Source organism: Ambystoma mexicanum, chromosome 7p (assembly GCF_040938575.1).
Source record: "Ambystoma mexicanum isolate Mex_15411 chromosome 7p, UKY_AmexF1_1, whole genome shotgun sequence".
Lineage (NCBI taxonomy): Eukaryota > Metazoa > Chordata > Amphibia > Caudata > Ambystomatidae > Ambystoma > Ambystoma mexicanum.
In genome coordinates, this window is record NC_090939.1 from 465441823 (window position 1) to 466595255 (window position 1153433).

General features: G+C 46.9%; 2 protein-coding genes and 1 long non-coding RNA gene across 3 annotated transcripts; 2 read left to right on the forward strand and 1 right to left on the reverse strand.

The window, feature by feature from the left end:
• Positions 1-2750: 2750 nt before the first annotated feature.
• Positions 2751-490614, reverse strand: CCDC80 (coiled-coil domain containing 80). Its single transcript, XM_069636489.1, has 8 exons — positions 490272-490614; positions 486945-488872; positions 366914-367070; positions 306033-306169; positions 264675-264826; positions 72533-72636; positions 14140-14220; positions 2751-4358 (listed from the first exon to the last, which is right to left on the reverse strand). The coding sequence occupies exons 2-8, from the start codon at positions 488859-488861 to the stop codon at positions 4009-4011; spliced, it is 2898 nt and encodes a 965-aa protein (XP_069492590.1). The 5' UTR covers positions 488862-488872; positions 490272-490614; the 3' UTR covers positions 2751-4008.
• On the forward strand, positions 90792-91796 carry LOC138526589 (uncharacterized). Its single transcript, XR_011283640.1, has 2 exons — positions 90792-91137; positions 91237-91796. It is a non-coding gene; the product is annotated as an uncharacterized lncRNA (long non-coding RNA).
• LOC138526556 (uncharacterized) lies at positions 93155-96776 on the forward strand. Its single transcript, XM_069637348.1, has 2 exons — positions 93155-96117; positions 96217-96776. The coding sequence occupies exon 1, from the start codon at positions 93155-93157 to the stop codon at positions 95432-95434; it is 2280 nt and encodes a 759-aa protein (XP_069493449.1). The 3' UTR covers positions 95435-96117; positions 96217-96776.
• Positions 490615-1153433: the final 662819 nt, after the last annotated feature.

Below are 1153433 nucleotides of genomic sequence, written 5' to 3' on the forward strand. Positions count from 1 at the left end.
ACAAAGGTAACATTAGGCCACAGATATCTAATGATACTGATATCATAAAGTAGATTGAATTCATTTAAAAAAATTGGGCAAAATGTATACTTTTATAAGCAGACTTTTGGAAACTTTACATGTTACATGTTTTGTATTATACAGTCCCCCACCGAAAGCTGCTTTATTAGGGGCAAACCCCTTTTTTTTGTTAACTTCTCTCATACCTGACTGTCTCTCCGCAATTCAGGAATGGTGTGCCTCCTATGATCTCTGCCTTAATGTCATGAAGACTGAGATCCTCCTTATTGGGACACCTGCTCCCACCTTCCCTCTCTCACTCTGGCCGCCCACTGTGGGCCCTCTACTAAAACCACACTGCAGCCAACTTTCTCTTCCTAAGCATCTTCCTTCTCGAGCCCTCTGCTCATCCACCTCCAGCTCTCTGAGGGTCAGTCGCTTCTCCAGGCAGAGTGGAGGTTGGAAGTAGATCTTTGTCCCCGGCTGGGCCCTCCCTTTCAAACAGCCTCACTGCCTCTCTCATACTTGAGCAGGACCACCTAAAGTTCTGGAAGAAACTCAAGAACTTCCTCTTCACTTCTGCATTCTCTCTCCCTCTACCTTACTGATGCACCTGACTGCTGCGCAAACTGGTTACCTGGCCAACCACTGAACTGACAGGACCAGGCTCCTGCACAACCAGTTGCCCTTGCCCTGCCTCCGGCCCACCCAATCCACTGAGGGGCTGTATCTGCAACCCTACAGTCCCCTGACTCCCTGCACTTATGAGCCACTGCCCTGGAAGCAATGCTTCCATTGCACTCCCCCCCACCACCTGGCACTTCTCCTCCCCACACTTGCATGATCTGAATGCCACAAGGCCTAGTAAGATCGTTGTTTTGTCCTGCTTCTGTCTCCCCTTCCTTGTCTTGTTGCGCCTAGAAACACCTGTGTACAGGTGTGTTATAAATGACTTATCATATCATATCCAATAGCAGTCTCTAAGATCAATCTGAAAAATTGGAACACATGAGTGAATTGAGTTGAAACAGGGAGGGGGAGGTGGGTGATCTTTATTGTCAGGATGATTCATGACCACATGGAACTTAAAGTAAAAAGCCAAATTATCTTGGAGGTTGCAAAAAACATTGACAATTTTAAGGCTTCAGGAAAATACAATTCCTGGGTGACCGTGAAGATTTAAATAGTCAGGTTGAGTGACGAAAAGACCCCAAGAATACATTACTGACTTTTAGCTTAAGAAAACAAAGGTTTTGATTCTTAAGATGGTGTTTACATGCAGCTCTGGAGCAAGCCCAATTGCAAGACTATTGTCTTTTAAGTTGACTTATGAGACGTTTGGATTTGTTAGTGTCATAGGTATATAATTTATTTGAAGCTTTTGGAGGTTTATAGGGAATAGTTTCTGAAGAAACCACGAGCTCAAGACTGCCACATTCTTTAATCTCTCAGAGGCTAGGATGATGGCTCTGGATGATGTCTATGGGTCAGGGCAGTAGATGATAGCGGGAGAAAGCCTCAGGTGTTCTTTTGGAGTCATCCTCTGCTTGGATATTATTCTGGATTTCAAAGTGGAAGATAGAACATGCAAGGCCTGTCCATATATCGACTATTGAAGGGTGTTTGATGGTGTGTAGTGCCATTTGATGGATATGTCGTCGTAATATTCTTGCTATCCAAACAGGTGAGACTTTTGATGATTCGTTGTTGTGTGTTGTCACTTCAGAACATGGAACTACATTTGTGTATTGCTTGTGCTTACCTATTCGCTGGATACTTAAAAACTGCCTGGGAAGCTTGTATTAATTTGATTTCATCTGAACGTATTAATGCAAACATTAAGTGGCTCTACCAATCTAGAGGCACAAAAAGCGGGCCTGAACAGGCAGTGACTGCTTGCATTCCTTGCTGTCCTCCTGCGCCCCTCCCCTGGCTCCCTGTGATCCAGTGTACTTCGTTGCATCTTCTCCTCCCTCGCCCCAACCAAGCATTGAGGTGCCTCTGTCTACACCGTCTCCCTTTCTGAGTTGCCTTTCACCTATTGCCACTCATCCCTCTGTACCGCCAGCTTCCCCTTTCCGCCTCTTGCACGCATCACTCCTGTTGAGCTGTGAACTTGTTCCCAAGACATAGAAATCAAAGAGGGGCTGCAAATAAAAGAGGTTCCTCAGCTCAAGAGGGGCTGCAAATAAAAGAGGTTCCTCAGCTCAAGAGGGGCTGCAAATAAAAGAGGTTCCTCAGCTCTTAGCGCCTGGGCGAGTGCTGGGCGCTAATAGTATTAAGCCCTGTGTTATCGTCTGGGGTTCGGTGTTAATGGCCCTGAGCCCTCACCAGGAGAACCTCGCTTTGCTGAGGCCTAGAAAAGCTTGCAATGGTGGCCTTTTACGGGCACAGTCCACCCCACAACACAGGGTTTAATGCTATAAACAAGATACATGTTATCTCAGCTTGCAATGCCACATGGATCCGTCTTTGTTAACCCACTACAACCAACAAACATACAATATAGTGTATATATAATCAATTCACAAACAGGTTGATATTGAAAATCCCAGATGGTGCCTTCTATTCAGAAGGTTCATGACATTTGATTGTGGGCGTTGTTTACATTTTTGTCATATGTTATCAATCCATTTCTGCAATGTATTCCATTCATGTATGTTTTTGTAGCTTCATGGAAGGCCTTAGCAATGGGAGGATGGTGGCCTTTGCTGCAACCCCTCTGGAATTAGTAAACTACTATCACAGCATTTCGTTTGTAAACAAGTTCTTTATTCAATGGTTAAGATGTTGAAATAAACTGTAGGAAAATAATATGGTTTTTTGTCTCCCATATACTTTGCCACGCCAGCTGGTGCGTGGCATCATACATACATCTGTGGATAGAAAGATGTGTTCTACAACCACAAATACATTTTATAGTGCAACGTCAATTTTGTCTTGGTAGTGCTCCGAGCCATGCGTGGTGAACTTCCATTCACCAATGAGTCTTTTGAGAAGAGTTACTGAGGTCCCCAGGATGTGACAACGGAGACTCTACGCTTCTTACTTTCTAGGATGTGCTTACGTGTGATGGCGCTAACATCCGTGAGAGTATACCCGCCGTGAGGCAACAGGAACTGATTGAGCACCCGTTCGGTATGGACCCACATGTCAATGCATGTCAAAAGGAGAAAGCAATCAAAGATAGTAAAAAAAAGACCCCCGGAAAAGAATGGGACAAGTTAGGATCCTTCATTTCTTCACTCACTTAGTAGCTTGAAGAAAGCCTATATGTGAGGGATGTTTGGGTAGACATGTTCAAACAACAAATGGATTTTCCTTCCAGGTGACACACTGGGACATCTGAACTGTTCAAAAAATGTCTGCTTTGGCCTGATCCTCTTGCTGCCTTTGTGGGATGCTTTAAAATGAAATGACATCTCTGTTTCTAGGACATTTTCAGTAGGCATAGTTTAAAAAAATAATAGGACCAAGGGTACAAAGTATTCTCAGCAGCCTTTTAGGTTTCAGATTGTAAGCATAGACTAATGGATTTACATACAGTGATAGTTGTGCGACTAAAAACATCAAGCACTGCATACCTTAGGCAGCACAGGTCTCTTATATCCCCTCAATGCCAAATAAATAATACATGCATCTAGCAACAATCTATACACATGCAGGGAATGTATGTATAGAGATGTATGGAAAGTACAATGTTTGTCTACACAGTTTTTATTTCTATCTATATTACAGCACCCTGCAGGGGAATGGAAGGGAAAGGGGTGCTTACACGCGATGACTCCTGAATCCCAAAGCGTCTTGGTACTGAAGTTATGTTTCAGTGCTGTGATTTTTCATTGCAAGGCTGGTGTATCTTCAAGGGAGTGAAAATTCGGCTTATTGCTTTCCCCTGCTTTCTGCAGAGGGTGGCCTGAAATAAAGGCTTTTTGTGGAGTTTACTAAAGCATTTGGTTATGGGCTGAGCCAATAGCCGATCGAGAGCTGAACATTCCATTATGCTTCTTAGTCATGGTATCCATGGTAGTACCCCTCATGGTGTCGGTAATCATCCTGGTAGCCTTCCTGGTAGCCCTGGTTATGGTAACCATGGTATCCGTAGCCAGCATATTCGTCCTCTGGACAACGCATCCCCAAAGACTGCTGAATGGCCATCTCCTGCCGTCGGAGTTGCATGGAGTCAATAAGATCGTAGACAATAGACATGGACCACATGGGGGAGGGGTACCAGGACTTTACATTCCCGTCCTTCCCAACTAGAAGCATGGAAAAATACTCAGGGCTGACTTGAAAATAGTTCCGGATGTCTTTCACTAAGTGAAGAGGGACGTCCTCTCGGTCCACGCTGGAACTTCCTAAAAGAGAAATAAACAGAACAGGTTTATCATGGCCCATGATTGCAGGGAGAAAATGGACATTTCATCCTTTGAAAACCTCTTGTAAAACCTTGCGTCAGCAAATTGGCAGAGACTGCCGTTTAAGAATGACTCCTCAGGCTAAATTCTGTTGATCTGTTGACGCCAGCGATTGACCACATAGTACCCCGTGGGGTCATTACTCTTCGGTCCCAGGCATAGGCTGACATACACCCTTTTCACTTGGTTGAGTTAATACAATGTACACATGCGATTTCAGCATTTGCAGTAATGAGCAATCACCTTATGGAGGGGGACTGCTGTGATCGGTCTAGAGTAAGTTCTATCCAGGGGTAAAGGTTGGGCGTTTCACAGAAGCCAGATGTGAGGTGTGTACAGGATAGCGAAGTCTGCTGTAGCTACACATGAACACACTGTCCTGCCAAACCCTGCAACAGAGCAATGTATATAGGGGATGCACTCAGGGGATTACAGGTAAGGTAGCATAGGATGGAAAGGGGGATCATGGTGGCACACACACTAGAGGATGAGAACCAAGGCTGATCTGAATGACTGGCCAGAGGTACTTTCAAGAGAAAGGTCTTCAGGTCCTTCCTGAAGGGTACAATGCTGGGGGTGGAATAAAGGTAATTTACAGTCTTAAGTACACTGAAATAAACTGGGCTTCCCTATGACCCACTTCTAAACCCAAGGAAATGGGATCCTTTGGTTTGATGCCTTCGTACGTGATTCTTCATGCTTTGTAGGATTGTGGTGGGTTGGGAAAGTTGCACTATTGCAGAGTGTTCATACTCCCAACGATAAGGCAGTCACGAAGATGGAACAGATACCGGTTTCTCGCTCTGTTCCCCTCTGCAGAATTTTCCAAGACACGCTCAGTAAGCTTGCAGACATGCTATTGCATCGGAGCGTTACTATTTAAGTCTGGAATTTGGTTTTAATTTCCTTTATGTATTGGGATAATTGCAGCACTAGGAATGCCAGGCCGCATATTGCGGCATGATTCAATTAAGCCCTGTGTGTTAGTAATCTTAATGTATCATATGTTTATTGATAATGACAATACAATATTTCAACAGCTTATTTGAAATGAAGAGCCTGGAACTATCAGGGGACACTATTCCACACCCCTCAGACTTCTGAATGAATGGGTGGTATGCAATGAGATCTGCTACTTCCCAGTCATCCGGTGATCTGGTGTCTTGAGTCAATTTCTGAATCTTCTCCATCTCCCAAAAATGGAACACAAGAATGCCACCATTTGCTTTACATACCAATAAAAAAGATGAGAAACACGATTTCTCACTCATTGTTCATGCAGAAGATTGTTTTGATCCAGGGCTGTGCCTCTACTCTCTATGAGCCAATAAGGTAGCTTAATGAGTTAAGCGCATGGCTTAAATATCTCTGTGTGACCTGCAGTCACAGCTTCAAATCCTGATGAGGCAGAGCAGACTCAGCTTGTCATCTCAGGTTGATAAATTCATTACCACTAAGTATGGTAATTACAGTGCAGCACTGTAGTTACACCCATTATTGTCATTATAATGTACACAGACCTACAGCTAACTAGTGTACCAGACACCTCTACTAATTAAAAACAGGCAAATACCAACAATTGGAATAATGAGTTTGGAGTGTGAAGCGAGTGTGGTCTGTGGTGGCTGTGGCTCCTAATCTTACTGGAAAAACTTTTGGCAGTCTTTCTACGGTCTCTATTCTTGGAGCAGGAGGAACTCTGAACTGAAAGCAAACAAAACTGCAGATACTGCATGGCGTGCAGCGCGGTGTGTGAGGCGAGTGTGGTCTGTGGATGTCTGTGGTTGCCAGAGGCTGTCAGACTGCCCCCCCCAACACTCTACTAGGATTTGACTCGAGGAGGAGAGTCACTGTTTGGGCAGCTTGCTCTGCCTTGCAAAGGATTACTGTCTCATTGTGTTCAACGCTTTGTGAGTGGTGTGCGCTGAATATAAGACTGTCATGTCTCAAAATGAACTAAGGACACGTCTTGTGCCATGCCCCACTTCCGCACTCTGCCCTACTCCTTCTTCCCCAATGAGGCGGGGTTCCCCGATCGTGGACCTGATCTTTTGTCCCCACGGTTGGTGAGGGCCGAATCTCCATTGAGCTTAGAAATGGTCAGGTTGCCGCTGATTTCTTCAATCTGTAATGATGACTGTGAGGTTGGAGAGCAGGGTTCAAGTAATCCCCTGCTGCCTGTCATTAACAATAAAATAAGAGATGTGCTGGGAGACCCTCCGTTGTGGGTGTTGCCAACCGTTATGCTCCATAATATGCTTTTGGACCCAAATGCCTCACTGGTCCTTAAGCAAGTTCGCTTCCACGCATCCCTTCCGGCAATAACCCCCAAATTGCAATCAACATTTCCTGTTAGTCCGAAATCAGCCCCCCCCCCCCCCCCCCCCCCGATCCGTGGTTTTTGAACAAGCAAACAGATGCTGACATTTTATTTATTTGTTAACCACCAACCTCATTCTTTTGCTTTCAAAGGCTCGGGGACCGGGGAAGGGAGAAGCAAAGTTACCTGCACTTCTACCCTCAGGGCTGAAGAAATGGGAGCGGAGGGAAATGAGCCCTATTCCAGCGCAACTCGAGTAGCAATGAAAGACCCACTGAACGATTCCTTTTTGATTCTCCTCACGGAAAGTAGGGAGATTCTAAGGGAAATTTTAGACCTAGCACTTGTTTCTTGCTGAGAAACAGAGGATGCTTTTCAAATCGATCGAGCGAAAATCTCTCAGGTGGTACAGAAATCTGTTACTCCTCTACAACGACAATGTTTGATGACTGAGGAGGCTGGAAAATCAGTCCAAAAGTCAATATTTCAAGTCTGGGGGTCTCTTGTGTGAGGAGTGGTAGCCTGAGTAATCTAGGGGTGTTCCCTGATAGGGCCAAAACCAGCCTGCCTATAAACTCTTTTTTAGATAGGGCAATGTGTGAATGCTTGGAAAACGCACCAACGCTTTTTGTAGAAAGCAGAAGCAAAATACTGAAGGAAGCTTCTTCACAGACGTCTGACCTTCCACTTACAATTACGAACTCAGAACTTCATTTGATGACGGAACAATGTGTGCTGCTTCACTTATTGTGGAGGGGGTGTTCCCCACAAGGTTTTGGATGGATCATGGTGGACTCGATGCCCCTAAGCCACCCCAAGATATTGTTCAAGAACTAATAGCCGTATATGACCACCAAGAATTGGTGTTGTGTGCGGTTAAGGATAATACATCAATTTTAAATGTATTAAGTGATTCTAAGAGAGCTAACTGAGTGACAAAAAATGTCGGTAGACTTGATCAGATAAAGACGAGTTTCTGTAAGGGCACAGGTACCCAAAGAACATCACCATACGATGCAAACACCTTTATTTTGGGTCTGTTGAAGCAGGAGGACATGGTGAAGTTGAAACCGGTTCATATTGCCTTTATAGACTTGACCATGGCATTCGATAGTGTAGATCGGCATCTTTTATGGAGTAAGTGGGGTTGCCTAGGAAGCTTGCTTCAAATGGTAATAGCACTGCACACAAGTACAACAGTGAGAGTGAGGCTGAATAGTCAGGGTAAGTTAACATCGCCCATCAGTGCCAGTTGTGGCCTTAAACAAGACTGCGTTCTGGCACCAATGCTTTTTAGCCTGTTTCTCTCAGATATTAATGAGGCGTTTAAGAATGGCAGCTGTTTTCTCCCATGTTTCGCAAACTCTCATTTGCATTATGCATTATATGCGGACGACCTGGCAATGTTCGACTACACACCAATTGGCCTGGAACATAAGTTGAAGGCATTGGATGTGGATGCCAGGTTGAACAATTTGATAATAAACGCTTCAAAATCTAAAGGGTTCCAGTTCAGACACAATATAAGGCAAAAGTATAAGACCTTTGCATGGAGCCTGGGACGGGTTAAATTCGAGTGTCTCATGTTTTACATACCTGGGGATCTTTTTGACAGATCTTAGAGCTCAGACAGAATCGGCTGCTCTCTATCGGCCAAAAATATCTCCATTAGCAGCCTAAGCAAAGTTGATAAACCAAAGGTTTGGTCAATTTTCCCTTGACCTGACGCTGGAATTTTACAAAAAGAAAGTCTTGCCTGCCTGTTATAAAGCATGGTGTGGAAACTGTTTGTCTGCCGATAACCCTTGACTGTGCTGCGCTAGAGGGTCACCTCTGGCGTAAGGTTTTGAAATTGCAGAGGGGCGTTCCAGCAGCCGTAATTCAGTATGAGTTAGGCTTGTCCTCTATTAACTCAATTATTCTGTGGGAAAATCTCTTTCTATTAAGTAAGATCTCAGATGCAGAGGAGGGTACCATATGGTGGGAACTGAAACTGTTATCAGGAAAGGGTTATTGGCCTTCCCTTAACGTATGGATAAAAGAGTGTGAGAAAATACGTATGGAATACTTTTTATCGAACAATATGATCATGAGAACCCCAATGAAATTGAAGAGCAAACTTCTCACTATTGAGAGGGTCAGGTAATACCGCCTGTACAGGGATCTTCTCTTGGATGTGAGGCCATATGGGGTGGCTCCTGCGTATTTAACTAAATCGCTAAATTTAAAGTGACGGGCCCAGATTATGCGTCTGAGATTAAACCTTTTGCAAACGAGGGAGATCACAGGTGCTAGAGGTAACATACCACGGGGTGAAAGGACCTGTAGACTTTGGGCCTCATTATAACATTGTGGTAGCCGTGCCTGTAAAACAGGCACGGCTGCCGCCGGGGGTTGCATTTTTGTCGGCACCCGTCAATGAGGAATTATCGGTGCCGGTGCATCTGAAATGCTGCGCTTGCGGGTGCTGCTCTGCCTGCCAGGCCAGGCCTGTTGGGCTGACAGATGCCCGTGAGCACAGCTCGTAGTATGGCGATTCGGGAACTACGGTACCGGCATGCTTATAATGAGGCCCTTTGTCTTGAAATAGATCAAGTGGAGACATTAAAACATATTCTTCTACACTGTCAATCTTTGGATGATCGAAGACGTTTTTAATTTGGGCAGTTGTTGCAACCATATGAACTGTTGCCTGTGGAGATTGTATGGCAGGCCATAATGTATTCTTATGGCTCGAATCATTGGATGACGGCTGCTGTGCACTTTTAAAGAGATATTTTTGTCTCTAACTCTTTAAGGATGAATTATGCTTTAGGTCTTTTTAAACAATATGGAAATTAATTCTCTCTGTTAATGAATTGTGAATATTGTTTAATGAATGGTATTATCTATTGTGTATTTTGTATATGCCAAAGGTTATTTCCATAACCTTATAACAATAAATAAAAAAAATATAAAAAATGAATATTTCCCTGCTTCCCCCAATACAACTACACTGATATGTGGGGATTTTAATTTCATTTTGTTAGCATTTATAGCAGAGCGCTAAACCCTCAGGCATCAGGGCGCTAGTTACAGTAAGTGCAAAGTGATATTCTTAAAAGTGCAGGACCACACATACAGGTTTTTAGTAGAGTAATCTGGTGAGCCACGCCTCATGGTGTGGGGGGGGCTACATCAGCTATGCAAATACAAGAGGGTCACAATAAGGGTCTAATAGTACTAGCAGAACACTGCCACTGGTAGACCTGTTAATGGTATTCCCGCCAGATCCGAAGAGGAACTTGAAGATAAAACAAATGTATCTTTCACTTTTCGTTTTTTACTAGATGCAAAGAAATATGGATAACAAAAAGCTTTATTTTAGAGTTAAACAATATGTTTTACTCGCCTACAAAATACCCCCATTGGGAATCGGAATTATATTTGTGCTCCTTAATAAATCCTTTGAATCTCAACTTCAAAAATACTGCAACTTTAAAAACGTGTGTTGAACCCCTGTGTGAAGCCAAATCCACCCTGGTTTCTTTGCACATTAATAATTTAGTTTTACAAGTGTATTCCTTATTCAAAGGCCAATCGTACCTTTCCTTGGTATTCTCAGTACACAACCTACCCCTGGTTGCTGCCTTGCCGTGTGGATAGAATGTGCTTTCCTAATCATGGTACACATCAAGGAAAAGCACCCATTTCCAACCAGGCTGCAACATCCATGTTAGCCAGCCTGGGTGAACTATCAGTCTGTCCACCCTTCTAGATGGAAGGTTTATATGTAATGATTCACTCTACAGTAGTGCTATCATTGTATTTTCCATGTGCATTTCTTCGTGTGTGCCCCAGTCGCAATGACATTGTCTACATTTTCAGATGCAGCTGGGCATCTGCACAGCGCAGCACTTTTTCCAGCCCCGTCATCAGTGGTTTCTGACTCTCTATGCACATTTCTGATGTCTCCGCACATTACTATGTGTAACTGAATGGCCTGGCATTATCTCATCTCAGTCTGTTTTATCCATCTCATTCAAACCGACCGGAAACCGGTCAGAGAGCTCGGTGGATTATGCACCTGCTGCTGAGATCTGCGTGTAACCTGCTGGGCTTAGGCCGAAGGGAGAGAGCGCTGGCTTCGCTTTTCATCTTTTTGAAGTGGATAAAATGAGTGCTATTATTTTGGGTAATAATAACACCTTCCTGTTTCAACTAGGTAAAATGACAAAGTTAAGTGTTATCAAGAGCAATTGCTATGCTATGTCTTATTCCTGCCCTGTGCTCTGCTCTCTTTACTGCTTGCTTCATCTATTGAAACGCCACTGGAAAAAATCTACCATGAGTATTTTTAAACTGATGTATGACCAATAAGAATTTTAATATTTTATGATGCTTATTCTTTTATGGGATGATTTTCCCCCGAAATAGAGTTTGTTAACTGAAAATGAAATCAGAAAAAATAAATGTGGTTACTGACTTGGCCACTTTGGCCTCTCTCCATGCTTTCTTGCTCTTTTTCTGCTAATAATAAATTACTATATTGATCTTTTCACCACCCTCCCTTTCTTCACACCGGTGTTGTCTGTTTCAACAACCAACTCAACCAGCTTCTTTGTCCTCCCCTGATTCACCCGTCTCTTTCCTCTCCTCTCTCGGCTGCTCACTTTGCTCGTTTTTTGGTCTTCGTTCTGCATGCTTCCCGATAGCGCAAGTCATTTTTTTTCACCTCAGTATTTTCCTGTTACAAGCTCTATGTCTTTCTTTGTACTGCTCACTGATCTCAAGACTGCTGAATTTCTACCTCACACTCATCCTACTGTCGCACCTTCAGACCCACTCCCACCTGCTCTTATTCCTAAAGTTCTTCCTCCTATACTTCCCTATTTAGTCCTGTTATTCAATACTTCTATGTCTAATGTCATATTGTCTTCCTGTTTTAAACATGCAGCTGTTACCCGTTTGGAAAAAATCTTTCATTGGATCCTTCTCCATCCAGCTTCCACCCTGTTTCTCTTCTTCCCTATATCTCAGTGATCCTTCAAAGGGTTCTATGTCATTTCATCGACAGTCTTTTTTTCGATTAGTTTTTTTATGAAAAATGTTTAACGAAAAAACTCATCGAAATTGTTTCTTTTTTCTTTTTGGGGGGTCCCTCAAGCCTGCCATCCCCTATTGTTTTTTTCTCTATTCCCGACCCCCCACCCCTTATGTGCACTTTCCCAGCCCCCCTATATTTTTCAATGAGTTATTTCGTTGAACATTTTCCGTAAAAAAAAATCATCGAAAAAAAGACTGTTGATGAAAGGATGTCGTACCCTTCAAAGAGTTGTATGTACCAAAGTTTCATCATATCACATTCATAATTTGCTCTCCCTGCTCCCCAGTCAAGATGTTGTTCTTTTCAGTCAACCGAGACGGCCTTACTTTATATTATCGACTCTATTCCTTCTGCACATTATTACGTTTTTCTAATTGGGTATTTCTGGGGTTGTCCAAGAATGGAGTCTCTCCTGTCCTTTGGAAAGTTCTTCATCCGTTCCTTGGGCCAGACATTGCTCCTCTATACAGCAATTGCAGTATGGAGTTCCTCAAAGATCCGTTCTGGGTCATCCTCTTTTTTCACTCTAAACTATTACTCTCTTGACTCTAGTTCTTTCGTTTAATCTTTCGTATCGCTTACATTCTGATGACTCACAGATCTTGCTTTCTTTTTCATCCTTCATTGATTCTCCACATTCCACTTTTTCTGCTTGTCTTTTAGCCATTCAGTCATCAATGTCTGCAACATTTCTCCATCTAAACTATCCTAAAGACTGAAGTACTTTTCTTCCCTTCCTCACTGATCACAACTTCTATTCCTCCCTCATTTATTTCCTTTCGCCTTCTAATCTTCCTCTCTCTAAACTAAGCATACTATTTGACTCTTCTCAATCTTTATCCTCTCATATCATTAATTTTGCCCATTGCCTCAAGAGCGGCAAGTCTCGACCACTTCCTTCATTTGGTGCAACCAAGCTTCTTGTTTTGAGTGTGACACGCTCTCACCTTGATTATTGAGCTGCCCTTCTTCTTGGTCCCCCTTCATGTCAGCTTACCCCGCTGTGCCCTATTTACATTTCTTTCATCCGCCCAATTTGCTGTCCTTTCCTCCGCAATTGTATATCTGCTGCTCCTCTTTCTCGCCATTGTTTGTCTTTTGAAGCCTGCTTGCAGTTTCACTTCTAATGTGTCCTATTGAAATGTCTTCAGGGTCTTGCGCCTCCATATCTTTCTTCTCTTAGCTCCGGGCGCCATCTTCATGTGTTCTTCCATCTCTACTAACTGTTCCTCGCCCTTCGTGTGCTCAGTCACGTTTTTCTCTTCTAGCTCCTGAACACTGGAAGCCGCATGCGCTCTCCATTAGGGATGCTACTTCTCGCTCCTCTTTTCACTCTCTACTTAAACTTCACCTCCTTTCCTCTGATTTACCATGGTCAATATTATGTTTTTTTCATTTATTCTGAATGGAACCTTTTTGTATGACGTGTAGTGCATTGGAGAAAGCAGTATATGAGCAAAAATAGGTTATTTGATTACTCATGCCTTATGTTTCCCTTTTCCAGTTGTTCTGGTGTTTCTATGTTTTAGCACATTCCACTCTGTCCTGTTGTTCTTCCCCACTGCCACTCTTACCATTGGCATTATGTTTCCTGTCGGGCCCTTGTTTACTCTGCTAGTGTTATCAACCCAGCTGCCTCCCATCTCCCATTCTGTGAATAAATGCACCCTTTCAAGTTAAGGCATCACTCGTGGGCCTGGGTGGTGAGCAGGGGTGTTGCTAGGTCTGGAAAAGATCAGGGGCTAATCTAATGTCGGGACTGGCGGGATTCAGGGATAACTATAGCCTTTTGGTTGTAGTCCCTGAGCTTCTACCCGGGACTACAACCAAAAGACCTGGGGCTATAGCCCCCTCAACCCCCTATCCCCCAGCAACGCCTCTGGTGTTGAGGGTCAGGTCCTCTGTATGTGAGCAGTAATTCATGGCAGATAAAGACGGTGACTCTTCTTATGCCACAATATATGCCATGTGGATATATGCCACAGGGAGTGTATGCCATGGGAGTGTTCGCCATTGGAGTAGGTCCTGGAAGTTTACACATGGGAGTGGGGAACAGGAAGGAGCCTTGGATATGAGCTTGCATAGCGGAGGTGGTGGGGGAAAGTAGAGAGAAAGGTCGACAACGTTTGCATGTGACATCGCTGCTTCCTCTGCATGCAAGAATGCACATATTTTCTGTATTTTCACATCTGCATCCGCATGTTTGGCCTAAATTCCTTCAAATGTGCCCTCTGCACCCCTTGTCTTCCTTGGTTACACATTCGCTGTCTACGTGCTGGTGGCCTGCAAGGAAACATTAGGGAGAGGACTCTTACCATTGATTGGGTACAATTCCAAAACTCCACCTCCCTCAATTCCAACTCCAACCAGTTTGAGAACGGCCAGGTGGCGCAGACCTACGGGCAAAAAAAAATTTGAGGCAGTATTCACAGCAGCCTATCATTTTGTCAAAGTTTGTTCTGCCACATATTTCAATATTGGTTCATGCCATAATGATTTCTGTCTTTTTGTGTCACCACAAAGAGTGGAAATGAGCAATACATTGTTGTGGGCCATTTATATTTCAGACGATCTGAGCTGCAGTACTTGCCACTGCAATAATGGGCACCATGCTGGCACAAACCAACTTGGCATTGCGCTGCTTGGTACCACTTGTCCCCCCCCCACTCATAGGCAGGAAATGGAAAATGTCATAGCCCAGTACACAAAGAATTCGTTTTGTTCTATGCAAAGGGTCTGCAACCTTGGGCTCTCTAGATGTTTGGGACTACAATTCCCATCAGCCATAGCCAGCATTGACAATGGCAAGGGGTCATGGGAACCATAGGGGCTCATTATGAGCTCCTTGGTCTGGAAGAAATGCCGGAAATTCTGGCACCCGCATTTTTCCAGACCGGGGAAACAAAGTTTGCCGGTGGGGGCAGTGATCTTCCAGCAGACTTGACCATAGTTCAGGCCGCTACCAGCAAATCAATGCCAGAATCACTGGCACCGGTACTACTGGCACCGGTAATTCTGGCAATCCAATCCATGGACTTCTTTGGGACTCCTTGGAACGGGAACATTCCGGCGTCTCCACTGCCCGTAATATCCCAGTAATACTGGGATATTGGGCGGCGTAAACAGTAAGGCAGTTTTGCCAGTATCCTGCAGGATTATCAGCAGGATACAGGCAAAACTGTAATGAGGACTATAGACCAAAACAGCTGGAGAGACAAACGTTGCAGACCCCTGTTTATGTTGACCAAAGTCAGTTCTACAACAAGAAAATCCGAAGCTGCTGTGTGGGGCGCCAATAGCAAGGCAGCACCAGGGGGTGCCAGATGACACAACACACATTCACTCTGGCTCCATTGCAAGGGCGTGCCAGTGCAAAATGGCACTCGGTCTGAGCCAGCAGAAATGCTGTCACTTGCCGTGTCGTTGAATTGACATCACAACAGTAAAGAGCAAGACTTGGGGACACTGCTAGCCTATATTCACACTCCATAACTAAAAACAGGGCTCTCTGTGTTAAGAAATGACTGATGCCCTACAGGAGTACAAGGATGAGCAGTGGATAAACCCCCTACTCAGCTTCCACACTTCTCCAAAACAGCAGCGATCACCATCATAAAGATGAAATGGACACAGTCAAGAGAAGTAGCTTGTTTGACTTTTGTGGTAACATGGGCCGAGGGCAGTCTACACTCTGAAGAGGGGAGTGATTGTGATCTCAACAGCAACCCAAACAGCAATAGTAAAACAGTCCAAAATAAAGGAACGTCCAATCAAAGTTCTATGAATGTATATAATCTTATTATACTCACCATCCACAATAACTGTTGTATAAAAACACGAACAACCACCCACCCCAGTGGAAAGAACAAAGGAAATGCAGAATTGAAGATGATACAAGCTCTCTGGGTAATTTAGCTGGGGTGAATGTCAAATGAATCCCAACAATGTTAGCAATACGATATGTCTTGTTTGAGAAAAAGTTGAAATGGGGGGGGGGCTCAGCAGTCTCTAGGGTCCCAAAAGTTAACCAATAAGAGTTGCTATAATGAACTTCCTTCAATCACATATTTTTCAGAACACTATTATTTTGAAGGTGATTTTGAGAGGGACAGGTTTTTAACGGGAGGTGTTGCCATTGGTAAACAGGGAGTCAGATTACTTGATGGTGTGTAGTATATTAACGGTTACTATTATGGGCAGAGAGCATGGACGGTAGCTCGCTCCTCGGTTCTCGGTGTTTACGGGGTGCACGGTTTCTTGCTTGCCAGTGGTCGGTAGTTACTGGCCAGTTTGGCTGGTGGTAGGAGCACATTTTCTAGGCCTGCTATTACCTACCTTCCTGCTTCTTACGATATGTGCACAACTCTTGAACTATTTCCATATCTGCTGACTTCCTCCCACTTCCTTACCCCAGCCTTCCTTCTCCCGCTTCTACTTATCAACCTAATCAAATGTCCTTCACACAATGAACATGTAAAGTCATGATTAATATCCCAGGTCTTTGGGTAGCCCACCTATCATTGCCTTCTCAAACCTTGTCCACAATATACTTAGGATTTCCTGAGCACATCTCGAGCCGCTCACACACCAAACGTCACATATGCACTCGCTTCCACACACCTTTTCCCTGTTTTAAATGCACACTATTCCAGCCACAACACGCTCTAAATTCTATCATATCACACTATTTTCTGGTCAATGCCTTCCAGCAGACTGGCGGCCTGTGTTCCCTGGGAGGGACAAAATGCTCAAAACTTTATACAACTAAGGTAGTGAACTGGTGCAGTATAAAAAAATTGTTTAACAATACACTATGTTCACAGGATCACTTGATTCCCCAAATCCATTCACGGTTATTCCTTTTTATATATATGATTAGTAATTATTAAATTCTCATATACTACACCGATTTGTATCAAAAATTGTTATTTTTTAATAGCATATCATCAATAAAAAACATTTTTTTTTCTTTTCACATCTACAATTGTGAGGAATTTTTGCATAATTTATCAAGCAATTTGTAAACAACAAACATTTTTTCAGTAATTCTCAATTTAGCTATGCACATTCAATATCCTGTAGTACTCCATTATTTAACAATTTTAAAAAAATGGTAATTTCATTAGGATCTGTAGCTTGCTCTCCTCTTTCATAGAGAAGTACATCCCAATCCATAAAACTTTCACTTTGTATTCATATCACCCATGCTTACTTTCATACTGCATTCTTACCAGACCCGACATGTTTCATTCCTTTCACACTTTCACACTACTAACAAGGAAATTCTTCAGGGGTAAAAGTATACCACATTCCATTGACATGTACAATTATGTTTATCTTCTTTTAGGTTTTTTCTTTGGGATCGGCTTTCAATGAGGTCCCATTACTCTTTTCTTAAGGTCCAACCATCAGACGGATAGCTGTGGGAAGCAAATGTGGGATAGTCGAATTTTAGTGCCCAAAAGTATCCCGGTTGACATTTTTATTATATACAACCTGCTGCATCTATTAGTAATTGACACACTCTTACCTTTGAATTCTCATTCTAATCCTGCTCTTTCCAGGACTCGAAATTTGGCTTTCCCCGCTCCTCCTCGGAACGTCCACTGTCTGCTCCGCCGGTAGCGTCTCTTTCTATCTTCGTTTTTCACCTGCTTTCTTTTGTGTTGTCCATCGTCACTTTTTATTGTGTCTGACCAGCCATGTGACCTTCTTGTCACGTGATTCTACGTTACTCGCAACGCTGGTTACTCGCTTTTTTATTTATTCCTGATTTGTAATTTCCTGCCCTCGGCCCCCTATTGGCTTCACTCGATGGCTCCGTTACTCGACCAGACCAACGCGACGCAACCTCGTGAACCAATCGTGTGAACAAACACCCGCGTCTGCTGGGGTCTCCTCACAGGTTTCTCGTGACTGTATATTAGTTCATGTTTTGTTTGTCCACATGGGGAGATGTAAATAGTTCTGGATTCTAGTCTAAAATTAGACAATCCATTTCCACGTGGTTTTTAAATATTGACAGATTAGCACATCCATATCGGAATTATTATAAATAACTAATTTCCGCCATTTTTACGAGGTCATCAACATCATGTTGTTTAATCGCGGTCGTCAACACTGTATGGGCTGGGCTATAAAAGCACTTTTGTAACCCTAAATGTGGGTTTTCTTACCTACCTAATATTCGTCAAACTCACATTACTTGGGTACCAATCTAAAGTGCCTACGTACATATCTCCAGTTGTGTTTAGTGTATCTAGTCTTGACGGGCTGTTCTTCTATTCGACTTTGGGACACCTTTAAGTGATGGAATGCAGTCTTGCCCAACGCAGTCTTGTTAAATAAACTGATCCTTATTTTATTCCGGTTAATTTCTTACGCCCTTCTTACCGTTGTCATCTATGCCTCTTAACACTTGCTGATACCTTTTCTCCCCTTTGTTCTCATTTATACCTCGAACTTCTTAGCTGATCCTGTGTCTCGATCCGGAAGAAGGTAAGTTGTCATTCTGTTTTCTCATTCAGGCCTAATTCTGTACTTTTAGTTAGAAAAATCAGTTCTTTCTCTTTTTGAGCTAGCTTTCTTCTGTCAAGATTTATATCATTCGTTGGCCTCACCAAATACACAATCGACCATCTCAAATCTTCCACTTTGTGTATCATCTCTATAAAATGTCCAACTAAAGGGGCAGAATGCACTCTATTTTTTGTGCAACTTTTGTGTTCTCTGATACGGATTTTGATTTTTCTTTCCGTCTTCCCTATATATATCTTTTTACAGGGGCACCAGATCACGTAGACAACGAAACAAGAGTTGCAGTTTGTCAGAACTTTCTGTTTCCTTGGACTTTTAAGACCTAAGTCTATTTCCGTTGTTTTTTTGGTTTGTTGACAACAAACACAGGATCCACACGGATAGTGTCCCTCTGGTGCCCGCATCCCCCATGTTTCTGTTAGGGTCGGTTGTGGTCTAATCTGTTTAGTAATGTCATTTTGCATTATCTGATCTTTTATTGACCTACTCCTTCGAAATGCCATCAGAGGTCTCTGTAATGGTACTTTCCCTTTCTCAAGGATTCCCCAATTGCGATGGATAATATTTTGAATTCTATTCGAGAGATTGCTGTAAGTATTTACAAACACTAGGTTATCTTTATTTTTCTCTCTGGGATTTTGTTCGAGAACTGCCTCTCTGTTATTGTTATCGGCTCTCTTCATGGCCTTTCTTGTCAGCTTTGTTGGATAACCTCTTTTATGTAAATTGGTTCTCAGTTTCTGAGCTCTTCCCTATATATAGTCTGCATTGTTGGTGCTGTTCTTTTTTAGCCGTAGGAACTGGCCAAAAGGTAGGTTATCGCGTGTGTGGATCGGGTGAAAGCTTGTATAGTGTAACAGGGCATTACGGTCAGTGGGTTCTTTATACGGTTTTACATAAAGTTCTCCCTTCTGTGGGTCCACTTTGATGGTGACATCGAGATAATTGATCTCTACCTTACTTGAGTTCTCCGTGAATTTTAGATGTTGGTTTTGTTGGTTAATCCAATCGAAAAACATATTTGCGATATTTTCTTCTCCTCTCCAAATGATCAGCACGTCATCTATATACCTTTTCCATAACAATATGTTCTTTTTATATGGATTGGTATCACTGTAGATGCAGTGTTTTTCAAAGGCCTCCATTACAGTGTTGACAACCGCGATTAAACAACATGATGTTGATGACCTCGTAAAAATGGCGGAAATTAGTTATTTATAATAATTCCGATATGTATGTGCTAATCTGTCAATATTTAAAAACCATGTGGAAATGGATTGTCTAATTTTAGACTAGAATCCAGAACTATTTACATCTCCCCATGTGGACAAACAAAACATGAACTAATATACAGTCACGAGAAACCTGTGAGGAGACCCCAGTAGACGCGGGTGTTTGTTCACGCGATTGGTTCACGAGGTCGCGGCACGTTGGTCTGGTCGAGTAACGGAGCCATCGAGTGAAGCCAATAGGGGGCCGAAGGCAGGAAATGACAAATCAGGAATAAATAAAAAAGCGAGTAAACGGCGTTGCGTCTTAGAATCACGTGACAAGAAGGTCACATGGCTGGTCAGACACAATAAAAAGTGACGATGGACAACACAAAAGTAAGCAGGTGAAAAACGAAGATAGAAAGAGACGCTACCAGCGGAGCAGACAGTGGACGTTCCGAGGAGGAGAGGGGAAAGCCAAATTTCGAGTCCTGGAAAGAGCAGGATTAGAATGAGAATTCATAGGTAAAAGTGGGTCAATTAATAGTGCAAGCAGAATTTTACCAAATGACTCGAATGCTTAAAAGATTAAAGTGCTGTGCCCGCTGTGTTTTTCTGTTTTAGAAAAATATATGCGGATGGCCTCCATCATAGATATTGTTAGATGACTCGACCCGGTCCAGCAAGCAAAAATACGCACTGCGGGAGCCGCCAATCATTTCCAAGACCAGGGACCGGATATACAAAATCACTAGGTCAGTATGATAAGTGTTGAAATGGCTCGATCCATGGTGACAGTAACCAAAGATAAAAATGGGTAAGAAAAACCTATGGCAAATAATCAAGGTTTCCTTATTAGGGGCAGATCTAAATGGTCCCTTAGATGACATAAGGTGGTGAGCATCCCCTTCAAGACATCAAAGCAATCTGGCAAAGTGGACACAGAAGTAGAGGGGCTACACTAAAACGAAAAGAAATAAAAAATGAGTGAAATAAAGGTAATGCATTAAGACAAATTTTAGACATCCAACAATGCATGATATATGTATAGTGAGTGTCATAGCAGTTTGTCTGATTTTATGAAGGACAATATAAGATCTACCAAGAATGAATTATTAATGTGAAACCTGTATGGAGAAAGATATAAGTATAGTGAGTGCCACAGCATCATGATTGATTTTATGAAGGACGATATAAGATCTACCAATAATTAACTACTCATGTGAAACCTGCACTTAGCAAGATAGACAGATGATGTCAGAACAGATGTCAAGAAGGAGCTAGTAGAAATATTTACTCCTTTCTGCTGCTACTAGATGCAGCAGGTCGTATATAATAAAAATGTAAACCGGGATAATTTTGAGCACTAAAATTCGACTATCCCACACTTGCTTCCCACAGCTATCCGTCTGATGGTTGGAACTTAAGAAAAGAGTAATGGGACCTCATTGAAAGCCGATCCCAAAGAAAAAACCTAAAAGAAGACAAACATAATTGTACATGTCAATGGAATGTGGTATAATTTTACCCCTGAAGAATTTCCTTGTTAGTAGTGTGAAAGTGTGAAAGGAATGAAACATGTTGGGTATGGTATGAATGCAGTATGAAAGTAAGCGTGGGTGATATGAATACAACGTAAACGTTTTATGGACTGGGATGTACTTCTCTATGAAAGAGGAGAGCAAGCTACAGATCCTAATGAAATTACCATTTTTTAAATAATGGAGTACTACAGGATATTGAATGTGCATAGCTAAATCGAGAATTACTGAAAAAATGTTTGTTGTTTACAAATTGCTTTATAAATAATGCAAAAATTCCTTACAATTGTAGATGTGAAAAGAAAAAAAAAATGTTTTTTTTGATGATATGCTATTAAAAAATAACTATTTTTGAGACAAATCGGTGTAGTATATGAGAATTTAATAATTACTAATCATATATATAAAAAGGAATAACTGTGAATGGATTTGGGGAAGCAAGTGACCCTGTGAACATAGTGTATTGTTAAACAAATGTTTTGGTAGAGGGCTGTTCACAAGTGGTCGTTGAAAATATTACCTCTGGTCTCTCTAAGTTAGTTGTGAGCAGTATAAAAAAAACAATAATATTTTTTCTCCGGAGCTTGGTGCGCAAGCAATGCCAAACTCCAGAGGAAAAATACAAAGAAACAAAGATGGCTGCTGCCATAGGTAAAATTGAATAAGTCCTTTTTCCATTTCTATGGTGGTGGCCAGGAGCGGGAGGAGTGCTGGGACCGGAGCACAAAGCTCTGGTCCAGCAGGTAAGTGGGGAGAGGGGGGGTGGGGAAGAGGTTTGGATTGTTTTGTGGGGGGGTGGGGATGTGGGGAGGCAACTGTTGCCTGGTCCAATAGTTGTTGGTTTTCTACATATTCTGCTGTTTGCTCATAGCCATAGGTTTCTCGTAGTTTTGCTGCATAGGGAATATTTTAGATCGGTCTGTAGTTTGAGAGGTCTTCCACATCTACCGTTGGGTCCTTGAGGAGTGGTTTGATGTAGGCAGATTTGAATGCCTGCTGTACTCTCCTGGTTGCGAGTGATAGGCTGAAGAGGTTTAGGTAACATTCCGATGGTGTACCCTGTGTAAGGATTGATTTATAGATGTCTGGTGGACATGTGTCCATTGGTGACCCTGCCATGTTGTTTTTTTCACCAGTTTGAGCAATTTTTCTCTTGACATTTGTGCGAAACTATTCAGCCTGTTCTGTGGTCCCAGGATAGGTAAGGGAGGGTGCTTGGTTTGGATGATTGGTCTACTTTGTAAAACCTGGTGTATGCTGTTGATTTTATATTTTAGTGCTCTGCGAGATCATCGCATAGTTTTTGTGAAGGCACCAGTGTGTTATTGCATCCAGGGGGATTTCCTATCTTGTTCATGATGTTGAATAATTCTTTCTGAGTGTTGGTGGCTTTTGTGATCTAGTCATCATAGGAGGTCATTAGGACCTTGGTGGTAAGGGGTTAACGGCACCGGTAAAGGTGCCGGAGCCGTCAACCCCTTACTGCCCCATTACGAGTCTGCTCGTGGGAACCCGCGAGCAGACCAGGATTCTAACAACAGGCCCGTTGTTAGCATCCTCCCCATTCCCATTGAGCCCTATAGGGGCTCAAATGGGAATGGGGATGTACCGGGTCTGGGTTCCTTGAATGAGGAATTACCGGGCCCTCCAAGGTCGGAATGGCCCGGTAAATCCTCATTCAAGGGACCCGGATCCGGTACCCGGTATGGGGGTAGCCATGCCACTAATAGCTATTAGCAGCATGGCTACCCCCATACCAGTGTTATTAACGGGCCCGTTGTTAGCATGGTCCCTATTCCCATTGAGCCCTATGGGGGCTCGAATGGGAATGGGGATGGGTTCCTTGAATGGGGAAATACCGGGTCCTCCAAGGTTGGAATGGCCTGGTAATTACCCATTCAGGGAAATCGGACCCGATATGCGGTAAGGGGGTAGCCATGGCGCTAATAGCGCCATGGCTACCTCCAACCTCGGAATGAGGCCCATTGTGTTGAAGTGGGGCGTTAACCATTTTGCCACTGTTTTCTTTTGTGATTGGGTGAGTGGTTTTTCCAGGGCGATGCTATCTATTGTTTTAGCAATCCATTTCTGGATCAGGTCTGCTTTTTCATCTAGGTCAGCTGCTTCCAAGGTTGCGCTCTATGATTTTGAGCATTCTAGTTGTTCTTCCAAGTTTATGTTTCTGACAGTGTTCTAATTTCTTTTCCATATAGGGGGGTACTTTAGGGGCTGAATGTATGGTCTTGATGGTAGTTGGATCATGAATGGTATAATGTGGCTATCGCTCCATAGTATTTGTATTGGTGGCGCAGTTCAAATCAGTTTTTTGTAGGCGAAGATTGCGTCAAGAGTGTGTCCTGCTGAGTGTAGGTAAGTAGCTTTCTCAATCCCACTAGGGTAGGCTCAGGAAAGGATCCTTGACCAGATCACCACCGCTATTAGTCAGGAAAGGGAGGGATGGGGGACAGGACTTTATGCCTATGTAACCCTATGGATGATGTGGAGGAGGAGAGACCACTATTAACTTAGCCCTCTTACACAGATTTCTCCAGAGACCATTGCTGAAGTTCTGGATTCTGTTGGGTATGCATTCTTCTGTGCTTTGTCCAGTTGAGGTAGGCCGTGGGTCACAGGTGCAGAGGTCAGTTTCGATTGTGGGATTTTGTTTCGGTCAGTGTTAGTGTTAAGCCAGAATTCCTATTTTGGGGATTCTAGGTCCACTTTTTGGGATCCATAAACATTTTGCATCTACCATTAGTCTTCCTTTTTGGTTCCTTAATGGTGGCTAGAAGGACTACTCCTGAAGTCCCCCTGACCAGCTTCATCTGCTTTGGGGTAAGTGTGCATGGTCCTGAGACCGTGTCTCCTTCCTACATCCTTTCAACTTTTCTTTCTGTATTTATTTATTTAGCCATATTTCGGCTGTTAGTGTGCCCGCAGCCTCCCCTGCCCCCTGCCGCTTCCTGCATTCTCCTCTTCTCTGGCCCCCACCTCTGCTGCACCCCATACCCATGATTGAGCCTTAAGCCCACTTGTAACACCTAACAAGGGTATAGGCCCCTGAAATGTAGCTTCCTGGGCACTCCATCTGCCTTGGGGTAAGTGTGCATGGTCCTGTGACCATGTCCCTGTTAGGGAGAATTCTCATTTATGGCTAATTTCCCTCACCTATTGAGTCCCTCAGCAGCTTTGCTGGATTTCTGGGGTTTATTTTTTTTCCACCTGGTAAGAGTGTGAGCCTTTTCCCACTCTTACATGTGTTTTGCCATGTGTATTTCTACTTTTTGTGTGATCTTGGGTTCTGGAGCCACACCACTCCATGAGCCCAACGTTTTGTGTGTGTTACACAGCACCTTCAGTGCAGTGACACAGGGTTGTCTTTGAGACTTCCCACTGACTCCATTTTTCTGGGGCTGACTACTGTCCCCCAGAAACATGTAAAGTTGCCATTAACTTTATATAGTCACTTTAAACTACAGACCCAGTACACCCCATCTTACATGGAGTATTGGAAAGGGTTAATTCCTACCACTTTTTGTCTGTGCCACTTTGAGCTTTGTTTTCCTCTCTTTTTTTATATGGCATTTTATTGAATTTAAACAACAACACAATCAACGAAAACCACAAAAAAAAACCAAGATCAAAACATACGCATTCAAGGAACGAATCAATAAGTGAAGGCACGGTAAGAGTCAAATGATCTCCATTTGTCGCCCTTTCCATCTACAGTTCAGTCTAGTGTCTTAGGGCATCATGAGGTTACTGGGATTCTCTCTCCTCCCATTTGTCCCAAATCTTAGAAGCTTTGGTCGGGCAGCCTCTTGCTTTATAAACTCTGTGCTCTGACATTGCAAGCGTGTCCATATCATCTGCCCATTGTTCCAGTGTTGGGGACTCTGGGGCTCCCCATTTTTGTGCAATGTTCCGCTTCATCAGTCCTGCGGTCGTGGATAGGAGCAATCCTTCCATTTATCAGTAGTGTTCTCATCAGGAGAGCCCAACAACAACACCTTCGGGTCCATTGTTATATTGCGGCCTAGCACCCTGGATAGTTCATTGCAGCATTTCCCCCAGAAAGTCTGCATCCGCGGACATTCCCAGAGGATGTGTATGAATGTACCGACCTCCCCCCCACATCGGAGGCAGTTCGGGCTTGGGGCACGTTTCCAGCCATGCATCATGGTTCTTGGGTAATATATTCTGTGAAGGATTTTAAGTTGAACCAAGCGGAGTCTGGAGGAGATAGCAATCTCCCTGGGATGCATTAGGATCTGGATCCAGTCCTCCGGGTCTATGGCTCCCACATCGTCCTCCCATTTGGATTTAAGACGAGGAAGTTCCGGAGTAGCAAAGGAGGACATGGCATTATATAATATAAAAGTGACTCTAGTAGGGATATGTGTTGGGAGTATTTTGCGTTCTATGGGTTTATACTCGGGAATAGCGGGGTCCAACTGGATATATGTTCGTAGGGTGTGAGTCTATTGAGTATGGTGATAGCGTTTGGTTGCTGGAAGGTGGAATTTCTGCTGCAATGCTACAAAGGAGGCGATTTCCCCATCTATCAAGACATCCCCAATCCGTGTGATTCCGGCCTCCTCCCATTTGGGCCATGGTCTGAGTTTCCCCAATTCGGCCAGGTTACTATTGTGCCACAGGGGTTGTGCCGTAGTGATCTTGTCTTTCCATCCCACATAGGCGTGGGCCCGTCTCCAGACCCTTGAGACATGTGTTGCCATTGTTTGGGGTAGGGGTCTGTGGAGGGGCTAGTAGAGCAGGTGTAATGGGTCAGTGTCATGGATGGCTGCAATTTCTGCCTTTATGTGCATGAGTTCCCTATCCCCATGTAATAGGTCGTTAACCACCGCCAGTTGGGAGGCCCAGTAGTAAGCTCGGAGACAGGGCACGCCGATAACCCCCTCCCAAACCGATCTCTGGAGTGTAGTCAGTGCAATACGAGGCTGTCCCCCTCCCCATATGAGGTCCCTAAGGAGGGAGTCAAGGTGGTCAAATACGGCGTCCTGAATCTCCAGTGGTGCATTTGGTAGTATATAGAGGAATCTGGGCATGGTGATCATCTTAAAGAGGGCGGCTCTACCCATTAGTGTCAGGGGGAGAAGCCTCCATTGGCGGACATCGTCTTTAAAACGGTCCATGATCAGCTGGAGGTTATGGGCTGCGTAGCGCGTCAGGTCCTCCGATATCCAAATCCCAAGATACCGGAAGCCGCTTGGTTCCACCTTGTATGGGCATTCCTGGGGGACGGCCAGTGTACCACCCTTTACCGGGAACAGGATAGATTTGTCCCAGTTGATTCTCAGCCCACTAAATTCACTGTATCGGATGAGCATTTGCGTTTCTATGGGGCAGGTTCGTATCGGGTCACCCAAGTATATCAAGAGGTCGTCCGCGTACAGAGACGCCCTGTCTTCGTGCCCCTCCAGCCACCTGAATCCCAACCAGTCCTTGCTCTGGCGGAGCCACAGGGCGAGTGTCTCTATCGCGAGGGCGAAGAGAAGGGGGGACAAGGGCATCCCTGCCATGCGCCCTTGCCCAGGGGGAAAAGTTCAGAGGGCCACCCATTTACCTTCACCTTTGCTTGTGGGTCTGTGTAGAGAAGTTGTACCTATCCCAGGAAGCTGTCCCCAAATCCCATTCTTCGCATAGTTTCCCAGAGGCTGTCCCAGCAAACCGAGTCGAACGCCTTTTCAAAATCTATGGCAAGTAGTGCAAGCGGTTTGTCTATGATAGGGACCCTTTCCAGCAATGGGTGGAGGCGCTGCAAGTTCATACGTGTCGATTTATGTGGCATAAACCCACATTGGTCCGGGTGGACCAGGGAGGTAATTACCGCTTGCAACCGGTTGGCCAGGATCTTGGCAAGGATTTTGGTTTCGCTATTGAGTAATGAGATGGGAGGCACATTGCTCGGGTGGTTTACCTGGTTTGGGAATAATGACTATCGTGGATTTACGCAGATCCAGCGGGAGAGCGCCTTGGTCGCAGGCCCCGAGAAACATTTTGTGAAGGTATGGTGCCAGTTTCTCCCCACCCAGTTTCTTCCAGGTCTCGACCGGGAACCCGTTGGGGCCTGGTGTTTTCCCCGACTGCAATTGAGCTACAGCCTCAGCGATCTCTGCTTCGGTGAGAGTCGAGTCCAGTTGTGCCCTCTGTTGTTCCAATAGAAATGGCAGGGTGATATTGTCTAGTAGGGAGGGATCCAGAGGGGACACTGGGGCGGCGTACAGAGTAGCATAGAAGTCAGCGAAAGCCTGTGCTATATCCCGGTTTGAGTGGCATTTCCCATTCTGCGGGGTTATGATCTCTCTAACGTGGTGTTGACCCTCATCTCTTCTCTCGAGCCAGGCCAACATTTTCCCAGCTTTATCCCCGTGTTCATATACCCTTGCCCTGGAGTCTAAGTGGGCTTGCCTGGCGTTGTCTAGTTCGATATGTCAAAGGCGTTCTCTAGCACCCTTAAGGGATCTGAGAGACTCTGAGCTTGGGTCAGAGACATATTTGGCTTCCCAGTCGCCCACATCAGTTTCTGCCTCCAGCAGCTTCCAAAGTCGCTCCCTTTTGTTACCAGCTACCCAGGAAATCGCCTCCCCCCTCAATACCGTTTTGTATGCTTCCCATATCGTGACTGGGTCATCGACCGTAGAGGTATTAATTTCAAAATTTTCATTAGTTACTTCCGTGAGGTGGTCCACAAGATCAGGGGAGCCCAGATAGTAGCTATTCATCCTCCATGATAGGGGTGGGGTTTCACTTTGTATGCGCAGTACCCTCATGAAGGGTGAGTGGTCTGAGATGCCTCGGGAGAGTAGGTCTGCATCGGTCGCCCTGTGTATATCGGTGCCTGGGAGGAAGAGGTAGTCTAGTCTGGACATAGACCCGTGTGCTCCCGATTGGAACGAGTAGGCCTCGTCCACAGGGTGGAGATGCCGCCACACATCCTGAAGGCCCAGGGCCGATGCAAATTTTGCTAGTTTGGTAGGCGTGTTCGGGTTACGGTCCCTGATGTGAGTGCGATCTTTCATATTACAAATGACATCATTAAAATCGCCCCCCAAAATCCACGTATCAGGTTGGTGTTTGCCATAAGGGTGACCAACTCCTCCAGGAGTTCCTCTCTCAGTCCTGGTGGGGAGTACACTGACGCAATGGGCAGTGTTTCTTGTCCAGTGTTCCCATAACCACCACATAGCGACCCCCGGGGTCTTGTTCAACTATTAGCGATGTGAATGGTATGCGTTTATGTATCAGGATAAGAGTCCTTCTGAATCCCATAGTGTATCCCGCATGTAGGGCCAATCGGTAGTTGGTTCTATGAAAGAAAGTGCAGCTGGTCCCAGCTAAGTGTGTCTCATTTATCAGGGCGACGTCGGGAGAATGTCTGTTCAAGAATTGCAGAACAAGACGTCGCTTGATTCCGGACCCCAGCCCGTTCACGTTCCATGTGATTATTTTGAGAGGTCTGGGGCACTCAGGGGTTGATGCGTGGGTCAGTGTGGTCGCCATTTATTGTGTACAGTACTAGGTTCGCAGACATTATTTATTTATTTATTTATTTGCATTTGTATAGCGCGCATCGGCCCTAGGGCATCGTGGCACTTTTAAGGATACTTGCTTAGACAAAGAGCATAGCTTACAGGGTTACAAGAGCATACAGCAGTTTAGACATACATTTCAGTTACTGATTGGGCAATTAACATGGAGGAATCCACAGGTCAGGTAAGGTATGTCTGAAGTGTCTAAGGTGGCTGGCCTAGTGGAATAGTTGAGTTTTCAGAAACTTGCGGAAGGCTGAGCGTGAGGTCTCTTTCCTGAGTGTTGGTGGTAGTGCATTCCAATTTTTTGGTGCTAAGACTGCAAAGTTGGCGCCTCCAGCTTTGGCTCTTTTAAAGGTTGGGATGGCGAGCAGGTTGCAGTGTTGGGTGCGTATAGTTCTTTCTGAAGTGGCGCGGTGAATGGTTTGTGAGAGGTACGGATGTGCTGTGCTTGCTAGGCAGGCGTGTGTAATGGAAAGGGCTTTGAATAGGATGCGCTCTCTGACTGGGAGCCAATGGGCGTCTTTCCGGGCTTGGGAGATATGCTCCCTTTTTGGAATGCTGAGGGCTGCCCTGAGGGCGTTGTTTTGAGTGGAGTTGCCGTGTGTCGGGTTTGTTGGGTGACGTGATTCATTGATTTCGTGAATGCGTAATAAACGTGTATTTATACTATAACAAAATCAACATAAACTCACCCATCCCCCCTCCCTATACCCCACCCCAACACCAAGTACCTGTCGCCTGAACATCGTTGGCACTCGGAACTAGAGTGTCAGCTCAAACTTGGGGTCCTGGCTGGCAGGCGAACAGAGGGGATCCCCTCTGGTCTGCAGCTCCTACCACCTTTGAGCATTCCGTAGTTCTTAGGGTTCACTTATGAGATCGGTCCCTCTTCGGTTCCATATTCCATCGCTTCCTAGTGTTCGTTGGTTTCCCTCGCTTTAATTGGTGGGATTTGCCGCCTGTTCCAGGATCGCTAGTTCCTGGGCCTCCGGGTGCCCCCCGGGAGGGGGATGACCCTCCCCAGGCCGGGGTCTCCTTCCCCAATCCGTCCGTCTTGCCGTCCAGTCCCCTTCAATGTGCGTTTCCGCCCATCTCCAGGCCTCCTTCGGATCCGTGAAATGAACTGTGGTTCCCTTGTGGTGGATCTTGAGTTGGGCCGGAAACAGCAGTCCGTATCTCACTTTCATGTGGAATAGTTGCCTCTTCAGCGGTTCAAACAACTGTCTTGCCCTCTGCACCTCCCGGGTGTAGTCAGGGAAAAAGGCGATTTGTGAACCGTTATGGGTGATTGTACCCTTAGAGCGAGCCATTTGAAGGAGTGCATCTCTGTCCTGATAGTTAAGGAGTCTGACTATGATCGTTCTGGGTGGTGCGCCTGGTATAGGCCTGCCCGATGGCATTCTGTGAGCTCTCTCCACAGAGAAGAATTTAGAGAAGAGGTGAGGCGCATAGATGTCCGCCAACTATTGTTCCAGGAAGAGCTCCATGCTGGGCCCTTCCTCCCCCTCCGGGAGGCCGAGGATGCGTATATTGTTGCGGCGCAATCTTCCTTCCCCCTCATCCACACGGGCCTCTAACATTTTCAGACGATCTAGTGTCTGGGAGAGTTGTTGATTAATGCCTCTAATGTTATCTTCAGTCCCCGAGATGCGCTGTTCCGCCTCCCCCGTACGAGCGGAGAGTTTCTGCAAGTCGTGGCGCAGAAAGGAGACATCCGCCGCTATACTGTCAATTTTCATCTCCATCGAGGAGCGGGAGTTGGCAATGGTCACGTCTCTCAGGGAGAGGGCAGTCTCGTCCTCGGGGGGGGTGTCTGTGGTGTGTGGGACTGCGAGGCCTGTGCCACCGCAAATTGGTCCATCTTGCTTTGCGTAGAGGCTTTTTTCAATTTGTCTTTGCCCATCCTTGGAGAGAGGTAGTTTTGCCGGTTTCGTGGTACTATTTAGGCCCGGTGTCCTCGGGTTTCGCGGGATTGTGTGCACCCGGGAGGGACCGAGGCTTGCTGTGGATCGGGTAGGTCAGCGTGTGCGGCGGCAGTCCCGGTCAGGCGAGTTCTTCAGCCGAAGTCTCTCGCAGGTGTGGCTCGGAGAGGGGCTTCCACCTCGGGTTTATCAGTGCGTGGGTTTGGGCTGGTGACTGGGGCCACTCACCGGGCTCACTGGATGTCGCGGTAAGAGAGTCTTCTCGGCTTGGCAGTCGAGCTCCTCGTGGGCCAGAGATTGTCCGGCGTTTTCCGTCAAGTCTGCTTGCAGTACCGTCGCTCCCCGCAGCCCGACAGGCCCCGAATTGCATTACGTGCCGGCAGCGGACATCTTGGGAGCGTGGGAGCCCTCTCTGCTTCGCTCTTCACTCGCCTCGGGTTTGCTCTTGGGGCTCCGATTTCCCCGAATTTTGCATCCGATGGTGCCCCAGTGTGTCAGCTATCGATGCAGGTATCAGAAGTGTATAGAACTCTCAGGAATCAGGCTATAAAAGACAGGATATTTGCAGCGGTCACAGAGCCGATCAAACTCATGTCCGCTCCATTGCGCTGCTGGCCACGCCCCCTTTGTTTTCCTCTCTTAACATTTAGAATTGGCTGGTGGCAGTGGTATATAACCTAACTTTTCTACCACGATTATACTATATAAACGTGGTACTGTTTTTGGCAATTATATTAGCCTCAAACATAAACCCACTTGACCAAATACTCTTTATTTTTGCTCCGGTCGGGTTTAGTCGCCATCGCTTTTTGTTATCCTTCTTGTGTTTTACTTTTCGCGCCAAACCATGTTTGCCTTCTTTGTTCGCTGACCTTTGGCGGGCTTCTTTCCAGAAGCCCTCCTTTGGCGACTGGGTGTCTAGGTGGGCTGAATGTAAGGGAGGGGTTTAGTCACCCCCTGCACACGGTCTCCTTGGAGACCCAAGTCACACTTTGTGTCGACTGGCTGAGGTGGTTGTCCGGGCCGGACAACCCCCCTGCTGAGTGATTGACAGCCAGGCTGTTTGAATGGGGGATTTTGGCATAAAAGGCAGGACTCTTGGGCTGGAAGTCAGAGTCGCCACTGGAACTGCAAGAACCGAAGAGAAGCGGAGAAGAAGATGGGTGCTGCAACTCCCGAGTCCTGGTGAAGCCCTGCTGCAGTCCTGGGCTATCTACCCTTCAATGACAGAGAAGATCCAGTCCGGAGTCTTCTTCCCTTTGAGCCTGGTGGGATCAACCAGCTCACCTTCCACAGCCAGAGGATCCTCTTCTTGATCGAAATCGCTGCACACAGCTGTAGTGGTCCGGATAGCCATCTGAAGAGCCTCTCCTGTTTAAAAGGAGTGCACTTTTTATTCACTGTTGCTTCGCTGCTTCTGGCCTCATCCCTGGGTAGTGCAGATCGCTCCAGACATCCTCCTTCTTGTCCCAACGACTGAACTCCAGGAACCGTGATTCTGCAGGAACTACCAGGAACAACTGCCGTGGCACCAGCTTTCTTCAACGAATAAGGTACTGTGTCCGACTTTGAGGAATTGGGGTGAACCCTTCTTCCTCACCAAAGGCTTGTCCTTTTCTTCCTTCCCTCTTATAACTTTTGCTTCCCTTTGTGACAATATCTAAATACTCCTGGAAAACTCGAATCGCAAACTGTTCTAACCGTGTGATCCTCTGCAACAGGACCCCCCTGTTACATTTGACACTTGCTCAGGCCTATTGACTTTTATCTACTGGTTAGAAGGTACCCTCTGATTCCATCTGCCTTGACAAAAGTATTGCCTATGATGTTTATCCCCAATTCTCTTGTGTTAATTAATGTGCTAAGTGTGTTTTGACTTCGGTTACATTTCTTCCTGCGGGTACGCTTATCTTTCGTAAGACCGAACTGTCATTAATTTCAAAAAGTGATTGCATATGTATTCCCGGTAACGTCTTTGTTTCACAACACCAGTCTGTCAAAACCCAATGTACTTACCTTGAGTTGTTCTGCACAAGGGGAATTTGTTGTGTGTAGTATACTTGAAGTGTGGTTTTATTTTAGTAGAAGAGAAGTGTTTTATGAACAGATGGTTTCAAAATAAATGTACTTATATTTTTTAACCAGAAACCTTGAGTCAGTGTTTGCTTGAGTCACAGTAATTTTAGTCCTTTTTGTAATCTCTACTACTGCTCATTTGCTCTTGAGATAGGTCTGGCTGCTCAGCCATTGCTGCCACTCTTTCTGTGTACTACAGGCTTGTACCAAAGGTGAAATTGTATTACCACTTGTAGTCTTAATTGTGTGCAGTGGTCACTAAAGGTACGGCATATGATTCTGCCTAACAGTCCCCTTCCCGCATCCTTTCACCTTTTCTTTCTGTATTATTTTATTTAGCCTTATTTCGGCTTTAAGTGTGCCCCCAGTTTCCCATGCCCGCTTCCTGCTTTCTCCCCTTCTCTGACCCACGACTTCCGCTGATTGAGCCTTGAGCCCACCTGTAACACCTAACGAGGGTGTAGGCTCCTGGAACTTAACTTCCCTGGCACTCTTCATCTGCTTTGAGGTAAGTGTGCATGGTCCTGTTACTGTGTCCCCTTCCTGCACCCTTTCAACTTTTCTTTCTTTCTTTATTTAGCTGCCTTTCAGCTGTTTGTGTGCCCCCAACCTCCCCTACCCGCATCTTGCATTCTTGCCTTCTCCCGTCCCCACCCCGCACCTCAGACCGCTGATTGGGCTGTGAGCCCACCTGTAACACCTAATGAGGGTGTAGGCCCCTGGAACGTAGCTTCCCCAGACCTCTTCATCTGCCTTGGGGTAAGTGTGCATAGTCCTGTGACGGCATGCTCTTCCCGCATCCTTTCAACCTTCTTTCTTTATCCATTTTCTGGCTGTTAGTGCGCTCCCAGCCTCCCCTGCCCGCTTCCTGCATTCCACCCTTCCCCCGCCATGACCCCCGCACCCCGGTCCGCTGATTGGGCCTTGAGCCTACCTGTAACATGTAATGCGGGTGTAGGCCCCTGGAACGTAGATTCCCCGGCACTCTTCATCTGACTTTGGGTAAGTGTGCCTGGTCCTGTGACCACGTCCCCTTCCTGCATCCTTTCAACTATTCTTACTTTCTTTCTTTCTTCAGCGGTTTTTCGGCTGTTAGTGCGCCTCCAACCTCCCCTGCCCGCTTCCTGCATTCTCGCCTTCTCGCGCCCCCACCATTGCACCTGAGACCACTGGTTGGCCCTTGAGCCCACCTGTAACACTTAACAAAGCTGTATGCCCTTAGATCGTAGCTTCTCCGGCACTCTTCATCTGCCTGGGAGTAAGTGTCCATGGTCCTGTGGCCGCATCCCCTTTACACATCCTTTCAACTTTGATTTCTTTCTTTGTTAATTTAGAAATGTTTTCGGCTGTTAGTGTGCCCCCTGTCTCCCCTGTCTGCTTCCTGCATTCTCCCCTTCACCCGCTGGCAACCCAGTCTGCTGATTGGGCCTTGAGAGCCCACCTGCAACACCTAACGAATGTGTAGGCCCCTGGAATGTAGCTGCCCGGCACTCTTCATTTGCCTTGGTGTATGTGTGCATGGTCCTGTGATGGTGTCCCCTTCCCCCATCCTTTCAACTTTTCTTTCTTGAATGATTTATGTTGCTGTTTTTTGGCTGTAAGTACACCCCCAGCCGCCTCCCCTACCGGCTTCCTGATCAGACCACTGATTGGGCAGCATGACCCATTTAATGTAACCTTTCAGGGCAGCCTCTGCCCGGGCAGCCACCGGCTAAGGACCACAATGCAAAGGGCAGTTCCCGAAGAAGCAGCTCCAGTCCGTGTTTGGCCGTGTTCGCCTGAGACCAGCATTGACTGAAAAGGTAAGTGTGGTGGAGGTAGGGGGTACAGCTATTACTGTATTCCATTAACTACCCCACCTCTCTCATTACTTAATATCCTACTTCCCCAGTCATTTACCCTATTTATGCTTATGAGCCATAGTCAGCATTTAATGTACTTGTATACGGTAGCCATTTTGAATATGGACTTGTTGTGTAAGGTCACCTTACTTTGCATCCACCCAATTGTGTTAGTCGACCACATTTTGCATTTGGGCAGTTTTGGATGGGGTAGAGTTCTGGAGATTAGCCTGCGTCACATCTAGATAGAATTGTGAAGATTAGCTTGCATCACATCTAGATAGAATTGTGAAGATTAGCATACATCACATCTAGATAGAATTGAGAAGATTAGCATGTGTCACATCTAGATAGAATTGTGGAGATTAGCATGTGACACATGTAGATAGAATTGTGAAGATTAGCATGTGTCACGTCTAAATAGAATTGTGGGGATTAGCTTGCGTCACATCTAGATAGAATTGTGAAGATTAGCTTGCGTCACATCTAGATAGAATTGTGAAGATTAGCATACATCACATCTAGATAGAATTGTGAAGATTAGCATGCGTCACATCTAGATAGAATTGTGGAGTTTAGCATGCAACACATCTAGATAGAATTGTGAAGAGTAGCATGACTATATATTAAATACTTTATTGCAGTCTGATAACACAGATTTATTATACATTATAGGTGAAATTTCCCATTGGGCTGTCCAATCAACTATCATCCTAAGGACAAGTACCCATTATTCCACTTTGGTATCAGTAACTGAGACATCAGAAACAATGAATTTTGAAAAATGGATGAAATACTTTGATGAATGCACTAGAATTGTTTTGCTCCTGAAGAAGAGAGATTCCTCTCGAAACGCATAGAGCTTGATTTCTTAATTTGTTTTGACCTAATCAATTCACTTTTTTTGTATGTGAATGAATACAAATCTATATTTAGATAACCCAGGTCACACTTGAAGTGAAACACATCTTGTACTTGTTAAGTTGTCATGATGTATGTGATGGAAATATGCAACACTTTTCTTTCCTTTTTTTTTAATAAATCACTTTGAGTTGAAGAAAATGAATTAAATAATTTGTATAACTGATCAATTTTTGGAATTTGCACAAATCATGTTATGATCAGACTGAAAATATATGTAAAATTCTGACTGAAAGTTTCCTTCCAGTACCTATAGGTGTGCAGGGGACGGGAGTGTCCATTAACCATGGGCATTGTGTTTGGTGCATACATATAATCACTGACCTCTGATACCAGAATCAGTTTATTCTCCCTGCACCCTTTACACTCTTAAATTTAGATAGAGCCACTGGAGCTCTGAATGATTGAATAACATAGTACAGTTTATTAAAAACGGTGTGCTTGATCTCTTTGCTATTTGGAAGATTAGCATGCATCACATGTAGGTAGAATGGTGAAGATTAGCATGTGTCACATCTAGATAGAATTGTGAAGATTAGCATGCGTCACATCTACATAGAATTTCAGAGAATAGCATGCGTCGCATCTAGATAGGACTGTGGAGATTAGCCGTGCGTCACATCTAGACAGAATTGTGAATATTAGCATGCGTCACATCTAGATAGAATTGTGGAGATTAGCCTTGTGTTACATCTAGATAGAATTGTGAAGATTAGCACGCGTCAGATCTAGATAGAATTGTGGAGATTAGCCTTGTGTTACATCTAGATAGAATTGTGAAGATTAGCATGCGTCAGATCTAGATAGAATTGCAGGGATTAGCTTGCGTCACATTGAGAAAGTGATGCCACTTACCAACCTACTAAAAAAACTCACCTCTCTGCATACACCTCTCAAAATCTGAACTGAACACAGCCATGCATCTTTAGCACAACACACCACACACACTTCACTACACTGCAACAACAAAACAAACCACTCATAGCTTTGCACAACAGCAGATGATGGCTACCAACCGAAATACACACCTAAGCTCAGGGAACCATGTAAACCGAACTGAAGCTGCCAACAGCACATCACAGCTCCCTTGCTCCTTTCTCCTGCTCAGTCCCACTTACTTACACCCCCTTACCCTCTTGCCTTACAGACGCGCCAGAGCTTGAAGGGACCACGCAGGTGGTGACAGTGCGTGACATAAGAACCTTTAATATAAAATAAAAAAAATGGCGCCACCTGGTGAAGGGCCTCGGGTGGCTCGAACAGCGGGCAGAGAATGTATATTCTCGCCCACTGTTCCTGCCAGCCTGAGTGGCTACTCACACTTCCCTGAGTGCAAATTTACATTTGTATCTATAAGGAATGTAATAAATATGTGGGAAAAGCAAAGAGGATAATAGTACAGTGATTGTTATAGCACTATATCACCAAGCACAACCATGTTGTGTTATGGTATAGTCGAAAGGAGCCACTCAGTGGTCCAAGTGGCTACATGACAATGTGTGGACCACCTGTATAGTTGGACAGAACAGAAAGAAGCAGAACAGCAACAATGCTCTTAGCTGGCAGTAGCGAGTGCTAATGCTCGTGTTGACCCTGGGGAAAAGTTGCAGCATGGTGGGTTCTCAAAACGTTACTCTTTTGCAGGTGAATGAAACACCTTGCAGATGGAAATGTGCCTATGTTTAACTGGAAAATATGAATTTGATTGTGGTGATAGCACATGCCACGGCAAGCCATTCTGGCCGGAACTGCCCGGAACTGGCCCGTGTGCGGAGTGTGCGGGTTGTGCAGAGCCATTAACATCTAGGCCAGCTGGCTGAGGTTGTGTATTATCGGTATTGGTCAGTGTGATTCTGCAAGAGTGACAACTCATATATAAAAAAGAAAAAAGGAAATACCTACATGGCCACCATAGAAACTACAAAGGAAGGTTATTTAAAAGATAATAAGCCCCCTTGCTGTTTCCACAGTCTCCCGGAAGGTGAAGAAGTAGGCGCTACTGGTATCAAGGAAACATGGTGCAGCAACATTTACTTTCGTCGTTTTTGTTTTTGGTACTGGGCCAGAATCAGAGAGCATTGAAGTCAGGAAGCCTGGAGAGGGCGAGTGGCAGATTGTCTGCCAGTTTGAATTGCAGGCTTATACCACCAGATACAGCCCACATTCGGAGCTCGCTGATTGGGTGCCATGACAGAGTACGGTACATTTGTTGTTTCCAAAATGGAGGTTGTGAGTGCAGCATTGAGGCCCATTACTTCAGCGTTTAGCAGTGGGCTAGCTGGCAGGTGCAACCGTTGAGGAATATTTGTAACTCATAAAAGTTCTGCTGCAGTGGATGTTGCATTGTCCAGAGTCTTCCCCCCTAATGGCTTTGTGTTGTGTTGTATTAGTATCGACGGCCCGGCCCCGTTTTAACAGGTCCGCGGGCACTCTCAGGGAGTGAGATAGCATTTCTCTGCATGGATGTCGTTTTTTTTGCTCTCAGGTTCTGCTGCTTAATGACCATTCAGCCGCATGGTGCCTGACATCAATGTGCAGTGAGAAGACCCTCTCAATTTAGGCCCTACCAAGGACAATACCAAACCCTGCATCCTCACTAAAGTTCAAAGAGGTTCAGTGGGTACTGCGTGGTTCCAGAACCATCCTTTCCTGCTGGTCTTCAAAAAATAATGAAACTCATGCTAACGGAAGGTCACTCACTCCTTTAACCCCATGGAGTACCCTTTAGTTTTGGGCATGAAAGACAATAAAGCGGTTGGGCATGGCCCCACTTCTGCCATTGCCACAGACAGCATCAAGGAGGCAGGTGCTCATGACATCTCGTAGGCATATGTCATCGCACGCAAACTGCTCTTTCTCAATACATGCCCATAGGTGCCTGAGGAGTAATGCGCCCATAGGTCTCGCACACAGGTGGACGTCTTGAGCTGGCAAGGTGGGATTAGAGAAGCCTATGTACGCTAAACAAATTTGTTTGAATTGAAAACTATTGCTTTGTAATTAGGATTGAAAAACGAACTTTTGGAACTCAATAATGTAAAATGTGATTTCTTCTTAAATCGGTGTATGTTCTCTGAACAGAGGTTATTTCTGACAATATCTAGGTGTATGATGACTCTAAAAGCTGGGTGGCAGCACGGGATGGCTCTGGTGCATATGCCTGAAACGCGTAGTAAATCAATAGGAGACGACCACAGAGAGATCCCCTCTCCTCAAGAACTTTAAAGTCCCGTCCTTATTGTGATATCTGTTCATTAGAAGAATTGTTTTGAAACTAAAAAATGTTGTTACCATTTTTCAACTCTACTTTTTCCATGTGAAACCGACTTACACCTTATGACAAGTTAATTACGAACCTTTGATTTGCAAGATGTGTTATTTACCCTTTACAATGTGATTTTTTTTTTAATTTGCATTTTGTAATCCATTTCTTTTATTTGCAAATGTAAACCATTCGTTACTAGTTTAATCTTCTCTCTGTACAAACCAGTAAAAGAATTTGTTTCCACTTTTGGAACCTGAATCATTTATGTTTTGATGAAAATAACTTGACAATTGTATTGTTGAAAGTGTGCCTTGGGTCTTGCCCTTCGATGCCTATGGAGGACCAATCCCCTACACCGCTCTCCCTTTCTTCCCAGGGCTGGCTGCTGTTATGTTTTGGAGAAACCCCATGGACCAACTCGCACGCAGTGTTGGCCTTGAAAGTAGGTGGTGGGTAGGAGAGCAGGGGTGGGGGAGGGGGATGGATGGGCAACAACCAGCATTGCCAAATTCAACAAGTTTGGCTTTTGTGTAGGTATGGGATAGGCATTGGCCAGATACTGCCATTATGGTACTCCCCGGACATAAGATGGCAAAAGCTGCAAAATGGTGTAAGTACCCAGGCACATGATGGTGTAAGTACCAGGGCACATGATGTCCGTGTCTAGAAAATGCCTAGAGCCTATAAATAAGCCAGAACTGTTGGATATAACAATGCTTGTCTTAACAGGACTTCAGATACAGGAACAGATGCGAGGAGGCACATATTGCTTATTAATAATCAACTGGCTGAAGCAAGACTTGGTAAAGACATATTTATCATTCCAGGACTTTGTTGGGCAGGTAGTGGGTGGGAATTGCCATAAGGATTACCATGGCCATTAGCGATCAATGGGTGGATAAAAATCTAAACAGCACCCACAAGCTGTGTGTGCTGCGCACATACCATTTCCCTCTTCCCCTCTTCTCTACACTCCAATGCACTCGTTTTGGCTTATGTGTGGCAAGAAAGCGCTGCCTAACGGGTACAACTAAATAGTGGGCCCTGGTGCCTGTGTTCCAGGGAGTGTCTTGGGGTGGCACATGCTAGCCCTGCCATCTGATTGGCCACCCCAGCTGCCACCCCATTATGCTAAACTATGATCATTATGTGTGTGTTCACTCGTACTTCATGCCACCTCTGCATAGGTCAGTGCCCCACTTGGGTCACCCCATTCAAAAGAGTCTCGACACGCCATTGGCTGGGGCTCCACGTGAAGGTACTTATTGTGTATGACTTTCCCTAGTGCTGCCTTGCCTACAGCAATCCCTGGCTGATTCTGATAAACATTTCAACACAACAAATGCCTGCCAGCTTTCACATAACATTGTTAGAGGACAACCCCAGGTGTGGGAAAGATATGGTCCTTACTTTTCATTCCAAGTCTATTGAGATCGTCCACCTTCAATGTTCTACCCATTTGCGATTTAACTTTGCACCCTAAACAAACAAACAAACCAACCCTCCAGTGCTGTGTTTTGTGGTCATGTTGATTTGTTGTAGGGCAGCAGTATAAGGACTGTCCGCACCAGCCCTTTTCTGCCTGGCTGACCAGCAGAACGCCTTTGAACTTCTGAGTTCTGATCTGCCCCCCATCCATCCCTCCCACCCCCCGCATCCCTGGATCTGCCGGTGTCACACTTCGTGTTGTACCCTGTGCTTGATGCTTGACAGAACTTAATGGGGCTCACTTTCAAATGAGTTGTATTGTGTGCATTCTTTATTACTTGCTGTGCTCTGATTGAAGGGCATATACAAACAGTTGTGAATGCAGAGGTGGCTTTACAAACCACCATCAACAACAGTTCATAGTAGAGCAATTGTGCAGATGTGGAAAAAGTACCTCATACAGACACATTCATTTGTAGCACAGCTGTAGTACTTATATTTTCCTCATTAAGCAGCCCACTTTTGAAATGTGAAACTGCATTGGGGTTTCCTGAATGCAGTAACATGGGCTTTAACGGCCTCCCAGCCCGAGCCTGCCAGGCCCGAGTGCATGAAGGGACTGGTAGTGAGTGCTCAGGGCCGTTTTTGCCCTATGCGCTTATTGTTATTTGCACCCTTGCATGCCGGCCAGGATGTTAACAGTGTTTAGTATGCTAGAAAACGTGGTTCCATTTGATGAAGGCACAGCACGATGGCTACACCTTCATCAAAGGGAAGCGCGTCCCTAGAGAAGATGGCCACCATGGAAAAGTGAGGCCCTCCTCGAGTTCCATGGTGGAGTGGACATAACGGGCTGTTCCCAGGCAGAGATGGGGATGGAGATGACACGGGACCAGCCCAGTTTTTGCCTAGTGTGGGAAAGCGGCATTCAGCTTCCTCAGAATGTGGGCGGACACCGGCGGATTCGTGGTGTAATCCAAGGAAGCTGATTTGCTAGCACCCGGGCTCCGTGTACTGATAGGGCACTGGGGCACCAGGGCATGGGGAATTGCCAGGGGCTAGGGTAGGTTACCAACCTCGGAATGTAACGCAGGCTTATATCATGAGATACAGACCCTTTCCTCTGAACCTGATTGGCTGTTGCCTTTTCCCCAGGTGTTAATAGTGAGCAATGTAAACAGTCCAAAGGTGTAAGTAAAATAAATGTGGCTTAACATTCTAGTATTTAAATAGCAAGGTTGACTTCATAAGGAAAGCACTTTAATTGTACGCTTAGTTGAACTGTAACTTTTACTATGAGGTTGTATTAGACGTAATAGAAAATTAAACCCTTTTTTTATCAGACAGTGAAAGCATTTTTCATTGTTTTAGCATTTTTGCATTACATTGGACATTGCCTGTCATTTTGAAGGCAGAGTAAAAATAGACCCTCCCAAAGTCTTGGAAGAAATCCTCCTGGGAAATTGTTTGGCTACTTCTTGAATGCAAAGACATGTTTTCTGCCGTTTTCCTGTCTGCTCCTGAGGCCAGCATCTTTGGAATGCAGTAAATACAAGTAGCTATTGACTGCATTATAAGTATCTAATTGGCTGAGAGGAGGTCAACAATGATATCCACGTGCTAACAATTCTTAATACAGCATCAGCTTGATATAATGCCCGTGTTCTCAGTTCTTAAAAAGCTCAGACTCAGTGTAATGTCAAGATTCGCTCACATCTTGAGAAAATCCAGGCTTTGTTTAGTGCTTAAATTCATAACAACTGCCAATTGATCTGAGCAGTTTTAATCTGGTGAGTGTATAGGGTCTCCTGATGTCTGCCATCCTCTGCAAGGTGGCTTCCAGGAACAAATAGGCCTTTTTGCTAGTCACCTGGGATGATATGCAGCAAGCGGTGGGTAGAGGTGGTGTCTTGAGTCTGGTTATGCTTGACCTGTTGTCAGCCTTTGACATTGTTGTTCATAGCATTGTTGTTCATAGCACTCTGGTGTTGTGACTGGATGATTGTGGGGTAACTCATACTGCCTGGTCTTGTTTCTCCTCCTTTTTGTCCAGTAGAACTCAGCAGGTGTCAATTTTTCTCCTCTCTTCCAAATCTCAAGCTTTTTTTCAGGGCAGAGGGCTTCAGGGCTCTTCTCTTTCTCCCACCCTTTTTCAATATTTATGTACAGCAATTGGCTGTGCTGGTTTAATCTTTTGGCTTCTCTTTTTATATATATGTCGAGGACGCCCAGCTTCTGAAATGACTGCCTGGCAAGCAAGTTGTTGTCCCAATACAGCTTAAAGACTGTATGGCTCACATTGCAGACTCGATGAATGACAAGTTGTTTTGCCTTATGAGTATAGGTTAAATAGGCAGGCCGCTCGTGAAATCGGGTCTATTACCTGGAGAAAACTGAATAAAGGGGATGAATCCCGCGTGCGTGGCTGTATTAATGTGGCCATCTTGAGAGCTCTAGAAGAAGGTAAACATGACGTCCGACATCACGCAGAGACGCGTGACGTCACGCGCATGCGTAATCGCAATGTTAACATTTCAGAGAATAGGTCACTATCATAATGTAATTGCCATTCTGGATGCCACAAAATGCAGGAAGGTCTAGGCACACACGTCTGTGTCCTGAGGGATGAATAATCATGGCCTACTAAAAAAAAGGGTTGAAAAGAAGGGGATCCTGCAACAGTAATATAAGAAGCAGCTGCTACTGCTAGTAAATGCCTTAGATGAAAGTCAGTGCAAGAATCATGATTATTCTGGCAAGTAAATCATTGGCTACCGAATTATTAAGGTAAAGGTGAATAATGGACAATTAACATGATGGGCAAATTAGTTATGCGTGCTAATTAGCATAAAGTTGAATGCAACACAGTAAGTCTGGAAAAGCAAATGCCGGAGTAAAAGAATGGCAGGACTGTGGCCAGAAGAGGGTATAATAAAAAGTTATACATTGGAAAGGAAAATGGCAGTGTTGGTGACATAGCCAAAATGGACAAATTAGTGATAAAGGCTGAGTAGCTGACTGTAGAACGCACTTCTGGATTAAAAGCTACAGCCTTAGAAGGAGAAGGCTAGACCGCTAGGAAGAGTTGTTTATAGTCACAAGTATGAGGAAGGTAAGCACCATTTTGTGTAAACATCACATAGCATGATGGTAGACACTAAAGGATATATGTAGGCTGGCAGCTCTATTCGGAGTCCAAAATTACTGTGTTATAATAAAGAATGCAATTAATGGGTTAAAGGAAGACATTCATCTCATGTTCAGTATTCAATCCATGTTGGACACATCGCAAGTTACAAATGAGTTTGGCCTTCATTTGTCTGAGCTCCAATTTCGCATCACCTCCCCTCTTACCCAAGGAAGCCTTTTTAAGGCCAATGAATCTGATGTCATCAACATTGTCTATCTGGTGGCATTCCTGCCAATGGAGTGCTAATGATAATAGGTGATTTTGTTTTTTGGGGCTTGCAGTGTGTTCTCGAATTCGGGTGCGGAGCTGCCTGATAATACTTCCAACGTATACCCTCAGGCAGACGCACACCACTGCATAGACCACAAATGTGGTCCTGCACTTGATGAAGTCAGTAATCATAGTTTTAATACCCAAATTGGTGGTGAAGTCACTGCAATCTTGCAAATAGAACAAGTACCACATTTATGACCTATTATGGGACCTATTATGGGACACTCTGGCAACTTGCTAATATAGGTAAGCCACCAGCACTACTTCATATGCCACTTCGAGGTCATAGGTATCCGTTTATACAACTTTGGCAGCATCACTTTATGGATGTAATTGACCTTATGCCGCGTTTTGTCATTTAGACATTCTTTTTGGCTGTCGCCACTCTCTACCATTCCTGGTTGAATACTCATTATATGAAGCATTTCTGAAGCACTTACTCCATTAGGACTGCATAGCATTTCAGGCCAGGGTAAGACACATTTTACTATTATCCTCTGCCATCCGATTTTATCAGTTTATGGACAGTAGCGCTTTATCTTATATATAGATCTCTGATATCTCTTTTCATTTCTCTTTTGGCACTAGCAGGGCATTTTCCAAGAACTACTTAGTGAGTTCATGATTTAAGCTATTCACTTGTGCCTCAGAGCCATGCATGGGTTATACGGTACGGATGGACATGCAACTCCACACCATAGCCGCTCACTCTGAGGTGGTTTCTTAAAACTGTATATTTATGCCCACAAGGGTTCCCAACACTTGGCTCTAATAGATGTTCAGGCTCTCTACTGGCACCTCTTTTTAGGAGTCCAATTTCCATGTGGTCTGTGATTCACTTAGACGTGCAGCAATGTTGTTTTGCGCATAATAATTCGAGCACTCCTACACAATAGGTGTGTCAAATGTTGGTAGGTCAAATTTGACCATCATATGTGTTTCATATAATGTACTTTTATTCTAATTATTTTCTGTTCCTTTGTGGCCCTTGCCCCCACGCCTGCCTGTCTCTGATCTGAACATGGGTTTGTACACCCCCTTATGATGATACGTGTAACTTTGGTACATGACTTGACTGGTTTTGTCTCCAAGTGCCTCGTCTGAACCTAATTGAGTTTTTCTTTTCTTTTTCAATTTTGGAACGGTTTTGCTTTTTGTTTATTATTATTTGTTGACTTATGTGTTTGATACATTTATTTATCATTGTTAAATATGTTCAATTTGCTTTTCCTAAATGTATACCACAGCCTTGAGGATGACCAAATGGTCGAAACACGTGTCGGCTGTAACAAGAATAAAACTTTCCTATATGACTGGGATGACTATAATTTAGCTGGTTTCTATCACGCTCACAGGATTTGAACCTTCTGGAATTTGGACATTATACCACAGATATCTCTGTGCTGTTTGGCAACACACACATTTATTAATTTCTATGAATGCATGTCAATAAGGCGGGTGCTGAGGCTTGAGAATGTACATGAAGGAGAAGGACCCAGGGGTCTTACTGATTTTGTGAAGGTTGCCAGCAGTGAGGGGCAATGCTATCCTGACACATAATGGCACAGCCAACATGGACATATTTTCTTACAATGACATTACTTTCTAAGTGTCATTATTGTGGGCAAAGCAAACAGGGTGTAATTACGTGGGGAAATAGCACATGTTGGTGCAGTTACAATGGCCATGTTTTCTTACAATGGGATTACTGGCTATATGGGTAAAGCAAACATGATGTTATGTTGTACACTGGAATAATTTGGAGCAACCAGCATGGACATGTTTTCTTACTGTGGCATTACATGCATTACGGGGCACAGCCAGCACAAAAGGCCTTCTTGCACTGGCAGCATACTGGCATATATATGGGGCAGAGGCATTATAAAAAAGTGTCAGTAAAGGCTTCATTCTATTATGGGTGACCAGGTAGCTATTAGATTTTTTCATCTATTATCCTTTAAAAAAAAGATTGTAAATTGTATGGCTTTGTACCCAATCGTTCACCCAAAGTGTGCTGAAAATCTGAACCATTTGAACCCAATATTTTCAAAACTATCTCGGGGAAGTGAACCGCCTAAAAGGCTACTTGGTCTCAGACCCTTTCCCTGTTCTGTGATGCTTAATCGCTCTGGCTCATTTGTGGTAAATATTTAAGTCTCTTCAATAAAAAACGTAGTCCTTCCTCCTTCTGAGTTTGGCTAACAGCGACACTGGTTATTGCAGTGCTTAGAAGCTGAAGGAATCTGGCATGAAGAGCTACAGGAAGCTCCAAATTATTATCAGAAACCAGCACAGCATCCGCTATGAATTTCACTACTGTTGCTTCGAAGTCGCTATTTTTGTTGGTACTTCCACCCGTGGAATGCCAATCACAGCACGCCTGCCTGGACCAAGGTTTTGCATTTGATGCTTTCAATGAGATCACCGTTTCTAAATTGGAAGTTGGCCACCCTTCATGATCCACGTCCTCTCGATTAAAAAAGGAATCACATTGATACAGGATTCATCAGATACAATATTCAAGCATTCAACATTCCAAAATGTTTTACACACAAAATATGAGGCAACTGAAATCAAAGCCAGAAGGAAGGAAGCCGTCTTCAGTTTCCGTGTCCCCACCGTTAATACGTCCGGATGTGCAACTCCAGCATTCCTACTACTAGTTGCCAGATGTGAAACTCTGAACCCTCTCCTGTCGGAGCTACTCTAACGGTTCCTGCAATATCCATGATGTTGTTTTCCTATCATAAACTGCACCGACCCCTCTGGCCTGAGTTTTTTCAATTAATTGTATGATGCCCAACATTGGCTGGTAAGATAGCTCAGCGGGTTGAGTGCTCACTGCTGTGATCTGAGTGTGATGTGCAGCTCGCAGGTTCGAATCCCTGGCAAAGCAAACTCAGCTTTTCATTCTTCAGAGGTCGATAAATGAGTACCAATTTCGGTTGGGTGATATTGTATGTAAAGCGCTTTGGATTAAGGCGCTATGTAAATAACACATCATTAACATGTGCACATTTTACATAGACGTATAACTTGATCTCTCCTGGTGATTTGTGGTGCCAGAACTTTTACTGTCACTCCAGTAATTGACTTTCTGCTGCAATAATTAGACCCATATTGTCAGATGCTGACATCAAATCCCGAAGGGCAACCTATACCTTATTTAATGCTAATCTGCTCACTTCATACCCCACTTTGCTATAAAACCAGTGATGCGGGGGATACTCCCCATTCCCTTTCTACTATATTCAGTGGCATCCTTTAAGACACCCACAGCTTCAAGTAGCTGTCTACAAGGCATTCCTCTTTCACCTTATTGGAGCTCAGTCAGCACCTGCCACCAGAGAAATACTCTACTGGGACCCCTCTGCACCTCTGCTTGCCTCACCTGAACGCTCAATGACTCAAAGCAGCCCAGGTCCCAAACTGCCATTCCTCGGTGACGCTGCCTCGGCACTTCCTGCCATTTGAAACATTTTTTGACCTGTTACTTATTATTAGACAAGGTCAACTTTTCAACTTTGAAAGGTGTGCAGGCCCCTCTCTCCTTTTGTTTCATTTTGAATTGTGCTTATCAGCTGGCGCTCAAGCGCCACTTATATGCTGAAACTGTTGCCTTGGAGTATCGTTATGAGCAGGGACTCACAGCCTGTGGGTGCTGTTTGGTTATGTACCCACCCACTGACTGCCCTTGGTCATGACAATCCCTATAGCCATTGCCACACGCTACCTGCTCCTCCCCGCCTAAATCACATCCTCCTGGAATTCTTTGAGCAAGCAATATCAAGCAGTAACATTAAACTTGTACCTGTCAGTGTCATTGCTAAGCAATCTGCCGAGAGCTAATGGCTTTGTTGCCATTGTAATTGCGCTGATGGTTTAATAACAATGTATTACCCAAATGTGACTTCCGCCACTTGATCTATATTTATTCCTTGCACTGAAGTCTTGTTAAAAACAAGCATTGTCAAAGCCAAAAACTGTGGCTTCTGTATAGGTATTAGATAGGCATTTGCCAGGTACTGCAATCAAATTGACAGGTAATCACAATCTTTTTCACTTTTTACCATTTTATGTCAGGCAGTAGTGCCAGGCAGATGCCTACACAAAAGCACAAACTGTTGTCTTTGCCAATGCTTGTTTTTCTGCCAATTTATCTGACAATCTGCAGTTGTGGCATCAATGAAAGAATGGTTTCCCCAGCATGCAATTCTGCATATTTTCCATCTCCCCTTTTTTACTGATGTGTTGGGTTTTGCAAGTGCGTGTGTGTTTGCATGTGCCTGCCGGAAACCAAAGCATGTGTTCCAGGTCTGCCTGGAAATCTGGAAATGGGAGATTGCATCTTGCCTTGGGTGTGATTCATTACAAGGCTTCACTTCCTGTCCTGTGTTCACAGTTGTAATATTAGACACATCCATGAATATGCGCTGGTGAAGCTACTTGAGGCCATAAATAGAAGCTACTTTTCTTTTCCAAGTATTCTGGATGAGTACAAAACACATTGGGCCTCATTCCGAGTATGGCGGTAAGGGATAGCGGCCACCGCTAACGAGAGCGGTGGCGGTAATCCCTTACCGCCATACTCCGAGTTCCCTTAGCGCCATGGTGCTTTTAACACCTGCTTTTAGCAGGCGTTAAATACCATGGCGCTAAGGGACCTTGATGTTAATTACGCCACCGTAATTTACGGTGGCGTAATTGACGCCTTCCCCACTCCCATTATGCCCTATGGGGCGAGAATGGGAATGGGGAAGGGTAAATGGGGATTGGGGAATTACCGCCCCGCCAACCTTGGAATGGGGCGGTAATTCCGCCAACCACCAAGGCGCTGCCGGTCCGGGTACGGCGTCAACCAAGGCGTTAATAGCGCCATTGGTTAGCGCCGTACTCGGAATGAGGCCCATTGGGCCTCATTACACGGAAGGCGGTAAGGGTTAACGGTCACCGGTAAGGGTACCGGTGACCGTTAACCCTTGCCGCCTTACTACGAGGTCCCTTTGCGGGACCCGACCTTAACGGCTGGTGTAGACCAGCCGTTAAATTTGGGACGCGCAAAGGGACCTTGGTGCTAATTACGGTACCGCAATTTGCGCTACCGTAATTAGCTCCTTCCCCATTCCCATTATGCCCTATGGGGCAAAAATGGGAATGGGGAAGGGCCATGGAGAAAGGGGGAATTACTGCCCCGCCAACCTTGGAATGGGGTGGTAATTCCCCTTTCCTCCATGGTGGTACCGGTATGGTACCGGTGGCAACCATGGTGCTAACAGCATCATGGTTTACCGCCTTCTGTGTAATGAGGCCCATTCTCTCTTCACCTGAGCATCAATGCTGTACCTTATTTTAAGGCCCCCTTCAGAATGGGGGTAATGGTGAGATATCAGCTTGCCAGGGCAGAGGCGCCAGTGCCTCCCAGAAGGGATTATGCGCTCTGCTACCGCTTCCAGTCATGGCGATCATGACTTGCAACGCCATCCTTGACCATGGGTGATTCTGCAGAGAGGAGTTCGGACATTGGGCAAGTCCCTGGCTTCCTGGAAGAAACCCCAGTAATGACTGTGGACAACGCTTGAGGGAGACCAGGAGTGAAGCCTAATTTTACCATGGCCTCTCATGAGAGGTGTTTCAGCAGTTTGCACAGATGAGGGGAGACAGAGGGACAGGTGCAGGAGATAAGGAGATGCAGCTGAGGGCCAAGGATTACTAGTAACAAATTGTAGCAGGCAAGAGGATATATTCTCCTGCATGACTGTGGGTGGGATGGTGTATTTTTAGGCATTTCTAGCCAGCGCTGGCTTAAGGTGTGCAGCAAATAAAGGGTACTTTGCCTCCAGTTTACATGACACTGAGCTGGGGGTTCCTGCTCAGTGTCATGTAAACTTAAGTATCGGTCTGGCCCAGCGCCTATTAAAGATTGACGCTGCGCCGGGCGTGGCCTTTAAACAAACTGTACAAGAACAGTGAGGGGGGGTTCAGTTCTAGTGGTCGGCTGATACTTGATCTTAATACTATCAAAAACAAGTATCAGCCGAACAATAGAACTGAGCCCCCTGCTGTTCTGCATTTGTGGTGGGTTGGAGCAAGTCATGGGAGGCGCGGGAAGGCCAGGGGCGCACAGACAAATCTCGCACAGGGCGCTGGCAGACCTGGGCGGCCAGCACTGCTTCTGTCTAAAGCCAGCAGGATGCAACAAAGCAGCAGGATCAGTGCCATCAGGGCAGAGTTCAGCAATTCACAACTACTCCCATATATTTCTACCCAAATCCACTTCCGGGTTTTCAAACGGCACTCTTCTGGCATGCCGAACCCTAAAATGGGTTCTACTTCTGACAAAGCACCCTCACTTCAGCTTTCAGGTCCCAGCATAAAGTCTGACCGCCCTTCAGATGAGATCATCATGACCTACTTCGATAGCTGGACGAGCTCAAGGAAGACATAGCTAAGGAAGGCGCTGGGGCTCTAGGGAAGGATTTTAGAGCTCGCGTATTTTACTCTCTATTCTTTTAAGTTAGGCATTACATGATTTTTTCCGAAGTAGAAAAGTCCTTCCCATTCCCAATGGGGGTATTTTGGGGTGGGCAATAATATATTTTAGCTCGAATACATAACCGTTTGTAATCCCTATTTGTTTGCACCTGATAATTCAGGAACATTAAGATGTATGTTGACCGTAGTTTTCTTTTTCAGATAAGGCAGTAATGACAGAGCGCCTTCCGGTGGAACTGCCATGCTGGCCCCACTGATCCTCCCTTGATGCTGTGTGGAAGGACGCAGGGACAGGCTTCGATATGTCAGCTGTTCCCTATGTTTGTGTTTCGAGAATGTTTACTCCCTATGTTTTTGTTGGGCGCACAGCTCGTTATTGGGGAGTAAAAGCGGTTGCTGTGCTGCTATCTGTCCTGTTGGAAGACACTGGCACATGTCTTAATGGTCATGTGTTCTTAAATTGCCAAGTGCCTCTGACTACATTTTATTTTAAGGGTGCAAGGAACCCAACAGCGCTGAAGGAATGCAGATGACGTGAATGGGAAGATCATAGTCATTATGTTTCTCTATAAAAGCATCGTGATGTATCTGAAAACAGTACTTATGGCTTTCCACCAGACACCATGGAGCATCTCGCTGACATGATCCCTGGTAGGCACCGTGAAGCCTTCCATTTTCTTAGGGTTCCTACCATTGAATGTTCCAAGCCCCTTGGACGCCAAAACACCCAGAAGAATCAAATACTGGAAATCCCTCAATCTCGGTGATTTTGAAAGACTGAATGATTGGTCTGTGTTAAAAATGGTGACAGAAATGTTCCTTTTTCTGCTATATCCCTTCACTGCCCCGTCCATCACCTTAAGTGCTACATTGTGTGTGCAAATGTTTGAACCATCCCACCCCAAGTGCAGTCGTCAGAGTTTTTTTATGGGATCTACTTTTATACAATAATGTAGCATCCAAAATAAAGAACACAAACTAAAAATGTTGGATATAAAATAACCAGTATTAGTATATTTGTTTGTATATATTTGGCTGAATGGTACATTTGATCGAATTTGCCCTGTACCATTCGACCGAAAATAAATTGGCTAATACATACCAAACACGTGAAGCGGGGGTGGCAGGGGTGTCACTCGATCCCCATGATCGGTGCCTTGGGGGATTGCAGGGGTGTCCCCCGCTTCCTCGAAATTGGAGGCGGGGGATGAAAAAAAAAAAAAAATGAAAAAGGGACCTTGCAGAATCGGATCCGACTCGCGTTAGAGGGACGGATATGACGCTGCAGGATTGAAGTGTTTTCCGAACAGTTTGCCGCAATCAGTTCTCACATGATCAAACACTCCTAAACCAAATAACCAATTTCATGCTTTTCGTGTAAGCTGACACTTCAGCTTGAGTTAGAGTGTGTGCTTGTGTACATCCTCTGCCAATATTGCATGCCTCACTTACTAAATTACCTTCTTACTCTCAGGCAAAGACATAGCTGTAGTCATAGAAACGTTGCTATCTCTCTCTTTTCTCAGCAAAATGCAATCAGGCAGAGATTCGGTCAAGACTGCCACTCAATTTTAATGGCATTGCTACCAAGGGAACTTCCATGTTTAACATAAATGGCTGCACCAAGCACACATAGAACTGTGGATGAGTGGGCAACCCATAATGGGGATGATCCAAAATGGACCCAAGTGACAACAGAGTCAATGAGAGGGACGTTTTTGATGTCTCAGAGGTCACTGGGATCAGAACATTGGAAAAAAACCTTTGCTGATTTCTACCTAGATATGTTTTGTGTATGCTTGCTCTGTGAGGAATTTGACCATCCGCACAGTGGGTGTGCACTCGGCTGGACCTTTTTTTGAAATTTCAAATGAAATTGAATGATGGGAGATCAACCTCCAGAAAATGTGTGGGGCTAATCCACACACATTTCCCTATGCTCACTGCACAACATACGCATAGACCTGGGCACTTTGGGTGGACACAGCCTACAGGCACAGTCCCCTTGTCATATTTAGTTCGGATTTGACAGGTGGAGTAAAGGAGACATCTTCAGAAGGGTGACGGTCAAACCTTCCCACTACCATGGCCAGCCTAATTAACTAACAAAGGCTCAGTGTAGCCACCCTGTCCTTTTGTTGACAGATGGTGGCAGGGATTAACATACACATAGAATGTGCCTCAAACAGGCCCCTGTGGGGCCTGCCTGCAGAGGCTAACAAAGGAGACAGGCAACCCCCAACACCCTTTCATGCAATGTGTCAATCTGATGCCAGCTCCCACCTTCAGTATCGATTGACAGGGAAATGTCATGTTTGGTACTGCGTGTTTTGCAGTAGTCATGCCCGCAGGGAGAACCCATTCAGAAGGTAGGATTATGTGGTTTGACGGAGACAGAACGTCTGGTCTCACCGCAGCTTCAAGGGAAACCTGCTGCTTTAATCAGGAACCACAGAGAGCTCCATGAACCAGAGAAACCCTTTGATCCACAACAGACAGGAAGATGGGTGGGACTAGGTATTACATGTTTTCACCCCTTTACCTTTTCTGTTGCAAAACCCTCTGGTTTTGACCTCACGCATACAGGAGATTGGTGGTGGGGACCCAGGATTGGTTCATTGAGGTAGGCTTAGCCTACACCAATCACTGTGGCCCATTTGGCTTGAAAGGAGGGCTGACCCCCTCTTTTGGAAGATGATCTGAAGGCTTCACCAGAAACAGACAAGAACAACTCATCATTGTACCCTGGCTGAAGGTACAGTCTGCCTTACATCTTTCACCAGTGGAGGAAGGCCATCACCTCCAATAGGGAAGCAGGATCCCTACCCTAAACATCTCAGAGGGGACAGAGGGAGATACCAAATCCACAGGATCCTACAGCAGCTCCAGATCTGGTACCCAGCCAGCACACAGCGTGCCCTGCTAGGCTCTGCAGCAAGCTTCCTAGGTGGGAAGTGCCAGAGTGTCTCTGAACCAAACCAAGAACAAGAAAGCTGCCTGCAACACTCGCCTCAGCTTTGGACCATCCGCCTTAAAGGACGACATGAGCTCAGTGAAGAAGCTAGGAGGAGTGCATCGACAAGCATTTACGGACGTCTGCATTAACTGACATTTTCGAACCAGTCAAATTCCTCGAGCTGCACCCGACTGCAACGCTGACTGTTGCTACGACACAGTCACTAAAGCTGTCTGAGATGCCTTGACCAGTGCTTCAGAACCAGCACTGAGACGATTCCTCACCGTGAGCCACTGTGTAGGCCACCCTGAAACCCTCCGTCCAGCCTCACAAGACGAACTGCCTGCTGCCTGATCCTGTAGCTGTCTCACATCTTGAACTCTGTCGCAGAAGCTGCGAAGTGTCCTGAAACTGACTCGACGCTGTCGAGCACCAAGAGCATCTACAGCACAAGGTACATTATGGTCATGTCCCCCTGGTCCTTCTCTGAAGGCTCCTAGAGACATTTTATGACCCTTTTCACCCTTTGTGTTGAAACCAAGAATCCTCAAACGATTACAATTAATTACTATACCCACTACCCTCCTGTCAGTATTCAGAGTGCATCCCTTTTCTTTGAAATGGTCTGTCCTCTTCATTCCTTTACAGGGTAGGTTGCATTTTGTAGTGCGCTAGGACTGTCTGTGTGATAATAATAAAGTAGATATTTTTATACAACCTTGACTGGACAGTCTCTTTTATCATTGGTTAATAATTGTATTGTCGCTGTGTTGCAACTAACCAACGATCCACAACCTTTTGGAGATAAGCCTGCCGTTCCGTCCACGTTACCAAAATTGTACAAGGGGGTTTATAATCTTCTTGTGTTTCCAATCTGTTCAGATCCCTTCTGGTGTACTAGACGTGTGGGGCCCATTGATGGTTTAGATACCGATATTCCTCCCTGGACCACTAGTGCCCCAGACTTTCGATTAATCACATGCCCCAATGCACCCGTTCCTTCTCTGCGAGTTGTCCTTGTGGGCTAGCATCGAAGGGTGTAGAAAAGGCAGTCTAATGGAGAACAATATACAAGTCCCAATAGTACTTGTCCTATCTGCCATCCTCCCCTCCTTCATCAGGACTCTGACCATCTGTGACCCCTTAAACACAATTAGGTTCTGCTTCTAACACCACAACCTAAACATTCAAGTTCACCACTTTCTGTTGACTTCCCTGACTTTTTGCGCACACACCATCCCATTTTGAGAGCAACAATGATTCCCAAAGAACATTTTCCTCTGGTTTATAATATTCATGGCCATAGGTATCTCATTTCTCATAATCTCTGTGAGAAAACTGGAGCATAATTAAACCAGACCCCTTAGGGATGAAACTTTCTGGGTTGTTTCCTTTGCTGCTGGTGGGCCCTTTCTGTTTTGTTTGTATTCTTCTTCATCCAAATTGGTTTTCCTTTTTACATCCCTTTGGAAGGTTAGGTCTCAGGGCATCTCTGAACAGGTTCCTCCATAGATCAGCACTAAAATAAGATAATGATGAGTCTAGAGAGGTGGTGGATGATATATGTAGAGATTGATACATTGCTTTTCATTTGTGGCTTATGCTGTTGGCAAAACAATATATGCATTTACCTCCGAATGGTCCAGAGTGATAGGCAGGCTAGTGTCTGAGGTGTTTTACTAGACAATGGATTCAAGACCACTACTAGAAGGGCCTCTATGTGTAAAATGTCTGACGCAGAGTGTTCAACCTTGCACAGAAAGGCTCCTCGCAAAAGGAAAGACCTTGAAGGCACTAATAAGGATGAGTATGGAGCTTTTTTCCTTCCACCCCCATCGCGGTATCAGGTAATAATATCGCCACATACATGGTCGCCGTAAATAATATCGCCGGGAAAATGTCGTGGCGATATTATTTGGGTGACCATATATATGGCGACAGGGGCAAAAAAAATAATGAAAAAAAAAAATTTGGGGGGTTGCGGGGGTGTCCCCCGCATGGTCCATGCAATAATGTCGCCACAAAAAACGACCATTTTTCGGAGATATTTTTGCATGGCGATATTTTTGTGGCGACATTATTACATGGAACCCCCATCGCTCCAAGGCTGAGTCAGGGAAAATGCCACCTCTGATTAGTAATTCCTTTTCAATTCTTTAGCTAAAAGGAGAACCAGAAAGTGGTAAAGCGAGCATGTCTCTCATTTGCTCTGGGCTCATTCCCGAGCATACTGGTAGTTTCTCTGTCTCTTCAGAGTTTTACGGGGATGAAGAGTGTAGTGAAGTGACTCCTAGCCTTCTTAGGTTGACTTGCTAGGTTTATTATTATCATTACAAGCAGTCAATCAATAAGTTACATGTAGGACAATAAAACACTGGCAACCCATCACCCAGGCCTCTGGCTGAACAACTGACCAGGTTAGAACATTCACACATGCATTCCATCACTCAGGCATAAACACTCCACATGACATCACAACATTCCTTCTGCAAAGCCAAGCCATACACAACACATCTCCTCCCTTTACATTGCACATCACACACAGCAAAGCGTTACACAACACATCTCCCCTCTTCCAACAACAGCGCAAGACATCACACAACACATTTCCACACACACCAACATAAGCCATTCACACTGACTCGCATCATCAGGGCTAGCACACAACACGTGCTCTGACACTCTACCACTCACCTCATACCCGATGCACTGGCCAGGCACACCAGGACCAACAACCAATATCACTGTCACACTTCGGACCCTGATGAGGGTGGAAAGAGTCATAGAAGCGCACACAGTTCAGCTAAACACAGCCGCACCGCATGTGCACAGAAAAAAGAAATCAAATTATTTGTGGTAAGTAAACCACAAAGTCGGGGTAGTGATTGACCATACAATGTCTAATACCACAGACATGCCCATACCAGAGTCCGGGGTGCTACCACCCATACACACATACCCCTACACCTGCCGGGGGCGCTACCACCCAGATATCAAACCAATCACCTTGCATGACTAACTTCAGTCACACCCCGACAATTGGTGGCGCTACCACCTCACAGAGCCATATGTGTAATAACCATGCATAACCTATTATAGTCATGCCCTGACGGAACTGGTGGCGCTACCACCTCACACAGCCATACGTGGAATAACCATGCATAACCTATTATAGTCACGCCCCGACGGAACTGGTGGTGCTACCACCAGAAACACACGTACACTGTTTAACCATGCGCGACTCATCACAATCACGCCCACACCAAACTGGAGGCTCTACCCCCAGATACCATACCATGTGGCACTACCTCTCAAATACCCTTGTGTCATACCCATCCACATCCATGAAGGCTGAAGGCGCTACCCCCAGCAACCACATTGAGAGGTAAGACGTGCTGACCCGGCACTCACACCATCAGCAACCATACTTATAAATTTCATATAAGCTTCACCCAAAACCAAAAACATGGGAGGTGCTACCCCCTCAATCACCAGACAACCATATCAACACCAATACAAGGGATACTTGAAGGCGCTACCCCCAAAATGACTAAACTGCCCAGATCCATACAGATCTTCCATACCCTACTCCATACATCACATATTACACAATATGTAGTTCACATTGCAATATTTTCAGCATTAGTTTGGATGCATTTCGTAAAAGACACTATGGGCCTCATTACGACCCAGGCGGTAACTTACCGCCTGGGTCGTACCCTTACCACCATGGTGTAAACTATGTTTACACCATGGTGGATGGCGGATTTACCGCCCCATTCCAAGGTGAGTGGGGCGGTAAATCCCCATTTCCCATTTTACCCTTCCCCATTCCCATTTTTGCCCCATAGGGCATAATGGGAGTGGGGAAGGCGCTAATTACGCCACCATAAATTATGGTGGCGTAATTAGCACCATGGTCCCTTAGCGCCATGGATTTTAACGCCTGCAAAAAGCAGGCGTTAAAATCACCATGGCGCTAAGGGACCTTGTAATCAGGCGTTAAGGGTCGGAGCCGTTTACGGCGCCGTTAACCCCTTAATGCCTGATTCGTAATGAGGCCCTATATATGTCATGAAGCCCAAACCAAATCCATTCCAAAAAGTCCATGTCACTATTTAGCGACCTAAATGCTGAAAATCCTCAAAAAGTTACATCTAGTCTCTAAAACAGTAGATGTTATGAACCCGACCCAAATCCAATCCTAAAAGTCCATGTTGTCAAATAAAAGTCCATGTTGTTATGGGACAACGTAAATGCTGAAAATTCTCAAAGAAGTCAAAAACTAAACATTCAGGAAAACCCCGACTTCCATACTAGTTTTGGACCATACCATACACTTTACTCCATAGTAAAAGTCCATATCGCTTGCTGCGACCCTAAACTGAAAATCCTCAAGAGTGTTCCTTATTATCCAGGGTAAAGAACCTCCTTTCCCTGGCCCTTCGTGTACTGCTCCCTTAATCCTCTTGACCAGTGGGATGACTCTTCCATTCACAATGTTAGGGGGATGTATCCTCCCGCTAATCCTTCTCAGATTTTGGTATGTTAACTCTTGGTGGGGGAATGTTCCCTTCCCCTGTCCTTTCTCTGGCTTTTTAGATGGCAGTTAAACAAGTGGTGGGAGAATGTCTCCCTTTCCCCTGGCCTTTCTTAGGATTCTCAGACAGTACATCAAGTGATGGGTAATGTCTCCCTTCCCCTGGCCTTTCTCAGACTTCTCTGAGAGTTCAACAAGTGATGGGGGAATGTCTCCGTTCCCCAGGCCTTTCTCCGGCTTTTCAGACAGCCAAGGTTCACTAACCTGCCAGGGACTGTTTATCTGCTTCACAGTTCACTTTTCTGGTGTGGGTCTCAGAACGTTATTTCTTTACTTCCTTGGCTCATAGTATTTGGGATCCCTCACTCCCAAGTTCTGTTATCAGGAAGAAGGCTTAGGAGGCTACTGATTTTGTGTTGGGGTTCCAGACCCTTATTTCTTTAGACTTCTGCTCTTTGCGATCTCACCAACCGTCCCAGACACCCAGAGCTCCAAGGGGTGCTTACCGGCATTCATTGTCTGTGGGTCTCTCTGACCACTCACTCGAACTTCGCTTGGCTTCTCCATGGGCTGTAGCATCTCTGTGTTGTCCCCGTTTCATAGGCCCGCCTCGAGGTTCCGGCATTCCATCAGCTTCTGCCAGCTGATATCCGCGAGGAGGGAGGATCAGCTGTTCTCAGTGCCGGAACATAACCATACCCGGCCCCTGCAATCTTCTTTCTGCCTGCTGATCTCCACGAGGAGGGAGGATCAGCTGTTCTCAGTGCCAGAGCATACCCTGCCCCTGCAATCTTGACCTGCAGCCTGGTAAGGCTTGTGGTTATTTTTCTGCGGCACACTGGGCCCATCTTGTTTCTCGAGGCACTCTGTCGGTAAATATTGAAATTGAGCCTGACTTTTTCTACCACGATTGAAGTCCTGTAGCACTGAGAAACGTGCTTTCATTTTGGTGTCATCTTATCTCAGACACCAATTGTTGCAACTTTAACAGCCTTTCCAATATGGCTGCCCTGTTTGCTTGTGCTGCTGTTGTTCGTGTCGTGGCCTGAGGCAGCTCCTGCCCCCATTAGCTGGCTTTGCCAACATCAGCCATTCACCATCACTGGGAGGCAGGAGCCGGCCTTTGTTTCAAAGACCCACATCTAAGGCCCCTGCCTGCTCCCCTGTCTGCTACCAGGATGCTACATGAATCTACTACCGTTACCTGACCCTCCCAAGGGCTGCCAGCTCACTCAGCCATGTAAATGGACTACCAAGATCCCTCTCCATGGGTTTAGCTCCCTCCTTCTGTTTACCCTTTCTTTTCCCTTCATGCACCTTCACTTTCCCCTATGCCTTTTCCAACTGGTCTCCCTGTCAAGCTCTCTAATGCTCTTGTTTCAGCACTCACCTCTAACTCATACGTCATTTCTTTTACCTATGGTGCCTTAGCATTTGCCATCCAAAGTCAAATTTGGGTGCGTTTTAGTAAGTCAAATTTGGGTGTGCTCTCGTAAATCAGATTTGGGTGTGTTGTTGTAAGTTAAATTCGGGTGTGTTTTAGTAAGTCAAATTTCGGTGTGTGTTTGTAAGTAAAATGTGGGTGTGTTTTCATAAGTCAAATTTGGGTCTGTTTTGTAAGCTACTTTGAGTGTGCTTTAGTAAGTAAAATTTGGGTGTGTTTTTGTAAGCTAATTTGGGTGTGTCTTTCATTTTAGTTTGGCCCTCAATTGTAACCTGCTAGCCCAGTGACTGTTCCATACCGCTGTATTTGCATATTTCTCCCACTGCCCCCTCTCTCTACCTGCCGATGGCGCTATCTGTCTCACCTATCTACTCCTACTGCTTCTCTATCAACTATCCTTCCCTTCTCACTAAGTCTGGTAAAACGGATATCTTGTCCTTCAACCCAGGTCTCCTGATTGCAGATACCGACTCCAGCGCTTCTGCCAGACAAACCCTCACTGACATCCTCTTTGTCGTTCCTTCGCCAGATCTCTGGACCCCTCGTATGATCTCTGTGCTCTGTCCTATCTCCTCCTCTCCCATTAATGGTGGCATCCACTGGGTAGTTTGCAATTAATTCCTTTGACTCCTCCAGAGTCATCATTAATGTCTACCTAAATGGCACTGTCATGGTGCAAGTCCCTCAGGCCAATCTCCTTCTCTATGATAGGCGGTCCCCTCGCCTCGTCAACTTCCTCTCACCTCCAGCTGTCCCCATCTCTCCTCACTTGGCTACCTTGCCCTTTTTTCCTTCCTCCTCTGCCCTATCTCAAGCTCCCTCCACACCTCCGAAGGGCGTACCTCTGATTTGTACCCCTCCCTGGAAGGGCTTTAAGGCTGGCAACCTTCTTCATCTTGCCACCCTCAACTCACGCTCTGCTGTCAAACACTCCTCTGACATCTGCCACCTCCTAGAACAACTTGACCTTGATGTCCTTGGCCTTAACGAGACATGGTTCATGGCCAGCTCTGTCACAAGCTTTGACACCCTCCTCCCTGATGGCTACAAGATTCTTTCTGCCCCCAGATCCACCCGGCCCAGAGGGGGTATAGCCCTGATCTTCCCTGAGTGGATTCCTGCCTCTATCATCCCCATTCAGACTTACTCCTCTTTTAAATGCCTTGTCTGCAGGCTCTCTCTCCATGCCACTCTCTCACTGTTGCTACTCTCTACCGTCCCCCTGGTCAAATCACCTCTTTTCTCTCTGAGTGGGAAGACCTCTCCTCCGCCCTCCGGGCCTCTACCACTCAACATCTCCTCCTTGCTGACCTCAACATCCATCTTGATTCTCCCTGTTCCTCATCTGCGCTCTTTTGCAACCTCTGAGATTCACTCTCCCTCTCTATCCCCCCTCCGGCCCGACTCACTCTGTTGGTCACACACTTGATGTCTTGATCTCCTCTGGCCTCCTCGTCTCTACTCTCCTTACCACTCCTCTTTCCTGGAGTGATCACTGCCTCCTCTCCTCTCATCTTCCTATCTCCTCCCCTCAAGCCAAGCCTACCCCAAGATTGCCACCCACCTTCTTGGACATCCAGCCCATGAAGTGTGCGTCAGTCGAGGCTTTCGCTGCCACCTTCTTCCCCCCCTCCACCACTATTGCTATTGTTGGTATGACACTGACCTAGCTACTCTTAAACATAAGTGTAGGGCGGATGAGAGGAAATGGAGGGCTCCTTGCTTCTCCTCTGACAAATTGGCCTGCCATCAGATCCAAAGGCAATATCGACTCTCTGTCTGCACCAAGCAGCGAGTCCACATTCAAACCCATGTCTCCGCGGCATCTAACAACTCAGCCAAACTATTTACAATCTGCATGCAGGGTGCGTGGCCTGGAGCACCAGCGATGAGGCAGCTCCATTGATGGCCTCCACATGGGTCAGCGGCTAAAAGCTGATTTCTCCCAGTTCCTGCTATGCCCGCCATGAACGCCGCTAGATTGAGGCAGCGGAACATCCCCAGTACCATCGCCTGCAATCTGGGAGCTTAACGCCCCTGGGTTCGCCATAAACGCGGCGGAAGAAATATCCAAGATGGCGGCTGCTCCTCTGAACCCGCACCTTTACACCTCGCCAACTCCACCTCCCAGACGCGTGGCTGACACTGGAGACTGGAGCCTTCCTGGCGCACATTAGGGGGGTGCTGATGGTCCCTGCTCCCGCTTGCCTGCCAGCTACACTTCATTCCAGAGCAGCTCGTAGGATCCTAGCCTGCGGCCCGCCATTGGACTGCGCCCGATGCCTCGGTGAGTCCGCCATCAGCGTGATCTGCATGCCGGTCCCTCGGAGGCCTGGAGGCCTGAGGTGAGGAGCTGGTGGTGGCCTAGCCTTCTGAGGCTTGCAACATCTGCCCCCCCGGCGGCCCACCGACCCACACAAAACCACGCTGTTCCCTGGAGCGTGACGCTTTCCCTGCTTTCCTGGGGAGCCCCTGCCCACCTCCCCTCTTCGCCAGCCGGGGAGAGCCTGATCTCGCCAGCCGCATCCTGGACCCCGCCGCAGAGGGCCGCCTGGAGCCCCATGGCCATTACGGCTACCCAGACCGCATCCTGAAGGCCTGAAATTCTTTCCACCTCCTGGGGCGCTCCGGCCCACTCCACCCATAATCGCTCTCGCCATTTTGGACCCTGCACCACGTAGATTTGGGGCCGGACCCCCGGAAGGTGCCCCTCATCCCGAAGCCATGTCCCGAGCGCCAAAGTCCTCTAAATCGGCTGACATTTCCATCATGCTACAGGCCGCGGATAAAGGAAAGAAAGCAGATTCCTCCAAACTTACACCCCAGAAAGCGACCGATGACAAGGGGACACTTGCAACAAAAGAAGACCTCCAGGCCTTCATGTCGGACATCAAGTCAGAATTTAGAACCTGCATGACGGAACTCAATGCTAAACTGGAACAAACTGACCAAAGGGTCGGGAGCATAGAGCAGAGGATGAGGGAGGCCGAGGACCTGGCCACAGATCACTCTAACTCGCTATCGGTTCTACAACGTACCGTCCAGATGCTAACGGAGAGGACCGAAATTCTTGAGTTCAAACAGAAGACATGGAAAACCGCTCCCGCTGCAACAACCTACTCATCCGAGGGGTACCTACCTCGGTTTCTCTGATAAGGAGCTCCCTGGATATGTAAGCACTTTCTTCCAGTCCCTCCTGCAGGATCTAGAAGACGAGGCCCAACTCCTACTTGATCGGACCCATAGGTTGCGTCCTCGCCGGGGCGTGGATTCCGACTCCCCTCCAGATGTAATTACAAGGATCCATTTTTACACCTCTAAGGAGGCCATCGCAGCAATAGGCCGATCAAACAAGGAGCTCTCCTTCCAGGGCGTCTCACTACAGATCTTCCAGGACCTCTCCCCTCAGACTCTCCAGAAACGCAAGATGCTTCGCCCACTTTCGCTATTCCTCCAAGACCAGCAGATTTGCTACCGGTGGCTCTTCCCCACGGCGCTACAATTCACCTACAAAGGCACTCCCCGCACCATCAGCCGCCTCGATGACGCAGCATCTATTCTCTGTCCGGACTCCCCCAGGAACTCCGATCCATCCCTCCCGGGCCGAACCAGCCCGGCCCCAAACTCCAGCTCCCCAAGGCCGAATCGGGCCCCTTGGTCAAGGGTGCAGAGAAACCGCAAACCCAAATGACGTGCGTGGATGCCCGCATAGGACACATAGCATTGGAACCACTTGAGCCGCTCGAGCTCGCCGCGGACCCTATGCGGTCCATACCCTCCTACAAGGTGGATGCCACTTCTATCCCCTTGGAGAAATTCCCAACCATGTTGGTTCTGTCGGATGATAGCCTGGGCGGCCAGGGGCCATGGCGATAGTTTAAAATCGGCCCCCCTGGTCGCAGTTTGGACCTCCCGTTGGAGGCACATGTTGAATGCTCCTATCTCTCGTTGGAGACCAGTCTTAAAACCCTCAACCACAGGAGAACTTGAAATAGCTATGCTCTCACAGCCATGGCTGATTTAACCCCCCCCAGTCCCTTCCCCCCAGCAAGCGAACTCTTTGAGCCAGTCACCACATCTGAAACTCAAGTTCACCACCCTGAACGTTACGGGCTTGAACTCCCCCCCGAAGAGGAAATCCATTCTGCAGAGGCTACAGGACGATGGGACCTCAATCGCTTTTCTGCAAGAAACACACTTAATACCGGCGGACTTCTCTCGTTTGCGAAGCAGACTCTTTCTGCTACAATTCTTTGCTTCCAATGGAACTAAGAAGGGTGGTACCGCTATTATATTCGCGAAAGACCTGAAGCCCAAGATCCTGGACTTGCTACGATGTCAGGATGCTCGCTTTATCGCAATAAAATGCATCGTCCTGGGCCAGCTCTACACCCTCATCTCGGCCTATGCCCCGAACGAACACCAGGAAGGCTTCTACCAAGACCTAGAAGACTCCCTCGTCCCATTCATCGAGGGGCAAGTCATCATGAGAGGGGACTTCAACGGGGTCCCGAACCCCCTCAAGGACAGATCCCACCCCCCGACATCCAGAGATTCGAAGTTGGCCACTGGCCTGCTCCATCTGTTCCGCATGCTGAACATTGTGGACTCCTGGAGGGTATTGTCCCCAGACGAGAAAGATTTTACTTTCTACTTGTACGTGCATTGCACCTTCTCCAGGATCGACCTACTCCTGACCTTCAAGGACGATGTGGTGATTGGCCCCCAGATCCTCTCGGACCATGCTCCAGTCACTCTGACCCTGCGTATCACGACCCGGATCCCCCTCCTCGCAGCCAATGGAGACTATATGATCCTATTCTGGGAGATATGGCAGTGAGAGACTCAATCGCCAGGGCAATAAAAAACTTCTTTGCAGAAAACCGGGATGAGGATACTTTCCCGGCCAACACCTGGGATGCCATGAAGGCAGTGCTCAGAGGGGAATTGATCGCCCAAGGCGCCGCATTCCACAAAAGAAGGCAGGCGACCCGTGCTGCCCTGGAAGCCGAGGTCCGTGAAGCTGAAGCTACTCACAAAAGAAAGGGCTGGGCCCCAAAATCTTATAGGGTCCTGCAAATGGCAAGGAAAAAGCTCAAAGCGCATTACGCTGATGCTACTGCAAACCTATTAACTAGAACCAAGCAATGGTATTATGTTCATAACAATAAGGCCAACAAACTACTGGTTAATAAGCTGGCCAGGGAGAAGAGCAGGAATTCCATCCTGGGCCTCCGCGACCCGCGGGGGGTGATGTACCACGCGGACCATGAGAAATTACGCCTGGCGGCCACCCACCAGTCAGGGGTAATGATGGCAGCCCCGAGGGACCCGGCTGAGCAGCGTGCGTACATCCAAGAGGCGGCACTCCCGCACCTGACCTCGGCGGCCAGGGAAGAGCTTGAAGCGCCTATTGCAACCGAGGAAGTGGAGGCTGCCATCAAAAGCCTGAAATCTAGAGCCCTAGGTCCGGACGGTTTTTCCACCTGCTTCTACAAACTCTTCCGGCCCCAACTGGTGGCCCCCCTGGCATCACAGTCCTCATCCTTAAGCCTGGAAAGGACCCCCAAGAAATCAGTTCGTATAGACCCATCTCTCTGCTGAATCTGTATGCCAATATATATTCGAAGATCCTGGCCAATCGTCTTGCACCTATCCTTCCGAGCATCATAGACCCAGGCCTGACAGGGTTTGTAAGTCACCGGTTGACGAAAGATAACATTCGCAGAGCACTGAACCTAATAGAGTTTGCCAATTGGGACTCTCAGCAATTGGCCCTACTGGCGCTGGACGCAACCAAGGCCTTCGACAAGGTGGACTGGTCTCACCTACACCTCACTCTGGAGGCCTTTGGCTTTGGTCTGACCTTTGGGAAAATGGTCTTCGCGAACTACCAAGCCCCTAAAACTAGGCTGAGGGTCAACGGCCGCCTATCGGATCCAATCCACCTCACATGCGGGACGAGGCAGGGATGCCCACTGTCCCCGCTGCTCTTTGCTCTGGCCATGGAGCCGCTGGCCGTAAGGGTTCGCAAAAACCCCCGGATCGGTGGCCCGAGGGTCGGTTCTGACCAACATAAAGTGGCCCTCTATGCAGAAGACGTCCTGTTGACCATCACGAACATTGAAAGCTCCATGAGGGCGGCCCTGACTGAAATCCACGACTTCGGGAGGGTATCAGGGTTTGCCATTAATTTTCAAAAGTCAGCAGCGCTCGGAGCGGGCCTGACATCAGCTGAACGAGAGACCTTAGAGGAACGAGGCCCGTTCCAATGGAGCACTCGCTCAATCCCATACTTAGGGGACCAAATTCCCTCACTCCCAACGAAAGTCTATCAGGCTAACTTTCCGCCGCTCTTCGCGGAATTGGAGAAGGACTTGGCCCGCTGGAAATCGCAAGAAATCTCCCTGTTGGGCTGCATCACGACATGTAAAATGAACCTTCTCCCCCGCTTCCTCTATGCCTGCGCCTCCCTCCCAGCCCTAATTCCGCTTCCCCCCATACAGTGACTCCAAAGAAAGATGGTCGCCTTTATCTGGAAGGGGAAGAAAGCACGCATCCCGCGACGATCGATGATGGCCAGCATGAAACTGGGTGGATTGGGGGTGCTCGACCTCCGAAAGTACCAAATTGCAGCGCAGCTGGCCCACCTTCAGGCATGGGGGCTTGCCACAGGGCGGCCGAAATGGGTGGACATTGAGCAATCCTGCCTCCCTCTCCCCCTCCTCCCGTTTCTCCCCACCGCCCTACGCCGGAGCTGGCCGGGAGTCCTGACGACCACGAAACAGTCACTAAAGGCTTGGGAGTGGGCCCACAGACATTGTGGCATCCCTGGAGACCAGAGTGCACTCTCTCCAATCTTCCTCAATCCAGCTTTCTCCCCCAGAGCCTGTCCAAAGAACTTTAAGAATTGGGTCGCGGGAGGCCTTGAAACCCTGGGGCAACTCTTCGATGGGGACTCCCCCCTAACCTTTGAACGCTGTAAATCGGCATTCCAGCTAGCGGAGACGGATAGATACTCCGATGCCAACTCAGGCACTGGTGCTCCCACCCCCAGACCCGGGCAGCGGCCACAAGACCCCTTACTTCGCTAGAGCTAACAGTGGGCGACCTGCCGGCCCGGGGAAAGATCTCAACTCTCTATAAGATGCTACAAGAGGATCCCTTTCGTTCCAGGCCCTCCTATATGTCTCAATGGGAGACGGATCTTGGGCACGGCATAGAAGACCACACGTGGGTGGACATTTGGGCCAGAACACGCACAGCATCCCGCTGCATCACCAACCGAGAGTGCCCATAAATTGCTCCTGCAGTGATATTACCCCCCACCTCCGCCTCCATCACTTCCAACAGGCCCTGAACCCTCACTGCTGGAATCTCTGTGGCCTCCCAGGATCGTACTTTCATATATGGTGGACCTGCCCCAGAGTAAAGGACTTCTGTACTCATTGCCTAGCCACTATGAAGGACGTCACCCAGGTGGCCATTCCACTAACATCTGAGCAAGTCCTCCTGGGGATCCCGCTACCAGACGTATACCCGAGATCAGGGAGAAGAGAGGCCCTGGTATCCCAGTTCTTGCTGGCAGCCAAAATCACGGTGACCCGCACTTGGAAATCCGCGGATGGTCCCTTGACGACCCTCTGCTGGGTCAAACTCTCTGACATCCTGATCGTTGAGAAGGTCACGGCAGCTAAAGCAGGACTGCTCCACCGATTCATGGACATTTGGGCTCCGGTGCTGGACTATGACCAGAACTTTCCGGCCCTGACATTTAAGCTACACCTGATTGCGAGAGCCCTTCATTCTATGGACAATCCGTCGCCACTACCGGACCTGGCCGACTAGGCCCGAGTACAGTGCTCACCAAGGGACTTAAAGGGGAGGGGGGTTTTGTGCCTATATGTCTTGAGATGCTATAAGTACTGTGAATGTATATGCTCCTGTGTGTTGAGTTATAAATAAACAAATTAAAAAAAAAAATCTGCATGGAGCTGGCCAACCCTGCTGCAGGCTACACCCCTCCTTTCGCCTCCCAGGCTCTTTGCAATGCCCTTGCCTCACACTTTATCTCTAAAACCCAGAACATCATGTCCACCCTATCCTCCACTCCCCCTCCTCTCCCCTCTCCTTCTCTGCTTGCTGACCCTACTTCAGCTACCCCCCTCCCTCTTTCTCCTCCTTTCCTCTTTACTCCCCTGATGAGGTCGCTAGACAAGTCTGAACTATGAAAGCCTCGTCATAACAGGTCCATCCCTGTTCCTCTAAAACCATTAACGACCACATGGACACCCTCGCTCCGGCCCTTGCACATTTCTGCAACTTCTCCTTTGCCTCTGGATCTTTCCCCTTCCCGCTGAAGCACTCCCTTGTGCATCCTCTCCTCACGAAAACCCATAGCTGATCCTTCATGTCCGGCTAACGATCGCCCAATTTCCATTACTCCCTTTTTGGGTAAGCTCCTGGAAGAGCTTGCCATCTCTCAGCTTAACCTTCATTCCGATTCTGTTGGCTCTCTCCATGACCACCAATCTGGCTTCAGAGTTGCCAGAAGCACAGAAACTGCTCTCCTGAACATCCATAAAGTCCTGCTCTCCAACCTTGACTCTAGCATTCCCTCTGTCCTCATCCTACTTGATCGCTCCTCTGCACCATACCACCCGGGCAATCATCTCTGTGACAACCTGGGTATCACCTATCAGGCTCTAGTCTGGCTGACCTCTTTCCTCTCTGATCGATCCTCCCAGGTACAACCTAGGTCCTTCCTTTCTTCTACCTCCCTTTCTACCTGTAGTGTTCCCCAGGGGTCTAACCTCTTGCCCTGGCTTTTCAACCAATATCTGGCAACTCTCGCCTATTGCATTTCCATTTTCTGCTCTAATTTCCAGTGCTATGCTTATGACACCCAACTCATGTTCAGGCTTCTTTCAGCCACCTCCTCTCCTTCCCTCATTTCTGATTGCCTAGTCGCCATTCAAAATTGGTGTGCCGCCAACAATCTTTGTTTAAATGTCAACAAGACTGAGATCCTTCTTATTGGTACACCCTCACCATCCTTTCCCCTCACTCTTTTGCAAGGCCTCCCTTGGCCCTCCTCCTACCCCTGCAACGCTAAGAACGTCTGGGTCATATTTGACTCCACACTTTCCTTCTCCGCACACATTTCTGACGTCTCTAAAAAGTCAGACTTCTTACTGCACCTCCTTAGAGGTACTCTGCCTTTCCTCTCCTTCCCTCAGAAGCTCACTGTCTCCCAAGCACTGGTTCTCTCTAGGTTGGACTACTGTAATAGCCTCTTTCTAAATCTACCTGTCTCCACTCTCCATCCTTTACAACTAATCCAGAACAGAACTGTGAGACTTGTCCTTGGCCTCAAGCCCTGGGATCGTATCTCTCCAGCTCTGAAATCCCTTCATTGGCTCCCAGTGGATGCAAGGATTAAATTTAAAACCCTTTGCATTGCCCACAAGGCTTTGAAATACCTCCCCTCTGGAGCCCTTCGCTCCTCTACTTCTAACTCCCTCAGGGTCAGTCGTTTTTCAAAGAAACGAGTTGGGGGTGGATCTCTGTCTACGGCTGGGGCCTCCCTTTGGAACAGCCTCCCTGCCACCTTGAAACTTGAGGAGAACATCCTGTCCTCTTCGCTTCTGCCTTTGCCCCTCTTCTCTTCTGCTGATCTCCTTTCTCTCTCGGCACCGCTTACCTGGCCACCCTCTGTCCTTCGGGCCCAGGTACCTGCTCACCCTGCCATCCTCCTGAACTGCCTCTGGGCCACCCCTTGCACTGGGGCCTGTATCTGTACCCATACAGTCCCCCACCCACTCTTCTTCTGCACTTATCAGATACACCATATCTGACTAACCTAGCACTTTGCCACTTGCCGGCTGCACTACCACTGTTTATCGCTTTTATTTATTTTACTTGTTATTATTTATTCTGTTCTCTCAGACTGAGATTCTCCTCATCGGCACACCCACTCCCTCCTTTCCTGTCACTCTCTGGCCGGCCTCTCTTGGCCCTCTTCCTGCTCCCACCTGCGAGGCTCAAAACCTTGGGGTCATCTTCGACTCCACACTCTCCTTCTCGCCTCAGATCTCTGACGTCTCTAGGAAGTCACACTACCAGCTGCAACTCCTCAGAGGTATTCTTCCTTTCCTCTCCTTCCCCCACAAGCTCACTGTCTCCCGAGTTCTGGTTCTCTCTAGGCTGGACCATTGCAACAGCCTCTTTTTAAATCTGCCTGCTTCTACCATCTGCCCTCTGCAACCCATCCAGAACAGGACTGCAAGACTTGTCCTTGACCTCAAGCCAAGGGATTGTATCTCTCCAGGACTGAAATCTCTGCACTGGCTTCCAGTGGCTGCGAGCATTAAGTTCAAAACCCTCTGTATTGTCCACAAGGCCTTCTGGGGTTTGGGGCCTCAATACCTTCAACTCACTCTTCCTAAATATCTTTCTTCTGAAGCTCTTCGCTCATCCGCCTCGAACTCCCTCAAGGCCAGTCGCTTCTCCAAGCAACGAGTTGGTGGTAGATCTCTTTCTTCGGCTGGGGCCTCCCTCTGGAACAGCCTCCCTGCCTCCATGAAACTTGAGGAGAACCATCTCTGGTTCCGGAAGCACCTCAAAACCTTCCTCTTTGCTTCTGCTTTCTCTCCTCCTCTTCCCTGCTGAATTCCTGGCTGAAACTGTACTGGTTACCTGGCTAACCATCTGATCTCGGCCCAGGTCCCCTCCCCCACCAGCTACACACCTGCACTGCCTTCCTGGCAACCCCCGCTCTTGGGGACTGTTTTGTATCCCTACAGTCCCCCACCAGCACTTGACACCCGATGTCTGCACTTACCCCTGCACTTGCCACCAGCTGGCTCTACTTCTCCTATTGTTTATTTATTCTATTACCCCATGTACTGCACTGTCCCCACCCCCTTTCCCACTCCGCACTTTTCCTCTTCTTTCCCCTTCCCCTTCCCCTGCACTTGCGGGATCTGAATGACACTTGGCCTAGTGGGATCACTGTCTCTGTCTTCCCTCTGTTCCCCCTCCCTTGCCGCGTCGCGCCTTGAAACACTTGTGTATAGGTGCATTTTAAATGCCATATGATATCATATCATATCATGGCAGATCTTCCCAGTACACCTCTGACTGAGGCTAAGCGTCTCGGTTTGTGCTCACCTGGCCTCACTTCTCGCCTTCAAATGTCTCGGTTCCTCCTGGGTGGGCTTCTCCCTTTGGATTGTCTGTCACTTCTTTTTAAGATGTGCCTTTCGTAGGTTTTTTCTGAACCATTAGACTGCTCAATATAGTTGTTTCTCATACTGATCTTTATGGTTCTGCGTTTCTCCCTTGTCTCAGTACTTTGCAAGTATGTTGAAGGACTTTCTACCTGGGCTACACATATTGACGTGTGGGGTATTAAAGGAGTTTGTGTATGAGAAATAGTAGAGGGAGGAGTCTGGGAAAACCAACTTTTTCCCTGGATAGTTGTTCCTGGTCCCATTAGGGGAACCCTTCCCATGCAGTCCTCCCTGCTGAGTACCAGCCCCAGGGAGAATATCGGGTAGCGGTCTCACCTCCCTGTCCTCATGGGAAGGGGCCCCCCCTAGGGAAGTAGGGACGATATCCTGGGAAGCATCACACATATGATTGTTGATCCATCTACCTTCATACATCTTAACTCTTGGGAGTGGCCCCCTCTACGTATGCATCACATTTGCACATTCACATTTTTGCTAAAACACTGAATGCTCAGTTTCCACGTGAAGGCTAAATGCCCCAGACCATTGTAAAATGCCAGTTATCCCTATGGTGGACCCAAAAATTAACACATTCTCCAAATACAGGAAAGGCTAGAGTATAAGTGCGGACAGGACCTGGTTTGCCTTCCAAGGCCATTAAATGACTACAGTCAGTACTCTGGTAAAGAGTTTAGATTTGGGTGAGGTAGCTAGAACTTAGAAAGAATCTGTTGACCCAGATGCTTAATTGGGGATGGCTTAGTAGGCTATGTTTTCTGTAAAATGCCAATAGGACAATCTGTCACTAGTCCTGTCAAGAAATTATCCTTAACATAATTTCCAAACTGTAGTGTTTGGCTGACTCTTAGTCAGTCTCTGACCGCAGAACACATTTACTTGGGAGGAAATTGTACACGATTTGGCAACTACATAACTACCTTTACCTCCTTGCATGGTGCCCATCCTAACCTTAAAATGATATTCTACCCATGGGTGTTTGCCAGGACTGGCAGAAATAGGAGTGTCTCAGATGTTCGCTCCTCTTGAGTATTTTGAGCCGATGACTCTACTAGATGCAAGGACTCTCAGGCAGCCCCAACAGTTCCTGGCTCCACCTGACACCCCCAGTGAGGGCAGTTGGGGTTCTCCAGATTCTTCCCGTGAGGTTTCTGTTCTGGAAAATGTTAGTGAGAATTCAATTCCATTCCCTTTTCTAGAAATATATATGGCGGAAGGCTGCCATATTTCTCAAATCCTTGGTCACAAATTAATCAACTTTTGAATGTTCAAACCAGTTTATCATTTCATACAAAGCTTGTCAGGTTATCATTTTAGTCATTTCATCCACATTCTCTGTATTTCTATTCTTCAACTGCAATCATTTTATGGGGTTCATTTTCACTTTCCATAACTAACTACTTTTTTCGACACTTTTCAAATTTCCAGCATCTAAACATTTCCTTGAGAAAACACATTAGGATTTCAATCAACGAGAAGATGCAAATGCGTACGACTGAGTATGATGCTAAAGCAGTCGGCCTAGATGATCTGGCATTGTAACAAACACCTCTGAAGCTCTTCACAGTGTTCCATTCTTGGCTTCGTCTTCATCCAGTGCTCTGGATTTCCACATTGGATTCATTGGTGGCTTGAGACATTTTCCATAGGCACCGACCTTTTGAAATACACCTTGTACTTTCATCCTTGAATGACCAAAGAATGAATAAGACAAGGGGACCATTCCTTGCTGGCAGCATTTAGCATGCTGCAGGTTAAAAAGGAAAATATGCTGCAACAGATCAGGAACAACACTGACAATTTTCTTATATTGGGGATGGAAAGTAAAATATATTTAAACTAAACCAATGAAATGTTACTGTGAGAACAATCCAAGTGCCCCAGTGAACAGGAGACGACCAGCCCTGTACTCATAGTATTATGCTTACATTGCTCCAACACATCATTTAATCAATGGTTTTCCCTCGGAATAAAGTCACAACCAGAAAACTATGTTATGAAAATATTTGCAGAGGAACATCCTCTTCAAATGCTCCAAGCGTATTCTCAGGACAATGTCAAATACTTAGCAAGCACTACATGAAACATAGCTTTCCTGGCAATCAAAAGGCATCTTAATTTTCCCTAATAGTCATGGATCCCTTCGTCACTGGCCATATTAAAATTGAAGACCTGCTGATCTAATTGGGAATGCTTTTGGAACTCTGAGTTGATCTTTTAGCGTGGTCAAGCTGCACGCTCTGTGTCATTGCATCTCACTCACCCAGATGGCAGGCCTGGCCACTCAGTGAATACAGCTGCTGCTGATAGGCCCATTCCTCATCATTAGGAGCTGAGATAACAAACAGCCGCCTTCTCCAGCGGAACCTGCAGACAAAAACGTGTGTCACTTTGTTTATATAAACACACAGACACGTTGGAAAATACAAATATAGCCCCCGTGATGTTCACAGTATGAAATTTGACGGATCTATGAATGCTTCCTGAATAGTTTTTTCTGCCGAAGTACTCTTTTGCCAATTTCTTTAACCAATTTGAATACTTTATTTTACCAAAGAAAAGGGAAGGAGACCCCCACACTCCGCAGATTCCTCCCCCCAAACCACCCCCGCCTCTATATACCTTACCCCAACTAACCATCTGCATGTTTGAAGTAAAAAATGGAACAAATGCGGGGGGAAAAATTCTGCGAAAGTGTGTAGTACCCATTTGGCAGTTCAACACCATCATTTCCTGTCTACATTCTGTGGGAAAAGATGAGATCCTGGACAAAGACCTTCATGCCCAACATGCAGTGATCAGCAGTGTTTTCATCCAAATGGAATAATATGAAATTGAAATTGTTTCTGGGTATATGGATGCACACGCACACTGTTTTTGTTAAAAAAATGAGGACTGCAATGGAATATCAAGATACATTTTGGATGCAAGTTCGCTTTTCTCACTTTCTCTTTGAGCTGTCTTCAAAGCCAATGGGCTTCATTACATGTTTGGAGGTAGCCATGCCTTTAATAAGGGCATGGCTACCCCCAAACTCGGGTCCGGCACCGGGGCCCGCGAAAGGGGAATAACCGGGCCATTCCGACCTTTGCGGGCCCAGTAATTTCCCTTGCGCGGGACCCGGAGCTGGTACGTCCCCATTCCATTTGAGCCCCCATAGGGCTCAATGGGAATGGGGAGGGTGGCAGCAGCGGTACCTTTCATAACGGTACCGTTGCTACCATCCTGTTCTGCTTGCGGGTGCCACTCTGCACACCTGGTCTCACCAGGCGTGCAGAGCGGCACCCGCGAGCTAAACTCGTAATGTGGCGGTATGGTGACAACGGCGCCGGTAGCACTACCGGCACCATTGTTGCCTTACCGCCACAGACGTAATGAGGCCCATTTGTCTTCTTAACATCATGGAATATTTTCACCTAACCTGCTATAGGTTAGATTGCACCTCAGTTTCTCTCTTTCAGCAGTGTCTGGCTGACCATCAATAAATTAACAGTTTTCTGGCACATTTCAAATATATCTGTGGACCACCTGAGATATCTGAACATTTATTGACAATATTTTGACATCTGACTTTTCCAAACACTCTCAAAAGAATCTGACTTTTCCGAACACTCTCAAAACAAAGGAAAAATGTAACCACATAGGCGCGAACATTATATTACTTCTCTGTCTTCCACTGAATTGGCCAGACCAACAGGTCAACAGCAAGCCAGTCCATCAGCGGGAATACCCACAGAGACTTAGAGAGCAAACACATTTTGAAAGTCATGTACAAACTAATGTAGTTCTTGAAAGTGATCCACGTTATAGTTTGTTAAGTCAATGGTACAGCACCTAATACTTCCTGGATGCTTCCTCAAGTTGCTTTGCATAGCCCTTCTTAAACTGCATTTCTCAGGCTACTTTGAGGAAGTGAGAAACACATATGCCCCAATACCACTGCCACATGTTTACCTTTCCTTTTCTTTCTCCCCTCACTCTAGGTCTAGAAAGTCAGTCAGGATACCACTCTTCCAGACAGGGTCGGACTGGTCCATAAAATTGTCTCTAGCACCAATGAAAAGTGGCCCACAATTGCAAATGGCAATTCGTTCCTTTTGTGACACTGTTTAAATAGTACCCAAGTGGGAGGTTTTTGATAAAGTGTGATGCAAATTGTGCATTTTAAAGAATATTTATTCAGCAACACCGGTCAAAACGATTATCCGCAAAGTGAATTAACTCATCAAACTTGCCAACATTGGCCAAAAAGTGGCCCACTTTGACTCAAAAAACCGACCCACGCCAGCATTTTGTGTTTCTGGGTCGGCCTTGGGCCTATTGCCCTATAGGCCAGGGCGAGCCTGCTTCGAGGATAGACCTTAGAACATTGTCACCCACCCACCCTGTAGATGACACACAAGGGGTGGCCAGGGGCTGAAGGTAATAGAGAGAAGAAATACACGACAGTCCCTCTAGGGCTGCAAAGCAACAGAAAATAGATTGCCCCTCACTGAGCAAAGACACCTTCTGCCCACGGTCCTCCATAATCTCCCATGTTTCTTAATGTGTGCATGTAGGATGGGAACATACGAGAATGTCTGGACTGTGGAAATGTGTCACAGCCTCTATGTTGGCCCACAGAGAACTTCCTCTGGATATAGGCATTTCCAGAAATCACAGCTCTCCTGCCCATAATTCCCTTGCTGTATATATTCACCATACGTGCCTGGATGGATGTCTTAATTAATAAAGCATAATTAATAAAGCATTGAGCTATGTGGACAAGAGTGGGCATGTGTTTGATTAGTACACGCACCATATAGAAACTGTCGTAGGCACGCAATAGACATTTTGCTCCATGGCGCTATGTAGTGTTACAGAATGAGCCTGGCTGGTTATGTCTGGCCTTTTCTGTAACATTCAATGTGTGAGGCCCAAAACCAGCACCCATGCATTTGTTAGAAGATGTTCCTCCAATTGCTTACGGTACTGTGTATGCATATACTCGAGTTCCCTTTGCCCTTGTGCATGCTCCCATTATGAAAGCATGTGCAAGTGCTCTAGGAGGCCCTAAAGAAGGAGACACGTTGTATGGCATCTGACATCTACTGACATGTATTGACTTCCCCCAAGGGGTGCTTTGAGAGAGAACATGGAAGGTCTTAAGGACTGTTGCACCTCTCAAGTAGGGTGCTGTTCTGTTCATTCTTGCCAGTTGTCTCCTGAGCAATGGTTGCCCGACTCACTGCTGTCATTTCTTTTCAAGAGAAGCATCTATAGGTATCGGGGTGAATTTCTTTGGATGGATTGTTGCTTTGTCTGAAGACCTAAGTGCCACGATGGGCCTTTCATCCTCCCCAGCACGTACGCATGTTCCATCCATCACAGTAGACACTTCGCAACCGCAAACCAAAACCAACAAAGCAATCCAGGAAATCGTGGGGTGAGACTCATTGTGGGGAAGAGAGGGCGGAACACCAGGTTGGAAAAAAATTAATCGGGGCAACAATTAAAGAATCACACAGCTGAGTTCCAGCAACATGACAGCTCCACCCACACCTTTCATAACACCCAGTACCCAGGTTGTTAAAGATAAGATTAAACTCGTTCTCCCATTCTCTGCGCAGATTTCATACTTTATCTATGCATACCTAAAGCTGCATATATATTTCTATCTCTGGGATTTATCTGGGTTAAATTACCATTTCAGACAATAATCAAACATCTTTTACGAAGGGCAGTGTTTTGTTTAACAAGTCTTGCCTTCTAAAAGAAGATTTATCAATTTTTATTTTCCAATTTTTCCTCCAAGGGGCTTCCAAATGGAGGTTGGGATCTATCATTAATAGCCCATAGTGTCATGTGCAGCATTGAAATGCAGTGTTTTTCATTAGGTGTTTGGTTATATGTGCCTTTTTACCATGAGTAATTCCTTAGCAGTGGAGCTGCCTATTATGCCTTCTTTGATGGCCAGCCAATCGCAGGTAAGTCCTGAATCTAAAAATGCCTCGATCCATGGCGCAGTCACTAAACTCCATCGCCTGACAGAGCATCATTTATTATGTGTCACTGGTGGGAGACTTAGTCATGAAAGGTGCTGTTGTGGATGAGAGGTGGCTTAGAGAATTCCTTTTATTCACAGCAAATTGTGCAAAGTGTAAAACCCATGCCATCCCTTCTCCTGAAATGCGCAGGTAGACATATGTGTGATGTGAAAGTGTAAGGGTGCTTTTACCATTGTACCGTTTAATGATATGATATGATATGGCATTTATAACGCGCCTATACACAAGTGTTTCAAGGCGCGACAAGGCAAGGGAGGGGAACAACAGGGAGGAGGACAACGATCCTACTAGGCCAGGTGTCATTCAGATTGCACAAGTGCGTGGGAAGGGGCAGGGAGAGTGCAGTACATGGGAAAAGATGATAACAATAAATAAGTGAATGGCCAGCATGTGGCATGTGCATGGGTAAGTGCAGGCATCAGGAGTCAAGTCTGGTAGGGGGACTGTAGGGATACAGAAACAGTCGCCAAGTGCAAGGGTTGCCAGGTGGGCAGTGCAGGTGTGTGACGCTGGCGGGGGAAGGACCTGGGCCCGAGAATCAGAGGGTGTCAAGGTAGCCAGTGCAGTTCCAGTTACAGCCAGGAGGTCAGCAGGGGAGGGGAGGGGAAAAAGCAGAAGCAAAGAGAAAGGTTTTGAGGTGCTTCCAGAACTGGAGATGGTTCTCCTCAAGTTTAAGGGAGGCATGGAGGCTGTACCAGAGGGAGGTGCCAGCCGAAGAAAGTGATCTACCACCAACTCGTTGCTTGGAAAAGCGACTGATCCTGAGGGAGTTGGAGGCGGATGAGCGAAGAGCTCGAAAAGGAAAATATTTAGGAAGAGAGAGTTGAAGGTATTGAAGCCCCAGGCCCCAGTTGGCCATCTGAACGATGCAGAGGGTTTTGAACTTAATCCTCGCAGCCACTGGGAGCCAGTGCAGAGATTTCAGTCCTGGAGAGATACGATCCCTGGGCTTGAGGCCAAGGACAAGTCTCTCAGTCCTATTCTGGATGAGTTGCAGAGGGTGGAGAGTAGAAGCAGGCAGATTTAGATAGAGGCTGTAACAATAGTCCAGCCTAGAGAGAACCAGGGCTCTGGAGACAGTGAGCTTCTGGGGGAAGGAGAGGAAAAGAAGAATACCTCTGAGGAGGTGCAGCTGGTAGTGTGACTTCTTAGAGATGTCAGAGATGTGAGGAGAGAAGAAGAGTGTGGAGTCGAAGATGACACCAAGGTTTTTAGCCTTGCAGGTGGGAGCAGGAAGAGGGCCAAGAGAGGCCGGCCAAAGAGCTACAGGGAAGGAGGGAGTGGGTGTGCTGATGAGTAGAATCTCAGTCTTACTGGCATTAAGGCATAGGTCATTGGCGGCACACCACTCCTGGATAGCAGACAGACAGTCAGAGATGAGGGAAGGGTAGGAGGAGGCCGAGGGTAGCCTGAAAATGAGCTGGGTGACATCCGCATAACACTGAGACTATACTGGAGAATACTATGGGCCTCATTACACGGAAGGCGGTAAACCAAGGTGCTATTTGCACCTTGGTCCATGCCGGTAAATTACCGGCACCGCCTTCGAGGAAATGGGAATTACCGCCCTATTCCAAGGTTGGCGGGGCGGTAATTCCCCCTTCCTCCATTGCCCTTCCCCATTCCCATTTTTGCCCCATCGGGCATAATGGGAATGGGGAAGGTGCTAATTACGGTACCGCAAATTTGCGGTGCCGTAATTAGCACCAAGGTCCCTTTGCGGGTTGGTTTTTAACGTCAGGCGTTAAAGTACCAACCCGCAAAGGGACCTCGTAGTAAGGCGGTAAGGGTTAACGATCACCGGTACCATTACCGGTGACCGTTAACCCTTACCGCCTTCCGTGTAATGAGGCCCTATATCTCCAGCCAGAAACATGTAGCTGGGAAGGCAAAGTAATAGAAGTTGATTGAAAGTTGCACCCACATGGTCAGAGAATGTTGCAGAGTTAAGCCGGTCATGACTTCCCACATCTGCTGAATTTCAAGGGTTTTGTTGCGATAAATCTGGCCAATTTACAAATCTTTAACTAAAGTGTTTTCAGTGAATTTCAAGGGTTTTGTTATATCATCTGTTTTATTATGCCAATAGCCATGGCCTTCAGCTGTGTCCACTGTATGTATATGTTCCCCCAATATGTTTCTTTGTGGGCATGGCCTTTGGCTGTGGCCAATTTCCATGTCTTTCCATGTCTTTTGAGCCCACTAGCCAAATAAATGCAGGTTCTCGTACAACAGCCTGTTTATTGCCCAGAGTTAAGGGATGGAACTGTATGAGGAGGGGGGTGAGTTTGTGATATCATACTACCGCTGAGCCCGCAATTTATACTTTAACACAGCACATCTTAAATCACTTCACTAAGGTTCTACCAAAAAAGTCTACCGGTCATGAGTGTACAATGTAGTCCCATTGAGTAGGTGGGTGAGTTGCTCCCTAAAGCCTCGTTCATGCTTTATTCATGATCCAACGGGTGGACTTTTGTAAACGTCAGTATTACTTGGGTGATATTTCTACTGTGATTATTGAGGCGTGAACTGTAATCTCAATGTGCACTTTGATCAAGGGTGTCCACAAATAATCAACACATGTGATTCACATAGAAATTGTATCTTTTGTGTGCACATTATCCCCCATGTTATATGTTATGGTATGTTATTAGGATTTGTACTGTGCACCACTGTTTTTGTATGGTTTCCAGGCGCTCATATAGACAAGAGGCAAAGTAAATCCAGGGTCATCGCCACATTGCGTTCGTTCTGAGCTGTGTGGCAGCACTGGTGTAGTGGGGGCCCCCACTGACCCCCACGGTGCAGGGGTCCCCGCTGCCACATGTCCTGGGAGGGGGGCCACTTGGACTTCAAAAATAAATAGTTTCTTTTTGAAGTCACTCTTCCTTCATAAAGACATTCTTTTTGAACGAAAAGAACTTATTTTTGAAGGCAGAGTGACTTAAAAAAGAAACTATATCCTCCAGGCTGGAGTCTTCCATGTCATGGACTGGGGGAACCTTTTGACTTCAAAAGGAAAGAGTTTCTTTTTGAAGTCACTCAGCCTTCATAAAGAAACTATTTCTGGTCAGAAATAATTGCTTTATGAAGGAAGAGTAACTTCAAAAAGACATTAATTCCATCCACCCTCTTCCACCCTGGTAATCCCCTTAATCTTTCTCTCTCTGTTACCAACAGGTTTAGTGAAAATGGGGATACTGTAGCGATCATAGCTCATGGAGAGTAGGGGCATTTGAATGTGGTGTAACAATGACACAACATTCCCTCGATTGAGAACAGTTTTTCATAATCTTGCAACAGGAAGTCAAGGACCAAAACACAGTAAGATCTTTCATGATTAGGATCAATGCTGAACTTAGAAGCTTGATGTACACTGAAGACTTTGGTCTCAGGCCTAGGTTTAGATAATTCAGATGAAGCCTGTTGAGGTATATTGTGCTCATAAACTCTATGAATAGTAAAGGGTTTGGACAAAATCGATGCTAGATCTAATCCTATGTCTAATAGTTCCGAAGTATCAGGATTTCCCTAGGGAGTTCTTTGAGGAGAGGTCAATGGGCCAGGCAAATCGTCATCATAGATGGAAAGATTACCCAACTCCTGGCTGGTTTCCTGAGTAGCAACCCTATGTAGGAAGGGGATAATATCCCTCTTTGAGGATTTACTATATTGTTCCTTCTCATTCCGTACATTTTGTGCCTTGGTTTTGCCTCTTGTTTTCTCTTTGATTTATAACATTAACTTGTACAGGGACTCACAAATCAGTGCTATTAGACCGAGGCGACAAGAGTTGATTCCTGAGATTACTCTGGAATTTTCTAGATCCTCTATTTTTCTTAGAGGTGACACTCTTGATGTTCTTATTTTTATTTCTGTGTTCCTACTTCAATCAACTTTGATGATATTGGAAGGGCCGGCACGCTGGAAACTCTATTCACTATTGCAGTATTACCGATTCCCAAATCAGCATCTTCTTTGCATTGCACCATGTCCACATAGGATCCATTATTCAAGGACTTATTAATGTACATGAAATAGCTTCCTGAAAGGCAATCTGCTCCAATGTATTTTTAGGCCTGGGATTCTTATTACCTTCAAGATTATGATGGTTCTCAATATTCGAAATACAAATTTGTGTAGTCCAAACAATAACTCCATTGTCCCCTAGATGGTTCTGAGCCGCGATGAACCCTTCCAGAAAGCACATCTTAGAATGTACTGTTTTTAATTGGTTCTTCACCTCGCACAGGTCAAAACTGATGTTCTCATAGACTTGCACCAGCGAAATTCAAGGCTGAAATTGAGAAAGCACATGGAATCTTCAAAGGTGTATGGTACTTTGTATTTCTTTGATTTCATTCTCATTATTGGAAAGGTCCATACTTTCTTCCAGATCTCTAGTGGGGGAAATCGCTCTAAACAAATCAGGAGATTCATCCAGTAAGTTAGAAATGTAGGGCAACTGGGCCCTAATTGCTTCAAGATTATACTCTCTCACAATGGTAGGTGAGCTAATTCCATTGCGTCCATCCTTCTCCCTGTCCGATGGTGTAACCCTAGTCTCCCTCATCAGTGGAGGGTTCAGGTCAGTTGTTATGGAGTTTGACTGTAAATTAGTTTGAATGACTCGGCCCATATCTATGGCCCTCATTACAACTCAGGCGTTAAGGGTTAACGCCACCGTTAACCCTTAACGCCTGATTCCCACCTTAACGCCTGCTTTTTGCAGGCGTTAAGTTCCATGGTGCTAAGGCACCTTGGTGCTAATTACGGCACCGTAATTTACGGTGCCGTAATTAGCGCCTTCCCCACTCCCATTATGCCCTATGGGGCAAAAATGGGAATGGGGAAGGGAAAATGGGAAATGGGGATTTACCGCCCCACTCACCTTGTAATGGGGCGGTAAATCCGCCATCCACCATGGTGTAAACGTAGTTTACACCATGGTGGTAAAGTTGGTGCACTTAGCACCTCAGTTGTAATGAGGGCCTATGTCTGCAAATAGGCCAGGGTATTTGGTTGCATAACAAACTAATCCTAGTTCATGCCCCATAGGCATAGATAAGTATGAATCATGGGATACAATGGGACTGTAGGCAGCTTTGGAGAAGAAATTACTTATTTTGGGAAGATCCTTATCGTTTGACATTGCGAGTGGCCCCTCCTGCTTGTAGCAATACTTTGCCTCTAAGTGCATACGTTGACATAATGCAAAAGCAGTTACCCCATAAGCTTCACTCCTTTGCCCCTGTGTCAACTGCGTTAACTGTACTTATCAGTGCACTTCGCAGTCGCTTCATGTTGGGAATGAGGATTTATAGGGCCTCCGCTTCCTGTTCCTCACCTGGTCCGGGGAGAAAAAACAGAAGTAGGACTCCAGGTAGTCCTTGTTTCCGACCATCAGTACAAAGCTCGACATGATTCAATGAGCAGAAAATAGAGCACTCGTTCGCTGTGGAAGCGAATGTCAGCCTCTACCCCTGTTGCAACTGCACCAATTAATGTACTTCGAACACAGGAATATTGATAGAGGGTCTGGTGAAGCACTGCGCTAATGGCATGTTGGAAACACAGGCCATGTATATTCCTCTTGTCAGCATCGGGCAGGACTTTCTGTCAGTGAGTGGGGTAATAATATGGCTTTCACCCACATAACGGCGGGTGGACATTGCCGCTAACGGCCCTCCAGCCCGAGCCTACGTAGGCTAGAGTGAAGCGAAGGCCTCTGCGTGGGCTGGGTGCCATTACCAGCCATGTCTGCCCTCTGATAAATAAATAATTTAATTAATAATAATAATGATGCAGCGGGGTGAAAGTGATTTGCACCCTAGGGTTTATCCGGGGTGCAGATGGTTTGTTTATTTCTTTCTGGGAGATTGGATGTGCTTATTCTGCAACACCAATCCTCGAGAACAAAAAACAACAACAAGATGACCGTCGACATAGGGAAAAGGGACTAAGTCCCTTTTCTATTTCTATGGCAGCAGCCAGGAGTAGGAGGAGTACTGGGACCAGATCACAAAGCTCCAATTCAGCAGGTAAATCGGGAGGGAGGGTGTAGGGAAGCGAAGCGGTATGTTTGTTTTGGAGGGTGGGGAGGTTGGGAGGCAACAGGGAGATGCTCCCTCTTGCCTTCCCACATAACAAAAAGAATATGGCACCACGCAGGAAAGGGCCTCAGGTGACTGGAAACAGCGGGCCGAGACAGTGTATTCTCTCCTGCTGTTCCAGCCACCTGATTGGCTGAGCGCCCTTTTCCTGGTGCAAGTGCTGTATCAGGTGATGTCAATTCCAGAGGCTGGCCAGAGCTTTGCTGAGATGTAACCAACTTTCTAGGCCACTATTCATAGCCCTCTTATTAATGAGATTAACCATGGCTGGCTCATTGGCCTGAGTCAATCCGCAGCGAGCCCTACATTTGCAGATTGTACTTTTGTCTTGAGTGACACGAGCCGGCGTTAAACTCTGGAGCACCTGGAATCTTTTTCATGGAGCTCCTTTTGGACTTTACATATTTAGTACTTATCACCATAATTTTAATTGTTGCACCAATATGGGAGCATTGGGCACATTGTACTTTCAGACACCTATGTGCATGGGGCATCTTCCTTGATATTGGTCAAATTGAGATAATACACTCCTGCCAGTCATTGAGTAGCGCCAGACCACCTGAAAACATTGCTGCCAAGGCATTCTTAAATCAAAATGTAATCCAAGAAAAGCAAAGGATTACACTGTTTTAGTCTGCAACCATCAATAGACCAACTATTTAATCTTCTGAGTTCGTAAGTGTCATTGTTGCCAGTTTCACTTAATTTATTACCAAATCATTTAGAATACATCATTATTCAAGTAGCCAACGTTTTTTTTTCTGTAGGGTCATAGTAGGTGTGTCCATTAGGAAAGTATAATTGGCTCATGTAATATGCCAACATGAGCCAGCTTAGCTTTGAGGGAGATGTTCTTACCGAAGCCTGGTTGGTCGGGTGGCCAAACCAACTTCTATAGTCCTCTTCCTATGAGGAACTGTAGAGTAGATTCTCCTGCAAATCCTGTACGGTTTTGTCTCAATGTTTTAGAATAGAGCATTCCAGCTTTTTTCTGGAGGTAGAAACCTCCCCTTTCCATCCACTTTTGGCGGTATTACCACCAGCACAATTACTGGCAGCGGTAATAGTGCCGAAAAGCCTCATAGAGTCCTATGGACTCCGAATAAATGGGTATTAACAGTGCCACCGCAACTTGGGATCCGGCACAAATTGCACCAGACTGAGTTGCAGTAACGCTAATAGCATTGGGCGGTATCCCGGCACATTTACCGCCGGGATACTGCCCAACTCGTGATGAGGCCCTTAGATATGAAAATGTAGAAACTCTGTTTTGCCAAAAAAGTGCACCTTGCCAGCCCCAGACTCCTGATTTTATCCTTACATCTACCAAAAGCATCTTTACGCTCTTCCTGAGTGCAGCTGTAACATGGGTCCCACCCCCTAGGTGCTCCTATTACTAGCCTGGCAGGAACTGTAAAGTGGTGCAATGCGGAGCTGAATTAATTTAATTTAATGTAATTGTTCATATATAACACGCTTAATACCAACAAATGGTTTCTAAGCGCGATTGGGATTCGAAACTGTGTTGCACTGCGTTGTCTTGCTTCCAAGACACACATGTTGCTCCTGAGCTATCCTTCCCCGTCTACGCAGTGCTTGTACAGAACGGAGGGCTGGGGTCGCAGTGGGCACATCCTTGTGTTTCTGACTGGTCTGGCCTTAGCTCAGGCCTTCAGGTTCGACTTATCCACTGCCTCACAAGGTACCGACGCATATACATGTGCAGGGGGTAATCACTAGGGCCATCCAATCTAGGTTTGCCAATGTGTGGTTGTTGCCGATCATTGCAGCAGCAGTAGTGTCGTTTTCATGAAGCCTTTTTGACGGGCTTAGTCTATGTCCTTCACACTTTGCCACCAGCTCACTCAGTGTTCAAGGACCTGAACGTTGTACATCCATGGAGTGCAGGCTGTGCAAATTCACTATTGGATGCTTGTTGCTGTTAACTGCATGCAATAGCATGGCTATATTGGGCCTACAGAAATCTGCATCCTTCAGACTCATCCCAGCCATTCTCTCGCACCCTTCACTGCACCCCAGAATCCTCCATAACAAATGGTATCTCAAGTCACTTGTCAAAGCAAGCCGATTGGCTAGCCTTGCTGCTCTTTCCTGGTTAACCCTGGCTCGAAATCTATGTCTGATTCCAATAGCGACCTCACCCTGGTCTCCATGCAGCACTTGAAGAAGATGGCATTGGTTAGTGAGCAACATTTTAAGGGGCTGCAAGAGTTGATGCTACACATTGGAGAATGCTACCTTAAATTAAAACTCATATGCTCCAGACCCTACTCCTGCACCCCCCCAAAACTATTCATAAATGCCAGACACTTCTACACGATAAAACGAAAAATGCCTCACGCAATTACAATCTGGCTGTCGATTGGATGGGCAACCATTAATTGCTGAAGTTACCACAGCTGTTGGATTGTACTATGAGGACCCTTACACCGCTGAAGCTGCCACAGCTGTAGGATTCTACCATGAGATCACTGGGCTGCTGAATAAACTTCACCTGTAGGATTGTGCCATCACAACCCATGCCACAGATGAGTCTTCAGCTTCAGGATGTACCTTGAGGTCTCCATGATGAGGACGGCAATACCACTGTAGGATTGTACCATGAGATACTGTTGCTGCCGATGAGACTGCCTTGCGATGTATGCTCATCTCAGTTCCAGAAAGAATAATCTGAGCCTCTTCCTCCAGACTTATACCTGCACCCACTCTCACATCCATCCAAAACCAATCCATCCACCCCTACTTCTGTCCACCCACTCAGCTATCCAAAACATCTGTCCATCTTCCCATCCACTCATTTACCCATCCGACAAGTCAGTCACTTACTGCTCGAGCCATATACTCATATTTCTGTGTCGTACACATACACACACTTGCACACGCTCGCGCACCCAAGCACACATAAACACACACACCAACCAACCAACAAATAAACAAACACTTTCACTTATAATAAGAAGTCAGACCTACTGGCTTTGACAATGCTTGTTTTGTTCAGTGCTCATAATCACTCCAGCCAGCCAGTCTGCTGTTTCCCGCTCACTTCTGACATGTGTGTGAAATTATGCCGGCCAGGTGTCTTCATCTCCTGCGAGCCATTGCTGCTTTTATTGCAGGTTCGAGATCTGCTTTTGGACGCGGGTATTCTTGCCAGCTGTGAGCTCGCCTCACTGTCTGGACCATCCCTGTGTGACGCATGTGGTTCTTATGATATACATTCCACTTGTTCTGCCCGTTTCCTGTCTGCATTAGCGCTGCTATCCTGCAGATGTGCCAAATGGATGTAAAGGATACGCAAAAGGTTGCGGTTGCGCCCCTGGCTTTTCCCTAGTCTCGCTCTCTCAAAAATGAAGTAAAACGTAATGTAAGGACACAGCAAACTAACTACCATAGATTTTACAAATTTCCAAATTCAAGGAGCGGTTGAGCTACCCTCAACTTTTCAGGGAGTGTATTTCAGATCCTAGTAGCCAAGGAACAAAATGTCCGACATCTAAACATTCTCTTATTTTTCTCTCTCAAAAATGAAGTAAAACGTAATGTAAGGACACAGCAAACTAACTACCATAGATTTTACAAATTTCCAAATTCAAGGAGCGGTTGAGCTACCCTCAACTTTTCAGGGAGTGTATTTCAGATCCTAGTAGCCAAGGAACAAAATGTCCGACATCTAAACATTCTCTTATTTTTTTTTTTAAACTTTATTTTAGGATTTTAACAAAATGAAAACAACCAGAAGAAAACAACAATATACAAGATTATACAAGATACAAATTAGCATATAATCTTTTAACCTGTATATATTTACAAAACCTTCCCCTCCCCCCACCCACAACCAGGGTTCACATCAAATCATCAATTAGAAATCGATACAAGGCGAGGAATTTCCCCCAAATTCTTTCAAATACAAGAAGTTTCTTGTTCCTACAAAATATAACCCTTTCCATCTCAGCCATATCATGCATCTCATCCATCCAAACTTCAATCGGAACAGGATTCATCGTTTTCCACCCTCTCAAAATAATCCTCATACTGACCATTGCACCACGGCCGATACATTTCCTTTGAGATATTGATAGATCTTCCAAAAGAACGTCGCTACCGAGTATCAAAGTCTTAAAATCAAACTGTATTTTCTCATCCAGCACTGTATCACAAATCCTGCCAAATTCAAACCAAAAGCCTTGCACATCTAAATATTCTCGAATGGATTCTGAGCCAATAAACCTGTGTTCCGCAATGTGGGGGTGTGACAGTTTGCCAGTAAACTACCCCCACACTTTTTATTAGGAAGATAAGCAGATCTACAATGGTTAGCCTTCAAAACAATGCAATAGGCTTTGAAAACGAAGCTACTCTGGTTGGTAATTCAATCAAACTGCTGGAGAGTGTGAGTGATATGAAAAATGTTCCTTTGCCCTCCATGCATTTTTTTGGGTGGACTGATGACTATAATTATAATTTTATAATTGATATTTTATAAGGCGTTTAATACCGAAGTGGACCGGGTTTCGGACTTGTGTTGCTTTGCCTAGATGAGAAGGTTGCCACCAAGCTATGCTACCCGTGTCAAGACTAGCGAGAATATAGTCCCGTCATCCTAGTACATAAGAAATACCAAATTCTAGGCGAGGCCCCACAAGACAGCTGCCCTGACGCCAGTTGGTGGAAAGAAGCATTTGATTTTTTTCAACAAATAAAAGTGGAGCTGACAAGATTCAATCACCAGTGTCACATGTATTGGCAACGGTAAAATCCAGACGGAAATCCAAAAATCTTACAACTGGTGCAAATCTCACCTGGCATCCAGAGTCATGCAACTTAACTGTCCATATATCGGGCAGCACTGTTGAAGGACCACCGAACACTATAAAATCTGTCTTCATTGCATTGAGATAGAGGAAATTACCAGTCAACCTTGATCCACAATCACTCTTTTTTTTGTATGAATGTGTTTGACGGCTCAGGTTTCCGTATTCAAATTGTATTGAATGATCATATATTTTCCATGAAATGCTCAATTGTTTTTGGTTTAGAACATAGCCTTCATCCTGTAACCATATTGTTTCCTGGGCCTTTTTCCTCCTCATGTGAACACATGTTTTGGGTCCTGCATCAAGTGCCTTTGAGGATCCCCTGCATGGACTAAAATTCAATAAACTTTATTTTGAAAAGTTGAGCAGTCAAATGGTTTTGTTGAAAAGGAAGAGTAAGAGCAGATGAATAGAGAGGTTCTTCCTCCTGGTATATAAACAGGCTAAGCTGCAACACCTGCAGTGCTGTCATCAGAGGGGTGCAATTCCCATTGTCATCAGAGGGGTGCTATTCCCTATGAAACTTATTCCGTGCTCCCAACATGAACAATACAATTAAGGTTGCTCCAATACATAGATTGCTGTGGTGCATCAGAAGAAGGAGTCAGACACTTGAGGGACATTTTTATTGGTGTTTATTAAAATAATAATGATAAGGCCTCTCTTTTCCCATTGCTAGAGGGGTATCCCTGCCTATGTACATAACTAAAGGTGCTCGTCAGTCATCAGGAAGTCCCAAAGGAATATGTTCACACTCCAAAACTAGTTCTAACTGACCCTACCACTATCTTAACTTACACCAGGAGAATATCTCCCCTCTCCTGGTTGCCTTTTATGGCAATGTCTCTTCTTTACTCCAAATTTCTCTTTAGTATGATGTCTTTAAATAATCTCTTGCCACCTTTTGATAAGTTCATGTAACTCTTTCACAATACACTTGGGTTGTATCCCCTCTTTGGGGACAGTTTTTTAAAACTCCTTTTTGAGCACTCTTTCTTATACTTTGATCTAGGCTTGCATGCAGTGGTTGAAGTGTACGGAAAGAAGTAGTGGAACTATGTTCCCTACTGGCCTGCACCGCTGCACACAAACCCCATCGTCACACACCCTCCCACGCACAGTACAAACACCAAAACACATGCTCCAGTTGTTTAGGGGAACGATTAGTGCATTGCACTGAAAGTGCAAGTTTCAACTTCTTCCTATACTTTTATTTTAAAACGAAACCAACTGTAACACTTAATTAAAAGAAGTAGAGGAGCACTGCTCCTGACCACTCCTGCCCACTTCGACCACTGCTTGCATGCCTTTCTGACTCTTGTAACCCAGGCCTTCTTGAGTTGGATATAGTTTCCTTAGTTTCCTATAGTGTGACTTGACCTTCCCCCTCTCCTGGATTTGCTCAGTTGTATTATCTCTCCTCTTATCTGGTTTACTTGATTTCACTTCACCTTCATATTTATATAATTCTCTCTCTTTTTTCCTCCACTCTTTACTTCATAATCCATGAGATACTTTCACCTCTTCCCACGGTATTTGTGCCCAGTTCTCAATTACTTCTGTTTCAGGCTTATTCGTTATTCTCTTTCTCGCATGAACACAGTTCCACTTAAATGGCTTTATATTCAGTATCTTGTTAATTTCACTAAGACAAGTTTCTCCCATTCCATAACGATGCCCCGGCAACCTCCTGGTTCTTCCGTTCTCCCTGTTATCTCAGTATCTGCAGAGGAATTCTATCGGGCTCGGTGCTCGCTCAGGTTCTCTTCCTCTGCTTTGGGTTTCATGCTTCTCACCGTTGTCGGTGTCCGGCCCATGGTCTGCTCTATCATTGTGACGATCAGTGTGGGTAGCAGGGCGTCTTGTTGACTCCTCAGCTGGGTAGTTTTGGCACTGTTTGACGGGTGCACGGCCCACCACAAAGTCATTGTGGTCATACCACCAGCAGGATTAGAACTTCCTTCCTCTCTGCTTCTCTCTGCACAAAAATGCTGGGTATCCAGTGTTTCCCTCTGGTGTTTAGGACTTCTGTCAGAGTCGTGGTCTCTGCAGCTCTCCTTTACTCCACCTGCTCTAGGATTCATGCTGTCCGGGGGCTTCCCCTGCTTACGCTCTTCTCTCTCTCTGTGCCTCGCCCATCCTTGGCATGCTCTCACTCTTCAGTGTACTTGCCTCAGTTATATGTACGTATCTCCTTAAAGAGACAGATTATTTTCTCAGCACATAATGATGTATTTTAGTTTTGTCTTCAGACAAATCTATGGATCGTTTGAGCGTAGTGCCCTTTAGGAACGTGCATATCTAATGGATGGGATCAAACAGAATAATTCTGAGTCCAAATAAATGAATCAACTCAGGAAGATGGCAATGTACTGTTTTATTAACAATTATCTAAAACAGGGAGTTTACAATGAACATCAACAGAAGTACGCTCTGTCTTTCTCAGTGATTTGTACATAAACAATAGCTTTTATACCAAAAATACGTCAGAGGTGATGTCATACTATGTGGCAATAATGAAAAATCTATCAAGGGTCGGGATTGGCTAATGGGAACATCTAAGTATACGTTCTATAGGAGCTAGGATTGTGATTGGCTGTCCACTGTCAGGTGGAAAACATATGCCTACCTCTAAAACATGTAATCTTCAGAAACATTAGATACACAGTTTCTCATTGGTCTTCAAACTATAAGGTCCTTCAATATATGGAGAAAGACTTTTTCAACCTTAGAAACAGTGTTAGCGCTCTGATGGAGAAGTGTAGCTAAATTGAATATGAAAAAAAAAGTAGAGATGCTGCAAATGGAGGGATGCCACAGAGGTTGACCTGGGCTTGGACAAAACTAAAACGAAGAGAAGCCCTCCTCTAGCGCTTCTCCAAAATTAAATGTTATAATATAGAGACTTTCTCGTTTTTAGGTTCCATTTGTCATTTTTATTCAGAATTCTATTGTGCTGTAAACAAATAGGGATTCCTTTTTACATCTTGAACATAACATATAAGTTGATGGGAAGACAAAAGAATGCAAAATTTAAATTGGTTTAAAGTTTTTCGTTGAGTTCACTAAGTTGCTGTGTCCCACGTTGTCACTTGAAAGTTGCGAAGCCTTAGTATAATTCACTCGACATTTGGGTTGATGGAGAGACAAAAGAATTCAAAATTTAGATTGGTTCTAAGTTTTTAGTTGAATTCACTAAGTTGCTGTATCCCACGTTGTCACTAGAAAATTACGAAGCCCTAGTTTAATTCACTAGGCAGTATTGGCCTCAATTTGAATTGGTTCAAAGTTTAGTCAATGTTGTCTTCACGTTGTTGCTCGAAAATTGCGAAGCCCTAGTTTAATTCACTAGGTAATATTCCGCACGCGACACACGCATGACGTCACTCCGCACGCGACTCTATGTGAAACCCATTCACAACATGTGGAGTTCACTGACCACATCAGACAGTATCGAGAGAGCGAGGAAAACACCGTTCACATGGTAAGCAAGGTCTTTTACAACTATTTACAATTCTTAAGAAAACTTGGTATTTAGACTAACTTCGTTGCTTCGAACAGTCTTTAAGCTCAAAGTCCGCACAAGCAAACTTAGATACTAAACCAAACCGTACTGTTCCAAGGCAACATATGAGTTCATTTACATTGTCAAAATCCAGGAATCAGTTGTACATGAAGATAATACTGAACTATTGAAGTATAACAAATAAGGATGATTATGACTAGATTTTTTTGGAAAGTACCTTTGACCCAGAGATACAAATATAAACTAGATGCTCTTCACTCTTTCAGACCAAACCGGATGGAATTAATAATATTACCTACATCAAAGGAACCATCATATACATGAACAAGATTTGATATTTAGTTGTAAGTATCTAACTCAACATTGACTGTATAAACGTCAACATAAAACACTCTGTTCAAAATTGCCCATTTTTTTCTTTATTCCCACCTTTTTCCTCTCAGATCTTTCCATTTGCCTATCTACCTACAAATTCCTCCTGAAGAACCGCCATAAACCATGTGGCGGAGAAACACGTGTTGAGGATAATATTACCTAGTGAATGAGGATAATATTACCTAGTGAATTAAACTAGGGCTTCGCAATTTTCGAGCAACAACGTGAAGACAACATTGACTAAACTTTGAACCAATTCAAATTGAGGCCAATACTGCCTAGTGAATTAAACTAGGGCTTCGTAATTTTCTAGTGACAACGTGGGATACAGCAACTTAGTGAATTCAACTAAAAACTTAGAACCAATCTAAATTTTGAATTCTTTTGTCTCTCCATCAACCCAAATGTCGAGTGAATTATACTAAGGCTTCGCAACTTTCAAGTGACAACGTGGGACACAGCAACTTAGTGAACTCAACGAAAAACTTTAAACCAATTTAAATTTTGCATTCTTTTGTCTTCCCATCAACTTATATGTTATGTTCAAGATGTAAAAAGGAATCCCTATTTGTTTACAGCACAATAGAATTCTGAATAAAAATGACAAATGGAACCTAAAAACGAGAAAGTCTCTATATTATAACATTTAATTTTGGAGAAGCGCTAGAGGAGGGCTTCTCTTCGTTTTAGTTTTGTCCAAGCCCAGGTCAACCTCTGTGGCATCCCTCCATTTGCAGCATCTCTACTTTTTTTTCATATTCAATTTAGCTACACTTCTCCATCAGAGCGCTAACACTGTTTCTAAGGTTGAAAAAGTCTTTCTCAATATATTCTGTCAGCAGTGGGCAGCTCTAAAAGGAGAAACTCAATAAGCGATATCATCAGTCAGGACACTATGATTAGGAACTATGAAAAACGAGAGGAAGAAGCGGAACTCATCTTTTCGGGATTATCAGAAAATCCAACAACCAAACCGGATAGCAATAATACATCATTAAGACAATTATTCTTAACCCAAGAAAAACTTCTCAAACAAGAACTTACTTGCTGGTGGGAAATCAAATCTTTAGACAAATACCTTCAGATAGGACGCATACCACGAGGACTAAGAGTCTGTATATTTCCTCCATTTGAAGACGACGATATAGAAGAGATCAAAGATTGGGAACAACTACTTACCACCACATCCAACGAAATGATACATAGATTAATCAAATATGTCAAAGTAAAACATATTCGGCTAATACAAGAAATCACCAAAGTGAAAGAAAATATTGAAAAACTAAATATTCCTGAGAAAACTTTTAAGAATTATGAAATTCTAGATGAAATCATAGATAAATACGCATCAGATATCAAGATTAAAAAACAGAGACAATTTTTGCGAGATGAACTAGACTATAAATTCAAAAGAGTCTATACATTCAATAAAAGACCTACAACAACATCAAGGGGCAGATCAGCATACATCAAGCTACAAAAAACAGCTACAACTCCTCTTTCCTCAGATACGGACACAGTGAGTGATAGTGAATTGGAAGAAAGAAGCGTACCTCCATCAATCTTGCCCACTGCATCTCAAATGACAATTCCCAACAGGAACAAAGAATCCCAATACAATTCATTTGGATCCTCTTCCTCTTTTTTAGAGGAATTTCAACAACAAAAATATATGAGGAATTATTCAGCACCAGGAAAAAGAAACCTTATTATGACTCTTCTACCAAAACCAAACGTGGCAAGAGAGGAGGAATCAAACGCAAACATAGAAGGAAAAACAAGAGTACAGACCAGATCTCAGACCCCATTACCCCAACGGAAGACCTAGTCATCAACCTTTCAAGTTTGGAACTAACGACACCACTAATTCAAGCACTTAATAAAGGACTCACCTTTTGTCCAGGTCGTAATTATGATTATTTCAACACAGTAGTTGATCTCCACAGTTTTTGTAGAAAACTCAAACTAAAGAAATATTTTGCAAATATGGAAATCAAAAGACACACCACTGAAATAACACCAGTACCATCGGAATTAACAGTTAAACATGTGGAACTCACAGTCGATCTTCTTAACATCAATGATGAGACAGATCTCTATACTAAGGAGAAGTTCATGGAAGAACAAAATATACCATTGGGATTAGCACAAGAAACCAAACTTAAAGAAAAATCCAAATTCACACCAATCTTACCTCCAGAAAATGTTATTGATACTTTCTGCAAAGTAGTTCAAAAAGAACTCAGAGACATCTACATCAACAATAAAATGAACCAACATGCAAAACTCAAGATAAGGAATAATCTCACACCCAACCAAAGTCAAGCATTAAATAATCTCAAGAACAATCCTGAGATTACCATAAAATCATCAGACAAAGGCGGAAACATTGTGCTACTCAACACAGAAGACTATATACACATGGCACTCACCCATCTAAAAGATCATAAATGTTATGAAAAAATCAAAGAAAACCCATTCATCAAAATCAGCGAACAATGGAAAACCATGAGCAGTCATTGGAAAGACTTGGAACTACTTAATGAAGATGAATACCGATATATGATCACAACTAATCCGATTACTCCAACAATATATTTTCTACCTAAGATTCATAAGAAATACATCAACCTACCAACAAGCAGACCAATCATTAATGGTATTGGATCAATCACAGAGCACATTTCAGAATATATAGATCATCAGCTTCAACCATTAGCAAATTCATTGGCATCATACATCAGAGACACCACGCACATTATCCAATTGATCGACAATATACCTTGGAATGACAACTATTGGCTAGTTACAATGGATGTAACAGCACTTTATACAAGCATCTTGCATGAAAAAGGACTTCTAACTACAGAATACTTCTTGAAAACACGATCTATATCTCTCAACGATCACAACAATATGATTTTAGAAATGTTGCAATTTACCCTTCAAAACAACATTTTCATCTTTAACAACACTCTCTATCGACAAATACAAGGCACAGCCATGGGAGCAAAATATGCGCCATCATATGCCAATCTCTACATGGGCCATTTTGAGATAGAATTTGCCTGGCAACATCAATCATTCACACACCTAAACAACATAATTTTTTGGGCCAGATACATTGATGACATCTTTTTGATTTGGAACGGACCATTAACAGCATTTAAAGATTATTTCAACTATCTAAATCACAACACCTATAATTTGAAACTAACCACAGAATACAGTCAAACTTCAATCAACTTTTTGGACATCACCTTCTATATCGATAACAATACCATCTGTACAACACTGTACACTAAACCTACATCTGTTAACAGTCTACTACATGCTTCAAGCAGCCACCCCAAACACATCATCTACAATATACCTTATGGTGAAATACTAAGGGTCAAAAGAAACTGTTCAAAAACTGATGATTTCAAACAGAAAGTAACATCCACAATGAGCAAATTCATCTCCAGAGGATACCCAAACAAACTTATCAAAAACAGCTATCAGAAATCTTCAACTAGGACCAGACAATCGTTGTTACAAGTAAGACCCAAAATCGACAAAACTGTGATCGATCCACACAGAACCATCAATTTTACCACGAACTATAGTTCTAACAATTCAATCATTCGGAAAATTCTTAGCAAATACTGGAACATCCTTAAATCAGATTCTGACCTTACACCGATCCTGGAAGTCAAACCTACCATCACTTTCAAGAAAGCAAGCAATCTCAAAAAAATGCTCAGTCCGTCACATTTTGAGTTGAAATATCCTGATGAAAAATCCACTATACAAACAATGTGGCTTCAAAAACCTATCAAAGGCTATTACAAATGTGGTCAATGCTCCATGTGCCAATATGCAGAAAATGGTAAAACAACCGTCATCAAACCCAATGGCACCAACTTCACCATACAACAGCTGATCAATTGCAATAGTCAATTTGTTATATATATCATTCAGTGCGCATGCAAAAAATTATATATTGGGAGCACGATCAGAAAACTCAAGACAAGAATCAGTGAACATATCAGGGCTATTACCAACAGAGATACAAGATCACCAATAGCCAATCATTTCACAGAATCACATCATCCTTCTCAGATCAGTCAGATAAAATTCTACGGAATAGTAAAATTGAAACCGGCCCCAAGAGGAGGGAATCTACAATTAAGACTTCGACAACAAGAAGCAAGATGGATTTGTATGATGGACACTTGCCATACAGGTCTTAACACAGACCAGGAGATATGTCATTTTTTGTAAATCATAATAAGAGATATTTACCTCTATATTACTTTGTAAATTTTGCAACAAATACAAGGCTACAGGAACACTAGAATTGGATCGAGCAAATATGGCGCTCTTAAAAATATAAACAACCATTAGATACGTGCGCGTGAAGTCATCACGTGATGCAACGTGCGAATGACGTCATTCCGCACGCGACACACGCATGACGTCACTCCGCACGCGACTCTATGTGAAACCCATTCACAACATGTGGAGTTCACTGACCACATCAGACAGTATCGAGAGAGCGAGGAAAACACCGTTCACATGGTAAGCAAGGTCTTTTACAACTATTTACAATTCTTAAGAAAACTTGGTATTTAGACTAACTTCGTTGCTTCGAACAGTCTTTAAGCTCAAAGTCCGCACAAGCAAACTTAGATACTAAACCAAACCGTACTGTTCCAAGGCAACATATGAGTTCATTTACATTGTCAAAATCCAGGAATCAGTTGTACATGAAGATAATACTGAACTATTGAAGTATAACAAATAAGGATGATTATGACTAGATTTTTTTGGAAAGTACCTTTGACCCAGAGATACAAATATAAACTAGATGCTCTTCACTCTTTCAGACCAAACCGGATGGAATTAATAATATTACCTACATCAAAGGAACCATCATATACATGAACAAGATTTGATATTTAGTTGTAAGTATCTAACTCAACATTGACTGTATAAACGTCAACATAAAACACTCTGTTCAAAATTGCCCATTTTTTTCTTTATTCCCACCTTTTTCCTCTCAGATCTTTCCATTTGCCTATCTACCTACAAATTCCTCCTGAAGAACCGCCATAAACCATGTGGCGGAGAAACACGTGTTGAGGATAATATTACCTAGTGAATGAGGATAATATTACCTAGTGAATTAAACTAGGGCTTCGCAATTTTCGAGCAACAACGTGAAGACAACATTGACTAAACTTTGAACCAATTCAAATTGAGGCCAATACTGCCTAGTGAATTAAACTAGGGCTTCGTAATTTTCTAGTGACAACGTGGGATACAGCAACTTAGTGAATTCAACTAAAAACTTAGAACCAATCTAAATTTTGAATTCTTTTGTCTCTCCATCAACCCAAATGTCGAGTGAATTATACTAAGGCTTCGCAACTTTCAAGTGACAACGTGGGACACAGCAACTTAGTGAACTCAACGAAAAACTTTAAACCAATTTAAATTTTGCATTCTTTTGTCTTCCCATCAACTTATATGTTATGTTCAAGATGTAAAAAGGAATCCCTATTTGTTTACAGCACAATAGAATTCTGAATAAAAATGACAAATGGAACCTAAAAACGAGAAAGTCTCTATATTATAACATTTAATTTTGGAGAAGCGCTAGAGGAGGGCTTCTCTTCCTTCAATATATGGACTACTACAATTGGTTGGCATGCTTGTGCCATGTCTGGAACATTCGGTTCACTTAGCAGCATGTAAGCCCAGACCCAGGTGCAAGGAGATGGGGCATGACACTACCTCCCCATCCAATTAGCCCATCAACTCTCATCGCCCATGCCTTCTGCCATGAAGATTGTCTTTGTGCATGGCCTTGCAAAGTATCCTTGTCTTTGAGAATGCATGGGAGTGAGGGCACTCACTATCGTGTCTAGGACTCCAAGTTCGAACTTTATTTTCATCCTTGGATCACATGGCAGGAGACCACAATTTGGTCTATGTTGCAGGTTTTAAATACTCTAAATGAATTCAACTTGGCACTCTTGGTGATCTTTCATTGCACCTTAACAAGGGATGATTCATCCTCCGTACGTTCGCTCATTTACAGAAAAGATAGCTGACCATGGCTTTTTCAGTTTTGACTCCAGGCCAGACAACCTCGCCATGCAGCTCCACGATTCGTTTTCCCTTTGCGCTTCATGGGTGCTGGCTTACTAAATTCATGATACCGATGTCCAGCTTCTATATAATGGCAGCTTCGCCTGTATTCTATTCACTACATATAGCCAGCTTCTATGATGACTTAGTCTACCTTGCGTTTCAGTATCTGTACAGTTATTGAGCGGTTGATTTTCTGTACCACTTGTGAACGTGCTATCTTCTTTTTCGTATTTGAAAGTTCACTTGATTCTTTACTTCATCATTAGTTTGTTTAGGATCCTCTTCAGCCAGTATCTCGGGACGTTGTACATACTTTTTGTGACATCACTAGCTTCTTTTCTTTGCTCTTTCTCATATTCCCTCAGGTAGTTCCTCCCTTAGGTTGTCATCACTTCGGGGATACATTTGGTAGGGTTGTCTCAATGGGTATCTTCTTTCAAACACACGCTGCAGTATTGGCACAACGGCTGGTGTCAAACATGGCATGGTCCCATGTCTCCAATATATGGAAGGAAGGGGGGCTATGGTGGATGGTCTAGGGTGTTTCCTGCAGGTACAGGAGTTCTTGTCCCCTAAGGGGGAGTCTCACCCAGTGAAGTTCCACTTGCCCAGATGCTTAGGGAGGGTCTTGTGGAGCGGACTCACCTCCCTAGCCTCAACGGAAGAGACTCCCCCATGGGGCGAAGGGTGGAATACCCATGATTCATCAAGTGCCCATTAACTTGAGATTCAATGGTGTGTGCTCTTGATTGACAAAAGTAAAGTTATCGAAAGGTCTAAATGAAAATACCAGCCAAACACACAGATAGCCGCAACACCACATGCACTTGAAAATCAGATTTGCATTTGGATTTCTAGGAACCATCAAACTACCTACTGCAAAACAAAACAGAGCAATGAACATACTTCATTGGAATTTACATATAATCTTTAAACTGAAGTCCTGTGGCAGAGTGCTAGGACAGTGCAACTCATTCAGCAGGAAGGCAACAGAAACCCCACTGCTCTCCGCAAGGCAACCAAACATTTTGAAACATGATTGTTAAAAATGATAATCTATTCTCAAATCAGAACATGATACACACTATACCAGGACAAAAGATGCAAAACCTGTGCACACATTGAAGAATCAGATTCTAGGTGGATGAAAGAAAACAGACACCCAAAGAAAGGAGACTTACACACACACTGCTAGAACATCTACTACAATTGAAACAGACAGGTTAGTTGGTGATATTTTTTCTATTCGGAACATGACTTTTATCCAGTGTAGGTTTGTGATGTTTAAAATGCTGATAGGGAGCAGGACTTCTCAGTTGAAAATGGTACAGAGATTTGGTCACCTGAAATAAGGATTTAACAGAAACCGGATTGTATGGCTCCAGGCCAGCTTGACATGCTTCTCTCTTCACCAGCAACCAGTCAGCAACCCAAACATGGACACACACACATGCAGAAAAACTCAACTACAAAGTCTCCTGCCTGCTAGATTGAACAGAATTAACCAACCCCAAGGATCTTAGTAAACTTCTTTCCCTTCTGGATATAGAAAGGAACCAATATCAAGACATTAGAAATGCACATTTGCGCACAACCGTACAATCTACATATCTCTCAACTTGCCACTGAGGAAATTGCTCTCAACACTGCTTCACAAACGCTCTTCGAAATTAGACCCCATCCATCTTTCTTGCACTTCTCTGTGTTACATATGTCCGAAAAATTCGCAACACAAAATATACATAACTGTTATCCTTTCAAGATTGCTTACTGTTTTGAAAAAAAGAAACAAGTGCATTTCAATTCCAGAGCACGAACACGTAGTGGATTGGAGGGTGTCTGTGTGAAGAGGGTTGATTTGTAGACCTGAACTATAGTGTAAAAGCGAACTCAGTAAGCAAGAAAAGTGAGATTGTTGCGATGGCATCAAGTTGAAGAGTCAAAAGCCTTAAGGGGCTAGGAGGCCCAGTTGCTAGATCACTGGTCAGTTACCTAGGATTGCTGCTGAAGGTTTGAGCAATGTCAGAGCTTTTGGCTGATTAGTGACACTATTTCAGCACATGTTGTGTTCCCTAAGCCAGAGATTTGAAGGTTTGTTGGCTCAACAGGAAAATGTGTCTTGTTTATAGATTGAGTTCCATCATAAGCTTTGTCCATTACGCGTTCTTGCTTAACTTTTGGCCAAATGAATGATCAGATTCCAGCAGAATCTTTCAGATATTAATAAGGAACATCCTGTGGCCTGCGGTTAGGCCACAAATCAAATTCCAATTCGGCTCGCATCAAAGGAGCAGGGAAGGCAGACCAATAGAAGCAGACTTGCCTGCATGAAGGGCCTTGGCTTGCCTACATTTGGCTAAGAGTTGGGAGATTTGATCTGAGAAAATGCTCACGAAGGATGACAGATTCAAGGAGACTTAATGAAAAGCTACTGAACCGGTCCAAGGACATGGAGACCTTGCTTTGGAAGTCATGCCTGGAAATCTGAAATTAATCCATTTAGCGAAAGGGAAACATTTGCAAATGACAAATCTAGGAAGAGAATGAACCCAGATTCAAGGTCTATGTGGCAGAGGGCCTCTAATGCAGAATATAACAAAATATGTCCCCAAAATAGCTTTTTTGTTCTTTTATCTCATTAAGTTGCTTTGTAGGCTCCTTTACTTAGTGCAATGGTTGTATTGATCGGTGGCCTGACAGACAACCTTACCGATCAATGATGAAAGCTATACATTGGCCACTGCAATGCTATAAAAGCGCAGCCTTCTCACTGGCCTCCCATGGCAAAAACAACTATGTGCAATCCCCACTAAAACCCGATTTGAAACTTGGTGACGCTCAGCGGATCCAGCAGTGAAAGTCACTAATAAAGTGATGCTGTTGCGGCAGTTATACTGTGTTGTGTTTTAAGTTGACCGTTATGGGTATTCAATTTTTCTGAATGCCAACAGTGCGCTCTTTGCATTTATCGGAGCATTGCACTTTTGCGTTCTTTCCATAAGCGGGGGATCGCAGCAATCGCCAAATACGCAAGTGCTGTCAGATCCTGCCAATGCTGGATTTGAAGTCTTATAACAGCTTGAATGTGACGTTATAAGAGGCACTAGCGCGCCAGCTCTGAGATGTCACAGGTGATTTTTCCGGCATGCTGGGGATGTGAAAAAAGGTGGGAGTCCCTTAGTGTTCTGCATACACCTCTCAAATTCTGAACTAAACACAACCATACATCTACAGCACAACCAACCACACGCACTTCACTACACGCCAACAATGAAAAAACCACACATAGCCTCGCCCAACAGCGCATGGTGGCTGGCTACCAACCAAAAAACACACGTACACTGAGTGAACGCTGTCAACCGAACTGAAACTCTGTTGCTCTTTTCTCCCGCTCAGTCCCACTAACTTACCCCCTAACCGATTGCTCTACAGATCTGACAGAGCGCCAAGAAACCACGCAGGTGGCAGGCAACAGTGCATAGTATAAGAACCTTTCACGTAACATAACATCATTGGGATAAGAAGACCAGTTTGTAGCAGCAGTACACGTTATACATACACTTTAAAGTCCTCCGTCAAAAAAGAAAGTGTCCTATGCAGAAGGCTGTTTCATCACATACAAGGACTCACCCAAAACACACCCAGATTGACTCTGCACAAGCTATTTAAAACATATAACCTTTGTCCTCATGTCTTAGCACAGAGCTAAAAAAAATTTAAAAAATAAGCTAATTTTGCTTCCCGGCACATTGAGGTGCACCGCCATTTTCAGAGCGGTACTTTCCTGCCTCATTGCCTCTTCTGTACCGTGAAAGGAGAAGCAATGAGCTCAAAATGGGGTGCAGTGGTGACAGGCGGTGGCATGGTTATCTTTGAGATAATGGAAACCGTGTAGGGCACTGTCAATGCCAATATCAGAATCCAGGCACCGGCATCTCTGCTTTCTCAGGGCTTGGCAATATTCGCAATATTCAGACCCTGGCAACAATATATATATTTTTTAATATTTCAAAGCAATTAGATAGGCACATTACATCTCTGCACTTATCATTTTCCTAAGACGCTAATTTGTACTTTTCCAAAACTCATGTAAACCATTGACAAACAGTAGGCTTAGCAGCTTGAATGCGAAACGCAAATTCCAAGGAGTTGACCTGATTTGCAAGGTTGTGGTTGGAGCCATTGTTGTAAGTAAGGCACCGCTCTTGGGAGATTGGGAATACTTAGGGAGTTTGTCAGTCCTCTCGAGGCACCTGTTTGACAAGAGGCAATTGGTTCAACACAAGTTGGAAGTGAGCAGTTTTTGTGCAAGTCAGCTTAATTGTTTGCTCTCACGTCCTTTGCTTGTCATACTTTCCTATTAAGTAGTTATTTTCATGCAGATGATTCCAACGCAGTTTTCTCAAATTTGAATCAATGATATTTGATCTGATTTTATTACATCAGTACACTTGTGGTAATCTTTTAATGCATATAAGTTTCATATGCATTAGCGTAGGCAGTGTGTTTAATTTGTTGGCCTTCTTGGTGTTGAATTGAATCCAACTTTTATTCTGTGTTTGTCAGATTGTGAAATTAGACTTGGATTCTTTAGAGCATAAACAGGCATAGGACTCCAAGATATGATAGGTTATTTATAACGCGCTTAACCGAGAGGTTTCTAAGCGCGGACCTGGGGATCGAACCTGTGTTGCGCGGACCTGGGGATCGAACCTGTGTTGCTCCGTGTCGTCTTGCTTCCAAGGCGAGCATGTTGCCCCTGAGCTATCCTCCAGAGACCCCTGACTCCATACTAATGAGCGTTTGGCAGTTCTTTAAATCATATTGGGCCTCATTACGACCCTGGCGCTCCCCTAATGAAGGGGGCCAGTACGGGACCGGCCCCCGTCATTACAGGAGAGCCAATTACAAGCTTCCGATCGCGGGACCCGGATCGGACGCCTGGTAAAACCAGGCGTGCTTTCCGGGTCCCGCGAGGGGAAGAAGGTGGTAACAAGGGGCCAGTTGTAATCTGCCCGTTGTTACCTCCATCCCCATTCCCATTGAGCCCTATGGGTGCTTAAATAGGAATGGGGAATGGTTCCTGCAAGGAGGAATTACCGGGTCCTCCAATGTTAGAATGACCCGGTTATTCCTCATTGCAGGAACCCTGTAAATGAGCCCGGTTTGGTGGCAGCCATGGAGCTAATGGCTCCATGGCTACTGTCAAACTAGTAATGAGGGCCATTGTTTGCAAATACATAAACATGAGGTTTATTCCTGGTTCAGTTGTTGACATGTTTTTCACACTTGGACTACTTTATCAAAGAATGGGGTTTTATCCTAGGTGTCAGTTGAGATTGAATGATTTATTGATTGATATTTATCTGGCCTTAATAGACCTATCCCACGCTTTTGACAGCATAAACAGAGACTTGCTTTGGAAAAAACTGAGCGCGTGGAATTGCCCACCTAGCTTGCTGGCGGCTATTTGTGAGCTACATACAAACACCACTATTAAAATCAGATTGGATCTAAAAGGTTCATTATCATCCCTTATAAACACACATAGAGGGGTTAAACAAGGGTGCCCTTTAGCAGCCATCATCTTTAATTTGTTCATATCGGACATTAAGGAGATCTTCAATGATCTAGCCACCTTCCCACCGAAAATCAATGGTACGCACATTGACTACCTTGCTTACGCGGATGATCTGATCCTTATGGATTCCACACCAATAGGTCTCCAGCGTAAACTTACCACTCTTGAAAAATATTTATTAGCAAATGGTTTACTAATAAATAAACAAAAATGTGAGATCCTGGTCCTTGAAAAACTAATGGGCAACAATGGGAAAGTGAAAAAATTCAACTGGTACCTTGAAAAAGAACCGATCAAGATTGTGAAGAACACCTTATACCTAGGTATGCCAATTAATGCGAACAGAAATGACTCACCTTGGGTCGAGGTGACTAAAAACAAATTTAGTTAGCTTGTCAGGCTTCGATGATTAATAGAAAATTTGTCAATTTTTCTTTGAAACCAACTGTCACCTTTTTTCAACAAAAAGTAGTGCCTGCACTCATATATGGTGGAGAAAATGCCTTTGGATGTGGACACGAGTTGTGAAACTCATTGGAAAATATTTTCTGGTCCAAAGTGTTACGCCTACCAAAGGGGACTTCCACAGCCTGTATAAGATTCGAACTTGGCTACATCTTGATCCAAGCATGCGTTGCCTGGAATCTAGTAAGTTTGTTCAGGAAAACAAGGGAAAACATTCCTCTTCCTCAAGTTCGCATATTACAGCCATTGGGGAAAGAAAATTCTGAAACAATTTTATTCCAATGGAACAAACTATGTCTTGAGGTGTTAGAAATATACGACATTGCGATACAGACCCTGATGGACAACCCAGATCAGGCTAAAAAGAAGATGTGGAGATTGGACTGGATCAACACATGCACTGCAAGATTCGAATCGAAAACAATGAAGGATGTCCCTGTTGAAAACAGAGCATATGGGCAGACGCAAAATTATCTAAACTGCTTCCCAGACCAACATACCAGAGCTTTGTATATGCACTTTAGGCTCAACATACTGGCAACTAAGGAACGTCTAGGTTTGTGGTCACAACATGCCGACCTGAACTTAAAGTGCCGCTTTTGTCACACTGAAATCGAGACTCTAAAACATTTGACGATGTCATGCTCTGGATTCGCTCACCAAAGAACAAACATTTTTGGTCCAATAATCTGCAAATATCAACCCCTGATGGCGGACGACTGGTGGAGAGTACTATTTGACGGCTCTAAACGGCCTGCCCTATACGCTCTAGTGGCGTTTATTCGTGTGCTAAAGGACGGGTTAGATACTGTCCCCATAAATCCAAAGCCTAGCCATAGTTAAAGTTCAACACGGACTAATCCATGCACCTCAGACCTGAAATCTGTGTACTAAACTGAGAACGAACTGATTAGATGATGAAGAAATGGAATTGTGGAAAATATGTATATGTTGTTTTGTCTTGTCTTCTTTTTAAAGGTTTAAATAAACCAATAAAAAAAAGAAAAAGATTTTATTTCTATCGCGCTCGTACACAAGTGTTTCAGAGCACGACAAGGCAAGGGAGGGGAACAGGGGAGAATAAAACAGCGATCTTACTAGGCCCATTTACATTGAGAACACGCAAGTGCATGGGCGAGGGGGGAGGGGAAAAGTGCATGGAAGGGGGGAGAAGTGGAAAGTGCGAAGCAGAGGAGAAACAGATAAATACCAATAAATAAATAATAAAGGCAACAAACAGTGGTAATGCAGCCAGCAATTTGCAAGTGCTAGGTTTAAGGCAGCAGAGAGGGTAAGTCTGATAAGTGCAGGAAGAAAAACGGGGGGGCTGTATGGGTACAGATACAGAACCCAGTGCAAGGGGTGGCCCGGAGGCAGTGCGAGAGGGTCGCAGGATGAGCAGGTACCTGGGCCCGCAGGACAGAGGGTGGCCAGGTGCACGGTGCCAAGAGAGAACAGATCAGCAGGGGGGAGGGGGAGCGAAGGCAGGAGAAAAGAGGAAGGTCTCGAGGTGCTTCCGGAACCGGAGATGGTTCTCCTCAAGTTTTAGAGTGGCAGGGAGGCTGTTCCAGAGGGAGGCCCCAGCCGAAGACAGAGATCTACCCCAGCACGTTTCTTAGAAACACGACTGACACTGAGGGAGTTGGAGGTAGAGGAGCGAAGAGCTTGAGAGGGGAGGTATTTGCGGAGGGATAGCTGAAGGTATTTTGGACCCAGGCCCCAGAAAGCCTTGTGGACAATGCAGAGGGTTTTGAATTTAATCCTTGCATCCACTGGGAGCCAGTGGAGAGATTTCAGAGCTGGAGAGATACGATCCCAGGGCTTGAGGCCAAGGACAAGTCTCGCAGTCCTGTTTTGGATTAGTTGCAGAAGGCAGAGAGTAGAGGCAGATAGATTTAGAAAGAGGCTGTTACAATAGTCCAAGCTAGAGAGAACCAGAGCTTGGGATACCATGATCTTCTGGGGGAAGGAGAGGAAAGGCAGAGTACCTCTGAGGAGGTGCAGTTGGAAATTTGACTTTTTAGAGACCTCAGAGATGTGGGCGGAGAAGGAAAGGGTGGAGTCAAAGATGACCCTGAGGTTCTTAGCCTCGCAGGTGGGGGTATGAGGAGGGCCATGGGAGGCCGGCCAAGGGAGGCCGGCCAAGGGAGGCCGGCCAGAGAGTGAGGGGAAAGGATGGTGAAGGTGTGCCGATGGGGAGGATCTCCGTCTTGCTGGCATTCAGACAAAGATCATTGGCGGCACACCAATCTTGAATGGCAGTTAGGCAATCAGAGATGAGAGAGGGAGAGGAGGTGGCAGAGGGCAGCCTGAAAATGAGTTGAGTGTCATCAGCGTAGGACTGGAAATCTGAGCAGAAAATGGCAATGCAGTGGGCGAGAGTTGCCAGGTATTGGTTGAAAAGCCAGGACGAGAGGTTAGACCCCTGGAGAACACCACATGTAGAGAAGAAGATAGATGAAAGGAAGGACCCAAGTTGGACCTGGGAGGGTCGATCTGAGAGGAAAGAGGACAGCCAGGCCAGAGCCTGATCAGTGATACCCAGGTTTTCACAGAGACGGTTGAGCAGGATGGTATGGTTGACCGTGTCGAAGGCAGAAGAGAGATCGAGGAGGATGAGGACAGAGGGAATGTTAGAGTCAAGGTTGGAGAGCAAATCTTCACGCATGTTCAGGAGAGCAGTTTCCGTGATTCTGGCAGCTCTGAAGCCAGACTGGTGGTCATGGAGACAGCCAACAGAATTGGAATGAAGGTTAAGCTGAGAGATGGCCAACTTTTCAAGGAGTTTGCCAAGAAAGGGAGTAATGGAAATTGGGCGATAGTTAGCTGGACAAGAAGGATCAGCTGTGGGTTTCTTGAGAAGAGGATGCACAAAGGAGTGCTTCAGAGGGGAGGGGAAGGATCCAGAGGCAAAGGAGTGGTTGCAAAAATCAGCAAGGGCCAGAGCGAGGGTGTCAATGTGGTCGTTGATGGTTTTAGAGGAACAGGGATGAACCAGTTTTGAAGAGGCTTTCATAGATTGGACTTGTCTAGCAACCTCGTCAGGGGTGAAAAGAGGAAAGGACGAGAAGGATGGTGGTGGGGTGGCTAAAGGAGGGTCAGCAAGCACAGATGGAGAGGGAAGAGGAGGGGTGTGGGTGGAGAGGGTGGACAGGATGTCCTGGGTTTTTGAAATTAAGTGAGAGGCAAGGGCATTGCAAAGAGCCTGGGAGGCAACAGGATGGGTAGACTACATCAGGGTTGGCCAGCTCCTAGCAGAGTTTAAAAAGTTCGGCCGAGTTGTTAGATGCCGCAGAGACACGAGCTTCAATGTGGGCTCTCTTCTTGGTGAGGACAGAGAGTCGGTATTGCCTTTGTAGCAGGCAACAGGCCAGTTTGTCACAGGATGACCAGGAAGTCCTCCATTTCTTCTCAGCTGCCCTACACTTACGTTTAAGTGTACCTAGGTCAGAGTCATACCTGGAATTGCACTTGGCTTTGGACTTCAAACGGATCCTCATGACAGGGGCAAGAGCAAAAAGCGTATCAGAAAATGAAGAGTAGAGCAGAGACAGGGCTGTGTCAGGATGTGAGACAGTCAAAGGTGGAAGGGGGGGAGAGAAAGTGGCAGCAAAAGCCTCAACTGACACACGCTTCATGGGCCGATGTCCGAGAAGGTAGGTGGCAGTGTTGGGGTAGGCTTGGCTTGGGGGAAAGAGAAGGAGAGATGAGATGAGAGGAGGGAGTGATCGCTCCAGGAGAGAGGGGTGGTCAGAGGGATGGAGAGGGGGAGGTCAGAGGAGATCAAGACATCGAGTGTGTGCCCTGCGGAGTGAGTCGGGCCAGAGGGGAGGATGGACAGGGAGAGGGAGTCGCAGAGGTAACGGAAGAGTACAGAGGAGGAGCAATGAGAGTCTAGATGTATATTTAAGTCACTGAGGAGGAGGAGTTGAGTGGTAGAGGCCAGCAGGGAGGAGGAGAGGTCTGCCCACTCAGTGAGAAATGAGGTGATTTGACCGGGAGGCTGGTAGATGGTAACCACAGTAAGAGAATGGGTAGGCGAGAGAGAAAGCCTACAGACAAGGCATTCAAAAGAGGAGTAGGTCTGAGTTGGAATGATAGAGGCGGAATCCACTCAGGAAAGATCAGGGCTACCCCCCCCACCAGACAGGGAGGATCTGGGTGCTGAGAGGATCTTGTAACCATCATGGAGGAGAGTGTCAAAGCTTGTGACAGAGCTGGCCGTGAACCATGTCTCAGTAAGACCAAGGACATCAAGGTCTAGTTCTTCAAGGAGGTGGTAGATGTCAGAGGAGTGTTTGACCGCAGAGCAAGAGTACGGGGCACCAAAGTAAGTGGTTTTTGGCATATACATACACAAAGATTGGCAAGTACCTAAATCACGGCATCTTTTGGCCACTTTTAAGGCCAATTAGCATGTGTGGCAACTCAATGTGGAAAGTTTAGAAAAGGGAAAATGTGGTCATGGATATGAAGATGATCAAATGAGGTTTTAACCACAGAGATTATATGGGAGGGAGGTGGATCAGGGAAAGGTTAGGATCCAAGCAGCAGCTAAGAGTTTGTATTGCTTTGGCCATGGCAGGTGTAGAGTCCATGCTGATAGACCAAGGAGTCGGGTGTGGGGATAAAGAAGTGTTTCCACATAACCTCATAACTGTTTTACTATAATTAGTAGACAATGATTGGTTGACATCCAGCGATCAATCTCTGACAGTCACCTTGTGTGGTCAGGCATGACAGAGAAAGTGTGTTTAGTGATGTTGAAGATGATCTGAGTGTCATCAGTATTCTTATAACAAGAGAGCTTGGAGGATCATATATGTGTGGGGATAGGGCTGAGGTAGATGTAAAAGACCAGAGGGGAGAGTGAGAACCCACGAGGATCCCCATAAAGGAGCGGAAGCGAAGGGGGCCATGAACAATATGTGTTATCGGTTGGAGAGGAAGGAGGAGACCATTTCCAGGGCAAGAGCCCAACCACCCAATTAATAGCCTGCAGTGAGGTTCACGTGTCCATTGTGTCAAATGATTTCCGAGAGGTTGAGGAGGATGAGTGTGGCTGTGCCTTCTGCATCTGCATGTCATGTCAGATCATCACATATGGAAGCTAAGGTTGATGCAGTGTAGTAGCGTAGTATCAGTGTGACCGTTCACCTTTGTGCTGAGGCCCTACTGCCCTGACAGGTTATCCAACAAGAGCCCTTACTCAAGAGCTCAATTCGCAGCAACATTTTCCGGTACAAAACACACGTCTTGAAAAAGACCCATGTCGGGTCGACACACATGTCAGCTTTAAGTGTGTAATTAATCACTGTCATATCTGTGTGAAGAGGGCAAGAGGGCAAGAGCGGCAGCGGGTGATATGTTAAACTACTGACAAGTGGTCGATGGCAGCATTCAGCTTGTGTAGCTGTAGAAAGGGAAAGCGTGGGAGGGTAATGAATGGAGATGCCACCTGGCAGGGTTGGCCTTGTGTGGCTGTGTGAGGGTAACATTTGGAGCGAAGAAGGGATTGAGACGTGATGGAGGTTGGTATGATGATTAGCTGCTTGTAATGGCCAATGTCATGCCCATCGTTTAGTGATACCATAGGTATTACCTTGACACGCAACCAGCAGAAACAGTGGCATACGATATCATAAACCATGCTGTCATAGGTAGTTGAGGTCTTCCTTGGTGCACCATAAGCAATCATGGATCTTGGGGCGGCCAGTCGACATCTTGCCACCATTGTCTTTAAACGTGAAATGGGGAGGGCATGAAAACAGTGACTGCAAGCAGTCATGAACAAGTGTTTCAAACTGTGTTTGGTTGATATCAGGGCTGGCCCGAGGCATGGTCGACCAGGGCCCCGCAGCCATAGGGGCTCCGCAGGCACCAGCTGTCTGCTTCCAGCATTGAAAGGAATATTTCTTCCAAAAGTGGTTGGCCTACCTCCATGTAAGAGGCCCGGCTCCCTTTCTGTTTGTCCTGGTGAGGGAACGTGTTACCTCTCAACCTCCTGCTGCTACGCTCTCGAGACAAATGCCCCCAATGCAACGGGCCACTAGACGCTGCGGGAGCGATTCACAAGAGATAGCCTATTTAAGAGACCATTATTTTTGACAAGACATTCTTAACCTTTCCATGTTAAAACTGCAAAGGGACATTTCTTTTTTAAGGCACATGCAAAGCGCCAGTTAGCTGCTTAAAATCTGTGCTTTCCTCGAGGACAATTAAACATATCACAGAAACCCATTTTCAACTATCTGCCTTATTATCACATGTTCACATTTACTACGCCAAAAACTTTATTTTAGGTAGAATGTAATATTTTCCTCACATTATATATGAAGCATGCCTTTGTCAAATTTTGAAACACACCGAGGTAACCTTTTCCCACATTACCTTTTGTTATGAGTGTTTTGAGTCTTGAAAGTGCATTTTGAAAATCCACAGACCATTTTTAGCCATCTGCTGAATTGCAGTCTGGTATTTGTAGTCTTCCATTCAACAAGGGGTGGGGGGAGATAATACCACAATTGAAAACTTCTTGCCTAGCATATTTCTATAGGGATTTATATATTTGTGTGAGTACTTTACTATGGTTTGTGTATGTTTTCAGTTCTCTTTTTAAAAGAGAGTATTGTTGAAATCCAAATGTGGGGGTGGGAAGGCTAAGGGTGATAGGGCAAGTGAGTCATAACTATATGCCCAGGATGTGGCAAGAGAGGTTGCAAACCTGGAGGCTGGAGGAGTTATTTTCTCTGGTTCTGGCCCTCTGCTAATTTTCAGGGCTCAAGTCGAGGATACATGTGTGTGTACAGTGTCCACCATCTTTTTTTCAGGGGGCGGGCCCACCTCCTGTTAGGTGTTTTGAGGCCAGCTGTAAAAAAAGTTTGCTCGCTCAAGTGTTCTCCCACTAGGATTTTACCCCATGTTGTCATGTTTCCAGTTCAGACGCTTACCCACAAGACCACATTAAAGTATCATCAAAGCACAGTCTCCTGTTTGGATTTTGTTTTCCTTGGAATATTTCATTATAAATTGTTGGGTTTAAACGGTTGTCACCTTTTATACTTTGTCAGTATAGATATTGGAAATTCTCCTCTCTCAGGTTATTTTTGTAGTGTTGATTACTTTCTTTGGAAAGGCAAATGCTCATTTGTGTTGTGCACTTTCTTCTAAAGGGAAAGGTGAATTTCACTTTAAAATATGTTCACTTACTGTGAATTATATTAATTGGTGGCAGCTTTTGATTTTTGCTACGGGGCAGAGATTTCCACACTGAGTGAAGTGAGGGAGATGTACCCATCCCCAGGTTGAAACAACAGATTGTTCAGAACATTTTGCAGCAGGAATAGAAAAAAAGCCATATGATTTAAAGGAAGGTCTAAGCATTTAACATCTCAGCAACAGTCACCTAACCTGCTGAGTTGTCTTTGCAGCATTCTGCTATAGGATCCCCTGCTACATCAGCAAAGCAGATTTAGCCTGCCCAACCACTCCAATCAAAGGTCAGGTGGTCCATTAATTAAGCTCTTTTCCAATTTTGAAGTGAACAGCACTTGCTAATTTTGCAAGATGCATGCTAACATGTCACCAAGCCTGAACTCAGCATGAGAGGAGACAAAAACCCTGCCACAACCAGTGATTTAGAAGAGCATGGCAAGGAGAATGGGTACAACTATGCCATCTGCCCCATGCACTCAGTACCCATGCCTCCCTTCTTTTTTAGGACTTGAGCACCCTTAATTTTGTTAACATTTGAAGACCTGAAAAATGCATACTCCTCTGCCTCAAGACCTCCCAGGAAAATTTGCTTTATTGCACTATAAGGCGATCCTGCAGTAGACGCGACCTGCCCGACTGCCCCAGGGCCAATCATGCCCTGACATGACATGCTTGGAACTTGCTGGGACTTTATTTCTTTTGGCAGCCAAAATAATCCTGATCCTATAGCTTGTGAAAAAAAGCATATTGCTAGTTTGGACAACATGGCCAAATATATTGTATTGCACTGTATTGTATTGCCATTTGTATAGCGCCATTTTACCATTATTATAGTTTCAAAGCGCTGTTAGTGGGAATGCCCTGAGAGTACTGAAGTACAGAATGTTGGAGGTCATGGAGTACGATTAGGATGCATGTGTGCATTTTGCCAAAAAAGGCTTAGCAGGGCTGGCCAGGCAATCCATGCGGTCAGGCATGTGGATGAGTGCTGAGAGAAGTAGGGTGACGTCAGTGCTAGAAATTTGTTGTAGGTCTGCGCTGCATTCTGCTGTATGGTGTAAGTAGGCAGAGAGTTATGTGAACGCCACAACCACATTTTTTCATAGTCCTTGCTGTATACTGATGTGTGTGGATAGCTATGCCTGCGGCCAGTGCAGTGGTGTGTTATATGTACCTTTCTGCCATTGATGGGGTTTTGTTGTTAGAGCACCCGCTCAGGTACTTGGCTTCTTCTGCCAGGATCTTGCGGCTGTGATAAAAATGTTAGCAGCATTGACAGTCTATGCTCCCACTATTTGTCACAGGAGGGGCTTGGGTTGTGCTTCCAGATTCTTCTAGGTGGGTCAGGTGGCGAGTCTATGCAGATATCGAACACTTATTGATCATTTTAAGGGGCAACCTTCCACCTCCCAACAGTGCAGGGGCACCCTCCACCAGGCCCCCACTCATGTCCCCCTGCACACCCACCCCCCAGCGGTGCAGGGGCACCCTCCACCAGGCCCCCACTCATGTCTCCCACCACCCCCACCCCCCAGCCACCAGAGGCAGCCTCCATCAGGCCCCCACTCATGTCTCCCACCAGCCCCACCCCCCAGCAGTGCAGGGGCAGCCTCCACCAGGCCCCCACTCATGTCTCCCACCACCCCCACCCCCCAGCATCCAGGGGCACCCTCCACCAGGCCCCCACTCATGTCTCCCACCACCCCCACCCCCCAGCAGTGTGGGGCAGCCTCCACCAGGCTCCCACCCATGTCTCCCACCACCCCCACCCCCCAGCCACCAGGGGCAGCCTCCACTAGGCCCCCACTCATGTCTCCCACCACCCCCACCCCCCAGCACTGTGGGGCACCCTCCACCAGGCCCCCACCCATGTCTACCACCACCCCCACCCCCCAGCAGTGCAGGGGCAGCCTCCACCAGGCCCCCACTCATGTCCCCTATCACCCCCACCCCCCAGCCACCATGGGCAGCCTCCACCAGGCGCCCACTCATGTCCCCTTGCACCCCCAGCAGTCATGGGGCACCCTCCACCAGGCCCCCACTCATGTCCCCTATCACCCCCACCCCCCAGCCACCAGGGACAGCCTCCACCAGGCACCCACTCATGTCCCCTATCACCCCCACCCCCCAGCAGTGCAAGGGCAGCCTCCACCAGGCCCCCACTCATGTCTCCCACCACCCCCAACCCCCAGCATCCAGGGGCAGCCTCCACCAGGCCCCCACTCATGTCTCCCACCACCCCCAACCCCCAGCAGTGCAGGGGCAGCCTCCACCAGGCCCCCACTCATGTCTCCCACCACCCCCACCCCCCAGCATCCAGGGGCAGCCTCCACCAGGCACCCACTCATGTCCCCCTGCACCCCACCCCCCAGCAGTGCAGGGGCACCCTCCACCAGGCCCCCACTCATGTCTCCCACCACCCCCACCCCAAGCCACCAGGGGCAGCCTCCACCAGGCCCCCACTCATGTCTCCCACCACCCCCACCCCCCAGCAGTGCAGGGGCAGCCTCCACCAGGCCCCCACTCATGTCCCTCTGCCCACAGGCCCTGACAATCCTCAAGCATGTGCCTCATGGCCAGCGACCACAGCCCAAAGACACAACCAAGTATTACATGTGCCCATGATACTACTCCAATGGAAACAATGTAAATCAACACATGTGTCTCAAACACACACAATGGTTGCAAGTGAACCTGAAAACCCATATCATGACATGCATGAAAACAATGAGATGAAACCACACATTGAAGAATGAAAAAGTCCAAATAATGTATTAAAAACAACAGCAATGGCAATCAAAATTAACCAAAATACACAAGTAAAAAAATTAAGCTGGCTGTCCCTTTTCAAATTAAAATCAATAAATGATAATCCAAAAAAATATCTTCCAAAGTTCAAGTCCATGAAAAGGAAATGAAGGGAAAAAAGAAATAGAAAACCATTGCTCCAAAAATATCCAAATCCAAAGTCCAACTATGTACAAAGTATTCAGGATCCATCATCCCAAGAGAAGAAATGAAACTACCAAAAAACCTATCTAAAATGGAACTATATACAAAAGGTGGAGCAGTGTCCGTCGACGCCAAATAAAAATAAACTACAAAGGAAACCTATCACTAAATAACTATATACAATGGCGGCGGGCCAGTCCAGCGGCTCACTTAGTGGTGTTCCGGGCCAGGGCATCATCGAACTCCTCATCTATGTCCCGGAGGCGGTCCTGTTCCATGGCCCCGAGGGTCCGCAGGGACGCCGACATGTTCACCTCCAACTCCCTGCGGATTGCCTCGAGGCACTCGGCCCGCCTCAGGGCCCTCCGCATGGAGTTCTCCGCCCTGACCATCGTGAGCCGCGCCTCTTCCGCCTGCCGCCGCTCCGCATCTATGGCGTGGCCCAACCGCTGCCACACGGAAGACACTTCCCGTCCAGGGTCCTCCTGCCCTCCGGCCGATGCCTGCCCCTCCGATGTTGAAGGCCCCGAGCTATCGTGGCTCCCACCTACAGCCTCCTGCTGCTGCAGCTGCTGCTGTCCATGTGCCCTGTCCGATGGTGCCTGCACATCCTCCTCCAGCTGGGGTGCAGTCGTTGATGTGGCCACCCCTGCTGGACGTCCGACTCCCGACTGTGGCAGGGATCTGTTGTCCACCAGCCTGGCCGCACGGTCGGAGGCAGCTCCACAGGGCACCCAGGTGACACATGGGTGGGAAGATGGCATGGAGGACGACTGGGGCATAGGGGGTTCTGTGGAGAAGGGGGTCGGAACAAGGTCCCGGAAATGGCGGAATCCAGCCCTGGTGAGCTGTCCCAGTGGGTCAACGCGGTCAATGAGCCATGCGAGAAGACTTGCAGACTCATCATGAAAAGACTGCAGGTCAGCTCGCATGGCCCGTTGACGCAACGCCACCCCACCCTGGACAGGCTCAACCTGGTGCAGGATAGCCACATCCGCAGGTAGAGGAAGGCCAGGTGTTGTAAGCCAATCCTCTCCCTGAGAACGGGTCTGGAGGTAGGCATCCCCGCTGGTGCAAGATGATGCAGTGACAGGAGTAGTGACAGGACAGGATTGCACACAGGCACCTCCGCGGCGGCCTGTGCTGCCTCCTGTCCCTGATCCTGCACTGCACCACTAGCACCAGTGGAATCCCCACCTCCAGACCCCGCCACTGTCGCTTGCACAGCCTCCTCCTCCACCAAACCCCCCACCAACCTGGATGACTCCGTGCCATCTTCCTCCGTTGGGCCCTGTGGGGTCCCAGCTGCCCCTTCTGCTGCCGAGGAGTCCAACTCCAACCTCCGCCTCTTGGTCCTCCCCTCGGCAGCTGCGGCCTGGGACGCGGCACCGGACTCCTCACTCCCCGACGAGATCACAACCTGGGAGGGGATCCGGGCCTTGCGTCTCCGGCTGGTGGTGCGACCCCTGCCGCTGTGCTCCACAGCACCTTCTCCGCCCTCTTCATCAGTTGACGCTGCAGACAGGGAGAAAGAAAACACAGGCATCAGGGCACTGTAAAATGGACTCATACACACATGACAGTTATACATGAGTGGCATTGGTAACCTCAGACATGGCATCACAATCCCCAACACACATGTCATTTCAACTTGCACACATGAGCCATACCACAGCCATATTGCAACAGCCAGCACCATCCATTCACATACAACAGCATGAGCAGCCAAAGGTCATCCACACATCACAAGCAACATAGGGAGTACACTACACATGCACACACAACACCAAACTTGCATGCATGTGTACACCTCCGCCAACTGTCGCAGTGTTTTGATCGACATCCATGTCACACCTGACAATCATTCCTCCACATCCTGTGCCATGCAAGCCCACACACACAAGCACCATCCACCACCATACATGTGTCACCCTCACGGCCCTGTACACCCCCCCTACTTGGCCACATAAAAATACATGTTCAACCTGCACACTCCTGGCACACCACCACACGCACAGCTTACAATCAGTATGCATGTACACTTACTGCTCGACTCCAGACGGGTCTGCTTCTCAAGGACCTGGATGTGGAGCGCTGGGGATATGCGTTCCAGGACCCTCATCTGATCTTCCGACAAGTGGCCCCGGCGCCCCTTAGCATCCGCTGCCTTCAGGAGGCGCCGGGCCTTGTTGAGGGTCCTGGACCTGAAGTCCTCCCAGCGCTTCCTGACACGTTCGTAGTCGCGGACTGCCACCTCCTCCACGTTGATGGCAGTCACGATGTCCATCCAGATCCGAGTCCATCCTTCCATGTTGGCGCGCAACCTTCCGAAGAGGGCATCATACTGCCCCAGGACATGCTCCACCAGGACACCAACTTCGGTGGCAGTGAAGCTGGTGCCCCTCTGCCTCCTTGGCCGGGGGTTGCCACTGGTGCCAGATGTTGCAGTGCCCGACATGGCAACCCCAGAGGCAGGAGTGGGTGGCCAACTGGGTCCTGGGGCTGGGTTGTGGGGCGATGGAAAAGCAGTCGGGAGTCTTCGGTTCCAGCAGGGGTGGTCACAGCAACAGCACCCCTGGCTGATGTGCAGGCAGCAAATGGCAGGGCACGTGGGCAGCAGGCAGTCAGGCAGCAGCAGATGGCAGGTGGGAGCGTGCTCAGGGCTCTGGGGGGCAGTAATTTGGCCTTCTGGGCAGGAGCGTGGTCTTCCGTGTGTGAACGCGTGGCCAGCTTGATACTGAGTGATTTTGCACCTGAAAATCCAACACGTCTGCGTGTAATTCGAGGAAAGGCCCTTAACGCGTAAACGCGTCACCAGCGTATGCGCGTCTATGAAGTCACGTGCACGTTGAATAGGGCACACGTTGGAAATGTTGCGTGTTAAAAAAATGAAAGACACGTCCGAGTGTCAAAGCGTGTAATTGGTGGAAATGGCCCTACACGCAGAAGTGACAAAGCGTGTAATTGGTGGAAATGGCCTTAGCGCGTACACGCGGTAGTGACAAAGCGTGTAATTGGTGGAAATGGCCCTACACGCAGAAGTGACAAAGCGTGTAACTGGTGGAAATGGCCCTACACGCAGAAGTGACAAAGTGTGTAATTGGTGAAAATGGCCTTAGCGCGTACACGCGGCAGTGACAAAGCGTGTAATTGTTGGAAATGGCCCTACACGCAGAAGTGACAAAGCGTGTAATTGGTGGAAATGGCCCTAGCGCGTACACGCCGCGAAAGTGACGCTGGACGTGTGGGCCTGCATAAAAGGCACGTGTAGAACACCATTTCCTTGTACGTGCTTTTAGTGGAGAGCGAGTGGGTGAATTCTGTACTTCTTGTCGTTTCACACGCGATTTACTTCACAGCGTTTCAAGTTCGTACTCCCTGTTACCTCTGACAGCTTTTTCTCTTTTTTCTCTTTTTCTGGTTTTCCTGGGCCTGTTCCCTCAAACAGTGTTCCCTTCTACTGTTGTCCTGTCTCCTCAGAGAGCGTACAAATCTTCTTTTGGCGGGGGTGTTGCCAACCAAACGCGCTTCTTTTTCACGCTCTTTTTCCTGCTGGCAGACGGTGAGTCACGCACGTATCTAACATCTGTGCTTGCCCCGTGTGTACCCTACCCCTTCAGAGGTCATTCTAGGCTGCGTGTGACACGCATACGTTCATTCTTGTGTTACTGGGTGCCACAGCGTAGTGCAGGTTTTTTTTTCCGCACACGTGGTCTAGGAGGGGTTGCGTGCACGTCATCTCCCTTTTTTGGGCTTCCTGTGCGTTGCGTGACCCGTCATCTTTCCCCAGGGGTCACATTCAGCCTTGCTAGAGCACTAGGGTACAATTACCATCTGGTACCCAACCCCTTTGACCCCCAATTGCCCAGGACAATAGTTTACAGCCACTCCCATACGCACATTAACATCAGTGCCATGTTTGGGAGGCGAGGAATTCGTAAGGGTGGCAAAGGTGGACGAGCCACAAGTGGTGGCCGTGGTGGATCCGGTAGGGGACGTGGTAGTTACTTGCAGGGTGACCCTGTCCCCCCATGTGTGGAGGACCAGTCAAGGGCACCCATAATCCCCCCCGGTTGAGGCTGATGTGGCTGACACCATCCATGCTTAGCCCTTGTTGGACCAGCCCATTGTGGCACCGGACCTGGCTGACTCCATGGCTGACTTCCAGGTCAGCAGGCCTATGACACGTGCGCCAGTGCACGTTGATGTCATCAGGCCACGTGGATCAGGGGCAGCAAGGTCATCTGCTGCCCCAAGTAGGCAGGGTGGAGAGGCTGCAGGGGCAGCTGCGGCTCCATCCACCCCAGCTCTCACACACCCAGCCAGGACAGTGTCGGTCCTAGTCCATCCTGCTGACATTCCCCCTGACACCATTACACTTGAGCCAATGCCTGCACCAACTCCCACGCAGAGTGTGCAATCCCACACTCCTGATACAGAGTCCACCAGGGCTCCTGCCCCTAGTGTCCAGAGCGGCGTAGGACACTCAGGATCACCACCACCTTCCAAGCGGAAGAGGAAGAGTGCTCGTCCGGCACAGGCTGATGCCCCAGACACGGCTACACAGTCCGGCCCGTCGAGGAAGCCCAGCTTCACGGATGCCGAACTGAATGCACTTGTCGAGTATGTGTCCGCACATGATAACGAGATGGTCATTGTTGCAGGATCCAAGACCACACCTGCACAACACCAGGCACACTGACAGACCGTTGCGGACATCGTAAGTGCCCTTGGAATCGTGAGGCGCACAGCCAATGATTGCTATAAGCGCTGGAATGACCTAAAGCGCAGGGCAAAGAATAAGCTGGCCTCAAGTCATGCCGCAACTCTAGTGACTGGAGGTGGGTCTCCAGTAGAAGACATGGAACTCACTCCACATGAGTCAGTCGCTGGGACCTACGTCACGGAAGAACAGATCCAAGGCGTGGGAGATCTGCCTGATTATGAGGCATTGTCCGGTGAGTGCACATGCATGTGTGTGTCATCCATGTGCATGGTGTGTGTGTGAGGGCTTCTGTTTGTGTGCCAGGTGAGGGTGTGTAAGCCTGAGTCGTTTGGGTCACCCATGTGCTTCATGCAATACATTCTGCGCAGCAGCATTTGGCCATAGCAGTATCCCTTCTGCCAACAGTAGACATATAGCCCAACAGCACGCCAGTTGCCCTTGAAGTGTCACCTTGCACCAACATTGTTGCTTATTTTTCACTGTTCATTCAGGCAGATTGTTTGCATTCCACCACTTTTACTAGGCATTTCTCAGTCCTCTAGTCACATGTCTGACATGGCTATGGTAAAGTGGAGTGACTTTGTTACCTGGATATCATTTGTTTAGACATGTCCCTGTGCAATCGGACCATTTTGGACTGGCAGCTCCAGGTGAAAAATCAGACCTGTTTGAATTAGAAAAGCTATTACATGAGGGAACTGGACTGAATGAATAAGTGCTGCCCTCCTCTCCATCTTCACTCAATAGCAATGGTACATGCCATCTGTGTGATGGCATGTGTATTTCACCTGGCAATCACAGGCCAATGTGTGATGCCACTGCTAGGCAGCATGCAGCAAATGTGTTCATCTTCCATCTTGGTGTCATCAATGTGTGCCATTTGCCTCCCCTTCATACGCAGTGAGGGTGCATGCATGGGAGGGCTTTAGTCATGTGGGACATGTGTCAATCAAGTACTGGTTCTGTTGCTTCTCAGCCCTCATTGTGTGCCATGGTGCTAATGCCTGTTTCCATTTGTTTGCTTTTATGTCTTTGCAGGGGAAGACGCACCTGATACTGCTGGGGTTGTGGAGATGGTGCAGACCCAGGAGGGGTCCGAGGGACGACCGACCACCAGTGAGGGACGTGGTGTGGTGGTGGGTGAGAACCCACAACTGCTGCAGGTCGTGCTCTCAAGGGGTGTCTCTGGCTGCACCTCCCCCGAGCTGTACTCAGGTGTTGATTCGGATGATGAGACCTACGTGCCGTAGCAGGTGAGTGTTCCTGGGAGGGATTCTGTTCTGTCCCACCCACCTGCACCAGGGTCAGAACCCTCAATGGGGATGTCAGTGTTGGCAGCTACGCCTTTGGTGGTTACGGATGCAGGGTCACACTCCGCGACATCTGATCCTGTTCCTGGGCCAGCAGATCAGAGGGGGAATGCAGTCCTGCAGCCTCAGGCAGTGCCGGCACAGCAAGACGCAGTTCGCCTTGCCCCAGACAGGTGTGGTGCCCGCAGACGTTGTGGCCGTACGCCACCTGGCAATACCGCATGGGAGCAATCCATTTACGGTATGGCAACCCAACAGGCAGCATCATCAGAGATGATGGCTCAGGCCATGGATAGGGTGGCCACTTCCATTGTCCCCCCCTGAAAGGCTGATGGAGCGACTACAGCAGGCAACCGACTCCATCTGCCAGTCACACAGGGAGGACATGTTGGCGTCCAACAGGGACAGGCGGGCGGCATTGGCGACTCTGCAGGAAGCCCTCTCCATAGAGTCCCAGGGCCACAGGGAAGCCCTGAGGCTGGAACTCCTTCACCTCAGGGCGACTCTTGTTGAGCTTGAGGCTTCAACAAACCGAAGGACAGAACAGCAGCTGGAGCGTCTCACCCGTACGCTCTCAGCTGAGATGCAGGCAACTAGGGCGGAGGTCCGGGCATCCCATGAGTTGTTGCATGGGGACCTCCGCACACTCATCCTCCAGAACGAGACCTACCACACCCGCATGCTTGCAGCCATGGAGGAACAGACTAGGGCCTTGCGTGGGCTGCCTCCCATAGTGCAACCACCTCCGGATGCAGCTGCACAGGGTGATAATAGCGACAGCAGTGATACTCCCACAATAGGGTAGCCGTGTGGGCCATGAGCACATGGAGGTGTTTTTTTTTCACAAGATCCACACAGGTGGGTTTTGGTGTGCACCCTGTCCTCGGACCTCCTGGGTGGCCTCCCCAACCCCCCCAGGCCCATTAATGGCCATTTTTGATTTTTTTTTTTTTTTTTTTGGGACAATGTGTTGCCTTGTGTGGCTCCCGTGGGCATACGCTGCATTGTGGCTGGGCACATGCAGGCTTGTCATGTATTTGGTTCAGATGCTTGGGTTTATGTCACACACACCCCTCCTGCTTCCCGTTTCCATGGGCTTGCAAAGGGTGTGCCCAAGTGACATTGACGTACATGGTGACATTGGACTCCCACTACATGTGTGGGCAGTTTAGTCAATACTATGTATACATTCCTAGTGCATATTGCTGTTGTGTTGTACACTGCATGTTGCATTGATTTGTAACTCATCATCCATGTCTACCTCCTGATTTGCAGGTCCTTTCCTCATGTCTACACAAGGCCCTCTACTTTGGAGATGGGTCCATGTTGGCAGCAGTGCACCTACAACTCTACATGGCGGCAACACCATACAGTTGGAAGTGGTGGGAGTGCAGGCATTTCCAGGTGGTGAGACTACTAATTCCTTACATTCGTAATGTCATGTTAATGGTAGTTTTGAGGGTCAGTAGATGATAAGTGTTTTTGCTAAATACCTGCTCAAGTGTGTTGTTGGTCCTGCATTACTATGAGCATTTCAGGTGTCGCGTGTTTCAATTAGGGACACTGTACATTGTGACACTTGTGTCATGTTGTGGGGATTACTTTGTTTACCTGCACATAGCATGACATGGCACGGTGTGTCGTGTGGCAGTGCTGGGGATGGGTTGGGTGACATGGCACTGTCCTCATGTTGCATCTTGCAAGTGGGTGTTCATTTTAGCTGCATGAATGTGTTTTTTCACGAAACTGCATTGGTGGTGTCTGTGTAGGTAGGGATGCACACATTGTAACACTTCCAGGTGAACAATCTCAGGCTGATATGGTTTTGACGGTTGATTCTCCAGACATTCAGGATCAGTGTCAGGTTGAGTCATCATTGATTGTCAGATGGTATGTGCCAGGGCAGTGTGCACGCCACAGGGGTGTGATTTCGATGTGAAGTAATTAGCCACTAGCTGTGTACGGGCTGCCTCCCCCGTGCCCTTTCCCCTCCCATGCGCAGCGGGCGTGCATGTGGTTGGGGATGTGGGGGCACCACCATGTCCACAGGCAGGCCCCGGCGTGTTGCAACGTTGTGCAGGACACATGCTGCCACTATGATCCTGCACACTACTGGGGGAGCGTATAATAGCTGCGGGCCAGAACGGTCGAGGGAGCGAAAGCGTGACTTAAGCACTCCGAATGTGCACTCCACTATGCCCCGGGTTGCAATGTGGGCTGTGTTATATCTTACCTCGGGTGGCGTGGTAGGGTTCCGAATTGGCGTCATCATGTGGGGGCTGAGAGGGTAGGCACTGTCCCCTGTGGAGGTGGTGATTGGTATCATTGGTGGGGTTGTGACCTTGCTCAGTATCTGACATGCATGCATGTGCAGTGGCATTCATACTCACCAAGCAGCCATGTATCGCCATGCCGCCCAGCTTCTAGGTCCCGGCTTAGGGTGGACATTCGGTAAATGAAGCTGTCGTGGGTGGACCCGGGATAGTTGGCATATACTGAGGTGATGATTCCCTTGGCATTACATACTACCTGCACGTTGATGGAATGCCAGTGTTTGCGGTTCCTATAGATGTGCTCAGATGCCCTGGGGGGACGTAGAGCCACATGGGTGCAGTTGATGGCACCTAGCACTTTGGGGAATCGTGCCACACCGTAAAAATCCAGGGCGGCAGCATGCCTTTCTGCATGTGTTCTGGGCAGGTATATGTGCCTGCGGACTGATGGGCGTGCAGTGATGATGTTCAAGACCGGGTGTAGGCAGCGTGACTGCGTGGCCTGTGACACCCCACCCACTATGGCACTTGTCCGCTGAAATGATCCAGTGGCTAAGAAGTGCAGTATATTGGGGACCTTCTCCAGGGGGCTGAGTGCTTGGGAGCACAGGGTGGGTGATGTGAGGTCATCCTCCCACTCACTCACCAGGTCCAGTATTATGTGTGGTGGAAACCTGTACCTCCCATACACCTGGTCATCAGGCAACCCGAAAAGGCTGGTTCTGGGTGTGAATATTCTGGCTCTGACTATCCTCCTCCTCCTCCTTTGGTAGCCCACGGCCACTGCTGCTAGGAACGGTATATTCATCCTGGCGTCTGAGCTTGTTTTTTTTTTTGCGCGCAAATGTATGCGTCGCGGGTTGACGTATGCCTGCTTCCTACTGGCGTACGTGTTTCTTTGCGCGTGTTGTAGGCGAGCGTGTGAAACTTCCCGCGCACCCCTAAAATCCAGTACCGAGGCCAATAGCGTGTGGAAATTCCCGCGCACCCCAGAATACACGTGCGCTGATGTACTTGCGTGTGAAACTTCCCGCGCACCCCTGAAATCCAGTACCCAGGCCAATAGCGTGTGGAAATTCCTGCGCACCCCGGAACACACGTGCGCTGATGTACTCGCGTGTGTAAGTGCCCGCGCACCCCTGAGATACACGTACATAGGCCAATCGCGTGTACGCGCACTTTTGTCCAATTACACGTGATGACACTCTGACGTGCAGTCTTTCCACGTGTGCTCCGTCATCACGTGCTATGAGGGAAACACCCGTGCGGGTCACTTCACAGACGCGCTTACGCGCTGAGGGCCTTTCGTCCAATAGAATCACGTATGCGTGCTGATGCGCTTACGCGCTAAGGGCCTTTCCTCGAATTTTACGCTGACGTGCAGGATTTTCACGTGCCAAATCACTCCGTATCAAGCTGGCCACGCGAAAACACACGGAAGACCACGCTCCTGCCCAGAAGGCCGAATTACTGCCCCTCAGGGCCCCGAGCAGCCTCCCACGTGCCATCTGCTGCTGCTGCCTGCCTGCCTGCCTGCCTGCCTGCTGCCACCTTGCCCTGCCATTTGGTGCCTGCACATCAGCCATCTGCAGGGGTCCAGTTGCTGTGTCCACCCCTGCTGGAACTGAAGACTCCCGACTGGGATAACATCGCTCCACAGCCCAGCCCCAGGACCTAGTTGCCCACCCACTCCTGCCTCTGGGGTTGCCATGTCGGGCACTTCCACATCTGGCACCAGTGGCAACCCCAGGCCAGAGGGGCAGAGGGGCACCAGCTTCACTGCCACCGAAGTTGGTGTCCTGGTGGAGTATGTCCTGGGGCAGTATGATGCCCTCTTTGGATCGTCCCGCGCCAGCAAGGAAGGACGGGAGAGGATCTGGGCCGACTGTGTGGTTGCCATCAACGCGGAGGGGGTGGCAACCCGCGACGTCCAGAAGATCAAGAAGCGCTGGGAGGACTTGAGGTCCAGGACCCTCGTGAAGGCCCGGCGCCTCGTGGAGGGGGGCCGGGGCCGCATGAGTTCCATCCAGATGAGGGTCCTGGAACGCGTACGCCCAGCGCTCCACGCCCAGATCCTTGAGAGGGAGACCCGTCTGGAGTTGAGCGGTAAGTGGCCAAGCATTGCTGTGTGAGACAGGGCATGTTGCGGTGTGCTGGTTGTCTGATACTTGCCTGTATGTGTGACATAGGCCATGTATGCATGTATGTGTGCAGGGACATCATGGTAATGCATGTGCGACCAGTGATGTGTGAACCACATGGTTGTTGCATGTGTTTAAATGCGACATGGGGAGCCCGATGCAGATTTTACACATGAGGGCATGCCAGTCTCTTTTCCTGGACATGGGTGGGGTTGAGGGATGGGTGCTGATGCCAGGTACATATATGGTAACCATGTCTGTGTGCCTGACCTGCGTGTCTGTGACTTGTGAATGCCATGGATGCATGACACATGTGTGTGACAATGCACAGATTTACTGATGCAGCCTAGTTATCCGCTGTGTTTGGGGTGTATGAGGCCAGATGGATGTGACTGAGGTGTACTGTGTGCATGTGATAGGCATGACCCATGATGCATGTGAGTTCCATATCATTGTATGTTTCAAGAGTCCATTGGACATGTATGGAAATGTCCATGGCATGCACCATGCCTGTTACTGTGTGTGTTTTGCCTGGACTGACCCATGTGTTGTGGAGGGACATGATGGAAGTGTACTTTGACAGTGGTACTCATCTGCTATTGCTTCCTGTCTAGGGGACCATTGAACAGTACCCTGATGCTTGTGTTCTAAGTCTCCCTCTACGCAGCGGCTAGTGAAGAAGAGGGCGGAGACGGCGCTGTGGAGCAAGGCGGCGGGGATGCCCCCACGGCTGCAGCGGAAGGGATGGGTGAGCCCCCACAGGGGCCTGCTACGGCGGAAGACGGTGAGGAGCCATCCAGGTTGGTGGTTTCCACAGAGGAGGAGGAGGCCGCCACTGAGGCACACATGGGGCTTGGTGGGGGCATCCCTGCTGGTGCAAGTGGTGCAGTCCAGGGGTAGGGGCAGGAGGCAGCACAGGTCATCGTGGAGGGGCCTGTGCATGTCGCTGTCGCTGACCCTGTGAGTGCACCACCATGCACCAGCAGGGATGCCCCGTCCCAGGCCCGTCCGCAGGTAGAGGGGATGTCCATGTCACCTGACTCCCCTCCACCTGCGGACGAGGGGACCCGTGGCCGTATGGAGAAGGTCCTGATTGGGGTCGCGATGCGCGCGGGTGCAATTCGTGATGACGTGCGTGCTTCCCGGGAGGAGCACACACGTCATCACGAAGAGCACCGTGCCGACGTGGCCCAATTGGGATCTTCCATGTTCGGGGGTTTCCTGCATGTGTCGGCCAATCTGGTGGCCCTCTCCTCCTCTGTGGAGGCTATACGCCGGTCGTTCTCCTTGCCGTCTTCCGGCCCAGATGCCACCAGGGCCCCCTGTGGACCGGCCCTGACCAATGCAGCCAGCTCGGTGGGGATCCCATCCCTGCCACAGTCGGGAGTCGGAGGTCCAGCAGGGGTGGACACCACAGCAACTGTACCCCAGCAGTTGGAGGATGTGCCGGCATCATTAGGCAGGGCACGTGCACGACGGCGTCGGTGGATTCCATCAGCCTGGATGTCGTCGTGCTGGCAGAGGCAGTTGCGTCGGAGGCAGCAGCAGAGTCAACGTGGGAGGCATCATGGCTCAGGGCCATCAACATCGGAGGGGCAGGCATCGGCCGGAGGGCAGGAGGACCCAGGACAGGAAGTGTCTTCCGTGTGGCTGCGGTTGGGCCAGCAGATAGGTGCGGAGCGGCGGCGGGCGGAAGAGGCGCGGCTCACGATGGTCAGGGCGGAGAACTCCATGCGGAGGGCCCTGAGGCGGGCCGAGTGCCTCGAGGCAATCCGCAGGGGGTTGGAGGAGCAGATGGCGTCGTCCCTGCGGACCCTCGGGAACATGGAACAGGACCGCCTCCGGGTCATAGACGAGGAGTTTGATGATGCCCTGGCCCGGAACACCACGGAGTGAGCCGCTGGACTTGCCCGCCGCCTTTGTATATAGTTCTTTAGTTTTAGGTTTCCTTTGTTTCTTCTTATGATTTGGAGTCGACGGACACTGCTCCACTTTTTTTATATAGTTGCATTTTAGTTAGGGTTTTTTGTAGGTTTCCTTTGTACAGTTGGGCTCATGGACCCTTGGATGTTTTGTACATAGTTCTTCATTGGATTGTTTGATTATTTTTTTTTTTTATTTATTCACCATGGAGCAATGGTCTTTGCATTTATTTTTCTCTCTCTGATTGATTTTATTTTTAATGTGACTTTGGACAACATTTTTTTGGATTTGGATTTGTATTTTTTATTTTTTTGGACGGACATGCAGCTTATCTTTTTTTCATTGCCATTGTAGTTTGTTTAATTTAATTTGCATTCAATTTTTTTTAATACAAATTTTTGTTTTCATACTTCACTGTGTGGTATCATCTCATTGGTTTCATGCATGTCATGTTGGGTGTTTTCCCATTCAATTGCAACCATTGTGTGTGACGGACATGGGTTCATTTGCTTTATGAACAATGGGGGTGTAACATGTAATTTCCATTTCCATGTGGGTGAATGGGTTACTTGGTAGGGCCTTTTGGCAGTGGAGGCTGACCATAACGCACATGATTGGGGATTGTGAGGACCTGGGTGCAGGGGGACATGAGTGGGGGCCTGGTGGAGGGTGCCCCTGCACTGCTGGGAGGTGGGGGTGCAGGGGGACATGAGTGGGGGCCTGGTGGAGGCTGCCCCTGGTGGCTGGGGGGTGGGGGTGGTGGGAGACATAAGTGGGGCCTGGTGGAGGGTGCCCCTGGATGCTGGGGGGTGGGGGTACAGGGGGACATGAGTGGGGGCCTGGTGGAGGGTGCCCCTGCACTGCTGGGGGGTGGGGGTGCAGGGGGACATGAGTGGGTGCCTGGTGGAGGCTGCCCCTGGATGCTGAGGGGAGGGGGTGGTGGGAGACATGAGTGGGGGCCTGGTGGAGGGTGCCCCTGCACTGCTGGGGGGTGGGGGTGGTGGAAGACATGAGTTGGACATGAGTGGGGGCCTGGTGGGGGCTGCCCATGGTGGCTGGGGTGGGGATGGTGGTAGACATGGGTGGGAGCCTGGTGGAGGGTGCCCCACACTGCTGGGGGGGTGGGGGTGGGTGGGAGACATGAGTGGGGGCCTGGCGGAGGCTGCCCCTGGATGCTGGGGGGTGGGGGTGGTGGGAGACATGGGTGGGGGCCTGGTGGAGGGTGCCCCTGCACTGCTGGGGGGTGGGGGTGGTGGGAGACATGAGTGGGGGCCTGGTGGAGGCTGCCCCTGCACTGCTGGGGGGTGGGGGTGGTGGGAGACATGAGTGGGGGCCTGGTGGAGGGTGCCCCTGGATGCGGGGGGTGGGGGTGGTGGGAGACATGAGTGGGGGCCTGGTGGAGGCTGCCCCTGCACTGCTGGGGGTGGGGGTGCAGGGGGACATGAGTGGGTGCCTGGTGGAGGGTGCCCCTGGATGCTGGGGGGTGGGGGTGGTGGGAGACATGAGTGGGGGCCTGGTGGAGGCTGCCCCTGGATGCTGGGGGGTGGGGGTGGTGGGAGACATGAGTGGGGGCCTGGTGGAGGGTGCCCCTACACTGCTGGGGGGTGGGGGTGGTCGAAGACATGAGTTGGACATGAGTGGGGGCCTGGTGGGGGCTGCCCATGGTGGCTGGGGGGTGGGGATGGTGGTAGACATGGGTGGGAGCCTGGTGGAGGGTGCCCCACACTGCTAGGGGGGTGGGGGTGGGTGGGAGACATGAGTGGGGGCCTGGCGGAGGCTGCCCATGGTGGGTGGGGGGTGGGGGTGGTGGGAGACATGGGTGGGGGCCTGGTGGAGGGTGCCCCTGCACTGCTGGGGGGTGGGGGTGGTGGGAGACATGAGTGGGGGCCTGGCGGAGGCTGCCCCTGCACTGCTGGGGGGTGGGGGTGGTGGGAGACATGAGTGGGGGCCTGGTGGAGGGTGCCCCTGGATGCTGGGGAGTGGGGGTGGTGGGATACATGAGTGGGGGCCTGGTGGAGGCTGCCCCTGCACTGCTGGGGGGTGGGAGTGGTGAGAGACATGAGTGGGGGCCTGGTGGAGGCTGCCCCTGGATGCTGGGGGTGGGGGTGGTGGGAGGCATGAGTGGGGGCCTGGTGGAGGGTGCCCCTGCACTGCTGGGGGGTGGGGGTGCAGGGGGACATGAGTGGGGGCCTGGTGGAGGCTGCCCCTGGTGGCTGGGGGGTGGGGGTGGTGGGAGACATGAGTGGGGGCCTGGTGAAGGCTGCCCCTGCACTGCTGGGGGGTGGAGGTGCAGGGGGACATGAGTGGGTGCCTGGTGGAGGGTGCCCCTGGATGCTGGGGGGTGGGGGTGGTGGGAGACATGAGTGGGGGCTTGGTGGAGGCTGCCCCTGGATGCTGGGGGGTGGGGGTGGTGGGAGACATGAGTGGGGGCCTGGTGGAGGGTGCCCCTGCACTGCTGGGGGGTGGGGGTGGTGGAAGACATGAGTTGGACATGAGTGGGGGCCTGGTGGGGGCTGCCCATGGTGGCTGGGGGGTGGGGGTGGGTGGTAGACATGGGTGGGAGCCTGGTGGAGGGTGCCCATGGTGGGTGGGGGGTGGGGGTGGTGGGAGACATGGGTGGGGGCCTGGTGGAGGGTGCCCCTGCACTGCTGGGGGGTGGGGGTGGTGGGAGACATGAGTGGGGGCCTGGTGGAGGCTGCCCCTGCACTGCTGGAGGGTGGGGGGGGAGTGGGAGACATGAGTGGGGGCCTGGTGGAGGGTGCCCCTCGATGCTGGGGGGTGGGGGTGGTGGGAGACATGAGTGGGGGCCTGGTGGAGGCTGCCCCTCCACTGCTGGGGGGTGGGGGTGGTGGGAGACATGAGTGGGGGCCTGGTGGAGGCTGCCCCTGGATGCTGGGGGGTGGGGGTGGTGGGAGACATGAGTGGGGGCCTGATGGAGGGTGCCCCTGCACTGCTGGGGGGTGGGGGTGCAGTGGGACATGAGTGGGGGCCTGGTGAAGGCTGCCCCTGGTGGCTGGGGGGTGGGGGTGGTGGGAGACATGAGTGGGGGCCTGGTGGAGGCTGCCCCTGGTGGCTGGGAGGTGGGGGTGGTGGGAGACATGAGTGGGGCCCTGGTGGAGGGTGCCCCTGGATGCTGGGGGTGGTGGGAGACATGAGTGGGGGGCCTGGTGGAGGGTGCCCCTGCACTGCTGGGGGGTGGGGTGGTGGGAGACATGAGTTGGACATGAGTGGGGCCCTGGTGGTGCTGCCCCTGCACTGCTGGGGGGTGGGGGTGCAGGGGGACATGAGTGGGTGCCTGGTGGAGGGTGCCCCTGGATGCTGGGGGGTGGGGATGGTGGTAGACATGGGTGGGAGCCTGGTGGAGGGTGCCCCACACTGCTGGGGGGGGGTGGGGGTGGGTGGGAGACATGAGTGGGGGCCTGGCAGAGGCTGCCCATGGTGGGTGGGGGGCGGGGGTGGTGGGAGACATGGGTTGGGGCCTGGTGGAGGGTGCCCCTGCACTGCTGGGGGGTGGGGGTGGTGGGAGACATGAGTGGGGGCCTGGTGGAGGCTGCCCTTGCACTGCTGGGGGGTGGGGGTGGTGGGAGACATGAGTGGGGGCCTGGTGGAGGGTGCCCCTGGATGCTGGGGGGTGGGGGTGGTGGGAGACATGAGTGGGGGCCTGGTGGAGGCTGCCCCTGCACTGCTGGTGGGTGGGGGTGGTTGGAGACATGAGTGGGGGCCTGGTGGAGGCTGCCCCTGGATGCTGGGGGGTGGGGGTGGTGGGAGACATGAGTGGGGGCCTGGTGGAGGGTGCCCCACACTGCTGGGGGGTGGGGGTGGTGGGAGACATGAGTGGGGGCCTGGCGGAGTCTGCCCATGGTGGGTGGGGGTGGTGGGTGACATGGGTGGGGGCCTGGTGGATGGTGCCCCTGGATGCTGGGGGGTGGGGGTGGTGGGAGACATGAGTGGGGGCCTGGTGGAGGGTGCCCCTGCACTGCTGGAGGGTGGGGGTGGTGGGAGACATGAGTTGGACATGAGTGGGGCCCTGGTGGTGCTGCCCCTGCACTACTGGGGGGTGGGGGTGCAGGGGGACATGAGTGGGTGCCTGTTGGAGGGTGCCCCTGGATGCTGGGGGGGTGGGGGTGGTGGGAGACATGAGTGGGGGCCTGGTGGAGTCAACCCCTGCACTGCTGGGGGGTGGGGGTGGTGGGAGACATGAGTTGGACATGAGTGGGGGCCTGGTGGGGGCTGCCCATGGTGGCTGGGGGGTGGGGATATTGGTAGACATGGGTGGGAGCCTGGTGGAGGGTGCCCCACACTGCTAGGGGGGTGGGGGTGGGTGGGAGACATGAGTGGGGCCTGGCGGAGGCTGCCAATGGTGGGTGGGGGGTGGGAGACATGGGTGGGGGCCTGGTGGAGGGTGCCCCTGCACTGCTGGGGGGGGGGGGTGGTGGGAGACATGAGTGGGGGCCTGGTGGAGGCTGCCCCTGCACTGCTGGGGGGTGGGGGTGGTGGGAGACATGAGTGGGGGCCTGGTGGAGGGTGCCCCTGCACTGCTGGGGGGTGGGGGTGCAGGGGGACATGAGTGGGGGCCTGGTGGAGGCTGCCCCGGTGGCTGGGGGGTGGGGGTGGTGGGAGACATGAGTGGGGGCCTGGTGGAGGGTGCCCCTGGATGCTGGGGAGTGGGGGTGGTGGGAGACATGAGTGGGGGCCTGGTGGAGGCTGCCCCTGCACTGCTGGGGGGTGGGGGTTGTGGGAGACATGAGTGGGGGCCTGGTGGAGGCTGCCCCTGGATGCTGGGGGGTGGGGGTGGTGGGAGACATGAGTGGGGGCCTGGTGGAGGGTGCCCCTGCACTGCTGGGGTGTGGGGGTGCAGGGGGACATGAGTGGGGGCCTGGTGGAGGCTGCCCCGGTGGCTGGGGGGTGGGGTGGTGGGAGACATGAGTGGGGGCCTGGTGGAGGCTGCCCCTGCACTGCTGGGGGGTGGGGGTGCAGGGGGACATGAGTGGGTGCCTGGTGGAGGGTGCCCTTGGATGCTGGGGGGTGGGGGTGGTGGGAGACATGAGTGGGGGCCTGGTGGAGGCTGCCCCTGGATGCTGGGGGGTGGGGGTGGTGGGAGACATGAGTGGGGGCCTGGTGGAGGGTGCCCCTGCACTGCTGGGGGGTGGGGGTGGTGGAAGACATGAGTTGGACATGAGTGGGGGCCTGGTGGGGGCTGCCCATGGTGGCTGGGGGGTGGGGATGGTGGTAGACATGGGTGGGAGCCTGGTGGAGGGTGCCCCACACTGCTGGGGGGTGGGGGTGGGTGGGAGACATGAGTGGGGGCCTGGCGGAGGGTGCCCATGGTGGGTGGGGGGTGGGGGTGGTGGGAGACATGGGTGGGGGCCTGGTGGAGGGTGCCCCTGCACTGCTGGGGGGTGGGGGTGGTGGGAGACATGAGTGGGGGCCTGGTGGAGGCTGCCCCTGCACTGCTGGAGGGTGGGGGGGTGGGAGACATGAGTGGGGGCCTGGTGGAGGGTGCCCCTCGATGCTGGGGGGTGGGGGTGGTGGGAGACATGTGTGGGGGCCTGGTGGAGGCTGCCCCTCCACTGCTGGGGGGTGGGGGTGGTGGGAGACATGAGTGGGGGCCTGGTGGAGGCTGCCCCTGGATGCTGGGGGGTGGGGGTGGTGGGAGACATGAGTGGGGGCCTGATGGAGGGTGCCCCTGCACTGCTGGGGGGTGGGGGTGCAGGGGGACATGAGTGGGGGCCTGGTGGAGGCTGCCCCTGGTGGCTGGGGGGTGGGGGTGGTGGGAGACATGAGTGGGGGCCTGGTGGAGGCTGCCCCTGGTGGCTGGGAGGTGGGGGTGGTGGGAGACATGAGTGGGGCCCTGGTGGAGGGTGCCCCTGGATGCTGGGTGGTGGGGGTGGTGGGAGACATGAGTGGGGGCCTGGTGGAGGGTGCCTCTGCACTGCTGGGGGGTGGGGTGGTGGGAGACATGAGTTGGACATGAGTGGGGCCCTGGTGGTGCTGCCCCTGCACTGCTGGGGGGTGGGGGTGCAGGGGGACATGAGTGGGTGCCTGGTGGAGGGTGCCCCTGGATGCTGGGGGGTGGGGATTGTGGTAGACATGGGTGGGAGCCTGGTGGAGGGTGCCCCACACTGCTGGGGGGGATGGGGGTGGGTGGGAGACATGAGTGGGGGCCTGGCAGAGGCTGCCCATGGTGGGTGGGGGTGGGGGTGGTGGGAGACATGGGTGGGGGCCTGGTGGAGGGTTCCCCTGCACTGCTGGGGGGTGGGGGTGGTGGGAGACATGAGTGGGGGCCTGGTGGAGGGTGCCCCACACTGCTGGGGGGTGGGGGTGGTGGGAGACATGAGTGGGGGCCTGGTGGAGGGTGCCCCTGCACTGCTGGGGGGTGGGGGTGGTGGGAGACATGAGTGGGGGCCTGGTGGAGGCTGCCCCTGCACTGCTGGGGGGTGGGGGTGGTGGGAGACATGAGTGGGGGCCTGGTGGAGGGTGCCCCTGGATGCGGGGGGTGGGGGTGGTGGGAGACATGAGTGGGGGCCTGGTGGAGGCTGCCCCTGCACTGCTGGGGGGTGGGGGTGCAGGGGGACATGAGTGGGTGCCTGGTGGAGGGTGCCCCTGGATGCTGGGGGGTGGGGGTGGTGGGAGACATGAGTGGGGGCCTGGTGGAGGCTGCCCCTGGATGCTGGGGGGTGGGGGTGGTGGGAGACATGAGTGGGGGCCTGGTGGAGGGTGCCCCTACACTGCTGGGGGGTGGGGGTGGTCGAAGACATGAGTTGGACATGAGTGGGGGCCTGGTGGGGGCTGCCCATGGTGGCTGGGGGGTGGGGATGGTGGTAGACATGGGTGGGAGCCTGGTGGAGGGTGCCCCACACTGCTAGGGGGGTGGGGGTGGGTGGGAGACATGAGTGGGGCCTGGCGGAGGCTGCCAATGGTGGGTGGGGGGTGGGAGACATGGGTGGGGGCCTGGTGGAGGGTGCCCCTGCACTGCTGGGGGGGGGGGTGGTGGGAGACATGAGTGGGGGCCTGGTGGAGGCTGCCCCTGCACTGCTGGGGGGTGGGGGTGGTGGGAGACATGAGTGGGGGCCTGGTGGAGGGTGCCCCTGCACTGCTGGGGGGTGGGGGTGCAGGGGGACATGAGTGGGGGCCTGGTGGAGGCTGCCCCGGTGGCTGGGGGGTGCGGGTGGTGGGAGACATGAGTGGGGGCCTGGTGGAGGGTGCCCCTGGATGCTGGGGAGTGGGGGTGGTGGGAGACATGAGTGGGGGCCTGGTGGAGGCTGCCCCTGCACTGCTGGGGGGTGGGGGTTGTGGGAGACATGAGTGGGGGCCTGGTGGAGGCTGCCCCTGGATGCTGGGGGGTGGGGGTGGTGGGAGACATGAGTGGGGGCCTGGTGGAGGGTGCCCCTGCACTGCTGGGGTGTGGGGGTGCAGGGGGACATGAGTGGGGGCCTGGTGGAGGCTGCCCCGGTGGCTGGGGGGTGGGGTGGTGGGAGACATGAGTGGGGGCCTGGTGGAGGCTGCCCCTGCACTGCTGGGGGGTGGGGGTGCAGGGGGACATGAGTGGGTGCCTGGTGGAGGGTGCCCTTGGATGCTGGGGGGTGGGGGTGGTGGGAGACATGAGTGGGGGCCTGGTGGAGGCTGCCCCTGGATGCTGGGGGGTGGGGGTGGTGGGAGACATGAGTGGGGGCCTGGTGGAGGGTGCCCCTGCACTGCTGGGGGGTGGGGGTGGTGGAAGACATGAGTTGGACATGAGTGGGGGCCTGGTGGGGGCTGCCCATGGTGGCTGGGGGGTGGGGATGGTGGTAGACATGGGTGGGAGCCTGGTGGAGGGTGCCCCACACTGCTGGGGGGTGGGGGTGGGTGGGAGACATGAGTGGGGGCCTGGCGGAGGGTGCCCATGGTGGGTGGGGGGTGGGGGTGGTGGGAGACATGGGTGGGGGCCTGGTGGAGGGTGCCCCTGCACTGCTGGGGGGTGGGGGTGGTGGGAGACATGAGTGGGGGCCTGGTGGAGGCTGCCCCTGCACTGCTGGAGGGTGGGGGGGTGGGAGACATGAGTGGGGGCCTGGTGGAGGGTGCCCCTCGATGCTGGGGGGTGGGGGTGGTGGGAGACATGTGTGGGGGCCTGGTGGAGGCTGCCCCTCCACTGCTGGGGGGTGGGGGTGGTGGGAGACATGAGTGGGGGCCTGGTGGAGGCTGCCCCTGGATGCTGGGGGGTGGGGGTGGTGGGAGACATGAGTGGGGGCCTGATGGAGGGTGCCCCTGCACTGCTGGGGGGTGGGGGTGCAGGGGGACATGAGTGGGGGCCTGGTGGAGGCTGCCCCTGGTGGCTGGGGGGTGGGGGTGGTGGGAGACATGAGTGGGGGCCTGGTGGAGGCTGCCCCTGGTGGCTGGGAGGTGGGGGTGGTGGGAGACATGAGTGGGGCCCTGGTGGAGGGTGCCCCTGGATGCTGGGTGGTGGGGGTGGTGGGAGACATGAGTGGGGGCCTGGTGGAGGGTGCCTCTGCACTGCTGGGGGGTGGGGTGGTGGGAGACATGAGTTGGACATGAGTGGGGCCCTGGTGGTGCTGCCCCTGCACTGCTGGGGGGTGGGGGTGCAGGGGGACATGAGTGGGTGCCTGGTGGAGGGTGCCCCTGGATGCTGGGGGGTGGGGATTGTGGTAGACATGGGTGGGAGCCTGGTGGAGGGTGCCCCACACTGCTGGGGGGGATGGGGGTGGGTGGGAGACATGAGTGGGGGCCTGGCAGAGGCTGCCCATGGTGGGTGGGGGTGGGGGTGGTGGGAGACATGGGTGGGGGCCTGGTGGAGGGTTCCCCTGCACTGCTGGGGGGTGGGGGTGGTGGGAGACATGAGTGGGGGCCTGGTGGAGGGTGCCCCACACTGCTGGGGGGTGGGGGTGGTGGGAGACATGAGTGGGGGCCTGGTGGAGGGTGCCCCTGCACTGCTGGGGGGTGGGGGTGGTGGGAGACATGAGTGGGGGCCTGGTGGAGGCTGCCCCTGCACTGCTGGGGGGTGGGGGTGGTGGGAGACATGAGTGGGGGCCTGGTGGAGGGTGCCCCTGGATGCGGGGGGTGGGGGTGGTGGGAGACATGAGTGGGGGCCTGGTGGAGGCTGCCCCTGCACTGCTGGGGGGTGGGGGTGCAGGGGGACATGAGTGGGTGCCTGGTGGAGGGTGCCCCTGGATGCTGGGGGGTGGGGGTGGTGGGAGACATGAGTGGGGGCCTGGTGGAGGCTGCCCCTGGATGCTGGGGGGTGGGGGTGGTGGGAGACATGAGTGGGGGCCTGGTGGAGGGTGCCCCTACACTGCTGGGGGGTGGGGGTGGTCGAAGACATGAGTTGGACATGAGTGGGGGCCTGGTGGGGGCTGCCCATGGTGGCTGGGGGGTGGGGATGGTGGTAGACATGGGTGGGAGCCTGGTGGAGGGTGCCCCACACTGCTAGGGGGGTAGGGGTGGGTGGGAGACATGAGTGGGGGCCTGGCGGAGGCTGCCCATGGTGGGTGGGGGGTGGGGGTGGTGGGAGACATGGGTGGGGGCCTGGTGGAGGGTGCCCCTGCACTGCTGGGGGGTGGGGGTGGTGGGAGACATGAGTGGGGGCCTGGCGGAGGCTGCCCCTGCACTGCTGGGGGGTGGGGGTGGTGGGAGACATGAGTGGGGGCCTGGTGGAGGGTGCCCCTGGATGCTGGGGAGTGGGGGTGGTGGGATACATGAGTGGGGGCCTGGTGGAGGCTGCCCCTGCACTGCTGGGGGGTGGGAGTGGTGAGAGACATGAGTGGGGGCCTGGTGGAGGCTGCCCCTGGTGGCTGGGGGGTGCGGGTGGTGGTAGACATGAGTGGGGCCCTGGTGGAGGGTGCCCCTGCACTGCTGGGGGGTGGGGGTGGTGTGAGACATGAGTTGGACATGAGTGGGTGCCTGGTGGAGGGTGCCCCTGGATGCCGGGGGGTGGGGGTGGTGGGAGACATGAGTGGGGGCCTGGTGGAGTCTGCCCCTGCACTGCTGGGGGGTGGGGGTGGTGGGAGACATGAGTGGGGGCCTGGTGGAGGGTGCCCCTGGATGCTGGGGGGTGGGGGTGGTGGGAGACATGAGTAGGGGCCTGGTGGAGGGTGCCCCTGGTGACTGGGGGGTGGGGGTGGTGGTAGACATGAGTGGGGCCCTGGTGGAGGGTGCCCCTGGATGCTGGGGGGTGGGGGTGGTGGGAGACATGAGTGGGGGTCTGGTGGAGGGTGCCCCTGCACTGCTGGGGGGTGGAGGTGGTGCGAGACATGAGTTGGACATGAGTGGGTGCCTGGTGGAGGGTGCCCCTGGATGGTGGGGGTTGTGGGAGACATGAGTGGGGGCCTGGTGGAGGCTGCCCCTGGATGCTGGGGGGTGGGGGTGGTGGGAGACATGAGTGGGGGCCTGGTGGAGGCTGCCCCTGCACTGCTGGGGGGTGGGGGTGGTGGGAGACATGAGTGGGGGCCTGGTGGAGGGTGCCCCTGGATGCTGGGGGTGGGGGTGGTGGGAGACATGAGTGGGGGCCTGGTGGAGGCTTGCCCCTGGATGCTGGGGGGTGGGGATGGTGGTAGACATGGGTGGGAGCCTGGTGGAGGGTGCCCCACACTGCTGGGGGGGTGGGGGTGGGTGGGAGACATGAGTGGGGGCCTGGCAGAGGCTGCCCATGGTGGGTGGGGGGCGGGGGTGGTGGGAGACATGGGTTGGGGCCTGGTGGAGGGTGCCCCTGCACTGCTGGGGGGTGGGGGTGGTGGGAGACATGAGTGGGGGCCTGGTGGAGGCTGCCCTTGCACTGCTGGGGGGTGGGGGTGGTGGGAGACATGAGTGGGGGCCTGGTGGAGGGTGCCCCTGGATGCTGGGGGGTGGGGGTGGTGGGAGACATGAGTGGGGGCCTGGTGGAGGCTGCCCCTGCACTGCTGGTGGGTGGGGGTGGTTGGAGACATGAGTGGGGGCCTGGTGGAGGCTGCCCCTGGATGCTGGGGGGTGGGGGTGGTGGGAGACATGAGTGGGGGCCTGGTGGAGGGTGCCCCACACTGCTGGGGGGTGGGGGTGGTGGGAGACATGAGTGGGGGCCTGGCGGAGTCTGCCCATGGTGGGTGGGGGGTGGGGGTGGTGGGTGACATGGGTGGGGGCCTGGTGGATGGTGCCCCTGGATGCTGGGGGGTGGGGGTGGTGGGAGACATGAGTGGGGGCCTGGTGGAGGGTGCCCCTGCACTGCTGGGGGGTGGGGGTGGTGGGAGACATGAGTTGGACATGAGTGGGGCCCTGGTGGTGCTGCCCCTGCACTACTGGGGGGTGGGGGTGCAGGGGGACATGAGTGGGTGCCTGTTGGAGGGTGCCCCTGGATGCTGGGGGGGTGGGGGTGGTGGGAGACATGAGTGGGGGCCTGGTGGAGTCTGCCCCTGCACTGCTGGGGGGTGGGGTGGTGGGAGACATGAGTTGGACATGAGTGGGGGCCTGGTGGGGGCTGCCCATGGTGGCTGGGGGGTGGGGATATTGGTAGACATGGGTGGGAGCCTGGTGGAGGGTGCCCCACACTGCTAGGGGGGTGGGGGTGGGTGGGAGACATGAGTGGGGCCTGGCGGAGGCTGCCCATGGTGGGTGGGGGGTGGGAGACATGGGTGGGGGCCTGGTGGAGGGTGCCCCTGCACTGCTGGGGGGTGGGGGTGGTGGGAGACATGAGTGGGGGCCTGGTGGAGGCTGCCCCTGCACTGCTGGGGGGTGGGGGTGGTGGGAGACATGAGTGGGGGCCTGGTGGAGGGTGCCCCTGCACTGCTGGGGGGTGGGGGTGCAGGGGGACATGAGTGGGGGCCTTGTGGAGGCTGCCCCCGGTGGCTGGGGGGTGGGGGTGGTGGGAGACATGAGTGGGGGCCTGGTGGAGGGTGCCCCTGGATGCTGGGGAGTGGGGGTGGTGGGAGACATGAGTGGGGGCCTGGTGGAGGCTGCCCCTGCACTGCTGGGGGGTGGGGGTGGTGGGAGACATGAGTGGGGGCCTGGTGGAGGCTGCCCCTGGATGCTGGGGGGTGGGGGTGGTGGGAGACATGAGTGGGGGCCTGGTGGAGGGTGCCCCTGCACTGCTGGGGGGTGGGGGTGCAGGGGGACATGAGTGGGGGCCTGGCGGAGTCTGCCCATGGTGGGTGGGGGGTGGGGGTGGTGGGTGACATGGGTGGGGGCCTGGTGGATGGTGCCCCTGGATGCTGGGGGGTGGGGGTGGTGGGAGACATGAGTGGGGGCCTGGTGGAGGGTGCCCCTGCACTGCTGGGGGGTGGGGGTGGTGGGAGACATGAGTTGGACATGAGTGGGGCCCTGGTGGTGCTGCCCCTGCACTACTGGGGGGTGGGGGTGCAGGGGGACATGAGTGGGTGCCTGTTGGAGGGTGCCCCTGGATGCTGGGGGGTGGGGGTGGTGGGAGACATGAGTGGGGGCCTGGTGGAGTCTGCCCCTGCACTGCTGGGGGGTGGGGTGGTGGGAGACATGAGTTGGACATGAGTGGGGGCCTGGTGGGGGCTGCCCATGGTGGCTGGGGGGTGGGGATATTGGTAGACATGGGTGGGAGCCTGGTGGAGGGTGCCCCACACTGCTAGGGGGGTGGGGGTGGGTGGGAGACATGAGTGGGGCCTGGCGGAGGCTGCCCATGGTGGGTGGGGGGTGGGAGACATGGGTGGGGGCCTGGTCGAGGGTGCCCCTGCACTGCTGGGGGGTGGGGGTGGTGGGAGACATGAGTGGGGGCCTGGTGGAGGCTGCCCCTGCACTGCTGGGGGGTGGGGATGGTGGGAGACATGAGTGGGGGCCTGGTGGAGGGTGCCCCTGCACTGCTGGGGGGTGGGGGTGCAGGGGGACATGAGTGGGGGCCTTGTGGAGGCTGCCCCGGTGGCTGGGGGGTGGGGGTGGTGGGAGACATGAGTGGGGGCCTGGTGGAGGGTGCCCCTGGATGCTGGGGAGTGGGGGTGGTGGGAGACATGAGTGGGGGCCTGGTGGAGGCTGCCCCTGCACTGCTGGGGGGTGGGGGTGGTGGGAGACATGAGTGGGGGCCTGGTGGAGGCTGCCCCTGGATGCTGGGGGGTGGGGGTGGTGGGAGACATGAGTGGGGGCCTGGTGGAGGGTGCCCCTGCACTGCTGGGGGGTGGGGGTGCAGGGGGACATGAGTGGGGGCCTGGTGGAGGCTGCCCCGGTGGCTGGGGGGTGGGGGTGGTGGGAGATATGAGTGGGGGCCTGGTGGAGGCTGCCCCTGCACTGCTGGGGGGTGGGGGTGCAGGGGGACATGAGTGGGGGCCTGGTGGAGGCTGCCCCGGTGGCTGGGGGGTGGGGTGGTGGGAGACATGAGTGGGGGCCTGGTGGAGGCTGCCCCTGCACTGCTGGGGGGTGGGGGTGCAGGGGGACATGAGTGGGTGCCTGGTGGAGGGTGCCCTTGGATGCTGGGGGGTGGGGGTGGTGGGAGACATGAGTGGGGGCCTGGTGGAGGCTGCCCCTGGATGCTGGGGGGTGGGGGTGGTGGGAGACATGAGTGGGGGCCTGGTGGAGGGTGCCCCTGCACTGCTGGGGGGTGGGGGTGGTGGAAGACATGAGTTGGACATGAGTGGGGGCCTGGTGGGGGCTGCCCATGGTGGCTGGGGGGTGGGGATGGTGGTACACATGGGTGGGAGCCTGGTGGAGGGTGCCCCACACTGCTGGGGGGTGGGGGTGGGTGGGAGACATGAGTGGGGGCCTGGCGGAGGGTGCCCATGGTGGGTGGGGGTGGTGGGAGACATGGGTGGGGGCCTGGTGGAGGGTGCCCCTGCACTGCTGGGGGGTGGGGGTGGTGGGAGACATGAGTGGGGGCCTGGTGGAGGCTGCCCCTGCACTGCTGGAGGGTGGGGGGGTGGGAGACATGAGTGGGGGCCTGGTGGAGGGTGCCCCTCGATGCTGGGGGGTGGGGGTGGTGGGAGACATGAGTGGGGGCCTGGTGGAGGCTGCCCCTCCACTGCTGGGGGGTGGGGGTGGTGGGAGACATGAGTGGGGGCCTGGTGGAGGCTGCCCCTGGATGCTGGGGGGTGGGGGTGGTGGGAGACATGAGTGGGGGCCTGATGGAGGGTGCCCCTGCACTGCTGGGGGGTGGGGGTGCAGGAGGACATGAGTGGGGGCCTGGTGGAGGCTGCCCCTGGTGGCTGGGGGGTGGGGGTGGTGGGAGACATGAGTGGGGGCCTGGTGGAGGCTGCCCCTGGTGGCTGGGAGGTGGGGGTGGTGGGAGACATGAGTGGGGCCCTGGTGGAGGGTGCCCCTGGATGCTGGGGGGTGGGGGTGGTGGGAGACATGAGTGGGGGCCTGGTGGAGGGTGCCCCTGCACTGCTGGGGGGTGGGGTGGTGGGAGACATGAGTTGGACATGAGTGGGGCCCTGGTGGTGCTGCCCCTGCACTTCTGGGGGGTGGGGGTGCAGGGGGACATGAGTGGGTGCCTGGTGGAGGGTGCCCCTGGATGCTGGGGGGTGGGGATTGTGGTAGACATGGGTGGGAGCCTGGTGGAGGGTGCCCCACACTGCTGGGGGGGATGGGGGTGGGTGGGAGACATGAGTGGGGGCCTGGCAGAGGCTGCCCATGGTGGGTGGGGGTGGGGGTGGTGGGAGACATGGGTGGGGGCCTGGTGGAGGGTTCCCCTGCACTGCTGGGGGGTGGGGGTGGTGGGAGACATGAGTGGGGGCCTGGTGGAGGCTGCCCTTGCACTGCTGGGGGGTGGGGGTGGTGGGAGACATGAGTGGGGGCCTGGTGGAGGGTGCCCCTTGATGCTGGGGGGTGGGGGTGGTGGGAGACATGAGTGGGGGCCTGGTGGAGGCTGCCCCTGCACTGCTGGTGGGTGGGGGTGGTTGGAGACATGAGTGGGGGCCTGGTGGAGGCTGCCCCTGGATGCTGGGGGGTGGGGATGGTGGGAGACATGAGTGGGGGCCTGGTGGAGGGTGCCCCACACTGCTGGGGGGGTGGGGGTGGTGGGAGACATGAGTGGGGGGCCTGGCGGAGTCTGCCCATGGTGGGTGGGGGGTGGGGGTGGTGGGTGACATGGGTGGGGGCCTGGTGGATGGTGCCCCTGGATGCTTGGGGGTGGGGGTGGTGGGAGACATGAGTGGGGGCCTGGTGGAGGGTGCCCCTGCACTGCTGGGAGGTGGGGGTGGTGGGAGACATGCGTTGGACATGAGTGGGGCCCTGGTGGTGCTGCCCCTCCACTACTGGGGGGTGGGGGTGCAGGGGGACATGAGTGGGTGCCTGTTGGAGGGTGCCCCTGGATGCTGGGGGGTGGGGGTGGTGGGAGACATGAGTGGGGGCCTGGTGGAGTCTGCCCCTGCACTGCTGGGGGATGGGGGTGGTGGGAGACATGAGTGGGGGCCTGGTGGAGGGTGCCCCTGGATGCTGGGGGGTGGCGGTGGTGGGAGACATGAGTGGGGGCCTGGTGGAGGGTGCCCCTGCACTGCTGGGGGGTGGGGGTGGTGGGAGACATGAGTGGGGGCTTGGTGGAGGGTGCCCCTGCACTGCTGGGGGGTGGGGGTGCAGGGGGACATGAGTGGGGGCCTGGTGGAGGCTGCCCCTGGTGGCTGGGGGGTGGGGGTGGTGGGAGACATGAGTGGGGGCCTGGTGGAGGCTGCCCCTGGTGGCTGGGGGGTGGGGGTGGTGGTAGACATGAGTGGGGCCCTGGTGGAGGGTGCCCCTGGATGCTGGGGGGTGGGGGTGGTGGGAGACATGAGTGGGGGTCTGGTGGAGGGTGCCCCTGCACTGCTGGGGGGTGGGGGTGGTGTGAGACATGAGTTGGACATGAGTGGGTGCCTGGTGGAGGGTGCCCCTGGATGCCGGGGGGTGGGGGTGGTGGGAGACATGAGTGGGGGCTAGGTGGAGTCTGCCCCTGCACTGCTGGGGGGTGGGGGTGGTGGGAGACATGAGTGGGGGCCTGGTGGAGGGTGCCCCTGGATGCTGGGGGGGTGGGGGTGGTGGGAGACATGAGTGGGGGCCTGGTGGAGGGTGCCCCTGGTGGCTGGGGGGTGGGGGTGGTGGTAGACATGAGTGGGGCCCTGGTGGAGGGTGCCCCTGGATGCTGGGGGGTGGGGGTGGTGGGAGACATGAGTGGGGGTCTGGTGGAGGGTGCCCCTGCACTGCTGGGGGGTGGGGGTGGTGCGAGACATGAGTTGGACATGGGTGGGTGCCTGGTGGAGGGTGCCCCTGGATGGTGGGGGTTGTGGGAGACATGAGTGGGGGCCTGGTGGAGGCTGCCCCTGGATGCTGGGGGGTGGGGGTGGTGGGAGACATGAGTGGGGGCCTGGTGGAGGCTGCCCCTGCACTGCTGGGGGGTGGGGGTGGTGGGAGACATGAGTGGGGGCCTGGTGGAGGGTGCCCCTGGATGCTGGGGGTGGGGGTGGTGGGAGACATGAGTTGGACATGTGTGGGGGCCTGGTGGAGGGTGCCCCTGGATGCTGGGGGTGGGGGTGGTGGGAGACATGAGTGGGGTCCTGGTGGAGGGTGCCCCTGCACTGCTGGGGGGTGGGGGTGGTGGAAGACATGAGTTGGACATGAGTGGGGGCCTGGTGGGGGCTGCCCATCGTGGCTGGGGGGTGGGGATGGTGGTAGACATGGGTGGGAGCCTGGTGGAGGGTGCCCCACACTGCTGGGGGGTGGGGGTGGGTGGGAGACATGAGTGGGGGCCTGGCGGAGGCTGCCCATGGTGGGTAGGGGGTGGGGGTGGTGGGAGACATGCGTGGGGGCCTGGTGGAGGGTGCCCCTGCACTGCTGGGGGATGGGGGTGGTGGGAGACATGAGTGGGGGCCTGGTGAAGGCTGCCCCTGGACTGCTGGGGGGTGGAGGTGGTGGGAGACATGAGTGGGGGCCTGGTGGAGGGTGCCCCTGGATGCTGGGGGGTGGGGGTGGTGGGAGACATGAGTGGGGGCCTGGTGGAGGGTGCCCCACACTGCTGGGGGGGTGGGGGTGGTGGGAGACATGAGTGGGGGCCTGGCGGAGTCTGCCCATGGTGGGTGGGGGGTGGGGGTGGTGGGTGACATGGGTGGGGGCCTGGTGGATGGTGCCCCTGGATGCTGGGGGGTGGGGGTGGTGGGAGACATGAGTGGGGGCCTGGTGGAGGGTGCCCCTGCACTGCTGGGGGGTGGGGGTGGTGGGAGACATGCGTTGGACATGAGTGGGGCCCTGGTGGTGCTGCCCCTGCACTACTGGGGGGTGGGGGTGCAGGGGGACATGAGTGGGTGCCTGTTGGAGGGTGCCCCTGGATGCTGGGGGGTGGGGGTGGTGGGAGACATGAGTGGGGGCCTGGTGGAGTCTGCCCCTGCACTGCTGGGGGGTGGGGGTGGTGGGAGACATGAGTGGGGGCCTGGTGGAGGGTGCCCCTGGATGCTGGGGGGTGGGGGTGGTGGGAGACATGAGTGGGGGCCTGATGGAGGGTGCCCCTGCACTGCTGCGGGGTGGGGGTGGTGGGAGACATGAGTGGGGGCTTGGTGGAGGGTGCCCCTGCACTGCTGGGGGGTGGGGGTGCAGGGGGACATGAGTGGGGGCCTGGTGGAGGCTGCCCCTGGTGGCTGGGGGGTGGTAGGAGACATGAGTGGGGGCCTGGTGGAGGCTGCCCCTGGTGGCTAGGGGGTGGGGGTGGTGGTAGACATGAGTGGGGCCCTGGTGGAGGGTGCCCCTGGATGCTGGGGGGTGGGGGTGGTGGGAGACATGAGTGGGGGCCTGGTGGAGGGTGCCCCTGGTGGCTGGGGGGTGGGGGTGGTGGTAGACATGAGTGGGGCCCTGGTGGAGGGTGCCCCTGGATGCTGGGGGGTGGGGGTGGTGGGAGACATGAGTGGGGGTCTGGTGGAGGGTGCCCCTGCACTGCTGGGGGGTGGGGGTGGTGCGAGACATGAGTTGGACATGAGTGGGTGCCTGGTGGAGGGTGCCCCTGGATGGTGGGGGTTGTGGGAGACATGAGTGGGGGCCTGGTGGAGGCTGCCCCTGGATGCTGGGGGGTGGGGGTGGTGGGAGACATGAGTGGGGGCCTGGTGGAGGCTGCCCCTGCACTGCTGGGGGGTGGGGGTGGTGGGAGACATGAGTGGGGGCCTGGTGGAGGGTGCCCCTGGATGCTGGGGGTGGGGGTGGTGGGAGACATGAGTTGGACATGTGTGGGGGCCTGGTGGAGGGTGCCCCTGGATGCTGGGGGGTGGGGGTGGTGGGAGACATGAGTGGGGTCCTGGTGGAGGGTGCCCCTGCACTGCTGGGGGGTGGGGGTGGTGGAAGACATGAGTTGGACATGAGTGGGGGCCTGGTGGGGGCTGCCCATCGTGGCTGGGGGGTGGGGATGGTGGTAGACATGGGTGGGAGCCTGGTGGAGGGTGCCCCACACTGCTGGGGGGTGGGTGGGAGACATGAGTGGGGGCCTGGCGGAGGCTGCCCATGGTGGGTAGGGGGTGGGGGTGGTGGGAGACATGCGTGGGGGCCTGGTGGAGGGTGCCCCTGCACTGCTGGGGGGTGGGGGTGGTGGGAGACATGAGTGGGGGCCTGGTGAAGGCTGCCCCTGGACTGCTGGGGGGTGGAGGTGGTGGGAGACATGAGTGGGGGCCTGGTGGAGGGTGCCCCTGGATGCTGGGGGGTGGGGGTGGTGGGAGACATGAGTGGGGGCCTGGTGGAGGGTGCCCCACACTGCTGGGGGGGTGGGGGTGGTGGGAGACATGAGTGGGGGCCTGGCGGAGTCTGCCCATGGTGGGTGGGGGGTGGGGGTGGTGGGTGACATGGGTGGGGGCCTGGTGGATGGTGCCCCTGGATGCTGGGGGGTGGGGGTGGTGGGAGACATGAGTGGGGGCCTGGTGGAGGGTGCCCCTGCACTGCTGGGGGGTGGGGGTGGTGGGAGACATGCGTTGGACATGAGTGGGGCCCTGGTGGGCTGCCCCTGCACTACTGGGGGGTGGGGGTGCAGGGGGACATGAGTGGGTGCCTGTTGGAGGGTGCCCCTGGATGCTGGGGGGTGGGGGTGGTGGGAGACATGAGTGGGGGCCTGGTGGAGTCTGCCCCTGCACTGCTGGGGGGTGGGGGTGGTGGGAGACATGAGTGGGGGCCTGGTGGAGGGTGCCCCTGGATGCTGGGGGGTGGGGGTGGTGGGAGACATGAGTGGGGGCCTGATGGAGGGTGCCCCTGCACTGCTGGGGGGTGGGGGTGGTGGGAGACATGAGTGGGGGCTTGGTGGAGGGTGCCCCTGCACTGCTGGGGGGTGGGGGTGCAGGGGGACATGAGTGGGGGCCTGGTGGAGGCTGCCCCTGGTGGCTGGGGGGTGGTAGGAGACATGAGTGGGGGCCTGGTGGAGGCTGCCCCTGGTGGCTAGGGGGTGGGGGTGGTGGTAGACATGAGTGGGGCCCTGGTGGAGGGTGCCCCTGGATGCTGGGGGGTGGGGGTGGTGGGAGACATGAGTGGGGGCCTGGTGGAGGGTGCCCCTGGTGGCTGGGGGGTGGGGGTGGTGGTAGACATGAGTGGGGCCCTGGTGGAGGGTGCCCCTGGATGCTGGGGGGTGGGGGTGGTGGGAGACATGAGTGGGGGTCTGGTGGAGGGTGCCCCTGCACTGCTGGGGGGTGGGGGTGGTGCGAGACATGAGTTGGACATGAGTGGGTGCCTGGTGGAGGGTGCCCCTGGATGGTGGGGGTTGTGGGAGACATGAGTGGGGGCCTGGTGGAGGCTGCCCCTGGATGCTGGGGGGTGGGGGTGGTGGGAGACATGAGTGGGGGCCTGGTGGAGGCTGCCCCTGCACTGCTGGGGGGTGGGGGTGGTGGGAGACATGAGTGGGGGCCTGGTGGAGGGTGCCCCTGGATGCTGGGGGTGGGGGTGGTGGGAGACATGAGTTGGACATGTGTGGGGGCCTGGTGGAGGGTGCCCCTGGATGCTGGGGGGTGGGGGTGGTGGGAGACATGAGTGGGGTCCTGGTGGAGGGTGCCCCTGCACTGCTGGGGGGTGGGGGTGGTGGAAGACATGAGTTGGACATGAGTGGGGGCCTGGTGGGGGCTGCCCATCGTGGCTGGGGGGTGGGGATGGTGGTAGACATGGGTGGGAGCCTGGTGGAGGGTGCCCCACACTGCTGGGGGGTGGGGGTGGGTGGGAGACATGAGTGGGGGCCTGGCGGAGGCTGCCCATGGTGGGTAGGGGGTGGGGGTGGTGGGAGACATGCGTGGGGGCCTGGTGGAGGGTGCCCCTGCACTGCTGGGGGGTGGGGGTGGTGGGAGACATGAGTGGGGGCCTGGTGAAGGCTGCCCCTGGACTGCTGGGGGGTGGAGGTGGTGGGAGACATGAGTGGGGGCCTGGTGGAGGGTGCCCCTGGATGCTGGGGGGTGGGGGTGGTGGGAGACATGAGTGGGGGCCTGGTGGAGGGTGCCCCACACTGCTGGGGGGGTGGGGGTGGTGGGAGACATGAGTGGGGGCCTGGTGGAGGGTGCCCCTGCACTGCTGGGGGGTGGGGGTGCAGGGGGACATGAGTGGGGGCCTGGTGGAGGGTGCCCCTGCACTGCTAGGCGGTGGGGGTGGTGGGAGACATGAGTTGGACATGAGTGGGGGCCTGGTGGAGGGTGCCCCTGGATGCTGGGGGGTGGGGGTGCAGGGGGCCATGAGTGGGGGCCTGGTGGAGGGTGCCCCTGGATGCTGGGGGGTGGGGGTGCTGGGTGACATGAGCAGGTGTGCAGGGTAGTCCACTGTGGTGTCGGCTGCCTGCAGGGGCCGTGGAGGGTGTACAGGGAATACCTGGGAGCACACAGCCAAATCGTGTGTAGAATTTCCCGCGTACCCCTGTCATACACGTACCCAGCCCAATCGCGTGTGGAAATTCACGCGCACGTACCCTGCCAAATCGCGTGTGGGACTTCCCGCGCACCCCTGAGATCCACGTACCCAGCCAAGTCGCGTGTGGAAATTCCCGCGCACGTACCCGGCCAAATCGCATGTGGTACTTCCCGCGCACCCCTGAAATCCATGTACCAGCCAAATCACGTGTGAGACTTCCCGCGCACCCCTGAGATCCACATACCCAGACAAATCGAGTGTGGAAATTCCCGCGCACGTACCCGGCCAAATCGCGTGTGGAACTTCCCGCGCACCCCTGAAATCCACATACCCTGCCAAATCGCATGTGAGACTTCCCGCGCACCCCTGAGATCCACGTACCCAGACAAATCGCGTGTGGAAATTCCCGCGCACGTACCCGGCCAAATCGCGTGTGGAACTTCCCGCGCACCCCTAAAATCCACGTACCCTGCCAAATCGCGTGTGAGACTTCCCGCGCACCCAGGAATACACGCACACGTTATTTTTCAGTCAGCGGGTCTCGGTGTTTGTGGGTACCCCTTTGCACGTCATTTGTCCTGGAGGGCCACAGTATAGGACATTCATCATGGCTGTATATAGGTGCTATTTGTTGGCGCACCTTTTGGCGCACATTTATTACAGGCGCAGAGACGCTACCGCCTGCTTTCTTGTGGCAGTCGTGTTTGTGCCTGTGCGCTGGTTTGACCGTGCGCTGTTTTGCCCTATTCGATTCCATGAATACGGGTTGTAGGCGAGCGTGTGGGTGTTCCGCGCACTTGCACCCTGTACTTCCCCCGTGACGCCCACATTTTGGCAAGTTGTTCCCCATTCCGAGTGTTACGCCCCGTGTTCCGCCTACTTTTGTTGTGTGTGCTGCGCTATGTGCGATTTTCTCTGTGGCCTGTGCGATTTTCACTGTGACCTGGCGCACGCCGTTAGATGGCCTGTGCGCCAACGTGCGCCGCGCACTTTTTTAGCGCACATCCGATGGTTTTCTCGCGCACGGCCTTCCATGAATCGATGTGCGCTGCTTTTCGTGCGATTTTTGCACTTACACTGCGATTTTCGCTATTCCACTGCGAATCGCACGTTTTTGGCCACTTGCGCCGCGCTAATTATTCCATGAATCGGCCTGAATGTGTGCAGAGAGCTGAGTATGTTGCATGTGCGCTGCTTGCAGAGCAGTTGGTATGCTTCCAACCTAGTGTGTGTACAGGCTGGTTGGTGTGGTACACACTGTGTGTGGGGAATCGTAGGTATGGTGCACATGATGATTGTTCAGAGAGCTGCATGTACCACTCACATAGTGCCTGCAGAGGTGAGCATTGTTGGCAATAAGGAGTAGGAATCGTGCACAAAATGTTTGTAGAATAGTGGGTATAATGCATACATGGTTTCTGCTGTAAAACAGGTATGTGATTGATTTGTTTATTTATAGAGCGCTTTGCAGATCATACAGTGTGTGTAAAAGTATAGTTGTGTGCACAAAGGCTGTGTGTAAATCAGTTGATATGTTATACCAGTGTGCGCAGAGTGATAACCTGTATGAACACGTGTCTGAAAAGCAGTTGGTATGGTGCACACATTGTGTGTGCAGATGTTTTGGAATGGTGCATGCACAATGTGTGGAGAGTCGTAAATATGGCATGCACATGGTGCATGCAGATTGTATGGCTGTGCAGTGTCCACACGGTGTGTGTACATGGAGAAAAAAAACAAAGATCAAGTGCCAGAACTAAGTACCAGTGAATTGGGCAACAGAAACACTGGTTATTTGTAGAGCTAAGAAGGCTTCGGCACTTAACTGCCTTTGCCTTATATTGGTTTGAATATGGGCTGGTCTGTAGCAAAGTCCCCTGTACCCCGCAGATTGTATGCGTCTCCTACGCCCCTGACCACTGCAAAGTGCAAACCACAAACTCAAGAAAAGCAAATCGCATTAGCAGATGATATCTGGACTCAAACTAGGGTGATGAAACTTTCTTTTAAAGGAGGTTTTAGTGTAACACAAAACAGAGCAACTGGTAAGTAGTTTTACTTTTCAGGAAGAAGATTTATGAGCTATCATATCAATATTCCTCATTCTTTTGAAATTGGGCTAAATTAGCCGCATCAGGAAGCGGAATGAAAGAGAGATCCTGCGATCGCTGTCAGCATAATTGTTGATACATGCGATGGTTTTACAGCGAAGGGTTTAGCTAAACGATGTTCTTCAAATGTTCAATTTTCATTTCCTCTTCAGCTAATGGCTATTCCCATACGCTGTGGAATTGTTTAAACATGTCAATTAACGGTGGCCTCTGGAATGCTTCGGGGCGGGGTAGGGACCGCTTCATACCCCATCACCCGCCACCCCGGTGAAGGCAGTGCTTGAAATGGCCTCCGCACCCGACTGCAAGGACGAGGAAACATTCAAAGAGATATTTTCTCTGTTCGCAGAAGAGCCCCGCCCTCATCCGCTCGCGGCTAATTACATTAAGCTGATTTGATAGGGCTGCATCGTGCCTAGTTTCCAAACCGGAAATTGTCATGTAAGCTGCTGCAGATTTAACTCCGCTGCTGTTTTTGAACTGAGAAAATCTAATCAGCAAACAACAAGCATTTCTGATCTGAGCGCGGGCAGATCATTAACTGGTTGGAGTCTTGCTTTTAGTGAATGCAGGGGTGCACCAACAAGGCTACCTTTCCTGGGGAAGGAGATAACCTATCTCAGGAGGATAGCTCAGGGGCAACACACTCGCTTTGAAAACAGGACGACTTGGAGCAACACGGGTTGGATCCCCAGGTCCGCGCAATGGGCTAATTTCAGAGACTGTGGGGGAGGGGTAAACTTACTTGTGTGAGGGCATCTAACTTCTTTACACAAGGTGATTCTGGTGCTGGTCAAATGTTACACGCAGTTAACTCTCTCCTTGGCTTCTGAAACCACACTCTTAAGAACTTCTGTGAGAATCAGCTGTCTTCTGGCCCTTTCCCTCTGACACGCAAGAACCAATACCCCATCACAATTTCAAATATATGAATACGAATGCAGGTGCTAACAATAAAACACTTTATATCCGGTCTTTGCCGGGTATTTCGTTAGCTGCTCATATGCCGGCATAGTTTCTTGTCTGCGTCCTGTTCTGTCCTGCCACGGCTCTGTAGGTCAGCCAAGTCAACATAACCCAAAATTTCAGGAGCCGGGGCTAAGGCACCCCTGATTGGATGGAAGAATGTGGCTCAAATAATCATGTTTGTATATAGCGCTTCATGTCAACTTTAGACATGGTTACATATGCATACATATATTCAGATTTTAAAACAGTGCAAGTATACAAGACATACAGTAATATACATATTTACAATGTGGATTTTAGGGCAGGTGTATTCCTGGGACAGTTATTATTATTACCGAATTCATGTTCCCATTTCTCGACCTCATAATAATAAAAGGCTGAGTCAGCTCTTTTTGGATTCGAAGATGCTAAGTGAAGACTAGCCCCCATGCCAGAGGTGAGCAAGCTTACACCAAGCCACGAGTAAACCACCCTCAGATAAACGCATGAAAACTAACAACTACCCCGCCCTGTGGTGTTCTTAGGTGCGGGGAGATATCTATTTTAGTATACGTTTTTCTTGGGCAAAAAAGCATTTTTGCATATTATCTTAACCTTTCAGGAATGCTTTGCATTGCTAAAGCAGTGTCACACTGCATACTTTCCCTGAACCTATCCACAGGAGATCAGATCCCCTAGACACTGGGGGATGAGGGAAAGAGTTGTGTAAGAAAAACACTTTTCTGACCAAATAAGATTTTCCATGAATTCTTTATCCAAGAATTCAATAATGCATGAATAATGTGTTGACTCTGTTTTAATACTAGGCCTGAAGCAAAGGTGAAACTGATAATAAAGTCAATATTATATCCAGCGCAAGCACCCCCACACCCTGCCACCTCGTATTTGGTTACCCTCGGCCACGCCAAAAGCATAGCTAATCTTCCTGCTTCCCACTGATCGAAAGCAGCAGTTGGCAATACAGCAGTACTGGGCACGCACATCTCTGTTATAAATAATAGTTGCAAGTGCTCAAACAGAAAGACTTCAGAAGTTCTGGTCAATAAATGTAGGGATTTATTTCAGTTTGTCATCAGGTGCCGCAAGGCCCACCTCAGTTCGCTCTGTTCTTTTACGGCAGTGGTATTCAAACCTTTTTATGCCAAGCACCCCCTTGAGTAAAAATATTGTCCCCTGAGACCCCCTTTAAGGAACCATATTGCTGCAAGGCCCCCCAGATGTCATTTCTGCTTATATATTCTATTAAAAGCAGTCACTCTACCTCTTTTGGGAGAACATCGCACCCCCCTGTGCACTCTTGCCCCCCCCCCCGGAGGGGGGGAATCCCCACAGTTTGAAGACCACTGTTTTACCGTATTCACATTTATAGAGCGCACCTTGGGTTATTGGGAGGAGGCCTCTTGGCTCTTGATGCTTTACCCACCCCAACACCATCAGATAAGCGCAAATTATGACACAAATAGGTGAGATTTTAGTTATTTTCCGAAAACAAAGTGCTCGTCAGTTTCCTTAAACTAGACTGGCCTGGTCTTCAGGAGATTTGCAGCTCGGCAAGTCAAGGAGCAGCTTCCAGACCTAGACGCCCTGAATGAATGCATGAAGATGGGCCTCGCACACAGCTAGCTGGCAATGTGTGCACGTGCTTGCTAGCTGTGGTAGGCATGATGGACCATGCAAGGAGATTTGAAGTCTGTGCATGCCATAACTGGTTTGGTGTGGTTTGGTTTATTATTTGCATGGCACACGTAGCCCTGAGGCATCTCGGCTCTTAGCATAAGAATATGGTTACAGTAAGTGCAGTAGAAGACAATTAGATACCTGGTGTACAGAGGCCAGTGAAGTGCAGTAAATACATAAGAAAGGTAATGTATATTTTGGTTAGCTCACTTTGTGTTATGGGGAACTACACCAGGTACATATGGAGTCAAGATAGGCAAAACGTAACAAATATACTTGGGTAAGCTCACCTCGTGTTATGGGGAACTACATCAGGTACATATGGAATCTGGATAGGCAAAATGTAACAAATATACTTGGGTAAGCTCATGTCGTTTTATGGGGAACTACATCAGGTACATATGGAGTCAGGATAGGCAAAATGTAACAAATATACTTGGGTAAGCTCACGTAGTTTTATGGGGAACTACATCAGGTACATATGGAGTCAGGATAGGCAAAATGAAGCAAATATACTTTGGTAAGCTCACGTCATGTTATGGGGAACTACATCAGGTACATATGGAATCAGGATAGACAAAATGTAACAAATATACTTGGGTAAGCTCACCTCGTGTTATGGGGAACTACATCAGGTACATATGGAGTCAGGATAGGCAAAACGTAACAAATATACTTGGGTAAGCTCACCTCGTGTTATGGGGAACTACATCAGGTACATATGGAATCAGGATAGGCCTTGGGTAAGCTCACGTTGTTTTATGGGGAACTACATCAGGTACATATGGAGTCAGGATAGGCAAAATGTAACAAATATACTTGGGTAAGCTCACCTCGTGTTATGGGGAACTACATCAGGTACATATGGAATCAGGATAGGCAAAATGTAACAAATATACTTGGGTAAGCTCACGTCGTTTTATGGGGAACTAGATCAGGTACATATGGAGTCAGGATAGGCAAAATGTAGCAAATATACTTGGGTAAACTCACGTCGTGTGATGGGGAACAACATCAAGTACATATGGAATCAGGATAGGCAAAATGTAAGCAAAATGTAAGCTCACGTCGTGTTATGGGGAACTACATCAGGTACATATGGAATCAGGATAGGCAAAATGTAACAAATATACCTGGGTAAGCTAACCACGTGTTATGGGGAACTACATCAGGTACATATGGAGTCAGGATAGGCAAAATGTAACAAATATACTTGGGTAAGCTGACCTCGTGTTATGGGGAACTGCATCAGGTACATATAGAATCAGGATAGGCAAAATGTAACAAATATACTTGGGTAAGCTCAAGTCGTTTTATGGGGAACTACATCAGGTACATATGGAGTCAGGATAGGCAAAATGTAGCAAATATACTTACGTAAGCTTACGTCGTGTTATGGGGAACTACATCAGGTACATATGGAATCAGGATAGGCAAAATGTAACAAATATACTTGGGTAAGCTCACGTCGTTTTATGGGGAACTACATCAGGTACATATGAAGTCAGGATAGGCAAAATGTAGCAAATATACTTGGGTAAGCTCACGTCGTGTTATGGGGAACTACATCAGGTACATATGGAATCAGGATAGGCAAAATGTAACAAATATACTTGGGTAAGCTCACGTTGTGTTATGGGGAACTACATCCGGTACATATGGAGTCAGGATAGGCAAAACGTAACAAATATACTTGGGTAAGCTCACCTCGTGTTATGGGGAACTACATCAGGTACATATGGAATCTGGATAGGCAAAACGTAACAAATATACTTGGGTAAGCTCACGTCGTTTTATGGGGAACTACATCAGGTACATATGGAGTCAGGATAGGCAAAACGTAACAAATATACTTGGGTAAGCTCACCTCGTGTTATGGGGAACTACATCAGGTACATATGGAATCAGGATAGTCAAAGTGTAACAAATATACTTGGGTAAGCTCACGTAGTTTTATGGGGAACTACATCAGGTACATATGGAGTCAGGATAGGCAAAATGAAGCAAATATACTTTGGTAAGATCACCTTGTGTTATGGGGAACTACATCAGGTACATATAGAATCAGGATAGGCAAAATGTAACAAATATACTTGGGTAAGCTCACCTCGTGTTATGGGGAACTACATCCGGTACATATGGAGTCAGGATAGGCAAAACGTAACAAATATACTTGGGTAAGCTCACCTCGTGTTATGGGGAACTACATCAGGTACATATGGAGTCAGGATAGGCAAAACGTAACAAAAATACTTGGCTAAGCTCACGTCGTTTTATGGGGAACTACATCAGGTACATATGGAATCAGGATAGGCAAAACGTAACAAATATACTTGGGTAAGCTCATGTCGTTTTATGGGGAACTACATCAGGTACATATGGAATCAGGATAGGCAAAACGTAACAAATATACTTGGGTAAGCTCATGTCGTTTTATGGGGAACTACATCAGGTACATATGGAGTCAGGATAGGCAAAACTGTAACAAATATACTTGGGTAAGCTCACGTCGTGTTATGGGGAACTACATCAGGTACATATGGAATCAGGATAGGCAAAATGTAACAAATATACCTGGGTAAGCTTACCACGTGTTATGGCGAACTCCATCAGGAACATAGACAGTTGCAAGAAATACAGGAAAGTATACATAGAAGCGCTAGCATCTTTCAACAAGCATTGTAGTAGAGGTCAAGCATGACTTGTATTGGGGAGAGAGAGAAAAGGTTTGCATTCGAGAAGCGGGGATTCTAGGCACATACTTTCAGAGCATGCTGGAAGTTACAACGTTCGTTAAAGGCAGTGGTGTTAGGGAGATGGGTAAATGAGGCAAAGCAATGCAAGTATGGACAGGTGTAAAAAGTCATACGGCCCGTTTTGCAACGTGTGTACAAAAGAAGGGGGGAGCAGAATATACAGTGCAGACGTAGTGCAGTATATTGGTGTCCAGAGGAAAGGTAAGGCTGAGGTTGCAGTATTGCAATAGAAAGGTTCGAATGTTCATAGATTTAGATCTAGGTGTACCGTAAAGGCATCTTGGCCTTGAGCAGCCAATCGAGTTGTGGTAAGAGATAGAACATGTGGGAGCAGTGGAGTCACGGAACCACCTCAATGGGTCAGGATATCGCAAGCCATGTGGCACTGTCAGGGTATCGGGAACTGGCGAGGGACCCGGATGGAAAGTTGACGTGAGATGACAAAGTTTACTGGTTTCGGACAAAGGAGCCAAATGTAGATATAGGTAGGATGCGACTTTCCGGCACATCATGAGAGAATGTATAAAGAGCTTAAGCGAAGTGAGATCAAAGGAGCGGGTAGCGATCGTGGAATAACACATATTACCTGATGTGATTTTAGTAGATAGTGGCGACAGCAATGACAGGGTAAAGACAGGAAAGCGGCCTTAAAACCTGGCCTTTAAATGCTGGGCCCAGCTTCGCCTCACGGCTCAGTTGGGCCTCGGCATTTGTTGTTACCCATGACCAATCAGATTGCTGTACACACGGATGTGCTTCTTTCCAAACAGCAGCTCCAGGTTGAGCGAAGTAGCAGCGGCCATCTTGGAAGCTCTGGCGACTACTTCCTATTACTGGTAACCTATAACTGGTAACCAATGAGGTGCCCAGTGCGATATAGTCACATGTTCACAGTTTAGCTAACATTTGTGCCACTGTATTCTGCACTCTCTGCAAATGACAAAGATGATATATAGGTGTGTCTAAGTAGATACGGTTGCACCTAATAATGTCACCTCGAAAAATATCGTCATGCAAAAAAATCGACGAAAGATGCCCATTTTTTGCACGGACATTATTACATGGAACATGCAGGGGACACCAATGCAACCCCCAAATCATGTTTTTTCTACAGTGAGCGGCCCTGTCCCTATATATATGGTCACCTAAATAATGTCAGCACAACCTTTTCCCACCGACATTATATACGGCGACCATATATACATATAGGGATATTATTATCTAATACTGTAGACACTATGTGCTTGGGTCAATGTGTGATATCTCCTGTGGCAGGATTTCCCGCGCTTTGCATGAGAGGGGCTGGTAAAGGAAGCTATAGGCCACGATGCGCTTCACATCTTGTGGAGAAAAAGGTCATATTTATAAGGGGGCAGAATTACTTTTTTTCTGATTTGAAAATATTCCGTCTCATGTAGAGCCTTATCGCTGAGTCTATCAGGCTGAGTGGGAATGGTCAAATAGCTGACTGGGTCAAAGTTGGTGGACAGGTCCAGTTGCCCCCCCTTCAACAGCCATCCACCTTGGATCATCTAGTGAGGGTGCAATTACCAATTATGTGCCTTGTGTAGGATGAAAGAGTGCCTCTAAATAGAGGTTACAGCTATCCGATAAAAAGGTTAAGCACATAGCTCATCTGCAATTGGAGTCCAGCCTCTTGCAAGGAGTAGGCCACTAACAGGTATCGCTCACGTGGTTCGCATTGGTCAAGGGACCTTAGTTGAGGCCACCCGAAGAGTTTTTCCTTCAGGATCTTTCTGAAACAAAGGTACATTGGCTCTTAATTTAGGTTTGTGATTAAGAAACTCTCAGTGCTTTACCCCTCTGCTTTCGCCACCAGAGGGACAATGTAGGGATCAGGGGGGAGCTTGATGGGCAGACATTCCTAGCTGAGGTGTAATAAAGAGCCAATGTGAGCGGGTTCCCTGTGCATTTGCTCTAGTAGGCTTTACAAATGGGCCGGAGGGTCCTGAACTTCACCCTCCAATAGAATTCACTGAAGTGCTTCGATTTCCGGTGTCTGATGTTTCAGATTTTGTAGCCACATTCTGGCAGCCTGATTTTGTAGCCAATGAAGTTTGTCTGCAAGCGTTTATTCAGTCTGGAGTAGATTACCCTGTGACAATACAACCTCGCTGTTACCTGGACTCTGGTGTGATTCCTAAAATAATTAAAAATCAAGAAATCCGGTTGCTTTCTTACGGAGCATGATATCAGCTGTACTTAAAATTAACAAATAAAGAGATCAACGCCACAATTTTTGATGAGAGCCCTGCCAACTTCTAGTACTTGGTCAGAGCAAGCTTGCTTACATTAATTAGCACTCTGCAAGTGGGCAGCAACCAATCAGGTTGCTCGGAACACACGCTGAATTTACCGATGTAAGTCTGCGTTCCAAGATGCCTGATGGCTGCTTGCCCTCTCGCCATCTTCTCCCACTTTCCCTTCCCTTTATTTCTCTCCCCCTCCCACTTACTTGATTGCAGCAGCTAGGGCGGCAGATGATGCCGCCCTAGCTGCTGCTGCTTCCGCTTCTGTTCCATTGTGGCCGCCATGGAAATGGAAGAGGGGCGCTGTGTGAAGCCTCGCCTTCCAGATCCATGGTGGTCATCTTACTGAAGTATTTTCGTTCAATTAATGAAAATATAATTCTCTCAACTGCCTCGGGTTACCGGATTGGCAACTCGGGGTGCTAATAAAATTAAGATCCTCTCTGGTGTGCCGGATCAGGTGTTATCATCCCGAGGGCCCTCGTTAAACGCCCTCACTTCCCTCATGCCTTTAACTCGGGGCCCGGGCCGATAACACCCGATCCGACCCACCGGAGAGGGTCTTAACGCTTAATTAGTCCAATGGCAGAATTTCTACTAAAGGGACAGTTCAATTATAATGCTAACCTGAATGTCCCTGTCATAACAAATCAAAAGTGTATCCTCTGACATGAGGGCCTTGCTTGGAAAGTCCCCAAAGCAATGAATTCACATATATTGAATTGGCTTTACAGAGTTCTATGCCATCTTGATTGGGGCATATGTAGTGTCAACTGCTTTGCTGATTGACTGGTTTGGCACCACGGGTCTTTATGAAGAAGAGTTTTTTTTTATAGACAATAATCAGCATGGTTTCAGTTCAAATGCCTGGTGGCAAAAAATGAGCTTGAGCATTTTAGTAGGTCTATGTGACCTCACCTTTTAAACCCAGATGTGTGTAAATCTTTTAATAAAATAAGTAGGGTTTATAAGAAAATTGTAAACCAAAAAGGAATTGGAAATCTACTAAGACTTTTGAAGATTTACTGGACTCTACCATTCTAATAAAACTAAGTTAGCACAAGTTTAAATGTCCTGCAAACAATCTGCAGGTGCAGACAGGCACTGTTCCTGTACATTTTGCTCCCAGCCATTTTTATGGAATGTTCTGTAGGGAACTGGGGAACGGAGCATAAAGTCTACACTGTCCCTTACACTTGCTACTTGCAGACAACACTCCAGCATCTCTCTGCGCCTCTACCTCTGATGTGGGTGGTGAGGAAGGAATCCCTACGGACTCTGTCTGTATTTTGCACATGTAAATACCAGGCAGAATCCGCAGACATTCCTTATAATGCTGGCTGCCATGCACGTACATTGGGACTGGTCTAAAGGCTTGTTTTCTATTAGGAATGTAAAACCACTGAGACTTTTTAAAACTGGTTAAAAAAAAAATCCTTTTGAATTCCACAGAAAGGGCCGTGGAGTCGCAAGATAGCGGCAGCGGAACTCTCCATGCATTTACACTCCATTAAAAATGAGGGTGAGAATGTCGGGCAACTTCTATTTTAAAACGCAGAAAAGGTTCAAAATGTAATGAAAGCATAGCCTTAAATATGTTTCCTTTAAATATATCAACGAACTCATTTAGATTGCCTTTCTCTCGATAAATGTAATATGGAGATCAGTGAAGAGCGGCATTGTAACTGATGTCTCTAATGCATAGATTTTTTGAGCTACATGCACTAGTGTACATCACTGGCCCTTCATGCTTTTACCTTACAAAATCCCAATCGGGTTTTTGACAATTAACTTAAAGATGCCAGACACTGTTCTGGATATCTGGGCAATGATTTAGCAGGTTTGTTAAAGTCAGCACGGTCTGTGTATTTTACCGTACTCCTTTCTCCTCTGCTCAGTATGGACGTGAGGTCATGAGTTCCTGGGAGTCGAATGTGGTGTGCGCGTTCTCTGCAGAATGTTCTTTGGATGGCAGTTGTCGAGAGCCTGGCTTAGAGAGAGGGTGCCAGGAGGATGTGTCCTGATGTACCGGAGTCCTGTAACCTGTAACCTGATCTTAACTATCCTGTAACTGAAATAAAGAAGACTCCTTATGTACATGGGACTACGAGTGATCTCTGGAGGTTCTCCATGAATAAACTGATTTTTTTAAAAAAACTGAATAGAGAAATGGCTGAATTCTTTGGGTCGAAAAAAACCTAAATTCCTACTTGCTTTTTGCACTTTTTTCAATAATGCGGGGGAGACCCCCACCTTTTTTTCAATAATGCGGAGGGAGACCCCCCTCACCCCCTACCTTAACTAATACCCTTACCCCACCCCATACCTATATTATAATAAAAACGTACCGAAATTTCAAAAATTAATTGGCCAAAAGAACTTGGTCATTTCTTCCTCGTTTTGGGGGGATTCGGTCATTTCTACGGATACCTTCTGTGGACTCAGCCACTTTTTAACAAGCACCTAATAGTCTGAGTGACCAAAACCTTCGCAAATAGGCGGTAGACTCACTTCTCGATCTCCTTTGTTTCTCTTGTTGGGTATCCTGAAGATTAGGGTGGTCGGCCCCTTGTATGCACTTTGATACTACTTTTAAAACCTAACATCCTTGAAACAAAGTGAGATTTTAAAACTATCCATTGTTATGTTTACATTGAGTGATTCTGTGATAAGCTGTTTATAGCATATCTGCTGTGTACTGTGGCATGATCTTCGTATTTACAAGTTGTGTCTTCTGCTGTTTTTATACAGTTTCTGCTGTATGTATCTCTCTTTACAGATTTGACTAAGTAAATAATAAGAATGTAAAGATTGGAACCAAATGACCCTGATAAAAGGACCATCACCCCCACTACCCCACCCATCGTACAGAGCATTGTCCCCTGGGGTAACATTACACAAACTTTGTACTCGTGCAAGTGCAATTGTGCATGATATTGGCCCTAGGTTAAAATCTGCTCCAGTTCAAGCAATACTTTCTTTCAATGAAGATTTGCCCCAGGGCAAAGTTTGCCCTAGTTCTAATATCGTATTAGCACAACATGGTTCTGCACTAGGCCAGTTTTTGCCCAGTACAAATATCAATCAAAATAGCATTTCCACTGGTGCAAGGTTTTTGTAATACGGACCCTGATTAATTCACTGAACTATATAAGGATCATTCTCAAGCAGAAATGATGTTATGTTGTGGTTTATTTATTGAGTGCCTTGTCCCCACAATGGGGGTCTCATAGCACTGTAGATCCAAACAAGTTTCCTTTTTATTAAGGCACAATCTATTTTTCATTTTTTTCTTGTGTCAATCCAAAATTGAGTGAAGAGGAATGTCTTTAACGTTTCCTACAGAAAAGATAATGCGCTATCCCGTTCACTCCTAATGGCATAAATGAATCCTGGATAAGAAAAAAGACACAACTGTGGAATAACTCCAGCCAATGACCTTCAGGGAAATTCTGCCTTTCATCTAAAAAAATAATGAAAGCGTAGAATTTAGTGTTGAATTCAACAGAGATGACTAGAATATGCCTAATAATTGCACATCGGCAAGACTCCATCAATTTGCAGTGATATTAATATCACATGTAAACCCACCATGTGTGCTACTGAAACAGAGACACCCATCCACTGATTCACGAATCAGGCCGGCATCCATATTAAGAGACAATGTATAGTGAAAGATTTGGGTGCTTACTTAAGCAGAACTAGATTAATCCAATTTAAAAGGCTTGAAAATTGATTGCAGATTCGTAAGACTACGCAGACATCCATCCATCCACTAGTTTCCGAATCAGGCCTGCATCCATATTAAGACACAATGCATAATGGCAATACGCCTATTCTTGACAGAGAACATTAAGTATTCCACTCATAGCCACAAATGTGCATGGTTCCCTCCTTACAGGACAGCCCTAATTTGCACCTCTACTGGCCACAAACCAGAGACAAGACAACCTAGAATAAGCTGGAGGTTGTTTATTTCTCTCATATTGATACCAAATACCTCTGCCAGCTCATACCTCACATAATCACCACCAAAACTGTATTTTTAGCTTTTTATTGTGTTCAGCACTAAGGTGCTCAGCTCAAGGCATTATAACTCCCATACACATTTCAGTCGAGTAGCTAAACTGGCAGTGGAAAAACCAGACCTTAGTTTTAATCCTGGCTGACTCACTTGAATCAGTGGTGTGATCTTGGACAAATCTTTTTTGGGGTCATGATTTTCTCAAAACCCTCCGTGATCGCCTTAACATTTATCTGTGTTTCTGAAGTGTGTAGCCAAAAGGGCTGGTGCAACTAAAAGTGCACCATGTCTTCTAGCAGGAAATGTTTTCCACACATTTCTTTTTGAAAGGCACTCCTCTCTAAATAATTTCCCTTTGGCATAGTAAGGCCTGCTTTGTTTGCTGAATCTGGCACTCATTTTAGCCTTAGTTGTAAAAAGAGTTTGTTATCTGCTGCTTCAAGCTCACAGGCATTGTGCAACACGTGCTCCTCAGTGCACTATGTGCACTATGTATTAGAGCATGCCGTCACCTTCTTGCTAATGCCACCCCACAGAATGGTCGAGATGTCTACTACATTTCAATCGGGAGATTTTAGTCCAGTCATGTGCTTTTACGTGTATTCTTTGACTGATATTCTTGGATTTTGCCATTCTAAATGCAGGCCTGCAATTCCCAGAATGCAGTGCAAAGCAGAAAAAGGGCTATGCTATTTTCCAAATGAATGGGCCATATTTTCATGGATGCACTGAGGTACGCAATACCACTGGGCAGAAACTCACATTGGCACAGGCAGTGAGAGGTGCCCCATGCAATTTCTGTATTCTATGCCTTCTGATCGCGTCAGATTTCCTCCCCGCCCCTTTTTGAGATTAAAGTAGCAGTCTTCGCCCCACTTTTGTATGGCAAACTATTTTCTAGCACATATAAGTGTTTCATTGGGGAAGTCTTTTAACTTATCCCTAGAAAGACTGATATTTGCTTAGAGAATGAATAGGAAGATTCCCTCCAGATTCTTTTTGCTGTAGAATTATGTTAAATTGCAGAGACAGCCTCTTTTTGTTGGAGATCCCACGAGTTGCGGGAGACTTGGGTGGCAGATCTGCTGTCATCAGGTAGTAAAGCCTGGCGACACTGGGCGTCGTAATCCAGTATTAACTTCTGTATTCTCTTTGGGCTGAGTTTACAGGCTGTAAAACGTTTTTTTAAAACTTGCTTGTTCTGGGCATATATTGATCTCCGTATTTCTCACTATATGGGTTGTTCATACACTGTTTTGCGTTCCAGCAGCAACAGTTTGTCACTGGCCGGTTGACAGTAGTTAATTGCCTTACGGTAGTTGGCGCAATGCATCCTGATATTAATGCTCCATATGGCGATCCATTCTTTTATGACATGTATGTCATATTACAGTGATATCGTAACCATATTTTTTGTTTTTGCTCTTAGGTGATGCTGAAAGCGCTACCTTTAAAGCCGAAACTATTGTCATTAAAATAAGAGCTTTAACATAGGAGCTTGAAATAGGGCCTTTGAATGTAGGTTTGTACTGCGTTTCAAAGCAGATGACATATGAGGATGGATTTATGTAGTTTGGCCATGTGTCCCTCGCATTTAACGCCCATTGCTAATTGCAATCTATAGGATTTTCATCCCATTCCCACCTATTTTTCCCCCTAACCACAACTCGTTTGCACTTTTTGGTTGAATTTGTATTATGTATTGAATTTGTCAGTCATTTTTACTTCCAAAATGGCAGCCACCATCTGTTAATGTTACTTAAAAGTTATTTGACTTGATTGATGCTTTAAAATATATTTACTGCCGCTTTGAAGTTACGTTATACATTTTACAGTATTCTTTATTAAAAATAAACAAGGTACTGTAAAAATGTTGCATTGGTTTAAATTTCTCTGAAAATGTACATCTAGTAACTTGTGGTTGATTGGTCAGTGTTTTTGATGTAAAGAGCACCTGATTGGCTGTGCAGTTAGTTATGTTATTGGATATGCAGTGTGTGTTTGTACACGTAAGCCATTTTGAAGAGAGCTGAAAGCTGTGTGTTTTGTTTACTGAACATTTGATGAGAGCGGTAAAGCCCTTTGATTTCTTATTTTATTTTGCTTAATGTTTAATTCCAGCACACCTTGGTTTGCCTAATGTTAGTAAGCCGCTGCTGGCACTCAATTTGTTTTTTTAATGTTTATGTTAATTTGTGTTGGCGACTTAAAGCCGCTGCCAACATTGAATTTGTTTTACTAACATTGAAAATATGTGCCGGTGGCAGATTAATGTTGTTAACCCGCCGCCGGCACCTATTTGCAATGTTAGTCAAAGACATTTAATGTCGGTAGTAGCTTGGATGTAGCTTGGACTGCAACTGCGTTGCTAGAAACTGAAGGCCAGAGAACAAGGACATTCCCTATTTTAAAGCAGTTGGGTGATAGGAAAGCCTTGCGCAGTCTCTCAATATCAGCCCAAAAGCATAGTGAATAGGATGCATATACCAAGATCCTCAACTCTTCCAAAGGAGCCAGCATGGGGATAGCGAGTGGAGGATGTGCCCAAATGGGCGCCCACATTGGACGTCAGGGCAGTTTGCAAAGACATTGTAAGGACTTTCAAGCAGATGCAAATGCCGAGAAATCAGGGACTCCAACAGCCATCATTTCATGAATCTTCAGGTGGCCAGCACAGCCTTTTTGTGAGGACACACTTGTGGACGGCTCATCCCTCCTCCAATTGATCCCTCCTCCAATGCCCACATTAATGCCTTGTCTTCTCCACTGGGACACACCTGTTCTGAGAGCAATTGAATGGCCAAATTGACCAAAGAGCTTATTATTCAGTTCACCCAGGCAGATAAGCGTATACAGCACCATTTATCTTGAGACTGGTGCTAAACCAGGACTTAACAAATGTGATGACTCAGCAGGGTGCAGCATCCACTAGTCCTGGAAGAAATGGGATGACCCTACCACCTAATATCTGAAAGCCAACCAAAAGGACAGATGTTGCTCAATCCCTAGAAGCTGCCGCATTGAAGAGAACCAGGGGCAATGGACCACCATCCCTTGCAAAATTTCAGCGGCTCTCAAATTAAAAAAAATACTGAGAAGGTGGAAGCAGTACAATAGATGGTGGAAGAAACAAAGGATAGACTTTCCCCCACTGATGTGGAATGGAGTGTATTGAAAAAGAATTAACACGCTAGAACAGAGGGCTATTGACCCACAAGATGCCACGCATACAGATACCAGGAAAGGTTGAGGTTGCAGAGCTCAAAGGCCACACTTAATATGTGGAAAATAAAAATCACCATAAGAGCCTGCACCTTTATGGATTACTAGAAGGACCTGAAGGGACAAATGGTACTGCTTTCCCATCAACTGGCTTGCCCAAGCTCCTGAAGAGAAAGACAGACTTGAAATACGCATTCATATATTGCCTGGGAACAGTCCCCTCATCTAACATCAGCAAACCTGAATCAAGAGGCATCCTTAAAGCATTTTCTATGCCTGAGCGATGTTTTGTATTTCAGCAAAAACGATGGAGTAAATCACCTGGAATGGGAGTGAGCTACACATGTGCCAAGACAAAACCAGAGCACTGCAGAACAGGGCAGGACATTTTTGGCAATGCAGGCCAACCTGAAGCAGCTCAGTAGAAGATGCAGGCTATGCCATCCATGCTTATTCAAAATGGCTTTCATTGGCAAGGCTTCCACCTTTGCAGACTGCAAAGGATTGGAAGTATTTAGTCAGGAACTGAATCAGGAAGACCAGACCTTTTAGCCACCAGGGAACAAGGCATCGGGAGGTCTAATGGAAGGATGGGCAGAATTGTACTTGCTATCAGGCATTAGTGTAGTGCTGCAGCTTGATTCATTTTGAGGCCCGTTTGTAAATGTGCAACGCAGACTCTAGTGATTTCCAGTGTATGCCCGATGACGTCAGCTTTTGATTCTATATGTTCTCACACAGGGATGTAATAGCATCAGTTTACACTGTTTGTATTACCTTTACTAGATTCTCTATTACACTTAAAAACATTTGTTCTCCGTGGGGCAGAGGGAATATTGATGTATGGCCCCACTCAGAGTAATCCAGGCTTCACAAGGATTCTCAAAGAGACTTGCTCTCTTATAAATCCTCCAAATCTGATCCAGCGGGTGTCTGTAATCTCTCAGGCATATCTACATCTGAATAGAAGCTCAAGGGACACATTGTACAGAAAACAGCTCACAATGCTTTGCAGTTTGTCTAGGTGAGGTGGGTCTAGGAGAATCTGGAAGGGCTGCTCACCGTGGAGCGAGGGTGTTCGCTTACACTTCTGCAGTGGGTATCTCATGGTCGCTTATAGACTACAAACGAAAATGATACCTGGGTTGGTGGGCTCGCACATATTCTCTGGATACGGGGGCTGGCAGGACATTTTCCTGCCGATGTCCATTTAAAAATGTGCCCTCCTAGTAGAAATCCATCATCGACATAGGTAATTCCCACATGGACAAGTGTTTTTAGTAATCGAGTTGGACATACATCCCTTTATAATGGTAATGTGATGCATGCAATGTGTAAGATGCGACATCATAGAGTTTGTAGGAAATTAAAAGAAGTAAAGGGGGGAGTTTTGCTCAGCAAAATCGGGGAGTTTTGCTCAGCAAAATCTGGAGCTAACCAAGAAAGCAGAACTATTCTAGAATTAGGGCCCATTTGAAGCATCACACGCTGTGGCGACACATCGACAACTGGAGTACATCAATGTGATCACGGAACACGCCTGTGATTAGCTTACTTGACAAACCAAATGTCTGCCCCATGAATTGAAACAAATCGAATTCGATTTTTAAGAAAATCTTTCCTTAGTCAGTTTCCACGACTTTCCCAACGGCTTTATAATTGTTTGCCCTCCGGTGTGTCAGTTTAAAACCAGAATTTGCAATACAGATCAGTGACAAAGGCGTACATTTCGAATTAAGGTATTACTTATCTTGTATTGGCAACGATGCTTCGCTGGTGTGATATAAGGGTTTTATTTATAAGAACTATGCATTTAAGCATTTGCCAAAAATGTGAGCGCCCCCCTGCTGAATTCACCAACCCCCATGTTTTTTTTATTATTCTGGGGTACAATTTATGTTTATGTTTGGGCTTTTGTGTAGGCATAGGAGAGAGGCTCTTGAACAGACATTAATATTCTTCACAATACTAAAAATAAATTTCCAAAACTATTGGCTTTGCCAATGCTTGTTCTTGGTGTACTGGAACAATGGAATGTGATACCACTTTGTCAAAGGGTGAAAGGTTGTGTGCCATCACTTCCCGTGATGTCACTTGGGGCGGCGTCAAAGGACATCACTTCCCTCAGAGGTCATGGGTTGTGATGTCACTTCTGCTACTCCTGGCATTATGGTGAAATGATGACCCTTCCTGCAGGCGGTTAAGTTCACAATGTCATTCTATGTAAAGTATAAGTGCACCAAATCCATAAGACAAAGATACTTGCCTCTTTATGTGATACAGTATATTGCTTGAGAGCCTTTCTCATCGAATTGGGAGTTGGTCAATTCATATTTCCATGAGATTTATTTTTAGAAAGTTACATCTAGAATCAAGACAATGGGCCTTCATTATAAGTTGAGCAGGGCAGTAAAAATGTGGCGTTAATGCCATTACCGCCGCATTACCCAACCACCCAACTACGAGTTTGGGACTAAGGTAGAGGAAAAGCCTCCAGCAAGGAACTGCTGGTAACTCTGCAACCTTCCCGCCGAAATCCCTGTGGACAAACACTGCCTACCACCACTTGTAATCCGGCGGTAAAGGTAATACAGATTTACTGCCAATATACCACCAAACCTATAAAGAGGCCCAATGAGCCTCCTTTCTGATGGCCATAGGAGCTCTTATTATGGGATGTTTAGCTGTACTTTAAACTGTCTATTTTAGTTTTTTTATTATTTGGTTGAAAAATAAACGTCGACCTTTAACAAATCACAAAATCACAAAATAAGAAGAAACAATTTACATCAATCCATAAAAATTACAATTTACATCAACTCGTAGCATGTGTAAAAAAAGACAAAAAAACATCAATTCATAAATTATTCTTTCATCACAATTAATAAAAGGAATGCAATTAATTCATCCATGCATCCATCTTCAATGATTTTAAAAAGCCAGTGACAGCAATTTCAATAGACGTAGTACGCCCGGACAGACAAATAGACCATGTTACTTCTGAGTCCTTAAAAGTGTACAGTGCAGAAAGTTTCTTAAAAAACATCTCCCTTTTGCCCTTAGTCTCTAAGCAATGGATCGTCAAACGTGTTTCAAAGGAATTTAATTCACTACAAAAATGAGAAAGCCTTTTGCTCAGGAGATAGAACTCCATACCTCAACAAAATGTCTTTCATAAGGATTGAATTCCACCTAAATCTCAGAAGAATTGACCTAGTCAATTTATCAGGATATATACTAAGAAAAATAGCAAGCACACCCAGTTTTTTATGACCACGTTGCAAATGAACCAGGGAGGGCTGTTGATAGTATCCAAAGTGGAGGCCCAATCAAGCTGAAACAAAAGCTTTTTTAATTTATATGGATTTCTGGGTCTATAAAAGAACATCCAATGTTGTCCAACAAGACAGAAATAGGTTGAGGCATTTCATTAATCTTAGGGCATACCTTTTTCCTCAAGAATAGCATACAGGACCTCAAAGAAAAAACAAATCTTTGACTGGAGTGATACCAACCCTAGCTCATATTTGATTGCACAGGCTGGTCCACAATTGGAAATTCAAAGACTCTTCCTCCATATACCTGCTTCAATCATATTTAAGCAATCAAGAAAGGCTGGAGAATAACTCTCTATCCCATATTATATTTTGGGTACAGTCTTACCCAGATAATATTTGAAGACTGGAAGAAGGGAATACTTCCCATACCTGGCATCCACCTTAATCAACTGGTTGACCATTGATCTAGATCTATTCTTGATTCACAATTCCAGCTTATTCAGGCTGGCGACAGAACTGACAAAAAGACCAAGATAGATCAGTATTTGAACTTCAACCAAATGTTCCTTACCAATCATCAAAATGAATTTACTCAACCTAGTCCCCTTAGTAAACTTAATGATCTTTGTTTTAGCAGTGTTTAACTTTAGAGAGTGGGTGTCGGCAAAAATTTGGAAGGCGTTGATTAATCGCTGGTTGCCATTGGGAGTACAATCAAAGAGTAAGAAGTAGTCGCCATATGACAGCCAATAGGGTCTCAAATATGATACCTTTTGTGTAACAAATGCTGCAGGCCTTAAATATTCCTCAATTTCAGACATGTCAATATTGAATAGACAGGGAGCTTAGATGCCTCCCTGTCTTACTCCACGGTGCGTTGGTATTCTGCGTGACAGATGGCTCGAAAGATTTAAGCGGACTTAGACGCAGTTATCAGTATGTAGGGCAATTATCAATCTCAACAAATCAGTTGGAATACCCCATTTCTGCAGTTTTGTTCCATAAAAGATTATGGTCTACCGCACCAAAGGCCACTGTTAGAACTATTGAGACAGTATAGATAGATGTGTTCTTCCCTCCCACCCCCCAAGCCAAGTGCTGTATGGATTTACACATTAGGCCGTTAAGGGAGGTGCCCATGTGTCTACGAAAGCCAGTCTGCCACTTCTGTAAGTTATGGGATGCCTTCACCCATCTTTCCAGATGAATCAATAAGACTAAGGCAATGGCCTTACTGTCTGCGTCAAGGATTGATGTAGGTATGTAGCTTGCGGGTTCTTTCCTGTCGCCTTTTTTTAATTTGGGTACAATGTACGCGGTAGAACAAGTAGGTGGCAGGGTTAAGCATTCTGCTTCAGATTTAAACAGATATGACAAAATATGAGCCCAAACCTTAGGATTCTGTTTGAACAAGAAGTTGGACAATCCATTAGGGCCAGGTGCAGGCGATACACTACCCTTGGTTTTAACAGTAATTATTTCCTCCCGACCAAACCTTTTATACCCCAAAAACACATTCTTGTCTGATTCAAGATTTGTAAGAATAGGACTTGGATTTGCATAGACAGAGGTAAGTGTGAAACCTAAGAGGATTCCAGTACACTGTTGATTTGTGTCTCAGTGCAAGGTAAGTCAACCCCACTGACCAAACGCCAAAAGGCTTGTGAGTTTTAATTTTTTAGGGTAGATAACATAGCCTCTGCATTAATCTGGGTCCTCTTGGCGCAAATAATGAAGCCAATTTTCATATCTGTGTTGCAATCTGCTTATATGAAGGGCCCAGTATTCATTAGTTAGAGTCGTCTGCATTATGTACGTTCCATCGAATTCTTGTCCCTGCCAAATTTGATTCCAAATCAGTCAAACTAACCACATGAGTGTCAGCCGACCCTGATAGGACATTCAATCGTGCTTCCAACATTGAGTGGTCGATGTGCCCTGATGATGTGACAGAACAATCCAGACACTTCATCAACATCCAAATATCGACATAAATATAGTCAATAGTTGAAGCTGCTGACCCATTTGTCCATGTTGGAACTACATGTGGCCAATCACTTGTAGTAGTGTGCAGGAAAGAGAGCCCAAGCAAACTCAAACATTCAACCCAACATCTTCCTTGTCTAAGTTTGGAATTTGTCCCCACATTACAAGCAAGAGCATCATCACAGCCATCAATATCAACACAGTATAAGTTAAAACATCCCCCTATGACAATTCAACCCGCAATGCACAAGGAACTCCAATCATTCACATAATTGACAATCATTTTAACAGTTTTGGTCAAGTCCCTTATCCCTGCATTCCAAAAAATGTTCATTATCAGAAAATCATAGCCGTTAGTGCCAGTAATTTCTAATTGTGTTTCTATGATACCAAAACCAATGTCGGCACTCCCCTTAACTGTTATGCTCAGTGAAGAGCGAACAAGAGTCACAACACCTCCATACGGGCGACCTATGAATCCTCTTCTCGCAGGATGAAAAATGACAACACACCCGTCAAAGCTTGGTGGTGTCATTAACCATGTTTCCTGCAAGGAAATAAATGTGTATAACCTGCTCTTCTCCCATAGTAACTGATTCGAAAATAGGTGGTGATGGACCCTAGTATTCCAAGACAAAAGCAAGAGTACATTAAAAGCTGGAGAAATACAAGATCCCCCCATACAACACTACTCTTGCGTCGCATTGACGAGCCAAGACCAATCTTTCATTTTTGTTGTAGTCTATAGATCTCATTAGCATATTCTCTATCAACTCCAGACGTTTTACTTGCTCTCTCTCTAGTCAAGACTCCTTTAAACAGGGAAAGATCAAAACCACACATTCTGATCTTTTCTCTCTCATTCATTACCGCAGTGTAAACCAGTTGGGAGTGAAAATATACCACTGATCTATCCATTCTGTGGCCGACAATAAAGATGACCCTTTTCGCATCACCTGAAGTAATCCCTTCCAAACCTCGAATCCTTTATAGTAATTGCAAGATCGTAGTACGTCTAAGGATCAATGGTTTGGTCTCAAGTAATACACTTTCAAACTATATGGCATATAGATGATCTTTACTAATAACTTCATTATTGGTACTGTAAACTGCAGGAACAGATCCTAACATGGTGCCTCTTATGTTATTGCTATTCCCTGAGAAAACAAGTGGGCCCTTAGGAAAAGATCAAAAAGATCCCCATTCAGCATTTTACTTTGGTTGCAAAGTGACCCACACCTCGATTGATCCTTTAATACCACTCATATAGTTCCACTATTCTGGAGACTATTAGGCTCACTAAGGCCGTTTGTGCCCTGAGTTGTTTGTACCAAAGCATTGTTATTCATTGACAATACCTGAGTACAAGTATGAAAGTGATCAAATTACTGATCTCCCTGCTGGCTGCACAGGACGAAGATCTGCAGCAGTGTTGACCAAAGAAGGAACGAAGGGTCTTGAAAGCTGATCAACCACCGAAGTACTCACAGAACTGGCTAGATTAACTTTCCCAAAACTCACAACTGGAGGTGCCGTCCCCACTCCTGATGACCCCAATTAGAGTATCCAGTAGGAGCTTAATGTAGCAAAGCTTGCACATTCGGTTGTGAGGACACAATGGTTGGAGACCTGACTTTTTTTCTTCTGGCCCATATGATTCTTAGCTTTTTTGTTTTTAGTACCTTTTCTTAAACTGGCCCCCTCACTACGTCAGTTCGTCCCACTACTTCCCAAAACCTGGCTGTGGAGAATTTTGGGAGCAACCGCCCTCAATCAATATCACTGATGCGTTATTAACCTTGTTCAGGAATGGTTCAGATTTCACACACGGTTGTAGCAGAGGATGTTCGGAAGTCTGATTAAATAAGAACTCCTTTGCCGCCAGATGAAGCTTCACATTGTCAAACTTGAATAGCAACGATTCTAAGAGGACAGAGTTGGATTTTACTTCCATTTTCAAGTTCTCAAACAAGGAGACTAAAATACTCTACACCTGATTTATTTCAGTTAAAAGTTGATCAGATTCTATCACTCGATTCCAGTTTGTATACATTGGGTTCTGTGAAATTTCCCCCGGCATGGTACCGGAAGGGGTGGAGAATCAATAGAGGACAGGAGGAATCAAAATCCGGTGCATAACGTTCCCACATGGCCAGTGGTGTGTTCACAAAACTATCCTCATTGTATCTTAATACCAGAGACCGGAGTAAATTAGACACAGCCGTCGGAGAAAAAGGAGTTCTATCCTCTCTTGTGTAGAATCACCCATTCCAAAATGTTGAGAATCGACTGCCAACGGCCCCTCATGGAGTCTAACGAGGTAATGGAGCGACATTTACCTCCTATTTGTTTCGATTTATTTTTCACAATTGGTTTTAAAAAATCCGTAATTGGCACCAGAAAAACATTTGAAGAATGAAGCACATGTGCTGGCCCTTTCAAACTATCAGAGCACGTGGGACCTGACAAAACTCCTTATCCCCAGTCAATACGGTGTCAGTTTAGGATTGCGAGGCAGTGATATCACAAACAGGAGAAAGAGGGCGGGGAAGATGAATAGCTTTTAACATTTCTGCATCAGAAATGTAATGTCGTTTCTGCGGCTGAGCCATCGCTACTTTCCCACTCCTTAAGTCGTACCTTTTGGAGATGGCAGTCAGTATTCTGTAGATTATCTTCCGAGGGGGCCTCTAGATCAAGCCGTGAACACTCGGCTTGCAGCTGCCAGTTGAAATGCTGAGTTCCAAAGCTTTAGCAGCAATTCCCAGCAGTTAAAACTGGCAAATCTGGGAGACCTGGGCTGCACGGACTGCAGGACTGCTACTCTTCACTACTCTGTGCCGCTCCTTGGAAGGGAAGAGGTTTTGTACAAATGTTCCACCTCCAAGTCAGACACACCAAAAGCAGACTGCAATTCAAGAGAGCCTCCAAGCAGGACTGCTACTCTTCGCTACGCCGCATCCCTCCACCGAATGGAAGAGGTTTTGTAAAAATGTTCCACCACCATGTAATAGACACAGGGACGTCATTTCACCAAAATGCCAGGGGTAGCAGAAGTGACATCACATGATCCTTGACCCACTGATGACACCACAGGAAGTGATGTCATTTGACCCCGCCCCAAAGTGATATCGCGGGTAGCGATGGAACAGGACATTTCCCCCTTTGACAAAACAGGAAGTGGCATCACATAGCATTGTACACTAGGAAAAATATAGTTACGATATCACTATGTGATGTACATTTTATACAAGACTGGATCAGCATATATATCATTAAGATCAGTGTGTATAGGCTCATATTACCAAATTACTGTGTATGCAAGCAGACGTCCATGACCAAATGTTTAATGATGTGACAATTGTGGGACGCTTCGGCAAGTTGCGGCGAGCAGCTTTGAAAACCTGCCTTAATTGCACATTTCACCGTGCCTGCATACCTTATCTAACTTGAATCGCCATGCTGCGCTCCGCGCATTTCTACTGGTGATTTGTTTTAAATATGCCATATTGAGGCCTGATGCCTTAGACCATCCAAGATGGCCGTGTGCTGGGCTAGATTTTTGAATTGCTGTTGTTTCTGCATCTTATGGTGCCAGCTCCCGCCTCCCTCCCCCATTGGTTGCCATTGGCCCCTTAAGCCAATGGCTGCAACCGGGAGGCGGGAGCCGGCCGCAACATCGAAGGCCCACTGCGAGGCCCGCCTCCATCCTCACTCACTCCTTTCCTACTGTTGGCTTCTACGGAGCCCCTTTCCCTATGCTCCCAGCACCCTCCATCGACGCCTGGACTTCTTCTTGCTGCGCTTTGCTGTGGGGTAAGGAGCTGACAATTCTGGGACGCTTCGGCAAGTTGCGGCGAGCAGCTTTGAAAACCTGCCTTAATTGCACATTTCACCGTGCCTGCATACCTTATCTAACTTGAATCGCCATGCTGCGCTCCGCGCATTTCTACTGGTGATTTGTTTTAAATATGCCATATTGAGGCCTGATGCCTTAGACCATCCAAGATGGCCGTGTGCTGGGCTAGGTTTTTGAATTGCTGTTGTTTCTGCATCTTATGGTGCCAGCTCCCGCCTCCCTCCCCCATTGGTTGCCACTGGCCCCTTAAGCCAATGGCTGCAACCGGGAGGCGGGAGCCGGCCGCAACATCGAAGGCCCACTTCAAAGGTCCTGTCTACCGCTGTCCACCGCGGTACGCCGTTCGCCCGTCCCCCTCCGTGAGTGTCTGCCTGCCCCCCTGCCCCTCCGTGAGTGTCTGCCTGCCCCCCTGTGAGTGTCTGCCTGCCCCCCTGCCCCTCTGTGAGTGTCTGCCTGCCCCCCTGTCCCTCCGTGAGTGTCTGCCTGCCCCCCTGCCCCTCCGTGAGTGTCTGTGTGCCCCCCTGCCCTTCCGTGAGTGTCTGCGTGCCCCCCTGCCCCTCCGTGAGTGTCTGCCTGCCCCCCTGCCCCTCCGTGAGTGTCTGCCTGCCCCCCTGTGAGTGTCTGCCTGCCCCCCTGCCCCTCTGTGAGTGTCTGCCTGCCCCCCTGCCCCTCCGTGAGTGTCTGCCTGCCCCCCTGCCCCTCCGTGAGTGTCTGTGTGCCCCCCTGCCCTTCCGTGAGTGTCTGCGTGCCCCCCTGCCCCTCTGTGAGTGTCTGCCTGCCCCCCTGCCCCTCCGTGAGTGTCTGCCTGCCCCTCTGTGAGTGTCTGCCTGCCCCCCTGCCCCTCTGTGAGTGTCTGCCTGCCCCCCTGCCCCTCCGTGAGTGTCTGCCTGCCCCCCTGCCTCTCCGTGAGTGTCTGTGTGCCCCCCTGCCCTTCCGTGAGTGTCTGCGTGCCCCCCTGCCCTTCCGTGAGTGTCTGCGTGCCCCCCTGCCCCTCCGTGAGTGTCTGCCTGCCCCCCTGCCCCTCCGTGAGTGTCTGCCTGCCCCCCTGCCCCTCCGTGAGTGTCTGCGTGCCCTCACCCTGCTGGCTCCCCCACTCTTTTTGCTCTGTTTTTCACCCCCTCTCCTGCCTCCTTCCCGTCCACCCTCCTCACTTCCATCCTCTTCCACTACCTTCCTACTCCCGCCTTCTATATTCTCCCTCCTCTCAGACTTCCCCCCCTAGCACTTACTCCTATCATCTGTTCCGTGACTCTTGATAGCAGCTCCTCCCCCCTTGTTCTCTCCCTCCGCCCCTCCCCTGCTCTGCAAATTTGTCACCGACATTTTTGCTCAGTAGCGTGCCTTGTTCTCCTACCCCTCCGTCCCCTTGCCCCCCCTCCCACCCCGCCTCTTGTTACCACCTGCACTGCGTAAATTGTCGTCAGACATAGTAATGTTGCTGCTTGCTTTGTTCTCCTTCCTATCCATTTTCCTCTTGCCTTGTTTGTTCTATGCACTTGCACTATCGGAAATGTCGGCAGGCCTATTACGATAGTTATTTTTCACATTCTGTATTGTTTCAAGGACTTTTTACTGAATGTAACTGTATTTTTCCTATGTCCCCTCCCTCCTTGGAGCGCTTTGAAACACATTGTGTATAGGCGCTATATAAATAAACTATCATATCATATCATATCATTATAGCACTTATGCTTAAGCGCTTTATATAGAAAAAATATACACCCAATATCACCCAACCTGGGTCTGAACAAGAAAGCCAGCAACCCCAGAAGTAAAGAGCCACAGCCCTGGAGCTTGCATTACAAAAAAAATGTTTTTTTTTATTATTTTTTTTAGAGGTAGCAAGACAGACCATAGAGGTCGCAAGGGAGACCTCAGAGGTCGCAGTTGCGACCTCTAGCAACTCCTAAATGACGTCCGTGAATAGACACCAAAAGCAGACTGCAATTCAAGAGAGCCTCCAGGCAGAACTGCTACTCTTCGTTACTCCGCCCACTGAACATGGAGGCACCTTTCTGACAGACCCTGGGTTATATGGGCCCCAAAAGACACAATTCGCAGAATAGTAAATCCTCTCTTATTTGTGTGTTTATTGTTGTGTGTGGCCCATTTAAATGTGGGCCTGTTGCCCCTTTAAGAAAGAGTCTCGTCCATAAAAGGGGCTCTGCTGGCACGTGAGCAGCAGTGCAGCAGAGTCCCAAGAAGTGGCAACTTGTGTCTGTGCGGACTTTTGTGTCTGCTCGCCGTTTGACCACGGCCTGGTGTCTCAGCCTTCCCATGGGTGCCCTCAGAGCTAAGGCTGCCACGTGCTGGGTTAGCCCAGCAGCTGTCTCCCAATCCAGTGATCCAGACCTCGCAGGGTGCTCCCTGCCTCTGGCATGCTGCGTGCCCGCAGCTACATTGTTACACTGGGTGAACCCAGTGTCTGGTGGGACCCGCTCCGGTGAACCGGGAGTGGGCCCCCACATTGGCGATGAAGGTGGGCGGTCCAGGGCCCTGCACATTGCTGGAGTGCGGGCTGCTTGGTGTTCACGATGACCAAAAGGTGACTTCGGCCGCATGTACGGAAGATGCAGCAGTGGCTGCAGAGCGAAGAATAGCTGAGGCCCTGAGGCAGCCCCAATAAGAAAGGGCGTGGCCTGCCAGTCTCCGGGCCTGCGGCGGTGAAAAGGTAGTGGACTCTCGCGCGCCCGTTCTGGTCCCCAGAGAGCATCTGGAACAGGGCGGGTGAGGCCACGTGGGTGTGGAGGCCCATCCATAGGCTGTAAGAAACTAAAAAAATAAATTAAAAAAAACAGAAAATGGGGAAATTCTGAACAAAGGAAAGGCTGAGCATTTCACAGCAGAAGGTGGGCATGGTCTATGAACACCGGGCCGCGGCGGTGAACAAAAGAAAAAAAAAAGAACACTCAAGCCTGGAGAGGGTCTGCATCCCTCATCTGCCCAGCAGGTCTGGCAATTTCGCATTGCTAACAGCCCCTGTCCATAGCTTGGCCTGGGTGTCTCATTGGTCCGGAAGGCCCATCACCCAGGGGCTCAAGAAGAAGCCCTGGGGGCCCAGAAGCTCACCCCTTGCAGCAGTTCCTCGCCTTTCACCAAGAGGAACCCGGAAAGGCAGCAGTTCCATAAGGAGTGCTCATGCGCCCTCAGTGACTTACAAATTGCACAGCCAAGCCAGGGGCCCATCACCGGTGAGCGCAAACGGCGGTACGCCCAGCAACCATCATGGTGGATAAGGAAAATGAAGGGGTGTGTCGACAAGGTGGTCAGCTTGCGCCCCTGTATCCCTTCGATGGTGTGGGTGTGCCTGCCAGTCTAGGACCTCGGTGGACAGTGTGGGTGGAAAACCTCGAGCTGTATTTCGAGGCCGTTCAAATCAAGGACAGGGCAAAACGCCCGACCCTCCTGTACTCAGCCGGCCCGGCCGTCCAGGGGGTGTTTAAGACCTTGCGGCCCCAAGACTAGTCATATGACGCAGCCATTGCAGCACTGAACGAGTACTTCAGGCCCATGGTCAACAGGGACTATGAACAGTTCAGGATGGGATGTGTGAGACAAGAGGAAGGGGGAGAGCCTCGATGCGTTTCATGGAAAGCTGCGGGGCATCGCGTTGTCCTGCGCTGTGGGTAACTTTGAGGTGGACGAGATCAGGGCTCAGATCATTTATGGTTGTAGCTCATCTAAGTTGCGGAAACAAGTCCTCATGGACTCAGGGCTGTGCGTGGACCAAATACTACAACTGGGTCACGCCAAGGAGCTGGAGGAGGTGTGCGCCTCGGCTATGGACCTCTCCAGGCAGCAGCTCAAACTGGAAGCCCCCATGCAATGGGTGAAGCTGGAGGAGGTGTCGGCCATGGGCAAATGGCAAGGAGGGAGGCCAACAAGAAGAGGGGTGTGGCCACGAAGAGAGTCATGGGCCACAATATGCCAGCAGTGTAGATGGGACCTCCCACACACGCAGGAGTACCCGGCCAAAGGACATACGTGTGGAAGGTGCGGAAAAGATGATCACTTCGTAACGCATGTGCCTCGCCTCAACAGCGGCCAGGATGGCCGGGCCATCAGCAGCAAGTGCATCCAAGGAGGTTACGGGGAAGAAGTCCCTTAAAACAGTTGCAGTCCACGTGGCAGAGGACCTCAGGAGGAGGCCATATGACTATGAGGAGGATGAGGATGATGAAAATGTGTTTTTCCTGTCCTGCACCAGCTCAAGGGGCCACGAGTACCATCAGGGGAAGCAAAAGCCTCAGGGAGGACAGTTCGATCCAGGAATCTTCTGATTTCAAAATCGGTCGATGGACCTCCAGTGGGTGCTTGGACTGGAATGCACCACCGTTTGCAGTGGTTCTGTAGTATAATAGTGGTGTGCGGACTGGAGTGCACCACAGTTGTGGACCCCAGTAGAGCATCGTTGTTTTCTGTGCGTTGTGGTTTTGTTATAATAAAGGACGAGTGTTGTGGGTGGCCCATGTGGGCCTGTTGCCCCTTTAAGAAAGAGTGTCATGTCTGTGTCATGGCACTAGTCAATAAAAAGGGCTCTGCTCCACATGAGCGGCAGTGCAGAAGAAGTGGCAACTCGTGTCTGTGTGGTCTTTTGTGTCTGCTCGCCGTGTGACCACGGCCTGGTGTCTCAGCCTTCCCATGGGTGCCCACCGAGCAAAGGCTACCATGTGCTGGGTGCCCCCAGCAGCTGTCTCCAGTTCGGTGATCCAGACCTCATAGGGTGCTACCTGCCTCTGGCGTGCTGCGTGCCTGCAGCTACATTGTTACACTGGGTTAACCCAGTGTCTGGTGGGACCCTCTCGGGTGAACCGGGAGTGGGCCCCCACATTTATGATCGAATTTACCACAGTGCTTTCATTCTGCGTCATTGAGCTAATTCGTGCACCTCGTCTGAAAAAAAAACAGGAGTGCGTTGCTTTGTAATGTGTTTGCTAGGAATATGCAAATCATCCATTGGCGAATTTAGGGAAAGATGATGCAAATGGATAGCACTGGGTTTGTTTCACCGAAAATGAAGTCGGCTTTCCTTAATGACCAACACATATGTAATACATGCAAATTATTCATTGCAAATAGGGCCATAAAGGTAAAAGCATGAACTATTTTCAATACCTATTTTTAAAATAGCACCATGCGGCAGATAACCTAAAAACGGATTGCATTTACCATCTGTCGCGGCCCTACTAAACAGGTGGGTTGGCGGACACTGAAAACAATCGCGCATCAGCTTTCCCCTTCCAAGCAGGCGAGCGAGCATGTGCGCGCTTCCTCTGCCTTACGTCGGCTGGGAACATTTGTGTGAGGCGTTCGTAAACAATGCCCACATGGCAGAGGGCATGTGTGGCTTCTTTGTAAGGACACCAAGAACTGCTTGTTCGGCGGCGCGGCACTTCCGCACAGGAAACATACGGGACACGGCAGGGCGAGAATTCCACTTCCTGAGGAAGGACTTCATCTCGGGGACGCTGCAGTGACGTCAGCTGGCTTTCCTACTGTCAAAGGAAATCTGTGAGCATAATTATACTGAAAGAGCGTGGAGGAGGGGAGATTGAAACAGTTGATGTTTGTTGTACTTTTGATTGTGTTCATTTTTGGTTTTACTAAGGATCTCGAACAGAAATACCACACAGAGCATAGAGTTAATAATGCATGTCGTGGGAGGATAGCTCAGCGGCAACATGCTCGCCTTAGAAGCAAGACGACACGAAGCAACACAGACTCGATCTCCGAGTCCGCACTTAGAAACCTCTGGGTATTTAGCACGTTACAAATAACCTGAAGCAACACAGACTCGATCTCTGAGTCCGCACTTAGAAACCTCTGGGTATTTAGCACGTTACAAATAACCTATCATATAATTTGAAGTAAGCAGTATGGTGCAATAACAGCCTTTGGTATCTGTGGTATCTGAAAAGGAGAACGGTGAGTTACAGGCCATGGGACAATGTAAGCCATCAAACATGTGGGGTGGCGGAACGATGTAAATACATATAATTGGTTCCAAAGGCATGCAATCTAGCCCTATGAGGATCAACAATTCTGCCCTCACTGGGATAATATGAAGGAAAAGGCCTTTTTAGCTCTTTCCCCATATCTGCTGCTTCTCCTGTCAGTGGAGTTCCAGCAGCAGTGTGCCACCATGTAGAAGCGTTGCTAGGGGGTTAGGGGTGGCTGAGGGGACTATAGAATCAGGGGCTACAACCAAAAGGCGATCTGGCCCACAGTCCCGACATTCGTGCCATTAGTGTAGCCTTGGATCTTTTCCAGACCTAGCAACAAACCTGCCATCATGCTGGGTGAATCTGCAGACATGAGGACATACCTGGCTGAACATCCGATCAGCTGTTAGCTGAAAAGGAGCCTCAGTGACTACTCCCGACCTTAGGCGTGTCCAGGGAGTGGCCTGGGGGGGCACGTGCTACCCCTGGAATCTGATCACGACAGGTGCCCCCCATTATCCAAAACTATGACGTGTGTGTGTTTGGGTGTGCGTGCGTTTGCTTATACTTAATGGCACCCATGCATAAGTCAGTGCTCCACTTGGGCCACCCCCAGTCTAAAGAGTCTGGACACGCCATTGCTCCCTACATTACAATGAAAGGTCTGTGCAGCTACTTTATATCAAGTCCCCAGGAACATTTTTAACAATCAGATTAACACAGGGGAGCTGAATGACTAAGAACGAGAAGGATTTGATCCCTGATGAGGGATTTCGAATAGTCCGAAATGCATTGGACTCAAGTTTTGTATTTCTTAGTGTTGTCTCTTGATTAAAAATGAACATCTTTAAAAAAAGACATCATGATCGTGCAGTGTTCCCGGAGAGATCCAGCGCCACCTCAGACCTGGTGCAACACTCTGGCAACAATAGTTCCAGCGGATCCTCCTGCACCAGGAGAAGGAACCTGGCTTTTATGAGACCTCACTGCTGGAGCCAAGCAAATAGGGAGGGATGTCATTTGGGGGCCATCAGGGGTCGCAACTGCGACCCCTGGGGGCCACAGTTGCAACCCCTGGGACTCCCTTGTAACCCCAACTTTAGAAAAAAAAGTGAGCCGAGGGGGCCTGGAAGGACGGACCAAAGCTGCAGGATAAAGGTAAGAAGGCTTTTTTTGTAATATCATGTATGTTTTGCACGTGTGAAGTGCGTGTCGGATGTATGTATGTGACTGGTGGGTGAATGAGAAGTGATGTGATGTGTTTTTTTGAATGTTCTGGATGGGTGGGTGTGTGCCTGTGTAGACAATGGCCCTCATTACGACCCTGGCGGAAATCAACCGACCGGACCGCCATAGCGTAAATAGCGTTTCCGCCATTGCACGATGGAGCAAAGTGCGGCTCATTCTGACCCATCGGGCACGAGCACCACGCCATGGCGGAAGTGCAAAGTCCGCGATGGCGGAAATGAACCCAAAACGGCCCACACCGCCGCCGTACGGCGCCCTAGGTGCAATACCGCCACCCATCTCAGCGGACACCGCAGTGAGCGCCAACCGGAAAGTACGGTGACCGTAAATATACGGAAACGGAAGTAAAAGCATGGTCCCGGAACGGGAAACATCACGCCGTACACCTATAAAACCACAAATTCCACACAACCATTAAAAATACTACCCTGAGACACATCCCAACCCGTCATCCACCCTAGTGAAACCAAGAAAAATGGGAAAAGTAGCGAAGAAAGCGTGCGACCGCAAGCGGCAGGTCCACTTCTCCCGTGAGGAACTCACCGTGCTCACAGAGACCCTCCAGGAGAATGCTGCCGCCGTCTTCTCCACGCAAATGACCAGGACGGCACTTGCGAACAAGAAGGCCATATGGGCCCTGGTGGCACAGCGGGTAAGTGCGGTGGGGACCGCACCCCGCAACCCACAGCAATGCAGAAAGCGATGGGACGACCTGCGGATACGCGTCCGTAGCATACTTTCTGCCAACCGCAACATTGCCACAGCCACCGGGGGAGGATCGGAATCACCCATCAAGTTGACCCCCTGGGAAGAAATCTGTGCCTCCACCATTGGAATGGAGAGCATAGAGGGAGTCGGAGGGATGGAGAAAGGAGTGCAGACATCCGAAGAATCAGGTAGGTGTCCCAAATAAAACAATGCCAAAACCACAATGTCCAATCATGTGAAGTACCACGTGCCCACATAGTGCAACAGTAACACATGTCCAGGAGAACGTCCACATACATAGGCCTGATAGCACACTTTAAAACTCACATCAAATACATAAATAATTAAAAATCCTAAAAACACCCTCTACACGTGCAGCAGGCTCACCCTAACTGCAGGCTGCCAAACAACTGCACCCTCACTCCACACACAAATGAAACCACCTCCAAGGCCCCGACCCAAATCACCCTCAGGTACCACCCCAATGCATGTGATACATTGCCATTCCAATTCCCACAGACCCATTAATAACGCTCGCCCTCCTTTACTCCACCACAGGGTCCGATCCAAACGACGAGCTCCAGGACACCCCTACCAGCACACCTGCAAAGAGGGCCAAGACCAACGGCCAAAGACCCTCCACCTCAGCTGCACGCATCAAGACACGGAAGCAGCACAAATCAAGTGGCAGCACAGAGGAGGGAACTCCAACAGGCACCCCAGCAGCCAGCATGCCCACAACACCACCACCACAGGTCCCCCCAATGGATGCCACAGTAGGCACTGCTTCTGGTGGCAGCAGCACCATAGGTGACACTGCATTAATGGCAGCATGCTCCGACACAGAAAACGGGGATGTCGAAGTCAGATCCATCCATGACCTGTCCCAATCCCCCTGTCTGTTCCATCCCGTACACCATGAGGATACCACGCAGGGGCACCCACAAGACGACGACTGGCCATCTCCCACAAGCCCTGTGGCAAGGCAACATGAGGTGAACAGCCACTCTGTGACACCACCGCAAATGGCCATGGCCCAGCAGAGGCAACAGTCCCTCGACCAGTTAATCGTGCAACAGCAGCAACTGGCCACGCTCCTCAAGGACCATGCCGATGAATGTGGGGGCACTAAGGCAGACATAGAAACATCAACTGAGACACTTAGGGCAGAAATGGAGAGAAGTACAGAGACACTAAGGGCACAAATGGAGAGTAGCACCGAGAGCCTGAGAGTACAAATGGAGAGAAGCACCGAGAGCCTGAGGGGGGAACTGCATGCGACGTCCAAAGACGTATGTGCCGAACTTGCCGCAGTGTGCCGTGTGCTCACTGAGCTCTCACAAACCCTTAGGGACATGCATGGACGTGAGCAGGCAGAGACATCATCCGTTGCAAGTTCCGTCCAGGGCAGCCCCCAACGTAGATCTGGGAGGAACCTGCGCTCCACAGGCAGGGGTGCCCCTGATACCCGCAGAGGGGGCTTGCAATAGCGACAGCCCACTGACAATGAGCATCTTTGGACACTGGTGTTCGGGGGGGAGGTAGGAGGGTGGAGGGGGTGTGTTGGGCTCACTTGGGTGGCGGGTCGATAGGGTGTTTAACATGATATCACATATGCCATAAACAATGCACGATCATCCAATGAGATGTGTGGACATTGATCTTTGTGTACGAGGCCATTATAGGCGTACAGTCCATATTGTGCATGTTCCAGACACACACAGTGCCACGAGTCCCGTGTCCATGTATCAGCCACCAGGCGTGAGTGCTAGAAGCATGCATCTATGAGATGCTGACGAATGTCACGGCCCTCCTGTGCCTCGCAGACTCCTTGAGGTGCTGCCACATCCCCACCCTCATCATGACCATCTTCAGGTGCTTGCAGTTCTGCGTCAGGGGGCATGGGCACATTTCTACGTACGCACATGTTGTGTAGCATGACACATGCCATCACCATCTTTGCAACCTTCACATGGCGGTACAGGAGTGCCCCGCCAGACCTGCTGAGGCAGCGGAAACGAGTCTTCAGTAGGCCGAATGCCTGTTCTATGACTACACGGGTACGTGAGTGGGCATGGTTGTAGTCCTCCTCATGCTGGTCCCGTGGGTTCCGGACTGGTGTGAGGAGCCATCTCTTCAGTGGATACCCGGCATCACCTGTATGTGGACAATAAAGGAATTTTGAGGAATGCCATTGCTACGTACGCACCCCCCCCCCTTCCTGCCAGGTCATTGCCGCATCACATACCCCACATCATCATGCATGAAATGAGACTCACCGAGTAGCCAGGATCTGTTCCCTGCATGTCGCTCCATGTAGCGTGGTATTGTAGAGTTCCTCAAGACCATAGAATCATGGGTTGATCCAGGGAATCGGGCACAACAATGTGTAATGATCCTGTTGGAGTCACACACCATTTGTACATTCAGAGAATGAAATTGTTTTCGGTTGCGGTACTGGGCCTCCATGGCATGTGGGACGACCAATTCCACATGGGTGCAGTCGATGGCACCAATGCAACCCGGTATGCCGGCAAGTGCATGGAATCCCACTTTTGTGTTGGTAATTTCCTGCTCCGAGCGTGGTAGAGAGATGTAGTCGTCTGCGTGCTGCAGGAGGGCATCGAGCACTTGCAATAGTGTCCGTGAGAACAGTGGCTGTGATATGCCATGCAACTGTCCGACTGTGTGCTGGTAGGTGCCTGTGGCCAGGAAGTGGAGTACAGACACCACCTTCAGTAGGGGTGGGATGGCGGTTGGGCTATCTATCATGCTGACAAGGTCAGCCTGTGTCATGTCCACAATGGCGGTTATGGTGTCCCGGTCCAAACGGTAGAGGGTGTGGATCTGCTCATCCGTGAGGTTGAACGGATGTGCTCGGAGGCGTGGGATTGCGGGCTGCCTGCGTGGTGGTAGTGGCTGTGCTGGCGGCCCTTGCTGGCCCTGCCTTGCCCTCCTCCTCCTCCTGCGTCTCCTCCGTGCAGCCGGTTGTAGTTGGTGTTCGTCTTCTTCTTGAAGTTGGAGTACTTGCAGTGCTATCAGGTCCCCCAGGGCCAACATAGCTAGTCCTGCCGGTAGCATTTCGGAGTGGGTGTGGTTGTGGGAGGAGACTGGGTGTGCAATTTATGTGTTTTCAGGCTGTATGGCCTCCACCTGTGGTGATTCATTCCACCTGTGCAAGCTGCTCTCCCCTTTGGGCGAGCACGTCCTGCACACAACGCTGCAATTCGACGAATGGCATCTTGCTATTACAATCATGTATTTGTACCCGATGGCAGTGTAACATTGGTTGATATGTTCATTCGGCTATGGTCCCATTGTTTCACATACTATCTTTGCAGTCGCGAACAGACTTGTGAAGGGTCAGTGGAACGTAGTACTCGAGTAACGGTGGACCCTCATGCAACACTGTACCGAGGTTCACCGACGGCCGGGGCGTCCCATTTGTGAGTGAAGGCAGTTGCCATTTTCACACACAGCCGCACTAGATGGATTAATTTGTGATTTCAAGCGGCCACAGATGCCTTTTTGACGTGATGTTGCAAATGAGGAATTCGAAGGGCGGCGCTTTCGGTTTTCAGCTAGCGGCGAGGAGATGCCCACAGGTCTGACTGCAAATATAACGTTCTATTGTTCAATGTCCTTGGGACAGGGGCCATGGCGAGGATGCAATGATTGATATGAATAGTTTGGGATGCGCAATAGCGAAGTGGGCGATGAGGCCGGACGTTCCCAAATACATGTTACTTCACAACACTGGAATTACGGGCTGGGGCACAGTGGATTTTGCAGGCTGCATAACGCACAGACTCAATGGAAATTTCACATGTTATGTGAGTATGGAAACAGGCGTTTTCATTACGGGATGAGGGAATGATGTATGGATGCATGGACAGATGATTTGATACAGAGTTTGCCATGTACAGGGCTTCTTGGTATCTATCCGCCTCCCCTGCGCTATGTGATGCAGGGCTGCCATAGTGGGACCATCGTCTATCTGGCCTTGTTGAGCCCTCCCTGTCTCGACGCGCCTTCAGACACTTGTGTCTATGCACGTTACCAATCCCATCTGATGGATTCTGTCTTAACAGACGCATGCACAGGTACACTCGTTTGTGATGGTGTTTTCACCTCGACATAGATAGTTATGATTCGCAAGTGGTTTTTGGGTGGTGGTGATCCTTTGGAGTGGGCTAGCATGCATATGGCTGTGGATTTGGTGTGATCATTGAAGTGAGTAATTCAAATGTAGTTCTGATGGCCATACTATTCTTTTTCATTTCATTTGGTTGACAGGTATCTCCTCCCCTTTTGCCACTGCCATCTGTATGCCACTCTTGCAGATGGATTTTACTCCCGACACCTGCTGCTTCGTGTTAATCAGTGGAGCAGCATTACGATCTTATGGGACGATCGCCAATGGGCCACATGCCCTTACGCAGTACTAGTGGCTAGGAGCAACATTTCGGCCTTTCAGCTGGACTAGTGCCTCCCTATTGGGACGGCCCTGCGGTTCTAGGCGCTTCCATGTTGCCTTTTCGTACGAGAATGTAGCCCCTGTGTACCATGAAGGAACAGGGCGTCACACAAGAAGTAGCTGGTCATTTGTTGCGGATGCAGCCCACAATGGTGAAATGTGTTTTGGAGTTCATGGCCTAATGGCTGTATGGGCTTGGTGAATTTGTTGTGCATTAAATTTCTATTCTGATATGAACCGTGTAGCGTTCTTCTTTGCAAGTGATGTGGCATATTCCTATTTGGGGAGCGATGTATTGTGAGGAGATCTGCATTGGGTTCCAGCTTCGGAGTATAGTTGCGTGGTACTGTGCTGGGCGCGTTTGACTACGAAGCCCAGTGAGGTCAGGGATAAGGGCTGCCAATATGACTGTTTTGATGATGTCATGCTCAGGGGCGGGGGATTAGCTTTTGTGTAACAGATGCCGGTCAGCCAGTTGGATTGGTGGAATGATGTGATTATCGGAATATTGCTGGTCACAGGTGCCTGTGTTTGCGTGCGTTTCTTGGTGGGAGACTGAGGTCATGTCCATTTGTATGGCTTCTGTATTCGTGCCATCTGTGCCCTGCAGCTCCCATTGGCCCCTCTTGAGATTCATTTGTTCGTTGGCAGGCATGGATGACTAGTACATTTCACTGGTTGCATTGTGTGACTTCATTGCACCTACGGGGAGTTGTACAATGTGGCCAGGGAGCGGTGTACAGGCACTCAGTGGGGCCGTTTACGGTTGGTTCGCGATGCCGTACTTCTCACCATGGCGGAATGGTACTTTCCGCCGTGCTTGATGGCGTTAGGTGCATGTCCGCTAGGGTCAGAATTCGCGTACCGTTGCGCCATGGTGGTAATTACGGTTTGGCATGGCGCGCGCGCGCGTACTTGGTGCAGTTAGCGTTGGCGTTCACTACGGTGTCGCTAATGGCATCGTACTTTGCGGTGACGGGTCATAATCGCACCGAGCGCTATTCGATGGCGGTATTGCATTTCCGCCATCGTTTTTCGATTTCCGCCAGGGTCGTAATGAGGCCCAATGTAATGAGTGGATATAAGGGAAGGTGTGAGTGACTAGTGGGTGAATGAGAAGGGATGTGATGTGTGTTTTTGAGTGTTCTGGGTGGTTGTGTGCCTATGTAGAGAATGCAATTAGTGGATGGAAAAGAAGGTTTGAGTGACTGGTGGGTAAATGAGAAGTGATGTGATGAGTGTTTTTGAATGTTCTGGGTGGGTAGGTGTGTGCCTGTGTATAGAATGCAATGAGTGGATGTAAGAGAATGTGTGTGTGAGTGACTGGTGGGTGAATGAGTAGAAATGTGATGGTGTGTTTTCGTATGTTCTGGGTGTGTGGGTGTGTGCGGAGCCTGTATAGAAATTGCAATGGGTGGAGGTAAGAAAAGATGTATGATTGAGTGACTGGTGGGTGAATGAGTATGAATGTGATGTCATATTTTTGAATGTTCTGGGTGGGTGGGTGTGTGCCTTTGTAGAGAATGCAATGAGTGCATGTAAGAGAAGGTGTGAGTGAGTGACTGGTGGGTGAATACATATGGTAGTGTGTGTTTGAATGTTCTGGGTGGAGTTCCGTGTGTGCCTGTGCGGTGATTCCAGTCTGAGCGAGTGCGAGAGGAGATGTATGGGTGAGTGACCGGTGGGTGAATGGGGATGCATGTGTGTGTAAGGCCCTGGGAGACTGGCGATCACTGGAGCATTTTTGTCACATCCTTTATTGAATTTGCATGTTTTACTGGCATTTTTGGGCAAAGACAAGTTCATGTGTGCCATTCCCCGGCTAGAATGGCATTTTGGTGCAGTCTGTCTAGCCATTGCCTACTGTGGTATGACATTTATTACTCTGCATCTTTAAAAAAGCAAACATGATAAGTAGTGTTACCTTGCTAGACTGATGTTTTGGCGTAGCGGCCCGTATATTCATCACTGTAGCATGACTTTGTATTAACTGAACATCTATAATGAATCAAGCAAGATAAGTGTTCTTATGGGTCTAGACAGGCTTACATTGGAACCCGTTTGGACAGGTTTTCCTCTTGTGACATGCCACTTTTATTGGCCAAAACAATAGGAGTATGTACTTACATAGGAGTACTGGCATATATTGGCAGAGCCAGTTCCAGTGTCAGTAATGATACTATAGAAAAACATCTTATGTGGGAAGACTAGCATATGTTGGTGAAGCCAGCATGGAAATGTATGGGCACATTCAGCATACACATGTGTTTTATACTGGCATATATTGCAGGTACCGGCATCATAATGCATTGGGAAATGCCCTGTGCCATTTTGGTGACTTGCATCTATTCTACTTTTTTTCATGATTTCCCCTACACTCTACAAAACCGATTGTTGGCCTTTTACCACATTGTTGGACTTTTACGCACATTTTCCCAGAAAGTGCACTTTGTAAAGCACCATTTTAACCCATTATTCAAAACATTTACTCTGGGGAGGGAGAAGAATCCCTCCGGAACCCCCCACCCATTTTCATTAGTTCGTGCTCCCTCGCTATGCTCAGTGGCAATCACATACTTGTGGCAAATATTTACACCCTCCAAAAAAACAACTCACCAGCCACCATTGGTGGCTGGTATATTTGTGGACCAGGCCCTGCCTCCTTCTCTCTATATTACAGTAAAGATTTAAGCTGTGATTGAAAAGCATATTTACTTCTTTCACTTGCAGTAGTGCATGCCCCTGCAAAGGCATAATCATCATGGACATTCCGCACATGTGGTTGTCCGGACTGGCCTGGGGAGTGGCATGCCCTGTGCTTTGTTAAGGAGCTTGGGGAGGCCCCCACAGCATGGCTTGCAGGGGGGCTGCCAAATATTGTGCTACGCCATTGGGCACCACTGGGTCTGACAAAGGGTTAGTGTGCAGTGCACGCGTTGAAGTCTGCTAGTGAGTCCCCGGGTGAGAAGCAACTCGTGGGTGATTTTAATGTTAAGTAACTGTGTTGTGCTATGCATTCATGTGTGCAGTATTGATATTACATTAAATGCTGTTTCTTTTTGAAGTCTTCTGGCACCCAGTATTACGCTTAGATAATCAAAATTCTAGGGGGGTCTTGGGTATATTGAAACAACCTTTCCACTCCAGCAAAGGTAACAATATCAGGTGCACTTCCCTCTACGCATGCAGATCAGTCTAAAAGGTTTCTTCTATTGTAGTGGTAGCTGAATCATATATACATTTATAACCAGGGAATTTTGTTGATACTAAATCCTGGCCAATGATTTAATTTTCCGGCTTTGCTCGTACAGCATTTTTCTCCTGGTTGAAGAGCAGTGCACTCCTCCCCAGGTCAGTGCTTTTTTGGCTTGTAACACAGCAACGCCACAGATAACACACACTTATGTGTCCATTGATCTATAGATGTTTCATACACTAGCTGTAGCCTGCATTACAGATTTCGGTTACCCTGTTAGAAATACTGTTGGAAATACTGCATTATGTATGTTTTACATATAGACTTCATGTCAAATCTGGAAAATGGCATTCTCCAAATGTGTAATTGTGGACAAATCCCGCCTCCCTCTGTGCCTCAGTTCTTATATCTGGCTGAAATGAGAACACTTCCTGTGATGTCACTTGGGGGCTGGGTCAATTTTCATCCCTTCCTGTGATGTCATCAGGGGGGTCAAGGGTCATGTGATGTCACTTCTATTACCTCTGGCATTTTGGTGAAATGATGTCCCTGCAAATAGGTTCAAGAAAGCAGAGCTACTTTGATGGATATGGGCTCTGGATATCCCTCTGCAGTTTGCTGTGGAAGAAGTCATGACTGAGATAGGCGGCTATTGGAAAATCAAGGTTGTCTACAGTTTCAGAACTGTTTGCATATTATCTGCTGTAGTTTGCATGCTCATGTGTGGCTCAATATTTTACCGAATGTGTCTTACTCGGTTGCTGATATGTATCTTTAATAGGGGCCAATTCACAAAAACTCTGGCCTACTTTTCAGAGCCAAGTGTGCATGCAAGTGACAAAAACTCTGCATTCTGTGGGTGCGGTGGACTACCACGTGAATCTGCCGGTCCAAATCTCTCTGGGAGGCAGAGTCACATCACCTGCAAAGTTTGTGCCACGGAGGAGTGTTGTGGAAGTAGCTGCAGCCAGAGTCGGACTGGTGTAGACAACTGTCTCGGGCACCAATGAAAACGTGACCCGGAGTTGCAAATGGCAATTCATTCCTTTTGAGACAGACTCTTTCAGTAGTACATAAGGGGGCAGTTTTTGATGAAATGTGATGCAAATTGTGCATTTTAAAGAATATTTATTCAGCAACACTGGTCAAAATGACTAGCCGCATAGTGAAGTAATTCACCAAACTGGCCCACATTGGCCCACAAAGTGACCCACTTTGGCCCTGTAAACTGGCCCAGACTAGCATTTTGCGTTTTTGGTTTGGCATTGCCCTATTGCCTTATAGGCCAGTCCGAGGCTGGCTGCAGCATCCTCAGCACAGTCTGATTCATGAAAGGATGTACTTTGTGATGCGATAATCCCGGCATCTGTTTCTGCTGCCGGGCCGCTGCTGCCTAAGCACAATGCAGACAGGACCGCAGCCTGAATTTGAAAGCTTGTATACAGGCTCATGTTTAGCATGAGCAGGGCACCAAATGGAGGTAAATGCTTGAGATGCTAAGACCTTGGCTGAGTGGACATCTGGGGCACCTGAGAAATAATCGGTTCTAGGTCCCAATGTCATTCTCTAAGGAGTGATGTTGTGGAAGGCTGCCCGGCAAACCGTGCCCCCTGCAAGGTTGCTCCATCTTTTTCCTCCTCCCCTGCTCATTGTGTAGGGTTCACTCCCTCCCTTCCCTGAGGGGTGGCCTGGCACCCACTCCTCTGTCATTCTCCGCAGCATCCCCCTGATTAGAGGTCCTGTTGCAGCTCCATATACAATTGTGATGCCCAGCCTGCACTGTACTGTGTGTCAGCCTACCTGCAACACGCTTTTGTCACATCGTGCATCAAAATAATCATTCTGCTACTTATTTAAGTGTGAGTTGTCCTGATTGTGAGGTCCATTGTACCTCTGTGGGCAACCCTACAAAAGAGTACTTTTCTGACTTGAGCAAATATCTTACGTTTTAACTGGAGGGTGGGGTGTTCCATCAGAAAGTACACTGAGTGTGTGCTTTGGTGAAAATCAGAGTTTGAAAGATATACCACCCAGTGCCGGTCAGATAGCACTGTGAGCTAAGCGCTTGCTCCTGATATTTGTGCGCAAGCTGCTGTGGAAGGTTCAAATCCCGGCAGGGTCAGCGCAGCCTTTCATCCTTCCGAGGCCAATAAATTGAGTACCACTCTGTGGGATAATAATGTCATCTGTTATTTCAGCACTTTGAGAGCCTATGGGTGTGTAGCGCTATGTAATAAATACATGATTATTATGATTGATGTAGCATTTAAGCAGAATGCACTTTCCCAGATAAAATCGGAATATTTACTCCTTTCTGCTACCTGAATGTGTTTACGGTACCCATGGGGGTTACACCAGCATGTTTTAGATGACTGGAGACATCCTGTGTCACACTATTTGAAGATGTTTGTTACAAGTCAGAGCACACAAGACACAATGCTCTCTGTCTGGGCTCCACGGTCGCACTAGTGATCCATGGCACGCCCCATTTATTACATGCACAGGTGGCAGACCTGCGTCACTCCGCCGAATGTGTGCCCTTAAAGGGGCAGGCACCACAGTGTTCACTCATTTTGCAGCCCTTCAGATGTTTTGGACTCGAACTCCTATCAGCCACAGTCCGCATAGTCCAAAACATCTCTAGGGACACAACATGAGAAATGATTATCATAATCACCACTTGTGATAGAAAAACCAGACCTGGTATAGTTGAACATATGCTGAATGGCAGATGGCAGATTACAAGCAAACACAGATGAACCATTAAAATACGTCATCGAATTGCGCCGTCGTTTCTGTGCTCTGGGTCTAAGCTGTAGCTTGAACTCCACCTTTCATCCTTCCTTTATACATAAAATGCGTACAACTAAATTGGTTAGTAGTTCTCACACCCTCACATTCTATTTCAAGACTAAGAAATGCCTCCCACCGCTCCCCACATGCTCAAGATACGACTTGAGGCCCAGGCCTGCCAAGCTCCTCCCATGAATGTGTGCGACTGTGGCATTTAGATACAACACAACAACGCGCCAGGCACGTGATGAATGACTGCACATGAATCATATCATTAAGACAGTACAACACAAACATGTGGTACGTGCACCTGCGTTATAATGATGCCAAATAATGGCAGGTCTGCATGCCTGCCACCTAGACCAATACGTACAGGAAATTATGAAAGGCACCCTGGCGATTTACTGATATTGTCAGGGTACCATGTTATAAAAGGGCGCTGTGAAAGTACCAGAGGAATACAATAAAAAGTGCTGAAACACAAGCACTAATGGGACTTTATGTGTGACATTGTCAAGCACGTGGCATTTTCAGCCTGGCTCATTCATAGTGCCTAGATGCCCCACTCTTGGTCGTTTATTGGCATTTCTCTTCCGCCCCAAGGACAGTGAAGGCGGCAGGACCCTTGACGGAGATTCCAGTTTCCGCCAGTTAACACAACACGCTGTGGGCGCCCACGTGCAGAATTCCGGAGGTCAGTGACATGTGCCCTTTGCCCTTTGCTAACTGAAGGCTGGGTGTTAAGACCGCTCCACCAGGAACGTGCTGTTTGCTTCCTTTTTTGCAGTAGCGTGATTCAGACGGGTGAGGGTTTTACAGCATTTCCCCCGTACGCCGTCCCCATCCACAGTGTATACTGAGAAAGCTAGCCACACACCGCACATGCCTGAGAATAGCAACACACCCGAAACGTTCGCATGACATCATGCCTCAAGTGACGTCAAGTTTAACGCATCGAATACGTTTGCATAGATTTACAATGTTTATAAATCCACCCATCTGTCTGTTTGCATCCATCCATCCATCCATCCGAAAATGCAGCATCCAGGCCAATAATCTATACTGTGGCAACCAGCTCTCCAGCTTTCCTTATGACTGGATCCCATTATAGCGCATTGCATAATGCTGCACAAGCAACATAAGCCAGCATTGTCACTTTCACTAACTTTCATGATGCAGTCCTGTGCCTCCAAAAACATGGGTGCATTGAGCACCCCTCCCGCCGCCGCGCCCACACACACACACACATCCCTCTCACAATAAACCATGAGACAGTGGAGACATGTATTTAGGGTCACTCATGTTCCCGGGTGTCTTCCAGTCGTACATGTGCATGGCTCAATTTATGAATAAATCACTGTTCATGAATGACATATTATTTGCCTCAGTATATAACCAATTAAATAAGTGAGAAAATCTCTCTCATTCTGTAAATAAATGGCCTATGGCAAAGCATATGGCGACGAAAAGCACACTAGTTTTGGGCTGCGTTGCATAAAATCAAAGAGCATTTTGGGAACATAAAAATGGCCATAGATTTTTATATTTAAAACATGCGTCTGCAATAATGATGCAAGCATGCAAATATTTCGGACACATAATGCACACTGATGTTAGTGCCTATTTTTCCCAAAACTCACCCTAACAGTAAAATGTTTGCACGTTTTAGATGTGACACGTCGGGTGCTCTATGAAAGCAGAAGGCAAATGCTCCCTTCCCTCCTGTAGCAGTTTCCCAGCCAGTGCACAGACGAAATACTGTAATTAATGGTGGACAGCAGCTCGTTTACAGGGCGCTTTTTAGGGTCTCTACAGTGCTTTGGCACTGCTTAGTTGCTGATGTGGGCAAGTGTAAAAGACCAAAGAGGAGAGCATAGTCATGGTCTTTTGTGCATCTACCATTGCATGGATACTTTGCAACCCCCCTGTACTCCCAAATACGCAAAGGAAACCACGTGAAAAGCCAATGGTTCCTCATCTGGGGGACAGCCCAAAACCTGACCTCTTGTTAGGCGATCCCCTGCACACCAGTCCGACAAACAACACAACACTGCTCACATACCCCCAACGTCCCCACCCACGCTTCGAGGCTCAAGTGATGCGGTGAACCCAGAGAACCGACTACTCCGTACCAGCTTTGGTGTACGGGCTCGACTGCAACCCTTTCTGCATTGGCAATTGCCTTGGAGAGCTTATAGCAGAAGGGGCGCTGTTACGTCCCCACGTCGATCACGTGATCCAGCGTGGCGTTCCTCACATGACCTTGTTGGACGTCACATGACCCAGAGACGTCACATGATCCAGAGACACACAGTATAAAGGCCTGAGGGACAGAACCACTCATTGCTTCTCAGCTGTCTTCAGACCCTGTTTGGCGTGACACCTTGCTCCACTGTTGCCTGTGATCACGGAACTCTGCCTCGGACTCCTTTGGATACCCCTTTGTACCTTTGCTTGGAACTGTTTACCTGTTGCCGGATTTTGGACTGTAACCTGACTTCTCTTTGGAACCGCCCTTTTGGTACCTTGCTGTACTTCTACGCCATTCCCCTCCCGGGGATTCGAATCACGCCTCCACGCCTACAGGTGGCAGATCCCACGTCCACGCTAACTCACGGTTCTACTATTTCGGGGACCGTCGCATCATCTGAGTCTCGAACCTCTCCTAGGTTTCCTGGGTTATTCTGACACCAGATAGGTAAGACCTTTTAGATTCTTTGGTATACCTGACTGTACTGTGATTGCCTGATACTTAACCTCGTTCCCTTTTGACAGCAGCATCGGTGTTCCAGAGGTTCCGTGGATCTGGGAAGTCATCTCTCACCTGTGGCCTCAAGGGTCGCACAGCGGGTTTCTATTTGTTCCCCTGTGCGTCACTTGGGGACGGAGGTCTCATCGGTCTACACGACACTCAAGTCAGAACACCTCTTCCCCCAGCTCCCTCCTCCCCACTTCTCAACTGGTGGCCATCCCGGCACTTCCAGTGGCCCTCCCCTGTCCCCTTTGCACTTTCTCCAACGACTTTCTCTGAGCCACACCCCCCCCCTCCTCTTATCCCTCAGCTGTCACCCTCCGTGCCACTGTCCCAGGGTCTGCATGCCCAGAGAGTTTAATGAACAATGGATTTTCCACACCGCAGTACGTGCAATGTACCTTTTCGGCATTAAACACAGAGGACACATAGTCATATCTGCCTTGTGAATGTTTATGTGCTTACAGTTGAGCCTGTTGTGTCTGTGGGGGCTTTGTTGGTGGTGTAAGGTGTTAGGAGATCTTAGAGGGGAGTTGTTAGTCAGGCAGAGTGAGGAGTTGGCCTTACAAGGCAAAGCAACGGGGGCCCTCCATGCACGTCTACTACTGGCCTCTTGCAGACAGGTCCCATTTCACTTTCCCACATTCTGACTGTCCATCCCTCCCCCCTTTTTCTCTCGCTCAAAGAAATACATTGTATACCTTATGCGGCAAGGATCTGGGAACTGGCAGATGTGAGAAGAGGGCAAAATGGAGGCTCCACTCATTACCATAAACTACATGCTAAGGATTATTGGAGGCAACCACATTTGGTTCAGAGAGAGGTCTGCTTTAAATATGAGGACCCCATTTCACCTTCTGTAGTATGTTGTTTGGCAGGCTAAGAGCCTCCTCAAACCTAACACTAACTTGCTGAGGTGCTGCGCTCAGTGGCCAAATAGGACTTTCCAGATCCGGACAACACCTGTGCGGGCAAGCATTGTTTTTCAGGTATTCATCAGTCGAGTCGTAAAGTTCGTAAGAGTTCAAATGCCTAACTTTCACTCTTGTCCGATTCCTTGCAGGTTGCAGCTTGACCCTAATGAAGAGTTCCTCGTGGCAACCGGTAGTATTCTGGTAAGAATTTGTATTTTCCAACACAGTTCGATAAAATAATGTCAATATGTAACCTGTTGCTTTCTCCCTTATTCAGGCGCTGAGAGAAAGCATGAAGTCTTGGGGAATAATACCTCCGGCGGTAAAATCAGGTAAGTCTATTGTGGTGAGGAGGGTTCCCCTTGTTAGTCCCTTTGTTTCCCCTTGCTGTCCTTTTGTTTCCCCTTAGGGGCCGGGGTTCGGCGAAGATGCAGTGGAAGCTGCGCCGACCCGTGAAGAGGAATAGTACCCCCGGTGGTAAAATCAGGTAAGTCTATAGGGGGTAACTAATATTCCTCTGTGTATTCCCTTGGCTCACTTTGCTGTTCTTGTCTTCTCCTTAGGTGCCGGAGTGCGGCGGGATCATGCAGGAGGATGCGGTGGAATGTGAAGATGCTGCGAAGGCCGTTGAGCTCAGCGCGGCGCTGCAGCAGGCGAGGCGACACGCATAAATAACTTCTTTCTTCCAGCTCGAAGGCGCGATGGATCGGGAATTCAGGTAAGGATTAAAGGTATTGCTCTTGTTCTAACCTTTTCTCCTTCTTTCTCCCTTTTTCTAGGAGCTCCAAACTCGAGGCGGGCGTGGCAGAAGGCTGGATGCAGACTTGCAGGCACGGTGAGCATTACGCTGCTGGATGCAGACTAACGCGAAGCATGTGCTGCTCTTCTGGCGTGGTTTAAATAGCCTCCAAAGTAGTCACAGGTAAGTATTCCTCCCCTGCCCCGCCCGAGTGAAAAATTGTCCCTAAGTAAAGTAGTCCCTTCCAAGCCTCTTTTGGCTTGGAGCTCTTGCAGCATGGTCTGCATCAGGTAAGTTTGCAGCATGGTCTGCATCAGGTAAGTTTTAATCTATGAGCCTGGCGCCATAGGCGCCAGGACTGGACCCAAATAGCCCCTAGCAGGGGTTGTTGGGCTTGCTTAGGATAACTTGATGCCTGCTTCCGGGGTTGCTGGACGTGGTCTGGGTCCCCGGGGGTAGGCATCATGACAGCACTCCCCCCCAAGGCCCCTCCTAAAGTCGTTCTTCCCTGTGGTTTCTGTTTGTCTGGGAAATTTCGGTGGAATTTTTTCACCAATCGGGGTGCATGAACATGGTCACTAGGTTCCCATGACCTTTCCTGTGGTCCGTAACCTTTCCAGTCGATTAAATAAAAGAGTTTTGACTTTATCAGCTTGGAGTCCAGGATGTTCTTAACTTCAAATTCGGGTTCTCCGTCTACAAGGATAGGGTCTGGTGGCTTGGTTAGTCTTGCCCCTGGTTGCACTGGCTTTAAAACTGACACATGAAAGACGGGGTGAATTCGCATATTAGCAGGTAAGTCCAACTTCACAGCCACCGGGTTGATAATGGCCTTAATAGAGTAAGGTCCCAAAAATCTGGGCTTAAAGGTCCGTGTTCCCTTTAGAGGTATATGTTTTGTGGCTAACCATACTTGGTCCCCTATCTGGTATTGTGGAGTATCACTTCTATGCCGATCAGCATCTTTCTTGTATTTTTCTTTTGCCTGTTTTAAATGTGTAGTTGCTTCCTTAAAGGCTTGTGTAATCGTAGCGTGCAGATGGTCCACTGTGGGCATTTCTAAGTGTTGGGGTGAGTCAAGGTCTGAGGTTCGAGGATGGTGCCCATATAAGGTATAAAAGGGGCTTTGTCCAGTTCCAGAGTGTACTGAATTATTGTATGCATATTTGGCGATCCAAAGAATGTCTTTTCAATTACTCTCCGTCTGATGTAACATACAACGCAGGTATTGTTCGAGAGTCTGGTTGGTCCTCTCTGTTTGACCATCGGTCTGGGGGTGGTGACTGGTCGATAACCTCACATCGATTTGCGTCAATTGACAGCATTTTTTCAAAAAATGTGAAATGAATTGTCTGCCCCGGTCAGAGACCAATATGGACGGAAATCCGTGGATGCGAACAATGTTTTTGAGGAACTCCTTGGCTAGGATTGAAGCTGAAGGTAATCCCTTTAAAGAAATAAAGTGGGCCATCTTGGAAAAAAGATCCACAATAACTAGAATGGTGTTAAATCCATTGCATGGGGGTAGATCATTAATACAGTCTAACGATAAGGTGTGCCATGGTCTACGTGGAATGTCTAAAGGTTGTAAGAGTCCAGCTGGTTTTTTCTTTTGACTTTTGTTTTGGGCGCAAATGCCACAAGACATCACAAATGATTTAATATCCTTTCGCCAGGTGGGCCACCAGAATTGTCTTTTAATTTTAGCTTCAGTTTTTGCAACACCTGGGTGCCCCTCCATTAGGGTATCATGATAACGGGAAATGACTAGCTCTTGTAGTTCCTTGTGTGGCAGAAATAGCCGCCCTTGGTAATAAGGCAGATCATTTGTGACAGAGTAGTCCGGGCCTTTTTTTACCCAGTCCTGCAGGGCTGTAGGATCAAAGAGTTGCTGGATCTTTACCTGAATGTCCTCTATTTTCTGTAGAGTAGTCATGCCAAGAATTCTTTGTTCGGAAATTATAGGTACTGGTTCTGGGTTCACTTCTGCCTCTCCCATCCCTATTCGGGATAAGGCATCTGCTTTACCAATCTTACAACCTGGTCGATAGGTTATTACGAAATCGAACTCTGCAAAGAACAATGCCCATCGGAGTTGACGTGACGATTGGGCCTTGGCTGTCTTTAAATACTGTAAGTTCCGGTGATCGGTGATCACAGTAATGGTATGCCTGGCACCGAGAAGATAGTGCCGCCATGCCTTGAAGGCGGATTTAATGGCTAATAACCCCTTGTCGGTAACCGCATAGTTTAACTTGGGTGCCGAGAACTTTCTGGACCAAAATGCTACTGGATGAAGCTGGCAAGTTCCAGGGTCCTTTTGAGACAGGACAGCTCCCATGGCTAGACTGGATGCATCAGTTTCCACTATGTATGGAAATTCAGGGCGCGGGTGTTTTAATACAGGTGCAGGCATGAATTTCGCTTTCAGCTCTTGGAAGGCATTTTCAGCTTCTTCAGTCCACATAAAGCGTTTATTTTTTCGCAAGAGTGCTGTGATGGGATGTACAACATGTGAAAAATCCGGGATGAATCTGCGATAGAAATTGGCAAAGCCGAGCATGCTTTGTACTCCTTTAACTGAACTTGGTGATGGCCACTTAAGGATTGCGTCCACCTTTCGTGAGTCCATTCGGACTCCCTTCGGGGTCAGGATAAACCCAAGGAATTCAACTTCTGTGGCATGAAAACGCATTTTTCCAGTTTTGCATATAGTTTGTGCTGGCGCAATTTTTCAAGAACTGCTCGGACGTGCTTCACATGGTCAGATTCTGAAGAGGAGTATACTAGAATATCATCGATATATACGACAACACAAACGTCAATGAGTTCACGAAGGACATCGTTCATGAAGTATTGGAAGGCTGCAGGTGCATTGCACAACCCGAAAGGCATCACCTCGTATTCGAATAACCCATACTTAGTGCGGAAAGCAGTCTTCCATTTGTCGCCTTCTTTTACACATACCAGATGGTATGCCCCCCGGAGATCTAATTTAGTGTATATACAAGCGTCCTTCACTTGGTCTAGTAGTTCAGGGATCAGAGGCAATGGGTATCGGTTCTTAACAGTTATCTGGTTCAATGCGCGGTAGTCTGTGCACGGTCTGAGGTCACCTTTCTTTTTGGGCACGAAGAACAAAGCTGAAGATGCAGGGGACTTGGATGGGCGAATAAAGCCATTGGCAAGGTACTGGTCTAAGTATTGTCGTAGGCGAAGGTTCTCAGGTTCCGTAAGGGCATAGATCCTGCTACAAGGGGGTTGTGCACTGGGTATGAGATCGATTTGACAATCGTACGATCTGTGAGGAGGTAAGGTGTTTGCCTGTTCTTTTTGGAAGACATCCTGGAATTCTTGGTATTCTGGAGGTAGTTGCATGACTGCTGTGGTTACTGTGGCCAGGCCTGCGTTCTGACTTTTCTTTGGGTAACAGGTTTGTGCACAATCCGGGAAGGTTATTCTTTTCTCTCGCCAATCAATACAAGGATTATGTGTTTCCAACCAAGGTATCCCCAGTATTATTTGGAACTGTGGGGCTTTGATTAGATCAAACACAATAGTCTCTCGATGCCCATCCTGACCCAATAGTGTCATCTCTGCAGTGGAATGAGTTACAGGCCCAGAGGCAATTTCAGTTCTATCGACCATGGTGATGACATCTGAGGTGGTTTTTCGGCAGAGAGGTAGATTCATCCTGGAAGCCAATTCATAGTCCACATAGTTTGCTATGGCCCCGCTATCAATGTATGCCCTTACTGCGTGCATATGCGATGGCTGCCCTGGATCTACGAGGACCATTGGTATGATGAAATGCGAGGTCTGAGTATCCTTCTTCAAGCTCGGCAAGCGGACCTCTACGCTTGTCGGGCGTGGTCGTTTCCCGAGTCTGACTCCATATGGCTTTTATCAGCAGCACCTACCACCTTCTTGGGTGGTTTTACAGGGCAATCCCGTAGAAAATGCCCAGAAGTTCCACAATATAGACACAACTGCATTTGCTGTCTCCTTTCTCTTTCCTTGTGGGTTAAGGATCCTTTAACCCCTCCGATTTGCATGGGTTCTGAAGCATCTGCTCCTTTGGGGTTAGCGTGGGTTTTGACCAACACCCGATTCTCAAACTTGGCTCGATCAGCCTTTCTGTTCTGAAGTCTGTGATCTAACTGGACCACTAAGTCTATATATTCAGCGCAGTCTTGAGGTGGGTTCACGACTTGAGCCAAGACATCCTTGAGTTCTCCTCGAAGCCCTCGATGAAATAACATGATTCGTTTTACCTCAAGCCATCCAGTTTCCACTATCAACCTATTAAAGGTTGCGATGTAGGATAGAAGGTCCTGGTTACCCTGTCGTAGGGACAAAAGTTCGTTATCCAGGGCCTGTTCTTGGGAGTGCCGGGCAAATAGTCTTTCCATGCTCGTTTGAAAGCCCTGAAAATCCCAAAGAATTGGGTCATCCTGAGTAACTAGTGGAAATGACCAATCGGCTGCACTGCCGCTGAGATATGACAATACAAAGGCTACCTTGGCTTGATCGTTTGGAAAGGCTCCAGGTCTGCATAAAAAGTGCAAGCGGCATTGGTTCATAAACACGGCAAACCTTTTGGGATCTCCGGCAAAGCGTTCGGGTGGAGCTAATGGAATATTTCCTGGTAGGTTTATTTGCACAGGGTTACTCGATAACATAGGAGCTGGATTTCCCCGGAACCAGGTAGGGGTGCTTGTCCAGCCTGGCTTTGCAATAGTTGCCTAGCAAGGTCATCAGTTCGCTCCTTTGACAAAATCAGTTCTCTCCTAAGAGCATTGGTTTCTTGATGGGCGGAATGCACTTCAGCCCTCAGTTCCCCTAGTAATTGGGCCAATTGGTCAGTCTCTGAGGTATCCATAACGCCCGGGTGGGAATTTGTGGGTAGGCTTCGCGTTCTGTTATGCTCACCTGGCTCCCACAGAGGCGTCGATCGGAACTGGACAGCTGCGGTCTCCACCAATGTGACGCGTAGGGCCGGTATAACGGACTGGACTGGCCCACCTAGCTTCGTTTGCTTGGCCCGTAGGAATATTCTTCTGATGGTTTGAAAGGATGAGCTCTCCATCCTGCATTGAGCGCAGGGGCGCGTTGATAACCAGTTGCTTCACTGGCTCGAAGGAATTGGTGAGTTCCAGAACAATATTGACTCTGAGATTCCCGGCAAGACGCCGTAAGTATATAGTTCGTAAGAGTTCAAATGCCTGACTTTCACTCTTGTCCGATTCCTTGCAGGTTGCAGCTTGACCCTAATGAAGAGTTCCTTGTGGCAACCGGTAGTATTCTGGTAAGAATTTGTATTTTCCAACACAGTTCGATAAAATAATGTCAATATGTAACCTGTTGCTTTCTCCCTTATTCAGGTGCTGAGATAAAGTATGAAGTCTTGGGGAATAATACCTCCGGCGGTAAAATCAGGTAAGTCTATTGTGGTGAGGAGGGTTCCCCTTGTTAGTCCCTTTGTTTCCCCTTGCTGCCCTTTTGTTTCCCCTTAGGGGCTGGGGTTCGGCGAAGATGCAGTGGAAGCTGCGCCGACCCATGAAGAGGAATAGTACCCCCTGTGGTAAAATCAGGTAAGTCTATGGGGGGGGTAACTAATATTACTCTGTGTATTCCCTTGGCTCACCTTGCTGTTCTTGTCTTCTCCTTAGGTGCCGGAGTGCGGCGGGATCATGCAGGAGGATGCGGTGGAATGTGAAGATGCTGCGAAGGCCGTTGAGTTCAGCGCGGCGCTGCAGCAGGCGAGGCGACACGCATAAATAACTTCTTTCTTCCAGCTCGAAGGCGCGATGGATCGGGAATTCAGGTAAGGATTAAAGGTATTGCTCTTGTTCTAACCTTTTCTCCTTCTTTCTCCCTTTTTCTAGGAGCTCCAAACTCGAGGCGGGCGTGGCAGAAGGCTGGATGCAGACTTGCAGGCACGGTGAGCGTTACGCTGCTGGATGCAGAATAACGCGAAGCGTGTGCTGCTCTTCGGGCGTGGTTTAAATAGCCTCCAAAGTAGTCCCAGGTAAGTATTCCTCCCCTGCCCCGCCCGAGTAAAAAATAGTCCCTAAGTAAAGTAGTCCCTTCCAGGAGCTCTTGCAGCATGGTCTGCATCAGGTAAGTTTGCAGCATGGTCTGCATCAGGTAAGTTTTAATCTATGAGCCTGGCGCCTATGGCACCAGGACTGACTCTCCATATGAGCCTGGCGCCATAGGCGCCAGGACTGGACCAAAATAGCCCCTAGCAGGGGTTGTTGGGCTTGCTTAGGATAACTTGATGCCTGCTTCCAGGGTTGCTGGACGTGGTCTGGGTCCCCGGGGGTAGGCATCATGACAACTTCAGCTGCCTAGAGCCTGACCAAGTACAGTGCAGTATGAGCAGTTTTGGGGGATAGCTGTGCTGTCTAAATCCTAACCATGTAAGGTGCAGTACGGCTGTCTGTTCAAAGCCTGATTCTAGAGGGTGCAAAGTATGCAGTGAAGGGGGTGGCTCTGCTGTCTACAGACTGACCCAGTTGGGTGATTTACGATAGTTCAGCGGTCCAAAGCTTTACAATGTATGGTGCAATATGTGCGATTTAGGGGCTTAGCTCTGCTGCCTAAATCCTGACAATGTGGAGTGCTGTATATGCAATTTAGGGTGATAGTTATGACTGTATATAGTGCACTATGTACAGTTTAGAGGATGGATCCGCTGTCTAAAGCTTGACTCTGTTATGATGCATCATATGCAATTTATGGGAATAGTTCCCCCCGCTTATGGTGCATTATGCACAATTTAGGAGGATAGTTCTGATGTATAAAGCCTATTCACATACAGCATAGTATGTGCAATTTAAAGGGATAGCTCTGCATGCAATTTGGGGGATAGCTCTGCTATGTGCACTAAAACCTGTCCATTTACAGTGTAGTATTTGTGATTTAGGGAGTGTGGGATATATTGACCCACTCAACAGTATTTCACCACATCACCAAGCTGCATTTGCGCAAGAAACAGCAACCTGGCTGCTCTGGCTCCAGTGCACACCAGGACCTCAAAACTGCATTTTGGCAACAACAAAAAGATGCCTGCACCGTCCTGCCAAGCACAATTCAGGCAGGATGGAAGGAGCGTGCCAGTGCGGTCTGAAACATACATGGAATGAAGTGAAAAGACAGCACTGCTTTGTGGAAAACCCAAAGTTCCTCTTCAAAATGAAACATTTTCACCCTTTAAAAATGCTGCTTTGACGCTAATTCCATCTGTTCATTCTGAAACCACTATGATTAAAAATGCCCTGTCATGCCCAGGATATTTCACTGTGCTTCACTAAAACCAGGCATAATTCCTGAGTGACAGGCTCAGTCAAACCAACTCTGAGAGAAATCAATAAGCAACTTCACTTTCACTCGCACAGGAACACACGCTTATTTCTTTCCAAAAGTATCCAGGCTCAGCAGTTCAAAGAGACCTTATCTCTCTGAGCCAGGTCAGTGTCAATGTATCTATGCTTTAGATAACACTCCTGCATTCAAGGAAATTACTATAGCTGCAAAGACAGTGTGGGCATCTGAGGGAGCTGGCAAAATCGAATTTGAAAGGAAATGCTAGCAGTTTTCAACAAATGCAGAAAAAAAGTGCTTTTGCAAAATGAAAGAAGAAAAATGCCCATTTAAAAAGTAAACTGTTGAAGGACACCCTGCCATTACCTAGCAATGTGAAGGGGTTTGTGGCTGGTGAAAATACATACAGGGGCTATTCTTATTCCACAGGTGTGTTTTAATTCAGGACCAAAATAAGAAAATAAATATTTCAAAACACGGGTTAAATTTGCAAGCTCTAGAAAGAAAAATATTCAAGATGGCACAGCCCTGAAACTACCCCATAGGAAGGGAGACACACCATAAACTTCCAGGACACGAAAATGATAATTGCCAGCTGATGAAAAACTTTGAATGGGCCAGGACAAAGAAAGTTCACAAACTCATCAGATATTCGTCTGTGCTCCAGGCTGGGACAGTAGAAGTCCTGGGACACTAACCTGTGAAGTGTGAAGCTGCAATAAAATGTTCAATTAAGCTGAGAAACCCCCACCTTGCTTTGAAGGAAATGACAGTTGGTAATAGTTGAAGGAAGGAAAAAAAATGATCCAGTGACATGGACTGCCATTTGCTTCCAAACACTATTTTATAAATAAACTTTAAAGACTTTTTTATCTCTGCAGCAAGAATTAGTAAACATGTGAAAAGTTTGCAGTTGTAAATATAATTTTATGGGCTTTCTTTTAAGACTTGGTAGATTTCATTGCTGCATGGGGACCAGAAGTTGCAAAGTCCGGCGGATTATGAGAAAAGCATCCATGATGCAAATGCGAATTTTTGTACATACATCCCTTGTGATAATCCACACCCATGTATAAAGTTATAGAATTTTGAGTAATATAAATCCCACTGAAAAGTGCTAAAAACTGGTAGAAGGGCGAAACAAGGTTGCATGGACTGGAGGATTAGACTGCAATGTGCTGCACAAAATATGTAACCTGTGTATATAATTTGCTAAGAGATTGCAATTGTATAAGTGTATGTTTGTGGCAAAATCAGATTCTGACATCATTTTCTTGAAATGCAACCAACTAAGAGCAAGGCGGAGACTAGCACCCTTGTTCTTGTTGTTAGGGGTGTGTTTAGTTAAGCCTGCCCCAGTCATATACTGTGATGATGTCATTAGGCATTATAAATAAGAGTCCCTGACAAGACTCTAAACACACACCCACACACACTCTTCCTGATTTTCCTGCGCCGGCGTCCTGTTCCTGTTTCATCCATCCAGATTCCAGATCCCAACTACAAGGCTAAAACATTGCTGACCCTTCTCCAGGGCCCACTGCAAAACCCAAGCATTGTTGATCCTGCTCCAGCAAGGCCTTAATTCTGAAATCCCACTAAAATTCCTAAATAACCAAAGGGGAAAGCTGTGGTGTTTTGGGAAGCATCATGATACCATTAACTGCATGCTTGCTGCAAACCTACTATACAGCTGATCTTTAGTATCCAGTGACCAGAATTGCCAGTCCAGAAGTGCCATCCGGTGACCAGAACCGCCCAGCTGTCTGCCAGGCGCCCTGCCGTGTAGGGACCAGAACCCTTTAGGTCCAAAATCACAAACTAAAAGTATAAATCACCATTGCATAGAAACCCATAGTATAACTTGTCTTGCTTTGTCCTTATCCCACTCTCTAACTCATCCTATCCTTATCTGATAACTTGTTCAAACTGTCAGAATCATTCTTGCAACCCTGCCTTTGATTTCTAGTGCTAGCACCATCTCTTTAGTAATTTTGCCACTAGTTCTATTTCGAGTGATCAGACTGGTTCTGCCAGGGTTGGGCGCTGGGGTGGTGGGGTTGAAGTTGCGAATCAACCCTGGCTCTAACTGTGTCCTTTTTTGGTGGCCTAGCCTGAATACTCTAGTTTAGAGTAAAACTGTTCTTGCCACAACTGATTTCCTTTCCTTTTTTCGCACCTTCATTTGACTCAAAGTGCACATTTCGTGCTTAACTCACTCAATTTACCACTCAATTTACCAGCTAGAGACTTAATTTTACTTCCATATTATACCTGTAATCTATAGCTATCCCCCAACCAAAAAAACATATCAGTGTATTTCACCCGTTTTATTTAAAAAACTTTGGGTAATTTCAGGCGGGAATTGCAAAATTGTAAAATTTTCCATGTGTCATTTTCTGCAATCTGTTGTAAAGTTGCCACTCATTTTCGAACCGTATGTTTTTGGTAATCCATTCTTTGTGATTGTTAGTGTCTTTGCACTGTTGCTTAAGGGAGGAATTATATTTGCTTCAAGGTTTTTAACACACATTCATTAATTATATGTCCATTTCCGAGTGTCATTTCATCACATTGCAAGGGATTTGAAATCCGCTTTTCTCTCTTATTTGGGGAGGGAAGGTCAGATTTAGATTCTGTTTCTTGCCTCTCCTTCCTGATTACCTGCTGCTTCTGTTTATCCACTCAGAATTGATTATTTGTGGGTTGAGGGAACATTGCATGGGGAAATTCTAACTTGGGTGCTATCCGTCCTAAATCAAACAGTTCTCCTATTCTGCTGTGCTGTGTTTATGTCCCACTAGAAAGTTGAACCCAGTGCATTGCTCACATTCTCATTGTAATTCTCACCCCATTAGTGATTGCTGCCAATAGTAAAAAGTGTGTGATTTCTTTCGAATTTTAAAATAAATAAATACATAAATATTGTATTTTACCAACCAGCCTGGTTCATGGTCCATTGTGACACGGGGTATTTAAAAAGGGGGTGTGATATGGGTGATCTATCATCTTAATATTGAATCAAATATAAAGAGATAAGCATTTCAGTTGTTCCCTGCATACTAGGCCGAGACCAAGGTGTGTGTCGCCTGATTGAAATCCTTAACAGGAGATAGCTCTACTGTTTACAGGCTGACCACATAAGGTGCATTATAGAGTGGTAGAGTGTACAAAAAGAAGGGGAACTATGTTCCCTGCTGGCCTGGCCCATCTCCCCACAAACCCCATCACCGTGCCCCCTCCCACGCGCAATCCAAACCCACAAACACACCTGCTGTTTAAGGGAACGTTCCGTGTAGTGTTTCAAGTTTCAACTTCTTTCAACACTTTTAAAACGAGAGCATTTTGAAACGGTTTCTTTTTAAAATAAAAAATATTGGAACAGTAAAATATTTTTTTTAAAGTAGAGGACCACCGCTCCCGCCCATTTCGATGACTGGCAATACATGCAATTCAGTGGCTAGCTTTGATGTCTGAAGCGTTGCATGCATGGTACAGTATGTGATGTAATGTACTGTGAATTGGGCTTCTATAGCACCGTTCTACCATTTTTGTTGGCCTTTCTGCATGTGGGTCTGCAATAAAAGAGAAGAGGGTCGTTTTTTGGATAGTGGCAGCGGAAGGTTTCGAAAGCGTGGGTGTTAAGTGATCTCCAGTTTATGCCGTGAATTCCTGCACTGAGAAGCTCCTCCCAGCTCCTTATCTGACTCCCTGTAACCGACTCATGTATTTGTATTTTAGTGGAGAAAGCAGAACATATCTGTTTTAAACCACAACACTTTACATAGGACACAACATGATAGTACCCTTCTCACTAGTGGGCACCTTACAGTGTGAAGAAGGGATGGGGGGAAAGGGAACACAACCCCAGGGGGCATGGTAGAGAATAAGTTATATGGCAGTGCAGCGCTAAAGTGGTGAAAGGTTGTGAGTGGAGGTAGAGGGAGCATAGTAGGCACTCAGGACCAGTCGGGAGAGGGAGACACCCAGAACCAGCCGGGAGAGGGAGTGCACCAGATCAACTACTGGCGATCCCACCATTCACCACTGGCTTGTTTATGTGCAGATACACATCAATGGGTTTCTCAAAACTGGTTAAAAACCAAGATACATTGGGGCCTAGGGCCAATAACGACCATATTCTGTGTGCCTACAACCCTCAAAGATTTGGCGTGATTTTGTTAGATTCTTTGGGTAGCTGCAGACAATTTAATGCACAGAAACACAAAAAGTTAAAATAGTGAACATTAAAAGGTCAAGATGATTACATGTTTCTTTTTTAGTTTTGGTTATCAGGTGCCACTTGAGCACCACCTATATAGCCAAATCTATTGGCATAGGAGTACAGATAGGACGGTGAAGTGATCTGACGACAGACATATAGCATGTGAGTGGTGTGTGGCCTTTTGCTCCCATGCACTGGCCAGGGCTATGCTAATTCCTATAGCCACTCCTACATACTTCTCCCAGCCCAAACTACACTCTTGTGGGATCTCTTCGAGCTAGCTCTATTGTGCAGTAATATCAAACTAAAGTCTTTTATGGGGTTGTCATGGTTTCTAAGCAGTCTTATGAAAGGTAATGGATTAATGTCAACTGTAAAGCAGCTCTGAGTGCAATAAAACAGTCTTAACCAAGTGTGCCTCCGCTTGATTTTTCAGCAAAGCATGTGTTCTATTTCCTGCCTGGCATTCCTGTCCAAAAGGTATTGGCAAATCCAACATGTCTGGCTATGTTTTATGTATTACATGAGCATTTGCCAGGCACTATCATCTTTTCCCCAGGCACCCACACCATTTGCCAGTTGCAGCCATCTTAAGGCAACCTTGTTCGATTATGACTTTGCCAGGGCTTGTTTAAAAAGTGGCCCCATATTTAAGAGGCAAAAAGTAACAGGGATGAGAAGAGCACATCAAAATCTATAACCCAAGCCACATTAAAATGTTCTAGAGCAGTTACAGTAGAAATACCGAGTGCCCTTATATTGGGAAATATTAAAACCCATTCTTACAGCACAGAGGGGAGAGGAACCCGTTATAAAATGCTATGTAAAATCACAAATGAGCATACGTTATTATTATAATTGCACGGGAAAGAGAGAAGATGACAGAGGAAGTGCTATTTCTTACAATTCCTATGAAGAGATAGGGAGAAAGGAAAGGGGCAAGGAATTCGATTCTGGGAAACATTATCACAGAGCCATAAAGTGCTTTGCGAATAGGGCTATTCCCAGGGGTCAAGTCCTACAAATTAAAGTGGGGGACTCATCAACAAACACAATGGGATGTGATGTCGCTGGAAATTAGCATATCAAGGTGAAATATGCACATTTCATTTAATTGGTTTTGCATAACCACCCAAATTGCACAGGACGAATGGCATTTGCCTTTCATAAAATTAACACGCACACAAAACCAAGACATGATATTTTCTTCTAATAGTTTTTTTGAAAACGTTAAAAGGTGTATGTTTTAAATTCCAAGAACCAATACAAATGTTTTCCCTGGAGCTTGCAGTACCGAAATGGGATATTTCACTTTAAGTTGTTTGTTATTTTTTTTATCAGGTTATATGATATGATAGGTTATTTATAATGCGCTTAATACCCAAAGGTTTCTAAGCGCTGACCCAGGGATCGAACCTGTGTTGCTCCGTGTCGCTTGTTTCCAAGTCGAGCACGCTGCCGCTGAGCTATCCTCCTGGGACCATATAGTGCAGTGTCCAGCCTGCAAACCTGACAACTCTGATTTGATCCCTGAGGTCGGCTTAAATACATACATTCAAAGAGGACATTCAATGTTTCTCATTTTAGCTGGGGGGGACTGAGTCCACCCTCTGAAAAAAGTGGGTGGACTCTGTCCACCTGCGTGTACCCTCGACTTGAGCCCTGGCTATTCCCATTACGTGCATGCATTATCCCAATGCTACTTTTTGACTTTGGAAACACGGCCTTGGATGTCTTCCTTCCTGAAGTCAAACTGCATGGTTCACTTTCAGGAGGGTATTCAATCACATGGAAAGGCATGAATATTATGACAATAACCACCGAGCTGGCGGGCCATTATGTTAAGGCGGTAATGGCCCGCCGGCCAGGAGGTTATTGCCATTAGAATTCCGGGGTCTACAGTCTCCGGATACTAGTTTTCCTGAGTTTGCAGCCCCGGAAAACCTTTTAAAGCAGCATTTCTTTTGCCGTTTGAAAAGGTATTGCCGCAGTATGCGTTAGTTCTAGGAACACTGGAACACGCGTACTGCTTCATTAGTACGGAGCAACAGGGCGCAATTTTGGGCCAACTTGCTCCGGACTACTGAATGGGAGGAAACTGGCCATCTTGGACAAGGGAGAAGGCCCTATGTGTGGTCCCTTTCCATGGTCGCCAGAAAAAAAAAGAGTGTACCCGGCGCGCAATGCACATAAATGCGCCCACAGGATTACACTGTGTTATGGCTTGGAAACAAGCCAATCCACGTTAAGTGTATTCCGTGGAATGTCGCTGCCGCGTACTAATATTGTATAGAGGAATATACAAGACAATATAAATAAAGGTAGGACATTACAAGAGAATTAAGTGAAAACCCAGAAAACCATCAGAAAGATCACAGCTATGACAAGCCCCTTACAAGGACAGTGCCCGGCATCTGGACAGCATAGGAATGAGCAAGGTGCCGACAAAAGGACCTGTCCTTTGGAATCAGTTGGGTCTTTGGGACAGAGACAGCTATGTCTTTTGAGGCTCACCATCACCTCAGCTCTTCTCTGTGGGTTGCTTCCACCTGTAAACGCAACACGTTGTATGTTTTTAGCATGTGCAATTACAGCCAGCATTGTGGTCTTTATGGCAGAGATTGATGCTTGGACGTGAGCCAATTCCACACCTGTCGCTCCTTTTTCCACTTTTTAGGCAGAGAGTTTGTACTCAGGACTTTTTTGGCCGCTTCTTTTCCCACTTGAGGTGGGGAAGGTTCAGTCTGGGTGCCGATAACCATTGAGATCTTGTCAATCGTTTTTTTTGCTTCAGGTGCCCAGTAGGGGATCGCATCACCCTTCCTTAGCTTTAGTTATTGATTTCCACCTCTTTTCACATGAGGTGTGTAATACGGCTCGTTTGATGTGAAAAATTGCCAGGGCTGTTTTTATTTCCTCCCACTTCCTAACCCTGGTGTTGGCTTTTATCTTACATCCGGGCATCAGTCTGTTTACTGTATTGCAGCCTCACATGTTCCTGTCTACAGCTTTTCACCCAGAAGTGGGGTTCCCTTAGGTATAAGTCACTTCCCTGAGTTGGAGTAAATAGACCTTAGATTTACACTGGCTGGAAGGACACGCATCATATCCCTTGCATCAAAGAACAGGACAGCACAGTAGTCTATGTCCCTTCTTATCGTTTTTCTAGGAATGAGGAATCAGTTGGAACAAAGCTATAATGCCATCTTTCTGACTTTTCAGGGACATTTTTGGTGATGTAGTTCACTGTATGCAAGGATTTTTCTGGAATAGGCAAGCCCTGACAGGAATCTTTACTCGATAAATGCCTGTGCCTGGCCGGATTGCCAGAATGACATTGACTTTCCATGGGATTTTGGGCAAGACTTCCAAGTGCTTTTGACCCTGCATGAATTTTAGGATTGTGATGAGGTTCCCTGCTGGGTACTGGACTCCGACAGTGCAGGCACTAAGATATCTGGGGACACACCCGTAGGCATCTGGATGATGGCTCTGACGGTGGTATACGGTGGATCTCCTTTGGCTCCGTGCTGTGGTTCAACAGCTTCACAGGGACCTTTCAAATGACACAAACTACCTTTCCCATGATCCTTCTGCACAACCCTCATGATAAATTCCCCTCTCAGACTCAAACCTTAAGTCAGCTCCAGTTCCTACCTACCAGGACCCTATCCAGCAAAGCAAAGCAAAGCAGGATAGCAGATTTCTCCAGCATCGGTGATGCCCAAGTAGCACGCAGGTCTATGTGTGGTAGATGGTGAGACAAGTACAAGGACTGACAGAACACACAACTGAGAAGGAAAACTTACCATAAGCACCTCAGCAGGGGACTCTTTGTTTGGATAGAGGTACAGGGAAGGCAGGCAAGAAACTGGAATTCAAAATGGTTGCCCTTCCTTCTAGCCTCCATCACAAAAAAACATTCTAAGGCCCAAGAAAGAAGGACCTCCAGCCAATACAGAACAAGCCCGCCCAATCCCACACAGCTGCAGACTATCACCCTCGGAGCCTACCTAGGGGAGGGACTGAAGGACTATAAAAGCATCTCCCAGTCTCAGGCAGTTTGTTGGAGTTGGAGGAACAGGACAGGAAGCAGAGAACTTGGAGAGCAGATGGTGGAGTAAGAGCGACCATTGGAGGAAGACATTGGAAGAGTGGAGTGCAGTGAAGGAGGAAGGTTGAGGATCTAGAGGGTGGAGAAGTTGTTTGGTGGTGGAGTTTTGAGGAAGATGGTTGGAGATGAATTAAGGGAGGAGGTTGTCAGAACATCAATGGAGTTTGGAGGTGGGGTTTTGAAAGAGGAGATTGGAGAAGAATTGAGGGAGTTGATTGCCAGAACATCAGTGGAGGTTGGAAACAGAGATTTTAAGGAGGGGGCTGTAAGAGAATTAAGGGAAGAGGTTGGCAGAACCACAGTGGAGACTGGAGACTGAGTCTTGGAAGAGATGGGGTGAGCGGAGGTATACACAGAGGTATACATTGGAAGAAGTAGAGGTGAAAGCCTGGAAAAAGGTACTCCAGAGAGTAAAGAAGAAGGCAAGGGAGATCGCTGTGGTGGTTGTGGATCCAGGACAACATGGCATCCTGAATTGAAAGCCAGGAGGCCTACCGGGACCTGGGGATAGGACGAAAACCATGATATGATATGCTAGGTTATTTATAATGCATTTAATACACAAAGGTTTCTAAGCGCAGACTCGGGGATGGAACCTGTGTTGCTCTGTGTCGTCTTGCTTCTAAGGCGAGCGCGTTGCTGCTGAGCTATCCTCCCGAGACTGATCTGAAGAGGTGGAACCCGAAGTGTGCAGAGGAATGAGACTGAGGCATGGCAGTATAGATGGTAGGCTGAGTCTTCAGTTTAGAGTAGAACAGGAGAGGGGCCTAGGGCAAGGGTGTTAAACCCGACCTCCCCACTGGAAGACTGCTAGAACTGTCCACAGCCAAATATGACTGTGATAAAGATTTTACTATTCTTGGTGTAGATGGGCGACCCAAGGGTGTGTAGAACTATGTATAATAAGAGCTGCAATATGATCTAATAAAACCTCCAAAAAAGAACGTCTGGAGTCTCTGCCTTTTTGTAGAACCATGCACGGCGATATCCTCAAAGGGCTCTTTAAACCTATGTCCTCTCTTGCCTCTTCCATTCGAATTAATCTACATTTGCATCTAGCAATCACTGTTTGGAAGCTGCACTGAGAATATGGCGTTGTGGAGTGGTGGGATTCAATGGCATTAGGAGACTCTGAACGACACGTTGCAATGAATCAGTTCTTAATTTGGGCTATTAGGTGGCAGATTCACCTATAAGCCAAAACTATTGCATTACTGTTCAGATAGGGAGAATGGCGTACGAGGAGGGACACACAGCTTGCGAGTGCTGTGTGGTTATTTGCTCACCCATTGAGTGCCCATGGCCATGCTAATCCCTATGTCCATTCCCACCCAGTGCCTGCCCCTCTCCATCCAAAACACCTCCTCATATGAACTCTTTCTGCTTGCTTTAATGAAGCCTTACCATCAAACTTTGCACTTTGTTTTTTTTTCAAGCAGGTTTCTGGGAGTTCATGAATTCATTGGAGCTGTAAAAATGCCACTCGTGTAATAAAAATCTCTAAACCAGGACTGCCTTCAGCCACTCGATGTATAAGCACCATGTGTGTCCTTCACTGAAGTCCTGTTAAAAAACAAGCCAACAGTTTTGGCTTGTGTATAAGTGTTAGGCATTTGCCAGGCACTGCTATTAGAAGCCTAGGTACTCATAAATGGCCAGTTCTCACTACTACAGCAGCGCCTGGCAAGTGCATTTTGAATGTTTACACGAACGCCAAAACTGTTGGCTTTGCCACTGCTTATTTCTCTTTTGATTGGGCCTTTCATGGCAGGTAGCTTGGGTGTGGCCCTTAGTTGCTTTTATTTGGGATGTTTTATGGCCCCCATTTGGTGTTTTGAACTGAGAGAATTATGGTTGTCCATTGTTCACTGGGCCCTCGTAGTGGGCGTGTTTCCCCTAAGGAAAGGTACAGGCTGCAATCGAAACAACACTGGTGGACCAGTCAAACCAATCAAATTCGGAGGCAAGCTTAAGGGGAGAAATATTATGGAGCCCGATGTGCGCTGGCCAGTCACATGGAGCTCACTATTGGGGGCTAGTTTGTATAGTGAAAACACTCACAGACCTTCCACTGTGATTCAAATCTTCCGATGTGCAGATGAGCTGCCTGCTGCTGCAGCTGACACACATTTAGTGTTTTTAGCACCTTTAGCACTTTGATGTTTTAAACACCCATATGCTCTCCTCCTCCCCCAACCTCAGGGCCTCTACAAGCCTCTGTTACGGTTACAGCACACAATAATCCTGCACAATGGGTTCCCCCAACCTCAGGGCCTCTACCATTAAGGATCCTGCACAATGGGTTCCCCCAACCTCAAGGCCTCTACCAAGCCTCTGTTACGGTTACAGCACACAATAATCCTGCACAATGGGTTCCCCCAACCTCAGGGCCTCTACCATTAAGGAACCTGCACAATGGGTTCCCCCAACCTCAGGGCCTCTACCATTAAGGATCCTGCACAATGGGTTCCCCCAACCTCAAGGCCTCTACCAAGCCTCTGTTACGGTTACAACACACAATAATCCAGCACAATGGGTTCCCCCAACCTCAGGGCCTCTACAAGCCTCTGCTACGGTTACAGCACACAATAATACTGCACAATGGGTTCCCCCAACCTCAGGGCCTCTACCAAGCCTCTATTAAGGTTACAGCACACAATAATACTGCACAATGGGTTCCCCCAACCTCAGGGCCTCTACCAAGCCTCTATTAAGGTTACAGCACACAATAATACTGCACAATGGGTTCCACCAACCTCAGGGCCTCTACCAAGCCTCTATTAAGGTTACAGCACAAAATAATCCAGCAAAATGCGTTCCCCCAACCTCAGGGCTTCTACTTAGCCTCTATTAAGGTTACAGCACACAATAATGTAGCGAAATGGGCTAATGAAACAAAGACAAAAAGACAACTGGGACAATTACCAAGCAGCACCAGTGCATGCTTTTTGTGTATTCAGTGGCCCACTGCTGTCAGGCCATTGGGACAGGCAAGAGATATACCTCCTTCGCCTTTTGTGGTAACATGGGCCGAGGGAGTGTGAATGTGATTCAGTAGCAACCCAAAAAGTGAAGTATACCATACAAAAATAAACGACTGTGCAATCAAGGTTCTATAAAAATATATGCTTTAATTAGACACACCATGCACAATATTAACTAACTAAAAACCCCTGTAGAAGAAACACAGAATGTACACAAATAGAATACATGCGGTACTCTGGGTGATGAGACAAGGGGATTAAGGCAATCAAAAGACTACAATGTTAAAAGGATTTCTTTGAGGTTACAAAAAGATATTAAAATGACCTATCCAGTCTCTAGGGCCCAAAAATGGATTAGGCAGGCAAATATCGGTCAAGGGTACCTTTACAAATGTCTTGGTGGTTCAAAGGTGTTCAAAGGCTTTGAACCAGGATTCTCAGCATCGATCACAGTGTTGCCTTGGCTCAAGGATGCAGGAGTCGCGATGGCCCAGAGGCAAGCTGGTGTTGAGTTGGGGGTTGAACAGAAGGTGGCTGTGGTCTTGAATCATCTACTCATGCTGGGGGGGTGAGGGTCGGTCCCCAGGTTCAGCCGGCGGTCGCAGTTCGACGGCGGTGAGCTGGCCAGGATGCGTAGGCGACTGGAGTGTATGTGGTGGCTTGGAGATTGCTTTTCGGGGAACACCAGGGTCGGGTGGATATACTTAAAGGAGCGGCGATGAAGAGGCTGGTGTTACGGACAGTGGCTCGAGCAAGGCAGCAGTACTTTATGGTTTGAGCCGAGGCAACGACACGTTTCTGCTGGTGCAGTGGCAGAGTTAAACAGCGGGCGGTGGTTCACAGAACAATGGACACCAAAGGGCAGTGTCGAACTGTCCTGCTAGAATGCTCAGCGTCAAGCACTTTAGAGTCACGGCTAGCAGTGGGACATCATCAATAACAGGGGCTTTGGCTGATCTGGCATGCAGGTGCTGTGGGCCCCACTCCAGGGTCTGCGGGGTCAAATGCCAGTCCTTTCCTCAGGCTTCCAAACATGGATAAGGCTGTCCCACACCTTCAGGGAACCTTCAACACAGTGAGGTCCTAGCCAAAAGGGTGGCTGGCACAGAGGCAGACTTATGGTCCAGAAGCAGAGTTCACCCCCAATGGTCTCTCCCTGGGGATGGTTAGGGGACAAACCTTGCTTCTGCCTTGAAACACCTGCCGTCACCTCTCAACTGGCGGACTTTATAAAGGACTGCTCTCTTAGCAGGGTCCAGTGAAATCTTATGAAGTGATGATCCAAAGGAACTTCAAGATGATTCAAAGAAGTGGTGAGCCAGATTATGCATGGTGAGCCATCTAACTTGGTGATGGTGGGAAGAGGCGGGTGTGGGTGGAATCAGGAAGGTTAAAGAGGATGTGTGTCATGAAGTTGAAACACTTTGTTGAGGGGAGCAAAGGAATAGAGGGGAATACCATGATGTAGGCTCACACAGTACAGGAATCCAGTTTGCTGGGCAGTAGACTGCATATCAGAGAGTTTCTGGAATGGTGCATGAGGTGTGGGCGGATTTACTAATGTTCAGGTAATTAAGACTGGCAGATATTCCGGTGGCCATAAGGAACTGGAAGAATGTTACTTCACTCTAGAAGAAAACCCCAAGGTTGCTAACTATGGCTAATGGGTGAGAGATTTGGGTGAAAAAGAGATGAGAGAAGGGAGAGTTGGGTCGGAAGCTGAAAGGAAGATGACTTTTGTCTTTGAGGAGTTGATCACTAGGCAGCATAGGCCCATCCAGTGGCTGATGGTGGTGAGGCAATTTTTTAGGCATTTGGAGATTGTTGGAGTAATGGAGGAAAAGGAAATGCAGACCTGAGTATAGTCTGGAAAGGGGTTAAAAGCCCAAGGAGGAATTTGTTTATTGAAGTAGGATGTGTAGAGGGTGAAAGGTATTGGGCCTAGGACTGAGCCTTGGGGAACCTCTATCGGGAGGAGAGTGGGGGAAGAGGTGGTTGGGTTCCAGGAGTTCGAAAAATGGGGATGAGAGAGATATGAGGATACCCAGTAAATTGCAGTGTCTCTGAAGTCTGGGAGAAAAAGAGTTTAAAGAAGGGAGGGATGCTTCACAATGCCAAAGGCTTCAGAAAGGTCATTGAGAATTAGATAATTGGAGCAATGAGAATGGTGGGCCAGGTTAGGAATTTGCAAACATTGGTGAGAGCAGAGTCTGTGGAATGTTTGGCCTGGAATCCAAATTGAAATATGTCACTGGCCCTCATTACGACCCTGGCGGAAAGGGGAAAACGATGGCGGAAATGCAATACCGCCATCGAAAAGCGCTCGGTGCGACTATGACCCGTCACCGCAAAGTACGAAGCCATTAGCGACACCGTAGTGAACGCCAACGCTAACTGCACTAAGCACGCGCGCGCGCACCATGCCAAACCGCAAACACCACCATGGTGCAACGGTACGGCAATTCCGACCCTAGCGGACATGTACCTAACGCCATCAGGCATGGCGGAATGGACCATTCCGCCATGGCTAGAAATACGGCATCGTGAACCAACCGTAAATGGCCCACTGAGTGCCTGTACTCCACTCCCTGGCCACATTGCACAACTCCTGGCAGGCGCAATGTACTCACACCATGCAACCAGTGAAATCTACAATTCACCCATGCATGCCAACGTAGAAATGCATGCAGGTGTTCGAAGCGCCCCGTGAGTGGGCATCCATGTACGGCATTTCACCATAGCCGTACTGATGCAGCACAGGCATGTGAAGGTACAAGACATCAAAATGGAAATCAAGAACACATGACACAAAACAACAGTAGTCCCCCATCGCTTGCCACCAGCGCAAGGCAACATCCAAAACAGCATCCTGAGGGGGATTGCACCAGACCTGTACTCTTGCCAGTAAACAAACCAACCATCAGCAGAAGCATGTACCACACAAGTTGGCAGAGTGACTGAGCAGCCAGGCACATCCCAAGAGGGGCCGATGGGAGCTGCAGGGCACAGATGGCATGAATACAGAAGCTATTCCAATGGACATGACCCCAGTCCCCCTCCAACAAACGCACGCAAACACAGGCACCTGTGACCAGCCACATTCTGAACATCCCATCATACCATCAATCGACCTGGCTGACAGGCACCAGTCGGCCAAAAGCCAATCCCCCGCCCCTGAACAGCACATCATGTAAACAGTCACAATGGCAGCCCCTATCCGTGACCACACTGTGCTACGTAGGCAAAAGCGGCCAGTACTGTACCACACAACTCAACTCAGAAGGCGGAACACAATGCAGATCATCTCGCAATACATACCGCCACAAATCGAAAATCGCCACATCACCTGCAAAGAATAACGCAACATGCCAAATATCGGAATACAATTTAAATGCACATCCAAATGACAAAGGCCTCACAGCAATTTGTAAAATAACACCAAAACATCCATCATCACCGAGGGCTGCATCTGCAATAATTGACCAGCTTCCACTTGTGTGACGCCCTGTACCATCATGGCACACAGGGCCAACATCAACGTTCCAAAAGGCAACATGGAAGCGGCAAGAACCGCAGGTCCGTCCCATGAGGCAGGCACTAGTCCAGCTGAAAGGCCGAAATGTTGCACCTAGCCACCAGAACAGCGTAAGGGCATGTGGCCCATTGGCGATCGTCCCATAAGATCGTAATGCTGCTCCACTGATTCACCCGAAGCTGCAGGTGTCGAGAGTAAAAACCATCTGGAGGAGTGGCGTACAGATGGCATCTGCAATAGGGCAGGAGATACCTGTCACCAAAATGAAACACAAATTAACCGATTGCACTACATGACACATGATGCATCACTATCTTCATTCAACACACCAAATCCACACCCATATGCATGCTAGGCCACTCCAAAGGAATATACACACCCCTAAATCAGTATCGATACATAACGAAACCAATCGAGGTTAATACACCATTGGCAACGTCGGTTACTGTGCATGCGTCCGTCAAGATAGAACCCATGACATGGGATTAGTAACGTGCCTAGACACAAGTGTATGAAGGCGCGTCGAGACAGGGAGGATCCGACAAGGGCAGATAGACGTAAGTCCCACTATGGCAGCCTTGCATCACATAGCGCAGGGGAAGGGGATTGAATCAAAAAACACATGTACATGGCAGACCCTAAATGGAATCATCTGTCCATGCATCCATTCATCATTCCCTCATCCCGCAATGAAAACGCATGAACATTCACTCACATAATATGTGAAACTTCCATCGCGTCTGTGCGTAATGCAGTCTGCAAAAACCACTGTGCTCCTGGCCGGATCTGTAGTGTCGTGAAGCTAGATGGACTTGGGAACGTCCTGCCTTATCGTCCACTACGCTATTGCGCATCCCATTCAATTCATGTCATTCATTGCTTGCTCGTTATGGGCCCTGTCCCAAGGACATTCAACAATAGAACGTTACATTTCCAGGCAGACCTGTGGGCGTCTCCTCACCGCTACTTCGCAACCAAAAATCCTGGCCTTCGAATTCCACACTTGCAACATTACGTCGAAAAGGCTTCTGTGAACGCTTGCATTCACAATTACATCAATGTAGTGCGGCTGTGTGTCATAATGCTAACTGGCTGCAATCACAAATGGGACGCCACGCCCGTCGGTGAAGTACGATACTGTGCTGCATGAGGGTCGGCCATCGATCGAGCCCTACATACCACTGACTCTTCACAGGTATGTAAGCGGCTGCAATCATAGCATGTGTAACAATGGGAGCATAGCATGAAAATCAGTCAAAGTACATCACACTGCCATCGGGATTTGATACATGATTCCAACCCCAAGATGCCATGCGGCCAAATGCAGCCTTACGTGCGGGACGTGCTCGGCCAGAAGGGATTGCATCTGCCACAGATTCATTCAATCAGCACAGGTGGAGGCCATACAGGCCGACAGCACATATATAGCAGACCCAAACCCCTCCCACAACCACTCCCACTCCAAAATGCTACCGGCAGGACTAGCGATGTTGGGCCTGGGGCACCAGATAGCACTGCAAGTGCTACAACTACAAGAAGACGACGAACAACAACAGGTACAACAACCGGGCGCACAGGGGAGACGGAGGAGAAGGAGGAGGAGGAGGGCAAGGCAGGGTCAGCAAGGCCCACAAGCACTGCCACTACCACCACGCAGGCGGCCCGCAATCCCACGCCTCCGAGCTGATCCGTTCAACCTCACTGCTGAGCAGATCCACACCCTCTACCGTTTGGACCGGGACACCATAATCGCCATTGTGGACATGACACATGCTGACCTCGTGAGCATGATAGATAGCCCAACCGCCATCCCACCCCTACTGAAGGTGGTGTCTGTACTCCACTTCCTGGCCACAGGCACCTACCAGCACACAGTGGGACAGTTGCATGGCATTTCACAGCCACTGTTCTCACGGACACTCTCCCAAGTGCACGATGCCCTCCTGAAGCACGCCGACGACCACATCACACTACCACGCACGTACCAGGAGATTACCAACGCAAAGGTGGGATTCCATGCACTTGGCGGCATCCCGGGTTGCATTGGTGCCATCGACTGCACCCATGTTGAATTGGTTGTCCCACATGCCATGGAGGTCCAGTACCGCAACCGGAAACAATTTCATTCAATCAATGTGCAAATGGTGTGTGACTCCAACAAGATCTTTACGCATTGTTGTGCCAGATTTCCAGGATCTACCCATGATTCTATGGTCCTGAGGAACACAAGAATACCACGCTACATGGAGCGACACGCAGGGCACAGATCCTGGCTACTCGGTGAGTCTCATTCCATGCATGACATCGTGGCCCATTTGATGCGTCAATGACCTTGCAGGAGGGGGGGGGGCTACTTAGCACTATCATTCCACTGACACCCTTTATTCGTCCCATACAGGTGATGCCGGGTATCCACTGAAGAGATGGCTCCTTACACCAATCCGGAACCCACAGAACCAGCATGAGGAGGACTACAACCATGCCCACTCACGTAGCCGTGTGGTCATTGAACAGGCATTCGGCCTACTGAAGGCTCGTTTCCGCAGCCTCAGCAGGTCTGGCGGGGCACTCATGTACAGCCATGAGAGGGTTTCTAAGATGGTCATGGCATGTGTCATGCTGCACAACATGTGCATACGTAGGAATGTGCCCATGCCCCCTGACGCTGTACTGCATGCACCTGAAGATGATGATGATGAGGGTGGGGATGTGGAGGGACGCCAGGGAGTCCATGAGGCACAGGATGCACGTGCAATCCGACAGAGCATCATAGATGCATGCTTCTAGCAACCACGCATGGTGCCTATTACACGGAAAGGGGACCTGTGGCACTGTGTGTGTGTAGTACACGCACATAGTGGACTGTACGCCTATGAAGGCCTCGTACGCAAATATCAATGTCCACACATGTCATTGGATGATAATGAAGTGCTGTATTGTTAATGTGATTTGATTCATACACCCTATGGACCCGCCACCCAGTGAAGCCCAACACACCCCCTCCACCCTACTTCCTCCCCCCCCAACACCAGTGTCCAGATATGCATGCTGCCCGTGGGTAGACGCTATTGCAAGCCCCCTCTACGGGTATCAGGGGCACCCCTGCCCGTGGAGCGCAGGTTCCTGCCAGATCTGCGTTGGGGGCTGCCCTGGACGGAACTTGCCACGGATGACGTCTCTGCCTGCTCGCGTCCATGCATGTCTCTGAGGGTTTGTGAGAGCTCCGAGAGCACACGGCGCACAGCAGCAAGTTCAGCACAAACGTCTTTGGACGTCGCATGCAGTTCCCCCCTCAGGCTCTCGGTGCTTTTCTCCATTTGTGCTCTCAGGCTCTCGGTGCTTCTCTCCATTTCTCCCCTGAGGCTCTCACTACTTTTCTCTATTTGTGCCCTGAGTGTCTCGGTGGATGTTTCCATGGCTGCCCTGGAACCCCCGCATTCATTTGCATGGTCCTTGAGTAGCGTGGACGCTTCCTGCTGTTGCTCGATCAGCAGGTCGAGGGACTGTTGCCTCTGCTGGGCCATGGACATTTGCGGTGGTGTGACAGGGGGGCTGCTCAACACATGTTGCCTTGGCACAGGACTTGTGGGGGTTGGCCAGTCGTCGTCTTCAGGGTGCCCCTGCGTGGTTTCGTCATGGTGTAGGGGATGGAACATGCAGGGGGATTGGGAAAGGTCATGGATGGTACCTACGTCGCCAGCACTGTTTTCCGTGTCGGAGCATGCTGGCATGACAGCTGTGTCACCTATGGTGCTGCTACCACCAGAGGCAGTGCCATCAGATACGTTCTTTGGGGGGACCTGTGGTGCTGGGGTTGTGGACTTGCTGGCTGCTGGGGTGCCTGTTGCAGTCCCCTCCAGTGTGCTGGCACTTGATTCCTGCTGCTGCCGTGTCTTGATCCTTGCACCTGAGGTGGAGGCTCTTGGGACGTTGGTCCTGGCCCTCTTTGCAGGCGTGCTGGTAGGGGTGTCCTGCAGCTCGTCGTTGGTATCGGACCCTGTGGTGGAGTAAAGAGGGGCGAGCGTTAGTTATGGGTCTGTCGGATTTGGAATGGCAACGTGTCAAATGCATTGGGGTGGTACATGAGGCTGATATGGGACTGGGCCTTGGAGGTGGTCTCATTTTCGTGTGGATTGAGGATGCATTCATTTGGCTGCCTGCAGTTAGGGGGTGCATGCTGCACATGTAGGGGTTGTTTATGGCATCTTGATTAATTTGTTTATTCATTCTGACTTTTAGAGGGCGCTGTCAGGGCAAAGTATGTATTGCACTATGGGGTCACATGGTACTGCACATGTTCGTGGTTTGTGGATTTCGCATTGTTTCTCTTGGCAAACCTACCTGATTCTCCGGATGTCGGCACTCCTTTCTCCATCCCTCCGACTCCCTCTATGCTCTCCATTCCTATGGTGGAGGCGCAGATCTCCTCCCAGGGGGTCAACTTGATGGGCGACTCTGATCCCCCCCCGGTAGCTGTGGCGATGTTCCTGTTCGCAGAAAGTATGCTGCGTACGCGGATCCGCAGGTCGTCCCACCGCTTGCGACATTGCTGTGGCGTGCGGGGTGTTGTCCCCACCGCACTTACGCGCTGTGCCACAAGGGCCCATATGGCCTTCTTGTTGGCAAGGGCCGTCCTGGTCATTTGACTGGAGAAGACGACGGCGCCATTTTCCTGCAGGGTCTCGGTCAGCACGGTCAGTTCCTCTCGGGAGAAGTGGACCTGCCGCTTGCGATCACACGCTTTCTTGGCTACCTTTCCCATATTTATTTTTTGAACTGGGGTTGCTAACGGGTTGGGATGTGTGTCAGGGTCGGATTTTTAATGGTTGTGTTGGGATTCGGATTTTATAGTTGTGCGGCGTGCTGTTTCCCGTTCCGGCCACATGCTTTTACTTCCGTTTCCGTATATTTACGGTGCCCGTAATTTGCGGTGCCCGCTCATTACGGTGCCCGCTCATTACGGTGACCGCTAAGATGGGTGGCGGTATTGCACCTGGTGCAGCGTACGGCGGCGGTAAGGGCCGTTTTGGGGTCATTTCCGCCATCGCAGCCTTTCGGATTCCGCCATGGCGTAATGCTCGTGCCCGATGGGTCGTAATTAGCCGCACTTTGCTCCTTCGTGCAATGGCGGAAACGCTATTTACGCTGTTGCGGTCCGGTCAGTCAATTTCCGCAAGGGTCGTAATGAGGGCCACTGAGTGAGTGGGTCTCAAGATAGGTCAAGATGAAGTTGGAACAGTCATCCTCTTGAGGATTTTACAGTCGTGGGGTAGAAGCACTGGGTTTCTTCAGACGCAGAAGTACTGTGGCGGTTTTATAGCACGCAGGCAAGATGGCAGCAGAGATTGATTGATTGGTCAGATGCGGCAGATAGGCAGTGGAGTAACTTCCCTTAAAATGTTGGGGGGACATGACAGCTAAAGAAAAGGGGCCCCTGCCAAAGGAAGGGGACAAAATGGTGTGCCACGAAAGTTGGACAGGACCAACACCATTGCCCGCCCTAAAATGATGCCCATGCAGATAAGTGAGTGGAGTGGCTCCTTGCTGCTACATGCTCTTGGAGCTCGTAATGGTGCAAGTTCTAAAGTCCCTTCTCAATGTCATGTCCTCTCGCTCACAAGCACTCCTGCACAATGCAAGGCCCACTGGACTCGCAGCAAACACATGACACATGCTTCTGACCCCCTGCAAGTATGTTGCAACCATGGCTCTCAAATTCCTGATCTTTTGTGCTCCACCCGGTCTTTGCCAGGCATTATTAGCACTTCGTCCCTGCCCAAAAGAGTTTCCTTGCTGCTTGCCTTTAGGGACTCCCTTGAAGGTACGCATGCATATGTAACGTTGTGCTCACACTTGGAGTTTGTACTAATCACCATATGCGTTAAATGAATGTACTTTTTGCTAAAAGAAGAGGCCTTCTCTTTTATACGGCGGCGTTTAAGACCTGCTGACCCGGCAAGAACTTGTTTTTAACAGAAGAATTGTGTTTGGTCACTGTATGTCGAAGCATGCTGAGCCTGCTAAAACTATCTGCAGAATACGGGTGGGGGGAAGGAATGAGTAAGCATGGCCTCGAGCACAGAGATACGGGCACAAAGGGGCACGAAAGAATGTGAAGACCGGGATAACAGGAAACCACGATAGACCACGATAGCAAATGTGCAATGGTTGTTCGTTAAACTCCAACTGGATACTTCAGATAAACTCCAACTGGAGATCCGCCCTGGGGTGGACGTGTGCTATGTGCAAGGCAATGTAAACAGAAAAGTATAAAAGAGCACGATGTGTAGAGGAAGGGGCGGCACTTCGACGACTTGCTTAGCGAGACGTTTGAACTTGCGGCCCATTCGCGAATGCTTGTGCATTAATAAAGTAATGTTTACTTGGCTCTTTTCTGTCTGAGTTATTGCAGGGTCCCTCATTGTACTGGTTATGGTGACGGCGAGAAATCGCACCCACAATTTTGGTGTCAGAAGTGGGATGCGAAGGAGCGACAGTCCGTCACTGGGTGAGGAACGCCGCGGCGGAACCGGAGAAGGAATTGATCACGGGGCCCCAACAACTGAATCCGCACCTTTGATTGCAACCAACGCGTCATCCTTGTTTTTCCGGCTCCGTCGGCGGTGGAACAGCAGGCTGTCGCCCTTCGGGTCCGGAACACTCTGGCAGGACCCTTAAGGTAAGTGGTATGGATGGATGTATGATGGAATAAGGAAATAACGATTTAGGGTTTATGAAGAGGACGGTGGTATGTCCGTCTATGTAATAATAATGATGAAACGGTGATGTATTGATATTGGTATGGCGATATATGTCAGGAGGATGTACTGTTAATGTTAGCCTATTAATGCACATTTGGGAAAGGTGAGTGTTTTTAGGCAATTGCGGTATACCAACAAAATGGGTCAAGCGGCTTCCAGCAAGAGTGGTATAGGCAAGAGACACTATGCCCCTCTTGAAGGAACCCCTGCATTTGATATGTTGATTAAACATGGATTGAATTCAACATTGTTCTTAAGGGAGTGGTCTGAATATACAAAAGATTCGATTGAGCATAAATGGCCAGACACCGGGTCCTTTGATTTGGACCGCATATCCAAAGTAGAAATAGAATTAGTAAAAAGACGGGTCAGACCCGCACAGTTTGAGGCTATACGACTATGGAGGGTAGAAGCAATGCGCAGGCGCAATGCTCAGAACAAACAAAAGGCAAAGGGGCAGAAGAGAACAGTAAATCAAAAATTACGTGACCTAGAGATAAAAGAGAAGGATGAGAAACTAGACCAGTTGGATAGACGTATGATGATTAAGAATAGCGGGGGTATGTATCCTGCCTTGCCGGCGCCTCGGTATGAAGATGTGATAGGACTAGAAGCAGAACAAACAACGACTGAATTGTTATTTCCAGGGGCTACGGCTCCTCCGAGAGAAGGTGAGGGTGAGAGGGCGGAATTCCCAATGAAGTATGGAGACCCAGATAGGTTGATAGACCATAGGAGAACGACTACTGTAGAAAAGGATAGAGATGGAGACTTGCAAATCCTTATGACCGGGCTGTATGGCACAACCCTCAATGACAGCCTACGGGACCAATTGGGGCGTTTGACACCTTTGGAATTTAGGACAGTGGCCAATAAACTATATACCTTTCATGAGGGTAACTGTAAATTGAGAGGACAGAGTACTGCAGATCTGCCCTCAGCATATCAGGACGCTGTCGCGTTACTACCATTGACTGCGTCCAGTGTTCAGTTATGGGGATGTATGTCCGACATAATAGCGGAAGTCATAAGGGGCGGTGTTGAATGGGAGAAGGAAAAGAGGGCATGGGAAAGAGAGGTGAGGGAAAGAGAGGCTAAACTCAAAGATGCAGACCAGGCGGGCCAAAACGTAGCTAATCGTATGATAGCATCCATACACTCGCAGTCCATGTCCACCCTGGTGAGTCTGATGGAGGGCCTTGGCTGGCCTATACAAGTAAACGTAATTAAATATCTTCTTATTAGGGTGGATGATATAGAAGAGGAAAAGGAGCCTAGATATGTGTCCCAGTGGAATAGGATTAAGACGGAATTGGATAAGAAACTGCTACCTAATATAAGAGTGGATGATTCTGGGGTGGAAGAATGGAGAATGGCTAAGGTGGAGAAACTGTTAAAAGATTATAAAAAAATAAAAGAGAAAAACCTTAGTCACCAGTCACCTGCTTCATCACCAGTGCAGGCCCTTGTAAGTGAACAAACAAACACGGAAAAGTTACTATCAATGCCAATGAGAGAGTGCCAACCCACCATAGATGCAGTTACTGGTAACATGATGCGCACCTATGTGTATGTCCCCTTATCTCGAATAGAATTGATGCATATCACCAAGTCCATCCCCGACCCCCGTATAGACCCGGCAGGATTCTACAAAGAAGTAGGAAAGCTATTCAGACCCGGGTTATTTACTGTAGAGGATGTAGATAACATATTGTTAGCTATTGTCCCAGAGGAAATATGGACCCCCTTTCGTGCCAAAGACAATGATACAATAAAATGGAAAGATGTAATGGAGGCGAGTAAAAATAGGAAACTGCATGAGGAATATCCCGAACCCCTAAGGGGGCATGGCATGGCAGTCCTGAGGGCTCTAGAAAAGGTATTACCCCCATTTGATGTGAATGTGGAGAAACTGTCTGCTGTGATACAGGGCGCAAGTGAGGAAGTAGCACAGTACTTCCTGCGTTACGAAGCAGCATTTAAAGCACACAGTGGGCTAGAGATAGGGTCTGAGACGGGCCAACGGTACTTTGCCACAAACTTTATAGAAGGGCTCCACGGGCCAATCCAGGAGAACATTAGGAAGGCAGAAAGTACGTGGATGACTAGAAACCCCCGGGATCTCCTCGAAATGGCCAGGTATTATGAAAGAGGGGAAAGAGTAAAGGGACAACAAAAGGCACGACAAGAGAAGGATCTAAAAACCAAAGTGTTGATGCAACAGTTGCATCAAGGGCCCCAAGGCAGGTATAACTACAATAATAAAGGCCCGTCACAGGGCTATAGTAGCAACATGATAGGGGGCCAAGGGACAGGTAGAGGTACAGTGCAAGGAGGTGCGCTATATGGGAGGAGGGATGGGCTACCCCAAGATGTATGTGCCTTCTGCAAGAGACCCGGACACTGGAAATCCCAGTGTCCCCAGAGTGGTGGGAGAGGAAGGGGCGTACGGCCCCCTTCACAGACAACATTTGCCCCAGGAAATAGGACTGGTGGGTACGGCAACCAAGACAATAGAATGTTTAAACCCCCTCAACCCAATGCCTTTGACGGACAAGCAAGAGGGGATGTTCCTTGGCCGGCCCCGCCTCCCCCCAATCTACTGTATCAGCCACGACAAACAACACAAGTACAAGGTGTATGCCAGGTCGAAGGATGTGGGGAAGGGGTATACTATAATGACGACTTCCAGGATAACACAAGTGATATGTCCTGAGGAGGCCGAAATGAGACAGCGGGAGTGGTACAAGTACCTATAGATCAGAGGGGGCCTTATGCCTCCATTAGGATCGGCTCCCACCGAAACTTGAGATGTCTGGTAGACACGGGAGCTAGAAACAGTTCCGTGAATATCAGAGCCGTCCCCGCTGTCCCATTATCGGATAAAAGCAAGGTATCAGTTGGATTTGGGGGAAATCCAATAAAGACTCCTGTAAGTGAAATAGTAGAAGCGGAACTTCATGGGGTAAAATGGGAGAATGGGTGGCTATTGACCAATCACTGCCCAGAAAACTTGTTAGGTATTGATGCATTAAAGACACTAGGGGCCACAATATATTGCTCCCCTCAGGGGGTGAGAATGACTATAAGCAAACCTATGGGTATGATAGGAGTAACGCAAACCCTGCCCCCGGAACTCCAAGACATCCCGAATGAACTATGGGCCACTCATGGGAATGATGTAGGGGTGTTGGATGTTTCCCCAGTAGTAATCAAACTAAAGCCCGGTGCCAGGTTGCCCAGGATAAAACAATATCGCATATCACACGAGGGAGAGCAGGCACTATATCAAATAGTACAGGATATGATACGGTTAGGGGTGGTAGAGCCAACAAATGATAGCCCTTGTAACTCTCCGATCCTTCCAGTACACAAGAAAGGTGATGAAGCGGTACCCTATCGTTTCATTATTGATTTGAGGGAGATAAACAAAATAGTAGAACCCAGATATCCAGCTGTTCCTAATATTGCAAGTGTACTCACTTTAATTCCCAAAACAGCGAAATGGTTTACGGTAATTGATTTGAAAAATGCCTTCTTCAGCATTCCTATTGCCGAAGAAAGCAGGTACCTGTTTAGTTTCACTCTTCGAAATAGACAGTACCAATTTACTAGAGCCCCGCAGGGATATACAGAAAGTCCCGCCATATTCAGCCAAGCACTAAAAACACAGATGGATAACCTAGCCCTACCCGCTAACACTGCTCTGATACAATATGTTGATGATTTGCTATTATGTGCAGCACCGAAGAGGAATGCCATTATGTGACCAGATTGGTGCTAATGCACTTAGCAGAGAATAAGCACAAGGTAGCCCTAACCAAAATGCAGTATGTAAAACAAAAGGTCCATTATTTAGGCTTTGAGTTGTCCGAAGAGGGGCGAACTCTGTCTACTGATCGCATTGCTTTGATACAGTCCATAAAAGGCCCCGACACGGCAAAAGGTCTCCGAAGGATAATTGGTGTTTTATCCTATTGTAGGCACTGGATTCCTGAATTCTCTGTATTGATCCAGCCCATGCTAAAAGCCTTAAAAGAAGTACAAGAAAACGGACCATTAGAATGGACACCTGAGATGGAAAAAGCCCTGACAGCTATGAAAGATGTTCTATGCCACGCACCGGCCTTAGGCACACCTGATTATACCAAGAGATTTTGCCTTTTCGTTGATGAACAGGAAGGTTGCGCTGTGTCAGTCTTAACGCAGGAACAAGGGGGTAAACAGAGACCATGTGCATATTTCTCCAGTGCTCTGGACTCAATAGCTCGAGGCCTACCCCCATGCATGAGAGCAGTGGCCGCAGCAGCGGCAGCCCTAAAACAAAGTGCAGGTATCATCCTAGGGAGCGAAGTGACAGTAAAAGTCCCACATGCGGTGGACGTTCTCCTGAATAGAGTGCATACACAGCATTTGACCACAGCTAGACTCACACAGTATGAGATGATTCTGTTTGCCAGTAATGTAAAAATCGAACGATGTGACACTTTGAATCCAGCGACACTGCTTCCTTTGCCCGTCTCACCTAATGACATTAGGCATGATTGTGTGATCCAAATGGAAGAACACACTAAGGGTAGAGCAGACCTGCAAGACACCCCGCTGGTTGATAATGAGGGTATATTATTCTGTGATGGTTCCTGTTTCAAACTGCCAAATGGGGAGACAACAGCAGGGTATGCTGTAACCACAGGGGAGCGGTTGATTGAGAGTGGGAAAGTGTGTGAAACATCGGCCCAGGCAGCAGAATTGATTGCGCTAACGAGAGCATTAGTGTTAAGCAGCGGTATGAAAGTGACAATTTATACTGATTCAGCCTACGCTCATGGGGTGGTTTCCAGTTTTGGTAAACTCTGGGGAGAGCGTGGGTTTTTAACCTCCCAAGGTGATACTATTAAACATGCCCAATTGATTGCTGAATTATTACAAGCCCTTACGTTGCCCAAGATGGTGGCCATAGTGAAATGCCCAGCGCATAAAAGGACTCTAGATTATGTCACGCAAGGAAACTCCTTAGCCGACCAGATGGCTAAACTAGCTGCCACAAGGGATACACGGTGGGAGGCCCGACAACTCATAGTGGGGAGGGATGTGACTATGGAAGGGACGAAGGAGCGCGTAAAGGAAATCCAAGCAGATGCAACCATTGAAGAAAGACTATCTTGGCACAAGGATGATCAATACGAGGAGACGGTAGATGGGCTATGGGCACATACCAATACGAATACTTGGGTACTACCTGATGCATACTTACCTGTGATAGTGAGTGTGGCTCATGGTCCAACTCACGTTAACGAACCAACCAACCCCAGGTTGCAACAGTACTGCCAGACGCCATTAGTAGGTGTGCCCATCGTCTCCGATCCCGTGACGTGTATGTGCCAAGCAACGTGTAAGGACACTGTTTTGAACTTTGATCATTAGGGAGATGAACATTTGGACTCTCTTGTTGGTTTTAGCAGGATTGTGCCTTACTGAAGACAACGGGCTTGTAGCCTGAAGGGCCTCCGGCGTTCCCCTCATGGGACAGGCACTACGAGGCGTGGGACAGATCGGATGAAGGTTTTCAGTGAGACCTACCACTATTAGAGTAATAAGGACACTGGTGCTTTAAATAGGGAATACAGCTATATCGCTAGGTTGCATCTGATACGCATACGTACCTATAATTGAGCCACATACTGAATTATGTCTGCACCCGTATATGCTGGTTTAATCCCTGAGCAGATAAATGTATGCTCCCCAAACACAGAAGGTAAGAGAAAAACACCACTTTGCACCACAAGGAACAAAATCTTATTCTTTGTATGCTCGATAGTAGTATTAATAGCGTTCGCCATATTATTCTGGTATTTTGAACATCCATCTAGATATGAATTAAAGAACTTGTTACCCGTGTCAAACGGAACAGGGAGAATAGATCGGGTCAAGAGCAGGAATCGAGATGCCTATGACCAACACGACCCGGAAGACTATGCTAAAAATGAATACATGAAGATAATAAACACAACATATGGGGTAGTGAATAAAACTGATTGCTGGATCTGCACCCACATGCCCCGACATAGCAGTGAAGGCATCCCAGTGTACGCGTCGCCAGTTACTGAGGATGCCGGGTGTACATTAATTTACATGAGAATAGTGTCAGCACAGCAATACATGATACCGAATACCGCTTGTTATGTTAGAGGAGAGAACAAAACCCTTCTAATGGAAAAGATACGCTATAAAATCAAAACTGAGGGAATCGGGCTTGCACCTGCTATGGTACAGATAGTAAGAGAACCTCCTCCCCCTATCACCATCACACAAGAGTTTAGGCTAAAGAATATATGTTTTAAGAGAAGCGCAAGAGGTAATCAAAGAATGATCTCGGGGTGCAGTCAAATGGTGAATCTAAATAACTACACGAAGGGATTGTTACAGATAGAAGGACATGCCTACGTCTGTAACAAGAGGGCTTATTTGTGGTTAGCGAAAGATTTTGTTGGGGTATGTTACATAGCCAGAATAATGCCGGCTGTGATGGTATATGCCCCGTCTACTCTGCATAAAGAAATACACAGCAGAAATAAACGAGCAGTAAACCCAAAAATTCCTACGTATCAACCTACAGGATGGGAAACGTTTATAGATCTGATGGGGGCCCTGGTTCCTCCAGCCGGCATCTTTATGAACAGTCAAGAAATCCAAAAGCTAAGCAGGGCCCTTGAGTTCGTAATCGAAGAATCCGCAGACCTAATGGAAAACATCAGTTATGAAATGAAAGCAATTCGGCTAGTGGCTCTCCAGAATAGGTATGTCTTAGACATACTCACTGCAGAAAGGGGCGGGGTCTGTTTCATGGTGGGGTCCCAATGTTGTGTTTACATACCAGAAGAAAGTACAGGAATCTTAGATGGAATAAACAAACTACATAAAATAGCGGATAGTATCCACCAGGAGGAAGGGTCAGGAGATAGCTGGTGGATGAAGCTCCTAAAAGAAATCGGGTGGCAGCTCCTTACGCCCATACTGGTTCTAGCGGCAATAGTTGTAGGAATTTGTCTCTGCATCCAATGCTTCCCGGTATGTGTGTCGTGCTGTGTTTCCATGTGTTCTTCCAGCATAACGCGCCTAAATCCAATGGATAAAAGCCATGTACAACAGGAATTTTTTGACATGGGAGGCCTGGAGAAGATTATGGTACATACATTATGTAATGATGTTGCTTTCCTGCCATCTGCTTATGCTAGGACTGCTTAGATTGATGCTCAAGTGTGAGCAAAGGGTGGATTGAAGGTACGCATGCATATGTAACGTTGTGCTCACACTTGGAGTTTGTACTAATCACCATATGCGTTAAATGAATGTACTTTTTGCTAAAAGAAGAGGCCTTCTCTTTTATACAGCGGCGTTTAAGACCTGCTGACCCGGCAAGAACTTGTTTTTAACAGAAGAATTGTGTTTGGTCACTGTATGTCGAAGCATGCTGAGCCTGCTAAAACTATCTGCAGAATACGGGTGGGGGGAAGGAATGAGTAAGCATGGCCTCGAGCACAGAGATACGGGCACAAAGGGGCACGAAAGAATGTGAAGACCGGGATAACAGGAAACCACGATAGACCACGATAGCAAATGTGCAATGGTTGTTCGTTAAACTCCAACTGGATACTTCAGATAAACTCCAACTGGAGATCCGCCCTGGGGTGGACGTGTGCTATGTGCAAGGCAATGTAAACAGAAAAGTATAAAAGAGCACGATGTGTAGAGGAAGGGGCGGCACTTCATAGTACAGCTATTACCAAACCATTCCAAAATGGGTGCTGTTGTGATGTTTTCCAAAGGGCATTTCTCAATCCAAAATGGAGGGCATTTACTACTGGTTAATTGTGGAATCTCTGCCTGTTTAAGTCAGCCGCTTTATTTCATTGTTCCATCTCAAATATGCTAATGTTCTAGGCTGCATTATTCGCCCCCATTCCCTTTAATGCTTTTGATCCTTTGTACTTGTCTTGTGCATTTCTGCCAGTTTCCAGCCATGCTCAAGAATCCAGATGCATCAGCCTCATATACGCTGAGCTTCATCTTCAGATTCTGCACAGCTTTTTTCTCCCCACCATCCATCTGCCTCCACCAGCGCCAGATGCAATCAATATTTTGACTATCCTCCTGTTACAAGTTTCTTTCGAGTCATTAGGCCAAGCTGTTTCAATTCAGCAGTAGGCCTCGAAACATCATGGTTTTCACTGGTTGGCCTTCAAGGGACGTGAGGGGATCCTGGTCTTGGCACGTGTTAACCTTTGCATGGCAGTAAATGGCAGCGTGGTCAGGACTCTGAGAGGGTTAGATCTGCCAGCAGCAGCTGGCGCAATTGGCCACTCCATCGGAATAGATCGCATCCATAAGATGGGCATCTGGGCCAATGTATTGAAGACAGCGAAATCCCTCATCACTGAAAAAATTCAGGCTGTGCTACTTCCGCTCCTTACCTTCCACCGTCACCCCTTGGCACGAGGGGCTCCACATTGTTCCCTGCTATTCTGTATCCTTTTCAGTTTGTGTGGTGATCATCTTGCCTCGCTCAGTTTCGGCTGTGATTGGGTATGAGTGCAGTGTCACAACAATGCAACACCTGCATGTCAACGATTGGGGGCTGGATCAGTGAGAACGGGCCCAGACGGAAGTTGGCAAAAGCCATGTCTTGGAGAGCCCGAGGGTCTCTTGCTTGCGGCTCACTGACATGGGGCACATTGGGCAAATCTTGTATTTCGGCCGTTCACTTTGATGCTAACCTTTGACTGGCATCTCATGTCAAAAGAGTTCTGTAGAGTTGTCATGCATGCCGTGTCTTGCAGAACGTTCCCCCACGAATCTGACATCTGCCACTCATATTTCAGTGCTAATAGCTATGATATTGTGCAGACAGGACATCAGAGATGCCGGCCTCCCCAATTCACACTCATCAACTAATCCAGAACCTAGCTTCTGAGAGGAGCTGGTATGCGAGAGCACTTGTCTCTTCGCCTTTGGACACTGCGCTGGAGGCCTGCTGAGAAGAGGGCTCCTTTTAGCTCATTGTGTGTGTCTCACTAGCCCTGTCATGCTCAATGCCTCAATGGATGTCTCACACATTGAGGCAGCATTCACCTGTCCGTGATCGCTTCATCAGACCAGGTGCTGAATTTGTATGTCCTAAGAGGGGTAGTAAAGCATTTTCATTTCCCGCCACCCACCGTTTGGAAAGATACTCATTTTCCAATGAAGATTATTTAACTGTAGGGAAAAGCATGACAATCAAATCCTTTTACCGTTTAATGCAGCTCTTTAACATCTTCACCAGTGTGGCCCTGGTAACACCCCTTCATTCATATTCAAAAGCTAAAACAATGTTATATTGACATGCGGCATACACATGCATGCATGCACATATACATACATACATACATGTTTAAAAGAGCATTCACCAAGGTATCCCATCTTAGACATGCTGATTAGCTGACTGGGTATCCTCTCTTGCAGAACCAATCATGAATGAAGTTGAGTTGCCCTCAATGGAATCGTCTCAACACACAAGCTCTCAAGCGCCCATGCAGGAGCCCAGTGTAGATTAAATAAGGTTAGAATTAGTATTTTGCATCGAGTTATCACTTCTTGACCCCCAGGAACCTTCTCTCTTAAGTCATCATATAAACCATGATAATCCACTGTTTCCCTGATATTACACATCTCAGGCAGGTGCTATCCTCAACCCTAATAATTCCTGATTCTTCCCCAGCAATCTGCTTTTTCTTCCCCAGGAAGCTTCCTTAAATTATTACTTCCACCGAGTTATGAGCCATTATCAACAATAATCAGCCATTAGGCCTGAATAATTACACATTTGTCACCTGTAGTTATCTGTTTGCAATGTAAGTAACTAGAATTTAATTCATACCCTAATTATTGTTTTTCAGTGTGCATTTCTTAGGCGCTTACACAGTAAGTGAATTCTGTTTCAAAGCGCCCACAAGGAGAGAACATGGCATTCAAAACAATAAATACAGTGGAAGATAAGGATGAACCTACAATGCCTTGTGAGTATTCAGAACGTGCAAGTGCAGCGAGAAGAGGGGAGGTATGAGTGGGGGTAGGTGTAGGAATGTCTCTGCTCGTGGGTGAGCCGCAGATGAAGTGCATAGTATGGTACGTGCTATGCGGCCTGAACCGCATTGGGTAAATAGTGCAAGCCTACAAGAGGAAGGCTGGTGGGTGGCATGGCAAGTGCTGTAAGGTAGGCTGAGGTTGGGGCGATTGGGTGTGGAAGGCCAGTACGCTGATGGATACATAAGGGCCCTGGTCACCAATCACAGCGACTGTCAGATTGGCAGAGGAGGGAAGAAGGAAAAGAGGAGGTGAAGAGGAAAGTCTTGAGGAGCTTGCAGAGTTTGAGGAAGTCCTGCTCAAGACGAAGAGGAAGGGGAGGCTGTTTCATAAGAGGGAGCCAGCTGAAGAAAGTAATCGGCCTCCGGTCGTCTGTTTAGCAAAACGCTTCACACACAGAGTTAGTGCCAGAGGAACAAAGAGCTCTAGAGGGAGAGTATTTAGTAAGAGAAAGTTGCAGATATCATGGTCCCAGGCCCCAGACAGCCTTGTGGATGGTGCAGAGTGATTTGAATTTCATCTGTGCAGCAAGCGGGAACCAGTGGAGAGTTTTTAGGGCAGGAGGGATAAGGGCCCTGCAGAGTGATTTGAATTTCATCTGTGCAGCAAGCGGGAACCAGTGGAGAGTTTTTAGGGCAGGAGGGATAAGGCCCTGGGCTTAAGGCCAAGGATAAGTCTTACTGCCCTATTTTGGATTAGCTGGAGTGTTTGTAGAGTGGAAGAAGGAAGATTCGAGAGAAGGCTATTGTAGTAGTCAAGCCTAGAGAGAAACAGGGCTGGGGTAACATTGAGCTTGTAGGGAAAAGTAAGAAAAGGAAGAATTCCTTTGAGAAGGAAGAGTTGAAAGTGGGACTTTTTGGCAATGTCCTGAGTGTGAGGGAGGATGGAGAAAGAGGAGTTGAAGATGACTCCAAGGTTTCTGGCTTCAGATGAAGGAGCAGGGTGAGAGCCCACGGAGGAAGGACAGAGTGACGGGAAAAAAGAGGGAACAGGCGTCCCAATGGGAATGATCTCAATCTTGCTGGCATTGAGACAGAGATCATTGGAAGTGCACCAGGACTCGATGGCAGATAGACAGTTGCGGACGATGGAAGATGCAAGAGGGTCAGCCGGAGGTTTTAAAAGAGTTGTGTGTCATCTGATTACCACTGGAAGTTGGAGCAGAAGGAGGAAATGAGGAGTGCAAGATGAGCAAGGTAAATGTTGAAGGGTCAGGGGGAGAGGTTTGAGCCCTGGGGAACAACACAGGTGGAGAAGGAAGTAGGTGAGGAGAAAATGACTTGGGACGAACGGTCAGTTAGGAAGGAGGCCACTCAGTCCAGTGCCCACTCCGAGATACCAAGAGTATGATGGAGCCTTTTTATTTGGATTTGTATTTGTATTTGTATTTGTTTATTTATAAAGTGCCTTACGCCAAAGCGCTGTACATGGAACAATATGAATCGATCAAGTAATAAAACAGTGTGAAGAGCAATTAACTGAGTGGGATAGGGAGGACGGGGAGAGGGACAGGGTAGGGGGGGAGTGGAAGAAGAGGGAAGGAGGAGGAAGGGGAAGGGTGGAGGAGGGAAGGTAGGAGAAGGGAGGGGGGAAAGTTGGGGATAAGAGTGGGAAAGGGGGGAGGTGGAAGGGGGAGGGATTTCAAGGTGGGGAATGGAGAAGGAGAGATTTAAGGGAAGTGTGAAATGAGGTGAAGGTGGGGGAAGAACGGATATCAAGAGGAAGGGAGTTCCAATGTAGGGGTTCTAAGAGTTGGAAGGAGCGAAAACGGGAGGAGGCACAGGGGGGTGGGGGTGAAGTGAGGAGGAAATGGTCAGCAGAACGAAGGGAACGGCAGGGGGAGTAGAAGGAGAGAAGGGAGGAGAGATAAGGGGGGGCAAGACCATGGAGAGATTTGAAGACAAGGCATAGGAATTGGAATTTAAGTTGGGAGTGAAAGGGAAGCCAGCCAAGGTAGGAGAGAGAGGTAGAGATGGAGTCACGGGGGGTGAGGAGACAGAGGGTGCGAACAGCAGAGTGGTAGATGGATTTAAGAGGGGCAAGGTGAGAAGTAGGAAGTCCAAAGAGTAAGGAGGAGCAGTAGAAAAGGCGGGAGAAGATAAGGGAGGAGATTAAGAGTTTAGTGGCGTTGAAAGTGAGAGAGGGACGGATTTTGCAAATGTTGAAGAGGTGGAAGCGACAGGACCGAGAAGTGAGGGAGATGTGCTGGGAGAAGGAGAGGGAGGAGTCGAAGAGGACGCCTAAATTACGAGCTTGAAGAGGGATAGGAAGGTTGGAGGGAGGGAAGTGAATGAAAGGAGGAGGAGAGGGAGGGGGAAGAGAGTTAGATGGAAAAAATAGCACTTCTGTCTTGTCTGTATTGAGAGAGAGAAAGCGGGAAGACATCCAGTTCTTAATGGCAGTAAGGCAGGAAGAGAGTTGTAGGTGGAGGTCAGTTTTTATGAGGAGAGCATGGTTGACCGGGTCGAAGGCAGAGGAGACATCAACTAGGATGAGGACAGCTGGAGAGTTAGAGTCCAGAGATGCAAGCAGTTCTTTGCCGGTGTTCATAAGAGCAGTTTCCGTGCGTCTGGATGTTTGGAATCCAGATTGTTGGTCGTGGAGACTGCCACCAATTTCAGTGTGTGAGGTAAGTTGTGGAAAGGCAAGCTTCTCCAGCAGTTTCCCAAGAAAGGGGGTGACAGAAAATGGGCAGTAGTTGCCTGGACAGGTAGGGCCTGCTGAAGGTTTTTTCAGGAGGGGATGCACAAGGGAGTGCTTGAGGGAGAAGTGAAAAGATCCAGTGGCAAAAGAGTAGTTGCAGAGATGAGCGAGTACAGGTGCAAGAGAGACAATGTTGTCCTTGATGGTTCTGGAGGAGCAATGGGAGACCTGTTTAGAAGATCCAGAAGGGGGAGAGAGAGAGGTCAGAATGGATGAGGGCATCCAGAGTGTGTCCAGCAGAGTGGGTTGGATCAGAAGGGAGAATGGAGAGGGCTAGAGAAGTGCAGAGGTCAAGGAAGAGAGTGGATGCTGTGACAGGGGAGTCCAATTGGATGTTGAAATCGCCCATGAGGAGATTAGAAGTGGTTAAGAGGAGAGAGGAGCAGAAATCAGCCCATTCAGGGAGGAACAGGCTGGTAGCATTGGGAGGCCTGTAGATAGTAGCAATGGTCAGAGAAGAGGAGGGAGAGATGACCAACTTGCAGACCAGGGTCTCAAAGGAAGAGTCGAGCTGGGTGGGTGTGACGGAAGAAGGAACATACTCAGGTAAGATTGAGGCAACCCCACTGCCAGCAATGTGAGGTCATGGCTTGGAAATGATCTTGACGCCATCAGGGAGAAGAGAGTCAAAAACAGTGACTGAGCTGGCATTGAACCATGTCTCAGTAAGAGCGAGAATATTGAGGTCAGTGTCTCCAAGAAGGAGTCAGATGTCGTGGGGTGTTTGTTGGCTGAGCCGGTATTAAGAGTAGCCAGGTGAAGGATGTTTTCGCCTTTGAAGGTTTTCTGAGGAGGAGTATAGGGGCGTGGTACACCAGTCAGAGGGGGAGGGACGGAGAGAGTGATAGGGGAGAGGCAGGTGAAGGTCAAAGAGAAGGAGGTTGGGTTGAGGACCCTGAACCAAGATAGTGTCTGTGTGGTAGACATTAATGATGCAGCGTGATGATGAGAAGCCGGCCATGAGGGCTTCCCACTTGTTGCCACTATTAATGGGAGAGGATTTGCAGGAGAGGAGAGTGTAGATGAGATAAGGTGTCCATAATCTGGAGAAGGGACAGAGAAGAGGACATTGGTGAAGACCTCTCTGGAAGTTGCACTGACATAGGTGTCTGCAATGGGTAGGCCAGGGTTGGCTCTTAGTGTATCTTTTTTGTGCCTTTTCTTACAGACTTTGTAAGAGAGGGAGGGTAGGTGATAGTGTAGCAGTTGGAGAAGATAGGAGAGATGAGATGGAGAGTGCCATGAGGGTGGTAGAGTATAGTTGAAGGAAAGAGGAGAGGCTGCACTGCAAGTTCTGTCCAGTTTAAGGCGGTCCAGCGGTTGCAGGAGTTGCACACAATGGAATGCAATCGGGGTGCATGATGTTAAAAAGCACAACATCTAAGTTTGAAAGTCAAGCACATGGTACAGAATGCAATGCAATCTGGGGTGCAGGATGTTCCCTTATATTATCCAGTAGTACAATGTTTGCTCTCACCTTCCCTCGATAATCAACTGTCTGCCCCTTAGGAATTAACATCCCCCCAATAATCAGAACTTGACATCAATCAATAATCTATTCAACAGCCAGCATTCTGAGATCCCTTCTTGCAATAATCAATCCTGATAACCAGATATTTACCAATCATAGCAATCTTATTCAGCTATCAGACATCACTTATATACTTGCTCTTGTATTCCGATATTTATTTGTTATCCAGGATTCACGCAGACCACTTTCCAAGAATAGGATATTTGGTGCACCAGGCAATTAGAAATGGTCTGTGCTAGTAATAAAATATTTTTCATCCAGCAACAATATGATTTGCCCCCAAGTAGAAAGGCACTGGTGATTTGCCTATGCTCATTTATCTTGCCATTGACAGTATCGTGTGTAATGTGTACTACATAAAAGATGTTTATGCAGGCCTTGGCCATGTGACCCCCCAGATAGTCATTGTGAGGAATTCAACCATCTGCCTGGGCTTTTATTTAAAGTAAATGGATGATGATAGACCTGCCTCAGGAAAATGTGGGGGGCTAATCCACACACATGTTCCTATACTCGCACCACAACATGCGCATAGACCCATGTACATGGACACAGCCTACAGGCACAGTCAGCCCCTGCCACATTTAGTTGGAATATAACAGGAGAGCACAGCACAATGTCATTGCAAGGATGGGGGATAAGCTTTCCCCTGCCATGGGCAGCCTGATTAACTGACAAAGGCTCCATGGAACCGCCTTGCTCTTTTGCTAGCGCCTTCAGCTGGTTGCAGCGATTAACATACCAATAGAGGGTGCTTCTAACAGGCCGCCACAGGGCCTGGCTGCAGAGGATAAAAAAGGAGACAGGAAACCCAACAAACATTTCATATGTAACTGCGTCAACCAGAAGCCAGCTCCCACCCTCAGTATCAAGGACAGTGAACTGACATGTCTGGGTCTGTTGTTGCAGTAGACCAACCCCGCTAGAAGGGCCTCATTCATAAGGTACAAGAATGTGGTTTGCAGGAGCCAGAGAGTCTGATCTCTCAGCATCTTCAAAGGAGATCTGCTGCTTCCCACTGACTAGCGTTCAAGTTCCACAGGCACTGCGTGGCTGTCTCTGGTGCCAGAGCAGTGCCTGTGGAACTTGAACGCTAGAGAAGGCAGGAGCCTGGCTTATCCATAACCACGCACACGGACGGGGAGATGAAAAGAACTGGAGAATAGGAAATTACAGACCCTGGAAGATACAGATACCTGAATTACACATTTGGGAAAAGCACACATAAGATCATCTGTACAAAAGAGCAGAAAGAGCACGTGACCAGAATGCCACAGCATACAGAAAATTGGGGAAAAGGATCCACAACCTATAAATGTGGTCACACTGGACAAGAATAGTCACAATTCTTGTTGTTGTTGTTTTTCTGCTCTGCTGTTCTGTTATTAATATTTGAGACCAGTAACGCTAAAATCAGTATATGTCGTGAAGAAAGTGGGAAGTAATGAGATACCGCTGAAACCGGTAGACAACAGATCCAGGAGTGATGACCTAGATCCTGTGTTTGATACAAATGGAAGTGGTAGACACGGCACAGACATAGCATCTTTTTAAGATAAGAAGCCCCAACAAGATTGGTAGCAGTTTTTTGGTTTTAGGAATTCCTTGATTAGTAAAATCAAGGCTTTGAGTACTGTAAACCACACAGATCCAAGGAGATGACAATAAAGTAAAAATATCGACCTAGATGATGTGTGCAACATTTTAGCAGACAGGAAAGTAGTGAGCAAGTATAGGGATAGACGTCATCTCCTTTTGTGTACCCTTGACAGATGTTATATTAGTAACCACCGAGGGCAAGCCCCTTACCTGTAGAGAGGGCCAATTAGCGAATATAGGGACATGAAGGTACAGTCTGCCTTACAGCTTCCACCAGTGAAGGAAGGCCAGGAACATCCAAAGAGGGAAGCAAAATCCCTCCCCTTAACTTCTCCCAGGGAACAGAGGTAGAAAAGAACTCAGAAGACCCTCCAGCTGCTTCAGAACTGTTACCCAGCCAGCACATAGCATGCACTGCTAGGCTCTGTAGCAAGCTCCCTGGACAGGGAGTGCCAGAAGGTCTCTGAACCCAAAACCAATGACAAGGCCGCTGCCTGCAACACACTCCCTAGCTCTGGGCCGTCCATCTTAAAGGACAACTCAAGTCCATTGAAGAGGCAGGGAGAAGTGCAGCGACAAGCTCCTGCCACCGTGCGCCTTAAAGGACATTCTCAAGCCAATCGAGTGCCTCGATCCAAAACCGTCTGCATGCTGACTGCCGTCACCTCGAGCTACCCCCGTCAAGCTGCAGTCGCTGAATGAACACCTTGACCAGTGCTTCAGAACTGCCGATCAGTACTGAGACAACGATCCTTGACCCTGAGTCGCCATGAAGGCAAGCCTGCAGCCGTTCACCAAGCTTTGCTCGGTAAACCGTCTTGCCGCCTGATACCTGTCACTGACTCCTGTCTCGGACTCTGTTGTAAATGCCTGAAAAGCGCCCCAAAGTTGATTTGATGTTTTTGAGCACCTAGAACAACTAGAGCAAAAGATACATTATAGATCTGTCCCCTGGTCCTTCCCAGATGGCCACTAGAGACATTTTAAGACCCGTTTCCCTTTTTGCTAAGCCTTTTAAAAAACTATTGTGTTGATTAACCATACCACCTACCCTGATGTCAGCATCCAGAGTGCATCCATTTTCCTTCTTAGAAACTGTCTGTTCTCTGCCTTCCTTTACAGGGTGGGTTTTTATTTAGTAGTGTTATTAGATTGTCTGTTGTAATAACAATAAAGTAGATATTTCCATACAACCTTCACTTGATACTCCTTTTATCATTGGATAATAATTGTATTTTCGCTGTTTTATGAATAACCAACAATCCACTACCTTTAGAGGAGATAAGCCTGCCATTCTGACCACCTTACCAAAATTGCACAAAGAGGTTTATCATTTTAATTGTATACTTGTTTCATCCAATCTGTTCGGATCCATTCAGGTGTATTAGAGGTGTGGGGCTGATTGATGGTTATTTTTTATTAAGTTATTGGGTACTCATAATGCGCCTATACACAATGTGTTTCGAGACGCAACAAGACAGGAGGGTGGGGGAACAGTGAGGACAAAACAAAACGATCCTACTAGGCCTTATGACATTAGGATCGTGCAAGTGTAGTAAAGAGAATTAGAAGGGAGAGGGGTGGGGGCAGGGACGTCATTTAACCAACATGCCAGGGGTAGCAGAAGTGAAATCACATGACCCTTGACCCCCCTGATGACATCACAGGAAGTGGTGTCATTTGACCCCACCCCAAAGTGACATCACGGGAAGCGATGGAACAAGACCGTTTACCCCTTGACAAAACAGGAAGTGGCATCACATAGCATTCTTTCTAAGTGCACTATGAAAAATATGGTTACAATATTAATGTAATATGATATACATTTCGTACAAGAATGGATCACCACATGTATCAGCAGAAAAAAACATTCTATAATTGCAACTTGGGAAAAAGCAAAATACAGTCTGAAATGGATGCTTATTCTACTCTAAATGCTTTTTGGAGGATTTTGTCTGCATTGTGAATTTGAGGTGTTTAAGAACAGACTAAATCAGTGACACACCCCCTGAAGTGTGCCTGAAATAAACCTTTAATGAGTCTAGCAATTATTGTATGGAATTTCAGAAAGACAAATAGCTCAAATAGGAACATCGCATTGGCCACAGCCCAGGAGCTTCAATTTGTACAAGGCAGTCCACTGGGGTAGCAAAGGAGACCACAGGGGTTGCAAGGGAGACCTCAAGGGTTGCAAGTGCAACAACATCCCTGGGAGGGGGGGGTGCTGGTCAGGGCGGAAGGGCCTGTGAGAAAAATGAGTGCCAGCAGAGGCCAGGTGGACAGAGCCAGGGAAAGCAGAGAGTTCAGGGGAAGGAAGGTCCACGAGCTAAGTGCGAGGTAAGGGGCTGGAAGGGCTACATGGGTGCAGCCCCAGCCTGGCTAGTGCGGGGGAAGGGGCCTGGAAGGGCAAGTGCAGTTGGAGGGGTCTGGGGAGACTAAGTGCAGGGGTAGACTAGACTAGGGTGGCCTGGTACCCTGTAAGATTCTGAAGAACCAGGCAGTCAGTTAAGAGGCAGAAGGGGACATTAGCAGGGAAGGGGGAGAGGGAAGGAAGAAGGGAAAAGGAAGGTCTCGAGAAGCTTACAGAGCTTAAGGAGATCCGGCTCAAGTCTGAGAGGGGCACAGAGTCCATTCCAGAGGGAGGCACCTGCGGAGGAAAGAGATCTATGTCCCACTCTCTGCTTGGAAAAGCGGCTGATCTGCAGAGAGTTAGAGCTAGACAAGGGCTCTAGCATGGATGTATTTAGGGAGAGAGAGTTGGATGTAGCAGGGTCCCAGGCCCCAGAAAGCCTTGTGGATGATGCAGAGGGTCTTGAAATTGATCCTCGTAGCAACAGCGGGCCAGTGGAGAAATGTAAGGGCTGGAGAGATGCGGTCCCTGGGCTTGAGGTCAAGGATAAGTCTCGCAGTCCTGTTCTGGATTAGTTGAAGGGGGCGAACGGAGGATTTAGGCAGATTGAGAAAGAGGCTGTTCCAGCAATCCAGCCTGGAGAGGACCAGAGGACCAGAGCTCTGGAGACATTGAGTTTCTAAGGGTTTCCTGGCAAGGTCTGTGATGTGAGGAGAGAAGGAGAGAGAGGAGTCGAAGATGACACCAAGGTTTTTTGCCTCAAAGGAGGGTTAGGGGTGGGGCCCATGAAGGGTGGCCAGAGTGTGGGAGGGTAAGAAGGAGCAAGGGTCCCAATGAGAAGGATCTCTGTCTTACTGGCATTAAGGCAGAGATTGTTAGCAGTGCACCAAGCCTGAATAGCATTCTAGCTCAAATGACCTTTGTTTTTTCGAATGGAAAAAACATTGATTTGGAAAGACTGCTCCATGGCCGCATGGAGTAGTTTTTCTAAATCGAACTGACACGCCCTTGCCACACACGAGTGCACTCAGGGGCTGACAGGCGCAGCGGGATTCAGATGCGCAGGACGAGGAGAATGGGTAAGTGAGTGTGAGTGCTTGTGTGTTGTGTGTCAGGCTGTATTTTGGTTTGGGGGAGTCTCTGTTGGGGGAATCTTGGGGAGGGAGGGAGGGGGTGGGGCTGAGAGGTGGGGGTTCGGGCAGCAAAACACCCGATTTCAAGGAAATCCCATGTGAGGGGGTGGGGGCAGTGGAGGTTGGGTGGGGCAGGGAGTAACAATGGGGGCTTCGAGGGGGAAACCCCCCAAATATAAAAAAAAACTCATTTTAAAACTCGCTAGAGAAAAAGACCTTGACAATGCTGGTTTTACGATCAATAGAAAATTGGTCATTGTAAATCAGTCTTTTTCTCTTGAGAGCTTTAAAATTAGGTTTTTTCACATAGAACCCTGAATAGAAGACCGGCTGTTCAGGAGAGCATTTTCTGTGCCTCTAGCAGCTCTGAAACTAGACTTGTGGTCGTGGAGACAATCAACAGATTCAGTGTGTTGGATAAGCTGGGAGATGGCCAGCTTCTGCAAGAGCTTGCTCAAGTAGCAGGTAATGGAGATAGAAAATAAAGTAAAGGTACTGAGAAATTGGTCCCTATATGGGTAGTTGCGCACACACTACTGTTATTTCAATAACTGAGCTATTATAATATAAGAGGGTTTGCAGCAGTAGCAGAGCGTGGAAGGGTAAGTTCTCGGCACCCCTTCTATACAAACAGAGTAGGTAAGACGACAGAGGCCTGCCAGTCTGCGCTCCCCAAACAGAAAAATAGTCTAAGGTTTGCCTTGTACAAGAAGTTAGTCTAAAGCCACTTTCACGTGGGTTATATGGTGAGTATTTTATTCTCAAAAAGAAGAAACAGTACACGCCAACACGTGTTTCAGTCCTCTCAGGGCCGTCCTCAGGGCGTATGCACATTGAAATTATGTGTAACTTAAATTGGTTAGCATTGCCCAATAAGTCATCTCAGTATGATGGATTTGTTCGAGTCGGTTAATGCCGCTGGTAACAGTCCTGGAAAGCGTAAACCCGAAAATAGTGTAAAGCTGCAAGTCTAATATCCGTGAAGTACGAGCGTCATCATGACACGCCTGAATGCGTTCCTGCACAGTGATTTCTGCCTGCAGGCAGCGATCCTCTGGGCGAAATGAAGGTGCGGCTGGTTAAAATAATGGTAATGGAGATAGGGCAGTAGTTTGCTGGACAGGAAGGGTCGGCAAATGGCTTTTTCAGGAGCGGGTGCACAAGGGAGTGCTTGAAGAGTGAGGGGAAGGATTCAGTGGCAAAGGAGTGATTGCAGAAATTGGCCATGGCTGGAGCAAGGGAGACAATGTTGTCTTTGATAGTTCTGGAGGAGCAGGGGAGCACCTGTTTGGATGAGACTTTCATAGAGCGGACTTGTCTAGAAACCTCATCAGGTATTCTGGGAGAAAAAGAGGAGTGTAGGAAGGGAGGGAAGAAGGGTGCCAAGGGAGGCCTGAGAGCGGGTGGGGGAGAAGGGTGAGGGGTAGAGGAGAAGAGGAGAGTGGGGACAAGATATCCTGGGTTTTAGAAATGAAGTGAGAGGCCAGAGAAGTGCAGAGGGCCAGGGAAGGCAAAGGAGAAGTGGAGACTGCAGTAGGGGTGGCATGTTCCTTGCAGATTTTGAAGAGTTCAGCCATGTTGCAGTGGCTGCAGAGATGCATGCTTGGATATAGGCCTCTTCTTTGAGCAGATGGAGAGTCTGTATTTCCATTGCAGAAGGCGGCAGGCCAGTTTTTCAGAGGATGTGCTTGAAGCCTGCCACCTCTGCTCAGCAGCTCTGCACTTGCATTTCAGAGCGGCCAGGTCTGAGTCATACCAAGAGTTGCACTTGGATGCAAGTTTCATGCGGATCCTTATGACAGGGGCAAGGATGTCCAGAATGTTGGAAATGGAGAGTTGAAGGTTAGTGAGGGCTGTGTCAGAGTGAGAGTCACTGGCAGTAGTAGGAGAGAAGGTGGTGGCAAAAGTGTCAACGGACACTTGCTCCATAGGGCGAATGATGGAGAAGGAGGCTGGCAGTACGGACGAGGGGTTAGCCGGGGGACCCAGGAGGTCCAGTTGAGAGGGCAGGAGAGCATGATCAGACCAGGAAAGAGGAGAAATGAGAGGGTTGGAGATGGAGATGTCTGAAGAGATGAGAGCATCCAATGTTTGTCTCAGACCGGAGGGAAGAATGGAGAGGGAAAGAGAGTCACAGAGGTTGTAAAAGAGCCCAGAGGCGCATCAGAGGAGTCAAGGTGAGTATTGAAGTCTCTGAGGAGAAGCTTGGAAGAGGAGGCCAGAAGAGAGGAGGTGAGGTGAGCCCATTCTGAGAGGAAGTAGAAGACCTGGCCATGGGGCCTGTAGATTATGGCCAGAGTCAGAGAGAGGCCAGGAGAGACACCAAGCCTGCAGACAAGGCATTCGAAAGAGGAGTAGGCCTGAGTGAGTATGATCATAGCAGGGACCCACTCAGGGAAGATCAGGGCCACTCTGCCCCCAGGCCAGTTAGGCCTGAGCTTAGAGAGGATCTTATAGCCCTTATGGGGAGGAGAGTGTCAAAACTTTTGACAGCGCTGGCAGTGAACCACGTCTCGGTGAGAGCGAGGACGTCTAGGTTGAGGTCCTCAAGGAGGTGCCAGATGTCAGAGGAGTGTTTGACGGCAGAGCGAGAGTTGAGGGTAGCTAAGTGGAGTAAGTTGGCCCTTTTGAAGGTCTTCTGAGGAGGGGTACAGGAGTGTGGTACACCTGTCAGAGGGGCCAGAGGGGCAGGAATGGGGAAGAAGTTGATGAGCTACGGAAGACGCCTATCAAGAAGGAGGAGGTTAGGCAGAGAGCATTGGACCATGACAGGTTTAGAAACCGATAGTCACCCCTGGACAACTGGTACCCCGGAATTTGATTCAGCAGAGTCATAGTCTCTTCCACCCCTTCAACAACCTTCCCTCTCGACTGGAAATGGTTCCTAGGGGTTAAACATTTGACCACAATAATTTATTTCAGGCGTTTGCAACCTGTTGCTCTCCTGAATTTTGGGACTACAACTCCCATGATCCCTCACCATTGACGTTGCTGGCTAGAGCTGAGGGGAGGCGTAGTTCAAAACATCTGGTGATCCAAAGGTTGCAGACCCCTGATTTATTTCAACACCTGGTAGTAGGATGCATATTGGTGACCTCTTCCTGAGCCCACTCACACCCTTCCATGCAACAAGAAGACAATACAGCATTTTGACACAGTGCAGAAGGCAAAGACCATGGGTTACTCATGCATGCAGGCATATCATCCGTCATTACAGCGTTTAGAAGCAGTAGTAATTTAGTTTCAAGCGTGATATTTAAAAAAGTAATAGCTAAAAAATATGATCAGGACTTCAGTAGGACAAAATCACTGGCTACTATATAAGTGTCTGACTGGATGCATGAAGACTCACGCCCAGGTCAAATGGACCAGGTCCTTTAACAAGGCGAGGAATTCCTCTTGAGAATATGAACACATACCGGCCTTTCGTAATGCAAGTATGCCATGTAATCTTGTCACTTTGCAGTCTGCTAAAAAAGCGGCACTTTGCAGTAGCTCCAGTAAATTCGACAAAGTTTTCATGTTTTTCACATGGCGTTTTCAATAAGATGGCGGCCTTCCTAAGATTGTATAGCCTTTTCTAGAAGGCCCAGTTAAATGGTTTGAATACCACATAATTGCATATGAACATCAGGTTAGCAACGGAGCAAATACAGTAAAAAAAGACATTTGCACTGGGGCTAATTTCATTGCAAATGCACAAAAGCTGTTGGCGCACTTTGCTGATGGGGTTTGGAAGTGCACCGTTGTACCTCACGGCATAATTCCTATGATTGCGCAATAAAATGGAAAATAGCGCGCGGGTTGCGCTGACTGGCCGTCCACCTTCTTTAGATTGAAGCGCGGTGCTTGCAAATCCAGGCGGATAAAAGCAGCGCGCGCAGTGTACATGTACGCGGTAAAAATAGAACTTCTTCATAAATAAATCCACGTTTTCAGTAGACAAACGCTCTTTTGTGTAGAGTGGTTTACTACATGGGCCCGGTAAACAGGCAGGCAATAATTCGACTATAGTTTAGTTTTAATTGGAACAAGATGACATGAAAGGTTAGACGCGTCTGCCTTCCACCAGATGGCCACCCCTAAAATGGACGCTTAAAGTTATTACCTCTCGCTAGCCCCAAGCACTTCCCGAAGCTACCTGGCAACAGAATGGGGCCACGCGGCGCCAGATCCAATATCCCTTTGTAAGGAGCATTGGCAAAGCCAGCACTTTTGGCTTTCCTGTAGGCAAACACTGTTCAGATAATACAATTTTCGATAGGCCATCCCAATACAATCAATAACACCCCAAGGCAAGCCAATACAATAGCAACATGTTACTATTAGTCTTTGTCTGCAGCAAAAACCTGTAGTCAAGTAGCTGACACTTTAATTAACCCATTACCTTTCATCCAGAAGCTTTTGTAGGCAAACATAGCTGCTTTAAATTACTCAAGTGAGACATGATTGTAGATAAGGACCAGCTGATGGTCTGCAATCCATTCATTGCCTTTCACAACTGCTTTCACTGGCTACCAATCGGGAAAGGATCATATTCAAAACTCTTTCCATCACGCACAAATGCCAACAATGCTCCACAATACTTATGCAAAAACATTGAAAGATCCACGCCCACCAGACCGGGAAGGACCATTTATGCTAATCGACTAAAGATGCCTAAGACAAAAAGGTCAAGAGGAGCAGGTTCCAGCTTCCCATCAGTCGCAGCTAAACATTGGAACTCCCTATCGCCGGAATTGAGAGCAGAGACCTCCTACTGGCCCTTTCGAAAGGCTCTAAAAGCCTGGCTATTCGCCTAAACAGGAACAACCTTGCACCTGACCTCCAACTACAAACTGAAATCACTATTTTCAGTGTAACCGGTTGCAACAGCACCCTGATGCCCTTGGGCACTTTAAAATATGTAAAAAATAAAATAAATAAATAAACCAAATACTGTAAGACCTTGGCTAGCCTATATAAATCATATTGTGGTAGGTTTCAAATCGTTTTTTATTAGCCACACAATAGATATATGGCCTCAAATGGGTAAAAATGTACCACACTTTCAAAACTACCCACTATGTTGTATCTTTTTTCCCTCTTGTGCAATTACCTGATCTATGGATTGCTACCTTCTACTGTAACTAAGTTTTATGATTTCTTACCTCTGTTGTGCCCGTCTACCTAAGAGCTTGGTGCGCATTACCAAACAAATAAACAAACAATCAAACAAACAGACCATCTCCGACACAGCTCTGACGTCTACTTACTGTCCCTCTGCAACTGACGCAAACCAGTCCCAAAAATGCTGATTCTCGGTGATTATAGCTCTGGAAAGTTGCCAGCTCAACCTGGCCTTCTTGGCCAAAATGGAACACATTCATTCATCAAGACTAGCTCTTTAAAAACCTCAAGTAGTCTTTTTGAAAAGTGATTAGTGATTAAAACAATTGCATGACATTGAAATAAAGCAGCCATTCGCCTGTTGGAACGGGGGAGGGGCTGGCGAGGGGTTCAGGGGGTGTTGATATGATGCAGACCTCTTCATGTAGAAAAAGGTCACGACACCACTGCTATATTTTGCTGCTGGTGTTTATGTTTCCAAGAGAAATGAGGTTTTGAAAATGCCACAAATATATCTTTAGAACATGGGCCTGCTTTCAGAAAATAACGTCCACAATTTTACAAAGGCTCTGCTCGGCAAAATGCCTCAGACTATTAACCCATTCAATGGTTTCTGATTAAATTCTAATTAGGGATTTTCTCGGGTGCAAAAATGAAAGCTATGCAGAAGAAATGCTTAAATTGGAGAACTTTTTCAATAGGATTTTACCATTGAAATACGCTTTTGTAAATCAGGCCCTCTTTTTCTCACAAATGTGAAAATAGCTCTGGCAAGTCTCCCCTCCCAAGTGAAGGTCAGACCAAACGGGAAGGTCCATCTGTATCGGATTTGTTTCGCCACCAATGCCTTGACCAATAGGGCCATCGCTCTTCTTTTCTGCACTGTGACCAGGGCTAAGTCCTGAAATAGTTGTATTTCTTGTCCATTCATCTTGATATGTTCCATCTCTCTAGCCCTTCTCAAAATCTGTTCTTTTTGAGGGTATGAGGAGAGAGCAACCAAGACATCACGTGGTCTCTCTCCCGGTGCTCCAGATCTTTTCGGCCCGACCCTGTGTACCCTGTCCACTCCAATTGTGTCCGTCTCTGGAGCGTCTAGAATATCCCTGAAAACTTCCTTCACTGCAGACTTAAGGTCTTTGTCCAGGACTGATTCCGTCATGTTTTTGATGCGTATGTTGGACCTTCTGGAGCGATTTTCCAGGTCTTCGCATTGAAATTCCAGGTTATGGGTGAGTCTCATCAAGTGTTCCTGAGTTTCGCTGACCTGTTGCGTCTCTTCCTCAATACCCTGCACTGCTCTCTCCAGTACGTCTGTTCTCTCCTCCATTTTGGCCACCTCAACCTTCAGCTCCTGCACAGCCTGTTTCATGTCTACCTTCATTGTCGTGAATTGCTCCTGCACTGTTAACATGAACTTTTCCTGTAATTCCTGGAACCATGTTTGCATGTCCTCTCTCGAGGGTGGTTGTTGGTTGTGTATTGGTACCATACTCTCTCCCTGCAGCTCTTCCTGGGTCTTTCCCTTAGCTTGCGCCGTGGAGTCTGTCAACCACATCTGAAGGATATTTGCGTCTTGCTTCATGGTCTGTGGGGTCTGCTGGGTGGCGCTGCACTTCCCTTTCGACCTTGACATGTTCGAGGAGTGTATCTGGATTGCGTGTTGGCTTTCTGTGATCTCCTCCGAGCTAAGTATTGCGCCTCTGCCGCCCCCCTCTGTCAGGCTCTCTCCCCGCTCCGGGCCGGGACCGTGCCTGGGTGGCCTTCCTTTGTAGGGGCTATACTCGTGTTTCCTTTGTACCTCGGCCTCTTCCGTGCTTGCTGGGGTTACCCCAATGCAGGGTTTCTCACTTCATGTGCCCTTGCTTGGGCTTGTACCTTTTGGCCTCACGTGCTGTTGATGTGGACTCCTCCCTTTCAAGGGGAGGCTTGAAAAAGGGAAATCACATGCATCGCAAGTGCACAGCAAGTGCAGTTTAAGCATTTTGCCCATGAAAGTGGGACGTTCAAGCCTACAGAGAGACCTGGGTCTGCAGCAAAGGAGTGGAGCCAATGGCAGCCAAAGCAGTTTGAAGAGGTGAGAGTTGCTGACTTCAATACAGGATGTTGAGGAATCGGACAAGAAGGATTGGTGTCATTGCCCGTGCTTATCCCGGCCGGTTTGTCTTTCCTTTGTTTGAACTCATTGTAACTATTTAAGCAGGCAGGAGCGATCCTTCATATAATCGGGCAACTGGGCCACACAATGCGTGGGCGCGACAATTGTTACCATCCAAGGAGTAGTGAGGGGACGCCGCTGGATAAGGAAATTAATACCATCCTGTGTAATGGGAAAGGGAGAGACATTCCTCTGGTGGCTGGGAAGAAAATTACAGCTTTTCCCCCCCACAAATAGCCACAAAGACCTACAGTGAAGTGGTTCAAATAGGTTGAGATGATGTCCGTGCTGCTGATACTCAGGGAGACTTTTCCCAGTAATGATCCTACTCCTATATCACCTGCAAGAATGCCAGATGTGAATCCTCCTAATGTCCCTCAGGACTTCAATAATACATTGTTGCTGAATGCATGCATTAGTTTGGAAGACGAAATTGAAGGGCTGGAAATGACACACAATCGCTTAAGTGCATTCCACAATTTACATTTTTCAGGGGATACTGGGGGGATGAGTGTCAATGAGAGTAATATCAGTGGATCCTGTCTGGGCTCCCGGGGCTCCTTGCGCTTTCATGGGGATGACTCTCTCCACCCGGATGTGTCACTGGGAGGGAGTTCCTTGGCTGCACTGAACTTGGTTTTACAAGCCATAGTTCGCTTATATGATAACATTAGTATGGAAATAAGATCCCATACGGTAGCTCTGATTGAGTTAAGGTCAATGGTGACCTCTCTTAGGGGGTTGCCCAATAGGAAAGAGGCGGAAGAAGCTCCCAATCTGGTCCAGAGGGATGCCGGACTGACGGAGAGGCAATTGGCTGAATTGAATGGGTCTATGAGCTCCTCTCTTGCAAATAAGGTCAAGCATATAAACCATGTAAGGCATTACAGAAAAAAAACAAAAAAGCAAAGACCAGCCCTCAAGGGTGCTCAGCTAGGATGCAGGACGGTTCTATGGAAAATGTTAAGGGTGACATCCAGCCGTGAGAAGCGCGATTTACCTCGGGTGGATGAAGATGAAAAGGAGAATGAAGTACATAGCTATCCTTAACTTAATTCTAAACCCATGAAGGATGTGATGCGAAGGGAGCGGGGTGGTGTGTAAGAAAGGGCGGAGGATCAAGGGTTGGTGGGTGAGATGACACCCAAAGGATGATGAGGAAAAAGAAAAACGTTAAGAAAAATAAGGATATTCTCCAGTTTTTTCGATCTAATGGGCACAGTTCAATGGGAGTTTGTGCAGGATAATGTGGGAGAGCGCCGTGCCGAGGAAGCCATACTTGCTAGGGAGGAAGAGCAACCACCTTGTGCATCTGTATCATCGCAGACGTGCTAGGGTGAACCGGCATGTGGGGGAAGGGGAGCCAAAGAAGAAAGTAAAATACGGAAGGAGGAGGAAAGAGTGGCAAGCTTGGAGTGGTACTATAACCATGAGCGGGGCCACGGATGGGGTTAAGCGTCCTCAGGTGTTAGGCTTTGAATCAATCTTTGAGGGGTATCTGGGATTCCTCTAAAGAGATTGAGAATGTTGGCCCTTTTTAGGGTGATTCCCACACTGGGGGCGATCTCAGCTGATCTTAGGCTGGTGGAGTCATATGACGATAATTGTCTGGGGTAGTGTAAGGTTCATTTTTACTTGCAGTTGATTTTTGATTTAGTTCTTTCTGCTCATCAGGTGTTTCTATAGAGGGGCTATGAGGCCTACAGGCAAAGGGCACGGATCCCTCTTGGCATCAAAGCAATGAAGGGTAAAGAGGATGGAGTGATTTGTCGTATCTCTAATCTATGCTGTAGACTGAATGAAGAAGGACCGAGGCAAGGTATTGTTGGCCAGGGGCCAAATGGCATTGAGTACTGGTCCTGGCTTGCTGTTACACTCGGTTCAACAGGGCGGCAACGTCCAGCTGTTACACTCGGTTCAACAGGGCGGCAACGTCCAGGCTTCTAATGTGTCATCCCTCTTCCTCCTCTGCTGGAATTCATGTGGGTTTAAAAGATTTTAGAAACAGAGCATGGGGATTATTTGAAAAAGTTTGAAATAATATTGCTACAGGAAACTTGGTTGATTGATTCAACCACCATAGATGACTACATAATTGGAGCCAAAAAAGCCAACAAAGGAACCTATGGTCGCCCTTTTGGGGGACTTTTAAATGCCATGAAAAATAATGCGGGATGGGATTGTTCTTCTAGCAACTATGCCTCAGGTGCTTGCTTGGTTTCCAATCTGACTATTGGCACAGGGGTTCATGTAATGAATGTGTATTGATACGTGTCTACATTAACCCGGAGGTGGAGAATGTGCAGAGGCTAGTTATGGATGTGCAAGAGGTTTTGATAAGTAGAATGAAAACGAAATGCAAAAACACTTGATTGTCATTGTGGGTGGCAGTTTGAATTCTGCCTGTCCGCAGGAAGGGCAACCATTTTCTGAAACTGACAGCCATAAGAGTGGGAATATAGCATCTCCTGGTGGGGGTGGGAAAAAGGAGGGTATAAGTAAAATGTGTGCAAGGCTTACGGCTAGGTGGGGTCTACATGAAATGAATGGGAACGTACCTTCCCAAGCAACTTGGTTTGGTCCAGTCTCTTCCTCAATACGAGATTATATATTTGTGTCCAGACTTCAAAGAAGTGACATAGGGCCTCATTACGACCCTGGCGGAACGGGTTAAACGGCGCCGTAAAAGGTGACGGCGCTGTTCAACCCATTCCGCCACATTACGAGGTCCCCTCGCGGGACACGGTAAGCACGCCTGGGAAAACCAGGTGTGCTTACCGGGTCCCGCGAGGGGAAGAGGGAGCAAACAACTGGCCATCTTGTTATGGCCCGTTGTTTGCTCCCTCTCCCATTCCCATTCAGCCCTATGGGAGCTGAAATGGGAATGGGGAAGGACCGTGTCCGGGTCCTTGAGTAAGGAATTACCGGGCCATCCGAACTCGGAATGGCCCGATAAGTCCTCATTCCGAGGACCCGGACACGGATGCGATTTCGGCGGCATGGCTACCGGCCGAACTCGTAATGAGTGCCATAGTGTCCTTTGAAGTAGAGATACAGGTTACAGTGACCATGTACTTCTTACCACGCAATTTAGATGGCCGGGGGTAGGTGCAAACGGTAAGAAGGGCAGACGTGTGGACATCTTCGTAAACCCTGCAGGAAACAGAGTATCTCAGTGTTGTCTGATTCCAGTTAAAGTGAATCAAGGAATTCGGGGTTATTGGGATGCCTGGACATTGACCAGAGACCGATATGTTACTCTCCTATGTGTTTTTCAAACACGCTGATCAATTGGCAGCCCATCGTGCAGATGGGGAAATATTGGATGAATAGGCCCTTGGGTAGGATGGGGAGAGTAGATTTTGACCCCATTGTGAAATTCCATATGTCAGGACTAACTTGTTTTTTTGCATTAGTTGAAAAGGGCGCGCAAGTGAAGAGAATTTGGCAGCATCACAAGAACTGCCTTAAGTTCCATAGAGTACATGCCCATACAAAGAGTAATCATGAACCGATGACTGCACTTGTGAGCAAGGACGCAAGGGGTATCTGGCGAGTACTCAGTGACAATGGAAACAAGTAGGTTACACGGAAGGCGTGTTGTGTTCCGGAAACAGTGTCGGTGGCATACTTCATGTCAGTTTATGAGGGCGCTAATGGGAATAAAGGACTTATTTCCATTCACTCCACGAGCCCGTGGAAAGGAAATTTTGAGAGGGAGGAGATAGCATGTGCCCTTCTTAAATTGAAGAACTCTAGGCCATGTGGGCATTCCCAATACCCTTTTAAAAGGTGATATCCTATCGACCGATATTTCATATATGCTCTTTGTTCAAGTGGCCGCTACTCTAATATTGCCAAGGTCTTGGGCAGTGGCAACTATTGTGCACATTTATAAGAATGGGAATAGGGACTCGCCTCTGAGTTATAGGCCCATCACCCTGATTGGTACTTCATCTCACGTTTTGGCAGGATTGGTCTGGAAGGACTTGGTTAGTTGGTCTGATGCTACCAATAGGCTGAGTATATTCCAGACTGGCTTCAGAAAAAGTATAGGAACTGCAGTTAATGGGCTTCTCCTGTCCCTTTGTTTGACCAAGGTGACCAGGGTCTTGAGTAGTTCTTTATATGTGACCAGTCTGGATTCATAGGCAGATGATATAATCCTGCTGGATCCAACTCCATTCGGACTGCAACATAAATTGAACCGGGTTGTAGAATATATCACAGAGAATGGACTGGTTATTGATCCAGAAAAGTCTAGAATTACGACAGTTAGAAAGAATAAGAAATGCAAAAGCTTCTGATGGTTAATCAATGGGTTGAAGAAGTAAATCAGTTCATCTATCTTGGGTATGTGTTTGCCAATAAGCGACATAAAAAATGGCGTCCGGAAAGGGCAGCAGCTAAGGCACTAGCCCTCATTCCTCTAATGAAGGTTATTAAGGCAAAGATGTGCGTGTTCTCACTGTGTCCACTGATGTATTTCAAAGGGCCACGGTTTCGCCCACACAGTTGTACAACTTAGAGCATATTCGCACTAGTAAGGGGAGATGGTTTGATGTCCAAGAGGGTACGATTTGAAGGGCGGTGTTAAGTCCTCCCCTCCATGCCCTTTACTGTCCTCAGGCTGAAGCTGGGGTGGCAATTGTGGTGGTCGCAATATAAGTGAAATAGATCAAGGCTCTTCTTCAAAATAAGAAATGGGTTGGGGACTCTTTGCAAAATTATGGGCTATGAATTGAATTGAGTCTGAGATGTCGCTGATGGATTTTATGTGAGTCTGTGAAGGTTATTTGTTGGAAGCTGATTTGTCACTGGCTGTGATTAAATCAAGTTGGAGGGTTTGGGACAGATTAGAGCATGAGGCAGATTAGGCGAGTTTTAAGATCTATAAGGACTTGCTGATACTCTATACCAAATCAAAAGTCCCTGGGGCCGTACCTCAAGCAATTAACTTCAGAAATTATTCATATGTGGTATCTGAAATTTCGCTGAATTCTCTGCATACTTTGGTGCTTATTGTCCCGAGAATTGGGTTACAAAGAGTGGAGCACTTATGTAGGCTGTGTAGAACAAATTTGATGGAATCACTTTACCATTTGGTTATGGAATGCCCCATACTTATGCAGAGGAGAATTCCTTATCTGGGACAAATGTGTGCACCCTGTTTCAGCGGTGATTTCATTGAATATATGGTCAAGATTAACAGGTGGTAGTAGGGTAGCAATGATTGTGGCTTAAAGTGGGAGATCATGTATTAGAGTATTTCACTTTTTAGGATAATGTGCATGAGTTAAATTAACTTTTTTTTTGTAATAACGAGTTTTTAAAGTGAATGACCTATTTGGGTTTATTATGACTGAGATGGAAATTGCTTTAATTAAGCAATAGGCCCCGAGTAGGGGGGCATTACCACTTCAGGTAATGCCCGGGGCCCATAGTTACAGTGCCGAGTGAAGCGAGGGCCTTAACGGCTATCAGGTAATATTATGGGGATAATTTATGAGGTAAATAGGAGCGGGGGATCGGGGAGTGTCCCCTGCTCCCTTTTAAAAAAAATAGGGGTTGCAGGGGTGTCCCCCGCAGGTTCCTGGGTTAATTGTTGGGTTAATTGTATGGCAATATTTTTGTGTGGATATTAACACACGGAACCCCTTACGAAGGCCCCGGCCATTACCTGAAGTGGTAATGCCCCCCCTGCGAGGGGCCTATTGCTATTAGTACCCCGGCCCACAAGACTGGGGTACTAAAAGTATTTTTTTTCTGTTCCAAAATGCTCCGATGTTTTGGACCATTACACATTTTTTACAAAAAATGCCCACCGGAGAAGGGAAAAAGAAGTCCGTTTTCCCTTTCCATGGCGGCCATTGGAAAAAAAAGTAAACCAAAATATGGACGCCATGGAAACAGGAGCATGGACTACATGTAGTCCCTTCTTTCTTTCCGTGGAGTCCATTAAAAAGGTAAACAAAAAAATGGCTGCCATGGAAAAGAAGAAGGGACTTTTATTAGTCCCTTCTTCCTTTCCATGATGGCCGGTCGCAGATCGGTAGCTGACGCACTGGGGACAGAAGTGTTCCCAGCGCATCCGTTCCCAAAATGGACTTAAACGAAGTTAAGTGGGGATGGGGGCGGGGATGGAATTCTGGGGATGGGGAGGAGGGAGGGAAGAGGGGAAGTGGGACACCACTTAGCTCATTCCCCAGCGGGGTAAGATGGCAGCCTCTAGCCATGAGGCTGCTCAGAGCGGAGGGATTGCTGCTGGTAATGCCCCTGTTCCGAGCCTCCTCATTGGCAGAGAGGCTGCCACCCCCAGCCCCTGCCGGGTACTAATATAAGATGAATTTATATGATTTAACTGTGTAAGGTTTGATTTTAACCACAAACCCAATACATACTTCATTTTTAAAAAGAGTGGCAGTGTAGTAGTAATAGCCAGTGAAAGACTAGTGCCGTAGTATGTAGAGTTTGTACGGCGCAAACAATGGAACAAGTCTTTGTTGCATAGGAATCCTTTGCAAATGCAGCCTGCCAATGTGTGACTGCCGGCGGCATTTACACAATGTGTACAATGAAGTGTGAAAAGAGGCCCTAAAGGCGATTCCCACATGTCTTTTACTCCTTCTTGCATGTGTAAGTGCAAATGAAGAAACTTACATAGAGGGGACTATTTACATGTACATGCCAACAGAACAGGAGCCCTCTGTGCAAATAACAAGGTTTTTCAAAATGGCCTCCTGTATTTGCTACAGAGTGTTCCTGCGGCACCTCCAGCAGCCCCGTTTTTTGTTATCTGCACTTACTTCTTCGAACAGAGCTAGCACACTGCTCCACGTTTCAGATGTAAAACATGGGGCAATCCTTCAATGACGCCCCATTTGCCATTACGCAAACAGCAAACATAGTGCACACTCTGGTTACTCAATGTTTACCCTGATGCAGAAATCTCTGATGGATTGGAACAAAACCTTTTTGATCCATTCCTTGCTAAGGAAGCAGCAAATGTGGTTCAATTCGAACGTGCACTGTTTCCCCCATACAAAAGGCCCGTTCTTGTGTACTTCACATACACACAGGGCTGGAACATGCTATCAGATGGTGTGGGTCGACAAAGCGCCTGTGTATGCTTGGGACGAATGAGTAATGTTTATTGTGATGTGCCACGATGCAAAATGCTCCATGTTTAAGCATTGGAGATATGCCAGCTGTGCACACCTTGTAACCGAGCCTCTGCACACCTTATCGCACACATTACATCAACATGCACACATCTGTATTTATAGGAAATGTGTGCGTTTCCTGCATGCAGGACGATGCACTCCTTTCTTCTGATCCTTGATCTTTACAATTTCTAAAGGGCCCACGCCAATGTTTACAATATTTTCAGTGTGGAATATGTGTTTAAAATGCGTTTGGTCTAAGAAACAGCTAACAAAGCTCCTCCAGCTGAAATGTGAATGCATAGATGGTGAGGGACGAGATGATGGGGAAGCCAGAGGAGGCAGCTGCTACTCCTGTGTAGCTGGACGCAGAGACGTTGCTAGTGGGGGGGGGGGGGGTAAGCGGGCTCTAGCCCCTGCTCTTTTGGTTGTAGCCCCAGATAGAATCTCAGGAGTTACAACCAAAAGGCTAGATAGCCCCCAGTCCTGACATCAGCATAGCCCCAGGTCTTTTCCAGACCTAGCAACACCCCTGGAGCCTGGACGTAATCCTGGTGGAGTGATGTGTCTGAGCTAACCAATATAGCCACTATAGGTTTCTACGTTTAGTAGCTGCTTTTGTGTGTGTCTTTAATCAATGAAATATCACTAACGTACTGCACTCTCATGTTTCCAATAAAGGTTGTTTAAAAAAACGCTATGCGGTTGCCTGTCATATGTGTCAAAGGGTATCCCAGTGATGTTACCGAAAATAAAATACCGAATCAAATTGTACCGGAAAAATACCCCAAAATACATAGATATGGGGTTAAAAGGGGAGGGGCGGGGTCACGGTGGGATTCAAAATGTAGGGAAACGGGGAGTTTGCCCCCCCCAAATTAATTTCGGTAATATTTGATTCAGTAAGATTTGATTCTGTAACATCACATCTAACCGTGTCAAAGATCATGTAATGTTACTTCCTCTGACGTCACTTCCACTACACATATGACTTTGGCGAATTGATGCCACTTCTAATACCTACAAACCTCTCTTGTGGGTAAAGGGACAGCATTGTTTTGAAATCATCTCTAAAAAGATAAGAATTAGACATCGCCAAATTCTTGCCTCTGTTTGCTGAGGTGAAGTAGGCGATAGTAGGTATGTTCAAATGCGATTCATAACTTGACATTCATAAAAAAAGACATTACACCAAAAAATGAATACAGAGGAGGGGCTCACAGGATAGAACCTTCCCGAGATGTGGCAGGGATTATGGTATATTTGCACATGATCAATCGTGTAAGTGCAGAGCATATACAGTGTAAAGACATTTGCACTGTTTCTAATTTGAGTGCAAATGCACAAATGTGTGCACGCTGGCTGGGTTGAAAGTGCACAGTTTTAACATACTGGCGCTCCTTTACCGTATACTGTGCGATTATAAACTCGCATATACGCATTTTCAGATGCATTTTTTGCTATACCTAATGAGGGGACACACTTGTTTCATGTGTCTCTGTGCGGGTGTGATTCTGTGGACGCACCATTGCTAATGCGTGGAGATATTATTTCCCATCAGCCAGCACCCAAGAATGAATTTTGGATTTGGTATTTTGAATTTAGGTAAGATGTCATTCGCTTTTGAGGAGTTCTTGGAAACACTGGACTCTGACTTCACACATAGTGCAGCTACAATGACAGCACTGGTTTTCTCATACAGATTTGACTGGCCGGCACTGGTATGGCACTTCACGCATGTCAAGGAACTATTGAAATAGTCCAGACGGTCTGCCTCCACTCGCGGTGGTACTAATACATCACGATAAGATCTGGCAGATATGTCCCCCTTTAGAGAGTTTATTTTCTTTAATAATGCATCCATTTCCCAACTAATGATATGTAGTACATATTTAGATTCTGGCACGCACTCCCTTACACATGTCTCTGTCCATTTTCCCGACAGAGCCCGCAGGAATCTCCCACCATTACCTTTCCCGTTCAGATGAAGGCCCACACAAGAACGGCTGTAAATTCAGCTCCCTAAGGCCGAAACACAGTCGTGTTGACTATATGACTTTGAGTCTCAGTGTCCTTCTCACACTGGTTTTATGTTTGTTGCATTTAAGCACTGTGTACTGTTTGGTTTGAAATATGTTACCCATGCGATCCTTCTAGGTTCCCAGGGTTTGTACTTGTCGCTCAATCAATGGATCCAAGACAATGAATATGGATCGGCACTAATTGCATCTTTCGTTGATTTGTTTATGTATGAAAAATAATTAAAGCATCCTGCTGTGATGTACAGTAAAACCTTTGCATCCTGCTGTGATGTACAGTAAAACCTTTGCATAACCAGCAAATACTGCGGAAATTGTTTTATTCAAAGATAGGAGTGTGTGTTTTTGGTTTCTATGACCCTGTTCACTCTGTCTTATGAAACGTTTACCTACCTGGTGAGAACAGGGCCGTAACCAGGAACCCAATACAATTCAATAGCTCCTGGAACCGTAGACACCGGAAGCTCTAGAGTTGAAGAAACTGCATCGTTCAACATGACCGCACTGTCCTGCGCTGCTAACACCATGCCTAGTTGTGGCTTTCTTTTGGTTTTGAGCGGCACAGTGTAGTGATGAGCATCCAACCCCCCTCACATTCACATGAGACGATATTGGAAATGTTGCCTGCTCTCCTGTTGCTTTCTAGCATGTAGCCCTTTTTAGTTTCGCCTCACATCGGGTGCATGCAGCATATCAGAGATGCACGTCCACAAACACGTGTGAATCTCGTTTGCACAGGAGCATCTCACATAGGCTCAAAGCCGCCACCAATGTGCTTCAGTTTTAGGCTTTGTGAATCAGATATTTTGAAGAAGGTGCCAACCTGAGATGCTGATGGGCATCTCATTTACTTAAGTGCAAACCTTTATGAATCAGTGCCAATGTTATTAATTTCTTCTAGTAAATGCATTCAAAACCTGCAGCATCTTTTTACCATCTTTAACTGTTTTCTGTCTTTTGATATACTCTACGAGCTGTACCCTGTGTATAAGAGGCAGATGTAGCTGTCTATCTGTACTCTCTTTCTCTCTCTCCCTCCTTGCCTCTGTCTCACTTTCTCTCTCTCTCTCCACATTGACACGAGACACGTTTTCAGGTGTATGTGTGCTAGAGCTACTGCAGCCATTGCTGACAGCACCACTGCGACAGAGAGAATGCCATCTGTGGGGGCATACCAACACCAGATCATTTGATTTTAAATACAAAATGAGGCTGATAATTCTATCTCAGAAAGTGAGGTCTACTAATCAGACCTCACTTTCATAATGCTCCCAACTTAAAAAGTATAGTTAAAAAATGGAAGTCTGCTCGGACTGTCTATTGACACCCTTAACAGCTGGCTTGTAGTTTGGCAGCATAGAGTAACATGTGCATTCCTGCAAACAGCCTGCTGGAATCCAAAGATGCAACAGCCAGGGGATGCCAGGGGATGCCCATAAGCATGGAAAACCCTGATCCAAATTATACATACAATTATGTACCCCAAAAAGCCTGGTGGCACATGAATAAATACATATAAATCATGTCAGGTGTGATGTAGTCTTCCAGAAGAATATATAATTATACTGGCCACAGCCATTTTCATGTCATTGTATTGCCAATCTGCTTTTCATTGACTCATTCACATGTAAGAGTTTGCCTTGTCTGGAGCTGAGTTTCACCCAAACAAATAATTTGGGTTAAGCCTTAGAAGTTCCCACTTGTTATCTCTACAGAGGGTTGTCATCTTGCTAAAAGGATAGAATTCCCCCCTAGGGTGGCTAGTGGGAAGCCACCGTTTGGAAGGAAGGCCCTACAAGACAATGGAGAGATCACATCAGGGTGGACATTTCTGTTGTTACTTTGATGTAAGGCAAATAAGGGGGATGTAGCTGTTAGGGTAGCACAAGAGAGCAGTTGCAGCCAAGAGTGGGGTTCCACCATCCTGGGATTTCCTAGGGCACTCACACTTCCTGTGCTCCCTTCCTACTTCCTGCTGACAAAGCCCTCTGGGATTAAAATCACACAGTAAAGACTCTTGTCAAAGCACCCGGGATTGAATTTACAGAAGGCTTGCAATGGATCAATCCAGTGTGGCAAATAAACGATGTAAGGGGGTGAAACCCTTCTTTAGTTGAATCATATTTGGACATCAGAAGAAGAGGTTTTCATCTGAAACTATATAGGGGCACAGTATGCCTAAACTCCTCTACTATAGAGTTGACATTAAAGACTTAAAGGATGGAGCAAAATGCATCACTCACCCATCCTAGAGGACCATTTGGGGTGAAATGGTGTTTGGATAAGGCCTGTCTGGTGCCTGAAAAGTGGTGACTAGATTCTGCTCCCTGAAAATGGCAGTCATTAGAAGTGCTGTCTGACAACTTTCCTGGCTGGCAAGGGCAAAAGAAGGACTCACCTTGCTCTTGGAGACCCTGTCGGGGATCCGAAAGCAATCAGAGCTATAGGCTCTGTTTCCCACCTTCAACTGCTTTCAAGCTGACTCAACTGTTTTTGAGTTATTTCCGAGCCACTGAAAGTCCCCAGAGCCTTTCAGTATCACTGATTTTTTTAACTGCTACAAGCTATCGAACCACTGACTCGACCATCACCTGCCTGCCTTCTTCAAGTCAATCGTGGCTGCTGAATCGCATCACATCACCTGACCATCATCAAATCAACTTGACCATTTTGAGCCGTCACGTAGACCATCACCTGCCTCTTCTTCAGATGATAAGAGCCAATCACAGCTTTAGGAACTCACTGCATTACTGGACCACATCAAACTGACTTGACTCTCTCAAAGCCAGCTCAATCCTTTGATAGCATCCAACTCAACTGGACTCTGTTTTGACGAAACTGCAAAGGGCTAAGTCACCCGGTTCGATGTTGTTGGCCACCCAAGAAATAGAGAAAGGTATTCACAGTGGTTCTGTCTCCCTGGCCTGGTTCTAAGAGCTTAGTGACAATTTGAGACTCTACTCCTTACCTTTTTAAGACATATAATTTGAGTGAACCTTCAGACACGGAAAGCTTCCTCCCCTTTAAAAGTCTGCATTTTCTGTGTCTTCCTTTTTAGGGGTGGGTTATTTTAGTTTTATGATTTACTTGTAGTTTTTAGTTTGATTAACGACTATTTTCAAAGAACCTTGATTGGACATTTCCTTTAGTTTGGTACCACAGAACTACTGCAGTTTGGATGATTCTGTGCTAGCTCAGACTCTTCCTGAAGAAAATAGTTCGCCCATTGTTGGGAAGCACGAACAGCATCCCAGCCAGGCAAAAAGATTCAGATTGAGAAAAAAATATTAGCTCAAAATAGTGTTGGAATAGATTGAGGGTTGCAGCAATAATGTATTTTCTCTTTCTGTGGCAGCAGATTTTCACTAGCATTAAGGGCAAAGCCAACAGGAGAATCTTCGTACATGGGGATACTGGCATATATTGACAGAGTCAGCACGAACATGTTATGGTAACATTTGTGTGCATAATATTACTGGCCAGGCACAGAGTTGGCTGTATATTTGGGTGTCAGGAGCCAGGCACAGCCCACTTGTTTCTCTGCTAGGTAAAACACATACTTGGATCTTTCACCTAGTGCAGCGCGCGACATGCCCCTGCAGCAGCATGATCATCAAGTAGATTGTGCATGAGTGCTGGTCCAGGCCGGCACAGAGTGTAGCGCGGACTGTGCTTTTGTTGCCGAGCTTGGAAAAGTAGATGCTCTGCATGGGTCGCAGTGGGACCCCCACACATGTTGTGTTACGCCACTGGTCCCAAGCCCCCTTTGTCAATAAGAGATGCAATGCAAAAGTTCCTAAAAACAAGAGAAAATGTACTCATGCCAATTGTGGATTTGTAACAAGTTATGATTGTAAAAAGCCACAAATTGTCATGTATGCAGATAAGGTGTTTATTGGCCACTTGTACTCCATGCAAATTGGCAAATACTCCCAGAAAATAAAAATAGGGAGTACAAAGACATGCAGAATCTTGCACCCCTACTTTCACCCACAGAGCTTCTTGGATATGTTAGAACCAGTAATGCACGTAGAAAGGAAGAAAACTACTATTTTAACTGCCTGATTGGAAGAAGTAAACTAGGTGCAAAGAAATAGAAATGACAAAAATATTTCAGTTTTTCAGTAACATTTTTTTTCAGTAACAGTTTATAAAGTACTCTCATTGGGAACTGGACTTACTTTTTTTTTTACTCCCTAACAAATCATTTTACTCCCAACACTTTTCCCAAAACGCTTGATACGGTGGAAAGCAGGCCTCTGAAGCAGGCCAAGAGGTGTACCTTGACAAGAAGTTCTCCAGTGACCGCGTCTTGTCCTCTTTTTTGCAGGAGATGCCGTCCTTCTTCTGTTTTTCCATTTCTTTGATCCGTGCCTGGAAGGTGTCCACCAAATCAAACACAGACTTCATCGCTATCGGCACCTCGTAGTATTGCTGCGCAGAGAGAAAAAAAAAACCCTCAGGGTTAAAAAGTGTATGAAAACAAAACAGGGCCTGGAAGGATGAACTGCACAGAAGCATGGTGTGGAAGTCTAAACAAAGCTTAGGCTTGTCACACGCTATAAAGCTCACGGCATGCTGTCCCGGCCTGGGAATGCCGCTGTCTGGTGAGATTTTCCACAGACTGTATTCCTGGCTCTGTCATTCTTGGCAATTTATGCCCCTTCAGAGATTACCTGAACTCCTCAGAAGGATGTGTAATGTTCTGACCAGCCCGCCACCCCTGAAGGAGATGTGGTCTACTGACTAAGGCTCACTTTGGAACTCGGCGATATGGCCAGCATTGTCCCTATTTTGCTCCACTGCATGGAATTTTGCATGGGGCATAAATTGCCCATGTGCAAATGGGTAAATGCAGGAATGCATTTTTGTGCCGGGGCAATCATATTTCAAAATCGCTCTTCACCGGAGAAAATCTTATGCAATACAGGCACATTGCCATCCTGCCTCTGCCAACTGACTTATATTGGTTGGATTTTGGGCAAGCCACATTTCACCCTTCGCCACCAATTGCAAATAAGCGTTGGCTAAAAACCAGCTTTTCGGTGTACCGACCAGTACTGTCCCAATTGCCCTGTTCCTTCCCATCTTCCGTTCAAATGCTAGATCCTTGCATCTGCCTCAAACAGCCCCCACGTACCACATACCCTTTCACATGGGAAGGCTCACCTGTGATAAGCTCCCACAACACTAAGGGCCTCGTGACATCTTTGCTGCTAATGGCATAAACAAGTGGTATTTTAAATACATACTATTTTTAAGATGCCACCTAATTACAGCTTGGGACTGCCCAGACCATGGGGGTCATTCCGAGTCTGGAGGTAAGGTACAAACCATGCCGGTATTGATTTACCGGCATGGTTTTCCGCTCCATGCCATTCCGACCCCTCAGACCGTAAATTACGGCACCGTAAACTACAATGCCGTAATTTACGGTCTTGGGTCGCGCGCGCGCACCACCATGGCGAAATTAACGCCATGGCGTAAACCGGAGCTGATTCCAAGTAAGGACCACACGTAAATTACGTCCTCCTCAAGGCCGTAAAGTACCTTACCGGCATGGAGTAATACAGGCATCTCAGAGAAGGAGTAAAGAACCCTGAGCAGTGGGACCCAGAGACACAAGGGCAAACATGCAACACAGACGGAGGCCAGGAGTCTGGCATAGTAGAAAAGGAACACACCCACACACCACCACCCTCCCACACCAAGATGACACCAATTGAACAATCAAGTCCACAACCACACAAACCCCTGCAACAACACCAGGCCCCCCCACTGAGGAGACACAGGGGTAGAAGGAGGGGGGAGACAGGCCCTGCATGCAGCACCAGTGCATGCTCCGTTACCACCCCTGCAGCCCCCATGCACACGTAGCATGACTTGACGCTCTAGGAGAAGGCCTACCAGATAGACACCCCTGACCACCTAGACTGTGACACCGTCACCACCATATTGCGGCACAGACACAAGACAAGCGAGCACCATACAAATGTACAGTGCCAACCCGGCACAAGTGATGGTGTTGCCTGTGCCCCACACCCATGCCAAAGGCACCCACCAGCACACAGTGGCATGTCACAACCGTCCATTATGCGGCCACATATCCAAGTGCCCTTACACCCCCCCAAACACATCCCCAAACACACAAGGGTCCACCGATCCCCAACATGGACCACCCATGAGACACACAACAGTAAAGCTGGACCAAAAGCAAATGGAGGCATGCCAAATGACAATGGTGCCCCTGACAGCACCCACCGGTCGTATGTGGACCAGCTTGGCATGCACGTTGCGGACATCAACTGCAAACAATACCACTCCCCCTACGTGCAGATGGAATGCAACACTACCAAGAACCGCACACATGGGTGGGCCCGACACCAAACAACTACACATGACTCAAAGGGCCTGCTGATATGACATGATATGATATGATATGGCATTTGGAACGTGCCTATACACAAGTGTTTCAAGGCGCGACGAGGCAGGGAGGGGGGAACAAGGGGAAGACAGACAATGATCCTACTAGGCCAGGTGTCAAACAGACCGCGCAAGTGCAGGGGTAGTGAGAAGGGAAAAAGTGCAAGTGCAAGGGGAGGGGGGAAGTGCAGTACAAAGTAAGTCGAATATCCAAAAATAAATTAATAGGGCCAGCTGGTGGCAAGTGCAAGGTAAGTGCAGACAAGTGCTGGGAAGGGGGGGCTGTAGGGATACAGAGACAGTCCCGCAGTGCAGGGGTTGCCAGGGAGGCAGTGCAAGTGGAGAGTGGCTGGGCCCAGGACCGAGGTCGGCGAGAGTGGCCCAGATGCAGATCCTGTGCAGTTTCAGTGAAGAATTCAGCAGGGGAGAGGGAGAGAGAAAGCAGAAGCAAAGAGGAAGGTCATGAGGTGCTTCCGGAACCAGAGATGGTTCTCCTCAAATATCAGGGATGCAGGAAGGCTGTTCCAGAGGGAGGCCCCTGCCGCAGAGAGAGATCTACCCCGAGCTTGTTGTTCCGAGAAGCTGACCCTGAGTGAGTCGGAGACGGATGAGCAAAGGTCTTGGGAAGGAAGACATTCAGGAAGAGAGAGTAGAAGGTATTCATGCCACAGGCCCCAGAAGGCCTTGTGGACAATGCATAGTGTTTTGAACTTAAGGGAAGGAGGAGAATCTCAGTCTTACTAGCATTAAGGCAGTGTTCATTGGCTGCACACCATTCCTGGATATCAGACAGACAGTCAGAGATGAGGGAAGGAGAGGAGGATGCCAAGGGTAGCCTGAAAATTCGCCGGGTATCGTCCGCATAGCGCTGAAAGTTTGGGCAGAGGGTGGCGATGCGGTGGCCAAGGAGTGCCAAATACTGGTTGAACAGCCAGGGAGGGAGATTAGATCCCTGGGGAACACCACAGGTGGAGGAAAAGATGTCAGAGAGGAGGGCCCCAAGTTGGACCTGGGAGGGTCGATTGAAAAGGAAAGAGGTCAGCACGCTACCGCGCCACATGGCCCAACATGCAGGATGACCTGTCTGGTTGGCTGTTGAGTCATCTGACTATGTCATGCAAGTGCACTGGTGCCACAGGGTGGGTGCCTGCATGAACCAACTGCGTAGAAACGATGGAGCCATTGTACATTGTTCACCCTGACAACAAACCTGCCAAAGAACCAGGGCAACGGCACATATGAACATATTTTCACTTTGCCAGAATAAGGCACCCACATCACACTACATCTACACCAACTGACAAGGGATAGGCACACTACACCAGCACCACTCATTGGCGGACACCACAACCGCAAGTGCATATCCGAGGGCACACTGCACATTCACATTGTGGCATCCCCCAGCCTGGCACCACATTGGAGACCCACCCCTGGAAGTGGAATTCACAGAGGACAGCAGGGGTACGATATCACGTCACCGGCACGGCACCCCCATAGGAGTGTTGGGAATCACCATAGAATGGATCAGAGCTGGATGATGGACATGATCCACAGCCAAATTAGAATGTACACAGTACACAACACCAGAATGATCCGACATCAGAACAGCAGCATGCGACAAAGGAACATGTACCCCAAGATGTCCACACCACCGTTCACGGACCATCATGTAGACACGACACCCCACAGCATTACATTGCATCGGACACATATTTGTGTCCCTGATCGTGCCGAATATATCTATGTACATGTACATATGGCCATCATCGAAAGCCTGCCATGACAGCCAAGTACTGTTCACCACCATGACAGTCCACACACCCACCTCATTTTGCGACACATGCAGCTGTTGGTGGATGTACCCTAACAGCAAGCCACATGACCCCTGTCATGAACCCCCTGAACAGACCCATGGGGCAACCAGACTATGGCCATACCCGTGCATGCGTGTAGATGCAGCAGTCACCAGGTTTGCGTGATGCACATATGTGCCGGCGAACCAGGACTGGTGGCTGACCCCTCCACTGATATCTGGTGTCGAATGGGCCCATGCCATATGTGCAGATGGACAAAAAGTGCAATGAAGAATGTCCACAATGGTTCAACTTTGCAACACCAATTGTGTATTGAGATAACAAGAAATGAAAAAACAGTGCTTACATCAGCAAATGCCCATGCCCCCACCCCCCTCCCCCCAACTCCAGAACACAATATCACCCCCCTCCCCCCAACTCCAGAACACAACATCACCCCCCTCCCCCAACTCCAGAACACAACATCACCCCCCTCCCCCCAACTCCAGAACACATCACCCCCCTCCTCCCTCCCCCCAACTCCCGAGCAGTCGTCCCATGTAGGATCTGGGGACCACATGTGGCAGGAATGGCTAATGTCCCTTGGAGCCCTTGTCTGGGGGAGGCAAATCCCGTTTGCGCAAGGAACGCCGGAGGCGTCTCTCCGGGCTGCCTTGCGTGGCCTCACTTGTCGCGGACGTGTCCTCCTGCTGTGGCTCCGTATTTTGACTCCCTGCCTCAAAGGCATTTGCAATGCGGTTGAGGACATGGCATAGCCGGGTTGTATTGTCCGTCAGGGAGTCGCACAATCTGGTGGTGCAGTCGTTGAGGGACTGGCGCATTTGATCGAGTTCCTCATGCAGTCCAGCCCTGGTCTGGCGATTATCCTCAATATAGTTCTCTATGAGATCGCTCAATTGCTGAACTCTGAACTGGTCAGGTGAAGGGAGGCCATCGGATGATCTACTTGCACCAGCATGCTGTGCAAGGGGTTGTATGGGTGGACTGGGGGGAATGACGTCACACCCCAGTGGGTCAAGTTCAAGGCTGTGCACTGGTGATGGTGCATCCCCGGAGTCACTGCATGACGCCAGTGTCACGAGGCATGGTTCCAGCATTTGCATGCTCTCCTGGTCGTCCTCCGACATGGGCCCCTGGATGGGTGGCGGGCTGGGCTCCCACTCATCTGGTGCGGTAGCGGCAGCCTCCCCTGAGATGCTCGATTGTGCTGAGGTAGGGGTTTGCTCAGCTGCTGCCGTGGATTTTGTGTGGTTTGCTGGTCTGCCAGCTTCAAGTGGCCTTTCCGTAGGCTGAGGGGTGGTTTTTTTGGCTGCTGGCTTCGGCCTGGCCCTGCCAGTACCCGCGGAGGTGCTTGGCCGGCTTCCTTGGGGCTCTGTGCTGTCATGGTCTGTGCCTGTGGGGGTAGGAGAGAGGGACAACATTAGTGTATGTGCTATGTCCTATTTGCATACATGGTTGCATGGACATTTCAGTCATTCATGGGTTGTTCAGTTTGGGGGGTAGCTATGGCAGTGGTACATGTGCATGGTGATGACATATGCACATGTTTGGGAGTGATTCGTTGTGCCATGTTCATGTACATTTCGGCAGGTACTATGCCTACCACGCTGGACGGTGTGCATGATGGGTGAGTGCAAGTGCAAGTCAGTGCAGTATGGTTGATGTGCGTTATGTACTCACACTTGGGCCAGCATTAGGCGGCACTTGCCTCAGCATTTGTTGGATGGGGGGATGCGTTGGATGGGGGGAGGGCAACACGAGAGGGTGCCTTCGATGGCCCCTGGGTCAGTTTACATAATGCAATGGACATTGCCAGTGTACACTGTCAACACTCACCTCCTTCTGCAGAAGTCGTTCCGCCGCACTCCATGGTCCCCACGCCCTCTATGGATTCCGTGCCAATGAGCTGTGCGCAGGTCTCCTCCCACAGCTCTAGTTGGACCTGTGTACTTGGCCCACCTCCCGTCTGCAGGGCCTGGCTGCGGTTGCTGGAGAGGAGGCCCCGCACCCGCAGGTCGTCCCACCGCTTGCGGCAGTCCCTTGGGGTGTGGGGGGTGCTTCCAACAGCGCTCACCCTCTGTGCCAGTTCTGCCCAGATGGTCTTCTTGCGGAGGGTTGATTCCTTGCGCATGTCGCCGCTGAAGACTACATCAGCATGCTCTGCCAGGTAGTCTACCATGACCTGCAGTTCATCGGTGGAGAATTTCACCCTGCGGACGCGATCCGCCGCCCTTTTTGGTGCTTTCGGCATGTCCTGCGGTGCCTGGTCCGGTTCACGACTTTACTTTCCTCACAGGGCTGGTGGCAGCTGCGGATGGCAATGGATTGTGTTTTTAAAGATGGCCGCCGCTCTCCTTCCCGTTCCTGTGCGATGTCGTAATTTCCGGATCCGTTTTTTTGCAGAGACCGTAATTTACGGTTTCTGTAAATTACGGTCACCGTAATGCACTGTTGCTAATGCTTACAGGGCGGTGTAGTACTTTACGTGTCGATTGCATGCCGGTAGGGGTTTTTCGGGGGGTTTTGCGGCAGGCCGCGCGGTCCTTTTCTGGCATGGCGGAAAGCGCATGTCCGAGAGCTCGAAATGGGCCGTAATTTTCGGCCTTCAACCAGCACGGTGTCGTACTTTACGCCATGCCGGAAAATACCGATACTTACCGGCATGACTCGGAATGAGGCCCCATGTATTGCACAGGGTGCCTAGAAAGAAATGCATGGGGCAAATAACCCATATTTACACGTAGACAGCCCAGATGCATATTTACCATGAGCACGGTAAGTGTGTGCAGTTATTTTCCCCATGTAGTATTTTCTATGTATATACGATCTGAACGTTTTATTTAGGATGTATTTTAAAGCTAGGAGGTATTTTTCACCTTCACACCATACCTGCATTGGGGACCTAAATGGCCTCTATAATGTGTTCCACCGCTCCTTGGGTCTAGGCCCTCACCCTATCAAATGCCTCATACAGATTCTTTACTGCCCGCACTCTGGAGGGCATGACATTAGAAATGTAGAAAACAACCGCTAGAGACATAGGGCCTCATTCCGACCCTGGCGTTAACCAAGGCGCTATTAGCGCCTTGGTTGACACCGTTATCTTTCCGACTCCGCCATGGTGAATGGCGGAATTACCTCCCCATTCCGAGGTTGGCGGGGTCGGTAATTCCCCGTTCACCAAGGGCCCTTCCCCATTCCCATTTTTGCCCCATAGGGCTCAATGGGAATGGGGAAAGCGCTAATTATGGCACCGTAAATTACGGTGCCGTAATTAGCTCCTAGGTCCCTTTGCGGGTTGGTTTTTTAACACCTGCAAAAAGCAGGCGTTAAGTACCAACCCGCAAAGGGAACTCGGAGTAGGGCGGTAAGGGTTTAACGGCACCGGTCTCGTTAACGGTGACCGTTAACCCTTACCGCCCGACTCGGAATGACCCCCATAATAATGGAGTTCCAAATTCCGTTCCTGATTTTTTTCCGTACTCTTTGGCAAATGTGTTGCAGCACGTTTTACAAAGTGTTTGACCAGAAAATCTTTTTTTTTTTCAAATAACTTCTCTGGAAAAAGCCCCGCAAAGCGTATAGCCTACTGGAACATCTGGGCTGGCCGATAGAGACCCAGAAACAACAACTGGGAGCGTTGGCTTTCGCACAACATTGCCCACAAAACCCAGGCATGTTCGTTTTTATTTCTCAAGCTGGTCTTTTTTTGCTCCAAATAGCCTAGGCTTTCAAGCATAACAGAGAGGCATTTATTAGCGAGAAGTTATGACACATCTATGAAAGAGTTCAACTGAGTTCAAAGACAAGCCGCATCTGCGGCTTGCCGGTTCATAATATTGACAATTTAATAAGGTTATGTTGGAGGATTTTTAACGCTTGCAGCTGACAGCTTTCTCGCAGATGTGGCTCTTGGTTTCACTCTAAAGGGTCCTTCCATGACAAGCCCCCAACTCTAGACATCAGTTGGTGATAAAGTAGTGGTGTGCATTCCCAGAAATTGATGTATTTTAAGGCCGTCGGTATGTTTCTCAACTCCGGCAGTACTTTTTTTTCAAACTTGGCAGCATCTCTTTAACTTGAAACCCCCCAAACTGTTGTGTTTCACTGGCGGTTCTTATTATCAATGGGAATTCTCATCAGCGGTAGTGCCAGGCCTCCTGCGGAGCTGCGCTCTCACTGGAGAATCCTTGGAACTCTATATCCCTAGCACAGCCGTCATTTACCACGTGGAATATTTGTTATTTAATCGGATCCCAGACTTCAATAGCAGCAAGAGGGCTACGCAGTACATGCCTGTCAGCACTGGGCAACATATCAAGGGAGAGTTGGGTGTTTCCTGCACACTGGTGATTGAGAAAAAGCAAGGGGGTCCTATCTCAACCAGAGGCTCCATGTAGATGCCGAATAACATGGGGTGTAAACTCTGACACCATATGGCATGTTACGATCCTAACATCTGAACTAAAAGTAGACAAGAAATAACATTGTGGCATAAATAGACTTCAGATAAGATGCATCTTTTTTAAATCACCGCTTCCATCATGGCATCTCATGATGTAAAGCCTATGCTAATATCCCAACTGGAAGAGGAGACTGAATTATTTGAGTGCTTTTTACACGCAGGGGCTCTTGTTGCTTATTGGATAAAAGATATAAGGATAGAAAAGACAGGGACACTACTTCAAACATTATCCTCCTTAAGACTGGAAATGGGCAGGAGTGCAGTGGAATGGTGTCTTGGTAATGAATACCACGCCAGCCAACACACCCGTCTGTGCCATCATTGTACAAGTGAATTAAATTACCAATAAAAGTCAAACTTGACCACCTGCAGCAGGTAAGTACAGGTGCGTGTCCTATCTTCAAAGGACAACGAATCAAATGTATAAAAAACACACTTTCTCTCCCTTGTCATTATCCATGGGGAAGAGCGACTGGTTTGGAATGGCAGATTCCTCCATTAAGACCCATAGTGGCTGGGACAGAGAGTTTCTTCGACCCGCTTGCTATCTATGTGGCTAGATTACGACAACCCCTGATACAAAGAATACCTACGTATCTAAAAGATACAACTGCATTCCTTAACTGCCTCAAGGATATTTCAGCATTGAGCTCGGAATGCATTTTATTCGGCATGGAGGTGTGCAGCCTCTATACGTCCATCCCCCACGAGGAAGGACTAGAGGCCATAGAATGGCTTCTTCTCAATTCACCAGGACTGATGGGCAATCCACAATTTGTCCTGGAGTTACTCAACCTTGTACTATAAAACAACTATTACCGTTTTCAAGGCAAATATTACATACAGGACTCTGGCACATCTATGGGGTCAGCAATGGCCCCGGTCTACGCAAATGCATTTATGTATACATTTGAGCAACATGATGTACTAGATTACCCCATATGGTCGTCTAAAATTTTGATCTGGAAGCGATTCATAGACGATATCTTCGGTATCTGGTGTGGACCTACAGAGGACTTAACAACATTCCAAGCTTACCTCAGCACAGTACATCCCAGAATTAAATTCACCATGGAGATGGGATCACCAGCATTACACTATGTGGATGTTAGTCTAGAGATCAAAGATGGGAACATTGCCACAACCATTTGCCATAAACCCACTGATGCCAAAACCTTCTTCATTCTACCAGTTTTCATCCTAAGGCTATGCTTAAAAGCCTACCATATAGTCAGATTTTGAGACTGAAGAGGATCATTTCTTACCCAGCTGGTCTGGACACAGAATGTTCTACACTGGTAGGAAAACATAAATCAAGTGGGTACCCAGAAAATGTCCCCAATGAAGCAAAACTGAGATATAATAAAGTTACTAAGGACCAACTATTGACACCTAGAGGTAGGAACACGGAAGCGCCTCTCCTCTACATATCTAAATTCTCCAGACAGAGTTTTCAGATAGGTAAAACCATCAGGAAACACTGGGGCAGCCTCCACAATGACCCCACACTATTTAAACTGTTTCCAATGGCCCCCATGATGGCCTTCAAGAGAGGACGCAACCTGAGGGACAAGCTGGAAAGAGCAGAGAAACCGATTAAAGAAAAACAACTCTTCCTGAAAACAAGGAAAAAGGGCACATTCCCTTGCCTCAGCTGCACACATTGTAACAATGTGGTAAAAGGTGACGCGATCTCCCATCCCAAACAGGTAAAAAGATCAAATTGAGGGATTTTGCTACTTGGCTGACCTCTGGAGTCATTTATTCCATCAAATGCCCCTGTGGGAAATTGTATGTTGGACAGACAATGAGGCCCGTCAAAGATAGATGGGCGGAGCACAAATCCAACATAAGGTGTAAAAGTGTTAGGTCACCAGTAGCAAGACATTGTTCAGAACAGCACCATACTATTGCCCAACTTAAATTTCAGGTAATAGAAGTGGTCAAACAACCACTGGGGGGCGGCGATTACCAGACCCTATTGTCACAAAGAGAGAAATATTGGATCCGCCTGTTGGACACTGTACATCCTAGGGGCCTCAATGAGGAGTGCTCATTGAATTGCTTTATATGAAGCTCACACCCACTAACGCATTAGGCTGTACAACTTAACTGTAGATTTGGGAACCACTTACTTGACCAACACATTATCTGCTCTTCCCTACCAGAGATGTTAAAGTTATTGGAGGTCACTATATTGTGGTATGTTGAATGGAGTCGGGGTAACTATATCATGACAGTACAATTCGAGACATATAACTTTCTGTACAGTATAATCCTGTCTCCTCATTGTTATCATTACTGTCACTACCTTTATGGCATTTGTTGCTCCATCATATTAAATACAAATCTGTATCACTGCACTGTAGGAAATATTCGAAAAATCATGTAAATAATATGTAACTATTGTATCATGAGATAGAGTTGGAGACCAACTGTAATGGGACAATGAGAATGAACACTGAGATTCGGAAATTGACTTGGACATTGATCATGCTAATATTATGCCTCATACTAGCCAGATTGACGCTTTGTGCAAAGGGAGATAAGTGTACACAATACTCAATATCGCTTATAAGGACACAGCGCACAATAAGTGTGTCAACCTTTTTATGAATCAGGCAGACCTTGTCTAAATTTACATAGTAGGTACCCCAACATGGAAGGACTTGCACTGTCTGGATGCCATCTGCATCTTGATGGGTCATGAACCTTAAAGTAGTGTGTCATGACGTGATCCATTCGACACAGGAATTAGAGATACCACATTAGTTACCATCACATAGGGTGGGGGTACTCTGGACTCCCTTGTACATATGTGATAGCTAGCATGAGAAGTGAATTAGAAGTAAGAGGGAATACTCCAGTTAAACTAACTCATCAGTTTTCCCCTGATCTTGCTACTACAAAAACATATTTTTTGCAATTCACCTGAAAAATGAGGATATTTGATACTCAATAGTAGGCTACGATATGCGGGAGCCAGTTGGATATTGACCCTGGGGTTTGAGACATCAAGGTACAATTGCCATGGAGTGCTACCTCCCTTATAATCTGACCCCTTAAGGAGCACATGACACAATATATTGCCCGTAATAGGGGACCTGCGGTTACTTAGAGTACTTAGAACTATGTTCACTTATGTTCTATATCTCTTCAAGATGGACGACAGGTCCGACATATACCAAGTTGTCCCTTTTCTTGACACTGACACTGTTCAATCTTTAATATTTACACAACATGGCGCTCACCACCAGTTAGCATCAGCGGCCATCACCGTGGTTACCAACGCCAACAGTCCAGTGACTCCAGTGGTTTGCCGCAGTCCACCTTCAGTTCAGGTAGGCTACACGTCCGCATTTTAGGATGGTACACTTACACATATGGACCATAGGACAAGATAGATGAATATATTTGCGGTATGTTTACATCGAATGAACATGTATTTGGGCGAATCATCTCGCAGGGCTACGAGCAAGCAGTGAATTTCCTTGCCGGTTCAATCGCTGGAATCCTCATCACAGCTTTCCCTAGTGTGCAGGAATAAACCTGTGGGGGTGAGTGTCCATCAAGCTATGAGTACACAACGTTTATCATGTTATGTGGCATGGGTATGTAGCCTTAGAACACTGCTAGGTTGCTGTTGTTCCACACAGGAGCCCACAATTTTTAAACCAATTGTACATCGCAGAATGAACATGCACTTGGGCGAACCATCGCGCAACGCCACGAGAAAACAGTGAATCTCTTTGCCGTCGCAATTGCAGAAATCCTCAGCACAGCCTTCCTAGGTGTGCAGGCTGAAACTCGTGAGGGTGAGTGTCCATTAACTATGAGTACCGGACGTTTATTATGTTCTGTGGCATGGACATATATGGCCTTAGAATACTGACAGGTTGCTGTTGTTCCGTACAGTTGCCAGCATTTTGAAACTTTTTGTACATTGCGTCACGAGAGGCACAGTGTGCTTTGATTGAGCCAGGAGAGACATCGGCCATCCCCGGTCTTAAACAGTGGATGGCAACACTGCGCTTGCGGTCAGTGTGTTTTCTATTTACCACACTTTAATCAGATATGATATTCATATCTGATACACCATCATTGGTTCGAATGGGATAGAGTTGGGATAGTAAAGGTGAGTCTCAGGTTGAGATGAATAGGTGATATCTTTTCCCTACAGGTGGTGATACATTACGGCAGGAATTGCTGATTTGCTGTGAATCACAGTTTGACAATTTAATATGACGAGAGGAATATTCTGACCATTAAGAAAGGTATTTCTTCAATATTCAGTCTCTGAACCACTTTTTGATTTATTTAGATCAAAATACACTATTGGAAGCCTCATATTGTTTGAGCCCTGTATCCTCTGTGATACTCGAGTGACCATGTTGATTAATGGTTTGGGACACATCCAGTTGGCTCGCTGTATAGATGGAAGTGGGAATAATGACTTGATGTATATATTTCACTATACTGATGTTAACTTTATGTACTTGGAAAACAATATTATGGATTTTTGTATTGGAATTTCATGTAATATTTGATTGACAACATTTACAATTTACTGAAAGTGTCTTTTTATATGATATTTTTCCGCAGTCTATTATGGCTCATGAAGAAGAGGACTAATCTTCGAAATGCGTCAGCCACTGATACTGGACAAGACGGATAGCTTTGCCTAAAACCTTTTAGTTATTAAATTGCAAATTTTACTTAAATTACTTGTTTTAAACTACTTTGTTGGACTCATTGGTTAAACCCCCATTGTATAACATTTCTGAATTGAATCCTTAACTGTCATTGACGGTAGTATATAGTGTGCAGGGGACAGGAGGATTCTACCTTTGGATCCTCTTCCTTTTCTTGGAATGGCAGACTAGCATTAATAATATTCTCTTTGTATAACACTCCATGCCATATTTCTCTGACTTCTAAGCACTGTAAAAATAGCTGTAGCTATTACCCAATTATCGACCTCTTGAGGATGAAGGGCTGAGTTGGCCCTGCCATGATTCAAACGTGTAAATATGTCCAAGGCGAACACGTCAGAGTCGAGGGTTTAGCCCATGAACTATTCACATATAGAAGATAGCAACGGGGCGATATGCATAATCACAGGGAATTTTAATGCTGATGTTGTGTACAGGGATACATCAAAGAAACTCACTTGTGAGTTATTAATGTGGCAATGAACACCAATGTGTCGGATCGTGCAGACGATTGTAGATATGGACATATCAAATCCTCGGGACTTCCCTGTACTGTCTTCGCTATCTTTGCAGCTAGTGTGTTTCTATAGTGTTAGCCATATGCATTGGGGCTGGACATGGGTGGTAATGGCCAACCAGACCAAGCCCATGTAGGGCAGAGCACAAGGCTGCAACTTTCTGTGCCTATCGCTGGAGGTTAACGCTACTAGCACCTGACTGGCCGAGTGCGTGGTACCCATTCGGTACATTGCATGGCATTAGAATGGTATGAGCAGCAGGATGGAGGGCTCGGAGTGAGATTGTGTAAAGGTACTGCAGTCTGGGTACCCTCCTGGACCGGCATTGTGTTTGTGAGGCCCAGGTATTTTCTTCCCCAACCTTGTGACTGTCCCTCTGTCACCAAGTCAGAACGTGGGTCACTTCCGCTGACATGGGGTTGACTGCTGATGCAACCTGTAGAACGAAGGGAACAGGAGATGGATTCCTCTCCAGGACAGAGTGGTGTAGCTGAGTTCTTAGTATGAAGGTTCAAGGCCCTAGGTAGCCATGATATAACCCTACAGCACCGGTAACTACAAGTAGCCGTGAATCAGTAAGAACAACACATAAAACAGCGATTCTTCTTATAAATGGTATGTTGTTTTACAGAAACCTGGCTCAATGACTCATGCAGCCCCAATATAAGCCATGCTGTACTGTTGGGCTACCAGTTTTTTAAATAAAAAACAGCCCAAAGTTTAGGGGCAGGGTTAGCTCTGTTCGTGAAGTCAGAGTGGCAAGTGTATGAGGTACCCATCGCATGCACTAGCTGTGATATCATCTACCTAAAACTCACGCCTAACGCCAATTGCTCCATTAATTTCATACTAGTGTACCGCACACCTGACATTATGCCAGACTTCAACGAGGAGCTACTGAGCATTTTGATCCCACTTAACACCGCCAACTTTAAAATACTGTACACCGAGCCAACTCGTTCAGGGGGACATATCCTTGACTGAATTATAGCCAATAACATCAGTCTAAGTTCTCCCCTTACTGAAAGATGTCTCTGGTCAGACCACTTGGTTATTTTCACAGACATAACTCTACCCATAGGGCCTGACAAACTGCACTCTAAACCAATCGGTAGGAACTTTAAAATAATTACCCCCATGTGTTGGATAAATGCCTGAGGCAAATCATGGAGGCTACCCAGGATTCAGACCCACCAGAAATGCCAGCGGACTACTATAACACTCAACTGACCTACCTTGTGGATAAGGCGATTCCTCTTAGACATAAAACTGTAAGGGACACTCTCAGTAAACAGCCTTGGTTCACCCCTATGCTGGTCAAAGCCAAACACGAAAAGAGAACAATGGAAAGAGCTTGGGTAAAAGACCCATCTGGGGAAAATAAAGAGGCCTGGTCACATGCCTGCGCATATTACAACCAATTAATTTGCAAAACTAAAAAATACTTCTTTAATAAAGAAATTCAGATGGCTAAAATCATCCCAAGAAGCTGTTTGAAATCTATCCCAGCCTAGAAAAACCCATGGTGCAATCCGACCAATTTGTGCCCTCTAATGAAGACTGCTGTAAAGTCCAGCAAACATTTGCTAACAGAGTATCACAGGCTCGCAGAAAGATCGCCACTTCTAGGAAATCCCACACATCGCTCACTACTCCATCCTTTAATAAGGAGGTACAGCACAATGGGAAATGTGCTTTCTCGCCCGTAACTACAATAGACATTCTCAACACCCTGAAAACTACACGGCCGACCTCCTTTGCAGGTGATATCCTTCCCTCTAAATTTGTGACAAATAATCCTGACATTTCCACCCCTTTCCTTGGTCGCTTCCTCAACTCTTCATTCAGAGATGGCACTATACTGGACAACCTTGAGCATGTGGCCATCTAACCCTTGCCGAAGAAACCTGGCCTAGATTTAAGAAAACCAAGCAATCTACAGCCTATAACTAACACGCTCTTCCTGCTAAAAGTGATTGATAAGGTCGCCATAAGCCAATACCGAAATCACTTGGAACTCAAGAACATCCTCCACCCATATTAATCAGGCTTTCGGCCTGTTCATGGGACGGAGACAGCGTTTGTGGACCTTCAGACCAAAATGTTGAGCATAATTGAAAAGGGGAAAGCAGGTATGCTGATACTTTTAGATTTATCGGCTCCTTTTGACTTGCTAGACCACTCCCGTCTCTTGAACCGGCTGACCCTTCCAGGCCAATGTTCTGAGAGCGCCATTAAATGGATCTCGCCTGGCAACTAATCTCACCCCATTTGTCACAACTTTTGTGAATAAATCACTCACAGAGGGCTATGTCTCACACGCACTCAAGGGAGTGTTGGTAAAACCTCTATTGAAAAAGCCTAACCTAGACCCTATGGTAATTAAAAACGACCGCCTGGTAGCCAATTTATGCTGGCCTACCAAAATCTTAGAAAAAATTGTCTGCAATCAATTCCAGCAGTTCGTTGATAGTAGAGACATCTTGGATGAACATCAATCAGGGTTTCGCCCTAATCGCGGGACAGAAACTGCCTTACTAGCAGTCCACGATGACCTACTGGAAGCCGCAGACAGGGGAAGCAATTCAATATTGTTGATGCTTGACCTGTCAACGTCGTTTGACACAATCAACCATAAGATTATACTCCAACGGATCAGAAACATCGGCAGAGCAGCCAAAGTAGTGGTGGACTCGTGCGACTCCTTTTTACAGGACAGAACTCAGCGGGTGATACTGGGAGCATTTCTCTCAGAATTAATACAACTGAGGTGCGGAGTCCCCCAGGGGTCAGCACTTTCACCTCTGATCTTTAATCTATATATTCGACCACTGTTCGACATCTTGAGGAAACACGGTCTACGATTTCACTCATATGCCAACGATACACAGATCTATGTGGAAACAGACAATCTGCCCGAGGCATTTGAGTTGATAGACAAATGTATGCAAGATATAAAAAAATGGATGGCCTGCAACCAATTACAGCTAAATGCAGGCAAAACAGAAGTAATATTATTTAGATTGGAGAAGAAAAATAGAGAGGAAGAGACAAATATCACTCCACAGATCTTGGGAGTGAGTATTCCGTTCTCAAAGAAAGTGAAAAACCTCGGGTGTATCTGGCAAGAAAATCTGCCCAGCGAAGCCCAGGTAGGGGCAAAAGTAAAAGCAGTATATTATTCCCTGCGCCTGCTTAGGAATGTGCTCCCCTTTTTATACCTCAAGACTATCCAGTGGTGGTGGGAGCTTTGGTAAATTCCCACCTTGACTACTGTAATAGTCTTATGACAGGGATCCCTGGGAAACAAATGTCAAGACTACAGAGGGCCCAGAATGCGGCAGTTAGGTGAATGGCCCAGCTGGGTAAAAGAGATCATATGTCCACAGCCAGGAAAGCACTGCACTGGCTGATGGTGGAGGACCGCATTAAATTTAAGGTGGCATGTCTGGTGTATAAGTGCTATCATAAACTCGCACCCCGATATCTAAATACCAGAATCCTCCACTATTACCCATCCAGAGACCTCCGATCAGGAGATAAACTCCTGCTATGTGTCCCGAGAACAAAACACATCTTTAAAGGTGATAGGCGGTTCTCTGTGTTTGGGCCTAAGCTATGGAACCAGCTGCCATTGGGCATCTGCTCATGCACCACATTGGCAAGATTCAGAAAAGAACTGAAAACCTTCCTATTTAAATGAACATATCCTTTTAGGGCTATTTCTGGCTCCCACAGCGGTATATTCAATCTTTAGTTAACATCTGCGCCCAAATGAAGTTATCTGTCTGGTGCGCATAAGAAATCATTCAAATTCAAATTCAAATTTCCTCACTTCTTAGTAATAGGAGTTTGCGCGTGTGCTGGGAAAGAGCCTCTTTGGGACCTGAGCCCATTAAGGAGGGGGTCCCCTAAGGTGCATGCTGATCCCCAGCACTGTTCAATCTATTCATTAGGCCTTTATGTGACTTACTGGCATCACTTAATGTGTATTTTTCCAACTATGCTGACGACACTCAACTCATTCTCGAGTTGAGTGGCAACTACAACCAGGATTCGGAACAGGTAGAGCACATCCTTCATACCACCAACAACTGCATGGACGTCAACCCTTTGTGTCTCAATCCATCTAAAACTAAACTACTAGTTTTTGGCTTAGTGCACGCCAGAGGTAAACTCTCTGAGGACTATGACTGCATGCTCATTGATAAACATGCTATCCCCATCCGTGAAAAAGTGAAACCCCTCAGTGTCTTTATGAATGCGGATGTAGACTCCACACCCCATGTAGATGTAATCACTCATGGCACACAATACTATCTAAAAGTGCTGAGGCATGCTAACCCCCTCTTAGCCCCAAAAAAACGAGCCACGCTGGCAACAGCAATTATGCTATCATGACTGGACTATTGCAACTCGCTGCTGTTGGGGGCCTCGTCTCGTTGCATTGATCAACTGGAGATTGTACAGAACGATGCCGTTCAATTTGTGTATGATCTATCGAAAAGAGAACATGTATCCAATGCCCGTAGGGAGCTGCACTGGCTTCCCGTTTCGGCAAGGATACGTTTCAAAGCCCTGACCATGATACATACATTTATTTCTCGTTACGCCCCGAAATACTTGAAAGAGCAATTGACGCCATACACTGCATGGAGGCCTCTCCATTCCAGCACCAACAAGCTGTCAGTGGTACCCAGAGTCAAAGAAAGCAGGGGATTGGGAAGATCTTTCCCGGTCAGGGCCACCCAACTTTGGAACACTATTTACGTTGGATTAAGGAAATAAGTCCAGCTGCCACGTTTTAAAAACCTCTTGAAAACCCATCTCTTCACTTAGTCTCTTTTACCAGTCCTCTCAGCTTTCTGTGGCGCCCTGATGCCTATGGGCTTTCGGCGCTTGAGAACTAAGATAATAAATAAAATAAATAAATAAATATTGTGCACTGCTACCACCCAGGGGTGGTCTCCAGGCGCTCCAGGCAGGATCTCCATTTTACTTTATACTCTATCAAAGTCACAATACTAAATGGGTTATTGCAACCACCTCTGTGTCAAGTAAGCATCAGTGACTCATATTGCCACTGGAGACACAGGAGGCAGGTTGAGTGAATATGCTTGCTCACCCACACCTACATCCAACACATAGCACTCAAGGGGAGAACACATGAATAGGACGGATAAACAAAACAGTTCTTACATCATGTAGTAAGGTAGAGCCACCTAGCTCCACCAATGCTCTGCTTCAGTCTGCTGTGCTTATCGCTTTAACACCCAGATTAATTTGGGGCCCCAAACATAACCTATTAATTGGCCAGCTAATTTCCTATATAGAGAAATGTACCCAATCTTATTCAGTTCTTGTCAATCAGTAGTAGTGCCATTCTGTTCTAACCTTCCCAACAATACTAGTTCTGGTTCAGGAATGCACCACAATCATCATAACTGATGATGCTCAGATGACCTGCCCAAATCACAGGTTGCCGTCATATGGCTTCCAAAAATAAATCAGAGGAACTGGCAAAATCCCATATAGATTCAGTCTTTTCCTAACAACAATAACTGTTTAGTATATATTTTTTTAAACCACTTTATCAGTTGGTAACACGAGACAGATTGACAGTTGACATAAAATAACATGCTTGCTGTCAAGCATTGTTTAGACATGTGATTCTTATAATGTGAGCATTCACAACCCGCTCCCCCGATTGATCAGATTATCCATAACTCCACTCCTTTAAATCTTACTTAGTGTATAACCCAGCATTTTGGCATTTTTAACCCCATTCTCCCACTCATAGTAAAGGTAAATATTTAAATAAATGTGGCTTGTATACAATAGGGAGTGTATTGTTAACATGGTTGATGAATGGCAGGCAGATACCCACCTGGGTCGCATATTCACCCATTGACGTGGGAGTGATTGTCTCCGCTGCAAGAATCTCCCATATTTTGCCCCACCACATTGCCCTTTTGTGTTATACCGCCAATACTCCCTTTATACCTAACCCGCTTAGCAAAAGGCTCCATTGACAGAGTAAAGAGAAAAGGGGATAACGGACACCCGTGCCTCGTTCCCCTCGCAATCGAGAGAGCTTGTGTTGACTTCCTGTTAACCCAAATTTTCATAGCCGGGGCACCATAATTGCCTAGGAGAGACCGCCGAAAAGTGAGCCCAAAGCCATCCATCTGTAAAAGAGTCTGAAGATAGTCCCAGTCCAGCTGGTCAAAAGCTTTGTGAGCATCAAGGGAGATCACCCCACCTCAAATCCCATCCTCCCACCCAGATCTATAATGCTAAGTATCGTCCTGATATTATCATGTGCACTTCTCTGGACGATAAAGCCCGTCTGACCCTAATGGACCAGGTCAGGAAGTGTGAACATCAAACGGTTTGCCAACATTTTCGAATAGATGTTAGCATCATTATTCATAATAGTTATGGGTCAATAGGAGTCTAGCAAACTAGGATCTTGCGCAGGCTCTCGTTCAACGTATACAAAAGAGACACTTACTGGAGGAATGCGGAGTGCAGGGGCAGTTTGCAATGTGCCCAGGGGAGTGCACAGAAATGACTGTGGTGCTTGTACAGTGATCAGTGAGAGGTGGCAGGCATGCTGTAGCCCAGGCGGCAGCATGTAGCCGCCTAATTCATGCCGAACACTGAGAGAAAAGAGGAAGAAGTGAAGAAAATCTTGGGTTCGGCTTGGGAGACTTATGAAGAATCTGAGGAATGGATAATGAAGGCAGTTCATTTGTATATTGTTTTCAATCTCTCACATGAACTCTATGTACATAGTTACTTGACTCCCAAAACAGTCACTGGCATTGCTTTCGGGACCCATTAGAATTCAGCATTTCGAGTCAGACAGATCTAGGGCATGCATCTCTCACCAGGGTTTAGTAGCAGGGTGACCCATGGACATGGCAGATTCTAAAATGACGTCATGCCTGTTGAAGTGTTGTAGGTCTGGGGTACAGTTATTAACTTGAAAGTTATATGAGTGATATGTTGGCTAACTTCAAACTCCATTTCTTAGGCGGTCTTGACATCACATGTGAGTGACGCCTCCAACACCAGGCTGACTAGCAACCTTTTTGTGCTAATGCATAGGAAACATTAACATTATGGATACCTTAGAATTAATCTGCCCCAGCCACACTATGGTTGATGAGCCGAAACTAGCATACAACTGGCTCTGATTGTGCCATATGAATTTCACACTGGTGGCAGCCCCCCAGGCGGGGTTTCAGATATCAATTTTTCTTTGCTGCAAATTGCTACAAAAACGCCAACAGAGAGCAAAGGATAATACATCTCAGAATAGAGACATTGCTTCGAAAGCCCAGATGGAAGAAGTGGCTTATCAGATGGGTGTGCTGGCTTGCTGTCAAAGAACCTGCAAGAACACAGACTGGGTTGCTGATGGAATTGGAGAATGCATTTTGTCCCGCCTAACATCCCCATTGAACACACACTCCATACAACATTGAAGAGAACAATCTCTGATGTGTGAGAATATAATTGAAGTACAATCATGATATAATAAATTGTCTGATTGGCCGCTCTGTATAAGAGAATGGGAACGCACCACTTCTAGTAGTAGTGAATCCATAGGGGGTCATTACAAGGTTGGCGGTGCCGATAAAGGTGCCGGTGCCGTTAACCCCTTACCACCGCATTACGAGGTCCTTTAGCGTGTCCCGCTTAGGGCGGCTGGTTTTACCAGGTGCCCTTAGTGGGAGCCGCTAAAGGGCCCGTTGTTAGCATGGTCCCCATTCCCATGGAGCCCTATGGGGGCTCGAATGGGAACAGGGATGGGTTCCCTGAATGGGGAAATACAGAGTCCCCCAAGGTTGGAATGGCCCGGTAATTCCCCATTCAGGGAACCCGGACCCGGGATGCAGTAAGGGGGTAGCCATGGCGCTAATAGCATCATGGCTACCTCCAACCTCGTAATGACCCCCATAGAGTTTAATAGGCACGGCAAGGAAACAAAGGAAGGGATTAACAAGAGACCTTTAATAAAGGCATTCAGACCAAAAGAGAGAAGAAAATTTGATCATTTAAGTACAACTAACATTAACTTACTAAATAAATATTGCAAAGAGAGGAACATTCAAGATTCAAAATGGTAATTGGGTAATACCCAGAGAAGATGAAAAGGAGACATGGGGGGGAGTAAAAGGACATTCAGGGAAGAGACACTAGCAAGACCGGAAGTGATTAGTGCAAAAGGAAAAAAGGAGGCGGGCATGATAATAAAATAGGAGGAAAAGGACAAAAAAGGAGAAAGAACAGAGTTTTATTAATGGGTATTGAACTGGACAGAACTAATGAAAACTAAACAGCTGTGGGAAATGTTATCTGAATGAAAAGGAGGTTGTGTATGGAGTGGGACAGGGTTGTTATCTAGATAAGGAATAGCCAGAGGAGATTAAGAGGGGTTGGGGGAAAAGGAGAAAAAAATGGTAAGGAGTAGGGGAAAGAACAGATGCAGGCTGTGTAACGAGGGTAGACAATCAATGGCGAAGAGAAGCCAGTAGCTCTTCATTGATGATTCACTTTGGTCTCCAGAGACGGGCATCATTTCTCGTTTGTCCAGACCAGCAATAGCACAAATCTGCACTGAGGCAAAGGCTGTCTTAAAAAAGTATAATTTGTAGTACTTAATAGTTACTAGACCACGTGCAATTCTATTAAAGGAAATGTTCAAAGCCTTTAACTTCATTTGACATTTAGTGGTTGTTTACAGGAAATGTTGAGCACATTGAGTGGTCAGTAGTACATTTTTAGGCGCATAGGACCAGTCAAGTTGTTCAAAAACATAGTAGGACTACATAAACATTACCAGAGGTTTCAAGTTCTCAAGAAAAATATTTGAAAGACATTTAGTTGCAAGTGTTTGAACAGTAAAACTGGTCACAAATGGAACACTGATTTTCAGGTGTACTTTGGGGTTCTGCTAGGGGATTATCTGGGATCTTAAGTGGCAAGAGGTGCACTCCTAAGCATACAAGATCAACAATACTGTCCAACAGTCATTGATTACTGTACTGTGGATTGTTTCTTCAGGAATGTTATGAAATTATGCATTTCTGTTTGAACAAAGAGTGAACACTATCTGCTTGAGTTAATTTTCCAATGACCAGGGTAGGCACCACAAAGAAGATGTCCGACAGCCAGAGGGGCTGATTGGTGATGTCTAAGCTCGACAGGGAGGCACTGGAAAGAATTACTAAATCAAAAGAAAATACAATATTTTCTTAAAACTGTTAAACAGTTCAGAGGCCACAAATGAAAGTATCAGTTAGTGTCATTGGTTAAAACTATCCGGGACAGAGCTATTGGCAAACCGCATCCACAAGTTCAGGAGGTCCAGGTTATAGAATGGGATGCCCCACCCATGGTTCAATGCAGAATGTAGAATCTTGAAAAGAAAATTCAACCACGATTTGAGGAGTGTACGTGGCTGGTCAGATTTATAGTTTTCAAAATGGCATGTAAAAATTGCCAAAAGACCCAAACGAATGTGTTGAGAAACAATGGGGGCTTTTTCAAAGGACACACAATTGTTTTATGTTTAATTCAGTTGTCGAGACAGGCATTATGCCATCTGTTTGGACAATTAGAGCTAATCAAACTCAAAAAAGAGAAAGGAAGAAGGGAAACTAGGTGGCTTAAACATCCCACACCAGCCAATAAAGAGTTGTGGAAATGCACAGAAAAGCTTTATAAGAATGAGATTAGGGAGACTAAGAAACACCTCTACAGTGAGTATATTACATCACCGTCTAATTCCACCAGCAAATTATTTGATATCTTAAAATCTATTGACAAGCCCAAAACTCTGTCCCCTCGTTTCTCTCCTTTCGCTTATAAAATCCAGAAGGCTAGGGAATCTATTATAGCATCTCGTGATATCCCCAAGGCACAGGTAGCTATATCCACACCGGAACACCATTGGCCGGGTGCAGATAGCTTTCGGTTCCATCCTATTACGGAAGAAGAGATGATCAAAGTTCTAGCAGCAATGAAGCCATCCTTCATGCGCCGAGAATATCATCCCCCCAAGAATAATATTGGACAATAAGGAGATCTTTGCACCAGTATTGACTAAAATAGTAAACGCCTCTTTCAGAGATGGAATTGTTCCCAAGAGCATCCAATCAGTCACCATGACACCTCTCCCAAAAAACAACAGGGCTAGACCCCAAAGAACCAGGGAATTTGAGACCAATCACAAATTGCAACTTTTTGCTCAAAATGCTGGACCCAATCGCCACAAAAGCATGTTGAACTAAATCATATACTGCATGCTCAACAATCCGGTTTCTGAGCTGCTCACAGTACGGAGAGGTACATTTTAGATCTGCAGACTCACATGCTCAGTTTGCTGGATAGGGGCAAGACAGGGCTATTAGTGCTTTTGGATTTGAGCACGCATTTTGACTTAGTTGATCACCAGTTACTTCAGTTGGTCTTGGAGAAAGTGGCGGATTGTTCTGAAAGGGCCTCTGCATGGCTGGCATCTTTCCTTGCGGATCGAGAGGCTAAAGTTCATTGGGGGGGAGACATTTTTTAAGTCTGCATATATCAGGTATGGGGTCCGGCAGGGGGCTAGTTTATCACCTCTCCTTTTTAACCTTTATATGAGATGTCGCTGTGAGGTATTTGAAGGTATTGGAGCATTTTTCACAAACTACAGTGACGATACACAGTTAGTGGTTGAGTTATATGGCAACTATATTGAGGATAGCGCTAAAATCACGATGCTATATAACATCAAAGAGAATTGGATGGAGAACAATTGGATGTGCCTCAACGGCAGTAAGACGGAGATGATGGTCTTTGGCACCCGTCATGCCCGGGTCAAACTATTGCTATCAGTCTGTTAGTATCCAGCAATGTGGTTTTAGTACTTCTTCCTGCTTTGCAACCTAATTGTGTATTATTGAGGAGAGTGTTGTTTTCACTTTATTTCTGTAGTTGCTTTGTTAAGGCCCTTTCTATAACCTTGGCTTTAAACAAGAGCAATTATATTGAGCGAGAATTTGCCACCAAAGAATTGTCAGCTCCCTGTTTCTTAAGGAGGGGTGTCATGTCAGCTTCTTGTGGTGTTAGCACCCCAGTTAAGAGGGTTGCTGAGAACACCAACCCAGCCATTAGTAAAGTTGGTTATCAGATTTTTAAAAAAAATAATGTTCAGGGTGTGTGTCAGGATTATCATTTCTAAGGTGTCAAAAGAGAGGTATACACATTGGTTCAGGGCTGGTGGGTTATTCTGCATTTCAGTGCAGGAATTGAGGTTTTGATGAAGATGACTTTAGGGATAAAGAAGTTCACCATGTCTTCCATCAATTCTTCTGTCGTTTTTATTGAAGCAGATATCTGGATGGGGTTGATGTTCTCGTACACAGAGAACAGTTCCCTCGGTGTGTTGGTTGCATGTTCTATTCATTGGTGAATGAAAGTGTTTTTCTTCTGTTTCATGGTTTGACTAACATGTCTAGCATGTTGGATACTTTTCTTTTTGTTAATTGGACTCTTAGATTTTGCTATCTGTTTTAGATATTGTGTCTGTGATTGCTCTGTTGTTGTTGGTGACCAATGCTTCTGAGATATTGGTATTGGTTGTATCCCCGAAGCTGAAGGTGAGAGGAAAGGGGGCTGGGGTTGGTCGCTGTAAAGACTGGAGGGGGGTTATCTATACTCCTGCCCTCTATATAGCAGAGAAGAAGCACAGAGCACCCCAGCCAAGATTCTCTATTATTGGTAGCAATGGACGAGCAATCAAGGCTTAGCTCTCAGGAGGTGATGCAGGCTGGTTCTTAAGTACAAGCCCCCACAAAGGAATGTCCACACACTATGTTAGTGATAACACAGTTCTTTATATAAATAAGGTTCAAGTTATATACACACACACAATAAAACACTTTGTGCTCAGGCAATACTATAATGATAAATATGTACAATATCTATATGGTATCTATATGGTACCACAATTCACTCTTGACTCCTTTAAAATGCATCAACTTCTGACAGTCTCGATGGCATATAAATCAAATAGTAAAGTGAATCAACAATAGACATAAGAGGAATGACAAGTTGGGTTAAACAACTGGTTGAATACTTGTGCCTACCAAGTACCCAGTTCTGTGTGAGTATCCCCCCACCTGGGCAACCTTTAAATAAAGTATATCGAAAAGACTAGCCTATATATTATTTAGCAGATTCGTGTTCCCTTTTAAAAATGTTATATTACCTCCAAGTACCTGGTTTAGCAGAGTTCGACATCGGGTCGTCGATGGATGCTTCTTGAGTGAACTCCCTTTAAGGCAGGAGCCACGCATCGTCGAGATCCCTCGAAGAAAAAGGTGAACGATGTTGGTGAGGTGGCTGCTTCGGTCCTTGCGGTGCTCGTCGACGATCGGTCGTGGACGTCCTGCGAAGATGAGGCGTGCGGTGCCCCTCAGCGACGATAGTTCGTTGCCGCAAAGAGTCAAATGAAGAACTTAGGCAAGAACGTTGGGTTTTTGGCGGTTGCCATCAGTGACCGGGACTCAACCACAGCTGGCTTTCGGATCTTCGTCAGCGTCTTTGTGGACTTTGGCTGGTGGGAAACCCACCAGCGGATTCTCCTTGGTTCGTCGGGAACCTCGACTTTCTCCAGTGAGACAAAGTGGTCGACGGTGATGATCAAGGGAGTCCTTGATTTCAAAGTGTCTTAGGAAATGGAGCCTCAACGTCCTGGCACTTCACTTCAGATTCCTCCACAGTCCCCGTCTCCGGTCAGCAGCCTTTCGATGACTGACTTCCAGGGAGCCTTGGTGAAGGTAAGCTGGTGCGCGATATTCCTTCGTAGCTCGGGAAGAGGTCTCCTAGCCAGGTCCTCTGTTGGATCAGTTCTTGGAGACATGACAGCTTTCGGATTGCGTTGAAGGAAAGCAGCAGCATGTGGGATGTTTTTACCCATGCATCCAAGCCCTACCATAAAACTGGGCAGTACTGGCATGGAAAACATAATGATGGCCAGAACTCCCCAGAGAGTGCACAGGGAAAACATGAAGAATAGGCTGCCACCCATTTTTGCCTATGTTGTGAGCACAGGAGGGCACTGCCTAAAACCACCATTGGGCTACACACACAGTAGCCTGAAACCATTGGGAATGGCAATGCTGATTGCCAAAAAGCAACTCAGAACTGTGGGGAATTCATTTTCTTAATCCTAAAAATGGTTGCAATACCGGTACTCACCACTATCAGAAAGCCGGAGTTTTAAAACCACCAGACTTTTATGTAAAACTGAACAAATGAAACAAAACCAGGCCAAGGAAAGACTTGCTAAGAGGTGGACACAATGTAAAACTATATTCTGAAATGACTTGAAGGAAGAAATTATTTAATGTATAGGTAATAATGGTAAGTTTGATTTAAACTGGGAACTAAAGTGACATTTAGCTGAATTCTGCATGACAACTGCCCCGACAGGAGTTGAAACCTGCTCAGCCTCTCTTCCCAGGCCTAGCTGCATCCTGCTGCCCCTTGCTAAAAAGAGTTTACACCTCTCCGATTGAATTAAGGGAGGGGACCTGGGAACTGGAAGGGACAGAACAATGCAATTTCCTTGACTCAGGCAAATGTTATATTGGGGGCGTCGTAAAATAGCTTCCTCTTGGGAGAAACTGGGGGGCAGCTGTGCCTCTGTGAACAAGCTGGCTTGGGGGAAGTGGATAAACCAGTTATTCCACCATGTGATGTGGGAAGCCACACCCCTTTTTGACCAGAGCATAATTTTAAAAAGTTAGATAACTCATAGTGCGGCCTTGTCAGAATTATATAAGTAATATCATTATTTTTGTGATTTTTCTGTGCACGTTTTAAGAGGTGTTAGAACCCTGTGGTGTATTCTGGGGGGTTGCTATCGGAAAATAGGGTCTTACTCCAAATGTCTGCATGTTAAAAATCTGACACTTCATCAATTAATGTCCATACTCCTTGTGCACATTTGTGTAATTTTGGGTAAATGTCCGATATTGCAAAACCAGTCAAAAAGCGCAAAATGTTGTCATTTTTTAATGCAAGCCCCCAGGAAGATCAGAGGCGGACAAGCATGGACCATAAGGAATATATAATGTGTACATGTAATGTCAACCACTGGTGTATCTGGGAATATGTATTTGAATCAAATATAGATTTGTGGGCAAATTGACCAGGGGAGGATCCTCTGACCCATAAACAGACCTCATCACTCTGACACTCCATTTCTTCCCCCCAATCAAGGGAGAGAGGAAAGCTTGGCCAATGATAAGTGAGAGGGGCAGGCTTAGCTAGGCCCAGGCACACACCCATTTTCAAAACACATAAAAAGGGCCACATCCAGAGATCCAGACTTCAAATCCATCAATCTCCAGAACCTGTAGCAGAAATTAACTCCAGAGTTTGTAGCAGAGAGGCCTGAATCCACCAGCTGAATCCTCTTCAGCAGGCCTCAAAACCAACCAAACTATTCAACAGCCGGGCGAGCTGTTTGAATTTTTGCCCAGAATTTTTGCAAGAACCTGTAGCAGTATCCAGAAAGCAGTGCTGTATCCGGAACCCGAGAGAACCACAAACCAGACCGTTGTGAGCAGATCCGGTGCTTGACAGACCCAGAGAGCAGAGCTGACCCAGATAGCCGGGACTTCAGAACCACCCGCCGGAAGTCCCGTCCAACCTGACCAGACCGTGACGAGGCCTATTTCAAATTGATATTGTGAGTACCTAGCAGAACTGTGCAGAACCAATCTCTTAGTTAAAATAATCTAATCCAAACTATTTTAACCTAAGTAGAACAGCCTCCTAGAAATCGTGTCATCTGTCATTTTTAAAGCTGCCTCCTGTCAATTCTGCAGCTGCAAGCTGTCACCTGTCATTTTGAGTTTTACTTTAAATCCGAAAATCTACCTTTATTAAATCGTCCGTATCTCTGGAACCGTTTGGGCTAGGAACGTGGTTTAACTTTAATTTTTAAGCTGTGATTCTAGGCTTTCCAACGAACCTAGAACTTCCTACTCCTTATCCTTTTTCTGCAATCACGATTTACGCACTCGCGAAATTTACCGCGATTTGAGATTTTGGCTCAATTTCTCCACTTGTCAAAATAGCAGCTCCATTCTTTCTTTTGTTAAAATCTGTTTGCAACTTGGTAATAACTCATAGAGCGTTGCTAAAGTGAGCCTGACCTAATACCAACACGCATCTCCCACTCACCCTGAATCTCTAGAGGGAATTAAAATCAGTTGGCACATTTTCACTTCATTGCCACCACATTTCAAAGTAATTTGCCTGTGTTTAAAACTCATACCTGTTTTCTCTAAGCTTGCTGGGGGAACTGGAACTGTGTGTTGCATTATAAAGTGTGATTTGTTGGGATTCTTGAAGACTGTGTGCTCTCCTTCCATTTCTTGTATTGCATAGGGGGGGTGTGAATTGTCAAAAGAAAAAGTGATCATATTACCTTTTGCTAAAATCATAACAAGTTATTGCTGTACTGCATTTTATTCCACCTTGCATTTCCTTGAAACCATCAAGCATTTTCAGCTACCTCATCCTCTACACTACTCCTAAGTAACCAAATCAGTGTACCCCTGTAACATTATCCATTGTTGATCACGGTCGTATTCTGAAGTGTGATATCAGTTATCAATTTATTTATAAAGTGTGATAGATATATATTGTTGAATTGTCCAAATAAACCTTTTAAATTTGCAAAACAAACCTACTTCTTGGCTCAGTGGGGTCAGGGGGATTCTAAGAGGGGGGTGTGATACAAGGGTTGTCATCCAGAGTACTGAACTGGACATAGAAATACATCAATAAGGGTTTTCCTCAGCATCCCAGACTAGGCATTGACTTAGCTGTAGTGTTGATTGAATATCGCTTACAAGCAAAGCCTTCTTGTTCCAGCTGGGCTTCAATGTAAGCATCCATTTTTTACTTCTGCTTCTGAACAATTCCAGTGAGAGGTCCCCAGATATACTTTTCTGTCTCTCATCCACACTGCTGAGCCAGGCTCAGGCAGCCAATCATTGAGAAGGGCATTCAGCAGGCAGGCAGCCAATCAGGCTCACAGTGCATTCAGGCCATTTTCTCCATCCAGACACTCACAACAAGGAATGTGGATTGGGACAAGTACCCAGCCATTCAGCACTCCACAGTGCATTCATACCAGTTTCGGGCAGGGGTGTTTCATTCATTGTGTCACACACTAGAAGCCAGACACCCATAAAATGAAATATATATTGGTACTCAGCCCCATTGACCCAGGTCCCACCCCAAGGGGTTAGCCATAACATACTGCCACTGGGAAGGCTCCAGCCAGTCTGTCCTGGACTTCCCCCACAATACCATATATGGAACTTCCACCCAACAGCCAGTAGGGGAAGGGCCAGAGTCAGGGCTTCCCAGGACTTTGTGAAGACAAGGTAACAGGCAATAGAAAGCAAGAGGCCACAGGGGCCATCTTGTCTTCTATCAGGAATCAACTTCTTCCAATGGCAGGGCCTGGGTATCCCAAAATGGAGGACACTCAGAGCACCTGTCAGATTCAGCATGGAGCTGCCATCAGCCCATACCCTGCTCTGTGGGCCACACGGAGCTGCCCAAAACATACACTAGGGGTACAGGGTTGTACTACCACCCATGGGTGCCATAAGGATATCTCAAGGGTCTGTTCACCACAAACAAAAAGAGAAAGAGCTGCACTGCCAGGAGTCCCACATGGACTCCTGTGCAGAAAATAACACAGAACACACATGATAAAATCAGTACAGCACAAGGACATGGAGGCCCTGTCCCTGCAATGCATTTCCAGCATCACAGTCGCCATTTGCAACGGGTGGCCTCTGGTAGGTATGTGACGTTTAAATTCATTTAGGGAGTGATATGTGTATAACTAAGGTACTATCCTGGTGTTGAGGGTTGAGCAGTTGCTGGTGAATATGAGTTGGGCCTTAAAAATGTGCACGGTGAATCCCAAGTCTAATGTCAATCTACATGTTAGGATTGGCCATCATCAGTATATAGTTTGCTGTGCTTGTCAATGTCAACCCAAGGACCCTCCATGCGGAAGGTGGAACTACGTCTAGGAGGGCAGTGAGAGATAGTTATGAATACACAATTGTTGGCATTAGGAAATGCTTCTAAAGGTAAATGCCAAAAGTCCCACCTTTTTGACATGCATTTCAGGTTGTTGGTCTAAAACTAAGCAATCCCCTGTCCATTTCTTGCTGGCAGGCTTTTCAGCAGGATTTCGGGGGCCATGGTACCCAGGACAGAAGTGAAATATCTGGTTTTTGTTAAGGCCAAGCATGCCAGATATTCTGATTCGACAAGGTTTTATATGTTGGTTGCATTCTTAAATGCAGATTATGCACTGTTGCATCCGAATGGAAGGTTTTTCAGCTCTAGAGTATGTGTTTTTGCATCCTTTGGCTCTTCCGTTTCTGATGATTTTCAATTGTCTAGGTGAGATTCCTCCCTGGCACCTTGGGCGGGGATGTGTTGGTCCAAGAGGTGATGAGCTGTGATTTCAGCCCTTTGATTTATAGATGAGCAAGGGTGTCCCCTCTCAAATTGTCTTAGGTAGCCTTCTGGCATCGTTGATAAGTGTCAGGTGAAAGATTTGTGCTTGACATGTTAATGCCAGGTATTTGATAATGCAGGCAGAAAGGTAGTCTGGTGACGATGAGGCTAACAGTAGTGGCGAACCACAGGTAATACTTACTCATGTAGGCTGATGGTGCAAGTCAATAAAGGATGCAGGGCCTGTTTACAAAGAGTCTGTGGCCCACATTAATGATATCATTAGTGCCAAGAGAAAGTGCAAGCATTTCACCTCCAAGGTTAGAGGTGTATACTGTCAAATAGGATGGCATCATGAGGGTACACTGGGTAGAGAAGAGATTAGAGCAAGGCAAGGATAAGCATGGAGTGACTTTGAATGTCTCCCTTTCAAATCAAACCATGAATTTGTACATGTATTCGTCTTTGCACAGCAGCAAACACTGCCCAGCACATCAACCGAGTCTGTGTCCTTTAAGTAGATTGTTCTTTTTTTCAGGATGATTCAAATAAAGTATTTGTAAAAAGACATTGGGCCTCATTATAGGGGTGGCAGTGACGGTATGAACGGTGCCGGTAAGGCACCGGCACCGTTCATACCGTCCCGCCGTATTACGAGTTCTGCTCGCGGATTCCTGAGAGACTGCCAGGTCTTACCTGGCGGGCTGTGCGGCACTCGCGAGCAGAGCTCGTGATTGCACCGGCACCGTTATCAACATGCTCCCCACCCCCATTCTGAATTACTGGCCCATTCATCTCGTAATGGGTCGGTTATTGCTCAATCGCGGGAGGCGGTGCCGGTAGCGTGCATGGCAGTAGCCGTGCCTACCATCTGGGAGGGCAAAGTTTTGCAAGTTTCAATCCCAGATGGACTGACTCGCCATTCATCGTCCGAGGTCGATACATTAACTACCATTACTTTTGGTAATAATAATGCCTATTTTTACATTACTTTAAAGAAGGAGGAATACAGAGTGAGGTGCTACACACAACTGTATTATGTTTCTTATTCTTAAGGTGAGAAAGGAGATTACTAGTGTAGTGGTGACACGATGGGTTACTGATGTGCATGTCACCTGGAGGCGTATAAGCACGGCACTCTTAGCCTTAATCCTCATTCACAGAGCTCTGCCCGAGAACATCTTTTCCATATTCAGACTGATAAACCACGGAATCCTGTTTACGAGGCTTATCCCAAAATCGTGAAGGGATAATACCTTTAAATAAATAAGTCTTTTACCTGAAACAATGGAAGATCATGCATTCTATGAATATATCAAGGAGGAAGAAATGTACGGATCAACGTTCTTGACAGTGGAACCATGCATCAGTTTTTGTCAAACTTCTGTCCATTCTTGGGTACCATGGATTAGCCTGTCCCAGTGTAGTGACAGAACCATGGATTAGCCTGTCCTAGTGCAGTGACAGTACCATGGATTAGCATGTCCTAGTGCAGTGACAGTACCATGGATTAGCCTGTCCCAGTGCAGTGACAGTACCATGGATTAGCCTGTCCTAGTGCAGTGACAGTACCATGGATTAGCCTCTCCCAGTGCAGTGACAGTATCAGTATCAGCCAGGACAATGCTGGCACACAGGACGATTCCTTGTATATGTTGTTGAAATGCTTTTACTCTCATCTGAAACCAGGCTCTCTGTAAATTCCATTCCAGGCAGTGCTGATTTTACCATTAAACTGAGTAATACAAAAGCTATTGTTACAGGGCTTAGAAGCAAGAGGACTCTCACGTGAAACACTATGAGAAAACCTGATGTCGTCATCTTACTGAATCTCCCATGACACATAGTGGGTGTCTAGTAATGTTATGAGGAAATGTTCCTTTGTAAACCAAGTACTTTTGCTCAAGTGCAGGGGGACCCGTTTGTTTATTCAACAGCGCAGAACAGCCCACATGACCAAGAACATGTTCCTCCATCCAAAGTGAGTTCAGTGGCCTATGAGGTCAGGTCCCACAGTCACAGCATAACCCCCATTCTCTGCCATACAAATAACGTTGCAACACACCCACAAAACCCAATTTCTATCACAATTATTTTAAATTCCTCAGATGTGAAATCATATCATAATAATAAGGAGCATTAATATAGGGCTACGAAACCTCGGGCATCTGAGCGCTGCTTATTATTACCGACGGTGAGTGGTGCTCATTTATCGAGCTGGGATGGACGAAAGGCTGAGTTTGGCCCTATCGGGATTCGATCCTGCGTCAGCAGGCTCTGCACAGAATAGCGAGCGTTCTACTCGCAGTGCTATGCAGCCCTTCCTGTCGCAACTCATCAGTAAAATAATGATACTCTGCGCTCCTGCTTTAAAAATACCAATCGTTGAACAGCAAACAAACGAGACACCTAATTGATATAAAATGGCGACATGGCCCTCTAAAGTTTTTAATGAAGGAGAAGCGTGCCCTGGGCCTAAATGAACTGAAACCGTCATGCATGAACAATGCACTTCTCTGGTGCATTGGGCTGCTTGTGAGCTATCTGGACATGTGTCCAGCGTTGACTTGTAGCGCATAATTAGCGACAGCATGGAAACCTCGTCTGACACAATCCTGGTTGATGGGTCTTAAACCCGAGAGAGTTAGCGCGTGTTGAGTCAATCGCCTTCCCAGATGCACGACTTGCAAACTAATGAAAAGAAAATGCGATTGAACCGCGGCAGTGCCCATCACAGGACACTCCAGACACCCTGCCAACGCACTGAGGCCCAGACTCCACCAAGACTGCCGATGAATCACCCAGTTGCCGGGAAAGAGCATTTCCTTGGGGGCAAGCCGGGATCATTGACCAGTAAGAGGCATCTGCTGCGTCTTACTCAAATAGATTTTACTGGCTCACCCTAGGGGGTCACCCCATTATCCTCACGCCTGTGACTAAACTCATCCCCACAAAGTCTCTGGTCCCAGCACAGTCATGCCAATCGTTCTGTGACAAACAATTATGACTTGGATCATTGTGAGTCATCGGCTCTTTAGCGGAGAAGCTACTTAACTCAATAAGAGATCATTTAAATCCATGAATTTACTGTAGGACTTGAAGTGGTAGGGGGAACTGGAGGCGGCATCCCAGTAGTGTCAAAAAATACTCCCAAATCGTTGCTCCCTCTGTTCTCCACTAATAAGCACTCCACGTGATTCTTCCCTTGGAGCCTGAAAGAGGGCTCAGGAGACTTGCCTAGTTTAGAATTGCAAGGACCAAGCAGGCAATTTAAAAGCTGTGAAAGGGATGCATTTAGGGAAAAGAGAAGCCATCTTCTACTTAAGCAGGACAACCCAAACCTTACACCAGAAAGATGTTAGGTTGAGAGTTGTGACAAATTAAATGAGCACTAAGCCCAATGTGCTTTATAAGTTTAGGAGGGGCTTCAGGCTTGAAGCACTATCACAGACATATTTGTGAAATATAAACATCTGTGGTCATTCTTATGTTTCCAAAATACACTTTGATTGTATGCAAAGCGCTGGGGAACTAACGTTGGTGCCATTTTACCCCCTTCCCTTTCTTATAGGTGATTTATTTACAGAATATTTCCAGGGTCCTATCATGTATTGTTTGGAGCAGGAATCCCACACTATTTAGGTAACACACAGCCCTTCTTAGTACATGTTCCCTTGTCAGAGCCCCCCTCAATTTCTAATCCCACTTAAGTAATAAGGCTGCATATTGTAATAACTGGAACGACACACTGGTGATTAAGCGACACCTTTATTGATCAACCCGTGGCTGGCCGAGCCCCCACTCCCTGCTATTCCAACAGTCCAGTAACCGGCCACCACCAAAGGTAAACAATCTTGGAATACTAGAATTACGAGTGTGGAATTCTACCCGTAGAATTCCCCGCTCGTAAGACACGATCTATTTACAACACTTCTCCACCCTCACACACTCAATCAACATACAAGGACCAACACTCATTCAAGACAAGGGAAAGGAAGGAAGGAGAACAGAAGGGGGAAAAGACAAGGAAAATTGGTAGCACACCACAATGAAAATGATCATCCTGCATTAGATCCTTAGACAAAGTCATTGTACTTAGAGGGAAGCTTCCTCACCCTAACCGGGAGAGACCTGCGATCACCAAACTCGGGCCCGGGCTCTCTGGAGGTTGTTTCTGCTGCCTCCCCACAACTTGGAGTAAAAGCAAAACCTTCTGGACCTGTGGGTACCTTAATTGCACCTTCCACAGAACTCTCAGCACCAGTGGGTACTTCTTCATCACTCCCCACGGAACCATGAGCATCCCCCACAGAACCTTCTGGGCCTGTGGGTGCTTCCTCTGCACTTCTTTGACCCACAGATGTCAAATCAGCATCCCTTGGGGTCAAGCCGTCACCATCCTGGTCAGAGGTCACATGCGGTAGAACCACAGGAAAACCACCATCAAGACCTCCTTCAACGCCCCCTACGCCCGAGCCCTCTCCTCCTCGCACCACAACACCTCCCTTCTTCACAACAACCACACATCTTACACTCCACCTGGTACCATCGTCTAACTTTACATAACCACGCCCAGTCTTGGTCACTACACGCGGCTGCATGTATTTGCTTCACCCCTTAGCCACATACCTCAGAATCTTCATGACAACCTGATCCCTCACTTCCATTAGCAAGGGTTTCCTTACTCTTAATTGACCCTGCCAAAAAGCCTCTTGTTTGTGGCGCACCCTGTCCAAGACTTCCTGCATGTCCACCTGTGACCAACCACCACCACCAAGAGCAGGAACCCTCAATTTGGAGCCAGGCTTCCTCCCCCTCATTAGCTCAAATAGGGACAAACCCGTGAAGGTGGAAGGAGTCAGCCTACAAGCCTTGAGTGCTTCAGAGACCACGCTGCCCCACGGCAAACCATTAGCAAGCGCCAATTGTATGGCTCCCTTCATGAAGATGTTCATGCGCTCGACCAACCCATTAGCCTCTGGATTGTACAGGGACACCCTATGGTGGCGGGTTCCTAAATTAGAAAAAAACTCTTGCATGGCAGTTGATACAAACTGGGAACCATTGTCTGTGACCACACCAGCAGGAACACCCTCTCTATCGAAGACAGCCGAAAGGAACTCTACCACTTTCTCAGTCATCGCAGTTAGAGCCGTGGCCTCCACCCACCTGGAGGTGTAGTCCACCATCACCACAATGAAACTTAAACCACCACCCAAGGAATCTATGGGCACTATTATGTCCACAGCTACCTTGGACCATACATTCTCGGGTACTTCCACAGGATAGATGGGCGGGCCAGCGGTCACCTTGCTCTTATCACTGGCAGAACACGCTGCACAGTCTTTGACATTTCTCTCGACATCATGGTCCATCCTGAGCCACCAATACACCTCCCTGAGCCTCCTTTTCGTCATAGACCTCCCTAGGTGCCCCTCATGAGCCAACTCTACAATCCTGCCCTTGAGTGACTCTGGTGGAATTAACCTCAAACCCCTAGTGATACCCTACGGACCCTCAGACAATTCAGGCCACACATGACCAAACAACCTTGACAATTCTTCAACAAGAACTCCCGTTCTAAGGGTGGACCTGACCTTAGTCAACAGAGGATCTAGATTGCACTCCTCGCTCCATACCTGTTCACAAATGGCGGGAGCAACGCCAGCTACCAGGATGCAATCGTCACTGGACAATTCCTCTATATGATCTGCGCCCCCCCGGTGCGGAAAGCGGGACAGACAGTCAGCAACAGCGTTTCTCTGACCGGTCACATACTCAACCCTAAAATTTAATTCTCCCATATCCGCCATCCAACGCATGACCCTGGAGGACGCCTGGGATAGTCCTTTGGTCGTTAAAACATGCACCAGTGGCTTGTGATGGGTGCGCAATGTATACGCAACACCCCATAGAAAAGTTCTAAAATGCCTTGAGGCCCAGACCGCAGCCAAAGCCTCCCTTTCGATCAGAGCGTATCTACGCTCTGCCTCCTTGAGCACTCTGGATGCAAATGCAATGGGACGAAATGTGCCACCCTCCCACTGTTCCAAGACAGCCCCAACACCGTACTCGCTAGCATCCACAGTTAAGACATTTTTCCTTGACGGACAAAAGGATGTCAAGGAAGGAGCTTGATCCACATCCACCTTCAAGTACTCAAACTCACCCTGACACCGATCAGACCAATCAAAATGTGCACCTTTCTTGAGTAATGCCCTCATGGCAACAGTTTTGTCCGAATAGGCTGGAATAAATCTGCTATAATACTCAGCTAGACCCAGGAAGGATCTCAACTGGTCCTGGGAGACGCGTCACGCAAAACCTTCACTAACTCTTCTTTAGGATGAACCCCCTCAGCATCCAAGGTATGTCCTAGGTAAGTCACACTCTCCACACTTACCTTGCACTTGCTCATCTTGACCGTGAGACCACTCCTTTCTAACACACCCATGACCTGCAGCGCTCTCTCATCATGCTCTATATGAGACCTCCCCCAAACCAATATGTAATCTTGGAAGTATTCCACACCATTGACACCCGTGAACAACTTTTGCATGACACGCTGGAAGACAGCTGAAGCTGAAGCCAAACCGAAAGGCATTCGGCGGAAACGAAATGCCCCGAACGGGGTGATGAAAGAGGTGAGGGGGGCGTGACTCGCCATGACGGTCTATCTGATGTTAGGCAGAGGAGAGGTCAAAGGTGGAAAAACAGGATGCACCCCACACCAAGGAGAACATCTCACTGATGTTCGGCAGGGGGTGCCTGTCGATCCAGATGTTGCAATTTAGGTCCCTGAGATCGACACACATCCTCATGCCCCCATCGGATTTGCGTGCCAGAACTACAGGAGCCAACCACTTCGATGACTCCACTTCCTCAATCACTCCGCCTTCCAAGAGCTTGTCGAGCTTCGCCTGAAGTGGGTCTCGGACAGCAATGGGAACACGTCGAACCTTGTGCACAACAGGGGTGGCACCTCTTTTTAAAACTATCTTGTGTGCAAAACCCTGCAACTTGCCTAACTTAGATGTAAAAACAGTGGGAAACTTGTTTTGAAGTAACTCTGCTGTCAAAGGTGCAGTCGCCTCCTCACTGCTCCCACATCCATCACTCCTCCCACATCCTTCACTCATACTTAAAACCCGGGACAGCTTTCCCAGGGCGAACTTCTATTTCCAGGGCAGCCTGCTCGTCCCACCCAATGACTGGATCACCTTTGTGTGCCACATAGAGTTTACCCTTTGTCCTCCGCCCTTGGAACTCTATGTCAACCCAATCAAAACCTAGAACCTTAATGGGAACACACCCGTAGGCACAAGGGTTGATGTCAGAAGGGTGCAAGTCAGACACTTTCTTCTGAAATTTGGAGTGATACAATTCAGGAGATATCATGGTATAGGGGGATCCTGTATCAACCATCAAATCAATCGGCACACCATTTACATACAAGGTTGCCCATGCGCTCTTCCTTGCCGAGCCGACACTCAACAATAATCCCTCCTTGACATAAGCATTCGAAGATGGAGAAGGCCCCACATAACCAATCACCGTCACCTCATCCTCCTCATTGGGGTCAACCATTCGCACAGTCTCCTTAATATGACTATTGCTCCTGCACATGCGGGCGTAATGCCCTTTAGATTTGCACTTCCTGCAAACCACAGCGGTGGCTGGGCATTCCTTCGACCCTGTCGAATGCCCCCGCCAACCACACTTCCTGCACACATCTTTTGAATTAAACGTCCCCTTGAAGTCCTTGTCCCTGGCTCTGGCATCATCAGCCTTGCGTGGCTGAACCATGTGTACAATGTCACATCTTTCAGTCATTTCCTTCATGCTCTTTCTGGATTCTTCCATGGCGCGGGCAATTTCGATCACTTTCTCTAGTGATGGGTCTTTCTCCGTCCACAACCTTTCTCTGACCCTCGAGTCACTTGTCTTCAACATAATTTGATATATTCCTCAATCACACCCGTGAATTTACACGTTGCTATCAGTGTGCGTAGGGCAGTCACATATGAGTCGATCCCTTCACCCGGGCCTTGTGCCCTCGAGAAGAACCGGTATCTCTCCAGAACTATGTTGCCCTCTTCCCAAAACGCCCCTCCAATTTGTTGATGGCAGTGTCATACGCGAGCACAGCTCCTTGGGCAGCATCCCCACCTTCACCATTATCGGGGGGGGCAACACATTTGGGCCAGGCAAATGTCTGAAGATCCTAAGGCCCTCTGTGCCAAGACAATTGAGTAAGGCCTCTTCTTTGTCATCATCAGACAGTCTAGCACCTCCTGATGCCCTTAGATATACTTTGAACGTGTCCACCCACAGTTCCCAGGCAATGGGAGGTTCTCCCGGATTGGGAAGGAAGGCGGGGGGAGGTCGAGCGTTGCTGTGCTGCATGGTTGGGCAATCAGAGACCTCACTTGCGGGCACAGGGGACACCAACTGTTCCTAAGGGGCTTGACCAATGCAGGGATGGACCTTAGCAAAGGGGCGAGGGACTATAATGATGTCACACTCAACTATCAACTGGACCTTGTGAAACAATACAGTCCAAACACGTGTGCTACAAGTTCAGCTTGGCATGCGAAATAACATTGAAGGCTTGGCAGGGGAAGCGTTAACTGGTGCTTTAAACTTCAGCACAGCTGCCTCCCTTATAGGCTCTATGGCATGCCCCTGTTGTGCGATGGGCGCGCTTGACCAAAACTAGGGTAGGCTTTTCCTGCAGGGCTCGTTAGTTCGTGCCAATCGACTTCCAGTTCTTGCAGGCCCTGCCCCCTTCCAACGTGGGGCGGGCCGGAGAAATACACATGCAGCGCTACACCGCCTCACCTTTCAAACTTTGTACTCTGACCTTGTTCCTCCTCCGATGCTGTAGGACCCGGCAGCGCCGCTCCGCGCCGCACTCAACCCCGGAGGGGAGCAGAGTGCGCTGGCATGGAGCGGCGCTGCTGAAAGATGGGAGGGGCCGGGTGCGTGGAGAACGACTGCCAACAGCTCCGTGCGCCGGGTCCAGACACAGGAAGGCAGCAACGCCCGATGAGACGAGGCGGGGAATCGTCCTCCGGGAGGCAGGACAGCTCAGCCGGCGGTTCAGGCGCGTGGGTTCTCAGGTTGATCACTCGTCGCCAGTGTAATAACTGGAACGACACACTGGTGATGAAGCGACACCTTTATTGATCAACCCGTGGCTGGCCGAGCCCCCACTCCCTGCTCTTCCAACAGTCCAGTAACCGGCCACCACCAAAGGTAAGTCTTGGAATACTAGAATTACGAGCGTGGAATTCTACGCGTAGAATTCCCCGCTCGTAAGACACAATCTATTTACAACACATACATTATCGAAGTATGGGCGGATTCTGTGTTTTTATAAATAAAATACAGGCATGTCTTAGAAATCTTCACAAATCTCAAGTTCCTTTCCAGATTTTTGTGCTGAGATATGCACATAAAAGAAGGGCTCACTCCCGTTCCAGCACCCACAACAGAACCGCTAACATCAAGTACATTATCTACCAAAAAACAGAAGAGTAGGTTTTTTGGGGACATTTTTAGTGCAACAGCAACAGCAACATTAACAAAATCAGCAACAGAAATTGGAAGGCCAACAGAAGTACCACCAACAACACTGACAGCAACATCACTAATGCTGACCACACTACCAACATAAACACTGCCTGCAACACTGCCTGCAACACCAAAAACACCAAACCAATATCAACAGTGTGGGATCGCCAGCAGCCCCGGGAGTTAGCGGTCCTGTTGGCCTGCAACATTCAAAAGACAAGCACTGCAAACACAGAACACAGGCCCACACAAGTATGACTGGCTTCCTGCCTCTGATCTGTCTCTTCCTCCTTCCGCTCTTGCCCTATACCCGCCCCTCCACATAACGATGTGGCAGGCTCACAATGTGACAAACAGCACCAAGAGCACCAAGACCAACACAATTGCCTAAAAGAATACCAGGAATTTGTATATTTGTACATAATTAGGTTTGCATTTTCCAGGCATAATTTGATCTCTAATTTGATTTTTCTTTTCTGAAGCTATGGGTTTGATTTCTCTCTCATGTCAGTTGGTACGTTTAAGTGCATTTGTTTGCATGACCATTGTGGCAACTGAAGAACATACCTTAACCTTCATGTCGGTATCTGTGAGCACCATGAAAAAGTCATTGTAGGTCGCTCCATACTCCTTTCGGAATTCGTTGATAAGGTCCTGGTCCAGCAGGTCGTCATTGCCTATGACCTTCATTGGCTTCTCATTATCTGTGAACAACATCAAAAAATACACAGATGATACAAGTGCAAAATGGACACACTCAACAGCCACTGTTCTCCTTCAATAGGTGTATGGTGTCCTGTCAGTAGGATCAAAACTAGTCAATTTTGCTGGCGAATACATCATATTACCGGTGTTGTTCTTGGTTATGCTGATGGGATAAAAGGGGTCAATGTATTATGCTATAAGGAGGGGATTGTAAAGGCTCCTTCCTTGTCCTAGGTTGTACCTAGTTCTTTCTCTGAGCTGCAAGGACATTGCATTGAAAACTAGAATACATGTGCCTATGAGTGCTTTGTGACAGCATGCACCATACCTTCATCAGGATGGTAACCACATGGTGATTTTATGCCTGAATGTTTTATGCAGCAGTAGAACAGATATTTTGTATTTGTATTTGATTGAATTTCTTATGACTAATGCAATCCAATTAAAACAGAAGAGGGGCAAATAACAATATTCAGTTAGTTGAAAGAAGAGACAAGAGGCTTTAAGATTAGTCTGGAAAATATCAAGAGTAGAGGAAGAGCGGACAGAAAGAGGCAGAGAATTCCAGTGCTTGGGTGCTATAAGAGTAAAATAGCGGAAACGAGAAGACGCACATAGAGTCATGGGAACGGTAAGAAGGAACTGATTCTGAGATCCGGAGAGACCGAGTAGGGGAATAGAATGAAATCGGTGAGGAGAGATAAGGAGGAGCAAGACCATGAATACACTTGAAAACAATCAAAAGAAAATGATAGAGAAGACGATATTCAAAAGGGTGAAGCAATATTGAAAGTAAGGACGGTGTAATAGAGTAACAATGAGACAGAGAGTAGAAGAGGTGTACCGAGGAATTATAGATAGAATGAAGAGGGAGAACATGAGAAGAGCAGGAATACCAAGAAGAAGAGATGAACAGTAATCAATGTGAGAAAAGACCAAGCAGAAGAGAAGCAGTTTAGCGTGAAATGAGAGATAGGGTCGAGCACGCCCGTTATTGAACAGAGCGTAGCGACAGAAATGAGCACTAGAGAAAATATGCAAGGAAAAAGAAAGGCATGTGTCAAAGATTACACCCAGGTTTTGAGCAGAAGGGGAAAATGCCAAAGTAGATGGTGGAACAGAAAAAGAGGGGTGAGTAGCAGGGAACATGGAAGCAGGAAAAATAGGAGATCAGTCTTTGAAGGATTGAGATGAAGAAAGTGGGAGGACATCCAATTCTGAATGGCGAAAGATAGAAACAGTGGAACGCAAGACAGCATCAAAGGAGAAAGAAATTAAAATGTGAGTATCATCTCTATACAGATTAAAAGAAATATTAAAGGAGGAGATAAAAGCAGAAATCGGAGCATTATAGAGAGAAAATAAGAGGGGTCCGAGAACAGACCTTTGAGGAACCCCATGGAGAAGAGAGTGCGGTGAGGAGGTGTGTCCAGCCCAAGTAACAGTGTTGGACTGCGGAGAAAGGTTAGAGCGAAACCATTGGAGAACAGAACCAGAAAGACCAAGAGTGGAAAGAGAAGAAATACGAGAGTGGTCAACAGTGTCAATCATGGCAGAAAAGATCTAGGAAAATAAGGATAGAAGAGTGTTTAGAATGACGGGACGAGAGAAGGGCATTAGAGACGTGCAAAAGAGCAGTATCTGTGGAATGGGAAGGTCGAAATCCAGATTAAAAAGGGGGTAAGCAGGAGTGAAGTTTCACATAGGTAGCTACTTGAGCATAAGCAGCATGCTCAAGAAGTTTAGATAGGAATGGAAGAAGGGAAATAGGTCGAAGTTAGCTGGAATAGAAGGATCTAAGGATGTTATTATTAGGATTAGAAGAATAAATGCATGCTGAAAAAGAGAAGGAAAGCAAGAATTAGAGAAGGATGAATTAATGAGTGAGGTAATGAGCAGAATTACTGCAGCTGCTTGGATCCTGGAGACAGGCGGGGCACAATTGAAAATTAAGATGTAGACACAGAGTCCACCGGCTACATAAGGTATAGTGGTATGTCAGGAGGACAGGCCGGTCTGAAAGATGTGCAGCTACGTTTCACATTCAGTAGTGTGATGACAGGTCTGCCTTCAAGCAGGCTGTTCTTCTCAACCAATGAAAGCAGGTTTTAAACTTGTGAATCACACATACAGACCAGTTCACATAAATCACTTCTCGAAATGACTGCAACCTCTTGTCTTGACCGAGCATTCTCGCTTGTCATTGTGGTTTGTGCTCGGTACTCAAAGATCAGATGTCACTCAATTAAGAAATGATTCAACAGGTGCTCATTAACAAGATAATACATAGATAATTCTTAGATACTGCATGGTTTCATGCACCCACACAATTGCAGAGAAGACGAAAATGACTAACACGAGCCTCGGCAAAGCCAACATGTTTTTGCTGCCATATGTCAAGTGCAGCCCGGAATACCCAATACACTTCAGCCTACGACTAAATGAAAGCAAAATTCCCATCAATACAAATTATAACAATCATTTTGATTATTAACACAAAATAGGCCCACTTTCCATCAGAAATGTGGTGCACAACAAAAACTGGTCTGCTAAGCCTCAGACACCTAGGACTCTTTTCAAATAAATTCATAGTAGAGACAACTAATTCCAACTAAGGCAAACACATACCAAATATGCACAATGAGGCTATAATGACACATCACTAAGGTGGATGTGTATTTAAAGACGTTTGTCATCTCATACCAATAGTTTATGCTCCACCAGATCAACGCCTAAATATACATAACTCAAAATAGAACAACTAAATGGAAACCCAATAATGATTTATTAATACATTAATCACTAAATCACTAAACTATGAAGGTAATTTCAGTGTCTATTGAAGTAAGTACAGAATGTCCATCTCTGGTTCTCATACTCATGTGAGGAATCCTGCAGAGTCATCACTGAATCCCGGGTGGTGAGCTCCTCCCACATGGCAAGGGGACCTCAGCCGCTACCTGATCCTGACCCTGGGGGTGGTATTATGAGGAAGGATCATGTGGGAGGAGATGACTGCCGGGAGGAGATGGTGACTCCTTTGGGAGAGGTGCAGTATTCCCCCCCTTTTGAAGAAAGCAGTATACCACCTAAACAGCTGATGCGATACTGCCATTCTGAGCAAATAGCCATTCACACCTCATATGTGCATAACACACAAAACACATCTCCTATCTCTGATAAGAGTCTACTAGGTAAAAATCCCAAACAAAATCTCCTTGGAAGCCCTATTAATCCTATTCACTCCAACTCCCATATTGCCTCAGGTACTGTGACGAGGAAGAGGGAGAAGGAGTTAATGTGGATTGAAAGAAACCCTAAGCAGAATGTGCTGAATAGCTGTTGCAATGTGAATCAGCTGCACCGGACATTCAAAGATGGTTTTCACTGGCAATCAGAGGTTGGAGAGAGGAGACACAGCTTTGGCGAAGCGATAGGCAGAAACGCTGGTGAAGGCAGACTCACAAGAGCAGACCGTGCTGAAGCAGGCATGTGCTCCCAAGCTGCTGCTTATCAGCAATTTTCACCCGATTGGCGCGAGACCCAGAGGAACGTGGCGGGCTCCAGGGAAGAGCCACGATGGGACCGGCAGCAAAGGAGAAGCAGTGCATGACGCGGTCGAACTCAAAAGCAACCACTTTACTGGCGAGTGAAAACACTTGCAAGTGTGACATCGAGGCAGAACAGCATGCCTGTTCAATGGTTCCTGCCATGGCACTTTTGGGCAGAAATGAGCCGCCAAGCCCTTTCTGCCGTTAAACGCTCTGAATCACGTCACGACCTCAGAAGTGGGCAGGTAAGCAGCATGAACTGCAGTGCAGTAACATGCCTGCACACTTTTCATAGGTCTTCCCCCTTCACCTCTTACCTTTTCCCCCTCCCTGACCATGCACTGAGGTACCCCATCCCACAGAACAGTGTGCTTCAGAGATTTATTTTCTGTTTGTTTCACTGTGCCAGCCAGATTTTTGCCAGCATTCGTCTTATTGCGACATGTCTGTGATGAAGGGAAATGGATGGGTACAATCAGCATACCAATGTTTTTTATACTGGCATATATTGTGGGAAAACATCATGAAAATGGGTTAGGAAATACTCCTGTGCACTGCTGCTTACTTGCATCTGTTGTATTTTGTATGAGGCTCCAAAACCGATTGCAAACTATGTGGTTGTTAGCCCAATTTTTCACAGAAAGTGTGCTGTAAAATTCCCCATCTTAAGTGAAATTTCTCGCTGAGTTCCCCCCCAAACTATCTTTGGCTGGTCCGGGTTCCCTCACTATGTATGGTCACGGTCCTGTATATTTGTGGCAAACATTTACACCCATCCGATAAAATAATTCACCATCCGCCACTGGTATTTATGTTTATTTCTTAATTTGGTATATTTTATTTTAATGGTGTTATATTTGTATTTCTTTCCATGTGACAGAATTTACCCCAGCCACATCAAACTCTCAGGGGCATGGACCAGTTAAGGAGGCTTGGGCCATTCCACCACTGCTTCTCTCTCTATTCTGCTTCTAGTCCTCATTCCTGCCGCACATTTCATCTTATGTCAATTTTATCCTTTCTCCCATTTTGTCTTTCCACCTCTCCTACTTTTCGTCTTCCGATCCTTTTACCTCTTGCTCTCCGTTTATCTCATTCAGACTTCTTCATATTCGCCTTAGTCCGTATCTATTTTTCTATCACCCCACTTTACCTGTTCATATTTCCCTATCTTACATCACTTCCTTCCCTCCTCTAGCTCCTTTTGTACCACTCTCCTCCTCACTACCTCTCCGGTCCTTTCTCCCCATCTTTCCCCTTCTTTCCCTTCTTCCTTCTTACTGCACTCCTCGTCATTACTTCTTTTCACCCATCCTTTTCATTATCTCTTCTTCCCCCACTTCCTTTTCCTTTCTGTTCTCCCTAACACACCCCCTTCTACTTTCCCTTTCACTTCCTTTATTTTTCAGCCAGCTACACTCCTCCTGCTTCTCTCATTGGGGCCACGCAGGTTCCAGGCAGACCTTGGCCTGGTCAGTGTTGCGTGGGGGGCCTGCTAGGGACATCCAGCAGGCACCAGGGTGCTAGGGCACATCAGCACCATGGACTGTTGCTTGGGAACACCCGGTCATTGTTGGGAGCAGGGTGAGCCATACCCTTAACCATGCAGACCTCTGCCGCTGTTCTGGCACGAGGGTTCCACGGCACCACGGCCTGCAAGGCCGTGCTCACACATTGTGGGCCTGCAGGCCTAAATGAATGAGAAACAGACTCAGTCGTTCCTCTTAGGGGGTCTGCAGCCGTTCTAATCCACGTGCCTGCAGGGGCTACTTTTATTAGATGTGCCATGACACAGTCATGGCCCATGTGAAAAGGGCAATACACAGGGGAGGGACACATTCCCTTAAAGGGGCAACACACTTGGGAGGGTCACACAACACACTCCTCCTTTTTCATAACAAACAAACACATTTTATTAAACATAAACGATCCCCTTTCCCCATTACAGAACGACATTACTTGGGCTACTTCAGAATCGTAGGATCAACAACAAATAGGATATGCCACTGCTACACACATGGGGCACACATAGTTACAGACATACAACACATATCAACACATAACCCACAGGTGACAGTCGCTGTTTGCGAACCACCGGTGGAATGTTGGCAGTCCAACCACATGTTATAAAACCCTTAATCAACCTGGAGTGTGGAACTGCAAACACTGAATTACACCATTGTTAGCTGCTGGCACCATATAGCGCACACCTACAAACTGCAGGATCACAGCTTCACATAACTGTTCTTTACCAAGACCACTTTAAGCATGTAGCTAATATCCAGGCTCACAACATCAAAACACGTGTTTACTGAGCCCTCTTTAAGCAATTGCAGGAATGCAAGAGACCAGTTAACTGTCCATCAGTGTCCGTTCAGGATAGTCACTTTCACAGGTCAAGGTCTGTTGATGTTACAGTTCAAAGGCCGGTAAAACTGCACATGGTGGGCACCAGGGGCCACATCGGCTTAGTTCCTTGATGTTGGGGTAGGCAGCGAGACGCAGGTAGCAGGGCATCCAGGCTGCACCACGTTCAGGCTCATTCAGACCCTTTTGATGTCGGGGCAGGGCAACGAGAGGCAGGTAGCAGGGCATCTACGCTGCACCACATGATGTTAACATGGCATGGGGTGACAGGATATCACTCACCCCTCTTTTCCTTAGCCATGCTCCCCCAGTCAGGAGTGTCAATTTGCTACTGTGGGACAGGAGGGCACACAAGCACTTGCACAGAGCTGCAACCCTTACTACCCGTTGCACCGCTTCTTGGTGGCACGTGTTAGGGATCCCTGTCCCTGCCCTGTGGTGCCAAGGTAGCACCAGGATGGTATGGCAGGCAGGGTGACAATAGCGGCAGGATGTCAGGGCCACTTTGAGGGCAGGCAAGGCAACCCAAGTGGCAGGGTGTTGGGGCCACTTGCTGCTCTCTTTCCTTTCCCCCGGTCACTGTGCCAAGATGTCTGGGCCGCTTTTTCTCCTGCCCCAGGCAGGAGTCCCTGCCACTGACGGGGCAGTTGGTGTCTCAGTTCTGGGACTGGCTAGACTCACACCAGGGGACACATCGGGTTGGACGTTGTACGGTTGGCTCGGCGATGCAACACTAGTGTCAGGGTGTTAGTTCAGCTCTTTCTGGCAGGCTCGTGTCGGTGCAGTGTCCCGTTCTTTCCCAGTACTCAACTAGCAGAGCTCTTATATTTCAGTGCCATAGTCCTGTTGAATGGCATGGCTTGTTGGTGCAGGCAGCAAGGCAGGTTGGGCAGCATGTACCTGGTTTGATACTCCGTGGACAGGAGTATCTGTTATTTCACAGCTGGGCCCGGGATCTGCTAGGGGCCATCGCCTACTTGCTCCATCGTGGGGTTCCTCACAATTCACCACTGTTCAGCCCAGGATCTGCATGGGGGCACCTCCACCTTATCATCATGTCGCCCAACGAGTAGCGTTTCATTTTGTTAATGTGCTGACTTGTCGCGCTTGCTTTCAGTCACCACCGGGTGGCCAAGGATCAAAAGGGGGTTACCGACACAGCACAGGGCTGGCAGGCACCGCCCCGTAATGCTGGTGGGCACAGGTAGCCTCTTTCCTTCTCATAGCGTCGACATGCAGTGCTTTATTTTTCACTGCCACATTGGCCTGGTCTTGCTGTAGCCGGGGCTGCCGGCCCAGCAGTGTGCTGCCCATGTTGTTGGTGGAGGCAGGCAGCCTCTGTGCACTGTTCTCACTGCTAGGTGGGCCGGAATATTGCCGGGGCTCCTGTGGTACCAGCCCTGATATCGGAGTAACCATTTTTGTCCCACTGCTGTGATGTGGTGCCAAACCATTTCACCGCCATGGGCCGGGATCGATTTGGGGCCACATGCTTTCCCTTTCCTGGCACCAGCCCAGCACTGCCTTTCTCTTTTTAGGGACGGAGCGGGCACTCCCAGTCATACTTCTTGCAGCAGATGCTGCATGCGAGGGTGCGGAAGTCCGCGCAGACAATGCTGGGCTGAGTTGGGGGGGCGCTCTTTTCTTGCACTCTGAAACAGAGCTCCTCCCTATTCACCACTGGATGCCCAGGGTGTACTGCGGATGCACCAGCAGCGCAGGGACACTCAGGCTGACCCTACGCTGTGCCGGCTGGGCACTCACCATCTCTCCTCCTTCTTCTGGGGGAGACACACCTACCTTCGCAGGCGAGAGGTTCCTTCGTTCTTGCAGCTGCAGCCTCTTCATTCCTTCTCCTCCCTCACGGCAGTGGACACCTTCCCCTGGCCACAGAAGCACCCTCTTCAGAGAGCCATGGCCAGGGAGGATCCCCCAGCAGGGGTCTGGTCTCCCTTTTGATCCCACGGCCACAGCCGCTCTCTTTATTCTTGCAGCTTCGGCTTCTTCATGTTCTCTCATGCTGGAGGGGCGATCTATCTTGATCACCCTCTTTTCTTGGCGGATGTTGCAGGGGGGCCGTGGGCAAATTTCCACCCCGGCCGCATGAGCACCCGCCTCACAGAGTGCCGCTCCCGGGGGGAAATCACTGGCAGGGCTCCCTCATCATCTTGCCCCGCCATCCCGACAGGGATGGATGCCGCTCCTCCGCTCCTCACAAGCAGTGCGGCGATGGCTGCCGCATTCTCTCCCACAGCGGGGGACAGCTCCCTCCCTTCTTCCTACAACACATTTTTTAAAAAGGAGGAAGAGAAGAAAAAACAAAACACAGGAAACACAGGCACAGGGAGCCCTGCTTGGGTTCTTCTCCTTATCACCAATGTTGCGTGGGGGGTCTGCTAAGGAGATCCAGCAGGCGAGAGGGTGTTAGGACACATCAGCACCATGGACGGTTGCCGCGGAACACCACCAGTCTCTATTGGGGGCAGGGCGAGCCATACCCTTAACCATGCAGACCTCTGCCACCGTCCTGGCATGTGGGTCCCACAGCATCATGGCCTGCAGGCATGTGCTCACATGGTGTGGGCGTGCAGGCCTAAATGAATGAGAGTCGTTCTTCTTTCGGAGTCTGCAGATGCTCTAATCCACGTGCCTGCAGGGGCTCCTATTATTACCTTGGGCCATGACGCAGTCATGGCCCATGTTAAAAGGGCAATACGCAGGGGAGGGACACATTCCCTTAAAGGCGCAACACACTTGGGAGGGTCAAAAACCACAGTCAGTTGGGCCTAGACTCACTTATATTGAAAAACCAGTTTGCTTTGTATATGGAGACTCCTGGGGTCACATCAGGGTCTCCCGGGAACATTCCAGTAAAACGAGAAACAAAGGGACCTGGCACCCTGTGCGGAGAGTTAACAAATAGCAGCCTACGTGCCACTGGATGGAGCAAGTGACTCCACCACCAGTGGAGACAGTTGAGTCTTTCTCTCGGGCGAGGACTTTCTCCCCAAAATGTAGGATGTTTTGGGTACTAAGAGATTTTCCGTGCGTTATTGGAAACCTGAGTATTCTCAGAGAGCTTTCACAGATCTCCCGTACAAGAGAAATCCATCAAAGTATTAAGAAATGTGACCTGCATCTTTATACAGAGGGCGTGACTGCCTCAGTCAGAAGACAAGGCGCGCATGTAAATTGCAACAAGCCTTTGCAGAGCGCTGCTTATCCGTGTAAAGGGAATGACTGTCAGCATTTGGCCTGCTTGGAACTTGCGACTGCTGACCTGCAGTTTGCACAACGGAAAAGCAGCGCCAGCGATGGGCCCAAGAGAACTTCGCAGGAAGTTGAAGGTCAGGCTGCAAGCTTGTTTTACTTCTGTTTTGTGTAGAACATCGAGACAAATACTTCCCACGGGCCATATCACAGGCTTTAAGATTAGGGGCACGGTTTCGATTCTAGAACATTTGAGGGCACGTGGACGCCAACCATTCAATCCCTTGCTTCATTTCATAACAGGAAGGAAGATGCCGCAATGCCACATTTCATTCGAGCAAATAATGCAGTCCACCTAACATCAACATTACGTGTAAACCCCTCTCAGTGAAAAGGAAAACAGAAGCTGGGTAAAGTAGCTCAGTGGGGTTATGCATTTATTGGCAAAATCCTCAGGTATCCTGTAGGCACAGGTTTGACTCTGAGCAAGTCCAACAGATCTTTCAAGTTTCCAAGATAAACTAAATCTGCACCACTGATTGGTAACATCTGTTATTTTTAGAATTTGAAGAAATATATATACAAATATGATATACAAGGAAAACCATTTGGTTGCAGGAACATTAAGGTGAGAACTTAACGCAACAAAACCCCTGAAATTCAGCTAGAGCCACCTTAACTTTGCACCCCCTATTGTGCAGCCTATGACCCCACTGATGATATCACATATGACACCCTGATGACATCATTAATTACACCATCTATGACATCACTGATGACTCTACTGATGGAATCACTGGTGACAACACAGTTTACATTATATATAACACCTCTGATTACATCTGTGATGGCATCAGATATAATATCATTTATGATTTAGCTAATAAAAGCTTTGATTAACTAAATAACAATTTAGGCTGTAGCCTTTGCCACGGCCGAGGCGATGGATGAAGGCCATGGCTAGTGGCCCCTTAATGTGGTAAAATATACAATGTGTATGGCCATAGCTGGTTAGTGTTGTAATGTAATCAGAGATTCCATCAGTGATGACATCAGGGAGGTCATCTGTGATTTCATCATTGTGGTGATAGGCTTCACAACAGGGGGCATGAAGTTAAGTTGACTTTAGCTGAATGTAAGGGTTTTTGGTGCATTAAGTTCTCACCTTAACATGCCTGCTACTAAAGATCTTTCCTTGAATTTCAAGGCTTTTGTTATTCCAGTGATTTTTTCTGCGCCACTGGCCATGGCCTTGTGCTCTAGCACCTTGAAGTGTCTCATGTGCTAGATGGAATTACCAATAATGATCTCAGACCCAAATAGCCTGACAGACTTAAAGAATATGGTAAAGTACTACTTTATTGTCAGCTTGAATAAAGTCGGGCAATCTGGCGAAAAAACAAACTGTAGTCCGCTCACTCACACTTCAATTATGATTACACAAAGACTTTATACTTCGATGTGCGTCATCCATGACGTCATTCTACGTGGCAAACTGTAAAACCTATTGAAGGGAGGGAATGGTTAAGGGAACATATGTACCTATATATCATATTCAATGAAAAAACTTTGTTAAAGGGACGTTATGGTTAAGTTGGACTAATAAAAACCTACGAAATTCAGTAAATAATCTTTGTTAAAAGGACGTTATGGTTACAAGTAAAATCGGAAAACCCCTGAAATTCGCCATTTATGGTAAGCTGAGCAACCATAACTCACGCCACCACTATGCACTGCTAAGACTAACACCAGGACTTCAAAGATGACATCACAAATATAATTGATGACATCACTAATGACATCACGTGTCTAGCCCCTTCTTTTTTGTTCACTGCCATATCTAGGCCAGGTGGTTTTATTTACTGACAGTCAGACACTTAACTTTCATAAGGTATTACATTTATATATATTGCTATTCTCACATGTTCTTACACTACTTTCCTTAGAATTTAATCACATCTTATGATGTACATATATAGGGGAAGAAGCAGGCCTGAAACACAGCAATCATTTTTGTGCGTGAATACAATCATGTAGATTATACACAGTTGCTAATGTTACTGCCTCTTGTTTGCTTACTTTACTCTCCATATATAAGCCCCATATTTGTATGCATTGTAGTCTATTTATGTTTTGTGTGTATTAGTAGAAATATGTAGTAAGTGATGCATTATTAGCTACTTCACAGTACGGAAAAGTCTGATACAGAAGCATTCACTGTTTTTTTTATATAACTTTGGAAAATTACAAATATAGCACCTCTGTGGTGTATGCTGCAGCCAATACCTACATTTCTGTATGAGTAGGTTCCTGCATTAGAAAGAACACTGCAATGGAATGTTCTTTAGAACACTACATTGTGTAATGAAGTATGTAGTTTATTACACATCTCCCGATAATCCCTGATACTTTTTTGCCAACATTACATTCACAACCCCTTGTATGAAGAGTAAATGCACATGTGATGTCATCAGTGATGTCATCAATGATATTTGTGATGTCATCTTTGATGTCCTGGGTGTTAGTCTTAGCAGAGCACAGTGGTGGCGTGAGTTATGGTTGCTTAGCTTACCATAACTGGTGAATTTCAGGGGTTTTTCGATAACGTCCTTTTAATGTTTTTTTACTGATTTCATAGGTTTTTATTAGTCCAACTTAACCATAACGTCCCTTTAACAAAGTTTTTTCATTGAATTTCATAGGTTTTTATTAGTGCAACTTAACCAAAATGTCCCTTTAACAAAGTTTTTTCAGTGAATTTCATTTTATTAGTGCAACTTAACCATAACGTCCCCTTAACAAAGTTTTTTCATTGAATTTCATAGGTTTTTATTAGAGCAACTTAACCATAACGTCCCTTTAGCAAAGTTTTTTCATTGAATTTCATAGGTTTTCATTAGTGCAACTGAACCATAACGTCCCTTTAACAAAGTTTTTTCATTGAATTTCATAGGTTTTTATTAGTTCAACTTAACCATAACGTCCATTTAACAACGTTTTTTCAGTGAATTTTATGGGTTTTTACCAGTGCATGCTATTTTCCTATAACTTACTAATATCATACTTACCAAATATAACAATATTTGTGTCCAATTTACAAAGTGTCACCTTAAAACTCTGCCATTTCCCACCTCCTAGAATCATTTTTAACACTTCTATGCACTTTTTGCCACAATTTCAACTAGTTTTGCATCCGTAGACGTCTACGAACATCTGACTTCATTGCGAACCTTCCGGACAGTTTACCATATGCTGGCACGCGGCATGATGATGTGTCCGAGAACCTGTCCGCACTTCACAATAAGATCCATCCTTCGCAGACAGTTCAGTACTGCATTTCCTACTGATCTAGGAACTTTCAACTTCAAAATTTCCCTTGCACACTTCCTACACCTTTTCGTACTCATTATCCATTAACAAACTAGTACACAGTACATACTTGGAAGAATTGTATCAAAACTGCTATTTATCTCAAAAATGGCATCAGTTATTGCCACCCCTCCTCCCCAAGAGCCACCACCACCACCAGCTGGAGGACCTTCACAACAAAAAAAGCGCAGTACTTTCAAAGACAATGAACAGGACCAAGAAGATAAGGTAGAGGAAGTGCCTACTTCTAGCACGAAGATCAAATCATGGGTGTGCCAGTTCTGTTCTTTGCTACTGTTGAGAGTGTACCAAAGGCTAAAGCTACCAAAGTGAAATGCACTGAGTGTACTCAGTCACAGACTACTTGGACAGTACTCCTACGGGACCCCCTCATGCGCGCCACACCAAATCCAATGACCGCAATGCTTTCAGAAAGGTTGTTCCTTCCTCAGCAAGAAGTAAGCTGTCTTCCTCCACCTCATCTTCTTTAACAAATACTGTAACCACACAGCCTGATGTCTGCAAGCATTGGTGCATTATAAATAAATAAATTAGGAGGGCCTCGGACCATTATCGTCCATTGTAGCCCTGAAATGGGGGATAAAGGCCATTAGCACCCCTGGTTCCCAGAGCGGGAACCCAGGGTGCTAAAACATAGATTTTTCTTCCTATAGCGGGACGCCTTTGGCCTTTGGCGTCCCGCTGTAAGAAGGAAGGATTATTCTTCCTACTGCGGGACACCAGCGGTGTTCCGCTGTAGGAAGGACAATCCTTTTCCAAGACAGCCAACATGGAAAGAGAAGGCGGGCTCCGTACACAGCCCCTCTTCCCTTGCCATGGCAGCCTGCAAAACCCTATGAACATGTTACCACAAGCACTTTTTTTCCCTTTCAAACCTTTCCTACCTTTGAATAACTTTACCACATAGCCGGTCCCAGGTAGGCATAGCCACTTTAACACCATTTTTCGTCCCTAACGGTCTTGGCCAGTAGCCAGATTGTCCGCGTCATGACCTTATGCCATGACCCAGACAATCTGGCTACTACCCATGGCCACAGACTATACCTCAGTCACCAAAGGTATATGACTATTTTTTGTACCTACATTATTACACTTGTCAAAAAATAAAACACGGGCACATTTGTAAAACCATGCTTTAATGTCCTTGTCAATGCTCCTCAAGAGTTTGCTTGAAATCCGCCCATGTTTTATTTTTTAAAGTGTCAAAACGTATGTACATACAATAGTCATATAACTTAGTCCCCACTTGACAAAATCCATTCAGTCTTTACACAAACATTGACGGTTGGGTCTATAATCTTTCTCAAAACCTTTGCCCACATTCGTCAAATAGCAACAAAGTTATAAGCCATCTAAAAATGTTGAGACCCCCCCTCTAATTTCGCCCCCTTCTGAGAAAATCCCACCAAACTTTTGAAAACCATTTATATCTAGATCCAAAATCGTTTTGCCAAATGTTGTGCAGATTCGTCAAATGACACCACATTTATATGCCTTTACAATATTTTGCGACCCCCCTCTAATTTTGCCCCCTCTTGACAGAATCCCACAAAACCATTCAGGATTAGGGCTAGAATAAATTTGCAAAATGACATGCAGTTTCACTGAGTGGCACAAAAGTTATAAGCCATCCAAAAACTGCTTTTCCCCCACCGTGTAATGTAGAAATAGGTACAGATGTCCTAGGACATCTGAAGTGTCCGCGAACACCACAGGACTGTCCCAGGACATCTGGAGTGTTTACGGACTGTCAGAGGTTAAAACAACCAATTTTTGGCTTCTTATTGCCATATCCAATCCAATCCTCACCCCGCCCCCCACATCCACAGAGATTGTTTGTTAGGTTTGACAAGTAAAATTCTGCTTTTAAAAAAAATGTTTTCATTGCGCTGCACGCGTACCCCAAAAAAAGTCAGCAAATCCAATATGGTGGCCGTTTCGGGAAAACTGACGCATTTCACGTTTCCCCACCAGCCAATCAGCAAGCGCGTCCCGATGTCCGCAGACCGTGCAAAAGCCTGCAAATTTTCTGCCCACTCAGAGGCCATTCCGCGGACAGAACAGCCTATCCGCGGACCGAATAGGGAAGTGAGTTTGCGGAGCGGACACATATATCACAATTTTTTTTGCCTTACGTTTTGGTTGTTAAAAAAAAAACTACTGGAGGGATTTACACCAAATTAACAAACGCACGCTTTCGGGACCAAGCCGTTGCTCCTGCTGCAAATTTGGTGGAAATCCGTCCAGCGGTTTGGGCTGTAGGCGTGAGCAAAGTTTTTTCCCATTATGTCTATAGTAAAAAAATAAATTTTGGGACCCCCTCTATAACTTTGCCCCCCCCCTGACCAAACCTCACCAAACTTTGCAAAAATATTCAGCAAAGTCTGGTGAGGATTCATCCAGGGGTAGCAAAGTTATAAGCCACCCAAAAAGTGCTCTTCCTATAGGTTTAGCAACTTGACCATAACTACATGGCCGTTAATGCAGGCCATGTAATAAGTATAAGTATCATAACTGGATCTCCCTTATCTGGTAGGCACGCCTTGAACTACCGCTAAATATGTATAATACTGACTATAGCAGAATAACAGCAGCGGGTTCACCTTTGCAACATTGTATATCATGTTGCTACATAGACCCTCTGATTGGTTGGCATTCTCTCCTAACCTTGGACTTTTGGCTCGTTAGCAGCACATAAGGAAAACGAAACTCAGGTGCAGAGAGCAATGTCAGACTACAACCCACTTGCCCAATTAGTCCATCATCTCTCATCGGTCAGGCCCCAAGCCAAGGCCTCTTCTTCATAGTTGACTTTATAGCCTGTTCTCTGTTCTGGAACGTTCAAGGGAGGGTAGGTACACCATTATCTTCATCTGGAGTTTAATGAATAGCCCTTGCTTTCGACTTCTGAATCATGTGCAAAGAGACCATAATTTTGTCTATGTCATCCTTCTATTTACTGCTATTTGATTTAATTGAGCTGGGTGTCATTACCCTTCTTGCCTCTGGAGACTTGCTCACTCCATCTTGCATAGACTTGTCGCATCCTTGATTTCCACTGGTTGGCTCTTGCAGATGTTTTCTTCTTTGCTTAATCTTAAGAGAAATATGTCTTACGTACATGGCCTATCTTCTTGACTCTGTTGTGCTTTGTAATTATCCCTTGAAGCGGCATCCTTGATCCCTGGCCAATAGACTCCTCTGTGTTCTTCAGATGAAGCTGATTTTCCAGCGCCGTCTGACTCTGCAGCCCTGGTCTGTCTCTGAGGTAGCTTGATTGGTTTTAAGAGAAGTCCAATGTCCATCTTTTTCTAATGGCCGCCTTTGCCACTTTATGTTTTCTTCTGCAGCAAGCTTCTGTATGTCTTAACTACCTTGCATTTCTACATATATACATTCACTTCATCTCTCCTCACTTATTTCTTTGGTGCATATGTTTTCTTCGTATTCAATTACGTTTCTCTTATTACATCAGTTACATCTTTATTCTGTAAGTATTTGCATATTGTTTCAGTGCGTCTTTGTGTCTTTCTTTCATGACATCACTCTGCTGTCATCAAATTTCACTTATAGCTCTTCGTTGTCCAATGGTGTATGTTGACATCCTTCCACCTTTTCAGTGTGGGGGCACATTTAATATGGTTGACTGAATGCATATTTTCTCTCATACACTCAATGTTGTCTTGGGACAATACTTGGGGTCCCACATAGGGCTCTACTCCTGCTGTTCCAGTATGATAGAGGCGAGGGAGCGCGAGCTAGGGATGACATATCCACATGCTCCTCTACAGCCTTTAGCCATGGCTAATGGCCATGGTCATTGGCCATGCCCACTGTATATTTTACAACACTATCAGACCACTAGCCATGGCCCTTGGCCATGGCCAGTGGGCACAGTCTTTGGCCGTGTACACTGTCCATTTTAGAAAATTACCAGACCATGCCAGTAGGCCATTTAAAAAAACTACCAGACCATGAGCCATGGCCTTTGGCTATGCCCACTCCATTTAAAAAAAACTTACAACACATCGCCCAAAGACGTTCATTAATAACAGACTGATTTTGACCTGTTTTGACAGTGTTATTGCTATGTATAAAAGATGGCAGGCTTTGAGATCTGTCCATTTTAAAACACTACAAGACCACTAGCCTTGGCCTTCAATCATGGCCAGTGGGCACAAACCTTGGCTGTGCCCTCTTTATATTTTAGAACACTACCACCAGACTACTAGCCATGGCCAGTGGGCACGGCTGACTGTCCATTTTAAAATACAACCAGACCATTAGCATAGCTCTTTGGCCATGGTCAGTGGACCCAGTCTTCGGCCATGCCCACTCTATATTTTATAACACTTGCAACCCATCACTCAGAGACTTTCATCAATCAAAGACTGATTTTGACCTGTTTTGACAGTAGTATTGTTATGTATAAAAGATGGCAGGCTTTTACAAATCACAATATATTTAGGCAATGCACAGTGAGATCAAATTATTTGTCAACAATCACACACTTTGTTTAACCAGCATGCTACAAGCCCTTTTGTTTTATGGCCTGTTTTTTGGTGACTGTTGTGACACATCGCACAGCCCCAGCTAATCACATTTAAACAGCATGGAAAAGGGAAAGAAATGACTGGCTGCAAGAATAACATATGCCCAGGTACTCTTGCCCCCATAGCGAAAATCAAAAGCTGGCATCCATTAGGATATGCACAGTAAGGGAATATATGTCTTAAAGTGAAATATACAAATGTAGTTCAATTGACCTTCACCACTGAAGAAAGTGTGCAAGACAAAATAGCAATGGACTTTTAAAATAAGGAATGAACACCACAAACAAAACCTGAGAGAGGAAATGTTCCAATGAATGTGCTGGAAAAGTATAAAAGGTGCTCACATTTTAAACCCAGCCATCTGTAGTGGAATAAATCCTGGAAAACAAAATCCCAACACGAGTCAAGTGCTTGTGGTCTTGTGGTTAAGTGTCTGTACTGGAAACATGAAAACCTGAGTAAAATCCTGGCATCCAAATACTTGTGCAATCTTGCCAACCTCATAAAAACCAAGGGGTTGCGTCTGCCCTCTGAAAAAACGTTATGCTGTCCACCACACGTCTCCTATGCTTGTGCCCTGAAAAGCAGCCACAATCAGGGGAAAATAACTACACCAGTGTCAGAATTGAAATGTCTCTTGCCACATCCTGGGCAAATACTAATGACTTACTTGCCCTCTCATCATTTCCCCTCCTCACCCCCATGTCTGGCTTTCAAAAATACTCTGCTTTATAAAGATAACTTGAAAAGTACACATACCATAGTGTCACTGAAATATATAAATCCTTATAGAACTATGTTAGGCAAAGAAGTGTGCAATTATTATTATTATTATTATTATTATTATTATTATTATTATTGTATTTATTGAGTGTGAACCTAGCTGTGAGAAACAACTGAGTACTTTACAGAGGTATACAACAAGACAGATACATAACAGAGTACTTTACAGAGGTAACAACAGAACAGATGTAGACCGGGGGTAGGATACTGAGGGGCATAGAGCAGCACTGAGGGGAAAATATACTGCATCCAGTACAAAAAGAGCACCAATAAGAACATACTCCTCCCACCCACCTCAGTTGATTTATCCCTGGCCCCTTCCCATTACTCCCTTTCGTTCTTTGCTTTGTGTGACACCTTTTTGTTCATGAGCGCGTCTCGCGAGATTCCCACGGTATTTCCCAGATAATGCAAAAACGTCTGAACTGTAACTGGCTCCCCAGACCAGCCCCAACTCTCCAACATTTCCCCTCCTCACTTCTAGCCTGATGCAAATTCAACCTTTTTCCTCCTCCAAATGGCCTTTTTTCACATTTCGTTTTTGCATTCCCCGATAGTACCACAGTAATCTCTCGCAACAAGCACAAAAAAATGCGGAATTTCATTTCTAAAAAGTCTCTCTGCTACAAAGCACCATGGGAGATATAGCTATATTTTTGGGAGAAGTGGTCATCCCCTTTCTTGTTAAATAATTTAAAACTGCTGGACAGAATAACCCTAAACCAGTCCCAGAAATTATGTCAGCGCTTCGTGCCCAGGTTGTTTCTTATGTGGTCCAATTCCCTCCAGTGGTTTTCACACTTCGGCTAGATGACATTTTGACTTTTCCTCTATGGGAAAATTAATGGGAGTAGGCCGAAAACAGTGTTTTTTTGCTTTCTTAATAACTTTTTCATTTCTTAACCAGTCTTTCCTATAAATTCCAGTCTGGGAGGGAGCCTGTGCCAAACATTTGGTTTGGAAAATCTCAGCCAAATCCATCATGCAAGTCAAAAGTTATTAGCAATCGGCGACAGCCGCACTATAATATATATGTAGTATTCACTCACTCACTCACTCACTCACTCACTCACTCACTCACTCACTCACTCACTCACTCACTCACTCACTCACTCACTCACTCACTCACTCACATATGTTGATCAGTCTTGTCTCTTGTCCAGGGCTTCAGGGTTCGGGGAGCCTGGCATAGGCATCATGGGGCAAAAATATTAGCACATGTGCAAGACTAGGTAAGCCCAGAATTATGTTGCCAACTTGTCATCTTCTGGGTGTTGAGCCAGCACAGCGTCTCTCAGATGACACTGTATTTTTTTTTCTTTTATTTTGCATTTTTAAAGTGCTCACACAGCCTGGGGGCATCGAGGCGCTGTTACTGGAATATGTCTTAGTTGCGTATTTATAACGTGCTTAATACCCAGAGGTTTCTAAGCGCGAACTGGGGATCGAACCTTTGTTGGTTCGTGCCGTCTTGTTTACAAAGCGAGAACGTTGCTGCAGAGCTAGCCTCCCGGGACTTCTCCCCACGGGAGAATCCCTTCCCACGAGGCTTGGGAAGTGAGGCCGCTAACCAATAGTACCCTAGGGTTGGTAACATGCAGGAGGATCTCATGGGGAGGAACTCCTCTCCTGGGGATAAGGATGCAGTTGGGAGGCACAACCCCAGTGAAATCCCACCATGTAGGCAGACGATAACGCCCAAATCATACCAACATCCAATCACCTCTGAAACTATGGGCTATTGTGAAATATCGAACCCATCTGATGACAAAAGTACTTAGAGGAAGAAGCACTCGAAAACGCTACATTAGAGCGGGACGAAAGCTCGAACAGCTGCTATCAATTCAAAGGAAGTTATGCAGGGGCTGTACCCGCTATTTAAACTGAACTGCAAAGAAGGACTGTGTTCTTCATCATCCTCTGACCCATCTGGCAACGGTACGTGCGGTTCTGGGAAGCTGGAAGCTGTGATAGGACGAGAGGGAGAACCAGGCGACCAAGGAGGCCACATTGAAGCCTGGAAAACTGGTGCAAGTCTTTGGGAGATGACAGCAAGGCTTGTCTCTTACGCTGAGAAGATAAATGGTGGGATACCCGAGAAGTGTCCTGTGAGTCGGTTGGGAACTGGCACAATAAACTTGCAGGGACTGAGAGGTGGTGGCGCAACCTGTAGTGGGTTGCCCATTCGGTCCAACAACAGTGCTGAGACGCCTACCGTAGGCAACAGCCAAACTGCATAGGTGATAATCAGCAGAAAGTGAGAGACGATAGTGGAGGCATAACCGGCCACAGAGGGACCAATAGGTCCGACAGCTGCGATGAGGTGGTCCACACTAACTCAAGGTGAAGAGTCGAGACACAGAGGTCTACAAAAGAAATAACTTGAAGAAGGAGGAGCAAACTAATGACCCCTGGCAAAACCGGTGAAGGGTTCCGCAGGAGAAGGTAAAGGGAACATGCACAAGTCCAGGAGGAGACCGGGAGGTTACGAGACTGTGGTGAATCATAAGGGAAGAGAGAAAACTGTAAACCATTTTGGGATAGAGTTCCCAGTCCAGTTTCACAAAGGTGTGGTGCTGGAGAGGAGTTGAGAGGGACTCCAGGAACAGCTTCATCATCCAAGTGGGGGCGGATTAAGAATTATGCAACATCTAAGGATTGTGAAAACCTCCCTAAAGAAGCTATAACTTTCTAAAAAAAACTGTGAAAGGCATTGTGGAACCAGCTAGGAGAAGGGAGTCATTCTCCCAGCCCCACGAGAACTTTATGTGACTGTTCATTTTCTGTTGGGTTATGCAGAACCCAGAACTTTGGTGTAACCTTTGTTTTGAACATCCTAAGAGGCATTTGGACGTTGAAGGGAGTAATTCTCCTGTATTACGTTCAGTATCTAGACTTTATGGTGTTTTGTTGTGGAGTAGGAGCTTTTGTGACGGGGAAAGTGCCTTTTTGTTTTGACTCACACAGACTTCCTGATGAGTACCAAATCCCCTTAGAGTTAGGGATAGATAGGTTTGGTTTATCATTTAATAAAAGTCTAAGGCATCACTTGGTCAGTTTCTGTATTCCTTGTCACCTCAACACACAAGTTATTATTGTTATATTTTCCATAAAGAAGGTATGAAATACTGTAGTAACTGTTTTAAAATGCAACAGTAGAAATGTTAATAATTATGGAAGATTTTTGTTTTTTCCAGGGACAACTTTTAGATGTTAGCCGGAACACACGAAAAATAAATATTGTTGAATGGCTTTAGTTGCTCTGACTGTTATCAGTAGTTTTAGCAAAGTTACTTGGTTGGTTGATGCTGAAATATTACAAAGAGGGCATGTGCGGTTTGATTTCGGGATCAGTCTTGTTAGGCAGAAGCGGGAGGTTGCACAGCAATAGGATTCAGATGAGGGAGAAGTAGAACATGAATGGGAGAAGGTTAAGGCAGAGATAGAAAGGAATTAGTGGTTCGATAGGTTGAACACCTAAATATGACTTAGTGGAGGGACAGACAAGAAAGTGAAATAGGATTCACCATATTTTTGTCACCACTACTGGTTTTGCTACATCCCTGTGAACACCCTGCATGGCATGCATGCCTGTGAGTTCTCTTGTGAGTGTGAGACATCCACCACCATCTATTTGTTTAGAGGCAGGCAGGAGATTAGATTCCATTCAGTGACTGTGGCGGCATTTAGTGGTAATACCAAATACTAGTTAGGAGTTGCAGAGAAAAAGTCTTATAATTCTTGATAGGCAACAGGAGAATACATTCACTAGTTCTAAGTGACTGCACCATCTTTTAGTCTAAAGAGAAACTGCCTTTCATTCATTTCTGAGCCTTTCAAAGACAGCCTGTCAGATCTGAAAGTACAGAATGTACAGCCACCAGCACCTTGCACCACCTATTAAGTCCAAAGTCTGGGAATTCCTCATACTACAGGACACAGACTCACACAGCTTCTCACCACCTGCACTCTGTGCAATAAAACTGTGTCCCGGGAAAAGCCTGGGACCACGGTTGGTACCACATCTTTGGGGGCCATATGATGTGACACGATGCACAGGCCTGGGATGAACTCTACTCCAGCCCTTTCATCACTAGTAGGCAGTCACCGTGCCATCCCCAGTGTGTACTGCCACCCCACAAAATGCTGCTGCTGTTGTGCCATAGCTTTAGGGAATGACTACAGATGGCCTTACTGTCGAGTTATTGATGCCATTAGCATTTGTGCTACCACTGTTATCTTCTTCAGTCCTGCTTCTTTATAACCACAGAAATGCACAGAGAGCCACCTTCCAACAGGACACACATTAGCACAAATGACCCTTTTTGCAGTTCTCCCTCTGAAACGAGAACTGTAACATTTGTATTTTTACCAGCATGCCAACTTCTGTCCCTGCAAGTCATCAGAGCACAATGAGTGGAAACACATGATGTGCATTTCAAAAGCAATCATTTGCGGTGGTGGTTTTCCATGTTCTACAAACAGCATTAAATGATTTCCAACATTGCAAACATCTAAGCAGTCACTTAAGTAAACATACCATCAGCCCCAGGCCATCAATGACAAGAAGATGGCAAATTCTCAGAACTAGCCAAGTAGGATGTTCAAGCTTGCCTATCTAATCTGTTGTGTAATGTAACCTCACATCCTCATCGATTTATTTATTTATTTATTTATTCACATTTGTTGAGTGCACAGCAGACCGAAGGCATCGTGGCGCCTGTTACAGTGTTTCTTAAACTTAGTTACATACAAATAGTGCCCATGGTTACATTGGACAATGATTATGCTTTAATGACATACATATATTGAACACGAGAGAGGTCAAGTGAGCATGTTAGTTGAAGAGGGCAGTTTTGAGTTGTTTGCGGAAGGAGAGAGAGAGATGTTTCAGCTCGGAGGTTGGTGGGCAGCGCATTCCAGAGCTTTGGTGCAAGGTAGGGGAAGCCTATACCTCCAGCCTTAGTTCTATTGATGCGTGGTATGATAAGTAGTGTCAACCAGCTGATTACCCTGTACCGGCTGAACCGGTACTACTCACCCTGATCTATGACAACAGACAAAACAGCATTAACATCAGAACCGCCTTACCCCTGCTGCTGAAGTTTGTTTTGGTTCTACATTTCCTTGCAATTGGCACCTACCCGCACATTGTGGGCATGCTTCATGGCATGTCACTGCCCACATTTTCATATGTGCTTGCGCAAGTGCTGGAAGCACTCCTGCGCCATGCTGTATGGCACATCTCCCTGCCCACCACCCTGACACAGATAAATGCCACAAAGTCACGTTTATACGCAGTAGGCCACCTGCCCAACATAATTGCTGCTCTGGACTGCACCCATGTGGCCCAGGCATCCGAAGCAGTATGCCACAACAGGAAGCAGTACCACTCCATGCGATGCTGACCTTGTATTCACACACTGCTGTGCCTGCTTCCCTGGTTCCACACACAATGCCATGGCCCTGCGGAAAAGCACACTGCCTGCATACATGGAGGTCAACAGACATGGATACTGGGTGAGTACAATTCCCATCACACAAACTAATCACGCAGCTGTGAGAAACTAGAAAGTGTCTCACCCACTAGCCTCCAGGGATCTCTCATCCAGGTGGCCACAACATGGCCATCGCTTTTTGATCCAGTTCCTGGGGGTGGACCAGTGTGCGAGGATCACCTGGGTGAGGGGTTTCTTCGAGGAGTGGAAGTGGGACACCGGATGGTGAGACACGGTATCCCCTTCCCTATAACACCTTTACCCCATCCTACCAGGAAGGATATTAAGGAACTCTATCCTCCTTCCCTTTTACAACACAAAACCTTTTTCACGGACATCCCTCTATGAGAGAAAATAGATGAACACCCGAGCAGTATACATGACGTGTCCCAATACAATGGCAAGGCAAGGTCAGGCAATTACTGACTATGATACACGCCTGAATTCCATTAAGCTTCCCCACACGGATAAAAGGCGAAGCATGAGAGCACACTCTGAGCGAAGCAAAGCACACAACGAAACAGCAGTTTTGAGACGGCAGCTGAATGAGAGAGTAAAGATGGCAAAACAGCAGGGGATCAGAAGGAGGGAAGTTCCCTTGACCTTTTCGAGAAGGAACCTCCAGAATAGAAAGCGTAAGACCAGGAAACCAGGCTGAAGAATCCTGCATTGTCTGTCGGAGATACCCGGGGCCCTCCTGCATCAATTATCAGGGTACCATCTTGGCTCCAAGAACAAAGCAGCGTCAGTGAAATCAACACAGCCAGTGTGTTGGGGAGACCGATACAAGGCAGGTCTGTGTTGAAGCCAAGGTTGGAAGCAGCAACATTGTATGGCGAGCAGTGGAACAAACATTGTTAAAACGGGTGTGATAAGATACACAAGTGAAGTTAAAATGCTGATGTGTTGGGTGTCCTGACCCACGTTTGAGCTATCATGCTGCAACATTTGGTGCTGTGGGCTTAGAAAATCCAAGATGGCCAAAAAGCCCACAAGTGCGCCAGAATCCAGGAGAACCACGCAGTTTGTGCGCACACCAAAATGGTTACCTAACTTGCCACCCACCAGTGTAAAGAAAGATCTCTGTTAACAAAATCCACTGTTACTGATGTCAAAAAGTTGCTGAAATCGTGACTCATTGGACCACTTTAAAGATTCAACCCTTTTGTGGGGTTCCACATAACCATCTTACTGTAAGGAGCCCCATCAAAACAATGTCAAGCAAGGATTATTTACTACCATGTAAGACCCATTCCTGTTTAGAATGCATTAATCCAAGAAAGATCCCAAAATTGCATGCAGTACCAACAAAATCCTCAAGGCGGCGCTAGCGGTCTAAACTCTGACAGGAGAACTGAGTGCAGTTGCTGACAAAGGGATTTGACTCAGCTGACTTCAAAGGCTGCATTTTAATTAAAAATTAGCCACCTGCTGTTCCCAGAGGCCTGAAGCCTGGGAAACCCTCTCACCTCCAGAGATTCACACCAGGAGTTAGAATCTCACATGACCTCTTGATTGATAGAAGGCAGACTGGCTGGGAGCCTCCTGGAGACCACACAATAGGCTCTTGCAATTGAATAGGATATGTTGATTTTGACTGTTTCCTGTCAACAAAGGCCTGCCTGCCAGAAGACACATGTGACTGACCCACCCAAGTCTTGGAGGCGGACTCCAACACTCTGAGAACCGAATTGAAAGCAAAATATATATTTTACAGAAACACTGATAACTCTTTGTAATCAAATGACAGAAATGTATAACTTTGAGAGCCTTAATTTAAAAAATGTACCTTCAATTCAAGCCCAAACTCCAATTTGTGTGATGTTCTGGGGTAAAACCCTGCTATTTATGTATACTACAGACTCTGTGTTTAAGCTAGAGACATGTTAATTTACTGGAGTATGTATGGACAGGCTGTGTACATGTGTACAAATCTGGAGAAAAATCTGATGTTGCAAAACCACTAAAAAGCACAAAATATTGCCATTTCTGAATGCAAGCCCCCAGGAAGAGCAGAGTTTGAACAGGGGCTACCATCAGTAAATGCATGATGGGTGCATGTAATTTCAAACCACTGTGTTTCTAGGAAGTGTGCATTTTGATCAAATATAGATTTTGTGGGCAAACTGACCAGGGGAGGATCCTCTGACCCATAAAACCTACAGCATCACTCTGACTCACAGTTCCTTCCCCAATCATGGGAGAGGGGAGAATTGGGCCAATGGGCAGTTGAGAGAGGGGCTGACTAGTGATGCTGCACACACACCCACTTTCAAAACACATAAAAGCAGACAGTCAGGACAGATAGGGACATTCAATTCCATTTGCTGCAACGCGCTCTGCCGGACCACACAACATCCAGAAGATACTAGATTCAACACTTAGACTTTAAAACTCCAAAGAACTTGATTCAGAACTCAAAGCAAGGGCCTAAACCCACAAACTGAGAACTCTTCTCAGTGGGCCTCAGCATCCAGCAAACCTAACAGCGATAGCAGCATCCAGGAGCCGTGCAGATCAGCGCTGGGTCCAGAGAAAGCTGTGCAGAAAGATCCAGAAGCAGTGCTGTACCCAGAGAAAGCAGAGCAGTATCCAGAACCAGAGGCAGAGCAGAGCTGACCCAGACCGCTGTTCGCAGAACCAGAGAGCTGACCCAGACGCTGTGCGCAGAGACCGTCCGTGGCGAGTGAAGAAAACCTGACCAGATCCGTGGCGAGGCCCATTCTATTTCTAAATATATTGTGAGTATCTAGCAGAACTGTGCAGAACCAATCTCTTAGTTAAAATAATATAATTCAATCTATTTTAATCTAACCAGAACTGTCTCCTAACTGTCGCCTGTCATTTGCAAAGCTGTCACCTGTCATTTCTAGTTGCTAGCTGTAACTTGTCACTTTGAACTTTTAAAATTTCAAATCTGAAAAACGACCTTTACCATATCGCTCATATCTCCGTGACCGTTTGTCTTAGAGAATTGCAGCAACTTTCCTCTGAAAGCTGTGAATCTTGGCTTTTCAACGAACCTAGAACCGCATTCCTATTCCCTATACTTTTGCCGCAACCGCGAAAAACACACTCGCGAATTTGCCGCGATTTGCAAATTTCTCCACGTGTGAAAACAGCAGCTTCCTTGCTTTCATTTGCCAAAAATTCGTTTAACCTGCCAATCATTCCTAGAACATTGCTAAAGTAAGCCTGAACTAATTTAAACCAACTAATCCTCAACCTGAACCTCCAGAGGGAATTAGAATCATTTTAGCACATTTTCCAATATATCGCTATCACATATAAAAGCATTTTGGGCCTGTGTTTCAAACTTCTGTAGTCTAAGCTTGCTGGGGTGAACTGAATTACATTTGATTTGATTGCATTTCTGAGAACTGTGTGCTTTCCTTCCATTTCCTTGCATTGCATAAAGGGGGGAGGGGATTGCCAGAGAAAAGTGATTACATTGTTTTGTTGAAATCATATTGAGTATTTTCTGTATTGCATTTTCATTCAACATTACATCCATCTGAACTTGTATAAAGCATTCTCTACCACCTTATTCTTCTGTTCCTATTCACAAGTGTGCTAGTGCCAGACTATCCATTATTGATTACTGCTCAGATTAAGTGTGATATCCAAGTATTAATTTATCATAAAGTGTGATATATATATATATATATATATATATATATATATATATATTGTTTAAATTCTCCACTAAACCTTTTAACTTGCAAAACAGAACTACTTCTTGGCTCAGTGGGGTCAGGGGGATTCCAAGAGAGGGGTGTTATATAGGGGTAGTCATCCAGAACGCATGAACTGGACATAAAGATATATCAATAAGGGTTTCCATTCAGTATCCCAGACTAGGCATTGACTTAGCTGTAGTGTTGAATTGAATCCTCTTACAGATGAGTGGCTGAACTTTAAAAGAAATATACAATTCCTTTGACAGAGTGGTCCGGCACCACGTGGGTTCTCAATCAAAGGTCTCTGTAAGGTATCCAGCTGAGAAGTGGCAAAGTGAAAGTGAGAAAAAGGTTATATCAAGAAGAGAGCGAGTAATTGTGAATCAAAGTGGTCCTGCGTACAATCGAAGGTCTTGGATTTTGATGAAGTAGAGAAAGTTTGGAAAAGTAAATAAATCTGGTCTGAGCCCGGAAGATGGAGACCAATTGAAGGTTTTGTGTTAAAGTGGGTCTGAGTCCGGCGGATGGGGACCCGGCATGAACAGTAAATCACCCGAGAAGTTGCATATGTAAAATCCTAAAACGAAAGGAAATGTAATATTTGTCATGTTGCATCAGGCCCTCTGAAATAAGAGGCTTTGAATGGCAAAGAGACTTTGGCACAGAAGGCCATGATGTTGAAGTTTTGAACTGCAACCAATGGCTTGAATATCCTGACATATCATTTCTTGAATGCTTTTCTTTTGCATAACATTGTTTGCCACACTATTGGTATTTAGAAGTAAGGATTGGCACTAGGTTTATTAGTATATTCCCTTTTATTTTGACAGACTCGACTAGAACTGCGTTATTATTATTTGATAGTCGTACCTTACATCCATCTTTAGATTTAGGATTAGATAGGTGTTTTTCAAACCCAATTGAAGTTCAATAAACACCCTTGAACTGTGATCACTTGTGTCTGTCTTATTGTTCGATACCATGCCTTCGTTATACAGCTGTAGTGAAATGCTATGTGAAAAGAGAGGGCATTACCACAACTGATCAATGCATTCCCAGTCAAGGCCCTGTACATGCAGGTCCCGCCCTCTCACCCCGCACATGACAGCTACCAGCCCACAGGACGAGGCCATGCAGGACAATGCAGTAGTATGTCAGTGCTGCATTTTGCCTCAACAAGTAACACACACATACAGGACTTCAGGACTCACAATGCATAGGGAACACAAACCTACACATCCAATGTCATAGTTCAACACCGCACAAAGACAATGCAACACTGGCAGAAAGTTATTAATGTAATCTGGTAATCATGTATGTGAAGCAATAATATGAGGAAAGTATAAACCGCTGTAGATGAGCAGGTGTACACGTCATCTCTAATTCCCGTCCCCTCACCTCCGTCATACTGGCATAACAGTAAGAGAACACTATGTGTGACACCAGGTATTGTCCCAATACTGCATCGAAGATATGAGAGACGCTATGGACTCAGATAACCATATTGAATGTACCCTCGGACTGACATGGTGTAAGGATGTCTGCAAACACCATTGGACATCGAAAGTGGTCATTGAAATCAGATGAGGGCAGAGTGACGTCATGAAGAGAAGAGACAAAGATGCACTGAAACAGGACATATGTTTGTTTGTTTATTTGTTTGTTTATTTATTTATATAGCGCACCGGGCCCAAAGGCATCTGGGCGCGTACCTTAGGAAGCAAAGTTACGATTACATACAAGAAAAAATAAGGTGGCTCTACCAATTTACAGACAACATGTGGGTTGAGCTACTGTATGACAATAATATATACAAAATAAAATACAACACATGTACAGGCAAAAAGGAAACACAAGAGTTGTTTAAGTACAGAGATATGAACAGAGAGTAGTACAGAAGGTAATATGCACAGAAGCTATACATTGGGATACAAGAGTTTAGTGGCAGATTGGCCGTATCCATAGTATATCGTCCGATATCTTATGTGTTTTGTGCTAAGAGCCACCCTTTAGTTTTGCTCTTAAAGGAATGGAAGGAAGGTTGAGCTCTAATAGCATTTTGAAGGGTATTCCAGAGCTTAGATGCCAGGACAGGGAAACTAGCGCTGCCTGCTTTTTGAAGTTTAAATCTAGGCAGGGATAGGCTATAAGATTGGCCCGCCCTCAGGGGTCGAGAGGAAGTGTGGGGTGTGAGACAGTTGACTAAGTATATAGGACAGGCACTTGTGAGTCAGAGCGAGTGTTTTCAGAGAGATTCTGTGCTTAACAGGAAGCCAAAGTAGGTTGCGTCTAAGATATGCGGATAGTTAAAGAATGAAGAAGTAATGAGAGAAACATGTAACTGAATATGAAAACATAATGTACACCAAAAAGATAAGTGAAAAGAGATTAATTGAATGTTCATATGCAGAAACACAAGGTAGATAAGACATTTGTGCTTTGGAGGGAGTTGTTTCCCAGTCACCTGCAATTGAAAAAAAGTGCGAGAATACAAGTACCAGAATCCTTAGAGACATCAATGTGAATTAACCCGAAACACCTGAAAAGGAAATGTAACTAGACACGCCTGAAAAGGAAAAGAAACACAGCCTCCCTGATGATTGATGGAGTCAAGAAAACATTTGGAGGAGAAGACAATTTGTTGCTACAGAAGGAAAACTTGACTGGGAACCAGAGTGCGTGCCTTGCCATCATTCTTAACACTATGTTCCAGGAGTCCCGGGCTCAAGAGGCTGCAGCACCAGGGCCATCATGCCTTACTATGGAGAGCCATAAACATGGTTTTCCCCCTCCCCCTATCAAGGGAAAGATTTTTGCTTTGGAGGGAGTTGTTTCCCAGTCACCTGCAATTGAAAACAAGTGCGAGAATACAAGTACCAGAATCCTTAGAGACATCAATGTGAATTCACCTGAAACACCTGAAAAGGAAATGTAACTAGACACACCTGAAAAGGAAAAGAAACACAGCCCCCCTGATGATTGATGGAGTCAAGAAAACATTTGGAGGAGAAGACAATTTGTTGCTACAGAAGGAAAACTTGACTGGGAACCAGAGTGCGCGCCTTGCCATCATTCTTAACACTATGTTCCAGGAGTCCCGGGCTCAAGAGGCTGCAGCACCAGGGCCATCATGCCTTACTATGGAGAGCCATAAACATGGTTTTCCCCCTCCCCCTATCAAGGGAAAGATTTTTGCTTTGGAGGGAGTTGTTTCCCAGTCACCTGCAATTGAAAACAAGTGTGAGAATACAAGTACCAGAATCCTTAGAGACATCAATGTGAATTCACCTGAAACACCTTAAAAGGAAATGTAACTAGACACACCTGAAAAGGAAAAGAAACACAGCCTCCCTGATGATTGATGGAATCAAAGAAAACGTTTGGAGGAGAAGTCAATTTGTTGCTACAGCAGGAAAACTTGACTGGGAACCATAGTGTGCGCCTTGCCATCATTCTTAACACTAGATAAGACATATAGAAGCTAATTGCAGAAGAAAATATAATTTGACTAAAACGGCCATGATGATAAAATGATAGCCGGACTTGTGTTGAAACCAATCAAGCTACCTCAGAAACAGACCAGGGCTGCAGAGCCAAGAGATGTGGGAAAACAGCTTTGTGTGAGGAACAAAAAATATCTATTGGCCTAGGATCAAGGATGCCACAGCAAGGAATAATAGGAAGGCACAAAGGGAGTCAAGAGGATAAGCCATATACATAAGACATATTTCACTTAGATAAAGCAAAGAAGAAAACATCTGCAAGTGCCAAGCACTGGACAATGAACGATGCAGAAAGCATATGTGAGGGAGAGCACCAAGTCCCTAGAGGCCAAGAGGAGTAATGACACCCAGCATAATTCAATTAAATGCCACTAAATAAAAGGTCATAATGGACAAAACCGTGGTCTCCTCACACATGATTTAGAATCCAAAAATAAGGCCTATTCATTAGGTTCCAGATGAAGATAGCGGTATACCTACACTCCCTTAAAAGTCCCGGAGAAGAGAGCAGTCTGCAAGGTCCACTACAAAGAAGAGTCCTGGGTTGACGGTGTGACCGATGAGAGATGATGGAGTAATTGGGAAAGTGGGTAGTAGTCTGATGCTGTTCTCTGCAGCTGGGTTTCGTTTTGCTCATGTGCTGCTAACGAGCCAAAGTATCAAGGTTGGGAGAGAATGCCAACTAATCGTGAGGGTCTATGTAGCAGTGTGTTATACATTGTTGTAGAAACCAATCCGCTGCTGTTATTCTACTATAATCTGTATTATACATATTCAGAGGTTGTTCAAGGCATGCCTACCAGATAAGGGGCATCCAATAATGTTACTAACACTTTAACAATGTTTTGGTACATATGTTCCCTTAACCAATCCCTCCAGACAATAGGTTTTTAAAGTTTGCCACATATGATGATGTCATAGCTGACATATATTGAGGTATAAAGCCTTTGTATAATCAAATTATTAGTGTGAGTTTGTGGACTACGAATCGTTGTTCGTCAGATTGCCCTACTTTATTGAGCTGATAATAAAGTAGTATTTTGCCACATTTTTTGAGTCTGTCTGGTTATTTGGTTATGAGTTTGAGATTGGTAATTCCATTGGGCACTTGGAACTCTCCAGGTGCTACTGCACATTTTGCTAACGGTGGGGATGGTTCTGATCCAGTCACCCGGGCCCAGATCCAGACTATCAGACTATTGACAGCTTCCACCATTTGCCAGAAGGCTGCAGAGTTTCCTTCGGAGAGCAGAGTAACGACACACGTGTGATAGCGAGACAGTTGACAGGGGTCCCTTTGATGAAATTCTTGTTCGGGCCCCGCAGGAGCCCCATGGATAGAAGGTCAAAGTGGTTGATTGGGGAAGGGTCGATACAGAGGGACTTGAGCTGAGCATCGGATGTAAGTAGAACATCGAAAGTGGCAAATAAAGGGGGAGGCTGTATTCTAAGTGTATATAGATATGTATATATATGCATATATATATATATGCATATATATATATATATATATATATATATATATATGCATATATATATATATATATGCATATATATATATATATATATATATATATATATATATATATATATATATATATGTACATTTTGCCACGAGTAAAGCAATACCTGATGTCCAGAGACGCATATGAAGGCATATTTGAGACTATTTCCACTTTAATGAAGCAGGGAATATGGTTATATACTAATCGACATTTTCACAATTGACCTAGGGAGAATTTACCTCAGGAGAATTGACCTAATTAAGAAGGTCAATTAGGACATATATGCGGGGAACGCAACCCCCCACCCAATCCAAAAATCCCTGCAACCCCCACCCAATCCCCTTATATTATTTATAATCTGAAACCAACCCAATACATATATAAAATAGCTAATATAATATGAAGGTCAATTGTGTAGAAGGTCAATTAGGACCACTATAATTAGGTCAGTTGTGCAAAAGGTAGGTCAATTGTAAAAGGTCAATTTGGGAAATACCGGGAATATTAGTGAATAGAGCTCTATGCAACACGGCTGTGTACCCAGAGAAGAAATCAATAGGAGGGTCCTGGAGATTTATTCAGGCTCTCCATCCCTTAAATAATATAGATGAAGCAGAAGTTCCTTTAGTTCCAAATCCAGCTACAATATTATGCAACATTCCAGCCACAGCCAAATATTTTACAGTCATAGATTTGAAGAACGCCCTTTTCTCAATTCCTCTTCATGAAGACTCACAAGATTTGACTTCGTTTTTGTATAGAAATTGGCATCTAAAACATACTCATCTTCCTCAGGGGTACCGTGAGGCCCCCTCAATATTTAACAGGGTTCTTCAGATGGACCTAGGTAACATACAACTTGAGAGTGCCATAATTCAGTATGTAGATGACTTATTAGTTTGAAGCGAGACAGAAGACAAGTGTAGAAAAGACTCAGTTCAGTTCATCACCATGCTAGCAGAGAAAAGATACCAAGTAGATAAAGAAAAGTTACAATGCTGTCAGGAAGACGTCCTGTATATTGGACAGTTAATCTCTCAAGAAGGGAGAAAAGTGACACCTCAGAGAGCAGAAGCAATCATGAAGACATCAGAACCAAAAGCAGTGAGGGAAATGTAGCAATTGTTCGGCTAATGCTACTATACAGTGAGGGGAATGCATTCATTGTTAGGCTAATATTACTATTGCAGAACCTGGGTTTTTCGATATATATAATCGACCACTTTTAAAAAGGATTTAAGGAAACACAGGTAGGCAAAAGTAAGATAACATGGACAAATGAAATGACTGAAGGATTTGATGAACTAACTGATTAGTACAGCCCCTGTTTTAGGAATTCCAGATTATATAGAAGATTTTACCTATTCTCACATTCAAATGGAGAAGTAATGACAGCAGTCCGCACACAGAAAACTACATTAGGACATGGACATAAAGCATTAGCTTATTATAGTGGGATTTTAGACCCAGTAATGAAAGGGCATTACCCTTGTGAATAAGTGTTAGCTGCTACTGCGTTCGCTATTGAAAAAGCTGCATACATTACAATGAGGAGTTCAGTGACATTATTTGTCAAACACTTGTTATTTATATATATGGGATACATTGCTCATCGTAATCGTATTTCTGATGCTTGCATCTGCTTGGATTCACATGCTGTGCATAGGCCGACATCTAGTGATAGCTGTGGAGTATTACAGTTTGTTTTTCGAAACTCGAAAATGGGCGTCGACATAGGGCATGCCAGTAATACTAAGTCTAAGCAGATACAAGCATCAGAAATATGATTACGGTGGATAATGTATCCCTTCTGAGGCTTGTAGAATCTGCTTAGATCACGTGTCAAGGGGTAAGTTTGCAATGAAAGCCAGAGTGGCCCCAATGCCTCTTGTAGAGTGGGATCGTGGCGTAAAAGGCAGAGTCTTTTCAGAAAGGAGTAACACAGCTGGATACATTTGACTATCCATTTTGAGTAGGCACCTTTAGAGACGCAATCTCCCACTCTGCCTGTAGCTATGGAGACGAACAGTTGGTCTGTCTTTCTTAGCGGTCTGGTCTTGTCTACATAGTAGAAGACCGCTCTTCGCACATCTAGAGTGTGTAGTTTCACCTTAGCAGAGCATTTGGGTTCTTGGAAGAAGGCCGGTATCTCAATGGACTGGTTAACGTGGAATTTAGAAATGAACTTAGGTGAGAACCTAGGATGAGTTTGTAGAACCAGATTATCCTTATGAATAGTAAAGAAAGGACCCTGCACTGAAAGAGCCTGAATTTCACTGACCCTAGTTATGGATGCAATGGCTACTAAGAAGGCAGTTTTATAGGTCAGGTGTTTGAGACTAGCTTTATGCGTGGGTTCAAAGGGGGGCCCCATGAGTTTAGCAAGCACCACGTTAAGGTCCCATCATGGTGGTGGGTTAGAAATTGGAGGGTGGAGTCTCTTAACCCCTTCCATGAATGCTTTAACCACTGGTACTTTCCACCACGACACCATGTTATGGGAGGTGGTGTAGGCTGATAGCGCCGCCAGGTGTACCTTGAGTGAATTAAATACCAACCCTGCATCTAGCAGGTGGAGCATGTAGGTGACGATATTGGAAGGAGTACAATCAACTGGGTTTATCTGTTTATTCTGGCACCAAATAACAAATCTTTTCCATTTATCAAAGTAACAGTGTCTTGTGTTTGGTTTCCTAGATTCTCTTAGGATATCCATGCATCTCTGTGGTAGACTGAGATGGCCAAACTCTACTACTTCAGGAGCCATGCTGCCAAGTTCATTGAGCTGGGTTGAGGATGCACTGTGTGTCCTCCATGCTGGGATAGTAGGTTGTGCCAGCACGGGAGTTTGATGGGTTCGCACACTGCCAGTCTGCGCAGGTGTGGGAACCACCGTTGTCTCGCCCACATGGAAGCAACTAGGATGAGCGTCATTGATTCCCTGTGCATCTTGTTGACCAACTTCCTCATCAGAGGAGTGGGTGGAAAAGCGTAGGCAAACATCCCTGACTAGTTCATCCACAGGGCGTTCCCCTTGGAGTCTGGCTGGGGGAACCTGGATGTGAATCCTGGGCATTGTCTGTTTTCGCTTGTGGCAGATAGGTCTATAGTGGGGAAACCCCACTGTGAGAAGAGGACTTCTTCGTGTAGACACCACTCGTGTTCTTCTGGGAGGGGATCTCTGCTCAAGGCGTCAGCTAGTGAATTGAGATCCACTGGAACATGTTGAGATGACAGGTAAATGTTCCGTCTGAGTGCCCATTTCCAAATTTTCTGGGCAAGCTTGGACAGATTTGGCAAACAAGTCCCTCCCTGTTTGTTTATGTAAAACATAGCTGTTGTGCTGTCTGTTAAGATCTGCACTGACAGGTTTAACAGGTGGGGTTCGAATGCTCGAAGCACTCTGAAGACTGCCCGAAGCTCTAGCAGGTTTATGTGATTCTTGGCCACTGTGTGAGACCAGAGACCCTGAGCTGTGTGGTGAAGGAGGTGTGCACCCCACCCCGACAGGGACGCGTCTGTAGTGACTACGGCCTGTATCTCTGGGTCGTAAAAATGGCTTTCCCCTTTGACAGGTTCTCTCTTGTCCACCAGTGAAGACTCTGTATTAGTGTTGGCGAAACGACCACTAAATCGTCCCACTGACCACTTGCCTGAGACCACTGTTTTGCCAACAATTCCTGCATGGGTCGCATGTGCAGGCGCGCATGGGGAGCCAGGTAAATACATGACACCATCATGCCTAGCAAACACATTGCTTTGCGCACCCTTATCTGGCGACTGGGCTGATATTGAGGAATTTGCAGTAGTAGATTCCGAATTCTTTCCTCTGATGGAAAGGCAAACCCCTCTTGAGTGTTTAGGATAGCTCCTAGGAACTGTTTGGAGGTGCTTGGCACCAGGCTTGACTTTTTCTCGTTGATTGAGAAACCCAATTCGAAGAGGAGGTCGATCGTTCTTTGGATGTTGGAACTGCAAATTACTGGGGTCTCCCCCGTGATGAGCCAGTCGTCCAGGTAAGGGTACACTGGGATTGCCTCTCTGCATAGGTGTGCCGCCACCACCGCCAGTACCTTGGTGAATACCCTTGGAACCGAGGCTATACCGAAGGGCAGCACCTTGAACTGGTAGTGCTGACTGTATACCTTGAAGCGCAAGAATCTTCTGTGCGATGGGAACATGGAAATATGAAAATAGGCATCTTTCATGTCCAATGTTGCCATGTAATCTCCCTTTTTTAGGAGGGGGATTACCTCTTGGAGCGTAGTCATGCGAAATTTTTGGGGCTTGACATACTTGTTTGCAGGGCCTAAGTCTAATACTGCGCGCATTGTCAAATCTATTTTTGGCACAAGGAAGTAAGTTGAATAAATACCCTTGTTTACCTGGTTGCCCGGGACGAGTTCTATCGCGTCCTTTGCGAGAAGATTGACGATTTCCTCGAGGAGGCTCTTTTGGTGGTCCAGGGAGTGTATTTTCTGTCTTGGAGGGTGGTTGCGGGGGCGCTCCAGCAGTTCGATGCAGTACACCGTGGACAGCACCCATTTGTCCGAGGTGATCCCTTCCCATGCTTGGGTGAAGTTGGAAATGCCCCCCCTACTGGGGATGCATGGGAAGGGACCCTGAGTGGAGCATCACTGTTTGCTGGGAGGCGTGCCGCCTCTGCCTGGGCTGCCTTTGCCTCTACCACGGCCCCTTTTGTTACCTCTACCGTAACTTTGGTACTTTGTTGGTTGCCACCCCACGATGTACTCTGACCCTGTGAGTAATTGGAACCTCTCTGGGAATTTTGTCAGCGTGAGCGACGAAAATGATTATTATTCCCTCTTTGGTTCGTGGGTTTGTTCGTCAATTGTTCCAGGGACTTTAGGGTATCGTATGCATCCTTGGCAGTTTTGAGTGCCTCCTCTTCCGCTTTGCCGAACAAGACATTCGGTTCCACCGGTATGTCGATAAGAGAAGCCTGGGTCTCAGGTTTAAACCCTAACTGTCTCTGTTGATGACGGTGCTCTCTGCGATGAGCCGGCTTGCATTATCTGCGGCGTCAAAGGTCGCCTTTAGAATGCACCCGGACACCGATCTACCTTCTGACGCAATCTGGGGTAACTGGCCCTTTAGTGGTTCAGGTGCGGAGGCGATGAGAGCAGCTACCTGCTCCCACTGGTGGCAATTAAAGCTTGCCAGCAGAGTGGTGGTATTGGTGATTTTTGCCTGGTAAGCGGAAGTGGAGGCCACTTTCCTTCCTAACCCATAAATCCTTTTGCTCTCCTTGTCTGGGGGGGGGCTTCAGATGATGATAGAGGTGTCCCCGCTCTTTTCCTGGTGTTTGTGACTACCAATGAGTCAGGCTTAAATTGACCCCTTATATAAAGTGGGTCTGACTGGGCGGCCCTGAACAATTTTTAAATTCTGGGTTTGACAGCCCTAGTGAGATTAGGGGTGAGGAGGGAAGGGTCAATTCTGCGTTGGATGGACTTCAGAATTGGTATGGCTTGGGCGATGGGTTTCTTATCCCCCATGATCTCTTCTGCAAAGTCCCTCTCTTCTTGAGCCCCTTGAGTGTCTATGTGAAAGTGCTCTGCAGCTCTAACTAAGACCGCATTCAGTAGAGGCTGATTATCCACAGGTGAGTCAGTGACTGGTGGTTCTTTGTTAACAGGTGAGTCTAGATTATAGACCTCTGCCTCGTCTTCCTCCTCCTCATCCAGGTCCTCGTTGTCTCTGTACTAATCGACTCCTGCTTGGCCATCTAGCATTTGTATGTCTGGGTTTTCAGCATGCTGGTGGTAAGGTTGAACAGAGAATGGGTCTGAAATCAGTCCCTGAGCTGGAGCTTCATCACGAGGTCTTTTATTGGGAGGCTGAGGGTCTTTGGATCCTGAAGGAGTAGAGTTGTCAGGGGTACTCAGAAAATAATCAGGTTTTTTTAATAGAAATTAGCCAAAGAAGACATTGTTCTCATCACCCTGTCAATGTCATCAGAGCTCCATTCCCTGGAACTGGGGATGACCACCTCCTGTTGAGGTTCTTCTCCTATTCCCATATCCTGTAGAGTGGGAGGGATAACTTTAGGCTTGGTGACAGGGTCAGGGGTCCTAGATTTAACTTTATCTGAAGACCCATGTTTGTCCTTGTGGTTGTGGACTTGGGGTGCAGAAGTTGTGTGTGATGACTTCTTCTGTTGTTTGTCCCCTTTGCCATGAGTAGAGGAGTGTTTCCCTGATGGTCTGGCCTTCTCTGAATCTTTCGACGCCTGGTGCCGAGATTCGGGGTGTGTAGGCTAGCTTCTGTATCTTTAGAGAGTGAACGTCGAGACTCGGAGGCAGACGTGGAACGAGCTGCCAGAGTCGACCCCAAGCGTGCTGGTTGGGGGTGAAGGTCGGATTTCTCTTCTGACGACGAGACCTCTTTGACTTTGGGGAGCGAGGCACTCTTGGCAACTGTGGCCGGTTGCCGTGTGTCGTGAGGCGATCTCGAACTGGAACGCCCAGAGGACACTGACTCTGTGGACCGCTCTCTATGTGCCTCCTTCTTCCGAGCACTCGACATGCGTTTCGTATCTCGGCTGGGGTTAGTGTGTTTAGGTGTAGTAGTATGGGTAGCGCTCGTGTCGTCGGGTGTGTTCCCCATAACTGCCCCGCCTGACAATCCTCTGAGGTCGGGGACTAGCGCTTGGGTGTCTTTCGATGCCCGTGTGCCCTCGCCGTCCGAAACGGCGGCGTTGCTGCCATCACTGAAGGATCCCACTGCTTCCATGGCCTCGACTGCCTGGCGTGATGGGCCCAACGTAGAGTGGAGCGGTCCTTTAGTGTTTTAGCCTTAAAGAGCTTACACGCTCTGCAGTTAGCCTCGGGGTGGTCCCTTGGCAAACAGAGATTACAGGTGGTATGTTTGTCAACCCAAGGGAACTTGGGGTTGCACTTGGGGCAAAATTTAAATGGAGTACTCTCCATATGTCACCTAATGGCAGTGGGCCAGTGTATGTAGGAAATAAAACGAGTGTGATTATGTCCACCCCCACTCTCCCTACTTGCAGAGCCGAGGCCAGAGGCCTTCCGAGGCACAAAGTCCATTGTGCAGTCTCGACGGTTGTTCGTTCTTCGGACGGGTGTCGATTTTCGATCTCTTGACGTGGGATAATAAGAACGGGTATTTTTAGATAAATTATGAATAAATGGCTGAAAGCCAGGAAACTCTGCAACAATGCTTCCGACAAGTATGGTGTAAAAAAACAATATGAGGGTCCTACACGCGTGAGGGATCATGGGTACAGTGGATGTCACACTAGGGATAGTATTACTGGCACGCCCTATGTCGACGCCCATTTTCGAGTTTCGAAAAACAAACTGTAATACTCCGCAGCATCCACTAGATGTCGGCCTATGCACAGCATGTGATCTAAGCAGATTCCACAAACCTCACAAATATATATATGTATATGTATATATAGAGAGAGAGTCATGGGATTTTGGGGTTAAAAGGAGAAAGAAAGATACCTCGGTCCCAGGTTCCAAGAGGGGCAGAAGGATACGCACTAGAACTCCAAAAATTGGGTATATTTTGTAAGGATTCCTGAGACAAGGCCAAGATGAAGAGTGTGTATCAAACTCCAAAACATGGGAAATAGTGAGATTAGATACATTTACTAGAGATAGTAAAGAAAGGCGTTCGCAAAAAATGTAAAAGTGCCCATGTGTATGGGGTTATAAATATTTCAGCGTAAAACTTGTATTATTTTTAGACTTAGAGATATAAAACAATAGTAATAATGTAGCTGATCATCACATTTTAAAATCAAGAGATTGACGTCAATCAGAGGAGGATACAAAATTAAAGGAAAATAATAAATGAATTAAGAAGGGATTTTCATAGTGTCGATAATAAAACAACAGGACAGCAAGAATTAATAGAAATTGTAAACGAAGGAATAACAGAGAACATTGTCGTATAGTTATTCTAAATTTTGTTTTTCTGGTGATGGGCAGCAATTGATGGTGCTTGCCCGAATCTATTATTGCGGTACATTGGATTAAATCAGTAAAAGGATAAAAGATCTGGAAATTATTGACAGTCGAAAACAACTTGACATCATGGGGGACACTCCCCTTCTACATTTATGCAGGACACTACCAAGGCACACACCTAAGAATAGAAAGTATCACACTGAGTGGGTAAAAGGTACGACTAATAAAACACTCATGCCGTGGCCTCAAGAAGGCTCATTATCAAAACGATGTCGCAAAGCATGACAAAATACTTGCATGCTACATTTAAAGGGAAGAAGCTACAGAAAAGGTTAGCCATTTTAGAATTATGGAAGATGTGTCTGAGTGAGAAAGAAGAACCGCCTGAGAAGGAGTGGATGCTTAATCAGCATAAAGGGAAGGACGTACCACCTTCAGCTCCTCTTTCCCCTCCTGAAAACAAGAGTATAGACACAGTGAAACAGGGATTCTATCCTTTAAAAGAATTAAAAAGCAGTAGCATGATATGTTAATCCGACATACCAACAGTGAGGAAAATATGGAAGAGAGCAAAAATAGAGAATGAAAATATAATCCAACACGCGATGAAAATAAACAGCGTGAAGGATAGACAAATAGAGATAGAGGAGGAAGTAAAGAGACAAAGAGAAGTAAAGGACAAGGTCAAAGAAGTGACAATCAGACAGAATGAATCGATGGGTGGACAGATATTACTCAAACTAGATGACAAGGGCATTGATGGGGTTAAAGAAAGAGAAGAAAGGGAAGAACATGAAAAGAAGGAAAAAGAATGAGAGAAAGCATACAAGAAAAAGAATGAGAGAAAGCATACAAGAAAAAGAAGGGAAAAGAGAGGAAGCTAAAGGAAGAACAAAGAAGGTATAAAGAACAAAAGAAAGAGAAGGAGAGACTAGAGGGGAAGAAACAAGATGAGATAGAAACACAGACGAAAAAACATATGTTGCAAAGAAGGTGATAGGAAGAAGATAAAATAGAGATGAGAAGAAGGGAAGAAGAACATTTATTTAATAGGTGCATGATGCCAATCGATGCACAAGGGCAATGGGAAGAAGAGAGAGTGTCACAACAGCTCCGCAGGGAGCTGCAAAGTATACAGAGGATGCAAACATGGGCCAATGAAAATGAGGCAGAAGGCATACGGAAAAGGATCAGGGATTTATATAGGCAAATGCGAGATAGAGATGGCTGTAGAACCAAATGGAGTACTGAAGGATTTCTATAAAAGGAAGCAGGATGTAGATCAGATGATGTAATGATGGATGAACATAGATTGTTGTCTTTAGATAGGTTAAATCTTGATGACGCAGAAAGGGATGATAGTCATACAAGCTGGTGTATAATGATGTCAGATGAAGAAAATGAAGAAAACGAAAGAGCGCGGGGAGAGGGCACATGCAGTTTTTTAAAGATTCAAGCATAGAAAGAGGGGTAGAATGGTCAGACTTAAAAGACCCCAAAGAGAAAACACCAGAACCAACACCATGTACTGAGCAGTCACAGGCATGATCACGCAGCACAGGGGATATATCCCTGCCTTATGTAAGCAGATTAAGGTCATTGATAGGAAGGAGACGAATGGGCGAGACTAGCCCCACGTGGAAGATGATAAGTGTAGGTGGGTATGATTGTGGACCTGGAAATACACAATTCCCATTATTAGAGAAAGGGGTAGGATGGCCACAATATATACTGTGTCCACAAATGGATTAAGATAATTTGAAGTGTAAATTACCCATTTTGACTTCAGTTGTGGGAAAGTGGATTTTTGAGTTAGAAAGAGTGACATCAGGAATGACGTTCACAATAATCAACAGTAAAGGCCTGCTAGCATTCATTCTAGGGGAGAGAGCTGATGACATTTGGAGATGAGCAGGGAATGGGAGTGTGACAGCAAAAAACACGACACACAATGGAGCGCCATTTAATAATTGTAGGGCAGACGTATGGTGGGCGCTCAGTGTACAATATCCTGACACATCAGACAAGGGTACGATTATGACAAGGAAAATAGCTGAGGATGAAGATCCTATTGCCTTTATTCAAGACATTCAAGAACTCTGGTGTCTTGAGATGAGAGAACCGTGGGATAAAACAGTGGCATTATTTTATCATATTTTATGTCAGGGAATGCCCGAGCCAGTGCCGCTGCAAATGAAGAAGCAGGTAGGGATGGAGGCGAAGCCATGGGCAGAGATACAATTGACTATTGTGCATCATTGTCGATTGTTAAAGGAGAAGAATAAGAAGAAAGCAGAGAGTAAAAAGCAGGAGGAAGCAAAGTTGGTTTAGAAAACATTGTCAAAACTAGCCTTATAGGGAGCAAGGTTGACAAGTGGTGAAGGTGTGACACAAGAGATACGGCGAGCACAGTAAAACAATGTAGTGTATCCTATAGTCAAAGGGGGATACAATTTCTGGCCAGGAGGTAGAGGGAATGGACCTAGGGGAGGACAAGGCGTATTTCAAAACCCTTAGGTAGGAGGATTTAATTCCGGACAGCCACAGTAATTTTGGAGTTGTGGAAGGATGGGAAACATAGCCCAAACATGCAGAAGTAGAGGGGGCATGCAGCAAAACTAGCAAGCTCCAAGAGGGGGATGGGCTATGTTCTACAATGCAATACAGAACCATAAGAGTATTATGCCCAAGATCACATGCAGACTCAGACACGTGTGCCACAAATACAGCAAACACAGTAAGCTCCATTGCAATCACAAATGCCACAAGGGCAACCACAGCAAGTGTCTATGCAAACAAAACAAGTACAAACTCAGCAAACACAGACACAACAGGCCATGGTGCCATAATGGAACACGTATGCTGGGGTTCCACAAATATCCACACCTAGAATAGGGAGTGTGACCATGCTAGGAAGGAATCCTTTCACTGGTGCAGGGATGAATTTATATCAACAATAGGAAAGCCCACAGAGCGAACAGATGTGTTCAGTACTATCAGTGACACCAGACCCCCAAGAGGAACCAAGGGTCAAGGTAACGATAGGAGGCAAGACATTTTAGCGAGCAACTTGTTCCTGTGTCCGAGAGGGAAAGTATCCAATGTCTTGCATTGCCATGAATGCGCAGGGATTCTCTGAGGCTATGAGCTTAGTTCCTTGTACTGATGAATTATGAATCTCTATAGGAGAACATGATGTTTTTATGCCATTATTGTATTCTCAGCAGACACCAGTTAATATATTAGGGCATGACTTGATGACAAAACCTTACATGATGATTTCTTTTATCGAAGAAGGAATAGTGTGTTCTACTCCAGGGATACATTTCTTGAATGTAAGAGAGTTTATATTAGCATTTACAGGCCAAGAAACATTACAAGGAGTTCCTCTAGACCCAGAAGTAACATGGTTACCGAGACTGGTAGGTAAAATATTGAGAATAGCTGAAGAATCTTTGTTCTGACCAGAAATACCCATGGACGATGAAGAAGGACAGGTTATCCCCCTACAGCTAAAAGCAGCAGTGGTCAGAGACGAAAGAAAGGGTGGTTGTCCATGGGGCAGATGATGAGGGAAGAGGATGGAGAGCAGTGAAAGCCATTGGTGAAGGATGTAGATTGACAGATTTGACAGACAAAGAACCTTTTAGGGATGATTACTCAGATGATGAGCTAGTATTTTTCATAAGTCTCACTTATTCAATCAAAGTAGAGAATAGAGAGATACCACAGAGAATGGAATAGTAAAAACGAAACCGTCATTTTTCCAGGCAAACTTAGAGAAGGTGCTCAGCATCTTATGGACCAACAGTCCATATGACGTAGGTCTGTTGCATGGATCAGGAGCAGTTACATTTAAGCTTAAGTCTGGAGCAATTTTTCCACGAGTAAAGCAATACCACATGTCCAAAGAAACAGATGAAGGCATATTTGAGACTATTTCCACTTTAATGAAGCAGGGAATATTAGTTCCATTAGAGCTCCATGCAACACGGCTGTGTACCCAGTGAAGAAATCAACAGGAGGGTCTTGGAGATTTATTCAGGATCGCCATCCGTTAAATAATATAGTTGAAGCAGAAGTTCCTTTAGTTCCAAATCCAGCTACGATATTATGCAACATTTCAGTCACAGCCAAATATTTTACAGTCATAGATTTGAAGAACAAGCTTTTCTCAATTCCTGTTCATGAAGACTCACAAGATTTGACTTTGTTTTTGTATAGAAATCGGCATCTAAATCACACTCATCTTCCTCAGGGCTACTGTGAGTCCCCCTCAATTTTTAACAGGGATCTTCAGATGGACCTAGGTAACATACAAATTGAGAGTGCCATAATTCAGTATGTAGATGACTTTTTAGTTTGCAGCGAGACAGAAGAAAAGTGTAGAAAATACTAATTTCAGTTCATCACCTTGCTGGCAGAGAAAGGATACAAAGTAGATAAAGAAATGTTACAATACTGTTAGGAAGAGGTCCTGTATATTGGACAGTTAAACTCTCAAGAAGGGAGAAAAGTGACACCTCAGAGAGCAAAAGCAATCATGAAGACGACAGAACCGAAAGCACTGAGGGAAATGCATTCATTGTTAGGCTAATGTTACTATACAGTGAGGGAAATGCATTAATTGTTAGGCTAATGTTACTATTGCAGAACCTGGGTTTTTCGATTACAGTACATATATAATCGACCACTTTTAAAAAGGATTTAAAGAAGCACAGGTAGGCAAACGTAACATAACATGGACAGATAAAATTACTGAAGGATTTGAAGAATTTAAAAAGGTGATTAGTATAGCTCCTGTGTTAGGAATTCCAGATTATATTGAAGAGTTTTAACTATTCTCACATTCAAATGGAGAAGTAAATACAGCAGTCTTCACACAGAAAACTACATTAGGACATGGACATAAAGCATTAGCTTATTATAGTGGGATTTTAGACCCAGTAATGAAAGGGCATTACCCTTGTGAACAAGCGTTAGCTGCTACTGCGTTCACTATTGAAAAAGCTGCAAGCATTACAATGGGGTGTTCAGTGACATTATTTGTCAAACACTCGTTATTTGCCATTATAGAGAAACCCAAAAGTACATTGGCTACAAACAGAGCATCAGGGTATGAGTTGATTTTTTCAAATCCGGCGATCAAAATTGTTTGGTGTAGAATAGTGAATCCAGCAACATTTATAGCATAGCCAGTAAGAAAGCAGGACTATGTACATGACTGCACAATGTATACTGAGTTATATGATGATATTCCCACCGTTAGAGAACATGCTCTCAGAGGGGGTGGAAATTCTGTTCATGGATGGTTCTTCAAAAATAGACCAGGTGACAGGAGAAAGACATACAGGATTGGCAGTAGTAAAGCTGAACCGTGATGGGGAATTTGAAGCAGTGACAAGGTCGTGACTGCCTTCACCTTGTTTAGCCCAGGCTGCAGAATTAGTGGCGCTTATCGCTGCGCTCCGGAGATATGAGGATGAGGAAGTGACCGTGTACTCAGTCTCTGCCTATGAGACGTCAACTGTACATGCAGGATTGTCACCTTGGAAAAGGAGGGGTTTCCTCCATGCAGATTGCACACCAGTGCAACATGCGTCTCTAAAAGATAAGTAGACATGATTTCTCAAAGTAACGAAGCCGCCGATGGCAAAGCCAAAAGGACAGCATATTTTCCAAATATTCCAGATTTTGAAGTAAAAAAGTCTTAAACAAATGTCAGGATGGTGCATGATGGTTAACAAGGGTTTTAATATGTTGTCTATTGTCCAATTGATTGAATTACCAGGTCGAGCCCCACAAGAAGAGCAAGATTTATGTTGCAACCTGGGGTGTTATTTATCCACCACTCAGAGTATATGGAGACAGGGCAGTACTGGAAAGCCAGTTATGCCTGTAGCATTATTGAAGGTGGTGCTAGAGCAGCTTCTCTACCATGTGCACATGACTCGAGAGAGTCTTGCTGCCATAGTTGCAGAAGATCGGTTTTCACCAAATCTATTAGAACATGTGGCACAGTTTATAGTGAACTGCATTGTGTGCCAGAAATGTACAGCAGGGCACACGTTGCTAACAGTAAGAAGAGCAATCCCAAGACCTAATGGCCCCTTTCAGCATCTACATATAGATTATGTGGATATGTTACAAGTATGCAACACGTATAGGTATATGTCAGGTGTAGTATGTCTCTTTTCCAGATGGATCGAGGCATGTCCATGTACACATCCCAATGCCACATGTGCTGTGAGTTTCTTGTACCTGAGGTATTTCCTAGATGGGGTGTGTGTGAAGTCCTGCAGTCTGATAATGGACCACATTTTGTAAATGAATTATTTCAACAGGTTACTCTTTTATTAGGCATAAAGCATACATTTTCTTCTACCTATCACCCACAGACAAATGGTATCTGTGAACATTTAAATGGACTCCTTAAAGAGAGGATAGCTAAGATTAAAATTACCTTAAAGAAGGGGTTTCTAAATTGCTTCCCCCTTGCATTATTTGCACTTAGTACCCAGCCTGGCTCAGATCACCATCTGACTCCTCATGAGTAGGTGACTGGACGCAGTATGAGAATACCTCTTGCTCCTCCTACCAGGGTAGAAACTGATGCCCAGAGTGTAGCAAAACATTTGGTAATGAGTTGCATGATTACTTGACAAATATGATTGCTAGTGTCTCTTTTATTTTTCATCAGATCAAAAACTGGAGGGAGGGATCAAAGAGGATTGAAGAAGACAGCCAACCAGGAAGTTACCCTCACAGCTGTCAAGCTACAAGGAAGACGAGCTTGGCTGCACCTACACGACATTGAAGCTGTACAAAGCAGAAACCTTAACCCCTCCTGCATCCAATGACAGTGAAGCAAGAGAAGAAGCTCCACAGATGATGACAAGATCAGCTGCAAGGAACCAAAACAAAGATTCATCAAAATATGGACACCTTGAATCCTTAAAGAATTTTTCAAGGCAAAGAAGAAAAAGGACGAATAGCATTTGAAATAGTTGCAGAACTCTTTTAGATAGGAGAAAGAGACAATGTATTGGCGTACTGGATCCAAAGAGAAAGAGCACATCATACTTTTATGCTGCCTGTAGCAATAATGTTGCACACATTCTTGTATGCTGTTTTTACTTGCATATTGCAGTTTTATCCAACTATAGTAAAATGACACATGGACATTGCTACATTTTTCGCCAATCCTAAAAACAGTCATATTATTTTCAGGAAGATTATTGCAATTATTCTGCGGTTTTTGATATAAAAGTGTGATTTACAAAAGTATATATTGAATTAAAACAATGGGAATGTTCCAAAATATAAGATAATAACTACCAACAGAAACATTAAAATGTTTCTTTGAAATACAAATTGTGACCTCATTTTGCACAATGATTTGTCTTTTCTTCCTTATTATTATGGCATTTAGACACATAATGATTAAAAATGCAGATACAATGGTTGAAAATAAAACTTCTCTTATTATCCCTAACAAAAGCACAAGTAGCATTTTCCGTGATTTTGCTAAACAAATTGTTCAACTTAAAAGAGAGGCTGTTGAAGATCATGAAGATATAAATACATATCTTGATAATTCAGCCCATTTAAAGTATAACGTGACATCAGCACATGAAGGAGGTGAGGAGAACATTAGATGAAAGCTGCTATGTATGTTCTCTGATCCCCATGCTATGAGCAGGGCCAGAACATTCATTACAAGAGAAATGCCTGAACACGAGGCAAGATGACTCACTCACTTAGCAGCATGCACAACAAGAGGACAATTTGAAGGAAGATGGGTAATCTTAAGATGATGGATCTATATAAAAATGCAGCAAATAGAAAAAGAACCAGGTTGGATGAGTAGGATGCTTATGTATTCCCTCAGTGGCATGACTGGAGACCAGATAAGAATTGTTGAGCAAAAGAACTAGGATGTGCAGATGCATGGGAAACACAAGGATTGCCAGGATGCTGGGAGAGACATCAGATGTTAATATATGGACAAGTGGCAACTAACATAGGATGGGAAGATCGAATGCAGGCCTGTAGTGCATATTTAATGATGACAGCACCAGTGCAGGTAGTGAAAATAGTGAATGACGAATACCTGAAAACATGGGCCAAGTATGCACACTACTAACAAGGGTCAAGAATTAAGCAGGACCTGTATCCATATTACCAAAGAAGAATGTCACAGTGTGCTTCAGAAATACAGGGTCAACTAAAGTGGGAGAAAACAACAACAGTAAGCAGATGGTTGATGCTCCAGGGATGAGTGGCGGAATTGTCATGCTGATGGACCATTATTGGGCCTGTGGATCCAGAGCTTACATGCAGCTGCCTAAAAATTGGGGAGGAATATGCTCTATTTTGGTCATACATGTTCATGCACTAGTGATTCCCCAAAGTGATCTCCATATTGAAGAGTTTCCAAAAATGGATGCACAGCAGAGAAAGAAGAGGCCACTCAACCTCTTCGGCTGAAGAGAGAGAATTACTTCTCAGCAAAATCAATAGCAGCTTATGATGATATTCCAGCTGAGCATAAACTATTCAGCAAGACGGCAGTGATATTTGCAGCCATATTCATGCCAGGAATCCAGAATGCAGTGAATGCCAAGTGATTGCAGATTAACAGGTTGGAGATGTTATAAACAATAAACACATCAATCAAAGGATTCAATGCGATCCGAGAAGAACTAAGCGCCATCAGGCCTATGGCCCTCCAGAACAGGTATGTGCTGGACATGATTACAGCATTGGAAGGCAGCATGTGCGCCAAGATCGGACCTTCCTGTTGCACATACACACCTGCCCATGATGAAGAAAATGGAACTCTGATAGAGGCAATAACTATGCTGTCAACCCTTCATACGAAGATGAATAAGTCAAATTGAGCCATAAAAGTGTTGGCATTGCTAGGATTCTGTCTTTTAAGGATCATTATAGGACAATGCAAGAAGACAGCAAAGAAAGTTATTGGGATGAAGATAATTATTGATGTGAACATTGACCATACACCACAGACAGAAGACACCACCCATGAGAACATAAATAAGAATTTGCTGGCACACCCAGTGATGGGGTTTTATTACCCAAAGTATCATACAAACTATGTAGGGCGATGGGCATTCTGTCAACCAACTGGGCAGTGTTGTCACATGTCATGGAGTGTGGATGAGTACATAAAGAATGCAGACAACCTGAGGGGGGGGTGACAAAAGCATGGATCTCGAAGAAACCAAGGTATGGAGAAAAGATGACGAAGATTGAAGAAGCAGTGGTCGAGGACTCGACCAGAGGAAGGAATGTAAGATGAACAGGTGTACACGTCATTTCTAGTTTCTGCCACCTCACCTCCATCATGCAGGAATAAAAGTAAGAGAGCACTACGTGTGACACCAGGTATTTTCCCAATACAGCATCAAAGATACAAGAGATGTTATGCACCCAGACAGCCATATCGCAAGCACTCTCTCACTGACACGGTAGAAGGATGTCTGCATACACCATTGGACATCGAAGAGCTGTAATTGAAATCAGATGAGGGCAGATTGCCGGCATGAAGAGACAACACAAGGACGCACTGAAACGGTATGCAAATACTTAAAGAATGATGAAGGAATAAGAGAAACATAATCGAATACGAAGAAATCATGTACACCAAAGAGATGAGTGAAAAGAGACAAGGGGAATGTACATATGCAGAAACGCAAGGTAGATAAGACATATAGAAGCTTGCCGCAGAAGAAAACATAACGTGACTAAAGCGGCCTTGGGGAAAAGCTGGTCGCTGGACTTGTGTTGAAACCAATCAAGCTATCTCAGAAACAGACCAGGGCTGCAGAGCTAAAGATGCTAGAAAAACAGCTTTGTGTGAGGGACAAAGAATATCTATTGGCCTAGGGTCAAGGATGCCACATCAAGGAATAATTGGAAGGCACAAAAGGAGTCAAGAGGATAAGCCATGTGCATAAGACATGTACATTAGATTAAGCAAAGAGAAAACATCTGCAATTGCCAAGTATTGGACAAAGATGTAGAAAGCATATCTGAGGTAGAGCAACCAAGTCTCCTGAGGCCAAGAGGAGTAATGACACCCATCCTAATTGAATTAAATAGTACAAAATGAAAGGTCAGATTTGACAAAATCATGGTCTCCTCACACATGATTCAGAACCCAAAAACATTCATTAAGTTCCAGATGAAGATAGTGATGTGCCTACACTCCCTTAAAAGTCCCAGAGAAGAGAACAGTCTGTAAGGTCACCCACAAAGAAGCGACCAAGGAGAGATGATGGACTAATTGGGCAAGAGGGTAGTAGTCTGATGTTGTTCTCTGCACCTGGGTTTCAATTTGCTTACGTGCTGCTAACGAGCCGAAAGTCCAGGGTTGGGAGAGAATGCCAACCAATCGTGAAGGTCTATGTAGCAGTGTGTTATATATTGTTGCAGAAACCAATCCGCTGCTGTTATTCTGCTATAATCTGTATTATACTTATTTAGAGGTATTTCAAGACGTGCCTACCAGATAAGGGGCATCCAATAATGTTACTAACACCTGAACAATACATACGTACATATGTTTCCCTAACCAATCCCTTGCATCAATAGGTTTTAAATGATTGCCCCATAGGATGATGTTATAGCTGGCGTATATTGAGGCCTTTGTATAATCAAATAATTAGTGAGAGTGCGTGCACTACGAATCGTTGCTCGCCAGTTTGCCCAATTATATTGAGCTGATAATAAAGTAGTATTTTGCCATATTCTTTGAGTATATCCAGTTATTTGTGTCTGAGATCATTATTGATAATTCCATATGACACTTGGAACGCTCCAGGTGTTACTGCACACCACAAAAATGCACAAGAACTAATCGCTCATCAGGGCACATGCAGTATAGCAACACAAAGCCCAACACAGGCAACATACACCCTGCAATGCCAGTCACAGGCAATGAAAAGGACGACTGTTGGTTGAGAGCTGTGTGCACGGTGTAACACGACAATGCGTACGTACCCCCATAGCACATAGCACTACATTCAATTACTGGAATAGAAAACCATGTTGTACAGCAATGATGAAAAAATGCATGAATAAAGTGTCCATCAACATGCCTTTTGAAAAGGAAACTCATCCACAGTGCACCGTGGCTGACACCTGCAACCTTTGCCCTTGCGAGTGACTCTGGTACACCCAGCTACCATGGCTAATGACACTTGTGCACAATCCATAAACGCCACAGGAGATGACCTACAATGAGGCACACTTCAGGATCTGGGTGTGTGTAGAGCAGACCTTTGGCCTTTTGAAGGGTCATTTTCTGTGTCTACACTGGACCGGAGGGACCATGTTGTACATGCCAGAGAAGGTTGGACAAATATGTTTTGCTTGTGCCATGCTGCACTACATCTGCCTCAGGCAAAATGTCACCTTGCCCCCTGATGTGGACATGCCACCCTCAGAAGACAATGACTCCATATCTGCAGGTGCAGTGCTGCCACACAGTGAGTGGGCGGATGAAAATGATGGGCGCTTTGTGCAGCAAGAACTAATAGACAATTATTTCTGATCACATCGATAATCACATGCCGCTCACCTTTGCATGGAGTAATGTAGAGAATAAATCACAATCATACAATGAGGATGGTCATCCACCTTCCCCCTTCCAAACACCTTCCACAACATTACCTGCCCACCCACCTCCCCATCCCCATCACCCATCCCAAAAACACCCTTCCTACCCACTTCCCTCCTCCCCAACACCCTTCTCCAATACACCCTCTCCACCCACCTCCCCACTCCCCAATGCCCATTCCCAACACACCCTCCCTCACATGCCTGGTGAGAAGAAGTGCAATGCACTGTGTCATTTGTTTCCTGAGCCTCTTGCACTTGCCAGGCAGGTCTGGCTGTGGGTGGGCCACGTTGCGCATGGATCGGCACCGTGGGCTGCCAGGTGCAGATCCCTCTCTGGGGGTCAATGAGGTGGACCGGCCCGACTCTGGCCCCCAGATGTGCTGCAGGGTCAGGAGCATGCTGGCTTGCATTGCCTCAGTGATTGTGGAAATGCCCTCTGTCATCTCCCTCACGCTCTCTCCCACAACATTGTTGTCGCTGGAGGCAGAGAGAAAGATGACTTCCATCTTTGGGGAGTTGAGCATGAGGCAGCGTAGAGTCATCCTCTGTCGGGTCACAGATAGGCAGTTGGTTGTGCATTCAGAGATTTCAGGGGTGGCTTGATGTGTTTTCCATACCTCTTCATCAGGTCAGTTAGGCACAGTCCTTCATTCCATCTGTGACAAAAGCTTAAATAATGAAAGGGGCCCATTATGTACAGTAAGAATAGGTGGAACATAATTGGATTTGTGGGCCAGTGTCTGATCCATTAAGTAAATTCTGGTCTAGACTAGCTAGTTTCACCACAACTAAGTACTGTTTCAACTTGTTTTGATTTTTTTAAAATCTGCAAACCATGCGAGAATGATGCATTATTTAGTCCTCTATGCTTGCCCAAATAGTGGTTACGGACAACGACAAGCTGCTGTGTTGGTGATGCTGGCAATGGGATCAAGATCTTGCTGGTCGATGGTGACACTGACACAATATGTAAGGGGGCGCGCTAAAATGCTGAGGCAGGCTCAGAGGGCGGAAGAAAAAGTGCCTCTTCCTCCTGAAACATCCGCTTGGTGACTCATTTTGTCTCCTCCATACCTTGCTCTTCCGTTTCCTCCCACACCACCACCTGCACCCTCTCCTCATCTGGCTTCGGGCAGCCCAACACAGCTGCTGAACCCTCTCCCTGCATTACCTCCATCTCCTTTCCAACTCCATTGTTGGGTAAAGCATTGTCCAGCAATGTCTTTAGTGGATCTGCAGCTCCAATAGTGTTCTTCTTTATTAAGTCAAGCATTGCATGACAGTCCCCCCCCCCCCATTTAATTTAAAACCTCTGGCATAAGGCATCCTTGCACCAGCCCTGCCCCCCTCACCTCGTCCTACCCTTCCTCTGCCTTTTCCTGTGACAGTGACAAACTCTCTGTTAGCCCTGCCTCCTCCTGCTCCATCTCCTCGCATTGTGGCAAACCCTTCGTCACTGCCTCAACCCTTCTTCCCGAGCTGCCCCCAATGACTCTCCCACCTCAGACAACACATGCTCTGTCTTTGGGCATCTTCCACATACAAGGCCTACATCCACACCTGTCTGACCATTGCCTTCTGTGACTGCCACCTGGTCAATGTTCTCATCTCTCAAGAAGTCAACTTTCCCTTCATCCTCCAAATGCTTACGCTCTTCATGATTTTAATTCCCTTCTTAGGAAGGACTAAAACACGTGACCATAACAAAAAAGACAGGCAACAGACGAGGGCAAATTAAAGGATTAACACAGGGTTCTTAGAGACACAAAGGAAGGAGATTAAAACAGGAAGGAATTTATGGTTCACAAAGAAATAAGAAAGATTTCTATGCTTAGCAAACAAATGGTAATACAAAGGGGGAGTGCTTATATTGTTTAATTTTTTGTGTTAATGGCAAGATAAGGGAAAACACGTCAAGGTAAGCGAATACAATAGAAGAAGGTACGCATGGTTAAGTAGAACAAACACACAAACGATGTGGTTAGGAATTCATAAGGGAAAGTAGCTTTCTTTCCCTTTCCCTTTTTTAAATCCTTTTTCGGGTGACCCGAAGAAAAAAAGGAACAGGGGAAGGGACGGGCAAAACATTTTGGGGTGACAGAAAGTAAGGATAAAAAGAATAGATGACGAAGGGGTTGGATAAAACACACAACCGGGCAGAAGGGGCATACATCAAACAAAAGACTCAAATCTAATGCTCTGTCAAGAAGATCGCAAAAGTCCCCCCAAATTTACCGAACTTCTCCTAAACACAATTTATGGCCTTGCCTGTAAAGTGAAAGTGTTCTTCTGGTCCTTTTATACAGCTCAGAAAACCCCACGAGCAAAATGCATTTTGCTACGTTGATTGGCTGACTCTGCTTGGCCTGCAAACAAATAACCCAATTCTCCTGATCCCACGGGTTTGGAAAACATTATTGGCTAAAGGAGAGTGCCACGGGAGCCAGCCGGAACACCAAACATCAAGGTGAGTATTCTGTTAGAGCCCAGAATTTTGAGCAGGCTGGAGAAGGGAACACGTTGAGTGCATACATGCCCAGAGCACCTGATAGTTACAGGTGAAGGTGGGAGACATGCATGTGCTATTACCTGAAAGTACTGGCACTTAATGGCACAGCCAGCACAGACATGTTTGTATACCGTGGCCTTACTGACTACATGGACAAAGCAGCCATGATGGTATTCTTCCACAGGGATACTGGTACTTATTGGTGCAACCACCATGGACATATTTACTTGAAATGGCATGACTGGCCTTATGTGCAAAACAAACCGTGTGTGTTCCTTTGTCTATGCACTTTACAGTGGCATGCTGACATAAATGTGGGCATGACAGTATGGGCATGTACTGTCTAGGGACATGCTGGTTTATCTTGTCGATACTACTGATTTTTCTTTTCCCATGCATGTGCTGTTGGCGACTGGAAAATGATGAAAGAGGTGGTTGCAGATGTCTACGTACACTATCACTAAGCAAGCAAGTGGGTTTTGATTTTGGGAAGTTATCTTTGAGGTAAGGTGTTGACTAGATGTGTTTCCCTAAGCAGTGCACAGTGTTGTGACCCTTCGGAAGAAGTATGGCATTCTTTACAGGAACCTGGTTGTATTACCGTATTACTGTACCCAATACACACATCAGAGTACTTGGTGGTGGTAAGATCTCTGTCTTGCAGCCACCTGTGAGGCTAGGCTATGGCAAAATCTCTGTACTTCTTCCTCTTGCACGTATAATATATATACTCGGTTATTTATAACGCGCTTAATACCCAGAGGTTTCTAAGTGCGGCCCCAGGCTGTGTTGCTCCGCATCCTTTTGCTTCTAAGGCGAGCATGTTGCCCCTGAGCTATCCTCCCGATGGCACGTAGGGACGATACGTACGTACATGCAGTTATTGTCCGTTTCAAAATGTAATGGAGCAGGTATTGTTACTAGCCTAGGTCTGTGGTGGTTGTCTCTATTATCGCAAACTTGCAGTGCCAGGAGCTCCTCCTTTTGTCCCTCTGTGTGCCTGTTTTATTAGAACACGCCCTGTAGTTTTTTCTCTTGCAAGTGAACCTGGCTGTCAGAAAACCCTAGATGTTCAATACTTCAGGTAAGTTTAGTATGATTAACTTTAAGCCCCCTTTTGTGTAGATTGCAGTGGTCACATCGCAGATGTCTTACTGATGATAACAGAGAGAAGAGGGGTGGTGGGAGATAAAGCAAAAAAACACAGAAATTCAGTGAAAAGGCATTTTTTAAGGGACATTAAAGTGCTGGTTTAACACAAAAAACCTGGAATTCAACAGGTACTGATAACTATGTCGCCTTAATTCTGAACCCCCTCCCGGTGCAGCCCATGAGCACGCCAGTGACTTCACTGATGCCATCACATACTACGTCACTTATGCCAACATTGATGACATCACTGGAAACTAGAGCACACTGATGACATCACAGATGATGTCACAGATCACATGTGGCATCATCAATGCCATCACTGGTAGTGCAGATTGCATCTGAAAACAAGAGCAATACAACGTTTAAATAAAAAACACTACTACCCTGTAAAAAACCCTGAAGTAGAGCAAGTCAAGTGTGTTGTGTGTCTCTCAGATTCTGCCAGGCCTGGGCCAGCTCGCAACAGACGAGCAACTCCAAATAAAATAAATATCACTTAACAAATTTGATGTTAACCTCTGTCCTTAAAATTATACATTTTACCTGAAAGCCATGTAAAGTTAGTTAAGAATTCAAACTATTTGAAAAGTATTAATATGTAGAACGCATGCACAGGACAAGACGATCACACCACACTCTTTCAAAGCACGATGAAAAAGTGAAGGGAACATCTGTGTAGGTTGACTTTGCAGCAGGCAGGATAGAAGGATTTGAGGCAACCGTTTCCAAATCCATTTCTATTTCATTTCACAGCCAGAACATAGTATCCTGTGCTATGTGAAATAGTAATGCTTAGGCAAAATTAGCAGTCAAGGTCAATCTTGAGGAAGTATAACTGCATGTATATGATTCATAGGATGTTAGTACAAAGGGGAGGAGGTTGGACCTAAACGTGTGCACTTTTTACAGTACATCTGGTCCTTGAAGTACATTTTCAAAAGCATCTCTTTATTGTTAGAGGCAGGGAAAATAGGGAAAATACATGTTTTGCATTGTATTAAGTGTGCATGAGACACTGACACAATATACATCTATATGTTGGCATACAAGACATAGTTAGCTGTAGAATGTTTCTCTTATGTGTTGACATACAATAGGTGGATTTTTCACAGCAACATGCACTTTCCAATGATGCCATTGCGGATGTCATAAGTGATGTGGTATATGGTGGAAGCAGTCAAGCCATCTGTGATGTCAACCATTGGGCTCTAGTTTCCAGTCATGTCATTGATGATGGCATAAGTAACATCCTGCCTTATTTCAAATGTGATAACATCCGTTTCCTAAAGGGTTCTGCAATGGGGGGGGGGGGGGGGGGCGTGGGCAGCTCTGAACTAAGGTGGTGTAACTTGCAACACCCGACAAATTTGAGGATTTTTTTTGCATTAAACCAGCACTTTAACGTCACCTAAACTGATGTTTTTCGCTGAATTTCAAGTGTTTTTTGCATTGAACTGTTTAAACTTATTGATTAACATTACATTTTTCACCGAATATTATATTTAATTAAGCCTGCAAGTGAGTATTTGTCGCTGAGTTCCAGTGACCGAGGAATGCTGTTGTGGGGCACAAACCTTGCATCGGCTTGGAATTGTGGTCTGGAAATATGTCATCCCATAACTTAGTCACCATTTTCACTAACTGCTTACCATTCCCCCTCTTCCATGTATAAACCAGTTCCTCTGTGTGCACCGCCTGACTTTTACCGGAGGCATATGGGCTACATTAGATTACTCACATACACCTGACGGTACCTATCTCGGGCCCGCCTGCTAACCCTTGCTCATCTCATCCACTTGGCTGCAATGTACTCTTTAGTTCTGTCCTCTAGGGCTAGAAAGCATCTGCATCTAAACATGTCAGGCTCTATATATATATATATATATATATATATATATATATATATATATCACAGAGACCATAATAATGATGATACATCACAATAGTTTCTGGAGGGCATTGTGCTTCTATGTTTATATTGGCTGCAGGGCTCTGACAAGCAGGAACATGGAAGCGTGTTACTTACTACTGATGCATCACCTACACATATGTATGAGGCCATGGCCAGGGTTCTTTTAAAAAATAAAGACTCCTAAAACAAACAATAAATTAACACCTACAAAAATATATCCTACCATCTTTTTACATTTTTAAATTTTCGAAACCGTATCATTTTCTGCTCCTCTCAAAATAAAAAAATAACCCCTCTCACCGGCCCATTTCCTATTACGTGTGCCCGTTGTGAACTTATTCCAAACTCCTAAGCACTTTGCATGTGTATTGTAAACCAACATTTCTACCTGTAAGAACCATATCACATTCATCACTTTCCCGTGCCTTCAATCCTCGTGATAGGGGTGGGTGGAGACCACTCACCATATCCTGAACCAACTGTTATGCACACCTACCCCAAATTGCAGCCTACATTTTTTTTAAATAGTTTTTATTAATAACACATAACAAACGAACAACAACGGGCACTATGTGTTGAAGTCCACACTCTATCATCTGCCTCCTTGGTGCGGTGGCACTCCTCTCAGCTTGTCTGTCCACAGTATTTACTGCATAATCCCCTCTGACTTCTCCACTGGGCTTCTTGCGGCCCATATCCCCCAGCAAGTTCTTTCGCTGCGCCTGTCACCGGGGGTTCAATCCTGCCCGTCTGTAGTGCGGAACAGGTCCTGGATAAGAGACTTCCATGCAAATAGTTTAGTCCCACTTTCCCGCAACCGCTCTGCGCCACCGTGGTCCACACTACTGTTTCCTCTATTGTCCATTTTCTCAGGTCTGCCCACCACATTTCCACCGATGACCCTTTGCTCGAGTTCCACATCATTGCTATGCGACATTTGGCCAGGACACACATTAAGTCCTTCAATTTCGCCACATGTGTCTGCTGTTTGCAGCCCCCCAGGAACAGTCCCAGGAGGTAAGACTCTGGCGTCCAGGCCTGCATCTGGATACCGCCTGCCTCTGCTCTCATCTTTACAGTGTTCCAAAAATTAAATATCGCAGGGCAGGACCTCTGGGGCTGGCGTCATGTGTCCCTATTGACCGGGAACCAGATCTTCCTGCCCCGGATCTGGGGGGCCCTGTGTGTGTTGCCTGATTTAGCCCCCAATTCCTGGGTATGCCCTTTCCTTGTCCGGGCCTCCTGCCGTGTCACCTAGCGTGGGGTGCAACTTGTCACCCCACCTTTGCCGCTTCTCTCTTTTATTTGATGAAGTTCCACCTATGGTGGAGCATCTTGAAATTGATCCTTACCAGAGGGGTCATTGTGGGCCGCCTGTACTCGTCAGCATTATGCTAGTCCACTCGATTCCCAGGATTTGGCCCCTCGCGGGGGTACTGTGGGCCGTGGTCTCACTGCTGGCTCCCCTTCCCCTGGTACACCACCGATCTCTTGCTGTCCGCTCGCCCTGTCCCAGCACCGGCAGACTCGTCCAGGGTCCCTCACACAATGAAGTCTCCTCGCGGCCCGCCTCAGCAGTGCCGCTCCTACATCTTCGGAACCCGATCGGGACCCGCACACCAGAGGGAGGGGGTGGGCATGGGTATCTGCTTTCTGCCGCACACCCCCACCAGGAGTCCTCCAAGCTGGATCACTGCTGGGGTGCAGTGTGCTCCAGTCAGAGGTCTGGAGTCTCATCCAGGATTCACCTTCTCCCCGTCTTGCACCTCATCTACGGTGCAGGCCTTCGTTGATGGCGGGATCGCACCCTCCGCACCGTTCCCCAGAGGGCTGCATCACTCGAACTCGCTAGCGCAAGTCTGTCCTGCCCCTGCCACACGACAGCCCACAGCTCCTCATCTCACACCCGCCATCTTGGAATCGGCGGCGGAGTCTGCAACTGCGTTTCCTTCACAGTCCCTCCTCCGATTTGCCTCAGCAGTCCTCCAGGTTGTTCCCTGGGTGTTCCGATATCTGGATCTGGCTTTTGCCCAAATTTTTGGTGGATTATGCCAGCTTGGACGGATCTGCTCTTGGATGTCGCAGGAGCTCCTGAGCTTCACCCCCTACAGCATGGCCGTCCAAGCCACGCCCCCAATTGCAGCCTACATTTATATTTAGTCTACATTTTTCTGCTCAATATTTTGACCTGTATTAGTGTTGTCTTCAATTTAGTAGCCAATACAATACACATTTCAAAAAGATTAACACAACAAAAATCTGTGCTACTTATGTTAGCATTTTGAAATGTCTAAAGCTGAGTTTTTTTAATCCTCCTCAAGACCGATGGGACCTATATCTCCTCTATACCATGTTACCAATGATCTCCCCACCTGGAGCAACCCCCTGAAACAGCTTAGTATGTAATTTCACCCCAATTTGTCCACGGGGAACTTCCACCACTTTCATTCTCCCCAGCCTTGCAACCCCTGGAACATTCAGCGTACCAACCATTTCTGTATGTCAATGTTTTCACCTCTCCATTTGTTTATTATTTTTTTTTGTTCTATTTTTTTGTTCTACCTGTTTTTTTGTTATCTTCAATTTACTAACCAATTACACAGAAATTACAAAAATGAAGATTACAAAATGATCAAATACAAAAAAGTACTCTCACTTTCAAATCTCCAAAATTGGGTGTGGTTTTTCACCCCCTTAAATCCTCCCATCCACCAAAATTGTATTTAACATTTTATTCAGTCTCCTTTTTTATGAGGCCATATTTTTATATCAGCTTTTTGTAGTTTTTTGTTGACTGTTGCAAATGCATGGACACACATTACACTGAAGACTGCTGCATTTGCACCACTCAAACACATATGGTTTTATTGCAACTCTTTTGCTAATAAAATGTGCGCATTTGTATCTGGGGAATGCAGACATTGGGCCTAATTTACATGGTTTTTTGTAAATCAGGCCCATTGTCTCTGAAGTGCAAAATACTTTCTTGCATGGAAACTGAACCAAACTGAGATTGCATGACAGATGTGACATACTAACTTTTTTTGCTTGGCTGCTGCCTTGTCAATCAAGGATGTCAAGCCGTCCTTGAAAATATCTGCAAATGGCACAGCCAACGTTACCAAGAGCCTGAGTATACTTGCATGCTGTTCTAATGGTGTTCATCAGCACCATGCGAGGGACTGCTGTGATTTATTTGTATATGTTATTTAGCTAAATCCTCTCTGTTCCGTGTGTCAGAGCCACGTATATTTTCAGCCTAAGACAACTGGATGCAGATCTATCTAATTCTTCCCTAAAGTAGAGTAAAAACAGAACAACGAAGAGTTTTGTAGTTTTTAGGTGTGTGGGGGAAGAACAAGTAACAGGATTTGTATGCAAATATGTATATTGGATCATTTATAAATATGTGTATCATTATTGAGTGCAAGATACCAAGTGTGAAGTCCAGTAATATGTTTGAAATTGTACTTGATTTTTGTCACATTTGCGCAAGCAATACCAATAAAATAAGTACCTAGCTGGAAGTGGTCTATTTTCATGGTGCTGTTGGTCATCGTGCCGAAGATGGTGATGATTGAGATTTTCCGCACAGCCATCTCACAGATGGTCTCCAAGTACTCGTCCCGCTGCTGCACATACATATTGTTCTCTTCCTTGGGAGAGGTAATCAGCTGAGTAAAGAATACAAAGAATAATGTATTGTTCAGTTGTTTGATTTAAGCCAGCTGTTTACATCCCAAAGTAAGTGGCAAAACAGGAAGTCAGGGTGGTATTAAAGCACTGCACAAAAAAACATTTTCAGGTTTTGCACAGACATGTGTTTAAAGATTTGACACAAAGTTACATAATGTGTTGCTTAAAAGAGGTAATTATGTAACCTGTACAACAAAGGGGAGTGGTGTTGAGCATCTACACTGATACTTTATTTAAAGAAGTGACTCCTTGGGTTCCCTCCCTTCACCCACTTGTAAGGCAAAACACATTGGGATCATCTTTGACTCCTCTCTCTCCTTCTCTCCACACATCATGGACCTTGCCAAGAAATCCAACTTTCATTTCTATCTCCTTACGGGCATTCTACCTTTTCTCAACTTCTCCCAGAAGCTCAATGTCTCCAGAGCCCTGGTTCTCTCTAAGGTTGACTACTGCAAAAGCCTCTGCCTCAGCCTTCCTATTTCATTCCTTTGCCCTCTCCAACTAATCCAGAATGGGGCTACAAGACGTATCCTTGGCCTCAAGCTCAGGGACTGCATCTCTCCAGCCCTAATGTCCCTCCATTGGCTTCTGGTGACTGCAAGGATCAAATTCAAAACCTTTTGCATCATCCACAAGGCTGTCTGGGGCATGGAACCTCTCTAAATCCAGCTTTCCATCCCTAAATACCACCCTGCCAGAATTCTTCGGTCCTCTGGCTCCAACTCTCTGCACGTCAAACGTTTCTCCAAGAAGATAGTGGGAGGTAGACCCATCTCCTCGGCTCGCGCCTCCCTCAGGAACAGCCTTCCTCTCCCCATCAGACTTGAGCCGGATCTTCTTAAGTTCCAGAAACTTCTCAAGACCATCCTTTTCTCCTCTGCCTTCCATCTCCCCCTCCCTTGCTAAGCTCTCCACCTGCCACTGTGACTGGGGCCTTATACTTTCTGAGCGATACAGGGACCAGACTACTCCACTCCCAGTCCCTCCCTCCCAGCATCCTTCACCAGCACTTGCCCTTGGGCACCCTTTCCCAGACTATCCCTACCCGTCCACCTGCCCAGTGCACTTTTCCTCCCCTCTGACCCTCTTCCTCCTGGCACTTGCTGCCTTGGCCTTTAAAGCACTGGGGAGCACTATTGCACTTCTCGCTCTACACCCTCCCCCTTGCACTTAGCTCCTCAAAGATTTGCACGTTAGGATTGTCACAAGGCCAATATAACCATCTCTTTTTTCTTGTTGCTGTTTTCTTATGATATCCCATGCGCCCGCCTCCTCCCTTCTTGTCGTGTGGCGCCTGGAAACACTTATGTAGAGGGGCCATATAAATGTCCCAAAAAAAATCAAATGAAAAAATAAAAACATTGATGAATGGTTTCCACCTTGTTGAAGGGAGTTGGTTAAGACCTTGCAATACAACCACACAATCAGAAGATGAAAAGGCACATAGGTAGAGCAATACCTTCATTAAAGGGGTAGTTTGGTCAGAAATGTTATTGCCCAATCGATCGAGCATGTATTTTAGATCATACATTGACAGTTCTTAAATAAAATTCCAATGCAATTTACCCATGTTTTTCTCACTTTCAAGAAATGCGAAAATGACGGGATGGGTACTGCCATCTTGTGCTAATCATATCTGTTGATCCATCGCCCTAAATTCAAGTGCCCTTGCAGCAATAATTCAGATCACCCGCTCCTAAAGGCTGACATCAATAGACGTCACGCCCCATTTCACAACCCCAATGCACGCCTCATGTCAACATCCTCTGTGCGCAATCTAGTGACGTGTCTCCATGGAAATGCCAAGACTATTCGTTCCTCGACAAGTGTAAACAAACCCTTTCTGATCAGACAACGTTGGAGTTTCTTTTTCCTTCGTGTCAGTGTATTTCATTTTGAGATTCCCTGACTTGTTTCTGCTCTGTTCAGCTATTTGCTAAGTACTTATGAGAACGTATGCTGCCTAAAATGAATTAACTCAGTAGTCATGTTTCATTTCTTATATTATGGACAAATGTCTTTATCAAACCATATTTAAACATGTGCCTTTTCAAACTTTTAAAGATTGAGCCTATTAATGTTGTCTTTTCATGATGTGTTTTTGTAACATGGCTGTTTTTTCACTTGTCTTTCTTTAACATTTCATGCTAATGGAAAACCTATTTTCTTTAGTGTATACAAATAAATGTTTATTTACCTCATTGTTGATTCTGTGCTTCTTCACTATTTAGGAACTATGGCAACAATTCAGCCCTACCTGTACAAGCCCGAATATTTATAAGAGGAAATCCTTGAAAGAGAAGAAAATCAAGACAATGTGGAATCAGAAGAAAGTCAGGGGGATCAGTGACGGGAGCCTGAACCCAGTAGCATGGAACACGTCTCCACCTGGAGTACCTGCCATCATTGTGAGTTTATGCCTACTCTGGTGGAGAACCTCTGTTGCAGAGAAATCTCTGGCTGCTTGGCCGACATTGCTGAAGAAGACACACCACCGCTATGCTTTGCTGAGCTGCATTACTTCAGGGCCGCCTGCCTTCCAAGATCCATGTTGCGAATGATGGTGGTCCTTATGCATGAACTTTGAGCTACAGTTCGCCCTCGTAATCCAAGTAACGTTCACTCTATGTATGTTGTGTGTTTGACGACTGAGACGGCTAACATAATATGTTGTTCCCCTACATCAATATAACTTAAATAGATCACTGACGAAAGAATTTTTCTGTAAATTGAACAAATTACTTATTCTAATTTGAAACTAAAGTGTTTATCTTTAGATGTATCATCCGAACAATTAAGTTTCTTTCACTTAGAAGTAGCCCCCAAACTGTTTTTGCTGGAATGCACATTCACATTTGTAATTGATCCCTACTTGAAATCGCAAGTACTGTCAGTATTTTGTACGAAAAGGTACTTTTTAAAGCATAACAATGCTTTTCATTTTACAAGGTTGTGCGAACAAAAAAATGCAATTATTGTGTTCATTCAAGTGAACTATTTCTTTTTCTTTTACACAGGTGCTACAGACTTGTGGCATGTTGTGCCTTTAGATGGTGGATTCATGGAAGACTGGGATTTCGCATTCAATGAGTAATACCTGCCTCTGTGGTTCAATCCATTCGTGATGAATTCCCCAGTGACCATGGACAATAGCGTGGATTTATACAGACAGTACCTCGGCCACAGCAGTATAATTAGTAGTGTCATTGCCACCCACTTTACCAAACTAAAGTATAAAAATTATGTTAATCTTAATAGAGTTAATCTGAACAGTTCTTAGACATTTTTTGTATGTCCACAGCACATCCAGACATTTAAGAATATCGTAAGGATTGGAGTACTTTAACAAGTTTACTGCCCTATCGGGCTCCCCTCATCCACATCCATGCCCTCTCAGCTATCAATGGCTGTTTGCACCTGTGGGCGTCCGTGTACAAGGGCACTGGGAGGATGGGAAAGCACAAGGTCCTGAATTCCATGTACACCACAAAGGGTTCTTTTGCATGGGCACTCTTAACCACATGGTCACCCCAGACCTAGTGTCTCCAGACTCCCTTTTGAAGACACTGTAACTGCAATCAACCATATGCTTGTGTCCTTTGACTGTGTTCCGGGTCTATTGTGATCACCACCTCCACATCCATCCCCCTCGCTATCAATGACAGTTTGCACCTGTGGGCATGCGCTCGCAAGGGGGCTGGGAGAATGGGAACGCTCAATCAAGGTGCTGAATACCATGTGCAGCACATAGGGTTCTTTCGCATGGGCTCCCTTATCCAATTGAGCAACCCAGACCCGGTGTCGCCAGACTCCCCTTTGAAGACCCTGTCCCTGCAATCAACATATGTCTGTGTCCTTTGACTGTGTTCCGGCCCTATTGCGTGTGCCTCATTCACATCCATCCCCTCCACTATGAATGACATTTTGCACCTGTGGCTGTGCGCTTGCAAGGGGGCTGCACTGGCGGGTTTGAGGAGGTCAAACATTGTCATTGAGGCCTGGTGGGTGTGAACGAACATGTCGGACGTTCACATACACTCCCACTTCTGTGATCCTTTATAAACACTGTGGGAGTAAACTAGAACACATCTGTGCGATCGACAACGGATATCACCAGCTCCCCACTTTTTAACTTGCTTGCTGAGTTGGCTCATCTAATGGTTAGTCAACTTTTACTATTGTTTTCTGTAGTGTCAACGTTCTCTGATAGGCCACTTTCTATTGCTTTATCCTAAATGTACACCCTATTCTCATTTTATTTGATTCAAAAACTCTCCACCATTATCAACCGTCCTGTGCACTTCTATCTCTGTAATTAGCACATAACACTACAGAGTATTGTTTCCAAATGTAATCTTTTCCAGTGCATGTTTTCAATGCATATTTGCTTTAGGTGCCATTTTCTACAAAGTGCATTTTTTTTAATTATCAAAGGAATATGATGTTTGATTTACTCACTGTGATACTTTTTTAATAGTAATATTTATTTATATTTATTTAACAGATGATAGGGACAATCCAACAATGCTTTCTTGTATCGTTTTGGGTTGCACTAATAACAGCCATGCTAAAAGCCAGAGTACACTCCCACATGTACTTCCAAAGGATTTCAATTTTATAAGAAAATGGCTCTTCAGCTGTGGATTTCCAGTGCACGAAATTGAAAACAGAGCCAAGGATATCTTGGATGATGTGAGGGGCAATCAATGACGTGTCTGCAGCATGCAGTTCTCAGAAGATATGTATGAACAAACAAAAGCGTCACCTGAGACTCCTTCGCAAATTACTTCCCAGTGAAGTTACAACTGAATTTCAGCACACGCTGAGCCAGGTGAGTAGGGCACGCTGAATTTTTAAATGTATTTTACTATTTTCAAAATGTGCCTGTGTAAATGTCTTATAAATGACCACTCAATTTATTGAAATAGTCTGTTAACAGGTAACATAATGAATGTTTTTCAGTTTTTGGGGAATATTTCCATTAATATTTTACGACACAAGTTTCCTTTGTGACACTATGTACTACGGTTTCGTACATTTTGAACTTTAGATCACTGTGTGTATCCCTACTTTAGAGTACTCGAATAGCTCAGTGCCATGGGAACCTTTCCAAACACATACTCACATTGTGTCCTTAAAAAATAGGTATTTTTAAAAAATATTACCACATGTGTCTTTACCTAGACCACACTGATGGAAGTACAGACCGTTACCATGGAAGAAAGAACTGACATGTCCAACATCCTAAAGGTGAGGCCAAGCAACTTGCACACAAACCTTTTTTAATAATTTTTGATGTGGTCTAAATTATAATACTAGTGTCCATTTTCTATTGAACAATGGTATGAATATACACATCATTAAAGGACCGTGAAGCTACATCAACCGCTATTATGGAGTCAACAGCAACCTCGCTCATCTTTCAAGTAATTTTTTTAGAATATTCCTTCAGATGAGACTATACAAAATTTGTATTTGTTCATGTTCAACTTAAAATATATTGATTATTGTTAAATATAATATTAGCTTTTGATACAAACTGGAATGTAGGCTTCTTTGTCAATCTTTAACAGGTAATTTTTATTTTGATGTAACATCTTTATTATTACAATTACTAAAGATGAAGCTTGGAACTTCAACAACATACTATTCTCCTACTGCAACCGGTCTGGAGGATGAGGTATGAGAAGTGATAATTAATTGATTTATACCAATAGTTATTGATTAACAGTACCTTTTTTATATTTAAGATAACTTTGTTTTTTGATAATTTGCAATACTGTCAGCAAATTGCAAAGCATTAGATCAACAACCTTCATGCATTTATCGCAGAAAAACATGCAACAATGAAAGTAAACCTTCGGAAAAATGTAGTTTGACACTGGATTACATAGACCCTTTCACTATATGAATGGTGCATGTTTGTGTTTATAAATTTCAGCTGCTTAGCGCAAAAAGGAATAATTGAAACAAAATAACATTACAATGCATTAAAGGGGCCGCAATTGAATCAATATTTTTTACAGGATATTCTAGCACTAATTCCCTGTGACATCTCTGAAGGTTATCAAGTACAGTTTTCAAGTATGTCTTTTTAAAATGTTACAGGTACACAGTGTCGACTTTATGTCACTACTAATTTATAAGTTTTAATCAGACGATAAGCTGTATCTTTTTACAAAGTTTAACTTATATTGTAAGGTTGATAATCATTAAATATACTTTCTCAAGATGTACTTTGTAAGATCAAAGATGTTAACATTAAATTGTTTACCAATGTAATGAATGTTCTTTGAATTTGTTATGTACAAGAACTGTACTACTGAAGCAGTCAAAATTGAAGAGACACATGGACAAGAGGTACACATAAGATATTGTAAAATACCAGTATCATCCATTTTATCTGTGATTTTAATATTTGTTTGTGTGTTTGTTTTATTTATTTGTATAGCGCTCCAAACCCAGAGGTAGAAGACGGTTACATAGTGTGATGTATACAATTTCAATGTACAACAATTTACAGAGTTTACAAACATAGTTAAGCAGAAGGAGGTGTACACACATATGTGGGGGGTGGGGTATGTGTTACTCTTTGTTCAAGAGCCAACCGATAACATGTTTCCTGAAGATCTGGAAGGACTCAATAGTTTTAATGTTGAGTGGTAAGATGTTCCAGAGTTGGGAGGCAAGTACTGTGAAACTGGCACCTCCAGCTCTTTTTAAGGAGAATCTAGGCACTGTCAAGCATAAAGTGTTGGAGGATCTAGTGGTTCTGGTAGCGGGTTTCATGGTAAATCTATTAGTGAGATATGGTGGGGCTAGGTGGTTCAATGCCTTGTATGTGAGACAAATGGTTTTCACATACATTTTTTATCGTATGGAGAGCCATTTGCACGATTTCCTAGCAGTGGATATGTGCTCTCGCCTGGGGATGTTAAGTGCTGCGCTGTGTTTTGAAGTGCCTGTAATTTGTTAATTATAGATTGGTTAGCACCTCAGTACAGGCTATTGCAATAGTCCAGCTTGGACTGTATGAGGGCTCTAGCAAGAGTGAGGCAACTATTAGATGATAGGAAGGGTCTACTGGCCCTAATTAGCTTGCCGGTGTAGGCGGAGGCTGAGGCGATCATGTTAGTTTGTTTGGTGAGTTTAGAGTTGGCATCAAGGTAAAAGCCGAGAGTTTTCACGCTTTTAGCAATAGGGATGGCGTGATCATCGATAATGATATTGTTGTACTTAGGATTAAGTTTAGACAGGTTACTGGGAGAGCCGACAAGGAGAAGCTCCGTCTTCTCATCATTCAGGCAAAGGCCATGAGAAGCCACCCACGCCTGAATGATGGAGAGGATTTCATTAATCCGGGTGACGTCTGCATGGTAGTTGCCTGTGATGGTGAGGAGTATCTGGGTGTCATCTGCATAATTTGTGTAGGTGACACCCAGAAGGTCCAGTTGGTCAAATAGTGGCTTTGTAAATATGTTATACAAAGTGAGGGAGACACAGGAGCATTGTGGGACCCCGCATGTGATACAGATGGGGTCTGCTGCAGCTGTTGTAGAGAAAACCTGCATGGTTCTGTTCGCCAAAAAGGATTGTACCCATGTGACGGCAGAGGAGGAGAAGTGAGCTGCGGTGGCTAGGTGGATGCAGAGGATTTTGTGATCGACCAGGTCGAAGGCTGACTTTTGAGGTCAACAAGGGCAGTTTCTGTGCCATGTTGAGGTCTGAAGCCAGATTGACGTATTCCTAGCAGTTGGTTGAATTCCAGATATTCCTGAATTTGGAGGTAGGCAACTCTGTCCAGGATTTTTAGTAGGAATGGGACTGTGGTGATGGGTCTGTAGTTGGTGGGTATTTAATATGTTTTAATGGTTTCTATAGTGACATTTTGTTATATATGTATATTTGATTCTTTAAATGGAAGAGCACATTTCAAGGTTCATACAATTTCGAAATGCTGTTTTTCAGCTTGGTCTGGTGTGCAGCAAATCCAATTTGACTGTTTCAAGGATAATTCGGAAACAAAGGGTACATAACAGAAAGATATTTTATTTTAAATATGTTGTTTATCAGCTATTTCATTGATATTACATTTTCAAGTTGTAATTCATATATTCTTTATGTGTGTTATAAATCAAGCATGTTTTTTTCTCTTTGATTAGATGTCTAGGAAGAAGAGGAGCATAAAGACTCAGGCAATTGCACAAACTAATGATGTTGCTTGCCAAAATTTTGCCACTTTTGGAGCAGCTACATTTTGAGGCTCAGCATGGTCCTCACAAGATTCAGTGCCATGATGCAGATGTCCAGTGGCCGCCCGCATTTGAATTGAATGTCGGCAGTTACCCATGGAAAGTTACCATGGACCATTGTTACAGCACACAACGTCACCCAGAAGAAACAGACAACACAGAAGATGTTTCAGAATTGCTTGCAGAACCACTCACACCATCCACACCCTCTAAAAAAAGGCTATCTAAGAAACAGAAGAAACAGACAATGTTCCCTGTTCCCCCAATACATGTGGACAAATTGCAAATATCACACATAGAAATAACCAAATCATCTTCACTACTGATTGGCGATTGTTCGCGTGAAGTGGACTTCACTCTTCCTAGTGTTCAGGACTTATCCACCACCATGGAATCACAAACCTGTATACTTCTGGACGATTAGCTATTAAAGGAACCAAAATACATTGTATTTGACAGCTGCCTGATTGATTTATGAAAATGATTAAATGTGATCATAAAATGCATAGGAGGATTTGAAGGGAGGCATTGGTGAAGTGTACTTGTGTAGTCAAAGCCACCAACCTGAAGATCAACAGTTACAAAAAGCTGATACAACAGAGGCATAAGAACACAGATTCAGCAAAGAAATTTCACTTTAACTCTAACGTGACAAATGGACAAGGATCCAGTGCTCATAAAAAAGTTTCTTTTACTAGCCCAGTGGAGGACAACATGTTTCCACGTCTACATGTCATAGTAGAAAATAAAAAGTCCAAGTGGGATCCTAAAGAGTTAACGTATAGCAAGCACACGGCCGAAGAAGCAGGCAGATGGGGATGGATAGAAGGTGCCCTGGTGCAGCACACATAACACCACGATCCTAAGAGAGAACAAGAGCTACCCCTTTTTGTGTTTGGAAGCTGGAACACCAGGGGGCATAAACACCTATTTGGGAACAGCAAACTGACATTTGGAGACTTTGATGTTATTTGCTTTTAGCAGACTTGGTTGATAGAGGCTCCAATCTTGGAGGGCTTCAAAGTTCTCATAAATCCAGCAATAAAAGGTCAGACAGGCTGCTCCCTGGCAGGACTGCTAACGGTCATTAACGAGGCAAGTAACCTCGAAGTTCTATCAACAAAGAACATCTCATCATTGATCCAGTCAACAGTACTTTGGGAGCATGCGCACAAGAATCTGGCAGAGCGAATTGCTTTGATTTGTAACATGTATTAGAATACAAACTCACGGGATGTGAAGGCCTTTGTACAAAGGGTCACGAGAGAGATAAATGAAAACAGAGCTACCTGGCCCAACCTACACATCATAGTGTGTGGTGATCTGAATATTCACTGTGTTAACCCGAACAGCATACTGATAATAGATCACGAGCCTCATGCTCAAGCACCAGTTTTAAGGGGCCTTAACTGAAAGAAAGCAGCATTGAAATCACCAATGGTTCTGCAAAAGGGGACATTCCACCAAAACTGACCTGGAAAAGGGGAATGGACTCGTAGATCCTGGATTACATATTTCTTTCGGACAACATCCGAGGGAACCTTATTAGTCTAGAACTGATCCATATGGTATCTAGCGATCACAATATCCTGAGGATGTTGCTTCTTGGCAGAAGCCAGTTGGTCCGTCGTACCTGGACAGAGCATACGACAACCAACGCTGGTAGGAACAGAATTAGAATGTCCTGAGGAAACATTGTTTCATTAACAACTATGATTAAGGAAGCTTCTATGTTGGACTCCCTCGACTATCCTAGACACATGGTTATCTACCATGAACAGCAAAACACGAGCAGGAGCCTTGTTTTTTTTAATCGCCACAAGTATGATTTCGAGCTGCAAAATCGAAAGAGACAGCTTAACACGCTTGAAAACAGGCACACAAGGCAGCAAGCTGAGACCTCCCTGGAGCATCTCAAACGTGGGAGGTCTACTACAAAAATTGGGTGAAGAATCACAAATCCACAATAATACAACAAGACGCAGAACATATGCTTAAATTGGTGAATTCCAAAAACTCTGCAGAAATGTGGAGGATTTTGAATGCACTGAGTGCCCTGCAGCAAGCATTAATGGTAAATTCGATCGCCCTGAGCGTACGGTTAACACACTTTAGCTAACTTTTTCAAAGTCAAGCCGAAACAGAAGTGATGGCAGAAAGAAACAAGAGGAAGGCACCATGGTCTTTTGAAACACAAGAGGAGGAAATATTGAAGCTAATTAAAAAGGCAAGTAGCTCAAGAGCAGCAGGGCCAGAGGGTCTATCGACTGCAACTCAGAAGGAAATCCCAGAACTGTGGGCTAACCTGATGTACCACCTCTTTGAAAATATCAAACGCAGCAATAGGATCCCCCACTCCTGGCTTACATCGATTATAGTGCCAATCTTCAAGAAAATTGATAGACCGGTACCAGCGAACTACCAGCCTATTGCCCTTCTTGACGTGATGGGTAAAATATTCGCAGCACTGGTACTAAAAATTTCATGAGAGGAGTGTTGCAATGCATCACTTTGACAGGTGGCAATCTGGATTTGTCAAAGGTACAGGGACATCCCTGAACCTGTTCTTAATCAACTACTTCAAGATAAGAGCCACGTCAACCAAAGGAAATTTCATTTACTTAGCCTCCATAGACCTAGCACAGGCATTTGACCGGTTAATCGCTCCATTTTGTGGAAAGAAATGGAAGCTTGGGGCTGCCCTCAAGATTTACGAGAAGCTATCCGGCCACTCCACACAAATACCAACCTCCAAGTCAGACTGAACAACCAGGGGGATCTCATGGACCCTATTATTAAAACAATAGGCCTGAAGCAAGGCTGTTGTCTGGCACCGGCAATTTTCAATGTATACGTGTCAGACATAGAAAACGCCTTCGCAGGTTTAAGATGTTTTACACAAAATTGTCAGGAATTATTATTATTATTATTAGATTATTTATTATGCACAACCAATTTGGCCCGGGGCAAACTGGTGCAGATCATGAACCAAGCACTTCCAAAAACTGGGGATTTGACCCAACTTATTTAAAAAGGTGAGTCCTGAGTTTGTTTTTAAACTCCTTGATCGTCCTGCAATTTCTTATAGGAAGTGGTAATCCATTCCATTTGATAGGGGCACTCGACCAGAACGCACCCTTTCTCACTAATTGCAGCAAGGTTTTAGGAACCTCTAAGTTCCTATCTCCATTAAAGCAAAGTGAACGCGATGCCTGCTTAATTCTTAGTCCATTAACAATGTAAACTGGTGCGTCACCAGAGAGTGCTTTGTACGTAATGGTGAGCAGTCTAAACTCCACTCTTTCCTCAATTGTCAACCAGTGTAGCTTTCTTCTTACCTCAGACACACGTGCATATTTACGTAGGCCCATAATGGCTCTTATTGCGCTATTCTGCACTACTTGAAGTTTTTTAATTCAGCCTTATTTACTCCAATAAGGAGTGATCCGCAGTAATCTATTTTTGCGAATACAATGGCTCTAGCAATGGTTTCACACCCAGCTTGTGACAGAAATGGTCGTATGTGCACAGGAAGCCTAATGTAATAGGCTGATGATGTCACCAAGCTATTGACATGAGCTGATATACTCAGGGATTGATCGATTGTAGTTCCAAGAAATTTGATTTTTTCCTTAACCTGAATGTCATGGTCTGCAATATGAAATGATTGGTATTCTGCTGCCAGTTTGCTGAGTCTGGGTTTAGAGCCGACCAGCATAAGCTCTCTTTCCCCGTTTCCCCATGATTGAGGGCCATGCCATTAGCATTCATCCAATCACAACTGAAATCATATGTTTCTGCCACCATGGTGGCGTCCTGCTCATAATTCCCTGAAAGTGTAATAAGGCACTGAGAATCGTCAGCATAATTAAAAAACGAATTCTTTTTTTCTAAAGCATTGGAAAAAAGGAACTGTAAATAAGTTATATAAGATTGGGAACAGTGCTGCTCCCTGCGGTATACCATAGCTCATTGCTACTGGGTCTGCGTCCTCTTGTTTGCTGCTTACACGCATTGTCCCTGAACCTAAAAAAGACTGCATCCAGTTTCTCGCAGTGTCACTAAAATTCGCTCTATTCTCCAACCTCTCCAGGAGTAGCTGATGTTCCACCAAATCGAATGCCGCTGAAAGATCCAGGGACAACAATACCATGGTGGATCCGTCATTGATTTTTGACATCATATTTGATTTGAGTTCCAGGAGGGCTGACTCCGTACTGTAACCAGGACGGAAGCCTGAATGGCCATTATTCAGAATTGGTTATTCCTTGATATAGGCAGCCAGCTGTTCATATGCTACTCTATCCATAATTTTTAGGATTAATGGGACTTAGTAATTGGTCGATCGTTTTTTGCCTCTCCAGGGTCTAGGTTAAAGTTTTTTAGAAGAGGGATAATCCAAGCACCCTTCAGCCTAGTAGGGACTTCACCCTCTTTGAATTATGTTTTCACAATCTTGGTTAGAGAGCCAATGAGCAGTTCCGAACACGCTTTATTGGCTGTGGCTGGAAATTGGTTGCCTTTGCAAGTGGACGGCTTCAATTTGGCGAGAATAAACCTAAATTCATCCTCAGATATATTCTTGAAGCTAAACTCTGGTATTGTTTGGTACCTAGTGTTGATTTGCGCAAATTCAGGAGGATCTACAGGACCTATTTTCCTGTTTTTTGTCAATGCCTTCTTTTATTTTCGTAGTCTTATCAATCATAGCTTGTTGTATACGTGTACAACCCTCCTGATTTTGATCTGGTTCTACTTGATGGATAACGTCTGGCTTTTCCAGTTCCCTTAAAATAGTAAAGATTTCTTTGGTGTCATATTGAGCTTCTTGAACACATGCCTCATAGGATTGCTTCTTTGCATTAATAACTGCCCTTTTGAAGGTAATAGCAGCACCCAAATAAATTAGTTTGTGCTTTTCTATTTTAATATTTTTCCATTTATAAAAAGCTTTCCTCTTTAAAGTTCTCAATTGTTTAAGGTCCTCCGTAAACCAGGTATTGTTTGTATGATTTGTCACCTTACGATTTTTCAAAGCCGCCAAGACATCAATAGCAAGGGCTAGTGAGTTCAGAAGGGTGTCGGTTAATTCTTCCACATTCACTGTGGGTGATACCTCTTCATGAGATGTGGTAGTTATCCATTCCCTCATGGCTTCCTGTGTCACCCTCTTCATATTTCTAGAGGTAATCCACTTATGTTTGGTGGCCTCTATTTTTTTTTGGAGCTACAATGCCCACCCCAAATTCAATAAATGTGTGATCCGACCATGGACATTCCGATATATTAGGGGCACTAATTACCAAGTTACTTGAAAAAACCCAATATAATATGTGTCTCTTGGCATGCATGGGTACTTGAATATGATGTGTAAAGCCCAAAGTCTTCGTAAATCTATCTAGTTCCCTAGCAGTTGTATCTTTTGGGTCGTCTTTCTGGAGATTCAGGTCTCCCATTATGATCCATTTGCCCTGTGACTTTACCTACGCAAGAATAAGGCTATTGAGCTCTACTAAAAGTCAGGCATGTTATCCGAAGGGTGATATAACAGCAGAACATTAAGGGCCTGATTCACAGAATGATTTCCTATGGCATTGCACCATTATAAAACACTTCCATGAATCAGGCCCTAAGAGTGATATTGAGGTCTGTCCTAATTTTGACACACAAGGTTTTACATCCCACAATATGTTGTATGCAGACGATCTAATAATTATGGATCAAACAGAGATCGGGATGCAGCACCAACTAGACGCTTTATCCACATATGTAAAAAATGAATGCGCTGCGGATAAATGCATTGACATCTGGAATCCTGACCTTGGGTAGAACAGGTGGAAGAAGACCAAAACATAGAGGGTGGACAATGGAAGGTGAGAAAATCCTGGCGGTAAGCTCAATGACGTATCTTGGTCTAACAATCAATGAAAGCACAGAGGACTACCAAAGAATCTTAAGTTTAAGATGCAAAACACAGACTTTGGTGGTGAAAGCAAAAATGATTAAGCACTGATATTGCAAGTTCTCCATCATCCCAGTGCTAACGTTTTATGCTACCCATTTTGGCTTATGGGGCTGAAGCCTGCCTTTCTTTGTCTTGGAAAGTGTGGCTCAGGTTGGAAGGTCAATTTTGGGGATATGTTCTTAGTCTCCCAAATTGTACTCCTGTAGCCATAATTTGAAAATAACTTGTACTGAACTTAATGTATGCGATATCTATATGGAAATCCCTTTCCTTCTATCGAAAGTGTCTTTTGCCTCCGGTTGATGGTTGATTTTCCACACTCAAACGTGCAATAGAAGAAGGAAAGGAAACAATCCTAAATGCATGGAGTGACATGTGCCAAACCCAGCTGTCGCAGGTATGCACCACAGAAAAAGTCCTACTTGAGAGCCCGGACCAGGTAAAGCGTAACTTACTTGACAGAGACTGGATAGATACTTTAGATACGGCTCACCAGTACAAGATTTATGGCAAAGGACAGATTGAATTAAGACGAAGATCCTCGCTGCCCCCTTACTTGGAAAAATTTCCGTTAGATAAAAGTTGCCAACAGTTTCTAAGCCTCCATCTTAATCTGGTAGCCACAAAAGAAATCTTGGAGGCTAGGAAAAAAGCTTTTCCAAGGGACCTCAGTTGCAGGATGTGTAAGGTCAAAACGGAGACTTTATACCATCTTGTAATGAAATGCCCAGAAATAAAACACACAAGGATCAATCTGCTAGGAACATTTTTCCGGAATTGAGCGAAAAGGACAAATGGTCGTTCATGATGCAAAGTACAAGCATTTCACTTACGCTTGCATTGTTGGAGTTTGTGTCAGTCCTTTTCAAGAAACTAGAAGGACTAAGTTCTAATTAAGAACTTTTATTGAACTTTTTCTTTTCTTTCTTTTTTTCTACTTTGTATGTATGTATGTACACAATTCATTGCTTTGTTCGATATATTCTGTTTCGACAATAACATTACACAATGTTCTGTTTTTTTGTAAAACGTTTTTTTTCTTTTAAAATAATGGCGAAAGGTTTTGTTTTAAACCACATGCTAATAAAAATAATTTAAAAAAAAGATCAAGGGTAGCTGTGTACACCACCATAAATCATTTTCATGGTCTACTCAACCTATACGTGGAAAAGTGCCTGCTGGAAATTCACTTTGTTCATCTGCTTTGTTGTTTAGCAGATCAACATACAGTAGAATTTCAAGTTTTTCTTATTTGTTGGACTCAAAAACCTAGTACTACAAATATCAGAAGGATTTCTTGTTACCCACTATTAGCCAGGCATGGACACTCGAACAGATGTCAATGGACAATGCTCTGACTAGCAAAAGGCTCTGGCTTGCTGGTGATGGACAGTGTGACAGTCCAGGTTGTTCTGCTAAATACTGCACATACCACTTCCAACACATGGAAACCAAAAAAATAGTGAGTTCAGTCATTGTGCAAGTATCTGAATGTACATCTTCGTTGCCATGGAAAAACAATCCAGAGAATGCAAATAGACGTGATTACCACTGACAGGAACATTTCAATAACCAAGGCCATGCGAGAGCAGTTCCCAGACATAAAGCATCAATATAATGTATGGCACATCACAAAAACAATTTTGAAAAAAATTACAGCTGCTGAAAACAATTTCTACAGAACACATGTTAAATTGGTCACAGTCTATCAGCAACCACCTTTGGAGGAGCTCAAAAACTTGTAATGGATCTGTAGATATTCTTCTTGAAAAATGGCGTTCATTGATGCACGTTGCCCTAACATACAATCTTGGAAAGAAAACAAACATTTCCATGAATGTGCACATGGACCATTGAGCAAGGTGCAGGAGCGTAACAAAAGGTGGTTGGTTCCAAGCTCCCCTGTTCACACAGCACTTGAGAAGATTGTGTACGACAAAATGCTTTTAAGAGACATGAGGGGACCCTCCGAGTTATATGCCACACTGGAGATTTGGAGGTGTTCCATAATATGTGCCTAAAGTAGATGCCAAAAAGGTTGCATTTTGGCACAGATGGTATGGAGGACAGAACAAAACTGGCTGTACTTGCATACAACAAGAACTTTGGAAGGGAACAAGGAAAAACTGCAGGAATTTTCGGGATGCCTCATTACAACAAGGAGTTTGCCTAAAGAAGCAAACAGTGGGTGGCAATGGTAATCTTCCAGCAGATGGATTTTGAATTTGTAAAAGATCTGACATTGAATGTGCTGGCCATGCAAACACATGGAATTCATCCAGATTTTGTTTCCAGGGCCCAGTCTATGCAACGGAACATTGCAAAAGAGGTTTTCCCTCCCAAACGTGAACTTGTTGATAGGTTGACTTCAAGAGTCAAATGATGCGTGACTCTCTTCACAATGTTTAACAACGCCAGTTTCAGGCTTTTGCACAGTGTTTGGAAACTGTTTTAAATGTACAATAATTTGAATAGTATGTCACTTTAGATGTAATTGTTAAATAATTTATTTTTAATTAATTACTGTTTGTCAAATAATGTCACTAGATAGGTCTTAACATTTCTATTTTTAGAGCACTGGTGCATATTCATGGCAATTAGAGACTAATTGTACCAAGCAAGCTGAGAAAGCATTACTATATACGAAGCAATGGAACTATATGGAGGCTAACAAGGCAAATATGCTACTGGCTTCACAGTTGAAGGGCAAGCTTTGGTCCAAGACCATCATGAAACTTCGGAATATAGGTGGGGAAGACAAGACAACAAACAAGGAAATTGGGGATATATTTTGGGAGTACTACCAATCCTGTATACCTCTGACAACCCCTCGAGTGCTAGGCAGGAGGAGTTTTTTTGCGGGGTCTCGCTTCCGCAACTCTCAGAGGTAAAAAGAGAGATGCTAGATGAAGACATTCGAGAAGAAGAGGTGAGAAAAGCAATTAGATACCGTCCAAAGAATAAGGCCTGAGGCCGGATGGGTACCCGGAGGGCTTCCATAAACAGCATCAGGATATATAAGCCCCATGGCTTACAAGCTTATTTAATACTTTCAAGTCAAGAGGCCAGCTTACGCAGGCAATGAATGAAGCTAAGATGATAGTGCTTCTTAAGCAGGGCAAGGACCCCACATCTCCGGGCTCACATAGGCCGATAGCATTGATCCACCTCGATGCTAAACTGTATACTAAGATTTTGGCAAGCAGGTTGACAGAACTGTTGCCGAAACTAATAGGACAGGACCAATCAGGGTTCATACTACAGAGACAAACACATGATAACACTCGCAGAATTTGTCACTTAATAGAGAAAACTTCCATGACTCAAAACTCGGTGCAACTGGTGTCAATAGATGCAGAAAAGGCATTTGACAGAGTTGAATGGCGTTTGGCAAGGAGTATATCCAAATGGTTAGGGCCAATTATAAATCCCCAACAATTTGGTTAGCAGTTAATGGGACCCTCTCAAATAAGGTGGCTATTGGGCGGGACCCTAAGCAAGGTTGTCCGTTGTCTCCACTACTGTACACCATTTATTTAGAACCCTTGCTGGCCACGGTCTGGGAAGCTGTTCAGATAAAAAAGGGATAGTTATGGCAGGAGAAGAGCACAAAGTAATAGCATTTGCAGACGATATGCTAGTAGCACTATCAGACCCAGAAATCTCTTTGCTGGCATTGGGGAAGGAACTTGAGGGGTTCAGGATAGTGTCAGGGTTAAAAGTAAATAGACAGAAGTCAGAAAGGCTGAACTTGTCGGTCAATCCAGATATGTTGATAAGGTTGAGTTCCCAAATGCAATTGAGGATAGCTGCATAAGGGAATTTCATATTTAGGAAAAACCCTTACTAGAATGCTGGGACAGATGTATGGGGCAAACTATCCTCAATTACTTAGCAATGTCAAAACTGATCTTATGATATGGAGTCCACTAGCAATTTCCTGGTTGGAGAGACTGATGATGATAAAAATGGTAGTACTCGCTAGGCTCCTATATTATTTCCCAGTGTTGCCTATTAGGGTAGCAAAGACTTTCTTTCATTCCCTCACCAAAGCCCTGTATTTTTAAATATGGCGGAATCAACCAATTGAGGAGGCATGGGATTTCCCCACTTTTATAGATATTTAGAGGAAGCACAATTGAGTGTTGTGCGCAAGTGGTTTGCGGACTGTCCACAGAAAATGTGAGTCCAGCAGGATTGGGCAGTGGGTAAATAAAAAACATAGACATCCTACTATCCAGGTCAGTGAAATAGTTGGTTCGGGGGTGAAGGTGTGGGACTCGGCAGTAAAGTGTGGGGCCCTAACAGAAAACCCCTCTCCTTTCTTCCCAATGTTTCACAGCCCGGAATTTCCACCCAGAATGAAAAAAGGGGGTTTAAAGTGTGGAAAGGGGCTAGATGCCAGAGAATTCAGGATATGTTCCATAAACATGCCATTCAGGCATTTGAGTGCATTCATGATCTGGTGTTAAGGGAAAGGGAAAGGTTTCAGTATAATCAATTGAAACATTGCTGACTGATCCAAGGATTAGAGCTGCTGCTACAAGACAGCTGACCCTGTTTGAGGGATATGTTACGACCCACACGGGATCAAGGAAACTGGTGTCTACTCTTTATAGATATCTTAAAGAGATAGTTCAATGGGAATATATGAACAAATGGTAAAAACACTGGGGAGACCGTCCTCAAAGAGTATTGGGGATACCTGTGAGGAGCCATCAGAAAATGAACACACTCCATTCAGAAGAAGGAGATGTGGATTAAAGTTTTATTTCAATGGCACTATACACCAGACATGCAATATACCCTTCGGTATCAGGAGATTATCCTAATACATCAGATATGGGTTCAATTATGACATGTAAAATTAAGGAAGATGAAGACCCTATTGCTTATATTCGGGATATTCAAAAGAAATGGCAATTTGAAATGCGTGAAACGTGGAAAAAACAGTGGCATTATTTTATCATATTTTGAGTCAGGGATTGCCAGAACCAGTACAGAGACAGATGAAAAACAAGTAGGGATGTAAGCGAAGCCATGGGCTGAGATACAAATAACTATTGTGCATCATTGTCGGTTATTTCAATAGACGAACAAAAAGAAAGATGAGAACAGAAAGATTGAGGAAGCCAAGTTATTTCAGAAGATATTGTCATGGTTTGCTATCGAAGGGACAGAATTGACAAGTGAAGAAAGAGTGGGAACCCAAGAAATGATGGGTATGTCACAGGTGAATAATGCACACCCAATGGATCAAAGTTGGTATGGGTTTTACCCACAAGCTAGAGGTGTAGGCTTCAGAGGAAGAGAAGGCAGATTTCAGAATGCCAAAGGTGGATTTCAGAACACCTAAGGCAGATTTCAAAATGCCCAGAATGGGAGTCAGAATATTGAAGAAGGGTTTGCCAGAGGGCCACCCCCAGTATGGTGGAATTGTGGGATGACAGGGCATATTGCATGCGTATGTAGAAGCTGAGGGAATGCACAACATAATGGACATCCTTTAAGAGGGGGGACAGCCTACCCACCACCATGCAGTACACAAACACGAGAGGGTTTTTCCCAGGATCACACATCTGATCAGACACAGGCAGCGCTAGCACAGCAGGCACAACAGCAGGGGCCAGTGCAAATGCACCCACGGCAAGGGTGGTCACAACAAGCACCTATGCAAACACAACAGAATGCAAATATAAGGCAGATATTAACACCTATGGTATCACTATGGTAGGAGGAAACTCTTTTACGGGGAATAATTTGTACCCTCAATAGGACAGCTCACAGGTTGACTTGATGTGTTCAGTACTATCAGTGACACGAGGCCCCCAAGAGGAACCAAGGGTCGATGTGGCAATTGGAGGCAAATCCTTTTCTTTTCTTGTAGACAGTGGGGTAACTCGCTCTTGCATAAGGGAGGGAAAATATCCAATGTCAGGTATTGCCATGAATGCTCAAGGGTTCTCTGGAGATACAAATATAATTCCTTTTACTGATAAGTTACATGTTTCTATAGTGGAATGTGACATGCCTGTCCCCTTGGTATATTCACGACAGACGCCAGTTAACATCTTGCGAAGAGATTTAATTATGAAACTTAACATGACGATTTCATTCACTGATCAAGGAATAGTGTGCTCCATTCCAGGAATACACTATTTAAATGTAGGAGAGTTTATACTGGCAGTTACAGGGCAAGTGGCTCTACAGGGAGTTGTGGTAGATCCAGAAGTCTTTATGTATGGCTAAGCATTTTATTGACATGGCTACCTGGATTAGTATGGAAGATTGTGAGGATATCTGATGAGTTCTTATTCAGACCACAAGTACCTTTGGATGAGGAAAAAGAACAGATTATTCCTACAGAATTGGAAGCAGCTATAGTACGAGGAGAAATAGCAATGCTTTAAGGAGTAGATGACGAAGGCAGAACATGGAGGACAGTGATAGCTCTTGAGGAGGGATACAGATTGACTGACATAACAGATGAAGACATGTTTAGAGATGAACGTATAGACGAAGAGGTAGTGTTTTTTATAAGCATCACATACTGTATAAGGATTGAGGAAAGAGAAGTCCCAGAGCGAATGGTGATAATGCAGCAACGACCAGCATTCTTTCAGGAAGACCTAGAAAAGGTGCCAAGTGTCCTTTGGACTATGGGCCCATATGATGTAGGCCTATTGAAGGGAATAGGAGAGGTTAAAATAAAACTCAAGCCAGGAGCAATTTTACCATGAGCAAAACAGTACTTATGTCTCGAGAAGCTGATGAAGGCATATTTAAGACTATTTTAGCACTGATGAATCAGGGAATACTAGTGCCATTGGAATCTTCATGCAATACTGCGGTATATCTTTTTAAAAAATCTGAAGGGGGTTGTGGAGATTTATCCAGGACTTGCGCCCTCTTAATCATATTGTAAAAGCTGAGTTTCCATTAGTTGCTAATCCTGTGACAAGATTATGCAGCATTCCAGTTGAAGCTATGTATTTCACTGTGATCGATTTGAAAAATGCGTTTTTCTCGATCCCACTGCACAAAGACTCACAAGACCTTACTTCCTTTACGTTCAGACAAAGGAGACTAACACATACCTGTTTACCTCAAGGGTATTGTGAGTCCCCATCGATCTTTAACAGGGTCCTACAGATGGATCTAGGTAGCATTGAACTCAAAAGTGTAGTAATTCAGTACATAGATGACATATTAATCTGCAGTGAAACAGAGGATGAATGTAGACTAGACTCTGTTCAGTTAATTACTATATTGGCAGACAAGAGGTAGAAGGTAGACAAGGAGAAATGTCAGTATTGCAAAGATGAGGTGTTGTACATAGGTCAGTTCATTTCACATGAAGGAAAGAAAGTGACACCTGAAATAGCTAAGGCTCTCATGAAGACACCAAGGCCAAATATAGTGAGGCAGATGCAGCAGTTTCTGGGTTTATGCACTTATTGCAGGGCTTGGGTGTTCCACTACAGCACATATACCAATCCACTTTTGCAAGCACTAAAGAAAGCACAAGTTTGTAAGGAAAATATAGAATGGACTGAAGAAATGGAAGAAGGATTTGAGGACTTAAAAAGAGAAATCTTTACAGCTCCAGTTTTAGGGATTCCCAACTATAGAAAGGAATTGCTTTTATTTTCACACACCAATGGGGAAGTAATGACAGCAGTACTCACACAAAGGACAGCATTAGGGTATAAACCTTTGGCATACGACAGTGGGATTTTAGATCCAGTTATGAGAGGACATTTTCCATGTGAATAATCTTTGGCTGCTGCCGCATTTTCAATTGAGAAGTCCACAAATATTACCATGTGCTGTTCCATGACTCTCTACATGGAGCACACCTTATTGGACATTTTAGAGAAACCCAAAGGTACATTGACATAACAAAGAGCTTCAGTTTATGAAGTAATTACTTTTAATCCAGCAATTAAGGTAGTGAGGTGTAAAATAGTGAACCCAGCCATGTTTGTAGTTGACATTTTTCAAGAAAGGTAGCAGGCGCCCCTCTCCCGAAACAACATGGCATGATAACCTGTATGTGGTTTTATCCCACGTTGAGAGTTCGCATCCATCGCTTTTTGCTCACTCTACCTTTCGCAGATGGAAAATATCCATTTGCATAACAGTCTTTGTCCCGCCCAAATGGGCAGTCCAGCACCCAAATGCTATGGCAATTCCCTTCTACCAACAGCAACCCCCATGCATGTGTTTCAGCCTTGTTGGGCCTCATCAGTGAGGAGGAGCTGTGCCTCTCTGAGCACAGTGAGCAGGGAGTCCATGTGTGTCAGAAGTTAACTGCTGGGCATACACTAAGAACAATCAGAGGAGTAATACCTCGACCGAATGGTTAATTTCAACATTTGCATATCGATTACGTTGATATGCTGCAGACATGTAATAGATACAGGTATCTATTGGTGGTGGTGTGTCCCTTCTCTAGGTGGATCGAAGCTGGTCCTTGTACACACCCTGATGCCTCTTGCGCAGCAAGGTTTTGAGTGCACAAAGTATTTCCAAGATGGGTTGTGAGCGAAGTACTAAGATCTGATAATGGACCACAGTTTGTTAATGAGCTATTTGAACAAATAGGGCTTCTAGTGAGCATAAAGCATGCATTCTCTTCTGCTTATCATCCATAAGCAAATGGGATATGTGAGAGACTCAAGGGTCTCCTCAAAGAGGAGGTAGTTGAGATTCAATTAACTCTGAAGAAGGGATGGCTATATTGCCTACCGCTAGCCTTATATGCCCATTGAAATCAGCCAGGTTCAGACCACCATCTTACTACCCACGAGTTAGTGACAGGGCATCACATGAGGACACCTCTTACACCTCAATCTAAAGCAGAGCTATTCAAACTGTGGGGCGTGCCCCCCCCAGGGGGAACAGCTTAATCCCTGGGGAGGGGCACGAGAGCCCAGCATGAAATGTTTAAAAAAAACATTATTTTTTTTGGATTGGAGGAAATGGGCAGGGACAGCTCAAATGATCAGACTGGAATATAAAACTGAAAAAGTGGCCCACAGTTGCAAACAGATATTCATTCCTTTAGTCACAGACTGTTTGCATAGTACCCAGGGGTCTGCTTTTTGTTAAAATGTAAGCAAATTGTGATATTTAAAGAATATTTATTCATCCACAATGGTCAAAACTACTAGCTGCATAGCGAAGTAACTCATTAAACTGGCCCACATTGACCAAAAAATGGGCCATATTGACTGGCCCACACCAGCATTTGGCATTTTTGGTGTGGACATTGCCCTATTGCCCTATAAGCCAGTCCAAGCCTGGTGACTCATCCATAATGGGTGAGGAGGCATCCACCCAGTGGCCCCCTAACCCATTATGGAGGCGCAAAGGAGCCAGCCCAGTGAAGGACTGAGCACTCCCTCAGCTGACTTTTCCAGCTGAGGGAGTGCTCTTGGGCTGGCGGACCTGTCAAAGGAAAACACTGTTTCCCTTTGGCAGTTCAGTTCAGTTCCCCAGCCGCACATGCTCACTAAGCCATGCAATGCTGGGGGCGTTTTTGCTTCATCGGCCTCATTGGAAGTGCTGGCTGGGGCACTGCATATCTGTATGTGCGAGGGGGAGCTCCTGCGCCTCCTCGCACATACAGACAGAGCAGCCTGGAGTGGGGTGTTTCAGCACCCACATGCAGGCCCCTGCAGAAGGTATGTTTATGTTCATTTATTTTGTATTTAAATATGTGTATGGATATGTGTATGCTTGTGTTATGAGTGAGTGTATGGTGATGGGTGCTTGTGTGAATGATAGAGTGATTGCTGTGTGAATGTGTATTTGTGTGTGTGTGTGTTTGTTTTGGTCCGTTCAGCTGATTTTGGTGAATGGGCGAAGAGGGGGGAAGGAGGTTGTACAACAAAGTCATTTTAAAAATGCCTTTGTTGCACAATCCCCCTACCAACACATGAAAAAAGTGGGGTAGAGAGCATCTGATAAGAATTGCTATGCCTGCTCTCTCGTCCCCTATGCTATGAATACAGTCAAAACCTTAATTTCAAAAGAGATGTCAGCACATGATGCAATGTGCCTCAGTCATCTAGCAGCATTTACTACTAGAGGACAGTTTCAAGGGAAGTGGGCAACTTTGCGGTAGAGATCAAGACAGTCATTTCCATAACAGGATGATTATATCGAGAGAACACAAATGGAGAAAGAGCCTGGATGGACAGACAGGATGCTTGTGTATCCTGCTGCAGGACAAGACATGGTGATTGTTGAAGAAATGAAAAGAATGAACTGTTCTGACATGACGGAAAAGACTGGGATGCCTGGATGCTGGGAACGTTCACCACTACTGATCTATGTAGGAGTGAGTACAAACAAAGGATGGGAAGATGGAATGATGTCCTGTGCAGCTCATCTGCTGAGGAACGAAGCAGTGCAAGGAGTACAGAAGGTTAATGATGAGTGTCTGAAATCTTGGGCCAAGTACTCAAAACTGCTGACATGGGTAGAAGATGAAGCAGGCCCAGTCTCTGTAGTCCCACTGATTAATGCAACACTGTGCTTTAGAAGCAAAGGAAAAAATTACGTTGGAAATATTAAGGGGTGCAAGAACACAATTGATGTTCCAGGATGAGGAGAGGGATGGCTGTCTTAATGGATTGATATTGGGCCTGCAGATCCAAAGCATACATGAAACTGCTTAGGAATCGGGGTGGACTGTATTCCTTGGTATGTCCATGTTCCAGCATTGGTGATTCCTCAATGTAACCTGAAGATTGAAGAATTTCCAAAAGTGGATGATCACCTGAGAAGAAGAAGTCACTAGAACTCCGGCGGATGAAGAGATCAAATTATTTCTCACAAAAGTCACTAACGGTTTATGAAGACATTCCTGACGAGCACAAACTGTTCAGCAGAATTGCAGTTATGTTCACATTTATGTTAATGTGTGGAATTCAAACAGCTGTGCATGCCAAATGGCTACACATCACCCAGTGGGAGCTGCTGACAACAATCAATGCCACTATAAAAGAAGAGCTAAGGGCCATAAGGCTGATGACGATCCAGAATAGATATGTCCTCAACATGATTACAGCAATGGAAGGAGGTATTTGTGGCAAGATCGGGCCATCATGTTGCACATTCATACCATCTCATGACGGCAAGAACGGGACCTGGACGGAGGCCATATCAATGTTGACAGATCTACACATAAAAATGGTGGATGAGGCAGAGGCCATAGGAGATGACAGTTTGTTTGCACTCCTGTTTTCATGGATTCCTTATTGGATGACAAAGTTATTCAAGTTCCTTGGAGCAATATTGGTGATAATAATATTTGGATTCTGTATGATAAGGATAATAATTGGACAATGTAAGAAAACGGCCAAAAATGCAGCAGGAATGAAGATTATGATTGATGCAAATTATGAACCAGAAGACAAGGTGCTGACCGTTGATGCCATCAGAGATTACATCAAAGCAAGTATTGTGGCACCTGAAGGAACAAAATTCTGGTATCCAAAGGATCATAAGAATTGGGATGTTGGGTCTGCTGTACCCTGAATGGACAATGCAATTACATGAACTGGAGTGCGGATGAGCACATCAAAACAGGCACCTTGAGGGGGGGGGATGAAGATATGGACACCCAAGAAACTCTTCTTCAATAGGAGATACAAAGAAGCAGGAAAACCTGAGGAGGGGATCATGGACTCGACCAGAGAGGGGAATGTAGAAGAGCAGCTATATACATTTGTAGGAGATCCCACCCCCACCTTCCCTGTATTGGAGACATGAGGTAGTGCCTTGCCTAACACCAGTTATCATACCAATATTGCAGCGAGTATATAGAAGGAGATACCCATTGAAACAACCCTATCTAATGTACTTCCGAAGTTATGAAAACCTGCAAGAGGAACTCCCTGTAGGAATATGAGAAAGAGCTAGGTAAATTAAATAATGATGTCATAAGAAAGCAAATTTTCTTATGCACGATGTCCTGAGATACCGACTGAAAACAATGTATGGATCCTAGAGGACAAATGATGAAGTAAAGAATCGAGTAAACTATGAATGTGGAAAAGAAGAAGATTACACGTTAACATAGTGCTGCAGAAAACAGAAGTTCAATGAATGTACATAAGCTGAAATGCAAGGTAGATCAAGCCATGGTTTAGGCTAGCTATGAGTAGTAAATAGAATGCAGGCGAAGCCGCCATTGTACAGAACTGGACATTGGTATCATGAAATAAATAAGCCAGAAACCATACGGGAGAAATGGCAAGTTGTGTTGCAGCAGAATAGCAGCAGGCTCATTGTGCTGTGTGGCAAGGCTGCTTGCCTTGAAGTTAAGATCGTACGAATCGAGGTGATCTATCTGCTCTGAAGAACAAGTGTGCGGAGGATGAATCTTCTCACATTAAGGTGTGAGAAAGAACACACAGGATGCCAAGTTTTAATTCATTTAGAGCATTTAAAAACTGCAAAATGGGCCAGATCGTGGTCTCTTGTCAGGTGAGCCAAGGATGGAAATAGAGCTTGAACTTGGAGTACCAGACATGATAGCGAGTGCCCTCACTCCTGTGCATTCCCAAAGATGTGAATACTCTACAAGGCCAAGTACAAAGACAATTTCCTGGCAGAAGGCATAGGTGATGAGAGATGCTGTGCTAATTGGGTGGTGAGGTAGCTTCATGTCCTGTCTCCACGCACCTGGGTCTAGGCTTACATGCTGCTAAATGAACCGAATGTTCCAGGCATGGCACAAGTGTGCCAACCAATTGTATTAGTGCGTATATCAAAGGACCTTATAGCTTGTAAGACCAATAAAAAGCTGTGTATCTGATGTTTCTGACATGGCATGTTTTAAGAGGTAAGCATAATTTGTCCACCTGATAAAGGACAACCAATAACAAACCAAGCTCCTATATAAGTGTATATCTAGATGTTTCCCATAACCAATCCCGACCCTTGATAGGTTTTTCACTATTGCCACGTAGTATGACTTCTCTTTGACGCATAATTTAGTATAAGAATTTTATTTTTTGAGAAGGTCTTTGAGAGACTGAGCGTCCGTCCGTTGATGTTCGCTGTAACCTCCCTGTTTTAGATAATTGTTTTAGAAAATTGTTAATAAAACAACAACTTATCATCTTCTTGAGTTTGTCTGGTTATTTGGACACTGAATTATTGTGGTGTAATCCCATCCATTACATATGCACGTTTCACAGGGCCATAAACATAAATACAAGTTCCAATGACTGTATCTCTTGATCTCTGGACCTCCGTCTCTTGCTAGAAAGACCTATCAGTAGCCCTCTCATATTACATTTAAAGACTTCCCAATTTGATTCAGCACTAGCATCACTGTTCCTGTTTGTCTTGATGAAGTACTACACCTCTTGTACTATTCTATGTACCATCCCGTTCTTCTGAAGCACTGAAGTATTCATTGAAACACTACAGAGATGTCAATCAAGATGGATCCCCTGCTAGCTCACCACTTACGAACACTGTAAAAATGAGAAATCAATATGTGCCATTGAGTCTGGTCACATGACATATGATCCTGGGTTAATCAATGGAGATTCCAGAAGTAGTACACTAAGCTATATACTTCAGATGGAAGTAACAACATTGTGTATGTGGCTGAATACCTCAATAATTGTTCTTTACTAAGATTGTCAGAATCAGAGTAAAACAAGTTGGAAGCTGACCTGAGTACAGATGAGCTAAAGGAAGCATCTTTTTGTCTAAATACTGTGAAATGTCCTGGACCTGATGGGTTGCCTGTGGAATTCTACAGAAAGATGCTGGATACTGTGTTTCAGCTGATGGCTGACATGTTAAGTTCATTGAGAGAGAAGGGGATGCTGCTGAGTACAGTGCATCAAACCTCCATATTCGTTTTCTTGAAGAAAAATAAACCCTCCACATCTCTGGGAGTTTTTAGGCCTATTAGTTTAATCAATGCAGGCAATAGAATAATGGTGAACGTTATAGCAATGTGATTAGAGGAAGTACTGCCGAAACTGGTCAATACAAATCAAGCTGGATTTGTGAAGGGGAGGCACGCATCTATCAACATGTGCAGACTGATTTTAACGTTATTTCAAAGTCAGAAAATTACATCTGAAGCATGGCCTTTTAATTGGATGCAGAGAAAGACGTTGACCCATATTGAATGGGGTTTCCTTTTTGGGGACATTGAAAAGATTTGGCCTTGATGCTCACTTAATTAAATGGATCAAATGATTATACAACCAAACCTTTGGAACTGGTCTTGAAAAATTGCCTTTCGTCTAAAGCCATAGAACTGGAGAGGGGCACTAGACAAGGAGTAATATTTGGCAGACTCATACAAATGTTGTGGCTTTATGCTAATTACCTGTTGTTGGTGGTGCAAAGTGTGAAGAATTCCCTTCCAGCTTTGATGGAACAAATTGATATAATATGAATTGGCAAAACTCAGAAGTACTGAAAGCATCAGGGAAATGTAAAGCAGATGAGATACGTGCTACAGATTCTGCTGGTGACCGGAGAAGATGAAATATCTTAGCTCATGGCTTACAAGGAATGTTATTCAAATGATGAAGGAGAACATGAAAAGGATAATATCAAACCTAAGGATGGAGATGAAGGTATCGCTCTGGGTAGTGGTCGAAGTGTACGAAAAGAAGTAGGGGAACTATGTTCCCTGCTGGCCTGTACCCTTATCCACAAACCCCATTACCACACCCCCTCACACACACAATACAAATCCCCAAATACATGTGCCTGCTGTTTAAGTGAAAGTAAAGTACAGTGCACTGAAAGTGCACGTTCCAACTTCTTCCTACACTTTTATTTTAAAAGGAAAACACTCCAGAATGGTTTATTTTTACAATAAAAGTATAGGAACAGTAAAACCTAATTAAAAACAGTAGAGGAGTACCGCTCCCGACCGCTCCTGCTCACTTTGACCACTGGCTCTGGGGCAAAGTAAATGCCACAAAGATGTCCTTTGCCCCATACATCAATTAATTAATTTATTTATTTGTTGGACATTTGTATGGTGCCTATACACAAGTGTTTCCAGGCACCACAACAAAAGAAGGGGGGGGCATGGGATATCATGAGAAAAACAGCAAACAAGAACAAAATATGGTTATATTGGTGTTGTGACAATCTTACAGTGCAAGTGGTAAGGAGATAAGTGCAAGGGGGTGGGCTAGAGGGAGAAGTGCAATAGTGGGGGAACCCCACAGGGGAGAGCAAGTGCTGTACAGGCCAAGGCGGCAAGTGCCAGGGGCAAGAGGGGGAGGTGGCCAAAAGTGCAGTGGGCAGGCGGACTCGGTAGGGATAGTCTGGGAAAGGGAGCCCAAGGGCAAGTGCTGGTGAAAGATGCTGGGAGGTACTGGTGGGGGGGTGGCCTGGTCCCTGTGTGACTCAGAAGGGACCAGGCCCTTGTCACAGTGGCAGGTGGAGAGCTTAGCAATAGAGGCAGAAATGGAAGGCAGAGGAGAAAAGGAAGGTCTTGAGAGGTTTATGGAATTTAAGAAGATCCTGCTCAAGTCTGATGGGGAGAGGGAGGCTGGGCGGTATATAGGGATGGAAAGCTGAATGTAGAGCTGTCCCGGGCCCCAGACAGCCTTGTGAATGATGCAGATGGTTTTGAATTTGATCTTTGCAGTCACCGGGAGCCAGTGTAGAGAGTTAAGGGCTGGAGAGATGCCGTCCCTGGGCTTGAGGCAAAGGATAAGTCTCACAGTCCTATTCTGGATTAGTTGAAGGGTGCGAAGGGAGGAGAGAGGAAGGTTGAGGAAGAGGCTGTTGCAGTAGTCAAGCTTAGAGAGAAGCAGGGCCCTGGAGACATTGAACTTCTGGGGGAAGGTGAGGAAAGGCAGAATGCCCCTCAGGAGATGGAGCTGAAAGTTGGACTTCTTGGCAAGGTCTGTGATGTGTGGAGAGAAGTAGAGAGAGGAGTCAAAGATGAGCCAAATGTTTTTTGCCTCACAAGTGGGTGAGGCGAGGGGACCCAAAGAGTCTGGCCAGAGAGTGAGGGGGAAACTGGGCGCAGGCATCCCAATGAGAAGGATCTCCGTATTGTTGGTATTGAGGCAGAGATCATTGGAAAAACACCATGCCTGAATAGCAGTCAGGAATAATGCAGGAAGAGGAGGAGTAGGTAGGGGAAGACAGCTGGAAAGAAAGTTGTGTGTTGTCTGCGTAGCACTGGAAGTGAGGCGAGTAGGTGGTGATCAGGTGGGCCAAAGGGGCCAGATAGATGTTGTAGAGCCAACATCATAGGATAGAGCCCTGAGGGATGCCACAAGTACAGAGTGTGATGAGGGTCGGAAAAGGACAAATTTGAACTTTGGAGGGTCTATTAGAGAGGAAAGAGGTAAGCCACACCAGTGCCCTGTCTGTGATGACTAGGGTATGGGAGAGACTGTACATGAGGATGGAGTAGTTTACAGTGTCAAAGGCAGAGGAGGATCAGCACAGATGGAGAGTTAGAGTCCAGATTAGAGAGTAGTTTTCTTGGGTATTCAGGAGAGTGGTTTCAGTGCCTCTGCCATTTTGTTGTGGAAAGTCAGTTGGGGGATGACCAGCTGCTCCATGTGTTTTCCCAGGAAAGGGGTGGTACAGATAGGTCAATAGTTAGCCGGGCAAGAGGGGTCAGCAGACAGCTTTTTTAGGAGAGGGTGCACAAGGGAGTGCTTAAGAGGTTGAGGGAAAGAGCCTGTGGCAAAAGAGTGGGTGCAGAAATCAGCCAAGGCAGGGGCGATAATGCTAATGTTGTCCTTGATGGTTCTGGAGGAGCAAGTTAGCACCTGTTTAGAGGAGACTTTCATAGAGCCAACACATCTAGAGATATAATTTGGTGCAATGGGAGAGAAGGAGGACAGTATGGGGGTGGGGGGAGTCAGAAGAGGTGGAAGAAGGAAGGGGTTGGGAGGGGGAAGCAGATGAAAGAGAGGGCAGGATGTCAAGATTTTTGGAGGAAACATGGGAAGCCAATGCAGAGCATAAGGCCTGGGAGGGGGGAGGAGAAGAGGAGACTGTGGAAGGATTGGCAAGCTCCTTGCCGATTCGAAAGTGTTCAGCCGTGTTGTTTGTGGCTCCAGAGATGGAGCAGATAGAGGAATGGTATTGCCTTTGGAGTAGGTGGCAGGCCAGTTTGCCATGGGATGAGCTAGATGTCTGCCACTTCCACTCTGCCACTTTGCACTTAAATTTCAAAGCTGCTAATTCAGGGTCATTCCAAGAGTTGCATTTGGTGGCAGCTTAATGTCAATCCTCATGGCAGGGGCAAGGATGTGTTAGTGATAGAGAGATGGAGGTTGGTTAGGACAGAGTCAGAGTGAGAATCCAAAGAAGGGGAGGGGGAGGGATGAAGGAGGCAGCAAAGGCAGTGACTGACACATGCTTCATCGGTCGCATGAAGGAGACTGGCATTGCAGGGGAAGGAGACTTTGGACAGGGGAGGTTAAGGAAGGAGGAGAGGAGAGTGTGGTCAGACTAGGATAGAGGGGTAATGAGGGGGTTGGAAAGGGGAATGCCTGTCGAGATGAGTGCATCCAAGGAGTGCCCTGCAGAGTGGGTAGGGCCAGAGGAAAGGACAGTGAGGGTGAGAGAATTGCAGATGTCACAGAAGGGAGAGGTGGCCACATCAGGTGAATCAAGATGGATATTGAAGTCCCTGAGGAAGATAGGTTTGGGGGAGGAGGCAGAAAGAGAAGAGGCGAAGATGGCCCATTCAGAGCGGCAAAGGGAAGAAGGGCCAGGGGGGTCTGTAGATGGTAGTGAGAGGAACAGATAAAGAAGGGGAGACAGACATCCTGCAGACTACTACTTAAGCATGATCACTCTCCCTCCGGGCAGAGGTGTATTGGGCAATGCAGAGAAACTGATATAAGAATTATTATGGGACCACAAGCAGCCACATCTGAAATTATGGAAAGTGCAGCTCTGATGTGAGGTGGGGGGCTTTGCTTCCCTTCTCTTCCTCTGCTCACAATTTGGGTATAATCTTTAACCCTCTTTTTCCATTTCCCTAAATATTTCTTCTACTACTTAATGCTGTCACTACGCTCTTTTTAATATCCGCCATGCCCGATCCTTTCTTTCCATCCATGCATCTAAACTTCTTCTTTTCAGTTAAGTTTTTCCAATAGTGACTATTGCTCTGCTCTTCTTCTTGGTCTTCCTGCTTCTCATCTTCTTATCTTCTTCATCTTTGCGCTCTATATCTCTTCTTTCGTTCGAATCTCGTCTTCTTCATCATGTTCTCTCTATTGTCTTCAAGTGTATCCATGGTCTTGCTCTCTTTGCCTTTCCTCCCTTATCTCATTTTATTCACCCCGCAGTGCCCTACATTCCCAGAATCCTTTCTTTCACCCTGTCCCTATACACCCCTTGCGCGTCTTCTCGTTTTCATTCCTTTGCCCTCCTTGCTCCCAAGCATTGGTATTCTCCACCTCTTTCTATTCGTTCTTCCTCCTCTCCTCGTATCTCCCAGACCAGACTTAAAACTCAGCTTTTATCTGCTCACTCCAATAATTAACCTCTATTTGCTCCCCCTTCTTCTGCCTTGAAATAACTGGGTTATATTTCCATTTGGGATTGTACGACTTTTAAATGTTTTATTTACAAATGCTTTCGGTGAAAAGCTCTATATGAATTAAATAAAAAGACACATACAAATTGTGTCACTCTGCACCATCTGATGAAGAAGTCTATGGGCCTTCGAAAACTAATGTTTTGTTCCATCTCTGCATAGTATCTTCAGTTATTCCAATAAAAGGTATACACAGCTGCATTTTATGTCATTTTAAAACTGGAGTAACACAGCATCAATTAACACTATTGACACCCTGGATGTCAGTCTGAGGTGCCAAAAACCTTAACTAGCTGACTCTGTGGTGGGCTTCGGTGCTAATGACTTTAATCGAACCTATAAATGTTTATTTATTTATTTTTTACATTTATAGCAGCGCACAAAGCCCTCGGGCAGCTAGTCTCAAATTACAAAAAGTGCACTAAGCAAAGTGTGGGAACAAGTAGACATGGTTACAGCATAATAGTAGGGTGTGTAAAGAATACTCCAGAGGGCCTCACCTCATGGGGTGGGGGCTACCTCAGGTGTGAAACATGCAACAAGATATAGTAGGTAGAAGTATGAGTCCACAAACTGGCAAAGCAGGTTCGAACTGCAGACCATTACCACCAATGGTCTATGGGCCTATGCAATGCACGACTTTGAACACTGCACTTGGTTTTTTATACCACCCTCTGATGAATCGGATCTGCAAGCATGGCAGGGTGTATAGAAGGTCGTGCCTTGTAAAGTAAAGACGGATAGTGCTCTGTTAAAGTTAATAAAGCCAGTAGAAGTGTTACCCCTATTCTTTTGTCATTTCATTCTAAACTGTGCTGCAGCTAATGTTAGTACCAGAATCATAATACCTGCAGCTGATTTATTAATTAAAACTGGCACACAGATTTCTGATGTGTTACTTTGGTGTGAGCAGGGGCCAACATTGAAGCCCAGATATTATGCAGGGGACAAACTGTGGGTCGACAGATCCAGCAGACCTTAATTTTCTTTGCTTTGAATGCCATCACAGTGCTGCATTCACTCCTCAATGTCCAAGAAACAACACAGACAGCTAGCTTCGTTGACCCCCACACCCAGCCGCACTGCACTCTCCTCTCAATCGGATGAGTGCTTTGCCAGCATGTGAGCATGTTGGCATGCCTGTGCTTTCCCTAGATATCACTTTCGGCCACACATCAGATCCCAGAGTCCCAGCATTTACTGGCTGCTGCGAAAGAGGGCGCCGGTGAAGCTTCAGATTCCCAAACCTCCACTGTGTTGCTCTGGATTCCTGTATGCCATGCCTTACCAAAGACAAAGACATTCCCAAAATGCTGACTCTTAGCTGCCTGCACTCCACCACTGCCACCTCCTTGCACCAAGGGCCATACATTCCCATGCAGATCACTGCTCGTGTCTGTGTTGCTGGCCAGATACGTTCCTGGTGGTCTGCAGGCTGTGGACCATGTGTTTGGGGGTTTTATGGACTATGCTTGGCAGTCGGGAATGAGCTTTACTCCTGGGCCAGACACGTTATTTAATTCTCCCATCGGAACAGACCAGCCAGTCACACGTGCATATGATTATATTTAATATGGATCCAGGAATAGAAAGATGTGTTTATTTACCCGACACAAGATGACGTAGTGTATGGATGATGGAGTGTGTTATGGGTGTGTTGTGTGTGTGGGTGTGAGTATGTATGTGTGCTCGCATGACAAAGGTGCAAACTTTTGGTAGGTCGCACCTTTCTCATGCGAACGTTTCGCCCGTGGTAGTTTCAGCCGTGGGCAAATCACTTAAATTCATTTTGGAAAGGTGCTTCACTGTAATTCTGCTGAAAGCGGCGACAAGGGCGAAGCGAGCACGTGAAAAGCGTCTGCGTAGATGCTACTGGGGCGAGTGGGCCAATGGGAGCTGTCCTTCTAAAGTGAAGGCCTGTTTCTAGTGGCAGCCAACCCGGCGATGGCACGGGGGCACAGTTGGGGTTGAGAGGCGCAACAGGCAGCCTGTTAATTTCCCTTGTGGGAGTGGAGGAAACCGTTGCGTTTAGCACCCTTGAGCACCACAAAGGCAAGGGACAAAAGCCTGCCCTGGCCGTCTACATCTACCTCCCATGCTGCAGAAAATGGCTTAGTACTCAGCTCAGAGGTTTTTTAAGAAAGCCTTACATCTCCCAAATTAGCATCTCTTTGTGAATGGAATCATGCTTAAACATTGTAATAACGTGTTCACACTCGTGCCATGCTTGAATGGAGGTTTGGGTGTTTATGCTGGACTGAAAGGGCTTTTTTGTTGTTGCTGGCTTAATCAAAAGAGTGGGAGAGAGCCTGCAGGAGTAGCCTGTTCTAAGGGCAGGAGTGGTAGACCAAAGTAAATCTGGGATGGGAGGTGTAATACGAGGACAGGAGGAACTGGAATGTGTTCATGGTCTTACTAGGTAAGTAGGCTCATTTACTTGGTGGAGGGATGTTTTAGGGCAATCGCACTGGTCAAGTGGCACAGGCTCGCTTTGACATCCGTGCAGAGCCTGCTAACGCAGGTTCGAATCCCGGTGGGGCCAAACTCAGCCTTTCATCCTTCCGAGATTGATAAATGAGCACCACACACCCGTGGGTAATAATAAGCAGCGCTCAGATACCTGAGGGCTCGTAGCGCTATATAAATGCCAAATTATTATTATTATTATCGAATGAGTGACTCAATGTCATCTGAACACCACTGGGGTTTCTTTTGAACATCATTGTTTTCTGGTATGTTATCCCAGGTGAGACAAACGACAACACAAGTTGAAAACTGGAAACGTGTTCTCAGGTGAAATGGGTTCTCCTTACCAAAGTAAGCTCTTAATTGGGAGGCAAAATCAGATTAAGTAAGGAAAAAAGCAATATTGTTACCCATTATGCTGCCCTTTACATTTTAGCAAAGGTCCCAGGATTTGGAAGAATTGAAGTTTGAAGGATGAGGGGATTGCAAAGAGGATTACTTGCTTATTTTGGTTTGTTTGTGTGTGTGTGTTTTATTTACTGTGAAAAAATGTATGCGGAAAGGAGGAAAGCGTTTATTGTAACAATAATTGATAAAGACAACTGCTTTGACATGTGTGCCGTGAAAAGCTTTTCTTTCTTGTTACTGTAGGTATTGCGATCACATGCACATGTACATTCACCATGCTTAGTGTTACAATTGCATGTCTCAGTTAATATCATTTCATAGGTTTTGCCAAGATTGGTTAACATAAAACATTTTACATGTATTGTCATCATACAGTAAGGAACTCACATCTTTGCCAGGCATTCACACAAATAGCTAGTTTTTGCCACCAGACAGCAAGCCAATTTGTAATTGCATCTTATAATTATATTTTCTATTTTTATAGAGCTTAATGTAGATGGACAACTTCTAAGCTCTGTATTAACGTGTGTTATTATTATGATGATACTTTTAATCACCCTCAGAATGAATAATAGCCTAGTTGGTACCACCAGGCTTTCAAACATGTAACATAGCTTTGCCCCGTCATGAAAATCAGCATGTTGCACACGAGTTATCCATCCGCGTGCAACTATTTGCCAGAAGTTAACATTATTTTCCCAGGTATTACACCAGTAGGCAGCTATTGGCATCTCATGTCTAATTATTCATGCCATTTTGTAGCTAATGCCATCCTATACTCAAGTACCCTCACCATATGCCAGGTTTCCCCATTAGATGCTCATGCTCTCACACTATATGGCAGGTATTGTTATACTTTGTCTACACTCTCAGATCATATGGCAGCATGACTGCTTTGCCTCATAGATAACCTACGTCTCTGGTCTTTTCCTTTAGCGCTTTGAAGTAGCTTCAAGGAACTCTTTGTAACCTAACTTTACTTAATATAGCTGGAAGCTGTCGTCTTTTCCACCACCGCCTATCTCTTTCCATATATTTCACACCCATCTTCAATTCTTCTGCCCTTTGGAGTGGCATCTGAGTGCTGTGTACACCAATTGAAGTCAGCTACTGGCTCTTGACATACTATCCTTTGAGAGCAAAATTGTGGGAAAAATAGATTACTCTGAACTATAAAAGCTGTTGCCGAAGCGTCATCAAGGAGAGTGGCCTTCATTTAGAAAACAGCCAGAAACATGAGGTAGAAAATGAATTCCTGTTTAAAATAGTGTTGTATACGTTGTCTACTTATTAAAAGTACAAGTCAATAAAACGGTACGTATATTGCAATGATTTCAGAGAGTGAGTGCTGTGGCGGCGTTGGTCTCTCTGAGTATAATCGATCTACAACACTGCCAGTAATCACGATCTCTAAGCATTCATACCACTCTGACAGGTTAAGTATTTGATGGACAAAGGCGTATATATGCTTGATATTTACCAAAGCTGTATTGTTAGGGTGACATTTGTTTAAAAAGAAATGTTTTTTAAAAAGGAAACTTGTACCAAACGCAGCGTGCTTTCGGTATTTAGTGATTCAGTAATACAACTCTCATAGACATTTATGACAGATATAAAGCTCTTCGGTTATATCTTCCCAAAATGCTCTTTAATATGCAAAGCAGGCCATTGGCGCCATTTCACATTATCTTTGGAGTTCTTTCAAATTAGTACCCACGTATACTGTGTTAAGCAATCACTTGTATATTCAAATACATGACATGCATTTTTTTAAACCATTGCAAAAATGTGGGTTTTCCCCTTCAGAAAAGTAAAGGTTACAAATTATACATCATTTTACAATATTCAACGCAGTCCAATGCTTAAGTCAAGCACAGAGTTCCCACAGGTGGCATTAAAATGATGTTCAGAGCAAGCACTAATTTCCTGTCCGGCTCCACATTTCAGAGGTCTGTGGCCGCCCAAAAGGTGCAAGCATTAAATAGATCATAGAGAAGTTAAAATGGCGAAGAGTAAATCTGAATGCACAAGTGCATCAAGAAACCTGTGAAAGGATACCCTAAGCCAAAGAAGGGTGAGAACAAAAACGGTGTGCCAAAGGTAGACACTGTTTCACAGCTGTAAAGGTGTCCCATAAAGATATCCATGCAGCCATCTTTACAGAAGCTGCTCAGTGCTAAGCAGGCAAATGGCATCCCTGCTGGGTTTATCATGTGCCTTTGATGGCATTCTACTGCACGCTCAGTACTACCAGGAGAACCAACTGCAAAGTATGTCACACAATGTACAACTGTGATATTTCTAAGTAATCTTTACATTGATTATATTTTAAATACAAGTTAGGGCGTTTACATTGAAACAGTACTTCAAACGACAGCAGGGCGTCTATATCTATACCCACACACCTCAAAATGTTCCTATGTATTGTACAGTGCAACACCTAAAGAGTTAACAAACATTTTAAATGACCATAAACGCAAGCTGGCAAGACCCATAGCCTGAACCACCCACAAAGGTAATATTGTGCTGGAACGCCCGATCCATTGCTCAATTTTACTCTTGGAATGCTGGGTATTTTTAACAATTGTACAAAAAGCAATGATGTTAACAGTATGTACCACTTAATTTGTTATAAAAGGTGCCAGCATTTTGCAGCTACGAGGAATGCTGTTGCTACCCACAAATGAATCTTCAAGGTCGCCCCTATGCATTACTCCACCGTAAAAATCACAGCCAAAGGTTCCAAGAACCTTCACCAACGTTCTTTACTCTCCTGAGGTGTCTATGCCCAGGCAGAGTTTATAAACTTCACTTGTGAGTGCCATATTTTAATGACGTTCCAGCCCAAGGGATTGGCGGTACATCGGCTGCAGCAAGTAACTTTCCTTATTTCCATTTTGCCCCCTGCTAACACCAGAGCAGTAACCATGAGAAGGGGTTCAGTTTATTTATTAAACATTCTTATAAAATGTGCCTGTTCCACTTGCCTATATTTCATATGTACACTTTATCATTTGACAAGACCTAATGTAGAAATTAAGTTATGTTGCATTCATATTTATTACAGACCAGTCTAGGTGCTGCTCATAGAGTAACAGTAGGCCATTTGTGAGCGAAACCAGGTATTAGCATTGAAACCAAAATTCCTCATTCCAACCTTCTCTCACTTGTGTCCAGTTGATAGACAGCTTACGTTCTTCCGCCAGCAGTGGTTAAGGGCACTTGGCGTTAGCTTTACTGAGAGAGGGGTGGAGTGAGGGGCAGGGAGAGACAAAGATCTGGCACTCTTGGAGAATGTATGTTTTTTCTGCGTGCAAGGGCGAATGAACAGAGACATGCTGCACTCCTGCACTGGTGTGGTGTCTCTGCTCACAGTGTGCACACACACACATGCGTGCACACACAAACACATACATTGTGCCAAATGCTGCCCTTTGTATATTTGGAAAATCAATACAATCAGTATTACCATCTACACACATTCCCTTTTCAGAGTAGTTGTTGCAGAGCATTGGTCAATGTGCTTCTGTACAATGCACTGGTCAACAGTCAGACTGCTGGTCATCTCAATGCTCCTGGCTTAACACAAGCTTAGAGCTGATTGTGCACAGACTATTTCAAGTAAACACAATCATGCAAATGTGACAAAGGTTTATTGGGTCATCTGGAGAGAGGTGTTCTTTTTTAGTTTTGGATTATGGAAGTGATTCTAGCCACCTTTATGATATAAAACAGAGACACAGTTTGTGGTATCAACACTTTTTTTCTGGCATTTGTGGAGGGTTATCTATATCCCTGGGATATCACCAGTGGAGCATCTATTGTTGCTATTCTTTTCACATGACGGTGATTTAGGACAGCCGTTTCTGCCTGCAAAAACATATTTCTGTAAGGCAATGGATTAATTGCAGCTATTAAGATGCTCCTGGCGTGCAACAAACAACTTAACAAATTTCACCTTACAACCACTTGATTTATAAGTAACCAAACAACCCCAGAAAAAACCCTGGATGAATGTATTTAGCTATGGGTTCAAGATGCTATTTATCTGTATCATATCTTTGCAGTTTGGTAATAGAAAAGCCGTAGGTTTATTGACCTCACAGGGTTATAGTTCAATGCTCACAACACTCTTTCTCACAATGCACTTCACCCTATTCCACAATCCACTGATTCAAATGTATTGAACCTATAAATAATAACACGCATTGGTATGGCCAATACACATGCATGTGATAAAGGATATGTAGGCTAAGTTGTAGTTTCCAGTGATTGTATTTATGTTCTTATATATAGAAAAGGTCAAGACTAAGAGTAACCTGTTACTATTTTTAGTTGGATTATTTGCAGTCAATTGTAATACATAATAGTTGTAACGTTAATAATATATGCATTGGGGAGCATGGCTGACTGTAGAACAGCCAAAATCTTCGGCTTTGTCATTGCTTATTTTAGAAGAGATGTGCCAGTAGCATGCTTCAGAGACCCTGGTTCTGATCCTGCCACCAAGGCAAGGAAACACCATGAACAATCACCAGCTGCTTAGTGACAGTGACAGGGCATGCAGTTAAGGGAGGAGAAGATCACCCAAAATCTACCCTCAACCAGAGTCATTGCTAGGGGGGCTGAGGTGGCTATAGCCCAGGGTCTTTGGTTGTAGCCCCGGATAGAAGCTCAGGGTTAACAACCAAAAAGACTAGCTATCCCCCAGTCCCGACAGTCCCAAAATTAGCATAGCCCCGGATCTATTCCAGACCTAGCAACATCCCTGCCCTCAACCTTCGCTTTGTTGAAACGTTACAGTTCATGGTTCCGGGGAGGTTGGGGGGGAGGTTAACTTGATTTTAAAGTGCAGTCTTTCACCCTCAAAGATGGACCTTGGACTAGGGGAAAATGACAAAGAGAAGACACAATGCGAATGCACCCCAGGCAATAAAAGAACATAAGTCCATGCTGGGCAGTATGATAAGAGTCTAGCAGAGCAATTAAAACTAAAACCCATCCATAAGAGTGGATCTTCTGATCTGCCTTTGGTCCAAAACCACTCCGTGTGGCATAGGGCCCGCAGCGTGGGGGAGAGGAAATACACAAGGCCGTCAACCCGCAGGTGTTACCTCCAAGCATCACCATGAAAGTACCAGTGATGCCCTCCAGTCCATAGACAGTAAATTCTATTGGATGGCTGACGCCATATGGGTTGAAGCCATATGGGGCTACCCTGCTAAACAGGGGTGATGACACTGATGTTTATGGGCCCTGGACCTAGGAACCGACAGGCCAGCAGAGCCAACCATTCCCTTATTGGAGCTTAAGTGAACTGGCTTAACTGAAGGCTGCCAACCACATTTGTTTTAGACACATGTGTCCGCAGCACATATTACAACTGAAGTAGTCTTTGACCACTGACTAGTCCTGCTCCCACTCATGTGTCCTTCTTGATGTCTAATAATTAAATAGCTGTCAAATCGAATGGCGCCGTCCTCTGTAGGAGAAAGAATGAACGGGCTGCCATGTTTTGAAATAACATTTGTTCCTGCCGACAGGTAGCTAGCTGATCCTCCCTGGAGTGCTCTGTCCCTGCGGCACCCCCCCCCAGAGCCACCCTGCTGCCACCGCAGTCTGACGGTGGAAAGAGTGTGCATGCACCTGCTGCACATAGATTCCTCCAGTATTGTCATTCCCCAGTAGGCCACCCTGCAGTAGCTGTCCTTTGTCTTTACTTGACTTGGCCTCAAGAGCTAACACTTCTCCACCCTTGAGCTGCTGAGGCTCCAGAGCAGCTGGAGACATGCCCAGGCACAGCATGACACAAGGTGATGAGTGGAGCAGGAGAAGTCAACTTGGGCTCTTACTGTTGTGATCGAGAAGAAGCAAACCAATATTCTAAACACCCTGAACAACCTGGTTGCAATATTGTTTTTCAGATGCAATGAACCGACCAAAGAAATGCTTGTTTTCGAATTGTATGGCTTTCTTTAGATTCTTCTTCAGCACTCATTAGGAAACCTTGACTTCTGTTCACTTTTTTCATCACTTGCTCTGCATAAAATAAATACCCTTCTTCCATTCCACAATCTCGGATGAGAATACATTCCATCATGTTGAGGACTAAGTAGAGATTGGCAGGAATCCAGTTTCAGCAAAAGTCTTGCCCTCTCTCGCGGGTGACACCCTGTGCGCAGAGGGCTGAGCAGGCAGATAGGGGACACTTGATGCCGACGGCCTCAAGGATCATAGGATGTGAGTATATTCATGCACGAAAATACCTGGGGGGAGGATATAGTTTGTTGTTGTTGATGTTTAAGTATAAAAAGGGAGTATTGAAGAGAGAGAGAGAAAAAGAGATATTTCTGACTATAGTTTGGGAATATGGCGCGGTAGGGCGTAATGACCAGACTCTCTCTGGGGGCAGTGAAAGAGATAAAAGAGGAGATACCCTGAATAATGGGAAGATAGATGTGTAGAATAGATTTTATTTGATGTTTGTTGTTGTTGTTATTGTGTTGCTATATAATAGGAAGGTAGAGGTGTTTTTTGTTGGAAGGCTAGTAGTTAGGATTGTTGGGGGTAGGTATGGAATAGATTGAGATTGTGCATTGTTGGTGACAGCTAGGGAGGACATTGTGTTGATATTTCAAACAAATGTGAGGGAGGGGGTGAGGAAAGGAAAAGACTGGTGAAAGTGTGTTGAAACAGTGATTGTTGAATTCTATTGGTAAATTGAGTTTTTAATTATTATTTATTATTATAATGGCAGTCACCCCCATTGCTCATTTGTGTAAGTCACTTCCACAATATAAGGTAAAGATCCTTAGATGTTATGTACAGTGTGTCAACGACACGGCTGGCATGATGGTCCGGTCATGGCCTCAAGAAGGGACACATTTGAAGTATCTGCTGCAAGAAATGCGCATATACTTACATGCCACACACAAGGGAAAGGAATTACAGAGCAGACCAAGCAACTCGACTTATGGAAGAAGTTTGAGGAGCAGATTAAAAAAGAAGATATTGGTAGAAGAGACGAAGTGCGTGTGCAGCCGTCATCGCCTACTCTCTCTCAACCATGCGCTCCGTTCTCGACCGTGCCAGGATTATATCTGTTGCAAGCTGCTGCAGGTTACAGAAATCCCCAATATGTGCACCGAAGGGGGAAGGTAATGCTAAGCAAAAGGAAGAACAAGGTGGTTCAAACACCACATTAGCAAAATCAGTAGAAGATGATAAACGGCACAGTTTAGAAGGACAGCTAAAGGAAGCGAAAGAGTTGAAAAGGTTGAAAAGCATGAAGGGAGAGGAACAAGGAGCACGATTTACCCTAGACAAATGGCATGGAGAACAGATATTATTTAAAATAGATGGACAGAAAACTGACAATGACAATGGGAAGGCCTTGGAAAGAGAGAATGGTCAGGAGAGAAGGAGAGAAGAGTACCGAAGAGAGGTTAATGCTAACATCAGTGGAGGACAGAGAGAAAGAGAGCATAAGGGAACTGGCTGACAACGTCAGCAGAAACATAATAGAAGAGATCGAAAGAGGAGTGTATGTGAGGGAAGGTCTTGAAGATGTCAGCAACAAATTGTTGGAAGGGGCAGAGCAAGAGGAAGCTGAGTGGGAAGATGAAGGGGAGGAAGTGAAAGAGGAGGTGACACAAGCTCCTTAAACGAGTGCACTTGCAACACTAGAGTATCCACTAATAGATCTGTGGGATGATATGCTACTATGGAGCGGGGGCCCATCGCTCCCAGAGCTTCTCCCAGTAAATTCAAGCAAAAAAAACATTGTATGTGAACAGATTAAGGAATTTGCTGGGCCGTCGAACAAGCTGCATGGCGATAGCCTTGAAAGGGACAAAGGGTGCGGTTGCACCCATATGCAAGGCAGGGATGATGCAGTTACCTTTGCTCCAAAAGTGCAGGGGGCTGGCACAGTATATACTGTGGCTTCAAGCAGACAAAACAGAATTTGATGGCTATCTTACCATCATTGACCGCAGGGGCAGGAGAGTGGATTTTTGAGCTGGAAAAAAGAATGGCAGGAATGGCATTGGCAGTAGGTGGCATGAAGAGTTTACTTGTTTCGATAATGGGAGAACAATCAGTTGATGTATGGAAAGGGTAGGTTATCCCAAAGTGATGGCACAAAATAACACATATGATGTTTAGCCATTTAACAATTGCAGAATGGATGTTTGGATGGCATTGAGGGTGCAATACCCAGATACATCAGACATGAGTGCATTTATTTTTTTTTTAAACTTCTTTTTATTCATTTAGCGTGTCAGCAAAAAACAGGCGAACAACGCCAGGCAAGTACAATATGAATACAAAAATACACAGTATAGGCAAACAAGGGTTACATTGCAAAGGAACACAGCCATTGGGGACTTTTATAACATGAGCAGTATGTCAGAAAACTATGATGGGGGCGAGAGCTCGGGTCGGTGGGGGGAGGTAGTTGGAGGAGATGTGGCCGGTGTCGTATTCAGGTCTGACATATAAGAACGGAATCTGAGCCAGATGTTCCTGGGCCTAGAGTGGGTGGGTTGTAGGTGAGACCAGTCTTCCTCGGAGTCTGAGGCCCACGTGACCGCTCTTAGCCATTGGGCGTGCGTGGGAGGCGAGGGGCGAAGCCAGCACAATAGGATGGATCGTACAGCGAGGAGCATGCAGAGACTAGCTAGTTTTTTGGAGTCCCGGGGGAGGCCCGGAAGGTCATGGAAGAGACATACCACCGGGGAGGGGCTGATGAGATGGTCGAGCATAGCAGACACCGTCGAGCAGACTGCCTCCCAAAACTGTGAGAGATGGGAACAGGACCAAATCATGTGGATGTAATCGGCAGCATCTATGCCGCACCTAGGGCAACTAGAGGGGTGATCACTGAACATGCGGTGTAATCTGATCGGGGTGTAGTGGAATCTATGTAGGACCTTAAACTGAATCAGTTTGAAGCGGGAGTTGAAGGACACCCAGTGTGTGCGTTCACACAGATGCGCCCAGTGCTCATTGGACATTTCGACACCAAGGTCCACCTCCCACGCCCGCCTCAATTTAGTGAATTCCGGAATAGATCTGGACTGCAGCATAGTGTATAGTCTAGATATTTTACCTCTAGTGGGTGAGGGGGAGGTGAGTTCCTCAATGAGGGGGTCGTCCGGTGGCATGGCCGGGAAGGTCGGATAGTTACGCTTGAGGGTCCTGCGAAGGGATGAGTATTGGAGCCATATACACTAGTCTCTCCTTAAGGGCAGTGGGAGGTCAGGCCATTCTACAAATACACCCCGATCAAACACATCGCGCAGCAACTCCTATCCCGCCTCGGCCCAGCGTCGGACCATGGCCGGTGGCACCCGAGGGACCCCCGGCAGGAAGTTCCAGAGAGGGAGGTTACCATGAAAGGTGTGAGCAGTACCGGACAATTTCCATGTTTTTGACAATGCCAGGGATGTGCAGGCGACCGGGCTCTGTGAGTCCAGTGCCAGAGGGGCGGGTTGTATCACCAGTGAGCGAATGTCACGGTCGCTGACCGCACGTTTCTCGAGTCTAACATGTGGGGGGGGGGGGTCTGTCGTGTTGAACCAGTGGGATGCATATTGGATTTGGGATACCAGCCAGTATTTAAGAAAATCCGGGGCACCGAAGCCCCCATAAGCCATGGGGGTAGACAAGGTATCCAGTTTGAGGCGGACTGCACCCGAATGCCAGAGGAAGGAATTGGCCATGCGGGTCAGTTCCCGGAAGAAACCCACCCCTGGCCACAGGGGGATGTTGGTAAACTTGTAGAGTAACTGGGGCAACACTACCATTTTCAGTAGACCTATCCTGCCTGCAAGGGATATCGGGAGTTTGCCCCAGACTAGAAACCTAGAGGACAAATGTGTGAGATACTTTTGGTAGTTCTCATTAAAAGTCAGCGCTCGATGGCGCGTTATCTCAATCCCCAGGTAGGTGAAAGTAGACTGGGCCCATGTGAACCCCTGAGTGTCCGGAGGGGGGGGAGTGCATTCTGTAAGAGGGAAGAGTATAGATTTCGAGCAGTTCACCTTAAGGCCCGAGATTCGGCCAAAATGTATGACGTCTTCCAGCATTGGGGGTAAGTTGATGGAGGGAGAGCATATAAACAGCAGAGCATCATCGGCGTATAGGGAGACTACGTCTGCCTGGCCTGCCGAACGGAGTCCTCTATGAGCATGAAATTGGCGGAGCATATCAGCGAAGGGCTCTATTGCTATGGCAAAGATCAAGGGAGAGAAGGGGCATCCCTGTCTCGTCCCCCTGGCGATTCTAAAGAGGGGGGAGCAACGGTTGCCGGTGCAGACCCTAGCCACAGGATCAGAGTAGAGCAATTTAACCCAGGAGAGAAAAGAGGGACCAAATTTACAGCTCTCGAGGACCCGCCACAAATACCTCCATGAAACTGAATCAAACGCTTTTTGCATGTCAAGTGTGGCCACCACTGCATGTGTCTCGGGGTTTATTCTATTAATTATATTAAAGAGGCGCCTAAGGTTCAGAGAGGTAGAGCGACCAGGGATGAAGCCCCCTTGATCCGGATGGATGATGGAAGGCAAGAAGGGAGCCAACCGGAGTGCTAGTGCCTTAGCATATATTTTGACATCGCAATTTATAAGTGAGAGCGGGCGGTACGAACCGCATTGTGAGGAGGGTTTGCCAGATTTAAGTAATACCGTAATTGTGGCTTCGCGAAGTGAAGGGGGAAATACACCGGCTTCAACCGATTCCTCCCAGAGACCCATCAGGTGAGGGAGCAATAGTGATTTATAGCGTTTATAAAATTCAGCTGGGATACCATCCGAGCCAGGGGCCCTCCCCGAGGATAAGGAGTCAATCGCATCAGAGAGCTCCTCAAGCGTAAGTGGGGAATCAAGGAGACCCGCAGCTTCCGGAGTGAGAGTCGACAAAGGAAGGGTATCGAGAAAGGAGTCAATCTCCACCGCTGGCACCTCATCAGAGTTGGAATATAGGGTTTCATAGAACGTGAAGAATTCTGTATTGATGTCCTGTGAGGTGACAGCCATAGAGCCGTCCGATCTCTCAATCCCAAGTATATGCGGGGACCCCATCTCGTGACGAATAAGTCTTGCCAGAAATCGGCCCGGGCGTTCATCCTCCCCGTATTTTCTCGCCATGCCAGGATTATCCAGGAATTTTTATTCACGCTCGGCAAGGGATCGGAATGTATCCAACTCAACCTCGATGTCCGCCAGGGCTCCCGGAGTGGAGTGAAGTGAACATTTAGCCTCAAGGATCGATAATTTAGATTCACTCTCGGCGAGGTCCCTGCGGATCGACCTAAGGACACCGTTCTCCTTCGACAGCGCTATCCCCCTGATGTAGACCTTGAAAGACTCCCACAGAATGGCCTGCGATGTCACCAAGCCTGTGTTTATATCAAAGAACTCTTCGATAGATAGCTCGAGTTCAGAACAAAACTCCGGGTCTAGAAGGGAGAGAGGCTTCAGCCTCCAACGTCGGGTGCGGCCAGGATCTGGTCCCCAGTCTATGGTGATAGTCACGGGAGAGTGGTCAGACAGGGTCCTGGGGAGAATCATTAACTGTATGACATTCTTAACTAGTGCGTTGGAGATCACCCATCTGTCAATACGGGAATAAGAATCGTGGACCGAGGAGTAGAAAGAGTAAACGCGGGAATCCGGGTAAAAGAACCTCCGTGCATCAACCATGGCAAGCCGGGGCAGGGATGATAGTGCTGTGTAGGCTGCTCTAGAGAGTTGACGAGGTTTGGACCCCGATCTGTCGAGGGCCACATTGAAGATTGTATTAAAACCCCCCCCCCCCAGAGGATGGGAACAAGGGGAAAGCCATCGAGAAGGGACGAGACCTATACATAAAAATCTGGATCATCTATATTGGGACCGTAAATGTTCAGCAGGACGATCTCCTTATTTTGAAGCGTAGCATGAAGCAGTACATATCTGCCTTGAGGGTCTATGTGTGAAGAGATGAGGGTGAACTTGAGACTCTTATGAATGATAGTCATGACCCCACGGCTTTGGGAAGAGAAATCGGTGAAGAATCTGTGGGAACCCCATGATTTAGCAAACCTTATGCATTGTTCTGTGCAGGCATGTGTCTCCTGTAAAAAAAGAACCTTGGATCCTTGACGCTCAGCCTGTAGCTGTAGCTGCCTCATCTTTTTATAATTACCCAGCCCTCGAACATTCCAGCTCATAAAAGTCAGGTCACTCCCAGACATTGATAGGGGGGTGAGTATATCAGAAAGAATACCAGTAACCAATGGGCCAATAAGGAAGTCCTGCAGAAACAGTCATTGAGTACCACCTCGCAGTCCGTAGTTGCTGCCAACGCCAAGCTTTTTGTAACATAACCCCCAACATGTCCCACCCCCTCCCACATCCCTCCCCCAAACAGAGGGATGACAATCCCAAAACCCCTCAACCAAAACCAAACCAAAGGCATTAGCGCCTGGGGGCCTGTGGGCCGGATTGGCCGTGTCTCTCCAGGTCGCGGCAGGTCCAAGTGACGTAAAAGGGTGCCAGTAGTAAGAGCTTGCACGTAACTTGGGCGGAGATGTTGCACATGTTGATGTGGCACCTATTCATAGCAGTGAACAATCTAAACAGGTTGCAGAGTAGAAACCAAGTGTGACTCCAGCGCAGGAAGTTGGCCGGGCATGGGCCCTCCCCGAAAGGGCTGAAGGTTAGCTGCAGGGCCTTGAACAAGGGGGGGATCAACCTGGGAAATGTTCGTCCAGGAACTTGGAGGCTTCTTCTGGAAGAGTGAAAAAGAACACCCGGTTGGCGTGTTCTATGCGGAACTTGGTGGGGTAGAGCATGGCGTATTTAATTGAGTGATCACGCAGCCTACGCTTAACCGCCAGGAAGGTCTTGCGTTCACGCTGGACGGCCACTGAGAAGTCCGGATAAAGATGGATCCTCGCGCCATCCAGTAAGAGCTCACCCTTGAGTCTCGCGGCTCTGAGGAGGGCATCGCGGTCCCGAAAATTCAGCACCCAGGCTATGATGGGCCGAGCAGGAGAGCCAGGCTTGGGTTTAGCCGTTAGGGCTCGGTGTGCACGCTCTATGGAGAATTGCGGGGAGAGTTTGGGTGAATCGAGGAGCATCAGTAGTGTGTGTTCGACGAAGTCCTCTATTGATTCATGAACCTCGTTCTCGGGGACGCCGATAATACAGAGGTTATTGCGCCTTGATCGGGATTCCAATATGGCCTTTGATAGAGGATATAGTGCAGTTCATGTCATCTAGTTTGGAGTGAAGTGCGGTGAAGCTCTCCCGAATAAAGTCCATCATGTTTTGGGACTCCGGGGCTGTGGCGGATGATGACGCTGTGGGAGCCTGCTCGGTGGTTTCCTCTGGCGATCTCACCGGAGTCTTCGCGAACATATTGATGGAGCTCTGTTTCCTTGCGGCCCCCTTGGTCATCCTGATGATGTTGAAGTTCCAATGGAGTAAGGGGGGAATACCAGCGGCTCAAGAAAGAGAGGTGTGGGGACCTCGGGCCGTGAGACACACAGGGCAGGGTGCAGGGATGATGTGGAACAGGTAGTTCCCCGGGGGGGTCAGTGGCTGTGGACCCGCATATGTGTGGCCCGTTGCTGCCGACGGAGTCCGCGGGGGTGTAGCCAGCCCACGGCAGCGCGGGAGGTGCAGTCCGGAGAGTTCAGATGTAGCTCAGAGGCTAAAAGTTGTTGTGTGCGGTGGCTGCCGTGTGAACCGTCATCACGGTGTGGTAGTCCAGGCGTGCCTGCAGGAGGGACAGGGGGAAGCACCAACCGGCGCTGTGTCCCACCGATGGATTGGACAGGCTGAGGCTCAAGAGCAGCAATGTGGGGTGACAGACCCCCGGAGACTTCACAGGCCAGGAGGCCCCTCAAGGTAGGTGAGATGTAGGTGGCTGGCGTGGCCCAGAGCACCCCAAGACAATTCCAGAGCGGGGGGATACCAGGGTGATGCAGCTCCAGGGCAGAGCTGGCTGCGTCGGGTATGAGTGCCGGCGGCCAAAGTGTGCCTCTATGTTACGGAGGCGGGCATATGGGTCGCGGAGCCAGGCGGCACCCCGCCGACATACACCGCAGGGCCCCGGGCCCAATAAGGTACGTGGTGCATGGAGGGGGGGTGCTGCCTGGCTCCGCGACCCGTATGCCCGCCTCCATAACATAGAGGCACACTTTGGCCGCCGGCACTCGTACCCAACGCAGCCAGCTCTGGGGGGCGTGGGGGAGCGCGGCACCAGGTGTGATGGGGTGCGCCGCAGCTCGACCCCTCCGCCAAGTGTCTCCGTGAGGGGGGGGACCCCCAGCAGCCAGCAAGCAGGATCCCAAATCCGGAAGAGTCGCGCTGCAGCCACAGCCGTGTATGCCGCCCCTCCGCTGCTGGTGAACGCCGGATCAGGGCTCCGGGAGAGGCCTTCCCGAGGAACGAGCCTCGGCAGGGGTGGGTGGGGGCCCACACCGGAGCGAGTAGTGGCGCCGGCGAGCAGGGGGGTCCGGCGCGTTCCACAACTGGTGCAGGGTACTGGCACGAAGCTGCCTCGCTGGTGGGGGAGGGGCGGAGAGACGTCGGGATCTTAGGGCTCCCGGCCCCGTTTTGTGTCGGGATTCGGGCCGAGTGTAGCCCGGATCAGCAGCTGTGGAGTCGTGCCCTCCGAAGTCGGGTATCGATGCAGAAAGGTGCCGCAAATCGGATTCTGTGACCTGCCAGCCGCGGAGAGTCACAATCAAGCGGCCATCTTGTTCGGCGCTCAACAGCGCCCCCTCCATATGAGTGCAATTATGACATGAAACATGAGGACAGGCCAGGATGCAGCAGCATATGTACAATAAATGGCAGAGTAGTGGTGTTTAGAAACAGGGGAGTTTTGGGACAAAAACATACCCGTGTTTTGTCACACTTTATGCCAAGGTCTTCCCACAGAAGTGCAGAAACAACTAACGAAAATGGCAGGGATTGAGATGAAATAATGGCCCGAGATACAGTTGAATATTGTCCATTATTGTTGAATGAGATGAGAGAAGGACAGGAATGAGGAGAGTGAGGCAAAGAGAGGAAGCTAAATTGGTGCAAAAGAAATTGTCAAAGATAACGGTAGAGGGAGCAATGATAACAAGCGTTGGGGGAGAAAATGATGAGCAGGAATATCAACAGCAGGGGGCAATCAGAAATATGGGAGGAAGAGGAGCAAGTAACTATTACCCCAGGGGCCGGAGGTACGCACCAAGAAGAAGAGGGTACGGGTTTGGAGGTGGTATTTGGTGGGACAGGACCACGATTTCGAGATTTTGGAGCACACTGTTGAATGTGTGGGAGGATTGGGCACTGTGCACGGGTGTGTAGGACCAGAGGGGCAATGAACGAAGGATGGCAGTAACCCGGTCCAAGAGGGTGGCTTGTATTTCCCCCACCATATTCTGCACAGACATAGCAAGAGCAGGACACATTTCAATGTATGCAACAACAATCATTCCCACAACATAACATGCTGCCAGAGAGGCAACCACAGGTGAACCCGACACCACAGCAGCAGATGCCCCAGATACCGCAGTCGCAGCAGCCACATGTACAACAACAATCACTGAATAGATTACACATGCAAACACAACAGTCTGGTTGAATATATTGCCACAAACTCCAGTACCCACAACAGGGTGAGCGAGAGTGATGCTAGGGAACCCCTTGACCAGAACAGGGAGGAGCATTTACCCCAATGGAACACCCCTGGGAAGCTTGATGTGTCCAGTGCTATAAGTAACTGCCGGCCCAGAAGAGGAACCCTTGGTGCGGGTGACAATAGGGGATAGGACATTCTCTTTTTTGGTTGACACAGGGGTGATGTGCTCTTGTGTCAGGAAGGAGGGTTTCCACTGTCACAAATAACGATGGAAGCACAAGTGTGCTCTGGGGCTATGACAAAGTTTTCATTTACAGAATAGCAACGTATAATAATGTGAGAAAATACAATGGCTGTGCCATTGCTGTATTCTCAAAAGGCACTGGTTAACATATTGGGAAGAGATCTATTAATTAAGTTTAACATGACAATTTCATTTACCTTGGAAGGGATAATATGCTCAACACTAGGCATACATTATGCAAATACAATAGAGTTCCTACGAGCATTCCACAGATGGAAAGCATTACGAAGGATGCCTTTAAATTCTGAATTATTCCTTTAGAGAGTACAGGTGTTTCTATGATGGTCTCTGCGAATACAGGATAAATTGTTACGATTACCCACAGAATTTTTGTTCAGAGCAGGAGTACCATGGATGTGGCAAGGGGAGATAACAATACATTTAGAAGAAGCAGTGGTGCCAGAGGACAGAGTAGTGTTACACAGGACAGATGAGGAAGGTGTTCATTGGCGCACAACAATAGTGCTAGAGTTAATACAGCAGTTGAGTGACATCAGGGACATCATTTGGGGGTCACCAGAGGTCGCAACTGCGACCTCTGAGGTCTCCCTTGCGACCTCTAAAAAATTTTTTTTTTTTTGTAATGCAAGCTCCTGGGCTGTGGCTCTTTACTTCTGGGGTGGCTGGATTTCTTGTTCAGGCCCCTTAAAAAAAGAAGAAAAATAAGAACAGGAGTGCCACAAGTCTAACACTTTCAGCACTGACCCTAAATAAGAAAGAATAGGAATACCAAATAATGTGTCTTTCTGGAATTCTATACAATATTTGCTAGGCTCATTAAATGTTTATTCCAGGCAAACTTCAGGGGGTGAGTCACTGATTTAGTCTGTTCTTAAACACCTCACTCAGCCTTTCATCTTTCTGAGGTCCCAACACAGGTTGGGTGATATTGGGTGTATATTTGTTCTATATAAAGCGCTTAAGCGTAAGTGCTATATAATAACACATCATTATCATTTGGTCATGGACGTCTGCTTGCATACACAGTAATTTGGTGATATGGGCCTATACACCCTGATCTTAATGATACATATGGCGATCCATTCTTGTATGAAATGTACATCACATAGTGATATCGTAACTAACTATATTTTTCGTAGTGTACAATGCTATGTGATGCCACTTCCTGTTTTGTCAACGGGTGAAATGTTGTGTTCCATCGCTACCTGCGATATCACTTTGGGGCGGGGTCAAATGACATCACTTCCTGTGATGTCATCAGGGGGTCAAGGGTCGTGTGATGTCACTTCCGCTACCCCTGGCATTTTGGTGAAATGACGTCCCTGAGTGACATGACAGATGATGAGCTTTTCAAAAATGCCAATACAGATGATGAAGTACTTTTTGGCATTTCCATTCCATGCCAAATGCAAACACAGTACAGGGAAACACCTCAGATAATACTGCTGGCCATCTTTTCATCACCAAGATTTGGCATAAGTTCAAAGTGTACCATGGACTAGCAGCCCTTACGAAGTAGGTCTGATGAAAGCGATTGGAGCAGTATGAATAAAATGGAAGGAGGGAGCAATTTTCCCCCCGAGTTAATCAGTGCCCTTTGTCAGGGGAGGCAGACAAACAGGTTTTTTAAATGAATGCTGCCTTCATGCAACAGTGTGTCATTTTGCCATTTAAATCCTCATATAATACGGCAGTGTGCCCTATAAAAAAATCAATGGCGGGGTCTTGGAGATTTATACAGGATTTACGCCCCTTAAACAATACTGTGGAGGAAGAATTTACAGGTGTGCCCAACTAGGATATAATTCTGTGTAACATACCGCCTAAGGCTACACAGTTTACAGTGATTGACCTAAAAACGCGTTATTTTCCATTCCATTACACATAGACTCACAATTTCTCACAGCGTTTATGTATTGTGGGATCAGACTCCAACATACAAGACTGCAACAGGGGTACTGTGAGTCCCCCAGTGTCTTCAACACAGTGTTATAGATGGACCTGGAAATCATACAGACACCCAGTATGATTATACAGTATGTTGATGATTTGCTAGTGTGCAGCTCCACCGAGGAAGAGTGCAGGAGAGACTCAGTAAGTTATTAGCAATACTGGCTTAGAAAGGATACATGCTGGACAAAGAAAAAATACAGTATTTCAAGGAAGAAGTACTATATTTGGGCCAGACAATATCAAAGGCAGGGAGGAGGGTGACACCTGAAAGAGCAAAGGCATTTGCAAAAATGCCCTGTCCAGAGACAGTGAAAGAATAACAGCAATTCCTGGGGCTATGTAATCATTGTCGCATGTGGGTCTTTCACTATAGCATGTACATCCAGCCCCTTTTAGAGGAATTGAATGAAGCACAGAAAGAGAAGAGCCCCATAATGTGGACAGAAAAGATGATCCATGTATTCGAGGAACTGAAGCAAGCAAACAGTGCAGCCCCAGGTTTGGGAATCCAAGATTACAAGGATGAATTTTATTTATTCTCACATTCAAATGGATAAGTGATGACAGCTGTGGTTGCAGCAGCCTTTGCAATACAGAAATAATCGGCAATAACAATGGGTTGTACAGTAACATTTTATGTAGACCACCCCTCTTATCCATTCTTGGAAAACACAAGTCCACATTCACTAAACAGCGAGCATCTGGGTATGAGGTCATGCTGTCCAATCCATCAATAAACATTGTAAGATGTCGCACAGTGAATCCTGAGAGATTGATTGCAGAACCAGTAGAGAGAGGAGACCAGGTTAATTACTGTTCGACATTCACAGACATGCATGACAATGTACCCCGGTAAAGGAGATGTAGTTAGAGGGGGGAGGGGTGGTCTTTGTTGATTGTTCATCAACGATAGATCAGAGCACTAGATTGAGGCATTCAGGAACAGCAGTGGTAGGGAGTAGGGGTGATGATTTTGAGATTGTGACAAGTATCATGTTACCAGCAAATTTTTCTGCACAGGCAACTGAGTTAGTAGCGATGATATTAGCATTCGAAGAGCACGAGTCACAGGCAGTGATGATATATTCTGACTCCACCTCTGTGACCTCTACAGTACACTCAGAATTGTCACGATGGAGAAAGAGGGGCTTTCAGCATGCACGCAGCACACCAGTTTACCATATTAGGAAGATTAGTAGATGCACTGGCCTATTCCACGATGGCTGCAGTGAAGTGCCCAGTACACACCAGGGGAACAGCCTTACCTGTGGTAATGAAGCAGCAGATGCTGAAGCAAAAAGGGCAGCATACTTTCCACAAATAGAAGGGATAACAATTGCTCCACACAAAATGATGATCAATATGGAGATGGAAGAGGTGTATAATGCATTATCACAAATAGTGGAAATACAGGGACGCGCACCACAGATGGAGCAAGATCTGTGGACAAAGCAGGGAATGTTCATTATCCCACCCGACCTGGTGTTGTGACAGAATAACACTAGGAAACTCCCCTTGAGTTACTTACAGTAGTGTTAGAACAACTGCACTACCCAGCACACACCAAAAGGGAATATGTGGCATTGTATATTTCAGAGGAGTGCTTAGTTCCAAACCTGCATGAACGTATTGTGGATTTTATGGTTAATTGTGCTGTGTGACAGCAATATACTGCTGGACAAACCTTGAGAATGGTGAGAGGAGCAATAACCCGCCATAGAGGCCCATTTCGGCATTTGCATATAGAATATGCCGATACACTCCAAAGTTATGATGGATACCAATACACGATTGTGGTGGTGTGTCCCTTTTCATGCTGGATAGAAGCGATACCATGTTCCCATGCAGGTGCCAAGTCAACTGCTAAGTTCCTTGTAGGTGAGGTATTTCTCAGATGGGGGGGTGAAGTGCTGATAACTGACCATACTGTGCGAATCAGCTATTTTCAGAAATTACATCCCTGCTAGGCATCAAGCACAAGCTTTGTTCTGCTTATCACCCCCAGGACAACAGCATTTTTTCCCTATGCAATCAGCCAGGCTCAGACCACAACCTGACACAGCATGATATAGTGATCGGCAGATGAATGTGCATTCCCACTGCTCCTCCCATACTTGCTTGAGTAGATGCAGAGAGTTCTGTGACTGTGCTAGGTGATTGAATGCAGGATTATTTAACTGCCACGACTAAATGTTTGAAATTAATTTCTCGACAGATCAAGTTTCTTCGGGGGGCAATAAGCAACCAACGTCAAGAGAGTGGGAATTATAGATGTGAATGCTGTCATACCCCCCTTGCCGTTGTTTCCAGGTGATTTAATATATGAGCAGAATATTATCCACATGTGGCACAAGCCACAATTTGAGGGCCTGTATACTGTCCAGTATGCAACCCCCACCGCAGTAGAATTGCATGGAAAGAAAGCATGGGTGCATATCGAGTGATGTGACAAAATGTATAGGCACAGCCCCCCCTGTCAGAAGAAGAGCCAGAATAAGAAGAATAGGTGAACAGACCCCAGACAAGGACTACAGTGAGAGCTGACCAGCAACGTGACATGTGATGATGCTCTACAAAAGGATGTATTTTTCAAGAGCAAGAGAGACTGTTTCTGTAATATCTCAACATGTGCGAAGAAGGAGATATTTGGAGGAAATGGACTTGATCAGCACAATGATCAGCACTTTTTTCTTTTCCTTTTGTTTTTTATGGTTTGCCTACATTGTGGCAGTAAGATTTCTTAGTGGCAATAGCATCAATGTAGCTGTTAACATGAGCAATAAAATGGCACAGGTTAGGAGAGATGTGAGTAATGGCAAATACTTCCTGAGACGGTTACACTAAAAAAAATGAATAACCTTTGGGAGAGGAATATGACTAAGGATGGGAAGGGAGAAATCAAATGAAAACTGATTCATATGCTCACTCCTTCCTTTTGCTTTGAGTGTCTTCAGCTTGTTCGTGGCCAAGGAAATACCAGAGACTAGGGGACATTGCCTAAATCACATTACAATGAGCAAAACAAGGGGACAATTCCAGGAAAGCTGGGCTGGGTTTCCATAAAATGGGTGATAAAAGCAGAATCCCTTTATGAAGATAACCTTATAAAAAATAATGACTATGGTAAACAAGGAGATAAAATATACATTGTCAGGACCACAAAGAGATGACATAACAGTAAGTGACCATCCATGTTGAAATGTACTGACAATCAAGTGAAAGAGATACCCTTTCGCTGGGAAAGATGTGAAGAATCCTATGGATCCCTCACTGCAACCCTGCCTAAAGTCTCCTCGCAAGTGGTCAGTGGAAGGCAGAAGCTTCCTGATCCCAACCCTGGGGGTGGTGTACTGTTGGAGGATCACCTCAGAGGAGACAGGCACCAGGGTGGTGAGGAGGTTCCATGGAATGAGACACTTTTTCCTCTGGAAGGAAGAATCTTCCCAAGATACCTAAAGGGAAAATGGCTTATTGTCATTTTAATGACCCTAAACCTCATATTAGATCTAGGCTTGTAGACCCTAAGGTTGTAAAATCTGATCAAACCTTACCACAAGAAAGATATTTTTAGGTATCCCAAACTAAACCCCTTCCTCAATCCCAAATGTATAATGTAAAGGGACATGGAAATGTTGTCTTCAATGAACTACCTTCCTCTATAACAGCTTATCCCCAAAGTCCATCTCTTAGTAACTTTGATGGAATCAAACCTACCCTTAGAAATAACTTAAATGTTGAAAAAACTATCTTTGTTGAAGGGAACTACAAGTCCCAGAATTCCAAAAGGACTGAGACAGTGAAGAGGACTGAAGGGGCATGCTGATGTAGCAGTCAGGCAATTAAGCCAAACTGTCATTGTAGTAGTCAGGCAATTGGGTCTGACAGCACACGCCTCAGAAAAGCTCCCCATGGACCAGAGGCCCACCAAGAAATCTCCATACTTTTCTGTAGTCGAGTCCTCCACTGGACACAAGATGATGAGAGAAGAGCCACACCAGGACTGAAGTGTGCCACCTGCCAGCGAATACAGGTTAATATTGCAGAGTTGCAATGTACTATCATATGCACATGATGATGCACAAAGTTCCCCACGGCACTGGTGTATGCCACCAGCCCCCTAACACAGCTAATTACAGCAGGCTGCCTACAAAATAGTCATGTGATGAAGAGAAGGGCCCCCACAAGAACTTAAGCACTTAAGCCTGCCAGCTGCTACCATTCCCCGAATACAGGTAAATACAGGTAAATAAAACAGGCGGCCTACTTAATACCAGAGCCAACTGATGAGATGAGCTCCCCACCAGGACTAAAGCCTGCCACCTAGTAGAGGTACATTTTGATGCATGTATGAATGAATCACTTATTAATGAACAATATTTCTGCAGCGTGAACAAGGCCAAAGCATCTGAGACCTGTATGTCATGCACATATAATAAAACCATATACAATGTTAGCAACAATGAAAGTAATGCATTAAAATGCCTGAACAGGACATGATACAAACAGGATGAAAAAGATCAAAAGATTTCATTCCAGAGCCAAGCTTTAAGTACTGTTTTAAATCTCAGGTACTGAGACATTTTCGGAATATGAACTGGTGACTAACAGCAGCAGCACAGAAACATATTTTTGACGTGTAAACATGTCTAAACTGATGGACCTCCAAACAAAGAGAATCAAGGCTACAAAAGCCTCGCGATCCGCCTGAAATCTTTAATTTCCCAATCAAATAAGAGGGGGGTTTCAAGTCAAATGCTTTGTGCAGAGTACACAACAGTTTAAAAATAATTCTCTCAGCACGAGGCAGCCAGTGAAGTGCCATAAAAACGGTGGTGATATGATCGAACTTCTGTGCTCCAGAGACCAAACGTGCTGCAGCATTAAAAGCAGCTTTCAAAGGAGCCAAGGAAGGAATAGGAAGACCAAACAAAATCGAGTTCCCCAAATCAGTGCGAGACAAAACCAAAGACTGAACCAAAATGTGAAATTGTGTTGAAGTTTTACAGAGAATCAACGATATTGTGCAGCTTTAGCCAAGTCTTTACTATGAGGCACCAGGGTCAGCATGGCATCTAGTATGAAGCCCAGCGATTGGGCCTCTGGTGAAAACTCACTGGAAAAATCCATAAATGACGGAAAACTGACTACAAAATATCGAACCATGGATGACGGGAAAAGATCCACACCAGGACTGAAGCCTGCACCTAATAGAGTTAGGTTCAACAGACGGCCTAATTAATAACAGAGCCACATGACAATGGGAGAGGTCCACATCAGGACGGATGGCTAACTCTGGAAACCAACAGAGGTAAACACTGCAGGCCACCTACTTAATATCAGAGGCATGTGATGATGGGAGAAGGCCAACACCAGGCCTGATGCCTGGCTCCTGAAACCAACAGAGGTAAACACTGCAGGCCACCTACTTAATATCAGATCCACATGACAACAAACAATCCCAGGCAACAAAACAAAAGTGGCCTACAAACAAAAAAGGTCACTCGGGATGCAACCCTCCAGAATCAGACCCCAAGGCACGTATGTCTTCATGCAACCCACACAGATCTGTTTCCAGCCAGTCCAACAGGAAATGAGCCCAGTGTGAGCTGAAAAATTCTCAAATTTCAAAGTGGAGAGGGTAACTGACCTTCCTAAATTATCAGGAGCTGCGGTGTAATGGTCCATTCCAAAGCACAAACCCCAGAACAATTGGGTAAGAAACTACACAATCTACAAACAGTTCTGTAGAAGAACACATGAAAATAAAAATATATAAGTTAGCACTGCCACTGTCTAAAACATATACAACATATACAATGTGCTGCCTGTGCTCAAATATATGCCAATTTTGCCACTGTAAAACACGTTTTTGTGTTTCCTGAAACCAAATATATACCAGTATTGCCACACTAAAGCACTCATGATGGTACCCACAATATAGCAGCACTGCCCAAGAGTATGGTGGTGCTGTGGTGAGAGGGCCAATTTTCCCACCTGGAGTACAGTTATGGAGACTCACCCTGGAGGCTTGTTCACAGTCAGCTGAAGGCATGGGCTGCCCTGCTCGCTGATTAGGAAGATGCTCTGTCCTGGTGTGGTCACTACTCCAGCAACAGCTGGAGGTAGGATTAGGAAAACCTTTTTAATGTGTATGGGTAGGGTAGCCCTTTATCAGTGCTGGATAGCAAGAAGTCTCCCTAAGTTAGCTTTCCTGTTTGGTCAATAAGAATCGATGGGGGCTTTCGCACCTGTAAGAACCCACACAGCTCCACATTGCTGATGAAATCTGTGTGTTCACAATTAACCTTGTTTCCCACTTTTTATACTGTCGAGTGTATGTCCATGCTTTCTTTTTGCACTTTAGGAACAGCGCATTTTCTTTACATAGTGGCAATCATTCTCTTTTTGATTAACCTATTTCTAAAAGGATTTATATATTTGTCAGATTGCTTTATTATATATTGTTGCCGTTATACATACACTCAAATCTTCAACACTTGAATAAAGCGTGTGACATTGCGCAACTCATTTTCTCTTACTGTTCCTTCCAAAATTGCAAGTCTGTTAAACGTGATTCGGTTTACAGTGTGCTTTTTTCGCAAAAGCCTCAATCATGAGAGAGCACATGTTGAGCTATGCATAAAGTAAACGAAATAGATAATAGGCTTGCGCAAGGCTTTTACACATTTTGTTCATGTTACACCCCATTTTCACGTATTTGCATGGCGGAGACGAGCAGCGGAACATAAATCACTTTTATGCCGCTCCCTTCCTCTCCGCCATACAATATTAAAACATTTGCGCTGGCATGGATTTTCATAGCAGTGCACATGCTGGGGATTCCTATGGAGTCCGCCTGCTTTAGACACCAGCAAAAAGCAGGTGGACTCCATAGGAATCCATTGTAAACGCTGCTTGCCATGCGTACTTTGTTGCACGGCAGAGTGCAAAAGGGCGGAGTACAAGCATGTACGCTGCCTTTTTACATTCCACTTTTGCACTCCGCCGTACAAATGAGGAAAGTTTGGCAGCAGGCCCTTGTCTACTGCAAACCTAACAGGTCCCTGCCACCACATTACAGAGACTTTCAATATGAGCCCATGTATTGCCCCATATCATAATAATATAAGTGACCATTCATGCGCATATCACAAACATAAGTGTCTCTTGACTTATTCATTTTATTTAAGTGGCAACTGCTGATGTCCCTTCTGTGATAGAAACAAAACAAAGTTCGCTAATGGGGAACTCCCGTCCCTCGCACACTATCCGAGGCTCTAATGCAAGCCTAGGCTTGTGTGCGAGGGACGGGAGTTCCCCGTTAGGGAACTTTATTTTGTTCTGGTTCTGTTTTTTTAAACCCATGTGCCGGGGTTGTTCTTTTCTCCGCCGCACCTGAACCTAGACTATAATACAGTAATACTTTTGGTTTAATTGATTAACTTTGGAGACTACAAGGAGTGCATAGTGTAACCGTGTGGCATGTCCCTTCCTGTGATGCCATCTTCTGTATTGCCAGTGAGGTCAGTTCATAAGAAAGGGAGGGGGCCTTACGAATCCCAGAACCAGGCTTGAGCTTACCCTTCTCTTTATTTGGCAGAGAACTATAATCAAAACATGGATTCATTCATCCAGACTCGGCAAGGAGTGGACACAAATGCGCATTTTCAGATTGGCCTGGCTGGTGCACTGGCGGCAGCAGTTCCTTTGGAGCTCTGTTAGTGGCCCTCATATTTCCCACCCTTTGGAGAATAATCATTAACAGCCTGGGTGCATCTGGAGGCCGAAATTCCCACACACCTGGCCTGAATATAAGCACTCAATGAAGCGGCATGAGGGGGCGGGCGGGCTCCCTTCCCAGGTCAGAATGATGCATTTCACAGCACATTTTTCTGTAGTAGTTGGGAAGATGCCATAGGACTTAGAGGAACACTTCACATGTAACATCTCAGTAACAGGCGCCTAAACTTCTGAGCGGGTCCTCAAATTGCTCAGATTACTCCATTACCAATCGTCCAGTGGCTGTCTAACATAGGTACCCCAATGACAGTCCCTCGCAGACCAGCCACGATCTGCACTACTGCAGAGGCGTAGCCATTGTCCAACAAGTGGGGCCTGAAGCTAATGTATTTGGGCGCAACGCAGTGACATAAACATCTGTAAATGCCCCACAGCGCTGCTGAGTGGGCATTTACAGATTGTGGGTGGGCCTTGCGCTCTCAGGCCCTACCGTGTCTACGCCTCTGCGCTACTGTAATAGCGCTCCAAAAATATCCTGAGACCCGCTTGCACGTGTACCGAGAGTAGAGCAATAGATACATTCTTTTAAAGCGCCTATTTGCAGCGTTATAGCTCCTGCGCTCCTACTGAGAGCTGGCGGTACGGTATACATGGGGGTGATTGGGGGTGGTAACCCCCCCCCCAAAAAATAAAAAAATAAAAAACCGATGAGTTTTTTTGAAAAAAAAACGGCGATGAAAAAACCTGCGATGAAAAATACCGCAGCAAAATAAAGTAGAACCGGCGGTACTTGTATTCCCCCAAGCTCTTCAAAGTACCCAGGATAAGTGATTTTTTCCAAGTTATGTAGAATACACGTTTGTTCCCCAGCTGCCCCCCCTGCTCCCTCGTGCCACCAGTGCCCTGTCCCCTAGCTCAAATTCCTCACATTCCACCTCCGCTACACCCAGTTCCTGTAACTCCCACCTCCTCACACTCCCAGTACTCGGCGAGCCCTTTTTTAGTAAACGTGCTCCACCTATAAGCTGAAACTATTGTATTAGATTAGAAATTGGGAGTAATGGCATCTGAGGTGGCACACGCGTCTGGTAGTTGCTGTTTAGTTATTTGCCCACTCATTCACTGCCCACGGCCAAGCTAATTTTCCTATGACGTTTCCTGCCCAGTTCCTGCCCCTCCCCGCACAAAACACCTCCTCACGGGAACTCTTGAGTTCATTTAATTCAAGCCATACCATCAAACTTTGCACTCAAAGTGGCTGCCAGTGTTTTTTTCAAAGCAGTCTTCTGAGAGTTAATGACTTAATTGGAGTTGTAAATGTGCAAATGTATTAAACAGGTCAGTGTTCAGCCACTCGATTTATAAGCACTATGCGTGTATTTCACTGAAGTCCTGTTCAAAACAAGCATTGGCAGAGCCAACACTTTTGGCTGGTGTATAAATATTAGGCCTTTGCCAGGAACTGCTATTAGATGCCCAGGTACGCGCACCATTTTGCACCTGTTACCATCAATAGCTAGTTAATACCACTACGGCAGTGCCTGGCATGGACCTTTTCCATGCCTACACAAAAGCCCAAACTGTTGGCATTGCCAATGCTTGCTATTGTTTACCTTTGTATGCTTTAGCCACATGTACGTCATTTTGGGGGTGTCCAGGGGTCGCAGGTGCAACCCCTGTGGTCTCCCTTGCTACCCCTATAAGAAAATGTAAAAAAGAAAAAATATATATATATATATTTATATTGGGGCTCATGGGCTGTGGCCAGCAGCATGTGGCTCTTTGTTTCTGGAGGGGCTGGTTTTGTGATGGCTATAGCAAGTAAAATAGCTCAGTGGGTTGAGCGCCGGCTGCTGCAATGTGTGTGTGATCTGCAGGTTACAGGTTGGACTCCCAGCAAGGTCACCTCAGCCTTTCATCCTGGTGAGGTTGATAAATGAGTACCAACAGAGGTTGGGTGATATTGTATGTATATTTGATCTATATAAAGCGCTTAAGCGTAAGTGCTATATAATACCACATCATTATCATTTGGCCTTGGATATCTACTAGCATTCACAGTAATTTGTTAATATGGGCCTCTACGCACTAATATTAACGATACATATGGTGATCCATTCTTGTATGAAATGTATATCACTTTACAGTGATATCGTAACAACATTTATCATGGTGTACTCAGAAACAATGCTATCTGATACCACTTTCTGTTTTGTCATGGGGTGAAAGGTTGTGTCCCATCACTTCCTGTGATGTAACTTCAGGGAAGGCGTCAAATGACATCACTTCCTGTGATGTCATCAGATGGCAAGGCTCATGTGATGTCACTTCCGCTATCCCTGGCATTTTGGTGAAATGATGTCCCTGTTCAGCCACCTTCTCTGAGACCCTCTTCTCTGAATCCAACTCTCCGGTCAGCTACTTTGTAAGCAGATGGAGGAAGAGGGAGTGCCAGCAGTTCACATGTTCACAATAGCAGACAGCGCTGCGCTGCACACGCTTGGCCCCTGTCCAGCTGGTATGAACCCCTGCACAGTCTGATCACCCACCCCAAAGTTAACAATAACTAACAATATGGGGAGGGTACAGCTCTCAGATTCAGCAAAGAGACACACAGACAACGATTTCTTAATGTTAATTAAAATGAAGCATTCAAAATCGGCCCATGCCAAGTTCAGAACACTGGCCCACGGAAGTTGAATTTCATTTTGGGCATTGCCCGGTTTGCCGAGGCCCTGTCCGACTCTGGCTTGAGATGTGGGGGGATTCTGCTTCCTTGTGGCCATCTGAAACACCTTCATGGTTCTGCTAGAGTCATTGACAGTTATGTGACGCAGACGTGGGGATGCCCGCTCCACCAACCAACAGAAGGCTTGGATTCCACATATGGGCGCCCAACGGCTGCAAACGTGAGGGTTTTGTGCATTGTTAAATTATTATGTTTATTAACATAAAATAGTTGCAGAATGATTTCACCAACGGTCATTTCCAATTTGACGGTTAAGACCTCTTTCTACTCAGAAAGTGATCATCTAGGGGGTGGTACCTCAACGCATTTCGGACTGCAGTTTTTTTTGTAACAGAAATTATACGTGAAACCTTCACGAAGCCCCCAGTGCAAACTGTGCTATTGCCCATAAAGTGTCCTTTTCAATAGGGACTTATTAGAAAGTGTTATTTTTTCAGAAAATATGATAGACACGCTTCTATGACAGGGGTCTGTCTGCAATCATTGAATCTCCAGTTGTTTTGGACTACAACTCCCATCAGCACGAGCCAGCATAATCAATGGAGATGTATTATGGAAGTTGTAGTCCCAAATATCTGGCGAACCACAGGTGGCAGACCACTTGCACTAGGTAACAGTTTAGGAGGGCGATGGGAACATAGTATTTAGACAAGGCCCTCAAGGTCAAGAAACTCAAATGAAAGAGAATAAAAAGTCAAAAGTACATAGAGGGGCAGACAGTCTTCAAATAGTCTGGCGGCAGACACGACGGGGCTGACGGAATCCCAGCAACCCTCAGTCTGTTGCTGCAAATCAAGCAGAGCAAACTGGGTGCCAAGAGTCCTTCATGTGAAAACGAATAGTTTGGGAGGATTTATTAAAACTCCCTAACTAATTTGAAAAAATAAAGTAAATAGCAACGAACCAACGTGTCAGGCAACCTCCAGTTTAATGTTTGATTATCTCTACTGGAGTTAATAATGGAAATGGAAGGCACGCAAGGTTTCAATGCGTGGTGGAGGAAGAGCTATGGAAGAGATTGGGAAGACTGAAAAAGAGAGGCAATGCTATGTATGTAAGGCTTGTGTGCTCGCTAGAGATTTTGAGAAATAAGATTACAAAGAAAATAGATAGTAGTGGATGAAAATGCTTGTGCGAACAATCACTTCTTAGCCACTGGGAAGTCCTTACGCTCGAAGGCTATTCCACTGTTTGCTCCTCTGTGCCTCCATCACAGAAGAGCATTGGGCTGTGATGGAACACAGCATCCACAAAGTGACTCAGCTGCGAAAACCATTGCACCCCATGCCCTTCTAATAAGCCAGATTCATGTTTAGCCAGATGTATTAATGTAACTCGATTAATTGTGGCAGCCAGACAAGTTGTCACGCACAGTGAGATGAATTGCTACAGCTAGATAATGGGCCTGATTCATGGAAGTGTTTTATAATGGGGCAAACCCGTAGGAAAACGTTCTGTGAATCTGGCCCAACGGTTATAGCTAGGTGAACTGTTGCACCAGCCAGAGTGAATGCTGGCATTCAGGCTGCTTTCTGCAGGTACATCTTTTCCCTGCAGCAGTCATGACCATCCAGTTTATTCACGTAGAGATTGATTGTTGAGCTCGATGGTTTGTTGTTAATAGACTAATGGCTGCAGCGGTATTGTACCAAAATACCGAAAAGGAAAATCACAAACACAAACATGCCGAATTTCACACTGCACGTTACACCGCAATTATATGTGTGGGGGGTTAGGGGAATACAAAATATGAGGGGAGTATGGTGGGGGTTGCAGGGGTCTCCCCCTGCATATCATTGTGGTGACGTGCAGGGGGAAAATAATTTGACATTTTCGTGTTTGAGATTCTTTCCTTAGAATTCACATAGATCCATTGCAGCTCGATTGTTGCTGCTAGAGCTATTGCTCCAGCTATACCAGCTGTTGCAAAGCAAGACAGAATATTGCACACAGACTGATTTTCTATTGCTAGATTAATTATTGCAGCTTGATTCATTTTCAAGCACACCAAAAGTAATTGTCGCGAGATCAATTGTTTTAGCTAGATCAATTGTTGTAGCCAGATTAATTGTTGTAGCTAGATCAAATGTTGTAGCCAGATTAATAGTTATAGCTAGATTACTTGTGGCAGCCAGAATAATTTTGATGGAAAATCAGATCAACTGTTTTAGCTAGATAATATTTTGCAGTTCGACTGCTTTTTTTCATGAACAGCTAAATCAGTATAATCCCAGCAAAACCAATCGTTGTAGGATTCATTGTAGTAGAAAGAAATATTGTTGTAGCCAGATTAACTATTGTTGCTAGATCAGTTTCATGCACAGTTAGTTTAATGTATGCACAGATAAAGTAATTCAACCTTTACACATCGGTATTGAGTATCTCACCAGTCTGACTTTGTACAGCTACATTGATTGCTGCATGCTGATTGTTGTGGCTAGTTTGTTTATTGCAGCGTAATTGCCAAAAGCAGCTAGCTTACTTTATGCACAGATAAACTAAGTCAACCATTGCACAGTGATATTGAGTATTTAACCAGTCTGACTTTGTACAGCTAGATTGATTGTTACAGCTAGATTGATTGCTGCAGCTGGTTGTGTTGTTGTGGATAGTTTGACTATTGCAGCGCGATTACGAAAAGCAGCTAGATTAATGGTTGCAGCTACATTCATTTTCATGAACCGCCAACGTCATTAATACACAGCAAGACCAATGCTTGCAGCTAAACTAACTGTCCCTCCCTATTAATTCACTATAGCATATGCCTGCCCTACCCACTAACTACTGAATGACCACGCTCCAACGCTCTACACAAAAGCCAATTGAGCTCCTCTTGCATGGCTTCTTTGTGCCCTCCAAGCAGACAGCAAACAACATAACACAACACTTCTACAACCATCTCCCATACCATCTTCTTAAGAGAAGTGAGAGAGTAGCCGGTGTCATGTTATTATACAGACATACAAGATCACACCGAAAATATAATGCGTAAAGGGGGGGCTGAATTTTATAACCAAGCGGATGGGGCTAAATTGAACTAGGTGATATGTTCCACTTTTCATAGCGTTTTCTTTTTTTTACTGGGCAGTTAATGTGTGCTCACATCAACTCCATATCTAAAAATTATGCAATCAAATATGTTTTGGAGAAGTCAATTAATTGCTATCAGTTCTAGAACTGGTGGAAACCGCGCCACTTGAATGATTGGTTGCTATCCTGAAAAAACAGAACACTACCGTTGGCAGTTCAGAATCTGTGTCCTGGCTTCCACTCAAGCAAGGAGTGGAGTTTAGGATTCTGTGCACCCCCAAGAGCCCTTCCTGAGCAGCCATGGACATAAATAAACTAGAAGCACACTACACCTGGTGAGGTACCTAAGGATGGTTATTAGGGAGCACCTCACTCAAACTAGGTCTAGTGGCAGCAGCACCTTTAACTATAGAGAATCCCTGAAGGAAATGTTCTTAGGCAAGCCTCCCTAAACTAAGATTAACGGTCCCTAAACTGCATACTAAGACATATTCCACTAAACCAACCCTGAAATCCAGGCACCTGGAATGCAAAACTCCGAAAGATTGCCTCTTTCCCTGCACAAACTGAATGTTTGCTTTCCCACACCATAACACAATTCCCCCTTCTCCTCCTCCCAGGCCCACCCCATCCATTGAGGGTCTGAGGCAGCACCTCGTGGCAGGTAGCATTCTACAAAACTTCAATTAATTAAAATAAATAAGATTCAAAACAAAAAAAGTACAGTAGATCATGTCATCCGATTCAATTTCCTGCTAGACTGTAAAATAATCCCCAGTACAATTTAGCGCTACTAGAGCAGGTTACCACAGGACTGTAATTTAGCACACCAATCTTATCGCATGGTGTTCATAATCCAGACCAATATTTATCGAGGCAGTTTTGAGGTAGCAATACAACCAAGATTAAGGACATGATGTTAAAGTATTCCTATGTGGTCTTTTGAAAATCCATCCCTTTCACTACTCCCATTGCTACAAGGTACTTGCGCAACGGAAGTTGTGAAAATTAGATAATTTGTCTCCCTGTCCCCCCTCCCACTCTCCATCCCTCTGCTGTATTTTCGACGGACACCCCAGAACAACCCTGCTCTCCTTATCCAAGTACACACCGGAACCCCTAACACTCCATTGTCCCCCTCCTCTCCATTCTCCCCTGTCCCTCTCCACTCTTCTGTCTGTTCTTAGCCCTCCTCTGAACACGCCTCCACACTCCACACTTCTTTCACCTCCTCCTCCACTGGCCCAGCCCATCCTGTCCCCTTTCGCCCTCCATGCATTACACAGAGGACGTTCCACACTGGATTGCGTGCAAAATGTCCTCTACTCAATACATGGCGTGCACGGTTACAGCAGCAGTCATTTTTGAAGAAAGTCTACTGAGCAGTCATAGAAGTGTACCAGAAAAGTGGTAGAAGTGTGATTGCAGCGGGGGAGAGAGTAGGAATGACGGGAGCAACGTGCAACACATTTTTCAAGAGTTGCAGTCATGCTGGATGACAGCTAATTGAGTTGAAACAGATTTCAGTTTAGCTGTCACAAATATGTGGTAAAGTGGAGAAGTGTGCTTTAACTTCACAAAGAACAGTTCCGGAATGGTAAAAATGGTTGGAAAAAGTAGTGGAGCTGTTAACAGTAAAAAATAAAAGCAATGGAACACTGCTCCCGACCGTTCCCGATCACTTCGGACACTGGTACTGAATGATCTCAAAAGCAGCAACACTAGCAGCAAATAGCTTCCCGCAACAGCGTGGCAGAAACAGTACTTCCCGCACAAGGGGTGCAGCAATACTTTGAAAATAACAACATTCCATGCACAAGCGTGAAAGTAACAGCGTGAGAGCTACCCGTATCATGTACCCAGACACAGTGTAGAAATAGTAGAACTTTCAAGGGCTGTACAGAAACAGTACAAACAGCAGCAGTAGCAGCTGCACATGATGTTTGAGAACAATGTGACCACAGCAATAGCACTTGCATATTGGAAACATTGTAACATTGTGACATTATGACCCCGATTCATGGAAATATTTGCGTGGAATATCAGGCACTTGCGTTCCAATCTGCATGTAAATCCCCATTTGGCGATTCATGGAACCGAATGCGCTGGACTTTTCCGGGACTTGCAGGGATTCTGCGCAGGCCCCGCACATCTTTGCGAGTAGACGAGCGCCTTGCACGAGACACCAGGCAGAGCATGGGCGTGGCTTGCACAGAGGGCAGGGAACAGGGTGGAATACCGAAAATGGGGAAAAACATGCAAAAAAGTGGGCTTTATGAGAGACGGTCCGCTGGCAGTCCATCATACGCCCACTATTGCATGGAACAATACGTATTCAGGGATCCGACCACGCAACCTCCCAGCAGGGAAATGGCCACACAAAGCCCTCATACTATCTGACAATCAAAGGCAGGCGTACAGACACTTTGCATAGGAATCACCAAGCAGAATTAAGATCTGGTGTTGGATTTAAGGGTGCGTACATGCAAATGGGGTTCCGATCTTACTCATGGGTGCTCATACGCAGTGTTTCAGGGTGCAGGAACGGTTTAAGGGGGTCGGCACATAGATTATTCGAAAGTGTTACCCGGGTTACGATAGATTGCATGAATGTTGTAAGGGTGCCGGTAACCATTACAGGGGACCCCGTGCAGTGTCCTGAGAGAGAGTAATACTAACTGCACCATGTTTGCAGACATTGTGTTATAGTGCTGACTTCATGATTCGAGCAACAGCCACTTTACAGCAAAATGGCTTACACAGCATGGTGTTGACAGTGAGCCAGTATCACTACTACCCACACCAAAGGTACAGAAGCAGCGCTAGACTAGCTATAGAAAGTATACATAAATACAGAGAAAACATCAGTATTCATTGCAAATGCTGTTTTGAAATAGAATGGCAGAAGGCACACTACATACAACAGTTGCACTGAAACAGTGTAAAGGCAGATGGTACGACTTGCAACAGGTGTATAGAGACTGTGAGGCAGAAGTAATCAAACCTGCCCAGGACATATGCAATACACAGCAGCAGTGCTTCTGATGAAAGGATACAGAAACACTATTAGAGCATCCGTGCTACCTGCCTCCCAAGGATATTGAAACACTATCAGAGCATCAGTACTACCTACCAAAAGACACAGAAACACTATCAGAGCATCTGTGCTACCTGCCAAAGGATAGAGAAACACTATAATAGCATCCGTGTGACCTTCCAAAGGACACAGAAACACTATCAGAGCATCCGTGCTACCTGCCAAAGGACACAAAAACACTATCAGAGCATCAATGCTACCTGCCAAAGGACACAGAAACACTATCAGAGCATCAGTGAGACCTGTCAAAGGATACAGAAATACTATCACAGCAGCCGTGCTACCTGCCAAAGGACACAGAAACACTGTCAGAGCATCCTTGTTACCTGACAAAGGATACAGAAACACTATCAGAGCATCCATGTTACCTGCCAAAGGATACAGAAACACTATCTCAGCATCTGTGCGACCTGCCAAACGACACATAAACACTACCTGCCAAAGGACACAGAAACACTATCAGAGCATCAGTGGGACCTGTGAAAGGATACAGAAACACTATCAGATCTTCTGTGCTACCTGCCAAAGGATACAGAAAAACTATCAAAGCATCCGTGCTGCCTGCCAAAGGATACAGAAATTCTATCACAGCATCCGTGCTACCTGCGAAAGGACACAGAAACACTTTCAGAGCATCCGTGCTACCTGCCAAAGGATACAGAAACACTATCAGAGCATCCGTGTGACCTGCCAAAGGACACAGAAACGCTATCCGAGCAAAAGTGCTACCTGCCAAAGGACACAGAAACACTATCAGAGCATCAGTGTTACCTGCCAAAGGATACAGAAACACTATCAAAGCATCTGTGCTACCTGCCAAAGGATACAGAAACGCTATCAGAGCATCAGTGAGACCTGTCAAAGGATACAGAAATACTATCACAGCAGCCGTGCTACCTGCCAAAGGACACAGAAACACTATCAGAGCATCAGTGTTACCTGCCAAAGGATACAGAAAAACTATCAAAGCATCTGTGCTACCTGCCAAAGGATACAGAAACAGTATCAGAGCATCAGTGAGACCTGTCAAAGGATACAGAAATACTATCACAGCAGCCGTGCTACCTGCCAAAGGACACAGAAACACTGTCAGAGCATCCTTGTTACCTGACAAAGGATACAGAAACACTATCAGAGCATCCATGTTACCTGCCAAAGGATACAGAAACACTATCTCAGCATCTGTGCGACCTGCCAAACGACACATAAACACTACCTGCCAAAGGACACAGAAACACTATCAGAGCATCAGTGGGACCTGTGAAAGGATACAGAAACACTATCAGATCTTCTGTGCTACCTGCCAAAGGATACAGAAAAACTATCAAAGCATCCGTGCTGCCTGCCAAAGGATACAGAAATACTATCACAGCATCCGTGCTACCTGCGAAAGGACACAGAAACACTTTCAGAGCATCCGTGCTACCTGCCAAAGGATACAGAAACACTATCAGAGCATCCGTGTGACCTGCCAAAGGACACAGAAACGCTATCCGAGCAAAAGTGCTACCTGCCAAAGGACACAGAAACACTATCAGAGCATCAGTGTTACCTGCCAAAGGATACAGAAACATTATCAAAGCATCTGTGCTACCTGCCAAAGGATACAGAAACACTATCAGAGCATCCGTGCTACCTGACAAAGGATACAGAAACACTATCAGAGCATCCGTGTTACCTGCCAAAAGATACAGAAACACTATCAGAGCATCAGTCCGACCTGCCAAACGACTCACAAACACTACCTGCCAAAGGACACAGACACACTATCAGAGCATCCATGCTACCTGCCAAAGGACACAGAAACACTATCAGAGCATTCGTGCTACCTGCCAAAGGATACAGAAACACTATCAGAGCATCCAGTGACCTGCCAAAGGACGCAGAAACACTATCCGAGCAAAAGTACTATCTGCCAAAGGACACAGAAACACTATCAGAGCATCGGTGGTACCTGCCAAAGGACACAGAAACACTATCAGAGCATCTGTGCTACCTGCCATTGGATACAGATACACTATCAGAGCATCCGTGTAACCTGCCAAAGGACACAGGAATACTATCAGAGCATTTGTGTTACCTGCCAAAGGATACAAAAACACTATCGGAGCATCTGTGCTACCTACCAAAGGACAAAGAAACACTATCAGAGCATATGTGCTACCTGCCAAAGCACACAGATACACTATCAGAGCAGCTGTGTTACCTGCCAAAGGATACAGAAACATAATCAGAGCATCCATGCCACCTGCCAAAGGATACAGAAACACTATCAGAGCATCCAGTGACCTGCCAAAGGACGCAGAAACACTATCCGACCAAAAGTTCTACCTGCCAAAGGACACATAAACACTATCCTTTCTACCTGCCAAAGGATACAGAAACACCATCAGAGGATCCGTGCTTCCTGCCAAAGGACACAGAAACACTTTCAGAGCATCCGTGCTACCTGCCTAAGGACACTGAAACGCTATCTGAGAAAAAGTGCTGCCTGCCAAAGGACACAGAAACACTATCAGAGCATCAGTGTTACCTGCCAAAGGATACAGAAACCCTATCAAAGCATCTGTGCTAAATGCCAAAGGATACATAAACACTATCAGAGCATCCGTGCTACCTGACAAAGGATACAGAAACACTATCAGAGCATCCGAGTTACCTGCCAAAGGATACAGAAACACTATCAGATCATCAGTCCGACCTGCCAAACGACTCACAAACACTACCTGCCAAAGGACACAGACACACTATCAGAGCATCCATGCTACCTGCCAAAGGATACAGAAACACTATCAGAGCATCCGTGCCACCTGCCAAAGGATACAGAAACACTATCAGAGGATCTGTGCTTCCTGCCAAAGGACACAGAAACACTATCAGAGCCTCCATGTTACCTGCCAAAGGATACAGAAACACTATCAGAAAATCTGTGCAACCTGCCAAAGGATACATAAACACTATCATAGCATACATGCTACCTGTCAAAGGACACAGAAACACTACCAGAGCATCTGTGTTACCTGCCAAATGATACAGAAACACTATCAGAGGATCCGTACTACCTGCCAAAGGATACAGAAACACTTTCAGAGCATCTGTACTACCTGCCAAAAGACACAAACACTATCAGAGCATCTGTGCGACCAGGCAAAGGATACCGAAACACTATCAGAGCATCTGAGTTGCCTGACAAAGGATACAGAAACACTATCAGAGCATCAGTGCTACCTTCCAAAGGATACAGAAACACTATCAGAGCATCAGTGTTACCTGCCAAAAGATACAGAAACACTATCAGAGCATCTGTGCTACCTGCCAAAAGATACAGAAACACTATCAGAGCATCCGCACAGCAGCAGTGTTACCAGTCAAGAGAAATAGAAAGTATCACAGCCACAATGATACCTGACAAAGCTTACTGAAGCAGTGTCACAGCAGCAGTGCTATCAGCCAAAGCATGCAGAAACACTGCACAGCAGCAGTGCTTACAGCCAAATAATACAGAGAGTGGTACACGTGCACTGCTAGCTGGCGACCCTTCCTGTTACTGGCAGTGCCACTGCAGCAGTGCTACCAGCCGAAAGCACACAGTGAGTGCTACCTTCACAGGCCTGGCAAAACAGTGTCACAGCAGCAGGGATGCCACGATAGGCCTGAAGGGAATAATGCTTAAATGCAATGCTATTTTAAAATGCAGCTCCAGATCCCGGGATAACATATCCTCTTTGCAAACCGGTCAGTTGTTTCCATGTAGAAAACAGAGATCATAAATGTCAGACGTTCACAAGAAACAGCTAAAATAACGATCATATCTGGTTGTGGGGCTGTTCTAAAGGAAATGTGGCGATTCGGAATTGACAATGAGACTGTGCTCCAAGGCGTGAAACACATTCGCAATGCATGTTACTTGAGGAGCCTGTGACACACGTGGCTTGTCCTGCTGCGCACAGTTTACTGCCACTACCCCATCACCAGTAAAACTGAGCGGTTGATAAGATGCAAGGCCTGTGACTAAAGCTGCTTTCATATTTAAACACATGTTTTTCATGCTCTATAACGGAAGATAGCTCAGCCAGTCAAGTGTTTGCTTCTGAGATGCGTGCAGGCACAGGTTTGAACACTAGCAGAGCTGACTCGGGCCTTCATCCCGAACATGATAAATGCCATATCATATCATATCCTCCCAAGGTCGATAAGTTGCGCACCATTGTACAGGATAACAATAACGTGTATCATTGAACACTGAAGCTCAGTGTAAAGTAATTTAGAGAAATGCAGTAGACTCTCTCCTGCGAATGAACATGGCTCAAATAACCTGTTCTGTGGGATGCATCCCACACAGGAGGGTCTAGAACCACTTTTTAGCCGACTGTACCCTTCACAGAGGAGAAACATCCATTTGCATATCAGTCGGCACCACCCACAAGGCTAATCCAGCACCAAAATGGCAGACGATTCTTGTCTGGACTCAGCAACCGAAGAGAACAGCAACCCCAGACTAGCCTTGCAGTATTAGATCACTCTCTGATCTTGTACTACAAAAGGGAACTTTTCGCCACACAAAATCTTTCTAAACTATACAGAAAACGCACCTTTATAAATAACACCAAAAATGAAAAAGCAGGTCTGCTGAAGCAATACGTTTTTCAGAGTTCCTATTTGGCAGAAATCATCAGAGGCCTCTGATGAGTTGAGTTGCAGAAGAACACATGTTGTGAGCTGGGGGCGCATTGCCTCCCTTTTCTGAAAGAAAGAATCCTGTTGATAATGCAGTGGAACCAGATGGGCTCCATGTCCTAAAACGTGTTAGAGGAGACTGGGAACACCACTACTAACCCTCTGTAATCGTTTGCCAGTGGAAGGAATGGTTCCGGGGGACCGGACACAGGCAGATGCAGACCGACTCCAAAAGAGTCGGAGCAGGGAGGAGCCTGGCAGTGGCAGGCCAGTCAGTCTATCATCAGTGGGGGGAAGTTATGATAGCACAAAGAATATAAATAGGAATTAAATGCCTCAAAAGAGTAGGTTACAGGATCCCATTGCAGTAAAACAGAGGAAAGTATTCACAGGCAAATCTAGTTGCCCTTCTACTCCATAAGCAATAGATCAAGGCAGATCAGGGCATGTGACCTATATTGATATCAACCAAGCTTTTCTATTGATCCCTCTCCGTCTGACCACTTTCACCTGCCCCCTTTTTCTCTCCCCATTTGCCTGCTTCTCAATTGCCAAAGGCAACTTTAAACCTGACTCTATAGCTCACCATCGCAACAAAGATAAGTCTTCCATATAAGCTCTTTCTCTACACCACATCAATTGAGCAAGGCTTTGTGGACCTCAACTTTGAACTTGCCACTCCCTGTAAGTATTGTTTCCTTGCTTGCTTTTTCACACACTCTCGTCTCACCCAATCAAATCTGACAACTGAAGCAAATCATGTAGCTTCACCTTAGATGCTGGCACATGCCCCACTCTCTTTGCCTCCTACAAGAAACCCCTTCTTACTCTCTCAATGGCCCTCGACTCAACAAAGAGCAGTCACAATACCAACCTCGGCCCCTCTCTACACTGTCATGCCAGAACACATGTCTCTGCCTCTGAATGGCATTTTGGCGTTTATCATCTTCCTGCTAACGGTGGGTTGCCACCGGACTTGTAATAATTTACCAGCGCCTGAACTCCCGGTGCCACCAGCACATTACGAGTCTGGTGGCCGGGAAGTCAGGTGCCGGTATATTTGTTAATCTCCATTCCCAGTGCTCCCATGAAGAGTCTCCCTACCGTGGCCTCTGCGCCCGGCATGTCGGACACAGCAGCTCCGGCAGGCAGACTCATAGTTTGCCAGTCCAGAAACAAGGATGCAAGTGAGCTTACTGGCACCCTTGTTTCCAGACTTGCAATATTGTATTGAGGACCTATGACTGTCAAATATTTGGCCTTAGATGAAATGTTGCACAATATTGTCGTGGGATTCAGAACTAAAGGAAACTCAGCTTTGATTATATTGTTTAGAGGGCAAAGGTCCTGTATAAATCTCCATGACCCCCCCACCCCATCCATTTCACACTGGGTACACAGTCTTGTTACTTGGAGAATCGGATGGTACCAATATTCCTTGCTTCATTAATGGTCTCGAATACCTTCATCCGTCTCTCTAGACTTGGGGTATTGCTTTGCACATGAAAAAAATGCTCCGGGTTTAAGCTTGATTTTAACTGCTCCTACTCCTTTTAATAGACCCACATCATTTGGACTTCTGGTCCATAAAATCTGTGGCACTTTGTCTAAATCCTCTTGGAAAAATAATGATTAATTTTTTACCAACACCATTCTTTGCAGTATTTCTCTATTCTTTACTTCTATTTGATAAGTGAGGCTTATGAAAAATACAAATTCATCATCTGAGTACTCATCGTTAAACAACTCCTCTGTCAAATCTGTCAGCCTATATCCTTCACTGAGGGCTATCTGTGTTCTCCATCCTCTTCCCTCAGTATCTGTCCCATGAAAAGCAACCCTTTCCTCTCTGACCACTGCTGCTTCTAACACCAAGGGGATAGTCTGCCCTTCTACGTTCTCTAAGGTTTTATGCCCTTATTTATCCCTAATTTACCTATATAAATCCCCAATTATTTTCCCTATGTCTTCTGTCTCTCCTCTCGCTCATCCGCCCATGTTGCTATTCTTGGCATTCCTTGCAGCTCCCTGCGGGGCTGTTGTAACCCTCTCTCCTCCTCAAGTCATTCTTGTGCTTCGATCGGCACTATGCTTCTCTGACATACATACTTTATCTCATCATCTTTTAGTCCCCTACTTTGGTTAATTTCTTCTTCCCTTCTCCTTATCTCTCTTAATTCATCTTTCTCTCACCTTCTTTACAACCTACGTTCTTTCATTCTTTGCGCTTCTCTTTCCTCTCGTCTCTTCTAGTCTCTATTTTTCTTTCCTTGCCTTGTACCTTCTTTGTTCTTCCCTTTGCTTGCATTATCTTTCTTTCTCTTCTTTATATGCTCTATCTTCTTCCTGTTCTTTCTCTTCCTGCACTTCTCTCTCTTCTGTTTCCCGAATCCCATCAATACCCTTATCATCCAGCTTGAGTAATATCTGTCCTCCCATCCATTCATTCTGTGCTATAGTTATTTCCTTATTGTTGTCCTTTATTTCTTTCTGCTTCCATGCTTCTTCCTCTATCTCCATATGTCTATCTTATCTGTCCTTTCTCTCATCACGCTGTTTACTTTCATCATGTGTCGAGATATATTTGCATTCTCTGCTTTTACTCTCTTCCACATTGCCCTCACTCTTAAAAGCAGTGGGCTTGTATGTTGGATTAACATACCCCACTGCTGCTTTCAATTCCTGTACAGGATAAAATCCCTTCTCCTCTGTGTCTATGCTCTTATTTTCGGGAGAGGAAAGGGGAGCCGATGGGGCTTTATCCTCCCCTTTATGCTGATTAAGTATCCACTCCTCCGGTGGATCTTCTTTGTCACTCTGGTACATCTTCCATAGCTCTAAAATAGCCAACCTTTCTGTAACTTCTTTCCCTTATATTTAGCATGCAAATAAGTTGTCATATGTCGCAATACTGTTTTTGACAACAAAATCTCCTGAGGCCATGGCATGAGTGTCTTATTAGTCGTTCCTCGAACCCATTATGAATTATATTTCCTTATTTTAGCTATGTATCTTGGCTATGTCCTGCATAAGTGTAGAAGAGGAGTGTCCCCCATGGTGACAAGCTGGTTTCGACTGTCTATACTTACCTGATTTTTTATTCTTTTCTTTATGATATCAAATATACCACACTGATCAATTTGAGCATACACCATCAATTGGCGCTTCATTATCTGAAAATCAAAATATTTGATCTGCTTTTTAAAAATCTACACAACAATGTTCCTTTTGTTCCTTTGTTTACACTTTCTATCAATTTTTAATACGTCTTTCAAAAAGATTATCTTTTTGTTTTATCGTTGATAGTTTAAGAATCTCTTCTTATTTTCCTTTGATTTGTACCCTCCTGATTGATTTAAATCTCTTGATTAAAAAATCAGAATAATCACCTTGATTTTTTACTATCATTTTATATCTACTAGTTTGAACACAACAAAGGCTTTATACTCACATCTTTATAACCCCACACATGTGCACTTTATACATTTTTCTGCATACTCCCTAATTTAATATATTTAGTAAATGTATCTCTTCTCATTTTTACTCCATCTTTTATCTTCGTACGCACTCTTCTTGTTGGCCTTGTCCCAGGAATCCTTAATACCCCTATTTTGAGTCTTTTTAGTGTGTAACCTTCCGTCCAATTGGAACCGGGAATCGGGGTAACTACTTCTCTTTATAATCGCAGAAAATCCTGTTACTTTTATATATACATATATATGGATATATTATTTATTATTTACTCCCCCTATTTTGTCCACTTTCAATGTTCTACTTATGTCCGTGGCTCATCTTGAGTCCCTCAGCATCGACTCTCCCTCAACCGACCATTCCGCCTTCTGTCCACGGGGCACATATGGGTTAGTACACCATTGGCTGTCTCTTATCTGTGAGGCATGCCTCAAACTACCTCTAAATATGTATAATACTGATTATAGTGACCAAAATGGCAGCAGATTGGTCAATGCAACATTGTATAGCAGGTTGCCCCATAGACCCACGATTAGTTGGCATTCTCACCCAACTTTGGACTTTCGTCTTGGCTAGTAGCATGTAAGCGAAATGAAACCCAGGTGCTTCAATCACGTCAGATTACTCCCACTTTCCCAATTAGTCCATCATCTCTCATCAGTCCGACCATGAGCCAAAGTTTCCCATCTGTATTTGAACTTGTAGCCTGCTCTCTGTTCTGAGATATTCAAGGGAGTGTAAGCACATCACTATCTTAATTAATAGCCCTTGTTTTAGGCTTTTAAGTCACATGTGAAGATACCACAAATGTGTCAATTTCGACCTCTTCTTTACTCCTATTTGATTTAGTTATACTGAGTGTTATTGCTCTTCCTGGCCTCTAGAGACCTGCTCACTCTACCTTGTACAGACTTTATAAACTTTTAATTTCCAATACTTGGCTTTTGCAGTTGTTTTCTTCTTTAATTTAAGAGAAATATGTCTCATCCATGTCTTATCCATCTTCCTCCCTTTGTGCTTTGCAGCTATTCCTTAGAAATAGCATCTCTGATCCCAAGCCAACATAGACTCCACTTTGTTTTGTACACAAAGCTGTTCTTCCATCATCTCTTGACTATTCAACCCTGATCAGTTTCTGAGGTAGCTGAATTGAATCTTGACACAAGCCGGCATCCATTTTCAAATTATGGCTATCCTAGCCGCGTTCTATATTCTTCTATAGCAAGCTTCTATTTGTCTTTTCTACCTTGCGTTACTGCATATTTACACTTATTGGTCAGCAAGTTACTTTGTTTTATTTTGCATTCAAGATTACTTTATCATTTCATATATGTTTCTCTTGTTACTCCAGTTACATCGTCTCTTTTAAATATTTTCATATTGTTTCGGTATGGCTTTTTTTATTTCATTCATGATATCTCTCTGCCCTCATCAGGTTTCACTCAGAGCTCCATGATATCCAATGGTGCGTGCTGACATCCTTCCACATTTTCAGTGTGAGGGTTCATTCAGTACGGCTGAGCGCACATCATCTCTCGTACACTCGATGCGGCATAGGAACAACACATGGGGTCCCATTCAGAGCTCTTCTCCTACTGTTCCAATATGGCGGCAGTGAGAATGCTGGAGTTTGGGATAATGCGTCCAACTGCTCCTCTACATCTTAAATCAGAAACTACACAGAAACTGTACCCACTCACATCTCCAACTTTCGCACCACTGGTCACCACTCCATACACTCCTTAATTCTAATTTTTTTGAGCTTCTGCCGTCTTCATCACTGTAAATCACCCATCCCTCCTCCTTAATGTGTCTAACATTGTCATCCACAGTTCTGCCCTTGGCTGTCCTACTTCCTACCCATCTCATTGGTCATTCTCCATCCCATGGAATACTGGCACCTCCACTGCCGCGTTCCCCCTCAGAATGGGCTCCTGAGAGGTCTGCTCTTGGCTCTCTTTTCTTCACACTCTACACGTCCTCTATGAACGCCGTACCTACTCCATCACATTCCGCCACCAACTTTTAGCTGGAACACACAAATCCTATTCTCCTTCTCAACTTTCTCCCCTGATCAATCCAACTTTATATGCAACTATCTTTCTGCCATCCTTCACTGGACGTCATTCCAGTGTCTAATGCTCAGCTCATCTTGCTGCCACTCATAAAACCCTACCCTTTCCCCCTCCATGTTATATTTCTTCCTTACTGTATCACCCATCCTTCAAGGCTTGCAACCTTGGGGTTCTCTTTGGTTGATAAATAAATATTCAGCAATTCATCACCTCTATTAGCACACCTGCCAGGACAAACCTACTGATTATATGCAAACTCCACCCCCCCCTACCGCTCTATTAAACCTTGATTCCCACTTTTCTCTTAGCCTCAGTCACCATGACTATTGAGCTACCTTTCTCTTGTGTTTTTCATCTACTTCTTTGCTCCCCATAGTAAAATACTAAACTTTGTTACTTGTTTCTCTACAAATCCATGTTCCTCTCCTGTCTGCCCACAGCACACACATCACCCACCTAGTTCCCCAATGCTGCTGTCACTTATACAAGCAGTAAACTAAGCATGCTGTCTGTACTGGACCCATTCCATGGCCCCATTTTCCCCCTCCAGTAGCCTGCTCATATTGTTCCATAAAAATACTCCTCAAATGAATACAAAAATAATATTAGCACCAGAGGAAAAGGCACCAGCCAATCAGGTTATCAGGAATGCAGGCATAATATGATGGTGCAAGCCCACATTCCATCATGAGGCTGCAGCTTTTTCTGTAATTCTGCTTTAATTGGACCTACCCCGGCACCCTTACCTGCCACCTGCCCCGCCCGCCAGTTCCCCCCACCCTCACCATCCCCTGCCCTCTCCCACTTAGTTCACAGACCATGTGCCTCCCGTCTGGATCCTTCTCTGACCCCTCCTCATGCAAGACCTTCTGAATCATAGAAATAGAAGCCGGGGTCCTTAGAGTGCAGCCCTCATTTCTCTCTGTCTCTGTTATGTTCATTCACGCGGCTGGTCCAATTTCTTTTTTAAACTCTATATATGCCTTGTGGCTCGGGCCTCTAACTTGGACCTAGGGCTGTGCCGGCAAATGAAGCATGCCACTGCAGGTGTTACTGCTAAAATCAAAGGAGGATTCGTGTGTTGCCTTCTTATTCACTGTGAAAGAATGTTGACGTCTTTAAGGTCTGGTACTGCCAATGTGCTTCAGTTATTAGGAAACATGTCCTAATTTGAGTTTACAACCTTTACCAGCCGATCCAGCCCAGTACAAACATTACCAGCTGACTCAACCCACAACAGCGGGTATTATTGCTAAATCCCAGTGCTCTAGGCTGACCCACAACGTGCGTGTGGGTCACAGATATGAAAGGCATCAAAGAAACGAAGGTACTCGTCTTCTATTTCCATGGTGGGCAGGTGATGTAGGCGGTGGAGCCAGGCGAGGATGTGGAAGGCGAGGCCAGCGGGTCATACAAACATTATTTTGGGGACTCAGGGTAGTGGGCTGGAGATGGTGTGAATGGAGTGGGGGGGGGGTCGCCAAAGCACTTGGGCATGTCTAAATACAGTGGTTTCAGGCAGAAAGAATTGCAGGGCACGTTCCTGAACACCTGAGCGACTGGCGCCTTCTCTGGAGGGGCTAATATTTCATTTGTGATTGCTTTTGTTATTGTACGGCTGCTAGGTCCTATTCACCGATTGTTAAATACTATGAAATCCTAAAAAATGCGTTAAAAAGCTCAAGATTTAGCCTCGTCCTATGCGAACTGTCTAATTATAGTTGGTCAACCATGAACAACAAAGATTATCATCTAAGTGGCGTATACTGAGCCAATCCCCTGTCCTGCAATCTGTGTGTCTTTCTTCTCTTCATCACACCCTCCCCCCTTCTCTTCCTCGCTAGCTGTCATCCCCTCCTCCCTTTCCCCTCCTCTCCTTATTTTTCTTACTCTCATTCTCGCGTCCCTTCTCTCCTTGTTATCTGTTCTCTGTACTCCCACCCTCTCCAGCTTTCGCTCCACAGCTCTTTCTCCCTCTCCCTCTCTTCCTGGCCTTCTATGAAAATGTCATTCTTCCTACTTCCCTTTCTGATGCTCTCATGTTCTTGTCTCGTTCTTGCACACTCTATTTCTGGCTCCCTGTCTCGTTTTCTCTTGCGGTCGACTCTTGCGGTCTTCCTCTCTTTCTCCCTCCCTCTTTCTCTGTTTCTTCATCATTCGCTCACACCCTTTCGCCCAGTTTACCTCTCTTCCCTTCTCTTCCCTTCTCTTCCTGTAATACAGTACTTCACACCCCTTATCCTGTTTAGTCCACAGTTGGCTTCCTCATTGACTCTCTCTATTGTACACACACGTCTCGTACAGCACGCCACTCTCTTTTTCCAGTTTATTTCACTGGTCTCTTTCTCCCTTTCCCTCCTCACTCTCTCTCACTTTCTCTCTCCCTCTCTCTCCACTGTCCTTTGCTTTTAATCACTCGCATTCACTCCTGACTCGCCTTTCATTTTGATTATTTTAATGTAATTTTGTTTGCTGCCCAGTTTATATTTAAAACAGATGCTTTGAAAAGCTATGGTGTGCGGCAGGGCTATATTTAGAGGGGACAGGTCAGAAGCAGGGGTCACCGGCATAATCAATGCAGTGTGTGGGTTACAAGCAGGTACGTGCGTGTAGAAAGGATCGGCATGCGAGAGATCACTAAATGCCCCAGCAGGCCACCGGACCACATATGTCCCTTCCTACCATATCTTATGGAACAAAATATGAACACACCACAAATGGAGCAAACTCTCTTTGGCAAACATTCACTGCATTTTTCCAACGGGTGTGATGCAATATGGAACTATTATTGGGAAATATTATTATTTTATACTTTTTCCTAATTTCATCAAACGGAAGTTTGTTTTTCCTTAGATTAGCGACAGTGGAATAAATGTAGGTGAAAACATAAAAATCAGTACGTTCTGACAGCAGGGGTTACATGGTAAACTTAGATGTCTTCAGCAGATACATAATAAAGAATATGGCTAAGCAGGCCCCACCATTCTGCCCATTATTTCATTATTTGCTTGTTGTGGGCACAAGGGACATGTATGGTATCCAGCTTTACCCTTGCATACAGTTTATTATTGTTCTCTGGGTTCTGTCCCAGGCCCTATTGAATTCATTTTCAGTTTAACGTGTTTCTGGTTGTTTGAGCACTGATAGAGCACAGCTTATGTTGCTAAAGTGGTTTCAGGGCACTAGGACCTGATAGCTGAGAGAATAATCAGGAAACCAGTGAGGGAAGAGCCATGTCAAATTGAAATACATCTCTCTTTCCACTGGTTCTTGATTGGCACAGTCCATGACCATCTGCATAGTTTACTGAGCCCCGTACAACATGACTTGTCAAATAGGACTCTCTGCTTCGCCACACCTCATTAATCCTCCTTCTCCTCTTTGCTTCTAATACCCCATCAACACACAGTAGGTCGGGGAGCCTCGTTGCCTCTGTTGTGGCCCTGCACACTTGTGTACAGGCGCGTTATAAATGCCATATCGTATCATATTATCATATCATAGCTTTGCACCTAGCTAAAGGGAAGCCAGGCTGCCGCGCTCTCAACTACTACACCTTTGCTAAATGTTTGTGCCAAAGCTTTGCACATCTAATCACTTCTCTGCATTACAACGCTCCAGACCAAGGACAGATCCCCACAGATGCTCCAAAACTCTCTACCAACTATCACTTATTCATTTCCTAACCCAGTGCAGCAAGGTCCCCCCTACACCCTCAGCCCCAGGCTCTTTAAATTGTTCGGACGCCTTTATAGTTGGAGGGAAATGTTCAGGTCACCCAAAAGGATAGTGGTGGCCTTTATTGAGATTTACACGGGTGGAATCAATCAATCAAACAGTCAATTTATTTGTATAGCGCTCTATCACTCAAGGCATCATGGCGCTCAAGCAACTCATAGTCAGGTTCAAGGAAGGGAAGATGTATTTGAGAGTGCTGGGGTGTGGATGTCAATAAGTGAGGATAATACTAAGAGGACTGGTGTGAGCAGTTGAACAATACTGTACTCGAAGGAATAAGGCATGAAGTCAGAGGGACAAAAGGAACAGATGGGCAAATCGTGTTGTTCTTAATGAGGCCTACGTACCCCCACCACTCTTTGCCATTCGATGAGAGTGTCGGGAGGTGGTGGTGTCAGTGTGGAGAGCTGAAGTGTGGCGGAAGTGTGGGGTGGGATCAGTCTCAGAGATTGCCATAACTGAGAGATGAGGATGGCAGGAGGCAATGTCCTGAGAAGTATATTTTTGCTCAGTGATTGGAAGAAACTGAGGACATGTTTATCATTATCTTCAGAATGAATATCATGTGCCAGAAAAATACAACTGATCGCATATGGATGTAGATGTCCTCCCAGGACTGGATAAAGGTTCTTCTGATGACCTGCGGTCAGAAAGCAACTGGGGCCAATGGCACGGGCGCGCCGGGAGGTGTAATGATTTGCCAGAATCGCTCCGTTTTGTGAAATGGGAACCCCTGGACCAATACCCAAATCCCCCACGTTTCACAGTGTGATTCGTAGTCACTATACCACGTGTCCTCTCAGGGGGCTCTGAACAAAGGATATTTCCTGGAAAAGCAATATTCACAAAATCATTCTTGGTAAGATAGAAATGCCAATTCCATTGTAACCTCAACCCTCATTAGAATTTGCCCATCGTTCAAGAATGACAAATTACTGAACATGCTTTTGTTTTGGGGAGAGCAACAGACTGAAGCTCTAGGTAACATCTGAGAAAAACAACTCTTTCGAGTTATAACTAGTTGTGTAGATATGTTTGCTTAAATGTGTCATATTAGACATTTACTCATATTTAGCACAATGTCTTCCGAATCAAATAGCACAATTAGGCCAAATGCATTCCTAGTTTTCATATTATGTACTAGGACTTATCTTCTAGGCACTGGTGTGCTGTACGAGTCATTGCATGGAGTAGTGCAACCCAGCAGCTGCAGCACAGAATCAATACAGACATAATACAGCAGGAGTCCATGGACTGGAGGAGAGACGGTGCTGCTGCAACATTAATGGAAAATGCAGAAAGGATGCAACCTCTGTAGTGTATCTTCAGAAGACAGGAGGAAGAGAGTTCCAACAGTCCTGGCCTTAGCAAAAGCCTCAACCCTGACCCGGAGCAAAAACACTGTGGGGTACTTTCATTCACCCCGTAGATAGGGGCAATGATCAAGAGATTCATGCTCAAAACGTGCCACCCACTTCTGCAAGCCATTCTAAACCGAGGATAGCACAGGGGCAACATGGAAGCAAGACCACGCAGAGCAACAGAGGTTCGAATCCCGGTTAAGCACGTTATAAAAAAAACAATTAAATTAAATAATGAAAACCATCTGCCACGTGGAGCCTCCTAGACTACTGCAACAACATATGCACCGGGGTCTCCATAAAAACAAAGCGACCCACTGCAAACAGGACAAAACCAGGTGTTCACACTGTGCCTCAGCACGGCGAGACGAGATCATACGGAACCATGCATGGCCTCTACCTGATCCTGATAAGTGCGGAATCACATTCTAAATACTGTGCGTGATGCACAAGGGGCCTGTAGCAGAAGCCTAACTTCTGGTGCGCACCAATCGGAAAAGTTTGCATTACTCACACATGGAGCATATGTTCACCCAGAAGACTAAGATGAGCAAGACAATATCTCTGCCACTTTAAATACATGAGTGCAGGTGTGTTGAGGGATGAGGGTGTGACACGAGTCAGAGTACAGTTACAGGAACTTGAGTGAGGAAAGGGAGAGACCCTGGATAACCAGACTTTGTAGTTGACGATCGGATGTTTGTTGCTTGAAAATAACGGAGGATGATAAATATTTATATATGGCAAAAAACTAAGGCCTCTACTTTTTTCCTAAAGCGCCACCGTCCTTTCCTGAGCCTCGATTTAAATGAAATCCCATCTGAGGCCCAGGTCCCCAAATGCCCATCCCCATATCAACATTATTGCATCTTGCGATTGCCTACCTGGAGTACTGGGCTACGTTTCTAAGGGCAATATTATATGTGTGTGAGTTAACACTGGGCATTTTACGTATTTCCTACACCTTCATTTTCTATAGGCATTTAAAGGCGACAGAGAGTTGATTGCTTGGACTCAGATATGATATGATATTGGATCTGTATCGCGCTCAAACACAAGTGTTTCAGAGCACAACAGGGCAAGGGAGGGGAACAAGTGAAGACAAAACAAGGATATATTACTAGGCCCACTGACATTGAGAACGTGCAAGTGCAGGGGAGAGGGAAGGGGGGGGGAAAGTGCAAGGGAGAGGGGAGAAAAGGAAAGTGCTGAGCAAGGGGTACCAAAAACAAAAATACAAAAAAGTAGTGCAGCCAGCAAGGTGGTGGCAAGTGCACGTTTTGAGCGCAGACAAGGGGTGTCTGGTAATTGCAGGCAAGGGGACTGTAGGGTAACAGATACAGACCCAAGTGCAAGGGTTGCCAGGGACAGTGCAGGTGAGCGGCTAGGTGGGCATGGGCCTGGGCTCAAAATCAGAAAGTAAACCAGGTGCACTGTGCCGTAGCATACAGATCAACAGAGGAGAAGGAGAGAGAAGGCAGAAGCAAAGAGGAAGGTCTTGAGGTGTTTCTGGAACCGGAGATGGTTCTCCTCAAGTTTCAGAGTGGTAAGGAGGCTGTTCCAGAGGGAGGCCCCAGCCAAAGAAAGAGATCTACCACCAACTCGTTGCTTGGAGAAGAAACTGACCCTGAGGGAATTGGAGGTGGAGGAGCGAAGGGCTTGAGTAGGAATGTAATTATGGAGGGAAAGCTGAAGGTATTTTGGATCCAGGCCCTAGAAAGCCCTGTGGACAATGCAAAGGGTCTTGAATTTAATCCTTGCAGCCACTGTGAACCAAGGACAAGTCTCGCAGTCCTGTTCTGGATGAGTTGCAGAGGGCGGAGAGTAGAAGCAGGCAGATTTAGAAAGAGGCTGTTGCAATAGTCTGGCCTGCAGAGAACCAGGGCTCTAGAAACAGTAAGCTTCGGGGGAAGGTGAGGAAAAGAAGAATACCTTTGAGGAGGTGCAGTTGGTTATTTTACTTCTTAGTGACATCAGAGATGTGAGGAGAAAAGGAGGGTGTGGAGTCGAAGATGACCCTGAGGCTCTTAGCTTCACAGGTGGGCACAGGTGGAGGGCCAAGGGAGGCTGGCCAGAGAGTGACAGGAAAGGAGGGTGCAGGATTGCTGATGAGGAGAATCTCCGTCTTACTGGCATTAAGGCAGAGCTCATTGGAGGCACACCACTCCTGGATAGCAGAAAGACAGTTAGAGATGAGAGAAGGAGAAGAGGTGGCAGAGGGAAGCCTGAAAACGGGCTCAGTGTCATCCGCATAGCACCGAAAGTTGGAGCCGAGAGCAGCAAGGCGGTGGGCAAGGAGTGCCAGGTATTGGTTGAAAAGCCAGGGAGAGAGGTTAGACCCTTGGGGAACACCACAGGTAGAAAGTGAGACAGAGGAAAGGAAGGGCTCAAGTTGGATTTCGGAGGGTCGATCAGCGAGGAAAGAAGTCAGCCAAGCCAGGGCCTTGCTGGTGATACCCATGTTATCACAGAGATGGTTGAGTAGGGTGGCGTGACTGACCGTGTCAAAGGCAGAAGAGAGATCGAGTAGGATGAGGACAGAAGGGATGTTAGAGTCAAGGTTGGAGAGCAGGTCTTCATGGATGTTCAGGAGAGCAGTTTCTGTGCTTCTGGCAGCTCTAAATCCAGACTGATGCTCATGGAGACAACCAACAGAGTCAGTGTGAAGATTAAGATGGGAGATGGCCCTCTTTCCCAGTAGTTTGCCCAGGAAAGGAGTGATGGAGATCGGTTGGTAGTTAGCAGGGCTTGAAGGGTTGGCTGTGGGTTTCTTCAGAAGAGGGTGCACAAGGGAGTGCTTCAGAGGGGACGGGAAGGCTCAGGAGGCGAAGCAGTGGTTGCAGAAGTCGGCCAGAGGAAGAGCAAGGGTGTCAATGTGATCCTTGATAGTTTTGGACAAACAGGGAAGTACCTGTTTTGATGAGAGTTTCATAGATTGGACTTGTCTAGAGTCCTTGTCAGGGGAGAACAGAGGAAAGGAAGAGAAAGCGGGTGGAGGGTGGCTGCAGGAGGGTCAGAATTTGCAGAGACAGAAGGGGGAGGTGGAGAGGACGAGAGGGTGGACAGGATGTTCTGGGTTTTCTCGATGAAATGAGAGTCAAGGGCATTGCAAAGGGCACAGAGACCATATGAAGAGTCCATAGGTCTGGATGTCGGTGATGGTCTGTCTGGAGGAAGCGCCATCCATGTTACTGAATTAAGTAACAACTGTACCTTCTCAATTAATTTCTTGGTCAAGTCTCAGTAAATGAGGTTCGTAGGAGAAGCAATTGAAAACCCTCAGAATACCGTGGGCAAATGTATTTGTATGTAATATATCTCATGAGGGAAGTTTACTCCCAAAAACAGTGTTTCAGAAATGTACCAATTTTCCAACCTTGCTGTAGCCTTACCTATCACTCCAAGGAGAGATGTTTATGGGCAGAGGTTTTTAGAGCACGAACCTAGCTAGCAAGTGAAAGAGTGCTGTATAAAAAAGGGTGGCATGCAGGCATGGACTTCCCTACAGGGAAATAGTGCAAGGCTTGAACCAAAAACACAAAATGCTAGTGTGGGTCTGTTTCTTTGGTCAAAGTGGGCCAGTTTGATAATTTACTTCACCAGGCGGTTAGTGTTACTGATTAAATATTCTTTGAAATGCACAATTTGCATCACATTTTATCAAAACCTCCCCCTTGGGTACCACGAAGTCTATCACAAATGAATTGCCATTTGCAACCGTGGGCCACTTTTTCATTGGAACCCGAGACAGTTGTATGCGGCAGTCCGACCCTGGTGGCATGATGCTCAATGTATAACAATGAGAGGGGGTAGTAACATTGAAACAGGCAGGAAAGTGGGCGGAATTTTAATCTTTGACCACGAATGGCGGAGATGTTCCCTGAATGGCAGTCATCAAAACCTTTCTGAATTGTATGCGTAAGATGGGGCAGGGGCAGTCCACTGATCGTTGGAGGCTGTTACAGATTTGTTGTCCATAGCATGCCAGACCTTGTTTTCTAGTCCTTCCTCTCTTGCACTTCCCGGTTTCCACCCTAGTGATGTTGCAGCTTTGGTTCTTGCATTGACCTCTCCATATGATTAATGTTTCGACAGTGAGTCAGAGGATGGAGTGCTGGAAGGCAATTCAGCACTGTACCTTGAGAGTTGATATGATTGTACTTCTGGCCTTAAATGAAGTAGCCTGTGGAGTTGTGAACAGCTTTCAGGGGCTATGGTGAAAGGAGGCGTGCCATTCGAAAGTGCAATACCATTCTATAGGTCTGAGATGGGGTAGAAGCTCAAATACCTGAGGTATGAATGGCATGATTTTGCCCAGGGATTGAGCTGGAACCATGCTCTTTGGTGTGTATAGGTGACACTACATTACATGTGTCCTTGTGGACAGTTTGCTGTTCATGATGACTATAAGGAGTTTAGCCCATGGAGCGAGATGGCATGTGAATCTGGTGATTCTCATATAGGTCAGCCAGTGTTGGGCTTGGGGGTTTCTGGTTGAATTTCTGAGGTTGATGAACTCAGTCTTACTGGGGTTCAGTTTCAAATAAACATTCAGGGCTGGAAGAGCTACAGGCATCGTCTAAGCTAATGAATGTCATTCACAGAGGTGACCTTTAGGTAGAGCTGGGTGTCATCAGCATATTAGTGCATCTTGAAACAAGGTCGGAAAGGAGGTCCACCATGGTGGAATTGGGATATGTAGTTTTATTTATTTATTTATTGTTGATTAATGCAGCACCAACTGTGAAACAGAGTTACTTCGTGACACTCAAAGAGAAGGCGATTAAGTGGTGGGACAAGACAACGCAGGGGATAGAGCAAACTAATCATCCACAGACATTGGTATAGTCATATTAGAATAAGAGCAACATTTTGGGAGGGGAACAGTACAAATAAGAGCAAGTGAGTCAGGCAAGTGCTAAAATAAGCACGCATAAGAGCTTTGTTCTTTCTTCGTGCAGCACCACGAAGAAAGAATGAAAGCTGCAACCAAGTAAAGCCTGTAAAAGCAGGCCCCTCAAAAAGATCAAACGGAGTGTTGCAGGCTGTGCAGCAGCATTAGGAACAGCTATGGAGTGTCACTCAAGTGGGAATGTTGATGCCATAAGTGGATTTTAAGTTTTCTCCTTGAAATGCTCTCTTCGTTCAGTATATCAGGTAGAAGGAAGTTCCACAAACAGGCACCTCCTGCACTGATTGAGCGTTGTTGCAGGTGTTCTTCCCTGAAATTAGTGGGTAGCAGTTTATTTTTTTGGAAGGAGAGGATCTTAAGATTGCGGATGGGTGATATCTCGAGCAGGGAGATGCCCTGGGGCCTTGCTGTGTAATGGCCTGCAGAGGTAACTGACCACCGGGACTAGCTGTTATATTTTCAAGGTGGCAGGCAAGCCAACATAGAACTTGCCATCCATTTTGAAAAGATTCCTGAGGTTAATGGTGTTGAAAGCGGCAGAGGGGTCACACAAGACAAGTCAGAGGGTTCTGCAGAGCAAGAGACAGGGGCTCTCTTGTCCAGCGCGTGGAGGGCAACATCAATGACCCGCATGGCAACTGTCACTGTATGCCAGAGTGGTCAGAGGCTGGATGGGAAGTCCTATAAAGGTTTGCGATGTTTTGGTGCTCGACTGGGAATTTTTCGATAATCTTTCCAATAAATGGAAATTGTATGATGGGGTGACAGATGACTCAGTGCTTTGGGCTGAATGTGATTTTATTTTTTTGGCAGCAGATGGGTCTGCCCCTCTTTAGTGTATCAGGGAAGATGCCTTGAGTCAGAGAGGCATGGATGGGGTGAGGAAGTTTAGGGAGTGCTTACCTGGAGATGTTTTTATAATGGCGCTAACAGGAATATCATTTTGATAGGAATTGGCCTTGAGGGATGTAAGAATGCTGGCCATTTCCCCTGGCTTCTTGTTTTTTACTTGGCCCATTTTTGGGCATTGCATGATGCATATGTGGGGTTGGATGTGGTTTGTATAAATTGAAGGCGATTCAAGCCTTTGTGGCACTGCAAAGTGATTGAAATAGGGACAAGGAGTCTATATCACACCACCCAGCATCCAGACTTTCCCCCAACCTCAGACACTTTACAAGAAGAACAGAAAAACCAGAACCAGGTGTTGTGGATGAATAGAACATGGAATGTTTGGGCAGTGTAACGTGGCAAGGAACGGAATGGGGAGAGTTCAGTTGATGTTTGGCAATAAAGAAATGTAGATGCACAGAAGGCATCCTGTCGTTATTTTAAGATATGGGATTCATTATAAATGTATAAAGGAACATAACAATTGGCGACGAGGACGAAACGAGACCCATAATGTTTGAAGGAGGAAGATGAAACAAGGAAGAAAACAGAAAATAACGTAAAAGTGGATGGAAACACACTGTCAAGGAGAAAGTGTTGTATAATTCTCACAATAAATGATAGGAGGCGGTGTGGTTGCAGGTTGCAGTCTTTTATTCTTCTGTAACACTTGAGTAAATACGCAACACATATAACAAGAGTCAATGGTGGGCAACAGGCCCCAATGCTGCGACGCAACTCGTGTGAATTGCCGGGAGTCTCTCTTGCGGCTTAGAGTCCTCTTCATGGGAGGAGCACCCGGGTGCGCGTCCTGCTCCATGGCTTTCTCCCGCCTGAATGCGCACTGGGTGCGCAAAGCCCGCACTTCCGGCCGCGCACAGGATTTCGCGAGACCAGGAGATCTCGCGATATCTCTACACACCTCCCTCTGATAATGCAAAGGCAGTTCATTGCAATACATAGGGCCTCATTCCGAGTACGGCGCTAACCAATGGCGCTATTAACGCCTTGGTTGACGCCGTACCCGGACCGGCAGCGCCTTGGTGGATGGCGGAATTACCGCCCCATTCCAAGGTTGGCGGGCGGTAATTTCCCATTCACCAAGGCTCTTCCCCATTCCCAAATGAGCCCCCATAGGGCTCAATGGGAATGGGGAAGATGCAAATAACGGTGACCGTTCATTACGGTCACCGTTATTGGCTTGGAGGCCCCTTTGCGCCCTCGACTTTAACACCTGCTCAAAGCAGGCGTTAAGGGCGAGGGCGCAAAGGGAACTCGTAGTGTGGCGGTAAGGGATCACCGCCACCGGTCTCGTTACCGGTGGCCGCTATCCCTTACCGCCATACTCGGAATGAAGCCCATAGTCATTGTATCTCACCGGTCTTCTGTGTTCCCTTCGCCTCTCTCACTGCACACGTCCTGCTGGTCATTTTCTCACTCGACTGTGGGGGCATCCACTTGAAACTCATTTTCTTCAACTTCTCTTCTGTCTGTCTCCAGCTCTCATTCTTCCCCCCTCTCATTGTCCATTACTCCTTCAGCTTCAGACCTTTCAAAAGTCTTTTCTCTCGCTTGCCTCTTTTCAAACATGGCTACTCTTTCCATGTTCCATGTGCGCCCATCTTCGGTGCAGACATGGTTGGCTCCTCGGTGAATCACCTTCACAGGTCTGCTGAACCGTGAGCCCGTGATTTGATCCTTGGTCGGTAACCGTATTTTGATCCAATCTCCTTCTTTTACTTCTGACTCTTGTTTGGTCCTTCTTCTTCTGTCGCTCCACCTTTTCATGCGTGCCTTGCTGTTCTCTATTCTCCACACCACTTCCGACATGTCTACTTCTTCGTCTTCTCTTACTCTGGCCAACCATGGCGGCACTAGCGTGGATGCTGCTCTCCTCCCTCTCAGCATGCGAAAAGGAGAAATTTGGGTGATCCCGTTGTGGGTCAGTCTGTGAGCTGCGATGGCCTCTTTTGTTGTTTTGAGGGGATCCATTCCTGAAGCGGTTGCTAATTGGATGGCTCCCCTAATAAACCTATTGGCCCTCTCGACGAGCCCATTTGCTTGGGGATGGTAGAGTGCTTCTTTCTTCTGGTGTATGTTGTGCTTCCTCAGAAACTGTTCCATGTCTCTGGATGTAAGTTGTACTCCATTGTCTGTTACTAACTCGTTGGGGGGCCATTCCCTCTGAAAATTGCCGTGAGAACCTCTATTACGGTTGCGGTCGTGATGTTGGGAACTAATTCGGCCTCGACCCATTTCGATAAATAGTCCACTAGCACTATGCCGTACCGATGCTCGGGCGCCATCGCCTCCAATGGTCCTATAAAGTCTAGACCCACTTTTGACCACACCGCTTCCGGGGTTTCTGTGGGAATCATGGGCGCCTGTCTGATCTTCAGGCGCTTGTCACTGTTGAGACACTCATGGCATCTCTCAATCGTGGTGCGGATCTCTTGGTCCATGGACGGCCACCAGTAGGCTTCTCTCACTCTGCGACGTGTCATGGTGTTCCCCAAATGGCCCTGCACAGAATGATTTTCCTCATGCCTGTGGGCGGGATTACCTGGTCTGTTTTCATAATTATACCGTCAGCTTCTGAGATCTCATCTGCCACTTTCCAATAAGGTCTCATACCTTCTGGCACTGCCCTTTCATCTGGCCACCCGTTTTTGATCCATTCTCTGATTCTCACCATGGTGGGATCCTTTCCGTCTTCTTCCATCCAGTGTTTTTCGCTGAGTTCCAGGTAGTCGGGCGCCTTGAGATCTGTAATGGATGCTACAATACATTCTTCTTGTAAGAAAGTGGTGGCATTGTCCTTGCCCTCTGGCAATCTTGACATGCAGTCTGCGTGCGAATTCTTCCATCCGGAGATGTGTTGCACTTTGAAGGTGTATTCCTGCAGTTTTGCTGCTATACGAGCCAATCTGGGCGTCGACACTTTAGTGCCACCTGGGCTGAGCATGTGGATGAGGGGCTTATGGTCGGTAACCAACTTGAACTTTGTGCCCCACACATATGTCCTGAAATGTTCCACGGCCCATGCACACGCTAACATCTCCTTCTCTATGGTGGAGTAGGTTTGTTCAGCTGACGATAGGGCTTTCGAGGCAAACACTACCACATGTTCCGTGTCGCCCTTCCTCTGAGTGAGAACGGCCCCAAGTCCATATGCACTGGCGTCTGTAGTGATGACTGTACTCCACTCTGGGTTGAACGGTTGCAGGCATGGTGCTTCAACTATGTGTCGTTTTATGCTTTCCACTGCTTTCTTCTGATCTTCCTGCCACGTGTACTCCGACCCTTTTTTGAGGAGCTCTCAGAGCGGGGCTGAGGTTTCCGAGAATTTGGGGATGAATTTCGCATAGTACTCTGCCAACCTGAGAAACAACCTCACTTCGTCTTTGTTGGTGGGTTTTGGAGCTTTGATTATGGCCTGCAGTAAGTTTTGTTTGGGACTTATACCCTTCTCTGATATTTTGTACCCCAAATACTCAACTTCTTTTGCTTTGAATACACATTTTTCGTACCTTAATCTCACACCCGCTTCTTGCAGTTTGGTGAGAACTGTTCTCAATGTGACGTCATGCATCTGTTCGTCCTTTGCGTAGATAAGGATGTCATCCTGGAAATAGGCCACGTTCCTGACGTTCCGCAGCAGAGCATCCATCATGCGTTGAAACGCCGAGGCTGCAGATGATAAACCAAATGGCATTTTGGTGAACTGGTATGTGCCAAACGCGGTGATGAAAGCGGTGAGTGGCTTGGACTCCTTGTGCAGTTGAATTTGATGGTAGGCGTTCCTCATTTCCAGTTTCGAGAATACTTTGGCTTCCTTCATCATGAGGATTAACTCATTGATACTCGGCAGTCGGTAGCTGTCTGCAATAACTTCCAGGTTAAGGCTGCGGAGATCAATGCATACTCTTAGCTCTTGTGAGTTCTGTTTCTTTATAAGTACTACCGGGCTCAGCCACTCAGAAGCTTCAATTTCTTCGATGACGCCATCTTTCTTCATTCTGTCCAGTTGGCTTCTGAGTGTCTCTCCTGCAGTTGCCGGTACTGACCTTACTCTGTGCTTGACCGGGACTGCGTTGGTTTTGAGTAATATTCTGTGAACAAAGCCCTTGATGTGTCCAGGCTCTTCCGAAAATAGTTTGGGGTAACCACTTTTCGCTACTGGTGCGCTCCTCCAACTGACTGACAGTACCTGATCCTCTGTGCTGGGGTCGGGCTTGATTTTCAGTTTCGCCTGGTCATCCCACCCTAATACCGCTGGGCCTTCTTGACTAAAGTAAACTTTGGTGGTGGTTTCTCTTCCTTTGAACTCCACTTTCCCTTTGATGTAGCCCAACAAGTTTACAGACGCACTGCCAAAAACTGTAGGCTTGTGCCGTGTGCTGAGTACTTGGACCGTCTCTGTACCCATCATCTCTTTGTATGTGCGTAGGGGTATTATGGTGAGATCAGAACCCGAATCAGCCATGACCCTTGTTTCCAGTCCATTGATTTTGATTGCACAATGGGGCTTTTCTCTTCTGGCCGGTGAGCTGTTCACCATGATGACTGTCGGTCTCCCTTCATCTTCCGAGGACGAATCCCTCTCCGTGTTGTGTTCAGCGTTGACACTTGTGATCTTCTTGTTGCGCCACCGACACACGATTGAGAAGTGACAAATCTTTTTGCACACTGAGCACTCCTTGTCTCTTGCTGGGCACTCTCTATCGAAGGCTAGGTGCTTCATGCTGGTGCACCTGTGGCATTTCAACGGTTCTTTCTTCCCCCATTTTCCTTCTCTCGCATCGAGGACCGGCCTCTCCTTCTTTGGGCGGAATGCCACAGATTGTACTTCGGGAGGGCCGTGGCTGCTTGCGAATTCTTTCCTTCTGCCTACCGTTTCCTCAACTGCTCTCGCTATTTCAATAGCTTTTTCCAGCTGCAATTCCTTCTCTAAAATGAACTTATGTTGTACTTTTCTGCTGTTGGTGTGGACCACCAGCATGTCACAGATGAGACTCTCAGCGTTGTTACCAAAGCTGCAGAGCGCCGCCAGTTCGCGCAGTTTTGTGACATAATCATCAACGGGTTCAGACGCCTCCTGTTTGCGGCTGTAGAACCGAATCCTGTGCAGGACGGTATTCTCCTTACTGGCGAACCTTTTCACAATCCTTCGTACAGCCTCCTTGAATACATCATCGTTATCACCAGCTACCGGCTCCGGGGTGAGACTCTCGAACACCCTCTGTCCTTTGACGCCTAGGGCGTTTAGTAACATCGCCCTGCGTCTCGCCGCCGAGTAGCCCGCACCGCCCATGGCCTCTACATACGTTGTGAATAAGGGTTGCCATTGTGGCCATGGAATCGCAGGCCTCCTTGGAGTTTGCAGGAAGGGCGGTGGTGGTGTCGCTCCTTGCATGGCTCCACGCGGGTTTTAGTGGTGATCCCATCCTCGTCGCCAATTATGTTGTATAATTCTCACAATAAATGATAGGAGACGGTGTGGTTGCAGGTTGCGGTCTTTTATTCTTCTGTAACACTTGAGTAAATACGCAACACATATAACAAGAGTCAATGGTGGGCAACAGGCCCCAATGCTGCGACGCAACTCGTGTGAATTGCCGGGAGTCTCTCTTGCGGCTTAGAGTCCTCTTCTTGGGAGGAGCACCTGGGAGCGCGTCCTGCTCCGTGGCTTTCTCCCGCCTGAATGCGTGCTGGGCGTGCAAAGCCTGCACTTCTGGCCGCACACGGGATCTCGCAAGACCAGGAGATCTTGCGATATCTCTACAGAAAGGCATTAAGGCGCATGACACAGCTATTAAGGGACATATATATATGTGGAAAATGCAGTGGATAATTGGCAGTGACATAAGCAATCATTTTTAAGAAGAAAGCGAAAACCTAGGAAGAAAGCATTATTTGAATAGGGCAACAAACTTACTTGGAGTGCGAGGCACAGTGCTGGGGTACTGGGTGACGTAGGTGTAAGGAAGTGTAATAAAACTTTAGAGGAAAGGACATATTTACGTAAAACAACGTGCAGCCATTTTTTTTTTTTTATAAAGTATTTTATTGTTATTAACATAGTACAATGGTCATAATAACAAAGCAACAAGCAAACAAAAACAACTTCAGACTGTCATAGTCGTTCACAATCAGAAAAGGTACCCTGAGCATCAACAGTTGAGCGATCATCTCATCACATGCAATAATGTATAGTATGGTACAAGCACAAAACAAAACCCCCAGTGCACATTCCCCCGCCTGTACATGGGACACTCAGGCCACACCTTCCTCCCACCTGTCCCATATTTTCGACGCTTTGTTGGGACAGCCTCGCGCCGAGTAAATCCTACGCTCCATCATAGCGCATATGTCCATATCCAATTTCCATTGTTCCAGCGTTGGGGAGTCAGGGGCACCCCATTTCTGCGCGATATTGCGCTTAACCAGCCCCATCGCCGTGTGTAGGAGCAATCTTTCCCACTTATTAGCTTCTATCTCATCGGGCACGCCCAGAAGCAAAGCCCTTGGGTCCAGTGGTATGGTGCGAGTCAGAACTCGGGAGAGTTCCCTACAGCATGCGTTCCAAAAAGTTTGTATCTGGGGACACAGCCACAAAATGTGAATAAAGGTCCCCTCCCCATCCCCACACCGCAAACAGTTTGGGTCAGAAGCCCGTTTCCAGCCATATAGACGTGTCCTAGGGTAATAAACCCGGTGTAGTATTTTCAACTGCACTAATCGAAGCCTAGAGGAAATGGCGATTTCCCGGGGATGCATAAGGACTTGTATCCAATCCTCAGGATCTATCACCCCCACATCTACTTCCCATTTTGCCTTTAGTTCATTCAATTCGGGGGTAGCAAAGGAGGATATAGCATTGTAAAGGATGGAAGTGCATTTGGTAGGGATATGCGCCGGAAGGATGTTACGCTCTATGGGGGTATAGTCCGGCAACTGCGTATCTGCTGTCAGGTAGGGTCTCAAAGCATGGGCGAGGCGAATGTAGTGGTAATGTTCCGTATTCGGAATCTGGAATCGCAATTGTAGGTCATCAAATGAGGCCAAACACCCCTGTGTAAGCATGTCCCCAATCCTGGCAATCCCCGCATTCACCCACCTAGGCCACGGCTCCAACTTCTGGGTCTCAGCTAGGTTGTTGTTCCGCCAGAGGGGTTGTGCTCTAGTAGCTTTATTTTCCCACCCAATGAATCGGTGTGCCTGTCTCCACACTGTGATCATATGCGTAGTGGTTGTGGGCGGAGAGGTTCTCGAAAGGGGCTGATAGAGGAGAAGCAGCGGGTCAGTGTTGCGCATAGTGGCTATCTCAGCCCGTATATGGGGCAGGTCTCGGTCCCCGTGGAGAAGGTCATTAACCACCACCAGTTGTGATGCCCAGTAATACGTTTGAAGGCGGGGAACTCCTATTCCACCCTCCCAAATAGATCTTTGAAGTGTAGTTAACGCAATTCGTGACTGGCCTCCCCCCCATATGAGGTCTCTGAGAAGTGTCTCCACCTGGTGGAACTCCGAGTCGGGGACTTTAAGTGGGGCATTTTGAAGGACATAGAGGAATCTAGGAAGGGTCATCATTTTAAAAAGTGCCGCTCTTCCCATAAGTGTCAGGGGGAGGAGTTTCCAGTGCCGGACATCAACAATAAAGCGGTCTGTGATTGGTCGGAGATTGTTCCTTATATAGCTTGTTAAATCCCCGGATATCCATATTCCCAGGTAGCGAAACCCCTGTCGTTCCACCCGGTACGGGCAGTCCTGGGGGATTGCCTGTTCCCCACCCTTCACCGGAAAGAGGACTGATTTCCCCCAGTTGATTCTGAGTCCGCTGAGTTCCCCAAAGCGGACTAACATTTGCGTTACAATGGCAGAGGATGTTAGTGGGTCACCCAGGTACACCAGGAGGTCATCCGCATACAGGGATGTACGATCCTCGTGTCCCTCCGGCCATCTGAATCCTCTCCAGGCGGTGTTTTGGCGAAGCCAAAGAGCTAATGGCTCGATAGCAAGGGCGAACAAAAGAGGGGACAAAGGGCATCCCTGTCGCGTACCACGGCCCAGGGGGAAGGACCCAGAGGACCAGCCATTCACTCTCACTTCCGCCTTGATGTTAACATAAAGTAGCTGCACCCAGCCTAAATAGGCCTCTCCGAACCCCATGCGGCGCATTATTTCCCAAAGGTAGTCCCATCGAATGGAGTCGAACGCCTTTTCAAAATCGATTGCCAACAAGGCCAAGGGTTCGTTTATAATCGGGGATCTCTCCAATGCTAAATGGAGGCGGCGCAGATTCATCCGAGTCGATTTGGCAGGCATAAAACCACACTGATCCGGATGGATCAAGGAGGATGTGACTAACTGCAACCGATTCGCTAATAGCTTAGCAAGGACCTTAGCTTCTCCGTTAATCAGCGATATAGGTCTATAAGAAGCACAATCATGTGGAGGTTTGCCAGGCTTGGGAATGACCACAATGGTGGCCTTGCAAAGATCTGGTGGGAGGGTACCCTGTTCCCGGGCAGCAAGAAACATCCTATGTAGAGGACCGGCCATTTTGTCTACTCCTAGCTTCTGCCAAGTTTCAACTGGGAATCCGTTCGGGCCCGGTGCCTTTCCCGACTGGAGCTGAGACAGTGCCTCTGCAATCTCAGCCTCTGATAAAGCAGAGTCCAGCTGGTCCCTCTGTTGCCCCGAAAGGATCGGCAGCGTCACCTCATCTAGGAGGCAGGGGTTTAGCGGTGAGGTCGGAGCCCGATACAAATCTGCGTAAAACTCTGTGAAGGCCTCGGCAATCCCAGAGTCCGAATGTTGGGTGTCGCCCTGTGCCGTGACAATTTCCCGGACATGGCGCTGCCCCTCGTCTCTCCTCTGCAACCAAGCGAGCAGTTTACCCGACTTATCCCCAAGTTCATACACCCTCGCCCTAGCCTGCCAATGGGCCTGCTTGGCGTCATCCATCGTTCTGTTACGGAGGCACTCCTGGGCGCGCTGGAGGGATCGGTGGGTCTCAGGCGTAGGATCGGATATATGCTCAATCTCCCTGTCTCTCACTTCCTCTTCGGCCTTTAATATTTCCCGGAACCGGATGTTTCTTTTATGTGTCGTCCAAGAAAGGATTTCACCCCTTAGCACTGTTTTATAGGCCTCCCATAATATCACGGGGCTGTCCACCGACTTCTCGTTAATTTCGAAATATTCACCAGAAACTTCCTCGAGGCGATCTATCAGTTCCGGGGACCCCAGATAATAATTGTTAAGTCTCCACGTTCTAGGGGGAAGGGGACCCTGCATACGCAATTCAACTAAGAGGGGGGAGTGGTCCGAAATGCCCCGGGGGAGTAAATCTGCGGACATTGCCCTATGGAGGTCGGTATGTGGCAAGAAGAAGTAGTCCAGTCTGGACATGGAGCCGTGAGCGCCGGAATGGAAGGAGTACTCCCTATCAGTCGGGTGTAACTCTCTCCATACATCTCGGAGCCCAAGGGCCGATGCAAAACTGGCCAATCTAGTCGAGGTGTCAGGGTTGCGATTTCGGAGATGGGAACGGTCAAAGTTATCATTCATGGTATCATTAAAATCACCCCCCAGAATGAACGTATCAGGATGGTGTTTCCCTATAAGGGTAGTAAGATCGTCCAGTAATTCCTGTCCCAACCCGGGTGGGGAATAAATTGCGGCAATGGCCATCGTCTGACCCCAGATGGTCCCCATGACGAACACGTATCGACCCCTTGGGTCGCGCTCAACCAATTGCTGAGTAAATGGAATGCGCTTGTGTATCAGGATGAGGGTGCCCCTGGAGCCCATTGTGTACCCCGCCTGAAGGGCAAGGTGGTAATTAGTCCTCTGAAAAAAGGCACAGTGTGATCCGGCCAGGTGGGTTTCTGTCAAAAGGGCCACATCAGGGGAGTGTCTATTTAGAAATTGCCTAAGCAGGCGCCGTTTAATCCCGGACCCCATCCCATTCACGTTCCAGGTGAGGAACTTCAGGGATTTGGTGTGGCGCATGGGTGTCCCGTGAGTCTGTGCACAGGATATCTATCACACATGATGGGGGTCTGTACGATTGTAGCAATCAGTGAGAGATGGTGAAGTGGTAACTTCGACCAAAGACAGTGGTTCGTGTCCGTTATAAACATATGACAGTCTTGAAGTAACAAACAAACTTCCAAACATTCCCAACTTACCCCCACCCTATACTCCACCCCAACACGAAGTACCTGTCGCCCAAACATAGCTGGACCTTCAACTTAAGGTAGCAGCTCAAAAACCCAGACCCTAGAGCCGGGTCTAGATAAACAAGAAGGAGGGGGGGGGAAAAGGGAGAAGGAGAAGGAGAAGGAAAGGAGGAAGTTCGGCTAGGGGGGGGGGGGTTTTCAGAGGCTCCTCCAGAGTCCCCTCCCATGCGCCAGTGTCAACATCTTCCATGGTGGACTACTCATGCGTCCGGCTTAAGAATACAAACAAAGAAAGAATACTTCAAAGCGCCATTACTAGGCCAGAGGGGCGACAGTCCGGTCAATGTCCTCGCTGATCTGCATCGGGGTCCAGGACCCCCTGTTCATTCCTCTCCGGGTTTCCTCTCGGGGAGGCGTGCCTGGGCCTCGGTCTTCCTCTCGGCCTCCTCGGTCTCGCAGTCCAATCACCTTCTATATGGGCCTCCGCCCATTTCCATGCCTCCTGCGGGTCGCTGAAATGAACCGTGGTTCCACCATGATATATCTTCAGTTGGGCCGGGAAGAGCAGGCCATATTTCACATTTAGTTGGGCCAGCTGTCTCTTGAGTGGCTCAAACGATTGTCGTGCCCGCTGCACTTCTCGGGTGTAGTCCGGGAAAAAGGCGATTCGGGAGCCGTTATGGGTAATCGAGCCTTGTGCCCGCGACAGTTGCAGGAGGGCATCCCTATCTCGGTAGTTGAGTAAGCGGGCGATGATAGTACGTGGCGGGGCACCCGGGGGTGGTCTACCCGCCGGCATTCTGTGAGCCCTCTCCACTGAGAAGAACTTTGAAAAGGATGTGGCCTCGAAGATGTCTACAAGCCACTGCTCCAAGAACAGCTCCATACACTGTCCCTCCTCCCCTTCTGGCAGACCCAGGATACGGACATTATTGCGACGGGATCGCCCCTCTCCATCCTCCACTCTTGATTCAAGGGTCTTAAGGCGGTTTAAGGCCTGGGACAGTTGGCGGTTAATCCCGCCTATATTGTCTTCCACTTCAGAAATACGTTGTTCCGCCTCTCCCGTTCTGGAGGTTAGTTTCTGTAGATCGTGGCGTAGGAAGGAGACGTCTGCCGCCATGCTATCTATTTTGGTCTCCATGGAGGATCGGGAATTAGCAATGGCCGCCATTACATCATGGAGAGAAAGAGGGCCCTCCCCATTGGGGGAGTTCGGTCGCGTTGCTGGGGCCGCCGGGGCCGGGGTGGTGGCGACGGCAAATTGGTCCATGCTGCTCTGTGTGGAGGGTTTCTTCTGCCTTTCTTTCCCCATAGTTCCGGGGAGGCGTGGGGCGTCCGGCACGGCAGGTCGAACAGTGCTAATTACGCCCTTATGGATCTACTCCGGTGTACCGTGTCGCAGCCCCGCAACAGGCCAGGTGGAAGGCCTCGGGGTCCTCCAAACACCTTCCAACACGCAGGTTCCACGAATCCACCGTCTGTATGGAGCAGGGGGGGGGGGAGAGTTAATCCCACCTACCTCTAGCTCTGTCGGGCCAGGCCGCTGCCGTCCTCCACCACTCGGGGCTGGGTCGAAACAGCCCAAGAGCAGGAGCCGTTTGTCCGGGCGACCTCCGGTTGTAAGAAAAGTCAGTGTCCACTGCGTGTGCCGCACCACACCAGGCCGCTTCAAGCCCCAATCAGACAGGAGGTGGTCTGCCCTCAAGCTCCGGCGGCCATCTTGGTTTCGCAGTTCGGGGCCCCCGGCCTTCAGTAAATTGCAGATTATGGCCCTCCAAACGGGCAGACCACAGCCCGGATTTCCGCCGGTCGTAGCCCCCAGCTTCACGGGCACAATCGTGGCGTTGATGTCGCTCGATGTCCCCAGGAATCAGGATAAAGGTACAGGATTGTGTCGGCGCTTACGGGAGCTCACTCAGCTCACGTCCGCATCGCTCGCGCGCTAGCCACGCCCCCACGTGCAGCCATTTTGAGGAAATAAACAATGGGTTGACATGGCAACGAGAAATTAAATGAAGGCAATTAGGATAAAAAATGCATGAAAATAAAGGCGACGAGTGCGGAACATAAGTGCTGTATATATTAAAGCACTCCCTTTGGAAAATATAGTAAAATTATGTATCAAAAGAGCATTTGAAATACATGTATGATTAACGTTAGGAAAAGTGGAAGGAGAGTACTTTAACAGCGTGGCAAACATAAATGAAACGAGGCAGACTAGGACACTAATGCAGCGTGTGTAACATTGATAGATACAAGAACTGGAAAACCTCCATTTAAAAGCAAAGTAATTGTGGGGTGAATGCACAAACTGAACAAATAATAAAACAAAGACAACGGAAGTAAAGTAAAACACAATGAAATTAATGCAATAAAATAAGTGCAACAGAGATACAATAAAGTGGAGTAAGACAAAACAATGGACTAAAATGTCATAAATGCCAAATGGAAACAATGAGAGTCAAATTAAATCAAAGTGTCCAATAAGGAGCACAGTGGTGAGGCATACATATTAACCAAGCAAAACAAGCTCAAGAATAAATTCAGTGGAGGATCGGGAAGAAGACTCAGGTACCTTGAGGATATAGGTAAAGAGAATGAAATGAGATAAACAAAGACAACAATAGGAGTACACAGAATGGAAAGTGGAAATCAGTGAAATGCCATGAAGGAAAGCTAGAACACGCATAATATAAGGAATGAGAAACACAGCACGGCAGTGCTTTAATGACAGCAATTCTTTATTGAGTCTTAAACAATAAAGTGTGTCAGCACAATACAATCTAGAGAGGTAAAGAAAGATAACAGACTACAATGGTTTAACAAATAAAAACCCAGAGGCGCTGTAAATAGCCAAACTGCTGTACTTGCGTCTGAATGTAAGAGGGAATGATATATCTGAACAAGTGAAATGCCACAGTTCTGAACTATTGACACAGGGTTTGGTAGCTCGATTATTGCATCCAGAAAAATTAGCACTACGTAATAAAGAGACATTAAAGTGAACATGCAAACAATTTTGATATGCCACGGAACGTGATGATATCCCTGTATCTAGCTGCAATTTAACTGCTGCAGTCCGGAAAACATTTCACGTCACAGGTAAACCAGCAAAGGTCATCATACAAGTGTTAAGGTGTGCTTCAGGGGCATTCACATATAGATGCATAAACAGAACATCAGATGATATTGAAAGAAGCAAACTAACCCATAAACGTTACTGTAACAATGCTCAGATACAAATAAAAACAACTCTCCAGGTGGTACTACAAATGCTATGAAATGCAGCCATATAAATTGTTGGGCAACAACGAGTGCAGATGATAAATGCTGTGAGAGAAATAAGATCACAGAACAGTAATGCTTGGATGCATGTTGATGTTGAAACAGAAAATAATAGTGAAATATGGTAGCATACATGATTGATATTTTCTCAAGACAGATAGAATTCTCACAAATAAGGTCATGTAAATAAATCAAAATACAAGTGTGAAACAAGATTACAGATCTGACACCTGCACTCGCACAGCAACGCATATAGCGCTATTGCACTACATCAACGCAGTACAGCAAGATATTAAAAGAGCAAATAAGAACAATAGAATTATTCTGGTACAGGGGCCTAGCAAACAAGGACAGCAACAGTGTGCAGGATTGCATAATTGCTGATAAAGGAAAAGAGTAAAGCAACTGCCAGGAGTGAGTAACCATGTTCCTGAATATCACAAATGAGGATGCAAGGCATATAAAACCAGCTCAGAATGATAGGATTCTAATGGATTATTTACATTGCCCTGAACCATTTATACTTGAGCCACAGGAAGATCAGGGGCAGCGGTGGCAGAAATGGATAGAGGAATTTGAGAACTTTTTGAGAGCAGCAGGACAGCGGGATGTCTCAAACAAAATGAACATATTTGTTAACTTGGTAGGGAAGGAGATGAAAAATGTGATAATAGGCATTCCGGCTCAGGAAAGAACAACGTATCAACAGTTAGTTTCTGCTATTAGTGAACAATTGGTGGTCCCTCCCAATCGGGACTATGAACGGTACGCATTTAACCAGTGCATACAGGATCCACATGAAACAATTGACCAATTTGTATTATGATTGAAGGGAAAGGCAACATATTGTGAATTCGCAAGCTTTAGGGATGATGAGGCGATTAGGCTGAGAATCATTGAAGGATGCACGTCATCACAGCTTCGGAGACATCTTCTAAGAGTGCTTCTCCCATTAAAGGAAGTCCTGGAATGGGCACGGGTGTATGAAAGAACTGAAAAGCAAGTGGCCAATATAGAAAACAAAAGTGAGCCGAATACTATTGCTGGTGTTAGATCTAATGGGCAGAGGCAAACCCGATGCGATAGTGAAGGCGAGAGTAGACTGGGAAAGAAATGTTATAGATGTGGATTGGATTTTCCACACAGAGGTGTATGTCCAGCTTTTGGTCAGATGTGTATGAGATGTGGACAGAGAAATCACTTTTGGATTGTGTGCAAAGAGGGGGTTCCATTACTCACAACATGGAGATCCAGTGCACGATTGCTACCGAAAAGGAGGTGTGATGTATTGAGGTTTCCCGATGCAAGACTGTACTGGGAGAGAGAGAACAGACAACCTAGTGCAAGTAGCTATGTGGAAATGTGTCCGTTCCAGCGGGAATGTGTCAAAGAGATGAAACCAAACCAAAGGAAAGATGTAGCCACGAAGAATGATGAAAATGGGGGGGGCAACATGGAAGGAAGAAGACTGCAGGCTAGTGGAGAGTGGATAACTTGCAAGAGGAGGAGAATTGAAGGAAATCAGATGACTATGAGTGAATGCAAATCTGTACTAAGCAGGCAGAAACAATGAAGGGAGATGGGATCCAGCCAGAGTCACTAATAGTTAAGACTGTCAAAAGGCCCAGAGAGTCTACTGTGAAAAGTGATAGTGTAGTGACAGAAGATGCTTCGCTCTTCCATGCAATGTTCCAGGATGAATGGAATGAAAAAATGTATGAGGAAGGGAGAAATGAGGAACCTGCAGGACTCATGTCACAGAATTACTCGAATAGGGAACTGTTTGGAGAAAGGAGGATTGATGAACTTGGTGATCCCCTGTCACTTAAAGACTCTGGACATTCTCCACCTCATTTGTTTGGTAGTGGTGATCCCCTGTCACTTAAAGACTCTGGACATTCTCCACCTCATTTGTTTGGTAGTGGTCGCCCTCAAAGGAGTATATGCAAGCCTTTACGTCTCATTGAACAAATGCAGTGGTGACCCTGCCAGGCTGATGGAAAGAGTGAAAGTTCATGATAAGCAAGGGGAGGTGTTGTGGCTGAATAGAACATGGAATGTTTGGGCAGTGGAACGTGGCAAGGAATGAAATGGGGAGAGTTCAGTTGATGTTTGGCAATAAAGAAATGTAGATGCAAGGAAGGCATCCTGTCGTTATTTGAAGATATGGGATTAATTACAAATGTATAAAGGAACATAACACCAGGTCTCATTCCCCTCAGTAACCACTTAGCCAGCTCTTCAGGCTGATCACATGCATGATGCTCACTCCTCTGCTTAGAACTTGCCTCTTATAATGTCTAGCATAAGGGCAATGTGCAGATTCACAGTTGCAGATGGTGAATTCTGGACTCAAATGGGTTTAATGTTTCCCCAAAATTGGCCTGAGCGAGTGAGTAGAAGGAGCGGTCCTGAACCAACCAACGATAGTTCAAGGTTTTTTTTTTTACTTGAGAGCATTTTTAAGTTCATAGCTTGAAATAGTGCATTTTGCAGCTCAGATTTCAGAAAATTTGGTAAAATCCTATGCGACTTCCAGTGGGTCCTGTAATCGAAAACATGTATACATCTAATAGTTGCCATGTCAAGAACTGCACAAAGGATTTTACAACATATTTTCATGCTACCTGTACCCACAAGACATGCCAACATTGGCACTCTAAAGCACATTTTCAGGATATCTATGCCTACAATGTATACCAGCATTTCCGCTGTAAAACCATGTCAGTAGTACACTGTAAAACATGTTTTCATGCTCAACGTTCCAAAATACGTCAGCTTTACCCAGTTAAGCATGTCATGCTCATAGTAACCTGACTATCCCAGACCCCACTGCACATGCACACACCACTACCACTCACATACATGAAGTGTACTGACTCGCTCACACATGCATGCACACACACACACATGCATTCCCCACACACATACAAACAAAACCCACACATGCATGCTCACACACACACACACATGCACCTGCTGTCTCACACACACACTCACACAAAATAACTACATTTACCTATAGCTCTCCCCAGCATGGCGCCAACAGTCAGGTACAACCACACCTGCTGTTCTAGGACCCTTCTGAGCCCTACCTAGAAGCAGGCCCTCCTTCCAGAGGCTTCCTTCTGTCAATACTTCTCCTCCCTGTTTCTGCACATGCTGGCAGTGAAAGAGCATGCCTTACCTTTTGTTTTCTTCTTTTATAGCGAGCTTAACTGTTTTTATCGAGTCAGACTAGAGTATCGGTACATAGTTCACAAGTGCATATAACCCAGGAATGCATGGGTTGGGTAAACTTGCTTGAATATTGTTAGCTAAATTAACTGTGGCGCTATATTTTATTCTTCCCTAGAAGCAACATTTGTATCTGGCTGTGTAATAAACAAATGCCTACAAAATAAATTCAGAGGTAAAAAAAAACAGGAATTCTGGAATGTGAATAACTAATTCTTGCACTGGATAGTGTATTTGACATAATGCTCCAACTCATTAGAGAATAAAGAAACTCTCCCATGATACTTGGTTTTAAGGGTCCACTCTTTTAATTTATTTTGGGCTTGTTTTGGGTTTGTAAGTATGCAAATAAAGGTATTTACGTAGTACAAACCCAGCTGGCATGCAACAAAGCCCTGTGCAGGATGATAGGTTTCAAAGCAAGTTAATTGGTCTTGTCAGCCTTGTTATTCACCCTAGAACATTTCCCGTTTGCTAGTGAGCGTCATCTGTTCTAGCTGTGTACATGATTAGCCAATCTCATGTTATGCTGCAGACTGACTACAGGCTCGTAGGATAGGACAGGGTAGGTGTGCTCTGGCATTGTGCAATTGGGACTCTGTATGCACCGATGAAGACGAAGTGCTGTGGCCTTTGGGAGCCCGAGAGATCACCGGCTAGTCAACGTTTGCGCAGAATAACCAAAAGGCACAGCGGAGACACAGGCACAACATAGACACAGGCACTGATTATACGTTTGCCGGTATCCCACTGATAGTACCGGCAGGATACTGGCAAACTGCACTTACCCACTCTGCCGTCCGATATCCCGGTATTACTGGGATATTGCGGACGACAGAGTGCCGGTAGGTTCCCATTCCCATAGGACTCGATGGGATGGGAGTTTCGAAATCACTGACACCATTAATAACAATGTCAGTGATTCAGGCATTTGTTCGCCGGTAGGGGCCTGAACTTCTGCCCCCAGCAGCATACTTAAAATGCTGCCGGTTCAGAACAAATGCTGCAGCCGGAATTACCAGCATTTTTTCCAGACCGGCACACTCATAATGAGGCCTACAGAGTCAATATGAATGACAAAGCTATTAGTCTGGGAATTGTAACCCAGCAGCCCCCAATCATGCAGAGATACTGAAAGATATGTATAACAAGGCTGCTTTAGGATTAGAGCATCTCCCCTATTAGTGTTGGGGCGACCATTCACCATTAGAAAACACAGATATGTGCATTGCCTGGCTCATTCTATACTGGCTATCTCACACCCTCAAGCAGAAGGCCAGCTTTCCTTTCACCCTCCACATCCACTGCACCAGGTTCGATCCAATATAGGCCACCCACAACTTTCGGACCCTCTGGCTCCAACACCAGCATTAGCAGATGGAACAGTGCATGGACTGGTGCATGGCAGTGCACGGTAACTTACAGAATATTGCACACCCACGAAAAATAGGGGCTTCAGGGGTGGGGGCCTGGAGATATAGTCAGCAATAGCTATTTCCTCTGCAGGTAGTTAGCAAAAATCATGGGATAACCAGCAGATGGGAGGGGTCCCTAATGAATCTCAGAGCTGTGGGAATGGCAGTGCCATTCTTGTGTAGTTAGAAACGGAAGTATATTTAGGCTTTCCACTCCACCTTCAATCCCCGGTCATGTCTGTTAAGGAGGCTGGTCAATTTGTTTTTTCAAACAATAAGATGGAATGATCCCCTCCTTGTGTGTGTGTGTCTGTGCGGGGGAGGGGCTAAGTGAAAAGTAGGGCATAGAGTGCCTAGCCGCATTGAATCTATTGCCAGTTGCTTCTTGACTTTCCGATGGGAGGGCGATTGCATATGATGAAGGGAACAGTGGGAATAGTGATATTAATTGGCACGCTTTGTTCCAGGTTATGACAGGGCTAGCTGCCAGGAGGTTGGACTGGCTCTAATTGTATTGTGTTGTCATGTGCTTTTAGGTCGGGAATCCCACAATACCTGGTTGCTTTTAATACTCCCCCAACCCCCTTGAACATGTTGCACTTTCCTTGCGAGGAAGCTTTGTGAAGACTGTTCCAGTGCACGTTAGACCTAACCGACTGAAAACGAGTAGTCGCCTACAACTCACATGCAATAGATAATATAGTACATTTATGTTTTGATGCATGACTCCAAAGCTCTGACTCTGACTCTGCCCTCAGCAACCTCCATCTTTCCATCACCAACATTCTTGAGATTCTTGCCCCAGTCATGAGGATCCGTCTGAAACCTGCCTCAAGGCGTAACACTTGGTATGACATTGAACTTGCATCTCTGAAACGAACGTGCAGGGCAGCAGAATGGAAGTGGCTAACCTCAGGCTCATCCTCTGACAAACTGGCCTGCTGCCTGTTCGAAAGGCAATACAGAATCACCATCCGTGCAAAGAACAGAGCCCACAAGTTACCAGAGTTGTCCACTTCATGAAGGTCTCGTCTAAACAGGTCTCCCCTTGCTCATCCAGGACCATCAAGGATAACATTGGCTCTCTTGCCCTTGCTTTCGCTGATTTCTGCAATCACTCTTTTGTCACTGGATCTTTCCCCTCCCCCTTAAGCACTCCCTTGTACACCCGCTCCTGAAAAATACATCCTCTGATCATACCTGCTCTACCAGCTATCGCCCTATCTCCATCAACCCCCTCCTTGGGAAGCTGCTTGAGAAGTTGGCCTTGCCCCAACTCAGCTCTCACACTGAACTTGTTGGTGGTCTCCACAACCATCAATCTGGATTCCGAGCATCCAGAGGCATGGAAATTGCACTTCTGAACACCTGTGCAGAATTGCTCGCATCTCTGGACTCCAACTCCCCAGCTGTCCTTATCTTTCTCTCTACTGCTGCATTTGGCGGTGTGCATGTTTGGATACAAAAGCCCAAACCTTTGGAGCTATTACAAGTAAAAGCATAATAATACACAGTGGATGCTGTTACATTTTTAAAGTAGCTAGTGGCAAGCAAAGTGAGCCAGGCTGAAACCACTCAGGTTATTGGTTACAATTGTTAGATAAAAAGCCATTGAATGTAAAACACATTTCTCCTTGGAAGCACATGAAATATTTCAATACTTCAGGTGCCAAATACAGTACAACAAGGACAATTTTACTGCAGAAAATCATTGTGCCATGTCATCAGTGAAGCGGGGCATGATACAAGGGAACATCTCAGTAGAAATTAGACCATGCTAAAATATCAGAGGGTTTGCAGGAGCTGCACCTCAAACTACAGCTTTAATTCAAATGTTTGGAGTTATTTTAAAGTCTGAGTTTCTGATGCAAGATAACCTTAAGCACATTTTTTAAAGTAAGGATACACATGACGCTGCAGCAGTAATGCTGTGCTAGGTTCCGGGAAGCACGTGAGCTGGCGGTTAAAAAAGGATTGTAGAATCATCTTTGATTCAGATATTGACCTGGCACCAGACGTGGCATCCTTGTAATTAGATGTTCCCGGCACAGTGATGTTCTTTCTATGGGGCATTTTTCTATATCTTGCAGAGCTCAGAATAATTGACTTCTCTCTTTAAAGGGGTTGTGCAGAAACAAATACCATTGCTTTTTTTCAGAAAAGGGTAGCTGTTTAATGGTAAGGTGACTATTTGGCATGCTACCTATTTCCTCATCACTGCTTTGTTTACCTTCCTTTTTACCGCCCGCCCCCTCCTTCATTCTCTTGTGCTGTCAGTCTAGCGGTGCTGCCAGCAGATCTGCAGAGAGTCTGCTACTGGTGACAGTGTCTTTCTCTCATGATGTTATGTTATGTTATGTTAAAGGATATGTATACCGTGCAAGGATATTTATACCACGCACTATAACCACCTGAGTGGTCCCCTGGAGCGCTGGTGTCCCCCTGGCACTGTGGCGGATCTGAAAGTTAAGAGGGTAGGATCGGTTAGTAGGGTCTAGCGGGATAAAGGCAAAGCAAGATTTGTGATGTTCTGTTTGCAGCTTAGGTTTGGTTAGCACCGTTCGCTGAGCATGGGTGCGGTTTCCGGATCTGTGGGCTCCCATGTGCTCTGTGTGAGACTATGTGTGGTTTGTTTTGTTGCTGCAGTGTAGTGAAGTGCTTGCGGTGCAGGAGAGTGGTTGTGTTTGTTTTACGGTTTGTAAGGCACAAACTTAAGTCCCTGCAACTGAGCAATCTGTACTTTGCTCTCTCATTTTAGAGCACATTACTGTGCAATCTGCACTGTTCTTGTGGAGGGCCTGCTGAGGGGGCTTTGGGGGCCTCATCCTGTCCGCAGACCTTATTTTTGACACCCCGCCCCTAGGCTGTTTGAAAACAGTTGGTTAGGCAGTGACTTCCTGCTCCTAAATGTTGTGAACTATTATTTTTTCAGGATTTGATTCAAGTCGCTGAAGCGCGTGTAGGTGATGGACTGCACACAGTTAAGACACTGCTGCATTTGGAAAACAATACCAGTGATCTCTTCAAACTTTAAGAACAAGATGAAACTTCCTCTTGGAAAACACAGAATCATTGTGAAACTATGCTGGCATCAGTATATGGCAACATTATCCCTGTTAGGAAATGTTGGTGCCAATGGAACACATATTTAGAAATGAAATGCAATTTTAAAAAGTTCCTGATAGACACATTATTGGTTTCACTATGACTATTTGGGAGTTTGCATGAGTTCTTGTTATTCTCTTAGTGATATTGATATAAAACCATAAGGGTTTTACCAGCCCTTCATAAAGCAGAGTTTCCCAAATGTTTAAGTCATCAGTGGAACGTCCTGTGTTTTTCCAAATATTGTGTTAATCAAGACCAATATGTGGGTTTATAGCTACTTACTAGCAACTAGTAGGTTCCTCTGGTTGTTGCCATCCTGACAGACAACCAGTCCGAAAAAGGACAAAGCACTATTTACAAGACCCACCCATCAAGAGGGACACTGAGAAAGGAACTATAGGAGGGAGACCCCGGCACGCACCATACTAATAACTGAAGATGTTAATGTGTAGATGAACTTCTGCAACTAGAATTAAGATGACAAACTAAACAATCCATGAGACCCAGTGATTCAACTAAACACAAGAAATCAATGTCAAACTTACAATACTGTGTCTCTATGGAAACCCTGCTAACCAGCACCACAAGGAACAAGAAAACATTGAGAAACTACCTTTAGAATCTTAAGAGTGGTAAAAGGACAGTCTTCAACCTGAATTTCTATAGAGATAATATTCTCAGACTTTGAACCCCAGTTGCTTAGACTAGAAGGTACAATTATTTATGAAGATGTGTATGCACAATTAACATGAGATGAACCTTTGAAAAAATGGCACATATGTATTTTTGTGTTGTAATGATGCAGGATTGTACTATTTGAATCACACATACAATACTTTACCATTTACATTATTACACTAACTGTGCCTTGAGAAAGCCTGGGGAAGGGCGAAACAATTGCACGTGCCTCCAAATGGAGTATATTGGCACTTTGTAAATTATTGTAAACTCACTTTGGTTTAGAACCAATAAAATACTATGTTTAGATTTCACTTGTGGGAGCTCTTACTTTAAGCTAAGTGCTAGGCGCATGCAACCCAACATATCCATACTTTGTACTATAACATTTAGAAGTCACCGTTTTCTGGTGCTTCATCCATCCCCCAGCACCGCAAGAGGAAGTAAGGCATGGTAAGGTAACATATGGTATGGTATGATAAGCTAAGGTAAGGTAAGGAATTGTGTGGTAAGTCAAGGAAAGGCAAGGTATGGTATGGTATGATAAATGAGAAGTATCCGACTATGTATAGACTGGGAACATTATTATGCTCAAGGGAAGGGAGTGAGTGAAGTGCTGAACATACATGTCATGAAAGTGCATGAGGAAACAATAGTAAACATGCAAAGCAAACGTTAAGTGCAACAAGATGAGCAGTGTAGGGACATTATTCTGAATTTCAACAAGGGTCGCTCCAAATTTCAACATCCACATTTAAGCAAAGGTCTGAATTTCAACTAGGGCCAAGTGTGTGAGACTCAAGTGCGAGATTCATGTGTGAGACTCAGGCTGTATCTAACAGATGCCAATATTGGGAATGCGCGGAACACATGCTAGAAGAAAACAGGTTTTGAATCCGGCATTGCATATTAGGGTGTTATTACTTTGCACTACAATACCACAGTTGCGGGCTGAGTTGCAATGAAATAAAAACATGAAACTAACATATACTAATTTACCTTATCCATCTAACATATAACATATCCCCATACTAACAATCAGTGCAAATTAGTTCATGCCATTTTTATAAGCTTGGTGCAAAGCATTTGTTCTGTGCAGGGTTAGTTTGGAAATATAATTTTAAAATGTGCAGAATCAAAGCTACGCTTTGTTTGAGTGGAATCTGATGTCCGTTTTGCTTACTGTTAAAAAGACTTTCAGAGGAGGAAATGGGACAAATGTAACTTTTCCATCCGATTTGGTTATGCTCTAAGCCGGCAGACTGGTCATGTGCTTCAGGACTATCTGGAGGGCTGGCTGATTGACAAAAAGGGAGGTGATTTTGAATGACACATGATGTCATAGAGAAAGGTGGGAAAATTCTATATTTTGTGTAAGTAGGACCTACATGGTGGGCAGGTTTAGCTCAGAGGTTTTGAAAAGGCTGTCAGGAATGAGGAAATCTCTCTCGCTGGCTTCGGGTTCCTGGCTGCCAGCCATATCAGAAGAGTTTTGCTGATCCTGGGGGAGGTGTGCATGTAGGCTCTGTCAGAGGATCCTGTGTGTTGTTTCCAAACTAAGAAGATAGTGTCCGGTAGCTAGACGAAGACGCTGGCAGTTCAGGACACACACAGGATTAAAGATTGAAAAGAGGAGCGTGCCAATGAGTGAATTCTTAATGTTAGATAGTGTAGAGCGTGTGAATATCATTATAAACTTATCAAATGTGGATGATTCCGTTTTAGGTGTTGTACAGTGAAAATCTTAAATGTGCATAACTGTGTTTATGCTCTTTTTTATTCATGTGACAAAATACCAATGTAATAGAAGTTTAGCTTCGGCCAAGATTTGTTACAAGCTCAAGGTCAGTTTCCATGGGGCACTGGCTAGTTACCAAAATACACTGTTTTGAAGACTCATTTATTGCACAAAGGGAAGATCACTTTGAAATATACCATAACTAGGCCCTTTAATTGCAAAGAAAGAAACACAAGCGAATTGCACTTAGAAATGATTATTGTTGATTACTGATTCACTGATGCAAGGGACAAGTGGACATTTTGCATTGTATATTAAGTCTGTGTATCTTGCATACTTCTAACTTCTGATAAAGAATAACAATTCAAAATTTGAATCATCTCTGAATATTTATTACATGTTTGATCTGTGATGGTAACATGGGGCACTGATTATTGTACACTGGGTTTCAGAAGGGCAAGGTGTGTGTGTGTGAATGTTCATGTTTCATTTACATGGTAAATGTATTCTGACATGCAAGCCAAAAGGGCATATTGTGGTATTGTAAATAAAATACCGCATTGGGATAAGCTCATTGTCTAGCGTGTACTAAGTCCAGTATTTACTTACCGTTAGTGATCCTGGTATAAGAACAATTTTCACGCGGTACTCTAAAGTTAGGCTCACCACTATACCATGAAATAACAAAAATACCACTAACCAAAAATACAGCCTAAATACCTTCTACAGTAGCCTACTTTGAGTGAAGTTATGCACTGTTCTACTTTTAAAACCTTAAAAATATATATTTGGAATTTTAGGATGCTTAATATATACCGCTTACTGACCGTCTTCCACACTAACTATATCTTTTTTTTCTTTTTATGCGCCTGTGACTTTTAGATCAGCGTGTCTATAACAACACTAGATTGCACATCAACTTTGTCTTCCAAGTTGAAGTTTGACAGTCTGGAAGTCTTCCGTTCTTCCAATTGCACCTAATTCACAGCTTCACAGAAAAAGCAAGCACATATGTTGATGACTGCTCACTCAATGCCAAATGCTAAGGAACAATAAATCATCTTATTTAAGCCTTCCAACAGTGCCTGCTCTTGCTCCTGGCTTCCAATCACCCACCCTGGGATCATGCTGGTAGTATTTCAATACCACAAAAATCCTCATAAGACAAAACAGATAATACACAAAGCAACACAACTCTGTACCTAGTCACATCAATAAATGTACCACACTCTCTCTCCACAGTGACCTTTCATTCCCTGTAAAGGTGGATGCTGACTCTTATCACCCTAATCTTTGTGAGCAAAGACTCAGTAAGTAGGACAGTTGTAAAGTTGCATATAGGGCACTCACTATCCCCCCTTAAATCTCCAGCCATCACTTGGGTATGCACAACACTGGACACATGCCACTCTTCCCCCACTGATCTCCCAATGCATGCCTAATTCATGGCGTATTTCTTCACTGTCCTCTCCTGGGTGATTTCTCACAACCTGAAGCCTGGTATTTTATTTTATTCAAATTTTTGTTCAGCGTTGGTCCTATCTAGATGGGTTTGGAGTGCCTAACAAGGTTCAAAAGTTTAAAAGGTGGGCGGTGAAACAGAAGTTTCAAAATGTCAGGGTACGGGGAGCCAATGGAGCTGGGCGAGAGCTAGGGTGATGTGTGAATGTTTGTGTAGGTGGAGGATGAGTCTGACTGCTTCATTTTGTATGTCTTGCAGTGGGGCAAGGGCTATGTCCTAGTCTAGCTTGCAGAGAACCAATGCTTGGTCTGTGTGAGAAATTCATCAGGAGGAACAAAGTGTCTGATCTTTTGTAGGAGGTGTAGTTGTAGATTTCATGTTTTGGTGACAGCAGCTATGCGGTGTATGAAGGAAAGGTGGGGTCGATAGTGAAGTCCAGGTATTAGACAGGTGTGTGGAGGGATATGTGTGGGTTGTCTGTGGCGAGTTCTTAGATCCAGGGGTATTAATCTAAATACTGCCATGTCTTAAATTACTATCCCTTAGACAACTCCATTTTCTCATTGCCACGGTTATTTACCTAAATGATAGCTTTCCCCCTCTCCATCTCGCCTTGAAATACTGTCTAGGCCGTGCGTATTGCTGTTCGTAAACAGTGCAATTTTCTTGTGGCATCAAGTTATGAACCGTAACCCATTATATCCACGGGGACAACATTTTCTTAAACTACTTTTTCTCCTCACCTGTCATTATGTTCACTTTCAATTCCCATGCCAAACCCCCCACCACAAACCCCACCCCCCCAGCCCGCCAGGCTCACTCATTTGAAACTCTGCAGGGTAATCAGTTATTTAGATTTCCTCACCTTTACGACGAGGGCACTCACAGGCTTTGTAACTACATCAGGTAGCAACATCTGCATGGAGGAGTGGTTTTTGTGGGACACCTTGATGCGTGTGTTTACACAGCATTCTGTAGTCACCCCTGCATCTCTAAATACATGCATGGTGCTATACAAAAGATAACTCAATACATTGGGCCTCATTACGACCCAGGCGGTAAGTTACCGCCTGGGCCGTGACTTTACCATCATGGCGTAAACTACGTTTACGCCATGGTGGTTGGCGGACTTACCGCCCCATTCCGAGGTCGGCGGGGCGGTAAGTCCCCAATCCCCATTTACCCTTCCCCATTCCCATTTTTGCCCCATAGGGCATAATGGGAGTGGGGAAGGCGTTAATTACGCCACCGTAAATTACGGTGGCGTAATTAACTCCATGGTCCCTTAGCGCCATGGATTTTAACACCTGCTAAAAGCAGGTGTTAAAAGCGCCATGGCGCTAAGGGACCTCGTAGTTGGCGGTAAGGGGTCGGCGCAGCTAACGCTGGCGTTAACCCCTTACCGCCAGGGTCGTAATGAGGCCCATTATGTACACATACAAATGTATATTCTCTAAAATTAGCAATTCCTTACAGTGTTGTGTGACATCATCCTTCAACTATACACATCTGCCACTCTGCTTCAGAAAATAAGATTGAAAGGTCTACATTAACATAAAACCTCATTTCATAGTTGTTTAATACACAATAACCGTTCCAAATGGCCATGGGCATCTCTTAGCCATTCATCTGGATGCTACCTTCCTCCTAACAAGCATTAATACTATTCTAAAAAAAAAAAAAACATCTTGATCACCATCTAACCCTCACAGTTCGCATTTGCTCCTATCCCCATCCCATACATTAATCCAGCTCACAATCATTTCAATGTGTTCATTCCTGCAAGCGCCCTAGTAGGCCTCTGTAACCTGCACTAATCAGGATGCAACTCACCTTCAGGGTGCATATAAAGGACTCTGCTGCCCCTTGTGGCCATGCCTGCACTGAACACCACCAATAAAATAGAATAAAAAAACAAATCTACATATACCCCATGCAGCATTTACCAACAGTTTTGATCTTGCTATACATCCTGAAACTGGTATACAAATACAAGTTTTCACAGAGGAACCCTCTCTTTTGAGTGTCATTCATTTCAGGCGAAACCGCACAAATGGTTTGCCACTGTTATTTAGGTAATGTCAGGGCTTGCTTTCCTTATGGTAGTACACATCATCCGGGCCCAGACACCTCTCTACTCCGCCTACTCTAGTGGTTCCCGGATGAGGCAAGTAGGATGCAAGCCACGCACAATTTGCTTTTGCCACATACAGAGAAGTGGGTTTATATATATATTTATAGTATGGCAGAAATGCAGCCAAGCTAGCAGTGACGGCATGGCGTAAGCCAAAGATGCAGTGAAAGTCCTTTTGCAAGTGGGACAGGGATCACCATGCGGATGTGAGGATGTGCAGTCTACAACTAAACCCTGATGTGTCGTCAAGGTCTGGGTCCCTCCTTTCCCTCTTCTTAATGGGGGAAATGTCCACCACCACCCATTTTGCAGACATGCAGAGTGCACCACCAGGGCCTAATTACTCATGGACAGGCTTTGATAATGTATACATGTATGCATCCATATTTCTTAAGCGTAAACCAAGGTCCGGGAGCATCTGGGTATAAAATCATTCCTCAAAACAGGAAAGTCTTGAGAGTTATTTTTAAGCCAAACATTCTCATTCAGCTGGAGCACACCCCATTCACATGAGAGCCCACTCTCTTTGCATGCTCTCTTGCAATGTTGGCAGATGCGCATTCAGTATGAGAGACATGGCCTCTTGTTTTTCGTGGCCACTTCCATGACACCAATGAGCACCCCTCATACCGAGGCCCCTTGCTTGCATGATGACAGCTCACAGGCTCCTGCTACTATACAAACATTGAGTGTGGAGTCCATCTAGCCTGGAGATTGCACATTGGTCCATCAATGACCTGACTGTACTATATCGGGGGCATTTCTTAACCATACTGTGTCACAGGTGGGTCATCACATAACAGATAGTATGTATAAAGAGCACACTTTCTCATCCAGAGGGGCCATGATCCAAAGCACTGGTAACAGATGTTTATTGTTACCCAACTCAAAGGTACTTATTTTATTGACCTCATAATGATGAAGGGCCCACTAGACTTGCTGGGATTCGAATCTGTGACCATGAGGTAAAACAGAGACCCCTGAAATGGCTCCATTAGTTCACTAAACCAAAGACCCAACATGTCGGCCCAATGGAACTACATTATTTTCGAAACACTGTGAGAAAGTCTTTCATCCATCAATTCTCTTAAAATCTTGCTCTCCATGTGGGCATTTTTTAACATCTAAATCTATTGGGAAAGTGTAGTCTGTGCGTTTTCGATTGAGTGTTAATTTTCTCAATCATGTGCCTTGGGTAACTAAAAACAGAACACTGAGGACAATGCGTTACTTGACAACTTGAATGTCAGTACTATATGTTTCATCTAATTCAAACTGTAGCACGCAGTACAGGCCAAGACATCATAAAACATAAATGCATACTGACCAGCAGTCTTCTTTTGCCTTCAAAATAATCCAGGAATGTTGTAAGTGATCTTTTTGTACTTTGCACAAAAGGTTTAGTCGCAGGCTTGATAAACTCCTCATTCTCACTCTTGCTCGGCTTCTTGCTTTTCCTGCCACGGTCTTTATCTGGCTTGGCCTTTTTCTCAGGTTTTTCCTTTTTGACCACTTTTTCGCTCCTGGGGAGCTTCTCCTGTTTCTCAAGTTTCTTTTTCTTCTTTTCAGCTTTGTCTGGCTTCTCCAGCTTCTTCTGCTCTTTTACCTTCTTGGGGGGAACATTGGGCACATCTACCTCCTCTTCCGGGTGCAGCGTGGGACGACCTGTGTTATATTTATCCTCATATTCATTGTTCAGTATTTTTTCTGCTGTCTTCTTCTTTGGTGGCTTGGCTTTGGGCAGCTTGGGTTGGCTTGGCACTGGATGTGGATCTCTGAGGCTGCCATCCTTCTTGTCCGTCTGGTTGTCAACAAATCTTGTCGAGCTTGGTTTCATGTAAGGATAAGACGTCGTTGTTAGGGCAGTAGGAGCATGGGCATAGATGTCAAAACCAGATTCTTTCTTGGGTTTGCTTGGTACTGGTACATGCTGCCTTTCTTTACGCTTGTTTGTCCTCACTGGAGCATAGGTATCTTCTGTGGTTATGCCCCTTGTTGACACTTCCGCAGTTGTGGTAAGTTTTTGCATGTCAATTGTGCTGTGCACTCTTGTGGTCCAAGCACGCTGGGTGGTGGGAAGAACTGTTGTGGTTGTTGTTGCTGGAGCTCTGGTTGCAACAGTTACTATTCTGGTTGTTGCCCGAGTGGTTGTGGTGGTCACTGGTGCAGGCGTTGTAGCAATTGTTGTGGCCCTTGTTGTGGGTGGTGGAGTGGGAGGAGCAGTTGTCACTAACTTCCTTGTGGTTTTGATCTGGACCTCTCTTGTTGGTTGAACATTATGGCTTTTTTTGGGCTCTTCCTTTCTTGTAGGACCCTTTCCACGGTCGCTACTTTGTGTCGGCTTTACATCCTGGCCCTCTCCTTCTGTTATTTGTCCCTCAACCCCAGCTGCTTTGCACTTTTGTACAAACCCTTTCTGACGGATCTTCTCAATCCTTCGTATAGGACTCTGGTCAACCACTTCATACAGGGCTTCCATTCTAACTGGGTAGGGGTACTTTTCCTCGACCTGCAAAGTCTTCTTCAGGAGCACCATTCCAAACTTGCCCTTTTCAAGCTTGAATGAGCTCATCAGTTTTGGAATAAGGCTAGGATCTAGGGGCTGTTCCATGATTCTTCCCTCATTGGTGATTCGCCTAACCTTCCCAGCCTCCTCTCCTTCTTGATGGAACAGCACAATCTGCTGGATGTGACGTTCGGCCAGTTCACAGTATACGTCATCCTTTAGAAGGGTCATCATAAGTCGATAATAGCCATCCGAGGCATGAGGGGCTGAGATAATCCAAACTCTATTTTTACCAGCAAAACTGGCAAGGATGTTAGGGGAACTTGATGCAGAAGGGAAACGGACCATTCTGGAGCGCGTTGTTGTGCTGTCATCCTTGACCAGCTGGGAAGTTTGCACAGCAGGATTTTCAACCTGGCTGTTTTGAGTCCGAATGTTGCTCACTTGGAGTTTGTGTTTGGGTGGTAGCAAAGTGGGTTGGGGGCTCCTGCGTCGCTGCACAACCTTTCTTCTCGGACTGCTGGAATGTTCTGGGTTTGGGGCAAAAGACCGTTCTCCTTGAGGCGATCGTAATCTCCGTAGGGCAGGCCTTGTGCGGCGGTCCCTTTGTGCAGGTGCAGAGGGCGGTTTCCGAGCTCCATGGCTTCCTCTGTCTGCCTGGCCATTTGGCCTCTCAGATCCACACACCACCCATGCTGCTAGCAGCATGGTCAGGTTCAGTAGCGTCACCCAGTTCATGATGTAATCCGCTGAAGATAAAGAAAGGACAACCATAAGCAACATGTTAAGAAGAAGAAAGAGGACAAGGCTGGGGTTCGACTGTACATTATTGTCAGAAGAAGATACAACCCAGGCGTTAAGGGGTTAACGGCGCCTTAAAATGTGTCGGCGCCGTTAAACCCTTAATGCCTGATTACGAGGTCCCTTTGTGGGTGGCACTTTAACACCTGCTTTTAGCAGGCGTTAAAAAACCAAACCGCAAAGGGACCGTGGTGCTAAGTACGGTGCCGCAATTTGCGGCACCGTACTTAGCGCCTTCCCCATTCCCATTGAGCCCTATGGGGCAAAAATGGGAATGGGGAAGGGCCATGGTGGCATGGGGAATTACCGCCCCGCCAACCTCGGAATGGGGCGGTAATTCCCCATTCCGCCATGGCGGAGTCGGTAAGTTACCGGCATGGACCATGGTGCTATTAGCACCATGGTCCAACGCCTGGGTCGTAATGAGAGCCATAGACATGTATTCCCGGAGCAGTCAGGACAACACAAATTAATCATTTTGCACTCTTGATCGGTAACAGATGAATACGGATTGCTGCAATGAAATGTATTATTTCAAAAAGTGAGACTTGAATGGCAGATCATAAACTAAATTACCTCTGCACACTTATAAGCTGAACAGAGTGGTCCAATTATTTTATGTAGCGCCTAATACGTGTGTGTGCTCATGCAGATGAGGTGACGGAGGCATACAAAGATAAAGTGGTCAGTCCAGAATCACACAATATTGGTCAAACGAGAATGCTGGGATTAAAATGATAGGCCCCCTAGTTTCAGACGTGGCAATTTTGCCACTGGTTGACTACTCACCCGTAAATCATTGCAGGGTTGGTTGTTTTTAGGCAGTTTAAGTTACAGTAAAATTGGTATTAACTGCAAACAAAGCTATTGTCTGAGCATTGCTTAGTTTGAAGGTTTCCTATAGCGAATTTTAGTTCCAGTGTCCAATGGTCTCTACCTTTCAATAAACGTATACTGTATGCACATGTTGGCACTCAATGTATCTTTAAGTATTATTCACCCGCTGTCAGTAGGTGATAAATACTTAAAGTCTGCATTTTATCAGTCAGTAGTCTACTGATGGATTAAATGCAGACATTTCCACAAGGTAAAACTGACAGATGTCTTCCTTACATTGCAGAATGTTCAGTTTATATATAGATCGTATCGCCTCCGAGTTAATAGCTAGCAGATGTAGGGCGCAGGGGGCCATGCAGCGAGTGGCCTAAGATCACACAACTTGGTCGAGTGCAGACGCTGGCATTACACAGTATGCACGTTTGTCATTAGACCTCAGTGATATAATGCCGGGGACTGGAAATACAATCATCATGCACTTAAAAAAAAAAAGAATAAATAATTCGTTACCTGCACTCGTCCTTGCCTTGTTGTCAGTTATACATCCATTGCTGCTCCTCCGGGAAGTCCGATGTTTCGAAATGGGTGTCCTTTCAAAGCCCCATGGTCCTTGTCTCCTTGTCACACCCCTTCGCCTGCTCTCGTTCCTTTGTCTGGAGAGCACAAGCCGCCGAATTAATATATTTCTTAGACGGGAGAAAGTCCGGCCAGCGCGACGGCCGGGAAGTGTTCCACTCTGTCTCTCTCCCACCCTTTATCCGTCTCTTCGCTGCTTTCTGCCTGGATCCTGTCCCAGAAATGTCAGGATAACCCCAACTCCGCTCAGAGCCCAGCGCGACTGCAGCACCCGCTCGAAATCAAGGGGAAACTTCGGCAAGAATTTAGCAGATCAGCAAAACACCGCCTCCCTCCCCACTCGGGCACAGCGAGGGAGGGCTCGGGGATGGAATATCTGAGGGGCTGAAACGCTATACATCACCATAACTCACTCTGGGAAAGGATGACGGTGATTTTAACTCTTGCATCACTGAGCACATATTTCTCGATCTGACATTTCCCGCTATATATTTTGGTAAATACAAAAAGTATATCTTTTTTACGTTTGATTGTTGAGAGGGCGCCCCTCGTTTTATGACAGAAAAGCGGTTAAAACAGACTGGATTCGGCAGTACAAGCTGCCACGCTCCTTCGACGACGCGCGAAAGTGAAGTCACAGCGCTCTTCACGATTCGCGGTGACACAGGCAGGAGATGGCGAGTTACACAACGGCACTGAGCATCGCAAGATGTTATAGCTGTGTCGGCTTATCCTCAGTGCCATGTTGTTTTTGCACTGCATGGACAGAGGAGTCTTTCAAAAATGTAGGAGGTCGTTCACAACTTTACCGGATCCCCCTATCCTGCACACAGACAAACTATTCTGTAAGCCGGTAAGACAGCTCAGCAAGTTGAGCACTTGCTGCTGCAATCTGTGTGTGATCTGCAGGTCGCAAGTTAGAATCTTGGCAAGGCCAACTCAGCCATTCATCCCTCCGAGGTCATAAATGAGTACCAACTTCGGTTGTGTGATATTGTATGCCATGCTTTCAACGGACCTGTCCTTACCACAGGGGCGGAGCCACCCTCAAAATTTGGGGGGAATGGGGGGCCTGGATGGCAGTATTGAAAACTGTTAGTGAGATAGGGCATTAAACCTATTGCTCTACTGAATACCCCCAACCCTCCCGTCCTACCGCCCCCTCCCCAATCCCAGGAGGCTGAGTAGATATTACGCTTTTCTTTGGCCCATTAGATCCATCTTTCACTCGAACCCACCAGAGGCATAGCCATGATTCTGTAACAAGTGGGGCCTGGAGCTAATGTAGTAGGGCCCGCACGAAGAAGAGCCTGCAGAATGATGGACACTTGTTCTGCCCCCAGCCAAATGCACAGGAGTGACAGAGAGTAATGAGGGAGGGCAAACCAATCAAGGGGGGGTTGTCCCCTTGAGATGTTTTTTTAAATAATGGATTAAAATAGTGCATTTTTTAGTAAACTTTCAGTGATAAATTAGCTAAAAAACCACACAGTTTACAATTGGTTTTGCAGGGTAAGACATAAAGGTCCATTAGATGCCAAGTCACCAACAATGCACAGGAGCATTTTCAAACACATTTTCATAATGCCTTTGCCCGCTATATGCCAGTACCCCGCAAGTGTAAAAAAGCATTTTCATATCGATTGTGCTCACACATGTCCATTCTGGTGCACCTATATATGCCACTATTCCCACACAGGAAAATACTCATGTTTGCTTTGTCCATAATGACAGTCAGAGCCGGCCCTAGGGGGGTGGGGCGAGCCGGGCGACCGCCTGGAGCGCCATGCCCCCCAGGGTGCCTTTTGCCCCCACCACGCCAGCTCGGGGGAGTCTTTCAAGGGCTCCCCCGAGCTGGTGTTGTGGGACAAGGCGCAGCAGGCGGCCTTTTACTGTAAAATGTGCCCGCGGCGGGGGTGTGCATTTAAAAGCGCCCCTCCGTCGTGGGCACTTTTCACAAGAAAAGGTGCCATTAACCCCCCGAGCTGGCGTGGTGGCAGAAGGCGTGGCAGGCGCCTCATTGCCATTGAATGAACCCGCGGCAGCGGGCTCATTCAATGGCAAAGGTGTGCTAACGTGCCCTATTTAACCTCTTCGCTGGTGCGAGGAGGTTAAAAAAAAATATATATTTTTTAAAGTGACCCCTCATGGCCCCACCCCTTCCGCTCCACCCCCTGTTAACCAGGGGGCACGGTGGGTGAGGGGGGATGCCAATTCACCCAGGGCGCTGCTGCCCTTAAGGCCGGCCCTGATGACAGTAAGGATACTATAACGAAAGCATGTTTATGCAGGCTCTGCCAATACATGCCAGTATCCCCAGGCAAGAACATACTCCTGCTGGCTTTGCCTTAATGCTAGTGAAAAAAAGCCATGCCAAATTTAGAAAACATATCATGGCTGGCTACACAAATCCCCCACCTCCCATCATTTTTTTCCTAATGGCAGTAAAACATGTCATGTCACAGTAAAAAAAACATTGCCTTGCAGGCAGCACGAATGCCCCCACCCCAATATAAGAATACTTATCTTGCCTTTGACCTTAACACCCATACAATAAAAAGCAATGTCAAAATAAGGAAACATGCCCCCCACATGTAAGAACACTCATGTTGGCTTTGCCCTTAATGCAAGTACAACATTCCATGGCACAGTAAGACCCAGCCAGGCCAGTTCCACTGCAGTATTTCCCTCAACCCCCCTCCAACCGCACCATCACATAAAACACTCAAGTTGGCTTTCCTTTGCCCAAAAACTGCAGTCAAACATGCCATGCTCTTGTCAAAAAATGTTCATGCTCCAATGCCCCTCCCCAGGTCCCAGCATACATACACACAGAGATATAGACACAGACACCTTCACCCACCAGTCATGCACCCACACAGCTGATCTGTAATTCACAGGAGCACCCATAACACTTAGACTGTGCGCTTATTAACACGCGCAGCCTACACCATTCACACTACATTAATTCATAGGTGTGCACTTGCAGACACTTCCTAGCATACACAAATACACCCACTTACACACTTCCTTGCATGCATGCACACATACATTCATACATTCCTACATGCATACATACAATCCCTGCATGCACAAAAATACACCTTTTTTTAGTTAATGGTAATTAGTGAAAACATGGGCCATGCAAATGCTAAGCCAGCAGTTAAGCCTTTAGTTGTAACATGTGTTGGGTGGGGGCGGGGGGTCTACTGATATCCCCATGGCAGGCTTTTGTCCTCTGCCTCTACCTTCACTCCAATGCATGTTTTCTCACCTTGGAGAGCTGTGTATTTGCTTAAGAAAATACACTGTTCTCTGAGGTGAGAAATATGACAGTTCTAGAGGTCTGAGCCCTGGGCTGGGCTTAACAGTAGAGTGATGCCTTCTGCGTCAAAGTGGGGGGGCTTTAGCCCTCCCAAACCCATGCCTGGCACTGCCTCTGCCTATCCAGCCCTCAGTACCTGCACTTTTGATTTTTCAGCATTTGAGTACCTGCACTTCTCAAAGCCTGAAAGAGAGTACCAGTACTAGAGTATCTGTTGGGGGGAAATGAAAGCATTTAGGGGGTAATTCATAGAATTCAGCGCACAAGTGGCGCACGCGGCTGGCGCACAGTGTGCGAATGCGAATCTCTGCGCCAGCCGCGTGCGCTAAAATCCATTTCCACGCACAGCGTATTCATGGATTTTAGCTACCAAAACCAGCCGTGGCGCACAGTGGCGCAGCGACCCTGCAGCAGCGCCAGTTACGCCCCCAAGAACGCCCCTCGCGCAGGGAAAAGCCATTAAAATCCCCAATCCAGCGCAAAGGGCTGCGCTAACCCTGTACCAGCACGGCAAGTGGGGAACGTGTATTACTGGGGTTCGCGGGAAGTTTTACACGCGATTGGCCCTATGCGAGTGGGGTACGTGTATTTCGGGGGTGTGCGGGAAGTTTTACACGTGAAAGGGCCTGTGCGAGTGGGGTATGTGTATAACCGGGGTTCGCGGGAAGTTTCACACGCGATTGGAGCAGGGTACGTGTATTGCGGGGGTTCGCGGGAAGTTTCACATGCGAAAGGGCCTGTGCGAGTGGGGTACGAGTATAACTGGGGTTCGCGTGAAGTTTCACATGCGATTTCAGCAGGGTACATGTATTACGGAGTTTGCGGGAAGTTTCACATGCGAAAGTGCCTGTGCGAGTGGGGTACGTGTATAACTGGGGTTCGCGGGAAGTTTCACCAGCGATTTCAGCAGGGTACGTGTATTACGGGGGCTCACGGGAAGTTTCACACGCGAAGGGGCCTGTGCGAGTGGGGTACGTGAATAACTGGGGTTTGCGTGAAGTTTCACTTGCGATTGGAGCAGGGTACGTGTATTACGGGGTTCGCGGGAAGTTTCACACGCGAAAGGGCCTGTGCGAGTGGGGTACGTGTATAACTGGGTTCGCGTGAAGTGTCACACGCGATTGGAGCAGGGTACGTGTATTACGGGGTTTGCGGGAAGTTTCACACGGGATTCCAGCAGGGTACGTGTATTACGGGGGTGCACGGGAAGTCTCACACGCTAAAGGGCCTGCGCGAGTGGGGTATGTGTATTCCTGGGGTTCGGGTGAAGTTTTACACGCAAGGGTAACGCCCGTGCGCGATACGTCACAGACGCGCTTACGCGCTAAGGGCCTTTGGTCCAATGAAATCGCGTACGTGTGCTGACCCGCTTACGCGCTAAGGGCCTTTCCTCGAATTACACGCTGACATGCACATTTTTCACGTGCCAAATCACTCCGTATCAAGCTGGCCACGCATAAACACACGGAATACGATGCTCCTGCCCTGAGGCCATTTTCCTGCCCCCAGAGCCCCGAGCACGCTCCCACCTTTCATCTGCTGCTGCCTGCCTGTCTGTTGCCCACGTGCCCTGCTATTTGGTGCCTGCACATCAGCCATCTGCAGGGGTCCAGTTGCTGTGTCCACCCCTGCTGGAACAGAAGACTCCCGACTGGGATACCATCGCTCCACAGCCCAGCCGCAGGACCTAGTTTCCCACCCACTCCTGCCTCTCGGGTTACCAGGTCGGGCACGTCTCCATCTGGCACCACTGGCAACCCCCAGCCAGAGAGGCAGAGGGCAACCAGCTTCACTGCCACCGAAGTTGGTGTCCTGGTGGAGCATGTCCTGGGGCATTATGATGCCCTCTTCGGAACATCACGCGCCAAGGACGGGAGAGGATCTGGGACGACGTAGTGGTTGCCATCAACGCGGAGGGGGTGGCAACCCGCGACATCAAGCACGTCAAGAAGCGCTGGGAGGACTGGTCCAGGACCCTCCACAAGGCCCAGTGCCTTGCATGAGTAACATCCAGATGAGGGTCCTGGAACACGTAGGCCCAGCGCTCCACGCCCAGATCCTTCAGAGGCAGACCCGTCCGGAGTTGAGCGGTAAGTGGCCAAGCATTGTTGTGTGAGACAGGGCATGTTGCAGTGTGCTGGTAGTCTGATGCTTGCCTCTATGTGTGACATAGGCCATGTATGGATGTGTGTGTGCAGGGACATCATGGTCATGCATGTGAGACCAGTTATGTGTGAACCACATGGTTGGTGCATATGTTTTAATGCAACATGGGGAGCTCTATGCGGAATGCAGACTTGAAAGCATGGCTGTCTCTGTTCCTGGACATGAAGGGGGGGTGAGGAATGGGTGCTGATCTCATGTACATGTATGGTGCACATGTGTGTGTGTGTACCAGAGAAGTGTGTGTGTGACTTTGAAACGCCATGGCTGCATGTGACTTTGAAGGCAACATCTTGGTTTACAGGGGCCCTTCTACATGGATGTTGATGTAGATTGCAGGCGCCAGGACTGTTTCTGCATGTGTGTTGTGTGCATTCACCCATGTCTTGTGGAATGACAGGATGGAAGTGACATTTGACAGTGCCACTCATGTGTTATTGCTTCCTGTCTAGGGTATTTTGTACTGTACCCTGATGCTTGTGTTTTATTTCTCCCTCTACGCAGCGTCAAGTGAAGAAGAGGGCGGAGACGGAGCTGTGGAGCCAAGCGGCGGGGATGCCTCCACTGGGCGGTGACGCAAGGCCCAGCCAACCTCCCAGGAATTACCATCATCCGGGGCCGAGGGGGCTGGTGCTGCGTCTGCCACAACGGCTGTAGCAGAAGGGCCGGGTGAGCCCCCACAGGGGCATCCAATGGCGGAAGACGGTGTGGAGACATCCAGGTTGGTGGTCTCCACAGAGGAGGAGGAGCCCGCTACTGAGCCACACATGGGGCCTGGTGGGGGTAGTACCACTGGTGCAAGTGGTGCAGTCCAGGGCCAGGGTCAGGAGGCAGCACAGGTCACCGCAGAGGGGCCTGTGCATGTTGCTGTCCCTGACCCTGTGACTGCACCACCATGCAACAGCAGGGAGGCCCCGTCCCAGGCCCGTCCGCAGGTAGGGGAGAGTGCCATGTCATCTGCCTCTCCACTACCTGTGGACGAGGGGTCCCACGAACATATGGGCTCCGTCCTGGTTGGTGGATCCCTACATGTGTCGCGCACTCTGGCAGATCTCTCCTCCTCTGTGGAGACTATGCGCTAGTCGTTCTCCACACCGTCTTCCAGCCCAGATTCCACCAGGGCCCCCTGTGGACCTTGCCTGACCAACACAGCCAGCTTGGTGGAGCTCACATCCCTGCCACAGTCGGGAGTCTGCGGCCCAGCAGGGGTGGACACCACAACTGGAGACAAGCTGATGGAGGATGTGCAGGCACCATCAGACACGGCACATGGACAGCAGCAGCAGGAGCAGGCTCTAGGTGGGAGCAATGATGGCTCGGGGCCATCAACATCGGAGGGGCAGGCATCGGCCTGAGGGCAGGAGGACCCAGGACTGGAAGTGTCTTCCGTGTGGCAGCGGTTAGGCCATGCTATAGATGCGGAGCGGCATCGGGCAGAAGAGGCACGGCTCACGATGGTCAGGGCGGAGAACTCCATGCGGAGGGCACTGAGGTGGGCCGAGTGCCTCGAGGCAATTCTCAGGGAGTTGGAGGAGAACATGTCGTCGTCCCTGCGAACCCTCGGGGCCATGGAAGAGGACCGCCTCCAGGACATTGAGCAGGAGTTTGATGATGCCCTGGCCCAGGACATCTAAAAGTGAGCCATGATGGCTCCCACCTTGTTGCTGCTGCTGCTGTGCCTCTGCCTGTGCCCTGGCTCTTGCTGCCTGCACACCCTCCTCTGGCTGGGGTGCAGTTGTTGAGGTGGCCACCCCTGCTGGACGTCCGACTCCCGACTGTGGCAGGGATGTGTCCTCCACCAGCCTGGCCGCAGGGTCAGAGGCAGCTCCACAGGGTACCCAGGCGATACATGGGTGGGAAGATGGCATGGAGGATGACTGGGGCATAGGGGGTTCAGTTGAGGAGGGGGTCAGAACAAGGTCCAGAAAACAGAGGAATCCGGCCCTGGTGAGCTGTCTCAGTAGGTCAACACGGTCAACGAGCAATCCGAGAAGACGTGCAGTCTCCTCATGAAAAGACTGCAGGTCAGCTCGCATGGCCCATTGACGCAACGCCACCCCACCCAGGACAGGCTCAACCCGGTCCCGGATAGCCACGTCCGCAGGGAGAGGAAGGCCAGTTGTTGTAAGCAGATCCCCTCCCTGAAAACGGGTCTGGACGTGGGCATCCCTGCTGTAGCGGGATGATGCAGTCACAGGATCGGGGACAGGACTACACACAGGCACCTCCGCGGTGGCCTGTGCTGCCTCATGTCCCTGCCCCTGCACTGCACCACTAGCACCAGTGGAATCCCTACCTCCAGACCCCGTCTCTGGCCCTTGCACTGCCTCCTCCTCCACCAAACCCCCCACCAACCTGGATGACTCCGTGCCATCTTCCTCTGTCGGACCCTGTGGGGTCTCAGCTGCCCCTTCTGCTGCCGAGGAGTCCAACTCCAACCTCCGCCTCTTGGACCTACCCTCCGCAGCTGCGGCCTGGGATGCGGCACCGGACTCCTCACTCCCCGACGAGATCACAACCTGGGAGGGGAGCCGGGCCTTGCGTCTCAGGCTGGCGGTGCGATCCCTGCCGCTGTGCTCCACAGCACCCTCTCCGCCCTCTTTATCAGTTGACGCTGCAGACAGGGAGAGATAGGAGACAGGCATCAGGGCACTGTACAATGTACTGATACACACATGACAGTTGCACATGAGGGGCATCGTTTAACTACAGACATGGCATCACACTCCACGACACACATGTCATTTTAACTCACACACATGAACATTTCAACAGCAATATTGCACCAGGCAGCACCATCCATACACATACAACTGCATGAACAGCCAAAGGTGAGCCTGACATCACATGAAACACAAGGAGTGCACTAGACATGCACATACGCCACCACACTTACATGCATGTCTACATCTCCTCCAACTGTTGCAGTGATGAGATCGCCATACATGTCACATCTGCCATTCATCCTTCTACATATCAGTGTCACGTTCATCCATGTTGCATCACAGTTGCACACTTGTCAGATACACATACATGCACATGTACACAGTGCAGATACATGCATTATGAACCACCATGCCAATGTACATACACAGAAATGCGAACATGTGTGCTCCCACACCTGCATTTGCCCAGCATGCTTACCAACACGTACACCATCAATGTGTCTCACAACTGAGAGGACTCACATGTGGCAGCCTCACTGCCATGTTCATACACATCCCTACATGGCCCTACATAAACACATGTGCAACCTGCACACTACTGGCACACCACGACACGCACAGCGTACTATCAACATGCATGTACACTTACAGCTCGACTCCAAACGGGTCTGCCTCTCAAGGATCTGGACGTAGAGCGCTGGGCATATGCGTTCCAGGACCCTCATTTGATGGTTTGACAGCTGGCCCCTGTGCCCCTTGGCATCCGCTCCCTTAGAGAGGCGCCGGGCCTTGTTGAGGGTCCTGGACCTGAAGTCCTCCCAGCGCTTCTTGACATGATGTAAGTCGCGGACTGCCACCCCCTCCGCGTTGATGGCAGTCACGATGTCCATCCAGATCCTGGTCCGTCCTTCATTGTCGGCGCGCAGACTTCCAAAGAGGGCATCATAATGCCCCAGGACTTGCTCCACCAGGACACCAACTTTGGTGGCAGTGAATCTGGTGGCCCTCTGCCTCTCTGGCTGTGGGTTGCCAGTGCTGCCAGATGGTGTTGTGCTGGACATGGCAACCCCAGAGGCAGGAGTGGGTGGGCAACTGGGTGCTGGGGCTGGGCTGTGGAGCGATGGAATCCCAGTCGGGAGTCTTCGGTTCCAACAGGGGTGGTCACAGCAACTACACCCCTGACTGACGTGCAGGCAGCAAATGGCAGGGCACGTGGGCAGCAGGCAGTCAGGCAGCAGCAGATGGCAGGTGGGAGCGTGCTCGGGGCTCTGGGGGGCAGTAATTCAGCCTTCTGGGCAGGAGCGTGGTCTTCCGTGTGTTTTCGCGTGGCCAGCTTGATACGGAGTGATTTGGCACGTGAAAAAATTGAATGTCAGCGTGTAATTCGAGGAAAGGCCGTAAGGGTGTCAGTGATTTCATTGGACCAAAGGCCCTTCGCGCGTAAGCACTTCTGTGACGTGATGCTCGCGGGCATGCGTGGGCGTTTTGCCCGTGATGTGGGCATAGTGGTTTAACGCGCACGAAAAAAAAGCATGTTCCATGTGAATGCGTGTAATCCGAAGAAAGGGCCTACGCGCATAAGTGACATGACGCACGCGGGTGTTTCCCTCAGCACTGGTTAAAGGTGAGCGGGGCCAGCAGATTGCTGTACGTGCCTTTCGTGGAGAACGACGTGTGTTGCTGCTTCGTGTTGTTTCGCGCGCCATCACAACTTCACAGCTATCAAGGACGTATCTCTTCTTTTGGCGGGGGTATTGGCTACGCGTGTTTTTCTGCATCGTGCTAGTCAGACGGTGAGTCGCGCACGCTATTTTTCCCACTGCGGGTGCCCTTGTGTATCGCACCATTTTTGATGTCATAGTATCCTGCGTGTCCCACGCGTACGTGTTTTTCGTGTTACTGGGTGCCACCGCGTACTGCGGGAGGTTGATTCCACGCACGCAGGCTGCAGGGTTGCGTGCACGGTTTTCCTGCAGTTTTGGGGTGCCTGAGCGTTGCGTGACCCGTCACTACATCACTGGGGTCACATACAGCCTTGCAGGTGCAGGGGGGCTGTTAACATCTTTCTGCCCACCCCCTTCACCTCAATTGCGCAGGTCAATTGTGGTGTACACCTCCCATTGGCACTACTCCATCTGTGCCGACACTACTACATCTGTGCCATGGTTTGGAGGCCACCAAAGGTGAGGGGCGCCTCAGCTGGGCATACTCCTCATGGCGGGCGTGGTCAGCGATGTGGCCGGGGTGACCAGGGAGTAGGGGGACTCCAGGGTGTTCAGGGCGGCCGCATAGGGGGAAGAGGCAGGGGTGCGCCACTTGAGCACGATGTTGTGCCATGTGTCGGTTCAGTCATGCCACCACCCCCTGCGGTTCCGGGAGATTGAGCTTCTGCATCTGGCACTGGCACCCTTGTGACCCGGCAGTCCGTTCCATCGACTGCCATGGGCCCAAGCGTAGTGGTAGCTGCACGTGCAGCTGTGGACACCGCCACCCAGGCTCAGGGTCTGCCAGCGCAGGCTGTGCTGGCACTTGAGGAGCCCTTGGAAGATTTCCAACAGGCCAGGAGGGAAACCGTAGGGGCACGCAGGGCTGCCCTGACCAAGACACGTGTCCCTGGGGCAGTTATGTCATCTGCTGCCCCGAACAGCCGGGTGTTGGCAAGTGCAGGGGCAGATGCACCCAACAACACCCCGGTTGTGATTTTGCCAACCAGGACAGTTGCGGTCAATGACCCTGCCACAGCGGATGTTGCTCCGTAGGGTCCATTAGAGAGCACCCAGCTGCCACTGACAGAAGTCAGGCCTTTGGTCATCCCTCCACCTGCCACTCCCTTGGCTCAATCCACCGAACCCACTGGCCATACTGGTCAGGGCGGCATTAGCCAGCCAGGGCCTGAGCCACAATCCAAGAGGAGGAAGGTTGCACCTGCAGCACATGCTGGGACCCCACACACAGCCACGACCTCCTGCATGTCGAGGAAGAAGCCTTTCTGCAACCAGGAACTGGACTTCCTCGTGGGCTACGTGCGGGACCACAGCCGTGACATGCTAGTGGGTGCCAATAGTCAGACTACGGCTGCCCAAAGTGATACCCACTGGAAGCATGTTGCGGAACATGTCATTGCATTCGGCCATGAGGTGCGCACGGCGCAAGAGTGCAAAAAGCATTGGAATGACATCAAACGCAGCGCTAAGGCTAAGCGTGCCTCAAATTACAACTTGACTCTGGTGACTGGCGGTGGGCCTGCACCAGAGGAGGAAGTCCTCACTCCGCATGAGTCACTCGTTGAGGAGTTCATACCATCTGAATCGGTCGAAGGAGTGGGAGAGATGCCGGACTTTGATGCCCAGTCCAGTGAGTGTTGATGCGTGTTTGTTGAGGACGTGTGTGTTTTACTTGTGGGATGTGTTGTGCATGATTGCCACTACATGTGACGTGTACATGGTTCTGATGTGCAAGTAATGCAATGCTTCCATGATGCATGTCTGCTCTGCTGGATGGTGGACATGTGGAGCAGACGGGGACTGTCTGCATCACCACTATTGCACCCTACTCACATGCCTGTTAACAGTATGCCCCTCCGGTCCATGTTCCAGCTCACTGGCCCTTCTGCATGTGGCGTGGGGTGACCTTCCTCTCAGCCCAGGCACGATGTCATAGCATGACTGATGTGCATGTGTCCTCTGCCTGCATGCGGGTACTCCATGTAGGCATGCTCCCTTGCCCCTCCACCCCCCACTCTTCACCCCAATTCCACCTTTGCACTGGTCTGCTTCAATATTGCCATTGGGTACTTCCCTGTTCATGCGTCCTGTGTACATGCTAACTTCCCGCTACCAATCTGCCAGACATATGCTGTGTGGTACAGCCTTAGTACTTGATGCAGGGTATCTCACTTGTACTGTGCAGAGGTCAGATGCCCCGCAGGGACATGAGTGCCCATTCATGCTCCATGTGCATTGCACGCATGCCCCTATGTGGCCTTGACTGGATGATCACTGTAATTCATGTCCTGGGTGACATACATTGTATGGCATTTCATCAGCCTTCCCATGTCAACTGTGGCTCAGTACTGCGTTGCACACATGTTTAGGGTCTGACAATCTGTGTGGGTCACAGGCCTCAGCCTGTTTAATGGCCAATGACTCTGTCCAACTGGTGTGGTGTCTTCTTCACACGTGGGTGGCCTCCAGACGTTTCATCATGTGTCCTGCTTACTTTCCCATCATCATTTGCAGTGTTGTCACTTGACTCACATGAAGCTGTTGATGCTAGTCAACACTGCCTGTCAATACACAGGTCTATGGTCAGCCTTTTGATACCATGCTAGGCATCCCTGCTTTTGCACTTGGGTGGAGGGGTGCTTTGCTTGTAGATATGCTACCCATTGAATGCACATTGCATGTGGTGCCTGAAGTTGACCTTGCACTGCCTTCACATTTTCTGACACACACCATGAAGTACTTGTACATGTAGGTAGTGAGTAACATACACATTTGCTGCGCTGCATAGACCCACTTCAATGCAAACTGCCACCTTTCAACAGGTCTGATCACAGAAGCAATTCCAAGTTGAGCCAGCATGCATGCCAGGTTCTATTTTGTGTGTCACATGTCTGTCTGATGTGTTTGTTGTCGGTGTGTGTGTGCTGTGTGCTTCTGACATGTGTAGTGACCTTTTTTCTCTCTATTTTACAGATGATGACGCAATGGAGCCGAAGGATGGTGTTGTCATGCCAGGCACAGGGTTGTTATCACTACATCAACCCGGCACAAGTGGGGGTCGTGGGGTGGTAGGCCACGAAAACCCCCAAGTGCTACAGTCCATCTTGTCTCTGGCTGCCTATGAGTCCAGCCCTGATGACGACTCTGACGTCCATGTCGAGTTGGATGAGCATCAGGCCCATGTGTCAGGGGTGAGTGATTCTGATGTGGACACTCCTCTGTCCGCGACACCTGCATTGAGGGGTCAGACAGTCTTGGAACCTCTGCCCGTGGTGGATCGGGACGCAGGGTCACCCTCCACACAAGTCACTGATGTCCCGGGACATCACGTCGATGGGGGCATGTAGTCGTGCAGCCGTGGGCGGTGCCAACACGACGAGGACACCCGGTCCTTGGGTCCCGCAGGGTTCAAGCCCAGCAACGCGGTCGCCACGGGCAACCGCAGTATACTGAGTGGGAGCAAGACATGACTGCCAATTCAGAACGGCAGGGGGCAGCAATAGAGAACATCGCTGAGAGCATGGAGCGTGTGGCCCGATCCGTGCTCCCCCCTGCTAGGCAGGTGCTTCTCCAGCAGCAGGTGGCACGGTCCACGGCCCGCTCGTTCAGGCTGGGCATGGCGGCCTCAGACAGCGCACGCCAGGCTGAAATGTCGTCTCTGCGTGAAGCAATTGCTGCTCACGAAGAGGCACACATGGAGGCCCTGAGGGAGGAGTCATTTTTCCCTCAAATCCACTCTGGGTGTCCTTCTGATGGCCCAGAGGGAGCGGTCAGAGGAGAGGTTTGCACAGCTTGAGCGTACCATCTCGGCTGAGCTACAGGCTTGCCGGGAGGTGCAGCGGTTGTCCAGCCAGGCCTTGCAGGTGGAACTCTGTGTTACACGTGCTACCTTGCAAGAGGAAGCACGTGTATCACGGGAGGTTCTGCATGCAGACCTACGTGTCATCGCCACACAGAACCAGGCTCACCCATCCGGCAGACTTGCTGCCGATGAGGGGCAAGCTGCGGCTAGGCGTGGACAGGCTACTGTGCCACGTCCCCCTTTCCAGGATGAGCCAGACTCGGACGACAATCTATCTACCACATAGGTCAGGCTGTGCAGGCGTTGAGCACATGGAGTTTATTTTTTTGGCTTAGCATCATCACATGTGGGTGTTGAGCAGCACCCTGTACCTCCACCCTCCTGGGTGTCCCCCCCCCCAGGTCGTATGTGGCCATTTTTGATTTTTCTTTTAGTTTAGTTAGTTAAGTTTCTGTTTGATAGTTAGTTTAATTAGGTAATGTAGGTTTTTCATAGTTAGTGTAATTAGTTAATATAGTTTAAAATTGCTTGTCTATTGTGCTTTCATGTGACGGTGTGGTGCTTTGTGGCTTTTGAAAGCATCCACTGTCTGTTCCAGCTGGGCCCTTCAGGCTTGTCTTGTGTATGTGTTTGCTGCTTGGGGTCCTTGACTCACATATGCCACTCCTGCATCCCTTATCCATGGGCTTGCAAGGATGGTTCGATGTAACAGCCTATTACACAAGGGCGTTGATCTGTCATATCTGTGGCATGTCTGCTGCTGTGGAACTTATGTTAACACCCCTAGTGGGGATGATTGGGGTGTTATTGACCACTGTTCTGCTTTTGCTAGATGGGGTGTTTCATGATTCATGTGTACATTCATTGCTATGCATTGTGTAGTATGTTTCTTATCTTTACTGTACATGTGCTTGTTGCAATTCATGCCGTAGATAGTGTGTTCCACACTTTGGCTGTGAAAGACGGACTGATGGTGTGATTTCTGATGTACGTCTCTGACATGGTCCAGTGATGAGATGCCTGAAGAGACACACACAGATGAATCTAAAGCATTAATCATGTGTTTCATGCCCTTTCTGCAGGGGGATGAGCCTCCAGACCACCTTTGCCAGCAGACATGGGCCATTGGACGTCTGGAATCTGGACACGTTTGGTGGTGCCCACATGCACATGTGTGCGCAAGCAGAGGCACAGGGATTGAAATCATACATCCTAAAACTGCTGACGTGTTTCAAGGGACTCCAGGCAAGGTGAGCAGAACAGGGGGGCCACAACACAGCAAACCTTCCACCAGGCCAGTTGCACATGCATGCTTAGTAGCAGCACTGAGGGTGAGCTTGGACGAATATTGGTGTTGGACCGCACAATACAGCTCAGATGTGTTGGTGGACTCATGGCTAGTTGATTGTAAGGTTGTCTGGGGGCACCTGCAGGGGCAGTGGCACATACCCTCCGTCCACCATGGTCCATTGAGGCACTTGTATCACCCATGTAGCATTCCGAGACATGGAAAGAAGCAGCTCACAGGGACAGACAGCAAGGGACAGACTCGGGTGCAGTGCATTTCATTTCCATGTAGAATTTGAAACATGCACTGCCTACTTTATTTCGGTCATGGTGGAACACGACTTGTTCTGAAGTCATACCTTGCTATCTGTGTCTGTCTGCTTACCCAGGGAATATTGCATGTTGTGTGAATCGTGACACATTGGTGTTCCATTTGCCACGCACCCACCAGCGCCTGACTTACTGCATTGACTGTGTATGAACCATTACAGGGGTAATGTTACGTATGGGTACGAAGCATCCACACCAGATTGTCTGTTTGTAGAGTAGTTTGTTACTTTGGGGCATATTTGGTGGTGTGTTTGTGTGTTATGGGCATGCACAGATTTTTAACTGTGGTTCTCTTTGCAGCATTGAAGTGCTCCTGTTACCGGACCTGAGAGTGCGCAGGCAGGAGGCCAGCACTCACCCCATAGATAAGTTTCTCTTTTACTTCCATTTCAGTGAATTGCTGCTATGTGCATGATGAACAAGTTTGGTATGATTGTGTATGTGTTAATGTGAGTACTACATTTTTGGCCATTCCCTACTTTCCTGTGTCAATCCTACTCCCCTCTCCTGCCCCTCATTCCGGTTATCCAGTATGCCAACGCCTGTCCCGACTGAATATACCTGACCCTCCTTCCCCACCAGGGTCTCAGAGGCCAATGTGAGTTTGACCTTGCAGGCACCCAAACCACGGTGGGGGTGGTTGGTTCGTGCCACTCCTGCGCCTGTACACAGGAGCTGTGACAGTACACATCCGTTTGTGGTGCATCATTCTATGTTATGTACCACACAATGTACACATCCTGTTGTGACATTGTTTTACTGTGCTACCTTGGTTGTTACGTCATTGTGGTAGTACTTGGCCTTTGTGAGGTACTGCTACTTCAAGTCATCTACTGGAGGCTATAATGGTTAGTTTTTCTGCCTGCAGGCTTTTTGCTTGGCTTCTGTGTTGGCCTGCTTTGAGTTCTCTTGGATGTAGTGTTTTTGCAAATCAAGGTGGACTCTGAGGGTGCTGGCAACTTTTTACACACAAGGTGGGAGATGGTGACAAAGGGGAAGGGTGATCCTGTGGCCAGGTGAAATTCAAGGATGAAGGCTCCATAACCCCGGTGCAGTTGTTCAGTGGGTCATGGTGATTTGTGAGGGCGGGGGCGGGGGTGCTTTGTTGGTGATAGTTGCCTTGCCCTGCAGTGTGATGGGCACCCTGACATTGTAATTGTGGTATCCTATGTACATGATGTGTTCTGCTGATCAATGCCTGTTCATGTGTTGTGTTTACCTTTCAGGTGTGAGGGGATAGTTGTGGTTTGACATGCTGGGATGTACACATGGTGAATGTTCACATGTGATGTGTAGAGGACACTGATGGTCACTTGATTGCACATGCATATGTTGAGTGCATGTCCCTACTGACCCACACACTCGCACTGTAATGCACTACATGTACAACCACCCTTGCATATCCATGTGTACACTGTTTGCCTTCTGCTGCCCACTATGTCCCTGCAGCACATGTCCTATGACCAATTGTGGATCCTGTACATGCCTAATTTGCTTTTTGATGTGGTTTGTCGCTTAGATGTGATGCTCAGGGTGTGCATCACACACAATGGCTGTTAACTGTGCTGTTTACTGAGCAGTGCGTTGCAGGAGGTGGACACGGCACACAGAAGCTGCAGTGTTGATTTTGCAATGCACAATGTGCATGTAGACAGGCATTCATTGTTATGTTACAACTACGACTTTTGGAATGCATTTGGGTATGACTTATTTTGGGTGGGAGGTTGTTGGTCAGTCATTTCATCTGATTCCATGTCAGGCATCATTGTCTGATGCCAATTTACATTTTTCACATGGCAATGTGTACCTTATTGGTACTGTGTTGGTGTATGGCTATAGCTTGCCATGTCATGTTGTGGTTTTGGAGGGTTTGAGTGACATACCAGTGATAGTCATGGCCTGTTTTGCAGGTGTGTGTGATTCACACTTTGCATGTGTGCCTTTTGGTCACACAGGATTGCTTGTGTTTAAGTAGCTAGGGATGCACACAATGTGGCACTTCCATGGCAACAATCTCAGGGTGGTAAGGTTGTGACAGTTGACTGTCTCTTTGTCATCATCGATTCTCACCTGGTATGTGCCAGGCCTGTGTGCACTCCGCAGGGGTGGGAGTTTAGGTCAAAAATGTGGCCACAAGCTGGGTCCAGGCTTCCTCGACACGTGCCCTATCCCCACCCATGGGCAGCGCCTGTGCCTGTGGTTGGGGATGTGGGGGCACCGCCATGTCCACCGGTACGCCCTGCCATGTTGCAACATTGTGCAGGACACATGCTGCCACAATGGTCCTGCACACTACTGGGGGTGCATAGAGTAGCTGCCCACCAGAGCGGTCAAGGGAGCGGAAGCGTGACTTGAGCACTCCGAATGTGCGCTCCACTATGGCCCTGGTTGCAATATGGGCCGCGTTGTATCTTACCTGGGGTAGTGTGGTGGGGTTCCGGATTGGCGTCATCATGTGGTTGCTCAGAGGGTAGGCGCTGTCCCCTGGAGAGGTGATAATGGTTGTGATTATTGAGGTTTGTGTATTTGTGTGTGTGTGTGTGACATGCATGCATGTGCAAGGGCATTTGTACTCACCTAGGAGCCATGTGTCGCCATGCTGCCCAGCTTCCAGTGCCTGGCTCAGGGCGGACATTCTGTATATGAAACTGTCATGGGTGGAGCCAGGGTAGTTTGCATAGACAGAGGTGATGATTCCCTTTGCATCGCATACCACCTGTACATCGATGGAATGCCAGTGCTTGCGGTTTCGGTAGATGTGCTCAGTGTCCCTAGGTGGACGTAGGGCCACATGGGTGCAATCTATGGCACCTAGCACTTTGGGGAAGTGTGCCACCCTGTAAAAGTCCAGGACAATGGCCTGCCTTTCTGCGGGTGTTCTGGGCATGTATATGTGCCTGCGGACTGAGGGGCTCGCTGTCATGATTGCCAAGATCTGGTGTAGGCAGCGTGACTGCGTGGCCTGTGAGACCCCCCCCACTATGGCAGTAGTCCGCTGAAATGACCCAGTAGCCAAAAAATGCAGGACATTGAGTACCTTCTCCAAGGGGCTCAATGCTTGGGAACAAAGGGTGGGGGATGTAAGGTCATCTTCCCACTCCCTGACCAGGTCTAGGATGATACGGGGGGGAAACCTATACCTGCCGTAGACCTGGTCGTCAGGAATCCCAAAAAGGCTTGTCCGTGGTGAAAAAATGCGTGCCCTTGCTATTCTCCTTCTCCTGCGGTGTCCCACGATCAGTGCTGCGACAAATGGGGCATTCATCATAGCTGTATATACGTGTTTGTTGTTTGCGCACACTTTTATACTGTGCGCGGGGACGCTTCCGCCTGCCTTCATGTGGCGGACGCGTTCACGCCTGTGTGCGTCTTTTGCCGTGCGTGGGTTTCCCGTATTCGAATCCATGAATACGTGTTGTTCGCGTGCTTGTGGGCGTTCCGTGTAGTTCCCTGCAGTACTTCCCCAGTTACGCCTTCTTTTTCACACGTTATTCCCCATTCCGCGTGTTACGCCCACTGTTCCACCCACTTTTGTTCTGTGCGCTGCGCTATGTGCGCTTTTGCTGTGCGCGTAGCGCACGCCGCTTGATGACGTGTGTGCCCGCGTGCAACATGCACCGATTTGGCGCACAACCAGTGGGAAACAGGTGCAGCGCCTTCCTTGAATCGCACGCGTGCGCGTGCTCTTGCTTTCTCACGCTTGCGCCACCTTGCGCCTGCTTGCACTGGGATTTTCGGTGCACGTTTGTTCCATGAATCGGCCCCTTAATTTCACTTTATTACAATGAAGGACTACGCTTCTGTAGCCTTTGCTGCGGAAAGCAGGGTCCTCACCCTCTTCCTCTTTCCACCACCTGCAGGCCCCATAATGTCTCCTCCAGGGCCAACCCTGCAGAACAAAAGGAGAGATAGACATGCAGCTCGAGAGCTCTCGGCACAATAGGCATGAAACACTGTTTAACTAAGTGGGCTTCATCTGTTACTCTAGGTGTCCCCGGAACAGGGATTGATTTGGAATTCTGGGGCAATTGCTTTTTTACGATGTTTCTTTGTTATTAGCAGTGCCTTTTCTAATAAGTAAATGTTTAAGTAATTGGAGTTGTGATAGAACGTTTTCTATTGAAAACCTGTAGACAACACCAGTTACCTACCAATTTCCTTATTAGGCAATGAAAGCGAGCAACTCCCCTTCTAATGCTTAGTTTCTGCTGTGATATCTACTAATTTGATACACATAAAAGAAAGTCTCACCTTATATGGATATTCACATTTTCTTAAGACAATGCATAACAACAATCTGATAGTTTGTGTGAAAGGATCCCAGATGCACTGCTTTTCCAAAGTGTGTGATCCTTGGCAAATAATTTAATCTCACTGTGTATTGCCTGCAAAAATTGAATTGGGAGTTGCCAAAGTCTGCCACCTTTTACACATAAGAATACTGCTGTCAAAGCAGGTCAAAATAACTCTGTGATGGATGACTGTCTTTGAGAGATGATTTCATAAGGCCGGTCGAATCAAATGTAAAGGTAATGACTTAACAATAAACTATTTTACTGAGATTTTGGTTAGGAACACTGATGTTTCAGCTGATCATGCTCCCAAGGCCAGACTCCAGTTAGAGTTAGAGGGTGGGATTACATAACTGAAGTGGCAATGTGTGAAGTGAGACATATTGAAAAGGACACACATAGAGAATGAGACACAAAGAATGAGACACACACAGAAAGTGAGACAAAGGGAGAAGCAGGAAAATTGAGTTGAAGAAGGACATGCAGTGCACGATTAATTGAAATGGGTCGATGTGACTCAGCCGAGCTACAGCATTACAACAATTTTAAGATGCCCCCAGGCTGAGCCACTTAAAGCCTAGATTGGTGAGTACCTGCAATTCTGTTTTTCCATTTAAAGAACCTATTGGGTGCCTATATGTTCTCTGTAAAACTCTTTGGCTTAGCGCTATATAAATAGCACATCATTATTATTATACAAGAGTGTTCCCCGCTGTGACTAGGGCTTTTCACCAGTACTGGGAAACATGCTGAAACTATAAATGCATTTTGCCAGATGTTTTCTCTAAATGAAACAAAACAATATTTTCTTGTGTTTCCCATAGTGGCATCATTTTAGGAAAACGACTGAAGTAGTAGGGAAATGACATCATGCACCCTTTGATGCCCATTGAAATCACAGGAGCTCCCACCGCAGAGAGTCTGCAAGGGCGATAAGCAACAACCCGCTACATCAAAGCCCCTGGTTTCCCAAGCCGATAAATATGCATAAGGAATGCCTAGTAATGGGAACGTTCTGAGTGTTGTGATACTAGTAAGGCGTAGGTTTAAATTGAGATGTGGTCTGCATAGGTGCCAATGTAATATGTGCATGCCTGGTGGACCTTTGCTGCCATATCAACCCCCGGTCAAGCTGGAGATAGCAAAACCTATTTTTCTGATTGTGATATAATGACTACTCCTCTGCAGGAGAAGAGGGATGCCTTGTGGTTTCTATGCTCCTACTTAGCTCCAGACTAATGATAATCCAGTAGAGGCCCAGTCGTAAAGGTGAAACGGGCACACACCAACAGGTATAACGCCTCTTATGGGGGCAGGCTATACTCTTCAGGAGGGGTGTGAACTAGCAAAGAAGGATTCCATCAACATAGTACGGGGCTAAGAAAATTAAGGCAAAGTCCAATCAAGATTCAATACAAAATAGGGGATTTTAATTATATTTAAAATATAAAGATATTAAAAAAATAATACCAGCTCACCGCTGTAAAGGAGACACAGACAATCCTTGGTGTTTTGGATGAAATGACCACTCTGAGTCTGAAGACAGGAGTGCACAGGCAATAGTCTCTTCACGAATGGCCAAGTTCTATGGAGACATCTAAAAAGGTACAGTGTATTCTTAAATGTCTCTAGGCCAAGCTGAACACAAGCACCTCCACAGCACCAGGTCTTGCCCAAGAGTAGGTCACTTGAAATGGTCTTCTAAAGTGAGTGAGTGGAGGGTTTGTATCCCTCTTTGGAGGTCTTTATCTTCACCTTTGTGACAGAGCACTTTGAGCAGACTATACCTCAATATTGTTTCAAGTGAAACCTTCTTCTTGTGTTCCAAGGATGATTCAATCGGTGGGAGCAAGTCCTCCCCCTCTTCACTGTCGTCCTCTTCCGACAGCTCCCCGTCACCCAGATACAATGCATCTGACTGATCTTCATCAATGCTGTCATAGACCCACCCCTGCCTGAGGACCGGGGAGGCCTCAACCTTTTTAAAGTGGGAAGAGTTCCTTATCACAGATAATTAGCCATCCCCGACCACCATAATCATGGTGTCTTTCTTCTGGGTCACCACCAGCTGGTCTGGAGCAAAAGTGGCTTCTTCCTTACTGCGTTTTGTTGACGCCCACATACTTGATCACCTGGCTTGATCATGCAGTCCTGAGCCTGCCTGCGGGTATCTTCTTGGTCCTTCATCTTGCTCTTTTCCTCCTGGTCTTTGTCCCGCGCTTGTTGTTCCAGAGTCGACGAGGCCACCGTGGGCCCTTTGGGAAGCCTTGTCTTGATGTGCCGCTGAAATATTAGGTCAGCCAGGAACACCCCTGTCGTGCTGTGAGGCGTGTGTCTATATTCTCTCAGCAGCTGATAGAGAGCTTGTTCAAACGACGTGTTGAGGATGGAGGCTATCCGCAGTGTCCTCTTGATGCTTGCCATGAACCTTTCGACGATGCTGTTAGCTTGCAGCCAGAGGGCAGTCACTTTCCTGTGTTGGAATCTCATGTATTTTGCAAGGTTCTGAAAGTCATGGCTCGTGAAGGGCGGGCCATTATCTGATTTGATGACTCTTGTGATTCCGTAGACTGATAGCCTGCAGTCTAGGACAGGGATCACACACGTGGCCGCCGTGCTCTCCACTAGCTGTGCTTCCGGGAAGCAAGAGTGTTCATCTATTAGTACGAGGACATAGGAACCATTTAGAAGGGGGCCAAAGAAGTCCACTTCCAGCTCATCCCACATGGTCTCTGGGAGTGGGGACATCTGTAATGGGTTTGGGTGTGGAGGCGGGGATAATTGTGCACAGGTGGGGCATCCCCCACCATGTCCTTCACCATGGTGTCCATCTTGGGTAATCACACTGTGCCAACCCGATGATTTTGGTGCGCAGAGCCTCTGTGACAACCACTTGGCAGCCTTTGAGCACCACGTGGTCGTCAACGATGTATAACTTGCCCCTTACAAGGTCTAGGCACCATATGTCATCTCTCACGGCCTCGACCTCGACCTCGGGCCTCGCTTGATGCTTAAAGAAAGCGGGCTTGTCCGCCTTGATGCAGTGGGTGACAATGCTGAGTGGACGCGGCTGCTAGGTCAGCCCACTTTACTGGGAGCGGCTGAAGATGGTGTACACATATTAAATGTAGGCATCCATGATGGAGGGCACTGTGTGAGCCGGGCCTGTCGGGTGGCGGGATAGGTAGTCAGCTGGATTGTCTTCTTTGCCAGGGTGATGTTGGATGCCGGACTTGTAGTCCTCTAAGCGCAGACCCCATCTAGCGATCCTGGGGGCATCCTGGCCTTCGGGTCTCCATATATTGTGAGGAGGGCCTGGTGGTCCATTATGACTGTGAATGCTTTCCCGTACAGGAACAGGTGGAAAGACTCACAGCCCATACTACGGCCAGGCTCTCCTTCTCTGCCTGAGAGTATGCCTGTTCCGTGGTCATGAGACTCCTGCTGGAGTAAGCAATGATGAATATGTTGGATGGGTCGGCAGGGTCTTTTTAAGTCAGGATGGCCTCTAGCCCCACCGGGCTGGCATCTACGATTACTTTGGTCTTCCCTTGGGCGTCAAAGTATGCCATGTCTTTGGCCCGGGCGATGTTGTTGCGAATCGTCTCAAACACACTCTGGCAGTCTCCTGACCACTCAAATGGCTGATCCTTGTGGGTGAATAGCCTCAACAGATTGCTTACAGTGGCATAGTCCTTGAGATACCTGAACAGTAGCTCACCAGGTCCAGGAAGGAACGTAGTTCAGACGTGTTCTGGGGGTGGGAGGGTGTGCAGTGTTGAGAGGCGCTACTTTGTCCGGATCAGGCCGCATCCCTATTTCCGAAAATATGTGTCTGAAAAATCAAAGTGACCCCTTCCCAAATTCGCACTTGGATTTATTGCGCGTGAGGCCAGCCGCCTGGAGTGTGGCACGCACTCAGTGTAGGGCCACGTCATGCTCTTCCTTCGATTTTTCGAACACCAACACATCGTCTGACTAGTTGAGGCAGTTGGGTACGTGCCTTATGACCTTGTGGATCTCCTCCTGAAATATTTCTGCAGCTGATGAGATGCCGAAACGAAATCTTTTAAACTGGAATAGTCCGAGGTGTGTTGCAAACGTCGTGATGTATCAGGATTCAGGTGCTATCTCTATTTGGTGATATCCTTTTGTGAGGTCAAGCTTGGAAACACCTTTGCACCGTGGAGCAAGTGGATCATGTCTGTAATCCTTGGTGCTTGGTGTCGTTCATGTTCGATTGCTTCATTAGCTCTTCGCATGTCCACGCACAACCGTATGGATCCGTCCGCCGACTTCTTGGGCATTGGGACTATGGGTGACACCCACAGGGTGGGGCCGGTGATGGCTTCGATCACCTGTTGTTGTATCTCCATCCGCGCCTGACACATTGGAATCTTCACTCCTCTCCACTACCGACTTTGCCAATTCTTTCATCGTGAAAGTGTATAACCTCCAGGAGTTCTGCTCTCTGAATCTTTCCACAGTCTCTTAGTGAACCCAGACCATCTCCTGGCCCTGTTTCTTATCTTTTGCACAGTTTACTGACACTGAAACTGCTTTATTTGTTACCCAAACCTACCCTATTGCAGCTCCATCTGATTCTCTCCATTCATCTCTTATTCCTCAAATGTTTCAATTTCTCATTCCTTATTTTACACACCTCTTTAATTCTTCTTTATCCTCAGAAGTCTTTCCCCTACCTTCAAACACACTACTATTATACCAAATCCAAAGAAACCTTCACTTAATCCCTCAGTCCTATCTAATTTCCGTCCAGTTTTTCTTCTGCCTTTTCTCTCTAAAGTCCTTGGGAGAATAGCCTATGCGCAGGTTTCATCACTATCTTCTTCCTCTGCTCCAGTCCGGCTTACATCTCTTTCACTTGACGGAAACGGCCTTGCTCTCAGCTACTGATTCTCTCCTTTCTGCTTGCTACAACAGTCATCTCTGCTTATCCTTCTGGACATGTCTGAAGCATCTGACCCGGTGGATCATACTATTCTTTCCTCTTGGCTTTCTTCTTCTGGTTTTACTGGTTCTTTCCATGGTTGGTTTATTTTGTATCTCTCTTATCATTCCTGTTCTGTCTCATGGGCTTGTCATTCCTCTGGCTCTCGCTCACTTTGTAATGGTGTCCCTCAGGGCTCTGTTCTAGGGCCTCTTCTCTTTGCATTATACACTTTTCCTCGGCTATCATCTTCTCATTTTGCTTCTCATTTCATTCCTACGCAGATGAGTCTCACATTTTTCTTTCATTCTCTTATTTTTTGGAATCTCTGCACTTAAATCCTTCTGCTTGTCTATCTGCCATCGAATCCTGGATGACGGCCAACTTCTTACATTTAAATGCATCCAAACAGAGATTACATTTTTTTCTTCCAGTCATATTCCCCCGCCTATTCCCTCTTCCTCTATTTTCTTTCCCCATCAGATCTCCCCCTTTCTACCTCTGCACATAACCTTTGTGTCCTCTTCGATCCTGCTCTTTCATTCTCTTTTCAGATTTCTGTCGTAGCACAGTCTGGCCGTTTCCATCTGTATAATATTCATTAGGCTAGGTCTTTTCTTACTTTTAGTGCCACTAAAAGGCTTGTTTCTAGTTTTATTCTTTGCCATATGGATTATTGTTTACCCCTCTTAAATGGTGCACCTTCCTCTCATCTTGCACCTCTGGTATCTATCTGTAATTCCTCTATTCATCTTATTTTTCCTCTCTCCCCTCGTGAATCCATCACTGCTGCCCTTCATGCTTAACACTGACTTTCCTTTGACTCCCATCTTAAATTCCACTTTTTATGTCTTGTTTTTAAATCTCTTTATGATGTGGCTCCCCCCTGTTTATCATTGTGGATCTCCTGGTACCACACTGACCGATTTTTATGATCTGAATCTCAATTCTTGCTGTCTTGCCCTTGTGCCCCTTGTGCCCATTCACATTTTCGTTCTTTTTCCCTCCCGGTGCACACGATTTGGAACTGCCTCCCTGTCTCTATTCATTCTATTACTTCTTTCTCTCTTTTTTGTACTCAGCTTCAATCTCATTTTCTTTCTTCTGCTTATTTACTCTTAAATTGTACCATGTTTACTTGTTTTTGTACAATTTAACTATGTACAGTGCTTAAGTGTTAGGTGCTATAAAAATCAAAATAAAATGCAAATGCAAGTCTGGCCTGTTGAGCTCAGCCTCAGAGTGTTTTATCTGCAGGAAGTGGGGTGAGGGCACAGAAGGGGGTGGGGTGATGACTTATGAATACCAAGATGGTGGAACCCCTCTCATTTTTAAACTGCTTTCTAAATCTCACCTTCCCTGCCTCCTACATGAAACAGAAAAACTCAAGTCATTATCCCCCCCCCCTGATGTGATATCCTCATTGTGTTGGCAGAGCTGTCATTGAATAAGTGGTTCTCAACCAGCCCCCTGAGGGCAGATTCTGTTTTTCTGTGGTCAAGTCTTCCCAGGAGAGAACAAAGGAAGCTTCTAGGGCTGGCCTTACATCTTATTGTTGTGGAAGCCAGCCGTAGATAGTGATACACAAAACTCAGAAAGTTGCATAGGTCAGTGGAAAGCCTGTTGAATGAAACATCAAATGGGCTTTGGCCATTTATAACTCTAGCTTCCCAAATGCTGTTATTCAAAACCAAGATATAACATTGTATTTATTTATCAATCTGCCACCAGGCCGGGGAGAGGGCTAATTTGGATCATAGTTGCCTACTGTTGAAAGCGGTATGTGGCTGAACTAATTGTGGATTCCAGCAGACTGTTTGTCAACAATGCACATGTTGCTCTGTGGTTGCCATGCTGCTGAACTACATGTCAGTTGGCTGGTGTTTTGGTAGACAGGGCTCAGATAAGAGAACACATATGCACTATACTTTTCAGCATGAAGCAATTAAATAAAATGCGGTCCGGTTAGCAGACCTCTCTTTCTCACTTTCTCACACCCAACTTTAAATTCTGTACATCTGCAACAATTAGCAACTTGCTAGTCCTTCTAATTGTGACACATAGGATATGTAGGAGCCCACATATCAGCCACTTTGTGTACAAGGGGTTTGTCCTGTCCTCAAAACATTTATAAATGCAACAACCTCTTGCAATAATTATTTTGATCCTTCAGAAGCAGCCAGCAAAACAACTAGCAAGTTTGTGTCACTGGGAAAAGAATGATCTAACCACTGGAATTTAGCTAGTGCTGCCTTTTTTTATTTTGGCTAGACATGTAGATTTAATATATTTTTTTAGAGAAAGAAAGTAAATTGGTAAAGGTGAAAAAATACTAAGACAGTATGTGAAAACAAAACTACAAATAATAAATAAAATCAGTTGTGAGTGAGAATAGGGTAAGAATTCTCTTCTATCCCCTAACCTTGATAGGCGATACATCAGCGCACTACTAGGGCGAGTAACATCAAATTGAGGTATAATGAGTTTTTCTGTAGGGATAGTGAGTAAGTTGTAAGGAATTGAGATTGAGGAATAAAGTGAATAAATATATTCTGTCTCTTATGTGTTATAACCGTAAATGGGTTGAGACAGGATCGCTAACCTGTTGACTTTAGTTGTGATTGACCAATCAATCATGTAACAAAAATGAATATGCAATGAATGTATCACTTTAATAACCACTCTTGTTACAATCATCTTATGTCACAACAATCACTTACACACATGACTGTAAATGTAACAGCCTTGGAAAGGACCCTGTGTGGTCAAAACACGTGTCAGCTGATCACTTATGACCACTTATTAAAAACCAATAAAACACACTGGGTTAAAACATTTGTGAAGATAGTAATCAATCTAAATAATGAGCGCAAGGTATCCGGGTTCAAACTAGCTTCTGGGCCACATTACAGGTTTGGCGGCGGGGAAAAGAAATGGGTGGTAATTCTGTCACTGCCACTTTTTTTGAGGGTAATGCAATTCCCACTATATTTTCCGCATCACTGAATTATGAATTTGGATGTAAAGTGGTGGATTTGACTCCAGCAACAAGCTTGAGTTAAATCAGCCACTTAACCCCCCCAAAATCGGTGGATTTACCATCACGACTAAACTCGCAAGGAGACAGAATGTGGTCACCTGACAGGCACATCTTATCACTTGTTTTTTAGGTCACATGTATCTTTTTGTAAACTGAAGGGATGTGCTTGTGCAACCATTCACTTGCAAGACAAGCATTTTTGATCATGTTGTTGGTGGGGGGTACTTTTGATGGAGGTAAAAATAGGTATTTTGAGGTGGCAATCATGAGGGAATTTCTGGTAAATATCTCATGCACCCATAATCATTTGTAACACCCTGGGGGTCATTCCAAGGTTGGTGCTAAGGGAACAACGATGCCGGTAAAGGAATACCGGCATCGAATACCGCTACGGGCTATTCTGACTGTAAAGTACGGTGCCGTAAATAGCGGTCTGGGCGCGGGCATGCGACCCACCATGCCGGCAATAGCGGCATGGCGTGAACTGGAGGAGATCACAAGGTAAGCGGACATGCAAATAACGGATTCATGAAAGCGTTAAAAGTGCCTACCGGCATGCCGTAAATACCTGCATCGCAGACCTACCGTAAAATGCCATGTGTAGTGGTCCCAAATGTCACAGGTGCACACAATCAGCACAGGTGGAGGCAATGGAGTTTGCCCCACTACAAAATGAGCACACCCACACACCACACCCCTTACCACACCAACATCAATACAAGAGCAGCATCAACACTTCAGCTGGAGGTCATGCATGCATTGCAACACCAGCAATAACACCAACGACAACAGCAGACACCACAGAGGAGACGCCGCAGGAGAAGGAGAGTGGGACAGGCCCTGCATGCCCCACCAGTGCAGCCAGCTTAACCACGCATGAGGCCCCCGATCCCAAACATCAGAGCCAGTCCCTCCAACCCAACCCCGCAGCACAACCACACCCTGTACCGTCTGGACCGTGACACCATCAACACCATTGTGGACATGATATACGACTGTCAGTCTCATTGAAATATGCACCGCCATCCACCCTCTACTGAAGGTAGTATCGGTGCTCCACCTCAAGCACACAACGGAATACATATCTCTACCACGGACTCCTCAGGAGATACTAGAACCAAAAGGTGGCCTCCATGCCATGTAGGTGGTTTAACGCAATCACAAACTATACCACCACAAACAGGTGGAGACGGAAGGTGACGCAAGCAAGACCTTCACACATTGTGGTGGCCATTATCCCGGGTCAACCACAGGAATGCAGCATGTCACCATGGGAAAAATCAGCACAGAATGCCAAAAATTGCAGCGAATACTGCCAACGCTCACCATCAGAAAATCCTACACAACACAACAAATGACTGAATTCACAAAAACACAGCAATATGCGTACACAATGCATGATGCACAATACGGCAGAGCACACCGTGTATCATCTTGAAGAGGCAAACCACAAAGGGCCATTTTAAGCACTTTTGGGGCCCTGGGCACTGACTTCTTTGGGGCCCCCCTCCACCAAACCAAAGGAATTAAGTGATCAAGAATATCTGACCCGCCCCCGCCCCACCCCCCCACTGCAATCACCACCCATGGGTTGATATGCTGCCTCACAACATTAAAAATAAGGATGTTTACTCCCCTTACCCTCTTCATTCTTGCTCTAATCAGACTGCTAATGTTTGCCTTAAAATGCTACTTGTTTATCAGTCTACGAAGAGGTTACTTCTGTTCTAGCATAGATACAGGAGACTTTATATAAATGGAATCCAGGAAGGTAAGCAGCTGTAGTATTAATGCAGGACTGTGTGTAAAAGGTACATGTAACCCAGAATAGACAGAGATCTCACATTTGCTGCCTCACAGAATGCAAACGTGCTCAAGCATGGATAGAGCAGGCCAATTGGTAGGAGGGAGAAAGCTACACGTACCATAGCATGGATAGTGGATGCAGATTAGAAGCTACCAGGAAGGTGTCTGTATCCGGAAAGACTGAGATTATAAGTGGGACATAGTTTTCAAATAGTGTTGCCATTAGAGATCAAAGGAACAAGTGCCTGTGGTGTGCAATATATCAATGCTCACTATTATAGTGGAAGCAACACTATAGCCAGTGAAACCATGAGTGAGGCTTTTGTGCAGATCATACCCTGAAAAGGAAATCACTCTGAATGGGTGACAATTTTGAAAGGTTTAGGGACTGACAATTTTGAGAGGTTAGGCAATACAAGATTAAATGAGATGCCCAGGATCACGCTTTGGTTAAGGGGTGAAGCTGGGATGTGTGCCAACTCTGCAATTTCTGCATTTGAACATCTTTGTTACCAGTTCTTACCATGAACTAAAATAATCTCATTTTATAAAACTGACTTGGAAAGTACACACAGCAAATTACCAAACATGACCATTCTTAAAAACAAAATATTATAGAAGGGTGTAACACAGAATGATACTAGCTTCATTCTCTCCGTCATCAAGAGACGTATATAAGTACCAGCATACCATACAGTGTGATTTAACAGATTTAACCTGGGTTGGTCTTTTGTATTTTAAAGCTTTACATACTTCCAAAACACAGGCTTGTCTAATTGTCATTTATAAACGTGCAGAAAAAGCTTTGGCTTTTACATAAATGCAAAGCGTTTTTTGTGTCAAACGAGTAGACTTTAAAATATGCCTGCCCGAGCCCTTCACCATCTGGTCTGCTCCCTTCTGTCTACCACCCCTTCCACTCAAAGGGCCTACATAAGAAGAAAGATCAAGTAATGGGCTAAACGATGCCACCAGCATGCGAGGAGGCAAACTTCACAGAATGATTGCCCAGGATCTCTGTATTGTCTGCTGGCAAAGCCAGGATACAAGCATGAATGCTTTGCTTCTAAATTCTGATACTTATTCATCTCTTGGACTAACAGTTTACGCTCATCGTTGGAGGTGATTGCCTAGGTTTAACAACACTCCATCTGAGCACACCAATTTCTAGACCTTCACCATGAGGATGATATGTTCGTTTTTGTAGCAACCCCACCTGGTGCAGGTATATTGCTGATAATAGCACCAGTTGTGCTGCAAGACCAAGTACTTATGCAGGCAGGTTTATAAACTTCAGACATAGGAAAAGCGCAGTCAGCCTTACAGGAATGTGCTATTCTATTCTTGCATAGGAACACATATCACTGCAATGAGTGCTTAACACACTGAACCATTGTGGCACTCAATTTACCAGTATGCATTTCAAATGTGGCTATTGCACATGATCAACATAATTCCCACAGAAAGGAAAGAATGCTACAGGAGTTGTGCCGCAAGGAAGACACAAACTATATTATTCCACAGTGAACACAGGAAGCATTACATGATGAATTGATTGAGGTAAAATGTACTTTCCAAAACAGACAGGCAATAGGTTTAGAGCCTCAGCACCATGCAATACAATATCCTTGTGTGTGTTATTTAAGTCTGGTGAACAAAGGCATCTTACTTCTTTAGATCAGGCAGCCTTGTGAGGCCCCCTCCAAGGTGGGGGCCCTGGGCAAGTGCCCCTTTTGCCCCCCCCATAAAAACGTCCCTGAACCCACACCATTATTCCATGGCACAGGACACCTTGAGGGCAAACAAATAGCTTGCACACAACCAGAGACATGTGCATGTGACCAACGATGATCTGCCGACATGTGTGACTAGTACAGCTGTCCATCATTTTTTGCATGACATATACCTTTAATTGCCTCGCATGCAGGTGATAGTGGCTATCCCTTGAAGCCGTGGCTCGTCACCCCTGTCCAAAACCCACAGAACAGGCACGAGGAGGACTACAATTGTTCCCATTCCCGTACCCGTGTGGACATCGAGCAGACCTTTGGCCTGTTGAAGGCACGATTTCACTGCCTCAGCCGGTTGTGTGGGGCACTCCGCTACAGGCATGAGAAGGTGGCCAAGATCATCATGGCATGTGTCAAGCTGCATGATATGTGCATCCGCCGGAACGTAGCCCTGCCCCCTGACATGGAACTGCTACCACCTGGTGATGATGAAGGGGAGGAAGAAGATGTGGCTGGACATCATCGCGCTGGCGATGCACAGGAGGGCCGTACTATGTGCAAGTCAGTGATTGCACAATATTTGTGACACACATGGCAGCAGAGGGTGACATGATGGTTGGACAGAGGGCACTGGGTGTGGGGTACAACTACACCATGCACTGCAGCTGAATAATTGACACATGCGCAATGATGAATGTCCACTCAGGTCTTGTTTTTCACACAACCAATGTATTAAATGTAACAAAGTAAATGTATGTGACAAAATCCTCAATCACCCTCACCCCCTCCACCTCCCCCACAACTCCCCCACACACCCTTCCCCCCCTCCCCCTTCCCCCACAACTCCCCCAAACACCCTCACCCCTCTCCCCCATAACTCCCCCACACACCCTCACCCCCTCGCCCCACAACTCCCCCACACACCCTCACCCCCCTCCACCCACAACTCCCTCACACAAGTCCCATTGAGTCCCCGAAGCGTACATGAGGCTGCCATGACAATTACTCAGCACTCCCTGGGCCAGGGGGCCGCATGTCTTGTCGGCACTGTGTATGGGCCGACCTGCGGAGCGGGCTTGTTTGCGTGGAAGTGCAGGACGACGGTGTGGCTGCCTGCTGTGGTTGTGTGGCGGGATGCCCTGCCTCCATGGCATCCGCGATGCAGCCTAACAGCTGCCGGAGGGCCAAGACCTCCTTGCAGAGACGGCTGGTGTTTTCCGAGAAAATTCTCATCATGGAGGCAGTGTTGTCTGTAATGGACCGGCCGAGTGCGGCTAAGTCCGTACGCCACTCCTCTCTGGCCAGCCTGTTGTCCTGGATGAATTCACACACAAGGGCAGTTAGCAGATCAGTGTGCTGCGGCCCTGCAGGTGCACCTGTGGAGGTATTGGGCCCCTGGCTGTCATGCCCAGCCTGCTCAGCCTCCCCAGCCCTGGAAACTGGACTGAAGAGTCCCTCTGTGTACTCATGACCGGACTGCTCTGGGGTGGGATGCCAGTTGAGTTGCGGTATGGACCATATCGGAAAGATCGTCCTCCATGGGGACCCAGATGTCCTCCTGTGTGTCATCCACAGTCAGGGGTGCCGTGGCTGCCACTCCCCCAGCCAAACTCGACTTCTCCGAATGTGGTGCCTTGCATGTGTCATCATGCTGACCAGTGGGTGGAGGTGGTGGTGGTGCTTTGCCCTCCACGGGTGGCTCAGGTCCAATGGGTACCTGCGGTGGCTTGAATGCTGGTACACAGCGTCCCCTGGGTTGTCCCCTTGAGGTTGACACCCGGTTGCTGTCATCCTGGGACCTCTTCCAGGGTGTGGCCTGTGCAGGGGTTGCATCCTGCCCATCGCTGTCATGGTCAGTGCCTGTGGTGGTGGAAGAGAGGGACGGCATGAGTGATGTTTTGATAGGCATCATACCTACATTGGGACAATTGCTCATCCATACAATTGGGGGTAATAGGCATTTGTGTTTGGAAGAGCACGTAATTTGATACATTGGTGGTTAATGCAGACATATGTCGGCGTCACTCATGTTGGCCAGGAACAGTGCTGACTTACATGCATACTATTTTGGACATGCACACTGTCTGACCCGTGGAATTTCCTACTTTGCGTGGTATGTGTCATGTACGATATTGCCTTGCACCAGGCATCTGTATGTGTCTGTGATGGTTCAGCCTACTTTGCAGGGAGTGTGTGTGTGTGTGTGGGTGACCATAGCTTGACTCTTAGAACTGACATTGGGGTTGACTTTCATCAGATTTGGCATAGCAGTGTTTACTTTGGACACTCACCTGCATCCCCTGATGTTGTGGAATCCATCTCGCCTACACCTTTGATGGATTCCATCCCACGCATGCTTGCGCATACTTCCTCCCATGGGGTGAGCTTTATCGGGGAACTGGGACCTCCTCCTGTTCCCATGGCCTGGCTGCGATTGACAGAGAGGATGTTGCGCACCCTTAGTCGCAGGACGTCCCAACGCTTGCAACAGTCTTTCACTGTGCGTGGTGTGTTCCCCACAGCACTAACCTTCTGGGCAACAAGTGCCCAGATCTCTTTCTTCCTTAGCATTGTCTCTCTCTTCATGTTGCTAGAGAAGACAGTGGCAGCATGCTCCTGCAGAGTGTCCACAAGCATCTGGAGCTCATCCTTGTTGGAACGTTCTTTTCTCAGGTGGGCAGCTCTCTTCTTCAGGGCCTTAGGCATTGTGGTCTTGCAGGTGGATGTTTTTAAACAATCAGCAGTGTTCCAGGGGTCCTGTGTGGTGAGGATGGCAATGGATTTTGTTTTTAAAGATGGCTGCCGTGCTCCGTCCCGCTAATTACGGTCACCGCTATTTACAGTCACAGCTAATGACGCATTGAACAATGTCGGTAGTGTTATCTGTGCTATGCTTGATGCCGGTAAGGGCTTTTTGGGAGCCTTTCACAGCATGGCGCTAGATACCTTACCGGTATGGCGTAAAGCTTGTGCCCACGAAGTTGTAATAGTCCTCTATTAGCGGACTGGTGCCAACACGGACACTCTATTTGCGCCATGCCGATAAGGGACGTTACTTACCTCCAACCTCGGAATGACCCCCACCCCCCGTCTTTACCATTACCACCAAACTCAAAATGAGCACCGCTGAAAGGTCATTAGAAATGTCATTATCATCCCTTAAGTGCATTTGTCTACATGCACATTAGCTGTGTGAACCATTGTTCCCCCATATGCATTTTGCTCACTCGGGCAGTGATTTACATGCATTTTGAAATGCATTCAAAAACAGGATACAGAATTTGTCAGAAATAACACATGCAGAATTTTTGAAAAGGCTGCCAGTGGTGTAGCCAGTATTTCCTACCAGGGCAGGCCAGCACATTATACGTGTGGCCCTAGGAAAGGATCCCTCACAACAAAAGGATATTTATTTATTTTACTGGTGTATGCTCCTGACGACCAGAACACAATTTGAAATATTATATGCTGTTATGTATGTTTAATTGGTTAAAAGACACAATTTAACAAAATGCTGCCCAGTTCCATTGCACTAGAACAAAAAGGGATAGGAGCCCAGCACCATTTTACTGAGATTCACAAATGTTCTTTCAAAACACACAACAAAAGAAATGTATTGATAATGGCACCTGACTTGTTCGTTGTGTGACAAAAGATTTGAAGAACTTAAAAACACAAACCATTTTTGTAGATACAACAAGCAGACATTATATAAATAAATAAAGCAGTTTGAAGGGAAATAGGTTTTACTATGTGATTCCATTTGTCTCTTTGTAGGGGAAAATTAAAATAAGTTAGAGATTGGCTGAGGATATGGTGCTGAGAAGTGCTTGTTTATAAATGTACAAAGTGTCCTGGGTTTGCAAGGCATGCTGAAATCCACTATTGTATTATAGACCTGTTATTGAATTCACACATGTGAAACACGAGGAAAAATCTGACAGAACTGGTGGCTGTTTCTCCATATTCTGGGAGAAATGTTTCTAACTATATGAAGAAATCCCTGCTTTTTGCACGGTAATGCCTATTTTAAACACCACGCAAGAAAATGATTTAACCTTTAATTTTATAAGCCTACATCTCATGTGTTTTCAAATGGAGTCCAACTTCATTTCATACATAAAGAAAATGGGCCTCATTACACGGAAGGCGGTAAGGGTTAACGGTGACCGGTAATGGTACCGGTGACCGTTAACCCTTACTGCCTTACTACGAGGTCCCTTTGCGGGACCCGATATTAACGGCTGGTGTAGACCAGCCGTTAAAGTAGGGACCTGCAAAGGGACCAGGGTGCTAATTACGGTACCGCAATTTGCGGTACTGTAATTAGCACCTTCCCCATTCCCATTATGCCCTACAGGGCAAAAATGGGAATGGGGAAGGGCAATGGAGGAAGGGGGAATTACCGCCCCGTCAACCTTGGAATAGGGCGGTAATTCCCCTTTCCTCCAAGGCGGTGCTGGTAATTTACCGGCATGGACCAAGGTGCTAATAGCACCTTGGTCCCCCGCCTACCGTGTAATGAGGCCCAATGACTTCTCCAAATCCTGAGCTTATTTCTACCAAGATCAAAATATGTTTCAGAATTGACATTTGTTTTTATTCGGTATGTATTTCAGTCAAAGCATGCAAAATAATGTCAACAGACAATGTTTTAGGCATATTGTAGTATTAGATGGCAAATACCAATATTCCAATCCTGGCTTTGCGAAAATCTATTTTTGATGGTTCTTCATTGTGTCTAATGCAAGGCAAATCTCAATTCAATGGGCATGAGAAAGACAAACTGTGTTGGAGCTCTGGGGGATTAGCTTGGCCATCTGGAATTCAAGAGCTCCTTATGCTGCAATAAAAGGAAATTATTAGACCAAGCCCAACAACAACATCACATGCTTAGGGCTTACACAAATACATCATCTGGATTCCAAATAAATTTGAATAGGGTCCTCCGAGTTGATAAAATCTGAGTTGGTTGCATGGTAGGGAGCTCTGGGTTTCATAACTGAAACTTCAAAGGTAACCAAAACACTTAAATGTTAACTGTGAAATATGCCTGCCTATCAAATTCACCATCTGTGATCTAATGGAACGCAAACAAAGTTGCTTCTGCTACGGCTCACCTGATTCATTATGCAGACACAGGATTTCATATGCAAAGTTCAACAGAAATAAAGCAGACGATTTAAATGACATTATTTTGAGCTTTAAACACAATTTTGTAACTTCCCAATACCTAGGATTAGAAGAAGAAGGTAACCGTACTAACACCATGAGAGTCTCCTCTACAAAATGAAACCAAACACGATATATTAATGTTTACTAATAATTGATGACTTATGAAAATATAAATAGTTTGTAAAATTTTGTCACACAAATTCGTGCCACTGGTCTCTGAATTCAGCTTAATTGTGGAAATCTAAAAATCCATATTCCATTGATGGAAAATGTCCTACTGGAAGATATGGAAGAAAATATGATAATGAGCCCCAATTGCCCAGCACCAATACTGTCACATTACCTAAAATATGATCAACCGGAGAAATTAAACAGTTTATTCTCTGGAAATGCCACCATGTTAAGCCAGACAATATGATAATTTGACCAATCAGAAATTGAGAGAGCTCTGGTATTCTGAAGGCTGCAGATAGGGGAACCTCTGCTTAATTGGATTAGCATTGAGGTGGTATCGTATTTTGAGGGATCAGAGAGACCATGCGATTAGCCGATTCTACATCGAGTGAGACCTGATTTCCCTAAGACGGATCTGATTTCCCTGAGGCAGAAAAACCCAGAAGTGGAGGGGCCTATCAGACTGGGGATTACCTTTAGGCCGTGAGGGTGCATGCTAGCTTTGCACCTTAAAATAATTATCCAAAAACTAAGTATACAAAGCCCCAATGCAATTTGATCTATGCCCTCCAGAATAATTTCTCTACTAAGTCTGTGGAATAGGTGGACCTGGGAGTGGAAGCAATTCGTGGGCACTGATTCCAAATATAATATTTAGGGCCTCATTACACGGAAGGCGGTAAGGGTTAACGGTCACCGGTAATGGTACCGGTGACCGTTAACCCTTACCGCCTTACTACGAGGTCCCTTTGCGGGTTGGTACTTTAACGCCTGCTTTTTAGCAGGTGTTAAAAACCAACCCGCAAAGGGACCAGGGTGCTAATTACGGTACCGCAATTTGCGGCACCGTAATTAGCGCCTTCCCCATTCCCATTATGCCCTATGGGGCAAAAATGGGAATGGGGAAGGGCAATGGGGGAAGGGGGAATTACCGCCCCGCCAACCTTGGAATAGGGCGGTAATTCCCCTTTCCTCCAAGGCGGTGCCGGTATTTTACCGGCATGGACCAAGGTGCTATTAGCACCTTGGTCTGCCGCCTACCGTGTAATGAGGCCCTTAGCATTTGTGTTTGAAATGCATATTGCTTTGTCACCTCACTATAATCAAAGCCAAGTAAAATTGGATTCAATGTGGAACAAATAGTATTTCTGCACACTGCACACAGTCCTTTTAAATCATAGCCAAATGAATGCAAATCCATATTTTCACAGGTATAGTCAACAACTGTGGCTATGAACCGGTGGCCAACTATCCATAACCTAACAGAGAATTTATAAATCAAGACCTGTGAAGGCATAGCTATTCAAAAAGAGATATTGGGATGAATTGGGATGAAAGAGAGCTTAGTTGCACCATTTCTATTACATAGAAAAGTATTTCATTTTAAAGTAACATTCAAACCTCACCCATTGAACTCCACAGAGAGGGGAGAATCCTGCTCTAGTTGGACCTAATGTGTCAAGTGAAGTGGAAGGGATACTGTCAAAAAATCATAAAATAATATTTCTATGTAGAGTTGATGAATCAATATTCTGTGCATTCTAGATTGACAGCAGTTTCCCCAAACCTAAGCCTGCAGATTTGGATGCAACCCACCTTAGCTTGTATTCCACTTTTATGCACATGCTTGGTGCTGTGACGATTCACCTACTCTTGTCACTTCTCCCCCCAGGGGGAGGCCTTTCCCATGATTCTATGGAGGTGTGCCCACTAAACAATAGTCCTCATATGGACTCTGGGGATAAGGACCATTACCTAGGGTACAGCCTTTCGGCAACATCACACCCCAACCTTCCCCAATCCCCCTCTTTTCCAAAGCACTTCCCTGAGAGTAGACCCATGTATTTCTGTATTGTAGGAGAAACAGCCTAAACAGAAAGTACAAGGACGAGGAAGAGCACAGAAAACATGAAGATTTCTGACTGTGCTAGTACTGGTCCGAGGTGACCCAGAGGATGAATGAAGATCAACATATCAAAAATAATGAAGGACTTTGACAATCCACCAGGACTGGCAACAATGTATAAGAAGAGAAGAAGGACTGAAGATTTGGTCAAGCCGATTGAGCCAGTGAAGTCCAGCTGGGAGAGGCAGCATGTGTGGAAACCATTCAGGGGAGGAGTTTCAAATTCTGTCGGCTGACCGAGGATGCCGAAGAGCAGAGGATGCCAACAAATTGCTGAGGGAGTTCTTCATGGGTCCAGCTGGAACAGACCCGAACATGAAGCAGGAAGAGAGAGCCGAGCAGTCCAGTAGAGCGCGGAGCCTCTACAGAGTTGCGGAAGCAGAGGATAGAAGCTCAAAGAGCCAGAGAGATGCACCCCAGTACCAGGAAGCCCCAGTGGCGTACTTAAGTCCCAGTAAAGGTAACAGGAGGTATGAGAGACCCAGAGGGGTCACTGGGGTGTTAATGTTAATGTTAAAGTTAAAGGATATTTGTACCACGCACTATCACCGCCGTAGTGGTCCCCTGGCATTCTGGTGGATCTGAAAAGGAAATGGGGTGGAAGGTTGAGTTAGTGGAAACGAGCGAGATAAGTGCAAGAAAGCAGTGATGTGCTGTTGGCAGCTTCATTTCAGTTAACACCATTTGCTGAGCTTGGGGGTGCTTTCCATTCGGTAGCCGTCTTGTGCTGTTGTGCAACGCTATATTTGGTTTGTTTTGTTGTTGCGGTGTACTGAAATTTGTGCGGTCTGTTGTGCTTTAGGGTTGTGGTTGGTTAGAGTTTGAGCGGTGTACGCAGAGGGGTGAAATTGTTAGTGGGTTGGTTATTGGCCTCGCTATCTAGACATGATGTGTTAAAGGTCCACGTTCTTTCTAGATGTGGTGCATGAACATCTATGCATTTCTATCTGTATCCTGCACTGCCTAATATTCACAATCCTGTCTATTTGTGACTCATGCCAATATTCACAGTTATATGCAAATGTGGCACTGGCCCACCTTCGAAATCCTGTATAGATGCAAAGCAAGCTAGCATTCACAATTCTATCTACATGTGGCATTGGTAATATTCCCAATGCAGTCTGGATGTGGCAATGCGGTGTGGAGGAGAGAAAGGCTCAAGCAGATTTCTGCCTATTCAGTAGTAACAGTCAAACTATTCGAAAGGGTGGACCGAGCATCCAAGGAGAAATTCTTCATCGCAGTGGAGGCACACATCCCATTGACCACCAGAGAAGGGTCTGGGACCCCAACACAAGTGCAATGAGCATCAGAGGAGAACTTCCTCATCACAGTGGAGGTAGCAAGGCCACTGACTACCAGAGAAGGGTCTGGGACATTGACGCATGTGAACCGAGCATCAGAGAACTTCCTCAACGCATTGGAGGCAATAAACCCATTGACCACCAGAGAAGGGACCCCGAACTAAGTATACTAAGCATACAAGGAAAGCATCCTCATCACAGTGGAAAAGAAAATTCCACCTAGACACTGAGAAGGATTTGGGAATTAGCTTATTCCAGGAGAAGGGGGTGAAAGAAATATTGAGCTGAGAGATACTGGAGAGAACTCCCAAACACCAGGAGAAGGGTGTAATTCTCCTGGTGAAAAGACTAAACGTCTTTTTGATACACTCAAGAGATTCCATTTGAGGGGAGTCATTCTTCCTGGCTTTGTTGCAAATCGTATTTCAGTATGCCGATCAATAACAGGCGAAAACAGTCAATCTACTGGTTCCAAAAGTTGAAGAAACTGAAAGCCCATTGATCAAGAAACAACTTGGGAAGGTAGTAAATCCCCCTCATTTTGGTGTGAACTAAATTGGTGTGCATGAACCAATACCAGGAGAAGGCAGTCATTCTCCTGTTTCAGAAAGTTGACTGGTGCAAAGGTTTGTTAGAACCACTAGTCAGGGGAAGGGAGTCATTCCCTGTCGCGATCTTTTGCCAAAGCACATTTCTGGGAAAACCAGCCAAATACCAGTTGAAGGGAGTCATTTTCCTGGAGAAGGAACTTTCTGTTGGCTTATTCTTTCGTTGTAGTGTAAGGGGGATAGAAGTAGAATATGACACAGGATGGTGGAATTTGATTTTCAACTGACATTCTGACAGATCCTTTAATATTAGTTTGAGTTGGGGAAACCCCTCTTAAAAGATAGGGATAGTGATGGTTATTTCCCTATTGAGAAATACAAGTTTGTACCAACCAAAATGCCACTCTTGTGTCAGCATCCTTCTTTGACGCTCTTACAGTACCCAAAGCACCACATCTACACATGAGGGGAATTCATGCCAAATGTGATTTTATAAATGCTGATGATTTTGTAATCGTTCTCTAATACCCATACTTGTCATTGATAAAAAGAAAGTCATTTTTTTATGTATATGCTATGTAAAGAATTTTAACACAAAGGCTGGCAAGCAGCAATTTTACGTAGAATTGCATTGTGCTGCTTAAAAGTTGCATTTTATTATTTAGAATTAACATTCTGAATTTTAAATGGACTTCTTTGAGAAGCCTTCATGGGTGAGAAGGGTGATCCTGGTGACTATACCAGTGGACCTTTTGGTTTAAGGTTCTAAAATCAATGCCGTTCCGGCTACTACCTGTTTTGAGCAAAACTTTCCTCTCAGCAATCCTTCTCTGCTGCTCCATCATTGTCAAGTATTTCGGAGACAACGACAGAGAACTCTCTTTTTGAAAGTCCATTCTTGAATCCCTCAATAAATGATGGGTCTGTTAAACACCTAGGGCCTCATTACACGGTAGGTGGTAAGGGATTAACAGCACCGGTAAGGGCACCGGAGCGGTAATCCCTTACCGCCCTACTACGAGTTCCCTTTGCAGGTCCTTCCTTAACGCCTGGTTTTTCCAGGCGTTAAGGACAGGACCCGCAAAGGGACTCTGGAGCTAATAACGGTACCGCAATGTGTGGTACCATTATTAGCGCCTTCCCCATTCCCATTGAGCCCTATGGGGGCTCAAATGGGAATGGGCAAGGGCCCTGGTGAATGGGGAATTACCGGTCCTGCCAACCTTGGAATGGACCGGTAATTGCTCCATTCATCAGGGCGGAGTCAGTAAGGTTTTGGAGGCAGCCATGGCGCTGATAGCACCATGGCTACCGCCTACCGTGTAATGAGGCCCCTAGTCTCTTTGCCCGAAGACTCAAAGTCTCTATTTTCAGATCAATTTTTCAAGGGAACTATGGGGTTGCAGCAGCGCCAACAACATTGTGAACGGTAGGACAATTTATCTTCTCCACATCTGACACACTCTAAACAGTTTTGACTGTGGGATCTTCTTCAATCAGCACCGTCAATATTGTTTTAAACACATTGGCCAGACTTTATGACACAATAAGGGAGGAGCTAAGAGACAAAAAGTCGATATTAGCTGCAATCAATTTTAAAATTAATTTTATGGAAATGTCACTTATTTATAAGCAAGGTTACAATCTTCCATCTGTCTCTGTTAATGCAAGTTAACCCCAGGGAGCTGCCATATTCATGTAAAGCTTTGGAGTCACAGATCCCGAACATTTGTGGCCTCCCAGAGTTTCTACTAATGACTGTCCAACTGACGATATGGTATGTTATTCTGATGAAAAAGCATTAAGAAGTTCTAGGAGATAAAAAATTCAACCTAGGACGGTCAATCCATTGAAATTCCCTAATCGGAAGGGGAAGTCAAAAAAAGCAAAACATTTTACTTCCCTGGGAACAAAAGGATCACACAAATTCTTAAGATCTGTGGTCTTTAAAAAGAACCTGGTCATAGACCAGGCTGATTTCAAGGCCAATCAGTGCAGTGCAGCCGCCCTGGACTTCTCTCCAGCATGGAAGGCACATTTGAAAAAAAGAAGGAATAAAAGTAGCAAAAAATCAAAATCTAAAATTGAGTCTGATGAAACGTTATGTATTTCCTGAATACCTCAAGAAAGAGGTATCAGGCATTACTTTTCAGGTAGTGGTATAGTTCGACATGATGCCAAGATCTAGTCATATGACGACCCAGACTCAATATTATTTATAGAAGAGGGGGAGGCAGTACCTCAGGCAAAACCCGATTCTACTCAGACCGTTATTGTGTTTAGTACTTCTGTTTCTTCACCCCATAATAAGCAATGTAGTCTGATGAAACGTTATGTATTTCCTGAATACCTCAAGAAAGAGGTATCAGGCATTACTTTTCAGGTAGTGGTATAGTTCGACATGATGCCAAGATCTAGTCATATGACGACCCAGACTCAATATTATTTATAGAAGAGGGGGAGGCAGTACCTCAGGCAAAACCCGATTCTACTCAGACCGTTATTGTGTTTAGTACTTCTGTTTCTTCACCCCATAATAAGCAATGTCACCTTGCTGAATCTTCCTCCTCTGTGGGATTTGTTGAGTCGAAAAGGAGTCTTGGTGCAGGTCAGAATCTTCAGTCTTCTTCCTGTAATACATCAAGCTGCTTCAGTTTAGAGTCTATTTTGCACCCGGAGGTTAAACCCATCTGTAATAGAGAAAACATCCAAGTCCTTTTACATACAATTAATTCAAGCAATGTTCATTTGGTCCAGTTTATGGAGGAAGAGCGAACTGACCTGGTGGTAATTTCCTTTACATTTTAATTGGTAGCTGATATGATTTGGCATGAATGAAATGTGATTTGGGCTACTGGTTATGTCTTGTTTGTACCAGCTTGTAGGCAAGATGTGCATCAGACACTTGTAAATTCAGTCTCCACAAGCCTTTTGCCTAGCGGTAGATCTTTTTTGGACATGGAAGCCCTGAATATCACCCATTCTCAGAATTCAGCCAAAAGAAGATTTGTTTTGCTATCTAAATCCTTGGGATCAGAGCCCTGATGATTGTTCATGGCTCCCTGCCTTTTTGCAAGCAGTGCCTGCTAGGGCCCAGAATGAGTAAGGATCCTTAGTCTAACTTCCAGTAAAGTCCTCTCTTGGAATTCAAGGGTTTTTCCATCTGCTGAAGTAAAAGCCACACTTCCTTATATTTAACGATTACGACATTATCATGCTCCAGGAAATCACATTAAGAGAATAGTTTTTTCTGGATGGCTACACATACGTTCAACAACCAGCGAAAAAGGGAAGCCAGAGTAATCCCTTGAGCAGGTTACTGACTGTGTTTAAAAATGAGATATGTGAATCCTGCTCTTTATTTTCACCTGTGTACCTAGGCCTACTAACAGTTAGGTTAAAATTTGATAAGAACAGGTTCCCAGAAGAAAATGATACTTTTTTCAGTCAGCAGTCAGTTAGATTTAGTTTGGTAAAAAATTGCCATAAAATCATATACAAATATAAATATAACAAAGAACAAATAAAACACGATTAAAATATCTGAGTAGGATATACATAATGCAAAATACAATAAACAGAATTGTATGCAAATGTTAAAATTATTCCTCTAATCAGGGGAAGTTCCCAATTAGAATAATGTTAAAACTAATACACACACAAAATACGGTATCAAATGATCAACCAGTATGCAATTGTAGGACAGATAACTGCGTTTTCCTAATGGATAAAGCTACTCTCAAATAAGAAAGTAAGGTCAATGCGACACGAGGGGAATCAGCTGAAAGAATAAAATACATTGCAGCTCTGCACTGACTGAACTTCAATTTGTGCAATAGTGGAATTAGAGTATGTTAATGATTTTTATCATGTGTGGCACAGAAAAACAGAAAGCACAATAGATCTTCCAGGCCATCATTACACATATCATAGTTTACATTGTCTGAAGTACAACCCACTTAACAGTTGTAGAATTTATGGGAAGCACATTAAACCATGCCCTAGTAATAAAACAGTGTTCATTCAGCAACTTCGAAAATAATATTTTTTAAGACAATTAGAAATTACTATAGCATGCTGTCGATTGGCACTTTTCATGATAACTTTGTGTTTTCGTTGGGCAGACATGGACCCTCATTCTGAGTTTGGAGGTAAGTAACAGTCCGTTCCGGCATGGCGTAAATAGCGTGTCCGGGCTGTCATCAGTCTGCTAATAGAGGAATATTACTACTTAGTGGGCACAAGCTTTGCGCCATGCCGGTAAGGTCACTACCGGCATGCCGTTAAAGGCACCTTAAATGTCCTTAGCGGCATCAAGCATAGCGCAGATAGCACTACCGACAAGGTCCAATGCGGCAATAGCAGTGACCGCTATTAGCGGTGACCACTAATAACAGTCACCGCTAATAAGCGGAACCAGAAGTAGCGTCATTGCACAGGAACGGGAAGGAGCACGGCAGCCATCTTTAAAAACACAATCCATTGCCACCCTCACCACACAGGACCCTTTGGACTCTGCTGTTGTGAATAGATCCACCTTTTACACCACTATGCCCAGGGCCCTGAAGAAGGGAGCTGCCTGCCAGCGGAAAGAAAGATTTAATGAGGATGAGCTGCAGATGCTGGTTGACACACTGCAGGAGCATGCTGGCATAGTATTCTACAATAACATGAAGAGGGAGTCAATACTGAAGAAGAAGGAGACCTGGGCACTTGTTGCTCAGAAGATCAGTGCTGTTGGGAACACCCCACGCACCATCAAAGACTGTCGCAAGCGCTGGGACGACCTGCGACTGAGAGTCCGAAACATTCTCTCAGTGAACCGGAGCCAGGCAATGGGAACAGGAGGAGGTCCCAGCTCTCCAATCAAGCTCACCCCATGGGAGGACATCTGTGCCAGCATGATAGGGATGGAGGGGATCAAAGGTGTTGGCGAGATGGAGTGTGGCGCCAAAACATCGGGCGATGGAGGTTAGTGTCCTAAGAAAACTTTGGAATGCCAAGTCTGATGAAAGTCAACCAATATGTCAGTCCAAAGAGTCAAGCCATGGTCCAACACACACACACTCCCAGCAAAGTAGGCGGACACATCATAGACACATGCAGATGCCTGCTGCAAGGCTATGTCGTACCTCACACATACCACACAAAGTTGTAAATGCCATGAGTCACACAGCGTGCAGGCCCAAAATACCATACATGTCAGATAGCATTGCTCTAGGCCAACATGAGTGACTCCAACGTATCCGTGCATAACCCACCCATGTATCAAACAACGTGCTCATCCAAACACAAATGCCTATTACCCCCAATGTTTTGGATGATCAATTGTTCAAATGTATGTATGATGCCTATCAAAACATCACTCATGCTGTCCCTCTCTTCAACCCCCACAGGCTCTGACCATGACAGCGATGGGCAGGATGCAACCCCTGCACAGACCCAACCCCGGAAGAGCTCCCGGGATGATGCCAACCACCCTTTGACCTCAAGGGGACAACCCAGTTGCCGCCGTGCACCAACTGGCAAGAGACCATAGGTAGCCATTACACCGGTACCACCAAGGCCCGTAGAGGGCGAAGCACCACCACCACCACCCATCAGCCATCCTGACAAATCAGGTGAGGCACCACGGTTAGAGGAGTCCAGTTTGGTTGGGGAGGTGGCAGCCACAGCACCCCTGGCTGTGGAGGACCCACAGGATGACATATGGGTGCCCATTGAGGACGATTGAGGACACCCCGGAGCAGTCTGGTCAGGAGCAGACGGAAGGAAACTTCAGTCCCATTTTGACAACTAGGGAGGCTGAGCAGGCTAAGCAGGACAGGCAGGGACCAACAACCTCCACAGGTGCACCCACAGGGCCACAGCGGTCTGACCTGCTTACTGCCCTTGTACGGGAGTTTGTCGAGGACAACAGACTGGCCAGACAGGAGTGGCATGAAAACTTTGCCTCTCTAGGCAGGTCCATCACGGACAACACTTCCTCCATCGCCAAATCCTTTGCTGACAACACCAGCTGCCTCTGCGAGGAGGTCTCGGCCCCCGTCAGTTCTTAGGCCGCATAGCGGATGCCATGGAGGCAGGGCATCCCGCTTCAAAATCCCAGCAGGCGGCCACCCCGTCTTCATCCAGTTCGACCCAGACAAGCCCACTCCTACGATCTGCTCAGGGGTTAGGTTGAATGGACTGACTCTTATGCAAGGAATTGGGGGCTGCCTGCGTGGTAACAGTGGCTGCACTGGTGGGGCATGCTGGGCCTGTCTCACCCTCCTTCTCCTCCTGCATCTCCTCTGTGGTGCCGGCCGTTTTTGCTGTTGCTGCTGTTGTGGCAATGCAAGCATGTCCTCCAGCTCCAGTAATGCTACTACTTTTGGAATCATCTTGGTGTGGGAGGGGGTGTGGTGTGTGGGTGTGCTCCTTTTGCAGTGGGCCAGACTCCATTGCCTCCACCTGTGCTGATTGTGTGCACCTGTGGCAGTTGGGATCACTGCACATGTCATTTTACGGTAGGTCTGTGATGCCGGTATTTACGGCATGCCGGTAACCACTTTTAACGCCTTCAAGGAGCCGTTATTTGCATGTCCGCTTAACTTGTGATCTCCTACAGTTTACGGCATGCCGCTAATTCCGGCATGGTGGCCCACGTGCCCGCGCCCATGCCGCTATTAGAGACGCCATAAATTACGATGCCGCTAATAGCGGTCAGTGTGGTCAGAATAGCCTGTAGCGGTAATTGATGCCGGTAATCCTTTACTGGCATCGTTTGTCCCTTAGCACCAACATCGGAATGAACCCCATGGTCTCATGACATTTACTCTTATAAATCCTTACAGCCTTGAGGTTGATATCTGTAGGATTTATAAATATAGTTTCTATGCTTATCATGTTAGACAACTTTTAACATGTCTAAACCAGGGAATAGCCACAATATTCCTTTTAGACAACATAAACCTGGTCATCATTTGTTTAGTTAATGTTGCATTGACATGCCCCCAGATTCATATCCATAAATACATTTGCTCCAATACAACCTCATCCTCCAAGAACCATATACCCAACTCATGATGTACTACAAAGTTATCAGAAGACATGGGTAAATCCAGCAGGTTCCTCAGAAACCTATTTTCTTGTATCTGTAACTGAGGCAGATTGGCAAAGCCCCATCCCATAGCTCCATTCCATATTTTGCTGCTGAAATAACTTTGAGTAAATCTTTAACATTGACTCAATCAGGGAGCATTTATGCATTTTAGCAAATCAGGAAACTACTCCAATAGCCTGGACCCTGCTATTCAGTTGTTCAGCCAATGTTTTGAGCCTGAGAGAGAGGGAGCGAAGGTCATACTATTTGTTATAGATAATTATAGGATGCAACATAATTCATTGTCCCTTTTACTAAAAAATGAGGGGTAGGTCCACCCTGCCTTTTCAGAGGATTAGTATGGCAGATCATAACTGCCAATTTGGTAGCATTAATCTCCAAATCCAGATTATTCATGAAGTCAGTGTAAACATCAATGAGAGTTAAAAGGGCATGTGGGGTTCTAGCAATGAAGTCGGTATGCTCTACATACGTCAGTATAGGAATCGATAGAGGTTCGCCATAAACCTATTAATACATAATAAAAACAGGGATGCGACCATTGTATAACCATGTCTTACACCAGTATCAACTGGAAACCTGTCAGTGCTTTGTCATTAGTGCAGCTTTGCACACATGCCTTTACATTTTAATGGATCAAGATAAGTATATGTAGTTAAACCTGCGGACAATTATAATTACTGACATAAATTATTCCTACTCTCTTTTGAAAGCAGTTTTAAGGTCCATAAAGGTAAGGTAGACCTTCTCCTTTTTTAACTAAAGCGAGTTGGCCACTACCAGATACAGATTCAATGTCTGTTTGTTAGTACCTAAACCCTCCATAAACCGAGATGAAACTCTGGAAGGATGTTCCCATGGATTATCCATGCCAGCAATTTAACAAATATGTTGAACTGCGTGTTCATAAGAGAAATAGGTTGATAAGAATTGGGTAGATCTCTAGGGATTTTATTGTAGGTAGGATATATCATAGTCAACTGCTAGGAAACTGGGAATCTCCTGCTCTCCAAGGACTTATTAAAAATGATGGTAAGTATGGTTTCTTAAAATTTTTGCTGATATTTGTATAAATCCACAGGATCACCATCTGTCCCAGGACTTCTACACGTTTTTGACTATGCAGTGAAAGTTTTACTTCTTCCAAATATACTCTTAGCGTTATGAGTTTCGTAAAGACTGGAGGAAGAGAGTCATCGCTTACCCAAATCCACCTTTTAAAGATTACCAACATGTGTGACCCAGGCCAAATCTGAGACAGTTGCTAAGATTTTATTATATTTCTCAATGTCTCATGGGCCATAATTGACCAAATCCCAGAACAATCTTTAGTTATTTTGGCCTACAATCATATAACGTCCATCCCAGGAATCTATATCTAATGATGCTTTCCTGTCAGCAATCATTCTTTTATACTCTCTTCAAGCCTAAGCAATCAATGTTTTGCTACTGTACATTTTAAAAAGAAAGATTAACTGGTTTTTGTCCTTATGACAGTTTCATTCAAGCCACAAGGCTTTACCTCCAATAGTATGTCGGCCAGATGCCTGACAAAGAACAGTCCCGAAAATCTGAGTAATAATGTCAGGATAACACATCAAAATGAAGCCGCATCTGCTAGGATTCTCTAGAATAACCATAAAGAAACACCAGTTGGATACAATCATGTTCTTCAAAATATGGGATTCCCTTTCCTGCTTCAGTCTAATCATTTATGTGGATGTAGCTAATTGTTGTATTGTAGCTGTATTGTTAGGATTTCTTTTACTCATTTATTAGAACCCGATTCCATCTGATATTGGCCAGTATTTCTGCAAAATATCTAATATATTAGGCAAATGGTTTGAGGGTGATTATACTGAAGGTGCATTACTTGGAGACCTGAACTGTCACTATCTGAAGTGTTCCCAGCGTGTCCGCTCCCGAAAGAAAAAAAAGAAGCAGAAGGTAAGTGGGGTTGGGAGGGATGAAAAAAAAAAGAAAAAAAAAACGTACCTGTGTCCCCGGCGAGGGACGAGGGAAGCCTCCAGCCGTGTGGAGGCACGGAGCGGGGATGGCCCCGCTCCGAGTCTCCAAACGGCTGGAGGCTTCCCTCGTCCCTTGCCGGGGAAGCAGGAACAAGCAGGTTAGTGAAAGTAGGGGGGAGGAGGGAGGAAAGGGAGTTTTAAAAAAAAGCCTTACCCGAGTCCCCGGCGGCGGGTGGAGGCAGCCTCTCAGCCGTCGGGAGGCTCGGAGCGGGGATGGCCCCGCTTCCAGCCTCCTCATTGGCTGAGGGGCTGCCACGCCCCCCGCTGAGGACAAGGCGGTTGGAATCCTGGCCGAGAATCGAAGGATTCTCGGCCGGGTAAGGACCCGGCGGGAGCCAATCAGAATGCGTGTTGCATTCTGCTTGACTCTCGCTGGGTACTAATATCCGTTGTAAAATGATTGCTCCGTTACTGATCCAATCTACCTCAAAGAGTACCTTCTTAACCTTATTTGGATTATACTCTAGCTCTTTAATCGGGTTGTTAACCAACAACAGGAAAACAGAGTTCACCCACCACTCCAAAACAACACAATTTCCCTGTATAAGCAAATGGTTAAGATCCTGGAACAGAGTCGATACAGGAGGAAACAATATACAGCACAGAAGCAAAATACATTTCCATTCTACCTTCGAGCATAATGAGGAAATGCCCAGAATATGCCTTATTGCAGCAAGTGGAGTTCCACCCGGAAGCCTCAGCATACACTTCTAAAGAAACGCCTCTTCTTTATCCCAGTCTATTTGAACCTCTTTGGTTTCTGCCCCATAAATCCATTTTGGGTCAATCACTTGATTGTAGAGTTTTAAGAGAGGAATCAAGGAATAACGCCCATATATCCTATCCAATATGCATAATTGACTTATTGCTGTTATCGTGTTCAGACTGTTTGGAGCTAATGATAACTCCCAAATATTTAAACTCTGATACAACCTGTAACCTTGCCACCTGTATGTGCCTTATAAAGTTAGATCTCCCAAAACCACTTTTTATACAGTTCAGAATGAGACTTTTTTTTATTTTTGAACACTGATTTCCAAACCCAGTTCCTTAAAGAATTTGTGGGCTCTCAGCAGTGACCTCTGCAGTCCTATGGTCGTGTAATCAACTAAAACAAGGTAATCTGTGTAGAGGAGATACTGTATAATGATATGACCCAATCTCTGGGGCTTATCCCCTGAACCTTCTAGTGCACCCCTCATTCCCAAAAATACAAATGAAAAAGAAAAGGGACAAGGACACACCTTTGTCTTAGATCGTTAGACCAAGTGCAACATCCATTCAGGATCCAACCTGAATAACAGCTCTGTTTATCTACTCTGACCTTTGTTCTGAGATCCTGATCTAAGAATACCAACATCAGTATAAGGTCCTCCGGGCAACCCCACGCCCTGAGCATTCCCCATAACTTGGTGTGATCGACACAGTCAAAGGCTTATTTAATATCAAGGAAGGCAGGATTAATAGTGCATTTGGTTAAAATACTACTATGCCATAAGTAATGGACTTTGGACACGCCCCCTGTATATTATAAAACACTAACCAGCCACAAGCTATGGTCTATGACACAATACTAGCCAGTGGCCACAGCCTGTGGCTGTGCCAACTGTATATTCTAACATCTTAATGGGCATTAGGTATGGCCTTTAGCTATGGCCACTGACTACAGCTTTCAACGTTGCCCACTGTATATTTTAAAACTATGAGGAGCCACTAGGCCTGGCTTTTAACCATGCACATTGGTATTTTGCAACACTAACTGACCACTAGCTATGGTGTTTGGTGATGGCCATTGACCACAGCCTGCGCCATGGCCAGGTCCATGGCCTAAATTGTTATTAAGAAAATCAATGTTTTTATGATCTAATGCCATTACTGATGTAATCAGTGATGTCATCAGTGATGTGATATGTGATGTCATCATTGTGGTCATAGGCTGCACAACATGGGGCGTGAAGTTAAGGTGGCTTTAGCTGAATTTTCACATTTTTTGGCGTTAAGTTATTACCTGAACCTCCATGCAACGAAAGCTTTTTCCTTGAATTTCCAAGTTTTTTATTAGATTGTATTAATCACCTTAACGTCCTTGCAACTAAAGGTTTGCCTTGATTTTTTTTTACAATGTATTACTCACCTTAACATCCCTGCAACTAAAGTTTTTTCCTTGAATTTCACGGGTTTTGTTATTCCATACATAATCAACATTAATAATACAGACAATTGGGCTAATGAAAATGATATATCATGCATAGAAAGTAAAATAAAAATAAATTGTGCAACCACATTCCATCCAAATAAATCTGTTCTTAAAAAACGTTATTTTGAATATTTACTTAACTTTTTAAAGTGTTTACATTTATTAGTACTGTTGATGAATAGAAAGTTGCTAAAGTGTTACAGTAACTGTGCACAAAGACTACACTCAATGGCCCTCATTACGACCCTGGCGGAAAGGTGAAAACGATGGCGGAAATGCAATTCCGCCATCGAATAGCGCTCGTTGCGACTATGACCCGTCACCGGAAAGTACGAAGCCATTAGCGACACCGTAGTGAACGCCAACGCTAACTGCACCAAGCACGCGCGCGCGCGCCATGCCAAACCGCAAACACCACCATGGCGCAAGGGTACGCCAATTCCGACCCTAGCGGACATGTACCTAACGCCATCAGGCATGGCGTAATGTACCATTCCGCCATGGCGAGAAGTACGGCATCGCGAATCAACCGTAAACGGCCCCACTGAGTGCCTGTACACCGCTCCCTGCCCACAAAGTACAACTCCCCGTAGGTGCAATGAAGTCACAATGCAACCATTGAAATGTACAAGTCACCCCTGCATGGCAACGAACAAAAGAAACACAAGAGGGGCCAATGGGAGCTGCAGGGCACAGATGGCACGAATACAGAAGCCATCCCAATGGACATGACCACAGTCCCCCACCAAGAAACGCACGCAAACACAGGCACCTGTGACCAGCAATATTCCGAAAAACACATCATTCCACCAGTCCACCTGGCTGACCGGCATCTGTCACACAAAACCCAATCCCCCGCCCCTGAGCATGACAACATTCAAACAGTCATATTGGCAGCCCCCATCCCTGCCCTCACTGTGCTTCGTAGGCAAACGCGCCCAGCACAGTACCACGCAACTAAACCCCGAAGCTGGAACCCAATGCAGATCTCCTCACAATACATCGCCCCCCAAATAGGCATATGCCACATCACTTGCAAAGGAAAAAGCTACACGGGCCAAATCAGAATAGAAATTTAATGCACATCAAAGTCACCAAGCCCATACAGCCATCAGGCCATGAACTACAAAACACCAATCACCATTGTGGGCTGCATCCGCATGAAATGACCAGCCACTACCTGTGTGTCGCCCTGTTCCCCCATGGCACACAGAGCCACATTCACGTACGAAAAGGCAACATGGAAGCGCACAGAACCACAGGGCCGACCCAATGGGGAGGCACTAGTCCAGCTGAAAGGCCGAAATGTTGCTCCGAGCCACCAGTACTGCGTAAGGGCATGTGGGCCATTGGCGATCGTCCCATAAGATCGTAATGCTGCTCCACCGATTAACACGAAGCAGCAGGTGTCGGGAGTAAAATCCATCTGCAGGAGTGGCATACAGATGGCAGTGGCAAAAGGGGAGGAGATACCTGTCAACCAAAAGAAAAGAACAAGAACAGAATGGCCATCAGAACTGCATTCGAACAACTCACTTCAATGATCACACCAAATCCACAGCCATATGCATGCTAGCCCACTCAAAAGGATCATCACCACCCCAAAACCACTTGCGACTCATGACCATCTACATCGAGGTGCAAACACCATCACAAACGAGTGTACCTGTGCATGCGTCTGTCAAAACAGAATCCATCAGATGGGAATGTTAACGTGCATGGACACAAGTGTCTGAGGGCGCGTCGAGACAGGGAGGGCTCAACAAGGCCACATAGACGATGGTCCCACTATGGCAGCCCTGCATCACATAGCGTAGGGGAGGCGGATAGATCCCAAGAAGCCCTGTACATGGCAAACTCTGTATCAAATCACCTGCCCATGCATCCATTCATCATTCCCTCATCCCGGGATCAAAACGCATGAATAATTACTCACATAACATTAGAAACATCCATTGAGTCTGTGCGTAATGCAGCCTGCTAAATCCACAGTGCCCCAGCCCATAATTCCTGTGTTGCGAAGTAACATGTATTTCGGAACGGACGGCCTCATCGGCCACGTAGCTATTGCGCATCCCAAACTATTCATATCAATCATTGCTCCCTCGCCATGTGCCCTGTCTCAAGGACATAGTACAATAGAACGTTATATTTGCAGTCAGACCTGTGGGCATCTCCTCGCCGCTAGCTGGAAACCGAAAGCGCCGCCCTTCGAATTCCTCATTTGCAACATCACGTCGAAAAGGCATCTGTGGCCGTTTGAAATCACTAATTATTCCATCGAGTGCGGCTGTGTGTGAAAATGGCAACTGCCTTCACCCACAAATGGGACGCCCCGCCCGTCGTTGCAACTCGGTACAGTGATGCATGAGGGCCCACCGTTACTCGAGTACTACGTTCCACTGACCCTTCACGAGTCCGTTCGCGACTGCACAGATAGTATGGGAAACAATGGGACCACAGCAGAATGAACATATCAACCTATGTTACACGGCCATCGGGTACAAATACATGATTGCAATAGCAAGATACCATTCCCCGAATTGCAGCGTTGTGCGCGGGACGTGCTCGGCCAAAGGGGAGAGCAGTTTGCACAGGTTGAATTAATCACCACAGGTGGAGGCCATACAGCCTGGAAACACATAAATTGCACAGCCAGTCTCCTCCCACAACCACAGCGAAATGCTACCGGCAGGACTCGCGATGTTGGCCCTGGGGGACCTGATAGCACTGCAAGTGCTCCGACTCCAAGAGGAAGACGAACAACAACTACAACCAGCCGCACGGAGGAGACGCAGGAGGAGGAGGAGGCCAAGGCAGGGCCAGCAAGGCCCAGCAGCACAGCCACTACCACCACGCAGGCAGCCCGCAATCCCACGCCTCCGAGCACATCCGTTCAACCTCACTGATGAGCAGATCCACACCCTCTACCGTCTGGACCGGGACACCATAGCCGCCATTGTGGACATGACACAGGCTGACCTAGTCAGCATGATAGATAGCCCAACCGCCATCCCACCCCTACTGAAGGTGGTGTCTGTACTCCACTTCCTGGCCACAGGCACCTACCAGCACACAGTCGGACAGTTGCATGGCATTTCTCAGCCACTGTTCTCACGGACACTATTCCAAGTGCTCGATGCCCTCCTGCAGCACGCAGACGACTACATCTCTCTACCACGCTCGGAGCAGGAAATTACCAACACAAAAGTGGGATTCCATGCACTTGCCGGCATACCGGGTTGCATTGGTGCCATCGACTGCACCCATGTTGAATTGGTCGTCCCACATGCCATGGAGGCCCAGTACCGCAACCGAAAACAATTTCATTCCCTGAATGTACAAATGGTGTGTGACTCCAACAGGATCATTACGCATTGTTGTGCCCGATTCCCTGGATCAACCCATGATTCTATGGTCTTGAGGAACTCTACAATACCACGCTACATGGAGCGACACGCAGGGAACAGATCCTGGCTACTCGGTGAGTCTCATTACATGCATGATTATGTGGGGTATGTGAATTGGCAATGTACTGGCAGGAAGGGGGGGGTGTGCGTACGTATCAATGGCATTCCACATCATACGTTTCTCGTCCACATACAGGTGATGCTGGATATCCACTGAAGAGATGGCTCCTCACACCAGTCCGGAACCCACGGGACCAGCATGAGGAGGACTACAACCATGCCCACCCACGTACCCGTGTAGTCATTGAGCAGGCATTCGGCCTACTGAAGGGCCGTTTCCGCTGCCTCAGCAGGTCTGGCGGGGCACTCCTGTACCGCCATGAGAAGGTTGCAAAGATGGTGATGTCATGTGTCATGCTCCACAACATGTGCGTACGTAGAAATGTGCCCATGCCCCCTGACGCAGAACTGCAAGCACCTGATGATGGTCATGATGAGGGTGGGGATGTGGCAGCACCTCATGGAGTCTGCGAGGCACCGGAGGCCCGTGAAATTCGTCAGAATCTCATTGATGTATGCTTCTAGCACTCACGCCTGGTGGCTGATACATGGACACGGGACTCGTGGCACTGTGTGTGTCTGGGACATGCACAATATGGACTGTACGCCTATGATGGCCTAGTACACAAAGATCAATGTCCACACATCTCATTGGTTGATCGTGCACTGTTTATGGCATATGTGATATCATGTTGAACACCCTATCGACCCGCCACCCAAGTGAGCCCAACACACCCCCTCCACCCTCCTACCTCCCCCCCGAACACCAGTGTCCAAAGATGCTCATTGTAAGTGGGCAGTCGCTATTGCAAGCCCCCTCTGCGGGTATCAGGGGCACCCCTGCCTGTGGAGCGCAGGTTCCTTCCAGATCTACGTTGGGGGCTGCCCTGGACGGAACTTGCAACGGATGATGTGTCTGCCTGCTCACGTCCATGCATGTCCCTAAGGGTTTGCGAGAGCTCAGTGAGCACACGGCGCACTGCGGCAAGTTCGGCACATACGTCTTTGGACGTCGCATGCAGTTCCCCCCTCAGGCTCTCGGTGCTTCTCTCCATTTGTGCCCTTAGCGTCTCTGTGCCTCTCTCCATTTCTGCCCTAAGTGTCTCAGTTGATGTTTCTATGTCTGCCTTAGTGCCCCCACATTCATCGGCATGGTCCTTGAGGAGTGTGGCCAGTTGCTGCTGTTGTTCGATCAACTGGTCGAGGGACTGTTGCCTCTGCTGGGCCATGGCCATTTGCGGGGGTGTCACAGAGGGGCTGTTGACCTCATGTTGCCTTGCCACAGGGCTTGTGGGGGATGGCCAGTCGTCGTCTTGTGGGTGCCCCTGCGTGGTATCCTCATGTTGTACGGGATGGGACAGACAGGGGGATTGGGACAGGTCATGGATGGATCTGACTTCGGCATCCCCGTTTTCTGTGTCCGAGCATGCTGCCATCAATGAGGTGTCGCCTATGGTGCTGCTGCCACCTGAGGCAGTGCCTTCTGTGGCATCCATTGGGGGGACCTGTGGTGGTGGTGTTGTGGGCATGCTGGCTGCTGGGGTGCCTGTTGATGTTCCCTCCTCTGTGCTGCCACCTGATTTGTGCTGCTGCCGTGTCTTGATGCGTGCAGCTGAGGTGGAGGGTCTCTGGCCGTTGGTCTTGGCCCTCTTTGCAGGTGTGCTGGTAGGGGTGTCCTGTAGCTCGTCGTTTGGATCGGACCCTGTGGTGGAGTAAAGGAGGGCGAGGGTTATTGATGGGTCTGTGGGAATTGGAATGGCATTGTATCACATGCATTGGGGTGGTACCTGAGGGTGATTTGGGTCGGGGCCTTGGAGGTGCTTTGATTTGTGTGTGGAGTGAGGGTGCAGTTGTTTGGCAGCCTGCAGTTAGGGTGTGCCTGCTGCACGTGTAGTGCGTGTTTTAGGGGTTTTTAATTATTTATGTATTTATTGTGGGTTTTAACGTGCGCTATCAGGCCGATGTGTGTGGACGTTCTCCTGGACATGTGTTTCTGTTGCACTATGTGGACGCATGGTACTTCACATGGATGGACTGTGTGGATTTGGCATTGTTTTATCTGGTCCACCTACCTGATTCTTCGGATGTCTGCACTCCTTTCTCCATCCCTCCGACTCCCTCTATGCTCTCCATTCCGATGGTGGAGGCACAGATTTCTTCCCAGGGGGTCAACTTGATGGGTGATTCAGGACCTCCCCCGGTGGCTGTGGCGATGTTGCGGTTGGCAGAGAGTATGCTGCGGACGCGTATCCGCAGGTCGTCCCATCGCTTGCGGCATTGCTGTGGGGTGCGGGGTGCGGTCCCCACCGCACTTACCCGCTGTGCCACCAGAGCCCATATGGCCTTCTTGTTTGCAAGTGCCGTCCTGGTCATTTTCGTGGAGAAGACGACGGCAGCATTCTCCTGGAGGGTCTCTGTTAGCACGGTGAGTTCCTCACGGGAGAAGTGGACCTGCCGCTTGCGGTCGCACGCTTTCTTCGCTGCTTTTCCCATTTTTCTTGGTTTCGCTAGGGTGGTTGACGGGTTGGGGTGTGTTTCAGGGTGGTGATTTTAGTGGTTGTGTGGTTTTAGTGTTTTTATAGGTGTACGCCGGGATGTTTCCCGTTCCGGGCCCATGTTTTAGCTTCCGTTTCCGTATATTTCCGGTCACCGTACTTTACGGTAGGCGCACACTGCGGTGACCGCTGAGAGGGGTGGCGGTATTGCACCTAGGGCGCCGTACGGCGGCGGTGTGGGCCGTTTTGGGGTCATTTCCGCCATCGCGGACTTTGCACTTCCGCCGTGGCGTGGTGCTCGTGCCCGATGGGTCGGAATGGGCCGCACTTTGCTCCTTCGTGCAATGGCGGAAACGCTATTTACGCTGTGGCGGTCCGGTCAGTCGATTTCCGCAAGGGTCGTAATGAGGGCCAATATATCTTAAACTAAATCTTTACAATACTACTGCCCACATATACATGTAGATATGTTTTCTTTAAAAAAAATAACAGTTTTATAGCCACGGCTGCCAAGCATGTATGCGTGACTAAATGCGGCAACGACTGGGGGGGTTTACCCGTGGATTCCAGAGGGGGTAACTGTGGCTATAATAAAATACATAAGGGTATGCAGTTTTTTTAACACACTTTATTGAAGCGATCAAATAAAGGTCTTTGATCCATATATACAGTACGTGTTTTTATTGTCTATTTTTATAACTGAAAAGTTGGCCCTGAAAAAGGACCATTTTGGTGGATAAGGAAAAAAGAGGCAGGGACTCAGAAGGATAAAACACTAGGATTCATATATATAACAAAAGGTAAAAAATAAAAAAAGAACATTTACATTTTTTGCATTTAAAATTTTGTAAATCTTTTTGTGTTTTTTTTCTAAAGAATGGGGTTAAAAGAATTACTCTTAAAAATATTTCTAATGTTGGCAATTGCCCCTTTTGTTCTGAAAGAGCCTGCCCAAAGTGCTTAGGGGGCCACCACCCATCTCAATCAAGCTGTGACAGGTTTTGCTCATCATCCCAAATTATGAAAGATTGGGTGTAGGCAGGATGGGCTGTGGTTGGGGGTTAGTTGGGAGAAAATCACTAGTGAACGTATTGGAACTCTGTGGCACAGATGATAAACACTGCTATGCTGATCTTGCTCCATGCTCTTTGGCCTTATGTTTCACATGAGCCTTCCTATATGATTTGTCCACTTCATCCCAATGTACACAGACAAGATGTTGAATTAACGTAGAGGATCCTAAACTCTGCGACGGCTTGTTTGAAGGTCCCCTCCGCAAAACATTACCACAGATGTTGCACATCACTTTCTCAATCTCCTTCTTACTGTTTTCGTCCTTTAACTGGCAATATTGCCAACTTTCAGCAATTGATTTTGTGCATATTGCTTTTTCCGTGGCGGTAGAGCTGAAGCCACCCACACCACCTCATCATTGCTGCTGGTCGTAGTCATTTTAAAATGCAAGACCGTGCAGGAAAAATGAAAGCTGTAAAAATACACAACACAAAAAGGACTCTGCCACTTAACAAAGCTAAAATGTTGTAACAAAAAATATTGATTTCTTTTGTTTAAAAAGTATATGGGTGTGGAAAAGGAGTTAAAACGGGTGGGGATGGGTCTAAAAGCACAAGGAAATGGGGGTTTGGGGTGGGGAACCCCCAAAATAAAAATAATAAAAAAATCAATATTTGTTGTTATAACATTTTCATTATTACAGCATTCTTTGTAATCACATGTAATCTGTGTATGTTGTCATCTTCTATGTTGAATAACACTAATACTGAAACAGAATGAAATGTATTTTATAATAAAATAAAAAGAAGAATATTTATGTTTTTTTTCATAATGGTAGTGAAAGTATTCCTATTACACGACCAATAAAGGTTGTATTAATTAATCATACTACAGACGAAAGAGACTTCTCATTGAAGAGAAACATACTTTTTTCACGTATGTAAAATATTTAACAATATATATACAAATGATCTCACTTTATGCAAGTATCTCCATATGACAAGTAAAAGAATAACAGTTTCAAAGAGAAGCGATATCTAGAGTGTAGCATAGATAAAATAAATGTATGATTATCTCAACTACACTAACCATTTAGGTAACTTTGAACTTGGGTTTGCATCAGCAAATTCTAAACAGAATTGCCCACAATGTCAATAGTTTGTGCACCTATAAAGTCATTTTACTACAATGAAGCTATCTTTCAATTATGTACACAAATTATTAAATATTAAATGATGAATAATTTGTAGATTAATGTATGCAACCTTAACCAGGAAAGCAAGACACATAAGTATGTCTTCGGTTTTATAAATGAATGTATGAAGACATGTCAATATTGTAACATTTTTTTGAGTACAAATCTTTTTAAAATCTAGTCATACCAATATTTTAAATAATAGGTAGACAACAAAACATTTGTGTGTGTGTAAATGTATTAACACTTATCACATCACAAGCTACAGTAAGAATGTAACAAATGTAATTTCCATACTTCATATGAAATCTGTGTTTCCTTTGTTTGGCCACATACACACATTACAAGTTAATGACATCTCAGAATCTACAGATCATATTTCTGTGTGTTTAAAAACGGGGAATTGTTTATTTGCACAGATATTTGCATTCAGTGTGGAATACTTTTTGTATTAAATCAAAGTTCATTTTAAAATATAATAATTATCTATACATTGTCACTAGAATACTTCTTTACAAATTGTTCTGTGTCCTTTTTTGCTACTTACACACTTAAGCTAATGACACTGTTGTTTGTATAAAACTGCTATAAAAACACAAAATACTTCCACGGTTTAATGACACAACACACTGCGTGCATTTTCTGAAAATTCCCACACTGCAAATAGCAGATCTTTAAACATTGAAGAAACACTTAAACAAGGCTATTTTCATTTTTTTTATTGAATTGGAATACTGTTTAAAAACTATGTGTGCATTCTTATTCAGGCCACCTACGCACATAACAAGTAAGACACAATGTATCTAAATCCTTCCCTAAAACTCTTGTTAGCAGTTAGATAACATTGTTTCCACATCGGACTGTGTACTTGTTTCATATGTAAATAGTCATGAACTTCTACACTCCCTAACAATCAAAATAATGTACATGGAACCACTTATGTAACATAGTACTTTTAGGGAACACTTGTACATATTAAAATATACACTGTTTTACACAATAAAACAGAAGTAGAAGATTGCAGAATGCAGTTTTTTCTTCTAATTTCAGTAATCTTCACAATATTATCTCTACATTTCTTTCATACTAATTTTAAAATACATCCAAGTAACACTCTAGCTCACATTTTTATATTCACAAAGAATACAAAACATATATTTTAAAAATGTGGTTCTAACAGCATTAAGTAAGCATTATTTAAACGCTTTGGCAATCTAGCTTGTTATATGATTATAGAGTCATTACAGACAAGCCAATCTGCTTCTGTACGCACACACATTGTGAAATGTCCACAGTGAATAATTGCACACACCTTAAATGTTTTCTTAGTAATAGAAACCTGACTATATACAAAATATCTTACTGACATGTTCATTTTCCTATCATCTACACTGTAGCTTTGAAACATAATGAATACATACTTATTAAAAACTAGATTTTGCAGTGTAGATTGTAAACCACAACCATAGTCACTGCATTGCATGTCATGGAATGCCTTAGTTAGAATATCAGAAACATCTACACTTTTCTGATTAGGAATAGGGACATATACAAATCGTTCAGAAATATCCTGAGTACTGTAATCATTCTTATATTGTGGACACTGTAAGGAAGGCATGGTATCAAACAGTAAGACAGACACAAGGGATCACAGCTCAAGGGTGTTTATTGTTTATTGAACTTCAATTGGGTTAGAAAAATGCCTACCTAATCCTAAATCTAAAGATGGTAGCAAGCTATAACCATCAACCCTCCCAAGCTCCTGAGACCATTGTCTTGGGAGGCTACCTCAGGGGCAACGTGCTTGCCTTGGAAACAAGAAGACATGAGCACCACAGGTTCGATCCCCGGGTTCGTGCTTAGAAACCTCTGGGTATTAAGCGCATTATAAATATCATATCATAACTAATAATGACACAGTCCTTGTGGTGTCTTGTCAAAATAAAAGGGCCTATACTAATACACCAGTTGCCAATCCTTGCTTTTAAATACAAATAGTGTGGGAAACAATATTTATGCAAAAGAAAAGTGTTCATGAAATGATATGTCAGGATATTCAAGCTGTTGGCTTCCCTTACCCACATTTTCAGCATGGACAAGGCGGCATACTCATGCTTAGCACAGTCACTGGCTTCTCTAGCATTAGGATGCAGTTCAAATCTTCAACATCAGGGCCTTCTGTGCCAAAGTCTCTTTGCCATTGAAAGTCTCTTATTTCAAAGGGCCTGATGCAACACGACAAACATCAAAACATTCAATTGGTCTCCCTCTGCAGGGTTTGGACCCAATTCATGTACTTTTCCTAACTTTCTCTATATACTCAAAATAGAAGTCTTTCGACTGTGCGCAGGATTTTGCAGGACCCGTCGCAGGACCACTTCAATTCACATTTATTTGTTCTCTTTCAATAGGTCTCCCTCCACTGGGCTCCGACCAAGTGTATCTACCGTTATTACTTCTCAGCTGGATACCTTACAGAGACCTTCGACTGAGCACCCACGCGTTGGACCGTACAACTCTGTCAAAGGTATTGTAGCTTGCTTTAAAGTTCAATCACTTAGAAGCAGTTTAACTTCACTTGCATCCCTTATCACACGCGTTTTAACCATGTTCGCTTGAGTGCTTTCCATACAATGTTACTGCTTGCAACCTTGGCTTCAACACAGACCTGTCTTGTACCGGTCTCCCCAACTCACCGACTGTGTTGACTTCACTGATGCTGCTTTGTTCTTGGAGCCAAGGACGGTACCACAGTGGCTTGTGATTCTCCCCGCCTTGATTACTGACACGGGAGGGCCCCGGGTATCTCTGACACACAATCTAGGATTCTTCAGCCTGGTTTATTGGTCTTACGTTTTCTATTCCCGAGGTCCATGGAAAGTAATGGTTCCTTGTCGAAAAGGTCAAAGGTCCCTCCTTGAGATCCCCTTTGGTTTTGCCATGTTTCCCCTCTTGCTCAGCTGCCGTCTCTAAACTGCTGTTTCCTTGTGTGCTTTGCCTCGCTCAGAGTGTGCTCTCATGCTTCGCCTTTTATCTGTGTGGGGAAGTGTAATGGAAGTCAGATGTGATTGATTGTCGATAATTGCCTTACCTCTCCGGACCATAGTATTGGGACATGTCAGGTGTACACCTCTAGTGTTAGTCTATTTTCCCTTATAGCTGGCTGTCCGAAAGTGTTTGTGTTGTAAAAAGAGAGCATGGGGGGGTAGAGTTCTTAAATATCCTACTGGGTAGGATGGGGTAAAGGTGTTACTGGGAAGAGGATACAGCGTCTCACCATCTGGTGTCCCACTCCCACTCCCCGAAGACCCCTGGCCCAGGTGATCCTCCCGCACTGGTCCACCCCCAGGAACTGGATCCAACAGCGATGGCCTTGCCCTGGCCACCTGGATGACAGATCCTCAGGGACTAGTGGGTAAGACACCTTCTGGTTTCTCACAACACATATGATTCCACTCATAACTAATTCCTACATATCTATCTACACTAACAATGTCCTACAGTAATAAATTGAAGACAGTCATTAAACATTCTTGACTATCTTCCTGAGTATTTTGAGAAAATTGATTTCCACTTGCTACAGCTACTACATTTCGGATTGACACTGCCATATGTGTACTGTGTGGTTATTCATCTACAGATATTTTAAGAAATGAAGGTTCCACACATATCTGCTTGTCTGCTGTGGAAGCTATTTCTTGAATCAATTGTGTCATTTGTAACAACATACACAAAACTGCATTAAAATAGCATTCAACTCCTGTTTCATTACTAAATCTACAATGGGGGTATGTCATACTGCAATTGCTTTCCACCTCTGGTAGATTGTCTTGTTTTTTAGTCTTAAGAGGAATTAGTTTCTTTGAATGTAGTTTCACCAATTCCTTATGTTTCCTGGCTAAGTGCTTAGCAGGTAAATGTATAAGGTTCAGGTAAGGAGCATACAGTACACTTAACCTATTATATTCTTCAATGCAAGAAATGTCAGCTGTCACTTTTCTTTCATCAAAGCTTATTAAAAATAAATCTTCAATATTTTTCACATGTGACAGAGCTACATACAACATTTCTTCTTTGAACACTGTATGACCAATGTCAATAAGTGCTGCTTCTAAAGTCAATCCTTGTGATTTATTAATAGTAAATGCATATGCAGTGCACAATGGAAATTGCACTCTTTTCACAAAGGCATCCTTAAAAGGCATGAAACTTGCAGAGGTCAGAGAAGTCAAATGAGTTTCTTCTACATGATCAAACTCAACTTCAAAATGTTCAATATTTGCACTGTGAGGAAAAGTGTGAAATGCAATCATTCTTCCCATCGCTCCGTTGACTGAACCCATTTCTACATTCAAGTTCCTCGTTAATGTTACCCGTGCATTGATGCACAGTTTTACAATTGCTTCTAGACTTTAGAAATTGATTTCTCTAGTTGAATTAATCAAGCTGTTGCTTTTATCCAACTCTAATGACAAAACATTACCATCTAAAACATCACACAATTTTATCTGCACAATATTTTGCTTCTCTGACAGCAGCATTGCAGAGTTGAACTTTTTACACTCTGCAAGTGTACACATCAAAGCAACACAATCATTTCTTATTTCGAGAAGAGTCAAAATAACATCCGACACAGTGCAATCTGCATGAAACATGTTAGAAATCAGTCTTCCCTTTAAGATTGCTTTCACATTCTCTTCAAGAACACCTATCCAAATCTTATTAAGCATTTCACCATACTCTAAGTCTGCAGATTGCCTCATATTAATTGTAAGTTCCTGGAATTTGAAACAAATCCAAAGGTTACAATTACCAATACTCCCTATATTTTTTAACTATACTTAGATTGTAGCACCTTGAAAACTAGTTGACCTTTCACAGGAGTTAATTGTAATAAGTCTCCAAAAATAAGTACATGTTTACCTCCAAACAAAACTTCGTAGTCAGTCTTCAAAACCTCTTGCATTCGCAAGTGAATGAAAGCTAGCATCAAGTTAGACACCAAGCTTACCTCATCTCAATCAAGGTATTCAATTTTCTTAGAACTTTTCCTACTTCTTGTGCTGCACGTAATGCACGTTTTTGGTGCTCTAGTTTGTTGTCCTGCTCAACTGGTAGCATCATCAGTCAATGGAAAGTAACACCTTCTAAATTGAAGAACAGTAAGTGTATAGCTATGGTTATGCTCCCTAAAGTGTGCGCTGTGACCACTGAACCTTAGTTTGTGGCCAGCTCCGTCACCAAAATCAGGAAGTGAGTGCACCCATAAGCTCCTACAAGTTATACAGTTTTAATAGTACATGATTGGCGTGATACGCTCTGCCCATTTATACTGATTGATCCAAATTACTGCTGGTATATCATAAATGCTACAGATGCAACTGCAACTTGTCTTCATATATTGTAATATATTGTAATACTTTTAATGTCTTCAATAGAGAAGGATGTCAGCCGACACGTGTTTCGAAAAAGGTCATTTTCAAGGCAGTCATCCAGTGCTGCACAATCTGCGTTGGTAGGCTTGTTCGTTCCCACGCAAATCCTTTCCTAGTTAAATGATTGCCACAATGATGTTGCTTATAGTTTATTCCAATATTAAGGAGGTTCTATCCTCTAAATGTACATCCCTAACTGATGTTAAGGTATGTATTCCTTTGATTTCATCTAGTTAGTAAAATCCAGAAAGGCAGATAGATATTCATTGTATATTAACCTGATGGTTATGAAAACTTGCAAGGGCTCGCGTGTGTGAAATTGAAGGCTGCTAAACCTGTTGGAACAGTTACAATACATGACAAAGAGCAATCAGTTACATTTTGGATCATAGCTCTTATGCATGAATTGAAAAAGATTGACCTGTTCCTGCTTGTCGACTAAAATACATCAATAGAGGTTTGTGTTGGCCGCAAGAACATTCATGCTTGTTATGCTGTAAACCATGTAAGCAACTATCTTTAATTTTATAATAAACTTATTTTTGCTGTATATTAAGTTCACTATTTCATCATAATTTGCATCTGTAACATTAGTTTGTTGCATTGCACTTTCTACTTCTTCCATGGCAAGCTAAACATCAGTTTGAATAATTGGCTCACCAAGGACATTTTGACTTCCTGCTGCAGAATCTTGACTGCCCTCAGGAGTCCCTTTTGCCAATTCAGCTGCCAAAAGTTCTTTGTGACGTAGTTCTTTCTTCAGTAACTCCAATTACTGCTCACATTTTTGATACTTTTTTAGGCTTTTATGTTTGTGTAAAAAACAATGCATCAAAAGTTTCAAAACTTCCAAGGAAATCACTCTCTGCACACCATGGGAAGAATAACTGCAAAAGACAAAAATGAAATAATTTTTTTCCTCTGCAGTTTGGCAAGACAGTTTCATGTAGTGATGAGACTTGCCTTCTCATGTCTCAATAGACAACTTGTACATCCATGTACATTAAACCGTCCTTTCTCACTGTTTGCTTCAATATTATTCAATATTAGTAGCGTTGTGCTACTTCATATAAACAAAGATCCTCCAACTCTACAGATCAATTTGTATTATATGTATCAATCAGGTGGGTTTTCAAAATCTCTGTAAATGCTGAGCAGGAATGGAACACGTAACATATTTTTCTATAACATCCATCACATAGCCATCACTTTCTTTACCAAACTGAGGAGCATCTTTAATTCATAACAGTATATGTATATGTGGAGCCCCACATGCCTGGTACTCTTTCCTCCAGAAGAAATGTTCCACAGTTCCCAGTGGATCATTTCCCTTATTACATAATAAGTGCATCATGGCTAAAAATCTGTGATGGAAGAACTGCGATACAATTACAGGGTCCATAGAACACAATTCTGCTGCTGCCATGCGTTCTATATCTTCCTTCTGTGGATTACTTTCACAAATCCACTCTGCAAGATCATCCCAACCATACTCAGCGCAACTTAAAGTCACAAACAAAGTTGAAGGGCGCAAGCTTCTGACCATGCATCTAACCTCTGAGTGTCTCAAATACCAATATTCCTTGGTTCCTCTCACTGTGGCAAGAATATTGGTAAGTTTACCTTCTTCAATCTAATTTTTTCTTTTACCTATTGCAGCATCTCACATACAGAAAGTCTTTCAAAGCTAGTTCCGGTCTAAAGTGCCTGAGCAACAGCATAACATAATTTTGAAAATTCACTTTCATACAATAAGTGAAAAATATATTCAACATTGGTGAGGAATTGGGAATCTTCAGAATACATTCTTATACAATGAGATTCTGAAGAAGAAATTGGAACCTTCCAATCATCCAATGCACCTCCTGTTCCAGTAGGAAAAGGCACAGGGAAACAACAAGCTTTTAACATCTTTTCCCAGACACTGATTGGTGAAGCTTTCATTGCTTTCATTTGATACAATTCTAAACTGTCGACCATGGCTTCACGTGAGTGTTAAGGATGAATAGTGTAATATTCATACAATCTATTTCCTTCTGAAACAGATAGCCATTAGAATGGACCTTCACTGCTCTTGTTTGTTGACTCAACATCAAACATAGACAAGTCTGATACACTGAGACTGCCTTTGTATAAATCATTGTGCTCCAATAGAAACGTCAATGCGGTTTCCACCTTTCAATATATATAAGCTGTTGGCAAGGTTCTTATCTTTTGTGGCAACACCATTTACCAAATCAAACAAAGAATCTGCAATGTCACACTTGACTCCTAGACTGTCGACATTTTCAAATGCAGAGGTAAATACACAACTTTGCCTATCACACCTTGCACTAATGATTTCTTAGGTAGGTTTGACAGCTTTGTTTGCAATCTAAAAATAACCTGGAAAGGATGAACAGTTTGCAAGGGAGAAACTTCAAACATATTCAATTTTTGATGCACAACAGGGATTTTAGGCACTATCATGTTGTTTAATATACTTCTTTGATTATAACACCCAACAGTGTCTACAAACGTAAAGTGCTTCATTTGTGTGAAATCACTTTTCTACAAACAAATACAGATAAAGTTGTTTCCCAACATCTTCTACACTGTGTTTAAATTTCTCCTTAATGTACACTGGTTGCACTTGAGACTTATAAAAAGTGTGTCGATAAGATATGCAAACAACGTCAAGTCTTTCAGTAGAAGACAACTCAAACATTGCAATACTTTTTATTATACTGTTGAAAATCAGACCCTTTGAAAGCATAGGATCATCATTTGCACTTCCTGCAGGTGTTTCATCTACGTACACATGATCTTTTAAGTGGATTATATTTATCATTTGCAGAGTAGAAACAAAACTTTTTACAGTGCCATTCAGAAGTGTTTGATTTACAAGTGCAAGAGACATACATGCTGTTTTGTACTCATATAGTTTAACTTAAAGGTATCTCATTTTAGCATGATGTGCAACCACTATATATATGTACAGATTTGAGAACACTACTTAAAAAAAAATGTATATTGTGAAACATTTCTTCCTATGTCTGTGCATTGTGGAACAACATATGTGATGACATAGCATGGAACCCACGTGGGTTACTGCCCTTTCAAAGCACATAATTTCCAAGCAAATTGTGAAAGTGCCAGATACGGTTGTTGTTTATTAATTTTGAATTATTTCCAACATTATGTTTTGTCTACTACACAGGGTGGATTCATGTCCATGCAATGGTGCTGAACATTATAGTACCCATACTGTTCTACATACAATGCAGTGATGCAATCTTTTTTTGAATATGTGACCTAAATGTTAGACTCAATTTCACATATATTGTTGGTGAGGAAACTATGCATGGCTGAGGTACATAATGCAACAAATAGATTAGAGAGCACATTCTGCAGTGTAAAGAAATGCCCCATATAGAGCTCTGCTCCTAATGCTTGAGAATTTTGGGATGGTATTGAGCAGCTCATATAGTGTAAATAAGATGAGCAAACTAGAGTTTCAATAGATGACAACTAAGTTGGTCAGGTTGTGATGCATCTGTGGTTGGCAGTGCATTTTTGGAATGCTAAATCAGAATGAAACATGAACTAATCTTATAGACCACATAGACCATTTCTTTCACAGCTTAAGAATTCATAATAAAGCATGCACATATCAGGTGAAAGGAGTGCACACACCATGGGATTTCCAAGGCCATACCTATACAAACCAGGCAAAGACATTTGATGGATTACTGCAGAAAAGCTGGAATCTTATAGACCACATAGACCATTTCTTTCACAGCTTAAGAATTCATAATAAAGCATGCACATATCAGGTGAAAGGAGTGCACACACCATGGGATTTCCAAGGCCATACCTAGACAAACCAGGCAAAGACATTTGATGGATTACTGCAGAAAAGCTGGAATGCAAACTATGAGGCCTTAGCCACTGTACTTTCGCCTTCTTCACTTTGTTTTTCATTTTCTCAGAAACCATTTTCCTGCTGCATATGGCCTGAAATGCCAAAACACTTTAGTAGTACCTTCCATACTATAGTCATAAGTTCAGAGTACAGTTCCCAAACCACTTTGCAAGAGAAGAAATGTTCACTGGGAATTTACCAGTGGTGATTAACTTTCCCAGTAAGCTGGTAGAATCCATGAAATTCCACCAGTAAGCAAAAGAACATTTGCAAAAATCATAACCAATTAGGACTTTTCATAATTAGGGCCACATTCAAACACTTCCACATATCTGATGCAATTGGGAATTACTAATATGGGGTCAGATGAAAAACATTGATATCCAACCCGAAGCACATACATAGGTGTAATATTTTTCAAGAATAAATGTATGCTGTTTGATGATAGGAGTTGCTATTCACCCCCGTTCATTTTACATCTTCCTTTGTCTGTACATTGTGTAACAACATATGTGATCGTGTAGCATGGAACTCAAGTGGGACCCTGCCCTTCCAAAGCGCACCATTTCTGAGCAAAATGTAACAATTCCACATATGGTTCCGGTTTATTATTTATGAATTAATAACAACATTGGGGGTAATTCATAGAATTCAGCGCACAAGTGGTTCACGCGGCTGGCGCACAGTGTGCGCGTGCGACAGTCTGCGCCAGCCGCGTGCGCCAAAATCCATTTTCGCACACAGCGTATTCATGGATTTCAACATCCATTACCAGCCGTGGCGCAGAGTGGCGCAGTGACCCTGCAGCAGTGCCAGTTATGCCCCCAACCCCTCCCTGTGCGCCATGTGCAGCGCACAAATCCCGTACATGGCGCACAGGCCCCAACCACGAAAACTCCCTGCGCACCCCTCCGAATACACGTACACCACTGCGCGGGAAGTTTCACACGCGATTGGCCCTGTGTGAGCAGTGTATGTGAATTTTGGGGGTGTGCGGGAACTTTCACACGCGATTGGTCCTTTGCGAGGGGGCAAGTGTATTTCGGGGGTGCGTGGGAAGTTTCACACGCGATCGGCCCTGTGCGAGCGGGGTACGTGTATTACTGGGGTGCGCGGGAAGTTTCACACGCGATCGGCCCTCTGCGAGCGGGGTATGTGTATTACTGGGGTGCGCGGGAAGTTTCACACGCGATCGGCCCTGTGCGAGCGGGGTATGTGTATTACTGGGTTTCGCGGGAAGTTTCACATGCGATTGGGCCTGTGCGAGCGGGGTATGTGTATTTCGGGGTGTGCGGGAAGTTTCACACGCGATTGGGCCTGTGCGAGCGGGGTACGTGTATTTCAGGGGTGCGCGGGAAGTTTCACACGCGATCGGCCCTATGCGAGCGGGGCACATGTATTACTGGGGTGCACGGGAAGTTTCACACGCGATCGGCCCTGTGCGAGCAGGGTACGTCTATTTAAGGGGTACGCGGGAAGTATCACATGCAATTTCGCTGTCAGAGCGGGTACGTGTATCCAGTGGGGGTGCGCGGGGAGTCCCACACGTGAATTGGCAGTGTGGGTCCTCCCAGGTGTGCCCTCACCACAGGGGACTACCCTGCACCCCTGGTCATGTCCCGCACGCAGCCCATCCACCATATGCATGCCCCCCAGCCAGCCCACATGTCACCTTCCACTAGTGATCACCAACCCATGTCCCCCAGCACCCCCACTCCCCAGCAGTGAGCCTCAGGCCCCAACTCATGTCCCCCAGCACCCCCACCCCCCAGCAGTGATGGGCACCTGCCAGCAGGCCCCGACTCATGTCCCCCAGCACCCCCATCCCCCAGCAGTGAGCCTCAGGCCCCGACTCATGTCCTCCAGCACCCCTACCCCCCAGCAGTGATGGGCACCTGCCAGCAAGACCCGACTCATCTCCCCCAGCACCCCCACCCCCCAGCAGTGATGGGCACCTGCCAGCAGGCCCCGACTCATGTCCCTCAGCACCCCCACACCCCCAGCAGTGATGGGCACCTGCCAGCAGGCCCCGACTCATGTCCCCCAGCACCCCCCCCCGCAGTGAGCCTCAGGCCCCGACTCATGTCCCCCAGCACCCCCACCCCCTAGCAGTGAGCCTCAGGCCCAGACTTATGTCCCAACAAACCACACGTCCTAACAAAACAGACCCGGAAGCCAACCCTAATCCCCCTTGCCCCCCAATCCAAGCATGCAAACATCCACAGAACCCACTCCGAAATTACCCATGCCATGATAGATGAAATGAACCACCATGCCCATGCAGCAATGCACAACAATAAAAAATGTATTAAAAACATAAAGAACTGACTTTGATGAATAGTGAACTGAAAATCAATGCACAATGACTGAAGTATAAAAAAATGATTGCAAATCCAATGAAGTAAAAAAAAAAGAAAAATCACGTAGAATAAAAAAGTGGTCCATTGCCAATGTCCATAATAAAAACAGAATCCAAATTTTAAAAAACCATTGATCCATGGGAATATAGAAAAAGAAAGTATGTACAAGTCTGCAACTATATACAATGTAAGTCCAAATGGTCCATGATCCACAAACTAAAGGAAACCTACAAAAAAGTCCTAGGAAGAAAAAACTATATACACACGAAGTGGAGCAATGTCCATTAACTCCAAATTAAAAGAAGAACAAAGGAAACCTAACACTATATAGAATGTCGGCGGGCAAGTCCTGCGGCTCACTCTGTGGTGTCCTGGGCCAGGGCATCATCAAACTCCATGTCGATGTCCCGGAGGCGGGCCTCTGCCCTGGTCCCGAGGTCTCGCAGGGATGCACTCATGGCCTGGTCCAACTCCCTGCGAGTTGCCTCGAGGCACTCTGCCCGCCTCAACGCCCGACGCATGGAGAACTCCGCCCTGACCATGGTGAGCCGCGCCTCTTCTGCCCGCTGCCGCTCCGCATCTATGCGCTGGCCCAACCGCAGCCACACGGAAGACACACCCATTCCAGGGTTCTCCTGCCCTCTGGCCGATGCCTGCCCCTCTGATGTCGATGGCCCTGAGCCATCATTGCTCCCACCTAGAGCCTGCTTCTGTTGCTGCTGTCCATGTGCCCTGTCCGATGCCTGCACATCCTCCATCTGCTGGACTCCAGTTGTTGTGGTGTCCACCCCTGCTGAACCGCCGACTCCCGACTGTGGCAGGGATGGGATCTCCACCAAGCTGGCTGTGTTGGTCAGGCCAGGTCCACAGGGGGCCCTGGTGGAATCTGGGCCAGAAGACGGCAGGGAAAATGACTGGCAAATAGTCTCCACAGATTGAGGAGAGGTCTGCCAGAGTGCGCGACACATGTAGGAACCCACCGACCAGGGCCCCTCCCAACAGTGCCACGTCGCGACGCTTCTCTTCGTGATGGTGTGCGTGCTCCGCCCAGGAAGCATGCACGTCATCACGAATGTCACGCGTGCGCAACGTGACACCAACCAGGACGGCGCCCATATGGTCGTGGGACCCCTCGTCCACAGGTAGTGGAGAGGCAGATGACGTGGCACTCCCCCCTACCTGCAGATGGGCCTGGGACGGGGCATCCCTGCTGGTGCATGGTGGTGCAGTCACACAGGGTCAAGGACAGCGACATGCACAGGCTCCTCTGCGGAGACCTGTGCTGCCTCCTGACCCTGGCCCTGGACTGCACCACTTGCACCAGTGGTACTACCCCCACCAGGCCCCATGTGCGGCTCAGTAGCGGGCTCCTCCTCCTCTGTGGAGACCACCAACCTGGATGTCTCCACACCGTCTTCCCCCATTGCAAGCCCCTGTGGGGGCTCACCCGGCCCTTCCGCTACAGCCGTAGTGGCAGACGCAGCACCAGCCCCCACGCTCCCAGATGTTGGCAATTCCTGGGAGGGTGGCTGGGCCTTGAGTCGCCGCCCAATGGAGGCATCCCCGCCGCTTGGCTCCACAGCACCATCTCCGCCCTCTTCTTCACTTGATGCTGCGTAGAGGGAGACATAGAACACAAGCATCAGGGTACAGTACAATATTCCCCTAGACAGGAAGCAATAACACATGAGTAGCACTGTCAAATGTTACTTCCATCTTGTCCCTCCACAACACATGGGTGAATGCACGCAACACACATGCAGAAACAGTCCTGGCGCCTACAATCAACATCAGCATCCATGTACAAGGTCCTCTGTTAACCAAAATGTTGACTTCAAACTCACATGCATCATGGCTCACACTGGTCCCATGCACACACATCACCGGAGGGTCATGCATCATGGCTTGTAAACCACAGACATAGTGGATGGACACAGTGGATACAACGAGTGAATCTACACATCATCACGGACATTTGTCATGATATGATATGATATGGCATTAATAACGCGCCTATACAATGCGCCTATACACAAGTGTTTCAAGGCGCGACGAGGCAAGGGGGAGAACAACGGGAGAACAGATAACGATATTACTAGGCCAGGTGTCATTCAGATCGTGCAAGTGCATGGGAAGGGGGGACAGGAAGAGTGAAAGGGGGGGAAGGGAGAGGGGGAAGTGCAGTACATGGGAAGTGAAAAAATAAAATAAATAAAACACATAAAATAAAACAGTCAAGTGCAGGAAGTGCGGACAAGTGCTGGAAAGGGGCTGAAGGGATACAGAAACAGTCCCCAAGTGCAGGGGTTGCCAGGGAGGCAGTGCAGGTGGGCAGTTGACAGGGCCTGGCCCAGAGATCAGAGGGGTGGCCAGGTAACCAGTGCAATTTCAGTAAGGAGTTCAGCAAGGGAGGGGAGGAGAGGAAGCAGAAGCAAAGAGGAAGGTTTTGAGGTGTTTCCGGAACCGGAGGTGGTTCTCCTCGAGTTTCAGGGAGGCAGGAATGCTGTTCCAGAGAGAGGCCCCTGCCGAAGAGAGTGATCTGCTACCAACTCGTGTGACCTGCCACCATGCCGTCTCAAAGTCACACACACACTTCTCAGACACACACACATGTGCACCATACATGTACATGACAGCAGCACTCATCCCTCACCCCCCTCCATGTCCAAGAACAAAGACTGGCATGCATTCATGTGTGCATTCTGCATACAGCTCCCCATGTTGCATTGGAACACATGCACCATCCATGTGGTTCACACATTACTGGTCTGACATGCATGACCATGATGTCCATGCACACACACATCCATACATAGCCTATGTCAGACATACAGGCAAGTATCAGACTACCAGCACACTGCAACATGCCCTGTCTCACACATCAATGCTTTCCCACTTACCGCTCAACTCCAGACGGGTCTGCCTCTGAAGGATCTGGGCGTGGAGCGCTGGGGCTACGTGTTCCAGGACCCTCATCTGGATGTTACTCATGCTCTCCCGGCCCCCCTCCGCGAGGCGCCGGGCCTTGTTGAGGGTCCTGGACCTCAGGTCCTCCCAGCGATTCTTGACGTGCGTGTTGTCGCGGGTTGCCACTGCCTCCTCGTTGATGGCAACCACTGCGTCCTCCCAGATCCTCAACCGTCCTTCCTTGTTGGCATGTGATGTTCTGAAGAGGGCATCATAATGCCCCAGGACATGCTCCACCAGGACACCAACTTCCTTCTCACTGAAGGTGGTGGCCCTCTGCCTCTCTGACTGGGGGTCGCCAGTGGTCTCAGATGGTGTTTGCCCCGACATGGCGACCCCTGAGGCAGGCATGGGTGGGCAACTGGGTCCCGGGGCAGGGCTGTGGAGCGATGTTATCCCAGTCGGGAGTCTTCTGTTCCAGCAGGGGTGGACACAGCAACTGGACCCCTGCAGGTGGCTGACGTGCAGGCACCAAATAGCAGGGCACGTGGGCAGCAAGCAGACAGCAGCAGATGGCTGGTGGGAGCGTGCTCGGGGCTCTTGGGGGCAGGAAAATTGCCTTTTGGGCAGGAGCGTGGTCTTCCGTGTGTATTCGCGTGGCCAGCTTGATACGGAGTGATTTGGCATGTGAAAAAATTGCACGTCAGCGTGTAATCCGAGGAAAGGCCCTTAGCGCGTAAGCGCATCAGTGACGTTACGCGCGCAGGCGTTGCCCACAACACGGGTGCATAGTGAATCAGCACGTGAGAAAACTGCATGTCACCAGCTATTGGAGGAAAGGGCCTTAGCGCGTAAGCACGTAAGTGATATTTCACGTGTGGGCTGGCTTAAAAGGTACAAGTATCACGCTATTTCCTTGTACGTGGTTTTTGTGGAGAGCGAGCGGGTGTATCTTGTACTTCTTGTCGGTTCACACGTGATTACTTCACAACGTTTCCAGTTCGTACTCCCTCTTTCCTCAGACTGCGTTCTTTTCTTCTTTTGGTGGGGGTGTTGCATGCGCGCACACGCGCATCTTTTTCACGTTCTTTTTCAAGGCCGACGGTGAGTCGCGCACGTATTTCCCAACTGTGGTTGCCCCCGTGTGTCGCGTACCCCTTCAGTGATCATTGTAGGCTGCGTGTAACATGCTTATTTTTGTGTTTCTGGGTGACACAGCATAGTGCGGGTTTATTTTTCCACGCACGTGGTCTACCAGGGGTTGCATGCATGTGTGCTTTTGTTTTTGGGGTGCTGTGCGTTTGCGTGACCCGTCATCTTCCCCCAGGGGTCACATACAGCCTTGCCAGAGCACTAGGGTACGAATTCCATCTATTACCCTACCCCTTTCACCCCAATTGCCCAGGACAATTGTTTACTGCAACTCCCATACGCACAACAACATCAGTGCCATGGTTGGGAGGCAACCAAGCAGTAAGGGAGGCAAAGGTGGCCAACCTCCAAAAGGTAGGCGTGCTTGGCACGGTAGGGGACGTGGCCAGGATTTGCAGGGTGCCCCTAAACCCCTGTGTGTGGAGGACCAATCAGGGACACCCATCCCCCCCCCATGGTTGTGGGAAACATAGCTGACACCATCCCAGCTCAGCACTTGTTGGACCGGCCCATTTTGGCACCTGAACCGGCACAGCATGACTCCCAGGCTGACTTCCAGGTCAGCAAGTCTAAGCCACGTGTGGCGGTGCAAGTTGCTGTCACCAGGCCACGTGGATCTGCGGCAGCAATGTCATCTGCTGCCCCAAGTAGGCAGGGTGGGGAGGCTGCAGGGGCAGCTGCAGTTATATCCACCCCAGCTCTGAGTCTCCCAGCCGGGACAGTGTGGGTCCAAGTCCATCAAACCGACGTTGGCCCTGCAAACATCACTCTGCAGCCAATGCCTGCACCAAGACTATGACTATGACTATGGTCATTGTGCCTTTGCACACTTCTAGTACCCAGTCCACCTGCGCTTCTGCCCCTACTGACCAGACCGGCGTAAGCCACTCAGGATCTGCACCACCTTTGAAAAAGAAGAAAAAGGGTGCTCTGGCACTACAGGCTGAGACCCCAGACACGGCTGCACACTCCGGCACAAAAAGGAAGCCTAGCTTTAATGATGCCGAACTTGATGCATTTGTGGCCTATGTGTCGGCACATAGCCGCAAAATGGTGGTGACTGCAGGGTGCAAGACCACACCTGGTCAAAGTAGGGCACACTGGCAGACCATTGCAGACCACATTAGTGCCCTTGGATTTGTGAGGCGCACAGCTGATGATTGCTACAAGCGGTGGAATTACCTGAAACGCAGAGCAAAGAACAAGCTGGCCTCAAATCATGCCTCTACTCTGGTGACTGGCGGTGGGTCTCCACGAGAGGACAACCAACTCACTGAACATGAGTCTGTTGCTGGAACCTTCATCACAGAGGAACAGATCCAAGGCGTGGGAGACTTACCAGATTATGACGCATTGTCCGGTTAGTGCCCATGCATGTGTGTGTAATCCATGTGTATGTTGTTTGGTTGACAGGTTCTGATTGAGTGCCAGGTGAGGGTGTGTACTCCTGAAAGGTATGGGTCACCCATGTGCTTCCTCCAAAACATTCAGCGCCTTGGATTTGGGTATGACAGTATCCCTTCTGCCCACAGTAGCCAATTGGCGCCACATTACTGCAGTTGCCCTTGAAATGTCATCTTACAACAACATTGTTCTGAATTTTTCAGTGTTCATTCAGGCTGATTGTTTCAATTCTCCCATTTTTGCAACACATTTTTCAGCCCTAATGACACATATGTGACATGCTTCTGTCATTGATTACACTCCACATTGGCCCACATTTGTTACCTTGTTATGTGAATGATTAGACCATTTAGGCTGATTGAGTATTGGCCTGCTCACATTCATTTTTGGGGCCTGTTTGAATTTGGAATATGATAGTTGTTTACTGTCATGTTGAAGTGACCAACCATTGATGTGTACCTCTGCCTGCAATCACTGTATTATTGTACACTGTATGTGTTGCAGTGTGTAGCACATGCGTATTTTGTCACACTATTTAGCATTTTTCATCTCATCATGTCCCTCTCACATGGATGGGTGACAGTACTCATTCACTGACATATGGCTCTACTTGTCAAATGTACCATGGCTAGGCTATATGCCATCTGTGTGCTGGCATGTGTCATGTATGTGTATTGGACATGCCACTCACAGGCTAATGTGTGATGCCAGTGCTACCCAGCATGCAGCAAATGTGTTGCTTTTCCACCTTGGTGTCCTCAGTGTCTGCTGTTTGCCTCCCCTTCCAACTCATTGGGCCTCATTACGACCCAGGCGGTAAGTTACCGCCTGGGCCGTGACTTTACCACCATGGCGTAAACTACGTTTACGCCATGGTGGTAGGCGGACTTACCGCCCCATTCCGAGGTCGGCGGGGCGGTAAGTCCCCAATCCCCATTTACCCTTCCCCATTCCCATTTTTGCCCCATAGGGCATAATGGGAGTGGGGAAGGCGTTAATTACGCCACCGTAAATTACGGTGGTGTAATTAACAACATGGTCCCTTAGCGCCATGGATTTTAACACCTGCTAAAAGCAGGTGTTAAATCCGCCATGGCGCTAAGGGACCTCGTACTCAGGCGGTAAGGGTTGGCGCTGTTTACGGCGCCGTAAACCCCTTAACGCCTGAGTTGTAATGAGGGCCATTGACAGTGCATGCATGCCAGGGTTATTGTCATGTGGGACATGTGTAAATCATGTACTGGATCTCTGGCTTGTAAAGCCTATTTGTGTGCTGTGGTGCTCATGCCTGTTTCCATTTGTTGTCTTTCATGTTTTTGCAGGTGATGACGCACTTGATGCTGTAGAGGTGGAGGAGATGGTGCAGACCCAGGAGGAATCTCAGGCACGACTGGGCACCAGTGGAGGACGTGGTGTGCTGGTGGGTGAAAACCCAATCTTATTGCAGACCATACTGTCCAGGGGTGTCTCTGGTTGCACCTCCCCAGACCTCTATGATTCAGGTGATGAATCAGATGATGAGACTAATGTGCTGTCGCAGGTGAGTGTTTCTGGCAGGGATTCTGATCTGTCCAACCCACCTGCACCAGGGATAGAACCCTCTATGGGGATGTCAGTGTTGGTAACTCCGCCTTTGGCGGTTACGGATACAAGGTCACACTCCACAACATCTGATCCTGTTCCTGGGCCAGCAGATCAGAGGGGGAATGCATTCCTGCAGCCCCAGGCAGTGCCGGCATAGCAAGGTGCAGATCGCCTTACCCCAAACAGGTGTGGTGCCCGCCGACGCGGTGGCCGTGCGCCACCAGGCAATACTGTATGGGAAAACTCCATGTACGGTATTGCAGCACAACAGGGAGCATCAGTTGAAATGATGGCTCAGGCAATGGAGAGGGTGGCCACTTGCATTCTCCCCCCTGAAAGGCAGATGGAGCAACAACGGCAGGCAACAGACTCCATTTGCCAATCACACAGGGAAGACATGTTGGCGTCCAACAGGGACCGACGGGCGGCACTGGAGACTCTGCGGGAAGCCATTTCTGTGGAGTCACAGGGCCACAGGGAAGCCCCGAGGTTAGAACTCCAGTTCCTCAGGCAGACTCTAAGTGAACTTGAGGCTTTCCGAAATTTAAGGTCAGAACAGCAGCTGGAGCAGCTCACACATTTGCTCTCAGCTGAGCTGCAGGCAACTCGTGAGGAGACCCGGGCATCACACGAGGCCATGCGTGCAGAAATGCAGGCAACCCGTGAGGTGCTGCATGGGGATCTCCGCACTATCATCCTCCAGAATAAGACCTTCAACGCCCGCATGCTTGCTGCCATGGAGAACCATACGAGGGCTTTGCGTGGGCTGCCTCCCATAGCAGCACCACCTCCTGATGCAGAAGCAGAGGGTGAAGAGAGCGACAGCAGCAGATCTCCCACAATAGCGTAGCCGTGCAGGCCATGAGCCCATGGAGGTTTTTTTATTTTGCAACATCCACGCAGGTGGGTGTTGTTGTGCACCCTGTCCTCGAACCTCCTGGGAGGTCCCCCCCACGCCCCACAGGGCCATTTTTATTTTTATTTTTTGATTTTTTTTACAGTGTGTTGCCTTGTGTGGCTCCCGTGGGCATCCACTGTGTATTCCAACTGGGCACATGCAGGCTGGTCCTGTGTTTGGGTTAAATGCTTGGGTTCCTGACACACACACCCCTCCTGCTTCCCTTTCCATGGGCTTGTAAAGGGTGTGACCAAGTGACAGTGACTTACACAGTGACATTGGGCTCCCGTGAGCTGTGTGGGCAGTCTGTAGTCAAAACTGTGTGTACATTCCTAGTGGGGATTGTTGTTGTATTGAACACTGCATGGCGTATTGATATGTGCTTGTGCATCCATGTCTTCCTCCTTATTCACAGGTACCTTCTTCATGTCTTCACAAGGCCGTCTCCTTTGTGGATGCAGTTCATGTTGTATGCAGTACACTGACACATTTGCCTGACGTCAACACTCTGCAGTTGGAAGGGGTGTATGTGCTGGCTTATTCAGGTTGTAAAACTTGCACTACTTTCATTTGGTACTGTCATATTTTGGCAATGTTTCATCCTGTGTTGCTGTATTGTGTTGCTGGTAAGTATTTGGTCATGTGTGCTGTTTGTTATTGATTATTGGGAGCATATTGTCTGTGGCCTGTTTCCATTTGGGACAGTGCACTTTGTGACACTTGTGTCATGTGTTGTGCATTCCTTTGTTTGCTTTCACATTGCATGACATGCCATGGTGTGTTGGGTAGCGAAGATGGGGAGGGGTTGGGTGACATGGCGCTGTTTTCATGTTATATTTTGCAAGGGGGTAGTCATTCATGCAGCATAAATGTGTGTCTTTTTGTGACACAGCATTGGTTGTCTTTGGGTAAGTAGGGATGCACACAATGTAACACTTCCAGATGACCAATCTCAGGCTGGTATGGTTGTGACAGTTGACTGTCCCTTATGTCATCATCATTGATTGTCAGCTGGTATGTGCCAGGGCTGTGTGCACTCCACAGGGGTGTGATTTTAGGTGAAGTAATTAGCCACCAGCTGCCAACGGGCTGCCTCACCATGTGCCCTTTCCCCTCCCATGCGCAGCGGCCGTGCATGTGGTTGGGGATGTGGGGGCACCACCATGTCCACTGGCAGGCCCCGGCGGGTTGCAACGTTGTGCAGGACACATGCTGCCACTATGATCCTGCACACTACTGGGGGCGCGTATAGCAGCTGCCCACCAGGGCGGTCAAGGGAGCGAAAGTGTGACTTGAGCACTCCGAATGTGCGCTCCACTATGCCCCGGGTTGCAATATGGGCTGTGTTGTATCTTACCTCGGGTGGTGTGGTGGGGTTCCGAATTGGCGTCATCATGTGGGTGCTCAGAGGGTAGGCACTGTCCCCTGGGAATGTGATGATGGGTATCATTAGTGGGGTTGTGACATTACTCAGTATCTGACATGCATGCATGTGCAGCGGCATTTATACTCACCAAGCAGCCATGTATCGCCATGCCGCCCAGCTTCTAGGTCCTGGTTTAGGGTTGACATTCTGTAAATGAAACTGTCATGGGTGGACCCTGGATAGTTGGCATATACTGAGGTGATGATTCCCTTGGCATCACATACTACCTGCACGTTGATAGAATGCCAGTGCTTGCAGTTTCTATAGATGTGCTCAGTTGCCCTGGGAGGACGTAGAGCCACATGGGTGCAATCAATGGCACCTAGCACTTTGGGGAAGTGTGCCACCCTGTAAAAATCCTGGATGGCAGCCTGCCTTTCTGCAGGTGTTCTGGGCAGGTATATGTGCCTGCGGACTGTTGGGCGTGTAGTCATGATGGCCAACTCCCGGTGTAGGCAGCGTGACTGCGTTGCCTGTGACACCCCCCCACTATGGCACTTGTCCACTGAAATGAACCAGTGGCCAAGAAGTGCAGTACATTGAGCACCTTTTCCAAGGGGCTCAGTGCTTGGGAGCACAGGGTGGGTGATGTGAGGTCATCCTCCCACTCACTCACCAGGTTGAGTATAATGTGAGGTGGACACCTGTACCTCCCATACACATGGTCATCAGGCATCCCAAAAAGGCTGGTCCTGGGTGTAAAAATTCTGGCCCTGACTATCCTCCTCCTCCTGCGGTGTCCCACGACCACTACTGCGAGGAACGGTATATTCATCGTAGCGTCTGAGCTTGTTTGTTGTTTGCGCGCACTTTTATGCTGCGTGGGTCCACGTACGCCTGCTTCCTGCTGGCGTACGTGTTTCTGGATTAGCGTTTCTTTTTTGGCGCACGCGTTTCCCCTGTTCGATTCCATGAATACGTGTTGTAGGCGCGCGTGTGGGGGTCCCGCGCATTTGTCTCCTGTACTTCCCCCGTAACACCCACATTTTCACGCGTTGTTCCCCATTCCGCGTGTTATGCCCCCTGTTATGCCTACTTTTGTTGTGTGCGGCACGCTATGTGCACTTTCGCAGTGCGCGTACTGCACGCCGTTTGATGACGTGTGCGCCCACGTGCGCCACGCAGGATTTTAGCGCACATCCCAGTATTTACACGCGCACAGACTTCCATGAATCGATGTGCCTGGCTTTCGCACGCTTGCACTGCGATTTTCGCACTTGCGCTGCGATTTGCACGCTTTCGCACACGCGCTGAGATTTTCGGCACACATTAATTCCATGAATCGGCCTGATTGTGTTGTGTCTAGCACACAGGTTGAACTCATGTGGATGCTATGGTGCTAAACATTATGCTACCCATAGTGTTCTTGATACAATGCAGTGATATAAAGTACTTTCAAATTTGTGACACAAATGCTAGACTCAAATTCACATATATTACTATAACTCTACATAGCTAAGGTATATAATGCACCAATTAGATTGGAGAGCAAGTGTTGGAGTGTTAAAAAATGCCCCATGTAGAGCTCTGCTCTCAGTGCTTGATTAATCTGGGTTTGTACTGCGCAGCTCATATAGCATAAATGAGATGGGCAAAATGGACTTTCAATGGATGACAACTGAGTTGGTCAGGTTGTGATGCTTCTGTGGTTGGCACAGTACATTTGTGAGATGCTAAACCTGAATGAAAAATAAACTGCTCTTATAGACCACACACGCCATTTCTTTCACATACTAAGAACTTATGATAAAGCATGCACATATGAGGTCAAAGAAATACACAAACCATAGGATTTAGAAGGTCATAATTATACAAAAAGAGGAAAGAACATTTGATGGATTACTGCAGAAAAATTGAAATGCAAACTCTGAGGTCTTAGTCACTGTGCATTCACCTGCTTCACTTTATTTCACATTTGCTTAGAAACCCTGGTGAATTTGGCCTAAATCCCCAAAAGACTCTTGTAGTACCTGGCATACTGTAGCCATTATCTCAGTGTACAATCCCCAAACCACTTTACAAGAGAAGAAATGTTTACTGGTAAGTTACCAGTGATGATTAACTTTCACAATAAGCTGACAGAATCCAGAAATCTCCATAAATAAGCAAAAGTAAATTGGCCAACATCATAACCAAGTTAGCACTGCTCAGGTGCACTCCATCATAAGACTTGTCAAATTTAAGGCCACATTCAAACACTTTCACAACTCTGACACAAAAGGAAGTCACCACAGGAAACAGCTTGATATCCAACTACAGAGCACATTCATAGCTGCAATATGTGTCAAGCGTAGAGTTATGCTGCTTGGTTTATGGTAGGGTTTTCTATGCACTCCCATTCATTTCACTTCTTCCTATGTATGTACATTGTGTAACGGTATATGTCATCACATAGTATGGTACCCAACTGGGTCCCTGCCCTCCCAAGGTACATCATTTACAAACAGATTGTGAAAAAAAACAAATATAGTTGCTGTTAATTGTTTATGAAGCGCTACCAACATTTTATTCTGACTAGTACACATAATTTAACTCATCTGCATGCAATGGTACTGTAAATGATGGTACCCAGGGTGTTCTGTATGCAATGCAATGATGCAAAGTACTTTCACATCTGTAAAAGAAGTGCTACACTCAAATTCACATATATTCTTAGTGAGCAAACTGCCTAAAGTACATAATGCAACAAAACTCAGAAAAAACACCCTTTTTTCAAACTAAAATGCATTTTCTTCTATAAAAAATGAGTTGTAAGACTTTTAATCATATATTTCTTAAAAACAGATAAACAGCCGTTTAATTTTAACAAATACAAAGATAAAACAAAAGGTTCCCATTGACACAGTATCAGCAAATTATCAAATAAATCCTTTAACAAAACAGTGAAAAAGAACCTTTAATTCAAAATATATTTTCTCTTCTTCTCATACTTAACCATAGCATAACATGTATTACTGCTTGAACACTCTTCCAAAAAAAAACCTGAAATAACATGTTAATCCCTACTTTCCAAGTAATACCTGTACACTGTACTAAATTACAAACCTAAACCTACTAAATACATTTTGTATATATAACATTAGATATTATACATTAAATATATGTAAAAACACAATCACTGACTTTCAGCTGCTCCAACGAATCAATAGATCTTCACAATAACCAAACACATAACATCTGAACACTCTGAGGTCTGGAATCAGAATGTCAAAAATTCACAAACTTTTCACTTTCATTGCTTTCAGAAATCAATAGCACAAAAAGAGGAATGTAAAAAGCAAACAAGTAAAATGCCCAACTGTAGTGTGCTTGCTGGTACCAGTGACATGAGTGGAATGTATGTGTTTGATTGTGTATGTGTTCTAGATTGGAAGGGAGCAGAGTGGAGACAGTTGGAGTGGATGGCTAGGAGATGATTGCTCCAGCTGCACTGCTAATGGGCTGGATGCAGTAATCCTAATAAATACCTGTGAACCTGTGACCTGCCTCCGTGTTTATTCTTCAGTTTGGCGACGAGCGCCCATTAGCAGGAATCCACATAGCATGCAATTCTTGGGCCTTACTTCATTGGCCTGAGTTACTACGAAGATTGTCTGTCATGTTTTGGCACCTTCTTCAATGCCGGCAAGCAGTGGGAGCGGTGCTTCCAAATAAGCGTTCCCTTTCAAATTTCTGAAATTAGGGAAAGCATTTTGGCTTCTCCCAAGCACAAGCGTAGCGGTGAGTGGCCTCGAGGAAAGGACCCGTCTACATCACTACGCTGTGCCGTTCCAGGTCTCCCAGCAATTGTCAGAGGGCTTCCACACTATGCCCACAGCGCAATCTATAAACAGTGCTGCAGCCTTTCGTATTACTCGCACCGTGGTCACACATGGGAGTCATTTCTAAGCAACACATAACCAGCGCCACGGCCCCCACCTCTATTGCCCCGCTCCACTGACATCTGTTTGAAAGGAAGGAGGACAGTAGCATCCAGTCTACTATTTAGTAAAATAAAGACTGCCATGAACAACAATACACAACAGCTTAAACAGCATTTTGCTACTAGCTCTAAAAAAACATTTTTTTTCATTTAAAAACTATAGAGTTCGAACACACACAAAACAAAAAGAAAAAAACAAGGAGAGGGTGTAGAGAGTGAACTATACATAAGGTGTCAGAATTGTGATAGGAGACCACATCTGAAATGACCTAGAAATTATGCAAAACTATTTTTCTCCACTTTTATACCAAATACAGGAGATCCTCCAGTGCCCTGGAAGAAATCCTTAGAACATTGTTCTGCAGTGGTATGTGGGACGAATTTCAGTGCGGAGAGGAAGACATCACTAGTAATGCACTGCCTTGGAACTCCTGGGTAAGAAAAATGGGATGACCTACCTGACTTCGGAATGAGGAAGCTGATGGTTTCAATGAATATAAAAAGTGCATAATGAAACTAGATAAACACTATGAAACAAAAATCTGCATAATACTGGAACGATAGAAATTCATGAAAAGATCACAAAAAGAAGAAGAAACTGAGAGGAGGAAACCGTGGAGGTTTACATCACAGCCCTTAGAGGGTTGCCCCAAACTTGTAATTTTGGCCAGCAGTCAGATGAACGCTTGCAAACATCAAACTGGCAGTGAAACTGAAAACCTTCACCAGCATGACCAAACAATCAAAAGCACCACCACAGAGACGTTATTACAGATGTGATGCTGTGTGACATCTTGCAAACAATATGCAAGGGTCACCTTGCTAAGTGCTGCAAGTCCCATACCACCAACATGATAGAAGAATGGTATGATCAAGCCGAATAATCTGTATTTGCTGTGAAATATGAAGAGGAGGGCCTTGAGGCCTCTAAATATTTAGTCTGCATCAATGGTCATCAAATTCAAATGATGATGGATTCTGGAGCAAAGTATACTCTGATGCCGAAAAATGTCTGGGAGAAAGAATTTGCAGACTGCACATTAAAAGATGTTGACATGAAACCACAAACACATGGAGGTGCAAACATAAAAGTATTGGGATGTTTCATGGCACAGTTTCGATTTAAAGGCAGGTCTGCATTGGGAAAGGTTTCTGTCACTAATAAGGAAGAGCTGGCTATAACAAAAATGTCTGAACATTCGGTTGAACCCAAATGATGAAGAATGTGTCAGGCTCCGTGATGTAGAGAAACACAGCTCTTCAGTAACAAAATCGGGTGACTGAATGGCTTTGTGCATACAATACGGTTGTCAACTGGATTAAAGCTAGTAGTACATAACGTGAGAGCTATCCCTATGTCTCTTCGAGAACATGTTAAGAGTGATCTAGTGAAACTGGAACAGGATGGAATAATTGAAACAATTGAATCTTCAGAATGGGTATCACCATTAGTGGTAGTGGCAAAACCAAATGGCAAATTAAGGCTCTGTGTCGACCTGAGGTCTCTAAATAGGTGGGTAATACCAGATCATCATTCCCTTCCAAATATAGCAGAAACACTATCAAGTTCAGGGGTAGCACGTGCGTTTTCATCTTTAGACCTCACATCATCATACTACCAGATGAAGTTGCACAATGAGTCTAAACAATTAATGGCCATTATCACTTCGGTAGGACTTTCCCAATTTGTAGGGATGCCATTTGGACTGGTGTCGGCAGCGTCAGTGTTTCAGAGGATTGTGCATCAGATATTCCAAAATGAAGGAGTAATCTGCTTCCAAGATGAGGTGCTGGTTTTTGCTCCCAACCAAAGGACGCATGATAGCAGGTTGGAAAGAGTAATGGCCTTGTTGATTGAAAGTGGACTTACATTGAGTAGAGATAAATGCAAATTTAACCAAGAAACAATTGAATACATTGGACACACACTGTATAAGCCAGTGGAGTTAATGTAAAAAAGAAGTTAGTGGACAACATGAGAAATGTAGCAGAGCCAAGCACTAAGGAGCAACTATGCTCGTTCCTTGGAATGGCAGAATTCTATGCAAAATTCATACAATGGCCCTCATTACGAGTCCGGCGGTAACCGTGGCGGTAAAACCGCCTGGTTACCGCCGGACTCGTATTACCATTCCGCCTCCGTGATTCCCAGAATTACCGGGGCATTACAACCCCGGTTTTCCGGGAATCACGGAGGCGGAATGGTGTTAATCCCCATTCCCATCGAGTCGTATGGGACTCGATGGGAATGGGGATCATGGAAACACCGGCAGCATCTCGTAATGCTGCCGGTGTTCACTCGGCCGCCTGCAGGCGGGGGTGTTAAACCCGCCAGGTAAGACCTGGCGGGAACATCATCTCCCGTCTGCAGGAGTCGGGATCAGGCGGCCCGGAAACAACGGTGGCGGCGGGTTTACCGCCACCGTTATTTCCGGACCACCTGAGTTATAATGAGGCCCAATGTTTTGCAGATAAAACAGCTCATATGAGATTTTGGTTAAAGAACAAGGAGACATTTGAATGGACTGTACAATGTACATCGGAATTTGAAAATATAAAAACTGCACTGGAGAACATGCCCTCCCTACAGAATTTTAAAATGCGGAGAAACACTGTTATTTCTACTGATGTGAGCAATACTGGTGAAGGGGCTGTGTTCACACAAGTAGAAGAGAAGGAAGAATGTGTGATAGCATTTACATCATGCATGTTGAACGGTGCATAATTGAACTATTCAACAATTGAAAATGAGTTATTAGCAATAAAATATGGCATTAGAAAATGTAGGACATTCCTGTGGGGCTCAACTTTCATGATCAGAATGGATCATAAACCATTGACAGAAACACTGCAAAAAATGGGTTAGATGAAGTGCCTTCGAGGATAAGAAAATGGGTAGTGGCACTTCAAGAATATCACTTCAATGTCTAGTATCTTCCAGGCAAGAGGAATATTCCTGCTGACTGTTTATCTCGGCTGACGAACAATAAGGAAGAGAAAGAAGACGAAGATGACCTAGACTGTGTGTTATTAGTGGAACAGAAAATGATTGCTTAGGATGAATAGGATGAATCTGTGGAAAGTGATGAGAATTTAAGAGATAAAGGCAGAACTGGTGGAAAAAGGGATGATTAAGAAAGGAACCATGAATGCTTCAGATTTAGAAGGAGTATGAATGTTGAGAGAGGAATTGTATATGAATAGTGAGTTTGTAATGAGAGGGGACAGGATTATTCGGGTCAGGAGGAGGATCGCAGAAATTGCCCAGAAAGGGCATCAAGGTATCACAAAAACTTAACAAACTGTTTGTGCCAAATACTGGTGGCCAGGGTGTGATCTGGAGATGGAATGAGCTGTGAGGAATTGTGTTTTATGAGCTGTGATGACTTGTGTTTCATGTTCACTGAGTGAGAAGAGTTTGGTTGTTCGAGAGACCCCAATGAGCGTAGTTGCCATCCCCACCAGGCCATGGGAGAAAGTTGGTGGTTGTTACTGGTCCCATATGGAGTAAAGGAGTGCAGAATGATTGCATAGTTCTCATTGACATACTGTCAAAATGATGTGTTAGTATTTGAGGGAGAATTGTATTGATCATACATTTACCTCAATGTATCACAGTCTAATGGTGTGGCTGAAAGATTCAACAAGGTGATCAAGGACTGCATTTGATGGGTGTGGGCGAATGGTGAAGACTGGAGATGTGGTGATGAGAAGGATCGAGGCACATTGATTCTCACCTCATTGTGCGACAGCTGTGTCACCCATTGAATTAAGTAGGGAGTAGAGCTAATTGCAAGTTGTGTCCCCCTTGGAAGAAGAGAGCTAGATGAACGTGGGACAGTGTCCCAGAGTGTAAATGTGAGTTTGGGAAATGCATTTTTATAACAAGAGTTACTATATCAGGAGGAAAAGTTGTCAGGAAGAGTTGTTTGAACACTGCTGATGTGTTGTGGGTGAAGTTACCTACACCATTGAGAGACGGGCCATTGAAGTGGTCTAAACCATGTCAAGTTGTGCAAGTCTTTCGGATGGTAGGACGTGGAATATGAATAGAGTGTTGAAGGTCGAAGAGCAGTGTGTTCCTTGAATAATTGGTCAAGACAAGTTGGAGAAAGTAAGGGAAGTGGAACGGATGTCCTTGAGGAAAACAGAGAGTCCCAAAAAATTGAAGGATTATGTGATAGGTCAATGTGGGTGACCTCAACTGTCTATACCAACAGATAATTAAATAAATGTGTACTGTATGTAGTGTGATCACTGGTGCGAGTAGCATGAGTAGAATGTATTTGTTCTTGGGTGTCCTTGTGTGTTTGAGGTGGGAGGTGTGTAGTGTGCTTACTGGTGCGAGTGGCATGAGTGGAATGTATGTGTTTGAGTGTGTTCTAGAATGGAAGGGAGCAGAGTGGAGACAGTTGGAGTGGATGGCTGGGAGAGGACTGCTCCAGCTGCACTGCTTATGTGCTTGATGCAGTAACCATAATAAATACCTGCAAACGTGTGACCTGCTGCCTCCATGTTCATACTTCACCAACACATTTTTATTACAACCTATAACACTCAATAAACCCAGAACAATCCTTCTAAAGACTATTTTTTAGAACATGTAGATACACAATTAAATTAAACCATTATTTTTTTTAATTGGACAAATTATATAGCCGTGCCTATAACCCCAGTTACACTGAGGAGACATCTCATAACCGTGGGGTACACATACATTTTTCCCACACACAGGAAAAAAACACATTTAGCTAAGATTTCAAATTTAAATCACACATGCCTTGAGGTTTAGAACATCCAAACAGAAAGACATGTAAAATCTGTGCTAAAACATCCATAAAATAATAAGATCACTGCACCAAAATACAAACAGCTGTGACTGTGGGTATGAACAGCGGGTTCATATCCGTGGCTACAAAAGCTTGCCACAATGCACGATCTCCAATTGGAGCATTGATAGCCGTGGGTTTGGGCAACCGCTGCTAGCCGCGGCTACCCATAACATTTTTGAAGATTCAAAAAGACATATTAACAAGGTGCATACATGTAAAGAACACAAATGTACACATGAGAGCACCAAATCAGAAATACATGTACAATTGTGTAATGTCAAATCCATTAAATATTATGATCAATGCACAAAAATTGGTATTGCAAAACCTACGGCTAACTAGGTAGCATTTATAGTCGTGGCTGCACCTGCCAAAAATCGCACGATGTCCCATTGGGTTACTGATACCCGCGGCTATAAATACCTTTAATAGGGCATGATGTTTGATTGGCTGCTACCGTAGCCATGGCTATTTTAAAAAAAGCCATCAGAAGTATTTTCGTTCTCCTATATACTTAGAAACTTCTCTGGCTGGCTCCTAAAAGAGCCTTTGTGTTATTTTACCAATATTATTTAAAAAAAAAACATCAATCAGAGATATAGGGCCTCATTACAACCCAGGCGTTGGACCATGGTGCTATTAGCACCATGGTCCATGCCGGTCTCCGGCATGGTGGATGGCGGAATTACCGCCCCCATCACAAGGTTGGCAGGGGCGGTAATTCCCCATTCACCATTTGCCCTTCCCCATTCCCATTTTGCCCCATAGGGCATAATGGGGATGGGGAAGGCGCTAATTACGGCACCGTAAATTACGGTTGCCGTAATTAGCTCCAAGGTCCCTTAGCGGGTTGGATTTTAACGCCTGCAAAAAGCAGGAGTTAAAGCCTCCAACCCACTAAGGGACCTTGTAATCGGGCGCTAATGGTTTAACGGCGCCAACGCTCTTTACGGCACCGTTAAACCATTAGTGCCAGGGTCGTAATGAGGCCTATACTCTTCACCTCCATTACAATTCAAACAATCTTGGAACATTTCTCTCTGCTCTTTCCTTGGATGACTAATTCATTTTCTTTTCCCAAAGAGAAAACACCTTTGCTCCCTTTCAAAAATATTTCTGCACAATTTCAGCATAAAACTCTCATTTCAAAAACTAATTCTAAAATTATATGATAGAAACATAAAAACATTCAGATCCAATGCTTTGAAAGCATGTCACCAATGACCTCAACATCACTATTAGTCCCATTCTCAAATATGCAATGAAACAATAAAAATAGCCCCAAAAAATAGGTCAATATAAAACGACACCTCACTCTCAAACAATAACAATTCACTGTGCAGAACAATTTGTACCATTATGATGCAATCTAGTCCATAGTTGTATTGGCACATGTAAACAACAATCAAAAAAGTACATTGTCCTGTAGTTTCAACAGTAGAACAGCATCTGAAGTACTTGACATCTTATTGGCAGCTGCCCATCACACAAACAGTAAACAACCAATCAGAAACTAAATGCAAGGAATTCCACCTTCTCTCCCCATGTACGCCTTCTCCAATGCTTATTCTAATATCTGAGGTGACAAGCAGTATTTGTTTCTATCACAGTACAATTGAAAACTACACAGAATGGCTGGATGAAAATTATCCTACAGAGGAAAAAATTAAAAAAGATGTTCAAGAGAAGGAACCAGAAGAAAATACATAACATTCAGGATTTTGTAAGTCCATACTTTATATGTATGTAAAATGAGAATAACAATGATATTTTAAGAAACAAATATCAGTTACCAAACATATATAGTTGATCTAAGTACTTTTACATTTAAGGGGCCGATTCATGGAACAAACGTGCGCCGAAAATCTTCGCGCAAGCAGGCGCAAGCGGAAAAAAACAGGCGCACGCGCACGCGTGCGATTCATGGAAGTCCCTGCGCGTGTTTACCTCGGGATGTGCGCCAAACCCGTGCATGGCGCACACGTCACTGCAACATCCCGAAAGACGTGCGCGACGCGCACAGTGAAAGCGCACAACCTCGGCGCATACACTAGAAAGTGGGCGGAACACGGGGCGTAACGCGCGGAATGGGGAACAACTCGCGAAAACAAGGGCGTAACTGGGGATGTACTGCAGGGAAGCAGACGGAACGCCCACACGCACCCGGACCACACGTATTCATGGAATCGAATAGGGCAAAGCCACGCACAGCGAAAGACACGCACAAGCCGATACACGTCCGCCACACGAAGGCAGGCGGTAGCGTCCCTGCGCATTACAAAAGTGGCAACATACAGCAATTGTGCGAGCGGGGCACGTGTATTTCGGGGTTGCGCGGGAAGTTACACATGCGATTGAGCGGGGTACGTGTATTCCGGGGGTTCGCGGGAAGTCACACACGCGTTCTGGCCTGGGGGAGCGGGCTACGTGTATTTCAGGGGTTCGCGTGAACATTTTCACACGATCGGGCCTGGGGGAGCGGCTACGTGTATTTCAGGGGTTCGCGTGAACTTCTACACGCGATTGGGCCTGGGGGAGCGGGCTACGTGTATTTCAGGGGTTCGCGTGAACTTCTTCACGCGATCGGGCCTGGGGGAGCGGGCTACGTGTATTTCAGGGGTTCGCGTGAACATTTACACGTGATCGGGCCTGGGGGAGCGGTGTACGTGTATTTCGGGGGCGCGCAGGAAGTGACACACGCGATTGAGCGGGGTACGTGTATTTCGGGGGTGCGCGGGAAGTTACACACGCGATTGAGCGGGGTACGTGTATTTCGGGGGTGCGCGGGAAGTAACACACGCGATTGAGCGGGGTACGTCTATATCGGGGGTGCGCGGGTAGTTACACACGCGATTGAGCGGGGTACGTGTATTACAGGTGTGCGCGGGTAGTTACACACGCGATTGAGCGGGGTACATGTATTACAGGTGTGCGCGATATCAACAGGGTACGTGTATTACAGGGGTGCGCGGGGAGCAGCACACGTGAATTGCACGTGTGGGTCCTCCCAGGTGTTCCCTCTACACCCTCCACGGCCCCTGCAGGTGGCTCACACCACAGGGGCCTACCCAGCACATGTCATGCAGGCACCCCACCCACCATGGCCATGCCCACCAGCCAACCCACATGTCAACTTGCACTACTCCCCCCCAACGCATGTCCCCCTGCACCCCCAGCCACCAGGGGCAGCCTCCACCAGGCCCCCACCCATGTCTCACACCACCCCCACCCCCCAGTCACCAGGGGCACCTGCCAGCAGGCCCCCACCCATGTCCAACTCATGTTCCCCACCACCCCCACCCCCCAGCACTGTGGGGCACCTGCCAGCAGGCCCCCACCCATGTCCAACTCATGTTCCCCACCACCCCCACCCCCCAGCCACCAGGGGCAGCCTCCACCAGGCACCCACCCATGTCTCACACCACCCCTACCCCCCAGCAGTGCAGGGGCAGCCTCCACCAGGCCCCCACCCATGTCTCACACCACCCCCACCCCCCAGCCACCAGGGGCAGCCTCCACCAGGCCCCCACCCATGTCTCACACCACCCCCACCCCCCAGCACTGTGGGGCACCTGCCAGCAGGCCCCCACCCATGTCCAACTCATGTTCCCCACCACCCCCACCCCCCAGCACTGTGGGGCACCTGCCAGCAGGCCCCCACCCATGTCCAACTCATGTTCCCCACCACCCCCACCCCCCAGCAGTGCAGGGGCAGCCTCCACCAGCCCCCCCACATGTCTCCCACCACCCGCACCCCACAGCAGTGCAGGGGCACCCACCACCAGGCCCCCACCCATGTCTCCCACCACCCCCGCCCCCCAGCCACCAGGGGCAGCATCCACCAGGCCCACACCCATGTCTCACACCACCCCCACCCCCCAGCAGTGCAGGGGCAGCCTCCACCAGGCCCCCCCATGTCCAACTCATGTTCCCCACCACCCCCACCCCCCAGCACTGTGGGGCACCTGCCAGCAGGCCCCCACCCATGTCCAACTCATGTTCCCCACCACCCCCACCACCCAGCACTGTGGGGCACCTGCCAGCAGGCCCCCACCCATGTCCAACTCATGTCCCCCACCACCCCCACCCCCCAGCACTGTGGGGCACCTGCCAGCAGGCCCCCACCCATGTCCAACTCATGTTCCCCACCACCCCCACCCACCAGCACTGTGGGGCACCTGCCAGCAGGCCCCCACCCATGTCCAACTCATGTTCCCCACCACCCCCACCCCCCAGCAGTGCAGGGGCAGCCTCCACCAGGCCCCCCCCATGTCTCCCACCACCCCACCCCCCAGCAGTGCAGGGGCACCCACCACCAGGCCCCCACCCATGTCTCCCACCACCCCCACCCCCCAGCCACCAGGGGCAGCATCCACCAGGCCCACACCCATGTCTCACACCACCCCCACCTCCCAGCAGTGCAGGGGCAGCCTCCACCAGGCCCCCCCATGTCCAACTCATGTTCCCCACCACCCCCACCCCCCAGCACTGTGGGGCACCTGCCAGCAGGCCCCCACCCATGTCCAACTCATGTTCCCCACCACCCCCACCCCCCAGCACTGTGGGGCACCTGCCAGCAGGCCCCCACCCATGTCCAACTCATGTTCCCCACCACCCCCACCCCCCAGCACTGTGGGGCACCTGCCAGCAGGCCCCCACCCATGTCCAACTCATGTTCCCCACCACCCCCACCCACCAGCACTGTGGGGCACCTGCCAGCAGGCCCCCACCCATGTCCAACTCATGTTCCCCACCACCCCCACCCCCCAGCAGTGCAGGGGCAGCCTCCACCAGGCCCCCCCATGTCTCCCACCACCCCCACCCCCCAGCAGTGCAGGGGCACCCACCACCAGGCCCCCACCCATGTCTCCCACCACCCCCACCCCGCAGCCACCAGGGGCAGCATCCACCAGGCCCACACCCATGTCTCACACCACCCCCACCCCGCAGCAGTGCAGGGGCAGCCTCCACCAGGCCCCCCCATGTCCAACTCATGTTCCCCACCACCCCCACCCCTCAGCACTGTGGGGCACCTGCCATCAGGCCCCCACCAATGTCCAACTTATGTTCCCCACCACCCCCACCCCCCAGCATTGTGGGGCACCTGCCAGCAGGCCCCCACCCATGTCCAACTCATGTTCCCCACCACCCCCACCCCCCAGCACTGTGGGGCACCTGCCAGCAGGCCCCCACCCATGTCCAACTCATGTTCCCCACCACCCCCACCCCCCAGCACTGTGGGGCACCTGCCAGCAGTCCCCCACCCATGTCCAACTCATGTTCCCCACCACCCCCACCCACCAGCACTGTGGGGCACCTGCCAGCAGGCCCCCACCCATGTCCAACTCATGTCTCACACCACCCCCACTCCCCAGCAGTGCAGGGGCAGCCTCCACCAGGCCCCCCCATGTCCAACTCATGTTCCCCACCACCCCCACCCCCCAGCACTGTGGGGCACCTGCCAGCAGGCCCCCACCCATGTACAACTCATGTTCCCCACCCCCCCCACCCCCCAGCACTGTGGGGCACCTGCCAGCAGGCCCCCACCCATGTCCAACTCATGTTCCCCACACCCCAGCACTGTGGGGCACCTGCCAGCAGGCCCCCACCCATGACCAACTCATGTTCCCCACCACACCCACCCCCCAGCCACCAGGGGCAGCCTCCACCAGGCCTCCACCCATTTCTCCCACCACCCCCACCCCCCAGCACTGTGGGGCACCTGCCAGCAGGCCCCCACCCATGTCGAACTCATGTTCCCCACCACCCCCACCCCCCAGCACTGTGGGGCACCTGCCAGCAGGCCCCCACCCATGACCAACTCATGTTCCCCACCACACCCACCCCCCAGCCACCAGGGGTGCCTCCACCAGGCCCCCCCCATGTCTCACACCACCCCCACCCCCCAGCCACCAGGGGCAGCATCCACCAGGCCCAAACCCATGTCTCACACCACCCCCACACCCCAGCAGTGCAGGGGCAGCCTCCACCAGGCCCCCACCCATGTCTCCCACCACCCCCACCCCCCAGCACTGTGGGGCACCTGCCAGCAGGCCCCCACCCATGACCAACTCATGTTCCCCACCACCCCCATCCCCAGCCACCAGGGGCAGCCTCCACCAGGCCCCCACCCATTTCTCCCACCACCCCCACCCCCCAGCACTGTGGGGCACCTGCCAGCAGGCCCCCCTCATGTCCAACTCATGTTCCCCACCACCCCCACCCCCCAGCACTGTGGGGCACCTGCCAGCAGGCCCCCACCCATGTCCAACTCATGTTCCCCACCACCCCCACCCCCCAGCACTGTGGGGCACCTGCCAGCAGGCGCCCATCCATGTCCAACTCATGTTCCCCACCACCCCCACCCCCCAGCACTGTGGGGCACCTGCCAGCAGGCCCCAACCCATGTCCAACTCATGTTCCCCACCACCCCCACCCCCCAGCACTGTGGGGCACCTGCCAGCAGGCCCCCACCCATGTCCAACTCATGTTCCCCACCACCCCCACCCCCCAGCAGTGCAGGGGCAGCCTCCACCAGCCCCCCCCCCATGTCTCCCACCACCCCCACCCCCCAGCAGTGCAGGGGCACCCACCACCAGGCCCCCACCCATGTCTCCCACCACCCCCACCCCCCAGCCACCAGGGGCAGCATCCACCAGGCCCACACCCATGTCTCACACCACCCCCACCCCCCAGCAGTGCAGGGGCAGCCTCCACCAGGCCCCCCCATGTCCAACTCATGTTCCCCACCACCCCCACCCCCCAGCACTGTGGGGCACCTGCCAGCAGGCCCGCACCCATGTCCAACTCATGTTCCCAACCACCCCCACCCCCCAGCACTGCGGAGCACCTGCCAGCAGGCCCCCACCCATGTCCAACTCATGTTGCCCACCACCCCCACCCCCCAGCACTGTGGGGCACCTGCCAGCAGGCCCCCACCCATATCCAACTCATGTTCCCCACCACCCCCACCCCCCAGCACTGTGGGGCACCTGCCAGCAGGCCCCCACCCATGTCCAACTCATGTTCCCCACCACCCCCACCCCCCAGCACTGTGGGGCACCTGCCAGCAGGCCCCCACCCATGTCCAACTCATGTTCCCCACCACCCCCACCCACCAGCACTGTGGGGCACCTGCCAGCAGGCCCCCACCCATGTCCAACTCATGTCTCACACCACCCCCACCCCCCAGCAGTGCAGGGGCAGCCTCCACCAGGCCCCCCCCCATGTCCAACGCATGTTTCCCACCACCCCCACCCCCCAGCACTGTGGGGCACCTGCCAGCAGGCCCCCACCCATGTCCAACTCATGTTCCCCACCACCCCCACCCCCAGCACTGTGGGGCACCTGCCAGCAGGCCCCCACCCATGTCCAACTCATGTTCCCCACCACCCCCACCCCCCAGCACTGTGGGGCACCTGCCAGCAGGCCCCCACCCATGACCAACTCATGTTCCCCACCACACCCACCCCCCAGCCACCAGGGGCAGCCTCCACCAGGCCCCCACCCATTTCTCCCACCACCCCCAGCCCCCAGCACTGTGGGGCACCTGCCAGCAGGCCCCCACCCATGTCAAACTCATGTTCCCCACCACCCCCACCCCCCAGCACTGTGGGGCACCTGCCAGCAGGCCCCCACCCATGACCAACTCATGTTCCCCACCACACCCACCCCCCAGCCACCAGGGGCAGCCTCCACCAGCCCCCCCCATGTCTCACACCACCCCCACCCCCCAGCCACCAGGGGCAGCATCCACCAGGCCCACACCCATGTCTCACACCACCCCCACCCCCCAGCAGTGCAGGGGCAGCCTCCACCAGGCCCCCACCCATGTCTCCCACCACCCCCACCCCCCAGCACTGTGGGGCACCTGCCAGCAGGCCCCCACCCATGACCAACTCATGTTCCCCACCACCCCCACCCGCCAGCCACCAGGGGCAGCCTCCACCAGGCCCCCACCCATTTCTCCCACCACCCCCACCCCCCAGCACTGTGGGGCACCTGCCAGCAGGCCCCCACCCATGTCCAACTCATGTTCCCCACCACCCCCACCCCCCAGCACTGTGGGGCACCTGCCAGCAGGCCCCCACCCATGTGCAACTCATGTTCCCCAGCCAACATGTCATCACAATCTAGATCCCTGGTCCCTATGGTCAGCCTCCAAATGCAAAACACCCACCTGAGTATTGCATCCACCCACTCATAATTTGCAATTACATCACAGAACACCAATTGCAAGTTCCGAAACAAACACATTTCCCTCACATACACCCAATGGGTGTCAGTGAATCTCAAAACACATATCATGAAATGCATGAAACCAATGAGATACCACACATTGAAGTTCACCAAAAAAAATATGTATTAAAGGAAACATCAATAGAATAAAAAAAGAAGAAACAGAAACGTGAATGTACAAAAATGAAAAGAAGCATGTCCGTCAAAAAAAGCAAAACCAAAAATAAAAATCCAAAGTAATGTCCAAAGTCGATGTCCACAAAACAAAATTCAATGGGAAATGAAAAAGAAAGCCATTGCTCCATGGTCAAAAATAGAAACATAAAATACAATCCAACTGTCAACTATGTACATGGGAACAATCCAGGGTCCATTATCCCAACAAAATAAAGGAAACCTATCTAACTACACTAACTAATAAAAAAAACTATATACAAAAATGTGGCCAATGTCCGAAAGGTCCAAATAAAATAAAAACAAAAATGAAACCTAACACTACCTAGAAACTATGTACAAGGGCAGCGGGCTAGTTTCACGGCTCACTTGTGGATGTTACGGGCCAGGGCATCATCGAACTCCTCCTCAATGTCCCGGAGGCGGTCCTCTTCCATGGCCCCGAGGGTCTGCAGGTACGTCGCCGTGTCCACCTCCAAACCCCTGCGGATTGCCTCGAGGCACTCGGCCCGCCTCAGGGCCCTCCGCATGGAGTTCTCCGCCCTGACCATTGTGAGCCGTGCCTCTTCCGCCCGCTGCCGCTCCGCATCCATGGCGTGGCCCAACCGCTGCCACACGGAAGACACTATCTGTCCTGGGTCCTCCTGCCCTCCGGCCGATGCCTGCCCCTCCGATGTCGAAGGCCCTGAGCCTTCATGGCTCCCACCATGTTGCTGCTGCTGCTCTGCCTCTGCCCGTGCACTGCCTCCTGCTGCCTGCACATCCTCCGCCGGCTGGGGTGCAGTCGTAGATGTGGCCACCCCTGCTGGACGTCCGACTCCCGACTGTGGCAGGGATGCCTCCTCCACCAGCCTGGCCGCACCGTCAGAGGCAGCACCACAGGGCACCCAGGTGACTGATGGGTGGGAAGATGGCACAGAGGACGACTGGCGCGTAGGGGGTCCAGTTGAGGAGGAGGTCGGAGCAAGCCCCATCAGACGGAGGAATCCGGCCTGGGTGACCTGTCCCAGCAGGCTGACGTGGTCAACGAGCCATTCGAGATGACGTGCAGTCTCTCCATGAAAAGACTCCAGGTCACCTCGCATGGCCCGTTGACGCAACGCCACACCAGCCAGGACAGGCTCAACCCAGACCTGGATAGCCACGTCCGCAGGCAGAGGAAGGCCAGTTGACGTGAGCTCATCCCCTGCCTGAAAACGGGTCTGGACGTAGGCATCCCTGCTGGTGCAAGATGATGCAGGGACAGGATCGGGGACAGGATTGCACACAGGCACCTCCGCGGCGGCCTGTGCTGCCTCCTGTCCCTGGTCCTGCACTGCACCACTAGCACCAGTGGGATCCCCACCTCCAGACCCCGTCTGTGGTGCTTGCACGGCCTCCTCCTCCACCAAACCCCCCACCAACCTGGATGACTCCGTGCCATCTTCCCCTGTTGGGCCTTGTGGGGTCCCAGCTGCCCCTTCTGCTGCCGAGGAGTCCAACTCCAACCTCCGCCTCTTGGACCTCCCCCCGGCAGCTGCGGCCTGGGATGTGGCACCGGACTCCTCACTCCCCGACGAGATGACAACCTGGGAGGGGAGCCGGGCCTTGCGTCTCCGGCTGGCGGTCGGATCCCCGCCGCTGTGCTCCACAGCACCTTCTCCGCCCTCTTCATCAGTTGATGCTGCAGACAGGGAGAAACAAAACACAGGCATCAGGGCACTGTACAATGGACACATACACACATGACAGTTGTACATGAGTGGCATTGGCAAACCTCAGACATGTCATCACAATCCCCAACACACATGTCATTACAACTCGCACACATTAGCCATACCACAGCCATATCGCAACTGCCACCACCATCCATACACATACAACAGCATGAGCAGGCAAAGGTGAGCCAGACATCACATGCAACACAGGAAGTGCACCACACATGTACACACACCACCACACTTGCATGCATGTGTACACCTCTGCCAAGTGTCGCACTGTTCAGACGGGCATCCATGTCACATCTGCCAATCAGGCTTCCACATACCGCTGTCACATGCATCCATGTTGCATCACTGTTGCACCCTTGTCAAATACACACACATGCACATGTACACAGTGCTGATACATGCAGCTGAAAACAACATACATGCGTGACATCACGGACATGTCTACTTACATACACATTCATCCAAACATGTGTGCCCACACAACTGCATTTGGCATGCAAGCCTACACACACAAGCACCATCCATGTCTCACACATCACAGCCCTCGCATGTGTCAGCCCCACGGCCCTGTACACCCCCACCCATACTCGACCCCATACAAACAGATGTGCAACCTGCACAATACTGAATAATCACCACACGCACTGCTCACAATCAGGATGCATGTACACTCACCGCTCGACTCCAGGCGGGTCTGCTTCTCTAGGACCTGGACGTGGAGCGCTGGGGATATGCGTTCCAGGACCCTCATCTGTTCTTCCGACAAGTGGCCCTGGCGCCCCTTGGCATCCGCTGCCTTCAAGAGGCGCCGGGCCTTGTTCAGGGTCCTGGACCTGAAGTCCTCCCAGCGCTTCCTGACATGTTGTAAGTCGCGGACTGCCACCCCCTCCGCGTTGATGGCAGTCACGATGTCAGTCCAGATCCGAGTCCGTCCTTCCTTGTCGGCGCGGGAACTTCCGAAGAGGGCATTATACTGCCCCAGGACTTGCTCCACCAGGACACCAACTTCGGTGGCACTCAAGCTGGTGCCCCTCTGCCTCTCTGGCCGGGGGTTGTCAGTGGTCACAGATGGTGTTTGCCCCGACATGACAACCCCAGAGGCAGGAGTGGGTGGGCAACTGGGTCCTGGGGCTGGGCTGTGGAGCGATGGAATCCCAGTCGGGAGTCTTCGGTTCCAGCAGGGGTGGTCACAGCAACAGCACCCCTGGCTGATGTGCAGGCAGCAAATGGCAGTGCACGTGGGCAGCAGGCAGTCAGGCAGCAGCAGATGGCAGGTGGGAGCGTGCTCGGGGCTCTGGGGGGCAGTAGTTCGGCCTTCTGGGCAGGAGCGTGGTCTTCCGTGTGCATACGCGTGGCCAGCTTGATACGGAGTGATTTGGCACGTGAAAAATCAGCACGTCAGCGTGTAATTCGAGGAAAGGCCCTTAGCGCGTAAGCGCGTCTGCACGCATACGCATTTTCATTGGACAGAAGGCCCATCAAGCGCAAGGGCCCCTGTGACGTGACGCGTACAGACGTGCATGCGCATTTCAGCGCGCGTGAAAAACTGCACGTCCGTGTGTAATACGAGGAAAGGGCCAATACGTGTAAGCGCGCGTGGAAACTGCACGTCCGCGTGTAATACGAGGAAAGGGCCTATGCGCGTAAGTGACGTGACGCGCGCGTGCGTTTCCCTCAGCATGGGTTAAAGGTGAGCGGGCCCAGCAGTTCGCTGTACGTGCCTTTCGTGGAGACCGACGTGTGTTGCTGCTTCCTGTTGTTTCGCGCGCCATCACAACTTCACAGCTATCAAGGACGTATCTCTTCTTTTGGCGGGGGTATTGGCTACGCGTGTTTTTCTGCATCGAGCTAGTCAGACGGTGAGTCACACACGCTCTTTTTCCCACTGCGGGTGCCCCTGTGTATCGCACCCATTTTCGATGTCATAGTAGCCTGCGTGTCCCACGCGTACGCGTTATTCGTGTTACTGGGTGCCACCGCGTACTGCGGGAGGTTGAATCCACGCACGTAGGCTAGAGGGTTGCGTGCACGGTTTTACTGCAGTTTTGGGGTGCCTGAGCGTTGCGTGACCCATCACCACATCACCGGGGTCACATACAGCCTTGCAGGTGCAGGGGGGCTGTTAACATCTTGCTTCCCACCCCCTTCACCCCAATTGCCCAGGTCAATTATGGTGTACACCTCCCATTGGCACCACTCCATCTGTGCCAGCACTACTACATCTGTGCCATGGTTGGGAGGCCACCAAAGGTGAGGGGCGCCTCAGCTGGGCGTACTCCTCGTGGCGGGCGTGGTCGGGGACGTGGCCGTGGTGACCAGGGAGTAGGGGGACTCCAGGGTGTCCAGGGCAGCCACAGAGGGGGAAGAGGCAAAGGTGCGCCACTTGAGCACAATGTTGTGCCATGTGTCGGTGCAGCCATGCCACCACCCCCTGTGGTTCCGGGGGATGCAGCTCCTGCATCTGGCACTGGCACCCATATGACCCGGCAGTCCGTTCCATCGACTGCCACGGGCCCAAGGGTGGTGGTAGCTGCAGGTGCAGCTGTGGACACCGCCACCCAGGCTCAGGGTCTGCCAGCGCAGGCTGCGTTGGCACTTGAAGAGCCCTTGGTAGATCTCCAACAGGCCAGGGGGGAAACCATAGGGGCAGGCCGGGCTGCTCAGACCAAGACACGTGTCCCTGGGGCAGTCATGTCATCTGCTGCCCCGAACAGCCGGGTGTTGGCAAGTGCAGGGGCAGATGCACCCAACAGCACCCCGGTTGTGAGTCTGCCAACCAGGACCGTTGCGGCCAACCACCCTGCCACAGCTGATGTTGCTGCGCAGGGTCCATTAGTGGGCACCCAGCTGCCACTGACACAAGTCAGGCCTCTGGTCATCCCTCCACCTGCCACTCCCTTGGCTCAATCCACCGAACCCACTGGCCATGCTGGTCAGGGCGGCATTAGCCAGCCAGGGTCTGCGCCACAGTCCAAGAGGAGGAAGGTTGCACCTGCAGCACAGGCTGGGACCCCACACACAGCCACGACCTCCTGCACGTCGAGGAAGAAGCCTTTCTGTAAGCAGGAACTGGACTTCCTCGTGGACTACGTGCGGGGCCACAGCCGTGACATGCTAGTGGGTGCCAATAGTCAGACCACGGCTGCCCAACGTGACACCCACTGGAAGCATGTTGCGGAACATGTCAGTTCATTCGGCCATGAGGTGCGCACGGCGCAGGAGTGCAAAAAGCGTTGGAATGACATCAAGCGCAGCACTAAGGCCAAGCGTGCCTCAAATTACAACTTGACTCTGGTGACTGGCGGTGGGCCTGCACCAGAGGAGGAAGAACTGACTCCGCATGAGGCTCTCGTTGCGGAGTTCATACCACCTGAATTGGTCGAAGGAGTGGGAGAGAAGCTGGACTTTGATGCCCAGTCCAGTGAGTGTTGATGCGTGTTTGTTGAGGACGTGTGTGTTTCACTTGTGGGATGTGTTGTGCATGATTGCTGCTACATGTGACGTGTACATGGTTCTGATACGTAAGTAATGCAATGCTACCGTCATGCATGTCTCCTCTGCCTGCATGCGGGACTCCATGTAGGCATGCTCCCTTGCCCCTCCTCTGCCACTCTGCACCCCAGTTCCACCTTTGCACTGGTCTGCTCCAATCTTGCCAATGTGTACTTTCTTGTTCATGTGTCCTGTGTAGATGCTAACTTCCAGCGTGGGATCTGCCAGCATATGCCATCTGGTACAGCCTTAGTACTCGATGCAGGGTATTTCACTTATACTGTGCATGGGTCAGATGTCCCGCAGGGACATGAGTGCCCATTCATGCTCCATGTGCATTGCACGCATGCACCTATGTGTCCTTGACTGGATGATCACTGTAATATAAGCCCTTGGTTACATACATTGCCTGCCATCTCATCAGCCTTCCCATGTCAACTGTGCCTCAGTCCTGCGTTGCACACATGTTTAGGCTCTGACAATCTGTGTGGCTCACAGGCCTCAGCCTGTTCAATGGCCAATGACTCTGTCCAACTCTTGTTGTGTCTTCTTCACACGTGGGCGGCCTCCGGAGTTTCCATCATGTGTCCTGCCCACTGTCCCAGCATCATTTGCAGTGTTGTAATTTGAATCACATGAAGCTGTTGAGGCCAGTCAACACTGCCTGTCAATACACAGGTGTATGGTCAGCCTTTTGATACCATGCTAGGCATCCCTGCTTTGGTACTGGGGTGGAGGGGTGCTTGGCTTCTAGGCATGGTACACATTGCATGCACAATGCATGTGATGTCTGATTTTGACATTGCACTGCCTTCACATTTCCTGGCACACACCATGTAGTGCTTGTACATGTAGGTAGTGAGTGGCGTACATATTTTCTGCACTGCATAGAAACTGCCACCTTTCAACAGGTCTGATCACAGAAGCTATTCAAAGTAGACCCAGCATGCATGCCAGGTCATATGTTGTGTGTCACATGTCTGCCTGATGCCTTTGCTGTCGGTGTGTGTGTGTGTCGTGTGCTTCTGACATGTGTATTGACCTTTTCCTCTCTATTTTTCAGGTGATGACGCAATGGACGCAGAGGATGGTGTTGTCATGCCAGACACAGGGTTGGTAACGCCACATCAACCCGGCACTAGTGGGGGTCGTGGGGTGGTAGGCCACGAAAACCCCCAAGTACTGCAGTCCATCTTGTCTCTGGCTGCCTATGAGTCCAGCCTTGATGACGACTCTGACGTCCATGTTGAGTTGGATGACCATCAAGTCCATGTGTCAGGGGTGAGTGATTCTGATGTGGACACTCCTCTGTCTGCGACCCCTGCACTGAGGGATCAGACAGTCTTGGTTCCTCCGCCCGTGGTGGATCGGGATGCAGGGTCACCCTCCACACCAGTCACTGATGTGCCTGGGACATCACGTCGACGGGGGCATGTAGTCGTGCAGCCGCAGGCGGTGCCAACACAGCGAGGACCCCCGGTCCTTGGGTCCCGCAGGGGTCAAGCCCGGCAACGCGGTCGCCGCGCGCAACCGCTGTATACTGAGTGGGAGCAAGACATGACTGCCAATTCCGAACGGCAGGGGGCAGCAATGGAGAACATCGCTGAGAGCATGGAGCGTGTGGCCCGATCTGTGCTCCCCACTGCTAGGCAGGTGCTTCTCCAGCAGCAGGCGGCACGGTCCACAGCCCGCTCGCTCAGGCTGGGCATGGCGGCCTCAGACAGGGCACGCCAGGCTGAAATGTCGTCTCTGCGTCAAGCAATTGCTGCTCACGCAGAGGCGCACATGGATGCCTTGAGGGAGGAGTATGCTTCCCTCAGATCCACTCTGGGTGTCCTTATGATGTCCCAGAGGCAGCAGGCAGAGGAGAGGTTTGCACAGCTTGAGTGTACCATCTCGGCTGAGCTACAGGCTTGCCGGGAGGTGCAGCGGTTGTCCAGCCAGGCCTTGCAGGAGTAACTCCGTGTTACATGTGCTACCTTGCAAGAGGAAGCACGTGTATCACGGGAGGTTCTGCATGCAGACCTACGTCACATCGCCACACAGAACCAGGCTCACCCGTCCGGCAGACTTGCTGCCAATGAGGGGCAAGCTGCGGCTAGGCGTGGCCAGGCTACTGTGCCACGTCCTCCTTTCCAGGATGAGCCAGACTCGGACGACCATCTATCTCCCACATAGGTCGTGCTGTGCAGGCGTTGAGCCCATGGAGGATTTTTTTTTGGCTCAGCATCATCGCATGTGGATGTTGAGCAGCACCCTGTACCTCCCCCCTCCTGGGTGCCTCCCCTCCCCCCCGGGTCGTATGTGGCCATTTTTGATTTTTCTTTTAGTTTATTTCGTTAAGTTTCTGTTTGATAGTTAGTTTAAATAGGTAATGTAGGTTTTCCATAGTTAGTGTAATTAGTTAATAGTTGATTTAGTTTAAAATTGCTAGTCTATTGTGCTTTCATGTGACGGTGCGGTGCTTTGTGGCTTTTGAAGGCATCCACTGTCTGTTCCAACTGGGCCCTTCATGGTTGTCTTGTGTATGTGTTTGCTGCTTGGGTTCCTTGACTCACATATGCCACTCCTGCCTCCCTTATCCATGGGCTCACAAGGATGGTTCGGTGTTACAGCATTTTACACAAGGGCATTGGACTGTCATATCTGTGGCATGTCTGGTGCTGTGTGACTTGTGTTGACACCCCTAGTGGGGATGATTTAGGTGTCATTGTCCACTGTTCAGCTTTTGCTAGATGGTGTGTGTCATGATTAATGTGGACATTGATTGCTATGCATTGTGTAGTATGTTTCATATCTTTCCTGTACATGTGCTTGTTGCAATTCATGCTGTAGATAGTGTTCCACACTTTGGAGGTGAAAGACGGACTGATGGTGTGATTTGTGATGTGACTCTCTGACATGGTCAAGTAATGAGATGCCTGATGAGACACACACAGATGACTTTGAAGCATTAATCATGTGTTTCATGCCCTTTCTGCAGGGGGATGAGCCTCCAGAGCACCTTTGCCAGCAGATATGTCCCATTGGACGACGGAATTCTGGACCCGTTTGTTGGTGCCCACATGCACATGTGTGCAGAAGCAGAGGCACAGTGATTGCAGACCCACATCCTAGAACTGTTGACATGTTCCAAGGAACTCCAGGCAAGGTGAGCATCACAGGGGGGCCACGACACAGCAAAGCTTGCACCAGGCGAGTTGCACATGCAGGCTTAGTCACAGCACTGAGGGTGAACTTAGACGAATATTGGTGTTGAAGCACACAATGCAGCTCAGATGTGTTTGTGGACTGATGGCTGCTGATAGTAGGGTTGTCTGGGACACATGCAGGGGCAGTGGCACATACCCTCCGGTACACCAAGGTCCATTGAGGCACTTGTATCAACCATGTAGCCTTCCGAGACATGGAAAGGGGCAGCTCACAGGGACATGCAGCAAGGGACATACTCGGGTGCAGTGCATGTCTTTTCCACGTACTTCATGATAAATGCACTGCCAACTTTGTTTCGGTCATGGTGGTACGCAACTTGCTCTGTAGTCATGGCTTGCTATATGGGTCTGTCTGCTTACCCAGGGAACATTGCATGTTGTGTGAATTGTGACACATTGGTGTTCCATTTGCCACGCACCCAGCAGCGGCTGCCTTACTGCATTGACTGTGTATGACCCGTCACAGGGGTGATGTTATATATGGGTACGAAGCATCAACCACAGATTGTCTGTTTGTAGAGTAGTCTGTTGCTATGGGGCATGTTTGGTGTTGTGTTTTTGTGCAATTGGCACATATAGGTTGTTGACTGTGTCTCTCTTTGCAGCATTGCAGTGCTCCTGTAACCGGACCTGAGAGTGCGCAGGCAGGAGGCCAGCACTCAAAACCAGAGCTAAGTGTCTTGTTGTTTTTCTTACAAACTGCTCTGCATAGGCTTGCTGGGGAGTGTACTGATGCATGGATGTATGTGTGGTTCAATTTGGTATGTTTTTTTCTCCCTAATCACCCGTGATCCTATGCAATTTTGAAACCTGTACCCTCTACCCGGTGTTCCTGCTTCCCGTGCCTATCCAAGCAACGTTCCCTGACCCTCTTTCCCCACTGGGGTTGCGGATGCCTGTTTAAGCCCCGAACTTGCAGGCGCCAAAACCCTAGAGGGGGTGGTTGGTTCGTACCACTCCTGAGCCTGGACTACAGAAGGCCATGACAATGATGTCCAAGTCTGTTTGGATTGTGTATGTGTTCAAGCAGGTTGTACATTTTCGTGCATTCCCTAGTTTCATGTGTCATTCCTCCTCCCCTTTCCTGCCGCTCATTCCAGTCATCCAGTGTGTCAACACCTGTCCCGACTGCATATCCCTGAACCTCCTTCCCCACCAGGATCTCAGGGGCCTGTGTGAGTTTGACCTTGCAGGCACCTGGGACATGGTGGTGGTGGTTGTTTCGTGACACTCCCGCGCCTGTACAGGGGACCTCTGACAGTACACATCCATTCATGGTGCATCATCCTATGTCATGTACCAGACATGTCTCACATCCTGTCGTGACATTGTTTTGCTGTGCTACCTTGGTTGTTGCATCATTGTGGTAGTACTTGGCCTTTGTGAGGTACTGCTACGTCAAGTCATCTACTGGAGGGTGTTTGGGTTTGTTTTTATGCCTTGGATTTTGTGATTTCGGAAATGAGTGTGGATTCTGAGGGTTCAGGCATCTTTTTACACACAAGGTGGGAGATGGTGACGAAGGGTAAAGGTGATCCTGTGGCCAGGTGGAATTGAGGTTTGGAGGCTCCATGACCCAGGTGCAGTTGTTCAGTGGGTCATGGTCATTTGTGAGGGAGGGGTGGGTTGTTGTTGATAGTTGCCTTGACCTGCAGTCTGATGGGAACTCTGACATAGTAATGGTGGTATCCCATGTACATGTTGTGTTCTGCTGATCAATGCCTGTTCATGTGTTGTGTTTTCCTTTCAGGTGCGAGGGGATAGTTGTGGTTTGACATGCTGGGTTGTACACATGGTGGATGTTCACATGTGATGTGTAGGGAACACTGATGGTCACTTGAGTGCACATGCATATGTGGAGTGCATGTCCTTGCAGAACCACACACTTGCACTCTGATGCACTACATGTACTCCCACCCTTGCATATCCATGTGTACACTGTTTGCCTTCTGGTGCCCACTGTGTCCCGGCAGCACATGTTCTGCGACCGATCATGGATCCAGTACATGCCTAATTTGATGTTTGACGTGGTCTGTCACTTAGATGTGATGCTCAGGGTGTGCATCACACACAATGACTGTTCACTGTGCTGTGCACTGAGCAGTGTGATGCAGGAGTAGGACACTGCACACATGAGCTGCAGTGTTGATTTTGCAATGCATAATGTGCATTTAGACAGGCTTTCATTGTGATGTTACATCTACGACTGTTGTAATGCATTTGGAAATGACTTATTTTGGGTGGGAGGTTGTTGGTCTGTCATTTCATCTGATTCCGGGTCAGGCAGCAGTGTCCGATGCCACTGTGCATTTAGGACATGGCAATGTGTACCTTATCGTTACTGCATTGGTGTATGGGTATTGCGTGCCATTTCATGTTGATGTTTGGGAGGGTTTGAGTGACATGACAGTGATGGCCATGGCCTGGTTTGCAGGTGTGTGTGATGCACACCTTGCATGTCCGTGTCATCCGATTCTCAGAGCAACTAGCTGGGGGTAGATTTCTCTCCGCAGCAGGGCCCTCCCCCTGGAACAGACTTCCGGCCTGACTTGAACTTGAGGGGAATCATCTCCAGTTCTGGAAGCACCTCAAGACCTTCCTCTTTGCTTCTGCTTACTGTCTGCCTCTCCCTTGCAGAATTCTCCACTGGAACTGCACAGGAGCTGCAACTGGGCCACTCTCACCGACCTCGGTCCCTAGCCCAGCCACTCTCCACTTGCACTGCCTCCCTGGCAACCCCTGCACTGCAGTACTGTCTCTCTATCCCTACAGCCCTCCCTTCCCAGCACTTGTCTGCACTTACCTTTGTAGTTGCCACCAGGCGACCTATGTATTATTTCTTTGGGCTACTTCCCCTGTACTGGACTCCCCCCCACCCTTCCCCTTGCACTTTTCCCATTCCCCCTACCCCTGCACTTGCACGATCCCAATGACACCTGGACTAGTAGTACCGTTCTCTGTGTTCCCTTGTTCCCCCCTCCCTGCCTCATTGCGCCTTGGAATACTTGTGTATGGCCCATATCATGTCATGTGTCATATGTGTGCCTTTTGGTCACACAGGATAGCTTGTGTTTAAGTAGCTAGGGATGCAGACGATGTGGCACTTCCATGGCAACTATCTCAGGGTGGTAAGGTTGTGACAGTTGACTGTCTCTTTGTCATCATCGATTGTCACCTGGTATGTGCCAGGCCTGTGTGCACTCCGCAGGGGTGGGAGTTTAGGTGAAAAATGTGGCCACAAGCTGGGTCCGGGCTTCCTCGCCATGTGCCCTGTCCCCTCCCATGGGCAGCGCCTGTGGTTGGGGATGTGGGTGCACGACCATGTCCACCGGGACGCCCTGCCGTGTTGCAACATTGTGCAGGACACATGCTGCCACAATGATCCTGCACACTACTGGTGGTGCATAGAGTAGTTGCCCACCAGAGCGGTCAAGGGAGCGGAAACGTGACTTGAGCACTCCGAATGTGCGCTCCACTATGCCCCTGGTTGCAATATGGGCGGCGTTGTATCTTACCTGGGGTGGTGTGGTGGGGTTCCGGATTGGCGTCATCATGTGGTTGCTCAGAGGGTAGGCACTGTCCCCTGGGGAGATGATAATAGTTGAGATTTTTAGGGTTTGGATATTTGTCTGTGTGTGACTTGCATGCATGTGCAAGGGCATTTGTACTGACCTAGGAGCCATGTGTTGCCATGCTGCCCAGCTTCCAGGGCCCGGCTCAGGGCGGACATTCTGTATATGAAACTGTCATGGGTGGAGCCAGGGTAGTTTGCATAGACAGAGGTGATGATTCCCTTTGCATCACATACCACCTGTACATTGATGGCATGCCAGTGCTTGCGGTTTCGGTAGATGTGCTCAATGGCCCTAGGTGGACGTAGGGCCACATGGGTGCAATCTATGGCACCAAGCACTTTGGGGAAGTGTGCCACCCTGAAACAATCCAGGACAACGGCCTGCTTTTCTGCGGGTGTTCTGGGCATGTATATGTGCCTGCGGACTGAGGGGTGCGCTGTCATGATTGCCAGTACCTGGTGTAGGCAGCGTGACTGCGTGGCCTGTGAGACCCCCCCCACTATGGCAGTGGTCCGCTGAAATGACCCAGTGGCCAAAAAATGCAGGACATTGAGCAGCTTCTCCAAGGGGCTCAATGCTTGGGAGCAAAGGGTGGGGGATGTGAGGTCATCTTCCCACTCCCTGACCAGGTCTAGGATGATATGGGGTGGAAACCTATACCTGCCATAGACCTGGTCGTCAGGCATCCCAAAAAGGCTTGTCCGTGGTGCGAAAATGCGTGCCCTGGCTATTCTCCTCCTCCTGCGGTGTCCCACGATCAGTGCAGCGACAAATGGAGCATTCATCGTAGCTGTATATACGTGTTTGTTGTTTGCGCGCACTTTTATGCTGTGCGCAGGGACGCTTCCACCTGCCTTCGTGTGGCAGACGCGTTGACGCCTGTGCACGTCTTTTGCCGTGCGCGGGTTTCCCGTATTCGGATACGGTCCGAGTGTCATCGCGTGTGATCGGAGGGGAGTGTGCGTACACGCAACTGGCCTGGGTACGTGTGTTTCGGGGTGCGCGGGAAGTTCCACACGCGATTAGCCTGGGTACGTGTGTTCCGGGGTGCCGGGAACTTTCACACGCGATTGGTGGAAATCCACGTGTGTTCTGTCATCACGTGCAATGAGGGAAACACCTGTGCGCGTCACGTCACAGACGCGCTCACGCGCTAAGGGCCTTTGGTCCAATGAAATCGCATATGCGTGCTGCCGTGCATACGCGCATGGCCCTTTCCTCGTATTACACACGGACGTGCAGTTTCCATGCGCACTTACGTGCATGGCCCTTTCCTCGTATTACACGCGGACGTGCAGTTTTTCACGCGCGCTGAAATGCGCATGCACGTCTGTACGCGTCACGTCACAGGGGCGCTTGCGCTTGAGGGGCCTTCTGTCCAATGAAAATGCGTATGCGTGCAGACGCGCTTACGCGCTAAGGGCCTTTCCTCAAATTACACGCTGACGTGCAGATTTTTCACGTGCCAAATCACTCCGTATCAAGCTGGCCATGCGTATGCACACGGAAGACCACGCTCCTGCCCAGAAGGCCGAACTACTGCCCCCCAGAGCCCCGAGCACGCTCCCACCTGCCATCTGATGCTGCCTGACTGCCTGCTGCCCACGTGCACTGCCATTTGCTGCCTGCACATCAGCCAGGGGTGCTGTTGCTGTGACCACCCCTGCTGGAACGGAAGACTCCCGACTGGGATTCCATCGCTCCACAGCCCAGCCCCAGGACCCAGTTGCCCACCCACTCCTGCCTCTGGGGTTGTCATGTCGGGGCAAACACCATCTGTGACCACTGACAACCCCCGGCCAGAGAGGCAGAGGGGCACCAGCTTCAGTGCCACCGAAGTTGGTGTCCTGGTGGAGCAAGTCCTGGGGCAGTATGATGCCCTCTTCGGAAGTTCCCGCGCCGACAAGGAAGGACGGACTCGGATCTGGACTGACATCGTGACTGCCATCAACGCGGAGGGGGTGGCAGTCCGCGACTTACAACATGTCAGGAAGCGCTGGGAGGACTTCAGGTCCAGGACTCTGAACAAGGCCCGGCGCCTCTTGAAGGCAGCGGATGCCAAGGGGCGCCGGGGCCACTTGTCGGAAGAACAGATGAGGGTCCTGGAACGCATATCCCCAGTGCTCCACGTCCAGGTCCTAGAGAAGCAGACCCGTCTGGAGTCGAGCGGTGAGTGTACATGCATCCTGATTGTGAGCAGTGCGTGTGGTGATTATTCAGTATTGTGCAGGTTGCACATCTGTTTGTATGGGGTCGAGTATGGGTGGGGGTGTACAGGGCCGTGGGGCTGACACATGCGAGGGCTGTGATGTGTGAGACATGGATGGTGCTTGTGTGTGTAGGCTTGCATGCCAAATGCATTTGTGTGGGCACACATGTTTGGATGAATGTGTATGTAAGTAGACATGTCCGTGATGTCACGCATGTATGTTGTTTTCGGCTGCATGTATCAGCACTGTGTACATGTGCATGTGTGTGTATTTGACAAGGGTGCAACAGTGATGCAACATGGATGCATGCGACAGCGGTATGTGGAAGCCTGATTGGCAGATGTGACATGGATGCCCGTCTGAACAGTGCGACACTTGGCAGAGGTGTACACATGCATGCAAGTGTGGTGGTGTGTGTACATGTGTGGTGCACTTCCTGTGTTGCATGTGATGTCTGGCTCACCTTTGCCTGCTCATGCTGCTGTATGTGTATGTATGGTGGTGGCAGTTGCGATATGGCTGTGGTATGGCTAATGTGTGCGATTTGTAATGACATGTGTGTTGGGGATTGTGATGACATGTCTGAGGTTTGCCAATGCCACTCATGTACAACTGTCATGTGTGTATGTGTCCATTGTACAGTGCCCTGATGCCTGTGTTTTGTTTCTCCCTGTCTGCAGCGTCAACTGATGAAGAGGGCGGAGAAGGTGCTGTGGAGCACAGCGGCAGGGATCCGACCGCCAGCCAGAGACGCAAGGCCCGGCTCCCCTCCCAGGTTGTCATCTCGTCGGGGAGTGAGGAGTCCAGGGCCGCGTCCCAGGCCGCAGCTGCCTGGGGGAGGTCCAAGAGGCGGAGGTTGGAGTTGGACTCCTCGGCAGCAGAAGGGGCAGCTGGGACCCCACAGGGCCCAACAGGGGAAGATGGCACGGAGTCATCCAGGTTGGTGGGGGGTTTGGTGGAGGAGGAGGCCGTGCAAGCACCACAGACGGGGTCTGGAGGTGGGGATCCCACTGGTGCTAGTGGTGCAGTGCAGGACCAGGGACAGGAGGCAGCACAGGCCACCGCGGAGGTGCCTGTGTGCAATCCTGTCCCCGATCCTGTCCCTGCATCATCTTGCACCAGCAGGGATGCCTATGTCCAGACCCGTTTTCAGGCAGGGGATGAGCTCACGTCAACCTGCCTTCCTCTGCCTGCGGACGTGGCTATCCAGGTCCGGGTTCAGCCTGTCCTGGCTGGTGTGGCGCTGCGTCAACGGGCCATGCGAGGTGACCTGCAGTCTTTTCATGGAGAGACTGCACGTCATCTCGAATGGCTCGTTGACCACGTCAGCCTGCTGGGACAGGTCACCCAGGCCGGATTCCTCCGTCTGATGGGGCTTGCTCCGACCCCCTCCTCAACTGGACCCCCTACGCGCCAGTCGTCCTCTGTGCCATCTTCCCACCCATCAGTCACCTGGGTGCCCTGTGGTGCTGCCTCTGACGGTGCGGCCAGGCTGGTGGAGGAGGCATCCCTGCCACAGTCGGGAGTCGGACGTCCAGCAGGGGTGGCCACATCTACGACTGCACCCCAGCCGGCGGAGGATGTGCAGGCAGCAGGAGGCAGTGCACGGGCAGAGGCAGAGCAGCAGCAGCAACATGGTGGGAGCCATGAAGGCTCGGGGCCTTTGACATCGGAGGGGCAGGCATCGGCCGGAGGGCAGGAGGACCCAGGACAGAGAGTGTCTTCCGTGTGGCAGCGGTTGGGCCACGCCATAGATGCAGAGCGGCAGCGGGCGGAAGAGGCACGGTTCACAATGGTCAGGGCGGAGAACTCCATGCGGAGGGCCCTGAGGCGGGCCGAGTGCCTCGAGGCAATCCGCAGGGGTTTGGAGGTGGACACGGCGACGGCCCTGCGGACCCTCGGGGCCATGGAGGAGGACTGCCTCCGGGACATTGAGGAGGAGTTCGATGATGCCCTGGCCTGTAACATCCACAAGTGAGCCGTGAAACTAGCCCGCTGCCCTTGTACATAGTTTCTAGGTAGTGTTAGGTTTCATTTTTGTTTTTATTTTATTTGGACCTTTCGGACATTGGCCACATTTTTGTATATAGTTTTTTTTATTAGTTAGTGTAGTTAGATAGGTTTCCTTTATTTTGTTGGGATAATGGACCCTGGATTGTTCCCATGTACATAGTTGACAGTTGGATTGTATTTTATTTTTCTATTTTTGACCATGGAGCAATGGCTTTCTTTTTCATTTCCCATTGGATTTTGTTTTGTGGACATCGACTTTGGACATTACTTTGGATTTTTATTTTTGGTTTTGCTTTTTTTGACGGACATGCTTCTTTTCATTTTTGTACATTCACGTTTCTGTTTCTTCTTTTTTTATTCTATTGATGTTTCCTTTAATACATATTTTTTTTGGTGAACTTCAATGTGTGGTATCTCATTGGTTTCATGTATTTCATGATATGTGTTTTGAGATTCACTGACACCCATTGGGTGTATGTGAGGGAAATGTGTTTGTTTCGGAACTTGCAATTGGTGTTCTGTGATGTAATTGCAAATTATGAGTGGGTGGATGCAATACTCGGGTGGGTGTTTTGCATTTTGGAGGCTGACCATAGATCTAGATTGTGATGACATGTTGGCTGGGGAACATGAGTTGCACATGGGTGGGGGCCTGCTGGCAGGTGCCCCACAGTGCTGGGGGGTGGGGGTGGTGGGGAACATGAGTTGGACATGGGTGGGGGCCTGCTGGCAGGTGCCCCACAGTACTGGGGGGTGGGGGTGGTGGGAGAAATGGGTGGGGCCTGGTGGAGGCTGCCCCTGGTGGCTGCGGGGTGGGGGTGGTGGGGAACATGAGTTGGTCATGGGTGTGGGCCTGCTGGCAGGTGCCCCACAGTGCTGGGGGGTGGGGGGGTGGGAGAAATGGGTGGGGGCCTGGTGGTGGGTGCCCCTGCACTGCTGGGGGGTGGGGGTGGTGGGAGACATGGGTGTGGGCCTGGTGGATGCTGCCCCTGGTGGCTGGGGGGTGGGGGTGGTGGGAGACATGGGTGGGGGCCTGGTGGTGGGTGTCCCTGCACTGCTGGTGGGTGGGGGTGGTGGGAGACATGGGGGGGCCTGGTGGAGGCTGCCCCTGCACTGCTGGGGGGTGGGGGTGGTGTGAGACATGAGTGTGGGCCTGGTGGATGCTGCCCCGGTGGCTGGGGGGTGGTGGGAGACATGGGTGGGGGCCTGGTGGTGGGTGCCCCTGAACTGCTGGGCGGTGGGGGTGGTGTGAGACATGGGTGTGGGCCTGGTGGATGCTGCCCCTGGTGGCTGGGGGGTGGGGGGGTGGGAGACATGGGTGGCGGCCTGGAGGTGGGTGCCCCTGCACTGCTGGGGGGTGGGGGTGGTGGGAGACATGGGGGGGGCTGGTGGAGGCTGCCCCTGCACTGCTGGGGGGTGGGGGTGGTGGGGAACATGAGTTGGACATGGGTGGGGGCCTGCTGGGATGTGCCCCACAGTGCTGGTGGGTGGGGGTGGTGGGGAACATGAGTTGGACATGGGTGGGGGCCTGCTGGCAGGTGCCCCACAGTGCTGGGGGTGGGGGTGGTGGGGAACATGAGTTGGACATGGGTGGGGGCCTGCTGGCAGGTGCCCCACAGTGCTGGGGGGTGGGGGTGGTTTGGAACATGAGTTGGACATGGGGGGGCCTGGTGGAGGCTGCCCCTGTACTGCTGGGGGGTGGGGGTGGTGTGAGACATGAGTTGGACATGGGTGGGGGCCTGCTGGCAGGTGCCCCACAGTGCTGGTGGGTGGGGGTGGTGGGGAACATGAGTTGGACATGGGTGGGGGCCTGCTGGCAGGTGCCCCACAGTGCTGGGGGGTGGGGGTGGTGGGGAACATGAGTTGGACATCGGGGGGGGGGCTGGTGGAGGCTGCCCCTGCACTGCTGGGGGGTGGGGGTGGTGTGAGACATGAGTTGGACATGGGTGGGGGCCTGCTGGCAGGTGCCCCACAGTGCTGGTGGGTGGGGGTGGTGGGGAACATGAGTTGGACATGGGTGGGGGCCTGCTGGCAGGTGCCCCACAGTGCTGGGGGGTGGGGGTGGTGGGGAACATGAGATGGACATGGGGGGGGGCTGGTGGAGGCTGCCCCTGGTGGCTGGGGGGTGGGTGTGGTGGGGAACATGAGTTGGTCATGGGTGGGGGCCTGCTGACAGGTGCCCCACAGTGCTGGGCGGTGGGGGCGGTGGGGAACATGAGTTGGACATGGGTGGGGGCCTGCTGGCAGGTGCCCCACAGTGTTGGGGGGTGGGGGTGGTGGGAGAAATGGGTGGGGGCCTGGTGGAGGCTGCCCCTGGTGGCTGGGGGGTGGGGGTGGTGGGGAACATGAGTTGGTCATGGGTGGGGGCCTGCTGGCAGGTGCCCCACAGTGCTGGTGGGTGGGGGTGGTGGGGAACATGAGTTGGACATGGGTGGGGGCCTGCTGGCAGGTGCCCCACAGTGCTGGTGGGTGGGGGTGGTGGGGAACATGAGTTGGACATGGGTGGGGGACTGCTGGGAGGTGCCCCACAGTGCTGGGGGGTGGGGGTGGTGGAGAACATGAGATGGACATGGGTGGGGGCCTGCTGGCAGGTGCCCCACAGTGTTGGGGGGTGGGGGTGGTGGGAGAAATGGGTGGGGGCCTGGTGGAGGCTGCCCCTGGTGGCTGGGGGGTGGGGGTGGTGGGGAACATGAGTTGGTCATGGGTGGGGGCCTGCTGGCAGGTGCCCCACAGTGCTGGTGGGTGGGGGTGGTGGGGAACATGAGTTGGACATGGGTGGGGGCCTGCTGGCAGGTGCCCCACAGTGCTGGTGGGTGGGGGTGGTGGGGAACATGAGTTGGACATGGGTGGGGGCCTGCTGGCAGGTGCCCCACAGTGTTGGGGGGTGGGGGTGGTGGGAGAAATGGGTGGGGGCCTGGTGGAGGCTGCCCCTGGTGGCTGGGGGGTGGGGGTGGTGGGGAACATGAGTTGGTCATGGGTGGGGGCCTGCTGGCAGGCTGCCCCACAGTGCTGGTGGGTGGGGGTGGTGGGGAACATGAGTTGGACATGGGTGGGGGCCTGCTGGCAGGTGCCCCACAGTGCTGGTGGGTGGGGGTGGTGGGGAACATGAGTTGGACATGGGTGGGGGCCTGCTGGCAGGTGCCCCACAGTGCTGGGGGGTGGGGGTGGTGGGGAACATGAGATGGACATGGGGGGGGCTGGTGGAGGCTGCCCCTGGTGGCTGGGGGGTGGGTGTGGTGGGGAACATGAGTTGGTCATGGGTGGGGGCCTGCTGACAGGTGCCCCACAGTGCTGGGCGGTGGGGGCGGTGGGGAACATGAGTTGGACATGGGTGGGGGCCTGCTGGCAGGTGCCCCACAGTGTTGGGGGGTGGGGGTGGTGGGAGAAATGGGTGGGGGCCTGGTGGAGGCTGCCCCTGGTGGCTGGGGGGTGGGGGTGGTGGGGAACATGAGTTGGTCATGGGTGGGGGCCTGCTGGCAGGTGCCCCACAGTGCTGGGGGGTGGGGGTGGTGGGGAACATGAGTTGGACATGGGTGGGGGCCTGCTGGCAGGTGCCCCACAGTGCTGGGGGGTGAGGGTGGTGGGAGAAATGGGTGGGGGCCTGGTGGAGGCTGCCCCTGGTGGCTGGTGGGTGGGGGTGGTGGGGAACATGAGTTGGACATGGGTGGGGGCCTGCTGGCAGGTGCCCCACAGTGCTGGGGGGTGGGGGTGGTGGGGAACATGAGTTGGTCATGGGTGGGGGCCTGCTGGCAGGTGCCCCACAGTGCTGGGGGTGGGGGTGGTGGGGAACATGAGTTGGACATGGGTGGGGGCCTGCTGGCAGGTGCCCCACAGTGCTGGGGGGTGGGGGTGGTTTGGAACATGAGTTGGACATGGGGGGGCCTGGTGGAGGCTGCCCCTGCACTGCTGGGGGGTGGGGGTGGTGTGAGACATGAGTTGGACATGGGTGGGGGCCTGCTGGCAGGTGCCCCACAGTGCTGGTGGGTGGGGGTGGTGGGGAACATGAGTTGGACATGGGTGGGGGCCTGCTGGCAGGTGCCCCACAGTGCTGGGGGGTGGGGGTGGTGGGGAACATGAGTTGGACATCGGGGGGGGCTGGTGGAGGCTGCCCCTGCACTGCTGGGGGGTGGGGGTGGTGTGAGACATGAGTTGGACATGGGTGGGGGCCTGCTGGCAGGTGCCCCACAGTGCTGGTGGGTGGGGGTGGTGGGGAACATGAGTTGGACATGGGTGGGGGCCTGCTGGCAGGTGCCCCACAGTGCTGGGGGGTGGGGGTGGTGGGGAACATGAGATGGACATGGGGGGGGCTGGTGGAGGCTGCCCCTGGTGGCTGGGGGGTGGGTGTGGTGGGGAACATGAGTTGGTCATGGGTGGGGGCCTGCTGACAGGTGCCCCACAGTGCTGGGCGGTGGGGGCGGTGGGGAACATGAGTTGGACATGGGTGGGGGCCTGCTGGCAGGTGCCCCACAGTGTTGGGGGGTGTGGGTGGTGGGAGAAATGGGTGGGGGCCTGGTGGAGGCTGCCCCTGGTGGCTGGGGGGTGGGGGTGGTGGGGAACATGAGTTGGTCATGGGTGGGGGCCTGCTGGCAGGTGCCCCACAGTGCTGGGTGGTGGGGGTGGTGTGAGAAATGGGTGGGGGCCTGGTGGAGGCTGCCCCTGGTGGCTGGGGGGTGAGGGTGGTGGGGAACATGAGTTGGTCATGGGTGGGGGCCTGCTGGCAGGTGCCCCACAGTGCTGGGGGGTGGGGGTGGTGGGGAACATGAGTTGGACATGGGTGGGGGCCTGCTGGCAGGTGCCCCACAGTGCTGGGGGGTGGTGGGAGAAATGGGTGGGGGCCTGGTGGAGGCTGCCCCTGGTGGCTGGTGGGTGGGGGTGGTGGGGAACATGAGTTGGACATGGGTGGGGGCCTGCTGGCAGGTGCCCCACAGTGCTGGGGGGTGGGGGTGGTGGGGAACATGAGTTGGTCATGGGTGGGGGCCTGCTGGCAGGTGTCCCACAGTGCTGGGGGGTGGGGGTGGTGGGAGACATGGGGGGCCTGGTGGAGGCTGCCCCTGCACTGCTGGAGGGTGGGGGTGGTGTGAGACATGGGGGGGGGGCTGGTGGATGCTGCCCCTGGTGGCTGGGGGGTGGGGGTGGTGGGAGACATGGGTGGGGGCCTGGTGGTGGGTGCCCCTGCACTGCTGGGGGGTGGGGGCGGTGGGAGACATGGGGGGGCCTGGTGGAGGCTGCCCCTGCACTGCTGGGGGGTGGGGGTGGTGGGGAACATGAGTTGCACATGGGTGGGGGCCTGCTGGCAGGTGCTCCACAGTGCTGGGGGGTGGGGGTGGTGTGAGACATGGGTGGGGGCCTGGTGGAGGCTGCCCCTGGTGGCTGGGGGTTCAGGGGGACATGCGTTGGTGGGCAGTAGTGCAAGTTGACATGTGGGTTGGCTGGGGGGCATGGCCATGGTGGGTGGGGTGCCTGTAGGACATGTGCAGGGTAGGCCCCTGTGGTGTGAGCCACCTGCAGGGGCCGTGGAGGGTGTAGAGGGAACACCTGGGAGGGCCCACACGTGCAATTCACGTGTGGTGCTCCCCGTGCACCCCTGTAATACACGTACCCTGATGGAATCGCGTGTGGAACTTCCCGCGCACCCCTGAAATACACGTACCCTGCTGGAATCGCGTGTGTGACTTCCCATGCACCCTGAAATACACGTACCCTGCTGCTATCGCGTGTGGAACTTCCCGCACACCCCTGAGATACACGTACCCTGCTCGCACGGGCCCAATCGCGTGTGGAAATTCCCGCGCACCCCTGAAATACACTTACCATGATGAAATCGCGTGTGGAACTTCCAGCGCACCCCTGAAATACGCATACCCTGCTCGCACGGGGCCAATCGCGTGAGGTACTTCCCGCGCACCCCAGTGATACACATAGCCCGCTTGCTGTGCTGGTACAGGGTTAGCGCAGCCCTTTGCGCTGGATTGGGTATATTGATGGCTTTTCCCTGCACGGGAGGCGTTCTTGGGGGCGTAACTGGCGCTGCTGCAGGGTCGCTGCGCCACTGTGCGCCACGGCTGGTTTTGGTGGCTGGAATCCATGAATACGCTGTGCGCGGAAATGGATTTTAGCGCACGCGGCTGGCGCAGGGATTCGCACGCGCACACTGTGCGCCAGCCGCGTGCGCCACTTGTGCGCTGAATTCTATGAATTACCCCCTAAATGTCTATGCAACCAACACAAATATTTGTTAAGTGTGTTATATTTTCAAATGTCTAAAAATATTTCACATACTTTCAAACAGATGAAGCATCATGAAGAAATAAACAAGAATCACCTCAAGAACTACCCATGAAACTAATCATCGATATGTTAAAAGAAATAAAACAATTATTAATTGATGTTCAACAAGAAGTACAATCAATGAAAAAGAACATTGAACATTCAAGACAAATCATGGACAGTAATAATCCACATAATTCTGGTAAGGAAAAAAATGTATCATGCGTTCAAAGTAAAAGAAAAAGAAAACCCACAACCACATTCCCTCCAAATAAACCTACTTTTAATAAACGTTGTCGTTTGCATACTTACTTCTCTTTTGAAAGTACTTACAGTATTAATGAATAAAAAGTATTAAAGATGTAAGAATAACTGTTTACAAAAACTACACTCAGTATATCTTAAAAAAACTTTACAAGATGACTGCCCACACATATATGCATATAATTTTTTTAAAACAATTGTATAGCCGCGGTTACACAACACACGTGTCTTGGCTGCTTATTAGCCACAGCTGCACAGGGTGGCAGTCATACCCGTGGGTAACAATGGGGCGCACAGAGGTGCGTGTGGGATAGCAGTGGGTAAACAACCCCAGTAGTTGCTGTTTCCTATGCACGATCCCCAATACACCAATGACACCCTTTTTCTATTTAGCCATGGCTATAGGATTGTTTTTTTAAATTGTATTTTTATTTTTTCAAACTGAATATGGAATATGAATGACAAAAGAGGCAGTGGTGTTACAATGGTAGTTAAAAGCAGTAATGTAAGGTACATAATGATAAAGAGAGCGCTCCAGATGTGCTAACATAGTACACTCAGTGTACCTCAAAACAATCCTTTAAGGACTAATTATCACATACAAATACACAAATACAATGAAATGACATCCCAAACGTTTTCTAAAATAATCATCACTCATAGCTATGGCTGGAGTTCATTGACTTTTTTTCTAGCCACGGTTACAATATGATACTTGGGGGAGTAATTTACAAATGTTTTAAACATATATACATATTTACATTCTAGTTAATTCTTTAAAAACTCCTTTTGGTACAAACACCAGACCTTTTTGCACATTGAAGATTATAGCCGTGGGTATAGCCCAGCGAACCTGCCCCAGTTGAACCCTCCCTCTACCATTCACTGCGCCTCGGAAATTCAATACCCCATTGGATGATACAGTAGCCGTGGTTATACATCCATGTTTAAAAAACTTTTTAATTTCATTCTATCTGTAAGAAAAGAAAACATTATTGGTTAAAGGACACACACACTTAAGAAAAACAATTGAATAGAACACTGCTGTTCTCTTCATACTGAGTAATCATTGGGAAAAAATCATGGTGGAATAAAAAAACATTGCTGCAGTACACCATTAGATTCCATTTCTGCGACCACTGTTACTTACTCCCAACCTCATCCTCTCTCTGAATCATCTCTTTCCTGTTTTCTCTCATTGCTTTTTGTCTCTCAGTGAGTGAACTTCATTGTAAGCCTTCAGGAACTTTGAAAAAGCAGTACTTTTGTTCATCCATCCTTTTTGTACCTTTCTACTTCCTAGACCTTTCACCTTCGTCTTGTGCACTGTAATTTTTCATTTATTGTATTTGTCAATTCCTCCCAACCTCATCCCATCTTGTCTACACCCAATATACAAGACTGCCAAGAATTATGACCAACATGACAAAAAATAACCATTCGGTTATTGGGAAAAAAAACATTGAGTATTGAAAAAAACAAGTACATAAAAATATGGTGTGGGTGTCTTCTGCTTTACCTCCACTCAAAAAACAATCCACAAAGTTCTGGAAACTCAACATTGATTCAACATATTGTCCAAGTACATTTGAATGAAGTGGACGAGCTGTACAGGAAAGCTCCTGTGAAAGATAAAGTCAAAGCGCATGGAGCAAAATCAGAACAACAGTATGTCTCATCTGTGCCACAGTTTTCCAATATGATTATTACTTATTTTCCACCAAAAAACACCCAACCTCAGCCCGTCTTGTCTGTACCCTATCTTTCAAACTGTTTGGTAATGTGCAGGTCCATTGGGATGATGCGCAGAAACCCTACACGAAGACTCTTGTTCAACACAATGTGCCAGCACGTTGTCCACAATCAGCAGACCACTGTACAAGTACAAGAAAGCCCATATAAAAAAGAAATACATAAATAAAAATAGTATTGAATTTAAATAGCATATTCGTAAAACTAAAAAAAAATCAAACAAAAACAATAACTGTAATTAAATCTGAGTAAAAGAAAAATAGTACCAAAGTATGCCATCTGACAATATTAATAAATATAACTAACACACATTTTGTTAAGCAGCACTAAAGTACAAGGTATAAAAGGCATGAAAAATAAACTGCCACTAAATCTAACTAGGCCCAAAATAGTGGCAATATATACCATCTGATAGTAGCAGTAATTTATCTGGCACATAATACCCCCAAAAAACTTTTAAATATTGAATGCTATACTGGAACTTCCACAACATCCACACACTAAGCAAACTGTACAAACTGTACGGTGGGAGTTTGGGAATCAATATGAGAATGCTACACAAATTGGTGGCTTTTATACAACCCAAAGGTAATAACACAAAATGAAGACTATGAGGGTCATTACGACCCTGGAGGAAGCCATGCTGCTATTTGTGGCATGGCTACCCCCATTCTGGATACCTGGTCCGGATTCCTGGGATGGGGAAATACCGGGCCATTCCGACCTTGGAGGGCCCAGTATTTCCCCATTCCAGGAACCCATTCCCATTCCCATTGAGCCCCCGTAGAGATCAATGGGAATGGGGAGCATGCTAACAATGGGCCCGTTAATGACGGGCCCGTTGTTAGCATGCTGGTCTGCTCGCGGGACCCGCTAAGGATGCCCGGTAAAACCAGGCGTCCTTAGCGGGTCTCGGGGGGAGAACTCGTAATGAGGCGGTAGGGGGTTAACGGGGCCGGAAGCTCTACCGGCCCTGTTAATCCCCTACCTCCAGGGTCGTAATGACCCCTATATATTAAACAAACTACTAAAATGGCCAACACATTTTCACCACAGCCTATCACAAAAAGCTACACAAATAAAACAGTAACAACCACCAGTAACAAACAATCAAAGTCACAGAAATCTTTTGTATCCCTGTCCAGCATCTCTCTTAACCACGTCTATTTGATGCAGCTATAAATCTTGCCTTGTAGCCGCTGATACATGTACATTTTCTTCAAACTCAAAATCAAGCTAAGCCAAACTTCAAAACTACAAATAAGACAAGTGCACACCTAAGCAAATAAAATAACAAACACAAATGAAATTCTGTACTGTATCATCCATATAACAATATGATTACTGCACCGACAATATATGGCCTAATAGACGCAGCTATAAACAAAGCTGCACCTACAAAAACAGCCAATAAGATGACAAAAAGCATTGACGTACCCACACACATGCTTTGATAGACAGGGTTATAAAAACTCATGGATGGGTATTCTTAGCTGTGGCTATACAGAAGAACAATAGAAAGGAAAAGTATTTTCACTCGCCCAAACAAGTGTCCCTAACAGGACTACCAGCCCTCCCCCGCCCACTTCAGATGGTCCACCACAACATGTCTGGTATCTCCCAATCCCCCAAAACATTCCATGTATCCATGACACTGCTCCACCCAAAATGTCAGATAGCCACGGCTACCACACATCCACAAACACACGACGTGCCATTTGCCAGTATATGGCTGCAGTTTCACAGTGTGCCACTTTTACCAGCGGTTAGTAACGCTGCATCCTATGTTGATGCTGGATAGCCACAGGTAAACATGCCAGTCATTGCTGTTGTTAGGCGCAATCCTCAATACACCAATCACACCCCTTTTGCATAGCGTGGCTATAAGAATATTTTTAAAAAAATATATTTTCTTTTAAACGAAAATATGAGTTTGGAATATAAATGATGAAAGGGACAGTAGTAATGCTATAGTACATTAAAGGTGTCGGTACAATAAATGACTGGTCATGGAATTATTTTAAGTGAATGATGATAAAGAAAGTATAGACAGTAGTTAGGATACAGAAAATTGGAGTTAGGTCGGGTGGATGATGTTCAAAAATAGGTAAAGGATGCGTTGGACACTAAGAATTAAGGTATGATGCATCATGTCTTCTACAATCAAAAGCACAAAACTGCACAACATGGTGCCTTTTATACTTTCCAAAATCAAAACCACAAAATACTAAAATGGCCAACACATTTTGGGCCTCATTAGGACCCAGGCGGTAAGGGGTTTACGGCGGCGTAAACAGCGCCGACCCTTACCGCCTGATTCCGAGGTCCCTTAGCGCCATGGAGGTTTTAACACCTGCTTTTAGCAGGTGTTAAAATCCATGGCGCTAAGGGACCTTGTTGTTAATTACGCCACCGTAATTTACGGTGGCGTAATTAACGCCTCCCCCACTTCCATTATGCCCTATGGGGCAAAAATGGGAATGAGGAAGGGTAAATGGGTTAATGGGGACTTACCGCCCCACTCACCTCGGAATGGGGCGGTAAATCCGCCAACCACCATGGCGTAAACGTAGTTTACGCCATGGTGGTAAAGGTAAGACCCAGGTGGTAACTTACCGCCTGGGTCGTAATGAGGCCCTTTGACTGTAACCTATCACAGACAAGTACAAAATAACAACAGTAACATCAACCAATTACAAACAGTGAAACAAACACATCACAAATACCATACTCATACAAATTACTAGAAATTCAAAGTAGGAGTAATTTCCCTGGAAACAGATAAAGACTGGAGATAACATGGCAGGTTTTAAAACTGTGTGGCTGATTGGAGACAGATAGCTGTTTTGGTTACTGGCTTTTTGTGAGAACTAAATATTAACATGGATCTAGGTTTCAGTGATTTTACAATTAGATGATTTAGATGGTTTGGATTGCGGGGAATGCGTTGGTAACAAGTATTTCCAAAAGTGTTCAGACTTAGAAGTACAGGGCAGCCAGATGTCATACTAATTAATTGTGTATGCAATGATTTGGGTAATGTACGAGGTGTGTGCCTTGCTTTGAAGATGAAAAAAGACTTGAAAACCTAATGGAACTTTTTTCTCATACCACCATTATCTTTCCCAATCTGACTCACAGGCAAAAATGGAGATGCAACACCAGATTTAAGGGTAACATTGAAAAATCAAGAAGACATTTTAATTAAAGTAGATTCAGCATTCATGATAGACCACAACCAATTATGGATTTCAAACAACAACATACAGTTCTACATAGCACATTTATATAGACATGACAGAGAACACCTAATCGATGAAGGTAATACAGTGTTTCTTCATAACATCAAAGCAGTACTCCAAATGTGCTAAAATACTACAGTCAATGTACCCCGAAACAGTACTTTTAAGGACTACTTATCACATATAAATACACAAATAGAATGGGAAAACATCCCAAAACATTTTTCAGTATAACCATGGCTAGAGTTTGTTGACTTTTTTCTATAGCTGCGGTTACAAGAAGATACTTGGGGAAGTAAGCCACAGAATTTTTTTTTATACATATATACATATTTATGTAATAGATACTTTTTAAAAAGTTCTCTTTCAGGAAAAAAAGTGTGCTTTTCATCACACTGAGGCCTAATAGCCACAGGTAACGTCCATTCAATCCGTGGCTACGACCTCCAGTTGTTGCTGCATTTAACTGCGCCTTCAAAATTCAACACCCCGTTGGGCGATACAGTAGCTGCAGTTAGGCATCCATGTTTAAAAAAAAATATTGACCTATCTATATGTATATATATTGAATACGAAAAAAGAGGTGGGGTATAGTTAATGTCCGAAGTAGGGAGACTGCAAATACGTTCACTAGATGTAGAAAAAGTAAGATACAGTAATATCCTTATAGCTGTATAAAAAAAGAAAACAAAATTAGTTAGAAAACACACAATTTATGAAACACAATTAAATAGTCATTTTTTAAACCCTCATATCTTGTATGTAATGCATCACATGCACTATATAAAATACAACATGTGTGCATACAATACTGTTGTTATCTTCTCATATAGTAATCATTGGGGAAAAAAATCCAAGATGGATTAAACAAGGTATCCATTAATAAATCAATAAGGTAAATGGCTGGGAGTAGAGCGGGTGGGGAAACTTTCAATGGAAAGAGATACACATAATGCAGTAGGGAGGTTGAGAAAACACAGGCTGGAAATATAGTGGGTGGGGTATCTAAAACTAGAGTAGGGTAAATAAAGTTCAAAAAGTGGGAAAGGATGTGTTACATATAAGTTGCAGTATAGTGCACAACGGTACATGGGGTAACCAACTTGTAGTTTGTGATTTCTTTTTAATTTAGCTTGTTATCATTTTTTTCTAAAGTGTTTCCATTTTAAGTGGCAGACTCCTTTTTGTGATGTCCTTTTTTCCAGCTTTGGTTTTTATCCACTGTCTCAGATTTAGAGGGTAATTCATAGAATTTCGCAGAAAAGTGTCGCAAGCGGCTGGCGCAGAGTGTCCGCGTGCGATTGTGTGCGCCAGGAACGTGCGCTAAAACCCATTTCCGCGCACAGCGTATTCATGGATTTTAGGCTCCCAAACCAGCCGTGGCGCAGAGAATCGCAGCGACCCTGCAGCAGCGCCAGTAACGCCCCCAAGAACGCCCTCGCGCAAGGAAAAGCCATCAAAATCGCTAAATCATCGCAAAGGGCTGCGCTAACCCTGGACCAGTTCACCGGGTTGACAAACAGCAAACGCCAAGTGGGGAACGTGTATTACAGGGGTGCGCGGGAAGTTCCACACGCGATTGGCCCAGTGCGAGCAGGGTACGTGTATTTCAGGGGTGCGCGGGAAGTTCCACACGTGATTTCATCAGGGTACGTGTATTCCAGGGGTGCGCGGGAAGTTCCACACGCGATTGGCCCAGTGCGAGCAGGGTACGTGTATTTCAGGGGTGCGCGGGAAGTTCCACACGCGATTTCAGCAGGGTACGTGTATTCCAGGGGTGCGCGGGAAGTTCCACACGCGATTGGCCCAGTGCGAGCAGGGTACGTGTATTTCAGGGGTGCGCGGGAAGTTCCACACGCAAATTCATCAGGGTACGTGTATTCCAGGGGGGCGCGGGAAGTACCACACGCGATTGGCCCAGTGCGAGCAGGGTACGTGTATTACAGGGGTTCGCGGGAAGTTCCACACGCGATTTCAGCAGGGTACGTGTATTCCAGGGGTGCGCGGGAAGTTCCACACGCGATTGGCCCAGTGCGAGCAGGGTACGTGTATTTCAGGGGTGCGCGGGAATGTTCCACACGCGATATCAGCAGGGTACGTGTATTCCAGGGGTGCGCGGGAAGTTCCACGCGCGATTGGCCCAGTGCGAGCAGGGTACGTGTATTTCAGGGGTGCGCGGGAAGTTCCACATGCGATTACAGAAGGGTACGTGTATCTCAGGGGTGCGCGGGAAGTTCCACACGCGATTGCCCCAGTGCGAGCAGGGTACGTGTATTTCAGGGGTGCGTGGGAAGTTCCACATGCGATTTCAGCAGGGTACGTGTATCTCAGGGGTGCGCGGGAAGTTCCACACGCGATTGGCCCAGTGCGAGCAGGGTACGTGTATTTCAGGGGTGCGCGGGAAGTTCCACACGCGATTTCAGCAGGGTACGTGTATTCCAGGGGTGCGCGGGAAGTTCCACACGCGATTGGCCCAGTGCGAGCAGGGTACGTGTATTTCAGGGGTGCGCGGGAAGTTCCACACGCGATTTCAGCAGGGTACGTGTATTTCAGGGGTGCGCGGGAAGTTCCACACGCGATTGGCCCAGTGCGAGCAGGGTACGTGTATTCCATGGGTGCGCGGGAAGTTCCACACGCGATATCAGCAGGGTACGTGTATTTCAGGGGTGCGCGGGAAGTTCCATACGCGATTGGCCCAGTGCGAGCAGGGTACGTGTATTCCATGGGTGTGCGGGAAGTTCCACATGAGATTCCAGCAGGGTATGTGAATTCCAGGGGTTCTGGGGAGTACTACACGTGAATTGGCCGTGTGGGTCCTCCCAGGTGTACGCTCGACAACCTCCACGGCCCCTGCAGGCAGCCCACACTACGGGGGACTACCCTGCACCCCTGCTCATGTCCCGCAGGCAGCCCATCCACCATGGGCATGCCCCGCAGCCAACCCACATGTCACCTTGCACTACTGATCAACAATGCATGTCTCCCACCACCCCCACCCCCCAGCAGTGCAGGGGCAGCCTCCACCAGGCCCCCACTCATGTCTCCCACCACCCGCACCCCCCAGCAGTGCAGGGGAAGCACCACCAGGCCCCCACTCATGTCTCCCACCACCCCCACCACCCAGCAGTGCAGGGGCAGCCCCCACCAGGCCCCAACTCATGTCTCCCACCACCCCCACCACCCAGCCACCAGGGGCACCCTCCACCAGGCCCCCACTCATGTCTCCCACCACCCCCAGCCCCCAGCAGTGCAGGGGCAGCCTCCACCAGGCCCCCACTCATGTCTCCCACCACCCCCACCCCCCACCATCCAGGGGCAGCCTCCACCAGGCCCCCACTCATGTCTCCCACCACCCCCACCCCCCAGCAGTGCAGGGGCACCCTCCACCAGGCCCCCACTCATGTCTCCCACCACCCCCACCCCCCAGCCACCAGAACAGCCCCCACCAGGCCCCCACTCATGTCTCCCACCACCCCAACCCCCCAGCAGTGCAGGGGCAGCCCCCACCAGGCCCCCACTCATGTCTCCCACCACCCCCACCCCCCAGCAGTGCAGGGGCAGCCCCCACCAGGCCCCCACTCATGTCTCCCACCACCCCCACCCCCCAGCAGTGCAGGGGCAGCCCCCACCAGGCCCCCACTCATGTCTCCCACCACCCCCACCCCCAAGCAGTGCAGGGGCAGCCCCCACCAGGCCCCCACTCATGTCTCCCACCACCCCCACCCCCCAGCAGTGCAGGGGCAGCCCCCACTAGGCCCCCACTCATGTCTCCCACCACCCCCACCCCCCAGCAGTGCAGGGGCAGCCTCCACCAGGCCCCCACTCATGTCTCCCACCACCCCCACCCCCCACCCCCCAGGGGCACCCTCCACCAGGCCCCCACTCATGTCTCCCACCACCCCCGCCCCCCAGAAGTGCAGGGGCAGCCCCCACCAGGCCCCCACTCATGTCTCCCACCACCCCCACCCCCCAGCCACCAGAGGCACCCTCCACCAGGCCCCCACTCATGTCTCCCACCACCCCCACCCCCCAGCAGTGCAGGGGCAGCCCCCACCAGGCCCCCACTCATGTCTCCCACCACCCCCACCCCCCACCATCCAGGGGCAGCCTCCACCAGGCCCCCACTCATGTCTCCCACCACCCCCACCCCCCAGCAGTGCAGGGGCACCCTCCACCAGGTCCCCATCTCATGTCTCCCACCACCCCCACCCCCCACCATCCAGGGGCACCCTCCACGAGGCCCCCACTCATGTCTCCCACCACACCCACCCCCCACCATCCAGGGGCACCCTCCACCAGGCCCCCACTCATGTCTCCCACCACCCCCACCCCCCAGCAGTGCAGGGGCAGCCCCCACCAGGCCCCCACTCATGTCTCCCACCACCCCCACCCCCCACCATCCAGGGGCACCCTCCACCAGGCCCCCACTCATGTCTCCCACCACCCCCACCCCCCAGCAGTGCAGGGGCACCCTCCACCAGGCCCCCACTTATGTCTCCCACCACCCCCACTCCCCAGCCACCAGGGGCAGCCCCCACCAGGCCCCCACTCATGTCTCCCACCACCCCCAACCCCCACCATCCAGGGGCACCCTCCACCAGGCCCCCACTCATGTCTCCCACCCCCCACCCCCCAGCAGTGCAGGGGCAGCCTCCACCAGGCCCCCACTCATGTCTCCCACCACCCCCACCCCCCGGCAGTGCAGGGGCTCCCTCCACCAGGCCCCCACTCATGTCTCCCACCACCCCCACCCCCCACCATCCAGGGGCAGCCCCCACCAGGCCCCCACTCATGTCTCCCACCACCCCCACCCCCCAGCCACCAGGGGCACACTCCACCAGGTCCCCACTCATGTCTCCCACCACCCCCACCCCCCACCACCCAGGGGCAGCCTCCACCAGGCCCCCACTCATGTCTCCCACCACCCCCACCCCCCAGCAGTGCAGGGGCAGCCCCCACCAGGCCCCCACTCATGTCTCCCACCACCCCCACCCCCCAGCAGTGCAGGGGCACCCTCCACCAGGCCCCCACTCATGTCTTCCACCACCCCCACCCCCCAGCAGTGCAGGGGCAGCACCACCAGGCCCCCACTCATGTCTCCCACCACCCCCACCCCCCACCATCCAGGGGCAGCCTCCACCAGGCCCCCACTCATGTCTATCACCACCCCCGCCCCCCAGCCACCAGGGGCACCCTCCACCAGGCCCCCACTCATGTCTCCCACCACCCCCACCCCCCAGCCACAAGGGGCAGCCCCCACCAGGCCCCCACTCATGTCTCCCACCACCCCCACCACCCAGCCACCAGGGGCACCCTCCACCAGGCCCCCACTCATGTCTCCCACCACCCCCACCCCCCAGCCACCAGGGGCAGCCCCCACCAGGCCCCCACTCATGTCTCCCACCACCCCCACCCCCCAGCAGTGCAGGGGCAGCCCCCACCAGGCCCCCACTCATGTCTCCCACCACCCCCACCCCCCAGCAGTGCAGGGGCAGCCCCCACCAGGCCCCCACTCAAGTCTCCCACCACCCCCACCCCCCAGCCGTGCAGGGGCACCCTCCACCAGGCCCCCACTCATGTCTCCCACCACCCCCACCCCCCAGCAGTGCAGGGGCACCCTCGACCAGGTCCTCACAATCCCCAATCATGTGCGTTATGGTCAGCCTCCACAGCCAAAAAGCCCTACCAAGTAACCCATTCACCCACATGGAAATGGAAATTACATGTCACACCCCCAATGTTCATGAAGCTAATGAACCCATGTCCGTCACACACAATGTTTGCAATTGAATGGTAAAACACCCAACATGACATGCATGAAACCAATGAGATGATGCCACACAGTGAAGTATGAAAACAAAATTGTATTGAAAAAAAGAAAGAATGCTAAAGAAATGAAACAAACTACAATGGGAATTAAAAAAAATAAAGCTGCATGTCCGTATGAAAATAAAGAACTGCAAATCATAATCCAAAAAAATGTCGTCCAAAGTCAAATTTAAAATAAAATCTATCAAATCAAGAACTATGTGCAAAACTCAAAAGGGTCCATGAGCCCAAATGAACAAAGGAAACCTAAAAAAATGACCTAACTAAAAAGCAACTATATACAAAAAGTGGAGCACTGTCCGTCGACTCCAAATCATAAGAAAAAACAAAGGAAACCTAAAACTAAAGAACTATATACAAAGGCGGCGGGCAAGTCCAGCGGCTCACTCCGTGGTGTTCCGGGCCAGGGCATCATCGAACTCCTGTTTGATGTCCCGGAGGCGGTCCAGTTCCATGGCCCCGAGGGTCCGCAGGGACGACGCCGTGTCCTCCTCCAACCCCCTGCGGATTGCCTCGAGGAACTCGACCCGCCTCAGGGGCCTCCGCATTGAGTTCTCCGCCCTGACCATTGTGAGCCGCGCCTCTTCCGCCCGCCGCCGCTCCGCACCTATGGCCTGGCCCAACCGCTGCCACACGGAAGACACTCTCTGTCCTGGGTCCTCCTGCCCTCCGGCCGATGCCTGCCCCTCCGATGTCGAAGGCCCCGAGCCTTCATGGCTCCCACCATGTTGCTGCTGCTGCTCTGCCTCTGCCCGTGCACTGCCTCCTGCTGCCTGCACATCCTCCGCCGGCTGGGGTGCAGTTGTTGATGTGGCCACCCCTGCTGGACGTCCGACTCCCGACTGTGGCAGGGATGCCTCCTCCACTAGCCTGGCCGCACCGTCAGAGGCAGCTCCACAGGGCACCCAGGTGACTGATGGGTGGGAAGATGGCACAGAGGACGACTGGCGCGTAGGGGGTCCAGTTGAGGAGGGGGTCGGAGCAAGCCCCATCAGACGGAGGAATCCGGTCTGGGTGACCTGTCCCAGCAGGCTGACGTGGTCAACGAGCCATTCGAGATGACGTGCAGTCTCTCCATGAAAAGACTGCAGGTCACCTCGCATGGCCCGTTGACGCAACGCCACACCAGCCAGGACAGGCTTAACCCGGACCTGGATAGCCACGTCCGCAGGCAGAGGAAGGCCAGTTGACATCAGCTCATCCCCTGTCTGAAAACGGGTCTGGACGTAGGCATCCCTGCTGGTGCAAGATGATGCAGGGACAGGATCGGGGACAGGATTGCACACAGGCACCTCCGCGGCGGCCTGTGCTGCCTCCGGTCCCTGGACTGCACCACTAGCACCAGTGGGATCCCCACCTCCAGACCCCGTCTCTGGTGCTTGCACGGCCTCCTCCTCCACCAAACCCCCCACCAACCTGGATGACTCTGTGCCATCTTCCCCTGTTGGGCCCTGTGGGGTCCCAGCTGCCCCTTCTGCTGCCGAGGAGTCCAACTCCAACCTCCGCCTCTTGGACCTCCCCCCGGCAGCTGCGGCCTGGGACGCGGCACCGGACTCCTCACTCCCCGACGAGATGACAACACGGGAGGGGAGCCGGGCCTTGCGTCTCCGGCTGGCGGTGGGATCCCCGCCGCTGTGCTCCACAGCAACTTCTCCGCCCTCTTCATCAGTTGACGCTGCAGACAGGGAGAAACAAAACACAGGCATCAGGGCACTGTACAATGGACACATACACACATGACAGTTGCACATGAGTGGCATTGGCAAACCTCAGACATGTCATCACAATCCCCAACACACATGTCATTGCAACTCGCACACATGAGCCATACCACAGCCATATCGCAACTGCCACCACCATCCATACACATACAACAGCATGAGCAGCCAAAGGTGACCCAGACATCACATGCAACACAGGAAGTGCACCACACATGTACACACACCACCACACTTGCATGCATGTGTACACCTCTGCCAAGTGTCGCACTGTTCAGACGGGCATCCATGTCACATCTGCCAATCAGGCTTCCACATACCACTGTCACATGCATCCATGTTGCATCACTGTTGCACCCTTGTCAAATACACACACATGCACATGTACACAGTGCTCATACATGCAGCCGAAAACAACATACATGCGTGACATCACGGACATGTCTACTTACATACACATTCATCCAAACATGTGTGCACGCACAACTGCATTTGCCATGCAAGCCTACACACACAAGCACCATCCATGTCTCACACATTACAGCCCTCGCATGTGTCAGCCCCACGGCCCTGTACACCCCCACCCATACTCGACCCCATACAAACAGATGTGCAACCTGCACAATACCGAATAATCACCACACGCACTGCTCACAATCAGGATGCATGTACACTCACCGCTCGACTCCAGACGGGTCTGCTTCTCTAGGACCTGGACGTGGAGCGCTGGGGATATGCATTCCAGGAGCCCCATCTGTTCTTCCGACAAGTGGCCCCGGCGCCCCTTGGCATCCGCTGCCTTCAAGAGGCGCCGGGCCTTGTTCAGGGTCCTGGACCTGAAGTCCTCCCAGCGCTTCCTGACATGTTGTAAGTCCCGGACTGCCACCCCCTCCGCGTTGATGGCAGTCACGATGTCAGTCCAGATCCAAGTCCGTCCTACCTTGTCGGCGTGGGAACTTCCGAAGAGGGCATCATACTGCCCCAGGACTTGCTCCACCAGGACACCAACTTCGGTGGCACTGAAGCTGGTGCCCCTCTGCCTCTCTGGCCGGCGGTTGTCAGTGGTCACAGATGGTGTTTGCCCCGACATGACAACCCTAGAGGCAGGAGTGGGTGGGCAACTGGGTCCTGGGGCTGGGCTGTGGAGCGATGGAATACCAGTCGGGAGTCTTCGGTTCCAGCAGGGGTGGTCACAGCAACAGCACCCCTGGCTGATGTGCAGGCAGCAAATGGCAGTGCACGTGGGCAGCAGGCAGTCAGGCAGCAGCAGATGGCAGGTGGGAGCGTGCTCGGGGCTCTGGGGGGCAGTAGTTCGGCCTTCTGGGCAGGAGCGTGGTCTTCCGTGTGCTTACGCGTGGCCAGCTTGGTACGGAGTGATTTGGCACGTGAAAATCCTGCACGTCAGCGTGAAAATCGAGGAAAGGCCCTTAGCGCGTAAGCGCGTCAGCACGCATACGCGATTCTATTGGACCAAAGGCCCTCAGTTCGTAAGCGCGTCTGTGACCCGCACGGGTGTTTCCCACACAGTACGTGATGACAGAGCACACGTGGAAAGACTGCACGTCAGAGTGTCATCGCGTGTAATTGGACAGCACGTCAGAGTCTCATCGCGTGTGATTGGTGGAAATGGCCCTACACGCAGAAGTGACAAAGCATCTAATTGGTGGAAATGGCCCTACACGCATAAGTGACAAAGCGTGTAATTGGTGGAAATGGCCCTACACGCATAAGTGACAAAGCGTGTAATTGGTGGAAATGGCCCTAACGCGTACACGCCGCGTAAGTGACGCTGGACGTGTGGGCCTGTATAAAAGGTACGTGTAGAACACCATTTCCTTGTACGTGCTTTTCGTGGAGAGCGAGTGGGCGAATTCTGTACTTCTTGTCGTTTCACACGCGATTTACTTCACAGCGTTTCAAGTTCGTATTCCCTGTTACCTCTGACAGCTTTTTCTCTTTTTTCTCTTTTACTGGTTTACCTGGGCCTGTTCCCTCAAACAGTGTTCCCTTCTTCTGTTGTCCTGTCTCCTCAGACAGCGTACAAATCTTCTTTTGGCGGGGGTGTTGCCAACCAAACGCGCTCCTTTTTCACGCTCTTTTACCTGGCAGTCACGCACGTATCTAACATCTGTGCTTGCCCCGTGTGTAGCCTACCCCTTCAGAGGTCATTCTAGGCTGCGTGTGACACGCATACGTTCATTCTTGTGTTACTGGGTGCCACAGCCAAGTGCAGGTTTTTCTTTCTGCACACGTGGTCTAGGAGGGGTTGCGTGCACGTCATCTCCCTTTTTTGGGGCTCCTGTGCGTAGCGTGACCCGTCATCTTTCCCCAGGGGTTACAATCAGCCTTGCAAGAGCACTAGGGTACAATTACCATCTGGTACCCAACCCCTTTGACCCCCAATTGCCCAGGACAATAGTTTACAGCCACTCCCATACGCACATTTACATCAGTGCCATGGCTGGGAGACGAGGATTCCGTAAGGGTGGCAAAGGTGGAAGAGCCACAAGTGGTGGCCGTGGTGGATCCGGTAGGGGACGTGGTCGTTACTTGCAGGGTGAGCCTGTCCCCCCATGTGTGGAGGACCAGTCAAGGGCACCCATAATCCCCCCCCCCTCCCGTTGAGGCTGATGTGGCTGACACCATCCATGCTCAGCCCTTGTTGGACCAGCCCATTGTGGCACCAGACCTGGCTGACTCCATGGCTGACTTCCAGGTCAGCAGGCCTATGACACGTGCGCTGGTGCACGTTGATGTCACCATGCCACGTGCATCTGGGGCAGCAAGGTCATCTGCTGCACCAAGTAGGCAGGGCGGAGAGGCTGCAGGGGCAGCTGCGGCTCCATCCACCCCAGCCCTCACACACCCAGCCAGGACAGTGTCGGTCCTAGTCCATGCTGCTGACATTCCCCCTGACACCATCACACTAGAGCCAATGCCTGCACCAACTCCCATGCTGAGTGTGCAATCCCACACTCCTCATACAGAGTCCAGCAGGGCTCCTGCCCCTAGTGTCCAGAGCGGTGCAGGACACTCAGGATCACCACCACCTTCCAAGCGGAAGAGGAAGAGTGCTCGTCCGGCACAGGCTGATGCCCCAGACACGGCTACACAGTCCGGCCCGTCCAGGAAGCCCAGCTTCACGGATGACGAACTGAATGCACTTTTCGAGTATGTGTCCGCACATGACAATGAGATGGTCATTGTTGCAGGATCCAAGACCACACCTGCACAACGCCAGGCACACTGGCAGACCGTTGCGGACATCATAAGTGCCCTTGGAATCGTGAGGCGCACAGCCAATGATTGCTATAAGCGCTGGAATGACCTAAAGCGCAGGGCAAAGAGTAAGCTGGCCTCAAGTCATGCCGCAACTCTAGTGACTGGAGGTGGGTCTCCAGTAGCAGACATGGAACTCACTCCACATGAGTCAGTCGCTGGGACCTACGTCACGGAGGAACAGATCCAAGGCGTGGGAGATCTGGCTGATTACGAGGCATTGTCCGGTGAGTGCACATGCATGTGTGTGTCATCCATGTGCATGGTGTGTGTGTGAGGGCTTCTGTTTGTGTGCCAGGTGAGAGTGTGTGCGCCTGAGTCGTATGGGTCAGCCATGTGCTTCATGCAATACATCCTGCGCAGCTGCATTTGGCCATAGCAGTATCCCTTCTGCCAACAGTAGACATCTAGCCCAACTGCACGCCAGTTGCCCTTGAAGTGTCACCTTGCCACAACATTGTTGCTTATTTTTCACTGTTCATTCAGTCAGATTGTTTGCATTCCACCACCTTTACTAGGCATGTCGCAGTCCACTAGTCACATGTCTGACATGGCTATGGTAAAGTGGAGTGACTTTGTTACCTGGATATCATTTGTTCACACATGTCCCTGTGCAATTGGACCAATTTCAGACTGGCAGCTCCAAGTGAAAAATCTGACCTGTTTGAATTAGAAAAGCTATTACATGCGGGAACTGGACTGAATGAATAGGTGCTGCCCTCCTCTCCATCTTCACTCAATAGCAATGGTACATGCCATCTGTGTGATGGCATGTGTGTTTCACCTGGCAATCACAGGCCAATGTGTGATGCCACTGCCAGGCAGCATGCAGAAAATGTGTTCATCTTCCATCTTGGTGTCATCAGTGTGTGCCATTTGCCTGCCCTTCATATGCAGTGAGGGTGCATGCATGGGAGGGTTTTAGTCATGTGGGACATGTGTCAATCAAGTACTGGTTCTCTTGCTTCTCAGCCCTCATTGTGTGCCATGGTGCTAATGCCTGTTTCCATTTCTTTGTTTTTATGTCTTTGCAGGGGAAGACGCACCTGATACTGCTGGGGTTGTGGAGATGGTGCAGACCCAGGAGGGGACCGAGGGCCGACCAACCACCAGTGAGGGACGTGGTGTGGTGGTGGGTGAGAACCCACAAGTGCTGCAGGTCGTGCTCTCAAGGGGTGTCTCTGGCTGCACCTCCCCCGAGCTGTACTCAGGTGTTGATTCGGATGAGACCTACGTGCCGTCGCAGGTGAGTGTTCCAGGGAGGGATTCTGTTCTGTCCCACCCACCTGCACCAGGGTCAGAACCCTCAATGGGGATGTCAGTGTTGCCAGCTACGCCTTTGGTGGTTACGGATGCAGGGTCACACTCTGCGACATCTGATCCTGTTCCTGGGCCAGCAGATCAGAGGGGGAATGCAGTCCTGCAGCCTCAGGCAGTGCCGGCACAGCAAGGCGCAGTTCGCCTTGCCCCAGACAGGTGTGGTGCCCGCCGACGTGGTGGCCGTACGCCACCTGGCAATACCGCATGGGAGCAATCCATTTACGGTATGGCAACACAACAGGCAGCATCATCCGAGATGATGGCTCAGGCCATGGATAGGGTGGCTACTTCCATTGTCCCCCCTGAAAGGCTGATGGAGCGACTAGAGCAGGCAACCGACTCCATCTGCCAGTCACACAGGGAGGACATGTTGGGGTCCAACAGGGACAGGCGGGCGGCACTGGCGACTCTGCAGGAGGCCATCTCCATTGAGTTCCAGGCCCACAGGGAAGCCCTGAGGCAGGAGCTCCTTCACCTCAGGACGACTCTTGTTGAGCTTGAGGCTTCAACACACCAAAGGACAGAACAGCAGCTGGAGCGTCTCACCCGTATGCTCTCAGCTGAGATGCAGGCAACGAGGGCGGAGGTCCGGGCATCCCGTGAGTTGTTGCATGGGGACCTCCGCACACTCATCCTCCAGAACCAGACCTACCACACCCGCATGCTTGCAGCCATGGAGGAGCAGACTAGGGCCTTGCGTGGGCTGCCTCCCATAGTGCAACCACCTCCGGATGCAGCTGCACAGGGTGATAATAGCGACAGCAGTGATAGTCCCACAATAGGGTAGCCGTGTGGGCCATGAGCCCATGGAGGTGTTTTTTTTTCCCAGGACCCACACAGGTGGGTTTTGGTGTGCACCCTGTCCTCGGACCTCCTGGGTGGCCTCCCAAACCCCCCCGGGCCCATCAATGGCCATTTTTGATTTTTATTTTTATTTTTAATTTTTATTTTTGATTTTTATTTTTAATTTTTAATTTTATTTTTTATTTTTATTTTTTTTTAATTTTTTATTTTTATTTTTATTTTTATTTTTATTTTTATTTTTAATTTCTAAATAATTTTTCCCAATTTTTCTGGGACAATTTGTTGGCTTCCGTGGTTCCTGTGGGCATACGCAGCATTGTGGCTGGGCACATGCAGGCTTGTCATGTATTTGGTTCAGATGCTTTGGTTTGAGTCACACACACCCCTCCTGCTTCCCGTTTCCATGGGCTTGCAAAGGGTGTGCCCAAGTGACATTGACGTACATGGTGACATTGGACTCCCACTACATGTGTGGGTAGTCTAGTCAATACTGTGTATACATTCCTAGTGCATATTGCTGTTGTGTTGTACACTGCATGTTGCATTGATGTGTAACTCATCATCTGTGTCTACCTCCCAATTTGCAGGTCCCTTCCTCATGTCTACACAAGGCCCTCTAGTCTGGAGATGGGGTCCATGTTGGCAGCAGTGCACCTACAACTCTACATGGCGCCAACACTGCACAGTTGGTAGTGGTGGGAGTGCAGGCATTTCCAGGTGGTGAGACTACTAATATATAACATTTGTGATGTCATGTTAATGGTAGTACCTGCTCAAGTTAGTTGTTGGTCCTGCATTACTGTGAGCATTTCAGGTGTTGCAAGTTTCAATTAGGGACACTCTACATTGTGACACTAGTGTCATGTTGTGGGGATTACTTTGTTTACCTGCAAATAGCATGACATGGCACGGTGTGTCGTGTGGCGTTGCTGGGGATGGGTTGGCTGACATGGCACTGTCCTCTTGTTGCATTTTGCAAGTGGGTATTCATTTTAGCTGCTTGAATGTGTTACTTCACAAAACTGCATTGGTGGTGTCTGTGTGGGTAGGGATGCACACATTGTGACACTTCCAGGTGAACAATCTCAGGCTGATATGGTTTTCACGGTTCATTCTCCAGACATTCAGGATCAGTGTCAGGTTGAGTCATCATTGATTGTCAGATGGAATGTGCCAGGGCAGTGTGCACTCCACAGGGGTGTGATTTCAATGTGAAGTAATTAGTCACTAGCTGTGTACGGGCTGCCTCCCCCCGTGCCCTTTCCCCTCCCATGCGCAGCGGCTGTGCATGTGGTTGGGGATGTGGGGCCACCACCATGTCCACGGCCAGGCCCCGGCGTGTTGCAACGTTGTGCAGGACACATGCTGCCACTATGATCCTGCACACTACTGGGGGAGCGTACAACAGCTGCCCGCCAGAACGGTCAAGGGAGCGAAAGCGTGACTTTAGCACTCCGAATGTGCGCTCCACTATGCCCCGGGTTGTAATGTGGGCTGTGTTATATCTTACCTGGGGTGGCGTGGTGGGGTTCCGAATCGGCGTCATCATGTGGGGCTGAGAGGGTAGGCACTGTCCCCTGTGGAGGTGGTGATTGGTATCATTGGTGGGGTTGTGACCTTGCTCAGTATCTGACATGCATGCATGTGCAGTGGCATTCATACTCACCAAGCAGCCATGTATCGCCATGCCGCCCAGCTTCTAGGTCCCGGCTTAGGGTGGACATTCGGTAAATGAAGCTGTCGTGGGTTGACCCGGGATAGTTGGCATATACTGAGGTGATGATTCCCTTGGCATTACATACTACCTGCACGTTGATGGAATGCCAGTGCTTGCGGTTCCTATAGATGTGCTCAGATGCCCTGGGGGGACGTAGAGCCACATGGGTGCAGTCGATGGCACCTAGCACTTTGGGGAATCGTGCCACAGCGTAAAAATCCAGGGCGGCAGCATGCCTTTCTGCAGGTGTTCTGGGCAGGTATATGTGCCTGCGGACTGATGGGCGTGCAGTGATGATGTTCAAGACCTGGTGTAGGCAGCGTGACTGGGTGGCCTGTGATACACCACCCACAATGGCACTTGTCTGCTGAAATGATCCAGTGGCTAAGAAGTGCAGTACATTGAGGACCTTCTCCAGGGGGCTGAGTGCTTGGGAGCACAGGGTGGGTGATGTGAGGTCATCCTCCCACTCACTCACCAGGTCCAGTATAATGTGTGGTGGAAACATGTACCTCCCATGCACCTGGTCATCAGGCATCCCGAAAAGGCTGGTTCTGGGTGTGAATATTCTGGCCCTGACTATCCTCCTCCTCCTCCTTTGGTAGGCCACGCCCACTGCTGCTAGGAACGGTATGTTCATCCTGGGTCTGAGTTTGTTATTTTGTTAGCGCGCAAATTAATGCGTTGCGCGTGTTGTAGGCGAGCGTGTGACCCGCGCACCCCTGAAATCCAGTACCCAGTCCAATAGCGTGTGGAAATTCCCGCGCACCCCGGGATACAGGTGCGCTGACGTACTTGCGTGTGTAAGTGTCCGCGCACCCCTGATATACACGTACATAGGCCAATCGCGTGTACGCGCACTTTTGTCCAATTACACGCGATGACACTCTGACGTGCTGTCCAATTACACGCGATGACACTCTGACGTGCAGTCTTTCCACGTGTGCTCTGTCATCACGTGCTGTGTGGGAAACACCCGTGCGGGTCACGTCACAGACGCGTTTACGCACTGAGGGCCTTTGGTCCAATAGAATTGCGTATGCGTGCTGACGCGTTTACGCGCTGAGTGCCTTTGGTCCAATAGAATCGCGTATGCGTGCTGACGCGTTTACGCGCTGAGGGCCTTTGGTCCAATAGAATCGCGTATGCGTGCTGACTCGATTTTCACGCTGACGTTCAGGATTTTCACGTGCCAAATCACTCCGTACCAAGCTGGCCACGCGTAAGCACACAGAAGACCACGCTCCTGCCCAGAAGGCCGAACTACTGCCCCCCAGAGCCCCGAGCACGCTCCCACCTGCCATCTGCTGCTGCCTGACTGCCTGCTGCCCACGTGCACTGCCATTTGCTGCCTGCACATCAGCCAGGGGTGCTGTTGCTGTGACCACCCCTGCTGGAACCGAAGACTCCCGACTGGAATTCCATCGCTCCACAGCCCAGCCCCAGGACCCAGTTGCCCACCCACTCCTGCCTCTGGGGTTGTCATGTCGGGGTAAACACCATCTGTGACCACTGACAACCCCCGGCCAGAGAGGCAGAGGGGCACCAGCTTCAGTGCCACCGAAGTTGGTGTCCTGGTGGAGCAAGTCCTGGGGCAGTATGATGCCCTCTTCGGAAGTTCCCGCGCCGACAAGGAAGGACGGACTCGGATCTGGACTGACATCGTGACTGCCATCAACGCGGAGGGGGTGGCAGTCCGGGACTTACAACATGTCAGGAAGCGCTGGGAGGACTTCAGGTCCAGGACCCTGAACAAGGCCCGGCGCCTCTTCAAGGCAGCGGATGCCAAGGGGCGCTGGGGACACTTGTCGGAAGAACAGATGGGGGTCCTGGAACGCATATCCCCAGCGCTCCACGTCCAGGTCCTAGAGAAGCAGACCCGTCTGGAGTCGAGCGGTGAGTGTACATGCATCCTGATTGTGAGCAGTGCGTGTGGTGATTATTCGGTATTGTGCAGGTTGCACATCTGTTTGTATGGGGTCGAGTATGGGTGGGGGTGTACAGGGCCGTGGGGCTGACACATGCGAGGGCTGTATTGTGTGAGACATGGATGGTGCTTGTGTGTGTAGGCTTGCATGGCAAATGCAGTTGTGCGTGCACACATGTTTGGATGAATGTGTATGTAAGTAGACATGTCCGTGATGTCACGCATGTATGTTGTTTTCGGCTGCATGTATGAGCACTGTGTACATGTGCATGTGTGTGTATTTGACAAGGGTGCAACAGTGATGCAACATGGATGCATGTGACAGCGGTATGTGGAAGCCTGATTGGCAGATGTGACATGGATGCCCGTCTGAACAGTGCGACACTTGGCAGAGGTGTACACATGCATGCAAGTGTGGTGGTGTGTGTACATGTGTGGTGCACTTCCTGTGTTGCATGTGATGTCTGGCTCCCCTTTCGCTGCTGATGCTGTTGTATGTGTAGGGATGGTGCTGGCAGTTGCGATATGGCTGTGGTATGGCTCATGTGTGCGAGTTGCAATGACATGTGTGTTGGAGATTGTGATGACATGTCTGAGGTTTGCCAATGCCACTCATGTGCAACTGTCATGTGTGTATGTGTCCATTGTACAGTGCCCTGATGCCTGTGTTTTGTTTCTCCCTGTCTGCAGCGTCAACTGATGAAGAGGGCGGAGAAGGTGCTGTGGAGCACTGCGGCGGGGATCCGACCGACAGCCGGAGACGCAAGGCCCGGCTCCCCTCCCGTGTTGTCATCTCATCGGGGAGTGAGGAGTCCGGTGCCGCGTCCCAGGCCGCAGCTGCCGGGGGGAGGTCCAAGAGGCGGAGGTTGGAGTTGGACTCCTCGGCAGCAGAAGGGGCAGCTGGGACCCCACAGGGCCCAACAGGGGAAGATGGCACGGAGTCATCCAGGTTGGTGGGGGGTTTGGTGGAGGAGGAGGCCATGCAAGCACCAGAGACGGGGTCTGGAGGTGGGGATCCCACTGGTGCTAGTGGTGCAGTGCAGGACCAGGGACAGGAGGCAGCACAGGCCGCCGCGGAGGTGCCTGTGTGCAATCCTGTCCCCGATTCTGTCCCTGCATCATCGTGCACCAGCAGGGATGCCTACGTCCAGACCCGTTTTCAGGCAGGGGATGAGCTGACGTCAATTGGCCTTCCTCTGCCTGCGGATGTGGCCATCCAGGTCCGGGTTGAGCCTGTCCTGGCTGGTGTGGCGTTGCGTCAACGGGCCATGCGAGGTGACCTGCAGTCTTTTCATGGAGAGACTGCACGTCATCTCGAATGGCTCGTTGACCACGTCAGCCTGCTGGGACAGGTCACCCAGGCCGGATTCCTCCGTCTGATGGGGCTTGCTCCGACCCCTTCCTCAACTGGACCCCCTACGCGCCAGTCGTCCTCTGTGCCATCTTCCCACCCATCAGTCACCTGGGTGCCCTGTGGAGCTGCCTCTGACGGTGCGGCCAGGCTGGTGGAGGAGGCATCCCTGCCACAGTCGGGAGTCGGAGGTCCAGCAGGGGTGGCCACATAACAACTGCACCCCAGCCGGCGGAGGATGTGCAGGCAGCAGGAGGCAGTGCACGGGCAGAGGCAGAGCAGCAGCAGCAACATGGTGGGAGACATGAAGGCTCGGGGCTTTCGACATCGGAGGGGCAGGCATCGGCCGGAGGGCAGGGGGACCCAGGACAGAGAGTGTCTTCCGTGTGGCAGCGGTTGGGCCACGCCATAGGTGCGGAGCGGCGGCGGGCGGAAGAGGCGCGGCTCACAATGGTCAGGGCGGAGAACTCCATGCGGAGGGTCCTGAGGCGGGCCGAGTGCCTCGAGGCAATCCGCAGGGGGTTGGAGGAGGACACGGCGTCGTCCCTGCGGACCCTCGGGGCCATGGAACTGAACCGCCTCCGGGACATCGAACAGGAGTTCGATGATGCCCTGGCCCGGGACACCACAGAGTGAGCCGCTGGACATGCCCGCCGCCTTTGTATATAGTTCTTTAGTTTTAGGTTTCCTTTGTTTCTTATTATGATTTGGAGTCGACGGACACTGCTCCACTTTTTGTATATAGTTGATTTTTAGTTAGGTTTTTTAGTAGGTTTCCTTTGTTCAGTTGGGCTCATGGACCCTTGGTAGTTTTTTACATAGTTTTTTATTGCATTGAGATTTTTTTACATTTGACTTTGGATGACATTTTTTTGGATTCTGATTTGCAGTTTTTTTTTTTAATACGGACATGCAGCTTATTTTTTCTCATTCCCATTGTAGTTTGTTTCCTTTCTTTAGCATTCTTTATTTTTTCCAATACAATTTTGTTTTAATACTTCACTGTGTGGTATCATCTCATTGGTTTCATGCATGTCATGTTGGGTGTTTTCCCATTCAATTGCAAACATTGTGTGTGACGGACATGGGTTCATTAGCTTCATGAACATTATGGGTTTAACATGTAATTTCCATTTCCATGTGGGTGAATGGGTTACTTGGTAGGGCTTTTTGCCTGTGGAGGCTGACCATTACGCACATGATTGGGGATTGTGAGGACCTGGTGGATGGTGCCCCTGGTGGCTGGGGGGTGGGGGTGGTGGGAGACATGGGTGGGGGCCTGGTGGAGGGTGCCCCTGGATGCTGGGGGGCGGGGGTGCAGGGGGACATGAGTGGGGGCCTGGTGGAGGGTGGCCATGGTGGCTGGGGGGTGGGGGTGGTGGGAGACATGAGTGGGGGCCTGGTGGAGGGTGCCCCTGCACTGCTGGGGGGTGGGGGTGGTGGGAGACATGAGTGGGGGCCTGGTGGAGGGTGCCCCTGGATGCTGGGGGGTGGGGGTGCAGGGGGACATGAGTGGGGGCCTGGTGGAGGGTGCCCCTGGTGGCTGGGGGGTGGGGGTGGTGGGAGACGAGAGTGGGGGCCTGGTGGAGGGTGCCCCTGGTGGCTGGGGGGTGGGGGTGCAGGGGGACATGAGTGGGGGCCTGGTGGAGGCTGCCCCTGCACTGCTGGGGGGTGGGGGTGGTGGGAGACATGAGCGGGGGCCTGGTGGAGGCTGCCCCTGCACTGCTGGGGGGTGGGGGTGGTGGGAGACATGAGTGGGGGCCTGGTGGAGGCTGCCCCTGCACTGCTCGGGGGTGGGGGTGGTGGGAGACATGAGTGGGGGCCTGGTGGAGGGTGCCCCTGGTGGCTGGGGGGTGGGGGTGGTGGGAGACATGAGTGGGGGCCTGGTGGAGGGTGCCCCTGGATGCTGGGGGGTGGGGGTGCAGAGGGACATGAGTGGGGGCCTGGTGGAGGGTGCCCCTGGTGGCTGAGGGGTGGGGGTGGTGGGAGACATGAGTGGGGGCCTGGTGGAGGGTGCCCCTGGTGGCTGGGGGGTGGGGGTGCAGGGGGACATGAGTGGGGGCCTGGTGGAGGCTGCCCCTGCACTGCTGGGGGGTGCGGGTGGTGGGAGACATGAGTGGGGGCCTGGTGGAGGGTGCCCCTGGATGCTGGGGGGTGGGGGTGCAGGGGGACATGAGTGGGGCCTTGTGGAGGGTGCCCCTGGTGGCTGGGGGGTGGGGGTGGTGGGAGACATGAGTGGGGGCCTGGTGGAGGGTGCCCCTGGTTGCTGGGGGGTGGGGGTGGTGGGAGACATGAGTGGGGGCCTGGTGGAGGGTGCCCCTGGTGGCTGGGGGGTGGGGGTGGTGGGAGACATGAGTGGGGGCCTGGTGGGGGCTGCCCATGGTGGCAGGGGGGTGGGGGTGGTGGGAGACATGAGTGGGGGCCTGGTGGAGGGTGCCCCTGGTGGCTGGGGGGTGGGAGTGGTGGGAGACATGAGTGGGGGCCTGGTGGAGGCTGCCCCTGCACTGCTGGGGGGTGGGGGTGGTGGGAGACATGAGTGGGGGCCTGGTGGAGGGTGCCCCTGGTGGCTGGGGGGTGGGGTGGTGGGAGACATGAGTGGGGGCCTGGTGGAGGGTGCCCCTGGTGGCTGGGGGGTGGGGGTGGTGGGAGACATGAGTGGGGGCCTGGTGGGGGCTGCCCATGGTGGCAGGGGGTGGGGGTGGTGGGAGACATGAGTGGGGGCCTGGTGGAGGGTGCCCCTGGATGCTGGGGGGTGTGGGTGCAGGGGGACATGAGTGGGGGCCTGGTGGAGGGTGCCCCTGCACTGCTGGGGGGTGGGGGTGGTGGTAGACATGAGTGGGGGCCTGGTGGAGGCTGCCCCTGCACTGCTGGGGGGTGGGGGTGGTGGGAGGCATGAGTGGGGGCCTGGTGGAGGCTGCCCCTGCACTGCTGGGGGGTGGGGGTGGTGGGTCGACATGAGTGGGGGCCTGGTGGAGGGTGCCCCTGGTGGCTGGGGGGTGGGGGTGGTGGGAGACATGAGTGGGGGCCTGGTGGAGGGTGCCCCTGGATGCTGGGGGGTGGGGGTGCAGGGGGACATGAGTGGGGGCCTGGTGGAGGGTGCCCCTGCACTGCTGGGGGGTGGGGGTGGTGGTAGACATGAGTGGGGGCCTGGTGGAGGCTGCCCCTGCACTGCTGGGGGGTGGGGGAGGTGGGAGACATGAGTGGGGGCCTGGTGGAGGCTGCCCCTGCACTGCTGGGGGGTGGGGGTGGTGGGTCGACATGAGTGGGGGCCTGGTGGAGGGTGCCCCTGGTGGCTGGGGGGTGGGGGTGGTGGGAGACATGAGTGGGGGCCTGGAGGAGGGTGCCCCTGGATGCTGGGGGGTGGGGGTGCAGGGGGACATGAGTGGGGGCCTGGTGGAGGGTGCCCCTGGTGGCTGGGGGGTGGGGGTGGTGGGAGATATGAGTGGGGGCCTGGTGGAGGGTGCCCCTGGTGGCTGGGGGGTGGGGATGCAGGGGGACATGAGTGGGGGCCTGGTGGAGGCTGCCCCTGCACTGCTGGGGGGTGGGGGTGGTGGGAGACATGAGTGGGGGCCTGGTGGGGGCTGCCCATGGTGGCAGGGGGGTGGGGGTGGTGGGAGACATGAGTGGGGGCCTGGTGGGGGCTGCCCATGGTGGCCGGGGGGTGGGGGTGGTGGGAGACATGAGTGGGGGCCTGGTGGAGGGTGCCCCTGGTGGCTGGGGGGTGGGGGTGGTGGGAGACATGAGTGGGGGCCTGGTGGAGGCTGCCCCTGCACTTCAGGGGGGTGGGGGTGGTGGGAGACATGAGTGGGGGCCTGGTGGAGGGTGCCCCTGGTGGCTGGGGGGTGGGGGTGGTGGGAGACATGAGTGGGGGCCTGGTGGGGGCTGCCCATGGTGGCAGGGGGGTGGGGGTGGTGGGAGACATGAGTGGGGGCCTGGTGGAGGGTGCCCCTGGATGCTGGGGGGTGGGGGTGCAGGGGGACATGATTGGGGGCCTGGTGGAGGGTGCCCCTGGTGGCTGCGGGGTGGGGGTGCAGGGGGACATGAGTGGGGGCCTGGTGGAGGGTGCCCCTGGTGGCTGGGGGGTGGGGGTGGTGGGAGACATGAGTGGGGGCCTGGTGGAGGGTGCCCCTGGATGCTGGGGGTGGGGGGTGGGAGACATGAGTGGGGGCCTGGTGGGGTCTGCCCATGGTGGCAGGGGGGTGGGGGTGGTGGGAGACATGAGTGGGGGCCTGGTGGTGGGTGCCCCTGGTGGCTGGGGGGTGGGGGTGGTGGGAGACATGAGTGGGGGCCTGGTGGAGGCTGCCCCTGCACTGCTGGGGGGTGGGGGTGGTGGGAGACATGAGTGGGGGCCTGGTGGAGCGTGCCCCTGGATGCTGGGGGGTGGGGGTGCAGGGGGACATGAGTGGGGGCCTGGTGGAGGGTGCCCCTGGTGGCTGGGGGGTGGGGGTGGTGGGAGACATGAGTGGGGGCCTGGTGGAGGGTGCCCCTGGATGCTGGGGGGTGTGGGTGCAGGGGGACATGAGTGGGGGCCTGGTGGAGGGTGCCCCTGCACTGCTGGGGGGTGGGGGTGGTGGTAGACATGAGTGGGGGCCTGGTGGAGGCTGCCCCTGCACTGCTGGGGGGTGGGGGTGGTGGGAGACATGAGTGGGGGCCTGGTGGAGGGTGCCCCTGCACTGCTGGGGGGTGGGGGTGGTGGGAGACATGAGTGGGGGCCTGGTGGGGGCTGGCCATGGTGGCAGGGGGGTGGGGGTGGTGGGAGACATGAGTGGGGGCCTGGTGGAGGGTGCCCCTGGTGGCTGGGGGTGGGGGTGGTGGGAGACATGAGTGGGGGCCTGGTGGAGGCTGCCCCTGCACTGCTGGGGGGTGGGGGTGGTGGGAGACATGAGTGGGGGCCTGGTGGAGGGTGCCCCTGGTGGCTGGGGGGTGGGGGTGGTGGGAGACATGAGTGGGGGCCTGGTGGGGGCTGCCCATGGTGGCAGGGGGGTGGGGGTGGTGGGAGACATGAGTGGGGGCCTGGTGGGGGCTGCCCATGGTGGCAGGGGGGTGGCGGTGGTGGGAGACATGAGTGGGGGCCTGGTGGGGGCTGCCCATGGTGGCAGGGGGGTGGGGGTGGTGGGAGACATGAGTGGGGGCCTGGTGGAGGGTGCCCCTGCACTGCTGGGGGGTGGGGGTGGTGGGAGACATGGGTGGGGGCCTGGTGGAGGGTGCCCCTGCACTGCTGGGGGGTGGGGGTGGTGGGAGACATGAGTGGGGGCCTGGTGGAGGGTGCCCCTGCACTGCTGGGGGGTGGGGGTGGTGGGAGACATGAGTGGGGGCCTGGTGGGGGCTGCCCATGGTGGCAGGGGGGTGGGGGTGGTGGGAGACATGAGTGGGGGCCTGGTGGTGGGTGCCCCTGGTGGCTGGGGGGTGGGGGTGGTGGGAGACATGCATTGTTGATCAGTAGTGCAAGGTGACATGTGGGTTGGCTGGGGGGCATGCCCATGGTGGATGGGCTGCCTGCGGGACATGAGCAGGGGTGCAGGGTAGTCCCCCGTGGTGTGGGCTGCCTGCAGGGGCCGTGGAGGTTGTGGAGCGTACACCTGGGAGGACCCACACGGCCAATTCACATGTGGTACTCCCCAGAACCCCTGAAATACACATACCCTGCTTGGAATCGCGTGTGGAACTTCCCGCGCACCCCTGAAATACACGTACCCTGCTCGCACTGGGCCAATCGCGTGTGGAACTTCCCGCGCACCCCTGCAATACACGTACCCTGATGAAATCGCGTGTGGAACTTCCCGCGCACCCCTGAAATACACATACCCTGCTGAAATCGCGTGTGGAAATTCCCGCGCACCCCTGAAATACACATACCCTGCTTGCACGGGGCCATTCGCGTGTGGAACTTCCCGCGCACCCCTGAAATACACGTACCCTGCTCGCACTGGGCCAATCGCGTGTGGAACTTCCCGCGCACCCCTGAAATACACGTACCCTGATGAAATCGCGTGTGGAACTTCCCACGCACCCATGAAATACACATACCCTGCTGAAATCGCGTGTGGAACTTCCCGCGCACACCAGAAATCCACGTACACGGCCAAATCGCGTGTGGAACTTCCTGCGCACCCCTGAAATCCACGTACCCGGCCAAATCGCGTGTGAGACTTCCCGCGCACCCCGGTATACACGCACACGTATTTTTTGTCAGCGGGTGTCCGTGTTTGTGGGTACCCCTTTGCACGTCATTTGTCCTGGAGGGCCACAGTATAGGACATTCATCATGGCAGTATATAGGTGCTATTTGTTGGCGCACCTTTTGGCGCACATTTCTTACAGCCGCAGAGACGCTACCGCCTGCTTTCTTGTGGCGGTCGTGTTTGTGCCTGTGCGCTGGTTTGAGCGTGCGCTTTTTTGCCCTATTCTATTCCATGAATACGTGTTGTAGGCGAGCGTGTGGGCGTTCCGCGCACTTGTGCCCTGTACTTCCCCCGTGACGCCCACGTTTTGGCAAGTTGTTCCCCATTCCGAGTGTTACGCCCGTGTTCCACCTACTTTTGTTGCGTGCGCCGCGCTATGTGCGATTTTCGCTGTGGCCTGTGCGATTTTCGCTGTGACCTGGCGCACGCAGTTAGATGGCCTGTGCGCCAACGTGCGCCGCACACTTTTTTTTCGCACATCCAATGGTTTTCTCACGCACGGCCTTCCATGAATCGATGTGCGCTGCTTTTCGTGCGATTTTCGCACTTGCACTGCGATTTTCGCTATTCCACTGCGATTCGCACGTTTTTGGCCACTTGCGCTGCGCTAATTATTCCATGAATCGGCCTGTTAATTGTGTCTGGAACCAGCAGCAATGAAGAGATGACTTGGTGGCTTCTGCTTTACCTCCAGACTGTTGCTGACAGTTGGCAGTATTTTCGGATCAAGGAACAACAGAGTATGTGTTATGTTATGTTAGGCTTTTTCGTACAAAGGTATAGCGCAACCAACACCCAAAGGCAACCTGGCACTATGACTGACTAAACATTATTAGAGGAAGAAGGAGGCTAGAAGAGTAATGTTTTCAAAGCCTTTCTGAATTGCAGATGGGGGGCCACAGCACAGAGTCCAATGGGGAGGGCATTCAACAACATGGCAGCCTTAACAGAAAAGAACGGCCTCCAATTTTAGAACTGCAAAACCTAGGGATAGCCAGAAGAAAGCAATCCCTAGAACGTAACACGCGGGCAGGAGTGTAGGGTCAAAACTTCAACTGCAAATACTCATGGCCAGCTGCATGAAAAGCCCTATGCACCAAACAAAGAGATTTATAATGCACATGTTTTGCCACTAGTAGTCAATGTAGAGAATTGAGAACTGGAGAGAAATGCTTCCGATAGGAAGCACCTGTGGCAAGACGGGCGGCTGAATTTTGAAGAATCTGATGGCGGCGTAACAGGTAGTTAGGCTGGTCCAAAAATAAAGAATTACAATAGTCAATCTGACTAAGGACCAGAGCAGAAACCACCGGAGCCCGCAAATGAAAGGGAATATACTGCAAAACCTTTCTGCGTATCTTCAGCTGAAAATGACCAGCCTGACAGACTGAGCTAATCTCGGTGGCCAACGAGAGGGAAGCAGACAGCTTAACACTCAGATTGTTGATCACAGGAACCGCAACAAGAAAAGAACCAAAAGAAGAGGGCCAGAAAGATGAGTTCCAAGGAGACGTGACAGTAGTGGAACCCACAACCATAACCTCAGACATATTCCCTTTCAATTTGAGGCAATTTTCGCTCATCCAACACCTTGCATCCGACAGGCAGTCTTGCAGCTGAGTGGCATGGGCCAGATGGAGAAGGTCCAGCCGAACAAAAATCTGTGTATCATCAGCATACGAGTAGCATCTGAACGCATGGTAGTGGATCAGAGGCTATTGAAAAGAATGGATGATAAATCAGAACCTTGAGGAACCCCACACACCAAAGCAGAAACAACAGAAAGAAAAGATTGGAGAGCAGCTGTGAGTGGTCAGAGAGAAAAGAATGGAATCATGAAAGAATGGAGCCAGAAACACCAGTTGCTGACAGACGACTGATCAGGATGGAGTGATCGACAGTATCAAATGAGGCAGAAAGATCCAACAGGATCAATGCTGCCACTCCTCCCTGATCAGCAATGAGTGTCAGGTCCTGAAGCACCAAACAAGAATGGTCTCGATATCACATTCTGGTCTAAAGCCCGACTGGAACGCATCAAACAAGGACATGCTCTCACAAAACCACCAAAGCAGCAGGGGACACCAGGGATTCCAACAGCTTCATAAAGAACGGCAAGATTGAGATAAGGCGAAAGTTAGCAAGAACTAAAGTATCCAAAGTGTTTTTTTTTAACAAAGGAATCCCTGTGGCACATTTAAGAACAGAAGGAATGGTCCCAGTCGAACAAAAATGATTGACTGCAGCCATGATGTAAGGCATGATCAAGGGGTGGATGGCTTTCCCCACTCTCAAAGGGATGGCATCAAGGAGAAGCTGACTTTATTCTTGCAACTGCTGCATTGATATCTGCAGCTGTAAACAGGGGAAAGGAGTCCCAGAGGGCACCAGAAGACTGCATAGGCACCGGGAGAGAAGCAGAAGTTAGACCTGGCATTCGTACCACTGGGTTGCAAGTGGCGGAAATATGATCCTAAATATTGTCAATTTTACAGACAAAGAAATCAGCCAGAGAATCACAACGATCTTGGGTCCGGGGTGAAATCGTCAGAAGACTCTTTAGCAGATGGAGAACACACTACCTAGAAAGCTCTTTAGGCTGAGTTATAGAATTCTCAATTTGGGAGGTGAAGAATTTTTGTTTTGCCTGTTTGATGGCCAGATGATACGAAGAGGAGATGGCGCAGAAAACAGTCCGACCCCCAGCAGAGTAAGAGGAACGCCATTTACATTCCACTTGCCTGTGTTTGAGACAAAGAGACTTGAGGTCATCATTAAATCATGGCTCAGACGGTCGACTGCGTACCCGAATTGCCACCAAGGGAGCAGACTAATCAGCCGCTGTGGTAAATATTTTGGAAAGAGCACCAAGATCCTAAGAAGGTACTGCACTGCAGCAAACATTAATATGAGCTGCAAGCAAAGAAGGATCGACCGCACGCCAATTACGCTTCCTAATCTCTCTGCTTACCAGAGGCCAGAGGGCAGTCAATATAATCATACACAAATGGGATGACAAAGTGATCAGACCAAGGGATGTAAAAGGGAGTGGCAACAACCACTAGGTAATGTTCAGCAAACACCAAATCAAGCCGATTTCCAAGGATATAAGTCAGCTCCGTGGCAAGCTGCACCAACGAAAGATCATCCATAACAGCAATGAACTTGGAAGCAGCTTTATCAGAAGGGTCATTGCACCTATAATTAAAATCACCAGCAACAATCAAATGTGTGTATTGTAGCTGTAATGACGCTACAAAATCAGCAAACATATCAATATATCAAAAAGAGTAAAAAGGACATTGAGGAAATGCAGTGTATTTGTTGTGGGACGGTGTTGTGCAAGAGATCTAATAAACCATGTCAAAGTTTGGGAACTTCAACTTTGATCCACCACCTTGTTCAGGTCCATCAGGATGATGCGGAGGAACCCTGTAGGAAGACTGATGTTCAATACAAAGTGAGAGTGCATGGTCCACAATCAATAGACTAGTGGATATGTACAAGGAAGCAAACTTTTACCCTAAGAAACCTGCATAGCGAAAATGACATAGATGCATTTAAATGCTATTGATTTAAAAATATATATTTTAAGCAGCATGTTAGTGAAAGTTAAAAAAAAATACATCAAGAATTAACTACCACTTAATCTGAATATGTGCAAAATAGTACCAAACTAGGCCATCTGATAGTAGTAGTAAATATAACTCTAACATATTTTTTAAGCAGCATGTTAGTGAAAGGTAAAAAAATACATCAAACATGAACAGCAACTTTATCTAACTAGATGCAAATAGTGCCATCTGATAGCAGTGGTAATATAGCTCACACACAACATCCTAAATAAACCTTTACATATTTTATTCTTTACTGACACTTACTTTTACATCAGTCACACACTCAGCGAATGTACAAAATGAGTTCTGCAATCAAAATGAGAATACACAAAATGGTGGCTTGTATACTTCCCAAAAGCAATAACACAAAAAGAAGACTAAGAAACTACTAAAATGACCAACACATTTTCACCACAACCTATCACAGACAGCTACACAATTAGAACAGGAACAACAACCAATAACAAACAAAGTAAAAGAAATCTTTTTTCATCCCTGCCCAGAATCTCTCATAGCTTCCGTTCCATGCCCCCAAAACCTTAACAAATATCCCTAACAGGTCTACCAACCCCCTACCCCCAAACCCCATGGTCCTCCTGAGTTCCCCTGCTACCTCACAATCCCCCAAAACACTCAATGTGTCTATGATGCCGCTCCACCCAAAATGTGGGATAACCACAGCTACCACACGTCTGTTAACACACGATGTACCATTTGCCGCCACATACCCGCAACTGCACCGGATGCCACCTATACCCGTGGGTAGAATCGCTGCACAGGGATCGGTTTCCAAGTAGCCATGGGTAGACATGACAGCCGTTGCTGTGGCTAGGCACGATACTAAATATACCAATCACAACCCATGGATCTAGCTGTGGTTATAAGATTTTTTCTTCTGGTATACAAATGATGAAACAGACAGTAGTGATACAATGGTAATTAAAAGGTTAATACAATAAATGACAGCTCATTTAGTTATGTAAGATAGATAATGATAAAGAGACCAAAGTATACATCACAGTACATTAGGTACGGATACATTTAATGGGTATAATTACATAACACATAATAACATGGGTGAGAATACACAAGCTACAATACATTTGATAGGGAAGATAAAACTAGAGCAGAGTGTCAGAAGTGGCTACCTATTCATTTTTAACAATTACATATTTTATTTGAGATATATATATATATATATATATATATATATATATATATATATATATATATATATATATATATATATATATATATATATGTAAATAAACAGTACTTTTATTTTTTACAGTTTTCTTCTTTTTTCCTTCTCAGTCTCACATCTAAGAAAGTCTGGAAACACACAGCCAAAATAAAACAGACTCCAAAATACCTACAGTGCCATTGACCATTGGCAGTGACTTTTCAACCCAACATCACTATATCTATAAAAATAACATTCAACAAACAATAAAAACACAAACACCCCAAAATCTATAGCCGTGGGCACATAACTTCTCATACCTGTGGCATCTGTAGTCCTATATAACTGCGGATATCGGGAAAAATTATCGTATGAAAACAATCCCTCCCTGGTCCCCCAAAACCCAAACCAAGTATCCCCCCACTCACCACCAGCTCCCCACACTGCTGCCAAGGTCTCAACACCTCCCCTACTCTTTCACATTGCCCCCTTGACACACACTGTTTCCATGAGACAGTTTTGTTTTAAATGTTGGCTTTTCGAGGCTATAGCCACGGCTACAGAAAGCTTTGTTTTGAAAACCCAGACCCTGGACCTCCTATAACTCCCAAATTTCACTTGGTGTCCTCAAGCAACCTCACCCCCTCTAGACGAATGTCATTTTTAAATTATTTTAACCTGCAAATAGCTTTTTAACTGCTTCTTTTTTTCCATTATCCTCGGCTATATCCACGGTTATCTCTCGTATCGTGAGAAAAGCAAGATGGCGGTCGTTTCATTTCTAAAAACACCAGATTTTGGGTAAATCCCCGAGATACAGCTATCAGAGAATTGTGGGGGTATTGTAGAGTGTCACAGCACCAACCCTACTTCTTACTGTTAAATTAATTTGTATATACTCAGCTATACTGTCTACATCGGGTGGGGAAAGGAGTGCAACTCCCTACCAGTCAATTTAATAAATTCATGAAAAGACATGCATATCATCTTCTTTGTTTAAACCAGTGATTGTACTCTGCAGTTTACAAATTATTTTGCTTCTTCTTGTCTCATAATCAATTCACTGTTGCCAAATCTGACATCTTGTCGGATGTGATTGATCCCACAAATTTGATCCCATCTTTGTTGTCCATTTGGTGTAGCATTGCACAATGTTCTTGTAAGGGACGTCTCTTTTCAGTGGCGTCAGTTATATTCATATTCAGGTGTTCTCATATTCTTAGCTGTAGTTCCGTTATGGTAGACCTTATGTATAGTTTATTACACAAACAAATGATAATGTGGACTCAAAAACCATAAGGTCTATTCACATTTATAATGCACACAATGATTAGTGTTCCGTTTCTCCGACTCATACATTTCAATCTTGCATCCTCCACTCTCTCCAACAGATTGAACTCCATAATCATAAGGAAGAAATGTTTATGAACACGTCTGTAATGAGATTGTGATTTAATTTGATCTTGATGAGAATCAGATCAAAACTATGTTTACACATTTGTAAAAGACAGGTAAACGTGCATGCCGTGAGTTGCAAAAAAGGTATGATGTAATGGGATACAGATCTCAAATGCATCTTCAACGTGTTTAATAATTTGCTAATTAAACAGGTAATCACTATTTAGCCTAGAGGAAGCCAAAGCATTGGCGAAACAAAAGGCACGTGCACCATATGCTGGTTGTTGGCTAATTCATTAGGTTGTTTGAATTGAATTGGTTAATTACATATGGTTGCATGTACAAAACTGAACATGACGTAATAGTCCTATTAAATCTATCTAACAAGTGAGACAAATTTGCCTTCTTCATTGGCAAGCTATTGATACTGAGCGCACGACTGTGGGGAGTAAACCTGTTAATTGCAATTTTTGAGCGGGTTGCAGCCCCTTCTCGGTCAAATATTTAAATAACTTGTGTATGGAATAACCCCAAACCAAGTATGGATCGTGAGTTAACGCTTTGTTGTTTCAGACCTGGTCCAAATCCGTCCAGCGGTTTGGGCTGCGCACTTTGGTAAATATTATGGACCTTGTTTGTCTATGGGAAAATTAATGGGAAGTAGGCTGCAACTTTGGAAAAAAATGTTGTTGTCTTCTTAATAACCTTTTAATTTTTTAACAAATATTTATGAAACTTTGCAGTCAGGGGGAAAGGGGTGCGCGAGTCGCTAATCACTTACACATTTTCAGTGAAATCCATTACTCGAATCGAAAGGCATTAACAATAGAATTTTAAGGGGCTCCTATGGGAGTCCAGCTCAACTTATCTATAGGGCGGTTAGCGCCGCCCTATGATATAATTAATTATGTAAATTGATGTTTGTGTGTAAGAAATAGTGAGACACAATCAGACAGCCTATTTTCATTTTGTGGACAGGATGCCTGTAATTGTGTAATAGTGGTGATTTCCCCTATATAAAGCTTGAGGACCACCTTTAATGAATTTATTGAAATAAATTAGAGTTTTGATGAAACCACTTGTGTCTTGTCTAGAATCGTGGGGTTTGACTGCGTATTAGGGGGCATTATATTGATGTGCCCACTTAACGAGCAACCAACATGTGTCTTCTGTATGATAGCAAAGACCTTGATTGGTGAGTTCACCATTGAATAAAACAAAGAAACCCGCAGGGATTGCAATTCTATCATCAGACCGAATACCTGAAAAAGCCATAAACCTGAACAAGAGAACAGCAAGATGGGAGATGACACCACTAAAGTATAAGAATATAACATGCATGCCACTGAAGATCTGTGAGACAGAGCTGATCAAGGAAGCAGACCTGTTGAATTTAAGAAGACACGCAAGAGAGGCACCCTTTAGCTTGTTAAGGTGCAAAATGAAGGAAATTAAGGGTTAAATGAGGGAAAATCCAGATAAATAACTCACTCAAACTGATACCATTGCGTTACTGCAACTCTGTCTGGTGCATTAGGGACCCAATGGGGTTGGATGGGTTCTTGTACCGCCGGCGGTAATTTTGCCGGCGGTAATAGTGCTAAAAATGGCCAACAACGTGCAGTAAGTGCATATTTTTTGACACTTACTGCCCAATTCGAGATTTGGCCCACCCTTAAATGCAGCAGTAATAGCATTACCATCACATTTAAGGGCTACTGTCAAACTCGTGATGAGGTCCACATTCTTGCGCTAGGAGAGAATCAAAACCAGACATGGAATATTGTTTTTGTTTTTTCTGGACAACAACACACACACACACACACACACACACACACACACACACACACACACACTCAGCCACCTTCGAATCATTAATACATTCCCTCACTTATTCACCCTCTTACTCAAAAATCTCATTCTCACAATAATTTGCCCATTCATTGACACACCTAACGTTGGGTGTTGTAATGATATTTTCCACATTGTAACCATGTAACCCTGACTGACAATCCATACGGTAACACGCCTGTTTCATTGCCAGCCAGCCTTTCTCTGAAGCATCTTCCTCTGGCTGCTTTACATGCAGTGAATGGACTGTGACCATGTCCCGTGCATCCCCTAGATTGTACTTCCCTGCCGGTACTGGAAAACTGCATCATCCTAAAATACTCAAGGCCAGATTCTCAACCTGGTGTTAAGTACCGAAAAGGTTGTTAAAAGGGTTGGTAGGAATGCGCCACTTTCGGAATACATGTGGCAGTTGCTAGGGTGGGCTGCAGGGGAGTTGCTAGGTCTGGAAAAAAACCGGGGCTAGGCTGATGTCGGAACTGTTGGGACTGGGGGCTAGCTAGTCTTTTGGCTGTAGCTCCTGACATTCTATCCGGGGCTACAACCAAAAGATCAGGGGCTATAGCCCCCTTAGCCCCCCCTAGCAACGCCCCTGGTGGGCTGGAAGCAAACCTAGCAACCGCCACATTCGGTACCTTGGCTTTTAGAAGGGTATTCTTGTGGCACTCCTCCAGTTTTATATGTGCGCTAAAATCACGCACATATACGGTACAATTCTGGTGCCGTTATACTGGAGGAGAGCCACAAGAAGCCTTGTTTGGTGTATATTAAAGTGTTCATATACACCTGTGTTCTCAGCAGCATTTTTGTAAGATAACGGATATGTTATTTTACAAAAATGCTGCTGAGTTTTCAGGATTGCGCCCATTATAATTAAAACAGACGCAATCCTGAAGGTGCACGGTTGTGCACTACGAGGATGCCCAGGCCCATTTGAGAATACTGGTGGAGCATGGGCGCCCTGATTTGCACAGTGAATCGTGTTCTTTAGCACGTTCTCTGCGCCAAGCCATGATTGGGCCATCAGAAGTTTAGAAATAGGATCTTCAAACTGTGCAGAAAACAACATAAACTAACATCTTAAATGTAATCAGAGAAGCATGCTTTTGATGACCGAGACCCTAAATGTTGAGTTCAGAGAAGTTTAACAACTGCATTATTAATGAGGGGCTGGGCATACAAATGCCCAACTTGCTCCAAAAGGTTTGAACAAAGTGTTTTACGAGCCCAGAAATATGCATCATATACAGATCACATGCTGGTAAAAGTCACTTGCATGAATCAATTTCTTCCTGAAATGGGGGGGGGGGGCGTCTAAATTCACAATTGAAAGTCCAACATTGTGGGTTGATGCTATCTCTGCACATGCCATACAAATCTGGACACTTTAAGACATACTTCACACTTCTTCAATGTTCCTCCAAAGGATTGTGATGTTAAGTCACACTTGCATTTGAGCACAGGCACCCACCATGTGGTTTTCACAAATGCCCAAAACACGTCATTCTGGCACAACAAGTGGAAACAATTATTCTAGTATGTGCTCGATGCATGAAGAAAACACGCACATGTAGAACCAATGTGGATACAGACTGTTATTATTTATTATAATTATCATTATTATAATTAGTAGGGCATTTATTGAACCTGAACTTAGCTTCTGGAAGCAACAGAGCGCTTTCCAATCAAGGGGAAGAATAAGGTTAGGGATCATAGAAACAAGGGAGTGTGGATCTAATAATGAGGGGGGTAATAGTCAGCAATGGATCCACCTGTAAACAGGGGAGGAAACAGTGGGGTTCAGGTCACCCAGTCTCAGGTAAGGTGAGGGGTGGACGGTGTATGGACCTAGCTAACCAACCAGCTTGATCCAACAAAAATAGGGTGCTCACTCTTCCCCAGCCCAACCGGCCTTTGGAGGGCATCAGCCTGTACGTCAATCTCCTGATTTCAGGATCCAGTGCCCCACTGATGCAGCACACTGAGCCGACAGTCTGTTATTTCGACAGAAATAGTGTAACTAGCACTCTCATAACTGGCCAATCTGTACTGCTCCAATATTTGTACACCAAAGTAGTCGTGGAGGGAAAGATATGACCTTTTTAGAATGTACTAGGCATATTTAGAGTTGAATTCTGTTATCTGAAGTATGGTCCGGAACAAACCAGCTCATTTTTCCAAGAATAACAAGCAGCAGGCCCTTGAAGGTTATCGCGGGAAAGCCTGGCTGCTCCCTATCACAGAGCGTTGTATTGAATTGAAACTCTGCAATTCACTAACACGCTGAAAGGTCTGGGCTTGGCACCTAATTGTTTATGCATAAAGGTCAGAGTGCACCTGTTATGCCGGGGTTTCCAGTCCATTAGCGATTTCTGAAAAATCCACACACCCCAGAGCCAAAAAGAGAGCGTTTTGCAACCAGTGCCCAGTGAAACTGCAAATGTCTTCCCCTGCTAAAATGTTCATTCCTCACTGACAATACACCGTGCCTCGTGACGAAGTGTAAAAAGCAGGGGTAAAACGCTTACTGATGCTTTTCACACTTTTTAAACTTCCCTATATTGGGCCTCATTACGAGGCGGGCGGTAAGGGATTACCGGCACCGGTAAGGGCACTGGTGCCGGTAATCCCTTACCGCCCTACTATGAGTTCCCTTTACGGGTCCTCCCTTAACGCCTCGTTTTTCCAGGCGTTAAGGACGGGACCCGCAAAGGGACTCTGGAGCTAATAACGGTACTGCAATTTGCGGTACCGTTATTAGCGCCTTCCCCATTCCCATTGAGCCATATTGGGGCTCAAATGGGAATGGGGAAGGGCCCTGGTGAATGGGGAATTACCGGTCCCGCCAACCTTGGAATGGACCGGTAATTGCTCCATTCACCAGGCCGGAGTCGGTAGGGTTTTGGAGCTAATAGCTCCATGGCTACCTCCAACCTCGTAATGAGGCCCATTGTCTTCCATTTGAATGGCGGAATAGGGGCACGAAGCTGAATTACCGCTCCTGCCACTCCCATCTGCTCTGCCATTCAAATCAGCAGCATTACTGACAGCAGCTGGTTCTGATGCAGGCGGTAATGGTTAGTATTAATATGTACTCTGCCTGCTTTTTATACCGGGTAAAAGCAGGTAGGTTCCTTAGAAATGCATTGTAGCTGCACACATACTACCTGTCTCGCATACCCTGCACACCACTTCCAGCTTTAGAATGCAGCCACCCGCCATGAAATATTCCGTCAAGCTGCATGTATACTGAGTGCACATGCACACTTTTTACTACTCTATCTCCACTTACCCGGACTCCGATCCCGAAGGCGTTCAACCTACAGCGCGTTGAGACAATAAAAATTGTGAAAGGCGCTATACAAATGGCCATTAACAAAGACATAACATAACATGTTGACCCTCATTCGTAGATGGCAGGTAGCATTGACCCAATTTGCACTGTGAAGTGCACACAATGGCGTAAAGGCAATTCAGAGTGCTTTTTACTCCTTCTTTTTGCACTTCCTACTGCAAAAGTTCAAATATGCACAGAGGAAGCCAGTTTCAATGTAAGTGCAAAAGGAACAGGAAAAGGTTTTTTAAAATGACATCCCTTACAAGAAATCACTCTAAATATTTTTAAAATTCTGATATTTTGCATGATGGCGTGATGGAAGTTATGAACGGGTTTATGAAAAGAGATCAACACGGGTTTAATGGAGAACTAATATCCTACAGTTTTACCTTTGTTCCTGCTGGATTAAAACATTTTGTTTTACCTGCTGTAATCGGCCTAAATTATATGTCATTAGTTTGTGTGAACTGTGCCACTCCCCACGGTATAGCTGTGCAACACAAGACTTCTCCAGAGAGTGGCATATTCTGCCCCAGCCGGGCAAATTGTTCAGGTAGGTTGTTGCAAGGAAGCACCATGACAGGAAAAAAGAAAAGCATTACTGTTGCAATTGCAGTTACAGGAACAGGATAGGCCCCAGCAGCTAAGTAGCAGTGAAGGAAGTATAGGAACATTCACTGGCACACCTCCTTACCAAGCTAGCCTATTGCCAAATCTCGTAAACAGAGAATTCAGTAGCTCACGCACACCTGGCACACTTAGGAAAATCCTCACCTCACGCATGCAGGAAGGGGATGACAATGCACATAGAAAGCACATCCCAATACTTCTCCCCCTCAAGGAAACATCAGAAAAGAAACAACACTTGAAATGGACTCACTAGGAGAGACAAGAATGCGTGGGGAGCAGTAGAACCTCAAGGACAGGAGCAACCAACTAACTCCTCGACATCCCTCAGCTGCTGCACAAGTACAAGGTAGAGCAATCCCACACTTGCGTGTGGACTGGATCAACGTCCCAGGCAAAAGGAAGTGCGCTGAGAGGGTATCTAACATCCCAAGAAGAGCCGGTCCTGGGGTTGGGGGGGCAAGGCGGGCGACCACCCGGGGGAACCACGCCCCACAGGGAGCCATTAGCCCCTGCCACGCCAGCTCGGGGAGTCTTTCAAGGGCTCTCCCGAGCTGGCGTAGTGGGAGAAGGTGCAGCAGCTGGGCTTTTGCTAGTAAATGTGCCCGTGGCGGCGGGTGCATTTAATGACAGTAGGGTGCTGTTGTCAGCACCCTATTGTCATTAAATGCACCCCTCCGCTGCGGGTGCTTTTAATAACAGAAGGCACCATCAGCCCCCCACCAGTTTTTCAAGGGCTCCCCGAGCTGGCGTAGTGGGGAGAAGGTGCGGTAGGCGCCTCATTATTATTCAATGCACCCGTGGCGGCGGAGCGCATCTAATAACAATAGGGTGCTGATGCACCCTATTCATTTCATTACCTCCTCGCGGGAGCGAGGAGGTTAACAATAAAGAAAAAAAAAGTGGCATATCCTGGCCCCGTTGACCAGGGGTGCGCGGGGGCAAAGGAGGGGTGCCAATTCACCCAGGATGCTGCTGCCCCCAAGGCCGGCCCTGATCCCAAGACTGAAACTCACATGAGCCAAACAATAGTACACGCCCACAAGACGCCAGGCAAAACCACTTCCAAATGCAGCAATACTGCGCAAAGTATGGGCACATTTATAAAAGGCGCATGAGGGCAGGGGCGTCGAGTACATGGGTGCTGAGGGACCCGTCACCCCCCCCCCCCCACACACACAGGAAAGGCTATTTTCATGAAAGACTGTATACCTATAATGGGACTTTGTTTGTAGCCGTCGGCCGAAGCTCTCCTTTCCCCGGGAAAACCAAAGGTCTACGCCCCTGCTGAGGCCTAAGCAATAGGACAAAGAATGCCACATCCAAATCTACTAAAACTATGCCAAAACAGTACAAATCCTATAAACATACACTCACAGCTCAGTATTCCTACTGCAAGCCACAATCACTCACACAAGCACAACAGGAACCAAGAAATATGTATTGTGACTTTGCACCAGTGTGCGTTACCTGCAGTGTGGAAAGCATCGAATGTACAGCGGCACTCCACACAGCATTCACACCCTAGGGTACTCATCACCTCATGCATGCAGGCAGGGAAGATGTCGAAGATAGAAAGCACAGCCTAACAGGTATTCAGAGATATGGTGGCCTGCCTCAGGTCACCAGGGTGGGCCACTGATGGAGTCTGGATCATCCAATGAGTCAGCGAGGCTGGGGGCACCCAGCAGACCTTGGGCAGGAGACACCCTGCAATGTCTGGATCACCGGAAGAGCTACCTCTGCTTGGGGATCTCCCCAAGGTTGGCAGCTTCGTCACTGGGGTTACCCGGGCCGAGCTGCTTCCACAGGCCGCGATCACGTGCCTTCAGGCACCCAAAGAAATCACCCAGGCACAAGTTCTGCTGCACTGCCTATAAGGTGCCAGCAGAGACCCTTTTATTAGAGGAGCATCCTGACTCTGCCTCACAATAAAACACTAGTACACTCACACCACGAACGTTGGTCCACCCATAACATCCCTCCTTTATTATAATCAAACAACACCTCAATACAGGATCTAAACATGTGGTGCATTCCAGTCCTCGCACCCGTGCTAACCTATGCGAACACGACTACCCAGGTGCATTCTAGTCCTGGCACCCCTTAGTGAACTATTTAAACACTGCAACCCAATACGTGTGTTCCAGTTCTCACGCTGCGGGGGGGGGGGGGGGCTCGACAGCGGCCTCTTGGAATCAGAAGATGCCCGGCAATCGAATTGCCCGCTGACGCAGCTGAAGGATAAAAAGAAGATGTTTTCATCCTCTTCTTCCTCGGCACAGTCATCCCGTTCCCTCCTTTGGTCTTCAGCCACCTGGACCGCAGCCACTCTGGGGGTCTTTCTCCCCCCACCCCACTTCGACTCTCTACCCCCTGGTGTTCCCACCATACTGGTGGGCATTGGGGCGAGACACACCCGTGTGAAATGATCCACCTTCCCACACCTTCCACAGACGTGTCCCTTCTTTGGGCAGTCTTGCGGATGTGGAAGATCCCACCCGCACTGATGGCATATGGTGGCACCGGGGTCTCTCCTTGGCCAATCTCCTCTCCTCGTTGGCCTACCTCCCTGCCATTTGCCGACAGCTGACACCTCCTCCAACTTTATCCGTTGCATGGGGGCCTCCAGCTTGAGGTGTTGTCTCGAAAAGTCCATTGCCCGCACATCTGCCAGCTGCTGGGCACGGCCAAGTTCTAGTATGCGTTTGAGGGTTAGCGCTGGGTCCCTCAGGACTTGTTAGCGCAGCTTCGAAGAACTGCAGCCGTAGATGATCTGCGCTCTGATCTTGTCCTCCTCGAAATTGCCCAGCGCACAGGACATTACAATTCCCTGCAGCTTTCCATGAAACGCATCGAGGCTCTCCCCTTCCTCTTGCCTCGCGCACCTCATCCTGAACCATTCATAGTCCCTGTTGATCATGGGCCTGAAGTACTCATTCAGGGCTGTGATGGCTGCGCCATAGGACTGGTCTGCGGGCCGTAGGATCCTCAACAGCCTCTGGACAGCTGGTCCGGCAGAGTACAGGAGGGTTGGGCGTTTTGCTCTGTCCTTAATTTCCAATGCCTCAAAGTACATCTCCAGGTTCTCTACCCAGGCTGTCCACCGGTGCCCCAGGCTGGTGGGGGCACCCATGACATCGAAGGGATATAGCGGCATAACCTGACCACCCTGCCGGCACACCACCTCATCCCGAATGACGGGTACAGGGCGTAGCGCAGTCTGCACTCACTGCTGACGGGCCCTGGGGGTTGGGCTGGGCTGAATCAGAGTTCTTGAGGGCGCACAAGCACTCCTTGAGGAGCCGCTACCCTGTGTTCGTGATTGGGTGGTAGATGTGACACATACAACTGTTCCCCTACCTTGCTGAGCCCAGGTCCCAGAGGGCGCACACGCACTCCTCTGGGAGCTGCTACCCTTGATGGGGTCTGGGACCAAAGCAGAAACACATGGAGTGATTGGATAATGCCCCTGCCTTCAGAGCACCGGGCACCTAAGCCCTCCAACCCTCTCCAGGCGAGGACCTTCCTCCTCCATTTTGCCTCGCCATTGTAGAATTGAAAAACAAAACAATATTTTCCTTCCTTTTCTGTTGGCCCGTTGTTCTTGGGCTTTTTCTTCTAATAGCCAGCTGCCTCGTGTGTTCCATGGGATTCACTGCTGTGGCCCTGGTTGTATGGGCCACGTCTCTTTTTTTTGTTTCTGGGCTGATGAGACGGAGGCCACGCCTCCTACCAGGCCGCACCATGGGCCGGACCCAAAATATGCTTTTCCAGGCCAACATTCACCAGGCGAGCCTGGGCCTTGATGGGGGAACACCCGCCGGCCACCGCTTTGGGCGGGCTGTGGAGATGTCTCACCACCACAAGCCCGGGCCTCCAGGTTCCCCCCTCTTTTCCATTCATGGCCACGGTCCCCACGCGGCTCATGCCACGTGGCCGGCACCGGCACAGAACTGAGCCGTCCTGGATGAGCTGCGTCTCCCGGCCCCAAAGCCGCTCCTGCAGGCACCAGACGACCCGTGCCTTAGTTGTAGCACGAGGTCCCTGGGCCACCTGCAGGAAGCCCAGCACCTCCTCCTCTCAATGCAGCCGACACCACGGGACAATGGACGCAACGGGCCTTCGGCAGTCCACACACGCACCGGTGTACAGGGCCCCACCGCCCTCATCACTAATGTGGTGGCCTGCCTTCGGTCACCGGGGCGGGCCACTGATGAAGTCGGGATCACCCGACGAGTCAGCCACGCTGGGGGCACCCAGCGGACCTTGGGCGGGGGCCACCCTGCAATGTCCGGATCACCGGACCAGCTACCTCTGCTTGGGGATCTCCCCAAGGTTGGCAGCGGCTGCTTCCACAGGCCGCGATCACTTCAGGTACCCACAGAAATCACACAGACACAAGTTGCTGCTTCCTGGGGCTCTGCTGCACTGCCTATAACGTGCCAGCAGAGCCCCTTTTACTAGAGGAGCGTCATGACATCGTCATGATGCTGCCTTGCACCAAAACACTAGTACACTCACACCACGAACGTTGGTCCACCCATAACAAGAGCTTAGTGTGCAGAGGAACGGATAAGGGCATCAGAGGAGAGGATGAAGGGGCAGACAGGGAAGTTAGTCAATCTTGAACGATTTGTGCAGGTATGGGAGGGAATGGAAGGTAGAGCTGGAGATTGCGATAGTATGAATTACTGTAGCATCAATGAAGAGCGATGAAAGCATACCTTTGATCAAGAAAAGGGCTAACGAATAATGCTTTTAAAGAGCAAGTGTGTAACATATGAGGCCAGTTACTTGTACTTTAAAGGAGTATGGAAATCAAACAGTAAGGAGTTGCATGATGGGCTTGAGTTGTGCTCCAGCATACCCTTGAGATATTGAGGCTTGCCTGACCTTTAGGTGATACAGTAGCCTGCCACACCCAGGAAAGAGACAATCTGGGGTTTCTCAGCCATCCTCCAGAAGTAGGAGAGCTCCCAGTGGACGGGGTACAAGGTTAATGTGTTGCACACAAAAAGGGAACAGGAACAGGAAATGTGGACCATCCCTGGAGGCTAGTTCCAAAAGCTAAGAAATGGCATATGTTTTGCGATGTGAGGCCCTTTTGATTGCATCATCATGGGCAGCATCAAATAATCCTGAATTGGCTTAGAATCATGGACCCAATTACATAAAAAGTGATAAGCCTCTTGATAGGTCCAAAGGCCCTCAGGGTCAGGGCCACACCATGGCATCCGTATTCCCTATGTGAGTAGTCTTGCATATCTTCCTGTGGTGCTCCAAAGGTAGAGGAAAACCTGTTATCCCTTTAAGGCATTTCAGTCTATGGTACTATCACTATTGAATTTCCGGGGTGGGGATAAGCAGCCAGGCGATGTTACAATGGAAGACTGTGCATTATAGAAAGCGTATTCCTTGTCTGGAAACTTTACCCATGAAATATTCTGCAGACTTTGAATGCGACAACTCCCAATGTTTTGGTGGACATTGGAATGCAAATCTCACCTTCCCCAGATTCCCTTTAAAAGTGTGAGTGTGTTTGGGGGGTGAGGGGGATCTGCTAATGTTACAAACTGAAATCTTCAGAAAACACTGACCTGTAAAGAGAAGGCGTTTCGAACTATACTGGTGTGAAACCATCAGGAGGGCTTGTCAATAGAAGCCATCTCCGGTCCTCTTAATGTCAGGAAAAGGTTGTGATACTATATCTCGTTATCTATGTAATTTCCTAATGTGAACTGGAGAGCGCTCTTTTTACTTTTTTTGCTTAAATCTACTTCCCACTCAGGAGATTATAAGCATTTCACAATAATAACACTGTTCCAGTCTCATCTTTATGCCGAAATATCACTGAGAGTATAGCATCCATACAACATGTATTGGTGGAATGCCCTGCTTTGACCTCTTTACGATGTGTTATTTTTAAGAGATTCATGCACTATACTAATTGGCCATCCACCGATGAATGTTGGTATCGGTTGTCTTGTCTGCAGGCCATGCAATTTCTCTACCCATTGAAGTTATTAGATTTTTAGTTCCATTAAATTGATTGAATTAAACGATTCAAATATGCACTAGCTAAATTATTTGTTTTTCTTTTATATGCTTCATTGCACGTTTTTTATACTTTGTGTAAGGTTTATTGATGAAGTCTATTGAAATAAATAAATACATACATACATACATACATACATACATACGAAAACACTGACCTGAGGATCAGACATTTTGGCTGGAAACTGCAATCTTCCAAGAACCACCTGGCAGTGAATCCCTGATTGTGAAGTATGTAGAGGTCTATCTACCAGGCTGAGGACTGAGCATTGCTCTTCCTCTTGTCACTGATTGACCAGCCTTGCATCCAACCTCAACATTTGTGCCATCCAGAAGCCTTGCTTGACCTGGTCACCACACTGACCTCAACAATAAAGAGTCAGGAGCATAAGCACTGAAACATACCTGCTTCTAATAGAGCCTTAGGACTTGCAGCTGCCAAACTTAGCTCGAACGTTGAGCAAAACCACCATTCCCTGGCGCATGCACTCAGAGGAATCCATACTTAGCACATTATCAATGGAGGTTGTCTGCACCCCTACATATTCCAGCTTTATTCAACCTCCTTTCTGGCCTTCAGCTGCTCCTCTCTCATGAATGCTTCAATTAAAGCTGTTCAGAACACCACAAGAACTCTGGAGCCAGCAGAGTATGAGCCCTGCCAGCCCATACTCTTTATGGAGGTGGATGTTGAACATCTCTAGTTGAAAATAGTCAAAGGACTCTGCAAGTAAGCGAGCGCATGGCAAACTTTGCAAAGGAATTCAAACCATTATAGCTCAGAACTTTGACCTTATACTCTGCTTACATTCTGGTGGTAGGTGCTCAGCACGGAACTGTCTCCTGCTCAAGCAATCACTGACCGCCTACAATATTTTCCTGTTTCCTGCAGTACCCCTGTACCTTAGGCTTGGACAAGGCTACAATCTCCGGGGGCGAAGACTGAATGTAACAAACCCTGTTAAGTCTTTAACCACCTAGGATCTCGGGAGGATAGCTCAGGGGTAACATGCTCGCCTTGGACGCAAGGCGACACGGAGCAACACAGGTTCATCCCTGGGTCCGTGCTTAGAAACCTCTGGGTATTAAGCGTGTAATAAATAACCTATCATATCACATAATCCCTTGATTGAGCCTAACCCTAACAGTTGGAAGATAACTAAAGCTTGTAGCCAGCATTTTGAGATGTTGTGATGATGCATACTATCCTTTCAAATAATGTGTGTAAAGTTTGCTATACATGATGTGCACAATACATACATGAATGCAGTACTTTGATTCTTTCATTGACTGATTCTACCTTTACTATACATATACCACATTTTCTTTCTTTTTTTATTTGCGATATACGGTTCAATAGAACCTGAAGCACAGTAAATTGATAACGCCCACATCTTGTATAATTGCATACAATATTAAAATAAATACATTTCAACATGCTATATCAATAGCACTCAAATCTTACATGATTACATGCAATGTTAAAATGAATACAAACAGTTCAACATACAATATAAACATTTCATAGCAATGGTACTAAAAAAGACGCAAAGCGTCTTTCCAAACATAAAAGGCTGATGAGGTAATAATTACCAGTGGGTTAGCAAAGTAGATACTGTTCCAAAATTGGTCAGTTGCAATAGATTCTAATTTACTTCACAAAGGACAGATGGCCCTTCACATAAGCTTGCACTAACCTCGGACAATCTGTAAAAACATGGCATGGGGTTTCAATGGCACTTTGGCATCGCCAACAAGATCTATGATGATAGGGAACCCCAATCCAACTACCAGTGTGTGACCTAGTAGGTAAAATATTGAATCTCAAATAAATAATAAAACGCTTTAATTGCCTACTGGAGGGTTTGGTCAGGTGTACGCATGGTGTATAAGGAGAGAAGCCTTGCATGGAGTATAATACATCATTTTCCTTCCCATGGAGATAACCAAGATTAAGGTCCCTGTCAAAAACCGAGATAACTCTCTTCAGCAAAATTTGCTGCATTAGGATCTTCCACAAGATGCTCAATAGAGAGCCCTGGAAGTTCCAAATGGTTGGCAACCATCGAACGCAGATCGTATAATAGAGTCATGTTTTTGTGTGGACTGAAATAGTGCTTAGCAATAACCCCCAATAACAGATTGGGAGTCAGTCGAGCAGTAAACAAAAATAACACAGATTTACAGCGTTGTAGCAACCACAACGATTTTAGAAAGGAGACACCCAATTCAAGGTGCAGGGCCTCCACCGGGACAGACACAGGAACTCCAAGAATTGGATGCAACATTTTTCCCTCAAGAACCTGAAGCCATTTCAGCTTAGTATCCGGGATAAAAGTCAGATCATGTAAAATACCTGCAATACTACTTGTTATATAAATAGTAAAATGACCTTCCGTGTTATAACCCCCAGTTATACAAATACATATTTTTAAAACCAGACCATTTCTAAGAACTTTTGGAATAGTAAAATCACTATAATCACTTGTTATATAAATAGTAAAATGACCTTCCATGTTATGACCCCCATTTTAACAAATATATATTTTTTAAAACAGACCATTTCTTAAGAGCTTTTGGAATAGTAAAATATATAAAATTCAATTGTAGGATTAAAAGTTATAGGAAGACCTAAATAAATATACCTTTCCACCACCTCAAGTGGCTTAGATTCCATTTTCCAAATAAAGGGCATAGGACGTTTACATGTACCATCAGAGTGCACAATTTTAGCTTTGCCAATATTTATCTTTAGGTTGTTTTGCTTAGCATAAACAACTAATGCACCAATAGAGCGCTGTAAACCTATAGGTGTGCGATCTAACAAAACAGTATCGTCAGCATGGATCAGCCAGGCTAGGTGTTCTCCACCAATAGTCAGAGGGAAAGAGTGCACAGTGCAAACGCTTGGGACATGTCACATATATACAAATCAAATAAAATGGGGACAAGGACACAGCCTGTTTTAAACCCTGATTAGTTTTAATTGCTCACGTTAATTGCCCCTCTTGATTAATATGCACAGAGACAGTAGTGGCAGTGTATAGAGCCATTATAAAAAAAACACAATTTCCTTCAAGAGATATCAAGTATAAAAGTATAACTCATTGTGGACATTTCATTTATTCAAAGTGATACATGTGCTTTTCCATATATTGTCTGCCTTGATCCACACCCCTGTACATTTGGTCTTGATTGCACAACTCCTGGCTCATAAAGATGAGCCAGGAGAAGCTAAGGTTCCCTGTCTTTCCAGTATCAGAAAGCTTCCCAGTTCATAATATGTAGGCCTGGAGAAAAATCCTTAATTTTCGGGAATGGAAGGGATTCAAACCCTAATCTCTGAAGAGACTAGAAATAGGCAAATGCCAGGTGGAGTAATATATGTTGGTGGGTGAGCTGGCAGAGAAGTAGAAGAACCAAGGAGAGGAGGAGTTCAGAACCCCAGAGCCTGAAACCAAAATGTTAGATATGGAATGTGACGGAGCAGATGCTGCTTCCCAACCACATCTTCGGTCAGTGCATATGTACTGGGATGGGAAGTATTTGCTTGGCTGGCTGCCTTTGAATTGACTTGTATGAATAAAGAGTGCAAGTCAGCACACTGACTCGGCCACCAGGCTCAGAGTAGTAGTGAAGCAAAACAAAAGAGGTGATAGCTAGAAGGTTTCTCTGAAGGTTTAATCTGAACCTCTGGTATTTCTCTGGGCAACCCTCCAGACCATCGTTCTTCACCTGCCAAGCCATTACAGAAAGGGAAAGACCATATGCAAATCAGGCTTGGCCCGACCCCAAAAGGGGTAGTCATGCCCGAAGTGTGTGTTCACATCCCTTCTGCACGAGACCACACGCATCCCCAAACATGGTTTGGCCTTGTTGAGCTCATCAGTGAGAAGTAGCTTGGGTCAAAGTAGTAGTGAAGCAACATTTGAATTCAGAAGAATGTGAGGATAATCAATATAAAAAGAGAGAGACACTTGTACGAATGTTCTGGAATCCACTTAATTGACTTTTATGAAACATTGCTTATCCTCATCGCGCTTGAGCAAGTTCTATGTGATTTTGCTGAGAAATAAAATGTGATGGATTTTTTACTGAAAAAAATCAATTGAAAAAATCACTGATTTATTTCTTGTATTATTTGGGGGTGCCAAGGCCCCTGTTTCCCTATGTTTTCAATCCCCCAAATCCCTCCCCAACCATTTTGACCCCTTACCCCATATATTTTTTAAATAAAAAATTCATTGTTTTTCAATTGATTTTCCAGTAAAAAAAATCAATCGAAAATGTTTTTCTGGTAAAATCAATGGATACTGCTTGAGATACTGCTTGAGTGCAGATACGCTTCCGGATATAATTCTTAAACCTATAAGCCATAGCTATTCAGGGTGGTTCAGTAGGCATTTCTAAGAAACCTGGATACATAGCTCATGAGTTGAGCACTGGCCTCTGACCAGGGGGCAGCCTGCACTTGAAACACATAATTGGAAGCGGCACTCTTAGTTAAACGTAAAATGACCAATGTGTAGACATACATATCACCATGCCTGATGTCCAAACAATTATAACAATTTGGAACTATTAACATACATGAGTAAATAACAAAATGTATGCTTGACAATTTCTAAAATGGAGTGACATGTTTCGGGCACTGCCCTTTTTCAAGCCCTAAAACACCAAAAGAAACAATGGAATATCTTCTATAAGTGCTAACTTCATTTGATCATTACAGTACACGTGTTTCTCATTTGCTGATGGAAAATAGAAAAAACAAGGCTTACCAAACGACAATGTTCCCATTGAGTTCACAACAGTACTTCTTGCAAACAGTTCTCAACCAAACACTAAAAAACAACACAACGTATATATATCGCAATACGTACAATTTTGAGTCATTACATTTGATCTTCATGTTAAAGCCAAGTACCATTCAAAATGTACCAAGAGGTATCAAATCCGATTTCCCAGTTATGTGTAGTGATTGTATGTTTTGGAGGTGGCGAGAGGTCACGCAATGCCCAATGCCCTTCTAAAAAAAGGGGAAGGGCAGATCTACAGTGGGTAATAGTTATACTGGGGCCTACCTTACTTACTTCAACCTGAAAGGCATTTTGGCAGATGGGCATTTATTGCAGAAAATCTGTACTTGTTGGTAAATCCCTGGCCAAAGGAATCGGCTAAGCACATTGTCCCGTGTCTTGGTTACCCCCTGATAGCCTGCCGTTTGATAAGAATGTGCAATGTACAACACGTCCTTCCTAAATGGAGGCGGGACAAGAACTTATGGCCGGTCTGTCCTATTGCCTTGTGTTATTTTTGACTCAAAATAGCAGGACTGACATCTGTATGCATCGTCCTGTCCTACTTCTATGGAGACAGTTTGCTTGAATGCAGACGTCATCAGACTGATAATGGGCAAATTCGGCAGACAGAGGAAGAGGATCAGAGTTCGCAGCTCTTGAACTATCCCCAGCTTCGGATGAGAAAACCCCTTCTGCCCTTTCCACTATTTTCTAAGTCCATACATTCTTGGAGTTCAGGCTTGACATATATCTCAAATGTAATTTGGGTTACAGAGTCACCTTCTTTAATCAACACATTTCTTTTCTATGGGCCTCATTACACGGTAGGTGGTAAACCATGGTGCCATTAGCACCATGGTTGCCGCCGGTACCATACCGGTACCACCATGGAGAAAAAGGGAATTATCACCCTATTCCAAGGTTGGTGGGGCGGTAATTCCCCCTTTCTCCATGGCCCTTCCCCATTCCCATTTTTGCCCCATAGGGCTCAATGGGAATGGGGAAGGGGCTAATTACGGTACCGCAAATTGTGGTAACGTAATTAGCAACAAGGTCCCTTTGCGGGTCCCAACTTTAACGGCTGGTCTACACCAGCCGTTAAGGTCGGGTCCCGCAAAGCGACCTCGTAGTAAGGCGGTAAGGGTTTACCGGTACCGGTAAACGCTTACCGCCTACCGTGTAATGAGGCCCTATGAATGAAGAGCAGTACTTTAACAACACCCCCATAATTTCCATTCAGTACCCAGCTCCTACAACCCGGTCAACCATAGTGCCAGGCCCTACACCATTGGAGCATATGCCCACTAGAAATAATCTTCCCCAACTGTGCTCTCTAGGTGGTCTACAGTTTAAAGAGCAAGGCCAGTATATCCTGAGCCATATCCTGGGGTGGTTTTTAATGGAAGGTTGGCTTTCCTTGTAAACCTAACTTCCTTCAATTGGAGACACATGGAAACTTCTATGTCAGTTCAAATTGAGCCCTCTTCCCATTGAGACTCTCTTCAAATGTAATGAACCTGAGTAGGGATCAATGGGATGCATGGGCGTGGAAGATACTTAAAGGCAAACTTTATTTGTAGACAACAAAAGGAAAAGGTTCGACTAAAGCACAGAGAAGGGAATTTTCCACTCAGCTTGAAAACAGGTAAATACATCTTCAGATGGTTTCTCCTTTGGCTAAAGCATGTAAGCAACATGCCCCTCTCTCTGGAATTAATAGTCTCAATTTCTGGTTCCCCTTGTTTAGCAATCTGCGAGGGATTGCTGTCTCTTACACTCTACTGCAGTTAAAGTGACATCAACACTTATTCTCACCAGTACTTTAGTTAATCAATGAATTAAAGAAACCCAACAGGCCTCGCCAATCCAAATACATGAAGGAGGTGAGTTTGGGAAATAACCAATTTTCAGAGGGATTACAAAGAGCCACCCTACTCCATGGGTATAAAAGGGGCTGGAAAAAGGCAGCAGGTGTCACAGACACGCAGGAAGCAGACATGTTCTCTGAAGCTCCCTTAATAGAAAAGGAGAACACTACCTGGAGAAAGGTTATAGATGTCTGGAGGCACTGTACAGAGACACTGGCCAGAGTGTGGAAGAAACACTTGGTACCACTGATAAGTAGTGTGCTAAGGAAGAGATTGGCACTGCACTCCTCCAAACCTACTTCTCCTCTTGTCGCCCAGTCACCTACAAAGCACTCTCTTCCTCACCTCCAGCATGTGTTTATCCTTATCTCAACTCACTTTTGAGCAAAGCCCAGGTTTTCAGATGGTATGGTATGGTAATGTTAATTTGTAAAGTGCCTATACACAAGGCAAATGTTTAAAATGCTCAAGGAGGGAGGGAACAAGGGGAAAAAACAACAGTCATTCAGAGCCCTTGAATTTCGGAACGACACAAGTGTGCACAGGCATGGTAAGTGCATGTAATACAATTAAACAGTGTAGATAACAGCAAATAGGATATGATTCCGCAGTTTTTCCAAGTTCATTTAGGCGCACCATGCAAGGAGGGGAGACAGGGAAGATAGATAGATGATCTTCAATTCATGGGACGTTCAGATTGTGCAAGTGCACAGATGGTACAGGAGAGGGGGGGAGAACAAGTGCTCTGAAACACTTGTGTACAAGCGCAATATAAATCAAATATCATTTCATTTCAAGTGCATGGGGGTTTCTTGAAAAAATCCTTTATTTGTCCAAGAAAACTGTTATAATGAATGCCTCCACATTAAGTGAATGTAACATTCTTTGTACTAGATCAGAACTGTTTCATGACCTACATTTTTGTCCAGGTTTGATATGGGTGGTTTAGCAAAGAATGTAGTCTTGGAGTCTGGCCGCTCATGGCCTTCCCAATGATGCTCATGCAGTTGAACTGCAATAGTTGCTGAATCAGCAACCAGCCAAGTCTGCATCTGGCTTTGTAACCTAAGGGATAGCCTGTGGTCAGGCAGGACGTTAACGCTGGAATGATATTTAGCACAGAGGGTAGTCCTGACCTCAAACTTTTACATTACAGTGATTTGCTGTAGGAACAATTATAACACATCTCCATATTCAATACATCTTCATAAGTATGCATCCTAGGAGGAAAAACGTACAAATCCAAATTCTGGAAAAAACTGGAAAAACCAGTTGTTAAGACCTTTATTTATTTAGGTCGCATATTTCAGCATGGATAGTTCAATTTTTCTGGCTGAAAGACTTACATACAAACAATAAACAGTAAACATAGTCACCAGCTTGCTAAAATTTGTACAGCGTGGACACAAATATTTAACACACAGGTTACTGAATGCAACCTGTTGTACTTGAAGTTGTACAGAAATCTAAAGTACCTTTTAGGCACTCTGCCAACGTATCAAAAAACGAACACATTCATAAGATAAGTAGTGTTAACTCCACAAAGCTATACTATTACTCTGTTGTGTTATCTGTGTGTTGTATTACAAGATATTGCTTCATATTTGTCAACACTTTTGCAACCAATACTTTGAACAATACAATGTTTTGCTTCAAGAAACCTAAAAATAGGGTCTGCATCTGGCTGCTGACTCATGATCCCATAATTTGCATCAGTTTGAGGTTTTGCAGGACGTTCTGGGGAGGTGCCCAAAAAACAACACTGAAATGTAGACGTCCTGATATTGCATCTTCAGGGACTTACACATCAAATGGGCCTTTCCATATTTGAGGTGTTTAATAGATGTTGATGAGCAGTGCTTCATTTCTATGGGAAAAAAATGCAATTGGGCCTAGAGAATTCTTTGGGGGCAGTCTCAGCATCACTCAATGTAGCCAATGATCCAGTTCATCCACAGATGCACTTGGGCAGGGTAAGAGACTTCAACGTCTGCCTTCTGTGTAGCAATGGCATGGGTCTTCGGTATATGGTGGTGCTCTCTCCACTTACCTATACATTAGAAAAATCATGACTGCTGATATCTAAAGGTATAATGGAAAACTGTGTGAGGGGGTTGTCTTGGAGGAACTGACTTCACGAGGATGACAGAAGGACCCTAGAGACACCAATAAATGAAATGCCATTGTGCTATGGCAGTAGAGTTTTTTTTATACTAACTTGGCGGAAGTAAAATTGCAGAGTTAGGTTACATAAAGTAAACTCGCTGTGATGGCAACTGTGATAAAAGCGTTCCTTGTATGTGATCTTTTAAGCATATGGATAACTTCCACCGGTTCCCCAATTGTGTTTAAGTGGTACTCCTACCACCAGTGGCATTCACATCCAGAAGATCCTTCCCCCACTTTCATAGGGTGTTGTGTGGATTCAGAGGGCTAATCCACACAGCCTATATTTGTATGCACCCTGCAAAGGGCCACAGTGTCATCCAATCCCATCATCGCATCATCATTACTAAGACTGTCCCAAAGACAACAGGGCAACGTTTGATGGTTTACTCCATAGAATGCAGTCCCAGCCTTATGACCTAGTGGCTTTGCACCTCAGCACAGGGTGGCTGATAGGATGTTTCAGCTGCTTCACGATATTATGGGAGCACATCTTTTCATGAGGATGCAGCTAGCCGCAATACCATAGCCAAGATATTCTCAATAAATGACCTTTCTCCAGCCACCCAGTGGATGGATCTATGGAGGCACTGATCTGTCCTGCAATACATATTTTTCTGAAACGTCGACGAGTGATTCATGTAAGGATTTAAACTACACGGTTACGCATTTTTCTGGGCACCCGCCCCCCCCCTCTCTCCCTCCAAAACCATCGCCATACCATTGCAGGAGGGGTCACGAGGATGCTGTGCATTATGGGCGTCTCGAACTACACCTCACTGATGAAGCCCAATGTCACCAAAACATGCCTTGAATGGCGTGTGGTCTCGGGTACGAGGGGTGTGGCCTAGCAGTTCGGGCTTCAGCCCCCTTTTGTGTTGGGGCCACATCCAATATGCACATGTGTTTCTGCTTTTTTGCTTTAGATTCCCAAGCCAAAGAGATGTGAAGAAAGCATTCCAGGCTGGATTGCCCCTAGTGGGGTGGGGCCAATATCTGATTGATATGTGTTTGTACCCCTTCTGTTTTGACACTGTGAGCTGAAAAGCAAAGATCTTGAAGGTTGCCCAGTGCAATACCAGTGGTTATCATTAATTGAGAGCCTTCCAGCTGTCACTCATCAGTTATCCTTTCGGGTTAGACATGTAAAGGAGAATCGCCCGAAGTTTAGGGCAGTGGGTTAGACATACAGCACAGGGGAGTGGTAGTGGATTAGGGATGACACATTTCAAATGATCTTTTAGTAATTGCAGAGATCACAATCCTCTTTTTTAAAATTGTTTTACGGAGATTTTGCCAGGAGCTAAAAAAGATTACACAAGTAGCCTGATGCCGCTGAGGCTGAAATGCGATTTTATGATCCAAGCATAGCCGCTTGTTTGAGTATATAGGTTTATGCCATCTAACCTCAATTTAAAGACTGAGGCCCTGATTTACGGAGCGTTTTTCAATGGGATTGCACCATTATAAAACACTGTTATATATCAGGCCCTGAACAATGTAGAGTTTTCATTCTTATTTCCAGCGTCAAGACATAAATGCATAAAAAGCCCTACACGGTGTAGGAAAAATACCAAGGGAGGCACATTTTCTGTTGATAGAAGGACGAGGACCAGGTCTTAACTTTTTAGATCACTGCAAGTAGTGAAGGTTTTCCTTGCAGACTCATTGGAAATATCTGGAGTGAGTCAGAGCTAAGCAATGCAGATGAGAACATGAGGTGGGTTATGCCGAGCATTATTCCATCCAGGGCCAGATTCTGCAGACACTCCCGCGCTACAGAAGCAGAATACTGCACTTACGCACACTGGAACTTTCTAATGTATAACAAATGCAGCCTGTTTGTGTAATGCTCCTGAATTTTAATGAAATGTTCGCTTAAAGTCCTAATAGGAAAGAAGCACAGCTACTAAATGAGGGCATTGCTTATATGAATAATATTTGAAGCATTAATACACACACACATATGTGTGTATGTGTATATATTTATGTGTCTATATATTCAAAGCACTGACTTAAACCGGTTCTGAATTTCCCAATGCAATCAATTTCAAGGATTTTGCTCTGGTAATTTTAGTCACCTTAACTGCACTTTAACTAAAGTTTTTCCTTGTATTTCAAGGGTTTTCTTATACCATCATTTTTTTCGGTGCCACTTTCCATGGCCGTCGGGGGTGATACATTACTGGCCAGGGGCAAATGCCTTGGCCCGTTGCTTGATAGCGTTTAAAATGGCTGAAGGCCTGGCAGTGTTGCAAAATATACAGTGGCCACAGCTGAAGGCCATTGCCAGTGGCCTATTCAGCCGTGCCCACTGTATACTTTTTGGTGCCACTGGCCTGGCCAGTGGCCATGGCTTTCGGCCATGTCAGGCACCATGGCTTTTGGCCAGGCTCACTTTACTGTATACTTTAAATCAGTAATGGGCCACCTGCCATGGCCTTCAGCCATGGACAGTGGTCATGGCCTTTGGCTGTGCCTATTGTATTATTACAATCACTCCCTGGCCACTCGCCTGGCCTTCGGCCGTGCCCCTTTCTATTTTCTTTTACACTAATATGCCACTGGCCACAGCCTTCAGCCATGGCCAATCTATTTTTTAAAACACTAATTGGCCACTGCCCATGGCCTTTGGCCATGGCATGGGGCCACGGCCTTTGGCTGTGCCCACTCTAGTTTTCAAATCACTCCCTTGGCTGTGCCCAAATGCCCATTGTATTTTTTAAATAACTCCCTGGACACTAGCCTTGGCCTTCGGCGGTGCCCCTTTCTATTTTTTGACATTAATAGGCCACTGTATATTACATTTAAAAAACTCAGGGGTCTGTGTCAAATATTTTAAAAACTACTCGACAGAATAACGTCAAATCACAAAAGGATTGCAAGGCAATGGTTTGTGCCCAAGTTGTTTCGGACTTTGTCCAAATCCATCCAGTGGTTTTCGCTGTGCGGTTGATACACAAATTGACCTTTTTTGTCTAATGGAAAATGAATGAGGAGTAGGCCGAAAGTGCTTTTTTTGTTTTCTCAATAACATTTTTATTTTCTAACAAAATGTCCCAATATATATATATTCACTGAAAGACCTTTGTTAAAGGGACGTTATGGTTAAGTTGCACTAATAAAAACCTATGGAATTCAGTGAAAAAACTGTTAAATGGATGTTTGATTACAAGTAAAACCGAAAAAACCTCTGAAATTGACCAGTTATGGTAAGCTAAGCAACCATAACTCGCGCCACCACCGTGCACTGCTAAGACTGACACCCAGGACATCAAAGATGATATCACAAATGTTATTGATGGGGGATGAAGGCCATTAGCACCTCGGGTTGCCAAAGTGGTAACTCAGGGTGGTTAAAAAAAAGGATTTTCCTTCCTAGAGCGGGACGCGAGCGGCGTCCCGCTCTACTAAGAAAAATCCTTTTCCAGGATGAACACCATTGAAAGGGAAGGCGGGGCTCTGTATGGAGACCCTCTATCCTTTCCATGGCTGGCTACAGGAGTCAAAGAGAAGGAGCAAAAGCGTCGGCGGTGGCACCCGCCACCGGCAAAATAAAGTAAGTAGAGGGTGAAAAAAATAGAAAATGGGACGGAGGGTGGGGAGAAAGATGTCGGCAAAGACAGCCGGGCGTCAGGTGGCTTGGAATGCAGGCTTGTACCAGTGGTTCAAGCCTGCATTCCTACCCACCTGATTGGCTGGCTCCCCTGCCAAGAGTGCTAATGTACAATTGCATATTAGAGAAAAATATAAAACGATAGAAACAATTTTCTGTCCCAAATACTTTTCTCTAGCATACAATAAGGACCATAATCGATGAACCTCTATAACTATCCACAGTTTCCACAGTCCTCTTTACACACCATGGATCATTAAAAGACCCGGACGGCACATGCACACCATCGCACAGGACAGCCCTTCTACCCTTTTTCATTTTATATTTTTAACACTCTTTCAAGGCCTCCTTTCAAACAGACACACATCCATCCACCAATGACTTCCAAAAACTGTACATATAACCCTATGATCATATCAAGCTTCCACACACCAACTGCCACTTGACAATCTTTAACAAATCTTTTGCATCTAGATTTCCCTTATTTATACAAAACATTTGTACTCACTGCTCCTATAAATGGACATATGCATTGTACAGTCAGAGAAGTGCATAAATAGAATGGGCAGTACGGATGGGCAAATGCTCATGAGAACCCAGGTGGGAAATGCCAAGGTTTGCTAAGGTGGGACGTCACTGGGTAACTACTGGAGCACAGAAGTCCCAACGATGGGATGCATCTTAACCATAACATCCCTTTAACAACATTTTTTCTGTCAATTTAATAGGTTTTTATAAGTGAAAATGTTTCATGGTGTTACATCACTATTTATAGGTTATTAATAATTCCTCTTTTCATATATATATGAAAGAACTATAAACCTCCTTTTAGAAACATACGTATGTCTGTCGTTATCAGCATCGCATGCTGGGGATGGAAATCATCGTTCAATTGCCTACGGCATAAGGCTCCACCATGACCCCAGCCGAACTAAACCACCACTATTATTCACTAGGCCTACCCTGCATCCTACCTCAGTGTCCACTATACCCTAATAATGTACCCAATGGACAATGCTCATGGCTTGCCACCATGGCCGGCTCCAAATCCATGGGCATAAGCTTTGGCATTGCCACATTCCCCAATGAGAAAATCAGAGTACACATTTGCGTTTGCCGAGGACCAGGCCCACTACCCAGACACCAGATGTATATCACTAGTTTTTCTACTTACATTCTTACACTTTTGAAAAATAAAACACAAGACATATTTCTAAAAACATGCTTTCAGGTCCTTGCTAATGCTCATTGCGCATGTTTGTTGTAGTCCAGTCCACCACTTTACGCTGTAACCGCAAGCAGAATATCTTTTCACATTCAAACCTACCGTTTTGGCCATGCCGCATTCCCCAATAAGCAAATTACAGTACACATTTCCCCTTGCTGACGGCAAGGCCCATTGCCCAGACACAAATGTTATATCACTGTGTTGAGTACTTACATTTCACACTTAAAAAAAACCCCACAGGATATATTTGCAAAACCATCCTTTCCAGTTCTTGCTGACCCTCCTCGTGCATATTTGCTGCAATACTTCAACCTGCAATCACAAGCACATTTCTATCCCATTCAAACCTATCCCAATTTTAAAAAACGTTACCACATAGACGCCCCTGGTGGTCATGCCCACTTTAACCCCATTACTGGTCCATCATAGTCATGGCCAGTAGCCAGATTGTCCGGGTCATGTCCTTACAACACGACTCGGACAATCTGGCCACTGCTCATTGCCACAGGTTATACCTCAGTCACCAAAGGTATATCACAATTGTTTGTAACTACATTTTGACACTTTTCAAAAAATAAATCACTGACACATTTGCAAAACCTTGCTTTCAGGTCCTTGCCAATGCTCATTAAAATGTTTGCTGCAAATCTGACCCATGTTTTCTTTTTTCAAAAGTGTCAAAATGTACGTACATACAATAGTCATATAACTTAGCCCCCACTTGACAAAATCCATTCAGATTTTGCACACACATTTAATGTTGGGTCTATAATCTTTCTGAAAACCTTTTTCCACATTCATCAAACGGCAACACAGTTAAAAGCCATATAAAAATGTTGAGACCTCGCCCTCTAATTTTGCCCCCTCTTGACAAAATCCCACCAAACCCCACAAAACCATTCAGAATCAGGCCTGGAATTAAATTCCAAAATATCATGCAGTTTCATTTGAGTGGCGCCAAAGTTATAAGCGATCCAAAAACTGCTCCAACCTGCAATGCAGAAATAGGCATAGATGCCCCCGAATATCTCAGATGTCCGCGAACACCACAAGACTACCCCGGACTGTTTGCAGAAATCGGAGAATAAAAATGACCGTATATACATACATAGATGCGTATATTAAAACAAACCTGGCTCCCAAAATGGTTACTCTGCCTACTCACGCAGCAGGTGGCTCGAGCGAAAGGAAAAGCTATTCCATTACTTAATCCACCAAACACTGCGACTTGTGTACCACAAAAAATAGTAATGATACGCACAGCATGAAGAATAAAGCTTGGGCACTCAAACTGGAAATGCTGCAAAAATAGAAAGATGTTTAATGTTGCCGTTACGTCCTGCGAAACGTTACCACTAAATCTTAGGAAGGTGTCTAATACACCAATTTAATAGAAGCCAACTGATAAAACATGGCTCTTAATATGATCCAATCGATGTAACCACACATGATATCATATGCAATGCTCCACAGTGGACACCACTAAACCCATAAAAATCACGCCATAAAGTGCAATGTGCAGGTACAGTACATTGACTTCTCCGAAATGCAGCACAAATCAACCTCCATGAAGAAGGAGTTATAAGAAAAACAAGAAAAGTAACCAGACATTTCGTTCTCCATTGTGTACACAAAAGAAAAATAGCAACCACACTTATACATCATAGCAATAAATAGTCATGTAGTGGGCCGACAATCTGCTACATCATCCCAATTAATAGGATCTCCCCAACGGGCAAATCTCTAAGTACATCCTTAAATTAAACCAGGTGACAAAGACATCAAACAACTGCAACAAAAAATTGAGTAGATTGTCATAAAAAAACATTACATTCAATTGCCACGCTATGATCTTTCAATCTGAAGTGTCAGACTAGCAATCATTTATTCGTTCAGAAAAACATGTAATTCATTATCGACATTATGCCCTTTTGACTGTAATGGTCAAAATGTCAACGTGTATAATAACCCTTGAATCAAATTTCGTAGCAACTACACTTTCTCGCATGTTCTGGTACATGTGTCAAACCCAGTAAAGAAACAAGATTAGGATCACTGTCATGTTTTTCTGCCCGTGTGATGCTGCATATACATGTTCTACAATGTATACCCTTTGTCACTTTGCAGCCAAAAGGGAATAATGGGCATACCACTACTGTACATTTTTTGATGCAAAAAAGTGACAATTCTGACCCTTTTATGCATCTTTAAGGTGGTGAGATGAGAAGCATCAGAGATTTTCTACCCCTTACCATGGCCCTTTTTTCACTCTATGAAAGGGAAGCACCTGCAGATCATTACTGAGCAAATCACATTAATCAGATCCTACAATAACCATTACAAATATTTTCTGATATAAGGGTATTATTGCAAAATGGGCAGTCTGGTAAACCCCTATTGTACTGTTTCAAAATACCCCTAGGAGAAATGGGAGTGGGACAAATAGCAGCAATGAGACTCTCTGGCTTCTCAATGTTTGGATGTAAGAATGAAATGGCTATGCTGAAATGAGTTATATAGGATAGTACATTTGAGCTAAATCACGCATTTCACGACACCACCTAGTAGCCATGGATGGAAGTTCACCTCCAGTTCTGAGCCACATCGGCAAGGCATTGTGGGTTTGCAAATTATCCTAAATGCAAGCCTTTTTCACCAGGAAATTGTCTTTTTCTTAGAAGGCTGTGCTACTTTATACAGAGCTTAATGAACACCAGACATTTTTCAAGGCTGTCAGGACAACCACATACCTGGTTTCACCCTTATTAGGGATCATGAGTGCAGTATAGGCACGACAGCCTTGTGGTTGGAGCATCGGGGCATATATACAATACACAAAACCTTTTAATGTATTGTATATATATATGTATATATATATATGTATATATATATATATATGCAAGCAGTGTCTATTCAGAGAGTAGTGAGCTTGAGTAAACAAACTCACCTCAACAAAGAGAGACGTTATCACACTTTCCACATATTGTTAATATAATCAATGGTAAGATACAACATGCAGATATCTGCTTCAAGAAGTCCAAATTGCAGACCTGCTAATGTTCTAAGTGGTAATGTAGGATTGAAGAGTTATTTCAGTTGTGTACATTAACAAGAAACACTCACACCAGTCTCAGTGATCCAAGATGCAGAGTGGAGGATGAAGCCACAAGTTGTGAAGTCCATGGACTCTTTCATCTGTTTTCTCCTTTTAAGTTTTACTGACTGAAGTAAAGTAGTAAAGTAGACTTTCTGAAGGACTTGGTCCAGATTATGCACTTGAAAAGCTTTCTCTATATTTCTTTTATTTTATTGTGTAAAGTGCAGACCTAGCTCAAGAGCAGCAGAGTGTTGTACTGGGTGTTGAGTAGCCAGCATTTGGGATGGCATCTTTTAACAGTAGCCCAGTATTGTGAGTTGTGGTCCGTAAATCAGTCTGTGTGCCCATTGGGATTAGTACCTGATCAGGTGTGGTTGAAAAAGCCCTGTTTGAGAGATGTGCAAAATTCTTTGAAATGTGTGGGCATTCAGAGTTGGTACCGAGAGCAAGTTCCATAGGGTGGCTATGTGTTAAGAAAAGGGTTGCTTGTGCATCGTCTCTTTGCAGACAATTTGTGATTCAGTCTGGTTGGTCGATTTTTCTGCATGATGAGTGTGTGCCACCAGATATGTTGAGCTTCACCGCTAGGTACACCGGTGTGCTACTCATGACTGCTTTGTAGATGATATATGTTGTATTGAACAATATTCTGGCCTGGAGAGAAAGCCAATGTGCTTCACGTAAGACAGGGGTGATTCATTCAAATTTCCACGCACCCACTATAAGACATGCTGCAGCATGGTGAACTACCTTTAGGGGACCCAAGTGAGCAACTGGGAGCCCCAACAGGAGAGCATTTCCCCCATCGATGTGCTAAACCACAAGGGCATGCACTATTGTCTGGATGTCCTGTATCGGGATGAAGGGTTTGATTTTGCAAACAGTGGGCATTTGGAGCCTGGCAGTTTGAGCCTTCTTGGCTATGTGTTTCTGGGAGGACAGGCTGCTATCAATGCTTAAGCTTAAGGATTTTGCTGAATCTGAAAGTTGCGAATCAAATTCTTCTAGGCGCATATCATTGATCAATTTTTACACAAGTTGTTGTTTACTGGGAGAGCTGATGAAGACAAATTCGTTCTTGGATGGGTTAAGTTTGGGTTAGGCCCTCGACATCCAGGATTGGAGGATGGCCAGATAATCACTGGGATGACTGATTTCCTGAGGGATTTTAGCTCTCATGTACAACTGAGTATCGACCGCATATTTGTGGATGGCTATATCAGGAAGCTTGAGGAGTGTGCCCAGATGTTCCATGTAAAGGTTAAAAAGGATCTGCGAGAGGATGGTGCCCTGAGGGACTCCGCACGAGACCTGGATGGCCTGATGCCTACCAGAGAGGTAGGAGGTAAAGCAATTGGTATTGGTATTGGTATTGTTTATTCATAAAGTGCTTAGACACAAAATGAGTGCTTCAAAGCGCTCCAAGACGGCAGGGCAACATGGGACGCAATCATGCATAATGCAGTGGAAATGCCAATAGTAATAAGCATACTAGGCCTGACGACATTTCTGCTAATTCAAGTGCAGATAGTGGAGGAAAGCAGGCAGGGGGACGAAAGGGGGGGTACATGCAAAACAAACTGAAAATAATGCAGGTGCGTGACAAGCAGTGAGGGTAGGAGGTAAGGGGTAGAGGGGTGGAGGCATGTAACAACTCAACAGCCATACTAAAGAACATTTCTTGATAGGATGACACAGGTAGACAATTGACATAAGGGGAGTGGATAAGGGGAGGGGAAGGGGAATGTCTCAGTTGTTTGGGCTTTTTATAATGTGCCACTAACACAAATGTTTCAGGTGCACAATGCTAGGGGGGACATGGGGAGACAGAGTGGCAGACAGCAATGAACTTACTGGGTTGGGTGCATGTTGTTTATGTAAGTGCTCAGACAGGAAGGGTGAGGGATGGGGAAAGGGATAAATGCACCTGGTCCAGGAGGGCCGGGTTAAGTCCAGAGGGTTATCTCTTTGGGGAAGTGCATAGTGCAGCAAGTAGTGCGGGGGTCCTGAGGCAAGTGCAGGCACTGGTGTGAGTGCCTGGGACCTTTAGGGTTCTGAGGTGATCCAGGAAACCAGTCAGCTAGCTGAGCAGAAGGAGGAGGTATCAGGTAGGGAACAGAGTTTATCAGGGGAGAGGTAGAGAGAAGGCAGAGAAGAGGAAGTTCTTGAGTATGTTTTGGAATTTCAGGAGATCTGGCTCGAGACGGAGAGAGGCAGGGAGACTGTTCCAGAGGGTGGACCCTGCAGAGGAAGTGATAAGGATCTTCCCCTCAAGTCTCTGTTTGGAAAAACGGTTCACTCTCAGAGAGTTGGAGGAGGATGAGCGGAGTGCTCTACAGGGAGTGTATTTGGCAAGAGTGTGTTCTAAGTAGTGTGGGCCCCGGCCCCGGAAAGCCTTGTGAACAATGCAGAGCATCTTGTACTTGATCCTTGCAGCCACAGGGAGCTAGTGGAGGGTTCTCAGTGCAGGAGTGATGCGGTCCCTGGGCTTCAGGCCAAGGATAAGTCTTGCGGTTCTGTTCTGGATGAGTTGGAAAGGTTGGAGTGTAGAGGTAGGGTGATTGAGAAAGAGACTTTTACAGTAGTCGAGTCTAGAGAGAACCAGCACTCTGGAGACAGTGAGTCTATTGGGGAAAGTGGGATAATGGAACGATACCTCAGAGGAGGTGCAGCTGGTAGTGAGATTTTTTGGATATGTCTGAGATGTGTGAGGAGAAGGACAGAGTGGAGGGATGGGGAAAGTTCTTGAGTATGTTTTGGAATTTCAGGAGATCTGGCTCGAGACGGAGAGAGGCAGGGAGACTGTTCCAGAGGGTGGACCCTGCAGAGGAAGTGATAAGGATCTTCCCCTCAAGTCTCTGTTTGGAAAAACGGTTCACTCTCAGAGAGTTGGAGGAGGATGAGCGGAGTGCTCTACAGGGAGTGTATTTGGCAAGAGTGTGTTCTAAGTAGTGTGGGCCCCGGCCCCGGAAAGCCTTGTGAACAATGCAGAGCATCTTGTACTTGATCCTTGCAGCCACAGGGAGCTAGTGGAGGGTTCTCAGTGCAGGAGTGATGCGGTCCCTGGGCTTCAGGCCAAGGATAAGTCTTGCGGTTCTGTTCTGGATGAGTTGGAAAGGTTGGAGTGTAGAGGTAGGGTGATTGAGAAAGAGACTTTTACAGTAGTCGAGTCTAGAGAGAACCAGCACTCTGGAGACAGTGAGTCTGTTGGGGAAAGTGGGATAATGGAACGATACCTCAGAGGAGGTGCAGCTGGTAGTGAGATTTTTTGGATATGTCTGAGATGTGTGAGGAGAAGGACAGAGTGGAGTTGAAGATGACCCTCAGATATTTTGCCTCACTGGTGGGTGTGGGTGCAGGGCCAAGGGAGACCGGCCAGAGTCCAAGCAGGAAAACGGGAACAGGGGTCCCAATGAGAAAGGCATTAAACAGAGGTTGTTAGCTGAACACCACGACTGAATTGTGGACAGACAGTCATGAATGAGCGAGGAGGAAGAAGAGGCTGAGGGTACCTTGAAGGAGAGCTGAGTGTCATTCACATAACACTGAAAGTTGGAAGTGAAGGAAGAGATCCTGTGGACCAAGGCGGTCATGTAGATATTGAAAAACCAGGGGGATAGGTTATAACCCTGCGGGACCCTGCAAGTAGAGAGAGTGATAACGGAGTGAAAGGGCCCGAGTTCCACCCAGGGATGGTCAGTCAGAGGGAAAGGAGGTGAGCCACGCCAGAGCCTGATCAGAAATGCCCACGGTATCACAGAGATGCTAGATCAGGGTGTTCTGATTTACCATGTTGAATGTAGAGGAGAGGTCAAGGGGAATGAGGACAGAAGGAGAGTTTGTATCAGGATTTGAGAACAGGTCTTCACAGGTGTTCAGGAGAGTAGTTTCCATGCCTCTGGATGCTCTGAAGCCAGACTGATGGTCATGGAGACAACCAACAGATTCAGTGTGGGGAGTAAGTTGAGAGATAGCTAACTTCTGTAGTAGTTTGCCCAGGAAAGGAGTGATAGAAATCGGCTGATAGTTTGCCGAGGACAGTGGCCATAGACTCACATCCTGTGAACAAGTAAGGAGAGGAGGATGCAGTGGTTGTTTTTTGGAGGTCTGGGAGAGAGAGGAGAGTATTAATTTCAGAGAGGCAGTGTGTGTGCTGGAGTGCAAGGGTGGCTAATGTTGTGGGAGGTTGATTCAATGATCTGTCAGATGTTGTCCATTTTTTTAATGAAAATAGTTGTTAATTCCATCAGATTTGTCCTTAGTTGGAGGCACCTCAGGGGCTGGTGAGGGTTTAGTACAATGCTTTACTACTTCAAAAAGGGCTTTGCTCCTGTTAGAGTCTGCTGTGATGGTGGTGGAGTAGTAACCACTTTTGAACTCTGTAATCAGAATCCTAAGGCTGGCACTAAGAGCTTTAAGGTTGATAAGCTCTCCAGGGTTACAGTATTTGCACCACCAGTTCTCTGATTGAGTGTTTGTTTGAGGCAATCTTGGGGGTCTACCAAGGGGTGGAAAGTTTGGTCTTAGTGTGGCTGCTTTTTAGGTGGGAATGAGTGTCCACCAGTTTCATAGCAGAGTTGTTGAATAATTCCTGGAAGACCAAGGCATTCCCTGTGGTGGGGAAGACTGCAAACGTTGCTTCTAGCTCATTGACGGTGAAGTTTTGAATTAGAAGGTCTGAATGAGGGAGATCTTAGCCTGACGTTTGTGGGCCATTGTCGAGTGGGTGACTGACAGTGGTATGGCAGCATGGTAAGACCAATACAGTGAGATACGGTCCACGCAGGTGATGAGGGGGGATTATATAAAGAAGTCTAGGGTGTTAACTTTGTTATGCGTGTGAATGCACAATTCCAGGTCCATGGATCCGGTCAGTGAAAAAAAGCGTGCTTTCAGTGTGGCTGTCGGTGTGAGACTCAAGGAGGTTAAAATCTCAGAGAAAGTCTCTGCTATTTTGGCAGAGGAGAGTAAGTTAGAGATGCCATCAATGAAAGAGTTACTCCTATAAGGTTACATATAGATGAGGTCAGAGGTGTGGGTTTCCTTGTCAGATAAAGAGGGGATGATGGATCACGGCTCATCCCTCTTGTAGATGATTGCCACTCCACCTCCTGCTGCCCTTCCTGGTCAGTCCGCATGTTGCATGCAGTAACCTGGGGCTAGGAAGACATCGAAGACATGGGCGGAGAATGGGGTAAACCTTATTTCGGTGATGAAAAAGGCATCAAGGTTACTGTATGAGATGAAGTTGGCGATCTCTTTGCGTAAGCAATTGCTGAACGAGTATTGATCTGTATGAAGGGGCACATGTGTTTGGTCTGTGGGTGTTGGATAGAGGCAAGGGTGGTATTGATGAGTTGGTTGCCAGTGATATAATCGCTCCCCAAAACGTTCTCTGAAACAGACAAAAAAACAATGCAGGAATTTAATAATAGTGCCCGATAATGTACATATACGTCACATAATGTCATTTTACATTCTGCGGAAGTGCATGAAGAAGTGTGTCTGCTGACACCTGCTGCCCGAACCTCTTCGTATTGGATTTCTTATATGGACATTATTGGTATGCTCATTATCCGCTCTTAAGGACTTTCAACTGAAGAGCAATGCCACTGCGCATACGTTTGTTTTTAAGTTGTTTTTATAAGGCTAACAGTGGTATTTTACTTTTTTACTGTTAGGCTCCGGCAATCCCAGCTGCTTCCTTAAGCATTGGCGAGCGTGTGCACTAGCGCACGCGCACTGCGGAAGGGCATGAAGAGGTGTGTCTGTGTCCGTGATCGTGTGTCATGTGTAGTGCACTCGGTTCATGCCCTGTTCTTATATATTCTCCCTGGCCAACATATCGGCCTTCCCTCTTTTAATTGCTTGGCTTAATTGCTTGGTATTATTTTAGCCTCGACTAGCTTTCGCTGCCAGTTCATCTATTACGTCCAAAGTTGCATTAGCGATGCAAGTCATAGCCGTCGGCTGCTATTTACAGCTTCTATCAGCGTTATCGTTTGACGGCTGTATGGAAGTTTAAGGTAATTTGTATCCCTCCTCTACACATTTTTTGATAAATTGGGGTGGTAGCAGTGTTAGCAGTGTTGAAAGTGACTCCGCGGGGTGTTTCTTTTTCATTTTATATTGTTTACACTATTTTTTGGTAGCGTGCAGTCGGGTTTGACCATCTCGGCATTCAATCTCATTGGTTTGGGGTGTTTGGCGAGTTGTGCAGACTCTCTCCTTCCATATTTCTCCTGCCTGTCTCTTCTGCGCTGGTGCGGGGCTGTGTGTTTAGTATGGATATGTATGAGCGGGAGATTACCCTCCATAAAAATCTCTGCAATAGACGGATATGTATCCCTAAGATTATAACTAATCCAAAGAAAGTGCTACCTATGTGCAAGCAAATAACTGAATATTATAGCAAATTGTCAATTATACTTATGGACACTATAGCCCTTAACTCTGTAAAAGAGGATCTCATCACAGAACTAACAACTGACTTGGGTTGTGTTCCGGGCTCCATTACCGGGTTCCTGCAATGGGGACTTACCGGGTTACTCCGATATAGGAGGACCCGGTAATTCCTCCTTGCAGGAACCCATCCCCATTCCCATTTGAGCTCCCATAGGGCTCAATGGGAATGGGGAGGGAGGTAATAATGGGCAGATTACATCTGGCCTGTTATTGCCTCCCTCTTCCCCTCGTGGGACCCAGAAAGCACGCCTGGTTTTACCAGGTGTGTGATCCGGGTCCCGTGATGGGAAGCTCGTAATCGGCGCTCCCGGAATGAAGGGGGACGGTCCCGTACCTGCCCCCTTCATTACGGGAGCGCCAACCTTATAATGAGGCCCATAGACAAAAAACACGGGCTCCATTACTTGCTCCAGTTCATCATGCGTTTATGCACCGTACTAGGACATTAAGGAAGCATCACAAACTTAATAAGTTATTAAAAGAGCAGGACCTTCCATGTAGAGTGTCCGGCAGTTACATCCCCGCTGCCACTCCCCTCCCCACCGTCATTTTAGCTAGCCCATCTTTGGTGCTGACTCCTGTTGCTGGGGAGGTAGATCTGGTTGAAGCCTTGCCGGTGGATCTAGTCAACATAAACCAACACAACCCCCCACCATTCCGGCAGTTTGGGCTCAAATCCCAAACACGGCGGTAGTAAACACCTGTCCATCTATACGCACAGGTATTGAAGCGCAAACAATGATGATGTCTGCCCTCGAGCTGGTACAATTGAACCAGGAGAACTCACCCTTACCCTTGAATAGATGAGCTGTGCTATGTATTTTCAAATCTATTGTTCCATTAAGAGTCATTACATCTAGTGACATGTATAGTAGATCAGGTTGAACTAAAAAATCAGTTTATTTCCAACATATGTTTTGAGGCAGAGGCCTCCCTAAAGTATTTCTTAGGATTTGAAGCTGACTTTCTTCGTCTGGGGTATAATGTATCGCATGTCGAAATCCCGCTACACAAATCTGGCAGTGGGCTATCATCACGTGAGACTAATAGAGGTCATAATATTGTTACAGGTGCTGTGAAAGCGCGTCATATCCCAGTTCCATCTGGTTTAATTCCAACTACAGACTTGTCTGCGGTTACTGTAAATAAAATGGTTACTAGCTCAGTCAATGATCTGACCAGATTAGTATGTCCCCCTGCCACTACCCCATCTAATGACATCCCTGAGTGTTACTGGCAGTGGTTACCCGTATCATTCAAGCCCCATTTTGCTGCTGAACGTCAGTGATATGATACGGTGGATATGCTCTATTCTTGGAATACCAGAGGGCATACCCATCTGTTTGAGAATAATGGATTGCTGAGTATGATGGACATATTTGGCGTTGCTGCTTTACAGGAAACTTGGCTGACGGCCGAAGTGCAGCTAGACGGTAGAAGTACAGTCCACCAGACGGCCACCCAAGGCACCCTTGGGAGACCGAAGGGTGGCCTTCTGGTATCTGTTAGACCACCGTGGAAGATAGTGAAACTGAATCAGTCTACCCAGTGCATTTTAGTCACTAAGATATATTGTTGTCATCATTAGATATCATCTTGATAAATGTTTACGATCCACCAAATATGGCTATGACAACTGAGAATATTAGGGTTGTTGATATAGTATTACAGAGGTCTAATTGGTAACCTTCCTCTGGTAGAAGATTGTGTATCAAATCCTACATCCACTATTTTGTCTCTTGATAAAACCAATAGGCAGGGCTCTAAATGGCACACTATGGCACAGTGATCCCTTTACGGCTTTCACTAGAATCGAGGGTCGATCTGCCTCAACCATTGACTACGCTCTCCCTAATATATGTGGGTTAAAATTCATCAAGGATATGAGCATAGTTGTTAGACAAGACAGTGACCATGTCCTTTTATGTTGGCTAGTAGTCTTACCTAAGCAGAGGAATATCGTAAATGAATTTGACGAAAATGGCCAATTGTTTTTGAATGAGGGTCAGAATCGCATTCAATGGCATCAGCATAATACTGATCAAGCCAATTCCTTGGTATCTGCATTACTACCACATTTTATCCAGACAGGTTCTGGCAGGCCAAATACCAATGAGAGTATGCAGTCTAACTTTTCAAAAATTATGTATGCAATTAGAGAGGTGGTTGCAGAAAGAAGATCTTGCATCGGCACTGCCGAAAGATCAAATATGCCCACTCGCCGTCGTGACAGCTTTTGATAAAACTATTAATGAAGCCAAAAAGAGGATGCGCATGCAAATACAGGCGATCCTTACAGACAATGCCCCCAGTGATTCTCCATCATTAGTATCATCTCTAATAAAAAAAAAAGGCCAAAAGGACTTATTAAAAATGGCTAACAAATCATAATGTTGCATGTGGGGCAAGATTATGGCAACAAATAGCAGACCTTGCACGTACTGATGATTCTACTGGAATATGGCAACTTCTACAGTACTCAAAACCAAGACCCCTGTCCATAAATTGTATAACAGAGTTGCAATGGAGCCGTCATATAAACAGTACTCTGCGACGTGAAGTGTCGAACTTGGACATTTTGCAACTACCCTCCGAGCCATGGGTGTGCAGTGTGTCCATTATAGATATAATACCGATCATAGTAAACCTGAACAAATCACGTGTGGCAGGGCCTGATAAGGTGTGCAACTTGTTATTGAAAAAGCAACCAGAGCTCTGGGCTGCAGCTCTGCACCTCCAATTTTTTCAAATAGGCATGAAAGGCACTATTCCCAAATCGTGGCAGTCTAGCCACATACTAACAGTGCATAAAAAAGGTACCTGGGACTGCCCGAGCAACTATCGCATGTTGGCGATGCTTGACAGATCTTCTAAGGTTTTTGCTCGTGTTTTACTGTAGGAACTGAATGTGTGGATCAAAGAAAATAAAATCTTGTCACCTAATCAATTGGATTCCGCGAGAGGTCTAGTACCGTGCATGGGGTGCTGCTGCTATCTACGGCGGTCGAACAGTCTTGGGAAAAACGTAACCTGGATGTGTACTGTGCATATATCGATTTCTCTGCAGCGTTTGATACGGTGCAGAGAAATCGATTATGCCAGAAGTTGAATGCATGGGGCATCCCAACGGGTCTCCTTAAGATGCTCATATTGATACATACTGATACCACATTGCGGATCTGTTTAAATGCAGAGGGTAAATTATCAGCAACAATGGACACTTCTAGTGGTGTAAAACAGGGGTGTATGGTTGCTGCAGTTTTATTTAATCTCTACTTGGCCAACCACTTTCCAACTTCATATTGCCAATCCAGTGGCGAACACCGATGTCATCATCGGATGGCTAGCATATGCCGATGATCTTATACTTTTAGATTATACACCAGCAGGTCTCCAGCATATGCCGGATGCCCTCGTCAAATATTGTATCGACAATGGACTATCAATCAATATCGACAAAAGTAAAGTGATGGCATTTACAATAAAACGCCAGCCAAAAAATATGTGTGGATGTTGAATGGCAAAATAGTTGAACAAGTGAAGACCTATAAATATCTGGGAATTCTTGTAGATGATCGACTCACATTGGCCTCACACTGGGCTTCTCTTCAAACTCGGTTTCTGACATCAACAAACGCGCTAAGTATATTCATCGGAAGAAACAGCGGATATTCCGTCCCTGCGGTGTTGACCATATATATTACAAAAATAAGGTCGATCTTGCTATATGCTATCATTATATGGGGGCACACATTAATTAAATGTGTAGGGTTTTGAAGCATGTTTGCTGCGCAAATTGTTCCGTTTACCATTGAATGTAAGTGTAAAGTACCTATACCTGGAATTTGATCTCCTTGGTATCTCGTACGCATTCATCAATCATTGTGTGATGGGTTTTGAGAGCAGATTAGAAATAGATATAATCACGACACCCTATGTCGTAGCGTTTCTGAAGTTAGATGGCAAAGTATTGTTTGGTACTATGGGTACATTAAAAAAGTTACACACCAAGTGGGCTGGGGCATCTTTGAATGCTGGCCAATCAAGAGTGTATAGCATGAAACATACGTTAAAATTTAAACTGAAAGAAGTTAGTTACGAACAATACCTGACCACTCTAGCAACAAAATCACATAGTGGCAATTACTGTCAAGAAAGTATTGTCAGAAACTTCTCTCCAGGCTATATCCGTGCTTATCCCAGTCCAAACACAGTCTGATTATATCTGCTACTGAAATTTAACATATCTGAAGTGCTAGAAACAAAGGGTGCCCAACTGGGCATACCACGTGAGAGGAGAATGTGCCGCTTGTGTGGTAATGAAGTATCTGAGTCAATCTACCACCTTTTAATTGTGTGTAATAGCTTGTGGGCATTGTGTTATAAGTACATGAAGTCTTATAATAATCTGTTTGATCCAGATGATGTAGATGCATTATGGAGTCAATTAATGAGTGGCAATGATATCAATTTGATATATTTTAACTCTGGATTTTATAAACGGATTGTCCTGATTTTACGATGTATTGAATTGTAAACTGATGAGCTACTGATTGTTTTAAATCATGTTAGTTTTAATATTGGAAATGTACTTGTTTAATCTGTGTTATACAAAGCTTTATTAAGCTATAAGTATACAAATAAACTTTGACCTTAAAAAAATATATTAAGGCCAAGAAGTGGTGTGGGAGGACTAGGAGTGGAGGGTGGAGGTTCAGGGGGTGCACCCCAAAAGGTTTAGTAAACCAACTGCATTCCTTTCTTTCTGTGAGTGTATGCATTCCATTCTGTTTCTTCTAACATGAAATCAATAAACAATGTTAAAGAATTACTTCACAGTTTAAAGCATGATGCTGTGCGCTATTTCACTGGCTTGAAACTCTGCATTTTAAGTAAGCTAACCACTCCTTACCTTTAGAAATGAGGCTCAAAGCAGCAGGCTTCTCTGATTATGAATTTCTCTTCCTAGAGCAGGCTTGCCTCAGGCTGAAGTGGCATGATTCTTATCTCGCTTTTGTAAGCAGTCATACATGTCAACATGGTTTTCATCTGCACTGCTTGATTAATTACTGTATGACATTTCTTTGTTCTTTTAACGGGCTTCAAAAAATAACCAATATTGGACTTCCCCATCTCCAGCACATCGATGATTTCCAATGGGGTTTTAGGAGCAATATTTTTAAATGTGCCATTATTTTGTTTTATTTTGTTATTTTTATTTGTATATGGTTCACATACGAAACCTTTACAATGAAAACACACAAAATTCATCAATAATAGAATACAATCATTATCACACATTACAAAGACACAATAAAAAAGAGAATGTTAAAATCTTCATAAAATGCTTTGCCCGGATTCATCACATACAGCCCAACAGTATAAACCAAATGTTATTCACCCTAGTTCTTCCTGTACATTACTTCATAGAAATATTAAAAACCATAGCCCACAGAGAAAAGGGCGGAGAAGTAGAATGGGGAAAAACACTTTGTTTACCTAATTGCGGCAGTGTCAACAATTTCTTGGTTTAAGAATCTATCACAGTCAAAAAAGAATCTGTATAAAGATCTAAAGATTTAATGAATCCTGCCACTGCCAGTCCTTCAGCGGTATTGCCAATTGATAGGCATCTGGACAAAATAAAATCGTCTTCCCCTACAAGAACCCATTTTGCAAATTTGCCCATATATATACTTCTTTTTGCCTTAAGCTCAGTACATTCAAGAAGTAAGTGATAGCCAGTTTATAGTACCCCTATCTTATTACATAATCTACACTAGGCATTTATGTCCTCTACCAGCTTCCTTCCCTTCATCACTTCCTTTGTTGGCAAGATGTTCCACCTTAATTTAAGTAGGAGTGAACAATAATAACGATAGGGAACTGCATCATCATAAATGTTAATGACCTCCTTTTACTATGTTCATATTTTAGATGGAAGAGAGAGAGATAACTATGAAATTGTCATTATCATATAGAAGCTTTCTAACTTTCTCTGGATTATTCACAAGCGTCTCCCTATCAGTCGACAGATCTCGTAAGTTTTGATCAGATAGATCTCTAAGCGCACCTATGTATTTATTCCTCGTAGTGCTTCCCTGAGTAGGGACCAGCTTCCCTAAATCCTCATAGAGAGTATTGCTTAAGGGATGTAGTAAGCTACATAATAGGGCCATCATCCACCACAATGATCTAACTCTTAGAGACAGGAGGCCCATTATCTTTATCAGCACACAATATTTAAGCACTCTTTATTTTTTCAATGGCATTTCTACCATTTTTACAACAGGATGTTTTAAAAGAAACAATAACACATGCAACCGATGAGGTTCGCTAGGATAGCTTGCTGGGGTTTCCCACGGCGCCTGACATTTTGAACCCTGGCGAGGGTGAGGATAGGCTGTGCAGGAACGAGACACACATTGATGTCTTTTCGTGAGTTGTAGTAATAATAACGACTACTTTGTAGGTGAAATGCAGGATAGTGGATCAGAACCATGGCCTTATCAGTCCCGAACAGGCACAAATAGGTGAGGCCCTTGCCTTCGTAAATCCTATGCTGAGGTTGCTCGCGATGGAAACACTTAAGGTTTGGAGAAATAGGTGGTTGGTGAAGTAGTTGAGAGGAAGAGACTGGTCACTTGACCAGAAACCTCATCAATGCTGTCTTCCTGGAGCTGGCCTGGAGTCCTTAAGTAGCTGCCTGGAAGGTGCAAAACCTAGTGGTGGGCGGAGCAGCTGAGTGATGGGGGCTGGTCACGTGACCAGCAGCCATCTCAATGCTGTCTCCCTGGAGCTGGCCTGTAGTCCTTACATGGCTGCCTGGAAGGCACACAACCAGGTGTTGGGCAGAGCAGCTAAGTGGCAGGGCCTGGTCACCTGACCACCAGCTTCCTCAATGCTGCATGCTTGGAGCTGGCCTGGAGTCCTTACGTAGCTGCCTGGAAGGCATGAAACCGGGTGGCGGCAGAGCAGCTGAGTGGCATAGTCTGGCCACGTGAACAGCAGCCTCCTCAGTGCTGTGTGCATGGAGATGGTCTGGAGTCTTTTAGTAGCTGCCTGGAAGGTGCAAAACCTGTTGGTGGGTGGAGCAGCTTAGTGGCAGGGGCATGGCCACATGACCACCATCCTTCTCAATGCTGTCTGCCTGTAGCTGGCCTGGATTCCTTAAGTAATTGCCTCGAAGGTGCAAAAGTGGTGGTGGGTGGAGCAGCTGAGTGGCAGGGCTTGATCACTTGACTGGCAGCCTTCTCAACGCTGTCTTAATGGAGCTGGCCTGGAGGACTTAACTAGCTGCCAGGAAGGTGTGTTTCTTTATATGTCAATTCCCTCATTCCAGATACTATTGGCAACTTTACCAACCACAAATAAACTGTACTTGAGAGCAATGTTCTGACATACTTCATTTTATTATCACCAGAAACAGCAATTAGATTGACAGATAGCTCCTTTTTTGCCCCCACAATTGCCCCATTACACAGCCTAAATAGCTGTGTGAGACATTGTCTATTTTATAGCCACTAGGCAGGGGCGTAGGAGACACATAAAATCTGGGGGTACAGGGGACACCTTGGGGACTTTGCATGGTAAGATGACATGATCCATGAGGCCGGGCCAGCAGCCGTACAGTCCATGTCGTGCGCCCTGCTGTGTGCTGACCTACTGCTATACGGGTTGTTACGTGCGTCTCCATCCCATTACATAGCAACTGGGTTCAGGAAGTTGTCTCGGGTCTCCCCCTGCCTGCAGAAGCAGTGATTCCGTAGGGAAAGTTTTGGTGGGTGGTGCCCACTCCCTGAAGGAAGATGGAGTGGGTAAAATATGGCCCTGCGTGTTGCGTGCGTGTAAATGGGCCGGTAATTAACGCCACATAATGGTTGCCATTGCTTCTTCCCAAGGGTGTCAAAGTACTGTCCAAGTAGTTGTGTTGGCCCAAAAAGAAACAAAAGCTTGCAAAGTCAAGACTGAAGCTGATGGCTAATACTACTATGGGAGAGATGAAGGTGGGATGCACTGCTGTGTGTTATGATGTGCTGCCAACAGACCTGATTTGGGTTATTGGGGGCATTTTAGAGTTCAAAATGACTCTTTATTTTTTTACCTTAGTACTTGGTGTGATTGACTGACCACAGACAATTGCCAGGGTTTTCGATTGAAGGGGCGTTAATAACACATTTGATGTTAAAGAACAGAACGTTTCATTTTTTTTCAAAAGTGTTTTGGAAAGCTCTTTCCATATCTCTCGGATAGCTCATGGGCAATGCGCTCATCTTGGAAGCACAACTCGATCCCCGGGTCTGCCCTTAGAAACCTTGGGGTATCAAGCACGTTATAAATAACCCATTACAATTACAGTGTATGAATCAATGGTAGTCAGGCATGTTGCTAGAGATTCATAATTATTTTGCTGATTGTGACGTGTAGGGAGTGTTGGGCAACATCAGTGCATGTGTCATAGTGTAGTTTGCAGAGATCTACGACCCCTGTGGGTGCCAGAGGGAGATGTTGAAGGGTACTGGTGAAAAAGGAGATCTGTTTGTGTCTGCACATTACAGGTAGGAATCTGAGGAGGGTGGAGTCCCTGGCATCTACTCTACATGTCATAAAACAGTACCTAACTCTACAAGTACTGACAGAAACATGTGGCACAGTAAGGCTGGGAGACCTAAAAGCAGCACTGAAGATTGATTAATGGATGTTTGTTTAATCAAGCATAATTACTAGGGGAACCCTTCAACCATTGTTTTTGAGCCTGCTACACCATTACAGGTTATGGGGTGGAATATGCAAATCAGGCTTGGTCCCACCCCAATAAACTGAGTTCAGCTTGCACTGCTATGTCACATCCCTTCTGCACACGATAACAAGCAACATACTTGGGCATCATGAGTGCAGTGCAGAATAGCTTGACAGTATTAGCACAGCAAGGTTAGTGCCCATGTCTGGGCATACCTGTTGAACCTAGGATGACTTATGCTACCCCAAAGAGTGATAGCTCGAAGGTTTTTAATCAATCTTAACCACTGACGTTGGCTTGGGAAACTCTACAATCCACATCTGATCAGCTCGTTGTGGCATTACAGAAAAAGAAAACTAATATGCAAATCAGGCTTCGCCAAAAGGGGCAATCAGCATGAACTGGAAGGTCACACCCCTTCTACAAGCTGGGAAGCAGCATCCCAACTCTAAAAACGCCAGCTCTCCCTGCACCCTCTCCAACGTGGCAGCCTCATTTCGGTGAGAAAAGAGGTGCCCTGTGTTTTCTGCAGAGGATGAGGTGGTATTGCCCCGGAGCTCCAAATGTTCAAAGACTGGTTATTATAGACTAGGGAACAGAGATAGTAAAACAAAAAACAAAAAACCTCTATGAAACTATTCATTGCAGTTCTAATTTTTATTTCATATGTCTGGCGGATGCCTGAAATTGGAGGTGCCACTTGACATTTGGACTTAAATATCAATGCTGCAAAGCATGAAGCCCTGCCTGCTGATATATCAACATCATATCACGGCTCGGGTCAAGACAGATCAGATAATAAAGCTCCTACGGATGATCGCAAGAATTCACTTTTGTTTCCGGTTCAAACTATGCGTGATTGTCTTTTCATCAACCTAGCACGTGACTGCGCGCCAGTATCGCAATAAGCCAGTGACGTGAGAAGGGATAGGAACTAAGGGCAGTGCCTGAGCTCATGATACCTCAACCACGTGTTAGCTCTCATGTGCTTGACCAGGGACTAGCATCTGCATAGCAGTCGGGCCTAACAGAGAAGAGAAAATCATGCTTTACGCTAGCTTTTGGCACTCTTGCTCCGAGGAGATGTGCATAATATTTCAAGCTGGACTGCCCCTGGGTAGAGAGTCAGGCACATACAAAAAAAGATATCCTTGTTGCAGTATACAACAGATGGTTAAAACATGATGGCAGTCCTTCTAGGTGGGTTATGGTCGATAGAACAGGCTATTTTGTTTTGGTTCTTTCTCAGTGGGGGATCACTCAGATTGCTGGGTAATATTTAATTGTTTGGGATTTCACCCACAGTGAGTGCTGGAAACGTTGCTCCTAGAGAGGCAGCTGCACGGCACTGATTATGCCTAACGAGTCAGAAACACATGGACACGGTTGCTTTTGGAACCCTTACTCAGCAGTGAGTTGCCTAGCATTTTAGGCTGGAAGGCCCTTGTGAGCTGAATCAGACAGACATGCCAACATAGATATTCTTCTAGAGTATAGCAGAGCAAAAGTTGACTGAGGTCCTCCTGAGTTGGTCACATCCTCTAGAGCCTCCTATTTTAACTTTACGTTCTCAGTAGAGAATATCTCCCAGTGACTGCTAATTGTGTAACATGCCTGCTATGCCCTAGGCAATGTAGCCACAGGCAACCCAGGCCAATCGCCTTTAGATGTGCATCGACCGCAATTACAATATATGTAACATACGTTGCTGTTTCCTGCAACTTAAACTGGCCCTGTCCTTGTGTGTGCAAAAGAACATGCGTTCCTGCCGATATCCACAGCGTAGTGCAGCTTAGCACGGGCCAAGGACCCCACCTGACATGACTTGATGTGTGAAAGTAAGACGTTATTGTTGCATGGTTCCCACACAACAGCCTGGCGGTATGTAGCCGTGCTGGGCAGTGCTAGTCTCGTCAAACACGGGGAACCGTTTCATCATCCATCAAGTTGCACAACTGTGGTGTTTACACATGGAATCGCCTCCCTGTTTTTGCCCAGTCTAAGTGGTCATGATGGAGGAGGCATGGTCTAATAGACACATTGCAGACCCTTGAAGGCAGAGACTTGCTCCAAGTACAGCTTCAGAACAATACAAGCATTGGCAAGGCCAGCAGCAGATGTGTGGGCCCGGGCCAGCGCTGCTTCCCGGCCTGCACTAGTGGCGAGGTGTGTGTGAGGGCCACAACTCGAGTTGGGGGGCTCGGGGGGCCTTGTTATGATCGACCTGCCAAGTAATTGCAGGGCTTTCCCTTCAAACCGCACCTTCAGAGCATGTGGGAAAAAAGTCCCTTTGCCGCAAACTGCCTCAGAAACACAAAAGGGTAGAGTTTACTGTGTTGCTGATGTTTTATGTAGCAATCACACGCCGGCTGCTTCCAAGCTCTGTGGCACAGACAGGGGGGGGGGCACTTTGACTTACCTTAGCTGAGTAACTAAGTGAGGTCTCTCTCGTCGAGTCTCAGCTTCTCAGGACACCAGGTTGAGTCAGGATCGCAGGAGCAGTCTGTTGGAGTCACACTCTCAGGAGCCAAGCACGCGTCGCTGCCTTCCGGCTACTGGCTTTTTCTGGAAGGGAGGAGGCTGCGCAGCAGTGCACTGTGCTCTCGAGTCGCAGGGGCACATGCAGTATGTTCCTCGGGCCTGGCCTGGCTGGGCATGTAACGTTCCAAATGTGCAGGCACAGGGGAGGGGGAGGGGGAACGGATGAGCGAGAGTTCTTGTTGTTGTTGTAACAAGAATCTTTACAACCTGCTGCTGCTGAACTGCGTGCAAACTTCAGAGTCTGAAGTTTGCACGCATCACTGCACATGCTGCAGACTCCAGAGAGACACACAAACTGGGGGAAACTGGGGGGGATAAAAGCCATTCTATCCCCCCACTTTAAATTGTGGGGGGGATTTGTCCCCCATGCGACCCCCATGTCCTCCGCCTATGCCACTAGGTGTCTTCTTAACATGCAATGCCCTGTACATAGTATACATGGGCATGTCTCTCTGAAGCACATACGCTTTTAGACACACAACACAGTAAGGGCACTTGTGGACTGAAGTAAGAATACATGACCGATGAGAATTACGCACTCTAATTGCTCTTCGCCATTGCTCTCCTTTTTTTAAACATTAACCAAAAGGATATTTACTACTCTGCTCACTTGTTATTAATAATAAATCATGGGAGTAGTAAACATTTTCCTTCCCATGATAACTCTTCATCACTGCTGTTCTCTTTTAATTACTTGTTTAGTCTGGGCGATTACCTAGTTCAGCAACAATAAAATCTTCATCAGTAAACACGTACCATACAGTGGCGCACCTATTAAGGCAGGGCAATGCTGGTGTACTTCGTATGTTTCGCCGTTAGTCCGGAAGACCACTCGGACTAGATGCCACTGAAGTAATTCAGACTTTCTTCCTGAGAGCACGGCTTGCAGGGTAATGAAACCTGTCAGGCCAAGGGCTCAGGCAAAAAGGCGGAACGTACAGCGGAGCTAGAGGGAAAAAACAAACAAGGCAAGTATTACACACCGTTTGTTGATGGCAATAAACCAACCCCTCTACACCCTCCGAGACCCACAAGCTTACCTGTGAAATTCCTTTTTTCTGCGAAATACCTACTTGTGATAGAACACAAGACCGGGTGAAGGTGGAGGTCAGTTGGCAACGTGAGAGTGTCCCAAGGATAGTGTCACTGATCTCCCAAGATTAGGTAAGGGGATTCCCTGACCCGGACGGCACGAGGACGCTACTAGGGAGGTGGTAGAACAATCCTTTGAAAGGCAGCAAAGCGTCCCAAAATCCAATGAGTGGTGCAAACAGTAAAGCGTCCCAAAATCCAATAAGTGGTGCAAACAGCGAAGGATCCCAAAATCCAATGAGTGATGCAAACAGCAAAGCGTCCCAAAATCCAATGAGTGGTGCAAACAGCAAAGGGTCCCAAAATCCAATGAGTGGTGCAAACAGCGAAGCGTCCCAAAATCCTAAAAAAAAACAAGCCAATAGCCAAAATGTCACAATGTGTAAGCAAACAGCACCGTTTTTCCCAGTGCAGCAAAAAAGGTTTCAGGAAGAAAAAAGGCGTAGTGTTTGCTTTTCTAAAACACCTAAATGCAGGGTCTTTACTTCTTCGTTCGAAGAGCGGGTAACCAGGAGCGTGTAAGTGATATGGGGTCAGGAGTCAGAAAGGGAGCCGGGAGCCAGACATGAGAAACGGAATCCCAAAGGCAGTCCGGTAAGAATTCCGTGGTCGTGCAGGGGAGGGCAGATCAGAAGAGCGCCAAAACAGAATCAGCAAGCAGGTAACGGAGTCCAGAGGGTAAGCAGAAGTCAGAAGCCAGGTAAACAAAAGGTATGGAAACTTTTCCGAGAAGCGCTGCTCACCGTAACACAACGGTTTAGGAGCACCGGCTTTCTGGGGGCGTGGCTAGATATAGGAAGTGGATTTGAAGGAGGCGTGGAACGCATACAAGAGAAAGAGCGTTCCAAGGGTTTATGCCAAGCGCAAGTCCCATTGGGAGATGTAGTATTTACCGGCGATGACGCCTGCGTTGATGTAATCGCCAGGACAACCGCCACGGGCTTCCCCCATTGGCATAAGAATGTCGTAGGAATCCGGGGAGCATGACAGTACCCCACCTCAAAGATGGGCTTCCCCCGGGTCGCAAACCACGAGACCATGGAAACGCCCGCAAAAGACACGGAGCATGAATGTTGGAAGCGGGCTCCCAGGTACGGTCTTCCGGGCCGTATCCTTTCCAGTCTACTAGATAACGGCGGACACCTCGGACCACCCGTGTAACTAAAATGGCCTGTACCTCGTATTCCTCTTCACCCTGGATCGTAATAGGAGCTGGATGATTGAATAGTCGCGTACCAACAATGTAAGTACGTAATAGGGAGACATGGAACACGGGGTGGATTTTCCAACGAGAAGGTATGCCCAAGCGATAGGCGGCTGCATTAATGCACTGCGTGATGGGATAGGGACCCACGTAGCGAGGGTTTAGTTTACATTTGCCCGATATATGAAGATGCACAGTAGATAACAAAACCTTATCCCCCAGGCGATACTCCGGGGCTGATCGGCAGTGCTGATCAGCATGTTTTTTCATGCGATCTTGTGCTTGATGCAGATGTTGAAGCACAGCAGTGCGGATAGACAGCAAAGATTGGGCCGTTGCTTGAGATGCGGGCACCTGTGCCACCGAAGGAAGGGCGGACGGCAAAACCCGCGGATGTTGGCCATACATGGCATAGAAAGGAGAACAGCCAACCGATGCGTGACAAGCATTGTTATATGCGAATTCCGCAGCCCCCAACACGGACAGCCAGTCCGACTGGTACTGTAGACACAAACATCGAAGGTACTGCTCCATGGTGGCATTGAGTCATTCTGTCTGTCCGTCTGTCTGAGGATGGTATGATGATGACAGACGGACGTCGATGCCAAGATATCGGGTGAGGGCCAACCAAAAGCGTGAGGTGAATTGGGATCCACGGTCTGAGATAAGAACCAAAGGAAGACCGAACAGACGAACCACCTGTTGGAAGAATAACTTGGCTAATGCAGGAGCAGAGGGGACGCCTTTACAAGGAACAAACTGAGCCATTCTGGTGAAAGTATCTACGTTCACCAAAATAGTGGTTAGCCCCTGGACCGGCGGAAGCTCTACCACGAAATCAAGTGACAGAGTGTGCCATGGATGTGGTGGGATGGGCATTCTCTGGAGAAGCCCTACAGGTTTCCCAGGTACAGATTTACACTGTGTGCATACAGCACATTTAGATACAAAATCCGCCACATCCCGTTTCATATTAGGCCACCAACACCATCGGAGGAGAAGGTCGAGTGTCTTGGTTTGCCCTGGGTGGGAGGCTAAACGAGTATCATGAGACCAGCTTAGGGCCTGTAACCGAGTCCGGACATCAGGGATATACAGGCGTTCCTGTATATATGGTAGTCCCGATATCAAACGTGCTTGCAACCCTTGAAGAACCATTCCATGGTCCGCTGTCCAACGGCGGATCTGTTCGAGTAAGGAACTGGTCGCAGCACAAACACACATAACAGTGTTTTTTGGCAAAACAGGAAGGACTGCCTCTTCGGGAGATGCATCAACTCCGATGTGAGAAAGCGCATCGGCTTTGCGGGGCCTGGCCGGTAACAGACGGTGAAATTGAACTGTGCAAAAAACAAATGCCACCTTATTTGTCTAGAGTTGGTACATTTTACAGTAGAAAGGGCTTGAAGGTTACGGTGGTCTGTATAAACCATAACAGGATGTCGTCCCCCCAGTAGGTGGTGTCGCCACTCTTTAAAAGCAGCTCGTATAGCCAGTAGCTCTCGTTCCATTATGGTATAATGCTTTTCCGGGGAAGTCAATTTTCTGGAAAAGAAGGCTACGGGGTGTAGTTGCCGAGTCGTGGGGCATTTTTGAGACAAGATAGCCCCAAGGGTAATGGCAGAGGCATCAGCCTCAATGATGAAAGGCAATAGGGGATCTGGGTTCAGCAGGACCGGGGCCGTAGTAAAAGCCTCTTTCAGGGTCTGGAAGGCGACCTGGGCCTGATTGTCCCAACAAAAGGGAACTGAGGGGCTGGTGAGGTATGTCAGCGGGGCTACAATATACGAAAATGATGCAATAAAACGTCTATAAAAGTTAGCAAATCCTAAGAAGGATTGTAAACTCTTAAGCGAGGTAGGAGTAGGCCAGTCTAGGACTGCTCGTATTTTTGCATCATGCATGTGAGTACCCTGAGAGGATATCACGAAACCTAGAAATTCCACAGAGGAAACGTGAAAGACACATTTTTCTGCTTTCGCATACAAACCGTGTTCGCAAAGACGAAGTAATACCGCCCGTACGTGCTCCTCATTTTGCGATAATATTTCGGAAAATATTAATATATCGTCCAGATATATCACAACAAAAACATCCAACAAATCTCGGAAAACGTTGTTGACGAAATGTTGGAATGTTGCGGGGGCATTACATAAGCCGAACGGCATCACTAGGTATTCGAAGAGGCCGTATTTGCACTTAAAGGCTGTCTTCCACTCGTCACCTGTGCGCACCCTCATCAGATTGTAGGCCCCCCTCAAATACAATTTCGTAAAGATTTTAGCGGAAGTGAGGCGATCCAATAATTCCGAGATGAGGGGTAATGAGTACTGATTTTTTATAGTCACCGCGGTGAGTGCACGGTAGTCCACACAAGGGCGGAGATCCCCCTCCTTTTTTGGGACGAAAAAGATCGGAAACGCAGCTGGAGAACGGGAAGGTCTTATATGACCAAGTCTTAAAGACTTCTCAATGTAACTCTTTAAGTGCTCCTCCTCAGGTCGTGCCAAGGAATATATCCGCCCATGAGGGAGAATGGCATAGGGTACCAAATCAATAGGACAATCGTATTCCCGGTGAGGCGGGAGTTGTTCAGACAAACCCTTGTCAAACACCTCAACCAAATCCTCATATACGGAAGGTATTTCAGGTGCCGCCTTAGTGGTTGCATTAACAGTGTGTGTGCTTGATATTAGAGCCATGCCTGGAGAGGGGAGAGGCATCCTCTGAATGGGAAAGCAATCCACCTTACATAAGGGAGAGGAAAAAAGCACTGTTTGTTTCACCCAATCAATGATGGGATTATGTTTTTGCAACCAAGGGAGGCCCAAAATAATCCCAAACTGAGGTGCAGCGATAAGATCGAAAGATAGGTATTCAGTATGCCCTTTCGCCGTACTCATTTGCAAAGGTTGTGTTTGTTTTGTGACATGGCCCGAAACCAGACAGGAGCCATCGACTGTATAAATAGCTTCTGGTTTGTCTTTAGGGTCTACCGGGATACCATAAGTTACTGCCACTTGTCCGTCCATATAATTGCCTGTTGCCCCGGAATCTATCATGACTGGACTAGAAAAGGTCTGAGAGTTGGGCAATATAAAGGACATATCCAGGTATAAGTGTGTGGCAGCTGGACAAAGGAGTGAGCCATTGGAAGGCTGACCCGTCACATCGGCTCGATTTAGGGACGGGTCGTGGCGTTTCCCGCCCGTTTAGCAGGGCGTTTAGGACATACACGTATGAAATGTCTCGTCTGTCCGCAATACAGACATAGATTATTTTGTAGTCTTCTCTCTCTCTCTGCCTTCGAAAGGGGACCTTTTACTGCCCCAATCTGCATGGGTTCTACATCCCCAGGGACTGGAGAGGATACCAGTTCAGGTTTACCAGGGCGTAGATCAGGATGTCGGCGTTCTCCACGCCTCTGTTGCAGACGAGCATCTACCTGCAACACCAAGTCAAGAAGGTCAGAGAATACTGAAGGAACAGAGGGGACAACGGATAATGCGTCCTTAAGTTCGTCTGACAAACCCTTATAAAAGACTGCCGCCTTTTTCTGTTCGGGCCAAGACGTTTCTGCAGCCAACTGGTTGAATCAGGCTAAGTACGCCAAGAGGGGTTGTTTACCCTGAGACAATGCCAGAAACTCCAGGTCCGAAGCCTGAGCTTTATATCTGGCATCAAAAACCAAGTTCATGGCTACTAGTAGGGCATCAAAATCATATAAAACAGGGTCATCAGATTCCAGTAAGGGATTCGCCCAGGCCGCAGCCATAACCCCTAGATGAGAGAGCACAAATGCTGCTTTTGTTGTGGAATTGGGAAATGCCAAAGGACGGCATAGAAAATGTAGACGATATTGATTGATGAATGTCCTATACGTTTTGGGGTCACCCGTGAAACGTTCTGGTGGGGCCAATGGAAAGGGGCCAGGTAGTACCACTGGAGCTAAACCGGGTTGGGGTGTCGGAGAAACTGGTGGTGGTACAGGAGCGGGAGCATCCCCAAACTCCTCGTCCGCGGGCAAGGGCTGCACAAAGCTTTGCATGACATCCATTCGTTGATGCAGAGAAGCGTGTGCTGCTGCCATGTCTGTGCGGAGTGTGGTAAAGGCCTGCATCATAGCAGCCATAGGATCTGCATTAGGATCCATCACAGACAGACAGGCACCAATATTAGGCTCCTAAATCTGTCGTACTCCGTATGTTCCGCCGTTAGTCCGGAAGACCACTCGGACTAGCTGCCACTGAAGTAATTCAGACTTTCTTCCTGAGAGCACGGCTTGCAGGATAATGAAACCTGTCAGGCCAAGGGCTCAGGCAAAAAGGCGGAACGCACAGCGGAGCTAGAGGGAAAAAACAAACAAGGCAAGAATTACATACCGTTTGTTGATGGCAATAAACAAACCCCTCTACACCCTTCCAGACCCACAAGCTTACCTGTGAAATTCCTTTTTTCTGTGGAATACCTACTTGTGATAGAACACAAGACCGGGTGAAGGTGGAGGTCAGTTGGCAACTTGAGAGTGTCCCAAGGATAGTGTCACTGATGTCCCAAGATTAGGTAAGGGGATTCCCTGACCCGGACGGCACGAGGACGCTACTAGGGAGGTGGTAGAACAATCCTTTGAAAGGCAGCAAAGTGTCCCAAAATCCAATGAGTGGTGCAAACAGTAAAGCATCCCAAAATCCAATAAGTGGTGCAAACAGCGAAGCGTCCCAAAATCCAATGAGTGATGCAAAAAGCAAAGCGTCCCAAAATCCAATGAGTGGTGCAAACAGCAAAGCGTCCCAAAATCCAATGAGTGGTGCAAACAGCGAAGCGTCCCAAAATCCCCCAAAAAAACAAGCCAAGGAAGTGGATTTGAAGGAGGCGTGGAACGCATACAAGAGAAAGAGCGTTCCAAGGGTTTATGCCAAGCGCAAGTCCCATTGGGAGATGTAGTATTTACCGGCAATGACGCCGGCGTTGATGTAATCACCAGGACAAGTGCCACGGGCTTCCCCCATTGGCATAAGAATGTCGTAGGAATCCGGGGGGCATGACAAATGCTAGCCTACGGGAACAAATTGACTCTGACGAATGTACTCATTAGTATAACTTCATAGAGGTCCCTTGTTCGATCCTGCCTAGACAACCAATTCTAGTAGAAGGGCATCCTAAGAGAAAATGTGTAGATTTTCCTCATTTGGGTCCGCTTTGTTCAGCCAGTACTCTTTTAACCAATTGTTTTGGCTAAGCAATCAGTAAAAAAGTATTTCACAGTGATTCGTTGAGTCCATAGAAACAAAACACATTTTTGCACAGACCTCTCCAACAGATGGTAACTATATTGAATAGTTCACTCAATTCCTGCAATTTGTTTGAGTTTAAATGCTCTCCCTAAATAGAAAATATTCTCTTAAAACAGTGCCAAATACTCTCCCTAAAGGGTATTCTTTCTTGTACAAGTTTGCCAATCAGTCTCGTAAACACACTATAACACTCCTGAACCAATGTGTTGTATTTGAGAGACTCTTTGGTGTGACTAGCTGCTGCTCCTCTGTCCCCTCCGTACACAGGTTCTACAGCAGTCTGTCTTCATTGATTCACCTAATGCATTATGGGACTTTTAGCTGTGTGTCAATTCAAATTAATCTGGTAATGTCTGGCAGGGATTTAGTTAATGATTTGCGAAGTGAAGTATGAAAAGGGAGATCTGATTCAGGAATATTAAATTGTATGCACATTTTTGTGAAGGGGATTGTTACAGAGTTTTGAAATAGTTGCTTGACACATTTGATTCCTGATGAGTACCATCTGTAAATGGTGGTAGGATTAGATTTGGTGGGGTTTTGTTTATTGAACCAGAGAAATAAATGGTCTGTTCTGGTTTGAGAAAAGGAATCGGTAGGAAGTTTATTCCAAATGGATTTGAAAAAATGCAGAGAAGGAAATGAAGAAATATTAGGCTAAGAGGATGTGATTAAGAAGTGGGAGAGGGAGAGCGGGGAAATAATACTGGCTGCAATACGGACCCATAAAGGAGCATTTTCAAGAAGGGTTTCATAGTTTTTCAAAATAGCTAATTGCTTAAGAACAAAGGCTGTATGGTATAGTTGTAAGTTAGGAAATTTAACTCCACCAGAAAGTTTAGGAAGTCTTAGCTTGTTAATGGTGATGCGTGGGTTTTATTATTCCATAGGAATTTAAGAAGAAGGGAATTGAGTTGTTTGTAGAATGAAGCGTGGATAGCTGTGGGGATCATAGATTAAAAAATAAATAGTGGGGCTAATCATCATCTTCATAATATCAAGGCGCCCCGACCAAGATAAGAAAAGAGGAGACAATTTTGAGATTATTTCCGTGCGTATTTCGATTATGTGGTTAGTGTTGAGAGTAATAGTGGTGGCAATATCTTTAGTGATATGAAGACCTAGATATTTGAAATGCAAGGGTTGTCAGGACATGCCGAATAGTGGGGTATTGGCTGGGTTACATGCATTAGCAAGAGGCATGACCGCTGATTTATCAAAGTTTCATTTGTAGCCTGCGAGAATAGAATCATTATGTATGGTGTTATTAAATGTTGGAAGGAGGAGGCAGGATCAGAAAGATAAAGTAGGATGTGATCCGCATAAGCAGGTAGTTTTATTTCATTAGTATTAACAAAGATACCTTTGATGTTAGTGTTTGTTCTGATGCTTTGTAAGAGGGGTCCTAGTGCAAGATTAAATAACAAGGGAGAGAGGGGAAAACCTTGGTGGGTGCCCCTTTCTATTTGAAAAGAGGAGGAGAGAGTTATCAATGAGGATGTGAGTGGTAGGAGAAGGGTATAAGACTTTGATTAGATTAATAAAGTAAAAAGAGAAGGCTTGCCAAATTAAGGAATGAAACATAAAAGACCAAAACACAATCAAAGGCTTACTCAGCATCAAGGGCCAAGAGGGCAAGAGGGTGGTCCGAATGTTGTGAATGTGAAAGCATATTTAACAAACGCCTAGTATGAGAGGAAGCATGGAAATTTTTTATAAAACCAGATTGATCAGAGTGTATGAGCTTAGGAAGATATTGTTCTAAATGTTTAGCTAGATTGTTGGCAAATATCTTGGAGTCCAGTTGATAAGAGAGATGGGTCTGTAGTTTTTAATCAAAGAGGGGTCTTTATCTGGTTTAGGGAAAAGTACGAGTAGCACCTCACCAAAGGAGCCAGGCCTTTGGCCAATTATGACAGAATACGAGTAAAGTTGTAACAGTTTTGGTGCAATGGAGTCAATAAATGTTTTATAGAAATCTACTGTAAATCCGTCAGGACCTGGGGTTTTATTAGGTTTAAAGTCAGATATGGCTTGTTTGATTTCTATTAGGGAAATGGGTGAGTCAAGAGAAGAAAGGTGAATCGAATTTAAGGGATTTTATTTAATTTTTTTGAAAGAAAGAATGGATTTCAGAAGTGTTGATAGAGGAATCAGAAGAATAAGGGTTGCAGTAAAAATCATGAAAGGCATTGCTTATGTCTTTTTGATTAGTTAATCTATTACCGTCAGGAGAAATGATATGGGTAATAAGGGATTTTTCTTCTTTAGATAAGAAGCTAACATATTACCAGATTTGTTGGATCCACTGTATGCTTTGGTTCTAAATCTAAGAATAGAATTAGCAGCTCTATCGTGCATAGTTTGTTAAATTCAATACGTTTGATCATGAGAGCGTTCATTGTATTGGGGTCAGGGTTAGCATAGTATAACTTTTAAAGATGTTTGATTAAGGTTAAAAGTGAGTTATGAAGGGATTCTGATTGATGTTTTTTATGGCGGAGAATTGAATTATGAATTCACGAAGGGTAGCTTTGAAGGCGTCCCAGTTATTATTGATGGAGGTGTGTTCAGGGCGATTGTTACAAAAGAAGTAACCAATGAAAGAATTGGCTTTATCGTTGAAGGATTTGTCTTTAAGAAGGAATTAGTTACATCTCCATCTAGGAGAGAGTTTAGAAATAGGTAACCATTCTAGAGTGGTAAAGACAGGGGCATGGTCAGAAATGGACCAATTTCAGAGTTGATAATAGTGGAAGTAAGTGAAGAGTTGACAAAAATATAATCTAGTCTGGAAAAGGATTGGTGTGGGGCAATAGAATCTATAATCTTTTGTATTTGGGTGGCAACAGCTCCAGGGGCCAACTAGATTGAGGTTTTGTATTAAGTCAAGGAAACTACTGCGGGATTTGGAGTTGACAGAATTTGAAGTAGATTTGCGGTCGAGGGCAAAGGTCGAGAACCTGGTTCATATCCCCACAAAAAAATGTGTCTATCTGGGTTCTTCTGTGCAAGTTTGAGATTAGAATTAGACCAAAAAAGGGGTTTGAGGGCATTGGGACCATAAGCATTAATTATTATTACTGGTAAATTGTTAATAATAGCTTCGACAATTATCCACCAGCCTTCAGGGTCATTAACTTAATTTACTAACATGAAATTAAGATGTTTATTAATCAAAATGGAGACACTGCCTTTTTTATCTAAAGCATTAGAGAAGAGTGGATGGCTGATCAAAGAGGCTCTAATCTTGACGTTTTTACTCTCCGAACCCAGATGAGTCTCTTGGAGACAAATAATATCAGCTTTAGTCTTAGCAAGTTGGGAAAGTATCTTGTTATGCTTGATATGGTGATTCAGCCCTTTGACATTCCAGGTGAGTAATTTAACAGACATTTGCAATCGGACAATTGATAATGGCTAAAGTAGATACAACAAAATGCAGAGAAAAATAGTGCAACAACCTAATATAATAAGTGAAACTCAAATGATGTAAACAACCAGTGGAATAATAATTACTATACATTATGGCAACAAAGATATATAAGGGGATGAACAAAAGGGAGTGACCACAAGAAAGGAAAAGGCACAAGAAAGTAAGCCAGATGAATAAAAGAGAGGGAATATATATGAGCAATGGTAGTAAGGATACAAAGAGGTTGAATTTGCATGTAAGAGAGAAAGAATATCATGAGGGATACCAAAGTACAGAGATGGAAAGAGCATAAGCGAGTAGAAGCCAAGAGCAGGAGATGAGGAAATATTCAAAGTTGAAAGAGTATGAACAAACAAAGTGGCCAACAGAATTATTACGCAGTTACCAAGTATTTACACACAGGGTAAAATGCAGATCAACCAAGGTTATGATGAAGTGTGGTTAGAGTACAGAGACGATCAAGCTTGTAGAGATGACAGCGAAGGATCAGAGGGTTTGATGGGAGATCTCGATTTATCTCTCTGATGGGTCAAAGTAGATGGAAGGTCAAGAGGAATTGAAGAGACCGATCTGCTGTGCTTGGGAGTATATTTGATGTGTTAATTCTTAGGTTTCCTGAAGGTAGGAGATTGAAGTAATGAGTCCGACATGGATGCGTTGAGCGAGGGATCCAGGGAGGAAATATCCATCGGTAAAGCTTAAAGAGATTGAAGTAAGTTGAAGAGGTTGATTGGGTCTGTAAATTCTTTGGTACATCCATCTGGAATGGTAATGATCATTTTAGCAGGATCCAAGAGACCATGTTTAATATTAAGGGATTTCAACAGAGGTCTCATATCAAGGAATCGTTTCCTCTTGGCTTGTGTGATCTTGGAAAAATCTGGGGAGATATAGATTTTATTGCCTTGAAAAAGGATGGGGGAATTCTTTTGGCAGCTAGTAGAACTTGGCACACCTGTTGGTCCCTTAAAAAGCAAGCAATGAAAGGTCTTGGCAAAGTGTTGTTGTTAGAAAAGCAGGGTCTTATCCTTTGAGCCTGTTGTAATTCCAAAGGGTGTAAAAAGTGATACAAGGGGCGGAGGGGATACATTTGGTAAAGACGTTGATTCCTTTTTTTCAGGAATTCCGTAGAAGCGAAGATTGTCCCGCCGGTTTCTGTCTTCTAATTCTGTGACTTTGCCTTCTAGCTGACCAAGTCTTATTTGCATGTTCTCAAGGCCCTCCACCCTATCTTCCACTATGCCAATTCTTTCCTCAGCTTCATCAAGTCTGCCAGAAAATGTTTTTATATCATTTTTAAATCATTTAAGCTCTTCTTGTATGCTGGAGGAGAGGGAGTCCACCGTAGAAATGGAGGAACGAATATTACTGAATTCCTCTAGAAATTTTTCCAAGCAGGAACTAAAAGGTGAGTTAACCAGTATTAGCACCGGTTTTTTAGTATCTGCCACGTTCAGGAGCAAAAGGCGGAAGTTGAAAGATAATAAATTAGCAAAATCCACAAGAAAAACCAGTTAAATTAAAGGTGTAGTATATAGATTGACCCCCGGGAGCCAGTAGCGAGTATGCGCATTATATTATTACAGCCAGATGGTAACGTGATTGATGGGCCGGGCTGCGTGAGGGGAGCTAGCGCATTAGAAAAAGGAAGAAACATGATTCACAGAGTAAACAAGCTGCTAATTGTACACGTAGAACATGGTGAAAGCAGGTAGGAATCCACCCACTACGATGCGCTTGTTTACACAATTCCAGACAAATGGTCCGGTATACACAGCAGTGAACCGTCTCACAAAATGAGGGACCCACCTCAGAGGTTAAAAGGTACGGTCGCCCTCATGAAGGACACACCGAATGGAGAGTCGGGTGTCAGTAATCTTCTCTAAACCCCCGGCAGACCCCACAGAAGGGAGCGGGGGACGCTGACTCCACAGATGTCCATAGAAATGCAGTTGCTACGCAATTCAGCAGCAGAGTTGGCGGCAATGAGGTAAGGAAGCGTGTTGCGGCTGAATGTTGCAGAAAGACTTTAAAAGTTAAACCTGATGTCAACAGCATTTGAAAATAGATATTTTGGATAAAATTCAGAGCATATTATAGGTTCATGTTGATAGAATAATCTCACTGGCAACGGAGCTCCACACCTAAGCAGCGATCTCTGCGGCCGCTTGGCCACGCCCCAGGCAGGGTAAGGTTTACCTCTGGGAACTTGTTGGGTCTGAAAAGATCAACATTAGCCTGAATTTTAAAAAAATGCCCTGAGTTTTCACCCGCTTAGGTAACCATTGCTCATGTGGGACTCACTGTAGAAAGACATCATTGGACAGAACATGAAGATTTTCCTAAGTTCAATCTACACTGGACAACCAATGATTTCGTGACCCAATGTTTATTTTGGGGATGCAATCAACTGAAGCAGTATTTCTGAGTGGTCAGTTGTGTCCTCAAAAACAAAAAACTTTTTTCGTAAGGCCTTCTACAGCAGACTGTGACTTTTTTTTACAGCTCACAGAACTCGTGTAATTTGCTTGAATATATACACCTCAGGAAAGGTGTGGCTAGCACCTGCTCATATGCCAGCCCCTCATCCTTTGATGACTGCATTTACTTTTAAAATGGGCAATGTTGATCAGCAGCCTTAGTGGCCTCAGTATTAGTCAGTGCTCTCTGGCAATGGAGGTCACTTTGCATTTCTAGCGTGGGTGTGGGCAGCAATGACCTTAATGTGAGTTTGACTCAGGCACATAAGCATTTAGGCAGGCAACTTTGCCAGATGTCCAATTCCTCATATTTTCCAAAAGGTTCTTGTGTTGGGGGCATGCACTTTATAAGTCCTGACTTGAAAGCAAACAGCTCTTGCAACTGTGGGTTCAAATATCTCGACCTAAGATCTCAATTTGTTATTTTTTCTTCACCCACAGCAAAGTATGTCAACACACACTGGGTGGCAGACACCCTAGATTCTGTTTCACCAAACGCCTTTAATTAATTCCTAATTCCAAATTGCATGTCCTAAAATTAGACAAAAGCAACACCTACATGCTTCTTGTTTGGCTGTCTGTGTTTGGTTAAGGTGTACATTGTTATTTTGTGAATCTCGGCCATTGAGCTTCTGCCGAGTGTGCTGGTCTTAGCCCTTCCATCGGTCGTATGAGATATTTTCGGAGAAGCATCAGGAGGGGGTAGTCTTTGAGCACAGTAAGTGCCACGAGAGTTTACAATGGCCTTGCATATTTTAACCACTTGTGATCTTTTTGCAGGTGTCACTTTCACTCAGAGAAAAAAGTAGAGCACTTTTGCAAATGTTAAAAACCCAGTTCCCATGAAATTGCCCGTCTGTCTTCAAAGTCCCAGTCTTCATGACTTGATTAAGATTTAGCCTGATATTGTGTACAGCTGTTAGATAATCGCCATTTATAGGCAATTTTACATCATCACACCGTTTTAAAACACCCCTGGTGAGGTTAGAATGCAGCTCACAATTTTGCTGCTTTTGTTCAAAGCTGATTGCCAGATGTTCTGCAAAAGCAATGCTGCAGTTATGAAGTGCGCACACGCATGTAAAGGGATTGATATGCTTACGCATGGCACAATATGTCACTATGAGCCAGGATTCAGCGTGTGCGATCCATTGAACGCCTACACTGCAGGTCGGTAAATACTAGCAGTGAGAGTGAAAGGGATAGATAGAATATTGGGAATAAGTCAAATAGTTAGACCATGGTCAGTGATTTCTTTTAAAAATTGTGACTTTGGAATGAGTGAATGAGCGAAAAGACGAGAGATAAATGTATTTAGGGAAGGTGAACTCCAACAACAGATTTGTATTTATTTACAACTTAAGCTCCCAGAGGATGATATTGTGCTCACCTGTGATTCCAATGTGAGGTCTCCTTCGAGAATATGGACTTGAAATATTAAAGGGCCTAGTGCAAGTATTGGGCCGTTCTTGAGCAAACTGCCCTCTATACGAAAAGGGGAGAGACAGGATGGATTTAGCAGGGTCTGCATGTATTTTTTTGTCTTAATGAAAGAGTGAAGCGACTTTGATGTCCCATAGTTCTGACTCTATTATTAGTTTATTGTCTATTATTAGTTTATTGTTTGCTGGCATTTAAGATTTACAATTTGGAAGCTCTTGCTTTATTAAAAATCAAAGCGTATCCTGCTACAATCCCTGGGATATGGGTCATGAAATCATCAGAACGAAAGTGGTGTTCAGAGAAGGAAGATTTGTGCTGAAAGGTTGAAATCATATGTTACAAGTGAAAAAACATATGGTTCAATGTACGATAAAGCTTTACCACAATAAAAAGAATGTTATCAACAAGAAATGCATTTACATCTCATATACCTGTTTGAAAACAGCGTCACGAACCGTGCAAATCACATGATAAACCTGCTGAACGTCTTCCCCATCAATAATAGCAAGATAACTGTTGCATAACATAAACATAGAAAACATTGGGGGTCATTACGACCGGGGCGCAAAGGGATACCGGGCACCGGTAATGACACCGGTGCTGGTAATCCCCTTGTGCCCTATTCCGAGGTCCCTTTGCGGGTCCCTCCCTTAACGCCTGGTTTTACCAGGCGTTATGGACGGTACCCACAAAGGGATACCGGGGTCAATAACGGTACTGCAATTTGCGGTACCGTTATTGACGCCTTCCCCCTTCCCATTGAGCCCTATGGGGGCTCAAATGGGAATGGGGAATGGCTTTTCAAATGGGGACTTACCGGTCCCGCAAAGGTCAGAATAGACCGGTAAGTCCCCATACCACCAAGTCGGTGGTGGTACCGGTATTGGTGCTAGTCATGGCGTTAATAGTCATTATATTTACAGTGTGTCCGCAAACGTTGATGCCCCATCTCTGTTTGCGACTAGGATCTTTCAACATCAGAGGCTTTTTTACCTTTAAAAATTGCATCCTACTTTGCAAGTATAAAGGAATTTAGCACCATGCGCTGCCTGCCAGTTGTGGATTCACATGGCAGTTTCTTTTAGGGGAATCCCTTAAGTTTATGAAACGATGTCGCCTATTGGAGTTCAGCAGCTTCTTGGAAAAGCGATGCATAACTATATGGTACTTAATATCTGTTCCATGAAACTGCACAGCAAACCATCCCCTGCTTCTGGTAACAAGCTATTTGTATTCAATTCCCTGACATCAGACCTCAAGGGGCGGCAACCTGTGGCTCTCCAGATGATTTGGATTATGACTTCCTCGATCCTTCACCATTGAGTGCGCTGGTGGGGCTCATGGGAGTTGCAGTCTATAGAGCGAAAAGTTGCAGACCATTTTGTGCAGTGCATCATTCATTTATTTATTTATTTGACCATTTATATAGCGCACAAAACCCAGAGGTATCATAAAAGCAAACCCTTAAAAAATACCTCTTCAAGCTACATGACAGGCTTCCAGGTGGCCAAATATGCCTCCACCCAAAGCTTGGCCGAAATGATCTCTTGGAATCTCAGTGAACTTTCTACATAAGAATGCATATGCAGTGGTCGAAGTGAGCGGGAATGGTCAAGTGCGACGTTACATTGCTTTTATTTTTTACTGTTAATAGTTCCACTACTATTTGCAACCATTTTCACTATTCCGGAACTGTTCTTTGTGAAGTTAAAGCACACTTCTCCACTTTACCACCCGATAACAGTTACAGCTAAATGGAAATCTCTTTCAACTCTATTGGCTGTCAACCAGCATGACTGCCACACTTTATTAATATGTTGCATTTTGCTCCCTTCCTGTCAACTCTTTCCCCCGCCGCTGCCGAGGTCAAAGTTCCACTACCTTTTTTGGTACACTTCTACCACTGTGGGTAGGACTCCGGTGTTTCCTGGTGCCCAACACTTACACATCGCCTCATGCTGCTCGGTGTCTTTATGAACTAGTTTATAAGTAAAATAGAAAACATGGGCCCCTGCATAATACAAAACCTCAAATGTAGGCATTTTTTTAATGTTATTGCCAGTTTTTTTTTTTTTTTTTAAAGGTATATTTTGCTGCAGCATGTTTCTATCTTAGATATTTAATTCTAAAGCACAATGGGTCAAGTGCTTTAACCTGACACACTTTGTCCCTGAGTCATGAAATTATTTGCGTGTAAAATGGGGATTTGCATGCATTTCTGCGCGCAAATCCATGTTTGATGAATGGGGATTTGCAGGCAGCATGGCACCCAAATCCCTGTTTTACCCGCAAATAATTCCATTAATTCATCTTTTGTTTTTAATCGTTTAATTCGGGTATTTTTGAAAGCTGCCATTCATGCTATAACACGGTAGTATAGATCAGCGGCAACACGCTCGTCTAGCAGAGCAACATAGGTACGAAGGATCCATGTGTAAAAAATCGTGCCAAAAATGGCAGTTTACACAAAAGATCGTGGCACAAAGACCATGGTTTTGCAGCTGCAATCCATGTAATGGATGCAGGGGACATCCCCAGACCCATTATACCATTTAATGGCAGTGGGAGAAACCCCTGCAACTCTCAGTCCCCTTAAATGCTATAATGGGTACACCTTTACCAAATCAAACAACAGCATTTTTGCCACAATTTTTTTATAGAAAACTTTTTTGCTGCAATTTTATTGCTGCACACTGGTTAGAATCCTAGGTCGGCGCTTAGAAACCTCTTCGGTATTAAGTGCATGATAAATAACCAATTGTAATAAAAATTATAATTATACTTATGCCACCTTACCCTTAAAAATATTGAAAATGCTGTGTGTTCTGAAACTCCTCCATTTATTTCAACGTGTAAGCAGACACTTTAAGGTTAAAGTCTTTTTTTTATGCATTTGCTGGCAATGAAGGTTGCTAATTGACCTCTTACTCCGTTATCGGACGTTGCAACCCTTGAAACAGTCCATTAGCAACCATTATCTATTGCGAAGGTTGAAAATATTTTTCAGTTCTGAAAACAGATGGATAGTCAACTACTCCTAGGTTTCCTGATCTTAAAAAAAAAGTATGAGTATTTGAAAATGTGTTTAATGCTAAACTCTTAGTCAATTACGTCGGCTTCTATATTATCATTTTATCGTCTTTTGAAGTTCAAAACTGAAAGGGTTCAATTCGGAAATCTTGCCAAACACCGAGTGGGCCCATGAGACAATTAGGAGCAAAACAAAGCTTCTCAGCGAGAACATTTGTTGTACATCTGTTGTGCAGGCATAATAGGGGCTGCGTCGATGCTACGTGGCTCTGTAAAATGACCTGACGCTGACGTGCTTGGGGTCAAATCATAGCATTTATCTTCAATGCATAATAAGATCGGGCTACCGTGGGAGGCCAAATGAGACTGCCCTACATCAACAGCCCTACTGTATAGAATCCCAGGCCGTCACAGCTGGCGAAGCTGTGCAGTTTCCGGTCTCAAGGCTGAAAATACTGATGAATAACGATGACGTGCTTGGTCGGAGAGTAATGTAGAGAATATCGATTACAGGTAGGGATTTGTGTTACAAGTGCAGTAGAATGGTTGGGAATGCCACAGGCATATTTCTTGCCTTTTTGCAAAATGAGCAATGGTGTTTTGCCTTGTGCAAAATGAGCAATGGTGTTTTGCCTTTAAACTATTCCAGGGTGTAATAGAATTCTTAGTATGTTTTTTTGACCAACTCAAAGTTGTTGAAACATGTGACCTACATACAATGCAACAATCCTTGGCTAGTACAATTAGATACAAATGCAAGTAAACACATTCCTTCCGCCCAGTTTTCATGGAAAACGATACCAATTCGGGGTCCACATTTTCTCACATTTCTTTTAAATGTGTCACCCTTTCAACCAGCGTTTCTTCGCTCACAATTCACAGGTTTAACTCTTCCATTGCAGCTCCATGGTTGGCGAAGCCACGCCTTTCCGTTTCCTGAAAATATGATGTCATTTTTCTATATATAGAGCTTGAGAAACAGGCTGCTTTGTGGTCACTGCACAATTCACAGACAGACTGAAGAAAATAAACCAATTTGATATGCTGCCTTTTAAAGCGGTGTGGACAGTTCCTAAATACTGCAACGCAGGATCAATCCATGTCTTCTTTTCATATACAATAATACACCAGCAGTGCCCATACCTGGGCCTGGAGGATATCTCAGGGGGAACGCGTTCTCCTTGAAAACACAACCACACAGAGAACAGAGGTTCGAGCTCTAGCTCCGCACGTAGAAACATCTGGGTATTAAGCACGTTATACATAACCAGTAGCAAATGGCAGCGAATGAAGGCAGCGGAAAGAAATAGGACTAGGGCCAGTCCTTGCAAAGAAGGTGAACTACTCAAGAAGTTCATTTAATTATAATCCTATTGAAGGAAATACTAATTTGATGCACATTTGCCTGCATGGCCTTTTGAAATGTGTTATATTGAAAGGGAACGTGCTGCACAGCAAACAGAAATGCATAGCCAAAGGAGAAGCTGCCTGCCCGCTGAACCGCAGCCTGCAATGCAGCATAGAAGGGAAGGCTCAAACAGCAGCCCCTAAAGGTTTACACCCTGTATATGCATCCAGGAAGCTGACTTTCCTCTGATTGAGCAAACATGTGGGTGAAGTAAAGTGTTTTGGCATGATACTGAGTTGCCACAGTGAAAAAGAAATACTAATCTGCTGTGATGTGTTGGCTAATTGAAGCCCTGTCGAAATGCTGCATGGGTGCACTCCATGGTGAATGCATCCCCAGCTGTCCCGAATTCTTCCTGAATGGGTTTGTGTTTGTATAATATCTGTAGGCTCTGCTCCTCCAAGGAACCTGTACTTCTGTGAAGACTGGACCCTGTACAGCATATTGGTGCAACAGGATACATGGTGGAGTGGATAGGACCTACCTGAGAAGAGGAACTCATTACCAAACCAAGGCTATTAGTGCCAGATGCCACCTTGTTTGGTCAGTGTCAAGCTCAGATATGGACAAAAGGAATTGCCTTAGAAGGTTTGCCCAACTCCAGGCCTCGATGTCCCGGAAACAAGTCAAATTCTCTGGCTATTCCTCATGAATATTCACAAGATAAATGTGCAAACAATGATTATAAATGCATGGAAATGTTTCTCATGAAAATTATTGAGTGATATCCTGAAAACCTGTTAGATCTGTGGCCTTCGATGCCTAGTGTTGGACACGATGATTGCGGATGGTGAAATGATAAGCTCAATTTACTTGCTAACACAGTAAACTGCAAGGGATGAAGGAAGTGGGAGTATGGAGTGAAGGAATATCAAAATCGGGGATAATTGTCAGACAATCATTCTGAGGATTACACACTCCCAGCTGCAGTTCCAACAGAAGGCGGCAAAAATATGTATTGCTTTATTTGGACTTCCAAGCAGAGAACGCAGTACTTCTATAATTGTGAAGGGTGTTATGGTATGTTATATGGCATTTGTATAGTGCCCTATGCAGTTGGTATGGCCTCATAGCGCTGTGGGCTGAACACCCTTGGAGGACTGCACTCTGAGGTATGAGAATTGAAAGGATAATTTTTAGAATGTGTATGTGCATTTTAGCCAGCATGAAGGTAGGGAGAGGTAGCTAAATCACTACTAATGACCCATGGAGATTTGGCTAGTGGATGGGTGCTGTGATAGACTGTCAGGAGAGTAGGAGAGTCACGGTGACTGATTATGTGTCCAGCTGGACTGAATTGTTTTCATGGGGTAGCATTCTAATGGCAGAGTGGAGGTGTGTTATGAAGTTGAGTAGTGAATTGCTGCAGATGTATGTGGGTAAGAGGCCATGGCCCAGGTGGGATACAGCTATGTTCTATTGAAATGGAGTGTTATACGTACCTGAGAGTCCATGTGGACTTAAAAATGCAAGCTTACAGCACTATCCTTCTCCATCAGCATTGGAGGTGGAACATTGCAGACAGAAATAGCCTCATTAAAAACTTCCACGATTAAGTCTAGTAGATAAACAGTCTCAACATTAGAGGAGATGACAGCAGCATCTATGCTGCGAACAACACTAAAAGGATGTGTTTTGCCACTTGTCAATCTAGGCAATTAACTCTCAAACTAAATCCATGCTCGCAAAGCCTTTTGGTCTACAACTGAATTCAGGTGAATCTCAATTTACTATAATGGAATTTTACAGGGGGAATGTGGAAGGATACATGAGCGTGTACTCACCATTTAGATGCAAGTACCATGAAGTTTAACACCCATGGTGTAGCCAAAACAAAAGAGACAGTGGCAATTGTCTCAGAGGGGGACGGCGGTATATTTGTATTTTTATTGTTCTTTATATAGCGCCATTATCCAAAGTGCTTTACAGAGATGAACAGTACATCAGAACAGTTGAGCAAACAAGGGTCCGGTACAGGTAACATGTATTACATAGGAGATCAACAGTACATAAGAACAGTGGAGCAAACATGGATCAAGTACAGGCGGTAACAATTAATAAGGGTACTGAAGCAGGTGAGTTTTTAAGGAGGAACGGAATAGAGAGTAAGAAGTAATAGAGTGAAGGGACAGAGGGAGCAAGTTCCAGTGAAGAGGTGCGAGGAGCTGAAAAGAGTGAAAGCAGGATTGAGCGCAGGGAGGATGTGAAACGGTCAGTCTAAAGAGATCAGAGGAATGGAGAGAACGAGAGGGAGAGTAGAATGAAAGGAGAGAAGCAAGATAGTCAGGGGACAGTCCGTAGAGAGATTTGAACACAAGGCAAAGAAAGTTGTATATAGGTTGAGAGTGGAAAGACAACCAACCAAATGAGTCAAGAGATGAAGTGATCGAGTCACGATAAGAGAGATTACAAAGAGAGCGAATGGTTTAATGATAGATAGATTTAAAAGGAGCAAGGCACGAGTGGGGAAGACCAAAGAATGTGACAGAGCAGTAGAAAAGTTGAGAGAGGATTAACAACGAGATGAGAAGTTTTGAGGCGTGGAAAGTAAGGAAAGGCCGGACTCTGCGAATGTTGCAGACATGGAATCGACAGACGTGGCATGTAAGAGAGATATGGTGAGCAAAGTAAAGGCTGAGATTACAGGATGTAGGGGAGATGGATATGCTGGAAAGGGGAAAGGAGATGGATGGGGGAGGAGACTGTGGTGGGAGAGTGTTTGCTGGAAAGAATAAGACTTCGGTCTTGCCGGCATTCAAAGTGAGAAAGTGGGAGGTCATCCAGGATTTGATAGCAGACCGGCAAGTTGGGAGAGTAGAGTGAATGTCAGGCATGAAAGACGAGAATGAAAGAAAGAGCTTAGAAGTGGTGATATAGTCCAAAAGAGATTATAGGGGCAAGGAAAGACGTATTTAAGGATAATAGAAAGGGACCAAGTACTGACCCTCGAGGAAAACCGTGATTGAGGGGAAGAGGTAAAGAGGTGTTGCCACCCCAGGAGATAGCAAAAGTGCGGTTGGATAGGTAGGAGGAAAACCACAATAGGACAGGGCCACGAAAGCCAAATGAGGAGAGAGATTTCAGAAGCAAGGAGTGATCAACGGTGTCAAAAGCAGCAGATAAGTCGAGAAAAATTAGGACAGAGGAGTGCTTAGAATAACGAGCTGTGAGAAGAGAGTTAATAGAGAGGTGTAGGTGTAGAAATGCTGAATTGTGGAGCACTGCTGACACGGGTCTCTTCTGAATTTGAACCCCTTCTGTATGTAATGTAGAGGTGACAGTTCTGGCCCCTGACTTTCATGCAAGACTCATAAAATGCACTACCTCGTTTGGTCCCTTTTCTACACTCATTTCACTCTCTGCGAGAAGTCTTTGCTCTCATATTACTCAGAAGTCAGCATTTACTATTCATGTATACTTAATTAATCTTCTACTTTTATATAAATCACGTTATTCTATTGTCATTGCACAATTATTTAACGTTTTATTATTGGCAATTGGTTAAGTAATATTAACCTTACACATAGAAAAGGATACAGAAAAGGTGACAAATATACACTGTGTAAAAGACAAAAAAGATTGCAGAAAAGGTAATGGAGAAGATAATTAATCCCATAATCAATAAAATACACTTTTACCATAAACATCACTTTGACTACAATACTTTTTAAAATTAATATTCCAAGATAAAACAAGAATTGAGCTTATCGCTGGACCCTTCACCCTGAAAGCATCAGTTGTAATATTAAAATTGAATTAATTGATTTTCACCAGCATAGACTAATTACATCTATAATAAAAAAATATCAATGCAGCTATGGTGAGTGACATTTCATGGCTGCTCAGAAGCCTTTCCCAAAACTCTTCCGTAGCCAGCCACTGATCATTGTCTACAGACCCACTAAATAACAACAATCTAATATTTTGCAGTGCCGGACAATGAATGAATAAGTGATCTCTGGATTGAACAGTGCCTTCAATGTTACATAGGTCACAATATTTACCTTTACACAATCTTTGGAATAAGCAGACACATTTTCGCCTGTTTGCAATACGTTCAACCTAAAGTGAAGAACTTGATCTCGCCAGAAAGAATTTAGGAATTTGTGTAGGTATAAAATAAGGACTCACACTGCTTTATCTCCCTTTGACACATTATTGTACAGTTTACAACCTTGTATTTTGTCAATTGAATCAATCCAATCTTCATAGAAAAGATTTTTTTCACATGGGTGGGATTCTCTCTCAGCGTGTCTGTACAAATATTAATGTTTTCGAAGATGAACTCAACATAGACTCCAAAGTTGGCCACAGGACCAGATTTATTTGCTATCAGGATCAAATTCAGATCCTGATAAACCAGGTCCTTTAATGGGTCCAATACATTCATAAAAAAAGATAAAATCCTCCATTTGAAACAGGCATGTATAGAGACTAATACCAGCTCGTACCTTAAAACCATAATCGGGAGATAATTTGGAAAACTCAGGGCCCTTTTCCATATCACATCCTCATTTCTGTCGCAGTCTGTGCACTTGGTCAAGTGATTTATCATCAGTCCATACAACAGAGCTAGGACAACCTTGAGGCGATAAATCTCTATGCAAGGCAACATAGAAAACGTACCATAGCTTCCCTTTATTTGCTTAATCTGTGCAGCAAATTGAATTGCCTTATTTTTTTACTATATTTATGATTTGTTTCTTACCGGGGGATGCATCAATATCGCATCCCAAGTAAGTTAGGTGTCTTACAGGCAGTATCACGGAGTTACCAAATCTCCAAGAAAATGCATGAGGTTTATTCAGATACTTACAAAGGCGAATTACATTTGTTTTATTTTCATTAATCACAAGTTTGTTCTCTTCAGCAAATTTTCTAGTGGCTTCCAAGAGATGCTGTAATCCCAATTGAGTGTGATTGATTAACACAACATTGTCGGCATATGTTAGCCAACATACATTTAAGGTGTTAATCCTTGGGGCACCAAAAACTGAAGGCACTAAATAATGACCTAGATCATATAGGTATAGATTGAACAGGCAGGGTGTGAGGACACCGCCTTGCCTGAGTCCCCTATGTGTGCTAAATTCCTTCGTCAAGTTCCCCTGTCTGTTCAATCTCACCTGTTTCCAGAAGAATTGATTTACCTTCTTCGAGTGCTTTGTAAATGTTACATTTCTTTTTAATTATGTTTTTATTTTTATTAGAAATGGTACGTTTGTTGCCAAACTTTTCATTTATGTCACTTTAGACTTTGCATCTTAAAAATTCGTATACATTCTCTCAACTAGGTATTTTTCTCCATCGTCTTTCTAAAGTCTCTCTTTTCTTTTTAAACTGGTCTTGGGGCCTTCATTATGTTATTCCAGAACTGTCTGATGGTGAAGATTAAGGTTTTGTCTTGCCCAAGCAAGATTTGTGTCCATCTTTCCCTTGGTTCCATCTGTATTTTTGAAATTCCGAAGAAATCCCTGTACTGGTTTCTTTTGTCGATCAAGGCGGGGCATTCATCAATATGTGATATAATGTTTCTGTTAGCCCTGGCTGACTACAAAATCGACAATTTTGATTCATGGATGGAATTTGTTTCGTTTGTACTAGGAATTCTCTTGTAGGGAGGATATTTAGGCGGAATGTCAAGAAAATATCACAAATGGTTTGATCGGGAAAGAGAGCTAAATACTCCGGCAACTGGTTTAATGTTCTTGTTTCAATTTCGCATGTCAAGCTAAAGTCGCATGTCAAGCTGTTCAGCTAACGTCTTGATCCAGTCGTTTCTTTGAATCTTGCGTTTGGCGTATTGAGGACGCTGCACTAGCATCTCTGCTGGTATCTCCTCGATTGCCATCTTTTTCTCCATCTCAGCTTTCCAGCTGTTCAATGCTGTGACATTCATGGCTTGGTCTTTTTTCCAAAATATTTCAATTGCTTGTATATTTTCAGGACTGATCACTTTTCTGTATAAGTCCAGTTGTTTCCATAGGATTATGGATTGTAATGATTGGAGGGCTAGTTCAAACGAATTCTTGGCATTGGGACTTTTTTGGGGAGGGCTAAGGTTTTTCTCCAAAAGATGGCCTCATATCTTTGCCACTTTGTGTGCTGCTGGTTTAGTATTGTTTCGGCTCCGTACCTTATAATGTTACATTTGAAACCTGAACTTTAGACCTATCTTTCTTTCTGTACAAAAGTTTCACAATGCAATGTTATCTTCCACAGTGTTCTGGACACCTTCGGTTGTGCTTTATCCCGTTTCTCATTGTGTGCTTAGTCTCTAAACAGTTTCTTTCTGCCCAATTATGCCTATCAGGCCGTTTTTCCATAGAAATGTTCCATAGAGTGATATACAAAGGGAAACTCCATTATTGTAAAACCAAGCCCGATCATTCTCATTACTAAATGTCTCTGGAAAATCAGAAGATGTTGCTTGCAGCAAAACACTGAATAGATAGATATATAGTACTGTTTTGGCAGTATTATATCCCATCAATGTTCTATAGGTAGAGCTTCAATAAAACATTTTCATGTTACAAATGTGTCAAAAAGGTGGCAGATCTAAGTCATCTGTTGGTATGGTGTATATTGATTAATGACTATTAAAGTTTATGTTTGCCAGGATTCCTCACCCACAGCGATGAATATTATGTTCGGTAACAATCCCCCTGGTTGGAAGATGAGTCTGGAATTGTCTTGTCAATTTGCACTGATAGAACAATATCTACAAAGATTCCCTTTCCCAAATATTCTCTGGTATCAGGAACTGATTGAACTTTTAAACTCAATAAAGAATTCTGATGTCACAGCTACATGTACGTCATCTGCATAGATTGTGTGGTCCATTGAATAAAATTGTACATTATTTTGAAAAACTTTGGGGTCTATTGTTCAAAACTGCATTATCTTCACTCAGGATGCCTTAGCATATCCCTCCCAAATATATTGTAACATTTGCTTCTGTGCTTATTTATTCTTCCTGCTCATAAATTGCTTATAACTTGTATATTTGTATATATGTCTTACTGTGACCATACCTGTAACTATATATGGTTTATTGCGACCATACTTGTAACTATGTAAGCCTTGCATTTTGTTACTGCTGCACCCTGTTACCCCTGGGCTTGGTGTGCATTAGAAATAAACAAACAAACAAACAAACAGAAATAGGTGATTACCCCTTTAAATTACTATGGGCTTCTACCACATCATGCAGTTTACCGCTTTGTGCACAAAGATTCCGTTTCCTTTTCGTTCCGACTGTAATGAACCATCTGTTTCATTTTATCTATGCTCATTAATTGTATATAAAATTATCTGCTATACTATTAATATATTGTATAGATTGTATCTTTGTATCTTAGGGCCATTCTGTAATTTTGCATTTAAGATTAAATAATACAATAAACAGACTGTCATATTGACAGAAATGCACATATTTAGACAAATAAATCTCAATTGCACATCGACTGCCACATCTTCTCTCAAGACGAAAGATCACTGTAAAAATACGTGATTTTATTTTGTTCTTTTGTTCTACATTTAATGAATTAACGCTTTAGGAACAAAAAGGCAATCCTGGTTTGAGCATTAACTTGTCAGTAGGCACACCAATGAATGAGACCTCACAAATCCGTCACTTTTATGTATTGTACCTTAAATAATGTTTAAGAAGAAATATTCAGGGGCCATGTCCACTGGAGCTCCCATGAGTGGAGCAGAAGAGCTTCTAGCAAGGCCCTTGACTGTCCTATTTATCAGAACCTACTTTTATACCTTAACCTGTCAGTTGGTTTTGTTATCATTCTAATCCTAAAGTCAAGATTGATCACTTTAAATGGTTTTGTTCAGGTGAGAACTCATGACAGGTTTTGGGTGCTAAACTTTGGAAACAACTTCCAAAATTCCTGAAGATACAGAACATGTATTTACTGAGACTGTGCATGCCCTGGAGCTCTTTCAAATCTCCCTATATTTTATTCGAATTCTTGAGTTGTGTGTTTCTCAATATATAATGGATTGTTTTATTATTGTTATTGCCTGCATCTTGAAGCTACCATTTGCTGGAATTGTGTGTGCTTTATAAACAAAAATAAACTAACATCTAATGAAGGCCCCAATGGGACCTATCGGATTTCTGATTTGCAGAGAAATGTGAAACTCTGCAACAACAGAGCTTTAACATTTGCCATATCCAACCAAGGTCAATGGGAGGCCCTGATAGATGCCTGCTTTACCTTACGGGTTGGTCCAGAAAGCAACAAATCATAACAGTCCAAGGAAAAGCCAGGGCCAGGCAATTATTACAAATGAAAGGCCACACTTGCTTCCACTCTTACCACCTTGAAGTGAAGGCCAGTGGTGGGTATACAATGGGTACGTGATGTTAAATTAGAAAATGCATGCTTGAAAGATCTAAGTTTGGAAAAAGGTTTGAAACCTCAAAAGTAAAAAAAAAAGAAAAAAACGAGAAAAAGTGAAACGACCATTCACAGGAATAGGTCATGTAGTTTCGGGTGGACGCAGAAGGAAGCCAACTAATTTTTATATTAAAACAAGTGTTAAAATAATGTCAGTTGGACACATAGTTTGGACCAATGAAAGAAAAAGGGTCTGTAGGAGAAACGGGGGAAGCAGGGTGGAGAGATCAGGACAGGGGGCTTCAGGCAGGCAGCAGAAGAAAAATTATTTTAAACATAGCAGAAAAAAATGAGAGCAATAACAAAAAACATCTTTTTTTAAACTTACGTTTTCGAAATTAAATGGCATTGTAGTGTCAAGTATGCAAGAATGTACGCCTTCGAGGTGTAATTTTCAATCTATGGTGGTTCAGCCTTTACGTTTTCAGACTGACCTATAATCATAAGATTTTCGGGAAGATGCGAAATGTGAGAGTGGTGGACTGTAACCACTAAACCCCTAGAAAGTCTAACATGCTGACGTGGAGTTGAAGCAATCTCAGAGATGAGACCACAGGAACTCTGATAGAGCAGGTGTCCATTCTGGCTCTCAAACCATCCGCTGCACTGTTGCCAACCAAACCATCCTACTCTAACAGGAGGCTATCAGAATTACACATGCACCTCCTTTCTTCTTGGTCTTTATTAGGATTCTTGAGATGAGGGGAAATGGAAAAAGGCATAGAGACTATCTTTGGACCACTGACATTCCAACGTGCTCTCTCCCTTACACTGACGGGTTCAGTGCCCTCAACAACTGGAACAATTGAGAGGGGCAAAGCATTCTCTGGCTGGTGGAAAGGCACCCGCGAGCAGAACTCGTAGTTTGCCGGCCCGGTAACAACGGTGCCGGTATCCTACCGGCACCGTTGTTACCGGACCGGCAAACCTGTAATGAGGCCCATGGTCTTCTTAGTTCAGAAGACGGGATCCCTGGACAGCCAAAGTTCAACTCCAGAGGATTCAGGAACAAAATGTTCCTTTTTGCAATTGGTTTCTTTTCCTTTTTTGTAGTCTAGGCAGCCCTGGTTTCCCAATCTGCCAGTGACTGCCTCTCTCTGTTGGGTCCCAGACCTTTTTGTAGGTAATTCCTTCTCTTGCGTCCCAGACCCCTTTGTATGGATTTCTTTCTCTTGGGTCCCAGACCCCTGTGTATGGATTTCTTCTCTTGGGTTCCAGACCCCTTTGTGTGGCTTTCTTTCTCTTGGATCCCAGACCCCTGTGTGGCTTTCTTTCTCTTGGGTCCCAGACCTCTTTGTAAGGACTTCCTTCTTTACGCTATATTCTAGGCAGCCCTGATTTCCCAGTTGCCAGGGACTGCCACGAAGAAGAAAACTCTGGATGTCCATTCTTAATGGGCATGGGTGCCAGCCCCATGTCTCAGTGTGGTAAGGCCCCTCTGGGTTCCAAGCAAGCCTCCCGGTTTCCCAACCCTTCTCTGACTGCTCACCGGTCTTAGTTTCTGGCTCCTGGGTCTCTACTCCTTCTCTCCATCGGTTCTGCAGCGGCTCCGCAGCGGCTTCCTGCTTTCGGGCGGTATGCGCCCCGTGGATGACATACTCCAGTTCCTTCGTCCAGCTGGTTGCTCGAGTTCTGGCATCCTTCTTCTACTCGACCACGGTAGATCTATCAGGGATGCTTCTATGGTTACAATATCACTATAATGTGATGTACATTTCATACAAGAATGGATCGCCCTATGTATCATTAAGATCAGTATTTATAGGCCCATATTACCAAATTACTGTGAATGCAAGCAGACGTCCATGACCAAATGATAATGATGTGTTATTATATAGCACTTACGCTTAAGCGCTTTATATAGATAACATATACACTCAATATCACCCAGCCTGTGTTGGTACTCATTTATCGACCTCAGAAGGATGAAAGGCTGAGTTGAGGCGTTTAAGAACAGACTAAATCAGTGACTCGCCCCCTGAAGTGTGCGTGAAATAAACGCAATTATTGTATAGAGTTCCAGAAAGACACATTATTTGGTATTCCTATTCTTTCTTATTTAGGGTCAGTGCTGAAAGTGTTAGACTTGTGGCACTCCTGTTCTTATTTTTCTTCTTTGTTTTAAGGGGCCTGAACAAGGAAGCCAGCCACCCCAGAAGGAAAGAGCCACATGGTGCTGGCCAAAACCCAGGAGCTTGCATTACAACATTTTTTAAGAGGTCGCAAGGGAGACCACAGAGGTCGCAAGGGTGACCTCAGAGTTCGCAGTTGCAACCTCTGGCGACCCCTAAATGATGTCCCTGGTATCAGTCCCTCCAGCTGCTGACAAAGCTTCAGGTTCCTTGAGGGAGAATCTCTCTGTCTCTCTCTCTCTCTCTCTCTCTCTCTCTCTCTCTCTCTGTCTCTCTCGGTTTGGATTTTCCTCTTCTATTTCAGGTATGCTCTCACCAATAGAAAGTCTATGTATACTAGAGTGCTCACGATGGTTTCTGAAGGTGATCTTCATTCTTCCACACTTCTTCCTTGTCCCAGTACTGAACTTGCAAACTCCTAGTGGCTCAGTTGTTCTCTCCATCATCTCACTAGATAGAAGATACAAGTCCCTTTTGGAGTCTACACTCTTCCTCCCCTCAATACGTTCTACATTACTGACATGGCAAAGGTAGATGGGTACACTAAGGAAGGTGTTACAGGTAGCGGGGTAGGAATGTGTGTGAGGGTTAGGTTGGCTATGGGGATATCATGTTCTCCCCAGGTCAACGCTAATCCCATGGGGATTTCCCTCCCGATGAATTCCACCCGCTGAGTACCACCCCCAGGGGGAATATCGGGTAGCAGCCTCACCTACCTGGCCTCATGGGAAGGGGCTTCCCCAAGGGGAGAAGTGACGACATCCGAGGATTTGTCACAGTGCCAATGCTCTTACAATGGAAAATCCTTGCTGTGACAGGTGGGGCTGATGTTGTCTTGAGATTCTACTATTCACTAAATATGAATTCCAATACTGCCTGCTGTAATGGAATTTTAGGGATAAAAAGTAATTAGCATTATCTGAACAGACCAAACAACGGGCCTAATTGCCCAGGTCATTAAAACTGCTTCTGTCTGTTCCACAAAGAAAGAGCTGAAAATTGGAAATATTTGGATTTTAATGTTTACAACCGGATACAGGTTACTTTGTAAACCAATTCACTTAAATAAATAAAAAAAGAGCTGATTTCGTATCTTATGCCACCACACTGCATTATATTTTTAAGCGAATCGAGGCAAGGGCTTGCGATGCACCTGTGTTTGTAGACGCACACCCGTGCTGTATCGTTGTGGACTGTTGAGCTTGCACACACAGCGCCCGGTTCATGGAATATTTTGCACAGTGCAAAGTACTTTTCACTGGTGCAAAGTGACTTTGCACTACCAGCAAACACCCTGATTCATGGAACAGTGAAAAGTGTCTTTTTGCCGTGCAAAGTGACTTTGCACGCCAAAAAGACACTTTGCACTGTTCCATCAATCAGGGCATTTGTTGGCAGTGCAAAGTACTTTGCATGGCAAAAACACACTTTGTGCTGTTCTATGCATCAGTGTGGAGCAGTGCACAGTGTATTTTTGCAGTGAAAAGTGATTTTGCACGGCAAAACGACACTTTGCACTGTTCCATGCATCAGGGTATTTGTTGGCAGTGCAAAGTCACTTTGAACCAGTGAAAAGTACTTTGCACTGGGCAATATATTCCATGAATGGGGCCCACAGAGATTTTCAATAGGATTGCACCATTATGAAGCACTTTTATGAATCAGCGCACTGTCGTGGAGGAGGCCAATCAGCAGAGAGCGGACACGAAAAGCTGTTTAAATATGTTTGTTTCACGTTTTCAAAATCGGTTGTTGAGAGAAAATACATGGCTTTGCCAGTTCTGTGGCCCAGTGTGCCCAGTGCTCCCACCTCTCTCCCCTGCTCATGATTTCACAATAACCCCTACCCCCCCCAAAAAAAGAGTTCACCGTTATGAAGGGAAGGCAATGGCATCCCCCGTCCCCTTTACTCCCTTGTTTGATCTCATAAAATATTGCCATTCCCAGAGGATTTAAAAGTTGGTATGAATTCTGCAATTCCCCTCTCCATAGACGACGGTCGTACCTAATAACCTCTGTCCTCCCCATTTCTATAAGACTGTAAAACTCTGTGGGGTAGAATAGGTCTTTGCTGGGAGCCAACAATCTATAATGAATAAAGACCTACAGGTGCTCATCTCTGCTACCAGGAACATTCCAGGATTCAGTTCCCTGCAAGCTGGCACACCCTGGAATGCCGCTTATCTGGAGGTAGCATAGCAATCTGCAGGCTATATAAACCAGTTTGTCCAAGGTCTACACTCCTCCAATTGGAGGAGAACAAAATGGGTAAAGTGTGACCAACACCCAACCTCTGGCCTAAATATGGGCACCCAGCGCCTCATTGGCCACAGCATGGCAGGGGGGTGGGCATCGATTGTCAGTTGGGGGGGTCTCTTTTTTCCCCACTTAGTGCATAGTACGTGTGAATGGATGCTCCTGACCAAGTGCAATTACAAGGCTAATCAAGCATTGCATTCCCGTTTCCATAGGAAAACGTGGGTTGTGTTTTTATTTTATTTAATTTTTTTTTATAACGCATCTAATACCACCAGAGTTTGGTTTCTAAGCGTGGATCTGGGATTCAAACCTCTGTTGCGCTGCGTGGTCTTGCTTCCAAGACCAGCGCTTTGCCCCTGTGCATGTTATAATACAAAGTATGAAACAAACAGTAATAATTTATTTAGGGTAATTCCCTACCTTGCTCTAGTTTTCTCAATATACTGCATTATTATGTGTAAAGTTTTTAGGTATATTTATGAAGCATTGGCACCACCCTGGAAGGTGCCTGCTGTTCAGCATAAGTGTGTGATCTTGGCCAAATAATGTAATCTCACCTGACTTCAACTGCAAAGGGGCACTCATATGTCTGTGGGTGCTGTGATAGAGGTCAGTAAAATATTGTGCAGCAGTGAGTGCCATAGAAAGTTTGCTGTGTTAGTAAAATGTCTCACTTGCAATACCTACAGATTTGGCCCAATGTGTCCTGTGAGGCTTTCTTTTTCCCACCCTCATGTTTGGTGCATACAGCTCAGGGGCCAATGGTCGTGCCTTTTGTGTGAACCCAAATATCCCAATTGTGCCTCCAGCAGTTGAATTTCCTATTGAGCATACAGGTATCACGCCAGTGGTTTGCAATTTAATTGACTTAGTGCCTTTGCCCCCCTTTAGGGTTGCAGTGAGCGACCGCATCAGAGGTTCGTTCATCATGGTGGCAGTCGGAATCTGAGAGTCGCAGGCTGCTGGTGGTACGCTGCATCCTCGTCCCTGAAAACAAGGTAAGAATTAAGATGTACATACCAAGCATAAGTGGGGTGTAATTGTTTTATTGACTCAAGGAAAGTGGGTACTTTTTTAAAAATGGAGACAGGCATGGGTCTACACTACAGAGCGACATTTCAAAAGTCAAAAAATTGTATGGTTCAGTATGGTGTGTTGGGGGATAAAAGGAGGCAACTGGCACTTTGCAGCCATTTACAAACCACCCACACGGTATTTGTTGTTAGATTTCTTTTTGCAATGTTCTCTTCAGCCATGACAAGTCAAACGTGTGCACAATTGTATTTATTAGCCTGGCTCTAATGGAAACCGCATTCCATGTGTGCACTGTGCTGTGCTCTAGTATATGTGTTTGTTCTTAAACATTTGCTGTTCACCAGTCCTTGATTCCGTTTGAAGCACTTAAGAGGTCTGTTGTCCTATCCTGACCTCTGGCCTGATCATTGTGTGTATCGAAACTTGGACGGAATCCCATGATATTGATTATCCCTACTTCTCATTTCCTTCCCTAGAATGTCTGGAGCCCAGAAGAAAATCTCTTCATACTTTTCAAAACCTGGTAAAAAATGCAGCACAGATGAGCCTACAAGCAAGCGAAGTAAACAGGTATCTGGTTCCAAGTCAGATAGTGTTTGTGAAGAATCAGAAAAAACACTAGATGAGACCACCAGTACTACTACTGTCAACATCCACACAGAAATCCAGACAACAAGCATTCCACTCGGAGAGGAACTGGGTGGCACTGTTACTTATGAAGATCGTGAACTACCGAACAACAGTGACACGGAAATTCCAAATACTAGCACGCCGGAATCTGGTCAATTATCACTTCTGCAATGTTCAGCTCCCTTAACGAAAGGCCGACTCCCTAAAGGCTGGAATCTGGACCAGAACCAATATTTTCAAACCAAGTACCCATGGTTGATTGTTAGAGGACACACTCTTGGATGCACCATTTGCGGTCAGGTCAATAGCTTTGGTGCAGAGAAAAGTCATGGGATGAAATTGTCTAAAGAATGGACTGAGTGTACTGTTAGCTCATATGGTACCAACAAAGAAAAGCAACAAAGATCCTTACGAAAGAAGATTACCGAACATTTCTCAACAAAGGCACACATCACAGCAGCAAAAATATTAGAGCAGGCAAAAAAAAGATACATTGCTTAAAGTAACTTCTAGAGCCCAGGCAGGGAAAATAGCAACAACTGCCAGAATATTCCAAACAGCTTATAAAGAAGCAAAGCGGAACAGGCCAGCCTATGGTTTTGAATCTGAGATAGACTGCCAGCAATTGAATGGGCTAGATATGGGAAGCATTTTACATTCCAATGTGGCTTGCTCAAGTATACAGCAACACATTTCATTGGAAATGAAATGAAAGACATTTGCCAAAATAGTTGCCTCTTCTCCTAAATTGAGCCTTTTGCTGGATGAGACAACTGCATTAAATTAAAAAAGTTCTTTAATTGTGTACCTACGTACTCAGCTACAGGATATGGAGTCTCCAGCTAATATTTTTGTTGACCTTATCGAGCTCAGTGATGTGTCTGCTGAAGGTATAGTGAACAGTTTGCTGTCTTTGCTCCAAAAGGACCCAATTAACATTAGTGAGGACTTTTTCACCAAATGTCTGGTGTCAGTCGCTTGTGATGGAGCATCAGTAATGTTTGGCCGCAATAGCGGGGTTGTGAAAAGGTTACAAGAAAGAATTTCTCCCAATATTGTAGCCTGGCACTGCTCAGCACACCGCTTAGAACTTGCAGTCAATGATGTCATGAAAGACATTGGAGCTACAAATCATTTCAAAGCATTGCTAGACAAACTGTATTCTCTTTTTAGCACATCTGTGAAAAATCGTTTGCAGCTAAAAGAATGTGCAGTTGCTCTTGACATTCAGCTTTGTAAAATAGGAAGAGTGTTAGATACTCGCTGAGTTGCCTCAAGCTACAGAACAGTAGAGGCTGTCTGGCATGCTTATCCTGGGCTTTACAAACACTTTACATTGGCATCTAGTGATGGCTCTCGTGATGGGACAACACAAAACATGTACACTGGACTATGTAGGCACCTTTCGTCTGTGCAGTTCGTTGGTAATCTTGGCATTATGTTTGATGCACTTCAATAGTTATCAGAATTGTCTCTTGACTTACAAAAGCGTGATTTCACGATCATTGATGCACATCGTGCTATTTGCCGACAAATATCAATGTTTGAGGCAATGGTAGAAAGGCGAGGAAAACACTCTTCCCAGTGCCAGAAGGCCATAGAAGAAAATAGTTTCCAAGGAGTGACCCTGCATGAAGGAAAGGCGTGCGACAAAAGAATTGAACAGACAGTTTTTTCGCAGTCTTGCAGAAAATGTACATAGCCGTTTGTTGTCTACAGGAGGTTCTGCTGCTGCTGACAACAAAGTTGCGTACGAGAAACTAATAAGCAAACTCAAAGTTTTGTACAAACAGTACTGGCCAGAGGAGTTACCACCTACGTATGGAGAAAGTGAGATAGAGTCTCTGTGTGAAAGATTTGACATTGGTGACACTCGTCAAAATATTGGATTTACAGAGAACATAGGGAGACGGGTGGAAAAGAAGCTAATAGATAGTACAAGGAACTTTTGACAGCTGTGAACACTATTGCCATGTCCACTGCAGAGTGTGAGGTTAAATAAAAGTGTTTTTGAGGATCATGTCCCAGATTTGTAATTACTGCAACATCTGTTAACTTTCATTCAATCAAACCTAATGTTTTAAATACAGTCTATTATTTTTCCTAGTGTACGTCAAAACAGAAAGATACTCTCACTGTGAGTCTCACAAGAGACCCCTTCTCCACTCAGAGCCATTTGGGAAACAGGGCGGTGGGGGGGTCATTCTACAAAATTGACAAATAAGATAACATCCACAGGTTTGCAACAATTTTATCAAATGCATTAGTATCCGGCACGCGCGACTGAACAGGAATACTGTGTGGTGATTGGCTCATTTGTGAGCCATACCACACGGTATTCCCTTCCACGCCATGCGTGCCAGCTACTCTGTTCCCGGCGAGGGGCGTGGCAGCCCCTCAGTGAATGAGGAGGCTCGAAACGGGGCAATCCTCGCTCCGAGCCTCCCCATGGCTGGAGGCTTCCTTTCGTCACCCGCAGGGGACTCAGGTAAGATTTTTTTTTTCCCAAGCCTTTCCTCCCTCCTCCCTCCTCCCTCCCCACCCCACTTACCTTCTATCCCGCGGTCTCCGGCGGGGGATGATGGAAACCTCCATCCCCGCTCCAAGCCTCCACACGGCTGGAGGCTTCCATCGTCCCCCGCCGGAGACCGCGGTACGTTTTTTTTTTTTTCTTCCTCCCTATCCCCTCCCTTCCGCCCTCCCGACCCCACTTACCTTCTTTTTTCTTCTGGTCTTGGAAGCGAACGCACTAGGAACACTTCTGTTCCCAGCACGTCTGCTCCCGATGGCTGCCATGGAAAGGGAAAACGGACTACGTGTTTCGGAACAGAAAAAAATGCCATTAGCACCCCGATCCAACGGGCCGGGGTACTAATGGCAATAAGACCCTCGGCGGTGGGCCAATACCGCCGCAGGTAATGCCCGGGGGCTTTGTTAACTACGGCCCCAGGCATTACCTGGGGCGGTATTGGGCCGCCGCCTCGGGTCTTATTGCCACATTATCACTTTGAGGACAGGAAATATGGTCCAGATGTCTAACGAGTGTGGCTAGAACTTAGAAGTGTGTTCAAATGCACTGTTTGCCTCTGGGGTTGCCGGAATGCTGGAACCAATACACCTTCCTTAACAAGTAAGTGTTTTCCAACTTTAAAGCATTATACATTCTCAACCCATGTGTGCCCTTCCCCATCCATCCCACTACTAGCCTGTGCCAGCAGTTGCTGCAGCACCAAACATGTGACACGGAGCAGTAGCAGTGTGATGGGCTGGTGGTGGGCCGATCTAGGTAGGTCTAGCACTGAACTGGCGCGGGCTGCGCGTCCGCACTGAGGGGCGGCGCCGCGCCCGCATTATCGGGCCAATATTTTTACAAATTAAGCACTGCCACAAACAGACTGAATGCATAAATGAGCCCATTACAGCATTCTGTGCCTAACGACTTGCTTTTATAATGTTGCTGTTAGAATGCTCTTTATCAAAGGAAGAAATGCAAATCAGACAGCCTGCCTCAGTTGCCATATGGAAGGCAGGGCGACATGCGCAATCAAACTGTGTGTGGATGTTAGCAGAAGTTCCCATCTAAGCCTTGTAATCAATACCAGGCCGCACAGGCTAAAAACAACATGCTATAGTGAAGTGGTGCACAAGTAAAACAACAAAAGTCAATAAAAAGGCGGAAATCGTGATTTATTCTCACAGACCCTAACAGCTTTTAATATTTACATTTTAGCAGAATAAAACATCAAAGCTGTGTAAACTGTAGAAACCTTTCAGGGATAAATATATCATGTAATGTAGAAATCCCCGTCTTTCGTCGTCATTTATGAGCCGCACAGGATGACGACGCGGGTAGTATAGCTCAGTAGCAACGCACTCGTCTTGGAAACAAGCCGACGCACAGTAGCTAAATTCGAATCCCGGCTTGCCCTACAAGTGAACAATTGTCATTAGATCTACTTTTTATTAGGATTTGGCTTTAATATCACAAAGTTACTTTTCAATACTGTCTGTACTGCGGGTTCTGCTGCTGCCCCCATTAACTGTGTTCCAGTGCAAATTGTTTCCTGCCATCCACTGTTACCGAGTTTTAGACATAGTTAAAATAAAAAATAATAATAATTTGGCATTTACATAGCGCTACGAACCCTCAGGTATCTGGGCGCTGCTTATTATTACCCACGGTGTGTGGTGCTCATTTATCGACCTTGGAAGGATGAGCTGAGTTTGGTCTCGCGCTGCGTCAGTAGTAGGCTCTGCACTGATGTCAAAGCGAGCGCGCTGTGCCACTTGACCAGCTGAAGTTAAACTGTTGCTCAAGAGTGAGTTACCCGGGCTAGGCAGTCAGTGCATTTTGGTGTTGTTTTCCACGCCTTTCGTCCATATCCACAAATGATTGAATGAAGTACCTGGCCAGTGATTTCTCATCAGTATGTACAATTTCCTTTTGGTCGCAGCCAGCAGCCTGTTTCTCAGTGTAGTAGATCATCCATTAATGATAACATTAGAGTCCTCGGCTCACAAAACCAACCTGCCAGTTTCCACAACCAGTTTAATGCCCCTTACCCAGTATTAAAAGCTCTACTGATACCGACTACTCAAACGCAGCCCTCACTGGGGCCAGTTTGGGGTCACGGGTTTGGGCTCTGAATTCCTTCATTCTTGTCCCATGCTGCCAGACATCATGATGACCACCATCAGTGACACTGTATTTGATTTATTTTTACTCCGCGTGTAGTGCGCAGCTGGAAACAGGAAGCGCAACGCTGTGAGATCATTATTGAAATAGGTGAGCTTTTAATTTGTTATCAAACAGTCACAAAGAGTCAATGTCCTGTGGAGGTGATTCCATCATTTCGGGCCCATTACTGGAAAACGTCAGTCTCCATAATGAGAGCAGCAAGCACACTGGTCACCAGTAACCTCTGGTCCTCAGAATGTCAAGACCTAATGGGACAATAAGGAGAGATCTTTGAGGATAACTGAGGTGGGGCTAGCTCATTAATACAATGCACTGTAGAGCTACACACTAGGTGTAGGGGGTTTTGGGGTGGGAGGGTCATGGGAATATTTCTATGTATATATCAACAAGCCTGTTAGAGGTGTCTATGGCTTTATAAAAGCTCTTGTGGCTTTGGCAGTTTCATCAGTATTCCTGACTGGCGTCATCAACCTGCACCAGTTTCCCAAGTGCTGTCTTCAAGTTAGAATCTAGTTGAATGTCTTCTATATTATATTCATTTCGGCATTGGGGTTCTGCCCGCATTCAAGTTTGAGGCCTCTGGTTCTGGGTTTTATTAAGCTTCAATTCAATCGCTGCCTGTGTTTCATTCTGATGATACCTCATTGATATTTGCCAAATCTGTGTGTAAATTAATATCCGCAGTTACACCTTGTCTATGTTACCTAATTTGATCAATTTCATCTGCAAAAGCCCTGTTGTCAACCTTTTTGACATGTTTTTCGTTTGATGTCACAGAGACACAATTGGCATTTCCAGTGCAGAATTGCAGTATCTCACTGTCTCCTACAATAAAGATGATGTCATCAGCAACCTTTTCCCACTGCTCCTATACCTTAAAAACTGACTTCTTGGATCTCTGAAAGTGAATTTGGGGAGAGGTTATGCTATACAGTGTGTAAAACCTCTCACTCCCTTAGAGGAGTGGCAAACTTTCACTCTTAAATCTGCAAATGTAGAGAAGGTACCGGAAACCCTGTACTTGTCATTTTCTTGAACAATGAATAATGTGTCTGTGCATCAATGGGCACTCTCCCTAACTGCTTGTTGTACCATATCCTACTGCTGCCATGTTTTCCTCCATCAGAATTGTAAAACATTTCTGTTGCATACATATGCTTTTATTGGGTCCAAACATAGGAACAAAATTCAAATTTTGCCTAGGGAAATCTGAGTGCGTGCCTCCGATTTTTTGAAACGGTATAATGAAAACTTGCCTCACTCAGCACAGCAAATCTTAATATGTCCATGGAAGGCATATGTGGGTACCATGGATTAGGCCCCTCGCTCTGCATAGAGCCACCCATCTGATCTCGGGCCAAAGCCCTGCCAGTTGCACGCCTCCACTGCCTCCCTGGCAACCCCTGCACCTGGGGACTCTTTTCTGTTTCCCTACAGTGCCCCCACCAGCACTTATGTCTGCACTCACCATGCACTTGCCACCAGCTCGCTGTTCTTTTATTATCCCATGTACTACACTTTCCCCTCCCCGTCCACCCCGCACTTTCCTTTCCCCCTTCCCTTGCACTTGCGCGATCTGAATGACACGTGGCCTAGTAGGATCGTTATCTGTCTTCCCTCTGTTCCCCCTCCCTTGCCTCGTCGCGCCTTCAAACACTTGTGTATAGGTGCGTTATAAATGCCATATCATATCATATCAAAAACACACTAATTTTATAGAAAGAGTGCAGAGCCAGACTCTCAAATTGGCAGTGTGTCTTATGCAGAATTAGAGCCCTAGCTTTGTAATATTGGATTGGATTATGGCACAACACATGTTTGTTCTTCCCAATTGCTCCAAGCTGCAGGGCCGGTGCTACCACTAAGAAAGGTTAGGCGCTTGCCTATAATGTGAAAATGTTAGAGCGGGAAATGCAGCCGAAGGCAATAACCATTTATATATTTTTTGTACATATATATGTTAATGTTAATGTTAAAGGACATTTGTACCATCTATCACCACCACAGTGGTCCCCTGGCGCTCTGGCGGCTCTGAAAGAGGAGGGTGGTGGGGTTAGTGGGAGGAATCTGGAAAAGTGCAAGAGAGCAGTTATGTGCTGTTGGCGGCCTCAGTCCGGTGGGTCCGTTGGCTAGGCCTGGGGTGTTTGCAGCCTGTAGGCATTGTGTACTATTGTGCGAGTCTATGTGCGTTTTTTTGTTTTGTTGTTGCAATGTAGTGAAGTTTGTGCAGCTTGTTGTGCTGTAGGTTTTTGGTTGTGTTTGGTTTGGAGTTTGAGAGGTGTATGCAGAGAGGGAAATTGTTAGTTCAATTGGTTAGTTGTCATCTTTATCCTGGATTGAGACGCTGGGCTTCTGTAGTTTCCCAGGTAGGGTTCGGGAGCGCCACTGCGCCTTTGTCCTGATCTGGGTCAGACCAGCCTTCAAGGTCCCTTTCACATCTGGCCCCCTCGTCCCCCAGCCTCCTTCGCAGCCCTACCTGACTTCCCTTCACGCTCATACTGCTAGTGCACCTGCCAATGTCCACAGCTGAGCTAGTGTGGTGATTGCCTATATCCCGACAGTTCCACAACACTGTGGTACCTGGTGGTTATTAGGGGTCAGTGCGGGTGTTGGGTGGGGTTAGGGTGGGTTGTTGACTCCGTCTCTGTGTGTGTCGCCTGTGTTCAGCTCTATGCAGCGTCCTTGTCCAGGATCCATGGTAGCTTCTCCACATGAGGAGTTGTCCACAGTTTGTACTGGTGGTTGTCCGTGTCCGCTCCAGTTTAGTCATCTCTTTTCCTTTCTGTTTCGGTTTTTGAGTTTGAGTCAGTGGTGTTGAAGAGCCAGGTTTTCAGTAATTTCCTAAATTTCATGTGATTTGTGGTGTTTCTTATTTCTTTTGGGATGTTGTTCCAGGTGTTTGCGGCTAAGTGGTAGAAGGAGGTGCCTCCAAGCTTTTTCTTGAGGTATGGTTTTGGTTCCAGGCGGATTTCGTTGCTTGACCTGAGGAGTCTTGTTGGCTTGTAGATTGTTATTTTCTTTTGTAGGAATTCTGCTCCTTGTCCACTGATTGCCCTGTGCGTTATGCACATTGTTTTGAAGGTGATGCAATGTTTTACTGGGAGCCAGTGTAGTGTTTTTAGGGCAGGAGTGATGTGTTCTCTTCTTGATAGTTTAAGGAGTAGTCTGGCTGCTGCATTTTGAATCCGTTGTAGTTTCTTCAGGAGGTATTCTGCATAGTCAATTCTTGACATGATTAGGGCCAGGGGAGTTGCTAGCTCTGGAAAAGACCCGGGGCTAAGCTGATGTCGGAACTGTCGGGACTGGGGGCTAGCTAGTCTTTTGGCTGTAGCTCCTGAGATTCTATCCGGGGCTACAACCAAAAGATCAGGGGCTATAGCCCCCTTAGCCCCCCCCAGCAACGCCCCTGATTAGGGCGACGATAGTGAGTGTTTTGTGCATGAAGGAGAGGAAAGGTAGGATTCTTCTTGCCATGTGGAGGAGGAAAAAGCATTTCTTGACTGTTGCATTTACCTGTGGTTCTAAGGTTAGGGTGTTGTCCATCAGAACTCCCAGATGTTTTACTACCTTAGATGCTGATGGTGCCGTTCCCATTTCCGTTGGCCACGGGATGGCGGTTTTGTTCTCTTGGTCTTTGTATATGATTATGATTTCTGTCTTTCCTGCGTTGATTTTCAGGTTGTTGGCAGTCATCCAGTTGATGACTTCTTTTAGGCAGTCGATAAGGGTTGAGTGATCAGCCTTGGTGTCTTTTATTTTGTAGATGATTTGAGTATCATCAGCGCAGTTGTAGCATGTAATGTTTTGAAGATTCTGATAACCGGAGTCTGGTAGATGTCGAAGTACAGTGGTGATAATGAGGATCCTTGTGGCACTCCACAGTCGTTAACTCTTGGAGTGGATTTGAAGGGTTTAATCCATACGGTTTCTGTCTGTCTGCTAGGAATGATTTAGTCCAGAGTAGTGCTGTGCCTGTCATACCTATGTCTTCTAGTCTTTTGGTTAGGGTGTCATGACTAACTGTGTCGAAGGCTGCAGAGAGGTTGGGTAGAATGAGGGCTGAGGTTGTGTTTGAGTCTGCGTTAGTTTTTAGGTCATCCCAGATGGATAGTAGTGCTGTTTCCGTTCCTCTTGCGGGTCTGAAACCGACTTGAGCTTGGTCTAGCAGGTGGTGTTTTTCTACGTATTCTTGGGTTCGTTTTTATATGTAGGTTTCCAGGAGTTTTGCCGGGTAGGGAATGTTTGAAATCGGCCTGTAGTTGGACAGGTCTTCTACGTCGCCACTTGTGTTTTTCAGAAGAGGTTTGATATATGCTGATTTGAAGGTCCTTGGTACAATTCCTGTTATTAGTGATAGGTTCAGAAGGTTTCTGTAGTATTCTGCTGGCGTTCCTTGTGCGAAGATTGATTTGTAGATGTCCGGGGGACAGGGATCCATGGGGGATCCAGCTTTCTTGCTGTTTTTTACCAGCATTGTGAATTCCTGTGCTGATATTTCAGGAAAGTTTTTGAGTTTGTGCTGAGGTTCTGTGATAGGTTCGCTTGGAAGTATATTGTAGTCGGTTGGTATGCTTTGTAAGGTCTGTCGGATGTCGTTGATTTTTTTTTTAAGCGGTCTGCCAGGTCGTTGCATAGTTTCTCTGAGGGGGTTGGGGTGTTGTCGCAGCCAGGTGGGTTTCTCATCTCTTTAATGATGTTAAACATTTTTCTTTTTGTGTGTTGGTGGCATTAGTGATTCTGTCATCATAATGCCTTCTCTTTGCCTTTTGAATTTCCTTCTTGTATGCACGGATTTGTCTCTGGAACAGTATTTTTTGTCTGGGTTGTATTTTTTCCTCCATTCCAGTTCCATCTTTTTGTTATCCTTTTTCATGGGGCTTAATTGTGGGGTGAACCATTTGGCCATTGCTCTTTTTTTTGAGGGGATGAATGGTTTTTCTGGGGCGATTTTGTCAATTGCGTCTGCAATCCAATTGTGTAGTAGCTCTGCTTTCCTGTCTAGGTTAGCCAGCTCTAATTCTGTAGTTGTGGGTTTGGTTAACTCCAGTTGTTCGAATAGGTTGCTTTCTTTGACGTTTTTCCAGTTTCTTTTTGTGGTGGTTGTGAGTTTGGGAGGTTGGATGCAGACTTGAGTAGGCAGAGTGATCACGAATGGGTTGATGAGATGGTCGCTCCACAGTATTTGTATCGGTTGTGCCGTGATGATGAGTTTTTCCTTGGCGAAAATTGCATCCAGGGTGTGTCCTGCCGAGTGTGTTGCTCCTTTGACTAGTTGTCGTAGTTTCATGATAGTGAGTTTTTCAATCAGTGAGTTTTGGGAGTTGGCATGACTGTCTTCAAACCAGATGTTGAAGTCCCCCAGGATGATTAGGTGTTTGTGGTGGATGGCTATGTTCGTGATGGCTTCTATGAAGTTGTCGACGAAGGTTGCATCATATGTTGGTGGTCTGTACACCAGGATGAATGTGGTGTTGGTTTTTGGGCTTGCTGTTAGGTGTATTACCATGGTTTCACAGTAGAGGATGTTGAGTGGTTCGTCTGTTTTTATTTTCAGGTGTCCTTTGAATGCTATTGCAAGGCCTGCTCCCTTTTTGTTTTTCCTGTTTATTTGAAGGCATTTGAAATTGGTTGGAAGGCAGCTTTGGAGTGTGATTTTGTAGTTATCGTCCAGCCATGTTTCTGTGATGAACAGAATGTCAATGCCGTTGTCATCGAGTAGGTCGAAGATCTCTGTTGAGTGTTTTGACATGGATCTCGCGTTTATAAGATTGCAGTGGAGTTTGGAGGTGTTTTTTGGTTCGGACTTTCTTGTTGAGGTTGTATTCTGATCGGTGTTGGGGTTTTCTTCCTGGTCAATCTCTTGCTGAGGTGTAGGCTTTGGGTTCTCAGCGTCTTCAAAGAGGTCTTCAAGGTTCTGTCTTGGGTTTCTGTTTTCATCAGGTTCGTCTTCCCTGAGTTTTGGTTGTCGGTTGGAAGTTCTTCTTGCTTTGGTGATGTACGGTGTTATCGCATCGGTTGTGTGTTTGTTGTTACTTATGTTGTTCATCCTTCTTCTGCGTGTTTGTGTTGGGTAGTTTGATGTTGCTGCTTCTAGTGTTGGGTTGGCTTGCTCTGGTGACCAGTTGTCAGCGAGGTAAGGAGTTAAGTAGAGGGATTTGTCTCTTCTTTGAGTTTGGTTCGATTCCTGTTCCTGATTGCAGGGGTGTTTTCTGTAGTTGTGGTTCTTTGTTGCTGTTCAGGTTTGTTTGTTGTTTCTTCTCTTTTTCTTTCCCTCAGATTGGGTCATTTACGCGGCATTATCAGAGGTTGTTTAGTCTCTATTTGTTTGTTGATGTCCAGTTGGTTCTGCTTTGGTCTGGTTGTCTTGTGGTGTAGTAATGGGTGTGGAGGGCTGTCCGCTAACAGTTAGGGCTCTGTCTGTGGGTTGTATTTCCGTGTGATGTTGCTGACTTGTTTAGTCGCTGTCTTGAGAGGGGTAGGGGAGATGGTTAGGGGTTATATAGTTGGGTCTTATCGGTAGCTCTCTTTGGTGTCCGTCTCCCTATATGCGGTTCACTGCAGTGAACAAGCAGTGTAGGCTTAAGGAGGGTATCGACTAGCTGAAGGGTGATTAGAGGGGCGCAGCTAGGATTGATGACTTATGAGGCACGAGCGTCTAATCGGGGTGTCCATCCACTGTAATTCAGTGGTGGGCTCTGTCTCACTTTAGGGTGAGTTGGTCAGGGGGATTCGAGCGACCTGTGTAGAGGTCTGTCAATGAGATTTGAGTATCATACTATGCAGTCTAGAAATAGAACCCCTACTAACCTTGAGAGACCTGTATAGTGGGAGAGAGGCCTATCAATCAATTAATCTAAATATCACACAATGCAATAAGGAGACAGAGCCCTTATTAAGATTTGTGAGACCTGTCTAGAGGCCTATCCATGTAATCTAAATATCATACAATGCAATTTGGGGAAATAATCCCAGCTAAATTTTAGAGACCTTTATAGTGGCAGAGAGGCCTATCAATGCAATCTATATATCATGCAATGCAGTTTGGGGACAGAACCCCTGCTAGATTTGAGAGACCTGTATAGTGGGAGAGAGGCCTATCAGTGCAATCTCACCATCATACAATGCAATTGGGGACAGAACCCCTGCTAAATTTGAGAGACCTATATATTGGGAGAGAGGCCTATCAATGCAATCTAAACATCATACAATGCAATTTGGGGAAAGAACCTCTGCTAGATTTGAGAGACCTGTATAGTGGGAGAGAGGCCTATCAGTGCAATATCAATATCATACAATACAATTTGGGAACAGAACCCCTGCTAAATTTGAGAGACCTGTATACTGGGAGAGAGGCCTATCAATGTAATCTATATATCACACAATGTTTTTGGGGACAGAACCCCTGCTAGATTTGAGAGACCTGTATAGTGGGAGAGAGGCCTATCAATCGATCTAAATATCACACAATGCAATATGGAGACAGAGCCCTTATTAAGATTTGTAAGACCTGTCTAGAGACCTATCAATGCAATCTAAACATCACACCCTGCAATTTGGGGAAAGAACCCCTGCTAAATTTGAGAGACCTGTATAGTGGAAGAGCGGCCTATCAATGGAATCTACATATCACTCAATGCAGTTTCGGGACAGAACACCTGCTAGATTTGCGAGACCTGTATAGTGGGAGAGAGGCCTATCAGTGCAATCTAAACATTATACAATGCAATTTGGGGACAGAACCCCTGCCAAATTTGAGAGACCTGTATAGTGGGAGAGAGGCTTATCAATGCAATCTATATATCACACAATGCTTTTGGGGACAGAAGCCCTGCTAGATTTGAGAGACCTGTATAGTGGGAGAGAGGCCTATCAATCTATCTAAATATCACACAATGCAATATGGAGACAGAGCCCTTATCAAGATTTGTGAGACCTGTCTAGAGGCCTATCAATGTAATCTAAATTATTCTCTCTCTCCAGTCGTCTTGACTACTTGAAGGTGACATTCTCAGCACTGTAAGCGGCAGCAGGCAGCACAGTAGTCACTGTGAGGTTCGGGTCAGGTGTGGGCATCGTCGTGATGCTGTGGCGTGCGCAGGTCCACAAGCCACACCTGCGCATTAGCACTGCACGTGCTCTCGTGAGGCTCATGCACATTTTCTTCTTCTGGACTGTCCGTGGCACAACCTGCACTAGCTGCAGCCTGCTGCCGTGAGTGGTGGCCCTGCCTGAGAGAGACACAGACTCAAGCACAGGCAGGTGATGAGCCCTATTGTTTTGTGCTTGGTCTGCCTCTCGGTCCAGGGGACAGCAATAGCCGAACTGGGATAGAGTAGAGAACCAGCAAATTGGATCCGGTGGAAGTTTGTGGATTGCAGGTTGACAGTGCTTATTTCCAGCCTATCTGGTGCTGCTTACGTCCAGTTGGCATTAACCAAGTCCAAAACCCCAGAATGCATTTTGGTTTCATTGAATAAGGGTGCAGCGTGCAGGACTAGAAAAACAGAGTGGCGTAATGAAGTTAGTTACTCTGTCTTCCTATATATAATTGGGTGAGAATGAAGGAGATGTTTACCCTTGTACATTCAACCTCCCTCTGCTCCGTCCCCCACATGCCTTCAACGACTGAGCAAATCTTTCCCCTCCTTTAGGCCCTCTGTAAATGAGGCTTCTCGCTGTCAGGGCTCAACTGCACTGGCAGCTGGGAGTGGAACTGTCGGCTGGTTTGCACTAATTTATTTTATTGTTTGATTGTTAGGCGCATATACAATAAGAAAATACTGTTTCAAAGCACCCATGGTTTGGTTTACAATTGGTTGATGTTGAGTGCAGCTTCCCCTGTTACTTTCTCAATAAGGGGTCTGCAGTGGAAATGCACCCGCTGATACTTACATACGGAAATGCACTTGGATAGGTTTGCGGGACCCAGAGCTCACCCCTTAAGAGCTTTTCTTTCACCTGTGCATATGATTGGCTTTAGAGGGCAGTGATTACATGCAGCGCTTTACAACTTTCGCTAGAGAATAAGGAGTGGTCAGGAATTCCGTTCATAATGATGGCTTTTTGTAAGTCTTCTTACTCGCCCAGCATTGTGCAGCACTAGCCAGCTCAACAAGGGAGAATAACTGTACACATGTATGTGCGCACAATAGAGAATGTGTGTGTACGTGTGTGCGCATTGGAAGAGAGCATGCAATGCAAGTGAGTGACAGAGTGTGACTAAGTTACTAAGTCAGCCACAGCCAACCGTTCTGTCCTGAAGCTGACACAAAAGAAGGGCAGTTGCCTCAGTCCTGGTAGCAACTAGCAAAGCTTTATTGTTGGTTAGACTTCGAACACAACGCTAAATGGAGGATCACCAAATTAAAAGGATTTATATTTTTCGGGAGCGGTGGGGCAGAAAGCCCCTCCCCTGCACCTGATTCGTGCATGCATGTCGGCTGCTACATACAACCTTTTCTTCAAAGCAATCTCAAGACTATAGAGCACCTTTCAAAGTCCTTCTACGTCCTGGATAGTTTTCTTACTCGAGCCAGTCTTGTGGGCATTGCTTTACTGTCAGTCCAGGACAGCTGGGATAAGACTGGGATGTTCACTGAAACCTCAGTTTCGTCTTAATGTCACATTGTGGAGATGTTTAAATCACAGTCACAGTCACTATGCTTTTCGTAGGCTGGTTTGATTGCCTCATTAAATTGCGTTGGGAATGTGGGTGGGGTCATGCCTCTCTCTGGGCCGGCATTAAATGTATGTCCCTCTAAAATTTACTTTTCAGTCTTGATCCGATCGAGGAGCCTGAGTGTGGGGTGCCAATCTGACAGTTTGTCTAGGGTGGCAAAATTCCTTGCACCAGACCTGCCAAGCTGCACCTCCATGATACCAAGCCCTCCATGCAGCTGCAGTGCAGTGCCACATAGTGGTGAAGATGGAACAAACAGGTGTCCAAGTGCAGCCTTCTGGGTGCAGTGATGAGAGGACAGAGTCAGTATGGAGCTGCAGTGTGACTTGAAGGTGGCGCAAGATGGGAGGCACATGACATGAGAAGCTTCAAGAAACTACAGAGATTAAAGAAAAGATGCTGTTGTGATCGTGTTGCTTGACAAGACTTTGAAAGCTGTAGACAACTTCATATGGAGAACCAATATAAAGATATACAGTGATCTGACTTCAGTGGGCTCCGGCCGGCTGAATGATACCTGCAGTTTGCCCTGTTTACAGCTGTGTGGATTTGGGAAAATAGTGACATGCTCCCAGTTAAAAGGACCTTCTGACTTCCATCAAGGAGAAGCAGAGCACTGAATGTGGCTGCCAGATGGAAAGGGGCGTGGCTCTTAGAGACCTCGACGCCTGAGAAGAATTGCTAGAAGAAAGTTGGCGAGGGTCCAAACTATAGGACTGCAGAGGCAAGGTGCTCTTATTTCCAAGAGTGAGTGTTCATTTCATGGTCCAGTAGTCAATGATGTTGGTGATCTGGACATTTTTGTTGGGTTTGGTGGTGGTGACCTCAGTGTCATATGCAAGTAGCTTAAGGTGGTCTACCAGGTCAAACAGCTTGTTTTCACAGAACCCGAGGAAGCTCACAAATCTTTACATAACATCAAACCGGGAATGGAGAGTTGGGGAGCACTGACCCTCTTTAATGATTGTATTTCCTTTTCCGTAGCCCATGCACAAGACCTGCGTTTGGTATTTCCCGGGTACCGGTAAACCTTATGGATTTATGTGACCATCTGTTTGTATGCTGCATTTCAATGACAACTCACAAATGGCAATTAGTTAATCATTTATCAGTGAAGAGTTCAATCATTCAGTGACTGACACTTACTTCATCAGAAACTCATGCTTCAGAATGAATGCAACTGTCATGTTTCCTAACAAAAACGGAGTGTCTTTGATGCTTATTCATTGATGTAACATTTTATTTTCAATGGCCTTTTACATATTCTGGCCCCTCATTGGTTTGTTTTTGTATTTGTTATGATTGTCACTGGAACTGTATGCCAAACCTTTCTACTCAATTAGTGCCTTGGCAAAGCGCTGAGAGCGAAATGTGTGCTATGTGTTGCCATTTTTCGGATTTTTACTAACTAGAACAAACCAATGTGTTAAACTGCACATTCTGATATCTCCATCGAAAGTTATTATGTTGGAATTACTTGATATATTTCTCTGGTCATCGACTTGTCTTTGATGCATATTACCTTTAGTGTGAGATACTGCTGTTTACTGCTAACATTCCCTTATGTTGACACAGGGTTGAATGTCCCCATCGATAATCATGAAACTGGAGGTCATCCCTTACTCTGCACAGGGCCACGGCAATATAGTAAAAAACAAAGAAAAGTGCCCGGCCAGGAAACCTAATTACGTATTTAGATGTAAATTCTTAAGACTACTTATTTGTGGTCGTGGCGAAATGGTAAACGTAATTACCCTTGAATCTGCCTGACCCAATCAGAAGTAGGTGAGCTTCAACTTAATGTAGAACAATAAAAGTGGAAACTTAATATTTACCTTGCGAGTTGCAGGTTTTATTTAATTTCAGAAAAATAGTTACTCACTATAAATAATTATATACTGTAAGAGGATTCAATTCAGCACTACAGCTAAGTTAACGCCTAGTCTAGAATACTGAATGAAAACCCTTATTGATATATCTTTATGTCCAGTTCATGCGTTCTGGATGACTACCCCTATATAACACCCCTCTCTTGGAATCCCCCTGACCCCACTGAGCCAAGAAGTAGTTCTGTTTTGCAAGTTTAAAAGTTTTATTTGATAATTTAAAATATATATATATCACACTTTATAATAAATTAATAATTGAATAGCACACTTAATCTGATATGATAAAGATCAACAACGGAGAATCTGGCACTAGCACACTTCTTATAATCACTAAGGAGTTGAGATGAAATGGATAAGGTAGCACACTGGTAAATAGGTACAGAAGTATAATGTGGTAGAGGATGCTTTATGTAAGCTCAGGTGGATGCAATATTCAATGAATGCAGTACGGAAAATACTCAATATGATTTCAGCCAAACAATGTGATCACTTTTCTCTGGCAATCCCCTCCCCCCCTTGATGCAAGGCAAGGAAGTGGAAGGAAAACACACAGTTCTCAGAAATGCAATCAATGTAAATCAGTTCACCCCAGCAAACTTAGACTACATAAATTTGAAAACACAGGCCCAAATTGCTTTGATATGTGCTGGCAATGAATTGAAAAGTATGCTAAAATACTTTTAATTCCCTTTCAGAGGTTCAGGGTGATCGGTATCTAGTTAATATTAGTCCAGGCTCACACTAGCAATGAGGCAGGGATAGTTAGCAGGTTAAACGAATTTCTGGCAAATGGAAGGCAAGCAGCAGCAGTTTTTACATGTGAAGAAATTTGCAAATCGCGGTAAAATTCGCGGATGCGCCGAGCGCTATTACAGAGGAACCACAAGGACTATCTCTATCGTTTTGGGGTCCTAGGAAAGCCTAGGATCTCAGCTTCAAAATGAAAGTTACTGCAAGTCTCTAGCACAAACGGTTGCGGAGATATGAGCGATTGAATAAAGGTCGTTTTTCAGATTTGAAATTTTAAACGCACACTTTTTCAGCTTTAAAAATGATGGCAGGATAACACAATTGCTAAGCTGCAGTTCTACTTAGGTTAAAATGGATTGAATTATATTATTTTAACTAAGAGATGGGTTCTACACAGTTTTACTATGTACTCACACTATATTCTTGAGTGAAATGGGCCTCGCCATTGGTTCTGGTCAGGTTTTAAACTCGCCTCTGGTCTCTGCACTTCACAGTGATCTGGGTCAGCTCTCTCTGGTTCTCTGGTCTGGGTCTCTAGTTCTGGATAGATTGAAGTCTCTAGTTTGGCTCTCTGGTGGTTTGATGGAGGTAAAGTATGGATTTCTGGATGTTGTATGGTCCGGCAGAGTGCGTTGCAGCAAATGGAATTGAAGGTCCCTATCTGTCCTGCCTGTCTGCTTTTATGTGTTTAGAATGTGGGTGTGTTCTAGCATCACTGACCCTACCTCTCTCTCAGCTTCTAATTGGTCAAACTTCCATTTATCATTTGATTGGGGAATGAACTGTGAGTCAGAGGGATGTCATTTTATGGCTTGCAGATAGGACACTCCTCTGTCAGATTGCACACATTCTATATTTGATAATAAAAGACATATTTCACAGTTACGCAGTTGCTTGAAATTACATATACATGGTGTGGCTGAATTTAGCCATGTCTCTGTCCAAATCTGCTGTTTCTAAGAGCTTGCATTCAGAAATGGCACATAATTGACTTTTTAACTGATTTTTCAATTTCTGACATTGACCCAACTTTACATACATGTGCGCAGGGAGTAAGGACATTAACTGATGAAGTTTCAGACTTTTAACATGCACACATTTAGAGTAATATCCACTTTTCCGCTAACACCCCCCTGAACATACCACCGGTTCTAAAAACCTCTTAAACTGTGGGCAGAAAAATCACAAGAATTATGGTATCATTTATAAAATTTTCACATGTCCGCTCTATGAGTTATTCATCTTTTTAGAGTTATGTTCTGGCTCCAAAGGGGTGTGGTTTACCCTCAGCACAAGGTTGAATTTCTGGTTTTTCCAGTTCTGCCAAGCCAGCTTGCTCTCACAGGCAGTGCTCCTCCCCTTTCCTCAGGAGGAAGCCACTTTTTACGACCATTTACGACTCCTGCCAATAAAACCTTTGCCTGAGCCAGGACAGGGCTTTGTTCACTTTCCTGCAGAGCACAGGTAATTCAATTATCAGATAGATGGCATATCCTTAGTGTGAGCAGCAAAAGGGCAGCTAGGCCTGGGAACACAGCTGTGACTCAAGTTTCACTCCTGATGGGGGTAGTTGCCAGGCAGAATTCAGTTCCTTAAGCCAGGTTTCAGATAAAATGTCACTTTTTGTTCCCCAGTTCCTGCATTCAAATAAAACTAAACATTTTCACATATGCAGCTAGAAGGCTGATTCTAAGTTTAAAACTATGACATTTAAACAATTGCAACCTATGTGACACTCAAAAGTAGGTCACTCAGTCAATTTAAACATTTAGATTTTTTTTTAGTGTCTTTCAGTCCAATGCAACTTAAACTGCTGACTCCATAGCTCAGCCAGTTTTGTTATAAGCATTGTTCTGGGCTCTTCATTTCCCAGATTTTGTAGGCACACAAAACTCCATTCTACCAAATGTCTGCTGGTGTTCAGTGAATATTTTGCACATATTGCAATGTTTGAAATAGGCACTTTGGCTTGCCTTCAGAGAAACACAGGGTGGTTTTAAACTGCCGGCTTTTGGATAGTGGTGAGTACTGGTACTGCACCCATTTTTGGGATTTAAGAAAATGAATTCCCAACAATTCTAGGTTGCATTTGGCAATCAGCATTGCCATTCCCAATGGTTTCAGACTACTGTGCGGGTAGTCCAATGGTGGTTTTAAAGCGCTTTGAAGCTAACCGGCGCTACTGTTTTTCCTTTGGCAACCCATTTCCCTGTGCATTTTCTGGGAAGCTCTGGCCATCATGATGTTTTCATGTCAATACTGCACAGTTTTGAGGTAGGGCTCGGATGCATGGGTAAATACATCCCACAAGCCCCCCTCTTGCGATGGCCATTCTATTTCACGAATGGGACTCGCAAGACCTGGGATGTTTCCTCATCTTCTTCCAATAGATGGCACAGTTCAGCATCTTTTCCTCCATCCGGTACTGATCGATCGGTTCTCCTCGTCGGTCCTGATGGGAATATTGGGCGGTCCACTGGGCCCATTGGATCTTCGTTCCCGGTCTCCGGATCGTCCTCCTTGGCCATTCTTCATGGTTTCATCTCTCCTAGGATGATAAAGCAAAAGCGGCAATATCTACTCATAGACGATTTTTTTCCACCACTGTTGAGATAGTGGGGCAGCATATGCATTTTATCATAACGAAACATTACATTCTTATTTTGATAAAAACAGTATAACCAAGAGACAGTTTCATGCAAATCACAATATTTTAGAGACTAGATGTGGTATGTTTTATGATTGGAACTGAATTAGTCTGATACAGTACCCGCTAGGATTCCAGAGGATTCCTCCAGTTGTTGCAGAGTGTGCCTGGGATGGCAACATTTCAACTGGTTTATGTGGACCCACTTGTCTTCCCCCTCTGCCGAACCGCCTTTGGGGATGTGGATTTTGTAGGCCACAGGGGAGATTTTGTCTATGATCTCGAATGGTCCCTTCCATGTAGGCAAAAATTTGCGCTGCTTGGCCTGGTTCCTTTGGAAGTTGTATAGATAGACCCGGTCTCCCACCTGATATTCCTTCCTGGAAGTTTTCAGGTCATAATGGGTCTTCATGCTATCAGCTGATCTTTCTAGATTCCGCTGAGCATAAGCAAAAGCATGTTGGAGGTGTTTCCTTAAATTCTCTACATACTCATGAGTAGTGGAGGCATTTATCAGTGTCTGCTCTTGGGTCCTGTAGAGCAAATGCTGAGGAAGCACCATCTTGCGCCCAGTCATCAACTCAAATGGTGACATTTTGGTTGCAGATGAAGGGGTAGATCTGATGGCCATTAGGACCAGAGGTAATCGGATACCCCAACTTGGCCCAGAATCTGCCACAAACTTCTTTAATATGCTCACAGTTGTCCGGTTATATCTCTCTACTGCCCCAGAAGAAGCTGGTCTATAAGCAATATGCAGCTTTCTCTTGACCCCCAATATCTCCCACATCTTTGTCATTACTTCACTGGTGAAGTGGCTACCTCTGTCTGACTCAATCCTTTGAGGTAGACCAAAACGGGAAAAGATGTGGTTAATCATCAAGGCAGCTGCAGTTTCTGCCTTGCAATTCGGGGCTGGGAGACATTCCACCCACTTGGTAAACAAGCATGTCACAGTCAACATGTACTTATTCCCCCTAGCCGAGCGAATCACAGGGCCTACAAAGTCGATTTGTAAATCTGACCATGGCAGTGTCATTCCCCTCTTTTCGAGAGGCGCACAGTGCGTGAGGGATGATGGCTGAAATTGTGCACACACAAGACAACCCTTCAAATATTGGTTGAGGTCCTGGCCCATGTGTGGCCAGTATGCAACCTCTCTTAAGATTTCCAGTGTTGTGTGAAACCCCCTATGACCGGCGGTGGCCGCATCATGGGCGTGACTTAACATCAGACTTCGGGATGAGGTAGGAACCACCCACTGATCGTGGCCAGCTTTGGATTTCCTTACCAGCAAACCGTCTTGGATTCGGAACATTTTTGGACATTTCATCAACACTCTTAGGTCCTCTTTCCCAATGTAATCGGTATCCGTCAGGGGAAAGTTCTCAGGGTCCTCAAGGTGCTGGTAAAATTTACCAATAATTGGATCCCTCTTCTGAGCAGTGATCAAATCAGCATCAGGGGTCTCCTTACTCCATTGTGCAATTGAAAGGTCGTTGTGAGCATTTGTCTGGGACCTAGTGATGGCAGTGACCTGGATTTCCCCCAACAGGGACTCAATCTCAATTAGATCCCCTTGGATGGCTCCGGTTTTGGCCAGCTGATCAGCTAAGTCATTTCCAGTTTTGTCTGGTCCCTCTACTTTGGAATGACCCTTGATCTTTTTCCAATAGATGGTCATCTCATTCGATGTGACCAGATCATCAATGTTTTGGATCAACTTCCCATGTTTCAAGGGTTTGTTGTTAGCACATAACATACCTCTGGTTTTCCAATTAACCAGGTGCTCCACGAACCCGTTCCGTACATAATCCGAATCTGTGATTATGACCAGTTCGTGGAGTTGATGCTGGACAGCAGTGAGGATGGCCTGATGCACAGCCATCAATTCTGCCACCTGACTACTTCGGGGACCAATTTTGTATCCAGCAGAGGGTTCTGGGGACTCATTCACCCATGCATTCCCTACGCCAGCCACCAGTTCTTTCTCCCCGTTGTTGTCAACATGGTAAGAGCATCCATCCACATAGACAGTGGGCATTCCCTCACACTTGTCCTCTTCAAAGACTTTGTGGGGGGAATTAAGGTATGCCTCCATGTTGTCCTTTATTTTTAGACTTTCGTCCTCGAGACAGTTTTCTCTGGCACAATCATGCAAGTCAGCCAGACCTTGCGCGAGGGGACTCTTCTTGTTTTGGCCATATCTGACCTCCACAGGAAAGCCTTGCATTGACAGAATCCAGGAAGTAATTCGGGAATTACTCACATTCCCGGCCCGGATTCTGTCACTTTGGAGATATTGCAGAGGCTGGTGTGGAGTCTCCACTATGATGTGTTCCCCCTGGATAAACGGGCGGTAATTCTTCAATGCCCACACTGTTGCCAGGAGTGCCTTCTCACAATCGTTAAATTTTTCCTCCACAGAGGATAAAGTTTTGCTCGCATAGGAGATTACTTTATTGACCTTGTCATGCTTTTGGTATAATACTGCCGTCAAGCACGTATTAGAGAACCCCGTCTCCAGGAAGAACTCCTTGTTTCTGACAGGGTAAGCTAGGCAAGGCGCTTGTGAGAGGCTTCTTTTGAGTTGTTTTACTGCCTCGGCTTGTTCTGGACCCCATTCCCACTTGACCCCCCCCTTCAGGAGATGAATCAGGGGTCTGGTGATCTCTGCGTAGCCCTCAATGAACTTTCTGCTGTAATTAGTCAGTTCAAGGAGGCTCCTTAGTTCCCGCAGAGTTGTGGGGTCTTTCAGTTTCTGAAGTGCTTCCACTTTCTTTTCCTGGGGACAGAGGCCCTGAGGAGTAATCTCATGCCCCAAGAAATTAACACGGGTTCTACACCACTGTGCTTTCTGAAAGGAAAGTTTTGCTCCGGCGGCCCTCAACTGCGTCAGAACATAACGGATCTCCGCTATGTGTTCCTCCACAGATGAACTTTTGATGAGGACATCATCTACATAAGCCAGGTTACCCCTCGCACCCAGGTCGGGCATGGCCTTATGTAGGAAAATGTTGAATTCATTGCCGGAGTTGAGGTATCCGAAGGGAGTCCGGGTCCATGTGTACTGCTGGCCCCCAAAGGTAAAAGCCAGTTTGTATTGGTCCTCCCTGCTGACAGGCACGGTCCAGTATCCATTGGTCAGGTCTATTGCAGTGAATACCTGTGACCCCTGGATCTGGGCCAGCCCTTGGTCAATGTAGGGCAGAGGCCATCGGGAAGTATGGACCCGTTTGTTGAGCTCCCTAAGGTCGGCGCAGAGTCTCCACTGGCCGTTTGGCTTCAATATTCCCAGCACCGGATTATTGAAGGTGCTGTGGACGGGACGGATTATTCCCCGGGACTCAAGGTTCTTAATTATTTCAGTAAGGGACTCCATGGATGCGAGAGGCAAGCAATATTGCTTCACAAACACAGGAGTCATGCCAGGGTCCGTGGGGATTGTTGTTGTGTGGATGTCAGTGCGACCACAGTCATATGAGTCTACCGCAAAGAGATCTTGGAAATCCAAGAAAACTTGTTTCAACTTTTGCTTTTGTTCCAGAGTCACACAGGCATCAGCTAGGTTGACTCTCTCTTCCACCATCTGCCTGAAGCCTGGAAAGACTTCTGGTTTGGCTATTTCAGCGGCCTCCTCCAGCTGGGTGGAGAAGTCCCTGGTCAGAGTGCTGATTTGGACCGGAGGCTTCAGGTGGGCAAGGCAGCCTTCATGAACCTGGAAAATCACCTCATCCCTCCTGAAGTCACAAGTCACATCTTCCTTACCATAAGGGCAAGAAGTGTACACCAGGAAGTTCCCCCCATGCCGGGTAAAAATCCTGTCTGGTGTTGTATTGTCATCACTGTCACTGTCAAAGCAGTCCTTGGGGATTGGCCCTAACAGTTCATTTCCTAAATCTATGGAAAAATGTCGGTCATCAACCGCCATTCCAATAATGGTGCCTGCGGCTAGAGTAATACTCTTTAAGTCGCTGTTATCCACCTCTATTGGAATGGTGTCATGTTCTATGTTGACTAATGGTGTTGGGTTTACCCCTAACCCTTGCTGTTGGAGAGAGGCATTTAGATGTATGTAAGCATCAGGGTTTTTCAACTCTTGTCCCCTTTTAACTTTCACTTCCAGGGAGAATTGTCGGGTCCTTTCTGGGATGGTGACTTCCTCTTTAACCTGAATTTCAACTGCATAAGGTAGCAATTGAGCTGACCTAAATGCTTTTTCTGGATCATCAAAGCCCATGGGATTATCCGCTAATCGGGACCAGGCTTTGAAGTTTATTAGGTCCAAACTAATGGCAAAGCGATTGAGAATGTCACTGCCTAAGTAAAAGGCGGCAGTGACGTCTCGCACGACCCAACAATTATGGACTATGCTCTTGTTGCCAATGGAGATTTTGAGCATACACCTGCTTGGCAGGAGATGTTTTGAATTGGGTACTTCCAGGTCCATTTCCCATTTGTATATCAGTTTGAAGGTGGGAATGGCTGGATCTTTTGGAAGTTGGCGAAACATGGCTTCGCTGATGAAGCTCTTACCATTGTTCACACACACTCGAGCGAGAACAGAGTCCTTCCCATCATTTAACTGAACAGGGATGAACAACTGCTCTCCAATTTGCTGAATATCAGCCAGGCTTTGAGCTGATTTCACATCTTTCTGGACTATAGGAGTGGGAGTTTCAGATTGTGGATTGGTATAGAATTTCAAAGTGTTTCCTTCCAGCGTGGAATACCACTTTAGACTGGAAGGAAGGTTGATTTTCAGAAATAGAGAGGACCCCCCATCACCAGTCTGTTGTCCTACTGCTATTACTGTCACGTCTGGAATCTGGTTGTTCTGGAAGTGAAATTCTACTTGGTCAGATTTTTGTTCAACCATGTGGCAGGTGCCGTTTAAACTAACATGGTTGACACTCTGTTTTAATTTTATCGGTCGGCTAGTCTGGGTCCAGAGGACCTTGTTTACACAATCTATTAGGGGTGACAACCTTCTCAGGAGGTCATTCCCTAGTAAACAAGGGGTGCCCTCTGGGGTCACAACTATGACCGGGTGTTTCAACTTATGTCGCCCAATTTTAATGTCCAAATCTGCAGTCCCCTCAACGGGAATTTCCTTCCCGTCAAAGTTCTGTAGTTGTCCCGGAAGAGAGGTGAGAGGAATTTGGTAATTCTCTCCCCTTCCTGCATTCAGTTCGTCAAAGGCCCTTCTGGACAGAAGGGTAGCTTGAGATCCAGTGTCCACCAGTGCCGAGATTGTACCCTGCCCCTGTACTTGTACCGGGGCATAATATCTTCCCTCCTTCTCCTCAAGGGGGCACAGGTAATGTACATTTTTGGACAACTGGTGGGCTAACTTTCTGGTTTTGGACATCGCTAGCGAAGAGATTTGGGCAGAATCTTGTGGAGAGCCTTGGGAATCTGAAAGAAAAATTTGGCAACTGGAGATCAGAGCCATTATGGGTTCCCCTGGTTCCAGTTCTGGGCCGCCCCCCCCTTTTTGGAGGCAGTCCCCAGTATGGGTTTGAACCCGGGGATTTTCTTGCTGTTGGTTCTGGGATGAGATGGTGGGCGGCGGTAGCTCAGTCTCCACATCTCCCCAGTCTGGATTTGCATTCCTAGGGACCCATTTTTCTTTGGGAGGAGTTCCCCCCTCTCTGAAGGAGAAGATCCTTTTCTCAGGATCCTCTGAGGATCCCTCTCCCTCAAATTGGAAGATCTGTACCTCCTCCTCAAACTGAGTCTGTTTGGGTCTTTTGTTTCTCCTACCCCCCCTCTGCTCCTTAGGAGGCAGACTTTCAGGGGCAAGAGATTTCGTTTCCGGTTCCTGGGTTTCCAGGGGCTGTTTACAAGTGAGGAAGGAAGCTTCCTCCAAGGCTTTACACCCCCCTTCCCTTTGTGCCTCCTCCCTGGGAACCGGTGAGTTATCGGGGTGCTGCCCCCGTCATTGTTCTGGAGCACCAGGTCCAGAGTTGGGTGCGTTCTGCGCCGGCAGGCCCATCTGAGGGTTCTGCTGAGCCCTCAGTATGTGACCCAGGTCCCGCGCCATGTTTTGAACCTGGCGCTCTAACTGGGAAACCCGCTCAGGCTGATACGGGGCCCTGTTTTCTCCCCTGGGCTGATCCCGGGAAGGGTAGCTGTCCCTCCTCTGGTAATACCCCGGGTTGGGAAGATTTGGGTACCCCTCCACCCTTGGCCTCCCCTCTCCCGGATTCAGTGGTCTGGGCTCAGGGAATTGGGGAAAGAAGGATGGATGGTTTTGGGGCTGGAAGTCGGGTGGATATCTGGGGAAAAAGTTCTGCCCAGGGTTTGGTAAATTTCTGCCCTCCTGTGGGAAGTTTGGAGGGAAGTTCCCTGGGTTAGGTGCTTGGCTGGATCCCCCCCCTTGGGCTGGAGGAGTCCACACATAACCCAGGATGGGTCGATTTCCCTTGTAACGGGGACTTACATAATCAGGAGAGCGAGGGACCCCATTTGTGGGGCTGCCTCCCTGGCTCCCTGTCTGTGACTGGCCCGAGGACCTTCTGGGCCTAGCATTATTAGGTGCAGGTAGGTTTTTAGGCCCCCCCATCTCCAAATCCAAAACGGGGGTGACCTTTACCTCTGCCACCTTGGCAGCAGCAGGGGTGCTGTTGGCTTTGGGGTTTTTCTGGGCATTACTTTTGCTATCTACCGGTTTCTGCACCTCATAGATCCGGGTAGCCTGTTCAATGACCCAGTCTAAAGATCTTTTCTCGTGAAAATCCCTCACGAGCTGGGTCATGATATATTTGGGCAAGGCGTGGAAAAACGTATTTATGAACTCTCTACTATCTGTGCGCACCCTTCTTGTGGTCTGTGCAAAAGCACGCTTTAACTCCTGCACAAATTCTTGTGGGGCCTGATCCTCCCCACATTGCAAATTGTAGGCTGCCTTGCGAGCCTCTTGAGGATTTCTGTGAACAGAAAAATGTTTCAGGATGGCCGCCTTATATGTGGACCATCTTAAATGATTTTGGTCCTCCAGCCCCGCAAAGAAACTGGAGTATTCCGGGGAGAAGGTCCACTTTACATATTGAATACAGCTTTGGCTGTCCTTCAAATGGAAAGTCTCCATCATTTGTTCAAACAACTCTAAGTGCTCCCAAACAGAATACTTAGCGTTCTTATGGTAAGGCGTGATGACGCTCCTGATCGCCTTAATCTGCTTTAAAGGGTCCTTAAGCAAGGCCCTTTTTGTCTTATTGGCCTTTTTGGTTCGGGTAACCCTTGTCCATTCTTCCTCGGACTCAGAGGCACTGCTCCCAGAGGTTCCCGTCTGTTCTTCCAGGTTTTCCCGGATTCTGCGAGCCTGGGAATGGCTGGCAGAATGTGGGGACCTGGTCTCCTGTGTCCTGCGCAGTTCAGAGGAGTCTTCAGATTCCTCCTTGCTGCCAGGATTTGATGGGTACCCCCTCCACTGACCTAACTGGGCAGAGGTTTTCAGGATGCCCTTAATGGGCCTACTCTCCTGGGGTTCCCCATTGAACTGTACTGTACTTGGGTGCCCATACCCGGATGCCCACCCCTCCATTCCTGAGTGGTACTGGCCTATGAGCCCCATACTCTTAGCTGGATAGTAATCTGCCATCCCTGTGGCCCTGTGCTCATGTGCGCCAGGGGACATGGGGGTGGTAGAGTCCAGGGACTGGGGGAGATGAAGGCCCCTGGGGTTAGGGCTCCTGCGGTTATGGTCAGGAGTCTCTCTTTCCCAGCGGACCTCATCTCTATCCGCCCCTGCTCCCTGTTGCAATGCAAGAGCCTGCATTTGTGCTTTCAGTTCCTCTGTTAAGGCCTTACTCGACTCTATCAGTTTCTCCTGCATCGCTACCTGTTGCTGGAGCCTCTCATTGTGCTGGCAGAGAGCCTCATTTTCCCTCTGTACTTCCTGGTTGGTCCTGGAGAACTGGGCCAGTCTTTGCTGCAGGAGGGTTACCTCCTGAGCTGTGTCCCTATTGGCCTGCTCCTTTCTTGCTAGAGCATCCTCCACCCTCCTGGTGTGCTCTAGCAAGTTCTGGTGTTCTTTTTGGAGGTCACCCAGTCCCTGGAGGGCCAGGTGATTTTCTTCCATTTTTCTTTTTAAATGGCAGACTTCCTGGCCTAAGGCGTCTCTTTCCTGACTAAGAGCCTGCATTTGTGCCGCCAGGTCGTCCCTCTGCCTTTGAAGGGCACCAGCTTTCTGGTGTTCTTCATCAAACTCTGCCTGGGTATCCAGGTCTTTCAAAATCAGTTTGTTGCTCTCTACCTTCACTCTATCTAGATGACTTTGCAGGGTGGCTACCTGCTCCGTGCATGCCCTGTTAAAGTCTAATTGTTGCTCCAGCTTTTTCTGGCTCTGCAGTAAGGAGTCCAAACTGTCTTGGTGCTCCTTCTGCAGGGCCATAAATCTAGTATCCTGTTCTACCTTTTCCTGTTGCAGCACATCCATATCCTTCTTTATTTTAATGATGTGCTGCCTACTATCATCTTCTGACTCCTGGCTCCTCTGCAGCCTCTGCTCAGAAGAGACCAGGTCAGATTGGGCCTTCTGTAATGCCATCTGTTGCCTATTTGCCAGATTTTGGCTTTCAGCACATCTATCCTGCATGTCTCCCATATATAGGTACAGGTATGCTGCTATCCTGGCAATCTTATTGTGTTCCTCTTTGGCTTTAGGAGCCATATATAGTTCACTCAGGGCCACATGTAAGGGACCCTGATCTCTATATATATCTGACCCTGTTTCAGTGACCTGTTGTGTGATGGCCTGCAACCACACATCCTGGCCCTGTTCGGTCCATTCACCTCTCACAAATAGCTTATGCAATAGGTGCGCTCTGGCTATTTTCATATCTACTAAGGTCGTCATTCTAGAGATTGGTCTCTGTCCTGACTTACAGAAGTTTGTATTTTATTTTTGCAGAACAGAACTTTTCTTGGAGTGTCCCTTTTGAGGAATGCTTCACAGCGTAATGCAGCGTGGTGATCCGACTGGATGTATGTATCCCGTCAGTTAGCACACTGTATTAAGCTGCACAAGTGGTATTCTAACCCAAACGTCCGGCTCGAGCCCCCAATTTGTAAGAGGATTCAATTCAGCACTACAGCTAAGTTAACGCCTAGTCTAGAATACTGAATGAAAACCCTTATTGATATATCTTTATGTCCAGTTCATGCGTTCTGGATGACTACCCCTATATAACACCCCTCTCTTGGAATCCCCCTGACCCCACTGAGCCAAGAAGTAGTTCTGTTTTGCAAGTTTAAAAGGTTTATTTGATAATTTAAAATATATATATATCACACTTTATAATAAATTAATAATTGAATAGCACACTTAATCTGATATGATAAAGATCAACAACGGAGAATCTGGCACTAGCACACTTCTTATAATCACTAAGGAGTTGAGATGAAATGGATAAGGTAGCACACTGGTAAATAGGTACAGAAGTATAATGTGGTAGAGGATGCTTTATGTAAGCTCAGGTGGATGCAATATTCAATGAATGCAGTACAGAAAATACTCAATATGATTTCAGCCAAACAATGTGATCACTTTTCTCTGGCAATCCCCTCCCCCCCTTGATGCAAGGCAAGGAAGTGGAAGGAAAACACACAGTTCTCAGAAATGCAATCAATGTAAATCAGTTCACCCCAGCAAACTTAGACTACATAAATTTGAAAACACAGGCCCAAATTGCTTTGATATGTGCTGGCAATGAATTGAAAAGTATGCTAAAATACTTTTAATTCCCTTTCAGAGGTTCAGGGTGATCGGTATCTAGTTAATATTAGTCCAGGCTCACACTAGCAATGAGGCAGGGATAGTTAGCAGGTTAAACGAATTTCTGGCAAATGGAAGGCAAGCAGCAGCAGTTTTTACATGTGAAGAAATTTGTAAATCGCGGTAAAATTCGCGGATGCGCCGAGCGCTATTACAGAGGAACCACAAGGACTATCTCTATCGTTTTGGGGTCCTAGGAAAGCCTAGGATCTCAGCTTCAAAGTGGAAGTTACTGCAAGTCTCTAGCACAAACGGTTGCGGAGATATGAGCGATTGAATAAAGGTCGTTTTTCAGATTTGAAATTTTAAACGCACACTTTTTCAGCTTTAAAAATGATGGCAGGCTAACACAATTGCTAAGCTGCAGTTCTACTTAGGTTAAAATGGATTGAATTATATTATTTTAACTAAGAGATGGGTTCTACACAGTTTTACTATGTACTCACACTATATTCTTGAGTGAAATGGGCCTCGCCATGGATCTGGTCAGGTTTTAAACTCGCCTCTGGTCTCTGCACTTCACAGTGATCTGGGTCAGCTCTCTCTGGTTCTCTGGTCTGGGTCTCTAGTTCTGGATAGATTGAAGTCTCTAGTTTGGCTCTCTGGTGGTTTGATGGAGGTAAAGTATGGATTTCTGGATGTTGTATGGTCCGGCAGAGTGCGTTGCAGCAAATGGAATTGAAGGTCCCTATCTGTCCTGCCTGTCTGCTTTTATGTGTTTAGAATGTGGGTGTGTTCTAGCATCACTGACCCTACCTCTCTCTCAGCTTCTAATTGGTCAAACTTCCATTTATCATTTGATTGGGGAATGAACTGTGAGTCAGAGGGATGTCATTTTATGGCTTGCAGATAGGACACTCCTCTGTCAGATTGCACACATTCTATATTTGATAATAAAAGACATATTTCACAGTTACGCAGTTGCTTGAAATTACATATACATGGTGTGGCTGAATTTAGCCATGTCTCTGTCCAAATCTGCTGTTTCTAAGAGCTTGCATTCAGAAATGGCACATAATTGACTTTTTAACTGATTTTTCAATTTCTGACATTGACCCAACTTTACATACATGTGCGCAGGGAGTAAGGACATTAACTGATGAAGTTTCAGACTTTTAACATGCACACATTTAGAGTAATATCCACTTTTCCGCTAACACCCCCCTGAACATACCACCGGTTCTAAAAACCTCTTAAACTGTGGGCAGAAAAATCACAAGAATTATGGTATCATTTATAAAATTTTCACATGTCCGCTCTATGAGTTATTCATCTTTTTAGAGTTATGTTCTGGCTCCAAAGGGGTGTGGTTTACCCTCAGCACAAGGTTGAATTTCTGGTTTTTCCAGTTCTGCCAAGCCAGCTTGCTCTCACAGGCAGTGCTCCTCCCCTTTCCTCAGGAGGAAGCCACTTTTTACGACCATTTACGACTCCTGCCAATAAAACCTTTGCCTGAGCCAGGACAGGGCTTTGTTCACTTTCCTGCAGAGCACAGGTAATTCAATTATCAGATAGATGGCATATCCTTAGTGTGAGCAGCAAAAGGGCAGCTAGGCCTGGGAACACAGCTGTGACTCAAGTTTCACTCCTGATGGGGGTAGTTGCCAGGCAGAATTCAGTTCCTTAAGCCAGGTTTCAGATAAAATGTCACTTTTTGTTCCCCAGTTCCTGCATTCAAATAAAACTAAACATTTTCACATATGCAGCTAGAAGGCTGATTCTAAGTTTAAAACTATGACATTTAAACAATTGCAACCTATGTGACACTCAAAAGTAGGTCACTCAGTCAATTTAAACATTTAGATTTTTTTTTAGTGTCTTTCAGTCCAATGCAACTTAAACTGCTGACTCCATAGCTCAGCCAGTTTTGTTATAAGCATTGTTCTGGGCTCTTCATTTCCCAGATTTTGTAGGCACACAAAACTCCATTCTACCAAATGTCTGCTGGTGTTCAGTGAATATTTTGCACATATTGCAATGTTTGAAATAGGCACTTTGGCTTGCCTTCAGAGAAACACAGGGTGGTTTTAAACTGCCGGCTTTTGGATAGTGGTGAGTACTGGTACTGCACCCATTGTTGGGATTTAAGAAAATGAATTCCCAACAATTCTAGGTTGCATTTGGCAATCAGCATTGCCATTCCCAATGGTTTCAGACTACTGTGCGGGTAGTCCAATGGTGGTTTTAAAGCGCTTTGAAGCTAACCGGCGCTACTGTTTTTCCTTTGGCAACCCATTTCCCTGTGCATTTTCTGGGAAGCTCTGGCCATCATGATGTTTTCATGTCAGTACTGCACAGTTTTGAGGTAGGGCTCGGATGCATGGGTAAATACATCCCACAATACAAACATATACCTATACCTTTTCTTTGAAGCGCATAGCACAAAAGATATATGTAGAGTCAATAATGAATATTAGTACCCGGCGAGAGCGCAATCAGAATGAAACAACCATTCTGATTGGACCTCGCCGAGGGATTCCCGGGCGGGATTCCACGGCCATTGTATCCTGCGGGGGCGTGGCAGCCCCTCAGCCAATGAGGAGGCTGGAAGCAGTGCCGTCCCGCTTCGAGCCAACCCACTGCTGAGAGGCTGCCTTTGCCTCCTGCCGGGGACTCAGGTATGTTTTTTTCCCCCCTTTCCTCCTTCCTCCCTGCCCTCCCAACCCCACTTACCTTCTTCTCCTTTTTTAGGGGGGAGCGTACGCGCTGGGAACACTTCTGTTTCCAGCGCGTCCGCTCCTGATGGCCGCCATGGAAAGGGAAGACAGACTCCGTTTTCCCTTTCCTGGCAGCCATTTTCTTGGTCGTTTTTTTGTTTTTGTTTTTGTCCAGAAACGTTTTGGGACAGAAAAAAATGCTTTTAGTGCCCTGGTCACGCAAATCTTGCGGGCCGCGGTACTAGAAGCAATATGACCCTCGCGGCGGGGGCATACCGACTCAGGTAATGCCACCGGGCCCTTCGTTATGGACCGCGCTTTGCTCGGGCCTATAACTATGGGCCCCGGGGCATTACCTGAGTCAGTAATGCCCCCGCCTCTTGGGTCATATTGCTTAATTAAGCACAAAAACATGACTGGCTTTGGAGAAATGAGGGTACTAAAGGCAAGTAATGGACAACTTAAAAGACAGATTGATCTTATGTTTAAACTCAGGATCCTGTCACTAAAGCCCTTACTGGCTAACTAAACCTCTCTAATGACCACTATGGGGTCTAAAGACCCCGTCATGGGACAGCGCTCTATGTAGGACGCAGCTAGAGAATTTGCAACTGTGCCGCCACACTGCTGTGCTCTGAAAATGTTCAACAGCTGGCTGTATGTTTCGATGGTTAGTTTGTTTGTGCTCCGCCTTCCTCAGGACCAAGAAAGATAAAAAAGGCGACCTCTGAGGATCAAACGTAAAATAAGATGACTGCCTGGTGTGATAGACTCACAGCACCACCATGATCATTTACTAAAACATGCCCCACACGCCCAAGAACAGGCGCCTCGAGATACCTCCACCAGAACGAGAAGTAAAATAGGACATCAGTGCCTGCATTGGCTAATTGGCTTTCAATAGAATTCTGCAAATGGAATCTGAGAAGGCGCTCCCCAATAACGCACTCACCCTCTGTACTCTAAGGGGTGCTTATTCTTGAAGGAGAGGGTTCTGGACCTCTCAAGGGTTGAAAACGTGCGCCAAAGTGGCACACCCTATTTCAGGGCCATGATTTAAATTCTGCAGGGTAAACAAGAATGGGGAACATACTTATTCAGGAGAACTGGTCTCCAAGTGAAAAAGAGGAGAAAGTAGCCACCTGAGTAACGGACATACCTATATCGAAGGGCATATGCTGAAGGCAATTCATTTTTCTTGAAATTGTGCCTCAGTTTCCTGCAGACAACTTGCACTCTAAAATGACTTCTCTGGCATGCTGCAGAAACAAGACAAATGGGCTGTAAAAATGACCAACCCAATTGGTTTCTCTACCTGTATTATTGTACCAGAAGATGAACACTCACCGGCCTCAATGTTACAGGCGCTTCTTGTGCTAGATATAGGTTAACTTGGTAACCTTGCGCTGCTCTCGTGCATTGTGCAAGCCATCTCTTCAACTCTATCAGAGCTCTGCGCTCCACTATACTTCTACATACCCAATAAGCTTTCCTGGCGGTGCCCTTTTCTTTGTTCCCAATGATAATCAGCCACACAACTCTATGGTTCTATTGTTGAAATCATTCTGCAGACATTCACTGACCAAGCGCAGGTGACACTTTCACCCGGGCGAGCTTTACACATAACATTCAAACTATATCATAGCCTAAATAGATATCTCACTCATACCAATCTAGCCACTAGTATTCTCACTCTTATAGATGTAGAAAATACTTTTGGTAAGTTCAGGTGCAAATGTAGTGGGCAGTTTTACAAAATATGGTCATACGTGTTATGGCTTCAATTTAGAGAACATATTTTCAATTTCTGTTTTAGGTTCTATAATGGAGAAATGTTGCCACTCTAACCCCCTCCCCCCACGCCAACCATCATGAAATACCACCTCAGAATCTGAGACGAGAAAAGACTTTTGTTATACTAAGTATTCTGTTTTATATAATAAAGCAAGAATGTAAAGGTGGTACTCTAAATTTCAGTGCTGGGGAAATCGCCCACAAAATTCCACATAAATACTAGCAGCTGGTTTACACAAAGGAACTGCTACATGCCTTCTATTATTTCACTAATGTTTGCATTCACAATGTATAACAACATCCATTTGATATGATATGATATGGCATTCATAACCCGCCTATACACAAGTTTTTGAAGGCGTGACGAGGCAAGGGAGAGGGAACAGAGGCAAGACAAGGCCAGGTGACATTGAGATTGTGCAAATGCAGGGGAAGGGAGAAGGGGAAAGTGCAAGGGGAAGGGGGACGGGGCAGTGCAGTACATGAGAATGAAAGTAAAATAAATAGAATATATAAGCAATAAGTGAAGTGCTGCCAGCTGGTGGGAAGTGCAAGGGTAAGTGCAGACATCAGGTGTCAAGTGCAGGTAGGGGGTTGTGAGGATACAGAAAACAGTCCCTACATGTGGGGGATTCCAGGGAGGCAGTGCAGGGGTGCAACTGGCGGTGGAGAAGACCTGGGCACGAGATCAGAGGGTAGCCAAGTGACTAGTGCAGTTTCAGCCAGGAGTTCAGCAGGGGAGAGGAGGAGAGAAAGCAGAAGCAAAGAGGAAGGTTTTGAGGTGCTTCCTGAACCGCAGACGATTCTCACATTTCTGGGAGACAGGGAGGCTGTTCCAGAGGGAGGTCCCAGCCGCAGAAAGAGATCTACCACCAACCCGTTGCTTGGAGAAGTGACTGACCCTGAGGGAGTTGGAGGTGGATGAGCAAAGAGATCGAGAGGGGAGATATTTATGAAGAGAGAGTTGAAAGTATTGAGGCCCCAGGCCCCAGAAGGCCTTGTGGATAATGCAGAGGTTTTTGAACTTAATCCTTGCGGCCACTGGGAGCCAGTGCATAGATTTCAGTGCTGGAGAGATATGATTCCTGGGCGTGAGGCCAAGTATAACAAAAATCGGAAAAGCTACTCTAGACAAAAGTATAGCATCTTCTGCAATATAAACATTCAAATGATTACTTGACATTGGAGTCCAAGAAAAATAAAACCATTTTTAGAGCAGTTTTCACATTAATACAATTCTCTTAGTGTTTTCTGAAATGATCAAGTGTTTGCATCAGAGAAAGATATTTGGTTCACAAATGACTTTCTTATTCTAGGACTGGTTTCACTCTAAAATTCTGAATATTATCGTTTTCTAGGTTGGACATAGATATGTTAATGTTATGTTAATTTAGCTACTTTGTCTACAGGCTTGGGTTTAGAATTGAAGCATTAATTTTGGAGATTATAATATCTTGATGTACTAAAGGATCACAAAAGCAGAGAGCATAACATTGAATTAGAAATGGCATAAGCAAATCTACTGTGCTTAGCATTTATAGTCCACTTAAGGCAGACTCCTTTCTTTTCTGCACAATGTTATTTGAAAAAAATATGTTGGCTATTTAAATCAACATGATTTTCTTGGGAATGTAGTGGAGAAAATAATCTTCTTCTTACACTTGTGGGGGTGGGGAATCAAAACCTATCAATCCGGATTTTGCTTTTATGTCAAATATACTTTTCACAGGACAAGAAGTATTTCAAACCCTGCAAATTTGTGAATCATATTGTACACCATGATCACAAACCCAGATATAAAATACCCCTGTGAAAACTAGGGGAATTCATTGATAATTGGCTATGTCAAAGACTAATGTGCCCCACACAATTATATTCTCTAATGAATTCTACTTTAAATATACTTCCACAAAATTAGATTTACAGGCGCAGTCCCCATTTAGTGGCATAGATTTTTTACTGCTTCCCACAAAATATGTTCAATTGCTATCTCAGGTTTTAACTAATTCTTGGGAGATTTATTTAAATGCACCGTGGTTAATATACTCACCCTCTGCTATGCCATGCCTTTTAAAGGCCCAGAACAGGTAGGGACATCAACAGCTCCACCCCACTCCAGCAGGTGAGCTCTTCTGTTCTGTTTGTACCTTGCTCCCAAATCACACTCAGGCAGACTGGTTGTGTCTTGCTAAAAGCGTATGCATTGGTTCCCTCTAGAAAAGGCCTTCCCAAGGAGGATTTCCATTAGATATATGTAGGCATAACCCCAATCAGCTCTTCTCCTGTCAGAGGAGCCCTCGTCCTCTGCCACTTTCCCAATGACTTCCTATACGTTTAACTTTCAATACTCCACAATCTCTACCCATGCATCATTATTTGATGCAGTAATCTCTGATTGGACGGGCCTGTGATAGGTTCTCTTCACATGCTTATACACACCAGTATCCTCCCCTTTGCTTTGATTGACCAGATTTATTTAGCCATGTCAGAAGGGGATGTATTTCACTCCTTCCCTCAGGAATTATGATCAAAGTGGAATGAAATAAGCCTTTCCCATATCATTTCCTGTATGGTCCTGCACTATTATTGGGACATGTATAGTCAGAAATGTCACACACATCCTTCAGGTCTTTGTGACTGCAAGCATAGTGAAAGTGTTAAGATATGTGATTTTGCCCCCACCATATGCCTATAAATATATCTTATTTTTTGGCATATGTTGGGGGCAGCGTTGTTCAATGAAAATCCAGTATTGGTTTTTGAATCGTGCAATGGGTGAAAAATGTAGAACCAATAACATGCTTTCATTATTTTGTGCCTTTAAATGTACAAATAAAATTGGATTTCAAAGCTGTATTACATGTTTTGTTTGAGTTTGTATTCGCAGAAATTATGTACTGACAAAGCCTTATTGCTCTGCTCATTTTACAGAACAGAGTTTTATTTGGACATCTGTTATTCTGAAGTGACCATTTAATGAATAACCACTTTTAGGAACATAGACCTGGCTTCCCTTGTAAAATCTGCCATTCCATGACATTTCTGTATTTGGTATGTACTAAGCTTATCTTCCTTGTATTTTCACACTTTTGTTTAAATACACCAAACTGTTTCTTATCATCTCTGTTAATGAATGAATCACTGGTTTATGGGGAGGTTTGTTTTACAGAAAGCTGGCTTCTGCACATCTTAGCTCTTCAGAGCTGGACCTTGGACAAACTCATCTCAGGTTTAACCAGGGTTCAGTTGTTTCACAGTTACTTGCAAAAGGGGAACTAAATTGATTTGTGTGATGCTCACTGGTAATGACAATTAAATAAATGTAGGCCTTTGTAACAAGTTGAACTCAACCTGTATAACTTATAAAGCATATCGATGTGTCGTGTTCCTGCACAATAATAACTATAATTTCTATAAGTCTGCATGTCTTACATATACATAGTGGCACATATAAACTGCTTGTGCATCAGGCATTTTGCTGGGAAAAGAAACACTTCTTCCTGTTATATTCAATTAAGTTACATCATTCAAAATGCACCTATTTCGATGAAATGCATTACAATTTATTCAAATAACTATTAACATCCCAGTGCTATAGAAACAGGCCATATAAGTACTTTATGAATGTCTTCAGGTATCTATCAGCCAGGATAAAACCCTAACTCAACTCTTTAGTGTGGAGAGAGGCACTAGACTGGGTTGACCCCTGCCACCTGCTCCTTTCTCTGTATGCATTCATCCTTTATCATCAATCCAAAACAAATGCTACAATATATCTCTTTCACTTGCCACAAGTCAAATATCTCTCTTAAGGTTTTTGTTATCGCTGCTACAAAGACATTTAAACCAATCATTCTGGGCAGGCCTTGGATCTTAAAGAAATACATTTCTGGGCAAGCCACAAGCTATAAACTAAATACTTCAGAAACTCAAGTCTTTACCATCAAACTGCAGAATGTTCAGTAAATTATCTTGTTTTTAATACATGATTTTATTTATGTATTAAAATGTTGGCAAATCCAGTTTTCACCTGGAAAATAAACTTAGAACTGCCACCAATGACATTTTAAACAATTGGAATACTCTCTAATGTCTTTAATTGTGAGAATTAATCTAAACATTTGAATTCTACCATGATTCTTATAGATGTGTTGAGCAGCTCTTTACTCAATACAGCTCTCTTCTTTAAAAACCTGCATTAGCTTCTAAGATTGTTCATCTGGAAACAGAATGAGCCAAGGTGTGCAATCTGGTGGGTCTGACTTCCAATTGAAACAGACAGGTGGCCACTACCAAAATGTCACCTCGTCACTGGGCAGCAACTGGGGCCAAGATTGAAATGCCAATGAACTAATGAAGTCCAGTGAAAATAAAACGAATGACTGAATAGCCACTGGTACATATTTGGACAGACATCAGTCGACATTCAGGTGTAAGGAGAATTTCTCTTCTTGCTCTTCTCTGGATTTATTCTAATCATTTCCGGATTAAAACTGCAAAATTCGGCAGAGGATGTGAGGCAAAGCATATAAGTATGCCAACGACATTTATCATTTCAAACATATACTCTATTTTGAGGAACTGCATCAAATATACAATCTTCTAGCCCCAAAATTCTTTAAATACTGCCAAATCAGGTCAAACAACTCACATCTAATTAATACAAATGTACTTATTTCTTACTGCTGATTTAATACACTTTTCCTGCTCACCATAGAATAGACAATACAACATTAATGATCCACATCACAAATGTTTTTGATGAAATTGCCATAAGGACAGCTATCCTCTCGGGAGGATAGCTCAGGGGCAACGCGCTAGCCTTGGAAGCAAGACGATGCAAAACAACACAGGTTAGATCCCCATGTCTGTGCTTAGAAATAACTGGGTATAAAGTGTGTTAAAAATAACCTATCAACCAGTCAATCAAGTGAACAGAGGATTTAGGGAGCCGATTGACATGGAGTCAATTACACAATTAGTGAAGCTCATGCATTCATCATTGAATCGCGTATGATTAAGTTTTAACTTCTGGGACAATTGGCTCTAGGGTCTATGTTGTTCCACCCCCACTAGTTTTCTCAATTCACCTGCCTCCTATCTTTTCACTATCATGCTTCCCCATTTCTTACTCATTTTGTCCCTTCTTTGTTGGGGGCTTTATATACTGTTGAGATGTCAGAAACGTGATAAGTGTTGGCTGTTTCTGCAATGGGGGCCTCTAAGTAGAGCGCTCCTTTAGGTGCACAATCAAATAAAACAATGCTGAAAAACAAATGGGGTGCCATCTTCAACACACTTGTAGACACTAGATGGATGCTGGAAACAGAGTTCCCAAAGTGCATGGTGGCTGTTGTCCACTAGTGAAAAAGAACAATCCCTATCACTGTCTACACTCTCACAGCTCTAACCAATGGACTTTACCCCCCAAATCAGGGCAGAAGAAGATGGTATACACATTTTCATTGTGGTTTGCCCGCTTTACAGATTGAAGAACTTCACGCAAAGGTGGCTCAGGTATGCCGCTCATCATTCCCTGGTCAAATCGCCAGCATGTAAAACACACTTTTGTAAAACCTTCTTTTGCCTTTTGTAATTTTAAACACATTGCAAAAATGTGTCCAATTTGACTTTAATGTATACAGCTGTGTAGGTTATGTTAAACACACTACTGACTAGCAGCCCAGGTTGTGCCAAACACAGCTTGCTTGACATTTTGCACACGGACAGAATTTCACTTTATTTCCACCTTGGCGGGGTTTCAGAGGCACCCCTCCAGGAGAGACATTTTCTTTTTTTCCTTTATTGATTCATTTTAGGGCTTACACTTAGAATGTCTCTTACATCATTGGTCACATTTGACCTCACGTCTCCACTGACAGTTACAGTGAAAACTCCACTTACCTTTGCACTCCCGTCTCCAATTATCTTGCCACTCTCAGTGCTATTTACTTTGTTACTCATGCATCCATTTACGTATAACCTCAAAAGTCCCTTGACAGCCACAGGTGCACACCCGCTGCACTCATAGAAACCCTACTCACTGGCACAGACATTGCCACACCAACACTAGTGGTCAGGCCACAGTATCACTTTGAGCAGCAACACTACTCTCTTGATAAATTCGTATTAGGGCGCCCCAGTCAACTGTATGCGATGGCACATGGCTAATCCACTGGCTATATGAACTGGTATAGCTTGCAGATTTGCCAAACGTCATTGCGACTGCACATGGAGCAGTGGACAGAGTTCTCAATGCAGCACTCCCTTTCTTCCCTTGCTCGTCTCCTCACTCCCCTGCTCCCCAGGTCGAGCGTGACACATGTGGCCTGGGAATTTGGAAAGCCTGCCCGAAGCCGCACTCGCCATACCTTGCAGGTGTTGGCCCAGCACTCCCAGCTGCCTCAATCTTCAGCGGGCTGCACCTGGCAGACATGGCCCAGTCTATCTTCCTCAATGCCCCCGGACATCCACTCTATTTTTTGCCGGCCGACCCAAACAGACCTGGTCCAGCTGCCTAGGAAGTCTGTATGTGCTTTTTAACCCGTGCCCCTGCATATTTTAGCACTATACAACAAACAGAAGTGAGGGGGCAAAACAAAGTCATATCTACAACTCCTGATCAAAACCCTGAAAATGTTCAATTAGATCTTTATAATTTTTTTTCAAGATCCAATTGAACATTTGCAGGCTTTTGACCAGCAGGTGGAGGTATTACATGTTTTCTTTGTTAGTTAAACAACGATGGATGCACTAATAGCCCTGTAGACCATGTCCTTGGCATGTACTGCTCTGACCTTTCACTCCGTTTTTTTTCAGGGCTCATAATTCCCAATAGGGCCCTTTGGGTTAGGTCTATACAGCTTAATTTCAACCCTTGGAACAATGAGAGAGCATTCCCTTTGGACACTCTGCAAGTTATAAAAACCGGTATGGCATGCAGATTATTTTTAATGATACATTCCAAGGCAAATAGTTTGAAGAGTGACGTGTATTAGAGTGACGTGTGTTGTAATAGCTTTATAGACCTTGCCCTTGGCGGTACAGAGAGCTATGGGCCTGTAAACCTTGTTAAATGCCTCCACCACGCTTGGGTCTTTACCTTGTTCTTCACAGCCCATAACTCCTGGTCCGGCCCTCAGGCTAGGTTAAGAACGCTTAACTATAACCATTGGACTGCTGAGGGGACATTTCCATGAAATGGTCTGCAGGCTGTAAGAACTGGTTTACCCTGCAGATTGTTCTGAATGCTACAGCAGCGTGGAAAGTACCTGCAGCCTTTTCCCTGGGATCACCCAGCACAATTTTGTACTGATAACCTCTAGAAACGTTTATATACACCATACATTATGAATAGCTTTGCGGGTTATGAAAGGTGTGTAGACATCACCCTCAGGCTGTACCAGGGGTTATGGGTCCTCAAGTCTGCACTGTTCCCCTATTTATAATTCTCCACCTTGTGAAATAACTTGGGATGGGTCAAAATCCAATGATAATGACCCTTAAAAGGTTTAATTAGACAAGTTACCTACTGTTTTTAACCATGCTGGTATTTATTGCTGTAAATAGTGACACATTTAGTCTAGGAAGTCACCAACATTGGGGTAGAGGGATTGGAAGCGATGAGGTCAGGTTATAGGATAGAGTCATCACAGGTAAGTATTAATGTTCATATTATACACTTAACCAGTTCTATAATAGAGAAGTGCAAGTGTGATGGGAATAACTGTAGCAGTCGATAATGAGACAAGATATGTGCATGATCAAAAAGAGTTACTCATGCCTGGCATGTAGAAACTGGGGATCTACACCAGTGATCGAAGTGAGCGGGAACGGTTCGAGCGGTGTTCCAATACTATTTTCTTCTGCTGTTTACCATTCCTCTACTTTTTACGACCATATTCGCCATTCTATACAGAGGATTTGCCCATTCAAGCCCCTGTGCAAGTGTAAATTTGTAATGGGGGCTTTAGTTAATAGTCACTAAGACCATTGAAATTCCCTGGTCACAAGCTGCACTGTGCTTCCGCCTACCCTGTCCCCTGCTGAGACCACAGTTCCACTACTTTTTTCGTTACACTTCTACCACTGATCTACATAAGACATGCGTTTTATCTAGAATACCAGGTTTCTTAAAACCTCAACGGGGGAAAGCTTGTTTTCATTTTCCCAATACCGTTTATCGTTAGCTAAAACGACAACTAATGCTCTTGTTAATAAGCTGTGGGCCTCATTACACGGTAGGTGGTAGCCATGGCGCTATTAGCGCCATGGCTACCCCCTTACCGCATTCCCGGTCTGTGTTTCCAGAATAGGGACTTACCGGGTCATTCCGACCTTGGAGGACCCGGTAAATCCCCATTCCGGGAACCATTCCCCTTTCCCATTTGAGCCCCCATAGGGTTCAATGGGAATGGGGAAGGAGCTAATAACGGTACCGCAATTTGCGGTACCGTTATTAGCTCTGAAGTCCCTTAGCGGGTCCCTCGCCTAACGCCTGGTAAAACCTGGCGTTAGGGGAGGGATCCGCTAAGGGACCTCGTAGTAGGGCGGTAAGGGATTGCCGGCACCGGTGCCCTTACCAGTGCCGGTAATCCCTTACCGCCTACCGTGTAATGAGGCCCAGTGTGTAGGATTACATTTCTCATTACCTTTAGCCACAGATGGAGGCTAATGGGAGAGTCTGAGAAATGTGGTGCACATTTCTCCCGGCAAGTGTACATTAAAAATATTTATTGAAAAATAACCAGTGTAACACTCATCTACCTTTTAATGTCATCCCAGTGCCCGCCCCATGGTGATAAGCTGTCTCAAATGTCAAGTTCTGACTTGGGGCTCTAGCTGAGTCAGCTGCCCAGTTGAGACCCAGGAGAGGTGGACAGCACCCCTCTGGCATCACACCCTGGTCTCTGTCCACCTCCTCCCTCCCCTAAGCAGGAGGAAATGTACAGAGACGTAGAGGGGCATCAGATTGGGTGCATTCACTGTCTACCTCGTTGTGCTGAGTGAGTAAGTCCATGAAGATTCTGAGTGAGCATGAGGTCTGAAGACGGGCTTGGTTCCTGATCCCCACCCTGGAGACAGGATACGGGTACTTTGTTAGATAAGGACACCCTATTTCCTATTTAAAACAAACAAATACTAGACTGACTACCAAATTAACATATTTGCATTTAAAATGACTATTTTCTTAATCAGCAATAATCCTTTACAATAGAGGCGAGGGTGTGCCTGATTCTGGCCTGCATCACCAAGCCCCTCTAAACCTGCCTTCTTCCGATTTGCCCCTTTTCACCCTCTCAATGTGGCTAATTTCTTTTCAGTCAGGGTGCCCCAGGAACCAAACCACTAAGCCGGCCCCCACAGCACGTAGAGTAGGCAGGTTTGTTGAAATATTACATATATGCAAAATACTAACATCCGCTTGCTGCCCAAAAGACACTTAGTAGTTTGTTCTTATTGGGGTGCTAACCAGCTGGTTTCTGTCTGGGAGCCACTGTCACAGGGTAATCATGGATATTGCACCAACATCATCAGCGTGGTCCCCTGTTTTAAACAATGAGAGTCGTGGCTCCCCTAGATACTCTACCATTGCTTGCTATTTTAGGGTATCCACCTGTGAATACACCTTGAATCAAATGTTTCTATGCCCAATGGCTTGTAACTTATTTGCCTGGGCATGTGAGACACCAAAATCCTGAGGTCTCCACCACCTGGGCTTTAAACAATCTGCAAGTTGGGACCTCCACTGTCCCCTTCCTTTAGTGCATGTCTCCTTTTTGCTCAGACATCCCCTGCAGCCTCTGATGGAGGTTGCTAGGTGGTGGGACAGATGTGATTAAGGCAGGATGTGTCTCTCATTGCAGGAGGCGTGGCAGGGGAGGGGTGAATTCGGTGCTGTGCCCAATATGGTCAATTGCAAATCTCATGCCCTGCACAGTCACGACATTGAAATGACTCCTGGCAGGTAACTGCGTTTCACAGGGTGTTTTGCAATGAAAGCACAGTGAGAGGCGAGATCGGTAAGATTAAATTTGAAAATGACTACATTTTAAACATTGGGCATAATATATTGAAATACATTTGGGTGGAAAACAGAATGCAATTTCGGTTAACGCGCAATTAATTATAGTTATTTAACTAATTGTCAGATAATCATAATTCAAGTTCAAATAGAATGAATGGGAATAACAAGGCTAACAATACCTTTGAGATATGGGTCCATGTGCACTGGGATTTACAGTTTAATACCTTTTGGTTGACTTGGTTCATCTTTCAGTTGTCGGTTACCGGACCAGCATATGTTTCTGCACATCTCTGTACATCCTTTTCATCCCCGAGGCCCTACTTCTCATCACAGGCGGGGGTGGGGAGGTAAAATAACAAGAACAGCTCATGGAACATTCAGCACTAAAAGTACTCAGGTTAAAAATGAAAAAGAAGCTGTACAGGGACCCGTGGTTTGTAAAGTTCAGGAAACCGTTTGGAAAATGTACATTTCTGCCAACATTACACTGCACAGAAAAATGCTTTCTAACCGCATTGTTAAGGAAATGTTACCGTCTTGTAAAAAGTGAGCATTGCTGAAATGGGACATTTGAACTTCTCAGGAGATTGGACCTCTTACATCTGTTTAGATTACAGGAATTTTCTGAACATATAGGGCCTTGATCGTTTAACCCCATACTCACACCTTTCTGAGGCACTTCCTAAGCATCCCAGGTCCATAGCTGTGCTTCCTGCCTGATCATTCTGAAGTGCTGAATCCAAAGATACCCTTACAGCCCTATCTGTATCCCTCATTGTTCATGCATGTCCACACTGACAGTTCACAGTGTGTTGTTAGGGAAGGTTGCAAAACCTAACCTCCCGGATGGAATTTGCAAAAATTATCTTAGTAAAAAAAGAACTAGTGGCACTGTCGCCCTGGATAGGGCTTGGCAGCGAAAGCTGGCAGGGTGCAACAGTGAGGGTAAGAGCAGGCCTAGCAAAGACGCAATTGTCCTTTTGCTGGCAATCTTCATTGGGCAAAACAAATGCATTAGGACATTTAGGGCCTCATTACGACCCAGGCGGTAAGTTACCGCCTGGGCCGTGACTTTACCACCATGGCGTAAACTATGTTTACGCCATGGTGGTTGGCGGACTTACCGCCCCATTCCGACCTAGGCGGGGCGGTAAGTCCCCAATCCCCATTTACCCTTCCCCATTCCCATTTTTGCCCCATAGGGCATAATGGGAGTGGGGAAGGCGTTAATTACGCCACCGTAAATTACGGTGGCGTAATTAACTCCATGGTCCCTTAGCGCCATGGATTTTAACACCTGCTAAAAGCAGGTGTTAAAAGCACCATGGCGCTAGGGGACCTCGTAATTGGCGGTAAGGGGTCGGCGCAGCTAACGCTGGCGTTAACCCCTTACCGCCAGGGTCGTAATGAGGCCCTTACTCTCATAATAGGAGACAATTCCAAAGATGTTTAACCATCAAAGATACAGATGTTTTTCCTTCTGTGTAGAACTTGTCCCAATTGACATGTCAAATGCTTTCCCTGAAATAAAATTTCAAACATCACACCTTTCATCTGCTTCCATTGTATTCCTTCCAGCAGGGACATTTCTACAATTGACATAACTGGAGGTGGGTGGGTTTGTTTGCAATTCCATGGCCAATAGTTTTACTAGGTAACCTTCCAGCCTCACAACCTAACGGAGAGCACATCACACAACACCACCATAACATTGAAATACATTGCTAACACCCGATTGACGTCAACCTCAAAGCATATGACATGCATGCATGAACCTGACTGGCTCACCACAAAAACTCCTACTTAATTCCAAACATACCCACAATAGGGTATGCCCAGCCTTTGTATCATCCGACACTTGGCTCCCAAAAATACCTAGAAACTAGCCTGCAGAAAGACCTTGATCCCTGCTGTGTATGCATCAACTGTGCAACAACAACTACCTTGCTCTCCTCCCTCTACTCTGATTGACCACCACCAACCTCACTCGAATACACCCCATCTCTTGCAGGTCTCTAAGTGCTAAGAGGCCATGAAATTGGCAGAAGTTGTGCAATATGTAACTTTAATAACATAACATTGTAGAAATATTACTTGATATGTCACTCTTTTCACTAAGTAGCAACCGCTCATCTAATATTCTCTAGTATACACTCCCACCCCCTAATTCTAGGACAGAAAAAAATCTGTAAAATAATAACTACAATTTATTTACATAAAAAATGAAAAGCGCCCCCCTGACTTTATGCAGGGGATGTCACCAAATTCATATAAATGACCATTGAAAACTCAAACACACAATAGGAGCTAGCCTGCCTGTGACAATCTCTCTATGAGCCGGTACACACAAATTCAATCACACAATGTCTAGTTAATACATGTCTAACATTTGTAATCCTTAATGTTACAATGCCGTCTCTAATCAGTACTTCATTCCATTACAACCTTGCAGTTTTTCGGTCAATACATTCAAAGCTTTCTCTTCAATTCAAATATTGCATTTCACTTGTTATGGTATGACACCATATGAAGCATGTTACTTTCTTCAATATCACAAACAAGTGTAGGTATCAGAGAAGAGTTGCATAAGTCACAATACAAGAATTCAATACAAATCAATTTCCCCTTTGTAAATATAGTACCATCTGTTGCTAATATGTGTATGCACTGTAAATGTAGGCTTATAATGAATTATTATGTAGACTTATAATGAATGTAATCATAATTCTGCAGGTTTGTTTTTAGGGAAGCAATGCCTTCAATTTAGAATGCACAGGCTCTTGGTTCACTCTTTTAGTGCAGGAAAATGATTTTATGATTTCCTAATACAAGGATGAGAACTCCACCCACTTCCTTTCACAAATTGGGCCCCTCTGGCACAGAATTCTTTTTCTATACTATGTAAAGTTAAGAGTGAAAGGGGATGGGGGCGTGGCTTGGAGCGCCATCGATGTGGTCACTCCTCTGAGGCCGCCCGTGGGATGCCTGCCGCCGCCGTCAAATCCCGACGGTTCTAAGCGGGTTTCCGCGTCGCCAATGCCATCTAAGGCGACCGGAACCGACATGGCACAACCTGGCCAAACATAGCCTTCGACCGAGGAGGCGTTCTACCAGAATTCAGCGGCCAAACTTCTCCCCCGTCTCCAACCGTAGAAACCAAGATGGCCGCCAAGCCGGAACCCAGCAGCACACTCCGCACCTGGTGGTAGCGGGGCCCTAGAACGCCAGGGAGCTGGAGAGGGGGAGCGGACTCCAGCACAGAACCATCCGATTCATAACAAGGCGGCCCAGAACACACCAGTGTGCACCCTCGGCGACTAGGGCCTGAGTTGCCGGCGGACACTCCGAGGGACCGGGAGAGCAGGCTTCCACCCCTCCCCCCGCTACGCGGAACGTGTCGGGACCCCCGCTCAGCGACAGCCGACATTATCACAGAACCGCACACGAGAGGCTCATAGAGGGACCTGGAACCTCCACCAGCGAGGGACCACAGATGGAGACCGGAGGAGGGGCGGGGAAGCAGCGGAAGACTTGCTTTCATCCAGAGAGGTCTTGAACCTGTGGGCCTCATCTTAGCGACATACCCCCCCCTCATACAACAATCGGCCATCCTGCACCGTTCCCGACGGAGACCTTCCCCCACACCAATGCTTCCTGGTGCGCCCCTGCCCACTCGCCCAGATCTGGCCCAGAGTGGAGGTCGAGTGCGATATACACCGCAAGTGCAGTCTCCCACCGCCCTAGGCCCCGCTGCTACTCTCTCAATCAAGACCGCCTGATACGAGCAGTATGTCGAGGCAAACGAAGGTGAGCAAGGGCACAGATATCTCCGCCATGTTTACTGCACCGGAGAAACCCAAGAAACAGGATCCTCCTAAACTGACCCCACAGAAGCCACAAGAAGACAGGGGCGCCCTCGCTACCAAAGGAGACCTGATAGCCTTCATGGCGGATATTAAATCGGAGTTTCGCGCCTGCCTTTCGGAACTCACCGCTAAAGTTGATCAGACGGACCAAAGGGTCACAGAAATCGAACAGAGGCTCGGAGAGATCGATGACCATTCTCAGGATCACACTACCACACTGGGGGAAGTGCAAAAATCCATCGATTCCCTGCACCACAAATACGAGATCCTGGAGTTCAAACATGAAGACCTTGAAAATAGGGCACGGCACGTCACAATAACCTCCGCATTCGGGGCGTCCCATCCTCTATCCCCAACAACAAGTTAGCGGATTACGTGGGAAGCTTCTTTGAGGCCCTACTCCCGGACCTGGACAAATCCCAGCTGTGGGACAGATTCGGACCCCCCCAGATGTTATTACCAGGGTCCACTTCTTCACGACCAAAGAGGCAATATCAGCGAGCAGTCGCCAAGGAGATGAGATCACTTTTCAGAGCACCCCACTTCAAATATACCAGGACCTCTCTCCACTTACTCTCCAGAAAAAAAGAGCACTTCGGCCTCTGACAGAGATGAACGAGGACGCTTCCACGGTCCCAGGTTCCATCAGCAATTGAGCCTGGACGCAGATGCCCCTACCTAAAGTAGGACCCGCCACCTAGGTTTCGAGCTAAGGAACCTTGAAGGTGGTGGCGGCGGGCCATACCCATGGTTCATACCCACTCCAAGGATACTTTCCAACCTTTGTTCCTTGGAAACCCACAGTACACGATACATGATGGGACAGTTGGCCCTGTTGGCCGAGGGTACGACCGTACTTACAATGTCGGTCTACCCCCCAGTTAAAGTTGCGGGCCCCCGTTGGGGTTCCGCGTTAAAACCTCAAGTGCGGGATGATATCAAGAGATTCCCTAACAGACATGGCAGTTGAATCACCGCCCCACGACCCCCCCCTAACCCAAGGAAAGGAGAGTGAGACTTCAGCGGACCTCCAGATGCTTCGGGTCCTCTCCCTGAATGTTAATGGCCTGAACTCCCCTAACAAGCGAAGGGCAATTCTACTGAAACTCCGGGACGAAGACGCAGCGATAGCCATGCTCCAAGAGACTCACCTGCTGCCGGCAGATGTGACCCGGCTTCGTTCCCGGTTATTCCCGCTCCAATTCTTCACCTCTGGCACAAACAAAAAAGGAGGTACGGCGATCCTCTTCAGGAAAGACTTGAACCCACAGATCCTGGAAACGAAAATATGCCCATATGGCCGATTTACAGCGGTCAAATGCCTCCTAATGGGAGACCTACATACTCTCATCTCACTGTACGCCCCTAACACTGGACAATCACACTTCTATGACTCGTTGGGCACATCTCTCGCTAGCTTTGTGGAGGGCCAAACAATTGTCGGGGGAGACTTCAATGGGGTTCCCGACCCCACCAAAGACCGGTCACACCCCCCGACTCCAGGCGACTTCGCCCAAGCACTTAGCCTCCTCCGACTCTTCAGGACCCTGGAGATAATAGACTCATGGCGGGTGTTCAACCCCGACGAAAAAGATTTCTTTTTTTACTCTTTCGTCCATCGCACCTTTTCAAGGATCGACCTGTTCCTGATCTCCCCGCAAACGTTCCCCTCAGTCAAAGAAGTCTCCATCGGCACAAGAGAGATATCCGACCAGGCCCCAGTGCTCCTGGAACTCCGGGTTCAGAACCCTAACCTCAATAACCCACGTAAATGGATGTTGTACGACCCGATCCTTAACGACATGGCCACCAGAGACAAGATCGCAACAGGAATAAGAAATTTCTTTAACGAAAACCCAGCCTCAGACACCTCATTAGCGAGCAACTGGGACGCCATGAAGGCAGTAATCAGGGGCTCCCTGATAGCCCAAGGTGCGGCCTACAACCGAGACAGGCGTCAGACCCGGACGGCTCTAGAGAACGAACTAAGAGAGGCCGAGGCACTCCATAAGGAGAAAGGCTGGTCCCCCAAAACGCAACGGATCATTCGTACGGCACGGAAAAAACTGGAAGCCCACTATGCGGAACAAACCGCCCAACTAATGGCGAAGGCCAAACAGTCATACTACGCGAAGGGTAACAAGGCGAACAAGTTCCTGGTGGCCAAGCTAGCCAAGCAGAGGCGCGTCTACGCAATCACGGGCCTGCGTGATTCCAACGGGGTCACACTATACTCAGAGCCCGAAAAGCAACGCCTCGCAATAGATTATCTGACCCAAATCATGAAGGCAACCCCACGAAACTTACCACAACAGAAGGAATACCTGCAGCAGGTTTCATCCTACACCGGACAGCAGGTGACAACATCCGGAGAACCCTGAACCTGGTGGACCTTGCCTCCCGGAACTCCCAAAAACTAGTCTTAGTGGCTCTCGACGCAGCTAAGGCATTTGATAGGGTGGATTGGACATTCATGAGACACACCCAAGGGGCCTTCGGCTTTGGGCCAGCTTTCCAAACAATGGTCCTAGCCAACTATAATAGCCCTAAAACTAGCCTGAGTATCAACGGACATAACTCGGCCCCAATCCCCTTATCGTGCGGAACCCGGCAAGGCTGTCCACTGTCGCCCTTGCTCTTTGCACTCACCATGGAGCCCTTTGCACAAAAGATCAGGCGAAATGACCAAATCAAGGGCATGCAAAGTGGACCCACGCATCACAAAATCGCCCTATACGCGGATGACATTCTGCTCAAGATCTCGGAGGCCCACTCATCTCTAAAACACGCGATACGTGAAATCACCAGCTATGGCGAAGTCTCAGGCCTCACCATAAACTTCGATAAATCATCCGCCCTGGGTATCGGCCTCACCCCAGCAGAACGAGAACCACTGACTAAGATGTGCCCGATAACATGGGAAAAGAGTGCCATCCTCGATCTAGGGGTTCACATCCCGGCTGACCCAAGAGACACGTACAAAGCCAATTTCCCCCGACTCTTTAAAGAACTGGAAGGCGACTTGAAGCGCTGGCGGACCCAAGAGATCTCACTGCTCGGGCGCATCACTGCATGCAAGATGAACCTTCTTCAGAGATTCCTATACGCCTGTGCCTCCCTACCAGTAGCGATCCCCACACCAACTCTTCGAGGGATCCAGAGAAAAATGCTGAACTTTATCTGGAAAGGTAAGAAAGTGAGAATCCCTCTCAGAACTATGCTGGGGAGTTCCAAACTGGGAGGGCGGGGGGTCCCAGACTTGCAGGCCTACAGAGTGGCAGCCCAACTGGCCCAGGTCCAGGCTTGGCAAAATATGACAAACCGCCCTAGATGGGTAGAGCTGGAACAATCACGAGTGCCCCTACCCTTACGATTTCTACCACACATCCCGCCCCCCCTCAGGACCCAATGGGGAGAGCTCCTGCTATCAACCAAACACACCCTTAGCACCTGGGACTGGGCGCTAAAACGAAAGGGATTGCCAAGAGGACTGAGCCCACGCTCCCCGGTCTTCCATAATCCAACATTCGCACCGGGAACGAATCCTCGCAACTTTCGTAACTGGATCAAAGGCGGGCTGGAGACCATAGACCAGCTGTATACGGGGGGTGGAGACCTCTCACATTCACCCAATGCAAGGAGAAATTCCAACTCCAGAAAAAGGATAGATTCACATACATTCAATTACGCCACTGGTGCTCACATCCCCAAACTCTGCAAGCAGCGACACGCCCTCCTAGTGCCCTAGAACTCACTCTGGGAGACCTTCCAACCCGCGGCAGAGTATCCACCCTATACAGGTGCTTCCTAAGTGACTTCCTGACCACAAAAACCCGCTGCATGGCCCAATGGGAGGCGGACCTGGGTCACCCGATAGAGGATCAAACCTGGGTGGACATATGGACCAGGTGGATCATTCTTGCTGGAGAGGATGCGGCCACCCAGGCTCCTTCTTCCACATGTGGTGGGCTTGCCCGAAGATTCAACAATTCTGGAAAGCATGCCTGGGGTCCATCACACAAATTACCGGAACAACGATTCCCCTGGAACCAGAACCGGTTTTGCTGGGAGCTCCAATTCCCGGGACCTACCCGCGCTCTGGGACCAGAGCGAAACTACTAACCCACTGCCTACTAGCAGGGAAAACAGTGGTGGCCCGAGCTTGGAAAACCCCGGAAGGCCCTCACATAGCCCAATGGTGGACCAAACTTTGGGACATTCTGGTAGCGGAGAAGGTGACGGCAGCACAAGCGGGAACTCTTCATCGTTTCCAGAATATCTGGGCCCCAGTGCTGGAATTCGACCAGCGCTTCCCCGCCCTGACCTATAAACATACTGGGGCCCGCTGGATCTTAAAAAATCAGGAGATCCTGGAGGAAGATACATAGACGCTGAGGCGCAAACTGGACAGCCCGGGAGGGAAGAGCCCGCCTACAATGCCTGAGGGACAGATGGACCAAAGGGAGGGGGGAGGGAGGAAACTCAGGGCGGGATAAAGGACTGGGGATCAACATGCCTAAATAATCACTGCTTATAATGTTTGTACTTGTCATCCTGCCTTGATTTAAAATAAACAAAGTTAAAAAAAAAGAGTGAAAGGGGATTACATTTATATTTGCAGCATTTGCTATGGAAATGGAATTAACACACTAAGCTCCTTCTCATTCCTACATTATGTGTAAGTATCTATGGCTTTCTCACATTTATCAAGTATTTCTTAATTGGACTTCATTACACCTCACTGATAATACATGGTGCATTTCCCATTTCAATATTTTTGTATTTTAGTATCACCCGTCCTGATCACCCACTCCTGGGACTTAATAGAAAACGTATTCCAGAAAGCATATATATTTCATTTGGGGAATTATGACACTCACTTTGGAATAATCTTTTCAGTTATTGGGATCAGCATAGACACTCAAGGCTCTCAGGTAATCTCCCAGTCAGCTAGTCTGATTATGGTCTATTTCAATGAAATTACTAAGGCCATTTCTATTCTGGTTCCCTTCTGGACAAGGCTCATCAGCTTGCAGCAGCCCCCATGGAATCCCAGCTCCTCAGTTAGTCTCTCTCTGATTAATTCCATAATAATAGTAATTCACTGTGTGTCCCTTATTTATGAGCAATGGTATTTTGACACATGGTTATCAATGATTTTGCACATTTTAATTGGTTAAGTCCTTCCATTGGCTCCCTTAATAGTCACACATGCCCAAAGAATATAAACACCCAATCTTCTTTGGATATTCATATGTCTGAATATGGAAAAGGCAGGCCCAGTTTGCTCTCTATACTTTTAAATGCAAAATCAGATTTTCTTTTATATTTAATCATAACACCACACATTAAGACAATATGTATTTCTGTAATCCCTGGCCCACATGTACATCTGCATATGCAATATGAATGTTTAAGTTAATTGTCATACAGCTATAAATATTAAAATGTACATTTCTGTTGATACACCTACAAATATTGAGTTTAAATTAGTTTGATAGAGAAGGGCCTCGGGATCATACCATATGTTTCTACTTGCATCTAAATTGTATGGTTGTAATTTTATAAGCACAATCCTTTTATGTATTTGAAATGTAACTGCAAAATGATGTGCTTCCAAATTAATGAAAGGCATAAATGCTCAGGCCTGCCCTCAGCTAATATTTAGCCAGGATGTTCTGATATAGGGCCTCCATAACTTGAGTTTCCATTAGTTCTATTATTTGAAAAGTCTGAGCTTGCAGCATTTCCTGCTATTGATTTAAAGTTAAAATCAAGTCTCAGTCTTTGGGCCAGTTCACATGAGTGTTTCTGGCATGTGTGAAACTCTAAGGGCCTGATTCATGGATTTTTAGCATGGTGCTAAGTGACTTTGCACTGGTGCAAAGTGACTTTGCAATGCCAACACCTTGATTCACAGAGTCGAGCAAAGTGTGTTTTTTGCAGTGCAAAGTCGCTTTGTGTTAGGGAGAATTCTCTTATGAGGCTAATTTCCCAAACCTAGTGAGTCCCCCAGCAGCTTTGCTGGATTTTTGGGGTTTGTTTTTTTCTCCTGATAAGAGTGAGACTCTTTTCCTCCCACTCTTAGGCATGATTTGAGGTATATCTTTGACTTGTTATGTGCTTATGGGCTATGGGGTTCCATTTTACTCTATAGGGTATCATCTGTTTTTCTGTATGTGTGGTACACAGCACCCTCAGTGCAGTACCACAGGGGTGTCACAGTGACCCCCAAACATAGACTCCATACCCTGTGACTGACTACTGTCTCCCAGGGCATGTAAAGTCACCATTAGCTTTACTAGTCCAAAATTGTGAACAGAACCAGTACAAACCATAATATTGCGGAAGTACTGTTAAGGGGTAATTTGATTGCCCCAGGGTCTGTTTTCGAGGGGGCACTGTCCCGTCCCCCCTCGTCGAGATTCTGGCTGGTGGCAGTGGTTACCACGCAAAATATTCCTTCAGCATATTCTCTATGGGATTTTCCCATTGATTTTAAACGCACCACTTTTTGGTGCAATGTTAAAGATACCGCCGCTTTATTTATTTAATATTAAATCCACGGTTGAGTCTTTTTGCCAGAACTTGGTTCCAAAATGGCATTTGTGTCCGTCTTTGTAACTCTGACCAAGGTCGAGCCCTTTGTTCCACTATTTTGGTGGGCTTCTCCACAGAAGCCCTCCAAATGGTGCCACTCTGTCTGGGTTCCATAGGAGGAGTGGAGGGGGGATTTGGCACCCTGGACTGAGCTGCCGTAGCAACTCAAGTCGCACTCTTCTCTGATTAGCTCAGTGGTGAGCCGCCCGGCTCACCACTTAGCATGTGTGATTGACAGCTAGGCTGATGAATGGGGGTTTTTCTGCATAAAAGCAGGGCCTTTGGGACTGGAACTTCAGAAGTCGCCACAGGACCTAAAAATCTGAAGAGGGATGAAGCTGAACCATCTGCAACGATGACACCACCGGTGAAGCCCTGCTGCAGCTACCTCACCACTTTCCCGACGACAAGAGAAGATCTTCTGCTGGACGAGTCTTCTTCCTCTGAGCTGGTGGGACTAACCAGTTCACCCTTTTCGCCTTCCAAAGGCAGCCCTTGGTCAAATCGCTGTGCCAAGCACCCTGGCGGCTGGATAGCCAAGCTCACCACTTTTGACCGCGAATAAAAGGACTGCACCTTTTAATCGGGAACTCCTTGTCTGGTTTCATCCCTGTGCAGTGCAACGACTCCACGTTTCCTCCTCGACGAGATCTTCTCCTCCCCTGGTTGGAACCATGAACCTCAATCACTGCCAGGAACAACTGCCCCCGCTGGAGCTTCCTTTCTCTTAAGGTACTGTGTCCTGTCTGGCCTCCCCTTTCTACAGAGTGCTAAAGGTGACCCTTAAATCCTCGGCTTCTAAACTGGGTTGGCTCCAGGCCTTCTAACTATATCTTTTGACTGACCCCAACCTCTTTTGAACACTCTGCAAAGACTTTCAGTGCACTTTAAACCGTATGATCCTGGGCACATTTCGCTTTGCTCCATTTAAAGTGGGCCTGGCCTATGAACCTTGGCTCTACAGTATAACCTGCCTTTCTCCCCTTGCTCTGAACTCTTAAAAGTGTTGGGAACTGTTTTACTCTTGTGCTCTGCCTTTTTCCCTCCCTTTAACTACACTATTGGAGTGCCATCTAGGTTAAGCGCTCACGTCTGTCTTAACAAATAGTTGTGCTTTAACCCTGACTTGTCTGATAGTTATCAAGGGAGGTGTGTATACTTACCTGACTGTGTTTTAGACTACTTTTCATTGAGAGTGCTAGTGTATTACCTAACGTGTGTTTTAAATAAATAACTATATACTTTTAATACAAAGCTCTGGTCAGTGTTTGTTTGCTCTACTGTGTTTTGGCCCTATTATGTATACTCTGCATACTGCCCTACTCTTCTTGAGAGACGTCTGACTGCTCAGCCACAGCTACCAGGTAAATCTGGGTGGTGCAGACTGCTACCAATTGGGTTTACTGCTGCTCCTGTGGTCTTAATATTTTTGCAGTGTTCCTCAAGGGAACTGCACAGGATTCTGGCTAACACTTTGCACTGCAAAAGTGCGCTTTGCACTGTGCTAAGTGGGCCCAATTCACGGGGGAAACAGTACTTTTGCAAATACATTTTGTACCACTCTGGGAATCAGGGTGTTTGTTGGCAGGGCAAAGTCCCATTGCACCTCACTAAAAATTCCATGAAACAGGCCCTATGCCATTTGTGGTGTGCTGTGTCCAAAGGGAGCAGGTTAATACTTATATGCCATAAGCACACCCTTGTCATGGTAGCTGGTAAGAAGCGCAAATCAGGAATGAAGTGATGCAGTGCTCTGGCAGCTCTCCACTTTAAACTTGAGACAGTGTCTATGTCTCTTAATTTCATCTACTCAATACGTCCCTGGGACCAATGTCTTGAGGGAAAAGACTGAGAAGTGGTTGTTCCTTCAGAGAATAGATTATATTTTTCTTTTCTTGTTAGGAAGAAAACAAGCTTTTGTTCTTCTGTGTCTTCTTCCCCAAGGGCTTGACTGACATTCTCAAACATTGACATCGTGATTTCCAGATCTTTGGAAGTGAGGATGTTGGGATCCTCGCTTCCCCTTTTGTTGGGGTGTGAGGTTGACACTCTTCCCTCCTCTTTCCCAATCCAGAAGGCTGGACGGAAGTTCAGTTTATTCAATTAACAGAGATGAGTAGAAAGGCTGGTTTAGTATGAGATCTTGACATTTTAAATATACAAATGCTCACATATGCATTTTCCCTTATATCTTCTATTGTCTACTCTCTACACCAAATTTCATAAATATAACTAAACATAATTTTATTACAATATGAGAGGAAAGTGGCTCAGCGTGCACATCAGCATGATCATATTACATGTTTGCATTTCGTTAATGACACTCATTGAACAGCAGTAGTTTTGCCACACTTATACAGTGACACAGCATGCCTTTTAACAGGAGGATTTTGTATAAGCATGCATCAGCCGAGTATGCATTATCTTTTGATGGAACAGGTTGTGCAGCATCAGCTGTGCCACAATGTCAACTGGACCCAGTGTGTACACGGCATGGGCTTTGGCTTCACGTTTTATAATCAATATGACGTTACCTAAGCTCGAAAAAGGATACAGTCACCATATGTCAGTCTAGTGAGAAGTTGTGAATAAAAATGACACTATAATTCAGCTAAAAATGTTTTCTTTATTGTTCCTCTATGTTTGTCTTTCTATGTTAACCATGGGGTTATATCTTCTCCATGTCTCATTTAATGTATGATTTATTTGGAACTGGGTTTGTTTTCATTAGCATTCATCATTCATTTATATGTGGTTTTTCAAAAATGGGGATTTTTATCATTTCAATTTAAATGGTATTCTATACACAGCTATTATTGACAACACTAAAAACACAATGGGCCTCATTACGAGTAAGGAGGTACCCATGCCGCTTTCCCCCCATACCGGGTCCGGTTTCCAGGAATGAGGAATTACCGGGCCATTCCGACCTTGGAGGGCCCGGTAATTCCCTTTCCTCGGACCCAGACCCAGTACATCCCCATTCCCATTTGAGCCCCCATAGGGCTCAATGGGAATGGGGAGGATGCTAACAACGGGCCCGTTAATGATGGGCCCGTTGTTAGCATCCTGGTCTGCTAGCGGGTCCCGCTGAGGACGCCTGGTTTTACCAGACATCCTTAGCAGGACCTGCGAGCAGACCTCGTAATGAGGTGGTAGAGGGTTAACGACTCTGGCAGCTCTACCAGCGCCATTAACCCTCTACCGCCTTCCTCGTAATGAGGCCCATTGTGGTGGTTAATTTGAAATTCCTTTGAAATTCAAGTTGGAATTTAGAGTTTGAAGAACCCTGGGGAAGTGCCCTTTGGCTTGAAACACATATTGGCTCGAATTGGATACTTATTGTATTGTCGTATTTAATCTACTCCTTGAATATATATAACATTGAAGTTGAATTAACTCTCTGTGTTGATATATTTTTTAGTTTTCAAACAAGGTAATCACACTGGGCAGTACGCTCAGGCAACCTAGGTACCCTTTTTTGGTTATCATACTTAAACATCCATCCTTTCATTAAAACATTCATACTCACCTTTTGAATGTATATTCCTTTTTATCCAGCGGTCATCTCAGCAGATGTAGGAGCTGATTACTCAATCTGATTAACAGCATTTCAGGGATGACAGGTCTTCTATTGGTTAACATGGACCCAACAGTCCTTTCTCAGTTCCACTTTTGTTATCTCAATTTTGTAGGCACCAAGAGTATTCTTACCTGGGATCTTGAATGTCCATCACCAAATGGTAAAGAATGTGCATTCTTTGGAGTGGTTCCTTTGAAAATGATTCTGTAATCTCTATCACTAGCTCATACTCCATCTTGGAGGTCCACAAGGTCTTAGTGTGTTTTCATACTTAGTGCAGCCCTCTCCAAATTCCTGTCTGCATAGGCAAAAGCATGTTGAAGATGCTTTCACAGATATTATACATATGCTTGTGTGGTAGAGGTGTTGATCAATGTTTGTTCCTGTCCTGTGTTCGGTACAGCCGATGTTGAGGGAAGATATCAGGAGGTGGGTGGAAGAGCACCATCAGAACTACATCTCTCAAGTGCACTAGCGCAACCACATGTACAGCCTATGCACCAACATTGTGTCATCTGACGCGCCAAAGTGCATGCCATCACTGACCAAAGGAGCGGCGATGAAATCTGGTGCTCAACAACACTCCAGTGAGTTCTGTGTTATCACGCCTCTTCCTATGTATACCCAAGACTTTGCTTACCTGTTGCCAGCTCTTGCTTGCCCACGGACTGCCTGCCTTATCCCCTGAGAATTTGCTTACCTGTTGCCAGACCTTGCTTGCCCAATGGACTGCCTCTTCGAATACCTTACTAGAGTGCCTGGATTACTTCTGGTATTTTGATTGATGCACTTCCTACTGGTACTTTTGCATTGTATACCCTTAGCTTCGTCCTCGTTCCTTCGGGAGATCCTTCATATTGTTTGCTCTGTTTTTTGTACAGGCGTCGGGTGGGGTTCCTGACTTCTAGTCCTTCCTTTTTAGGACTGCCTGCCTTATCCCCTGAGAATTTTCTTACCTGTTGCCCGACCTTGCTTGCCCAATGGACTGCCTCTTCGAATACCTTACTGGATTGCCTGGATTACTTCTGGTATTTTGATTGATGCACTTCCTACAGGAACTTTTACATTGTATACCCTTAGCTTCGTCCTCGTTCCTTCGGGAGATCCTTCATATTGTTTGCTCTGTTTTTTGTCGGGTGTGGTTCCTGATCTCTAGTCCTTCCTTTTTAGGATCCACTAAAAGCAGGCATAGGAATTGATTCCATAGGAATTTATTGTAAATTCCTCACGCAAGCGTAGCACGTTTTGCACTATGAAATGCAAAATGCCAGTGTTATCCTGTGTCCACAGGTTTTACAATGTCCAAAATTGCACATGGGGGACCAACGTGCATGGGAGTGCGAACGTAGTCATTCCGTTCATGCAGTTTAAACTTTCTGCAAATTGAAGCCCTGAGTGTTCACAGCAGAAAAGACATTTACACATGCTTGTGCAAAAAATGTTTCTATAACTGTAGAACGGGTGATAAAATAAGGGAAGTCAAGTCTGAATGTAAAGCAGTGGCGAAGGTTAAAAAGAGGAAAGCTACCCTGATGGGCATAGCCCTTGAGACCATCAACAGCAGGGGTGTTGCTAGCTCTGGAAAGAATCAGTGGCTAGGCTAATGTTTGGATTGTCGGGACTCGGGCTTGCTAGTCTTTTGGTTGTATCGCCTGAGCTTCTATCTGGCGCTACAGTCAAAAGACCCGGGCCTATAGGCTCCTTAGTCCCCCCCCCCTAGCAACGCCTCTGATCAACAGAAAATATAGTAGGGAATTCAGAAACCTCATAGCCAGGGGTTCCTTTAAGTATCAGCCAAGAGTGGGCAGCGAGATACACGTTGCTACCTGGGAACAGAGTAAAGGCCTAGCGTTCTTTGTGATGAAACTTGCAGAGGCCTGCATCCCTTTTTGTGGATCCTGCAGAAGGCCTGTGTTATTTGCATGAACCAGAATCTCTTGAAAACATCCCTCCCCTCTGGGTTCACAAACCTGTAGAGGAGGAGCCAAGAACCCCCCTCCACCTGCCGCGCCTACATTACCTGAAGCGTATGAACCAAAATGTGTGACGTATACTGAACAGGTGAACCAGCAAAGAGAAGAGTGCAGGCTCTGTGCAGTACCCATAAGAATACCTATACCTAAGAGAATATGGGAGAAAAAGTACCCATTAAGGAAACCATACTTGCATCCAAGACAATATGATGGCCATTTGAACTGATGAAACAAAGAAACTGAATGACCAGGATGAATGGTGATGTCATGCACAGTTGAATCGACACCCACATAGATAGTTAACCAGACCAGAGAGGCAGCCGATTTATAAAAAACAAAGAAGTACCAAGGATAAGTGACATCTTGGGATCAAGATGAAGAGACTTAGTCCATAAACTTGATGAAGATATTTAGTTAGTTTAAACGTGTACAGATGAAATGATACGCAAGCAGCAAAGCAATCATGAAGCTAGCCACATGCTTAAATAGATTAGACCGTGGCAAGCGCAAACATATAACTATATACCTCATAGATATATATGTATTAAGTAAAGAATTAATGTTCCACTACTTATAAAGCAGTACTGAACAACGCAAGAAGGCTTCATTTTAGTGTTGCAGTTACAAAAAGCAATTGAATTAAACAGAATACAGTTCAGTAAGGAGTTCACTGAGCCAAGAAAGCCAAGGTCTTATCAGACTAGGAGTTGGCTGATATTAGATACAATTAACATGAAAGAACAGAAGCTCCTGTTCCGAGAGGTCAAGTGAAAACAAAAGGCGTCAGAGGACTCTCGAAAATAAAATCAAATACACAGAAGAGCTAGATTTCATGGTGTCCAGTCACGTGATGGAAGAAAGTTGGACGAACGAGAACATCACACCAACGCACGGAAGCCGGATAGTACTCATACTCCTTAAAAATTCACAGAGAACAGTACAAACTCATGGCCAACTTCAAAGTACTGGACCATCGAGGTGATGATGGATCACATTTTTAATTAGTGGGAAGCTGGTATCAAAACAAGCTCACCCGCACCTGGTTGTTCAGTCTGCATGCTGCTCACGTAGGTGGAAAATTACTGACAGGGGTTAGTAGCCAACCAATTGTAGGGGACCACGTAGTTGGGGGTCCTATTGTTTGTGTAGCCAATGGGACATCGTACATTTAGTGACGTTCATAGTGGTCATTTTTAAGGGAGGGCTTAGTTGCCCCACCTAATGTTAATGTCCTATTACCTCTCTCCGTTACTCAATACAGATATTGAACCTATGCCAAGTTAATCACTTAGAACCAATCCCATTTCCCTATAAGTTTCTGTAGTTTGCCACGTAGGATGACGTTGGTAATGATGCAGGTCGACACGTCAGCTATGACCAATTATGGGTATAAGAACCAAACTTTTTTATGAAGTAGTTAGAGTCAGAGTATCGAGCGATTGCTGATGTTCGTTGCACTCCCTGTTTTAGATACTTGCATTAAAACAGACAAACTTTTGCGAAACTATTTGTGTCGTCTGGATTATTGATGTATGATTAAAATCTGCATCCCTATCCATCTCAAGGGTACCTCTACTCATCTTAAAGGGCTGGAAGCCTCCGGTTCAAACTGTTGGCAGAGACCCGCTGCCTGTTTTTATGCCGGGAGTAGTAACTTTAGTCATGCGACGGCTGTATCATTGGCAGGCGGATCTTGTTGGCCACAGGGACTTTGATTCACCAAAATGCCTGGGGTAGCAGAAGTGATATCACATACCTGAAGACATCACAGCAAGTGATGTCAAATGACCTTTGACCTAGATGGCATCAGTTCAAATGAGAAGCTGGTTGTGTACTAGTTAGGGGAAACATGCATCTGGAGGGTTCAGGTTATGTGTTAAGTAATGGCTAAAAGCGGGACACAATAGCATTGCACTAATCTGAGGGTGAGTGGTATCTGGTAATGTTGTTTGCTTGTAGGATCCTGGTAGGCAATCTGCTGCATGGCATGTGCATGGTCATGTTTCAGTAAATGGGTGACACGTGTCTTTCACACTGTGTCTGCTGGGTTAAGTCAATGGTGACGGGTGTGTGTTTGTAATTCTTAAGGGAGTATCTGTTGACAATTGTAATTGGTTATTTATAATGTCCTTAATACCCAGAGGTTTCTAGGCGTGGACCCAGGGATCGAACCTGTGCTGCTCTGCTTCATCTTGCTTCCAAGACAAGCGTGTTTCTCCTGAGCTATCCTCCCGAGACACGGCATCTGCAGCATGGCATGGGGAAAGCCTGGGCACATTCACTGACTGATGGAGTGTGGCATTGTGTTTGGCTTTGTGCAGAGCAAGCAAACAGTTTTAAGGAGCATTGCCCTGTAACAGTTTATTGAGAGGCCAACCTCAAAACATGGAGTTCCATCCCTCTGCAATCTAGGATTCACACAATGAACGGTTTAGTGCCAGTTCTGCAGTTTATTCAGCCCTATTTCTGATGCGTATCATATCCCTTGGATCCCTCCCCCTGAACTACCAATGAGCCAAGAACCAGGACGTGTGTACAGGAAATATATTTGTATTTATTTGGATGATAGGTAATAGAAAATCACACTAAAATGTCACACACCACTTTATCCTTGGCACAACACAATAAACTTCTCTTTACATAAATAACTCACACAATTGGTTGGGAAATTCAAATAACAATATTTTTCTTTATAGAAATTTCAAAATAAATTATCATCAACACTGGTCCCTGAATAACATTACTTTACATTTCCAATACTGTGCAATTTCGGTTTTCCTGCTAGCTTATAAGGCTAACAGTAAATAAACACAGGGTGATTTAGCAGTGGGGTTTTCAGACCCTCCACTTTGGTCTGTTTCAGGTCATCAGACCAAAAATTGGGTTTTAAGAATTTGGGATTTCAGACATCCCAAAATTTGAATTCCTGTTTTTGGGAAGCTGGATGGTAACAATTGGGATGATTTGAGAATTTGGGATTTCAGACCCCCTCCACTTAAAGGCCTGTGTTGGGGGAGCTGGGTGGTAAAAATTGGGATGATTTGAGAATTTTGGATTTCAGTCCCCCCGCCACTTCAAGGGCTGTGTTGGAGAAGCTGAACAGAAATATTGCCCAATTAAATTGATTACAGACTATAGTTTTCAGTGCACACTGGTAATGAGCTTTGTTAATTTAACATTTCAATAAAAATCCCCCCGTGGTGATCCGCCAAGGGGAATTAATTAAATGAATATTCTTTAGTTAAATAGGCTAAGGATCTACACAGTTTTGCCTCCCCCCCTGCACGACCCGCTATAAAGGGAAAGAATTTAAGGGCACCTTTTGGTTGCAAAGGGTTCAATTCTACTTACATAGAAAATCTCTGTTTAAAGTTCTGGAAAGCCAGCTGCATCTCAGGACCCTCTGGAAGGACCGGGCAGGGGTTTGGTCACTCCACTCTCAAGGATGGTCCCCAGCTCTCCACCATAGGACCCAGCCAGCTTTTAGGCCTTCCCAACAAAAGACAGCTCCACCCACCCAGAAGCAATCTCAGCCAAATCTCTTTTTGTTGTTTCCTTGTAGCTGTCAGTTTATATGTTTTAGCAGATCTCTTGATGGTCATTTTAGCAGCTTTCCCCCTTCTCCCATAGTGAATTCACTTTTTTTTTCATTTTTTTATTTATTGTGCATTAGCCAAAGTATATGACTTTTTACACTGTTCTTTAAATATAGAACATTTCACAAAAAGAAAATTCCAGAAAAAACAGACAATACATATTTTATCTAAAAACATTTGAACCAATGAGAATAAAAAAAAAGAAGATTAGAACTAAAACATTAATAAAACTTACAACTCTCATCCCGGTTCCCTTTGATAGTTATCTAGCTTTAGATTTCTCATTAGTCTTACCATTTCTGCTGTTAGGAAAGTTTCAGTACCAGAAGAAGCTCTGGACCAAAATTCCTCCGTATCTAACCAGCTGATATCGTGTACAAATCTTCTCAATCTCGAAATTCTCATCTCCCTTGTACCAGTACACTTAATTACCAGATGTTTTAGTGTTTGACATTCGTTGGCTTCACATTTTATGCAACAGTTCCCAGATTGAATCAAATCTGTGGCTGATTGGATTTCCAGGGTAGGTAGTAAATTAAGTCTAAACCTCAGAAAGATATCCCTGGAGCATGGATCTGGATATTTTTCCAGATATGGGGGACGACTTGTCCTTTTTCTACCCATACTGGAGAACGATTGTGATAATTTTGTCATCCTCACCCTTTCTTCGGTGGTCACCCAATCCCACCTTTTCAGACTACATTTCACTTTTATTGGGTTTTGGATCAACATATCTGTTGTACAGTCTGAACTGTTTAATAGATCTTGACATTTCAGTCTTAAATTTTCAAGAAATATATTAGTATTATCATGGAGCAGGATGGACAGATCCTCGTATAGAGAATCCTTTATAGGAACCAACAGGGACCTATATAGGGAAATCCATTTCCACTCCAGCCACGATCTTAAAGAAGAGAGCCCCAATTCATACCTCACAGAGGCAATTGGAACACAATTTGGAAGAGATAGTATTGATTTCCAGAGTTTTGATTCAATCAAGTCCCAATTTACATCCAATGCGAGTAGATTTGTATCCATACTGTACAGAATGATCGGGACCACCTTTCCTATATAGAATTGTATCAATGGGAGTATCGAAAATTTGCAGAATTTCATTTTTATCCTTTTCATCCGTGCCCCCAACTTAAGGGTCTTTAAATTAATCATTTCTAATAAATGACTCTTAGTCGGGTAGGATTTAATTGTGGCTCCCAAATATTTTAGCTCAGAGACTATCTCAATTTTTCTATCGTCCAATTCCCACGAGTAGTTCTTGATTATTTTTTTTCGGATGTTTAAATATAAGGATCCTTGATTTCTCTGGATTAATCTTAAGATCGTTCTTTTTGGCATATGGGTCAAGTTTATGCAACAATCTCTGAAGGCCGACTTGTGAGTGGTCCAGTACCACCACTTCATCCGCATAGGCTAACCAATTAATTTTGGTTAAACCTATCCGTGGAGGTATTAGGCCACTATCATTCAGATCCATTCCTAAGTCAGCCAAGAAGAGAATAAATAAGAGAGGCGCTATCAAACAACCCTGGCGTATCCCTCTCTCAACCCGTATTGGGGGTGTCAATAGCCCACTTTTAGAAATACTTACACTCATTCCAGTATTTTGATGGAGTTCAACTAGAATAGAGAGCAAGTGTGATGGAACTCATCAAGCATACAATTTTTTCCACATAAGTGATCGATTGACCGTATCAAAGGCTTGGGTGAGATCAATCCAAGCTCCGAAGAGGGTTTTACCATGCTTGTTTCCCACATCTCCATTTAGACAGCTAAGAGTCAGACCATTCAAGGAGGTAGATAGTCCCTTTCTGAAGCCAGTTTGTTGTTTCGGAATTATACCATTTGATTTGGCCCAATCTTCTAGCTCCCTTAGAATTAGGCCTACAAAGATTTTACTATCAGTATCTAATAGCGAGATCGGCCTATAGTTCACCGCTAGGAGTCTATCCCCTTTTTTAAAAATGGGAATTATGATTGAATTTTTCCAAGACTCAGGGAGCTGATGTGTTCTAATAATTTGATCAAAAAGTAGTTTAAGCAAATGGGCCCACAGTGAGGGATTCATTTTTAATGTCCAATTACTCAGCCCATTTGGCCCTGCCGCTCTCGAAATAGAGGAACTCTTTATTAAATGTTCTATATCAGCTTTAGTATATGACCAGCGAGCTGATTCCCAATTACTATCTATATCAGAGCCTACAGCCCGGTATTCTCTCGAGAAGTGATCCACCCATTAATGTTCTTGTATTACAGAAAATTGGTTTCCCACCTGCTGATCTTGCTTGGCTCCTAAAATAGCCCAAACATTTCTTGAGTTTCTCTGACTCATTACCCTTAACATATCTTCACCATCTCGCTGGAAAATAATTGACCTGAAAGATCTCTTCCAATTTCTATATTCATTATTAATGGAGATTAACGCAGTCTCAAACGATTTCCTATCGAGATTCGCTCTTCTTAACTCTGTTTTTTTAGATCTTGTAACTCTCTTCTGTTGCAATATCTGGTTGTTAAATGTATGCTTATGAAACGGTTTACGAATTTGGTTATTTTGTTTCTGAGGATCCAAAACCATTAGAAACAGATGAAAATTAGATGGACTACATGTATCATACATTTGCAAATCCGAGACATCAGCTACCATATTTTACAATTTGTTAGTCAAACTTTGCCCACTTTTATCAAATTTTCGAATACAGTTACCAGCCAAATTCACATTCAATTGATCTGTATATGTGGAAACAGTTGTGGACAATTTAACATCAATTACTAACTTAAGCATAGCATGGTCATCAGCATTTCCATCCTCTACCAATAGAGTAGCACAGTTTTCATAAATATTGTTAGAGGCAAAAACATAATCAATTGTAGAAAATGCTGGGCCCCTATGCCAAGTAAGGTTACTCGGGATATCTCCCCAAGTATTTCCATTAAGCATCCAAAAATCCCAACCTTTCATAAAATTAACCCACATTATCCCATGCTGCGTCTGATGACAGGTTTTTCCTGTGGCTTGATCTTTTGTTGTTAGACATTGGGAGTTCAAGTCTCCAGCTATTAGTATGTTGTCCATAGGAAATCTGGATAACATCTCGACCAAAAGAGCAGAGAGTTGCGATAGAAAATCCAAGAGGCCAAACTGACTAGGATTCCAACATAAATTTACCAAAATCCAATTCTGGCCCTTATTTAAGGGTTTCAATTCCAATCTCACTATCAGAATCCCCCATTTCACATTTGATAACAAACTGATTTCATAGTGAGCATTATTTTTACAACTTATCATCAGTCCCCCTGAAGGTCTCCCTCCATCTGACATTGCTGCTATTTGTTGGTACGTGGTAAATTCATCTATTCCCATTTCACAAGTCAACCAGGTTTCCTGAAGAAAGACCAAATCAAAGGAACCAAAGATATAAGAATTCACTTTATATACTAGTGATGGCACAATCAAGATTTCAATTTTGGGCAGTGCCCTGCAAGATTTCTCACAAATAGGATTGGACAGTTACCCTGCTTTTCCCGTTCCAAATTCAGCCCCTCTCTAACGATTAGTTTAGGAATTTGGAGCAGACATATGGAAATTCCCATTTGTAATCTTCTGTTGTTTTCATGGCAAATCTTTGCAAAAATCTAGTTATGTGCCAAAAATTGTGTGATTTACTAGTAACCACCATAATTTACATATATTACGCTCCAGTTTATAATGGGGAATTTAACAAAACAACAGCTGGGACCACACACTCTTGCATGGCCGTTTGGCAATTTTCTGCCATTTTTATAAAATGCAAAATTGTTAGGAACATGCAATTTATTTCCCACATGTTCATAGCAGCCATTTGCCACCTTTGGCCAGCTTGTGACCAGGTTTTTTTTTCTTTTATTATCTTCTTTGTTGTTTGATGTTGGTAGCTGCCGGTCGTAAAACCTGGGGCTTTGGCAACACAGAGATCCCCCTCCCCACATTCCAGTCATGCACCAGCTAGAGTCACTTGTTCTGCACAGAAATGAGCTTTCAGAGACACAAAGGGCCTCATTACACGGACCGCGGTGGACCAAGGTGCTAATAGCACCTTGGTCCATGCCGGTAAAATACCGGCACCGCCTTGTAGTAAAGGGGAATTACCGCCCTATTCCAAGGTTGGTGGGCGGTAATTCCCCCTTTCCCCACTGCCCTTCCCCATTCCCATTTTTGCCCCATAGGGCATAATGGGAATGGGGAAGGTGCTAATTACAGCACCGCAAATTGCGGTACCATAATTAGCTCCCTGGTGCCTTTGCGGGTTGGTTTTTAATGCCTGCAAAAAGCAGGCGTTAAAGTCTCCAACCCGCAAAGGGACCTCGTAGTAAGGCGGTAAGGGTTAACGGTCACCGGTACCATTAACGGTGACCGTTAACCCTTACCGCCGTCCGTGTAATGAGGCCCAAAGTCTAGGGAAAGGCTGTTTTTAACACCTCTTAGCAGTCACACTTTATGCAGTTGTAAACAGCTGGGATGCCAGCCAGGCTTTCAGTGGGGGAGTCCTTTGTGAAGTTTGCCCCCACAGCAAGCCTCAGGCACGTAACTTTTCCATGGAAACAAAGTGGGCTTTTCTTTTCAAATGTTTGCCAGTATTTTGCATGTGAAGCATAATATACATTACTTTTTGTCAACAATCACCATGTCTTTGACCTAACATCTTTATGTTGGCAGGGGAACATGGTTCTCTTGTCTTACTTTAAACTGCAAACATACATGCAAAGCCGTTTTGGTGTCAGTGTTTAAAAATCCTGTTTTTCATGTGAAAGGGACAACTGTTTTAGATAATTGCATTAAAAAGGATGCTTTTTCATTTTGTGATGACAGGTAAGCCTTTTTACATAGCACATCCTTGTGTTGCATGTAGAAACACCCACAGTCTGTCTTAATAGGCTCAGTTTCTGTGTGAAGGTTCTTCTTACTTTCTTTGATGAAAGCTAACAGGCCCTCCTTCCCATGGCCCTTCAGTTTGGTTGATTTGGGGGCATTGATTAATCCCCACAGCCCCCTGGAGCAAACGTGTGAGCTGGAAGGGATGTGTGCCATTGTTTGCCACTCAGGTCATCATCACACCTTATTATGTGTGTTGCAGCAAAATTGGTTTCCTTGTGCCCTGAGGTGCATTGCTCTTGTGAGGCTGGAAGCTGGGCGAACATGATCCATGCTGTAGGCATTGTGCTGTGTGCAGAGTCACTTGTAAGGTGTGGTGATTTGACGTTGATAGCTGGGTGCAGGGAGTATGTGTGTCTACTTCAGTTGTATTCAACATGATGTTCTTCATGGCAGATTAAAAGGTGATACAAACATATTCTGTTCAGGGAGTTTCTCCAAAATATCAGATGCACTACAGGTGTGAGGTCAGAGCACGTGTGATAGAATGGGGTGGCCATCACCTAGCGAGTGCTGTTTCCAACCCATGTTCAATGATTACTCTGCACATCAGCCTGCCTTGAGCCTTTGAGATGGGTTCATCAGGTTACAGACTAGGCTTGGCAGGTATAAATGAAGGCGGGAAAAGGCCCAGCCTGAACAGCCAGAACTCCATTTCGAGTGCCACCTATAGCTCCTCACCAGTGAATTTAGCCATTATGGTATGCTCTGTTTTTCTAAGCGTGTCCACCAGAGGGGAGGTTGTTTTTTTCATTTTTTTTCCTGGCTATCCTAAACACTGAAAAGAGGCAAGGACAGTCAATGGACAAAGTGCGTTTTACAAGTTCGACACTTGGGTGGAACGTTTATGTAGGACAGCTGGCACACTTACACTTCTATTTTACAAGGTTTGCACAAGGTTTTTTTATTATGGTTTCTCTCGTTTGCATGGAGCCTAGCCAATTTTCTTCCACTACGCCATGTTTACTTTTGGACTTTAAAACCCCTTACCTCATTGGAGTTTCGGAATTGTAGCAATCACAGCAGTCTCTAATTACTCGTGCTGGTGGCAGGCCGTCCCGAATGAATTGCTCTCCCTCCTAACACACATACACACACGCACGAGCGCGTGCTAAGTGTGGAGAGAGTTTGAGGGTTCCACTTGTCTCAGCGTTTCCTGTTTTCTTTACAAAGAGGTGTGGTCTTCACGCACAAACCATGCTTTTCACTGGTAGACTGGGACCAATTACAGAAGGTGCCTAAAATGTCCTTAAAAAGCGGAATGTACACCTATGGACAAAAACAACATTTCTCTGTGCAATTTTAGCCCTGGGACGGCCACATGCGTTTTGCTGGCAAGGTAATATCTATGATACGTTTTTACTACAGGAGCAGCACTCAATCGCACACAAAAATTAAATAATAATATTGACTGTAATAAAACTCTGATCTGGTATCATGATTTGTTTTAAGTTGTGTTAAAATTGCATGATCATTATTAGACATTTGGGAAATGAGTGTTTAGTTTTGATACTGTGCCCTCTTCAAAAGGCAGGCCTCTGCAGTCTCCGCAAACTGTCCCTGTGCTGGGGGCGCTCTCAATCGCCCATAAATATGCACCCGATGCGATTGAAAAGTCAGGACACTGGAGTGTGCATGGATGACTTGCGGTAGGGACAGTCCCCCACGAGTAAGTAGCTGGAGTGAATGTAATGTCAAGTGCTTGTGTCCCCACGCGGGTTACTCACCCAGCTGCATACGGGGATAGTGCTTCCCTACCAAAACAAGACAGCCAGCATCTGACCCCCAAAATGTGGTTCCCTCCAAATTAGAATATATGACTCGTAGTTTGGCATCAGTTTACTATTGGAGTGTTATCTTAGATGAAAACAGCAGGAAGGCCAGTGTGCGTTATGTGCTCGAAGGGCAGTGGGCTTGAATCATTGCGATAGGTAGGTCATATAAAATGTATGGTCGTAGTTATGTTTCCAAAACATTCTTTGATTTTATGCAAAGCACCTAGTAGCTTACATTGGTGTTATTTGTCCTCCTCCTGCTTCGTATATGCGCTCTCAAGGGGGATTTCAGATCAGCCGAAAATGCATTGCGCCTTTGCGGCTCCTGGTGGGGATGCTCCCAAATACAAAGTCCAACGGGTGACTTCTCTGGGTTTATTGTTGATGGTGCATAACAAGAGGCCCATTTTGAACTTCATTATTCCCCAAGTATATTCCCTTCCCTGCAGAAAAGAGCCGAAAGCAGGGTAGAACAGGTCAGGGATAAGTTAACACTTTGAGGTCTGTCTTTGGCCAACAAAAGCACATTTAAAGTGATTCAGCGTTAGTTTGAGAAGACTGGTGCCTACCTAGGGAATATATGGCTACTATCAGCCATTGCCCGCAGCGGGTTAATATCTACATTTTGTCACACTTCAGGCAGTCAGAGTGGGAGCTGAAACCTCAAATGAGCACTTAAGAGAAGCTATTACGCAGAGGGTGCCTGGGTTATTTATTTATAGAATGACAGTGATTTACTGACTGATTGCTCATTTCCCAAGTGACAAAGGCATTTATTTAGCAGTTCATTCAGAAACTAAAACCGAGGGAGATTATTTTACAGTGTGCAGACAGACCACCTGAGGCAGAGCAGAGTGACCCAAATGACACCTGCCCAGGGCCTCATGTTGTGGTTTTTGTTTGCGCTGGTGACTCTTGCCCAGGCCTCCGGCCCCTCCTTTAGGCCACGTCTGGCACAGTTTTGCCATGCCCCCTTTCCAGGCCTTCCCTTCGACTGAAAGCAGTGGGCAGGCCTAGCCGTGTAGACACATCTGGATGCGCCTAACCGACCGGGTCTCTGAGGCCCGAATTCTGATCACTCTGCAAAGGATGCACAAACACTGAGATGGTGCTCCTTGGAAAAATGCCAATACACACCGAGAGCCTCATTCTGGATTCAAACGAAAGTGGAGGAAAGTAGAAATGTCTGAATGCCATTTTGCAATCTTGCAGCGCAGCGAATACCAACATCGGAAAATCACATGCATCACCCCATTTGGAAAGGGAAATGATGGTTAAAAAGTCCTCATCATCCCTCATATTTTAATAGCAGCTAGCAGGATATGTCTATCATACTGCATGCTGGAAGATCCTCATAAATGCAGCAGGACTCAGATGTTTGCAATATACAATCGAACAAGAGCATTGAGGAGAAATATAAAAGAAAGAACATACAGGAAACGAATTAGCTTGTTTTACATGCCAGTGGCACAGTTTGTGGCATATATGCTGACTGCTGAATCATTAGAGTAGAATTGGACCACTTAGCAGCATGTGTACACACCGTCCCAACACTTGTCAAACTCCTCTTTGATAAACATATGTGACAATGGACCTTATTACGGGTATTACCGTTACCACCACTTGGTCTGGCGTATTACCGCCTGATTACCAGTGCCGGTGGCAGTGTTAGTCCCCATTAATCATTAATCTTTAGTCCATAGGACTCTATGGGGCATTTTGGCATTTCGGCAGAATTACTGATGCAGTAATTCCAATGTGGTAATTCCACCTAAGCTGGGTGGAAAGCTGGTGAATTTACCACCAGCTCGCAGCTGGAAGTGAAACCTCCAAGTTTCCACACAACGGGTAGTTAGCCGTGTGGTAGTGTGGCGGTATATGGTAATACTGCTGCATTTAACTCGCAATGCCCAACTCGTAATAGGCCATAACGTCTCCTTTCAGGGCACAGTGTGTGCTTGTGATTCACAGCAGTGGCGTGCCCAAACTCTTTTGACTGGGGTGGCTCAAGTGGGGCACTGCCTCTCTCTCTCTCACACACACACACACACAGACAATGATCATAGTTTAGGATAATGGGGTTGAACCTGGGGTGGCCAATCAGATTATAGTGGTAGAACGTGCCACCCCAGGCCACTCCCTGGACACGTCTATGTTTCCCAACTGCATTTAGAAACACCCTGTAGGTTGTCCAACCTGAAGTGTTGAAGCACATGCACACCTTCATTAATATAGCCCGTGAAGGCCTCAATTGGTTAAAGTGACAGTCACTTTCCACAGTATTGCGGAATTCCCGAATGTGGCGAGTGTAATTGACTGCATCCGCGGCCAACGCATCTTGTCATGTGCAGATTTTTTTTTTTTTCAGAAACAGGAAAATGCATTACTCCTTAAATGTGCGGTTGGCTTGAGTTTCTGAACTCATGTTTAGTTATTTTTATTTCAGTTTCCATGGCTCAGCAAATGATGCATTTATGTATTTCCTCAGCCATGTTCCTGGTGCGATCGTGCAGCAGCTGTCCAAGCAAAGGACCTGGTTACTGGTAAATAAGGCAGCTAGAACAATTAATCAATGAGGATCCGGGGACTACTCATAAACCCATGAATTAATCAAAATATGTTCAAACCTGTGCAGATGAAGACTCTTACCCTGTTAAGACATGGCTGCTCAGGCCAGTTTTTAGTCCATGAAATGACCAAGGAACAAAGTACAGTAGCGCCATATCCTTACAAGGGACACCATAGGGGACGATTCTGGACCCCTGAGCAGCCCTTTCCATCTGCACACCTCAAAGATTTGTCTGCATTGTTGTTTTATGTTGTGTATTACAAAATGTAGCAATATGGAGAACATTTCCCACACCAGAGAGTTACGCATTGGATGCACTACATGACGATGACATTTTACAGCGTGATGACTACATATGCCAAGGACGCAGTGTGAGGGAAGAGGTCATACTTGATTTCTTTACACTGTGGGCACATCTTATATCACTACCAAGAAACACGTTGGAGGCATGGTTGAGGCATGTCAGACAGACATGCATGAATGTGGCAAGTTAGTATTGGTAGAATATGCCTTTATTTGTTTCAAGCACGCACCAGTGCCATAATTTAGGAACAGGCAATAGTTCAGAATAAAATGCAGTTGGGAAATAACATGTTTTTTAAAGAGTCATGCAACTGAATATTTAACTAAAAAACTAACCACCAAATGTTATGAGCAGGATACGTTTCAACTGAAAAAGTTGCTTAGCAAAAGCAGACATTTTCAAAATCGTCAATGCTGAATAGATCGCTTTCTAAACCGGAACTGCTCACAAACATAAATAAAACAAATGTCAGAAACCTGGTCCAGAGCAACCAAGCGACAAGAAATGCGAGCCCTTTGACAGATCACTCAGGTTTATCAACCAAGGAATGGCTACAGTTATTTTTTTATTTTTATTGTTTTTGGTTTATTAAAACCTTTACAAAACAGAAAAAAAATCATACAAAAAGGAAGCATAAAATTCACACGAATACAAACAACACAAACAATCCATAAGATAAGTTTGCCTAATATTGCATTTTAAATCGAATAGTTGATTACAGCCTTAATCTTTAATACAACTCTATACATTTCAAACATTGACAGAAGAATCAATGCAATCAATTACACATGTAAAAAATATCTAAAATCTTCACAAAGATTACTATCTTATACAGAACTTCATTATTAGTTACAAACCTAACATCTAAAATTCATGTTACTAATCCATTCCTACACGACTACCGTTCATTAAAAGTGCTATTCACCTTACTTATGACAAGTCACAGATATTATTAAGAAAGGCGGTAAGTCTGATTTTTAATGCAATTGTGTTTCCGTGCATCATTTGGTGCCATAGTTTACCTCTTTTCACCCAATAAATAGACTCAACAAAGTGTGAGAAATATAACATTTTCTGGGGGAGGAGTACAAGACAAACGAGTAATAATTGTTGTAGAGATTCCTCTACTCCTTCTACTTTACACAACCAGCACTAATGTTCTATACCACTACTCCTATTTCTTATGTTTATTATCTCAGGAGTCCGCATGACGTTAAATCTGAAGCGCATCATTTCATTTCTGAGCTTCCTACTGGGGTACTTACTCAAATAGCCTTCAATTTCTCGATAGAATTTACAAAAGGAACTTGCCTGGCAATAAATCCTATATTGAATGATGGAATCTTTATTAACACACCAATCCCTTTTAAGATTGATTTTACCTTCTGCAGATTATCTAGCAGAGTGGATAAAGGGACACCCAGATTCAATAATAAAGGTTCAACTTCCATTTTTAATTCCATCATAAAGACTCCTGAGATTTCTGCCCCTACGATAGCATACAAATCTTCCTTTTTGTCTATTGGACATTTCCTTAGTAATAGAGCTTGTTTCCATAAGACGCATGATTCCAGTGACTGTATAGCAAATTCGTACCTAATCAGTTCCATAGGGACACTTTTTGGAAGAAGGAATAACACCTCACTCCACACAATCCCTTCCACCACTTTTAGGTAATCCATAAAATCATACGGAAAGAACTCAAGCCCGTAAATTAATCTTGGCAAAACTTTCAGTCTTTAAAATTCTCATACAGGTACCATAGAAAATGTACCATATTTCCTTGAAACAAGGCAAATATGCCTACATTCAATTTCGGACAATTTTTTGCCGTTATTACTGATCCAGTTCCAATAAAGGAATATCCCAAGTACTGCAGGACATTTTGAGGATTTACGTGTTTGCCCTCATAATACCAGAAAAGCTTCATATGGGAATTTCTTCTACCCAAACGAATGATAACTGTCTTGGTTGGTTTGATTTTAAGTTTTAATTCTCCTACAAATTTAACAAATTAATTTATCATGCGCTGGAGTTCCACTTTTGTACTATCTAACAGCAGGAAATTATCAGCATATGATATCCAACCCACAGCAACCCCTCCTATTTTAGGGACAACCAATCCTTTCTCCTCCAGAGCTTTTCTTGCTCCTGAAACAAAGGTTAAAAAGGGTAAGGGCTAGCATACATCCCTGTCTCAGCCCATTAGTAATAATAATTCCTTTATAAAGATTACCAAAATACTCTATCCATACAGACTCTTCAATAGGATTAATTAACATTTCTGTTTGTGTAGTTTCCAAACTCTTCATGAGATCCCAGAAATTAGATATATTGTGTCCCTTCAGTGAAAGGAGCATCTCTTCTCCTCTATGAGCTATCAAACATTTCTTAAATATTTGTTTTTACCAGTTTGATCTTAAATGATATATCAGAGTTGTCCCCCCCCTGTTTCCTGAGTAACCTTATTTATTTACGCATTAGCACTTTTCGATCATGAACCACAATATCAGTCTTATGTCTGTGGAACTGTTTTCTAGTGGGACGTACTCGATTTCTGTCCTCAAGCATTACCATAGTTTCCATCAGATCTATAGAAAAGTTTACAACCAAATATCTATTTACTCTTTTTTCTAATCCAGTACAGCCATAATCATGTATCATGGTAGTCATGAATGTTTCCATTTTATGCTGGGCCCATTTAACTCTGTTACCTCTTGTGTTAACCATAACCCTCACTACAGAATACTCTGAGCTTACACTTGGCATATTTTGCTCAAAGTAAACTGAAAGCAACGAGTGATTACTCGTTAGGGAATCTTTCAAATCAAATTTGTTCATACTTTTACTGAGTTGGCAGGATAAAAAGATGTAATCAAGTGCAGACAATGTTCCCCTGGCTTTCCAATTGGGAGACTTTTTCACCACCAACTCCAAACACCACGTGCCTGCGAAGGCTAACCACAATGCACCACGTAATTTACTATTTCCACCCTTATGATTAAAAGCCCCAAAGTCAGACCATATTTCGCCAATCAACGCAGGCTCAATGTTGCAATCCACATTTAGATCCCCGCTACCACTATTTGACCCCCTTGGTTGTCATAAAGCCACTGGTCCATTAATTCTCCCAAAATTGAGAGGTCTGTCTCTAACTGCTTGTCGGTATGGTCAAGTGGATTCCAGTAGATGTTAATTATCATTAAAGGGAAAATGCCACCAGATTCCTCAACCCAAAACATGGTGATTAGCATGGTATTTGATATTATCCAATCACCCCTTTTTTCAATCAATTTCCCCTTGCGATAAGCTAACAAAAACCCACCTTTGGGTCTGCCACTATGTCTTTCAGTTGCAAACATGCGTATTGTGTCAAAACCATCCCACAAGAGATTTCCTCTAGCCAAAGTTTCTTGTAGCAGAATAAAATCAAAACAAGCTAGTTCCCCCATTAGTTTCCCATGTTTTACTAATTGTGAGTACCCACAGGAGTTCCAGGTAAGTAAACTCAGGGACCCTGTGGAGCTAAAGTTGGTTTCCTAGTGATTTTAGCTGCATAATTGAATCCCTTAGAGATAGAGCTAGCCATCTCCAATCTTGAATGTCTGTTCCCCTTAAGCATTCTTCAGTCGGGTACTCTATTTGTTTAGATGGAGCTCTCTCGGCTACCCCTGACCTTATCAGATCTTTTCTCTGCTGGAGTGTAGGTTGTGATATCAAAACCTCTCTGCTGGAGTGCCACCCCCTCTTTCATCATTAGAGAGCTCACCAAAGGAGATGGTATAACAAACCAAACATAATCACATCTTTGTCTGTGTATAAAATCAACCAACAAAATATCCGCTGATGTTATTAGACTCAATTCAGGAATCTATGCGAATGAGCACAAAATGTACGGTCTATGGAAGGATAACGGTACACAGTCATCAAACAAATAGCTCATTATCAAGCTAGGGTTCTCAGGATATACTGGCTTCCTAAGATCCAAGTCCTCATTTGATTTACTGCTACATTCATAATCTTCATAGTTAACCCCACTCAACCTTATGTCTTCTTGCTACGTACTCTTATTCTCTATATGCATATTTTCCGCCATTTGGTTTTTTTTCAATCAGCATACTTTCAATTATTCTTTTCACAGCTTCTTCATCTAAGTTTGAAGTCATCTTATTATGATTTTCTCTTTTATTCAAAATATTTTCCTCTGAGTTTTTGTGTCTATTCATCTCAGCAGTTAATTCACACTCCGTCAGCACTTTATTCCCACTATCCAAGACAATATTTGACTTGTTCTTACTGCCTTGCGCCTTATCCTGCAATCCTAACCCAGTGTTAACTGAATGTGGTATAGCCCTTCTTTCAAGTGGTGCTAAGCTCTCTAATGGCAACCCTGGCTGTTGATCCATATTCATTACAAAATGAACTTCATTGCCCTGTGGCTTATCTAAAATACCTGAAAGGGGGTGATTTTGGGAGTCAACTTCTTCAGCCTCGCGACCTCTTAAATCAACAATGTGCAAGTGTTGTGTGTGTGTGAAAGAAAGATCGGAGGAAGCACTACCCCACCTCCAAGGTTAAGCATAGGTATGTTGTTTTCACACATGAACTGCGCCACACATGTTTAGTTCAGTTTCAATTGTGAATTTTATGGTTCACACAACTTTGTGAATAAGAATCACAGATCTCCCGAAGGAGAGCCCTTTTTCATGTAATATGTTTCAGCTCTTCCTCAGCCTTTTTCAAATCAGGGCATATTATATGTTAACATAGGTTCCAATAGTATAGTTTCCGTGTTTCAATCGATTTTCATTCCTTAGGTTTCCTGGGTTAGAATCCCAACTATAAAGTGCAGCTTTTTGTCTCCGCGCCGGCTTAGAATCTGAGATTGTAAAATGACGCGCAGAGACGAAAACCCACACTTTATAGTGGGATTCTAACCCTGATTTGAAAAAGGCTCAGGAGGAGCCGAAACATATGTCAGACACACAGACACATACACTGAAAAAAGTTGACATTCAAGAGTTAAACTAGAAGACCACAAACTAACTGTAGTCATTGGAATCACTGCAAATGTTTTTTTTCATCTCGTACACACTATGGGCCTCATTACAAGTTTTGCGGTATTCGCAGGGAAATCCAACAGAATACCACCAAGCAGTATTACCCTTACCACCACTTGGTCCTGTGGGTTTACCACAGGATTCCAAGTGGTTGTAGGCTGTGCAAATTGATTTTTGGCAGTATTACCACTGGCGTAATAACGCAGATTTTTGGAGGTAAAGTGGGGGAGCTATCTGCTACACTTTACCTCCAAAAATGTGCGGTGTTCTCACCCGGTAATTCTACTGGTGGCAGTTTGGCAATGCAGGATAAATGCAGGTAACAGAGTTACTTCTACTTTTTTTCAGCACTGCCAAACTCCTAATGAAGCCCAGTCTGTTGCTTCAGGTTGAATTTATCTTATTACCAATTGGTTCCCAAATTGCTGCTTTCAGTGCTGTGGCCTTGAGTATCAGACAACACTCAGCCCTGCAATATATCACTTCATCCAACAGCACTTCTAATGCCTGGTACCTGATTTGTTTCTTCCTTTTGCAGCAAGTGACAGCCATTGCCATACGTCTGCTGTATCCCACGGGGGCAATTGCGAGTAAAATACCAAATTTGGAGTAAAATAGTACCAATACAATTGGGTAATAAGAACACTTTCAAATTAGACCTGCAAAGCCCATTAACATATGTTTTACATGACATCATGTGTTGACATCCATGTTGCAATCAGAATCGAGGTTCAATAAAGAGGTCCTAAAGTGGTGCAATGTTTCTTGTACATGTAGGGAAGCAAATGGAATTTTTATGCCAACACCAGAATTGGGCTCTGAATGTTTTTGCATTTCAATATGCGTTTACGCCAGTGCTTTAAGTGGCCTACAGACTCGAGCCGTAGCTGGGGGTCAGTGCCGCAATTAGGAGGCAACACTTACCTGACCTGAATGCTGCCTGTTAGGCCACGCCCCCGTAAGAGCCCCAGCTCGATTTTGCAAAAGGGCATGGGACGTGGCCTAACAATCACCCTTCAGGTCAGGTAAGTGTTTCCTTGGTATTACCCAAATTGAGCTCTTACAATTGACCTTTTCTCCTAATTGACCTAATTATAGTGGTCCTAATTGACCTTCTGCACAATTGACATTTATATTATTTTAGTTATTTTATATATGTATTGGGTTGGTTTTGGATTATAAATAATATAAGTGGATTGGATGGGAGGATGCAGGGGGTTTTGGATTGGGTGGGGGATTGCGTTTCCCCGCATATATGTCCTAATTGACCTTTTAAATTAGGTCAGTTCTCCCGAGGCCAATTGTGAAAAGGTCAATTGGTATAAATCAGTTTCCTTGCCTTTTTATTGCAGAGCTGACCCCCCTGCCTGGCATCCCTTTCACTGGATATGCAGGGGATCATCACGCTATCAGTAAGGGTGATGATCCCTGCATCTCTAAGCAATGGTGTGCCTGGCAGGGGTTTGGAGACACAATGAAAAGCTAGGTGTTTTTGTTGTTGTATAGCCTGAAGTTCTCCGTTGCATGCGACAGATTCAGCTTTTACAAAAAAAATCCTCGCTTTTTAATTGGGTCGCCGACCCCCTGTCAAACACCCCTTTCATTAGAGATGAAGGGATGTTGGTGACACAATGACAAGGCAAGGCTTTTTTTCTAAACAACACCATTTTCGGTGCCTGCTGAGCCTCTGCACCGGCTAGCCCCAGCCCACTTAAAGCACTGGTTTACACCAAACGTTCTGTTGAGCCATAAGTGACATTGTTCAGGTCCTAACCCCCTTTCGCTGTCGGAGAGTTATCAGCGGAAGAGGCAGCACCAGATGATATTGTGGAAATACTTGTGTACATGCGCGTTATAAATGCCATATCATATCATATAAAGTGCCGGCAGGGGAGCCAGTGGGAGAGCCAGTTACCGGGCTGCAGTGGGGTGCTGCTTCCTTGTGGGCCAGGATGGTGCTGAGTGAGGAGTAGTTGACCCTTTCTATCCCTCTATTCTCCATGCTGGGCTTTGGGGCTCTTCAGCGCCGGGAGGTTTTGCTGGGTAGGAGTGTCCAGTGTACAGTGCTGTGCCTGGCAGTGGCAAGGCAGGGGGTCCTGCGGTGTTGAAGATGTCTTGTGTTCCTGTAAAGGCTGCCACCAGGCCTGAAGCCTTTGCCCAAAGTCCCAGTGGAGGCACAATCTGATGCACCCTGCTGCGTGGGTGTTGTGGCGGGAGGCTGGGTGGGAGAGGGTGTCTGTGAAGGCGTCTGTGCAGTTGATCTGCAGGAGTATTTTCTGTCCCATACCAGCCTGATGACATTGTCACCCCACAAAGGGAGACACCCGCTTTTGACTGAGAGATCAGTCTCTGGAGTTGTCTTTTTTGCTTTTCGCTGGTCTTTGAAACTTGTACATTTCTTGTAGAACTGCTTTTCTATCCATATTGGCATTTATGTTTTGGGGGGTCGCCTGAATTGTCTTGCGTGTTGCATTTTGTTGCTTGATTTTTATTACCATCTTATGGACCATCTAACATTTCACCAAAATGCCAGTGGTAGAGGAAGTGACATCACATGACCCTTGACCTCTGATGACATCACAGGGTGTGATGCCATGTAACCCCCAAATGATATCATGTGAAGCGATAGAAAAGTGACCTTTGACCCCTTTAATGAGTCTAGCCATTATTGTATAGAATTCCACAAAGACACATTTTTTGTTATTCCTATTCTTTCTTATTTAGGGTTACTGCTCAAAGCGTTACACTTCTGGAACCCCCTGTCTTTTTTAAGAAGCCTCCACATAAGTTACAGCCACTTCAGAAACGAAGGGCCACATGGCACTGACCACAGGCCAGGAGCATCAATATAAAAAAAGATGAGTTTTTTTCCCCTTTTTTAGGGGTAGTGAGGGAGACCACAGGGGTAGCAAGGGAACCCCCTGGTGACCCCCAAATGACGTCCCTACCATCTAATCATTCTACTCCTGTTTTGATATTCTTTTGCTCTTTTTTCTCTCTGTTCTGGTTCTGTGTATTGCTTTTCATCATATCATTATTTTTACCATTTCATTAGTTTTGTAAATTGCTTTTGCATAAAGTTCTACAGAAGGAAATAAAACAGGCTTTGGTGCCTTGGATTGTTTGGTGTGTTGTGCTTGTTTCCACCACAGAGACCGCATGATAGCAAAATAACGCCCATCTAAAAAAGACTAATGAACAAAGTTGCTTTTGGAACCAATTTTAAAGGTGGCCTTTGTCACATGTTAGTTGCATTCTGTGGTACTACTTCTCTACTGTACCCTGTGATTCCATAAATGGCAATGTGCATTTCCACAAGGAAGCACGATCCACTAACCTCTTTCTAAAGACATTCTGACAGTGCTTAATTTGTGGGGGTGTTTGCCAGGCCTCAGCCCTGGCACTTATTTTTGAGCCCTGGCACTTATTGTCTCAGACTCTGATTGATTATGAAGAAATGATCGCTGGAGCATCCATCAACCCCAATGAACAAGTGCAAGCTCTAGTTTAACACCACACGTGTCAACATTGTGGGGAGCAGCTGTGGGTTTTAGCAGCAATGATGGGGAACTCCCTACCCTCAGTGTCATACGCGTGCTAGAAAGTATTTGGGCTCTAACACTTATTTTCTTATAAATTAAGTACTGCATTCTGACCATAATATCTCCTCACACATGGACTGCCAGCTTTGAACATATCCAGAGATGTAAGCTGATTCATAACAAACCACCCTACACATTTGGTCTGCAACATGCGTTCACCTTTCACACACTCTTTTCTTGACTCATCCACTCTTGGCCTCCTGTTTTAGCAGTTGCTGGATTACTATTCCAGGGTTAAACCTTGGAAAACTGTAAAGATAATCTAGGATGTAAAAGCTAACACAGTTTCACTGGGCGGGTTGCGCACTTGTCAAGACCATCGCACAACCAAACATCATGTATTATTAGCTACCTATGGATCTTTGCTTAGTTCCGAATATGTTTAAACAATATTTCATTTCCACAATCCAGAGTTATGGTCCAATTTAATGACCCACACGGATTCAAACTATCACAAACATGAATTTTCCATAATACATCACCCCCTCCCATTGACTGCTGCTCGTGCACCCTTTTCCCAATCCTCTTTCCATATCCCTTCTCTTTTTCCTCAGCAGACACCTCAGATGGGGACACAATATGTCAACTCCCAGACACTCCAGGCACACTGAGATCGCTATGGGGGTGATTTGGCACAGTATAAATACAGATGAACATAACATAACATAACACAACAGCACCCAAAACTAGTTTTGTTTGAATGAAACACACACACATACCAACCATTATATTCAGAAACTTCCCAGACAAACGATAATTCATTGGGCATTGAAAGTTATTAAATCACCTACCACAGTAATTTGCATAAAAAGCACAATTTGCCAAGGATGGTTGACTGTTTACGATGGCTAGGACGTTCCCCACCACCTTTCAGCCACCACTGCAGAAAGATTTGGGCCACATTCTGAGTGTGGCGGTACAGAAATAAGGGTGCCAGTCACACCGTACTGGCACCCTATCGGCATCCCCACACTCCACCTCTGCCTTCCTAGGCCATTGCGCCCAGCAGATGTGACCTGCCGGGCACAAAGGACCTGATAAGCGGGGTTGTCACAGAAGCACCGGCACCGTTAGCAACAGTGCCGGTGCTTCCGTGTCCCCATTCCCATGGAGTCCTGTGGGAATCCACGGGAATGAGGATATGCACTTTTGGCCGCCTAATATCTCAGGTCGCCAGGACTTGCAATATCCCAGTAGCATTGCGATATCAGGAGGCGGAACAGTGTTACGAGTTTGGTGGTAAACCGCTGGTGAAACCAGCGTCCCACAACCTCCTTCCCTCATGGATGTTGTCCATCTAGACAATAGATATGCAACGAGGGTGGCTGCTGGAGCCAAGCCCAGCACACAGGTGCAGCACAGAGGCCTGTCCTCGGCTTGGGGAGAATTGGCTCTGGAAGGTGAGGACAGATTTCATCCTACAGGAACTAAAACTGAAGCGTCTCTGGGACACTGATGGACCATGACCATTCCCCTTCCTGTCCTTCACACAGATTGGAAGACAGTGAAACAAGTAGAAATGGAAGATGACAGCAGCAGCAGATATGAAGAGAAAGAAGAATGAAGACCAGTACGAATACGAGCGGGAAAGTAAAGAAAGGAAAGAAAACCATATTGTGACGTCAAACTAGATAGATGAGAGATCCATATATATGATGGTGGGTTCAGCATCCGATTTTACGCTCATGTCCAAAGAACTGTATGTAGAATTATGAAAAGAAAGAGAACATGATGAAGAAAACAAAATTCAAGCAGGGAGCATATGGAGGAAAGGCAGGGGCGGACTGGGAACCAAAAGTGGCACTGGAAATGTTTTCAAAGGGGCCCTATATTATCCCAGAACATTTTGCGAGCAAGAGTAATACCTCTAAGTAGGGTTTGCAGTGTTCTCCACCCAAGAAAATTTGGAAATAATTGTCAAAATAATTAATTTTAAAGTACATTCGTGCCCATGCAGGGTTTAAGAAGAAGTTAACTATTAAATGAAGACTGACATTTTTTTTACAATGAAGAATAACATACTGGAAACTTTATAACAAAGTAGTTGCTTCAGAAATATGTGGAGGATGGGGAGACATTAAAAGAGAAGAGTGGGTTGACTGGGAGAGAGGGTAAAATAAGCAGAAAACCGGGCTATGCACACAGAAGAGGCCCATGTTGTAGAGGCCAACATGGAAATCTCCAGAGTTCCCTCTAGGTCAGTCCACTACTGATGAAAGGAAATACAACTGATGGGATGCAAGAAAAAAGATATCACATTCAAGACAAACTAATGAGAGACAGGTTGTTGTTCAGATGGGCTTTTAATCACCTTAACCCAAACAGGCCCACCACTTAAGAAGTGAGTACATGGTTATACATAATGCAAGTTTATTGTACAATTCTCCGGGGAGTGGTTAGATGATGTGCAGGCCTAAACTAAGTCTCAACAAACCACATCAGTTTACATCTTTTATACCGTTTTGCAACAGTTAAATCAATCCCAAATACTTTATTGCAATACACACCCACCTCTTCCCGATTCCTACATTTTCATTGGCCAGTTTTATCTTAATAGTGATCTTCAGATCTTACTCATAATACACCTCTTCTTAGGATTTGTCTGTAGTAGGTTATGACATCAACACATGGTTAAACATCGCTATTCAAACATAATTCATTGATAGCAATAGCTGGCCTAAGCTGTTTAAACCCTAGCTCTTGATTTGGTCATTGCTCGCATGAATATTTCCCTTCATAAGAGGAAGGCTGGGTGAATGATTTCTCTATATTAGTATGCTATCTCATTCCCTAGGTCACTGTTGCATTGAAACTTTCCATTCTACAAAAACTCCCACTTCATTGCACAATTGAAACTCCTGAATAGCCGTATTTACTTATTTATTTATTTATTTGTATTTTTAAAGCGCACATCAGCCCGAGGGCATCGTGGCGCTGTTACAGAATTAACATCATTGCTGGTTACAGAGTAAGGTTACAGAGTAAGGTTTAGTGGTTACATGGAGGTTTGCATTTCAGGAGCATATTTAGGTTACATTGGATTACATTACAGATATGATGTGTTACAGTACAGTTTAGGGTGGGAATGGTTACATAGGATTACATTATAGACTTGTTGCGTTCCATTACAGATAAGGTGGCTTACCTCGTGTTTTACTACTGACCAAAATAAATAACGCTCCTTCTGTCACACTCTCAGGCATCAGGAGATTACATCTACTATCTACGATACATAACAGACCATACAAACTCATGGCTATTTTCTACTGCTCCACTGACTGTGTAGGTTGAAGTTACTCATTCCCCTGCCTCCTGAAAACCTGGCAAAAGTTAGTTTAATAGTCAAATTGCATTTTGCAAAAGCAGTCCAAACTACTGTGTTCCTGATTAATTTGTGAGATTTTATTTATTTATTTTTTTGGAATGTATAAGGCACTTATACACCAAGACAGTGTTTCAAAGCACCACTAGGCAAATTGAGGGAACAAGGGAGCAAATAGACAAGGAAAATGACAATAAATAAATTGAAACAAACAGCAGTCCTACTTGGCCTTGTGACATTTCGGAGCGTGCGAGTGCATTGAAAAGAAAAAGGGGTGTAGTGGGGGTAAGTGCTATCAGGGATCTCGAGGGGAGCAAGTGCCAGAGGTGCCTGTTGGGGAAGCAACAGGTAAGTTCAAGGGTGGAGACGTCCCATGTGAGAAGGGAAGACTACTGCCCAATAGGTAGGTGCGGGCTGGAGGCAAAACACCAGATAGGCAGTGGTTTCCACATCTTAATGCAGGGGGGTGAGGTGGTGATTGGGAAAAAGGCCAGGTCCCTTATGGGTACTCGAGGGACCAGGCCACCAATCTCAGCGACAGAGGGATGGTTATCTCAGGAGTGGGAGAGGGGCTGCTCTTCAGGGATCATTAGGATGGGCACATGAAGGGTAGAGAAAATGCACACACCTCGCCAGGCTGGAGGGAACTGCCTGTATGCATTCTGTCACAGGTCCAAATATTATTGAGAAGAGCAGCTGTACCTCTAGCCAGATCTGTGAGGTGAAGCATGCAACTGCAGTCCCCATTTGTGCCATAGCCCTTAAAACACAAAGAAAACATGGTTAAGTGTCTGTATTCTAACAGGTTTTTCTGTCTCTTTGAGCAACATCAGATACTGCAAATTATTTCTCCATACTGTTCCAAATTCTTTGTTTATTTGTGCCACCCCTTTTTCTGAGAATTCCCTCATTCCTCCAGCTCTTCACTGCTTGTTCCCCTCAATTCATATAAAAAATAGCTCCTTCCAAGGTCAATTGGGCTCTTTGAATACACCTGATATTTTTGAGTTCTTGCACGCTCGGCAATTGAACAATCATTGTCACTTGGTATGATTGATGCCATAATTGACTGCCCTTTAAACTGCCCTTGAACACTGCACAGGGCTAGGTGCACTAGACATAGCTCATCTTCTACCTCTAACTCACTTGGGATAAATACCCTAAGAATGCCAGAATCATGGGGGATGAGAGGGCAGATGTAGCAATATCCCACAGATCTCTCTCCCCACCTTCATCATATGGCTATGCCATATGTTATCCACTGCAAAACCATGTGAATTCATTGTAGGTTCTAATTTGTCATCATCATTATCAAAAAGATTATTATCGACATTTCTCTTCACCTTTAACATTTTCTCCTCAGACTTAATAAAACTAGACAATTTTAAATGTCCCCTTTTTATATTAGTTGTAATCCTCAGACCTGCTTATCCAAGGACCAAGAAAACCACAAAAACATTAATGTTTACACCATTTACAATTGTAAACATTCTTTTCCCTATACAAAAAAATATTTCAATTCCAGATCTCTTGCACACCGCCCCTTTATACTGAAATGAACGGTGAATCCTTAGGGCGCACTAAACTTCTCTGACTGCTCCTGTGCAGGTGGATGACTGCTGGTTCCCTTCAAGTATCCCTTCGGTGGATCCAACACTCGTTGCCCACCACCTTCACCGCAGTCAGAGTCGCGTCGATTACTCTATGCGCTCCATGGAAACGCTGCTTGTTCCAGTGAATATAGATGAGGTCCCCGGGGAGAAGCTGTTTCTTGTTCTGATTGTCGGTGGTCCTGCCACTTTCTCCTGTTGTCTGTTCGCTATGTGAAAAATCGAGGAGGAAGAGATGTTTTTTACAAATAGACTGTACTGGGATGAGCTGACCAATGGCCACTAATTACCAATTTAATAGCTGCACGCCTTTAAATTTACCTCTGGTTCAGTTTGCTGCCTTCGGTTTTAAGTTGTACAAGGCCCGTACTGCAGGTTGACCTCCTGTGGAATTACCAGCAGCAAAGAGTGACCTGGCCATTTTTTAAGTACCACAGTTGATCGATGGGTCTTTGACACATAGAGACTCTGCATTTTCAGCCAAAGATAGAGCTTCAATATAGTATGTTGCCACTCAAACACATCAGAGAAAACAACAACACATAAGTGATCTAAAATCAAGAATGTGTTTTTTGTCCTCATGAGGGCCCTGATAGGAGACTTCCTTTAAGTCAGGCCCGAAACGTGAGTCGACACGACAACAGTTTAAAATTCCCTCAGGAATGTGATTGTGTTTTCTTACATTGCATAAAAATATGTGGCGATTTAATATATTAGAATTACTTATAATATATGCCAACAGTATATTACATAATTGATGCAATTGGTTGAGGACGACGATTATCGTTGAGCATCAAGGGTCTAAAGGTAGACCTGCGAGTTTTGTCAAACATATGGTTATTACTGGTTTTCTGCACAAGTATGCATGGGTTGTTTGAACGGGGATGAAAGTGATTAATAGGAGTGTGTTTGTATAAGAGATCACGGTACGGTGTGGTGTTTTTACACAATTAAATTGTATTAATCCAGGTTTTAGGTGTATCTGTTTCACCAAGGTTTTAAAGCAATGTCAATGAGTGATTGGCATTGTTGGATTACTGGTCTTGTGATGATGATGCTGTTTATAAAAGAAAAAGAAAATAAAAAACAAATAATCAATAAACAAATAATTTATGACAATTCTTAGTCTTTGAAATCAATTTTCTAGAAGGTATTGTATTCAATGTACTCATAAATAATATAAATGCAAAGAGAGTCAGCACATGTCTAGCGACAATTGTACCTTTTGTATTGTCTGTTGGTGAAAAGACACAACCTGTGAAGATATAATCTTTTATTTAATGCCCCAAGGTAATCCCTAAACTCGTCTCCTAGGACTGCTGCAGTCTTGTGTGTGTCTGATGTCATATGTGTAGGTGAGAGGGGTGCATGTAGCCTACGCCCAGCCACAATTTCGAGAGGGCTCAAGTGGTGGTCCCTCTCTGGCTGATTTCATAAAAAAACAGGGCTAGTGGGAGGCATATATATCATGATTTTTTGTTAACTCTGCACATATTTGGACTAAACAGGCCTTAAGACCCCATTAAGCCTCTCCGCAAACCTGTTGGCCTGCAGGCGATACACTGAGCACAACCTATGCTTTATTCCTAGAAGGAAAGTGATTTCTGCAACCACAGCATTAAAGAAGTGGGTTCCGTTGTTGGATTTTAGGACCTCACAAATTAACCATCTTGGAAATACCCCTCTCACCAGGAATCTTGTTGCCAATTTAGGATCAGGATGTATGCATAGACCAACCTCAAACCACTGGGAGAATGGACAAGCCATGACAATTAGATATCTGAAGTTACTGCACCTCGTTATCATGTCCACAAAATCATTGTGGAGCTCCTTGAATGGACCAAAGGGCCTGGGCAAGACCCCCATCACCGACCTCATGGTATTTCTGGGATTCAACTCCTTGAACACTATACAATTCCCTATAAATCTACTTACCTGTGCTTGTAAATTAGGGAGAAGCCAGTCCTCCCAGAGCTCTGTTGCAATTTGTCATTTAGAAGTATGCAACGGGTAATGTAGTTGCTCTAGAGCCAAAAGAAGCAGCTCTAAAGGCATTAATACCTTCCCAGTCACCTCCTGTCTCCAAAGCAAATCATCTGTGGGTGAGAGAACACAAGCTCTCTTTTTCTAGAGCTCCTGCTGTTCTCTTGGGGCTTTACCTTGCATTTATATTATCTGGAGCCCCGGGACTACGTTGTGCGGTGCTGGTAAATGTACCTGTTGGGACACAGTTTCCATTTTCTAGGAATCTGTGAAAAAGAAAATACACTGCTTCCTTTGCTGCCTTGTCTGCAGCATCATGTCTGAGAGTTATTGAATTAGTGTGGTTAGTATGGGCAGCGCACTTTACTAGTCCTATCTGTGCTGGGAAGGTTATGGCTTCAATTAGCTGGGATAGCAGCGCTGACTTCATAAACCCTCTTCTCTGCCATCTTGATAACACAGAATGGATGTTTGAGGTGACATAGCCGGTGTCAGAATAAATAGTGACTGACTTCTCCTTACTCATTTCTAGCACCTCTATGAGCCACCAGTTCTGCTGCTTGTGCAGAGTAATGAGAAGGCAACCATCTCTTCAGTCTGACATGATATTCCCCATCCACAAGATCCAAGACAGCTGCACCTGTATGCCTCTAGCCCGTCTCCTGGTTGTTGATCGAAGACCCATCAATAAAAATCACCTCACCTCCATCCAGGGAATCCTCTTTCCCATTCACCCTCTCCTCCTCTTCTCACTCATATGTGGCACAATCATGACCAATATCCTCAGGCTGCACTGGCTCTGCTACAAATGTCATGGGGTTTACTAGGTGACATTGCACAGGATGAATTGATGCATTTCACAAAATGACTTCATACTTTGACACTGTCTGCGTCATCAACGTGGATTTAGACTTTTCTAGAATCGCAAGAATTGCATGCTCCATGTACAATGTCACAGGGCAACCCGTAGTGATGGTTGAAGACATTTGAATTGCAAAAGCAGCTGCATCACTGGGTCTAGGAGTCCACCATAATACACAAAAGATTGATGGCCTAGCTATGTTTGCTGGGTCAGGACCACTGCCATCACTTGCCTATTTGAATGGTAAAACAAAAAGAATAGCTTCTTGTAATTTGGGGTAGCCAGGACCAGAGCATTGCTGATTGCAACCTTGAGTCCCCATTTTTTCAGACCACTTTATTGGACCTTTCACCATCAGTGCTTCCTTTAGTCCCTGCAGTAAGGGCCTCACATAACTAGAGCAATCAAAGATCCATGACCTACAATAGTTACAGAGTCTCTAAAACTGCTACAACCTTTTCACCATGGCTGGCTGAGGTGTATTATGAACTACAGTAGCTCCTTACGGCATTGCCATTCTTCCTGCATGCAATATTACTTGCCCCACATATACTAACACTGTCTGACAGGACTGCAATTTTTCTTTGTCCACTTGGTACCCCTTCTCCATGAGCAGGGTGAGGAGTGTAATAGAGTCTCCTCGACACTGCTCCTCTGAAGTGCTGCAGACTGATGGATCGTCCACGTCCTGAATTACAAAAGTGGACACATCTAAATTCACCAAATCTATCTGAACCTCCTTGTTAAAAACACTCAGAGATTCGCATTACCGCTGGGGCAACCTCATGTTCTAGAATCTCTTACCGTGATACGTAAGCACTGTGAGGTGCTGATTATTGGGGTGTATGGGAACAGAGAAAAATGCATCTTTTAAATCAATTACCATGTAGTGGGTCGATCCAGTATGGATGTTACAAATAATGGTGGCATGACAATATTATTAAGGGGGCACAAATCCTGGGCCATCCTTCAACTAGATCTCCTCGCTTTCTTCACAGGTTAGATAGCTGTATTCCATGGGGACACAGAAGGTTGTATTATTCTTTGCTTTAACAATGCCATAATGGTCTCATAAATCCCTTTGTTTGTTTCCTTAGACATGTGGTACTGCCCAACCCGTGGCAATATCGTATCAGGTTTCAATTTTATCCTCAGCACCCCAAACCTCTTTAGTAGCTCCACATCATGAGGCTTGGTGGTCCACAATGGTCTGACACTTTTCCAAAATCCTCCTTTCAAAATGGTGATGTATTTTTAATGATGAGCATGCGCTGTGATACTTCCCTTTGCTTTATCGTTATCTAACAAGGTACCTCAATTTCAAAGACCATCTCTCCTGTGTCTTCAGTGTCTTCAAACAATTGCTTGTCAGACATGTCCCTTAGAGATAAGGTTGGATCGATGCACAGACCTGTGTGCCACTCTCCACCTTCCTCATCTGTGCCTGAGAGAACCAGCCTGTTCTTCTTGATTACTAAGGCCACTAAGATAATTATAACAATGTTGCCTAGTGTTACTTCTTGTGGCACATCAGGCTGAAATAAAAACTCAAATGATACATGCCAGGCCTGATTTCTGATCCCCGGCACCCAACTCAACAAAACCACCACCCCAAAAAGAAACAATGTTGCATGCACAGGCACCCCCCCTAATTGTGCTGTCACTACAATAGGTCTGAAAATGCATGGCTTCCCGGATACAACCCTGCAGTTGAGCATACTAAACTCTCCTCTGTGAAAGCAAATGACATCTGCAACTTGCTCAGGATGTCCCTTCCCAAATGATTCCCTGGGGTTCCGTACAATACAACAAAGTGGCTGATACATTTTGATTGCCAACCTTGATACGAAGATCTTCAGTGTAATGAACCAACAGGACAGCCCCAGAAAATCCCTGTGTGTCCATCATTTTGCCTGACAAGCTGAACTCATCTTCATTGATACAAGCCTTGGTAGACCTTGTGTCCACCATGAGTGAAAACCTTTGGTCACCTACCTGCACAACTATGCAGGGTTCCTCTTCTGGATCGGTGGTAATGGACAGGACTGGACACATCAGAGATCCCTGTGAGTTGTCGTACTCCTGGTACATATTAGCACCTGGGAGAGAAAAAGGATTTGCCCCGAAAACACGAGCTCAAGTGCAGTGTGCAACTGTTCCTTGGGGTAAAGGATTCTTGTCCCATGTGCGCACTGATGCTTATGCTGCATAGTCAGTGGAATCCTGAAGGTCTGTGCAGTCCCATTAGCTGGGCTCTGTTGAACCCATGCCTGCTGTGATTGTTCATGGCCTGGGGCATATGGCAGGGTCGGGGGCCTTCATCTGTTGAGCTCCCATCTTAAGGTACTGTGGCATTCACAAAAATCCTGTGGTACATGATCAACACTAAATCCCATAGAATCCTCCATAACTGTTTTCCACCGGCCCATTACACCGAGGACCCATTCCTCTGAATCCACCAAATTACCCACTTCCCTGTGTAAATTCACCCCTGCCCCTTGGAAACCCTCTCATTAGCCTTGAACTGGGAGCATGCCCATCCACCCAACCCTGCATTATACCCGGTTCACTGTGTGCCTGTTGTCCTGATTGCCCCTACTGTGCCTCCATAGAATTTGTAATTTAATTACTGTCCCTTCTAAACAAATCTTTGCCTCTGCTTTTTTGTGCCTGCTCTTTCTTCTCCTGCAAAAATGCACGATGTGTGCCTGAATTTCCGGCCATCCTTAATCATGCTGGACTTCTATAGGAAGTCCCATCTTCAGCATGAGTTAAAAAATCACCACATTCTTGTCCCATGCTTCTCCCGTTTCTGCCCTCCATATCTCCAAAATGTGTGCAGCAGGATCATCATCCAATTTCATCGGCTTAGCTAAAATTGAATTGATAACAGGTGTATTGGGATACGCAATTCGCAAAGGCCCCTTGTGTGCCTCACCTGTGACCTAAGATTATTAAAACCTGTTCCATCATCAAACTGAACTCCCAGAACCCTGATCTCTTCCACAGCTCGTCTGACCGCTCCCCCCTTAGGGCCATGAATAAGCTCTTCATGTCGCCTATGACCAACATCACACTGACAGTGCATTTCACTAATGCATAAATCCACTTCCTTGCCCCTGCATTGAGCGAAGGGAGTGTCTTCATCAAGTTACTCCGGGCCATGTATGACCACAGGACATAATACACCATTCCCATACCCTTCTGGAGCAATAGAAACTGAGTTATGCCCGTTTTTTCACCCATTTTTTTGCAGCTTCCCCCATCTCTTGCTACAGCCATGCGAGTACCCTGGTGCATCCTATGGCTCCATGGTGTGCCACCTATCACTGCTACTAGAGTGGGAGGTAGGTTGACTATGCCCTGCTCTCCCTGCTTGACATCCCATTCCCCTCCTTTTTCATCATCTACGCCAGCAATACACCCCCTGACCATTCTCCAGCCATGGAAGCATAATCAGCACTACCATAGGGTGCCGTCTCCCATCATCCCTGTGCAGCTCCTGTACCCGTGGCAGCATCCCTGTTCTCCATATCCACCTCAACCGTTCTGATATCCGAGTTGTCCAACAAGAACCTGCCCATGCCTCATCCTTCCTTTTTCTTCATCTCTTATCTGTCTTCTCAGTTCCTTCTGCTCTTCATTTCTTTGCTGCCATAGCAACACTACTCTTCCTCCTCTAGCCTTAGCACGTCCTTCACTTTTTCCCGTTCTTGTAAATCTACAACTCTTTGCAGCCTATCCTCTATCCTAGCAGGAAAATGCCTAACCTATTCTTTCTCTCTCATTTTCTATCCTTCCTCTGATCTTCTGACTACCAGCCTCACTCTTTCTCACTCCCCCACCCATAATCTATCTGCTAACCTAGCAGTCATGGGAGGTATCTCCTTCCCGCTCTCCATTTTCAACCTCTCTATAGCCCTACCCATTGAAGGAGTTACCCTTCCACCTCAAAATCCAAGTTCTTAGAAATCATAACTGATGGAGGTGTTACCTGTGTCCGTCTTGCAACCACTGGAGTATCGGCTGGGGAAAAGGATGGTATGAACTCAGGGTCTGTTTACTCCTTTGTGACCGAAATGGGGCGGTACAGATGGAATTCCTGTAGTCTCCCTTTTCAACCTTCCTCCCACAATTTGAACAATATGGCCCTGCCCGTCTTTTTCATACATCCTAAATAATTCCAAGATGTTTAACCGCTTCTCTAACTATGAGCCCTTGTGCTTTGCAGCTAAAAAGGTAAACAAGTTCTCCAATATCCCCATATCATAGGTTCAACCAATAGGCCAAGAATGTATCATTTTCCCCTTACTCTCCTGTAACCATTCTCTATGATGCTTTAAACTGTTCACTTTATAGCCAGGCAACACATGGCACACATGATTCAATAGTCTCCATACTCCAACCAAAGTTATCAAAAAATTGTTTCACACAACATCTGATACTGAGCTCAGCCCGAAACACAACATTTTTTTACCCTAATACTCCCTTTTTACCCTTACTCAATTCTTTAGTTGTACTTCACACTCATACACTGTACTCATCTGTATAGCAACCACATCACTCAGCTTATTACTTCAATTTTAACTTTAACACAAAAGACAGCATCTTATCAGAAACACTTGCCGGACAATATTTCCGAGATATCCCCACCACTTGAGCATTACTAGTACGATCTTCTCTACTACAAGATTGTCTTTTTCCCTGCACTACTTTGACTAACCAAGAAAATCGATGTGAGGGCTCAATCCGCATGCAAATACAAAAGAATGTCGAGGCCTACTTCAGAAAGGTATCTACAGTTGGACTTACCCTAAGATACCACCTACCTTTAGGTGAGTACTCCAGCCAACCAGAAAAGCAAACTAAATGGTATCAGAACAAGTCTCACACTGGGCGTGTGGGGTAAGATACCCCCTCACACCTCTAAAACAGCAAACTAGGTAAACAATATATACAGGGGACTTAAAACACAGAACAGTTCAACCACCCTATCAAACACATCCACTTTTCCAATCCCTGCAAGTACATTTTGCACAAGGGGTTGCAACTACTGTGTTACTCATTCATTTGTGAAATGAATTTCTCATGCACATGAATTCCCCCTGTATTTGTATTATTGTATATGTATGTTTTTGCATTTGGTGGGTTTAACATTTTATCCTTCTGCGTGCATGGAAGCTAATAAATCTCTAAACTCTGTGCCTTCAGGCCAGCCAGAACAGCATATTCAAACATGATTACTGTTCCGAAAACTAACAAAGCTTGTGCTGGTGGAACCAGCTTCCCCACCATGGCTGCCACCCACTGGAACGCCCTCGCACTTCACCTTAGGCTAATTGAATCTCACGGTGCCTTTCATAAGGCCATCAAAACCATGCTTTTCGTGTAAACCTGCATGTTCTCTGTTTGCAACCCTAGTAATCTTTAAGTATTCTTCACTAATTGATGTATATGTAACCTTGTATCTCTAACACTACTTCTGATGGGCGGCTTTTCTGTAACCCTTAAATAAGCCTTCTTACGCTTTGTTTACAGTGCCTCGATGCCCATGGGCTGGAGTGCACACTACAAATGTAAAAAATAAAAATAAATAAATAAAATAATATGTAGCCATTTCTACACTAACGGGAACACTAAAGTAACATATCCCATAATTAATTAACTAAACTTTGATACTAATGAAATTGCAACATGCTGCCCTGCTCGCTGCCACCCCCAGTAAGTCATACAGTGTTCACAACATGAGCACCTCATAATCATGGGGAACTTTCCTGACCACCCCAGCATTGTATGTTGCAGAAAAAGGGTTACTCTTCACTGGAGCAGCAACACAAAACCATCCCTTTTTTTAATCAGATAAAAACATGGAGGAGCAAGTGATGGCAGTGGTTGTAAACACAACTGAAAATATATTATAAAAACACACCAAGCTATTGTCATCATTCATAGGCACTGTAAAGGGATGCATGCATGAGATTAGAATGAGAGAAGGGCCCCTATACATAAAGCATAAAGTCAAACCGGTTCCTGTGACAACAAGAGAAAATCTACAAACTCTGCAAGAGAATCTATTGAAGGAAGGAATTATCGAAACAGTGGAAGCCTCTGAACAGCTAAGCCCCATTGTGGTACGAGAAGGCATGTATCGAACAAACTACGAATATGTATCAACCTCAGAGCATTAAACCAGGAAGTAGTAAGTGACAACCTTTTGTTACCCAAAATCATGAAGATTATGCTTTCACTGTGAGAAGCCAAGGTACCAATGCATATCACCAAGAGAAGGTACACTCCAAATCAAAAAAACGGACAGCCTTCATCACGTCCTTCAGCACTTAACAATGTGCCATTTGGACTGTGCACTGCAGCCTCAATTTTTCAGAAAATAATGACGCATACGCTGCCAGAAATCAAAAAGGTGAAAAACTTCCACAACACAATTCTCATAAATTGCACATTCAAGGAGGAACAAGGGGCTAAAGAGGATGTTAAAAGAGGCTCGATTTGATTTAGAGAAAGAAAAATTTGAATTCAACAAGGAAAGATTAGACTTCTTGGGATATTGTCTTTCAGCTGGAGGAATTTAACCCAAAGAAAGCCTAGTAAAAGGGATGTCATTTAGGGGACACCAGGGGTTGCAACTGCGACCCCTGTCACCCCTAAAAAAATATATATATAATTTTATTTTTAACAAACAGAAGCTCCTGGGCTGTGGCCAGCACCATGTGGCTCTTTGTTTCTGGAGTGGCTGGCTTTCTTATTCAGGCCTCTTAAAAAGGGGTTACACAAATGCAACAGTGACCCTAAATAAGAAAGTTACGAATAGTAAATCATTTGTCTTTCTGGAAATCTATACAATAATTGCTAGACTCATTAAAGGTTTATTTTAGGCACACTTCAGGGGTTGAATCACTGATTTACAGGGTAATTCATAGAATTTCGCACAAAAGTGGCGCACGCGGCTGGCGCACAGTGTGCGCGTGCGAATGTCTGCGCCAGCCGCGTGCGCTAAAATCGATATCCGTGCACAGCGTATTCATGGATTTTAGCCTCCAAAACCAGCCGTGGCGCAGCGACCCTGCAGCAGCGCCAGTTACGCCCCCAAGAACACCCTCGCGCAAGGAAAGCCATCAAAATTCCCAATTCAGCGCAAAGGGCTGCGCCAACCCTGGACCATTATACAGGGCTGCCAAACAGCAAACGCCGAGCGGGGAACATGTATTACTGGGGTGCGCGGGAAGTGCCCCACGCGATTTCAGCAGGGTACATGTATTTCTGGGGTGCGCAGAAGTTTAACACGCGATTACAGCAGAGTATGTGTATTACAGGTGTGCACGGGAAGTTCCACATGCGATTTCAGCAGGGTACGTGTATTTCTGGGGTGCGGGGAAGTTTAACATGCGATTACAGCAGGGTACGTGTATTATAGGGGTGCGCGGGAAGTTCCACATGCGATTTCAGCAGGGTACGTGTATTTCTGGGGTGCGGGGAAGTTTAACATGCGATTTCAGCAGGGTACGTGTATTTCTGGGGTGCGGGGAAGTTTAACATGCGATTTCAGCAGGGTACGTGTATTACTGGGGTGCGCGGGAAGTTCCACACGCGATTTCAGCAGGGTATGTGTATTTCTGGGGTGCAGGGAAGTTTAACACGCGATTTCAGCAGGGTTTGTGTATTACTGGGGTGCGCGGGAAGTTCCACACGTGATTTCAGCAGGGTACGTGTATTTCTGGGGTGCGGGGATGTTTAACACACGATTTCAGCAGGGTACGCGTATTTCTGGGGTGCGCGTGATGTTTCACACGCGATAGGCCCTGTGCGAGTGGGGTACGTGTATTTCGGGGGTGCAGGGGAGTCCTACGCGTGATTTGGCAGTGTGGGTCCTCCCAGGTGTTCCATCTACACCCTCCACGGCCCCTGCAGGCAGACCACACCACAGGGGACTACCCTGCACCCTTGGTCATGTCCCGCAGGCAGCCCATCCACCATGGGCATGCCCCCCAGCCAAGCCACATGTCACCTTGCACTAGTGATCACCAACGCATTACCCCCTTGCACCCCCACGCCCCAGCAGTGCAGGGCACCTGCCAGCAGGCCCCCACTCATGTTCCCCAGCACCCCCACCCCCCAAACAGTGCAGGGCATCTGCCAGCTGGCCCCCACTCATGTCCCCTTGCACCCACATCCCCCAAGCAGTGCAGGGCACCTGCCAGCAGGCCCCCACTCATGTCCCCCAGCATCCCCACCCCCCAGCAGTGCAGGGCACCTGCCTGCAGGCCCCTACTCATGTCCCCCAGGACCCCCACCCCCCAGCAGTCAGGGGCACCTGCCAGCAGGCCCCCACTCATGTCCCCTTGCACCCCCACCCCCCAGCACTGAGGGGCACCTGCCAGCAGGCCCCCACTCATGTCCCCTTGCACCCCCACCCCGCAGCAGTGCAGGGCACCTGCCAGCAGGCCCCCACTCATGTCCCACTCATGTCCCCTTGCACCCCCACCCCCCAGCAGTGCAGGGCACCTGCCAGCAGGCCCCCACTCATGTCCCCTTGCACACCCACCCCCCAAGCAGTGCAGGGTACCTGCCAGCAGGCCCCCACTCATGTCCCCCAGCACCCCCACCCCCAGCAGTGCAGGGCACCTGCCAGCAGGCCCCCACTCATATCCCCTTGCACCCCCCCCAAGCAGTGCAGGGCACCTGCCAGCAGGCCCCCACTTATGTCCCCCAGCACCCCCACCCCCCAGCAGTGCAGGGTACCTACCCCCACACATGTCCCCTGCACCCCCACCCCCAGCAGTGCAGTGCACCTGCCAGCAGGCCCCCACACATGTCCCCTGCACCCCAACCCCCCAGCAGTGTGGGGCACCTGCCAGCAGGCCCCGACATGTCCCCCAGCCAACACGTCATCACAATCTAGATCCCTGGCCCTTATGGCCAGCATCCACATGCCAAAGATCCACCCAAGTATTGCATCCACCCACATAGAAATGCCAATTACATGATACAACCCCAATGGCAAGTATGTAAGTGAACACATGTGCGTCACACACACACAATGGGTGCAAGTGAATGTCAAAACCCATATCATGACATGCATGAAACCAATGAGATGATACCACAAATGGAAGTATAAAAAAATATATATTAAAGATAACATGAACGTAAATCAAATTAAACACACAACAATGGGAATAACAAAAGAAATGGTCCATGTCCGATAAATTATGAAAATCAAAAAAACATAAGCAAAAGAAATCAAAAAAGAAATGTTGTCCAAAGTCACAGTTCAAAAAATCAAATCCAAGGGAAAATAAAAAGTAAAAACCATTGCTCCATGGTGAACACAAAAAAAATATTAAAAAAGATGAATCCAATGTAGAACTATGTACAATTGAAGAATCCAGGGTCCATGAGCCCAACTTAAGGAATGAAATCTACCAAAAACTACTACCTAATAAAAAAAACTATATACAAAAATGTGGTCCATTGTCCAAGCGGTCCAAAATAAAGAAAAAACGAAAGGAAATCTAATACTAACTAACTATTTACAAGGGCAGCGGGCAAGTCCAACGGCTCACTTGTTGATGTCCCGGGCCAGGTCATCATCGAACTCCTGCTCGATGTCCCAGAGGCGGTCCTCTTCCATGGCCCCGAGGGTTCGCAGGGACAATGATATCTGGATTTCCAGGTCCCTGCGAATGGCCTTGAGGCACTCGGCCCGCCTCAGGGCCCTACATATGGAGTGCTCCGCCCTGACCATCGTGAGCTGTGCCTCTTCCGCCCGCTGCCGCTCTGCATCCATCTGCTGGCCCAACCGCTGCCACACGGAAGACACTCCCATTCCTAGGTCCTCCTGCCCTATGGCCGATGCCTGCCCCTCCGATGTTGATGGCCCCGAGCCATCATTGCTCCCACCTACAGCCTTCTCCTGCTGCTGCTGCTGCTGTCCACGTGCCCTGTCCAATGGTGCCTGCAAATCCTCCATCTGCTGGTCTCCAGTTGTGGTGTCCACCCCTGCTGGACCGCCAACTCCCGACTGTGGCAGGGATGGGATCTCCACCAAGCTGGGTGTGTTGGTCAGGCCAGGTCCACAGGGGGCCCTGGTGGAATCTGGGCCAGAAGACGATGTGGAGAATGACCGGTGCATAGCCTCCACAGAGGAGGAGAGGTCCGCCAGAGTGCGCGTCACATGTAGGAAGCCACCGACCAGGGCCCCTCCCAGCAGTGCCACGTCACGATGCTGCTCTTCGTGATGGCGTGCGTTCTCTGCCCAGGAAGAACGCACGTCATCATGAATGACACGCGTGCGCAACGCGACACCCACCAGGACGGATCCCATACGGTCGAGGGACCCCTCGCCCGCAGGTAGTGGAGAGGCAGGTGATATGGCACTCTCCCCTACCTGCGGACGGGCCTGGGACAGGGCCTCCCTGCTGGTGCATGATGGTGCAGTCACAGGGTCAAGGACAGAGACATGCACAGGCCCCTCTGCGGTGACCTGTGCTGCCTCCTGACCCTGGCCCTGGACTGCACCACTTGCACCAGTGGTACTACCCCCACCAGGCCCCATGTGCGGCTCAGTAGCGGGCTCCTCCTCCTCTGTGGAGACCACCAACCTGGATGTCTCCACACCATCTTCCGCCATTGGAAGCCCCTGTGGGGGCTCACCCGGCCCTTCCGCCACAGCCGTTGTGGCAGACGCGGCACCACCCCCCTCGCTCCCGGATGATGGTAATTCCTGGGAGGTTGGCTGGGCCATGCGTCGCCACCCGGTGGAGGCATCCCCGCCACTTGGCTCCACAGCGCCGTCTCCGCCCTCTTCTTCACTTGACGCTGTGTAGAGGGAGACATAGAACACAAGCATCAGGGTACAGCACAAAATACCCTAGACAGGAAGCAATAACACATGAGTGGCACTGTCAAATGTCACTTCCATCCTGTCCTTCCACAACACATGGGTCAAAGCATGCAACACACATGCAGAAACACTCCCGGCGCCTGCAATCAACATCAACACCCATGTACAAGGGCCCCTGTAACACACACACACACACACGCACACGCACACGCACACACACACACACACACACACACACACACACACACACACACACACACCAGCACCCATTCCTCACCCCCCTCCATGTCCAGGAACAGAGACTGGCATGCTTTCAGGTGTGCATTCTGCATAGAGGTCCCCATGTTGCATTAAAACACATGCACCTACCATGTGGTTCACACATAACTGGTCCCACAGGCATGACCATGATGTCCCTGCACACACACATATCCATACATGGCCTATGTCACACATACAGGCAAGTATCAGACTACCAGCACACTGCAACATGCCCTGTCTCACACAGCAATGCTTGGCCACTTACCGCTCAACTCCAGATGGGTCTGCCTCCGAAGGATCTGGGCGTGGAGCGCTGGGCCTACGCGTTCCAGGACCCTCATCTGGATGTTGCTCAGGCTGACACGGCCCCCCTCCGCGAGGCGCCGGGCCTTGTTGAGGGTCCTGGACCTGAAGTCCTCCCAGCGCTTCTTGACATGATGGAATTCGCAGACTGCCACCCCCTCCGCGTTGATGGCAGTCACGATGTCCGTCCAGATCCTGGTCCGTCCTTCCTTGTTGGCGCGTCTTGTTCCGAAGAGGGCATCATAATGCCCCAGGACATGCTCCACCAGGACACCAACTTCGGTGGCAGTGAAGCTGGTGGCCCTCTGCCTCTCTGGATGGGGCTTGCCAGTGGTGCAAGATGGAGATGTGCCCGACATGGCAACCCCAGAGGCAGGAGTGGGTGGGCAACTGGGTTCTGGGGCTGGGCTGTGGAGCGATGGAATCCCAGTCGGGAGTCTTCTGGTCCAGCAAGTGTGGACACAGCAACTGGACCCCTGCAGATGGCTGACGTGCAGGCACCAAATAGCAGGGCACGTGGGCAGCAGGCAGACAGGCAGCAGCAGATGGCTGGTGGGAGCGTGCTCGGGGCCCTGGAGGGCAGGAAAATGGCCTTCAGGGCAGGAGAGTGGTCTTCTGTGTGTGTACGCGTGGCCAGCTTGATACGGAGTGATTTAGCACGTGAAAATCTTGCACGTCAGTGTGTAATTCGAGGAAAGGCCCTTAGCGCGTAAGCGCGTCAGCACACGTATGCGATATCATTGGACCAAAGGCCCTTAGCGCGTAAGCGCATCTGTGACGTATTGTGCACAGGCGTTGCCCTTTCGTGTGTAAAACTTGCCGCGCACCCCTGAAATTCACGTACTCCCTCGACCAGGGCCCTTTCGCGTGTGAAACTTCACACGAACCCCGTAATACACGTACCCTGCGGAAATCGCGGGTGAAACTTCACGCGAACCCCAGGAATACACATACCCTGCTGAAATCACGGGTGAAACTTCATGCGAACCCGGTAATACACGTACCCTGCTGAAATCACGGGTGAAACTGCACGTGAACCCTGTAATACATGTACCCTGCTGAAATCGCAGGGGAAACTTCACGCAAACCCCGTAATACACGTACCCTGCTGAAATCGCAGGTGAAACTGCACGCGAACCCTAGGAATACACGTACTCTGCTCAACAGGGCCCTTTCGCGTGTAAAACTTCACGCTGTACCCCAGAACTACACGTACCCCGCTCACTCGCACAGGGCCAATATTCCTGGGGTTCGCGTGAAGTTTCACATGGAATAGGCCATGTGCGAGTGGGCTACGTGTATTACTGGGGTTCGCGGGAAGTTTCACACGCGATAGGCCCTGTGCGAGTGGGGTACGAGTATTTCAGGGGTTCACGGGAAGTTTCACACGCGATTTAGCAGTCAGAGCAGGGTACGTCAATTTCGGGGGTGTGCGGGGAGTCCTACACGTGAATTGGCAGTGTGGGTCCTCCCAGGTGTTCCCTCTACACCCTCCATGGCCCCTGCAGGCAGACCACACCACAGGGGACTACCACGCACCCCTGGTCATGTCCTGCAGGCAGCCCATCCACCATGGCCATGCACCCCAGCCAAGCCACCTGTCCGCTTGCACCACTGATCACCAACTCATGTCCCCCTGCACCCCCACCCCCCAAGCAGTGCAGGGCACCTGCCAGCAGGCCCCCACTCATGTCCCCTTGCACCCCCACCCCCAGCAGTGCAGGGCACCTGCCAGCAGGCCCCCACGCATGTCCCACTCATGTCCCCCTCCACCCCCACCCCACAGCAGTCAGGGGCACCTGCCAGCAGGCCCCCACTCATGTCCCCTTGCACACCCACCCCCAGCAGTGCGGGGTACCTGCCAGCAGGCCCCCACTCATGTCCCCTTGCACACCCACCCCCCAGCAGTGTGGGGCACCTGCCAGCAGGCCCCCACTCATGTCCCCTTGCACCCCCACCCCCCAGCAGTGCGGGGCACCTGCCAGCAGGCCCCCACTCATATCCCACTCATGTCCCCCTGCACCCCCACCCCCAGCAGTCAGGGGCACCTGCCAGCAGGCCCCCACTCATGTCCCCTTGCACCCCCACCCCCCAGCAGTGCGGGGCACCTGCCAGCAGGCCCCCACTCATGTCCCACTCATGTCCCCTTGCACACCCACCCCCCAGAAGTGCGGGGCACCTGCCAGCAGGCCCCCACTCATGTCCCCCTGCACCCCCACCCCCAGCAGTCAGGGGCACCTGCCAGCAGGCCCCCACTCATGTCCCACTCATGTCCCCTTGCACACCCACCCCCAAGAAGTGCGGGGCACCTGCCAGCAGGCCCCCACTCATGTCCCCTTGCACACCCACCCCCCAACAATCAGGGGCACCTGCCAGCAGGCCCCCACTCATGTCCCACTCATGTCCCCCTGCACCCCCACCCCCCAGCAGTGTGGGGCACCTGCCAGCAGGCCCCCACTCATGACCCCTTGCACCCCCACCCCCCAGCAGTGCGGGGCACCTGCCAGCAGGCCCCCACTCATGTCCCCCAGCCAACACGTCATCACAATCTAGATCCCTGGCCCTTATGGCCAGCCTCCACATGGCAAAGTCCCACCCAAGTATTGCATCCACCCACATAGAAATGACAATTACATGATACAACCCCAATGGCAAGTATGTAAATGAACACATGTCCGTCACACACACACAATGGGTGCAAGTGAATGTCAAAACCCATATCATGACATGCATGAAACCAATGAGATGATACCACAAATGGAAGTATAAAAAAATATATATTAAAGATAACATGAACGTAAATCAAATTAAACACACAACAATGGGAATAACAAAAGAAATGGTCCATGTCCGATAAATTATGAAAATCAAAAAAACATAGGCAAAAGAAATCCAAAAAGAAATGTTGTCCAAAGTCACAGTTCAAAAAATCAAATTCAAGGGAAAATAAAAATTAAAAACCATTGCTCCATGGTGAACACAAAAAAATATTTAAAAAGATGAATCCAATGTAGAACTATGTACAATTGAAGAATCCAGGGTCCATGAGCCCAACTTAAGAAATGAAACCTACCAAAAACTACTACCTAATAAAAAAACGATATACAAAAATGTGGTCCATTGTCCAAGCGGTCCAAAATAAAGAAAAATCAAAAGGAAACCTAATACTAATTAACTAACTACTTAGAAGGGAAGCAGGCAAGTCCAACAGCTCACTTGTTGATGTCCCGGGCCAGGGCATCATCAAACTCCTGCTCGATGTCCTGGAGGCGGTCCTCTTCCATGGCCCCGAGGGTTCGCAGGGACGATGACATCTGGATCTCCAGGTCCCCGCGAATCGCCTCGAGGCACTCGGCCCGCCTCAGGGCCCTACACATGGAGTTCTCCGCCCTGACCATCGTGAGCCGTGCCTCTTCCGTCTGCTGCCGCTCCGCATCTATCACATGGCCCAACCGCTGCCACACACAAGACACTTCCCGTCCAGGGTCCTCCTGCCCTCCGGCCGATGCCTGCCCCTCCAATGATGAAGGCCCCGAGCCATCATGGCTCCCACCTTGTTGCTGCTGCTGCTGTAACGCTGCTTGTGCCCTGGCTCCTGCTGCCTGCACATCCTCCTCCAGCTGGGGTGCAGTTGTTGAGGTGGCCACCCCTGCTGGATGTCCGACTCCCGACTGTGGCAGGGATGTGTCCTCCTCCAGCCTGGCCGCAGGGTCAGAGGCAGTTCCACAGGGCAACCAGGTGACACATGGGTGGGAAGATGGCACGGAGGACGACTGGCGCAAAGGGGGTTCAGTTGAGGAGGGGGTCGGAACAAGGTCCAGAAAACTGAGAAATCCAGCCCTGGTGAGCTGTCCCAGTGGGTCAACGCGGTCAACGAGCCATGCGAGAAGACGTGCAGTCTCCTCATGAAAAGACTGCAGGTCAGCTCGCATGGCACGTTGATGCAACGCCACGCCACCCAGGACAGGCTCAACCTGGTGCCGGATAGCCACATCCGCAGGGAGAGGAAGGCCAGTTGGTGTAAGCCAATCCCCTCCCTGAGAACGGGTCTGGACGTAGGTATCCCTGCTGGTGCAAGATGATGCAGTCACAGGGTCGGGGACAGGATTACACACGGGCACCTCCGCGGCAGCCTGTGCTGCCTCCTGTCCCTGCCCCTGCACTGCACCACTAGCACCAGTGGAATCCCTACCTCCAGACCCTGTCTCTGTCCCTTGCACGGCCTCCTCCTCCACCAAACCCCCCACCAACCTGGATGACTCCGTGCCATCTTCCTCCGTCGGGCCCTGTGGGGTCTCAGCTGCCCCTTCGGCAGCTAAGGAGTCCAACTCCAACCTCCGCCTCTTGGACCTCCCCTCGGCAGCTGCGACCTGGGATGCGGCACCGGACTCCTCACTCCCCGACGAGATGACAACCTGGGAGGGGAGCCGGGCCTTGCGTCTCCGGCTGGTGGTGCGATCCCTGCCACTGTGCTCCACAGCACCTTCTCCGCCCTCTTCATCAGTTGACGCTGCAGACAGGGAGAGATAGGAGACAGGCATCAGGGCACTGTACAATGGACTCATACACACATGACAGTTCCACATGAGTGGCATTGTCAATCTTCAGACATGGCATCACAATCCCCAACACACATGTCATTGCATCATCCATACACATACAACAGCATGAGCAGCCAAAGGTGAGCCAGACATCACATGAAACACAGCAAGTGCACTAGACATGCACACACGCCACCACACTTACATGCATGTGTACACCTCCGCCAACTGTCGCAGTGATGAGATTGGCATCCATGTCACATCTGGCAATCAGTCTTCTACATATCAGTCTCACATGCACACGGTTCAGATACATGCAGCTGGAACCAACATCCATGTGTGACACCACAACCATGCCAACTTACATACACAGTAATCCAAACATGTGTGCTCACACATCTGCATTTGGCCTGCATGCTTACCCACACATACACCATCCATGTGTCTCACACTTGAAAGGACGTGCATGTGTCAGCCTCACAGCCCTGTACATACACATCCATACATGGCCCTACAAAACCACATGTACAACCTGCACACTACTGGCACATCACCACACACACAGCTTCCAATCAGTATGCATGTACACTTACTGCTCGACTCCAGACGGGTCTGCCTCTCAAGGACCTGGACGTGGAGCGCTGGGCATATGCGTTCCAGGACCCTCATCTGATGTTCTGACAGGTGGCCCCGGGACCCCTTAGCATCCGCTGCCTTCAAGAGGCGCCGGGCCTTGTTGAGGGTCCTGGACCTGAAGTCCTCCCAGTGCTTCTTGACATGTTGGAAGTCGCGGACTGCCACCCCCTCCGCATTGATGGCAGTCACAATGTCCGTCCAGATCCGAGTCCGTCCTTGCTTGTCGGCGCGCAAACTTCCGAAGAGGGTATCATACTGCCCCCAGACTTGCTCCACCAGGACACCAACTTCGGTGGCAGTGAAGCTGGTGCCCCTCTGCCTCTCTGGCTGGGGGTTGCCAGTGGGGCCAGATGGTGTAGTGCCCGACATGGTAACCCCAGCGGTAGGTGTGGGTGGGCAACTGGGTCCTGGGGCTGGGCTGTGGAGCGATGGAATAGCAGTCAGGAGTCTTCGGTTCCAGCAGGGGTGTTCACAGCAACAGCACCCCTGGCTGACGTGCAGGCAGCAAATGGCAGGGCACGTGGGCAGCAGGCAATCAGGCAGCAGCAGATGGCAGGTGGGAGGTGCTCGGCGCTCTGAGGGGCAGTAATTTGGCCTTCTGGGCAGGAGCGTGGTCTTCCGTGTGTGAACGCGTGGCCAGCTTGATACAGAGTGATTTGGCACGTGAAAATCTTGCACGTCAGCGTATAATTCGAGGAAAGGCCCTTAGCGCGTAAGCGCGTCAGCGCACGTACGCGATTTCATTGGACCAAAGGCCCTTAGCGTGTAAACGTGTCTGTGACGTGACACCCGCGGGTGTTTCCCTCATAGCACGTGATGACAGAGCACACGTGGAAAAGCTGCATGTCCGAGTGTCAGCGCGTGTAATTCGAGGAAAGGACGCGTACACGCGTAAATGACGTGTACGTGTGGCCGGTTTAAAAGGTACATGTAGAACGGCATTTTCTTGTACGTGCTTTTCGTGGAGAGCGAGTGGGTGAATTCTGTACTTCTTGTCGTTTCACACGCGATTACTTCACAGCGTTTCAAGTTCGTACTCCCTGTTACCTCTGACAGCTTTCATTTTTCTACTTTTTTTGGGCCTGTTTCCTCAAACAGTGTTCACTTCTCCTTTTGTCCTGTCTCCTCAGACAGCGTACAATTCTTCTTTTGGCGGGGTGTTGCCAACGCGCACACACGTGTATTTTTCACGTTCATATTCTAGGCAGACGGTGAGTTCCGCATGTACTTAGCAACTGTGCTTGCCCCGTGTCTCGCACTCCCCTTCAGAGGTCATTGTAGGCTGCGTGGTCTACGAGGGGTTGCATGCACGTTTATTTTTGTTTTTGGACTGCCTGTGCATTGCGTGACCCGTCATCTTCCCCCAGGGGTCACAGACAGCCTTGTTAGAGCACTAGGGAATGAATTCCATCTAGTACCCTACCCCTTTGACCCCCAATTGCCCAGGACAATAGTTTACTGCTCCTCCCATACGCACAACAACATCAGTGCCATGGTTGGGAGGCGAACAAGCGGTAAGGGAGGCAAAGGTGGATGTGGTGGGCGCGGTAGGGGACGTGGCCGGGATTTGCAGGGTGCCCCTATACCCCATGTGTGGAGGACCAATCAGGGACACCCATGCCCCCCCCATGGTTGAGGGAAACGTGGCTGAGACCATCCCAGCTCAGCCCTTGTTGGACCAGGCCATTGTGGCACCTGACCTGGCACAGATGACTCCCTGGCTGACTTCCAGGTAAGCAAGTCTAAGCCACGTGTGGCGGTGCAAGTTGTTGGCACCAAGACATGTGGATATGGGGCAGCTATGTCATCTGCTGCCCCAAGTAGGCAGGGTGGGGTGGCTGCAGGGGCAGCTGCAGCTCCATCCACCCCAGCTCTGACTCTCCCAGCCAGGACAGTGTCGGTCCTGGTCCATCATACTGATGTACCCCCTGCCAACATCACACTTCAGGCAATGCCTACACCCAGTCTTATGGTCATTGTGCATTTGCACACTCCAACTACCCAGTCCACCGGTGTTTCTGCCCCTACTGACCAAAGCAGCGTTAGCCACTCTGGCTCTGCTCCACCTTCTAAAAAGAGGAAGAAGGGTGCTCTGGCACAACAGGCTGAGACCCCAGGCACGGCTACACACTCCGGTACCTCAAGGAAGCCTTGCTTCAATGATTTGGAACTTGATGCATTTGTGGGCTATGTGTCGGCACATAGCCACGAAATGCTGTTGACTGCAGGGTGCAAGACCACACCTGGTCAACGTCAGGCACACTGGCAGATCATCGCAGACAGCATAAGTGCCCTTGGATTTGTGAGGCGCTCAGCTGGTGATTGCTACAAGCGGTGGAACGACCTGAAACGCAGAGCAAAGAAGAAGCTGGCCTCAAATCATGCCGCTACTCTGGTGACTGGCGGTGGGTCTCCACAAGAGGACAACGAACTCACTGAACATGAGTCTGTTGCTGGGACCTTCATCACAGAGGAACAGATCCGAGGTGTGGGAGAACTACCTGATTACGAAGCATTGTCCGGTGAGTGCCCATGCGTGTGTGTAGTGCATGTGTATGTATTTTGGGTGACGGGTTCTGATTGAGTGCCAGGTGAGGGTGTGTACTCCAGAGTGTTATGGGTCACCCATTTCCTTCCTCACATGGGATCACATGCCTTGTATTTGGCTATGACTGCATCCCTTCTGCCCACAGTATCCTATTAGGTCCACAAGTGTGCAGTTGACCTTGTACTGCCATCTTGCAACTACATCGGTCAGAATTTGTAAGTGTGCTTTCAGGATAATATTTTCCACTCTCCCCTTTTTTGCTAGAAATTTATCAACCATATTGTGACATATGTGATATGCTTCGGTCATTATTTACTGGCCACACTGGGGCAATGCTTTACCTGGTTATGTACACAATGAGACCATCCAGGCTGATGTAGTATTGGCCAGCACAAATGTTTAGATGAGTGCCTGTTTGCATGTGGAAAATGACAGATGTGTCCTGTGATGTCAATGTGACGATAAATAGATCAGACAACTATTACTATATTCTTGTACCTTGCATGTGTTGCAGTGAGTGGCACATGTGTAATTATTCACAGTATGCGGCATTTTTCATGTCATCATTCCATCTCACATGGATGGGTGACAGTACTCAATCACTGACATATGGCTGTACTTGTCAAATGTACCATGGCTATGCTAAATGCCATCTGTGTGCTGCCATGTGCCATGTATGTGTATTGGACATGCCACTCACAGGCCAATGTGTGATGGCAGTGCTACCCAGCAAGCAGTAAATGTGTTGTTCTCCCATATTGGTGTCATCAGTGTCTTCCTTTTCCCTCCCCTTACTACTCAGTGACAGTGCGGGCATGTGTGATCATGTACTGGTTCTTTAGCTTGACAGGCCTATTGTGTGTGCTATGGTGCTAATGCCTGTTTCCATTTGTTCTCTTTCATGTTTTTGCAGGGGATGACGCACTTGATGCTGTTGAGGTTGAGGAGATGGTGCAGACCCAGGAGGAATCCCACGCACGACCAGGCACCAGCGGGGGACGTAGTGTGGTGGTGGGTGAGAACCCAATCCTCCTGCAGACCATACTTTCCAGGGGTATCTCTGGGTGCACCTCCCCAGACCTCTATTCAGGTGCTGATTCGGATGATGAGACCTATGTGCCGTCACAGGTAAGTGTTTCTGGCAGGGATTCTGTTCTGTCCAACCCACCTGCACCAGGGGTAGATCCCTCTATGGGGATGTCAGTGTTGGTAGAGGCGCCTTTGGCGGTTACGGATGCAGGGTCACACTCAACAACATCTGATCCTGTTCCTGGGCCAGAAGATCAGAGGGGGAATGCAGTCCTGCAGCCTCAGGTGGTGCCAGCACAGCAAGGTGCACATCGCCTTGCCCCAAACAGGTGTGGTGCCCGTCGACGCGGTGGCCGTAAGCCACCAGGTAATAGCGTATGGGAGAACTCCATGTACGCTATGGCAACCCAACAGGCAGCATCAGTTGAAATGATGGCTCAGGCAATGTAGAGGGTGGCCACTTCCATTATGCCCCCTGAAAGGCAGATTGAGCAACTACAGCAGGCAACAGACTCCATTTGCCAATCACACACGGAAGACATGTTGCCGTCCAACAGGGAATGACGGGCGGCACTGGAGACTCTGCGCCAATCCATCTCAATAGAGTCCCAGGCCCACAGGGAAGCCCTGAGTGAAGAACTCCATAACCTTAGGCAGACTCTTCTTGAGCTTGAGACTTCAGCTAATTTTAGGGCAGAACAGCGGCTGGAGCACCTCACAAGTACACTCTCAGCTGAGATGCGGGCAACTCGGGAGGAGATCCGGGCATCATGTCAGGTGTTGGATGGGAATCTCCCCACTATAATCCTCCAAAACAAGACCTTCCACACCCGCATGCTTGCTGCCATGGAGGACCATACCAGGGCTTTGCGTGGGCTGCCTCCCATAGCACCACCACCTCCTGATGCAGCAGCAGAGGGTCATGAGAGCGACGGCAGCAGTTCTCCCACAATGGCATAGCCGTGCAGGCCATGAGCCCATGGAGGTGTTTTTTCTCCCCAACATCCACACAGGTGGCTGTTGGTGCGCACCCTGTCCTCGGACCTCCTGGGTAGCCTCCCCCCACGGCCCCCACATGGCCATTTTTGATTTTTGATTTTTGCATTTTGAGTTTTGATTTTTGAATTTTGATTTTTGAAAAAAAAATTGACAAGGGCCCTCATTACGACCCTGGCGGAAAGTGACTGACCGGACCGCCACAGCGTAAATAGCGTTTCCGCCATTGCAAGAAGGAGCAAAGTGCGGCCCATTCCGACCCATCGGGCACGAGCACCACGGCATGGCGGAAGTGCAAAGTCCGCGATGGCGGAAATGAACCCAAAACGGCCCACACCGCCGCCGTACGGCGCCCTAGGTGCAATACCGCCACCCATCACAGCGGACACCGCAGTGTGCGCCTACCGTAAAGTACGGTGACCGGAAATATACGGAAACGGAAGTTAAAACACGGGCCCGGAACGGGAAACAACCCGCCGTACACCTATAAAACCACTAAAACCACACAACCACTAAAATCACTACCCTGAGACACAACCCAACCCGTCATCCACCCTAGCGAAACCAAGAAAAATGGGAAAAGTAGCGAAGAAAGCGTGTGACCGCAAGCGGCAGGTCCACTTCTCCCGTGAGGAACTCACCGTGCTAACAGAGACCCTCCAGGAGAATGCTGCCGTCGTCTTCTCCACGCAAATGACCAGGACGGCACTCGCAAACAAGAAGGCCATATGGGCTCTGGTGGCACAGCGGGTAAGTGCGGTGGGGACCGCACCCCGCACCCCACAGCAATGCCGTAAGCGATGGGACGACCTGCGGATACGCGTCCGCAGCATACTCTCTGCCAACCGCAACATTGCCACAGCCACCGGGGGAGGGTCGGAATCACCCATCAAGCTGACCCCCTGGGAAGAAATCTGTGCCTCCACCATCGGAATGGAGAGCATAGAGGGAGTCGGACGGATGGAGAAAGGAGTGCAGACATCCGAAGAATCAGGTAGGTGGGCCTAATGAAACAATGCCAAAACCACAAATTCCATCCATGTGAAGCACCATGTGTCCCCATAGTGCAACAGAAACACATGTCCAGGAGAACGTCCACACACATCGTCCTGATAGCGCACGTTAAAACCCACAATAAATACATAAATAATTAAAAACCCCTAAAACACGCACTACACGTGCAGCAGGCACACCCTAACTGCAGGCTGCCAAACAACTGCACCCTCACTCCACACACAAATGGAAGCACCTCCAAGGCCCCGACCCAAATCACCCTCAGGTACCACCCCAATGCATGTGATACAATGCCATTCCAATTCCCACAGACCCACCAATAACCCTCGCCCTCCTTTACTCCACCACAGGGTCCGATCCAAACGACGAGCTGCAGGACACCCCTACCAGCACACCTGCAAAGAGGGCCAAGACCATCGGCCAAAGACCCTCCACCTCAGCTGCACGCATCAAGACACGGCAGCAGCACAAATCAGGTGGCAGCACACAGGAGGGAACATCAACAGGCACCCCAGCAGCCAGCATGCCCACAACACCACCACCACAGGTCCCCCCAACGGATGCCACAGAAGGAACTGCCTCCGGTGGCAGCAGCACCATAGGTGACACCCCATTGATGGCAGCATGCTCCGACACAGAAGACGGGGATGTCGAAGTCAGATCCATCCATGACCTGTCCCAATCCCCCTGTCTGTCCCATCCCGTACTACATGAGGATACCACGCAGGGGCACCCACAAGACAACGACTGGCCATCCCCCACAAGCCCTGTGGCAGGGCAACATGAGGACAACAGCCCCTCTGTGACACCCCCGCAAATGGCCATGGCCCAGCAGAGGCAACAGTCCCTCGACCAGTTAATATTGCAACAGCAGCAACTGGCCACGCTCCTCAAGGACCATGCCGATGAATGTGGGGGCACTAAGGCAGACATAGAAACATCAACTGAGACACTTAGGGCAGAAATGGAGAGAGGTACAGAGACACTAAGGGCACAAATGGAGAGTAGCACCGAGAGCCTGAGAGTCCAAATGGAGAGAAGCACTGAGAGCCTGAGGGGGGAACTGCATGCGACGTCCAAAGACGTATGTGGTGAACTTGCCGCAGTGCGCCGTGTGCTCACTGAGCTCTCGCAAACCCTTAGGGACATGCATGGACGTGAGCAGGCAGAGACATCATCCGTTGCAAGTTCCGTCCAGGGCAGCCCCCAACGTAGATCTGGGAGGAACCTGCGCTCCACAGGCAGGGGTGCCCCTGATACCCGCAGAGGGGGCTTGCAATAGCGACTGCCCACTGACGATGAGCATCTTTGGACACTGGTGTTCGGGGGGGAGGTGGGAGGGTGGAGGGGGTGTGTTGGGCTCACTTGGGTGGCGGGTCGATAGGGTGTACAACATGATATCACATATGCCATAAAAAGTGCACGATCAACCAATGAGATGTGTGGACATTGATCTTTGTGTACGAGGCCATCATAGGCGTACAGTCCATATTGTGCATGTCCCAGACACACACAGTGCCACGAGTCCCGTGTCCATGTATCAGCCACCAGGCGTGAGTGCTAGAAGCATACATCAATGAGATGCTGACGAATGTCACGGGCCTCCGGTGCCTCGCAGACTCCCTGAGGTGCTGCCACATCCCCACCCTCATCATGACCATCTTCAGGTGCTTGCAGTTCTGCGTCAGGGGGCATGGGCACATTTCTTCGTATGCACATGTTGTGGAGCATGACACATGCCATCACCATCTTTGCAACCTTCTCATGGCGGTACAGGAGTGCCCCGCCAGACCTGCTGAGGCAGCGGAAACGAGTCTTCAGTAGGCCGAATGCCTGTTCTATGACTACACGGGTACGCGAGTGGGCATGGTTGTAGTCCTCCTCATGCTGGTTCTGTGGGTTCTGGACTGGTGTGAGGAGCCATCTCTTCAGTGGATATCCAGCATCACCTGTATGTGGACGATAAACGTATGATGTGGAATGCCATTGCTACGTACGCACACCCCCCCCGCCCCCTTCCTGCCAGGTCATTGCCGCATCACATACCCCACATCATCATGCATGAAATGAGACTCACCGAGTAGCCAGGATCTGTTCCCTGCGTGTCGCTCCATGTAGCGTGGTATTGTAGAGTTCCTCAAGACCATAGAATCATGGGTTGATCCAGGGAATCGGGCACAACAATGTGCCACACACCATTTGTACATTCAGAGAATGAAATTATTTTCGGTTGCGGTACTGGGCCTCCATGGCATGTGGGACGACCAATTCCACATGGGTGCAGTCGATGGCACCAATGCAACCCGGTATGCCGGCAAGTGCATGGAATCCCACTTTTGTGTTGGTAATTTCCAGCTCCGAGCGTGGTAGGGAGATGTAGTCGTCTGCGTGCTTCAGGAGGGCATCGAGCACTTGCAATAGTGTCCGTGAGAACAGTGGCTGAGAAATGCCATGCAACTGTCCGACTGTGTGCTGGTAGGTGCCTGTGGCCAGGAAGTGGAGTACAGACACCACCTTCAGTAGGGGTGGGATGGCGGTTGGGCTATCTATCATGCTGACAAGGTCAGCCTGTGTCATGTCCACAATGGCGGTTATGGTGTCCCGGTCCAGACGGTAGAGGGTGTGGATCTGCTCATCAGTGAGGTTGAACGGATGTGCTCGGAGGCGTGGGATTGCGGGCTGCCTGCGTGGTGGTAGTGGCTGTGCTGGCGGCCCTTGCTGGCCCTGCCTTGGCCTCCTCCTCCTCCTGCGTCTCCTCCGTGCGGCCGGTTGTAGTTGGTGTTCGTCTTCTTCTTGGAGTTGGAGTACTTGCAGTGCTATCAGGTCCCCCAGGGCCAACATCGCGAGTCCTGCCGGTAGCATTTCGGAGTGGGTGTGGTTGTGGGAGGAGACTGGGTGTGCAATTTATGTGTTTTCAGGCTGAATGGCCTCCACCTGTGGTGATTCATTCCACCTGTGCAAACTGCTCTCCCCTTTGGCCGAGCACGTCCCGCGCACAACGCTGCAATTCGTGGAATGGCATCTTGCTATTGCAATCTTGTATTTGTACCCGATGGCCGTGTAACATTGGTTGATATGTTCATTCTGCTGTGGTCCCATTGTTTCACATACTATCTGTGCAGTCGCGAACAGAGTTGTGAAGGGTCAGTGGAACGTAGTACTCGAGTAACGGTGGGCCCTCATTCATCACTGTACCGAGTTGCAACGACGGGCGGGGCGTCCCATTCGTGGGTGAAGGCAGTTGCCATTTTCACACACAGCCGCACTCGATGGATTAATTAGTGTTTTCAAACGGCCACAGATGCCTCTTCGACGTGATGTTGCAAATGAGGAATTCGAAGGGCGGCGCTTTCGGTTTTCAGCTAGCGGCGAGGAGATGCCCACAGGTCTGACTGCAAATATAACGTTCTATTGTTCAATGTCCTTGGGACAGGGGCCATGGCGAGAATGCTATGATTGATATGAATAGTATGGGATGCGCAATTGCGTAGTGGACGATAAGGCAGGACGTTCCCAAATACATGTTACTTCACTAGACTGGAATTACGTGCTGGGGCACTGTGGATTTTGCAGGCTGCATAACGCACAGACTCAATGGATATTTCTAATGTTATGTGAGTAAATATTCAGGCGTTTTCATTACGGGATGAGGGAATGATGAATGGATGCATGGGCAGGTGATTTGATACAGAGTTTGCCATGTACAGGGCTTCTTGGGATCTGTCCGCCCCCCCTGCGCTATGTGATGCAGGGCTGCCATAGTGGGACCATCGTCTATCTGGCCTTGTTGAGCCCTCCCTGTCTCGACGCGCCTTCAGACACTTGTGTCCATGCACGTTACCAATCCCATCTGAAGGATTCTGTTTTCACAGACGCATGCACAGGTACACTCGTTTGTGATGGTGTTTTCACCTCGATATAGATAGTTATGATTCGCAAGTGGTTTTGGGGTGGTGATGATCCTTTGGAGTGGGCTTGCATGCATATGGCTGTGGATCTAGTGTGATCATTGAAGTGAGTTGTTCGAATGTAGTTCTGATGGCCATTCTATTCTGTTTCTTTTCTTTTGGTTGACAGGTATCTCCTCCCCTTTTGCCACTGCCATCTGTATGCCACTCCTGCAGATGGGTTTTACTCCTGACACCTGCTGCTTCGTGTTAATCAGTGGAGCAGCATTACGATCTTATGGGACGATCGCCAATGGGCCACATGCCCTTACGCAGTACTGGTGGCTCGGAGCAACATTTCGGCCTTTCAGCTGGACTAGTGCCTCCCCATTGGGACGGCCCTGCGGTTCTGTGCGCTTCCATGTTGCCTTTTCGTACGTGAATGTGGCCCTGTGTACCATGAAGGAACAGGGCGTCACACAAGTAGTGGCTGGTCATTTCTTGCGGATGCAGCCCACAATGGTGAAATGTGTTTTGGAGTTCATGGCCTGATGGCTGTATGGGCTTGGTGATATTGATGTGCATTAAAATTCTATTCTGATATGGGCCGTGTAGCGTTCTTCTTTGCAAGTGATGTGGCATATTCCTATTTGGGGAGCGATGTATTGTGAGGGGATCTGCATTGGGTTCCAGCTTCGGAGTTTTGTTGCGTGGTCCTGTACTGGGCGCGTTTGCCTACGAAGCCCGTGAGTTCAGGGATGGGGGCTGCCAATATGACAGTTTGAATGTTGTCATGCTCAGGGGCGGGGGATTGGGTTTTGTGTGACAGATGCCGGTCAGCCAGGTGGACTGGTGGAATGTTGTGATTTTCTGAATATTGCTGGTCACAGGTGCCTGTGTTTGCGTGCGTTTCTTGGTGGGGGACTGTGGTCATGTCCATTGGGATGGCTTCTGTATTCGTGCCATCTGTGCCCTGCAGCTCCCATTGGCCCCTCTTGAGGTTCATTTGTTCGTTGGCATGCATGGGTGACTTGTGCATTTCACTGGTTGCATTGTGGCTTCGTTGCACCTACGGGGAGTTGTACTTTGTGGGCAGGGAGCGGTGTACGGGCAGTCAGTGGGGCCGTTTACGGTTGATTCGCGATGCCGTACTTCTCACCATGGCGGAATGGTGCATTCCGCCATGCTTGATGGCGTTAGGTACATGTCCGCTGGGGTCGGAATTGGCGTACCGTTGCGCCATGGTGGTGTTTACGGTTTGGCATGGCGCGCGCGCGCGTGCTTGGTGCAGTTAGCGTTGGCGTTCACTACGGTGTCGCTAATGGCATCGTACTTTGCGGTGACGGGTCATAGTCGCACCGAGCGCTATTCGATGGCGGTATTGCATTTCCGCCATCGTTTTCCGAATTCCGCCAGGGTCGTAATGAGGGCCAGTGTGTTGCCTTGTGTGGCCCCCGTGGGCTGCCACTGTATTCCGGCTGGGCACATGCAGGCTTGTCCTGAGTTTGGGTTAGATGCTTGGGTTCGTGAGACACACACCCCTCCTGCTTCCCGTTTCCATGGGCTTGCAAAGGGTGTGACCAAGTGACAGTGATGTACACAGTGACGCTGGGATCCCATGAGCTGCGTGGGCAGTCTGTAGTCAATACTGTGTAGACATTCCTTGTGTATATTGGTGTTGTATTGTACACTGCATGGTGTATTAATGTATGATTTTGCTTCCATGTCTCCCTCTGAATTTGCAGGTTCATTCGTCATGTCTTCACAAGGCCGGCTACTTTGGAGATGGAGTTCATGTTGTATGCAGTACACAGACCAGTTTTGAAGGCTGCAAGACTACAGTTTTAAGGGGCAATGTGGTGGCATATTCAGGTTGTATGACTACGACTACTTTAACTTAGTAATCTCATGTTTTAGAAATGTTTGAACTTGTCTAGATGCATTGTTTAGTTGGTAAGTATTTGGTCATGTGTGTTGTTAGTTCAATATTACTAGGAGCATATTGTGTGTGGCCAGTTTCCATTAGGGACACTGCACTTTGTGACACTTGTGTCAGGTTTTTGGGATTGCTTTGTTTGCTCTCACATAGCATGACATGCCATGGTATGTTGGGTGGCAGTGCTGGGGAGGGGTTGGGTGACATGGCACTGTTCTCATGTTGTATTTTGCAAGGGGGTCATGCATTTAGCAGCATATGTGTCTTTTGATGACACAGCATTGGTGGTGTTTCTGTAGGTAGGGATGCACACATTGTGACACTTCCAGGTGACCAATCTCAGGATGGTATGGTTGTGACAATTGACTGTCCCTCATACCATCATCATTGATTGTCAGCTGGTATGTGGCAGGGCTGTGTGCATTCCACAGGGGTGTGATTCTAAGTGAAGTAATTAGCCACCAGCTGTGTTCGGGCTGCCTCACCCCGTGCCCTTTCCCCTCCCATGCGTAGCGGGCGTACATGTGGTTGGGGATGTGGGGGCACCACCATGTCCACCGGCAGGCCCCGGCGTGTTGCAACGTTGTGCAGGACACATGCTGCCACTATGATCCTGCACACTACTGGAGGAGCGTATAACAGCTGCCCACCAGAACGGTCAAGGGAGCGAAAGCGTGACTTGAGCACTCCCAATGTGCGCTCCACTATGCCCCGGGTTGCAATATGGGCTGTGTTGTATCTTACCTCGGGTGGCGTGGTGGGGTTCCGAATTGGCGTCATCATGTGGGTGCTCAGAGGGTAGGCACTGTCCCCTGGGGAGGTGGTGATGGGTATCATTAGTGGGGTTGTGACATTGCTCAGTATCTGGCATGCATGTGCTGTGGCATTTATACTCAACAAGCAGCCATGTATCGCCATGCCGCCCAGCATCTAGGTCTCGGTTTAGGGTTGACATTCTGTAAATGAAACTGTCGTGGGTGAACCCTGGATAGTTGGCATATACTGAGGTGATGATTCCCTTGGCATCACATACTACCTGCACGTTGATGGAATGCCAGTGCTTGCAGTTTCTATAGATGTGCTCTGATGCCCTGGGGGGACGTAGGGCCACATGGATGCAATCAATGGCACCTAGGACTTTGGGGAATTGAGCCACCCCGTAGAAATCCTGGACAACAGCCTGCCTTTCTGCAGGTGTTCTGGGCAGGTATCTGTGCCTGCGCACTGATGGGCGTGCAGTCATGATGGCCAAGACCTGGTGTAGGCAGCGTGACTGCGTGGCCTGTGACACCCCCCCCCACTATGGCACTTGTCCGCTGAAATGATACGGTGGCAAAAAAGTGCATTACATTGAGGACCTTCTCCAGGGGGCTGAGTGCTTGGGAGCAGAGGGTGGGTGATGTGAGGTCATCCTTCCACTCACTGACCAGGTCGAGTATTATGTGAGGTGGAAACCTGTACCTCCCATACACCTGGTCATCAGGCATGCCAAAAAGGCTGGTTCTGGGTGTGAAAATTCTGGGCCTGACTATCCTCCTCCTCCTCCTGCGGTATCCCACGACCACTGCTGCTAGGAACGGTATGTTCATCCAGTCGTCTGAGCTTGCTTGTTGTTTGCGCGCACTTTTATGCTGCGTGGGTCCACGTACTCCTGCTTCCTGCTGACGTACGTGTTTCCGGATTAGCACGTCTTTTTTGACGCGTGTGTGTGGGCGTTCCGCGCATTTGCCTCCTGTACTTCCCCGGCCACCCCAGATTTACACGTACCCCGCTCGCACAGGCCCAATCACGTGTAAAACTTCACGTGAGCCCAACTTCCGGCGAGCCCCTGAAGTACACGTACCCCGCTCGCCCAGGCACAATCGCGTGTGAAACTTCCCGCGTACCCAAGAAATACACGCTATTGTTGACACAGCGGGTGTCCGTTTTTGTCGCGTACCCCTTTGCACATCATTTGTCCTAGAGGGCCACAGTATGGGAAATTCATCAGAGCTGTATATACATTCTTTTTGATAGCGCACATATTTTTAATGCGCAGGGACGCTATCGCCTGCCTTCGTGTGGCGGACATGTGCTGATGTACATAGTTGACTTTTGGTTTGTGTCATGGAATCGCCATCTCACTGCTGGGGGGTGGGGGTGCAGGGGGACATGAGTGGGACATGAGTGGGGGCCTGCTGGCAGGGTCCCCTGACTGCTGGGGGGTGGGGGTGCAAGGGGACATGAGTGGGGGCCTGCTGGCAGGTGCCCCTGACTGCTGGGGGGTGGGGGTGCAAGGGGACATGAGTGGGTGCCTACTGGCAGGTGTCCCTGACTGCTGGGGGGAGGGGGTGCTGGGGGACATGAGTGGGGGCCTGCTGGCAGGTGCCCTGCACTGCTGGGGGGTGGGGGTGCAGGGGGACATGAGTGGGACATGAGTGGGGGCCTGCTGGCAGGTGCCCTGCACTGCTGGGGGGTGGGGGTGCAGGAGGACATGAGTGGGACATGAGTGGGGGCCTGCTGGCAGGGGCCCCTGACTGCTGGGGGGGTGGGGGTGCTGGGGGACATGAGTGGGGGCCTGCTGGCATGTGCCCTGCACTGCTGGGGGGTGGGGGTGCAGGGGGACATGAGTGGGACATGAGTGGGGGCCTGCTGGCAGGTGCACCTGACTGCTGGGGGGTGGGGGTACTGGAGGACATGAGTGGGGGCCTGCTGGCAGGTGCCCTGCACTGCTGGGGGGTGGGGGTGCAGGGGGACATGAGTGGGACATGAGTGGGGGCCTGCTGGCAGGTGCCCCTGACTGCTGGGGGGTGGGGGTGCTGGGGGACATGAGTGGGGGCCTGCTGGCAGGTGCCCTGCACTGCTGGGGGGTGGGGGTGCAGGGGGACATGAGTGGGACATGAGTGGGGGCCTGCTGGCAGGGGCCCCTGACTGCTGGGGGGTGGGGGTGCAGGGAGACATGAGTGGTACATGAGTGGGGGCCTGCTGGCAGGGGCCCCTGACTGCTGGGGGGTGGGGGTGCTGGGGGACATGAGTGGTACATGAGTGGGGGCCTGCTGGCAGGGGCCCCTGACTGCTGGGGGGTGGGGGTGCTGGGGGACATGAGTGGGGGCCTGCTGGCAGTTGCATCCCACTGCTGGGGGGTGGGGGTGCTGGGGGACATGTGTGGGACATGAGTGGGGGCCTGCTGGCAGGTGCCCTGCACTGCTGGGGGGTGGGGGTGCAGGGGGACATGAGTGGGACATGAGTGGGGGCCTGCTGGCAGGTGCCCCTGACTGCTGGGGGGTGGGGGTGCTGAGGGACATGAGTGGGGTCCTGCTGGCAGGTGCCCCTGACTGCTAGGGGGTGGGGGTACTGGGGGACATGAGTGGGACATGAGTGGGGGCCTGCTGGCAGGTGCCCTGCACTGCTGGGGGGTGGGGGTGAAGGGGGACATGAGTGGGACATGAGTGGGGGCCTACTGGCAGGGGCCCCTGACTGATGGGGGGTGGGGCTGCAAGGCGACATGAGTGGGGGCCTGCTGGCAGGTGCCCCTGACTGCTGGGGGGTGGGGGGGTGGGGGTGCAGGGGGACATGAGTGGGGGCCTGCTGGCAGGGGCCCCTGACTGCTGGGAGGCGGGGGTGCAGGGGGCGAGTGGGACAGGAATGGGGGCCTGCTGGTAGGTGCCCCCGACTGCTGGGTGGTGGGGGTGCTGGGGGACATGAGTGGGGGCCTGCTGGCAGGTGCCCTGCACTGCTGGGGGGTGGGTGTGCAGGGGGACATGAGTGGGACATGAGTGGGGGCCTGCTGGCATGTGCCCCTGACTGCTGGGGGGTGGGGGTGCAGGGGGACATGAGTGGGACATGAGTGGGGGCCTGCTGGCAGGGGCCCCTGACTGCTGGGGGGTGGGGGTGCAGGGGGACATGAGTGGGACATGAGTGAGGGGCCTGCTGGCAGGTGCCCCTGACTGCTGGGGGGTGGGGGTGCAGGGGGGCATGAGTGGGACATGAGGGGGGGGGCCTGCTGGCAGGTGCCCTGCACTGCTGGGGGGTGGGGGTGCAGGGGGACATGAGTGGGACATGAGTGGGACATGAGTGGGGGCCCACTGGCAGGGGCTCCTGACTGCTGGGGGGTGGGGGTGCAAGGGGACATGAGTGGGGGCCTGCTGGCAGGTGCCCCTGACTGCTGGGGGGTGGGGGTGCTGGGGGACATGAGTGGGGGCCTGCTGGCAGGTGCCCTGCACTGCTGGGGGGTGGGGGTGCACGGGGACATGAGTGGGACATGAGTGGGGGCCTGCTGGCAGGTGCCCCTGACTGCTGGGGGGTGGCGGTGCAGGGGGACATGAGTGGGACATGAGTGGGGGCCTGCTGGCAGGTGCCCCTGACTGCTGGGGGGTGGGGGTGCAGGGGGTCATGCGTGAGACATGAGTGGGGGCCTGCTGGCAGGGGCCCCTGACTGCTGGGGGGTGGAGGTGCAAGGGGACATGAGTGGGGGCCTGCTTGCAGGTGCACCTGACTGCTGGGGGGTGGGGGTGCTGGGGGACATGAGTGGGGCCTGCTGGCAGGGGCCCCTAAATGCTGGGGGGTGGGGGTGCAAGGGGACATGAGTGGGGGCCTGCTGGCAGGTGCACCTGACTGCTGGGGGGTGGGGGTGCTGGGGGACATGAGTGGGGGCCTGCTGGCAGGTGCCCTGCACTGCTGGGGGTGGGGGTGCAGGGGGACATGAGTGGGACATGAGTGGGGGCCTGCTGGCAGGTGCCCCTGACTGCTGGGGGGTGGGGGTGCAGGGGGACATGAGTGGGACATGAGTGGGGTCCTGCTGGCAGGTGCCCCTGACTGCTGGGGGGTGGGGGTGCAGGGGGGACATGAGTGGGACATGAGTGGGGGCCTGCTGGCAGGTGCCCCGGACTGCTGGGGGATGGGGGTGCAGGGGGACATGAGTGGGACATGAATGGGGGCCTGCTGGCAGGGGCCCCTGACTGCTGGGGGGTGGGGGTGTAGGGGGACATGAGTGGGACATGAGTGGGTGCCTGCTGGGAGGTGCCCCTGACTGCTGGGGGGTGAGGGTGCAGGGGGACATGAGTGGGACATGAGTGGGGGCCTGCTGGCAGGTGCCCCTGCACTGCTGGGGGGTGGGGGTGCAGGGGGACATGAGTTGTTGATCATATTGCAAGGTGACATGTGCCTTGGCTGGGGGGCATGCCCATGGTGGATGGGCTGCCTGCGGGACATGACCGGGGTGCAGGGTAGTCCCCTGTGGTGTGGGCTGCCTGCAGTGGTCGTGGAGGGGGTAGAGGGGACACCTGGGGGGACCCACACTGCCAATTCACGTGTAGGACTCCCCGCGCACCCCTGAAATACACGTTCCCCGCTCTGACAGCAAAATTGCGTGTGAAACTTCCCACGCACCCCTGAAATACACGTACCCAGGCCAATCGCGTGTGAAACTTCCCACGCGAACCCCTGAAATACACGTACCCCGCTCTCCCAAGGCCTATCGCGTGTGAAACTTCATGCGAACCCCTGAAATACACGTACCCCGCTCGCCCAAGGCCTATCGCGTGTGAAAGTTCCCGCGCAACCCCGAAATACACGCACACGCTATTTTCCACACAGCGGGTGTCAGTGTTTGTCACGTACCCCTTTGCACGTCATTTGTCCTAGAGGGCCACAGTATGGGACATTCATCATGGCTGTATATACGTCCTTTTTGTTAGCGCAAATTTTGGCGCACATTTCTTTCATCCGCAGGGACGCTACCGCCTGCCTTCGTGTGGCGGACGTGTTTAGGCCTGTGTGCGTCTTTGCCCGTGTGCTTTTTTGCCCTATTCGATTCCATGAATACGTGTTGTAGGCGAGCGTGTGGGCGTTCCATGCACTTGCCTCCTGTACTTCACCCGTGATGCCCACATTTTCACGCGTTGTTCCCCATTCCGCGTGTCGCGCCCCGTGTTACGCCTACTTTTGTTGTGTGTGCCGGGCTATGTGCGCTTTCTCTGTGCGCTTAGTGCACGCGGTTTGACAACGTGTTCGCCAGCGTGCGCCACGTAGTATTTTGGCGCACATCCTGGAATTTCCTCGCGCACGGACTTCCATGAATCGCTGTGCGCGGGTTTTGCTGCGATTTTCACACTGGCACTGCGATTCGCACGCTTGCGCCGAACATTTCAGCGCACATTATTTCCATGAATCGACCCGTTAGTCTGTTCTTAAACACCTCAAATTCACAATGCAGACAAAAACGTCCAAAAATCATTTAGAGTAGAATAAGCATCCATTTCGGACTATGTATTTTGCTTTTCGAAGGTTGCAGTTATAGCCTGTTTTTTTCTGCCGTTGCCTCTGTTACGATCATCACAAGACAGTCCATCTCGGTGTTCTCGGTCACTGGACAAATTCCTTGTGCTTAAATTCTTGTGTACAGTGTAGAAATGTTTGACCATAGCACATAAAGTGGCCCTTGATTACACTGTGCCACAATAAATGCTTTGTTTATGTGTCTATCTTTCCCACCCGTTTGACATCCTCACTCCCCGATGAGATGACAACCTGAGAGGGGAGCCGGGCCTTGCGTCTCCGGCTGGTGGTGCGAACCCTGCCACTGTGCTCCACAGCACCTTCTCCGCCCTCTTGATCAGTTGACGCTGCAGACAGGGAGAGATAGGAGACAGGCATCAGGGCACTGTACAATGGACTCATACACACATGACAGTTCCACATGAGTGGCATTGTCAATCTTCAGACATGGCATCACAATCCCCAACACACATGTCATTGCAACTCACACACATGAGCTATTCCACAGCCATATCGCAACAGCCAGCATCATCCATACACATACAACAGCATGAGCAGCCAAAGGTGAGCCAGACATCACATGAAACACAGCGAGTGCACTAGACATGCACACACGCCACCACACTTACATGCATGTGTACACCTCCGCCAACTGTCGCAGTGATGAGATTGGCATCCATGTCACATCTGGCAATCAGTCTTCTACATATCAGTCTCACATGCATCCATGTTGCATGACTGTTGCACCCTTGTCAAATACACACACATGCACATGCACATGGTGCAGATACATGCAGCTGGAACCAACATCCATGTGTGACACCATAACCATGCCAACTTACATACACTGTAATCCAAAGATGTGTGCTCACACATCTGCATTTGGCCTGCATGCTTACCCACACATACACCATCCATGTGTCTCCCACATGAAAGGACTTGCATGTGTCAGCCTCACAGCCCTGTACATACACATCCATACATGGCCCTACAAAACCACATGTACAACCTGCACACTACTGGCACATCACCACACGCCCAGCTTCCAATCAGTATGCATGTACACTTACCGCTCGACTCCAGACGGGTCTGTCTCTCAAGGACCTGGACGTGGAGCGCTGGGCATATATGCGTTCCAGGACCCTCATCTGATGTTCCGACAGGTGGCCCCAGCACCCCTTAGCATCCGCTGCCTTCAAGAGGTGCCGGGCCTTGTTGAGGGTCCTGGACCTGAAGTCCTCCCAGCGCTTCTTGACATGTTGGAAGTTGCGGACTGCCACCCCCTCCGCATTGATGGCAGTCACGATGTCCGTCCAGATCCGAGTCCGTCCTTCCTTGTTGGCGCACAAACTTCCGAAGAGGGCATCATACTGCCCCCGGACTTGCTCCACCAGGACACCAACTTTGGTGGCAGTGAAGCTGGTGCCCCTCTGCCTCTTTGGCTGGGGGTTGCCAGTGGTGCCAGATGGTGCAGTGCCCGACATGGTAACCCCAGCGGTAGGTGTGGGTGGGCAACTGGGTCCTGGGGCTGGGCTGTGGAGTGATGGAATAGCAGTCGGGAGTCTTCGGTTCCAGCAGGGGTGGTCACAGCAACAGCACCCCTGGCTGACGTGCAGGCAGCAAATGGCAGGGCACGTGGGCAGCAGGTAATCAGGCAGCAGCAGATGGCAGGTGGGAGGTGCTCGGGGCTCTGGGGGGCAGTAATTTGGCCTTCTGGGCAGGAGCGTGGTCTTCCGTGTGTGAACGCGTGACCAGCTTGATACAGAGTGATTTGGCACGTGAAAATCTTGCACGTCAGCGTGTAATTCGAGGAAAGGCCCTTAGCGCGTAAGCGCGTCAGCGCACGTACGCGATTTCATTGGACCAAAGGCCCTTAGCGCGTAAGCGTGTCTGTGACGTGACACGCGCGGGTGTTTCCCTCATAGCACGTGATGACAGAGCACAGGTGGAAAAGCTGCATGTCCGAATGTCAGCGCGTGTAATTCGAGGAAAGGATGCGTACACGCGTAAGTGACGTGTACGTGTGGGCCGGTTTAAAAGGTACATGTAGAACGCCATTTTCTTGTACGTGCTTTTCGTGGAGAGCGAGTGGGTGAATTCTGTACTTCTTGTCGGTTCACACGCGATTACTTCACAGCGTTTCAAGTTCGTACTCCCTGTTACCTCTGACAGCTTTCATTTTTCTACTTTTTTTGGGCCTGTTTCCTCAAACAGTGTTCACTTCTCCTTTTGTCCTGTCTCCTCAGACAGCGTACAATTCTTCTTTTGGCGGGGGTGTTGCCAACGCGCACACACGTGTATTTTTCACGTTCTTATTCCAGGAAGACGGTGAGTTCCGCACGTACTTAGCAACTGTGCTTGCCCCGTGTGTCGCACTCCCCTTCAGAGGTCATTGTAGGCTGTGTGTATTACGCCTGCACTTATTTTTGTGTTTCTGGGTGCCACAGCGTAGTGCGGGTTTGTTTTTCCACGCACGTGGTCTACGAGGGGTTGCATGCACGTTTATTTTTGTTTTTGGGCTGCCTGTGCGTTGCGTGACCCGTCATCTTCCCCCAGGGGTCACAGACAGCCTTGTTAGAGCACTAGGGTACGAATTCCATCTAGTACCCTACCCCTTTGACCCCCAATTGCCCAGGACAATAGTTTACTGCTCCTCCCATACGCACAACAACATCAGTGCCATGGTTGGGAGGCGAACAAGCGGTAAGGGAGGCAAAGGTGGCCGACCTTCAAGAGGTGGACGTGGTGGGCGCGGTAGGGGACGTGGCTGGGATTTGCAGGGTTCCCCTATACCCCCATGTGTGGAGGACCAATCAGGGACACCCATGCCCTCCCCATGGTTGAGGGAAACGTGGCTGAGACCATCCCAGCTCAGCCCTTGTTGGACCAGGCCATTGTGGCACCTGACCTGGCACAGATGACTCCCTGGCTGACTTCCAGGTAAGCAAGTCTAAGCCACGTGTGGCGGTGCAAGTTGTTGGCACCAAGAAATGTGGATCTGGGGCAGCTATGTCATCTGCTGCCCCAAGTAGGCAGGGTGGGGAGGCCGCAGGGGCAGCTGCAGCTCCATCCACCCCAGCTCTGACTCTCCCAGCCAAGACAGTGTCGGTCCTGGTCCATCATACTGATGTTCCCCCTGCCAACATCACACTTCAGACAATGCCTACACCCAGTCTTATGGTCATTGTGCATTTGCACACTCCAACTACCCAGTCCACCGGTGTTTCTGCCCCTACTGACCAAAGCAGCGTTAGCCACTCTGGCTCCGCTCCACCTTCTAAAAAGAGGAAGAAGGGTGCTCTGTCACAACAGGCTGAGACCCCAGGCACGGCTACACACTCTGGTACCTCAAGGAAGCCTTGCTTCAATGATTCGGAACTTGATGCACTTGTGGGCTATGTGTCGGCACATAGCCACGAAATGCTGTTGACTGCAGGGTGCAAGACCACACCTGGTCAACGTCAGGCACACTGGCAGATCATCGCAGACAGCATAAGTGCCCTTGGATTTGTGAGGCGCTCAGCTGGTGATTGCTACAAGTGGTGGAACGACCTGAAACGCAGAGCAAAGAAGAAGCTGGCCTCAAATCATGCCGCTACTCTGGTGACTGGCGGTGGGTCTCCACAAGAGGACAACAAACTCACTGAACATGAGTCTGTTGCTGGGACCTTCGTCACTGAGGAACAGATCCGAGGTGTGGGAAAACTACCTGATTATGAAGCATTGTCCGGTGAGTGCCCATGCGTGTGTGTAGTGCATTTGTATGTATTTTGGGTGACGGGTTCTGATTGAGTGCCAGGTGAGGGTGTGTACTCCAGAGTGTTATGGGTCACCCATTTCCTTCCTCACATGGGATCACATGCCTTGTATTTGGCTATGACTGCATCCCTTCTGCCCACAGTATCCTATTAGGTCCACAAGTGTGCAGTTGACCTTGTACTGCCATCTTGCAACTACATCGGTCAGAATTTGTAAGTGTGCCTTCAGGATAATATTTTTCACTCTCCCCTTTTTTGCTAGAAATTTATCAACCATATTGTGACATATGTGATATGCTTCGGTCATTGTTTACTGGCCACACTGGGGCAATGCTTTACCTGGTTATGTACACAATGAGACCATTCAGGCTGATGGAGTATTGGCCAGCACAAATGTTTAGATGAGTGCCTGTTTGCATGTGGAAAATGACAGATGTTTCCTGTGATTTCAATGTGACGATAAATAGATCAGACAACTATTACTGTATTCTTGTACCTTGCATGTGTTGCAGTGAGTGGCACATGTGTACTTAGTCACAGTATGCGGCATTTTTCATGTCATCATTCCATCTCACATGGATGGGTGACAGTACTCAATCACTGACATATGGCTGTACTTGTCAAATGTACCATGGCTATGCTAAATGCCATCTGTGTGCTGCCATGTGTCATGTATGTGTATTGGACATGCCACTCACAGGCCAATGTGTGATGGCAGTGCTACCCAGCATGCAGTAAATGTGTTGTTCTCCCATATTGGTGTCATCAGTGTCTTCCTTTTGCCTCCCCTTACTACTCAGTGACAGTGCGGGCATGTGTGATCATGTACTGGTTCTTTAGCTTGACAGGCCTATTGTGTGTGCTATGGTGCTAATGCCTGTTTCCATTTTTTCTCTTTCATGTTTTTGCAGGGGATGACGCACTTGATGCTGTTGAGGTTGAGGAGATGGTGCAGACCCAGGAGGAATCCCACGCACGACCGAGCACCAGCGGGGGACGTGGTGTGGTGGTGGGTGAGAACCCAATCCTCCTGCAGACCATACTTTCCAGGGGTGTCTCTGGGTGCACCTCCCCAGACCTCTATTCAGGTGCTGATTCGGATGATGAGACCTATGTGCCGTCACAGGTAAGTGTTTCTGGCAGGGATTCTGTTCTGCCCAACCCACCTGCACCAGGGGTAGATCCCTCTATGGGGATGTCAGTGTTGGTAGAGGCGCCTTTGGCGGTTACGGATGCAGGGTCACACTCCACAGCATCTGATCCTGTTCCTGGGCCCGAAGATCAGAGGGGGAATGCAGTCCTGCAGCCTCAGGCGGTGCCAGCACAGCAAGGTGCACATTGCCTTGCCCCAAACAGGTGTGGTGCCCGTCGACGTGGTGGCCGTAAGCCACCAGGTAATAGCGTATGGGAGAACTCCATGTACGCTATGGCAACCCAACAGGCAGCATCAGTTGAAATGATGGCTCAGGCAATGGAGAGGGTGGCCACTTCCATTATGCCCCCTGAAAGGCAGATTGAGCAACTACAGCAGGCAACATACTCCATTTGCCAATCATACAGCGAAGACATGTTGCCGTCCAACAGGGACCGACGGGCGGAACTGGAGACTCTGCGCCAATCCATCTCAATAGAGTCCCAGGCCCACAGGGAAGCCCTGAGTGAAGAACTCCATAACCTTAGGCAGACTCTTCTTGAGCTTGAGACTTCCGCTAATTTTAGGGCAGAACAGCGGCTGGAGCACCTCACAAGTACGCTCTCAGTTGAGATGTGGGCAACTCGGGAGGAGATCCGGGCATCATGTCAGGTGTTGGATGGGAATCTCCCCACTATAATCCTCCAGAACAAGACCTTCCACACCCGCATGCTTGCTGCCATGGAGGACCATACCAGGGCTTTGCGTGGGCTGCCTCCCATAGCACCACCATCTCCTGATGCAGCAGCAGAGGGTCATGAGAGCGACGGCAGCAGTTCTCCCACAATGGCATAGCCGTGCAGGCCATGAGCCCATGGAGGTGTTTTTTCTCCCCAACATCCACACAGGTGGCTGTTGGTGCGCACCCTGTCCTCGGACCTCCTGGGTAGCCTCCCTTCCCCCACATGGCCATTTTTGATTTTTGATTTTTGCATTTTGATTTTTGATTTTTGAATTTTGATTTTTGAAAAAAAAATTGACAGTGTGTTGCCTTGTGTGGCTCCCGTGGGCAGCCACTGTATTCCGGCTGGGCACATGCAGGCTTGTCCTGAGTTTGGGTTAGATGCTTGGGTTCGTGAGACACACACCCCTCCTGCTTCCCGTTTCCATGGGCTTGCAAAGGGTGTGACCAAGTGACAGTGATGTACACAGTGACGCTGGGCTCCCATGAGCTGTGTGGGCAGTCTGTAGTCAATACTGTGTAGACATTCCTTGTGTATATTGGTGTTGTATTGTACACTGCATGGTGTATTAATGTATGATTTTGCTTCCATGTCTCCCTCTGAATTTGCAGGTTCATTCCTCATGTCTTCACAAGGCCGGCTACTTTGGAGATGGAGTTCATGTTGTATGCAGTACACAGACCAATTTTGAAGGCTGCAAGACTACAGTTTGAAGGGGCGATGTGGTGGCATATTCAGGTTGTATGACTACGACTACTTTAACTTAGTAATCTCATGTTTTAGAAATGTTTGAACTTGTCTAGATGCATTGTTTAGTTGGTAAGTATTTGGTCATGTGTGTTGTTAGTTCAATATTACTAGGAGCATATTGTGTGTGGCCAGTTTCCATTAGGGACACAGTACTTTGTGACACTTGTGTCAGGTTTTTGGGATTGCTTTGTTTGCTCTCACATAGCATGACATGCCATGGTGTGTTGGGTGGCAGTGCTGGGGAGGGGTTGGGTGACATGGCACTGTTCTCATGTTGTATTTTGCAAGGGGGTTGTGCATTTAGCAGCATATGTGTCTTTTGATGACACAGCATTGGTGGTGTTTCTGTAGGTAGGGATGTACACATTGTGACACTTCCAGGTGACCAATCTCAGGATGGTATGGTTGTGACAGTTGACTCTTCCTCATGCCATCATCATTGATTATCAGCTGGTATGTGGCAGGGCTGTGTGCATTCCACAGGGGTGTGATTGTGAGTGAAGTAATTAGCAACCAGCTGTGTTCGGGCTGCCTCACCCCGTGCCCTTTCCCATCCCATGCGCAGCGGGCGTGCATGTGGTTGGGGATGTGGGGGCACCACCATGTCCACCGGCAGGCCCCGGCGTGTTGCAACGTTGTGCAGGACACATGCTGCCACTATGATCCTGCACACTACTGGGGGAGCGTATAACAGCTGCCCACCAGAACGGTCAAGGGAGCGAAAGCGTGACTTGAGCACTCCGAATGTGCGCTCCACTATGCCCCGGGTTGCAATATGGGCTGTGTTGTATCTTACCTCGGGTGGCGTGGTGGGGTTCCGAATTGGCGTCATCATGTGGGTGCTCAGAGGGTAGGCACTGTCCCCTGGGGAGGTGGTGATGGGTATCGTTAGTGGGGTTGTGACATTACTCAGTATCTGGCATGCATGCATGTGCTGTGGCATTTATACTCACCAAGAAGCCATGTATCGCCATGCCGCCCAGCTGCTAGGTCCCGGTTTAGGGTTGACATTCTGTAAATGAAACTGTCGTGGGTGGACCCTGGATAGTTGGCATATACTGAGGTGATGATTCCCTTGGCATCACATACTACCTGCACGTTGATGGAATGCCAGTGCTTGCGGTTTCTATAGATGTGCTCTGATGCCCTGGGAGGACGTAGGGCCACATGGATGCAATCAATGGCACCTAGGACTTTGGGGAATTGAACCACCCCGTAGAAATCCTGGACGACAGCCTGCCTTTCTGCAGGTGTTCTGGGCAGGTATCTATGCCTGCACACTGATGGGCGTGCAGTCATGATGGCCAAGACCTGGTGTAGGCAGCGTGACTGCGTGGCCTGTGACACCCCCCCCACGATGGCACTTGTCCGCTGAAATGATATGGTGGCCAAAAAGTGCAGTACATTGAGGACCTACTCCAGGGGGCTGAGTGCTTGGGAGCAGACGGTGGGTGATGTGAGGTCATCCTCCCACTCACTGACCAGGTCGAGTATTATGTGAGGTGGAAACCTGTACCTCCCATACACCTGGTCATCAGGCATGCCAAAAAGGCTGGTTCTGGGTGTGAAAATTCTGGGCCTGACTATCCTCCTCCTCCTCCTGCGGTATCCCACGACCACTGCTGCTAGGAACGGTATGTTCATCCTGTCGTCTGAGCTTGCTTGTTGTTTGCGTGCACTTTTATGCTGCGTGGGTCCACGTACTCCTGCTTCCTGCTGGCGTACGTGTTTCCAGATTAGCACGTCTTTTTTGGCGCGTGCGTTTGGGCGTTCCGCGCATTTGCCTCCTGTACTTCCCCGCCCACCCCAGATTTACACGTACCCCGCTCGCACAGGCCCAATCACGTGTAAAACTTCACGTGAGCCCAACTTCCGGCGAGCCCCTGAAGTACACCTACCCCGCTCGCCCAGGCACAATCGCGTGTGAAACTTCCCGCGTACCCAAGAATTACACGCTATTGTTGACACAGCGGGTGTCCGTTTTTGTCGCGTACCCCTTTGCACGTCATTTGTCCTAGAGGGCCACAGTATGGGAAATTCATCAGAGCTGTATATACATGCTTTTTGATAGCGCACATATTTTTCATGCGCAGGGACGCTACCACCTGCCTTCGTGTGGCGGACATGTGTTGATGTACATAGTTGACTTTTGGTTTGTGTCATGGAATCGCCATCTCACTGCTGGCGGTTGGGGGTGCCGGGGGACATGAGTGGGACATGAGTGGGGGCCTGCTGGCAGGGGCCCCTGACTGCTGGGGGGTGGGGGTGCAAGGGGACATGAGTGAGGGCCTGCTGGCAGGTGGCCCTGACTGCTGGGGGGTGGGGTTGCTGGGGGACATGAGTGGGGGCCTGCTGGCAGGGGCCCCTGACTGCTGGGGGGTGGGGGTGCAAGGGGACATGAGTGGGGGCCTGCTGGCAGGTGCCCCTGACTGCTGGGGGGAAAGGGTGCTGGGGGACATGAGTGGGGGCCTGCTGGCAGGTGCCCTGCACTGCTGGGGGGTGGGGGTGCAGGGGGACATGAGTGGGACATGAGTGGGGGCCTGCTGGCAGGGGCCCCTGACTGCTGGGTGGGTGGGGCTGCTGGGGGACATGAGTGGACGCCTGCTGGCATGTGCCCTGCACTGCTGGGGGGTGGGGCTGCAGGGGGACATGAGTGGGGGCCTGCTGGCAGGTGGCCCTGACTGCTGGGGGGTGGGGTTGCTGGGGGACATGAGTGGGGGCCTGCTGGCAGGGGCCCCTGACTGCTGGGGGGTGGGAGTGCAAGGGGACATGAGTGGGGGCCTGCTGGCAGGTGCCCCTGACTGCTGGGGGGAAAGGGTGCTGGGGGACATGAGTGGGGGCCTGCTGGCAGGTGCCCTGCACTGCTGGGGGGTGGGGGTGCAGGGGGACATGAGTGGGACATGAGTGGGGGCCTGCTGGCAGGTGCCCTGCACTGCTGGGGGGTGGGGGTGCAGGGGGACATGAGTGGGACATGAGTGGGGGCCTGCTGGCAGGGGCCCCTGACTGCTGGGGGGGTGGGGGTGCTGGGGGACATGAGTGGGGGCCTGCTGGCAGGTGCCCCTGACTGCTGGGGGGTGGGGTTGCTGGGGGACATGAGTGGGGGCCTGCTGGCATGTGCCCTGCACTGCTGGGGGGTGGGGCTGCAGGGGGACATGAGTGGGGGCCTGCTGGCAGGTGCCCCTGACTGCTGGGGGGTGGGGTTGCTGGGGGACATGAGTGGGGGCCTGCTGGCAGGTGCCCTGCACTGCTGGGGGGTGGGGGTGCAGGGGGACATGAGTGGGACATTAGTGGGGGCCTGCTGGCAGGTGCCCCTGACTTCTGGGGAGTGGGGGTTCAGGGGGACATGAGTGGGACATGAGTGGGGGCCTGCTGGCGGGGCCCCTGACTGCTGGGGGGTGGGGGTGCAAGGGGACATGAGTGGGGGCCTGCTGGCAGGTGCATCGACTGCAGCGGGGTGGGGGTGTTGGGGGACATGTGTGGGACATGAGTGGGGGCCTGCTGGCAGGGGCCCCTGACTACAGGTGGGTGGGGGTGCAAGGGGACATGAGTGGGGGCCTGCTGGCAGGGTCCCCTGAATGCTGGGGGGTGGGGGTGCAAGGGGACATTAGTGGGGGCCTGCTGGCAGGTGCCCCTGACTGCTCGGGGGTGGGGGTGCTGGGGGACATGAGTGGGGGCCTGCTGGCAGGTGCCCTGCACTGCTGGGGGGTGGGGATTCAGGGGGACATGAGTGGGGGCCTGCTGGCAGGTGCCCCTGACTGCTGGGAGGTGGGGGTGCTGAGGGACATGAGTGGGGTCCTGCTGGCAGGTGCCCCCTACTGCTAGGGGGTGGGGGTACAGGGGGACATGAGTGGGACATGAGTGGGGGCCTACTGGCAGGGGCCCCTGACTGATTGGGGGTGGGGCTGCAAGGCGACATGAGTGGGGGCCTGCTGGCAGGTGCCCCTGACTGCTGGGGGGTAGGGGGGTGGGGGTGCAGGGGGACATGAGTGGGGGCCTGCTGGCAGGGGCCCCTGACTGCTGGGGGGCGTGGGTGCAGGGGGACGAGTGGGACAGGAGTGGGGGCCTGCTGGTAGGTGCCCCCGACTGCTGGGTGGTGGGGGTGCTGGGGGACATGAGTGGGGGCCTGCTGGCAGGTGCCCTGCACTGCTGGGGGGTGGGGGTGCAAGGGGACATGAGTGGGACATGAGTGGGGGCCTGCTGGCAGGTGCCCCTGACTGCTGGGGGGTGGGGGTGCAGGGGGACATGAGTGGGGGCCTGCTGGCATGTGCCCCTGACTGCTGGGGGGTGGGGGTGCAGGGGGACATGAGTGGGACATGAGTGGGGGCCTGCTGGCAGGGGCCCCTGACTGCTGGGGGGCGGGTGTGCAGGGGGACGAGTGGGACAGGAGTGGGGGCCTGCTGGTAGGTGTCCCCGACTGCTGGGTGGTGGGGGTGCTGGGGGACATGAGTGGGGGGCTGCTGGCAGGTGCCCTGCACTGCTGGGGGGTGGGGGTGCAGGGGGACATGGGTGGGGGCCTGCTGGCAGGTGTCCCTGACTGCTGGGGGGTGGGGGTGCAGGGGGACATGAGTGGGGGCCTGCTGGCAGGTGCCCTGCACTGCTGGGGGGTGGGGGTGCAGGGGGACATGAGTGGGACATGAGTGGAGGCCCACTGGCAGGGGCCCCTGACTACTGGGGGGTGGGGGTGCAAGGGGACATGAGTGGGGGCCTGCTGGCAGGTGCCCCTGACTGCTGGGGGGTGGGGGTGCTGGGGGACATGAGTGGGGGCCTGCTGGCAGGTGCTCTGCACTGCTGGGGGGTGGGGGTGCACTGGGACATGAGTGGGACATGAATGGGGGCCTTCTGGCAGGTGCCCCTGACTGCTGGGGGGTGGGGGTGCAGGGGGACATGAGTGGGACATGAGTGGGGGCCTGCTGGCAGGTGCCCCTGACTGCTGGGGGGTGAGGGTGCAGGGGGACATGCGTGGGACATGAGTGGGGGCCTGCTGGCAGGGGCCCCTGACTGCTGGGGGGTGGGGGTGCAAGGGGACATGAGTGGGGGCCTGCTTGCAGGTGCACCTGACTGCTGGGGGGTGGGGGTGCAAGGGGACATGAGTGGGGGCCTGCTGGCAGGTGCATCGACTGCAGCGGGGTGGGGGTGTTGGGGGACATGTGTGGGACATGAGTGGGGGCCTGCTGGCAGGGGCCCCTGACTACAGGTGGGTGGGGGTGCAAGGGGACATGAGTGGGGGCCTGCTGGCAGGGTCCCCTGAATGCTGGGGGGTGGGGGTGCAAGGGGACATTAGTGGGGGCCTGCTGGCAGGTGCCCCTGACTGCTCGGGGGTGGGGGTGCTGGGGGACATGAGTGGGGGCCTGCTGGCAGGTGCCCTGCACTGCTGGGGGGTGGGGATTCAGGGGGACATGAGTGGGGGCCTGCTGGCAGGTGCCCCTGACTGCTGGGAGGTGGGGGTGCTGAGGGACATGAGTGGGGTCCTGCTGGCAGGTGCCCCCTACTGCTAGGGGGTGGGGGTACAGGGGGACATGAGTGGGACATGAGTGGGGGACTACTGGCAGGGGCCCCTGACTGATTGGGGGTGGGGCTGCAAGGCGACATGAGTGGGGGCCTGCTGGCAGGTGCCCCTGACTGCTGGGGGGTAGGGGGGTGGGGGTGCAGGGGGACATGAGTGGGGGCCTGCTGGCAGGGGCCCCTGACTGCTGGGGGGCGTGGGTGCAGGGGGACGAGTGGGACAGGAGTGGGGGCCTGCTGGTAGGTGCCCCCGACTGCTGGGTGGTGGGGGTGCTGGGGGACATGAGTGGGGGCCTGCTGGCAGGTGCCCTGCACTGCTGGGGGGTGGGGGTGCAAGGGGACATGAGTGGGACATGAGTGGGGGCCTGCTGGCAGGTGCCCCTGACTGCTGGGGGGTGGGGGTGCAGGGGGACATGAGTGGGGGCCTGCTGGCATGTGCCCCTGACTGCTGGGGGGTGGGGGTGCAGGGGGACATGAGTGGGACATGAGTGGGGGCCTGCTGGCAGGGGCCCCTGACTGCTGGGGGGCGGGTGTGCAGGGGGACGAGTGGGACAGGAGTGGGGGCCTGCTGGTAGGTGTCCCCGACTGCTGGGTGGTGGGGGTGCTGGGGGACATGAGTGGGGGGCTGCTGGCAGGTGCCCTGCACTGCTGGGGGGTGGGGGTGCAGGGGGACATGGGTGGGGGCCTGCTGGCAGGTGTCCCTGACTGCTGGGGGGTGGGGGTGCAGGGGGACATGAGTGGGGGCCTGCTGGCAGGTGCCCTGCACTGCTGGGGGGTGGGGGTGCAGGGGGACATGAGTGGGACATGAGTGGAGGCCCACTGGCAGGGGCCCCTGACTACTGGGGGGTGGGGGTGCAAGGGGACATGAGTGGGGGCCTGCTGGCAGGTGCCCCTGACTGCTGGGGGGTGGGGGTGCTGGGGGACATGAGTGGGGGCCTGCTGGCAGGTGCTCTGCACTGCTGGGGGGTGGGGGTGCACTGGGACATGAGTGGGACATGAATGGGGGCCTTCTGGCAGGTGCCCCTGACTGCTGGGGGGTGGGGGTGCAGGGGGACATGAGTGGGACATGAGTGGGGGCCTGCTGGCAGGTGCCCCTGACTGCTGGGGGGTGGGGGTGCAGGGGGACATGCGTGGGACATGAGTGGGGGCCTGCTGGCAGGGGCCCCTGACTGCTGGGGGGTGGGGGTGCAAGGGGACATGAGTGGGGGCCTGCTTGCAGGTGCACCTGACTGCTGGGGGGTGGGGGTCTGGGGGACATGAGTGTGGCCTGCTGGCAGGGGCCCCTGACTGCTGGGGGTGGGGGTGCAAGGGGACATGAGTGGGGGCCTGCTGGCAGGTGCACCTGACTGCCGGGGGGTGGGGGTGCTGGGGGACATGAGTGGGGGCCTGCTGGCAGGTGCCCCTGACTGCTGGGGGGTGGGGGTGCTGGGTGACATGAGTGGGGGCCTGCTGGCAGGTGCCCTACACTGCTGGGGGGTGGGGATGCAGGGGGACATGAGTGGGACATGAGTGGGGGCCTGCTGGCAGGTGCCCCTGACTGCTGGGGGGTGGGGGTGCAGTGGGACATGAGTGGGACATGAGTGAGGGCCTGCTGGCAGGTGCCCCTGACTGCTGGCAGGTGGGGGTGCAGGGGGGACATGAGTGGGACATGAGTGGGGGCCTGCTGGCAGGTGCCCCGGACTGCTGGGGGATGGGGTTGCAGGGGGACATGAGTGGGACATGAGTGGGGGCCTGCTGGCAGGGGCCCCTGACTGCTGGGGGGTGGGGGTGCAGGGGGACATGAGTGGGACATGAGTGGGTGCCTGCTGGGAGGTGCCCCTGACTGCTGGGGGGTGGGGTGCAGGGGGACATGAGTGGGACATGAGTGGGGGCCTACTGGCAGGTGCCCCTGCACTGCTGGGGGGTCGGGGTGCAGGGGGACATGAGTTGTTGATCATATTGCAAGGTGACATGTGCCTTGGCTGGGGGGCATGCCCATGGTGGATGGGCTGCCTGCGGGACATGACCAGGGGTGCAGGGTAGTCCCCTGTGGTGTGGGCTGCCTGCAGTGGTCGTGGAGGGGGTAGAGGGGACACCTGGGGGGACCCACACTGCCAATTCATGTGTAGGACTCCCCGCGCACCCCTGAAATACACGTTCCCCGCTCTGACAGCAAAATCGCGTGTGAAACTTCCCGCGCACCCCTGAAATACACGTACCCAGGCCAATCGCGTGTGAATCTTCCCGCGCACCCCAGATTTACACGTACCCCGCTCACCCAAGGCCAATCGCGTGTGAAACTTCACGCAAACCCCTGAAATACACGTACCCCGCTCTCCCAAGGCCTATCGCATGTGAAACTTCATGCGAACCCTTGAAATACACGTACCCTGCTCGCCCAAGGCCTATCGCGTGTGAAACTTCCCGCGCACCCCCGAAATGCACGCACACGCTATTTTCCACACAGCGGGTGTCACTGTTTGTCGCGTACCCCTTTGCACGTCATTTGTCCTAGAGGGCCACAGTATGGGACATTCATCATGGCTGTATATACGTCCTTTTTGTTAGCGCACATTTTGGCGCACATTTCTTTCATGCGCAGGGACGCTACCGCCTGCCTTCGTGTGGCGGACGTGTTTAGGCCTGTGTGCGTCTTTGCCCGTGTGCTGGTTTGCCCTATTTGATTCCATGAATACGTGTTGTAGGCGAGCGTGTGGGCGTTCCACGCACTTGCCTCCTGTACTTCACCCGTGACGCCCACATTTTCACGCGTTGTTCCCCATTCCGCGTGTCACGCCCCGTGTTACGCCTACTTTTGTTGTGTGCGCCGCGCTATTTGCGCTTTTGCTGTGCGCTTAGTGCATGCGGTTTGAAGACGTGTGCCCCAGCGTGCGCCACGCAGTATTTTGGCGCACATCCTGGAATTTCCTCGCGCACGGACTTCCATGAATCGCTGTGCGTGGGTTTTGCTGCGATTTTCACACCGGCACTGCGATTCGCACGCTTGCGCCGAAAATGTCAGCGCACATTATTTCCATGAATCGACCTGTTAGTCTGTTCTTAAACATCTCAAATTCACAATGGAGACAAAAACTTCCAAAAATCATTTAGAGTAGAATAAGCATCCATTTCGGACTATGTATTTTGCTTTTCGGAGGTTGCAGTTATAGCCTGTTTTTTTCTGCCGTTGCCTCTGTTACGATCATCACAAGACAGTCCATCTCGGTGTCCTCGGTCACTGGACAAATTCCTTGTGCTTAAATGCTTGTGTACAGTGTAGAAATGTTTGACCATAGCACATAAAGTGGCCCTTGATTACACTGTGCCACAATAAATGCTTTGTTTATGTGTCTTTCCCATCTCCATGGCATGCTGGTCAGGATGTTTGCATGTATGAGGTAATGAGTGCCCAGAGTATGAGATGCCGTGTGAGTGTGCTGCATTCCCTGCGCTACTCTGAATTCTTTTATACACAGTTATGAACCCCCCAATGGTATGTATTTTGCCAACCTATGAAGCCGGAAAAGTAGATCCACAGCTTGACATGTGGCCAAATGTGCATCAGATCTGCAGATGAACTGCCCTGCTGTTTAGTTACCAGTTTAATTGTATCCACTAAAGAGTGTAATTTGCTTTCTGACTTTGAGAAAATTCAGGCATGTAATTGCTAATGTTACTATAGCCGGTTAGGTAGCTCAGTGGGTTGAGCGCTCAATGCTGCAATGCTTGTGTGTTCTACAAGTTGCAGGTTTCGAATCTAGCAAGGCCAACTCAGCCTTTCATCCTTCTGAGGTTGATACATGAGTACCAACACAGGTTGGGTGATATTGAATGTACATTTGTTCTAAGTGTTACACAATAACACATCATTATCATTTGACCTTGGACATCTGCTTGCATTCACAGTAATTTGGTAATATGGGCCTATACGCACTAATATTAATGATACATATGGTGATCCTTTCTTGTATGAAATGCATATCACATTACAGTGATAACGTAACCATATTTTTCGTAGTATAATTAGGAACAATGCTATGTGATGCCAGTTCCTGTTTTGTCAAGGGGTGAAAGATGGTGTACCATCGCATCCCATGATGTCACTTAGGGGTGGAGTCAAATGAAATCACTTTCTGTGATGTCATCAGAGGTCAAGGGTCGTGTGTTGTCACATCCGCTACCCCTGGCATTTTGGTGAAATGACATCCCTGCCTAGTAAATGACGCTGATAAATCTCTGTAACCATCCTTTAAAGAACGGAAGACTACATCAAATTCATACATGGATTCTCGGTGACAAAAGAATGTCTACGTAAACTATTGAGGAAAGGAGAATCATTTGAATGGTCAGACCTGTGCAAAGAATACTTTAACTAGATAAAAAGAGACACTGGCTATGCACCAAACATGAAACCGTTCATGCAAACCATGAAAACCATGATTACATTGGATGCCAAAGCGTATAGATTAGGAGCAGCACTAACACACAATGGTGGAGAGTAGCCAGTAGCAATCACATCAAAAGCACTGACAACAACAGAACAGCATTATCCTGCTAATGAAAGGGATGTGCTGGCATTGGCCTGGGCAGTCAATCACTTCAGAACCTATATGTAGGGAAGAAAGGTCAGACTCTGGACTGACCATAACTTTTAAAGAATATATTGGGATCAAGAAACATCGGAAACCAAATGCCTAAACTAGCAAGACTGGCATCGAAAAAGCTAGAATACAACTTCAATATCGCACATGACACATACCTGTAAGAAGGGTTCTTGGTAGCCATGATAACAGATAGAGGTATTCATCAAGACAGGTCTAGTGCTTCGGAAGAATGGTGCATGGTAGTATTAGCAGACATAGGGCCTCATCACCAGTTGGGCGATATCCCGACTGGGATGCCTTCCAACCACTGGCATAAATGTGGGGTCCCCCCTGCAAGCCCTGCTGAAGCCCCCCCCACTGCCACTGGGCCCCCCGCCTGAACATGGGCAGCATGGGGCCCCCTGCACAGGAGGTGCTGCGGGGGGCCCCGTTACGCCAGTGTGCCCAACTTTTTTTGGATTACCGCCCACCCTTCCAGCAGTATTACTGCCAGATCACGGGTTGGGTGGTAAACGTTATTTTCCATTCCCCATTGGGTCCATTGGATCCAATGTGGAATTTTCGGTGCAATTACTGCCGGTGGCATTATTACCGTTTTTCTGGCGTATTTACCCCGAGCTCTGAGCTGAGGGTAAACACGCCATACTCATGATTGGGCAGACCCTTAAATGTGGCGGTAACCCCGTTAGAACCACATTTAATGTCTACCCCCCAACTCGTATGATGCCCATAGGGGTTACTGATGCATTTAAGGGCTGGCCCTATCATGTATCTGGCGTGTTTACGCCAGCTCAGAGCTGGGGGTAAACACGCTGAGAAAATACCCTTTTTTGGCACAATTACCACCAGCGGTATTACCACATGCTAATTGCACCAAAAATTCCACATTGGGTGGGGACTTGCAGTTAGCAACCAACCCATGATCCTCCGGTAATACCGTCGGATGGGTGGGTGCTAACACAAACAAAGTTGGGCAGTATCCCATTCGGAATACTGCCCAACTCGTGATGAGGCCAATAGGCTGCATCACGAGTTGAGCTGTAGCTCCTAAATAAGGCGGAAATGATATTACTGCCGAATTTAAGGGATGGCCCTATCACAAGTTGGTTTCTAAATGGGCTATTTTACCTCCAGCTTTTTTCTGGAGGTGAAAATCCCAATTAGCACCCTGTTTTCAGCAGTATTACCGGCAGCTCTATTAGCGCGCGGGATTAGCAGTGATAATGCCCCATTGGATCCAATGGACCCAATGAGGAATGGGAATGCTATTACAGTTGGGCGGTAATACACCCGGGATACCACCCAACTCGGGATGAGGCCCTGTGGGCCTCATCCCGAGTTGGGTGGTATCCCGGGTGTATTACCGCCACAGGGCCTCATCCCGAGTTGGGTGGTATCCCGGCTGTATTACCACTGGGATACTGCCCAGGCAAATAGCTCTACCACAAACCTGTTTGCCAGTAAGCCAGATCACAGGTTCGGCGGTAGCAGTAACTCCCCATTCCTCATTGGGTCCAGACCCAATTAGCATTTTGGCGCAATTACCATGCGCTAATACCGGCAGCGGTAATTGCACCAACGATGGGCATTTTTTCAGCTGCAAGACTGGTTTAGTTTATTTGCATTTTTTAAAGCGCTCACACAGCCCGGGGGCATCGAGGCGCTGTTACGAGAATATGTCTTAGTTGCGTATTTATAACGCTCTTAATACCCATAGGTTTCTAAGTGCGGACCCGGGGATCGAACCTGTGTTGCTTCGTGTCGTCTTGTTTCCAAGGTGAGCACGTTGCCGCTGAGGTATCCTCCTGGACAGGGTCAGCCATTAAATGCGGCAGTAACACTGTAACTGCTGCATTTAAGGGCCCCAACCCAACTCGTGATGAGGCCCCAAATGGGATTTTCACCTCCAGAAAAACACTGGAGGCAAAACAGCCCATTTAGTGCTCAACTCGTGATAGGGCTAGCCCTCAAATGCAGCGGTAATACCGTTACCGTAGCATTTAAGGGATACCGCCCAACTCACGATGAGGCCCAAAAAGAGGTGCAGTTCACAGAAAATGGATGGCCCAGGGAAGGATCCGTCCCACAGAAAATGGACAACTACTGGAAAGCCAGAGGAAATACATGTTCATTGCTTCGTCATGAGAGGGGAAGTGATGATACACTCATACCAAGTATTACACACCGAGGGCATAAAGGACAAACTGGAAACCTGCAGGGTCTTGGCCTGCTGTCGAAATGCAGGGTAAGGGAACAGTATTTGTGCCTCTAAATGGAGTCCAAAATATATAGAGAGAGTGGTAGGTATTTGCACCGTATGCAAAGAAGGGGACAAAAGGTTGACAAAAAGGCCTACTCCTCTCTTGAATTTTGACTGACAGAATGTACGACAGACACATGCGGGATGTTATAGACCCCAAAAGGTACATACCAGAAGGTCTGGAGTAGGCATCTGTTCTAGTGGACTTGAGATTCATGAGGAGAGCACGACCAAGACCATGATAAGTTTTTTTGGAATAAGTGTTTCGAGGAGAAGGAAACCATTAATGCATAGTAATGGACAATGGAGTCTAATTCACATCTGAACAAATGTGGAGTTACCTATAGAGAAACGACATAAAGCACTAAAAGGCCATTCTTTATCACTCTCAGGGGATCGGGCAAGTAGACAAAATCAATAAATATTGTGATGGGATGGCCGCCATGAATAACCACTCTGACGCTCCACTCACGTTTCAATGGTGTTTATTCTTAACACAGGCAGAGTGGCTGTAGATTATTAGAAAAGGACTTTAGGACCTATAAGGTTATTTAGGGAAGATGGCGCTAGGGCTGTCACTCTCTCACTACTTCCCTCGGTTTTCCATCTCTCTAGCTTAGCTGTCCTTAATAGTGATGTTAGTTTATATTGGATTGTGGACACCTACCTGCCTTCCATCTATCTTGGTTATTTTGTTATGCTATGTTAATTGATATTTGTATAGCGCCTACTGTCATTGTTATGGCTTTGAGGATCTGTGATGGATGAATGCCCTTCGGAAGACCGCAGTCTGTGCAGACAAGTAAATAAAAGAAGCAATACAATGCATGCAGGCAGAAATACAGTTCAACGATGAGTAGAGATGACTACGTTAAAACATTTTTAATCATGCAATGCATATTGCAAAGGCACAGGGAAAGACTGCTATGTCAGTGACTATGTGAAAGCTGGACTGAATTTTATTGTGGGACTCAACTGTATTCCATGGGTTGCAGCGTGGGAGGGGGCATGGCTATTATAAATGGTCTATCAATTCCTACTGCAACTGTCTACAGTTGAGGGCTCTGCTATGCATTTACATGCAAAACACAAGCACTAGTGGGTAACATGCAGTCACATGCAAATGACATGCACAGTTGTCAAATAAGAAACAGATACAATAAGTGGAAGTCCTCTTGTCTCTCTGTACCATCTAGTTCTTGCAGTAATCATGTATTATATTGCATTCAAACATGTGGTGGTAGTGCATAGTCACCTATAGAGAAGACAAAATACCGAACTAGTCGTCTGTGTATTCTCCCGTCTACAGGACACACAGTCCTTTAGAGGAAACTACTTGTTACCCCCATTCATGCTCCAACCTGAGTCCCCTGAATGACGCTTTCCCTGCCTGGAGGAGTCCTGAGTGCCTGATCCTTGGAAAGCGGGAATTCCAACAGAGTATTGCACTCCCTTTGGACCCTGCAATACCCTTGCAACCCCAGAAGCCAATTGCTGAGCATCTCGACTGAGACAAAGCACAAGCGACCTGGTGGACTCGCAGGTGTGCACAGTTGACAATTTGCCATTTCTAATGGGGATTGTATAAAGACAATATAGATGCACTGAGAGTCAAGTACATTTCTGGTGGTGATAGAGCTGGAAAAGGAGAGGGCTATGCAGGCCTATGATGTGGGACTACATGCTCTGTCCATTGCTAGGATTATGAGTGGGCTGTGTAGCATCCAGTAAAGAAGTTGGTCCAAACACGGGAATCAGGGTTGGGCCAGCCCGTGTTTCCGGTTGGGAGCCCTAGGAAATGAAAGGTCTTTCTGCTTATCATGGTAAGGGAGCCTGAGGGGGGTGCTGAATTCCTTGGGGTAGGGAATGGGAGTCTTGGGAAGGCTTCAGCATCAGGTGTGCTCTGGGTGGGTTTGAGATGCTTATGTTAGGAGAGCCCAATTTCCTACAAGATCAAGAAACAGGTGGGCTCTTGTGGCGGCTAGAATAGCTTATGTTAGGAGATCCTGATTCAATTCAAATGTCATTTACAGACTCTTATCATAGCAGGCTAGATCTGAATTAGTTAAAATAAGAAGGCTGATGGATGGATTATGTAGCTGTGGGTGGGTGGGTCGGTGGGTGGAGGGGCCAGTTCTGCAGCATAGAAGCAGAGAGAAGTGGTTAGGTATCGGTAGGTGTTTTGAGGCATATGAGGGGTTGGTTGTCGTGCCGAGGTAAGTGGACCCGATTAGATATGCAAGGAGGAGGAGGACTAGAGAAACAACCATGTTTGTAGTGCTTTCCTGAAGAGGAGATGACAGATGTTTACAGGGAGTGAGTACCTGCTTGTACTGAGAAGTAGGTGCCCCCAGTATGAGCTGGTCTGGTAACTGGAATTATGAATAAGAGTACTGACTTAGATATGAGGCTTCTGTTTGACCTGTATTGAGTAAATGTTTGCTGCAAGTATTCAGGTTCTTTATTGTAGAAGGCTCTATGACTGATAGACATCGCTTTGAAGGTAGCATGCCGACACCATTGGAGAACTCAAAGGGCAGCAGAGATGCATTCTCTAGAAGTCTTGTACCAGTATTTTTGCAATCTTTGAAGTTTTGTCAGATGCGAGGCGGGAGCAGCTAGATATAGTGCATTGGCATAGTCCACGCATGATATAATGATTGCTATAATTACGGGAACTCTGCATGGAAAGGTTAGGAAAGGTAAAATGCGACAGAGGGTACGGATGTGGGTGAAACTGCCTTTTACCACTGTGTTGATGTGAGGTGACAGCGTCAGGTAGGTGTCCATAAGACACTAAGGATTCTTAACTGTATAAGGAATTGCAGAGAAGGGGGCAAGAAGATGGGTTGAGGGAAGACAGTGGTTTTTCCACATAGCATGATCTCGGTTTTGCCTGGGTTGAGTAGAAGGTGATTGGTTGTCATGCAGTGCTCAATGTCAGAGAGGCCTGTTGCGAGGTCATGAGAGATAAAGGAAGGATTATTTGTGCTTTTGAAGATGAGATGGGTGTTGTTGGTGTAGTTGTAGCATGGTAAACCATGGGATTGAATAAGGGGAGCAACAGACTCATGTAGAGGTTATAGAGGAATGGGGAGAGAGAGGCACCTTGTGGAACCCCTTGAAGCACTGTTTGGGGCAATGAAGAGTACGTAGGTAAGTGTGCGATTTGTGATCTGTTGGAGAGAAAGAAGGCAATCCAGTTCAGAGCTAGATCCCTGATGCCTCGGTTGTGCAGTTTCTCAGTGAGAATGGTGTGGTCTATGGTATTGAATGCTGCCGAGAGGTCGTGCAGGAATACGGCTGTCCGTTGGTGTATCTTTTTAGATCATCCCAAATGGAAACTAAGCATGATTCTGTTCCCCATGGTCTGAAGCTTGATTGAGCTGGGTCTAGGATCTTGTCAGATTCTGAAAAAAGGCATACTTGTAAGTATGATGCTGGACTTGGTCATCTACTTTGGTTATATAGCAGTTATTCGAGATGGGTCTGTAGTTGGCTGGGTCAAGAGTGTCAAGGGAGGCCTTCATAAGGAGAGGCTGCTGGGAGGATACTGGAAGGAAGTGACGAATGGAAGAAATATTTTGCGAGATTGCCTGCAGAAGTAGGGACAGGATTTCTTTTAGCAGGGTGCTGGGGCAACTATCCCCTGGGCGTCTACTAGGCAGCTATGTGACAGTAGTTTACGGTATTCTGAGGGACAGAGCAGTGAGAGGGAGGAGAAAAGTGGGAGAGTTGATGAGGGTGAAGTTAGGAGAAAGAGATAGCGTGGGAGAGGGAGATATTTAGACATTATGTAAGTGGGTCACTCTAGGGGGCTTTGTTGTGGAAATGGTCTGAGAGAGAGTCACAAAAGGATTGTGTGTGACGGGGTGAGTTGGTGGAGTAAACAGGAGCATTGAATTCAGCTTAAAGATTTAACTAGTTGGGTGTGAGGTATTGGAGATTCTGTTCCTCTAATAGGAATTCTTGGCTTTGCAGATTTCTGCAAAATAGTGTTTGAGATGGGAGGTATAGGCAAGTCCCTTGGCCTGACTGCCATCTTTGTTCCGGGATATTGTGGAGAGGTACAAGACCTCTCAAACTGAATATAGATAACACAAAAGGTTGATCAATGGTTCTAGTATTGCAAACATCAGAAGTTTAGCGTTTCTTTGAAGAAAAGAGTGCATGATTGGGTGACAAATATTTGTGTCAGGGATTGTCTGAAGCAGGTACAGAGGCACTTGGGAAGCAGGTGGGACTAGAGGCGACACTGTAACCTGAGATACAGTTACTATAGTGCAATCACTGCAGGTTGTCACTGGAGAAGAATATAAATAAAATTGATGCTGGAAAGCTTGAGGAAGCCAAGTTAGTTCAGAAGGATTTCTCAAAGTATGCCATAGAAGGGTTGGTATTGACAAGCGGAGAAGGCCTGGCAATACAGCAGGCAGTAGGTACATCACAGGCGAATAATCAGCGCCTGGTGTACCAAGAAGGATGTGGGTTTATACCACAAGATAGAGGCATGGGCCATAGAGTAAGGGGTGGATTTCAAAATACTCAAGGCGGGTTTCAGAATATGCAGAACAAGACCCAGCATATGCAAGGATAATTTAACCAAGGGGAATTAGCCAGAAGGGCTCATCTTGTATATTGGACATATGGATAACAGGGCACATATAGGAGCCAAGGATATGTACAAGATGGACAATTCTCAAGAGGGAGCGATCTTATCCTGCATTATAGAGCTCACAAACGAGGGAAGGGTATGCTCAGGATCAGAAATTGTATCAGATGCAAGCGCTGAGAGTGCAACAGGTACAACAGCTAGAGCAAGTGCAATATGAATTCACTACAGGGGCAATTGCAGCAAGCCCCCATGCAGATTCAGCAATATGCAAACACAGGACAGGTATCGACACCCAGAATAGGAGGTGCTTCACAGGAACAGGGGTATGCATGCACCCACAATAGGACAGTTCACAGGATGACTTGGTGTGTTTAGAATTATCAGTGACGCTAGGCCCCAAGAGGAGCCAAGGGTTAATGTGATGGTAGGAAGCAAAACCTTTGTTTTATTAGTAGACACTGGGACTGCACGTCAATGAACGAAGGAGGAAAGGTGTTCAATGGTGCGAATTGTCATGGGAGATGAGGGTTTTTTGGAGCCATGAGTTGAGTTTCTTTTAATTGATGAATTATCAGTCTTTATAGGAGAGTGTGACATGATTGATCCTTTGTTATATTTGTGATAGACATCAGTCAATATTCTGTAAAGGGATTTAATGATAGAACATAACATGATGATTTTATTTATTGATTAAGGGGCAGTGCGGTCCGCTTTTGGAATACACTATTTAAATGCGGCGGATTTATACTGGCAGTTGCAGGGCAAGTGGCTCTGTGAGATGTTTCAGTTGAGTGGAGGTTTTTCTATTTTTGGGGTGAAGTCTGTTAACATGATTATTTGACCTAATGGTGAGATTATCTGAGGAATTTTTGTTCAAAATCACAGATACCTATGGACAAAGAGGGGGAACAGGCTGACCCCACAGAATTTAAAACAGCCATAATATAGAAGGAAATGACAATGCTTGAAGGGAAGGACAATAAGAGTAGACCATGAAGGACATTTATAGTTCTGAAAGAAGGATCTAAACTGATTGACGTCATTGATGATGACATATGTAGAGAGAACTCAACACATGATGACATGGTATTGTGTATGAGCATCACATACTGGATAAAAATAGAGAGAAGGGGAAATAATGCAGTGAATGATAAAAATGTGCCAGCACTCAGCATATTTTCAGCAAGACTTGGAGAGAGAGGCACTTGTCATGTGAACCACAGGCCCTTAGGAAATCGGTCTATTAAAAGGAATAGGGGAATTAAATAAAAAGTGTATTCATGTGAGGGATTATAAATATGAATAAATGGAGAGGTTTGTGTTGTAATTAGACCAATTAATGTAAGATAATTATAAATAAATAAGGATAAAAGAGCAGAAATCAAAAGTTCAAAATCAAAACATAGGCGTCAATTAGTAAAATAAATAAATAAAGAAAAGAATGAATTAATATCAAAGCAGCGCAAAAAACACAAGTGGATAATATATCCAGATTCATAAACAATGAGCAAAATGAATGGTGCTGGCTATAATTGAATAGTGTAGTGTATTTTAATATAAAGGAACTATGATTAATGAAAGGCCAAAGGAGTGTGGATGGCCAAGATTGATTGAACAAATGAGAAAAACATTTTGTAGAGCTGCACAAAAGAACGTATGAGAGTAAGTAATAAAAACATTGTTTAAATAAATATGATGGTGTTGATTTATGTTTTACAGATGAAAATTATTGTCATTGTTGAGCACGGGAGGAATGTCTACATGGCCTTAGCAGAGTATTGCAACATAATGAGAAGGAACATTATATTACGATGATGGCAAGTATTAAGTGGACAAGTAGAGCTAGAAGAAGTAAGTATTGGTTCACAGAGCAAGTGTGTGAACAAACTATTGATCATTATTAGGAGTAAAAGGACCCAGGTGAGTACAGGAGAAAGGCAGTAAGGGATACAGTCTTTCAAATAGATAGCATTTTTCCTTGATAAGTGCAAACAGGTGTGAGCATAGAACAGCATAGATAAATAAGTAAGACCATGTCTAAACAACAAGAATGAAGAAAACTTTGGATAAACGGTGCAGTAACCTTTTTTGTAATTCAGGCCAATAGGGTAGATTTGGCAAATGTTTAGAATGTTGAAGATAGGCAAACCGATTCATACCTATAAGATACACTCGCAAGCACTTAGTAGAATCAATGCTGGGGTCTCAGAAAACAGGCAAGATTAGTGTAGGTAGAGCGGCAAGCGGTGAAATATGTTAATTATATCTCAAACAGAATAAACAAAGCAAAGAAAGTAGAAGACTGTGGTCCCACGCTAACAGTAAGAGGACTACAAAGGTACAGAGAAAATGTTCAGCATGGTAGAACAAACTAAAGAAAGACAGGCCTGATTGATACATAATGAACAGTTTGTTTAAATGTGCACCAACAAATCTTTGGAGACAGAAAAAAGCAAGCCTTTAGTTGAGTGGACTGAAAGGGTCAAGAGATGACCTCAATAAATATTTTTTTTGAATAAAAGGAAAGAACAAAAGTCTACCCATAAGAACTAATTAATTACTTTGATAAACATAAAGAAATGACTGTAACTCTATTTTGGTTTCCTACAGAGAGCAAGAACCCATACCAGCGTCGTCTTCTTCAGCTACAGATGCACCAAGAAGAAAGAAGGGGAGCGATTGATGAAGCATACCCGTTTTTGAACATATGTTTGAATTTGTTATGTTATCTGTCTTGTTCTTTGTTATTTTATTATAAAGACGGAGACCGAATGACTCTCTGGTTTGAGAATTTCAACCAGAGGAAATGTGTCCTTTAAGTGTATTATGCAGTTTTTGAACAAAGAAGTCCAATGTGAAAATAGGCCAATGCAGAAAAAGTAAAAGGTGTAATCTTTTTGTGACCTCAGATCATAGCCAAGATCCGATATCAGCCAGTGTATATTTAGTATAAAAGAAGCACCAAGATGTGTGAAAAGAGGGAAAGGAGCAGCCATCCTCTTATATTAAAAGAAGAGAAAATGCAGTAGAAATTATTTAGAAGGCAGGGGCATTCAAGAGAAACACATAGGTGTTTCAAGGTTTAGGTATGAGGAGGAAGTACTGACAATAAAGATATCATTATTTTTCAAAGGCGACTCATTCAGTTTTATATTGCAGATGGACCGGAGATACCTACACACCAGGTGATTGATGGCAACCGATCCTACGAGCAGAAAGAAAAGATCAAGGGACCCAGCCAGCAGCCCTATGGCAGTCACTGTTTTTCGAAACATGTCCGTATGAGACTTCCCATCCTTGTGTTCCCCAGAAACAATCGAATGCCCCCCCCCCCCCTTTTCTGATATCGGAATTAAAAAGACTAAGAGTATGAGTACTCTGTGATGTAAAGAACAATGACGTTAAAAAGGACTGGCCTATGTGTAAAGGGCCTGAGAACTTGCTGCAAAGCAGCCCAAAGGACAAATAAAAATGGACAAGTAATGAAAAAGGTCTGTGGATGTGGAAGAAGCCAAACCAAGATGAAATGGGTGGAAAATGTGTCGATAGAAGACGAATGGAAAAAAGAAGATAAACATTAAAAATGTTCATGGGAGAGGCCACCAGGGGGCGCACAGGCAATGGCAGCCTGATTTGCGAGCTCCTCCTAAGGCCGGGTCGGTACGGGGTCTGAGCCCCCCCTGATACTCCCCACGGAGCGCAAGCGGGTCGACTGGAGCAACGACCCCCCAGTGCCCCCGCAGAGCGAAACAACGGGGCCTGGAGACCGTCGGACAACGGAGTTCCACGGGCGCGGCGCTGCAGCGGGACCGTCGCAGGAGGCCGTGAGCACAGCCCTGTGGGGAGCCTGGGGAGGAGTGAGCGGACCCGTCGGCGCTGGCCTTCACCTCCCGCTTCAGGAGGCGCGAGCCGCCGGGACGCCCCTGGGTGAGGGGACTCCCGCCCGGAGCGGCCCCCGGAGGACCCCCCCGCCACAACAGAAGCGCTGAGGGAAGCCGCAGCCCACGCTGTTCCATTGAGGGCTGCGACCCGCCGCCTCGTGGTCGCACAAAGCGCCCCTCCCCCCACTCCAGTGGCCTCCTAAGGGGCACTGCAGGACCCGATATCGCCCCCCCCCGGGTGTGTAGCCCCCGCTGTGGGCAGGCGGGGCGTGTGCCCGCCCGGGGGCAACTCTCAAGGAGCAACTAGAACACCCAGGAGGGGTGGGGGAAGGTGTAACCCCCCAGGAGAGGCCCCCGCCTGGGGGGCATCAATCAAGGACCAGAAAGACCGCTCGGAAGGGGTAAGGAGGGTATACCTTGCCAGGAGAGACCCCCAACGAAAAGAAAACAGCATACCACCCCGCGGAGGCAATAGCACCCCTACCCCACACTAGAGGGAAATCAACTTTCTAAAAACAAAATCGAGGGGCCGGGGGGTCAACCTAATGGACTGGCAGCAGAACCTGCAAAAATATCGGTACTGAGACCCGGATCCCCAGTTACAGAACCACCCCACGATGAGGGAATGGCCCATCTGGAACCTCCTGCACCCTCCACGGCCGCAATGGAGCGGGGCTTCGCCTCCATATTGCAAGAGATCCGAGATATGCGGGCGGACATTGCCCAAAAGTTTGAAAAAATGGACCACCGGGTCGATAAAGTTGAGGACAGACTCCTTCAGGTCGAATCCAACCAATCTTCAGCAGCCACCCTGGAAGTAGAGGTAAACATGAGGCTAGCTGCCCTGGAAAAAAGGGAGGAGGAGAGGTCAAGACAGATGGACGACTTCGAGAACAGGGAGCGGAGAAACAACCTCAGGATCTTTGGGGTCCCGGAGACGGAGGGGGAGACGGAGCTGACCCGTGTGGTGCGTAACATAATTGCCCTCCTCTTTGAAGAAGAGATGACTACAGAACTCATATTCGATCGGATACATAGAGCGGGAGGTCGAGCAGGGGGACCCCGGTCGATTCTGGTGCGGTTCCATTACTACCTGGAAAAGACGCGGGTGTTGGAGGCCGCCAGGAGGGCCCAGGAGATCACATACAACAACTCCCAGATCTCCATTTTCCAGGACCTCTCAGCATACACCCTGGCCAAACGGAGGATGTGCCGCCCCCTCACGCAGTTGCTGAAGGAGAAGGGAGTGCGATACAGATGGGGCTTCCACTTCTCCCTAACATTCGAGTACCTGGGCCAGAGAACGACATTGATCTCGGAGGAAGATATTAAGGGGGCTATCCAGGACTATGTCTCTGATCCAGCGCCCCGTCGGGAGCCACGGGGGCCGGCCGGGGTCGGAGCTGGAGGCCCGGGCCCACCGAGAGAAAGACGGAAAAAGTCAGGAGCGAAGAAATTCAGGAGAATAAATACACCCTCCCCAGTGAAAGAGGGGCAGCAGAACGACTCTGAGGGGCAGTAGCTGGGCAGTCTGGAACGTGGCCTCTGGAGTTCCCCAGAGGACACGGGTTTACTTGAGGGTGAGAAGTCCGGCAAAAGAAAGGAGAAGAGGAGGAAACTAGAATCCCCACGCAAAGCAAGTTGGGTGGGTAAAATCGGGGAGGGGATTGAGGGGGGGGGGCTCATGACAATGTGCTTGTTAACGATCGCCTGGCCGAGAGGGGCAGGCTGGTGGTCCGGCCAAAGTGCCAGTGATGGCTGAACTATCTGGCTGGACGCCGGGGCAGGGGGCGGAGGGACGGAAACAAGTTGGGGATTGTTTGTTAAGGAAGGGGTTTGGGGGTCAGTTGGGGAAACATGTCAAGAGTGTCCATAAGACAATTTATGGGGAGCTGGAGAGGAGAATTGTTGCGAGGCAGCCATCCGTTAGAATAGAACTCATAGACAATGGCTGATGGTCTGCCGGCCCTGGGGGTGGGCACCCTGAATGTCCGGTGCTTGAATACCCCATCGAAGAAGTCCCTGATCTGCAGGGAGTTTAGGAGGGCTAAACTGGACCTTTTGTTTGTGCAGGAAACACACTGGGCAAGGGGAAAGGAGCCCAGGTTGCGGGGGGGGGGAATCGAGGAGGTCTTTCATGCGTCCCATAGGACCAAAAAGAGAGGGATGGCCATCTTGGTAGCTAGAGATGCTGGTTGTAGTGTATGGCCCCAATGAAGGACAGGCCCTATTTTGGGAAACTTTGAGAGATAGGATCAGACTATTCGTGCAAGGCCCGCTAATGGTAGGGGGAGACTTCAACATGGTCCTTGACCCGACTATGGATAGGAAAAGGGCAGACCCCCTTACTCCCAGAACTGCAGAAGAAGCCATGGCACAATCTTTCCAGAGGGTAAACGAGGAACTGGGCCTAACTGACACAATTCCTCTTCCCAGAGGGGGAATCCCTTCCTTCAACTATTATTCAGCCATACACAACTCCTTCTCCCGAATAGACTACGTCCTGGTAGAGGAGACACTCAGTCCATATGTGTCAGGCTACAGAATAGACCCTGTACCCTGGTCAGACCATGATTTGGTTAAAGTTACAATTGCGTTGGGGTGGTGCAGGGAACGCAGAGGGCGTTGGAAGTGCAACAACGCTCTGTTAAAGGATGGGGCCCTCTCTCATGAGGTCTTGGACTCCATAACAGAGTTCTTTGACCTAAACGACAACGGGGAGGTCGCCACTCACACGCTCTGGGACGCCTTCAAGGCTACCCTGCGAGGGGTCCTCATAAAACTGGGGGCCCAGAAGAAAAGGGAGAGGGAGATACAGGAGAAGGCTCTGAGAGATAGGATATCCCGCCTCCAACCGGCGAGCTCTCTGGGGCGCCCATTAGAGGGTGACCGAGTGGCCGCCCTCGAAGACTGCAGGCTACAGCTTAAAGATCCGCTCCTACATAAAACAGAAAGGTGCCTCCAACTAACTAAACAAAAATACTATGAGAAGGGGGACTGGGCGGACCGGATCCAAGCCTGGAAGTTGAGGGAGGTCCAGAGGAATAGAATGGTGAGGGAGGTGAGGGACGCTCAGGGGCTCCTTGGCAACGACTCCCCCCATATTGGTGAGGCTTTCCGCCAATACTACACAGCTCTCTACTCCTCAGAATATGATGGAGATGATGGACAGATAGAAACCTTCCTTGATTCAATACAGATTCCATCCCTCTCAAGGGAAATGGCAGAAAGGTTAGAGGGCCCGGTCACTGAGGATGAGGTGGACAAGGTGATCTCTGGGATGAGGGTGGGAACCTCCTCCGGGGAGGATGGCTTCACAGTTTTCTTTTACAAAAAGTTCCGGTCCTCCTTGATCCCATACTTGGTGCGGGTCTTTAACGAAGTGCTGGACGGGGGCATACTCCCCGAGTCTATGATGGGAGCCGTGATAGCAGTCCTGCCCAAGGAGGGGAAGGACCCCTCGGAATGCTCCTCCTATCGGCCCATATCATTGTTAAATGTTGATGTGAAGATCCTGGCCAAGGTGGTGGGGAAAAGGCTGGAAGGCATAATGCCGAAGTTAATCCATGGGGACCAGGTGGGCTTCATAAGCGGGAGGCAGGGCTCGGATAACATCCGCAAAACCCTAGACCTGCTCCACTTTGCCCAAACATCGGAACTTGACGCTTGTGTCCTCTCACTGGACTCGGAGAAGGCCTTCGACCGGGTCGAGTGGCGTTATATGGAGCTTCTCCTTCAAAGAATGGGCTTTGGGACCCACATCATGGGATGGGTAACTGCACTCTATAGAGCCCCCACAGCGAGGGTACAGGTAAACGGGACACTGTCTGGGTCATTCCCCCTCTCCCGAGGGACAAGGCAGGGGTGTCCACTCTCCCCCCTGATCTATGTCCTCACCATGGAGGCCTTGGCAATTGCGGTCAGAGCGCACCCGGGCATTAGGGGAATAAGAAGGGGAGAGATCGAGTTCAAGCTTTCCCTGTTTGCGGATGACATTTTGGCCTACATAGTGGATCCGGGTTCTTCCCCCCCCCCCCTCCTGGCCCTGGTGTCAGCATTTGGTCGATTCTCGGGCCTAAAAACAAACACTGCAAAATCAGTCCTGCTCCCAATGCGAATAATAGACCCGGTGCTCGACCCCCTGAATAGGTTCCACGGGATCAAGGTGGAGAAGGTCGCTATACGGTACTTGGGGGTTCTCCTCACCAGAGATATGTCGAATCTGGGCTCCGCCAACTATGGTCCCATGATGACGGAGATCACTGCGGACTTGAGGAGATGGGGTAAAATGATCCTCTCGTGGTATGGCCGAATGACGGCCGTCAAAATGAATGTCCTGCCACGACTCCTGTACCTATTCACAGCACTCCCGACCAGGGTCCCGGCACAGAACTTCAAAGACCTACAATCGGGGGTCCGTGACTTTGTATGGCAAGGCAAGACCCCGAGAACTGGAAGGGCCGTCCTGACCCTACCTAGGGAGGAGGGGGATTTGGGCTGCCAGACTTTCATCTCTACTTCTGTGCTGCCCAACTGCGTGTCCTTCTGGAGCACATGAAGGAGGGGCTGAGAACGTACTGGTCCTACCTGGAGGATATGGATGTCCATCCCCACAAAGTCCGCGACCTCCTGTGGACGCCTCGCAGGGAAATCCCAAGGCGCTTACGGGCTCACCCGACCCTGGGAGTCCTATGGGACATTTGGAAGGAAGGCCCTCAGACCGCTCACCTCACCACATGGCCGTCTCCAATGTCATCTCTCTGGGGACACCCCATCAACCTGGGAGGAAGAGGGTTCAGGCACTCCCAGATCTGGTCAGACAAGGGGATGGAATGGGCGGGGCAGATGTTCAGGGACGGTGAATTCTTACCTTATGAGGAGCTCAGGGAGGCACTGGGTCGTGACTCAATATCTATCTTCGAATACCTCCGCCTGAAGGGCATCCTCTGTGACCCATCATGGGGCACCAATCTGCGAAGACAGTTGACCCCCTTTGAGAAGCTCCTCGATTTGGCGGCCTCCAGGAAGGGGGCGGTCTCAAGTTTGTACAGGGTCCTAAACAAGTACAACCTTCAAGCCAGGAGGAGTTTTCGCTTGTTCTGGGAAGGCCTGGCAGGTGCCGAAATCTCTGAGGATGATTGGGCCAGGATATTTAAAATTGCATTTCACGGAAATCTTTTCACCGCTGACATGGAACATAACTTTAAGATACTGCAGGTATGGCACAGAGACCCCGCAAAATTGTCCAAAATGTTCCCGGGAGTGTCGTCAAGGTGCCCGAGAGGGTGTGGGGAGACGGGGACCAGAAGCCACATGTGGTGGCACTGTTCGAAGGTTCAAACATATTGGGAGCAAGTGAGAGACTGGATGGAGGAAGTGACTGAGGTCCGTATACCACTTAATCCCCTGACAATGCTGTTGGGCCTCCCCCCAGAGGACACAGAGGTGCACCGATACCCTAGGATGTGGGAAACTAGGTTAAGGGCTGGAAGAGTGGCTTTGGCCCAAAAATGGAAAAGTCCGGAGGCTCCCTCGAAGGAGGGCTGGCTGAAAAAGGTCAAAAATATGTTTTTGATGGACAAATTGATAGCCATGGTAAACAACAATACTAGCTCATTCCTCACGGACTGGTCGGGTGTCCAGCAATCCTGGGGATGGGACGTGCACTGAACCCACCGAAAGGCCCCCCACCCTGGAGACGACGGGATTGACTCTTTCTTGCAGGTCAGCCAAACTTGGGACCCTAGGACCTGGGGAATGGCAGAAGCCAGCCAACTGATGTCGTGGTTATGCATCGCAACAACTCTGTGACAAGGGAGACGGAGGCATCTCCGTGAGTCTCCCAAGATGAGCACTCTGAACTGGACACGGGGAAGGGGGGGGAATCCAGGGGTGGGGCGGGCGGGTGTGGGGGAGGGAGGGGGTTCCACTGTTCTTTTTACTGGTTTGTTTGTTTGTAAAATTTAAAATGCCAATAAAAACGGAAGTTTAAAAAAAAAATGTTCATGGGGTAAGAGAGTGGGAAACAAGAAAAATGTCGTGGGGTGGGAGAAAGGAAAAAGTGTACAGTAAAAGGTGCACATGGACAGACTAAGAGAAGTTGGTCTGGTGGGTTCCCTCAAGGAATGATTTCTCTCGATTCTCATGGTGGCCGAAATCACCTGTTTTGTATCTATATTTAATTGGGTAATAGAGGTGGGATCCAGACAGAAGTATACAAAGTTCGTCTTTAAGGATACACGTATACACATCAAGAGGGCAAAATGTTGATGTTTCAGATGAAGACACTGTTGTTACTAAAGAAATGTTTCATGATATCTCCCATGTTGAGACAAATCAGCACACTGAGGGGGGTAAAGGGGACAGGGCTACATAGGTACACTAAATATGGGGGAGGGTGGACACTGGGAGTAGTGGTTGTGTATTGAAGAGTGGTCTAATACAGACAAGAGGGGGGGTGTAGAGAGGTACAAGACCTCTCCCCCATCAAACTTAATATATATATAACACAGTAGGTTGATCGATGGTTCTAGTATTGCAAAAATCAAAATTTTCAAGCTTTTTTGAAGATAAAGAGTGCATGATTGGGTGACATATATTTTTGGGGTCAGAATGACTCAGGAAGTTGAGGGTGTCTCAGGCATGGGGAAGGGAGACCCCAGCCATAATATTTGACTTATAATTTTCTTGTGAACAATATCCCACACTATTTTGTAGCATAACGGTAAGGATTAGCAATAGGTTTTTTAGTATAGGCCCTTTTTATTTGACTAGACTCCACTAGGACTGTATTATTATTATTTGATGGTCGTAGCTTGCTCCCATCTTAGATTTATGTTTAGATTAGGCGTTTATCTCACCCATTTTACAATTTAATAAACACCCTTGAACTGTGATCACCCCTGTGTCAGTCTTGCTTTGATACCATGTCTTCCTTACTGTGTCCATTGACATTAAAGTGCTGGTTTAACTATGGGAAACCATTGAGATGTATTGAACTGAATTAATGTTTTAGAAGGTTGCTAAAAGAAACAAGTGATGTTTTTGGTTTCAATACTAAATTGTAGGTGCATTTATAATAAAATGAGTGTGGGGCTCCAGACCACTCCCTCCTAACGAGGGTCACTGTGAATATGTCATGTGCTTAAGACTCTCTGGATTAAAAAAAAAAAGGCTGTATCATGAGGTGACCCTGATGCATAAACCTTTCAAACTGTTCACTTTGTTAAGCTCTGGGAATGATGTTTAAAATGTTTTCTTATATGTTTTCAACAAATAAATCTGTGGAGAAACCAATTCATATAGACGAGTAATTTTTTATAAACATCTAAATTGAATGTAATGCATCATTTGTATAGCGCCTTTCACCATTGATATGATTATAGTGTGCTGTAGGTTGAACACCCTCGGGGGTACCGAAGTTCCAATATGGGAAATTCGAGTAATTGCTAGAATGCGTGTATGCATTTTAGCCAATACGAAGATATGGAGGGGTGACCGAGTCCATGCAAGCCCCCCATGTCGATCTGGCATGTGGATGGGTGGTGAGAGCTAGCCTAGAGAGGGTTTGTGAGAGCAGGAGAGTCATTATGTGTGCAGCGACCTATCACATGTTTGTTGTGATGGTTAGCTGCATTCTTACGGCAGAGGTGTTATGCAAGGTGTCTTAGGGTAGTGTATGATAGCGCATGCGTGTGGGTCAGTGGCCATACCTTCGGGTAATTTCCATAAGCATGGAGTGTGATAGGTTCAATTCAATGGCTATATTCTGCATGAACCTACTTTCTTACATAGACTACATTCTACATTCACCTAGATGTAATACAATGGCTATCTTATACTACTTTAATACGATACCTGCATTCAACATTTGCCTGGATTTAATACAATGGCTATGTTCTTCATCCACCTAGATTCAATACAGAACAGGTTACATTTTGTATTCGCCTAGGTTCATTTCGATGGCTAAGTCCTACATTTACCTATATTCAATACACTGGATATGTTCTACCATTCAGCTAGATAAAATACATTGGCTACACTTCAGAAATTCACCAAGCTGATATGTTGTCTACTGTGTAAGAGTCATTTAGGATCAATAAGATGACTAGCTATTACCATATGCTGAGATGTGATAGTTTGCTAAACTTTAACATTGCGGAGCAGGTGCAAGTGGATCTAGGTCACCTGGCCTAAACCCCACCCACCTAGCGCATTCCAGGTTGCCACTCTTTTTCCCCACTTAGCAAGCCCCACCCACCTAGTGCCTTCCTGGTTTCCACTCTTCCCTACTTAAGAAGCCCTCCAGCCTCTTTTCCTTTGCAGATAGGGAGCAGGTGCAAGGGGATCTAGGTCACCTGGCCTAAGCACCACCCACCTTCTTAGCCCTGCCTCTTCCTTCCTGCTCTTAACTATTAGATCAAGGGTGTCTTTCACCCGGGTGTCCAAAGTGAAGGACAGATGAAGAAAAGGGCAATTCCTGTTTGGACCAGGAGGACCCCAGGGCCCGAACCCCTGCTCAGACAACAGATAAGCATGCACCAACATGTGTTTACTCCCTCTGTCCCCAGAGGCCATCTCCACCCCTCTGGTCCTCTCGTGATGTTTCCTTGTGCCCACACCCTTCTTGCACACAGGTTTTGCCTGTTTTGCTTGATTCTTCTACCCTGCCCCCTTCCGTCCCCCTCCAGCCTACTTCTGCAGCAGTCTTTCCCGATACATTCTGGTTTGACCATCTCCGTTTTGTGGCCGATGCTGGACTTTACTTTTATGGACTTCATTGTTTTATGGTGTGTCACCCTTTCTCAACTCTCATGCTGGACTTCCTTTGCATCTTGTACTCATGGCGGCCCTGAATCATGCTGTTCTCAACTTCATTTTGTATCCTGGCTTGCAACATTATGTGTTACTACTGACTTCTGCAATTGTATTCGCTCTCCCCTCTTGCTTCTCCACTCTTTTTGACTGCTTACTCTCGGTTCTCTCCTCCTCTCCCTTTCTCCCTTTTCCTATCTCCTCCCCTTACTTTCTTCTATGCACTTACCCAATCAGAATTGTCCTTGGACCTAGTATGATAGCAACCTCGTCTGTCTCCTCCACCCTCCCCTTACTTGTCCCCCCCAAGCACTATCTGAAATATCATCAGGCCCAGTGCAATAGTCTCATGTTTTGTTCCTCCCCTCCCTTTCTGCACTCCTCTCCCTGACCTTTTGTTTTTCTCCAGCTCTACCAGAAATGTTGTCAGGCCTAGTCCCTTCCTTATCTATGTTGTCAGGCCGAGTATGATATTCAATTTCCCATCCTTACTGTTCATGGCCTGTAAGAATGTCATTGTATTTTCCCTTGTTCCCTCCCTTCCCTTGAAACACATTGTGTCTAGGCGCTATATAAATAAACTTTCATATTATATCATATCATTCACCCCGATTCATACAAGAGAATGCTACTTACCAAGATATCAACTAGAACACAATGGTTACTTTCTAGAAGTCATCTAGGTAATTTTAAAGGCTATACTTAGGAGATCACCATGATTAAACCAAACATGGGCTATGTTAGCAATGAAGTTAAGATTAAACACAGAGGGTTGAATGAGCAGCTGCTAGGGATCACAGTAAAGATTCAAGGATGTATGGACTACAGGCTCTGAGAAATAAGGACATTTCTTACTTGGCAGTTGCTGCCAACTGTTCTTTTGGCATGTTTAGGGGCTCCTATGGGCAAAATAGGGCAGGGGGGGATGGGTGCTGCCCATGGAGCCGTCCTTTGCATCAGTCCGTTAGCTGACTGCCCTGGCAAGGCTGCATTGGGCGAGTCACAGAAGAGAGTGTCTTCTGTCACGTGCCTTGAATCACCGGAGCAATGAGGGACCAAGGAGGATGGGCATATTGTCACAGTCTAGGTGTCCTCATGCAGGTGAGACTGGTGAGGGGATTGTCAGGTTGGGGGAGGGAAAATCCAGGTTTCGATGTCCTTCCTGAAGGACAGGTGGTCCTCTAAGAGGCAGATGTTGACTGAGATTTCCAGATTGTGGGAGCTTGAACAGAGAAAGAGGATCCCCCGATTATACTGAAATTGAAAGGGGGATCAGAAGGAGGTGTGCAGAGCCAGATCTGAGATATCAGGAATTTGGGGGTTTTCTTATGGAGGGCATGGTTAGTGATGTACAAGGCTTTGAGGGTGGCCCACAAGCTAATAGGAAGCCAGTGGAGTATTCGGAGGGTGGGGGGATGATGTGTTCTCTTGGGGGAGGGCAAGGAGGAGCCTAGTTGCAGAGTTTTGGAACCGTTGGGGGCTTTTTGAGCTAAAAGGAAGGGGCGCCTAGATAGAGGGAGTTGGCATAGAGTAGGCAGGAGAGGATGATAGCCAGAATTGCTAAGATTCTGTGAGGGTAAAATTCATCTGAGAATGCAGAGGTAAAAAAATAAATGGCATGATCTGGAGATGGCGCTGATGTGGAAGGAGTGTATTACATCCACGTTCAAGGTGCATCCCAGGTACTTCACTGAGTTGCATGCTGGGGGCAGGGCAGGGAGTGCGGCCAAGGGGTGGGGAGGGAGTGTGGTCTTGCCGTAAATCAGGATTTCAGTTTTACCAGGATTGAGGAGGTGGTGGTTGGCCGTTACCCAGTGGTCAACTTCTTTGAGACTGGAGACAAGGTCTGGGTGGGAAGAGGCCAGGAATATGGGAATCTTGAAAATGATCTGTGTGCCAACGGCATAGTTGTAGCAGTTGAGGTCACGAGAGCGGATGAGTGCGGGGAGGAGGCTTAGGTTGAAGTTGAAGAGAGGAATCGGAGGACCCCTGTGCTACCTCGTAGGGGACAGGTCAGGAGGGAGAGGAGAAGGGAGGGAGGCTGGCAATTTGTGAGCGATTTATCAAAAAAGGAGGCGATCCATCTTAAAGCAGAGTCCCTGATGCCTAGAGAGTGGAATCTGTCCATGAGAGTGATGTGGTTGATTGTTTCAAATGCTGCTGAAAGGTCAAGGAGGATAAATGCAGCACAACCTTATGCTGTTCTTTTCATATCATCCTAGATTGAGACAAGGAAGGTTTTGATTCCACAGTGGTGTCTCAAATCAGACTGGGCAGGGTCGAGTAGGCTATTGGCTTCTCGGAAAAGGCAGAGCTGGGAACATGCCGTGCAATCTAAGAGTTTGACAATTAATTGATTGTTTGACATTGGGCGGCAGTTCAAAGTAGGCAGGGGGTCGAGTGAGGGCTTTTTAAGCAAGGGTTTGACGTGAGAGGTCTTGAAAGCTGCTGGTTAATTATTGATCGAGCGACACTGCCTGCGCAGATTGAAGAGAGAATTATCTTAAGGAGGAAGGGGGGGCAAGGGTCTCCAGGGTATCCAGAGGGGTAGCTGCTGGAAAATCAGTTGATCTGGTGCACCTCAGACAAGTTATACCTCAATTGGGTATTTTCCCTGTTTTTTGATTAAGGGGATCAATTCTCAAACGGGAAAAATTAAAAAGGCCTATGTAAAGAAATGAGAAATTGATTACCCCTCTATAAGCCGATCACATCAAGATGTTTTAGGATTTTGAATGACAGCTATAATATTGGTCTCAATATACATGTGGCGTTTTTCTTGACCTAGAAATGTGAATTAATTAACCACTACAGTATTTAATTCTGTTTTTATGTTATTATTTATAGAGCACTGTTTTTTTAACATCAATTACTGGGGTATACAAGAGTAAACTACTAAGTTCAAGAAATATTTTGTCCTGAAGAAGGCCCCTATATCTATGTTGAAAAGGATACTGGAGCTAGTGTACCATGTAACCTGAGGCCGAAACATGTCGACGATCTGGAAGACCATAAATAATAGGAGTCTTTTCTTTATACAAATAATGTTTTCATACTGCTCTATATCAAGTGATATTTACCCCTTTGCAATTGTGTTGCTTGTGTGATTATCTTGAAAAAGGTTTTTAGTAATTGTTAACTATGATGAAGGATAAAATTATGTTGTCGAGGTTTTCAATTTTTTACTTATTGTGAACAATTAATAAAATAGTTTTGTATGAGCTATTTGTGTGGTTCTGTGGCGTTTAGCCTGATTTCCTTTAGGTCTTCATGAATGAATTGATTATATTTGTACTTATGTTAATATGATTATTTTGTAACAGCACCTCGACAAGCCCAGTCTTCCCCAGCTACTTAATCTGCTGTGGGTATGTTTTCAGGTTCTTTCTTTTTTGCATCTGTGCGTGTGTTATCTTGCTGTTGCCAAAACTGAATGTGTGTTTGGTGCGCTTTAATTGAAATTGAAGTACTTTTGTAATTACTTGTGAGATTCTATCACGTTCTTTGGATTGCGTGCCTGGCTGCATGTGAGGTTAGTCTGCTCACTTTAAAAGCAGCATTTGGTTTTGTGCACTCTGATTGAGCTACTTGGCCAGCAAAACTGCATTTCCCAGCAGCCTTAGGATCCTCAAATCAGTTGATCTGGCGCATCTCCGCCAGCACACCTGAGACAAGCCAAGCCTTCCCCAGTCATCGACGGAATCGGCGTGTAGGCGTACTCTCCCGGAATCGGTTCTCCAGGTCTAGTACAGGTCACGCTTCTCCTTTGTTATTTGTGGCTAGTCGAAAGCTTTCACTGTCTTATCACGCACTGCAAGGACTGGGTTGAGTCCTACATGTATTACTCCAAACATAATAAGCAGCAGGATAGCTCAGCAGCAACGTGTTCGGCTTGGAGGCAAGATGACACGAAGCAACACAGGTTCAATCCCTGGGTCCATGCTTAGAAACCTCTGGGTATTGGGTATTTAACCACGTTATAAATATGCAACAAAGACAAAAAAAAAAACAATTACACAATTAAAAAATTAAAAAAAAACTATTCCTGTAACAGCGCTTCGATGCCCACAGGCTGTGTGAGTGCTTTAAAACTGCAACAACAAAAAAAATAAGGTTTAGTGTATGCTGCCCCCGCTCGCCTAACTCCTCTGGCAGAATGTGCCCCATAGCCCCCTTGGCTTGCACCGGAGGTTTCACCCGTCCTCATGGTATTGAAGTATACAATACAACTAACAACACCCATCATGATCAGTCTACCTATAACGCTGCATCTAATCTCACTCTGGCTATCTCTCTCCTTAACACAAGATCATTACTTAAACATGGAGTTGAAGTGGCGGATTACTTCTGAATTTGGCCCCAATTTACTCGGTCTAACCGAAACCTGGCTGAATCCATCCAAACCCAGCAATGCTACATTATCTATATCCACTAATTATGTGATCTTTTGATCTGATCTATAAAATAGCAAAGGGGGAGGGGTAGCAATAATGTTAATAAAGCATTTCGACTGCTACATTATTCCCCACACCAGCCCTGCTGACTGCAGATCACTATGGATCAAGATTAAGACCTCGGCTAATTCCTTCCTAAGTGTTTTGTTCCTCCATAGGCCCCCAAGATATATGCCACACTTTGAGGAACAGCTCTTGGAGCTGCTTACTCACATCACCAAATCAAACACCCACTGATTATTCTGGGGGACTTCAATCACTGGGCAAATGACCCCTCAGTTAAACAGGGTTCCTCACTCACCGACTCCCTGATGTCCACAGGGCTCAAACAATGGGCGAAGGTGGCTACACACAGAGGTGGCCACATGCTTGATTAGTTAGTATCTCAGAACTCACTTGTGTCGCAACTTGAGGTCACGAAGTGCGCATGGTCTGGTCATTTCTTGATTCAAGTCATCCTGCATCTTCTTGACTCACCAGCAAAAATGAACACTCTACCCTGAATTAAAAAACTGGCGTGTAACCTTAAAAACGTCACTTCTGCCAAATGTGCTGCCCTTCTACCATTCATTCAGCTTCAAGCTGCTCACCAACATATCTGAATCCTCCCATCTTGAGGAACACTTTACCACGTCTATAATACATGTCATCTCAGTCCTGGCACCATTGAAAAGTAAGATAATCAAACCAGAGGTACACAAAAATACATGGTTCTCCGATGATGTTATTGCTGTCAGACAGATAAAGAGAGCACAAGCAAGAGGTTGGAGCAAAAATCCTAGCTCAGTCACACTAGGTCACTACCAGCAAGCATTGAAGGAATTCAAAATGGGTATTATTACCTCTAAATCCACATATTTCAATAACAGGATTAACAACAACCGCTCTAACACCAGCAAACTTTTAAAGATCCTGGCAGATTTCCAAGACTCTCCCCCCACCAATCAAGACCTAATAAAGGATTCTGCCTGGTGCAAGCAAATTTACGATGGTTTCATAGCCAAGATTGCTACTCACATGCAGACCATTAGCAACATCCAAACCTCTTCACAGGGATGCAATACTAACACAAACGTCATTCAGGTCACAACTCCCACACCCAATAAAACTCCTTTCTTTAATTTCTCTCACTACTCAGAGGAACAAGCCACCAACGTCATGTGAGATCTCAAACCTACCTCATCCCTTGGTGATTGCTGTCCGGTAGATGTCTTTAAGGACTCACTGGAACTATTGGCCCCCTGAATGATCAAAATCATTAATCTCTCCTGCGATGAGGGTGTGGTCCCATCCTCTCTTAAGGAGGCCTGGATTACACACATGCTAAAAAGATGCCTATTTAGACCCTTGAATTACCAGCAACTATCAACCTATTACAAATGTGCCATTTGTCCCAAAGATCATGGACAAATTGGCATATTTACAATTACAGAAACATATCGAAGACCACCAGAACCTTGGCTTTCGCCAATCAGGATTTCAGAGCTCAGCACGTGAAGGAAACCGCAATGCTGGACCTCAAATCCACTGTGGTCAGCATAGCGGATAGAGGTCATCCTGCCCTGCTGATGCTCCTGGTTCTTTCCGCAGCCTTCGATTTGGTGGACCACTCTCTCTTGGTGACAAGGCTGGGGGAGATCTCACATTGTTCCGATCAAGCATCCCAGTGGATATCCTCATTCCTTGGTCCTTGGACCGCCCGGGTATCCGTTGGTGAAGAAAGGTGCCACCCTGTCATCCAAACATGCGGCGTCCCTCAAGGCTCTTGCTTGTTGCCAACCCTGTTCAACATATACATCAGGCCCCTTCTGGACTTGTTGGACACCCTGGGTGTCTGGTACATGAACTATGCCGATGGCACTCAGGTTGTCCTTGAGCTCCAGGGGAAGTATGAACAGTATTTTGCTGCCATGAATAAAATCTTCAAAGCCATCCATGCATGCATGGCAAGCAACGCTCTTGCCTTGACCTGTAATAAAACCGAGTTTCTGATTGTGACATCCAAAGCCCGACTGGGCAAACAGGCCCCGGCTTATGCCAACTTCTGCATTGCGGGTAATATCATCCCAGTGCCAAAAAAGTGAAGACGTGAAGACATTGGGGGTTGTTCTGGATGATGAACTGTCCATGATACCGCAAGTCTCCTACATTCGATCCTCTTGTGGTCTTATTACTAAGCAGTTAAACTACATCCGCCCATTTCTCACTAGCAAGAAATGCGCACTGCTTGCTTCTGCACTAGTAAATTCCAGACCTGACTACTGCAATAGCCTCCTGACAGGTAAAACACACTCAAACATAGAAGCTTTGCAGGTCGCACAGAACAATACAGTCAGGACTATCCATGGTATGCCCAAATGTGCGCATGTTTCCGATGCCAGGAGAACATTGCATTGGCTGTCAATCCAGCACAGAATCACTCACAGGATCTTGATGCTGTCATTTAAATGCTATACAAATGCCTGCCCAATATATCTATCCATGTAGGAGAGAGACAGCTCCGCACATCCGCCTACCCTTCATTTGTACAGTATAGACATAAGCTGGCGCGCTTTGGTGAGACTTCCTTTGATATCCAGGCTCCACTACAATGGAACTCACTCCCCGGGCATATACGCCTGGCTGACAACTTGGCACTATTCAAGAAGAAATTAAAAACCTACCTGTTCAACCTCAGCCCAGGCTGAGTATCCTCTCACTTCCCCTGATCTCCCCTCCTGCCTGACCATTGTTCATCCTCTATGTGTGCTCTGAGGCCCAAGGGCATGTGGTGCGTTATAAAAATTAAAATAAATAAATATAAAGCAGCTTCAGGAATTCTGAATGGGTGATGGAGCAGAGGAGAGGGCATGTGGATGGAGGGAGCAAGAGGTAGGGAGAGCGGGTATCCGAGATTGGGGAGATTGTTGTTAATTAAGTGTTGATGGTGTGGTTTCATTCAATAGCAATGTTGTAAAATTGATCTGACAGGGCATTGCAAGTGCTTGGGAGAATGGGGTGGAGGGCGTACAGCAGTGAGGGGCTTTCAATTCTGTAATGATCTTGTGGAGTTCCCTGCTGGGGTTGGGGCATTGAGATTCGGTTTCCATAGAAGGATCTTTTGGTTTTCCTGATTTCTGATCTATAGGCGCTGATCTGCCTGGCAACAGTGGCTTTGTTCTGGGGGAAAGGGTCGGCCTGCCATTTGTGTTCCAGGTTGGTGGTTGGGTGTTTTGAAGGATTTGAGGGAAGGAGAGAACCATTTTGGCAAAAGACCTAATCTGTGGGAGGTGGATCTAGTAGGGGCGAGGGGGGTGAGGGCATTAGAGACCCATCGGTCGAAATGGTCGATAGACAGGATTCCTCCTTGGAGAGAGAGGTTGGGAAGGGGGAAAACAGGGAGTCAATCATGTCAGGTATACAATGGTCTTGTTCCAAAGGGGAGCACAGGGGGAAGGGGAGGTGGTGGTGAAGTGGGGCTGGAGCGAGGAGGGGGTCATAAGTGAGAATAAGGCGGTGGATTGATCAGTCCATACTAGAAGGTGTGGGGGTGGAGGATACCAAGTTGATGGAGCTGAATTTCATCAAGGATGTGCCCTGCAATGGGGGTGGGGACTGATATAGGTCGGGTCATTTTGAAGGCTTCCATGTTGCCAATGAGTGGATGCATCATGGGGTTGGTGGGGGCATCAAACCAGAAGTTGAGGTCTCATAGTAAGGTAAGTGATGGGTGAGAGATCAGGATGACCGCTATAGAGTCACTAAGGGTGTCTGCAAAATGTCTTTTGTAGACCGGGGGTCTGTAGAGGAGCATTAAGCTGTCGGCGAGGGAGGTAGTGAGTTGGAATATAACTAGCACAGATATTTGCAGTCAGCATTACAGGGTTGTTTTTCAGAGTGTAAAACTGTGAGATGTAGTTTGTGGGGGATGACTAACCCCCTGCTCTGCTAGATCTGTTATGCACATTCAGGGACTATCCAGTGGAGAAAGTCTCATGTGCGATAGGTTGGAAGTCGTCTGAGAACCAGGTTTCAAGGATGTCTGGGCTTTCAGAGGAGATAAGGTTGTTAAGGTGGTCAATATCATGTTGTTGTTTTTTGCCGACACACCTGGCATTGATAAATAAGCAGAAAATAGTCTTAGGGCCCCGCTGCGAGAAATAACACGGCTAAATGACCTATTCTTTGGGAAGATACCCACTCGAAGGTCAGCATCCACACTCTAGCTCACTGAACTTTGCACATGAATGAAATATGGATTTGCATTTGCATATCAGTCTTTGTACCGCCCATGTGGCCAATTCTCTTCTGACCAAGACTACCAACAGCAACCTCATACACGTGTTTCAGCCTTGTTGGGCCTCATCAGTGAAGTGGAGCTGTGCCTCTCTGTACACAGTGAGCAAGGGGTCCATGTATGGATGACACTAGGAAACTTAGAGTGACTAAACCTAAGTCCCTTAAACAATCTGAAAATAGTCATAGGCACCTCTCTGCGAGAACATGCACAGCTAAATGACCTGTTCTTTGGGAAATCTCCAATTGCATATCAATCTTTGTCCCACCCACATGGGCAGTCCAGCACCAAAATGCTATGGCAATTCTCTTCTGAAAACAGTACCAACAGCAACCCCATACACGTGTTGCAGCCTTGTTGGGCCTCATCAGTGAGGTGGAGCTGTGCCTCTCTGAGCACAGTGAGCAAGGGGTCCACATCTGGATGACTCTAGGAAACTAAGTATGTATGAGAGGGGTGAAGAGTGCAGTGAAGGGAGGGTCTTGGAGAGTGGGAGGGGGCTTGACTGGAGGAGGTAGGGAGTGCGTGCTGATGAGGTGAGCTTCTAGGAGGGATATCAGGGGGGTGGTTACAGGTGGGAGGGGTGTGCATGGTGAAAGTGGAAGGAGGATCAAGGGTAGGACGAGGGGATAGCGAAGGGGGTGTTTCTAGGAGGGGTGTGTGAGTGGATGCTGGTGGAGGTCTAGGACTGGGTGGGAAGAGTGCTCATGAGGGGAGGGTTGCAGGAAGAGGGTCGTAGGGTGGCGGGGTAGGGATTATCAGTGGGGGGAGGGAGGAGCAGGCTAAGGTGGATTTTGGTGGGAGGTACTTTACACCAGAAAAGCAACTCAAATGGATACTTATGCTGCACCTAGCATGCAACTTGAAACAAATATTTGCTACCATTAGGGAAGTAGACCAGTTCTGTGTATGCTCGGGGAGGTATAATTCAAGAAGCCACGAGCAGAGGGGGGGCAGTAGAGGGGTGTGTAGTAGAGGAAGGGCTGCTTTAAGCTAGTGAAATTAAAGTCAGTGGCAGGAAGTCTGAAAAGCGATTCTGTCTAGCAGGGGTGCTCACAGGTATGCAGATTGTGTATCAGGGCCGAAGGTTTACAATACATAGCAGTACAGATCAAGTCCAAGGAGGTTTGGCGAATGTGAAAAGCATGAGCCACTAATGCAGGACTGTACAGGAGGTTGCAAATTACCTTGTTTTTGCTGTAGCTTCTATGGTCCTGGCAGGGCTCAAAGATTTAATAGGGGCAAAAACGAAACAGGAGCTGCTCAGAAGGGAGCTGCCCTTTGCCTTGGGCCATTAGCCGGCTGCCTGGTCGAGGCTGCCCTGGGAGGGCTTGCCAAAAGGACCCTTCTGGTCACGTGGCCTCCTCGCACGGATCATTCCGTCTTCTATGAGCTGGCGCAGGAGACGGGAGGCAGGATTAGGAAGGAGCCGGTACGGGGAAAGAGGAAAACAAAAGGAGGGTCAGAGGAGCAGCGAATAAATATAGATGTCCTGTCTGATACCTAGGTGAATTAATATTGAATTTTACTAGATATGTGTGATTTGTTTCATTTTGTGATTGTGGAAGCATATTTGTGCACCTTGGCCCAAAAATCCTTACGATGGGCCAGTGTTCATTTGCTTTACATACCTTTGACAGATGTTCTGGGTGTTTCACTTTCACTGTGTAATATTGTTAAGTATGTATTACATTTTCATTTCCTGCTGCTTTATATGGCATTATTTGATGCACCTTGTGTAGGTCTGACGGTGTTTGTTTTTTGTTCCCTAAGGCTTTTCTTTTTTTCTTATCCAAAAATCTTGGCAAGAGCCATTCTGGAATGTATATGCCATTTAATGGTTTCCCCTTTCTGGAGATGGATTTGAGAACTGTTTTGCACAACTAATGTCCTCCCATGTATATTTAAACATCACATATACTATTGGTGACCTCTTGTAGAAATTTACTTGTGGTAGTTTTCCATCAAGGTGCCTCTGCCAGATCAGCCATTGTTAGTAAGCATGCTGTGGCTTAGTTTTCCTGAATATTGGAGTCAAAGTAGGGCGTCACATGTTTAGACTGCGGTTCTCAGCCACTGCAGTGTTTCACTGTCACGTTATAGAGGAGCTACATGGAGTTAGTGGACAGGAGAAATGTGTCTCATCCTGATGAAGATTAATAAGAGCCATATGACAACGTGCTAAAAGTGGACCGAAACATGTGTTGCCAATACATAAGACAAACATGTCAAATGAGTGTTGACTATCTTATTGTTGTGCTAAAATTGTCCACATCGTGTTATTGTGGATAGGTTTGTGATAAACCCCATTGTACCAAACAATAAGCACTGTGAGGTATATTCTGTTTCCCGTGATACTTATTATGCATTTTATGTTTTTGTATTTCAACTTTATGATTTTGTTTGAATAAAAAGAGAGATATTTTTGTAATAGGGATGTACTAGTAGCTTAGGCTTTATTTGTTTTGCGTAAATCGCCAAGGTGATCTCTCCTTGACTTATTATGCTATATAATAGCAGTTGTGAATGATTAGAGAAGAAATCCTGTGATCCGCTCAACCAGAGAAGTCCTTGAGGACTTATGAATCAAAAACCATAGTGGCTTGACATTTTGTTTTACAATTGGATGGCTCTGGAGAGTCAAGAAATGTTACCAAGTATCTTATTGTTTGCTTCTTCTGTATGCATGTACAGACTTAATGGTCATGACGTTTGTACTGTAGGTTAGGGGTCTGACTGCTTGCCTCAGAAAAAAGGAACAGTGTGGGACCCGGGTCTGAATATTAACATTTGATTCCTTTTTTAATGGGATGAAATACCCTACAATTAGATGAATTCCTCAATTAATAGTTGTAGACCAAAGCAAAAAAAGGAATTATGAACTGCACTATACATTCATTTATTTATTAAAGCAATAAGCCTCAGACCTTGGTGGTATACCTCACTTTTGCTGAATCGCAACTTTTCCAAAATCGTGTACATCTTTTTTTAACCACAGATGGTAAGTATGGATAAGAGGGAGAAGTAGAAGAGGATTGTGGGGGGCCTCCCCTCACTTTCTGTGGTAAAAAAGATGTAAAATCTGCAAACAGAAATGAGCAAAGCCTAATCGATCCACCTTGGTAGCAGAGGGGATCTGTCTGTGTATTCTGGTGTTCCCAGCAAACATTGCAGGTGGGAACCACTTAGAAACCAATTATGTCTTATTTTCCTCTCTACAAAGAGTGTTCCACATTTTAATTAATACAAGAATTAAAAGAACATGCTGCTTTAATGAAATATGTATTACGTTTTGGCCGTGTTTTTTTAATTTCTTTCATCTTAATTTTGTGATGCTTTTGGGTGAGGGTAAAGAGAACCTGGTATTTTTTATATTGTATGTAGTTCCTTCTTCCCTCTCCTCTATAGCTCCTACAACGGTGGTCCAGTGCAAGTGTGTGGGGTGGAAAAGGATGCCGGGTGCTCCATACACAACATACAATCATTGAGATATAACTTTTAACAGATGATTGTATTCCAACTCAGCGCTCCAAGTGACATCAGAGACGTCACTCAGAACCTCTCGTGGACTATATCCCTGTAGTTCATAGGTTGCACTGAGGATTGTCTGCTTGTTTTGGCAAAAGGGGCAGTTTTTGGACTGCGGCCCTCTAATGATAGGGAGTCATGTGTTAACTTCCTTAAGAGCACCCAGTTCCTTCTCTGGCATCTTGCAATGTGTTTGCATCTTTTCCCTCAGGGGTCTTTTCTGTTTATGTGGGATGCAAAAGTTCAATAGGTCCTGGTGAAGGTGTAAAGAGTTGATGGTTGTACTGAAGAAAATACACTGTGAAACAATTAAACTCCAGACAATTAATAGCCCTGTGCACCACTCCCTTTCCCTTTTCTGCCCCCTTTAAAGGACATCATTTTGACGATGACAATCCATTGTGAAATGCATTGAAACTCATGAGCTACTTCACCTCTGGTACACTTCCCTTTTCTGGTATTGCGAAATGCCTAAAATCATTGGTCTAGAGATGAACACTAAGCCGAAGCAGCTGCTGCATGCTGGAAAAACTATAAAGAAATCCAGACTCACAGATCAGGAGAATTAAGTGTATGGATTTTATTTTATTGGGTATTTATAATGCACCTACACACAATGTGCTTCAAGGCGCAACAAGACAAGATAGTGGCGGAACAGGGAGGACAAACAAAAACGATCCTACTAGGCCTTGTGACATTTAGAACATGCAAGTGCTGTAAGAGAAGTGCACGGAAGAGGATAGTGGGGAAGAGCCGGTCAGGGCAGAGGGCCTGTGAGGAAAAGTGAGTGCCGGCGAGGCCAGGTGGACAGGGCCAGGGGAAAATAGAGAGTGCAGGTGAAGGAAGGACCACAAGCTAAGAGCGAGGTAAGGGGCTGGAAGGGCTACAAGGGTGCAGGCTCAGCCAGGCAAGTGCGGGGGGAGGGGCCCAGAAGGGAAAGTGCAGGTTGAGGGGGGGTCCAGGGAGACCGGATAGTCTTGAATGAGGGGGCTGGTGCCCTGAAGAACGCTGAAGAAACCAGACAGCCAGTTAACAAGCAGAACAGGGACATTAACAGGGGAGAGGGAAGGAAGAGGAGAAAAGGAAGGTCTTTAGAAGCTTCCACAAGTTAAGGAGATCCGGCTCAAGTCTGAGTGGGGCAGTGAGACCATTCCAGAGGGAGACACCAACGGAGGAGAGATATCTACCACCTCCCCCACCCTCTACTTGGAAAAGCATGCGATCTGCAGCGAGTTAGAGCTAGACGACCGAAGGGCTCTAGCACAGAGGTATTTCCGGGAGAGAGAGCTGGATGTAGTGGGATCCCAGGCCGCAGAAAGACTTGTGGATGATGTAGATGGTCTTGAACTTGATCCTCAATGGCAGCCGGGAGCCAGTAGAGAGGATTTAGGGCTGGAGAGATGTGGTCCCTGGGCTTTAGGCCAAAGGTAAGTCTTGCAGTCATGGTCTAGATTAGTTGAAGTGGGCGAAGGGAGGAGTTAGGCAGATCAAGGAAGAGGATGTTGCAGTAGTCCACCCTGGAGAAGACCAGAGCTCTGGAGACATAGTGCTTCTGGGGGAAGATGAGGAAAGGACCAGCAGCCTAGAGGCAGTAAAAAAGGACCAGCAGTCTAGAGGTAGTAAAACATTTTTTAGCAGTAGGTTTTTGCTACTGACCGACCGAGTGAGGTCATTGATTCTCTGATTAAAGCAGATGATGCTCTAATTGTGCTAGGTTGAACTCTCAGCTGTCCTCTCTTCAAGGTATTCAAATTACACACAGGGTCAACTACCGTAACCAGTGAAGTCTGGATGGAATACTGTGGTCTGCAACATGACTCAGGCTTTACAGTTGTTGTGCCTTGGGGAAGGGAGAGGGGTTATATATTGAGTTGAGTTTCTGTCAAGTGTTTATCTACAGTACAGTCAGGCATGCCTCACAATCCATCCTCTTTTGGAGGAAGCCACCTGACTCCAATGGGAACTCGTAGTGCCATGGTGCACTCAGACGGTGGGTCTGTAACCTTAGGTGGTAAAAGGGTAACCTTACAGTTTGGCAGTGTGCATGTGCCTCAGTTTCTAGTACATTTATGGTGTCTTTTTATTATGTTCTAGGCTGCCACCTATGATATAAATAAGGAGAAGTATGTGCTGCATGCAAAGCATTTGCTCAAGAAAGATGAGGACTTCAAACGCGTGTGGTTCACAGACAAAACATCCTTTGTGCTTGCACAGTTCAACAGGATCAAGGGCAACTCTCATTCCTGGCAATTTTAGACGTGTCAGCAGCGTTTGACAGGGTGGACCATGTCATCCTGACCAAACGCTTAAGGGAAGTGGGGAGGGTCTCAGCAAGTGCCATCAGTTGGTTCACCTCCTTTCTGTCAGGCCACCGCCAAAACGTGAGGTTGGGAGTTTTTTTTGTCAGATTCCATTGGACAGGAATGTGGGGTCCCCCAGGGATCCTCGCTGTCACCTTTATTATTTATTATTTATCTGAGGCCACTTATGGATACATCGCATAAGCATAGGGTTGGGTTCCAGTCATATGCCGATGGCACACAGTTGTTCATTAGACTTGATCACATTGAGGAAGCCTTTATGAGGATAACTGTCTGCATGGACGAAATCAGTAGCTGGATGTCGGCCAATTCTCTTTTCTAAAATTCCAATAAGACAGAGATTGCCATGTTCGGACCTAAACATCTCCTTAAAGAGGACAGATTTCCCCTGCCTCTGGCCTTGCTGGGTACGGAATTAAAATTCATGCCTAGGTTAAAAAACCTGGACTGCATGTGGCAGAATGAAATGAACTGTGAAAGCCCAATCAGAGCTAAAGTGCATTCCCTGTGACTACTCAGAAAAGCTCTTCCTTTTGTCCCTGTGAATGATTATGTTTTAGTGGTGGGAGCTTAAGTAAACTCACAGCTGGACTATTGTAATAGTCTTTTAGCTGGGGTGCCTGCTAAACAAGTCCAACGACTACAAAAGGTGCAAAACGCCAGAATCCAAATGGTGTTTGGGGTCTGAAAATCCATACCCATCTCCGGGTTACAGCAATCTCTTCCCTGGTTAGCAGTGGAGGACAGGATCAAGTTTAAGATAATTTCCCTGATAAACAAAAGTCTCAATAACTTGGCTCCTGCATATCTGACTGAGAAATTAAGGTGTTATGAGCCCCTACACAGGCCTTCCGATACGTAGGACAAGTTACTCTTGATGGTTCCTCAGTCATACTGTGTTTTCAGAGGCAACCAGAGATTTTTGTCTTTTGGCCCTAAAGAGTGGAACCGTCTCCCATTACATATTAGGAAGCTGGAGTCCTTTCCTAAATTCTGCAAAGCGGTAAAAACATATTTGTTTAAATAAGTATAGGAACCGCAAGATATCTGTTTTCAAACAGGTCTGTCCATCAGCTAATGATTGTTTAAACTTGTTGCATTGTATGTCATCTTCACCTAGATCTGATTCGGCCGTATGTAGCACGTTATAAATATCTCAATCAATCAATCAGGATGCCGTTTCAGAAGAGAGAGCACCTATTTTGTACACCACTGTCGAAGTACAAGGTGAAAGTCCCTGTATGGGAAGGTGTGATGCTGGAAATGAATTGGAGGGACAGGGCCTGCATGTCCTTGTCCTGTACTCCTTTTATCCTGTGTGTTCTGTGTTATTTTCTGCACAGGAGTCCATGCGGGACTCCTAGCAGTGCAGCTCTTCCTCTTTTTGGTCATGGTGAACAGGCCCTTGGGATACCCTTATGGCACCCATGGGTGGGGTATGACCCTGTACCCCTAGTGTATGTTTTTGGGCACATGTCTGTGGCTTACAGAACTGGGTATGGGCTGGTTGCAGCTCCATGCTGAATTTGACAGGTGCTCTGAGTATCCTCCATTTTGGGATACCCAGGCCCTGCCACTAGAATCAGTTGATTCCTGATAGGAGACAAGATGGCCCCTGTCACCTCTTGCCTTCTATTGGCTGTTACCTTGTGTTCCCAAAGTCCTGGGAAGCCCTGACTCTGCCCCTTCCCCTGACTGGCTGTTGGGTGCAAGTTCCATATATGGTACTGTGGGGAAATCCAAGACAGATTGGCTGGAGCCTTCCCAATGTTTGTATGTTGTGGGTATGCCCTTGGGGTGGGACCTGGGTGAATGGAGTGTGTGACCAATATACATTTCATGTTATGGGTGTCTGGTTTCTAGTGTGTGACACAATGAATGACACAGCCCTGCCCAAAACTGGTATGAATGCAGTGTGAAGTGCTGAATGGCTGGGTGCTTTCCCAATCCACATTCCTTGTTGTGGTGGAAAAGAATGGCCTGAATGCACTGTGAGCCTCATTGGCTGCCTGCCTGCATGAATGCCCCACTGAATGATTGGCTGCTGAGCTTAGCCCATCAGTGTGAATGAGAGACAGAACAGTATATCTGGAGACCTCTCACTTACTGGAATTGTTCTGAAGCTGAAGTTGAAACTTGATGCTTATTCTCTAAGCCGGGCCAGAAGAAGAAGGTTTACTGCTGTTTCCCTTCGATGCAATCTGAATGCTCTTGTGCCTTCAAGGAACTGATCTAAGAGAGGACCTAGCTAGGAGACCTCTCCCGAGCTACGAGGGACCATTGTGCAGCAGCTAATCTTCACCAAGACTCGCTGGAAGTCAGCCATCAAAAGAATGTCAACTGGAGACAGTGACCACAGAGGAATCTGAAGTGAAGCACCCAGACATTGAAGTCCATCGCCATCATCGACCGGAGCTGCAATGCTCCATTGGCTAAGAACACTTTGAATCAAGGACTCGCTTGCTCATCACCATCGACCGCTTTGTGGGTCTGGAGAAAGTCAAGGTCGCCGATGAACCAAGGAGAATCCGCTGGTGGGTTTCCCGCCACCCGAAGCCCTCAAAGACGCTGACGAAGATCTGAAAGCCAGCTGTGGTTGAGTCCTGATCGCTGATACCAAACGCAGATGACCCGTCACTGTTGCTGGGCGTACGTTCTTCATTGACTCTTTGCAGCAATGAACTATCGTTGTTGAGGTGCACCGCATTTCTCATCTTCGCAGGAAGTCTTTGACCGAACGTCAACGAGCACCAACCGGACTGAAGCTGCTGCTTAGACTCCATTGTTCACCCTTTTCTTTGAGGAATCTTGATGATCTGTGACTGCTGCCTTAAAGGGGTTGCACTCAAGAAGGATCTGTCGATGACCCATCATCAAACTCTGCTACACTAGGTACATTGGGGGTAGTAGAACATTTATAGAAGGAAATAAGACTCTGCTAAACAATATATGGACTGGGCTTGTCAATATACTTTATTTACAGGTTGCCCAGGTGGGGGGATCCTCACACAGAACTGTGCCTAGTGGTAGGGGCCCAGTATTCTGCCGATTGTTTAACCAACTTGTTTTCCTCCTATGTCTATTGTTGATACCCTTGCTATGGATTTGTATGCTACTTGAAACTGTCATCAGTTGGTGCATTTTAAAGGAGTCAAGAGTAATTGTGGTACCACATAAAGATTGTACATTTATCATTATAGTATTGCCTGAGCACAAAGTGTGTTATTGTGTGTGTATATATTTTAAACCTTATTTATATAAGAAACTGTGTTATCACTAACATAGTGTGTGGGCATTCCTTTGTGGGAGCTTGGGGACTACACACTGTACTTAAAAACCAGCTTGCATCACCTCCTGAGAGCTTAAGCCTTCATTGCTCGTCCAACGTTACCATATAGAGAATCTTGGCTGGGGTGCTCTGTGCTTTTACTCTGCCATATAGAGAGCAGGAGTACAGATACCCTCATCCAGTCTTTACATAAGGCATCTCCAGGAATGGCCCAGGTCTGATGGCCATCTTTGAAGGGGGAATCTACTCCGCCTTCTTCAAGTGGCACATTGCCTCTTGGCTGCTGGTCCTGCATGCAAAAGGGTATTATGATGAGGACAGCCAAAAGATTCCTCTGTTTTCAGATTTCAATGAGAGCCTGGGCAAATATTGGGCACATACTCCTACTGAGTGTCCAAATCTAAATTTGATTTAAATTATATAGATGAAGCTCAAGAGATATTTAAAGCAAAAGCATAAACCCATGAACGAGGCTGAGATAATATATGGGCACCACAAAGTATTGGTATGAAGGACATTCCTGAGCCACTTGCAGCAGGACAAATTCCCATGGTAAAATACTGCCAGTGGTTATCAAAAGGAATGGTGGAACAACAAATATGTGATGTTTGTATTTTGATACACGCTCCAGAATTTTGTTTAAGTTTTTAGGGCTGCAGCATTGCTGAAAAAAAAGAAATATGTGGCCGTGTGGCTGAATACTGTATGTCAATCTAACTTTGGAGTGGTTTTATGTCAAGTGATTGGTGTAATGGAAGGTGCAAGGGGACATGGTGGGGTTTTGATCATGTAAGATTTACCTTTACTTTCCTGGTGGCAAGGCAGGAGGTGGGGTAGGACAGAGGAGAGTCATCACTAAATGGTGGAGATGTTGACTTCACCCAAAAATAAAACCGTGTGGAAAAACTGTTACTATGTCTGTGGAGCTCATTTTAGGGGGGTCATATGAAACATTTTCAATACACTTTCAACACACAAAAGTAAGACAAGGAAGAGGCATTCCTGATGATTTCAATATGTGCATAGAACCCAGCTATAAGGAAGAAATCATGGCACTAAATGATCCATTTAAGGAGATGCCATTCCAAGAGCACTTGAGCGATAACTTTCCTAAAGCTTGGCCCGCACAGACATTTTGGAGTTGACAATACAAGCGTAGAATCAGAGATTGTGTAGAGGAGGAGCCAAGTACCCCCACCTCAATCAACCCACTCCTTTTACCTGTATGCTGGAAACCAGAGTATGTGATGTATACAGAACAGCTGAATTTGCATTTTTTTTAAAAATGATTCTGAATTCTTTATTTACTTACATATTAACCAAACATTAGTTGACATAATACCTTGTATTATACAATAGACAGAAATAAGGAAGAAGAAAGAGCTTTATATATAAAAAAAAATTATACACATGTTCAAGAACTAATACATACTCAAGAAATCATCCCAAATATTTGCATGTACCAGTGATACTGGTCTTTTGGGCCGAAATTAGACAGAGAGTGGCCAGTAGTGGACTTCGAATACAAGAAGAGAATCCTGAACTGTACTTGCTGGGTCTCTTTCCAAGAGGAGGCAGGCACAGGGCGCACCCGGCTCGAATGACAGACCTACTATGCATATTAGCTAAACGGCGGATAGCAATGGCGTGGAACTCAAGGGAGGGCCCAAAAATAGATCTATGGTGGGCAGACTTTAAGAAATGGGCAATGACAGAGACAGCAGTGTGGATAAAGGTGGTACAGAAAGGAGTGGGGAAAACGGGACAGAGAATGATGGCATGGAACTCTCTGATGCAGAATTTCTTTGAACGAAGAGAAGACAGTGAAGAAGAAAATCTGGGAGGGGGGAGGAACAGTGAAGGACAGTCATTTGATAAGCCCCCAAAACAGGAAGGCGTGAAAAGTAAACACTAAAACGGCCATGAGAAATTAGGTGGTCCAAAAGACTTGATCCCCCACCCACTCTGAGGCGAAAACGTGAAAGGACATCTATGCCAAGTGCCATACGGCCAGTTATGTTGTTGGTTAAATGTTATATGTTTTGTTTGTTTTTTGTAATGTTATTAAAAATCAATAAAGAGTTTAAAAAAAAAATATTTACATGTAAATGTAACTTCCCCAAACTTCTGTAAATAATCTTCTGCATGCTCGCTAAGCAGTTAATTTCTTCAATCCAATCCATAGAATTTGGTGGAATTTCGGATTTCCATCCCTTTAAAATTATTTTTTTGCACATTGAAGCACCTCTGAATAATAACTTTTTCTCTGACAAAGAAAGATCCTCAAGTAAATCATTACTCCCTAAAACCATTGTTCTGAAATCCAAATCAATTTTTCGATTTAGAACACGTAGACACATTGTACATACACCGTGCCAGAAACCACGGACTCGAACACAGTCCCAGAGTAAATGCTCCATTTCCACAACTCCAGCAAACATCAGAGTCCAACATACCCCTCTCTGAGCGTTCACTCAAACTGATTAAGCAAAGTTTCAAATTTGCACACGGCTCATGCCACATACCAGACGTAATTTCACATCCCAGTCTTCGACTCCACTCATTCATTAGTTCTGAGTTCTCTTTACAATTTGCCATAATGTGATGAAACACCTTGCTTGCGAGAGGTTTTTTGCCCACATCTTTATCTTTAGTGAAAAGTTCCACGCTTACACGCCCATTCCAATCAACCTCTCCAATACATTTTTTCAATTTCCTGTAATCTGCAACATAGAATTCACCAATGTTATATTTTGCATGCAACTCCTCACAGTTAATCCATTTCTCATCCTTGTAAATGTCACTAATCCAATTAATTCCACCAACAAACCACTCCGGCCAGAATAAAGGCTTTCAGTGATAGCAGGGTTCAACCAGATAGAGGCATCAGGTGACTTGTGCGCTACTGAGCCACACATGACATATATATTTTTCCACACTTCCCTTAAGAATTCGGTCATGGAAAATCTCTTACCATGTCTATTGATTGTCGTTAGCACTGCCCTTGGGGCAAGAGGGCCCATCAAACTCGCTTCAGCCACTGCCCACTTTCTAGGAGAATCCCCCAGAAAAGGATAAATTGGCTTGAAAACGGCGAATAGCACACTTTGAAATTCGCCATGCCAAGACCCCTCTTCTCAGTTGGCAGTTGAAGCTTCCACAATTTAAGTTTCGGAGGCTTCTCATCCCAGATAAAGCTTTGTAATAGACCGTCAATTAATCTCCAATAATGTTGACTTATTCTCATGGGAAGCATGCTCAATATGTAATTGACATTTGGAGTGGCATTCATTTTCAAAGCATTCACTTTGCCCCACAGCGATAAATGCAATAAAGACCACCTCTGGACACTAATTTTAGATCCCTGCAGGCCTCCCCCATGTTTTCCTCCACCATATCACTAACCACCGGAGTTAACCAAACACCCAAATACTTTATTCTATTCACACACCATTGAAAGCCCCAGTTAGCCACCAAAGATTTATCACAACATTGAGTAATTGGCATAACTTCAGACTTTGACCAATTGATTTTATATCCAGCCACTTCGTGAAACCGATCAAGTGTGTTCATTAGTGCTGGTAATGACACCTCCAGATCTCGCAATACTAGCAAAAGATCATCCTCATAAAAAAAATGTATTGCTCAACTCCTTGAAAGAGTACACCTTTTAGGTTCAAATCACATCACTAAGCAATTGCTAGAAGCTCAAGGCCAATACAAATAACAAGGGCGAAAGCGGGCAACCCTGCCCAGTACCTCTCTGCAGGTTAAAAGATTCTGATAACAAACCATTCGTCTTAACATCCACTGTAGGATGAGCATACAAAAGGACAACCTACGAACTATAATCTTCTCCAAAATTGATTGCACGTAAGACCGAGAACAAATATTGCCAATTGACTCGGTCAAACGCCTTCTCAGCGTCAAGAGAGAACACCGCTATGTCCTCATCCGAATCCCGGGCTTGCGACAAAGTCATCAACAGATTCTGGATGTTGCTGGAAATTCTACGATTTTTAACAAAACCATATTGATCTGTGTGCACTAGTTGTTGCATCAAGCGTTCAATACGTAATGCCAATACTTTAGCTAGTATCTTGTCAGTATTTATCAGACTTATCAGGCGATAGCTAGAAGGTAGATTACTGTCTTTACCCTTTTTCAGAAAGACTGATATAGTAGCATGGTTTGTAGATGCCGGTAACAAACCTACTTCGTTAGACTCAATGTACATATCCCTCAAAAGCCCTAATGCCGTCTCTGGTAGAACCTTGTACAATTCTACCAGCAATCCATCTGGCCCAGGTGTCTTCCCAGTATTCAATTTGCTAATGGCAAACCTAATCTCATCAGTAGTCACAACCTTGTTAAGAACATCCTTTTCTACATTTGTAATTTTTGGAACAACAAGGTTGTCTAAAGAATGTTCTCCAATACCTGTAATACCTAACTCATTCTTGTATAGAGCCGCATAGAATTCCTTGAAAACCGTATTAATCTCACAAGGACTAAAAGTAGCTACTCCATTCCCACCCATTATCGAAGTTATAGCCCCTTCTGAAAGCTGTTGTCTAAGCCTGTTGGCAAGCCACCTGTCACACTTTTCTTCCCGTTAAAAGTATGCACATTTGATCCTATTTAATTCTCTCTCGGCTCTCGCAGTTAAACTATCATTAATTTCCTTCTTCAGTTTTTTTTATTCTCTTCTCTTATTATTGTCACTTGGGTCACACACCCGGTCGTTCGTTACCTCAACAATACGAGTGTCAGTGTCAGATCTCACTTTATCCATTTTCTTCCTTTTGCTACTAGATAAGCCCAAAACAAAATCCCTCATAGTACATTTGAATGCCTCCCAAGTAATTTTCTTGCTGAGCTCATCCGATTGATTCTCTATTACAAAATATTCAGCCTCAGACCTAATCTTCTCTAATAAATCCTCATCATGCAAAGTTGAGGTATTCATTTTCCATTGAAAAGATCTACAGTTTTCAAAGTTTAAAGACAGGCCCAAAAATATTGGTGCATGATCAGTGACTGCGATACAACCAATTTTACTATTCTTAAGATTCGCTGTCATTTTACCCGCTGTAAAAAACATGTCAATTCGAGAATATGTAGTGTGTGAACCAGAATAAAAAGTGAATTCTCTTGTGTCTGGTTGTTGCAATCTCCAGCAATCTTTTAGAATCAAAGTCAGTAGCAATTGCCTGAAACGAGCAATAGTGTGTGTCTTTCCTCTGAAATGTCCTTTGTCCACTGCGATCAACTGATGGATCATTTACTAAATTAAAGTCACCTCCAAGTACAATGTTAGGTGAATCTAAATCTAGCAAGAATTGTGCAGCGTCTCTAAAAAAGAGCCGTCATCCATGGATGGGGCATAAATATTGCACAATATAGTTTTGACACCCTGTATATCCACCTGGAGTGCAACGATTCTACCTTCCTTGTCGGAACAATTTCTAATTACTTTTACTGGAGAACCTTTCCGTATCAAAATTGCAACCCCTCTACTTTTAGAAGAATAACAGGAGGCAAAAATATCACCTATCCATTTCTTTTGTAATTTACCCATCTCATCCTTCAATAAGTGAGTTTTTTGTAGAAAATAAACATCACATTTCATGTCCTCCATATAGTTAAAAGCCTTCTGCCGTTTGACAGGATTGTTAATGCCACTAACATTCCAAGAGGTGATAGATAGCTGAGATCCCTTATTTGACGGCATTTCAAAAACCAGGAAATAGTTAAAAAGAATAAGTACTAGTTCAAATACTCTATAAGCAAAAGAAACCCCCTCTCCACGCCCCCTGAAACAGAAGTATGAAGCCAACGTCAACAAGCGCTCATAAAAAAACCTAGGACCCCTTGCACCGCTCCCACCCGAATGGAACAAAATTCAAGTTTAGCATCCAACCGTGAACCCCTTCCCATTAGTGTAAAATCATATACCGTCACCCTAACGAGTAAAATAAATCCTTAGAAAGCCAATCAATCCCAACCTCAAAAGCCCCATGCGTCCGAAAAACACAACCTTTACATTAATAGTCTCTAATTTTGTCCCAATCTAAATGCCCTATAGAGTAGGTAATAAGCACCATCCCCCAAGGAGCAGATAAATGCCAGAAATCAACCACAATCCCCCTAAGCTAAGCAAATGTCTAAAAATAGCAATTTTCTTTTCAAAATGCAATAGGTATTCTAATCCATCAATGCCCTGTGAACTCTTTGACGGAAGGTATTTAAACAGAACAATAGCAACATCACAGCATAACAGCGGTTTCAAATTCATGCGTGCCAATCCTTTTGTGCATTCCAATCTCCAAAAAGGAGATCTTTAAACCGATACAGTACACATTGCCTAATATAAGCATATGACCCCAAAATCCTGGGCAATCCTCAAACAAATCAAATCAAAATAACTTGTAACATAACAGTTCAGTGTGTAATTTCCACGTTGACTGTTCCCACGTAATCAGGTCACTTGCGCTGGCATAAACATCCGAAAACAAGGAAATATAGTGCTGTTGTCCTATGCGCCGATGAAAGCCGCACATGACCCAGTGCCTCAGCTGAATTGACAAAGAGCAGAGTATGGACTCAGTCCAGTACCATTGCAAGGGCCAGTACCTAAGAGAATTTGGGAGCCAAGGTACCCATTGAGAAAACCATATCTGCATACAAAGAAATACGATGGCCATCTGAATGAAATCCCTAAACAGCAAGGATGAATGGTAGCATCACTGACCATTTCCAAGTATATGTTATATGTAGCTGAAGATGAAGTACATAAAAGAGATGCAGTGACTAGAGAATGCAGATATTCTATAAGGTAGCAAGAAAGCAACAAGGATAAGTGACATCTTGGGCTCAAGGTGAAGAAGCTTATGCCACAGAAACAGATGAAGATATTAAATCTTTTTTGTACAGATGCAGAAGAAACGCAAGCATCAAAGTAATCGTGAAGCTAGCCCTAAGCTTATAGTAAATATACTGCAGAAAGCACCAACGTATACATACATAGGAATGAAAGAATGATGGATGTTTCCACTAAACGTATTACAGCAGGTTGAACATTAGCAAGAGGCCTCAGTTCAGTGTGTCGCAGTTAAAAAGCAGACATTGAATTACAAGCAGAGTATCAGTGTAAGGTGAGGCTCAGCGTGCCAAGAAGCCAAAGTCTTAACAAAACTGGAGTAAAGTGACTTTGGATACAACATCGTGTGAAAGAACAAATCTCTTGTTCAAAAGGAATTAACATAACAAGGAAGACGTCAGAGGTCTATTAGAAAATAATATTAAATACATAAAAAGGCTCAATTATATGGTCTCTAGTCACATGGAAGCATGAAGTTGGATGAACAAGATGGTCACACCTACGTGTGAAGGCACACTGTGCTTCTCACTCCCTAATTTTCCCAGCGCTACGAACACTCTCAAGGACGAAGTTCAAAGGCCTAATTGACAGTAGACCACTGAGGTGATGATGGTTTGGTATGCTAATTGGTGGGAAGCTAAAGTTAAGACAACCTCACCAGCACCTGGATGGCCAGCCTGCAGGCTGCTAACGTAGGTGGAAATGTACTGAAGGTGGATAGAGTGCCAACCAATTGTAGAGGACCTGCATATTCAGGGGTCCTATATTGTGTAAACCAATGGGATGCCGTGTATTTAGTGATGTTCATAGTGGTCATTTTGAAGAGGGGGCTTAGTTGCCCAACCTGATGTTAAGTAACCAATCACATAGTTACACTTTTTTAGACTAGTATGGATCATATTCTTAGACGTTCACTCAGACTAAATAGCCCATGCGTATACGTTTTTGTAGTTTGCCACGTAGGATGACGTTAGTACACATGTGATTTAGACATCATTGATGACATATTTTGATTATAAAAGTGCAGTTCTTTCTTAAATTACTTTGAGTTTGAAGATCGAGCGATTGCGTTGATGTTCGTTATGCTCCCTGTTTTAGGTAATAGACATTAAAACAGTCTTCCTTTTATCAACTACCTGAGTCGGCTCTATTATTGATGTATGAGTAAGGTCTGCATCCCCATCCATCTCGAGGGTAATTTCTGCTCATCAAAGGGGCTGGACTATCCAGTTCAATTGGATAGTTAGAGACTTCGGGAAATATGTAGGGAGCTAACCACTAAAAAGAGAACCCAAACAACATCTCTATTTGGATGTATGACTGTAAATTGCCCCTCTCAGCCCATTTTGACACAGTCAATACCTCCATTTTGAATGATTGAATCTGCAATAGCTCATAAAAACTAGAATTTACTAAAGTAAAACATCCAGGGGACCAACTGCAACAAGGTGTTAAAGTGTTCCACTGGACCACACAAAACCTGCGCAGGAAATCAGTCAGGATGAGCTGCACTTTCAATGTTGCAGCACTCCTCTTCTCCCAAAATCACACTTCAACCACATCTTTTCATAAGATTGTGGCATTTAAAAATATAATGTCAGCAGTGGGTGAGGTACCAAGCAAACCATCATCATCTCAAAAGTATGTACTATAACAATGTATGACCTGTGGGGGCAGTAGCACCAAGATTTTACCATGGTTGAAAGAAAAACTAGGCCCATCAGCGGTCCACTGGTCTGCCTTGTAAATATTAAAAAGGATTAGTATTAATGTTTGGACACTCTGAATGATTGCATTGCTATTGGCTGTAGAGGAAGCATCTTGCCAGAGACTCTCCTGCAAAACAAAGTGTTGTTAAGAAAACTCTGAAGCCTTAAACCCATAATGGTGTCCCCCAAATTCCTTCCAATTTTGGCCAAGTAGCAAGTGGGTGTACAACACAATGCCCATTTTTCCTGAATTTATAAATCCCTCCCGCTTATATTGTCATTTGGCAATTGTGCAAGCTTCCAACTTCGCCAGTATGCCATTGACCCCCAATACAGTAACATCCTCTCAATTCTAAAATGGTCTACGATGAAAGAACAGGATGAATAGGCCAGTGACTTTCCTATTCCTCTTACCCCCTCTAGGAAGAAAGGGTAAAATACGATGACATTGGCCCTCATTACAAGCTGGGCGCAAAGGGATACCGGGCACCGGTAATGACACCGGTGCCGGTAATCCCTTTGCGCCCTATTCCGAGGTCCCTTTGCGGGTCCTTCCTTAATGCCTGGTTTTAGCAGGCGTTAAGGACGGGACCCGCAAAGGGATACCGGGGTCAATAACGGTACCGTAATTTATGGTACCGTTATTGCCGCCTTCCCCCTTCCCATTGAGCCCTATGGGGGCTCAAATGGGAATGGGGAATGGCTTTTCAAATGGGGACTTACTAGTCCCGCAATGGTCGGAATAGACCGGTAAGTCCTGATACCAGCAAGTCGGTGGCGGTACCAGTATTGGTGCTAGCCTTGGTGCTGATAGCGCCATGACTAGCACCAACCTCGGAATGAGGGCCAATGGCCCTCATTACAAGCTGGGCGCAAAGGGATACCGGGCACCGGTACTGACACTGGTGCCAGTAATCCCTTTGTGCCCTATTCCGAGGTCCCTTTGCGGGTCCTTCCTTAACACCTGGTTTTAGCAGACGTCAAGGACGGGACCCGCAAAGGGATACCGGGGTCAATAACAGTACCGTAATTTATGGTACTGTTATTGCTGCCTTCCCCCTTCCCATTGAGCCCTATGGGAGCTCGAATGGGAATGGGGAATGGCTTTTCAAATGGGGACTTACCAGTCCCGCAATGGTCGGAATAGACCGTAAATCCCCATACCACCAAGTCGGTGGCGGTACCGGTATTGGTGATAGTCATGGCGCTAATAGCACCATGACTAGCGCCAACCTCGGAATGAGGGCCATTATCTCCCGAAGCTAATCCTGACAAAGTCCAAAGAGAAAGGTGATGTTAGAAGAAACAATAAGGATAAAAAAGCATTAAAATCAGAAGAATAACAGAATCTTTATATTTTTCTTAGATTATTGTTGACGGTCTTTATTATAAAAAAGCGACACTTTGCTACATTGAGTCCTATTTGTCCTGTCGCAGCTCTGAACCCCACCACCCCTCCTCATGTGCATGTCTTTCTTTGTCTGCTGTGGTACTGATTGGTGACACTAAAAGGACCGTAGCTAGTTAGTCAGATCCATGGACCCCGAGAGCATGGAGAGAGGTTACGTGTTTTGCTCAATTTAAAGGGTGAGTTTGGATGCCTGTTTCCTGGACATCACTCACCCTTATACTGTTTGGACTGTGTTAAGGAAGAGTAGGACACTGTCCATTAAAGATTACTTGCAAGTAATCAGAGCATGAACAGCTTCTCCACTTACTTTGCTATATTGTAACAGTTTCAAATGTACAACAGGAAACATGAATTATCAGAGTAATATTATGTTGCCTATTTAGCCAAGAGGGGCACATATGGATGCTGTAGCATCACATTAAAATAAATGTGTAATAGTTCTGTGTCGGAAGCGGCCGTTTCAGCTGTCCAGTTGGTTTCATGGAGCTACAGAATTACGGTGCGGCTTGACACCATATGCTGCAAGGTCCTTTTCTCTAGCCCTCTCTAGCCTCTTAGGGGCTCTTGCAGCTCCAGTTCCAAGGAATCCAGGGAACTACCAGCGCAAGCTGTAAGCCGTGAGAAAGCTTTGGGGAGCTGCGGCGTGCGGATAAGCGGGGGAGAAACAGGGGAGCAGTTGTGTTTTCACTGTGGCCTCCCCCGAAGTCACAGAGTCCGCAAATCTGCAGGTTTGCTGCAAGGCTGTAGGTGCTGGCTGCACCCTGGGTAAGCACTACTGCTTGCACTACTTCTTGAAAGAACGCTCTAAGCAGTAAACATTAAGGCCAAGTGTACGCGCGGTTCGCAGTCCGCAGCTAGCAACTTAACGGGGCCGCAACTTGGGGGGGAGTGCGGGGGAGAGAATTACATGGATTTTTTTTTTGTTTGTTTTTCAAACTTTGTGGTTACTCAGAGCAGCCCAATTTTGCAGGTATAGACTAGTGTCCTGCCGAGAAGAGGATTCCTCAGCACATAGTCCCAATTTGAGTTGTGTCACGGTGCCGTGCGGTGTTAGACCCGTGATTTTCTCCATACTGTTTGTTTACTTTGCTCATCTTGCACTCACTCCTGTCTTTCCCTGCCCACTTGTGTATCGAACCAACATTGTAGCCGCAACGAGGCACCGAGCAAAGATGCTCTCAATTTCAGATCTTCTGCCACCGTCTGATACATTATTGTTGCTAGGCGACATCCCTCTCGCAGAAAAATGGAAATGCACCTTGACCTCAAGGAAAGAAGATCTGCATGCCCCAATTCTGGGGACTAGCCATCTGCCCGCCACAAATTCTATAACTGCTGCTGAAGCTTCCACTAAACATTTGGTGGAGCGGACCATAACGCACTCGGCATCAGATGAGAATCCTTAACAGAATTCCTTCCAATGTCTGTTGCCGGCAGAACCATCTGCCATTGGTGTCACTGACAAACAAAGCGACGCTGAGAGAGGGCTGTCTCTGTCACCCGATCTCTTCACTGAAAAATCTGTGCTAACTGTAACAGTCGAACCAGAAATGGGAAAGAGAATGCATGACGCTACTCAGGGCTCATGGAAAAGAGAAAGTATATTGAAAGAGAATGATTACAAACAGGGTAATTCTACTTTTGGTCCAATTTCTCCATTATCGCAGAAAGATAGAGCAATTCTGGCGAAACAAATGTGGAGAAAAAAATATGACTAAACATCCAAGCTTATATCCCGCCCGATAAGAACTCCATTGAAAACTAACTCTCGTGCAGCATGTCTCTCCCTTGAAGACTCCACATCCAAGGGAAGACATAACAGCATCAACTCCAATACATCCAATGTCCACGTTTTCTACAGAACCTAGACCCACTCTGCGAAATATGGCAACCTGTGAAATATTTTCACCAAAAAAGGAAAAGGACAATTCAGATGCAAGGGTCCCACAAGAGGATGTGGAAAAGATCTTGCAAAATATACCACCAAATACATTTCTTTGCGCACCGATGAAAACAACTCAACATGAAGTAATTCCAACAACAATGATAGATTTATAGAATCTACTAGTGGTAGTCACAAGCCAAGCAATGGTACCGTTCCTCAAACTACAGGAGTCACTGACGGATACAATGAAAGATCAAGCAACCCTGCTGGCCCTAATACATTCCAAACAAATACATCTGGAGACCTTTATAAATAAAATTCAAAGTCGCTTGGATATAGAAGCCGAAGCCACAATTCAATGGCAAACCCGACTATTTGACATAGCCAGGAGCGATCGGGCAGACAATACTCAGCTGACTGCAGCGATGTTAGAGATGTTTGCTTTTAACCAACGTCAAAAATAAAAATACTCCAGACCAGAGCAATGGAATGAATGTTGTACACCCAAACTCTAAACCTGGAAATATTCAGACTTATCGACAACCACTTTCAAAGGGAAATAATCTTAATGAAGGCACAAATATTAATAGTGCCCCCCAGTTGGTAACTGGCACACAAAGGACTGATCACAAACAGCCGCAGGGGAACCAGATAGGCTCTATACAACTAGAGACAACCTCAAAGCCTATAAGGCCCACAACGAAAGATCCTCTGCAACAGAAGTCCTCCCCTCAAGTTTTGCAGGCACAAGGTACTGATGCCGTTCCCATCTTTTTATGGAATAAACAAGATGTTCTACATATCCCGGAGAAAAAGCTCAATAGACAACTGCAAGCCATCAAACATCCGGCCAAGAAACCATATAAAAAGAGAAATGGCTCCAGAGCATTTCTGTGAAATTTTACAACTCCTACCGTGTCATAAGTGAACCTCCAAAAAAAAATAGAAGTGCTAGTTCCATCAAATAAACAAAAAGAGAAAGATCCCTCATTGATGATCATAACCCATACTGCCGTAGCCAAGGATAAACCTCTACCACACCTAACAGAAGAACAGCATAAGCATGAACTTCTAATGAACTTATTTATCCATATCGACCCAGAGCAGATGCTGATAAGTGAAGCCAGTGTGAGTGATGAAGACCCCTCCCTGATTATCCTCGACGAATAGGAAGAAGGTTACACCATACATATCGAAGTAGTGGAACTCACATGCGAAGATATCTCGGATATCGACTTTGACTCTATATATAAAGATCGGTCAATTATAATTGATCTAATATCTGAAACAGATGATTCAAGTGATCACTCGGATCGAGTACAGGATCAAATAAGAAACCCTCGACCCAGAACGAATTGGCCAACTCCAAGTAATTCTGGCTTAAAACTACCTATATTCATCGATCCACGTCGCTCTGATGCTACTAACACAATAACCATAAAGAGACTCAGAACAATAAACGATAGTCTCATATTAAAGAGAACATTCTACGCTTGATACATGCAATATGGCAACTTCAAAGCCTCATGTCGAATGACATCAAGTTGGTAGAGTTTACGGATGACAAAATCATGGATATGGTGTTGATACAACTCAACTCTAAGCAAATAATGGACAAGGTGATGGACAAACTACGTTAATTTCGAAAACTAGGATTCCACTGCTCAAGAACACAAAATAAAATCTTCCATGAGAAGTGTGATCTGAAATCCTTGAAACAAGAACGGAGTATCATGTCTACAGAAACCAAGCTTACATATCACTATCTGCCTAAAACAGGAGCAGAGTCGCCTGCAAACAATTGCCTCTACCCACTGATGAACAAGAGTAGCCCGGAAAGGATGCTTGAAAGATTGAGTATAACCAAACACTTTATATGGAGAGACCAATCAGAAGCTAACTCATCGAATCGAGCTTATCAGAAGTACTACCAATAACAACTAATAGAAAAGGAGCCTCAGTTATTAGGACTTTGTTCTTGGAACTCAACAGGCTCTGCACATCTATTCTAAACTGAAAATAATGATCTTGAAAGCTATCAAATCATTAGCTTACAAGAGACATGGATCTAGGAACAGCCACTCTTCGATGGCTACCTGTCTTATATGAATCCAGCGATCCATCGTGCAAAATTATATCCGTCTGCTGGTCTTCTAACCTTGATTACAATAGACTCTGGCCTCCAGTTTCTGGAAACAACTAATCTTAACTCTTGGGCCCAATTTACCATTGTACAATGTCCAACTCAAATCAATGCGCTGGGAGTCAATCAACATCTAACAATGGTTGGTCAACAACTCAGTGTTATGAACCTATACAGGAATGCAGTAGCCATCAATGACGAGTGCTTTATAGACTCTGCTTTTTCTTCTATTCTATAGATGCAGCAAAGATAACATTTCCTAACATCAATTATATTGTTTGTGGCGATTTAAATATTCACTTTATGCCACTAATGGAGACACAATTCCTGCCGAGAAATTGTCCATAAGAGCCAAACGATTGTTAAAAGAACTGTTCAAAAGAAATCTCGTCCTTTGTGATGGATTCGATAATAGAAATAGAACGTATAAACAGATGTGGACTAGAGGATCATCCACGTCCATTCTGGATTATATCTACTCTTCCATTGAATTAAAAGACAGAATGTTTGCGGCAGACAACATCCAGTCGTCAAAAAGTGATCATCATAAAATCACCATCACCTGGACCTCCACCATATACTTTCAAGATAAACTTACGCTTCCACCTCTTGAGTTGAACAATGGCAAAAACAGACTATGTCTAAGCGATAAACAAGCGAAAGATCTACCCAAGACTTTCCTTAATACATCTCTTGGAGGACTAGCAAAAATGGACTATGAATGGCTGCTTGTCTCCTTCAAACATACTAACTCTCAGCTACAAATCCCAAGAAAAGACCACAACCAAAGCTATAACCATCAAATAGTTATGAAAAAAAAGAACTTCGAATGCAGCTGAAAGCTTTAGCTAAATCGGGAAATGAAGGCCATGCCAAGCTAGCTATACTAGCAAAGCAACATTATAGAAACTGGTTGAAAACAACAAAATCCATGATGAACCAACTTGATGCTGAGGATATACTAAAAGCTTTGAAAAACAAAAACTAAAAAAATCTGTGGAATTAATTAAATCTGAATTCACACCAGCAAGAGCGCCTTCTTGTAGACGTTCCGGAAGCAGGGGGGAGAGAGTATTTTACTCAGCTTTATAAGAAAAAGGATGGCCCAGAAAAAAACTCACTGTGACAAACCAAAAAGGAAATGGAATGAATTTGGAAGAAGTCATTACTCATATTAAGAATTCGAACGCATCCCAGGCCCCTGCACCCAACGGTGTAAGCAATGCCCTGCTCAAACGTAACCCTGAAATAGGGGCTAATCTCTGTATTCAGATATTTAAACTAATCTCAGAACCTAATGTGATTCCCCAGACATGGAAAGCTGCCATCCTCATTCCTATTTACAAGCATGGAGATAGGAAACTTGCAGCTAACTACTACTCTATAGCACTGCTTGATCCCTTAGGAAAAATCTTTGCATCCCTCCTCTTGAAAAAACTGACAGATTGGGCTACAAAAAATCATAGACAAGACCCCAGACAAACAGGGTTCGTGAGAAACATTGGAACCAATATCAATCTATTGCTCTTAAACATCATAAAGCAAGAAGCAATAAAGAAGAAATGGCCAATTTATGCTGCGTTTATTGATCTCCAACTGGCCTTCGATGCAGTAAATAGAAACAAACTATGGATCAAATTAACCATGTGGGATTGCCCAAATGAGATACTTTAGCCAATTAAAGAACTGTACATGAATACGACAATCAGGATAAGATTGTCCCAGAAGGGAGCCCTAACCAAACAGATTCATACATGGAATGGGCTGAAGCAGGGTTGCCCCCGCGCAGCCACCCTTTTTAATCTATATACATCAGATATAGCAGACAACCAACAGTTCATGACTGCAAATCCACGGAAAGTGAATGCGATACCTCTCCCCTATATCATGTACGCAGACAACCTATTTTTACTGGATCAAATACAACAGGCCTGCAGAAAAGCTTGAGAAACTTGAAAGACAACAATCTGACAATCAACACACAGAAATCAAAAATTGAGCAATAGGCAGAATACTGGTAACTACTGTTAAACACAGCTCTGTGTGGAGATCCCCCCACCTGGGCAACCTGTAGAAGAAAGATACAAGCCCAGTCCATATATTGTTCACCCTTAGACTTCCCAATAGTTCTGCAACCCCAAAGTACCTTGGTGTTGTAGCGTTCCGCATTGAGGAAATCGACAACCCTTCTTGAGTGTCCTCCCTTTCGGGCAGGAGTCACGGGTCGTCGAACGTCCGACGGAGAACAGGTCGAGCTACGACATTGAGGTGGCTGCGTCGTTCCTAGTGGTGCTCGTTGACGGGGAAGCGTAAACGTCCTGCAAGGAAGAGGCGTGCGGGGCACCTTGGTGTCGATAGTTCTGGACCGCAAAGAGTTAAAGAACTATGGCCCAGCAAGGGGGTTGAGTCGTCGGCGTCTCTGTGGTATTTGGGTGGTGGGAAACCCACCGGTGGATGCTCCTCGGCGTGTCGACGGTCAGGCCTTCTCCAGCAGAATACAGCGGCGACGATGAGGACGAGAGCGTCCTTGGATCACGGATGTTTCTTAGGCAACGGGAGCACAGCAGCTCTGGTCGGCGACGGCGGTCGGCGACAGTGGCAGACCACAGTCCGGGCGCTTCTCTTTGGAGTTCCGCAGCAATCCCCGTATCGGGTCACCAGCTTGTCGAAGGTCTGTCTACCAGGGAGCTTAGGCAAAGATCAGCTGTGCACGATGGTCCCTCGTAGCTCGGGAAGAGGGCGCCTTACCAGGTCCTCTCTGGGTTAGTTCTTGAAGCACAGCAGCTTTCAGATTGCGAAGGAGAGGGACAGCAATTCTTCTCGTCCAGGAGGGCTCAAGGTTAAGCTTCACTTCAGTTACTCGTCGTAGTGGACTTCAGCTTCTGAACACGATTCCTAGCAGTGAGAGGTCCCCAGATATACTGTTGATCTCCCATTCAGTCCACTGGGTCGCACTCAATCCTCCAATCATGACTATGGGCATTCATGCAGGCAGTCAACCAATCAGGTACATGAGGTATTCAGGCCATTCACTTCTCTCCAGACACTCACAACAAGTTATGTGTATTGGGACAAGTACCAAGCCATTCAACACTCCAAGCTGCATTCATACCGGTTTCGGGCAGGGCTATCTCAACCATTGTGTCAAACACCAGATACTAGACAGTCACAACATAGAATGTATGTTCGTCACACACTCCATTCACCCAGGTCCCACCCACAACATACAGTCGTTGAGAAGGCTCCGGCTAGTCTGGTCGGCACTTCCCCACACTACCATATACGGAACTTCCACCCAACAGCCAGTCAGGGGGAAGGGACAGAGGCAGGGCTTCCTGGGACTTCGGGAAGATCAGGGTAACAGGTGATGGAAGGCGAGAGGCCATTGTGGCCATTCTGTCTCCATCAGGAATCTACCGATTCCAATGACAGGGCCTGGGCTTCCCAAAATGGAGGACGCTCAGAGCACCATTCATTTCAGCATGGAGCTGCCACCGGCCTGTACCCTGCTCTCTGGGTCACACACAGGTGCCCAAAAACATACCCTAGGGGCACAGGGTTGTACCCCTACCCATGGGTGCCATAAGGGTATCCCTGGGGTCTGTTCACCAAACCAAAAGAGAGAGAGCTGCACCGCCAGGAGTCACACATGAACTCCTGTGCGCAAAACACGACAGAACACACGATAAAAAGGCAGTAAAGGACAAGGATACGGAGGCCCTGTCCCTCCGATGCATTCGAGGCATCACAATCACCAATTACCCTCCTCCCACAAGCTGCATTCCCCGCTCAGGTAAAAATCCCTCTCTTTACTAGTGGTTCCATTAAGTTTAGTATGGCCCCTAATTCTGTCAGTTGACCGTCATGTAGGGACATGTCTGACCTTCAATATCTTCACATCACGATGAATGGTTGCAAGTGTCTCCGTTCCCTCAGCTCTTCCCCCAACCAAAATACAACTCGATTAGTGCCTTTGTTTCTCCAGCAGCACTCATCCAGTGATGTAGGGCCACATCAGCATGAACAACCTACCTGTTGAGTATTTTTATATATTTGAATATTGGCTCATGCAGATGTGACATACCAGCCTCACTCTCCCATCTATATAATCCCATGCCCACCTTTCAGGGCCAATGAGCAAACAGAAAAGTAGTTAAAATTGAAGCAACTAAAAACAAGGTAGTCTCAAGCTTTACCCTGGAGGTCACTTCAATATACATGTATCCAAAACAATGATCAATGCAAAGAAAAGCTTACCTGCCTATTTGAATCTCGCTATCACAAGTCTACAAAGGCATTCACTTTCATTTAATTTCATTTACTTGTATAGTGCATAATTCCTACGAGCAGGAAAACCAACCAAAAATTGTATCTAGGCACAAATGTGTAATTTAAAGAGAACACAAATAATATGTAGCCACATATAATAATTAGAGAAAGAGATGTGTTTTAAGCTTCTTCTGAAGCAAGGGAAAGGAATACAACTGCTGAAGATCTGGGGGTAATGAGCTCCATGCACAAGGAATACAGAAAAACACCTATTGCCTCGGTACACAAAACAGGATGTAGGTACAACCATCAGATTTTGAGCAGCGAACGCAGTAGTCGTGTTGGGTGGTATGGACGGATCTTAGAGACAAGGTAGGTGGGGCAAGGCTGTGAAGACACTCAAAAACAAGACAGAGGATCTTAAAAAGGATCCTCTGTTGTACTGGTAACCAGTGAAGGGACCTAACGTGAAGGGATACAGGGACAGATCTAGTCAAATTGAAAAGCAGTCTAACTTCTGTATTCTGAGTGACTTGCAGATGATGTATTCGACTTTTGGGAATCCCCGCAAGAATGGCACTGCAGTAATCACGTTTGGACTTCATCATCATTCTGACTGCAGCTTATCGATCTTTTTCAGCAATGAAAGGGAGCATAGGTTGCAGGATTCTAAGCCCATAGCAGATCGACTATTAAATCTCACTGACCTGCAAGTTGCAGTTCAAATTAGACTGCCAAATGTAGCCAAGGTTTTTAACTTTGGGTGAGAAAACACTAGGCAGATTGAATAAAGCAGGGTGAGAAGGCAGAGGATGTAAATCTTCCAGAAGGTGTTGAGTTAACCAATAAAATGGCTTCTGTTTGGAAGGATCAAGTTGCAACCTCTTTAACAACATCCAGCTTTTGATATCTTGGGCACACCCTAAAATCTGTTTGAGTCGGTTGATAACATAAAATGATAACATAGGCCGAATTTCAAAAAGATACTCAGTAGTGGTAAAATGTAAATCTTAACTAATAATGGTGAAGGGGAGGAACCCTGTGGAATGCCACAAGGACAGGAAGAGAACTGGAACAATGAGCTCCCATTTTTACCTGATGAGTCTAATCAGATAGAAAAGATGCAAACCAGTTAAGGGACTCATCCGACACGTAGAGAGAGTCTAGGTAAGAGTATATCAAAATCGACTGTGTCGAATGCTGCTGATAGGTCAAGCACGACCAACAGACTAAGATACCTCTTTTCTGCTGATCTTAGTGCTGTCTGTGTACCATGACAGGGCTTGAAACCTGATTGAAATGTATCAAGACAATGATGTTCTTCCAAGAAATTTTGAAGTACAGAAGTAACAACCTTTTCTTACGCGGGCCAAGACAGACCTGTGAATGGACAGTAGTTTGAAAGTAGATTGAGATCATGTGACGGTTTCTTTAGTAGAGGAGTTAAAAAATATATTTTAAGATCCTTCTGGACCATGCCCTGAGTGAGAGAGGAATGTGACAAAAGTGCTTTGTGCAGCAGCAGGGTGTTCGGCCAGGCAGGAAGGGATGTGATAATTATTGTGATTTATAGGTTTCAACTTTGTGATAACTGCAGCTAATAATGTTAGGCGAGGGTGTGTTATATCATTGGGGTCAGACAAAGAAGCGAGAGAGATAGAAAGTTGCTTATCAATATTTAATCGAATAGTACATTCATTGGATAATTTGAGAGGGGGACAAACTTGATGAAATGCATGATGGATTAGAGAGATTTTTTATAACTTCAAAAAGCTCTTTAGGCTTACTATTTTCCATAACAATTTGACTCTGTAGATAGCTAGGTATGGCCGAAAGAATGGCTTTTTGTAGATGTTAAGCAATGTATTACTTGCCTGGCGATGAAGTGGGTCTTTGGATTTATGCCATACTTTTACTTTCTTGCAGTAGTCCTTATTTAAGTCCCTAAGAGAGGCCCAGTACCATTTATTGGATTTCTTTTTTGGTTGACTCTGAGTTTAATAGGGGCAATGATGTCACAAACATTGCGCAAGATATTCATATTAGAGGGATAGAAGTCTTTGCGGTTGGAAAACTAACTAGATGGGAGCAGTCCAGAGGACGATTCAGTACCTATAATTTTATCAAGATCTTTTGAACTTCTTGAAGAGATCCCTACCGGTGAGTGAGTTTTTTGGTCTGTAGGTAGATTTTTCTGAATAGGAAAGATCCTGGTGTGGTGGTCAGACCATGAAATAGGTATGGTCTCTTGATACCACAGTCCTTGGCTCTAATATATTATTAGGTCAACACAGTGGCGGTGAACATGTGAGGAAGAGGAGTTGAGAAGAGAAATATTGTGTGACATGAGAATATCATTGGGTTTAATAGTATCTCGGTTTTATAGAATGTCACACCAAATATTAAAATCCCCAATGATAATTGAGTTTGAATATTGGATAATGTTTGTTCCCAGGAAAAGATTGCTATTCTCTAGGAAAAATGTAACATTTCCGGGAGTCGATAGTACAGAACCACAAAGATGGAGCAAGAAGGGAATACATGTAAATTACAGGTATAAATCTGGGTTGCCTCATCCCAGGAAACAGATTGAAAATGAGTTAGCATCAAGGAGGATTTAAAAACAATTGCAACGCTGCCCCCATTTAATCCGAAAATCACGGAGAACAAAGAGATGAAATGCACAGGGGGAGCTGCTATTAAATCCTATTATAAGGCAGTGTTGCAAAGCAGATGGCGGGTGTCACACGCTGACCGTCGAACTGCCCCGAACAGGCCCAAACAGGCTTCACGTCAGTGCTTCGCGCCGACATGAGCTTTTTGAGGCCTGCAGCGCAGAAAAATGAGGCGGTCAGGCTGCGATGACACAAAGGATGGTAAATGTAGTTCCGAAATAAATGCTGTCAGGCAGAATACAGTTGGCAAGAGGGAGGGTAAAGCTTTCAAAAAACGAAGAGCGTTGTAAAATCAATAAATGAAAGTACAGTTTGAAAATGATTTAAAAGTAGTACATCTAAAATGTAATCAATAAATGAGCTTTCAGTTCAAACAGGTTCAATCACAATGGACGTAATAACTGAATAGCATGCAACCAAAAGTATTAGTGGCAACAAAGTAGCAAGGAATCACAAAGTCTTCCTCTGAATATTATGATAATCTAAAAGACGCCAGGCATTTTACCATTTTTGTTCCATTTTGAACATCACTAATTTTTCACTGGACATTTTTCATAATGCAAGTATGGTTAAATATTTCGTTTTCACACCCATCAAATCAAGTATAGTACTGCAGAAAGTTATATCAATTAACATTCAAAGTGCATTATTAATGCATCAACTCCCATGTGCATCTGCGAGATATTAAAAGTTTTATCTATGTGTAGGCCACTTGACAAATAGACAATGACCTGTTATAATAACCCTATGCATTTTGCATTGGCTCACGGAAGTTCGAATTCAAAGGTAATGTTCTTGACAATCTATATGTTCTCCTCTGAACCCACATGCATCCTCTATGTTTTATGAATGTGTGGGTGCAGTTCACTATAGTCATGTGAATGTGACTTTAATTAAACCTAGATGTGTTATTTCATCTAACAGTGTGTGAGTGTGTGTGTGTATCTTTCTGTGAACATGACTATGTTCCTTTCAATCACATCCCATTGCCACGGCCTGCGCACCCTAACTGCACGATGCACCTCCCAGCATTCACAGCCCTGCTCTGCGAGCGTGCAAACTTGAGAACCACGCCTTACAGGTAAATCCCCAACAGCCCCACCAGAATGGCGCTGCTCCAATCACGCTTCACGTGCCTGACCGCCAAAGCCTTGCATTGTCCTTCCAAACCATGGCCAGCTTAGAGCATAGCCCTACATCCACCTTGCCATTGCCTAGCCCACATAAGCATCTAACCCAACAATACATAAAAGACTGCCCTTCTGGCAACCAATCGCAGCGCGAATCTAACAAAATGAGAGGATCTTTAACTCACGTACACGCCCACTACACCTACTGCACCCCGCTCAGCCCCCAGCTGTACATGTCAGAAACCACTGCCTCAAGCACACCTCTGCTGCACTCCTGGCCCCAATGCCAGAGACCTGGTTCCTGCATACTGCTACTTGCCTCCAAACAACCCTGACCCCTAGAGCTGCACCAACAGCCAGCAGGTCCTCGCTTGCCCGGAGCTCACAGCAACTAGAAATGAACGCATGGGTGGGCACACTGCTATCTGCCCTAGGCCTAGAACAAAAGGGATTTCAATGCACTAGGGGAAATACATCAACCAAATCGCATCCATTTTTAACACCAACCTCTGCAGGCCTCCCAGTGACCACCCCTCCACTCAGCCCACTGCACAAGCACTGAACTGTAGATCTACAACCTCAATCAACCTTAACAACCACACATCACACACCACACCACTCCAATGCACCTTGATCAATGCTAGGTCCATCCCAGCCCGAGCCCGCGATATTAATGACCTGATCAATTTACTAAGCTTCGACATACTTGCAGTCACAGAAACGTGGCTGCACCCTTCCTCAGGCCCAGCCCTCTCAATGGCTGTCCTCCCAGGATTTACCATCCTCCACTGTGACAGACCCAGTACCAGGGGCACAGGAGTCGCACTAATAGCAAGGGGCTGTCTTTCTAGCAGAACAACCAGTACATCCCTAAATCATAATTGTGAGATTCTCTCAGTCAAATTGCCTATTACAGACTTTGACACTGGGATTATTCACACCGTCTATGGCCTCCTAGGTCTGGCACTTACATTTGAAAAGGATCTACTATACACCTTATCTGTTCCCATTAAGCCTACTTCAAAAATCTTACTCCTAAGAGACTTGAACTGAGGCTACAACGACCCCACTGACACTACTGTCATCAGTAGCCAATGCTCTCAGTGCTCTAGGCTTTCTACATTGGGTCTGTGCCACGACACACTCTAAAGGTCGCACTCTGGACTGGATTACAGACTTCAACTACAAGGTTGCTATCTCCAGCAACATCCTCTGCCCATGGTATGATCACCACGTAGTCCACTTCTCTATGTCTCCTTTCAGACAGTCCACCCCTGCCAACTCCCCCTTACCCTCAACACTAGCCCACAGTTCTAGAAACCCCACAAAGGAGTGTATTGCCCTAGTGCTTAGCTCACTCCTATCTGAGTCTCCCCTCCCTATTGATCTCAATACACTCTCAAAGGAACTCTTGGTTTACTCAGGACCTTCTTGAACTCCGCTCCAATAAACGGCTAGCTGAAGCTAAATGGAGAAAGTCATCTACCAAGGCTAGGAAGTGGGTGTTCACCTCCACTGCCAAATGCTATAAACACGTTATCCTACTGGCCAAATCAACATCATATAACACCTGTATTGCCAATGCCAAATCAGACAGCAGAGAGATTTTCACAATCCTTAGGGAACTTGAAACCCCCGCCAACCCCCCGGCCACCATCACCAAAGATGGACTACGGTGCACGAACATTCAAAAAACCAGGTCAGCTAAAATCAACACCTTGCAAAATAAAATCGATTAAAGCAATCCGTGGTTACACCCTCAAGCCAGCCTCCCTCATCCATTTCCCCCTCTCCACCAACATGCAGGACCACCCTGTGTTTCGCTTTGCCAATGATTCTGTCATTGAGGTTAAGATCATCCTGAAATGTCTTAAACCCTCAAGATGCAAAGGAGAATATGCCCTGCAGCTCTAGTGAAGGACTGCTCTTAGGACCTCACACCTCTCACCACCTCCTTCATCAACACCTCCTTTTCCAACAGCATAGTCCCCCCTAACCTCAAGAAAGCCTGGGTTCTCCCCCTCAGCAGAAAACCCACACTAGATCTTACAAACCCCTCTTACTATCACCTCATCATGACTGTCCCATTTCTACAAGAAAATCTAAATTCTAGACAGGGTAGCCTACCTGCAAATCCAGCATTACCTGGAGGCTAATCACATCCTAGGGGTCTGTCATTTGGGGTTCTGCCCTGGCCTCAGCACTCCTGGACCTCAAGAATCAGCTGGATGACCCCAGAGATGAAGGCAAGCCTACCCTACTCCTACTACATGACCTATTGCCTGCCTTTGACTTGGTGGACCACAAGATCCTCTGCCATTACCTTACCTGAGTCTGCAGCAAACTTTGCACCTGAATCCACAACTTGGATCACCTCCTTCCTACGGAGAGGTCCATCAGAGTATTTGTGGCGAACACCAGCATCCCTCCTGCAACCCTTTATTGTTGTGTTCCGCAATGGTCATGTGTTTCTTCAACTTTGTACAATATCTTTACAAAACTTGTATTCATCCTCCTTGACTCTATTGGCATATAAACAAACTATGCCGATGACACGCATATTGTACTGCCGCTCACTGGCAACTACATGGAAGACTCCACCTCACTGAACTCTGTCTACTCAACCATTCAAACCTGGATGGCCACACACCAAATTTGCCTAAATAATGAAAAAAACGAGATCTCCTGGTGGCCCCCTAAGCAGTGCTCAAGAAGCTTGATCCCCAGTATACAGCTTTGTCTTTAAGGGCATCCCGATCGCAGTCTCATAGTCTGTCAAGATACTTGGAGTCTACCTGGATGCCAAACTCTAACTCACCCGGCATGTGAATTCCATCCCCTCATCTGCTGCCTAGACAAATAAGCTCATTAATGCAGCTGGACCCTTTTGATCCTCTGAAAACTGTCTCACAATCGCCCAAGCCAATATATGCTCAAGACTTGACTATTGCAATGTGGTATTTGCAGGTACCTCAGAACATAACATTAGGAAGATGCAGGTCATTCAGAACAATGCCCTCAGAGCAACACTGAACAAACACAAACTGGAACACATCACTGCAACATGAAAAAAGGCCCAATGGCTTCCCATCAGCAAGAGGATTCAATTTAAAACACTATCAATCACTCACATATGTCTATCCCAGGAGGCCCCATTACATCTCTGAGAAAATCACCAGCAGCAGCCTCATCCAGACCCACGAGATCTGATCATGCCCATAAGCTTACTCAGCCAAAATTTAAATGGGCCAAAGCTGGAGACTCAAGTTTCCCAACCACCGGAGCCAAACAGTGGGACTTACTCCCACATACCTTGCAAGCAGAACACTCTTACTGGGCCTTCCAGTGATCTCTAAAAAGTCTCCTATTTGCATAACCTCTTAACCCTTGTTCTGCCTGGTCTTCTCCTACTTCTTTTTCTGTATATTGTGTAACACCACTCATGCTCCATTTTTTGCAAGTAACTTGTCATGTAAGAGTGCCTTGAAGCTTGAGGGCTTAGTGCACTATACAAATGGTAAAATAAATAAACAAATAAATAAATAGCAGCACAGTTTTAAAAAAGCCTACTTGTAATTCTCTGAGTTCAGTCTCTTTAGACCTCTGTCACAGAGATGTACTATTTGCCAGTAACAGGTGCTTATTTGAAAACCCCTTTCCCTTGCATATTACATCTGACTCTGCCTATGCATTGAAAGACAGGGGAATGCAGAGTATTAGCACCTCGCACAGTTATTAATAAATATAATCAATTCTTTCAGCATACATTTTGTTGCGCACCCATCAAGTCTACACTATGGTCTTCACCAGTGGCATTAACTGCATGATGTCTCTTAAGCTATAGGGGGCCATGATTCCACTGTGATCTAAATGACTCAACTCCAGCCTCAAACACTACATATGTTTACAAATACTATTTAGATTTACAAAGGCAATCCCACTTTAAGGTGGCAGCCGAAATGCTTTCAGATTGAACTTCGCTTTTCCTGCAAGGTGGACAGGATATTAAAGAAAACACATCTCACTTTGTTTTCGATATACACAAGGAATACAGAACATTGGAATATTAGCATGTGTGTCTGTATTTTCGAATTGGACCTCCCTGCATTCTCAGTCTTATTAACTTTCCAGATTTCACCCTCATCAAGTTGGACACATTAGGTAAATGGTGGGGCTTCTTTTAGTTTACCTTTTAAAATGCAGCTTCTGATTTTGGGAAGACTAGCAAGGGACCTGATCAAGCAAGTGTCATTCCAACAGCAAACCCTCAATACAGGTGGCTTATTTCAAAGTCAATTCCCCTGCACAGATCAGGGTAACAGGTGATGGAAGGCAAGAGGCCATTGGGGCCATTCTGTCTCCATCAGGAATCTACCGATTCCAATGACAGGGCCTGGGCATCCCAAAATGGAGGACGCTCAGGGCACCATTCATTTCAGCATGGAGCTGCCACCAGCCTGTACCCTGCTCTGTGGGTCACACACAGGTGCCCAAAAACATACCCTAGGGGCACAGGGTTGTACCCCTACCCATGGGTGCCATAAGGGTATCCCAGGGGTCTGTTCACCAAACCAAAAGAGAGAGAGCTGCACCACCAGGAGTCACACATGAACTCCTGTGTGGAAAACACGACAGAACACATGATAAAAAGGCAGTAAAGTCAAGGATACGGAGGCCCTGTCCCTCCGATGCATTCGAGGCATCACAATCACCAATTACCCTCCTCCCACAAGCTGCATTCCCCGCTTAGGTCAAAATCCCTCTCTTTACTAGTGGTTCCATTAGGTTTAGTATGACCCCTAATTCTGTCAGTTGACCGTCATGTAGGGACATATCTGACCTTCAATATCTTCACATCACCATGAATGGTTGCAAGTGTCTCCGTTCCCTCAGCTCTTCCCCCAACCAAAATACAACTAGATTAGTGCCTTTGTTTCTCCAGCAGCACTCATCCAGTGATGTAGGGCCACATCAGCATGAAAAACCTACCTGTTGAGTATTTTTATATATTTGAATATTGGCTCATGCAGATGTGACATACCAGCCTCACTCTCCCATCTATATAATCCCACGCCCACCTTTCAGGGCCAATGAGCAAACAGAAAAGTAGTTAAAATTGAAGCAACTAAAAACAAGGTAGTCTCAAGCTTTACCCTGGAGATCACTTCAGTATACATGTATCCAAAACAATGATCAATGCAAAGAAAAGCTTACCTGCCTATTTGAATCTCGCTATCACAAGTCTACAAAGGCATTCACTTTCATTTAATTTCATTTACTTGTATAGTGTTTAATTCCTACGAGCAGGAAAACCAACCAAAAATTGTATCTAGGCACAAATGTGTAATTTAAAGAGAACACAAATAATATGTAGCCACATATAATAATTAGAGAAAGAGATGTGTTTTAAGCTTCTTCTGAAGCAAGGGAAAGGAATACAACTGCTGAAGATCTGGGGGTAATGAGCTCCATGCACAAGGAACACAGAAAAACACCTATTGTCTCGGTACACAAAACAGGATGTAGGTACAACCATCAGATTTTGAGCAGCCGAACGCAGTAGTCGTGTTGGGTGGTATGGACGGATCTTAGAGACAAGGTAGGTGGGGCAAGGCTGTGAAGACACTCAAAAACAAGACAGAGGATCTTAAAAAGGATCCTCTGTTGTACTGGTAACCAGTGAAGGGACCTAACGTGAAGGGATACAGGGACAGATCTAGTCAAATTGAAAAGCAGTCTAACTTCTGTATTCTGAGTGACTTGCAGATGATGTATTCGACTTTTGGGAATCCCCGCAAGAATGGCACTGCAGTAATCACGTTTGGACTTCATCATCATTCTGACTACAGCTTATCAATCTTTTTCAGCAATGAAAGGGAGCATAGGTTGCAGGATTCTAAGCCCATAGCAGATCGACTATTAAATCTCACTGACCTGCAAGTTGCAGTTCAAATTAGACTGCCAAATGTAGCCAAGGTTTTTAACTTTGGGTGAGAAAACACTAGGCAGATTGAATAAAGCAGGGTGGGAAGGCAGAGGATGTAAATCTTCCAGAAGGTGTTGAGTTAACCAATAAAATGGCTTCTGTTTGGAAGGATCAAGTTGCAACCTCTTTAACAACATCCAGCTTTTGATATCTTGGGCACACCCTAAAATCTGTTTGAGTCGGTTGATAACATAAAATGATAACATAGGCCGAATTTCAAAAAGATACTCAGTAGTGGTAAAATGTAAATCTTAACTAATAATGGTGAAGGGGAGGAACCCTGTGGAATGCCACAAGGACAGGAAGAGAACTGGAACAATGAGCTCCCATTTTTACCTGATGAGTCTAATCAGATAGAAAAGATGCAAACCAGTTAAGGGACTCATCCGACACATAGAGAGAGTCTAGGTAAGAGTATATCAAAATCGACTGTGTCGAATGCTGCTGATAGGTCAAGCACGACCAACAGACTAAGATACCTCTTTTCTGCTGATCTTAGTGCTGTCTGTGTACCATGACAGGGCTTGAAACCTGATTGAAATGTATCAAGACAATGATGTTCTTCCAAGAAATTTCGAAGTACAGAAGTAACAACCTTTTCTTACGCGGGCCAAGACAGACCTGTGAATGGACAGTAGTTTGAAAGTAGATTGAGATCATGTGAGGGTTTCTTTAGTAGAGGAGTTAAAAAATATATTTTAAGATCCTTCTGGACCATGCCCTGAGTGAGAGAGGAATGTGACAAAAGTGCTTTGTGCAGCAGCAGGGTGTTCGGCCAGGCAGGAAGGGATGTGATAATTATTGTGATTTATAGGTTTCAACTTTGTGATAACTGCAGCTAATAATGTTAGGCGAGGGTGTGTTATATCATTGGGGTCAGACAAAGAAGCGAGAGAGATGGAAAGTTGCTTATCAATATTTAATCGAATAGTACATTCATTGGATAATTTGAGAGGGGGACGAACTTGATGAAATGCATGATGGATTAGAGAGATTTTTTATAACTTCAAAAAGCTCTTTAGGCTTACTATTTTCCATAACAATTTGACTCTGTAGATAGCTAGGTATGGCCGAAAGAATGGCTTTTTGTAGATGTTAAGCAATGTATTACTTGCCTGGCGATGAAGTGGGTCTTTGGATTTATGCCATACTTTTACTTTCTTGCAGTAGTCCTTATTTAAGTCCCTAAGAGAGGCCCAGTACCATTTATTGGATTTCTTTTTTGGTTGACTCTGAGTTTAATAGGGGCAATGATGTCACAAACATTGCGCAAGATATTCATATTAGAGAGATAGAAGTCTTTGCGGTTGGAAAACTAACTAGATGGGAGCAGTCCAGAGGACGATTCAGTACCTATAATTTTATCAAGATCTTTTGAACTTCTTGAAGAGATCCCTACCGGTGAGTGAGTTTTTTGGTGTGTAGGTAGATTTTTCTGAATAGGAAAGATCCTGGTGTGGTGGTCAGACCATGAAATAGGTATGGTCTCTTGATACCACAGTCCTTGGCTCTAATATATTATTAGGTCAACACAGTGGCGGTGAACATGTGAGGAAGAGGAGTTGAGAAGAGAAATATTGTGTGACATGAGAATATCATTGGGTTTAATAGTATCTCGGTTTTATAGAATGTCACACCAAATATTAAAATCCCCAATGATAATTGAGTTTGAATATTGGATAATGTTTGTTCCCAGGAAAAGATTGCTATTCTCTAGGAAAAATGTAACATTTCCGGGAGTCGATAGTACAGAACCACAAAGATGGAGCAAGAAGGGAATACATGTAAATTACAGGTATAAATCTGGGTTGCCTCATCCCAGGAAACAGATTGAAAATGAGTTAGCATCAAGGAGGATTTAAAAACAATTGCAACGCTGCCCCCATTTAATCCGAAAATCACGGAGAACAAAGAGATGAAATGCACAGGGGGAGCTGCTATTAAATCCTATTATAAGGCAGTGTTGCAAAGCAGATGGCGGGTGTCACACGCTGACCGTCGAACTGCCCCGAACAGGCCCAAACAGGCTTCACGTCAGTGCTTCGCGCCGACATGAGCTTTTTGAGGCCTGCAGCGCAGAAAAATGAGGCGGTCAGGCTGCGATGACACAAAGGATGGTAAATGTAGTTCCGAAATAAATGCTGTCAGGCAGAATATAGTTGGCAAGAGGGAGGGTAAAGCTTTCAAAAAACGAAGAGCGTTGTAAAATCAATAAATGAAAGTACAGTTTGAAAATGATTTAAAAGTAGTACATCTAAAATGTAATCAATAAATGAGCTTTCAGTTCAAACAAGTTCAATCACAATGGACGTAATAGCTGAATAGCATGCAGCCAAAAGTATTAGTGGCAACAAAGTAGCAAGGAATCACAAAGTCTTCCTCTGAATATTATGAAAATCTAAAAGACGCCAGGCATTTTAACATTTTTGTTCCATTTTGAACATCACTAATTTTTCACTGGACATTTTTCATAATGCAAGTATGGTTAAATATTTCGTTTTCACACCCATCAAATCAAGTATAGTACTGCAGAAAGTTATATCAATTAAAATTCAAAGTGCATTATTAATGCATCAACTCCCTTGTGCATCTGCGAGATATTAAAAGTTTTATCTATGTGTAGGCCACTTGACAAATAGACAATGACCTGTTATAATAACCCTATGCATTTTGCATTGGCTCACGGAAGTTCGAATTCAAAGGTAATGTTCTTGACAATCTATATGTTCTCTTCTGAACCCACATGCATCCTCTATGTTTTATGAATGTGTGGGTGCAGTTCACTATAATCATGTGAATGTGACTTTAATTAAACCTAGATGTGTTATTTCATCTAACAGTGTGTGAGTGTGTGTGTGTATCTTTCTGTGAACATGAATATGTTCCTTTCAATCACATCCCATTGCCACGGCCTGCGCACCCTAACTGCACGATGCACCTCCCAGCATTCACAGCCCTGCTCCGCGAGTGTGCAAACTTGAGAACCACGCCTTACAGGTAAATCCCCAACAGCCCCACCAGAATGGCGCTGCTCCAATCACGCTTCACGTGCCTGACCGCCAAAGCCTTGCATTGTCCTTCCAAACCATGGCCAGCTTAGAGCATAGCCCTACCTCCACCTTGCCATTGCCTAGCCCACATAAGCATCTAACCCAACAATACATAAAAGACTGCCCTTCTGGCAACCAATCGCAGCGCGAATCTAACAAAATGCGAGGATCTTTAACTCACGTACTCGCCCACTACACCTTCTGCACCCTGCTCAGCCCCCAGCTGTACATATCAGAAACCACTGCCTCAAGCACACCTCTGCTGCACTCCTGGTCCCAATGCCAGAGGCCTGGTTCCTGCATACTGCTACTTGCCTCCAAACAACCCTGACCCCTAGAGCTGCACCAACAGCCAGCAGGTCCTCGCTTGCCCGGAGCTCACAGCAACTAGAAATGAACGCATGGGTGGGCACACTGCTATCTGTCCTAGGCCTAGAACAAAAGGGATTTCAATGCACTAGGGGAAATACATCAACCAAAAACGCATCCATTTTTAACACCAACCTCTGCAGGCCTCCCAGTGACCACCCCTCCACTCAGCCCACTGCACAAGCACTGAACTGTAGATCTACAACCTCAATCAACCTTAACAACCACACATCACACACCACGCCACTCCATTGCACCTTGATCAATGCTAGGTCCATCCCAGCCCGAGCCCGGGATATTAATGACCTGATCAATTTACTAAGCCTCGACATACTTGCAGTCACAGAAACGTGGCTGCACCCTTCCTCAGGCCCAGCCCTCTCAATGGCTATCCTCCCAGGATTTACCATCCTCCACTGTGACAGACCCAGTACCAGGGGCACAGGAGTCACACTAATAGCAAGGGACTGTCTTTCTAGCAGTACATCCCTAAATCATAATTGTGAGATTCTCTCAGTCAAATTGCCTATTACAGACTTTGACACTGGGACTATTCACACCGTCTATGGCCTCCTAGGTCTGGCACTTACCTTTGAAAAGGATCTACTATACACCTTATCTGTTCCCATTAAGCCTACTTCAAAAATCTTACTCCTAAGAGACTTGAACTGAGGCTACAACGACCCCACTGACACTACTGTCATCAGTAGCCAATGCTCTCAGTGCTCTAGGCTTTCTACATTGGGTCTGTGCCCCAAAACACTCTAAAGGTCGCACTCTGGACTGGATTACAGACTTCAACTACAAGGTTGCTATCTCCAGCAACATCCTCTGCCCATGGTATGATCACCACGTAGTCCACTTCTCTATGTCTCCTTTCAGACAGTCCACCCCTGCCAACTCCCCCTTATCCTCAACACTAGCCCACAGTTCTAGAAACCCCACAAAGGAGTGTATTGCCCTAATGCTTAGCTCACTCCTATCTGAGTCTCCCCTCCCTATTGATCTCAATACACTCTCACAGGAACTCTTGGTTTACTCAGGACCTTCTTGAAATCCGCTCCAATAAACAGCTAGCTGAAGCTAAATGGAGAAAGTCATCTACCAAGGCTAGGAAGTGGGTGTTCACCTCCACTGCCAAATGCTATAAACACGTTATCCTACTGGCCAAGTCAACATCATATAACACCCGTATTGCCAATGCCAAATCAGACAGCAGAGAGATTTTCACAATCCTTAGGGAACTTGAAACCCCCACCAACCCCCCGGCCACCATCACCAAAGAGGACTACGGTGCACGAACATTCAAAAAACCAGGTCAGCTAAAATCAACACCTTGCAAAATAAAATCGATTAAAGCAATCCGTGGTTACACCCTCAAGCCAGCCTCCCTCATCCATTTCCCCCTCTCCACCAACATGCAGGACCACCCTGTGTTTCGCTTTGCCAATGATTCTGTCATTGAGGTTAAGATCATCCTGAAAGGTCTTAAACCCTCAAGATGCAAAGGAGAATATGCCCTGCAGCTCTAGTGAAGGACTGCTCTGAGGACCTCACACCTCTCACAACCTCCTTCATCAACACCTCCTTTTCCAACAGCATAGTCCCCCCTAACCTCAAGAAAGCCTGGGTTCTCCCCCTCAGCAGAAAACCCACACTAGATCTTACAAACCCCTCTTACTATCACCTCATCATGACTGTCCCATTTCTACAAGAAAATCTAAATTCTAGACAGGGTAGCCTACCTGCAAATCCAGCATTACCTGGAGGCTAATCACATCCTAGGGGTCTGTCATTTGGGGTTCTGCCCTGGCCTCAGCACTCCTGGACCTCAAGAATCAGCTGGATGACCCCAGAGATGACGGCAAGCCTACCCTACTCCTACTACATGACCTATTGCCTGCCTTTGACTTGGTGGACCACAAGATCCTCTGCCATCACCTTACCTGAGTCTGCAGCAAACTTTGCACCTGAATCCACAACTTGGATCACCTCCTTCCTACGGAGAGGTCCATCAGAGTATTTGTGGCGAACACCAGCATCCCTCCTGCAACCCTTTATTGTTGTGTTCCGCAAGGGTCATGTGTTTCTCCAACTTTGTACAATATCTTTATAAAACTTGTATTCATCCTCCTTGACTCTATTGGCATATAAACAAACTATGCCGATGCCACGCATATTGTACTGCCGCTCACCGGCAACTACATGGAAGACTCCACCTCACTGAACTCTGTCTACTCAACCATTCAAACCTGGATGGCCACACACCAAATTTGCCTAAATAATGAAAAAAACGAGATCCTCCTGGTGGCCCCCTAAGCAGTGCTCAAGAAGCTTGATCCCCAGTATACAGCTTTGTCTTTAAGGGCATCCCGATCGCAGTCTCATAGTCTGTCAAGATACTTGGAGTCTACCTGGATGCCAAACTCTAACTCACGCGGCATGTGAATTCCATCCCCTCATCTGCTGCCTAGACAACTAAGCTCATTAATGCAGCTGGACCCTTTTGATCCTCTGAAAACTGTCTCACAATTGCCCCAGCCAATATATGCTCAAGACTTGACTATTGCAATGTGGTATTTGCAGGTACCTCAGAACATAACATTAGGAAGATGCAGGTCATTCAGAACAATGCCCTCAGAGCAACACTGAACAAACACAAACTGGAACACATCACTGCAACATGAAAAAAGGCCCAATGGCTTCCCATCAGCAAGAGGATTCAATTTAAGACACTATCAATCACTCACATATGTCTATCCCAGGAGGCCCCATTACATCTCTGAGAAAATCACCAAAGCAGCCTCATCCAGACCCACTAGATCTGATCATGCCCATAACCTTACTCAGCCAAAATTTAAATGGGCCAAAGCTGGAGACTCAAGTTTCCCAACCACCGGAGCCAAACAGTGGGACTTACTCCCACATACCTTGCAAGCAGAACACTCGTACTGGGCCTTCCAGTGATCTCTAAAAAGTCTCCTATTTGCATAACCTCTTAACCCTTGTTCTGCCTGGTCTTCTCCTACTTCTTTTTCTGTATATTGTGTAACACCACTCATGCTCCATTTTTTGCAAGTAACTGGTCATGTAAGAGTGCCTTGATGCCTGAGGGCTTAGTGCACTATACACATGGTAAAATAAATAAACAAATAAATAAATAGCAGCACAGTTTTAAAAAAGCCTACTTGTAATTCTCTGAGTTCAGTCTCTTTAGACCTCTGTCACAGAGATGTACTATTTGCCAGTAACAGGTGCTTATTTGAAAACCCCTTTCCCTCGCATATTACATCTGACTCTGCTTATGCATTGAAAGACAGGGGAATGCAGAGTATTTGCACCTCGCACAGTTATTAATAAATATAATCAATTCTTTCAGCATACATTTTGTTGCGCACCCATCAAGTCTACACTATGGTCTTCAGCAGTGGCATTAACTGCATGATGTCTCTTAAGCTATAGGGGGCCATGATTCCACTGTGATCTAAATGACTCAACTCCAGCCTCAAACACTACATATGTTTACAAATACTATTTAGATTTACAAAGGCAATCCCACTTTAAGGTGGCAGCCGAAATGCTTTCAGATTGAACTTCGCTTTTCCTGCAAGGTGGACAGGACATTAAAGAAAACACATCTCACTTTGTTTTCGATATACACAAGGAATACAGAACATTGGAATATTAGCATGTGTGTCCATATTTTCCAATTGGACCTCCCTGCATTATCAGTCTTATTACCTTTCCAGATTTCACCGTCATCAAGTTGGACACATTAGGGAAATGGTGGGGCTTCTTTTAGTTTACCTTTTAAAATGCAGCTTCTGATTTTGGGAAGACTAGCAAGGGACCTGATCAAGCAAGTGTCATTCCAACAGCAAACCCTCAATTCAGGTGGCTTATTTCAAAGTCAATTCCCCTGCACAGATTGGTCATCCTTCTATTGCTGTTCTCTCTGCGTGGGTCAACGAACAAAGGTTCTCTCTCTGTAAATTAGTCCTTTTGTTCTCCAATTTCCAGTTTGTTCCCCTCCTTAGTCTTCATTACCCAAATCCATATTCCATCATTCTCTCCTTCTGTGCTATGGCTATTCCATTATATGTCCCTCTAATCCCACCCATGGTCTTTCAGAGGTGTGGCTTCCAACCAACTGACTAAAAAGGTGGGATAGATGCTGTACTCTTTCTGAAGAAATACAAATTTAGTTTTGGTACTCTAATTGCTGACTCTTCAGTGCCACCTTGATCAATCTTATATTGTTAGATTCTGTGATTCGGCGCAAACATTTTAAGATGTTGGATAATTGAGTTCTGATATTTTCTGATGACTTTGGCAGTTTTCACCATTTACAGGCAATTTCAAACATGATGAAATATATATTTTTTTTAAGATTCTGATGGAGCTTACACTTCTCTACAAACTGTCCATGCACCGCTTAATTTGGTTTTTGTACATTTTAGGTAATTTCCTCTTCATGTTAAATGCATTTATTTCTTTGGTTTGCAATTGAAGCAGTACCACTAGTAATTTTTCTTGAAATGCATATTCTCAATAACCTTTCACCTTGACTAATCTAAGGCAGATATCTAATTGGAGTGCATCCAAATGTCATTCACCTTTTCTTTTGACCTCTTATAGTTAATGCATCATTGACATTGATGGATGATGAACTGGTTTACAAATTCTCTTTGGTAATTTGAAGTCTTGTGATCATTGGTGATTGCTTGAAGTTGATTTATTGTGTGCATCTCATTTAAACATCTATTGTGCATACAATTGAGGAGCATTTAGGTGTTGTCTAAAGTCATCTGGCCTGACCATGACATGACATTATTTTCTTACAAGTTCCAACAGGACGGTAGACCGGGATATTCTGGGCTAAGCCATGCTAGGAAATATAAATACACAATGTTTATTTAATTATTTAGTTATAGGAGGAATAATGCTCTTTTGATCACAAAGGAATGTACAATAGATAAGAAATCAGATTTGACAGGAAGCAGTGAGCTTCTTGCAATGGGGTGAGTTTGAGGCACATTCTGACAAGTATGTGGAGGGCAGTAAATGGAACGGTCATCAAGCACAGTACAGAAGTGGCCATACATAGATTGAGGACAATGAACATTGGACATTTTAAAGTACAGATAGGCGGTATGGCCAGCTGTGCTCAGAATGTGTCACAACCCTCAGCCCTGATCCCCACTGGCAAGCCCATTGGCCAGGTGGAATCAGGGCTTGGGTTACTAATAAGGCCTGGCATCCACTTCTCAGTCCCTCTTGGGGCCAGTCCTGGCGCCTTTGGCGCCAGGCTCATCAGTAAGGAAAGACATCTGCTTGAGGAACTACTTTATTTAGGCTTTCAGCCAACATGGAGGCATCCACATAGCTTGATTCCTAGAACCAAGCTATGCGGTCTAGTGTTTTGGGTGTGGTGGCCTAAGGACTACTTTACCTGGACTACTTTACAGTGGCTATTTAAACCACACCCGAACAAGACAACACGCTTCGCATTACTTTGCTTCTAGTAACGTGACGCTCACCGTGTCCAGCTTTCTCACGAGCCTGGTGAATTTCGGACCTGCAGAAAAACCAAGAACATCGTTAGCAGCAGAATCTTACCTGCATTCATCATCCTTCACTGCTCACAGCTCCTGAGCAGCTCTGTTGGTGGAGTTCACCGCCCATGATCGAAGGACCTGAGAAAAGGAGGAAGACATCATTAAAGGAGGTAGTGGAGACATTACAACCACAAAGCGCTTAAAGACTTACCTGGTTGGTTGCTTTTTCGGCCGGCATAGCTCCGGGACCCCATCTGCACTGGGAACTCACTGCGACCTACGAAAAGAGAAAAGCACAGGTCAGTGAGGACAAGACATCGATGCGCTACGCAAAGCGCCTCCTTACTGCATCATAGCGCTATATCGTGCCATTATCTCCCGGTGAGAACCAGCATATCCAGTTCTAGAAGCGGACACTCCGCGCTCCTAGGGAGATAAAACAAGAGAACTTTAGAACAGAGAAAAGGCATGCAAGAATTACGATGCCATCAATCGCAATAAGACCTACCTGAAAGACACTACAAGGGCAGCAGTCAGTGAAGTAACTGGACCGCCCACGCCCACAAAAGACAACGCGCCCCTGTCCAGAGAGCAGGACGGAGAGCCCACCGATTCCGACAACCAGGTGAGGAGAGAACCTGGAGGGGCTGGAAACACAAGGGAGGTGGGGGAAAACTTTCCTTGGTTGCCCAGTCCTAATATAGTCTTCATTTCCAGGCGGAATCCCATTGACACCGAGACCACACCAGGGAATCATTGGGAAGGGCACCAACGACCAACTGGCTGGGTGGCGTCCCCGTGGATACCAGGTGATCGTAACAGGATGTGACCATGATGTGTGAAATGCTATAGTGAAGGTAGAGGAAGTTAGGGACAGAGGTAGGTTAGAGGCAACGGAAAAATGTTAGCTAGCAGGCACCTGAGAGGTAGGTTAAGAGGGTAACTAGGAAGTAAGGATGTAGGCTTTTAGGTTGGTTATGAATACATCCATGTGGACTTTTTCTCATATCCCGGGACGGGAATTCCATGTAAGTGGAGCAAGAAGAGAGAAAGAGTTGAAATGAGAAGAAGCACAGAGAGGGCAATAAGTCACAATGGTAGTCGAGGAGGCAGAGCAGAGATTACAAGAGGCTTGTAGAGTTCAATAGAAGAAGATAGATACAGTGGTGTCTTATTGTGAATAGATTTGCGAACCATGAGAGGAAATGTATATCTGCCCCTGTTTTGCATGGTCAGCCATCCAGCCTAGTGATGGTACGGTACGAGGAAGTAGGTGTGAAGAGAGGGTGTTTAAAGAGAGTCCTGGTAGCAAAGGTAATGATCTTGTCGAGAGTACAGAAAGCATAGTTGGGACCCCATAGAGGAGGCTGGCATATTAGTCCAGTTTTGAGAAGACAAGAGTGGTTAAGAGATGCTTAGCAGTGTTCTAAGGAAGGAGGTGCCTGATTTTCCTAATATTTAGGTGGTTGAAGTGAGCTGCTGTTCCAGTTTTGGAGATGAAAGAAGTGAAGGTATGAGAAGGGTCATAGATGATGCTCGTTTCTAGCTGATGAAGAGTAGGGGAGAGTGTCGAGTGGGCGCTGGAGATTCAGAGGAAGATATGAAAAGCACTTTTGTCTGGGAAGAAGAAAACCTCTGTTTTGGAAGAGCTTAACATCGGAGAGTGTGAAGACATCCAATATATAATTGCAGAGAGACAGTTGGACATTTTGATAGAGAGATTAGAGGAGAGTTCAGAAAAAGAGAAGACGATTTGGGTGTTTTCTGCAAAGAGTTTATACAAGAACCCAAAGGAGGAGATTAGTGCCCCAAGAACAGAGGTGTAGAGTGTAAAGAAGAGCGGACGCAAGAAAGAGCCATGCGGATCACAGTTAGAGGAGTGAGTTGAGAGGTGTTGTTACTCCAGGAGACAGAGAATTGGCGTGGTGCAAGGTAGGATTCAATCTAGCCATTGAATCTATAGTGAATCCCAAGATGAAAAAGAGTATTATAGAGATCAGAGTGATTGACAATATCGAAGGCAGTAGACAGGTCAAGGAGAATTAGGATAGAGGATAGGTTGGAATGCTTAGTAGAGGCAATAAAGTTGCACACATTCATGAAAGCAGTTTCCGTGAAGTGATAGAAGTGGAAATCTGCTTGTACAGGGTCTCGAAGTTTGTGGATGTCTAAGAAATTAGCAAGATGGTGGAACCCAACCCTTTGCAGCACTTTAGACTAGCGTGGAAGGAAGCCAGTAGGTTTGGGTTAGCCCCTTGCTTTTTTAGGAGAGTGATGACCATGGAACTTGTTTCCAGTTCTATTTCTCTGAAGTTTTGAATTACAATGGTAATCACCAGATCCAGGCATGTCATTTGAAATATCTAATGCAAGAACTCCAAGTACAGATGTATGTTACAATGCACGGAACTGTAACATTTATTTTAATCTTATCATTCATAGTGTTACTTTAGGTAAATGAAATCTTGCCATACTAGAAATTACATCTAGTTTTCTTTATCACACAATTGTAATCAATTTCCTGTGCTGGTTCTTGTAGTCTCAGGAAATCACAAATAGCTGAAAGAAAATATGCAATGGCACTCTGTCTAAACATGATAGTGAGCAAAATGCAGAGTTGACAAATGTCCTTTCGATTGTGACAGAGGCAGAAATCTACAAGAAGTGCCAAAGTCAATGCATGTGCCAGGAAGGTCTTACACATTTTATTTATTCTAGGCCTCATTTTTATTATTCAATCCCTGACAAACTATAGCCCTATAGTACAAATAAAACACTGCTGAGATACTATATCACAGAGTGTATCTGGGACACTGACACTGATGGAGCCCTCTAGTACTCACAGAGCACCAGACTACAGGAAAAGTAGTCAAGATTGAGGAAGCTCACGCTGCTACAGCCCTAATGCACTTAAAGTGTACTTCTGGGGGATGGTGATACTGCTGGTGTTCTTAAGCCCTTCACAGGTTATTGCTGCATTCCATACATGACTAGCGAGGCAATGCTGGGGGTCGTATAACACCAGCAATGTACTTCTAGATAAAGCACACACTGAGGGGGTCCTTTAGCACGGAGAGAGCCTGCTTCAGGAAGCTCACTCTACTTAAGTGCTGTGGGTGGTTCCCAGGATAGGTAATGTTGGAGATGTGCTGCAAACCTGATGTTATGTATTCGTGCCATTAATTTGATACATAGATCTTGGCCAGTGCTGTGCCTGCAGAGAGTAAGTTAATTAGAGATTACCTAATGTTACCATATGGTCAGCTGGACATGAAGGTATAAACCAAGTGGTGAGAGGTGCATAGGATATAGCGGTGTAACTGTGCTAGGGGATTTAAGGTGTTACATCAGTGTCAGGAAATAGGAGGAGGATCAATCGGTCTTAGGCTAAGGCTTTTCTCTTCAGATGGTTATCTGCAGAAAGCAGGCTGTTCTACCTTTCTCTACGTGGGCCACATTTATGTTATCTTGTTAAGAGCACACTACAGTAACCTTGGATCCACAAGGGAACATAATCTACAGGTGCCCTCTATGCATTAAAGACTGTTTGATGGACTTTACAAGTATCCCTAATTCATAATGGTGTATTGTGGATTGATACTGTTTCAGGCCGCTTTCCGGCCTTCTGGATGGCACCCATCTAGAAAGTTTGGGCATCGTATATGTAGTCACCAATGATGTAGAATATAGCACATTACAGAGCAATTAAATCATAAATCTGTATAAAATAAAAACGATTGAATATAGTTTAGTGGCCTCTTGCTGCACTACAATACAATTTGCTAAATATTAGGGAATCTAGATCCAAGGCTAGATCCATGGCAGGCAGGTGTAATAACCGAGTCCTGTTGTTGTCCTTTGAATTGTGTTAATTATAGTTTTGTATGTTCCATTTTAAATTGAGGGCTACAAGTCCCAGAATACACATTAATTAATGAAACAGGCCGGCAAGGGTTACATCTACCTGACATGGGTCTAGTTAAGGGCTCTGAGTATTTCCATTTGAGAGGCCAGGGAAAGGGACGCTGGCACGCGACTTCCACTGTGTGGTCAATGCAGCAAAATTGCCTGCTTGTCAGACAAGGACTCACCCTAGTGAAGTACTGAGTGTGACGAAGAAGAGGGTAGAGTGTTGAGAGCAGTGCTTAATTTGTGGCGGTGTTTGCCAGTGGCCAACACCAGCAGTCTTTTTTGGGGACCGGAACATCGGGCGCTCGTGTAATTCCTTTGTTTGTTGAACTTCCATGATCTTCCATGATCATAAATCATTACAAGTCATTCTGCTGCTCTCCTTGCAGTTGCAGGCCATGGCTGGCTGGCTGGGCCTACAGCAAAACAACAACAGCCAATGAAAAGCAACATTCTGTTGTTACTATGCACCTTTGATACATTCTGTATAGTAACACAGAATGTATAGTTTTCATTGGCTGTTCGACTCCATGATGACGTGTGTTGGGGGAGGGTGAGTGAGTCACGTGTTGTTGTTGCAGAGGCAGCAGGCAGTTCACGAGCACACTTGACTTGTTGAGGCGTGGCGTCAGTGACTCGTGAAAGCCTGCTGCCCTGCATGTGTAGTTCCAACTTCGGTGTGTGCGGCCTAGTTTTGCTGCTGCATGCAGCTTAAGTTCCTCTGGGGCAGCCCGGGCAGGCGCTGGTGTTCAACAACGTGGACGCGGTAAGTACTCGTTCTGATAAATTATTATAGAACATTAATTATTCATCTGCCAGCCCCGAGCCGTGAAATGAATAGTCTAGAATCATCCACGGCGGCGGGCGGCATAATAATAATGAAGTATGGTGGCCGTGGGAACCACGCTGACTCGAGCTCCCCTCAGTGCTCCGTGTCCCCCCCACCTTTGAATGTATTAAGTGGCCGGTGTTGGTGTCGTGCTGCTTCTGTGTGGGCAATGCGCAGCGGCTGTGTGAATCAGTGATGATCAATAGTAACAGTAAGCGCCCCGCGGCTGCAGCCTAGGTCACCCGACAAAGGCTGCAGCCGCGGGGCGCTTTCCGTTACTATGTGATCAGATTCAGCTGCTCGCATTGCTTCATCGCCCCGCCCCGTGGGCCTGCGGCGGTGGCCTGCAGTGCCTGCTGAGCCCGCCCTTCGGCCCTCCGTAAGGCAGGATTTGGCCCGACAAGGCCTGCGGAGCCGCGACGCAATGAGAGCGGCAGCGAACACTGGGTTCGTGAATGCTGCCGGCTGCAGTGCGCAGCTTCCATGGAGCCCCCGGAATGAGTGTGAAGTCGTCACTGGGGGGAGGGGTTTAGGGGGGGAGATCATGTCGAGAAAACAAAGTTGATTGAATCTGGTTGAATCTGGTGCCTGCATTGTCCATCTGACACGGTGCACTGTCTGATTGCCACACGTGGACGGTCTATCTGTAAATGCCAATGATATATATAAAGTCTATCTTGCTCTGTCCCCATTTACTGTTTGAGCACATTCCCCACCACTAGCCAGTTAAATGTGAGAACGTATTATATTATTATTTGGTACAGAGCTTCTCAGAGTGGTACTTTTGATTTTGAATAAAAAAGCACAACAAAATACTAAGGTATCCCTGAGGTACGCAGTGCACAAGTGTGTACTGAAAGGTGGAGGTTGATCTTATTCTTCACAGCTGTCACTAAACAGTGGGGTCAAGCTACTTTATGACTGGTACTACGTACCTGTAACCGTTGCCAGTTCAGTCAAGATCTCGGTTCCAGAGGTGGATTAGACTGCAATGTATTGTTTATAGGGATGATGGAATTGGGTACATTTCAGTTTCTTGGGAAACTATGATAGTGCTCCTGCAGTGGCAGGGAGGGGTTTGATTTATTTCACACTTCCTGTCTCTTGATGCACATATGTTTTCCACTTGAGTGATTATTGTTTGCTTGTTTGTGGAAAATCATACCTTCATATGAACAAGGCACCATTTGCAAAGTATGAATTCTAATTTTAGTATTTTGGGAGACAATAATACGTAATATCATGTAAAGAGGCCTTGTATTATGAGGGGCTGACAGTGCTTTCATAATGCCCAACAACGGGCCTAATTGCCCAGGTCATTAAAACTGCTTCTGTCTGTCCCACAAAGAAAGAGCTGAAAATTGGAAATATTTGGATTTTAATGTTTACAACCGGGTATGGGTTACTTTGTAAACCAATTTGCTTAAATAAATAAAAAAAGAGCTGATTTCGTATCTTATGCCACCTCACTGCACTATATTTTTAAGCAAATCGAGGCAAGGGCTTGCAATGCACCTGTGTTTGTAGACGCACACCCATGCTGTATCGTTGTGGACTGTTGAGCTTGCACACACAGGGCCCGGTTCATGGAATATTTTGCATGGTGCAAAGTGACTTTGCACTACCAGCAAACACCCTGATTCATGGAACAGTGCAAAGTGTCTTTTTGCCGTGCAAAGTGACTTTGCACGGCAAAAAGACACTTTGCACTGTTCCATCAATCAGGGCATTTGTTGGCAGTGCAAAGTACTTTGCATGGCAAAAAGACACTTTGTGTGTGCTGTTCTATGCATCAGGGTGGAGCAGTGCACAGTGTATTTTTGCAGTGCAAAGTGATTTTGCACGGCAAAAAGACACTTTGCACTGTTCCATGCATCAGGGTGGAGCAGTGCACAATATATTTTTGCAGTGCAAAGTGACTTTGCACCAGTGAAAAGTACTTTGCACCGGGCAAAATATTCCATGAATGGGGCCCACAGAGATTTTCGATAGGATTGCACCAGTATAACTTTTATGAATCAGGCGCACTGTCGTCGTGGAGGAGGCCAGTCAGCAGAGAGCGCACGTGAAAAGCCGTATAAATATGTTTATCATGTTTTCAAAATCAGTTTCTGAGAGAAAATACATGGCTTTGTCAGTTCTGTGGCACAGTGTGGCCACTGCTCCCTCCTCTCTCCCCTGCCCATGACTTCACAATAACCCCTAGTGCCCCCAAAAATGAGTTCAACATTATGAAGGGAAGGCAATGGGATCCCCTGTCCCCTTCACTCCCTTGTTTGATCTCATAAAATATTGCCATTCCCAGAGGATTTAAAAGTTGGTATGAATTCTGCAATTCGCCTCTCCATAGACGACGGTCGTACCTAATAACCTCTGTCCTCCCCATTTCTATAAGACTGTAAAACTCTGTGGGGTAGAATAGGTCTTTGCTGGGAGCCAACAATCTATAATGAATAAAGACTGCTACCAGGAACATTCCAGGATTCAGTTCCCTGCAAGCTGGGACACCCTGGAATGCCGCACATCTGGAGGTAGCATAGCAATCTGCAGGCTATATAAACCAGTTTGTCCCAGGTTTTCATTCCTCCAATTTGAGGAGAACAAAGTGGGTAAAGTGTGGCCGACACCCAACCTCTGGCCTAAATATGGGCACCCAGCGCCTCATTGGCCACAGCATGGCAGGGGGGGGCATCGATTGTCAGTTGGGGGGTCTCTTTTTTCCCCACTTAGGGCATAGTACGTGTGAATGGATGCTCCTGACCAAGTGCAATTACAAGGCTAATCAAGCATTGCATTCCCTTTTCCATAGGAAAATGTGGGTTGTGTTTTTATTTTATTTCATTGTTTTTTTATAACGCACCTAATACCACCAGAGTTTGGTTTCTAAGCGTGGATCTGGGATTCAAACCTCTGTTGCCCTGCGTGGTCTTGCTTCCAAGACCAGCGCTTTGCCCCTGAGCATGTTATAATACAAAGTATGAAACAAACAGTAATAATTTATTTAGGGTAATTCCCTAACTTGCTCTAGTTTTCTCAATTGACTGCATTATTATGTGTACAGCTTTTAGGTATATTTATGAAGCATTGGCACCACCCTGGAAGGTGCCTGCTGTTCAGCATAAGTGTGTGATCATGGCCAAATAATGTAATCTCACCTGACCTCAACTGCAAAGGGTCACTCATATGTCTGTGGGTGCTGTGATAGAGGTCAGTAAAATATTGTGCAGTAGTGAGTGCCATAGAAAGTTTGCTGTGTTAGTAAAATGTCTCACTTGCAATACCTACAGATTTGGCCCACTGTGTCCTGTGAGGCTTTCTTTTTCCCACCCTCATGTTTGGTGCATGCAGCTCAGGGGGCAATGGTCATGCCTTTTGTGTGAACCCAAATATCCCAATTGTGCCTCCAGCAGTTGAATTTCCTATTGAGCATACAGGTATCACGCCAGTGGTTTGCAATTTAATTGACTTAGTGCCTTTGCCCCCCTTTAGGGTTGCAGTGAGCGACCGCATCAGAGGTTCGTTCATCGTGGTGGCAGTCAGAATCTGAGAGTCGCAGGCTGCTGGTGGTACGCTCCATCCTCGTCCCTGAAAACAAGGTAAGAATTAAGACGTACGTTATCAAGCATAAGTGGGGTGTAATTGTTTTACTGATTCAAGGAAAGTGGGTGCTTTTTTAAAAATGGAGACGGGCATGGGTCTACACTACAGAGCGACATTTCAAAAGTCGCAAAATTGTATGGTTCAGTATGGTGTGTTGGGGGATAAAAGGAGGCTACTGGCACTTTGCAGCCATTTACAAACCACCCACATGGTATTTGTTGTTAGATTTATTTTTGCAATGTTCTCTTCAGCCATGACAAGACAAACGTGTGCACATTTGTATTTATTAGCCTGGCTCTAATGGAAACCGTATTCCATGTGTGCACTGTGCTGTGCACTAGTATATGTGTTTGTTCTTAGACATTTGCTGTTCACCAGTCCTTGATTCCGTTTGAAGCACTTAAGAGGTCTGTTGTCCTATCCTGACCTATGGCCCGATCATTGTGTGTATCGAAACTTGGAAGGAATCCCATGATATTGATTATCCCTACTTCTCATTTCCTTCCCTAGAATGTCTGGAACCCAGAAGAAAATGTCTTCATACTTCTCAAAACCTGGTAAGAAATGCAGCACAGATGAGCCTACAAGCAGGCGAAGTAAACAGGTATCTGGTTCCAAGTCAGATAGTGTTTGTGAAGAACCAGAAAAAACACTAGATGAGACCACCAGTACTACTACTGTCAACATCCACACAGAAATCCAGACAGCAAGCATTCCACTCGGAGAGGAACAGGGCACAGGTACTTATGAAGATCGTGAACTACCGAACAACAGTGACACGGAAATTCCAAATACTAGCACGCCGAAATCTGGTCAATTATCACTTCTGCAACGTTCAGTTCCCTTAACGAAAGGCCGACTCCCTAAAGGCTGGAATCTGGACCAGAAACAATATTTTCAAACCAAGTACCCATGGTTGATTGTTAAAGGACACACTCTTGGATGCACCATTTGCGGTCAAGTCAATAGCTTTGGTGCAGAGAAAAGTCATGGGATGAAATTGTCTAAAGAATGGACTGAGTGTACTGTTAGCTCATATGGTACCAACAAAGAAAAGCAACAAAGATCCTTACAAAAGAAGATTACCGAACATTTCTCAACAAAGGCACACATCACAGTAGCAAAAATATTAGAGCAGGCAAAAAAGATACATTGCTTAAAGTAACTTCTAGAGCCCAGGCAGGGAAAATAGCAACAACTGCCAGAATATTCCGAACGGCTTATAAAGAAGCAAAGCGGAACAGTCCAGCCTATGGTTTTGAATCTGAGATAGACTGCCAGCAATTGAATGGGCTAGATATGTGACGCATTTTACATTCCAATGTGGCTTGCTCAAGTATACAGCAACATATTTCATCGGAAATGAAACGAAAGACATTTGCCAAAATAGTTGACTCTTCTCCTAAGGTGTGCCTTTTGCTGTATGAGACAACTGCCTTAAATTAAAAAAGTTATTTAATTGTGTACCTACGTACTCAGCTACAGGATATGGAGTCTCCAGCTAATATTTTTGTTGACCTTATCGAGCTCAGTGATGTGTCTGCTGAAGGTATAGTGAACAGTTTGCTCTCTTCGCTCCAAAAGGACCCAATTAACATTAGTGAGGACTTTCTCACCAAATGTCTGGTGTCAGTCGCTTGTGATGGAGCATCAGTAATGTTTGGCCGCAATAGCGGGGTTGTGAAAAGGTTACAAGAAAGAATTTCTCCCAATATTGTAGCCTGGCACTGCTCAGCACACCGCTTAGAACTTGCTGTCAATGATGTCATGAAAGACATTGGAGCTACAAATCATTTCAAAGCATTGCTAGACAAACTGTATTCTCTTTTTAGCACATCTGTGAAAAATTGTTAGCAGCTAAAAGAATGTGCAGTTGCTCTTGACATTCAGCTTTGTAAAATAGGAAGAGTGTTAGATACTCGCTGGGTTGCCTCAAGCCACAGAACAGTAGAGGCTGTCTGGGATACTTATCCTGGGCTTTACAAACACTTTACATTGGCATCTAGTGATGGCTCTCGTGATGGGACAACACGAAGCATGTACACTGGACTATGTAGGCGCCTTTCGTCTGTGCAGTTTGTTGTCAATCTTGGCATTATGGTTGATGCACTTCAAGAGTTATCAGAATTGTCTCTTGACTTACAAAAGCGTGATTACACATCGTGCTATTTGCTGACAAATATCAGTGTTTGAGGCAATGGTAGAAAGGCGAGGAAAACACTGTTCCCAGTGCCAGAAGGCCATAGAAGAAAATAGTTTCCAAGGAGTGACCCTGCATGAAGGAAAGGCGTGCGACAAAAGAATTGAACATAGACAGTTTTTTCGCAGTCTTGCAGAAAATGTACGGAGCCGTTTGTTGTCTACATGAGGTTCTGCTGCTGCTGACAACAAAGTTGCGTACGAGAAACTAATAAGCAAACTCAAAGTTTTGTACAAGCAGCACTGGCCAGATGAGTTACCACCTATGTATGGAGAAAGTGAGATAGAGTCTCTGTGTGAAAGATTTGACATTGGTGACACTCGTCAAACCATTGGGCTTACAGGGAACATAGGGAGACGGGTGGAAAAGAAGCTAATAGACACTACAAGGAACTTTTGACAGCTGTGAACACTATTGCCATGTCCACTGCAGAGTGTGAACGAGGGTTTTCACTAATGAATCTTGTCTGCACATCAACAAGAGCATCCCTGCATACTGACACCATTTCATCATTATTATTTATTAATCTTGTTGGCCCACCATTGAAGAAGTTCAACCCCATCCCCTATGTCAATTCATGGATTGCAAAAGTATGAAGAGCTGCTGATGACCCTAGGAGTAAGGAATGAAAAGACGACATGGCCAGGTCAGATTTAGACTTTTTACGGGCTTTTATGAGCGAATAGAGACAAATATGCACACTACTGCACTTGTAATTGTTTAATATATTATTTATTTGTACTTTATTTAGTAACTGCTATTTGCATTTGTTTGTTTTGTTCATCTATTGCAATGTGCACTTTATTATAGCAGCTTAGTCATGGTGATCCCAACCAGCTTTTGGCAAAGTTGTAATAGAATCTGGAGTTACCATGACATTTTGTGAAATGTTATACAGAATATTTTGCCATGTTAGGCTAAATACTGTGGCTGGCAGAACGTTAATTACTTAAAAAAAACACAACATTTAAATAGCATCTGCCAGTCTATTTAATTGATATAGATTCAATGCCTTCTCTACCTCCTTTTCTAAGTTTAAAATGAAAGCCAAACATGGCACCTTGTACTTTCTTGTTTGGTTCTGTTCTATATCCAATGTGTTTATTTATTCTTAGTATGTTTATTTATTATTTATTCAGTGTGGGGTTAAATAAAAGTGTTTTTGAGGATCATGTCCCAGATTTGTAATTACTGCAACATCTGTTAACTTTCATTCAATCAAACCTAATGTTTTAAATACTGTCTATTATTTTTCGTAGTGTACGTCAAAAGAGAAAGATACTCTCACTGTGAGTCTCACAAGAGACCCCTGCTCCACTGAGAGCCATTTGGGAAACAGGGCGGTGGGAGGGGGTGGCCGGTGGGGAGCCATTCTACAAAATTGATAAATAGGATAACATCCACAGGTTTTCAACAATTTTATCAAATGCATTATCACTTTGAGGACAGCAAATATGGTCCAGATGTCTAACGAGTGTGGTCTAGAACTTAGAAGTGTATTCAAATGCACTGTTTTCCTCTGGTGTTGCCGGAATGCTGAAACCACTACACCTACCATAACAAGTAAGTGTTTTCCAACTTTAAAGCATTATACTTTCTCAACCCATGTGTGCCCTTCCCCATCCATCCCACTACTAGCCTGTGCCAGCAGTTGCTGCAGTGCCAAACATGTGACATCGAGCAGCAGCAGTGTGATGGGCTGGTGGTGGGCCAATCTAGGTAGGTCTAGCACTGAACTGGCGCGGGCCACGCAGACGCACTGAGAGGCGGCGCCACGGCCGCATTATGGGGCCAATATTTTTTGGGCACTGGCACTTATTTTTTTACAAATTAAGCACTGGTTGAGAGACTGCAAAACTCGTATGCCACTGACACTCTGAACAGAGCCACATAATGGGCAAGTAGAGTGTTGTTTGCAATCACTTTAGAATGCGGCATCTGGATTGCATGCCATGGTGTTGTCATGCACTTTAACAGGGTAGACCATGATTCATTGGCAGTTCTTTTTAACGACTTTTTAGGAGAATAAAAACGGAGGCATTTTATATCGGCTCTTCTTAAGGCAAATGAATGCTTGGCATACAAGGATGTGTCATGCAAGGGTTATAATCGAGAGACGCTCCTTGCCTTTTAGCAAAGCTCTTCACATTTCCGTGTTTCGCTTTTATTATTATTCACTAGACTGGGCCCAGAGAGGTAGGGTTCCCAGCCACTCATGTAATAATGGCTGCCATATGAACCGTGTTTGTTTTACCATGCTCATGGGACGGAGGTTCTGGAAAAATCTGATGTGCAATTTAGCAGCAGCGGGTTTTCATGAGGTTGTGCTGCGCTGTTTTTATTACTGTGGACACTGCCGCTTAGCAAATGCGCAAAGTAATTGCAATTCTGGTAGATGTCTTTGATCTCTTTGAACCTACGCGGCTTTGTTTGTCCATCATGAGACATTGTTCGTTTTGAAGGCGAGAAACACAATGACGCATTTATTTGGGCTTTTGAACTGGGATTTAATCTGATTAAGTAGATGTTCGTGTTCAGGGTGCAGTGTCCCATGATGGCAAATAGGACTTAAAACTTTCATTAATCGGGTAACATTTTCGTACAACACACCTTCACCTACCTTTAACCTCCTTGGTAAACGAATCACTATTTTTCTAACCACATTCATTTTTTTGTACTGGACCCTGTTTTAGTAATTGGTCTGTGAGGCGAAAGTAAGTTTATTTCCTTCAATTTTCGTTTTTATTTGCCTGGTGGAAACTGAAAGCAAGAGCAGGTAGGACCTCATCTCTTCTTAGTGGACTCTACATTTTGTGTTGAATTCTTTTGATTAAAACATTTACTATACATAATAGTTAATTAGAGAAAACATAACTACGGCACGGCTCAGTGGCAACGCGCTCGGCTTGGAAGCAAGACGTTGCAGAGCAACACAGGTTCGGATCCTGGCTCTTTGGTATTAAGCGCGTTATAAACAACCAATTATAATAATAATTAATTGGTACAATATCCTCCAGGAATAAATCTATATAGAGCATCACAATGATAGCGCTGCACCACCCATCAAAATGCATTCATGCTGGCATGTACATCCAATCGCCCTACAATTAGTACAAACCAAATAGAAGTAACCATAATAATGAACTATAGAAAACACTAGGACGCGCGTCAATCAGACAATCGAAGTTGGTATCCTCCTATATAACCACTGGTCTAGATACACCCAAAATAGCAAGAAGGAAGAAGAGAGGGACAGCAATTACGTTTGAGGACCAAGAGCAAACATCTCATCTGACACCCCACAATTGCGATAGAACCTATCTCCACCACTTATATCTACTGAGTGGAAGAGCACGAAAGAGGGAAGATTCTGTTGATTACCCATGCAACATTTGAAAATTCATAGCCGCAAACTAATAGCCTGTAACCAAGGAGTCCCAACCATAACCCTACTACAGGCTTCCCAGAGATATCCCCTGGATATGGTCACTAAGCTAGAGAGATTTTAGGATCTCCTCCTGCATCTCCTTTCTTAAGGTTTTCTCAGAGTGCACCACAGCGAGAATGCCCATCAGTGGGTCCCATGTCTGCGTGAACCATGCGTGCACTGAGAGGATTTGCTCTCCAAAAGATTGACTTTGCAGAAATGATTTCACCATTCTTTGAGAGAAAGCTGCTCTAATGGTTTCCAGTGAAATAAAATACATTGAGGGCAATCTGCAATACTAAAGTCTACGAATTTCTATATACATCTCGAGAGGCTTACAGGGATAGGCCAAAAACCTTTGCTTCTTTACAGGGTGGCCAAGACCTCGAAGGGTCCACGTGACTGAACGGTTAGCCATGTTCAGTCTCAAAGAACCAAGACATCCAACCTATCTAATGCTACCTATTTGTGTCAGAATTGTGGCACCATTTAGGGTGGGATGACCAGTCTCTGGATCGTATTTGGTAGCATCAGTGGAGAGAGTTCCAGTAGTAACCTCAGTGGGAGAAGAGCAAGAGGAAGCACAGGGTATGAAAGATAGAGAAAAAGAAATAACAGGAAGCAAGCAGTAGATTCCACAAGGACCATCCCAAACCTCAGGTAGGGGCACATATCAAACCAAAGGTATGCCCTTCAAAGCATGGCACTAAAGCCATCAAAGGTTTGGAAGACCAAGGAGCCAGGCCTCCACAACTCCCCTAACCACCCCCACAGTCAGCTGAACGTATGTATATTGTAGACAGCGACAATAGCAACATGCTATCAACATCAATTGATGAGAAAAACATATTTGCATCAACCCTTGAATGCTTCACTCTGTGAAAAAAGCAGTGACCAAAATATAGCCTTTCAGGTAGCGCAGACGATCCGAACCCTCTGCGAAAAATGGCGAAAAAAGAAGGCCGACACCTGTTTAAACAAAGGGGGCTCAGACGCCATCTTAAAAAACATGGTTCCCGTGATTTTTAGCTACCGGTGTTTGCGGTCACCAGCAATTTTGATAGGAAAGGGTAGCATTTGACTGCTACATGAGTTTCTAGACACAGGGGATACTAGGTACCCCTCCAGCACTCAATTGTAAGATAGTGTGTGCTGGGTCTAGGAATTTAAAAAGACTAGTAAAGTCAATATAACTTTACATTCTCTGGGAAACAGTAGTTTATCCCTGAGAAGGTATTTAAACCTTGGGACAGCCTAAAAAAGCTTCCCTGTGTTAGAAGAACTCCTAGTAGCCTATGGAGACACTGGAAGTTACATCAACCACGATATACTCAGTGGAATCCAAGAAGGCGGTTCCTTGGTAACATCTCCATCCACTAACAATACAGGTCTAGTCTTTTTCTTTCACTTTGTCCGTCCTCTCTTTCTACCAATTGTTCGTACTTATTCCCCGCGAACAAACTGGTAACTGCGTTGCTACTCTATTCGCATTGCTCCCTTGTTTTTGCTCGCTCGTATCTTTTGGTACCGGCTCCCACTCAAACCTCCTTCTGAGTCCTCCCTCTTTCCTCCTCCTTTCTCCCTTCCTTCGTTTTTGACCGTTTCTTCGGGTTTTCTCAATTTTCCTTTCCTCTCGCTCCCGACTAGCCCTCCTCGGCACTGTTTTCTGCTTTCTGTCCTTTCCTGCCGCCCTCGGCAATTCTTGTCCTCGGCTGCGGTAGCCTCCGCTTGCAGCTTCTGTTTTCAGCCGCTCGTGGCTTTATTCTGCACTTACCTTTCTTCTATCCTCGCTTTGACTTACCTAAACATTCTTCTTTCCTTCTCTCTCCTTTGATTCTTCTGTCTTTCCTCTGTTTCTTAATTCTGCTGCCCCATTCCTTTCCTTCTGGCTACAGCCGTCTAAGTGATCTACTGCAGTCAAGAACCTTCAGTCAATTGCACCGATTGGATTGGAATCTTCTTCATCCTTCTACCGGACACTACGGAACTTGTGCATCTGATCCTCCTCTACATCTGCACAGTCTGGGTTTTCTTCCCCGAGAGGGTTTCCCAGGGGGCGGCCCCCTGGGGAGCACAGAGCACAGATTATCTGGCCTCTGGACCTCCGGGGGGTCGCTTCTTACCTCTTCATGTCAGATCTTGGAATCCGAAGAGCCGTGAGTACCCCGTCTGAGTACCACAGTTGTAAGAGGTTGTAAGACTCTGTGTCACTGCACTGAGGGTGCTGTGGGGCACACATGAAAAGATGATGCCTTGGAGTTATCTAAAAACCCCATAATCAAAGAGCACACGAGTGAAACACACATCAAAATACATGAGAGAGTGGGAAAAAAGGCTCACACTCTCTCTAGGTAAAAAATCAAGTCCTCAAAATCCATCAAATTTGCTGGGGGTCTCTAAGGTGAAGGGAATTAGCACATTTATGCGAATTCACCCTAACAAAGATACATTTAAGCACTCAGATTATGGAAATTGGTGTAATCAAATGTGTATGTTTTGATTTCAGGGCAAATCACTATTGATGAAGATACAACTTGTTTTCCATGATTATATATTTAGAATTTAGAACACTTTAGTCATAAAAGTGCACAACATGTAAAATATTAGGAACTGCTTAGACCAAGATTTGTTGCCTAACATTCAAGAAACTTGTGATGAAAAATAGAGCTAAAGGCCCATTTATTTTCATATTGTAACTATCAATATGCAGGGAAATGCCCAAAAAATGAGACTTTTTAAATACTATTTTACAGGTTTAAACAAAGACTTCAACAAATATATATTATTACATTAAGATCATAAAACAAAATAGAATATTCTAAAGTTAAACTCTTCTATGAAAAACAATTATTTAATAATTTTACATATTTCATATCAGAAGTGTATAGCAGGAAATATTAGGGAATTCTAGTTTCCCACACATTTTCAATGCCAAATGTTTTTATTACAAGGTCAATTTCTTTCCATATAAATAGTCCATAATTCTTCGCATTGCAACCAATGACTCACATTCACTAAGGAGATTTTTAAGAGACTCGTCAGGAGCATCTTTATTGCAAACCATGCACTTTTCTCTATTTTGGTGAATTTTCTGTTGCTCCTCCAGCACTTCAGTGGCAGGGAGTTGATTTAAATGTAGTTTCATGAACTACCATTGGCAAAGTATGCAGGGAAACAGGGTCAACAATGAAGCAATCTTAGGTCCTTCATTCATAACCTCGTATAAGGGAGTACTTTTGGGTGAGACTTAAAGTAATAATTAAAATACCCTTACCACATACTGGTTTAAACCTCACATTTTGTTTGTAAATCTCTTCCATCTTTACTATCAATCTTGATGTCCAATAAGGGAATTATTTAAAAAATAACTATGCATATTTGGTATTCAATATTGTAGCTAAGGTATGGCGTTGTATTTTAAGATGTTTCGAGATATTGTTAGAGATACCACTAATTATTTTTAATCTGAATTGAATTGCTCTGGAAATTGCTAGCGCCTGCCAAGAACTTAACCTCAGCTTTTTATACAGTCAGTTGGATGGCCCGTACCCAGACGGAAAGCTTGTTCCCATAATTTACTGTCTAATTGCCACAGCCAAGTTTGGTCATCCAATGCCCATATTGCTGCTCTAAATAGGGTGATTGCCAAAATCCTATAGGGTTGAATAAGAGAGAACAACTATATAAACCTTTAAGTAGTGTGACCTGAGTGCTACTCCCCTATTAAGAAGCACTTATCCGTAATAATGCACCTCGTAGAAAATGCAACATTTTTTGTGGCCAAAAATATAATCAAAACAGATCCACATAAACTGGATGTATGCCAGTTAAACATTCTTTTAATAGGTGGCCGGATAGCCAACACAAGTTTCGTCCTGACACCACAGGTCTTCTTCAGGGCTTCTCCAGTTTTAAGTTTAGCAAATGCTCCATTCCAATGTGACCAATTGTGGATGACTCCTTCAGAACTCAATAGTGAATGTTGGCATCGTCTTTTTCCAGTTTATCTTTAAATCAGGATCCTTTGTACTGCTACATCAAATCTATATAACTCCAAGATGTACCAGATGATCTAGCTGAGTTAGCTAATCATGCAATAATTATCCTTAAACTTTCATGGTAAGCTGTTAGATGAGCGAACAGAACTGGTCTAGTGTTGTATAAAACACAGCCAAATTTCTGAAAAGTAATATAATGGAGCCAGTGCTCTCCACCACCCACAAATACGGGCCAAACAAAGTTACTTTGTAGCCCCATATCTACAGAACAAAATATATAATCCATGTTTTTTATCAAAGGAGATTAAAGCGTTCCTGCGTCATAATCTTTTAGACATAATCATTGTGCAATATTTTGACAAGTTCCATTTGCCATCAATTACCACCTACACATTTTTGAATTTGGTAATGAACTCAGGTTTCTTACTATTGTATACCAACTAGATGTAGGACTTCTGTGTTTGTGGGTAAAGATCATGACTTTCATTATTTGCATATTTGTATATTTATCTTTAGGTTGTGATTTGCAGCAAAAAGTGTCAGAAATGTATGTGACTGTTGATGACCTAGATGAGTTATATGAAGCAAAATAATGTCATTAGTGTAGGACAAAACTATTGGTGGTGATTCTTGCCCAATTTTGGAGGGAATGTGTATGCCTGATTGTGGAATTGCCAAGTGGCCATGATTCCCTCCCTAGGACCACTATCCTCCTCCACCTTTAATACAGTGTCTCCAGATAGCAGGTGCTTTTTCAAGTGCAGATACACATTAAATGAAATCTGACACAAGGCAGTACTATATGCATAAGCATCTTCCGGAAAGGGTTCCAGCTCAACCTTCTCTCCCAGATCTACAAAGTCAGATGTACCTTCCTTAGGTGTGTTCTAATGTATCTTAAAAGTTACTCTTTTGTGTTTTTCAACATATACCTGGTGCCACTAATCAAGCCCATTAAAAAACACGGCCTCACATGCTACAACTACGCTACACAGGGGATCATTTGGGATTCAGGAAACTACTCAAAACCTGAAGAGTGTGAGCCTTTTTGTCCACTCTTTCATGTATTTTGATGTGTGTTTTCCTTTTGTGTTCTTCGGATATGGAGTTTTAAAACGACTCCATAGGCATCATCTTTTTCTTGTGTGTCACACAGCACCTTCAGTGCAGTGGCACAGGGATGTCTTTCAGACTTCCCAAGGTTTAAATACCTTCTCTGGGACTGACTACTGTCTCCCAGAGCATGTAAAGTTAAATTGACTTTACTAGTCTTTTTAAATTTACAGACTCAGCGCACACTATCTCCCTAAAGTGCTGGAGGGGTTGCCTAGCATCCCCTGAGTCTAAACACTCATGTAACAGTCAAATGTTACCCTTTCCCTCTTGAAATGGCTGGTGGCAGCGGTTTAGAACAAACTACCATGATTTTTTCCAACCGCAAACAACGGTAGCTAAAAATCGGGTCAGCCATGTTTTCCAATATGCCACCCATGACCCCTCTGTAAAAACAGACTCTTGTCATCTTTTTTCACTGTTTCTTTTAGGAAAGGTCCTTCTTGTATTTAACTCTGCATGCCAAACCAGGTTGGTCCCTTTGTTCGCTGTCCTCTGGCGCCTGAGTGTCTGGTGTGGACAGGATGTGAGGGAGGATCCCGAAACTCCCTTTGCGTAGTCTCCTAGGAGACTTGAATGCACTCTGGTGTGATTGGCTGGCTGGCTGTCCGGCAAGCACAGCCACCCTGCTGGGTGAGTGACAGCTAGGTTGGGATAAATGGAGTTAAACTGTTTAAAAGCAGGCCTCTGGGACTTGGAAAGCAGATTCGACCAATGGAACGAGAGAACCGAAGACAAGCTGAAGGAAGACGACTGCTGCAACTCCTGGTCCACCGGTGAAGCCCTGCTGCAGGTCCGAAATGACTGAAACTCCATCGACAGAGAAGCCCTTCAAAGTTAACCGCTTCCCTTGAGTTTGGTGGGAACAACCAACTCGCAAGACACCTGGACACCATCTCTATACTGGTCAAATTTTTTTCAGAGTGCTATTGAAAAGCAGATAGCCAGTAAGAAGGATACCAGTTTGTGTTCTTTAAGGCACTCACACCTTAAACCGACATTTTGCCAAGCTTGTGGTATCTTCCCTGGGCAGTGCAGGAACCTCCCGACGTCCACCTTCTTGTCCCCACGACTGAAGCTCAGGAACAGCGAGATCTGCAGGAACTGCCAAGAACAACTGCCTCAGCTACAGCTCTTCTTCATTTAAAAGGTACTGTGCAAATACGGTCAGGAAATCTTTTTGGCCGCAGTGAAAGTTTGTGAAACTTTCCCAACTTCGAAGGATTGTCCTTCCCTAAACCGACATATAACTTTTCGTCTGACCAACTACTTCTAAAAATCATGGCAAAGACTTAACCCTATACAAGACTCTGAACCATTGACTTTGGCCCAGGCCTATTGAATTGAATTGCTGGTTGTAGTGAACTGAAACTATTTGCCCTATCTCTGAAAGTATGTTGTGCTTTAATTCTTTTAACCTTGTCTTTTTACCCCTTTTTAAAGTAACTGAAGTGCCATTCTGCTCCCACTTCAGCAGAGCTGAACTTGTTCAGAAACGGATTGGTTGTGTATTGTTGTATATTAGATTGTGATATTGAGCTGCTCCTATTAGTGGAATGTTTTCCAAATGACTGTGTAAATAAATGTATATTCTTTTACCAAGAAACCTTGAATAAGTGTTTGTTTGAATCACTGTGGTTGCTAGTCCTTTGTGTAACCTCTTGTACTGCTCACTTTACTCTTGAGGTAAGTCTGGCTGCTCAGCCACTGCTACCACATTACTGTGTAGTACAGGATTGTACCAAAGGTGAAATTGTACTTACACTTGTGGTCTTAATTGTGTGTAGTGTTCCCAAAGGGTACTGCATATGATTTTGCCTAACACTAGTGTACAGTGGTGAGGATAAAGTATAGTTGTTACATTGAGAGTGCTGTTCTTACCTTTGTTCAAATAACTCTCACAAGGCTAAAGAAGCAATTGGTGTATCATGCCTGATATGGATAGCTACAGACAGGAGACCCTAGTCACTTTAAAAGTTGATCAATTGAGAGAAATGTATATGTCTAGGAATCTCACTGTAAAAGGCAAAAAGGTTGAATTGATAGAAAAACTGTTTGAATATCAAAGTCTAAGCAGTGGGTCTGACATACCTACCCCTGCAGCAAATGTGGAAAATGATGATGCGGATGATAATGTTTCAGAGTCCAACTCAAATGTTATTTTTTGAGTTAGTGAGGCAGAAGAGTCTCAAAATGTAGGCCCTGTTTTACCTCTTCCTGCTAATAGGCCTCAACCTTTGACCACAGGGACCCCATCAGGTCCAACAATAAGTCCTGAATTTGTCTCACTTGAAAGGATGAGACTTGAATTGGAATTCAAAAGAATCCAAGCCCAAACTGAAGGTAAGAATCAAGATCTTAAACTCAGAGAAATGGATTTGAATCATGCACTTGAAATGAAAAGGTTGTCTCTTGAAAATGGTTCTCTCCCAGAGTCTTCTAGGTCTTCCAGTCTTAAGAGGCCTTCCATGCCCAAAGATGCAGTAAGTATGTATGAGGTTAAGCTTGATATTTTGGATTGGCTGGCAACTTTTGAATATAACCATGGGATTCAGAACATTACAGGGAATCAGCTAATTCCTTGGCTTTTTTCTAGGCTACCCCCAGTTGCATCTGATGTTTAATAGAACTGGAAGAAGTAGATCGAATGGAGTATGAAAGTGTTTAACTAGCATTGATAGATAGGTTTGGGAAGACCCCTTCCCAGTATCTTAAGAGGTTTAGAACCCTCAAAAAGCATGATGGTACCCCTTGGGCTACCTGGGTGTGTGAATGTTTGAAAAACTTAGATGGTTGGGTTAAGGGTTACAGAGTTAACACTTATGAAGGTATGAGAAATCTGTTTATGTTTAAGTCTATCTATGATGCCTGCTCTTCTGAGCTGAGAGAGCACTTGGCTGACTCTAAGGAAATTGATCCAAAGAAGTTAGCAAGGGCTGCTGACTTGTGGGTTGCCAACAGGGCTACTCACAATGATTCTGGGGCAACTCAGAAAAAGGATGAGGGAAAGCAGCACAAGAAAGATAACAAAGAGAATTCTAATACCTCCAATCCAAAAGAGGGCCACAAACATAACAAGGGTAAGCCACATGGAAAACCGAATCAGGCTAGTGTACCTCCTGGTGCTAAACCAGAAGGAGGTCAGACCAAACCCCCATTCATAAAGACATTTGGAACATGTTATGCTTGTGGGTCAACTGACCATTGAAAGGGGATCCCAGATGTAAGGGTAAACCTTCACACTGTCTCCTTAGCCTTCTCCCCAGAGGAAGAAGTACCAATGACAAGTGGAAACCTTATTTTACTGGCTGAGGAACCCTTGAAAGAACAGCAGAACTTAGATGTCTACAATTCCATTCCAGACAATACTAAAGAGTATTACAAAGACAGTGTTCTTGTGAATGGTCAGGAGACCCCTGCCATCAGAGACACTGGGGCCAGCATTAATGTAGTTTATTAATCTTTTTTCAAGGTAGAGGATGTTGCTAAGGTACCCAAATACCTCACTAAGCTTTCTGGAGGCTCTGTCCAAATGCTTCCACAGTTACCAGCTCTCATCCAGTGCAATAACATGACTGTCAAGATACCTGTAAGTGTGCAGAGTGAAGTACCTGGGGGAGTCCTGTTGGGGAATGACTTAAACACTCTTGGAGTTGTATCAAGCACCCCCAAGCCTCCCAGCAAAAGGAAACAGGAGCAGACTAGGAAGGCCAGAGAGAGTACCTTAAGGGGCAATCCAGGGGAACGTATAGAGGAAACTATAACCCCCAGTCCACAGGACTTACTGACTGCAAAGAGAAACCTAAAGCCTCAAGGAAGAAACCAGCCAGCACTCCTGTGCAACCAACAAGGACATCCCCGAGAGGACTCACCAAAGTCACACCTATGACTCCTCCACCAGCAGAGCCTGTGTGTGAGGAACAACCTAGTGTGGTTTAATCAGATGCTGAGGAATCAGAACTGGAAGAGGACCTTGCCCTGTTGGAGATCTGGATCCTGCAGACCATCCTGGGCTGCAGTCTTTACTGGCAGAAGGTGGACTCTGTAGGGAAGACTTCAGCAGAGGTCAAAGTGAGTGTCCTACTCTTGAAGGTCTTCACCAACAGGCAGCTTCCCAGCTGGATGGGCAAGAGCCAGTGAAGCATAGGTTATTCCGGGAGGATGGCCTCTTCTACAGTGAACCATCTGCGTTTATCCCAGGGGACTACAGAAGACTTGTAGTGCCCCTAGAAAGCAGACTCCAGTTCCTACAGTTAGCCCATGAGATACCTTTGGCTGGTCACTTGAGTTTCAAGAAAACCAAAGAAGGGCTCTCTCTGTGTTTCTATTGGCCTAATTTGGGCTCTGATGTAGATAAATTCTGTAGGCACTGTCACGCTTGTCAGACATCTGGCAAGAGTGGAGCCAAGAATGTGGCACTCTTGGTGCCTCTACCAGTTGTGGGTGTTCCTTTTGAGAGGGTAGGAATCAACATTGTTGGTCCCTTAGACCCTCCAACCTCTTCAGGAAACAGGTTTATCCTGGTTGTGGTAGACCATGCTACTAGGTGTCCTGAAGCAATACCTATGAGGACTGTTACAGCTTAGGCTGTTGCTAAGGCCCTACTTGGTATTTTTACCAGTGAGGTTTTCCTAAGGAGGTTATCTCTGACAGGGGATTCAATTTTATGTCCCACTACATGCAGGCCATGAGGAAGAACTGTGGAGTAACTTACAAGTTCTCAACTGCCTACCATCCACAGACTAATGGATTGGTATAGAGGTTTAACCGTACAATGAAGAGCATGATAGGTCCTTTAGAAGAACCCCTTAGAAGAAAGTGGGACCTTCTACTGCCATGCCTTCTGTTTGCTTATAGAGAAGTCCCTCAGGAGGGAGTTGGATTTAGTCCCTTTGAGCTTCTCCATGGCCATCCAGTTAAAGGCCCCTTGGCCCCGATTAAGGAGGGGTTGGAGAGTGCTTCTTCCCCCAAGCCAGTGAGAGTCACTGACTATGTGATAGGTCTCAGGAGGAGAATGTCACACATGATGGCAGAAGCATAAGATAACTTGAAAGCAAGTCAGGCTCTGGTAAAGCATTGGTTGAGTTTACTCAAGACCAGCAAGTTCTAGTTATGGTTCCTATAAGACAGGGGGCCATATGGGACAAGTGGATAGGACCCTTCAAAGTTGTGGGCAAACTTGGAGAGGTCAACTATCTGGTGGACTTAGGCAATCCTAAGGAGGGTCCCAGAGTCTTTCACACCAACAGTCTAAAAGCATATGTCTCAAGACCAGAAGTAGGAGCTTTGCAACTAGCTTCAGCTCAAGAGGAGGAGGAGAGTGAACCTCTACCTGACCTACTCAGAGGGCAGCCTTTAGATGAGAAGATAGAAGGAGTCAATCTCTCTTCTAATTTGACATCTGAACAACAGGAGGAGTGCAAGTTTCTGTTAAATCAGTTTGCGTCCCTGTTTTCACTATCACCGGGCTTGACCCCTTGGGGCCAGCATGATATTCTCACTGGTGACTGTTTGCCTATTAAAAGCAGAGGTTACAGAATGTCAGATCATGTAAGAACCCACATAAAGGAAGAGGTCAACAAGATGCTTGATCTTGGGGTAATAGAGCCATCTACAAGTCCATGGTCTAGTCCAGTTGTGCTGTCATGATTCCTGCCCCTCATGTCCCCAGCCCTCCAAGATGTCAGGCTGGAGCTAGGCCACGATCACCTACGTGGCCCGCAAGGGCCTCTCCATCCCTCCAAAGACCCACTTGGAGTCAGACTTGGCGCGTGTGGCACCAGACTCACTCACTCCCATAGGATAACATTGGGGATTGGACTTGTAGTGCATTGATGGGGACAAGATGGATGCCCCCACATATTTCGGTTCCCAGAACTGCATGTGCAGTCTAGTCTTTTGGGTGTGGGTCAGCCCAGAGACACCTGGGATACCCAGAGACTATTTAAGCCACGCCCAGGCTGAGAAACATGCTTTGTGTTTTCTGCACCTGCAGCGTGACACTCACCGTGTTCGGATAGGTCTCCAGTAGGCCAGCATCTTTCTTCTGCGCTCAGTTCCTGCAAGAACAAGAACACTGTTAGGAACAGCCTTACCTTCCAGCGCTTCTGCCCATCATTCATCGCTTCTTCTGTTCTGCGGGCATCTTCGGCGGTGTCATTCCCATCCCGGCACGCCGCTTCCTAAGGAAAAGGGAAAAGAACAGAAAAAAGGCATTAGTAAGCATTCAGCAAATTGCCGCTTATTTTCAAAGACTGTACGAGCTTCAAATGCTTACCTGAATCCCAGCCGCTCTGGGGGAACTCTGTCTCCGGAACTTCTCATCCATCTGCAAGAGGGAACAGAAACTCCAGGTTAGCGTGGAAACATCTAGAGGCGCCGCATACCGCGCTTATTCACCGCATTTCTTTTTCATAACCGGCATCCACGCTGAAAAAGTCGCAACACCTAAAAGACACAGAAAAAGAACTCAGTTCAATATAAATACGAAAGGGTCGCATCGCGCTCTCACTCACCTTCAGCGCTACTCATCTCAGCAGCACGTCGCCATCCTCGGATGCCGGCCATCATCTAAGGAAGGAAAGGAATGAAGTTAGAGAACTGTTCAAAAGACTCATTATACTTACCTGTCGGACTCTTGCCAGTGAAATAACTAGGCAGCAACGAGCCTGCATCAATCAACGCGCCCCTGCGCTGAAAGCAGGACGGAGAGCACACTTTCCAAGAAAACAAGGTGAGCTGTGGATCAAAGGGAAGGGTTGGACCCCGGGGAAGAAGGGGTTCAAGCACACAGAGACGATAGGGAGTTAAACTCTACCAATCCTGTGTTTCAGGGCCAGTCTCAAGTCGAGTAGACTCCAGGGAAGGGTTCGAGGTCATAAGAGGTCAGAACAGGCAGAGTGACGTCCCCGTGGATACCAGGTGAACGTTACAGAACCCAAAGCCTCACATCAAAATCCACCTGGGCATCATGGAAACGTCAGAAACCGACCAGTTAGCCCACATGTTGGGGCAGCTACGTTCCGAAGTACATGCAGTCAGGCAGGAGACCAACACCCTGAGGAGAGAGCTGATAGTAGCCAAAGAACGCACTGATGATTTAAGCCGGCAACTTCTCCAGTCACAAGCAGGTCATGCACCATTGCCGGGAAGCGTGCCCTCGATGCCAGCACCATCAGCCAATCCCATTCAGACCTTCCTGGGGCAGTTCCATTGGCCCCGGCCGAACGATTTACGGGGGATCCCAAGAGGTTTGCAACGTTCATGAACCAGTGCCGCCTGCACTTCCTTTGTAGACCAGGGGCCTTTCCGAATGACCAATCACCGGTCGCTTTTGTGCAATCCTACCTGAATGGTAGCGCCGCGGACTGGTCTGGACCCTTTGTGGCCCAAGACAATCCTTTGCTGCATGAATTCAGGGGCTTTCAGCAGGAGATGGAAAAGCTGTTCGTCCGTAGTACTCATGGACAGGCATTAGACAACAAACTTCTGTCCCTACGCCAAGGGAATCAAGACCTATTAACATACATAGCCACGTTCAATAGACTTGTAGTTGAAGCAGAATGGCCAGTGGAGAAGAAAACCACGTTATTTCATCAGGGGTTGCGGGGGGAGCTCAAGGATGTTCTCGCACAAGTATTGAACCCCCGAAAGACTCCTCAGAATTCATTGACCTTGTTGTTCAACGTGATCATAGGTTGCAGGACCAAAGAGCAGATCGAACCAGACCAGACCCTCGCCCTATGTTCTGCGTTCAAAGGACAATATTGCCCGCACAATGGAAGGTTCCGGAGAACCAATGCAAATTGGGGGTGTCAGATCCCCCTTGACTAAAGCGCAAAGGGATCAAAGGAGACAGAAGCAGTTATGTCTGTACTGTGGAAGGTCAGGTCATTTCCTCAAAGAGTGCCCTGTGAAGCCACCGAGGAGGACGGTAGGGGCCACGGACAAGGAAGATACCATCAAGGAATCGGAAAACTCCACAGCCAAGCAAGTGTAGTGGTCCACTTGTTGAGCAAAGAAAGTGAACTACAGGCCTCCCATTTTGCACTATCTGTGGTCTTGATCAATCACCAACAACCATCTTGATTGCACGCAGTAAGAGCGTACATTGACAGTGAAGCCGTTTGGAATTACATCGACCAGGATCTTGCAGCAAAGATGGGGCTTCCGTTACGCCCTAAATCAACCACTGACACTGTTACCACTGTTGACGGCACGGAAATAGCTTCTGGTCCAGTATCCCAATGCACTGCAACTTTAACCCTTCTGTGCCAGGATGGACACCAAGAATCTAATGTTTTCGACCTCATTAAGGCACCACAGTTCCGGTTGATTTTGGGATTGCCATGGTTGGTAGCTCACAATCCTCGAATCGATTGGCAAGCAAAAGAATTGGCCTTTCCCGAGACTTGCGCCCGCACATGTTATCGCCAAGAGAAACAACCAATAGACACCAGAACCTCCACACTTGCGACTGTGGCAGTCGGCACCCTACCAAGTGAATACCAGGACTTTCAAGATGTCTTTCAGAAAGAACACGCTAATACCCTGCCACCGCATAGGCCATACGATTACCAAATCGACCTGATATCCGGCGCACAAATCCCTTGTTGGCAAATTTACGCACTCACGGAACCAGAAAACCAGCACCTGAAGGCCTATCTTGACCAATACCTGGACAACGGTTTCATCCGTCCCTCGAAGTCTGCAGCAGCCAGTCCTCTATTCTTCATTTCGAAAAAGGAGGGGGACTTGAGAACGTGCATCGACTATCATGCACTGAACCAGATTACCGTAAAAAAACGCTACCCCCTGCCACTGATCCCTGAATTGCTTGATCAAGTCAAAGATGCGCAAATCTACACAAAACTTGACCTGAGGGGGGCATATCACCTTGTTCGCGTAAAACAGGGGGACGAATGGAAAACTGCTTTTCGCACCAAATACGGCTTGTACGAATATCAAGTAATGCCCTTTGGCCTTTGCAACGCGCCTGCAGCATTTCAATACTTCATGAACGATGTCCTACAGGAATTGATTGATGTCTGTGCTCTAGTGTACATCAACGATATTCTAGTATATTCCGCATCAAAGCAGGAATAAACACGTCCGATCCGCATTGGAGAAACTCTGTCAACACCAGCTCTACGCCAAGCTCGAAAAGTGCTCATTCCACGTCCCTGAGGTGGAATTCCTGGGCTTTATTCTCAGCCCAAATGGAATCCGAATGGATGTACACAAGGCAGATGCTATCCTGAACTGGCCATCCCCAAATTCATTCAAGGGGGTTCAAAGTATGCTGGGTTTTGCAAACTTCTACCGACGGTTCATCCCAGGATTTTCGCAAATCGTGCATCCCATCACGTCATTGCCAAGGAAAAGCAACAAACGTTCCAGTGGACAACAGAAGCCGAGGAAGCTTTCCAGGAACTCAAAGCAAGATTCACATCTGCCCCAATCTTATGCCACCCCCGCCATGATCTCCGATACCTGGTGGAAACGGACGCCTCAAGCATGGCTATGGGAGCCGTCCTCTCACAAAAGGACCCCAAAACGGGCCAGTCACACCCTGTTGCCTTCTGGTCGCATAAATTCACACCCCCTGAACTCAATTACGCTATCACAGACAAAGAACTCCTGGCCATTAAGCCAGCCTTTAAGGCATGGCAGCACTACCTCTTGGGCGCCAGGCACACAATCACCGTAATAACTGACCACCGGAATCTCCAGTACCTAAAAATGGCAAAGGCCCAATCCTCACGACAACTATGTTGGGCTCTTTTTTTTGCTGAATATGACTACGTGATTACATTTTGACCAGGGGTGAAAAACGGGAAGGCCGATGCACTTTCCCGTATGGGGGTGGAAAAGCAAGGGTATCAGACCCCTGACCCAATAGCAATCATCCCGAGTGACAAGCTCCTAGGAATCACAGCAACCATAACTCAGAAAGAATTACATGAAGAAATCCAAAACCTGATTAGTCCGGAGCAATTACAAGCGTGGAGTGCACAAGGAGAACATTACATGATAAAAGATCAGTTGCCCTACTTCAGGAATCATTTATTCTTACCAAACCAAGAACTACGAGAACAAGTCATGTCCGGTTATCATGGTTCCTTGATCGAGGACCACCCCAGAATCGCTAAAACCCTAGCCAAGGTAAAACAAAATTATTGGTGGCCCACGTGGCGTAAAGACATTATCCAATTCATCCTATCTTGTGGAGTGTGTGCTCAAAACAATTCATCCAAGCAGAAACCGGCTGGGCTATTACAACCATTGGAAATCCCACCAGCACCCTGGCACACGTTGTCCCTCGATTTTTTTACTGATTTACCACCCAGTCAAGGGTTTAACACTATTCTTGTGGTTGTGGACCTATTTTCAAAAATGGCACATTTAATTCCTCGAGCAGTATCTGCGTTGCATGTTACACCAAGCTGAAGGAAGCTGGTTCGACCTATTATGGATAGCTGAATATGCTTATAATTATTCCCTACAAACCAGCACTGGGCAGACACCCTTTTATACTATGTATGGCAGGCATCCACGTACTTCTGAGTTGGACATTCCTACAACCCTGGAAATGCCAGGAGTCAAAACCTTGCACACGACCATTTCTCAAACCTTTAAAAGGGCAGCTGAACACCTACTTCAAGCTAATAATCGCCAAAAGACGTTTGCTGATCAACACCGAGCAAAGGCCCCCAACTACCAAGTGGGAGACAGGCCTCATCACGACTTTGGTGGTAACCCTTAAAATCGGTGGTAACGCTATTAGCGCCGATTTTAAGGGTCCGTCGGATCACGAGTCGAAATACCGCCGGTGCCATTACAGCCGGCGCAAGTAAGGCCGGCTGTACAAGCGCCGGCCATAACAGCGCCAGGAACCATTCGTGCTAAAACATCAGCAATCACGAGTCCGGCGTAGGCGCTATTAGCGCCAGAAAAGCGGTGGATAATCCGCCGAAAATACCTCCAGCACAAAGCTGGAAGTAACAGAACACAGGCCACAGCAATAAGGGCCCAGGTGGAACCAATGCAAATCAGAGGCCTACAAAGGAGCCACCCATGCACAACACACCCTCCCCAACACCATTACACCAGCAGGAGCAGGGAGGAGACAGCAATAAGGGCCCAGGTGGAACCAATGCAAATCAGAGGCCTACAAAGGAGCCACCCATGCACAACACACCCTCCCCAACACCATTACACCAGCAGGAGCAGGGAGGAGACAGCAATAAGGGCCCAGGTGGAACCAATGCAAATCAGAGGCCTACAAAGGGGCCACCCATGCACAACACACCCTTCCCAACACCATTGCACCAGCAAGAGCAGGGAGGAGACAGCAATAAGGGCCCAGGTGGAACCAATGCAAATCAGAGGCCTACAAAGGAGCCACCCATGCACACCACACCCTCCCCAACACCATTACACCAGCAGGAGCAAGGAGGAGACAGCAATAAGGGCCCAGGTGGAACCAATGCAAATCAGAGGCCTACAAAGGAGCCACCCATGCACAACACACCCTCCCCAACATCATGCTGCCATTTGGAGCGGGGAGCCTTGATTTTGACTTCTACCTGCTGCGCCTGGAGCTACAGAGGCCAGCCAACCAGGCCAGGGCCCTCGGAGTGCAGGGGGCAGTGGGGATGAGGAGAAGGAGGAGGAGAGCAGCACCAGCAAGGCGGCCAGCCATCCCCAGGGCCAGGCCAACACCCTGGGCCCTGACTGATGGTCAGTTGGTGACAGAATATCAGCTGGACAGGGCAACCATCACCCAGTTGCTGGACACAATCCAGGGTGACATTGGCAGCCGCATAGCCACCAGCACGGCAGTACCTCCCCTAGTGAAGCTTGTGTCTGTGCTTCAATTTCTTGGGACTGGCAGCTACCAACATACCGTTGCCATGATGCATGGAATGGCCCAGTCCACATTCAGTGCCATGCTGGGACAGGTGTTTGATGCATTGTTGATTCATGTGAACGAACACATTGCATTGCCAGCCACACAGGCACAGGTGCACCAGCTGAAAGGTCGATTCTATGCCATTGCCCAAGTCCCGAATGTAATAGCAGCCCTGGCCTGCACACATGTGGCACTCGTACCACCCCAGGCACATGAGGCTGCCTACAGAAACCGTAAACAGTACCATTCCCTCAACGTGCAGATGACACGTGGTCCTGACCTCACCATCAGCCACTGCTGTGCCCGCTACCCAGGATCCACCCACGACTCCATGGTCCTGCGCAACCATCAGCCACTGCTGTGCCCGCTACCCAGGATCCACCCACGACTCCATGGTCCTGCGCAACAGTACCCTGCCGGCGTACCTGGAAAGGCACAGAGGCCAAAACACATGGCTACTGGGTGAGTACAAATGTATACCATAAAGCATGTCAATCCACAACTGATGGTGCCTGTCACAGAATCCATTATTCCCAATAGGCAGCAGCATTACTGCAGCATTCACATTCAAGCACCTTGGACATGTCCATCACAGCAGAACACACCCATGCAGGATGTAAGACATGTGGCGGTACAGTGACATATGGAAGCCCCACCACAATAAAGCCTCCTGTGTGAGTAGCACCATGGCTCTCAACACTGAGACAGTACAGAAATCCCACCCTGGCCATCCGACAGTAATGAAATTCCAAACCATAAGCTGGCTCATCCACAAATGCACCACACATAAGTAGGCCGAGTAATGACAATGCACATCCCACTAACACTGTCCCCAAAATGGACAGGGAAATGCATGGAGAACAGTACAGAATAGTGACGACCAGCAAATGCAACTGTAGCCAAATGGATTTGCAATGACACATGAGGCAGCCACTTCTGTCATGCAGAAGTAGATGAAAGGGCCCGCTTATCCTGCGACAAGTGAATGAGTATTGTTACATACAGAAACATAGGCGTACCAAGTGGAGAGTACCCCATTGATTCAATCGTGCCCGTAGGACAGCACACTCCACAATGTCATAGGCCAAATGACAAATATGGCAAAATCACACTGATGACAGAGCTCTGTACACCCACTGGACTTACCTTGTCCCCATACCGGCTTTCTCTCCCCTGCAGGTGATTCTGGATATCCCCAGTACACGTGGCCCATGACCCATGTGCGTCACCCACACACGGCAGCGGAGCGGGCATTCAACCTTGGCCATGCCCGTACACGGATCTGCGTGGAGAGGGCATTTGGACTGCTGACGGCACGCCTCCGGTGCCTCGACCGCACGGGAGCGGCAATGATGTATGCACCAGAAAAAGTTGGCAAAATTCTACTGACATGTGCCATGCTGCACAACATCTGCTGTCGCAGAAATGTGCCACTGACCCCTGATGCTCATTGCAGCCACCTGAGGATGGTAGTGAGGGCGATGAAGTGCCAGAAGGTGTTGAACATGCACAAAGGATTGGGCTGAGGGAGGGGAGGTTGGCAAGACAGGGATTGATAGATGGATTCTTTTAGAAATGGGTAATGGGTGAATTGGAAATATGTCACTTCAACATTAAATTGCATTAGTAACAATCACTACTGTTCATGCATTGTGATTTTTCTAACGTGATTTATTTTCCGTCCAACTAACCCCACTCCCCCCAGTAAACACCCAGCACACAATCCCCCTTCCCCCCAGTAAACACCCAGCACACAATCCCCCCTCCCCCCAGTAAACACCCAGCACACAATCCTCCCTACCCCAGTAAACACCCAACACACAATCCCCCCTCCCCCCAGTGAACTACCCCCAACTGTGCAGATAGGCACATGTGTCGTATCAGAGCACCAACAACGATGCCATGCACCACTAGGATGGTCGTGGGCGCTTTCCTTTTCCGGGCCCCTTTGGTGTGCGTGCCCTTAGGTGGCGCATGGACCGGCGCCTAGGAGATGGCTCGAGGGAACCCTCCGTGGGTGTGGTCGATGTCGAAGGGACTGAAGGGGCGGCCATCATGTGATGTTGCATGAGGTTGTTTCCCTCCCTTGTTTGCTCAGCAAGTGCTGAGACTGCCTCCGTCAACTCCCTCACTCGTTGCCCGAAGCCTGTCAGGGCAGCGGTAAATTGTTCAACGGCTCTGCGTGTGCGTGCATTGTCCCGCGCTATGTATTTGCACCCATGCCGTATAGATGCACTGACAGCCTTGATGTGCCGGCTCTGCACCTTGGCCATTGATTCCACCCTGGCCTGTTTGGCCTCAATAATGTCGAGTCGGGCTATCACTGCTGCCCCAGTGACGAAGGGCACCCCTGGTGTGTCATGTGCTGGCCTGCGACTTGTGTGCTGTCAGGGGGGGCTGCATGGGCTGCATGGCGACATGGCGCCAGCTTGGACTGGGCTGCCTGGCTCAGAGTGCCGGTCTTCTGGGCTGCCATATGATGGCATGTCCACGTCCGGCTATGGTGTGCGGACACGACGCACAGGCACATGTCGACTTGCATGGTGTGTGCCTGGGCTTGGGCTTCCCTGGGGTGTGACCATCCCTTCGGCCTCACTGCTTCCGGGTGAGTGCTGTCCTCCGGCATGATGGCCACGTGGAGGTGTTGCTCCCACGTCGGGCTCAGATCCAGACCTCTGTCCCTCAGCATCGAGGCTGTGACTGGTGGCTTGGGGTGAGCTGGCGGTGTCCTCCCTGCGGCCATGTGGCTGCTGCTGCTGTCTGGTGGGGCTGCGTTGGGGTGAAGTGTGTGTTGGCCTGGGTCGTCTCCCTTCCGTGTGGCCTCTTTGTGCGGTGGTGGTGCTGGTGGAGGCGCGCTGCCGTGGGCGCTGTGTTGGTGTGGCCTCCTCCCCATCATCTTTGTCCCGTTGGGATCGACATGTGCCTGTGGGGTACATAGGGTGTGGTTTGAGTTCAATGCTACATATTTTTGTGTGATGCAGTTCATGCCAACAAGTGTAATTGAGGACAGTATCAATCACGCATTCAACTTGCATTCTGTTCAGTCGCCATGTGGTGCTTGTTGTGAGTGTGTATGGAGGTACACTGCATGGGAATGTCGGAGTGACAAGATTGCATGCATGGTTGGGGTGCACTGCGCTCTGGGTTTTGGGGGTGTATTCATGCACACTCAAACTCTACGTAGCTGTCCTATGACTATGGATGTCTTTCCCCTGCCCCTGTCATTCATGCACTGCACGTGCAGGGTCATCGAGGCAGCACTACGGTTCAATGTATGTAGGGCTCACTTATGGGTGTATGCAGTACCTCACACACATTTCTTCACATTCATTCACTCAGGGTCTGCATGTGTGGTACTTTCAGCTGCATGCATTCGGGGGTGGGACTCACCTGCAGTTGGGTCGATGCCAGTGCCTGCCTCTGCTCCACCAATGCCCTCGATGGTGCCAACATCTATCAGGGCTGTCATTTTCTCCTCCCAAGGTGTGAGTTCGGGTGGGGGTGATGGTGGGCCTCCTCCAGTGGCCCTACTTGCACTCCGGTGCTGTGACAGGATGCCACAGACTTGCACGTGCAGGTCGTTCATGAGCTTGCTGCAATCCTCCCCATCCAGGGGCACACGCCCCACAGCACTGACCCTTTGGCTGATTGATCGCCAAATTTGTGCTCTGCGCTGGCCACTTGTTTTGCGCTGCTGCAGCTCCTTGTGGTGTAACTCGGCCTCCTCGACCAGTACAACTAGCTCCTGGTCACTGAATTTGGGCTTTCGCACCCTGTCCAGGGCGGTCTTGCCCCTAGTGCGCTCCTGAGACATGTTTTGGGGTTGGATGGCTTGGATGGCTTCCAGGGGCTGTGATATCCGACGGATTGTGATTTCCAAGATGGCCGACGCTTTATTTCCCGTTCCGGCGGTGACGCGTTTCCCGTGCGCTATGAGCGTGTGCTATGAGCGCGATATGGTGGTAGCCCACGGTGCGCCGGATTTAAAGGTTTGCGCTATTCGCAATACCGCCATAGACCGGGGCGCGTGCATGATAACTCGTGATCTGGCGGATTATCCGCCGGGGGCCTTGGCGTTAGTGCTATTTATGTCCAGCGGATAATCATCCGCATTACCGCCGAAGTCGTGATGAGGCCCTTTAAGTCTGGCTGGCGTCTAAACACGTGTCCATTAAAGGAACCCGAACTTTCCGTCCAAGATACCTGGGTCCATTCACCGTCACCTCTGTGATAAATCCTGTGGCAGTCAGACTAGCTTTGCCGTCAAACATGTAGATTCATCCTGTGTTCCACATGTCTCTCCTTAAAACTGTTCAACGTGGGACCCGGGTAGCAACGCCACCGCAGCCAGTATTAGTCGTCGGGGAGCCAGAATTCGAAGTCAAGGACATCCTGGATTCAAAGTACGTCAGATCCAAATTATACTACTTAGTAGACTGGAAGGGGTATGGTCCACAAGACAGGACATGGGAGCCTTGTGAGTACATCCATGCACCTCACTTGCTTAGACGATTTCATCAAAACCATCCAAACAAACCAGGACCAGACAGAAGAGCCACCTTGAGAGGGGCCTTGGGGGGGAGTGCTGTCATGATTCCTGCCCCTCATGTCCCCAACCCTCCAACGTGTCAGGCTGGAGCCAGGTCACGATCACCTACATGGCCCTCAAGGGCCTCTCCATCCCTCCAAAGACCCACTTGCAGTCAGACTTGGCGCTTGTGGCACCAGACTCACTCACTCCCATTGGGTAACATTGGGGATTGGACTTGTAGTGCATTGATGGGGACAAGATGGATGCCCCCACATATTTCGGTTCCCAGGACTGCATGTGCAGTCTGGTCTTTTAGGTGTAGTTCAGCCCAGAGACACCTGGGATACCCAGAGACTATTTAAGCCACGCCCAGGCTGAGAAACATGCTTTGTGTTTTCTGCACCTGCAGCGTGACACTCACCGTGTTTGGATCGGTCTACAGTAGGCCTGCATCTTTCTTCTGCGCTCAGCTCCTGCAAGAACAAGAACACTGTTAGGAACAGCCTTACCTTGCAGCGCTTCTGCCCATCATTCACCGCTTCTTCTGTTCTGTGGGCATCTTTGGCGGTGTCATTCCCATCCCGGCATGCCGCTTCCTAAGGAAAAGGGAAAAGAACAGACAAAATGCATTAGTAAGCATTCAGCAAATCTTCACTTATTTTTAAAGACTGTACAAGCTTCAAACGCTTACCTGAATCCCAGCCGCTCTGGGGGAACTCTGTCTCCGGAACTTCTCATCCATCTGCAAGAGGGAAAAGACACTCCAGGTTAGGGTGGAAACATCTAGAGGCGCCGCATACCGCGCTTACTCACCGCATTTCTTCTTCATAACCGGCATCCACACTGAAAACGTCACGACACCTAAAAGACACAGAAAAATAACTCAGTTCAATACAAATACGAAAGGGTCGCATTGCGCTCTCACTCACCTTCAGCGCTACTCATCTCAGCAGCACGTCGCCATCCCCGGATGCCGGCCATCATCTAAGGAAGGAAAGGAACGAAGTTAGAGAACTGTTCAAAAGACTCATTATACTTACCTGTCAGACTCTTGCCAGTGAAGTAATTAGGCAGCAACGAGCCTGCATCAATCAACGCGCCCCTGCGCTGAAAGCAGGACGGAGAGCACACTTTCCAAGAAAACAAGGTGAGCTGTGGATCAAAGGGAAGGGTTGGACCCCGGGAAGAAGGGGTTCAAGCACACAGAGACAATAGGGAGTTAAACTCTACCAATCCTGTGTTTCAGGCCCAGTCTCCAGTCGAGTAGACTCCAGGGAAGGTTTTGAGGTCGTAAGAGGTCAGAACAGGCTGAGTGACGTCCCCATGGATACCAGGTGAGCGTTACATGTACTAGTGCCAAAGGCAGGATCCATGGAGTTGAGATTCTGTGTGGGCTATAGAGCTCTTAATGCGGTCACTAAGACTGATGCCCATCCTTTACCAAGGACAGATGAACTGGTGGCAAGCTTGGTTCAGCCAAGTACCTCAGTACATTTGATCTAACTTCAGGCTATTGGCAAATAGCCCTGACAGACCATGCCAAGGAGAAAACTGCATTCTCAACCCCAGCAGGCCTCTACCAGTTTAAGGTAATGCATTTTGGAGTAAAGAATGCACCTGCAACATTCCAAAGGATGGTTAACCAGGTTCTGAATGGGATGGAGGACTTCTGCATGGCATACTTGGATGACATTGCAGTGTTCAGCCCTACTTGGAAAGAACATGTTGACTACTTAGTATATGTTTTGCAGGCTCTTGAGCTGGCCAATCCGACCATAAAGGCAAGTAAGTGTCAAATTGGTCAGAGTAAAGTGGTCTAACCTTGGACAGAAGATAGGAGGAGGTGAAATCAGGCCATTGCCTTGCAAGGTACAAGCTGTACAAAACTGGGCCACCCCTACTACTCAAACCCAAGTGAGAGCCTTCCTAGGCCTCAATGGTTACTATAGGAACTTCATAGAGAACTATGGGACCATAGCTTCTCCCTTGAATGTGATCTCCTCTCCCAAATTCCCTAAAAAGGTCAGGTGGAATGAGGAGTGCACTCAAGCATTTGAAGGACTTAAGAAAGCCCTTTGTCAAGCTCCAGTCTTAAGAGCTCCTAACTATAACCAAACCTTCATTGTGCAGACAGATGCTTCAAATACAGGTATAGGTGCAGTTCTGAATCAGCTGGATGAGAAATGTAGGGAGCAACCCATTTGCTTCAACAGCAGGAAGCTGAAGGAACCTGAGACAAGGTGGGCAAACATTTAAAGAGAATGTTTTGCTATTGTGTGGTCACTGATCTATTTTTGTGATTCAGACCGACCACCAACCCTTGAGATGGTTGATGCAAATGAAAGGGGAAAACCCTATACTGTTGAGATGGTCAATCACCCCAAGGGTTTGATTTTAACATTGAACACAGATCTGGGTGTCACCACCAAAATGCTGATGGTCTCTCCAGGATGTTTGACTGACTGGAGTGAGGAGATTCATCCAGGAGTATATTAAATCCTCCTGTCCCTTAGTCTGGGGGGGACGAGTGTTAGGGAGAATTCTCAAGAATGTGCTAATTTCTCTTACCTTTTTAGATCCCCAGCATCTTTGCTGGATTTCGAGGATTTTAATTTTTAGCTGGAAAGAGTGTGACACTTTTTTTCCCACTCTTTCATGTATCTCGATGTGTGTTTTACTTTTGTGTTCTTTGGATATGGAGTTTTAAAACAACTCCATAGGCATCATCTTTTTCTTGTGTGTCACACAGCACCTTCAGTGCAGTGGCACAGTGATGTCTTTCAGACTTCCCAAGGTTTAAATACCTTCTCTGGGACTGACTACTGTGTCCCAGAGCATGTAAAGTTAAATTGACTTTACTAGCCTTTTTTAATTTACAGACCCAGCACACCCTATCTTCCTATAGAGTGCTGGAGGGGTTGCCTAGCATCCCCTGAGTCTAAACACTCATGTCACAGTCAAATGTTACCCTTTCCCTCTTGAAATGGCTGGTGGCAGTGGTTTAGAACAAACGACCATGATTTTTTTTTCCAAACGCGAACAACGGTAGCTAAAAATCAGGTCAGCTATGTTTTCCAATATGGCGCCCATGACCCCTCTGTAAAAACAGACTCCGGTCATGTTTTTTCGCCGTTTCTTTTAGGAAAGGTCCTTCTTGTGTTTAACTCTGCGCGCCAAACCAGGTTTGCTCCCTTTGTTCCTTGACCTTTGGCGGGCTTTAGTCCTGAAGCCCTCCTCTGGCGCCTGAGTGTCTGGGGTGGACAGGATGTGAGGGGGTTGCCCAAAACTCCCTATGCTTAGTCTCCTCGGAGACCTGAATGCACTCTGGCGTGATTGGCTGGCTGGCTGTCCGGCAAGGACAGCCACCCTGCTGGGTGAGTGACAGCTAGGCTGGGATGAATGGGGGAAAACTGTTTAAAAGCAGGCCTCAGGGACTTGTAAAGCAGAGTCCACCACTGGAACAAGAGAACAGAAGACGAGCTGAAGGAAGATGGCTGCTGCAACTCCTGGTCCACCAGTGTAGAACCTGCTGCAGGTCCGAATTGCCTGAAACTCCATCGACAGAGAAGCCCTTCAAGGTTAACTTCTTCCCTTGAGTTTGGTGGGAACAACCAACTCGCAAGACACCTCGACACTGTCTCTGTCTCTATATTGGTCGAATTTTCTTCAGAGTGCTGTTAAAAACCGGATAGCAAGTGAGAAGGATACCAGTTTGTGTTCTTTAAGGCATTCACACCTTAAACCGACGCTTTGCCAAGGTTGTGGCCTCTTCCCTGGGCAGTGCAGGAACCTCCCGACATTCTCCTTCTTGTCCCCACGACTGAAGCTCAGGAACAGCGAGATCTACAGCAACTGCCAGGAACAACTGCCTGAGCTGCAGCTCTTCTTCATTTAAATGTGCAAATGTAGTCAGGAAATCTTTTCAGCCAAGGTGAAAGTTTGTGAAACTTTCCCAACTACGAAGGCTTGTCCTTCCCTAAACTGACATATAACTTTTCGTCTGACCAACTACTTCTAAAGACTGTGGCAAAGACTTAACCGTTTACTACCAGAACTGTGCTATTTTATACAAGACTCTGAACCATTGACTTTGGCCCAGGCCTATTGAATTGAATTGCTGGTTGTCGTGAACTGAAACTATTTGCCTTACCTCTGAAAGTATTTTGTGCTTTAATTCTTTTAACCGTGTCTTTTTACCCCTTTTTATAGTAACTGAAGTGCCATTTTGCTCCCACTTCAGGGGAGCTGAACTTGTTCAGAAACTGATTGGTTGTGTTTTGTAGTATATTAGATTGTGATATTGAGCTGCTCCTATTAGTGGAATGTTTTCCAAATTACTGTGTAAATAAATAAATTCTTTTACCAAGAAACCTTGAGTGTTGGTTTGAATCACTTTGATTGCTAGTCCTTTGTGTAACCTCTTGTACTGCTCACTTTACTCTTGAGATAAGTCTGGCTGCTCAGCCACTGCTACCACATTACTGTGTAGTACAGGTTTGTACCAAAGGTGACATTGTACTTACACTTGTGGTCTTAATTGTGTGTAATGTTCCCAAAGGGTACTGCATATTATTCTGCCTAACACACACATACTTGACCACACTAACAACAGATAATCCCTCACAACAGCACATGGGATGTCACACTGACCCGAACGCGCACTTAAGCTGGGCAAACAGTGCAAACCGAACTGAAGCTGCGATAGGAAATCACAACTCTCACTTTCCTTTTCCCACTACAGCCTACTACTTTATTGTCAATGTACTGTCAATTTAATAGATTATGGAGATCTCACATACATCGGACTGAAGTATGCACACTCACATAGCAGCTTGATTACATGGAGGTTTTATACCCAAATTTGCATCATTTATGACATCATTCTGCGTGGCAAAGTACAAAACCTATCAAGGGAAGGGATTGGTTAAGGGAACATATCTACTTATAGAACATATCCGGATTAGTACATCATTGGCTACCGCTTATCTGTAGGGCACGCCTTGAACTACCTCTAAATACATAAATACATATATTTCTGATTATAGCGGACAAAACAACAGTGCATTGGTCTATGCTACATTGCATGTTAGGCTGTCTCTCAACTCCACTGATTGGTTGGCATACCATCCCAACCTTGGACTTTTGGCACTTTAGCAGCACGTATGTGAAATTAAACATAGGTGTTTGAATCCTGTCAAACGACTTCCTGTTTTCCCAATTAGTCCATCATCTCTCATCGGTAGGCCATCAGGCAGAGTATTGCATTTGTAGTTGAGCTTGTTGCCTGCTCACTGTCCTGGAACATTCTAGGGAGTGTGAGTACACCATTATGTTAGCTTGAGGCTGTAATGAATAGGCTTTGTTTTCGACTTCTGAGTCACATGTGAAGAGACCACTAATTTGCCCATTTCAGCCTTCTATTCACTGCTATTTGATTTAATTATGCAGGGTTCTGTTGCTCCTCTTGGCTTCTAGAGACTTGCTCACTCTATCTCATATGGACTTTGCATACTTTTAATTGACCAACAGTTTGGCTCTCTCACATGTTTTCTTCTTCCCACATTCAGAGTTTATCTATATCCATGTACTACCTTTGTGCTCTATGCTTATCCCTCAAAATAGCATCCTTAACTCTGGGCCAACCTCGACTCATCGTTAGGTATGCACACAGAGTTGTTTTTCCGCGTCTCCTGATTCTACAGCCTCGACCTGTCTCTGAGGTAGCTCGGTTAAGTTCAATGTGTGGCAGCGTCCATTTTCCCATAATGGCCGTCCTTGCCACGTTATGTATTCCTCTATAGCAAGCTTCTACACTTTTTCTTTCTACCTTACATTATTGCTTATTTACAGTTATTGTTATGTTATGTTATAGAAACTTAGAAAACTGCACGTACACCCAGAGGCATCTTGGCGCTGGCTACTAGGAGGGAAACAATGTCAGAAACCAACAGCAGAGAGAAGAAAAAGCAGACTAAAAAAGAGTGGTTTTCAGCAGCCTGCGGAATGTGAGCTGATCTTCAGTGGCACAAAGAGCAGAAGGAAGCTCATTCCAGGCTCTGGCAGCAACCACAGAGAAGGCACAACCTCACTTGCGCGACAGGCGATAGCGGGGAACTACGACAAGAAACGCAGACTGAGATCTCAACAAACGGGTAGGGACGTAGTGAATAAACTTGGCTTCAAGGTACTCGCCGCCCATGCCATAGAAGGCACGGTGCAACAGACACAGAGATTTAAACAGAATCCGGCTGGCTACAGGAAGCCAGTGTAATTTCTTAAGCAGAGGGGAAAGGTGAGATCGAAGAGGAGGGCGAAGTATGGAACAAGCGGCAGCATTTTGCAACAGTTGAAGCCTTTGGATCAAATAACGAGGCTGGGCCAAATAAAGAGAGTTACAGTAATCAAGGGTGCTGAGAACCAGAGCTGCCACTACCGGAGCTTGACATTCAGCAGGAATAAAGGGCAGGACTTTCAGCAGAATGAAAAGTTTGAAGTGCCCGGCACCGCATACACTAGCCACCTGATTATACAGGGACAAAGAGGCAGAGATTTTAACACCCAAGTTTTGGACCGATTGGACCGGAAGAGGAAGAGGGCCAAGACTCGATGGCCAAAATTGAGAGGTTCAAAAAAGTTGGGGAGATGAAGTACCCACAACCAGGACCTCAGTCTTACTGCCATTCAGCTTTAGCCAATTACTAATCATCCAGTGCCCCAGATCCTCCAGGCAGCTCCTGAGCCGTACTGAAGTCTCGGCTTGAGTAAGATAAAGGGGGACGAGGATCTGTGTGTCGTCCGCATAAGAATAGTAACAGAAACCATGCGACTGGATGAGAAGCAGAAGAGATCTGATATAAATGTTAAAAAGAATAGGGGACAGTGCAGAACCCTGAGGAACACCACAAAGAAGCGTAACCAAGCCAGAACGGAAAGGAGGAAGAGAAATAGACTGGGAGCGATCAGACAGAAAGGTAGTGAACCAGTCAAGGACCCGGCCGGAGAGACCAGCGTCGGAGAGACGAGAGAGCAGGATGGAATGATCGACAGTGTCGAAAGCAGCCGACAGGTCCAAAAACAGGACTGCTCCGACACCACCCTTGTCCACCAGACATACCAGATCATCGAGTACCAAGTTCAAGACAGATTTAGTGCCCCTCCCAGGCCAGAAACCAGACTGAAATGGATCAAAGAAGTGAGAGGATTCAAGAAAGTTGGACAGAAGAGGGGACACCAGTGCCTCCATCAGCTTCATAAGGAAAGGGAGAAGTGAGATAGGATGGTAATTGGGCAGAACATCAGCATCGAGAGAGGGATTCTTAAGAAGAGGGACTACCAGGGCGTGCTTAAGAGATGTGGGAATAAGCCTAGTGGAAAAGGAGGTATTAACAGCAGTGGTAATTTGCTCGATCAAGTCAGCAGATACCTTCTTTAAAAGAGCAAGGGGAATAGCATCATTAGGAGATGGCAACTTCAGTTTAGAAATAGCTGACAGTAGGGGGGGCGCTGTTGAGCAGCCAACAAAATGGCTGCCTAGCTTTCCAGCTCCGTGTGCTGCTGCTCTATATCTGCCTTCATCTGCGGTCTAACATCTTGCCTCATCCTCTAAACCGGCTCCTGCCTTGCAGGCACTTCGCCCCACCTGCCCGTGAAATTCTGGCCCGAATCGGACCTCCTGGGCCTGAGCTCGCCCGGTGACGCGGCCCCGCGTTGGACTGACTGGGCCGCCGCTCTGCCGCTGGGCGGGTGACGGGTTGCGCAGCTGGGCCCCACCGCTGCCAGCGGCCCTACTGCTCGCTTATTCTCGCCGCCCGCCTCCCTGGCACGATCGCTGGCCTCCCGGAGCCTGGGGGCTGTAGCTGATCGGGAGCGCAGAGGCCGTCATCATGACCTGCGCTGATACGCGTGGGCGAATCCTGCCTCAGACGTCGCGGCCCTGCCGCTGGGATCCCCCACGGCCGTCCGCCGCTCTGTGCCTGTGCGGCGCTGCTGCCTGACTTCTTACCGCGGCCCCCGTGTCTCCGCGGGACCCATCGTGGAGATCGCCCCCGCCAGACCTACGGCCGGGGGGGCCCTCAGCGCGGCGCTGAAACTGTACCATTGACGGCGTGGGATCCCCTGTGGACTTCGCGCGAGCTCGCTGGAGACTCCGCCATCCGGATCCTGCACAAGCGTGGGGTGAGGAGCTGGGGGGGATACTGGGGGCAGGCGCTCCCGCGACCCCTCCGCTCTGGCTGATACCCCCCGCTCCCTCATCACTGCACTCCACGACATTGGGATCCCGCGGCGATTACCCATTCTGCCTCTGATGATCCATTGAGGCGCGCTGCATGGTCGTCTCCCCAGACACTGCCTTCCCTACACCCTGGCTCAGGAGCCTGGATAATACGTTTCTGATAACCCTGTGGGCTACTGCTACATCATCAAAAAAGCCAGATCTCCTTCCTTTGACCTTTTGCTTTGCACAGCCCCAGGTCATATACAGCACCCGTATTCCACTTACTCATATTACACAATGTCTAACAGATCCAGGAATACCAGTAAAACTGGAGCTATGGATAAATTTGCAAAAGCCACCCCGAGATCCGAGTCGGCCCACTCTTCTTGTGACCAGACCGACTCACCACTCCCTGCAGAAGGGCCTCCTGCGGACCTGACAGCCATGATGGAGTCTATGGCTAGAAACTTTGCTGCATTTCAGGAAAAGCTAGACGATATAAATGCTAATGTGGCATCTCTTAGGGCCAAACTGGATCAACAGGGGACGCGGATCACTGTGGCTAAAAATGGAATCGGTGCCAGTGAGGACAATATAGTCACACTGCAGAGTACAGTGGCCACCCTTGTCATGGACATGAAATCAGTAAAGGCTAAGTGTGATGACCTTGAATCCAGATCAAGGAGGAATAATATACGCATTATTGGGGTCCCGGAAAATGCGCTGAAGGGCCGACTCGAATTGGCCGTTGAAAACCTCTTGAAAGACCTGTTGGGCAACCCGGATTTGTCCCCCTTCTTCACAATCGAAAGGGCCCACAGGGCACTGGCCCCACGCCCCAAACCTGGTGACTTTCCGAGGCCCATTATTGCAAAAATTCTGAGTTTTAGAGATCGTGACCAGATTCTCCACCTTGCACGTGAGAAGGGTGAGCTCAGAATGGACTCGCAGGTGATCCGAATTTTCCCTGACTTCTCGACCGGAGTCCAGCAGGAGCGTCACCAATTTCTTGGAGTTAAGAAACTGCTCAGGGAGAGAAGCATTCCTTATGCCATCCTATTCCCTGCGCGTCTAAAGTTCACATTCAACAACAAACTTTACTTCTTTACGGTGCCCTCGGAAGCAGTGAAATTCATAGAAGTGCATATTCCCCCTCATCCACCCGCTGAGGATATGATGGAGAATGACTGAACTTTGTCCGAAGCTTGCTCCCCTTGATCGTCCTTTGGCCAGCCGGTCTGTTGGCTCCATTGCTCATTAGCCTCCTCCCCAACTATCCTGCTGTCACATTCACATGCCCCATGCAATCCGGGCTGTACTCACAGCACCTAATCTCTCAGATATGCACTGTTAAATTACCATAATGTTGAACTACTCATCGTGACCATGTTGTCTTCTTATTGTTGTTGAATGTAACGTTCCTTTGATTCACATTCCGGCCTGGCACGGCCACTGTTAGATGCAGCGACATGCATTACCAAACCGCAAACACTGGTTGTCTTTTCACGGATCCCACTGGGTTCCAAGCATGCTAGCACACGGCAATAGCGCACCCCACTGCGATTGCACTGGTCTTCATATCGTTGTTCTGGGTTAGCCCCTGTTGGGCTCCTGCACAGGGTGGATCATGTTGGGGTCGATCCGACTGTGCGCAGTTAAGGATGGGTGGGGTTCACACTGCTAAACTAGGGTTGGTGGTGAGGGTGGGGGGTGGGTACGGGATGTTATCTAAAAAAGGCATACAAGGTTGAATGGTGCGTACACTGAAGGGACACGATTGCAGGATTGACTCCAAACTTTGGGGCAAACACTATTGCTGGATCCGAGATGTCCACTGAGAATATGTGTGGTATAATGGTTTATTTGTCACTGCAATGTCTACCGTCATAATGACCTGGAATGTCCGTGGGTTAAGCAATCATACCAAGGCCCGCGAAATCATACCTTATGCCAACAGACACAGCTGTAAAATACTGCTCCTACAGGAGACACACTCCAACGGCCACATACCTGGAACTATGGCCCCGGCATGGGGACCTGCAAGATTCTTTACCTCCTATTCCACTCAATCCAGGGGAGTATTAACGATGATTCATAAATCCATTAAGTTCACATTGCGCAAAAGTTACACCGACCCCGAGGGACGTTATGTAATACTACATTGTACTTTGGCTAACAAAGAATATCTACTTGTCAACACCTACTGCCCCAATGTGGACTCTCCCAAATTTTTTGATAACATCACTACCATACTGCTGGGATATGTGGGCATACCGATCTTTTGGGGTGGAGATTTAAATCTTATTCTTGACACGGTCCTAAACAGGACTGGAACTGCTCCCCGCTCTTTGTCCAGTGCTGCACGCAGACTGCACTCCCATATTAAGACCCTTGACATCTGCGACGTTTGGAGAACGTTACACCCCCAACTGAGGGATTACACTTACTATTCATCAGTGCACGATAGCTCTTCTAGGATAAACCTATTTTTTGTGTAAAGGGGAGTCATGGGCAGGATGGCGGACTCCCAGATCCTACCTCGCACACTGTCTGATCATGCCCCGATCACAATCTCGGTGAAGTTGGAGATACTTGTCCCGACATTCAGCACCTGGCGTTTCAAATCCGAGGCCCTTAGGGATGTTGTGTTTAGGGCTGAAATACTTGCTGACATTCTGTCTTTCTTTGAACACAACACTCTTCGGGACACCTTGGCTGCAGTCTGGTGGAACGCCTTTAAAGTGTATATTAGGGGTATGTCCATCTCCTGGGAGGCTGGGGTGCTGAAAACAATCAGAGCCGCATTGGGTCGATCTGAAACCAAACTGAAGCAATTGGAACTGCAATGTGCCGCTAGGGCTGACCCTGCCATACTTGCACAGGTCTCTGATGAACTCCATGCATTCAACAAACTCGCCGTCAGCGAAATACAATACCTTAGCCGCCCACAAGCAGCCAGGAAATATGGGGAGGGGGATAGGCCCGGGAAAACGTTAGCGAAAATTGATCAAATGGTAATCTGGCCGAACGCAAATCACCTCTATTAAAGATAAACATGGCAACGCTCAATGGGCTGACCAACAAATCCTAGACACATTCACTGAGTTCTACAGGTCTCTCTACTCTCAACCTGCTGAACACACTGAACAATATATGAGAGAACTCCTCGACCAGATCCCCACCACAGAGATCTCCTCCACTACTCGAGACGAATTGGACTCCCCAATTATACTGGATGAGATAGTAACAGCTATCTCCGACTTGCCCAAAGGTAAAGCCCCGGGACCTGACGGCCTAACCGCTGATTTCTACCAAGAACACGTCGCCATAATCGCTCCCAGGCTACTTGAGGTCTGGGATGAATCGCTCCGACTCTCTATCCTCCCACTTTCCATGCGCGAGGCAGCCATTGCAGTGCTGCTCAAGCCTGGTAAACCTGATGATGAATGCGGGTCCTACAGACCCCTTTGCCTTATGAATCTTGACATGAAGATCTTTGCAAAAATTATAGCGATTAGATTTATGCCCATTATGACATACTTAGTTCATGAAGACCAGGCCGGTTTTGTACCTGGAAGGTCTACGTCCCACAACATCAGAAGATTGTTCAACGTGATGCCCCGCATTGATCAGGATGTGCAAGCCGTGGCGGCCACGCTGGATCCCCAGAAGGCCTTTGATATGGTCTCCTGGAAATACACATGGCTGGTGCTGGAGACTATGGGCATTGGCCCAAACATGCTTAGGTTCATCAAATTGTTATACACCTCTCCTGTGGCGCGGGTTAGAACCAATACATTGACATCTGATCTTTTCACACTCTTCAGGGGTACCCGACAGGGATGCCCCTTTTCTCCGATTCTATTTGCTCTAGCAATAGAGCCGATGGCAGACTATGTCCGTGCTCATCACGCCCGCAGGGGAATAAGATTGATAGACAGCCCCGAAATTATATCTCTATATGCGGACGATGTTTTGCTATATATCAGAAACCCCACGACACATCTTGACCCGATATTGAGAGATATCACTCGCATTGGCGCTCACTCCGGCTTCACTATTAATTACTCAAAATCAGAGATCTTCCCGCTCACTGAATCCACCCAGCAGCCCACCACCGAATACCCCCTCCGCTGGTCAAAATGATCCTACTCCCCAAACTCCTTTACACGTTTAGTAACGTACCCGTGTGGTTCGGGAAGGAATATTTTACTAGACTACACACACTGTGTGCACAGTTCCTCTGGCACTCTGGCGCAGTACACAAAAAGTGGACGGACGTGACACTCCCATACAGACAAGGGGGACTCACGGCTCCGGATCTGTCACTTTATTGGCACGCGGCCCAGGCCCAACATGCCACTCACTGGTACCCTGGTACTCCGGTGCGTCCCCATATCAAACTGGAGCGACTGGCAGCTGCTGGTATTGACCTAATGTCCATCATACTACATCGGCAATACACGCCCGACTCTCCCATTGACCCAATCAACACGACCCCTCAAGCCTGGGCTCACCTGTTATCTCAGACACCTGAAGCCTCCCCGTATTACAAATGGCTTCCTGTGTGGGCCTTCCCTGGCCTAGAACCCACTCATGATGCGGCGCTGGCCCGACACTGGGGGAAGCTGGGATACCAAGCACTGACGGACTTCTACCCCGATGGCAGGTTCATTGACCCCCAAACCTGGAAACCGGGACACACCGGGGCCGCCTTGGAGACCCTTCAATACTATAGCTTACGAGCAGCGTTTCGCACCAAATGGCCCACATTCCCTGCTGAGCCCCCAGACAACTCGGCCATTGCATATATTGCCAACTCGGGTGGTGCCCGTGGAATAGTCTCTTCACTTTACAAGATCCTACAGGATGCTACCCCTACTCCCACTCTTAAGGCACGTGTTGAATGGGATAGCGAACTAGACCTGGAACTATCAGACGGGGCCTGGGGCAATATGTGCCTACACATCCAAAAAGTCTCACTCAATTTCCGTTTTCGCGCCATGCAGTACAAACTTTTAAATAGACTCTATTATACTCCGCATAGGACCTCAAGGTTCACTCGCACTACGGTGCATCTCTGCACCCGTTGCGGGGCCACAGAAGCTGACCACTTACACATGTTCTGGTCTTGTGACAAGTTGCTTAGATTTTGGGAAAGTATCCTAGAAACACTCATGGCCATCACTGAAACGGTTATTGACCCTGATCCTTTGGCCGTCCTGTTTGGAGCCTGGAATACTGATGACACCAGACGTTCGGCTAGATTTTTCAATATTGGGTGTATGATAGCCAAAAATGCATTCTCCAGAGCAGGAAAAGTCCCTTCCCCCCAGTCCACCAGAAATGGCTCCATATGCTTACTTGGTCGCGAAACTGTGAGGAAGAATTTATATCCATGCTCCCCACCACCTCTCGCCCCAAGAACATCTGGGTGAATTCAACTCCTACCTTAACAGACAAGGCGAGGTCGCTTCCAACTCTGGCTCGTCCCCCACTCCTTCAATGACCACTCCGACTACAGGATCCCATACTCGTATGAATCGTATGTGACCATTACCTGACAATGCTATCACTAATCTACTATGTTTTATGTATTGCTCCACCTTATGTTGCTTAGTCATGCTTGTTGCCTTGATGTGTGTACTTTGTAAACCTCTGCCGCCAAAAATAAAAGTTTAAAAAAAAAGAAATAGCTGACCTTACATCAGAGTTGGAAAACTGCAGAAACGAGGACCAGGAGGCAGTAGAAGAGGGACAAACAGTAGCAATTGTAGGAGCTGTGCGCAATGGCAGGCCATCCTTTATATGGTCACGAATGGTGGAGATTTTTTCGAGGAAGAAGGCCGAGAGAGAGTCACACAGGCCCTGTGACAGAGAGACAGATTGAACAAGATCAAAGAGGGCCTTAGGTTTGTTAAGGGCTGATTGAACTTTCTGACTATAGTAGAACTTCTTAGCAGTGATAAGGGCCTTATAATAGGCCAAGAGGGAGCAGCGAAAACAGTCTTTAGCTGAAGGGGAATAATCCAGATGCCACTTTCTCTCCACCTGACGGCAGTGCAATTTCAGTGCTCTAAGATCATCAGTGAACCAGGGTTCAGGAGTGTACGTTTTAAGTTTACACAGTTTGATAGGGGCCAGCAGGTCAGCCGAAGCTACAAAGGCGGCTTCAAGCTTAAGTAAGGAGCAGTCCACAGCGCTGCCAGAGTTAGCTAACAAAGCAGAGGTCAGATCGAGACTAGATACTGCGAGTCAGCTGCATTTAAGGACAGAGGGTTTAACAGGGCAGGGCGGGAGGACATGGAGGGGGGTAAGTGAATGATATCAAAAAGTGGTCAGACCAGAGCATAGGACTGACAGAAATGGAGGAAAGAGCAGCTTTAGGGGCAAAAACCAGATCAAGGATATTCCCACGGATGTGGGTAGGTTCAGTGATCCATTGAGGGAGACCCAGGTCCTGCATGGAGGACAGAAAGTTGGTGACCGGGCAGATAGAGGCAGTGTTCAGAGGGAGATTGAAATCTCCAACAATGAGGAGATCCGGATGTTTAAATTGAAGCTCAAGCACAAGGTTAGGAAATTGTTCACAGAACAGAGTGTCGTACCCAGGTGGACGATATACTACCAAAACAAACAAAGTACGAATAGGGGAAACCATAATGCGGCATAGAAAAAATTACATTTTTAGATTGTGATCAGGGATAGAGTAGGAGACCCTAAATTTAGTTTTAAAAAAAAGGTCTATTCCACCACTAGGGTAAGATGAGGGGCGATCCACATGTATTATATCATAATCAGAGGGGGGCCTGAACAATAGCAGTGAGACACGTTTCAGTCAATAGCAGTAGATCAAATTGACTATTAGCAATAAGATCATGACATTCCAAGCCATGGGCCGGTAGCGAACAAGTATTAAGCAGGCCACAGCGAATCTCAGCCGTAGAGCGGCTTTTAGAAATAATAGATGTAGCCTTCAAACCCAAAGGCCAAAGAGTGTTAATAGGGGCAAGAGTGAGTAGCAAATTGTGGGGCTGTTCGGGCCAGAGGGTCCTGGACGTCCTGTAACGTCCGTGCACGGATGGGCAGAGAGGGGCCAAAGCACATAAGCACATAAGTAGAGATAGCACAGCTAGCAGTGAGGCGAGCAACGCCCACTGCAGGAGATAGAGAGAGGACTGGGCCGCTTGCCGGCAATGTCCAGGAAGTAGAATAAAATTACACAATGTAACACGATAAAAAGCAGTCAAACTGCAGGTTTCCACTCGCGATAAAATCACATAACAGTTGACAGCAGTAATTAATTAACAGTGAACCCCCCCAAGCAGCGTAAAAGAGGCTTATACTGGAAGTCAAAAAGACAGCCTTACCTCACCCACAGCGCGGGCGTGTGCTGAAGCACATAAGTAGATAGCGCAGCTGACAGTGAAGCGAGCAACGCCCACTGCAGGAGATAGAGAGAGGACTGGGCCGCTTGTCGGCAATGTCCAGGAAGTAGAATAAAATTACACAGTGTAACACAATAAAAAGCAGTCAAACTGCAGGTTTCCACTCGCGATAAAATCACATAACAGTTAACAGCAGTAATTAATTAACAGTGAACCCCCCCAAGCAGCGTAAAAGAGGCTCTATACTGGAAGTCAAAAAGACAACCTCACCTCGCCCACAGCGCGGGCGTGTGCTGAAGCACATAAGTAGATAGCGCAGTTGACAGTGAGCTGAGCAACGCCCACTGCAGGAGATAGAGAGAGGACTGGGCCGCTTGTCGGCAATGTCCAGGAAGTAGAATAAAATTACACAGTGTAACACAATAAAAAGCAGTCAAACTGCAGGTTTCAACTTGCAATAAAATCACATGGAACAGTTAGCAGCAGTAATTAATTAACAGTGAACCTCCCCAAGCAGCGTAGGAGAGGCTTTATAGTGGGAGTCAAAAAGACAACCTCACCTCACCCACTATTGGTCAATAAGTTACTTCATCTTCTTTAGATCCATGATTACTTTAGCTTTAGGTAAATGTTACTCTTAGTGCTTCAGTTACATCATTAATACTAAGTATTTTCCTATCATTTCAGCATAGGTTAATATATCTTCTTTATCACATCACTTTGTGCTTGTCAGATTTCACTTTAACGCCCCTACATAATAATAATTGATGCATTCTGACATCTTGGCAGGCAACATTCTTCCATGTCACATTCTTCCATGTAACATCCTCCCACTCTTGCAGAGCAAGGGTACATTCTGTATGGCTGTCCGAGTGCATAACATCTCTCATACACTCAATGCCGTATTGGGAACAATGCAGGGGGTCCCATTTTTTGCTCTTCTCTGACTGTTCCAGTGGTGAGGGGGCTGAAACTGATGAGATAGCGTCTACCTGCTACTCTACAATTGTGTGCCTCTTCCCCAATACAAACACTCCAGGCATGCCGGCAACTCCATAAAATGTGAGTCTGACCTCCCACCTTTGTACGTCTGAGAGCAAACCAATAGAATAGTCAAAACATCTTTTCTGAATCACCCTTAGGCCCTTCCGTCAATTTCGAGTAATTTATGAGTAAAATATGTATCTATTATCTATTTGTGTTAGCATACTCGTAAAGACAATCCTTTAAATATTATTCTCTTATTGTGGATTAGATAGGCGCACAACTGTCTTCCCGTCTCTACCCCTCGATCCTAATATTATGTGAACAAGGTCACATTCAGCAAATATAGTCGTATATATATCAGCCGATCAATTCTTTCTCTCATCCAAGTCCTGTGGCTGTCTGAATAAATATGTGTGGTTTCATAGTTAAAAAACCTTTATTTTAGATTAAGGGACTCATTACGAGGAGGGCGGTAAGGGGTTAATGGTGCCGGTAAAGGTGCCGGAGCCGTTAACCCCTTACCGCCCCATTACGAGGTCCGCTCGCGGGACCGGCTCAGGACGCCTGGTTTTACCAGACGTCCTTAGCGGGTCCTGCGAGCGGCCCAGGATGCCGGCCCAGGATGCTAACAACGGGCCCGTCATTAATGTATTTTCTATAGATTTGGGGACTAGCGGTATTTTCTTACCGCCAAAATGAAAATAATTCAGTAATAATCACTCTTTGCATTCAGATTAGGTTTGGTATATAGTACTCCAGTGTACATACATTATTTCAGCACACAGATACATTTAGTGGTATACTTTATGTTGGTAGGCGTTATTGGTGGTATTTCTGGTGAGCATAATTCCTTTGTTTTATATGTGGCCCCAATATCCAGAACCCCTTATTTTTGCTTAGTTTGTTCGTGTGATCACTAGAGAGGCCTCAGGCTTACATTTCAGGAACACCACATTTTCATTTGGAGTGCCACCATGGGCTGTTGTCACTGACTTATCTACGGCAGCGAGCTAACATGTGGTATTCATCACCAACTTATCTACATCGGTGAACTATGTCCAGGGCCTCTCTTTCTGCTGACTCATGTACCTCCAGCAGCAGTCTATTTCATTATGTTATTATTATGTTCCGTTCAGAAAACACACACTTATATACTGAATGGAATCATGCACACAGCTACCGCCAAGTCTTATTTTTAGCTACCTTAAAAATGACAATTGCACTGTCTAAACCTCTCCCTATATTATCAGTAGTGTAATGGTGCACAAATAAAAGAGAAAAATAAAACACACTATCCGTCTGCTTTCAGATATTTTTGTGTATTATAAAAAATTGCATTTCAACACAATCTTACTCTTTTTACAGAAATAAATGGAAATTGCACAGTAACAACATTATCTGTAATAAAATGAGAAGAGAGCGGCGAGAACATATTCAATTTGCAACATTAAACATGTTGATAAAACACTGGAGTTCCCTCTTCCACGCAGACTGAATAGTTTCACACACATACACACTGCCCCCACACTCTGTAATATAATTACCAATCCTGTCCAGCATGTGAAATTCTTCAGCTGATCGCCTTCTGGAATTGGTTCAATGAATTCTTCTTAAATCACCCCAGCAAGGACGAGCATCTGCCGTCACTCAAACCGGGGCTTATTGACTGGAATTCCCAGTCTCTGCAGCAGTGCACTGGGATCTGCTTTTTCAATCAGGAAACTCCCCAGCCACCAGCCAGGTCTTTCTCCCAGCTGTGTAAAATGTCTTCTCCCTTTCTTCTTCCCCGAGGTTCTTTAGAAAAGCTCTGTTACAGCCTACCAAATGAGTTCAACCAATGAAATTCAATCATGTCCTACCCTCCTTCTCTTGAACAATGGCTTGGCTTATACAGTTGCAACTGTAACCAAACTGATTTCCTGTTTATTCGAGTCTTTGCTTCCTGCAAATACTGTGGACAGAGCACAGATAGAAGCAAATAAAAATAAAATCTGGATGCGCGTTTAAAATGACTTTCAGAGCCTGTCATTTTCCATCTCATTTTGCACTGGAGAACACATTATATTATTAATGAGTTAGAATCGTTAGTATTGTTAATGAGGTTAGTTCATTAATCCTCAAATGTGTCTCCTGCAACGGAGGAATTTCAGGTGGAAAATAAAATATGCTTTTAACTGTGAAAAAAAATTATTTGCATTTTAGATGTAGAAATCGTTTTTGACTGAATAGCCTGCATTCATTTACATGTCCATGTCACACTGGCAACACATGCCTTGCTGTACCGCATTATAGCAATGCACCAAACCCATGCAGTGGTGCTGCATAAAAAATAATGCTAAATACTCTACATATTCCCTCCTTTTTTCTGAGAATTTGGCAGTCCAAGCCATAATTAGAGGAATATCAACTTGCTCCCTTCCTTCTTTTAAAATGTAGCAATCCAACAAAATGAATATTCACATGCAAAAAAGAAAAAGTTGAAAAACCACTGTCCAATCAACATAATATCAAAATTCATCTTTGGGTCCATATGTTCCTTCCCAATGGAATTGTCCATAGTCCAGTGCTTCAATGTTATACTTGAAGTCAATCAAAAACAATAAGATAAAACAAATAACTAAAACAAAGAATTAACATAACAGATTAAAATAATTAATTAAAATAATAAATACGTGGAACTCCATACGCCAGGACACTTGTCTGCCTCTGATATGTCCTGACCAGCGATGTCACATCATTTCACCTTCAGTCTTTAAAATTTTATAAACTACAGGAGAGACTTTATCTATAATTCGGAATGGCCCCTGCCAGGCTGCTAGGAATTTGGAATTTTTCTGTTTACTTTTTCCAAAATAAAATGTATACACCTGATCCCCTACACAATATTCCTTTACTGTTGACTTTTTTATCATAATATGTTTTAGCACTGTCAGCAGCCCTTTCCAGATTTCTCTGTACAAAAGCAAATGCATGTTGTAAATGCTTCCTCAGCTCATCAATGTATTCATGAACTGTAGATGCGCTTACAAGTGTTTGCTCATGTGTTCTGTATAGCAGGTGTTGCGGCAACACCATTTTCCTACCTGTCAAGACCTCATGTGGGCTAATACCTGTTGCTTTGGCAGGAGTTGATCTGATTGCCATCAAAACCAACGGTAAACGTAAATCCCAGCTGGAACCTGCTTCAGCTACAAATTTCTTTAAAATGTCCACAACAGACCTATTACCCCGTTCAACTCCACCTGAGGAAGCCGCCCGATATGCGATATGTAGTTTCCTTTTCACACCCAGTATTTACCATACCTTGCTCATTAGAGCACTTGTGAAATGACTTCCTCTTTCTGACTCAATTCTTTGTGGCAACCCAAACCTTGAGAACATATGATTCACTAGCAATGTGGCTGCTGCTTGCGCACTACAATCTGGCGCAGGAATACATTCAATCCACTTCGACATCAAACATACCACACTCAAAATATAACGGTTTCCTCTGCCCGACCTTTTTAAAGGCCCTACATAATCTATTTTCAAATCTGACCATGGAAGGGTTAGGCCTCTTTTCATTAGTGGAGCTCTGTGCATTGGTGAAGCAGGTTTAAATTGGGCACATACTAGACATCCTCAAGTATACAATTCCACATTTTGGGACATATGTGGCCAATAAGCATAATCTTTTAGTATTTCCAATGTTTTTTGTGAACCTCTGTGGCCTGCAGTTATGGCATCATGTACATGGTGTAGCATTAGCCCTCTAAATGACAGGGGTACCACCCATTGTATCTGTCCGGTTATGGACTCTCTAACCATGAGTCCATCCTGTAGTCTTATTCATTTTTTATTCTTTAATAGCACCCTCAATTCCGCTTTTCCCACACAATCATCTTCTGTTAAAGGGTTTTGTCCAAGATCAATCAAATGGTTATAATAGATTCCCAAAATTCGATCATTCTTTTGTGCCTCAATCAAATCTTGGTCTGGGGTGTTGTAACTCCATTGTACCACTGATTGTTCTGTCTCCTTTGGTGCTTTAGAACGTGTTACTGCATCAATCTGTATTTCACCCAGTTAATGTTCAATAGGTATCAATTCTCCCATCACAGCCCCAATTTTAGCCAGGTGGTCTGCCTTATCATTCCCCTCCTTATCCTCTCCTGGAGTTTTTAAATGCCCACAAATTTTTCTCCAGTATATTGTCAAATTATTTTCTGACACCAATTTGTCTATGGCTTGTATCATTTTTCCATGCTTAAGTGGCTTTTTGTTGTATGTAATCATGCCTCTCGCTTTCCAGCCAGGTAGATATTCCACAAAGCTATTTCGTGCATAGTCAGAATCAGTCACCAGGACAATTTCACTGAATTTATTATCAATTGCAGTCGCAACTGTTTTATAAATGGCTGCCAATTCTGCTACTTGACTGCTCCTAGCTCCAATTCTCATCCCTATGCTGGGGATACCTTCACATTTCAAGCAGACATTTCCTTTTCCTGACACTAATTGTTTATTACTGTCATTTTCAATGTGAAAAGCACAACCATCAACATATACAGTTGGCAAGTCCTTGCATGTTTTTTCATCAAAAGCTTTGTGTGGTGATTGTTCAAACTCCTGTAAATTAGGTTCTATTTCCATTTCGTTTGATGCTTGTTCAGCTGCACAGTCGTGTAAATCTGCTAAACCTTGAGCAATTGGGCTCTTTTTATTTTGGTCATATCTCACTTCTACAGGAAAACCTTGTAATGCTAGTGTCCATGAAGTGATTCTGGACTGCGCTAGATTACCTGACCTAATTCTTTTACTCTCTAAGAATTGCAAAGGTTGATGTTCTGTTTCAATAATCACCTTTTCTCCCTGAACAATGGGGTGGAAATGTTGTAGCGCCCACACAGTGGTTAATAGGGCCTTTTCACATTCATTGAATTTCATTTCAACTTGGGAAAATGCTTTACTTGCATAGGCAATGGTTTTGTGATTCACATCATGTTTTTGTGATAACACTGCTGACATACAATGTTCAGAGAAACTTATTTCTATAAAGAAATCCCTATCCTTTATGGGGTATGCTAAACATGGTGCCTTTACAAGACATTCCTTCAATTTGGCTACTGCCTCAGACTGCTCTTTCTGCCATTTGGATGGCGTATTTAGTTTTAGCAGTTTAGTCAATGGTTGAGTGATTTCAGCATAATTTTCAATGAATTTTCTGTTATAGCCTGTCATTCCTAATAAACTTTTCACCCCTTTCACATTTTTAGGGTCTTTTAGTTTTTGTATGGCCTCTATTTTCTTCTTTTGTGGATTTAGTCCATGTTCAGTTACTTCATGCCCTAGAAAATTCACTTTTTTCTTGCACCATTGTGCTTTTTGTAAAGACACTTTGGCGCCTGCTTTCTGCAATTGGCCAAGAACATGTCTTATTTCATCAAAATGGTTTTTTAATCTTTCATTTTTTATCAGGACATCATCCACATAAACTATGGGTCCTCTTTCCGCTGCATCAGGCATGGCCTTCCTCAAAAATATTCCAAATTCACTCCCACTATTAACGTACCCGAACGGAGTTCTAACCCATGCGTATTGAGTCCTGTCAAATGTAAAGGAAAATAAATTCTGTATCTCCTCTGCCAATGGCACGCACCAATATCCAGAGGTGAGATCTAATGTGGTAAACACTTTTGAACCAGGTACCTGAGCTAGGCCCTGATCAATGAATGGCAGTGGCCATCTGGACACTGATACTCTTTTATTTTACTTCCTCAAATCTGCACAAAGCCGCCATTGACCATTTGGCTTTAACACACCTAAAATGGGCGTGTTGGATGTGCTATGGATAGGCCTGATGATTCCTCGCAATTCTACATTTTTAATAATCTCTGCCAATGATTCTAAACATGCCAGCGGTAGTCTATACTGGCGTACAAATACTGGACTTCTGGTACACGCTTCCGGAAGTGTGGCCACATGTAAATTAGTTAACCCGCAATCATAGGCATCTTTTGCAAGTACATCTTTAAATTCCATAAATATCTTCCTCAATTCCTTTCTATCCTCATCGTTGTCACACGCATCCGCTAAGGAGATCTGCTCTTCTACCATTTTGGAAAATTCTGGAAAATGTTCCGGTAGTGGAATCTCGGCGCTTTCCTCTAGCTGTGTGGCTGTGTCTTTTTGTAAAGCTGCCACTTTGAAATGTTTTGTCATGTCAGCTTCCATTTCAATGGGCTGATTTCCCATTTCATTTTCATTTAAATCAAATGTTATACAACTCTCTTGATAACAGCACACTGTCTCACTTGAATCATAAGGGTACACAGAATGAATTTTAAATATTCCTTTGGGCTGAGAGTCCAGGTATTCTGGCAACTCACCCTTGGCATCTACATACTTTTCAGGGATATTTCCAATCACCATGTTATTTAGATCTGCAGTATAATGTAATTTTTGTATGGCAATTCCTAATGGGGTGTTTTCCTCTAAGTGAATATCTTGACAACCCTTATTATTTACCATAATTCTTACAGGCCCTTCACCAATATCTACCAATGGAATGTATTCATAATCCAGGCCTTGCTGTTTTATGGATTCATTCAGGCACACAAATGCATCAGAGTCTTTCATCTGCTGTCCATATTTGCATTTCAGTGTTATTGCAAACTGTTTTGTAAATGCAGGAATAATAGTATCTTTCCTCATTTGTAGTTCGATTGCATAAGGAACCAGTTGTGCACAATGATAAGCCCTTCTTTTGTCTTCAAATTCAGGTGCTGGCCCACCTAGGCGTGACTATATTTTTTGATTAAGGAAATCTAACACCATACACATTCTGTGCATGATGTCATTGCCCATGTAAAAATCATTTTGTGCTCCACTTACTATCTATACATTATGGTAAATTGTTTTCTGCCCAATGCTAATTTTAAGCATGCATCTGCCTGCAATTCGGTTTTCAAAGTCTGGACTGTCCAACCCAGAACATATTGGTTTGTAATCCTAAATTTCGGGATTTCCTCCCTCTCCATTATTTTTTGCAACAATTTCTAATTAATGAAGCTCCTCCCCTGCTGAAGCGCTAAAGTGGCTTTTATTGCTTTAAAACAGTCATTTATACAAACATGAACCCATGGTTGCTCATCTTCCATGTGTGTTTCAGCAAGAGTGGTAATGTGTTTTTCTGAATCTGCTTTAGGAGTAATATTTTGTTTGCATATCTTTTCCTTTAAATAAAAACGTAATGTGTGCTCATCTATGGCGGTCTGCCAATCTTTCCTTGGGTCCAAGTATATTTGTACAGGTAGTTTTTGATTGTCGCTCTGTATTTTGTCTTGACACATTAATATAACAGTGACACTAGGTATGCAACTATTCTGGAGATATACCTCCACAGCATCATTTGTTTTGGCAACAGTGTGACATTCATTTATGTTGCTGCTTTGTGATTTTAGTTTCTTAGGTCTCAATGGTTTGTTTGGTTAACGACCACAGCACTTCATTCACCCCATCTATGAGAGGAGACAATCTTTTCAGGCAATCTATCCCCATCAGAAATGGAATTTCACAAATAGATGTGATCAATACCTCTTGTTTCATTCTGTGCTTTCCTATTTTTATGTCAACCTCAGTTATACCTATAATGGGCACCTCCTCCCCATTAAAGTTATGCACTGGACCTTGGTTTTCCTTCACTGTGATTTGATTCTGTGGGGATCTCCCTTCATTGATACTCTTTACCTGCTCCTTGGACATAATTGTGACCTGTGCGCCAGTGTCAATCATTGCAAATGTTTGGCATTTTTCTTCTACAGTGATGGGAGCATAATACCTGTCCTCAACTTCCTCTAATACACATAAAAAGTGTGAATTCTTACTGATTTCAGGACTCACCTTTCTGAGGCCTTTTTCACTTTTGGCTAAGCACATTGGTAAATGGAAAGACATTTTTCCCTCCTTTTTACCCATTTCTGCGCAAGATACTTTTTTCATTTCTCCATGTTCAGAGGTTTTTTGGAGTGTGGCCACTGTTCGCCTATCCATCCAGGTATCATCAGGGGCCACATTACAACCCTCCAACTGAACATGTGTAACAACATCATTCAGCAATCTGTCATTGTTTAATTCTGTGCATTTGTGATCATTTATTGTGGTACCAGCCCTTTCAGCCTCTTCAAAGATATGTGGCTCAAAGAATTCTTCAGGTGATTGACCTGTACCCTCATTTTGAGTATTTCCTTTTTCTGCCTGTGTTTGGTCATTGTTCTGAGTGTCCAGGGAAGAAATTATAGCATCCCCACTTACTCCCTGTTTACTGGTATTCCCCATGCATGAGTCATTTTTCTTAAATCTGTCTCTTTGTTCTCTTGGAGTTTCAGGTTTTCTTATTTCATTTGTACAAATCTCGAATGTTTGATTTAACTCTAGGTTAAACCGTACCTCTCTTTTAGAAGTATTTGCACTTTCTGTTATATGTTCATTTACTGGCATTTTCACTTTTAAATCACTAGACATTTCAGAGTCATTATGCAAATTTACATCATAGCAATCTGTCTTTTCAGCGCTGTATGTATCCTGAGTACTTAGTCACTTTTCAGAAGAAGCCCCCCAGTCATTGCTATGGTCATCAGCCCCCTCCTTTGATGACTGTTTTTGTGCTGTACAAAGCTTCCCTATTTGTTCAGCTAACATTTTTCACTTGGGCCTCAAGGCACTGGAACCTTTCCATCTCTCTAGAATCCTCTCTCTGTGGCCTAGATCGATATTGGTTGCTTTCTCCCTGATTGGATCTATTCTGATAGCTTTCAGGTGAGTGATTTCTATTGGGATAGTTTCTGAACTCTTGATTCATTTGTGGAGGGGATCGGGGTGCTCCCATCCTTTGGTTGTAGTCCCCTGGTGGGGAATCATTATACTGACGTGGAGTATAATTCATGTTCTGTCTCATGTCCTGTCTCTCATGTTGTGGGTACTGGACCCTATGCTGAGTCCCATTATCAGCAAATCGATCCACATATCAGGGTCTATCCTGATTACCATATATCATGGTGTTGAGATCAAATTTGCTCTGTGTCCCCAATGTCTGGTAGGGACCATCATTTCTTTGATCTTGATTTTGTCTCTGATTATGGTTCATACCTGACATATCCGGGGCCTATCTCCTAAATACCTAGGTCTGATGTAGCTCTCCCTATTACTAGGATCATGTGATTGAAACATTGGTGCAGAGTGTGATGACCTTTGTTGATTAACCCTTTGTTCAGGTGCCAAATTATTTTTACCTGGACTTTGAGCAGATTCAAGGGACATCTTGGCTGACCTGATTTCCATCACTGTTGCTGAGGGTTCTTTAGATTTAGGTCTAGTATCTTTCATTTTATCACTTTCTCTACCCTGACAATACAGTACCTCATATAGTTTTGTGCTTTGATGCACAATCCACTCAAGGGACTTGTCACGATCAAATTCACGAACCAATTGGGATATGATGTTTCTGTAGCCCATAGAAGTAGGCAGTTTTAAATTCATTATAATTGGGGTCAAAAGATACATCAAAGCGAGAAAATGCTCTTTTTAAGTCTTGTAAAAATGGCGAGGGGATGTATTAGGCCCAGCAGTAAGTGTGTTATTATAGGCATGGCTACCTCCAAACTCTTAATAAGGCCCTAAGTGTTCTGAAAAATGAAATGGTCACCAAATATACGGTGCATTATTTACTTTGTGATTCAAGCATGCAATCCTCTAATCACAGATTTATGTGTCGACTATAATGAGCTGTGGTTCTTACACTCTCAAAATACTCTTGATTTTAGAACTGTACCAAACTGTCCATCTTAGAAATCTAACAATCAGAAAATAATTCATATGCTCTTTCTAGGTTTTAATAATGTACTTGTCCAGTAAGATAAGTGCAACTTTCTTATCATGACCAACATATACACAGGAAGGGATCAGTTGAAATGAACATTGAAAGATGTTAAAATACGCAAAATTTACAATGGCAGTATAATTAAATAATTTCCTTTTTTAGTTGTTTCTTTTGCTTAGAATAAACTGCTGAAGTCACACATTTGCCACATATGTGCACAAACGTGAATAATGAACAAACTTTAAATAACACAATTGTACTCCCAGTAGCCTAGTCCTATGGTCCTTTTCAAGGTCCCTTTCAAGAAGGTGTCTAAAGCCAACATTCCTGCAGGTTGCACACAGTGAAAATGTAAGTCTCCAAATTCCACGCTGATTCCTATCTTGGGGGATGGCTCTGTCGCTGCTGCTCTTATTCTACTATGAACAATTAAAAATGTAGCACTCCTCTCACGCCCCTTAAGATATATATGTTTGTGACAGTGGAAGTTATCCACATAGAGACAGAGTCATAGGCCCTCATTAATTGTTTGGCAGTATTACTGAACTTCCAGTAATACTGCCAAATGGGATTACGCTTACCTCATGCACTGAGCATGCGGTAACTGGAAGGGTCAGCTTCATTCAGACATTCAGCTATTCCCCATTTCTGAAGTCCTCCACACAAAATCGCCTCCTGCTGATAGATCAATGTCTTCAGCTAGTGGGCGACCTCCATCGTCTTGTGTGGGAATCTTCTCGTCTCTTGTTGTGCTCCTCTCATGTGGGAGATTTCTGGAAGTATTTCACATTTTTACACACTGACTGAAAATGAGTCTCACCTCCACATTTGTCACAGTTGTGTCCTACTGCTGGGCATGGGCCTACGTGAGGGAAATTGTACCCACAGCGATAGCATTTCTTTTGTTCTTGCGTGAGCTCTTTTCCAGAAGATCGCATTTGGCAGCTGGGTGCAGCTTGTGCCTTCTGCGTAATTTTGATGTTCCCCAATGATTCTGTTTGTTGAGACAGTGCCATGTCTACCTTTGCTAGTTGCAATATTTCTTCTAATGACCTGGGCTTCTGCATTAACTTCTTGCAGAAGTCATCTTATTCACACCTGGCAATGGTCTGAGATTATAGCGTTTCTTCTGTGGAATAATGTTCGATATCGCTGTATTTTACGCTTATGCAGAGCCTCATTACAAAATTGTCAAGCGTTTTTCCTTTGTCTTGCGTGCACATATGGAAAATGTGATGTTCATAATCTACGTTCCTTAGTGGGGTGAAATAGTTGTTTAGCAAGGTGATGATGTCTTGAAATGTGTTGGTTGTGCTCTCTGGACTTTCAAACACAATGTCTCGTACCACTGGTCCTAAGGAATGCATCAATGTAGATGTTTAGTTCTTTCAGCCGCCGGGCCCATCGTGGTGCCAGGCTGCTAGTATCTGATATTTCGAAAGGTGGGACCGCCTGCAATTGTAATGACTCATAGATGGCTTCTTCTCTGGCAGAATGACTTGGTGCCAGGGGAGCAGAGGCTTGAAGATCTGCTGTCTGCCTCATTGTCAGACATGGTAGTGGTGTGCACAACAGTAGGTATTTGTCGTGAGCTCACCTCCTGTGATGTTGTGTTGGCGGACCCTCCAATGAGAGGCACGTACTGCAGATAATGTCTTCAGGCAACCTGCCTTCAAATGTGTGTAGTTTGGTGAGATGCGCCACTTGTATTTGCGTGAACGTGTGCACGCGATGAGAGGAGAAAAAGAAAAAAAACGTGCGGCCCAGGAAGTGTTTGTTCATGAAATACTGTCAGTCCTCCGTGGCCCTGCAGGCCTCTCGGGGTAGTCAGGTGAGTGGCACACGAAAGGCAGCAATGAAATGGAATGATGAGACTGCTCGGCACAAGCGGGTGTCACTGCTTCCTCATCGCATTGTCAAAGTTAAGGCAATATCACAATCAGTAAAGCAATAAGGACGGACACGATGCTGCGTGTTCGCTTACTTTATTTTCCCTGACTTACGATTTCCGTTTTTGGCTTACTGCACAAAACCCAGACTCATTTAAAAGTGGAAAAGGTTGCTTTAATGTGACAGGCCAAAGCTTACAATTAAACGCTTACCTGGCGCCATGGCCTTACAAACGAAAGACATATTTTAAACAACCAATTAAATAATTAAACATTCTCATTTTTTATCCAACAATTAAATAATTAAATAAAGCCATTTCCTCCCTAACTATCCCTTGGACCCTACAGTCTCCTTACCCCTTTTCCAGGCGTCCCACTTTCTCCCTGGGGCCATGCCCCTCCAGGCTCAATACCTGTTCCCCCGTGGTGGCCCGCTTGTGCAAACAGCGCCACCCCATCCTTTCCCGTGTCATGCCCCCATTGTGCTTCCCTCCCCCCACATCAAAAGGGGCCATGCCCCCGGCACCAGAAAAAACCTCCCCCGAGGTGTTCTTTCTGCCCCACCGCCCCAACCAATTTTCCTACCTCCAACTCCTCAACCAATCTCCCCGCCAAGAGCTCAAGTCCGCCATATAATGATTGTTCCCCAAACCGGAAAGTTTACCCATCCTCTCTGAATCTCATCAATCCTTTCTAAACCATCTCCTTGCGGTCCAAAACCTGTACTGACACCGATGTACAAAATTCTACCATCTCTCTGTTTATCCCCTTCCTTGCCCGCTCTATCGGACCCTCATTTCTCGCTCCTCTCCCAACTCTCTGTGGCAAACACTTAGTCCTCCCTACAGTTGCTTGAGGCCACACTTGTCGGACCCATAATAAAAACCCTTTTTATTTTCCTAAGAAGAGCCACATCCGTATCCCTTACCAGATCATTTTCCCCACCAAGACTAATCCCCCCCCCAACTGGAGGCCCATAGTTTTCCCTCAACCCAGCCAACATAGGAAGCAACTGATCCCAGCCCAGCCCCCCAAACCCGGACCATCTTACCACAACCTCTTTATAGTTGCACCCCAGTTGCCTGCCAACAACCCTTTCCTCAGCTTCTTTCCCCGCCCACTTAACCCTAGAATGTCCCAAAAACCAGATTTTTGACATCTGACCGTACCTCTTAGCAGCATCTGAAAAAGAAATTACAAAATCACTTACAAATCAACAACATCCTAATAAATGCAACACTCCTGCTACCTACTGAAAAAATGTTATAACGACATTCCGTTTGACCCGGTCCCTGGCATACCCTTTGTATCTCCCTTACTCCCAGCGTCCCAACCTATTCACCTACTCCTCTGAATAGCCCAGCCTGCTACCTTCAGGTTCTGCACCCCTCCTAAGTGAATGAGTTCCAACCTCCTAACCTTTCCCACACCACTAGTAAAACCTTCCTCAGTACCCTATCCTTTCTGGCCATCTCCTTAACCCTCTCCGGAAACACCCAAGGTCCTCTCTTACCTGTCCCCCTATATTCCGCCCCTTTCACCTAACCTTTAAACAATACACCTAAACCCACTTAGCCCCCCCTTTTTCCCCTAAACTATTATCCTCCTGCTCACCCTTGCCCCCCACCTTCCATCACCTTATTAATTTGGCCCTGCGTTGCCCCCCCTGCACCGGGGGCCCACGTGTACCCCCGTCCATGCAGGCCCTTTACTTTATTACTCCTCTCGCCACTGCACCAGGGGCCAAACCTGCACCCCCATCCATGCAGTCCCTTCCATATAACTAATCTTCATGCTCCTTGCATCCATTACCACCTGTTTCCCACCTGCACCAGGGGCCCTAGTGCACCCCCATCCATGCAGGCCCCTTTTCTGCCTTACTCCTCTCCACCGCTGCACCAGGGGCCAAACCTGCGCCCCCGTCCATGCAGACCATTCCACATAAATTCCTCTTCCAGCACCTTGCTTCGTTGCTCCACTTTTTCCCCCAGCTGCACCAGGGGCCCTAGTGCACCCCCGTACATGCAGACCCATCTCATCACTTCCCCCTGCTGCACCAGAGGCGCTCCCACACCTCCGTCCATGCAGCCTGAAGCTTACTCACCATGTCGTGCGGCAAGCGTGAGGGCTTTGCCACCGTCAACCATGCCCTCCAAACGACAGCCACCACCCCTTAACAATTTCCACAGTTACGCCCCCTGCGGCCCTCCCCTATCTACGATTCTTCCTCCTCACCTCTCTCCTACCCCCTTTAAATCGCCCCCAAAACCTTTCATCAAACCTTGTGCCCCCCTCCTTTTATGATAAACTGAGCCCGACCTACCAGCACACCCCAATTTACCTGGCATGCGGTTCTTCCCCCCCACCTCCTTGCCCCGCTCCTCACCCGGACCCACTGTCCCCTGCCTGAAAACAATCCGTAACCGGATGCCGACCCGTACACCTGCTGCACTCATGTTTAAATTTGCACATCCACCTCATGCAGCCTTCTTTATTGAACGCCCAACATGCTGTCGAGGGCTGTCCTCTGCCTCCTCCCCCCACCCCTTCATGGGCGGGGCGACCAAGAAAGGGCTGGTAAGGCACAGGCAGCCCACTTGCTGTGTGCAATGTCTGGGCAGGCCTTGTTGTAGCCATCCTTTGCAGCCAAAGATCCATGTCTATCTCCCCCCAGACCGCCTGACTGTCCTCCGCCATTCTCGCTCTGAATTCCTCATCATCGCGTACCCAGGCAAAACCCCCAAAACTTGTGAACGCTCTCCTAATTACCTCCATATATTTAAGCAGGGCCACGCAACGCTCTGGGAATTTTTCACAATATACACTGGCATAAATGATAAATGCCGACGTCCAATTCTCAATAGTCACCGGGACCGCCTGGGCGCGAAGCCAGTTCCCTCTCTTCTTCTTTAGACCCCTCCTTTGCTCTCACTTCCCTATGGAGCAACTTAAAAACATCTACAAATTCCCCCGCCTGAATCTTCTCCCTGGTCGCTGCCATCAAGTGCGCCTCCAAAGGTTTTGTGATACCCATGTACGGCAGTTTTTTCTCCTTGCCTTTCACTTCAACCTCCTTTTCTTTTGCACCCTGTACCTCGAGCGCCAATGGCTCCACCACCTTGTCAGTTTGAACCTCCACTGAGCAAATGCCCTTTTCATCCCCCAAGGCACCAATGGCCTGTACCCCAACTTCTTTCCTTGCCCCTTGCAGACAAGACCCTTCCTTTCCCATCCCCATTCTCGTGTCCCCTCTCTGCCATGCAGATGACCATTCCCTTTCCCGCTCACCTCTTTCAACACAGCCCGTCTGCAGTCTGGCGTCCACACCAATGCTCCTCATCTCTTTTCTTACAGGGCTCCTACTGCGGGGACAAAACATGTCAGCAGACTCACCCAGCCAGTTGCTCCCCCGACCTCTAGCCCTTCGACCTCCCGGCACCTGCCTCTCCCCCTCCCACCTCAAACTTCTTCTCTCCTCCCCCCTTTCCCTTACAGCCCTATAACCTTCTTCCTCCCACTGCCCCACATAAACCTCCAAACCAACTTCATCACCCCTTAAATACCATTGTGGCTGCGAGCTCATGCTCGAGTTGAGTCGATCTTCTTCCTGCGAGCCCGGGGTGTCCGCGCGGCCACTCATCTGACGTCTTCTCGACGGGGCTGCAGAAACCCCTGCCTGGTCCTCTTCTCTCGGGCGAGGCGTGCAGTCCTCCACCCTGTAATCCTCCTCGCTAGGGGCCGTACAGCACCCTCTAGACTCTCCTCGCGCGGACCGAGGAGGGGCCGTTCCTAAACCCTCTCCATCCTCTTGAACAGCGGGGGCTGTGCAGCACCCTCTGCCCCCACTCCTCTTAACCGGGGGGGGCGTTCCATGCCCCTCCCTAACCTCCTTAATTAATGGGGACCTCTCTCTCCTTCTCCCACCTGCACTCTTCCTCAGGTATTTACCCCCTTTCCCCCTCTGCCCAGTCGCCTCTTTCTGCACCCCCTGAGCCCCCCCACCGTGGCTCCCCTGACTCACCCCTTTCCGAGCACTCCTCACCTCCCCTAATTCCCCTTGGTCATTATTAGCTCCATCCCTAACTGGCTCCCCCTCCGAAATCATTTCACCCCTGGACGCTCTCCTGTCGATCTCCCTCTTCATCTTCCTGCCCCTGGATTCGCAAACCTCCCCTCTCCCCGCCGCGGGGGTGCACGCCACCACTGCCGCGAGAGCCCCATCTGCCGCTGCTCTACGCTGCGGCCTACCACCACCTAACACCACCTCACCCGTGACCTCCACCACTGCCCCTTCAAGCTGTGCCTTAGATGCCCTGCTGATAATTTCCAGGGCCTCCCTCAGAGCCCTAGCATCCACCAAACCCATCTTGCTAGCTCCCTGGCCCACCATTGTGCACTAATACTCTGAATGTGCACTAAAAAAAAAAATATGCCCCTTTCTACTCACTACCTAACTAAGCCCCTGAGCCAGCACCTACCCGTGGACAAACCCCAAAAATTGGGAAACACACTAAAGTAATGTTGGGCTATAAAGAAAATATACTTAATAAAATAAATTAAATGATGTAATTCCAATGTATAAAATATATTAAATAATTGTGGACCTAACAGAATTATTATTATTTTTTAAATGTATTTATTTATTTTTAATCCCCCTTTCAATAATAACCCTGCCCTAAACAAAAAACCGTTTTGGTCCTGACCTGCCCCAGAGAAGAAAATACCCCCAAAAACCAGAAGCTCACGAAGAATTGGGGCCCAAAAAAGAAATTTCTACACTGCCCCCTGGCGGCTTGCAGGCTGCACCGCACTATCACAGGAAATGAAGCGCGGTCCCTTTAAGGGAACTGCAGTGCCCTCTTAGGCCGGAGAATGCTACCGTGCACACAGACGGGACTCTGCAGCAAACAGAGAGGGATCCCCAGGCAACTGTCCCAACCTAATAATCCACTCCAGCAACCCCTGCGACCCCAGAAAACTACTCTCCACCCCACCAGGGATATAAGGCAAAACGCTCTGCCCCCACCCCAGACAACACCGAAGCTGGGCACTGAAAAGCACACGGGCCACACAGAAACCCCAGAAAGCTGCCAGCCAACGGCGCCCGGACCAGTAAATGAGGAGGTAACTTATTTACGATACCTCCGCTACTATTATAAGTTATTAAATAAATATGTTTTTTTTTGTTTTTTTTTTTTAATAATCTAAACTGCCTACCCAAAAGTGCTGCTGCTACACTGCCCCACTCCTCACCTCCACAAAAAAAACCCTCATAGGCCCAAATCAGGGAAGGCTCGGGAGCAGGCGAGGACTGAACAATCACCAAGTCCAACTGTCGCCTGCCTCCCGAACCTTCCCTGGCCCCTTAAATACCCTAGGGAGGCGCTCTTCCCCCCATGGCCACTCGCTGGCCTGGCCGTGTGCAGCACCAAAAACCTCCCCGGGGGGAAACGCTTCGCGTTCCCCCCGGGCCCCCACTTCTCTGCGGTAACCCCACCCCTTCACTCAGAGACAGAGAGAGCGGACTGACGTCCGTGGGTCTCTGTCTTTACATAGACAGCAGATGTTACAGTTTTCAATGAGTTTCAAATTTGAAACTCTAAATTTGACAGGGCAAAGTGGTGGCAATCCCATTACTGTTCCTTTTTTTTACTGTGCAGTCAAACTTTTGATGAGGCTCACAGAGTAAAAGAGGGAGAGAGAGAGAGAGTGAGGGAGACCAAGAGAGAGATACAGAGAGAGCGAGAGAGAAGGACAGAGCGTGAGACCGAGCTAGAGACAGAAAGATAGCGTGAGGCACAGAGAGAGACAGAGAGAGAGACACACACGGAGAGAGCGAGAGAGGAACAGAGAGCGAGAGAGAAAGAGTCAGAGAGAGAGAGACAGAGAGATCGAACGAGAGAGTTAGAGAGAGTTCGAGGGTGAGTAGTGAGTGGGAGAGGGAGAGATAGAGAGAAAGAGAAAGAGTGAGGGACAGCGAGAAAAGAAACGCAGATAGGGACAGAGAGCTGGCTCGGCATATGGTGCACGGGGTACAGCCAACGACAAATCATTTTCTTCACAGCCATTTTATGTGGCGCTTTGCTGCTTGTAATTCCAACAGTGATGCATAATAGACGTTTTCCATTATGTGTTCTGCAGCCAGACACATACCTCTTCTGTCACCTAATGAGCAGACTCCCTCTCCCCAGGCATCGGTTAATCAAACATCACCCTCTGGCTTTGATTTGTGCTGAGGTCATGCTCTGCCTGTCAGGGATGGGGCAGGCAGCACATAATTACATTTAGAATAAAAAACAAAGAATACTGTGCTTGTCTGTGACCTAGTCTCCACTTTTTTCTACCCTCCGTTTAGGCAGCAACATGTATTTGCCGTTGCCTTAGCATTATTTTACCATTCCAGTGTTATGTATGGTAATGTGCATGCGTTAATTTAACCTCACAACAAAAACACGTGCCTTTTTCACGGCAGGGCGGGTGTAGCCACTGGCCCCCAGCTATTCAGGATCAGACTTGCCTATTGGGCAATAAGTCATTGCCAAACAAAAACGTAAAATGCTAGTGTGGGCCTGTTTTTTTGGTCAAAGTGGGCATGTGGCACTGTTTGATAAATTACTTCACCATGCGGCTAGTAGTTTTGACCAGTTTTAGTGAATACATATTCCGTAAAATGCACAATTTGTTTCACATTTTAGAAAAAACCTCCTCCTCAGGTACTACTGAAACAGTCTGTCACAAAAGGAATTAATTGGCGTTTGCAACTGTGGGCCACTTTTTCATTGGTGCCTGAGACAATTTAATGCCCCCGTCCAACCCTGCAGCTATTGATCCAACTCTTGATTATTCTTACCCTACACATAGTTCTTTAGAGATATAAAGCATTAACTTGTGCCCTCTTTATTATTGCGCGGTAACGTAAAAAATTGACGTTTTTGAAAAATCCTCCTGCTTTTTACATTCGCCTACTTCTGGGAATACTGCATGTGGTAAAGGTCTCATGATTACAAGTTTGTAAACGTTGTCACACAGCATGTTTATCTATAAAGGGAGGGAATGCCACGATTACTTACCTTTAATGTTCTTATTTATGTATTGAACATTTGTATGACGCCTATACAGGTGAAAGTGTTTCCAGGCGCCACAAGGCTAAGTGGGAGGGGGTAACAGAGGAGGATAAAAACCATAACGGTCCTACTAGGCCTTGTGACATTTGGATCGTGTAAGTGTAGCAAACAGCAGTGCAGGGATGGGGGAAGGACGGGGCAAAGGGAAGGTAGGGGGAGGGATGAAGGAAAGAGGGAGTTCCGGGGGCTGGGTAACTGCTATCGGGAGCCTGGAGGGCAAGTGCGCTCAGGGACAGGATAAGGGTCAGCTAGTAAGTGGGTGGGGGTGGACCAGACTCAGTGGTCAAGTCAGGGAAGGGTGCCCAAACCCAAGTGCTAGTAAGAAAGTGCTGAGGCAGACTGGTCGACGGAGGGCCTGGCCCATGTAGGACTTGGAAGGGACCAGGTGTTCAGTTGCAGCAGCAACGGGGATTAGCAAGGAAGGGGAGAGGGAAGGAGTAGGAGAAGAGAAGGTCTTGAGAAGCTTCCAGAACTTAAGGAGATCATGCACAAGTCTGAGAGGGACAGGGATGCCATTCCAGAGGAAGGCTCCTGCCGAAGAAAGAGATCTACCCCCCCACTCTGCTTGGAGAAACATCTGACCTGCAGAGAGTTTGAGCTAGAGGACCAAAGGGCTCTAGCAGGGAGGTATTTAGCCAGAGAAAGTTGGATGTATCGCGGCCACAGGCCCCAGAAAGCCTTGTGGACAATGCAGAGGGTCTTGAATTTGATCCTTGCAGACAAAGGAAGCCATTGGAGAGATTTTAGGTCTGTATAGATGCGGTCCCTGGGCTTGAGGCTAAGGATACGTCTTGCAGTCCTTTTTTTGGATTACTAGAAAAGGGCAAAGGGAGGAAAGAGGCAGAATGAGGAAGAGGATATTGTAGTAGTCCAGCCTGGAGAGAACCACAGCTCTGAAGACATTGGTTTCTGGCGGAAGGTGAGGAAGGTGAGAATGCATCTGAGGAGGTGAAGCTGAAAGTGAGCCTTCTTGGCAAGGTCAGCAATATGAGGCGAGAAGGAGAGAGAGAGAGGAGTCATGTCATGCACAACAAGTCAGTTACACAACTACGCACCACCCCGCTTGATACCCCGACACACACTGCTAGACTCCCCGGGTCACAGTCCACCTCCCAAGCCATCCCTTCACCTATGGTGCGAGGGAGTCGTCATCACCGGCGGATTCGGCCCGTGCGCAGAGGCCGGCCCGGTTTGTTGCCTCGTTTCCATTGGCAACTTCCGTGGAGACTGATCAGTTTCAAGTTCCCTTCGGCTACGGAAGGGCTACAGGTATCAGCCGGTACCTACCATCTGGGACACGGCTGCCCAGATCTTTGACGCTCCCTCGCATCTGACCCCAGGCCCTCTAGCACCATCCCGCTAGACTTAGGTAAGAGAGTTTTGCACACTTCTTCATATCAAAGTACTGTGTTTGCCTGTGCTAACCCTAACTTCCTTTCAACAGCCTCTGGGGTCCTCGCGTCATCGGATCCGGTGAACCATCAAACCACCTGTGGCCTGAAAGCTCGCACAGGGAGTTTCTTTACTCTCTCCCTGTGGGTGATTTGTGGACAGAGGCCCATTACTCTTCACTATGCGGCAAGTCACGACAGACTGTGAAGCCGTTGCGTTGTGATGAGTATGGAGCCTAAAGCTGAGGACCCCGTGGCTGCCTTGGTACAGACACTCACATTGCTAAGGGCGGATATGGGTGCCGCCACTGCTGCAATACACCAGAGGCTAGACTTGATCCAAAGCACACAACACCCTTTGCCCGTTGATGCTGAGTTCGGGGAGGCCGCTGCCGCGGCACAACCCCCAGCTGTCCAGCCTATTGTTCCCCAGCCTCCTATTGCCCCTACAGCACCTCAGTTGCCAGCACTCATGCCCACGCCCTTTCCCTTGGCCGCCCCAGAGAGTTCCATGGTAACCCTAGAAAGTTTCGCACCTTAATAAACCAATGCAAACTACACTTCCTCTGCATACCTCAGGCTTTTACCGACGCCACCACAAAAGCAGCGTTCACTTTGTCTCATTTGGCCGGCACAGCTGCAGCGTGGGATAACCCTTGTTGGAAAACGATAACCCTGTTCTATACGACTTTGAGCTGCTGATCACAGAAATGTCTCGTGTGTTGGACACACGTCACAAGGCCCAGTCCCGGGACCTCGAGCTGTTAGACCTGACTCAAGGAAAGGGATCCCTCATAGAATACATTGCTCGTTTCAATTAGCTAGCTGCTGAAACGTCCTGGCCTGAACAAAAACAGGCAGTTGTCTTCTATAGAGGGCTCAACAACACCATGAAAGACGCTATGGCTGTTGTCCCTTCCTTGCCCACGACCCACACCGATTTAGTGGACCTCACGTTACAAATTGACGCAAGGCGTTCCGAACATCGGTTCGAAACAGGAGTCCCCAATACCACTTTGCCTTCCTCTTCCTCTGATACAGGCGCTTCATCCAGGATTTCTCGTCCCTTGTAGCCCCCTTACTGCCCTGACCAGCCCCAAGTCGCCTTTTGTCTGGTTGGATGAACACCAAGCGGCTTTTGACGCCCTGAAGTCAGCATTTACTACAGCCCCTGTCCTGAAGCACCCTGACCCAGAACTCCCGTTCATTGTGGAGGCTGATGCTTCCTCCTTCGCCCTTGGTGCGGTCTTGTCCCAATGCTGCCCTTCTTCGGGTCAGTTACACCCGGTAGCGTTTCATTCCCGGAAGTTCTCTGCTACGGAGTCGCACTACACCGTCACGGAGAAGGAGCTGTTGGCCATCAAGGATGCCTTCCAGGTCTGGCGGCATCATCTGTTGGGGGCAAGGTACGCTGTCACTGTGTTCACCGACCACCGTAACCTCCAGGACTTGGCCTCGCTAAAGTGTATTAACAGTTGGCAGGTGCAGTGGCACTTGTTCTTCGCGGCCTTTGACTTCCAGAGCAAACATCGGTCCGGTCTGTCCCATGGGAAGGCGGACGCGTTGTCTCGCTCTCCGGGTGGGGTATCCTTGCCTGTTTTCCCGGAAAATCTATTAGACCAACATGTCATTTGTCTTTGCACCCCTCCTCTGCCTTTGTTGGATTCCATTCGCAAATTGGTTTCACTACATCCTGGTCAGGTTACCGAGTGGGATCTGGTGTTTCATGACGGGCTACCGTATATCCAAAACAGATTGTGGTTACCGACAACCGACGCTCGCAATCTCGCCCTGGAATGGTCCCACGATAGCACAATCAATGGCCATCCCGGACAAAAATGCACGTTGAACCTTCTCAGACGTTGGTGTTGGTGGCCCTCCATGAAACACGACGTAGAAGGATACGTTAACACCTGTGCGATATGCGCCCAGTGTAAGCACCGCAGAGGGCATCCGGTGGGGCTCCTGCTTCCTTTACCCATACCCCCCAGGCCCTGGCACACGGTATCCATGGATTTCGTAACAGACCTAGCCCGAACCAAGGGATTCGATACCATTTGGGTGGTGGTCGACTCCTTTTCCAAAATGGCTTGTTTTGTTCCCTGTTCTGGCATCCCTTCAGCCCCGGCCTTGGCCGATCTTTTCTTTAAGTCGGTCTTTTGCCTCTTTGGGTTACCCACGGTTATCGTCTCAGATAGGGGACCCCAGTTCACTTCCCGTTTCTGGCGGGCACTCACGGTTCTCCTAGGTATCGATTCCCGTTTTTCCTCCGCATACCATCCGGAGACGGACGGCCAGACTGAGAGGGTGAACCAAGCCATGGAGCAGTATTTGCGTTGTCTGGTGTTGCAACACCAGCAGTCCTGGCTGGGTTTGCTACACCTCGCTGAGTTCTCCTACAACAACGCCAAGCATTCCTCCACTGGCTCTTCTCCCTTTTATGTTTTGTATGGTCAACACCCTCGCACCTTGCCTGTCCCAGACCTTGCACCTTCTGATAATCCTGCTGATGCTGCCTGTGCTCGCGACTTGTCGGCGTTCAGGCCCAAACCCTTACTCACCTTCGGGAGGCTCAGGAGTCTACCAAGGCTGCAGCGGACCGGAGGAGGGCAGTGGCACCTTCCTATGTTGTGGGGGACAGGGTTTGGCTCTCTTCTCGCCATCTCAGGCTTCCTGGTTGTTGCAATTTACTCCCTCGTTTTGTGAGCCCTTATAGGATTTCCGCTGTGATCAACCCTGTGGCCTATCGCCTCTCGGTTCCTGCCTCCTGGTGCATACACCCTGTTTTCCACACCTCTTTGTTGAAACCATGTCCGGCCCCTACCCGTCTCCGGTCTACGCCTGGCCCTGTTTCAGTGGGTGGCTCGGTGGAGTATGAGGTCTCGGGTATATTGGGTTCTCGTATAGTGTGATATATATCGTATATATATTGGGGGCGTCGTAAAATAGCTTCCTCTTGGGAGAAACTGGGAGGCAGCTGTGCCTCTGTGAACAAGCTGGCTTGGGGGAAGTGGATAAACCAGTTATTCCACCATGTGATGTGGGAAGCCACACCCCTTTTTGACCAGGGCATAATTTTAAAAAAGATGGATAATTCATAGTACGGACTTGTCAGAATTATATAAGTAATACCATTATTCTTGTGATTTTTCGATGCACATTTTAAGAGGCGTTAGGACCCTGTGGTGTATTCTGGGGGGTTGCTAGCGGAAAAGAGGGTCTTACTCCAAATGTCTGCATGTTAAAAATCTGACACTTCATCAATTAATGTCCATACTCCTTGCGCACATGTGTGTAATTTTGGGTAAATGTCCGATATTGCGAAACCAGTTAAAAAGCGCAAAATGTTGTCATTTTTTAATGCAAGCCCCCAGGAAGATCAGAGGTGGACAAGCATGGACCATAAGGAATATATAATGTGTACATGTAATTTCAACAAATTGTGTATCTGGGAAAGATGTATTTGAATCAAATATAGATTTGTGGGCAAACTGACCAGGGGAGGATCCTCTGACCCATAAACAGACCTCATCATGATGACAATCCATTTCCTTCCCCCAATCATGGGAGAGGGGAGAATTGGGCCAATGACAAGTAGAGAGGGGCAGGCTTAGCTAGGCCCAGGCACACACCCATTTTCAAAACACATAAAAAGAGACTGCTGGGACAGGTAGAGACATTCAATTCCATTTGCTGCGGAGCATGCTGACCGACGACTTCACATCCAGAGATCCAGACTTCAAATCCATCAATCTCCAGAACCTGTAGCAGCAATTAACTCCAGAATTTGTAGCAGAGAGGCCTGAATCCACCAGCTGAATCCTCTTCAGCAGGCCTCAAAACCAACCAAACTATTCAACAGCAGGGCGAGCTGTTTGAATTTTGCCAAGAATTTTTGCAAGAACCTGTAGCAGTATCCAGAAAGCAGTGCTGTATCCGGAACCCGAGAGAACCACAAACCAGATCTCTGTGAGCAGAACCAGAACCAGAGATCCAGATCGCTGTGCCTACTCCTTATACGTTTTCCACAATCACGATTTACGCACTCGTGAAATTTACAGCGATTTGAGATTTTGGCTCATTTTCTCCACTTGTCAAAATAGCAGCTCCATTCTTTCTTTTGTTAAAATCCGTTTGCAACTTGGTAATAACTCATAGAGCATTGTTAAAGTGAGCCTGAACTAAAACAAAGTAGCCATCACCTACCCTGAACCTCTAGAGCGAATTAAAAGCAATTTTAGCACCTTTTCACTTGCTTGCAAACCACATTAAAGTAATTCTCCTGTGTTTAAAACTCATCCCTGTTTTCCCTAAGCTTGCTGGGAGAACTCGAACTGTGTATTGCATTGTAAAGTGGGATTTGTTGGGATTCTTGAAGACTGTGTGCTCTCCTTCCATTTCTGGTATTGCATAGGAGGGGAGTGAATTGTCAAAAGAAAAAGTGATCATATTACCTTTTGCTAAAATCATAACAAGTTATTTCTGTACTGCATCATATTCCACCTTGCGTTTCCTTGAACCATATAAAGCATTCTTTCCCACCTTGCTCTTCTGTTCCTATTCATAGTTACCTCTTGCTGATTACTGCTCATATTCACAAGTGTAATATCCATTATCAATTTATTTATAGAAGTGTGATATATGTATTGTTTAAATTTTCAAATAAACCTTTTAATTTGCAAAACAAACCTACTTCTTGGCTCAGTGGGGTCAGGGGGATTCTAAGAGGGGGGTGTTATACAAGGGTTGTCATCCAGAGTACTGAACTGGATATAAAAATACATCAATAAGGGTTTTCCTCACCATCCCAGACTAGGCATTGACTTAGCTGTAGTGTTGATTGAATATCGTTTACATTAGTTCGGGGTGGTCTCCAGTACCTTGTGGACTGGGCGGGTTTTGGCCCTGAGGAGCGGTGTTGGGTCCCCGCGAGTGATGTCCATGCCCCGAGGCTTGTTTCACGTTTTCACCGGGAACACCCTTCTTGCCCACATGGTCGTGGGCCATTGAGGGGGGGCTCTGTCATGCACAAAAAATCAGTTACACAACTACGCACCACCCCGCTTGATACCCCGACACACACTGCCAGACTCCCCGGGTCACAGTCCACCTCCCAAGCCATCCCTTCACCTATGGTGCGAGGGAGTCGTCATAACCGGCGGATTCGGGCCGTGCGTATAGGCCGGCCCAGTTTGTTGCCTCGTTTCCATTGGCAACTCCTGTGGAGACTGCGTTCGGGCTGGAGCACCCGATCGCGGTTACTTCCTGGTTCTGCGACGGCTTCCCGATCACGTGCTCAGGTTTCCGCTCACATGACTGGGAGCTGGCGCACGTAAAAGCCGCTTCACAGCTGTTTCACGACTCTGTTCGGCGCCTTCAGGATTCACGCTGTTTGCTGCATCGGATTTGGACTCAGGCTTACGAACCACTGATTGGCTTTCTTGCTCCACGGATACTGTCACTCGGAACTCTGCACGGATATTGGTACTTTGGACTCTTTTGCTATGTTCAACGGATTGCTTTCGGATTTCCCCTTCTGGCTTTCGACCTTTCGACCATTGGCTCTACGTGATCAGTTTCAAGTTCCCTTCGGCTACGGAAGGGCTACAGGTATCAGCCGGTACCTACCATCTGGGACACGGCTGCCCGGATCTTTGACGCTCCCTCACATCTGACCCCAGGCACCCTAGCACCATCCCGCTAGACTTAGGTAAGAGAGTTCTGCACACTTCTTCATATCAAAGTACTGTGTTTGCCTGTGCTAACCCTAACTTCCTTTCAACAGCCTCTGGGGTCCTCGGCGTCATCGGATCCGGCGAACCATCAAACCACCTGTGGCCTCAAAGCTCGCACAGGGAGTTTCTTTACTCTCTCCCTGTGGGTGATTTGTGGACAGAGGCCCATTACTCTTCACTACGCAGCAAGTCACGACATTGAAGATGACTCCAAGGTCTTTTACCTGACAAGAGGGTGAGGGGAGGGGGCCCAGGGAGAGTGGCCAGAGAGTAGGGAGGATGGAGGGAGGGAGTTCCAATTAGAAGGATCTCGGTCTTGCTGGCATTAAGACAGAGATCGTCAGCAGCACACATGCCTGAAAAGGAGTCAGACAATCGGGAATGAGAGAGGAGGGAGAAGAGATAGAGGAGGGTAGCTTATAGGAGAACTGAGTGTCATCTGATTAACACTGGAAGTGAGAGAAGGTGAAGATCAAGTGGGCAAGAGAGGCAAGGTAAATGTTAAAAAGCCATGGCAAGAGGATAGAGCCCTGAGGGACGCTGCAGAGAGAGAGAGAGAGTGAGGTAGAGGAGAGAAAAGGGCCCATTTGAACATGGGAGGGCTGTTTCGCAAGGAACAAGGTCAACCCCCAAGTGCCAGTCCGTGATGCCCAGAGTATCACAGAGTCAGGTTAAGAGGGTGGAATGATTGACTGTGTCGAAGGTAGAAGACAGATGAAGGAGGATGAGAACAGAAGGTTAGTTGGAGTTAATGTCAGTTCCCGCCCGCGGGTGAAGAAAGGAAGAAAGTGTTTGTCTCATGTTGCGTACCTTCCTCATGGTGCGCCTGTGGTAAATAAACAGAGACTCCTGCGTTCAACAATACGGTCACAGCCAGGTGCCTGGAGGTTGGCTTGGCAACGCTGGTGACCTCTATGCATCATGTGACCCACACAGTTCAGCGCAAAACGTCAACACGCTCACACGCCATATAAGCCCCTCCACTCTACAGTGCTGGTGCTTCTGAATTTGATTTGGTGGCATTTTTCTTCGTTCTTGGACTCTTGCTTCATTCTTTGTTCCTTATTCCTGTTCCCTGCTTCCCTCATTGCCTTCTTTCCCCATTCCCTTGGAGTATCCTGCTATCGACTCAGACTGCTTCTGGACCTGTGAAGACGTTTTGAATCGGCGCTGCCCGCACCCTTTGGACCTCGGCTTCATTTACAGACTTCTCTTGGATTACGTTCTGATTCCTGTTTTGGCCCGCAACCCTTGTGACCCGGACTGCCTTTGGACTCCTTGAAATTTGTTCCTTGTCTCCCCCGGTACACTTGGATTTTTCTACAATTGTCATCAAGTCTTCACTACGGACCCTGACTGAAAGGTTTCTTTGTACAAGGACTAGAGACTTCCTTCTTGTACAGAAAACCTGAGGCGTCCGCCTGCTGTCGGGTAGGTGGAACAGTAGGCGTCCTCGTGCCGTCGCGATAGCCTTGGACCTGGTTTCTTGTTCTACAGCACTCCTCACAAACCCATCCTACACCACGACAGGATAATGGCATGGTAAGACTCTTTCTTCCTTGTGTCTGTATTCTATCTTATTCGTAGTCCTTTCTGTACTTACATTTCAAATCATCTTTTTCTGCAGACGAGTCACTGACCTATTCCGTTTCCACTGTTGAACCTTGCTATTCAGATCTTGTATCAGGTCAGTGTGTTACTCATACCAAGGATACTAATTAGCATTGTCAATACTGTATATTGATAACCTGCTTTTTCTGCAGTCAAAACAACAGTGTTCCGAATCCAGTGCACCTGGTTGGTGGTTCCCGTGTCTCCATTTGCATCCTGTCTTTCCACTAATTTGTTGTTCTGCTTGTCTTATACTGACCAAGCTAGAGCGATACATTTGTAGGAAGACTGCCTCGCTGCACGATGAGACGTATTACCCTGGTGGATTCTAGGGGAATGCAATCTGACATATTCAGAAGCCTTATAAAATGGATGCCAATGAGACCATAGCCGCTATATTGCAATTAGTGGCTGATTTGCGCAGTGATATGACTGCAGCACATACATCTACGCAGCAGCGCATAGATGAACTGCAAGCAGGACTTCAGCCTTCCGTAGGTGTTGAGGCACCCCCACAAGCCATGGCCTCCGGGTCAGGTTTGTTGCCACCACGACAGGATACCGGTCCAGTATACATGACCGCCCAATTTCTCTTGGCGCCTCCAGAACGGTTCAACGGGGATCCTAAGGCTTATAGGACCTTCCTTAATCAATGTAGGCTGCATTTTCTGTGCCGTCGGGTATCATTCCCAGATTCCACCACTAAGGCCGCCTTTCTGTTGTCGCACTTAGGTGGTACTGCAGCTGCATGGGCCAATCCGTCATTGCAGAAAAGCAATCAGCTGTTATATGATTGTGACGCTTTGATAGACGCCATGAGTCGTGTGTTCGACATGCGTTACGCCACACAGGCCACCAATTTAGCAATGCTGGGTCTCCAGCAGGGAGATACCCATCTCCTTTCTTACCTAGCCAGGTTTAAGCAATTGGTAGCGGAAACTGGCTGGCCCAAGGACAAGAAAGCCTCATTGTTCTATAAATGGCTATATGACCAGTTAAAGGACACTCTTGCCATGGTACCTGTTATACCTACCGCATTCCCAGAACCTCTGGATCTTGTCCTACAGATAGACTCCAGGTGAGCAGAAAGGAGAGGGGAGAAGAGAACAGTTCCTCCAGTTGGTACATTTTCCCCTGTTTCTGTTTCTGGGTCTTCTGAGCCTATGCAAATCGGGGCAGTACAGGGCCCTTTGTCAGCAGAAACTAGGGAATACCAGATGAAACACGATTTGTGGTTCTATAGTGTTGGATCAGATCATCTTTTGCCTGCCTGTACCAAAAAACATGTCAAGAAACAGGGAAACGCAAAAGCCCGGCAATAGTCGAGTTGCCGGGTACTCCTTTACACGACTCCATCTTGTCTCCACCCTATTGTTTGATGATCACACTGGCCTATTCGGATAACAAGATACCTGCAATTCTGGTGGTTTTGGATTCAGGGGCTACATGGAACTACATAGATAGTGCCTATGCTCAGGAATTGGTGTTACCCACCATGACGAAACCATGTCCTTAATTGGTAAAGTTGGTTGATGGCACTGCTCTTGTATCGGGACCCCTTTGTGGAGTCCACTATCGGATTGACCATGACTACAGATTGCAGACACAAGGAAAACATAGTGTTCGATCTCATAACAGCCCCGCAATTCAAACTTATTCTTGGACTAGCTTGGTTGAGATTGCACAACCCTGTGATTGATTGGCATACTGGGGAGGTGTGTTTTCTTTCTGAACATTGTGAATAGAACTGTCTGGACCCTGTTCATGATTCCTTGAAACCCAGCCATGCTCTATTAGAATCTGCTTCCACTATCGGGGCTATCATTAACACTGTGCTTCCGGGGAGTACAAGGAATACAATGACATATTTGATGCCTGTGGAGGTGGTGTTCTTCTACCCCACAGGCCCTATGATTGTCCAATCGGACTGATTCCTGGGGCCAAGATACTGTCTGGACGTATATACTCCTTGACACAAAAGGAAGACGCCATTCTAAAAGACTATGGGCCTCATTACACGGATGGCGGAGAACCATGGCACTATTAGCTATTAAAAAATTCCTCGCAAGTACTCTTGCTAGGGGATTTCAACTTGGGATTTAAAGACCCCAAAGATCAGCAAGCAACTATAATCGCTGACGTTCTTACTGAACTCAGCTTCACTCAAAGAGTGACACTTCCTGCTCATAACAAAGGAAGAGCTCTTGATTGGGTGGCAGACTATAACTGCAATGCTTCCATTACGTCCATCACCCCCTAGTCTTGGTCAAACCACTACCTCCTAGTATTCCCATTAGCAGTTAAACTGACTACAATCAAAAGCAACTCTTCTGCCCCTCCCAAAGCCACTGGGAACAAAAAAACCATTACTGTAGACAAATTACTACCTCTAATACTACCGACACTCAATCCTCTATGAGAATCTACTGATCCCACCATTCTAGTCAATGAATATATCAAAATAATGACCAAAGCTTTAGACTCTATCGCCCCACTAAAAATGAGAAAAAGCAAACCCAAATCACATCTTAATACCTGCTTCACCACTCACCTCAAAACCTTGAGAAAGGAAAAAAGAAAATTGGATTCCACATGGAGACAACTACCCTCTGAAGACAATAGAACTATCCTTAGTACTGTATCCATCCGTTACAAGAAAGAAATACTTCTTGCCGAACAAAATACCTACAACAAAAGAATCCTGCAGGCCAACTCAAGCATAAAGGAACTCTTCATTATACTACAGGAACTTGAAACAGTGATCCCTGTGCCAGACAACTGTACGAAGGACAACAATTGGTGTACCAATATACAAAAAGCTCTATCTAACAAAGTAGTAACTCTACAGGATAAGATTGCTAAAATAAAAGCAAACCTCCCCAATACGATCCTTTAATTTAGTATTCCCACGCCCATACACAATCCCACACCCAGCTTTAAGTTCTCTAAAGTTTCAATCATTGAGGTGGAGAAAGTCATCCTCACATTCAAACCCTCTAACTGATAGGGTGACGATTGCCCATCCCAAATCATCAAAGATGCGGCCAGACACCTATCACCATTCATATCAAAGCTAATCAACGCCTTGTTCTTTACAGGCACCATCCCTAACAACCTAGATGAGTCCTGGGTACTCCCTCTCCTTAAAAAACAAACACTACATACAACAATACCTACCAACTACAGGCCAATTACCACAGTACCCTTCCTGCTCAAAATATTAGATAGGGTAGCCTACCTCCAAATACAGGAGTACCTAGAACAAAACCAACTACTAGGAGTCCGTCAATCAGGCTTTAGGCCCCAGCATGGGACCGAAACAGCAGTGATAGACCTCAAGGCCCAAATCGACGCACTTAAAGATGTGGGAAAAACTGCATTGCTACTTCTACTAGATCTCTCGGCTGCGTTCGATTTGGTGGACCATAAAATCCTCTGTAACCATTTGGACTCAGCTGTGCACTTCTCTCAAGAGGCCATAGGCTGGATACAATCCTTCTTGAACAATCGGACTATGCAAGTCTTCTCACTGTCTTCATCTGTCGATCCAATTCCCATCACTTGTGGGGTGCCACAGGGTTCATGCGTCTCACCCATAATGTATAACATATTCACTAAGCACCTTTTCGAAGATCTAGACGGTCTTGGTATCACCTACACAAACTATGCAGATGATACTCAGATCCTCATACCGCTTACGGGAGATTACGACAAGGATTCGGCCTTGTGAATAGAATGTACCTCATCATCCAAGCATGGATGGCTGCCCACAGTCTATGCCTGAATGATGACAAAACTGAGATCATTATACTCGGCATTACCACACATCTTAATAAACCTGGCCACAAATATTCCACCTCCAACATCGATGGCAACACCATTAAAGTAGCCAAAGAGGTTAAAACATTAGGCTTTTACTTAGATGCCTCCCTCACCCTTACAAACAGGTAAACTCTATGGCCTCCGATACTGCTTACACTTGTAAATTAATTAGAGCTGCTAAGCCATTCCTCTCCATGTACAGTTGCACCACCTTGGCCAGTGCTCTAATTCTATCCAAATTGGACTATTGCAACTCACTATACCTGGGGGCCAATAAGTATATAATTAACACAATTCAGATTCTGCAAAACAATGCCCTTAGAGCAAGAATTGGCTTAGCAAAAAAAGAACATATATCAGAGATAAGGAGACAAAATAACTGGCTCCCCACTAATGATAAAAACTTTTTAAACTGCCTCCTTAACACACAAGTGTCTTAACAACGCTGCCTCACGCTATCTCACAGACAGATTCAACAGAAAATCATCCAACCGGGCCACCAGAATGGCCAACTCTAACTGCCTGATGGTTCCAAGTTTTAAACTTGCCAAAGTGGGAGGGTGCAGTTTCCCAGTTAAAGCTGCACAACTCTGGAACTCTTTACCCCCTCCTTGAGAGCAGACCAAACATATCTGCATTTTAGACATAATATCATCAACTGGATTAAAGAAAATGACCACTAAATACGTAAGGAGGTTGCCAGCCGGTTCACCTTTCGCACTGTATATAGCACTGCGCTTTGTAACATTTTGCTGTTAGCCGGCCCTTAGCCTGGCTGTAAATAATATCCTAAGTTTCTTACTATCTTGACTGTTCAGAACATCTTTACTGTATTCTATTGTTATATATTTTGTTGTATATATATGTACAGCTCTGTAACCTAAACTGAAAACCTTCTTGCTTCTTCTGCACCCTGATACCTTCGGGTCTGGCGCACATTACAAATAATAAAACAAACAGTGTCCGCTTAGAGGGCTTGATCTCTCTGTGTGTTAGTGTGGTGCAGTGTCCACTGTCAGAGCCCGACCTGGCCACGGGCAGTCTGCAGTGTTGGACACCTGGCAGTTTCGGGGTCATGTACCCGTGCCATTTTTCTTGGGGTGTTGGACACCCGCACTTGGGGTGGTTTACTGCCCGCACTCTGGAGAGTGGGATTACAAGGGTTTTATCTTCTGCCGGTTAGTGGGTTTCTCTGCCCTGTGAATCAGTGGGCATTAGTGGTTATTTGGTTATTTTGGTCTCATGGATTTTCAATGTGGAGTGGTGCGCTGTCTCTCAGTGCACCTTAGTTGTTGGTGGTTGGATGACGGTTGGTGTTGGTTTGTGAGTTTTGGTGGCATTGTCGGGTGTTGTGTGTTAGGGCTGGTTCCGTCATCGGAGTGTCTGTTTTGGGCCTGCAGCAGATCTTGAGTGTACTGTGTGGCTGTTTGGCTTCTCTGTAGGTGCCTGGATGGGCGAGTAAAGTGAGAGCATTTTGGCTGATTGTTCTGCGGTATGGAGTGAGTGGTTTTAGATGGTTGGAGGTCAGTGGTTGTGGCCAGAGTTGGTTTATAGTACCTTTGCTCTTATTCCCTTGTGGTTTCCTTACTTGCTCCTTTCCCATGCCCGTTCTTTGGTTTATGTAAAGGGGGAGATGTGTTATGTCTTGTGTCTCCTTGCTCTGGCCCTGTGTGGATGCCTGCTTGGTGGAATGCCTGATGCAATGCCTGGTGAAATGTTAGCTGTGGAATGATGTGGTGTGAGGGCCCCTTTGTGCTCCATGAGAGTCAGTTAGAGTGAGCAGCCTGTGAGAGTGGAGGCTGGTGGATGTCTTCCTATGTATCCTTCTCATATATTCCACGTACCCATGAACTTACCTCTTATGTCACCTTTTAACCCGGGACCTAGTAAAGAAGCTTGTTCCCTACCTGTGGCTCTGGAGTACTTCTATCAGCACAAGAGTACATCTTAACAGTAAGCTGCCACTGTCATAGGAAGGAGGGGTAAAGAGAAATTATGAAATGGATTTTGGTGAATCTCAGTGGGAAGGCGGATGACCTTTGCAATGTAAGGACTGGGACGAGGAAGAGGCACGTGGGGGTAATGTGCTAGTGCATTCTCTCAATGTAAGTGACGCCCCAACGGGAGTAAAAATGTGGGAATCTCAGATACCCACCTTCTCACCCTTTGCTGCATAATCTACAAAAGGGTTATTACCAATTTTTGTGTGCATTTGTTTTTATGGGACAGCAGTGTTGTGAACCGCTGCTCTCTCCAATGCATTTCCATCCCTCGTCGAAATTATTGTTTTTTTCATACCCCTGACATTTGGGTAATTCAACGTTTCTGAAATACCACAGATTTGGCATGGATTTATTAGACTAACATCAGTAATGACATAGTCAAAAATACCACACTCCTTGTGGGAATTTGCTGTTTGTGGTAGTGCAAAAGTTATATCCCTCCAACTTGTAATGAGGGCCTAAGAAGACACTCTGTATTTTTGTTCAAACATGTTTCAATAGTGCTTCAGTTTTTGGGTATGCTGCCTAAAGCTACTAGAAACTGTGAATATCATTGGGGAGTGACACTAGTGCCCAACAGACTAGGTAGGGACAGGGGCTGGCCATGAATCTTGTGTTTGCTTTGTTTGTTCCTGAGATCAGTTCCTGGGCACAATGACACAATGTTCAATAGAAGGGACCCCTTAGGAAGAAACAATTTCCTGCCAAGATTTGAAGACTTTCACATTGTTTTAGTTGTTTAGAAGTTGTACTTGAGATAAACAAAGCTATCGATGGAAACCTTTTTAAAATGTAGTCAGAACATGGAGTGTCTTGGGAATGTAATCTAGAATGTAAAAACGTGTCAGCCGAAACATGCTATGATGGAACATGTAAACAAAGACTGATGTACCCATATATTTGTATTTACTCTTTATACTGTTCTGTTTTCATAATGAAAGAATACAAGGTTGCTTGTTATTTAGTTTATTATGTATTGGATACTGCAGATAGTGCAACGTCCCAATAGACTATTTCGACACATTTATTGTTGCATTCAAATCCATATTGGTCCTATGTCAAGACTTTGGTGAATTTATTTAGAGAATGCACCTTAAAAGAAAATATAAACAGGTTGTGAATTGTAAAAACTTGAAATTAATCCATACATTTGTATACATTAAGTACTTCCTATGAACACTTATATCTAATGGAATGTAAAGCGATTTTATCAAGCACTACATTTGCAACCTCTTGTAGCATGGGCCTGGAAGGGAAGGAGCAGAAGAGGAAGAGTTTGCCAGAGTAGTGGGTGAGACAGGTGTGAATCTGAGTTGTTGGTGTGTGCACGCCAGAAGTACCCGATGCCTCTGTGCATGTATGTTTCTAGGAGGTTTGTGGTGGTGATTCATGACTCATGGGTGCCTGGATATGCACAGGGGAGTTCGAATTCGCTGCCAGCCAGTGCTCAATTTGTGGGGACTTATTTCTGGGCACTGACACTTATTGTTTCAGATTCAGTTTGCTTATGATGTGGTGTTTTGGCAACTTTATTATTTTAGCTGTCATTCCGTCATAGTAACACAACAAGCAACAACAGTCTGCAAGGGCCATGCATGTCTGCATTCCTGGCCGGCGAATTGGTATTCATGGACCTGATTAACCACTCGAGTGCTCCTGTGCTGGTTATCCATTATCTTGAGTAACATTGAGCAGTAGGAAAACAGCTATGTGCGATCATGCTGGCCATTCCCACCTACTGCCCCAGTTAGTCTGCCTAATTTTGATGCCACACTGCTACTGTCATAACTTACCGCCCTGCCACAACAAGATTGGTGCTTGGGCATGTTGCACACGCAGCAGCCAGGAAGCTTTGGTGCAAGAGGCTAGTAAGTAGTCCAGCAGGCAGTTGGGCCAGTATTGGTGGTATGGCTGGCAACTTGACCACACAGCTCTGGCTGTTCTTCGACTCCGCAGGTTTGGGCACTCAGCGGGCCCATATATAGCCTTGTTAAACTGGAGCGGGCCAATATACAGCCTTGTTAAACTGGAGACTTCCGCTTTCTCTGTTAGCAAACATCCAGAATAGGGTGCCCTGTTACACAGATGCATGCCAGGTCACTGACTCACAGAGTATCAAACAAACACAACTAAGGTTTGACTGTGGTCATTGCTGCACACTCGCCAATGCCAATAGGGGGATATGTGGGAAACCAGTGCAAAGTAAAACAGGACAGTCACCAGCCAGCAGCAACACCACAAGGCAATGCCAGATAAAAGGCCACATCTGTGGAGGAATGCCTGTGCAACAAGATCTTGCTGCATTGTTTGATATGCACGTTAATCAGTTCAGTAAAAGTCATCTGCGTGATTAACTAGCCATCATCCAGTCCCGGATTTTGACTGCCTACCTAAAACTTACCCATCCAAGACTGAATTCGTCCTCATTGGGTTCACCATGGTAAACTACAACTTGTGCAACAATGGCTCCATGATAGGAGACTAGATAGATACTCTCAAATTCAGCAACATCCTTATGTTTCACCATTGACAGCAGCCTGTCCTTCCAGAAAAAACGTAGCCAAGAAGGCCCAAATGGCTGGGCTCCAAATCTCGACCCTTCACAAAATCAAACCCTTCAACCTGCCGCAGAAATTCCTGACAGTAGTGCAGGCCCTGTGGTCTCGCACATCAATAGGGGAAATGCTCCCCATGACCGAGCTCTAACTCACTCACTGGGCTCCCCTAGATGCAGTTCACCAAACTGCAGCATGTCTTATCATGGGTGCCTGGACATTTTCCTTAATCACCACACTCCTACAGAAACTACATTGGCTTCCCCTCCCGTTCCGAATAATGTTCAAGACTGTATGTATCATCTACAAAGCAGTCATGAGTAGCATACCAGCATACCTGGAGGCTATGCTCCACATATCTGGTTGCACACTCTTCTCGCAAAGCAAATCAACCTACTGGCTCGTTTCACAACTCGGTGCAGACGCATTTGGACGTTCACTGTGGTAGACTTAAGCATCAGCAGCATGTTATTTTATTATCAGACCCCCTCAACCCATCCCCTTCAGCCTGCTGCAATGACGCCTTTACAATAAGTGATATGTCATGTCTGTCTTCCAGAAAAACTAAGTGGCTAGCTTAACCACACATTCATGCCTTAACCTACAATGCCATTGTTCTAAAATCAGTGTAGCATCTTTTCCTTCTTGGCCTGCTGATAGTGGCCCTGAGTAACAGGCAAGCATCATTTTAGGGTGCTGAGAGAAACATTTTGCTTCTGAGCTACACGTTGGGGATCACTGCATTAAATGAATGCATTAAACCAGAGTCTGTTGAATTCCCCCTCCCCCCCCAGTAAGCAGCAACCAAAGCTTTTCTCAAAATCTCAAAGACTTAAAGAAAGTGTCAGAACTAGATGTCTTCTTCCCAACACATGCTCTCTTGTCAACTAGTCCTTGGACATCTATGATCTCTAGCGTTCTCACGTCTAATTGCTAACATCCGGAACGCCATACCCAAAGAACTTAAACCCTTGAAGACCTCATCATCTTCAGGAAATGGCTCAAAACCTGCCTATTCAACAGACAATGACAACCTCAAAAAGGACACCAGAAACAATAACACCACAGACAGACAACTAGAGTGGAGACAAGATGGGCCAAAGAACCACAACCAAGAGCCTGGCTAGTTACCGTCAAGGGGCAACCAAAAGCCACACCAGAGGCTCCAACAAACCGACCAACTTACTAACCCATTCTCCCCTTTCTGCTACTCCTACATAACTGATGCAACACCAGACCATGGACTAGCCATACTACACATAAACATACCAAGAATCGATTCTATGTTCCCTCCAGCATCTCTAGATGCTGAAACACACCTAGAGTGAACCACCCACATAGTCCATAATACCTTCAACAACACAATTACACACCAAGACACTGGATAATCTTCCAGCTACGGCCACCCATGACTCTGGACTCCTTATGAACACTATCTAACCAGTGTGCACAACCAAACCAACCACAACCCCACACAACACACTAACACCAACACAATACACTACCACACACCAGAGGCACTAAATCATTTCCATACAGTTACAACACACAAGGCCTCCGGCACACACTCCCACATGCAAAACAACACTCACAGACGCCAGTTTCTCCTGCTTCTGAACCCATCCTCTCACCCTATCCTTCCTAACCTCCACACTCCCTCTCTTGCAGAGACAAGTGAGCGCCTGGAGACTGCCCTTGGGTGGTAGCAGCCCATGGTATAAATCAACATAACATAACATCTCCTTGGCAAGCTTAAAATAGAACTACTTTTTATAACAGAAACCTGGCTCTCAGAAAAATACGGAATGGTTACACAAAGTAACTCCTTCAGGATACACAATCACATTTTTCAATAGAATGGCTAAGAGAGGAGGAGGATTTGCACTTTAAAACAATCCATAAATAATCCATCACAGTTGAGACATACACATCATCGTTTGCCAACATCAGCGACTGCAAAACACTGTTGGGTGTCTTGACCCACGTTGAAGTTATTATGCTGCAACATTTGGTGCTGTGGGCTCAGAAACTCCAAGATGGCCGAAAAAGCCCACATTTGCACCAGAATCCAGGAGAACCGCGCAGTTTTGCGCACACCAACATGGTCACCTGACCTGCCACCCACCAGTGCAAAGAAAGATGGTTCTGTTCAAAATCTGTTTTTATTAATGTCAAAAATTGTTAAGATCATGGGCCCGAAACCACCAAACAAAAATCCAACTCTGGTTAAGTGTTCTACTTTACTCTACTGCAGATCCACATCAATGCCATGTCAAGAAAGGATCATATACTATCAAGTAAAATCCTTTCTTTTTGAAATGTATTAATTCAAGACAGCTGTCAAAATAGGTGCAGTACCGCATTGGACACTAACCGGCGCTAGCGATCTAAGCTCTGATAGGAGAACTGTATTTCAGGAGTTGCAAAAGGATGCTGAGCTAGCTGGGACTTGCTGATTAAAGAAAATTCTTAACACCTGCTTTCCCAGAAGGCAGTCTGATTCAATTAACAGTTCAGAGACCCACACAACAGCCTAGGATATCACATGGCCCTGTTAATTGAGAGGGAGGAGTTTCCCCTGCAGCCTGCAGGACACAACACAATAGACCCTTTCAATTGAATAAAAATGCAGATTAGGGTGTAACTGTCCACAGCTGCCTTGCCAGGAAGGAGAAGCCTGTGATCTCTGACTCACCAAGTTCTGGGGGGCGAGCCAGACTGGTATGTGAATTCAATTAAGGGCAAATGTATGTTTGATTAAATTGCTTATAAAATCTTGTATTAATCTCACAAAAATGTACAATTTGGGGGTCCTTAATATGGAATATGCCCTCACGAATTGAGACCAAACTCCACTTTGTGCGGTATTCTGGGACCGAACCCCGCTATTTATTAATATTGCAGACACTGTGTTTAGGATAGAGACATAGTAATTTCCAGTAATATGCTCAGGGAAGGGGTGCAGGTCTGTGTAAATTTTGAGGAAAAACCAATATGGCGAAAGTCACTAAATAGCACAAAATGTTGCCATTTTTGAACCCAGGCTCTTAGGAGGATCAGAGTTGGGCAAGAGTGTATCTTAAATTAATCTGTGACATGTGTATGTAATTTCAACGACGTGTGTACCTGGAAAACCTGTTAGTTATGAAAAATTAATTTTCTAAGTAAAAGCAAAGGGGCGTTTCTTCAATAGATTGTAAAATGATGACTCACTCTGACTCACTCTGACACACTATCCCTTCTCAAATCAGGTCACAGAGAATCCTTGACCTATCAAATCATGAGAGGGTTGGGCATGCAGAATGAGCCGACCCACCCACATTCAAAAGACATAAAAAGAGACTGCTTTGGACAGTCAAGACACTCACTTTCCATTTTCTTGCGAAGCACTCTGCTGGACCAGACAATATCCAGAAGGACCATCTCCTGAACTTAGAATCCAGACTTCAGAACTTTTTCAGCAGGCCTCAAAATCTTTTTGCAAATTATTCAAACAGCCGGGCGAGCTGTTTGATTCTGGCTAGAACCTTGGGCCAGAACCATATCCAGACCCAGAAAGCAGTGCTGTATCCAGAATCCACTTGATCCAGACCAGCAGAATCAGAGACCCAGACCAGACAGCAGTGCCGCTAGCAGACCCATACCAGATCGCTGTGAGCAGAACCAGTACCAGAAACCGCCAGGAGTCCAGTCCAAACCTGACCAGACCTTCACGGCCTATTTCAAATTTATAGTGTGAGTACTCAGCTAGAACTGTGCAGAACCCATCTCTTAGTTTAAAATAATCTGATTCAAAACATTTGAACCTGTCCAGAACTGCATCATAGGAATCGTGTGTTCATTCTGTCATTTCAAAGCTGTAAAAGTGTCATTTTGTCATTCTGAAGTTTACTTTCATTTCGAGAAACTACCTTCACTTAATCGTCCTTATCTGTTGAATCGCAGGTGCTAGGAACGAGATTTAACTTTCATTTTAAAGCTAAGATTCTAAGCTTTCCAACAAGCCTAAAACTGCTTTCTATTCCTTATAGTTATTCCATAATCATGCTCGACGCATTCGTAAAAATTGCTGCGAATTGAAAAATTAGCTCCTGTCAAAATAGCCGTTTTTGCTTGAACTGCTAAAATTAGTTTTCAACCTGCTAATCCCTCATTTAGCATCGCAAGTGTGACTTGAACTAATCTTAAATAGCTATGACCTACCCTGAACCTCCTAAGGGGAATTAAAAGCATTTTTAGCATATTTATGCTTCATTGCCACCACATTTAAAATGATTTGCCTGCTTTAAAATCATACCTGTTTTCCTCTAAGCTCGCTGTGGGGAACTGGAACTTTGTATTGCATTTTGTTTGTATTCCTGAAAATTGTGTGCTCCCCTTCCATCTCCTTCTATTGCATAGGGGGGAGTGAATTGCCACAAGGGGAAAAGCGAACATATTATCTCTTGTGAAACCCTATCAGTTTATGTCTGTACTGCATTTTATTCATCATTGCATTTCCTTGAAATCATAAAAGTATTCTCAGCTACCTTATCCTCCCTATACTAACTCTTAAGTAATTAAATAAGTGTACAATTGTAATATTATCCATTGTTGATCACTGTCATATTCGTAAGTGTGATAGCAAATATTAATTTATTATAAAAGTATGATATATATATATATATATATATATATTGTTTAATTTTTCCAATAAATCTTTTAAATTGCAAAACAAACCTACTTCTTGGCTCAGTGAGGTCAGGGGGATTCAAAGAGAGGGGCGTTATATAAGGGTTTATCATCTAGAGTATAACTTGTCATAAAAATATATAAATAAGGGCTTCCCTTGGTCGTCCCAGACGAGGCACTGACTTAGTGGGATTGCTGAATTGAAGTCACTTAACGGATTGGGGGCTCGTCTGAGATTCTGGATTAGACCTATCACTTGTGCAGCTTGATACAGTATGCTAACTGACAGGATACAAATTTTGTTGGATCACCACGCCGTGCTACACTGTAAAAACACCCCTCAAAGGGACGCTCTAAGGAAACGGTCTGTTTTTCAAAATAAAATACAAACTTCTGTAAGTCAGGAAGGAAATCAATTTCCAGAATGACGACCTTGGTAGATATCAAAATAGCCAGAGAACACCTCTTACATAAGCTATTTGTGAGAGGTGAGTGGGCTCATCAGGATCAGGCGGTCTGGTTGCAGGCAATTGCACCCCAGATCACTGAAACAGGGTCAGATACATGGAGAGATCAGGGTCCCTTACATATGGCCCTGAGTGAACTATACATGGCCCCTAAGGCCAAGTATGAGCACAACAAGATTGCCAGGGTAGCAGCATATTTATATTTATATATGGGAGCCATACAGGACAAATGTGCTGAAGGCCAAGATCTGGCAAATAGGCAACTGATGGCATTAGAGAAGGCCCAATCTGACCTGGTCTCTTCTGAGAAGAGGCTGCAGAGGTGCCAGGAGTCAGAAAATGATAGTAGGCAGTATATCATTAAAATAAAAGAGGATATGGGTATCCTGCAACAGGAAAGGTCTGACCAGGATAACAGATTTCTGGCCTTGCAGAAGGAGTGCCAAGAAGTTTTGGATGCCCTACTGCAGAGCCAGAAAAAGCTGGAGCAACAACTGGACTTCAATAGGGCATGCGCAGAGCAGGTAGTCACCCTGCAAAGCACCCTAGATAGGGAAAAGGCAGAGAGCAATAAACTGATTTTGAAAGACCTGGATACCCAGGCAGAGTTTGATCAAGAACGCCAGAAAGCTGGTGCTTTTCATAGGCAGAGAGACGACCTGGCGGCACAGATGCAGGCTCTTAGTCAGGAAAGGGACACCATAGGCCAGGAAGTCTGCCAATTAAAAGAAAAAAATGAAGAAAATCACTTGGCCGTCCAGGGACTGGGTGACCTCCAAAAAGAGCATCAGAACTTGTTAAAGCACACCAGGAGGGTGGAAGATGCTCTGGCAAGAAAGGAACATGCCAGTAGGGATGGGACGCAGGAGGTAACCCTCCTGCAGCAAAGACTGACCCAGTATTCCAGGACCAACCAGGAAGTGCAGAGAGAAAATGAGGCTCTCTGTCAGCATAATGATAGGCTCCAGCAACAGGTAGCCATGCAGGAGAGACTGATAGTTTAGTTTAGTTTAGTTTATTTATTTGTATAGCGCGCCAAACCCTGGAGTATCAGGGCGCAAACAGATAAGGATATGCTCAACTTAGTTACAGGTACATAGAAATCAGATGAAGGTAAAGAGATGCGCCGAGCTTGGTTACAGATATGCTCGGCTAATTGCACGTACAGGAAGAGGCAGGAAGAGTAGACAGACATCAGCAATATTACAGCAAGCAGATATGAACAAGGGGAGATCAAGGACAGGGGAACAAGGAGTTTTCTCCTGTTTGCGTAATATATAAATATATACAGTAATGTACAATGTGACAGGTGGAGTAGTTAGCTGTCGTTGGCTCTCAGCCACCTGGTGAGTTTTTGTCTAAATTTTGCGAAAGGCTGAGGTTCTCTAACGTCATGGGGGAGGGAATTCCATAACTGCGCAGCCTTGACCGGGAAGCTATTTCCTCCTATAGTGGCAAGTTTGAAACGCGGGACTTGGAGGCAGTTTGCGTTGGCTATTCTGGTAGGTCTGGAAGAAGTCCTTTTACGTAATCTATCCATGAGGTAAGGTGGAGCTTTGTTGTTGATACATTTGTGGGTGAGGGAGGCGATTTTGAGATGAATTTTGGCGGTGGCGAGCCATTTGTGTTCTCTTCTTGTGGAGGAGATATGCTAGTTTCTATTAATCTTGAGTGCTGCTCTCAGAGCATTGTTCTGGAGCACTTGAATTTTGTGGATGGTCTGTTTATTAGCTCCAATGTAAAGTCCATTACAATAATCTAATTTGGATAGTATCAAGGCTCTGGCTAGTGTAATGCAACTATCTGTGGAGAGGAATTGTTTGCTCGCTCTGATAAGTTTGCATGTATATGCTGTGGCAGAAGCTAAGGAGTTAACTTGTTTAGTAAAGTTCATGGTGGCGTCTAGGTAAAATCCTAAGGTTTTTACTTCATGAGCTACTTTTATGTTGTTCCCATCAATAATGAAGTTGTCGTAATCAGGGCTGAGTTTGGATATATAGGTAGTGGTGCCCAGGATGATAAGCTCAGTTTTATCATCGTTCAGGCATAGGCCGTGTGTGGCCATCCATGCCTGGACGATGCTATAGATCCTGTTCACTAGGGCCAGGTCCTTGGCGTAGTCTCCTGAGAGCGGGAGGAGGATCTGGGTATCGTCTGTGTAGTTAGTATAAGCGTATTAGTGATAGAGTCTGGTAAGGCCTTAACTGAGGAACTGAAAGCGCAGGCTCCTGCATTGCAACAGGGAGCAGGGGCTGACAGAGATGAAGTTCGCTGGGAAAGGGAAACACCTGAGCATAACCTCAGGAGCCCTAGTACCAGAGGCCTTCATCTCTCCCAGTCTTTGGATTCGGCCACCCCCATGTCCCCTGGCGCACATGAGCACAGGGCCACAGGGATGGCAGATTGCTATCCAGCCCAAAGTATGGGGCTCATAGGCCGGTACCACCCAGGAATGGATGGGCGGGCATCCGGGTATGGGCACCTAAGTACAGTGCAATTTAGTGGGGAACCCCAGGAGAGTAGACCCACTAAGGGCATCCTGAAAACAAACCTCTGCCGAGTTAGGTCAGTGGGGGGGTACCCATCAAATCCTGGCAGCATGGAGGGATCTGAAGACTCCTCTGAGCGGCCCAGGACACAGGAGACTAGGTCCCCACATTCTGCCAGCCATTCCCAGGCTCGCAGAATCCGGGAAAACCTGGAAGATCCGACGGGCACCTCTGGGAGCAGTGCTTCTGAGTCAGAGGATGAATGGACCAGGGTTACCCGAACCAAAAAGGCCAATAAGGCAAAAAAGGGAGTGTCCCAGATTAAGGCAATAAGGAGTGTCATCATGCCTTATCACAAGGACGCCAAGTATTCTGTTTGGGAACACTTGGAGCTTTATGAGCAAATGATGGAGACTTTCCATTTGAAGGACAGCAGTAGCTGCATTCAGTATGTCAAATGGACATTCTCCCCAGAATACTCCAGTTTCTTTGCGGGGCTGGAGGACTAAAACCATTCAAGATGGTCCACATATAGGGCGGCCATCTTGAGAAAAAATTCTGTTCACAGAAATCCCCAAGAGGCTCGCAAGGCAGCCTACAATTTGCAATGTGGGGAGGATCAGGCCCCACAAGAATTTGTGCAGGAATTAAAGCGTGCTTTTGCGCAGACTACAAAAAGGGTACGCACCGACAGTAACGAATTTGTTAATACGTTTTTCCATGCCTTACCCAAATACATAATGACCCAGCTCGTGAGAGATTTCCACGAGAAAAGATCTTTAGACTGGGTCATTGGACAAGCCACCCGCATCTATGAGGTACAGAAACCAGTGGAAAATAAGAATCAGCCCAAAAACCCCAAAACCAACAGCACCCCTGCTGCTGCCAAGGTGGCAGAGGTAAAGGTTGCCCCCGTTTTAGATTTGGAGATGGGGGGGCCTAGAAACCTGCCTGCACCGAATAATTCACAGCCCAGAAGGCCCTCGGGCAGTCACAGACAGGGAGTCAAGGAGGTAATCCCACAAATGGGGTCCCTCGCTCCCCTGACTATGTTAGTCCCGCTACAAGGGAAACAGTCCCATCCTGGGTTACGTGTGGACTCCTCCAGTCCAAGGGGGGGATCCAGCCAAGCACCTGACCCAGGGAACTTCCCTCCTAACTTCCCACAGGAGAGCAGAAATTCCCCAAATCCTGGGCAGAACTTGTTCCCCAGGTATCCACCCAACTTCCAGCCCCAAAATCATCCATCCTTTTTTTCCCACTTCCCTGAGCCCATACCACCTAATCCGGGAGAGGGGAGGCCTAGGGTGGAGGGGTAGGGGTACTCAAATCTTCCCAACCCGGAGTACTACCAGAGAAGGGATAGCTACCCTTCCCGGGATCAGCCCAGGGGAGAAAATAGAACCCTGTATCAGCCTGAGCGGGTTTCCCAACTTGAGCGCCAGGTCCAGAATATGGCACAGGAGCTGGGTCGCGTGCTAAGGGCTCAGCAGAACCCTCAGATGGACATGGCGGCACAGAATACACCAAACCCTGGGCCTGGTGCTCCAGAACAATGACGGGGCAGCACCCTGATAACCCACCGGTTCCCAGGGAGGAGGCACAAGGGGAAGGATGGTGTAAAGCCTTGGAGGAAGCTTCCTTCCCCACTTGTAAACAGCCCCTGGAAGCCCAGGAACTGGAACAAAATCTCCTACCCCTGAAAGTTTACCACACAAGGAGCAGTGAGGAGGTAGGAGAAACAAAGGACCCAAACAGACCCAATTTGTGGAGGAGGTACAGGTCTTCCAATTTGAGGGAGAGGGATCCTCAGAGGATCCTGGGAAAAGGATCTTCTCCTTCAGAGCTGGGGGAACTCCTCCCAAGGAAAAATGGGTCTCAAGGGATTCCAACCCAGACTGGGTAGATGTGGGGATTGAGCTATCACCGCCCATCATTCTATTCCAGAACCAACAATACCGAAAACCCCTGGTTCAAACCCATCCTGGTGACTGCCTCCAAAAAGGGGGGGCAGCCCAGAACCGGAACCCGGGGAACCCAAAACCGCATCCACAGACTGGGTAGATGTGGGCCACAGACTGGGTAGATGTGGGGATTGAGCTGTCGCCGCCCATCATCCTATCCCAGAACCAACAATACCAAAAATCCCTGGTCCAAACCCATCCTGGTGACTGCCTCCAAAAAGGGGGGGCGGCCCAGAACCGGAACCAGGGGAACCCAAAATCATATCCAGTTGCCAACTTTTTCTTTCAGATTCCCGAGACTCTCCACAGAATTTTGCCCAAATCTCTTCTCTCTCAATGTCCAAAACCAGAAAATGAGCCCACCTGTTGTCCAAAAATGTGCATTATCTGTGCCCCCCGGAGGAGAAGGAGGGAAGATACTATGCCCCGGTACAAGTACAGGGGCAGGGTACAATTTTGGCACTGGTGGACACTGGATCCCAGGCTACTCTTCTGTCCAGAAGGGCCTTTGATGAACTAAATGCAGGAAGGGGGGAGAATTACCGAATTCCTCTCACCTCTCTTCCTGGACAACTTCAGAACTTTGACGGGAAGGAAATTCCCGTTGAGGGGACTGCAGATTTGGACATCAAAATTGGGCGACACAAGGTGAAACACCCGGTGATAGTAGTGACTCCAGAGGGCACCCCTTGTTTACTAGGGAATTACCTCCTGAGAAGGTTGTCACCCCTAATAGATTGCGTAAACAAGGTCCTCTGGACCCAGGCTAGCCGACCAATAAAATTAAAACAGAGCATCAACCATGTTAGTTTAAACGGCACCTGCCACATGGTTGAACAAAAATCTGACCAAGTAGAATTTCACTTCCAGAACAACCAAATTCCAGACGTGACAGTAATAGCAGTAGGACAACAGACTGGTGATGGGGGGTCCTCTCTATTTCTGAAAATCAACCTTCCTTCCAGTTTAAGGTGGTATTCCACACTGGAAGGAAACACTGTGAAATTATTTACTAATCCACAATCAGACATTCCCACTCCAATAGTCCAGAAAGATGTGAAATCAGCTCAGAGCCTGGCTGATGTTCAGCAAATTGGAGAGCAGTGGTTCATCCCTGTTCAGTTAAATGATGGGAAGGACTCTGTTCTCGCCCGAGTGTGTGTGAACAACGGTAAGAGCTTCATCAGCGAAGCCATGTTCCGACAACTCCCAAAAGATCCAGCCATTCCCACATTCAAACTGATAGACAAATAGGAAATGGACCTGGAAGCACCCAATTCCAAATATCTCCTGCCAAGCAGGTGTATGCTCAGAATCTCCATTGGCAACAAGAGCATAGCCAATAATTGTTGGGTCGTGCGAGACGTCACTGCCGCCTTTTACTTAGGCAGTGACATTCTCAATCGCTTTGCCATTAGTTTGGACCTAATAAACTTCAAAGCTTGGTCCCGATTAGCGGATAATCCCATGGGCTTTGATGATCAAGAAAAAGCATTTAGGTCAGCTCATTTGCTACCTTATGCAGTTGAAATTCAGATTAAAGAGGAAGTCACCATCCCAGAAAGGACCCGACAATTTTCCCTGGGAGTGAAAGTTAAAAGAGGACAAAAATTGAAAAACCCTGATGCTTATATTCATCTAAATGCTTCTCTCCAACAGCAAGGGTTGGGGATAACCCAACGCCATTAGTCAATATAGAACATGACCCCATTCCAATAGAGGTGGATAACAGCGACTTAAAGAGTATTACTCTAGCCGCAGGCACCATTATTGGAATGGCGGTTGATGACCGACATTTCTCCATTGATTTAGGAAGTGAACTGTTAGGACCAATCCCCAAGGACTGTTTTGACAGTGACAGTGAGGACAATACTACAGCAGACATGATCTTTACCCGGCATGGGGGGAACTTCCTGGTGTACACTTCCTGCCCTTATGGTAAGGAAGATGTGACTTGTGACTTCAGGAGGGATGAGGTGATTTTCCAGGTCCATGACGACTGCCTTTCACACCTGAAGCCTCCAGTCCAAATCAGCACTCTGACCAGGGACTTCTCCACCCAGCTGGAGGAGGCCGCTGAGATAGCAAAACCAGAAGTCTTTCCAGGCTTCAGGCAGATGGTGGAAGAGAGAGTCAACCTAGCTGATGCCTGTGTGACTCTGGAACAGAACCAAAAGTTGAAAGAAGTTTTCTTGGATTTCCAAGACCTCTTTGCGGTAGACTCATATGACTGTGGTCACACCGACATCCACATAACAACAATTCCCACAGACCCTGGCATGACTCCAGTGTTTGTGAAGCAATATCGCTTGCCTCTCGCATCCATGGAGAAATAATTAAGAACCTTGAGTCCCGAGGAATAATCCGTCCAGTCCACAGCATCTTCAATAATCCGGTGCTGGGAATATTGAAGCCAAACAGCCAGTGGAGTCTCTGCGCCGACCTTAGGGAGCTCAACAGAAGGGTCCATACTTCCCGATGGCCTCTTCCCTACATTGACCAAGGGCTGGCCCAGATCCAGGGGTCACAGGTATTCACTGCAATAGACCTGACCAATGGATACTGGACCGTGCCTGTCAGTAGGGAGGACCAATACAAACTGGCTTTTACCTTTGGGGGCCAGCAATACACATGGACCTGGACTCCCTTCGGATATCTCAATTCCAGGGTAACTTGGCTTATGTAGATGATGTCCTTATCAAAGTCCAACTGTGGAGGAACATATAGCGTTATGTTCTGACCCAGTTGAGGGCCGCCAGAGCAAAACTTTCCTTTCAGAAAGCACAGTGGTGTAGAACCCCTGTTAATTTCCTGGGGCATGAGATTACTCCTCAGGGTCTCTGTCCACAAGAAAAGAAAGTGGAAGAACTTCAGAAACTGAAAGACCCCACAACTCTGCGGGAACTAAGGAGCCTCCTTGGACTGATTAATTACAGCAGAAAGTTCATTGAGGGCTACGCAGAGATCACCAGACCCCTGATTCATCTCTTGAAGGGGGGGGGTCAAGTGGGAATGGGGTCCAGAACAATCCGAGGCAGTAAGACAGTTCAAAAGAAGTCTCTCACAAGCGCCTTGCCTAGCTTACCCTGTCAGAAACAAGGAGTTTTTCTTGAAGACAGGGTTCTCTAATACATGCTTGACTGCAGTATTATATCAAAAGCATGACAAGGTCAATAAAGTAATCTCCTATGTGAGCAAAACGTTATCCTCTGTGGAGGAAAAATTCAACGATTGTGAGAAGGCACTCCTGGTAAGGGTGTGGGCATTGAAGAATTACCGCCTGTTTATCCAGGGGGAACACATCATAGTGGAGACTCCACACCAGCCTCTGCAATACCTCCAAAGTGACAGAATCCAGGCTGGAAATGTGAGTAATTCTTGAATTACTTCCTGGATTCTGTCAATGCAAGGCTTTCCTGTGGAGGTCAGATATGGCCAAAACAAGAAGAGTCCCCTCGCGCAAGGTCTGGCTGACTTGCATGATTGTGCCAGAGAAAACTGTCTTGAGGACGGAAGTCTAAAAATCAAGGACAACATGGAGGCATACCTTAATTCCCCACACAAAGTCTTTGAAGAAGACAAGTATGAGGGAATGCCCACTGTCTATGTGGATGGTTGTCCTTACCATGTTGACAACAACGGGGAAAAAGAACTTGTGGCCGGCGTAGGGAATGCATGGGTGAATGAGTCCCCAGAACCCTCCGCTGGATACAAAATTGGACCCCGAAGTAGTCAGGTGGCAGAATTGATGGCTGTGTATCAAGCCATCCTCACTGCTGTCCAACATCAACTCCACGAACTGATCATAATCACAGATTTAGATTATGTACGGAACAGGTTTGTGGAGCACCTGGTTAATTGGAAAACCAGAGGCATGTTATGTGCTAATAACAAACCCTTGAAACATGGGAACTTAATCCAAAACATTGATGACCTGGTCGCCTCGAATGGGATGACCATCTACTGGAAGAAGATCAAGGGTCATTCCAAAGTAGAGGGACCAGACAAAACTGGAAATGACTTAGCTGATCAGCTGGCCAAAACCAGGGCCATCCCAGGGAATCTAATAGAGATTGAGTCCCTGTTTGGGGAAATCCAGGTCACTGCTATCACTAGGTCCCAGACAAATGCTCATAATGATCTTTCAACTGCACAATGGAGTAAGGAGACTCCAGATGCTGATTTGATCACAGCTCAGAAGGGGGATCCAATAATTGGTAAGTTTTACCAACACATTGAGGACCCTGAGAACTTTCCCCTGACGGATACCGATTACATTGGGAAAGAGGACCTTAGAGTGTTGATGAAATGTCCAAAAATGTTCCGAATCCAAGACAGTTTGTTGGTAAGGAAATCCCAAGCTGGCCATGATCAGTGGGTGGTCCCTACCTCATTCCGAAGCCTGATGTTAAGTCACACCCATGATGCGGCCACCGCCGGTCATAGGGGGTTTCACACAACACTTGAGATCTTAAGACTGGTTGCATACTGGCCACACATGGAGCAGGATCTCGACCAATACTTGAAGGGGTGTCTTGTGTGTGCACAATTTCAGCCAACATCCCTCACACACCGTGCGCCTCTACAAAAGAGGGGGATGACACTGCCATGGTCAGATTTGCAAATCAAATTCATAGGCCCCGTGATTCACTCCTCTAGGGGAATAAGTACATGTTGACGGTGACATGCTTATTTACCAAATGGGTGGAATGTCTCACGGCCCCAAACTGCAAGGCAGAAACAGCAGCTGCCCTGATGATCAACCACATCTTTTCACGTTTTGGTCTACCCCAAAGGATTGAGTCAGACAGAGATAGCCATTTTACCAGCAAAGTAATGACCAAGATGTGGGAGATACTGGGGGTTAAAAGGAAGCTACATATTGCTTACCGGCTAGCCTCTTCTGGTGCAGTGGAGAGATCATCTGCAACTAAAATCTCACCGTTTGAGCTGATGACTGGACGCAAGATGGTGCTTCCCCAGCATTTGCTCTACAGGACCCAAGAGCAGACATTGATCAATGCCTCCACAACTCATGAGTATGTGGAGAATTTGAGGAAACATCTCCAACATGCTTTTGCCTATGCTCAGCGGAATCTAGAAAGATCAGCTGATAGCATGAAGACCTATTACGATTTGAAAACTACCATGAAAGAGTACAATGTGGGAGACCGGGTCTATCTATACAATTTCCAAAGAAACCAGGCCAAACAGCAAAAAATGTTGCCTACATGGAAGGGACCTTTTGAAATTATAGACAAGATCTGCCCAGTTGCCTACAAGATCTGCATCCCCAAAGATAGTTTGGCAGAAGGGGAAGACAATTGGGTCCATATAAATCAGTTAAAGTGTTGCCATCCCAGGCACACTCTGCAGCAACTGGAGGAGTCTTCTGCAATACCAGAGGGGGCCGATCCAGAGTAATTCAGTTCCAACCCTAAAATATCCCACATATAGTCTCTAAAATATTATGATTCTTCAATAATTCTTGATTATATCTGTTTTTTTTTAAATCAGAATGTAAATGTCTACTGATTTATAAAATGCATATGCCGGCCCACTATATCAATAGTGGGGGAGAAATGTCTACGAATAGGTATTGCCGCTTTGCTTTGTCATCCTAGGAGAAAGAAAACCTGGAGACTGACCACGGAAGATGACCCGAGGACCGGGAGCAAAGATCCGAGGGGCCTGGGGTACCGCCCCATACTCCCATCAGGACCGGCGAGGAGAACCGATCGATCCACCCTGATGGAGGAAAAGATGCTGAACTTTGTCATCTGTGGAATCGGAAGAAGATGATGCGGATATCCTAGCGAGTGGATCAAAACATCCTTTGCACCCGACTCCCCCTCGACTCGAAATCAAAGCGCAGTCGGGCGGGGGGGGGCTTGTTGGGCGTCTTGACCCACGTTCAAGTTATTATGCTGCAACATTTGGTGCTGTGGGCTCAGAAACTCAAATATGGCTGAAAAAGCCCACATTTGCGCCAGAATCCAGGAGAACCACACAGTTTTGCACACACCAAAATGGTCACCTGACCTGCCACCCACCAGTGCAAAGAAAGATGGTTCTGTTCAAAATCTGTTTTTATTAATGTCAAAAATTGCTAGGATCATGGGCCCGAAACCACCAAACAAAAATCCAACTCTGGTTGAGTGTTCTACTTTACTCTACTGCAGATCCACATCAATGCCATGTCAAGCAAGGATCATATACTATCAAGTAAAATCCTTTCTTTTTGAAATGTATTAATTCAAGACAGCTGTCAAAAATAGGTTCAGTACCGGCATTGCACACTAACCGGGGCTAGCGATCTAAACTCTGATAGGAGAACTGTATTTCAGGAGTTGCAAAAGGATCCTGAGCTAGCTGGGACTTCAAAGGCTTGCTGATTAATGATCATTCTTAACACCTGCTTTCCCAGAAGGCAGTCTGATTCAATTAACAGTTCAGAAACCCACACAACAGCCCAGGATATCACATGGCCCTGTTGATTGAGAGGGAGGAGTTTCCCCTGCAGGACACAACACAATAGACCCTTTCAATTGAATAGAAATGCAGATTAGGGTGTAACTGTCCACAGCTGCCCTGTCAGGAAGGAGAGGCCTGTGATCTCTGACTCACCAAGTTCTGGGGGCGGGCCAGACTGGTATGTGAATTCAATTAAGGGCAAATGTATGTTTGATTAAATTGCTTATAAAATCTTGTATTAAGCTCACAGAAATGTACAATTTGGTGGTCCTTAATATGGAAAATGCCCTGACAAATTGAGACCAAACTCCACTTTATGCGGTATTCTGGGACCGAACCCCACTATTTATTAATATTGCAGACACTGTGTTTAGGATAGAGACATAGTAATTTCTAGTAATATGCTCAGGGGTGCAGGTCTGTGTACATTTTGAGGAAAAACCAATATGGCGAAAGTCACTAAAAAGCACAAAATGTTGCCATTTTTGAACCCAGGCTCTTAGGGGGATCAGAGTTGGGCAAGAGTGTATCTTAAATTAATCTGTGATATGTGTATGTAATTTCAACGACATGTGTACCTGGGAAAACTGTTAGTTATGAAAAAATCATTTTCTAAGTAAAAGCAAAGGGGTGTTTCTTCAATAGATTGTAAAATGATGACTCACTCTGACTCACTCTGACACACTATCCCTTCTCAAATCAGGTCACAGAGAATCCTTGACCTATCAAATCATGGGAGGGTTGGGCATGCAGAATGAGCCGACCCACCCACTTTCAAAAGACATAAAAAGAGACTGCTTTGGACAGTCAAGACACTCACTTTCCATTTTCTTGCGAAGCACTCTGCTGGACCAGACAATATCCAGAAGGACCATCTCCAGAACTTAGAATCCAGACTTCAGAACTTTTTCAGCAGGCCTCAAAATCTTTTGCAAATTATTCAAACAGCCGAGTGAGCTGTTTGATTCTGGCTAGAACCTTGGGCCAGAACCATATCCAGACCCAGAAAGCAGTGCTGTATCCAGAATCCACTTGATCCAGACCAGCAGAACCAGAGAGCCAGACCAGACCGCAGTGCCGCTAGCAGACCCAGACCAGATCGCTGTGAGCAGAACCAGTACCAGAAACCGCCCGGAGTCCAGTCCAAACCTGACCAGACCTTGACGGCCTATTTCAAATTTATAGTGTGAGTACTCAGCTAGAACTGTGCAGAACCCATCTCTTAGTTTAAAATAATCTGATTCAAAACATTTGAACCTGTCCAGAACTGCATCATAGGAATCGTGTGTTCATTCTGTGTCATGATCTCTGCTTCCAAAAGGTCAGGGTTTTCCCAACTCTCTTGGAAGCAGATCCATAACCCAGGTTCCGAGTGCCAACCAGTCCCAATTGGGACCTTTTGGACCCAGTCCTGGTGCCAGTGGCACCAGGCTCATAAATATGCCCAGTCCCAGCGCTGGAAGCGCCGGGCTCATAATGCTTGGGTGGACTTACCTGCAGCAGACCATGCTGCTTACTTGCCTGCCAGTTGAGCCTCTGATCCTCTTCTGTTTGGAACTACTTTTCCTGTTGGGTGGGGCAGGAGCCACTCCCTAGATTCAGAACACTGGAACTCTTCTGGAAAGCAGGAACTCTTTTCTTACCTAGGCGTGGCTGTGGAAGGAGACACCTAAGCACTACAGGAGGCTATTTAAACCACACCCGATGGATGAATCTTGCTTTGCGTTATTCTGCATCCTCTGCAGCAGAACCCTCATCGTGTCTTCTGCATCTGATCCTGGGCCTAAGGAAAAAGGCTTACTATCCTGAATCCAGTCTTCAGCAACACCTATAAAGACAAGAAAGAACAGGTTAGCATTACAGTCTTCAGTGACAGCTCTTCACTTACCTGGTCCATCGGCTGTCACCAACGCCTCGCGCTGCATTCCGGCATCTGAAAGACAAAGGCTTACCTACTCTTCGTGCGCTCCGGAGGTCTTCACACTGCATTCCGGCATCTGAAAGACAAAAGCTTTCCAACTCTTTGCACGCTCCGGAGGCCTTCGGCGCTGCATCCCGCATCTGAAAGACAAAACAAGGTGCGTTTAAAGACATTGGGGAACTTTAATACTCACGTGCCATTACTCCTTTCCACATCTAACCCAGTGGGTATTCCGGCACCCTGCAGCCGCTCCGAACTTGTACCTGCAAAATAAAAAGACAGTTAGAGCGCATCGTGAAGCAGGCAACAAGCGCTTACTTACGTGCTTCCAGGCGCTTCTATTCATCACACGGGCTCCATCTTCAACTCACTTCAGCCCGTCATCCGCCATCGCCGGAACCCTGCAAAACAAGAAATATCATTACTAAAGACTTTAAAGACATTAGAATTACTCGAAACTTACCGTTCGTGCAGTAAACGACGGACAGCAGTCCTCTGAAGTTAAGAGGCCTGCTCCCCTTATCCAGTGAAGAAACTGGTTACAGCACCCTGCCCCGAGGCAGATGGAGAGCACGGCGTTCACTTACCTAAGGTGAGAGCGTTAACCTTTGGGGTTCTACAGGAGAAGAGAAAGGGAAGAAGAGAGAGACATTCAATAACCCAGTTCCTTAATCCCATATTTTCTATCTGCAGACATCTTACCCTTCGAGTCAGCCATACAGTGCACAGAGGTCCAGCCCAAAGAGCCAGCCGTGTGTTACACATCACCTTTGAAGATACGGTATACGCCCAGTCAAGACCGGCGCCTCTACGGGAATCAGGTGAGCGTTACAGAACGCAAAGCCTACCACAAAACTCCCGTCCAGGCGCTATGGAAACCTCGGATACCGACCAGCTAGCCCAGTTACTTGGGGAACTAAGGGCAGAAGTGCATGCAGCCCGTCACGAAACGAACGCTCTAAGAAGGGAACTGATTATTTCCAAGGAGCGAACAGATGATCTCGCTAGACAATCGCTACAGTCACAAGCCGGACAGACCCCGTTACCCGCATCTGGGGGAAATCTTCCTTCTACATCCTCTATGAATCCAGTGCAGATCAACCTACCTGGGAATGTACCTCTGGCTCCGCCTGAATGATTTTCTGGTGACCCAAAGAGGTTTGCAGTATTTATCAATCAGTGGCGGTTGCATTTCTTATGCCGGCCAGCAGCCTTTCCAACTGATCAAGCTAAAGTAGCTTTCGTGCTTTCGTACCTTAGTGGCAATGCGGCAGACTGGTCGATCCCTCTAGTAAATCAAGATGATCCGGTCCTCCATGATTTTCAAGCTTTTCAGCTCAGTATGGAAAAACTGTTCGCAAGACATTCACAGGGGCAGGCCTTGGACAATGAGCTTCTTTCGTTGCGACAAGGTAATCAAGACCTTTTGGCTTATATTGCGTCTTTCAACAGACTGATAGTGGAAACTCAATGGCCTGAGGACAAAAGGATTACGCTGTTTTATAGAGGTCTACGTGGAGAGCTCAAAGATGTGTTAGCCCAAGTAGTGAATCCCCCACAAGATTGTTCGGACTATATAGACTTAGTCGTTCAAATAGATCACAGACTGCAGAACAGGAAGGCCGATCGTTCCAAGTTTGATGCTCGAGTGTTTTCCAAACCGCCAACTCCTTCCAAAGGAGTAGACTCCGGGGAACCCATGCAAATAGGGGGTCTGAAAGGTCCTCTAACACAAAAGGAGCGGGAAAGGAGAAAACAGTTGCAGTTATGCCTCTATTGCGGAAACTCAGGGCACTTTCTTCGAGACTGTCCGGTGAAACCTGCCAAGAAGGCAGTAGGAGCTGCAGTTACCAAAGTTACAAACTCTGAGCAGGGAAACGACCTCGCCCGACAAGAATAGAGGTCCTCTTGCCGAGCGTGAAAACCAGTTCCGTGACCTCGCATTTCGTGATACCTATGGTCCTCATTAGCCCTGATAATCCGGATCAATTACATGCAATTGAAGCTTACGTCGACAGCGGTGCCATCGGCAATTATGTGGATCATGAAATGGTTTTGAGGATGAATCTAACTCTTTGTCCCAAGGCTGTAAAGGACGTCATTACTACGGTGGATGGTACGGAGATAGCCTCCGGGCCAGTAACGCATACCACTCAAGAGGTGACGCTAGTAAGTCAAGATGGACACCATGAGAAGATCGTGTTCGATGTGATCAAGGCCCCTCAGTTTCAGATTATTCTAGGAATACCTTGGTTAGAGAAACACAATCCTCTGATCGATTGGCGAGCAAGAACGGTCCAGTTTCCAGAATGTGTCTCTACTTGTCACCCTCCACCTGGTGTTGTACTGGCAGCAATTTCTTCAGAGACTCCCCAGTTACCTCCCGAATACCTAGTATACCAAGATGTTTTCCGGAAGGATCAGGCTAACTCTCTACCTCCTCATAGGTCTTATGACTGCCAGATAGACCTGATACCTGGATCTACTCCTCCTTGTAGTAGAATGTATGCCCTCACCGAGCCTGAGAACCTTCACCTTTGACAATACCTGGATCAATACCTGGCAAATGGGTTTATTCGTCCTTCCAAGTCCCCTGCTTCAGCTTTGTTCTTCGTTCCAAAAAAGGAAGGAGACCTTAGAACTTGTATAGATTATCGCTCCCTGAACCAGATCACCGTTAAGAATAGATATCCGTTACCTTTGATCCCTGAACTCCTGGACCAAGTCAGAAAAGCATGCATATATACAAAGCTGGATCTTAGAGGAGCTTACCACTTGGTACGAGTAAAAGAGGGCGATGAATGGAAGACGGCCTTCCGCACCAAGTATGGGCTATTTGAATATCAGGTCATGCCCTTCGGACTTTGCAATGCCCCGGCCGCCTTTCAATATTTTATGAACGATGTCCTCAGAGAGCTCATAGATGTGTGTGTTGTTGTTTACATTGACGACATCCTCGTTTATTCTTCATCGGAATCTGAACATCGGAAACACGTGAAAATGGTCCTCGAAAGATTGCGTCAACACAAACTTTTCGCTAAGTTGGAAAAATGTGTTTTGAACGTGACTGAAGTTGAATTCTTGGGATTCATATTATCACCTGGCGGAGTGCGTATGGATTCAAAGAAGGTCGATGCAGTTCTCAAATGGCCATCACCATCCTCCGTAAAAGGTGTGCAAAGCATGTTAGGCTTCGCTAACTTTTACCGCAGGTTTATCCCCGAATTCTCTTGAATAGTCCAGCCCATCACTGCCTTGTTAAAGAAAAACAAACGTTTTGAATGGTCTACCGAGGCGGAACAAGCTTTCCAGGATTTGAAGACTAAATTTATCTCTGCACCAATCTTAAAACACCCTCGCCCCGAACTCCCCTACATCGTGGAAACTGATGCTTCAAGCCTTGCCATGGGGGCAGTTCTATCACAAAAGGACCCGGTAACCAATCAGTTGCATCCCGTGGCATTTTGGTCCCGCAAATTCTCGCCTCCTGAAATCAATTACACGATTACTGACAAGGAACTTCTGGCTATCAAGTCTGCCTTTAAGGCTTGGCGGCATTATCTGCTGGGGGCCCGACACACCGTTACTGTGATTACAGATCACCGAAACCTGCAATATTTGAAAACCGCAAAAGCCCAATCCTCTAGACAACTCCGTTGGGCATTATTCTTTGCCGAGTTTGACTTCATAATTACCTATCGACCTGGTACAAAGAACGGTAAAGCTGATGCCCTTTCTCGGATGGGAGTGGAAGAACACTTGATCAACCCTAAACCTGTACCAATCATTCCCGAACAAAGAATTCTGGGTGTAATCGCCACAGAATCCATAGAGGAAGTTAAGGATAAAGCCAGGCAACTTGTAACTCCAGCAGACATACAGAATTGGCATCTGCAGGGAAAGGACTTTGCAGTAAAGGACAACTTATTGTATTTCCAAGAACGATTATACCTACCCAGCACAGATTTACAGAAAAAAGTAATCTCTTGTTATCACGATTCTTTAATGGAAGGACATCCCGGTATGGCCAAGACCTCAGAAAAGATCAATCGCTACTTCTGGTGGCCGTCTTGGAAAAAAGATATCAGACGCTTTATAATGTCCTGTGGAGTATGCGCCCAAAACAAGAGTCAAAAGGAAAGACCAGCAGGCCTCTTACGCCCTATTGACATCCCACCTCGCCCTTGGCATACGCTTTCTATGGACTTCATCACCGATCTACCTCCATGCTCCGGAAACAATACGATTCTAGTAATCGTGGACTTATTCTCCAAGATGGCGCATTTCATTCCGCTCAAAGGCTTGCCAACAGCAGCAACTCTGGCCCGAGAATTTCTCGAAAACATCGTCCGACTGCACGGTTTTCCTTCGGTTCTAATTTCGGATCGAGGTAGTCAATTTATTTCTCATTTTTGGCGAAGTTGCTGTCGGTCGGCTCAAATTGATGTGAGACTATCGACCAGTCACCACCCTCAGACCGACGGACAAACCGAGAGGACCAATCAAACTCTGGAACAGTATTTACGCTGCATGCTGCAACAAACTGAAAAAACTTGGAAAGACATCCTTTGGATAGCCGAATATGCCTACAATAACTCTGTCCATTCGGGAACTGGGAAAACCCCGTTTTTTCTTTTGTACGGCAGTCACCCTCGAACCTCGGAGTTGGATCCCCTCACAGATCTTGAAACACCAGCAGTAGACTACCTGCATTCTACAATCACCCAAGCCTTTAAGGAAGCTGTGTCTCACCTTCAAAGGGCTAAAGAACAATACAAGAAAGGAGCAGATCAACATCGGAAGGAAGCCCCTCAATATCAAGTAGGGGATCAAGTCTGGTTATCCACCAAATATCTACCTCTAAAAGGGCCACGCACATTCAACCCAAGATACCTTGGTCCCTATTCCATCACTACCATAGTAAACCCAGTAGCGGTCAAGTTGGACTTGCCCCCGCACATGAAGATACATCCGGTCTTCCACGTCTCTCTATTAAAACCCGTGCAACCTCAAACCCGACTAACTAAATCTCCAAAACCTATCCTAGTTGATGGAGAACTCGAGTTTGAAGTCAAAAGCATTCTGGACTCCAAGATCTCCAAATCTAAACTATTTTACCTAATTGACTGGAAAGGCTACGGCCCCCAAGAGAGATCCTGGGAACCTGCTGAATATGTCCACGCTCCTCGCCTAATCAAAAGATTTCACCGAACATTTCCTGACAAGCCAAAACCCCCGGAGAAGCCCGGTTTGGGAGGGGCCTTGAGGGGGCGTACTGTCATGATCTCTGCTTCCAAAAGGTCAGGGTTTTCCCAACTCCCTTGGAAGCAGATCCATAACCCAGGTTCCGAGTGCCAACCAGTCCCAATTGGGACCTTTTGGACCCAGTCCTGCCGCCAGTGGCACCAGGCTCATAAATATGCCCAGTCCCAGCGCTGGAAGCGCCGGGCTCATAATGCTTGGGTGGACTTACCTGCAGCAGACCATGCTGCTTACTTGCCTGCCAGTTGAGCCTCTGATCCTCTTCTGTTTGGAACTACTTTTCCTGTTGGGTGGGGCAGGAGCCACTCCCTAGATTCAGAACACTGGAACTCTTCTGGAAAGCAGGAACTCTTTTCTTACCTAGGCTTGGCTGTGGAAGGAGACACCTAAGCACTACAGGAGGCTATTTAAACCACACCCGATGGATGAATCTTGCTTTGCATTATTCTGCATCCTCTGCAGCAGAACGCTCATCGTGTCTTCTGCATCTGATCCTGGGCCTAAGGAAAAAGGCTTACCATCCTGAATCCAGTCTTCAGCAACACCTATAAAGACAAGAAAGAACAGGTTAGCATTACGGTCTTCAGTGACAGCTCTTCACTTACCTGGTCCATCGGCTGTCACCAACGCCTCGCGCTGCATTCCGGCATCTGAAAGACAAAGGCTTACCTACTCTTCGTGCGCTCCGGAGGTCTTCACACTGCATTCCGGCATCTGAAAGACAAAAGCTTACCAACTCTTTGCACACTCCGGAGGCCTTCGGCGCTGCATCCCGCATCTGAAAGACAAAACAAGGTGCGTTTAAAGACATTGGGGAACTTTAATACTCACGTGCCATTACTCCTTTCCACATCTAACCCAGTGGGTATTCCGGCACCCTGCAGCCGCTCCGAACTTGTACCTGCAAAATAAAAAGACAGTTAGAGCGCATCGTGAAGCAGGCAACAAGCGCTTACTTACGTGCTTCCAGGCGCTTCTATTCATCACACGGGCTCCATCTTCCACTCACTTCAGCCCGTCATCCGCCATCGCCAGAACCCTGCAAAACAAGAAACATCATTACTAAAGACTTTAAAGACATTAGAATTACTCGAAACTTACCGTTCGTGCAGTAAACGACGGACAGCGGTCCTCTGAAGTTAAGAGGCCTGCTCCCCTTATCCAGTGAAGAAACTGGTTACAGCACCCTGCCCCGAGGCAGATGGAGAGCACGGCGTTCACTTACCTAAGGTGAGAGCGTTAACCTTTGGGGTTCTATAGGAGAAGAGAAAGGGAAGAAGAGAGAGACATTCAATAACCCAGTTCCTTAATCCCATATTTTCTATCTGCAGACATTTTACCCTTCGAGTCAGCCATACAGTGCACAGAGGTCCAGCCCAAAGAGCCAGCCGTGTGTTACACATCACCTTTGAAGATACGGTATACGCCCAGTCAAGACCGGCGCCTCTACGGGAATCAGGTGAGCGTTACATTCTGTCATTTCAAAGCTGTAAAAGTGTCATTTTGTCATTCTGAAGTTTACTTTCATTTCGAGAAATTACCTTCACTAAATCGTCCATATCTTTTGAATCGTAGGTGCTAGGAACGAGATTTAACTTTCATTTTCAAGCTACGATTCTAAGCCTTCCAACAAGCCTAGAACCACTTTCTATTGCTTATATTTATTCCGTAATCGCGCTCGACGCATTCGTAAAAATTGCAGCAAATTGAAAAATTAGCTCCTGTCAAAATAGCCGCTTTAGCTTGAACTGCTAAAATTCGTTTTCAACCTGCTAATCCCTCATTGAGCATCGCATGTGTGACTTGAACTAATCTTAAATAGCAATCACCTACCCTGAACCTCCTATAGGGAATTAAAAGCATTTGTAGCATATTTTTGCTTCATTGCCACCACATTTAAAAGGATTTGCCTGCTTTAAAATCATGCCTGTTTTCCTCTAAGCTCACTGGGGGAACTGGTATTTGTATTGCATTTTGTTTGTATTCCTGAAAATTGTGTGCTCCCCTTCCATCTCCTTCTATTGCATAGGGGGGGAGTGAATTGCCACAAGGGGAAAAGTGAACATATTATCTCTTGCGAAACCCTATCAGTTTATGTCTGTACTGCATTTTATTCATCAGTGCATTTCCTTGAAATCATAAAAGTATTCTCAGCTACCTTATCCTCCCTATACTAACTCTTAAGTAATTAAATCAGTGTACAATTGTAATATTATCCATTCTATTGCTTATAGTTATTCCGTAATCGCGCTCGACGCATTCATAAAAATTGCCGCAAATTGAAAAATTAGCTCCTGTCAAAATAGCCGCTTTTGCTTGAACTGCTAAAATTCGTTTTCAACCTGCTAATCCCTCATTGAGCATCGCATGTGTGACTTGAACTAATCTTAAATAGCTATCACCTACCCTGAACCTCCTATAGGGAATTAAAAGCATTTTTAGCATATTTTTGCTTCATTGCCACCACATTTAAAAGGATTTGCCTGCTTTAAAATCATGCCTGTTTTCCTCTAAGCTCACTGGGGGAACTGGAATTTGTATTGTATTTTGTTTGTATTCCTGAAAATTGTGTGCTCTTCTTCCATCTCCTTCTATTGCATAGGGGGGGAGTGAATTGCCACAAGGGGAAAAGTGAACATATTATCTCTTGTGAAACCCTATCATTTTATGTCTGTACTGCATTTTATTCATCAGTGCATTTCCTTGAAATCATAAAAGTATTCTCAGCTACCTTATCCTCCCTTAACTAACTCTTAAGTAATTAAATCAGTGTACAATTGTAATATTATCCATTGTTGATCACTGTCATATTCTTAAGTGTGATAGCAAATATTAATTTATTATAAAAGTGTGATATATATATTGTTTAATTTTTCCAATAAATCTTTTAAATTGCAAAACAAACCTATTTCTTGGCTCAGTGAGGTCAGGGGGATTCAAAGAGAGAGGCGTTATATAAGGGTTTATCATCCAGAGTATAACTTGTCATAAAAATATATAAATAAGGTTTTCCCTTGGGCGTCCCGGACGAGGCACTGACTTAGTGGGATTGCTGAATTGAAGTCACTTAACGACACTAACGTTATTCTGCTCCACATCATACAATTCCTCATTAACCTTCCTCATCATCTATAGCCCACTATCATACCAACCATCTTTCACAGTCAACTTCGCGTATGCAGTTGCTAGTGTTTTGGTACACTGCCAATTCCTCACCATACTGGTAAACATCCTTCTCTGGCTACAAAAGGAGTGCAACCCAAGATTAAGTCCTGCTCTACAAACCTTGGTGTACTACACTACAAACAAATGGTGAAAGGATCAGCTCACAATACTGTACACACATTGGCTGGGGCATTTGGCAAACCTAATTTCACCACAATCTCTTCTCCAGTTCTGCTTACCCTGGGAAGACCATCTCTCCATCCCATTCAGCATCTTCATTGATGCACGTGGGCTTCAAAATCATCCAAATCTCTATTAACATTATTCATACCCTGGAAAGAGATCCAACTGGACAGTCTTGTCGAAAAACATGAAGCATAAAAGCCCCTACCCACTACTGAAATCCAGATGAGAATGCCACATAACCAATTAATGACATCCAACCAGAACCCTGGATAGCATAGCCCAAAATGCCCTTCAAATTCTCACCAAAGAAAAAAGATCAAAGATGTCAAATGGTTTACTCCTATACTTAATCTCCCCAAAAGGAAAGCCAAAGGCTTGAGAACATTTGGAGAGGAATTTATCATCCAACAATCAAATTGACCTACCATCAAAAGCTTTTGTCTTATATAGTGCAAACAATCAAAGCAAAAAAGGCCATTTCGAACATCAAACAGTCAGCACAACATGTCCAGAAGGAAGTGTGCAAAATATTCCACAAACCAAAAACCCATAGCCTGCAACATGCCACATAATCCTTCACAAGAACTCTGTGGGGTTCATTCCGAGTATGAGGGTAGCCAGCAGCATGGCTACCCTCATACCGGGTACCGGGTTCGGGTTCCCTGAATGGGGAAATACCAGGCCATTCCGAACTTGGAGGTCCCGGTATTTCCCCATTCAGGGAACCCAGGCCCTGTGCATCCACATTACCATTCCAGCCCCCATAGGGCTCAATGGGAATGGGGAGCATGCTAACAACGGGCCCGTTAATGAAGGGCCCGTTGTTAGCATGCCGGACTGCTCGCGGGATCCGCTAAGGACGCCTGGTTTCACCAGGCGTCCTTAGAGGGTCCCGCGAGTGGACCTCATAATGAGGCAGTAGGGGGTTAACGGGGCCGGCAGCTCTACCAGCCCCATTAACCCCCTACTGCCAGGCTTGTAATGACCCCCTGTGACTCTATTGTGACACATTTTAGTAACAAAATTCATCAGATCCATGAACTCTTGGATTTAAAAGGGTCAACTTCATCAGCCCTCGCACAGAATACAGCACCAACAAAACCACCCACTTTGGTTTTAATAGCTTTTCATCCCTTCTCTAGACATGACTTCCTCACCATTGTCAATTCATGCTGTATGTCAGGCTCATTGGAAGGCCCATGACCTGCCCAACATCTACAAACCAATAACCAAGCATCCTCAACTAGTACCATGTTAGCTCTCTTGAATCAATCCATCATACAAGAAGTTGTTCTGCAAACCTAAGTCAAAAAATCTGTTGTTGACCACAACAAATCAGGGAATTATCAACCATTCGCCAACACATTGTATACCGCCAGACTCCTCAAGAAATAGATCAATCAACTGCTACGGCAATACGTTGAAGTGTGCGATGCATTGACCCATTTCTGCTCTGCCCTGTGACATCACTGTGTCCTGATGGTTCCAGGATCATCAAAATGGCCGCAAAACCTATATGCGCACCAAAATCTATGGAAATTGCGCTCTACAAAGCACAAAAAGATGGATGCCAAATCTACCATGCATGTTGTCAGTGGTGGAATGGAGACTGCACTTCTGAAACATGTCATTGTGCTTCCCAACATGTAAAAATGGAGCACAGATGAAAAGCAGTGCTTACTAAAAGAAAGCTGAAATCTTGTGTTTTAATCTTTTCTTGGTTGCTGAAAATACAGAATGCTGGTCCCAAACACCCACAAACATCCAATCTTCTTGTTGGGTGTCCCATGTTATTGAATACAAGACATCATTGTGAAATTGCAATATCCTGGAAAGCTGAATTGGTCACAAAAACATCCACAGCCAGTTTTCCTGACTGTGAAATCTGTCAGAATATGGGCACAGTACCAGCAACCGCCTGTATGACAGCTGTCAGTAGTTGCATCAGAAGTTTAAACTTGTGCAATTGAAATCAAATGTATGGAAACTAAGTGACCTGTTATTAAAAGGAACATAGGTTGTAATTATTTAATTTCCATGGTTTAGAAGATGGAATAAGAATTCTAGTTGCTTGTTTGAAAATTGCAAGTTTTGTTTTAAACCAAGAAAAATGTAATAAAATGACATTGAATTTAAGCTGAACTCAAAGCCATCAAACCAGTTCCCGAGCTTCCCCCAACAAAGGCCTCTCCCTTCTGCTTCCCACCAAGACCAGGAACTCACACCTTTGTGAGAATTAGATCAGGGGAGGAGCACTGGGGCTGCTCTGGGAAGGGGACAATGGACTGTCTCTGGCTCAAAGGATATGCAGTTTGTGAAGCGTCAAAAATGGCCTCTCCCAGAAGGAAGGGGGTGGATTGCTTCAGACCTGCCAGGAGGAAAAGGAGGCGGGGACAGACAACTTTTGTTGTTTCACAATGGACAGAAAGTATATTTCTAAAAAAGGCTGATAATTGACTGTGGGCAATTGTAAAAAATATGTAAACCCTGGACTTCTGAACCTAAATTTCTGCTGCACATTTTAAGAGGAGCCAGAACTCTGTGCTATGTTCTCGGACATAACTGTAGATATTGTGGTTTTATAGCAAATGTATTTATGTCAGAAGCATGAAACTTCACACGCTTATTCACATATACAATGCGCACATGTGTACACATTTTTGGACAAACTAGATATTGTATCCTGGACAAAAAGTGACAAATTCTGTCAAATCCAGACCAAAGATCCTACCGTGACGGGGCTTGGAAGAGCATCTGCTCCACAAAATATGTGATCTAGATATGTTATTGTTATAAAGTTTGTAAAATTGTAAATATGTATTTACTAAAAGTAGATTTTATGTTCAAAAGCCAAGGGGAGGATGTTCTGAATCATAAAACCACATCATCATGGTGACACCCTGTTTTCTCCTCCAATCAAGGGAGAGAGCGGATTCTAGCCAATAGACTACCTAGGGGGTGCACTTAGGATAATCCAGCACATACACCCCTTTATCAAATGCATAAACAGAGACAGCTGAGGACTTAGAGGACAGACAGATCCACCCACCATCCGATCTTGACGAAGCACCCTTAAGGAGAACTATCCATATTCCAGACTCCAGACTCCAGAAACTTTGCAAGCAGAAAGGCTCATTGCATAGCTGAGCCACTTTCAGCTGGGCCTTAACTTCCAGAACCCATCCCACAAACTTAAAGGGGAAACAAAAGAAACATCCAGGCTGTGCTGTACTGCTTGCCTGCTAAATAATTATCTTCAGAACCAGAAGGGCAGTTTAAACCCAGTCTTGTGCTTTGCTGCCTGTGCTGTGACCACAGAGCCATTGCAGATCCAGTCCAGTCCTACCGTGCACTGACCAGAGCGCCTTGCTGATTGCAGACCAGAGCGTCTTGCTGTCCAGTCCGGTGTGCCAAAAAGAATCGTAGAATCCCTGACCTGAATCCCTGACGGTTCTGTTCAAACCTATATAGTGAGTATCCATAGATAGGACTGTGTCACTATCATATATACTGTCCATAGTAATCCCTATCTAAATCCATCCTATCTCATCTTTAGAAACCTGCATTGTTAGAAATCTTTTTGAATTGCCTGAAATGTCCATCTTATCCTATATTCCTTCTGTATTAATATTGTTAAAATTCTCTTTGCACTGATATATTTCATCTGAAGAAGGCAAGCGTCTCGGCTGGCAGTTGCCTTGATCAAGTAGCTGAGCTTCCGTGTAGCAATTGCTTCTTCATAGTCTGACACTAGTGTAAAGAAACCCGCTTTGTCTTTTTAAAAGTGCATCCTTGTTTTACAATTTGCCTCTATCTGAAAAAAACGACCTCCACGAAAAGGTCCATAACTTCTTCAAATTCTATGCTAGAAACGTCTGCTTGTAGCTAACATCCGAAGTTTTCCAGAGAACCCAAAACCGCATCTCAAATCCTTATAATTCACCCGTGATCGCGATTACCGCGCGCAAAAAAGTTTGCCGCAAATTTTCGTTTTGGCAAAATCTATAACGTGTAAAATAGCTTTTCATTGCATTTAAGTTTTCCCATTGCTTATTACTCTCAAATCATTGCTTGTGTTTGTCTGCAACCATACAAAGCGGCTCCCATTAGAATTTAAACAATTTCAGTGATTTAAGTCATATTTAGGGGCCGATTCATGGAACAAACGTGCGCCGAAAATCTTTGCGCAAGCAGGCGCAAGCAGGCGCAAGCAGGCGCAAGCGGAAAAAAACAGGCGCACGCGCACGCGTGCGATTCATGGAAGTCCCTGCGCGTGTACACCCCGGGATGTGCGCCAAACCTGTGCATGGCGCACAAGTCACTGCAACATCCCGAAAGGCGTGCGCGACGCGCACAGTGAAAGCGCACAACCTCGGCGCATACACCAGAAAGTGGGCGGGACACGGGGCGTAACGCGCGGAATGGGGATTAACGCGCGAAAATAAGGGCGTAACTGGGGATGTACTGCAGGGAAGCAGACGGAACGCCCACACGCACTCGAACCACACGTATTCATGGAATCGAATAGGGCAAAGCCACGCACAGCCAAAGACACGCACAAGCCGAAACACGTCCGCCACACCAAGGCAGGCGGTAGCGTCCCTGCGCATTACAAAAGTGGCAACATACAGCAATTGGGCCTGTGCGAGCGGGCTACGTGTATTTCAGGGGTTCGCGTGAACTTTTTCACGCGATCGGGCCTGGGGGAGCGGGCTACGTGTATTTCAGGGGTTCGCGTGAACTTTTTCGTGCGATCGGGCCTGGGGGAGCGGGCTACGTGTATTTCAGGGGTTCGCGTGAACTTATTCACACGATCGGGCCTGGGGGAGCGGGCTACGTGTATTTCAGGGGTTCGCGTGAAGTTTTTCACGCGATCGGGCCTGGGGGAGCGGGCTACGTGTATATCAGGGGTTCGCGTGAAGTTTCTCACGCGATCGGGCCTGGGGGAGCGGGCTACGTGTATTTCAGGGGTTCGCGTGAAGTTTCTCACGCGATCGGGCCTGGGGGAGCAGGCTACGTGTATTTCAGGGGTTCGCGTGAAGTTTTTCACGCGATCGGGCCTGGGGGAGCGGGCTACGTGTATTTCAGGGGTTCGCGTGAAGTTTTTCACGCGATCGGGCCTGGGGGAGCGGGCTACGTGTATATCAGGGGTTCGCGTGAAGTTTCTCACACGATCGGGCCTGGGGGAGCGGGGTACCACTCACCGTCTGCCTTGCGTGTAGAAGAACGCGTAGCCAACACCCGCTGTGAAGTAATAGCGTGTGAACCCCAACAGATGGAAAACACACGCACCGCACGAAAAGCACGTACAGAGCAGTTCAAAGGCACGCGGGATCTCCAAGCCCTGCCAGGGCAACGCCCATGCACGAAACGTCACAGACGCGCTTACGCTGTAAGGGCCTTTGGTCCAATGAAATTGCGTACGCGTGCTGACACGCTTACGCGCTAAGGGCCTTTCCTCGAATATCACGCTAACGTGCAGGAATTTCATGTGCCAAATCACTCCGTATCAAGCTGGCCACGCGAAAACACACGAAAGACCACGCTCCTGCCCAGAAGGCCGAATTACTGCCCCCCAGTGCCCCCAGCAGCCTCCCACGTGCCATCTGCTGCTGCCTGCCTGCCTGCCTGCTGCCACTGTGCCCTGCCATTTGGTGCCTGCACATCAGCCATCTGCAGGGGTCCAGTTGCTGTGTCAACCCCTGCTGGAACAGAAGACTCCCGACTCGGATAACATCGCTCCACAGCCCAGCCCCAAGACCCAGTTGCCCACCCACTCCTGCCCCTGCGGTTGCCATGTCGGGCACATCAACATCTGGCACCAGTGGCAACCCCCGGCCAGAGGGGCAGAGGGGCACCAGCTTCACTGCCACCGAAGTTGGTGTCCTGGTGGAGCAAGTCCTGGGGGAGTATGATGCCCTCTTCGGATCGTCCCGCGCCAACAAGGAAGGACGGGAGAGGATCTGGGCCGACTGTGTGGTTGCCATCAACGCGGAGGGGGTGGCAACCCGCACCATCCAGAAGGTCAAGAAGCGCTGGGAGGACTTGAGGTTCAGGACCCTCATAAAGGCCCGGCGCCTCGTGGAGGGGGGCCGGGGCCGCATGAGTTCCATCCAGATGAGGGTCCTGGAACGCGTACACCCAGCGCTCCACGCCCAGGTCCTTGAGAGGGAGACCCGTCTGGAGTTGAGCGGTAAGTGGCCAAGCATTGCTGTGTGAGACAGGGCATGTTGCAGTGTGCTGGTTGTCTGATACTTGCCTGTATGTGTGACATATGCCATGTACGCATGTATGTGTGCAGGGACATCATGGTAATGCATGTGCGACCAGTAATGTGTGAACTGCACGGTTGTTGCATGTGTTTAAATGCGACATGGGGAGTCCTATGCAGATTGTTCACATGAGAGCATGGCAGTCTCTGTTCCTGGACATGGGTGGGGGTGAGGGATGAGTGCTGATGCCAGGTACATATATGGTATGCATGTCTGTGTGCCTGACCTGCGTGTCTGTGACTTGTGAATGCCATGGATGCATGACACATGTCTGTGACAATGTACAGATTCAATGATGCAGCCTAGTCATCCTTGTATCCACTGTGATTGGGGTGTACGGGGCCAGATGGATGTGACTGAGGTGAAGTGTGTGCATGTGATAGGCATGACCCATGATGCATGTGAGTTCCATTACATTGTATGTTTCGAGAGTCCATTGGACATGTATGGAAATGTCCATGGCATGCACCATGACTGTCACTGTGTGTGTTTTGCCTGGACTGACACATGTGTTGTGGAGGGACATGATGGAAGTGTACTTTGACAGTGGCACTCATCTGCTATTGCTTCCTGTCTAGGGGACCATTGTACAGTACCCTGATGCTTGTGTTCTATGTCTCCCTCTACGCAGCGGCTAGTGAAGAAGAGGGCGGAGACGGCACTGTGGAGCAAGGCGGCGGGGATGCCCCCACGGCTGCAGCGGAAGGGGTGGGTGAGCCCCCACAGGGGCCTGCTAAGGCGGAAGACGGTGAGGAGCCATCCAGGTTGGTGGTTTCCACAGAGGAGGAGGAGGCCCCCACTGAGGCGCACATGGGGCCTGGTGGGGGCATCCCTGCTGGTGCAAGTGGTGCAGTCCAGGGGAGGGGCAGGAGGCAGCACAGGTCACCGTGGAGGGGCCTGTGCATGTCGCTGTCCCTGACCCTGTGGGTGCACCACCATGCACCAGCAGGGATGCCCCGTCCCAGGCCCATCCGCAGGTAGAGGGGATGTCCATGTCATCTGACTCCCCTCCACCTGCGGACGAGGGGACCCCTGGCCGTATGGAGAAGGTCCTGATTGGGGTCGCGATGCGCACGGCTGTGATTCGTGATGCTGTGCGTGCTTCCCAGGAGGAGCATGCACGTCATCACGAAGAGCACCGTGCCGATGTGGCCCAATTGGGATCGTCCATGTTCGGGGGTTTCCTGCATGTGTCGGCCAATCTGGCGGCCCTCTCCTCCTCTGTGGAGACTATACGCCAGTCGTTCTCCTTGCCGTCTTCCGGCCCAGATACCACCAGGGCCCCCTGTGGACCTGCCCTGACCAATGCAGCCAGCTCGGTGGGGATCCCATCCCTGCCACAGTCGGGAGTCGGAGGTCCAGCAGGGGTGGACACCACAGCAACTGTACCCCAGCAGATGGAGGATGTGCCGGCATCATCAGGCAGGGCACGTGCACGACGGCGTCGGTGGATTCCATCAGCCTGGATGCCGTCGTGCTGGCAGAGGCAGTTGCGTCGGAGGCAGCAGCAGAGTCAACGTGGGAGGCATCATGGCTCGGGGCCATCTACATCGGAGGGGCAGGCATCGGCCGGAGGGCAGGAGGACCCAGGACAGGAAGTGTCTTCCGTGTGGCTCCGGTTGGGCCAGCAGATAGGTGCAGAGTGCCGGGGGGCGGAAGAGGCTCGGCTCATGATGGTCAGGGCGGAGAACTCCATGCAGAGGGCTCTGAGGCGGGCCGAGTGCCTCGAGGCAATCCGCAGGGGGTTGGAGGAGCAGATGGCGTCGTCCCTGCGGACCCTCGGGGCCATGGAACAGGACCGCCTCCGGGACATAGACGAGGAGTTTGATGATGCCCTGGCCCGGAACACCACGGAGTGAGCCGCTGGACTTGCCCGCCGCCTTTGTATATAGTTCTTTAGTTTTAGGTTTCATCTGTTTCTTCTTATGATTTGGAGTCGACGGACACAGCTCCACTTTTTGTATATAGTTGCATTTTAGTTAGGGTTTTTTGTAGGTTTCCTTTGTTCAGTTGGGCTCATGGACCCTTGGATGTTTTGTACATAGTTCTTCATTGGATTGTTTTATTTTTTTATTTTTGATTTATTCTCCATGGAGCAATGGTCTTTGCATTTATTTTTATCTCTCGGATTGATTTTATTTTTAATGTGACTTTGAACAACATTTTTTTGGATTTGGATTTGTAGTTTTGATTTTTTTGGACGGACATGCAGCTTATCTTTTTTTCATTGCCATTGTAGTTTGTTTCATTTCATTTGCATTCAATTTTTTTTAATACAATTTTGTTTTCATACTTCACTGTGTGGTATCATCTCATTGGTTTCATGCATGTCATGTTGGGTGTTTTCCCATTCATTTGCAACCATTGTGTGTGACGGACATGGGTTCATTAGCTTTATGAACATTGGGGGTGTAACATGTAATTTCCATTTCCATGTGGGTGAATGGGTTACTTGGTAGGGCCTTTTGGCTGTGGAGGCTGACCATAACGCACATGATTGGGGATTGTGAGGACCTGGGTGCAGGGGGACATGAGTGGGGGCCTGGTGGAGGCTGCCCCTGCACTGGTGGGGGGTGGTGGTGGTGGGAGACATGAGTGGGGGCCTGGTGGAGGCTGCCCCTGGTGGCTTGGGGGTGGGGGTGATGGGAGACATGAGTGGGGGCCTGGTGGAGGCTGCCCCTGCACTGCTGGGGGGTGGGGGTGGTGGGAGACATGGGTGGGGGCCTGGCCTGGTGGAGGGTGCCCCACAGTGCTGGGGGGTCAGGGGGGTGGGAGACATGGGTGGGGGCCTGGCCTGGTGGAGGGTGCCCCACAGTGCTGGGGGGTCAGGGGGGTGGGAGACATGAGTGGGGGCCCGGTGGAGGGTGCCCCTCAGTGCTGGGGGGGGTGGGGGGTGGGAGACATGAGTGGGGGCCTGGTGGAGGGTGCCCCTGCACTGCTGGGGGGTGAGGGTGGTGGGAGACATGGGTGGGGGCCTGGTGGTGGGTGCCCCTGCACTGCTGGGGGTGGTGGGAGACATGGGTGGGGGCCTGGTGGAGGCTGCCCCTGGTGACTGGGGGGGTGGGGGTGGTGGGAGACATGGGTGGGGGCCTGGTGGCAGGTGCCCCACAGTGCTGGGGGGTGGGAGTGGGTGGGGAACATGAGTTGGACATGGGTGGGGGCCTGCTGGCAGGTGCCCCCACAGTGCTGGGGGTGGGGGGGGTGGGGAACATGAGTTGGACATGGGTGGGGGCCTGCTGGCAGGTGCCCCACAGTGCTGGGGGGTGGGGGTGCTGGGAGACATGGGTGGGGGCCTGCTGGCAGGTGCCCCACAGTGCTGGGGGGTGGGGGGGTGGGGAACATAAGTTGGACATGGGTGGGGGCCTGCTGGCAGGTGCCCCACAGTGCTGGGGGGTGGGGGTGCTGGGAGACATGGGTGGGGGCCTGGTGGAGGCTGCCCCTGGTGACTGGGGTGGTGGGGGTGGTGGGTGACATGGGTGGGGGCCTGGTGGTGGGTGTCCCTGCACTGCTGGGGGGTGGGGGTGGTGGGAGACATGGGTGGGGGCCTGGTGGCAGGTGCCCCACAGTGCTGGGGGGTGGGAGGGTGGGGAACATGAGTTGGACATGGGTGGGGGCCTGCTGGCAGGTGCCCCACAGTGCTGGGGGGTGGGAGGGTGGGGAACATGAGTTGGACATGGGTGGGGGCCTGCTGGCAGGTGCCCCACAGTGCTGGGGGGTGGGGGTGCTGGGAGACATGGGTGGGGGCCTGCTGGCAGGTGCCCCACGGTGCTGGGGGGTGGGGGGGGGTGGGGAACATGAGTTGAACATGGGTGGGGGCCTGCTGGCAGGTGCCCCACAGTGCTGGGGGGTGGGGGTGCTGGGAGACATGGGTGGGGGCCTGGTGGAGGCTGCCCCTGGTGGCTGGGGGGTGGAGGTGCTGGGAGACATGGGTGGGGGCCTGGTGGAGGCTGCCCCTGGTGGCTGGGGGTGGGGGTGGTGGGAGACATGGGTGGGGGCCTGGTGGTGGGTGTCCCTGCACTGCTGGGGGGTGGGGGTGCTGGGAGACATGGGTGGGGGCCTGTGGAGGGTGCCCCTGGTGGCTGGGGGTGCAGGGGGACATGTGTTGGTGGGCAGTAGTGCAAGGTGACATGTGGGTTGGCTGGGGGGCATGGCCATGGTGGATGGGGTGCCTGCAGGACATGTGCAGGGTAGGCCCCTGTGGTGTGAGCCACCTGCAGGGGCCGTGGAGGGTGTAGAGGGAACACCTGGGAGGACCTACACGTGCAATTCACGTGTGGTGCTCCCCGCGCTCCCTTGAAATACACGTACCCTGCTGAAATTGCGTGTGGAACTTCACGCGCACCCCTGAAATACACGTACCCTGCGGAAATCGCGTGTGTAACTTCCCCTGCACCCTGAAATACACGTACCCTGCTGATATCGCGTGTGGAACTTCACGCGCACCCCGAAATACACGTACCCTGATGGAATCACGTGTGGAACTTCCCACGCACCCCTGGAATACACGTACCCTGCTGATTTCGCGTGTGAGACTTCCCCCGCACCCTGAAATACACGTACCCTGATGGAATCGCGTGTGGAACTTCCCGCGCACCCCTGAGATACGCGTACCCTGGCGTACCCTGCTCGCACAGGCCCAATCGCTGTGGAAATTCCCGCGCACCCCTGAAATACACGTACCCTGATGGAATCGTGTGTGCAACTTCCCCCGCACCCCTGGAATACACGTACCCTGCTGTAATCGCGTGTGTAACTTCCCCTGCACCCTGAAATACACGTACCCTGCTGATATCGCGTGTGGAACTTCACGCGCACCCCGAAATACACGTACCCTGATGGAATCGCATGTGGAACTTCCCACGCACCCCTGGAATACATGTACCCTGCTGATTTCGCGTGTGAGACTTCCCCCGCACCCTGAAATACACATACCCTGATGGAATCGCGTGTGGAACTTCCCGCGCACCCCTGAGATACGCGTACCCTGGCGTACCCTGCTCGCACGGGCCCAATTGTGTGTGGAAATTCCCGCACACCCCTGAAATACACGTACCCTGATGGAATCGCGTGTGGAACTTCCCGCGCACACCTACAATACATGTACCCTGCTATAATCGCGTGTGTAACTTCCCCTGCACCCTGAAATACACGTACCCTGCTGATCTCGCTTGTGGAACTTCACGCGCACCCCTGAAATACACGTGCCCTGCGGAAATCGCGTGTGTAACTTCCCCTGCACCCTGAAATACACGTACCCTGCTGATATCGCGTGTGGAACTTCACGCGCACCCCGAAATACACGTACCCTGATGGAATCGCGTGTGGAACTTCCCACGCACCCCTGGAATACACGTACCCTGCTGTAATCGTGTGTGTAACTTCCCCTGCACCCTGAAATACACGTACCCTGCTGATATTGCGTGTGGAACTTCATGCGCACCCCGAAATACACGTACCCTGATGGAATCGCGTGTGGAATTTCCCGCGCACCCCTGGTATACATGTACCCTGCTGATTTTGCGTGTGAGACTTCCCCCGCACCCCGTAATACACGTACCCTGATGGAATCGTGTGTGGAACTTCCCGCGCACCCCTGAGATACGCGTACCCTGCTCGCACGGGCCCAATCGCGTGTGGAAATTCCCGCACACCCCTGAAATACACGTACCCTGATGGAATCGCGTGTGGAACTTCCCGCGCACCCCTGGAACACACGTACCCTGCTGTAATCGCGTGTGTAACTTCCCCTGCACCCTGAAATACACATACTCTGCTGATATCGCGTGTGGAACTTCAAGCGCACCCCTGAAATACACGTACCCTGCGGAAATTGCGTGTGTAACTTCCCCTGCACCCTGAAATACACGTACCCTGCTGATATCGTGTGTGGAACTTCACGTGCACCCCGAAATACACGTACCCTGATGGAATCGCGTGTGGAACTTCCCACGCACCCCTGGAATACACGTACCCTGCTGTAATCGCGTGTGTAACTTTCCCTGCACCCTGAAATACACGTACCCTGCTCATATCGCGTGTGGAACTTCACGCGCACCCCGAAATACACGTACCCTGATGGAATCGCGTGTGGAACTTCCCGCGCACCCCTGGTATACACGTACCCTGCTGATTTCGCGTGTGAGACTTCCCCCGCACCCCGTAATACACGTACCCTGATGGAATCGCCTGTGGAACTTCCCGCGCACCCCTGAGATACGCGTACCCTGGCGTACCCTGCTCGCACGGGCCCAATCGCGTGTGGAAATTCCCACGCACCCCTGAAATACATGTACCCTGATGGAATCGCGTGTGGAACTTCCCGCGCACCCCTGGAACACACGTACCCTGCTGTAATCGCGTGTGTAACTTCCCCTGCACCCTGAAATACACGTACCCTGCTGATATCGCGTGTGGAACTTCACGCTCACCCCTGAAATACACGTACCCTGCGGAAATCGCGTGTGTAACTTCCCCTGCACCCTGAAATACACGTACCCTGCTGATATCGCGTGTGGAACTTCACGTGCACCCCGAAATACACGTACCCTGATGGAATCGCGTGTGGAACTTCCCACGCACCCCTGGAATACACGTACCCTGCTGTAATCGCGTGTGTAACTTTCCCTGCACCCTGAAATACACTTACCCTGCTGATATCGCGTGTGGAACTTCACGCGCACCCCGAAATACACGTACCCTGATGGAATCGCGTGTGGAACTTCCCGCGCGCCCCTGGTATACACGTACCCTGCTGATTTCGCGTGTGAGACTTCCCCCGAACCCCGTAATACACGTACCCTGATGGAATCGCGTGTGGAACTTCCCGCGCACTCCTGAGATACGCGTACCCTGCTCGCATGGGCCCAATCGCGTGTGGAAATTCCTGCGCACCCCTGAAATACACGTACCCTGCTGTAATCGCGTGTGTAACTTCCCCTGCACCCTGAAATACAAGTACCCTGCTGATATCGCGTGTGGAACTTCACGCACACCCCTGAAATACACTTACCCTGCGGAAATCGCGTGTAACTTCCCATGCACCCTGAAATACACGTACCCTGCTGATATCGCGTGTGGAACTTTACACGCACCCCGAAATACACGTACCCTGATGGAATCGCGTGTGGAACTTCCCGCGCACCCCTGGTATACACGTACCCTGCTGATTTCGCGTGTGAGACTTCCCCCGCACCCCGTAATACACGTACCCTGATGGAATCGCGTGTGGAACTTCCCGTGCACCCCTGAGATACGCGTACCCTGCTCGCACGGGCCCAATCGCGTGTGGAAATTCCCGCGCACCCCTGAAATACACGTACCCTGATGGAATCGCGTGTGGAACTTCCCACGCACCCCTGGAATACATGTACCCTGCTGTAATCGCATGTGTAACTTCCCATGCACCCTGAAAAACACGTACCCTGCTGATATCGCGTGTGGAACTTCACGCGCACCTCTGAAATACACGTACCCTGCATAAATCGCGTGTGTAACTTCCCCTGCACCCTGAAATACACGTACCCTGCTGATATCGCGTGTGGAACTTCACGCGCACCCCGAAATACACGTACCCTGATGGAATCGCCTGTGGAACTTCCCGCGCACCCCTGAGATACACGTACCCTGGCGTACCCTGCTCGCACGGGCCCAATCGCGTGTGGAAATTCCTGCGCACCCCTGAAATACACGTACCCTGATGGAATCGCGTGTGGAACTTCCCGCGCACCCCTGGAATACACGTACCCTGCTGTAATCGCGTGTGTAACTTCCCCTGCACCCTGAAATACACGTACCCTGCTGATATCGCGTGTGGAACTTCACACGCACCCCTGAAATACACGTACCCTGCGGAAATCGCGTGTGTAACTTCCCCTGCACCCTGAAATACACGTACCCTGCTGATATCGAGTGTGGAACTTCACGCGCACCCCGAAATACACGTACCCTGATGGAATCGCGTGTGGAACATCCCATGCACCCCTGGAATACACGTACCCTGCTGTAATCGCGTGTGTAACTTCCCCTGCACCCTGAAATACACGTACCCTGCTGATATCGCGTTTGGAACTTCACGCGCACCCCGAAATACACGTACCCTGATGGAATCGCGTGTGGAACTTCCCGCTCACCCCTGGTATACACGTACCCTGCTGATTTCGCATGTGAGACTTCCCCCGCACCCCGTAATACACGTACCCTGATGGAATCGCGTGTGGAACTTCCCGCGCACTCCTGAGATACGCGTACCCTGCTCGCATGGGCCCAATCGCGTGTGGAAATTCCCGCGCACCCCTGAAATACACGTACCCTGCTGTAATCGCGTGTGTAACTTCCCCTGCACCCTGAAATACACGTACCCTGCTGATATCGCGTGTGGAACTTCACACGCACCCCTGAAATACACGTACCCTGCGGAAATCACGTGTGTAACTTCCCATGCACCCTGAAATACACGTACCCTGCTGATATCGCGTGTGGAACTTCACACGCACCCCGAAATACACGTACCCTGATGGAATCACGTGTGGAACTTCCCGCGCACCCCTGGAATACACGTACCCTGCTGTAATCACGTGTGTAACTTCCCCTGCACCCTGAAATACACGTACCCTGCTGATATCGCGTGTGGAACTTCACGCGCACCCTGTAATACACATACCCTGATGGAATCGCGTGTGGAACTTCCCACGCACCCCTGGAATACACGTACCCTGCTGTAATCGCGTGTGTAACTTCCCCTGCATCCTGAAATACACGTACCCTGCTGATATCGCGTGTGGAACTTCACGCACACCCCGAAATACACGTACCCTGATGGAATCGCGTGTGGAACTTCCCGCGCACCCCTGGTATACATGTACCCTGCTGATTTCGCGTGTGAGACTTCCCCCGCACCCCGTAATACACGTACCCTGCTGATATCGCGTGTGGAACTTCACGCGCACCCCTGAAATACACGTACCCTGCGGAAATCGCGTGTGTAGCTTCCCATGCACCCTGAAATACACGTACCCTGCTGATATCGCGTGTGGAACTTCACACGCACCCCGAAATACACGTACCCTGATGGAATCGCGTGAGGTACTTCCCGCGCACCCCAGTGATACACGTAGCCCGCTTGCTGTGCTGGTACAGGTTTAGCGCAGCCCTTTGCGCTGGATTGGGTATATTGATGGCTTTTCCCTGCGCGAGAGGCGTTCTTGGGGGCGTAACTGGCGCTGCTGCAGGGTCGCTGCGCCACTGTGCGCCATGGCTGGTTTTGGTGGCTGGAATCCATGAATACGCTGTGCGCGGAATTGGATTTTAGCGCACGCGGCTGGCGCAGGGATTCGCACGCGCACACTGTGTGCCAGCCGCATGCGCCACTTGTGCGCTGGATTCTATGAATTACCCCCTTAGTGTTTTCCCCATTCCAGTCAAAGCCAACTTTAAAACCATTTTTACAGTTTGCCAATCAATTCTGTTTCTCTCTTCTGTTTGCTGGGGGGAAATTGGGATGGACATTTGTTTGAATTCTGCATTCCTGAAACCTGTTTCCTCTCCTCCTATCTCTCTATATTGCATATTGGGGGTTGAGGGGTGTGCAGGGGAAATAGTAACCACACTGCTATTTGATTTGAATATACACCCAAAAGTATTATTTCTGTGCTGCATTGTTTTTGCTTATCATTACTCCTTGTGATTAAAGATATTGCTTAGTGTGACATCATCCCATTGCTGATTATTATAAACCATTAAAAATAGTGTGATTATATTGTGATATACATAAATAAATATTTTAACTTTGCAAACCAGCCTGATTCCCGGTTCAATGTGCCCGGGGAGGGTTCAAAGAGAGGGGCATGATATAAGTGGTTCATCGTTCAGAATAAAAGAACTTATAGACACAAATAATTAAATAAGGATTTCAGTTGTGCATTACACGCTAGGCATTGACTTAGGTGAAGTGCCGGATTGAAATCACTTACAGAAGGCAACAGCCTCCTCCAGGAGTCACAACAACGGTTCAGTCCAATGAGAGGAAAATAATGCACATTTTGCTTGCTGTGAGATCTGCTAAAAACAATGCAGATACCAATATGCATGGTGCATTCATCAAGTTGGAAATTTTCAGCCCCTTCCACACTATCAGCCATGAGAACCTACTACAATGACTAGAAGATATTGACCTAAACTAAACATGCTATGCTAGACCAACTCATTCCTTACTGAAAGGATAGAAGCAACACAAATGGCCCCTTTCAGGTAACATCCCTGTAACGTGACATATGCAGTACCCGAAGAATCTTGCCACTGCTTCAAACATTCTTAGGACCCCTCTCCTAGAACCTCTTAACCAACAGCTCAGGAAAACTATGGTGATAGTACACGTGTGATCTGCAAGCTTACTAAAACCTCTATAACAAACTAACCATATCTCAGAACATTCCTTGCATGCGTGAACTCCCAGAGAATTCCAAACAGACTGGTATTCAGCCTAACTAAAACTAATCTCCACCATATGCCACACCTATTCCTTTGTGAAATAGTAACTTGCCCTCTGCTTATGATAACTGTCATGAACTTTGGACTCATGATGTATAGTGAGTTTACAATGGCATTACAGGTGATTAGTGGATTTTTCCAGTGCCAAAGTATCTGACACAGAATACCCTAACTGGCCTTTACCCACAGAACCATGGCAGTTGTCTAGTGTGACTCCAGACTAGGTTACACCAAGAGCCTTAATTTTGGGCACCCAAAATACTACTCAACAGGCAACCAAGTGTCCAAAGTGTGGCAGCCAAAATGCATTGGAGAATTACAAAATATGAACACGTCACCCATGCCCTCAGAACACTCCACAGCCTGAGGATAAAAAAAGAGCATTCCCTTCAGAACACTCCGCATTGCACAGCCTGACATCCACAACAGGGGCGCAGAAGCCATCACAAAGAAATTCCCCTGATGCCAACAATCAAGAATGCACTGACCCAACTACAATGCCTTAGTAATAGCGCCAAGCTTTTATTAGAAACACCATGCAGGACTGTCCTTCTCCTACCACCTGTAAGATGTATTTTGGTCAATCTAGGAACACTGTTGGGTGGACACCTCCCTACCCCAATTACACAGTCCCAACCCACAATCCTGAGGTCAAGAATCATACTGTTTTATCGAAACTCAAATGTCTTTAAATAGAGAGATTAAAGGTGAAATCAAAGCCAAGGTGGTATACAGCTTTATGCAGTGGAGGTATCCACAATGTCACACAATCAAAGACAGCTGGTCTACAAAAATGAAAATGACTTGCATGCACGATTCTTGTTATTTCTCACATACCTGCATCCATTTCCATGATCAGTTCTATGTATATTTTATGTTCTGTATAAAACTAGCTATTCTAATTGTACTTCAATCGCTTGTCGGTCAGTTTCTCAAAATCCCTGACTTCACAAAAAATTGACCTATGTCATTTAAATTCACATTTACAAATTAATCACAAACTTGCTTTCCCCAACGACATATATACATGCTAGAATCAAAGAACTGTTTCCAGGTCTCTTACTTCCCTTGTAGATATGGTGCCATGAACTGCCAACATGTCAATGCAATGTCTTAAAATAACTTGAATCTGCAGGTTTTGGGTTAAGGGAGCAATGTTTTCAATTTAGAGTTTACAGAATATTTCAACTCACCCACCTAACCTGAGAAAATGGTTTTCAGATTGTATTGAACACATATAAATATCCCCCCTCTTTCGAATAAGATATGAATCTCACTGTGAAACTTCACAATGAGGGGTTGCATGGGATTTAAATGTGCACTATTTCTATGGGAAAAAAAGGACTCCTTTAAACTTGCACTCATTTTTTTAATTTAGTTTAAGAAACTACGGTCTTCACAGAATATATATTATAAACATGATCCTCATAAGGCCATGGTAAAGGGCCCAGGAACCATCATCAAATGCTGGCCATATCTGTAGTATTGCTTTGTTTACAATTTAATGAGATTATGATTACGCGTCAAATGCACAGAAGTGCTATCTTTATTATTTCTCACACAACTCAGAAATGTTACGTGCATTGAGATTGCACTGTCTATTTCCCATTTAAATCAAGGTATTTTCAGAACGCCTTCCCAAAACAACCCCTTTATGCGAGCTAGCAAGAAAATAGTTATAGAGATCATATTTAATTTCTTTTGAGGCAATCCCATATTCACTTTTGGTTACCATTTAGGGGGCGGAAGCAAGGAGAAATCCTCATGTGTGCCCAGGGGAGTCTCAGTCATCATCATGTTCCCTTCTGCAGATCCCCTTGTAGACAGGAGTCCTCCCATGGAGCAGGAACCAACCTTTATTTAATCCTTATGTTGGTCTCTCTCTTTAATCCATCCAATAGGAACAGGGGATTTTCTTTCCTGCAGCTTCTTCCAGTGCCAGAATCCCTCTCCTCTGTACTAACACTGTTTTAAAGTCTACATAATTCCCATCTTATTTCTTAAATATGGGTCTCATTACGAGGTTGGCGGTTACCCGTCAGTGCTACCGCCGGGTTGCTGCCAACCCTAACACCGATTCCACCGCCTGGTATCCTGATGCCACTGGGATATCACAAGTTGAGGAAGAACGGTAAATCCCCATTCCCATAGAATCCCATAGGACTCTGTGGGAATGGGGACACTGAAGCACCAACACCATTGCTAACGGTGCCGGTGCTTCAGTGAGAGACATGCCTGTAGGGGCCTGAAACCTACCGGCATTCTCGTAATACGGCAGTTCAGAAAGGGTGCCAGTACCTTGCTCTGTATAAAATGCTTCTATATAAAATAATGGGGATTGAAACCACTCCAAATGCTTTTGATAGCAATTTAGTTATTCTTCCATAATTTGTGACAATACTATGCAAACTCAATGAAACCAATATGGTTGGAATCTATGTTTGCAGACACATGCATGGATATGTGAAAAGTTTGTTTGTCAAATTGCTTCATAATTATTTGAAATATTAATTATTTTATTAGCTAAAAATCATAGCCAATGCAAATTCAGTTCCAGACTGAGGAGGAGGCCTTGAGCTTTAAAATGCACTCTAGCTTTAAAATGCACTCTTTGTTTTTGTTCTAATGTCAAATCATCCAGGAATTATGAATAATATTAGTCAATGATAGAACAAATGTTATTTACACCATTGAATTTAACATGTCTAAATGTGTCTTGTAATTCACCAGAGAGTTTTGCGAACTGTATTTGACTATAGTACAAAGATCCACAAAATGAGTTCAGTAAGACCTTGGTTAGCGATTAAAATGAGTCTGTTAATAGGGCTCTATGTGTTCTGATCACACACATGTTAGTTTTATGGTGATGGATGATTCAATTTGTCATGTTAAGGGCACTGGAAGTGTTTGCAGTTAGCCATAAAAACAAACAGAGTTTTATCAATAGAAAATAATCTCTGTGTAGACTGTGAATTCGATTGTCCTGGAAATTTAGAGTATTTTTATAAGAATATTCCCTGGAAGACTTCCAAAGGTGGAAAGGATTTCACTATGAGTTGAAATGCAGGTCAACTTAAGGTCAGCAAATTGTCGGCAGAATTGAGTACAGTCTCATCCAAATCGATAGAACTATTGCTTCTTTCCTTTCTAATTCATAACTGATATGATATGATGTGGCATTTATAATGCGCCTATACACAAGTGTTTCTAGGCCCGACGAGGCAAGGGAGGGGCAACAGAGGGAAAACAGACAACGATCTAACTAGGCCAGGTGTCATATAGATCGTGCAAATGCATGGGAGGGGAAGTAAATAAGAAACAGCCAACTGGTGGCGAGTGCAAGGTAAGTGCAGACAAGTGCAAGGTTAGTGCAGACTTGAGTGCTTGTAGGGGACTGAAGGGATACAGAAAATGGTCCCCAGGTGTGGGGGTTGCCAGGCAGAACAGGAGTGCAACTGACGGGTCCTGGGCCTGAGATCAGAAGGGTGGCCAGGTTACCAGTGCAGCTGCAGCCAGGAGTTTAACAGGGGAGAGGGGGAGAGAAAGCAGAAGCAAAGAGGAAGGTTTTAAGGTGCTTCCGGAACCAGAGATGGTTCTCCTCAAGTTTCATGGAGGCATGGAGGCTGTTCCAGAGGGAGGCCCCAACTGACCCTGAGGGAGTTGAAGGCGGATGAGCGAAGAGCTCGAGGTGGAAGATATTTAGGAGGAGAGAGTTGGAGGTATTGAGGCCGCAAGCCCCAGAAGGCCTTGTAGACAATGCAGAGGGTTTTGAACTTAATCCTGCAGCCAGTGCAGAGCTTTCAGTCCTGGAGAGATATGATCCCTGGGCTTGAGGCCAAGAACAAGTCTCGCAGTCCTGTTCTGGATGAGTTGCAGAGGGCAGAGAGAAGAAGCAGGCAGATAGAAAGAGGCTGTTGCAATAGTCAAGCCTAGAGAGAACCAGAGCTCTGGAGACAGTGAGCTTCTGGGGGAATGAGAGGAAAGAAAGAATACCTCTGAGGAGGTGCAGCTGGTAGTGTGACTTCTTGGAGACGTCAGAGATGTGAGGAGAGAAGGAGAGTGTGGAGTCGAAGATGACCCCAAGGTTTTTGGCCTTGCAGGTGGGAGCAGGAAGAGGGCCAAGAGAGGCCGACCAGAGAGTGATAGGAAAGGAGGGGGCTGGTGTGCCGATGAGGAGAATCTCAGTCTTAGTGGCATTAAGGCAGAGATCATTGGTGGCGCACCACTCCTGGATGGCAGACAGGCAGTCAGAGATGAGTGAAGGAGAAGAGGTAGCTGAAGGTAGCCTGAAAATTAGCTGAGTGTCATCCGCATAGCACTGGAAGTTGGGGCAGAGAGCGGCAATGCAGTGGGCAAGAAGTGCCAGGTATTGGTTGAACAGCCAACTGTATCATGTTTGCTTTCAACAAAAATATTTCTCATGATTTAAATGAAATACATTGCAGGATGAAATCCATTTATAAAGTTAGTTCAGAGAATCACAGGTGAAGACACGACTGGTTCCATCTTTAAATTAGATCTTCCAGTGTCACAAACAAGTCTCTCTTCATAAACGTAGCAGTGTTTTCCAGGTACATTAACATAGGAGCCAGTTCTTTGCTTTTCTTGAGTTTTTGCAGTTTCATAAATGTATTTATTTATTTTTCAATTTGTATAACGCACCCAACCCAGATGCAACCCAGATGCATCTGGCCGCTGTTCTTCAAAACACACTGGTTACATAGTTACATATATACAATGACATACATTATAACAAGAGCTAGGCAATACTGTCAATTTACTAAGCCTGGTCCTAATTGTAGATATCATGCTGATAGTTTATCCTGAACAAGAATAAATGTTCACGGTTCATGATGAAACCTGCCTCATATGTTGGATACTGTGTCTCAGGTCCACAGATGACTACCTACAACCCTCAGGTGCACCCTTGTCATGTTGGCCAGTAAGGAAGGGGGTCCAAGACTAAAATATAACATTTTTCTGGCACCTCGCTCAGTTAAACTTTAAATAATCTGTTAGTCTTTGACTCTCTGAGCACTAAATCATCTGCCTCACACTTAAAAGGAGCAATGCAGTTCACAATTTTTCAGCATCAGTTTGATTTGGGGAAATAGTCTTGAGTAACATTTAAATTATGGCTGATGCTCTGACAAAGCTCAACTCTTGAGTGCTATCACACATTCCTACATCAGTGGCTAACCTAAATTCATAGCACTGCACGTAATTAGTTCTCAGGCTCTCGCTCTCGCTCTGGATAAACAAATGCTCAAGAGTCTCTACTGTACCCATGTTAACATGCCTGTATGCGGAAATCGAGTACTTACATTTTGCATCCAACACCACCATAGGTTTTGCATCTGCCCCTCACACTATCCTACTAACAACCATCACGCCCCTTATTTGCTTACATGATTCATCAACATTGAAAACAGACTCCCTGTCACTGAAGTGGCATGCCACGGGATACAGGTCATGTTAGATTTTCCTTTTTTTTTATTGTTCAAACTTTTAGCACCAGTGCAGCATTTTCTTGAGTCCTAAAGGTGGCATGGTTGCTACACAGGAGCACGCAGCATGGGAGGCATGGGGTGAGAAATGCTCATCACTTGGGAAGCTGGGAATGCAGGTTTGTACCTCTGAATACAGCCATTCATCTGAACTTGAATGACTAGTTTACCCATGGCAGGTGTGCTAGTAGCTGGTGTAAGCCTTTTGCTCCAACACTTCAATGTTTCACCCTTTTTTTTATTGTTCATTGGGTGGTATGTTCTAATAGCAATAATGCCACCATCCTTGGATCATTATCAGGTATTAACATCCCTTGGTGCTTGTTGAAGTTATTTGGGCTGAAGGGCATTACCACCTGGAAATGACCCCGGTAATGCAGCATTATTTCTTCATTTAGTGGTTTAAAAACACTTTTATCAAAATGACTTTAACTACAAAGAGTTATGAAGCAACTTGATATGGTGCCCCACTAAACCAGGCTACAAACAGAGCAATACAACGTCTAGAATGGTGGCGAATGACAGAAGACACCTGTTCTGATCCACACAGAAAACATGTTCTTAGCCCAAATCAATCTCACACAATTTCTGAGGACTCTGCTTGAGATTTGTAAACAGCATACAGCAAAGTTTGACTTTGACATCTATGAAACAGGGTCAATATAAGTATGCACTACACACTTTAAATGGGCTTCTTTAACACAATCAGAATCTGATTCAGTTACACGTGTTCAAGGAGGTGCAACACCAGGGCTGAGGTGGGAGGGCAGTGGCTAGCACCACACACAGGATTCAGATGAAGTCTCCAGGGATGAAAAGAGCGTTACAAATTGAGTATTCAGGTTGTTCTTCCAAATAAGTGACCACACATTACCTAAAAAGCTATTTCATAGTTATGAGTTTTCAACTACTTATAATTTCTGGTCATTCTGGTTCACAAATAGCAACACATATAAGTGTGTACAGCCACTGCACTTTCATATGATGTCCTCAGCAGCTAGTCCAATTTGCTTAGTGTGTAGTTTGGCATTACATGAAAGCCTACTTTGCAGTTCTGTAAGCATTATCAAACGGACCACATACCTCCACATCACATAAGGTAGCAGGGGACAGTGTGAGTGCATCCTGCTGTGGGTTTCATCTAGCAAGGAAGCCTCCACACTTAGAGGGCACACTTGAGCACACCTCCAGTCCATCATACAACCATGCACTGACTAATTCTAGTACCACCCAATCTATATAGTAAACATCAGAGGTGGATTGTATTCTCCCTTTTTCTGATCAACATCCAATTAATCCACTGCCAATGCTTTCACAAACAAGCACCCCCTACTACTGCAATCATGCATCCTCCCTCAAACACACCTGTACCTTTCCATTTGTTTGTCTGTTCGTGTCTACCCTACTCCTGCTTGTCCTATGCCCTAACCTTTTCCCCTATCATCTCCCCACTCCACAGAACACAGTCTAGTTTACAACAAGCAAAGGCACAATACACCACTATCCATGCACTGTAGTGGTGATGGGCACAGTATATAAGTCTAATAACATAGCGTAACGTAATGTAACACAACCTAATGTACCTCACTGTCACTTGCTTACCAATCCAACAACATTTCTCATTCAAATCAACCCTCACCACAGTTCTTCATGGCATGGCTATTAGTCAGAAAGGACCAAGGCCCTAAAGAATTACATGCACGTGGCCCTCTAAGTGTAATTTGATTGTTTTGTGGCAGGGTTATAAGCAAGCGGAAATCTCAATTAAGGATCAAACCCATTTTTTACATCTACTAAATGGGGAGGACTAACAAAATCCGCCCCAAAATCCGGCACCCACGAATGAGCAATTACCGGGTCATGCAGAGTTTGGCGGACCCGGTAATTGCCCATTCGCGGGTGTTGGCAATAAGGGATTCCCCATCCCCATTCGGCCCCGTAGGGATGATTGGGAATGGGGAGCTCTGATGCATCGGCACCGTTCATAACAGTGCCGGTGCATCCACGAGTTGTACTCGTGGGTGCTGCACTGCCCAACAGGTCCCACCTGGCAGGCAGAGCGAGACCTGCGAGACCAACTCATAGTATGACGGTACGGTAGCAACGGCACCGGTAGCACTACTGGCGCCATTGTTACTGTACCACCATACTTATAATGAGGCCCATTGTCTCGGAAGGATAGCTCAGTGGCAACATGCTTTCCGTGGAAGCAAGATGACATGGAGCCACAAAGGTTCAATCTCTGGGTCCGCGCTTAGAAACCTCTGGGTATTAAGCGCGTTATAAATATCATATCATATCATATCATATCATATCATATCATATCATTCTAAACAAAGAAAGCAGGTGCCCTAATCCTGTACAGGCACCTCTACACTAAGACCCACTCATAATGTTTGTTTGTGTATAGATTTAGTCCTATGTTCACGTTCTACACACATGCAAACATCCGTTTTTTTTAATATCAAAGAACGTTATTTAAACACCAATTAAATGAAAAGGCTACAGACACAAATGTATGCTAGCAGCTTTCTCCTGTATGACGGTAGTAACCGAAAAGTGCAATGTGCGATTGGAATTTTATTTTACACTTAAAGTCAAACAATATACAGCACATATATGGGAAAGGCAATAGCACATTTGCAACCCCCGGCCCGCCTAATACATCTGCCCTCACATTTCCTAGTTATCCATTGAAAAAGGTGCTCAATTTCATTTATTTCATCAGCTGCTGAGCACGTCATTACACACTCATGGCTTTAAGTCGATCCCCCCTGCAGTGTTCCAATCATCTGCGGATGTATACAAAAGAGAGAAGCACTCTCTCAAATGGATTCACAAAACACAGGTGTCTCTGCCATACTAAGCCGGGGTGCACCCATCCTTAGTGTCCCAGAGCACCAATACAAGGCCTTCATCAGGACGAGGAAATGCTGAAATGCTTTCTATTACCTGACATCTGCGCACGTATATAGTTTATTTATTTTTGTCTAATAATTTTTATTGTTTTAAATATTGAGAATGATACAAATATCAACAAGTTACAGACTTTGAATGAAACAAGAACCATAAAGAATTTACATTGTGAATGGTTTTGATCAATTGTAATAAACTTTCTACATAACAAATTCATTAGTTAAATTCACCTATAAATATAATATAAACTATAGTAGGTATTAACATTGATAAAATAGCAAGTTATATATGAATAGGTGTAGCTGTAGTCTGTAAAGAGTGATTTATGTGTAGTGAGTATAGAGATAAAGGGAGACGTACAGGGAGACGTACAAGAGACATACAAAAACAGGAGGGTAAAGGATAAGGGGGGGAGGATGGGTATAATAGATTATATAATAAGGTTAATCTAATCATTTCTAACATTGTGTAGTCCAGGCATTTCAGTTTGAGTATAGACATATGGATAATGAGGAAGACATAAGAGTATAAATTCATGTACCATGAGCAGTTGCATTGAAACAGTTAAGATAACTGGTGAAATAGTACCATTGAGCATTATATTTAGGAATTGTGTTTTGATTGTTGGCCATGCACATTTCCAATTTATGAGTGTTACAAATAGTATTCCACCAAATTTTGGTAGAAAGCAAACTAGAGTCTTTCCATTTAGCAGTGATGTATTTTAAGGCTATGCAAATGAATAGATCATAAAGTCTAGCAGAGTCAGGTAGAATATAAGTTGTAATGGCTAAGCTTCCTAAAAATATATTAACAAAGGAGAAAGGAAAATCAACACAGAAGATCCATTTGAGAAACTTCCAAATTTTGTGCCAAAATTTAACAATATATGAATATTCAAAAAACATATGCATATACGTAGCGGGAGATAAACTACATGACCAATATTTTGCATTATAACTCGGATTAGACCTAGCCAATTTGGCCGGAGTAATGAATGCTCTATGAATGAAGAAATAGTGTTGTGAAATATTTGCTGACACCGATAGTTGTTTAATTTTGGAAAACAGGCGGAGCCAAATATGATCTTCAAACATGTAGCCTAAATCAAATTCCCATTTCAGACGGATTGGGCAAATCTTAAAAGTTGAGGTGAGCAAATTGTATATTTTTGAGGCTCTAACTTCACTGACCATGGTAAGGTGCATTAGTCTGAGGGCATCTGGAGTAAGAATTTCATAAGAAAATTGGGCAAGTGCATCAAGACAGGAGTTAATTAAGTTATTGTAAAATTGAAAGTCCTTCTTAGGTATATTAAATGTGGTAGAGAGTTGCTGGAAGGAGAGGATATAAGGACCATCTATAATATGTTGGATGAATCTGATACCTTTTTGAATCCATCTTTTGCGATTAAGGATCTTATTATTAATTACTATGTTCTTATTATGCCATAGTAACAGGGAAAGATACTTAATGGGGGTTTTAGTATGGGGAAAGAGAAAGGTTTGTAGAGCTAATACGGATGCTTTAATAGGTCCAAAATATTTTTAGATGAATGTTTAAATATGTATATATGATCAGTGATATTATGTGGTTGAACTACTTGTTTTTCTAATGTACACCAAGTCGGGATGTCGAAAGATTTAGGATCCATGAACCATTGATGAGACTGTTTTGTAAGAAATGCCGAGTGATATGACTTAAAGTCAGGGAATCTAACACCACCCATGTCATAGGGTGCTTTCAGTTTAGTTAGAGCAATTCTTTTACTTTTTCCTATTCCCCAAAGAAAAGTAGTATAGAATAAATGGATTTAAAAAAGGAAAGGGATAATGGGACGGAGAGGAGCTGCAAGTAGTATAGAATTATGGGAGTAAACATCATTTTAATTGTATCTAAACGCCCCCACCAGGAGAGGTAGAGTGGAGACCATTTGGATGTAAGATCCTTGAGGGTGCCCAGTAGTGTTATAGTATTGAGTTTGATAGTATCTAGGATAGTAGGGGCAAAACGAAGACCTAAATATTTAATGGAGCTACTGCACCATTTGAGGCCGAAAATGTCAATGTCGTGTTTAAGACAGTAGGGATTTAAGGGCATAATTTCTGATTTTTGTGTATTTAATTTATATCCTGAGACCTGACCAAATTGCGATAATGCATTCAAGAGGTATGGAATATGAAGTTTGAGGTTTTTAATTAAGATAAGAATATCATCCGCATATGCGGCTATTTTATTAATTGAGGCACCTACTTGAATTCCCGGGATAATTTTGTTAGATCTTATTAATTCTAGTAGCGGTTCAAGAGAGAGGATATATAGTAATGGTGAAAAGGGGCATCCCTGACGCGTTCCTCTTAGCAAGGGAAAAGAAGAGGAAGTCTGACCATTTAAGTAGATAGCGGATTTGGGGGCAGAATAAAGGAGTTTAACAAGTGAAATACATTTTTCACCACAACCATGCCAACGTAGAGTTTGAAACATAAAATTCCATTCAACACGATCAAAAGCTTTTTCCGCATCCAATGCAATGGCAGCATAACCTTGAATGTCTTTTTTGTCATTAGCTGCAAGGCTGATGGCATTTAGTAGGAGTCTGGCGTTAGAGGATATGTTACGTCCTTTTACATAACCTGTTTGATCTGGTTTAATTAGATTTGGGAGCGAGGATTCAATTCTGTTGGCTAGTATTTTGGCAAAAATGTTGCTTTCTATATTGATAAGGGAAATGGGTCGATAATTGCTGGGAAGAGTAGGGTCTTTGTCAGGTTTAGGGAAAATGATAAGTAAAGCTTCTGAAAAGGACCCGGAGGAGAATTTTCATGAAATAAAATATGAAAAAAGTTTTTTAAGTTTAGGGGTTAAAACTTGGGAAAATATATTGTAGAATTCGGTAGATAGTCCATCAGGGCGGGGTGCTCAACCCTTTCCGAGGCTATGGATGGCTTTGGTAATCTCAATGGAGGTGATGTCAACTTCAAGGTGAGATAAATCAGTTTCGGGGTAAGTGGTTCGACTGATGTTGTTCAAAAAGGAATCGATATTATCTTTGGGAATAGAACTTTCTGGAGTATAGAGATCAGTATAAAATGTTCTAAAGCATTCCAGTATTTCATCAGACCGATGATGCGTTATGCCTAATTTGTCTTGAATGTGAGAGATTTGAATTTTTTCTTTTTTGGTTTTTAAATAGGAGGCAAGCATTTTTCCTGCCTTATTAGAAGTTTGATAAATCTTTGTTTTGTATTCAAGTATAGTACCAGCAGCCAACTCTGTGATTTCTTTATTGATTTCAAAGCGTATTTTAATAACTTGTTGTAGGTTTGTTGAATTAGTGTCAGTATAGTAGTGTTGCTCTGCAAGAGTGAGTTTAGAATATAGTTCATCAAGATATCTTTTCCTAGGTTTTTTATTCTTACCTGAGAGGGCCATTATGTGACCTCTAAGGGCCGCTTTGAAAGCATCCCAATTATTGACAATGGAGGTATTATGGTCTTGGTTGTCTATAAAGTATTGTTGAATGAAAGCATTAATAGATTGAATAGACTTTGAATCATTTAAAAGAAAATTGTTAAGTTCTGGAAGCACCTCTAGTCATATCTGTAAGGGAGAAGGATGTGATGACCGGAGCGTGGTCAGAAATAATAATGTTGGAGATTTTAGAGTCTATAATGGATCCAGATAGGGTCTTAGTAGCAAAAATATAGTCAAGACGTGATAATGTGTTGTGAGGGGGGGAATGGACGGTATAGTCCAAATGTGTAGGATGAGATATCCTCCAAGAATCAATTAGTCCTTTTTCCCCTAGACAGTTCACAAAGGATTTGTGAGTTTTGTTGGGTTTAAACATGCAGCTGGATTTTCGATCTAAAAAAGGGTCCAAGACCTGATTGACATCACCACACATTATCAAATTGGTGAAGTTATTTTTCAGAATCATTTGTTTAATATTATTCCAAAAAGGAGGGGTCTGGTAATGTAGGTCCATAAATATTGAGAATTCATACTTGTGTCATGTCAATTAAAAGTTTTACCCAAAACCATCTTCCATAGGTGTCTGCATCTTGGGCAAGAACTTTGTAGGGTTGTTTTTTATTAATTAATGTAGCAACTCCATTTTTCTTGGATATAGCTGGACTGGAGATAACCTCCTTCACCCAGAGAGACTTAAGTTTCATTGTTTCTTTGAGGGATAAGTGTGTTTCTTGCAGGCAAGCTACTGTTGGTTTAAATTTAATCAAGTGAGATAAGACTTTACATCTTTTCATAGGATTCTTACAACCCTTGATGTTCCATGTTAGGCATTTAAAGATCATTTAGTTAGAAGAAATTTGATATTCATACAACTTATAGCTATAGTGCGAAAATAAAAACATAGCATTTGTCATTTGGTTGAAATCATATGTACCCAAATGTTTAAACAGAAGGAAGGAACATAGGAGGCCAGGGAAGGGAGAAAGGGGTTCGATCAAACATTGGAGGGGAGTATATCATGTCAAATGAGTGATTTTAGAGATCAAACAGGACATGGGAGAGGGATTTGGGAGGAAATATAAATAGGGGATAGGAAACGTCAACTGGGTCGCTAAATAGAAAAAAAGCGACCACCAGTGGAAGAGGGACCCAAAAGAGCGCGCACCCCACATAATAAATATAATTGTACGATCATTGTATTAGGTAAATAAAAACATAAGAGTAAAGTAATAGAGACTAGGTTTCAAGTAGTGGGTGAAGTTGAGGCCGCAGCTGGAGAGGAGGTGTCCATGTTATCATTTTTAATGGATTGTATGAAGAGCCTTAAGTCAGCAGGATCATCAAAGACTGCAGAGCGTCCTTCGTATGTTACTTTAAAGGAGCATGGGTGGAATAAGCCATAGCGGACATTAAGTTGTTTTAGAGCAGGACGGAATACCAAAAAAACGTTTCTTCTTTGTGCTGTACTTCTAGCCACATCCTGTGAGATAAATAACTTACTGCCATGCCAAATGAGAGATTAACGTTCTTTAACTGTGGAGATAATAAGTTGTAGTTGAGAATATTCCAAAAGGTAAAATATTAGCGTTCTTGGTATCTGACGAGATGAGGAAGAGACTGAGGGTTGACCAATCCTATGGGCTCGTTGTATATTAAAAGTAGTTTCCAACGGCAGATGTAGTATGGCCGGTAAGAATTTTTATAGGAAGATAATGGGGTCAGTACCCTTAGCTCCTTCAGGAAGGCCTGAGATGCGTAGGTTATTGCGCCTGCTGTGATTTTCTAAGTCTTCATTATGCTTTTGGAGTTCTTTAATGGATTTCTCTAATTGCGCAACCCTAGGAGAAATATCTTCTAGAACGCCAATTCTTTTCTCAGCCTCTTCCACTCTGTTGTTAACTCCCATCCACCTTTCATCTAATTGCTTTAGCTTAGTATTTGTGGTGTCAATAAAGGGTTTGAGTGTCCTGATTTCAGCAAGAATGGCTTCAATAGCTGGGTCTGAAATACCTAGTGGAGGTGGTGAGTCACTTTTGGGTCTTTTCAGAGTAGTTGAAGAGGAGGTAGCATCCTTAGAAGAGGCACCATTCTTTTGGTTAGCTTTGCTGGTTGCCATATCTGAGCAATTATTAACAGGTGTACGTAGTTATGGCGTATGATTCTTTGTAGAAGTTATTTATGATGACTTGTAGTATATAATTATTACATCCATATTATTCATAAGGCTTTACTCTAAGCTAGAGGGACCAAAAAATGGAAAAACCTAGAATAATAAGGCGTATACTACTGGAGATTACAAGAGTTATGTTGTCTAGAGCTGTTACCCAAAAAGAGAGGTTTCAACCTGTAGAGCTGTAGAAATACGCAGGTTGGGTGATTATAATCCAGTCTGAATGTACAGTGTAGAAAAGTTGCAGCGAGAAGGTGTGGCAGTGATGTAAAATTTAAAGGAAAGAAGAGTTTTTGCAGAAGGAAGACTGAATAACGTGCAAAGTATTATAATTATTTTCTGTATGTCTTTATAATGTTGCCTAACATCCTCATCAATGTTCTTCTTGTCTCCTAAAAAAAGTTGAAGACTTGTATCTCCACTCTCTTGAATCAAACCTTTCCCTCTTTTCTGTCAGCTTAAAAATAATGAAGTAGTTTTTTTTTTTCTCTTTTTTTTCCTTCAGTATGTTTTCATGTATAATGTTATCAAGTTCAATGTAAAACTGTTTCTTACTGGTTTTTTTTGTTTTTTTCCTTATCTTGACTCCCAGCAGGTGGCGCAGTCGTAAGAAGGAGCCTCACATCCAGGCCCAGTCCGGGTCGTCAGCTGACACGCAACGCCGCTCCTCTCCTCATGAGGGGCGGTTTGCGTTCCGACGTGCGCCCGATGAAGAAGCCTGTGAGAGGAGCTTGCTGCGAAAGAAGCCGTTCTACACGACAGAGCCGCTGAGAAAGTCCACCGAGCCAATCCGGGATGACAGCAACGCTCAGCACGAAGATTCAGGTAAGTTTTATAAAAAAAATATGAACCTAATGCAAATAAAATACTATGTGAGGCGGAGCCGATCTTCTAGGCAGCCATCTTGCCTCGGCGTCTAGCCACGCCCCGCCCGTATATAGTTTAAGCTGTCTGGCATCGCTTTAGAAATATTCAAAATCAAAATCGAAATACTTCAATGCACACGTGTCTTTAACACCTGATGGTGGGCAGAGGTTTTGCAACACTCTTCCTTAATGAGTGCTAGAGGTGCGTGACGGACCTGGGCACATTCAATTTACCCACAGAAGTGCATGCTGGCTCTTCACAGCCATGCAATCAACCTGAGCCTGAGAAGAAAATTCCTGGATCAGTCGTTTTGAGAAAGCAAGGATTGTTTGCTCGAAAACGTACGTTCTTTGTACTCAGACATCTGATTGTTTTGAGCTATCTGCATCTGTCAAGCACACACCCTCCTTGAAATATGAGTGAGGCAGTGCAATCTAGGCAAACCTTTGTTCCTGTGCCTTTTTACACTCTACCACAAAATCATCCTCAATGCTGGCCTCCATGTATGTGCAACGACTGCCTGCAAATTACTCTTGGTTTCTAGCAGTGTGAAAAAGCAGGCAGAATCCATAGATATTCAAGCCTCTGTACCATCAACATTAGATGCAGGCAGAGACCCTGCTTGGAGCAGAGGTACAGGGCACAGGGGGCAGCATTCTAGCTCCGTCCATGAAATCTTATCCAAATGAGGCAGAAAGTCATTGACAGGCGCAGTCTTTGTCTCGGCAAGTAAATTATGATTGGGGTAATTTTGCACAGGCATTTACTGTAATGACAACATTGGCATCCATTGCTCTTGCTTGATATCGTTGGGTTCAGTGGTGGCATAATTAGCATATTATTGAAGTATTCCACTTGGCAACCGATTCACTGTCTACAAAGGCCACTATGAATTATTTTGCTTTTTCCTGTTATGTAATGGGGCATTATGCTTTGAAAGTGTTGATGGAATTTTGGTACTGCAAAGCGGTATGTCAGGGGTCTTTTATGCTTGTTTGTAGCATGAACAGCTTTACCATATCACGGGCCTCATTACCAGTTTGATGGTGATTTGGTGGACAATCTGGCAAATTACCTCCTAACTCAATTATCTTTACTGCGACTTGCCCACGTGGGTTTACCATTGGATTACGAGTGGTGATAATTCCCCATTTTTGGAGTCCATAAGACTACATGACAATTTTTGGGGGATTTACCATTGGCGTAATTACCACACAGCAGGAGGTAAAGTGTAAAATTTACCTCCATCTTGTTGCTGGAGGTAAATCTTCCACTTTACCTCAACATGTATCATTTGGCGGCGCAGCCAAAACTGTGGTAATTATGTTACCGCCCAAAAAAGTGTCAGTAACGGAATGACCACCACTTTTTTCCCACACCGTAGAACTTTTAAGGATGCTCCAACTTACCAGAAATGAAACAAGATCAATGTTTTAATAGGGAGGTAATAAATACTAGCAGTTATGCAATCTTGTCATGCTAGGTTCAGTGTCCTAGCAGCTGCAGGGAGTCCTGTGTGCAAGCATTGTGTTACTCCCCACAGAAAAACATACAATTTCATGGAAAGATCGGTTAGATCTTTTTTTTAAACAGGAAATGTGTCTTCATTTAGGGATTTACACCTTCAAAAGAACAGATCAAGGCAGACTGTGGGAGGTGGTGGTGTTGGTTCATGGGACTGAATGCTTCTCTCTGCCGCTCTTATTTTCTTTGCAAGGAAAATGATATTCGAAGGCAGATGAAAGCTGCCGCTCTGTTTGCTGTCTGACCACAGACCTCTACCTGCCTTACAAGAAAGCCTTTCAGTCCATGACCCCAAACTGAGGGCAAACTGTGTGACGGCAAATTGTTTGTCCAGCTTTAAGTTGGATTTCACAGATCTACAAAGTCCAAAGAATGATTTTCCGTGATTTATGGGTTCTATGTCATTTCATCGCTAGATGTTTTTACCCAGGGTTTTTTACAGTGGATTTTTCAACGAAAAAATTCATCTAATTTTTTATTTTTTATTTTTGGGGGATTGCCCCGCAAGCCCCCATCCACTTTTATTTTTTATATGATCCTGAACACCCACAACCCACACCCCAAAATATATAATATTCCAACAACCCTTAAAAATGAGATGAGTTTTTTTACATTAAAACATTTGCAGTAAAAAACCCTAGCGTAAAAACATCCTGGGATGAAAGGACTTTATACCGTTTTATGAGTAGATTATGTCACTTTTACTATAAAATAAAAATGACATCTATAAATCAAAGTGTAGTATGAAAGATTCCAACGTGGTTCTTTATCCAGCTTTGGTCCCCATGCACTGAACTATTGTGAACTCACGAGTATTGTGTTACAGAATATTTGTCCCTTGTGTCAATTTGCAGGCAGACTCCCTCTCCCCAAGCTCACTTATTATAGTTTGAGTTGTAAGTGAGCTCACACTTTATGGAATCAAACGCAAGCATTTGTCATGCAGGTCATAGGTCTCGTAATTCAAAGGGTTGTGCATACATATTTACTTTGCACCGCCTGAAGTCATGTCTGCGCTCCCCCATCATATCCTCGTTTCATAGCTGACGTTAGGACTCCATTGCTCGGGTTGCAAAGAACAGAACGCTTGTTTTGACGCTGCTTCGCCCCATAGATCGCTGCATTCTGCTTGCTGCAGTAGACTGGAAACCCCTTGAATTAAATGTAAGCTGACAGACGATAGGCCTCCTGTTCATAAGATTTACATAAGGCCGCCATTTCAAATGCCACGCTGTGTAATCATCTTTTTTTCCTTTAAAACAATGGAATGCGTGAAAACTATCAGTTCAAAAACTGTTCATTTTCTTTCTAGACAAGAAGGAAAGAGGTCAACTCAAAAAGGGAGTGGACAGCTTCAGGGCCTGCTCCTGGCTTGGAGAGAAGATCAGAACGTTGCCACGGATTTTGGGGTACTGAGCTCTGCCATATAACGTCCCTTCCATAGCATTGATGGCATCTGTTGTTGTGACAACTCTGACCTGTTATTTTTAAACATAACCTGGTGTGTTGCTGAGTCTGGACCAAAAGGAAGTCCTTTCTATGTCAATTCCTGAGGCGCATGTGCATCCTCAACGTGTGCCCGACTATATAAGGAAAGGATGGGTGGAACCACACCAGCATGTTTGTTGAGTGTGGAATGTTGGACCTGTCCAACCACTTCTCTGTGGCAAATGGAACACGGCCTATAATGCATGCATTTAGATTATGGGGCGTTTGCCTCTAGTGAGTTGTGTAGGTTTGTGTTGCCATTAAATCCATTGCTATCATTGAAGCACAGATCTATTCTCTCTCTTCTCTCTCTTGACAGCTCGTAATGGATTTAGTCAAGGCACAGTGATGTACACCAGCATTGCTCAACTTGGCTTTGCCGATCTCCAGCATGGAGGTTAAAGCTTTGTATTCTCCGAAACCAGGTGATCCCTTTCTCTTTCTAGTATGTGTTTATGTTCCACGTAAACAATAATCTAATCTTACCAAAGTCTCTCATTTCTCTCTTGTGCTCTTTCAAATAGCCCACAATGTCAGTGCACAGTTTCACCTTTTTTATTGTATATGGTTTAAAAAAAAAGTTTAAAATACAAGATAAACAGTAAGACATAATTCAAAGAATATATAATAGAAGTCATACATAAAAAAGGAGCTATACATCTACATTCATTAAAAAGTTGTTTCCCTTCATTCCTCTCCTCCTATGACCATTACAATCAAAACATTTAATTATTATCTATCTCTACCAATAAAAACGTTATTCAAAAATACTCCACGTCTTAAAACACATGTACACTTCAATTAAATATTGACAATCAAATAGTGAACGGCAAGGTTTTCAGAAATGTTGCTACGGCCATCCCATCCTTGGTATTCTGACTACCCAAATATCGCCTCCACAGGTTTTCCTCATCCTGCCATTCTATTGTACAAAGCAATCTATCCAAGTAGGCCGTTCTCTGCAGATTCAATGCGTTACATTTCAATAATAACAATGAGTTACATTTCAATAATACATTTTTATTAGTTTCACCGGGTCATTATTTTTACAGAATCTGTACATTGCATCGTCTGTGGTAATCTTTTCACTCCTTAGAAGAACTTCCTTTGTCAACACCAGATATCACCAAAATCTTAAAAGAATAGTCCTGTAAAAATGGTTTGGCAACTGAATTAAAAAGAGGGCGAAGGAACCTGTCATTTTATGCTCATGAGTCAAATGCTTCAATGAGGCATCATTTTGAAATCGCTCCGTTGTGTGTACCCAATGGCATGTCACAGAAAGCATTTTGTAATTTATACGGATTCGGTATCAAGACACCCTGGTCCAGAGCAGCTTGGATAGAACTGCCACACACATCCCTCTCAAATGAGCCACATCATTTGTCAAATGTCCCAATGTACCATTGAATTCCATATCCATTTTCATTTCTTCATACAGAGAATCATATGCTGGACAAATTAATTTACGAAACAATGACATCCATCTCCATTGCACTCAGACTTTCTGGGCAAGCAACCCTAACTCGAATGTAATTGCTGCTAATGGAACGGCATAGGGAACTTTAGGAACACGCCTCCATATCGACGCTTCCAGAAAATCCTCCAGTCAATAAATGAGTTTAGGGAACACCTTCCCTTCATAAAATCTAATGGCGGGTCTGGTTGAAAAAAGGCTGAATTTTCAGTCGATCTTTATGAATTGATTTGTAAGAGCGGAAGTCTTCTGAGTAAGGGTGTGCTGAAAATTCCCATATGCTAGTTGAGCTGAGATATGGAAACCCAAATGATACTACTAGAACTTCGATTTGCAGTATTCTAACAAGACCAAGTTAATGTGCTACATTTATTGCCCCTCGACAGTGTAAGCATTCAAGTATTCAGCAGATTGATTAGCAGGCCATTGTTCTTTGCATATACCGAAAAAGAGGACTAAAACCTCTGCAGCCCAACATGTTATCCAAAAGTTATCCAAAAGCAAGAAATCGTCTGCGTAGGCAATCCAAAGAATTTTTAATTTGACCCATTTATGGGGGATGAATGCAGTCAGAGTTAGATGTTCATTAATGTCAGATACATATAAATTAAAGAGGCTGGGGGCCAAAACACCCCCCGCCTCAGACCTGATTTAGTTTCAATTCTGCTTGACATTTCACCCTCTTTAATCAGATGAACCATAATACCATAATTCTCGTGCAGACCCCTACCCAGGCTCAATAGACCCTGCGGCAGTCCCCATGTCACATAAGTGGAGTGAGAAGAATCTGCCCATGGCAATTCCTGAATTGCCCGTAAGACGAGCCCATTAATATTGGTGGAGTGTCCCTTGCAAAATCCTGTCTGTAATTTGTTCAACCTACGTACAGAAACTGCCCACTCCTCTAAATATTAGAGCAAGAGGGACGCAAAGACCTTACTATCGGCATTGATCAAAGAGATCGGACAGTAATTCTTGGGTTCGGTCCTTGTGCCCCTCTTGTAAATGAGTATAACAAAAGCAGTCTGCTAGGAGATCAGAAATTTCCCCTGTAATATTATGCTCTTAAATATCATAGTTAGTGTGTTTGCCCAATTATGTGGGTCAGCTTTCAGAGTATTATTTGTTAACCCTTTTGGGCCGGATGCTCTAGATCATTTGCAGTTTTTAATGATTTCCAAGACTATATCTGTTTCGATATGAAGAAACCAATGGACAAATCCTTTCCATTAGAAGTAATGGCATATAGTTTTGTAAAGACTTGAACCCGATCTGGCTCAGAGTCTGCTTTTAGCTGGACGACGTCAGGAGATGCATCTTGAGCATTCACTAAAGCTCAAAATGCTCCCACATCCTTTTTCAGAAGGATATGTAGCATAGACTCTCCATCATTCTGTAAAAAGATAGCGCATCTTGATTTGCAGTAGTTTCTATATCTTTGTTTTATCCTCTTATATTTATTCAATTTTACATCTTTTTGTTGAATATTTAATTTGTCTGATGCTTCTCCTCATAGCCGGCTTGTCGGTAGCAAGCCGTTCATCGTACTTATGTGGGTAATCCCCCCCCCCTACAATTGGGTCTTACTGCATGGTTGCCTAATACACTTAATGTATCCATAAAAGAATCAAATGATCAACATTAAACACATCCACTTTCCATTCAAGGTCAGTACATTTCATTACCTTGTTAAAATCTGCGTTAAGTGACCCAATGCTCTGTGCCATCCAACAAATGGCGTTCCTACATCAATATATTCTGAGATCAGTTGGGCCACCTTTGGTTCGAACTTTCAAAATCAGATTTAATTTTACACTCATGATGGAATGGTTGCTCCGGTTACATGTGATTATGTGGAGTCACAAAATAACTAACCAATTACAACTAATACCAAAATAATAAATTCCAAAATAACAAATTCCTTGTTTGTTGTCTTTGTGGGTGTTCCCCCCAAAACCTCCTTTTTCTTTGTTCCTAATACTTTCCCCCACCCACAAAACCACTAATCCCATTGTCAACCCCATGTTTTGTTTTTTCCCATATTCTTTATTTTGGAATTAGTAATTTCAGATTCATTGTTATTCCACATAATCACTGCATATTGGTTGCTCCAAGTATTTTCCACTACTTGTAGATCAATAGATGAATTGACATGAAAATGATCCACAAAGATATAATCTAAGGTTGATTTACTAGAACCTCTGTGCCATGTAGGTTGACAAAGCCAAAGATCATCATCCTGTATTGCCATTCACAAGTTGGAGACCAATAGATGTCATAGAGAGAAACCCTTTCCTACCTGCTTGAGTTTTAAAGTCAGGGCCCACCATATCAGATGCTATATCTCAGGGATCATCATCCTGGTCAGGTGGAAAACAATTTGCGTTCATATCTCCTACCAAGGTAATGTACCCATTCTTCACTTTCAACTGCCAAAGTAAAATGCAATCCAAAATATTACTTATGAAGTCATCTAATTCATCCACCTCCTTATGCCAGTACATATTAATCAGAAGAAGAGAAAACGGCTCTTCCAACCTGGTCAATCAAACCATCAAGTCACCATGCAGAAGATTAGGGATCTCTTGCGCACCTAGGCCTTGAGCCGATCTTATGGCAGTAATCCAACCCCCTGATGCCCTAGCCCCACGTCAAGGCTTAGTTGCCTGTGAAAAGACTTGAAATCCAGCAATCACCGGAGATTTGATATGCTTTGATATGATTTGATTTGATATGGCATTTCTAACGCACCTATACACAAGTGTTTCAAGGCGCGACACTGCAAGGGAGGGGGAACAGAGGGAAGACAAAGACAGCGATCCTACTAGGCCACGTGTCATTCAGATTGCGCAAATGCAGGGGAAGGGGGAAGAGGAAAGTGTGGAAAGGGAGGGGCAGTGGGGACAGTGCCCCTCCCTTTAGAATAAATAAAACAATAAGAAGTAAGGCCAGCTGGTGGCAAGTGCAAGGTTAAGTGCAGACATCAGGTGTCAAGTGCATGTGGTGGACTGTAGGGATACAGATAACAGTCCCCAAGTGAGGAGGTTGCCAGGGAGGCAGTGCAGGTGTGTAACTGGCGGTGGAGGGAACCTGGGCCCGAGATCAGAGAGTGGCCACGTAACCAGTACAGTTTCAGCCAGGAGTTCAGCAGAGGACAGGAGGAGAGAAAGCAGAAGCAAAGAGGAAGGTTTTGAGGTGCTTCCGGAACCAGAGATGGTCCTCCTCAAGTTTCAGGGAGGCAGGGAGGCTGTTAGAGAGGGATGCCCCAGCCGAAGAAAGAGATCTACCACCAACTCATTGCCTGTGGACAATGCAGAGGGTTTTGAACTTAATTCTCGCAGCCAGTGGGAGCCAGTGCAGAGATTTAATTCCTGGAGAGATATGATCCCTGGGCTTGAGGCCAAGGACAAGTCTCGCAGTCCTGTTCTGGATAAGTTGCAGAGGGCAGAGAGTAGAAGCAGGCAGGCAGATTTAGAAAGAGGCTGTTGCAATAGTCCATCCTAGAGACAACCAGAGCTCTGGAGACAGTGAGCTTCTGGGGGAAGGAGAGGAAAGGAAGAATACCTCTGATGGGTGCAGCTGGTAGTGTGACTTCTTAGAGACGTCAGAGATGTGAAGAGAGAAGGAGAGTGTGGAACCGAAAATGACCCCAAGGTTTTTAGCCTCGCAGGTGGGAGCAGAAAGAGGGCCAAGAGAGGCTGGCCAGAGAGTGACACAAAAAGGGGGGAGCGGCTGTGCTGATGAGAAGAATCTCATTCTTACTGGTATTCTTTGCAATAAGCCAGGTTTCTGGAGGAGTATAAAATTAGACTCTTTTGAAAGGTTCATTGCGGGTGCATTAGAAAACAAATTTGTACTACCCCTGGAGTTTCATGATGATAACTTCAGTTGAACTTTACTTGTAGCAAGGCCGTTACCTTTAACCTGATCAAGGATCAGCAGCTCTTCCCCACAAAGTCGATGTAACTCCAGCCCAATCGATTTTACTCTGGTATTTGTCATCTGAGCATTCTGTAACTTCTTGTGGTCCAGTTAATCAGTATTCTTAATCATTTTAAAGCTGTCTGCCTTAGAAGGTGCAGCTGTTACAATTTCTTGGTCACTCCAATACTCAATAGAATAGCCCAACTCTATTAATTTTGATTGCTCCGAGTAAACTAACTTCATCACCAGCATAGACCCACAATGGAGGATACGTGTATTAGTGTTTCTCCAATCTGGAAATTCGACTCGATCTAGGTCAGAAGAAGTGAGAGCACTCAGACCCAAAATCTCAGAGAAAATCAGGAATACATTGTTTCTATTTAAACAAATCGGGAAATTGTTGTTTAGTAAACTCGTCAACTCTAAGGTATTTGTCACAGTGTGATTTGAGCAGATGTTTCTTTCTTGGTGAAATCTGGCTTTGCTATACGTTGTACTATTCTATAACAGCACCCCACATGGCATTACATCAGTGGTTACATCAGTGGTCCTTGTGTGCCTTAAAATACTGAAAGGTTTGTTATAATATTTAACCTGGGCGTTAGTGGTGACCTCTAGGAGGTTACCATTCCATTGAAACAGTTAATTGGGGTCATGATTACTAGTATCATTTTGTGGTTTATCTAAAGTGGGAGGTAACGCAGGGAGATGGATCCTCATACTCCTAGGAATATACAATTTATTCAGAATACTTTCCGCAGCGAGACTGACTGGAGCGAGGCTAACTACAGGTGAGCACATATCGTTAGCTAATTTGAAGAGCAAAGTTGTGGTCCAAGACTGCAACCCGTGGACTGGTGGAATAGTCCAACTAGGGAAACTGCATGATGAAGCTGTATTCTTTGGGGTCTGTTTCTCAGTCCCCCCCATAGGTTGACCAAAGGCTGAGTCAGTTTGGGCCCACTTTTGTACCCGTGCATTGGCTAACCATGTTCTCCTCCTGTTGATGCACGACTTCTGTAGAGAAAGTATGCATTTATTGAAACTTAACTGTGCTTGACATGATTTGTTTCCAAAACATACATTGGAACTTCTTCATTGAAGTCTACCTAAGTCCCTCCTTTTGATCCCACCAAACAGCACAAATTGCTCCAAACTGTTTACTTCCAGTTGCCTCACTTTTATCATCCCGTATCTTAACCTTGTTGAATGCAAGATGCAAGCAGTCACAAATAGCTGCCCTCCATGCCTAAAAAAACAGGTGCATTTCCAACAGTTATTTCCCTAGTCTTTTTTTATACTCAGTGTCCCTTGTTCATCCATGCAAGTGTCTGTGTGCCCAGCCCCATACCACATTGTCTCTGTCTATATCCCACCCTTGCATGCTGCGGGTGTTCGGGGTATCTGTCCACCGCCTGTCCTTCTTCCACGTCGTCCTTCACTTTTGGTTTCTGTGCACATCACACCTCAGGAACTCTGTTTTTATAAACAAACTAGCTGACATACAGACATTGCTTGGGATTTCATTTGCTCATAGGTACTATTTGTTAGAAATCCCTTAAGGTAGCTTTACGCTTTTCGGAAAGGCTCCACAAGAAAATTGAAAACTAAAATTCAATTCATTTTTCGCTTAGTTCATATTTTAAAAATGTTTTCTTATAAAGACTACAAAACACAGTTGTTTGGTCTTCTTAAAAACTCATTCTGAAACATATACCTGTACGCGAAAACAACATGGCGGTTTCTGATTAGCATGATGGGTTGATGATGCTGACGTTGCCAACAACTATGGACCTGAAGTTTTATATCACCAAAGTACATGTTCATTGAAAGGCTTATTTATAAAGAACATTTTCTGTTTTGCCAGTCGGATCAAAGATATACAACTGATTTGGGAACCTACTCTAGAACATGTGTCAAAAAGCTTCTCGTGGGAGAAACATGCAGAGTCCAAGTTGGTACCGGTGCATTTGATTGACTGGCCCTGTGGCTTGTTGATCGTGTTACCGAATGCCAAGCTGACCCGGAGCTATAGGCGCTTGAAATTGAACGGTATGTCTGTTGGACTGTCACTACAAGTATTTTGGGCAGCATCTTATTGATGCACACCCTTGTGCCATTACACAGCATACATGAGCTGAGATTGTGAAGCGGCATGATGGATGACCCAACATTCCTGGGGGCTCCAGTGAGTTATGGAATTCTGTTGGATAGTTTACGGCTTCATCTGTATCCACCACCAAATCGATTGAGTTGTACTCAGTAACTGTGCCTGGAAGATAGCACTGATAGATGGCCAACTTCCTAGTCTCGAACATGGACATGGACAAGTTCCAGCTGTGAATCCCCTGCTTTCTGTATAAACCTTAATGCCCCAAGTGCTTGATTCACAGTCCATGTAATACTACCTTCTTTCACTGATTGCCATAACCATCTTTGCCCACTCCTTGTGCCTTTCAGTTCACATTGCTACCCATTCTTCATGCCCCCAATTTCTGCCTTCTAGCTGTGGGTGCACCCACCAACCAAAAACCAGTAATATCCAGAGAGCCTCTCCAGGTACTGCGTCCTCACCTCTTGAGCCCTAAAAGGATCCCTTGTATATGAAAAAAGAAGTTAGAGTAACAAAAGTAGAATATGCTGCATCATGATATGTATTTAAAGAAACAGAGAAATATTGAAGAAATGGTGAACCGACTCATAAGATTGATGATTCAGCTATTTAATACATAAAACAGAGAGAGAAACAGATGCAGATAACATCCATGTGGCCAATGCATTTCAGATATTTAGTCCATCCTCAGGGTCGTCGCTACAGAAATATCACCATAAAAGAGGAGAAATCCAAAAATAAGGAGAAAAACAAAAATTGATAAAAAAGAATAACATTAGATCATATTCAAACACATCTCTTAAAATGGCACAGTTGTTCTTTAGTGAGGATCTGATTCATCCGCGTTATGTCAATAGAGCATGATGTGCATTCTGTTCATGTTTCTCAACAAATAGTTCAGAGGAACATAAAGGTGTATCAAAATGTATCACAACAATACAAAACAAAAAAACAAAGGGTCCCTACTTTTTAAAGGGAGAGAAGAAAACATCTCAAAAATGTATCTGCTTCACTAGTAAGTGACTGGTGTGATCCAGCTCCATAGACTGGTGGAGCAACTCATGCTCTACAATAACATGGTCTATGGATAGAAAATTAAACCTTAGATGTGCACATGTGTACCCTTAAAATAAGAGTGTACATGCAAGCAGATACACCAACAAAAAACAATCCCAAACTGTTTAACTGCTGCAGCCGGCAGGCTTCTGATGGCCATTACCCGTGTAATTTGATGGTGTCATGATGTAGGACGTCATGACATCCTGTAGTGATGTCACAGACCGTGCCGTCCACCTGAAATGACTATTTGCGGCCGGAATAGATGAAACAAGATAAGGAACCTAAGCCTGGTGCCAATGGTTAAAGAAAAATGGTGACAAAGTCGAAGGAAAAAATAGAAAGAAGAAATGGAAAGAAAAAAGAAATGGAAAGAAAAATAGGCATAGCAATATTCATAGCAGCATTTGCATATTGGAGGTAAACACAACTTGAGATGGGCGTCCCCGAATATATAAAAAGACTTCAGTGACCATAGCAATTTGAATTAATTTACTCATAAGTAAGTTGAAAAGGAAAAATAGACATTACATTACAAAAGATCATCATAGTGTTAGACATTCTTAAACAATAATATACGTTTGATGTGCTCACAGGACAGAGAAAAGATAATATTGGAAGCAACAAATGCGAATGCACATGTAAAAGCAAAACGTTTTACATAAAATATTGTAAAGACAATGTGGGACCATTTCATCTAATGGGAGCCATAAGTCATTTCGTTGTCAGAACCAAACAGCTGTATGAACAGTATGGGTGTTCAATACTGAGTAAGAAAGTCGTCAACACAGGTGTTTTTCAGCCACTTGTAGCAGTTGTAAGATGCTTAGAATTGGACGGCCTTCATCAGGATGGAAAAAGAATGGATTGAGGTTCAATAAATGATGCGTGTATCAATGGGGCTGTGAGTAAGAAACAGAGTCTATATTTGGGTATGTTGTACATGGTTTTAGATGCTATTACTGCTTTAATTAATAAAGCACCATAAAGGGCTTACTTACCGTGCGAGTGTTACTGGGCACGGTTATGACCACTTGTCTGTAGAGCAACCGTCAAGGCTGGTGTGGAAATTCAGCATACTGAACATGGTAATCTGTCAAGAAAATTCAGACAGGCAGAAAAAGAGAGTTGGCAAACTGATCACCTGGTCTAGCGCATAAGAGAAATATGCAAAATACAACATGCTGATGTTGACCACAATAACTGTGACCCCTTATACTGAGTCTCCAAAGTACAAAATAGTCAGGCTATGATGGGCATACCGTGTTGGCCCGGAGTGGGTGCTTGCGCTAGGAAGTGCTAGGTATGACTAGCGTAAGGTGCACTAGCGTCCTGGCTGGTATGATCGAGCCTGGTGCTGGCAAAAAAAGCAGTTGAGTATAAATCTCTTGTGAATGAGGACTGAGACTTTGCTTTATCAAAAAAAGTGCCATGTGCCTAGCCCACAGTGCCGATTGCTGCCTAGATGTGATTAGCATGTGAAGCACTAGCGTCAAGGTGGCAGAAAGATACATTTGCGTATCTATAGAATCTTGGGTGTATAGAGGATCAGGACTTCACTCTAATAGCAAAAGTGCTGTGTGTGTGGGATCCATATGCGCGTCATGTAAAGTGTTGAGCGGTCCACGATGGGTATGCAACTAACACGCCGATCAGGGAGTGAATGCCAGTAATGGTGATGTGATACAGTCCTGGCAGCGTGTAAAGGTCCTATTACCTGAAAATGCATGCTGAGTGGTAGGTTCTACCGAGTGTACGGACTCCCCGTGCATGCCCGTGGATGACTGAAGTGGCGCTCCGAGCGCTGTGTGTATCAAGGTGAGTCTGGTTGTCTGGGCAATGGCGCGCAGCCATGTTGGATAGGGAAAATCGGTCAGCCATTTTAAGATGGACTTGAGACTAATTCAAGTGTGAGTAAAAAGGGTGCCCTATGGTCGTGTAAAATTGCAGCACAACCCCTCATGGGGGTACACATGGAGCAACTCCACCAATTATCTAATAAAGTGTTGGATAGGGAAAATCGGTCAGCCATCTTAAGATGGACTTGAGACTAATTCATGTGTGAATAAAAAGGGTGCCCTATGGTCCTGTAAAATTGCAGCACAACCCCCCATGGGGGACACATGGAGCAACTCCACCAATTATCTAATAAAGTGCACCAGGGGTGTCATGGCAAGGTCGACGTTCTCTGTGCATTTCAAGCGTATAAAGCTATGGAAAAGGACACTATAGGATGATGCCACACCTATGGGAATGGGAACACTAGAGAATGCGGGTGAGCAGGATGGCGCCAAAAGTAAGGTGGCACTCACGCATGTTTGGGCGATGTTTGTAACGAGGTTGCTATAGCGGAGAAGGAGGTCGGTCGGAAGGACTGATCCCGATATGGAACTGTGTACTTTACATCCAGCTGTATCCTTGAGCATAGCACAACAGCACAACAGTATATACGTGTTGGTGTGCCTCAAACGTGGTGTCTTGTGTATGAAAACTCGTATCCATGTACACAATTAGAGATAGCTCGAAACAAAAGTAGATCAAAGAAGTATTTAACATATTACTGAATGAGTACACATGAAATCAGAAAATACATCGGATCAGGAAAATTAGGAAACCAACACATGGTCATCGGGCCGCTATGAAGTGGTTCCACTCAAATGTGATGTTCAGGCCCCTTTTGACAGTGTCCAAACGGTGTATCCATCTTTGTTCAAGTTGTGTTAGTTGTTTATTGACGTCGCCTCCTCTTATTTGCGGGGTCAGCATTTGAAGAACAAATCACTTTAGTTCTCTTTCTGAGTGTTTCTTCTGGATGTAGTGTTCCACCAAAGGTTTCTCGAGACTTAGTTTCTAATGCAAGAATGGTGCTCAGAAATCCATTGTTTCACTGCTCGGACGACAGGGGCACTTAATGATATAAATCAGCATTTTGCTGTTGCAATTTGTATGTTATTGGAGGATCCACCGAATGTTGGCATATTCAAAGGTTATTTTGGTTTCCGTGAAATTGCATGGCACACAGTGGCTGCATTTGTAGTGGCCTTTCACCAGGGGAAGAGCCCACAGTGTCTCAGTTGTGGTAGATTCGACTGGTTCCACATATGTGTGTACTAGACGTTCCCTGAGGTTTGGATTTTTCTTAAAAGCAAAAAAGGTTTTTTGAATAGAGTACCTTTGTTCTTGATCAGATGCCAATGTTTGTTGATGGTACTTTTTATCATGTTGCTCAGTGGGCTGTAAGTGGTTGCACACACTAGCCTTTCTAGTGTTTCTCTGGTTTTTGGAATCAGGCATGTCTCTTTATAGTACATATGCTAGGAAAAATACTTGAGAATAAAAAGTATGAGAAATAAAGAGAATGGAAAATAAAGAGAAAAGTGGAAATGTGTATCCAGAAAAAAAACAGCTGACCTTTCCCATATCCAACAACAGGTGGGCAAACAATCATAAATAATAAATAAATCAATGGATGTTGAAATTATCCCTGGTGAATCGGGTTTATCCACAACCATTTATCGTAAACCCACAGACATCTATCACATGCCCTGAGTTTCCATCCTCTCAGTCTCATCAAATACTTACTATATAGTAAACTACTCAGGTGAAACGCATTGTTATCAACAACATCAATGAGGAGATGCAATGCATGGCTCAGAAAATCAGCGACAGAGGTTATCACAATGAAATAATATTTGTCTAAATAAAAAACCCTTACATAAAAATTGTCCATTAGAATATGTTCCTAAATTCTGAGTACAGAGCCTTAATTGTAATTGTAATTGTTTATTTGTAAAGCACGTAAACACAAGTGAAGTGCTTCAAAGCGCTTCAAGGTCGGAAAGGAACAAGGGGATACCGTTGTCATTCTTAGACCTTGAAGATTCCGAATGATCTAACAGCAATAACTAGGACACTAGGCCAGGGCATTTCTACTAATATAAGTGCGTGACAAAGAGTGAAGGGAAAAGTGGAGGGGGGGGATTTTAGGATTAAGAAATGCATCAGGAAAAGATGGGAGATTCTTAAGTGTGATGCCAGTGTCAAGAATGTATTTAAGGATACTCTGCTTTTCTCAGACACCTGGGGCCCTAATCGTGGGACAGTTTGGTCAAGACAGATGTATGCCAACCTTATCAGGATACACAGAAATTGACAGGTACTTTCCCTTGACTTTTTTGGACCGATTGTTGTTTATGTGACAAAGAGTAAATTGTTATTTCATCCACATAGTGAGGAAAAAATATTGTTACATGTTTATGTTACCTGTGGCAGTGCTAACATTATTTATACCATCAATTGCACTTGTGGAATGTACTACATGGGACAATCAAGCAGATCAACTAAATCTTGCTGGAATGATCACAGATCCAGCATACGCACCAACAATCGGAATTCAGCAGTGGCACGACATTTTCAGGATTCCCACCACCAAATTTCACAAATTATTTTCCAGGGTGTGGGCATTGTAACCACGAGAAGCCAGGGCAACATATGAAACACCCTTGATCCCAGAGAGATCTTTTGGATTGATAGATTGGACCCGCTTATCTTGGGAATGGGGATGTATAAGGACTACAATTTTGCCTGCTTTCTTTAAAGACTTTTGCATTTTTAACAAAATAATATTTTGAAATATCATCATTTGGTGGACAATAAAAACTTTGCCTATATCTCCTTGTGAGGTTATACTTTAGCAAAAAAAAGTTTGATCTTCTATTTGCTAGTAGTTTGCTTTATTTATGATTTGATTTATCAGTTATTATTCTTTGCCTCTTGTCATATGCCACAACATCATTAAATAACATGGGTAATGGCGACCACACACCATTTATTGCACAATAGGCAATTTAGTTTGGTGAAGCAGGTGAGTGCATCCTCCCCAAGGACCCTCCTGGGCCCTGGTGCATAGCATTAAAAAAAAATCCTGGCCCCCAGCCACACTCACCGCCCTCGCTTCCCCCGACCCATTCCCTGCTTCCTTATCCCTCCTCCTGCCTTCTAACCCACCCCCATGCCCTGATTGGTCGAAGTATCTCTGTTGCCTGTGGCCTACTGTCCGCACTGCACCCTGCTCTCCTCTTTTTCGTTTAGTGAAGCAGGTGAGTGCATCCACCCCAAGGACCCTCCTGGGCCCTGGTAAGCAGCATTTAAAAAGAAATTCTGACCCCCAGCCCACCTCACCGTCCTTGCTTCCCCCGACACATTCCCTGCTTCCTTATCCCTCTTCTCACCTCCCAGCCCACCCTCTTCCCCCGATTGGTCAATGTATCTCTGTTGCCTGTTGCCTACTGGTGAGCAGGGTAAGTGCCCCCCAATGACCCACCGGGCCCTGGTAAGCAGCATTACTTTTATTTTTCCTGGCCCCCAGCCCAGCTCACCGCCCTCGCTTCCCCTGACCCATTTGCTGCTTCCTTATCCCACCTCCCAGCCCACTCCCCTCCCCTCATTGGCTCGATTGATGGCCTTAACTAACCTTCCCAGGGCAGCCGTCTGCCCATGCAGCCCCCGCGGCTAAGGGCCCCAAGGCAAATGGCGGCTCCCACAGAGGCGGCTCCATATTGTGTTTGCAGGTGTCATCAGGGGAAGCCAGTAACCAGCTGTCAACCAGCAGCATCTAATAAGGTAAGTGTGGCTTGGGTGGGGAGAAGAGCAATCACTCTACTCCAGAAAGCCCTGCCACTCTACCTTACCTCAAAAGATATTTTCCCAGGCTTCTATTAGTAACCATCTCCACAAACGGTGAGGACTGCTGAACTATTAACTGAGCTACCCTGGAACAGCATTTTGAACACTAGCCTGCATCACACTTTTTGGAACTGTTAGTTTTGCCTTGAACCACATCTAGAGGGTGCCACATTGGGACGAAACTGTGATTATTAAGAACGGTGAATGGTACCTGCATCACCCTCTTAGTGAATACTCATTATTAGCAATCTCCGACTATAAATGTAGTCTCAAATATAGGTATAACAAACCATCTGTATCTGTTATAATACTAAACCTCTCCCACTATCGAGGACTCTCAAATCTAGGTGTAGCCTCCTTTATTGTTGTTATATGATGAACTTAATAAGTGCTCACTGTAATAACACTGTGGATCTACTAGCCTGTGTCGAACACTTAGAAAATTGATAGCATTGTACTGACCCAATCCTAGAAAGTGCCTCTGTGAGAGTTTTGTGAATTTACTAGCCTGCGTCGAACACTTAGATAATTGATAGCATTGCATTGACTCACACTTAGAAAATTGATAGCTTTACATTGACTCACACTTATAAAGTTGTTAGCATTGTACCGACCCAATCCTAGAAAGTGCCTCTATGATAGTACTGTGAATGTATTGGCCTGCATTGTACACTTAGAAAATTGATAGCATTGTATTGACTGACACTTAGAAAATTGTTAGCATTGTACTGACCCAATCCTAGAAAGTGCCTCTGTGATAGTACTGTGAATTTACTAGCCTTCGTTCTACACTTAGAAAATTGATAGCATTGTATTGACTCACATTTAGAAAATTGTTAGCATTGTACCGACCATATCCTAGAAAGTTCATCTGTGATAGTACTGTGAATTTACTAGCCTGTGTCGCACACTTAGCAAATTGTTAGCATTGTATTGACTCACACTTAGTAAACTGTTAGCATTGCATTGACTGAAACCTAGAAGTGCCCACTGCGATAGGACTGTAAATTTACTAGCCAGCGTCGCACATTTAGAAAATTGAAAGCATTTTATTGACTCACACTTAGAAAATTGATAGCTTTACATTGACTCACACTTATAAAGTTGTTAGCATTGTACCGACCCAATCCTAGAAAGTGCTCTATGATAGTACTGTGAATTTACTGGCCTGCATTGTACACCTAGAAAATTGATAGCATTGTATTGATTCAGACTTATAAAATTGATAGCATCATATTGACTGACACTTAGAAAATTGTTAGCATTGTACCGACCCAATCCTAGAAAGTGCCTCTGTGATAGTACTGTGAATTTACTAGCCTGTGTTCTACACTTAGAAAATTGATAGCATTGTATTGACTCACACTTAGAAAATTGTTAGCATTGTACCGACCCAATCCTAGAAAGTTCATCTGTGACAGTACTGTGAATTTACTAGCCTGTGATGCACACTTAGCAAATTGTTAGCATTGTATTGACTCACACTTAGTAAACTGTTAGCATTGCATTGACTCAAACCTAGAAGTGCCCACTGCGATAGGACTGTAAATTTACTAGCCTGCGTCACACACTTAGAAAATTGATAGCATTGTATTGACTCACACTTATAAAGTTGTTAGCATTGTGCCGACCCAATCCTAGAAAGTGCCTCTATGATAGTACTGTGAATTTACTGGCCTGCATTGTACACCTAGAAAATTGATAGCATTGTATTGATTCAGACTTAGAAAATTGATAGCATTATATTGACACACACTTATAAAATTGATAGCATCATATTGACTGACACTTAGAAAATTGTTAGCATTGTACCGACCCAATCCTAGAAAGTGCCTCTGTGATAGTACTGTGAATTTACTAGCCTGCGTTCTACACTTAGAAAATTGATAGCATTGTATTGACTCACATTTAGAAAATTGTTAGCATTGTACCGACCCAATCCTAGAAAGTTCATCTGTGATAGTACTGTGAATTTACTAGCCTGTGTCGCACACTTAGCAAATTGTTAGCATTGTATTGACTCACACTTAGTAAACTGTTAGCATTGCATTGACTCAAACCTAGAAGTGCCCACTGCGATAGGACTGTAAATTTACTAGCCTGCGTCACACACTTAGAAAATTGATAGCATTGTATTGACTCACACTTATAAAGTTGTTAGCATTGTACCGACCCAATCCTAGAAAGTGCCTCTGTGATAGTACTGTGAATTTACTAGCCTGCGTTCTACACTTAGAAAATTGATTGCATTGTATTGACTCACACTTAGAAAATTGTTAGCATTGTACCGACCCAATCCTAGAAAGTTCATCTGTGATAGTACTGTGAATTTACTAGCCTGTGTTGCACACTTAGCAAATTGTTAGCATTGTATTGACTCACACTTAGTAAACTGTTAGCATTGCATTGACTCAAACCTAGAAGTGCCCACTGCGATAGGACTGTAAATTTACTAGCCTGCGTCACACACTTAGAAAATTGATAGCATTGTATTGACTCACACTTATAAAGTTGTTAGCATTGTGCCGACCCAATCCTAGAAAGTGCCTCTATGATAGTACTGTGAATTTACTGGCCTGCATTGTACACCTAGAAAATTGATAGCATTGTATTGATTCAGACTTAGAAAATTGATAGCATTATATTGACACACACTTATAAAATTGATAGCATTATATTGACACACACTTATAAAATTGATAGCATTGTATTGACTGACACTTAGAAAATTGTTAGCATTGTACCGACCCAATCCTAGAAAGTGCCTCTGTGATAGTACTGTGAATTTACTAGCCTGCGTTCTACACTTAGAAAATTGATAGCATTGTATTGACTCACATTTAGAAAATTGTTAGCATTGTACCGACCCAATCCTAGAAAGTTCATCTGTGATAGTACTGTGAATTTACTAGCCTGTGTCGCACACTTAGCAAATTGTTAGCATTGTATTGACTCACACTTAGTAAACTGTTAGCATTGCATTGACTCAAACCTAGAAGTGCCCACTGCGATAGGACTGTAAATTTACTAGCCTGCGTCACACACTTAGAAAATTGATAGCATTGTATTGACTCACACTTATAAAGTTGTTAGCATTGTACCGACCCAATCCTAGAAAGTGCCTCTGTGATAGTACTGTGAATTTACTAGCCTGCGTTCTACACTTAGAAAATTGATAGCATTGTATTGACTCACATTTAGAAAATTGTTAGCATTGTACCGACCCAATCCTAGAAAGTTCATCTGTGATAGTACTGTGAATTTACTAGCCTGTGTCGCACACTTAGCAAATTGTTAGCATTGTATTGACTCACACTTAGTAAACTGTTAGCATTGCATTGACTCAAACCTAGAAGTGCCCACTGCGATAGGACTGTAAATTTACTAGCCTGCGTCGCACACTTAGAAAATTTATAGCATTGTATTGACTCACACTTAGAAAATTGATAGCTTTACATTGACTCACACTTATAAAGTTGTTAGCATTGTACCGACCCAATCCTAGAAAGTGCCTCTATGATAGTACTGTGAATTTACTGGCCTGCATTGTACACCTAGAAAATTGATAGCATTGTATTGATTCAGACTTAGAAAATTGATAGCATTATATTGACACACACTTATAAAATTGATAGCATCATATTGACTGACACTTAGAAAATTGTTAGCATTGTACCGACCCAATCCTAGAAAGTGCCTCTGTGATAGTACTGTGAATTTACTAGCCTGCGTTCTACACTTAGAAAATTGATTGCATTGTATTGACTCACACTTAGAAAATTGTTAGCATTGTACCGACCCAATCCTAGAAAGTTCATCTGTGATAGTACTGTGAATTTACTAGCCTGTGTTGCACACTTAGCAAATTGTTAGCATTGTATTGACTCACACTTAGTAAACTGTTAGCATTGCATTGACTCAAACCTAGAAGTGCCCACTGCGATAGGACTGTAAATTTACTAGCCTGCGTCACACACTTAGAAAATTGATAGCATTGTATTGACTCACACTTATAAAGTTGTTAGCATTGTGCCGACCCAATCCTAGAAAGTGCCTCTATGATAGTACTGTGAATTTACTGGCCTGCATTGTACACCTAGAAAATTGATAGCATTGTATTGATTCAGACTTAGAAAATTGATAGCATTATATTGACACACACTTATAAAATTGATAGCATTATATTGACACACACTTATAAAATTGATAGCATTGTATTGACTGACACTTAGAAAATTGTTAGCATTGTACCGACCCAATCCTAGAAAGTGCCTCTGTGATAGTACTGTGAATTTACTAGCCTGCGTTCTACACTTAGAAAATTGATAGCATTGTATTGACTCACATTTAGAAAATTGTTAGCATTGTACCGACCCAATCCTAGAAAGTTCATCTGTGATAGTACTGTGAATTTACTAGCCTGTGTCGCACACTTAGCAAATTGTTAGCATTGTATTGACTCACACTTAGTAAACTGTTAGCATTGCATTGACTCAAACCTAGAAGTGCCCACTGCGATAGGACTGTAAATTTACTAGCCTGCGTCACACACTTAGAAAATTGATAGCATTGTATTGACTCACACTTATAAAGTTGTTAGCATTGTACCGACCCAATCCTAGAAAGTGCCTCTGTGATAGTACTGTGAATTTACTAGCCTGCATTGTACACCTAGAAAATTGATAGCATTGTATTGATTCAGACTTAGAAAATTGATAGCATTATATTGACACACACTTATAAAGTTGTTAGCATTGTACCGACCCAATCCTAGAAAGTGCCTCTGTGATAGTACTGTGAATTTACTAGCCTGCGTTCTACACTTAGAAAATTGATAGCATTGTATTGACTCACATTTAGAAAATTGTTAGCATTGTACCGACCCAATCCTAGAAAGTTCATCTGTGATAGTACTGTGAATTTACTAGCCTGTGTCGCACACTTAGCAAATTGTTAGCATTGTATTGACTCACACTTAGTAAACTGTTAGCATTGCATTGACTCAAACCTAGAAGTGCCCACTGCGATAGGACTGTAAATTTACTAGCCTGCGTCGCACACTTAGAAAATTTATAGCATTGTATTGACTCACACTTAGAAAATTGATAGCTTTACATTGACTCACACTTATAAAGTTGTTAGCATTGTACCGACCCAATCCTAGAAAGTGCCTCTATGATAGTACTGTGAATTTACTGGCCTGCATTGTACACCTAGAAAATTGATAGCATTGTATTGATTCAGACTTAGAAAATTGATAGCATTATATTGACACACACTTATAAAATTGATAGCATCATATTGACTGACACTTAGAAAATTGTTAGCATTGTACCGACCCAATCCTAGAAAGTGCCTCTGTGATAGTACTGTGAATTTACTAGCCTGCGTTCTACACTTAGAAAATTGATTGCATTGTATTGACTCACACTTAGAAAATTGTTAGCATTGTACCGACCCAATCCTTGAAAGTTCATCTGTGATAGTACTGTGAATTTACTAGCCTGTGTCGCACACTTAGCAAATTGTTAGCATTGTATTGACTCACACTTAGTAAACTGTTACCATTGCATTGACTCAAACCTAGAAGTGCCCACTGCGATAGGACTGTAAATTTACTAGCCTGTGTCGCACGCTTAGAAAATTGATATCATTGTATTGACTCACACTTAGAATATTGACAGCATTATATTGACTCACACTTAGAAAATTGATAGCATCCTACTGACCAAATCCTAGAAATTGCTTCTGTGATAGTACAATGAATTTATTAGCCTGCATCGCACACTTAGAAGATTGTTAGAATTGTATGGACTCAAAACTAGAAGGTGCCCACTACAATAGTACTGTGAATTTACTAGTCTGCGTTGCACACTTTTAGCACTGCATTAATTCACATTTAGTAAATTCTGTTGTGCCTATGTTAGGCCTTTCTCCCTCCATTCCCAGTATCTCAAATCTAGGGGCTGTGGTTACAGCTTGGGATATCATAGATCACACACCCCGCATTTATTGTTGTCCTTGTGTTGGCTTTCCCACACTATCCAAGTGCTCCTAGTCTAGGCACCGCTGCTACTTCCAAGGTTCTTCCAGCACTGGGCTGTTCTCCCTCGATCCAATTTCCAAAATACCAATTTAGGTTGGGTGATATTGTATGCAAATATGTGCTCTGTAAAGCGCTTTGGATAAAGGTGCTATATAAATAAAACATCATCATCATTATCATTATCCAGGCTTCCCAAATCTAGGCACTGCTATTGCACCCCTGATTCCTTTAATTTCTTTTGCCCCTTTGACCCTTTCTCTTGTCCTTGAGCCTAAGTCTAGATGCTGTTACCACATCCATGGCCATTGCTTCTGCTGTCACAGGTACCTCCGACTCCAGGTGCTTCCCCTGACATCCCCCTGTATGGGAACCCCACGTCAATATAACCCTCCTCGCCTACCCCCTTACCCCTGGCCTCAAAAGATCTTACCCTCTCCCCGTAATTCATCCCCCCTGTGCATGGCCTGCGCCCTTGCACCAACTTCATTAACCACCCCTAAACGCCAGCCCACAACAATGTTCAGAAACCCTGAGTAACAACGCCACTGAAGACAGCTAATAAATGACGATAACATTTACTCTGAACGCGGCAATCGCAAACACAGACCTTTATAGCAGAACCACTAGCCCGCTTGATAAAAACCTTCCTCCCATATGCTCACCTCTCATATCGCTATGCTCACTCTCTTCTCTACACCAACACACAACTAGAATGCAACTACACCCCTCAATCAATTTCGGCCTAGCTGCTTACATACGAACATTGCCTCATGAACATCACAACACTCTGATAAAACGCAGCTATACCCCTCGATTCCGGCCTAGCTCATGCATAAGCGTCCTTAACAGGCCTAACGAAGCCAGAACCCAGTCCTTTTGACCATCGCCCTGACTGCACACATTCTACTGATATCAAATGCCACCACGCCTAATGCTAGGATGCAGCTACCATCACGCAAACGCTTCTGCTACACACATAATCGCTGCACCCATGCACCCTATGCCACCTTACTTTCTTAACTGACCTGGACCACGGTCCCAGAGGACGTTCAACCTACCACTACTTTGTGGTCATACTAATGATATAAAGACTGCTATATAAATGCCAAATAACATAACATAACATAACATAACACAATCTCTTGCCATTAGAAGCCTGTCGGCTGCAGCAGGTAAGCATCATTTGGGATTGTTTCTTCTTCATTGCTCGATCTGCTTGTATGTACGCTATTATTTGCAGGGTAAACATCTATGGTTTCATTTTCTATTGATAAACAGTGTTATTGTGGAGAATGAGTTGCTCCACGAGTCTATGTAGCAGGACCAAACCAGTCACTTACCTGTGAAAAAGGTACATTTGTTATATTTAATTCTTCGCTGTCTTTAACAAGTAGAGGCCCTTTGGTTTTCTTGATCATTGCCATACATTTTAATCCATCTTTATTGACCAACTTGAACAGAATGCACGTCCTGCTCTATTAACATAATACAGATCGTTCAGATGCTCACTGAGGAACAATGCAGGGGAGACCACTAGCATTTAACTGTCTTGCAACCCCAAGAGATGTTTTTGACAACGCGTCTCGCAGCCGAGAAAAAATAACTTTAGTACCCCGGTCTAACGTGCCAGGGTACTAATGACAATAATCCCCTCGACGGCAGGTCATTACCGCCTACGGTAATGCCCCTGGGGCCTTCGTTGTAACTGTGGGCCCCGGGGGCATTACCTTAGGCGGTAATGGGCCACCATCTCTCGGCTTATTGCCACAGTCTCACATGTTACGTTACTTTAGATCTCACATTTGTGATCATGAAACCTACCTACCTCACCTCGGATCACTGCATATAGAGCAATGTTCAATATTGCAGCTATTCCTATGGATGTAAAAATGTAAAATGCACTTTCACGTTACAAAGGTTTCCGAAATAGAGAAGCAGACTGGGCCCAACACATGCCAAGCTGTAGACACTAGTGGGGCTCATTATGAGTTTCCTGGTATCCCGGCAGTTGTTCCGGTGGGATACCAGGAAACTGACCTACCCTTGCCAGCGCCTGATATCCCGATATTACTGGGATATTCCAGGTGTGGGCAATGCAGGTAAATCCCCATAGGACTCCATGGAGGGGATTGCTGGTATTTCCAGCACCGGTACTACCAGTGTTGGAAATACTGGCTGTTTTTGCCAGTGGCGACCTGATTTACCTCCAGCTCTTGGCTGGAGGTAAATCAGGTAACCCCCACTAGCAAAGTTGTTGTTTGCCAGTCCGGGAAAAGTGCCGGCCACAGATTACTGCCAGCACTTTTCCTGGACCGGCTGTCGTATACATTTAAATTCATGCATTGATGGTAAAGCACATAATGCTGATTAACACTTGGGAAGTGCATTTGAACCAATTAGGGCAATAACTATTGGAATTGCTCTGCAGTTTCAAGCAAACTGATGGGCCCTCCCCTCTTCCTGCTGTTTTTTCGTGCTTCCTTTTAGTTTTGGAAATTGGCTGGTGATTTAGAGCCACCTATAAGCCCAAACTATAGCTTTGTAGTACAGATAGGAGGGTGACATGATTTCAGGAGGGACACATAGCTTACGAGCAAGCTCTGTCATGCGGTAACCTCAAAGTGTATGCTGAATGGGAACTTCAGTCTTACTTATAAGCAATCTTCTGATATTTAATGGCTTAATTGCATCTATAAATGAGCCCCTGCTGTTATAAAAATGTCTTAACCAAGTGTGTCTTTAGCCACTTGATTTATAAGTAATAAGTCTGCCCTTGCATCTTGTCCTTGCACTGAAATCCTTTAAAAAATAAACATAAATAAAGCCAGACATTTTGGCTTGTATATAGGTATATACATTTTCTCAGGCACTGACATCATATGCCCATGTACACACACCATTATCTACCTGTTGCCATCTTGTGACCTAGGAAGCACAAACAGTTGGCTTTGCAAGTGCTTGGTCTTTTTTGTATAGCACACTCTGTGTATTTCCATAACAATGTATTGCTATTAACTACCTGGCGCCACCGATGGCAGGGCGTAGCTGGTAGGGACTTCCACATAGGAATTATTGCCTAATTTAATAATATTTATATATTACACACCACACAATGTATTACCTTGAAACATTTAAATAAGAGGTGTACAATTACATAATTCTGTTATACTGTTTTATCAACCTTCAGAAGATAATAGGTCCTTGTTATAATGTAATCTGTGGAACTCTGGGCAGAAACTCAGCCTCCTGAGCTCCAAACAGTAATATCTTTCTTTCTGGCAGTGATTAACTCTCTTTCTCTTTATTTGAGAGCAGGGAGCCCACAGTTTCCAAAGAGCAATTGAAAAGCATGCCTAGAAGAACCAGTGCGTATGATGGGGCTGTGGCGGCAGACAGCAGGTCTAATCAAGGATGCCTGCTTAAACAAATGTGGTCAGCTGGATATTTGGCATTTTGTTCCATATTCGCTCCCACATGACTTGCAAAGCTGTGTTTCGAAGCCAGACCTTGAGTTTCATCATGTTACGGGGCAGAGCCCTGACGGCATTATTCATGTGTGTGTATGTCTAGTCTGTCACCGGGCTAGCGAAACACATTCCTACACACTAGTTACTGCGGTTCCGCCTTGTCTGTGGAGATCTACTACAGCCATTAAAGATGTGGGTGCGGGCCATGATTTTCTTGGGTTGAGGCAGTATACAGCTCTGCAGTTTATCTGGGTTCACTAATGTGCTCAAGTACATTTCTACAGAACAGATGTGCGTTCCGCTATATTCTGTGATTTCCAGGCGCACTGTTTCATCCCACGATAGCTGGAGTAGATCTCCTGAGTCGGAACCATCCCACAGAACACATTATTTGGCCCCATTCATTCTACGTAGAGGGGCTCCTACAGTACTGGCAAGTTGTTTCACTCTATGATTGAAGGCCAGTCCAGAACTGGACACCTTGCTCCGAGTGCCTGGAAAGACAGAGCACCACAGCTGCACCTCACTCATGACAACAAGCATCTCTGATGTTGCTGGTGGTACTCTGGTTCACAGGAGAATTGCCTAGCATCTCGAGGCTGGACTGTAAGTGTTGGCGGGGCTAGACTGATATGCAAATGTATACTTCTTCTCTGTGTACAGTGACATGGTTGAACGACCTCCTTATTGGAAGGTTATTTGGCCATGTGCGTTCTCAGCGGAGGGGCTCTCACAATTGTGACTTTATATGGCTGAAAACCACCAGCAGACAGGAGTAGTAACTCCAACAGCACTGTTCAGTGGATACAAGAAAAATCCCTGTGTGAGTGAGAAGGACTACATTTGCTGTCTTTAAGAAAGCAGTGCACTTCTGTCATGGCAACAAAGAGGTTACATGACCACCGTACCTAAATCACAAAGCAAAAAACTGGATCGCATTTTATGATGATCTTGTGAAAATATGTGATGCCCTTGTGCAAACCTTTGTGAACAGTATGGGCCTCATTACGAGGTGGCCACAAAGGGATACCGGCACCATTAAGGACATTGGTGCCGGTAATCCCTTTGCGCCCTATTCCAAGGTCCCTTAGCGGGTCCCTTCCTTAACGCCTGGTTTTACCAGGCGTTAGGGACGGGGCCCGTTAAGGGACTTCAGAGCTAATAACAGTACCGCAATGTGCGGTGCCGTTATTAGCGCCTTCCCATTGAGCCCTACGGGGGCTGAAATGGGAATGGGGAATGGCTTTTTCAATGGGGACTTACCAGTCCCGCAAAGGTCGGAATAGACCGGTAAGTCCCCATTGAACGAGGGCGGTCTCAGTACCGGTATTGGAGGTAGTCATAATAGCTAATAGCGCCATGACTACCTCCAACCTCGGAATAAGGCCCTATGTGTCCCTGAGCATCCCAAAGTAGATCCAGCCCTATCTGGATGTACCCCTCTTCTGGGCGCTGTGTGTCAAGGTATAGGGTAGCAGGTGCAAATCTGACATTGCCACAATTGTCTTGCTTGCACCAGTGCACATCTTCATGAAGGCGGTCCTTTGTGTCTGGGAACCATTTTGTGTGCGGGCTTTGTTTATATGTACCCCACGTGCAAGTGTCAGTGCAGTCAAGTAATTGCAGTTATCACTATTGCAAAGCACACTTCAGCTACACATGAGGAATGCATGCAGTAGATTGCAGAAGCTACTCTGCTTGTGCCATCTTAAGTGTGCTTGCAATTGTACTCATGTTGTTATCGCTATGTGCTCCAATCCATCCCTCGTCGTGATATTTGGCGTATGTGGACTATTTACCACATCGAATGCATTTATTCTTGTGCGTTTACTACTCAATAAAATATACATGGGAACAAGATGCATTTCTACTGGTATTCCAAAGCTGTCATGCGTTCTAGGGGTTTCCTGCCTGTTTCTATTGTTTATACAACTGCCTTATGCTTTGACAATGTGAAGTCATGCATGGGTGGAGTAATTAAGACCAGATTCGGACCAGTGCGGGCTTGGCACGCCTTGCTGTGCAGCATAATCCATGTTATGTGCATAGACCTCACCCTCAAAGTATGTCTAAAATATACATAAATATATATATAGCTATAATAGCTAAGCCTCCCACAAGACTGGAGCCACTTTTCCTGACAAAGATGCCAGCAACGTGTAAACGGGATAAAATCCTGCATCGACTGTCGCTGCTCCCCTCATGTTCTTCTTCCTCTCCTCCACTGACCCTACACGGTCCTCATTTCCTATACCTCTGCACAACAATCATTTGTTCTTCGCTATTTCTCATCACACCCCAGCCTTTGTATCCCTTCTTATTCTTCACCACCAAGTCCACAGTCTGAACTTAATCTAACACCTATTATGAAATAACAAGTGCTTAGAAGCCAGATGAATCTGCTATGACGTGCTATATATGAACATCATTCTTCTTCTTCTTGGTATTACTGTTATTATTATGATCATATCTGATCTCCGGCATCCATCCCACTGCTTTGACTCTTGAGCCCTTTCTCCCTTCCCTCCTCCTGCCTCTTCTTCAACGATTGCTCCTAATCTTACCCTCCCTCTCTGTGTGAAAATTCTCATTGGGAAATTCTCACTTTTTAGACTCAAAATAAGAAAACAAGAGGTCAGACTATTGCTATGATCTTAAAGTAAGGCCACTTCAAACAATAATTTACCAGATAAGGACGACTCCATGTGCTTTAAGTGATGACATGACTGCTTCTCTGCAGGAGTACAGTGATGAATAGTGGCTATACCGCCTACTCTGCCCCACACTACTACTACACCAGCAGTGATCCCAATCATACAAGTGAAACAGGTACAGCCAAAGAGGTATACCTTGTTTGCTTATTTGGCAGTGCAGGTGGGGGCAAGCTATACTACTCAGGAGCGGTGTGAGCTCATACAGTTGCAAGACAAACAGCAATAGACAGTGGTCCCAAAATTAAAGAATGTCCAGCCAAGGTTTTATGAAAATACGAACTTTAATTTAAAAGAAAAAACAAACAATGCATACAACTAATTAAACACACTAAGGACCCACCCCTGTAAAGGAAGTAAAGCAAGTGCATACTTTGAGAATAAAGGGCACTCTGGATTGAAAGACGCTCAGGCAAAAGATTTAATCAGAAATGTCTATGTTCCAGGATTTGTTTTTAAAAGGCAATAGGGGTGGTGGGGGACTCAAAAGACACTATGGTCCATTAAGGTGGAACAGCGGGACTAGGCCTTTATTTCTTTGTCTTGGGTGCTCATCAACATCATGCTGGGCTTTTGGTTCTTACCTGCCATCAAGCAAGTATCTAATCACATTGATCTATTGTCAAGTTTGCATTGAGTCGGCTTTCATACGAGGCACTCTGTGGATCAAGACGATAATTGAAATGGTTTGAGTCAACGGGTCCCAACATTTTGAGTTGGTAGTCGAGCCGAAATGATGTGTCAGCTGTATTGAGTACCTGTTTGAGAAGGGTGTGTTGATGGCTTCCAGTAAGTCAAGTCGACTTTGGAGTTGGGTCAAGATGATGCTTCTGTTGAATGGAGTCAGTGCTCGGGGGGCAGCGAGTCTTACACAGTGGCAAGCCTGCATTAGAGTTGCGGTCGTGATGCACTTTGCTGGGTCAGGTTTGCTTCGAGACAGCTCAAAGGTGTCAGCCAAAATGACTGAATCCAGATGACCTACCCAACCAAAAGTCTGAAAGAAGGTACCACCAAATGTTCAACCGTCTTTTGGACTTTTGGTTCTGTATTTGGTTTAGGACTGCGGGGGTGTCCCCCCAACCCCTGCTTACTATACTATACAGTATAGTGAGTGGGGGCTGCGGGGGACACCACTGCAGCTGACCCTACAAAAAAAGAAAAGAAAAAAAAAGAAGGAAAAGGCAGCATAGGCTGCGGGGGACATCCCCGCAGCTTATCCAAAGAAAAAAACAAAGGAAAGGACCCTGCGGCGCTGGTTCACCATCACGGAAGTGAAAGGGAACTGTTGTCGCAGGGACCAGCGAGACGAAATTGAAGGTAAGTAAGAGGGTGGGGGTGGGGTGACTGTGGTGTGTTGGTGGGGTGGCTATGGATGTGGGTAGGAGTTTGGACACTTTGGGAATGTTAAGGGGAGAAACAACCAAAGAATTTTTCAAACAAATAATCCTCGGTCGTTTCTCCCTTGAACATTTCATCAGCAGTAAAAAAAACCCCAAATCAGCTCAAAGAAGCTGGTCAGCAGTTTGCAATACTTAGAGTGCCAAAGCATCACCACAGGACCAGCAGTGGCTTGAAGTGAGTCAAGTGCTGTTGGGCTTGCTCAAAGATGTCTCAGGGTGTTAAACAGGGTCCCAGCAGCTTCCTGGCTTCTGGGTCTGTCTGAGATATGGTGAGTCCTTTCTTGCACAATTCCACTCCAGGAAGAATTTCCGAAACCTACTGGGGGTCCTTGACCTCCAATGAGCAGGATGCTGGGGCCAGTGGACAGCCAGCTGAGAGGCCTCAGCCCACAGCAGTGTCACCCCAATGTTCCCTGGGGATAGTTATGGGGCAGACATTTCACCTTCCTTTGAGCTCTCTCCCTGTATTCCCAACAGAGTTCCAGTGAATCTTTCTACTTCTGGGAGCCAAAAGATTAATCAGATAAGAGAAGGGTGTGCAGTGGATTGGTCCCAAGTAAGCCTATTATCAGGGTCTAATCCAGGTTATAGTAAAATGTGTCCTTTTCCTTCTGACATCATACCCAGAGTGTTTGTTTGTAGGAAGTGGGAGATGGCAAGAAATGTAGAGTGCCCTAGCAGAATTCAAGATTGTGGCACCCCCTCACTTGGCCTAAACCTGTCTTCTGACTACTTTAACTCCACCTCTTCCCACATCTGCCTTCTTCACAAGGACTCCAGTGATCAGGACCCTGGCATGAGAGTGGCTTTAGCATGTCATGACTGCCTTTGAAGCATCGGTTCCCAAGGAACCTCCCAGGGAAGGTTACTGTGCCATAGGGGGATGGTATAACCTTCTTTGTGGAGATCAAGCAAACAACTTCCTGTGCATTGTCCCACATCACAGTTGTGGAGACATCTAGGCCAGACAGCTAATAAGCATCAGTCCTGCCATGGATTGAAGCACTGCTCACTAATCTTATCGTAATATGATTGCCAAATGCTGTGGCTGCATAATTGTGTTACCCCCCCATAGTCTCCATAACATAACCAGCCATGACTTTGTTTACAGTTTAATGTGCCACCAGTCTGACTAGTGTACACAATGATTATGGTTTGTATGAGAGGTGCAGACATTTAAAAAGCCACCTCTGCTTGTTGGAATGTTGTGTTCCACCAGTTATAACAAATGCACATGTGGCATCTGAACCTGCCCTGCTGTTTCTACAGGGCAATTGCTGGAGATGTCAGCAGACTGTCTCTGGTCAAGCTTAACTGAGTAATGATAACGATGCATTATTTATATAGCGCCTTAATCCAAAGCGCTTTACAGAGAACATATTTACATACAATATCACCCAACTGAAATCGACCTCGAAAGGATGAAAGGCTGAGTGGGCTTTGCCAGGATTTGAACCTGCGACCTGCAGATCACGCTCAGATAGCAGCAGCGAGCGCTCAATCCGCTGAGCTATTTTACCAGAGTAAACCTCCATATGATCAAACAGCGTGATATATTCTAGTACCACTCACTAACAGACGGTGCATGAAGTGAAACACAGACCGACAGCTTTTTCCACAACCCAGAGCAGCATTCTCTCGCAAGTTGATACACACGCGAGATTGATAAATTCCCAACAAAACCGCGAAGTAACACGGCACTAACAGCCGCGCTGTTCCGCTCTTTTCGTTTTTCTGTTCATAGCATGCTTGCTGACTGAATGATTGCAAGTCCTAGGAACGCCAAAGTTTTCAAGTGGCATTGAAATCCAAAACCACGCCGAACCTTGGAATCTTTGTCTGTAAAGATTCCAAGGACTAGAAAACAGAGGGGTAAATGAACATCCTCTCTATTATTCAATTGAAATGCAGATGCTGAACTGCACAAATCACCTGACTGCACCATCAGTCGACACTATTGATCCTTTACACACATCTAAGAAATTGAAGGTCAGTGACACGGCACGGTTCAGACTGTAATATCACCCACAATAGAGGACAGTTTTTAATACATTTTTTAATGTTGATTTTCCATGTAGCGCCCGTGCTGTATGTCAACACACGAAGGGAGAAACCTGTAACATTCCCTCTCTCGAGTAGTTGGTGTCCTGAAGACGGATCCAAGAGAGTGTGGAACATAGGAATAGACATATCGTACATGTGCACTCTTGCACATCCAGAAACACAACACTGTGTTGACACCTGAAAAAGAGTGCTATTCCATGATTATCAATGTTAATAGTCCTCTCACGTGGGATACTAACAAACACCAGAAAATAAGCTGTTTTTGAATATCAGAGACAGATGACACCACAATCTGCTTGAGTACTGGTGGCCTTCGTTTTGAAGTGGACATTTTGTTGAAATGATGGGTTGAAATTATGTATTTACTGATCTTAAATGTTTTTTATGGAAGAAACTTAGTTTTAACATATTTTGCTTTGGAATAAAATGCATAAAAATTGCTTACTGACCCCATAGTTCTACTTAAGAATGCTGAGTGGACTACCACTGAACTGACCCTGAGGGTGCACGCCCATAGTGTGTAAAAGAGGTGTATCTTTCTGTGGAACCTGTTATATGTCCATGTTATTGTTCTCATCCCCAAAACTCCCTACAACAAAAAAGAGGACCTCTCTGCTCTATTAGCAGTTATACTAGCAGACTGTCTCAGCAAGGCACATGGTTGCACTAATATTTTGGCGTGAAGCATTCTGAAAGGGGGGTCAGATTGGCAGACCTCCCTTTCAGAAACGGGATTAGCCACATTTAATACAAAAATCAAACCAAAACTGTTAAGGCTTTTTAGATCTATGCAGATAGCATTTCATGACAACTTTATTTTTGAGTTCAACATCTCTGATATGAGACTAAAAAGAAACAGGCAACTGTTCCTTTGCTAGGCTAAAATAGCTTTAGAGACCTATGTTTGCTCACCTATTGTAGAAAAGCAAACAGAGCCAAGTGGGGGCAGACAGGATACAGAGTAATGATAATATTTCAATGAATAAAAGGCAGCACAGACAGTGGTATGATTTCAATCAGCAGCCTCTAATGAGAGGAGAGTGAGAATGGTGTTATAAGCTGATGGCAGAGAGTGGCAGCAGTGGCAGCAAGTGAGCAAGTAAAGGACGAAGAGTGGAAGAGGAGGTCGAGCGGCTATCACATGGGCTCTAAGGGCACAGGATAGAGCGCTCCATGTCAATGGTTACCACCCACCTGGGAAATTGACCACCATTGCTTATGCCATCGTTCTATTGCTCCTATGCTAGTCAACTCTGCTTTCCTGTTCTCAGAAAATGACAGGTAGCAATAAAACAGCAAACGGAAGAGAGAATGGGAAAAATAAAGCGAGCCAAAAACTTACTGGAGAAGACAGGAGGGGAGAAAACAGGGAGCAATATTATACCTACAGCCAGATCGGAACAGTCAAACATAGGGTTGTAACCCGTAGCGGAGCTCCATTTGATTCTAGTTACTGTGGCAACCCTGAAGAACATCCGCTATCTTGGAAAAATACTAGACCGCTGCTACCAGTAAGAGCATGAAGACTCACGGATGTCTTCTGTGCCATTTCCATCGTTGCCTTAATGACCAGCCTAAAGTGCTGACATTACCAACCCTTTCTCCATCCTATTTACCTCCCCTTTTTATTATGCTTCATTCTGCTGTATCCAATGCCACCTCTAGCCATAACTACCCTTATGGTTATGTTGAGGGGGTCTCAAACCCCGCCAGCATGCCCCCAAGATGACAGATGCCACCCACTGAAGCAGCCCTACAGACCATAACTGGATGACATCACCAAAGTAATTATGAAGAGGCGACATGGCTGAACACAACCAGATGAAAAAGAACGCACGTGAATGGCTTGCTGACACCGAACACAATTACAATGAACAGCCATGAAAGCAAAATGGAAGCCACAGCTGCATTGAAATGCATTGGGAAGGCTTATAACACAGGACTGAGGCTGAAACACTGACTTTCCTGAGGAAAGCAAAGCAGATCTGGCAGAGCAGTCAACATGTCCATCCGTGCCAAGGAGGCTGGGAGAGAATGTTCGAGTTAGATAGGGAGGAGGATTATTGGAGTTCCCCATTAGGTAGTCAGGAAGGTGAGAGTGCATTTGGCGCTGTAGAAGCTATGTGCGTATCCCTGCTTGGATTAATAAAGCAGCAATTTCTCACATTTCAGGACTCCTACGTTTCTTGGCATGGGGGATTTCCCTCAAGCCAAACTTTGTTTTTTTTTAAATTCCACTTCAGTTAGAATGTCAAACTAGCAATTCATGCATCTTTAAAAACTCCACCTATGTTCTATTGATCATAAGCATGGAAGTGCAGCAGTAAGGAACCAAGTGTTAAGGGTCAGTGAAAAATAAGTGAACACAGCTTGGGGCAATAACGAGAAAGCATTGTGACATTATTAACAAATACACATTTATGTTTTACAAGAGAACCTAGAAACATTTTCAATGGGAACTTGCATTGTACTTTATTTCTGAAAAAGTCTGTCTGCCAAACCTGGGCCATTTCTCTTCTCATCAAATATTTTGCAAGATTACCGTAGCCATACAACCATGTAGTGTTGCACTTCAATTGCCAACTTTAAAGACTGTATAAATTCCTCTTCTTATGCTGCACAGTACTCTTGGTCTAGGCTTTTGTCCTGTGTGTCAACAGCCGCTCCACTGACAATGATATTTTATATGGATGATTTAGGGGTAACCCCTGATTCTGATAGCGAATTGGGTTATTCTGTTTCAACATTTTGTAGTTGATTTATGGTACACTCTTAAGTAACAACAGGCCTTTGTGCCTGCTAGGTTAAAGATATTCTTAACTTGAATTTTGTATTCTATTTCTTGTGCATAAATTGTGAAACAGCAGACATTTCAGCTTGCCAGGGGAACGTTCTTGATTGCATGTTATTTAAATGTCTTGTACTTTAGTGACTTTGCCAAGAATTCTAACTCATACAAATACTTTACACTGGGTTAACTAGAGTATTGGTAAGCACTGATGCTAGCTGCACTCTGAAGTCCTCTTTTATTTAATCACTCAATACATAAATAACATGAATACTGTTAGCATTAATAGGCTTAGTTGTAGGCTATTCGGAATGTATCTTTGTTTATGAGGGTGTACTAATAATATGTCCTCAAGGAAAGCTATAAGCTCTTGCTCAATATGGGCAGCTAGAATAAATCTATCCCTCTAAGAATTAATGTTCAGCAGTTTGCTCTGGCCTGTGATATAAGTGTAAGAATGTGGATCATCACATTTGTCACATTTGTCAAAGTGAGGGTCAACTTCATTCTAGAATCTCCCACTAGAAATTGTAATCCCCGTATTTAAATAGGGGAAGGGGAAGGTTTTATTGGACAAAAGTTGATTGTCAACTTCCTACCAGTGCTGAATCCGCATTTAAGATTAGTAGATACTTCAGCAGAAGCGACATTCATAGAAATTGCTAATGCCATGAAATATCTTGCAGATATGGTGCATTTCTACTGAAAGAGCAGATCCAAATAAAATCATCAAAAGAAGGCAGCAACTTATTTTCTACATGCTCTTTTCATTCAACCAATCTTATGATCAAAACAGTGGTCACAGTCTTTAAATAAGGCCATTCCACACTCTTTCCAGACATTGGTCCAAAACATTGATGTTGACATTGACTGCCTTCATTTTTGTTGTAGTAGTTAGAAACAGTACAAAAGGGGAGGATAGTGCAGAGAATAAGCATATGAGGCTAGGATCAGAAGATTCCCCTGATAAAAAAGAAAGGTCAGACAATGGTTTCCAGTGCACTTGCTTGATTTAATCTTAGCACAGATGCAAGCGACAAAGACAACTAATTCTAAGTTAGTGCCAAGGGTACTCATAATCATAAGCAATCAACGTAGTAAACTATGCCAAATAATCAATCACTTAATGAATTGATAGAATGCACTAATGTGTTACTTCTTACAAAAGTAGGGTAATATTTGGGGGAAGACAGGGGTATTGCTTGGTAAAACTATATCATGAATTAGATTTGAAAAATGGTTGCTAAAAGAAAATTGTTTCCTTAGAGACAAAGAAAGAACGACTGAATAGGAACAGCCATCATGACAAATGTAAATCTAGGCACAGGAATGCTAAAGACATGGTCTACGATGTGTTCTGGGAACATTTTCATTAGTCTAATTTTATTGTATTGTAGTTGTCATGTATATGTATATTTACCATCATTGTAGTCTCAAAGCACTAGTCGTGGGAACACCCTCGGCACCGAAATCCAAAGTGTTGGAGATCACGGAGTAGGATTAGAATACGTGTGTGCATTTGGCCATAATAAGGCTTAGCAGGGCTGGCCAGACTCTGGTAGAAAGCAATAATAATGATGAAGCGAGAATTGTAGATCATGTTTTCAAGGACAATAGAGAGTTGAAGAAACCATTACAGCTAACAGATGATACGCAGCGAGAGTAGAATGTATGTCCCATTGAAGACGGCACCCTTACGGCCTGTACCTGTTCAGAACATGAAGAAATGGAATTACTCACTTGTGGACCTTTTTCAAAAAATAAGCAACAGTTGAGGGAGTAGAAATATTTGAAATATTTGATTTTGCAAATATGTTGTATGTTAGAATAACAAATATAAGAAAAAAAGAAGGCTGCAGTGTTAAGTATTTCAATCAGGCCCTGGTCTCAGCCTAGTATGCAGCGCACAAATTAAATACTTATTTTATTATGTCTATAGGTTCAATATTCGGAGTGATATACCACTCATATCACACCCCTTCTCAAAATACCCCAAGGTCACATTGGACCAGGAATCAGGCTGATTGGTAAAGGTAATATTTATTCAAATTTCAAATCAAAAATATACTTGTGAATAGGGAGCAGCAATCACCAATGTGGTGACAATAACAGAGAATTAGGTATGTAAGGCAGTTAAATTCACTTTTAGCAACACAGAATATAAAACACAGAGAAAAGAACACTTTTGGCTTGTTTGGAAGGATATCACTTAAAGTAGGATTTCCCCCTGCAATATTCCTCAACCCACAAATAAGCAATTCTAAACAGATGTGAGTAAGCAGCAGGTATTCAGGAATAAAGAACAGTGTACAGGATTTGAATACAACCTTCCCTCCCCAAACCAGAGGAGAGAAAAACGGATTTGAAATCTTACACTTTTAAAATGACATTCGAAAATGTCTTAGCAAACAATGAAAAGTGTGCAAAAATCCTTAAATCAATACAAATTTCTATGTGAGCAACACTGGAAAGATGCTAACAATCATGAGCTATAGTTTGAGCAAAATTAAACACTTTGAATCTTAATGGAAGTTTGAAAATAATTTAAAGCAAAAATCACAAGTGTAAAACTTTGCAGAAATGCAGATTCCCGTCTAAATTTAACCAAACGTTTTTTAAGAAAAACGGGTGAAATATACTGATTCTGAGTGCGGTTATGCAATGTTGAATGAGAGGCGTTTTTGGAAAATAAAGGCGCGAAAAAGAAAACAGAAATCAATCTTTACCCAGATAGTTTTATTCTACACTAGGGCATTCAGGCTAGGTTACCAGATTGAAACACAGTAAGCTCTAGAGTTGATATGTGGTACCAACTCCAGCACCTCTGTGTCTGCCCTGGCTGACTCAGTCCGATTACCCGAGGGACGATTTAAGGGTTTGGGATTTCACAAGGCAAAATTATTTAAATTAGTTTAGCTCTAGCGCAAAGAATCAAGGCAAGGTTTCAAGAATGGTTCTGACAATGTTACAAGTTCTTAAGGTAAGGATAGGATGACTTAGAGATTGGGATGGAACAAAACAAGGCAAGGTATGCTATGATTCTTCTATGCTTCCTATTAATACTTACAGTCCAATTTAATTTAAGATTTTGGACCGTCAAGGGTTCTGGTCATCACACGGATCAGTCTAATCAAGGACAACAGGGCAAATCGGGTGGAAAAGGGTTAGCTGGGCAGTTCTGGTCACCTGGACTGCACTGGACTGGACTGGATTGAATTGGCCATTCTGGTTACTGGAGACTGGATATCAGTGGGATGGCGAGTTTGTATCAGGCACGCCTTTAGTAGTAGCAAGCCAGGCTGGATCAAAATGCTTCCCTTGGATTTTGGGATTTGTTGCAGATTTTGGCCTATCTGAAGAAGGAGTTCAGCAATGCTGAGTCCTTAGCTTTGTAAAGAAATCAGGAATCAGGAACAAAGATGGAGAATTCAGGAACAGGGCACCACACATAAATTCAGGATGAAATCAGGAATCAGTGTGTGACTTGTGTGCTCTGAGGTTCCCTTATTTATCATGCCAAATGGCATCAATAAATTATATGTCAGGGGCAGTCCTACAACCCACACCCATGATGCTATGATTGGGCCAAAGCATAGTCTCCGCCTTGCTTTTCGCTGATTGGATGACAGAAAGGGATGTCATGTTTTATGAGATGATCTTTACAATGTCTGGAAACCTCCCATAGCTATTGGTACCAAAATCTAACTTTCCCACAAATGCATATTTATGTAGTTATGACCTCTAAGAAAATCAGATGCACATGTTACATATCTCGTGGGTCACATTTCAATCCAAGTCCCAAATCTGTGAGACCTGGTTTTGCATTTCTGCTGCATTTTGGCAATTTTAACCATGAAAGATTTAACCTAAAATTTCCCAATTTTGTACATGGATGCACATTTACCCCTGGAATATGTGTACATAATGTCATGTGCGCAAATGTAATACTTTCCCCACAAACAGTTATTCTTCACAACTTATGTTCCTTATGCAGTACAGGGTTGAATCACATCTTCAAAGAAAGAGCATACAATTAGAGTTAACACTACCAACTTTCAGATTTCTCCTCATTCTTCTGGCAAAGTTACATGTCTTTAAAGTTCAATGAACAAATAGGCATTTAAACACCAAATTGTCCTTTTTTGTTTCTTTTCTTTCAACTGGCAGCAGATGTCAAATTCCTTTGAAACAGGATGATGGCCTCTTTCCTTTAACTGAAGTTTCCTGCCTTTCACACTTGACAGGTGAGAGTCTTAGCCTGCTATTGTCTCACCTTTAGGCAAAGACGACTGTCTGATGCGCAGGGCAACCCCCCATTGTCTTGGGATTCAAAGCCCCCATGCTCACAATTAGCATTTCATGATCCAGAGGTTTATGAGGTGTCACCATTTCTCAGGGCTGGCACTCTGGGATAGCAGGGCTTTTTTTTCTTTGACATAGTTTGCCATTCAGCTTGGGTTTTTGCTTTGATGTATACATTTACTCTTAACTTTAAAAATATAGAATTAAACAGTTTATATGTGTGTTTCTAACAGTAGCAAATCCTTTTTACATTCTTGAATAATCAAGCCTTTCCACAAAAATACATTTTTAAAATAGGCGATTTTGCTCTTCATTCAGGAAAAAGCACATTTAACTTATTTCTCGTAAATTCGGTTTTCCTCTGCAGCAAATACTCATTTTAGTCAGTTCTGGTCATTCCCTTGAGTGCTGGAATGGTTTGCAGCATGGATATATGTATCATGCCTTTGTTTAGAGTCTCTCTCTGCACAGCTGATTCTGATACTTGTTGCAAAGTTTTAGCCGTGTTTCCCGTGGAACATTGAAAACACAGTCCCCGGTTTGCTTTTACAAAGATACTGTTGCCAGGAGCTGTCATTCAATGAGTCCCGGTTCCTCTGAACCACAATGGATGATCCTGAGCATTTCAGGTCCTTTTTGATCATAGTGGTTTATGAGAAATGAATGGATTTGGTGCCAAAACAGCACTTCGAAGGTTGAAAAATGACATTTAAAAGAGGCATTTCAGGTTTTTCAGCACAATGTAGCTGTTTCATTCACTTTGCTCCATGTTGACTGTGGCAGAGACCACTGGCATGCTCCTGCAGTGAGGACTCTATTTTGATCCCACCTGAACTGTGTGTGGCAGGGTGTTCAGCCTTTTTCAGGTTGTGACACAACGCAGTTTTAAAGATTTTGGTGCGCACAGGAGTCAGCGCGGTCATTTTGCACTGTTTCTTTCCCCATTGCAGTAAAGTGATGTAGTGAGGCACATTTGAGTGGGTCAAAATATCCCACATAATCCCCCCGACTTTGTCTTGACTTTTAATTGTGGGGAAATTGGGCAAGTAGGATTTTTTTTCTTTTCATGAAAATGCAGGTTTAATCAGACCCTTCTGATCAATCCTTCTTCCAACAGCGACTGATGCAACACGCTCTCCTCGCTGCTTCTGTTCGGATGTGGAAGGATACCCCCGCCTTCTCTCAGGCTTTCTTTTCTGGTGTGGAGCGACACTCCGGATTTCTTTGGGTTTTTCTTTCCGGGTCCCCGAGGAGGTCCTCCTAGGTTGTTAGGTATCATCAGTGCAAATCTATAAAATAGAACAAAAACCAGTTATGAAATGTTCCCCTCTACTGTCCTCCAATTGGGATTTCAGCAGTGGGATATACATGATTTCAGTAAACATTGACATATTTTTATGCTTCAGAGGTATCCCCCCCCTGGGTTTTCTATGGCCTCCTCTATTTGCCGCAAAGTGTGCCTGGGGTGGCAACTCATTAGCTGATTAATGTGGATCCACTTTTTTCTTCTGTCAAGTCGCCCTTGGGGATGCGGATTCTGTAGGTGACTGGTAAGATTTTGTCCACAATTTCAAAAGGTCCATGCCAGCTATGCAAAAATGTGCGCTCTTTGGCTTGGTTCCTTTGGAAATTGTACAAGTAGACCCTGTCTCCTACTTGGTATTCCTTTTTGGTTGTCTTTAGGTCATAGGGGTTCTTCATGCTGTCTGCAGATCTTTCTTGATTCTGCTGAGAATACGCAAAAGCATGTTGAAGGTGTTTTCTCAGATTTTCAACATACTCATGAGTTGTGGAGGAATTTATTAGTGTCTGCTCTTGAGTTCTATAGAGCAGATGCTGGGGTAGCACCATCCTTCGTCTAGTCATCAGCTCAAATGGAGACATTTTAGTTGCAGAAGAAGGGGTAGATCTGATGGCCATAAGGACAAGGGGTAATCGAATATCCCAACTTGGCCCAGAGTCTGCCACAAACTTTTTTAGTATGCTCACAATGGTTTTATTGTACCTCTCAGCTCCACCACTAGAGGACAGCGGTATGCAATGTGTAGTTTCCTTTTTACTCCAAGTATCTCCCAAATCTTTGTCATCACTTCGCTGGTGAAGTGACTACCTCGGTCTGACTCAATCCTTATGGGTAGTCCAAAACGCGAGAAGATGTGATTGATCATCAGGGCAGCTGCTGTTTCTGCCTTGCAATTTGGGTCCGGGAGACTTTCCACCCATTTAGTAAACAAGCATGTTACTGTTAACATGTACTTGTTACCACTAGAGGAGCGAATCATGGGCCAATGAAATCTACTTGTAAATTTAACCAAGGCAGTGTCATCCCCCTCTTTTGGAGGGAAGCTCGGTGTGTGAGTGATGTTGGCTGAAATTGTGCATACATAAGACACCCCTTGAAGTATTGGTCGAGGTCCTGCCCCATGTGTGGCCAGTATGCAACCTCTAGCAAAATTCTGAATGTACTATGAAACACCCGATCACCGGCTGTGGCCGCATCATGGGCGTGACTTAGCATCAGGCTTCGGAATGAGGTAGGGACCACCCACGGGTCAAAGCCAGATATGGATCTTCTCACCAACAAACCGTCTTGGATTCGGAACATTTTTAGGGCATTTCATCAACACTCTGAGGTCCTCTTTCCCAATGCAATCGGTATCCGTCAGGTGAACGTCTTCAGGGTCCTCAATGTGTTGATAAAACTTACCAATGATTGCATCCCCTTTTTGAGCCATAATCCAATCAGCATCTGGGGTCTCTTTACTCTGCTGGGCAGTTGAGAGTTCATTGTGAGCATTTGTCTGTGATCTAGTGATAACAGTGACCTGGATTTCCCCCAACAGGGACTCGATCTCAAGGAGATCCCCTTGGATGGCTCCGGTTTTGGCCAGTTGATCAGCTAGGTCATTTCCAGTTTTGTCTGGTCCCTCTATTCTGGAATTACCCTTGATCTTTTTCCAGTAGATGGTCATCCCACTAGAGGTGACCAGATCATCAATATTTTGTATTAGCTTACCATGTTAGAGTGGTTTGTTGTTAGCACATAGCATGCTTCTGTTTTTCCAATTAACCAGGTGCTCCACGAACCCGTTTCAGACATAATCTGAATCAGTGATTATGACCAGTGCGTGGAGTTGGTGTTGGACAGCAGTAAGGATGGCTTGATGAACTACCATCAGCACTGCCACCTGACTACTACAGGGACCGATTTTATACCCAGTGGAGGGTTCCGGGGCATCATTCACCCAGGCATTCCCAACGCTGGCAACCAGTTCCTTTTCCCTGTTGTTGTCAACATGGTAGGAACACCCATCCACATAAACAGTGGGCCTTCCCTCGCACTTGTCTTCTTCATAGACTTTGTGCAGGGAATTCACTGCCCTGGTTTGTTCTGGACCCCACTCCCACTTGACCCCCCCTTCAACAGATGGATCAGGGGTCTTGTGATCTCTGTGTAATCCTCAATGAAATTTCTACTGTGATTAGTCAGTCCAAGGAGGCTCCTTAGCTCATGCAGAGTTGTGGGGTCTTTTAGTTTCAGGAGTGCTTCCACTTTCTTCTCCTGGGGACAGAGACCCTCAGGAGTTATCTCATGCCCCAAGAAATTGACACGGGTACACGGGTCCTGCACCTCTGTGCCTTTTGGAAAGATAGTTTTGTTCCGGCAACCCTCATCTGCAACAGAACATAACAGATTTCCACTATGTGTTCCTCCACATTTGAGCTTTTGATCAGAACATCATCTATATAGGCCAGGTTACCCCTTTCACCCAAGTCAGGCATGGCTTTGTGTAAGAAGATAGTAAATTCATTGCTGTAGTTGATGTATCCGAAGGGAGTCCAGGTCCAAGTGTATTCCTGCCCCCGAAGGTAAAGGCCAACTTGTATTGGTCCTCCCTAGTGGTAGGTATGGTCCAGTACCCATTTGTCAGGTCAATGGCAGTGTATACCTTTGACCCCTGCATCTTGGCCAGCCCTTGGTCAATGTAGGGGGGGGTATTGGGATGTATGGACCCGTTTGGTTAGCTCCCTTAGGTCAGCACAGAGTCTCTAATGGCCGTTCGGTTTTAAAATCCCCAGCACCGGATTATTAAAGGTGCTGTGGGCTGGTCAAATTATCTCACGGGACTCAAGGTTTTCAATTATTTCTGTAAGGGACTCCATGGATGGGAGAGGCAAGCGATATTGCTTCACAAACACTGGAGTCATACCAGGGTCTGTGGGATTTGTTGTTGTATGGATTTCGGTGCGATCGCAGTCATATGAGTCCACAGCAAAGAGATCCTGAAAATGTAAGAAAACTTGTTTCAACTTTTTCTTTTGCTCCAGTCTCACAGGCATCAGCTAGGTTGACTCTCTCTTCAACCATTTGCCTGAAGCCCGGAAAGACTTCTGGTTTGGCTATCTCAGCTGCCTCCTCCAGCTGGGTGGAGAAGTCCCTGGTTAAAGTATTGATCTGGACAGAGGGTTTCAGGCAGGTGAGGCAGTCCTGGTTGACTTGGAAGATCACCTCATCCCTCCTGAATTCACAGGTCACCTCTTCCTTACCATAAGGGCAGGAAGAGTACACCAGGAAATTCCCCACCTGCCAGTTGAAGATCCTGTCTGGTGTTATTTCATTGTCGCTATCACTATCAACACAGTAATTGGGGATTGGCCCTATCAGTTCATTACCTAAATCCATGGAAAAATGTCGGGCATCAACCGCCATTCCAATAATGGTGCCTGCGCCCAGAGTGATACTCCTAAGGTCGCTGTTATCCACCAATATTGGAATGGTGTTGTGTTCTATATTGACTAATGGTGTTGGGTTTAACCCCAACCCCTGCTGTTGGAGATGGGCATTGAGGTTAACATATGCATCATGATTTTGCAGTTTCTGTCCTCTTTTAACTTTTACTTTAAGTGGGAATAGTCATGTCCGTCCTGGGATGGTGACTTCCTCTCCAATTTGAACTTCAACTGCATACAGCAGCAATTAGGCTGACTGAAATGCGTTTTCTGAATCATCAAAGTCCATGGATTACCTCCTAATTGGGACCAGGCTTTGTAGTTTATCAGGTCCAAATTAATGGCAAAGCGATTGAGAATGTCACTGCCTAAATAAAATGCAGCAGGGACATCTCGCATGACCCAACAGTTACTATGCTTTTTTTGCCCATCAAAACTTTGAGCATACACCTGCTAGGCAGGAGATATTTGGAATTGGGAGTTTCCAGGTCCATTTGCCATTTGTCTATCGATTTAAATGTGGGAATGGCTGGATCTTTTGTGAGTTTTCGGAACATGGCTTCACTGATGAAGCTCTTACCGTTGTTCACGCACACTCGGGCGAGAACAGATTCCTTCCCCTCATTTAACTGAATACAGATGAAGAACTGTTCTCTAATTTTCTGAATGTCAGCTAAACTTTGAGCTGGTTTCTCATCACTCTCGACTATAGAATTGGGATTTTCTGATTGTGAATTAGTATAACAATTCAGAGTATTTCCTTCCAGTGTGGAATGGCACTTGAAACTGGAAGGAAGGTTGATTTTCAGAAATAGAGAGGAATTTCCATCACCAGTTTGTTGTCCTACTGCAATTACTGTCAGGTCTGGGTTTTGGTTGTTTTGACAATGGAACTCCTTATGATACTGTTTTTGTTCAACCATTTGGCATGTGCCTTTTAAACTAACATGGTTAACACTATGCTTTAATTTTATTGGCCGGTTAGTCTGGGTCCAGAGGACTTGTTCATGCAGTCTATCAGGGGGGATAACCTTTACAGGATGTCATTCCCTAGTAGACAGGGTGTGCCCTCCTGTGTCACAACTATGACCAGGTGTTTCACCTTGTGTCAGCCCATTTTAATTTCCAGATCCGTAATCCCCTCAACAGGAATTTCATTCCCGATGAAGTTTTGAAGTTGTCCAGGAAGAGGGGTGAGAGGGATCTGGTCGCTCTACCACGTTCCTGAATTCAGCATATCAAAGGCTCTCTTTGACAGAAGAGTGGCTTGGGATCCAGTGTCCACCAGTGCCAAAAATTTACATTGCCCTTGTACTTGGACCGGGGCATAAAATCTTCCCTCCTTCTCCTCAAGGGGGCAAAGATAATGAGCATTTTAGGCCAGTTGGTTGGTTAGTTTCTTGGTTCTTGATTCCGACACAAGGGGTAGTTTGGGCATGATTCAGTGTGGGAGCTTGGGGATCTGCAAGAAAAATATGGCAGTTGGATATTGGGGGAGCTTTGGACTCCCCTGGTTCTGATTCTGGGCCACCCCTCCCTTTTTGGAGGCTGTCAACAGAATAGGTTTCGGCAGTGTGGTTTCCTAGATTGTCACTCTGGGGTTCAGTGATGGGCGATTCTAACTCAGCCCCCACATTCACCCAGTCTTCATTAGGATCTCTTGGGACCCATTTGTCTTTGGGAGGAGTTCCCCCGTCCCTGAAGGAGAAGATATTTTTCTCAGAGTCCTCTGAGGACCCCTCTCCTTCAAATTGGCAGACACTAACCTCCTCCATCTCCTCCACAAAATGGGTCTTTTTAGGTTCTTTATTTCTCCTACCCGCCCTCTGTTCCTTATGTTGCAGACTTTCGGGGGCAGGAGATTTTGGTTCCGGTTCCTGGGTTTCCAGGGACTTTTCACGAGTGGGGAAGGAAGCTTCCTCTAAGGCTTTACACCTCCCTTGCCCCGTGCCTCCTCCTCAAGAACCGGTGAATTGTCGGGGTTCTCTCCCTGTCATTGTTGTAGAGTACCAGACCCTTGGTTAGTGGGGTTCTGGGTCACCATGTTTGTCTGAGGGTTCTGCTGAGCCCTCAACATGCGACCCAGATCTTGGGACAGGTTCTGGACCTGGCGCTCGAGTTGTGACACCCGTTCTGGCTGGTACGGGGGTCTCTGTTCCATTTTTGGTGACTCACGGGAAGGGTAGCTATCCCTACTCCCATAGTACCCTGGGTTGGGAAAATTGGGGTAACCCTCCACCCTTAGCCTCCCCTCTCCCGGATTGGGCTGTCTGGGCTCAGGAAAGTGGGGAAAGAAAGGAGGATTGTTCTGTAGGTTGAAGTTTTGAGGGTACCAGGTCAAGAAACTCAACCCGGCATTTGGGGGATTACTGCCCTCCTGGGGAAAGTTAGAAAGGAAGTTTCCTTGGGTGGTACCTACCTGGTTGGATCCTCCCCTTGGGCTGGGGGAGTCCACACATACCGCAGGATGGGTTTGTTATCCTTGTATCGGGGGCTAATATAATCAGGGGATTTAGGGTCCCATTTGTGGGATTATCTCCCTGACTACCACCCATCTGGGATTGGCCCGAGGGCCTTCTGGTTCTTTGGCTGGAAGGATTTTGTACCAGTATATGTTTAGGCCCCCCCCATCTCCAGATCTAAAATGGGGGCATCCTTCACCTCTGCCACCTTAGCAGCAGCAGTGATGTTGGCTGGCTTTTGGTTTTTATTTGTGTTCTTGTTATCTACAGGTTTTTGTACCTTATAAATACGGGTCGCCTGTTCTATGACTCAGTCCAGTGATCTCCTCTCGTGAAAGTCCCCCACCAGCTGGGTCATTATATATTTGGGGAGTGCATGGAAGAAGGGGTTGATGAACTCCTTACTATCTGTGCGCACCGTCCTGGTGTTCCGCGCAAAGGCATGTTTGAGTTCCTGCACAAATTCTTGTGGGGCCTGATCTTCCCTGCACTGTAGATTGTAGGCCGCCTTGCAGGCCTCTTGTGGGTTTCTATGTGCGGAGAAGTGTTTTAAGATGGCCGCCCTGTAGGTGGACCATCTTGAGTGGGTCTGATCCTCCAGTCCCGCAAAGAAACTGGAGTATTCCGGAGAAAATGTCCATTTCACATACTGGATGCAATTCGGGCTATCTTTCAGATGAAAAGTGTTCACCATCTGTTCATATAATTCAAGGTGTTCCCAGACCGAATACTTTGCATTTTTATGATAGGGAGTTATAACACTCCTAATGGCCTTGATCTGCTTAAGGGGATCTTTCTGCATAGCTCTCTTGATTTTGTTTGCCTTTTTGGTTTTAGTCACCCGAGTCCACTCGTCCTCAGACTCAGAAGCATTACTACTGGAGGTGGCTTCTTGTTCCTCTAGGCACTCCCTGATTCTGTGAGCTTGAGAAGGGCTTGCAGAATGTGGGGGCCTAGTTTCCTTATTCCTGTTGTGCTCAGAAGAGTCTTTTGACTCTCCCCTGCTCCCAGGATTGGCGGATTACCCCCTCCCCCCACTGCCCTAGCTGGGAAGAGGTCTTGAGGATACTCTTTTTGGGCTTTATTTCCTGGAGTTCCCCACCAAATTTAACAAACTGATCTTGTGGTTGGCAGTATTTTTGAGGATCCAATTCCCTGACTCTCCCCTCACCTGAGGCTTCCTGGTCAGAGATATTAGCCCTAATCTTTGGGGATCTGTACAGGGATGCCCATCCATCCATTTCTGGGGGGCCCTGATCTGTCAGTCCCATCTTACCAACTCTGTTAAAGTCTACCATCCCCATGGCCCCTGGTTCATATGAGCCAGTGGACATGAAGGTGGCAGAGTTCATGGTATTGAAGGGGTTAGAATCCCTGAATACAGGGGTCCTGATGTTATGCTCAGGGGTTGCTCTGTCCCTCTCTACCTTTTCTCTTTCAGCCCCTATTCACTGGTAATAAGCACAAATCTGAGCCTTTTGTTCCTCTATCAAGGCTTTACTGGTCTCAATGATTTGCTCTTGCTTTGCTATCTGTTGGTGGAGCACATCATTCTTTTCGCAGAGAGCCTCATTATCTCTCTGCGCTTTCTGCCTGGTCTGGGAATACTGGGCCAATTTCTGCTGCAGGAGACTCAGCTCCTGAGTTTTAGCATCTTTGGTCTGGGTTTTCTCTTCCAGAGCATCCTCCACGTGTCTGGTGTGCTCTAGTAGCTTCCCATATTCTGTTTTTAATTCGTTGAGCTCATGGAGGGACAGCCTTCTTCCCTCTAGCTCGATTTTAATTGGCTTACTTCCTGGCCTAAGGTGTCCCTCTCCTGATTTAGGGTGCCTCTCTGTTCAGCGAGGTCGTCCCTTTGTTTTTTTAATGCATTCGATTTCTGGCACTCCTCATCAAATTCTGTTTGAGAGTCTAGGTCTCTCATAATTAATTTATCATTTTCCTCTTTCAAGATTTCTATGTGGTTTTGTAGGGTAACTATCTGTTCTGCGCAAGCTCTATTATAATTTAATTGTTGCGCCAGCTTTTGTTGACTCTGTTGCAGAGAGTGAAACCTTTCCTGACACTCCTTTTTCAGTGCCTGTAATTGGGTGTCTTGCTCTGAATTCCCTTTCTATAGGAGAGCCAGATCTTCTTTTAATTTTGTGACATACTGTCTAGATTCTGCCTCTAATTCTTGGCTTTGTTCTGCAGAGTCTAGATCATTCTGGATTCTCTCTAGTGCTTCAATTTGATTTTGTGCTAGAACTATGTTTTCAGAGTGCTTTTCCTGCATCACCCCTATGTGGAGGTATAGGTAGGCCGCAATTCTGGCAATTTTACACTGCTCCTCTTTAACCTTTGGGGCCATGTGCAGTTCACTAAGAGCTTGGTATAATGGGCCCTTGTCCTGACATATACCCAGGTCCATGGCACTGACCTGTTCTGTGATTTCCTGCAGCCAGACATGTTCACTCTGTTCTGGCCACTCACCTCTGACAAAAAGCTTGTGCAGGCGGTACTCCCTAGCGATACTAATTTCTTCAGGAATCGCTATTTTGGAAATATCAATTTCTTTATTAATTATTTCGGGGTTCATTTACTTTTATTTTTACAAACAGGCCTGGTTTTGGAGTATTTGTTTTGAGAGGTGCTTGTACAGTGTAGCACAGTACACCAACCCAGCAAGGTGGCTCTACCCTGCAGGCTAGTCTGCTGTTTTAGACTGTCACGGGTGGTAACTCGAACTCAAAATCACAGCACGAGCCCCCAAATCTGTTAAGTATTTCAATCAGGCAATATACCCTGCTCTCAGCCTAGTATTCAGCGCACAAATGAAATACTTATTTTATTATATCTATAGTTTCAATATTCTGAGTGATATATCACTCATTACACACCCCTTCTCAAAATACCCCCAGGTCACAATGGACCAGGAATCAGGCTGGTTGGTAAAGGTAATATTTATTTATTTATTTAAACTTCAAATCAAACATATACTTGTGAATAGGGAGTAGCAATCACCAATGTGGTGACAATAATAGAGAACAAGGTATGTAAGGCAGTTAAATTCACTTTTAGAAACACAGAATATAAAACACATAGAGAAGAGAACATTTTTGGCTTGTTTGGAAGGATAGCACTTAAGCTAGCATTTCTCCCTACAATATTTTTCAACCCACAAATAAGCAATTCTAAACAGATGTGAGTAAGCAGCAGGTATTCAGGAATTAAGAACACTGTACAGGATTTGAATACAACCTTCCCTCCCCAAACAAGAGAGAAAAACGGATTTGAAAGCTTACACTTTTAAAATGACATTTGAAAATGCTTAGAAAACAATGAAAAGTGTGCAAAAATCCTTAAATCAATACAAATTTCTATGGGAGCAACACTGGAAAGATGCTAACAATCATGAGCTATAGTTTGAGCAAAATTAAACACTTTAAATCTTAATGGATTTTTGAAAATAATTTAAAACAAAAATCACACGTGTAAAACTTTGCAGAAATGCGGATTCACGCCTAAATTTAACCAAACTGTTTTTAACTAAATATACTGATTCCGAGTGCGGTTAGGTTGGGAGGTAGCTACAGATCCTAGGTCTACTCCAGAGTTGAAATGAAGTCTCTAGCTATTCAATTGACTGAGTTATGTAATGTTGAATGAGAGGCGTTTTTGGAAAAAAGAAAACAGAAATCAATCTTTACCCGGATAGTTTTATTCTACACTAGGGCATTCAGACTAGGTTACCAGATTGAAACACAGTAAGCCCTAGAGTTGATCCGTGGTACCAACCCCAGCACCTCCTTCTCTGCCCTGGCTGACTCAGTCCGATTACCCAAGGGACGATTTAAGGGTTTGGGATTTCACAAGGCAAAATTATTTAAATTAGTTTAGCTCTAGTGCAAAGAATCAAGGTAAGGTTTCAAGAATGGTTCTGACAATGTTACAAGTTCTTAAGGTAAGGATAGGATGACTTAGAGATTGGGATGGAACAAAACAAGGCAAGATATGCCATGATTCTTCTATGCTTCCTATTAATACTTATAGTCCACTTTAATTTAAGATTTTGGACCGTCAAGGGTTCTGGTCATGACACGGATCAGTCTAACCAAGGACAGCAGGGCACATCGGGTGGAACAGGGTCAGCTGGGCAGTTCTGGTCACCTGGACTGCACTGGACTGGACTGGATTGAATTGGCCCTTCTGGTTACTGGAGACTGGATATCAGTGGGATGGCGAGTTTGTAGCAGGCAAGCCTTTAGTAGTAGCAAGCCAGACTGGATCAAAATGCTTCCCTTGGATTTTGGGATTTGTTTCAGAATTTGGGCCTAGCTGAAGAAGGAGTTCAGCAATGCAGAGTCCTTAGCTTTGTAATGAAATCAGGAATCAGGAACAAAGATGGAAAATTCAGGAACAGGGCACCACACAGAAATTCAGGATGAAGTCAGGAATCAGTGTGTGTCTTGTGTGCTGTGAGGTTCCCTTATTTATCATGCCAAAAGACATCACTAAATTATATGACAGGGGCAGTCCTACAACCCACACCCATGATGCTATGATTGATATGATATGATAGTTTATTTATATAGCACCTATACACAATGTGTTTCAAAGCGCTTCAAGGAAAGGGAGGGAACAAGGGAAAATACAATGACATTCGTACAGGCCATGAACAGTAAGAATGTGAAATTAACTATCGTACTCGGCCTGGCGACATTTCAGATAGTGCAAGAGCTAAGACATAGATAAGGAAGGGAGGGGGAGAGTGGGAAGGAAATGGAAACAGACAGGCGACTACCGTACTAGGCCTGACAACATTTCTGGTAGAGCCGGAGAAAAACAAAAGGTGAGGGAGAGGGGTGCAGAAAGGGAGGGGAGGAACAAAACAAGCGACTATCATACTAGGCCTTAAGACATTTCAGATAGTGCTGGAGTGGGGGTGGGGAGGAAAAAAACGGTAATGGGAGGGTGGAGGAAACAGACGAGGTTGCTATCTTATTAGGTCCAGGGACAATTCTGATAGAGTAAGTGCATAGAAGAAAGTAAGGGGAGGAGATAGGAAAAGGGAGAACGGAAAGCAGGAGAGAACAGAGAGTAAGCAGTCAAAAAGTGTGAAGAAGCAAGAGTGGAGAGCGAATACAATTGCAGAAGTCAGTAGTAACGCATAATGTTGCAAGCCAGGATACAAAATGAAGATGGGAACAGCATGATTCAGGGCCACCATGAGTACACAATGCAAAGGAAGTCCAGCATGAGAGTTGAGAAAGAGTGATGCACCGTGAACAAATGAAGTCCATAAAAGTCAAATCCAGCATTGACCACAAGACGGTGATGGTGAAACCAGAATGTATCAGGACAGACTCCTGCAGAAGTAGGCTGGAGGAGGTTGAGGGGGAGCAGGGTAAAAGAATGAAGCAAAACAGGCAGCACCTGTGTGCGAGAAGGGGGGGCACAAGGGAACATCACAGGGGGACCAGAGGGGGTCAGGATGGCCTGTGGGGACAGAGGGGCCAGAGCGTAGTCTCTGCCTTGCTTTTCACTGATTGGATGACAGAAAGGGATGTCATGTTTTATGAGATGATCTTTACAATGTCTGGAAACCTCCCATAGCTATTGGGACCAAAATACATATTTGTGTAGTTGTGACCTGTGAGACCTGGTTTTGCCTTTCTGTTCCATTTTGGTAATTTTAACCATGAAAGATTTGGCCGCAAATTCATTACTTTCCCCACAAACGGTTATTCTTCACAACTTCCGTTCCTTATGCAGTACAGGGTTCAATCACTTCTTCAAAGAAAGAGCATAACATCAGAGTTAAAACTACCAACTTTCAGATTTCTCCTCATTCATTTGGCAAAGTTACATGTCTTTAAAGTTCAATGAACAAACAGGCATTTAAACACCAAATTGTCCTTTAGCAGTTTTTTTCCTTTTCTTTCAACTGGCAGCAGCTGTCAAATTCCTTTGAAACAGGATGAGGGCCCCTTTCCTTTGACTGAAGTTTCTTGCCTTTCACACTTGACAGATGAGAATCTTAGCCTTAAGCAAAGACGAATGTCTGATGCACTGGGCAACCCCCCATTGTCTTGGGATTCAAAGACCCCATGCTTGCAATTAGCATTTCCTGCTCCAGAGGTTTATGAGGTGTCACCCTTTCTCAGGGCTGGCACTCTGGGATAGCAGGGTTTTTTTTTTCTTTGACACAGTTTGCCATTCAGCTTGGGTTTTTGCTTTGATGTATACTTTTAACTCTTAACTTTAAACATATAGAATAAACAGTTGATATGTGTGTTTGTAACAGTAGCAAATCCGTTTTACATTCTTGAATAATCAAGCCTTTCCACAATAATATACTTTTAAAATATTTGATTTTGCTGTTCATTCAGGAAAAAGCACATTTAACTTATTTCTTTTAAATTCGTTTTTCTCTGCAGCAAATACCCATTTTATAAGCTCTAGTTCTTCCCTTGAGTCCTGGAATGGTTTGCAGCATGGATACATGTATCATGCCTTTGATTAGAGTTTCTCTCTGCACAGCTGATTCTGATACTTGTTGCAAAGTTTTAGCAGTGCCCCCCCCCCTTGTGACACCCCCTCTCCCTGTGGAAAATTGAATACACAGTCCCTGGTTTGCTTTTACAAAGATACTGTTGCCAGGAGCTGTCATTCAATGAGGCCCGGTTCCTCTGAGCCACAATGGATGATTCTGAGCATTTCAGGGCCTTTTTGATCATAGTGGTTGATGGGAAATGAATGGATTTGGTGCCAAAACAGCACTTTGAAGGTTGAAAAATGACATTTAAAAGAGGCATTTCGGGTTTTTCAGCACAATGATCCTGTTTCATTCACTTTGCTCCATGTTGACTGTGGCAGAGCCCACTGGCATGTTCCTGCAGTGAGGACTCTATTTTGACCCCACCTGAACTGTGTGTGGCAGAGTGTGCAGCCTTTGTCTGGTTGAGACACAATGCAGTTTTAAAGATTTTGGCACACAGGAGTCAGCACAGTCATTTTGGGCTGTTTCTTTCACCATTGCAGTAAAGTGATGTAGTGAGGCACATTTGAGTGGGTCAAAATATCCCACAGCTGCAAGTTTGATACAGAGTCAGAATACATTCTCCATCAGGAATATGAGTAAAATATAGATAACGGAAAACATAAGACATTGTAGACATGATGAAAAAAGTAGATCAAGAAAATAAAAGACATTGGGCCTCATTACGACCCAGGCGGTAATCTGCCGACATTACCGCCATGGCGTAATGAGCGTTTACGCTGTGGGCCGATGGCGTAAAGAGCGCCACATTACGACCCATCGCGCACGAGCATTACGCCATGGCGGTATTGTAAATAACGCCATGGCGGAAAAGGCCCCTACCGGCATCGTAGGGCGAGCAAGGTGCACTTCCGCCACCGTAAGTAGCAGCTACCGTAATTAGCGGCCACCGTAATTAGCGCTGGCCACAATTAGCAGTCACCGTAAAAAGCAGAACCGGAAATAGCGTCATCGTGGCGGAACGGGAAACAGCACGTCGGCCATCTTTAAAAACACAATCCATTGCCATCCTTCCGAACAACACCAAATCCAACCCTGACACCTGTCCCAACCCATCACCCACCCATCCAACCACCTAAAAATGCCTAAAGTTGTTAAGAAGGCATGTGACCGCCAGCGCCAGGAAAGATTTACCCGGTAGGAACTCTGCATGCTTGCGGAGACCCTGCAAGACAATGCAGCTGTCGTTTTCTCGCCGGAAATGACTAGGCCAGCGATAGCAAAAAAGAAGGCCATATGGGCCCTGGTGGCCGAGGAGGGTCAGCGCGGTGGGGACCGTACCCCGCACCCCACAGCAGTGCAGGAAGCGCTGGGATGACCTTCACATATGGGTCAGAGCCGTCATCTCTGCGAACCGCAACCTTGCCCTGGGTACCGGTGGAGGTTCGGAATCCCCACTGAAACTCCAACCGTGGGAGGAGATTTGTGCAACCACGATTGGCATGGAAGGCATTGAAGGCGTCGGAGGGATGGAAAGGGGAGTTCCGACATCAGGCGATGAAGGTAGGTGCCTCAAACAAGACATGCCATAGTCACTGCAGTCCATTCATGTGTAGCACAATGTTTCCCTAGATTGTAAATGCAACACATTAGCTCGACCCTGCCCATAGCCACATGCGAGCTCCACCCTGTATACACTGCTGGCACCCACATACCTGCATCCACATACCACACAAAAAGGAGACAACCTGCATGGCCCTGCCTGAAATCTGCCTCATCTACTGACCAGATTCATGTCAATCATTGTCATTCCAAAGTCCGCAGACCCATCAATAACGCCCTCCCTCCTTTGCTCCACCACAGCCACAGATTCACACCCCGAGGACCAGGACACCCCTGCGACGAAGAGAGCCAAGAAGGCCAATAATACCATCCCCGCACCCTCAACCTCAGCTGCAATGAGGCAGACCACACAACAAGCAGAATCCACTGCAAGCAAACCGGACGGCCCACCGGCAAGCACCCCCGTAGGCAGCAGGCCAGCAGCAGCAGCTCCACCTGTACCAACATTGCCTGCCACAGAAGGCACCGGGTCTGCGGCCAGCAGCAACATGGGTGAAACAGCTGTAATTGCTGCATGTTCAGACTCTGACATTGAGGAGCACAAAGTCAGAAGCCCCACTGACCTTCTACATTCCCCCTGTTTGTCAAATGCCAGCCCCCATGAGGATCACACACAGGGGCACACAGAGGAAGAGGAGTGGCCTTCTACCCCATGCCCAGTCCTCAGTCCACAGGAGGGGAGAAGCCCCTCCATCACACCACCAGCACTGGGCATGGCCCAGCAGGGGCAGCAGTCCCTCGAGGACATCATAAAACGGCAGCAACATCTGTCCATGATGCTGACTGAGCATGCTGCGGAATGTGTGGGGGCTAGGGCAACCATTGAACAGGCCACGGAGACCCTAAGGGCCGAAATAGCGCAGAGCACTGCCACCCTGAGGGATGCTATGCAGGCCATGTCTAGGGACATTTGTGGTGAACTTGCCGGGTTGCATCGTGCGCTCACTGAGCTCACCCACACCCTACAGGACGTGCATGCACGTGGGCAGGCAGGGACATCCTCCGCTGCCAGTTCTGCACAGAGCAGCCCCGTCCGACGTTCCGGACGGAACCTGTGCTCCACAGCCAGGGGTGCCCCGGGGGCCGGGAGAGGGGGCTTGTAACAGCCTGTGGCCACTGTCACAGGCATCTGTTGACACTTACATGGGGTGTGTTGGGGTGTGCAGGGGGGAGGGGGGAGGTGGGAGGGGGTGTGTTGGGGTGTGCAGGGGGGAGGGGGAGGTTGGAGGGGGTGTGTTGGGGTGTGCAGGGGGGAGGGGGAGGTGGGTGGGGGTGTGTTGGGGTGTGCAGGGGGAAGGGGGGAGGTGGGAGGGGGTGTGTCACGACGTTTTATGATTGAAATACACTTTTTGCTTTTCCGGAATGAAATGTGTGGACATTTTCGTTGCATATGTGTGCTTTATTGGTGTACAGTCCACAGTGTGCATGTCCCAGAGACACACAGTGCCCCAAGTGCAGTCTCCATGTGATACACACCAGCCGTGTGTGCTAGAAGCAGTGGTCGATGATATTTTGGCGCATTGCACGCCCCTCCTGTGCATCGCCTCCTCCATGGGGTGCCGCCCCATCTGCACCCTCCTCATCCTCATCGTCAGGTGGTTGCAGTTCTGCGTCAGGGGGCAGGGGCACATTCCGTCTGACGCACATATTGTGTAGCATGACACATGCCATGACGATCTTTGCCACCTTCTCATGGCGGTACAGGAGTGCCCCACCAGACCTGCTGATGCATCGGAACCGTGCCTTCAATAGGTTGAATGTCTGCTCTATGACCACACGGGTACCTGTACGTGCACGGTTGAAGTCCTCCTCGTGCTGGTTCTGCGGGTTCCGGACTGGTGTAAGGAGCCACCTCTTCAGGGGATAGCCTGCATCACCTGTATGTAGGCGAGAATGTATGTGTCAGTCATGACGTCTGATCAAGAACATGATGTGCTACCATGGCTTGCATCCAACTGTTACTTTGGCTCACTTCTACATGCACTAATTGATTCACACAATGCAACCAGTATATGCTCATGGCTCCCATGGCCTGTTTTGCATGCCATCACCCAATGTATGCAGAGGGGTGGAGAGCATTGTGAGTGCCCATCCACTGTGTCCGTTCATGCTGTTTGGTTAGTTGGCCTGGCACATGTCCTGTGATGGCAATGCGCACATCATTGCAACATTGCTGTGGGCCTCATCATGACCCCAGTGAGCAATGCTGATGTAGACAGGGACATTTTGGGGGCCCTGCTCTCTGTGTAATGGTGTGTTGATGTTTCTGTCCGTCATGTGCCTCCTTCGTGGGCAGTTATGGGGGACAGGCCTATCGGTTGATGGTGTTTGGTGACGTGCATGTAGGTGCTTTTCATTGTTGATAATGTGGTCTGAATTGGTAGAATGCACTTGCAGATGGTTGTGTCATGGTTGGGACACAACCTCATTCACATGGTAGGGCTGCATACATTGGGTATTGGCTTTACTGGTGTTGGGTGGAGTTTGGGTTGCTTTAGGGGGTCATCTGTCTCCGTTCTCTCTGCTACTCACAGCCAATTGGAGTATGCATCATCCCCCCCCCTTTTCAGCCAGGTGGAGTATGCATCATTCCCCCCCCCTTCAGCCAGGTGGAGTATGCATCACCCCCCACCCTTTCAGCCAGGTGGAGTATGCATCACCCCCCCCTTTCAGCCAGGTGGAGTATGCATCATTCCCCCCCCTTTCAGCCAGGTGGAGTATGCATCACCCCCCCTTTCAGCCAGGTGGAGTATGCATCATCCCCCCCCCCTTTCAGCCAGGTGGAGTATGCATCATTCCCCCACCCCCCTTTCAGCCAGGTGGAGTATGCATGCATCATTCCCCCCCCTTTCAGCCAGGTGGAGTATGCATCATCCCCCCCCCTTTCAGCCAGGTGGAGTATGCATCATTCCCCCACCCCCCTTTCAGCCAGGTGGAGTATGCATCATCCCCCCCCTTTCAGCCAGGTGGAGTATGCATCATCCCCCCCCTTTCAGCCAGGTGGAGTATGCATCATTCCCCCCCCCTTTCAGCCAGGTGGAGTATGCATCATCCCCCCCCTTTCAGCCAGGTGGAGTATGCATCACCCCCCCCCCCTTTCAGCCAGGTGGAGTATGCATCATTCCCCCCCCCTTTCAGCCAGGTGGAGTATGCATCGGTACGTCATTCACCTACCCACTTCACATTTCCATGGTCATGACATTGGACTCACCGAGTAGCCAGGATCATGGGCCTGCATGTCGCTCCATGTAGCGTGGTATTGTGGAGTTCCTCAGGACCATAAAATCATGGGTTGATCCGGTGAATCAGGCACAACAATGTGTGATGATCTTGTTGGAGTCACAGACCATTTGCACGTTGATTGAGTGGAACTATTTCCGGTTGCGGTACGGTACCTCCATGTCACGTGGAACCACCAATTCCACATGGGTGCAGTCGATGGCACCAATGCAACCAGGTATGCCGGCTAGTGCATGGAAACCCACTTTGGTGTTTGCAATCTCCTGGGCGGTCAGTGGTAATGAGATGTCGTCGTCTGTGTGCTTGAGGAGGGCATCGAGCACTTGGATGAGTGTTCGTGAGAATAATGGTTGTGAGATGCCATGCAAGTGCCCCACTGTGTGCTGGTAGGTGCCTGTGGCCAGGAAGTGGAGTACAGACACTACCTTCAGTCGGGGTGGGATGGCGGTTGGAGTTTCTATCATGCTGACGATGTCGTTGTGTGTCATGTCTACGATGGCGGTGATGGTGTCCCGGTCCAAACGGTACAGGTTGTGGATCTGCTCAGCAGTGAGGTTAAATGGATTGGCTCTGATGCGTGGGATTGGGGGCTGCCTGCGTGGTGGCACTGGCTGTGCTGGTGGGGCTTGCTGGGCCTGCCTTGCCCTCCTTCTCCTCCTGCGTCTCCTCTGTGCTGCCTGTTGTTGTTGTTGCTGTTGTAGCACTTGCATTGCTATCAGGTCCTCCAGCCCCAACATTGCTAGTCGTATTGGTATCATTGTGGAGTGTGACTGGGTTTGGGAAGGGGTGGGGTGAGCTCTTTTTGTACTTCCTGAGTCTGTATTGCCTTCACCTGTGCTGTTTCTGTGCACCTGTGGCAGCTGCATTCACTTTACATGGCCATTTACGGTTGTTTCGCGATGGCGTAATTAGCACCATGGCGGTAAGGTACTTAACGGGCTGGGTGATGGTGTTAGGTGCATGTCCGCTTGGGTCGGCATTCGCGTACCTTTCCGCCATGGCGCTAAGTATGGTGTGGGAGGTCGCGTGCGCGCGCCCTTGGCGCAGTTAGCAGCAGCGTTAACTACGATGCCGCTAATGGCATCGTAGTTAACGGTCATGATCGGACCTAGCGGAAAACGATGGCGGTAACCATTTACCGCCATCGTTTTTCACTTAGCGCCAGGGTCGTAATGAGGCCCATTGTAGACATGATGCTGAGAGAACCCTGACCTGAAAGTGATGCAGTTGAAAACCACAAAGAAGTCAGTCTCCTGAAACTATTAAACATTATTCTTTTTCAGGGCATCGTCTTGCATGATAGGTCAGCTGAAAACAAAAAAGGCAGATTGTTTCTTTTCTAACTACATTTCAAAATATGCCTTGAACACTAGACTTCTCTGGGATCTTTCGAAGCACATGGGAATCACTCCTAAATAGGAACAACATTTTTAAATATATTTATCAAGTTCTCCAAATGCATGCTACAGTTTCAAAGGGCATCAACTTGATTAAATTACGAGAACATTTTTCAATGAGCATAATCTTGGCAGCATTAAGGTAGATCTTATAATATCCTACAAAGCTGATCTATTATTAATAAGTATTCCCGTTTTCAGTGTTTACAGATTTTTACACATAAGTACAGACGGAAATCAATCTGCTTTCTGTCTGTATTTATTTAGAAAAATGTAAAAATAAAAACGAAAAACAGGTCTGTCTGGTTCTGTATGTCACTTATACATTGCAGGCCAATCAAACTGCAGATTGGCAGCATGGAGAGTGTAACAGTTGTATAAAAATAGCATACAAGTTTTTCAAATTGCTGACATCATATATCTTAAGGCAGCAGCAGTCACAGGAACAACCGTTTGTTGTTATGGAAAAATGTAGCTAGCATTTCTTTCCAATATTTCTGCATGTGCGCTTTAATAAATTTAGTTTTTTATTAGAATAAATTCAGAAATATACTGGTAGCGAATCTTCTTTTTAAATGACAAAAAATAAATGAGGATGAATACAGAAAAAAAGGCCCAAAATTAAATATGGATAAATACAGACAGACATGGCAGAAAAATAAATAGCATGAAACTGGAAGCTTTCATTATTAAGCTGTATTGATAATCTTAAGGGAAGTAACATGGACATCAAATTAGATTACCCAACTGAGACTAATGTCCCAAAAAAGCGAGGGTGCTTACATTTGTAGAACTACACTAGGGCTTTTGTCAGGCTCTTTGTTTTTTTTAAAAAACTTTGGTTTTATTAGCATTTCCTTAATATAACAAACAGGCCCGTTATTGATACAGATGTAACACTTTTCATCAGACCCTTGAACCAGCCCCTTCCACCCACATCCCCCCACCCCAACTCCATCCATCCCCCCTATTAGATTGTCAAAACAGAATTTTTACCGCTGGAGCTTCCATATTTTTCTCGGTGCCTGGGAGCTGAAGTAGTTGTTGACATCTTTGTTGGCTTTATTATGTCTGCTATCCCCTGGGCCGTGGGCGGCCCCATAGACTTTTAATGTCTCACGTTCCCTGTCATCACCCTTCCCGGAATAGCGTACCCCCTTGTTGTCAATGAGCTTCCCATCCCCATGCCTGTTGCACACCGTACCAATTTGCTTGGAACGTGCCGGAGTCGTTGACCATGGCGGCCAGTTTGTTCATGAAAAACATGTTCTTTAGTTTTTTCAGCCAATCCATTTCTGCGCCAGGGCCACCCTACCCACCCTTAACATTGTTTCCCACATTCTTGGGTACCTGTATATTTTCGTTTCCTCCAGGGGGGGGCCCAACTGCATTGTCAATGGGTTCAGTGGGGGTAGTTCTTCGGTGACCTCCACAATCCATCCCCTTACATCCTCCCAAAACTTCTCAACCTTGGGGCAGTGCCTCCACATGTGGCCCCTCGTTCCCACCTGGCCATATCCCCTCGGGCATATGGGTGACACCCCCGGGAACATCTTAGACAGTTTCAATGGGTCCCTATGCCACCCCTGCAGGATTTTACAATTGTGTTCCATATCTGATGTAAATAAGTTCCTGTGGAATGCAATCTTGAATATCCTATACCATGCGTCCTCTGAAAGGGTTTCCCCTGCCAAGTCATTCCAGAACGTGCAGAATCCCCTCCTCCCCTCTAAGTTGCTGGTGTTCAATATTTTGTACATCTTGGACACCGTCCCCTTCCTTGATGTCGCCGTGTCCAAGAGTTTTTCGATGGGGGTCAGCTGTCTGCTCAGGTTTTGGCCCCATGACTGATCGCAGAGGATGCCCTTCAGACGAAGGTATTCGAAGACGGAGAGAGATCCCCGCCCAAGAGCCTTCCTTGTTTCCTCGTACTCGAGGAACTCTCCCTCTTTGAACATTTGCCCTGCCCATTCCATTCCTATGTCCGACCAGGATTGGGCATTCCTGAACCCCCTGCTACCCAGCCTGAGAGGGTGGCCTCAAAGTGAGGACATCGGGAAGGGCCATGAGGTAAGGAGCGCGGTCGGGGGCCCCTCTTTCCATATCGCCCAGAGTACTCCCAAGGTTGGATGGGTTTTTAGCCTGCTCGGGATGTACTTGGGTGGGCTCCACAGGAGGTCATGTACTTTAAGAGGGTGGGCGTCCATATCTTCCAGGTAGGACCAGTAGGTTCCCATCCCCTCCTTCATGTGTTCTAAAAGGACACACATTTGGGCGGCCCGATAATAGAGAAGAAAATCTGGTAACCCAAACCCCCTCTCCTCCCTAGGTAGTGTCAGGGTAACCCTCCCAATCCTTGGGGTTCTCCCCTGCCATATGAACTCCCTCACTGCTTTCTGTAGATCCCTAAAGGTTTGGTCGGGGACTTTTGATGGGAGAGCTGTAAAAAGGTACAGCAGTCTCGGCAGGATATTCATTTTTACCGCCGTCATGCGACCATACCAGGACAAGATCATCCCACCCCATCTCCTCAGGTCAGATGTAATCCCTGCCATATGGGGTCATAATTAGTTGGGGCTAGCTTTGAAAGGTCCCTGGTAAGGAGAATGTCCAGGTAGCGAATGGAGTCCCTCCCCACTGCAATCCCCTCATACCTGTCCAGGGGGTCCAGCCTCGGGTCCCGGGCCCTCATGGGAAGTAGTACTGACTTTGATGTGTTAATTTTTAACCCCAAAAATTGCCCAAAGGCTGTCATCAAGGACAGGTGAGGAGGGAGCGAGGAGCCAGGCTCCACCAGGTATGCCAGGATATCATCTGTGAATAGGGAGAGCTTAAACTCCACCTCGCCTCTTACAAACCCTTTGATTTCCGGGTTGGCTCGCACCGCTATCGCAAAGAGCTCCATCGTGAGGACATATAACAAGGGGGAGAGTGGGCAGCCCTGCCTTGTCCCCCGCGAGAGGGAGAAAGCGTCTGATAGCACTCCATTCACCTGCACCCTCACCACTGGAGCTCTATATAACGCAGACACCCAGTTCCTAATGTGTGCCCCGAAGCCCATTTTTTGGAGGAGGAGTTCCATATTTCTCCACTCGACCCTGTCAAAAGCTTTCTCAGAGTCCAATGAAAGCAGGCTCGCCTAGAGGTCTGATTCTTGGGCGTAATGGACCAGGTCTATCATCTTTCGGATATTGTCCGAGCCCTGTCTTCCCCTTATGAAGCCACCTGATCCCTGTGGACCAGCCTTGGCATTATCTCCTCCATTTGTCTCCCCACCACCTTGGCCAGGATCTTGACGTCTATATTAAGAAGTGATATTGGGCAGTAGGAGGAGCACTCCGTCAGGTCTTTTCCCTCCTTGGGCAACACCACTATTATGGACCCCATCATGGACTCTGACAGGATTCCACCCTCCAACACCGCATTGAACACCTTCACTAGATATGGAGCCAGGGTGGAGCGAAACCTTTTATAAAAGAACACAGAGAAGCCGTCCTCACCAGGGGACGTCCCCTCTTTCATCCCACTAATCACTTGCTTCACCTCGTCCTCTGTCACTGGTCCCTCTATACCCTCCGCCATTTCCCTTGTCAGAGCCGGAACTTGGATGGAGTTTAAAAACCTCTCAATCTGGGCATCGTCCCCCTCGTATTCAGACGAGTATAACCTTTCGTAGTATCGACGGAAGGCCTCTCCTATGTGCGGAGTGTCATGACCCATCGACCCCCGTTCATTCCTCACCGCCTTCACTGGACCTCCCTCAGCTTCCAGGCCAAAATCCTATCCGCTCTATCCACCTACCCGTAATATGTTTGCTTTACCAGCTGTAGGCTCCTCTCAGTCTTGTGCCACCTCATCCATCAGGGTCGATTCACTCTCTGTCCTTCGTTGGTGAGGGCGTGTTCAGTTTCTTGAATTTCCTTGAGCTTGTCTTCCTCCTCCTGTCTCCCGGTGGTCTGTGACCGCCGGCGCCCTCCACAGCCATCCCCGTGGGTCCCCTCCGGGGGATCGGGTCCGTTACATAGTCTTGGATGGCTCCCTTTCTGTCCTCCTCTGTGATCAGGGTTGTCCGTTGACACATATACTCAAAAGCAAGGGAGAAGGGATAGCCCCATCTGTAGCGCACTCCCTTCTCCTTTAGCAGCTGCGTCAGGGGACAGTACATTCTGCGTCTGGTCAGTGTGTACGACGAGAGGTCCTGGAAAATTGACACCTGAACGTTGTTGTATGTGATCTCCCAACCCTTCCTGGCCTCCTCCAGCACCTTTGCCTTTTCCATGTAGTAGTGGAACCGGACCAATATAGACCGGGGGCCTCCCACTCTGCCCCCCGCTCTGTGTGCCCGATCGAACCTTGGTTCTGTCGTCATCTCATCCGCAAAAAGGAGGGTGATGATTTCTCTCACCACTCGGAATAAATCTCTCTCAGTCTCGACCTCCATTTCTGGGACCCCAAAACCCCTGAGGTTGTTCCTCCTTTCCCTGTTTTTTAAATCGTCCATCTGCCTGGCCTTTCTTCATCCCTCTTCTCCAGGGCCGATAGCCTCATGCTTATTTGCATCTCTTGGGTCACTGGCGAAGACCGGTTGGTCTCTAGCTGGAGCAGCCTGTCCTCAACCGTATCCACCCATTGGTCCATTTTTTCCAGTTTTTGGGCAATGTCCAATCTCATGTCCCTAATTTCCTGCAGGACTGAGGCGAAGCCCTTTTCCATTGCAGAGGTGGGCAACAATGGGGTCTCTGAGTGTGCCATTTTGCTATCTCGGCCCAGGCCGCTGTCTTTGCTTCTTGCCTCCAGGTATCGGTATTCGTGAAGGGTTTTCTGCCAGCTCATTTGTTCGTCCCCCACGTCCAGCCACCAGATCCGCTGCCGTCCAAGGGGGGGTCGGGGTGACACCCCCGGGCTCTGTTATCTGCCCACCAGATGGATCCGGACAACGGAAAGCAGGATGGGGGGCCGGATTGGAGATGTGATCCCTTTTCTCACTGTCTTGTCCACCTCTGGCGGGCTCCCCCTCGGCGGGCACACGCCCCACCAACCTCGGGAGGGGGCCTCGCACCCTGTCCGTTCTCCCCTTGTCTATCTGAGAGCTCCTTTGGGTTCCTAAGGGATGGTGATGTGGTCAGTGAGGTCCATGTGGACAGTATCTCGGGGCGTTCGATCAGGGGAAGGGAGGACCCGCGGTCCTGCCCCCCAGTCCTTTCCAGATGAAAAAGCTCTCACGACGATTGCTGATAGGCAGTCACATGCCCTGGCGCGGGCACAGGGGCCACCACCTGTGTGGGGTCTGGGCGCGGGGACACCGTTCCTCCACTCCATGTCCTCCGTCGAATTGCATGTCACTCAGTCCACCCGGTGTCCCACGGGGGGATTGGGCCGCTGCCTTGTTTAAAGGGGGGCCCGTGGATCAGCCACCCCTGTTCAGTTCAGAACATAAAAAGTCCCAGGCCTCCTCTGATGTGGGCGCACTGGTGTAGGGGTTGATAGCTGATCCTCCACCCCTTTCGGGACGAGAGAGGCCCGGTGCACCCGTGGACCCAGACCCTCGGGCCTCTATTCTTTAATCCTGGTTAAAATTTGTGAGTTGGGGCCCCGGTGGTCCTGCTGCCTGTCTTCAAGTCCCGGTACAGGGGTTGGGCGTCCTCGCCACCGTCAGTCC

Coding starts and splice junctions, on each gene's coding strand:
- LOC138526556 (XM_069637348.1), top strand. CDS start 93,155: ATGGAAATCAAAAGACACACCACTGAAATAACACCAGTACCATCGGAA.
- CCDC80 (XM_069636489.1), bottom strand. CDS start 488,861: ATGAACTGGGTGACGCTACTGAACCTGACCATGCTGCTAGCAGCATGG. Junction 306,170..366,913: donor AATAGACCACTTCCAGCTAG/GTACTTATTTTA, acceptor TGTTGTTCACAG/ATAATGAGAAGCCAATGAAG. Junction 264,827..306,032: donor ATACCGACATGAAGGTTAAG/GTATGTTCTTCA, acceptor CTCTCTGCGCAG/CAATACTACGAGGTGCCGAT.